Here is a 1,153,433-nt window from a genome sequence, read left to right on the forward strand (position 1 = left end):
AGAATTGAAATCAATAAAATTTAGGCCACCTTTATTATAGGAATTTAGTATAACAGACTTTTTCATATAATGGCATTTGTTTTTCCAGACAAAGTCTGTTAAAGTTCTATCAATCAGTTTACACGATGGCTTATCTACATAGAGAGATTGTTGCCCGGACCAACATGGCGGACGCGTCGCGAGTGGAGGTGACGTATTTCGGTGAGTGGAGGTGACGTATTTCCGCTCTTGAGTGGAGCTCCACTCGCCCTATGTCTGCAGCTATATTGTAAAACGCGTTAGAAAAACTACAAACATGGTGGATTTGCGCGATCGACGGTTAGGTAGAGAAGTTTACAAAAGGAGTTTGAGTTACTAATAATCAATATTTAACCTGGTAGAAAAATATTTTTATTGTTATCCGTGTTATTTTCATCTGCAACAGCAATATGAACTTTTATAAACATCCATTTGGTCGTTAACTTTTAAATGCATCGTTATGCAGAAAATATGAGCAGAGTTCAGACCCGCGACTGGCAGATCAACGAGCTTTCATTTCGTGAGGACTTGAATGTACTATAATAACTCTATTGCGTATGAAAGACGTTTATGTATACATTTCTGGTCCACACTCCAGCACAGTAGGAGGCGGATATGCACCTTAAACGTTAGGTGCCACCCGCCATTATAAATACAAGAAGAAGAAGAAGAAAGACTTTTATGTCATTGCCCGCCCGCTTTAGACCGGAACTTCCGGTTCAGATCTCTGTTTGATTTCTGGCGGTTTGTTTTGAACGTCTAACGCGAAAGATATGATGACCATTTCTATTCATTTTTAACATAACGTTAAAACCCTTTCGTCCGTACGATGGACGCACAAGCCACATCTGTTCTAAATCGGATAATCCGGAGAATACCGAACAAAAATATAGAAAATCTTTTGAAGAAATGGAAGTGTTTGTCATCAGATCAGCTGCGTGCCCTGGATTACACACGACCCAAATGGATCATAGTGGAACATGTCATCAGTTTCTGTGAGGTGAGGTCATTTACACCCATTTAAATATTTGTTGTTTTTTTATTTTTCAACAGTCAACGTTATATGTGAAGTACGAAAAATCCATTAAATGGCATAACGTTACTACCACAGATCAGTGGATACTAACGTTACCGTTAATTTAACGTTACTGTCTTTTTTCAGCTGATTTCCATACAGTTTGAGTCCATTTTTTAATAACGATTTAAAACTATAATTTTAAATGAATGTATGTGTTCGGTGAATGTATATGACCTAATCCAAACCCAGTAGACAGATTTCATGAAAGCTTTATCTTAATTTACGTTCTAACAAAAAAACTAAATCATCAAGGATATGGTAATTATTTGCATGGCGGTGTTTTGAAATATGTCATGAATTTCTGATAAAAAAAAAATAGGATATGAAGCAATACGACACTGGAGTTATTATTATTATTATTATTATTATTATAAGGACGCCTATAAGAACAGGCAGCGAGTTTTACCATTAACTAAAATGATTGTGTAAAATCTCTCTCTTCCTCTCCCTATTGTAGGAGAACGGACTTAACCTGAAGCACATCACTAATTTGGAAATGATCTGTGAGTGAAATTGCCTTTTTTTTCTAAACAGACATGTATTGTAATTTAAAAGTAAGTATCTGAATTAACCCACATTTTTTCTCCCATTAGATCATATAGAAAATCCTGATCAAGGCACCTGGCATGCATGCCAGCTTGCTGAGGCACAGGGTAAGAGTGTTTTATTTACGCATTTCATTGTTAAATTGATTTGAAGGAATGTACAATGAGCATAATTTGGTACATGTTAAGTGTATGGTTCTTTTGACTTGTTTAGAGGAATGAATCATTGTCTAAAGCATTTCCTGTTGGTTTTCTCCACAGATGATGCCGTTTGTGTAGAGTTGACACAGTTTAAAGAGCAGTTTAAGGCACACTTGCATGGGGTCGTTCGGCATGTAATAAAACAACTTCATTTGGCATTTAAGCTTTCAAATCTGACTAAACTTTTTTTCAGTTTAAGAATTCAAAGTAATGTCTCTATTAATTAAAATCTTTTAATTTTGCTTTTGAAGATTTCCATTAAGATGAAGAAACATGAGGATGAGGCTATATGGATTCGGATTGCATGGGGAGACAACTTCAGCAAACCCAACCACCTTAAGCCAACTTATGTTGTGCACCACCTGCACACTTCCTATGTTTTTATATCCAACCTCATGGCCAAACACAAGATATTTCTTTGTCAGGTGACATTTGATATGTATATCCTTTTAGCTTTCCTTAGCCATCTTTTTTGGTGTGATATGTTTGTTTGATTGTTCGACTTTGCTTTAGTGTACAGGTCCTTTTCAAAAAATTAGCATATTGTGATAAAGTTCATTATTTTCTGTAATGTACTGATAAACATTAGACTTTCATATATTTTAGATTCATTACAACACAACTGAAGTAGTTCAAGCCTTTTATTGTTTTAATATTGATGATTTTGGCATACAGCTCATGAAAACCCAAAATTCCTATCTCAAAAAATTAGCATATTTCATCCGACCAATAAAAGAAAAGGGTTTTTAATACAAAAAAGTCAACCTTCAAATAATTATGTTCAGTTATGCACTCAATACTTGGTCGGGAATCCTTTTGCAGAAATGACTGCTTCAATGCGGCTTGGCATGGAGGCAATCAGCCTGTGGCACTGCTGAGGTGTTATGGAGGCCCAGGATGCTTCGATAGCGGCCTTAAGCTCATCCAGAGTGTTGGGTCTTGCGTCTCTCAACTTTCTCTTCACAATATCCCACAGATTCTCTATGGGGTTCAGGTCAGGAGAGTTGGCAGGCCAATTGAGCACAGTAATACCATGGTCAGTAAACCATTTACCAGTGGTTTTGGCACTGTGAGCAGGTGCCAGGTCGTGCTGAAAAATGAAATCTTCATCTCCATAAAGCTTTTCAGCAGATGGAAGCATGAAGTGCTCCAAAATCTCCTGATAGCTAGCTGCATTGACCCTGCCCTTGATAAAACACAGTGGACCAACACCAGCATCACTGACTGTGGGTACTTGATACTGGACTTCAGGCATTTTGGCATTTCCCTCTCCCCAGTCTTCCTCCAGACTCTGGCACCTTGATTTCCGAATGACATGCAAAATTTGCTTTCATCCGAAAAAAGTACTTTGGACCACTGAGCAACAGTCCAGTGCTGCTTCTCTGTAGCCCAGGTCAGGCGCTTCTGCCGCTGTTTCTGGTTCAAAAGTGGCTTGACCTGGGGAATGTGGCACCTGTAGCCCATTTCCTGCACACGCCTGTACACGGTGGCTCTGGATGTTTCTACTCCAGACTCAGTCCACTGCTTCCGCAGGTCCCCCAAGGTCTGGAATCGGTCCTTCTCCACAATCTTCCTCAGGGTCCGGTCACCTCTTCTCGTTGTGCTGCGTTTTTTGCCACACTTTTTCCTTCCCACAGACTTCCCACTGAGGTGCCTTGATACAGCACTCTGGGAACAGCCTATTCGTTCAGAAATTTCTTTCTGTGTCTTACCCTCTTGCTTGAGGGTGTCAATGATGGCCTTCTGGACAGCAGTCAGGTCGGCAGTCTTACCCATGATTGCGGTTTTGAGTAATGAACCAGGCTGGGAGTTTTTAAAAGCCTCAGGAATCTTTTGCAGGTGTTTAGAGTTAATTAGTTGATTCAGATGATTAGGTTAATAGCTCGTTTAGAGAACCTTTTCATGATATGCTAATTTTTTGAGATAGGAATTTTGGGTTTTCATGAGCTGTATGCCAAAATCATCAATATTAAAACAATAAAAGGCTTGAACTACTTCAGTTGTGTTGTAATGAATCTAAAATATATGAAAGTCTAATGTTTATCAGTACATTACAGAAAATAATGAACTTTATCACAATATGCTAATTTTTTGAAAAGGACCTGTATAACCAGATGTCGAAGCAACTTGATGCTCAACAGATTTGATGAATGGAATATTTTTTTTCTCCCCACAAAAAAGTCAAATCTAATTTGTGTGTTTATGTTTTGTTCACTCACGTTCATAGGCATTAGTAATAGCCACTAAACATGGCTCTATAAAGGACGGCCACCTGAGCACCAAGAGTCTCACTGCAATGAGGGACTTACTTCTGAGACGTTATCAGCAGGTAACCTATCAGGGCTCTCCAAGTGGCAGCCAAATCCAAATGTGTGCTTAACTTTATAAATAAAATTTACTTTGATTATCTGAATATTTTTTTAAATATTCAGCCTAATTAACTGCATGTTTGTTTGCATTTTCATAGAAAAGTTTATCAATTTACTTGTTAAATGGACTTAAACAAAAAAAATAATAATTCAAGATTATTTTTACACTAAGACAAAGGTGGCAGTTTCTTTAGCAACAGAAGTTTGATATTTCAGATTTAAGATGATTTTTCTTCTCATGTGTAGAGGTATTGATGCATGCTTGTTATTATAGCGATAACAACCAAGAGAGTGATTGCTTCAGTTCTGAAGTTGAGGATTTTAGTGTGCAACTAGGATAAATGCTAACTGAATTTGTAAATTGCGTTATATTTTTTCAGCAGTATTCTTCACTAACATTTAGCATTTTCTTTTTCGTGATTTTTGCACTTGCACACAAATGCCATGACAGTCTGCGGCATGTTCACAATTTCAAAACACCTGAGGTGCATTCCGATTGACAGGGTCCCTATGCAGTGTTCACTGCTCCCTACTCCCTAACCACGGGATATCTGTTGAAATGAACTTCACTGACAATAATCGCTCATTTGGAACCCCCTGGAACGTCATTAAAGATAGGCAATGACAGGGTCACACAGATTATGATGTAACATAAATATTGTAATTTATTTTACTTTCAAATTTAAATACATATACAATTGTGTCTAATGAATATAGTTAAAATTTATACGTTTAGACTGTTAACAGATTGTAGTGGTGTCATCTCATATTTTCTTTCCCACACGTAGCCTCAGAACGTTACTTGAGGTAAATAAAATAAATAAAAATTGACACAGCCTCAGCTGTTTCTTGCCGGTTTTACTTAGTTTTGCCTATTCATACAATTCAAATGTAACATTTCTCGCAATAACCATTCATAAATACTCTAATTTGTATAATAATAACATTTATTGCAACCCTTCCATTGCAGAGCCTTTAAAAAACTCTTTCAATAGCTCTGCTCCATCATTAGTTCTACTGGTGCCGCGGTGCGCAGTGAGAGTTGGGTCATTTTCCTTCTCCACTTCCTGTTAAGTGATGAATCAATGTTCCCTTATTCCCTATGCAGTTCGCAGTGCCCTTCAAACTGAACATGTTCATTCCCTTCAGATTGGAATCTCACTTAAGATGGCAGAATACCCTGTGAAGTCCACTTTACGGTCAAATGGAACGCACCTCTGCTTTTCACAGCCTCAGTTTTAGTCCACCAAAGATGACATCATTTCCATTTATGTTCTTCTACCTAATAGAATGTGGACATACCCTGACCACTTCCTAATGTGTTTTGAGTTGTCTAGTTCCAAAGATGTCAATGTTAAGAATGCTTTGAAGGCAGATACTGGAGAATGAAAATATTGTTCAAATTTGAATTTTGTAATTAATTATTGTTTGGGATTTTTCAGAGTAACGGAGTAAATGCTAGCAAATTTTATTTACATAACAAGTACTAAACTTAAAAATTCATAAATCCAAGGCACTCGAGTAGTGTGTGAAAATTAAAAAGCCTTTATTCACATGGCTTTAGAATTTAAAAACAACACATTTGTGCACCGATGCATTGCGGCTAACTCGCCTTCATCAGGGTGTCATGTGAATAAAGGCTTTTTAATTTTTTCACACTACTCGAGTGCCTTGGATTTATGAGTTTTTTGATGATGCGAAAGAATCCTGCATCCAAAGAGCACCGATTAATGGATTTTTTTACACTCCAGCAGCACTTTTTTGCATAATTGTGAAAATACTAAACTTTATGTATTTTTTATTTAATTATTTATTTATTTTTTATTATTTTTTACTGATAGGTTTTTCCAAATGCACACTCAAGGATCCTACAGGACAGAAACACCCTTTCATCCTGTATGTACATGATTTTATTTTATTCTTATGTATTTTACATAAGAATCAAAGCTGTTGATGTGAAGTGATAAATGTGGATAATCTCTCTCCACAAAGAAATGAGATTGTATCAATTCACAATAGGAGCTTTAGGATCTAAATAGAGTATTCCAGTCAGATATCAGATTTAAATACTATTCCAAATTGGCAATAAAATTTGTTCAAAGCAGATTGCCAACATTACACTTTATAGAACTTCAAAAAAAGAGTGATCTTTGTGTTGAGTTAACAGAGTTAACAGACATTCTTATTTAAATTCATCACTGTGCTATGCTTTGCTATTGTGAAAGCAGCGAGTGAATAGATGTAATATATCCTTAAGTTAAATCCTGTGATATAACTTAACTATAATTAATCTATTTAGTTTTGTTGGTCTTTCCTTGTCTTTTTTACAGATCCCTGTATTGGAAAGGAGCAAAGTGACCATGAAGAGATGAGACATCAGATGTCCTGTGAGGCATTTGGACACGGCCCTTCACCAAAGCTAGAAACAGCAGTGTATAGAGTGAGTGTGTAAACCGCTGATCTCACATAACCACCTTTAGATTGAATATCAGTAGTTTATTTGTTATATAAAATTACATTCATATCAACTAACCACAACAAACAAGCCTCTTGAAATTCATAAATAGGCTTTACTAGACGGATCCTCTGTTTTCTCCTAGCTTGAGACAAGGTACAAGGGAAATGGCAACCACACCCTCGGTGACAGAGAAGAGTTCTTCAGAGGGGTGGTGAGGTTCTCAAGCAGCAGTCTGCTGGATTCCTTGCGCCACGGTGTTGCTTCAGGTGAGAGGTGACAGTAACCTTTCACTTGACAGAAGTCAAAATTGTCTGAAATTGCTTGTGCTTCCCACTCGGGCCCTCTGCCTTAGGTTTTTTTTTTTTTTTTTTTTTTTTTGCTTCACTGCAGTTGATAAAGAATTTAATTTTCTTTTGGCAGGCATGGCTGAAGGTCCAGTTACTCCACTATTGTCAGCCATCACTCAGAGAGGAAGGAATTATTTTGTAATCACAGACAAAGGCCCTGGTGTTTCCAGCCAAGCATCAGCACAGAGAGCATGATCACAACAGACATTTTAGAGAAAGATCAGTTAAACCGGAATGTGCATACATGACAATATATATTTTGCATCCTGCAAACCAAAAAAACATTAGAATAGTCATGTGTATAGTCTGTCAGTGTCATAAGAGGACATGTCTGAGACAGCTGTAATGATCATTGATCCAGCGAGGAGAGACAAAATGTTTTTACAGTTAACCTTGGTAGTACAGCATGTATCATTTGAGCATGATTTAAATAAAGGTTTTTATATACAAAAAATTTGGTGGAAAACATTTTTCTATTTCTAAACAACTTGGACAAACTTTCTTGCATCATGCAACCAGTCAATATTGCATGACAGGATTCAATAATGTTGACAATGGAAATTCAAATTTGATTCACACTTGCTATTTTGTAACCATGAATCCGTATTTCGCAATGCTACATTTTTGGCGAAAATAAAACTGGTAACTTGGTATCAAAGAAAAGCAAATCTGAAAGCCTCTGACATTGTCTGAAGATTTGCTTTTGTTCTATAAAAGAGTACGTGTTGAAAATGCACTAAACCTGTATATCAACAGAATTTTCTGGGGCTTTTTATGAGCCAGTACCAATTAATGGAGTGAACTACTTTATGGAGGACTAGAAATGCTGCTTAAAAATGATGTCAAGAAATATTGAAACTTGAAAATTGATTCAAACAAAAATTGTAAGATTTTCATAATCATAATTAAGCGCACTCAATAACTCCCATTATATTCAGTGAAGCTGTCTGCACTGTCAAATGAGTCTCCTACTTGCATTGGTCCATGTTCCTTCTGATGAGAGAATTCACGAGAGAGCAGAATTCAGTCAGCAAGCGCTGCACTGAACAAAACTCCAGCGTTTATGACTCATCTGAACGTCTCCATTGGCCATCTCCAATCTCCATTGTCTGAGATTGGTTATAATGCGCAACACTGTACAAAAAAAAAGCAGCAGCAGCATGAGCAGATCTAAATTTAATGGTGCATTGACACTTTTCATTTCATTTTCACTTCAAATAACTTGCTTGCTTACACAGGACAACAACGATCCAGTTTTATAGCATACTGTAGTTTTTTTTTAGTTTTTTTTACAAACATAACACTCTCAGGGCAGTCAAGCATGTCCTCTCCTCTACAAAAGCAGGCTGTTGTAGCACATGCAGAATGAGACTTGCCATTGTCTTGATCTAATAACCATGAGCGTCCCATTAAAGAGGTCATCTTGATGGCAGAATATGTCTCTGCACAATCTCAATTTCTGTCATGTCAATAGGACCTTTGCACATATTCTAGTCATCCATGCTGCACCCTCATACCATGACAGACATTTGCTTTTGCATCTGTCGCTTAAGAAAGACTGGATGGTCCATTTGGTCTTTGGAACTGGGAACTCAACATCTATTTTTCCCAGAAACAAGTTGAAATGTGGACTCATCTGACCACAGCACACATTTCTCCAGTCTTTTTGACTCTGAAATGAGCTCTTGTCCAGAGAACCCGGCGGCATCACTGCATTGAATTGACGTATAGACGTATACATTTCTTGATGCAGATTTCTCTGGATTCTTTTGTCAATGAAATAAAAGTTAAAGAAATTGAACAAATCTCAGATTTTTGATTTAATTGCATTTTACAAAACGGCTCAACTTTTTCTGATTTGGGGTTGTACAACAGCTGCAATAAATTCATTGTATGTCCTCCAGAAAATGTATAAATGTAACTGTTTGACATTGTCTCTTTTGCCTCTTTTCTCTTCCAGCAACATAATTTTAGTGAAACATACAATTTCATAATTTGTAGTTTTATAACCTAGATGTCTTATTTCTTCTTCTCATTTTACCTATCCTCCCAACTCCTTTTACAAAGAGCTTATGTCATTCAGCGCCTCTAAGAATATCACCAAGCCATTTTGTCCACCGAGTGGCCATCTATAGGCATATGCTCCTGAAAAAAAACAGGTAACACTTTAGAATACTGTTCCATCATTAATGAATAACTACACAAGAACACGAGTAACGCAATATTAGCACTCTAGTAACTATTAGTAACTAACACCAAACTGATTAATGAATTAGTCGAATGTGCTAGTTCACTATTAGCTAATCAGTAACTATTAATTTTTCATACCTCCCTAAGAACTACTGTATACAGGTCCATAATTAATATGAATAATACATAATGTATAATTAATTCTAAAGTAAAGGTCATGGTAGCCCACTAGTAATGACTGCAATCATTGTACACTGAGCGCTATTACTTACTAAATCAATAATCATAGTTTCTTGTTAGGTAATAGTAGTTACTACAATGTTAATATTGCATTAATTACTTCTTCCTGTGTAGTTATTCATTAACAAAGGATTCTTTTGCTATATAAGCAAATGGTAATGCAAGAAGATATATCTGATGTAGTGTCCTGTTCACCACTATAGAAGTTTACCCAATTTTGACAACTTCTGCTTCTGAGAAACTCAGAATGGCTCGTCCAAGCTGCATGCGTCTGTTATGGAGTCCCAAAGCTGCCGGATGGATGATCCATGAAGAAATGGTAAAATAAAGTGTACGTAAATCTTTTATGTCGACATGTTTATTTCTAATGAGTAATGAGGGAGACATGTTTTATTTCAGATACAGCAATCAACCTTCAGAGTGTGTAGGCAAGTGTGAAGCTTTGGGCAGTGACATCTTGTGGTTTGACCAAATAAAATCCATGAGATGGATGTGGACTTTGAGTAGTGCAACTAAAATAGGATATCAATGGTGGGTGATATATGGCGATATGACCAACATCATATGTAAGGAATAATGCATAGGTAGCTGTGCATGAAACTATTTTAATGCATGACGTGGAGGCCAAGAATCTCAGCAGAGTGCATTAAAATTGTTTAGCTAGCCGTGCATTATCCCACTAAAACTATGGTAATTTGGCAGCACTGACAATGCAATATTTGACCATAAGGGTAAAAATGGTGATTATTTTTGTCAGCTATGGCTCGTTACCGCTAGCACTTTTCTCGCTTCAATTCAGACACAGAGATGAAGTAGTACGGCCCATAGCACACATACATTGGCAAGATGTCTGTTAAAGATCGCTTCATCTGGAAAGCATCTGCTGTACAAACATCTTATAGACATCTTTAAGATGTCAGTTTTACATACATTCTAAATCGTAAACATCTTAAAGACATTTTCTAAACGTTTATTTGGCATCTGATAGGAAACATCCTATAGACTTATTACAGATGATCAAACACTGTAAAAAAAGACATCTCTGTGATGTACATGTGCTATCAGGGTTAAGATCACATTTATTTGAATTAATGAATTATTACATTTATTTGAATTATGGATAGAGAGAGATGACAGTTGTGTGTGTGCATGTTGTGCTCTCTACAAACAATGAAGTTGTGAGTTTTGTTGCTTAAACAGTTACTTATTGCCGAGGATGCAGCAATGCAGTGTCTAAGCTATTTGATTAATAAAAGTCACGGGGCAGTTTTAACAACAAGTTTCTGTACTCCTGAATGTTTCTGTGTGTCTCATTCTCTCTCTGTGACAAATATTTTTAAACTCTATTTTAAAAGTCATTAAAACCCTGTATCACAATGTCATTAGCGCAGTTTAATTAGCTTTTGGGACAACAAAACTACATTTAATATTATTAGCCTATCACAAAAAACCTAGTATCACCCTCATTGTCCCGCTGATTTTCCAAAGGTTAAGGTCAGATGACCATAAAAGTATATAAAGTGCAACACTGGTTGTAAACATTGTTTGATATTGAATATATACAGAGAAAAAGATCACCTGTTGTATAACAGCTTTATATCAGCAAAAGTCTACTTTTCAGTTCTAGGTTACAAAAAGAATTCCCTGAATATCAGTGTTGATTATTGTTCTGTGTTTATTATAATTAGGCCTATTATTATATGTACACTACAATTCAAATGTTTGGGGTCAGTCAGTAGTGTTCTTAGGCACCATGCAAACCACGCAATTGCATGGGACCCTACTTTTGCAGAAAAAAAAGTCTCAGTTCCGACCTTATTTCACACAATTGTGAGTTTATATCCCACACTTTTGACTTTATAACTTGCGATTGCAAATTTATATCACAAAATTATACTTTTTTTTCAACTTTTGAAAATTGCATGTTCAAAATGTAACGTTACTTTTTTGTGTGACATTCTCTTGCTGAGTGAAAACTGAGCAATAATTTACTACTAAAATGAATTATAAAGACATTCAGAATGTGCTGTAATATTGCTTAGAATGTATTGTTATTGCATTCAGTTTACCAGGGTTACAGCAAGTAAACAGACTAAACAAACGACAACAACCGTTTAGTAACATTAAGATTTAGTGTGTCAGCAAACAGCAAAGTCATGTCGTCACCGAGAGGACACACAGCAGAGGAAGAGTCATGCAGGACACACTGATCATGTTTACCCTGTTTAATATATTTTAGAGAGGCAATGCAAACGCAAGGGACATTTAAAAGAACTGACACTGTCAATAGATGCAATGCTTCCAGGTCAGTTTCTTAAATATTTTGTATGCCTTTAAGTTACCACCCAGGTAAATGAACTATGTAAATGTAATTTCTATTAGCTTGATTAAATGTGATCACTGATTTGCCATTAACACCGAGTGATTAATTCAGGTAGAGGGTACACATTTTGTTAGGCCCTCTTATGTCTAACTAAACTCTGTATTGTTACATCCATTTTGACCTGTTTAATGTCACCTGCTCACCCAGTTCCCTAATGACCACTGCACCTTTTCCCATTAATTCATGAATGCATGTTCTGTAAATCTAATACATATTGCATTGCTGATCTAAAATCTATCATCAATAATCTAAATCTGGATTATCAATAAACTGGACTGCCTTGTCTTAACGGGGTTTTGGTAGGCCTATCGTTTATAAGCTTCTCATATTGTTTCATCCCACCTTGTGTTTCATAACACCTTACCATGTCTAATTCCTGTCTTGCGTTGTAAATGTGCATTACTGATTGCTATTTAAATAATTTCAAATATTAATTTGCGTGTGGGCGTGTGCTTGCTTTCTATGCGTCTTCTGGAAGTAAATGTGCAGACTGTCTGCGGTGAGTTGGTTGCTATGCGACGTGTCCCGGAAGTAAATGTCTGTGTTGTGGCGTGTTGAATCATGGCTGCGTCAACAGTCAACAGTAATAGCCGTCACAAAAGGCAAAAATGCAGCGAGAAGCTGCCTTTACAAGACAGAGAGATTATTAAACCCTCCATAACAGAGCTCACCAAAGAAGTGCGGACCAACATCCTCTGTACGGTGGAAGGATGTGGGAAGATTCTGCCTAACACTCCAGCACTCAACATGCATCTGGTCAAGTCCCACAGAATCAAGGTACAACACTAGCACTACACCAGAACCATGCTACATTAGTTATTTAATGTTTTTACTTCAGTTCTGCTTCATTTTGCAGGGTGAGTCTTATTTCACTTCTGCCTTGACCCTTTTACAGTTCATTATGTATATGTCTTTATAATATCTTTTTTTCTGATTCTGACTGATGAGAATCAGTTTAAAACATTCTACCCTACTCTAAACACATAGCTATATAACATGCACCAGATTTGCCATATAACAGGACTAGAATAACAAATGACTTTGTACTTTTAGTTAGTTACTGGTAAATACAATTAATCTTTATAAACCCCAGATAGGAAATATTTCTTAAATTATTGTGCTTGTCTTCATGTGCTATAATATAAAGAGAAACCTCACTGTCAGAGCTATTCCGGGGATGTTAAGCATCTCCTTATTAGCTTTTTTGCCAGCTCGTAGCTGGAATTGGCAATGGATTGAATAAGAGCTGCTTGACAGGCTGACAGCCTGAGTGACATAACACAGAATGAGCCAGGGCTGTTTGCCAGACATAGATTCAGATTTCTTAAGTCTTTGTGGCACAGCCATTTCATGGTTTGGTCTTAGTGACTTAGGGGTCCTCTTCATTACTCCTAACGTTTCACAGATTTAGGAGCTAGTTTTAGTGCTAAAACCCTTTGTGAAAGACTCTTAGAGCAAAAAACTAGGAGTCCTAAATTTAAGACTGACATGCCCATTATTTTTAAGATTTTCTCCTAAATTGGTGAGTTATGAGCTACTTTTAGCCTTAAGATGTTTTGTGAATACGGGCTCTGGTGTCTGTCTATTTGCTGTGCAGCATGGGAAAGCAGTGTACTGTTGTTGTTCTTGTTGCAACCTGTTGACCTGACCATTCAGACTGAAAAGTATTAAAGGAATAGTTCATCCAAAAATGATAATTTTTCATCATTTACTTACTCTTATATTTATGTTTTATGCTTTTCTGTCTTCTGTTGGAAAATAAAAATATTTGAAAAAATATCTTCTTTGAATATAATCGCTTGACCAAAATTTGATGAAAATGAATGATGGTGCTGCTAACACTGAGGCATCACGTCACTAATGCCACATCTTAGATTTTTCTTCCTCAGGAACACAATTTATCTGCCTGTGGTTATTTCTCTGTTTGTTTGTCCATGCTTTGGATTTCATCGTGTTCAGTGACCCACACTGAGTGGATTATTCTACTTGGGGTCAGTGCGATGGCCTATTCTCATAGTGTGTTTCTTATTGAAAGGGATTGTCTCAGTATGTAACCTTGGTTCCCTGAGTAGGGAACATGATGCTGCATTGCTTGCTGTTCTTTTCAGTATGGTCTACTTGATAGAAAAATCTGAGTTATGATTCTAATAGCTACAGATGTAGCATCTCATTCCGTATTCAGGGAATAAAGATTCTATACAGAACCAAGATGTTTTCTTGCTACTTGCACAAAAACCAATATTCTTGTTGCTTTTTTTGTCATCTTTTAAAGCTTTTTCTCACTATATTTCTTTTCAGGAGGGGCTGGTCAACCCTACAATTAGAAAGGACATTAAGGAATCACAAAAGCTCTACTGTTGTCCAATAGAAGGCTGCCCAAGAGGACCAAACAGACCCTTTTCTCAGTTTTCGCTTGTTAAACAGGTATTTGCCATTGCTATTTGTCTGGAGTTAGATTTTTTCCTGTGATGTTATTTTACTGTTCCTTTGGTAAACTGACACTAATTCATTTTTTATTATTTTCTAGAACTTGATGTATAATTTATGTCCTGCTAGGAAAACAGCTGACTAACATGTTTCCTAATCTTACTAATGGTGTAGCACTTTATGAAGATGCATGCAGAAAAGAAGCACAAGTGTTTGAAGTGCAGTAATGGCTACAGCACTGAGTGGGACCTGAGGAGACATGCTGAGGATTGTGGGAGGACATACAGCTGTACATGTGGTTGTCCTTATGCCAGTAGAGCAGCACTGCTGTCTCATATCTACAGAACAGGCCACGAGGTTCCCAAAGAGCACAGGTACTCCTTTTATCTGGCTAAAAGTTGAACCTGGTTTTGTGGTGGTAAATCTTGCAATAGGAAAACATAAAAAGAGCATGGTATATATTTTTTTCTCCTTGGCTTGCTTTCTTGTTAATCATACTGTACGTCTTATTAAAATGCAGTGTTTGTCTTAGGTATCCACCAGTGAAGAAGAGGAAAATGGAAAAATTGTCAAGCTGTACAACAAATTTTATGCCTGATGAACTAATAAATGAAATTCCAGACTGTAAGAAAAAGCTCAGCGAAGGAGCAGTCCCTACTCTACTCATCTCTGGAACATCGGACACAGCACAACTCAACACTAACCACTCCAAACACACCCAGAAGCTCCTTCTCCCAAAGCCCAAAGTGGCCCTAGTCAACTTTCCTATTATGCAGTTCACCCACCTGCCTGTTCTCCTACCCTCCGCGGAAAGTAGTGCCTTGAGGTCATTGGTCTTTTCTGTGGATGCACAAGGGTCCATAAGCACTGTGCATATTTTGTCACCGTCGGTCGGCACAGTGGTGCCTGATCTGAACAATAAGACTTTCAAAGAGGCCTTTCCTGTACATACATCAGGCCCAGATACAATTAGCACAGGAGTACAGGTCAATCTTGAGAGTCAAGCTTCTGTGGGAGATCCAGTGGATCTTGGATCTAGAAACAAAAGCACTTCAACAAACATTCAGACTGACATATCATACCTCAACAAAGGGATGGATGCTGGACCATTGACTGTTTCCCCCTGCTGTGAGGCCTCGGTGTCCTCTTGCTCTCAGACAGACATCAGCGTAAGCGCTCAGATTCAGCTGCCTGTTAATATGCAAACCCAAACACTACCCTCACGAATTAAAGCCACATTTTCCATTGGAGCACAGACAGATGTTTTCAGCTTTTCTTCCTTTAATGTGACCCGAGAAACACAAACGAGCTGTTCTACAGCCCCAGTGGATGAAAGCAAAATGGACCAAGCGATGTGCACAAATCTTTTCGATACTGATAGTCTCAGTGTCTCCACTCAGACTGCAGCAGCTGATGCACATTTCAGAACCAGTGGTTTAGAAGATCCTCTGACCAGCACTGGAGCTGGGCTTTTTGAGGACAAGACTGCTGCATCCATGTGTTTTGGGGCCCAGACTGACATTTTGCACCAAAACACAGTAGCAGACAACCAGACTCAGACCATGATACTTTTTCGAGACCTTGAGAATATACTTTCTGACAGCTTGACTGGGGCAGCTTCAAGCTGTGCTTCGGGTTTAGTTGCTACGCATGAACCACATCATACTGGTATTGACTTTGACTTTGAAGAGTTCCTTAATGCGACGCACATTCAGACTCAGACAGAAGAAAGTGGTTTAAACAGTCTGAACACAGAGACAACTTTGGAACTCCTAGACATTGAGACACAGACTGACTTCCTGCTCTTCGACAACCTTGGTAATGGGCACAACAGTGACGTTGGAACAAGGGTGCAACCAAGTGATCTGGAGCTTGAAATGTTTGACACTCAGACCCAGACAGACCTTAACTTCTTGCTAGACACAGGTGGGCACATGCCCCTTGGCAGTATCCTCAGACATTCTAGTTTCAGCATGAGCACGGAGTCCTCAGACACAGAAACACAGACCGACGTCAGGCCTGCTCCACTTTCTCTGCCTTGCTCCCATGATGGGCAGGTGAGTCTTAGCACTGCTGAAACCCAGACCATCTCCAGTTCCTTTCAGAGCCTTGGCCACCTCTTCCACACTAGCAACGAGACCCAAACTGCAGTGGATGACTTCCTTTCAGCAGACTTGGCCTGGAACATGGAGTCTCACTTTAGCTCTGTGGAAACCCAAACGTGTGAGGAGCTCATCTCACTATTTCAACACAATGAGAAAGCTGAAAGCTCCATCAAAGGTGATTTGGTTGATTAGGTCACATAATGAAGGAGTCAATCCTAGTATCTCCCTCAGCAAGGGTGGCCGAACTTCAAAACAGTTCCTCACAACCATCTAGAGCTCAATCTGTCAGGTAATAATTGTGTGTAATCGCAGAATTTTATTTTAGACACAAGTCCACAATAAGGTATTGCATATCTGCCCAAGTTTAAGGATGTTTAAGTATACCTTTGCAGCATCTCCTCACTATTAATGATCAACATATATTGGTAGTTCTTAAAGTATTCTGTTTGTTGTAGTAGGTCAGGTCAGAGCCTCTTGTGGCAATGTGTAGTAAGTTCGTACTGATGTTACTCAGAAATCAGACAGAAATGATAAACATACATTCCACAAATAAAATGTATTATTTCATCGGTATACTTTCTAGTCTGATATTGTTTAGATGTCTTGAGTCTTACTGTCTTTGTTTTTTTCTAAACTTGGGCTGTTTGTTTGCTTTGTTGTATAGAACAAATTGTTACATTTAATAGTGCAATGCTCTAGACCCATCTAATAGCCACTGTGAGTATATTTAGGTCTTGAATCATTACAAAATTCATTCGAATATTTCTTGCTGACTGTTATGGCATAATTGGTAAGTTATCCTCAGTTGAATTTGCATGTTATGCATGTTTCAGACATCACGTTTCCTTCAAAAGCAGAGCTGAGGATTTGTTCTTGTTTACTGCGATTTGCATTCTGTACTGTGAGTAAATTCACATACACAAATCACAAATGTTTACCGAAAAACAAAACCTTTAATAATTTGAGTATTTTTATCCCTCCTTCTGATTTTACTGTTTACACATACTGTTTAAACCTTTTGTTGATGCCTTAATTTAAGTGTTTATATGCTTTTGGCTGAGATAATGAAATCACAGTGCTGCTTAATGGAGGAGATTTAGAACTTGATGTCCTTTGTGTTTTTATTTTCTTTATTGGAGTTTTTTTCATATTTATTGTTTTGGTTCTTATGAATGTTTAATCTCTGTGTGTCAAAGTTCACCACTCATTTGCCTTAGACACTAAATATGAAAGGCAACCATAGCTTTATTTTCATTTTGTGTGTGCGTGCATGTGTGTGTGTGTGTGTGTGTGTATATAAATGGGATATGCTAGGAATTATTTCTGAAATGTCCAATTTATTTGTGCTCCTGTACTTTATGTATATAGTGGAATTTCCACAAGTAGAATGTAAGTGACGCAGTGTCTGTTCCCTTTATGACGTCACATTGGCTGCTTTGTAACCGCAAAAGAGCTTTAGTATTTTTATGCCGAACTCTCGTATTCAGTCACTACATTAATCGAAATGCTATTTAGATCTTGGAATACTGCAAATAAATACATGCTAATTTTGTGTAGGCAATGATGATGTCATAGTGAAAACTATTGCTATAGAAAACTTGAAAGAGTCCAAGTGTTTTTCTGTAAAGAGTGCATGCATATTTTTGTGCCAAGAATAACTCTTGTGTTGCTTTTTGTTTTTCACCATGTCTTATTTAATTTAGTATAGGACATAATTTATAATTAGGTGTAATAATTAAAAGAATGATGATAATTTTTGTTCTTTAGAGGCTGGTCATGTGTATAATCTAGCTATGTTCTGTTGTTTAGAGGCTATGCTGATGCACATGAAACTGGAAAATAAACTGCAGAAAAGAAATCTTTGGCCATTAATTGAATCAAGCATAATACTGCTATTTATATTACATTAATACAATAATGTGTTTTATTTTCTTCTACTCTTGTATTGTCCTGAGCAAATATACGTGTCAGCAAATGACTGTTCTAAATCAGATTATTTTGGCACTTTCCGCTGGACACAAATTTGTAGAACATTCAGTAGTTGTGATAAATTTCATGGAATCAAAATAAAACTTTGAAGCAAGTCTGAAAAAAAAAACAACCACTTGCATTTTTTTGGTTTTTGGTTTTTGATTATCTCTTATGATCTTAGTATTCAAAGCCATATACCGATGGCAAAGGATATAGTACTAATCAATTGTATAATTTGTAAAGAATTCTGCTGTTAATCAGGTTAATTTTTTTAGTGAATGTTGGACAGTGCTTAGCTAGTTTGAACACTGAACATGCATAGTAACATAGCATGGCTCTGAGTAATTGGATGCTGCATTCTCAGAAAAAAAAAACATCAGACTTCTCTTTATCTCTTTATGTTGAGTTGTTGTCTTCATGTAGTATACATTTTTAAGTAAACTGAAGTGTGAAGCTTTTGTTCTAAGCCTCTAAATGCTTATTTGACTCCAAACAGTATGGTGCAACAATGTACAGAGAGTTCAAGGATCAATAATAGTCACATAGGCATGTGTAATCTCGTTCCAGTCAGCATTAGTCGATGAGCTTCAGGTCTTTTCAGATCTCTTGCTTTGTGGCTAGAATACAATCTATAACTGATGTTGTTCCTGGTAGAAGGCCTTGCCAATTCTTCCTGCCTGAGGTTTCTTCCCAGAGCATAGAAAGCCTGGGGTAATGTATTTGACACAGTGCTAGAGGGTAAATCATACTTTTGACAAGTTATGTTAAAAATAGTTGGCAGGTGATTGCTTTCCTGGGACAGCCAATGCTTTGTGCGGGGAGATCCCTTTAACCTGTAGCCGTTCTCTTCTGGAATAAAGTCTGTGAGGGCCTTGAAGACATTTCCTGGGTCACCATTAACACTCAATCTTTCACTGGGAGTGACAGCTCCGGTGGCATCAGGCACCATGGCCTTGGTGACAACTTCTGCTGGATGGAAATCTGTTGGCTCAACTCTTTTAAAAAGAGTGTAGTTCCTCAGGTTTCTGGACTCTTTGACAGGCGGCAACACACTAAAGCTTCTGATGCTAAGAGCAACTGTATTTTTCTTCAGGATTTGACATGGTTCTGTATGGTAACGGCAGACTGATGGTGATTTTTGTTTACACTGATCATCTCCAGACAGCAATTTGTTGATTAATGGTTCTGACATATTTTGCAGAGATAAACTGAGAGAGTATAGTTCATCTGAAGAGGTATTGTCAGTTTCCCCTGCAAGATCTAGAAGGGTTGGGGCAGTCTTTCTGAAAGTTTTCATTGAATTTCCAGCAGAGCAGTAGATTGGCAGATCAGAAAGATTAAGGTCCGCACAGAGGAGACAGTGAGAGTCTATGATGTCTTGCTTGATTTGTTTCCCCTTCCTTGGCGTTTGAAGAAATACACCAAAAGGAGGAAATCTCCCCCAACCTTCAACCTGTTAAAAAACAAAAATGCAGTCTGTGAGTTTCTTACTTTGAAATGATTAACACTACAGAAGCTTCATCTGGAATGCATATACATACCACAAAGTTTACATGGCTTTTACACACAAGATGTATTTACAGACTGTTCAGTGCTGCATAGAGACGGCACAGCTGCATTTACACAGACGTTACAACTTATGAAGTTAACGTTTTATGAAATGGTGGATATACAAAATAATGAATTAAAATAATTATAATCATAAAAACCTTTGGAATGGTAAATAATGCATTGATACACTAATGCAGCCAAACTACTGTTAATACAGTGTTATGAGGGACCAAGGGAGGAACACAAGCAAATGATTACAAATGGGTGATCTTTTGTTTAAATTAAAACCCATTTGTAATTATTTATGTGGTCCTCATTCAATCCCTTACAGACTATATAGGGTTCATAACACCAATCTATTAAACTACTAGGCCTACTAATAATAATACTAATAATAGCATGAATTCCTTATTATACATCAGTGGATAATAATATTAATAATAATGGTAAATTTATACAATTCCCAAACGAATGTATGGTTTAGCTACAATTAACAACAAAATAGTGATACAAAGAGGGACAACGACTGATAAACATAAATGATACAGCAATATCAATGGGTATATGAGTTAGTTGAGGGGAAAGCATTGTCAAAATATGTATGTTTCTTTTTCAGATGTGTTTTTTGAGAACAAACATGACTCACAGCATCTTCCCAGCCGGTGCGGTTCTGAAGCAAAGGTATGCTATGCTCCCTGCAACAATCCTCTTCGCTGAGATCCAACAACACATCGACATGCTGTCTGCCCGAGGACTGCGTCATCTTTATTGTGCTGTCAGCAGTCGCCTGCTGTCTCTCAGCCATCAGTATAGTCTGATGCACGGACTTCAGTGCTATTCATTCCGGACTGCTTCAGTAACAGCCAACGCAACTACAACAAAAGAGATTTCTGTACAAATAAGTTTACCTGTAAGGAAACCATGTTTAATAACACGCTAATTTACTACTGAAAGACTGCATGAAACAAAGCGTAAATGCATGCATCATATGAATAACAAACAGTAAGTAGCCTAAACAACTTACGTTAGTTTTGACAACACTAACATCGCAACATGGTGGGCAATAAAAAATAAGTATAGATGCATAAACCGGTAGCATATGCGCGAGCGGGTGTTTAGAGAGTCCTGTTGCCATGATAACCGTGGGAGAGGATGACGTATGGAAAATGGGGTGTTTTTGTACACTTGTTGTTAGTAGGGTAGCCTACATATTGTTAAAACATTCAAGTCTTTAAAATTAAATAGTAGTCTATATTACACTGCGTGGTAGTTTGGGTAATTTATTATTTTAATATGGTCTATCCATTTAAGGCATTCGCGACATAATGATTATTTACTTACGTATCGCATGCTTCGTTTTCTTAATTTTGTGAAAATTTGAAAGGTCCTACATGAATCCCTCTCTCTATAGCTAATTGTTGCATAAGCTATGCAAAATAAATACCGATATGAGCAGACATTATTGATAATAGCTAGGTATCATATTCTTATTGATTTTTTTTAAAGAAAGTTTGCTCTAAATTGTTATTGCGGTGTTTCATCTACTGTGAGACGTGATCCAGCGCACGGACTGCTTGTGGCTGAGGGGGGGTGTCAAGTTGAGGGGTGGGCTTATGAATATTAATTACTGAAACGCACCGTTCAGTTCAGTTGATTGGCTGAAAGGAATGAGTGCTAGTCAGCTGACGAATAAACGTTGGCTTATGAATATTAATTATGTTTCTTGACCTAGAGATTGAGGAAGGTTGGCGAGAAACGTCGGCTTGACCTAATTAATATTCATAACCTAAAGCTTTGCCATAGTAGGCATCTCTCAGCAAAGATTGGTTCAGATATCCGCACTACAACCATAACTCCCGTAGCCTACAATGCGGAAGGACACTTAACATCAGACCTAGACTGAAACATTCTCAAAGGATTCTGCGGACTCTTTTATGGAAGCCGCTGCTGTGGTAATGCTGCCTCCCAAGAATTGCATCCCCAGAAACTACAGTTGTATCGCCGGGCTGTTCGGAAGCTTGACAGCAGCAGAGCAAAAGCTGGAGGACGGAGAAGAGATGGAGGGAGAGGAGGGCAAGAATGGGGACTGCGAATCGTTTGAAATCAGCGTAGTGCATGAAAAACCGAGAGGAAGGGAGTCATTCCTGAAGCCCCCGCCTAGCCCGACCCAGCGCCGCAGGTGCAAGTCTCTCCCCACATCGGCTGAAAGAGCAAAATTAGAGATCGCACGAAGCCGGAGCCCAAGCAGTCAGAAAAAGGTACGCTTCGCTGACTCTCTGGGCTTGGACCTGATTTCTATCAAACACTTTAACGACACGGATATGCCTGAGGTACCAGACCGCATTATTGACAAATTCAAAAAAGCCAGAGCTCTGCACTTTAACAATTTCGACAAATCCAACATTTCAACCCAGTCCGTGTTTATGGAGCTGCTCTTCACAAATCCAGGATCCCTGCCAGACTTCCTCGACAGAGTTTCTTCTGTGAAGGTTTTACTGGAGTCTGTTCAGGCGGATGAGTTCAGCCTCTCGGGGGTCGTGCGGGTTCTTAACGTGGCTTTCGAAAAAAAGGTCTATTTGAGGTACACCTTAAATAACTGGACGAGATTTATGGATATTCTGGCGTCTTACGTCCCCCATTCCAGCGACGGGCAGACTGACCAGTTTAGCTTCAAAATCATCACCCCGACCTTTCTGGAGTTTGGAGGAACGCTGCAGTTTGCCATCAAGTACTGTGTCGTGGGAGGGGAATTTTGGGACAACAACAATGGGAATAATTACAGAGTAAGAAGGCATAGATTTAAAATTTCTCCTCCGAGGGAATGGGAAAACGGCTGGATCCATTTTATTTAGTGCGCGCTTCTATGGCGATGCTTGCTCGTGAATATTAATTTGGTGACTTCCATCGAAGTAATAATCATGAGCCAATTCTTCGCCATAGTACGATTAGTAATCTCTCCAGCAGTGTACCCTGAAGGAGCTGGTTACTGACCTTCCATGAAAAACGCATGTAGCATTCATGTAACACCGTTGTCTGTGCTTTGGTCATTGCTTAAATGATGGTAGAGAATAGAAAATTAAATTGACGTCAAAAAGGTAGCCACTAACATGTAACATTATATTTCCATCGTTGTAATGCACCGATTGGTGAACTGCAGCACATGGAAGGTCATGGAGACAAGACCCCTTCTGCAGTCATTAAAATGAGAAGCACCATTTAAATGAACCCAGTTTACATTTAGCTTCAGTGTATTGTGCTGTAATAGGATATTGTGTAATAATGACATAATCCACGGTGAGCCTGTTAACTTACTCTTCAGTTCAAGTGAAATCATGGTGCTTCAGCATCACCGTGCTTCTTTCACATCAACCCAGGTTTAGGCTACCTCTGAGGAAGATTGTTGATACCGTAATAAATTAAACCTTTATTAGAGCATATGCCTTGGATCCACGTAAAAATTGCAACCAGTTGCGCTCTGCCTGCTGCGAGCAGGCCTTGAACAAGTGCCTCTTGAGGCCAGGGGAATAAGGATTACAGCATAGCTCTTACAGAGACAGAGCAAAAGTGAATTTACAGAGCCGCTGAGGTGTCTTGCTTTAGCAATCTATGTGCAGCAATTCAATATTGCCTACAATTTCTCTCCCTCAGAAAACATGCAGGCTGTCGACTGTTTTGTTTCACTTTTCAAGTCATCAAAAAATGTACCCTGTTTATATTGTAGTTGGTATAGTCCACTCAAGAATGAAAATTCTCTCACCATTTGCTCACCCTCATGTCATCCCAGATGTGCATTTCTTTCTTTATTTGGACACAAAGATTTTTAGAAAAATATTCTATACACATTAACAAAAGGGGTCTTTTTTGGGGGGTGGACTATCCCTTTAATGCATGTTACTGGTCTTATTGTGAATAATTCATCCTTGCATGTTTGCTTTTCTTGTGATATGCTCACTGGACATCTAAAACGCAGTTACGTTCAGCGACCATTCCAGTTGGAAACACTTACTTTTCACAATCCAGTCAACAACTGATTGATAAAATCAAGTCGTGCCTAACATTTTTTCTTGCTCATTTTCACTCTGAAATATGTCACAATACAATAGTAGTCAGTCGCAACTTCGGTTTCAGAAAATGATTTTGTATTTAAGGCCCTGATTAAATAAAATTCTGTTAACATTCAAACCACATCAGTCTTAATAATTACTATTAAGCTCGTATATAACAGTTTATAGGTGATATATAATTGTTGAAGAAGGAAGGTATTCTGCGGTTTATATACATCTTTTCTGTGTGTGTGTGTGTGTGTTTACTTTTGCAACCCTGCTGACCCAACTGAGTATGATGGGCATGCTTAATTTTCAGATTTCTATAGTGTTGCATCTTTCTCATGGCCATTTCATAATTTTTGACTTTTCACCATCATTTAAATCATGTTTTTCATACCATCCCCCATCAGCAATGACGTCACCTAAATTAATATACTTAAGCTTCATAGTAATTATTAAGATTGATGTGGTTTGGAATTGGTAAAGTGTGTTTGGAAAAAATATATGATCAGAATATCGATTATGCATGCACTGTATGTCTACCCCCCCCCCACCCACCCAACATTTTTATGAAAAAGTCATTCTAAAATGACAGAAATTTGCATGACAGCACGATACTAAAGTGGCTCTGTATAATAATCCCTGTTAAAAATACCTTTGTGAAAAAATAGAACAAGGTAAAGTTTTGTCATTTAATAATTGACATATAACTCAAAGTTACGTTTCTGTGGGTTATATATATAATGCCAGTGCTTTTTTTTTCTTGCACAGCTGCTACACTATAGTTTTGTGTTTACTGTATATCACTGGGGTATCTTGCTTTAGACATCATAAATACTTTTTGCACTAAATATAGTTAATATCCACCGATTTATTTATTTGGTAACTGTTTAATAAGTAGAATCATATACAGCCAGTCAGGCACTGTCACAAAATAAACTCCTTCAAGGGGTCCTGATCAGGTACGTTGGGATCCTGGTCAAATAGGGGGTTATTTTATAATGATAACCGGCTGTTTATATATAATCTTGTACTAACCTAAGACCAAAAACATATCTACTGTGAAGAATCTCTCACTCTTCCAACAATTCCAGGTTTATTCTCTTTTTAATCAGATGATAACATATTGATTTTTTTTTTACAAAACCAAATGAGTATTTTCAGATTTTCAGGGATGATTAACATTTAAAAACGCCGTGAAGTGAAGTTATTGGCTTTCGTGATAAAACCATAACAATTGAAAATGTTTAATATACCTCACATTGTGTAAGCTAATAAATCTTGGTAATTTGTGTTGTTTTATAAATGTTTTTAATTACTTAACGTGGGTGAAGGTCAGTGAAGTATTTCAAGCCATACGTGAAATATTGTAGATTTGAAGATTGGATTTCAGTGACGAAAGCACACTGAAAGAATTATGTCTAATAATAATATATATGATATAATAATATATTCTCCATAGTGAAGTATTCACCTTATCTTTACACTGTAAAAATAAATTGTTGATTCAACTTAAAATAATTTGTTACCCCGCTGTCTTAAAATTTCTAGTTTATTCAACTAAAATATTCCAGTTGTCCCTTAAAATTAACATTGAGTCATTTAAAATTTTGCCTAAATTTAAAAAGTTGCCTAAACTAAAGATTTTAAGTCCGCGGGGTAACAAATTATTTTATGCTGAACAACTTTTTGGAACAATTTTTTTTTTTTTTTTAGAGTGTAGAAGGTTGTTGAAAGTTCTCATGATGAGCATTGTAATGTTTGAAGCAGAAGTCATAACAAATGTCAGCTGGGAAGATTTTAAAACGTTTGGCCAATTCATAAATCTGTAAGATCTTACCTTCATGTTGTGGAAATATATAAGACAGAAGACAATGAGCACAGTGTTGAAAAGGGGCGGGGCTACATAAGGTCTATAGCGAGTTACTGCCACTGAAGCTGGCCTATCAGGTTGCAGCGCAGATTAAATGACTCTCTGACAGAGGGCTGCATTGGGTTTGGGCTCCGCGTGACCCGACGCAAATCTCGCGGGAGCGGGAGGTTTTACCTTTGCTGCGGGCGGTCAGTAGTGGTGGAAATTTTGATTCTTTCCAGAGACTCGTTCATTTTTCGTTCGTTCACCAAAATGATTCGTTCAGATTCGTTCACTAATTCGTTCAGTGACCATTTTTCCATATTACACAAATACGTCAGCATGTGCGGCAAAATGTGTTGTTCAACTAACGTATTTACTTGTTACAAAATAAAAACCGATTTGGCTTCATTAAAAAGTGTGCCCTTCTCATTAAATGAATAAAATAAGTCTAAATAAGTGATCAAAGTCATTACTCTTTTTATCTTTTAAATTACACTCTTTTCGGATGACCAAAGCACAAGTGTTTTTTTATTTGTTTGCATACTAGGCTAGTTAACATTTAATTGTTTAGGCAGAGATTTACACGTTCAAATCTGAGATTATGTTAAACGAGGAGTTATTCTGTATGTAAAATATGAATATAAACAAGCGTGCACAGTACGGATACCTGTGCTTTGCATCCGCTTTCTGCTGATTGATGAACTAGATTGACAGAATGGCCGACCTACCCGGTCAACGAACTGGGTATAGCTACCAGTTCGTTCAATTCGTTCACGAACGGGAGATCTCTCTCTCGTTCAGACTCAAAACAGAGCCATCTCGGTCAATGATGCTATTATATTCGTTCGTTCGTTCGATCCAACCAATTACATGCCCCTTCTAAACCCGAGCTGAAATGCTATTTGCTGACGTGAGTCACGTGACGCAAATGAGATGGGATGACGTGACGCAAATAATCAATACTGCCATATTTTTTTTATGTTTCACAGTTTTTAAACAAACAAAAGTGCATGACATGACTAACATAATGAAATATTTTTTTATTTAAAAGTATGTAACTGTTCAAACATAAAACAACAATAATATAAATAAATAAAACAAAATGATAAATAAAAAAAAATAAAAATAAAACAATAATATAAAAAAATAAAACAAAGAACCAGTTGTTCGAACGACGAACGTAATAATGAGACGAGATGTATGTATGTAACAGTTCATTTGACTCTTTCAAACTCAAAGCAACTCAATGAAGGGCGTATTCGTTCACTAGATTCAACAAATCACATGCTCCGTCCTCGTATCATACTCGAAGGCTATTGGCTCGAGGTTTAGTCATTCTTTGACAGATGAAACGGTCCAGAGCTACGCTTGCGCGCAATAGCGGCGCGCTGCGGTGGAGGGAGGAATTTCAGTGAACGAGAAATATGAGTCAATGGATTACGTGAACGAGAATGATTCGTTCACCTAAAAGATTCGTTCAAAAAGAACGATTCGTTCACGAACCTAACATCACTAGCGGTCAGAAAATTTTGCGGGAGACCCGCGCGAATCGGTGGGATTTGGCGTGCAATAAAAATGGAGTCAACACATGAAGTTGAGAAGAAAATTAAAGCAACGCAAGGCAGATCAGACATCTGGAAACAATTCTCAATTGTCACGGAAAAAAATGGGAAAGAATTAAACTTCGTTAGTTGCGATAAATGTGCAAAAGTGTTCGTTTATAACGTACATAAATGTAACAGACACCTCTGCCCTGAGGCGACATACCTGCACAGTTCTCTGTGGTCAAAGCAAGCTCTCATTCCCCAATACAGCACTTCCTGCTCACGTTAAGCAAGAAACTACAGAAAAATGTGTTGCACTTTGCTGTAAAGATATCAGACCGTTTGACTTTGTTGCCGGGAAAGGCTTTGTTGACATTGTTCAGCACTTTGTTAATGCAGCAGGTATGGTACATTTGATGTGAGAGATGCTCTTCCACATACGTTTTAAAACGGAGGTGCCCATATTTTTGTTTTAACGGTTAATATTTTATAATGGTAATAAAAAATACTCAATGTTTTTTGTCACGTGTGGTGCTTTGGTTTAGCATTACTTCATCTTATTTAAACGCAATCATGTTTAAAGCCTGTTATTCTGGATGTTAACTTATTTAGTTTGAGTATTTCTGAACATTTTTCACAAGCTCTGAGAGAAAGTCCGCGGGAGTGGACACAAACATTGCGTGCGCGGGCGGGAGTGGAACTCGCAGGTTGCGGGAGCGGGCGGCCCTGGTCAGAAATTCAGCGGGAGCGGGCGGGTGCGGGTTTAAGAAAACAGTCCCGCGCAGGGCTCTACTCTCTGATCCTCTTTGTTGAAATCACAGCCCCCCTTCTCAATTCTCAACCCCCCACAGCAACAGCTACAGTTGATGATTGAACATAGAAAATCAAGTCACCCAAGCTTTCTTCATTAGTGCCCTATAAACATTTTGACATCAGTCAAAAATTGTTAAGCACTTTTATTTAAGACTTTTTTTGGTCTATAGCTGCACTTTGAGTAGTTTATTACTGAATGACAAATTATTGTAAAGCTGAACCTTTCACAAAGTATGAATACTGCATCCTTTGTAAACTTATACAGCATTCAAAAAGAATTCAGATACCTTATATATTTCATTATTTATTTAATAATATAATTATAGTTATATATTTATAATGATATATTTTGTTACATTTTATTATGTTGCATCCTTATGCTAAAATGAATCATCTAAAACAGCGATGGGCAATTTCGGTCCTGGAGGGCCACTGTCCTGCAGAGTTTAGCTCCAACCCTAATCAAACACACCTGCTTGTAGCTTTCTAGTGATCTTGATTCTTGAAGACCTTGATTAGCTGGTTCAGGTGTGTTTGATTAGGGTTGGAGCTAAACTCTGCAGGACAGCAGCACTCCAGGACCGAAGTTGCCCATCCCTGATCTAAAAGATGGAATGCACCTAAACTAAATTTGAAGTGTCACAGCAAAGAGTCTGAATATTTAACCTATATCAATGTGATATTTCAATAAACTTGAAAATGTGTTTTTTGTTGTTGTTTGGGGCATCGGTAAGCATTTTAGCATAAGGCTGCAACATAAAATGTGAAGAAAAAAAAAAGAGTGAATACTTTCTGAATGACTCCTGCACAAATAAACATCCTGCTTTTCATGAACATCCACAAGCTCTTATATGCCATTCTTTGTAATGTTTTCTTCATCACTGGGTTTCTTCTAGTCTTTTTTTCTCTTTTAAACTAAGGGTTTGGGACAGCAAGTTGAAGCAAAAGGCTTGCGATTTTAGGTTTTGTTGTAATTATGTATTGTTTAAAATAGTTTGATCTTTGTGGGGAAAATAAATGTATGTACTGTTATGTCCAGTAAATATGTACTGTTGTTTTACAAATTATATTCTGTTTGTTTTAACCTATGCAATTCCTGTCTTTACTGTTTCTGTTTTGCAAATGTATCATGTGTGTCATGTTGTTAATTGTTGTTTTTCTTTGGAATAGTAATACTGTGTCTTTTGCTTGCATGTACAGACATCCTGCATCTTTATTTATATGGTGAAGGTCTAATGTAGCATAATTGAGTCTAAACAAGAATTAAATACATTTTGAGGTATCAACATTCAACTCTGTAATACCTCATTGTTCCTCAGCTTTACCCACTGTGTAGAGTGTTGAAGAGGGAAATGCACACTCCTCAATTCTCTGTTTGCTAATAAAATGCTGTTATAGTATAAAATGCTGAAGTGAAGTCATTTGAAGTTCCATAATCTCCTACTTATTACTTTTTGAAAGTCACTTACAAAACCTACATAATCATTTACTTGGACTAATGGGGCTCTGTCTTCTAATTTTATATATAATTTATTACTAGTCATTCAAGGTTAAACCTCATGGCCCTGACAGAGACCTGGATCAAACCAGAAGACAATGTTACACCTGCAGCACTCTCTAATAATTTCTCCTTTTCCCACACCCCCCGTTTGACTGGAAGAGGTGGAGGTACTGGTCTGCTCATCTCTAATAAATGGTCATTTACTCCTTTACCTTCTCTGAGTATCAACAGCTCTTTTGAATCACATTCGGTTACTATTACCTACCCTCTAAAAATCCATTTTGTAGTTGTTTATCGTCCTCCAGGACCACTAGGTAACTTTGTGGATGAATTAGATTTATTGCTCTCAACCTTTCCTGAGGATGGTACTCCCTTTGTCTTACTTGGAGACTTCAACATCCACCTAGATAAACCTCAGGCTGCAGACTTCCACACTCTGCTTGCGTCTTTTGATCTCAAGAGAGTGCTAACTACGGCTACTACTCCACTGATCATGTGCTGGTTACTCCACTACACACCTCAGATCACTTCCTCCTCACTCTTAACCTCAACATGATTCCTGACACATCACATACCCCTCCACATCTCACTTTTCGACGTAACTTGCGTTCACTCTCACCCTCCCAGCTATCTGCTATGGTTTCATCTTCACTTCCTCCCCCTAAACAGTTATCCTCTCTTGATGCTAACAGTGCTACTGATACTGTTCCACTCTGACGTCTTGTTTAAATACTTTCGTTCTAAACTCAGGGCCGCAGAAAGGGTATGGCGCAAATCACGAAATCCTTCTGACCTTAATTTATATCGATCACTCCTCTCTGACTTCTCTGCTAATGTTTCCACTGCTAAAAGGACATACTATCATGACAAAATTAACAATTCGCCTAACTCTCGCATGCTCTTTAAAACATTTTCCTCCCTCCTTTGTCCTCCTCCTCCTCCTCCTTCATCATCTCTAACAGCTGACGACTTTGCCACATTCTTCATTAATAAAATTACAAACCTCACTGCACAATTTTCCACACCACAATCTATCAAACATATCTTTCCAGCAAACATACACTCGTTCACATCCTTCTCTCCACTCTGAGGCAGAGGTCTCTAAACTCATCCTTTCCAGTCATCCTACTACCTGTCCGCTTGATCCTATTCCATCTCATCTCCTTCAAGCCATTTCTCCTGCAGTTGTACCTGCACTCACTCACATCGTTAATACATCCCTTCACACTGGTATTTTTCCCTCAGCATTTAAACAGGCTCGTATAACTCCACTTCTTAAAAAACCCACTCTTAACCCAACTCTTTTAGGGAACTTCCCTTCTTCCTTTCATTGCAAAAACACTTGAACGAGTTGTGTTCAACCAAGTCTCTGTCTTTCTCACACAGAACAACCTCCTGGACAGTAACCAATCTGGCTTCAGAAGTGGACATTCGACTGAAACTGCCTTGCTTTCTGTTGTTGAAGCCCTAACACTTGCACAAGCGGCTTCCAAATCTTCATTACTTATCTTGCTGGCTCTGTCTGCTGCTTTTGATACAGTCAACCATCAGATCCTTTTGTCAACCCTATTGAGAAAGGGCATCTCAGGAACCGCACTCCAGTGGTTTGAGTCTTACCTCTCGGATAGGTCCTTCAAAGTATCTTGGAGAGGTGAGGTATCCAAGCCGCAACATCTAACTACTGGGGTGCCTCAGGGCTCAGTTCTTGGACTAATTATCTTTTCTGTCTATATGGCATCACTAGGTTCTGTCATTCAGAAACATGGCTTTTCATATCACTGCTATGCTGATGACACTCAACTCTACCTCTCATTCCATCCTGATGATCCGACGATAGCTGCTCGCATCTCAGTGTGTCTAACAGACATTTCTTGCTGGATGATGGACCATCACCTTCAACTCAACCTAGCTAAGACAGAACTGCTTGTGGTTTCAGCTAACCCATCGCTTCATCACAATCTCACCTTCCAGTTAGGCTCATCTACCATAACTCCTTCAAAAACAGCCAGAAACCTTGGCGTTGTGATTGATGATAAGCTGAATTTCTCAGCCCACATTGCTAAAACTGCCTGGTCCTGCAGATTTGCATTATACAATATTAAGAAGATCAGGTCTTTTCTCTCGAAACATGCAACACAACTCCTTGTTCAGGCTCTTGTTCTGTCCAGACTTGACTATTGCAATGCTCTCTTGGCAGGTCTTCCAGCCAATTCTATTAAACCTCTACAATTAATCCAAAATGCCGCTGCAAGATTAATATTTAATGAGCCGAAAAGAACGCATGTCACGCCTCTGTTCATCAATTTGCACTGGCTACCAATAGCTGCTCGTATTAAATTCAAGGCATTAATGTTTGCCTACAGAACCACCACTGGCTCTGCACCCTTTTACCTAAATTCTTTAATTCAGACTTATATGCCCTCTAGAAGCTTGTGTTCTTCAAGTGAACGACGCATTATTGTACCATCCCAAAGTCACACAAAAACACTTTCACTGACTTTTTCATTAACTGTTCCCATCTGGTGGAATGACCTGCCCAATTCAATCCGTGTAGCCGAATCCTTACCCATCTTCAAGAAACGGCTAAAAACTCATCTGTTCCATCTTTACTTGACCCTCTAACTCTAGCACTCTCTATTCTAATTTTATTTTATCTATGTCTTTTTATTAAAAAATAAATAAATAAAAATGAATAATAATAATATTTATCTGTACTGCGTTAGGCTAACCAAGACTTGTAATAGCACTTGCACGTTGTCGCTCTTTTGTTGGTTTTTATTGCTTCTTATGTCCTCATTTGTAAGTCGCTTTGGATAAAAGCGTCTGCTAAATGACTAAATAAATAAAATAAATAAATATAAAATAATTACAATTTTAGGTGATTTGGCAAACTTGTAAGGTTTCTTTTGTTTCCTCTCAATGGAGCAAAAACCTTCCATGCTATTATAACTGCAATGTCACAGATATAATTGAAGCTTGCCCTTAAATTCTTTCCATTCTGCATCTTCAGAACTGTCTGATACACTGAGATGCAGCCGTCTTCTAGCAGATTTTTGAATATAAAAATTTAATTTTAGTCTTCATGACACAGATTAACCGAAAATGTGACTGGCTACAAGTACCAACCGGCTAATTTTTTTCATGAACATACACTAAGTGTATAAGCGAACAGTGTAAAACAGGTGCTCTCAGAGGAAAAAAAGAAAAACAATTACTGGGGTTGGTTGTATAAAATCATCTATTTTTTTCTTTAACATAGAAGCTAAGTTTATGCAAATACTTTTTTTTTTTTTCCAGTAAAGTGCATAGACATTTAATCCTAAAACACAACACAATGCAATATGGAATTTAAAATATGGGTACAACACCTGTGACAAGTCAATTTCTCGAATCGATTCATACAACACCACACAATGGATTATCCTGTAACAGACTTAAAGCCTATCAAAAAGTAAATATTTATGCAAGTGAACATATTAGTGCCATCTATATTGCAAGTCCTTGTGTCACTGTTCACAAATAAGATGCATTTGTCAATATAATGGTATCCTGTACATTCCTGATTTAAACTATGCCTATGTTTTGATCACATTGATTCAATATGCTGCACTTTTGTCTGTGATATCAGTTACAACATATTAAAGTTACACATTACTCTGTGATATATAGATTTCTAGAGACTGGACAGGAGTTACATTTATGCCAAATTAAATATCCGAGCTTGAATTGTTCCAAGTCTTCAATATTCATGAATACTTTACACCAGATATGCATTAGCATACTGTAAAGATGATCATTTTCAGTAAGTGAAAAAGTAAGTTACACCGATATTCACTTAGCTCAGCACTTAAAAAATTCCAGTTTTATTGTTATTAATATGACTTAGAAATTAAATGCAGTCTCTCTCAAATTTTTATTATGATTTAATGGCAAAAATCTTAGTGCTTATTTTGTGTTAAAAACATTGTGCAGACACATAAAAGGTCTCAGTAGTTTAATTCAACAAAGATTCACTCTTTTTCTCATATCATACTCCACAGATATACAGTGTTGCAAAACAGGTAGTGCTTTACACAATAATATAACTTTATGGCTCTGCAAGCAAACATCAGAGTGTTTCATACTATAAATAAATTCCACAGAAATAATCAACCCTCAAAATAAACCATAATTTAATTTCAATTCCAAAACCATATTATTAATTCTAGTGTTTCTACAGTGTAATCAGATTCACGGTAAAGCTTCTAACGGTTTTAGTTTGCTTGCTTACAGTGTAACACATTCTAAAAGTTTGCACATTAACTCAATATTCTCTCTGTACACGTACAATTCAATTATTTTATGATCTCATGTTCATTTCCAGTGCAGACAAACAAGACATTCATCTTCGGTTTATTTGATGGTAGAATATGAAAAACAATTGCTTAACTAAATTTAAGATTTCAGTGCATAGCAATTACATAAAATAATCCAAACTCCAATGGCCATCTGTGTACCTGCCAATACACATGAGGTCTCTGCATCATAAATGCTGGTATTGAAGTCTATACGGAACCATAGTAAGTTTCAGATCAAGCTTGATGTCTCAGAAAATCACAGTTCACCATTCTTATTTACACTATTTGAGTGAGCAGCTAAAGGGAAGCTCCTACACTGATTATTTTGATGCATCACAGTAAGTGGAAGTCTGGACTGTGGGCCTTTCTCTTTCACCTCCCACACCAGCTTTTTTTTCAGATCGTCTATTGTGTGCAAATGTGATTTTGATGACAATTGTTTTCTAAAGGGACCAACTGAGGCACACAAAAACCAGCACATGAAGCATAAGAAGGTAGCCAATGAATATGTAGCGTGACTTCCCCCTGGATGGCAGTAGTTTGGAGCAGCAGTATATGCTCCTTCCTTTGAACCAACGCTGGCACAAGTGAACCCCACTCTTCATCTAAAAAACATAATACCATATCAAAATTTAGGCACCTTTTAAACTGATATTGAGCATTACTACAGCATGCGAGTAGTAATGTGAAAGTTACTGTAGCTTCAGATTCAGGATTTCCAGTTGCAAAAAAAAGTTTGTGAAGTTTCTGCAATGATTACTGATAATTAGGGCTGTCGATTTAATGCGCTTGATTAATTAGTTATGGAAAACGTAATGCATTAAATCTATTGATGCATTTAACACACCCTCACCAGACCTACTTATGTCATCTTACATTTCATACCATGATTAGTAACAAACATGCAAGAAAACAACTCACTGCATGATGTAGCCTATAGAATGCAGTTATATGCCCATAAAATGTAGGGGCAAAATAGACCCTGTATGATTTTAGTCTCATATTATAGCAGTAATATCACACAAGTAATGAGTAAAAAAAGCGCAAGAGTGCTGTATACTGATTTAATACAACATGGTATGTGTGTTGGAACTAAACTCTGCAGGGCTGCATTTACTCAACCTCATGTCATCTCAAACCTGTATGACTTCCTTCTTTCAGTGACAACATAATTGTACATTTTAGGGTGAACTCTCCCTTTAACACCCATTTAAAACCATTCATCTAATGGCATTATCTACGTGGTTATAATTGCACTGTAAATGCATTCATGCTACCTCTGAGCTGCAGTACACAGCATGTAAATATATATTTAAATAGCATTGGGCCATTGTAGCCTAAATGTTTATGCATAATTTCTGTTGAATCAAATAAAATATTTCTTTCTAAAGCTATTTTTTGTAAGGCCAATTTGATGCATTTGTACTTTTACACAATGACTTTAAATTTACTTTTGTGGGTAATTTCTTTCTTTTCTTTTTTTCTAAATTTGATGAGAGATTCAATTGCACAATTTGATTATTCACCACATTATGTAATTAATTAGATGAAACATTTTAATAAAAACAAATACTTTCTGACTAATGAACACACAAACAGCTTTACTTTTCAATGAAGACAAAGAGTGATCACTGACAGGGCAGGTTCGAAAGTTAGTGAATCTCTTGATTCTCTCTCTCTCTCTTTAAATTGCAACTAATTCTTTTAAGAATGAACAAGCTGACCACTTTGAATGGGTTTTAATGGTGTTAATAGCTGGGGGCAATGACTAGAAGCTTCATTTATACATTAATTTATACATGAAGTACCTTGTGCATGAACAGGTGCCGGCTTGGGCGAAGAACAAGATCTTCATACTGTTCCTCGTCTCTTTCTAGTTGAATACTAAAGTCCCTTTGAGAATGCCGTAATTGGTTTGACTCCATGCTGAAACACACACACACACACACTACAGTGAACATCAAATGGTGCACAAAACACTAGCAAAGTTAGTATGTTTTTAACACATAAAAAAAAAAAGTATGCATTAGTGTTGCAATATTTTTCTTTTAAAAATGACATATCATGAAAATCTGACTACTTCTGTGTTTAAGTCATTGGTCTCAAGCTCAATTCCTGGAGGGCCACAGCTCTGCACAGTTTAGCTCCAACCCTAATCAAGCACACCTTATCCAGCCAATCAAGGTCTTCAGGAACACCAGAAACTTCCAAGCAGGTGTGATTTGGAGTTGGTTGGAGCTAAACTCTGCAGAGCTGTGGCCCTCCGGGAATTGAGTTCGAGACCAATGGTGTAAGTGCTATAATCGGGTCCCCGGTGCATCTACCAACCCAGAAATCGTGAAAAAGATTAACCCAGTAAATATTTTGGTAAACATTTCTCTACAAGCTTGTGAAAAAGTTAGGAATATAATATATAATAAGCTCCTCTTAGAAAGAGGAGCTTATTATATTCCTACCACCCCTACCTACCATAATCTGCATGTTTCCAACCACGGCCAACCACTGTTTCACAAGCGACAATGTTCTACCAGTTTAAAATCCATGGCAAAAGTTTTAGCAATTGTAAAGGTCCTTGCACACTGAGTTCAAAATTTTCATGTGTTTTTTCGTATTTGTCATCCTAAAAATTCATCACACACAGAAACCTTGCACACTGAGTCCGATGCGTATTAATTAATCCGTTGCGAAAAAAATCACAAAGCAGTACTAAATGGAGTCTTCAAGCAGTGAGGATGATTTTGTTAAGGAGCAGCGGGATTATCACAGGCGATTCAGGATGTCAGTGGCTCAGTTTGATGCTTTTCTAGTGATACTAGAGCCACACATTAAAAAGAAGACCACCAATTTCTGTGAACTCAACGTGCAAGGATCTTTACGGTACTTTGTGCTGCAAGACAAAGTGGATTTTGGCGTTCGCTTGTACGGCAGCTCTGAATTGTCAAAACACCTCTCAAAATGTTTGCTACAGATATGAAAAATTGAGAAAATCGAACCCGATCTGAATTTTTTTGGAGTTTCGGAGGCAGTGTGTAAACGTGATTGAAATAACGTGTCATTTATTTTTCAACGTGCAAAAACTTTGGACTCAAAAGGCGAATGGCTTTGCAATGGTTTTAACTATTCTGTCTTTGGCTGCACTGAAGAGCACAGAACACTATTTAGAGTACCAGCCTCAGATGAGACAAGAGAGCAGTGGAAAATTTGATTTACTTAATGTATATTACGCTGCTGCCACACAGATCTAATATATACGCGATTTCTTTCCCAGCTGTTCACCTTCTGTAACTCGTGTGTGTTTTTAACATAAACTAGTGTATATTTGACAGTTTAAGACATGAAAGAGAACTTAGTTTAGTACTCACATGCCGTGTGACAGCCGCTTTGTGCGCGCGCTTTGGATGTATATCAGAAGTTTAATATAAACTAAGATGTTTAAAATGCATGATTTCAGCACGATAGACATGATAATCAAAACAAAACAGATGTGTTTTTAGCAGAGTATCTGAGGTACGAGCTGTAAAGGCACAGCCCTATTCTGGTAAAGGGAGTGAGGAGCAGCAGCTCATTTGCATTTAAAGAGACATGCACGAAAACAGCGCGTTTCTGCTTCCAATCAAAATTATTTTGAGCTGAAACTTTACAGACAAATTCTGGGGACACCTGAGACTTATATTACATATTGAAAAAAGTAGGGTTGGGTAAAAAAAATACTGATATCTCGATTATATTCGATTCACATTTTTACAAATATCGATTCTTAAATGCCAAGAATCAATTAGTCTAGCCTGTTTTCAGTTAATGTATGGAACATTGAAGGGCACCTTCCATCCTATGAATCGCAATTGTGCTTTGGTACTTTTCATATGAAACAAAGTCTCAGATTTCAAATCATGTCCTGTCCATTGTATTGCAGTATTCAAACAATAAATGCCGTTTTGGCGCCGTTTAATGTGGAGTGATTACTGTAGCATGGTGTGCCTCAGTTCAATAAAAGCGGCAGCGCGAGGCGCACATGAACTGATCAGATCTCCTCCACATTAATACCAGTTTCAGCACAAAATAAACATGACTAAACATCCGAAGGCAAGTTAAAAGAAAGAGTACAACTTTACAATCCATATCGGTCTCATGTAATCGTTTCAGCCGTGAAAAGACATCAATATATAACTGTTGTAAACATCACATTTACCTCAGAAAAAACATATTCGGTGACCATAAACTCATTAGTCTCATAGAAAATTAAACTCTAGAGAGGAGCATTTTGCTAAATGTATGCACCATATAAGATTCATAACTTTTACTGTTCTTCAGTGTTTAATTTATATTTTTTATGACCGCCACCATTTAAATGTTTATATTTATAAAGAAATAAATGAATTGAAGTAGAAATATTATGTAATTAGAACTTTTATTATAAAAACTTAAGTGTAATTTAAGCAGTTGTATTTTCAGTCAGTTTTAACCTTCAATATTAGAGTGCCAACTGACTTTCATGCGTATTTTACAGCATTAGTTAAGAGTTTCATTTTTTTCCTTGAGAAAATTTTGCATGAGTACCTGATATATATAGAAAATAATCGATATTGAATTGGGAATCAAATCGCAAGCTTGTGAATGAGAATCGAATCGTGAAATTTGTGTCAAAACCCAGCCCCAGTAAAAAAGGGCATAATGTCTTGAACTTTTCTGGGCCAAGAACCATCTTTGATTATTATGTTGTTATTCAGATCTGAAGAAAACATGTGGAAGTCACCTACACCTTTCTCAGACAAAATGGCCACACTACATGAAAAGTTTGGGCAGCCCTAGTCTCAGCCTCAGACGTCACATCCACGGCCCGTTGGCTGAACGTCTGATGCACATGGCACACAAAATTGGAAACATTTCAGGAGTTTTGAAGTCGTCATCATATTGGTTGAATTATACAGGATTTCCGAGAGACGTGTGTGTCACGCTCTTTAACGTTCTACCTGGAAACAAAGATGCCATGTTGCCAAACCGCCTCTTGAAAGAAGAAAGCTGTCATGTTTACAACTGTGCCACTGAGCATTTAGAATCAACTAAACGCTGGATTTTCAAAAACATGGGAAATATGTAAAGTTAGCAGCACAGACTCTTTAAAATACGTCCAGGAGTTTTACACACGACGCGGCACAAAATGAAATGTAATTCAAAGTGGACAAGGTTCCTAGACCATCAGTCTGAAGGTCTGGCTACATGAGACTAGGGCAGCCCCATCACACTGCCTTAGACAAGACCTTAGTTAAGGACTTCCCAGTAATTAAGTGTAAAGATACAGCAGCCATTAAGTGTTCATGAACATATTGAAGACTTTGGACCCTGATGATGAAGTTCAGCTAAGATGCGGTTCACATGTTGAGGGTGAACTGATTGTCAGAAGTTGCCTTGATCTAGGCCCATACTTTACATTACTTGTAAATAAGAATAGAATAAGAAATGCTTGAGGTCTGACAGTCCTACCAAGCAGCACAGTGTGATCTCAGAGAGTGTCTGTGACCTACGCCAAGGGATGCTCTTGAAATAGTATGATCCTTTCAGAAGCTGCAGAACAACATGGGTTACAGGGGAAAGCTGGATTTGATTTGACTCTCTACAAAGTACAACAGGATGCCCAGATGCTAAAGGGATAGAGGGTTTCATTCTTTCCAATCTCACATGCTAGGAGAAGCATTGTGATTAAATAGCTTTTTATTTGATAATGTCTGGTAAAATCACTTCCATTTCATTTCCAGTTTATAGAGAAGGTAGGCTTCCCTATTGAGCTGTTCCAGAATGTTAAGCCGCTCATGCTGATTCATGCAAGACTGGGTTGGATGCTCCAAGGCCCTGCTCATCAAGAAGATCATAAGCATACTGTGCTAACATTTTACAGATATTACTTGCTCATTCTCCAGGTTCAGTGGACTTTAGTGCGCACCACTTGTTCTGAGATTTATATTATGAGCTTTTAAAAGTGATTTATTAATGAAATTTTCTCTTGTACCTCTTAACTTTCTGTTCCGTTAACCGCATGGCTTCCTCTGCAACCTCTCTCCTTGATTTCTCCTCCTCTAATCTGGAGTTTAACTGAGACAGATGAAACTCTGCCTCAGCCAGCCTGGACAAAACATTTAAGAGAGGATCACACTAAAAGCTTACAACACGAGTCATCTACAAACATTGTCTGTCTGTCAAACCTCATCCTAAGATCTCCACTGTCTGATCCACTTGGGTTAAAATCGGCACTGATTGGTTCCTGAGGGGCTCCTGGTGGAACTTCAGTGTAGACTGAACCCTGTTGAGAAATGAACAGACTTAAACACACAAGACTTGATTATAATTTCATTTCAAGGCCCTATCATATCAGTTCCTTTATCAGGGCCAAGCACTAGAGGTGTTGTCGCACAAGTTGTTTCTGTCAGATTTCTAATTCTTAATCTGGCTGGGTGTGTATGGCAATATATGCTAAAAATGATGAAATTTGGCATTAAAACTTTTGCATATCTTGTTCATCAAAACTTATTGCTGGACTGCTTAAATGTTAAAATGATGAAAGTTAACAACATTGAGCCAAAACAGGAAAAGAGGCAACACTTGCGTGTATATATATATATATATATATATATATATATATATATATATATATATATATACACACACACATATATACATATACACAGAAACTGGTAGGCTTCATAGGAAGCATGTCCTGAGCATACATTGCCAAGTTTGGTGACAGTGCCACCATTTTGATTAAAGCACGGAAAAAAGCATGTGATTACTGAACCACTGCAATGATGCAGTTCAGCGAGTTATTTGAAAATGTATATTTTTACCTATATGACACAGGTTACATTTATAGATAAGCTGATATTAATTGTGTTCAACTAGATACTTGCAATAACAAATGTTCATTATAGAATTTAAAGAATCAAAATCATACATATCAATATTCAGCTAATGCCACAATTGCCAACAACCTCACATCCAGTGACACTGTAAGGATCTGTCATTCATGTTATCTTTTAGCCAACAACCCAGTGACAAAAAGTTCAAATGGAAAGGCACCAAAACTTTACTGGACAAACTGGAATGGTAAGACTCCACCTTTACAGAAAGACACACTCACCTGTGTGTGTGAATACTGGCTTTGAAATTGTCTCTCCTGCCAATAGCAGCGATTCTGGAGCTCAATAACAGACTGCTGTGTCTCTCTGAGCATCTTGGAAACGGTGCTTAACTGGGAGGAAACCCCTTCCTTTTCCTCAATTGCCTGTTGCAACTAGTAGATATACAAGGATAATAATACATGCAAAGATATAAAGGAAAACAATTCATGGCAGTAAATATAACACTTTCTTTTGCTTTCCAGGTGGAACATTTGGATGCATACCTTGATGTTGAGTTGTTGGAGGCTTAAATCCCTTTGCTGGATCTCTTGCTGGCAGTGCTGCTGATGGCTATGCAACTGGACCCAGTGTTCTGTAGACACATCTTTTCCCTGCAAAGCCATGGACTCCTGAATATACACAGACAAATGTAACTACTGGAGTTTTTTGTAAAACACAAAAAGTATGAGTGCCGAGACCAAATTAGCCAAAATCTCCCTGATAAACTAAAATGCATCGTCATTCACCTCTGTAAACTATGCCCTACAAAATATGTACTCTTTTTGTGAAGAAAAAAGTAAGTTTTTGAGTGTGCAGGCAAGTTTTGGTATTTAATACCCACATCATAATTGCATCTTTAATGGATCACTTTGTCACACAGTAAAGTGTATCTATCTAGGCATTTAGCACTAACCAGGATATGGTGTTTCTCTCTCTCCATTGTTTTGTCTTCTTCCACTTTGCTGGATTGCCACTTGTGATGTTGTAGCTGGTCCTGAATTCTCTGAATCTGATCATTGGAATTTCTGCAGATCTCTTCTTTTTCCAAGACCAATTTACAGATCTCTTCTTCCTTTAATGATTTTTCATTGATAAATTTAAGCAACTCTTGTTTGGTCAAATCGTATTCCTCTTTAAGTTTCTTGTATAGTTCATCCAGTTTCTGCATTTGTGACTGAGCAGCAAACGTGACTTGTTCCTTCTCAGTTTGTGTTTCCCTGAGTTGTGTGATCTCTGAGGTTAATCGCTCTATTTGACAGGTTAGTTGTGAAACGGTGTTTTCCAGTTCTGATGCACTACCTTGCAAGTGCAGACACTTTTCCTTCTCCTGCATCAATAAAGAATCCTTTTCATTAATGATGCAGATGAGATGGTTATTTTTTTCTTGTAAGCTCTTTAACGCTCCTTGAAATTGAGCAATTTCGTTCATTTCTAATTTCAATCTGGCTTCACATGATTCTGATTGTGCCATTAACGTCTTTTTAACCAGAGAAAACTCATTATCTTTATTTAACAGCAACCTATCTTTTTCTTGCAATGCTGTCTGCAAATTCTGAACTTCTTCATGTAGCTCAGAGACCACTGTTATTTTCTGGGCGATTTGGCTTTCACTTTCCAACAGTTTGACTTGCATCTTATTTACAGACATCTCATGTGTCTTGAAAACGTCCTCTTTCCCTTGCAGAGTAAGTTGTAAAGCTTCCAGTTGAGAGTGTTTGGATTCTAACTGTTCTGCCAAAGATGCCAGTTCGACTCTTTTACTTTCCAATTCATTTCGTAAGGACGTGGTCATCTCTTGTTGTCTAAATATTTCTGCCACTGAATTCTTCAGTTCAGATTTAATTATAATGTTTTGATCATTCATTGCCTGGATATTATCTTGATATTCCACAACCTCTATTTGTTTCTGTCTGAGCTCCTCTTTTAATCTTACATTTTCTGCTAAATGCTCCTCTAAAGTGCCTTTTAAATGTGCATTATCAGATTCAAGCGTCACAATATTTTCATTCATAATACCAAGCTGACTAGTTAGTGAAAGCACAGACTCGTTTCTTCTGTGCAGTTCCTCGGAGTGATTGTGGCATTCAAGATTTTTCTCTCTTAAAGTGCTTTCTTTCACTTCCAAAGTCTGGTTCAGTCTGGAATACTCCCTTTTCAGAGAACTCATCTCTTGTTGAAGGGTAAAAACAAGTTCTCTTTCATGACTAAGTTCGTTTTGTAGCAAACGACATGAATTCGATTCTTTCTGCAGCAGTGTGTCTTTCTCTGTCAGACCTGATTTATGATTATTAGCTTGTTCTTGAAGAATAGAAAGACTATCTTGTAATTGCTTGAGTTGGTGCTGATAAGCTTCCATTTGTGTTCTTTGGTCTGTTAAGGTCTTTTCTTTTTCAAAAACAGTATTTTTGTATTGAAGGACTTGAGAAGTGGTGGATTCAAGTTCTCTCCTAAGATGATATACTTCTTCTTTGGTCTCCCTGAGACATTTTGAGAGGGCTGCACATTCTAAAGACTTTTCCTGCAAGGTCTCAACTCCAGACTGCAGTTTCTTTTCTATATTTTTGTGCTCCTCTACTTCCAAAAGGAAATCTTCCTTTTGTTTAAGCAAGCCTTCTATGATTTTCTGGTTTTCCACATCTTGTGTTTCAAAAATGAAGATTTTGTTTTGTAGATTCTCCCTCTCCTTGGTTGTTTCTGTGAGTGACTTCACCTGTTCATTTGTTTGTTTCTGAAGGTACTTATTCTGTTCATCAAGACTAGCAATTTTAGAAACAAGTTTTTCGTTTTCTTCAAGTGTTTCTGCAACCTTGTTATTCATTTCAGACACAACTTGGGCTAATGTAAGCACTTCTTTTTGTTTCTCTTCAAACATTTCTTGTAATTGTTGATTTTGCCTGCTCAATGTCTCATGCAGTCTAACAATGCCATCTTTTTCTAAAAAAATATTAGCCATTGACTGTTTGTTTTGCTCAAGTTCTTCGTTCAATTCATTTCCTTTAAGTGTTAGCTCTTCCTTATCTCTTTGCAAGTGTTCTATTGTTTTAACACTTTCTGAAAGCTGCTGTTCAACTTCAGATATTTTGCTTGCCAGTCTTTTCTTTTCTCCCGAAACATTAGAGAGGGACTGGACGCTAACCTCAATTTCCCTCTTCAATTGACAAATGTCATTAGTGAGACTTTCGACTTGTAAAAGCAAGTTGTAATTCTGATCTTGCACAGCTTGCATTTGCTCCTTAGCATTATCCAGGTGATGCTTTTGTCTTGCAAGCTCTCCCAAAGTCTGTTCAAGTGATTCCTGAAGATCCTGATTGTTATTACTCACCGATTTAATACTCTCAATTTTATCAGATAAGTGTTTCTCAAGGTTTTCTTTGGCTTCATTTTGAATCTTAAGTTCTTTGTTAAATCTATCTCTCTCAGCTAATGTCTCCTCTTGAACGATCTTCAGCTTATCCTCCAATACAGATATTACCTTTGACTTATCTTGGACATCTTGCTGAAGCTGTTCTTGACATTCAACCTGCTCCTCAAGTTTTCTAGAGAGCATTAAAAGCTCACTTTTATATTTGCTGACTTCGGCAAGCAACTTATTACGTTCATCCAGGAAAGAGTCTTTTTCATGCACTTGTTCTCTATCCGATAGCTGGTCTTTGAGATTCATATTCATCTTCTGTATTTCCATGCGGAGATCCTGAATTGTTTTCTTGTCCTCTTCTGTTTGTTTTGTTAATTCTTTAATTTCATTACTCTTTGACTCATCATCTTTTTTCGATACTTTTAGATCAGTTTCAGTTCTCTTCAACTGTTCAATCAGCTGAGGTATTACTACATTAAAGAACTGTTGATCAGAAAGCTGTGGGTCTCTAAAGATTTGAACCTCCTGTTCAATTTTAGTCAGCACATTCTCTTTGAACTTCATTTCCTGTTTTAGTTCGTGAATTTGCTCTGAATATTCTGATATACTGGATGTTAGTGCCAATATATTTTTGTCCTTATCAGTGATGACATCTTGAAGTCTATCTATTTCACGCTCACAGCTCTGCAAATCATGAACCAGTTGTGCTCTTTCTTCCAGATGAGCAGTGTTCAGTCTGTCGAGATCATCGTTGGTTTGAACCAGATCATTCTGTAATGATTCTATAGTTGTCTCTTGTTTCTGGACCTGAAACAAGAAAATGGAATGTAAAGATATGTTAATCAACTTAATCAAATAAATAAATAAATATGTTTTGTCAATGTAATTGTCAAAAAAAGTGAAATGGGAGTCAGTGAACAATCATGTCTGTAAGATGTTACCTTTTCTTTCAGCACACTGAGTTTGATTGTCAGATCTGCAACAGTTGCTTTCATCTCGGAGTTTTCCTTCTCAAAGGTGCTGCATGTCTTTTTAACTTCAGCCAGCTGCATAGGAAGGTAGTCTCAGTTACTCAGATGTGATTCAATAAATCATATATGTATGTCATTTTGTTAAATGTGTGACACTGTTCTTGATTCTTGGGTCTGGACTAAACTGTTTAAAAAACTAAAATAGAGACTGAATGCAAAAAGCTCTAAAATGCTTGTAAAAAATAAATAAATTAAAATAAAAATCACAAACCCACATTAATATTCATTACATCGTTTACATTCGCTTGAGTGGTGAAGAGGTAATAAATTTGGACACAGGCACAATTTTTATTATTTTAGCTGCTGCCAAAAACATATTAAAGTCACTGTTATATAATACATGTGGGCTTAAAGTGCACACTCTGCACTTATATTTATTTGTCCAATTACATTTGAGTCCCTGAAAATGGGGGGGGGGGGGGGGGGGGGTTTTGTTCAACCCCTTGAATTCTGCACTTCAATTTATTCTTGATGTTTTCATTTTCATTATTCATATATATTATAGTGTCAATATAAAAGCCCATTATTTCATTTAAAAATTATTTACACAATACTTATACTGTGTGAGAAAAATGTTAGGCAGTGTAAAAACCACAAGTGTAAAAAGGCCCATTTGAAGCTCTCTACTGCAACAGCAGAGAGCAAAACAAATCTCTTATTTACATTGTGTCTGTATAATAATAAAATTATTTTTTAGCTTGTGTAACTCGGCACTGAACAAAAACTCAGGCGTTTTGAGCAGAGAGTGGATTCTAACTTAAATGCCTCTGATTGGCCATTGCATTCAAGAAATCAACAGTCTACGATTGAAATATTGCTCAACACTGCAAAAATACACTGTAAATAGGGACCTTTGACGCTCTACAGAGCACAAATAAGGACTGGACAGCTTGCCAGATTAGTTTAGCCAATATGCTATTTTTACTGCTTCACCTGAGGGTGCTCTTGCTTTCTTTCACCGCCGTAGAACTGGGCCTGAAAGGGATTATTACTACACTTGGCATCAGTTTTACAACCACCGGTCTGAGGTCAGTGTGTTTGTCTCTCTCTTATACAAGACAGGGCAAGGGATTTATCAATAAAATAGGTTAGGAAAGATGCACATACGCAGTAATCCACATTCACATGCTCTTTCTTCTGCTATATATTTTCAATAACTGCATAGCAACAGTGCAATTACTTGATATAAAATGATGCTTTGCAATTAGTATCAGAGGCTCGGCTGTTCGTAAGATGCAACAGAAGTTGTTTCATGTCATGGCTGTTACATTTCATTTCTCCTTATATGTTTTGTTCTTTAATTTATTTTACCTACCAATACTGAAGCACGAGAAGTAATAATACACCAATTACAACAAAGAATCGCAAACTTCACACAACAGCATGAAACACAGTTAAAGGGGAAGCTAACATGACAGTAGATTGCGGACAAGTCATAATACGCAAACAGCCCTGGGCAAAAAGTAAGAATACATGCTTATATAATTATCATAATTATTACTATTATTATAGAATGATAAACTTCACATTTCAGCCTTTCAACCATTTTTTAAGAAAATGGACGACAAAGTATGAACCATTGGATGAATGTAAATTAAATAACAAATATATTTGTTATTTAATAAATAAATATTAAATATTAAATACAAATATATAAATAAATATTCAATATATTTTACTCTCTCGATTGTTTAGATTTTTGTAATGCAATATCTTCTTGTTGATCCATCGGTTCACATTTACAACTCTGCTTGTCTGCAGCGTAAAAATTTTTTTTAATTTTCACATTAGTCTGAACAAAAACAGCAGACATGCTCATTGAAAATGCAAATTCATCTGACAGCAGGTGGCGCTTTTTAGAACGGCAGAAATAAAGCAGTTTCCCCGGTACCAGCGGTACACAAAGCAGTGCTGCACCTGACTTTAAAAAACGTGTAGCAATTATATTTATTCAATGAAATCAAAGCCTTTAAGTTTATTCATCACATTAAGCCATATCGCAATTCTTGTCTTTCTGTCCTCAAATTTTGTAGCTCTTGAAATCATAACTAAGACTATTTAAGACTTTTTACAGCCTTAAATTTGATAAAAACTAATTTTAAGACTTTTTAAGGACCTGTGGAAGCCCTGTATGTATATATGAGTATTTTTATTTATTTTTTAATTGCAATTACTGGACATATTTGTCAACTTGAAATATATGTAGCAGACAGCTGAAATAAAGGTCAATACATGCCCAATCATCTAGATGTAGGGCTGGGCGATAATTCGATAACGATAATTATCGCGATATAATTTTCTTCGATAAAACGATATGAAGAGTTCGATAAATGTTCAATATCATGTTTATGCACCAAAAACATTACGAAACAGCGTGACTCGTTTGAAACGCACCACACGGACCGTTTATCCGCTCGGATCAAAGTTCAAACTGCTGCACAGCGCGAGCTCACTTAGAGCAGATGGTTTACGCGAGCATTAAGCAGCGCTGTGAGATCCAGTGTGAAGCGCTTGAATTCAGTGAAGAACACAAACGACTCTGTGGTAGTTTAAAGTTTAAAGCCAAACAGGAGAAACATTGTGTGCAACGAGACCGTCAGAAGGCTTTTCAATCTACACATTGCCATCATTTACCATGGATTTACTGTAGTAACACTCACTGCACCATGGCATTGTGACTTCACATTGGAGCAAAAATCTGGCTTTAAACTTGAAAAAATAAAGATTTTACATTTATCGTGATAATTATCGATTTCGACTGATATGAAAAAAGTTGTGATAATTTTTTTGGCCATATCGCCCAGCCCTATCTAGGTGTGTCATAATATGTACTCAATATTACAATACAGTTCATATTTACTCACATTGTGTTCAGTCTGAAGCAGTTTTTCAGTTGTTTCTTGGTTTTGTTTTTCTTTTGTCTCTAAAGCCTCTCTCAGACTGTCAATAAATTCCAGTTTCTCTGAGGTTCTGGCGAGCGTGTGCTCCTTTTCCATGAGCGAGGACTCCAGACACTCCTGTGTGCTGCTCAGGCTGATTCAACAGATATGTTAAAAATATTTTTTTTCTGCTATAAACACAGCACAGTGTATAAATGAGATTACCATGGCTACAAAACAGACAAGAATCTGAGTTGGAATGTTTCTGCAATTAGGCCCCAGGACTTAATTTGAAATAATTACCCTTTGAGTTGTTTGTTCAGGCTGGCAATGAGTAGCTGATGCTTTTCTGTATCTCTTATCTGTTGACTGCGAAGGTTGGCGACCTGTGCCTGCAGGCGCTCAGATTCATTCTGATGGATAGGAAGATGACAGATCATAACAACAATTCAAGCAAAATAACGAAAATCCACCACACAACCCAACTGCGTGTCATGTCGTTATAGATAAATGTTTGCTTAACCTAGGGCTACATGATGATGACAAAAATCAGAATTGCTGATTACTGCCCTCAAATACTGTAAGAATACCAATTAATACACATCAAAAACAAGCTGGAAACTAGTTTTCTGTCATTTTATGCATCAGTACATTAAGGGTGTTTTCACACTCAAATCCTCTTTAAAAGAACCAAACTGAGAACCTTTGACATGTTCCAAGAGTTGTACCAGGTGAAAAAGGGCCCAGTTCTTTTTACATTCACACTGTCCCTGTCCCTAAAAAAAAAAAAATCAGAGGCTCTCGGGAATGTGCGTAAACATCACATGCTTTTGATTTTCCCTGATAAATGTCCCTTCACATAAAAATATGTCTACAGGCTTTCATAGACAACCTACAATGTCAGGGAAGGTCTTAAGTTTTGTTACACTGACCTTTTATCCTCCAAAATGTGACCCCATTCACCTCCACTGTAAGGGTCTTACAATAACCCAGATTTTTTATTTTTACATTATTATTATTAAAGTACATGCATAATTATTATGCAAGTTGGTATTCTGGCCATAATTATTAAATGCCCATGAGAAATATATATAAAAAAAATACCATACAGAAATTGCTAAATTAAATCATGACCACTAGACAATGAAATGCTCACTTGAATTATTCCAGCTGCAGTTTATCTCCAACCCTGCTCCAACACACATTACTGTGGTTTTTAAATTTGGAAAAACTTGATTAGCTGAATCAGGTGCGTTTAATTAAGGTTGAAGCTAAATTCTGCAAGGCTGCGGCCCTCCAGGAACCAGGAGTTTGGTGCCTCTGTCTTAGCGCAATTAAAAAGAAAAAAAAAAAAACAATTATGAATAAATTGTATGCTAAAAGTGTCAACTTACTGACTCAGTTCTGCACTCTTACAAAAACTACTAAAAATGGGTTATATGCACAATAATCTACAATAATCCTTTGACACAACTGGAGTACACGTCAATATCGTGCCATCATCAGGGATGCATATACGTTTCTCAGTCTGGTTCTCATGAGAGCACCAGAAGATTCAGTTTGGCAATCTCCCTGAGCATAGTGTGACTGTGACCTACTATAAAAAATAAATTAACAATTAATAATAGCATTATTTATTGAATTTTTTTAGAATAAAAAAAAAATATGAAGTGTGATAATACCATTATATTTTAAAATAGAAAGTGAGTATTAAATAAAAGTACAATTATTTTATAGTACACTTGAAAATACAATGTTAATATTCACATTTTCATTTCATTTTATTTCTTTAAATATGAATTTATCATCTTCAAACCTAAACTCAGCAAACTTTTATTTTGAGTGGTTGCCAGAATATACTCTGCTGGTTTTAGTGCTGTCAAGTGAAGCATTAAGGCTTTTTGCTCTGAAATGGGAAGTGCATAGCCTAGATGTATGCTTTCAGTTTGAATGTAAATCTTATACAGTTAATGCACAACATGGTGATTGTGCATTAACAGCTATCAACCATGTCAGTATGCAAATGAGCAGTCTGAACTTATTTACCCAGTCCATTACTAATGTTACTACTTATGGTTAAAAATGGTTACTTTAGTCCTGGAAGCCATATCCGTAATCACAATTATAATTTTTGACTACTCATGCAGCCCTAGCTTAACTCAAATGGTTAAAAACCACTGTTGACAAACCCTGTGTGTGAACTGCACACTTATTTATAGTGTGAAGGGGACAGTGTTAAAACAGTACAAACAGTGATAAGTACAGCACAAAGAGAAGTTTCCACACTCAGACGTGCTTTCAGAAGCTTACACAAACATAAACAAACCTGAGATGTGGAAAATGCTCGACCACCTTCATCTATACCAAACGTTGCCTGCGTTAGAGGAGTGTTGCATATAGTTCACTCAATATACAGGTCATTAACTGGCTATCCAACACTCATGACGAGATGTAACATGATTCAAACTGTCAAAAATACATTTGTTTTCCCTACAGTTAAAGAAAAATCAAAGACTTGCATCACAGTTATTTTTTTAGAAACAGCTAAAACTGACCTTTTGATAAGCCTCACCTTAAAATATTAGTGACAAATCATACATAAGCCACTCTAGCTGTCAATCTATTACTTTGTAAGATTTTGTAAATTTATGCTTGTATTTTGTGTGTCTATGTTTACATCTTTTCCTTTAATACATTTGTCCAGTTTTTGTCTTTAAAACATTCTTGATAGTAGAATCTTCTTACGCATCCCATTCTAATCTTTCGTTGCCAATTCAAAAAGCTTATAGATCTAGTAACTATGGCTTGAGCCATAGACATGCGGTTATTAGCAGTGAAATTATAGAAACTGATCAGTATCTTTGAATTGCCCTTGTAATACATTAGTTTGAAATGTTTTGGCCAAGTGATATGGAACTGTAAAATGGTCAACAGATTTGGAACTACTTCATAGCTGTATTTTTAAAGAAACTTAATCACACCTTGGTTTTAAAAAATTTCTTTCACTATCAATATTTTTCAGAAATGGTTATGGTTAGTTATAGAAAAGGCTTTAGCAGCTCAAAAATATCTATATAAATGTCTAAAACTTTGTATCTTGACTCATTTGTTGGATTATAGATGGTTTTTGATGGAAAAAAATGAATGAGGTGAATTGCTTCTGTGCAGATTATAGGAAGGTAAATAAAGTGACTAGGCCTGATTCATTTCCACTTTATTTAATGATTCCTGAGGCAATCCAATCCAATAATTTAGTGACTGCCAGCTGCAGTAAGTGAGGGAGCAGGCTTAGCGAAGGGTCAGTTGGCAAGCAGTGTAACTGCAGAGGCTGATATTGATAGTGCAGTTATACATACAGTCCAAAACAGTTTCTGTGTACCTGTAGTAATTCAATGCGAGCCTGAAGTTGCAGACGATCCTCTAGATCTTGGCACTGTTTCTCAAGGACCAAAATCTGTTCCTGCAGTTGGTTTCTCTCTAGTTCAAGCTCCTCAACAACAGACCTCAAGCCATCTAAACAAGTGAAAAAAGGCACATCTTATTCAATTGATCATTTTTAACTCTCACCTCTTTCTCCAATCAATTTTTGTTTAGTGTCATTTTTGTGTTAATCTTAAATGTGTAATGAACAGCATATTACTATATAAAATTTTAGTTTTAATATTTAATTAGCCAACCAAATGCAAAGCTTCCACAAAGAAATAAAAATGTTCCCAGTAAGCGAATAGCACCAACTGCAGTTACCCGAATGAGCCTGTTTTAGTAGTTTTTACCGGTTGTTATTAGGGAATAAACATACCTCGGAATGTGGTATCTGACCAATCAGAATAGAGTATTCCACAGAGTCGTGTAATCAGGTCTTGGCATGAACTTTTTTGCTCATCAGCCACTGTGGCAAGTGGTTTTCCAAAATTACTAGCCACTCTAGCATTTTTACTGGCCACAATTTTGTTGTTGGGAAATTATGTATATTTTTTTATTATTATTATAATTTTTTTTAAATATGCAAATATAAAATGTTGGAAAAATGCAAAGATAAGCTACTTTTAAATACGGAAGTAAACCACCAGTAGGTGGCATCAAGTGACTTAATGAGTGAATCATTAAAAGGATAGTTCACCCAAAAATTTAAATTCTGTCATCATTTACTCAAGTAGTTCCAAACCTGTATGAATTTCTTTGTTCTGCTGAACACAAAGGAAGATATTTTGAAGAAAGTTTGTAACCAGGCTTTTTTGGGGCACCATTGACTTCCATAGTATCAATGGTGCCCCAGAACTGCTCTGTTTCCCACATTCTTCAGAATATCTTCCTTTGTGTTCTGCAGAACAGAGACATTCATACAGGTTTGGAACTACTTGAGGGTGAGTAAATGACCATTTTCATTTTTGGGTGAACTATCCCTTAGTTTAACGCATTCATTCAAACAATTTATTGATTCAAGAATGAACCTTTATGAATGGATTACTGAATCATTGACGAATCATTCAGTAACGAAACACCACTGTATTGCTCAGAGATGCATGGCTGTTCTGCAGTGATCTCCGTTTAAAACTACTGTTGTTAACCAAATCAAGCAAAAACTAAAATGTATATAAACTACTCGTTGGAACTCTTGTATAGTGGTTTTCAGGGAATGACCATATTACCCGCCACTGCTGAAATTCACCAGCATTTGTTGGATTGGAGGGTGTTAATGTCAAGCCCTCCATGTAATAATAAAAGATAATGTTACTTGCACTTTTCATCCTATGCACTATCCACTTTGCCCTTGATTTAGTATTTTATTACTATTTAGTAGTTGTTATTAGCTATTCTGTTATTACAATTATTTTATTATAACAGTTATGTCTTTGTGTTGATACAGAAGTGTTTAGAATTTGGTTAGAATCTCATAAAAAACTTCAGATAATCAGATGATAAATCCTTTCCAATTTACAGATTTCTTAATGTGATCAACTTGGACAACTATTCTTAGTTGGTGCACAGAGATAAAAAAAAAAAAGATGGAGATCATCACACTCAAGTGAAGTGTGACCAAAATAAGACCAAAAACTGCACACAGCAAACATTTAGAACATGGACGGTGTCTAGCAGGTTTCACACCTGTATCTGCAGCACTGTGCTGTGGCCACCATCCACCCATGTTCTCTCCATTCACAAGAATATCGCAATCAGTGGGGCCTATTGGGTCTTGCCTACTATGAAATTCCAAGTCCTCCTGTAGGAAGAAATAGAAAGAACATGCAATATTATTATTATCATTATTATTACTACTATTACTATTAATATTACTACTACTACACATCACTTCTCAAAAAAAAAAAAAAAAAAATACTTCAAATTAGTAGTAACCCCCACCCCCCACAAATCTGCAAATCAGGACAACAACAAAAAATAAATAAATAAAAATAAACTACTTACCCTCATGTCCTTCCAAACCTGCATGGCCTTCTTGCATTTTTCCACATCTTCAAACTTCAAATTTAACATCAGTTACAAAATATGTGAAAAGTAATAGCCTTTGACAACACTGAAAGCCCTTACACAGCGCATCTTCTTTATGTTTGAATGTAATGCATGTGATAGTGAAATTAGAGACTAGCAACTGAGGGCTAAGGGTCTACTGTGTTTGAAGGGGGGAAAAAGTCAGTCTGAAATGAAATGAGGGCAAGTAAATGATTTTGACTAATTTCTGACAAAACTATTATTTTACTTCAACTATGCAACACACCAAAAAATAAAATAAAATGGGTACTAAATACAGTTTGATGACAAATTAAAGCAAAAAATCCAAGGGGACTCGCTGAGGGAGTCCACACAGGGCATCCGTTCACTGAAAGTTTGATGAGCAAGAAAATTATGTGAAACATATGCTATAGCCTTTGCAGTTACCATATTTCAAGCCAATTAAAAGGAGCTTCTGAACTTGCATGTTAGACACCACATTATCAAAACACCAGTTGAAGGAATATCTTTTGGAAGAGTGGCTCTCCACTGCTCCAGTAAGAAGTAATCCAATTTTTACAATCAATACCAATGTGCATTGAAGCTGATCTGGCAGCACACAGTGGCCTAAATTTCCTTTAATTTGTCACTCATCTGCATGAAATTTACCTAGAGACTTTAGTTCATACCTGCAGGCTGTGTGGGGTGAAATATTTGGGCTTCCTGCTTTTCTGTGGGCAGAGTCCACGGGCCTGGGCCAACTCCTCCTCCACTTCCTGTTGCCGATTGGCTAATGCTGGATCGGAGCAGCCAGGAAACAACCAGTCATCCTCAATCAGTTTTGTGCCACAAGACAAAGGGAATGGATCAGATATGTTTAGGGCAATGGAGGACAGAATACAAAATCAGGATTGAGGAGAGACAGCCAGGTAATTTTAGTGCAGATTAGAGAGCGGAAAAGGGCTGGAAAGCAGCAGGTAGCAGCACACATTGCAAATTCAGCTTCTGTGGACTGTGGACCAGAAGACTAAAATACGCAAGCCACATATAAGCCATAATGATAATTACAGTGCAAACTACAGCGATAAACAGCTTTTTGAGGATTATTTTTTAGAAATTATAACAATTCACCTTGGTCTCAGCAATAAGTGGGTAATACCACCTGAAATGTCTTTCAATCAACTATAGCATGGAAATGAAAGTGTGACACCCTGAACAAAGTGGTGCATTTGTCAGTCAGTCTAGACAATTGCCTCACCATTGGGTGAGCACATCTGTAACAGCAACAATAAGGTGAGAAAGGAAAGTGATCACTTTGATCATTATCCTTAAATTAGAGCGAGACTTCATTATGGACTCTTCATTATAGTCACTGCAACAGTGTATCAAATTTCAACATCTTCACTAGCACAATCGCCCCCATTCTGTTTTTCTTAAGGCCAAAGTATACACTTTTTATAAGTACACAAGGGACTTTGTACGCACAGGTCTCACATGCGCACTGAAGTTTTTTTGCAGTAATCTTTTTTTCCACAAGCTTGCAACACCATCCCAGGCCGTTGTTTCACAGTAGACAATGAAACTAAAGAGACGGAACAACAACAACAGACGCTCACATTGACAAGTGTTTGTGAGCAAGAGGGTATGAGACAGCTCAGCTTTGGTTTAAAAGAGTTCAAAAACATGTTATATTTTTGTCATAACTTGACGGGGAAAAACAGAGCACTGGATATAGATTTCTAGAATGCCCATGTTCGCACACAACATCAAATGGAGTATACTTTGAAAAGCTACGCGTTCAAAGTACACAAAAACAAAGTATACTTTGGGCTTTAGCATGAAACAGTAAATGAATAAACCCACTGGCAGGATCGAAGGGATAGTTCACCCAAAAAATGAAAATTCTTTAATTAAATTACTCACTCTTATTCCGTTCCTAACCCAAAAGACTTTGGTTCATCTTCAGAGCACAATTAAGATAGTTTTGATGAAATCCGAGAGTTTTCTGACCCTGAATGGACAGCAACGGAACTACCACATTCAAGGCCCAGAAATGTAGTAAAGACATTGTTAAAATAGTCCATGTGACATCAGTGGTTAAACCTTAATTTTATGAAGCTACGAGAATAATTTCTGTGCGCAAAGAAAACAAAACAAAAAAGACTATTCCACAGTTTCTTTTCTTTTGTGTCGGACTTCGATGGGAATTCACGAGAGTACCACGATGCAGGCGTGTGGTGTTGCTGACGCAGGAGCTGGCGTTCTGACGGAGATCCCATTTGCGCTGCAGCTTGTTTGCAAGCAGAAGAATGTACATGCATGTGTTGTGGTACTGGCTTTCTTCATTTGTTCTTAATTTGCGTTCCAAAGATGAACAAAGGTCTTACGGGTCTGGGACGACATGACAGTAATTAATGACAGAATTTTTATTTTTGGATGAACTATCCCTTTAAGGCATATTGATACAGGGAAGGATGGATCCATCAAGGTATGGAAACTTTCCTCAAGGTAGACTTATCACAGTTTCTTGGAGGTTAGCTGACCTTGTCACCTAGGTACCTAAAGATTTGTTGATCAGGCCCCTACTTTTCTCCATATACAAAACACTGCAAGGCAGTTGGCACATGGTTCAGAATCAGAATCAGAATTAGCTTTATTGCCAGGTATGTTTACACATACGAGGATGGTTTGTGTAACAAAATGTTACATGGATGGCATACAGCTTTACTTCTCATTTCAGGAAGACAATCCAACAGTAACAGCACAAATCTCTTCCTGCCAGGCAGACATCTCCACAAGGCTAAGAGAATACTAATTCGAGCTCCCTCTGCCAACACAAGACTACTTCAGACTGGACTACAGACATGCTGTTCTGTGGACTTCCAGCATTTGGAATCGGGAAAAAAAAAAATCAGGGGAATGGAATGAGCACCACAAAACGTTCATTCTGTGAATCTTTTTTGTGTTTATTTTGCTTTGGATGATTGTCCTGCTTGCAAGACCAACAACTACCTCTGCCTAGTTTAAGCTTCCTGGCAGAGACAGTCAGGTGTCGATGTATAGCCACTTAAACTGCAGTGTGCTACTGCTAAGAAATGGCTTTTAACATTAATTATTCAGTTCATCCTCATAAATTATATACCATTTGAGAGCTTAAAAGCTAGATTCATGTCCTGAAGTCTTTCAAGCAGTACATTATTGTGGAAATAATACTTTAAAAAGTGATATTTGGACAGAAGACATTGTTTTAGCATTCCAGTTTGCAATCAGGTAATTTTAGGCAGCTAAAAGTTTTCGGTCCAAGAATCCAGTACACAAATGCATTCAAACTGTCAATTCAAAACAATGCTAATGCAGAGAAAACCGGGATGGAAAAAAAAAAGTTTTGATGGATGAATTGTAGTCAAGATTAAGACAATATGAAGTGACGCAGAGGAGTTGTACAGTATATGCGAATCTGCTATTAATGATGAAAACAAACAAACCACATATGTGCGTTCTTGGCAAAAATGACCACTAACATCGTAGTTTATTTTATAGTTTAAAATTATTTAAAGTAATTTGTGAAGTTGCTAAATTTCATGGCTGGTGAGTGTTTAATCGATACTGGCCAAAGAAGTGTGTTTTGGGGGAGTCTACGATGTTTAATGGTGTTATGTACATATGAGAATCAGACTGAATAATCACTGAGTTTTGATATATTTGAAATGTTTCTCTTTTTCATGCATATGTTGCTATGTTTAGTAATTCTGAATGTATCCCTACAATAGTTATTGGCAGTCAAGTGAGGGTGGTTGGCTTAGTGGTATTTTTTTCTTGGATGTATTTCATAGAAAAATATATATATGGGTGGTGATGGCGCAGTGGATAAGACACATGCCTTTGGTGTGAGAGACCCGGGTTCGAATCCACTGTGAGACACCAATGTGTCCCTGAGCAAGACACTTAACCCCTAGTTGCTCCAGAGGCGTGCGACCTCTGACATATATAGCAATTGTAAGTCGCTTTGGATAAAAGCGTCAGCTAAATGAATAAATGTAAATATATATGTGACCCTACCCACAAAACCAGTCTTAAGTGTCAATTTTTCAAAATTGAGATTTATGCATCATCTGAAAGCTGAATAAATAAGTTATGGTTGCTTACTTATGGTTTGTTATGATAGGACAATATTTGGCCAAGATACAACTATTTGAAAATCTGGAATCTGAGGGTGCAAAAAAAAAAAACAATATTGAAAATCACCTTTAAAGTTGTCCAAATGAAGTTCTTAGCAATACATATTACTAATACAAAATGAAGTTTTGATACATTTACGGCAAGAAATTTACAAAATATCTTCATGCAACATGATCTTTACTTAATATCCTAATGGTTTTTGGCATAAAATAAAACTTTTGACCCATACAATGTATTATTGGCTATTGCTACAAATATACCCCAGCGACTTAAGACTGGTTTTGTGGTCCAGGGTCCATATACATATACACATATATACACACACACACACACACACACACACGCACGCACGCACATTCATTATATTTTTAAATATAAATGGCAATGTCAAGTTGTAATTTTCCCTTAAAAAATTCCCTTAAAATCCCTCAGACATAACTAAATAACTACAGAACTTTAGCGTGTGAAAATGTGAAATTTATAATTTGGAGGTGTGATAATGTTGGACATAAAAATACTAAAACACCATGTAGACAGCTGACAAAGGTCTGTTTTATAGCAGAGACTTGGCCAGTGATTTTGTAGAAGAGGGGGAAAAAAGCAGAAAAGGAGGATAAAGCAACAGATGAAGGACAGTACCCCATGAGCCAGCCTCGTCTGTGCTGACAGAATTTCCTTAGGAGAGGATGAAGAGTTCCAGAAAACTACTGGCAGCACAGACGGAAGCAAACAATGGAGGCGATGAAACCTGCATGCACAAAACTGATGGGAAACTGTTCTCAGTGGCTGCACCCATCATGCAGAGCAGGAGCAGAGGTGGAGATGGGGAGGAGGAGGGTCTCAGGGCCAATAGGTGGGAGAGAAGTGTTACAAAACAAATGCAATCAAAAAACAAACCAAACATTTTGAAAGTAAGGCTCGTTTCACACTAGAGGCATACTTGGCGCATATTTTTTACAGCACCCGTGTTAACAGATTAGAGCATCCACACTGTACACTAAAAAGGCATGGCAATGCGCATCTCTTCCGCTCTGCATATGTGCAGCTTCTGTGCTGCTTCTACTCTGCTTACACATCCAGTGTGAAATGGCCATAAGAAACCTAAATATCTTAGTCATTTTTTCAATTTTACTTTTACAATTCATAGCAAGGACAACAGAATCTGACAATAAATAAAGAATAAATAAACAAACATTTATTGTATCCAAGGTAATAAAGAGTGCCAAAAAACAGACAACTAGAGAACTCATGGGTATGTGTAATATGTATATGAAATCATGGTCACTGAGGTGCTCAAAGCTGGCTCACTTATAACACACAATAAGGGGATGTCCAGGTAGAATGTATTCTTGTATTTCATGTTCACGGTTTTTAAATGTTGTTCCATGTACCAGTGGTGGACGAAGTACACAAATCAAGTACTCCTTTTCAATTTTACTCGATAAAAATGTCCGCATTCAAGCATTTCAAAGAGTGGGCTTAAACAGCTTGCCCTTTTACAGCAGATATAGCTCACAAACAGCTGACAGTTGTGACCTAAATATGATTATTATTTACAATAATAAATCCTAAAACTCAGCATTAGTGAATTACTTGCCATGCCATCAGTCACACGCGTGCTCAAGCTTTAAAGATCTCCTGGGCTTGGCTCCTTTTCAGATTTGTGAATTCATGGAATTGTTAACTGAAGAGTCGCTCTGACCAGATCATTTGAATCGCTGACTTATTGACTCGAGAACAGTTGCAAGTCGATCAGTCCAATTTGAGAATGAATCATTCAAGTGTGATTTGGGAACTGATTTAACAGGTTCACTGAAGAGAATCAGCTCATTCACAAATCAGACACTGCTATCTAGTCTCGGAGCGGGTGGCGATTTCTTCCATTTAAAATAACGAGGAACGACATGTTTTTTTATATTGTGCTTCGGAGTGTAGTGAAGTAAAAGTTTCTCAAAATAAAAAGACTATACTTGAAAAATATACACAAGTACAGTAACAAAATGAATAAAACTTGTTACTGTCCACCACTGCTATGTACACATCCATTTAAAACCTGACCGAGTGGACAAGCATTAATTGTGAACCTTGTAAACAGATGGCTGCTTTCAAATGCTCATGTATGCTTTGTATGTGTACACTATAAAGAGCACTCAGCGGTATACAGCTGAGCATGGCTGTATGTGAGTGGTTAAATGAAGTCGCTTTAACATACTTGGTTGATTCAAATCTTAAACTGAATTAATCTTAATATGTATAAATAGATAGCCCTAGTATGTATTTAGTAAAAAAAAAGGAGGATAAGCCGCATCATGATGCATCAAGAATCACGTTGTAATTGAACCAATAACCCATGAATTATAATCAATTCGAATCGTGAAGCCAGTGAAGACTCACACCTCTACTGAGCAACCTTTAATGCAATACTTTAAGGTTTAAGTACCGTAATATTAACATAGCTAGCACCAGTATTCCCTGCAACACTGGACTGTATAGACATGCACTTCTATTTAACTCTCAGTTGATAGTCATGGTTGGTCTACCAAACAGCTGTTGATACTTTTCGGAAGAATCTATGAATTTTTTAAATTTGTATAGCATAAGCATCCTCACCCTCTCTCTCCTCCTCGATGTGGCTCATTCTGAAGGCCATGACATTCTTCTCATGACTCTGATCTCGAATCCTTTCTGCCTCAGTCACCATGGTAATCATTTCTTGCCACTCCATCACCTGAACATCATCCATGCTGCCTGTCTCACTCACCTGTTATCAGAAGCATACATACACTGTACTTACAATACAACAACATATCATATCAGCAGGGCTAGTTAAATAACACTTAACTTTTAAAGTGCCATTTTACCACTTTGACCAAGGAGAGACCCTAGGAAATAATGTTATTTACTGCTATATAAATAAAAGCAACAAGACACAAATGGGTGTGTTTTGTTAAAACCACTTTAACGCACAAACTTGTGTGGTATATTACTTTTATAATTACGTCAAAAAAGCAAAACAAATAAATATATAATTGCCTGTGATGCTGCTCTCTCAGTCACCTGCTCCAGGTCGGCCTGCATATTCCTCTGCTGTTCCTTGTATTCCATAAGCTGCTTCTGTAGTTCATCTATTAATGTCCCAAGAAAATCTTAACATAAGACAACATGCAATTTAGGGATGGGCACAAGTACCCGGCATACTCAGGTGCTTGGAAGTGAAAGTAATGATCAATCATCAAAACAACACTGATCCACGCCTTCTCACTGAATTAAAAATTCTATACACAAAACATCACTTTCAATTTTGGCTCATTGCATGTCAATTTAACCAAATTTTAGACTTCAAATAGAAATGTGCTTTAATATTATTATAGTTGTATAGTTTAGTACAGGGGTAGGCAACGTCGGTCCTGGAGTGCCGAATCCAATGTCCTGCAGAGTTTAGCTCCAACCCTGAAAAAAATAACTCCTTGATTAGCTTGTTCAGGTGTGTTTGATTAGGGTTGGAGCTAAACTCTACAGGACAGCAGCACTCCAGGACCGACTGGTTTAGTAAATATTAAACTTGTTTAAAAGTCAGGGGTTCATTATTTATATTTAATGTGTGGGAGATGTCATAACTATAGCAACTGCTTCTCCATTGCCATGTTTTGCTAGAAAGCACAGCAATTAGCGAAATGCTTGGTATAGACTCTTAGGTAAGAGTGACATTTGTTGCAACACTTTTAAAGAAATCCCCAGCCTCCAGGCCCTGGTTCTTAAAAAAAACTGTTGCTTTGGTATCTTCAATTTAAAGGCTCTGCATGGTTCAGTCCCAGGTTTTAGGGGTATCTGAATGGCTCTGTGAATAAACTGTTAAATTGTACACATTTTCAGGGGTCAAAATGTGCGTCACTTTGCAACCTTTTAGTCTTTTAAAGAGCAATGCCTGAAGAACAAATTATTTTGAAACTAAAAATGTATCGTTTCGCTCTTATCAAAACAATTCTTTATGTTGCCACCATTTTATTATCTATAAATCCACATCTAATTTCACCTTTAGTACTGCATGTGTGAATATACTACTGTGCATCACTGTACTACTCCTGGAAAACTCTGTGGCACTGCTGGTGTTTTGAGACTTGGGCATTGCAACACTACTGTTGAACTCTTACCAATGTATTTTAATTGTGTAGGGTCTTTAAAAGCAAATAATGAGAAATATCATCTCCAGACAGCAATTTTGGCTATTACCGCATCTGATGAGTGTTTGAATAGAAGAAATAACAAAAATGTCCATCCCTAATGCAAATAAATTAAATTTTAAACTAACTGGCTCCATTTCTTCATACCGTTTTTTGCCTTCATATCTTCATACATCTCCAGTTTGCTGAGCATTTCCTCTCTCTCTTCTTGCAATTCAGTAATGCGACTATGTAGGGACGTGACATCAGGGGACATGTCCAGACATACTCCAGACTGAAGTCAAAAACAGAAAGCAGTTAGTTTAATTTAGCTAGATATTCATCTGAGCAAATCTAATGAAAAAATAATATACTTTCTTACCTGAACTTTTTTGAGTTCCCCCTCGAGCTGCCTGATCCTAGATTTGGACCATGCTTTCATTTTTAAGAACTTTGTTTCTGCTTTGTTGGCCTCTGCTTCTTTCAGCTTCACTTGGGCTGAATTGGACAGAACAAAACATATTGAAATATTAAAACAAAGCCACTGAGAAGGAAGGACACTGAGAGTTTAAAAAATGCAATGACAGAAGTCAGGACACAGAATATCTTTAACTGAAAATAACAAACACCCTTTTACCATCATGTAGGCACATTATAAGAAGATGTCTGCTACATCTGTAAAACATGACATGTGTGACCCTGGACCACAAAACCAGTCTTAAGTAGCACAGGTATATTTTAGGGCTGTCAACGTTAATATTTTTTAACGCAAATTAATCGTTTGATAAGGTTTGACCCCAACTTTTTGCCGTCATCGCAGCGAGGAAGGAAAACATTGCCTGCGTCCCAATGTGCACACTATACATCCTAAATTCTATGTGATATTAGTCATTTTCAACCCGAACGCGGAGAGAGAAAGTGTCCGAGAGAGAGAGCAACAGTGCGCGAGAGATATGTATACTCATATTTGATAAGGCTACAGCGAACCAGTGTTGCCAAGGTAGCGGTTTTCCCGCACAATTGGGCTATTTTGAAAATACAATCACGGGAAAAATTACAGAGCCTATATATACACGTGATCGCAAAAGTAAGTTTATTACAAACACTCGATGGTGGTTTAAAGTGAGTTCTGAGTAAAAGTGTACTATTAATCTCATAAATCGTCTTATGTAGCATGATGCTAATGTTAGCTCTAATGCACCTGCAGAACAGGTCCAATTCTTCTTCATAATGCATTTTATCATAATACTTCATGTAAGGTCGGACGAAAATGTTTTGTTGAATTTATTTAGAAATACTTTTGATAATAGTTGGGTAAATGTGTACTGGGATTTGTCATGCATTCCTTTATTATTTCAACACATTTACAGATAAGTCCTAGTATTTTAAATTTGCGATTAATCGTGATTAATCACAGTCCAGGACTGTGATTAACGCGATTTAATTTTTTAATCGATTGACAGCACTAGTATATTTGTAGCAATATCCAAAAATACATTGCATGGGTAAAAATGATCGATATTTCTTTTATGCCAAAAATCATTAGGATATCAAGTAAAGATCATGTTCCATGAAGATATTTTGTAAATTTCCAACCGTAAATATATATATAAAAAAATAAAAAAAAAAAAAGTTTCATTAGTAATATGCATTGCTAAGAACTTCTTTGGACAACTTTAAAGGTTTTTTTTCATATATATATATATATATATATATATATATATATATATATATATATATATATATATATATATATATTTATTTTTTTGGCACCCTCAGATTCCAGATTTTCAAATAGTTGCATCTCGCTAAATATTGCCTTATCATGACATACCATACATAAATGGAAAGCTTATTTATTCAGCTTTCAGATAAATCTTAATTTAAATAAATTGGCCCTTATGACTGGTTTTGTGGTCCAAGGTCACATATGTAGTGCTTTAACTCTTTAAATATTTAAAATAGATTTAATTCTACATGAAACTGTAAATTAAATTAAATAATTTGGACAGTATACTGGAAGCAGAGAGAAATGTAGACAAAATTCTCTAAGCATGTGACATGATTGTCTACCTTGCAGCTCTGTGACTCTCTGAGCTGTGATGCAGGTGGATTGGTTTGCTGATGCATCTGCAGGCTGTGATATAGAGCGCTGAAGAGTCTCAAGCTGTCTGCGTAAGGCCTGCTCCTTCTCTGACAACTCAGTCTCGTGTTTATCAGCAGCACTGAGCAGCTCTGCTTCATGTTTCTCCAGCAGATCCTTGATGCGAGCCCGAGTAATGTGACGTTCTGCCTCCAGCTTTGACTGAAAGTTTTCTCTCTCACCCCGCAAGAGCTGTATTTCTTCTGTCAGCTCCTATCAAACAAACACACACAACTCACTTTACAAATCAACTCTTGAGAACTGTAAGCAATAGGGACTGACTATATAATGTAATTATTTCATTATGTGTGCACAAACATACAGGCACCAATCACACAGGAAGCAACATACTATAACAAGAACCAAGGAAATGGACACTTTTGAAGATCATTCATGCAAATTCAGTTATGATTTTTTCATTATAATTCCATGTATTAAGGAGTATATATTTTGTCATTTTCTCTTTTTTTGTTTTTTTCCTGTTTATTTATGTTCCAATGTAGTTTCTATTTTCACACCCCATAAAAATTTAACAAAAAAAAAAGTAAATCATAAAAACGTTGTGTGAAAAAGCTTAATGGACAGTACAAAATAACTACATGCTATTTTTATGATTAGCTTTGTAATAACACTTGTTCAATCTGTGCTAATCATGGTTTAGTGCAAAACAGCATTGGTAAATCATCGATATTTAATTTTCTTTATGTACGTTAAGAGAACATCATTTTTATGCAGTGTCACATCATGTGTCACATGACATCTGATTCCGAAACACAGCACAATGAGCAATAATGCCAGCATGCAGAAGGCAGACTGGTAAAAGTGCAATAAAAGTTAAACAATAAAAGTCCAAGAACATGGAAGTTTGGAAGTAAGCCAAGTTTAACTGGATTTCCACCCTAAGATAAATGTTTATATCCTGCTATGCACTTTGTGAGGGCTGGGCAAAATGAGCAGGACAAAGCCTCTCTCTCTAGTCTAATGTTTTCTCCCCACATTCCAAAGCAAAGCAGTAAATGATCGGAAAAGTGAATTTTATGTTTTTCACGATCACAAAATTATGATGGTGTGCTGTGAAAATAAACTTGATGTGCCTTACCTTACTTAACAAGTACAAATAGTTTTAAAATTGAATGGGAGGTCAGACAAAAACAGAAACTCAAGACAAGACTATCTGTAAGTATCCATCTTTTTGCTGAGTAACCATTTAGCGGCGCCATGATGGATTCTAACTTCCTTTTGGATGGTCTCGTGTTCCGGTCTCCATAGAAATCCATGTTAAAATGGGGTAAAAAAAGATCAACTGAATTGAAACTTTTTCAGTTTAACTGAACATAAAAATGTGCACAGGGTTAAAAGCTGTGCTCTTGTTGGCTGCCACAGTAACGGAAAGAAGCTTAAGGAATTCCTGTACAGTACTTGTTTTGGGTAACTTCTGTCTGTGTCCGGCGCTGTTTGAATGGCTAGCAGTGCTTAAGTTAAAATACTGTGTGTGAAATAATAAAATAATGTGTGCACTTATCATTTTGTGGACAAAATCCTGCAAACTCCGATCAGGAGCTGTATGTAGGATATGTGCCCTCATCTGTTTTCAATGCAGCTAACCGTGGGTTACTTCATGTCATCTATGCACTCATTAAACTATGACAGACGAGTTACTGCAAAAAGACGGTCATTACGACACTGTAAAGCAGGACTGCCCAAACTCAGTCCCAGAGGGCCGGTATCCTGCAGAGTTTAACTCCAAACCCCAATCAGACACACCTGAACCAGCTAATCAAGCTCTTACTAGGCATACTAGAAACTTCAAGGCAGGTGTGTTGAGGCAAGTTGGAGCTAAACTCTGCAGGACACCAGCCCTCCAGGCACCCCTGCTGTAAAGTGATGAAACTATGGTGCCATGTGCTTTTTAAAACCATTTTCATAGGTTTAATGCTATATTATCAGCTCTGAAAATATGTTAATTTGACTAGAAACACCAGAAATGTAAAGCACTGTTCCAGTCAGGCGAGACTTCCGCATTCAGAAAAAGGTGGATATGACCAGTAATATCTAATTTGCAAAAAAAATGTGATTGAGAATTTGGGAAAAGAAAATACATGTTTGCCATAAAAAGTGATGTAATAAAGTCATTGCATTTTAAGTAAGCCAAGTTTTGTCATCGCATAGTATTTTATGCAGTTTAATAAACTAAATGTAAAAATTGATCATTTGAGCATATTTGTAAAAGGGTAAAATACCTTGGCTTGGTCATCTTTACTGCGGAGTGCTGCATCCTTTTCCCTGATCAACTCTTTTAAATGAGCCACAAGTTCCTCCATCTGCGTCAGCTGCTCAGTAACCTCAGCAAATCTCATATCGCTGCCCATGTCCACCTGCGGGGAGCCAGGAGCCTGAGAAAAGCAAAGGATCTATTAATGCTGTTGAACACTTATGCATTGTACAATATAAAAAGGGGTGAGGGCTCTCATATTGCCCTAAAGAGTTTACCTATAACCGAGTGACTTGCTTACTACACAGTTGCTCACAAAATAAATATGCTGACATATTTGCGATTATTTCAAATTAAAAGACACTCTTCACTCCTAAACATTCCCACACTAAATATATAAGGCTGATTTCTGATCATATGCATCAAAGAAAAACAATATGAGATATTTAAACACAATTTGTAATACTTACTCCATGCACAGAGCCGGACTCATCTGCTGAAAACCACCTCAGCATTGTATACACAACCTATGGACTAAGACAGGAGATCTTAGACAGGAGGTTTTAAATTAAGAAAAGCATTCAGTCATCCTACTGGAGGATTCTTCAAGTCTGGTCCTGGAGGTCCACTGCCCTGTATAAAAATGTCATTTATATTATATTTTCAATAAATAAATTGTAAACAAATGTATAACATCTATTTATAATATCTAAAATAAGTATTATCATTTCATTATAGAGCATCATCTGATTCGAAGATTTCTGTATTCAGTCAGCAGAGAATGATCATAAATGAATATCTAAACAAACCGTCATCAATGATTTCAATCTAGTCAAACAGAGAAGAAAAAACATCCTCGACGGAACAATTCGCACAAGATTTTTTTTGGCAGGAATCTAATCCTAATCTCTTAAAACTGAAAGCATGCCGTGCAGCTACTAAGAATCTTTAAAAATTAAATGTCAGTTAACGTAATCTTACCTTCCTCCAATAACATGGCCTTCTATCGCTTCACATTTCCAATACAGTGCATTTCCAAGACGAAATGTTCACTCGTACATGACAAATATACATATATGCTATATTGAACGACAGCGAAACTATAACCTTATTGTCTATAATGTTTACCAACGTGATAAACGCTCATCTGTTGTTAATGCGCGAGGTTCTTCTTCTTGTTTAATGGCCGTTCGCTGCTTTGGGGCATTACTACCACCTGCTGTACACTGGCATGATGATGTTTATGCCTTTCTGGTTGCCTTTATTTTTTCACTGTTATTTTCTTTCTGTAATACAAATATTAGACTGTTAAACTTAAGATTCAAGTGCTTTATTGTTATGGTAACAACAACAACTACTACAAAATTATATTTAAATGCTTTCTGTGCTGTTATGTAGCATAGTAGTCCTTTTCCAGGCTGACTTAAAGAAATAAACACATTTGTCTCTTGGAAGTCCTGCAGAATTTAACCAATCAAATCATGACTTGGAAACTCCCAAAGTGTTTATCATTTTGTGTGTCTTATGCTGAGATTATCCTGAAACTACACACCCTTAGGATGCAAGAAATCAAACATGAGGAAGCAGGATATGAAGGTAGATCAGTAGCAAAACTCGAGAGCTTGTTGATCTGAATGTGAGAACTTGTCATATTAACATTCGTATTTGTAAACTGAAATTTACACTCACAGCTCTGATCTGAAAAGCTGAATCTTCGATTTGCACACACAGACAATAATCAAAACACCCGTGTTTTGAAGTCGAAGTTGCAGATTAACAGAGATTTAGGAGGATCTTCTTCCCCCAGGCCATCAGGCTCCTAAACTCTGTGTCATAACATCACTTGACTCCTTGTAAATATCACCATATCAATAAGCTATTCATAATTTTTCTCTACCTCATATTGCTGCTATTTAAAATACCCTGTACAACTTTTTTGCACATCTGTTTGCACATTCCTCTTTATTACTATTTAAGTCAACAACATACTGACCTGCACATTTATATTTTTTTATCTTTTATTTTATTTTATTCTTTTATTTTTTCTACTTTTCTTTTTCTTAATATTTGTATACTATATAATTGCACTGTCCTTGGAGTGGACCTGACCTACATTTCACTGCTGGTTATACTCTGTATAATTGTGTATGTGACAAATAAAAATCTTGAATCTTAAAGTGCATATTGCAGGTTAATTTTTTTTTTCAAATGAATATATAACCTTGTATGACAATACCACATGAACCGTTAATGCAGGATTTGAAAATGTTTTACAAGACGCGAGGACACAAATTTAGATAAAAAGTGAGGCTTTCCTTGACAGTTCTCAAAAAACGCTTTTTTCAACATCGCGTCATATTACGTCACGAGAGGGAGTCGTGTGCCGCACTCTGCTTTGAACGCGCGCGAGTCAGTGTGTTTTCGGTAGTTATTTTTATTACTGTTGAAGAGCTGGAGTGAGGTGTTGAAGAGCTGGAGTGAGGTGGAGGAGGGGTCAGAGGAGAGAACTGAATGTTTTAAAGAGACTGCTTGTGTTGAAATGCAGCTTATCGAGTTGTGGAAAAGTGATGTTTGGCAGTGTGGACCTGGTGGAAAAAGATGAAAGCAGAGACTGATACATACTCAGGTCAGCTGGATCTTTGATTTGTGTCCTTTTCTCTCTGCAGCCCTAAGTTTAGAACAGTGTTTAAGGAGTAGTTAGAGGGAGTAGCACATGATGGCCTGGAGGAGAGAGGACATACAGTATTGTCAAGACAAGAAGTTAAAGTGGTGCGTAAAGTGTCCTTATAACACTTCACATACAGTTGTGAGAACTGGGTGAGAGAGGGAAGAGAAAATTATGCAACATAGGAAACGTGGGAGGGAGATAACATAATTAAAATCATAGTTAAATGTTATGATTGTTGAATGAATAAATAAATATATAATGGAGGGGGCTTGTAATTGACCAGTCTAAAAGATATCATGTGATATCATTCATTTCTAGAGCCTTTTACTGTATTATGCACACAAGAAGGAAAATACAAATAAATTTTACTAACTGGAGATAAAAAAAAGAGTAATCAATAACTACTAAAAGAATACCATGGATGGTGAAGGAATAACATGTATAAGATGTATAAAATGCAAATGATTAAGTCAGGTGTTGCTTTGGCAGTTTTACATTAATGAAAACAATTGTCAAGTCAAGTCACCTTTATTTATATAGCGCTTTTTACAATGCAAATTGTGTCAAAGCAACTGCACAATATCAAAAAAGGAAAATAATGTGTCAATAAGTTTAAATAGTGTCTTTGCAATCAGGTCGATGATATCGCTGGAAATGAAGCGTCCCCAAGCAAGCCAGAGGCAATTGGTGAAGAACCTTATTATGCATCAAACAAATAAAGATTTGTTATTAAATCACATTAACTTATAATTTAAATTAGAAAATCATATGTGACCCTGGACCAAAAAGAACCCACAACAACAACAGCAACAACAACAAAAAAAAACAGCCATAAGGGTCCATTTTTTTGGGGGGAAATTGAGATTTATACATTTTCCATTGCTGTATGATTTGTTAGGATAGGACAATATTTGACCGACAAAACCAGCCTTAAGTGTCAATTTTTCAAAATTGAGATTCATGCATCATCTGAAAGCTGAATAAATAAGCTTTCCATTGATGTATGGTTATGATAAGACAATATTTAGCGAGATACTATTTGAAAATCTGGAATCTGGGGGTGCCAAATATATATATATATATTGAAAAAAACACCTTTAAAGTTGTCCAAATGAAGTCCTTAGTAATTACTAATCAAAAATTAAGTTTTGATATATTTATGGTAGGAAATTTACCAAATATTTTCATGGAAGATGATCTTTACTTAATATCCTAATGATTTTTGGCATAAAAGAAAAATCGATAATTTCGACCCATACAATGTATTGTTGGCTATTGCTACAAATATACCCGTGTGACTTAAGACTGGTTTTGTGGTCTAGGGTCATATATATATCACTCATAATCATACTGATAATCAGTATACTGATATACTGATAATGCCAAGGTCTCTGGTAAGAGGTGGTTTGGATAAGTGATATTTATGTTCCATCTGGTTGAATGAGCAGTCTGGTGTCAATGACTTCTAAGAATGCACTGAGGAAAAGAGCAGGAATCCTTTTCAGCAGCCTTGAACTCAAAGCACTGTGGGATGCCAAAATCCTGGAGCACCAAAGGGTTCTAAAATCTAGAACTTGCAGATTTTCTTCTGTGGAACTCATTTACATAGTCCAAAAAACTCAGTTAGAACAGTTTTTTAAAGGTTCGCTGATTAACTTATGATACAATTACCAGAATACTTTTAGAAATGTTCTGAACACATAAAGAGTTCAAACATAATGGAAAAAGATTGAATTGTAATGCATGCATTCTTTTTTATGCAGGTTTTTAACAGGTTTTAACGTGGGTAACAGGGATGACATAGATTAGGAATCAAACATTTTTAAAGGTCACCCTGGACGTATTATTGGGCCTATATCTGTAACGAGGAGGCTGTGTCTTTAAGATCCATGTGCAGCTTTATTATCACACAAGAATATTTCACTAAGGTGAGTGAATCCGATCTGCATGGGTTCAGAGTTCGAGAATGGAACTGGAGTGCCGACTGGAGCCGAGGAGAAACGAGGTTGACGTCGGGAACGAATAAGATTGTCAATCCGAATGGCCAGGTCAATGAACTGATCCAAGGTTTTGTCATCATCCCGACATGCTAACTCAGACTGTAGTGCCGTACTCAGACCCTTGCGAAAGTGATGTTTCAATGGATCGTCTGGCCATCCTGTTTGAGCTGCGAGTGTGTGAAAGGAGAGGGCATAATCCGCTGCCGAACTTCCTCACTGCTTTAGTGAAATCAGTTGCTCACCCACCTCCTTCCCACCAGCGGGATGTTCAAACACCTCCTTAAACCGCTGGATAAAGGCAGTGAAAGTGGGAAAGACAGGATGATCATCACTCCATACAGCAGTAGCCCACTCCAGTGCTCTGCCTGTGAGCAGCGAGCCAACAAATGCCAATTGCCTGCAGAGTTTAGCTCCAACCCTTATGAAACACACCTGAGCAAGCTATTTAAGGTCTCCAGGATCACTAGGAAATCAAAGGTAGGTGAGCTTGATCAGGGTTTGAGCTAAACTCTGCAGTGCAGTGGCCCTCCAGGACTGGATTTGAGGAACCTAAACCCTTTTGGGGTTAAACAACCCAGGAACCACTTATTGTCATAATAATACTTTAGATTTGATATTGTCAGATGGAATCAGACATTGAAACTGAAATGACATTGCCATTGAAATTTTGTAGAAGAGTAATGGCATTTAAGAACGCTATCTATAGTCTATAGTCCGTTTAGCCAAGGCTTCAAAATCAACTCCTTTTACAAATATAGTAGAACTACTACTTCTACCACTAAAGATTGCTTTGGAAATAAACTTCCTGATTTGTCTAAACTCCTCAGCATACCAGATAGTTTAAAAGAACTAGATGTTGCAACAGAAACTATTCTTTTGCAGTTAAATAAAATTAAGTTTAACAGTCCGACACCATGGTTTAATGAACACACTTTTGCCCTCAAGTGAGCAGCCCAGAAAATGGAGCTTAGCTGGAAGAAAACAAAACTAGAGGTATTTCACATTACGTGAAAGAATAATATTTTTACCAATAGAAAGGGCTTAAAACTGCTTACTTTCCCACTCTTTTAGAAGAAAACAAACACATCCCCATGTATTTATCGACTAAATTAACAAGAAATAAAGCATCAACAGCTTCAGACAGTGTAATATAGATCCCTGTGGGAATAATTTCAAACATTCCCTGCTATAGGAGAGGAAGAATTAACTTGTTAAATCATCTAGGTCGTCAACATGTTTCTTGGAACCTACCAATTAAATAAAAAAATATGTTTCTAGAAGTTGTAGAACCTCTTCTTAATATTATTGACTCATCATTATGATCCCAAAACCTTTCAAGCTAGCTGTTATTAAACTCTTAAGAAAAAAAACTTGCGCGCACACACACACACACAAACAAACTTCGAGAATCTCAAGATTTAAGAATCAAAATTCTAGCTAATTAGTTAACTACAGACCGATTTCAAATCTCCCTTGTCTATCAAAATTACTGGAAAAAGTAGTATCTTCACAACTATGTTGCTTTTTGGAAAGAAAAAATGACCTGAGAGGAATTCTAATGTTACATGTGACTTACTTTTATCTTCCGATCATAGTTACATCTCTCTGTTAGTGTTACTAGACATCAGTACTACCTTTGACACTATCAACCACAACATTCTCTTGGATAGGCTTGGAAATTATGTTGGTATTAATAGAATTGCTTTGGTTGAAATTGTACTTTTCTGACCATTTGTAAGAGTAAATTAAGAGGTGCCATATCGATAACAAGTTTGGTATGGAATACCACAATTATCCCATTTAGCATCCAAACTCTGGAACAATCTTCCTAGGGTTGTTCAAGAGACAGACACACTCCGTCAGTTTAAATGTAGATTAAAGGCTGATCTATTAAATTTACCATATGATACACACAACACACTTCCACATTTCTATAATTCTATAATTCCTTAATCCTTCAACTGGAACCAGGAACATTTCCCATAACACCCGTTGTACTTGTTACATCATAAGAAGAATGGCATCTATATATTAGTCTGTCTGTCTCATCCTTATTCTGAGGTTACCAGATCCAGACCAGATGGTGGGCTTGAGCCCTCCGGCCAGCTGTGAATGGATCATACCAGGACCAGCTGGGACAGAAATGCAGTTTTATCAATAAGGATGTTAATTGTACTTAAGGCAGTGATAAGCCAGTTGTCTACTACTGGCTAAACGCCAGCTCTACCTCCATTTTGTCCTAACTGCTGGACAGACTACAACTCTTTATTTTCCCACCTAATGCCGGTGCTGTACCTCAGTTGTTATTACGCCGTGTTTGTTCATTTAGGCACATCTTGCATCATTGTTCCCTTAATCCTACCCCATACCTAAATTTAACAACTACCTTGATAACTGTTAAAGGAAAACGCCACCGTTTTTCCATATTCCAATATGTTCTTCCCTCAACTTAGACGAGTTGATACGTACCTCTCCCGTCTCAGTGCATGCACTTAATCGCTCTAGCGCGCGGCTCCACTTTGGTTCCACTATGTTAGCATTTAGCTTAGCACCATTAATTCCTTTGGATTCAAACAGGGATGAATTTAGAAGCCACCAAACACTTCATGTTTTCCCTATTTAAAGACGGTTACATGAGTAGTTACACGAGTAAGTATGGTGACACAAAATTAAACGTGTACTATGACCGATGGAAAATTAAAAGTTGCTATTTTCTAGGCCGATATGGCTAGGAACTATACTCTCATTCCGGCGTAATAATCGCAACTTTTCATTTTTCGTCGGTCTTAGTACACGATGTAACTACAGAAGTGTCAAGTTTTAAATAGGAAAAGTATCAAAACTCTTTGTTCATTTTTGAGCGAGATGCTAATGTCTAATCTGATTCTGTCACGGTTCACATATGCATTGCTTCCTTCTCGTCCTGTGTTGTGTCATGTGCGTTGTAATCATGTGTGTGTGGGCGTGACCAAGCCATCACAGCAGATCAGCGCCTCAGCTGAGGCTCGTTTGCAGCACCAGCTGCAGCTCATTTACGCACCTATAAATATTCACCTGGTTCTCTTCTCCATTGTCAGATCGTTGTTGATGTCTTCACGAAGTCCTCTGTACCTGTTCATGTCGTCATTGTGGATCCGTGCTACTGTCTGGAGTCGCTGTCTAGTTCGTGGATTGTTGCTGTGTTTCTTGTTACTCGTCTGGATGCATCACTCTTCACCCACGGACCCGCCTCAACTCACCATTCTTCTGTGTTGTCCATCTTCGTTCCTGCGCCACTGATCATCACTGTACTCTGTGTTTTCTGACCTTTTACAATTAAAAGCTTATTCACTCGCCAACTTGCTTCCTCCTCCTTCGAGCGTGACAGAACGATCTGACCATTCGATGGAAGCAGCGAGTGCACCTACGGATTCCCTGGAGGAGTTTTTCAGCCGGAGTATCAGCAGAATGGACAACCAGGAGGCGAGTCTGAGTAACACGGGGCGTGCTATTCAGGCTCTAGTGGCGCAGGTGTCCGAGCTCACCCAACAGTTTCAACATCTGCGTGTCCTCACTGCGCCACCCACGCCGCCAGTCCTCCCCACCCCACCGGAGAACCTCTTCCAGTCAGAGCCTCGGCTGCCCGTGCCCGAGTCTTACTCCGGGGAACCTAGTTTTTGCAGGGCCTTCCTCATCCGGTGTTCGATGCATTTCTCCTTGCAACCCAGAACGTTCAGCACGGAGCGAACGAGGGTTGCATTTGTATTGACACTTCTGACTGGGAGAGTGGCACTATGGGGTACGGCGGTGTGGGAGAACCAGGATCCATGCTGCGCCTCGTTCCAGACACTATCCGAAGAGATGAAGCGAGTGTTCGACCGTGCCGTCGCCGGGAAGGAAGCGGCCAGAATGCTCGCCGATCTTCGCCAGGGTGAGAGATCGGTCTCGGATTATTCCATTGAGTTCCGGACCCTGGCAGCGGAGTGTCGCTGGAACGAGGAGGCGCAGTGGGACATGTTCCTGCATGGGCTGGCTGACCGCGTCCAGAGGGAGATCTACGTCCTGGACCTCCCCACCACTCTCAATGGATTAGTAGATCTGGCATTGAAGGTGGACGCACGACTATCTAGAGTCGAACGGTGCGTCCCTTCCTGCCGAGTTCCTGGAGGGGCGGAGAGGCAGCGGTCCAGCGACGGGGACGTGGTCAGTCCCACCTACGATCACGAGCCCATGCAGGTAGGACGGGCTCGGCTCTCCCGGGAGGAGAGGGAGAGGCGGAGATCCCAGGGTCTTTGTTTATATTGTGGTGGGACAGGACACTACCTGAACAAGTGCCCAGTAAAAGACCAAGCCCGATAGTAACTGTGAGGCTACTATCGGGTGGGATCTCTGCCGAGAAGACCTCATCATCCTCGTCGACCCTCCTCCCGGTAAAACTAAGATGGGCAACACATTCTTTTGACTGTCATGCACTTCTGGACTCTGGGGCGGAGGGTAATTTCCTGGACTACACGTTTGCACATAAACTTCAAATCCCCATCAAGCCACTTACACACAAGATATCTGTCCACGCCCTCAACGGTCTTGAACTCCCCACCATTTCTTTTACTACTGGACCCGTCACTCTCATCACATCAGGCAATCACACCGAAACCATCTCCTTCTTGATCATGGACTCTCCCCTTGCACCTGTCGTTCTCGGTCACCCCTGGCTCATTCGTCACAATCCCAAGATAGACTGGCACCTGAAATCCATCATGGCTTGGAGCAATAGATGTTATGAGTCCTGTCTAGTGTCTGCCTGTTCGTCTGTTTCTGTTTCTGTTTTTCAGGAGGAGGCGGTGGATTTGTCTAACGTGCCCGCAGAGTACCAGGACCTGAGGGAAGTGTTCAGTAAGTCTCGGGCAGCTTCTCTTCCTCCGCATCGTCCTTACGACTGTGCCATAGATTTACTGCCAGGTACGTCTCCGCCTAAGGGCAAGTTATATTCGCTTTCTGTTCCGGAAAGGGAGGCTATGGAGAAATATATTTCTGATTCTCTGGCATCCAAATTCATCCGCCCTTCCTCTTCTCCAGCAGGGGCGGGGTTCTTTTTTGTGGGGAAGAAAGATGGGTCTCTGCGTCCTTGCATTGATTACCGAGGGTTGAACAACATCACGGTAAAGAATACTTACCCTTTGCCGTTGATGTCTTCAGCTTTCGAGAGGTTGCAGGGAGCGTCAATTTTCACAAAATTGGATTTACGTAATGCTTATCATTTGGTCCGCATGAGGAAGGGGGATGAGTGGAAGACTGCCTTTAACACCCCCAGGGGGCACTTTGAATATTTGGTCATGCCCTTCGGGCTGTCCAACTCCCCGGCGGTCTTCCAGGCACTTGTCAATGACGTGCTGCGAGATATGGTAGATCAGTTCATATATGTCTACCTGGATGACATATTGATTTTTTCTTCATCTCTCCAGGAACATGTGCAGCACGTCCGGCGAGTGCTTCAGAGGTTGCTAGAGAATGGGCTTTTTGTCAAGGCGGAGAAATGCGCTTTTCATGCACAGTCTGTTCCTTTCCTAGGGTACATCATTTCGTCTGAGGGAGTGCGCATGGATCCTGAAAAGGTTAAGGCTGTGGTGGAGTGGCCAAGTCCAGATTCCCGTAAGGCCCTACAGAGGTTTCTGGGGTTCGCTAACTTCTACCGGCGTTTTATCCGCAACTTCAGCCAACTAGCCGCGCCTCTGACGGCCTTGACCTCCCCCAGAACTACGTTCAGGTGGTCTAACACGGCCGAGGCCGTGTTTGCCAAACTGAAGGGCCGCTTTGTTTCAGCCCCCATCCTCATAGCCCCTGATTCCTCACGTCAGTTTGTGGTGGAGGTCGACGCGTCAGAGGTGGGGGTAGGAGCAGTGTTATCTCAGCGCTCTCCCACAGACGACAAGATACATCCCTGCGCGTTTTTATCCCATCGTTTATCACCAGCCGAATGTAATTACGACATTGGTAACCGGGAGTTGTTGGCAGTCAAGCTAGCGTTGGAGGAGTGGCGTCATTGGTTGGAAGGGTCGGGGGTACCTTTTATCGTCTGGACCGATCACAAGAACCTAGAATATATTAGGACTGCTAAAAGATTGAACCCCAGGCAGGCTCGGTGGGCACTTTTTTTCGGTCGTTTTGATTTTTCTCTCTCGTACCGCCCGGGTTCCAAAAACATCAAACCCGACTCTTTATCGCGCATTTTTGACCGTTCCGAACGCCCGTCTACTCCCGAGTGCATTTTACCCGAGACTCTGTTTGTCTCCGCTCTCACATGGGAGGTCGAGTCGAAGGTCAAGGTGGCCTTAGAAGGGGTAACGCCTCCGCCCGGATGCCCACCGAATCGGTTATTTGTGCCTGAGGGTTTACGGTCAGACGTTATTCAGTGGGGGCATTGTTCCAACGTGGCTTGTCATCCAGGAGTCAATCGTACTAATTTTTTGGTTAAGCAACGATTCTGGTGGCCACATATGGCTCACGACGTTCACAGTTTTGTTTTGGCTTGCTCGGTTTGTGCCACTGGTAAGACTTCCAATCGACCCCCAGATGGGTTACTTCAACCGCTGCCCGTCCCTTCGAGACCCTGGTCCCATATCGCGCTAGATTTCATTACCGCCCTCCCGCCCTCTCAGGGCAACACAGTCGTTTTGACTGTGGTGGACCGATTCTCGAAGGCGGCCCATTTCATCCCCTTGCCCAAATTACCCTCAGCCAAGGAGACAGCGTTGACAGTCGTAAACCACGTCTTTCGCTTACATGGCCTCCCGGTGGACGTGGTTTCCGACAGGGGACCCCAGTTTGTGTCCAAATTCTGGCGAGAGTTTTGTAAATTACTGGGAGCGACTGTTAGTCTGTCCTCAGGGTTTCATCCCCAGAGCAATGGCCAAACCGAGAGAGCCAACCAAGATCTGGAAAGGGCGTTGCGATGTTTGGTTTCCAAGAATCCTTCCTCTTGGAGTCAGCAACTGTCTATGGTGGAGTACGCCCACAATACGTTGCCAGTGTCGTCCACGGGCCTATCTCCGTTTGAATGTAGTTTAGGTTACCAGCCACCCATTTTTCCCAGTCTGGAATCCGAAGTCGCGGTCCCCTCCGCCCACGCCTTTGTCCAGAGGTGTCACCGCACTTGGACTAGAGCCCGTGAGACTCTACTCCAAGTGGGGGCGCGCACCAAGGCCAAAGCCGATCGCCACCGGTCTAAGCCTCCCGTTTACGTCGTGGGTCAAAAAGTGTGGCTTTCAACCAAGAACATTCCTCTCCGCTCCGTTTCTAATAAGCTTGCTCCCAAATTTATTGGCCCGTTCACTGTCACCAAAATCATTAGTCCGGTGGCAGTCCGCCTCAACCTTCCTCCAGTGTACAGGAGAATTCACCCCGTCTTTCACGTGTCCAAAATTAAACCCGTGTTTCGCTCTACTATTAATCCGCCAGCCCCGGTTCCCCCCCCGCCGCGACTCGTAGACGGGGAACCCACATTTTCGGTAAATCGTATTCTGGACTCAAGACGGAGGGGACGCGGATTTCAGTACTTGGTGGACTGGGAGGGTTACGGTCCGGAGGAGAGAAGTTGGGTACCTGCTAGAGACATACTGGATCACTCCCTTATTGATGATTACAATCGACAGGTAGGGGAACCTGGGAACGCCAGGAGGCGTTCTTAGGAGAGGGGTACTGTCACGGTTCACATATGCATTGCTTCCTTCTCGTCCTGTGTTGTGTCATGTGCGTTGTAATCATGTGTGTGTGGGCGTGACCAAGCCATCACAGCAGATCAGCGCCTCAGCTGAGGCTCGTTTGCAGCACCAGCTGCAGCTCATTTACGCACCTATAAATATTCACCTGGTTCTCTTCTCCATTGTCAGATCGTTGTTGATGTCTTCACGAAGTCCTCTGTACCTGTTCATGTCGTCATTGTGGATCCGTGCTACTGTCTGGAGTCGCTGTCTAGTTCGTGGATTGTTGCTGTGTTTCTTGTTACTCGTCTGGATGCATCACTCTTCACCCACGGACCCGCCTCAACTCACCATTCTTCTGTGTTGTCCATCTTCGTTCCTGCGCCACTGATCATCACTGTACTCTGTGTTTTCTGACCTTTTACAATTAAAAGCTTATTCACTCGCCAACTTGCTTCCTCCTCCTTCGAGCGTGACAGATTCAATTAACTATGCTAAACTGCGCTAAAAGTGCTACCGCCAGACCCGGAGATCGGCTGAATCGATTCAAAAACAGTAAAACTCAACTTTTTAACTCTTGGGGACTTGGAAAATGAGCCTATTTCCAAAAAAAGTGGAGTGTTCCTTTAAATGCACGCACTGGGAGAGGTACGTATCAACTCGTCTAAGCTGAGGGAAGAACATATTGGAATATGGAAAAACTGTGGTGTTTCCTTTAAGGAGTCAGCAAAGTAGCAGTTTATTGAGGCAAAAATTGTAGTTAACCGTTGAGTCAACCCTTGATGACTCAGCGCAGAGCTCTGCAACTGATAACTTCCTAGAGATTGTTTTGTTCCATTGTGGTAACTGTCTGACTAACATAATCATCTAATGTCACAGGTTGTCTCCTGGTCCTTTGAAGTCTGGCCACAGGCTGTTCTCATTCAAGCCAATGTTTACACAGTCTTTCTGACAGATTGTCCAGTCCTCTGGCAATTTTATGTGGAGCTGGTAGTTGAACAACAAATAAGGAAGACTGCAGAACTGTGTGACCATTAAATATTTTATCAAGGTGACTTTGCACAACACCCAGACATATGTTTCCTGTTCTGTTTGTCCAAATGTGTAAAAATAAACACAAAGCCACCTACTAACTGCAACAAATGTTTTAGTGTGCCTTTCATCTTACTGAGAATATTTCAGATTATTACTGTGCTGTAATGGTATGGTATAGCCAAATTGGGCAATGATTACAAAATGTAATGTAGTAAGAGGTTCATAATCCAAGTAACAGATCAGTCAGCTAATTGTTTCTTCCCGCTTTTTAATCACCAAAGTCACAAGATAAGGCTTTACATAAAACCAATTGCTTTAATCTACTTAGAACCACAGATTTGCCTTGCTCTTGTACCACGTGCTGAAATCTTTTTTTTTTTTTTTTAAGAAAATAAAACACTCTGTTTGTTTACTCAAATTGAGTAATCAAGGTCAAAGTTTTCTGTTGTCTTAAATTTGTTTTGTACAAATGAACCATTCCAAATGAAGCCGAGCATTATCTTTAATGCCATCAGCAATCAGTTAAAATGTGAAAATTCACCCAGCACAATCAAATGCTCTGTGCACGACTGTGAGCATGTCAAACAGAGCAAGAAGAAGTAAATTCAGCTCCATCGGCATGTTTCTTGTTTCCCTTTATTCATTTTTGTTCTTCAGCTTGCTGTCCCCATGGCTCTAAAGAATAATCCATATTTATGCATACTCTTCAGGTCCATGATCCTTGGTGTCAGATGTAGTGTCACGCTCACACTGGTCAAACTTTTATTCCTCATTGCATACACTTCATTTCTCTCACATTTCTCCCTTTCCTCTCTAGGGCCCACTATTCTGTACACGTAATTTATATACTGTTTCATTTTGAAGGTTGCACACTCTGGAGGTCGTATTTGTCGGTCATAAGTGTCATTGAGACTCATTAAAAAAAAACTTTGATTAAAACTTAAAGAAATAAATAACCATTGCATTACAAAGCAAAGAAGAAATGAGCAATTCACACCTCATGAGGGAATAACAGTGAATTTTATAATGGTTACTTTTCTGAAATGAGATAACCTTAATAATGTATGCAGGTGACAAATACACACACACACAAAAGTCCATATAAGAGACATAGAGTTGCATGATTGGATGAACAGTGCTTGGAAAACTTGATTTGACACTTCATAAAATAGTCAACAGTTCCAGGGTTTTACCAGGGTTTTCAGTTTGCATCATGTAGATGTAAGTCATATCAGCGCCATCAAGTGTTACCTGATTGAACTTCCGAACTTCAGGTAATTAAAACTCAAGTTATTTTTCTTGAATTCATGATTTATGTTAACACCTCCATTCCTCTTGGTTCAGCCATCTAAGCTGTATATAAATAAACAATAAATTAGCACTGATTTATTCATCTGTGTTTTCATATTTCAGAAAGGCAGAATTAGTTATATCATCTTGAGAGTGTGCTTAAATGGAGCAAACCAATGGAAAGTAAAAAAAAAAAAAAGAGCAATATGGGTGGCTGGACCATTTATTCCATCTGGATTTATGTGAGTGAATTTCAAATAAAATGAGAAATTATTGGCCATGTTTTGAGTTTCATTTGCATGTAAAGCATCCTGTAATATTTTGTGTATTTATATTTTCCATTATATTGCATTTTTATGCACATGGCATTATTGTCAAAGGATTCATATAGGCCAGGGCTGCTCAAGTTCAGCTAAAACAGATCTTCAATAGGATCCAGCTAAATAAGATCTAAATAAGCATGGTTTGTTTGATCAGGATTGGGACTGAATTCTCTAGGTATGTGTAGCTCTCCGGAAGAAGGATTGGGCACTCTGGATATAGGCATTTCAAGAAATTCAGTTGGACTACCGCCACCGAAAATAATTAATAAAATAAAATAAAAATAACAAAACATTTTTTTTAAAACAATTCAAATAATAATACAATTAAATGGGGGGTGCTATAGATCAGACAAAATATATCAGTCTTTCTCTTAAAGGTAGGCCTAATATCTTATTTAGCAACAAAAACAACAAATGGCATGGATTGTGTTATAACTGTGCCAACCCATGCAGTGTCTTGAAACATTAAGGGTAGAAAATAGGAATTCATGTTTTTAGATTTATTATATTTGAACTATAATAATGGCCTATAAATAGACCAAAACATGTTTATATTTATATCTAGAGCCTCGCATGTTTCTGTGGTGTTTGGAAGTAAGGGTGAGAGGAAATATCATTTACCTGATATGAAATCAATGGAAGTGTAAAGACTTTGTCAAGCAAACATCTCTATGTGTGTAGGTGTGTGTTGTGGGTGTGCAGGTTTGACTATACTTGTTAGGTCCAAAAATGTCCTCACTAAAAGTAAAACCTGTTGAACACCGACTGGTGAGCCTGACCTTTAAAGGGCCATGCTATTTAAATCTAGTGTTTTGCGCATGCTTCTCTGTGAGGGTTATGTTTAGGGGTAGGGGTTGGGTTAGGCAATAGAAAATATCCTTAACCTGATATATAAAAAAAATGTAAGTCTAGATGTCCTAACTAATATAGTGAAACATACGTGTATGTGAGTGTGACTGAGTGAGTGAGAGAGGGAGGGAGAGATAGCGCTGTGTTCAGTGGTCTCACAGCCACAGTGTGAGGAAACTTCGCCAAGCAACTTCAATAAGACTTTCTGCTCTCTAACAGCACACGGATTACCCCGCCGCCTATGAGGATGTGACTCCAAACGGTTACTCAGTGTACTTTTCTAGATTGTTACACGGACGCACACATCTAAAATCCCCGGTGCGAGTAAGTTTGTGGAGTAGGCGAGTTTTTCCGCGGGATCGATGGCGCTACATACGTGAAGAAACGCACAAAGAATGTTACTGGGTTTGAAATCACGCTGCTTGTGTTTCTGACGCTATTACGCATGGAACTATGAACGATCCGGAGTTCACGCCGATCTCCAAGGCGCAGCAGCGAATGGCTTCGGCTTTACCCGGGGAGGTGAGCCCTCTGTCCGGCAGCGTGTGCAGACCCGAGCGCAACGGGATCTTCTTCATTCACTGCTTCATCTGTGGGAGCGGGGTAACCCCGGGGAAGGAGCTGAGCCTACAGGTAAAATACCAACGAGAAAAGGATGGCCCGTTTTTCCCTTTCCTGCAAGGCCAGGACCCGGCTCCTGGCGCTCCGGAGATCGGTCCGGATGGGGACGCTCTGGTGTGCGCTGTATGCCACTGCTTCCTGCGCGAACAGTGGAACTCATTCGAGCGCAACAGGACGCCGATCGAGAAGCGCATGTACTGGCTCAAGAGACCATACCAGTGCGACTTACGGAACATTACTTACGATCTGGAGCGAAGAATGAGCGTTAGCAATTACGACGCCAATGAGTCGGACATTTCCTCATTCTCTGATAATGACCTGTCCGAGCAGGACTTGGACCTGTCAGCGTGTGTAATGAATAGCAATAATGCCACAGGTTTCCGTGCGTCTAATAAAGCATCAAGAGAGGGCAGTAGAAAGAACGCAGTTAGTGTTAAGAGCAGTCCTGAGTCGGTGCGATATCCGACCAGAGTTTACACAGGTCAGGACGTACCGATATCAGATCGGGGTTCGACTAAAGTCATCAATCATACATCGCATTCATCCGTGTCCATGGCTCTCCAGCAGTATGACAGTTTATCAGTGCGCACACCGCTGCAGGATAACGGCATCATTACGTGCGATAAGCAGTGGATACATGCGTCCACCGGTGATTCGGACGCGCCTGACAGCTGCGATATCAACATCACCAGCGATGACGAGAGAGAGCACCCAGCATCATCACACTTAGACGTAGAGAGGAGCCAAGCAGCCAAATGTCGCTCCAGTTTTTCTTCCGATGAATGTGCCTGTTATATTTGTGGAAGCAGGCTTCCAGCAGGAGGCCGCTTTAGGGTGTTTGTACAAAAGCAGGAGAGAGCCTCCAGTGAACCATTCTTCCCTTTTCTTTGGCTCCATACCCCTCCACCTGGTGCAGTGCCCCTTAGCCTGGGTGGATACACTCTGGTATGTACCACTTGCCACTCCTCCCTCATGCAGCAGTGGCAAGGGTTCGAGCTTGCGGATGTTCCTGTTCTCCAGCGACTTTATGTGGTGCCCCTCAACACGGGTGCTGCAACCCCTCTTTCTTCACCTGCCATGAATGATTGTGGGGATGGACTACCAAAAATCCATCCACTCCCCTCCATGCCACTGAATCGCAGGGAGGCCTGCTACCTATGTGGAGAGGACTGCAGTCGAGAGGTCAGGATGGCATACACTCATGTTGGTGCAAGTAAGGCCCGTAGTGCAATGTATTTTCCATTCATAAATCTGCTACCATGCCCTCCAAATGCTCAGAGAATGCGGAATGGAAGGGTACACTGCTGTGTCGCTTGTCACAGCATCTTGGAAGGGATCTGGGCAGAGTACTGCCTTTGTCTAAGCGAGGAGCTCATTACTTCTGTCACCACGTTCCTTGAGAGATACCACCTGGCCATGGGAAGGGGAGGAGTCTTGGTATCCCCCCCCAAAGGACCCTTGTCGACCCCTTCTCAGACTGCCACAACAACCGCAAGCCACACCTCCATCTGTTACTTGTGTGGGGAGGAGCTGTCTGGTGGAACCGAGTATCAACTTCATGTTAACCCTCCAGGGCGTTGTGGGGAGAGAGAACCCTTTTTTCCCTTTCTAACTGTCCACCCTCCCGCTCCCCGTGCCCGCCTTGCTGATGCCACGGGCCTTGTGTCTACCTGTGCACTGTGCTATCATGACCTGCTGGGCCAGTGGACCCAACATGAGAGTCAGGGCTCAGAATCAGGCCCATCCAGCAGCCCCTGGGCACGTCAGTATAACTGCAACACTTTCATCTGCTTCTTCTGCAGGAAAGAGAAGAAGAGACCTCTTGGACTGAAGGCAGTGTGCGTTGACCGCTTGCCTGTTTTCCTCTATGCTCCAAGGGTCAGCCAGACCCTGGTAATTGACAATGGCAAGCAGTTAACAATTGGCTCCTGTGTGGAATGTAAGTCCATGGTGCTGGCTGGGCAGAACATGAAGCCGGTTAGTGGAATCACACAAAACAAGGTAAGAATGTTACGGGCCAGACTGCTTTCCATTATAATCTTTAGACTCTTGTTTCATAGTCCAGGGAGTTGAAAACAATTTTACATGTTTAGAAAATCATTATAACCTCAGCTTACTTTTTTTTTTTCAATCAACTGGTAGAGGGTCTTTCAGAGTCTTCTGGGGTCTCAGTTAAAAGAGTTTATTAGGCAGCTGTGGCTGGAGCTGTTTCTGGGCCAGCATGCAAAAGTTCATCTGATGCACTGATGAGTGAGTGAGCCAAGTGTTGAAACTGAAGTTTGATGGCAGGCTGCTGTTCTTTCTAGCAAGTGAGGCGGCCATAACAGGCAGGGGGTAGATAAAGTATGGAGCCTGTTGCATTAAAGAAATAAACATTTTGCAGACAGTCTAGTGGTTGTAAGCTCTGTTTAAAAACATTCTTCCCAGTGGCCAACTCAAGCTTTTGTTGGTCTCCGTGTGTGTGTGTGGTAGTTTTTGTGTGTATTTTGAGGATGTTGAGGAACACTGTGTGTTTTTTTAGGCTGTAAATAGCTGTATTCACATATTGTCAATCTTAATGTCCAGGTAGATGTTTATTTTGTGTTTTGCACAAAAGTATCTCTTCTCTCAAATCTTTATATGAAGCTACCTGTATGTATGGCTTTGTTTACTGCAGGGCTCCAGACTTACATATGAGAGTGATGCCAACACGTTTTACAGTTGGTGGCATCAGCATTTTATTTGCACTCATGGGGATGGCGAGACTAATACTAAAGAACACAAATTAAAGTTACCAATAATATTACATATTTTGTCTTATTTAAATGCACATTTGGCACCTTTGTCTAGAAATGATATTTTCTAACTATTTGGTCTCTCTAAAACAGGTCTTTGTTATGAAAACAAATGTTATGGAAAAATAAACTGCCATTTACAATGGGCCTATACATGACTATATTAAAAGCAGTATAGTTATACCACATTCCTGCCAAAATGTCACGGTAAATACAGTTTACTACAGTAAATACATGGTAAATGTTTTCAAGGATAGTGATTTGTGGATTGAAAACTTGTGTGTACATGACACAATGATTTCTCCTGTTTTCTTGTGTTCATTGCTGTTGAGAATATTGTGCCTGTTTCATCTGGTTTGCAATTAGTTTCAATCACAGAGACAAAATTTGTCCGATTTTCTGTGCTGAATTAAAGCACTATTCACTGGATCCCACAGCACTGTTTATAAATTATGCCATGTAGTCAAGATCGCTCTGAGAATAAATGTACCTGCTCTGGCTGGTAATGTGCTGAACAGCTCAAATGGATAGCGCTGTTTAATTAACATTTAACATTTAATTTTTAAAATTTCATATGCAAAATAAATGAAAGCGCATAGTCTAATCATACAGTTGACCAGCTTTATAGAGGCTCCAGTGTGACCGCTAACAAAAATGGACCATTTAGTCGCAGTCTGAAGCCCTGCTACTGTATGAAAGATAAGCCTGTTTTGCATTCGTTTACCCTGCTCCTTGTTTCTCATGATATACTTGTGTTTCCTGGTATACAGGAAGCTATTCTCTGAAAGTTGTATGCAGATGCTCTGAGCTAGGCATGGATAGCAAATAGCTCTGGTTGTGGCAGTCATATAAAGTACACTGGTCAACATAATTTAGCAATAATTTAAAGCAAGTTGTTGTTTGTTGTTGTATTACATTTACATTTAGTCATTTAGCAAACACTTTTATCCAAAGCGACTTGCAAATGTAAGTGAGATAAATAAAGTTACAATTTAAATGAATGAGCAAATGTCCAATAATAATAATAAAAAAAATCTTTCTCAATATATACAATCAGGGTTTGAAATGAAAACCTGCCAACCTGCCAAATGCAGGTGAAAATCAACCATAGGAGGTAAAACATAACTCAATAGTCAGTTTGGTTAATAAATGATGTCCTTCAACCAGGAGCCTCTAACATTAGCAAAACAAAGCATAAAGAGGGTCGCACACTAAATGAGAAGCCCCATGTCTTTTAAATTTAAATCTGTAAGTGCTCTGTATTTGAGGACATATGTTGGTGGTGCCCAAATATGTCTCCAGAGGCTATTAAAAAATCTGGCGTGCCATTCTCATAGTTTTCCATTAAATTACATTAGCACCAAAATATTTATATATATACTGACTTCACCTTAGGCTGGAAAATTGTATATTTTATATTTGTATATTGTATAAAATTGTATTCAGTTTTAACTTTTTTTGTTTTGTTTTGTTTTCTCTATTATTATCTTTTTTTGGGGGCTATGCTTCATAATAATATAGATTGTTTTTTATCTTTCCGTTTGCACTGTTTCTTCAAATACTTAAATTCAATCTCATTTCAATTTTTGTTCATTCTAAAAGGGCATTTTTTACCCCCTGTATACAGTAATGACTAGAATGTGTCCATTGTGTGTTATGATATCTGTAAGATGTCTCAGGTGCTTCTTGTCTGGTGTAATGGGAGATGAGGCCACTTTTTAATTGATATGAATGAAAAAGACTGAGGGGCTTCAAAACACTGAATTCATTACTCTCTTCACATGCTCATACATTTGTACTTGTATGAATTTACCTCTGAATATAATTTTTTTTTGCCTGTCAATGTTGTCATTATTGCAGGGACAAAATTTTAGTACAAAGTTTGAATTTCAGTATGTCTACAAACTGCGCCTTGTGTCGCCCTGGCACAAACTTTACATTGATGTACCGTATTTCAGTAGTTATGTTGAGTGTTTCATATTGTCATCATTCTTCAGAGGAATTATTAGATTTTGACAAAATTGCACACAGCATGCAATTTTACAATGTACGCTAAACACTGTTTAGTTAGTCAGAGATGATAGTTAAGGCTCAAAATTTTGTTAATGTCTGAATAATTTAACTCTAACTTGATCTGACGATGTTCATAAATGTACTGCAAAAACTTGCACATTTGTGTAATTTTGTCATTAAAATATTTAAAAATCCATAATTGAAAAGATAAATGTAATTCTTTTGAAATAATTATTTGTATTGGAAGTGTATTTTGCTTTACGTACAGGCAGATTTGTTGTGTTAAGTATAAACACATTGAACAACAAATAATAAGACTTATAAAAACACATCTTAATATCTTATGGAGTTTTACTGTACTTCTCAAGTAAATTTATCTGGTTTTAAAAATATGTTTTACACAGTCAGAAAGACTCTTTTGCTGTGATCTCTTTTGTCCTGCCTCACATTGCGATACAGACAGAAGGTGTATCATTCATATGGCATTTGTGGAAAAATCTCAGGTTTCAAACATCAGGTTTTAGCAAAATATCTAGTCCAGCAAAAATTAAATTTCAGGTTTACAATTTTACAATGTCAAACTTTTAAACTAATGTTTTAGACAATTTTATTTTGGTCTCGTATGGTTGTAGGTTATGGCCTCATACATCCTCATAGGAATGTGGATATTGAAATCCACTTATAATCAAATTTGTTGCGTATTTTCTGAATACATTTTGGCTGGTCAAATTCTTATTTGATGCATTATTCATTAATGATGTTATCATTCTTTCTGTCAATATCTCTGGTAATGCCTTCTCTGCCTATTTGAATGAGTGTCAGGTGTCTTTTCCTGCTTGTGTTCAGATGAGTTACATCCTTTACAAGAGGAACACTGTTTGTGTGGCATGACTGAAGCTGAAAGATTTTTTTAGCTGACAACTTGTCACTTAGTGTGTATGATGTGAATTTAGCCATCAGCTGAGCATGCTTGGACTGGTTGCTTGCAGTACAAATTGTGTAGCCTTTTGTAGCCTCATGAACTCGCCGTCTGTGCATGTACCTGAAATTGATTGCGCTGTTTGGTGGGTCCTCTAGGTGACAACATTCAAAATTGGGCATTTGCTTTTAACAACTACTCAAAGAGGCAGATGGAAAAGGTTCATAAAAACAACAGAAGATAAAGGTGAAAACATTGTGCTTTTAACATTGGGTGCTTCTCAAGCGGAAGGCTGCTTCCTAGTGAGAAAGCATCTTTCCTAGTCCAGTCCTTAGGCCTCAAAGCTAGCTTCCTGCTCTGCATTAAATGCTAGAATTAGATGCTCTAGTACAGGGATCTCCAACCCTGCTCCTGGAGAGCTACTGTCCTGCAGATTTCAGTTCCAACCCTGCTCCAACACACCTGTCTGAAATGAACAAGTAGGCTGTGTCCAAATTCAGGGTCTGCATCCTCCTTAGGATCCTTCCTACCCGGTTGAAGGAGGAGGGATCCTCCGACGTCCGCAAAACCCGGAAGTCGGTGTTTGTGAATTTGGACAGCCTACCCTTCTTTCAGTTCCCTCCCTTACCCGTTGCTCATATCCTGTCGCCTAGCAACCGTGGAAAATGGACAAACAAAGAGTTATTCTCCTCATTTTAATTCTTTTGGAAGAAATAAAGCAATTAAATAAATTAAATACTTTCTTTGCTCGTTGTCGGAGAGTTTTTTATATCAGACTACAAGACAGTCACATCCAGGTAAGCCATTATAGCCTATTTTTATTTGTTTTTAAGTATTCTACTAATTTCTCCTACAAATTCATTGAGCCGAAGCATAAACTTTAGCTTGTTTTGTCAGAGAAACTCCTCTCCCACTCCGCTACCGCTCGCTTCGTCCGCCATTACGCTCTGCCGAAAAGAATTATGGGATAGGTAGGACGGGAAAGGATCCACCACACCCATCCTTCCAATTCGGGGAAAAGGAAGACGTATTTGTGGACCGCATTTGAAGGATCCTACGAATTTGGACAGCCTTCGTCGCGGCGCTGTGACGTAACATCCTTCAAATGAGTACTCCGAAGGATGCAGACCCTGAATTTGGACACAGCCGTAGCCTTGAGGACCTTGATTAGCTGGTTCAGGTGTGTTTGATTGGGGTTGGAGCTGAAATCTGTAGGACAGTAGCTTCACTTGGCTACATCATAAATGCACAAAAATACTATTAAAATTATAATTTGAGGAATACTTTATATTTAAAATCTTTATATTTAACTAACTTTCTATTAATGCAATACATATTGTCAGTGCACTGTTTAGCATTTTGTGATGAATTTACAACAAATCATCAGAAAGCAAATGCCTTCATCTCTAAAATCATCATTATTTGTCTTGCGTTACAAAATGAGATTGGGTGACCTGTGTGCCGATTCATTTTCAGCAAATTATTTTCTGATTGAGAAGCACAGATTATCATGACAGAGATTACGTGTAATTAATGGTGTAAATTTTGGTGGTATGACTAATCATTGTGTAACACTTAACACTCCACTTTATAAACGATAGAGTTTAAACCAAATAAAGAGAACTACTTTCACACTTAAGCAGTTCAAAAACATAATTACAAACACGAGACAAATGTCCGTCAATAGACCCAAGTGTATTAACAAGACAACAGTGTACATACAAATAAACAACGTCAAGAAATCACAATCGAAAAATGTTTGTGTGTGCGTATGTGTGTATAGAGTCAGTACAGCGCGGAAGAATGAATAGCAATAAGATCAGTCTCACCGGTGAGAGTAAGTCCAAGAGCAGTATCTTTGTAGTATTTCCAACTGTTTATCGAGAAGTTGAATGGCCTTCTCCGACTGTGCATATACTAAATCAATTGTACATCTTTATTTATAAAGCATTAATTGGTTTACACCTTGTACTAACATATATTAAATTCAATTAAATCTGTACTTTTAACTGTCTCTGTTATAATAGTATGTGCTTTAGTTCCTAGGATAAGGACAGAGCTTTTAGGCATTAACTAGTGATGTAAATGCCAGTAAACTGACTACTGAAACCTTGGTAAGTTTTTTCATATTGCATAATTTATTTAAACACTTTCCTTCCATACATTTTGCATTTGAAAAGGAAATGCCTACAAAATCAAATGCATACAATACTGTCAGTCCTTGTCTTGTGTTTCCCCTCCTCCTGTGCCCATATTTGGCCTTCCTGTTCCTGTCCTCGTTTGTCTTCATTAGTTTAATTAGTCCCTAGCCCTGTGTTTTGATTAGTCCACACCTGTTCCGTATTTCCCTGTGTTTATAAGCCCTGTGTTTCCTAGCCCCTGTGTCCGGTCTTATCGTCAGTATCGTCATTGATGTTCGTCTCTCCCCAAGCTCCTCGTCTCCTTGTGTGTCTCTCCAAATAAATGTGATTATTGGAACTCCTACGTCTCCTCGCTCCTTGTGTCCCGAGAGGGAACGTGACAACTACGTCTGTTTCTGGAATTATTCATTAATTTATCAGTTTACCTCCAGAATCCCAGGACTGACCGTGGCAAATTAAGTATATAGTTAAATAGCACCTACTTGGTCACTTGAATGAATCAGCAAGAATGAGTTCTCCCTCAAATCACTCACGGTTTATTTTGAAAAACAGTTACTCGGTGTGCTATAAATATGGTTATTTGAGTATTGTTGCATCCAAAATCAAACTGTAAACAGTGTAAGTTCAGGTTTGTAAAAAAAATAAATGAATAGAAATGAAAACCAAAGAGCTGCTCTCTGTCCTCCTCCTCCCTGCACTGTCAAAAAAAAAGATACAAAATCTGTCACTGGATCAGTGCCCTTTCAAAAGGTACTAATATGTACCATTAAGGTAATAATTTGTACTCCTTATGTATTAATATGTACACCTAAGGTATTAATATGCATCTTTTAGGGGTAAATAAAGTACAAAAGTATACAGTTTGAAAAGGTACTGCCACAGTGACAGTTTTTGTACCTTTTTTTTTCTGAGACTGTAGCAACCCTTGGCTTGATCTGCTTACAGGGGATTTATGTATGACTATTTGTGCAGCAGCAGTATATGTTGAAGCATGTCTTTGTATGTCTTAGCAGCAGCAAGTCTTTAGCATATTGTTGTTTGGTCCATGAAACACATGGAAACACATTCTTCCAGTGTGTTTTCTCCACTGTATTTTTACGTGAATATTACGTGTAGTGGTTAGTCGGTACAGCTCTGAGTATTCATATGGCAGAGGTCACCTATGGTCAGAAGGTGGCCTTGCAAGAAAAAACAGATGGACAGCCTGTGGTCATCTGAGCTGTGAGAGATTTTTGAGTTGTGGTAGCATGGTTGTGATTATGGTGGAGCAGGTGTTAGAGTGCTGGATATAATGTCAGGGCGAACATCTGTGTGTATGAGTGGGAGAAAGTGCACATGTAAAAGTTTGATAGAGAGAACCATTTCAAAGACAGCAGCTGTTGCATACAGCCTTTCAAGCCAAAATCATGAGTGAGACTGGGAGATAGATCCACTTTCTCTCTTTTGCGTAGAGTTCTAGCATCGTTTAATGATTGAACATGCACATCAAACACTGTCACTGGATTTCAGATTAAATGCTGTCGGATCCTTGTGTCAGATATGAGTATAATTCACATTAGCAGCCATCAGAACCTAGAAGAGCACTTTCAGGGTATGAAAATTTGCTTCAGACAGCAGTTTGGTAAGGCACAATGGTGTTGGTCTTTATTGATTTTCTAGCAATATGGGTTTTAAAGTCCCACAGAAGTGTCTTAAAATTCACAATTATTAAATATAGGATTGAGGATCAAGCGGCTTATTTTTTTTAAATAACCATTGGTGTTTTGTTTATGTCACAGCCTGGCAAAGCCAGTTTAAAAGTTTAAAAGATTTAATAATATTTAATAATAATAATAAAGTCTTCACTGGCAAGTGTATGGCAGAAATGAACGTCACTGTATATTTTCACATGTTGTCCAGACTTGTATGCAAGAGGGTCACAACATTTTTTGAGTAATGGGCCCTCACAATATCTCAAACAATCCTCATGAACCTCCCACCCACCTCTCATGTTGACATGTTTTTCTGTTGTCCATTTTTCTCAGCTTTTCTGGTGTGTCAGGTCTCTCTTTAGGTCTCTATTTGGCGATATATTGCCCCAGAAATAATTATGAAAAATATTATTATAGTCATTTAAAGACCATTTTATAGCACTGGATATAGAGTAGTAGGGTGTAATGGTACACAAACACGACGGTTCGGTATGTACCTCGGTGTTGACGTTTGGTATGGTTTCGGTAAAGCAGGGGCAAAATCGAAACATAAAATTGCTCTTTTTTTTGTTAAACAGTGGTTTACCTCAGCTTATGCTCTATAGAAAGCCCCTTTCTTATTAAGCTACAATAAGGTTACAGTTATTAACAGAGCCCAAACTTAAATATTAATTACTTTTTATTTTTAAATATAATAATCACCACTCAACTTTAAAACATTTTATGCAAATATGTAAATTGCACATAATGCAGTTTTTAAATTAACTGCTAAATCATAACATTTCTATTTGTTTTTGAAATATATTCATTTACACAGTGGCTGTCATAACTTGTTTCATAACATTTATTTAATCATACATTAAATAATTAAATTAACATACATAAAATAAAGACATCACTAACAAGTAAAATATAATGTGTATATAGTTTAATATTTCGCAAAATGCTTTTCTCTGCACTTCATTTCGAACTAACGAGCTGTGGACACTGATAAATTGCCTGCGGTAAATAAAATGCTACGTGACATTTTGTTTACAAGCTGTTTTACACTGATTGAGTGATTACATGAGGCATGAGATGTTCATTCATGTTTATATCACATTAAAAATATAGTTAAGAGGAAGGGATGATTGCACTCACTCACACACCGCCATTTGAACTGAGGCGTTTATACAGCGATCTGTCACGCCACATCAAAGAGGATCAAAATGGCATTTATTGTTTGAATATCCTGAAAAAATTGCATAATTTGAAAGATTAAACTTTGTTTCTTATCAAAAGTAATAATACAATGAAGTTTCACTTGTGCAGTGGTTAAAACAATGCTGTATTTGCTCGGTACACATGCATACCGAACCGAAATGCCTGTTCTGAAAATTTTCGGTAAAGATACGTGTAGGCCTACCATTAGACCCCTACTATAGTGATATTTCAGTAGTATCAGCACTGGGCTGTCAGTCAATGTTAAGCAAACAGGTGGCGGCAATAGATTGACTTTATGAGTGAGTCCTGATTAAAAAACATTCATTCAACATACACGCTTAAAAATGCTGATTCATTCTTGAATGAAAAAAGGTGTTGAAATGAATATAACTTGTGCCATTTCATAAGTCTCAATCGATGAGCAGCGTAACGCATGGATTACATTGAAGCTTATGGTTCATAGAGTTCAGTGCTATTAATTCAGTGTACTGAACAGTGCTGACTTCAGTCATGGCAATCCCTTTAAAGGTGAAAGGATACTACGACAAAGATATCGCATTCATCTTCTGAGAGCTGACGGCAAACTGATTTTTTCATGATTATATGACTTGACCTGAAGAAAGACAGGTAATCGCTCATCCTCAGTCCCCTGTCGCTGTCAGCTCTGTCTCTGTGTGTGTGTGTGTGTGTGTGCGTGTGTGTTTGTTTGTGTGGAGCTGCCTGAGCCCGCCTCAGCCTCAGACACAGAGAGCAGACAAGATGACAGAAACAGTGTGATTGGTTAAAATTCATTTTTTTACATAAACAGCCATATAATCACAATGGGCAATATAACAAAACTTATCACACTCATGTTCATATATCATGTGATAAGTCAGTAATTATCGCAACAGGTCTACCTATCGAGTGACTGCTCTATTCTCCAAAGAGCTGTTATGAGCTGTTCATGTGAATGTTTAAAAATGGTGGCAAATATAAAACTACAGTAAACTTGAACCTACATTTACTGGTTTTGATAATTATATTAGTGTCAATAACAACAAAATTGATACTATGTGTCAGTTTGTGATATTAGTTTATGTTTGTTTGTGATAATAATTAAAAAAAAAATGTTATAAACATTTTTGTAATTATTATATGGACCCCCTGCAATTACGTGACCACTAGGGGTACGCATACCCCTAATTGAGAAACACTGTTGTATGCCTTTGAAGGATGTGGGTTTCTTACTAGTGTGAAATGTTTTTTTTTTTCAAACTAACCCCTTTCTCTTCCCCTGCCCTGCCTGTGGGTCTTTGAGAAGAGATAAAATGCAGAAATGCTGTTTGTCTCTGGGTATGTCTAAAATAGTGCTGGTGTAATGGGAGCTGTATCAGAACTGCTGCTGGAGTGACAGACTCTTTCTATGTTTAGACCTGAGCTCTGTGCTAATATTATCAGAAACACATCAGACCAACATAAGAGAGCATCACTGACTCCCAGCTGGAATAGTTTTAGACTCTTATCCAGCAGGGCTAAGATTGTTATCCAACAGACAAAAAGTCCAGTTCTGAGAAAGGTTTGCATAAACCCATAGCTTTTTGTTGTAAGTCCATGACTGTGTACACATTTATTTATTTAATTATTTGTTTGTTTGTTTGAGACAAGTAAAACTTCTTGTGGTAATTGGTGTATAACAATGGTGTTCAATTCTTCTCCTTGAAGGTCACTGTCCTGCAGAGTGTAGTAATTAAACACAACTGAACCAAGGAAAACTAGGCCTTTAGGATTACTAGAATCTTCCAGGCAGGAACGGTATAGGACAAGTCGGAGCTGAACTCGGTAGGACAATGGCCCTCCACAACCATGACTGAACACCCATGGTTTGTATGTTACAGATACAGTATACCATTGAAAATTTCTGTTAAAAACAGCTTGAGAATAACAATTTAATCACTTTATTTTTTTATAGCGCTTTATACAAAGACAGATCGTTTTCAAGCAGCTTCACAGTGTTAAACAGTAAAGTAACAGAATCAATGATACAAGCTTCAAAAATGAAACAAATCTAAATTCTGCTGTAAAGCAGCTGTAGCAAGATGATCATAGTGTAATTATTTAGCTTCAGTCACTTCAGTGTTGTAGTTTAGTTTAGTAAAGTTTGTTCATTATAAAACAAGCATTGTTATTCAACTCGAGTCCGTCCAGTTCAATAATAGTTTCAATAAATTAATCAATTATGAACAAATTCAGTTCAGCTGCAAAGCAGAAGAGAACAGTGTCATTAAGGCCTGGGAATTCTTCTTTTTTGTGTGTTCCACCTACACAGCTTTCAAAGTACAGTATAACTGCGAATGAGTGCGGATGGCTTAATTCAACACATGCACAGTACAACCTAGTGGACTCGTTCAAATTTATACAGTTCTTAGTAATGTGTTCATGCATGGGTCACTGTGCCACAAGGTATGAAGGGATTAGTAAATGGCAACAGATGAGGGGTCAAAAGAGGTCAAGGATCACACAGGTGGTGGTCAATGTGGCGACACTGTAGGGAAGGCCCATTTTTAAAAGAAACAGTCAATTCCTTTTGAATGGAAACTGCCTATTTTGTCTGTGTACAACAAAATGCCCTGTGACTATCCAAAACTTAAATCCACGCTCCCGGAAACATTTCTTTAATTCAATGTGCTTAAAATTCAGCAAGCTCATGTTCACCCAGATGAGGTACTTTAAATTCTTAGGATTGGAAATTAAGGGCTTAATGACCCATGAGTCCTTGGATAAGTATTCATTAACATCAGCAAACTGGGGCTTTAATTTCTCTCTAAGTTAATTCATGTAACAGGAAAACTCTATGTGCAAAGACACACACATAGTGCTGCTAGTGTGATTCAGTAGCAGTGGAAATTACTTGAACTGCCCTTGTGTCATTTTTCCAGGCCTGTACACTAGAAAGCGAATCCACTTAGTGCGTCATGATGTTTGACTCTTTCAGCTACATAGTGGTCTCATTATAAAGCTTGAATATGCCAGCTAGATGTTTAGTTTTAATCCAGAATGTCTTGCATTGATAGGGCGCGATTATAATGTTGCAGAAATTGCAGGATTGTTTTTCTTTTAATAAACACTTTTAATAAACACCATGCAACATGTAGCCCATCTGTGTGTAGCGGTAAATATTGGTGCACTTTATAATCATACAGCTGGGTAAAGAGTCTGTGATCTCCATCAACACACTGCACAGAAAAGATGAGCACAGACCTCTCTGTCACTGTGGTCATTAAATCCATTTGAACTGGTTTTGGCAGTCTTTTGTCGTTTTATCAGTCCTGTATTTAACAGTGTTGTTAGAGATAGGGACCAACTCAGACCAAGTCTCTCCAATATTTTAGCTTTAATGTTGTGTTTTTTTATTCATTTATTTTATTTATTTTTTTATTGAATGATAAGTGGAATAAATATACACAGCAAACATTTACACTTTTGCCATGTTTGCCACAATTAAATGCAAACTAGGGCCTTCAGAAATATTAAAATGAAGATAAAAATAAAACCACACTACAAGAATATGACAACCTATTTGTAGATGAAACACACAATTGACATATAGGTCATTGTACTATAAAAACATCCTGTATTTTTCAGAACTCAAAACTGTCTCGTTAGTCTAAAAACAGCTTACATTTAAGTCGACTCTGTGCTGATTATGTTGGATCTGACAGTAATATCACACCACACAAGTGTGAGTAACTTAGTGTTTCCCCTAGTTTTACAGCTTAGAGGGGGGTTGGGGGCTTGACGCTTACATTTTTCCCAAGGAGCACATGTGCTCCTAAGTTGTAAAATGTAGGAGCGCATTAAAAAATTTAGGGGCACAATGCAAATTTTTCTAATTATGTGTTTTAGCTTAATTGGGGATATAAGAAGACAACTACAAGCACAATTATTTAGAATAGAGAAAGCGCACAAGGTTTTTAAATAATTTTGCTTCATACTCTATTTAATAGGCTAATTATGTAATTATTTACAGTCCTATTAAATTGTATGTACATTAGGTACGTGACGGTATCAGATTTTCACAATAGTCGTTGAAGCTTATGTCACGGTATATGGTTTTATCACAATAGTTTTGGTTTTATCATATTAAAACCAAATATTTTTATCGAGGCTGTATCGCTGTTTTTCCATAAATAAATTGAAGAAATTAATAAGTTTATTATAGGCTACTGTGTAAGTTAGGCTGTTTACATGTTTAAGTGTAAGTGTGTGTGTGTGTGTGTGTGTGTGTGTGTGTTTTTGTTTTTATGTACCGGTGGGGACTTAAACCTGAATACACACAGACTCATGGGGACTTAATTTGAGGTCCCCACGGGTAAACAAGCTTATAAATCACACAGAATGAAGTTTTTTGGAAATCTAAAAATGCAAAAAATCTCCTGTGAGGGCTAAGTTTAGGTGTAGGGTTGGTGTAGGGCAATAGACTATACAGTCTATACAGTAGAAAAACCATTACGCCTATGGAAGTCCCCACAAGGATAGCGAAACAAGTGTGTGTGTGTGTGTGTGTGTGTGTGTGTTCATCGGGCCGCTAATATAATGGGATGGGAAACACTGTAAGTGTTATTATGTGGTCACTATTGCTTTGTCTGTTATTACAGATTGTTTGATATGTACTGAGTATTTATGCATTTCTAACCTAAATCACAGCAGCATCCATCCATGAAGGATGAAGGCTGTCAAACATACACAACTGTTAGCCAATCATATGTCTACAATCCACCACACCTATTGAAACAGCGTTCTGATGAGGGGGGTCAAAAAAGGACATAAAATAGCCAATAACCTCAAAATTAAGATGTTTTTTTGATAGCATTATAAGTGGACCTCAGAGAACAGTACAAAATAAAAAAGGCAGTTCATGACCCCTTTAAGTTGCTAAATACCTAATAGGTGTTGATATGTAAATGTGGGTGGTCATATGTGCTTATAGTTGTGACATTAAAACCATGAACATTCCTGAATGAGTTTATATATATATATATATATATATATATATATATATATATATATATATATATATATATATATATATATATATATATAAACAGTAAATATAAATGGTCTGGATGTTTAAAATGAGATGTTCTGTCACCCAGGCTTTCTTTCCTGATCTAGGAGCTTGACTGGTTCCTCTTGGCCTCTGAGCACAGATCCTGCCCTGCCTGCCCAGGCTCTGAGATCTTTTGTCCCAGCTCCAGTGTAATTGTATGAAACCCCCACTGAACATGCCAGTGGCAACACGCCCGGAAAATCTCTGTATTCTATGTCCTATCCTTGCTGAATGAAAGATGTACCCCTGTGATAAACACAGTTTCTTTCATTGCCCTGCAAATGGAGAACTCAGCTGTCTCATTTAAGTAACAACTTTATCTCTGCTACGATAAAAATAAAAATAAACACAGTAAATTGTTGACATAAAGTAAGAGTATTGACCTGTAAACAATAGCATAGCTTGTATCATTTGCTAAAAGTATTTCTCTTTTGAAACTTTAGAGACATAAGATTTTTTTTTAGTAGAAACATCTGCAAAGCAGGAGATTTAAACAAGGCTTCATCTGCTCTCCATTTCTGTCTAGGAGAAACAGTTGAGTTACTACAGATATTTGTGATGTTTTTCCCTTGTGTGATGATGAGGGTAAGGTCTCATAAGGAAATGCCAGTGATGGAAGTTATTGTTTATTTTTACTCTTCCTCTTTCTCTGAAATGAGAGGGTTTTTCCATCTTTTCCGCTCCTCTGGTTCTGTTTGTGTGCTGGCTCATTCCAGCCTTTCTCACCTTCCCTGAATCAGTCACGCAGTTCTGTTCGCTCAACACACAGTGCAACATAACTGACCCTATATCAATACAGAGGGAGTCTTCATGCAATTCTCATTCAATCATATCAATATTCAATAATATTTTCAAGTTATATATTTAATGAAATGGACAATTATAATTCTATTTTAATGCCAAAAGAGCACATGTGAGACTATGTAGACTATGTACATGTGAGACTACACAAGAGACTATGTAGTCTACATTTCAGTTGCATGACAAAACACAAAATAAATATTAATATTTCCATTTAAATTTTACATATGTATTTGAGCAGAAATAAATACAAATACATAGTAACACATTGAATTAAATGTGACATTTAGAAGTAAAAAGATTGAAATAGTAATTTCTTGTAAAATATATCATGCATGTCAAATATCATGTGCCACCATGACAATAGACCATTTTTTATTATTATTATTTATTTATTTATTTTAATGCAAATTTTGGTATCAGCAGTCTAACAATGCTTTCAAGCCTGTTTACACTTCCTAGCCCCATCTAGTTCTCTGTTTAGGCATCAATTTCTAGAGTGTAATTGAGCTTGAAACCATGAATTGTTAATGCAGTACCAAAATGTACAGTGAAAAAGGAATTGCATTTTTGTCTGTTCTCACAAAGCCAATTAATTACATTGCTTCAGCAGACATGCATTATTACGGAAGCGTATTGCATTCACTTGAGGAAAAAAAATCTACTCTGTTTTTCTGAATTAATGAGTTAATTATCTGAGAATTACGAGATAATTAAGTCATTAATTCAGAAAAACAGAGCAAAAACTTTTTTTTTATGAAAAATTATCTCGTAATTCTGAGATAATTAACTCGTTAATTCAGAAAAACAGAGTAGATTTTTTTTCCTCAAGTGAATGCAATACGCTTCCGTACATTATACTACTATATTCATTTATAATTATTTATGTATTTTGAAGCAACCCAAGATCCTATGCCAGATTAATAAGCAGAGACAACTATAAGCCATAAATTGATGTCCTAAAATAAAAAAAAAGTAAACACTAACCAAGTTTCCATCCAAGGATTTGTTTGCGAAAAAATATTTAGCGCTTTAAAATATTTACGATATAGGCCTAGCTGATAGAATTGCCAATTATCGATTAAATTTCTCCTGTGTCGACAAAATCTTTTCCCGTTTAACTTTAGCGCAGAAATTCCATATCGATACTTCAAATGTCGCAAAAATTTGTTTGGAAACACTTTTTGTAGAGAAAAGGGGCTTTAACGCAAATAAATGTGGAGTCACATGACAGAATTAGCCTATAGGCAGCGTCCGTGTTCATGGTGTTGCTCAAGTTAAAGCACCGTTTCCCTGTAGTTCAAAAGTGCATTAAATCATATTCATATTATTAAATTGTATATAAAATTATTTTATACATGGTAAGAAAAAGACGAGTTGCCTCTCAAACATACCTATCTTAATTTGGTGTTAGCAGGCTAGCCTACGTTTACATGATTATTATTCATCTTTTTTTTACAGTGCACTGTTCAGTTTAAATAGCCTGTAGTCCGTCCCCTTCAGCTTGACCACCATAACCCCGTGATATTATGCCAAGCACATTTTGTTTTACATGAATGTGAAGTACAAAACTTTAAATTAATTAGTTTTGGTTGTTAGATTCTTATATTTTTATTCTTGCTTTGTTCTGAGTTCTTTCTACCGTTAAATGGGGGGGAAGTCGTGGCCTAATGGTTAGAGAGTCGGACTCGTAATCCAAAGGTTGCGGGTTCGAGTCTCGGGCCGGCAGGGATTATAGGTGGGGGGAGTGAATGTAATTCCGAGTATGGGTCACCATACTTGGCCGTATGTCACTTCACTTAAATTCGTTGATGGAGTGAGGGGCAATAAAATATTTGTTTCATGTTTCTTCAATATTTTTGGCTGACTGTATGTTATTATGACATGAACAGGCTATGCTTAACTGCGCTAGGCGCCGGCACGATCGCTTGTGTGTTTTTGTTTTTTTTTGTTTTATTTTTCCCTTGTAAAAGTGGAAACTTGCACTAGCCTACTCCTTCATTTGTGGTCATATAAGAGTAAGACATTATTTAAAACTATTCAAAATATTTATTTTATTTGTGTACATCCACAAAAAACAAAACGTACTTTTGTGAAATAAAGGAAAACTGCAGCATTTTATGTAGGCCTATACAATTTAATATAGGCTTTTTTTTGTTTGTTTCAAATGGATGAAGAACAGCTAGCCTAGCCTATAATTTACGCAAAAGGATAAATTATATATGGAAACAGCTCAAGGGCAACATTTTTTTGCGATACACCAAACTTATGCGACAAATAGTTTTTTTAGGGATGACATCATGACGCACACCATTTTATCGGTAAAAGGCCAGTTGGATGGAAACAGGCTGTAGACAGCAAATTTCGCTAAGTTTTTTTTAACGCATATCTCTTTGTTGATAACAAAACAGCGCAAAATCTGGAATGAAACTTGATTAGTGATGCATTGATCTGTTTGTTTGATCATCCTGATCAGTCAGACACATGCACCTTTGGTTGAGCTCATCATAAATTTGCCAGGTCACTTTAGTCAAAAACAAGCCATGATCCAAGTGTTCAACAGGGTTACCCCCATATTTAAAGAGAGTTCATTGGAGTTTCTTCTGGGAATCGATAGCTTGTCGGCTGTTGAATTATTTTCCTCATTTGGTACTCCTCAGTGTACCAAATGTGACTATATTTCCATCTCTTATGCAATACAGTATATACTTGAGGACTTTGATGGTGGCACTATTTTGTGGCCTTTATATGTTTGTATATATTTATTCAAAATTGGGTGTGTACACTGGATTTACATTTTGCATATGGCTATAATACTCTCTCTGGTTCAGTGCTTCTGTAGTGCATACTATGCATTACAACGTCTTTTTTATGTGTTTTGTAACAGTGTGCTTCATGGGCTCTCACGTATTCACAAGATAATGTGTGCATTTATTATTACTGAATTTAAAATGAACTCACAATGATTTTAGTGTTTTGTATTATTTTTCTTACATATTTATGATACAGTTTGTATTTGCAATAGTTGCAGGTCATATACAGTAGTTGTCCAAAACATTTTAAGTCATCTCTTGAAATATCTAAAATTATGTTGCTGCAAGGTAAGCCAATGTTTTTGATGTTTGATTCTTGATTGATAAATAAAAAAATAAAAAAATAAATACACAATGTGCAATGCCATAACATATGAAACGCTTAGTAATCTGCCCTTTGCTTAAAGATTGTGGGCTCTTCACTTTGTCTAAGTAGACAATATTTGATCATTCAAGTGTCTTTCTAGATTTTAAAGATTTCTGTGGGGGAGTGAAGGCTTAACATAAAATATTGTTTTTGTCCTTAGATTATGTTGTCATTGGCTCTTATTCACTAACCATGTATATGCACAAATTTGTGCATAAAAACTGCATTAAGCGTTTATTCTAAAATTACGAGTGGCATTTTAAATGTGTTAGGATTTTAATATTTTTAATATTTTATATTTGTTAAATTCATCTTCAGAATTTTAGATTTATATTATATATTTTATTATCTACAGTAAAACAGTTGTGTTATAGCTCAAGCTGCAATGTTCTTCAGCATAAAAACATACACATATATACAGCTAGCTAATGAGAGGTCTGTAATCTGCATTGAATGTGAATGTGTACCGTGTTTGAACTGGATTTGAGGATGGCACACTTGGCATTGCTCGAGGATCTTGTTTGCGCATGCTCTCAGGTGAAAGCGCATCTTCAGATAGTAACATATGTTTGCTGACAGTGCAACAGGCTGTAAAAGAGACTTTCTGTGGAAAGCTGTATATAGAGATTTGATTTGTAAGCAAATGACGGTTTAAAAACTGAATCATTAATGTTTTTTAGCATGTGCAGAGTACACATGCTGTTTGCTTGTTGCAGTACTATTCTGAGAGAGGTTCACAGGTCTGCGAGTGGAGGAAGCGTACATATGCATGACTTTCTAGACCTGTGTATGTCTGGGAAAAACTATGTACTAGCTTTATGACACATTACTGTTATTGATCATGTCTTTTCCTGCATCTCAGAATTATGCATGATACCGTGTAAAATCGCAGGATCTGTTTTCATTTGCCTGCATCTGCCTCTTCCTGTCACTCCAATTGAAATTACATTTCCATCCTGTGGAACTATTCTGCTATCTTTCTGTGTGACAATAACAATGATTGCAACAACAAAGTACTGAGAACCTTGCATGTGCTTCCAAAAGTAAAGGTGTCAAATCTGGCACACTAGATGTCAGTTCTCTTTAAATTAAATGGTAAATTGTGGATGTACTGCTGTGATTTAGTTTTGATGTAATTTCAGTTCTGTAAATACATAGAATATATAATCTGAAAGGTTGATCTTAAAATCAAATCTGCCATGCATTGCATTCTGTACACTACAGGTAACGCTCAGATTACAGTGTGTGTATGAGTTAATCAGTGTGCTTTTAAGAGATTTAGGGGGGCGAGGAGTCACGAATAAGGGATCAAATAGTCTTAGGCTCTCTGGAATTCTTTCCAGTTGATTGGACGGTGTATTCACATTGTATCTGACACAAATGTTGTCAGAGTTGTACGAGCACACATTCAATTTCTATGAGCAACTAAAAGCAACCAAACAGCGTTCCATGGCCTTACTGTTTATTAACTATACTCTCATTCCGGTGTAATAATCAAGGAACTTTGCTGCCGTACCATGGGTGCAGCAGGCGCAATGATTTTACGCAGCACCTGAAAATAGTCCCCAGCTAGGTATCTATGATATAGCTGGGGACTATTTTCAGGTTCTGCATAAAATCAAGTTTTAAATAGGAAAAATATTGAAACTCTTTGGTCATTTTTGAGCCAGATGCTAACGGTCTAATCAGATTCAATGATCTATGTTAAGCTGCACTAAAAGTGCTACCGTCAGACCCGGAGACCAGCTGAATGGATTCGAAAATGGTAAAACTCAACTTTTTAACTCTTGAGGAGTTGGAAACTGAGTCTATTTTCAAAAATAGTGGAGTGTTCCTTTAAATTTTCAAGACTCACAACCATATTTGTGGTGAACTCCTGCTATATGAATGGGAACATACTAGACAACTAGTTGTCTGGCAATAGTCATATATATCTGGGATGCATAAGAGTGAGCTTTATTAGTCAGGTATATTAGGTTGTTGTATATTGATATACACCTTTTTTTCTTCTTTTTACTTCTGACTGTTTATGTTCGTTTAAGACAACTAAACATGTTATGGAAATGCTTGCCAATACTCTGCATTTTGTCATATTTCTGTTAATTTGACTCTTTATGTGTGCGCCGTATAGTGTGAGAGAGCCATTCTATGCTGATATTTGCACACAAGTGTCTAGTGTGTGTTGCAGGTTTTTGAAGGTGTGGTTTTGGTGATATACTCTCTGTAATATGAGGAGATATGACCTGTGTGTCATCTGAAGATTTTTTATCCAGTTACTCTTGTCCACTGGAGCAGCTTCTGTCAGTTTTGTGGTCTGAACACGACTCAAAACATAGGACTCTCTCTAATCAGGTATAAATCCTCTGTAAGATAACTAAAATTTGATGGATGAACTCGTGTCTTGATTGGATTTGCTGTTGTGTCAGCTGTCAAGACTTTACAATGTTCCATTAACTTTCCCGTGACCATCTTTGATATTTTCTTTAGTCAATGTCACTATGCTGTAGGTATACAGGTGATATTTATGGCTAGTGTGAAAATAAAAAAGGGGATTGACAGCGAATACTCAAAATACTTTATGTAAGCTGCTGTGTGAACAGTTTGAGAACCTTTCAAGCTTGTTATGAAATACAGTTGTCAATCCAAAATACAGTTGTCAATCCCAAATACCGACTGTGTAAATGTAGCCACCTTTCTATGATCTGCTTCCCTGTCTTCATTCAGCTATGGGCACTGCTTGTAATGTGTTCTAAAGATTTTGCAGTAATGTTGGGACGTAGTGTTAAGCTATGTAATTCCGTGGAAAAGTAATTGGTTCAAAGAAATGCATTGGCTATAAATGAATGTGTACCATTGTGTGTTTGCATGGATAAAGGTTCAGGGGTGAGGGTGGATGAGGTCTGTGTGTTAAGGTTCTGCATGGGAGTGTGTGTGTGGTAGTACCATGTTACTTTTTTTTTGTTCTTCCTTTTTTTTCCTTTCTTTTGCGCAAATGCAAAAACAATGCATAATACAAAAAAAACTTTCAAGGAGTATCAAAACATTACATTCCAACACTCTTTCTGTCTCTCTCTCTCTCTCTTCTCTCTGGGAGGGATTAGAGTGGCCACATGTTGGCCGGCAGAGGCTCGCTGTGGCTCCAGGCAGGCGCGCGGGCGCTGTTGCTCATGGTAACCCGATCACTGGCGGCCGTGAAGCTGTTTGATTTATTCCCCAGCTCCAGCAGATGGCTGCAACAGAAGTTTGTTTAAGTTCACTTCATAGCCGGGCTGGCTGCCAGGACAGAGCCTCGCACACACAAGAGGAGGAAGAGGGGGCTGGAAGCTGAACACATGCCAGAAGAATGTTCAGTGACTCCGGGTGTCTAACCACACCACTTACCCCTTCCAACCTCACACACACACAAAGCCACACATATCTCAGACCTGCACACACATTTTTCACAAATACTGCAACACATGTATATCTCCCTCAAAACTGACACAAACACATTCCCACCCATTGATTTCCTATTTTTGCTTTATTCATCTCAGTGCATTTCCACTCTTTGTCGCAAGCACATTTTGCACAAACAATCACATCCACTGTGATACACTCACCTCATCTACTTTGATTAGGTGAGTGTTCAGTTTGTGAAGATGCTAAAGGTGTCTGCCCAAATGGGAAACTTCTGAATGGAACCATATGGTCCTTTCTTTCTTCTTACCCAACCAGAAACCTCTGCAGCTCATTCAAAGTCATTATACATAGAGAGAAAGATCTGGTTTACCCTGATCTCACAATGCATTTACTATCAAAATTAAAACTTTAACTACATCTTATCCTGCATAATTAAGGCTGTGTTGTTGCAGAATATAAACAAAGTAAATCTGTAAAATATGTAAGTTGTGCTGTTCTGAGAAAAACCTGCCACCGTGTTGCTAGGGAGTTGTAAGAGGTAGTTGTAGTTATGTGCTTGCTTACAATGCTGTGTAGCTGCTTGCAGATCCAAGCCAAAGATCCCACCCTCTATGGTATTCTGGTCTCTAAATCTGGCTCTGGATTATTGTTAATCTATTTTTAATAGGGATGTTCCGAGCCAATCTCAGTGATTGGGATCGCGGGCGATAAAGCATTTTTTTAACTGATCGGTATCAGCTCTCCTAAGCCCGATCCACCCGTGATTCGTCAGCTGTCATGCCGGTGTCGTGCAGTAGGTGGCAGTATGCACTTTTAACAGTCCACCACCATTTAAAGGAAAAGATGGTCAAATGTGTGTGTGTGACGTGCGAGAACAATTAGGTCTTTATACAGTGATGTCTTTATACAATGTGTGCATATAGAGATAGTGTGTATCATTATCGTGTGTGTATATGTAAACAATAAGGTACTCGAAGCCGTGCTGTATTGTGAATAAGTCACGACTGAAGGGCGATGTTAGGCATGACATGAAGCGGAGTGCCTGCAACTGTGACTTATTTACTATACAGCACTGGCTCGAGTACCTTATTGCTTTTATAAAACGGTTACCACACAATAAAAAATATTAAAACCAAAAATTTGATGTATTAACTTTTTTGAAGCATGTTCGTTAAATGCTGTCCTCACGCTAAAAAATAGTTCCTGACAGCAATAATAAACGGCAAGAGAATGTTGTGATGTAATATGCCTCATCCTTTGGAGCTCAAATAAAAACAGATAATAGGAACTCTTCTCATCCGCTGTGTCATTTATTTTCTAACACCATATATGATATTTTCTCACACACATACATCTGCTTATCTCATAGCATGAGCAAACATCTGTTTTACATCTTTTATTTTTTAAACAGACCGATTCGCGGCAGTTTCAAGTGTCATTACAGTGTAAACTGATGGATATGGACATATAGAATTGTACCTGAAACAGAAAACTAATAAATAAATAATAAAGCAATATTCCCTCCTCACCTCGGAAACTGTGAGCTTCCACACAGAGGCATGCTCACATCACATCTGCCAATCCATATGGCGATACAGTGCTGTGAGTATTTAAGACATACTGCTGCTGAACAAAGAGCATATAAAATAAACCGTAGCAGATCTATACAGGTGGAGCTGGGGAAGGTGGTGTATTTCAAGAAACTCTGAAAACGTGTTGCAAATGCTCAGTGAATGCTAACCAGCCATTTAAATGTAAAGTAGCATGCTCATTGGCTGCGTATGCAACATGACCCAATTAGCTTAAGGCAAGTCGTTTAACTCTGTGAATATCATCAGTTAATACTACGTTAATACTGCGCCTGCGCCATCTAGAGTTTCATGACTGAACTATACATATATATATATACATACATATATTAGTATATTAATTAAACATACAGTAGTATATTAATTAAGTATTAATTAAGTAGTTGGTAGTTTATTAATAACTTTAATGCACTTGAAATGTGCACCAAACACTAGGTAAACAAGTGTGAGATCGGGCCTTGGTATTGGCTGATACTCAGTATTCAATGACTCGGATCGGATTGGGGGCACAGAAAACCTGATTGCGACATCCCTATTTCTTTCAGCTGTTTTATCATTCCAAAATGTTTTTTGTTTGTTTGATTGTTTTTGATTGAATGTGCTTCAAAGTTTTTAAAGTATTGAAAAACATGCAAGAAGCATTAATAATACCATAGCTGACACGACCCAATTAAATCCTGATGTTAAATTATGAAGTCACGGCCTACATTATTTCCCAATGAATATTTTGTTTCATCCAGAAATACGTAACATTATAGAAATTGAATGACATTTGTTTATAAATTGCCTTAATTAGACAGACTTTCTGCAGGGAATCCTAGGAGTGTGATGAGGGCTGAGTGATTGATAAAAAAAAAAAAAAAAAAAAAGGCCTATTGGATAATACAAGATGTTAATTGGGTAAAGAGACACATGTGATGAAGTGGGAAATTAAATAAATTAGTGTGTCACACGATTAATCGCGATTAATCACATTAAAAATAAAGGTTTTGTTTATATACTATATGCATGTGTACTGTGTTTATTTATTATGTATATATAAATATACACACATACAGTATATATTTTGAAAATATTTGCATGTTTATACATTTATATATTTATATTATTATATTTTATATTATATATAAATATATTTAATATGTAAACATTGCATATTTTTCTTAAATATATACATGCATGTGTTTGTATTTATATATACATAATACATATACACAGTACACATATATATTATGTAAACAAAAACTTTTATTTTGGATGCATTAATCATTTGACTAAAATAAATATATGCAAATATTATGTGTAAATATTAAACAACAAAAAAAGATCACTTTGGGATGAAATGAATATTGTAGTTTTATTGTAGCTTAAATATTCTTTTAACATATAGCTTATTAATTATAGCAAATCATACAAACTTCATTCAAATGCTTCAAGTAGCATATTTAAAGGCCTACATTTGTAATGAACTCTTTTTAATTCCAACTGACACATTTGCAACAATATCAACAGTAGACTGCATTTTATGACAGTCACATTGACTATACAAACCAGATGAACGTTATGCTTATATAAAGCATTCAACCATTTGAAAATGTGGTGTCTGTATTTTATTTACACTAGTATGCTGGTCAACCCCCTAATCAGAAATATGTTTGTAGCTCTAGGAAAGTTACAAAAGGAAAGCAGTAGACTGATTTATGAGTGTCTCGGAGTTGTCAATGTTAGCACTCGGGCACATAGACTGGTTTACTCCCAGGGGAAATAGCCCCCCAGCCCTTAGTATGTCCACATCAGGTCATGTGTAGGAGCAGATTCCCCAACCAAGAAAAAAAAAAAAAAAAAAAAAACATGGACATGGACATGCATCATAGCTAGAGCTCATTCACCAGGTCAGGTTCATGTTCCATACAAAAACACTCTGGCACAGACTGCTTATTAGTAAATACCAAATCATGTATAAAATACTAACTTTTTTTTTTTTTTCTCAAGGTGATGACGTATGCATGTATTACATATTACTAAAAACAATAAAAGCACACTTTATTTTGAACAGTAAGAGAAAAGTGGTAACATCTGAATGTGACATGAATTGTAAAATCTGAATTACGACTGGTTCTAAAAGCTATGGAGTGTGCTAAAACTTCATTAGATTGCCCAAATTATTCATGAGAGCTAATGGAGTTGCTGCGCTGGCTGATGCATGAGACTGGAAAACAGCACAACATCGGAGAGTGGATGAAAGTCCGTGTCTGAACCAGAGTGCGTTTAAATTTTTATGGTAATTTGTCATCTACTTTAGTGGTTCAAACAGGAACCAAAACCTTTTGGCTACACTTCACATTTTCACAAAATTAAATATATTTCTGCAAATAAATATACTACTGCTACTAATAATAGCTAATAATAATAATGGTATACAAATATGAAAAAAAAAAAAAATCAGTCACTGGATTTAAAAAGAGAGGTGGTAGGCCTGTGTAATGTTCTTACATATTTATTCAAAATGTACTGATAACAAACTTAATTTGAATCCTGTCTATACATTGCATGCAATATACTGTACTATAATAGTATAATATTGGATAATATAATCATTTCTTAATTCCATTTATTTTTAGTTATATTATTCTTCTTAGTTGTTCCCTCAACCACGATATAAGGATTACCTCAACAACATGATTTTGTGTGACCTTAACATGCTATGGCATGTGTTGAAACAATGTGCGCTATTTGTTCAGTGTCTGTAGTGCTCGTAAAATGTATCATGATATTGTGAAAAATATGATGGGCTTTAAAAGATGTTAGTTATCAATTAGGGGTGTTATGTCCAGTGCCAGTCTCATTTGGTGCATCAGGGCTCCTTTCATGTACACAAAAAAATATTTGCATCCACATATTTACTAAAACACTTTGTATACTCCTCTTGATCCTGTGGAATATATGTATCTGGGTGACACAAAAAGGGTGTTTTGTTTTCTTAGTGCATTTTGGAAACTAGCAGGTCGTGGAACGCAAGTCTTGTCAGTCATCAAGACAAGCAAGACAGTAGTGGCATTGTTGTATGCTATAATAAAGTTTGTCGTAAGTTGCATCCACACATTAAACCTGTTAAAGTGCTAGAAATGGCCTTTTCTGGTAAATGTACCACATTTGCTGTTCACACAAGCACGACTGTCCATCTTTTTACCGTAAGGATACCATTTGCATATCAGCACTAAAATACCAGTAAGCATTTCAATCATTACATTTAGAAATTACCTCTAAATGCTGTGCCGTTTTCTTTATCTGGAATACGAGGAGAACGACTTTTTTTAACTTCTGAGTCGTAGGTTTTACTGTGAACAGCACAAGAGTAATTGTGTAATCAAGATTCAAGATTCAAGATCTCCATCAAAACATCTGTGCGACCTGACCTTGTAATATTACCAGACATGCACTGGTAATATTTTGGCTTTGTTCACATAAGCATCAAACAGTCATTTACTGTTAATGTTGCAACTAACCATACCAGAAAATGTTCAAAATGGAGACTGCACATGCTATATTTAACACCCTTTTTGCATTTTTGTTAATTCAAAGGAAAGAGTACACTTTTATCATTGTCTCTGGTTAAGAACAGTCAAATGTATTGGTTGCTTTTTTTCTTATTCATTGCAGGTATTTCCTCCCCCTCTTGTGTTTCCTGTGTCTCTGGGGTGTCATTACCAGACACATGGTTGTCGCTGATGTGCATCTTGGATAATGTGCATCAAGTCTTAGTTTTTTTTATCGTGCTTCTAGTTATATCTCTCTGTTGATTTGATTAATGTAAATAATGTAAACAAACAAACAGATCTAGCCACCCTAAATCACCAAAATGACGCATAACAGTTTGTAATGCCTTGCTAGGCACTAATTTTTAACCGTAATGTATAATGTACTGTAACTTTACACACAAAAAACTAAATATATATATATATATATATATATATATATATATATATATATATATATATATATATATATATATAATTAAACACTATCAGAACATAATTTTGCTTGTGATTCAATGTCAAACAGTAGATACGTACTATAGGTACCTTTCTGCTTGCTTACTGCCCTATGCTGTTTACTGGAGGTTTCTCCATATTTGTGCGCTTTTGTATTGTTGTGGCACCAAACAGAACAGCAAAAATGATGACTCTTTCCAATTAGGTTTCCCAAACAATCTTACCACCCTTTCCGCCCTGCCACTTGTCTGCCATCAGATGTATATAGTTTTGCCCCAAACTCAATTTGTTGAGCCAGAAGTTAACGTGTTGGAGAAATCAAACAAACAAAGCAATGAAAGCTCTACAGAGCCAGAGAAAGAGAGAGTGAGGAAATGAATTGTCTTTTATTATGAATGGGTCAGCTGTCAAGACAGGATGTGTTAGGGTGTCTGTGAATGACAGAAATGTGTGCATGTGTGTTTCTTTCCTCTGTGATAGACCTCACGAGAAAACAAATAATACCAGCCACCTATAATTTGGTAATATAATGATTTGTCCAGGCATGATTATTACATGATGGAGCATAAACTCTCCAACAGTTGAACAACACTGGGCTCTTGAAGTGTGCCAGATCTCCAGTGGTTCTTTTGCTTGTGCAATTCTCTCTGTGGCTGATTGGTCAATTGTCTCATGAGGGCTGATATTTATTTATTTAATGTTCAACACTGAAGTCCGTGTACAGACATTTAGGCCCATTGAGCCAGTGAATTTATGCCATCCTCTCTGTTTTTCTTCTTTTTATTTCCCCCTTCTTTCTCAAGTTTTTTTTTTCTTTCTGTGTGTAAAAAGGAAGTGTCTAATAAAAAGCTGCTGGTGTAAAAAGATGACTGAAGCTCTCTCTGCCTCATTCAGAGTGCAGGAAGCCGAGCCGGAGCCTGTGCCAAGCCTGAGCTGAATTCCTGCCAAGAGTCGACTTGTTTGCTCGTCTCGCTGGAGCCAGAGGCTGACCTTATTAGCTGGGAGGGCAGCCGTCTTATTAAAACACATCTGGCGCAGAGGGAGCCTAAATAGTCCTCATATTGTCTTCCTGCGGCTCCTGACCTTGCGTTACCTAGCAGGAATGCTGACAAGGGCTTCACGCATCTGTTGAGAGTTTCTTGCCCCCTCTCTCGCTCTGTCTTTCCTCTCTTCTCCTCACTCTGTGCTGGCTGTCTTAACTGGCGCCTGTACGGTAGCTCTGTGGGACCTGTTTTTCTTCCTCTCCACCAACCCCAACCACCCCCACCCCCACCCCGTCCCACCACTTCCCCACCTCTGCCCTCTTTTCCACCTCCCTCTTTTCCAGTTTGCTGTGTTGATACAATTATCCCTGTGTAGATATTTTATTAGTGTCAGTTGCCTGGTACAGCTTTACTAGTTATTTTTATCTGTCAATGCTGCCACTGCCTGACCATGTTTTTGGACATGACACCACTTTTTAAGGAGTGGGCAATATAAACTAAAAACTTATTTCATGATGTGAGAAATTTTATTTCTTGATAACGATAAGAAAGATACAAATTAAACTATGTTTTTCAAATACAATATATTCATTTAACATAGAGTAAGAAATGCTACAGAAATCGAATAATCAAATGTAAAAATGAAATATAGTCTTCACTGTATGAATTAAAAATAAATGTATTCTTATTAAAGCTACAAACGGTATTTAGTCAAGAGCAGTAAGTTATTTTCTTTTTCTTTTGTTGTTTGATTAACATTAATGACACAGACATTGATGTATTTGTATTAGGCTTCTGTCACTTTAAGACCAAATGCACAGATCCAGTATACTGACACACACCCAGTTTCCTCTTAGCTGTTTACATTCACTTGTTTGTCACCTGCTTTGTTTAGTATGGATTCTCATTAGCTTTAAACATTTAAGATATAACGTTCTCTTTAAAACTGAGCCAGATGTTATGTTTTCAAATGATCACACAAGAACAGTAAAACATGAAAATAGTAACACTGTGGGGAATTATCCAAATTAAGATAATTTGATAATAAAAATAATAATTAGTAATAAAAATAATGTCTTAAAATGTAAATATTCAGAAAGTGTTGTGTAAGGATTAGGTTTAAGAGTAGAGGCTATTAGCACAGTAAAATAAACAACAACGAATGGAAAGTCCCCACCATGACAGACAAACTCTGATGTGTGTATTACTGTTGTTGAATGGATCTGTGGGGTGGGTGAGTGTCTGAGTGTGTGTGTACTCCCTTACTCCCTGAAGATTCCTCGCATTCCTTCACTTCCAGTGTGTCACAACAAAGAGCCGAACTGACACACTTGAAGACGCAGTTTGTGTGTGTATATTTAGGTCAAAGTTTCTCTCTCTGTTTCTCTCTCTCTCATGTATATGCACAAATACACAATCATATTTAAAGATTTCTCCTTTTTGCCTCATGTGAAGCTGTCTGTTTGTGTGTGGCAGCTGTTCTGAGTGAAGCCCCTCAGGCAGCCACACATGGCTCTGATTAGCATGCTGTGACTCAAGCTCTCCTCACCACACACTCTCTGACTACCCACAACCCCCTGCCCTCCAGTTGAGCAGCGTCACTGTGGCGGCAACAGTGATTTTAAGACCTCATCGGTATTTCAGCCCCTCTGCAGTACGCTGTATACTCACACACTTATTTCACATCCTCTGTACTTTACTGCACTTCTTTAAAATTATAAATATATGGTGTTTAGTGGTAAATTGCTCAGCGTGTGTATCTCTCTTATATCTGATCTTGAATTTCAGTAATGGCCTGCCACTGTGTTGTACATCTCAAGTGCAGTGCTTTGCAATACATGCAAAAAAGTAGAAATAAAGCGCGCAGACTGTTTGTGTCTATGCAGTCTATGCAGTAACTCCATCCTTTTAATAGCTTTATAGTTTATCGGTCTGCAATGGTATTCTGCAAGTACACGGCTAAAATATTAGTAGGTGGTGTCGACTACAGGAGCAATACGCGAGTGAAAGGCATTTGTTTTCGTATCTGTATGCAGAGCTGGAGAAGAGGCAACAATGTGAATGAAAAGACCATCTTTTGTTGCAACTAGAGTTCATAAACATTTAGTGTAATTCTAGTTTAAATATATCTATCACGTTATGAATTTTATTATTCTTGGATGTTATATATTTTGAATTTCCAGATTCATTTCTCGTTTCGTGTGTATTCAGCCTCTCCACTTTCTATACAAACTTCCAGCAGTCAGGCCCTACTACATTCATTTCCATAGCATGGGAAAACAAATTTAAAACAATGTTTGCAAAACATATATTCACATAAACATGATTTTTTTCATAGTGTTTTTTTTAGTTATGTGTCCGCTGTGTAGGCCCATACAGTGCGAACAAATGGTGACCACAACAACGTTCTAAAAAACACATAAAGGCACCATTAAAGTAATTCATACCACTCCAGTAGTTTTGTCTTTGTCTTATGAAGTGACCTAGAGTCTGGTAATGTTAAGATTTATAGTGAAAAATGAGTTATCACCCAACCGATTAGATTTTTGTTAACTTTATTATTATTATTATTTATTACTTGTCATTGTATAGAACACAGTTCACAAATTGGTAATAAAAATAGATACTAATGGAATTAAACAAAAGTATCACAATGATTGAGAATAAAATATATGTAAATGTTAAAGTAAATAAAGGAATAGTTTACCCATGATGCCATGATAGTGTCATATGATATGGCTATTTTTTTATTATTATTATTTGAACAGGAGAGTAAACCATATCCAATAGGTGGCAGCAGCGTTCTGTTGAGATTGACTGCTTCTTGTAAGGTCTATAGTAGTGTATCTGATGCAGTTCTGTATTACAGCTAAGGGAATCAAGGTTTGATTGGCTAGCATGATCTCAATAGCTCTTGCTGGTACATGCTATGACTACACCTTGACTATGACTTATTTTCCTTGCCAGCTATTCAAAATTAGCTGTGTGTTCTTTTCTTTTTTTTGGCAAGCTTTATATTAAATCACACGTATTTGAGAACGACAACATATTGATGTTGTATGAAAACTTCTGACTCTAAAGGCCATTTCACACTGAGAGCGAGAGAGAGAATCTCCGACAAACGTTGCTTTCACACTGAGCACGAAGCGTTTGATCTCCTTCACGCTAGGTGGCACTGACCAACAATGCATTTTTCCTTATGTATGTATCTCGTGTATGGCTTTAACATCGTCCACTGCTCAATATAGAGCATTAAATTAAGATAAATAAAGTTTGGTTCTTCACCAGAACCACAAAGTATCTATACTGCTTACAAGAATGTCTTACAATATAATATAACATAACATATAATTAGAGGTAAAAATAAGCATCAAGCTACAGTTCAAAAGTTAGGTGATTGTTAAAGTTTTTGCTCAAAACTCACTTTAAATCATCATGGATTGCTTGTAATAACTTCTGATTGTGATCTAAAGTGGATTTTGATTCTGAGTACAGACATGCACTCTTTGTATGTTTTGTAATTGATTAAACACTACACCTGCATGCTGTTGCACATGTGGATTATTCTGATTAAATTACATGACATTTACATGACAGAACCATTTTTTTTAAAACCAAACGATCAAAACATTGTGGTGGAGTTGGAATTATTGTAATTGTAAGTTCTGTGTATATGAATATTGAAATTTATAGTTATTAAGTATATGAAGTTTGAAAGAGTTAGGGACTTGGAATGTAAGATGATACACGAGTTGCCAAATTGGAAAGACTGTGTCGATTTGAAACACTGCAGAAAGCAGCTCTGCAGTGAATTGTAATTAATTATTTTGGAAGTTATTTTAATTTTGCATAGTGAATTGAACTCATTTTAAAGGCACAATAAACAGAACAGCTGATGTAAAGTTAATCACTCACCTCTGACAGTATGTAACAAGAATATTTAATACTCAAAGGTCCCCATCAAAACTATTTGTCTTGCTCTCTCACTTTTATACAAGCAGAAGCAAAGAGACAGCAGGGCCCCAGTGGCATCTATTCTCCAAACCACTTGTTCTTTGTAGGGTTGACAGGATGCCGGAGCATACTGGGACCAAGGCAGGGAAACTCTTTGGATGGATCCAGTCCATAACAAGGCTAACGCACACATGCACATTTACACTCAAACCTGTATAGTGTCTCGAATTCACCAATGCCGCGTGTCCTTGGATCGTTAATTGTACCTGGAAAACATGCCACACAGGGTGGACTACAGTGGAAGAGCATGAAAAACCCACATAGAAAATCCTCATTGCTCAGCCAGAACTCAAACCAGGGACCCTCTTGCTGTGCGATGATAGCGCTAACCATTGAGCCACGGTGCAGCTGTAAAACAGGAGATAAAGCCAGATAATCCACCTCTCATAACCAGATCCATATAGACACGGCTGTTTAAAAACGAGTGTTTTCCTTCTGCTATTTGTATGTGTGTGTGTGTGTGTGCGTGTAAAGCTGCTGTTATATTCAGCATTTCCATATGGCTGCTGTGACATTTCAAATCTTTGACTTACCGAACACCAGCATGTCTTTTGATGGTGATGGTGGTGTTCACTGCATTCTCCTTGCAGAAATGACAGCACAGATGTTTTTCATTCTATTAAACCCCCATTTACGACTAACAGGAACCATGGCAATAATGACAACCATTGTGATGCCAAGTGATACTTACCGTTATGACTCTTCTGATCTCCCTCTGTTAAATACTGTATGTGAATAATGACTCCATGAAGAATTGTGTTATTACACCATAGGCATTGATACTGTGTTAATGCATAACGTTATTAACTGGAGTCACTCTGAAAACCTGTATTTTGCTTTCAGGTTTGTTGATTGAAGTCACAGTTAGTTTCAGAATTATTCCAATGTTCCAGGGTTCTGTGTTCCCCAAATTTATATGGCACATACTGAACACATGACAAGGGATGTGTTCTCTAGGGTTCAGGTTAGGGTAACATGGGAACGAACTTGTGTTTACAAGTTTCAAGACTGCTACAATGAGTGCTTCTGATGAAGAGCTCTCCTTTTAGCACTTGACAAAAAAAAAAAAAAAAGATCACTACAGACAGTCATGGCAGCTTTTCATGTACTTTGGAGGCCATTTGAAAGGCTTGGCCATCTACAAGCATAGACTCTCCCACTGGGTGGTCAAGTAAACAGTTGAAATGCCATATTTTGGGTAATGTATGTTTCAGTGAGACACCGTTGCTCTTTCTCTACTTGTAATTAAACTTGTCCAGGCATCCATGACTAATAAAAGTTGTATTCATTGCAACTCTATGCCAGTCTATGCCAGTGATTCAAGAGAAAGAGCTTCATGTTGCCTCATTGCCCAAAAATGTGTCTCTGTCAGACCTCTGCGAGGAGATGTGCAAAAAAGACAGATCTTATTTTTGCACATCACAGAGCATAGTCAACTGTTGTATGCAGAATATGACTCTCAGCATTGCATGTGAGTGATTGCCCCTGGTTTAAAGGCTTAGTTCACCCCAAAATGAAAATTCTGTCATTAATTACTCGCCGTCATGTCAAACCCGCAAGACTTTCGATTATCTTTGGAACACAAATTAAGATATTTTTGATGAAATCTAAAAGCTCTCTAACCCTGTATAGATAGCAACACAACTGCAATGTTCCCAGTCCCAGAAACATAGCAAGGACTTCGATAAAACAGTCCATGTGGCATCAGTGGCTCAACTTCAATTTTGCGAAGCTATGAGAATACTTGTGTGCAAAGAAAACAAAAATAACATAATTTATTCAGTAGCTCTCAGATTTCATCTAAAATATCTTAATTATTAATCTAAAATATCTTAATTATGACAGATTTTCATTTTGGAGTGAACATTTAATTAAGCTGTTGAGCCTCAGTGACAGACAGTGTTTAGTCTTGATACTCCTATGAACTCAAACATGTTGCATGGCCCTGTAATTATGGACAGTGATGGATGTTATTCATTGTCAATGAGTGTGGGCGAGTTTCAGTGGCATGGGTGACAGTGACCACTGTAATGTGAATGTATCCAGAAACAAGAAAAAATTAGAAAAGTTTAGCTTTATGCAAATAAGAAGCGACTTTCAACAGCGACTTCTTTTACAAGTTAAGACAGAAGATCTCACATGCAATGGTTTATATATAACTACAGATGTTATTTGGTTATATACTCTCTTGAAAACAATAATCAAAGCATAGCTGGCTGCGCAGACCTCATCAGTTAACGACCCTGATCCTGGAGTGTCCTGCACTGCACATTTTAGATGTCACCCTAATACAACACATTTAATTCAACTGATCAGTTCTTCAGTGCAGACTCTAAGACCTAAAATTGGTGTGTCAGATAAGGGAAACATCAAAAAAGGAACCACTAATTTAACACACAGTGACAGTGACAACCATCCACTGCTGTGAGATCAGGGTCATGGCTGGAGCAGCTGACAGGCCCTCAGTTTATGAAACCCATCTCTTGTTACTAGGAGACACATTCACACAGGAGCCCGTTCATTTTAAGGGCTTCTTGTTTTACTCTTTGTTTTTATTATATGATGACTGAATGAAGCCCTCATTAACGAGTGTAGCTGGTCTGATCTGTGTGACTCCTCTTGCCCACAGGCAGACATTCATATCTAATGTTAACTTTGTTTTGTTAACCGCCATTATGCTGTGGCCATGTGCTGCCTTTGTGTTTGTATGCGTGTTCTCTGTCTTTGTGATCCGCTGGTCCAGGCACTCACATTCACATACATACATGATCATAGATTTGGAGCCATTTTATAGGTAAATGTTTCCTAAAAAAAGCCAATATCTGTTGCAATGGCAAATCAATTATATCTGTATTCAGATAAAACTGGATTTAGGCAGGGCATAAATCTGAAGTTCGTCCAAACTTTATGAAAAGCCCATTTTAAATGTAATTCTCTTGCGTTGTTCGTTAACATATAGCAAAATTGCCTTGTATAGTTTATTAAATCTTTGTTTTCATTACTGTTGCAAACTCTAGAGGTCTAGGGGATAGAATGTAACATGTAGTTGTGTGATTGTTGCTGGAAAGAGCGGAGAAAGTAAAGAACCATAGGCACACAGAAAATAATGCTAAATCAGGTGTTTATTGACTACAAGCCGAAGCCAATAGACACAAGTTATTTACAATGCAACAATATTAATTAAGAAATGAAAAGAAAAGAAAATGCAGTTACTAAGGGGAAAAGGAACTAGAGTGGTGGCAAATTAACTAAATAAATAAAACAAAACAATTCCCATAAACTGTTTTCTCAAAACCCTCTAACCTAAAAATGTGAAACATAAATCTGAAATCTTCAGTGCATACGATGCCATATATAACCTACTCTACATACACAACACAAGAAATAAGAGAAATAAACTTATGACAACTGTATAGATTGACAATACTATTCTATAAAACTATTTTTGAAGTCTAATACTTCCATTTAAGACGATGCACAATTGTAGTCGTAAATTTTATACAACGATAGATATACGTTAGAGTGTCCTTGGAAGAGACAAGCAATGGAAATAGTCAGAATAATTTTCCCTGGGATTTATTGTGACTCTTGCAAAGAGCACAGCAACATTAAACTGTCTTTGTGTCACCGCTGCATATACTGCAATGTTTGTAAACATCGGGAGTGGTTTATTAGCTCCAACAACAAAGATATTAAAACTTCAAAATTGGGAAGTAACATAATTCTTACAGCAGATGAAGGCAACGTTAAAGACATATGATATAAAGTGTGACCAAACATTTAACTACTCAAATATCTGATATTGGGGACTGTGTGTGTGGTAATAAATGGATCTCATCACACCTGATATCCTCTGCAGCAGCTGGTGTTCGGAATCAGCGTGTGTTGCTAGGAGACATGCTTACAGGAAGACAGGAGTACTGGATGCTTTTCAAACCTCTCACCGTGAGCTACACACAGAAACATTTGAGAAAAACAAACACACACAGAGCATATGGTTAGTGTAGAGATCAGTGGAGGTGTTGAAGTAACGGAGACTTTGATTGCTGGTGTTTGTTTCTGTTTTCTACATGTTTTTTATTTTCCCTCATCACATTCTTATCTTGCTCATTAGGAATTTACCTTATCAGAGATTAAATAAATTATTTTATTATGTAGCTTTTTTATATAACACTAGCCTTGTGCAATTTTAATTTTATTAAACTTGTAGTGCACTTGTAGTTTTTACATTTTTTTACCTTTATGTACACTTTTTCACAAGTGCACTGTAAAATAATGCCAAATTAAAAGTTTTACTTTGAGGTACATTTTATATCAGTATGTTTCAAGAAACGCACTTATTTTGATGTGTTGACTAACATTCTAAAGCACATGTAAAGTACTTATTTTAACTTTAGGGTGCTATTCAATATTACGTTTACTTTTTCTAAATTTCAGATGTACTAAATTGCAACTTCATCTTCCCAAATGTGTAAGTACAAATTAATTGCAAGTGTGTAAACATAATTAAGTGTCATTACATTACATTCGGTTCATACACTTAAATAACCCCTATATTGCTTTAAAGTATATTCTTACCCTAATAAGCTCTGTTTTTAAAAGTATGCCAAAGTGTACCTTTTTTAAAGGGAAGGCAAGATATTGTTTTGGTTATAGTTTTAATATAATTATATATTATGTACAGTACTATTGCAGTATTTTAATTTAAATGAAAATTATTATTATTGAATTATAATTAAAAGTATTATTATTAACTGCTATTAATAAATGAAAAAAGTATTATTATATATTCATTCATATGCTTAAAAGTTGTATTTGTTCCACTCGAGCACAGGTAACACTGATTCTTGTTCTCATCATTACTAACTTCATACAAATATGTGACTTGCAAAGAAAATTGGGTGATTTTAGTTAATATTGTTTCCTTGTGAGCAGTGGTTCAACTTAGAGCAGGAGATACAATGGAATATTAATTGCATCAGAGGTATGTCAGTTCACTCACAGATGGATATCAGTGGCCCTGAATGACAGGGGGCAGTATTGAGCTCATTTTTTTACAGTCTGTAAATACTGTATCCCTTTCTTTATAGTATGAGTGAGCATTTATTTGCATGACAAAACAGTGATGTTGAACTGAGTCACTAATGTGCTGTATATATATAAAGCATAAAAATATGTCAAGCTTTATCAAGCTGCTCATGCAAAAACATTTTGAAACTGACCTTGTTGATATTTTCTGTCAGATAATTTTGCTTCTTTTATTTACAGTTGTAGGTTGACAAACACAAATGACACATAGACAAAAGAACACAAATTCTGGCCTGTCAGTGTTATTCATTCTGTGGCTGTAAGTGTTTCCTCACAGTGTAACGGCCAACAGATGGCCGGCTCTGTGTGTGTGTGTATGTTTTGTGGTCTTCCCTGAGGGATGTAAGGTTCTTATCTCACACAGAACATATGCAGCATGTATGACTGCAGTCACCTAACAGTTTATACAGGAAGAAAGTAAGACAGATGACGAAAGAGGTGGCAGAATTAAAGGATCATTTTGGCACTTTTCTCTGAATAGGGTACATTCTGGTGTCTCGTGACATTTTTAAGCATTACAGGCACAAATACCACAATTATTTTCTTGTGAGAATTATTGAATAGGTAAACCATTACTTAACCCTAACATTAACATGGAAAATAGATTAAACACATCAAAATATATAATAAAGAAAAGTCAACGAAAATAAAAGAGTTTAGTTTTACCTTGATGCCCATTTTCCACAAGTTGGTATGTTTCTTTAGGGTCTTCATGATATGTCTGCAAAATCTTTTGGTTAAAAGTCTTCAATGGTCATATAAACAACACCCTTTTTACCATGTCAAAAACAGCTCTGTCCTCAGCAAGCCGTTTCAGTGCATGTCTCTTTAAATGATAATGAGCTACTGCTCACTCCACCCTTCGTTTTTGTGTATTTTGGGGCTGCTAACACCAGAAACAAAATTAATCCACTGCGTCCTCAGTGGCTCTCAGGTCTGGAGAAAATGAAGACTCCTGTGTTCACTTTTACATCCTGCATTGTTTACGAGACATTATTGTTGCTACAGCTGCTCGAGTGCAGAGAAAATGGTGTACAAGGAGGCTGAAGGAGGAAATATGCTAATACAGAAAATTAAAAGGCTTGATAATTCAGACTGTTTTGTTTTTTTTGGGTATTAAAAAGGAGTGAATAGATTTTTATCTTTGAAGGGTGGTTGTGTCAACACACTGCTAAGACACATTTATAAGCAAACAGTGAAAAAAGTGAATTTTGTATCCAATGTCCCCGTTAAGAACATTAAGAAAAAAATTGTTTATTGTTTTTAAACTTTTTTATATCTATTGTTGTAAATTATTCAAGATTCATTATGATTTGCACTCTGCTGAAGTGTTTATCTGGTGCTGTGCCATATATCAATATTCTGTATTCCTAAAATCATGCATTTGAAGGGAGGTTTTTAATTTTTTATTCTAACTTATAACTTTCTGTACATAAGCGGGTGTTAAAGAGGAATTAACATAAGAGACTGCATCAAAACACACCAAACCAACTCAGCTGATTATGTGCGAGTGATTCAGAGTGCATTACTAAAAGCTGTCCTGACCTTTAACCCTGACACGCAACAGGATGAAGCAAGTGCCTTCTGTGCTTCATCACACACTGATTGCTCTTTTTGTCTTCAGTGCTGAAAACACACACCCAGGCAAGATGATAAGCTGAGGATGACTGAAAATTAGACACATAGACTAGTTGAAGTAAGCAATTAATAAACAACCAGTCAGGCACAATAGCCCCTGCAAGCATTTGTAACCACTTGTTTTGTGTGTATGAAGTTTTTGCAGTTTGATGGAAGTAACTCATAATTTTTTGCAAAATGTGCACACAAATGTAAACATTAAATTGTGGTTGTGTAATTGCATAGATCAATGCAATGCTTCATGTCGTGACAACCCCGTATAACGACAGCATTGTGGGTTGGTGCCATCCATTTTAGAGCTAATCAAAATTAATCTCTTTGTTCTTCAAACCAGCTCTGTCTTGCACTTTAGATGAGATTGAGGAACAGTTAGGTTGACTATGCCTTTGCTACTGAAGCCCCAAGACTGTAAAATGGTTTGCCTTTGATTAAATCTGCTGACTGTGTTGATGGTTTTAAAAGCAGTCTGAAGACATATTTGTTTTCATTGGCATTTGAATAAGTTTTGTAATACTGGGTATTACTGTATGATTTGTAGTAGTTGCTCTAATATGGTTTTTAAGTAATTTTTTATGCAGTGTGTTTCTCTGGAAAGTTCAAAGTGAAAGTGAGTTTAGTTTATTACTACAGACTGCAGAGTATTAAGAATAGAGAAACAGGTCTTGTGTAATAAACATTCCCTTCCTGTAATGCCATACAACTCATCTGCCAAAGCTCTTCCTGTATGTTTTGGTTTACTGCTGTTAATATTTTGTAATTTACTGTAAATTATGAATGATACACGACACAGATTATTGTTATTGGATGAATGTATATTTTTAAAGCACAAATCAATAATTCTTGCCTCATCTACACTCACACTGAATGCCGTGCTTGTGAAATCCCAAGCATTGTTTTTAAAGTAACATACCCAGTAAAACCGTGCGTCGTGGTATTGTGGAGATCGAGGGAATGGAGGATAACCCCGCACACATTCCCACCACTGAGGGTGAGCTTTTATTGGACTCTAAACTATTGAAGTGTTTGAGTGAGGAGGAATTCTGGCTTCTCCCTTTCCCGTTGGTTCCGTCCAGCCCTCCAGAGCCCCTGCTGGTTCCGTCCAGTCCTCCAGAGCCCCGGCTGGTTCCACTCCTTCCTCAGCCAGCTCTTCAATGAAAGCCTCAAGGAGGTTCCCTCCCACTCCCTCCTCCTCTGTATCAGCCAACCAGTCCATCAGCCCTGTCTCGGCTGCCTCAGGAAGGCCCCTCAGCTCACCCTCAGCACGCCATGTCCGGTGGGTCAGTTGCGCTTCGAGACATCCTGTTACCAGCTACCTCGAGGTTGGAGGATCCCCAGTCTCCGCCTCCAGCCTTCGAGACCCGAACTCCACCTCGGCCCTCCGACCCATCGGCTCCACCTTGGCTCCCTCGTCTCCACCGTGGCCCGTCATTCCTCCAGCTCCACTGGCTCCCTCGTCCCTCCGATTCCGCCTTGGTCAGTCGTCCCCCTGCCTAATCCATGGGACTCCACTCTTCCAGCTCTGCCTCATCCCTCCGTCCCTCTGGCTCCGTTGGGCTCCTCCCTCCCTCCGGCTCCACCTTCATCCTCTGTCACTCCGGCTCCACCGCATCATTCCGGATCCCCGCCTCCGGCCTCATTCACCTGAGCCGCTGGCTCCGCCTAGGCCCTCCGGATCCTCTATGTCTCCCAGGCTCTGTGGCTGCTCTGCTCCCATCATGGGCTCCTATTTTACCGGTGTCAACTCCGTCAGTCGGCCCCCTAGTGTAGGCGGTCCCATCTCTACCATGGCTCCTCCCGCCGTCAACTCCACCGTGGGCCGCCATCCTGGCTGGCCTCTGCATTGCCGCCTGGCTCCTCCTGCTCCGGGCTCCTCCCTGGCTCCTCCCACCCTCCACTCCCCCTTGGGCTTATTTTTTGGACTGTTTTTGCTTCTGCCCCTTTCCCATTGCCTGCTCCTCTCCTGCTCCACGCCCGCCTCCTGAACCCCCACCCTCCCTCCTCTGTTGGACTATGTTTTTCGGCGCGAGGATGCAACGTTCCGGGAGGGGGCTAACTGTCACGATCATGATCTGTTTTAGTTAAGTTTTATGTCTTCATCATCCTGCCTAGTTTGTTTCCATGGTTTTTGATTTAGTTCCACACCTGTTTTCTGTTCCTCCCTGATTACGTTTGGTATTTAAAGCCTGTATTCTCTTATGTTCCTTTGTCTGCTATCGTTTTGGATTTGTGTTTGGTTGTGCCACTTTCCTCCTGTGTATTATTATTTGAAGATACTCCCTTCGTCGTGTGCTTTTATAGCACACCAGCACTTAACAGTATGGATGTAATAGATGGCTGTATAGATGTCAGTGTAATGCAGATTCAAAACTTATTGCATTCCTGTACTTTGTCTTTAAAGGTTACAAGGTCCAGAAATCCCATAGAGATTGCAGTCATACTCCCATCCTCTTTTACCAAGCAATCATCAATGCATTTTGGAACAGAAGGATAATTGTTAGCTAACTGACAGAAATCATTATTAACTGAATAGAAACTCCCCTAATAATAGGTGTGTTTGTATGGTTTTAACTGGATTCTTATTTCTCTCTCATTCTAGGTGTTTATGGGATCTACTCCTATTTTGTTCTGCTTATCAGTTCAGCACACAATACCTAAAGTCTCTCTTGGATCCAAACTTACCATTTACTAACTCCAAACTTACCATTTACTTTCCCATAAAGCATGACACCAAAATTTCCCTTTTGTGCATCTGTTGTAAACAAACACATTGTGTTGCTGACAAGACAGACAGAGAAGCAGAGTTGAAAGCAAGGTGAGAGGGTCAGAAGCCAGAGACAGTCCAGTAAGCAACAAATCCTGAGGGCAGAGGTGAGCACAGAGACCTGCAGGCAGGCATGTATCCAAAAACAGGCAGATAGTCCAGCCTAAGGAGAGCTGTGCTGCAGACACAGGTAAACTGGGCAGAGATCAAGACAGAGCAGAAGAGACTCAGACACAGTACGACTAGACTAGATTAGAACTGCCTGTGCATGATTGCTGATGATAAGAGGTTATTCTTTGTCAAGAAATTCTCTAATATTTTATTGTTTGAAACGATGAAAAGCTGTTGAGTACAGCTTTAAATTTTACATTTCACCACCCACAAAGTGTCTTGTGTGAAAATGCATCAGTTTTAGTTTAGCGGTTGTGTGTGCTTTAAGAAGTCATTTTTCTGCAGCACTGGAGAACACCAGACACTCAATCTCTGAACATAGTACCATGAGCTATATATATATATATATCAGTGGGGATTTCTTTAAGACTGCAAGGGAAGCTCGGCTTCCCCTATAATGTCAAAAAATTCATGGTCAAATATGTACTATTGTGTTAACATTTTATTGATTAAAAATGTGTTAGAACACGTTCATCTCGAAGACGAGTTCGTTCAGAATCAGCTACATATAGCAGGTGACTCGATTTCCTTCTCATATATTCCCGTAGCATCAGTGTATTTGCCTGTTGAAGCCCAGCGTCCGTTGACTTCTATGGGGCTGCTCTGAACAGTTTTTTTCAGTGCTTCAAAACTAGACGGTCATTGGATAAATGCTGCGATTATGTCCCGCCCCCGGACGCTCAGCGTCTCTGGGGGTGAATGGAGGAGTGGGCGAGGCTGGACTCCGGGCTTCTGCGTGATGATTGGAGGGTCTGTCGAAAGACTGCATCTCCTTTTGATTGACAGCGATTTTGTCCTATAAGAAGTCATTGAAGCTATTCGAGCTCAGTCCCATAGCGGATTTTTGCAAGTGTAGTCGAAAGACAAACTGCTGCAACCTATTTCTTGGTATTTGCTTGGCGAAATTGCCAGTTTTCATCATAACAGGAGAAAGCTGTGTGATTACTTGGTGTTCCTTAACCCACCGGTGCGGGCCGTCTCGTTTTTTCTTTGACGCAAAACTAACTAAAATACTCCACAAGTTTTGATGCTGTTCTTCTGGACTTTCTATTCATTAAAAAAAAAAATCTTCTTAGCTCTTTTCAACAACAATAATAATAAGAATAAGAATATTTTTTTAGCAGCAAATCAGAATAGAATGATTTCTGAAGCATCATGTGACTGGAGTAATGATGCTAAAAAGTCAGCTTTGAAAGACAGTTTTGATTGATTCTAATAAAATGTTTAACTGAACTCACAAGTGAATCTCAAGTTATTTTGTGTGATAGCTAAATATATTCTTAATAAACTACAAAAAAAAAAAAATATTTTGTCCTCATATTCTTTCTTGTAACTCTTCCTCTCAGTCACATACTTGACTAAATGGCTCATTATGAAGCTCATTATGAAGCTCATTGTGCAGGCCTGTCTTCTCAGGTGTGAATGTGAAGGTTGACGCCTTCTCGCATAGACCCTTTTTACTCAAAAAGTGTCTTAGGAAATTTAAATCAATATATTGTTTTCTGTGAGCAAATAAACAAGATGATTTTCATGTTATTTTGAAGCAAAAATGCTAGGCTACAAGATTCAGTTCTCAGAAGTCTTGTGAACAAATGTTCTGCATGTGTTTTATGGCCTTATTTCAGTGACTTCAAAATTTTGTTTTTCACTAACCACACATAAACGTTGCTTTCTCGAAAACAAAATCAAGTACATAAATGCTGCTAACATATTATTGTAGCCCAGTTTGTGCTGTTTACAGTGTTATTAGACTTTAGCCATTTATATATTTATAAGCAACTGAAAAAAGCACAAATGTCAGGGCATGTCAAAAAATCTCCAGGCCCCCAAAACACCCTCAGACCCCAGGGGGTTAAAGACATGGAGCTGGACAGTGTTCTTTACAAACTGTTGTCATTAGTGGCAACAATTGGAGCTACATCTGCAGGTGTAAAAAGGAGCTTCTCCTGTTTAAAGCGGCTCAAGTCCTACACCTGTAACACAATGGGCCAAGACCGTTTAAGCAGCCTAGCTCTGCTGGCCATTGAGAGGACACTGGTCAAGTCACTGGAAAAGACGCCTAGTTGGTACGACAGGGCCACAGAGCATTTTCTTGAAAATAATTTACGTATAAATAAATGGAAATTTTTATGATGTAGGCCGAAAATGAGCTTCCCCTCTTTGAAAGACCAGCAGCCGCCACTGCTATATATATATATATATATATATATATATATATATATATATATATATATATATATATATATATATATACTGTATATACAGTGCCCTCCATAAGTATTGGAACAGTAAAGACAAAATTGCTCTGTTGGTTGTGGTCAAGACATTTGCAAATATGATTGAAAGATGAATATGAGACAAAACTACAGAATGTCACATTTTATTATTAGCCGTTTCAACACATACATGTTTTACCAAATAAAAAGAACAGCACTTTTAGAGTTCATCCCACTCATTGATGTGAGCATAAGTATTGGGACAGTTGAACATAAGGCAGATATAAAAGATTAAAAGCTATTATTTAGTTGCAGATCCCTTGCGCACAATCACAGCAGTGAGTCTGTGACCCATAGACATCACCAGACTCTTGGTCTCATCCTTTGAAATACTTTCCCCAGCCTTTAATGCAGCCAGTTCCGATTGTTGCTCGTTTTGGGGAGTTTCTGCCTTTATTCTCCTCTTCAGCTGGTGAAATTCATGTTCAATCAGATTTAAATGATTGACTTGGGCTAAGACTTTCCATTTCTTTGCCCTTATAAATTCCTTGACTGAACTGGCAGGGTGTTTTGGGTCATTGTTCTGATGCCATATGAAGCACTTCCCAATGAATCTGGTGGCATTTTCTTGAATATGGGTTGGCAAGATGATTTTGTACCCTTCCAAATTCATTCTGCTACTGTCATCATACATTATGTCATCAGTAAAGTTGAGAGGGCCTGTTCCAGAGACAGCCATGCATGCCCATGCCATGACACCACCTCCACCATGCTTTACAGATGAGGTTGTATGCTTAGGATCATTTGCAGTTCCCTTTTTTCTCCACACTTTTGCTTTCCCATCACTTAGATAAAGGTTCATCTTTGTCTCATTGGTCCATAAACACAGTTCCAAAACTCTTTTGGCTCACCTTTGTGCTTTTTTGAAAACTTCCTTTCTATTTTTGCTGCTGGTCAGAGGTTTGCATCTTGGTGTGTAGCATCTGTAATTCTTTGTCAAAGTCTCCTGAGGACAGAAGATTGTCAGAGCATCACCACAGCGTTCTGGAAGTTGTTGGTGATTTTATAGACACGTCTTTTAGGGTTCATTTTCACAGCTTTTATGACTTGTCTGTCATCAACTACTGTTGTTTTTCTTAGTCGATCAGGTAGTTGTTGGTTGCTGGTGTCGCTGGTTTCTAAACTCTTGATTTCTCCATGCCCTTTGTTTTTGCTATAGCTCCAATTGACTTCCTCTTTTCTTTTAGCATCCAAATTGCATACCTTTCTCTCAAATTCAGCTCCCTCATCTTCATCCTGGTTTATGTGTGTCATCGTCGAATGCAAGATTCGTAAAAAAAAAGTAAAAAAGTAAAGAGTGTAAAGACCATCGACTCTACCGTGCGACTCCACCGGGCAGGGACACCGGCAAGGGATAGTAGTAGCTTTTTATTTAATTTTTTCATTGATATGTTTATTATTGAAATGTTGTTGTTATATGCATGTGTTAATTTTATTTAATTTCTTTATTTTCTTAAATATGTGGGTAGATAGTATTTATAGAGTTGTAACTTTTTAGTTTTAGTTACTTTTTCTTATTTGTAAGTCGCTTTGGACAAAAGCGTCTGCTAAATGACAAAAGTAAAAAAGTAAAGAGTGTAAAGACCATCGACTCTACCGTGCGACTCCACCGGGCAGGGACACCGGCAAGGGATAGTAGTAGCTTTTTATTTAATTTTTTCATTGATATGTTTATTATTGAAATGTTGTTGTTATATGCATGTGTTAATTTTATTTAATTTCTTTATTTTCTTAAATATGTGGGTAGATAGTATTTATAGAGTTGTAACTTTTTAGTTTTAGTTACTTTTTCTTATTTGTAAGTCGCTTTGGACAAAAGCGTCTGCTAAATGACAAAAGTAAAAAAGTAAAGAGTGTAAAGACCATCGACTCTACCGTGCGACTCCACCGGGCAGGGACACCGGCAAGGGATAGTAGTAGCTTTTTATTTAATTTTTTCATTGATATGTTTATTATTGAAATGTTGTTGTTATATGCATGTGTTAATTTTATTTAATTTCTTTATTTTCTTAAATATGTGGGTAGATAGTATTTATAGAGTTGTAACTTTTTAGTTTTAGTTACTTTTTCTTATTTGTAAGTCGCTTTGGACAAAAGCGTCTGCTAAATGACAAAAGTAAAGTAAGTAAAGTAAGATTCAGAATACAGAAGTATAAGATATAACTGATACGACACATTCCCTGCTTTTAATACCTGAAGAATTAATGCAACAGGACACAGCTGATCACTTAGAAAGACCTGAGAGGCAACTGTTCCGATACTTATGCTCACATCAGATAGGGGGATGAAACTCTAAAAGTGCTGATCTTCTTAGCTGGTAAAACATCTATGAGTTGAATCACCCAATAATAAAATGTGACATTCTGTAGTTTTGTCTCATATTCATCTTTTAATCATATTTGTAAATGTCTTGACTCCACAGCCAACTGAGCAATTTTGTCTTTACTGTTCCAATATTTTTGGAGGGCACTGTATATATAGAAATACATTTCTCAAAGCAAGGCATAGTGAACAACATGGTATGGTTTCTGCTTAGTTGACTGAAAGTTTAGAAATAGGTTTTGCTTAGCAAAATTATAAAGGAAGCATTGGGTGTGACAGACAGAAGTGAGTTTGCTGTGGTTGGTGCTGTTTGTTGGGCGGTGTAGTGTGAATCAACTGTCACTGAATCATCATCACCTCCCCTTAAATAAACAGCCCAAAGCTGAATACACATCCTAATGACCTGGTCCAGACACACAGACAGAAACATACACGCATCCAAACACGTATACAGAGAGTTTTTTGATAATATATACGATTGAGTTGCATGAGTTGCGACAGATGCATGAGTTGCAATAAATTGCATTTATATTACGTTTGTGTTATATACTCTGTCTTTCTCTCTCACACACAAGCGCAGGTCAGGGCCATGCTGAGAGGCAAGCAGTCAGTTGGTCAGCTCACACTGCTATGAAGTCCTGGTGAGGCAGAAAGTGCAAATCAATAGCACTTACCTTCATCCCAAAGGGTTTCTGAAAGCAGGGGGCACTGAAAATCATGTCAGAGTGTGGGAGGGTGAAGGCAACCGTTTCAGTATTTTTTTTCATGACTTATCAAAACACCTTTTTTTTTATAAAAGGTGAACATATAGTAAGACTGATACCTGACTGTTTTTTGACAGTAGAGGTCTTTTCATACTCTCTCTCTCTTTCGGCTTATTCCCTTTTTACCAGGGGTCAAAAGGCCTTTTCATATTAATGTGAATATTCAGCACAAACAGGACTTTAAACAGGACTTTTTTTGGTGTTGTAAATTATTTAGCTTCTGAGCTTCAATGAATGAATGAATGAGAAATAAATACACACAAACACACATACATACATTTATACATAAAAATAAATACACAACATACATAGGTAGTCGTCATCATCTGTTTCTCTCTTTTTTTGCTGAGATGAATAGAATTTTCTTCTCCTGCTTCTTTCTTCTCATACCTGAAAGGCAGAGCAATGAAAGGTGTGCATGTTGTACCATGTATTAAACCTTGAATTCGTTTTTTTTCCCCACTTTATATTGTGTACATCATATTAAGAGTGAAGGGATGTAAAGGGCTTTGTGAATCTTTTTGATGAATTAACGTGTGCCATAGTGAAACTAAATTTTTTTTCTAGGAGACAATGACTACTGTTCATTTCCCACTTCATTTTTTAACACAAAAGCATTTAAAATAATTTTTCAAAAATGTGATTTCATGAGTATTCATGTTTATTTTACGTAAAAGTAGGTTCTACCAGGTTCTACATTCATTATAGATACTTATATTTACATAGACAGTAAAGCATACAATACTGATGTATTGACAGCATCTATGAACAACTTCATGGATCTATACTTTTATGAATTCTTAATTACTGAATTTCTGGAGTTTAATTGGTTTATACTAATGTAATTATGATAATTGACTATGTTTTCATATGTTCTTTATTCAACATTCTTTGTCTTTATCCTCAGCAGCAACCATAATCATCAAATTTTACACTTGTTACAAAGTTAATTTGATGCTTCAAGAAGTGTTACAACAAATGGTGGGGGGGGGGGGGGGGGGTGCAGGTGCACATAGCGCCAAATTAGGGGTGGGCGATATGGAAAAAAATATCATATCATGATTTTTTTTTTTTTTTAGAAATATTACAATTCACAATCTTATCACGATTCTTTGTCATGTTGGTTTTACTATTTTGCAAGTTTTCTGAGCATTACAGCCAAACTAATTTCCCTATTATAAAGAAAAAGCCTTTCAAGGTAACAAAAAAAAAGAAAAAAAGAATGGCAGATATTTTGGCCAAAGTGGGTAAAGATAAAAATCTTTGCCATTATTTTATCTTTCTTATTAAAAAATAAGAACAAAGATACACATAATATACAGATAAAACAAACAGTGTTTTATTTTCTGGTACAATAGGTGTATTTAGCAGGAGCATTCAAGAAATTGAATGAACAAATATAAAAATAAAACACTACATAGACTGATTCCTAAAGCAACTGTATTAAAGTTTTTCAGTCAAGATTAGTGAGGGATTTTGCTATTTATGTTTTGTTGTTTTGTTAACGTTAAAGGAATAGTTATAGGTACAAGGTAAAAATTCTGTCATCTGTCTGTCAATTCAGTCATAGTGTTTTATTTTTATACCATAATTTACTCAAAAGTTGTTTTAAACCTGAGTTTCTTTCTTCTGCTGAACATAAATGCTATTTTGAAGAACACCAAACAGTTGCTGGTCCACAGTGACTTCCATATGATTTTTTCCTACTATCAAATTCAATGTGAACCAGCAATTGTTTGGTTACCCACATTCTTCAAAATATCTTCTTTCGTGTTCACCACAAGAAAGAAATTAATACAGGTTTGGGACAACATGTGAGTGAGTAAATAATGACAGAAATTTAATTTTAGGGTGAACTATCCCTTTAATGACAGCTTAAAGGGGACCTAGTTTGCCTCTTTTACAAGATGTAAAATGAGTCTCTGATGTCCCCAGAGCATATATGTGAAGTTTTAGCTCAAAATACCCCACAGATACATTTTTATCGCTTGTTAAAATTGGTAGGTTTTTTAATCGCTTTTTAGTATTGGCAGGTTTAAGGTTAGGTGTGGGGGAGGGGTTAGGATTAGGGGTGGGGTTAGGATTAAGCAATCAGGTAGCGATTTCAACAAGGGTAATAATTTGGCAGGGAGTCAAAACAGCGGCATTCTGGCAACTTCTTGTGCAACTCCTGTTCAATATCTAATTACACTTTCTATGTTTGAAAACCAGAGAGAGAGAGAGAGAGAAATGTTTTCTAAATCTCATATAAACAAAATTTTCAGCATTTTAATAACTGTGGATCTCAGACTGGAGGATCTACTGAGGGTTTCTGTCCAGGGCTGGGTTCATTACCATGGTTATATGGTTTAAAAAAAAGCAAAAAACTAATCTGCTTGGGCACAGAAGCTTTTGCTGAAATCCAGATTTCGGCCTGATAGATCCCCTGTTTCCTCCCTTTCAGCATCTCACCGTCCTTTTGTGGTCGGACAGCATCTCATCAGTGCTCACCTACTGGTGCTGTTCAATGTCTCCTCTCCCTCTGTCTCTCTTGTTTGCCTGATGCATCTAGGAGCAGTCTGTCTCATATCTGGGCTCTATTACTAGAAAGATGAGACTTTCATCGTTCCCCAGAAATCAAAGTAAAGACAGCTGCTAAAAACAGTGGAGCAGCTGACAGGGCCTATTAGCTTTGGCAGTGTGTAGTCAGTGCTCTACTTGCCGAGGAGACGTTTCATCATGTGGCTATCAACACACTGTTTGAGAGTTTATATAGCAGTCTTACACAATTAGAGAGTAATTAGATTAGAGCCATGTTGAACATGCTTTCTTCATCATAGCATTGATCTTTAATTATGTGCAGGCACAAATAAAATCTGCCTAAATGTTTTATTAAATATTGGAAAAAATATGTTATGAACTTTACCATGGTAGAATGTGTTAAATGGAACTGAGGGTATTTTACTCCTGTTGGTAGCTAAATCATCAACATAGCCAAAAAATGTTTTTTTATAAATGAACATGCAAGGATCAGGTGATATGTAAAACAAAAATATGGGAAGAATGGCTGTTCCAGTTCAGTGGAAAACATACCTAAGATTTCTGAGTTGTACAACCACAGATTCTTTGTGGGAGTGATTAATCATCTACATTTGGTAGTTGGTTATCATGAGATGGGTTCCGATCTTGGCGTTTTATTTTTGGAGTCAGTTTTGAGAACTGGAACTTGCAGTACGTTTTATTGTCGAGTAGCCTTTTAAATATCAAGGACATTTTGATTTTCCATTTGATGACCCAATTAACCATAGCCACCAAAGGGGGAGGGGGGGGGGGGGGCAACTGAACCTGTACAACCTGCATAATCAGATCAGAAATAGGGTTAAAAATTGTCATGAAAATCTAAAAACCTTGCAAGAAACCGTGATTAATATTATAAGTGTTACGAAAGTGTACTATGGGCTCTTTAAAAAGTAAAATGTGTTTTTTCTTTGAAGATAGTTAATTCAAAATATTTATTGCAGGGTTTGATGGTGGAGGAGTCAGCCAGCAGCAGTAAGGATGCAGAGACCAGACCAGACCAGACCAGACCAGAAGTGTCAGAGCAAGACCACACTACATCATTCGAACCCAGAATATCTTCTGCTTCTTCACCGCTGTGTAGCCTGAAAGTGGAAAAGGCCGACAGCTCAGTGCCCAGTGAGTATTCTTAAGTCCAAAGTCGTCTTTCGTGATCCTTTCTCTCATTTTTAATGATTCCCTACCTTTCTTGCAAGATATTGATGCGGTGCCGGCTGTGGTGGCAAAGAAAGATTGTTTTCTGTTGTCTGCTTATACTTATTTCTTGCCATAGAGTCAAGTGTGTGTCAAAGCTACTTGTGTGTTTCAGTGGAAGATGTACCATTCTTTTTCATGTTTTTTTTTAAAGTAACCTACATTGGAAACCCGGAAGCCTATGACTGGAGAAATGCAAAATGTTTCAGAGTGTATTCCATTGTTGTTAAAATTTGCATATAATTAAGTGTGTAATTTATCAACTTGACAAAATTTACAGTGTAGTACTATACACTAGTACTATGGCTGGCGATTGGAATATATTATAAATATAAATGGAAAAGATCCCTTATATTTAGTTTAGGTGTAGGGTACTTTCTGTGGGATTTGTGTTTGTCTGGAAAGATCTTTCGTCTCTTCTCATCACAGTCACACATAATCTGTCTCTTTCTCTAGCTGTCTCTCTCTGTTATTTTGCATTAGCCTTCAGCTCTTCTTTGTCTATCTGTTCTGTCATTGTCTTGTTTTAGGGTATTGGGGCTGACACATCTCTGTAATTTAGTTGGGTGAGGTTCTGCCCTCTCTGGGTCAGCTCCACTCCCCTGCAGCTTCCCCTCGTCTACCCTCAACATTACATGAAGAACATTCATGTATTATTTAAGCCCCGCATTTTAACAGCTTCTGTTCAAACAGCCTGCAAGGTCCATGCTTGTGTGTGTGTGCAGCTAAGATGTGTTTCTTATGTCCCAGTCTAAAGCGTTCAAGTGTTGACCTGTTCCTCTGAACACTGACACTGTAAGAAAAAAATTGTGGACGAACAATTATTTTGATTACGATTATGAGGGCACATGGATTTTTTTTTTGCACAAATACCATTGCAAGTGTTACGTTTTAATCTAATTTAATATTTTTTATTACACACTGGATGTTATCAGCATAACAATAAAAAACATTATAAATGTAGCAAATGTAAGAAATAAAGTAGAATCTTTAGCAAATCTTATTAAATGCCTCCCGTTTTAAACAGACAGATGTATTCTCAGAAAGTATGTTTAGATGCAAAATGTGTTCTAGACATTTTCCTTCAGTGAAAGTGAATCGATTGGACAGTTACACATTATATTTGTATCATGACGATTGCACAAAAACTAGCTTTTTGTACAGAGTTTTGTTTGATCAAGTTTAAACATCCGGAAATGTGTGGTTACACTGCTGTATATGTGTCTAAACAGAAAGCAAATGACTGGTAAAAGCCCTTATCTGATGACATGTACTATATATTACACATATACATAACCGAGACAGAGGGGTCCAGAAAGACTAGGACTCTGGGTTTTAGGAGGTTGATGTCTCGTATAAAGGCTCTGGAACAAATCATGTGCTTTGCAGCTCATATAACATTTTGACAGTATAATAGAGGAGCCTACTGCAGGAGGAGATGAGGAGGCCAGTTTCGCACAGGAAGTAGAGAGAGGGAGGGGGAGGAATGATAGTGTGTCTATCTGAGATGTGTCTGACCACAGTCCTGTGAATCAGCACACACACAAACTGTCCAATTGTGTCAGAGATGATCACACTGGCTTTGACCACAGATTGAAGGTGTTTTCTAAGTAAACTATATCATAGTGACCCAAACAACATATAGGACATAACATTGCTGTTTTTTGGATGTGTCCAGTGAAGAAAGATATGACAATCTAGGTGACAATCTAGATGACAATCTAGACACATCCTGAAGAAGAGTCACATGACAGACAGGAAGTGCTATCTCTATGGTAAGATTCTGTCTGCTCAAATTCTTTTACAGTTGTCTAGATCTTTACGTGGTTATTGTGAAAATGCAAATACATACAGTAAGTTTGACGTGTTATTTGCTTTATTTAACTGGTTGTCATTTTATAAGAGACAACAATCTTGCAGCTAAACAGCAGGCAACTAAAGCAGCCATTTCAAATTCACCTTGTTTAAGTGCTTTTCTCTGTATATTGCAACCATATTTTGGCACAAATCTGACAATTTTGTATAGTGTTCTAATAATTATAAATAAATAAATAGTTTTCTAATAATTTTGGCCACCACTGTATATATATTAGTGCTGTCAAAATTTAATGCCGGTAATGCAGGGGTGGAGTTAGGGTTATATGAAGTATAACCCTATAATCACTCCAATCACAACTGCTGCTTCTGTCTATTTTTTCTTGACAAGAATTGCATTTATTTAGATGCAGAATATCTTTACGACCGCATCAAACAGGAGACTTTTCAGACGTGCACCCCACTACGCCTCAGCACCAGGCGCTAATCAAACTAACGCAGAAAAGTTATAGGTGATGAGGCAGCTTCAGTATAAAATCAGCGAACTGCGGTCAGATGAGATGTTGCCAGGCCATATATCAGTAAAAACGAATCTTCCTGTCCTGTCAGCCATTATACTGTGCTTGTAGAGTGTGCTCTTCAATTGCATGTACAAATATGTCCTGTATCATTTCACATTAAGGGGAAGTGGTGTGTGGCCAAGTATGGTGACCCATACTCGGAATTTGTGCTCTGCATTTAACCCATCCAAGTGTACACACGGTAGTGAACATACACCCGGAGCAGTGGGCAGCCAATGCTGCGGCAGTTGGGGGTTCGGTGCCTTGCTCAAGGGTCTCACCTCAGTCGTGGTATTGAGGGTGGAGAGAGTGTTGCTTATTCACTCCCCCAACTACAATCCCTGCCGGACCTGAGACTCGAACCTGCGACCTTCGGGTTACAAGTCCAACTCTCTATCCATTAGGCCACGACTGCCCTTTCATTAAAGCATGAAAGAAACTACAAGGCTGCAAGATCCGCATCACATTCAGCAGCAGCAGCTCTTAAAGTAATAGCAGCCAAAAAACCTAATAACCCAGCTGCTGTGATGTCTGTTAATCAAAGAACAAAAAGAAAAATGAGAAAATCAATAACTTTTGTAGCTTAAAGGTTTCATCTGTAATTTAGAATTTAATGTTTGATAAATTTGTTCAATTTCTGTGTATTTCCTACTTACGGAAGGGCACAGGTTAATATGATTTAATATGAAGGGTTTATGTGAAGTCTATAAATGTTAAAATTGATAGCTCTCAATTATATTATTATAGTCAACAGTACATATAGTCAATGGTTAAATATTAGGAAAAAATAACAATTTCCTAGAGACATAAGTAGTAGTGCTATATATGTATAGCTTTGTGCAACACACTACAGATCTACATAATCTGAGCTTACATTAGTTTTTACTTAATTTTTTACTTTACTATAATTTAATAATTTACTTTATTTAGTTTATATCAAATCAGTATTTAAAGTTGAGTTTACATACATATTTAAGGAGTATTTTTTATGTGAGTTAATTTTTAAAGACATTAATATTTAAAAGTCAGTTTATGTCTGTGAAACTGTGAATGAATGTGACTTTACAGGAAATCTGTTTAAACTTGAGTTATCATTAGATTCTTGAGGTTAAAGGATATGTGAAATCATTATTTAAACTTGAGTTGAAATGAGATCAGTATTTAAACCAGAATTTACAAGTGACACACCTAAAAGTCATAAGCGGCTGATTTACATTTTGAAGCACAAATATAAGATTAAATATAATACTGTATAATACCACCTACAAGCCCAAATGATCATCAGTGATGTAACAGGAACCAGCTTCGGCACAACCTCAATGTATTTGGGCTGTGGAAGTAAAAACCATGCTACTCGACGCCTAGGGCTTTCCTCGGGAAGAGTGAAAGACAGAGAAAGCGCACAAATAAAGGGGTGTGTGAAAGATGAGATGACAAATGCAGAAAAGACAAAGTGAACTCTGCCTGCTTCTCCACTCTTTTTCTGACAGGAGATGAGAGCAGCTTAGGTGACAGTGACGAGCTTGCGAGAGAGACAAAGTCTCAAGAGGAGTGTGTGCGTGTGTTTCTCTGTAAGTATGTGATAAAAATGCCGCTGGAGTCGTGGGTACTCTTTGAGTCTCTTGGCAGTGTTGTGGTTGGTGGAAAGCCAAATTACTGCCTTCTTTTTCCACTGCTCATCTGGAGCAAAGTTAAGGAATAAAGTTAACTAAGGAAGAGAATGAAACTGTGTGTGGTGGTATATGCTGTGGCCGGAGGATAGAGGAATTAAGCTGGAGACAGTGGCTTGGGCCAAACTCCAGTGTTATTAGTTTCTCCAGGACTGCTCAGATTCCCCTAACAGACACTAAAGCATGTGTGTGTTTCTGTGTTTGATACAAACTGTGTTAGCAGAACTATTGAGCCACAAGTCTGCTTTGTGGCAGCTCAGTGGCTCCTAAAGGGACCATGTTTGGACTCTACTCTTTTCATATGTTGATTGGATATCTGCCATCCATGGTAACAAAATCCAGTCAGTGATGCTGGATGTGAGCAAAAACATGTCAGCTGGCCTTAATTTCTTTCATTGCGAGTTGGCATATGACTTTCCAGAGGTGTTTTAAGCAAGCAAAGATGAAAGAATTGCTCAGTGGGAGTGCTTCCAAAGCAGCCACAATGATTTGGGGAAAGGGATTGGTTAATCAGAGTTTGCATGATTTCTGTTGAATTTTGTGGTTTTCTCACTGCAGCCAACAGTAATTTGTTTTGGCAAAGAGAGAGAGTGCAGTTTAAGCCATGACGTAGTGTATAATTGAGAAATGTCTAACCATATATTGCTATCATATTGCTGACTGGACAGATTAAATTATCCTTTTTTTAGAAGGTAGGCTTTACCCATTTAGCATACTCTGGTGTGTCTATCTTGTTGGTCTGTCTTGTATGCCTCCCCAATTTTAGGTACTTTTAGCGATAAATGTGCTTGTGAGTTTCACTGAAGACTATAAACCTTGTTTGAAATTGCCATTATATGCCATTATTATATGACAAAGTATGCCATTATATTTATGGCGGAGTTCCCCAAAAGTGTGGATCTGATTATTAGGATCTATTACCCTTTTAAAACAGTCCTATCAGAGTTTGTTTGTGTGTAGCTTTAACTAAAATGGACTGGTTTGTGACACATGTAGCTTCCACTGAGAACTGTGTGATAGTCAACTAAAGTTCCCAATTGATTCCAGTGGTCTGACATCAGCATGTTGCTAAGCTAAAGACTTGATATTCCAGTGGGCACAAACAGTACATAAATATTTCAGTCATAAATACTAAATTACATTTTGGCAACATAATTTTGCTGTCTACAGTTAGAATGAATTTAGCATCAGTAGCATGCCTTAGACACCTTACAGTGTTGTGTAAGTAGGTAACATGCTAATGTTTGGAATGGAGCCTGATCACCAGTTAAACTTCTAATAGGTTAGTGTGTCAGTTTTGTGATTGATGGATTTCAGTAAGCCAACAGCATCTCTCTTGAGTTTGCTTTTATGGTAATAGCTCTTCAGAAACTGCCATGGTGTTTTCGGCCTGTCCTCCTCACTGTAATTGTGCTATAGATATGCTGAATTTCTCTGCTGCACCGAGCAGAGAAAACCTCTAATAAGAGAGTGTGATGCACAGGATTTGTGAACTCTCTTGAGGATTTGTGAACTTCATACGTTTAGCTAGATGCATTTCTGCTTTGCTTTTGTCAAGGATAAAGCAAACTCTATGAGCTGGAGGGCAGGAAAGCAGGGAAAGTGATGGGTGTGAGACAATATATGATTGGATTTTTGAAAAAGGTAAACAGTGTGCTTGCTCTAAAATATTTAACTGGCAAGAAACTGTAATTTGTGAGGGCAATCTCAATACCATGATTAAAAAAGAAATCCTTATATAATCACATACAACTTTAGAAGTCATGGAAATTCATCATCCTATGCCTAGTCATGGTCCCTATTTTAGACCCAGTTCTTATATTCTCTATTTTAGCTTTAGTTTATTTTGCACAAGGGTAAATAGATACAATAAAAACACAATAAACAAACAAAAACTATATAATACAATCCATATACTGTGCAGGGAGAGGCAGAAAACCCAAAGGGCATATTTAGAGCCTCCACCTAAACAATGAAAAACAAATAAACTCATGAAACTAAATGAAGAGCTAGATTACAATAACAAATATATATATACAAATTAATTACAAATGTCGAAAAAAAAAACAGAATATACTCAAAAATAAACCATATATGGTACATAAAATACAAGATAAATTATTACAAAGCAGCATTTAAATGATCTTTTATTCTTCTTTTATAACATATTAAAGAGGAACATTTTTTTGCTAGATGAGATAAATCATTCCATAATTTAACACCCATAAATCTTATCAAGTATTGACCTCTACAAGTGAGAACTTCAGGAAAATCAAAATTTGAAAGTTGATGAGTTAAATAACAATGAACCTGTGAATTTACTTTAAAATACATTTTAAATTGCTCTGGAAAGTAACCTTCACTTGAATATATCTTATACATAAAAACACATATTTGAAAACTATTATCATAAACGGTAAGAACCTGAAGTTTATGAAATGAAGCAGATGAAGTATATTTGTTTGATCGGGTAGCAATCCTAACAAAATTCTTCTGAAGAACAAAAATTCTTCAAAGAGTAGGAAAAGTACTCACCCAAACGATATTACAATATGAAAGATACGGATAAATTAAACTATAATAAAGCATAAGTAGAAACTCTGTAGTAACAAGATGCCTAACCCTCCTTATTATACCAGTAGATTTATGAATTTTTCTGCTCACATAATCAGCTTGTTCTTTCCAACTCGGTCTCATCAATAAATACTCCCAAAAATTTTGTAGTTGACACTTGAGGCACCTCAATAGACTCCATAATAATTTTTGATAAATATATTTTATTTACCACTAAAAATGATAAAACTTGTATTTATTATATTTAAAGATAATTTGTCTAAATTAAACCAATTTGCATAAGCAAGTAAACCATAATTTGCATTCTTAATCAATTAATTAAAATTTGAGTGAGAGAGAACTAAGGTTGTATCATCAGCAAACATTACTGGAGTAAGAATATTTGAAACATTCGACAGGTCATTTAAATAAATAATAAATAGTAATGGTCCAAGTATGGACCCCTGAGGAACCCCACAGAGTAGACTTGCTTTGCTAGAATAGCAACCCTTATAACAAACAAACTGTCTTCTATTAAAAATATAATTCATCAACCATTTATATGTAAAATCATGAAAACCATATTTATACAATTTATCCAATAAAATGTAATGATTAACTGTATCAAAAGCTTTTGACAAGTCTAAAAAAATACTACAAGCAAATTCTTGATTTTCCAGTGCAAGGGTAACCTTGTCAATCAGGTGAAGCAAAGCCATATAAGTAGAGTGTTTTTTTCGGAATCCATATTGATGCTTATAAAGAATAGAATTTGAGTCTAAGTGAGAAAGAATCCGTTTATATACTATTTTTTTTATAAACTTTTTGAGAAACATGGCAAAATAGATATAGGTCTATTGTTGTTAAAACATTGCGGATCATCTGCTTTAAACAGAGGAATAATTTGAGCTATTTTTAAATCCTCTGGTACAATGCCTGTTTTCAAAGAAAGAGAAAAAATGTGAACAATGTTGAACATTTCACCTGTTTGACAAGAAATACAGAAATATTATCATGACCAGCTGAAGATAATTTTAATTCATCAATAATTTCACTTATTTCCTGAATTTCAGGTGGCTTAAAAATAGAGATAATAGGAAAGTTTCCTGATATATAATCCAGGGATACACCATTACCAATAGGGATATTATTAGCTAATTTATGACCAACATTAACAAAAAATTCATTAAATTTTTGAGCTATGTCAAATGGATCATTAAAAGAATTTTCTCAATCCACAAAGTCTGAAGGTGATTCCGAGTTGGTCTTTTCTCTTTGCAGCAACTGATTTATTACTTTCCATGTGGATTTAATATCATTTGAACATTTCTTAAATTTTTCACCAAAGTATTGCTTTTTTGCTGATCTAATAGAATGGTTATATTTATTTCTGTAAGATTTATAAACACCATAGGTGAGAGGAGTGGGATTTAAAATATATTTTCTATAGAGTTTGTTCTTTGTCTTCAACATTTTCCATAAACTAACTGTAAACCAAGACTTATTAAGGTCCTGACTGAATTTCTTCGCAGAGCTACTGACTGGAAAACATTTATTAAAACTAGAACTAATAACAGTCATAAATTGTTGATATGCTCTATCAGCATTATATTCCTTCTACAGATCATCCCAAGAGGTACTATAAATCAGATCCTTAAATTTAGAAATATTTAACTTACTCATAATTCTCTTTCGCTGAAATTCGCTGACTTTCTTTTGATCGTTTAACCCTGTTAACCCTAATTTCAGAATAGTGAAATATAGGAAAATTATCAAACAAGTCTGAACATAAAACAAGATTTAATTCCTTGACTTAGAGAATTTGTTCAAATGTTATCAATTAAAGTTGCTGAATTTTCTTTTACTCTTGTAGGTTTATGAATAAGAGGAAATAACTAGAATAAAGAATATTTAGGAAATCTGTAGTAGGGGTATCAAATTACTTTTTTTTAGAAGATTTATGTTAAAATCACTCAAAATATAACAATATGTATGCTCATTGTTTATCAAATCAAGTAAGTTGGCAAAGGTATCACTAAAATCTTGAATATTGGAATCAGGTGCTCGGTAAATAACACCAACAATAATATTTCTTCCTCCATGACCAATTTATTGACTCAACAAATACATTTTCCACATTACTTCTATTTGAAAATAATGCAAGATCATCCCTAATTTTAAATTTATAATCTTCATGAATAAACAAAGATACTCCACCCAACCTGTTCTTTCTAACATAATGAACACAGTTATATTTAGATAATTTAAACATTTCTCTAGAGTTTTCATTTAACCATGTTTCAGATAAAGCAATAATAGAAAACTGATGTTTAAATAAAGATAAATAATGAATAAAATTATAATAATTCCTAGATAAACGTCTTATGTTCAAATGAAAAGTAGAAAAAACATTAGAAGGCAAAGATCTACACAAATCATTAAACTGATTTTCAGTATAAAAACTATAAGATTTTGAAGCATTCAATGATGAAAAATTATTTAAATCTGGGTCAACATCCAAGTTATAAGAATCGACTGTAGAAAGATCAAATGGTTTAAAGGTCTCAGCTTCAAAAACTAATTTGTTGGAATCAATAATGTATATAAAGAAATATACAATAGATGTGATTAACTTATCAAAATACAACAAATAACTAATAATGAATCTATTGAACCAAACTCTGAACACTTGCCTTCCTTTGTTTGGTGGATTTTGGATAGGTGGATGAACAATAAGTTTGTCGTATTTCAGATATGCAATGTAGCCTCTTTCACGGGCTGCCTTGATTGCTGGAAGTAATTCTCTCCTTCTTTGCCGGATGGTTTCAGGGAAGTCATCGTTAATAAAAATGCCAGAGCCCTTTAAGTTCTTTGCTTTATCCAAAACTGCAAGTTTATCCTTCAATCGCAAAAATCTGACAACAATAGGTCGGGGCTCTCTGATGATACCACTGACTTCCCAACTCTATGAGCCCAAATCCAACTCTATTTTCCGATGATCCAGCTGTAATTTTTCACTGAAGAGTTTTCTCACTTTTTCTTCAGATTCAGACACCTTTTCTCTTACAGACTCCTTAATGCCTTCCACAACAATATTATGGCGTCTTGCCTGGCCTTCCAGATATTCTGTCTTGTCTGAAATTGTGATCAAACTTTTGCAGATTGTGTCCAGATCTGTCCTGGTTTCATTACAATTTGAAGACCATGTCTTACATGAGATTTTAATATCATCAAGTTCTTTTTGAGTCATTTCTAGACTCACCTTAAAATTTGCTTTGACAGGTCATCAATCCTTCTGTTTGAGGAGTCAACAATGATTTGTACACAAGTTTTGAAACTTCTTTCTTGTTGTTCGAGCAAGGTTCTATAGAAGTCTTTTTGCCGTTCCAACAGTTCACGCACTTGCACCATGGTGACATATTCCTCTGTGCTGTTGTTTGTAGCCTTAGGTGGCATGGTTTGATCAACAAGGCTTATTAGGCCCAAAGATCTCCTAAAGCCAAAAACCAAGTACCAATAAAATCCACAATTTTGCCATTTAACGTAGATTAGACTCTTCTTAACACAATCTTCAAAAGAAAAATTTTACTTTTGGCAGGATTCTTCAGATTCCAGTTTGATTGAAAACCTTACACAAGTTCAGAAAAACACTGCGGCAGCCATCTTAGACATGAAGTCATGAAGTTATGAGTTCGTGATTCTAACCTCTTCGAGTCCTCTTAAGTAGCTTTGCTTGTATTATTCCTATTGGGAATTTTAAAAGCATGTCTTCTATATCCATTTGGCATGTTCCCTGTATCTCCCCTGCCTGCGCACACTACACACACTTACACTCTCTTTGTGGGTCAGAGATGCTGGTTTCCTTGCCAACAACATCTTTTATTACACAGTAAAAAAGTACAGCAAGCGGGGGGATGGGGGGGTACACACCCTCTCCCTACACACATAAACACATCAGTTTTGCAGCTGTTTATTCTGACCTACCTGTACAGACCAAAAAAAAAGTATCTGCCGTTCACAAGACAGTGGCAGTATGCTGCGGTCTGAGAGGAATGTGTGTTGTCTCTTTATCATTCCATATGTGTGTATCTGCTCCTTTGTGCAGTATGTAAACTTGCATGCACATATTCCAAGGAAGTTTCCACTGAAAATACCAGCAGTTAAAGTTAACACATATTATTTGGGCCATCAATCCTTTTCTTTGACCACACAGTTGTTGTTTTTATGGTTGAGCATGTTTTAACTTTAGTAAATTCTATTGTCCACAAGGGGACTCAAGACACTCACTGAGTCATAAATTCAAATGTGCTTTACTGGCATGACAAATGAAGTGATGTATTGTCAAAGTAATGGTAATGTTTATGTAAACCTACAATGGATAAAAAAAGGTGTAAACAGGAAGATATGTGCTGTAGGTTAGGAAATGTGCTGTGTGTGTGGGTGAATAAGTACACCACTGATTGGTCAAATCCTCAGCCTTTTTGTGACAAGCATCCATGTATTGTGCTGCTAGTAAAATACAATCTGTGCCTTGCTCAAGGCTCTCGCCTCAGTCGTGGTACTGAAGGTGGAAGAGATCGCTGGTTATTCACTCCCCCCACAATCCCTGCTGGACCTGAGACTCAAACTCGCAACCTTGAAGTTACAAATCCGACTCTCTAACCATTAGGCCACGACTCTCTCTTTAAGCCAAATAACTTTTGTTTACTTTGTTTTTGTGTTGTGTTGTTTCAGTCCAATAATGTAAATAATTCAGAGCTGGAAAACTCATATAGACTTATGTGTGCTTTTATATGAAGACATACTCCTGAATGAACGATAAGATCAGCAATAAAAAGACTTATTTTCACTCAGAATAGAAAATAAGAGGAGAGAAGTTTTGGTTCTACTTAATTTTTGTTCTGTGTATATTTTTATGCTTGGAGTATTACACTTTTTTTTCATACTGAAGCAGATAAAAGCTTTCCGTGGAAAGGCACATATATTCAAAAATGCACATTCAAAATGTGAAGTTACTTCATGCATTACATCCTGATTCATTCAATTAAGTACTTCTTAATTGCGAGCTTTACTAAATCAAGAATTTAAAAAAGTAAAAATATGTATATTTAAATCAGGCAGTTATTACTCTGACAGCCTTTTGCACTATTTGTGTGACAAGCCTCTTACTGAAGAGGGTGAGATTTAATCAAAAACAGGTGAGATCCCCTTAGCCACAATCAAGTTGTTACGAGTTGGCTTGTGAGACACCAGCATCGAACGCACCCACATATGAATGCAACAGAGGGCTCACTAAATGAACAATTTAGCACAATAGCAGAGATGCAATAGACAGAAAAACCCTGAACAGTAGCATTAATATATTTTCTGCAGTTTATATGTATGAATCTCTCCAGGCATCACTGTAAGGGATGGGCATTGTGACCCTCTGTCCAAGTGCTGCTCTACATGCATTGAGGACGATGGTGTATTAATGTAATTTGTTTACTTTTCCCTTGTCACTGAAATTGTCAGTAAGGCTCCCCCGGCGCTGGTGCACTGCAGACCATCATCTGCATTGGGAGTGACGTGGTCTGGCCACGACTCTCTCTCCTGAGGGTCTGCCGGCTCCATCCTGGCTAATGGGGACCAGCTGGGAGAGCAGGATTATGCACAGCACTAGCAGCTCGTTCTCTCTGTCACACCTCTGTCTCTCTTTCTTCTCTTCAATCACAGTCCTCAATCTGTATAGCTCCACCTCCACTCTGCAGCCCCCTCCCACTCTGACTCAAACTGCTCCAATTCCTGATTCAAACCCATTCAGTACAGTCTTGTGACAAATTTTGATTTGTTGCAAATTCATACCAATTTGTATCTCATTTATGCATTTTTATACGATCTGCTTTTGCTCCAGTTTCATACTAAGTTTATACTAATCACATCATATGAGTTTGTGCAAATTCGACCCATCTAACTCTTATTTAGACCCTCCCACTCTGACTCAGTGTCCTCCCAGTCATTAAGCTAAATAGGTTCTTGGTTTAATACAGCCAGTCTTATCAGGTTAGCAGTAGTGTAATGTTCACCAGTAAATTATCACCCCTACCATTCTCTTAGGATTGTCATGATGGTCACAGGATCTTTTTTTTAAGTAGTTGGGGTTCATTTGCTGTGGTGGTCTGACAATTCTGTTTAATTAATTAGAATGAGAGAAGGAGATTCCTACTAGTTTTAGAATAATTACCCTGAGAGACAGGTGCTGATAATGATAATACTTCTCACATTATTCAACTGTTCTGAAATTAATCCCCTTTATGTGCTCACGTACAGAGATACAGAGGAGGAAGTCATACGGAGATTATGCAATTTTTTTTTCCTACACTCCCTCTTGTGTCTCTTTCTGAGTTCTTATTGGGGATATTTAGCTAGCATTTATTATAAGACCTTTTTTTGGTTGTGGATTAGCTAAGCCTTGCAGAAGAGGCGGTCTACTGCTGTTCTTTTTTTCTTTTTTTTTTAAAGTTGTGCTGACAACATAAGGTGATGTTTAGCAGCTTGTTCCACCACTGAGGAACAGAGAGGGTGACGTTTCTGGAAAGCATTTCCTACAAAGTGACATTGTGATGGAACCACCAGGAGCCACTCGTTCACTTGCTATAAACTGCAGGAGGAAACATATACTTCTGTGATGGACTGGACATCTGTCCAGGATGTTTCCCTGCATATGGCCTGAGATGCTGGGATAGGCTCCAGCATTCCTGTACTACCCTACATAGGACAAGCGGTTTGGAAAAGGGATGTATTGTTGGATGGCTGGAACATACACTTGTACATACATATTGAGGTAGGACTAGGAGGGTGCATTTCTGGTGGCAGTACTGAAGGCCGTCAAAGCCTTAAATATAATGCAGATGACTACAAGCTGCAGTTTAAGAATATGTCTGGTAAGCACAACACAGACTGAAAGTATAATATTTTTTAGCTTGAAATATATATACTGTATATATATATATATATATATGTGTGTGTATTTCTTTCAAGCTAAAAATAGAGTATACTTTTTTTTATATATATATATATATATATATATACAGTATATATTATCTCTCTAAAGGATTCAATTATTAACAGCATATAACATTAAAATTCAAAGTAGTCCCTTCAGCATTTCATTTTGTTACTGCGCAAACCCTCTAGACCAGAGGTCAGCAACCTATGGCATGCAGATTGGGAAAATTGTGAAAACTGCATTCTGCGGTTGTCAGTCCTCTGTCTTGTGTGTCATGTGTTCCCACCTCTTATGTCCATATTTGGTTTGTTTCCTGTCCTTATTTGTTTGTGATTATTAGTTAATTCTGTTCCAGCTGTGTTTGTGTAATTAACCTGTGTATTTATGTTCCTGCCTGTTCAGTTTTCGAAGTCGGTATATTCAACACTCAAATCACAATGACGGTATTGTGTGAACAACATTCACACACACATTCAAGTCAAGTCGAGTCAAGTCAAGTTGAGCTTTATTGTCATTCCGCTACATGTGCGGACATACAGTGGAACGAAATGTCGTGCCTCACAGGACCATGGTGCTACATAAATACAGACATACAACAATGAAGTAAAAAGCACTATAAACCTATACATAACTAACCTACTGATAGATTTTAACTATAAGTATACTATATAGGGTAAATACTTATATATATATATATATATATAAGTATTTACCCTATACAAACAAAAAAAAAAAAGATAAAAATACAAACTATACGAATGCTTCACAAATACTGTACATGTGCAAAAAGAAACATTTTGAGTCAAGAAGCTGGTTGGGGAACAGTGCAGGATGATTTGTACTGCATGAGCATGTAAACATAAATATATTGCTGAGTCTTTTGTGGGACTGTGTGCACGCAGCAGTGTGTGTAAAGTGTCTATTGCACATAGAGGATAGTGTTCTACTACAGGTGGTTTGTACAGGCCCACTCACCTGTGTGTAGCACACTTCGAATTGCACAAAAAAAGTTCCATACAGTTTTTTCTTTGGTGTGGTAAGGTTGGGGGGTGGTCCATGTTTCAGGAGGTAGGGGTTTGCATGGGGTTTCAGAGGGGGGTGGGGTGATTTGAGTTCAGGGCTCTCACATCCTGGGGGAAAAAGCTGTTGAGCAGTCTGGCGGAGCAGGCTCTGATGCTCCGGTACCGTCTTCCTGATGGTAGGATCTGGAAGAGACTGTGGGAGGGATGGGTGGAGTCCTTCACGATACTGTTGGTTTTGCTGGAGCATCGTGTAAGGAAAATGTCCAGGATGGAGGGGAGAGGGGCACCGATGATCTTTGCAGCTGTGTTAACTGTCCGCTGGAGGGTCTTGCGGTCAGCAGCACTGCTGTTCCCGTACCAGACAGTGATGCAAATGGTCAGCACACTCTCAATGGTGCCCCTGTAGAATGTGGTGAGGATGGATGGAGGGAGACTTGCTCTTTTCAGCCAGCGGAGAAAGTGTAGGCGCTGTTGTGCCTTTTTGGAGAGTGACATTGTGTTGGTGGTCCAGGTGAGATCCTCTGTGATGTGCACCCCCAGGGAATTTAGTGCTGCTGACTCTCTCCATCACAACCTCCTTTGTCTTCTCCACATTGAGGGACAGATTGTTAGTGCCACACCATTCAGCCAGCTGTGCCACTTCCTCTCTGTGGTACGTTTCATCGTTGTTGCTGATGAGACCTACCACTGTTGTGTCATCAGCAAACTTGATGATGTGGTTGGAGCTGAACTTGGCAGTTTAGTCGTGGGTCAGCAGTGTGAAGAGCAGCCGGCTGAGTACACAGCCTTGTGGGGCACCTGTGCTCAGTGTGGTAGAGCTCGAGGTGTTGTGGCCGACACGGACTGACTGAGGTCTTCCGGTTAGAAAGTCCAGGATCCAGTTACAAAGTGAATTGTTAAGGCCCAGCAGGTTTAGTTTATTTATGAGCTGTTGTGGGATTATTGTGTTGAATGCCGAGCTGAAGTCAATGAACAGCATTCTAACATAGGAGTCTTTATTTTCTAGGTGGGTAAGAGCCAGGTGGAGGGTGGAGGAAATTGCATCGTCCGTAGAGCAGTTTGGACGGTATGCAAACTGGAGCAGGTCGAGTGTGTTGGGGAGGCTGGTTTTGATGTTGTGCATGACTAGCCTCTCAAAGCAATTCATCATGATTGGAGTCAGTGCTATGAGACGGTAGTCATTTAGACAGGACACAGGTGATTTCTTTGGTACCGGTATGATTGTTGTGGATTTGAGACATGTGGGGACGACTGCCTGGCTCAGCGAGGTGTTGAAGATATCTGTTAGCACATCTGTCAGCTGTGCAGCGCAGTCTCTCAGAACACGGCCAGGTATGTTGTCAGGACCCGCAGCCTTGCGTGGGTCAATCCTAGATAGGGTCTTCCTTACGTCGGCATGAGACAGACAGAGCGCCCGGTCGTTGGGAGGTGTGGGCAGTTTTTGTGCAGGTGTGTCATTCTGCATTTCAAACCGTGAATAAAAGTGGTTGAGTAGGGTTACACTGTAAATCAATGTTATTCAAGGTCTTATTTTAACATAAAAAAATAGTAATAAAAAGTAATAAATATATATATTTGAAAAATGTTTAAGATTCTGCTCTATTTCTATGAAAATCAAATACAGATTTTTATCTGAATGTTTAAAAATGATTATGTACTGTTTAAAAAGCAACATTAATTAAAAGAAACATTAAAAATGGCACTTCATGCCCAAAAGGTTGCTGACTCCTGCTCTAGACATGCTATAACCACCATTAACAACAGATGTCTGATTCTAGTTAAGCTCTTATCTCTTATCTCAGCACTACAATATTGATTAAAGTATTGATCCCCTTAGTGATACTGACTATGCGTGTGTGTTTATGTCAGAAGGTGAGACAGCTCTAATGAGGTGAAGTTGAGACTACCACTTACACACAGGTGACAATGCTTTCTTTATTTAAAGAGTCCTAGTAAAATACAGAATCCAATCTCTTAGCCTTTCAGTTTTACCCACAAACAATGTTCAATGTAGTTGCATTCAATGTTAAGAGAAATGCTTTAACAATTCTCATAAACTCTTGTAAAAGCTGACGATGGCAGGCATTTACTGCAGGGAGTCCATCAGTTTCTCCTCCTCCTGTGCATCAGAGCTCTCTGACATGTATAACCCTTGCAGAGTAAATAAATGAAAAAAAAAACTTATTTTTTATAGTGGGGTGTTATATGTGCAAGATATTAATTCTGATGGGCTTGATATGGAATTAACATGGTGAGTGTGAACTCACTTTTTAGAGACAGTGAGATGTGTTACATTTGACATCAAGGTGAACATACGTGTGAACAGACAGTGTGAAGAGTGAGAAAAAGGCCAAGTTATGGGAATGTTATGAGGAAGAGAAGACGAAATTCGAAAATTCGAACAGTCACACTCGTAACAATCACTGCAGTTAAACCTCTAGATACTTTGTAATAAAATTCTGTTCAAAATTATAATAAAAACAGCTGCTGTGGTTGCATGAAAGTTACTGTAAGAAATTTTTAAGCAATTTCAGAATGCATGCCATTTAGGTTCTTGCATATTTTACACTTTATGTGCATTTGTGTTCATTGTGTCCACATTATTGTAGGGTGTCCCATTTGTCATTTTAGGTTTCAGAAGGGTTCTCATGATCATCCACTTTGCGGCCACAAAGAACCCTTAATGCACTTCTGTCAAAGTGGCATTATGTCACAAAATTGTGGACTTGGAGGAAGACTGCAAGGCCCTAGGAAAGTTGATGGAATGTCCCCATGAAGATACAAAATCAAACATATTTTTGTATATTTTGACTGCCGCGTCTTATTTTTCTGCAGGAAAAATTAAACTGTAGATGGAATAATTAGTGTATTATACTCCTAGATCTAAACGCAAATATTCAAAGAAGATGATTTGTATAATTGTGAGAGATTGCGAGAGACATCTTGAGACTTGAATTTGAGCACCTGTGCTCTGCATTTTCTTTATTCACTTAAAGGAACGGCACAACCTCAGCCATACAAACAAGCTCTGTTATCTGCCTGTGAGCTGTCCTTATTAGGACTGTGTGTATGTGTGTGTGTGTGTGTGTGTGTGTTTGAGAGATGATTTAATGATATTATAGTATCATCCTGTGCTCTGTGTCTGGTTAATGTCGCATGTCACCATGGAGATCAAAACATATTCTGTCCGGATCTCATTATGGAAAGATGACTGACAGGAAATACACTGTCTGAGCTCTGGAAGACACAACATGACACAAAAAACATCATGAGAATTCTTTTTTTTTACCAATGTGAGATCAAATTATAACTACTAACCCTTAAATCTGAGTAAATATTATTTACTTTCTTAAAAATAAATAATTAACTGTCTGGAATTATATGAAGAAACAGAGCAAACTGAGACAGACTAAATCCACAAAAACTGTGGCAAATTCTCCAAGATGCTATTGTATGTTTTGCTTGTTCTGTTTCTTCATGTCATGATGATGAGATCAGATCTCTGTGTGGAGCACTGGCTGTTGTCAGACTCCTTGTGCAAACAAAAATCTCAATGGATTATTACAATTAATGGCAAAATGAATGTTTTGAAATGTAAACTAATATTTCCTACTGAAACACTACAGCAAATGATAGAAATAACTGACTGTTATTTATTCAGCTGTTGAAAATACTAGTGTTCTAATAATTTTGGCCACCACTGTGTATGTGTGTATATATACATGGAAATATTTTCGAAATATATACTGTGTGTGTGTGTGTGTGTGTGTGTTTATATATACATAATAAATATACACAATACACACATATATTATGTAAACAAAAACTTTTATTTTGGATGCGATTAATCGCAATTAATTGTTTGACAGCACTAATACAGTAAATATATGTATATACTATGTATATGTGTGTATATATATATATACACACACACACACACACACACATATATATGAAATAAATTAACTGAATTTGTTGTACTGAGTAAACATACCGGCTGGTATTTGACCTGAGAAGGTACATCGTTAGAGTGGTGCTGAGATGATCACTCTGTTAAGACATCACATCCCGTTCCCATGCTTTTCTGACTTTTTGAGTACTCAGTGTTCATCTCTCTAGGTTATTTATTTTTTCTTTTTATATATTTTCCATCTCTTTTGTCTGCCAGACTAATAAACACTAATGTTAATAATTTATCAACCAGTTCAAAGTTGTGCTCTTAATGGGTTAAGTGGCTGGTTTCAGAAGTAGCACGCTTTACCTCCCGCACATGAATAAAAGATGAAGCTCACAGCTGTGGAGCAGGCGGCCTGTCAAGGGCTTTTCCTGCTTATTTACCTTCTTTGCTTCACAGTAAAACTTCATCTTAGCTTGACACAACAAGAGAGATGGTTATTTGATTTTCTTTCCCTCTAAACTTCCTTCTGGTAAGGCATAAGGGTTTATAGGGTATTGGTGCGTAAGTGGTCCGTGATGCAGTAACTCTAAACCCACACACACATACTGTCAGATGTAGAATAGGATTGCCGGCTTTGTTTCAATGAAGCGATGAACTCATATGTCTCATTGATGTCAAGAGCATTTGTCAAATACTTGCTTCAGTGCACTACCAGTATGCGGTTGCTACATACAGTAGACAACTCAGAAGACAAAAAAAAGCATCACATAGCCTACAGTAACAAGCATCAAAAACACTTTAAAAGTTCACTAAAAAACAACAGTGCTTTTAGACTTTAAAGTCACATCACAGATACAATTATCACTGAATTGCTAGATGATAGAAAGTCTTCAAACTGAAGTGATGTGATGTTTTTCTGCTTTGAGGACTGATTTTTCCTCAGACCTGAACCCGACTTCGGAGCAGCAGCAGACAGAGGGTTGTTTTGTCTTCACAACTCACCAGTGCAGTTGTCCTATAGGTTAAAGGACACCAAAGATCGTGTCAGCAGGTGTACAAGAGTGTGTGAATGAAAGATTAAAAAATATATATATATATAATGCAAACCAATTACAGCATATTTGTTTTTGTTGTTACTTTTTCTGAATAAATAAATAAATGTAGCATAGTAACTTAAATAGCCTTCTTTGATTGCGTATGGTATTGGAAGGTTACCATATTCATGTACCATATTTTACATGCTCAGAGGTACTTAAAAAATATAATTTCATAATTTTTTGTTAGTGTTGAAACAACTATGGAAAGGCAGGATCTTTGTGTGTGTGTGTGTGTGTGCGTGTGTGTGTGTTGTGCTGTTCGTCTGTTCCATTAATGTTTGATGGGAAGGTGGTGAAGAGAGTGTGACACACCCTCGTCTCACCTCTCCTACTGTTCTATTTCAGTTATTCATGACTTGTGCTCCCTTTCTCTGTATTCTTTCCATCCTCCAGTCTGAAAGTGGAACTTTCACTGCCACAGACATCAGACCAGTGAAAGTTTGTGAAGAGAGGGAAACATTGTTAGCATAAAAAAGTAATTAGTGGTGTTTGCTAAATCAAGTATTATGATTACTACTGCTCACGCTTAAGGGGAAAGATTTGAACAAAGCCCTAATCCACAATATTTAATGTGTTAGAGGTGTGTTATTAATTTTTACAATGATCTGACCTATCTGGGTGCAAGATAAAATTTTGTTGGAATATCTAATACCTAGAGACCAGAATATCACACAGATATTAGATTTAGTCAATTTATTGTCATATTCACTGAGGAAAGGTTACATCAAAAATGTAAAATCCCTGTTGTGTTTTTTTTTTTTTTTTTGGTTTTGAATGACCACGATAGGTTTTCATTGATTTAAACCCCAAGAAATGTATAGGCCCTTAACCTTTCTATCTATATGAAGTGGCTTGTGGTTTCATACTGTAGCAGGCCTTCTAATATCCACAACTACCTTGGAGTTTTGCTGATGTTCAAGGTTAAGTTACTGTTTCTTGCTCCTGTACTTTGTCCAGTCATCACCACTGATGAGGTCTATGACAGTGGTGTCATTAGCAAATTTAATGATGTAATTTCTCTAAAAGGTGGCCATGCAATCATAGTTAAAATAGTGTGAACAATAATGGGCTTAGTACAAAACCTTGGGGGCATCCAGTGTTTATGATTAATGTCTTACAGTTGTTGGTCCCAAAACTGAAAGATTGTGGTCTGCCTGTAAGGAAATCCATGATCCATTTGCAAAGAGAGGTGTGCAGTTCCAGTGCACTCAATTTGTCTGTAAATTTGGTTTAATACCGGTATAAAAACCTGAACAATAATCTATAAATAGCAGCTTAACATAAGAATCCTTGGTAACACTTTAGTATAAGCAAATTGTAGGTCATTCTGTTTCTAAGCAAATTTTAAATGTTTTGCAAAACATTTGAAAATGATTGGAGTAAGTGCTATTGAAATAATAGCAGTTCTCCTAAAACAAGTTACAACAGCCATAGAAAGGAAGAGATTAAAAATATCTGTGAAAACTAAATTCCTTAATAACACTCCCTGGGATTTTGTCTGGTTTAGTCTGGTATGTTAGAAGATAACCAAGTTTCTGTGAAGGTTAAAATACAACAGTCTCTGATCTTGCATTGTAATAAAATACTGGCTCTCAGCTCAGTCATCTTATTTTTGCAATTTGGCAAGCAAAATACTGTAGGAAGAGGGGCCCAGTTTGCATGAGTAGATTTGACTAGATATCTTGCACTCCATGTTTCCCACAGGACATAGTGCGATGTTCATCTATCCATCAATGTCTTCGCTTAGATGTTGACTAGCTAATTGTCATCAGGGGCCATGTGGATGACACAGTCCTCAAGTTGAAGTTGGGCACAAAAAGTGTATGTTGATCTTGTTGCATAGCTGGGCCCACCCACCTGTCAGTCAGGCCCATCCAGTCAGTTGCCTCATAAGGTAGCCTAATGAAGGAATTCTGTTGCATTTATCACAATACTTAACCTTTGAAAAAACATAATTGTTTCTTGATTCTTGTTTGCCACATAATGAAGATGAAAATAAGTCAGTTATGTGAGTAGTAGTGTGTCTCCCGCACTTTTAATAAAACGTAAATTCGTCCCCCACAACGTTTTTGGGCAAGTGTGTTCATGTAGAGATTTTCAAGGACTAGTGCAAATAAATCTGGATTTAAATGCAGAGAGACCTGATAATCTATGCATGACCTCATGGGTCACAGAAGCGGGGGGTGGGGGGATGGGGGGTTTGGAGAGGACACCCTGGCCTGGGCTGGGACATTTTGGTGTACATTAAACATTAAAGGGATAGTTAACCCAAAAATGAAAATTTGACTTTATTGAACAATTCTTCTCCCCGAGTCACCATCTGCCTCCTTTATATACTCTCTGTGATGGCGCTAGGGTGAGAAGAATTGTTGAATACAGTCGTTATTTTGGGCGGGGGGGGGGGGTTGCGTACAAAAAGTATTCTCGTAGCTTCATAAAATTACAGTTGAACCACTGATGATTTTAGTTCCTTTCTGGACCTTGAACGTGGTTGGACCTTGCTGTCTATGGAGGGTCAGAAAGCTCTTGAATTTCATCAAAAATATCTTAATTTGTGATCTGAAGATGAATGAAGGTCTTACGGGTTTGGGACCATATGAGGGTGAGTAGTCCGGATATAGACTGATGAAGCCGCAATTAAAATGAGTAATTGACCTTTGGAACTAAATAAAGAATGTATTTGTTACATTATGCCAATAGGTGGAGACCAGTGATTGTATTTGATGTCTGAATTATTCATTCAAGAGATTCATTCAATAACTCTGGACTAAACAAGTCTTCATTCATGATTCATTATTTTTTTATATAATGAATTCATTTAAATTATATATTTTAAATAGACTCATTTACAACATTAAATAAAACATTTTATCTGAACCTCAAGTAAATTAGCCTACATATTAGTTTGTTATCCAATGTTTTGCTTTAAGAATCGTGCATGGGAGAACCTTGATCTCTATTCTAAGAATCAATTATCCAGAGTCATAGCTTAAAAAAATACATAATATATCTGGCATCTAACTAATACTGTTAGTACTGTTTTTAATATTAAAATGTAGACTAGATGTAAAATGTACAATCTTACAGACTTTATGTAGTACATTAACAAGAATTTGGTACAATTATAATGCATTATAATGCCACTTCTCATCCAATGTGCCAGTCAAGTCACCTTTATTTATATAGCGCTTTTAACAATACGGATTGTGTCAAAGCACTTAACAGTATAAAATTGGAGGTTAGAGTGTCAGCAATGTATAATGATAAGATTAAACACTCAATTTTCAGTTAAAGGCATTTCATTATTGAATTTCAGTGATGTCATTGTCTAGCTCAGTTTAGTTTAAATAGTATCTGTGAAATCAAATTGACGATAATTGCTAGATTACAGTCAAGTCAAGTCAGCTTTATTGTCAATTCTTCCACATGTACAGCACATACATACAGAGAATTGAAATTGCATTACTCTCAGACCCTTGGTGCATACAGTTAACATTAAACACGTTCAGATACAGATAAATACAGTTTAAACATATGTACATACAACTATACAAATATACAAATGAGGATATTGTAGAAAAAAGTGTGCGAAGACTAATCCAAACCCACCCCTGGGCCCCGCTTTCTTTTGGTCCGTTTCACGATCCATGCATGACCTGATGTTTTCTCCATATCCAAAATGAGGCGACGTGAACATTATGGAGCGCTGAACACTCTCATGCAATGTATGTTTCATTCATACTCGAAGCCGGAGGGAGCTCTCGCGCAGAAAGTACACAGCGGACTCATAGAAGTAACTTATGGCCTGCAGGAAAACAATAGACATACTGCGATTGCAGTAGCTTAGCTGAATGAAAAAATCAGAAACATTGTCTCCCGTCAAAAGTAAACCAATCTACATTTTCCTACTATGTAGTTGCCTAGTCACTGTTGTTTGTTTCATGTGGTTTATGTGGCCGTTGAGCCAGACTATGACCAAGTATGGTTTTTACATACTGTCCACTAGTTACTGTACTAACTTACTACTGCTGATTTGATGATGGTGTTGTGTTGCGTCTGTCAGATGCACACGTGTGTGTGGTGTGGCCATAGTGTTCTTAACACTGTTTATAATGACATGCAGGTTTATGTTCTGATTAAACCGTGGTGTATTCAAACAGGTGTAGTTGTGTTGGCCTATTTTGATACCAGCTGCATTTTAGCCTACGACCACCTGATTTTCTCTGAGCCCACCTATGTTGTGATTCCTGACTATGCAAGTGGTCAATATCCAGCAATAAAAAAAAACTGCCTTTTAAATTGTAGCCGTGCATATGACTGCTGAATTGTATAAAACAAACGCAGAAATGCATAAAATAAATTATCAAAGCCTGTAAAGACATCTTCCACAATGTGTGCCATCTTATTTTTTTGGTTTTGTTTTATTTTTGTTTGTTCATGATAAGCACCATGCACAAATTCCTCAGAAACTCTGGTTTGATTTCCTACAGTATTCTGATTAATAAGATAATAAAGATCTTATTTTTCCATTTAGTACTACCCTTTAGAAGCAGTTTTAAAATCTGCACACACAAATTTGTGTGTGTATAAGGGTGTGTGAAAGTGTTTCTGTACACTGTTTAGTGTTGTCTTGACCAGGAGTATGACATAGTGAGGAAGTGTGTGTGCTAAATGGCTGTCATGAGCTGTAATGCAGACTGTCAAAACAGAGTCAGCCAGTACGAAGGAGAGGAAGACAGAGATGAGGAAAACGAGAGAGACAAAGATACAAAACGACATAAAATGATAGGAATCATATAAATTTAAATATAAGTGCAGAGCCATACTCTACTATATCCTCATCATGTGCTTCCATTAGGAATGCTGTGCTGTGTTTATGTTTATTCTAATGGAAATCATCAGGGTGAAAAGACAGAAGATGCAGTGACGGGTCTGATGATCCTCCTCTTTGATTTGCTTCGGGTTTCGTGAACACTCAGTGTCACGTCACCCACATCTGACAGACTCTTGTTGTCCTGATGAGAGGGTCATAGCGACCACCTTCAGACCACAGACGCAGCAGCCCTAGTGACAGCTTCATCACGCACACGCACGTACACATTCCTCCCAGCAGTCTTTGTTGCAAGCATCTGCTTCTCCTGGTGATTAATTGCAATTAGCAGTGAAGTTGAAAGCCCGTGGAAGAATGCAGCACGCAGCAGACACTTCCTGATTAATGAGGGACAGCGGCTGTCAGAGGGCCACTACAGCCTGTGTGCTTGTGTGTGTGTGTGTGTGTGTTTACTGCTTCTTGTTTTAAAGGGTTGTTCTTCTTTTAGCATGACAGTATGAATCTCCACAGGAAGAAACATGACAAAATTAGAGAGTGAGAGAGAGGGTGAGTGCAAGCTTGGGGGGCTGATTAAATTTGGAAAGTAAAATTGCTAATTGACCTTTATTAATCAGAGCAGAGCAGTGTGTGTTTGCCTAATACTCCAGCAGGGGGTCATGGGGCACATTTCAGAGTTGTTCATTCTACTGATCTCAAATGAAGGGGTCTCTTTTGTGTAAATTTTAGCTAATGGTAAAACAACAGAGCACAGGTTAATATGAGAATGGTTCAGCCTGTGAATATGAAATCATTTCTTAGATGAACTTACTGCTGATTAAAACTGTGTGAGCTGAATATGACTGAGATAAAAACAAGATTAAAAAAGGTCAAATCCAGAAGATTTTCTTTCTAACAAGTATATGCAGCCTTGATGCTAAATGTCCACTATATTTTCTTTTAATACATTACAACTCAATTCCCTTTCTAAAATTCGGACTATCCTCGTTTTTAAAGACCTTGCTTCTGGAAGGATATGGTCGCCTACACACTACAGTTTGACTAACTGTTGTCATTTTTGCTGCATGTAACTGACACAATGTGGGTTTTGATGTCTTTAGAATATATTTTCGGAAGACACCACAATACATATTTTCTGAAGACACCACAACACACATTAACCATTATTGGCTAGCTCGCCAGCTTATATTCGCTAAACCTAGCTAACATTTGCTTGGGTTTTTGTAATGTGTGTCTGTGTAGGGAGTTTAATGATCAAATGGCACATCATCCTGTCCAGTAGTCCAGTAGAAGAAGAATTGAGTTAGTATAGTTGTTTTGAAATAGTTTGAAGTAAAATAAATATTCATTATCTAATGTAGGCCTACTTGAAAGGAGATGTGTCAGTGTCTTGGAGTGTTTTTGTGTTTCAAATACATGAAACACATACTCAAAAAAATTTTTGCCCATCGTTTTTTCACTTTCGACCTGTGGTAATAAGTGATGTGTATATAGTCACATATTCAGAGACCATCATATTGATATTTGCTTACAACACAAGTTGTCACAGCATCTGAGACTCATGAAGGGACCAGGTGCACATAGTGATCTGCCTTGTTTGATCACTTGTTTGATCACCTGGCAAATGTGAGGGCCAGGTGTATATAACAGGCTTGAATGTTTTCTCACTGAATGCAGAACCCTGTGTAACCTGCAGAAGGTGCTACACAGAACATCGTCACAATTATTGGTACCCTTAGTAAATATGAAAAAGAAGGCTGTGAAATTATCTCTGCATCACTAACAAAAATATAACCATTCATTGGGGAATAAGTGTCATGAGTCTGGGGTCCTGCGCATCTCCTTGTCGCCACAGGAGGACGCCATCTCCTGCCGGCATTCGCAGACCGTTCCAAAAATGGCGGATGGCTTCCGTATCGCAGCCCATAAAAACAGTCCATAATGAGGCATCTAGGTATATATGTCTATGTAGCATACTAAACTTCAACCGCGAAACTGGCTAACTAGCACATTATTAGGAAAGGCGATTTGAAAAGATTCATATTAACCCATATAATCACTTCTTCTATAGATAAAGCTGGATCACAAATGATTCGCGCGAACATAGATGCATTTAGGCAGATCGGGGATTGGTGCATTCCTTCAAAATGAAAGTAACGCTAATCCTCTGCCTCTTCAGCAGCTCAGATGTCTGGAGTAAATGACGACTGCTATATTCATTATTACATCCAACAACAAAACACTTAAATCGCTTAATTGGAGACATCTTGTCTTACCCTGCACCGGAGGCAGACAGCTCTCAGCTCACTCAGGGCGGGTCTAAGATAAGACGGTCTTGTCAATCAATTATCGTGGGAGTGGTCTGTACAGAGCTACGTTATTCTGACAGGAGTGTCAGAAGAGACTGATTTGATAACGGGGGATTTTAAAGTAGGGATTTAAAAAAAAAGCACTGGGTGGATTTTTATCATTATAGGATGAATGTGTACACACACTTCCAACTCACATTTATTTTCAAACTACTTGTAAAGTGAATTTTGCATCCGATGACCCCTTTAAGAGATATTTTACTCATAAGAATTTCTAGGGGTACCAGTAATTGTGGCCATTGTGTATTAGAGAAAAATATTTATTTCATAATGCGATATTCCCCCACTTTAATTATTATTATTATTTTTTAGTTCAGTTAAGTAATTTTTGAATGAAAGTTCAAATGGCTGAATGGTACCAACAATTCTGACCACGACTGTATACATCAGTCACTTGCTCAATCACTGGTTTAAAAAGAAGAAGAAGAAAGACTAATATCAAACAAAACTTGAAATGACAGCACCTGTTTGAGGACATTCAGGGACTTCTTTAATTGAATACAGTTAATTGATAAAATATTACTTAAATTATACAATTCTTAAATATTAAAATAGATCATCTTAAATAAATAAATAATCTGAAATCTTAAAATATGAAAATTTTCTTCTTTGGGGTATGAAATATAACCTAGACATGTTCTTGACTGGTTTCACGAGATTCGCGTTTATTTTAAAGCAATTGTATGTCCTAATTTAGACAGGTATATAAACATGCATTTTGTTTTTGCTGTTTCACAAGGCAGTCGTGTCAGCTTTGTGGTGCTATAAAGCTGACCTGATGTCACATGTACGTTTGAGAGCCCAGAGACAAAAGAAAGAATTATGTATAAAAATTAGATAAAAAGAAAGCATTATGTATTGGGAAATATCACAGAAGAATCATTTGCTACACTGATATATTACAGACAGTGTTCTAAATGATATACTGCCATAACTGTGTGTAGTACTGCAGCTTGTGACAGTGTTTATGTCCCTTAGTGCAGTATTTGGTGTTTACAGCTCAGTGAAGGTTTGAGTGATGGGGGATGGTAGGTGAAGTTGTCCTTTACCCTCTCTCTGAATGTAGACAACACTTATTAGCTGGTAGCAGTCTCTGCTGATTTATCACTGCGACACCACTCTGTGGGTTATGAGGTTGAGTCAGAGGTCAGAGAAGTAAAGTGGGTTTAAAGGACTCACTGGGTCAGGTTAAGGGTCAGTCAGATTAGCATGCATTTGTGCAGAGATGGGTAGTGTTCAGAGAAACACACAGGTTAAAGGTTCCTCTTTTTTATAAGGACCTTTACTGACGTCCTTATTTTTTGTGCTCACAACTCACACATCTGATATATGGAAGGAAAGAAAGAACATGTGTCCGCTAGGGGGCAGCAGTCAGCCCTGGACCCACTTTTGTGAGATGCAGACTACTGCAAATGGATCTACTGCCAAAATTGCTGCATGTGTATGTGCATTTGAAGAACCGATTACCTGTGGTGGTATAGTGGTGAAATTAAATAGTACTACCATGTTGGTACCATGTCCTCTAATGCTGGTGTCAGATTTTAAGAGATATTTTTAAGAGATATTTTGCTTACTTTAGAGGGTGTGCCCTTTCTCAAGTTATCTTTCACCACAAAAAAAGGAACCAAAGGATGACACAAGAGTATACAAGCAAACGTTTGTTGTTAGTCATCAGAACACCAGCTCATGACAAACAATGACACTCAAAACTCTCCCATTACTGTATTTAACAACAACAACTGTACATCTTGGTTTTGAGAAACAGCAAAACCAATGTTACTCACATGTTGAGCAGCAAAGTAACCTCTGTGTCCAATTTCGACTTTTTAATGTTTCTCAGAAATCGCTTATTGCACCTTTAATGCAAATTACAATTGTTAGTTCATGCCTTAATTTTGAGTGTCATTGTTTGTCTTGATCTGAGTACTTAAGGACAAGGTTTAGGGCTACAATTTTGTAGCCATTTGAGCCCGTAGTGTGAAGTGTATTCCATATGTATTTTCAGGTATGCATGTCTTAGTCTGAGATTTATCTTTGAGAATTTGATGTTTTTGAGTATCTCTGATTATGTCATTGGTCATTGGTGTGATATGTTTACCTGACTAAAAATACATTCCTTACGGGTGTTTAACTGTAGTTTGAATTTTGCACTGCATTGCATTGTGTTTTAGTGTTAATGTAAATGTCCATAAAAATTGATAATGTCCTGGCATCCTTTTTCTAGTGGATGTGTAGCCCCCAGCCAATAATGACGTGCAGGTGTTGTGCGTTTGAAACTTGGGAAGCTCCACTAAATTCTCCTGTCTCGACACAAAAACAATTGGCTAATGTTACTATTGCCTTATTGACTGCTGTTTGTAATAGCAGTTGAGCTGTGTACTGTTCTCAGGGGACGTGCACTTCTGGTGATGTTTTGTCCGCAAGGAGGGGCCAAGTTGGAATTTTGGAAGTTTACAGTAAGTGAAAAGTCCTGCACAGTGTACCTTTAAAGGGGTCATATGACATTGCTAAAAGAACATTATTTTGTGTATTTGGTGTAATGCAATGTGTTTATGCGGTTTAAGGTTCAAAAAACATTATTTTCCACATACTGTACATTATTGTTGTCCCGCCTTTCTGAAACACGTCGATTTTTACAAAGCTCACCGTTCCGAAAAGCAAGGTGTATGCTGATTGGCCAGCTATCCAGTGCGTTGTGATTAGCCAAATACTTCAATTCGGAAATGTTATGCCCCTTACCATAATGTGATGCCATGTCCTGGCGCGACGACACAAAAACAATAAAATCCATTACAAACTAGGCATTTGTTGCATCCAGTGGGGACATAATTACTGATTATAATGACTTATAATACTGTCTTTGTATGCGTTGCATTGCATATCGTGCTGTGTAAACATAGCACCATGTTTGCATTTGTGATAGGAGAAAAGACAAACAACAAGCACTACTATATACTGCTCAAAACTCGTGTTTGAATAGTAAGTAGTAAATTCTTTAAATAAGCAAACGTACTTACAGGCTGTGAATCAGAAGCGCCAGACTGTCCTTGCAAAGTTGGAATTGCCCCACTTTATAGAAACAGCCTTTGTGCACAGCTGGCATTGTAGGCTACTCTCCCCCCAGGTTCAGAAAACAGTCCTCTATAAAATGCGCTGCACACATCTGAGTATTTGGGTTAACTGTTCTGGAACAGTGTTGTAAATACAACTTAACCACTGATTTCTAGTTGTGTCCTCTTTTGGAAGCCCAAACAAAGTAATTTCGCATTCACAAGGAAACACACAGCGTCTCCACGACATGGCGGCAGCAACAATACTACAGCGAGAATAATAGTTCTGCCTTCTTTCTTAGCATTTACATTTGGGTGGTGTTATGCAAATCTTCCCACACAGTGGCGTAGACATGTGGGGGTGTGTTTGAATGAGCCATTTTAGGAAGGTGTGGTCGAGTCTTAACTTTTATAAAGAATATATCTTTGGGTTTGAGACTTTAGTCTTTGAAACTTTAGGGATATTATCTATGCACAAACAGCTTGTAACACTGCAAAGAGAAAGGAAAACTTGAAATCGCATCATATGACGCCTTTAAGAAACCGTTCCTAAGCACCACTGTAACAAGAACAGTATATATACATGCCCCAGTTTCAATACATGCACAAGACATGATTTGGAACTCTGTGTCCTTATTACCAGTTTTACAGAACTTTACAAGTGGGAGACTTTTAATACATCACTTTACAAGTAGTTCACCCAAATATGACAATTCGGTAACACTTTATTTTAGGGTCTCTTAACTAGTTGCTTATTAGCATGCATATTACTAAGATATTAGCCATTTATTAGTACCAATTATATACCTTATTCTACAGCCCTAATCCTACCCAATACCTAAACTTAACAACTACCTTACTAACTATTATTAAGCAGCAAATTAGGAATTTATTGAGGGAAAAGTAGTAGTTAATGGTTAAATAAGTGTTCCCTATTCTAAAGTGTTACCGAAAATTCTGTCACATTTTAGTTTGGAGACTAATTCTCACTAATAACTAACTATTGAATATGACTTTTGAATAAATTCCTAATAACTGTTTAGAAATAGTTATTAATGCAGTTTGTTAAGTTTAGATATTGGGATATAGAATATGGTAATGCAGAATAAAGCATTAATACAGAGTATGTGCTTTATAAGTAGTAATAAACAGCCAATATGCTTGTAATAAGCATGCTAATAAGCAACTAGTTAATAGAGAGAATAGGCTAGCTACCCAAAGTAAAGTGTTACCGAAAATTTTGTCATCAATTACTCACCCTTGCTCATGGTTAAGAACTCAAGTGTACTGCACCTGTTTAGGTGGATATGCTATTTCCCAGGTAAATAAATTTCATTGTATATTAAATATGTTTTTTAATGTGTTTTTTAAGAGGTATCTGTGAAAGGGCCAGTGTGTATGCTACTGATCCAGTGTGTCTTCCTCTCTTCTTCCTGACCCACTCATTCTATGGTTTATTTCTGTGCTTATGTGTGGCTGTCACAGCAAACTTAATACAAAGAAAATTGGAGTGAAGATGAGCAAAAAATGTGTTTGACCTTTCACACACACACACACAGAGAGAGAGAGAGCATCAGCCTTCCAGCAGTGTACACATTGGTAAAGCATGCATTACAGCAGAAACTACTGCCCCACTTCATCCTTTGTGTGTGCGTGTGTGTGTGTTGTATGTGTGTGAATGGCAGCAGATGCCTCTTTGGGCATTAAGCCCAAGAATGTGACCGCTGGAGTGGGTAATGGCTGACCTCTGACCCCAAGTGGCCGTGTGGATCTCTCTCTATGATTTCAGGGTCATTTCTCACTCTCACAGCCATAAAACACACACTCACTGGTGGAGACTGCTGCTATTTTACATCGAATAGAACACTATAGGGTGTGTGCACTCTTAACATCTCTCTTTTTTATTACTCTTCAGGTTGATTTGCTCAGTATTCCTTTTATCACTGGTTTCAAAAATAGTACGCTGCCTTTTGACTTGAAGACTGTTGCAAAATGCAGTTTTCATAATAGATCATTTTTGCCAAATATTAAGGCATAAATGAATGCTTTATGGATATGATGATCATTGATATAGCAACACTAAGTCAATGGGGGGGGGGGGGGGATAAAAAAAAAAAAGGAAAGAAAAATAAAATGAATTTTGTACAACAAAACCAATAAACCGAACATTGTTTTGTTGAACAAACAAAATTAATGGAAGTTAATTAAATGAATTGAGTAAAGGCCAATAAAATAAGACTTATTATAGTACCTTAAATGAAACTCTTTCAGTTAACTTTTATAAGCATCACTCTTCAGTACAGTCGTAACCACACAAACTCTAACATATCTGTAACTGTTCTATACCTTTTATTTTTAAATATTCAGTGGTGAAAAAAGTACACTAATTGCATATGTAAGTAAAAAGTACAGGTATAACATCAATCAAGTAAAAGTTGTCCAATAAAATACTAGCAAAGTAAAAGTACGAAGTATCTGGTTTTGAAAATACTTAAGTATAAAAAAGGGAAAGCAAATAGAGTACGTTCAAATTTATTTAAATCTTATAAAATGGAACTCAACTATACTGAAACAATCGCACGTGCTGTGCTTATAATGTAAAGCCAGAGGTGAATTGCAGAGCCTTAATTTAATTTCCTTATTGAATTTATTTTCTTTTAATTCAGCTAAAGTTATTTACTAAGATATTTACTGAAAAGAAAAAGTCAGTCAAAAGATTCACATTATCAATCAATCAATCAATCAATCAATCAAACAAACAGATAAGTTCCATACAACAGAAATACATTTTGTTCACTGACAAAGTAAGTTTTATAGTTATTTTTGCATGTTTATGTTTATAGTTAATTTTGCTTGTTTATTTCAATAAGTACAGAAGAAGAAAATAAATGAATGAATGAACAAATGAATGAATGGGCGAAATGCATCTGTATTTTAATAATATGCTGGTTAGCGTCTCACATGTACACACACTAATGTGATGTGATGCATTGGAAAAAGTTTTTATTGTAGTCATCACAAAAGCCCAATTGAATTTTTTTCTTTAGCTTTTGACTTCTGACCTGACCACCTGCTCCCTGCAGTACAGGTTAAGCCTAAGGCCTAAGCCTAAGATCAGCCACAAATCTACCCCATCCTGGAGACACTCATAAACCCAATGACCCCTGGCCTTCCTGTCTGACTGTGTCTCTTTTGGTCTCTACTGATATCATAATACTATCTTTTTTATCCTGCTACATGTGAGAAATCACAGGCTTATAACTGATTCCTGTAAATCAATCCTGCTTCTCAGACATACAGCTTCAAACTCACCTCTGATTACATCTTTACGAGTATGTCTTTATCTGAGCTGGTATGGTATTCCCTACAAACAAACAAACAAGTAAAATAAAAAAAATCATAATTTTATTATAAATATTTTATAATATTTAATTATTACTGTTAATAATAATTTGTGTGAAAATAATAAAAGTTGTCGGAGTTATATATATTTGTATATGTATCGCACTTTACAAAATGCACAGAAAAATAGAGTATGTATTCAATAAAAATACAAATTTTATATAATTTTTTTAATTCAATGTCTGAATTGTAAATTAATTGCCAGTTCATTACAAATGCATTTGACCTATACTAATTAATTGTTCAGTACTTTATGTTTGATGGCAGTGTTGTAAATCTAACTTTGATTTGACCTTATTAAGTTTTTGATTGATCTGTGTATGTAGTTTTAATGAACTGATAATTCATTTATAATTAAGACATTGAATAAAAAAATATATATAATAATAATATGAAAAATTGCCTGTTATTAGCGTAGGCCTATATATATTTTCATTGAACACATTATCCAAATCAGGTGGCACCCTCAGAAAGCCTCAGGAAGTTCTCTCCATGTTTGCCCAATATTTGTGCTTGCTATTTTTCTGTCTTCTGTTTTCACCTTTTTTAGTTCTTCAGCCATACAGGTGCTGATTCTCTCATCATTTCTGCTGTTAAAGCATAATAATAAGTGTGTTCCATTGTAATGTGTTATTCGCATCACCAAACAACACTATGCTACTAGCATATCTACAGAGGTTGCAGCCAGTGAACATGAGGATTTTATCTAACATTTGGTTGAAACGCTCCAGACCATACCAAAACTGAATTGAGATAGTTTGCGAGATGGTGCGAGCTTTGGAGCATGGTTCGTTATGGAGTAAATGATCAATCGTGATAGCTAGGCCTGTTGCAATAATTACTATATCGATTAATCGATGTATGGACATGACCGCAATAAGTTTTGGTGACGCAATATATTGCCCATTGTGTTTGCATGCATGTTGTAATTAAAAAAAAAAAAAAGAATCACCAAAAATGTAGCTGATTTATCTGCCTCGTCATCTCGCCTGCTCTCTGTCTCTAAGGTGGAGGCGAAGCTCAGGCAGCTTCTCCACACATGCACAGAGCAACAGTGACAGGGAAACTGAGAATATGTGATTACCTGCATTTGTCCTTCTTCAGGTCAAGTTATTTAATTCTGAAAAAAAAAAATCAGTTTGACATCAGTTGTCAGAAGAAAGATGCAATAGATGCATCTGATTGTGGTATTGGAGCAGTCCTGTCTCAATTCCATAGCAACCCAAAAAGTTAACATACCCCCCTCGCTCTCAAAAATAAGACACGGCAGAACTCTAAACGGCATTCCGCCTTGAGAAGATAAAATATCCACTTGATGATGATCCCTGAAACATGATAGCTCCTAAATCACACAAAAATCAACACAAAGAATGGGCTTTATAAACAACTTCCTGGAGAAGAAAAACCTGGGGATTGATGGTGTGGACATGACCTTTTGAGGCACCGTTGATGTGAAACCTCATTGTTAAAGGCTGGGACACACCAAGGCGACAGTCAGCCATCGGCCAATGTCTGGCCGTCATCGAGCGTCTGTCTAGTTAGTGTTTGTGGTGTTTTCCACATGTCGGCTCTCAGCGGCAGTTTGTCTGATTCAGCATATTGAATCGCCATCGTGTGGCGTCGGTGAGAATGAGAATTCTGATTGGATATTCAGTTTTGCGAATGAATTAAAGTGAAATCGTGAATAAACTGAATAATTATTTTACTTTTCCTAAGAGGTGTTGGGGAGAAGTTACCAATTTTATTCCAACAGAGGGCAAAATGTTTAGGTGTGTTCGACTTGAGGCAGGACCGTGCAGACTGATCGGTGTCTGACATCAAAGTACCGCGAGAGCGATTCAAAAGCAATCGGAGCCATCTGCTCTCTGTAGCTCTCATGGTGCTTTGATGTCACACAACGATCAGTCTGCACCAGAGATTATCTTACTATAGGGAGATGAGAGCATCTGTATTACTTACTATTGGAGAAAGCGTAACGTTGTACGACATTCAGGGTTTTAGTACTTGAAATTTTCATGGTTCAAGGTACTTTAAAATATACACTGTGCATGTGAATGCTTCTGAAATAAAAGTTCAGAAAGATGTGATGCATTGTTTTTGTTAAAGGGTCCTTGTTACGCTTCTGGACTTGGGAACATTTCAGTTATATTGCTGTCTATGCAGGGTAAAACATGTCTCTAAGCACTCAAGATTCCATCAAAAATTTCTTAATTTATGTTTTCCGAAGATGAACGAAGGTCTTATGGGTTTGAAACGACATGAGGGTGAGTAATTAATGACAGAATTTTCATTTTTTGGTGAACTAACCCTTTAATATGGCTCATACAGTCTCTTTAAGGGATGATCAAGTATTTTCCATTGTCTAGCCTTTAGTAAGCAAACAAGAATTACAATAAATTGTAATATCAAATCGCAATAGTTATATAATCGCAATACTCAATTATCGCTAGGGTTGCAAAAAGTATCAGGATAGTATTGAATCGGCAAACTCATTGCTAACTCATTTGAGTGACCGGTTGCTGGGAACAGGTTATTGTCCCATCCTCTTGCCAGTGCACATGTCATCAAAGAAGAGATGTTGTTACAAGGTGGAGGGGACATAATTTGGATGAAAGATTATCCAAATCAATTTTTTAATATTTTTAATAATTATTTTTTTTATAAATTTATAAATTTAAAAAAAGAAAAAAATCATGCTTTAATGAATCATATATAATGAACACTCGATGAATATTCAATATTAAGTATAAGTATAAAAAAAGAATAATTGGCCATTTTTATTTAATGTTGACTTTGACGTGTCAATCAAGGATTGGGGGGCCTGATAATTTTTTCTGGTACCCATGGCTGTTGCCTAAAAAAGCTTACATTGAGAACTTTTATCAAATATTAATAATAACATTAGGATTCTCTGTTTACACAACCTTTACATAAAGTTAGCTAATGCCTTTGGAACATTTCCTATTAGTTGCAGTTTAGTTATGTGTCAGGGGTCACAAGGAGTGGAGGGTATTGAGCATTGACTCTGATGTGTTATTTAAAGAGTGCCCTGTAACCCTGTGCAGGGCAAATGAGCTGCTTTAGATGACCCTCAGAGAGTACTCCGCGGCGAGCGGTCGAGGGCGGGGGTCTTCATGATGAATGGATAGGGGGAGCGAACTGATCTGGCAGGAATGCAGAGACTCGAGTTGTAGTCAGGGAGGTTGTTATAGCTGGCAGAGCACACCGCCGAAGAATGCATCATGAAAGAGAGAAGTGGAGGAGATACACTTATAGATAATAAAAGAACGAGAAAGGAGGGGAAAGTGAACAAAGCAGAGAGAGAATGAGTGTGGGGGAGGAGAAATGTGTGCTGCTGCTGGCTGAACAAGGAACCAATTAGATGATGTGCTCAAGCGAGCTGCAGGCAAAGCACTCGAACCGCCACATGGCTGCAGTAATTAGTGACCGCTGGTCAAAGGTCAAACACAACTGTACCAGACATCAATGGAAAGCCACTACCATGATGGAAAAACTGTGTCTGTGTGCTAGTTGATGGATTTGTGTAGCGATAAACTCTATTTAAGACCTTAATTCTGATTAAACGTGAAAGGAAGTGCAAGGAGTGTAATGATGACACTGCTGAGGGAGCAAGTTCAAAAGAGCAATCATGTGGAAAAGATAACAGTTTGAGAGAGTGAAACAAAGGTAGATAAAGATATGAGTGTGTGTGCACCATCCATAATTTGTAGGGTTTTCTTTAACACAGAATGCTGTTTTTTTCCCACATGCAGTGTTACCAAAGCACCATGACATTCACAAATAAAATAAAAAATCCTGAATTTAAATTGGTTGCTAATAAAAAATAGGATTTTAGCTGTTAATAAAATGGACTAAAAATATAAAGTTCCAACTTGTGTTTCGAGGTTCATCATGAGAAAGTGAAAGATAAAGTGACAATTCCTTTGTATGCCATGTTAAAGGGATAGTTCACCCAAAAATGAAAATTTGATGTTTATCTGCTTACCCCAAGGGCATCCAAGTTGTAGGTGACTTTGTTTCTTTGATTTTTTTATTTTTAACTCAAACCGTTACAGTTTGTCAGTCATAGAATGTCAGTCAATGGTACTCATGACTTTGAGAGAAAAAAAAAAACATACACGGACAAAACCAATTGAAACCCTGCGGCTCGTGACGACACATTGAGGTCAAAAGACACGAAATGATCGGTCTGTACAAGAAACTGAACAATATTGATATCGTTTTTTACCTCTGATCCATAGCACGGTCCAACTGTCCTGAGCTCGTTCACACAACAGCCGGCGCATGACGCGTCTTCTTCTTCTTGCTTTACGGCGGATTGCAGACTTATAAGTGCATTACCGCCACCTATCTCTCAAATGGACCATTGACACTCTATCTACAATCTCAATTAGGAGTGTCAATGGTCCAATGGGACAGTTGGACTGGGCGGTGGATCAGAGGTAAAAAAACGATATAAATACTGTTCAGTTTCTTGCACAGACCAATCGTTTCGTGTCTTTAGACCTCAATGTATTGCCATGAGCTGCAGGGTTTAATTTGGTTTTGTTTGTGTATGTTTTTTTTTTTTCTCTCAAACCCGTGAGTACCATTGACTGATCTTATATGACTGACAGACTGCAACGGTTTGAGTTAAAAATCTTAGTTTGTGTTCTACTGAAGAAACAAAGTCACCTACATCTTGGATGCCCTGGGGGTAACCAGATAAACATCAAATTTTCATTTTTGGGTGAACTATCCCTTTAATGCATTTGTCTGTGGTAAGGATCTGTCTTTGAGATATTCTGAGATATTTTGTACTAGCTGCTTTTGATTGGTTGGTGGGGATTTGGTTTTTTTCAGCAGTGCTTGCTGGTGTTAGTGGGGATTGTGAATTACAGAGAGGGGCTGCTTTTAGGGCTCAGTGCTCGGCTTCTAGGTTTTAAGGGCTTTTCTTTGTAGTATGTTAGGAGAGCTTGATTTAAGAATGAGCCAATATCCTAAATCATATCTTGATTTAAAGTAAGAGCCAGTGAAAATGTTGTCCATATTTACTCACTGTCTTCTTGTTCTACTTATATGTCTTTCTTGAAATCAACACAAATATAACACGATGCTCTTTTCAATACAATAAAACTTTATATCGACAAGAAACTACAGTTTAAAAAGGAAAAGAGTCCTGATGGTGTTAACATTTTATTCATCAGATTTCCTATGAACCTTTAGGCTCCTGTGAATTTACCTGCTGTGAGTGTAATGGTATCTTTTAACAGGTTTGTTCCGTCTTTTTATTTTTAATGTGCGTTGGAGTGCTGTTTGCCGGGAGATTGAGTCTCATATCTGAGCTGACATATGGTAACATGGCTGTGTGCATTCTGCAAACATTTCATTTGTTGACAAACGCCGCATGTTTTTTTAAGGCAAAGCGTGTGCGTTTGCGCATATGTGCGTGCATCAGAGTGAACCGCACATCGCTGGGTGTTGTGAACGTGTTGTGGGAGTGTTAGTGTTTGTGTGCACTTGTATGTGTGTGAGCGCGTTTGGTGCTGCATATGTGTGAGAGCGTCCCACTGCTTGGAAAGTCAGCTGCACGGTTTGCCAGCTGGCACAGTGCCCCATTGGCAGGCCGCTCGGTTAGAACAGCGCGCCTGTCTTGATCAGGCCACCTGTCTTCGCTGTGAAGGCGTGTGGCAGAGCTCACTGAGGAGAGAGGAGGAGGAATCTGCTAAAGCAGCCGGAGAACAAAGAACTGGCACTGGGCACTGCCCTCCACAGCAGGACAAGACCTTCTTGCAGGAGATCAGCACTGGTTCAGAGAGGAAATGCTGCTGTGTTTTAACTAGAACTTGAGATTTCTTATGAATGAGTCTCGACATTGATTTTTGTTCTATGTTTTTTAAACACATTCCTTAACAAAATGTAGTTTTTTTATTTTCATGGTATGCCCACGTGATTTCTTTATTATGCCCATATGATTTCTATTTATTTAGGTCGCATTGGTTCTAATAGGCTTTACTAACAAATGCAGGATGTGTTTGTATATGCCCAAATGCCTGGCTGTGTATAATGGGGATTTGTATTTGGAACGGTTGATGGCTGCCTTTGTCATAAAGGGAAAAAAAAAGTCAAAGCATGTAGTTCTTGTCAGTGTGTCATTGTGTTAACAAGCACCTGCTCAATTATTCAGCGCTGCATGTGTGTGTCTCTAGAGTGAGTCTGATTCAATAATGGAGGAGCCCGTCTTTGACCAGCAACACATGTCATTCAAATAAGCACAGGAAATTAGATTTGGGTCAGCGCTCAGTTGGAGTGGATGTGAAAAAAGACAGATAATATGGACAGGGAATGAGAATCGGTCAGTACAGTAACACTTATGAGTCCTTGATGTTATTCACCATACACCATGGTTTTGAGTGCCTTATTATATATTAGACTATTATCATAGACCACCCAAAATGAAAATTCTGTCATCATTCACTTACCCTCAAGAAGTTCCAAACCTGTATGAATTTATTTCTTCTTCTTAACACAAAATAAGATATTTTGAAGAATGTGGGTAACCTGGGGTCAGCAAATGATGACAGAATTTTCATTTCTGGGTGAACTATAGCATTAAGGAAATAGTAACACACATATTGTAATACTACAATAATAATGTAAAATTTTTGGGACTTATTTTCATTGAAATGTTAATTTATTAAGCAATTATGACTAAATTAATAGCAAGTAGCTATCAGAGTTCATGGCTAACTAAAAACTACTGTCTATTAATTAACTATTAATAAATCCCTTTGATATGCCCTACTACAACTTTCTATTTCAGCAGGAAATAAAACTTCACTTGTCAAGCCTTTAACCCATAGGTTACATGTGAATACAATATAAATATAGTTGGAACTCCGCAGTAAAGGAAAGAAATGAAAGCAAGAGCATGTGATTGAGTGAGGCATTCTTCTCATTGACATAGGTGTGGGCCTCTGGAGGTCAGAGGTGACAGAATATTAAAGGCAGTTTCTGTCTAATTACATTGGTTGAGTCTTATAGGTTTTTATAGGCTTAAGGTTGACCTTTGACCTCCTCCTGACCGCAGAATCAGTTTTCTAAAACCTCTTAACCTTGCACCACCCAAATACAGTGACCTGAAGAGTGCAGCAGTTTAAAGTGTTAGAAGGTTACTGATGTATTGATGTATGAGACCCCTGTTTTATTTTCTTGCTGTCCTTTAAAGCCAAAATGACATAAATCTGTATGCATTATAGTCAGGTTATAAATCTGCATACAATAAATCTGCAACATGCAGGACTAGGGTATCCATCATACATGCAGAAAACACGGACGGGATCGCGGAATCCAGTCATAAAAATGGAATTTACTGTATAATGTGGAATGTCATGGAATTTGTCAAATTTTGAATGAATTAATCAAAAAGTAGGTCATTACACTTCATCATGATATGGACTAGTATCTGTAATATTAAGAATAAAACATGGTGAGAAAAACTAAAACATTTCATAGGGCCCTAAACATGTAATTTTTGTTGATCTTTTAATAAATTGATGTGAAATTGTATAAGTTTCATGATTTGAATTAATTAGACATGTTTTTTGATTAATATAATTTCATTTAATCATTAAAAAGGAGTCCAGAAAAAAATTTAATGAAAAAGAAAAGGACAAAAAACGTAATCCAGAAATATTAAAATGGAAAAAAATGAATTTGGGAAAAAATCAAATAGATTTCATAGGGCCCTATACATGACTACAGGCCCATGTTGTACACTTTTGTCAAAGATTCTCTCATCAAAGGCCCCTGTGACCCCTGTAATTAAATAGCATGTTTTGCTACTATATCTTTAGAAACTTTTTTTAAGTATTGTTTATGGGCTTTTTATGCCTTTAATGAGACAGGATAGTGGAGACTGTCACGAAAGCATTGGATGAAGAGAGGGGAGCGGGATTGGCAAAGGACCTCAGGAACTGAACTCAGGTCGCTGTGAGCGTAGTTGCGTTGTATGTCAGCACACTAACCACGAGGCTATCAGTGCCAACATCTTTAGAAACTTTTACATGTGATTTGCCTCTGCTATGACATGCTTTTAGATCCAGTAAATCAATTATGTGAACTGAAGAGGGCATTTTGAGTCATTGTGTTGCAGTAAGCACAGAAAATCCTGTTCCCATTCAATGCCAACATGAAACTGCACTGATACCCTGCATGGAACAAACAGGAAATTTACTGATTAAAACTAATTTTAAAAAGATATTTTATTTTGTTTCGATTTTTTTGTTTTGATTTATTTCCATTTTAGTTTATGTTGTTTGCATTTTATGTTGTTTCTAATGTTGATTCTGTAGAGCTCAAGAGCTCTGTCATTTTTTTCACAGGGAGAATTATCTCTTTCTCTAGTCCATCTGTAGCATTATCAGCTTCTGGTGCCATTTTCATGTTTCATGAAACTTTTATGATGTTTCAATATTAAAAACAAAAAATAAAAACTTCATGGTTATATTTTAGAATATCAGTTTGGAGCCTTTTTTTCATGAAAATAAAACTGGGCAGGATTTTGGAAATTAAGATTAAGATTAATACATTTATGGTCTGATTTCTCACAATAACACCAGAATTAAGAAGGTAAATAGGGTCAGTTTTGATTTCATGTTGACTTTAAGATCACAAACCTCTGTGTGTGTGTGTGTGTGTGTGTGTGTGTGTGTGTGTGTTGGTGAGAGACAGCTTGTGTTGTGTTTCTCAGCATGCTGTAGAGATTTGTGACAGCTACAGACACACACTGTGCTTTGAGCCTGTGCTGTTGTGGGATAAAGGAAGTGTCTGTGAGCGAGCATAAACCTGTGAACACAGCCGCAGATCAGACATCTCACCGCTCCGACACAATAAAAGAGCTTGTGCTTTTGTTCTGCTGAAATCCAATTATAGCTGCTCTGCCTCTGTGTTCTCATTCCTCATTGTCCAACCCCCCTAAATGCGTAACGTATTGCTGGATCCAGATAACTCAAATGAGTGGGCCCTGTTAGCAGTGAGCTGCCAGTGTTTAGCACACTGTACATGAACCCAATAGAGTTCTCATGGGATTGCATGTATACTTAGAGCTTATGAGGGCTATGCTGCGACATATTCATGTAAAGAACTAGCAGCCATTTCTAGAACCTCTTCTAGAAATTCTAGAAACTGTAAAACGAGACTCATATGGAATATTTTTGTTGACAGATTGAGTTTTTGACCTTAAGTAAGGACATTTAAAACCTGATCTAAGGTAACAACAAAGTACCATGGTAAGGTAATATTTTTTTTTTTTGGACTTGTACAGTAGCAGGGCAGTGCCACGGTAATCATTGAAATATCTTGGAAAACATGTAAATTTCTTAGTATAATATGGTATAAACAGTGTAACAAAGTACCATGTTGTTACCATCAGATGCATCATTGTGCTGTTGTACCATTGTCCAATCAGTAAATGGACAGCAGCTGTACAAATTAAGTAATGGCTGGTGAACACAGACATTCTCCTCTCTCTTTATTAATGGTTTCAACCATTGTACTAGCTTCAACCAACTGACTCTTTTGCACTGTCACAGAGAAAAGTCTAAACATTTTTGATGATAAGATATTTTATGGCTGCTGATCCTAAAATACTAGTTCAATGGAATCGTTGAAGGTAAGGTCGTGTGTCCTTGCTCTCGCAGATCTGCAGTTACCTGGACAGTGGAGCTCCATGCTGTCTGCCCTCTCATCAGAATATGATATTCAAGAAACAATTCACCCAGGATCAAACTATCTGTGAACACTCTCTGTCTGTATTTCTATTTGAAGGTTGAAACTGCAGCAGAAAATGGATCTGTGTGTGAAAAGAGATGGTGTGTGTGTGTGTGTGTGTGTGTGTGTTTGTGTAGCCTAGTCTGTGAGGCCCCTCTCTCAGTCTGCGCTGTCAGATGGAGGTAGATTTAGGATCTGACGGATCTTGGGGGAGGTGATGGGGTCACAGCGCAGTAGCCTCTGTCTCTCTGTGTACATTCTCATGCTGCTTTTGTCCTCTCGACCTTCTCAGCATTCACTCGCCCCCTCCATTTAACACCACACATCCATCAACACCCGCCTCCCTGAAGATCACCGTGGCAACCCTTTACATGGCAAGTGCAGAGGGCCCCTGGGGGATGCTTTCTGGCGCCATGACAACAAGGGTTTCCTTGAGTCAGCCTGCTTATTCGTGCGATTTGAGTGTTGTAAAAGCAACAGTCCTGACAGGAGAGCCAGATTTTATGCAAGTTAACACAGTAGTCCAAACGCACCCCTGGAATGACCTACATAATATTTCTAAAAGGTGAAAATATGTACTGTAATTCAAATTATGTACATTATCTGTAAGCATAAAATAATAGGATTTTGTACCACGTGTAAAAATATGAAGAATACAGAATACTATCTCATTATGCAACATAACGTCTTGGCTCGTTTTTTGACAGAACTGCAAGACATTTTTGGACAACTCAAATTTTTATTTTGTATTCTTTTATGATTATTGGACACTACTCACTAAATATCACATTAAGCGTAAAGAGGCTCATGTCACTATACCATAGCATACTACAGTTTGTAATGTTAATCTTTGCATAATGTATACTACTGTATATGACAGTGATTTTTAATCCTTTTCCTGGAGACCCACAGCACTGGACATTTTGTCTTCCTTATTTAACAATGATAATTTTATTTATTTTAACATCAGTATAATTATTTCGGAGTGACTATTTGCCAAGTGTAAAAGAAAACACACACATATATGTAAGCAGTGTCATCCTTGTCTTTGAGTGACAGAAAGCCTGTAGTTTAATAACAACTGCTTTGTGTGTCTGTTCTGTAATTATACATCTCTCCAGAGTGTGAGTGTGTGACCCTCACAGTGTCTCTGCCATCAGACGCACCATATGATACAGTGCAGTTGCTGCCCCTGAGACCGCCCTGCTAATTAGCTGACACCCCCCCCCCCCAAAACCATCGCCCACCCGCTGCTCTCAGCACCGCTCTTGAGTGCTCACCCTATGCCTCAAACACTCATGCTCTGCATTCTCTGCCTATTTTACACTCACTGAAAACAAGCCTTTCTGCCTTATGATTCCTTGAGTACTTCTCAGTATCCTGACTGTAGTTTTAAGCAGCTGTCAGCAGGACTATTGTGGATCTACTGTAGTCCTTCAGGTGTAGTCTTAACAAGCTGAGAAACCCCAAAAACGTTAGATTAGCAAGACCAGCACAGCAAAGTGTATGAACCATGAACTTTGAACAGGTTGACGTTAAGACTCACACTTTCTAAAAAAAAATCGGGGTCAATCCCAAACACAGAGAGTGTGACCGTAGACACAATGCATGTCTCCCTTATTTACAAACCTAGTTCAGATCCTCAGCTTATTATCAGAAATCTTAATGAACTGAACTGAGTGTGACAGATGGGTTAAGATCAACTTATCAAATCAGTCGACATTCAGTCAAAATATTTTCAAGCCATTTTCAGTTTATGAAATAGTTGCTGCATTTTGCCCTTGTTGATTGGTATAGCTCCGCTATCTGTCATTACTCTTGTTACACAGTACAGTACAATGTGGTCAAATAAGTGTCTCTCTGTTTATCTTCTCATTCAAAGGTCTATGCTCATCTCTTCTGTGAACTGTGAAAATAAATTTATACTGCTTTCCTCTCCAATCTCCTCTACTAAGATAACTGCAGGGAGAGCCATTCAGCCCTCTGCCCTGTTAATTAGCCTTGTAATTACAATGTGATCAGTGCAGCACAGCTCAAGTGTGTAATGGTCTTCTGCTTAAGTTACCAACAGAGCCTAGTTAGAGTCTAGTGTGGAAGACTTGGAATATAGTTCATGACTCACAGAGTTTTATAATTGTTTTATAGTTTATTTTTTGGTAGCTTGTCCACTCACTGTCCACTTTCGTTTTACGAAAGACAGGATCTGCATTTGGCTGCTGATATAAATTGGAAACCATACAAAAATATCGAACCAGGTTACGTATGTAACCCAGGTTCCCTGAAGGGAACGAGAGCTGCGTCGGAGACGCTATGGGAACGCTCTCAGCGTCATTCCGCTCTGAACATCCTATGCCATCAGTCCAATAGAAGGGCGACGCGTCACGGGCGGGGTGACGTCACGACCAGGAAGTATATAAGCACGTGCGGCGGCGCCCGCGTTAGCTTCATGTCATGAAGCAAGCGCTGGCAGGGATGCCGGAAGTATGGCTTCGAGACGCAGCTCTCGTTCCCTTCAGGGAACCTGGGTTACATACGTGACCTGGTTCGTTCCCTTCCAGGAACGTCGAGCTGCGTCGGAGACGCTATGGGAACGCTATGCCCACGCCGCCAGACTGACAAGTCCCTGCCTGATGTCAGGACGAGAGAACAGAGGAGCCTGGAGTGGCTCGAATGTCGAGGTCATAGAACCTGGCGAATGTCAGGGGCGTGGACCAACCAGCAGCGTCGCAGATGTCTTGGACAGAGACGCCTGCCCAAAGGGCCTTGGAGGCCGCCATACCTCTAGTTGAGTGCGCTCTGACTCCCAACGGATGGGCAAGCCCAGAGGCCTCGTAAGCAGTATTGACAGCATCCACAATCCACCTGCTAAGAGTGGGCTTCGTAGCAGGAAGACCCCTCTTAGGCGGACCAAAGCAAACCAGCAGCTGGTCCGACTTCCTCCACAGGGCAGCTCTGTGGATGTATGCACCCAGTGCTCGCACTGGGCACACACAGTGGTGCTTTTCCTGGTCGGGCTCCCTGAAGGGAGGAGGACAGAAGGCCTGAAGCACGACCGGCTGTGGTATGACCGTCGGAACCTTAGGTACATACCCCGCACGGGGATAGAGGAACACTTTGGCCAAACCGGGCGCAAAGTCAATATGAGAAGGGGCCGAAGATAGGGCCTGAAGGTCACCCACCCTCCTCAGAGAGGTGATGGCCAACAGGAAGACGGTCTTGATCGTGAGGAGTCTGTCTGTTATCTCCTCTATAGGCTCAAAAGGCACCCTACTCAGAGCCTGTAATACCACAGCTAGGTCCCACGTGGGGACCCGTGATCGTACCGGAGGCCTCAGCCTCAGCGCACCGCGGAGGAAACGTGTAACTAGGGGGTGTCTGCCCACTGAGTGGCCACCGATAAGGGCGTGGTACGAAGAGATAGCTGCCACGTAGACCTTAACAGTGGAGTGGGTTAACCCTGCGGAGAAACGGGCCTGCAGGAACTCCAGAACTGTACCAACCGGGCAGTTGACTGGGTCAAGCTGGCGATCTCCGCACCAAGAAGTGAAAAGCTTCCACTTCAAGGCGTACAGTTTCCTCGTGGAGGGAGCTCTGGATTGAAGGAGGGTCTCGACAACCTCGGTTGATAGACCGGAAGCTATGAGTTGCGCCCCCTCAGAGGCCATACCCACAGCTTCCATAGCTCCGGCCGGGGGTGCACGATGGCGCCCCCGGCTTGTGAGAGGAGATCTTCTCCTGATCGGCACCGGCCACGGGGTGCCGTCGAGGAGAGAAATCAGGTCCGAGAACCATACTCGGCCCGGCCAGAACGGTGCTACTAACAGTAGGCTGACCGCGTCCCGGCGCACTCTCGCCAGAACTCCCGGGAGCAGAGCGATCGGGGGGAAGGCGTACAGACGCAGCCTCGGCCACGTCTGTACCATAGCGTCCAGACCCAGCGGAGCTGGCGGAGCTAGAGAGAACCAGAGGGGACATTGCGCTGACTCTCGAGTGGCGAAGAGGTCCACCTGTGCCTGGCCAAAAACCTTCCAGATCTGCTTCACCACCTCTGGGTGAAGCATCCATTCCCCGGGCCTCAGCCCCTGTCTCGACAGAACGTCTGCTCCCACATTGAGATGCCCAGGAATGTGCACAGCTCTCAGTGATTTGAGCTTGCCCTGGGACCACACAAGGATCTGGCGTGCCAGCTTGTACAAGGGGCGCGAACACAGACCTCCTTGGTGGTTGATGTAATAGACCACCGTCGTGCTGTCGGTGCGCACCAGCACGTGTTGATCTATTAGGTCCGGGAGGAAGTGCCTGAGCGCACGGAACACAGCTAGGATCTCTAGCTTGTTGATATGCCACGTTAGATGGCAACCACTCCACAGACCGCGGGCAGGGTGGCCACTCATGACCGCACCCCAGCCGGTGAGGGATGCGTCCGTCGCTAGCGAGACGCGGCGACACGGAGCTCCCAGCACCGGGCCCTGAACCAAGAACTGAGGATCTCTCCACATGTCTAAGGCACGGACACCACGGCGTGACACTTTGACAGCGCGGAGCGAGTCTCCCCTCAAGGAGACCCCCCTGTTCTTGAGCCACCACTGTAGGGGCCTCATGTACAGCAGGCCAGAAGGAATCACGCTGGACGCTGCTGCCATAAGCCCTAGCAGCCTCTGAAACTGCTTGACAGTGAATGGCTGGCCTTCTCGCACTCTCTTGACTGCCGTGCGGATCGACTCGATCCGAGCAGGGGTCAAACGAGCCTGCATCGCGGTCGAATCCCACACTACGCCTAGATAAGTGGTTCTCTGAACTGGAGAAAGCACACTCTTCTTGGCGTTTAGTCTTAACCCCAACTCTTTCATGTGGGCGAGAACGACATCTCGATGCCGAACCGCCAACTGCTCTGATTGAGCGAGAATCAACCAATCGTCGATATAATTGAGTATGCGGATGCCCTGCAGTCGCAACGGGACCAGTGCCGCATCCACACACTTGGTGAAAGTGCGGGGTGAGAGTGCTAGGCCGAAAGGAAGAACCCGATACTGATACGCTTTGCCCCCGAAAGCGAACCTCAGGAACTTCCTGTGAAGGGGAAGGATGGATATATGGAAGTAGGCATCTTTGAGATCTATCGTGACAAACCAGTCCTCGGACCTGATTTGAGACACAATCTGCCTGATAGTGAGCATCTTGAACTTCAGCTTTCTGACTGAGCGGTTCAGGACGCGCAAATCCAATATGGGCCTCAGCCCCCCATCCTTCTTTGGAACAATGAAGTACCGGCTGTAGAAGCCGGCGTGGACTTCGTGAGGCGGAACCAACTCGATGGCTTCCTTCCTCAGCAAAGTGCCGACCTCTTGTTCCATGACCAGAGCCTGCTCGGGGCGGACCGTGGTCACGCAAACCCCGTTGAACGGCGGAGGTGGCCCATCGAACTGGATGGCGTAACCACTCTCTACCGTCCGCAGGACCCAAAGAGATACGTGTGGCAGGTGCTGCCAGGCTGCAGAACGATCTACTAAGGGAATCAGTCTCTCGAGACTGACCTCTGGTGTCAGAGAAGCGGCCAGACCGCTGTCTCGATGCGGCGTACCGGGACAAGACGCGTAATCTGGCGGCTGGGGCGAGTTTCTCAGGCCCGCTAACGTCACAGGCGGAGTAACCTGAGAGCAACACTCGCTGGGACCTGCTGTGCCCTGGAACTGCAGGGTTGACAGACAAATCCCCGGAGGGCACCGAGGGGAGACGGTCACCGTGTACCGCGGTGCAAGCCGCTCCACCCCAGTAGGGGTCGCCCTCCGTAGTCCTGGGGCTCGCCCATCAGGACTTCTTCGTCGAGGACCTCTTGGCCGCCAGGACATCCCTCAGGTCTGCCTTCGGCTTCGAGGTCCTCGATACAGAGCGCCGCTGCCCTCGGCTCCGCCGCGGGGGAGCGCGAGAGGCGACGCTCTGTTTCTGCGCAGCCCTGTGTGAGGAGCTGGTATGCGGAGGGGACTGCTCCCGCCCAGCAGCCCCAAGAGTTAGAGAGCGGCGGGGGAGAAACCGCTGAAACGCCTCCGCCTGCTTGCGAGCCTCCTGGAATCTGTTGACAACCGAACTCACGGAGTCGCCAAACAGACCAGAAGGCTGAAGCGGGGCGTCCATGAGGCAGACCCTGTCTTTCTCCTTTATCTCCGACAGGGTCAGCCACAAATGCCTCTCCGTCGCCACCATAGCTGCCATGGAGCGGCCGATGGCACGGGCCGACTCCTTGGTGGCGCGGAGGGCAAGATCAGCGGTTCTCCTAAGCCCTGAAATATCTTCTGGCCTAATATCACCGCCCTCGTCTAACTCTCTCAGCAGTTCGGCCTGGTACGCCTGTAACACTGCCATAGTGTGCAGACACGCACCGGCCTGACCTGCTGCCGCATACCCCCTGCCCACTAAGGATGATGTGGTGCGCAGAGGCTTAGTGGGCAGGGTAGGAGCCTTCAGAGCTGACGCCCCCGCGGGTGACAGATAGCTCGCGAGCGTTTGTTCGACCCGGGGCATCGCTCTGTACCCGCGCACTTCCAGCTCCCGCACATTACCGTAGTAATGAGACGCGGGGACGAACGGGCGGGACGAGAATGGTTTAGCCCACGATCTCGACACCTCGATGTGGAGATCGGGGGAAAACGGGAGGCTCCTACGCAGAGGTGGCTGCCGCGCGCGCAGAAAACGCTCATCGAGTAAACTAGCGCGCGGCACAGGAAGTTTCTCGGGGGGCCAACTGATGTCTAGTTTGGCCACTGCCCGTGTAACCACCTCTAAAAGCTCCTCATACTGGGGCGGAGGCGGCGAACCCTCATCGACGCTCGCCGTCCCAACCTCCTCGGAGGAAGAGAGACGAAGCGTCGAGTCCTCATCTCGGGAGGAAGGAACTGCTTCCTCGAGAGACGGGACACCAGATCTGGCGGATACGGGGGGAGATAGGGACATGCCCGTCTCACCCTCGCCAGCCAGATCAGCCTGTGAGCCCCACGAGTGCAGCCGCCGCTCTGCCTCGGCAAAAGCGGGGCCAGCACCGCGTGGGACGCTCACAAAGGCTCTCTCCTCGAAGAGAGCCCTCCGGGTGCGGAGTGTGCGCAGCGAGAGCCGCTCACAATGCGGGCAGTCGGCTCCCTCGAGAGCCGCTGCCGCATGCTCCGCACCCAGGCAGACCACGCACAGATTATGTGTGTCCTCCCCAGTAATGTAGCGTGGGCAAGGAGTAACACACAATCTGAAGCGCGATCTGGAATCGCCCCCTGTCTTGGTCTTGCTTTTAGGCATGTCTAGCTTCAAAAAGGACAGACAACACTAAATAAGACTGACAACATACAGAGCGCTTGCTGAATGACAGAAAGCTAACGCGGGCGCCGCCGCACGTGCTTATATACTTCCTGGTCGTGACGTCACCCCGCCCGTGACGCGTCGCCCTTCTATTGGACTGATGACATAGGATGTTCAGAGCGGAATGACGCTGAGAGCGTTCCCATAGCGTCTCCGACGCAGCTCGACGTTCCTGGAAGGGAACATGATGTTTCCTAAACACCCGAATCCACAACAATACATCAAAAACACATGTTAGCTGAGTTGTGCCTTCAGTCAGAATTAAAGGTGTAAATTAAAGAAAAATAAATTGGCAACACATATTTGTATTGTGATTTCCTGGCTGGTTAATTTGATATCAGGTTTTGTCAAAATCTGGGCAAAGGTGAACCAATCTCGTACATCACAGGATAAAATCTAAAAGCGCTGTTTACAATCATAACTCTATTTGGACAAAATGTGCACAGCACTATACTGCCGTGCAAAGGCAAAAGACCGTAACTTAGATTTTTGTCGAAAATGAGTTATTGATATTTTTGAGACATTCAAGACATCCTTTATCATGTACATAAGTATCTTGAGTCAATTTCGTTGTTTTTCAGAGAAAATAATGGGTTGTCTCAACCGTAACTTCAAAAAGCCCCAGAGAAACCAAGGCAAAACACTGTATAACACCAGTAACGGTTCTTTCGCTTTGTTTGGAATGCTCAAAGTGAGTTACGGTGTTCTGCCTTTGTTTACCCGTGCATCAATATGAAGTTACGGTGCCAGCTTGGAGTTATACGGTGTTCTGCCTTTTTTTTACTGTCCATTAAAGTCTGCTGCATTTTAATTACGGTGTAGACAAACGAATTAGATTGCGATCTACCAAACAGCTCCATATAACAAAGCACTGTAAAGACTAGACACCTTGGCAGCAATACATAATCTTAAATAACCTTTAAAAATATATATCTATTTTTTTTTTTTCCTGTTTGTAATTATTCACCAGGCTGTCACTTCTAGTTGGATGCGTGTGGACTCGAATGCCGTGGCATGTAGCATGATCAATCATAAAATCAGAATTAGCCACCTCGTAAAATATGTACGAATTGCCATGAGATCGGGCTGGCTGGCCTAAGAGTTCGCAATTAAATCCATATCCTACCTTTTCTTGTAACACGATAAAATCAATCCATGGCGCTGAATGTCGTTGATGTTTAATCCACATGCATTTCTGAGCATGCCTGCTTGCTGGCGTTCACATAAATCCACAAGTCGTTCTTTTAGGTTAGGCTATTTCATTCAAGTCAATATAAACAATAATGCTATGTCTAGCATTATTTTACGTTACTGAGCATAGCAAATAAATTGGTTGCAAAAATTGCAAAATGGTATCCACTCACATGTTTAACGACTGCTGGTGCCACAAGGGGGCAGTGTGTCTGTAATTCTAAAATTAATAGTCACATTACTATATGCAATAGCCTATATGAGATGATATAGCCCATGATAACTAGACTTTATACAGGTGTTACTGTAACAAATTTGTAAATGGTGATCAGCGACAAAATAGTGATAATGTGGAAGTTACTGCCTTTTGCCTTGGTGTGACTTCTCACTTTTTTCAGACAATGCAAAGGCAGAGTACATTAACTTCAAAATAGTGGTAAAAATCAAGTTTTAGCTCACAATTTTTTTAATGTAGATAATTTTCATTACTAAAACATCTAATTGCCAAATTTCCACTGTCCTACCTATAATTAATTTGCCTGGACAAGTAAAAAACTTTAAAGTCATATTTCTCAGTTTCACACTCTAGCGAGTTAAGGTCTTTTGCCTTTGTAGGGCAGTATACCTACCCTTTTCACTCAATTCAATTAAATTAAATTAAATTCATATTGCTTTATTGGCTTGACATACTTAGATACATATTGCCAAAGCATTGTACATAGCAGAATAAAAACTAAAAAATATATAATATATATCCATAAATAAACAAAACAAAATACATATAAAATACATCCATATATATATATATATTTATATAAACATTAATGGTACTACTAATGCAGATGTGTTCACTCTTTACTTCTTAGTTTGTGGCATTTATAAATATGTTGTGCTACCAAAGAGGAAGCAGGTCCTTCACCGAGTAATATTCTTAATTAATAATTTTCATGGAGTGACTGGAACTCAGGAATAATCTGCTGTATTTGACTGTACAGTGCGTCTCTTAAGGACGTGTATTTGTCAAAGTGGAGGAGAAAGTGTTCCTCCGTCTCAACTGATCCAGATCTACATTCGTTACAGATTCGCTCTTATTTAGGTAACCACGTCTTTTTATGTCGTCCTCTTTCTATGGCCAGCTGGTGGTCACTCAGTCTGTACTTCGTCAGTAAATGGGAGGGGCTTATATTTGATATGGCATAATCTACAACACTGTTGCGGAGATTTGAGCTATAGGTAAATTGTCCACAGGAATCTCTTTTGATTCTACCATTGAAGATATAAAGACCTAAAGTTTGACAAAGGTGGGCTACCTCTTTCCCATGCCTATTGACTCCAGTATCCTGGATATTTCTTCTAGGTAGAGTACTGAAGAGATCTTGGGGTAAATGTGTGAACAGATGTTTATCTCCCGAGTTATCAATATGGTCTAATTCTGAACCAGTTCGAGCATTTAGATCTCCACATAGTAAAATTTTCCCCAGAGTTTGATATTGATTAATTTCTTCCTGTAAAGTGTGAAACACTTCATTGTCGTAGTATGGGGAATCTAATGGAGGAATATAAATTCCACAGATAAAAAGGTCTTTATCTAGAATTCCAAAGCTTTTATCCAATTTTAACCAAATGGGATTTTTGCCTTGCTGTACTGGTGATGTAAAAGGGGCAAGGTCATTTTTAATCCATATGACTAAACCTCCAGAATCTCTACCATGATGTATTGAGTTGAGTTTCCAGGAGGGCACTATGATTTCAGAGTAACTTACAGGACACTGAGTGGACACATCTGATCTACACCATGATTCTGTTAGAGTTAGGATGCCAACATTTGTGATGCTATTTAAAAAATCTGTGTTTGTGCTTTTTAATCCAAATGTTTTAGAGCACAAACCCTGAATATTCCAAAAGCTAATATTTAAATATTTTATATGATCGGCGATTAAGTAGTACTGCTGTTTATCTGGAGGCAAACTTTTTTATAAATAAAATAAAATAAATATTAAAACAAAACAAAATAACAAAGTAATAGTAATATGATAATAATCATTGTGTTGTGATCAATCATTGTAGATTTCAGTTGAACATTTTGTTGCAGAGTAGTGATGCGCGGGTCGTCTCGTAACCCGCGGACCCCGCGGGTCGGGTTGGGGCGGGTAAAGAAATTGTCACTTTATTTGCGGGGCGGGTTGGGGCGGGTCATTAAAAAAAAAAAAAAAATCCATGTATGTTGCGTGCAATTCCCTATAGCCTATATTAAATATTTGGGAATATCTATTTTCATGTTTTATTAAGTTCTTTGATAAGGTTACGTCACGTGACAAGTCACGAAAGCGCCAAGCAGCTACCGCTGCCACTGCCAGTCACAACAAAAACAAAGAAATAAAAGTGAATATGGAAGACGAGGTGCGGGAGAAATTGTATCCCAGCCACAAGCGCATCAAGCGAGCGCACATTCAGCTCTGCTGACCGGGTGCTGGAGTCCAGGCGAAATAGATTAAACCCCGGTACAGTGGATGCCATTCTTTTTTTGCACAGCGAACGTAAAAACGCTAAATGAACATTTCCGTGTGATAAATGAAAAAAAAAAAAAATGTCAGTGGTTATTTAGCGTAGGCTGTAAACTGTAGGCCTGCCCTATACAAATCTAAAATAAAAAATTGTTTAGTCTAGATTACAAACGCTGCTTTGTAAATGTTTAAAATGTGTATCATTATCTTGTTATTAATATAACCTGATTTATCGTTCATATTCATAATCATATGTTGTTGCCAGTTTACAGGGCGATGTTTCCAAGCACTTTCAGGCTGAAATAAAGGCTGTTTTCATTTGAATTACAGTGCCTAGTATGTCTATTTAATGGTCGCGGGTGCTGGGCGGGGCGGGTTGTAAAAATATATACAGTGGTGCGGGGCGGGCTGGGGCGGGCCAAATAATTTCATAAAAGCGGGACCCGCGGGTTGGAAAAATACCCGACCCGTGCATCACTATTGCAGAGAGGGCTTAGCAGTCGTTTGATTTCTCCCACATCACTAATGGAAAGTTCCTGAGCCGCTGCTGCTGAGGGTGTCTGCTGTGATAGTACCTGGGCGTAGCTTGGTCTCTGCTGGGATGGGCCTTCAATGTACGGCTGCCTCTCTTGCTCTCTGTGAGACCAGCCTGAAGTCGTGGTTTGTCTGTGAAGGTCTTGTGCTGGTCTTGAGCGAGATGAAGGTCCAGATGGCTCAAACGGTTGCGTTCTCACATTTCTTTTTGCTCCTTTATAGCCGGTTGTTGGGAAGCGTCCAAGGGCAACATCTTTGATAGCTTTGGCAAAAATCTTGACTCCACCCTGATTCAGGTGGAGCCCGTCATACAGGTGCCATGGTCTTATAGAGCTGTGATGGACTAGGTGCACGTTGGGCAGACTGGAACAGGAGTGACGGACCTCTTCGTTGATCTTATCAATCACAGAGGGTGGGATGTCGAGCCGTGGGAGCAAGGTGGAGAACAGTACACGGCCAGTAAACTATGGAGGTCATTTGTATCTGTATGAATCATAATACATTGCGGGCTGCCGAGATCATCACTAGTGAGCAGTTCATGAACACGTTTTGTGTTTCTGCAGTGGAGCACTAGAACCCGCTGTCTGGGAAAGAGTTTCTTGGGTTCAATATTCTTTCCGATTGAGTCCATCAGAAGAACTACTGAGGCCTGAGTCGCTGGTGTTCTGTGGGACGGCGGCGGTGTTTGAGTGTGCTTCTTCACATGGGCATTCACTGTGTCTGGAGCTGTGTGATGTCACTTCATGATGGAGTTGTGAACTACTCTCAGTGCAGTTGTTGTTGGGAGATTCACTTTCCTTGTTTTTTGGCTGTAAACACATTGCAGTCTGTTCTTTCAGCTTTTCTTTTAAGTCGTGGATGTTTTCCGTGAACTTTCTTTCTCTCTGTATTGAGTCCTCTTTAATTTTTGACATTTCAGCCTTAAATTTCATGTTGACTGTGCAAATCCTTAATTTCAGTTTTAAGATTATTGATGGTAAATTAATCTGGGCGGCTCAGGATTAGCTGCTTTAATTCTGACACCTCCATCTCTAGAAGAGCCATTTTCTCAGGAAGACACCGGAGATAACTGGACGCATGTGTGGCCTGCTCAGTCATCAGTTCATCAGATGGGAGTGGAGATGTGCTGACTGGAGTGTAAGGCAGCAGTTCATTCTCATCTTCAGATTCCTCTTTAACACTGCAAGATGTTTTCTCCTCAACTGTCTGCTTTGAAAGGGAAAATTATTTTTCGAAAGCTTGGAGACTAGCTTCATTCTCTTGAATTAAGACCGTTCCACTGTTGTACAGATTGATGGTTTGGAAATGGGAAGAGTGGTCAGCTGATTCAAAAATGCAGATCTGACTTCCTTTACAGATTCCCTTCTTCTTAGTGTAGGGAAAATAGTAATTAATAACACTTTTCCATATGAGGTTCCTCTCTGTATAGAAGATCAAGTTCGTCCTCTTTTCTTGAGATGTCATATCAACATAAAGAGATTCAGGATGTTCATGTAACAGTGTTTGTTTAAATGCCTTTCTTTTTGTCTCCTTTAATGTCTGCAGGATAAACGTTCTTCATGGCATGGTTCTCCAATGCATCCATTAGTGACAGTTGAGATTTACTGTACATGATGCTGGTAATTGTTAATAATAAAAATAATATATATATAATATATTTATATTATATATAAATCTTCTTAGTGCCGTACTGTAATGTCCTGTGTTGATGAAGGCTATATTTGTCTCTTCTCTTTTTGAGTTTGCTCTGCTGTACCGTACTGATGATTGTTCAGCTCTGATCTCTCTCTCTGCTGCAGATGTATATCACAGTTGCGGCTCCTCCAATGAAGTGACTGAAAGTTATCACTTTGTTTCTGTACTCTTATATTTCCATAAGTGTTAAACACAGGCTTTCATGAGCTTTACCTCTAATACCAGCAGTACTTTATGTGATTTAATAGGAGCTCATGGGGAAGTCGTGGCCTAATGGTTAGAGAGTCTGACTCGTAATCCAAAGGTTGCGGGTTCGAGTCTTGGGCCGGCAGGGATTGTAGGTGGGGGGAGTGAATGTCCAGCGCTCTCTCCACCCTCAATACCACAACTGAGGTGTCCTTGAGCAAGGCACCGAACCCCCAACTGCTTCCCGGGCGCCGCAGCATAAATGGCTGCCCACTGCTCCGGGTGTGTGTTCACGGTGTGTGTGTGTTCACTGCTGTGTGTGTGCACGTTGGATGGGTTAAATGCAGAGCATGAATTCTGAGTATGGGTCACCATACTTGGCAGTATGTCACTTCATTCATATCTAGTGCGTCTGTTCAGAATGTTTCTTCTTCATTCTCTTTTTCTCTTTCTCTATTTGTCTGTATTTCTGTAATCTTTCTCTATATTTCTTTCTCTTTGCCCATCCACTGTTAGGGTGTGATTTGTTAGGGCAGCAGCCTAGTGTTTGAAACCAATTAAGCCTTTGCAAACGAGTATTAATCATGAGGGCCAAGGCCGATCAAAGGCAGGCCTCCCACATCCGGAGGTATAGATTTCCATTCGCTGGAGGGAGGGAGGGAGGGAGGCCAGCGCGTGTCTCTCTGTGGGCAGATCACCTCCTGTTCCAGCAGCAGATAATTTGTTTTCAATGGGTCTAGATCAATGGGCCTGACTGTTCTAGGAACAGAGGGGACACTGCATTGGTAATTGGACAAAGTAAATTGCAGTATTTGTGAAAAGCCAAACAGGTGACGTCAAATGGCCCAAGCAAACCAACCCTGTCTAACTTCCGTTTTGTGTGCATGTGTGTGTGTTTGCTTCAGCCCTTATAGTGTATTGTTTCAATAAATTGACTGAAGCTGTGATGCATGTACTATTGGCTTGATTTTAAAAGGTCAAATATTGCTGTATTAAAGCGTTCCATTTTTCAGCCTGTAAATGAGACTGTACTGTGATCACCATACACATCGGCAGTACGTCACAGCCATCTCTCTACGTCTGTAGCCATGACAACCCCAGCAGTAGAGGACAGTGAGCCGCTATCTTCTCTCTATCTGTCTATTTGCATCATCATCTGTGTTAAAGGCTCTGTTAAAGGTGGGATGGGCAGCCATCACCATTAATTTGCAGATTAATCTGTAACAAGCAGGCACGCTGATCCCAGAGAACGTACAAGCTATACATTCACACTGCTCCTCTCCCTTACTTATGTCCTGCTATGCTGTAAACGCTCATCTAAAGAAGCTGCACCTGACTTACATATATTTTAACTTTTAACTGTTTACCTCCAATTCTGTATTGATAAAAAAAAATCTTATTTCTGTTCCAAAATCGATTAAGCTACCTCATAGGCAACAATATGAGTCAGCATCACACGCATACAATAAATACAAGAATGCATTGAAAGCTTGATGAAATAATAATCTTAGATCGTGAAATAATCTTAAAAATAATCTTGTGTAATAAACAAATGTGACTGGCAATGTGCAATGACTGTACTCACTTGAAGTTAATGGAGCCTTGTTGCCGCTGCCTTAAAGGTGGGGTATGCATTTTTTCAAAAACCCTTTAGAAAACGAGTCGGGGCTGAGTACCAAAACAAACTTGTAGCCAATCAGCAGTAAGGGGCGTGTCTACTCATGATTCAGAGGAGAAAGCGCCCATCAGTGCACATGACGGACATTAGCCGAGCTGAGTGACAACAGAAAGATAGAGATGGCAAACATCTGCGGAACAAAAGAAGGCTTACACCATGTCTACACCGGACGCAACAGTTGTCCTGTCTGTCTGTCTACACTGGATGCGACAAAGTGACCATTGAAAATCATTTGTAATTTGTGTCAATATGTCAAAAATAGAAGGGGGCAGCAGTTTACTGTCTGGGATTTGTTTTGTCGCGGCGCGGTGCCGCATCCAGTCTAGACAGCATCACTGATTATAATGAGTTCTATAGTATTTTGTCGGGCCCCTCTGCTCGCGTCCGTTGTAGACACAGTGTTACGATAAGGCAAGAAGTAGGACCCATGTAAATATCAGATCAGCTTTCCAGCTCTGGAGAGAACTGAAGGAGCGGGAAGGCCTGCGTTCGGGCGCTGAGGTTGCTTTGTTTCTTCTCGATAGGTGAGTAACATTGATTAGTTTCACAGAACTAATCCTTGCCGTACGTATACTGTATGTGGGGCAGAGCTATCAAAATAGGGGCGAGAACTTTTTGGGGTAGGGGCGTGTTTGTTTTGGTGATTTCAAATGTCAACATTGGCTACCAGAAATCACCTACCCTACTTTTAATATACAGAGCGTGCCTCCCCTCAAAATAGAATGTTCTCTTTTTTTGTACATTGATACTGAAGTTGTTGCTGGGCCAAGGAGGTAACAGCCAAAAATTCCGCCAAGTCATTTTCCCGAACAATTTGCAGGAAGCCAAGCCGCCAGTGGAAGAAGCCGATGCCCAGTCACAGCAAAAACAGCAAATTTGTCATTTTTGGTTAGATACTGTATCTTCGTTTGGACATTTCTTCCCTCTTTTTCATTTTCTGGTCTGAACACCACACCCACCATGTTTTCACTCCAAATTTGCCATGCAACAGAATTACAATCAGCTAGAGTGCTGTGTAGTGATACAAATAGTAAGTCTTTGAAGCGGTCATAGCTGTGGTTCACCATAAATAATTCATTAGTTAACATACAAAATAATAACAATATAACAATGACCAATATTGGCAACAGAAATTCAGTAATTCCAGTGAAAAACAAATCTTAATAATACACCATACAATGGCATTATGCTTTCAAATTTAATATTAACAGTTTGTATAGTGTCACTTTCTATTCAAAAATTGCATTGCACTGGGGGAATATTAATTGACAGAAGCCTCTTCCACATAGCACCCTCCCCATTTATGTATTGATCCGCACAAGGTGATATAACATTGACTGCTTAAAAACCCATTTTATTTTTTCTGCATGAACAACCTCTCAGATTTTAAACCACTTGTTAGTTTAAAAAACAAGCACAAACAATCTATTACATTAAGTCTCCTCTCCTTTTAGACTCCTTTTAGAGTATCACTCAGCAGACACCAGCATCACTATCAAATTGTTATGTGAAGATGAAGTGTGTGTGAGGAAACAGGTTTTCCATTATTTCTCATGTGTCAAACAGTGAGTGCATGCTTTGTTTGGCTCCTGTCGCTCAGATGGATTGCTTTCATCAGTGCATGTCAGAAGCATTTATAGAGCATGTGGCATTAAGCAACCAACAGAGATGACATCACCACTGAGTAAGAAATCGATGCAACTCTTAGCTTTCACTGGTCTCCAGTTGTGGTACATTTTACTACTCATTATGACTGTTCAAATCCATCGAGAGACAACATTCTAAAGAGAAAGCCCATGATTAGGGGCCAGTTTTCATGGGTGCACCCCAGAAAGTTGTCAACATCTTTATTAATCCTGGAACATAGTCCAAGCTTAAGCCAAACCAACCCTCTACGGACACCTTGGCAATTGAATCTCCATTGGCTAGTAAAAATTATAAACCCCATTTTTCATGAGCTGAACTCAAAGATCTAAGACTTTTTCTATGTACACAAAAGGCCTATTTCTCTCAAATATTGTTCACAAATCTGTCTAAATCTGTGTTAGTGAGCACTTCTCCTTTGCCGAGATAATCCATCCACCTCACAGGTGTGGCATATCAAGATGCTGATTAGACAGCATGATTATTGCACAGGTGTGCCTTAGGCTGGCCACAATAAAAGGCCACTCTAAAATGTGCAGTTATACTGTATTGGGGGGGTCCAGAAACCAGTCAGTATCTGGTGTGACCACCATTTTCCTCGCGCAGTGCCACACATCTCCTTCGCATAGAGTTGATCAGATTGTCCACTCCTCTTTAATGGCTGTGCGAACTTGCTGATGTTGTTATGATGTTATGATGTTTTTTGATGTAAAAATCTTGAAAACATTATAAGTGGACCACAGAGAACAGTACAAAATAAAAAAGAGAGGCTGTCCATGACCCCTTTAAGACTAAACACAAGGCACAAGAGGTCATGTGTCAAAGCAAAGGCATGACATGCACTAAAATCTATAAAATCTGTAACTAAATAATCTTTTGTCATTCTTGGTCTTGTGCTGGTATTCTGAGGAGCTTTTTATTCTTAGACAAATGACAGATGATTGTCTTTCATCCTTATGCTCTTTTTAAACATCACTGAAAAATCAGACTTAAGGCCATGTATCGTTCAAGAGGATAACTACTGTATAACTATACATTTTTAATAATTGTTCTAATTCTAATAATGCGAATAGTGTAAGGGTGGTTTCCCTACAATGGTTCAGGCTATAGGACTGCCAAATGACTAAAGAAACATTAAGAGCACAGTGGTATATATCTGTACATTTCTTGTCTATTATCACCCACTGCCACTCATACAAGTGCGGTTAGAATGGCAAAATATGTGGTAGAGCATTGCTATTGAGTGACTATAACATTGAAGTGTTACCTATTGCAATACAATAATGTTGAATCAAGGCTAGTTAGCACATAATTTATGATGGTTTAATAAAATGGTTTAAAAAAATATTTGATTAATGTTACACTTGAATTGGTTACCAAATAGATGAAGGATGGTAAAGCATAAACCAGTTAATAAGTATGTAAAATGTTACCTGAGAAAGAAAGAAAGAAAGAAAGAAAGAAAGAAAGGGAGAGAGGACAGAGCCCCAAGAAGAGGGCCCCAGTGAAGAAGAGAGATCGCACAGAGCAACAGTAATCTTCTTTTTCTTGACCATGTGACTAAAAACCAAATGTTAGACATTCAAACTGACCAATCAGCAAATTACAGCTTTCCCCACCATGCAAAAGGTGTGACAATTAGCAGACCTCGAATGTATACACATGTTGGCCTACAGGCCTTGATCACTCTCAGCACTTCTGTGCCTTCAGGTTGTTACTGAAGATAGATTTGGGACAAGAAAGCAGAAGTCTTTTATCATTTTCAACCCTGCAGAATTGAAGCCCACACTATACCTATCACGACAGTTACACAGAAATGCTGTTATGTTGAAATCACTTTCAGAACGACAGCCAATTAGAATCATCCAACTTTAAAGACCTCATGCATTTAAAACAGCAGTTGTCCTTCTATCTTTATAATTATATATTTTGATGTGAACAAGCCTTTACTCTCAAACATAAAGCATAGGCTTTATCAAAGAGTGTGATTCTAATGCAACAGTGTTATAGTTTTTTTTTTTTTGTGTGTACTGTAGTGCAGTAAAGAATGTTGATTCAGTCATGTAGTGCGGGCAGTGCATTAAGATGGTTATAATGTGTATAAATATCAGAGGAAAACTGTCCCATTTCTATGACATCAAAATCATCTGTCGGAAACTTGAAGTTGATTGGTCAAAGTCTGGAGCTCAACCTCCCAAGCTCTTTCCACTTTAATGCATTCTTTCTTGCAGTCTCTACTAGTTTGTGTCTAGTTAAAGGTTTTACTATTCAAGATTAGGTTGTCTGTAAATAGTCTTTGCATGGAAGCAAGCATTACATTCCCAACATAACATAATGAGCTGTTGTCGCACCAGTCAAGCAGAGAGAAACAAGTAACGAATAAACACTCCCCATTGCAATTATCCACATGATAATACTGTCAGTAATATAGATGAATCGTTGTGCATTAAATAATCAAAAGTGTTGGGTAAAGCCCTCTCACTGCCTTCCCAGCATGCTTAATTAATCCAATTGAGCTTCTTAATGTCTCATCAATATCCATTGTTTAAAGATGGATAGGTTTCCCGGCAAATCCCATCCGCTGAAGACTGCTTCATCACTTGATAATACTTACGAAAGAGAGGGGAACTGCATTCATGCAGATCAAGAGAGGAGAACAGTTTTCTCATATACGCCTGCAGCTCAGATCTCTCTGATCAGCAGAGAGCGCCGGCTCACGACTGCATTTATTGGATTGGAGTGGATTTGATTGGGTGGCTTATAGTTTTAACACGCTGGAAAACGACCGTCATGCTTTTCCCGGCTTTTCATGTGCCAAGCTGGAGTGTGCATGTTTAGGGTGTTAATCTCTCTCTGATCTGGGTGAAATTGAACTTCATGCTAACAGTGAAATGAGAGATTTAGAATAAGTAGAGAGAGTTATTTGAGCATTCCTGGGGTCCAGAACATTGCATGTGTATCCCATGTTTAGTGGCATGTGCATAACAAACAGCATTATGATGCAAATATTGGTTTTAGGTTTGTGAGGTCTGTGTATTACAGAATTCTGTTCTGAATCTTTTTTCTTGTTTTCTGGTGCAAATATGTGAACATCCTTGAAAAAAAAATCCCCAAGATAGTAAAACACTAAGGAAAAACAACAACAACATCATAAAAATAAGGCGCTATGATTTATTTTAGTTAATAATAAATTAAACATGACCCAGGGATTTTTTTTTTTTTTTTTTTCATTTGTTGCATTATAGTTTTTAGAAGTTGATCTTCTCATTGGTTATTGGCCACTCCTCCTACTTGGTGCTGCTGGACTGTGAGTAAAAGACCCACAGCAGTGCCAGGGCTGAGACTGGCATCACCACAGCAGGGGGAGGTCTGGAGCTCTGCTCCATCTGCTGCTACCCAGGCGGTGTGCCCAGAATAGTGCCCTTCATGCACACACTCATATTCAGAGCATCTCCCATGTTATGAGTCCATTTTTCTGCCCTGTCTCTTCCATCTCTTCCTAAAATGGCGTCTTGCTGTCTTTCTTTGAGTTTAGTATTTCTGTTCTGTTCATGTCTGTTAATTTGTATTGCACATTAATATGCTGAAATGACAATTATATTGGTTCAGATTGTTCAGACTAAAATTTGATGGGGTGAGATACAATTGATTTAAAGCCACTGTAAAATAGGTGATATACACACAGATGTGGTGCACATTAGCTAATATTTTTATTAATGCACATACCATAAACTGCCTACAGTTGGGCTAGTGACTTCGCTGAGAAAATGTTTATTTTGACTGTTATCAGTGGATATTGCTGTTTCGATAAATACCTGCATAACCAAAATGTTGTTGTTATAATAAGGTAAATATGGCTGCTGAGGTTAAAGCAAAATAGTAATAATATGTGCTGTAATATTCTCTGTTTATTTTATATACTCAAATTTAGGACGATGTGTGAATCCATTATTATAAAGCAGTAAAAAAAAAAATGCATTGTTTGCTATTACTTCCATTAGCCTTTGAACCTGCAATTATGTGTGTACTGTGAAAGAAAAGAGATAAAAGACTGTTCTGGGGTGAGAACGCTGGACATATTAGGTCAGTCTTAACATACACTTTAAAGGCCGTGAGGTCATGTGACTGAGGTGTGGTTTGAAAACAGCAGTGATGTTGTTTTCTTCTGTATTGGAATAAAACACACATACACACACACGGATGAGCAAATCTGACCGCAGGAGAATAGAGTGTGTTTGACAGCCCATTACTTGCCTGAAAGCCACATAGATCATGGTGTGTTTACCCGTCTCATTACTTTGTCACTGCGTGCAGATCGGTCAGTGAGCAGAGAGAGACAGAGTGTGTGTGTGTGTGTGTGTGAGCCTGGGGCGGATCTGTCGTGCACCGTGATGTGTGTGTTTATGGATGAATATCTACACTACATGAAAATCTGCTGAAGTGTGCTTCTATATAAGAAGTAAATATATTTACCCACATGTAGAGTGTTTACATATGTGCAGAAAACAACAGCAGTGCGAAGTAGGGATTTCCCAAACAGGTTTTTTGTGCCCCTGATCTGATCCAAGTCATTGAATATTGAGTGTCTGCTGATACCGAGTCCCGATCCGATACTTGTATTTTCCTAGTGCTTGGTGCACATTTCAAGTGCATTAAAGTTATTAAATTCAATTCAATCTATACAGGGATGTGCAGAGACTTTCTCAGGGCAAGGGCTCAAATTTAAAAAAGGGGCATCTATCATCACTAATATCCAATATATATTTGTATAATTTAATTATCTTCCAATAATACGATGCACACTATCCCTTTATATACACTATCCCTTTATATACAGTGGTAAATGGAAACATGTTAGACTCTGGTCACAATTATTAATATGGTACTACTGATATAAACTTCTTGTATTTTATATGTACAAAAAGCAAGATTAATTGCAACATGAAGGGAAAAAAAAGTTGAGATAAGGTTAGAAAGCATGAAGTTCGTGAATGCCAGACTATCAGTCAATTCCAAAGCAAGGCACAACCCATAGCAACGCATTATGGCAACAACATCTCGGATAGTCTGATGGCAGATAAAAGTAAATAGTAAATAAATTACTGTAGAGTGATTCCTTAGACAAAGTGCACATCAAATACACAGAAACGTGTGTGACGTTCTAGAACAGACCTCATTGTTCTCGCATATCATGCAAGCACATTTGGTTGTCTTGTTCATTTCCTTTAATGGCGGTGGACTGTTGAAAGTGCATACCGCCACCTATTGCGTGACACTGGCATGACAGTTGACGATCACGATCACGATCCTTGAGATTGGCTCGGGATAGTGGGAAGTGTGTAAGGCTGCTACAACCAGTATACAGAAGTGCTTTTATCATGATATTTCATCATGACATGTGATGAAAAGCCTTTTCACATGTACAGGAAAAATTAACAACAGAAATAAATGAAGGGACACAGACATACAGTGAATTTACTAATGCCCACCACTGAAGGTATTAAATCAGTGGCTAAGCTACACAAACTCAGACTGACAGCTGGTCCATCCATTGTATTTCGGTATTTTTATGTAAAAAATGCCTAGTAATTCTAGTGGATGAGCGCAGATCTTCCAGTTATGCGCTACTATTCTATGGTTAATGGTAAATGCAAGTGCTGTCAGTCTCAGCGATCAATCCAAGTGCACTTCCGCTGTAAAACAGTCCCCAATTGTTTTTTATTCATCGTCCCTACTCACTATACCCACCCACCAAACATGAGATCCAGTTTCTATTGGTTGAACTTCCCGCTGTTTTCAAATGACATTGTAACATTTTGCATCATCATCATCAGATCCTATAGCTTTAGCAAAGCAGCATGTAATACACTCTATGAGGATTTTCTCTAGATTTACGCAATTGTGTAATGCTGCATTTGGGCTCATCTGGATCACCTGATTTAAATAAATATATGTGATCTACTATGGTGTTCTATGTTTGGAGAAGCTACAAACCAAAACATGGCCCAGAAGCCACATGTGTATACTGTTACACGTACTTGGTATTAAAGGGCCAAACCATTCTCAGTGCTTAATCGTTCCACTCTGGGCCGATCTGGCCCAGCCGTTATGGGTATGGTTTTGTTTTCTAATGTGAAGAGCTCATAATACAAATTTGTTAACTATAGTTGTTCCCCTGGTAATGCAAGTGTTTACATACGGTAAGAGATGTAAATAGTGACTGCTTTATGGAGGATAATCAGATATTTCTGTTTACTTTGCTCAAGTAGCGCAATTGGCCAGGTACAGAGAGAAACTAGTAGCCAGACAACAAACAAGTGACTAATCATCACTATACACATTCTACCAGCACATTTCAGCACAGTTAGCCAACCATGCTAAGAACTGAGGGGCCAAAAGCATTTTATAATCGTGCTGTGCCCAACTGAACTCAAGTGGACAAATAACTGGAACCGTTCCTTACAATTCTTAGAACCGTTTGGCCCGACGATTGAAATGCGGCTAATGTGTTCTATTTGCTTTTGATGCAACATGACGTAATGCTTATGTCCAAACATACATCTTTTTGCTTCAAAACACAGATAGTAAAAGGGAATTGCCACTAATGGGAGTCCCACTTGCTGTGAAGCAGGAGTGAACAAGAGGGAAAGGGGTAGTTCATGTTACTATAACTAATATTAACAAATGATGCCTAATTGTAATGTGTTGCCAGCATTTTTAATGATGTGCATTTAAATTTTGTCGAAATATGTTTATTTACATGGTTATTAACTACTCTCTGTTATCTCTTTTTCTTCTATATGTTTCCTGCCCTACCATGTCATCTCATATCATGCGATCTGCTCTGTAGGTAAGTGACTTTTATTTTCCCCTGTAAGCCATTATAGTGTCACCTCTGCTATTCATATTTACTGAAAGATGATGGGTAACAATCTGTTTTTGTTGGGACATACAGTCTTAATTGTTAATTTTATGCTATAGAAAGATGATTTTAAAGTGATCAGTAAGATAAATAAGATAGATATTATTGAGTTTTATTTCATATATAAATCACAAATATGGCAAATAATAGCAACCGTGTTGTTAGAGTACAGTAAATGTTCTGCTGACATGTTTTAAATTTGTTGGGCTTGAGTTTGCATGAGTGGAAAGCGGTTAGTTTCCATATGTTCACAGAAAACCTTGTTTCATTTGATCATGCTTTTGTGAGGTTTGGTTTGGTTTGTAGGATTGTGTGTCAAGGTCAGTTTGGTGTCAAATGAGGGTCAAAGAGCAGAAATGAATTGATGATGGGCACTCTTCTGGACAAAGACCTTTTGGAAATATTCCTTCATAAATTGTTTGACAAATGTGCTCTCAGACACACACACACACACACACACACTGTAGCAGCAGATGTTCAGTGTTGAAATATTACTTGTCTGAAAATGGATGGCTGCTACTATCTTAGTGAAGTGTCTCTGTCACATCTCAGTGATAACTTTAATCCACATGTGCTGCTCTCGGATCAGATCCAAATGTATCAGTGGCCCTTCTGGATGAATACGGTTGCTAAGAGACATGTGAGCAGGGTGGAGGTGTGTAGATCAGGGGTTGTTAACGCTGGAGTGTGCATAAAGATGGAGAACACACATATCAAAACTGACAGGAGTGATCAGAGGACAGCAGACTGTGATTTAGTCTTAGGAAACACAAATAGAACGCAGACAAGAAAAAAACAAAAAAACTAAATCAAATGCATGTCATGAAATAAAAAACAAACAAACATAAAAACATTCTTACAAATACACAATGACAGTGTACCAGACAAGAGTACAGCAACATGTACAGTATATCTCAAAAGTGTAACCATATGATACCACCCTGTCTGTATAAAGATAAAACTCTTTGAACTCATGTTAACTAAGAAAGTTAACCTGGTTATATTTGCATGGTGTCTGTGCAAGTATACAAGGAAGGGATATTACCATTTTTAAGCAAAAACATAGTTTTTTCATTCACTGGTCAATCTAAAGGTTAGATTTCTTTAAATGTATGCAAATTAGTGCGGATTTTATGTATTATAATATTTAATACAAGGTATCAATTGCATATTTAAACATAACATTTCAGAAAACTTCTAATACAAAAAAGTTAGCAATTTTTATGTAATCTGTCAACTGGAAAAATATGGTGATATCTATTGGTATGCACTGTGTTATCACTTTGGAAAAGTCACGCAGTTCATCTGTGTCATTTAGGTCATTTTCTTCTCCGACTTCAAAGTCATCCGACATCGTTGTTGTACCTTTTTTGGGGCGTTTAACTTTCTATGCCTGTTCACTTTGTAAACACTACATCTGCCTATGTCACGCATGGGTAATTACATAACGCGTGAGGTTGAGCTAGTGCAAGATGAGCATTTGTGGTTAAAAAGTATATACATTTGTATTTTTCTTAGAAAATGACTGATCGTTCCACTGGATATAAGACTTACTTTACATTGATAAAGTTCTTTACATTACTATATATAGAGGAAAATCCTGGATTGTTTTCCTCAAAAACCTTAATTTCTTTTCGACTGAAGAAAGAAAGACATGAACATCTTGGATGACATGGGGGTGAGTAAATTATCAGGAAATTTTCATTCTGGAAGTGAACTACTTATTTAAGGTGGGAATGACCAAGAAAGGGAAAATAGAATCTTACAGGGTGATAGGATCTTGCATAACACTGTAAAATGAATCACAACTGTCACAAAATGTCACATAACTTGTCTTCTAAAATATTTCTGTCAGGACCACTATCGTCAAAGATGATTGACAATTAGCATACAGTTTGGATTGGCGGTATGGTTCCGTTCTGGGTAAGAACACTCCCTGCGCATCCATGCAGCCTAGCATCATGGATGAGAGCAAGGAGAACAGTGATAACCCCCCCATTGTAACAGGATAGAACCAACAAAAGTATTGCTGATATTGTTAATAGAGCCCTGCATTTTGGCCCTGGCCTGACAGGCACTGACTTTTTTACGTCCCTAGGGCCAGGCTTCGGGCCAATTTTCACATAATAGTTCAGACACGGGCCAGGCCTCGGGCCTGTTTTAGGCTTCTCCTTATTTTTATATTTTAGACATCCATAAATTAGTGATGAAAAAAATTGCCACCCTGGTGGAAACAATGCGAATCCGTGCTCGACGGTGTTTAGTGTCCAGTAGCAGTGAGCGTGCCGTCAGCGCAGATGAAGAGTTCTGCGTTCAAATACACGCAATAAAGCTTGCCGTAAAGCCCAGCAAAAGTAATTACCATGAATGTGTCCGAGGGAAATAGTAAGGAGATGAATTTGAATTATTTACTAATAAACTATTTTTTTCTGTGTCAGTGTCGCAAAGATGAAGATGATGTCTCCTCATTAGACGTGCCTTTAGAGAGAAGTGCATCTTCACGGATTATGATTATTATGAAATAATTTTTTTTTTTGGATTTGATTTATTTCTTTAAGTGGTAATTTAAAGCTTTTTATAGATATACAGTCAGGTCCATAAATATTGGGACATCGACACAATTCTAACATTTTTGGCTCTATACACCACCACAATGGATTTCAAATGAAACGAACAAGATGTGCTTTAACTGCAGACTGTCAGCTTTAATTTGAGGGCTTACATCCAAATCAGGTGAACGGTGTAGGAATTACAACAGTTTGCATATGTGCCTCCCACTTGTTAAGGGACCAAAAGTAATGGGACAGAATAATAATCATAAATCAAACTTTCACTTTTTAATATTTGGTTGCAAATCCTTTGCAGTCAATTACAGCCTGAAGTCTGGAACGCATAGACATCACCAGACGCTGGGTTTCATCCCTGGTGATGCTCTGCTAGGCCTCTACTGCAACCGTCTTCAGTTCCTGCTTGTTCTTGGGGCATTTTCCCTTCAGTTTTGTCTTCAGCAAGTGAAATGCATGCTCAATCGGATTCAGGTCAGGTGATTGACTTGGCCATTGCATAACAGTCCACTTCTTTCCCTTCAAAAACTCTTTGGTTGCTTTTGCAGTATGCTTTGGGTCATTGTCCATCTGCACTGTGAAGCGCCGTCCAGTGAGTTCTGAAGCATTTGGCTGAATATGAGCAGATAATATTGCCCGAAACACTTCAGAATTCATCCTGCTGCTTTTGTCAGCAGTCACATCATCAATAAATACAAGAGAACCAGTTCCACTGGCAGCCATACATGCCCACGCCATGACACTACCACCACCATGCTTCACTGATGAGGTGGTATGCTTAGGATCATGAGCAGTTCCTTTCCTTCTCCATACTCTTCTCTTCCCATCACTCTGGTACAAGTTGATCTTGGTCTCATCTGTCCATAAGATGTTGTTCCAGAACTGTGAAGGCTTTTTTAGATGTCGTTTGGCAAACTCTAATCTGGCCTTCCTGTTTTTGAGGCTCACCAATGGTTTACATCTTGTGGTGAACCCACTGTATTCACTCTGGTGAAGTCTTCTCTTGATTGTTGACTTTGACACACATACACCTACCTCCTGGAGAGTGTTCTTGGTTTGGCCAACTGTTGTGAAGGGTGTTTTCTTCACCAGGGAAAGAATTCTTCGGTCATCCACCACAATTGTTTTCCGTGGTCTTCCGGGTCTTTTGGTGTTGCTGAGCTCACCGGTGCGTTCCTTCTTTTTAAGAATGTTCCAAACAGTGGTTTTGGCCACGCCTAATGTTTTTGCTCTCTCTGATGGGTTTGTTTTGTTTTTTCAGCATAATGATGGCTTGCTTCACTGATAGTGACAGCTCTTTGGATCTCATCTTGACAGTTGACAGCAACAGATTCCAAATGCAAATAGCACACTTGAAATGAACTCTGGACCTTTTATCTGCTCATTGTAATTGGGATAATGAGGGAATAACACACACCTGGCCATGGAACAGCTGAGAAGCCAATTGTCCCATTACTTTTGGTCCCTTAACAAGTGGGAGGCACATATGCAAACTGTTGTAATTCCTACACCGTTCACCTGATTTGGATGTAAATACCCTCAAATTAAAGCTGACAGTCTGCAGTTAAAGTACATCTTGTTTAATTTGAAATCCATTGTGGTGGTGTATAGAGCCAAAAATGTTAGAATTGTGTCGATGTCCCAATATTTATGGACCTGACTGTATTTATCATGTCTGTGAGGCATGTAGCCTATTCGCTGACTTTCGGTTCATTTTTGTGAATTCAAGTGCTCCTGTTCAAGACGAGACGGGACAAAAAGCGCATCATTTTCTTTCTTTTATTTTCTTTTTTTTTTATAAAAAAAGGTTTTGTTGATATTGTGAGTGCACACAAATAAAAGTAGGCCCTTTACAGTTCCGAATGATGTATTACTCTTACCTTTATGAGCAAAGATTATGGTGTAGGCCTATTTTAAGTTGTTTCCATTGAAAAAAAATGCAATTGATTGCGCTGGTGCCTCCATGTCCTGTGCTTTAGCTTCCACTCTCCGCACGAACTATTGGATACAGCGCACATTTATCTAGGTTTAACGTTTAAACATTGTTATATGCTTGAACTGTTTTAGTATATCTATAGATGTTATTTTAGGCAAGTTGTGATGATTTGAGAAGGCTAAATTGATTAAACATGCTATATCAGCCTGCCGGTCTGCCGCTGGCCGCTTGGTCGTTACTTTAAGAAAGAAAAAAATGAACAAAAAAAAGAACAAAAAAAATGGTCCAAACGCTTTTCTAAATTACAAAAAATAAATATAATCACTTTGCAGTTACATACAAAACTGAACTATTTTAATAGCTGAAACATGAGCCGTTTTGGGAGAAGGGGGGAAAAAGACAGGCTCGGGTCAGACTCAGGCCAGTAATTCTGATATGCTATCGGACACGGGCCGGGCTAGGGCCTGAGCATCTCGGGCCAGGGCCGGGCTAAGGCCTAAATTTGAGGCCCTTGCAGGGCTCTTTATCGCTGGGACTGCTCCGTCTTTTAGTATCAAACGATGTGCAAATCCAGTGTCAGAATGTACCTTGTTATAAAACATTTGTCACTGAAATGACGAGAACAAACAAACACGTTTATGAAACTCCATTCTGCGGAAAACAAATAGCATCCACTGTTCACATAACACTGAATAAGGTTATCTTTTCCTCACATCCAAAAACACATCTTTAAAGACATTATTCTCGAGCAAGTACTGCTGCGCTGCCGATGACTTCCGAACCATGAACGAGAGCACTCTTGCTCTCGCTCGGGTTTCTGAGTGCGCGTGCGCGCGCATGACAATGCAACTCTTAACAGTGTAAACAACTCAGAATGCATGAAATGGCATTGTAACCGCCTTGAAGCGCAGCATATTGCAACGACAAGCATATGCCAGTAACACAGATAGTACCACACATTGCCAACTAAACAACTTAATGAGCCTAAGCAACGCGGATAGCCATAGCAACATGCATGTTGCCAGTAACCTGAGAGTATTAAAAGGAATTTAGCTTGTGAAGATGTTCAAGAGAGTGAAACATAGCAGCTGTGGCGAGGATTCTTGATCTCTTGATATCCTTCTTGGGGATGAAGTTCCCATCTGAACAGAGTCCATTTCAATAATGTAGACATGCGTGAAGTAATGCAAACTCAGTCTCTTCCGAATCAGGCAGCTATGATCAATGCGGTGAATTCACATGTTCAAGTTAACGAACCTGAATGAATCGGAGGTGAGTCCATTGGGGAAACAAATTCCATTCACTAAATTCCCGATTCCTAGTGATGGTGGTGTTTTGTCTGCCGAATTCGCCATTTAATTAGCTATTGAGCAATGCAAAAACTGCTGATAATACTGACGGACCTTATATATGGATGCTTAGATAGGTGTCGTATTCCTATAGGTAGATAGGGATCGGCTGAGAGTCAGCTGATGCGAGCTTGACTAACGTGACCTGCCAGAACTAACGTTATGCTTGATTTTTGTGGAAATTTTTAATCATTGTGAGATTTCCTTCACAGAATTTTATTTAAACACTGGGAGAAGTTCTGTTGTATTTGTCCATAAAGCTACATCAGAGCAGCTCCACCTACAGGGATTACATCAGTAACTCATAACCAAAAGTTTATCCTCCTAAAGTAGTAGTCCCACCTCTACTATGCAGAGCACTTGGGGAATTAGCTGGAGCCTCTCTGGAGACAGTAGGCAGGAAGGAGGCAGTTCCCCAGACGCCCTTGCTTTTGTCTGGAGGTTCAGCTGAGGCAAACGGGGTCGACCCCAGGGAGCAGAAGCCATAAATTACAGTACAGCAATCAGCCCAGAGCTCTAAATGGAAAATCTTGTGATGAGTACTGCGGCACCATCTGCTTGCCCCGAGGTCAGAGACGGGCACATTCCGGGTTCTCTTTGTGTCTGAACATTCCTTAGTGTTAATGGGTTACAATGGCTGTTTGTTTTATCACTGATCATTAGAAATGGCTGCATTCAACAGGTTTAGAAACATATAGCACTTTAGGTTACATATGTCATTTAGGCTTGCAAGATATAGACTAGAGCTGTCTTTCTCTGCCTTTTGGAGATATTGTATAAAGTTGACTTGACTAAAGTTGCAGCTAAAGTTTTGAATTGATTTGTTGACATTGACTGATTTACAGGAGAATCAAACATACTCTGTTTTTTTCTACATCTAAATACTATGATACAAGACAAGGACAAATCACAAAACTAGTTAACACATTCTTGTAGCCCTATAAAGAACTCCATGAATGAGACATACTGTAACCTTCTCAAAACTTGCTCAACTCCTCTCCTAAGCTAAATAAACTAAACTGCAAAAAAGACTGCTCACAAAATTTTTCAACAACTATTCAGGATTCACCAAAAAACAACAACCACAACAAAAAACCTTGACTAACATTTTAAATGGGGGTGGGGATGGTACAAGGCTAGACCGCTTGCATCTCCTCTTTTTTGAATATGATTTGTGTCCTCCGTCCCCTCCTTCCTCTTGCCACCGAGGAACAGCTTGATGGCATGACCCGGGCAGAGTTTTACACCCATTGCACCAGTTTCATAATTAGCACCCTCCCTCTGCTGATTCTGATGGGTAATGACACATTTGCAAATTAATTCTTTGAGCTTGACCACAATTAGAATATGGAGATAGGGCTCATGCAGCCGGCCCCCAAGCATGACTGCTGAGATGAAAGAGAGAGGATCTGGCAGAGGTTAAAGGTCAGCTTGAGTTTATTATGTCTGAGCAGAGATAGATCTCTTAAGCACATGCTTTGTGTCGCATTTGTTGATTTATTTTGTTGATAACATTTGTTGATTTATTGATTTATGGTGTCCACGCGCATTCTTTTCTGTACATACAAGGGTGAGCAGGCAGTTCTGATTTTACGAGGCAGCTGAGGTGAAGTCGGAACAGTATTTTTCCTAATAATTAGTCTTATCTTCAGTTATCTTTCAGCTAGTGGTAATTTATTTTGGCCACCATGTGATGGCTTATAACAGCCTTGTAGTTGAGACCAGCTCATCTAAGTCCAGCTTCCAACTCGAGACTTGCATAGGTTGAGTCAGGGTCAAGACACTGTTCAACTTATAGTCAGGTGCAAAATATACGGTGCACAAGTATGTCGTTTGATATAAATACTGTACATTTCGTTTGATATAAATACATACATTTGATATAAATGCTTCATAGTCCCTTTCCCAAATGGCACACCTGATGTGGACTTGCGGTCTTGTGGCCTTCGATTGAGAGTGTCTGTGAAGTTAATGAGACCGTAAAGTTTCACATGTGTCAGCTTTAAATTTAGAACGGTGCTCATGCTGTCTATGGCTGGATCATTACACATAAACGTTATTTTCACAAGGAAAATGGTCATCTTTCTCTAACTCATGTTAATCATTTTCTTTTATGATTTGGGTGGGGCTGTGATGATTCTTAATATCTTATTATGGAAAAAAAATTAGTCTAATGTGTCTCTCCTTTTGTGAGTGCAGCTCACTCTAAGTGTTCTCAGCAGGACTGGCCATCTCTCCAGCTTCTGTTGCTCTTTCCATCTGTCTCTCTCTCTCTCTGATTAGAGTTTTTCTGTGTGTGCGTGCCTGTCTTTCTCTCTGTGGCTTGTTTCTGTAGGATGGGGAAGATAAAGACAGACCGTCATTTATCTGTGTGTGCAGGTATATAGTGAGAGTGAGACAGCCCTCAGGGTATGAGCAGTCTCTCCTCTCTCCTGTCTGTCTCTTTTGGCCATGACTCTGTTTCTTCATCTTTTCTCTTTTCTGTATCTCTCTCCTGCAGGTTTTGTTCTGCTCTGCAGCTCCGCAGCAGATAGTTAAACCCCCACCCACTGCGCGAGTGTGTGTATGTGTGTGTGTGTGTGTGTGTGTGTGTGGTTGGGGGTGAGAAGTGTCTAGGTCATGACAGGAAAGACATGTTTCAAAGCCAATATGATCATAAGGGATACAGAGAGAAAGAGGGCACTTCACTGGCATAATTGTTTACATACAATATTTTCGTATTTTATTTAAATATTATACTGTATATTGTATTTTTTATTTTATTTAACCCATTAGCGTGTGTACTGATGCACTGGCAATATTGTATGTAAAAAAAATCATGCCACTAAAGTACTTTGACAATGAAACTGAAATGGAATGACAGAGAAGGAAAAAAAGACCAAATGAAAATCTGTTGTGTTCACGTTGTCTTGCGCTCATCCCGCTGTATCGTCACGCCACCCTGGAAGTGTTGTATGTATGTGTGTGTGTGTTTGTGTGCTCCAGCTGCTGTTTTCATCGTCAGTCTAAATGTGCAAGGCTCAGATGTTCTGCAGTTCCAGAACCAGGGGCAGGAACAGATGCCCTCGATGCTGAATAATGCCCCTGTGTCACCGCCCTGCTCTCCAACCAATCATCTGCCATTTCAGTGCCATCCCACTGTTCTGATAATGATGCTCATGGGAGGAACCATCAGCGGGCACAACCACTTCCCTCCTTGACACTCTCTCTCTCTCCCCTCCTCCCCTGCTATCCATGATGTATCCTGAGGGGTTTCTCCTCCTCCCCCTCGTGCTGCTAGAAGACGCTGAATGAGTGTACGAGGAGAGAGAGACTGAGAAAGGAAGACAGCCGCTTTCTCCACATATCCTCATCCTGGGATGGAGGAAGAGACTCGCCGTCGTGGGACAAGCCTCTTGAAGGATTATGTATATCACTTTTCGGCATGAAACAATAAAACACAATCACGGCGCTGTTTTTTTTTTGGTGTTTTTTGCTGGGTTTGGCTTGTTGATGACCCTCCATCTGACCCTGCACACACGTGCACACACAGCTCACCCTCTATCAACTCGTGAATTGGGTGATTTAGAGATGACAGGTTGACTTGTGAGGTCTGTTAGCCACGAACCTTTAGCCCGGCTGTGGGTGTGCGGGGCAGATCTCTCTGCTGGACGGGTCAGTACGTGCCACACCTCCTGACTTCAGCACCCAGCAACATGACACTGTAACAGAGACCATGTTTGGACTAAAAGCACCTCTCTACTACCTGCCAGGTGAGTTTATTTCAAAATCACATGTGTGCGTGTTCTCCTCAATTTACTTTTTAAAGTAACTGAATCGGCAGTACATCTTCACCACGTGTGTGATTCTGTAATTCATGGTGTGTTATATTGTGTGAATGTGTGTAGACGGGGTGGTTATGCCAATATTTTTTCAACTATGAATGCCATTAGATTCCCATTACTGTAATACACCAATAAAGGCAACAACAAATACTACCACAATTTATCAATATTTTACAATACTTTTTATATTGTACCAGAAACCTGTTCAGTGTGTATGGTTTTATTTTTAAATATTTAAATTAAAGTTTTTTTTAATAGTAATGTTAAGAGTTAATTTGGGCAAATATCAAGCACACACTCATAGCAGTAATTAATTTCAAGATCATGTGTGATATAAAAGAAATCAAACAGATGCATAGACTGTTTTGTGTGTGTGTGTGTGTGTGTGTGTGTGTGTGTGTAGGAAACACTCTCTGCCTCCTCATGATGGATGAGAGAACTCTCTCTCTCTCTCTCTCTCTCTGTATATATGTGTGTGTTAAGGTGTTAAGGGCAGTGTGGGGCAGATCCTCACCCTGCCCTCTGACAGAGGGTCTGCTAAGCTGATACTTACTACACATGAATAATTAATGAGACTGTGAGTCTATAGGGGCTGGACTATAAGTGAGCTCATGATTATTAATAAGCTCAGACAGATATGACTGCACAATCCAACAAACGGAACATGAAATAACCTGAATATAGACTTGAATCTCTCTGTTGCTTTTTCTTTCTGCATGGGTGTGCTAAATGTGGGGAATAAAAAAAATGTTTGACTACAGCTGCTATAACTTGAGCACTGATTTGACTCATTACGAGAACTAATGTAGTAACTATTCAGGTGTCAGGTCTTTACCCCTAAATTATGAGAACATCCAGTTGTCCCTGTAATTCAAATGGCTAATTAAACAGAGCAAACAATTCTCCTTTAATAACTGTAAAAATGCAAAAACGTTAATATGGAAATTCCTCATAATGTCCTACCAGTGTGTCTGTGTGTGTGTGTGTATGATCTTTGGTCATATTCAGAGATCAGGGATCAGTTAACATGTCACAGCCACGTGTGTGCATGTAGAGATCTCTCTGAAACACACACAGCCCACAAAAAAGCAAACTGTGCCAGATCGTCTTGTGTACATACGGCCTTGTGCTCAGTCAAAGGCACTGTTTTGTCACTGTGTGTGTGTCTCACGTACGCACATCGCCTGCCTTCCCATCTGAAGCGCTGTTGCCTTGGAGACGGTGTCAGACGCACGGGTTCTTCAATGATTACTTGACAAGAAAAAAGAGGCGCATTAAAGAAACAGAGGGGAGAGACAGAGAGCACTGCCTGCAGTACGCTAATTATTGGGGGGGGGGGGGGGGGGTGTACACAGAAAAATTTGCAGAACTGGAATGTCATTCACAAAGTTCCATATTATTTCCATGTTGATGCATTGAGTTACCAATTAGAATGTAGTGTTTTAATCTGCTGATATTCTTCCCAATCAGAAAAAGGCAGGGCCTAGTAGGTCTCTTTCTGTTGCCTGAGGCTGGTGCTGGTATCAGGGCAGACAAGCTTGCCGCTATCAAGAAACGTCTCTCTACCATCCGGTCACCAATCTGCATTCTGTGAATTCAGAAGCCTCCATTTATCCTCGGCTCAGTTATCTTTGCATGTTCTTAGCTGTGATTTTGAAAAATTATTTAATTGTATTTTTTGCATGTGAAATTCCATACTCAAGTATCATAGTTACTCTAAATGATTGTTCTGTTACGTTTCTCCGTGTCTTTTCATGCTGTGTTGTCTTGTATGATTGCACTCTTTCCATGCATGTGTGGCCATATTATGTCTGTTTGTGTGCTAAATGTGTGAACTGTTATGAAAAATATTTTCTTTATGTGTTGTGCATGCTGTCATTTAAACATGGGATAACATGGCTTTATAGATTCCTTTAAAACAAGGTTACCAATGTGATATTTGGATAAGCATCTGCACAGTGACATTTCTGTTGTGAGACTAGGCAAGCTGAGCACACATTGCACTCACTGATTCCTCCTATAGAGTAACAAAATAATAATAATTTGTGTTGTAAGCGTGGTTTCTAATTCCATATAATTCCACGTATGTTTTTTATAGAAAACACAAATAACTAAGTGAAACACTTAAGTTTCACTCCAAAGAAATAGGCTTTGATGGTCCAAGTTTTCTTGTCACTCTTCATCTCCATCACTTACCTTCTTGTTTCTGTGTCTTTTAAACTGCAACGCTCTTTCTCAGGGGAGCACACACGTTATGTGTTAGCTTTCTTCAGGTTTGTTTGCCGGAGGGGATTCTAGAGGAGCCAGAGCGACAGCATAGACGAGTTACATGTGACGGTTGGTTACCTAGAAAAAAGAACAAAGACACAATAGGGGAAAAAAGATATTAAAGTAGGTGTCGAAGGTGTAGAAGAACTGGCCCTGTGAAAGCCAGCTGCTTCTCCCTTGAGCCTTGAGTCTTTAGACAGGCAGATGCCTAAATCGGGAGAGATCCCTGTGATCTCCTGTAAACCTGTGACTAAACACCTCACATTCCCAAGTGGAGGAACTTAAACCTGTCTTGAACATGGTTTCAGTGGATTAAAGCTGTAAGTATTTAAACTTGTTCTTATCTGCTGTAAATAAGAGACAATTTGACACTGATAAAGTGAGCTCATTAACATTGCACTGCAACATTCATCTGGTCCACCTCAGCATAACTTCCTTTGAATTAAAGCTTCATGGGTTAAATGAAGGCTCTCATCATTAACAATACTGATGAAGACAACGACATTAACTTTTGCACCCCCTGCGTCTGTCAGTTGCTCTTGTTTTCCTGTTGATCTTTTCTGGTTGGCATCACTTGACGTTCCTTACGCTCGATTGACTTTAATTTTCCGACACTGCTAGATTTTGAGCTTTGTTAGATTATACCAGTCCTATTTGACTGTGTGCGTTGTAACCTACTGAATGCATATTCTTTTGAAAAAATAGCTTCTTGATATCCACCAAAGATACTTTTACAATTAAACATTTACTACATCATCAAACCACAAGTATTAGAGTAATTTTACCACAGGTAGAAGCAGAGTACAACCACGGTAGCGCACAACCTCTTGTGGTCTTTTGCTTTTATAAAAACAGGAATGATACAAATGATACTCCTGATATTAATCAAACTAAAAAATTATTCTGCCAAGTAATATTGTTTATTACACTAAATGTAGGATTGCTAAATGACATAGTAACGAAGGGAATTATAGTGTCTTAAAATGGATTGAAATGTGACTCATTAAGAATTTACTGGTCTCTCCTTCCTTACTAGCTACGAAAGCCATGATCAATACATGTTTCTTTCATTGTGGTTCATGAGTGTTAATGAGAGAGAAACCCATTGCAGTCATGCTTTCTCATCGAGTCGATCTGAAGCCTGTATTTGCAGGGAGCTGTGAGGATGCTTGTATGTCGATATGAGTGTTAAAACTGATCACGGCTCCTTGAGGGTCATGAACACATGATGGAAAATCTATAGCTATGGATTTGCCATGAGGGCAAGTCAGTGGGTCACATTGTGGATATTTGTTCCTGGTCTCTCATTCCTCTCCTACAGTTCATCTTTACTAATAATGGCTTTCCTGTATGCATTCACATATTTCCCTCTTTCTTTTTGCTGACTAACATGCAAACTGCACAACAGGGCTAACATGAATACTAATTTTTTTTTCATCGCATTCAGAAAAGTAGTCTAATAGTCTGTGAATGTTTTCCTTTTGTAAAGACATGCCACACTTTAGTTTCTGTCAGCCTTTCAACGTTTCACAGGTGTTAGTATTTGGTTAATATGTGAATACTCCAAGTGTACGTTTACACTATTTTAGAGGCTCACTGTGTGGTTAACTTATAATTTGCTTTGTCAGCTCAACATGTTTTAAATTCAATTTCCAATATTTGTATGGCCATTACAGGTTAAAATATCAAACTACTGACACACAAATATACCAGTTTCAGGTTTTTTGACAGAATTTTTCCCCTGTTGCTGTCAGTGCAACTGAAGTAATTGGTCACAGAGCAAAACAGCTAGTACGTCCAAGCCCAGTAAGCTTTCAAATAAATGACGGACTGCTATATTTATGTATATGTGCTATGCAGATCATTATTAAAGAAATATCATCTTATTCCAAACATGTATGTTTACTTGTTTGTTATCTTTTGCTGAGCCTTTATATAGGCCTTGATATGAACTGACATAGTTCATATGGGGGTAATCGTGGCCTAATGGATAGAGAAGTCTTTTTGGCCTACACCAGCTGTTATGCACCCTAGTGGTTGGCCTGCCAGGTGGCAGTGCCCTGGACAAGACTGTACAACGTCCTACTTTATAAAGGCTACACCTGTGATGTTACACTACTCCCTTCTGTGCTGTGCTTTGTTGTTTGAGTCACACATGATTTTGTGTGACAGCTGATATGTTTTGTTGCACACACAAAGGTATGAGAGAACAACAGACAGAAAAGAGAAATAAAGTTTGTTCTGCTAGAATCAGTGCTAATTGACTGTATTCCTCTTTGTCACTGCTAATTAAATTAAATCAGCTTTCAAGTGAGAACTGAAACATTAAAAGACTCATTATTCCAAGTTTGAACCCTAACATTTTCTGTAAATGTGTGTGTGTTTGTGGTCCAGGTAAACCCTATGTTGTTGTGACCTAATGTCCACACAAGGATAGTAAAACCTGAAATGTCTGACCTTGTGGAGACATTATTTGGCGGCTGTGGGGAAAGCAGCTTATAAATCATACTAAACTATGTTTTTTGATAATCTACAAACAGTTCTGTGAGGGTTGTGTTTATAGTTAGGGAATAAAATATATGTAAGTTTAGCATAAAAAACATTATGTCAATAGAGAGTCCTTATGAAAGTCTCAACAATCTAAACTAATCTACTTTTCCAAAAACACACCAGATATAGCACTGATTAAACTTTATTAATCTTAATAAAACTGCCACTGATCCTTGCCACTTAACCTTGAAAATGCAAGGAAACTAGCTTTATATAACACTAAATGAAATTATCTATCATATGTAACAAATGCACAATCCATCTTCAGCTCTTCTTCAGCTCTTAAAACAATATAAGAAGAACGGGCCACAAGCTTGAGGAACACTGTAAAAAATGACCGTGAATTTAACGGTAAAAGACCTAAAAGGTAAAAGTTCCCTACTATATATGGTGAAAAACTGTATTGGACATTACATGTAATTTTACGGTAGTATACCATTTTTGGAAGTGAAAAAGAAAGTATAATTTACAGTGAACAACCGTAAATTGACATTCCCAGAATTCCCTGCATTACATTTAAAATGTAATGTTTTTTTTGTTGTTGTTTTTTTGGTCGAAATAACTTTGTTTCTTCTTAGTTTTCCCTTATCAGTTTTGTACATTAGGGTTGTATGTTAGATCTGATGTTATTAAATTAATGTTTATTGCATTATTTCAGTTTCATGTGTGTTACCATGATGGTGTTTAGTGTTTGCATGAATGAGACTGTGCACCTTCTATATATGTTAATATACTGTATAAAAGCTGCTTGTGATGGGCTTTGGTTCATCATGTGACTTTCTCATCACCACCTGCTTTTGGTGGTTATCAGTGTATTATAAAGATACTAAACAGATTTCAGTACTTCAGTAGGTTGGTATATTAACATTATATCAGTTAATGAAATTATGGTATTTTAAATGTAAATTTAAAGTTAAAACCATAAAACCTAAAATGTTGCTACCTTATTTTTACTGTAAAATTCTGGCAGCTACAGCTGACGTTTTTTTACTGTACATTTTACAGATTTATTTTTTTTACAGCGAACTCTCTAAGCCATGCATTTATGAAAGCTACCGTAGGTGGCAAAGTGACATTCCATTCCATTCCATCAACCCTCATCCTCTTAGCCACGACAATATCAAACATGCCAGTGCTAATGTAAGATCAGAATATCAGAAAACAACAGAAAACAAATGCATGAAAAATATAGAAGATATAGATATTGGGGGCCAATCCTTGCAATATTTCCTCTGTAATTTGAAGATAATACCAAGAAACAATATCTTTTCCACCCACCATGCTGCGAAGGAAGACTTTAAGACATCTTCTTTTTTTGCTGTTCTTTTGAGCCATGAAATGCAGACTGTTGAGAATCATTTAAAAGCAGATTGGATTGAGTGCTAAGCCTTTAAAGAGTCCCAAAATAGAAAATCTTTTTCTTTCTCCAACTCTCCCTGTCTCTTCTGCTTCCCACCTCTTCTCTCAAACTTGATGGCTCCCTTATTTTATCTGTTTGTATTCCCTCAGAATCAGCGTCAGTAGGAGGTGGGTTGACGTGGGTGCGTCTGCCTTCTGTACAGTTGCCCAAGCGTGAGTAAGGAAGCATGTTGTCTTCCATTACATCCTCAACTGACGTGTAAAGTTAGAAAGCTCTGGGGTATAACTCAGTTGTAAACACCTCTCTAATGTAGGCTATGCATCTGCATGAGACGAAAGAAGCTTTCTTTCTTCGGAAAGGCTTGAGCATTGCTGAAAAATACTGCTGTTGCTCATGTTTGCTTGTACCTGTATCTTTTGTGAGCTAGTACTTGTTTGATGCCTCATTGTCAATCAGGGAAGATGCTTGCTAGTAAGGATGTTATCACAGCAGTGTTTTTGTAGTCTATAAGTACTGACAGTCAAGTGTTTACAGAAGAAAGGGCTTATGATCTCAGCAGCATCATTATCATGATGCCTTTATAAAGTTATTCTTACTACAGATAAGGTCTCTCTGTTCATCTGTCTTTCTCTCTCTAGCCCCACCAGCTCCCTAATAGGCCGTTTGGTCAATGGAGGATTGCAGTAATGGGGGTGAAGGCCAAGCTAGCTGGCTGTGATTGAGAGATCAGCTTTGGCTGGCAGAGGATGAGAAGATTACCACTCTGTCATCATCTGTGTATTACAGGATGGGACAAAAAATAAAAACAAATATCACTCCATGCACATGTGTTTTTAAAAACAGCCCGCAATGTTATGAGTTTAGCTGTAGATTAGTGATTACTGTGTAATCGAGAAGCATGAATGTAGCAATTAGCACACAATGCAAATGCAGGAAAGTGAACACAATAACGTGCATCAAGAGGAAGGAGTCGTGTCAAACAGAACTCAGAATACCATAGTGGTTCATCTATTTCTGCATGTTTGTTTGGTCTAGCCTGCTCTGCGGGGCTGAAGAACAAGAGGAGATTGTCTATAAACAAGTAAGAAGAGAGTACAAGAACGAAGCGTGGGCGAACAATCTGCTTACAGGCTCAGCTCCAGCACATGGTGGGTGCGCTCAGATGGAAGAGGCAGAGGATGACAGAGCAAGGAGCTCTGATGGCAGGAGTCTCCATATGGCGACTGTGGCCCGTTAGCCGGTCAGCAGGCCAGAGCGCTTCTGGGGTCCAGGGCTGCCCCGCAAGCCTGGTGTGGGCACACAGAACAGAGGAGGACAGCTGGAGTGGGCACAAGGCTCGAGGACAGATTTGGGGGCGGATGAGAGGTGCCAGCTCTGAGCTCAGTGGGGAGTGGCGGGAGATGGCTGGCAGGCGCAGAACAAGCATATGGAGGGCAGGTTGGTACTTTGACTGGCTCTGTGGCATGCACCTGCAATAGGGCTCGGCTAAGAAGCGGCCCCACCTCTCCAGTCGGACACTGTTTTAGCCCCTCTTTTTACCCATAACCCCCTAATTCTGCTCCTGGCCCACCAGAGCAGCTCACAGCCAGAGGGTAGGTGTGCTCAGCAGGGTGCAGTACTCCACCACACAGTCTCTTTCTCATGTACATGATTCCTTCTCCCTCTTTTGCACTGTACTTACACATTGCGGCATTAAATTCATCTTAATGTGGATTGCTGGTGCTTTAATGTTAGGCAGCTAAACTTTTGACCTAGTTTGCTAACAACAGACCAGAGCACAAGCTGTGTTTCGTGTCACCACCTCTCTCTGTCTGTCTGTGTGCTTCTGTAAAGATAATGTACAGTTGTAGAAAGCACCGAGGTCATTTTAGGTTCTGTTCTCTAATTAGTGTATTCATTATTCCCCCTTGAGTACTGGACTGAAAGCTGTGCTTTAATGAGGTGCATGTTTGTGTGAGCATGTTTGTAATGCACTAGAGCAGTGCTACTAAGAGTTTAATTGTGTCTATACAGTGGTACTCGATAGTGCAGCAGTCCTCTCTATCTGTAACAAAAATTACACTGGCAATGTCCTCTGAAACAAACACATACAACAGTAGTAAATATAAATAACAGTGTTGAAGGGACAGTTCACCTAAAAATGAAAATTTTGTCATTAATTATTCACCCTCATGTCATTCCAAACCTGTAAGATCTCTGTTCATTTTCGGAACACAAATTAAGATATTTTTATGAAGTCTGGGAGGTCTCTGGCCCTCCATAGACAACAAGGGTACTATCACGTTCAAGACACAGAAACATACTAAGGACATCGTTAAAATGGTCCATGTGACATCCGTGGTTTAACCGTAATTTTATGACGCTACGAATATAATGACTTTATTTAACAATTCTTCTCCTGCAAGTTACTGTCTTTCGCAATTATGGAGAGTACCATGACACATGCATCAGCAGTACAACGCACATGCATTATTTATGTGCAGAGGAGAGCATGCGCATACGTCATGATACTCACTCCATAATGGTAACTTAGTGGAGAAGATGGTATCTCAGTGGAGAAGAATCGTTTAATACAATGAAATTTTTGTTTTCTTTGCGCACAAAAAGTATTCTCATAGCTTCGTAAAATTACCGTTGAACCACTGATGTCTCATGGACTATTTTAATGATATCCTTACTATGTCCTACCCTAATGATGTCTGAGAGCTCTCAGATTTCTTCAAAAATATCTTAATTTGTGAAGATGAACGAACGTCTTATGAGTTTGGAACGACATGAGGATGAGTAATTAATGACACAATTTTCAATTTAAATTTTCACTATCCCTTTAAACATTTATGTTAAATCTCAGAACTATTAATGATTAAAAATGGAAATAAACAACAGCCTTTAATTGGATGCTATAGTATTAATGCGCTGTATTAATTGACGTTCATCCTCCATGCTTCTACTTTATTTTTCATAGTGAAGCACATGTAGTTTTTCACTTTAAAATTAAAATTCTGTCATTGTTTACTAATGTCGTTCACATCCTGGCCGCTTTTTCATCTATTGAATGTGACTGAGGCTATTAAGGGACAACTGGAATATTTTAGTTGAATAAACTAGAAATTTTATGTCAGCGGGGTAACAAATTATTTTAAGTTGAATCAACTTTTTTCTTATTTTTTTTACAGTGCACCTATCACTCAAGTGGCCATGCCCTTAATTATGCAGAAATGTAAGGTTTAATATAATTTAAATGGATGAGTTATAAAAAAATTCACCCCACTCACAGTTGTCATGAAGGGCAAAATATAGACCAAAACCACTTTTTGTACCAGGATGTAAACTTATTTTTCTTCTGTAAAGTTGGGCATTTTAACATGGGGAGTCTATGGGACTGACTCCCTTTTGGAGCCAGTCTCTAGCGGCCAGTCGATGAATTGCAATTTAAGTCACTTCCATATTGGTTTCAAGAGAGAGACTGGGAGGTTTCCGCTTGGTTTATGCGCATAGTCCAAGTCTTCTTCTCTGTTTTTAGTGTATCTCTGTGGCAGAATTACAGCGCCCCATGCCGGACTGGCATGTATACTACATCGTTTTGTGTCGGTTTTGTGGTTTCCTGTGTACGCAGATATTCCTTGAGACGAGTGAAAAAAAAGATTGGATAGGGAAAGCTCTGGCTTCGTGTGGACATAGCCTAAATGATTCTTTAGACTGTTTGTTTCTGATCTGGTTGCAACAATTAACCGCACACTTCCCAAGCTGATCTCAAGGATCGGGAATGATCAGGCATTTTTTTTAACTGATCGGTATCGGTTCTCCTAAGCCCGATCCTTATTTTATGTCAGCTGTCATGGCAGTGACATGTAGTAGTAGGTGGCAGTATTCGCTTTCCAGTAGATTTGTAAAGGAAAAGAAGACGCTCAAATGTGTGTGTTTAGCCACCATTAAAACCAAAAAAAGAAGAAATGTGTGTGCGTGATGTGCCAGAATCAGTGAGCTCTGTTTTAGCGTGTCACACACATTTGTGTTCAATATATTTGATGCACACTTTTGTAATGATCACTCATTCATTGTTTATCTTCCCTCAGACTATCTGAGACAACATTGCCATAACACATTGCTATGAATTGCATCTTGCTTCGGATTTGACTGACAGACTGTCGTATAGGGTTGGGCCGATAGACGATGCCATTGTCCATCGCCAATGGCTGACAGACAACACTATGTTGAGCTGACATCATGATCCCCCCCCCCCCCCTCCACAATCCGCCGCATCCCAATTTCGTGCTCGGAAAGGACCTCAATGTATCATCACGAGAATTTGGTAGACATCGCACAACCCTCATACCGACACCGCAAGCTTCATTGCTTTCTAACCACATCTCTACCTTTGTACTTTTATGTTGCAATTATTATGCTTATTGTATATATAAAATACAATAAGTTTACATAGGTAGTCCCACATTCTACCTCTAGATTTAATTGTCTCATCTTGGGCTGTGTTTAGGTCAAGATAATCAATGACATTAATTAGGTGCCGAGAGAGGGTCATTGTGCCTGCCGATATCCAGATGGTGGATAGACAATGCCAGGAGAGCTTGCTACATGGATGCTGTTCACCCAGGCCACTAAAGGATGAAAGGAGCAGGTGCTGGAGACAGGTTCGGCATGCTCACAGATCCGTGATTGGCTGGGCCACCTGTCTGTCCAAGTGCAGTGTGCCAGGCCCAGTATGAAATGAGCAGCACCCTGCCGGTGCCCCTCACACAAGCAGATGTTGCAGTGGGACGTACACCAGCATGTCAGGGTTCCATGTGTTGGCTGACTGCTCCATCACAGATGTAAGGAGCCAAAGGCCAGTGGCCACGTTAAGCCCCTGTCAGGCCGGGTTTGTTCCACCTGATCAAAGTTGTGCTGGCTGGTGGGATGGCGACTCGGGTCTCCTCTCAAATGTACCCAACACACAACCATGTAGATCTTAGATACAGTCATTTGTATAAGAAAATGAAAGGCACATTAAGATGTGTTCAGGTTTGAATGTGGCAGCATGATATGATCTTGTTAGTTATAGCGTGCTTTATAACCTGAGATGCTGGTTTCTCTGCAGATAGCAGATTTTAATGGCTGTAAGACGGAAAGAAGCCGGCAGTAAAATTTGAGTGAGTTAATTACCTCACACCACTCTTCTTTTCGTCTCTCACACGCCATCTGTGCACGCACACAAACACACACACACACACACCCAACAAACGTAGTGTGTTGCTTCACAGTATGAGCTTTGCTCTTACGACTTTTGTGTGTGTGTAAGCAGTTATCTCTGATCAGGTTTATGACAGCCACATCCTTTTAGCAATCACCTCTTGACTTTTCTCTTCCATTTGAGCATTTCTCTCTCGTCTGTTGACAGCTCCATTTCTTTTTTCTTTTCTCAGTTTTTTTCTCCATTTCATTTTAAGGCCACACACTTTACCTTCAGCTGTATAAAAACACCAAAAGTCATCTGTGACAACCAGTTCTCCAGCCGTTTTATATCACAAAATGAGACCCTTCCTTGATCTCTGCTTTTTCAGAAGGCTCTAGTCTTTTCAATGCTACAATAAAACAACCTTTACCTACCGAACTGCATCAACACAAGAGCCCTTTAGAGCTTGTGCAAAAATCTGACACCTGACAACTATTTAACCTCTGGAAATTCTCACACATTACATCTTAGATTTAAATGCTTGAAATGCTGATTCTCTCTTAAAAATACACACACAATTGCTTCCCTTTCAATTTATGAAGTGGATTCTCAATTGAACTGGACATGCCCAACACTGGCTTGGAATTTAAAATGCAGTTAAATAAAAAAAATATTAGATTATGCACAAGGTACCGAGTTGTGGCATTAGAAGGGATGTGTGTAAATATGAAACATAGCAAAAACAGTCATCTATAATACAGACAATATAATATAATATCTCTACTGAATAATATGTATGCAAATTAATCACTCAAGATTCACAGTTTTATTTATGTAAACAAAACATTTTGTTGTAATACCATGTATAAATATGTGAAAGAAATTAATATTTTGCCATTCAAATGTAGCTATTTGGTGCGAGTTTCCTATTTGCACTTGAGGCCAGCATTAAATGAGATAATTGACAGCAGGTGAGCATGATCAGTAACTATGAAAACAAATATAAACACAGCAAAAGAGAACACAAATACGAAAGAACCTAATAAAAAGTAAGAGCCCATAGATTCATTCAAAATAAATATCTTTGAAAAGAGGTTGGGGTTGGGGGTTGGAGTTCTGAATGCTGTAAAATGGTCTTAAATGATATTCGCTGCTGTAAATCCCTATAGATTCCTTCAAGCGGTAAACCCCAGTCTGGCTCTTACTATCAGCTACTTTTGGCAGCGTACCTCCTGAATTCTCTGTTTACATTCTTACCCCATATACTGACTGTATTCAATTACACACACGTTACAGTTACATAAACTTGGGTCACGCAATGCAAATATTAAAGCTTTCTTCAGTTAGTTTTTGATGCTGGTTTTGATTGGGCTGAATAGCAGTGTCTTTATTACTGTTATTCATGAACCCTTCTGCCAGTTCAACTGCTGTTTGAAGGGATGAAGTGTCAACCTCACCAAAGCCATCATTAACACCCAGTCCACCAAAATACAGGGTATTGTGTGCATACGAGCCATTATATGTAATATAATTACAGTCTTCTGTTTCTTTTAGTTGGTGATCTTTTTCTCTTCCTTTAACACTGAAGCACATACCCTAGAAAAAAACTTTTTTTTTTTTTTTCAGATTTTATCATGATTTTAATACAGTGGTATTATTAATTTAAATACCATGTTATGTGAATAGGTTATTTACCTAGAACACATGAAATGACTCATAATAATAATAATAATAATTTAACAGCAATGACAAATGAAAGTAACAAAAGAACCGATCGTCAGATTTCCACACGGTTCCTGATGAACAAGTTTAGTCAAGTTTAGACCAGGTTGTGATTACATATGAAATCTTACTATTACACACCAGATTTTCCTGCAGTGTCCATCTTTCTCTGTTCTGGCTTTTAAGGGGCTGTTGTTAATTTCCAGTAAAAGGACAAGATGGAGTCATGAGGTAAGCCAAGAGTAGATGTGAAGCTCACGCTAATGCCACAAAAACAATATCTACGCTCTTCTCTCATCCCTTTGCTTTCATGGAAGCATTTTAGTTCACACTTAAAGTTGAATTTAGTTAAGTTTTCTTTATTAATACATATGTCTTTGTCTTATGCATATTATTCTAATGAACTAAAGAGAATCTTTTGTCAAAATATAACTTGCTCCACCTCTGAAACGATTTTCTTTTTCTGCTGCTGTCACCAAGGCCAGTGCATCTTTGATATTTAATATATTAACCTGACATGTTTGGATTGATGGATGTTACCAAGCTCAATCCTACATCGTCTGCTGTTGAATAATCAAAAATGCCTTAAAGAATTGGATGGCATTTCTTCCCTTTAATACTAGTTTGAAGGCAAACAAGCAGAAAATTGATCAGATTTGATCTGAAACATGTTTAGCTAAAACCATAATGCTGCCAGACTGCATGGCCTGAGGAACAAGTACAAATGTTCTCCTGGTAAAGTAAGATGTCAGTAAAAAGCTACATGTCAAGGTCATGTGCTGGAGGGTGTGGAGGCAGGAATGTTGAAACCGTGATGGATTATATGCTTATAGTAAGAAGAGGCCTCAATACATTAAGGCAGTTTGTCGGCTCAGAGCTGAGGGTCAGCAGACGGGCGGGTGAGAGGGAGGAAATCACTGAGGACAGCATTCCACCACTGGTTAAACAACGGGCCATGCCAAGAAAAACAGAGGGTGAGCGAGAGAAGGGTGGTTTTGTTAAGCATGATAAATAACATCAGAGTCGGCAGCTAAATGGAAATCAATGTGATTAGTCCATTAGCGAGAGCTTGAACTCACCCGTTTCTCTCTTGCACAGTCTCTTTCTGTCTCTCTGCCCTCTTCCATTAGGAACTTATCAACCACAAGACATCTTTACTACTTTGCTCGGAATAATTCCATTTTCTCTATTACATCTGCTGTGTTTCCTTTTTCACTAATGTCACAGGAATTCTTTAGCCCTCGCTACTTTATGTCATGATTATCCCTAATTGCCACTTCCTGATTGTGTATTAACTGCAATTAATATCTATTAACAATTTCAGCTTTCAAACTATTTCAGATATTAACAGTGGCGATGACTTTAAGACTGCACAGGATGTCTGGATTCTCCAAAACTTGATGCATAGAAAAATTACATTTATTTATTCTTAGATAATCTGCACACACACACACACAAAACAATTTAGCAAATATAGCTAAATATTAGGCTGTCTGGATCAACGTTAATCTTTCTACATATACAGTATCTGTGTGTGTCACAAAATAGATCTCAGTATATATTTTAACACTTGTAACTGATATCTGTGTACTGACCACAACTGTTTGAAATGTGAATGCATTGCATTGGGTGCTGTGTTCATCTGAAAATACCTTACATTTATTCACCATCCCTTATCTTCGTCTAGCACTAGTTAGAACACCTCCCATAATCCCCTGTGTATGAGTTATTCTGGTGGAGATTATGCAGTGGTATGTTATAATTTGACGAATAATTGCTTTGGCCAAAATAGTTCCTTGGATCCAGATGGCCATCTGTTCTTTGGGCAGAGCCTGTGAGCGCTTTAATTCTACACACACACACATCACCTGATAAATTATGAGAAGTTATGGATTTTGGTTTTAGAGTAAGGTATTTTGGGAGTATGTAGTAATACATTTAGAAATATGCTTTTGTGATACATTGCTGAGCTGTGGTCATTTTTATTCTGTTTTAAATGCTATATTAATTTCCTCCATCAACATATGCAAATACATACACACACACACACACAGAGACCTTTAAAAATTGGTTCATGCACAAAACAAAATGTTGCTAATACAACCAAGTGAATGGATGCTATCATAATAGACAAAACAAGAACTATCATGAAAAAATAGTGAATACAAGTTATGTTCTATATTTTAAGTCATATATTTTGGATTCAGAGCAGCTTTAAGATCATTTAAGTGACAGAATTAAAGTTTGTGCTAATTAAAATCTGGTGCCTCAAAATATGTAACACCTGATGTCAAAAAGCATTGGTTCTCTGGTGTCTTGGGGCCAATTTAGGGACAAAATGATATTTGAATGCTTTTTTATAGTATCCTCTATACTAATGAAAGGCTGGTAGTGACAGCAGCAGATAGTTTTTGTAGTACTAGAACTTATCTGAGTGATTAATTTATCAAAAGCGTAGCACACAAGAAGAACAATGGTTTTGGACAGTTTCCAGGTGTGCAGTTCACAGTGTGTGTCGTGAGCATAGACATCATTTACGAGTCCTGCCATGTTTTACCATGGCTGGTTTTTAATTCATGACTCTTGCATTATGCAAAAAGTTTATAAAGAGACTAACAAGTCATGGCTGATTTACAATTTCAGATGGAAGCATTTATCTACTAACCCACAATATCCAAAAACTGACAGTTATGAAATAAAATGTATCACTGCATTACACAATTAGTTTAATGACTATATGCACTTTATTTGATCATAATACTGAAATTCCATATGCCATGTATTTATCAAGATAGTGAAATCAAATATTTGGTCCGTCTGTTATTGTTGTATGTCTAGCCATTTAGCAGAAGTATATTAACACAGGATAATTTACTACTGTGAATAATATTAAGGTTACATTTATGTGGCGTCACAATCAGCCAGACTTCAACCAACAAAATGATGCCTAGTGTGAGTGTGCATTCCAAATGTGAGTGAGGGTATACGTACAGATGGGGGAAAGGGTGGGACAATGTCTGCTCGCGGTTGATTTGCTGGATCAGTGGTGTGTGGCACTGTGATCAATAGAAGGGCTGAGCAGAGAGAAGCAGTGTAATAGTCGGGTCAGCCGTTCTGACAGCCATTACTGCTACTTCTGTTAATAGAGTAGCACCTGTGTGTGTGCTTGTGACAGAGGCACTAAAGGAAAGTTGGTCATTTAATTCACTTAGTTTAAAAAGTGTTTAGGACTACATGAAATTAACACTGACTCTTTGCTTAGTTTCTTAATAAAAGTCTCTGGTATTATTGTGAACGATTCGTCAGTTATGGTATAGATAACATTTTTGTTTTACATTTTATCTTTCATAAAAACTCTGTGAAATAACTTTTCTTGTGATGTAATCGATGCCAAATAGGCGGGGGGGGGGGGGGGGGGGCCCAATAATATCATAGCCCACATTTTACTATTCAAAACCAGATGCTTAATAGTTTCAATCAGAAATGTGTCATTACAGAAGGGTGTAATTTTTCTTTTGTCAAAATACTTTGACTTTAAAATACAAACACAAAAATACAAAATACTCCAGCTTAATGTGCAGATTCCTCCTTAATAAATGTATTTAAATTATTCATAGTTAAACAAAAACTCCTTTGGTCTCAAAGACATGAATTCAAAATTGCTAAATTCAACATCAAAGACATCAATATAGCACATGCTTACATTGACAAACAGTCAAAATATTTTATGTGAACAACCGTCTATTTTGGATTCCTATTTGCATTCTATGATATAATTACCAAACATTAATATGAAACAATGTTTATTTTATTTTATTTATAAGTCATAAATCAGAAAACATTTTCTCATCTCATTTACATTAGCATTTCATGTAATATACATTTTCATGTAAATAAAAAGTTGTATTGTCTTTGTGAGCACAGACTGGTTCATAAGCCTTGTTCACAGTCATTAACACATAAAGTTCTGCATCACATCCTCTCAGAGTCTGCTGGATTCAGTACCCTGGGAATGTCTTTCTAGGTTCACTGTGGACACATAGATTAACTCTGAGTAGACTGAATGTGTAATGTGTTGCTGGGAAGGTTTTCCTGTTGTGATTTCACAAAGTTGCAGAAATAGAGAATAAGTTGTTTTGCGGTTTAGTTACAATAAGCACTCTTTTTGCTTTGAGGAGGAGTTTTTGAATTCTTCAAATATACTGCTTATTTTTATAGTATAATAAACATGAAAAAATCAAGCAAAATGTAATTCCTCACACCATGGCTGCTTACAATAAGTTTTCTGTTTTCAGATAGACCCAAGAAAGATGTTGTTCACTGCTTTTTCTCTCTCTCAAAACATAAGGCATCAGCTGAGTAAGGCTATTTAGTAAGGCAGTCCAGTAAACACAACAACAATTAGCAAACAGCTCTCAAAGCTAGCCTCTCCAGCCCATCCCCTGGCTAACTGTCTGTTTTTACAGCATTCACTAAACTGTGGTCTACTCTTGCTGCCCACCACAGAAAGTCTGCCTCCTCTTCCACTCTGTCTTTGACCATCTGTCATGACCTTATGACCCTGAGTTCAAGCTGTGTGTCATATTGGGTCATGAACAATCCAAATCTCTGCTGAAAGCCTGCTGTGTCTATATGTGTCTGTAAAAAGCCATCTTGCCTGATCTGTACTACAGACAATGTGAAGGACTCTGAAAGCTGTTCGATGTTATAAAGAGAAAGACAAACAGTGAGCCAGTTCTCTGTGTGTGTGTTTGCAGAGGTAGGTCAGCAGGTCTTTGATGTTGAGCATGCAGTGGGAATAGACGCTTTGTGTGTGTGTGTGTGTGTGTGTGTGTGTGTGTGTGCTGGGCTGCAGCAGAGGCTATAGCCTTCATGTCTTGCCTTTACAAGCTGTTCTGTTCTGACTTCAGTCATACAAATAGTGGTGTGCACCAAATCAAATATTATATCTGTATCTGTAGCAATGGCAAAATTATTTGCTTCTGTATTCTGATGAAATCGAACGTGGGAATGTTGACTTAAAGGAGAAGTTTTTCTAAACTACATGAAAAGCCCATTTTTTGTTCACTCCATAGATTACATATAGCACATACGCCTTGTATAATTCATCAAACTGTTTATTCTTGTTTCAAAATGTCTGTAAATAGCCTTTAATAAATACATATAATAATAATAATTTAAACATTTTAATAATGAACAAAATGCTACTAGATGTTAAATAAAAGGAAAAAAGTTGGAAGTATGTTTCATGTTTGTCTAAGAACTGTGGCATTGATCTCCCTCATCAGCACTGCTTTAATAAGAAATCACTTATATTGGTCAGAAACTAATACAAACCAGTTGAACCCATTAAAATCAGTGATCACTGAACTACAATTCCTGAATGTACAAGACATTTAAAAATATGTTTTGCCCTCCATATATTTAAATGCATTCACATATTTCACATTTAGAGAAAAGGAGAACATATAACATACTCTAGTAGGTCAAATGGTTAAGAAAGAAAATACAGAAATACAAAGAGTGAGGGGCAAACCAACCTCATCAACACACTGAAATGAAAGAGAGATTTGAATTTGTCTGGAAAGACATGATGGTTGGGTTTTTGACGCCTCACTGTTTATAGCTTTTCATACTTTTACAAACCCTGGGTCATTTTTAACATATTGTTAATGTATGCATTTTTAATGTTCATGTTTAACACTGTTCATTTGTTTTGGGTTAGTAATTAATTATTGGTAGTTTAGTTTCCATATTTCAAACTGTACATTTTTAATCTCTTGGTTAACTTTGAAAATGATGGCCTTGACTCTTATTTTATGACAGTAATGAGAAAAATTATATATGATAAGAAGATTGCTACCTTTCTGTATAGATCTGACGTGAGGGTTCTGGAGCAGGGTAGATCAGAGGCAGATGTTCTCTATTTCTTTTGAGTTCTTAATTCATTCATTCATTTATTCAGGGCCCACTCACTGCCCATAGCCTTGTCTCCAGTGGGTGATGTACTGTAATGAATTTAATAGTAGTAAGATCCTTCAAAAGTGGGTTGAAGGTTAAGCCCTTTATTAAATTAAGAGAAAGCTGCCCCAGGCCAGAGCCAGAAAGAGACAGATCTAAATGGCAGGAAGTGTGGGGAGATTTTGACGCTTCAGACCCCAGGCTGAGCTGAACTCTACTTTACACTGTGGAATATGAAATGTGTGTTTTTGGAAAACATCCTCACAGCATCTATCAGGTCATGAATGTTTAATGTCATAATGAATAAGCCTGCTTTGCGTACATTATGATCTCTCTTTCTCTGGCTTTTGATGCTGTGTTACAGAACATGCTGGCTTGAGAAGCAACGCAATATTTAGAATGTTCAAGTTTCCGTTACATGTTCAAGTTTCAAGTTCAAGTTTATTTGTATAGCGTTTTTTACGATACAAATAATTGCAAAGCAGCTCTACAGGAAATTAAGTTTCCACAATATATTTATATATTGCAGAACCTTAATATATTTAACTTATGGCAAAATGTGTTAATTCTGTATGTTGTCGGAGCGTTGGCATCCTCTGAGGTCCTCTGAGGGGTTGGCATTATTATCTCAGGTGTTCGGTCATCTCAGATCATTTAAGGGTTGGAACCAGACTGAAGCTTCTGTAATTACCACGGGATGTTAATCCAGAGAAACAAATAGAGACATAATTAGCGTAGCTGCTGTTCCATCTAAGCAAAAATGATTTGTTCAACCCAAGCTGAAGAATAATAATAATGTACATTTGATCAGATATAACTGCAGTACAAGATTATAAAATGCATTATGTGAATGATTGGCTAAAGAGATGTGTCTTTAATCTAGATTTAAACAGAGAGAGTGTGTCTGAACCCCGAATGTTATCAGGAAGGCTATTCCAGAGTTTGGGAGCCAAATGTGAAAAAGCTCTACCTCCTTTAGTGGACTTTGCCATCTTAGGTACTACCAAAAGTCCAGAGTTTTGCGACCTTAGGGAGCGGGCTGGATTGTAGCGTGGTAGAAGACAAGTTAGTTACGCAGGAGCTAAACCATTTAGGGCCTTATAGGCAAGTAATATTATTTTGTAAATGATATGGAACTGAATAGGTAGCCAGTGCAGAGACTGTAAAATTGGGGTAATATGATCATATTTTCTTGACCTGGTAAGAACTCTAGCCGCTGCATTTTGGACTATCTGTAGGTTGTTTATTGAAGATGCAGGACAACCAGCTAGCAGTGCATTACAATAGTCCAGTCTAGAGGTCATGAATGCATGAACTAGCTTTTCTGCATCAGAAACAGGCAGCATGTTTCAAAGCTTGGCAATGTTTCTAAGATGGAAGAATGCTGTTTTTGGTCCAATAAGTAATATCTCTTGTCTTATCTGAATTTAATAGGAGGAAATTATTGGTCATCCAATCTTATACATTTTTTTACACAATCTATTAGCTTAGATAGTTTAGAAGTTTCATCTGGTCTTGATGAGATGGTTACATGATGAGAACAAAAGAAGAGCAACTGTATTCTGTTACAATTCCGATTACAGATGATATGCTTTGTGACAGTAAATTAGGCAGCTGTCATTAGTGGAGAATACTGCACACTGTAGGAGACATGGGTCTGTAGCAGTCTCGCACATAGCCTTTAAATTCATATACTCTCCATTTCTCTAAAACAAACTAAATAAGAAACTAATTTTTCACATGATCAAAGACACCTTACAGGAATTTCTGGAATGTCCAGAATCCTAAAAACGGGGACAACCAACCAACAAGAGTTAACCTTTTGAGCCCTACAGTCCCACATGCAAGATTTTTATTTCTGTGCCCCTGGTAGTATGGTCCCAATGTTCAGTGACGTCACATAACTGCCAAATTCAAACTTTACTTTTGCGCTTTGGCTGGCATTGCTCTGCACTTATCATATAATGACAACCACATAATGTTTATTTTAGGTTTCAGACATTTAAATACACATACGTTTTAGTAAAACAATACACTAGAGTTTGAAAAATACACACGGATGTCTATGGAAGCAGCAATAACAATCCATTAAAATATACTTTGCTGACGTGTTGTATTCATACCAAATACACATGTAAGTAGCTATAAAGTTCACTCTATTCTTCTCCCAGTTCACCAGCCACTCACTTCCATGTATTGCGGGAGAAATTGATTCATTCAAGGGCTGTAAATCCGACTGACAGGACTCTCTGAAATCCAGCGTGAACAAACATGAACAAATCATTTATAAAGGTTTTTAAACGACACAATACACTCACTTACATGTATTTGTGAATCGGAATATCAGATGGTTGATGGCATGGTAAGCAAGTGTGTGAATATTTTTGATAAAAAAGGAAAAACTAAATAAAAGCGATACATCATGTCATACAGTGTTTTCGTGGCTGTGGTGTGTCACGTGACAAGCATGACGCTTCACCATGGAAACAATAAGGGGAAAAGGTCGTCTAAAAAAAAACTCTCCCTGGAGGGTCAGCTAGAATATTTTAAACTCACCAGTGAAAGGGTTAATTTGCTAATGTTTAAATCAATTTCACAGATTTTTCTGATATATCAGCGCAGAAAATGTAAGAAAAAAGTCTCAAGAATCCACTTGGACCTAGTAATTAGTCATTTGTACTGAATACATTTTTAAAATAACCCTCCCATTTCTAGTTGGTGCGGCTGTCCTGCAGGCATGCAGATAGAATATTAAAGCCATAGCATTGTACGCCACATTTCTCAGGATTATGTCGTCAGCTGAACCTGCTCTCCTTGGTGACACGAAGGCTAAAGTCTTTTCAGATAGATGAGCAAGCTGACATCTTGTGTTTACACACATATACACACAGAGGTTCTGTTGCACAGGAGAGTGCTCTAATGTTTTGACAAAAGTAAGGGTGCCTCTTAGATGTTCCCCTGGCTAAGATCCCAGGGAAGTGCCGGTCAAGTTGCTTGAGAAGTGGGTGGCTCCCTTGAATGTCACAGTGAAAGACAGCCCTACATTTCCTCTCTCTAATCCACTTGGAAAAAGAAAAAAAGGGCTAGGGCACGGGCCCATCAGAAATGCAAAACTAGTTCAATAACGTTCAAATTTTAATTCTCTGCTATGTATTTATTTGTTCTGACACTGCTTTTATACCTTCAGGACAGAGCGGAAGTAAAATGGCAGATACTCACAGCCACCAGCTGTTGCTTTGTCTTGTTTTAAAGTGTATCAATTCCTATCACTTTATTATTCCATCTATGAAAACACCATACAGTCATAGCAGGGTCATTCCTATGTTCCCAGAGACCTGTGTTTCCAGGGTCCTGTGTTCCCCAGATATCTATGGCAATTATAAACATAGGACAAAGGGTCTTATGTTCTCAAGGTCCCATGTTCCTAATGGCAAATAATGAATACATGACAAAGGAAGTTCCCAGGGTTAGTGTTAGGGTTAGGCTAACAGGAACATGGGGTTAACCCTGGGAATATGCTGAAAGTAGAGCAGACATCTCGACTGAAGTATTACAAATTTATATAGGATTCAGATCATGGGATGAAGCTTTATATTTTTATGCGTACCAGCTATTGTGGGAATAAAACAAAATGAGATAACTGAAATATAGGAAGACTGAAAAAAAAGATAAAAACATAGATATGGAATATAGGAATACAAAGTAGCCTATAATTAAATAAAAAATGGGGTGCAAATAGTGTGAGGAGGATAGAACAGGTTTTATGACATTCATAGAAATTTATGGTCATGCAGAGAGAAAGACCTGTTTACATCAAGGACAATAACTATATAGATACTGTAACAATAAAGATATAGTTGTAAAAATCATTCTCAATATTAAAGAATAGCAGAGTCTACACCACAGCTGTAATGATAAAGCTTGAGAATTTAAAGCTGCAGACGAGCATGCGCTTAGAATAAACATGATATATTCCACTGGTTTGGATGGTAATGTAGTTATCTTTATAGTTATCGTTCTTGGTGTAAACAGGCCTTAACACACAAAGAAATAGAAGAGGAGAAACACTAATCTCCACATTTAGGGTCAGACATACAGCTCCTATTAGCACACTGTGCAGAACAGGGAAAAACGATGCACGCTCCTTACCAATTGGAGGAGGTAACGCACCTTACTTTTTACACCACTAAACTGCAGAAGAACATAGATATTGGAAAATAGATATGCTCCCTTCATAGCAGTAGCTGACAAGTAGGTAAACCAGTGATGGAGGCATCTGCCCTGCTAAAAATACCAACTTTTGCTGTTTATGCTGGTTAGTTCTAATTTGAGACTGTGTGAAGACTGCATCTTTCCAATGAAACTGATGTAGCTAGTTGAGATGCTGATGGACACCACACAGGACAAGCTTCCTACTGAGTTTTGGAGGTTGCTCCCAGTTTTATCACATTTTTTTTTTACATTTCAGGATATCAGATGTTTTTGTTTGTTATTGAATGCGTGTCTTTGATATAAGTAAGTGTGTGCTTTAAAAAGGCTGTAATATCACTGACAGTGTCCCTAAAGGATATAGTGAATCCCTGATGGAGAAGAGGATGTGCTGCCCCCTGCTGCTCATTTAACCGAAGCTCACATCAAGTCATATTCATTTGTAGTGCGCTATTCGCAATACTGTTTCAAAGCAGCTTTACGGGATTATATTGTAACGTATATATTGAGTAATATATATGTATAGGCTATATTACACTGCACATATATTATGATCATTTACTTATCCACCGTTTAGTGTAGTTTTCTTGTTTTGTTGTGGCTATCTCATTTTGTGTGAAGATAATTTAATTCGAAACAGTGGCACTTAATGTGGGGTCCGCCCGACCCCTGAGAGCAGGTGCTCGTTACCCCTCCCCCTTCTCCTTACTCATGAATATCAATTTAGTCACGCTGACGTAGCTACGTAGCATGCAGTCACGCACCCCACTTGATGTAGGAGGATTGGTTACGTCGTTCCTCTGAGGCGGGAAACTCCTCACGTAAGCCCTGCCCACATGAGACAGGAAGCTCCTCCCCTCACCGGCTCCGCTCGGCTCTCCGTCGACGAGTGTGTCAACAATGTACTGCCGAGCGCTGTGATACGATGGATAAACGCGTCTCCTTTCCATTTATAATACGGGAATAGGATTTTACTCTCTTTACAGGTGAGAAGATTGTATATTTATTTTGTATGTATTATAGCGCTTTTAAAGACTGACAGTGTAAATGGTGGCTTTATTTAAGGGAGAGAGAAGGAACCGTCGCAGTATAAAGAAAGTCAGCGCGTGCGTGTGTATTGTGTGTGCGCGTGCTGGCGCGTGTGCGTGTATTGTTTAATGTGTGTTTGCTTTCATTACGCGGACAAATAAATATGTATCTCAATAGGGTCTAACTGGCTTTATTCTTTCTGAAAATAAGCATAAAAAAGTGTTAGAGTAGCGATTATTAGAGCCATAGCCAGGGTTGTGTCTCAAAACCTAGTCAGCTCCCTCTCTAGACAGCAGCAATTAAGGGCGTCATGAGTCAGCGACTGATGATGCTACTATGATGTCCCAGAATTCAGCTTTCTAGGATGAGAGTTTACAGCCCAGATAGTCTACCCGCTGTACGCACAATTAGCATATATCATTAACAGTAAGCCTATTCATGCTCATTACTAATTCATTGTGTGAATGGTGGTGTCTAATAATCATACTGTTGTGTTTTTCTATGCGGGTTGAAGTGTTTGTTGATCTATCTATTTATCTATCTATCTTAGCCAAAGCTCATGCCCTTATTTATAAATACATACATACCTGGGCTTTTGGGTCATGTGCCCTGATCATATACAGAATGAGTGATGGTCTCATAATGATACTGCATTCATGCAGGATATTCGTATACTGGAGATTTGTGTGTAGTATGACAGATTAGACACTCTCTCATTGACATATACTGCTGTGTTATTGAGTTCATTCATTTACATTTCGTTGCTTAATGTTCTCGAAAAGCTTATTTACATAAAGGGCTACAACAATATTCAACAGTGCGTAATTTGGTTAATGCTTAGTAATTTGTTTGTTTGTGGAAAGCAGAGTCTCTTCTGATTTCATTTATTATTTTCTTCCAATGACTAATAAATGCCCTGTGTTGTTGTTGTAACGCCGCTTGTCACTTTTTGAACATGATGACAGTTTGTCGGCAGTAAAAGGCAGCTGTGGATCTAGTAAAAGTAATTAAGCCTGCCGCTGTAATCTCTGGTGTTTACATTCAGCGCCTAAAGAAAAAGACTGACCCAGTTTTGCATGTCCTCATCACAACCAAATCCTTGAAAAGACTTCCAGTAGAGCGGTCGCTAACACACCCCTGCGTTTGCATGTGTTTCCATAGCCCTATGCTGGAGGAGGCACGGCACATTTGCCTCTTTTGAACTAACATTTGACTAACTCTCAAAGCCATGACCTTACTCTCATGCCAGTACGAATGGACGCAGAACAGCACTACGAAGCAGCTTTCTTGATAAGATGTACACCACAACTGCAGGCGGATTTGATTGTAATTAGGCTGTGTTCCTGCCAAGTTTTTTTCTTCTTCTTATGGACAACAGATTTCTGAAATAATTGGGATGGGTATTCTCTTCGGGTGCCTATGCGGGGGTCCTTATGCTTGTCGACGGACGTTCTTGTGTAGAAAGATCAACAGGAAGTAGCAGAGCAGCTGTATCAACATGTCGTAAAGCACCTGTCTGCTGTGGGCCGTTGCAAAGGGCAAACCCCCGCTGAAAAGCTCACAGACACCCCCTGCTGCCCTCTTGAACCCTTGTCCCCTCCCTCTTGCTCCTTTTTTTCATGTACCGCTTATGGAACCAAATGAGTGCTCTCATCTGTGTCCTGTGGTCTCTGAGCACACTACCTCTATGTCTCTTCACATAGTATATCGCACATTGCTAGCAGATTGGAATGTCTAGACCTAGAAAATGGGATGCTTACTGGATGGCCATTTGTTATATCAGTTAAGAAGACCTTCACATACCAACTTTATTTTGCAACATGGAAGTAAGCTTTTTACTATGAATGTGCAAGACTTCCGATTTATCAGCAGATATAAATGTAAATTGCTAAGAGAATAACAAAATGCTGTAAACAGGTTTGTACTACAGACTATTGTGATAAAAACAATATGATAACAAATACGAGTTTACAATATCAAGCAGTATAACAGACTGTTTTTGTACAGCTAAAGTAACTGTAAATGGATGACACTAGAAGCCTCACACAAACAAGTTATAGATGGCTTGAAGGATGTCCTACTGCTGGAGGGCCGGTTTCCAGCCTTCTCCAACACACCTGCCTAGTCATCCTGAAGGCCTTGATTAGCTGCTGTTATCTGATGTTATCTAGAGCTAAACTTGGAGGAAGGTGGACTTCCAGGACCAGTATTGGACACCCCTGACACATATGCTGAAATTAAGCATAATTTACACTGTATTTACGCCATATATACAAAAAAATGTTTGGAAACATGAAGCAATAATTTGCGATAATGCTAAAAATGTCACTTTGAATACAGTGAAATGCAAGCAGATGAGCTTTCTGCAGTAGAAACATTGTTTTGTATATTTCACACCTCCAGCCTCGCTGTCTTTTGTTAACCGCAAGGCACTTTCAGTATACTTTTGACAGACTTCCTCTTTTCTTCTCTGTATTTGCGTTTGATGTTCTATGATGAGTCTCAACCGATATCTACAGTTTGCATGGATTTGGTAGGATGCAGTGGGTTTTTTTTTTACTTTCATTCATCCAACCAACCATTAATTGTCAGCTGTTATATGAACAGCATTAATGACAAGAATCTAGAGGCATAACCGTGTGCTTTCATAACACCTGCCTTTTGTAAACACGAGAAGGGAAGCATTGTAACCGAAAAAGCTCTGTTATTTGGTTATGCTTCTAGTTTCACATTGTCTTCTGATCTTTTCCCCTCATGTATTCTTCACCTACATGTGTGATAGCGCCCTCTGGGGGTTGTGTTTGACTACACTGAGCACACATACTTATTTTCTCATTTCGTGTGGCTGTACCGAACCACATAGCGTAAGTATGAATAGAAACCAGCTAAGTGAGCACTTCCTGTTCAGGCTGTAGCTATAAGGCAGTCACACAACAGACCACACGTGCGCTCAAGCAACCGTCAGTTACATATTGTTCAATCTCATGACGACCTCAGCTCACATAGAGAGTGTACTTTGATTTGCCTATCCGCCCTAGTCAAACACAGCCTTATCCCTGCATATGCAAATAGGCATGCTGGGTAATGTTCAGGGCAGGCGGTGACGGGCGTCCCCGGCTCACAGCTGTTATCTGATGTTATCTTTGACACCAGATCGGCCTCGACATGTTGCAGCATTCAGCATCCGTGACCTGGAAACCAAACCTTTTAACTGTCACCACCTTCGTATCAGACTCAGTAGTCTTGTGTGTCACTCAAACATGCCAGAGAAATCATGTTTTCAAGGGTGAATTTGATATGGTGTAATACAACAGTAAAAAGAAGCTTATTTCTATAAAGACAACATAATGCAGGATTGCACTGTTCAATTTGATAGAATCTTAAGCTGCCTTCATTACATTACATTTTCTCACGAAGGGCTTACAAGTTTTTTTTGTTTTGTTTTTTGTTTGTTTTTTTTTCAATCAGGGGATCATCATTTTGACCAAACTGTCTATGTCTTAAAGCAGATTCACAATGTTAAATGCAAGCTGTAAAGTACAGAAAAAATCTAAAACAAAGAGAGTTTCAGGAGACTTGCTTTTTGAGGAATGACACAAATGAAGAGACATTCATTCAGAAAATAAACAGATTTCATGTTGTTACATTGTGTTGTCTTTTGGTTGTCATGAGTTTTCAGGTGACATTGGATGGACGACTCAGTGGATTTGAGCTGCTGTGTGTGTGTGTGTGTGTGTGTGTGTGTGCATGTTTATGTGGTTTATGAGGACACAAATTTGTATAATGACATGGGTATGACAGAGGTATTACAATATGAAGGTGGTTTATGAGGACACTGCCTATGTCCCCGTAATTCAAAAGGCTTAAAAAACATACTAAATGGTGCACAAAGTCTCCTGTGAGGGCTAAGTTTAGGTGTAGGGTTGGTGTAGGGCAATAGCACACACAGTTTGTTCAGTATAAAAACCATTATGCCTATGGAGAGTCCCCATAAACCACAAAAACCAACGTGCGTGTGTGTGTGTGTGACTTTAGAGATACAGCAGCAGTTTTGGCCCCAGACACGAGTGTTGAGAACACAGCAGCAGTGTGTGACAGTAGCTGCAGTAATCCCTCTAGTGGCGAATCTGGCGATAAGACACAGCTAAACAAATGCAGCGGGAGCGGAACTGAAGCCGGAGATAAGACACACACTTGCCTGGACCTTGCCTTATCAGCCCAGAGTTCATACAACATAGCACTCTCTCTATCTGTGTTGTCCAGGTCTGTGACCATCTTGTCTTGGTGTGTAGCTTGTTGGAGGGCTCGAGGGTCAAACGGTGGGGTGAAACACCGGGGCAGTTTAGAAGAGTTTAAAGTCACTATATCACTTACGGCTCAGTCTCCGTAATGCCTTCGCTAGTCTACTGTCCTCAGCTGACAGGAAACCCTTAGGGGCCACAACAGTGGTGGCCCAAAATCCTGTACATCCACACAATGCACAAAAAGGCAGCATTCTTCACTCCCTGCAGTGCTCACACACTGTTGTTCTATTGCTGTCTTCAATAGGCTGTGTACATGGGGGACACACACACACACACAGGAGAAAGGCTTCATTATGAACCACCTGGAAGTGCCACAGCCAGCTGCCAGATCAGCTGAATGTCATATGGTGTGTATCTGTGTGTAAATCTGCACGGCTGAAGTAGCTCATGTATTTCTTTCTCTCTAGCAGCATTTATCAGTCCCATATCTGGTGATAGCAGAAAGCATGAGTAACTTTTCAGAATTGTCACATTACTCATAATTCAACTCTTTATCTACTGATCATGATGCACTTCTCTCTCATCACAGCTGTAATTTGACAATTGAACAAACTAGCACAGGAGAACTAGTACATTTTACAGTTTCTGCAATGTGTTTACATTCTTTTTCATGAGGCATGCATCAATGTGGTATCATTTGCATATTATTGTAGGCCAAAGTCTTTTTTTGTACAGTTTGCTGCATACTCTGTCTCTATCTACCAAAAAAAGGTCCTAGGCCTGGAAAAGAGACCCCTGCACTTGCAAGTATTGTAAATAAGGGTGAATGTGGTGAAATTATCTCATGTGTCGGTCAGCATATGAGCAGTCTGTTGCTGTCTGTCATAAAGATGAGTCTGCGTAGAGTTGCAGATAATGTTCTGTGGAAGGGGAGTGTTGTGTTGGTTTTGTGCAGACTGTAGTTTCCCTTTTGCTGTGTGTGTGTGTGTGTGTGTGTGCGTGGAGCTGTGTGCCATCTCATCTATTGACACTACAGTGATAAAACCAGTCATTCAGGGTCAAGCATGTGTTTGTATGTCTGTGTGTATATCCTCACACACTCTCCCCGAGGGCCATGTTAGTCTGAGTCACGCACACACATGGGTAATTCCAGATGAATGACAGTAGATAGCTCTGTCCTGCAGGTCTGGACTGCTTTAATGAGCTGATAGGCAAATCTGTTGCTGGTTAAAGATTAAACACTCTCCAGGGCAGCACACCTCTTATCTCAGCAGTAGGCCGCAGCATAGCGGAGCCACCGGAATTATTAGTGTTTACGCATGGTCAGGTCAGACGTGGGCTGCTCACTAGAGCCCTTGTGTGCTCTATGCCATGGCCTGTGTCTGTGATTGTGTCTAAAAGGCAGTGGCTCTACAGCATTCACATTATGGCACATCAGCAGATTAGTATAGATTCGTAAACACTGACATTTATCCATGCTCGTTCATAGGTGAAAACAATAAATAAATAAAAATAATAACAGACACTTTAATGATTCAGTACAGTCAGGATCAAGGAGTGTTTAAAACTCCTTGAGACTTTGAGCTGCTGGCTCAACATGTTTTTGTTGCATTTGTGGTATCTTTATCGTCTGATGAGATGTCCAGTCGAAACATCTACAGATGGTAGCTCTCTCTACTGAGCAGCACATGCCATAGTCACATCAGACACAGAATGTCACAGAATTTACAAATTTTGGATGATTAAAAAATAAAGTAGGGCTGTACAATAAATCAAATTGCAATATGCACTATAGTGTCTGTGAATATCAAAGCAAAAAAAAAAGAAAAAAAGACTGCTATTTTTTTCTGCACTTCTCTGTGTGAAAACGGCATAGTTTTGTCTTCTATGCATTCTCAAGCATGTGACGCTTGTGGTTTTTCAGTGTCTGCCATTTCACTATATGAGGACAGTCCACATGAACTTTATCTGCAGAGCTTCAGTAAGAGTTAATTTCACTAGCATTTCACCATTTTATTGGATAAAAACATTTGTCATATACACAAAGAAAAGGTCCTCATGAGAGCCCTTCAAAATAACATTTGGTTTAACTTGAAAATTTTTTGAAAAATGAATTACTTTTATACAGTGGAATGTACTCCTCAAAGTAATAATAATTATAAAATTACTAAATCTTTATCTTTTTCTTCCATAATTTTAACTGTAATCCTCTGCTGTGAAACACTTTGTTTGCCAAAATAATAAAAGGAATTGTTATATTTTAATTTGAATCTTAATTTAATTTAAATTGTTAATACTTGTATTTAATTATCACAATTTTAAAAATAAATGTTTAATAAATCATGAACCAAAAAAAACAGAGTTTCTGAGTAATCTCATATGGCCCTATTATTGTTAAAATATTAATCTTTTAGTAATTTTTATTCATTTGACATGCTTTTTGATTATTATAATTTAATTAAAAAGGAATCCACAAAAATTACAATGGAAAAATGGATTTTGGACAATAAAAATGGATTTCATTGTGTCCTTTTTTGGTTAAACATAAACTGATGTTAAATTGTGTCATGATTTCAATTTATTATACATTCTTTTTGATTACAAAAAATTTACTTAACCATTAAAGGGGTCATGAACTGAGAAACCAAAATTCCCTTGATCTTTTCAAATATAAGAAGTCATTGTGCTATAAAAACATCCTGTAAATTTCATAACTTATTACTTTGTTAGTCTAGAAACAGTTTATTGCTAGTCTGTCAAAACGAAAGCTTGTGGAATGTACAAATTTATGTCGTAATAGTGTATGGGGTTAGATCTCTAAAAATATAGAGGTCTTTGACCGAAAGGTTGCTACTTTTAAATTTGTGAATAAAGGGAGATTAACAGTGTGCAGATCTTTCTTCTATTTTTTCATGATACTCTTTGATTTTGCACCTGGCCAAGAGATTTTTGTATGTACGTAACTTGATCCTTCTTTTATATGGGGTTAGATCTCTGCCACAATTCTGCGTGCGAAAGATCACAATTTGAGCACGCAAAAGCGCATTTTGCATGTGCGCAAACTGAGTTTTGTGGAGAAATGTTCATCTCGCAAAGAAGAAAGTATTTTGAGCGCACAAAAATCAGTTTTGCATTTAAAGTAAGTTTTTGGATTGGTGCAGACCATCTCTTTTGCACGTGCAACGTTTCACTAGTTTGCTCCCCTGATACCCGTCCTCAGTGCTCTCTAAATGCTGATGGCTCACTTCCTCAACACAACCCAGCATGTTACAATATGCCATAATTCCAGCCAATCAGAGACGATTATGCAAAACGCCTTATAGTCAGGTGCCCATAATTATTATGCAGGTTTTCTTTTACAGATAAAATTAGCCAAAAAGGAGATTTAACTCAGACTGTAAGTCAAAAATGATAAATTCAGTGTTTCCCACAGGATTTTGTGAGACTTATGGCGACAGGTGACGTCACATTAATTAATTAATTAATTAATTAATTAATTAATACATTAAGACTACATGTTAACCAGGAATCACTCTCACTATACTCTTAAAATCCTGATTTATAATCACGACTTATAAAATCAATATGCATCTAACTTGCACTAAAAAGCTAAAAAATGTGGTGGTTTTGGCTGTATTACTGTTTTGTCTCATTCAGCGCACTGCCTGCGTCTGAGTAACAAACTATGAGCATATTAACAGACAAATTATGTTCATATTTAAAAGTCCAAACAGTCAGTAAGCGAGAGGTGGAAACGCTTGGAAAACGCTTGGAAACGCTGTTTTGTAACTGATTTATTGATGATTTTGCTGCGTTACGGCCAACTGAAAGCGCTGTTTCTCTGTCGCTCACAGCACAGAACAGACGCAGAGAGAGGCAACACTGCGCCAGGAGAGTCAGACCTCACGCTCGCAGGGCAGTACTGGAGACATCTTCCAACTGAACGATATGTTTTTTCAAAAAAGTCGCTAGATTTGTCAATATGTACCTGTTATGGGAAAAAAGCCACCAAAAGTGTCTGAAAGTTGCTAAATATTGTGCTAAAGTCGCGCTCGTGTGTATGAGACGCAGGAGCTGATGGCAGCGGCCGGTGGATATTGTTGCGGCCCGCCACAAATAAATCAACGTATGGGAAACACTGGAGATTGTCTGTGGGAGTGTCGACAATTCTTGAGCACACAGAACGAGCAGTACGAAATGTGTAGGGCGAGGGGAGATTTTCCACTAGTTAATCGATTGCGGATGGTTTCATTATCTCGGGCGGATAAAAAAAGTGTAAGAGATAATAATAGTAATAAAAACTAAAATGTGTCACCAAATATACTTGGGCGGCAGTTAATAAAGTCTATGTGTGAGAAACACTGAAATGCCCATGAGAAACATTCAAAATGGTGGAACTGGAAACTAAATGGTTCCTGGTAATTTCACACTTAATTCTTCACCTTACTTCCAAATTCTTTTGCAGGTAACATGCTTCTTTTCTTCTCCACATGTTTTTGACTGAGTCTGCTGATCCACTGAGCATTTTACTGTCCAGTGGTCATGCCTTAAAGGCGTCATATAATGCCATTTTTGTACAAGTTAATATGATTCTTTAGGGTCTAAATGAAAAGTTTGTAATATACTTTAATTAAAAATTCTCGTTAGTATTGTAAGAAAACACTAATTTTACCTGGTCAAAAACAGCTCTCTGTTCAGCACGCCATTTCAGTTCATGTGCCTTTAAATGTTAATGAGCTCTGCTCACCCTGCCCCCTCTGCTCTGTGGGGCGTGACACAACACACATGGAGTGTTGCCTTGACAACAGTTGAGGGTATCTTTTGGCGCCATGTCCAATTCTTCTGATGTGTCTAGCCTATACAAAAGCAAATAAGTGATCAGATATAGGGCTGTATACCTTGGAGAACCTGGCGATACGATACATACCTCGATACACAGGTCACGATTCGATACGTACCTCGATACAGAGCTGTCTCGATACGATTTGATACAATGTGACACGATTCGATACGATTCAATAAAAATACATGGGCCAGAGCCAATTAGTTAATGCTGAACACATTTACTCAACAAACAGAACTCTGCATTTTTCTTCAATTTATTGAAGACAAAAGTGCATTATAACAAAGTGCATTTTGCTTAAATATTTGCAACTTTAAGTGCTCTGATTAATTGTACACAAATTGTATTAATCTGGAAATTACCAACATTTAACTTTCCAAGGGTACAGTCTGAGCTCACACAAGCACAAAATCTTCTTCTTCTTATTCTTAACTTCTTATTAAATCTTCTTATAATTCTTTTTTGTGACACCATGTACTGCCATAACATATTTCACTATGAAATCACTTAAATGCTACATCTTGCTTTAACATTTTCCATGAGTTTTTTTAAACTCGCGGGCGCCGCTGCGCCCCCTAATGGCTGGGCGGAGTATCGATACTAAGGGCTAGAATGTCGATACTGTATCTTTTTTTATTATATCGGTATGTATCTAAGAATCGATATTTTGAGCACACCCCTAATCAGATAACATAACTTATGTTGTTATATTGGAAAACATAAATGAGAGTATTTGTAGTCTTGAATCATATGCATTTGCAGGATGTAAACAGTATTTTGCAGGTATTGTGTTAAAGTTACCATTCATCTTTATGCAGTTATAACTGTTACAACACATTTTTTTTTATTACTTATTAATCAGTAACAGACACCGTTATAAATCTACAAAAGTGAGCTTAATGTACTGTTACCACATTAACTTTACCTAGCGTACACAGTTTATAATAATACAATAACCATAACGCGTTGTTCATTACAAACGTGGAATTATGAATTATATTGAGAACGTCGTACATAGAAAACATGCCGTAATGAACACTTGATTTCACGTAATGAAAGTTAGTGTAAAATTTAGCCACATTCACGGTGAAACATGCAAGCGATTAGCAAAGATTAATATAAAGGTTAATAAAACGTTACACTCACTTCTTCTGGAGGTGCAGCAGGAACACGAATAGTTGGTACCGATCCTTTTTTCAGGAGCAGCTTCTTGGTAAAACCAGCTTTAAACTGACCCTCGTTTATAAAGCAGTCTGGTGAGAAATGATTCGCGCAAACATGAAAGAATTGAGGTCGATCTGGGGGACTATTCCCTTCGAAAACAAAACTCAGTGGTTCTGATTTAGGAACATCAGAACGACTGCTGTGTTCGTTATTACACCCAAGAACAGAACACCACGATCGCTTAGACGCCATTCTGCTCCAGTGTATAAACAATGGTGGACTATGATGACAGCTCGCTCAGGGCGAGTCTGTGTTGAAACGCTCCTGTCAATCAACAATCGTGGGAGGGGCCTCCGATCTTGTGACGTCACAAGACGAACAGCTCGATTTGAGACGGGAAAAGATATTAGGAGATTAAAAAAAAAAACACTGGATGGATTTTTATCATTATAGGATGGTTGTGTACAGGCACTGCCAACACACATCTCAGTACAATCAACTTGTAAAAGTGGATATAGCATTATATGACCCCTTTAACTTTGCAATTTCTAGTACTGCGTTAGTATTGCATCCATATCATGGACGTTTAATAATTTAAATAAGTTAAATCTCTTTTTTGGCTCATTTTATCTGTAAAAGAAAACCTGCTTAATATTTATGCATACCTGAATATAAGGTGTTCAGTGTTTCCCACAGGTTTGAAGGCAATGTGTGGTGGTCAGCCCGGGGGGGGGTTAGATGGGGGGGGGGGGGATTGAAGCAGCAAACATTCGGTGTAAGAGTAAAGAAACGACATAATTTATGATACGTTTATTTGATTCACAGCTGCTACATATAGTGTTTTGACCTCGACAACCCAACTAGGCTAGCCTACATTTTACCGCAAACTTGCGACTAGTTAACTTTCTAAAGAAGGCGCAATCGCGTTTGCTAAGGGTCGGGACTTACAGTAACATCAACACACTGAAACTATTGTATTCAGAATATAAAATATTTTATAGCACTTTTTAATCTGTGATTGTGTGTTAAAAGTGTTCACGAGATACCAACCTTTCGCCAGCCGTCTTCTCTCCACAGATGATCCAGACAGATGTGGTGTGCACGGAGGGGAGGGGCTGTGTGCGTGTGTGTGTGTGTGTGTGTGTGTGTGTGTGAGGGAGAGACGCGTGAGTAACAGAGAGATGAAGAGAGAGCAGGGAAAGGAAATGCAGTTGAACGAATTCGCTGCGTGTTTTAAATAGCATACAAAAGAATAACGAAACGCAATATGTGACGGTCGGTATTGATTTTTTTTTTTTTTTGGTCGGTGTTGAATCTGTGGCGGTCGGAATTTAATCTGTGGCGCACCGCCACAGATTCGTCTATGTGTGGGAAACACTGGTGTTTTTCACTTCCAGCCTTCACGAACAATTATATATCAGTTATAAATTAATAAATACAAGATTTGTAATAGTTATTAAGATTGATGTCATTTGGAATTGGTAAAATGTGCTTTTCTGATCAGAATATCAACTTGCATAATAAATATGCATGCACTGTATTTTTCCTCTTCCGTTCTCGTCGGTAATGCAGGGAATGTTGTGATTGGTTGTCAAGGCAGCCAATCAGAATTTAGCAGCCTTGTCTCTGATTGGCTGGAATTATGGCATATTGTAACGCTGGGTTGTGTTGAGCAAGTGAGCTGTCACCATTTAGAGAGCACTGAGGACGGACATCAGAGGAGCAAGCTAGTAAAACGTTGCACGTGCAAAAGAAAATAAGATTTTTGTGTGCTCAAAATATTTTATTCTATGCGAGACAAATATTTTCTCCACAAAACTCAGTTCACGCGCATGCAAAATGCACTTTTGCGTGCTAAAATATGATCTTTCACACGCAGAATTGTGGCAGAGATCTAACCCCATAATAGTGTGGCTAAACACCGCCTCTGCAGGAGAAGATCAACGTCTGCTTCTACATCGCTGCCTGTTTAGCCCCACCCACCGATTTGCGCATTTAGTGTAAATAATTAGAGGTTTGGTTTCTACACAGAAACCAAATTATAAAGATGGCTCATAAGATAACAAGATGCTGTGCAGTGCCAAGCTGTCTTTTCATTGCCTTCCTTCAGATCCTAACATTGGGAAATAGTGGATGAACTTTATTTTTAATAAAGTTCCAGACTAAGTCAGCAAGAACTCGGTCCTTTGTGCACCTCATTTTACCATGGATTCGTTTCAATGTAGATTCGTTTACAAACAAGGCACAATTCAACCCAGGATTTTCAGAAAGATTGAAACTAAAATAGGATGCTGTTCCGACTCTATTGAATCCGACTGTAATGTGTAAAGTGTGAGAACTGTTTTTATTACGTTTTGCTTTGTCCGGTGAAATTGAAATGGAAAAAGTAAAACTGATTTCATAGGGCCCTACGTCAGTGGTTCACAATCATGGTCCTGAAGTATACACAACACTGCATATTTTTGGTGTCTCTCTTATCTGACATACCCATTTAAGGTCTTGGAGTCTTTATGAATGAGCTGATCAGCAGAATCAGGTGTGTTTGATTAGGGATAGATCTAAAATGTGCAGTGTTGGGGGTACTCAGGACCGGAATTGGGAACTACTGCCCTATACGTATCGTAGTTTTTTAGGGATGAAGGAAATAAGGCTGTCAAAAATAGAAGTACATCGGTACCGTGTCAATACTACAGTGAAAAAAGTAATACTAGTCTGCATACCAGGCAAAAACCCACAAGTGTTGTGTGTAAGATACTTGTTTGAACGTGTGCAGCAAAATGAGCCATGTTGTTGAGTTGAGATCAGTTCCTCCCTCACCAAGTTGTGATCATCAACAGGAGGAAAGAGAATTGAGTCATTGTGGCCTACGGTGATGACTTCTAGACTTAAATTTAACCCTTCACGTCCTGCACACACCGCAACAAAAACACCTTGCCTTTATGTTGCCTGGTTGAAACTCATGAGTTTATTCAATAAATTAAATCAGTTGTGTTTCTGCATCTCTGGGTTTAGTGAGGTTGATTGTGATATCTGTGATCAGGCCCTGAAAAAGTCTATGTACCTTAATGAAAGTGTATCATGCTGTAGTCATTTATGTGCTTAAAAGAACAATAATCCATTGCTAAATGTGACAGATATTAGGGATGGCTCGATACCATCATTTTGGCTTTGGTACGATACTAAATCGATACCATAGGTGACAAATAACCAGCCTCAAAAGATGAGTGAATTTAAAACAATTTTATTAAAAAGAAAATAATAATAATTAAAAACAATTCTTATCTTGACTGTAACTGTAACAAAAAAACTACAGGGAACATAGGTTACATTTTGATGTTGGAGGGGAAAAAAATTGTGAATAAAGTTGTGAATAAGTTCAAATTAAATCTGAATTTATGAATGATGCACTCATCTGTCGATCTCTTAATTCTCTGAAAAGATCAGGATGCGCAAGCGACAAATGCTTAGCAAAATGTGATGTGTTGCCTCCTGTGACATGATTTATAGCAACGCTTGCATACAGGTGCAGAAAGGTCAGTTCATTCACCTTTATCATTTGTTTTGTATGCAAAGTAATGCCATATTTCACTTCTACTGTTCTCTTATTAATTTCAGGCGTGTTGATAGAGTTTCATCTGTTTGACCCATCGTGTTGTTCTGTTGTCACATTTACCAGTTGCACAGCAATTTGGGAAGCACTACAGATGCACTTCGCAACTGCAGCGTGTGAAATACCGAATTCAGCAAAATTATGACATTGTACCTTTTTAAATATAATATTGGTATTTTTCCAGTACCGGTATACCGCACATCCCTAACAAATATGTTGGCACTCTCCTGCAATAACATGATGGGTGTAAAATCGAGTGATTGCATTTATGTCGGAAAATTGCAATATAATGATAATATATTGGTCTACTGTAAGTAGTATTAGCAGTTGTGATAAAATAGTGGTAGGTGGTGTGTATCCACCCTAATTTGCAAAGCTTTTTTAATTTTTTTTACAATTGTTCAAAGTTTCAGATAAACAGAACTAGTTACTGCGGATTGGACCATTTCCAAACAAGATGCTTAATCAGTAGTGCAAGGAAGTAATTTTACATGTTACAGCATCTTATGGAAAAAAACTGGTCACCCATATGTGGGCGCTTATAAGTGTGATATGAGTATAGTAATAATAGCTTTTTGTTCCTATCACTCCAAAACAAATGGCACCTATAGCAGCTGATTCATGGCCCCTTCCTATATGAAACACAAACAGGGATGCATGCATTTTCTTTTAGGATTAAAATGCTTGTATCGCTAAAAAGTTTTGCTTTGTGTGTACTGCCCATTAGTACTTGTTCTCATCTGTCTTGCTGTTTATATAGGGGGTGGAGCACAGATGTGCCTTTGCGAGTGCGAGACATGGGGGAAAGAGATTGTTGTAGTGGAAGAGCATGTCAGAACATGCCACCACCTCTGGATCAGGATCTTCCTAAACACACAGAAAGAGGGAGAGAAGGACAGGGCATCCCCCTCCCCCTGTCTCTCTCTCTGTGTTATCTCAGAGGGGCAGAGGAATTATGGGTGGAGAGGAGGAGGGTCATGTGATATTGCAGCAGCTGCTACACTGAACGTTTCACTTGACGAAAAGGGATTGGGTTATTTTTTTATATTTTTTTTTTCTGAAAGAGCGACAGTTTGTGAACCAAGTAAACAGAAACAGACAGACTGTGTGTGCGTGTGTGTGTGACATTAATGTAAAGGTGTTGAGATTGTGTGCTAGTGTGTTGGAGACTCCCATCATGCATCGGTGAGCTGGAATGTGAACACAGTAGCGCTGTACATCTGTGCTGTGTGAAGTGTCAGTCTGAGGATCAGCGTTTCATTGCTACTGCTGCTGTTGTTTATTTCATTATTAATTGCTCTGAGCAGTTAGTGTGTAGTGCAGTGGGTGAACAGGTCCTCAGCGAGCTCCTCTATATGTCTGTTTGTCTGTCTCTCTCACCCGTTTGTACTGAAATGGCAGTGGATCTGTGATCAGCTTTAAGAACCGGCCTATGTTTCTACTGCTGTGAAAGAAAAAGAGGCTGATTGATCACTGATTGTTACTGCATATCCTGCCCACAAACAAACATGGAGCCTCTTGGTCATTGTTTTGTTTGAAAATTTTACACATTTATTAACTTTTATACTTTGTTTTATTCATTTTAAAACATCTAAAGCTGCCAATGGTGTTTTTTGTTTTCTTGCTTATTTGTACTGGATCTCTGTTGACATCCGCAAAAAGCATTTCTCACACAAGCACTGTTTTTAGGGTTGTGATTGTCAACTAGTTGATTAGTGAGCTTGACTACATATTAGATGGATGTCTAGGCCAGTGTTTGCCAACCTTTTTTCTGTCAAGCGGCACTGTTTTGATATGTAAAAAAATCCCACGGCACACCACTATGCATAAAAAAGAACAATTTTTTTTTCAATAATTAAACATTGTGTCATCAGAGTTGGTATTTTGGCTTTATATTTGATCAGACACTTGCACTTAATTTCTGAAATCATACTCAAATGGAGTTAACAAGGTTTTTGATGATCGAATGATGGACATCTGTGTTTTTGTCCATCATTAGAACAGCCGCATCTGAGGGAGTTAATTAATTGCATTACGTTTTCATCAGTTTGCACGTTATAAAGTTTATTGTAGCTATATGGGCGCTCAGTTTCTCTTGTTGTTTAATACATTTGTCCAATATCTCACGATATAAAAGACGGCACAGTGGTTGAGAAACACTGTTCTAGGCCCCTGTAGTTTTTGAATTTTATTTTAATATCAAAATTTTAATTCTAAATTATTACATTTTAGTATGCATTAGTACTACATGTCTGTCTGAGGCCTGTGTTCCTCTATTCTTAAGCTGGACGCACACTACGATTTTTAATAGTCCTTTACGATTGTTGCTTGTCAAACTGTACGAACATGATGATCATGTCAAACTGTGGGATCTCAGTTGTCATTAATGTCAGACTGTACAATAGTCAAGATGTGTTGAAAACGGGTGCGCACAAGAAAACTTTGTTTGAGTTTTACATGCATTACACGCATTCATGATGTTGGCTATCATGAAAATATATTAATAGCAGCGTATTTAATACGAATAGTGTAAGCAGCACTACACACCCACATGAAAACAGCGCTGCAACCGGTGTTTATTATAGCAAAGGCAACATATCATATGAATTCCGTGAATGGAGAACAGGAGCGCCGGAGTTTATGTTATGTGGTTAAGAGAAAACTCTAGCATTAATTCTAGCATTAATTAATCAAAATGCTGCTGCCAGACTTTTGACTCGTACAAAGAAGAGAGAGAGAATTACTCCAGTCTTGGTTTCTTTACACTGGTTGCCTGTAGAATTTAGAATTGAATTTAAGGTTTTGTTGATGGTTTTTAAAGCGCTGCATGGCATTTCCCCAAAATATATTGCTTTTAATTTCTTATCAAAATTCAAGAAACTTGAGATCTTCAAAGCAGATGATTCTTTATGTTCCAAAAACGAGATTAAAATCTAAGGGTGATAGGGCCTTTTCAGTGGCTGCTCCCCGTTTATGGAACCCTCTCCCAATGCATATTAAATCTTCCCCATCTGTGGATGCTTTCAAGTCTAGATTGAAAAATCTTACCTTTTTAGTAGAGCTTTTGCAGTCGATTAGAGGGATCAAGTTTTACATTTTAATGTTGAATTTTGTTGAATTGTTGTTGAATTTTGTTTTCGTGACTATACATGATGCTGGAAAGCACTTTGGTCAACGGCAGTTGTTTTAAATGTGCTATAGAAATAAAATTTGTATTGTATTGTAATTCTGACCATGGCTTGTCTTGAAAAACAAAGACAGTTTGACATTCGTCATAGGAGACATCACACTGTAGGTCTGTGCGCCAAATCTTCTAATGCTGTCAGAATTTCATCGGGGTTAAAATTTGATCGCGAAGGCCATTAATGGGCTGTCAGTGAACATGTCAAACCAGCAATCAAAGACTATGGATTTTAGCCAAGGATTATAGGAATCTTTTAGGATTTTAAAAATTTGTTTCAGGTGACCAAATCATGGCCAAAATCGCACAGTGTGAGCTGGGTTTTAGTCCAGATTTAACCCATCACTCGGTGTATGGATTATAAAAATAGTTATTCTGTGTTTTATGTGTAAATGACAAAGATACAGCATGTTTAATCTGTTGATGATGTTTCATGTTTTGGTACGTACTTTGAGTATATGTGTGTGTGTGTGTGTGTGTGTGTGTGTGTGTCTGTGAATGCTGGTAGACAGACAAGCTGACCTTGGGCATAATCTTTGACCTCTTCTTCTTCACCTCTGTCCTGCAGCTGTTAGGGTCAGTCAGTGTTTTTTTGTGTCAGGCTGTTTATGTCCTCAATGAGTCAACCCGTCAGTGTTGGGGTCCATGTATCCTGTTTATTGCTTCTAATATCTCACTCTGTTTCTCTGTCTTCTTCAGGCATGAGCCATGAGCCAAAGTCACCATCATTAGGCATGATTTCCACAGCGACCCGCACCACGGCGACAGTCAGTCCCCTCACCCCATCTCCCCTCAGCAGTTCTATTGTGCCCAATGGCAGTCCTGCATCTCAGTCCGCCCACTCGGGATTTGCTGCCGCTCTCCGCAAGCTGGCCAAGCAGGCAGAGGAACCCAGAGGTAAGCTGTGACCCCCTGACATTTGATCCCTGACCCATGTGTCAGTGCTCCAATGCCACAGATGTACCCTGGGTGTCGTCCCTTTTTTGCTATGATAATGACCCTTTAGTGGAATTCAAACTGGACTGAATGAAATCTGCTTTTCCTTGCAAGTCTTGGCCATGCTGGACCACAGTGTTTACTATGGCATTATCTCAACCGGGTCAGTAGTTCATGGCTCAGGTCATGATCCAATTTTGTTGGCTCCGAGGGGCCCCATTGAGATTGAGTGAAATAACTGTATACTGAGCTAAAAAGTGAATTCTGCTACTTCTAATACTATGTATTATCATATTTGGAAAAAGGTCTGAGCAGGCTACTTTGTTAGATGAAGTACACCCATCCCTTAACACTACACATCTTGGCTGTGCCCAAATGCTGAAAAATGCTGCCTCCACTGGCAAGCATATGGAGGTAGGAAGGCAAGGCATGTCCGAATCCAATGATCATGTCACATCATGTCTGCTGAGATACGTTCATCTGATTTTTGAAGGCAGCTTAAAAGTATCAGGTCAGGTTGTTGTTGGTTGCTTGTGTCGCTGGTTTCCAAACTCTTGATTTCTCCATGCCCTTTGTTTTTGCTATAGCTCTAATTGACTTCCTCTTTTCTTTTAGCATCCAAATTGCTTACTTTTCTCTCAAAGTTAGCTCCCTCATCTTCATCCTGGTTTGTGTGTGTGTCATCATCGAATGCAAGATTCAGAATACAGAAGTAATGGAAATAACTGATACGACACATTCCCTGCTTTTAATACCTGAAGAATTAATGCAACAGGACACAGCTGATCACTTAGACCTGTGAGGCAACTCTTTCAATACTTATGCTCACATCAGATAGGGGGATGAAACCCTAAAAGTGCTGATCTTCTTAGCTGGTAAAACATCTATGTGTTGAATCACCCAACATAATATAGCCTATGATATTTACCATCTGAATCTAACCATGTCATGTCAACAAATGGAAAAGTCAGCGATCTATTAATTATCATGTTAATTACTGCGGTCTATTAATTATCATGCTAATTTGTGCGCCTTTAGCCCCAACAGCAGAGGCGCTTTTTACCCCAAATACCATACTTTTACATAGTCTTTCATTATTTAAAAACTGTTGCTTTAATTATCTTAAAACTGAAAATCATATACTTTGTCTCAAAATACATGCGTTAATTTTAGCGATTCTTATTTGCTACTTACAAGAAACAACATTTTAAAAACATAAAATATTATATCAAGAAAGCACAGAATCAACTTTGCGCTGCTACCCTCGAGCTCGTCAAAGATCGGATAAATATACACGTGCATCTTGAAAAGCGGATGTTTTGGAAAGTGCTAAGCCATGTTTTTGTGCCATCTAGTGGTTTAGATGAAATAATATCAAAGGCGCCTTTTACCCCGGGTCAGCTTTAGCCCCGTTGTACCCTACTATAGAAATGTAATATTCACCTAGTTATCCCCAAAGCACACTCTATTTTGTCATTAAACTCTTGACTTTAAGATCATTAAACTATTATGATTTCTCAGAAGTATACCTGAAATTGTTTCCGGGAGGTATGCTGCATGCAAAGTCATTATCTGATAGGGCAACAAGGCATATGCTTTTGGACACAGCCGTTGTATGCCGACCTAATCAGAAACATCTGATTCAAATGGTCAGACAGTGGCTAAGTCAGTGACTACTGCCAACTGTTTGGTTACCAACATTCTTCAAAATACAGAAAAGCTCTCATACAGAACAACTTGAGGGTGAGTAAATGATAACAGATTTTTCATTTTTGGGTGAACAATCCATTTAACTTTTGGAGTTTAAGGAAGTAACCCGTTTGGGCCAGATGCTACTGCATTACTGTGTGCCCACAGAGAGTGGCATTTTCTACAGATATCATGTGTGTCTGTGTTCACACGGAATGGCGTTTGTGTATGTAGCCTGAAGAAGGTACACACACATATTCTCTACATGGTGCTCAGCTGTGTTTGTAGACAGTGTCTCAGCAGGGAAGCAGTCTTTAAGAGTCTGCCAGAATACCACATGCTTCCTGTCTTCTCCTGCTTGTCCCCTAGTGCAGGGGTTTTCAACCTGTGGGGCAACCAAACTCTATTTGGTTGACCATATTGTCTCTTCCTTTATGAGTGGTTGGGTGGTTCTTGGTCAAGATAAACTGCAGTGTGGAAACGTTATGCTGATGCTCAGCACTAGCACTCAGCTAGCTGTGTTTCATCACCTGTGTTAACTCTGCCTTCTGTTTCTCTTTCTCATCGTGTCTGTATCTGTAGCCCATCTGTGGGTGGCATTTAAAAACAGACAGTTGATGCACATTATGATTAGGTCACTCTCACTGTTAAAAACAGCTCTAGAAACGCCTCTTCCCAGTGTCTGTCTGATTCGTCTCCAGTCCAGACAGCTGTAGGTGGGCCGCAGGAGCTTACAGACTGGTCCAGTGAAATGGGTGAGTGATAGTGATCTGAATAATTGCAGGTCAGGTGTAGGCTGACATCCAGTTTCCCAAAACTTTATTTCAGTTGCTGAGGCAAGATAGTGTGTGATAAAATAAACATACAGTTCCCGCTGTGAGATTTCCTGTTCAAAACTAGAAAAATTGAATTAATAAATCAATAAATCTGAATGAATGTAAAATAAATATGTATACTGCACAAACTAAATGATAAATACCTAAATACCTAACCTACCTAAAACAAAAACCTAAAAAAAGTACATTTGCGAGGCATCTTTTTTATTTTTATTTGACCAAAACACCAAATCTGAAATTAAAGTTTGCATTTAGCCATAAAACTGAAATTTCAAAATGTAATAATCAGTAAATTAATCAAATTTATTTAATTGACACTCAAGTAAAAAACTGAGTTGTAGACAAAGATTTAAATTCTTTATTTTTAATTCTTGATTTTATTTTTTAATTTACTAATGTGTTCATTCAATTAGTAATAATAATTTATTGGATTTATATTTGAAATATATTTATTTACATTTGTTTTACAATTAGTTATTTCTGTAAGTATGTGTATTTATTCTTTAGTTGTTTTCATAGTTGTTTTATCTGCATTTCACAGTTATATTTCCTCCTCCAATATGATAATCAGAAGTGGTCCATTTAACCCTGTTGCCTATACACAAAATTGGATTACAAATGCCATTTATTTCCATTACATTATTATAAAACCATTTATTTCTGAGATAATTGGATACAATGTCAATGTCAAATGTTTATGTTTGCATACTAGACAATATTAGGGCTTTCCTGTAGCTCAAATAGTAGAGCATGGCGCTAGCAACGCCAAGGTCATGGGTTCGATTCCCAGGGAAAGCAAGAGCTGATAAAATGTAAAAACTGTAACTTGAATGCAATGTAAGTCACTTTGGATAAAAGCGTCTGCTAAATGCGTAAATGTAAATTAGAAAAAAAAGTTGCAGTATGCAGTACACAAGTATTAATTTCTGAACAAGGCCAATCTGTCTCTCTCACAGCAGGTGTGGTGTGTGTGATTAATTAACTGCTGCATGTGGACTTGGATATTAAAGGGCTCATCCTTTATCCAGAAGAGACAGAGACACAGGAGTAGAGGGGAGGAGGAAGTCTCTAGTTCTGGTTGAGAAGAGAGAGCGGCAGACGTGGCCCTGGGGGTAGGGGTACCCTGTTTTTTTTGTGTGGCCTTCCATCTGTAGAAACAGGCTGCATACATAACACAAGCTCATCGTCACACTCACATAAGTGATGGTGGCTCTGTTCCACAAACTGGTGACAATTTAAAGCATCATAGTTAGTGGTCAACCGATAATGTTTTTTTTGACTGACGAAGCCGATATCTTGGAAAGCAGGTGCCCGATGGCCGATATAGAGCCGATATAATTTTATTTAATGTTAATTAATATTTAAGAAATTTGAAATCATTTGAAAATGGATTAAAAAATAAATGTTTAAAATAAACATACTTATACTTTAGATCAGTGGTTCTCAAACGTTTTACAGCGGCGTACCCCCTGAGGCATTTAACATTCTTCTGCATACCCCCTCTCTTCCACTTAGACCGCAGTCACGCCTTTTCTATTAAAGGACAATATTTGCCCCCTTAAACTGATTTACAGGTGCATTTTTTATAGAGACTGACCGATTGCAATTTTCTTGGCCGATTCTGATTTCCGATTTTTTTGGAAGTGTGACCTGCCGATGGTTTCCATTTTTTGCCGATTCCGATTTTCTTTCTAAGAACTATAATTATATATAAGACAGCATATATAAACAAAAATCTATGAAAATTTCAATTCACATAATAAAATAAATTATTAAACATTACCATTCCCCCAATTTGGACTAAATTACAGATTTTCACTCACTTATACAAATCAGAATGAGCTTTATTGGCCAAGTATGTTTACACATACGAGGAATTTGTTATAGTGACAGAAGCTCTACAGTGCAACAGAAAGACAGTAATAGGACAGGACATAGATATTAAAAGAATAATATCCAAATAGGCAATGTACAAAAAAGCAAAAACACAATATATAGGGTAAACATTAGGGCTGGGTAAAAAATATTGATTCTCCGATTTTAATCGATCTTCAGTTTAACGCAACGATATTGATTCGGGAAATCCCCGAATCGATTCTTAATGCGCGTGCTTCACGTAAGAGGATATGAATATTCACCTCTCGTCCTGAAGGTGTCACCATCTTTCGAATTGCTCCACTAAAAAAAACAACTGTGTGCACCCTATTATTAATGTAGCCTAGATGTGTATTTCAGTAATAAACTTAAGTAGGAGAGTTTCAGTTACCAGCATTTATATCAAAATATGGATCCCATGTCTGCAAAACTAACATTTTAAATGAAATATTGATAGCTAATCGAAATCGAATCGAAATCATAAAAATAAGAATCGAATCGAATCGCAGAATTGGTCACAATACCCAGCCCTAGTAAACATACCTATTAAGCTCACATACCCATTAAGCACACTTTCATTTTTGAGCTCAGATTATAAAAAGAAAAGATTATTTATTATCCTACTTGATAAATTTTATATAAAATTTATTAAAAAAATAGTTGCTGCTCCAATTAAGCTCAGTGTGCTCTCTTTAAGCTCTTCCACATTAACCACCTATGTAAATACTTCATAAAAAGACTTTAAATGTTAACTGATGGTTATCACTTTGTTAATCTTTTATAAAATGTCTAATAACTTATTTTAACAGCTTTAAGATAACAAAATCGAGACATAACTATAGTTTATGCCCAAAGATGAAAGAGGCATGTTGTCAATCAGAAACCTGTCGTATCTGTCTAGGAAAAAAGCAACTAAAGGCTGGAATACACTACATGACTTTTAAAATGTGAACAAATTTTTTAAATACCAGGCATCATACACTTAACGACTTTGTAAATAGTCACAAAGGAAAACTGGCCATCATACACTAAACATCTGAGGATCACACACTAGCAGACTTTAAATTCCTTCCGATCACAACAAACTCACACAGAAATGTGCGCATTGTTTCTGTGTTCATCCCCATGAATAAAATGTTTTATTGGTGTGTTTTATTTCACTTTTGAATGTGTTATTTAGCTGAACGTGGACTAGTCTTGATGTTGCAGTGTGCTTAAATGACACTTCACTATGAAAATATAACTAATCAAATTGAATGCCTTGTTGCTTGATTTTAGTGTTTAGTGTTTTTTTTTATTTTTTTTATTGTACCTTCAAATAAAACATTTTTCAATTATTCTTTAAAAAGGTTTTTTAAAATAAACAAGAATTTTTTTATAAAACATGATTAGTGGGAACAGGGGTGTGCTTAAAGGGTACACAAATGTACCCATTAAGCACAGCCAGACTTTTTGCATTTAATGATGTATATCTTAATCAAAATTCTTTTGTCATTTAAAATAAAATTAAATATTTTTATGAGAGAGATTAATATTTTATTTTAGCATAACTTTTTGTACCGAAACCAATATATTGTGCACTAAAATGTCTCAATGTAGATTTTAGTGAGCTTAATAGGTACGTTTACCCTAATATAGACCATTATGTGTGTACAGGTCTGATATGTGCAAATTTGAAATGAAAAACAATAAATAACAAAATAAGTAAGTGTGGTGAATAAATAATGTATAATGGAGTTGTGTGTTTCGCATTTATTGTCAAGTGTTCATGAGATGGATTGCCTGAGGGAAGAAACTGTTCCTGTGTCTGGTCGTTCTGGTGCGCAGTGCTCTGTAGCGTCGACCAGACGGTAACACTTCAAAGAGGTTGTGTGCTGGATGTGAGGGGTCCAGAGTGATTTTACCAGCCCTTTTGCTCACTCTGGATAAGTACAGTTCTTGGAGAGTGGGGAGGGTTGTACCAATGATTCGCTCAGCAGTCCGGACTACACTCCGTAGTCTTCTGAGGTCAGATTTGGTAGCTGAGCTGAACCAGACAGTTATTGAAGTGCAGAGGATGGATTCAATGATGGCAGAGTAGAACTCTTTCAGCAAGAAAGTATTATAATATTTGCCTTTCTGTTACTAATATAAAAGCAGTCGTTATAACAGTTTTTGTATGTATTTAATTCCTTTGTTTAACAGAATAGATAATAGGCCAGTTTAATTAAATTTAACGTTTTTCTAGTAAAGGTTCTCAGTGAATATTTTGTGTGGTGGGGGGTTCAAATAACGTGTCAAAGAGGCCACCCTAAAATGTCATTTAGTCATCATTTACCTGTGCACACCTGTATTTCCTTCTCCAGCCTTATAAAAGGAGACATTTATCAAAATATGTACTTTTGTGTTCTATTGAAGAAAATAAAAATATATTTTTATACTTCATTGCAGTATTACGTCTCATTTACAAACTCTACTGGAATCAGATGTGGGTTTGGTTTCTTGGGCATTATTTGTGTGGCGTGTGGAGATGCTGCCTAAGTAGAATGCATAGAATTGGTCTCTTATGTGATTTCATCTCAATTGAGATCCAGCTGTGGAAAGAACAAAACTGATGTGTGTTCATTTAGAATGGTCTTGATATCTGCTGTTTCACGGAATGAACCATGTGAGCGCACCAAAAAACAATGACGTGTGTGTTTGTGTGTGTGCGCGGGGCAGCATATGGACTGAGGCGTGTTGAGTTCTGCTCTCACACCAGGTGTGAAATGGGCTGTTTAATTAACTGCTGATGCTGTTTTAATGCAGCCTGATATATGTGTGTGTGTGTGTGTGTGTGTGTGGTCAGTGTGAGGTAGAGGTGGGTTAATAGATGAACCCTCAGAGAACAGAGATGCACATTAATCACACAGGCACACACACACACACTCTCTCTCTTTCTTTGCAGTGTGAAATCTGTTCATTTTAGTGGCATTCAGAGCGTGACAGGAAGTGTCGGAACGTCTAGTCCATATATGGGAACGGCTTCCTCTGAGAGCAGCTTGCACAGACGCATCGCACTGAATACATTTGAATATCATTAGCATCTCATAAAAGCATACCAGTTTGACTCAGATGGTGTGTGTGTCAATGAGAGGCCCATCTGCCTGTGTGTTTCATTTGAAAGAAAAGACACCCATAAAACCTGCTTGAGAGAGATCTGATGCCTGCCTCTCCATCACACACACATTCTCTTGTGATGATGTTTGGTGCAGTAATTTAGTGCTAATGCTATAAAGACACATAAAATATAAATGTGTCTGACAGATCCACACTCACGGGAGCTGCAGGAGGATGATGATGTTTGATGGATGAGCGCGTGCCAGAGTGAATAAAAGAGAAGAAAGCTGTAAAGGCGGGGGGCGGGGGTATCTGCTGCACATGTGCCTGCAGTCCTGCTGAATTATTCACTGTGTCACACTGGGAGAAACAAATGAGAAGACAGTGAGAAACAGCAGCAGATGAGCAGCTATCAGTAATGACTACAGGCATCATACCGCTGTTGTGTAATAGGGAACTGCTTCTGTAGGCAGGAGTATAAGGCATCATCGGCATTACACTCCTGACATTAAGGTTACAAAAGTTAGGCAACTTAATCACACTGCCTCGTCCCATAGCTTATTTTTGTCCAGTTTTCAGTAGAATGGCATTCATCTACAGACAGACAGACAGACAGACAGACAGACAGACAGACAGACAGACCGACAGACAGACAGACAGACAGACAGACAGATAGATAGACAGACCGACAGACAGACAGACAGATAGACAGACAGACAGACAGACAGACAGACAGACAGACAGATAGATAGATAGATAGATAGATAGAATTAACGCAGTGAAGCCTAATTAATTTACACAATGTATGTAGCGTTTTTATTTATTGTAATATTTGTCCTATTGCTTGCAATTAGTTTCTTATCCTTATTTCACCATTGACTGTTTATTTATCTTCAGTGAGCTTTAGGTTGTTGTTTTTTTGTCTCTTTTTAGGCTTGAATTAGTTCGATATTGACTTATAAAAAAAAACTATAGCGTGATATAAAATTACTTCTATCGTGATATAAGATTTTGGTCATATCGCCCACCCCTATTTACAATTACACACTCAATTGTGAAATGTATCAATAAAAAAAATCACAATTTAAATACATACTGTCTTCAAGCAAGTTTGTGTCTGATGCTGCGTTTTGGAATCTGTTGTGGGTCGAATGTCTCCTTCACTCTCCTCACAAGTTGCTACTTGTGTAGATTGTTCCAAATCACTTATTCAAGAGCTTCAGTTTCAGTTTAGGGCTAAAATATCAACAGTGGTTCGATCACTGAAAAAAAAGAATACCTGGCCCAATCAAAGAGAGACTTTTGAAGTAAAATCAAGTGAACCAAAAAAAATGGTTCTGATATTAGGTAAGGCTCAGTAACATGTATTTGTAATGCAAATTGTTTTGTTTATCTTGTTTATTGTTAGTTAGCACTAATACAACCTCTTAACCATGAAAATAATCATTATTTGCAGCCCTATTTCAGTTGAGATTCTGCATGAGTAATAGATGCTGGTTTTGGAAGAGAGGCTAAGGTGTGTGTGTAGCCTTTGTTAATTGACTGAATGAGACAGGAGGAGACACTCGGGTTTTTGGGACTCAGCTGCAATTTGCTGTTGTTGATTCACTCTCACTCGCTCATTCTCTCTCACTCTCTCTTTCGCTCTATCACTCTGCATGCATGTTTAATGGTGTGCAGCTGTAATTACTGCAACAAGCGGCTCCTCACCTCTGCTCACCTTTGCTCCTCCTTTGGTGTTAACAGAAACCTTTGTGGCATTTCTCTTAAAAGCTTTCTTCTGAGAACACCAGCTCCTAATGTCTTCCCTCAGGAGAAACCTGTTTTACAGACATCATTTGGGCTTAAATGTCTTACTCGAATGAACAGGGTTGAGGTGACTGAAAAGTAGTTCTTATTCAGATTATTATCCCGCTCAATTTTTAAGGCATATTTTCTGCACCGGGTAAAATTTGCGATAACATTTTAGTATAGGGACCAATTCTCACTCTTAACGAGTTGCTTAATAGCATGCCTATTATTGACATATTGGCTGTTTATTATTGCTGATAAAGCACATATTCTGCATGACCATATTCTACATCCCTAAGCCTACCCAATACCTAAACTTAACTTTAGGGCTGTGACGATAACCGCATTACCACATCACCGCAGTAATGAGATGCCGACTGCTGTGTTGAGGTCATCACCGTCATCACCGCAATTTATTGCAAGGTATTTGCAGGAGGAAGCTAGAGGTCTGCATTCCCGCGGCTCTCCTGCGGGAACCGCGGGACCCGACCAGATTTCTTGCGACGTGGGATTAGAATAAAAGCGGTCAGTAACTGGTGTAATTTGAATGGGTGGTCTAATAATATCTCTTTCCCGACTTCCTTTCAGAACAGCATATCTGCACTTTACTCATGCTTATCGCTTACCGGTACAGTCTGCACTCAGGACTGTTGCACGCGCTTGTTGCACTGTTGACCAGTGCTTTCTGTGTCATGTATTTTATATGCGGGGTCTGTGCGTACAGCATGTGCATAATGGCCCTCAGACTAACAGGCAGTTTGTCGATGAGTGATAGAGCAGGATAAGGATGGCAAAGCAAAGTGCGGATGTGCTGTCCTTGATGGACGTTCAGCTTGGAGTGGAAAATGGACAGTTTACTGCTAAGAAACCCACGTCAGGCAAGTCTGACTCGGGACATTCTTCTCAAGGATGTTAAATTGTTTGGTTAAAAAGTGATTTCATTTCGCAATGGCTACAAGCCAACAGTTTTGTTTATATTTTGCTTATAAATTTAAATGACATGTCGTTTTTTTTTCTGCAACACTTCCTACTGTGTTGACAGCAAAATGTTAAACGAATTTTGTATTTTGACAAGACGAATAAAAATAACAAATAGGCTCCAATTTTTGTACAACCTGTACATAATTTTTTTTTTCTCTACTACACTTTTTCCTATTGTGTTGACAGCAAAATGTAAAACTAATTTGATTCTGGACAAATAAAATTTTTGTGCAGACTACATTTTTATTTGTTATTCAGTAGTGGAAACGAGATCTACATTTAGCGGGAACAGCCGGGTCAGGAAGAAAATTAAGAAAATTAATTCTAAGCGGACAGCGGGTGAACAAAGAGTGAATTAATAGCGGGAGCGGGTGGGTGCAGATGCGTAATATAACCTAGTAGAAGCGAGACAAAAAAAAAACAGTTTCACTTAAAGGTGGGGTAAGCGATTTCTGGTAGCCAGTGTTGATATTTGAAATCACCAAAACAACCACGCCCCTACCCCAAAAGGGTCTCGCCCTTATTTTGATAGCTCCGCCCCACACATACGTAGCCTACGCAACCCAAGCAACAATTAGTTCTGTGAAACAAAGCAAAACCAATGTTACACCGTGTCTACACATGATTTTTTGCTTCTTCACCGCGGTAAGAAAAAATCCCATACCATCACAGCCCTATTAATTATCTTACTAACTATAAATAAGCAGCAAATTTGATGTTTATTGAGGCAAAAGTCATAGTTAATAGCGAGTTTATTAATAGCGAGAATTGGATGTTAAAGTGTGACCAAATGTGCATTATTTGGGAGAGAGAGAAAAAAGCAGTTAATTAATAAGTTAAAAACACACACATTTTTAGGTTAATGAGAAAACAATTTTAAAATAATTTTTAAAAAAGTAGTTGTTGGAGCTAAACTGGACAGTGGGTCCCCAGGGGCAGGGCTAAAGACCTAGGGTGTGCATACATGTTGTTACATTGATCTTACATTTAAAGTACCTGCATGCAATTAAACCTACCCCATCCCTAACACTACCTGTATCCTAATGTCAGTAGTAGCAAATGTGAATCTTGCAAGAGTTTTAGCATTTTTGTATACAGTAAGCATATGCTTCATTTTATAAGTTCGTAGTAGTTAAAGATACCTAATACAAACCTAATAGAGACACCTAATACCACTTTCTTTTGTGGGGCACAAAACATGTTTAGCCGATGAACACCTCAGTCACCATTCACTTTGATTGTATGGAAAAAGATTCAGTGAAAGTTAATGGTGACTGAGGCTACATTCTGCTGAACATCAACTATAAGCGTGAGTAAACAAAATGTTCTTTTGTTTTCTTTTTTTAGCGGAAGACCTCTTTTAATATGAAAATATTCCACGTGCCGCATGAGTTTTTTGTGCATTGGCTAGTGTTATGTTAGACCCTGCTCACCTCTTACAGCGGACAAACTGACAGACTGAGAGACAGATGGAGTGTGTGTAGAGGTGCACTAATGATGACAGCTTTAGAGAGTGATGATTAAGCACTGGATTGTAATTGGCTGGATGTCCATGCAGATAAAGAATTCAGGACGAACACGCAGGACTTTCTTTTTTCTCTCTCTCGTCAGAGCTTTTCCTGTCATCCCTCTTCTTGAATTCTCCTCCCCGTCTCCATCTAATGTTTGATGTAGGCTGTGTGTCTGTCTCTATACTCCTCCACGAGACATATATTTTTATATAGTATATCCTTTCCACTTCAAACTGAACTAGTCAAAAATAAACGGGTGCGCACACAGCTTTAAGTGCAGAGATGTGTAATAAGCTGGTGCAGTGTGTTTTATTAATTATAAGCTACAATCTCATGCAGAGATCACATGATTTTTGTTTTTAAGCATAGAGAGACAATACCTAGATAAATGGTATGAAGTGGATTTCAGAATGACTGATAAACTGTTTCTCTCATGTTTCCTCTCATTTAGCAGGATCTTCCATCAGCAGCGAATCATCTCCTGTCTCATCTCCGGCCACTAACCACAGCTCCCCAGTCAGTACGCCCAAGCGAGGCCCCATGGGTCCAGTTATAGTGCCTCCTGGGGGCCACAGCGTACCCAGTACCCCACCTGTTGTCACCATAGCACCCACCAAAACCGTCAACGGCCTGTGGAGGAGCGAGAGCCGACCTGTACGAGAGGTAAAGTTAATCACAATAAACAAAAGCTCTGTTCAAAACCCTAAAGAGCCATCTCACTGATACAAAGACAGCTTTGTAACATGTTAAGAGAGTCTTAAGCCCAATTTATACTTCTGTGTCGAACCTACGCCGTAGCTTATGCAGAGACGCACAGGCCTGCGCCGTAACCTATGCCGTACCTGATGTGCACCTCTCCAAAAATTTAACAGCGCATCAATTCTACACGGAACGCAAGTGCTGTGATTGGTCTGCCAGAACCCCTCCCTCCGTATGTACTTGAGTTTTGTGTGCGTTTATGAGCTCTGTAGTATAGTTTAATGTTACACCTTCTTATTTAAAATAAATCAAAGCAAAGAACAAGTGTCTTATCATTTATTATAGTACATAGCATTATACATCAGTAGTTGTCCGCGACAAACTATGTTGATCTGCCGTGGATTGCACGTCCTTGTGGAGATTGAAAGAATGCCATCCTCTCCAGTTATGTTGTTGTCTCCTTTTTGTAGTTTTAAATAATGATTTAATGATCTGATATTTATTTGCCGCCGTCACGGCTATAATACTTCTCTGAAGATACTTCTTCGTCGGCTTTTGCCGCGGTACTGCGGGTTACACCAGCAACATGCACGTGGACACTGCAGACTAGCGGTCTGCATGTGTACTGCACATCGACGCGGACGACGACACAGAAGTATAAATGAAAACCGACGCACAGTTTACGGTGTTGTCTACGGCGTAGGTCCGACGCAGAAGTATAAATTGGGCTTTAGAATGCAGCAATTTTATTGTCTACCTTACAGACCAGCCGTCTTGTCAGGAACCTTAACATGCAGTTTAGGTAGGCAGCTGAAAAGGAACTGAGCATGTGGTATTCTCACGTTTTCCCCAGGTTCATCATATCTCGGTGTCTATCTGTATAACAATGCATAGTAATGATTTACAAAAATCTATTTCAAATAAATGCTTTTCTTTTAAGTATCACAGTTTCCACAGAAATATTAAGCAGTTTTGTCGGCAATGCTCTGACATACTACATCGTTGCGTTGTGGCGTCCCAAGTTCGAATCGGACTCGAGGATATTTCCTGATCCCACACCCACCTTTCTCTGTCCCACTTCGCTTCTTGCCTACTCTACACTATCCTATCTTTATAAAGGCAGAATGTCACAAAAAAAAAACGCAGTTTTAAACTGTAATAATTATTTCAATCATGACAACTCTGAGAAGATTTTAGCATGGTAATGGTTATGACAATGTTAATGTATTTGGTGTTTTTGGCGGAATAGATCTGCTACGCTGCTGCTGCTGGTTATTGCTGTAGTTTTAGATTATTGCTGCTGCTGCAAGCAAGTACGGGAACTTGCTACTGCCAATGCATACGGCGATACAGTGCTGTGAGTATCAAAGACATACTGCCGCTGCACAAGTAGCATATAAAATAACCTGTAGCAGATCTATACAGGTGGAGCTGGGGAAAGTGGTGGGTTGAATGTGAATGCTAACCAGCCATTTAAATGTAAAGTAGCAAGCTCACTGGCTGGTTCATAATTAAAGTCCCCAACCAAAACCTATTTCATTTAACAAAATCAAATCATATACACAATGAAACATACTAAAATAACACATATCATAGGCTTGCTGCGATAGACGGTGTTGGCAGTGATACCGGTGTTAAGCTGCAACAACGGTTACGTCACTTGCCCACCGCGGCACCGTCCCTCACCGTCATTTTGATTTTTTTAATAGTAAAAAACATAATTTAGTTAGAGAACAGACACTACAAGTAGAACTGAACGCGGCTGCTCAATGCAGCACACCGGACGAATGCCAGTCGTGCATCACAGATCAGATTTCATTTATCACGTGAGGAGAGTGAGTCGAGCTGACTGACAAGAAGAGTGAAGTGAGACAGACAAGACGATGGAAAAAGAGTTTCAAAAAGAAATGTAAAAGCGCTTGTTTTGAAAATATTTTGGATTTTGAAAAGCCTGTTGACCTGCCATTTATCTAAGGTGATATTGGAAGTTTTTTTTAACATTAGTTTCTCATTTATTTGGTTCCACAGTATTTGCTGATTTTTATTTTATTTAAACTGTGATATTTTTCCCATTATTTTTACATCAAGGTGTATGCAGTTCGTGCCTCCAAACGTTCTTAATCGCTAATAAACGTTCTACGTTTTATAAATTATTTGTTCCTCAGTCTTTACTGATTTTCCGTTTTGTATAGGCTACTTATTTAAAATTTGTAAGTTATTTGTTATTTTATATTAGGCATATAGCGTGGTGTATTTTCATTCGTTTTGTTAATAAAAGTTATATATATATATGTTCTACGTTCTATTTGTTGTTGCTTGAATTGAATTTAAGCAACTGATGCCGAATTGCCGATAATTTAAAAACCGTAATAAACGGTGCAGTGCGCAAGCTATTTAAGCAAAGGAGGGAAAGAGGGGAAACGCAAGCAAACTAAAAACAAACAACTGCTTGATGCAGAATCGCTGCTAATTTGAAAGTGAAAGTAAAACATGCACAGAGCTTACAAGCTATTTCAAACCGAAGGAAAGCGAGGAAAAGAGGGAAAACTCAAACGACCCCCCCCCCCCCCCCCCCACCACCACCACCACCACCACCACCACCACCATGGTGATACCGGTATTACTGATGTTGTCACACATCGATTAACCGGTGGGAAAATTTCCTCACCGTCACAACCCAAATACATAATTGAATAATTCAAAAACCACAAATAATAAAGTAGCATATCACTTCAGGTTTCGTTACACTCCCACCAAATCATACAATGTACATAAACATGATTGATTTCCAGATACAAATGCTTTCGAACTCACGGTAAACAAAACCATTTTATGCAAAGCACAAATTTTCACTCCCTTGAGAAAATGATCTAGTGACACTGTTTCCCATTAACAGTACCAACTTTTGTATAGGCCTTTCAATAGTTGATGGTTAATCAAGACATTTGCCTTTCATGTCAAGTTTTGAATCGCCTAGATCAGTGGTTGTCAAAGGTGTGGGGCCAACCACAAAAAAAGAAAATAAATAAAACACTAAACAGCCAACGGACATAACTTAGAATGGGAGATGGATCGGTTTGTGAAAGCCATAGATGAAGTCGCACAGACCCAGGCAGGTGCTGGTAATTCAAAAGCTAAATGTGGAAAATATGACAAGGCATATCTTACTCTCAGCTTCACTCACCGTGTCTACACGGACGCTACAGTTGTCGCGCCGTGCCGCAACAGTCTACACTGGATGCGACAAAGCGGCCGTTGCAAATCATTTGAACTTTGTGTCAGTACGTTATATATAGAACGAGGTAACAGTTTAATGTCGGGGATTTGTTGTCACATCGCGCCACGCTGCATCCAGTGAAGACGGCGTCACTGATTATAATAGTTTCTACTTTATTTTGTCATGGTGCAACGCAATGCTCACGTACGGTGATAGGGTTTTTAATGTCGCTGGTGAGGAGGAAAGGCCTGTGTGTGTGTCCTATGCCTTAGCTAACCGCATGAAACCCACAAAAAAATAACAGAGTGAATAACAGTTATTCTCATTTTTCAATGTTTCAAGTGATGCAGGTGTTTGTTTTTTCCCTGTATATTTAAAAAAACATTAATTTTTCATAATGTTTAGTGAAATTATTTGGTAGTCTGAGGTGGGATGGTGGTTCATGGGGAGTGGGGGGTTCCAGATTTTTTATAGGTTTAAGGGGGGCGCGACCAAAAACGTTTGAGAACCACTGGCCTAGATGTATTCTGGCTTTTCTAACAAGTCCATCAGTACTAACAGTAGTCACCCATTGTACAAAGCTTTCTTGCTTCATCAGCAACCTTAATTGCCTTCTCTGCATCTCCCAAACTAGTTACTCCACGTAGAAATTCTTCAATACAAATTCTGAACCTAGAGGATCTAGATGGCTGTTCTTGTTTACAATGTGCTTCAGGCCAAAATTTACACACCCTGAAGAGGAGGTGGCGCCAAAGATATGGACCTTCATTCGAAATTCAAGAGAGTTCTGACTGAATTCTCCATCTTTCCACCAAAGGAAGCGAAAATAATCTCGGTCAGACTCACTCACATGAAATCACTCACATGAGAGCAACTGGATATTTCCGAAATCTAATCAGAATACCATTCAAATTACTAGTCATGTCAGGACCTTGAAGCAATAAATCGTTTAATGAATAACCGTTAAACCTAGCTGAACAATCGAATACCAGTTGCAACTTATTGGGCTTTTTTTGGATGGAAGACACTGTGGTGAGCCAAATACCATGTTTCTCCTTTTTTGCCGCTGACATTTACTTACCTGGCATCCCCTCTTTGAATGATCTCACTCATAAATTTCTTGTAATGTTCCTTATACCTTTCTTCCTTAGACATCGTTCTCTTAAAGGGATAGTTCACCCAAAAATTAAAATTTGATATTTATCTGCTTACCCCAAGGGCATCCAAGATGTAGGTGACTTTGTTTCTTCAGTAGAACACAAACAAAGATTTTTAACTCAAACCGTTGCAGTCTGTCAGTTATACGTCTGTCTTCTGTCTTGCTTTACGGCAGATCGCAGACTTAATAAATCTGCGATTGGCTGTTGTGACGTGCTCAGGATAGTTGGACAGTGTGGTGGATCAGAGGTAAAAAAAACTATATAAATACTGTTCAGTTTCTTACACAGACCGATCGTTTTGTGTCTTTAGACCTCAATGTATCGAGCAACATAGGGTTTAATTTGGTTTTGTCTGTGTATGTTTTTTTTTCTCTCAAAGCCACGAGTCCCATTGACTGCCATCATATGACTGACAGACTGCAATGGTTTGAGTTAAATATCTTCATTTGTGTTCTACTGAAGAAGCAAAGTCACCTACGTCTTGGATGCCATTGGGGTAAGCAGATAAACATCAAATTTTCATTTTTCGCAAGGCGGTGACATACACTGCTTTCTTTAGTCAAATCAAGACGTGGAGATGAACATCCTACAATACTCCATTCCAAATCAGTTTGCACAGCAAAGGGTTCGTCATCTTTTCCAACAATCACCTCTTGAGGAGCCATCGACCTAGGTCAGTTGTGACCTATTAGCAGACCAATTTCACAATCCTTAAATGGTGGTACCTTATCCACAATACTTGACAGATGACTCCATTTCTTTGCGACTTCACAGGTAGGAATGTGATCACGATTCATGGGTATGTAATCTCTGTTGTAAGCAGGAGGGAAATCAATAAAACTACCTGACTCGCACTTGCAACCCTGACACTCTCTCACTTTGCACAGTCGTATCTTTACCAAGCATAGTAGTTATTTTCAGTTTTACTGGACTTGATTGTACCTTAAGGGCATTACTTACTCCTTGATCGACGAAGGTGGTATCGCTTTAAGAGTTCATCAGAGCATACACGTCTTGCGTAATTATGATTCTGCTTTGTTGATATCCATACGGGCAAAATCATTGAAATATTTGCAGTCTGCCCTTCACCCGCCACACTCAAAGTTACTGCGTTTGTGCTGCTATTATGAATACTTTGGATAGACTCTGTTACAGGTTCTAACTTCATTCTTCTTACAAAGTGTCTATCATGCAGACATGTAGGATGCTTTCTTTCACAAACATCACATACAAGGCGATAACGACGTTCACTTGCAATGTGTCCTGATTTCAAGCATCCATAACAAAGTTTTTGCTCTTGAACAAATCTTTGGCGTTCTTCCAATGATTCACTACAGAAGTCAGAACAGTTATCGAGCTGATGATTACCTTGTTGGCACAACAAACGGGAGCTCTAATCACTGGTTTCAATGATTTCTGACTTTCACATTTTGGTTGACTGTTAAAAACTCAAGCTTTATTCTTTTTAGTCTCCTTCAAAGTGAGTTTGTCGGCGACGGGACTCAAAGCATGGAGAGCTTGAAAGGAAGTTACCGGATTGCAAGCAGTATCTGCCTCTGCTTACACAAATGCTCAGAAGTCCTTAAAGTCTGGGAACTCTTTATTTTTACTTAAAGCTTGTGTGACTTGTCGATTCCATCGACTGACTGCCCAGTCAGGTAACTTCTGAACAAGTTTTTGGTTTTCTTGGCAATCATTTAGAATCTGAAGACCTTTGACATGAGGCATGGAATTTTCACATGCACTTAGGAAGAGAAGTTTCGAAGACCTATTGCATCCTTTGAATAAATTTTTGGCCAATTAGCCAACCTCTCTCTAAAATACCTTTGAATTGCAAATGGCTGACCATAGTGACAATTCAATTTCTCCCTAGCATCATGATAAGCTTCATTGTCAGTTCTAAAGAAAATACCCGCCAAAGCCTTACTGACAGGGCCACTCACATACTTCTTAAGGTAGAACAGTTTTTCAGCAGACGAGATGCATTTTCCTTCAATAAGTGCAATGAATGAGAGTTTCCACTCAATAAATCGAATAGGGTCTCCTGCAAAAACTGAAGGTTCCGGTACTAGCAACTGACTCATGGCTACTGTTGAAAGACTTGAAGCTGAAATGGGCATTCCAGATGCTGTTTGAGTTTGAGATTCTGTAAGGTTTAGATTCGCTTGAGGTGATTTCTGAGATGCATCTTGCTTCTTTTTAAGATTGGCACACTCTGAAAATGAGCACATGGTTTCTTTAACAATCTCTTTGTCATAGACCTCTAACTTAGCCTATGCAGCTCTCGCATCTTTTTGTGCCTGTATCCGCTCCAATTCTTTCACTTCAGCCTCAATAGCCTTTTTATGCTGCTCTTTCAACTGTTTTATCCTTTCTAAAGCCCTGCACAGGCCTCAAATTTAGGCCCTAGCCTGGCCTTGGCCCAAAACACTCAGGCACTAGCCCGGCCCGTGTTCGACAGCTTATCAGAATTACCGGCCTGAGCCCGACCCACTTTAAATTACTACTTCATGAAATAAATCAAATCAAAAACAAAAACAAAAACTCTTTCATTATAATCATAATCCGTAAAGATGAACTTCTTTCTAAAGGCGCGTCTAATGAGGAGATGGCGAGTCAGGATCGTCATCTTCATCTTTGCGACAGGGACTCAGAAAACACTAGTTTATTGGCAAATAATTCAAATATCTCCTTACTATTTCCCCCCCGACACATTCATGGTAATTACTTTTGCCGATGCTTTGAGGCAAGCTTTAGCCTATTGCGTGCATTTGAACGCAGAACTCTTCAGCTGCGCTGACGGCATGCCTGCTGCTACTGGACACTAAACACCGTTGAGCCGCTCTTGACAGCCATGGCAGCACGGTCTCGTGTTTCCACCAGCGCGGCAATTTTTTTCATCACTGATTGAGGGATGTCTAAAAGAAGACATCTAAAGATGTCTTTTTTTCTAAAGGAAGCAACATGTACTTGAAGCTGTTTGTGGCAAGAAAAACTGGCTTCTTGCTTTATTCACATACATGTACAGTGCTGAATTTCCATTTGCTTTGTGAATCACAGTGTGTCAGAAGGTGTGTGACATATTTGGGTGATACACAGCCAACAACAGGACCAGCCCCCCTCTCATCATATATACGCTCTGTCCCCAGTGTTAAACAATAGCCCTGCAACAGCACTAAACATCTGGGTCCTCACCCCTCTTCAGATGACTGTAGTAAGTGTATGTGCGTACTCGCTTTGATTAAAGCTGCAGTCTGTAATCTTGCATCTTTGTCGCCATCTCTGTTTGAAATCTGCAATTGCAGTTATTTGCGGAATTATTTTCTTTAGGTGGGTTGTGCACCAGCATGGCTCCTCAGTGCGGATAAATCTAATGTTTTGATGTGTTGCTGTCAGTCACTGCACCGGTGTGGATACTGTACTTAGGAATCACAGATTCTGTTTTGGAAGTATTGCCCAAATAAGAATCTTCACTGGATATTGTCATCTTAACAATTAAGTAACATGTCTGCCACTTTTGTTCTGATCAACTGAGGAAAAAAGCATTACAATAAATCACACTACCAGTGGTGATTAAATCTAACAATTGCATCAGCATTGCATGACTACATGTATGTGGTGTGTATTAGTGTTACATGTAGATTACAATTTCAGTAATTTTACAGTCTAATCTCTAATTGTCGTACCATTCAAATTTCATATAAAGACATTCTTTTAACCAAAAAAGCTAATTATTCTACCTTAGAACTGGTTCTCTTTGAAATACAAAACTTGTGTAATCCCACGTATGATATCTGTAATCAGATTTAAAACTGGAATATAATCTAATTTCAGTCACTTGCATGCGTTTCATAAACACATAATCCTTTCTGGATTACAATCCGCCATCAAAATAAACACATTTGATTATTCCATATTATTATAAGATTACCATTGTGAATCAGGCTAAGGTCAGGAGATAGTTTTGAACACTGGCTGGTTATGTACTTGCTCAAAAATTGATTTCGGATCATTTTTAATTAAAAAAAAAAAGTTACAGACTGCAGCATTAAAGATTACGGTCATCTTCTTCCTCTGGCTACTTCTATGCTCACCCTGAGAAACTGGGGTGCCTTTTTAACTGAAATGAAGCTGGCACTCAGCTGGGAGATCTGTGATCCAGTGTGAGCGAGAGACGCAGCGTTTTGCTCCAGTCTCTGATCAGCCCTGTCTGTGTTGCTCCAACTGAGGTTGAACACCTCTGACATCACACTTTATGACAGGAGGGGTTCGACTACACATACTAAGGATTCTGGGTCAGTATAGTTGAGAGAGAGGGGGAAGGGGTGCTCAGGCCATAGCTCTCACACACACACACACACACACACACACACACTGAACAAAGAGCTCTCTGTCTGCTGCTCAACCCTTATTATTGCTGAGTGTGTGCATGCAGCGGGGTTAATCAACTAAGGAGTGAGATACTATTGTGAATTACAAACTGTCTCTCTTTTCACTTACTGTGACTTCAGTATGATTTTTCTCAATATTTGTCATATACACACTCGTGAGTTTTACTAAGATATGTTGTGTGAGTGTGGGGTCCTCACTATACTGAAGTGGTGTCTCTTCCTGCCTGACTGCCTGCCAGACAAAAGCCACTGAGACAGACATACAGAGAGAAAGACAGAGGAGCCACGCATCAGGCAACCCTGGGCTCCATCACAACACAGTACTCTTTCATTTTTAATGTGCATAAGCCCCACTGCACACCTGTCGCTTTACACACACACACACACATATTTATGTAGCTCTATAAAAGGACATGTTTTTACAAGATAATTATAGTTAATGCAGTCTAACCTGAACCATACCAACCAACCAATGAAAACAGTAAAACGTTAATTATATTCATGTTTTTGTTTTTTGTTTTTTTGTATGCATTTATTATGAATTTTGTCCCCAAACATGGCTAGTAAACACACAGAATTTGTATGTAATGCAGTCAATGACCAGATATCATTACAGCCTTGTTTTGGATTTTTATAACAAGTAGCCATAAAAATGTGATTTTAATTCTTTAAAATGACTGAAGTTAATTTAAAGTCACACATTAGCATCAGGATTGACTGTATCACACAAAGATGGGCAAATCTCAGGAAGCTCTCTGGGCCTATTTAACCCTAAAATCAGTTCTTTATGTAATGTGAGGGGGGGAAAAATAAATAAATAAAAACTAAATGCCCGACAATCTTATATTGTCTTATAATATAATGCTTATATTTGCTTATAGTCAAGTCAAGTCACCTTTATTTATATAGCGCTTTTAACAATACAGATTGTGTCAAAGCAATTAACAGTATCAAACTGGAGGATAGAGTGTCAGTAATGTACAATAACAAGATTAAACACTCAGTTAAAGGCATTTCATTATTGAATTCAAAGATGTCATTGTCTAGCTAAGTTTAGTTAAACAGTATCTGTGAAATCAAATTGACGATAATCGCTAGAGCAAGCCAGAGGCGACAGTGGCATTGAACCAAAACGCCCTCTGTGACAGAATGGAGAAAAAAACTTTGGGCGAAAACAGGCTCAGTCGGGGGGGGCAGTTCTCCTCTGGCCAAATATAATTATAAACCTATACATGCTTATAAATTTTTAATATATGACTATTTGTGACTGATACGGTCAGTGAATGAATTTAAAAGTGAAGGAATTTAAAAGACTGTGAAATGGGATGGATAAAAATGTTGTCTGTACATCACACACAATATAGTAGAGTGTTAGGTTAAAGGTGCAGTGTGTAATATTTAGGAGGATCTATTGACAGAAATGCAATATAATATACACAACTATGTTTTCAAAGGTGTATAAAGACCTTACATAATGAACCATTATATTTTTATTACATTAAAATGAGCAATTTATATCTATATATTCCGGGGGTACCCTTACATCAGTGGTTCTCAACCTTTTTTTACTTCAAGGCCCCCTCCTCTCCGAATCAGTGCTGCAAGCCCCCACCCCCAACTTTTTCTATTCTATGTATTCTTTTGTATTCTAGTGTTATTACTTTTTTATTCCATGTAATTATTTTTAATCAAAACAAATTCAAGATAGATTTAAACATTCAGTGTTCTTTTTTGCAAACATACTTTACAGATGGCGCTTTTCCACTGCAGTTTAGTGTGTCATTATAGAGTGGGCGGATTATTCACGTGTCATTATAGTTGCGCCGCCTCTACTGCCGTGACTCCTCAAAAACTTTTTAATTCTGCGTCGCTCCATCAAGCTCCCAAAAAAAGTGAGTCACTATTCTCTGCTATTAAATGGGGAAGTGCGAGGAGGACATTTTGTGTGTGTGTGTGTGTGTGTGTTTCGAAAAAGCAAGGTAATAAGCCTTTAGAACAACATCAAGGTGAGTAGTTACCCTAGTTCACACAGTTCCAATAAGTTGCGATGGGTTAAATAAACTCAGTAAACTAATAAGCAGACAAACATTTTGAAGTATATAGGAAATATGCAGTAGTCGTAACTTTTTTGCTGAGTTTATTTAATAAATATTGAGCATTAATTGAGGTTCACTTGGATTTTTTCCTCAGCAGCGGAAATAACGTAATACCCTATTATTTATAGTTGTATGGTAAAATGTATATTTTATTTGTGTATTGAAGGAGTGGATCGCAGATCTACAATGCCCTTCATAATAATAATATTAATTATAATATTTCTTGAATAATTATTAATCAAAGTTACATGTTAGAGAATAAGTTGAATATGGCTTTAGTCTGCCTTCTCTGTGTAACTATGCCCGATAAGGTTTAGGGCTGAGGCAAACTTGAAGTAAGATAAGTATTTCTTTGCGTATGTGTGTTAGTATCTGTCTGTACAGGGAGAAGCTCAGACAGTCCCAGGACAAACGTTCAACTGTCGATGTCCAGTGTATCAGATATACGTCTTTGGAGAGACGTATTGCTTCTGACCTCTGATCACTTGTCAGCAAAATAGTCATCAGAAGATATGCTTCAAGCTTGCGTCCATATGTGGAAATTGTCTAAGTTTATCTAGGTTTTGGAATCAGAATTTTGATGACTTATGCATTGATGTAATTAGCAAACTCTGTCAAGGTATAATTGTGTATAATTGCAATCTGACTCCTGGTCTTTGTTCATCATACCTGGCCCATGGGTTTTCCCCAACAGTATATTCAATTCCCCAACAATATATTCAAAATTACTACAAAAATCATGCCTTTGAAAAATAAATAAAACAAAAGAATGTGCCGCTTTAGCACGTCTCTGCCTCCTTGAACATCTTTCTGGCACATGTCATTTTTGGAGGCCGTTTTCTAATTTTTTTAACTTTCAATATTAAATAAAAAAAATGAGTGAACGAATGATACACAGATTAAAATCCATGAGCCCAACACAATTTAGAGCCAGAGAACTGCCAATCCAGTGTACCTTCATTTGCCTAGGTGATGATTATTATTATTATTATTATTATTTGTTTAATCTTGATGTTTTATGGGGCTGGAGCATAATCTGCGGTGGTTTGCGCAACAGCAAGCATAAACAAGGTTTTACAAACTGTTGAAACTTTTAGGCACATCTGAGAAGTGCTGTACATTTTGGAGTTTGCTTGGGGTTGTCTGGTAAGCATAAGAAGCTGTAATAATGCACTTCTCACATAAAACTCTCCTCTTTTGTCTGTTTAGGCTGAATCAGGTCCTCGCATAGTCAGCCGGGACAGGTTAAGTTCAGAGGCTTCTTCTACCCAAGAGAAAGGGGGTCCCACTGTCCCGGCCCACCTAATTGGAAACCCTTACGCATTTGGCTTGACACCCGCGTCAGTGATGCAGGACTCACGCTTTCAGCCCCTTAAGTGAGTATTACTGACGAACTGTGGGAAATTGACTTCTCTGCTAAGCACACTAAGCCATATCGCTATTTAGATTTTAGTGATGTTTTATGTTATTATGAAATATTTTCAGGTTATTATGAATCTCTGGCGGGGCAGATTAGATGCGGGCCACCACAATTTTGGTAATTAAAAATTAAAAATGTTGAAATTAATATGTAAGTCCTCGCATTTGGAAACAAAGATGAAGTTCTCAAGGTGAATACATACCTTGACTCTAGGGGGTCAAACAACAAAGAATCTTGATGTGATTCATCAACTTGAATCACATCAAGTATTTCAGTAGTCAATGCAATAACTAAATCAGCATACTATCATCTCAAAACATTGCAAGATTTAGATGCTTTGTTTCCAGTCAGGACCTGGAGAGACTTCATGCCTTTATCACTAGCAGAGTAGACCTTTTTAATGGACTTCTCACTGGCCTTCCCAAGACAATTAGACAGCTGCAGCTCATACAGAATGCTGCTGCCAGGATTCTGACTAGAACTAGAAAAACTTAGCATATTACACCAGTCCTCAGGTCCTTACACTGACTTCCAGTTACATTTAGGAATGATATTAATGTAGTATTACTCATTTATAAATTACTAAATGGCCTAGGACCTCAATACATGCAGATATGCTCACTGAATATAAACCCACCAGATCACTCAGATCATTAGGAATCATGTCAGTTAGAAATACCAAGGGTTCACTCAAAACAAGGGGAGTCCACTTTTAGCTATTATGCTACCCGCAGTTGTAACCAGTTCCAGAAGAGATTAGATGTGCTAAATCAGTAGCCATATTTATATCCAGCCTCAAAACACATCTGTTTAGCTGTGCATTTACTGAATGAGCACTGTGCTATGTCCAAACTGATTTCACTGTATCCTCATCTTTTATTCTTAACTGTTTTACTTCATTTTCAATCAATTTTTTCACTGAATTATTTGAGTTTAAAATGCTTCCTTCTGGTATACGGTATAGTATGCCTAAACTAAAAAGCAATCAGTACAGACATTATTTTATTCCCACTGCTGTAAGGCTTTTAAATCTATGAGATATCAGAATGTTGTGGTGTTATTTGTTTTGTTTGTGTTTTGTATGATGTTTACAAATTTTATGTTGCAACAATAATCGCCCTTTGGCTTATAATGAATTTGAACCTTGAATCTTTATTGTGTATGAAATGCGCTATATAAATATACTTGCCTTGCCTTTAACAAATGAAAACTTATTGTAAAGTGTTACTTTTCCGCTTTGTCAATTTTGTTCATGCTAAAAAATTTAAGGTGTGTGGAGAGGTCCTAAAACCTGCCATCCCTTGTGACATGATTCTTTTTTTAATTGGCTATATTGCTTTAAATTCTCTACCTGTATTTCACTGACAGCCTGCCCCGTCAGATGCCCCATGCTGTGCCCCCGGCCAGTGTTCCTGAAGAATATCTGAGGGGGTTTCGTCCTTACGCCACAGCTGAGGAGCTTCGCATGCCCTCTTTACCCCTGGGGCTTGATCCTGCCACTGCTGCAGCTGCTGCTGCCTACTACCACCCTGGATATATGCCCCACCCCTCCTTCTCACACTACAGGTACACAAACATGCAAAGAATAACATGTTTAAAACCCTGGATATTTGAGATTTTCTGTCAACTAAAGCAAATGAAGTGATAATTCAGTCCTTACTTACTCTCAGGTTGTTGCCAATCTGTGTGAATATCTTCTATGGAACACAAAAGGAGACATTAAGCAGAACGTTCACACTTATAACAATGACATGGACAATAAAGGATGATAACTATCTGATAACTAATGATAACTAATCACCTAATTCTGTGAGATTAAGGAAGTCCACACCACAACTATAAAATAACGAACAATGAACGATAAAAATATGTACAGGCAATCAGATTCAAACTAAATTTAAAGAGCTTGAGCATTTAAAGTGGCAGATGACATAACTGCATTATGTGCTAAAAAAAAAATAATGTTATCCATTGGTAAGGACACATATATTTATCATTATAGTTACTATTCTTGGTGTGAGCAGAGCTTAATGTACTGCACAGGACAGCCTAAAGGTGTAACGTAATTTTTGTATCACCACATCTCCACAATGGCATCTTTCCTGAAACAATTCCCAATTGAGCCTTTTGTTGGCCAAACAGCTGTAAACTCAATTTGAGCCAATATTGCTGTGTAGGGCTGGTCAGAATGCTCAGAGAAACAGAGCAATGATTTGAAAGAGCCATGGTGTTTAAATTATTTCAATCAACCTATTAATGGCTTATTTATAGCTGACTAAGCTTCTGTCTATTTTAACTCTCTTAGAATGGATGATCCATTCTGTCTGTCAGCGCTGAGGTCGCCATTCTATCCACTGCCTGCAGGGGGTGCTCTAACTCCCCTTCACCCGTCTGCAGTACACATGCACCTGCCTGGGGTGCGTTACCCTGGAGACCTAAGCCACCCCTCACTGTCCAGCTTACAGTCAGAACGCTTGTCAGAGAGGTACACAACAGCACCATGAAACCTGGACGTAAACAGAAATACTGAAATATATCAATGTATTACAACTTGATGAATCACTATACCATATTATATTTTACCACTGTAAATTTTTGTAATGGTAATGGCCATAAACTAATTTCATGACATTAAATCTAATTGTAGTAATGTAGTAACATTTGCAGACTTGATTCAATTTTATTATTTTTTAAATAAATAGCATTGGGGGAAAAATATACTCTTTATTAATCTAACTACAAAAGGAGAGCTTGACTGTAGTTTGAAGGACTAGTTTAAATTTGAGTAGCTTGTTGCTGGACAAACTTTAGAAGCACCACAAACATGTATTTGTGCTATGTTTTTGTATTTTGAGCTCATCTGTGTGTGTTGTGTCTTCACAGACTCCAGATGGAGGACGAGCTGCGACAGAGAGAAAGAGAGCGCGAGCGGGAAAAAGAACGAGAACGAGAGGCTGAGCGAGAAAAAGAGCGTGAGCGAGAAAGGGAGAGAGAGAAGGAGCTGGAGCGTGAGAGAGAGAGAGAGAGGGAGAGAGAAAGAGAAAAAGAGAGAGACCGTGAAAGAGAGATGGAGCGACAGAAGGAGAGGTCAGCACGAGAGAAGGAGAGCCACTATCTGGCTGAGCTTCATGGGCTGAGAGGCCCCCCAGATGACAGAGCCAAACCTGCAGACAGAATCACTACGAACAGACCTGGTATGAACATTAATTCCAAATAATTAATGCCAAACCAACTGAACTACAAAAACAGTATGAATGCTTAGTAGCATATCTTTTTTTATAGTTTCAGCAATTTTATACTATGCTTTAAGTAAACAGTGAAATCTGAATTCATAAAAATAATAAAACATATGTCATCATGATGGATGGTATAAAATTTAGGAGTGGAACATGACATGTTTTTGTTAGATTCACTACACTTGGTCCCAATCCACATAATTGGACTTTACAATTAGTTGTAACGTAAGTAGCAACAGACCTTTTGTTCCATACATCTGAGTGAAATTATTATTATTATTTTTAAATGGAGACTTAACCATCGGTTGTTGTTTGGATTAAGGCAGATCTAAATGGGAGTTTACAGTCAATTGTGAGAAAGGGCCTCTTAAGCAGACTAAATGTTTGAAGAAGTCTGGCTTACGTAATAGAAGTCTTTTGCTTCACAGGAAGATCAAGTTAGGACATTTTAATTATGATGAGCTAAAAAGTTCACGCTTTATTTTAAGGTCCAATTCTCCAATTAACTATGATGTTTGCCTCAGAAACTCTTAACTTGCTGCTCATTAATAGTTAGCATGGTAGTGGTTAAGTTTTGGTATTGGGTGAGATTAGGGATGTAGCATATAGTCATGCAGAATATGTGCTTTATAAGTACTAATAAACTGCCAATATGTTAGGCATACTAATATGCAACTAGTTAGTGGTGAGAATTGTTCCCTTTTATTTATTTGTTGCCACAAATAAAAATAATAATAATAATAACAAACATATGCATGGATTAAACATTCACAATAAGATGCATTGATAGGTTAATAGATCATTAACAGCTGGTCTATGTGGTAATTACAGTATATCGGTCAGGACATCCAAACGTTCATTTCGATCATTGACCTCAAATGTGGCTTATCATCTGAAACATGAAATATGGCTGCTCATCCTAACATTAATGTCCTCATGAAATCAAAATCGACTTTATTTACTTACCTCACATTGCTAGTCTTGAGGTGAACAATTAATCCGTGCAAGGTAATCCACTGAAAAAAATTGTCTTGGTAATCATTCATCAAAATCAGAACATTTGCTTGGGGAGAATATCCTTAACCACACCCCTCAAACTGTTAGGTTGCTATGAGTGAGAGACAGAGAGGAGGAGCACAAAAATTAAAGTCAGTCATATAGACAACTATGTCAAGCCGACATGGTGGCTTGCTAGCTAGATGGCTAAATAGAAATTGCCTAAAATTTTATTCAAAAAAGTTGTTTAAACCACAGAAATGACAAATATATTTTCGAAAAGCTGGTTTTCTCATATATTTGGCCATTACCAGTGCCAAACACATGTACATTTAATTACGAATTTAACACAAAAAAGAATCAGTTCAAATCTAATTTGGCTTCAAGCATCACATTTCACTGCACTTTATATAATCTTTAACCTGTGTGACCCATCATTCTGTGCAGCTAAACATTATGCATATAATTTCCCCCAGATAAAACCAAAGAGCCCATCCTTACAACCCCTAAACCAATCCAGCCTGGACTTCACCATTCTCTAAACTCCACCCATCACCCCGTGCCCAGCCTTGTCTCTGCTCATGGCATGTATTTGGGCCCTGGAGGGGCGGGACCTGCCAGTCTGACAGCGGCCACCATGCTGCAGCGCACAAATGAGGAAGAGCGCTGGTTGGCCCGGCAACGGAAGCTAAGGCAAGAAAAAGAGGACAGGCAGTACCAGGTTTCAGAGTTCCGTCAGCAGGTCCTAGAGCAGCACCTGGACCTGGGCAGACAGGGGGAAATTGCAGACCTGCATATAGAGGGACACAGGTAAGGGCATTTTCACACTGGAGGTTGTCACACAGATGTCTGCACTTTAAACAGAATTTGTTCTTTTTGGGGGGGCATCTTTGCCTTTATTTTGACAAGACCGATCAGAACTGACAGGAAGCAAAGTGGGAGAGAGATAGGGGGTGGGATCAGTAAAGGTCCTCAAGTCAGGATTTGAACTCGGGACGCCCGTAGCACAACAGCACTGTATGTCAGTGCGCTGCCCACAAGGCTATTGGCGCCGACAACTTATGTGTTCTTTAATGACAAAAGTTCAGCCTGCAATATACAAGAGGTCACAATTTTTTAATTATTATTATTAAAGTCAAGTCACCTGTATTTATATAGCACTTTTAACAATACAGATTGTGTCAAAGCACTTAACAGTATCAAATTGGAGGATAGAGTGTCAGTAATGTATAAAAATAAGATTAAACACTCAACATTACAGTAATTAAATTAATGAGCTGCATTAACAGGTGTCATCTAGAAAAAATAGAAATGCTCTATCATGAAAAAGCATGTATGGGTGGTGATAAAATCATAAATCAGGAGCAATTGGACATCAAGTGAAAACTTCTGGAATGGGTGGGGATAGAATAAAATAGCTGAGTCCTCTTTTTTAGAGTCTATTGTTTTTGATTGGGGCATCAGAATTGGTATAAATCCAGTTGACTTCAAAGAGTGACTCATATGTTAACATCATCTACAGTGTACTAAGTACTGATACAAATGAGTTAAGTTTATGTTACAAAACCAGTTTTGTTGCATTGCAAAAGTCGGAGCTAACAAAGACTGGAAAATGTATTTCCTCTTTTAGACCTATACCAAACCATCACGAGCCCAACAGCAGAGATCGTGAGAGAGACAGAGATGCCCATCCTCTCCTGGGAGCTCCACCCCCTCTCATCTCCCCAAAACACCAGCACAAAGACCACGCTCCCCCACCACCAACCACACTTTGGAACCCTGCATCGCTCATCGAGACATCCACCGACTCAAGACGCACCTTGCACGAACCCCAGAGTCTGGGTCACTATGATATTAGTCGGCTTCCCCTACCCCCCTCCAAACATGAACGGCATTACAACTCTGAAAAGCTGGAAGAGGGATCTCGGAAAAGGGACAGTCTGGATAAATATCCCCCCATCCAGCCCAGTGGGTTCTCTGAGTCAAACACTTTCCTAGTGGAGCTGGAAAAATCCACCCATAGCTTCCTGAACCAGCAGAGGGCATCACTGAGTATGTCAGGGCCATATGGAGAGCTGAGTGCAGGCCTGAAGTCCAGCGGGTGTTTTAAGAGCCTCCAGGGGCATTCACGTCTTGCACCAGATGCCATGTTAGTGTATGATGAGTTCCTGCAGCAGAACAGACAAGCTGTCAGCAAACTTGACTTGGAGGAGAAAAGACGCAGAGAAGCCAGAGAGAAAGGTAAGTAGTTAACTGTGCCAGTCATCAAATCTTCACACAGCCATCCCAATGGTTATTGTTTTTGTAAAAACTGGTGCTGATATCTATCTATCTATCTATCTATCTATCTATCTATCTATCTATCTATCTATCTATCTATCTATCTATCTATCTATCTATCTATCTATCTATCTATCTATCTATCTATACTGATATACTGGTGCTGAGAGCTGGAGAGCCTATAGACAAGGTGTGATAAATTTTCAGTAGCTGAATACTACATTAATTTTATATAACGAATACTTCTTTTAATTATCTGCAGATTAAGGCCAAAGTATACTTTGGTTTTTACATGTACGAACGAGAATGTGTAAAGTGCATGTGACATAAATGTCATCATTAGCATAGTTCACTCACTGTATGCACAATTTTTCTAACCACATGGTCACATGCCTCTTGTTTTTTTATTTTTTGCACTAATTAGTTCCCTCAAAGTGGAAACACTGGACTGGGCTGTTGTTTCACAGTTAATAAAGAAACAGAGGAGATGGAACAACAAAAAGAAAAGTTTCTAGTAGAGATTGACAGAACCAGAACTAGAATCATACTTTGTAAAGGAATAAAAATATTAATATATTGATCATTAAACTTAGTTCATAATTTATTAACTAATGTTAACAGAAGAAACTTAAAAATTTAAAAATGTAATAGTAAATGTTGAAAATCTAACAAGGAACAATAATTCTACAGCTTTCATTAATCTTAATGTTACAAATGGAGTCTTATTGTAAAGTGTTACCATTTCATTTCAAAGTCATGCTTAAAGATCTTTAAACCTTTAAATATCTACACAAAGGCCATTGCATTGACATTACATACATATGGATATGGTATGTATACTCTCGCACTTTAACTGCTTCTATTCTAGAACACTTGATGATGCTGTAATAATCACACCAGGCAAAAACGCAGCGCTGAATCTAGGACAAACTAGCAGGTTATCACACACACCGGATGTGTACGTCACGTTCAGTTCAGGCAGTGGTCTAAAGCGGTTTATTTAAATTAACAAATGGGAAAAAGTTTACTTCAAGAATGAATAAAGCAGCATAGATGAGTTTAAAGTTTGGTGTTTAAATGAACAGAGCAAACGGAAAGAGAAAGCGCAATCTGTATTACCGCTGGCAGGATTTTCTGTCTTTAGCTGCATTTAAAGTCCGCATGAAATCAAAATGACCTTTATTTACTTTACTAGCGCACATTGCAAATCTTGATGTGAACAATTAATCCATGCAATTTAATCTGCTGAAAAAAAAAAGTTTTCTTGGTAATTCTTTAATCAAAATCTGAACATTTGCTTCTGCTCTGGAATGGTATTCCTTCGCTGATGACGTCAGTCTGGCGGCTTGGGCAGAATATCCTTAAACGCACCCTTCCAACCGTTAGGTTGCTATGAGTGAAAGGCAGAGAGGAGGAACGCAAAAATAAAATCACGCCCTCTATTCAATATTCCGTTTCAGCTGGAAATAAGTCACTACACTGCAATAAAGTCCGCAGCAACTTCCGGTTCATGCAGACTTTTAATCCGCTTCTGCACAGCCTCACGTGTCAAAACAAACAACACAAAGTGTTTGTGATCTACCTCTACAGGCCACTCTCGCACTGTATAATGACAGCAGACCCTTCTCAGCCACTCCAGCAATGGACGCAACCCGGAATAGCCGATAGTTCCAGCAGTCAACTATCGCTGTTGATTAATCAGCAAAACTGATACTTCGGTCAACCTCTAGTTTCTAGTGGGTTTGTGCACATTATCAATTGGAATATATTTTCATAGGCCGAGTGTTTGATGCGAAGTCAAAACTGGAGTATACTTTAAGCTTTAGTCGTACCATTTTTATCCAGTTGGTCAAGCTTACATCATTTGTAGATCATTTCTAAGAGGTGTTGAGTGTTCAGTGATATCTTTTGCAGGTTATTACTATGAGCTGGATGACTCTTATGATGAGAGTGACGAGGAAGAGGTGCGAGTTCATCTCAGGAGGGTTGCAGAACAGCCACCACTCAAACTAGATGATTCTGCTGAGGTGAATCACCACAGTCTCATGCATTACTACTATAGTTATCAAATGTTTGTAAATATTGTTGCTTTGTGTAGATTTTTGATGATTCCTTCTATGACTCTAATGACCTTGTCACAGTAAATCAGTATTTATTGAGAAAAACCCTCTCTTCTTACAGAAGATGGAGTTTCTGCAGATGTTTGACCTGACGACTATGGCCCATCGGGAGGAGATGATTGAGGTGAAGAGGAGGAAGAGGAGGCGCATGCTGAGAGAGAGGAGTCCTTCCCTGCCAGCTGTTCAGACCAAGCGGCCTACTCCTGCCCCCCTAATAACCCGCTTCACCCCAGAGGACATGAACAACAGCCCTGAGCTAGAGGAAAAGAAACGCTTCCTCACCATCTTCAGTCTTAACCACGTCACTCAGAAGCAGAGAAGAGGTACTCGTGCTGTCTATTGTGTTCATATTGATGCTGTTTATTTTATTTTATTTTATCTGGACATTTTCACACTAGAGCTTACTTCAGAGTAGGGGTTGCACCGTCTAGTCGACTTCAGTGCTCTGCCATGACGCTTTTAGCTTGACGTCGACTAGTCACTGGTCCTATAGAGGGTGCAACAGTATAAGAAATCCACATTTACGCTCCGTTTCCAAACAGTTCAAATTACAATTTCTGAAAGCGCTCCACAAGACGTGTGATTATATTACTGGATGCTCGAAATTGAATGGTAGAATGCACGTTTTAAACAGCTTATTGTACAGGTAAGTTAATTGCCGTTCAAATCTAGTGCGCTGCTGCACTGTAAAACACACATAGGCTACAGACAGTAGCGCGTACAATAAATCATTCAGCGTGGAAATGTATTGTCAACACTGTGCTGTGATTTCTCAATAAAATAGCTTAGAAACTGAAAAGTTCAAGCATATATTTCTTAATAAATAAATCCCACAGCTTCATTAATAGTAGAGAAACGCTGCCAGGTAGAATTAATTCACAAACGCAATCGTTCTCACTAATGCATTCATTCATATGAGTCTTTAATCTTTGCTGTGCTACTTATCTGTATCTGATTTAGAACGAGCAGAAATCTGTGAGAAATATAACGAACCAAAGACGAAAGAACTGATAAAAATAAGCTGTTATAGGAGCTATTTGTTCATTAATGACGTCATCAGCTTCGACTCGACTTTCATCACATAAAAGTAGACTTTAAAAAAAATCAGAAGTCATTCAACCCCTACTTCAGAGTCATATAATACAATTTGAAGCAGGACTGGCAGGGGGTGGTAGAGACCTTGTTGTGGACCAAGTGTAAAGCAGTGTTTCTCGCACCTCAGATCTATTGGCAGCAAACATACAAGAAGATACTTTCACAAGCTGTGACAATAATATATTTCTGTCTTTCTTGCTCTTTTTTTCCCCCTGTGTTTCAGATAATGAGAGGGTTGAGGAGTTGTTGAAGGCCATAAAACAAAAGAGCGTGACTCTAGACAACATCAGACACAACCCTCACCCGCTCTGCAGGAGCCCTGCAGCCCTATGCTCAGGTCAGTTCACACTGATCTGTGTGTGTGCACATGTGTGTTTGTCCATGCAGTGAGTCGTGTTGTGTGTGTACACAGTGTGGAGTGTTGTAAGCGTGTGAAAGCAGCTGACAGCTCCAGATGTTCATCACTGTCTGTTTTCTCAGCTCATTACCACAACATGTAATGAGTGTTTTACTGTGTGGGTGACCCTCAGGAGATGCACAGCATCTGTGTTACACTGTCTGGGATGTACAAAATACTCCTCATGATAGCTTCAAAATCCCTTCAGTCCACTCTGGTTGAGAGCCTGTTTGATGATTTGCCATGTTCATGAATACACCTGCAAACATTAAATTATTGTAGATATTTATTTATTTATTTTGCAGACCTCTTGTCTCAATCTCCAGTCCAATCTGATGAGCTGCTGAATGGACGGCCCCCCAGTCCCTCCCCCTCTGTGTCTGTGCCCCAGCCCCAAGCAGAACCCCTCTCGCACTTGGATCAGCACAGATCTCTCTCAGATCCCTTAAGACTGAAAGACTCTTCCTTGCCTGCTGCATTACCTGACAAATGTCGAGCCAATGACAGCATCCCAGGCAAGAGCTCTAGTCTGCTGAACAGTGTACGACAGCCCCCGTTCACTAAAGAAAGTTCTGTTAATGTCAACGGAAAGACCAAACCCTGGGAGAGTTTCATTGCAGAGGAGTTTGCCCAGCAGTTCCATGAATCAGTACTGCAGTCCACCCAAAAAGCTCTGCAGAAGAGTAAAGGTAATTAGCAGTTCAAGTACTCTTTAAGATTCTGTTATTTCATTGCTTGCATACTTAACCACTTACTTAAAATCACTATTAAAAATGAAAGTTGTGATTAGTCTTTTCTTTCTTTTTGTGACGTATCTGAGTGAAATTACTTATTGAACAAGAAAAAATGTAGGGTGGGACATTTTGTTTATTGAGAATTGATTGGATTGTACTTGTTTGCTAAAATGGGATGCACCTAGAATAAACGCTAAACACCTGTGCCAATTGTGAAACTGCTGTTTTGTCATCAGTGCTTGTGCAGCCACTCTCGAGAAGCTACTAGGGATGGGTGATATCAAAAATTTTTAATTGGATAAAAATTTATACTTTTTGATACTGATACTGATCATGTATGTGATTCTGTTTAAAACAAATAACATCTTCATGACACACACTGGCCATTAATAACAAATTTATTAAATGTACTTAAAGGGTTACTCCACCCCAAAATGCAAATTTTGTCATTAATCACTCACCCCCATGTCGTTCCTAACCCGTAAAAGCTTCGTTCGTCTTTTGAACGCAGTGCAAGATATTTTGGATGAAAACCGGGAGGCTTGTCACTGTCCCATTGACTACCAAGTAAATAACACTGTCAAGGCCCAGAAAAGTATGAAAGACATCGCCAAAGTAGTCCATCTGCCATCAGTGGTTCAACCGTAACATTATGAAGCTACGAGAATACTTTTTGTATGCAAAGAAAACAAAAATAATGACTTTATTCAACAATTCGTCTCCTCCAAGTCAGTGTAGCGCCATTTTGGAGTAACCCTTTAGAACATTTGAAAGTCATGCAAAAACCCACATTTGATATTAATGTAATTTTAATACAGATATTATTTACAAGTATCAATACCAAATAAGTAGCTTGTGAGTACATACCTATTTGCTTATAATCTGTCAGAAATGCAAAACACAGGACTGAAAAACTTAAATGTTTCCTGAATGCATAAAATAGAAATGGCCTATGCATTACACAATGAAAATAGCTTTGTTTCAAATTCACGTGTAGGCAACATTTAAAGGGATCATAGATGCAGAGACTGTTGCATAAGGTCGGAAACATTATTAAGCTGCCTTCTAGGATACCTGGTAGTGCCATTTATGCTAGGATTCTGTCCATGTAGGCAGTGCAGCAAGTCACGGCATTTTTGCAGCTCAACTGGTAGAGCGGTGTTTCTCAAACCTGTTCCTGGAGGTACACCAACAGGACACAATACGGATGTCTCCCTTATCAGACTCATCCATTTCAGGTCTTGATCTCTACTAATAAGCTGATGAGTCAAATCTGGTGTGTTTGACCAAGAAGGGTTTGAAAATGTGCGCTGTTGTTGTGTCTTCAGCAACAGGGTTGGGAAACACTTGAGAATGGTATTAGCGACGCAATACCCATGGTTTGATTCCCAGAGAACATTTTGCATAAATTTAAATACTGTAGTTTGGGAACAGAACATTTGGTTTCATTTTAACATCTTTTCAGGCTTAGTGTAAAGAGCAGCTAATAGAATCAACACGTCTTTTCCTCTAACAGGTGGTGCCTTGGTCACGTCAGAACAGAACAACGCAGTAGATTCATCTGTGCATTATAACATTCCTGAGCTCCAGAGCACACCAGGCCGGTCCAAACCCCACCCACACCCTCCTTCATTGCAGCCCAATGGACAGCACTGCCCACCACAGCCTTTCTGCCAGGAGCTTTCCACAGAAGAGTCTGAGGAAGAGGATGAGGAAGATGACACAGAGGAGGATGAGCCCACTACATCTAGGTGGCAGGGCATTGAAGCCATCTTTGAAGCTTATCAAGAGTATGCAGAAGGTAAGATGTGTGTTCAGCAGATTGGGTCCCTATCAGTACTGTTGCGTGATGGATATCATAGTTCTGGTCAACAGAAGAGTAGCTCTGCAAATCCTTAAGTTGTGGTGTGTTGTTGTATGTGAAGCCAGGGGTTTCTTGAATGTAAGAGGAGGACCTGAGGAATCTTACCGCTCCGTCTCTCTTTCTTTCTCTCTGTTTGACTCTAGAGCAAAGCATTGAGCGACAAGTTCTCCACAGTCAGTGCAGACGGCTGGAAGTGCATCACTATAATCTCAGTCTAACTGCTGAACAGCTCTCACACTCAATGGGGGTAAGAAACACAAATGCTAACCTCTTTTAGACTCCATTTCTACCTGATATTAAGATGCATTTTCAATGGTCAGACAAGACACATTGCTGTTTCCATTTTAACGTCCATTTCAGATGTGTCTCCTGTAGTCAAACCAAAATTTATTCGAACACCTTCAACATTTCTCACATGTACAGTTTATTCACTATAGTTTAGAAAATTGTAATTATAAATATGACAAGAACTCATAGTTAAACAGTGTCAGAACAAATTCATCTTGATAATGTCAGATAACTTAGAAAGGTATGTAATAAATTAGGTTAAATAGCTGTCAGCTGTTAAATTTAAGTACACAATTAGATGATATCAACTTAGGTCAACCAATTACCAAGCAATGCTTAATTTTGTTCAGTCTGGGATGTAGAAAGGTTGCATTAGCAATTAAAGAAAAAAACATTAAAGCGAAATTTGGTCTGGTCAAAGTAATTTTTGGTCGTAAATTTTTTATCAATTTTACTGGTCAGATCTGTGTCAGATCATGCCTACACGCCATAAATATTAGATCCAGCCTGGACACCAGATCCTGTCCGAACAGGTATCTGGTCCTCCCCAGATGATGTTTCATAGGTAACGTGTGCATTTTTTCTGTAGGAGCTGAGGGCTCAGAAGCAGAAGCTTGCGGCCGAGAGGGAGAACCTACAGGCAGAGCTGGAGCACTTTAAGAAGTGCCTGATGCTGCCACAGAGCCCCTGGTCTAGGAGTCACTTCAAGGGCTATCCACCCAGGTGACACTCCACGGGCACCACCGACCACCCACTCAGATAACCTCCCACATCCTTTACAAACCCCCACACCCAGACCCATGTTCAGGCCACTCCGAGAGCCTAGATAGTGATGGTGAGGAACAGAAGATCTGGCCCACAAATTTGCCATCCACTGACCTCCCTTGTGATGCCATCCTGTGGGCAAAATCACGCATGAACACACGTCAAAGCCTCTGAATGCCTCCAACTCGCAGGGACAGCCTGCATCGTAGAGAGAGAAGAATGTCAGTCGAAATGCAGCTCAGCCCATCTGCCATCTCTTTACTATGGAGGTCACGCCTAGAAATGCACTTAAAGACAAAAAACCTATCTGGAGGTACTGTGTTATGACAGACTACTCTTTATGATCTAGGGAAGGAAAAAAAACATCAAATAAATAAAGGAAAATGTTTTATTTCAAGATTTAGAATAAAGTTTTTTTAAAGAGGTGCTTCAGCATTGTATTGTAAATAATTTCAAAACAACGGAAAAAGAATTTTGTATGTTTTTAATTCTTTGGGGACAAAAAGCCTGCCATTTTTTTCTAATATATTAATGCTTTTGGGCGTTAAAAGGTTTACTTTTAGTGTTTGCTCTGCTGCTGGTCAGAATAACCCTTTCAGGACTTGTGGAGTGATAATATCACTTCCTTTGTGCCTGAACTACAGTAGCAACAGCCCCAGGACATACCGCCAACTTTTTCTCTCAAGGCCATGCTTTACTAACTTGAGCCCTGCATTCTGATGACATACCCACTGATATTGTAGGGCCCAGGACGTCTACTGTCTTTTATTATTGGCTAGTGGTCACTCGTCTTTCAAAGTTCCAGACTGCTAACCTGAGTTTTCTTTTTTTTATCATGAAGCAGCATGCAGCCTCTTTTTGGATTTCTGTTTCATTCAATTAAAGGGCATTTTTTTTTTACTAGAATGTGGTATTCTCAAATATATATCTCAGCTGTGTGCACATAGGGCTCAAGCAATGACAGTCTGCCAGGAACTGACATGCACAAAAATTAAATCCATAAATGTTGTTGTACAATAAGAATTATAATTTGTTTGATATACAAAACATTTTTGCCATTGACAATTACTGTGCCAAATTTTCAGAGGTGGCATGCCAAAATGTTGAAAGCAAAGCTTGATCAAGTTGAAGAATTAAGTCAGTCCTGCTGAGAGTTAATTGGAAAATTGCTAAAAGTTCCCCTGCACCATTCCTCCGCTCTGGCCGAATACGTTCTTGTTTGCCAAGAATTTTATTTTTATTTTTTTTATATCAATTGCTTATGAATGATGCATTTTAACATGACCATGAGTAATTGACAAAAAAACATTAATATGGGCCTTAAATGAACTCTGACTGCCTGTAATATCTTTAATTTTCTACCTTTTTTATAGTATTCTCTTAGATGATGTAGAATCTGGGAATGAAACACCTGTTTGTTTTCCTGCCACTTAATCCAACCTCCATCACTTAGCACACGTATCTCATGTATGCAATACCACATACAGCATGCAGTTATAGACAGACCACTCACCATTTTTTGATCAGAATTTAGTGCAAGGGTAAAACACAGGTATCTCAAATGCATCTTTGAAGCACAGATGAGGAGTTTGCTTGCCATTTATTTGGGCTATGCTGACCCCAAGCAGGCGTGCCATCAGTGTGATCACTTTGTGTGTGTATGTGTGTACCTGCTTCACATGAAGCATTACCACTGCCTGATGAGAGCATATACAAATCTGCCCAATGCACACACACAGTTACGCCCAAACTTAATGGAGGATATTAGATGCTGTGAAACCATGGGGGTTTTTTTGTTTGTTTTTCTTTTATTTTATTTTTTTATGTACTTGTTTGAATTCATTGTAATGTAATATATTCTTTGTTGAGTGTAGTAATTAGGTATTTATGGATATATTGCTGTAATTTCAGACAAAAAAATTAAATATTGCAAAAAATATTTAAATGTGTTAGCTGTGTTTTATTTTTTATCCAACAAAAACCTCTTCCCACGACATTTTTCAAAATAGTAATTCTCTTCCAAAATTCTAAGAACACTTCATGCATAGAAAAAACCTTATGATTGGGCATTCAATGTTTAAAGTCAGAGTAATGAGCGACAATGTGGGTTTTTTGTTTTGTTTTTTTCATACCATTCATTCAGGCATATATGACTGTTCTATTCATGTGTTGTTAAGGGAAATAATCCAAGATTCTTCAGGAAAAAAAAAAACCCGCATTGTCACTCATTACTCTGACTTTAAACATTAAATGCCCAATCATAAGTTTTTTTTGTTTTTTTTTTAAGTCAGAGTAATGAGTTTTTTTTTCTCTGAAGACTCTTGGATTTTTTCCCCTTCACAACACATGAATAGAACAGTCATATACGCCTGAATGAATGGTATTAAAAAAGAAAACACAAACAAACAAAAAAACACATTTGAAGCTTAGTCAAGTCATCTTTATTTATATAGCGCTTTTAACAATACAGATTGTGTCAAAGCACTTAACAGTATCAAACTGGAGGATAGAGTGTCAGTAATGTATAAAAATAAGATTAAACTCTCAATTTTCAGATGAAGGCATTTCATTATTGAATTCAGTGATGTCATTGTCTAGCTCAGTTTAGTTAAACAGTATCTGTGAAATCAAATTGACGATAATCGCTAGAGCAGGCCAGAGGTGACAGTGGCAAGGAACCAAAACTCTCTCTGTGACAGAATGGAGAAAAAAACCTTGGGAGAAACCAGGCTCAGTCGGGGGGGCAGTTCTCCTCTGGCCAGGAGATTATTTATTGTTTACTTATTAAAATTTTAAATGTATTATATTTCTATTTTATATTGTTGCCATTTCTAACAATAGTATTATGTAGTTAGGTATTTTATTATATTTTGTTATTTTCTTTTATTTTTATTATATTAAAGTCTAGGTCTTCACTGGGGATTCACTTAATGAATTCTGCATGTCAAAGCATACTTCCTATGTCCAGAAGGAATACATCACCATGGTGGTCACACACTCCACATTTTGGCTTCAAATATTCTTCAATAAGATATGATTACAAATGAAACATTGTTTAATGCCTTTGTTGTTTTTATGCATACCTTCGTAGGTTGCAGGATGGTGCACCGTGTGTAGACAAGGTATTACCTGAATAAAGTGCTAAAAAGAACAATTAGTAACCTTCTTGTGTGATCTGAACAATGGCTCTCAACAGTGTGCAAGAAAGACTGGACCACAGTAAAAGAAGTACAGGGCCTACCCATGGTCAGTTTTTCTTGATTACTAACCATTCTTGAAACAATTCACTATTTTCACACAACTATAAACACAATTTCAAAGCTACAAAGCAACTTGTATAAATCTCAGACTTCCATTCAAAATACTGTTACAAAAACCCCCTTATGAGTATCAGGAATCATTTTGAAAGTCAATGTCTATTATAGTATGCACAAAGGGGTGCAGATGCAGCAAAAGTTTCATTACACTACTGTAAAGAGATTGTGCATGTAGATTAAAAGCACTACAAGTTAAAATGCCAAAGAATTGAATATGAATACAATACAGTATACTGTACAGTTAAACTTGTCTTCTGACAAGACTTTCTTTAGGCCGTTGGCGTTGTCTCAGTTCTGTAAGAAAATACAGTACACACCCAAGTACTTGACTATAAATCTGAAGTACTGCTACCGTGTACTGTAATTATACTATATGTAAGCAGTAGAACAACCACCCTGTAGATGATCATGTTGGCCAACATGCGTCTTTCCCCCTCCTCTTCCCTTTTGTTTCCCACAGGATCCATTTTCCAAAGCATATTTTTGTTTAAGAAATGTGACCCTGGACCACAAAACCAGTATTAATTCACACGGTTATATTTGTAGCAATAGCTAACAATACATTACATGGGTCAAAATTATAGATTTTTCTTTTATGCCAAAAATCATTAGAATATTAGGTAAAGATCATGGTCCATGAAGATATTTGCTAAATATCCCACTGTAAATACATCAAAACTTAATTTTTGATTAGTAATATGTATTGCGAAGGACTTCTGGACAACTTCAAAGGCAATTTTCTCAATATTTTGATTTTTTACACCCTCAGATTCCAGATTTTCAAATAGTTGTATCTCAGCCAAATATTGTCTTATCCTAAGCTTATTTATTCAGATGTATAAATCTCAATTTTAAAAAAAATGACCCTTATGAAAGTACAAATTTAGGTTCATAAATTTAAAACAACTATTCTTAAAAAATCTAATAAAAATCTCCATTGCATACAACTGTTGATTCAGTGTTTTTTGTTTTTTCTTCTCCAGACTGGTCAGCATCTGTTACTATTTACATGCCAAGCCACAGCAGTGGTCACGAGTTCAAGTTCAGATATGATTCCATGATACGGTCAACAGTAATACATTTTCAAATATCGGTTTCAGAACATTAAAGCAAACTTCAATCTGTTTTTTTTTTTTTACTACGCATTGCAATAAGGCTGAAAAATGACAGATCAATCTAGAGAATTTCTCCTTCATCTGAGAACATCTCAGTAGTCCTGACTTCTGCCCGGCTGCAGGTTTGAGCGCAGTTTATACATGTAGTTCAGAGAGTCCAGCAGAAATGAGCGTGTGGTGTTGATCTCCATCAGCGTAAGATTATCCAGCTAAAGAGATAAAGAGAATGAGAGTTTATCAAGCAATTGACATCTCAATCTGACTAAATCACACCAGTTAAAGAGAATTAATAAATGTGAGGGATTTACACCCTGCACTAAGGCTTGTTAGGCCTGCTTTTAAACCTTGGTAGAATAACGTTTCACACCAATTTATAAAGGGGTTAACACTACAATGAACCCTGAAACATAAAACTTTTGGAATATTTAATTGTGTTCACATTCACATAGAATTCTTCTTGTTGTACCATGCAGAATTTGAACTATACTCACTATTTACCAGAAAAGGGACAACAACAACAACAAAAACACAAATTTTCCTTGAGCTTCCCAGATAACTCTACTGTATGGTTTAGAAATCAAATCCTCCTCCTCTGCAGTCCAACAGAAGAATTTATTCAAACTAAACTGCAAAAATGGCCCACGATGAAATCTTTACATGTGAATCTGAGACATGGAAATATACACAAATGACTGCCCACATTTACACTTCTAGTAAAATAAACTAATACATCTATAAATAAAGGGAACAAAATAGAACATGTAAATATTTCAATTCATGAGGTTAAAAGGTCAGTTCACTAACTGACAGTGATTACACTGAAAAAAATCCTGTTTAATTTAAAAGTGAAAACACCTTTCCCTTCATCTTTTACACCAATAAATCCAACATTTCAATAGCTTCTATAGAAGTAAAATAATGGCAAATGTCTTTGAAACAAAAAAGTGTGCTGAACTGCACTAATTGAAAGGGGGAAAAAAGAAACATTGCACTCCATTAACAGTGATTGCATTTTAATGCATTGTATTCTCAGGGCTTTCATTTTTAGGTGCTGAAATTTAACATTGTTGTATATTTAGGCTGTTAATTGGGGATGGGCATTTTTCAAAAATATTGTATTCGAATATTTGGGTTCATAAAAAAAATAAATATTCAAATATTTATTTAGACGTTATTTTTTAATTATCAAATTTGTGTCACCATTTCTAAAAAAGCTTATGATTAGGCATTATACACAATGTTCAACAACATTACGTTATATCGGTTTTCTTTCAGTTGAGAACTCGTTTAAAGAATAAAAGAACAATGTTTTTTTGTTCTTTATATAAGAACAAAAGCATTCAATATAAAGAACATTGCTCATTTAAAAAAGGGGCGGGGCGGGGTGGGGCTGCTTGATATGTCCCACCCTGTCTTCCGGTTTAAGTCAACGACTAGGCAAACTTTTTGTTTAATTTAAAATGACGTCAACACAGAACACAGAATAATGCAGTAGCCTAATGGACAGCTGTATTTACTCAGTAGGCTGGTGTTTGTATTTAATGCTATTTCTCATTATGGTGGTAATATTATGATAAATTAATTTCACTGATTCATTTGATCAAAAGTAATTCCGTTTTGTAAGATAATTTAGTAAAATCATTTTGATCAAAGTAATTCCAAACATTAGGGGTGCTCCGACTGATCGGGTACCGATCATTATCGGCCAATAATCGCTTGGGGATGTTTGATCGGCGGTCTCTAAAAAGGCCGATCTCAGGCTGATGACGCGCGTGCTGTGAGAGGTTTGGCATGACATGCAGCGGCACCGTCTCAGTCTCTGCCCGGGGCGGGTGAAATAATTATAATTCTGAAGGTGAGGTACAATTCATATTTATTCATTAAATAACATATAAAGTCATTTGAAACTTTCTGTGAGACATCATTTCATAAACAGCCTGTGTGAATCACCGCGTGCGCTTTCCCTCTCAAAATGCGCAAATGGCTTCAAATCACATCGCGTCTACATTATAAGCGAGCTGCACGCTGCAGTTAACAGGAACTGTCACTTGCACAATAGAGGCAGTGTCACATCATTACTAAAGTTTATAAATTTATTTTCTTGTTAATTCTTGCCTGTGTTTAACCATTCAGAGCTCGCACACTCTCCTGGAAACCGTGCGCTCACGCACACTCGTAGCGCACAAACATAATGCCACGTTCACATTACTCAGTTTGCGGTGCGTATTTGTCACCGCTCATCTTAACGGATCAGGTCCGGTAATGCGTTCCAGGAGTGGTGCGTCTGCTGCAGTGCAAAGATAATTTCCACAGCAAGTCTATCTTTGCTGTACTGCACGCACTGAATTAAAATGACAGCGCATTGTTTGCAGTAAATATGAACATGGATTGACATGAAAATGTAGTAATTACATTATAAATGCATGTAATTAAAGTCTACTGTGTTTCAGAGTCATCACATGTGGCTTTTTGGCTAGGTTTAAAAGAAAAGAGCACTTTTAGATAAACAAGGCAATAATAGACAGTGGTGGACAGTAACGAAGTACAAGTAATTCGTTACCGTACTTAAGTAACTTTTTAGCGTATCTGTACTTTACTTGAGTATCATTGTTTTGTGAGACTTTATACTTCGACTCAACTACATTTCGAAGTGGAAAACCTTACTTTTTACTCCACTACTTTCCTAAAACCTGTCGTTTCTTTTTACGTTCCTTTCCACAACATACATGCGTAACCAGTGACAGGTCAAAATAAGTACACGTGCTCCGCAAGTGTACCAATCAGAACACGTCGTGTTTCGTGCAGTTTGGGCGCTGCTGCTGGCTGCGCCTACGCGCTTTACTGTCTATGGCTGCTGCCTGCCTGCTTCTTTTCGCTGTCACGTTTATAGCGAACGCAGGGGCGTAGATTACGCGGGGGACGTGTCCCCCTCACTTTTTATAAAAAGTAAATTCGTCCCCCGCACTTTTTCATTGGACAGTTGTGTTCTCGACATGTTGTGGTTTTAATGGCGCATTGTATATAAATGCAGAATGATTTAAAATTCAAAGAGACAAGATCATTTATACATGACGTTTACGTTTCCATGGCAATCAGTCACTCAGTTTGTCACGTCACGACAAGTGCAGGCTCGCGCCCGCGGTCCATCATTCATTATTCGGTCGAGATGAGTTCAAAGCGGCAAGAAACTCTTCCCTCCTTTTTCACGAAGAAGTCAAGCAGCTTAAGTTGTCATGTGGGATCCGAATAGTGTTGCACAATGTAGAGTGACTCTGCCTATTGCTCTCGTTGAATAATTAGCAAGTTTTGATGTTCATTATATGGAGAAATAAAAAGCTGCCTGGACAAACATGCACTTATTTATTTTCAGTGTATTTTTCCGTAACTCTTTTGTAATGTCTTTTATTTTAACACGTATGTATGTTATCAGAACCCTTCAAATAAGAATAAAGATAATGTTGAACTGAGATTTTACAGCGTTTGCAGCATTGTGACATATTTAACTCAATTCTATACATGATGTATTTCAAGCAAGCACTGACGATCTGATACAGGACCGATCTTCATTTAGGGGTGCTCTGTCATTATTGCACTAATTTGACGTTTTTATGTGTTGTCAAGAATGAACAAGAAACAGTCAGCCTAGGTTTGTCAAACTTCACAGCTGAGAAGAACTGATAGAGTGGCTTTTAACACCTGGCTGTTTTTATATTGTATAAAATCTATTAATACACAAGCGTTTGTAGGATTATATATGGACCAATCATAGAAAACACATAATTAGTCAAATATAGAAAAATAAAAAATAACATTAGTATGATGAAGAACTTCTCAGCTCTCATTTTTAACTACAGTAGATAATTACTAGCTTGCATATTTGTTGTTTATTAGCACTTAAGCACATATTAATTCTGTATTCTTCATGACCATATTCTGCATCCCATAATCCTAAATTTAACAACTACAACGACTACCTTACAAGCTATTAATAAGCAGTAAATGAAGAGTTTATTGAGGCAAAAGTCATAGTTAATAGTGAATATGTGTTTATCATTCTAAAGTGTTAAAAATTAATTTAGGATACAAATGATTGGTTATTGTCCAGCAGTGCACTTAATGTGTTATTTTCTTCTGTATGTCACTATTCCCTGTATGTACATGTTTCAAACACTACTTTATTTGCTATAGACAGAGGCAGAAGTGAATACACAGTTGAGAGTGAATGAGGCAGAAAGTTTCAGTGAGGCTTCAGAGGTAAAGATTATTTACAGCATTGTCTATGATAAGATATTTATTTTAACAGACTAATCAGACTAATGTATAATAGAACAGAACAGAATAAAGGAGTATGTGAATGTGCAAGTATCCATTACTGTGTGCCATGTACTCTACATACAACACACACAAAATACAATCTGAAATATGTAAACAATAGTACCCTTATAAGGACATCTTTGTAACTTATACTCAAAAAGGTGCACATATAGAGTACCAATATGTACCGTAATGTACAACTATGAAACTCTTTGGGGTAAATAAGGTACAAAGATGTGCTTTTAATGGTACTGTCCCAGTGACAAGCTGTTGTATTTCTTTCTTTTCTTTTTTCTATCTATAAAGATCCTTCTATTTTATAATCATATATAATAATATAATCATAAAAAGCATATTAAACAAAAATGTATGATTAAAAATAAAACCTGTCAATTAGACAAGGGTTAACTGAAAAAAAAAAACAGGTATAACCCTAGACATTCCGCCCCCCCCCCCCCCCCCCACACACACTTTTGAAATGATTTGAAATTGAGCACCCATGGCCATATTTAAGCACATTTTTTGAAGTAGTGGTAAGGAAGAACGAGTCATTCATTTTTAAGTGCCTTCTCTGTCTGCCTCAGAAGCATACGATTTCTTCTTTCAAGAATTCGCCGTCCAATCTAAAGAAATACATAGAGGTAATTTTCAGTTTGACTGTGAAATTAATTAAAGGCTAATATACCTGTCGTTTTACCCAAACTGGATAGAATACGCTCATACATTGTGTTAATAATAAAGGTCATACAGTTAACAGTGCTATTTCTGTTATTCTTCTGTTATAGCACATCACTACTAGTTAGTAGTTCTACATACTACGTAAGTCTTCAGGGAAATCTGGGGGTGTGTTAGTTTCTGTTTTTGTGTGATTTATGCAAACACTAACATTTGTTTATAGAGTGAACATACAGCTGTGTTGTAAGGAGTCATGTTTAGTAAATTGGAAAAAAGACCCTTTGTAAACTTGAGTAAATCCGTTTTTGCAAGTTATTGCACAGCTCAGCTGTGATGTAGTAAAGGAGCAAGGTGCCATGTGATAAAGGAATAAGATTTCTACATTACTTTAAACAATAAATTGTTAAAGAAATACGTGTCTAATGTGGTTTCCCCCCACCCTATTTATTCCTAATCATGTGGTTTCCATTTAGTAGGATGTGCTTATGATAATTTCAAAAGATATCAGTACCAGATATCACAAATAGAAAACATTGTAATTTCAGAGTGGTGTTAGTGCATGGGCTTTTTTTTTTCTTTTTCTTTTTTTACCTTGTATGACTTGATTGAGTGTATAAAGGACATGACAAGACATTGGAACTACATTACACCAAATTACTTTTACTTTTGATACTTAAGTACATTTGAAGTCAAGTACTTTTATACTTTTACTCAAGTCGACGTTTAAGGGGAGCACTTCCACTTTTACTGGAGTAATATTTTACACTAGGTATCTCAACTTTTACTCAAGTACATGGTCTGTGTACTTCGTCCATCACTGATAATAGATGGCCCTCATGGAGGTATGGAAAGCAAAGTTCTTTATAAACCACAGGATTGCTTGTAATAAAGATTTAAATGCAAAAGGAAATTCAGTTCCTGCCAGTCATAAGTTAATTTAGAATGTTTGTGATAACATAAGAGAAGTAGTTGAAATGTTTTGACACTTGCTTGAGCAACTTAATATTTAAATCTAGAAGTAGCCTAAATGCAAAAGTAAAAAGCATTGAATAATGTGTTTTTTTATATTTGTTGCATTTAAACATCTATAAAGATTGTATTACTGTAAAAGAAAAAAAGCATTTTCAGTAACAATGTTTGGAATTGAAATCAAAATAATGGATAAATGTTGTGGTTGTGGTAAACCGATGGATCAGCAGTGGACTCCATGAGTGAAATCAGGCTTGTGCCGTGTGGAAGTTTTCTGCAACAATTGCACAATTGTAAAAACAAAAATGCACTGGATGATCAAACATTTAGGTGATGTAAATGTATATATTTAAAAAAATTCTAAAAAATGCCGCCTTCCTCCCCTCAAATAAAAAAAAATCCTCTCTCACAAGAGTCACCTAAGAAGGGAATTAATTTTCAAAAATGAAATTCAGGCACTGAATAAAAGTCTAAAAATATTGATTGGAGAATCACTATAAATAATTCTATATGATAAAAAGATGACTTTAAAAAGATCGGTATCGGTGATCGGATCAGCAGATACTGCTTTCTATGATCAGCAATCGGTGATCGGCCTCAAAAATCCAGATCGGAGCACCCCTACCAAGTTATCTACTTACCGGTACCTAGTGATGGGTCGTTCTTGAACGAATCGTTCATTTTGAATAAACCTTTAATGTGACTCGGAAGGAGTCGTCGTCTCGGGGAGTGAATTGTTCAGTCGCGCATGCGCAAGATCCTATAGGTTCTGTACTGGAATTAGTTCACCTGTGTTGAGACTGGGATGTTCAGGGCTATCACATGATGAACAATGAATTAATCTTTTTTGTTTCTTATAGCATTATAGTTTTGTCTTTGTGTAATTAACGTTTGCGTAAGTAATAGATGTGTAACCATTGCTAAAATGAATGAAATGACTCGAGAAAAAAAAAGATTTGTTCATTTTGCTGAACTTTTTGTGTGTGTTTTGAATCGAAATATTCACAGCTTAAATATATAGTTCACTGTTGAATTTCTAATAATTGCAAGCTCCGAAAATACAATGCATTATAATGAAGTATCTAGTAATGCAATGCATTTTTTTATTAGTGCAATTCGGAATGCTATCTTTGTTTCAAAGATATTTGGTGTTATTTTATTTCCATACATTTTTATGATTATAGGAATTTTGCCCCTCCATTAAAGGGGTCATGAACTGCCTTTGTTTTTTGTTTTGTTCTGTTCTCTGAGGTCCACTTATAATGTTATCAAGATTTTTACATCAAAAAACATAATTTAGAACTAATAAGCTATTTTCTGCCCTATTTTTAACCCCACTCATCAGAACGCTCTGTTTGAACAGGAGTGGTGGATTGTAGATTCGGAAGTAAACACCCACTGCTATGATTGGCTAAGAGTTATGTATGTTTGTCAGCGTACATTTCTCATAGATGGACGCTGCTGTGATTTAGGTCAAAAATGCATAACTCAATACATATCAAAAGATCTGTAAGAAGAGAAAGCAATAGTGACTACGTAATGGAAACAGTTACTCACACTTGTTGCAACATTACTGTCGGATCCAATATTACCAGCACAGCATTATCTTTTAGTTTAAATCTTTTTAAAAATCACTGCACTGCACAGCATCTTGTTGTCTTCAAAGCCATCTTTATCATTTGGTTTCTGCGTAGACCTGTGCTTTCGCCTCTCGCGTAAACATTAAAGCACTGTGTGCATTTTACAAAATGATGGTGAGGAACGGTGGACAAGTGACGTAGCTGTTGTTGGGACTTAACTTATCACTGCTAACACCATCTATCGCAGCAAGCCTAGCATTGATCTTCTTCTGCGGAGGTGGTGCTTATCCATATCAAAACATCATAGAGTAGAACATTCCAAAAGCTTTCGTTTGGCAGACCTCCTTCAGTATAAGCTGTTTTTAGACTAATAAAGTTTTGAGTTCTCAAACTTAAAGGATGTTTTTATAGTACAACGATCTCTTATATGTCAACAGATCAAGGGAATTTTGTTTTTTCTGTTCAAGACCTTTAAATAAACTACAATCATAAATAGCAATTTCTCGTTGCCAAAATATTTTTGAATATAAAGAAAAATTATATTCAACATGGAAAAGGCCTGAAAATATTTTTTTTATTTTTCTTATATTTTTTAATTTTCCATAGCCATGGAAACCCTGCTGCATTCAGAATTCATCAGACACCCATCAGCGTTTTTCTGTGGTTCTGAACCATTCATGTCAACAGTAACTAGAAGTTGTGTTTTACCTGTGCGTGAGCCTCCTGCTGGCTGATGAAACTATCTGCAGAAAGTCTTAGTTTGGCCAAGCGCGTGTCCCAGATGTCCTTCACAAGGGTTCGGATCTCATCGGCTTTGGGGATGTTATCTGCACAACTATCACCAAAAAAAAAAAACACTATTTCAATATTTCCAAGCAGATGAATAAGTGTGCATGAACCATGTAGTAAGTTTCAATTTTATTCACCATGCTTTCGAAGAACAATCAAAATGCTGTGGATTGTATGTCACAAAAGCAAGAACTTATGCTGACATTAATAGATCTTCTAAATTGTGAAAGAATAAAGAATAATGATTTTCAAAAGTCTGTCATGTTTGATCAAACTATTTTTTTCATGCTTTTATAAATTTTCTATTGAAAAGGAAAGCTTAGGATTCCTACATAAAAGGGCTTGTAGTTTCTTCTGAATATCCAATAGCCTTTAGTTTACATCCTAGCCAAATAAAACCATATTTGACACCCGTTTGAGCAAAATAGCTGTTGATGTTTTTAGCCAGTTTTCTCTTTTTGAGAAATTTTAAACATTACCTAAAAAGTAAAGCACACAAAAAGTCAATTAAAAAGCCACAAAACTCTGATTCTGATTGCATGAGGTCTTTTATCTGAACATGCTGATGGTGATCTAGTACTCACTGGTTGAGTAATAATTTGGTTAGCTCCATGTAATATGGACTCGGAATGGGAGTGAAAGTGTCTAGTTTTCTCTCCTGTTCACGGATCTCCTCTAGTTTGTCTGGAAATGAAAAGATCATGTGTGTTTAGATATGGTTTCAGGAAAGATGGTATCCCAGCACAGACATGTGATTTAACTCACCGGTGTCCATCCATTCTGGAGGAACTATCCTGCATTTGTGTCTTTGTTTAAGATTGAGGGCCAACTACACAGGAACTTCCACTGGCAGACCCGGGTTAAACGGACCAAAATCTCCCTAAAAGTTTGTTTATACATATCAAGTTATGCATTTGATGCAGTGATTAAGGAGTGTGACATAATTAAAATAAGGCAAAATGTTTAATACACTGAGAAGTAGTCTGTGTTTGGTTGCAGACAAAATGTGTCTCAATTAATTACTTGGATTAATCTGTTAGACGTTTATAAGTATTGATGGACGTTTTGGGGAAACATACTGCTTACTCCGTTTGCAGATGTGTATATTATTAGATATACTGGATGTTTTTTAAGCAACCTCTAGATAAGAAAATCGGATTTGACAAAATAATCATATTTTAATCATACACGTAGGAGCCAGTTTTGCAGGGAAAACTTTAGTTCCCTATCAAGGGAACTTCGAACTGCGTCCTCTAGAGGTCGCTATGGGGAACTCCATCTACGTGACCCGTGTCTGAAGCATATATACAAAAACACCAAATATTGGCCGGCGACAGCCTATGACGTCACTCCTGGTGCGCCACAGTATAAAAGGGCGCCGGGAGAAAGCATCATCCTCTTCTTCGTCTTCAATGACTGTTTTGTTTGAAGCGTGCATCTACGAGGTAAGTATGCTTTACTTTTGTAATGGCGAGCACTAGCAAGGCGTTTGAGAGATGTGTACATCCGTGTCCACGTTATCGGATGCTTGATGACTCACATGATCTTTGCGTCTTTTGTTTGCGCGTTGCATGTACTGCGAGCGTTTTTCTAAAAGCTCCGCTCTCGTCTGTCTCTCTTTTCGAGGAAAGAGGGGCAGCCGTCTGCTTCCCGCGGTTCAGGACCCTCCGCTGCTGAAGCACGGAGGAAAATGAGCTCATGGGGTTTGCAGGTGGTTCTCGCCAACGAGTTATAGAAGGGATTTTCCTTCTCGCGCTCGTCTGCCGCGAGCGAGGGCGAGCTGTTGGATGACAATGACGCGATTTCGCTGACCTCATCTGAGAAAAAGAAAAACGCTGGAATGTGATACATATGCAGCAGCAGGTCAGGCTGTCGCCTCATTACACACTATGGCAGTGTTTCAGGCATATCAGGCTGATCTGTTGAAAGACCTGGATAAAAGTCAGGGTTTGTAAAAAAAATTATAATAATTTTTTACCTGACGAGGTTGCTGAGCTGTGCCACACCACTGATTTAGCTCTTTGAGCCATTAAAAAAAAAAAAAAAAAATGGTGGTAACGGAGAGACATCTGTGGGTGAACCTGGCAGATATTGAGAAGAGAGAGAGGGGCTTTCTTCTCAGTGCTCCGGTTTCGCCTTCCGTACTTTTTGGTACCTCCGTTGAGTCGGTGGTTGAAAGGTTTAGGGAGGCGAAGGCACGTTCAGCGGCTTTTTAAACCTTCATTTGAACGAGAAGGTCCAGGTCTGAGCTCAAAAACGCAGGGGTCCTGGCCCATCCCGATCTGAGGATCAGAAATGGGCACAGAAGGCTAGTGTCGCGACTCGCGCCCTTCCCCGTCTGCGGGTAGGGCTTCAGGGTGGCACGGGTCAAAGAGAGGTAGCAAGACCTGAGGGAGGTGGTCCGGACGAGGCATTGCGACGCTCTCGCCCAGGCCAGGGTAGAGTTGAACATCTCTCCTTCCCTCAGGGGGCCTGTACATCTAAAGCCCTCATCTTCCCCTCTCTAATTCCCCTGCAACCTCAGTTTTCTTTTTATCAGATTCGCTGGTATGTGTGTTTTATACCATTCGAACTACCTTTCTTCCAGTACTGCAGGCTGGTATCAGGTGTAGTGCTGAGCAACTTTATTACAATGCTTTGGCTCTGAGGAGCAGCATTTTCTAGTCTGGCCCTTTGTTCTTCAAACGAGGCCATGATAGGTGCATAGAGGTTTAGGTTAGAACTGCTCACCCTTATTAGGGTTTTAAGTAGCAGTTTCCCTGACCCCTTGTTGCCTTCTGTTCAGCTACCTATTACCCTGATACTATTTTCAGCAGCTGATACTATTTCCAGCGGGTGGTTAGGTATCCCTCTGTTTGTAGGTCGAGCTAGCTTTGCTCCCCTCGCCTAGAATGTGGAGGGTTATTATGAGCATGCCGCTCCCTCCTGAGTGTCTGAAACTCTTTTGCTGTAAGTAGAGTTTCCGCTCCCAGAGCTTTGTTACTTAACAACCTGATCCTCGTTGCTGCTGTACCCCTCCGAGCTCTACCCTGTTGGTCGAGCTGGCACTGCTCCCCTCACTTAGAGGGTTGCCTTTCAGCATGCCACTCCCTGCTGAGCGTCCGAGTTTCCTCTCATATGAGAGTCGAGTCTCCGCTCTCAGAGCTCTGTTATTCAGAAACCTCAGCACGTCAGGCCTTTCTCTAGGCCTCCTTGTCAGGTTGCTCTCATAGTTGGTCGAGCTAGCATTGCTCTCCTCACTTTAGAGGGTTATTTATGAGCATGTTGCTCCCTTTCTGAGCTCTCTTTGTTGGGTGAGCTGGCATCGCTCCCCTTATTTAGAGGGTCACTTATGAGCGTGTCGCTCCCTTCTGAGTGTCTGAGTTCCCTCTCATGTTGAGAGTTGAGTTCTCCGCTCTCCAGAGCTCTTTCTTGGTAGAGTTAGCATTGTTCCCCTCATTTAGAACATGCTGCTCCCTCCAGAGAGCATCTGACAATGCGGTTTCTAAAATCCATATTTGGTAAGTGCGCACGCTAGTCTCTGTGCACTTTTCTAAAAAACCACGCTGTGGTAAGATCGCACACCAAGTGTTTTGCGGTCTTTTCTAAAATCCTGTATGGTATGGGTTACGCACTGCGGCTTCGTGCCCATTCTTTGAGTTGGTTAGGCCCGTTTTCTCCTTGGGCCCCACTCTACTTATATGTGCTGAGTATCCTCTCTGTCTTGGTAGAGCTAGCATTGCTCCCCTCATTTTAGAGGGTCGCCTATGAGCATGCTGCTCCCTCAGGAGCTCTCTTTGCTGGTCGAGATAGCATTGCTCCCCTCTCTTAGAGGGTCACTTTTGACTATGAGCATGCTGCTCCCTCCAGAGAGCATCTGATAGAGAGTAACGTTATTTAAAGCTAGAGCATTTGGAGAATAGAAATTTCAAATCCATGATTATGGTAAGTGCGCACGCTAGTCTCTGGGCACTTTCTGAAAGCCACGCTGTGGTAAGATCGCACACCAAGTGTTTTGCGGTCTTTTTCTAAAAATCCTGTATGGTATGGGTTACGCGCTGAGGCTTCGTCCCATTCTTTGAGTCGGTTAGGCCCCGGTTTTCACCTTGGGCCCCACTCTACTCACGTATGTGCTAGTATCCTCTCATGAACTGAGAGTTAAGTTCTCCGCTCGCTAGAGCTCTGTTTTTGGTAGAGCTAGCATTGCTCTCCTCTTTATAGAGGGTTACATATGAGCATGCTGCTCCCTGCTGAGAGTCTGAGTTTCCCCTCTTATGAGAGTCGAGTCTCCGCTCTCAGAGCTCCGTTATTCAGAAATTTCAGCACGTCAGGCCTTTCTTTAGGCCTCCTTGTCATCTGACAATACAGTTTCTAAAATCCATATTTGGTAAGTGCGCACGCTAGTCTCTGTGCACTTTTCTTAAAAACCACGCTGTGGTAAGATCGCACACCAAGTGTTTTGCGGTCTTTTCTAAAATCCTGTATGGTATGGGTTACGCGCTGAGACTTCGTCCCATTCTTTGAGTTGGTTAGGCCTTGGGTTTTACCTTACGCCCCACTCTACTTATGTATGTGCTGAGTATCCTCTCATGCTGAGAGTTGAGTTCTCCGCTATCTAGAGCTCTGCCTTGGTTGAACTAGCATTGCTTCCCCTCATTATAGAGGGTCACCTATGAGCATGCTGCTCTTCTTGTGGGTCGAGATGGCATTTCTCTCCTCTCTATAGAGGATCACTTATGAGCATGCCGCTCCCTTACGAGCGTCTGAGTCCCCTCTTACGTTGAAGGTTGAGTTTTTCGCTCTTCAGAGCTTTGCCTTGGTAGAGCTAGCATCGCTCCCCTCATTTTGGGGGTCACTTATGAGCATGCTGCTCCCTCTAGAGCATTTGGAGAATAGAATTTTCAAATCCATGATTATGGTAAGTGCGCACGCTAGTCTTTGTGCACTTTCTGAAATCCACGCTGTGGTAAGATCGCACACTGAGTGTCTTGTGGTCTTTTCTAAAAATCCTGTATGGTATGGGTTACGCGCTGAGGCTTCGTCCCATTCTTTGAGTTGGTTAGGCCCCGGTCTCCTTGGGCCCCACTCTACTCATGTATGTGCTAGTATCCTCTCATGAACTGAGAGTTAAGTTCTCCGCTCTCTGGAGCTCTGTCTTGGTAGAGCTGGCATTGCTCCCCTCGCTATAGAGGGTTACTTTGAGCATGCTGCTCCCTCACGAGCTCTCCTTGTTGGTCGAGCCGGCACTGCTCCCCTCGCTATAGAGGGTTATCTATGAGCTTGCTGCTCCCTCCAGAGCATCTGAAAAGAACGATGTTTATAAATGCATGTTATGGTAAGTGCGCACGCTAGTCTTTGTGCACTTTCTGAAAGCCACGCTGTGGTAAGATCGCACACCGAGGGTTTTGTGGTCCTTTCTAAAAATCCTGTATGGTATGGGTTACGCGCTGAGGCTTCGTCCCATTCTTTGAGTCGGTTAGGCCCCGGTCTCCTTGGGCCCCACTCTACCTATGTATCCCCAGTGATACTATTTATACGGGTGCTACTACTAAGGATCTGTTGATACAGTTCCTTCAGCGAGCTCTTGTAGGAGCAAGCAGTAGCCCCTGGGTGACAGGCCAGGCTTAGTTACTATCCTAAGCGCTTGGTCGTATCCCCTTAAAGGAATCCTTCTTTCTGATTCCAAGCCTTGAGTTTTACCCTAGGTCCACGAGGTCCGGCCTCTATCAGGTAAGTTCCGGGGTATGAAACTCAGGCCTTTGGCCGAAGGGGATAATGTCACTGACAGCCGTCAATTCATCCCAGGGACAACTCCTTTATCATTGATAAGAGTTGATGCTTAGTGCTCGCCTTTGGAATGGCATGCACTTCCCTCAGCATGGCGGCGTGGGTATATCGTTCCCCATAGCGACCTCTAGAGGACGCAGTTCGAAGTTCCCTTGATAGGGAACGTCTCAGGTTACTTATGTAACCGTGGTTCCCTGAGAGGGAACGAGACACTGCGTCCTCTAGACTTTAGGCCATGCTTTGGATGCAGCTTCAGACGAAGAAGTGGATGATGCTTTCTCCCGGCGCCCTTTTATACTGTGGCGCACCAGGAGTGACGTCATAGGCTGTCGCCGGCCAATATTTGGTGTTTTTGTATATGCTTCAGACACGGGTCACGTAGATGGAGTTCCCCATAGCGACCTCTAGAGGACGCAGTGTCTCGTTCCCTCTCAGGGAACCACGGTTACATAAGTAACCTGAGACGTTTCTCAGCAGAACCTGCAACATTGTAATGCTTTTTTATACGTGTGTGTTTATGTTTAAGATTGATGACAACTCTAGCTCTAGAAAGAAATGAAAAGAACGACAGTATTAATAAGTAATTAACTAATACGGAATTAAATACCTAGTTAATTTGATAATATGAGTGTTGAGAAACAAAACGCAGAATGACACACACAGACTTAGAATAATAACATTTCTGATTAAAAACATACTGTAGCTGTCATATTTACTCACCCCAATCAAATAAATTTTGTCGAGACTGAAGTTCGGGATGATTTTTACCACCTCTTTCTCTGCGAGAAACTCTTCCTCCGGTGGATCCATTCTGCAGTTTTCCCGCGTACTCTCAGACGTTTATCTATGGCATCAGGGAGGCGACAACAAAGATTGCGGTCAGGCCAGCCGCCAAGTCGAAAAGCTCGGTCAATCTAGCTGCCACGTTATTTCTACGGTCGCGCATAAACTGCTTATTACGGTAAAACTGTCAAAGAACTGATGTGAATGCATGCGCTCTTCTGGCGAACGCGATTTTTTCCCAACAAACAGTCTGTAACTGTCTGATGATGTTGAATACCAAAATAAAAGCCCTCCAATACTCATATTACAAAATAAGAGCAATAATATACGGTTTCTGCGTCTCTACATTCAAAAAGCTATAAAAAGAAAAGTTCTAGATTGCACAGACCAGTTCCACCTCAGACTGAGAATACACCTTCACACCGTGTCAGATGCATCGTTTCAAGACTGTCTGATGTGGAATTACAAAATAAGAGCCTCCCAAATCTCATACATACGCTGCTGCATCTCTACTTTCAAAAAGCTATAAAATGAAAAGTTCTAGATTGCACAGACCAGTTCCACCTCAGACTGAGAATACACCTTCACACCGTGTCAGATGCATCGTTTCAAGACTGTCTGATGTGGAATTACAAAATAAGAGCCCCCACAACTTTCAAATACGTGTTGTTTTGTGTCTACTTTCAAAAAGCAATAAAAAAAAAGTTCTAGATTGCACAGACCAGTTCCACCTCAGACTGAGAATACACCTTCCCACAGTGTCAGATGCATCGTTTCAGGACTGTTTGATGTGGAATTACAAAATAAGAGCCTCCCAAATCTCATACATACGCTGCTGCATCTCTACTTTCAAAAAGCTATAAAAAGAAAAGTTCTAGATTGCACAGACCAGTTCCAACTCAGACTGAGAGTACACCTTCCCACAGTGTCAGATGCATGGTTTCAGGACTGTTTGATGTGGAATTACAAAATAAGAGCCTCCCAAATCTCATACATACGCTGCTGCATCTCTACTTTCAAAAAGCTATAAAATGAAAAGTTCTAGATTGCACAGACCAGTTCCACCTCAGACTGAGAGGACACCTTCACACCGTGTCAGATGCATCGTTTCAAGACTGTCTGATGTGGAATTACAAAATAAGAGCCCCCACAACTTTCAAATGCGTGTTGTTTTGTGTCTACTTTCAAAAAGCAATAAAAAGAAAAGTTCTTGATTGCACAGACCAATTCCAACTCAGACTGAGAGTAAACCTTCCCACAGTGTAAGATGCATCGTTTCAGGACTGTTTGATGTGGAATTACAAAATAAGAGCCTCCCAAATCTCATACATACGCTGCTGCATCTCTACTTTCAAAAAGCTATAAAAAGAAAAGTTCTAGATTGCACAGACCAGTTCCACCTCAGACTGAGAGGACACCTTCCCACAGTGTCAGATGCATCGTTTCAAGACTGTCTGATGTGGAATTACAAAATAAGAGCCCCCACAACTTTCATATACGTGTTGTTTTGTGTCTACTTTCAAAAAGCTATAAAAAGAAAAGTTCTAGATTGCACAGACCAGTTCCACCTCAGACTGAGAGTACACCTTACCACAGTGTCAGATGCATCATTTCAGGACTGTCTGATGTGAAATTACAAAATAAGAGCCTCAATTTAATCAAATGATTTACAATTTACAATTTACAACTATCAACAATAATTTAAAAGAACAACTGCACACTTCAACCAAAAAAAAAGAAAAAAAGATCAAATTATTTTTCATGAAAGGATTTAAGAGCACAATATGCAGTTCCAGTTGTTAGCTCTGGCCTGTTCTAGGTCTTCTTCGGCCATACCCAGGCACTCTTCATGGTACTACCTGTCACATGTGTCACATTGGATCTAGGCATTTGATCAATCTTAGGAGTGGCCTAGTAAAACGTATTTAATGAATAATAAAGTATTGTTTTACATAACTCAGACCTCACAGGAAAACGGTATATATAAATATATATAAATGGTTGAATAGTGCTACTTAATTGGTTGTTCATGCATTTTGATAATGGTATGTAGCAAAGACTTGTCACTGTCGAACATAAGTAATGTTGCTTAAATGCCCAAACAAAATATAACTATTTAAAGCAGAGGGGCTCTAATATGTAATAACAGTTGCGGTCACCCTTGCTCTTTCTTCGGCATCCTTACAGTCCTCGTGCAAACCTACAATTTTTAGGTGTTTACCCTGATGCAGCAATATTGTCGTGAAATTTTAATCTGTAGTGGGCGTTGCCCTCTTGATGTATGGCTGTTTAGCTCTCACAAGTGCCTGACAGGAACTTATTAACATTTACAATTTTGCGCTTTTGGAAATTAGGCATTATGTTTTACAGTATAATCAGTATAAATATTTCATAATATTGTTCATTTCCAAACACTTCGTAATGTAGACTTAATAACTATTAATTTGAAATAGGGAGTGTTGTAACACGGGGTTATTCGAAACACTGTCAGTTTAACAAGTCAGAAAGGAGCTGTTGTGATGTCATCAATATCATACAGTCCAATCACATTTTTTATGTTACAGAAGAAGTGGCATGTGAATGTGAGCAACATTGTAGATTTTATGACAAAAAAACTGATTTTCAGGAAATAAAGACATTTTTTTCAAGATTATTTTTTGCCTAGCAATCATTGTGTTGTAGATACAATTATTTGACTTACAAAACCTCAAGGTACATCAAGGTTTTTATGTAAAATGTGTTTCCATCATAGTTTATGCGCATATCTTCTTATTGGATAAAAACACTATCCGCCTCAAATGAGCACATTCGGGGTTTTTTTTTTTTGCACATTTACAATTTATGCACATCTTGACATTTCCATCCAGCATTTTTTTTTTGTGATAATCCAAAATTCACATAATAGTAAGTAGATGGCAACGCAGCTAGTGTTGTACACACACACACACACTCACACAAACACACCCAGTTTGTTTTTGTGCTAAATTTAAATTCCTAAAAGGAATACAGTATAGTGTTTTTGTCACTTTAAATGATTCACTTTATTCAAAACTGATTATTCTTTGTTCTTCAAGTTTTTGCATAAATTGGAAGTGTGGATCTTATTTCAGCAAATAACTTCACACTATTAAATCTACCCCAGCCTGTGTTACAACTCACCCCAGTAGTGGGGAAGGTTCTAACAACGGAACTCTTTGTATTTAACATTAACTCACACAATCTGTGTCACGAGTCCGGGCTCGGCAGTTCTTCCCTGTCGCCACCAGAGGTCACCATCTCCCTTCCTCCCGGACTCATCTACGTAATCACATACACCTGCCACAGCACATACACCTGCTCAACCACACACACCTGTACACTTAACACTCCCAGCTGTTCTCCGTTTGCCACAAACTATATAGTCTCCCCTTTCCCACCACTCTGCCTGGTTCATTAATTGTTATTCGTGAATGTGTTACATTTCTTGTGTTTTGCTCTGGTCTGGGATACATGCACTGTATTGCCGTCTGGTATCCCAGATCTTTTCTGTTTAGTTTTTTGCCGTGTTGGCTTGTTGTTTTTGTTTAAATTAAAGAGCACTTCCCTGCATTTGGACCCTGACCTCATCTTTCCTCGGTGCTTTTCACGGCGTCCCGTGACAGAACGAACCAGCAGACATGGGTCCAGCAGGGAAGCTCTTCAATATCCGCCAGGGAGACCGGAGCATGGAGGAGTACGCCAGGGATTTTATTGGAGTGGCTCCGCGGGTGGATATGGAGAAGACCTGCCTCATGGTCTTCTTTTACGGAGGCCTGGCCGAGCCCTTCAAGTCCCTGGTGCCATATTGGGACCCCGGGGAGTCGCTGGAGGACTACATCAACCTGGCTCTGCAGGTGAGCGGCTCAGCCTTCAGGTTGGAGTTAGCTGCGGAGCCCATTCACAGTTCTCCCGAGGCGATCCGGGGGGCGGCCGCGCCCAGTGCCTCGCGCCCGCTTCTGGAGCATACTGGGTTGATGCGCAGCGTGCGGGAACCCCCGCTGATGTCGGTGCGAGCGGCGTTGACCGCTCACATTCCTCCCGAGACAGCGGTGACCGCTCACGTTCCTCGTGAGACAGCGGCGCTCACTCAAGAAGCTCCCGAGGCGATGGTGACCGCTCACGTTCCTCAAGAGACAGCGGTGTTCACTCACGAAGCTCCCGAGGCGATGGTGACCGCTCACGTTCCTCAAGAGACAGCGGTGTTCACTCACGAAGCTCCCGAGGCGATGGTGACCGCTCGCGTTCCTCACGAGACAGCGGTGTTCGCTCACGAAGCTCCCGAGACAGCGGTGCTCGCTCACGTTCCTCCCGAGACAGCTATGCTCGCTCACGTTCCTCCCGAGACAGCTGTGCTCGCTCACGAAGTTCCCGAGATGGCGGCGGTGTCCGCTGATGTTCCCCACCCTGATGTGCCCCCCGAAGCGGTGGAGCCCACCATTGCCCGCTCCAGGGTGGCAGCTCCACACACACCACTGTGGTGGCCGCTGGTTCTGCCCTGGGTCTCCATCCCGCCGGCGCTGCCTCAGGCTCCAGGTCCCCCTCCGCTACACGGGCCTGGCCCACCATCCCTCCCCCGGTTCCACCTCCCTCCGGACTTTTGGGGGTTTTGGTGGAACGTCTGGAAGCCATTCCTTAAGGGAGGGGTCATGTCACGAGTCCGGGCTCGGCAGTTCTTCCCTGTCGCCACCAGAGGTCACCATCTCCCTTCCTCCCGGACTCATCTACGTAATCACATACACCTGCCACAGCACATACACCTGCTCAACCACACACACCTGTACACTTAACACTCCCAGCTGTTCTCCGTTTGCCACAGACTATATAGTCTCCCCTTTCCCACCACTCTGCCTGGTTCATTAATTGTTATTCGTGAATGTGTTACATTTCTTGTGTTTTGCTCTGGTCTGGGATACATGCACTGTATTGCCGTCTGGTATCCCAGATCTTTTTTGTTTAGTTTTTTGCCGTGTTGGCTTGTTGTTTTTGTTTAAATTAAAGAGCACTTCCCTGCATTTGGACCCTGACCTCATCTTTCCACGGTGCTTTTCACGGCGTCCCGTGACACTGTGATTATGCAGTACACGTCCAAATGAGTTTTACTTGTAGTAGACAAATGTGGCTACCATATATCAAAGTTTGAGAGATCTAGCACAAACAACCACTGAGTTACTGACGCTCAAACAAAAAGTGTTACTTTCATCCCCGGTCTCCCAGCGATGGATGAAATATGACGATGTATAGCGATGACGGCCACAAGACCCGGTTCCACTGCCACCCTACGGTGCAAGAAAATAATGCACCATGGGCACATGTATTTAACTCTCCACCAGTAGTTTTTGGTTGTAAGCAACCAAATATTTCATGTTTATAAATAAATATTTATTTATGAATATACATATATACGTATATTATATACATATAATATTTTATGTATATATATATTGGAATTACAAGGTAGGAGGTCATATATGAAACCGATGTTAATACCAAAAAATGGTTCAGAAACTGGTTCAGAAAACCAAAAATGTTATGTTTTTATTTATTATTGTTATTAGTATTTACTTTTAACTTTTGTTGGGTAATGGTATAAAAAAAACTGTATTCTGTATTCTCAATACGCTTAGGCTCTACGTTATGTAATTTACAGGCCTACTTTATTACCCTACACAAAAACGACAGCCACAAACACAGAAAATAGAATCACAAAGGTGAGCTCACAAAACCACTGGTTACTTAAGCACTATGGACAGCACCAGAGATTTGTACACAGCACATATTTGTGGCTTCACAGTTATGAGGCATGGTCAAGGTTGCAAATATATGTTTAACATATTTGATGTTTTGTGAGTACAAGTCAGAGAGAAGAAAGCTTCCAATGAGCACATGAACTGAACGTGAAGAAACATTGATAAGCATTGACAGACACACACTTGACCATCAGCAATAACAGCAGTATTACATTATGTGATGCAAAAGATATAACTGTATTTACATCTAGAAGTTACATATCTCAATGACATTTGTATTGCACAAATTAATGTCCACCAAAAATATTTCTGTGTCCAAAAAATGCTCGATGGATAGTCATACGCACAAAGGGAATAGAAATGGAAGTCGCTTCTGGCCATTGTTCACATCTGAGTGCAACTAACTGTACAACTTCAGATCAAGAAAAATGTTTGCATTATTGTGCAACTTCTGTCACTTATTTTGTAATTCCACATCAGACAGTGGAATTACAAATCTAGAACTTTTCTTTTTATAGCTTTTTGAAAGTAGACACAAAACAACACGTATATGAAAGTTGTGGGGGCTCTTATTTTGTAATTCCACATCAGAGAGTCCTGAAACGATGCATCTGACACTGTGGGAAGGTGTACTCTCAGTCTGAGGTGGAACTGGTCTGTGCAATCTAGAACCTTTCTTTTTTATAGCTTTTTGAAAGTAGACACAAAACAACATGTATATGAGATTTGGGAGGCTCTTATTTTGTAATTCCACATCAGCCAGCCTTGAAACGATGCATCTGACACTGTGGGAAGGTGCACTCTCTGTCTGAGGTGGAACTGGTCTGTGCAATCTAGAACCTTTCTTTTTATTGCTTTTTGAAAATAGACACAAAACAACATATATATGAAAGTTGTGGGGGCTCTTATTTTGTAATTACACATCAGACAGTCTTGAAACGATGCATCTGACACTGTGGGAAGGTGTACTCTCAGTCTGAGGTGGAACTGGTCTGTGCAATCTAGAACTTTTTTTTATAGCTTTTTGAAAGTAGACACAAAACAACATGTATATGAGATTTGGGAGGCTCTTATTTTGTAATTCCACATCAGACAGTCCTGAAACGATGCATCTGACACTGTGGGAAGGTGTCCTCTCAGTCTGAGGTGGAACTGGTCTGTGCAATCTAGAACTTTTCTTTGTATAGCTTTTTGAAAGTAGACACAAAACAACACATATATGAAAGTTGTGGGGGCTCTTATTTTGTAATTCCACATCAGACAGTCCTGAAACGATGCATCTGACACTGTGGGAAGGTGTCCTCTCAGTTTGAGTTGGAATTGGTCTGTGCAATCTAGAACTTTTCTTTTTATAGCTTTTTGAAAGTAGACACAAAACAACACGTATATGAAAGTTGTGGGGGCTCTTATTTTGTAATTCCACATCAGACAGTCTTGAAACGATGCATCTGACACTGTGGGAAGGTGTCCTCTCAGTCTGAGGTGGAACTGGTCTGTGCAATGTAGAACTTTTCTTTTTATTGCTTTTTGAATGTCGAGACGCAGAAACCGTATATTCTTGCTCTTATTTTGTAATATGAGTATTGGAGGGCTTTTATTTTGGTATTCAACATCATCAGACAGTTACGGACTGTGTGTTGGGAAAAAATCGCGTTCGCAAGAAGAGCGCTTGCATTCACATCAGTTCTTTGACGGTTTTACCGTAATAAGCAGTTTATGCGCGACCGTAGAAATAACGTGGCGGCTAGATTGACCGAGCTTTTCGACTTGGCGGCTGGCCTGACCGCATAAGCCACAGGACGACAAGCCCGCAACCTTTAGCCAAAAAGCGTAACGGCTCATGCTAACCCAAGCGGCAACCTCCCGCTCGCTCGGTAAAAGTGGAAGGGATACGTATGGCGCTACTGCGCATTTTTCATTCCTGTAAGGGGTAGGTTTAGGGTTGGGGTAGGTGTAGACGTTAATAAAACACAATCTAATAGCTATAACGTTACAATTAATTTCATTGTTCATTTCCCGTCGGAGCTGTATCCCTTCTAGCCACAACCCGCTCCCTCCCATGTTAAAATGCCCAGCTATACAGCAGAATGTTTTTTTTACAGCCTGGTACAAAGTGGCTTTTGTTTATAGGCAATTTTGCCTTTGCCCTTCATGACAACTGTGAGGGGTGATTGATTTTTTTTATAACTCATCCGTTTAAATTATATTAAGCTTAAAGTTCTGCATAATTAAGGGCGTGACCACTTTAGTGACAGGTGGATTGCCGCTCTCCCTAGAGTGTGAAACTCAGAAAACTGGCTTTAAAAAATGTATTTGTAAAGAAAAAAATAATTATAGGTAGGACACTATGGAGGACCAAACCTGCATAAATTAAATATGAATAAAAATATTAATGAATAGATAAATAAATGTGAAAAAAGGAAAATAAATAAATGAATAAATGACTTGATGAAATAAATATGATTAATTTGTTATAAAAAAGAATTAGTGAAAAAATAAAAGTAAAAAAAAATGTGTAAAAGCAGAAAATAAATTGAGGGGAAATTTAATTTTAATGTATTTTTATATTATGTATACATTTATTTTTAGATTTATTTATATATTTATTTGTACTTTTCGCTGTGTAACATGGAAAAGAGGAAGGTGGTCCTTGTGTAGCTTCAGTGCATCATTGGTTGAGAGCTCACGCGTCGCATCGTCAGGCCAGCTAAGCGACAGAGGTGAGAGTTTTCAAAGAAAATAGCGGCAAGTAGTAATTCGTTGTCCAGTTTGCTACGGGATGTGGCAGATCAGCTGGAGAGGTGTAAGTTATTTTCACCTAACGTTATTCGCATTAGTGCGGAAATAAAAACAGGAAGCTGAATCTACTTATGTGATCTCCCACAGCATCGTCGACCTCGAGTCTGGAACCATCGACGTCAGACCCTAGGGTGATGATGACACCCAGTTATTAGACTAGAAACCAACCATCCACTGGGTGTCATCACCCTAGGGTCTGACAGACTCGAGGTCGTCGATGTGGGAAGCGGTCCTGACACTTTGATCCTCGTCACGGGAGATGTGCTGCTTACGGTCTCGATCAGGCTCCTGAAGGCCCTCAGCTTGATGTCATTCAGCCCTGTATGGAGCACGACCGCTCCAACATTCTCGTCGTCAAGTTAATTCAATGAGAAGGTCACATTAGGTGAACTCAATTAAACGGAGTTGTCAATTTCCCATTACTCAATTAAACTGAGAGAATCACTTTCCTCAAATCATTTGAGTAGTCTCAACTCATTAGGGTTTACAGTGATATAAATCTGAATTTTGAAAATTTACCCTTATGACTGGTTTTGTGGTCCAGGGTCACATATAATCTGCCTGCTTCTTGATTAGCTACTTTTAGATATTTTTTGACCCAACTTGTTTATCACATAGATTTGAATAGAACTATTCTGTACCATATTGATTTAAAAATATAAAAAGAAAATACATTTTATTCTTTCTTAATTCTTCATTTAACATTAGGGTTTCCCAAACCAGGGGTTGTGAAGGAACTGCAGAGGTTTCAGTTGATGAAAAGCTAATAATCAACTTAATCATAATGTTAAAATAATAAATACTTGACATAAATGAATATGTAAATAAAATAAAAACAATTAAAATAAGACACATGAGCACTAAAATAGCTGAAATATTTTATTTACCTTAAAGTCATAGAACTGTGAACATGCAAACATGTTATTAAATTATTGAAAATTTAACTGGTACTTAAAGTAACCATTTTAAGTCAAAGGGTTTCCAGATTTATTTAGTTTTGGCAACACTTTATTTTAAGGTGTCCTTGTTACACATTATACTTACCATTATAATAACAATACATTATGCATAATTACATACAAGTAACCCTATGCCAAACCCTACTCCTAACCATATAGTAAGCGCATATAGTTATTTAATATTACTCAGTACTTAAGTACATAGTTACAACGTAACAAGGACACCTTCAAATAATGTATAACCATTTTTTTGTCAAGGTTTCTAAAATCAACAATAAGTGAAGGTCACTGGATAAACACGTTTATGTATTTCACAGCTATCTGATTATGAGTGTTATGTAATATAATGTAATTACAAGTACTTAATTTATGAAATCCAGATGACACAATCAGTTAATACTCAGCTCTGCTTATGCAGGTAGTTCATAACTTTAACTGTCAGACTGTTAATCTTCAAACTCAAAGTGTAATATGTTTTGCCTTTATTTTCAATCAAAAAATGTTTTGCTAAAAAAAAATATTTCTTAAAAAATGCAATGCAATGACATTAAAGCATTTTTAAGCATTATATGTCTGCTTAGATACTTTGGGGGCCACCGTATACTGCTTTATATTGTTTCCCTATTTGATGGAGTGTTTCAATTATATTATGCTACTGGACTAGAGCCAGCTAAACTCTCTAAGAAATTTGTTTAAAATTATTTGGAAAAACAATCAAGTTTTTTCTTTTTCATAAAACTTTACAATCATAAAGACCTCATACCTAAGGTCTAGTCCTTTATTTACTGAAAAATCTGAGCCAATTTATATATATATATATTTTATTCACCATTAACAGATTATTATTGGTCTGCTGCAAACATAAAAGCAATTTATCTTATAAATCAATATATTAATTTCTACACTGAAATGAAATATTTTCTTTTGAGCAATTTAAGTAAATATCCATACCTGTAATTTAAACTAAAGACTCTTAACAAAAAAACACATTTAGCAATTAGTTAAGTTAAATAAGACTAGTCTGATAGCATTCAAAATTGTACACAAGTCTTATACAAACCATCGCATAGAAACAGGTGTAAAACCTATTTGACATAGGATTCCTGGAGTGACCTCAGTGTTTTCAAACATGTTGATGCAGCACTTACAATGTTCCTCTTTCGCAAATCTTTCTGCTCAGTGAGAGAGGATGTCACTGAGCAGTACTGAATACAGGTCAGAAATACATTCCATTTAAGCACTGATGGTTTGGTTAGGTGGACAGGATCTCTGGATGGCTTCAGCATAGATGTAAGACAGATTTATTGATCTCGGGGTTGGTCCAGTCATTTCGTAAGTCATCCAGATGGTTGTCAAAGTCTACGAGACTCTCATATGATCTGCTTTCAAGGAGAGCTGCTGTGATCTTCTGTGCCTCTATCCAATCCTCAAAGCAGTCACTGCAATTTAAGAAAAGTTAGACAAAACATTGAACTTCTGTGTTTAGCTTTTCTGCCTTTTAATAGTCTTATGTGACAATATCATTAGATCTCCATTGTTCATATACAGTATGTCAGTAATGAAGTGTCAACATTGGGGCACCAGCTCATATTACATGGACTCAGAGAGATGTATTCTTTTTCTAAAAATCTTTTTTTGTGTGTGTGCGCGCGCGTTCATCTGAGAGAAATTATATATTTAACGAAATTATATACTTATATGGCGAAAAAGCCAAATGTGCAAATTAGGAATGCATCGATCCAATACTCAGTACTGGTATCGGTTCCAATGCTGGCATTTTCTGTCGGATCGGGTATCGGTTAGACAAAACCGATTCAAATCCGATATTGTGCATATACTATTGTGTGTTATTGTTAAGCCCCACAAAATCACAAAAACATCATAAAGCACCATAAAGTCAAAGTCCAAGTGTTCTGAAGCCGTTAGTTTAATGTGAGGTACAGATGAATATTTAAGTCATTAAATTCAAGGTAAGGTAAACTCTTCTCCTGTCTGTCTGTCATCCTCCATTCAGTGTTCAAACTGTGTCGCGTTCGATAACGACAGTCAAGACGATGGAAAACGCTCTTCAAGAGTGCACCGTGACTGAAATTTAAAACAGTTTTATTTAAAAAGAGAAAAGGCTCAAACTTTCACACAGATTTAATAAACCACGCATCAATATCTCTTTCCTTTTTGCTTTGAACTTCTCTATGCGGAGCGCTGTGACTCAGTGTTGCTTCAAGCTCATCATTCTGCACATGGGATGCGCATAAGCGCTTTGTGCCGCTCATCATTGGAGCTTTTCGTATTATAATACTTCTGCACAATGAAAGATTATTTATAGTGTTTCTTATTCTGTCCTTTGATAGGACAGAAAAAGAAAGGCTATTAATGATCTAATGCATAGCACATTAATGGAGGCAGCAACATATGATAAATAGAACTATCTATCATATGTTGCTGCCTCCATTACTGTACAACGCATTTAAAAGAAATGTCTTTTAATTTTATAGTTTATATATAAATACATTTACTTGTTTTCATTAATGTATTTTACAACAATACAAAGAGCAATGTGTAATATTTTACCAGATTTAGTCCTACACTTATTCACTTTTATTTGTTCCCCACTAAATAATGTTATTTCACTAAATGTTTAGATTTAGATAAAATCGTGCACTAATGATTTTTCTAGAATAACTTTTGCTGCTAAATTATCCACTAACCTCGTTTATAATAGTATTTTTGTCAGATTATGATTATATATTTTTTCATTTGTTATTTTTCATTAAAATTAAGTTGTCTATATTTAGTAGATTGTGTTTAACACACAAAAGAGTTAAGATCAGGTCAACACAGAAGTCAAGTCAAGTCACCTTTATTTATATAGTGCTTTTAACAATACAGATTGTGTCAAAGCACTTGACAGTATCAGATTGGAGGATAGAGTGTCAGTAATGTATAAAAATAAAATTAAACACTCAATTTTCAGTTAAAGGCATTTCATTATTGAATTCAGTGATGTCACCGTCTAGCTCAGTTTAGTTTAAATAGTATCTGTGAAATCAAATTGACGATAATCGCTAGAATAGTATAGAATAGTATAGAAATTCTACATTGATTTAAAAAACAAAACAACTGTGCTGGTATCGGATCGGAATCAGCCGATACTCAGAATTTTCTGGATTGGATCGGAAAAAATGGTATCGACTTGTTTGGTCTAACACTGATATTCTTGATGAACTGGTCTATAGCTAGCCGTAAACATGCGTATGAAGATAATGAAAAGATGCACATGAAGAGCTAAAAGTAACTGAAAGCAGATGACACTGGAAGTCTCGCACATTCAAGTTACAAATCGCCATGCCTGCCTTTGTTAAAAATTAGGTGGTAGGCATAATTTTAAAAAGTGCATGAATATGCGGAAAGTAGAGCCTGACTGATATGGGTTTTTTGGGGGCCGATGCCGATATTCTTTGTGTGTATATTATAGTACAGTACCATTCAAAAATTTGGGCGTACTGTATATAGAATACATTATATACATAAACATAATATATATACACTAGGGCTGCACGATATACTAATTCTTCTCCCCCATGTAACGTCGTCTGCCATTTTAGAGAGTATCACAATGCATACACATGCTTTCCCCCCGAATGTAAACAACGCTGATTACGTCAAATACGTTCTTGGGTACTCTACAAAATGGCAGAAGACGTAAAACGGGGGAGAAGAATGGTTGAGTAAATTGTTATTTTTGTTGTTTTTTTGCACACAAAAAAAAACTATTTAAACTACTAGTTCTCTTTGTGAGGGGAACTTTTTTTCCCTTTCTTAAAACTCCCAACAACGTGGATTCCTTTTGGAATGGTTTGATTTTGCCTGTGAAGTTCTGTAGGGCATTGTCAAATTTAAAAGAACCTAGATTGCACTTTTTTCCTCATTACCTATAATTTGAGTTTAAACTGACTTTCCGCTTTACAACTGTAGATAAACACACTAATATAATATCCTTACATTGTTACTATGTAGCCTATATAGTACACATTTTTGCCACAAAATATAAATACACGAGTACACAAAGTGACGGAGGGGGTACGTATGAGTAAAAAAATATTTAAGGTAAGGTGGAAAATAGGTAGGCTTAAAAGTGTAGAAGGAGAGAAGGGTTGCATTTTCAATTTTAACATGTGCATCAATCGGAGTGTCCGATAGCAGCGAGAGATCTTTAGGCAGGTGAAAAGCATGTGGTTAAAGGCCATTTCACACTGAGCGCAATGCGAAAAAGTGAGGCAAATATGGAATAAAAGAGGAAAAAATATTTAAAGGTACCACAGAATGCATTGATACAGTATTTTAAATTGTTCTCTGATATCTACATAGAAGGTATATGGCTTAGGTAAGGGCAAAAAATCTCCGATTTTACATTTACAACCCTAGGATTTCTCCCTAGAATGAGAAATTCTGTTATTGGCTTATTTGGCAGGGTCATGAATAATAATGAGCTCTGCTCTGATTGGTTGTTTCACAGTACGGCTCATCCTCAAAAGCATGCGATTAAAGGCCATTTCACACGGAGCGCAACGCAAAAAAGTGAGGCAAATCGCAGATGAACAGTGCTTTCACACCGAGCGTGAAACGACTGATTGCCTTCTACTAATTCACGCCTGCTAACTAGGTGGCACCGACAAACAATGCATTTTTCCTCAAATATGCATCTTGTACAGTTAGGTCCATATATATTTGGAGACTGACACAATTTTTATCATTTCAACTCTGTATGCCACCAGACCAGAATTAAAAATAAAACAGGATGAAATTGAAGTGCAGACTTTAAGCTTTAAATTCAAGGGGTTGAACAAAAATATAAAATAAAATGCTTAGGAATTACAACTATATTACATATATTATATACAACTACACATATACATATATATATATATATATATATATATATACACACACACACAAACACTAGTATTGTCAATCGATTAAAAAATTACCAAATCGCAAATTTTTTCTGAAATTAATCGCGATTAATCCCACCTAACATTAAAGTTTTTAAATATACTTTTATATTGCAATAATTTCACATTCAATCTTCAAATGAATGTACAAACAACATTTTTTTTTATATTTGTATTAATGTTATTTTTTTTATGACTGAAGGCCAGTATCACCGATACCAAGCAATACTGATTTCCCTATAAAAAGAATTGCCCCTAATATTTAACCATTGACTATAGCCATTAAACATTACATTATAATTAAGAGCTATCAATTTTAACATTTATTAAACTTTAAAAATAACTTCTAATTTAAGTGAACTTAAAACAATCTTCACATAAACCCATTATAATAATTGTAATATTTAGCTAGGCTACCTGTGCCCCTCAGCAGAAATTTGACTGGTGCAGAATCTTACCCCCCTTAGATCAGTCCAATTAAGAATGTCTGTGTTATGCCTTTAACTGAAAATTGAGTGTTTAACCTTATCATTATATATTACAGACACTCTATCCTCCAATTTGATACTGTTAACTGCTTTGACACAATCTGTATTGTTAAAAGCGCTACATAAATAAAGGTAACTTGACTTGAAATCAAAATGCATGCTACGGATGCTAAAACGCATAAAGTCAAAATGTAAAAAAAAAAAATTTTTATGATGGACGAAAGTTTCAGAGGCAGTGTGCAAACGTGATTGACATAACGTGAGGTCCCGCGAAGATTGGAAAATCCTATATTTAAGCAGATTTTGAAATTAATTTTGAGCTGCCTTGTTATTTGGTGTGCGACTTAGTCTGCCCATGACTTCTTGCAGACATTTCCCTCCCCCCAACCCATATTTAAAAAATGATGGATACCAAATGGCCAAAATGTGAAATGTTTGCATCCCTGTTTGACATTTTTACTAGGGCTGCAACAATAAATCAATGAATTTATAGTTTTTAAACAGCAGATTACGATCTAATCTAGTTTTTAACTGCACACTCAAATGTTCACGATGAAGAGAACTTGTGCGTTTGGCTGAGTCATGTAATTGCACCTCGACTCAAAATGCTTATATAATGCAAGATTAATGTAAACACAGCCCACTGTGAACACCCTTGTAATTCGCTACAACTTTTTTTCGAACTTTATGAATGATTATTTTAGATTCAATGTGTGTAAGGAATTGGAAGCAAGCAAAATACGACTGTTTCTAAATTAGGGCTGTGTGATTTGGGGAAAATATCTAATTGACCTATCGGTAAGCCCCACCCCTCGAACACAGATGAGCCAATGGCAGTCGAGTATCAGTTGCACAGGGAGCGGAACTCGGACACCTTTAGGTTTCAGTGCCATAAAGAAACATTGATCGATCCGAAGCTCGCATCGGTTTGATGGTGTTCATGCTGCAAAAATGGAAAAACTATATGCCTTGTAACACTGATTCCAGGTATTCTGGGAGGATAGGCAATGGTATTATTCCATTTCCTGAAACCAAACAAGACAGAGCAAAATGTCCCTAAGCATTCAACCCCCAATCCCGATGAAGACAAAAAGTTACAATTTTCAGCTGCTCAAGCAGAACGTAAATGTCATCTTGCATTTCAGCAAGGTATCTCTGGCTAAAACTAACATTAAAGTTAGTGAGTCCATGCTATTACAAACCTAAATAGTGAACTGTTCTCACGTCACGCACAGTGTAGGTCAAAAACATATAAACGAAGGTCTACATTTCAGTGCCTCTCCATATTAAACTGATTAAATGTACATTAATTTAATCATACTCTGTGGTACATGAACAGTGTTGATCCTGCATGTTGTCATTCGCAATCATGATGACCGTAACATGAGACTTCTCCCGCTTGTGATCTGTAAATCCTCGCTTCAAGTTACCCACCATATTTATTTTCAAATATTTTATATATTTAATTCTCACTTGAATGGTGGCCCTTGTGTGTCCAAAATTGTTCAAAAACATTGTGGGACAAGGTCAGGGCCGTGCACAGACCTTTGGAGGGGCAGGTGCTCAAAGTATAAAAGGGGCATATGGAACACGGCTTTTAAGAGGGCTGTGCTCCTTGCTAATATGTGTATCGAAATGGATGCTTCTGTATTGATACAGCAGCAAATGCCCTGACGCAGGTTTGAAAAAGTAACAGAACCGAAAAGACCATTTTAAGTTTAAATGTTAAAGACATTTTTTTTTTGCACCTCTTAATTACTCTGGAATTATATTATTATTGTTGTTGTGGTTATTGATTTTACAGGGTATGGTGGTTTTGCGGTTTTAAACACTACTGTTGTTGCTGTAGAAATAAATTGTTGTTGTCTTATTTAAAATCGAATTCTATTCTAATCCTGTTCTGAATTTATTCATTTTTTGAATGATAATTATTATAAAAACAGGATTGATAAGTTTAATTCAGAGGACGAGAAAATCAGTATAAGCCTGTTTTACCAGTGTTGTGATAATTATTTTTAAGGCACTCTACGTTTTTTTAAATAAACACTGTAATAATAATAGTTAAAAGTATGAATAGTTTTTAAATAACTTCAAGACAAGACACCACGCGCTTTAAACATTTCCCAATTAAACAGCAAGAACGAAAGAGAACAAGCACCTTTATTTTTATTGCTGTGTGTAGAACTACGTTAGATGCATTTTTTATATTTAATATTCATTTGAATAAAATGTAAATTCATCCCCCGCATTTTACTCAAGTGTTTTCACATAGAGGTTTCTAGATTTAAATCTAGATTCAAATTAAAAGAGGCATGACCTGACATTTTATTCGCATCCAAAATGAGGAGATATGAATATCAGGAGAGCTGAACACTCTGGTGCAGTGCATGTTTCATTCATACTTGAAGTCAGAGGGCGCTCTTGCACAGAAACTTTTGACGTGCAGGAAATCCCTAATATGGACAAACTCACATGGCTATCCCTGTAGCTGAGCTGAATAAAAAGCAGAAACGTTTTTACTGATGAAACGTGAAGACAATAAACACATGATTGCGAAAATACATGGTTTGTGTGTGTTTTTCAAGTTACCTTCAGGTAACAAATAAACTATATGAAAAATGCAGTACTGATTGACATATCATTTAGTATAGAAACTATAAAATATATTTCCTGAATTATTCTGTGATAAAAATGGTAAAAGGGTGTTCATAGTAGCCTTTATAAACCAATCATGTAGCCTCTTGCTGCAGCTAACCGTGCTTCCACAGGCTACACACAGCAATATAAACAACAGCTGTGCATGATCTCTTCACGCCGTTCTCGTAAGATGATAATAATAATTCAATAATATAAGTTTACAAGCACACCGCTCCGCTGAGATCTCCACTTACTGGCAGCTGCGGACGTTACTGAAGGCATCCTAAAGGTGTCTGAACATGAGGGATTGTCCCGGATGAGATCGTCAGGAGAAAGGTCATCATGTGGATAATTTAATTTACGGCTAAACTATTATTAATTAATTTTACTAATAGTTAGATTGGGCAGGCCTTCACAAAAGGTCGTTTAATTACAAAAAAAATTAATAAAAAAACTGCCTTGACAAAAGGGCACTTCAAAATCGATGCATTCGGAAAATCTCAATCAATGCAGAATAATTTCTCGATTCACCATGCATCAATTTGTTTTCCCAGCCTTAATTTTTACTCCTTTCAAAACTGCTTGATAAAAAAAACAATGGTTTATTTTCCATTGTAGCCCACTTTTTTACTTTTTGCATATTGAAACTGCATGCTTTCAGCGTATGCAAATGATCAGCGTAAACGTGAGGTTAAGTAATTGATTACAGAATACAAATTTTTGGGTAACATGAACTCTACTTACGTGCTTGGCTCTCTGCACTTCCACTTGTTATCATGATGATCATAGATGAAGAGAACAGGCACAAAACACTCCATTGTGAATCTGCTGTTGTCCAACTAATGGTGACAAACAATGTAGTTTTACTGTGTGGCTAAATGACATGGTAGTGATAGGGCTGTAATATTGCTAATTTAAAATACTAATGTAATATGTAAATTACCATGATCATTGCAGCCTCACTGAAGTTTTCTGAGATTCTGGCAGCAACCTTCTCAGCTACCTGGTTTGGTCTGAAAAGTTGGAAAGATCACAACATTCCATATATACTCCACATACATACCACGCAAAGCACATTAAGAAGCCCAAATTTTACCTGGCTTCCTTTATACGCTCATTTGCTTGATAATAGCCAGCAATGACATACTTGTTCGCTTTGCACCATGTATCAATCTGAGGAAAAACAGACATTAGATCTATAAGTGCAACAAAATATTAGGTTCATCTGACTTACAGTATACTGATTATAGGGATAGTCCTCTAGCCCTGCTAGAAAGTTCAGTGGTCTATGCTGAACTAGCTGATGGACTGACATGACTATACTATGTCCCAATAAAACTTCAAGGTAGGATCATTTACATTTACACATTTAGCAGACGCTTTTATCCAAAGCGACTTACATCATTCAAGTTACAGTTTTTACATTTTATCAGCTTTTTACATTTTAACAGCTCTTGCTTTCCCTGGGAATCAAACCCATGACCTTGGCGTTGCTAGCGCCATGCTCTACTATTTGAGATACAGGAAAGCTAAGCAGTACACAAGTCATGATAGTTTTGACAGTTAAGATGGTGGTGCCTCACTTGTGACAAGCTATTTTGTCCAAGGTAGTGATCTGAAAATTGCAGGCTAAAATCCCTCAAACAGTGAACCATGATAAATCAGATTAATTGGAATGCAGAATGAAAAAACATGATTTCTGAGAATTGTTAAAAATGGAATTATCCGTTTTTGCAAATTAACTCTTCATATACTGACTTTGTGTACTGATTTGTATTGTTTATAATAAGAATTTGTACACTCATGGATGACAGTACTTTTGCCAGTAGAAAGAGCTCAATAAGAGCTTTCATTTGATATACATCTCCATTTCACCAAAAATGTCACTTACACCCTTCTGGTTCTCACCCCTCGATTTCCAACTTTACCAGCGTACTACGACATACTATAGTACAATATAACTGTAGTAAAACCATAGTATCAGAACCATGTTTTTTTTTAAACCATGGTTCGCACCAAAAAAAAAAAAAAAAAAAAAAAAAACGGATACAACAGTTATGGATACAGTTTTACTATAGTAAAACCATGGTTAATTTTCGTAAGGGTACAGCAAATCTCAACTGCGTATTTTTTATACCGTCTTTAAATGCCAGCAATATTGTCACCCAACTCAAATACAAATAAAAAATTAGCAGTTTAATTGAACAATGTAAACTTTACAACCATAAATGGCCTGGAACAAAATGCTAAATTTCTTAATGAGACAACAGACAAGCATCATAACATAAGGAGAAGAGGAAAAAATAAATAAAATAAATAAATAAGTCCTAAGGGTTTTCAGCAAGTTTAAGATTTTCTATTAAATTACAGAAATGTACGGCATTCTTTTTCTTTTTCTTTTCAGCGACAAAAAGTAATGACATAGTTCCTTGTGAAATACATAGAAATCTGGAAGAATTTTCAAGAATCGGTTCTTATGCAAAACGAACTTCTAAGGATAATAATTGTGTTAATTGCTAAATCATGCGTTTCATCTTTCACAAATAAAAAGAATAATACATTTTCCTTTGTTAAAACATGTAAATCTTCAAATTTAGGAAATAACCAGTAATGCAAATCTTCCCAAAAGGCACAGGCGAATTTACAATCATAAACAAAAAGATGTTCCGTAGTTTCAATCATCACAAAAGGAACAGTTATATCTCAAAAATTCTCTAGAAGGACATACTCCATTAAGAATTTTAAAATGAACTTCCTTTGCTTTTGGTGCAACTGGAAATTTCAAATATTTTGTTCTTAATTTTAACTTCATCCTTAGAGAAATATTGGAATACTACATTTTTATTTAAATAAAAGGGATAGTTCATTAACAAAACATTCCGAATTAAAGTATTGGATAAATTAGTAATGTCCATTCACCAAAAACTGAGGAAGACAAAGTGTTACATTATTTTGAGATAAATTACAAGACATCTGAATTATAGATTGTGGGATAGCTTTGATGATGTTATCATATTGTCTTCTGTCAAATAATTAAATTTGGAGCTAAGAGTTTCAAAAGACATTATCTAGTATTTGCATGACAGACCTATATTCCTTTCTCACACCAGTTTTTGTTGAATAAAGATTTGTTCCTAAATACAACATATCTACAGTTCTATAAAGGGACATTATGGGACTGAAATTATGCTTATAGATCATTTTCCAATAAAGTAAAACCTGTTGATGAAACAGTTTTTTTAAGGTCATAATCGCATCTAAGGAAACAATGGATAACTCTAAACTGCTAAATGCGAATGCATAATGCATGACTAAGATACTGTATGGCAGGCTAAACATTAACAACATGATTTTCTATAACGCTGCTTTGAAACTATGGGTAGATTATTGTACAATGATCTTGACTTTTTTCACGTGATTTCAAGTTAATGTTTTATTAACGAATTATTCAGACCGATCGGTGGATCCTCTTTAACCCATTCAATGAAAAGAAACGACAACAAATTATTGCTGTATCTACATCAGTCACTTTTCTAGCCCGGGAAAACTCAATGTTAAATCTCCCCGTTAGTTAATATTTTGTGAACATGCTAACCCTAAAATGCACATATTACAACTAAACTCATTAAAGAATCGTCTTACCAAAGTGAGTGCCACCTCCAGCATGGGGGCTAACGCCAGAGCCCCATGAAACAGAGGTACACAGTCCACGCACAACACGGAGTTTCTCGGGCTGTCCTTCTTTTTGTGTTTTTCAGCCACCAGCAGCCCGTTAACGGCGCGATGAGGGTATTTAGCAGCGTGTAGCAGCATCTTACAGTACGCTTGCGTGGTCAGTTTTAAGGACATGTTTACAGATCTTACTGTAATAAAAAAAACTAAAAATCTATTCCTCAATAGAGCCTCTTGATGTCGTGATGCTTGGGAATGAATCAAGTGTTCAAAAGTGTACATACACTGTCTCTAAACTAGTCCCTCGAACACGTTTTTCGTTCATTTTCTACACGTCAACCATCACCTCCATTCTGGATCTGATGCACAACTGACCCTGAACCAGCTGGTGTTTCTTCTTCTCGCTAAACGGCGGATCGCAGCCTTGTACGTGCATTAGCGCCACCTATCGCTCAAACGGACCATTGACACTCTATCTACAACCAAACACCCTTGATTCTTGCACCCGCAGAGTTTTCTTCAAAGACTGCATCCTTTGGGACACTGGGTTGCACAGTTTTCATTCAGGAGGCTTTTTTGTTCATAAACGCACACATTTACACATGCATACATATGCATACACCATTCATTTACACGCACGGACTCATTATAGCGATGCACACACTACATGTGAAAAAGTCTCACTCAGACTGCTCCCAAAGTCTCATCAAAAATCATCCCAATCGACTCTTGTGCTGTTTACTCCTCCCTCACCATGTTTTTGTTTGTTTCGTTTATTATTTTATGCAATCCAAAACTCCGCGCTCCGTATCTCTACATTCAAATTCTCCCTCTCCGCTCTCCCGGAAATCAGCCGTCATTCGAACGGAGCGCAATAAATTACCATAATAAGCCGAAACGCGCATTTGGTCTGCTGTCAGGAGCAATTTGAATTATTGTGATGGTGCAAACGGTTGAAGAGTTATGGTAACATGAGTACAGCTTGGTTTATTGTGTCGTCGCCGACACAGCCGGGGCCCGTTTCAGAAAGGAGGTTAAGTGAAAACTCTGAGTATGTTAACCCTGAAATGAGGGAAACTCTGGGTTTTCGGTTTCAGAATGGGAGGTATGTTAAACCTGAGAAAGCAGAGTAAGTCAAGCCCGTTTCTGAAAGAGAGGTAACTTATACTCAGAGTCAGTTACCATGGCAACTTACTCTGTGAACCTAACCTGGTCGGGAGCAGGTTTTCTTCGGGAAACCCAGAGTTTCTTTCGGTCTCCTCCCATTTTTTAAAGACGAAGCGGTATTTCTTGTCTTAGCCTTAGTCATTCATTGCCTACATTTCAGTCCCACAAAGATATGAGAATGGCGTGTCCTTTTTTGGAGGATCCCATAGATGAGGAGGCTGTATTAATTCAAAGAGAATTACATTTACGTCGGGCAAGGATTTTGAGACCCAGAGTGGATTTTTTTGTCTTTTCCCCATACATTTTCGTTTGAGCGTTACCGTTTTTCGTTGCAATCAATTATATATATCCATAATATAATCCGTCCTTACATCACTAACATCACCCATCGTGGCCGCGCTCTTACATCCGAGCAGATACTATGTGCAGCTTTACGTTTCTTTGCTAATGGAAGCTTTCTGTACAATATCGGGGATGCGGAGCATATTAGTAAGGCCACTGTATGCAGAGCTGTACGGAAAGTGTGCCTCGCTCTGAAACGCTTTCTGCACATTTTTGTAGTGTTTCCTGGCCACAAACCCCTGGGAGTCATCAAAGAGGAATTTTACAGAATTGCTGGTTTGTAGCGTTCAAATCAGTTCAAATGTATTTAATATGAAATATATATGTTCAGTTAATAACATTTTGCTGCGACCTCTGAAAGTAGCCTAATCTTTAAAATTACCTTCAGGATTTCCCAATGTGGTTGGACGCATTGATGGGTCACATATACCTATCATTGCACCAACTGAAAATGAGGCAGACTATGTTAATGGAAAGTCAATCCACAGCATTAATGTGCAGGTACACAGAGTTACATGCAGTTTACAATGGTGAAACATCACATAGCAATACTATATCTCATATATCGTATTCTTTCCACTGTGAAGATCATATGTGATGCTGCACATATCACCAATGTTGAAGCCAAGTGGCCCGGCTCTGTTCATGACTCACGAATATACCTAAGCAACAGACTGCAAAATGGTAAGTAAATGTAGTCACTGCACACTTGGGCACTTCAATGCAGCACTAAAGCAATGTGAACTTTTTTTTTTTTACAGGAGAGATTGACGGCTTTCTGCTGGGGGATAGGGGTTACCCATGCCAGCCTACACTGCTAACCCCTTATCCAGAACCTGAACAAGGCCCACAGCAGCGATATAATGTGGCACATAGTAAAACTAGAGGCAGGGTGGAAATGACTATAGGTCTGTTGAAAGCACGTTTCCAGTGCCTACGTCACCTCAGGGTCACCCCTGAGAGGGCCTGCGACATCATTGTGGCATGTGTAGTTCTCCATAATATTGCCATTTTTAGAGGGGAACAACATCCTGCCCTACACATACAAGACCCAGAGGAAGACCCCAACCACCCTGCAGATTTCCAGGATGGAAGGGTGGTCCGAGACCTTATATGCCACAATTCATTCTCTGATTAAATCAGCCACCACCACACAAAAAAAAAAAAAAAGAAAGAAATAAACAAGTCACAACAATTTATTTAGTCTTTATTTCCTACAAATTAAAAAGCAACTGTTCAATTCCTATATTCTTTCAAAACTTTTATATAATCCACTAATCACAATATACACCTTACCTGTAGCTTGTGTTTCAGGATCTCGATTTCCATATCTGACTTAAGGATCTGTCGATCCAAGTAACTCATTTCTTTATTGGTTTTTTCAATTTGTTTAAGCAGATGCAGTTTATATAACTCCTTTACTGGTAACTGAAAATACAGTAGTTTAGGGTTACATTATGTTGTACATGACTTCCATTGAATTAAACTGGCATTTACTGTACATCACTGAACTGTGTTCATCTGTGCAGAAGAAGTTGATGGACCCTCCTCCTCCTCCTCTTCCTGTTCTTCCACACTTTGGAGGGTGGTGATGGGGGAAGATAAGAATATAGGTTTATACTTGGATATACTTACATTCTATAGGTTACTGGACACAAAAATGTAAAGATGTGATTTTAAAGATTGTTTGATGTCTACAGACATAACATTACCTCTATAGGCCTCTCTGTATCAGCAGAAATGGTGTCATCATCCCCTACATCCTGAGAAGATGAGCATTTGGTTGAGCACACTTTATAATATTACTTAGCCTACTCAATACACCAGAAGCTAGGACACTTACAACTGCCTGGGGTTCTGTTAATACAGGAGGCTCCAAAAGGCAGATATTGCCATCAGAATCTATTAAGACCAATGCAAAAAAGAAAGTAAATTTTATACGTGTGTGTGTGTGTGTGTGTGTGTGTGTGTGTGTGTATGTAGCCCTCTTACATTTTATAGGCACTTGTGTCCTGGGGAGTGACACACCCTGCAGGAATTCCCTCAGCCACTGGCCTTCCAGTGTTCAGACTCAGGGCCATCTCCTCAGCATTTGTGAGTGGTGCTGGTGCAGGGCCTCCCCCTGTCTTGCGAGCCTCTGCCTTCTTTCTGTTGGCTGAAGAGATGTCAAATGAAAAAGAGCACTGTATGAAAACAGCATTAGACATGTATTGCCATTTACATAAATGTCATTTGTAAAAAAAAAAAACTACATGCATGACATGCTCAAACCTTACCTGATTGAATTATGTTTTTATATTTCATTTTCAGCTGCTGCCATGTTCTTTTAATACCTGCAGGATTGCGCCTACATGAACATTACAATTAGATTCAATACCATAGTTTTAAGTTTACTGCAAAAAAAATAAATAATTAGCTTAAATTCACTGACCTTCAACAGGGACATGTACTGGAACTAGATTAATCGGATTATTACTCGTTCTAAAAACAATTTTTTAGTACTGCTTACATTCTAAATGTCATATCAACCTCTACCACTTGATCAATAAAAAAGGCAGACACACAAGTGCATTTTTAAATCTTTTAAAAACTCAATTTTACAAATTTTATCTTAAACTCATCAACGTGTGTAAAAGTGGGAACCTTTAATTAAAAATGTCTACTGAACATCAAGTTAAGGTTATATGCATTCTTGTTTTGTCAAATTTGTTTTAGAAACTATGTCGTAGCCTATTTTATGTATTTGAATGCAATTACATCTGAAATAACTTCAAAATTTAAGCCAATTCCCCACGTCACACATTACATTACTTATTTTTTTTAGTATAATTAAATATTGAAATACTTTAAATATTTTAAGTGTAAACTTACGCATTAGCTTGAGCAGCTATGTTTTCCCACGCTAACTGTCTCTGTTTCGCCGATGCAGTGGTGTTGCTTTTTTTTTTTTAAATATATGCTCATATTTGCTATAAGTCTGCATGAGCACATCAAGTTCAGCTGGAGAAAAAAATGCAGATCTCTTTTTTTCAAATGTTGCCATGGTGACTCGTTATATCTGCGCTCCATTGATAATGCCTTTTTATAGTCGCGGTGTGCGCGCTTAACTCTGATTTAGTCTACTCAGAGTTGATTGACCTAACTCAGATCAGCTGTTCTGAAACCGAAAACTCTTGAGTTTTTAATCTCTCGGTAAATCAACTCAGAGTTCAAGTTTAAACTCCGAGTTGGTTGAACCTCCTTATTGAAACAGGCCCCCGGTCTTAAAGGGTTAAAAGCATGATGGGAAACGACTGACTGACGGCACAGCTTAATGCTCAGGTTCAGACAACTGCGATGCTGCGTTCACTTCTAAAATATTTAATTTCATTTTTTTATAAGGGGCACGTTCAAGCTCAGACCTGTGTCCAGCGTTTTGCTACGGTTTCCAGGTTGAGCGACATGTTTCCTGGAAACGGTGTACAACGGGGTTTGACATACGTGTTCTCTTGTTTGGTGGGTGTGTCAAAAATGTCAGATCAATCAGCAGCAACACATAAACCACGCGGTATTAAAGAGACAGCTGGCACAATGGGTCCAAGTGAAGTCGTTTATGAACGTGTCCGCTGCAGCTCGGGCCTACGCAACAATTGAAGATATTAGAAGAAATGTTTGTCATAAGAGTTTTATAGTAGGCTAACATAGCATAACAACTTGATGATGATGATGAATTTGTAAGTAAAAGTAATAATCTGAAGAAAAAAATACTCAAGAGCAAGTATATTGTTTGCACATGTTTATTTATATTAAATGCAAAATAACTGAAATAATAAGAGCACAAGTATAGATCTTTAAGCCTGTGCAATATTTTCTGGTCCATATCCTTTCCTCAGGAAGGTGTGCTAGACACTGATTAATGTAACATAAAAATACTATACATATTTATATATTTTGCTATTGTATTGTGGAGTATTCCCGCCACCTTAAGAAAAAGTATAATTCTGTAAGTCATAATAATGAGATACTTTCTCATAATAATGACTTAATATCTCGTAATAAGGAGAAACTTTCTCATAATAATGACTTATTTTCTCGAAATAACGAGAAACTTTCTCGTAATAATGAGTTACTCCTAAAAAAAAAAGAGACTTACTCCGCGCATGCGCTATGCGACATCTGCTGGTCAAAGACATGCAGGAACACCGCAAACATAACTTGTTCTGTAATCTAAACTTTATAATCTATCATTAAATAACGATTTCAGATCAATTATCAGCATGTAGTCTTGCTAATTTGTAGCACGTAACAGCAAGTTACTCTGTAGATAGTTACGGCTTCAAACATTCCAGACTAATATTTCAGTTAAGAAACACAGGCATTTTATGAAGAAATGAAAGCCATTATGCATATAAACTTAATTTATAGATGTCTATTTCACTGATCTATTAGTTTTATTAGCTGTCCCTTTCACGCATCATATGCTTCATACAGTAAGCCATCTCATTTCAAAAGCACAAAGCATCATTGTTCATTACCACGGCAACCGCTTGGTCTTCAGCATCCCACACCGCTTCTTGCAGGACATGTGAACGTAAAAAATGCTTAATGTGGCTTAAAGTACAATGGCTAATTCAGGATACAGTATTATTGATCATGCATATAGGCAAGCATAAGAATCCAGAATTTGAACACAACACCCAAAGTTGCATGTTAAGCGTTTTCCTTTAGAAAACCGCCCAGATAGCACACGTGCGTCTGCAAGATGTCTATTAAAGATCTCTTGATCTGGAAAGCATCTGCTGTCTACAAACGTCTGGCAGAGTTCTTTCAGATGTCAGTTTTACATACTTTCTAAATCATAAACATCTTAAAGACATCTAATAGACGTCTATTTGACATCTAAAAGGAAATGTCCTATAGACGTATTGCAGATGAGCAAACACCCTAAATAATACGTCTTGCAGATGTAAATGCAGACATCAAATAGACGTCTCGGAGATGTACGTGTGCTAGCAGGGCGTTATAGAAAATGCAGCATAAGAGTTGCTGTTTTGCGTTGCATTCATATTTTGGGTCCACCTGAATGCCTGTATATACAGTATGCATGATCATTAAGTTATGTACTGAATTTGGTTCAATCTGTCTTTGTACTTTGTCTTTGTGGTGTGGGATGCTGAAGAGCACGCGCTCTTGAGTGGCTCTCAAGTGGCCAAGACTGCAAGTGTGGGTATTTGGACAAGACATATCTCTTCTCAAGTCTGAGGGTACTTCTCCTAACTCCTGGACTGCCTTAATTGGAGTCGATCTTACTGCACCAGAGCAAATTCTCAAAGCTTTATTAATAATAACCTTATCTATTTTATGGCTGGTGTTTCCTGTATCCTTATCATATTGTGTGCGGACATTACATTAATATCTTTATGTATTTATTTAAGCAATGGGATCACTCCTAAGCGGACCTGATTTCGAGGGGGAACTCGATTTCGAACCGCTTCCACAAAAAAGATTCAGAGCCAAAATGAAAGCAATATATATTTAATGTTTATATATATATATATATATATATATATATATATATATATATATATATATATAATTATTATTATTTTGTTAAAACAATAAAGTATAATTTGTTGTAAAATATTTGAATGCTTAAATAATTCATCAGCCACGTGCTCTGCCCACATAGAATCCATAGAACATTTTATTTATTTTATTTTAAGTTGCAGAAGGTATGAAGAACAGAGGAGAATTATGATGGAAGAATTAAGAGATGGGTTGGCAGGGGCGTAATTAGTGGTGCAATTAGGCAAGGCAGGAAAAAATATTTGTAATTTTTTTCATTAGAAAAGGTTTAATGACAGAGAATATGATAGCTGGAGGAAATAAACTGGAGTAACATCGCAGAAGACTATTCCAGAAAGATGGCGGTAATGCAACGCTCTTGACGGTAATGCGACGCTCCGCCGTTAAACCTCAACGAAGAAGAAGAAGCTCTGCCCACCTATTTCCTGTTTGCGTCACTCACTTCCTTTATCCTTCCTCAAGTGAGTGACAGACGGAGGCGCGAGGTTTGTGAGATAAATGTATTTTTTTCGCCCATTTATTTCTGTAGGCTCTATATATTCTGATTTTATAAAGCTTTGTTTTTATTATTTTATGTGTCGAGCGAGCGACTGAGTGTTTTTTAATTGTGTTCGTGACATTGAGGCTACTGTGGTTGATGACTGATACTGTATTTGAGTTTTAGCTTTAGCATTAGCATTACACCGGTAACTTACATGTGTTCTAATCTATCCAGCACGGTGCAACAGAGTAAAACAGATTTTAGGATACGCAGTCACATTGTTTATTAATGTGTTAAGTGCATTCTAGAGGTAAATGCCATATTTTTGTTGTTTAACACATCCCAGCGACGATATGACCTTGCAATGTTAGATAACCGGCTCATGCCAAAGATTGTGTTGAGCTATGCGCTGACTATCCTTGTTTAAGTTATTTAAATAAATATGACGATACCATAGTAAAGCGATTGTAACTATCTGTCGTGCTTTTGTTTCTTTTCTTTTTAATGAGTGATGAACTTAAATTATTTCTTATATTGTAAATTAGTGTTTTCTGCCTTAATTACTCATAATGATAGCTATTTTAACGAATGTCCTATAGAAGCATGGTTTAAAAATATTAATATTTTTATCTATAAAACAGGAAATTAATTAAATTAATAAAAATTAATAAATACAAATTAGACTTTGATAGTAAAGTTCACCCTTGAAGCACTGAAATTAGTAATCCTGTTCTAACGTTTACCAGATGAAGATTGAAAACATTTCCGAAATGCACCAGTATACTGCATGTATGTTTGCATCAGCTTTGGAGTTTAGGACACCAATGTATTCATGTTTCTACTTGTATGTGATCTAAATGGACTGACTTGTGGGGGGAAAAAAGCTCAAACACCTTCATTTTGGTCAGATTTGGTCAGAATCCAAATTACATCATTGTCCTTAGGTTTAGCTTGAAGTTAAATGTACTACTGTGACTGGGTGTTTTCATAATAAAATGTGTTCTCTTTTCAGTTATTTGATGTTCAATAGTAGCTTCTCATTTGCATTTACTGTTTGTTCTCTCACAGGATGTTGGCAACTAGAGTATTTCGTCATCTTGTTGGTAATCGGGCCTTGTCCACTTCCATCTGCCTGCGTGGTGGACATGGTAAGCTACATGCCAACCTGTGTGTGTGCATGGCTATATATATATATGAAACATTTAAAGGTTTTTTTGTTTTAATTGATGATTAGAGCTTAGGGATGCGCGGTATACCGATACTGGAAAAATACCGGTGTATATATTATATTTCAAACTGTACGATATCATCATTTTGCTCAATTCGGTATTTCATACGCTGCAGTTGCAAAATGCACCTTTAGGTGGCAGTGCTTCCCAAATTGCTGCGCAACTGGTAAAATGTGACAACCGAACTACGCGATGGATCAAACAGATTAAACTCAGCGCACCCAAAATTAATAAATGGAGAACAGTAGAAGTGAAATATGGCATTACTTTGGATAAAAAACAGATGACAAAGGTGAAGGAACTGAGCTTACTGTACCTGTATGCAAGCGTTGCTATAGGCCTAAATCATGTTGCCACAGGAACACATCAAATCTTTTAAAGCATTTGTCGCTTGCTCATCCTGATCTTTTCAAAGAATTAAGAGATCGACAGATGAGTGCATCATTCATAAATTCAGATTTGATTTGACCTTTTATTTACATCTGATCAACGCACATTCAGATGTAATGTAGTAAGCGCAAATGTGCATGCGAGACACACTAGAATCAATGAAGTTTTGGTCACGTAATACATGCACTTGCATTTCATACAATAAAATTTTAATTGGATATGAATTGAGCAAGAGTTTTGCTATATTAATTTTAGTATCAATGATATTTAGGGAATGTTTCTGACGTGCTGCCGACCACTAATATGAAGCAAGTGAGAGAGTGAGATTTATATTTAATGCTTTTTCTTTGGTTGAGTCTGAAATCTGAAAGCAATCTGAGAGAGAGAAATAATAACATGATTTTGAATATTACTTTGACTGTTAGAATAACACTTTACAATAAAGGAACATTTGTTGCATCAATTGCGCAACTTCAGTGCTATTTTTTTTCTTCAAACTTCTTCAAAATGAAACCTATGTTTCCGGTAGGTTTTTTTTTTTTTAGGAGACATTTAGTTTGCACTATGTGTTTGCACTGAAAAGATAAGATTTGAATATATTTTCATCTTATTACTTCAGTTAGCCTATTTTTTTTTTCTCCAACATCAAAATGTAACCTATGTTCCCTTTAGGTTTTTTGTTACAGTTTGATACAAAGGTATTAACATATGAATCTGTTTTTATTATTATTATTAATATATATATTTTTAATTCACTTATCTTTTGAGGCTGGTTATTTGTCACCTATGGTGTCGATTTAGTATCCCGAGGATACCGAGGTACTACATTCTGGTATTGTACCGAAGCAAAAAATTATGGTTTGAGCCATCCCTATTAGAGCTTATAACTCCTGAAAGTCAAAAATCTAGTATCTCAAAATATTAGAATATTTTCATTTGAGTTTCATTAAATGACCATCCCTACAGTATAAATTCTGGGTATCTCTTGTTCTTTGAAACCACAATAATGAGGGAGACTGCTGACTTGGCAATGGTCCAGAAGACAATCATTGACACTGTCCACAAAGAGGGCAAGTCACAGAGGGTCATTATTGAAAGGGGTGGCTGTTCACAGTGCTGTATCAAAGCATATCAAATGTAAAATTGACTGGAAGGAAGAAACTGGGTAGGAAAAGGTGCACAAACAACAGGGATGACCGCAACCTTGCGAATAACTGTTGCTCAGTGGTCCAAGGTCCTCTTTACAGATAAAAGTAAAATTTGCATTTCATTTGGAAATCAAGGTCTGGACGAAGACTGGAGAGGCACAGAATCCAAGCTGCTTGAAGTCCAGTGTGAAGTTTCCAAAGTCAGAGATGATTTGGGGTGCCGTGACATCTGCTGGTGTTGGTCCATTGTGTTTTATCAAGTCCAAAGTCAATGCAACAGTCTACAAGGAGATTTTGGAGCACTTTATGCTCCCATCTGCTGACAAGCTTTATGGAGATGCTTGGCCAGCCAACATGCCTGACCTGAACCCCATATGGAATCTATGGTATAGTTTCAAAAGAAAGATGAGAAACAGTCAATCCAACAATACAGACGAGCTGAAGGCTCAAAAGTGCCTCAGCAGTGCCACAGGCTGATCGCTTCCATGCCATTCCACACTGATGCTGGAGTTTGTGCTCAAGGAGCCACTACCAAGTATTGAGTGCGTAAATGAACATACTTTACAGAACTTGAACTTTTCTGTTTTGCGAATCCTTTTTTTTAATTTTTTTTTATTGATCTTAGGAAATATTCTAATATTTTGAGAATCTCAATAAACTCTAATCATCAATTAAAACAAAAACTTTTGAAATATTATACTTTACATGTAATGAATCTAGAATATATGAAAGTTCCACTTTTTGAAATGTAAAAAAAAAAAAACTACCAGCAGATGGCGGTTAATGTCTTTGAGTCGATTCGTTCAGACGGCTGATTCATTCAGGAATTCAGTAAAAGGCTCCCTTTATTAATGGGCCTTTGAATCATCGGTTCACCCGATTTGTTCAAAACGCGGATTCATTCAGAAACTAAACATCCCTGTGTTGCTCGGAGATGCACAACAGTTCTGCTGTGGCTTTATAGGTAATATTTTCGTTGGCAAAATTGAACAAACGCACAATATTCACTTATTTACTGAACTGTTGTATAACATCACATTTGCACTCGTGTTCTTAGTGACAAAAACAGCACTCGTGTGATATTGCTCTCGCTGCTAGTGTGATATCACTTACCATATAATATAAATATGAGACGAAGACTCATACAGGGGCATTTTTGCCCCAATATCTTGCATTTTTAGGGAATAACTGCATTTTTGGAGTTGTCCTGCATCCTATTTGTCAACAGTCACCTGTATGAAATGTAAGATGACACACAGGCCTGGGGGCTGGGCCAGTGCCTTAAAGGATTAGTTCACTTTTAAAAAAACTTTTGCTGATAATTTACTCACCCCCATGTCATCCAAGATGTCCATGTCTTTCTTTCTTCAGTCGAAAAGAAATTAAGGTTTTGATGAAAACATTTCTCCATATAATGAACTTCAATGGGACCCAAACGGTTCAAGGTCAAAATGACAGTTTCAGTGCAGCTTCAAAGGGCTTTAAACGATACCAGACGATGAATAAGGGTGTTATCTAGCGAAACGATCGGTCATTTCAAAAATAAATAAAAAAGTTTAAGTTTTATAAGCACAAATGCTCGCCTTGCTCTGTTCTGTGATGCGCGTTCGTGACGTCACGTAATACGCAATTACGTTGAAAAGGTCACGGTTGACTTAGGTGGAAGTACCGAGTCAGTGTTTACAAATGTGCGGAAGGAGGACCATATACACATATTCAAATGTCTTTGTGTCAGTTTATCGTTTAAAATGCCCATTTCGTGTACGTATCCTGGGTGTTTTAATATTAAAAAGCCTACTGACTCGGTACTTCCGCCTACCTCAACCGTGACCTTTTCCACGTAACTGCGTATTACGTGACGTCACGAACGCGCATCACAGAACAGAGCAAGGCGAGCATTTGTGCTTATAAAACTTAAACTTTTTTATTTATTTTTTAAATGACCGATCGTTTCGCTAGACAAGACCCTTATTCATCGTCTGTTATCGTTTAAAGCCCTTTGAAGCTGCACTGAAACTGTCATTTTGACCTTGAACCGTTTGGGCCCCATTGAAGTTCATTATATGGAGAAATGTTTTCATCAAAAACCTTAATTTCTTTTCGACTGAAGAAAGAAAGACATGGACATCTTGGATGACATGGGGGTGAGTAAATTATCAGCAAAAGTTTTTTTAAAAAAAGTGAACTAATCCTTTAAATGCATTAAAATATTTTAATCGTGTTATTTTTTCATAACTAAGCTAACGTGTCAAACTGACAGCCCTAATATTAAAAAAAAAAAAAATATATATATATATATATATATATATATATATATATATATATATATATATACATACACATATATATATATATATATATACATATATATATATATATATATACATATATATATATATATATATATATATATATATATATATATATATATATATATACACATACACGCGCATGCATGCATGCATGCATACATACATACACACCACCACTCAAAAGTTTGGGATCAGAAAGATTTTAATTTTTTTTAAAGGGAGTCTCTTCTGCTCATCAAGGCTGTATTTATTTGATCGAAAATACAGAAAAAACAGTAATGGTGGGAAATCTTATTGCAGTTTCTTATATTGGTTTCCTATTTTAATATACTTTAAAATAGAATTTATTTCTTTGACGCAGCACGTCATTCTAATTCATAATCATTCTAATATGCTGATTTATTATGAGTATTGAAACTGTTGTGCTGCTTAATATTGTTTTTTGGAACCTGTGATACTTTTTTCTTTGAATATAAAGTTTAAAAGAACAGCATTTGTTGAAAATAGAAATCTTCTCTAACAATATAAGTCTATTGACATCTATTCGTTTAACACATCCCTCCTGAATAAGTATGAATTTCTTTAAAAAAAGAAAAATTACTGACCCCAAACTTTTGAATAGCATTGTATATTGTAACAATTTCTTTTTTAAATAAATGCTGTTTTTTTTTAACTCAGTATTCATCAAAGAATCAAAGAAAAATGTATCAAGTGTGTGTGTAAATTGTGTAACAGTCGTTTTACTTGTCCTCTCAGGAGTTGCTAAGGTTGAGGAGTACACACTGCCAGCATACTTTGACCGACGAGAGAGCCCTCTTCCTGATATCAAGTTTGTGCAGCAGCTGAGTCCTGAGCAGAAGTCTCTAAAGGAAAAAGAGAAGGGATCCTGGGCTGCGCTGTCCAAAGAGGAGAAGATTGAATGTGTGTGATAGTATTTTTTGAAGACTTCTCTGTTGATTCAGACTTTTGAGTTTTTATTTTAATATGCTAATTGCCTTCTCTTAATGGTTGATTTCAGTGTATCGCATCAGCTTCAAGGAGAGCTTTGCTGAAATGAACAAGGGAACAGGAGAGTGGAAATCAGTAGCTGCAGGAATTTTCTTTTTCATTGGCTTCACTGGCTTAGTTGTCTTGTGGCAGAGGAAGTATGGTAAGTTTAGCTTGACTTCAACTATATACAAGTATTGCTGATCATCTCATCCAGGATCATACCTGCGTACAGTTATTGAATATGTATGTCTTCTGTCTGTTTAGTTTATGGAGATGTTCCTCATACATTTGACCCTGAATACAAGCAGAAGGAGCTTCAGAGAATGCTGGATATGAGGATCAACCCTGTTGAGGGCTTTTCAGCCAAATGGGACTATGAAAACAATGCTTGGAAGAAATAAATTGTAGACCAGGCCCACACCTTCTAACTAATAATCCAACAAAACAGACAAGTCTGTCTTTTTTTTCTCAACCGTTACTTCTGAATAATTTTGGAAGTTTGCTTCCTCTTAAGGTTATGTATCATCAATAAAAATCAATATGTATCAATGTGATTTGTCTTATTTTTACTGTAGATGTGCTTTATTTTATTTTCAGATCCTATTTCAACAATCAAATCAGCAATTATTTGAAAAATGGAATGAAAAGTTAGTAAGTCTCTTTAAACTGTCCTCAATGCTTATTTAGGAGTAATGAAATTGAAAAACTTTTGGATGAAAATGCAGTTGTGTTTACTGATTTGTTAGGCTTCTGCCTATTACTTTGAGGACCCACAGCACTGCACATTCTGTTTGTCTCTTTTACTTGACTTTACTTGATTTTGGGTTCAATGGACTATCCACCGCCAACGTATTTCCGCTAAAATGTCAGTTGTATGCAAGTTTCCGGTTTAGCGTTCTCTGATAGCAAGCTGTGGTAATAGTGCTGTATTTGACCAATTTTCGATTAGCTAGCGATTACAAATAATTATTTAATATTATACATTTTATTAACTGTAGTAACAACGTTTTAGTAAAATATAACATTTTATTAATGAGTTAAAGAAGCATCAAGTGCCTTCAGCATGAAGGTGCAACGTATGTATTGCTGTGTCCCATTACGTGACATCCTCAAGGGTTAATTCGGGGGTTAGTTTCCATACTTTTCCATTGGACAAGGAAACACGTAAAAAATGGATTTACTATATACAATGTGAGGATTTTAATATCACTCCTAACACAAGAGTCTGCAGTTGTCACTTCAAGAGTGATGATTTGAACAACAACACTTCAGCACCAAGGCACACCGGAGCATGGCAGAGGAGAGAAGTTTCCCCTACACTGAACCACGATCCTGTGCCTATGGACCTCTAGCATCAGGAGCATTGTTCATTTCCAATTCCTGCGGCTGTCGATCTTTTTTTAGATCAGACTGAAGATCTCCGAAAAGAAGTGGAACAACTGTCTGTCTGTCACAGATTTTGCTTGGGCAGATTTGCTGCATTAGACAATGACATACGGTTCTACACTAGGTAAGATTTAAAACTTGAATGATAGTATATCATTATTAGGATGCTGTATTATAATTTTTTGGTCTTTGCATAATACATTATGTCCATGTAGATCATTTCAAACATGTCCCACATCTTGAGACTCATTGAACCTGCATTCCACAACAGGTCTCGTGTGACCAGAGCAAGGGCATCAACAACTAGGAGTGAAGGTGGAGCTTCAGGCAATGCATCTGTAATTATATATTTTTTTCATTTATCATTCATTTCTAATTTTGTATATTATACAGTACATACAATATACATTGTGTTATGAATGTATGGGGGGATGCGGAAGAAAACTAAATTGAAATGCCACAAATGCTACTTTTTCTATGTATAAACAGACATATACATTTTTTTTTAACAGGGTCAATGCAGCCCATAGATGAGTTTTTTTCTCTTCATGGTCCATGTCTCAGTTGGTCTGACACAAAGGGATCTGGCTCACAGATTTGGGTAACACTTTAGAATACTGTTTCTTACTTACTGCATAACTAATAAGGAATTACTAAATAACTAACAGGTAATGATTCATTAACACTTAGCGCACTACTGTTAACTACTAAGGAAGATGTGTTAACTAATCAGTATGTAATACAATTTTATGATTGTGTTAAGTAACAGTTAGCTAAACAATAACTAATGTATTCTGTGACACCTCCTGAAGAACTACTATTAATTATCTACTAGTTAAGGTTCAAGAAAACTAATTATGAAGTAACTACTAATGAACAGTCATACACAATTACATTGAGTTGTGACCCATTCATATAAATGTTATTAGCAGTAGTAGCAGTATGAAAATGCAATATTAATAAATGCAATAAATTTTACAGAGGTTTTGCCTGTATAGTGAATTGTTTTGAGTGTTTTGTAAGAAATCAGCTTCTGACAGGAACCCCACCACCTCTCCAGTGCCATGCGATAACTTATCTTAGTTTTTATATTTTATATAAAGTACTGTATGTGTGCCTCCTCAGCATATGCCATATTACTATTAGTTCAATTTCTGTATGTAAGGCAAGGACTGAGGGAGAGTGAAAATACAGGTAACCCATTAGTAATTAATAAAGGATTATTAGATAATTCCGCAAGAATTACTTAGAACCTGAAACAGTATTCTAAAGTGAAAATATAGCGAAACCTTTAGTAATTAATAAATAATTATTAGATAATTCTTCAAGAATTACTTAGAACCTGAAACAGTATTCTAAAGTGAAATATATAGGGAACCCATTAGTAATTAATAAATAATTATCAAATAATTCTGCAGGACTTATTTTGAACCTGAAACAGTAGGCCTATTCTAAAGTGAAAATATAGCGAAACCTTTAGTAATTAATAAGGAATTAATTACTTATACGGGAGCTGGGCTCAGGGAAACTGCCGTTAACTAGGCATTAACACAACACAAAAACTACCTAAGACTAAAAAACAAATATGACCCAACAGCTTCATCCCAGTGTTTCAGAAAATAAATAAATAAATTAATTGATTAATTAACAAACCACCATTTTACAGAGTGTACTGTATCTGTAGTAAGTTGGATAGTTATGGCAAGACAGTTGAGTTACGGTTCCTTTCCGAAGCAGATTTCCTATAGAACAAGGAAATTATTTACCATACAGGCAAAAACATAAGGGGTGAGAACCAGAAAGGCTTAAGTGACATTTCACTAACTTTACAGGAGGACCAAAACAAAAACTTACCATAGGTTGATCTGACTTTGTGCACTGATTTCAATCATTTATAATAAAAATTTGTATACTCATATATATATATATATCCATCCATTTCACCCAAAATGTCACTTACGCCCTTCTGGTTCTCACCCCTCGTTATGTACAGTTATAGTAATGAGTCCTTTTGGGTGTGCAGCAAACAAAATGCATATTTCATTTCCATTATAGGCTAATAATAGTAGTAGTGGACTGTAACAAAGTTGGTACTATAGTGTCCTTTTACTCAAGTAATTAAAAAAATTAATAGGCCTACTTATAATTTTACTGGAGTAATATTTTATTGGGTATCTGTACTTTTGCTCAAGTACTTGATTTGTGGGCCACAATCTGATTATTATAGTGACTATTTGCGTATAATTGTTCAGTAGTAGTTATTTCATAGTTATTTTTCTTGAACCTTAACTAGTAGATAATTAATAGTAGTTCTTCAGGAGGTGTGACAGAATACATTAGTTATTGTTTAGCTAACTGTTACTTAACACAACCATAAAACCGTATTACATACTGATTAGTTAACACATCTTCCTTAGTAGTTAACAGTAGTGAGTTAAGTGTTCATGAATCATTACCTGTTAGTTCTTCAATAATTCCTTATTAGTTATGCAGTAAGTAAGAAACAGTATTCTAAAGTGTTACCCAGATTTGATATTCATCAGTCCACCGTGAGTTAGTTGTGTATAGGTTTATAGTGTTTTTTTACTTCATTGTTGTATGGCTGTATTTATGTAGCACCGTGGTCCTGCGAGACACGACATTTCGTTCCACTGTATATGTCCCCACATGTAGCGGAATGACAATAAAGCTCAACTTGACTTGACTTGAGTCGAACAACCTGGGCAAATTTTCTTTATATCGTTCTTGGATCAGTGCGCATCTGGATGTCTGAGGAAGTGGTCAAGGCTCACATGCCAAAGGAGTTCCAGGACTATCCAGACACACAAGTGGTGATCGACTGCACAGAGCTGCAGTGCCAAACTCCATCCTCTCTCCTGCTTCAAAGTGAAGTGTTCTCCTCTTATAAATCCCACTACACTTTCAAAGGGTTAATTGGCATGGCACCACATAGCGCAGTCACCTTTGTGTCATCCCTGTATGCAGGATCCATCAGTGACAAGGAGCTTCTCAAGCAGTCTGGGATTGTGTCTCTGCTGAAACCTGACATGGCTATTATGGTTGACAAAGGTTTTCTCGTGGACGACTGTGTGTCATGCAAAGTCGACAAACCTGCTTACCTGTCAAAAAGAGAACAGATGTTGGCTGATGAGGTAAAGGAAACTCAATCCATCGCTCAACTGAGGGTCCATGTAGAGTGTCTCATCCGCAGGGTGAAACAACACAAGTTGTTTGATACAGTCATTCCTCTTTCCATCACAGGGAGCATCAACCAGCTATACACTGTCGCTTGCCTCCTTCTGAACTTCCAGAATGGCCCCTTGGTAAAAGCATGGGCCAAGGATTAAAAACTAGACAAGACACTTGCTGTAGGGGATGGATCAATTTGAATTTATTTGTAGAGAATATAAATGTTGATTAATTGTAAACAATTTTAATAATGTGTCTGTAAATAAATAACTTTGATACAGCATTTCTGTAAACATGTAAATATAAATAACTTTGATGCAGAGTTTTTGTAAAAATAGCTGATAGTGTTTCTGTAAACATGTTAATATAAATAACTGATACAGTGTTTCTGTAAACATGTAAATATAAATAGCTGATAGTGTTTCTGTAAACATGTTAATGTAAATAACTGATACAGTGTTTTTGTAAACATGCAAATATAAATAGCTGATAGTGTTTCTGTAAACGTGTAAATATAAATAACATAGTATTTCTTCAAACGTGTAAATATAAATAATTTTGATACAGTGTAAAAAAGTTATTTACACATTTTCCGAAACAATGTAAATCAACTTGAATTTCTTTTTGACATTTTTAAGGATCTTGGCAGGTAGACATAAAAAAAAGAAATGGTCAGCCCTTTCTCTAATGGTTTTAAACATTCTACAGTTTTGTAGATGCGCTGGATCATGATGTCATCTTGTGCGTACACAACGAAATCACACCAGTCCAATCCCGAGATCAGCATCTGCCCTCGCACTTGCCAGTAATAAACATGCTGTTGTTTTAGCACTGGTGTGCCATTCTGCAGATTCAGGTAAGGGCAGTCAGCATAACTTTTTAGATTTGGGCACTTTATCTCCAAAAGACCAAAAACCTGGTGCTCTGTGGGGTCGTAAACAATCCACAAGGGTAGAAGTTCACTCCACGCAACAGACAGTATTCCTCCACCGTTGCAGATTCCAGTTCAAGGCCTCTCTTCATGTCTGCTTTCAGACAAGTGTTCAGCAGAGCTCTGCCCCCGTACATGGCAAACCTCTCTAAATCGGGACTTTGTTACTCGTGGCTTTCTAACGGAGTGCCAATTCATCGAAGCAGTCTGGTCTTTGGTGGCATGCTCAATCTTGTGTGCTGTTTCCAGAGTTACTGCCAGTGACTTCATGTGCAGTAGTTCATGTTTACTATGTACAAATAAGCACACACACATGGGTCAAGGTTGTAACCATGTAGTGGCTGTGGTGGGGCATCTTGATGGGGAGTAATGTTGCATGTTGTTGCTGTTGGTATGACAGAACACTTCCAGCCTGAACTTTACCGAAAGCAGAATCCACCAACCAATCATCACTGGACATCCTCATTGTGGTGACTAAATACACCTCTGCCACTTGCAGGACTGACAGGTCAGGCAGGTTGCTGGAAACACCTTTTAAACAAGGTACTCCTGAAATGAAAAATAGTAAAAAAAAATAATAATAATAATAACAGAAATAGTATGAAAAATAAGTTGCACATCTTTATAGACTCAGTTACCATTATCTTTATTGAGTGGAGAAAAAAAGAAATGAATAGTGCAATGAAAGTGAATAGTGACTGAAACAGTCATGCTGCCTAATATATGTCTTTGTGTTAAAGTTATATGGGTTTGGAATGACATGAGAGCGAGTAATGCCATGACTTTTTTGTGAACTATCCCTTTGTCCACATAGTAAACAATCCTAAACTATCCCATATTATACTTCTACTTTAAGTAACTGATTGCACTATGCACCTTAAGCCATCAGCGAGTTTCCTTTCTTTAGGTAATGCAGATATAACCACCATCCCACTGACAGGACCTGGCCGGACTCCCTAGGAATACCAATAGTCACTTTAGTATGAACCAGTGTTTGCCAGACTTGTTCCTGGAGGCCCACCAACAGTGCATGTCTTGGACATCTCACTAATCTGACACATAAGTTTTAGGTCTTTTAAAGAGCAAAGAGTTTAATTTAAAACAAGGTTTGTATGCCTCAAGGAATGATGTTAGGAAAGCAATCATTTAATGTCATTTATTCTTAAAAATTCTTGAAAAAAATCATTTAACTTACCATTGTTCGTGGTTTGTGCCAGCTCTGCTCATTTTCAGTACAGCTGCGAACTGGAGGAACTGCACTGATGCCAAGCTGAGAGTAATGTGAGATCTATCTATCTATCTATCTATCTATCTATCTATCTATCTATCTATCTATCTATCTATCATCTATCTATCTATCTATCTATCTATCTATCTATCTATCTATCTATCTATCTATCTATCTATCTATCTATCTATCAAAATCAGTATCTTTCTTTTAAAGTGCTAAACCTATTTACTGAATAGACATATGTCTGCATTTCTAAGCTTACTGTATAAATGAAAATAAATTTAATTAGAAAAAAGTTTAGAAAATTTAAACATTTTAAAATATGAACAAATTCATCCTTTATTTCTCTAGTGTTGTCTCCCTACTCTCAATCTATGTGGCTTCACTGTCTTACTCCTAGATCTGAAAGAAGTCGCCCTCACGCTGATCACTCGTCAGTCGTCACCTGATCCTTTTCAGAGACTGAAAAAAATGACATAGCTTTAAAGGTTCATACAGATCGTATTAACATAATAACATTAGTGAAACTATGAAAACAGAAGATCTTAAAAAGGTCAAGTAAACAAAACAGCCTATAAGAGTATGCACTGTCACAAACGAAGCTAGCTAACGTTATCTTGAGAATACTTGAGAGTAATTACAGATTGAACCATTTTAATTGAAAAGTTGAGAGAAAAATAATATTTTTTTTTAAACCAATTTAAAAAAAAAAGAGAGATTTGTGTTTATACAGTAGATTTTTGTTATTCCAGATTAGATACGAGTGAGGTGTAAAATTGTGTTTAAAAATGAGGGACCAAGCCAACAACATTTGCCTATGAAAAATAGATAATTTGACAGGGATTTTCATGATGTTATAGTTACAGATTAATAAGAAACTTAAACCACCTAGTTTGGAAAAAACAACATTAGGGATCAGATTCCATGTAGATGAGGGCTTATTGATAGTTTTTTATCCAATTTATTTTAAAGCTGTTGTTAAAGTGGTGAAATAAAGAAAGTTTAAACCCCTTCTCAATGGTGTTCATAAATACAGATTTTCTAATAAAATGAGTTTTATTCTTCCAAACAAAGTTGAGAAGCATTGTATCATTTTTTTTAGAATGGCAGTGTCAACATTCAAAGAGAGAGCAGCATATGTTAACCTTGACAAACCTTCAGCTTTGGCTAGTAAGATTCTTCCCTTCAATGAGAAATCACGTTGGAGCCACATATTCAGTTTTTACAGAGCACTCTCAATTAATGGATTAAAATTTAGGGAGCTTCTTTCTAATTCATTTTTTGTTATAATAACACCCAAATAAGATACCTGATCTTTATTTGAATATTACAAATTTCTGACAAATTCCTTTCTTTGATGGACATCAGTTCACATTTTGAGAGGTTCAAGCACAGGCCTGATGCTTTGTAGAACTGCTGGATATAGTTTAATGCTAAACGAACTTGGTTAGCATCTTGCAAAAAAAAGAGTGGTATCATCAGCCAGCTGACTGATGAGTATCTGTTTGTCAGCAATAGTACCATGAAGACCACTATTAGAAATATAAGAAGCAAATATCTGGGAAACTAGTAAAAATAAATAAGGGGATAATGGACACCCTTGCCTAATACCACGTGACAAGTAAAATCTAGGAGAAGTACCATATTTTAATTTAATTGTGCTACTACAGTTGTAATATAGAGTTCTTACCGCCTTACAAAAATATTCACCAAAACCAAATTTTTCCACTGATTTAAATGTTCAACTGAATCAAAAGCTTTAGAAAAATCCAGGAAAAGAATAAAACTATTATGTTCCAGCAAATCACTATAATCCAATAAGTCTAAAACTAATCTAATATTATTCATTATATGTCTGTCCCTCATAAATCCAGACTGAGTCTCATCTATAACAGTATCCAAACAATCTTTGTCTTTTAGCAAATATTATGACGAAGATTTTATAGTCATTGTTAAGGAGTGTGATGGGTCGCCAGTTGCCTAAATTGGTAAGATCTTTCTTAGGTTTAGGAATTAAACTTATGATAACTTGCATCAATGTAGGAGGTAAAGCCTCTTTTTCAATACTTTCTCTAAAAACCCGAGTTAAAAAGGGAGTAAGTTCATCAGAAAATAATTTGTACAGCTCAGCTGTAAGTCCATCACACCCTGGGGACTTATTGTTTTTCAAACTCTTAATTGCTCGTTGTACTTCCTCAGGAGTAACAACGTATCACAAAAAAAATCTATCACTTTCAGATATAACCTTAACATAATTAACCGAGTCTAGAAATGAGGACGTTGTCTGCTCTGAATACCTTGAACTATAAAGATACTTATAAAAATTGGCACTGTAGTTTGCTATTTCCTTTGGATCTTTAACAATTTTGCCATCAACACAAAGTTGTTCAATTGTTGAGAGGGTAAAATTATGCTTTTCTAGCTTAATTTTTCATTTTTTTTCCTGGATCTGTATAAGCACCCCTAGCCTTTGATTAGTACAATTCATCCAATTTAATTTGCAAATCTGCAATTTCAGATTTTTCCTCTAGAGACATTTAATCAAAATTATTAGACTGAGATAATTTCATGATTAGGTTGTCTTCAAGAACCCTTCTTTTTTTGGCTAAAAGTGTTCCAACTTTTCTTAAATAAACACCTTTCTCAAACTTAAAAAGCTCCCAATTGGTACCAAAAGAATTTTGAATTGTGGCTGCTTTCCAATATCTAGCAATTAATTCTTTAATTTTATCCTTTACATCTGGTAATTCTAACAGTGAACTGTTAAGTTTCCACAAGGAAGCTCTGCATTGGTCTGTTACATAATCTGCCATTAAAGGGGTATTAATAAAGGTAGTTTTGTGGTCGGTCAACGGGGTACATTGAATGCCGACATTCAGAACAAAATTTGGCATACATCAAACGTGGATTATTATTATCAGCAACTAGCTGGCAAAAGCGTCTTCAGTAGAGCTCAAATAGTAAAAAAATGCAAAGGAAAAAAAGATAAAGGAGGCTACTTAACTCATAATATAAACTGTATCTTTCCAGCTAGTTCTGAACATGAACTGTTTTAAAAAACCCGGGATCTGAGCAAAGTTTTTAAGAGCTCCAGCAAACCTGTTTTGCTGCGACGCCATCCAGTCAAGTGTCTTTAACAAGTCATGTCACTTGGCGGCCATCTTTGAAACGCCTCTCGGGCATCCAAGTGCAGCTCCTATCACTTTGTATGGGGAAACATCAAATTCTCCAAAACTGTTCACTAAGCTTATGATTAAATTTCATATTTGAAATCACCAATGAAATCGGACAAAAACTGTGTCATAAATGTTGTTTCTTTTGCTCAAATAGCATTATAAAAAGCTTATTTCTCAGGCTAGATCAGACAGTGCGCATGCGCAGTCCTGAGCGTGCGTCTCAGAGCACTGACTGTTTCTATAGCAACCAGGACTTCTAATGGCAGGTGCAGTGACGCGCTGACTTTACCGATTGGCTCTTTCATTCAGAAGGCGGGGCTTCCTGCGATTGAGCGGCCATATTAAGCATTGCATTTTCCCCCATTCAAAACTACATGTCTTGGGTATTCTATTGATAGTTTTCAGTCACGTGACTTGCTCAAAGACTTGGAGGGCAAAACATCCATAGAACTGCAGCACAAGCATGTCAATTTTTCATCTCTTTCCCAGCTGCAAATATTTTGATCACCTCTCAAAAGGATAAAACAAAGGTATTTCTGAACAAAATGCAAGTTTTGGCCATTTGCAATCCATATTAAGCACCCGCAGCAATATTTCAATCATAAACAGTGCGAAAAAACGTTGTAAAAACACTTAAAGTGCCTTAATATAGTTAAAGCATAAATATGAAAAGACAAATTCAGTAATAACCACATTAATGATGCATAGTTTACACGGGCAAGCAGATGAGGCCGGGAACATGAACGCAGTCCACTTAACGTTTCAGTGTTTTCCTTCTAATGGTTTTCTATGGGAAGCCATTTAATGTGAAAATTTGCACCTTGCGTTGATATTCTGGCTTCATCCTCTTGCCTGTACAAAATATACATCATCATCAATACCGAAACTCGCCTTTTAATATCTGCGTTTTACTACATTATTACTTGATGCAATCTGCGTAAAAATTGCTGGTGATCAGTGGAGCAAAGCTTCTTTTTGTCCGCCAGGTGGGCGTTCCTATAAGGGTGTGACGTCACATGAAAACTATCAATAGTCTTTGATAGACTCTATTGACCGTTCGCAAAGAGCTTGATTGACAGGTGATCTGACCAATGCTGCTGCTGCTATCCACCATCATTACCGAGAGCTACGGCCTGGGGTAAAAAAGATAGACTGAATTGAAACTTTTTCCATATAACTAAATATAAAAATGTGCGGAGGGTTAAGCTGTGCTGTTGTTGGCTCCCACAGTAACGACAATAAGCTAAGGAATTCCTTTAAATACTTGTTTTGGTACCAGAAAACCTGTCATGTCCGGCGCTGTATGCATGGCTCGAAGCGCTTAAGTTAAATATTGAGTGTTAAATAATAAAATATGTTAAAACGTGCTCTTATCATGGACACAATGCGAGAACGCTTCCGCTTCCTGGCCACCAGAGGACGCTTGCCACCAGAGAACGCTTCCGCTTCCGGCACACACCCAGACTGAGATCACACACACGCACACAGAGGGCCTTGCCCTTTTCGCCTTTTTTGTTTTGTTTTTTCTCCGTGATCCCGTTTGCCACTGAACCTGCTTTAACGACGACAGTGGGGCTTTGACTGCCTTATTCAAACGGCTTTTCTATAACATGTGAATATATCCACTATAGCGTTCTATAACAAATCCGATCAGAGCACCTGTTTATCACTAGTTTTATTCTGATTCTCGAGTCTGCTATTAGCTTATAGCCCGTTAGCATCGGCGGCGTGGCAGCCGCTAATCTCGCTTACATTGCAAATCCTCTATTCACACACATTACTATCGTTTCACTGTTACTTGCTTAAATGGCGGATTTGTGTCTACCTCTGAGTGCAGGTGAGGACACGTTCGAGCTGCATTCGGTGCAGCTGGAGCTGGAGGCCGTAGAGAAACAGATCCGCGACCTGCTGGAGAAAAAGGCCCAGCTGAAGGAACGGAGAGCTGCGCTGGAAACATCCCGGGCTGACGCTCACAAGTCTGGGGTAAGTATACAGCACGCTGCTAACACTCCCACCACCTCTACTCCGTGTGTTTCTCTGCACAGACCCTGTGCACCCAGGACTCGATCTTCCAAGATGTCCTTCACTCCGGCGCCGGGACACCACGGACCCTGGGTGCTGCAGCAGCGGAGGACGCGAGCCAGGCCTCGGGTGACTTCTCCCCCCCCTGTCTTCGAGATCTCCACAAGGAACAAATTCGCCCCCCTCCGCGAGACAGAACGCGACGTTGTGATCGTTGGAGACTCCATTGTCCGGCACGTCCGTGCTACGCTAGCTGAAGGTAAAGTACACGCTTCTAACATCCCCACCACCTCTACTCCGTGTGTTTCTTTGCACAGACCCTGTGCACCCAGAACACGATCTTCCCAGATGTCCTTCATCTCCACCCGGAACCGCTTCGCCCCCCTCCGCGAGACGGAACGCGATGCTGTGGTCGTGGGAAGCTCCATCGTCCGGCACGTCCGTGCTACGTCAGCTGAAGGTAAAGTGCACACTCACTGTTTCCCCGGTGCACGTGTTCTCGATGTTTCTGCGCAGATACCTGCGATCCTGAGGGGCAACGAGAACATCGGTGCTGTCGTGCTGCACGCCGGGGCCAACGACATCAAGCTGCGGCAGACGGAGACACTGAAGAGGGACTACAGGAGCCTGATCGAGACGGTACGCAGCACATCGCCCGCAGCGACGATCATCGTGTCAGGACCGCTTCCCACGTATCGACAAGGAAACGAAAGGTTCAGTAGACTGTTTGCTTTAAACGAATAGTTATCGTCATGGTGTAAAGAACAGAAACTGCTCTTTGTTAATAATTGGAATCTTTTCTGGGAGCGTCCTAGGCTTTTCCGTGCTGATGGCCTGCACCCCAGCAGAGTCGGAGCGGAACTCCTGTCGGACAACATCTGGACGCTACGCTCCATCTGACTAGTAAGCCAATTCTCAAATAACTGCTATGACGACTTTTGTTCTACCCACTTAAAAAATAGAAGTAATTGCGTTGTCCAATCTATACAGACTGTGTCTGTTCCCTGAATAGCGAGATCAAAATATAAATTCAATGCAGGATCTAGAAAAAATCTGACCGTGATTAAACCAGAAAAACCACAATTTTTAAAACTTGGGCTCTTAAATATTAGATCACTCACACCCAAAGCAGTTATTATAAATGAAATGATCACAGATAATCATTTTGATGTACTCTGCCTGACTGAAACCTGGCTTAAACCAAATGAATATTTTGGTCTAAATGAGTCTACTCCACCAAGCTACTGTTATAAACATGAGCCCCGTCAGACTGGTCGTGGCGGCGGTGTGGCAACAATATATAGTAATACTCTCAATGTTACTCACAAAACAGGATACAGGAGGTTTAACTCATTCGAACTACTTCTGCTTAATGTTACACTGTTAGATATGCAAAAGAAATCTCTCCTATCTCTTGCTCTGGCTACTGTGTATAGACCGCCAGGGCCATATACAGATTTCCTAAAAGAATTTGCAGATTTCCTCTCAGATCTACTAGTTAATGTTAATTAACTACTAATAAACTGCTAATTGTCGGAGATTTTAACATTCACGTTGATAATACAAATGATGCGTTAGGACTTGCGTTTACTGACCTAATAAACTCTCTTGGAGTCAAGCAAAACGTCACCGGGCCCACTCATCGTTTTAATCATACGCTAGATTTAATTATATCGCATGGACTTGATCTTACTGATATAGATATCGTACCTCAAAGTGACGATGTTACTGATCATTTCCTTGTATCGTGCATGCTGCCTATTACTGATATTAGTTATATGGCTCCGCGTTATCGTGTGGGCAGAACTATTGTTCCAGCCACCAAAGACAGATTCACAAATAACCTGCCTGATTTATCTCAACTGCTCTGTGTACCCATAAATACGCATGAACTAGACGAAATGACTAGCAACATGGGCACTATATCTTCTTTAATACATTAGAAGCTGTTGCCCCCCTCAAATTGAAAAAGGTTAGAGAAAAACGTACTGCGCCATGGTACAACAGTTATACCCATTCTCTCAAGAAAGAAACTCGTATTCTTGAGCGCAAATGGAGAAAAACTAAATTAGAAGTTTTTAGAATTGCGTGGAAAAACAGTATGTCCAGCTATAGGCAGGCTCTAAAAGCTGCCAGGGTAGAGCATATCCGCAAACTCATAGATAATAACCAAAACAATCCAAGGTTCTTATTTAGCACAGTGGCTAGACTAACAAATAAACAGACACCACCCGATCTAAATATTCCCTCACAGTTTAATAGTAATGATTTTATGAATTTCTTTTCTGATAAAATAGATAACATCAGAAATACAATATCAAATGTAGATTCTACTGCGTCTAATATTTCAGCTTCATTCATCGCACCCAAAGAAAAACTGCAGTGCTTTACAACTATAAGACAGGAAGAGCTAAATAAACTTATCAGTGCATCTAAACCAACAACGTGTTTATTAGATCCTGTACCTACTAAATTACTGAAAGAGTTGTTACCCGTAGCAGAAAAACCGCTTCTCAATATTATTAACTCATCGTTATATTTAGGTCACGTCTCAAAACCATTCAAGGTGGCGGTTATTAAGCCTCTTATTAAGAAACCACAACTAGATTCAAATGAACTGGCAAATTACAGACCCATTTCAAATCTTCCGTTTATGTCAAAAATTTTAGAAAAAGTTGTATCTACTCAATTATGCTCCTTTTTGCATAAAATGATCTCTATGAAGAATTTCAATCAGGTTTCAGGCCCAATCATAGTACAGAAACTGCACTTGTTAAAATTACGAATGACTTACTACTTGCTTCAGATCAAGGCTGCACCTCATTGCTAGTATTACTTGATCTTAGTGCTGCGTTTAGACCATAATATACTCATAGATCGATTACAAAACTATATTGGTATTCAAGGACAGGCTTTAAGATGGTTTAGATCCTACCTGTCCGATCGCTACCACTTTGTTCATTTAAATGGGGAGTCATCTCAATTATCACCAGTAAAGTATGGAGTACCACAAGGATCTGTCCTAGGTCCTCTGCTATTTTCAATTTACATGCTGCCCCTTGGAAATATTATTAGAAAACACGGGATAAGTTTTCATTGCTATGCTGATGATACTCAACTATATATCTCAACAAGACCAGATGAAACTTCTGAACTATCTAAGCTAATAGATTGTGTAAAAAGTGTAAAAGATTGGATGACCAATAATTTCCTCCTATTAAATTCAGATAAGACAGAGATATTACTTATTGGACCAAAAAACAGTAAACAGAATCTCGTGGATTATAATTTGCAACTAGACGGATGTACTGTTACGTCTTCTAAAGTCAAAAATCTGGGTGTTATTTTAGACAGCAACTTGTCCTTTGAAAATCATATTTCCCATGTTACAAAAACAGCATTCTTCCATCTTAGAAACATTGCCAAGCTTCGAAACATGCTACCTGTTTCTGATGCAGAAAAGCTAGTTCATGCATTCATGACCTCTAGACTGGACTATTGTAATGCACTGCTAGGTGGTTGTCCTGCATCTTCAATAAACAAGCTACAGATAGTCCAAAATGCAGCGGCTAGAGTTCTTACCAGATCAAGAAAATATGATCATATTACTCCAATTTTACAGTCTCTGCACTGGCTACCTATTAAGTTCCGTATCATTTACAAATTATTATTACTTGCCTATAAGGCCCTAAATGGTTTAGCACCTGCGTACCTAACTTGTCTTCTACCACGCAAAACTCTGGACTTTTGGTAGTACCTAGGATAGCAAAGTCCACTAAAGGAGGTAGAGCTTTTTCACATTTGGCTCCCAAACTCTGGAATAGCCTTCCTGATAACATTCGGGGTTCAGACACACTCTATCTGTTTAAATCTAGATTAAAGACACATCTCTTTAGCCAAGCATACACATAATGCATTTTATAATCTTGTACTGCAGTTATATCTGATCAAAAAATTATTATTATTCTTTAGCTTGTGTTGAACAATTTATTTTTGCTTAAATGGAACAGCAGCTACGCTAATCATGTCTCTGCTTGTCTCTACGTTTCTGCCACAGGATTAACATCCCGTGGTAGCCAGGAATTACAGAACTTCAGTCTGGATCCAACCATTACATGATCTGAGATGACCGAACACCTGAGATGGAGGATCAGCGCCGGGAGATGACGTATGTGTCCCTGATCGTAGGCAGAGGCCAAACACCTGGATGAACGCCAGAGAAAGATCCCCATTGAGGACCCCGCCACTTAGACAGCCATCGGAAAAGACCACTGGAACCAGGTGAGCCCATTCAATCTGACTTGCTGCAGTTTGGAATTGAACTGCTGGTTTGTTTGGCCAGAGGAGAATTGGCCCCCCGACTGAGCCTGGTTTCTCCCAAGGTTTTTTCTGCATTCTGTCACCGATGGAGTTTTGGTTCCTTGCCGCTGTCGCCTCTGGCTTGCTTAGTTGGGGACGCTTCATTTCCAGCGATATCGCCGACCTTATTGCAAAGACACTATTTAAACTTATTGACACATTATTTTCCTTTTTTTGATATTGTGCAGTGCTTTGACACAATTTGCATTGTAAAAAGCGCTATATAAATAAAGGTGACTTGACTTGACTTGACAATTCTGTGAACTTGGCCCCGATCGGGAGCTGTAGGCACATGTGCGCTCATCTGTTTTCAATGCTATAACCTCGCATTGCTTTGTCATCTTTCCACTCATTACACTATGACAGGTCCTTTACTGCAAAAAGACGGTTACTGCAACACTCTAAAGTGATGAAACTATATCGCCATGTACTTTTTAAAACCATTTTTATAGGTTTCACGTTATATTGTTGGCTCGGAATATATGTAAATGCGCATGCCCAGTAGCTGCAGCAGTATCTCTTCTAGCCTTAACCACAAATCAGACAGAAGAGCAGATTAACTTCGGTGGACTTAACCTTGAAAAATGGCGTGTTCCGTGGTTGAAATAAAACACTTTCTGATGTTTATTCATGTTCATTTCGTGCTTTAAGTAAATATGAAAAGACGATCGGTTCACGTGTTTGAACTGAGGCAATACAGTGATCTTTCATGACACATTAAAGAGCCTCAAAACGGTATTTATTGTTTGAATTTCTTTAAAAATGACTAAATTTAAAAACTGAGGGTCCTGAGATCAGAAGTAACCTGCTCTGTCTTCTCTGTTGGTGTCAGTTTACTCTTTGCTCTGCAATGTATTTTTCACTGCGTGAGAAGAACGTGTTTGTCGGTCATGGCAACAATAACTAAGGGTGGGCGGGTTTTGCAAACAGTCAATTCAAGAGTCCTCTCCTAAGAAGCAGATGATCTGAATCAATTCATACCGATTATAATTTGGTTAAATATTACTGGAATCAATGTAATACTAGTTTTAGTGATGTGTAGTCTCACTGTATGTGACAAACGAATCATGAGCAACAGCATGAATAAGGTAATCAGCGTTAATATGTTTATAAAGCATTTTTTGCATGTTAGTCTTTACAGTCCTGTTTGTCGGTGTGGAATGTCAGTGTCTTTATTTTTAGATGTGACATTTAAGAGACGATTGACAGACACGAAAAACTGTAAACAGAGACTCACACACTTTGTACACTAGTCAAGTATTACCGTGTCATCGCAGTTATCCTTCATCAGCTTATCCTTTATCATTTCTACTGAGCCCTGTCATGTCCTTTATTTTAAAAAAAACACTTGTACCATGGTGGTATAAAAAAATGGTACCAATGTACGTTTTGAATACGCACCAAGCAATAATTTATGATAAAAAATTATAAGACCTTCTTCTATACTCTTTAGAAATATGTACAATGTAACTTTATCTCTACTAACACGGAACATAGGCCGATTCCATGTCTTTATTATACTTTAATTGTTAATTACATAGACAGCATTTTAGCACACCAACCCCATCTGCATGCTGCTAAGCGATTGTCTGCGCTGGTGTTGCCACAGTCCTGACATAAACGACCATTTACTGCTGTAGTTATATAAATACACGGTTTTAAACGTACCTTACAGGAAGGGGGATAATGTCTTGTACAGAGGCCAAATACACACTGGAAAAGGAGATCAGAGTGGCAAAGAGGAATTATTCTGACAAGCTAAGGAAAAAATTATCTTCCAGTGATCCTGCTTCAGTGTGGAAAGGAATGAAGGATATCACCAGTTACAAGACACCATCCCCCAGCACTCTAGAGAATCAACACCTGGCAGACGACTTGAACGAGTTTTATTGTCGTTTTGAAAAATCACCCCACACCCGCCCTGAACACCTCTCCACACAACCATTAACACCTCCAGCAACCCTCCTCTCCCCCACACCTACAATTCAAATCAGCGAAGAAGATGTGTGCCAGGTCTTCAGGAAGAACAAAAGAAGGAAAGCACCAGGCCCAGACGGTGTATCACCAGCTTTTCTGAAAATCTGTGCCGACCAGCTGGCCCCCATCTTCACACAGATCTTCAACAGATCACTGGAGCTGTGTGAAGTCCCCTCATGCTTCAGACGCTCCACCATCATCCCCGTCCCAAAGAAACCCAAAATTACTGGACTTAATGACTACAGACCTGTGGCCCTAACGTCTGTAGCCATGAAATCATTTTAAAGACTGGTTTTGGCTTATCTGAAGGACATCACTGGTCCCTTACTGGACCCCCTGCAGTTTGCCTACAGAGCAAACAGGTCTGTGGATGATGCAGTCAACATGGGACTGCACTTCATCCTGCAGCATCTTGACAGACCAGGGACTTATGTGAGGATCCTGCTTGTGGACTTCAGCTCCGCTTTTAACACCATCATCACGGAAACCCTTCAGAATAAACTAACCCAGCTCTCCGTCACCACCTCTGTCTGTCAGTGGATCAACAGCTTCCTGACAGACAGACAGCAGTTAGTAAAGCTTGGTAAATTTACATCCAGCACTCGTACCATCAGCACTGGAGCCCCTCAGGGCTGCGTACTCTCCCCACTGCTCTTCTCCCTCTACACCAACGACTGCACTTCTAAAGACCCTGAAGTTTGCCCAGCAGAGGTTGTACTTTCTTCGCCAGCTGAGGAAGTTCAACCTGCCACAGGAGCTGCTGAAACAGTTCTACTCCGCCATCATTGAATCCACCCTCTGCACTTCAATTAACTGTCTGGTTCAGCTCAGCTACCAAATCTGACCTCAGAAGACTACAGAGAGTAGTCCGGACTGCTGAGCGAATCATTGGTACAACCCTCCCCACTCTCCAAGAGCTGTACTTATCCAGAGTGAGCAAAAGGGCTGGCAAAATCACTCTGGACCCCTCACATCCAGCACACTCCCTCTTTGAACTGTTACCGTCTGGTCGACGTTACAGAGCTCTGAGCACCAGAACGACCAGACACAGGAACAGTTTCTTCCCTCAGGCAATCCATCTTATGAACACTCAACAATAAATGTGGAACACACAACTATAATACATTATCCATTCACCACACTCACTTATTTTATTTTTATTTTCTCGTTTCTAATTTGCACATACTTGACCTGTACATACATAGTTGTCTATATTATATATTGTGTTTTTGCTGCTTTGTACATTGCCTATTTGGATATTTGTATATTATTCTTTTATTATCTGTGTCCTGTTGCTGTCTTTCTGTTACACTGTGGAGCTTCTGTCACTACAACAAATTCCTTGTATGTGTAAACATACTTGGCCAATAAAGCTCATTCTTATTCTGATTCTAATATTTTTATTGTAGCCATGTTTAGGATTAATCTCCAATCTGTCTACAATATACTATCCAATAACTGCACTCAGACACAGAGGATATGAGGAGTCGTTTAAGATGATCCGATCAAACCAGTTATTTTTCAATAATACCTACTCTGGGCTTGGAATACTATTTCTTTATTGAATGACTCAAGTTTGATTTAACAAATCGAAATACGAACAAAACAAAATAAAGACAAATGACAAACGGTTTGATATTATTATTATTATTACTGTTATTATCGTTTTGTCTGAATAACGGAAAAATGAAAATTAAGCTAGATCTTTCGCATTTTTTGTTTGTGAATAAAAAAAATTAGCTTATGCATTTTATTATTATTAATAATAATAAAATTAAACCATTTGTCTTCATTTCTTTTTAAGTAAAATCTAACTAATCAAAAATATTTGTATCTCATTTGGTGTTAAAGTCATTCAAATAGAGAAATGTTCCAAGGCCCGTTTATTCAAAATAACTTCTTTGGTCTGATCTGATCTTAAACTAGGCAGATTGGAGATTAATATTAATAAACACTCCGCTACAATAAAAACCATTACATTAAAATACATTTAAAACATTTCATTTCTATGATGCAGTAACTTCAGCAGTGTGCAGATGCTTGTGTTTACAGGTGCATCTCAATAAATTAGAATGTTGTGAAAAAGTTCATTTTTCTTGCAAGTTATTTCAAAAAGTGAAACTTTCATATATTTTTGATTCATTGCATGGAAAGTAAAACATTTCAAAAGTTTTTGTTTTGTTTTAATTTTGATGATTAGAGCTTACAGCTCATGAAAGTCAAAAATCAGTATCTCAAAATATTAGAATATTTACATTTGAGTTTCAATTAATGACCATCCCTACAGTATAAATTCCGGGTATCTCTTGTTCTTTGAAACCACAATAATGGAGAAGACGAACATTGACGCCCTCCACAAGGAGGGTAAGTCACAGAGGGTCATTACTGAAAGGTGTGGCTGTTTACAGAGTGCTGTATCAAAGCATATTAAATGCAAAGTTGACTGGAAGGAAGAATTTGGGTAGGAAAAGGTGCACAAGCAACAGGAATGACTGCAAGTTTGAGAATACTCTCAAGCAAAGCTGATTCAAACACTTGTGAGAGCTTCACAAGGAGTGCACTGAAGCTGGAGTCAGTGCATCAAGTCACCACGCTCGGACGTCTTCAGGAAAAGGGCTACCAAGCCACTTCTGAACCAGAGACAACGTCAGAAGCGTCTTACCTGGGCTGTGGAGAAAAAGAACTGGACTGTTGCTCAGTGGTCCAAAGTCCTCTTTTCACATGAAAGTAAATTTAGCTTTTCATTTGGAAATTAAGGTCCCAGAGTCTGGAGGAAGAGTGGAGAGGCACAGAATCCATGTTGCTTGAAGTCCAGTGTGAAGTTTCCACAGTCAGTGATGATTTGGGCTGCCATGTCATCTGCTGGAGTTGGTCCACTGTATTTTCTGAAGTCCACAGTAAACGCAGCCATCTACCAGGAAATTTAAGAGCACTTCATGCTTCCTTCTGCTGACAAGCTTTATGGAGATGCTGATTTCATTTTCCAGCAGGACTTGGCACCTGCCCACACTGCAAAAGGTACCAAAAGCTGGTTCAATGACCATGGGTGTTACTGTGTTTGATTGGCCAGCAAACTCGCCTGACCTGAACCCCATAGAGAATCTATGGGGTATTGTCAAGAGGAAGATGAGAGACACCAGACTCAACAATGCAGATGACCCGAAGGCCGCTATCAAAGCAACCTGGACTTCCATACCACCTCAGCAGTGCCACAAACTGATCACCTCCATGCCACGCCAAATTGAGGCAGTAATTAAAGTAAAAGGAGCCCCTACCAAGTATTGAGTACATATACAGTAAATGAACATACTTCCCAGAAGGCCAACAATTCACCCTAAAATGTTTTTTTTTTTTTATTGGTCTTATGAAGTATTCTAATTTGTTGAGACAGTGAATTGGTGGGTTTTTGTTAAATGTGAGCCTAAATCATCACAATTAAAAGAACCAAAGAGTTAAACTACTTCAGTCTGTGTGCACTGAATTTATTTAATACACGAGTTTAACAATTTGAGCTGAATTACTGAAATAAATGAACTTTTCCACGACATTCTAATTTATTGAGATGCACCTGTATGTCAGGACTGTGGTGACAGCAGGGCAGACAATCGCTTAGCTCACAATGTAATAATGGCCTAAATAATTGGTGAAGCAATGCATCACCGTAATAATTGATTGATTTTCAATCTTTTTTTTTTTTGCTCCAACCCTGATCAAACTCACCTACCTGTGATTTTCTGCTTAGACTAAAGCCCGATTCGGACGGTAATTGCTTCTCATATGGACGTCTGTAAAAATAAATTTACATATCACCCAGATAAAGCCCACATGTTGGCTGGGACCTAGTCAATATGATGAGGTTATGTCTCATATCAAACAACTGTCAGAGCAAAATGTAATTAGGGAGAGCTGCTGCCCATATTGTAATTAGGGGAGCTGCTTGATCAAGAGAAAGCGCATTTTAAAGAATTAATGTTGCAACAAGAAAACCGTTATAAAACTTTTACACAAATGATTATGATTTCTATGAATCAAAGAGTAGATGAGCTCATGAAGGAGGTACAAGACTTGAAGATAAGTCTCCAGTTCACTCAGAAGGAGGTGGATGATTTGAAAGTTAACTGTAGAGAATGTTCAACAATGTAAATCAAATACAAATGACATACATACATTGGCTGAATCTCTTTTGCTATTAGATGCTAAAGCCAATTATTTGGAAGGTCAGTGCAAGCAACAATAATAAATCAAAATGGTGTGAATCTGAAGAGAAAGAAAAACAGATAATTCAAGAGAAACTACAGCTTGGTCAAAATAAAATTACCTTGGAGAAAGCACACAGAATAGGAAGGATGAGAAATGGGAATTCTAATCAACCTAGACCTATTGTAGTTAAATTTCATAAGTATAAATACAAAGAAGTAGTGCTGGAGAGAGCAAAATACCTCAAAGGAACAAACATATACTTGAATGAAGATTTCCCAGAACATGTGCGTTTAAGGAGGAAAGAGCTTATGCCAGAATTGAGAGCTGTAAGAGATAGTCTATATCCGTTATGATAAATTAATCACATATCCAGCATCAAAAGTTAAAAATTATAGCAATGATAAATCAAAGTAGGCCTATAGCTTCCTTAAATTAGCTTGAGGAAATTGGATGAAATTAAGATTTTTCTTTTTATAAATTATGTCAGTATCACTCAAGTTACCAAGGAAAGGATTAGCTCATATTAATATTTGTAACCTTCGGAATAAACTTGTTGAAACATCTGATGTTTTGATTACAAATAATATTCATGTTTTAGCAGTAACAGAGACACATCTTGATCAAACATTCTCAGATGATGTAGTAAATATAAATGGTTATAATATTTACAGGAAAGATAGAAATAAATATGGTGGAGGGGTTGCCATATATATTCAAAGTCATATTCCAGTAAAGATGAGACAAGATTTAATGCCTGTAGATGTAGAGGCTCTGTGGCTACAAGTACAGTTGCCATTTGTCAAATCATTATTTGTTGGTTGATGCTACACCCCACCATGTACAAATAGTTATTTAAGTGAATTGTGTGATATGATTGATAATTTATGCGATATTGGAAATTAAATTTACTTGATGGGTGACTTAAATATCAATTGGATGTTTCAAGTTTGTTCCCTAAAGACTAAAGTGGTGAATGTTATTAATGCATGTAATTTAACAAGTTATTAATCAACCAACAAGAATTCATGTAAATAGTCTTGGTGAGAGAACATTTACTTGTATAGTCCATATTTATACAAATGCTGTGGAAATGTGTTCTAAGGGTGTATCTGTTCCTATTGGGTATAGTGATCATAATATAATAGTGATTACTAGAAAAACAAAGGTCCCTAAAGGAAGACCAAAAGTAATGTATAAAAGATCATATAGGAAATTTTGTCAGAACTTATTTTGCAAAGATGTAAATAATATATGTTGGGCTGATGTTTACAAGGAAGGTCATCCTGATGATGCATTAGCAGCTTTTGAAAGATTATTTTATTCTTTGATGGATAAACATGCAACTATAAAAAAAACACACAGTGAAGAATATTAGGACACCATGGATTGATAATGAACTGAAGAGCATAATGGTATAAAGAGATGTGGCAAAGGGTAGCAAACAGAACTGGGAATAAACAGGATTGGGAAGTTTATTGCAAATTGCGTAATCAAGTAACTAAAATTAATAGAAAAAAGAAAAGGACATTTTATTAAGTGAAAATAAATATGATGGAAAAAAATTGTGGAATATTATGAATGAAATGATGGGTAGGAAATCGGGTCAAACTCCTTTTTTTATTGAGACAGGTGATTTATTTTTAACTAAATCAGATGAAATTGCCAATTATTTTAATTTCTTTTTTATAAATAAAGTGAATAAACTTGTTAATTTAATGTTAATTGATAATATTGCATCAAGTGAAAGTCAAATTGAAAAAATAACAAGTGATAAGCCAGCCCTATGCTTTGAATTTAATAAAGTAAATGTACAACAAGTGGAACAAAAATGATCAATGATAAATATAGATAAACCATCGGGAATGGATAACTTAGATGGTCGCCTTGTAAAATTAGCAGCCAGTTGTTTGGGGGAACCAGTTTGCCACATTTTTAATATCAGTATTAAAAAGGGGATTTTCCCTTTAGCTTGGAAAGAAGTAAAGGTCATTCCTTTACAGAAAAATGCAGCACTGAGTTTTAAATTTGACAAAAACCAAAAGTATTGTGTTTGGATCAAATTTTAAACTTAAATTTAAACTACAATTAAATTTGTCTGTAAAGAGTGTGCCTATTGAACAGGTAGAGGAAATTAGACTTCTTGGAGTTATTCTTGATAGTAGGCTGAAGTGGTCAAAACACATAGAAAATATGGTAATAGTTATGGGAAGAGGTCTATCAGTTATTAAGAGATGTGCAAAATTTTTACCACAGTATTGCATCTCTCAAATTGTGCAAGCAATGGTTCTTACTTATTTAGATTACTGTCCAGTGGTATGGTCGAATGCATCAATTAAAGATTTAGAACAATTACAGTTAATCCAGAATAGAGCTGCACGACTAATTTTGAACTGTAATAGAAGGGTTAATATTATGAAAATGCAGAAAATTCTAGGTTGACTACTCGTGAAGGATAGGGTAATTGTTTCCCTGCTTTGTTTTATAAGAAACATTTCAGTATCAAGAGTTCCAAGTGTATTGTACTGTCAGTTTTTGTATAGTAGTGCTAGTCATAATTTTAACACCAGGCATGCATCAAAAGGATATTTTCTGCTTCCTGTTTCAAAAACTAATGCAAAGCAACGGACTGTAATGTATATAGAGGAATGAAAACATGGAATTAATTGCCATCGGACATTACATGTTTTTTAATAAGTAAAATGAGGTTTAAAAAATCATTGAAGAAATATTTAATGGTACACTACTAAGTGGATTGTTAATCTTGATGTTATGTGTGAATTTTGTGTTTTTATGTTTTATTGTATTGGTTTTTGTTATGATTAATGTAATTTTGTTTTTTAATTTTTTACTTTTTTACTTGTTGGACCCCGGGAAGAATAGCCATTACTTTGCAGTGGCTAATGGGGATCCAAATAAACAAATAAATATTCATCACAGATCGCAATTGTAAAGAAGAAGGATGGATCTATTTGGATGTGTGTGGATTATAGGCAGCTGAATGCGAAAACAAGACGAGATGCATACCCAATGCCCAGGATTGAAGAATCTTTGGATGCTTTTAGTGGAGCCTGTTTTCCACTTTAGACTTCGCAAGTGGGTATAATCAGGTGGCAGTGGCCAAGAAGGATAAACAAAAGACGGCTTTTTGTACACCATTTGGCCTGTTTGAATATAATCGTCTACCATATGTCCTATCCAATGGTCCAAGTACCTTTCAATGTCTAATGGAACGCATATTCAGTGATGAAAGTTTTCAGTCAGTGCTTTGCATACCTGGATGATGTAATTGTATTCTCATCAACAGTAGAGCAACATTTGGAGAGACAGGAGAGAGTCCTGCAAAGATTTCAGCATCATGGTCTTAAGGTCAGGCTTAGAAAATGGTGTTTCTTCCAAAAAGAGGTAGGCTATTTAAGCCATGTCATTTCTAGTGAGGGGGTGTCAACAGACCATGAGAAGATTCAAGCTGTGGCAGAATGGGCAAGACCTCAGACCGCAAAAGAACTTTGATCTTTTTTTAGGAGTTCGCAAGGTACTATAGACGTTTTGTTCAGGGATTTGCCAACATTGCAGCACCCTTACATCAGTTGGCCACTGCTGGGGAAGTACCGAAGGGTAAGAAACAAAAGAGCATACTTTACCAGTGAAGAGTTTAGACAGAAGTGGGATCCCAAGTGTGAAGAGGCATTCCAGTTGTTGAAAAAGTTACCATCTGCTACTATGTTAGCTTATGCTGACTTTACTAAGTCTTTTTTAAGTCACCTGATGAAAGTGCTCTAGTTATTGGCGATTCTATTGTACGAAACGTGAAAATAGAGACAACAGCCACAATAATTCAATGTTTACTGGGAGCCAGAGTGCCTGACATCTTGGCAAATTTAAAAGTGCTGGCTAATGCTAAACGTAAATTCAGTAAGATTGTTATTATGTCGGTGCTAATGATGTTCGACATCGCCAGTCGGAGATCACTAAAAATAACATTAAAGAAGTGTGTGAACTTGCAAGTACGATGTCAGACACTGTAATATGCTCTGGTCCGCTCCCTGCTTACCGTGGCGATGAGATTCATAGCAGACTGTCATCACTCAATGGCTGGATGTCTAAGTAGTGCCCGCAGAATAACATAGGTTTCATAGACAATTGGACAAGTTTTTGGGGCAGACCTGAATTACTGAATATCAGGTCCCTTTCTACAAAAGCACTTTTTGTAAATGATTTCATCAATGATCATAACCTGGATTTGCTCTGTTTGACAGAAGCATGGCTAAAACCAGATGAATACATTACTTTAAATGAGTCTACCCCCCAAGATTACTGCTATAAAAATTAGCCACGTCCAAAAGGTAAAGGGGGAGGTATTGCTACAATTTACAGCAATATTCTCAGTATTTCTCAGAGGGCAGGCTTTAAGTATAACTCGTTTGAAGTTATGGTGCTGCGTATAACATTATCTAGAGAAACACGTGTTAGTGATAAATCCCCTGTGATGTTTGTACTGACTACTGTATATAGGCCACAAGGGCACAACAACAGACTTTATTAAAGAATTTGCTGATTTTCTGTCTGAGTTAGTATTGGCTGCTGATAAAGTCTTAATTGTTGGTGATTTTAATATCCATGTCGATAAAGAAAAATATGCATTAGGATCAGCATCCATAGACATTCTGAACTCTATTGGGGTTAGACAACATGTGCCAGGACGTACTCATTGTCAAAATCATACTCTAGATTTAATACTGTCACATGGAATTGATGTTAGTGGTGTTGAAATTCTGCAGCAAAGCGATGATATCCCAGATCATTATCTAGTCTTGTGTAAACTCCATATAGCTAAAACTGTAAATTCTACTCCTTGTTACAAGTATGGTAGAACCATCACTTCTACCACAAAAGACTGCTTTGTATGTAATCTTCCTGATTTATCTCAATACCTCAGCATATCCAACAGCGCAGAAGATGATGTAACAGAAACTATGGACTCTCTTTTTTCTAGCACTTTAGATACAGTTGCTCCTTTACGCTTAAGGAAGATCAAAGAAGATCAATGAGCATGCTTGCACCCTAAAGAGAGCAGCCCGGAAAATGGAGCGCAGCTGGAGGAAAACAAAACTAGAGGTATTTCATATAGCTTTGCGGGAAAGTAACCTATCCTACAGAAAAGCATTAAAAACTGCTAGATCTGAGTACTTTTATTCTCTTCTAGAAGAAAACAAACATAATCCCTGGTATTTATTCAATACAGTGACTAAATTAACGAAAAATAAAGTATCAACAGATGTTGGAATTTCCCAAGAGCACAGCGGTAATGACTTTATGAACTACTTTACTTCCAAGATCAATACTATCAGAGATAAAATTATAACCATGCAGCCATCAGCTACAGTATCGCATCAGATCAGTGCACTATAGATCCCCAGCAATTGGTCTGTTTTTCTCCACAGGGCAGCTCTGTGGACGTATGCGTCCAGTACTCGAACTGGACACATACAATTACGCTTCCGCTGGTCGGGCTCCCGGAAGGGAGGAGGACTGAATGCCTGTAGCACGACAGGCCGTGGTATAGAAGAAGGGACTTTAGGGACATAACCCGCCCGAGGGTAGAGGAACACTTTGGCCAGACCAGGCGCAAAGTCGAGAAATGACAGGGCCACTGAAAGGGCCTGTAAATCCCCAACTCTCTTAAGAGAAGAAATCGCCAAGAGAAAGGTAGTCTTTAAGGTGAGAAGGCGATCAGAGATCTCTTCAATGGGCTCAAATGGAGGCTTACAGAGAGCTTCTAAAACCACAGCCAGGTCCCAGGTAGGGACACGGGGTCGTACTGGAGGCCTCAGCGCATCGCGGAGGAAACGTGTAACCAGGGGGTGCTTACCCACTGTCTGGCCCCCGAGAGGGGCGTGGTAGGCCGAAAAAACCACCACGTAAACCTTCAAGGTGGAGTGGGTTACCTCTGCGGAGAAACGGGCCTCAGGAACTCCAGCACTGTACCAATCGGGCAGTTAACTGGGTCAAAGTGGCGGTCTCCGCACCAGGAAGTGAAAAATTTCCACTTCAAGGCATATAGTTTCCTCGTAGAGGAAGCTCTGGACTGGAGGATGGTCTCAGCAACCTCGGTTGAGAGACCAGAAGCTATGAGCTGCGCCCCCTCAGAGGCCACACCCACAGCTTCCACAACTCCGGGCGGGGGTGAAAGATAGTGCCCCCCGCCTGTGAGAGGAGATCTCTCCTGACGGGAATCTCCCACGGGGAGCCGTTCGAGGAGAGAAATCAGGTCCGAGAACCATACTCGGCCCGGCCAGAACGGTGCTACTAGCAGTAGGCTGACCTCGTCCTGGCACACTCTCGCCAGAACTCCCGGGAGCAGAGCGATTCTTTTTTTTTTCGATTCTTCGTCTTTTCGCGGCGCTTCCTTCGCCGTTGCGTGACAACAACAACATGGCTTCGTAGTAGAAGCGTCTGGGTGCTGAATTGGCCTGCCTGCAGTCCAGATCTTTCACCTATAGAGAACATTTGGCGCATCATTAAACAAAAAATACGTCAAAGATGACCACAAACTCTTCAGCAGCTGGAAACCTATATCAGGCAAGAATGGGACAAATTCGAACACCAAAACTCCAGAAACTCATAACCTCGATGCCCAGATGTCTGTAAACTGTTTTGAAAAGAAGAGGAGATGCTATGAACAGTCTCATTCTGTTTGTAAAACTGTATGCTACAACACAGTGTTGTTTTTTTACCACCAAGACGCTGTTTTTGAGCGTAATTTATTCCATAACGGACGCGAACAATAACTCTCTGAAGAAATGAAACATAAACAAAGGAATATTCATCCTTATTACAGCGTTATTGTTTCGCTGGACTAAAAGTGCTCGCTGGATGTTGTTCTGTGGACCCTTACCTCTCTAACTAAACTGGGATTTCAGCAGTGGACGCGTTTGTGACTCGTTATTACAATGATAAAGGTACGTACTGCTTTTTTACTCTGCGTGTTTGGATGTGTACTGCTTACACAAATGTAACAAATACATTCCTTATAAGCTTTCCATCGGAAAACAGCGATCTGTCGTCGATGCTTGAGGCTTAGACCTTCAGAAGGATATATAGTTTGTCAAGATTAACTTTGTCCCGTTTCATTTATTCTATTAGAAAACAATAACACATGCAAACAAAGAGCGTTCAGTGCGACGTCGCTCTGGTGAACGTTAACAGGTTAAAAACAATGTTCCTCAATGTCAAATTGCAAAGGCTTTGCAAATCTCATCATCTACAGTGCATAACATCATCAAAAGATTCAAAGAGACTGGAGAAATCTCTGTGCATAAGGGACCAGGCCGAAGACCTTTGTTGGATGCCTGTGGTCTTCGGGCCCTCAGAAGACATTGCATCACTCATCGGCATGATTCTGCCATTGACATTACTAATTGGGCCCAGGAATACTTCCAGAAACCACTGACAGTTAAAAAAATATGCCGTGCCTTCTGCAGATACCAACTAAATCTATATCATGCAAAAAGGAAGCCATATGGGAACTTGGTCCAGAAGCGCTGTCGTGTCCTGTGGGCCAAGGCTCATTTAAAATGGACTGCTTCAAAGTGTAAAAATGTGTTTATTCAATTATTGATTTGAAAAGTTCGAGATTCCAGATTTGGACTGGAATGTCCATTTTAATTGACCTTTTTATGGCATAGAAAGCCCTTTGAGCTTTCTCTTTGAGCTCCTTCACGGCCAAAGTAAACTTACCTGTTGAGGTGATATTTAGGCCAAGATAAGTGTATGTTTTTGTGGTTTGAATGGTTCTGTGTGATAGTGTGAATGTGTGTTTTAGTCCCTCAGGTCTGGAGCAGTTCTGAAAGATAATGACTTTATTTTTTTGGAGGTTTACTGTCAGGGCCCAGGACTAGCAGTAACTCTCCAGCAGATTCAGGCTGTCCAGAAGCCCTTCTTTAGTGCATGACAGGAGAACCAGGTCGTCTGCATGGAGGAGACACTTAATTTCTGTGTCATGTAGAGTGAGACCTTGAGTAGGAGAGTGTTCTAGTCACTAGAACACTCTCCTACTCAAGGTCACACTCTACATGACACAGAAATTAAGTGTCTCCTCCATGCAGACGACCTGGTTCTCCTGTCATGCACTAAAGAAGGGCTTCTGGACAGCCTGAATCTGCCATATGTGAACATGGTCCAGAAGCGCTGTCGTGTCCTGTGGGCCAAGGCTCATTTAAAATGGACTGCTTCAAATTGGAAAAGTGTTCTATGGCCAGCATCTTTGATGGTATGGGGGTGCATAAGTGCATACGAGATGGGCAGCTTGCATGTTTTGGAAGGCACCAGATCTTTCACCTATAGAGAACATTTGGCGCATCATTAAACAAAAAAATACATTACCACGAGCTCTTCAGCAGCTGGAAACCTATATCAGGCAAGAATGGGACCAAATTCCAACACCAAAACTCCAGAAACTCATAAACTTGATGCCCAGGCGTCTTCAAACTGTTTTGAAAAGAAGAGGAGATGCTACACCATGGTAAACACGACCCCGTCCCAACTATTTTGAGACTTGTAGCAGGCATCAAATTTGAAATGAGCTCATTTTGTGCATAAAACTGTACAATTTCTTAGTTTAAACATTTATGTTATATATGTTCTATTGTGAATAACATATTGGCTCATGTGATTTGAAAGTCTTTTAGTTTTCATTTTATTCAAATTTAAAAAATGTCCCAACATTTCCGGAATTTGGGTTGTAATACCTGTACATTTTCCTTGTGAGAACATGTTTTGGAGGAAACAAGCTAAATCATACAAAGTGATCTAAAAACAAGACTTGCTTGAGACTTGCTGAAATCACATTTGGTCTCGTACTGTATAGCGTATCTTGCAGTGTCTGCGCTTGTTTTTGTTGTGATGCACCATTTGTTGTGATAAACAGGAAAGTGTGTTCAAGTGCCAGCAGAAGACATTGTAAATAAATAGTCTTTGAGAGAAGCAGTATATCAGCGGAAATTAAAAGCAGCTCGTAAGTGTATTTACTTGTCTCATTAGTGTTTAGTGCAGTTGCCGTTGCTAGGAAACGCTTGTTTTGTTTACTGTGTTGAGACTTCCTGAAACTCGTACTGTATCACGTATCTTGTCAGTGTCTGCGCTTGTTTGGCCATTTGTTGTGATAAACAGGAAAGTGTGTCCAGCTGAATTCAAATAGTGATTTATTAGATGGGTATAAAAAAGGTTATTATACCGTCGTGTGAAAACCGAAGAGTGTAAAGACCATCGACTTTACCGTGCGACTTCACCGGGTAAGGGATATAAGTATCGCTTTTTATTTATCCTCTTTCCTACTACTTGTTTCACTTCTGTTTTAGTTTTTATAACCAATTCTTACTATATGTTTTCATATCAATACTATCACTACCACTCGCAAACCACTCATCACACACTGTAGACAGTGCAAACCTAACAACATGTGCACTTTGCCTGTCTGCTAATACATTACTTTCTTTTTCTATTGGTCTCTGGAGTTGTCAGTCTGATGTCAACAAAGCTGATTCCATTACTAGTCATTCAAGGCTAAACCTCATGGCCCTGACAAAGACCTGGATCAAACCAGAGAACAATGCTACACCTGCAGCACTCTCCAATAATTTCTTCTTTTCCCACATCCCCCGTTTGACGGGAAGAGGTGGAGGTACTGGTCTGCTCATCTCTAATAATTGAAAATGTACTCCTTTACTATCTCTGAGTATCGACAGCTCCTTTGAATCACATTCTTGTTACTATTACCTACCCTCTAAAAATCTATTTTGTAGTTGTTAATCATCCTCCAGGACCACTAGGTAACTTTGTGGAAGAATTAGATTTGTTGCTCTCAACCTTTCCTGAGGATGGTACTCCCTTAATTATACTTGGAGACTTCAACATCCACCTAGATAAACCTCAGGCTGCAGAATTCCACACTCTACTTGCCTCATTTGATCTCAAGAGAGTGTTAACTACAGCTACTCACAAATCAGGCAACCAACTGGACCTTATTTACACACGGCACTACTCCACTGATCATGTGCTGGTTACTCCACTGCACACTTCGGATCACTTCCTCCTCACTCTTAACCTTAACATGATTCCTGACACATCACATACCCCTCCACATGTCATTTTTCGACGTAACTTAAGCTCACTCTCACCCACCCGGCTATCTGCTATGGTTTCATCTTCGCTTCCTCCCCCTAAACAGTTATCATCTCTTGATGCTAAGAGTGCTACTGATACTTTCTGTTCAACTCTGACGTCTTTTTAGATACTTTCTGTCCCTTATCTTCCTGGCCAGCCCGTACCACCCCTTCTGCCCCATGGCTATCTGACGTTCTCCGAGGACATCGTTCTAAACTCAGGGCTGCAGAAAGGGTATGGCGCAAATCACAAAATCCTACTGACGTTAATTTATATCGATCACTCCTCTCTGACTTCTCTGCTAATGTTTCCACTGCTAAAAGGACATACTATCATGACAAAATTAACAATTCACCTAACTCTCGCATGGTCTTTAAAACATTTTCCTCCCTCCTTTGTCCTCCTCCTCCCCCTCCTTCATCAACTCTAACAGCTGACGACTTTGCCAAATTCTTCATTAATAAAATGACAAACCTCACTGCACAATTTTCCACACCACAATCTGTCAAACACATCTTACCAGCAAACGTCCACGTTCACATCCTTCTCTCCACTCTCTGAGGCAGAAGTTGCTAAACTCATCCTTTCCAGTCACCTTACTACTTGTCAGCTTGATCCTATTCCATCTCATCTCCTTCAAGCCATTTCTCCTGTAGTTGTACCTGCACTTTCACACATCGTTAAAACATCCCTTTACACTGGTGTTTTTCCCCTCAGCATTTAAACAGGCTCGTATAACCCCACTTCTTAAAAAAACCCACTCTTAACCCAACTCTTTTATGGAACTATAGACCGGTTTCCCTTTTACCTTTCATTGCAAAAACACTTGAATGAGTTGTGTTCAACCATGTCTCTGCCTTTCTCTCACAGAACAAACTCCTGGACAGTAACCAATCTGTCTTCAAAACTGGACATTCGACTGAAACTGCCTTGCTTTCAGTTGTTGAAGCCCTAAGACTTGCAAGAGCAGCTTCCAAGTCTTCATTACTTATCTTGCTGGATCTGTCTGCTGCATTTGATACAGTCAACCACCAGATCCTCCTGTCAACCCTATTGAGAAAGGGCATCTCAGGAACCGCACTCCAGTGGTTTGAGTCTTAACGCTCAGATAGGTCCTTCAAGGTATCTTGGAGAGGTGAGGAATCCAAGTCACAACATCTACCTACTGGGGTGCCTCAGAGCTCAGTTCTTGGACCACTTCTCTTTTCTGTCTACATGGCATCACTAGGTTCTGTCATTCAGAAACATGGCTTTTCATATCATTGCTATGCTGATGACACTCTACCACTCATTCCATCATGATGATCCGACGATAGCTGCTCACATCTCAGCATGTCTAACAGACATTTCTTGCTGGATGAAGGACCATCACTTTCAACTCAAACTAGCTAAGACAGAACTGCTTGTAGTTTCAGCAAACCCATCACTTCATCACAATTTCACCTTCCAGTTAGGCTCATCAACCATAACTCCTTCAAAAACAGCCAGAAACCTTGGAGTTCATGCTTGTTCAGGCTCTTGTTCTGTCCAGACTTGACTATTGCAATGCTCTCTTGGTAGGTCTTCCAGCCAATTCTATCAAACCTCTACAATTAATTCAAAATGCCGCTGCAAGATTAATCTGTAATGAGCCGAAAAGAACGCACGTCACACCCCTGTTCATCAATTTGCACTGGCTACCAATAGCTGCACACATTAAATTCAAGGCATTAATGTTTGCCTACAGAACCATCACTGGCTCTGCACCCCTTAACCTAAATTCATTACTTCAGACTTATGTGCCCTCTAGAAGCTTGCATTTTGCAAGTGAACGAGGCATTATTGTGCCATCCCAAAGAGGCACAAAATCACTTTCACTGACTTTTTCATTAACTGTTCCCATCTGGTGGAATGACATGCCCAACTCAATTCGAGCCGCTGAATCCTTACCCATCTTCAAGAAACAGCTAAAAGCACATCTCTTTCATCTTTATTTGACCCTCTAACTCTAGCACTTTCTATTCTAATTTTATTTTATCTGTCTTCTTTTTATTTAAAAAAAAAACAAACACACACATTTGACCCTCTATCAATTGCATATTTATTCTCTAACTGCTAACTTTTCTTGTAAAACTAACACTAGCTTTCTTTTTTCTATTCTATCTACTTTCTTATAAAATACCAAAAAAAGGTCCCACTTTATATTAAGTGGCCTTAACGACTATGTACATACATTTAAATTAATAATTTTGTAAAATGCACGTATTGTGTACATGTTTTTATATTGTACTTATATTTTTAAAATACCTGCATGTAATTACATCTGTAATTAATTTCTGTAATTACATTTATAATTACACTGTTAACCTATCCCTTACACCTTAACTCACCCATACCACCAAACTTTAACTTTACACATATCCCACCCCAATAGCAGCAGAAGTGTTTTGCAATACAATATGAACACAGTAAGTACATTGTATTTATTTTTTGATTTAAGTACATAGTTGTTAAAGCCACTTAATATAAAATGGGACCAAAAAAACAATAGGTTTCTTTTTTCTATATTCGATCTACTTTTAAGTTCTATATTCTTAAAAAAAAAAAAAAAAAAACGTTCTACGTGTACTGCTGTCAGGGTGCGTGGGGAACAAAGGAGCGAACAAAGGAATCTTTGTGAACACAGGACTTATCCTGACAGAAAAGACAAAGGAGCAAACGAGATGATTAATACAAAACAGGTGCATGGAATAAACGATGATAACTAATGACAGGAAAAACCAAATAAGGGCAAAATGGAACTAAACGGGAACACACACGTTAACAGATCGTGGGCGCCCTGGAGGCTGGTGCAGGGCAGGATACTGGGGAAGACTCCAGGGCAGATCAGGGGTCTTGGACAGCCATGGCTGGTCAGGGGAGTCCGGGAGCCATGGCGGATCTGAGGAGTCCGGGAGCCATAGTGGATCTAGGGATTCAGGCGGCCATGGCGGATCAGGGGATTCGGAAGGCCATGGCAGGACAAGAGACTCAGGAGACCATGGCGGATCAGGGGATTCTGTGACCTTTGCACTTGACCCAGCCGTGGACGGCGGCAATGATCTCCCGCGAACGGCGGGCCTGGGGGAGCCGCGGATGGCGGCTTGGAGTTCCCCACGAACGGCGGCCGGGATTTCCCCGCGAACGACGGGCTAGCGTGAGTAGGAGTGACTACTTCCATGTCGCTGAGAGAGCAAAAAGGCAAACAAAAAACGGCGAAAACAAAACGGGGGAAGGGCGCCACTCACTTCTTTTGTAGGTCTACTGTTCTGTCAGGGTGCACGGGGAACGAAGGAGCAGGGAGACATTAGCCCCTTTCGCACAGCTTTAGTTCCAGAACTAAAAGTACAGTACTAAAGTACTGGGACGATTTTGCGCGAACTATTTCCCAGTACCATTTAAAGGGTTGCATTCGCACCGACAGTGGGTACTAGGAAGTGACGTAAGCCGGTCGACAGCGACGTCATTTGTACAACAACGTAAACAAAGAACAACGACGTTAACAACAGGAGGATGGAGGACGCTGTGATCAGAGCTGTGTTTTTGTTGTGTCTGGCGGGTTTCACAATAATGGACATGAAATGTTTACACAGTATGTGTTTAAACGGCATTTTAAATCATGGCGGGTGAGGGCGTTTTCGTACACATTTAGCCAATCAGCGTACACTTCCTATGGAACTGTTTTAGACCCTACTCTGAAGTAGGAGCTAATTTAGTTCCTCCAAATGCAGTTCCAGGAACTAAAACAGTTCCTAGTTCCCACGGTGCAAACACGCCACAAAGGGAGTAGTTCCACAATTAGTTTGGGTACTATGAAAAGGTTCCTGCGGTGTGAAAAGGCCTAAGGATAATCTTCAAGACACGAATCTTTAAATCACACAATACACAGGGGGACATTTAACAGCAGACAGGGAACCAAGGAAGAACACAGGATTTATACTGACAGAGAAGACAAAGGAGCAAACGAGATGATTAATACAAAGCAGGTGCATGGAATAAACGATGATAACTAATAACAGGAAATAACAAGCTTCAGAGGAGGGTTAGGTTAAAGGGATAGAAAATACAGTTTGTACAGTTTAAAAACCATTATGCCTATAGAGAGTACCTGTAAACCACATATTCATATTCATGAATGTGTGTGTGTGTGTGTGTGTGTGTGCTTATCAATTTAGGAATTTTATGTGAGTATTTATGCAGGGGTTAAATTGGGTGTGTACTGGAGTTCATTGCTACACTACTGACAATAGGTGGATCTTTTTTGTGACCACATCTTAAGAGTGATAAAGCTCCTTGAAGCCAAGCAAATCTTATATGAACATATTTAGTCAAATAGACTATATGAACATATAGTCAAACATATTTGCTCAATCAATTGCTCCCTGTCTCTCTCACACACACATGCACATGCACACACAAAACCTTACTAACCTTCGTGCTCCATTATTTTTACTCAAAAAATTTAATTCTGTCATCATTTACTCACCCTTATATCATTCCAAACCTTTATAATGTCTTTATGAAATTTTTGAAGCATCAATGTTTTGGTGGAATGAACTATCAATTGAGGGACAAGGATGACTGATAGAGCACCTTTAATCAATAAAAAGGTTCCAGAAGATTAAAAAAAGAACTATCACCAGTCACTGGGAAATGTAATTACTCTAATAGCATCATTATTTGGAGTGATGCTATTGCTCAGCTTATATTGTCAATCTAACATCTGAATGTTTTAGAGATGGGCCAATATTTTAAACATGACATTTTCCAGATGGAAAAAAAGCAAACAAACAAACACATCAGATAGATGTCTGGATGGTGTAAGTGTGCTCATGCCCCTGATGCAATCCTTAGGGAAGGAAACTACACTCGCCACTAGACCTATGAAAAACCCCTGTGTCACAATCCCACAACTTTAAAATAAGGATAACGGTCAGTCTGCCTGTTTCATCATACAAGTCCTTTCTCCCAAATCGGTGCCCACACAAACATACTGGCAATAGTGGACTTGGGTAGGTTTTTATTAAACTAAAGTTGAATCAGAATAAGATGTCAGAATCACAATACGCTCATAGTATGAATAGCACCTATCTGATAGACATGACACCGTTTTAATGACACATGACTTGTGGCTTAAAAACTTGCAGGCATAATTGTGCTTCAAAACATCTTCCTAATTTTCTGCTGTTGGTTAAAACCTATGTGCAATTTGTCTGATATTATCAAGAGCATGACAATAACATGGAAAAAGTTAAACTTCTTAAAACTTCTCTTTATAATTGTGTTATATGGCTTATCATCTTTTAAAGTCATAGTGGATTATCCCATTTATTGTATTTTCAGTAGATCATTTTGTTTAATTGGCTCATAAATGTGACTATTTATGCAATAAAAAATACTAACCTAAAAAAATGTGCTGCTTGTTTGTGACATCAAAATTATTTGACATCACTGAATCACCAGCGAAACATGTTTACAGTGTATGATTATATACTATTAGATAATATTATATACATGATATTGATATGAATTGCATTTTTTTTTCTGCTACATGCCAGGGAAACATTATATATATATATATAAACATTTGAGCTTTATTGAGAAATCAGCCTTTATTTGGAAAGTAGTTTGGAGGTTTTTGCAATATCATATTTCCCAATCAAAAACCTCACATTGGGGGTTTTCAAATTGCTGGATAACTGTAATCCCTAACACAAACTGTTATGTGGTAAATCTCAGAAAATGTGTACATTAGCTTTAGAAACTTTACTATTAAATTTAAATTTTAAAGATATTTCAGATGTTTAATCTTCTTACCTAGAACTTTCTCAAGAAATGCCCAAAACATACTTTATGTTAGTACCTTGAAGCAATCTCTCAAATGAGTTTCCAATTATAATGAATGTCTTTTCATGTTTCAATAAATACATAAAACCAACCTTCACATTAAGTTTGTGCATATTTCAGTATCCTATGTCTGTCTTCTTGTTAATGTCACTGCAAATCAGATGAAGAACAAACTGAACTGAAACAGAAAATAAACAAAAATAATCTACGTTAATCTGCAATATCTTTAATGATGTAATGCAGCTAATGTCACTGTTTTGTCTCTTTTGCAGATCTCAACATTTCAAAGAGTCCATACGCTTTATCCAAGAGTGTCGACATAATAGAGGGGCATGTCTAGTCCATTGTTGGGTTTGTCCACTAGAGTATGGTTTTATATTTGTGAGCTTTTACGGTGTGAGCTTTTTAAGGCATATACATATTGTCAGGAGTCTGCCTGTCCTTCCTCTCTCCAATCCGAATGCACGCCCTCACCTGGTCTCCCTCAGTCACTAATCACGCGCACCTGCACCTCGTCATCACCCTCATCATGGTCACTACATAAGCACTCACCCCAGTCACAGAAACTGTCCGATCTCGTTTGTACAACGTGGACTCTACTCCCGCATCCCACGGATCGATGAGTATACCTTATATACATTTACCTCTTAGACTTACCTCCTGTTCTCCGTCTCGTTGTCTCCTCTGTCTCCAGACCTGCCTCGTCTGTGAACAGCGTCCTCGGATTCCGGTCCTCATCCTCTGCCCCGAGCCTCGAACCTGTAAAGCAGGAAGACAAAGTCAGAACGACTATCAGACACATCCTCACTGCCCACTTGGAAGCCACTCACCTATTACCACGATCTCCTGCACCCGCACCTAGAAATAAAGATCACAGTGTTATGACTTACCCTTGTTGTCTGGCTGCGTTCATAACAGAAGATCGGACCAACACAGAAGATGGGCGAACTCGCACAGTTTTTTGATTTAGCCCACGCCATCCAGGATCCAGTGAGTTTTTTGTTGGCTTTTGCGCCTCTTGCCCTCACCAGCTCACTCGAAGATGGGACCCTCAAGATGCTGCTCCGGCTCGGGCTCACGCACCACCAGCAGCGAGAGCTCCCAGACACCTCCGACCTCACTTGGAGAGAAGCCATCATCCGGTGTCTGGAGAGTCTCCGACCCCGAGCCGGAGCCTTATCCACGGCGAAGGATGTTCCGCCCGCGGCGATGTGGAAACCGCCGCAACAGACGATGAACGTTGCGCCGTTTACGGCGATGATGGTCCCGTACAGCCCACCTGATTTCCCGCTGCAAGAGCGCCCTCCTGCGTCTCCGCTGGTCCCATCCAGCCCTCCTTCGTCTCCGCTGGTTCTATCCAGCTTCGCGCCTCCCGTGCGCCCTCAAGTGTCCGCGCTGCAAGAGCGCCCTCAAGTGTCCGCGCTGCAAGAGCGCCCTCCTGCATCTCCGCTGGTCCCGTCCAGCTCTCCTTCGTCTCCGCTGGTACTATCCAGCTTCGTGCCTCCCGTGCGCCCTCAAGTGTCCGCGCTGCAAGAGCGCCCTCAAATGTCTGCGCTGCAAGAGCGCCCTCCTGCGTCTCCGCTGGTCCCGTCCAGCTCTCCTTCGTCTCCGCTGGTTCTATCCAGCTTCGCGCCTCCCGTGCGCCCTCAAGTGTCCGCGCTGCAAGAGCGCCCTCAAGTGTCCGCGCTGCAAGAGCGCCCCCAAGAGTCCGCTCCTCCAGAGCGCCCCCAAGAGTCCGCTCCTCCAGAGCGCCCCCAAGCGTCCGCTCCTCCAGAGCGCCCCCAAGCGCCCGCTCCTCCAGAGCGCCCCCAAGAGCCCGCTCCTCCAGAGCGCCCTCCAGTGCCCGCTCCTCCAGAGCGCCCTCCAGTGCCCGCTCCTCCAGAGCGCCCTCAAGTGCCCGCTCCTCCAGAGCGCCCCCAGGAGTCCGCTCCTCCCGAGCGCCCCCAAGAGTCCGCTCCTCCAGAGCGCCCGCTCCTCCAGAGCGCCCCCAGGCGCCCGCTCCGCCCAGGCCGCCCAAGGACCCCGATCCGCCAAGGCCGCCCAAGGGCCCCGATCCGCCAAGGCCGCCCAAGGGCCCCGATCCGCCAAGGCCGCCCAAGGACCCCGATCCGCCAAGGCCGCCCAAGGACCCCGATCCGCCGTGGCCGTCCGAGCTCCCCGATCCGCCGTGGCCGTCCGAGCTCCCCGATCCGCCGTGGCCGTCCGAGCTCCCCGATCCGCCGTGGCCGTCCGAGCTCCCCGATCCGCCGTGGCCGTCCGAGCTCCCCGATCCGCCGTGGCCGTCCGAGCTCCCCGATCCGCCGTGGCCGTCCGAGCTCCCCGATCCGCCGTGGCCGTCCAAGCTCCCTGATCCGCCAAGGCCGCCCGAGGACCCTGATCCATCATGGCCTCCCGAGGACCCCGATCCGACGTGGCCTCCCGGGTCTCCTGATCCGCCATGGCCGTCCAAGCTCCCTGATCCGCCGCGGCCGTCCAAGCTCCCTGATCCGCCGTGGCCGTCCAAGTCTCCAGTCCCGCCATGGCTCCCTGAGTCTCCTGACCCGCCATGGCCTCCCGAGTCTCCAGTCCCGCCATGGCTCCCTGAGTCTCCTGATCCACCCTGGAGGCTTCCCGAGTCTCCTGGGTGTCCTGGCCCTGTTCCAGCCTCCAGAGCGCCCGCCCCCCCTCCCCGATTTCACTGTTACGGTGCGGGACGTCACGTTAAGAAATTTAAATATAATGAATTGCCCATCATATGTTTTACTCGATTTCAAACTTATTTGAACTCAACTATGATTTTGTAGTCATGAAAAGTATGTATGATCATGTATGATTTTATAGTATAGAAGATATGATTCTGCATTCATAGACTCACGCATGCTTTGCACTATAATAGGATGTACTTTGTACAAAAAAAAAGGATATTTTATATGTATCTAATTGTTATCATTTACCACACTATTAAAATATATTTGTGAACAGATTATTAATAATAAACATGATCTAAACATTCTTAAATGTGTAGCATTCATCATGTTGTAGTTTGGGAACAACCCAACTAGTAATGTGTTCAAGTTTATGTCACAATAACACGTTAACTAATGCAAAAAAATAAACTTTACTTACTCATCAAATCGATCTTCTCTTCTGGATGAAATATTGTTCTTCTTTTGAGGGAAATCCAGCCTTTACTCAGCAGGTCTTCTTCCAGAAACGAACAGTAGCCGCGATGGACGACTCCTCGCTCTTTGTTTATGTTGGGCGTCTCCACGCGCACGCGGCTCATGTGGTTATTTACATATGAACGTGCGAGCCAAGAGGGGGCGGGATTGCATTAGAGATAATAAGTTAGATAATAAAGAGATAATAAAGACTGAACATCGTGTTGGTTTCATACGGATTACTTCATCACAGAATATTTGTTTCTTGTTTCACAGAATATTTATATTGAATAAATAGTTATTTTTAAAAGTAGACACTTCAAGCTTTCTATAGATATAACTCCCATGTTTCTGTGTTGAGTATTTGCTGAGTTACAGTTAATTTTAGTGAGGCGTTTCTAAAAGCAGTTCGCAGAGACGGAGAAGGCAGAGAGCGCACCCTGTTTGTTTTCTTTATTCTTCAAAAACACAAAGTTTCGTTGTTATTATGAGTGTATACAAATAAAAGTAGACCCCTTACAGATTTGAATGGTGTCCCAGCTAACAAAAATACCTAACTGTTACGTAACTGCAATGTAATCTGGTGACCAAAGTTAGGTTGTGGCGTGGCAACCGGAAAAGTGAAAGGTGCTATACGTCGCCACAACATAACTTTGTGACATTGCCAGTTCGTAACTGCGACGTCGTGGCAACGTCGCGGATCAATAGTTGTGTGCTGGTAATCAGTTAGTAATTTTTTTGAATTATTTATTTTCTATGGGGGACATGCAGTAGTTAAACCTAATTTATGTCCTCATATGCCCAAACTAATTTAAAGGCTGTTTCAACAGCTGTGAATGATGAATACAGACTCGAAATTAATGTAATTAATTTATTTTTAAAATTGAACAAATATGAACAGTAAAATACACCCAAATTATTAATAAAAACATAGGATATACAGCGAAATATGAATGAAAGCATTCAGGATGTTCCGTGCTCAGCATCATTCTAAACAGATGTGCTATGGTAGCATTTGCTAGCAGATATTTCAGATAATTAAGGAAAGATACATAATCACAGAGGTATAAATATTAACAAAAGTACTTAAAGTAGACCGTATAAACATAATTTTTCAAAATAATAAATCTTTAAAATATTGAAAATGTTTATAAAACAGAACAAAGAACAATTATAACCACATTTGAACATATTTCACACAAAAATGTAAATTCTGTCATTAATTACTTACCCTTATGTAGCTCCAAACCCATAAGACCCTTTTGTGCAGAACACAAATTAAGATATTTTTAACAGATGCCTTGTACAAAAAACAGCAACAACAAAAATATTATGTCTTTACTCACAAATTATGTATATCCAATGCATTTTCACAAAAGCAGCATGAGATGGCCAGTTCTCACGCCAGCACAACACTGATGCATCATGGTGCTCTCGTGAACGTGTTATTTTGTAAATAAAAATGCAATGTTTTTTGTGCACACAAAACATTCACATCATTTCATAAATTGAGGTTAAACAACTTGGGCCTGTACCATGATGGTGGCTAAACAACCTCAGGGTTACAGGATAAGTTTTGAGTTGACAAAACCAAACCAGTACAATCCGGCTTTGTTGGTACCATGAAGCTGATCATCAACTTTCTCTGTCAACTCAGGCTTGATCCTGAGTTAATGGAGCGCGTGCACATGAATGTGTGATATCAGTAATGAGCAGCCAATCTCATGACTTGAAACTGTGATTCACTTCTCGTGAGAGAGTCAGTGCGATTCACTACCAAAGATTAAAAGATTGAATAATATGAAAAATGTAAACACATTTACACAGCAAGATGAAACGATCAATCCATGAAAGAGGAAAACTTATCTTACCATATAAGTGCAAGTAAAAGTTGTAAAGTTTATAATATTTATAGATATAACAACACTTAAAAATATAAACTCATATGTAGTCATGTTCACAGCTATTGATTCTAAAACATATTTATATTGCAAATTATCTATATGTTTATATTAATTTAAAATAAAAGCTTAATAATTACTATTAAATTAAGATGGATTGTGTAATGGATTAATAATTATATAAATAATAAAAAATAATCATCTCTAAAAATCAGATGATTTTATCTTATCTATATAAAAATATTTTATTATATAGCGTCCTATAATTTGGAGTAAGAGAAACTGGAGGAGTGGCTTTATTGCGTCAGAGATGTGTCACTTTGCTTGAAGCTGATTGGCCAAATTTCGGTTTGAGATCTCTAAACCAGAACATAACCTGCCCCGAAGCAGGTTAGCTGTGGAGCGTAAATTACTATGGCGATGAACACTGCTAAAAGCCAAACCACTTTCATGGTACCTAAAACCTAGAGTTGACACAAACTAAACTGAAACTTACCTGGCTAGCCAGCTAAATCGGCTTCATGGTACAGGCCCCTGGAGTCACATTGATTACTTTAATGAGGTCTTTACTACCTTTCTGAGATGGGTAAGAAATTTCTCAGATTTCATTAAAAAGATCTACATTTATGTTTCAAAGATAAACAAAAGTCTTAAAGATTTGGAACGAAATGAAGGTGAGTGATTAAAATTTTTGGTTTAACTAAGACATTAGGTAAATCTGTTCCTTCAGGGGCACCAGTAGATTTCTGCCAGATCTCTGTTCTTCTGCTCCTTCCACCATCCCAATCCTGGATTATTGAGCCACGACAGAAGTTTCCACTTTGAATGCTTTAGCCTGGCGGTTTTTTTCACCAGCATCTAAAGTGAGAATGAAAACAATAACCCAAATGTAAATGTAAAAATAATAATAAAAAAAACAAACAATGGTTGTCCAAAATGTAAAGTATACACTTGAGTTTCTCTTCAGGAACTCGAGCTGCGTCAGGAGATGCTTTGGGGAACGCCTACAGCGTAACCGGCTCTGAATACCAATGAAATCTGTCCAATGGATGTCCAATGGATGGGAGGAACGTCACGGGCGAGGTAACGTAATGACCAGCTGGTATAAAAGCACGTGCGGTGAAACCGGCGTCAGCTTTCTGTCATTCAGCTAGCGCTCTGTGTTTCTGTCAGTCTTATTTACTGTTGTCTGTCTTTAGCTATGTCTAAGAAGAGCCATTTTAAGGCTTGGAATATGGGAGAAGTGCAATACGAGCTGTGTGTTCCTCCCTGCAAACGTTTTTTTGTGTGCGGGGGATACACACAGCTTGTGTGTGTTTGGCGTTCCCAGCGGCGCTGCCCCGCTTCCGCTGATGCGGAGCGAGGACGGCGCTCGTGGGGTTTGCATCGGGATCTGATGGAGGGATCGGAGACAAGCGAGTCTCTATCGCCGTCCTCACCTGTCAGATCCCATGACTGCTCCTCGAGATCGGAAGCCCGCCTTGCGGATACTTCCCCTCGGGCAGCGGCATCGGCGTTTCTCGTGTCTTCCTCCGAGGAGGTTGACATGGGAAGCGTCGAGCATGTTGCACCCACTCTGTCACCCCAATATGAGGAGCTTGTGGAGTGTCTTGTCGAACCGCAGAGAGGGTTATACTATATATTTTCTGCGGTTTCAGACTCACCTCCACATTCGGAGCCTGCCTTTTTTTCCCCCGACCTCCACACTGAGGTGTCGAGGTCGTAGGAAAAACATTTTGGCCTGCCTCTTCGCCCCCTCATTCGATTACTATGGTAATGTGATGGGGACGAGTGAGCGCGGTTACAGAGCGATGCCGCATGTGGAACAGACGCTTGCGGGCTATCTGTCCCCTGATGCTGCGTCGTCTCTGAAGGCAAGGGGTACGTGGCGGCAGGTCGGGCTGGCTTATGTCTGCACACCATGGTGGTGTTGTGGGCATGCCAGGCTGACCTGCTCAAGGAGTTGGATGAGGGCGAGGGATTTAGTGTGGAGGACATCCGTGAACTCCGCAAAACCGCTGATTTGTCTCTCCGCGCCGCCAGGGAGACCGTCAAGGCGATCTGTGGCAGCCCTGGTGGCGGCGGAGAGGCATCTTTGGTTGACCCTGCCGGATTTAAAGAAAACCGTGACAGGGTCTTCCTTCTGCACGCCCCACTTTGCCTTCTGGCCTTTTTTGGTTCGGGAGGCAGGTGGCGGCGTTCCAGCGGTTTCGTAATTGCGTAATTTCGTAATTCGGAATTGCCAGTGGTTGTACCCCCCCACTGTTAGAAGCTAAGCAGAATTGACTATCTGTTCTCTCCATCGGACTTCAAACACATTCCGAAAAGGAGTGAATGACCCCCCCTGTGCCAGGCACCAACGGCCTGACTAGACCAGTGGTCTCCACAATTTCAAATACACATCACACACACACACACACACACACAGAAAGACATTTGCTTTATTTAGGCTATAATTAAGCAGTTATAAATATATCTGATATATGCATGAGTTGTATGTATATTCCCCTATTATATTAACCTAGTTACAACCCTTTACTTGTATTAGTTAGACTCTAAACGCCTATATTCAGGTGTATGACTGTATCTCTGGTTTAATATATGCTAGATGTTTCTTTCTTGATATCAAAATGATCTGCTCTTCATTTCTCAAACAATGATGTAAACTGTGACCTCGTGAAATGCATCATAATATTCCTACAGCACTGTGGGAAGAAGTACACTGATCCAGCAGAAGTCATAGAACATGCAAATGAGGTGTAAGTGAGACAAAGGAACACTCTCCCGCCGAAACTATGCGCATTGTTACTGGTCGAACTGACCAGAAATGGGCATTGCTGGATCCAGATAAAAACTTCTAACACCACCCAAAAGATCTTCTTCTTCTCTTCTCTTTTACCTTCGGAGCACTAGAGACATTATCACCGTGGAAACTTAGCGACTCCCCTTCGGGGGGAGTCCGAGCTCCTGGCAGTTTTGAGCTCAGTAACTTTGGCGATTTAACTTCGGACCAATCAACCCGTGGTTGGAATGACAAAGCTTTCGCTCCTAAAGGAATTAATCAAGAATTAAGAAACACATTACAACAAACCAGTGCAAGCAACCGCTTGATAATGTTTAGACGCGCTTCTAAGCTTCGACTTCCCGCAGTGCCCTCAGGAGATCAATCTGCTAACCCTGCCACATATGGTGTTTCAGGGCGCAGCGGTCTCCAGCGAGCACACATCTCAGTCTCTTCTGCCCGGAACCGTAGCGGAGCTGAGATGCTTGCAACCCCTTCGGGGGTCTCTGGAGCAGCTAGTTCGGCAGTTCCCTGCCGGTGTGGCATTCCTAGCCGCTCCGGTTACACCAGAGACCAGTCTCGAGAGATTGGTTCCCTTAGTAGAATATTTCGCAGCGTGGAAACTACTGCCAAATGTGTCTCGATGGGTCCTGCGCACTGTAGAGAGAGGCTACAGAATCCAGTTCGATTCTCGTCCGCCTCAATTCAACGGGGTGAATTCCACGTTAGTGGGCCCCGAGCAGGCTCTGATAATGGAACTAGAGGTAGATACTCTCTTAAGGAAGGAAGACATCGAGGTGGGTCCTCCTTACGAAGAGAGTCCGGGTTCTACAGCCAGTACTTCATAGTTCCAAGGAGGATGAGGATTGCGTCCCATTTTAGATCTGCATCAATTGAACCGCTCAGTCTGCAAGACTGAAGTTCAAGATGTTCAGGTAAGTATCTCAGATCAAATCCGAGGACTGGTTTGACACGTAGATCTAAAAGACACATACTTCCATGTCTCCATCCTTCCCACTCACAGGAAGTTCCTGAGGTTTGCTTTCGGGGGCAAATCTTACCAATATCGGGTACTTCCCTTCGGCCTAGCACTCTCACCCTGCACTTTTACGAGTGTGTGGGCGCCGCGTTAGCCCCGCTGCGGCTACGGGGCATCTGCATACTCAGTTACATCGACTATTGGTTGATTCTCGCTCAGAGCGGAGAGAGTGCGCCGGGACGGACTCCAGCTGCTATTTGTAGCCCCGTTCTGGCCGGGCCGAGTATGGTTCTCGGACCTGATTTCCCTCCTCGACGGCTCTCCATGGGAGATTCCAGTCATGAGGGATCTCCTCTCACAGGCAGGAGGCACCTTGTGCATCCCCGCCCGGAGTTGTGGAAGCTGTGGGTGTGGCCCCTGAGGGGGCACGGCTCGTAGCTTCCGGTCCCTCAACCGAGGTTGTTGAGACCATTCTCCAATCCAGAGCTCCCTCTACGAGGAGACTGTACGCCCTGAAGTGGAGACTCTTCACTTCATGGTGCGGAGATCGCCAGCTCGACCCAGTTAACTGCCCGGTTGGTACAGTGCTGGAGTTCCTGCAGGCTCGACTCTCCGCAGGGTTAGCCCACTCCACCTTGAAGGCTTTTGTGGTGGCAATTTCGGCCTACCACACCCTTCTTGGTGGACAGTCAGTGGGCAGACACCCGCTAGTTACACGTTTCCTCCATGGTGCACTGAGGCTAAGGCCTCCAGTACGGTCCCGGGCCCCCCCAGGGGCCTGGCTGTTGTATTGATGCTCTCTGTAGGCCTCCATTCGAGCCTATTGAGGAGATCTCAGATCACTCTGAAGACCGTGTTTCTTCTGGTGATTTTATCTCTGAAGAGAGTTGGGGATTTGCAGCCCTGTCAGTGGCCCTTTCTCACTTGGACTTTGCGAAGTTCCTTCGGTCACGTCACAGCCTGTCGTACTGCAGGCCTTTAGTCCTCCTCCCTTTTGGGAGCCTGACCAGCAAAAGCTAAATCGTATGTGTCCAGTGTGAGGCGGCCTCCAGGCCTTTCTCGCAGGTATCCCTATCCAGGACATCGGCAACACTGCGGGATGGTCTACGCCCCTGACCTTTGTCAGGTTTTATGGCCTAGACATGCGAGCCACTCCAGGCTTTTCCATTCTCTCGCCCTAGCTGTGCTCCATATGGATACACACAGGGCAGGGACTTGGAAGTCTGGTGCCGTGGGTATCTCGTTCCCCAAAGCGTCTCCTGACACAGCTCGAGTTCCTGAAGAGGAACGTCTTAGGTTACATATGTAACCCCAGCTCCTCGAAGGAACGAGATGCTGCGTCGTGAGGCCACACTTCCAGCATCCCTGCCAGCGCTTGCTTCATTTTAGAAGCCGCACGTGCTTTTATACCAGCTGGTCATTACGTCACCTCGCCCGTGACATTCCTCCATCCATTTTATTTCCTGGTTAAATAAAGGTTAAATAAAAAAAATAAAAAAAATTTAACAGATTTCATTGGTATTCAGAGCCGGTTACGCTGTAGGCATTTCCCAAAGCGTCTCCTGATGCAGCGTCTCGTTCCTTCGAGGAACTGGGGTTACATACGTAACCTAAGACGTTTTCCCTACTGTTAGGGCATTTCTACCTCAGGGCACAAAAGAGTGGGGATTTACAGGATAAGAACAGTTTTCTAGAATTTTTTCAATTTTTTTTCTAGTTTTCTCGAATCAGTGCAGCGCAAACAAACTTCTCCGAGCTTAGAACAGGTTTTACTCAGGAAGCAGTGTTGATTTCGTGCTACTGTACAGTGCTCAGAGATCCACTGAGAAGCACTTGAATTTGCTGCAGAATGAATAAGGTTGCCGTGAGCTCTAGTGAGAAGCATTCAAATTCTGCACAGAAATCTGTTATAAACAGGTCAAAAATCTCTGAAAAATAACCAGAAGTAACGCTAACTATAACCATGGTGTTGTGGCAGAAATAGTTGAATTTCATTACATTATGCATTTCAGGGAATTTCAAGCACATTTCAGCATTTCACACAACTATTTACAGCACTTTAAAACTCTAAAAAGCATACAATTAAAATTTAATTTTTAAAGGGATGACCAAAATATATTTTGTGGTAAACAAACACATTTGTAAAATAAAAAAAAGGGACATCAAATTACCACTATAACCAGTAGATGGCAGCAAAGGAACACTTATAGGCTTATTAGTCATTCATTTCTACTTTTTACTTTACATTTTGAAATGATAAAATCACTATTATAACATTTTAAATCCTCAAGAAAACAAATTTTGTAAACGTTTGCTCTTTTTTGTGTAAAAAAAAGTCACAAAGTGCCTTGAAAAACAAACGTCTCTGACTGAATCACACAAAGCAAGAGAGCTCCTTTTATAATCACTGAAGTTGTTGGTCAGTTCCATATAATACTACAGAAGAATAATGGTACATTTAATAAGAATAGAATATGTTCATTTTCTGTATAAAACTTACATTTTGCACATGTTACTGTTGTTAATAAAAGTATTTTAAAAGTATAAAAAAATGTTGTGCTTCCTAACTCAAGCTCAGTGCTTTACTGTCACATGTGCATTACCAAGAAATAAATGTATAATATTACTAGGAACTACACTTATTAATGCAAAACTATAATCATTTTATGATTTAATAATCTTTATTTTTAATACCGCCCAGACACCACCCCAAAGCGCTACCAAATCTGCTTCTGGTGCCACTGCTCTCAAACGTTAGTCTGGAGCCCTGCTATATATGCATTGCAAATGTGGTACAATTAAAATGACTATGCAAGTACTAAAAAAAACCTCAGCTGGTGAAATATTAAAAGGATAGTACATAAGAACCGTACCAAAACGGTGACTCTAAATTGGCTATAAAAACCAAACCAAATATAAATACTGAGAATGTGTTTGACATTCAAAAAAAAAAAAAAAGAACTTACACAGCAAAAGATGTAGTGACCTGTGGCTGAATGGCCTTTGGTTTTATGTAGCTGTGATTGCCACACAAACAAAAGGGGAAAAAAGATAATAGCGTTGCTGAATGTGAGTCAAATATTGCATATCTCTGTGCAAATTAAAGTGTACTCATTCTTCATGAGTGATTATTAACTAATCAGTATGTCAGGGGTTCTCAACTCTGGCCCTCAAGGTCCACTGTCATACAGAGGGTGTGTATCAATCAGCTTCATAGTTCGCTAGGTTGTGAATTAATATATTGTGCACACAAATTCAGGCACTGGTAAGGACAGTGGCTCACTGCACACTGGTGACTCTTTCCGTCCTCATTGTACAACATCACTACTGACATTTATGCACAACAGTAAAACTGATATATTTTTTTTATGTTATTTTCAGCACATTATGATACATACTTTGTTACATGTATGTGCAAGATTTCAGTTATAAATAAATATTTGCTATATTAGACATTACCTGTCTAGTGATGTATGTTTATGCTGAAATATATTGGTTTGTGTTTTAAAATCTATCACGTGTCATTTTGTAGTGAATTATCAATTAAGTTTTGAGCTTCAGAACTTCCTATAAGGGAACATAGTGAGCATCGATGCATCCTGGTTTTCACAGCTTTTTTAGGGAGCAAACAAGATTTTGTGATTGAGACAGCCCTTAACCACTGACTACTGAGCAAGGGACCTGAGTGATTCACACCCAGAGTTTAGGTCCACACCTGATCACGCTCACCTGTTTGTGACTTTATAGTTAGTAAAACTGAAGAATTTGATTAGTTTGTTCATGTGCACTGCACTAGGTTGGATCAAGACTCTGCATGTAAGTGGACCTTGAGAGACAATGTTGAGATCTCCTGCAATATATTCTGAACATGACAATTCAGAGAGGCAGGATGACTTCTAGTTTGATGACTTACAACACTGGTTTTCAGTCCTGGACATGGAGGACCAACGTTCTGGTGATACTTGATCAACTGCTCAGGTCTGCTTAAGTGGGGTTGGAGCTAAACCAAACTAAAAAAAAGAGAGAAAGAAGACAAGATAAAGTAAAAAATTATGATTCATAAATATGCACAACATCTCAAAATGCACAAAGATGAGAAGAAAGCAATGTGTTTAATGAGAACTTTCAACCCACTGAAAAATAAGAAGCAATATTAAGTCACGGATGCATTTTAAATAAGTTATAATTACCTTTTGGTTTATTGACGATTTTCAGTCTCTGAAATAGAAATGTCCTATCAGTTATGGATGGCATCATACATACATCATATGTAACAATATTTAATAGGAGTTCTAACACCATGTCCACACCGGACAGCGCAACAAAATTCAATAGAACCTATTATTATATGATGTTGTCTACACTGGATGCAGTGCGGCGCAACAACAAATCCCTGACCATAAACTGATGCATCGTTCTATTTATGAAGTACTGACACAAAGTTGTCAATGGTCCCTTTGTTGCGTCCAGTGTAAACACGGTGTGAGAGTGTCTAGCTTGGGTATAGAGAATGGGAATCTACATCATTGTGCACTGCATGCTGGGTATAAAATACAAATCACCAGAGGAAAAAAATACTATTTACGTTAATATTTTTAAGAGCTTCTTGCATTTTATTAGAATAAATGAATGAATATTCAAAACCCTTGTGTTATTAAAGTTTGTGGTCAGTTATTTATGTTTTTGAAATAAGTCTCTTTATGTTTGCCAAGAAAACTGCATTTATTTGATCATAAATAAAAACAGTAATCTTGTGAAATATTATTTAAAATAATTTTTTTCTAAGTGAATATATTGTAAAATGTAATTTATTCTTGTTTTTGCAAAGCATGATTTCTGAAGGATCATGTGACACTGAAGACAGGCATAATGTGCTGAAAATTAAGCTTTAATCCCTTTTTAAAACATACTGAAATAGAAAATAGTTATGGTAATTTCACAATATTACTGTTTTACTGTATTTTAATTAAATAAATGCAGCAGTGGTGAGCATAAAAAACTTCTTTCAAATACATGACAAATCTGACACTTAAACTTTAGGTAGTGTATGTGTGAGGTATTACTTACAAGTCATATGGTTCATAATGTCTAGAGATGTTCTTCAACAGGAGATACGCTCCAACTCTAGTGCACAGCCATCAGCGTGGAAGAATCTAGGAACATAAACAATCTGTCACAGAGCCAACAATATTTATTATACAATGCCAGGCTTATTTAAACTATAGCAGAGGTGAAATGCAGAAAAGAAAAATAATAATTTACAGAATATACAGTTTAATAACAGAATGTACATTTTTTAGGTTTATTTATTTAGTAATGCTCTTACAGTGTTACTTATGTTTGAACATCAAAGCCCTTTTAAAATAACTAACAAGCAAACACACACACAATTTTGCAAAAGAAAATTACAGATGCATGGTGATATAGGCAAAATATGTTGCGAAAGATGCATATAAAGTTATTTAAGCTTTCTCAGATCACTTGTGTTTTCTGTTTCTCTGTCAGCAGCTCCCTTCAGAAATTTTAAAATCAGGAACTTCTCCTGTGTCATAGAGGGTTCTTTTTCTGACATTTCTGAAATCACAGAACAAGTGGTACCAATATGTGTTTACCATGAAAGATTAAAACCTGTTTTAAGTTTCAGCCCATTTTCACGCTACATGTAAATGACGTAAGTTATCCGATTAACTGTACAGTGCATACTTTTAGGTTGAATTAATTAGTTTACTTCCATTTATCCATTGACAAATTGCCAGCAAAACGTTTATATAAAAAACGCTCATCTATTAAAGCACGTAGAAGTCACGCAGAATTGATGCAAATATGATATAATATAATATAATAGCTTTAGAAATGGTAAATGTGGTGTAGAAATAACAATGAAAAAAAAACATAAATAGGCATATAAATAGGAATAGATTTTTTCGTACACATTTATGCATGTATCATGAACAATTTTTAAACTTTGTTTTATGTGTCACGAATCTGGTCTGTGGACTTCTGTTTACTCACCACCAGAGGTCCCTCCTCCATCACATTGACTCTTGCACCACACCACTGTTGCACTTCACCCACGAACTACAATTCCCATCATCCATTGCACTGACGACACATATACAGCTGATTGCACTAATCACGCGCACACCTGAGAACTATCACACAATCACACACCCTACTTAAACCATGGACTTCCTCTTCCTCTCTGCCGAGTATTGTCCTGCATATTCTGGTAACCCTTCTGTGTTTATGTCTAACTCTGAGTCTGGTTCTGCGTATAACCCTCTCCAAGTGTTAGCTGCCTTACCGAGCCATTCTGTGTGTATGTCTAGCTCTGTAAGTCATGAAATTACCAATACGTTACGTAACTGTTACGTCGTGTGTTAGCAGGGGTATTGCTCTTATCTGTACGATCAAAAATGGCAGAGTAATTTAAACTAATTTCTGCCTTATCAGGAAAATCTGCCACAAAACGCGTATCCGTGTTTGTTGACACCAGAGGGTTAAAGAACAGCATTTATTTGAAATATAGTATTTCATAAGTGTAAATATCTTTACTGTCACTTAAATCAATTTAATGCAACCTTGTTGCAGAAAAATATATATTTATAGTTTTTAATCTTACGCAAGACTGAATGGTATCACATTTCCCACAAAAATATGAAGCAAAACAGTTTTCAACATTGATAATAATCAGAAATGTTTCTTGAGCAGCAAATTAACATATTAGAATGATTTCTGAAGGATCATACGACACTGAAGACTGGAGTAATGATGCTGAAAATGCAGCTTTGATCATAGCAATAAATTATTTTAATATATATTTGCATAAAAGACAGCTATTTTAAATTGTAACATTATATATTTCACAGTACTGTTTACTGCATTTTTCATTATCAAAATTCATATACTCTTTTCCATAATTGGAGGTCTATTCCTTAAAATGATAGATGTCAGGCTCCTGCAAAAGGACAAATACTGTATATGACCAATAGAAAGGCACAATAAAAACAGTCCACTATTTTTGCACTATTCAAGTCTTAGACGATACCAGATCATTGTGTCATATGGACTGACAATATTGGTATTTAACTTTAGTGATATTAAACTGTCCCTTGTGAAAACTCTTTAAAAAATTGACTATTTGCCATATACACCAAGAGTGGTGCGGTGTTTTGCGGACCGGGTTTGGTGGGCCGCTCTGTGCCAAAAAGTCCAGGGCCACTTTTTGGCCACAGTCCGCCCCTGCTCAGTGGCGTGACGAAGGCTGTCCCGATTCAGGATTCACCCTCCTAAACTGCATTCCAAGGCCGATTGCATCACCGCGGCATGAAGAAAGCTAACGTAATTCGAAAGTGACTTCAAATGCACCCTCCGTTTCCCAGGAAAATGAAGTGTACATCTGATGGACACTTCGCACCCTACCATATCCCAGAATAGTATAGTATAGTATAGTATAACTTTATTGTCCACCTGAGTGGAAAATTGTCTTTGGCTCACCAACACAACAAGATTAATAACAACATACATACATCAAATAAAATCACAATAAGTAATCACATACACACATAACATAAAAGAGAATAAAAATATAAATACAATTCAAGCCTTACACACTTCTTACTTAGGAAGTTGCTGAGTTAATGATTCTAATTGCGTTGGGGATAAAAGACCGTTTGAACACATTTTTATTTGCTAGAGGAACTCTATAACGTCTACCTGATTTTAAAAGCTCAAACTGGCTGAAGAGAGGATGAGAGTCATCTGCAAGAATAACTTTCGCCTTCTTCTTTGTCCTTTCTACATAAAGATGTGTTAACTGATTCTGAGGCCTGCCAATTATTTTATTTGCTGAGGATACAACTCTGGAAAGTTTGTTCTTAAGTCTGCAATTTAGATGCTCATACCAGACAGAAAGATGAAAAGTTAAAACACTTTCAACAATGGATTTATACACAAGTTCCAAGATGTGCTTACTAACACCAAAACCACTAAGCTGTCTGAGAAGAAAAAGTCGTTGAGAGCATCTTTTGAAAATGTACTCTGAATTATCAGCAAAACTCAACTGAGAATCCAAAATTGATCCAAAATACTTAAAATGTTCCACAATTTCAACTTGTTGACTCTCAAGTGAAATCGGCTCACATATTACATCTCGTTTTGTACACATAATTAATTCTTTAGTCTTAGCAACATTAATTTCTAATTGGCTAAAACAACACCAAGTTTCAAGATCCTTAACATGGGTCAGGTAGGCCGAATCATATATATGGTTTGTTTTGTCCAACAGGCCAACCAGGGCCATATCATCAGCATATTTAAATAGTCTAAAATTTACCTCATTAATTGTAAATTCATTAGTAAAAATAGAAAACAGCACAGGGGAGAGAACACAACCTTGTGGGCAACCATTGCTCACAGTGAGCACATCAGACATCACCCCTCTAACACAGACTCTTTGTGGACGACAGGAAAGAAAATTTCTAATCCAAAGGATGAGCCCTTGATTAATATTAAGATCCACTAGCCTTTTTAAAAGAAGATGTGTCTTCATTGAATTAAAAGCTGAACTAAAATCTACAAACAGAATTCTAGCATATCCCTTAGGATTTGTAAGATGTTTAGTAACTGTATTAAGAAGAGTCAGTACAGCGTCATCTGTGCCTCTATTACGCTTATATGCAAACTGAAGTGGATCTTGCTTAGAGGCCACACTTGAAGTTAGATAACTAGCTAAAACTCGCTCCATGGTTTTACATAATATAGAAGTTATTGCAATAGGCCGATAATCATTTGGCATACTTGCACCTTGCTTTTTTGCCACAGGTTGAATCACTGAGTATTTCCATAATTTAGGTATGGCACTTTTATCCAAAAGAAACTGAAATAGCCTTGTAAAAACTCCCTTTAATTGAGGAGCACAATCTTTAAGAAGACAGGCTTTAAGACCATCAGGACCTGTAGTCTTATTCGGCTTTAGTTTTCTAAGACTTGCAATAACATCTGTCTCCTTAATAACTATAGATTCCTCTACACTAAGATTTTTACATATCTCATCACATTCTATCTTCCCTTCCACTGTATCGAATCTACAATAAAAAGTATTCAAATCATTAATAAAAGTTTGACAATTTCTGACCAAACTGTTATTATCTTTTTTATTTGACCTGCCCATTAGTGTATTTAGTCCCTCCCAAGCCTGTCTAACATTACCTGTTAAAAAATTGCCCTCAATTCTCGTTTTAAAATCAAATTTTGCTTTGAGAATTTCCCCCCTCAACTGTCTCTTTTTCACATGCAGTAATTCTATATTTCCAGAACAAAAAGCAACCTTCTTTTCATTAAGACACATTTTCAGCTGTCTAGATACCCAAGGCTTGTTATTAGGGAAAATTTTCACAGTTTTAGTTTCAGATACAGAATCTTCACAAAATTTGATATACGACGTAATAGTATCTGTGAGTTCATCGGCATCCTGGCATGACTGAAAAAAAATATCCCAATTAGTCTCTTCAAAACAGTCCTTTAATCACTCTTTGCACCTGTCAGACCACACATGTACCTGCTTAATGACAGGCTTCGCTGTCTTCACAGCAGCCCTATACTTGGGCAGAAGATGAATTACATTGTGATCAGATTTCTCGAGGGGAGGTCTGCAAACCGCTTTATAAGCATTGGTGATATTTCCATAGCAGCGATCAATAGTTCGATTTAAGCGGGTAGGACAGTCCACATACTGTTCAAGTGTAGGCAGGTATTCAGATAAATCACAAGAATTAAAATCCCCAAGAATTAAAACAGGTTGATCTTGATCTGCAGATCGGGCAAGCGCATCGTTGAAACTTTCCGCTATTCTCTCCCCAGCAGCATCAACATTCGGTCCGGGTATATAAGTGAATATAACAGTAATCTGGCCAAACTCCCGCGGGAGATAAAATGGTCTAAAGGAGATCGTTAAAATCTCAAAATCCGGCGTACATACTTTTTCCCGTACACAATACTGTGTGGCCCAGCTGTTATCAACAAACACGCACAGCCCTCCTCCTATAGATTGAAATGAGCTGCTCTCGTCTCTGTCCGCTCGTATTGTTGTATACCCTGTTAAACACGGGGTTGTATGATGATCTTTAAGCCAGGTTTCCGTGAGGCAAACGAGGTTGCTTTGTCTAAATTCATGATCATATCCAGCTCTTAGCTTAAGTTCATCCAAGTTTATTGCTTACCGAACGCACATTTGACAGGGTAATAACGGGCAAGGGAAATCTGCTCCGACGTTTCCAGAGTCGAAGGCTGTGTCCAAATTCAGGGTCTGCATCCTCCGGAGTACTCATTTGAAGGATGTTACGTCACAGCGCCGCGACGAAGGCTGTCCAAATTCGTAGGATCCTTCAAATGCGGCCCACAAATACGTCCTCCTTTTCCCCGAATTGGAAGGATGGGTGTGGTGGATCCTTTCCCGTCCTACCTATCCCATAATTCTTTTCGGCAGAGCGTAATGGCGGACGAAGCGAGCGGTAGCGGAGTGGGAGAGGAGTTTCTCTGACAAAACAAGCTAAAGTTTATGCTTCGGCTCAATGAATTTGTAGGAGAAATTAGTAGAATACTTAAAAACAAATAAAAATAGGCTATAATGGCTTACCTGGATGTGACTGTCTTGTAGTCTGATATAAAAAACTCTCCGACAACGAGCAAAGAAAGTATTTAATTTATTTAATTGCTTTATTTCTTCCAAAAGAATTAAAATGAGGAGAATAACTCTTTGTTTGTCCATTTTCCCGCTTCTTGCTTGGCGCTGTCACGGTTGCTAGGCGACAGGATATGAGCAACAGGTAAGGGAGGGAACTGAAAGAAGGGTAGGCTGTCCAAATTCACAAACACCGACTTCCGGGTTTTGCGGACGTCGGAGGATCCCTCCTCCTTCAACCGGGTAGGAAGGATCCTAAGGAGGATGCAGACCCTGAATTTGGACACAGCCGAAGTCTCACACCTCCTCTTGAACCGCGCTTTTTCCGCTCTTTCTTTCGTCTCTCCGGACATCTGTCGCGCCGCCTGATAGCAGAACAATCCTCTGGAAGATTTATAGAAGAGGACCCGGCAGCAGTACGAAGAGACAGCAAATCCTCACGAGTATATATGAGAGCGTTTTTTTGGTTTGGCCAGCAATAGTATCCAGATGCAAATGCCATGAAGCAAAGTAATATCCATAATGGTACAAAATTCATAACGGCAATAAATAAGTTTAAATAAATAAGACTTTACCTAAATAAACTTTAAATAACGAACAAACAAACAAACTAAGTACACCAGGTGAGCACAGGGTCAGCAGCAGTGCCGCGCCCCCGGAATCACTTGCGTGCAGATGACGATGGAATTTATATTCAAGGAACATGGAGGATGACAGTTCTGTGGGCGAATTCACATTGAAATACGAGTATTGTGTTTTCATTTACTCAAATACCTGGCGAAACAAGTGTTAAAAGCCAGGGTTTTTATTAACACAAAGCCCACAAACATAAGGCCTCTATATAAGGCAATAGTCTTTCCCTTTGTTGTGTTTTTGTAGTGCTGCCATGCAAGATATGTCTACAAATCAGCCACCACTTACACCAGATCACCCTCACCTGAATTCTGATTACCTGCACCTGCCGTCTTCAATCAAGCCACCTTTAAGAACATGCTCCTCACAGTCACTCATCGTCCGGTCTACCGTTCACATCCATTAACTATACCAGACTCTTTGTATGCTATTACCTGTGTTACTAATCCCTAGATCCTCCGACGATCCTCCTACTCCGTGCTTCCTTGTTGCTGGCCAGCAATCTCTGACAAACCTGCAAAGACATATATCCTTCAGTACTCAGCTAAGAACCCTTGAACTGACTCTAGTGCAGGGGTGCCCAACCCTATTCCTGGTGATCGACTGTCCTGCAAAGTTTAGCTCCAACTCTAATCAAACACACCTGAAGCAACTAATTAAGGTCTTCAGGATTGAGTGAAAATTAAAGGCAGGTGTGTTTGATTAGAGTTGGAGTTAAACTTTGCAGGACAGTCGATCGCCAGGAACAGGGTTGGGCACCCCTGCTCTAGTGCTACTAATTCACCTGCTATTGAACCTGATGATCTGCTTTCCCCATTCTATCAATAAACCTTTTACATTTAGACCTTAAAGATTTACTTACCTGTTGTCTCTGGCTTGATCTGTGACAGCAAGTTAATAGACACATTTTTGCTGAAATTCATTGTGCTGTTGTGAACAGGTATGGTCTAGTTGCTCTGCCTTAGGACTGCAAGTGTCCTGGCACAGGTGAGGGAGTGAGTTGAAGCTGGTGGAGCTACTCAGAGAGGACATCAAACTCCAGAGAGAGACAGAGGAGAGAAGAGCACAGAGCAAATACATCATTTATTAGGCAAGAGAAAAAAATGCCTAATTGAAAAAATGGGTATGTTACAATTTTTCAATATCTTTTAAGTGTCACATTGTCAATTAAACAACTTAATTTCTGTAGTTTATTTTTGTGATGTAAGTTCAAAATAAGAATAAGTTGTATACATTATTCATTTTTGTAGTGTAATTTATTTGTAAATGAGCCTGAGTACTTTCTGTACATTTTGTATTTTTGTTTTGCATTTTCAAGTGAGAAGCAGGGCACGCAAAATTTCAAAATCCTTGCTAGCCCTTCGGGCAGGTACCCTTCAGATTTTGGTAGCCCAAAAATTTATTTAACTAGCCTAAATAAAAAAAAAAAAAATTTTTTTAAATATAGAAAATCAGATAAGTCTAAATGTCAATCAAAAACATTTTCAATATACAAATATCAATGAAACAATTTTATTTCACTATTTACAGGGTATCTGCAGAATTAAAAAAAAATTTTTTTAAGGCAATTTATGAACCTTTTTAAGAGCTGCACAAATAAAATGAACACTGTATGAGTCGGGTTGGTCAATATCTATGGTAACATTTTAAGCCATAAAATGACATAATTTACAGTTTAGATACAAGTTTTGGTAACACTTTACAATAAGGGTACATGAATAATCATGTACTAATGCCTAAATTAATATTTAATTAATCACATACTAATGACTATTAAAGAAATTAACTAATTATGAACTAACGAAGAGCTATCCTTAACTACGACTGGAGTCATACGGATTCATGCATGAATAACAGCAGCCTTAACTACATGTTAGTACATGTTTGATAGTTAATGCATTAACATTTATGGATAAACTAAATCAAACAGCCTCTTTAAGAAGGAATAAGAAGTACTCTGACTTTGAAATTGATTTCAATAATTTTATATTATCATAATTTGACCATTTGACATCTTCAGCTTTGTCATAAACATTATAGGGTGGCAAAAGATTAGTTGATCCTCCTCATCAAGTGTAGAAAATACTAAATACACTAATGACTGACTAAATGCACTAAAGACACAGCTGTGATGATCCTGTTCCTCTGCTCTTTGACTTCTTGAGAATCCACACAGCATCTCTTAACCGGGCTGAATACTCACTGTGTTAGTACATGTGTGTTTGGTAGAAAGTATAACATAAATCATGAGCTGAGTTCAGCAAGTAGTTAACAGTGAATTCATTATGATTGGGCCCCCTCAAGTAAAGTCATGTCAAAAATCACCTTTAACAAGTCATTAGTTGATGTTAGTTAGTGGGTAGTTAATAATGAGTTAGTTATGTTAGGCCCTCTCAAATAATAGGCTGTTTACTCACTTCACTCACTTCATGCGTTTTTTCTGATCGAAAAGCTATCCGATCCTGAAAAGACAAGGTGTAAATGCCCGATATAAATCCGATCGCTCAAACCACTTCAGGTGGTGGTCTTCAGGGGTGGTCTGGTGGTTTCCAGACGAAACTGGACAAGTGTAAATGCATCTGGTTGCCATATGCTAATTGTACTCCTCCCAAAATATTGTTACGTCCAAAGACGTATATTTTTGTAATGGCTTCATGGTTCTATGTTTTCTTCTGTAGTTGTGCATGTTTCCTGCTCTCCTCTGGCTCCTCCCACTCTCCACTCTGGCAGGTAGCCTGATTGCTCCCCCAGCTGCACCTACTTACCACCTAGGAGGGAAGCAGCATAAAAGCAGAGCACAGCTCTCAACAGACGAGAATCCTTCTCCAGAGCATGGCCTGTGTCCTGCCCAGTCCAATTGTTGAAGCTGTGGTGCATCCTTCGAGGACCTGTATGGTTGTTAATATTCTTTGGCTTAATGTTGTAATGGTGCAGTTGCTTGTTGAATGCTCTAGTCTAGTCTTTTATTTGGTTGTGACAGAGTACCTCTTTTTCCTTTGTTTCACCTTTAAACTGTTAATCCTTTCATTGTTCTACTTCAATTATCATTTTGGGAACTGTAGGAAGGTGGGCGCCATTTTATTTTATACACCCCCTTTTTCTCTTGTTTTGTGGCTAGACAGGGAGTGAGTGTACATTGATTTAGTAAGGACTTAACTTGAATTAGACTAAAACTTTTGTTTATTTTGGCATTGCCCCTTCTGAAGTCTTTAGTTCCCTCTCCATTAGGGCTGGGTATCGTTCAAAAATTTTCGATACCGATACCTTGAGTTCGATACCAGTTCCTGAACGATACTTTTTTTGATACCAGTTTTATGAAATCAGTTTTAATAAGATTACATTATCTCAAAAAAACTATTTTTTTAATGCTGATATTTATACAGACTCAAAGCCTCATCTCCTGAGCCACTGCACAAAGGAACAAAATATATCCAACACAATAAATAAATAATTTTAATAAAGTGTGTAAATTGTTTTCAGTTTACACATCTGTTAGGCTACGTTTACATTAGTGTGTGTTCATTTTAAAACACATCATCACTTCTAGGTTGTTAAAGACTTCAAGAAATTTAAAATCTTCATCCACTTTCATAAGTGGGTGTTTTATTTTCTTTCACCACATGTTTTATTGTTATTAAATTCTGGTGTAGTATGTCTAATTATTTGAATGCATAAAAACAACTTAGTTTATTTAAATTTATTCTTAAAATAGCCTAATGAAAGCTTTTATTTTTCCTCAGAAATTCTGTGTTCTGTATCTGGTTTTCAGATGAAGACATAAAACTTTAATTTAATTTCTTTAAATGATTGAAAATCAAAGTTTATTTATTTTGGCAAACAAAGGGGGTTTACTATTAAAATAAAAAAATGGAATAACTGTTGTGTGATAATTAAAAAAAAAAATAATAATAAAGTTTTAATAATTTTAATAGTAGCCTAGTAGTAGCAGTATGTAAACTCTGCTGAACAATATTAATATATTTCTACCGCAGTATCTTCCAAGTTAAACCGAACTTTTATTTTGACAGGTTTCCGGGAATACCTTTACAGTTCTGTGTGTATGTGACGTTAGTTTTACTCAAATCAAACGGTAAAATGCTCATTAATTGACTCTCACAGCAGTTCTGGAGATGTTGTTCATGTGTTTATGTCCTCATTTATTTAGGCGGCAGACGCTGAAATCACCGCGAGCGTTACGCGAGCTTCAGTCTGAGTGTAGTAAACAAACCGCGCGATATAGAGAGCAGACTGCTCCGTGCGCTTTCGAAACGCTCTCGTGGATGTCAAACACTGATCAATCAGCGCCGCGCCGCTTCTAGTCAAACACACCTAGTGCTGCAGGATTATTGGCTCACTGACGGTGATGAGATTTACCCCTTAGGTATCGAAATTTGGTACCGAACGACAAGACGTTTTTCGATACTCGGTGGTATCGAGGCAATTCGGTCGGTGCCTAAAAAGTATCGAACTCGATACCCAGCCCTACTCTCCATATTGTACTTTTGTTTCAAAGAAACCCGGCTATGTTTTGCTAGCCTCTAAGATGTTAAAACTGAGATCTTGTGGTGCCGTGGCAGGGCCCGGACAAATGCTCTTCAAACATTTACTTTATGTTCTGGTAAGACAACCCCTAGACACTCGTAGGATGTAACAATATTAAGATAAACATTTGAGAGCTTTTTATAGGCTATATGGCATGTTATAGTCAGATATGACAGCGCTAATGCAACAAGCGTCACCGCGGATGAGTAGCTGTATCTCTTCAGCAAGCCGATAGGCAAACTCCCGCGAATGAAACTGAGACTAAGTCGCAGACGCTCAACACACAATCATCTTTATTAAAAGTAGTAAGACTAACCTATCTTTCCAGTGCTGATGTCACGCACTCTCCGCTTTGTGGTCTCTGATATTGAAATTAGCTGATAATGAATAAAATTCAGCACCTATGTATTGCTTTCATTGACATGAACTCTATTAAATTTGCATATAGCGCGGGAATTGAAGAATGGATTTGTATCCGTTTTGCGAAGACCCATTTATGTGGCCAAGGGTAAATGGAAACGTTTTAACAAATCAGATAGATATTCGATCAGAGAAATGACCAGGTGTAAACAGGGCCAAAGACACATGAACAAATCATCAAATTAAATACCATTACTCCTTATTCCTTTACACCACCAATACAACAAACAATGATTTTTAGTCATTTTATTATTCATTTACATAATTTCACATATATGGACTCAAAAGAAAGTCCAAACATAATGTTACCTTTAAAGACACACAGAAGGTCAAATATTTCGCGTCAAGAAGCTCAAAACAATGGTGTTAATTACTGTAGCTTTCCAGAAAAAAGGGAAATGCAAACATGACTTTAATTCGATTTACAAAAACATTACATTTATTAGATTAAAATATCGACATTACCGTAACAAATGTGTTATACTTTACGCGTGTGCAATCCGGACGCGCACACGGACAGCGTCGCGGACTTGTATTTATACTACCAAAAGCATGCTCTGGTGGTCCGCTCTACGGACGTGTTCCATACATGCACAGTAGATCGGCTTGAACAGTAAACAAACATGTGAACAAACAATTGCCCAGAGTTATTGCACATCTGCCTGTCTTTATATTGTTTTATCGACGGATTGTAGATGTGCGGGTAGCAACAAGCGTCTTCACACAGCCTGCGCATGAGCAGTTAATGCTTTTGTAGCCTACTGACCTACTGGTCACAAAAAATGGGAGGCACACGGATGTCCGCACACACCCTCCAATGACGATTTTTATGTAATGCATACCATAGCGGACCCTATTTAACTTGCGGATGTGGGAAGTATAACAGAGGCTTAACCTTCCGCGCCGAGCGAGCAGGTTGTGGCTAGAAGGGATACAGCTACGAACTGAAATGAACAATGAAATAAATTTTTTACCTATTAGATTGGCTGTGTTTGAAATGGCATACTTGCCTGTTGCTTACTGCCCAGTACACAGTGAATACTGCCTACTATTTTTTTAAAGAATAGTGTGTGAAACTATACAATAAGCAACAAATGTTTCAGAGAAGTATGCTTAATTGTCACATGACAAACACTGAACATTATGCTGGATTCCAGGAAACCTGTAACCCATGTTCTTGCAAACTTCTACCCGTGAAAGTGCTTTGGAACAGCAGTCAAACCCGTGACTTCTCACCCGTGAACTAGCACTAGATCGATGTACTCCCAGTTCCACGCTCTGACGTCATATAGCCCGCGAAACAACAATGGCAGGCCCTACAGATGCGGTGTTTATGCAAGTGGTACATGGTGAGAAATAGACTTTAGGACAATATAACATTGCAATCAAATTAATAATAATATAATAATAATAAATAATACACACATGATTATGTATTACATTATGTGTCTGAAACAATAAGTATGTCATGAAAGTATATCACCACATGGAAATGTTGGGCATAGCTAACAGTTAAGCGCTCAGGCAGTTTGGCGTGACTTGCCTGGAATGCTACAAAGTCATGAGTCATGGTTTGAAGTTGAGACTTACTGGCTCAAAAACCTGTCTGGCTTTTATTTAATTCAGCACAGCTGTCAAGGTTGTTTCCTTATAAACAAATGTGCTAACCATTCTTTTTACAAAGGCTTGTTAATAAGACTTCAAACTAGTAAACAATGCTATATTTCCCAATTGAACTCATTTCATAATTGATAAACTTTACATATTGGACAGAACTGAATCAACACTGAGCTGTATTTAACTGAACAAATATATTTTCTGTATTTAACTGAACAATGACATATGTGGAAAAAGTGATATATTCTAGTTACACGAAGGCAAATAATGATAAATTCTATTTACACTAAAATAACATTTTCTTTAAAACAGGCGTGTAACTAGTAGTTAGGTGGCAGATATTTATAGGCTACTTCAATACTGTAGTACATTATAAAACAGTATGCAATAACATATTGAGTGTAAATTGTCAAATATATAAGTAACTGGAGGTGCAATAATTAATTATAGCTACCACTACCCAGACCCCAGGATATAACCTTTCTTCCCCAATTATAAGTTTCCAACTGAATGGAAAGTGACAAGCAAAGGCAGATTTCCACCAAAAAATCACAACTTTGTTTTTCTACATTCACTATTAAAACTCAACATCAATATAAAACCATTTAGGGTGCCCAAAATATCTTACATATAGGGCCCACAATTCGGAACTACAATGGTGTACACTATACCTCAAACCAAAATAGCCTACCAAGAGGCTCTGTTAATGGGCCAAGCCCTGTTGCACCCATCACACACAAAATATCCCCCATATATAACAGTAATCAATATATTTTAAATTATAACATACAACACCAAAAGTACAATAATAATAATAATAAAAAGAAAAAAAAAAGAAATAACACCCAAAGTTGTCTGTTGCTTGTTAGTTGTTTTTTTTTTCTTGGGCAACAGTTGTCTAACATCAAACACTGGATAAAGCACAATCAGAAACACAAAAACTGCAATAACAATAAACCAAATCACTCAAACAACCAAAAAAAAAAAAAAAAAAGAAAAACCCATGCAACTTATTACCACCCCACAAGACACACGAAAAAAAAACACCCAAAAAAGGAATCAACCAATGAAATCAAACCCAAAATAAATAAAATTTTCTGGGTTACGAAATGAGCAACACCAATTTGAACAAGACAAGATGGTATGTAACCCAATACAATCACAAGATTAACAACAACCTAAATAATCTATATATATATATATATATATATATATATATATAATTAAAGGAAAATGCAAAAAAACACAAAAAGCCACGAATGCTTCCCCTTGGCGCCGGCCCTGTTGCAAGTCCAAGCGCACGAACAACCCCCCCCATGGTTATAAAAACAAAAGGTGGGCTCCCCCAAAGTCCACGGTATAGTTCGAACATTGCTTACGCTCTACTAACAACAGAAATTAGGATTTCTTCGCTAATATCAGGTTAGTTTATTAACGTATGATTTGAACATGCATTATAGCATTGAATAACTTCTGTACTGTTTGGAGAAGTACATTCAAGCCATAGTTTTATCTGATCTTGATCAGTAACTGGTACGTGCATATAAAAAGTTAATAAAACTTATGACACAAACGCGTAAAATTGATTACTGAGTCTGCTTGCAACAATGTTTAAAACGATGCCAAGGTTCTCCACCATTTCTGTAGTAATCTTAGCTCAAGGGAGAATATTATTAATTAATCATAACACATACATGGCACACGGGGAGGGTATTGGTACACGGGACTGGATGAATGTAGTCTCGCGTAGCCAGACCTTCAGACTAACGGCAGAAGGTCTGGAATATGTGTCCGCTTTCATTGGCCAAGGCCCGCCCATGAGGCCGTTTGACTGACATGTCAAACAACCAATCATAGTTCGTTTCGTTTAGCGTGACGTTTCGGGGCATGGAAATATCACCACAATAACAATGTGAAATTCTCTGATGTATTTTAAAGATTCTTTGCCGCGAACTTTAAATATTTTGCATACTTTTGAACTTCCAGCGTTTAGTTGACCCTGGTAAGTGTTCGTCGTCACATTTGTAAACACGACCGCTTTCTTCTTTCGTGAGGGGGTTTGGCGCTTCGGCATCTTTGTTTCCCGGCGGACCGAAGATAAACACGACATTTGCATCGACCGGAAATCCAGTTTAATTCAACCAGTCAGATGATGTCTTCGACATTCCTGAAGTGTTTCCAGAAGAGTGTGCCATATGCATCAGACGTTTAGCCAACGTTCCGTGGGTGTGACGTCTGAGGCTGAGACTAGGATGAATGAAACCAGACAGAAACAGGGGAAATGAGACTGAGTTGACCATCTGAAAGAACCATCAGTCTCTAATTCACAGCACAGTATACGATAGCTTACAACAAACCTCTGTGTGGTGCAGGGAATGATATTTGCATTTGGATACTTGCAATGAGAACGAGAGTCCCGTGAAGCTTCTGAAGAAGGTCTGGATGGTTCCATCCGATGGCCGAAGTTGCAATCTCTAGAAACTCTGAGGTTGTTCTTGACTCTGTTAGGGTTGAGAGAGTCATCTCTCCTAAGTAAGCACACGGCTGGATGTAAAATGGGGCCTGTTGGCCCTGTAGGCCACAGGGGAACTGCAGGCCGCAATCCATAGATGAAGACTGCTGGGTGCGGGGAGAGAGAAATGTCTGAGCGAAGGTCTTTCCATGATGGTGAATTCCAGGGTTGAGTGAAGATGAACTCCAGTGGTATTAAACTCCAGTGGTCAGGAGCCATCTCCCCAGGCTGGGGAGACCGCGGATGGCTCTATGTTAGCGCCTGCCAGGCATGCCCGCACCGGCTCAAGTCCAACCACACAGGCAGCAATCGGAAGGTTTTGCAGAAGAAAAGGCGGACCTGTGCATGAGCCCTTTAAAGTCAGGGAAGAGTCACACCTTTCAGGATGGGCTTGACCAATGAGAAAGGCTGAATTTCCAAGCGGGAGGCTGGAAATATTGGGGGGGGGGGTGTTTATAACCCTTTGTTTGAGAGAGTGGTTCGAAAGGCTCTGGCAGTCAATACATGATTAAATTACACACACACCTGGCGTTCTATGAGAAGGTGGTGTACACCAAAGTGTGTGTCATCAAATGAGCATTAATTTGGTAGGAGACACGATATAGGTGGGGTTACATTAACTAGTACTTCACTCATAAAGAATGCATAAAGCAAGAGACACTATACAGGATAGTTAAAATCATACACACAATGTCCTGGGATGCATGTTTATCTGTAGAAAGGTTTGTCTATGAGTGACAAGGAGGAAAGTTTTGTTTGTATGGGCATTGCGTGGGTTGCAGAAGGGTCCGTTCTTACGGCACGTCACATCTCGCCAGAGGTGGAAAGAGTACGAAAATATTTTACTCAATAAAAGTACCATTACCTTAATGAAATTTTACTTAAGTACAAGTAAAAGTACCAGTCTAAAAATCTATTCAAGTAAAAGTAAAAAGTAGCTCATTTAAAATTTACTCCGAGTAAAAATTACTTAGTTACTTTTTAGTTACTGTGGGAAGTCGTGGCCTAATGGTTAGAGAGTCGGACTCGTAATCGAAAGGTTGCGGGTTCGAGTCCCCGGCCGGCAGGGATTGTAGGTGGGGGGAGTGAATGTACAGCGCTCTCTCCACCCTCAATACCACGACTGAGGTGCCCTTGAGCAAGGCACCGAACCCCCAACTGCTCCCCGGGCACTGCAGCGTGGCTGCCCACTGCTCCGGGTGTGTGTTCACGGTGTGTGTGTGTGTGTGTGTGTGCATTTGTTCACTACTCACTGCTGTGTGTGTGTGTGCACTTGGATGGGTTAAACGCAGAGCACCAATTTCGAGTATGGGTCACCATACTTGACAATACGTCACGACTTTACTTTTACTTTACTTTTAACAGTGGAAGGGACATAGATATATCTATACTAATAATTTAGGTCTAATCAATTAGGGTTATATCTATACTAATAATTTAGTTCTAATCAATTAGGGTTATATCTATACTAATCTAATCATTTAGGCTTATTTGAAAACTACATGGTATGTGTGTTGGAGCAGGGTTGGAACTAAACTCTGCAGGGCTGCAGCTCTCCAGGAACTGAGTTGACACCACTGGGATAGGCCTATACATCTCAGATTAGTTGTTTTTAATTAAAGGAATCAGTTATTTAGAATAATAAGACATTTGGGCTGTTACCAGGCAAATTAAATCAGTATCAACAAAATTCATCTTTGCAATGCAGTGGAAACACAGAAGCTTCATCTGAAGTGGCATTTAGATGTATTTACACACTTTTTAATGCAGGACATGAATACATTTAACCTGCAGTTACAAATGCAGATATAATATTTTGATAAATAAGACATAAAATGTTGAATACTCATTTGAAATTATATATAAAAAAAATAATCAAAAGATACTTTAAATGTGAAATTAAAACCACCAGTAGGTATCACCAAGTCACTGTCAATAAGTGAGTCATTGCGATTGAACTGAATCATTTAAAATGTTGATTAATTCAGGAACGAAACACCGTCATGTTTCTCAGAGATGCAAAACAGTGCTGTGGCTGTGTTTGGGATTATTTTTGTTGTCGAAATAGAGCAAAAACAGGCAATATGGCGTCTAAAACGCAAGTCTCTTAATTAATTTCTTATTTATTGAACTGTTGTAAAAAAAAAAAATATATATATATAAATATATATATATATATATATATATATATATATATATATATATATATATAAGGGGCGTCCCCGACTAAGGATTTTCACGCATGGAAAGTGAAACTTAAATCTATAGGGGTGGTGGGATTTATTCACGCACGTTAAAATATTTATTTAAAGCTTTTTTCTTTTCAGATTCTTATTTACAGCATTTTCATAATAGGCTGTATATTAACTTATTTGGAGAAAACCGGTATTTCTATGTGAAATCAGACATTTGAGCACCTCCATATTGGCAAAATGGCATGATCATAACACCCTGTGAGATTGGGAGTCGAATCAGGTTCCTCCTATCGAAGCATCGAATCGTCGACTATTCGGGGTCACCCCTAATATATATACAGGTGCTGGTCATAAAATTAGAATATCATGAAAAAGTTTATTTATTTCAGTAATACCATTCAAAAAGTGAAACTTGTATATTAGATTCATTCATTACACACAGACTGATATATTTCAAAGGTTTATTTCCTTTAATTTTGATGATTATAACTGACAACTAATGAAAGTCCCAAATTCAATATTCCAGAAAATTTGAATATTGTAAAAATGTTCAATATTGAAGACCCCTGGTGCCACACTCTAATCAGCTAATTCACTCAAAACATCTGCAAAAGCCTTTAAATGGTCTCTCAGTCTAGTTTTGTAGGCTACACAATCTTGGGGAAGACTGCTGACTTGACAGTTGTCCAAAAGACGACCATTGACACCTTGCACAAGGAGGGCAAGACACAAAAGGTCATTGCTAAAGAGGCTGACTGTTCATAGAGCTCTGTGTCCAAGCACATTAATAGAGAGGCGAAGGGAAGGACAAGATGTGGTAGAAAAAAGTGTACAAGCAATAGGGATAACTGCACCCTGGAGAGGATTGTGAAACAAAAACCCATTCAGAAATGTGGGGGAGATTCACAAAGAGTGGACTGCAGCTGGAGTCAGTGCTTCAAGAACCACCACGCACAGACGTATGCAAGACATGGGTTTCAGCTGTCGCATTCCTTGTGTCAAGCCACTCTTGAACAAGAGACAGCGTCAGAAGCGTCTTGAAGAGACTGCTTCTGAGTGGTCCAAAGTTATGTTATTTGATTAAAGTACATTTTGCATTTCCTTTGGAAATCAAGGTCCCAGAGTCTGGAGGAAGAGAGGAGAGGCACATAATCCACGTTGCTTGAGGTCCAGTGTAAAGTTTCCACAGTCATTGATGGTTTGGGGTGCCATGTCATCTGCTGGTGTTGGTCCATTGTGTTTTCTGAGGTCCAAGGTCAACGCAGCTGTCTACCAGGAAGTTTTAGAGCACTTCATGCTTCCTGCTGCTGACCAACTTTATGGAGATGCAGATTTCATTTTCCAACAAGACTTGGCACCTGCATACACTGCCAAAGCTACCAGTACCTGGTTTAAGGACCTTGGTATCCCTGTTCTTGATTGGCCAGCAAACTCGCCTTACCTTAACCCCATAGAAAACCTATGGGGTATTGTGAAGAAGAGATGCAATACGCCAGACCCAACAATTCAGAAGAGCTGAAGGCCACTATCAGAGCAACATGGGCTCTCATAACACCTGAGCAGTGCCACAGACTGATCGACTCCATGCCACGCCGCATTGCTGCAGTAATCCAGGCCAAAGGAGCCCCAACTAAATATTGAGTGCTGTACATGCTCATACGTTTCATGTTCATACTTTTCAGTTGGCCAACATTTCTAAAAATCATTTTTTTTGCATTGGTCTTAATTGATATTCTAATTTTCTGAGATACTGAATTTGGGACTTTCATTAGTTGTCAGTTATAATAATCAAAATTAAAGGATTTGAAATATATCAGTCTGTGTGTAATGAATGAATCTAATATACAAGTTTCACTTTTTGAATGGTATTACTGAAATAAATCAACTTTTTCATGATATTCTAATTTTATGACCAGCACCTGTTAATTTTATGACCAGCAAAAAAGTACCTACTCGTTGAGTAGGCGATTTCGGATGCAGCCCATGATTACACACACACAAACACACATATACAGTATATATATATATATACATACTGTATATGTGTGTTTGTGTGTGTTATATACTGTATATGTGTGTTTGTGTGTGTGTAATCATGGGCTGCATCCGAAACCGCCTACTCAACGAGTAGGTACTTTTTTTCAAGAGTGCTAAAAGAGTACGTACTCTACAGCCAAATCTCGTTGAGTATGAATGAGATCCGCCATGTTTACGTTATCATGTGATCTATGACGTTATAACAAGTGCAAAAACAAAAGATATGAGCGACAGGTTTAATTAATCTATCTGTAACTATTTTGATGCTGATGAAATGTGCTCATTTTTGGTCTTGTTGAAGAAACAGCTGCCCTTATGATTGTGGTATAACCAACACATTTTGGGTTGATTTAAGTTTTTATATTTTTAACTCAACTAATATAACCCTACAGTTTCATCCTTAAAGAAATAATTTTTTATTACGAAAAACCAAAATCGTTCATCCACATGCAAAACTGGCTTAAATCTCCTTTGTTTTCCTCTTTTTTTTGTTGAATGTCCCTCTGGTTTCATCCCTGAGGCTTATAAATCGCGTTTGGTCTCGTACTGTATCGCGTATCTTGTCAGTGTGTGCACTTGCTTGGCCATTTTTAGTGATAAACAGGAAAGTGGGCTCAAGCACCAGCAAAAGACAGTGTAAAGAAATAGTCTTTAAGAGAAGCAGTCTATCAGCGGAAGTTAAAAACAGCTCGTAAGTGTATTTACTTGTCTCATTAGTGTTTAGTGTATTTGCCGTTGCTAGGAAACGCTTATTTTGTTTACTGTGTTGAGCCTTGCTGAAATCGCGTTTGGTACTGTATCGCGTATCTTGTCAGTCTGTGCACTTGCTTGGCCATTTTTAGTGATAAACAGGAAAGTGGGTTCAGCTGAATTGTAATAGTGATTTGTTAGAAGGGGTATAAAATAGGTTATTATACCGTGGCAGTCCTCGTGTAAAGCCCTCCTAGTGTGAAGACCGAAGAGTGTAAAGACCATCGACTCTACCGTACGACTCCACCGGACAGGGACACCGGCAGAGGAAATAAGTATCGACTTTTAATTATCCTATATTATTCCTACTACTTGTTTCACTTCTGTTTTAGTTTTTATAATCTATGTGTTTCCGGATCAATACTATCACTACCACTCGCAAGCCACGCATCACACACTGTAGACAGCGCAATCCTATCAACCTGCGCACTTTGCCTATGTCTGCTAATACATTACTTTATTTTTCTATTGGTCTCTGGAATTGTCAGTCTGCTGTCAACAAAGCTGATTTCATTACTTCCATTACTAGTCATTCAAGTTTAAACCTCATGGCCCTGACAGAGACCTGGATCAAACCAGAAGACAATGTTACACCTGCAGCACTCTCCAATAATTTCTCCTTTTCCCACACCCCCCGTTTGACTGGAAGAGGTGGAGGTACTGGTCTGCTCATCTCTAATAAATGGTCATTTACTCCTTTACCTTCTCTGAGTATCAACAGCTCTTTTGAATCACATTCGGTTACTTTGTCTTACTTGGAGACTTCAACATCCACCTAGATAAACCTCAGGCTGCAGACTTCCACACTCTGCTTGCGTCTTTTGATCTCAAGAGAGTGCTAACTACGGCTGCTCACAAATCAGGCAACCAACTGGACCTTATTTACACACGACACTGCTCCACTGATCATGTGCTGGTTACTCCACTACACACCTCAGATCACTTCCTCCTCACTCTTAACCTCAACATGATTCCTGACACATCACATACCCCTCCACATGTCACTTTTCGACGTAACTTGCGTTCACTCTCACCCTCCCGGCTATCTGCTATGGTTTCATCTTCACTTCCTCCCCCTAAACAGTTATCCTCTCTTGATGCTAACAGTGCTACTGATACTTTCTGTTCCACTCTGACGTCTTGTTTAAATACTTTCTGCCCCTTATCTTCCAAGCCAGCCCGTACCACCCCTTCTGCCCCTTGGCTATCTGATGTTCTCTGCGAACATCGTTCTAAACTCAGGGCCGCAGAAAGGGTATGGCGCAAATCACGAAATCCTTCTGACCTTAATTTATATCGATTACTCCTCTCTGACTTCTCTGCTAATGTTTCCACTGCTAAAAGGACATACTATCATTACAAAATTAACAATTCGCCTAACTCTCGCATGCTCTTTAAAACATTTTCCTCCCTCCTTTGTCCTCCTCCTCCTCCTTCATCATCTCTAACAGCTGACGACTTTGCCACATTCTTCATTAATAAAATTACAAACCTCACTGCACAATTTTCCACACCACAATCTATCAAACATATCTTTCCAGCAAACATACACTCGTTCACATCCTTCTCTCCACTCTCTGAGGCAGAGGTCTCTAAACTCATCCTTTCCAGTCATCCTACTACCTGTCCGCTTGATCCTATTCCATCTCATCTCCTTCAAGTAATTTCTCCTGCAGTTGTACCTGCACTCACTCACATCGTTAATACATCCCTTCACACTGGTATTTTTCCCTCAGCATTTAAACAGGCTCGTATAACTCCACTTCTTAAAAAAAACACTCTTAACCCAACTCTTTTAGGGAACGATAGACCGGTTTCCCTTCTTCCTTTCATTGCAAAAACACTTGAACGAGTTGTGTTCAACCAAGTCTCTGTCTTTCTCACACAGATCAACCTCCTGGACAGTAACCAATCTGGCTTCAGAAGTGGACATTCGACCGAAACTGCCTTGCTTTCTGTTGTTGAAGCCCTAAGACTTGCAAAAGCGGCTTCCAAAACTTCATTACTTATCTTGCTGCATCTGTCTGCTGCTTTTGATACGGTCAACCATCAGATCCTCTTGTCAACCCTATTGAGAAAGGGCATCTCAGGAACCGCACTCCAGTGGTTTGAGTCTTACCTCTCTGATAGGTCCTTCAAAGTATCTTGGAGAGGTGAGGTATCCAAGTCGCAACATTTAACTACTGGGGTGCCTCAAGGCTCAGTTCTTGGACCAATTCTCTTTTCTGTCTACATGGTATCACTAGGTTCTGTCATTCAGAAACATGGCTTTTCATATCACTGCTATGCTGATTACACTCAACTCTACCTCTCATTCCATCCTGATGATCCGACGATAGCTGCTCGCATCTCAGCGTGTCTAACAGACATTTCTTGCTGGATGATGGACCATCACCTTCAGCTCAACCTAGCTAAGACAGAACTGCTTGTAGTTTCAGCTAACCCATCGCTTCATCACAATCTCACCTTCCAGTTAGGCTCATCTACCATAACTCCTTCAAAAACAGCCAGAAACCTTGGAGTTGTGATTGATGATAAGCTACATTTCTCAGACCACATTGCTAAAACTGCCCGGTCCTGCAGATTTGCATTATACAATATTAAGAAGATCAGGCCTTTTCTCTCGGAACATGCAACACAACTCCTTGTTCAGGCTATTGTTCTGTCCAGATTTGACTATTGCAATGCTCTCTTGGCAGGTCTTCCAGCCAATTCTACTAGTGAATGTGTGAATGCTTGTGTTCATGTGTTAGATTAGTTTATGTCTTAGGTTTATATAAATAAAATCTGATTTATATTGAAAAGAGAAGTATCTTGTGTTTTCTGCTCACAAGTTAATGTCTTAATCTGCCGATCTAGTTACTGTGCTGTTTAATAGTGTTTTCACTATATTTTGTATTTTAATATCCAGTACAGAGTTTGTTATACGGCTCGTTCAGTGAATCGCCATAACACTGATTCTGTTCAAATCCCTATAAAATCATGAATTATTCCCTTTGAGCTAAATTAAACTATTTCTTTAAATTACATATTAATATTACTTGTATTATGTTACCTTTCTTAATCTTCATAGATTTTGGGATATTTATCTACAGTGATGGCCAAAAATATCAGCACCCTTGGTAAATACGATCAAAGAAGGCTGTGAAAATTAATCTGCATTGTTAATCCTTTTGATCTTTTATTAAAAAAAAAAAAATCACAAATCTAACCTTTCATTGGATAATAAGAATTTAAAAGGGGGGGGGGGGGTCATTATGAAATGTTCTTCTCTAATACACATTGGCCACAATTAATGCCACCCTTTTATTCAATACTTTTTGAAACCTCCATTTGCCAGTTTAACAGCTCTAAATTTTCTCCTATAATGCCTGATGAGGTTAGAGAACTACTGACAAGAGATCAGAGACCATTCCTTCATCCAGAATCACTCCAGATCCTTCAGATTCCCAGCTCCATGACTGTGCTTCTTCTCTTCAGTTCACCTCACTTATTTTCTTTAGGGTTTCAGGTCAGACGACTGGAATGGCCATAGCAGAAGCTTGATTTTGTGCTCCGTTACCCATTTTTGTGTTGTTTTTGAGGTTTGTGTTTGGATTATTGTAAGGTTGGAAGATGCAAACATGGCCCATTATAAGATTTCTAACAGAATCAGTCAATTATTGATTTTTTATCTGTTGGTATTTGATAGAATCCATGATGCCATGTGTCTAAACAAGATGTCCAGGACCTCCAGCAGTATATTTCATTGTACACAGTACTTTTTAACCCTGTGTTCACCAAACCCATCTTGAGTGTTTACTTCTAAAAAGCTCATTTTTGAGTTTCATCTGACCAAGCCAGTCCCAGTCGTGTAGAAGCCATTTGAAGTTCCAGTCGTGTCTGATAACTGAATGTGCTGGAGTTTGTTTTTGGATGAGCTAAAATATATTTTCTTGAAACCCTCCCAAACAACATGTGGTGATGTAGGGGCTGTTTGACAATTTTTTTTAAGGTTTTCTGACCCCGAGACTCAACTATTTTCTGCAATTCTCTAGCTGTGGTCCTTGGAGAGTCTTTAGCCACTCAAACTCTCCTTATAGACACACGTCCTCTTCCAGGCAGTTTCGTAACATTTTCTGTTGATTGAAAATTCTTAATTATTGCCCTGATAGTGGAAATGAGAATTTTCACTGCTATAGCTCTTTTCTTAAAGCCACTTCACTAATTTGTGACGCTCAATTATCTTTTGCTGCACATCAGAAATATATTCTTTGGTTTTTCACATTGTGATGGATGAGAAAATTTGGACTTTGTTTTCCCTCCTATTTATATTTCTGTAAAACAGGAAGCCATGGCTGGATAATTTCATGTTCATAATGTGTGTGCTCTGATGTGCTCAAAATTGTAAATATGAATGGCAATATACTTCACAGATATTTTACTCATAAGAATTTCTAGGGGTACCAGTAACTGTGTCCAACATGTAAAACGTTTTTGCAACTAAATTTCAAAATCGTGATAATGCCATATACCATGATAAAAGCATTAGCAATTAATTGCAACATGAACATTTGATACCATCACATGCCTACTTACAACTAGCCAAAGATTCAGCGTAATATGCAGCCAGGAATCATAAATATTTCCTGACATTTGTATGTGCCTGATTTCAACGCCAGGGAAATACATAAAGCAAATTTGCCTGTTAAAACATTTTGTAAATACAAAATTGGTTTGTCTAAATCTGGGTGATCAATTATATCGAAGTTATATATATTGTCATATCATCCAGCCCAAAAACTTACATAGTTTATTGATGAGTTGTCAATACAATATAAAACAATATATAGGGTATGGTTTTATCAAAAAATTAAACATATTAACATCTGTGTTTCGCTGCCCAGAGTCCAATTGTTTATCTGAATTGCAGGGATCCATTTGCTTCTCTTTTCTGCAGTTTTCAGCAGTCTGTAAAAATGCACCTCAGATTTCTTATCAAATCTATTTGTACATTCAATCCCAAAGCTCTTTCTTGTTTTAGATGTTTTGTGTGTTCTGTCGCAAGAGTCACGCTGAAAATCAATGTTGCCACTCAGTCGGCGGAACCGCAGTCACTCCAGCTGACAGTGACGTCATGTACGTACCCTCTATACACTTTGAATCCCTTGTGTTCATTTGTGCACTCAGTTGTGCTGGCAAATTGATTGAATAGGGAGCAGTGAACTGTGCAGGAACCATGTCAATGGGAACACGGTTCATACATCGAGCTCTCTTCTAACAAGCCGGTTATCTGAAGTTGTGTTAAATAAGAGAGACATGCAAAATATGCAGAGCGGTGGTACATGAGAACTAGAATTGAGAACCACTGATGTATTTAATCAATACATATCGCCCTTATTTCTTAATGTTAAATCATTCAGGATTAAATAACAGTATGACCATCTGTGATGCAGCTCTTTAATGAATTGTATTGTAAAAGCAATACACCAAATAAATTTTACTGGACTTAAATGGAACAATTACACAATTTTTTACAAAGAGTTTCTGAACAATGAATGAGAGTGATCATAATGAGTTATATCACACATAACATTTCCAAAAGTGTTTTCATACATTATTCATGGCATGAGAACTTACAAATTCAAGTTATGAATTATGGGAATTATGAGCCTATAATAAAGCAAATTTTGGTCAAGGTGTTTATTTTCATTGAGCTATGCTGTCATTTTCATTGTGTTGTTTCTAAGCTGAAAAGCCGAAAATTGCCCAATATTTCAGATCCTTCTCCACTCATGACAGCAGATATGGCAGTTATAAACACAGCAAGTGTTCTCTAGATATTGTGTTTTTAACTGTATAATATAAATTTTAACATCTACCTCCACTATTGCCCAGTCTCTACTGTAGTGTCCTAAAGTCCCAGAATGCATTGCACTGATGTCACATTCCCATTCTCTATTCAGTCACAGCTATAGCTGGATGCCTTTGTCCATATTATGAATTTCCTGGAGCGTCATGAGTGCTATTACTTCTGTGATGCATATGTGGGCATGAGGGCGCCCTCCACCATCCAATATGAGTGAAACATTACATGTATTCATATTGCTCCATAATAGCCAATCCATCCTATTTTGTGTAAAGATAAGAAAAATAAAAACAATAATAATAAAAAAAGTAAAGATTCTCTTAAAAGAAATTTGAAGCAGATATATGATAATCCATGTTTTATCCAGTGTAAAGGCTTTATTATTATTATGATTATTTTTATTTTTTTGGAAGTAGCGGTACCATTTTAAAAGTATTTGACACTGGTATCATAAAAATTCCAGCCCACACTCTCTAAGTATTTTTAACTGAAAACTTGAAAACATCTCTAAAAAAAAAAGTTTTTTTGAGTGAAGTTTCATAGATGTTCAGTTGTTATGCTTTCAAATTTCATGCCATTTATATCAGAATCAGAATCAGAATTACAATCAGAATTACCTTTATTGCCAGATATGTTTGCACATACGAGGAATTTGTTTTAGTGACAGTAGCTCCACAGTGCGACAGAATAACAGCAACAGGACAGGACACAGATAATAAAAAAATAAAAAATAAAAATAGAATAAATAATGTACAAATATACAAAACTGGACAATGTGCCAAATAGCACAAACACAATATACAAAATAGACAATTCAGTATGTATGTACATGTATGTTAGGTGCAAATTTGAACTGTAATAAGTATGAGTGTAAAATAAAAATAAAAAGTATGATAGTGTTGTGTCTTTCATGTTTATTGTTAAGAATTCAAGTATTCATGAGATGGATTGCCTGAGGGAAGAAACTGTTCCTATGTCTGGTCGTTCTGGTGCTCAGAGCTCTGTAGCGTTGACCAGACGGCAACAGTTCAAACAGGGAGTGTGCTGGAGGGGTCCAGAGTGATTTTAACAGCCCTTTTGCTCACTCTGGATTAGTACAGTTCTTGGAGAGTGGGGAGTACCAATGATTCGCTCAGCAGTCCGGACTGCCCTCTGTAGTCTTCTGAGGTCAGATTTGGTAGCTGAGCTGAACCAGACAGTTATTGAGGTGCAGAGGATGGAGTCAAGGATGGCAGAGTTGAACTGTTTCAGCAAGCCCTGTGGCAGGTTGAACTTCCTCAGCTGGTGAAGGAAGTACAACCTCTGCTGGGCCTTTTTCACAATAGAGTCAATGTGAATGTCCCACTTCATGTCCCACTGCCCAGGAACCTGAATGACTCCACTGCAGTCACAGTGCTGTTCATAATGGTGAGTGGGGGTAGAGCAGGGGGGTTTCTCCTGAAGTCCATGATCATTTCCACAGTTTTGAGCGTGTTGAGCTCCAGGTTGTTAAGACTGCACCAGACAGCCAGCTCCTTAACCTCCTGTCTGTAAGCAGACTCGTCACCGTCCTGAATGAGGCCGATCAGTGTGGTGTTGTCTGCAAACTTCAGGAGCTTGACAGAGGGGTCTTTAGATGTGCAGTCGTTGGTGTAGAGGGAGAAGAGCAGTGGGGAGAAAACACAGCCCTGAGGAGCTCCAGTGCTGATGGTGCGGGTGCTGGATGAGAATTTTCCCAGCCTCACTAGTTGCTGCCTGTCTGTCAAGAAGCTGTTGATCTACTGACAGACGGAGGTGGGGACGGAGAGCTGAGTTAGTTTGGGCAGGAGGAGGTCTGGAATGATAGTGTTAAAGGCCGAGCTGAAGTCCACAAACAGTATCCTCACATAAGTCCCTGGTCTGTCTAGGTGTTGCAGTGTGTAATGCAGTCCCATGTTGACTGCATCATCCACAGACCTGTTTGCTCTGTAGGCAAATGCATGAAGTGATGTCCTTCAGATATGCCAAAACCAGTTTTTAGAGATGTTAGAGCCACAGGTCTGTAGTCGTTAAGTCCTGTAATCTTGGGTTTCTTTGGGATGGGGATTATGGTGGAGCGTTTGAAGCATGAGGGGACTTCGCACAGCTCCAGTGATCTGTTGAAGATCTGTGTGAAGATGGGGGCCAGCTGGTCAGCACAGGATTTCAGACAGGCTGGTGATACACCGTCTGGGCCTGGTGCCTTCCTTTTCTTGTTCTTTTTGAAGACCTGGCGCATGTCATCTTCTCTTATCTGCAGTTCAGGTGTGGGGGAGAGGGGGGTTACAGGAGGTGTGAATGGTGTTTTTTCAAACCTACAATAGAACTCATTAAGATCGTCTACCAGTTGTCGATTCTCCACAGTGCTGGGGGATGGTGTCTCGTAATTGGTGATGTCTTTCAGACCTTTCCACACTGAAGCTGTGTCACTGGAAGATAATTTGATCCTTAACTTATTGGAATAATTCCTCTTTGCCACTCTGATCTCCTTTTCCAGTGTGTATTTGGCCTGTTTATACAAGGCTCTGTCACCATTCCTGTAAGCATCTTCTTTGGCCTGACGGAGCTGTCTGAGTTTTGCAGTGAACCACGGTTTGTCATTGTTGTAGGTTAAATGAGTCCTGGTAGGAATGCACATATTCTCACAGAAACTGATATAAGATGTTACAGTCTCTGTGAGCTCGTCCAGATCGGTGGCATCAGCTTCAAAACAGTCCAATCAGTGAGAGAGAAACAGGCTTGTAAATCCCGCTCTGTTTCATTAGTCCATCTTTTAACAGTTCTTAATACAGGTTTTGCAGATTTAAGTTTCTGCCTGTAGGACGGAATAAGATGAACCAAACAGTCATCAGAGTGTCCTAAAGCTGCTCGTGGAACCGAGTGATATGCGTCCTTTATCGCTGTGTAACAGTGATCCAGTATATTACTGTCTCTGTTGGAACATGTGATGTGCTGTCTGTATTTTGACAGTTCGCGTGAGAGATTTGCTTTATTAAAGTCCCCGAGAATGATTAAAACAGAGTCCGGGTGTTGTTGTTCTGTGTCTGTGATCAGATCAGCGAGTTTCTGTAAAGCTGTGATCACATGCGCTTGCGGTGGAATGTAGACACTCACGAGAATGAACGAGTAGAACTTCCGCAGCGAATAGAAAGGTTTACAGTTGATGAAAAGCGTTTCTAGATCTGAACAGCACATCTTCTTTAACACAGTTACATCTTCTAGAACCTCTCATTGATGTAAAAGCATGTCCCGCCGCCGCGCGATTTCCCCGTTGATTCCGTGTCGTGATCTGCTCTGATCAGCATGAAAACCTGTTAACGTTTGCCAGAGCGACGACGCACTGAAGCTTTTTTTTCCCCACTAGTTTAATGTTTATGAATGAATTTAACATGAAAGAATATCATTAATCTTGACAAACTATATATCATTCTGAAGGTCTAAGCCTCAAACATCGACGACAGATCGTTGTTTTACGATGGAAAGCTTATAAGGAATGTATTTGCTACATTTGTGTAAGTAGTACACATCAAAACATGCAGAATAAAAAAGCAGTACGTACTATTATCATTGTAATAACGAGCCACAAACGCGTCCACTGCTGAAATCCCAGTTTAGTTAGACAGGTAAGGGTCCACAGAACAACATCCCAGCGAGCACTTTTAGTCCAGCGAAACAGTAACATTGTAATAAGGATGAATATTCCTTTGTTTACATTTAATTTCTTTGGGAGAGTTATTGTTCGCGTCCGTTATGGAATAAATTACGCTCAAAAACAGCGTCTTGGTGGTAAAAAACAACACGGTGCTGTAGCATACAGTTTTACAAACAGAATGAGACCGTCCACGGAAAAAAAAGTATCAGAAAAAAAGCGGAATATAGTTTATTTGAATTTGGCGCTCTCTCCTGAAAGCGTGATGCACGCTGTGACGCAGCTGTCATCTGAGGGGGGCGTAACTTAGCGATCTGCCTTTTACATAAAAAAACTTTTTTTTTTTTCTTCTACATTTTTCATATATGTGTGTGGGGAATGTGGCCGTATCTGCATGATTATCATATGTATGGACGGACATCAGCGTGTTTATTACCGACTGTATGATGGCTATCATTGTGATTCAATGATCAGCTATTATTGATTATATGGCCTATCTGTATGATTATCATCTGTATGGAAGCACATCAGCGTGCGATTACTTACTGTATGACCATGTCATGAATATGTATAATGACTAAAATAGTTTGTATAATTCTGCAGTTCTGGTGGTTATTTTTTCTCAAACAGAGGGGCTGGGAGGACTATAAATATTTTCAGAAAAAATATTGCAGGAATCTCATTTTTCATGGTATCGTCTTCAAATTTGAAATATAAACTCATGAGACACGTGGCCTTCAACCCATTACTTTTCTGGATTGCTCCAGGACTTATTTCATGTATTTGTATATGAAATAAAAAAACATTCAGTGTGGAAAAACATTTTTCAAGGCACGTCAGTGTCTATAACTTTTTATCTTTTTGAGCATTATCAACTCTGGATGATAGATAGTAAAGCCTAGAATGTCTTCTTTCCAAAGATACCTAATTTGTTTGTGTAGCACACTTTGTCAGGAACTGTTACCATTTCAATTTAGGTAGGTTATTTTCACCTGTGAGGCCCCAAATAGGGGGGCGAAGGTTAACAGGTTAAACCGGGAAAGCAGAAACAGTTTGTCCGTTTTGTTGGGTAGAGAGCGGAGATTAGCCAGATGGATGCTAGGCAACGGCATTCGAAATCCACGCTGTCTGAGCGTCACAAGCGCGCCGGCTCGCTTCCCCCGTCTGCGCGTCCTGAAGCGTCTAAACAGCGCTGCAGCTCCGCCGACTAATATGTTCAGCAAAACATCCGAATAATCGAAAACCGGTTGGAGATTTTGTGGAGTGTTCTGCTGAATGTTCAGCAGTCCTTGGTGAAACTGAGCGTGTTAGACAAACAAAAAACAGGAAAAACTAACAAAAACACTAAAACAACTGGAGAGCCAAGCACAATGGCTGCCATGCGCGGCGCCATCTTGATTGTCAAGATGTCATTTTACAGTATTTTCACCTCCTAAATTACTACACTACTTGTGCAGTCAAATTCTATAATGGTACAATTTACTCAGGCCGATGAGATTTTTTGTATGACATTAAAATTATTTTTAGAATAATTGTACATAAATAGGTTAAGCATAAACAAATGTGATTATTTCTGTGAACTTTTTAAATGCAGGCAGACATAAATTATGGTACAGTACAACTATTTTGAGTGTCCCTTATTCTGTCCCTTATTTCCTTTAAAAAAAAAAAAAAATGAGTCCCACTCCAGCCCTGGTCAGAGAGCTCTCTTAATTAATCAAAATTATCTTAATTTGTGTTCCGAAGATGAACGAAAGTCTTACAGGTTTGGAACGACATGAGGGTGAGTAATTAATGACAGAATTTTCATTTTTGGGTGAAATATCCCTTTAATGTCTTGCTCTGGAGGCAGTCGTTTGTAAATGTATTTGCCAGTGTGACATCCCAAATCCCACAATATTTACAATATTTAAATATGCTTTGTTTTTAATGAAGAGGATATTTTGAAACATGCATGATGTTTTGATGGCACAAGTGATATCTTATCTGTGAAAAGATCAAGGCAAATTTGATTTCTCATGTTATGACCCCTTTAAGGCTCTTGCACATTATGTAGAGTTGAAGTGGTGAGGTAGTACGCAATAACAGAAACATTATGGTTAAGGTAGTGTGTGCATGTCATAGTCATATTTCTTTTTGCTGGAACAATGTGTTAAAAAGCCAAACACATTGTACTGTATATGGAGCAGCCAAATAAACAGTCGAGGCTACATGGCAATTTCCAGACAATTAGGGTACAACAGGTTTGTAGCAAACAGTTCATGGAAGACACAGAGAGGAAGTTTTCCAGGACTAGAGGTATTTTCACAATTAGCTGAAAAATATTTTCACAATTAGCTGAAAAATTCTGCAATAAATATTAGAGGTTTGCACTTTGATTAAAGATCTTTGTCACCAGATCACTGTCAGACTTTGTCTCTCTGTGTAATGCGTTTCCCCTCCTCTCGTGCCCATATTTGATTAGTTCCTGCTCCTGTCCTCGTTTTGCTTATTAGTTCATTAGTTCCCAGCCCTGTGTTATTAACTATATAGATTAGCTTCTGTTTATAAGCCCTGTGTTTCCCTGTCTTAATGTAGGCTGTTAATTGTTTTTGTGTGCATCAGTTCTCCTGCGATTTCCATGTTCCTTGGCATTTGGTTTCGATTAAAAGACGTGAAGTTATCTCCTGAGTCTCCATGCTCTTTACTCCTGGTGCCTCGCCCACCTAGATCTCCCGTTCACTGAATATTCTTGGGAATTCTGCAGGCTCGCCGCAGTGACGGCCCTCGATGACGCCACCATCCTCTCGCTGTTTTGGCACTGGGCCAATTCCCATCGTCCCATGGACCTCCCAGACACCACTGGACTAAGATGGATGGAAGGGATCCTCCAGTGTCTGGAGAGTGTCCTGTCCCGAGACAGAACCAGCCCGCCGTCGTCCACGACTCTCCCAAGCCCGCCGCCGTTCACGGCCCATGCAAGACAGCCGTCAGCGGCCAATGCAAGTCAGCCGCCCGTGGCTTTCCCAAGCCCGCCACCGTCCGCGGCTCTTCTAAGCCCGCCATTCGTGGAGAAATTAACGCCGCCGTCTGCGGCTCCGAAGTCAAGCTCGCCGTTTGCGGGGAAATCAATTCCGCCGCCGTTCATGGCCAACGCAAGCCAGCCGCCCGTGGCCAATGCAAGACAGCCACCATCAGTGGCCAACGCAAGTCAGCCACCCGCGCCTCTACCAAGCCCGCCACCGTCCGCGGCTCTTCTAAGCCCGCCATTCACGGGGAAATTAACGCCGCAGTCTGCGGCTCCGAAGTCATGTCCACCGCCATCCGCGGCTCTCCCTTGTCTGCCACCGTCCGTGGCTCCGAAGTCAAGTTCGCGGGGAAGCCAACACAAGCCAGCTGCCCGTGGCCTATGCAAGCCCGCTCCTCGACAGTGCCCTCCAGTGCCCGCTTCTCCAGGGCCAGTCCCCCAAGAGTCCGCTCCGCCCGAGCGCACCCAAGAGTCCGCTCCTCCCGAGCGCCCCCAAGTACCCACTCCTCCAAACATGCCAGCCGGATAGAGCCCCTACTTTCCCAAGGTTTTTTTTTGTTTTGGGGGGGTGGGGTAGTAGGGCTCCGGCTGTAGAGGCTGAGACATGGGCTGGGGCTGTGCATGGCCTTCCGAGTCCCCTGACCATGGCTCCCAGAACGGGCGCCGCCCTGGAGGCCTCCAGAGCGCCCCCCCCCCCCTCCCCGTTGGATGTTGCTAGGTGCGGGACGCGCCTTCTGGGAGGGGGGAGTAGTGTCAGACTTTGTCTTTCTGTGTCTTGTTTCCCCTCCTCTTGTGCCTATATTTGGTTAGTTCCTGTTCCTGTCCTCGTTTTGCTTATTAGTTAATTAGTTCCCATAGTATTTATAGAGTTGTAACTTTTAGTTTTAGTTACTTTTTCTTATTTGTAAGTCGCTTTGGACAAAAGCGTCTGCTAAATGACAAAAGTAAAAAGTAAGTAAGTAATTGTCTTTGTGTGCATCAATTCTCCTGCGATCTCCATGTTCCTTTGTTTTGATTAAAAGACGTTGTTAAGTTATCTCCTGAGTCTCCTCACTCCTTACTCCTGGTGACAATCACAAATGGCACTGGTCATCTTTTCTAATTTGTTGTCTGTTTGTCTCAAAAATGGCAGAAGTGTTTGCTCTGGTTTGGAGGTAGGTCTGTTTTTTTCAAATTTTTTCACATTTGATGGTGTGAAGGGGGTTTTCCTGTTGCAGTTGGCTTTAGTGTGTGTTGCTGCCACACATCAGAGCTGATATGCAATTTTAAAGTGACTGTAAAGTGTTTATGACTATTAGTTTAACTTCACGTGGGACGATCGAGGGGTGAATGAGTGAATAAGGGGAACTCGGGTTTGAGGGGGACTTGCTGATATTGCATTAGATCAGCTCTGCTTATCACGTGAATGTCATTACTGCCAAAAAATTGCAACATGAACTCAGATACGATTTATTTCTCTGTAATGGTGGTTGATTTGTCAGGCTCTGGCTTTGGAGAACAATAGCTTAATAAAGGGGATTTACTGTATTACTGGGCATTTTTCCCATAGTGTGACAATTTTAGTAAGGTTTTTCACCAAAGTTGCCTTAGTAGGTTGCAACATTTTACAAAAAACATATCAGTGGTCTTTGACTTACTGGCGGCTCACAAATGATGACCCTTGCAATAAAAGTGCTATTAGTATACTAAAAAAGTGTATACTCTCTACTTTTTTTACATACTAATCAGATATATACTTAGATTTACTTAATTATCTAAAAAAATAATAATAAATAAGTATTCTAAATATGCTTGGTTTTCTCTTTTGATAGAGGAGCCTAATAATTCATTTCACACATTTAATGATTTCATATTTATTTTACACATATTGGGCCTCATTTACGAGCGTATGACCGAAAATTGGGCGTAAGGTCGTTTCTACGCAAAACTTGGAATTTATCAATATGGATGTGAGCGGTGGCTACGATCAAATCTCACGTCAGGTCTGAGCTCGTGTACGCAAGTTTTTGAGTTAGCCTGAAATTTCGAAGAATTGTATAATGACAGCATTTTGTTCATTTAGATTATTTTCCAAACAAACTTTTTTTTTTCTTTCCTTCCTTTCGGGGATTTAGCTTTATATGCGCAAATAGCAGCGTAAACAACAGACCGTGAGGAATCACACATCGTCGTATCACACACCTGCAGCACTTCTGTGAATGGAGAAAAACTGAAATTAAAAAGGAATAAATATGGCTACACGAAATATATTTCTCTTAATTAACAGATTAACAAAAGAAAGAAAAAAAACAGTGCGAGAAGTATAGGCCACTTTTGTTTTTGTAACACTCTTAATGCATTTTATTTGTTTTCTTTATATCTTTATTTTAAAAAATTTAACTGATTGGTGATCAGGCAGGTGCCTCACACGCACACACACAACATTTCAGTTACTAATTTGACATTTCAGCCATTAATCAAACTAAAATGCAGTCAACCAAACATAAAAGTTACATTGCACAATTTACAAGGTCCACTGTAAAATCAGCGCTCAGCACCAAAACACATTTATTGTGCATGTGAAGGGTGATATTTTATGTGGATATTGGAACTCAAGTGAAGTACAAAGCCTTGTTTACATCATAGATAATAGTTTAGCAACCAAATGTTACATGGCAAAAATGGAAACATTTGGATGTCTAATTGTGAGCCCAGTGCCGTTTAGTTTCGCTTTAATTCATTTTATCTTGACGTTGTATTCTGTTTATAATGAATGCCACTATAGCCTAATTTGTGTTTTACTTCATAATTTAATATAAAATTTTATAGCTACTCGTTTTTTTTCCCCTTCATTCTTGTTCTGTAATACCGTCAAATTTAAAGGGTTTGTTGTGGATTAAGGAGAACTAAATAATCTATATAGGCTAGTGTTTATAATGTTTATAAATGTTTTGTTATTTAATTCATATGTAGGCTGTAGGCCTATATTAAATATATTTAATATACATATAAATTAATGCCATTGTTTGCAATTATAAGGTTAAAGGGTGTTTTTGGAGTAAAATCAATTTCTCTTTCATGAGATTCCTTCCTCTTTTTGGCCGGGTTATGCTTCTCTTTGTCGTAAACTCTAGGGGCGGGGCTTCTAAACCGGGGTGTTTTTAGGGGCGTAATATTCAAATGATGATTGTTTTTAGCCGCCACATTACTAATGTGCGATCTTTCGTACGATGGGATTGGCGGCATACGAATGTTTCATAAAATCACACGTGAGCTCTGTCGTAAGCTGATTTGTGCGCTTGGATCTGCACTCGTTTCTACGTTAGATTGATAAATGAGACCCATTGACTTCTTTTAGGTGGCACTTTAAGCATGTGTTGCATACAATCTTATAGATGTGTTTGTTTAAATTTATGGTAACATATCAGTTTCGAGATTGCGTCCGGGATGCTTATATTGCTTCCATGTGTGGCTTTGCACACTGTGGCAGATGTCCTTAAAGTCTCCAAGAAATAAAAATTGAAGTTTTTTGGATTTTAGTATGAATGGGTTAGCTTTAGGGTGCTCCAAAACAATGGCACAATTTACGTTTATAAGATATAAGCATTCAAAACTTACAGTCTCTCGCCAATATGGATCAACGATTTTGATGACATCACCCTGCATTTTAGCTTCTCATCAAACTTTGTCCAGTCAAATGCTCTCTAGAATCTGAAACGCCCTGCCCCCTGCACTAAAAATAAACGCTGAAACTGTGGCTGAAATCGGTCACTTGTTCACAGAATTATTTTTTGCTGTACGGTAAATGGCATGTAGTGCACTATATAGGGGACAGGGTACGATTCAGACAGCGTAAATATGCTTTCCAAAAGAAGTCTGATTTCATGCTATGTCACACAAAACACCACGCACACAGTCTGCTCCGGTCCAGAGACACAATAGCACAGAAAGGATCATATGCGCGAATCATTGCAGACCACAAAACATATTGGACCCATTTGAATTCTATACAGAATGTTATATTTATAGCAATATGGATGTGATTGTGTCTGTCATATGCTGTCAAATGCAGCTTTACTGAGCTCAACGGCTCTAGCCCAAGCTGTGATATAAACTAACTCTATAAGCTATTTAAAAAAGGGGACAGGACTGCTTGATATTTCCCGCCCTGTCTTCCTGTTTCAGCTGAAATGATGTCAACACATAGAATAAGGGTGCATGTTTCAAAGCAATTCATTGGAGCTTTAAAGACATGAAGAGAGCTCTGACTTGACTGCCGAGATGCCATCTTTGGCTGAATCATCTGTGAGAAGGAGAAGGCCTTCTTGATGGATGTTCTGGTCTGTCAAAGTTAACTTTTTGGCAGCGTTTTAGAGCTGGATAAGCAGATAAGTTCTGCAGAACAACAATCAGCTTTTTGTTAGCTGATTCCATGCCAGGCTCGAGAGCATGTGCCCACTGTGAGCCATTCCGATTCTAGCTCTCTGCAGCATTCATGAGTGAAGCATAAAGGCCTTTCCACACTGAGCGCGATTAACCAGCCGATTGGATATGGAAAGGCAATCTCGACTGGTCCATAAATTGCCTGGGGATGATGGCTTCCAGCCCTGTGGTGTGGCCATTTGTGTTGAATGGAAAATACGCTGGTGATCTTGTATCTGAATCTTCAAGACGGAATGTATTCTTGCCTTATGTGCAGGTTAGTGAGTTGCATCTACACTGTGTGCAAAGTCTCTGTCAGTGAGGGAGGTCTATGTCCCAGTCAGTTAAACCTAGGAGCATACTTGCTCTTGAGGTCCGGAGACTACACCTCCAAGTGACGAGTCTGATCTTTCAGTCTGATCAGAGATTTGACAGGGTGGAGGTGGATTTGTTTGCATCCAGTGAAACAGTCAAGTCTCCTCTTTGGTTCTCTCTGTCCCCTCCATCACCTTTGGGCAGGGGCGGACTGGCCATCTGGCAGACCGGGCATTTTCCCGCTGGGCCGACGTACTTTTTGGGCCGGGCCGATACATCTTCTGATACCATATTTGTCTGATCGGCCCATAAAACTCTTAGCAGCCTATAGTTTTTCTGCCTAAATAGTTGACGGCGCTGTGGTCTTTGCGGCTGTTTAATGTATTTGTCAAAAAAAGTCGGTTTAGGATTTTTTTCTCCCCCAGACAGACCGGCCCATGAGACATTTAATCAGCAGCCCATTGGTTATTTTCTTAATTGACATTGGGCTGACCCAATCACATCTTTAAACAACTCCCCTTTTGGGCTCTCACGCTCTCTCTCTCTCTCTCTCTCTCTCACACACACACACACACACACAGTGGTGTATTGTAACGAAGTAATAATACAGTACTTCGTTACAGTACTTAAGTATTTTTTGGGAGTATCTGTAGTCTACTTGAGTTTTTATATTTCAGTCAACTTTTACTTTTACTCCACTACATTTCCTAATTAAAACGTATACTTTTACTCTGATGCATGCAAACAAGTGCGCGCACAATCGCAGATGATTCATTTTCCACTCAAAGTCGAGTCTGGGGTGTGTGATATACAGTATATCTTCTACAATAATAGGGTAAGTGTTGTTGTAATGATGTGTGATCTGACATGATCAAGTAGGCTATAGCATCATATCACACACAGAGTGCACGCACTTGATTTATTAATGTATTAAAACTCAGAATTCCAGGCATTCTAAATTGTAGACGGCAAAAATGCTTCTGTATGCTTTTTTATATTTATATAATATAGTTAACTTCTATATCTATATCACACAAAGAGTACCGTTTTTTCTGCAGATATCAGCATGAACACATTTAATAATAATTTCATACAAGTCCAGTAAGCAATAAATGACTTACATTTTAGACTTATTGCTTGTTTTTGCTAAATTTTGCCAAAGAAAATAGTTCCAAACAAAGATCACAGCACTGTTTTGCGTCTCTGAGCAATGGACGGTGTACTTATTGAATGAATCCGCTTTTTGAACGAATCGGTTGAATAAATGATTCAGTGATTCACTCATTAACACAGTCAAATGCTCTGTTCCTGAATGAATAAGCCGTTTGAATCTCAATGACTCACGTTCTGTCACCAAAGTCTTTGCTGTCACCTACTAGCGGTTTTAATTTCACTTTTTATTTCATGTTTTAAATTACTTCAAATACCAGTATTCAATGTTTTATGTTAAAAACACAACATTAGGCCTATTTATGCATCTGTAACTGCAGTTTAAATGCATCCATGTCCCCTCTGAGATACATTAAACTGTGTAAATAAATACATCTTAATGCTATTTCAGATGCAGATTCCAGAAATGTTTTCTTATGTTGGAATGAAAGACAACAAGTACCGGATGAAGTGCTTCTTATTCTTACCCAAAAATACAAAATGGAAGAAAGAGTTAAATCTGAACACAATCTTGCTACTAAAGCTGTATGAATATTTATATATGTATATATATATATATATATATATATATATATATATATATTTATTTGCTTCTTTTCCTTTTTGCATTTACTTGTACTTTTACTTTCAATACTTAAGTACGTTCTTCGACTTCAACTTCTACCAAAGTCATTTTTTGGTACCTGTACTTTTACTTGAGTATGGCTTTCGGGTACTTTATACACTACTGCACACACACACAAACACATAGGATGCCTTCTATGCTTTTAAAGGTTCATCCAAGGAGTTTACAGATTTGACTAAGTAAGTTTACAGTTTATTTAATGCTATACTGTGAGAAACAGTGATCATCTGATCAACAATTTATCATGTCTCTTCCTTTTCTCCCTCAAACACACAGGCACATACACAGGATGTCATAACTATATAGGCCTATAGTTTTAGGATTCATCAGTGTGGATTATAGTTTTATTATATTAATAAATTACACTTTTTAGAAGTTTTTAATGTGTCAACTCTACCTTTATTCCTACCTATTATTATATGGCTTTAGTGCTTTTATGGAATAGGATCTGGTATACATATTCAAGGGCGTGCAAAGATGGGTAGTATTTTGATCGTATGTAGTTGGCCGGTCTGGGCCAAAATGCCAGGGCCGATTTTTTGTCCCAGTCCAGCCCTGCCTTTGGGAATAGACATTCTCGCTCAGCAGTAGCTGAAGGTCAGCCTGTATGCAATACAGCTGCTCACAGGGGTCACTTGAAGTTGTGGAAAGACATCTTTTGCTATTGGCTCCACACTGGCTGTCCCAGGTTTGGTTTTTGCACCTGGTGTCTCTTTTGGGGGGGAAGTTTCATCATGGCGACGTAATGGCAACCGGAAAAGTGAAAGTCCCGTATACATCACCACAATGTAACTTTATGATGTTGCAAGTAAGTAGCTGTGACATCGTGGCAACGTCGTGGATCAATAGTGGTTTTTTATAATTATTTATTTTCTGTGGGTGGGCATGAAGTAGTTTAACCTAATTTATGTCCTCATATGCCCAAAATAATGTTAAGGCTGTTCCAACAGCTGTGAATGATGAATACAGACTCAACATGAATTCAGCTGATATATTGTGAAAAACACACAAATATGAACAGTAAAATACACTCAAATTATTAATAAAAACATAGGATATACATTGAAATATAAATGAAAGCATTCAAGATGTTCCGTGCTCAGAATCATTATAAACAGCTATGCTATGCTAGCGTAACATTTGCGAGCAGACATTTCAGATAATTAAGGAAAGATACCATAATCACAGAGGTCAAGTAAAGTTAAGTCACCTTAACAATACAGATTGTGTCAAAGCACTTAACAGTATCAAATTGGAGGATAGAGTGTCAGTAATGTATAATAACAAGATTAAACACTCAATTTTTAGTTAAAGGCATTTCATTATTGAATTCAGTGATGTCATTGTCTAGATCAGTTTAGTTTAAATAGTATCTGTGAAATCAAATTGCCGATAATCACTAGAAATCAAGTGTCCCCAACTGAGCAAGCCAGAGGCGACAGTGGCAAGGAACCAAAACTCCCTCTGTGTCAGAGGTATAAATATAAACAAAAGTACTTAAAGTAGACTGTGGGTAATGTTACTTAACCAATCCGATGCAGCTGTTGAACTTTTTTTGGTATAACTGACGAGAAATGGAGAGAAATATCAGACACGTCCTTTCCTCTCCAGCAGCTGATGTGTCCGCGGTTGCCATGGTAACTCTCAAAGGCCACCAGTACTATACATAACAATAATAAAAAAAAGGGTTTTAGCGTCTTTCCAGAGTTCAAGAACTTTATTTTATATATTTATAAACCTATTTATTTGTTATAAATTGTAATACTCACCTCGGAAAAACAAATTATTCTGTCAGACACAGTTGAAGTTGCTAAAAAGTGCTTCAGACAAACGTGCTGTCCTGATTCAGTATCTGCGGCAGATGAGATGATGTAGCCTGGTCTGTGTCATTATTTCAACCTTATCTTCATAACTCTTTATGAAATAAAAAGTTTTACGACTGAGAAAAATTTATTTTCCTTTCTTGTAAACATCCTGTGCGCGTGGAGTGTGGTGAGACTGTGTGTGCGCTCTGTCACGTGACTCATGTCACTATATATTAAGCTTTTTTAATCACTTTATTAAACCTTCAAATAACAAACAGGCAGTCATCTTTCCATTGTTAAACACATTAACAACAGCCTATTTATTTAGCATATTAAGCAAATAAATAAAAATAAACATTAAAATAATACTAAAAGCTAATTATAACACAAATTAAATTACAGTTTTAAGACAGTCTTTATTTTTAAATGTTTTATGGATTGAAATAAAATTGTAAAATCATTTTTAAATGCCATAAAACAAGGAGATACTTTAACAAATCTACATTTGTGTATATATAAAACAATCAACATATATACATCAATCTCTTTGTTTTGCACTTTATATATATATAAGCAATCGTCCATATTCTGACTTGGTTGAAAATAAAATTTTATCTTAAGGGAACTTTCAATCACGTGTCTGACGTTTAATTACACTTCTTAAATAGCAAATTCTGGTAATCAGAGCATTTAAAGAACATGTAAATGATGGTCATGAAATTTCATGCATTTCGTTGCAGTTATGTTGCCAGTACGTCATGAAGTTTCCAATATATTACCAATAGGGTACGTATCTGGGACATCCTTGGTAATATTACGACGTTAGCAGGACGTACTGACGACGTTGTGAGTTGGTAATTTGATGGTAATAAAATTAGGAGCATGCGACATCATAGTTACATTGTCAAATGGTAAGTCATGAAATTACCAAAAATTACCAATACAACTGTTACATTGTGTGTTAGCAGGGTTTTTCCTCTAGACAAGTAAATGGCACAAAAATGTGGTGTGCACTTTCCAAAACATCGAGAAGCGTCTGGTTGTGGGCAGGGTTGGATGTCCACCTCAGACTGCAGCGAGTCCTACTTGAAAACATCCGCTTTTCAAGATGCACGTGTATATTTTGTCTGATCCTTGATGCCATCGTGCACAGCAGTGCAAAGTTGATTCTGTGCTTAGTTTGAGCTAATATTTTGTTTTTTAAAATGTTGTAGATTTAAGTAGCAAATGAGAATCGCTAAAATTAATTTTTCCGTTTGGTTTAAGATAATTAAAGCAACAATTTCTAAATAACGAAATAATATGTAAAAGTATGCTATTTGGGGTAAAAAGCGCCCCTGCAGTTGGGGCTGAAGCCTCACTGAAACCTTCTGCCTCATTCACTCTCAACTCTGAATGCACTTCTGCGTCTGTCTACAGCAAATAAAGTACTGTTTGAAACATGTACATACAGGGAATAGTGACATACAGAAGAAAATAACACATTAAGTGCACTGCTGGACAATAACCAATAATTTGTATCCTAAATTATTTTTTAACACTTTAGAATGGGGAACACATATTCACTATTAACTATGACTTTTGCCTCAATAAACTCTTAATTTACTGCATATTAATAGCTTGTAAGGTAGTCGTTGTAGTTGTTTAGGTATTAGGTAGGATTATGGGATGCAGAATATGGTCATGAAGAATACAGAATTAATATGTGCTTAAATGCTAATTGTCACAGCCCCTCCTCTGCTTTGGACTGCACGAAGATCAGGGGCCAGTTAGTTAGTAGTTTTTGGAGGATAGTGGGGTGTGGCTCCTGTCCTTAAAACCCAGACTGGCAGCAGGTGAGTTGTATAAACATTTTTTGGGGCATTTGTAGTAGTTGTATTGGTTGAGGAAAATGTCTTCCTTTCTGAATAGTTTTGTTCAGGCTCCTTCAGAGTTAGCCCTAGATTTGTGTACTAAGGAGCAGTTAATTGAAATAGCTGAACATTATCAGATTGAGATTATTGATAAAAAACCTAAAGAGATTGTTAAAGCTGGATTAAAGCAGGGTCTTGGGGAAATGGGTGTTTTTGGGGTCAGTCTGCTAGTAGTGAGGGTGCAAGTTTTCAGTCTAGCCCTTCATTAACGTTTGATCAGCAGAGCTTTTGCAAATGCAGTTAGAGATAGCACAATTGAGAAATGTAAATAGACCAGGAGTACCACAGTTTGATGTTTCACAGAATCTTCGTTTGTTGCCTAAATTTGATGAGTCAGATCCAGATTTATACTTTATTTTATTTGAGCGTATTGCAGGAGCCAGAGCTTGGTCAGATGTGGACAGGACTATGTTGTTGCAATGTGTACTTACAGGTAAAGCACGTGAGGCCTTTTCAGCACTTAGTGTAGCTGACAGTAAAGTGTATGCTAACGTTAAATCAGCAGTTCTGAAGGTCTACAAGCTTGTGCCAGAAGCATATCGTCAACGCTTTCGTTACAGGAAAAAGCTAGATTCACAAACCTATTCTGAGTTTGTTCGTGATTTGACTTCTGCATTTAATCGTTGGTGTACAGCATCTGAGGTAAGCACTTTTGAGGGTCTGTCTAACTTGATTGTGTTAGAACAGTTCAAAAATTCTGTATCTGACCAGGTTGCTACATACATTAATGAACGTAAAGTTGAATCCCCAAGTGATGCAGCAGTCCTTGCAGATGAGTACAGGTTAACTCATAAAAGTCATTTTGAGTCAAATAGTGACATGCACTATGCAAATAACTTTACTCCTAGGAATAGTAGGTCACCTTTTTCTGGAGTTTTTTTCCAAAGGCCTCCGCAGAAGTTTGGTTCTGGAGGACCTAAAGCACCAGTTAATGTTAATACCTGTCGCTACTGTTTAGTTGAAGGACATTGGAAGAAAGATTGTCCTCTACTTAAATCAAAAAAATCAGGTCAAGTTAAACCTGCTATGATGGTAGCTCCTATTACAGCCTCTGACCACCAGGCTGAGTTTTTTCAGCCACTAATTGAGTTTGGCTCTCAGTCTTCCCACTGTGATTTTTCAGCCTTTATTTCAGATGGTATAGTGTCCCTGGTAGATGGCAACCAAAATGTTCCAGTTAAGATCTTAAGAGACACTGGAGCTTTAGATTCTTTTATTCTGGAATCTGTTTTGCCATTCTCTAAGGGGTCTGATACTGGCAGTTGTGTAATGGTACGTGGTATGGGTTTAGTTCCATTCTCTTCTCCTTTACATGAAGTTACCCTAAAATGTGGTCTGGTAGAGGGTGATGTAGCTGTTGGGGTTAGACCCCAGTTGCCGGTAGAGGGAGTCCATATGATTTTGGGGAATGACTTAGCCGGTAGTAAGGTGTGGGCAGATGGCAAATTAAACATCTTTAAGAAGCAATCTTCAGTGCCCCGTGAATGTGTATCTCCAGATTGCAGCAGTGTGTCTCCTGAGGTGTTTCCAGTTTGTGCTGTTACTCGCTCTGTCTCTCGTAAGGAAGTTGATAGTAATCTTGAGTTGCCAGTTAAACTCCAGATAGAACAGTTGACTAGTTCAAGAGATTCATTGGTGGCTGAGCAAAAGGCCGATACTACTTTGGCTGATCTGTTTGATAAAGTTGTTCCTGATTCAGTGGTGAGGAATAGTGCTCAGTGTTATTTTTTTCTTGATGGGCTGTTGGTCAGGAAATGGATTCCACACTGTGGTCAGGGTTTAGGAGAACCAGTGTTTCAAATAGTTGTACCTACTACTTTGCGAAATAAAGTGTTGCAAACTTCACATGATGATGTGGCAGGTCATATGGGTGTTCGTAAAACTTATGATCGCATACTCCGTTATTTTTTCTGGCCATGTTTAAAGCGGGATGTAGCTCAGTTTATTAAAAACTAGAAGGTTCTCAAAAGAAAATGAAACAGAGATATGACAGACAGGCTGAGCTGCGTGAGTTTAGTCCCGGTGATCGTGTACTCGCTCTTTTGCCTCTTGTAAGTTCACCTTTTCAGGCAAAATACTGTGGTCCTTTTACTGTGTTGCGCAAAGTGTCAGATTTGAACTATCTTATTGAGACCCCTGGTCATAGACACCGCCGCCATCTTTGTCATTTAGACAAAGATGGCGGCGCAAACACATCGCGAGGCTCAGCGTCTTACCAGATTTTGGAAAATAGTGTTAATTTACCTGGTTATTTCATTCGTGTTCGCGCGATCCAGTTATGCGAACTACAGCTATAGTAAACAGTCACTTTTGGACATCAACAAACAGTGTTCCAACATAGTTTTAGATCATCCTTTCGACTTCAGCGAACTCCCGCCGGAGCTACTGAGATCACCGCGGACAAGCGGATCACTCGTACCGACCGGAAGTGCTCGGCGTCGGCGTCGAGACCGTAAACAAAGACGGGGAAAGCGTGGAGGGCTGCGTGCTAAGCTAAGGCTAAACCCACATCGACCAGCTCTGCCCAGCATCTTCCTTGCCAATGTACGGTCTCTGATGAACAAGATGGACGAACTAAAGATCTGGACCCTCACACAGAAACGGCTTATGGACTGTAATGTTATGTTCTTCACTGAAACATGGCTCTGCAACGATGTCCCAAACAGCGTGGTGCATATGGATGGACGCTCTCTCTTCAGGGCTGACAGAGTAGCAGCAACCTCTGGTAAAAACAAGGGTGGTGGAGTATGCATTTATGTAAATAAATCATGGTGTAAAGACTCTGTCATTGTTGATACCTACTGCTCTGCTGATCTGGAGTTCCTGATTATCAAGTGCAGGCCATTCTATCTACCACGTGAGTTCACTTGCATTGTTGCTGCTGCAGTTTATGTACCTCCGGATGCTAATGCTAACGTGGCTATGAAAGAACTCTGTGCTGCTATTAGCAAATTACAAACCCTGCACCCGGATGGAGCCTTTATTGTTGCTGGGGACTTCAATCACTGCACTCTTAGATCTGTTCTCCCTAAATTTAATCAAAATGTCTCCTGCACTACAAGGGGACATAAAACATTGGACCACGTTTATACTAATGTGAGTGATGCCTACAAAGTCACACCCCTCCCCCACCTGGATCAGTCTGATCACCTCTCTTTGTTCCTGCTCCCCAAGTATACCCCGGTCATCAAACGTGTGAAACCTACAACAAGGACTGTTAAAATCTGGCTGGAAGGTGCTGACTCCACTCTTCAACATCAATTCCAGCACACAGAATAGAGTGAGTTTGCTGCCCAGGCCACCACAAACTCTCAGATTAACATTGACACTTACACCAACTCTGTCATGGAGCACATCAACAGATGTGTGAGCAGAGTGACTACACAAAAAAAAAAAAAAATCTTCCCCAATCAGAAGCCCTGGATGAACAGAGAGGTTCGCCTCCTGCTCAAAGCAAGAGATGCAGCCTTCAGTTCTGGAGACCAGGAGGCTTACAGCTCAGCCAGAGCCAACCTGAGGAAGGGTATCTGCCAGGCCAAACTCACACACAAACAGAAGATTGAAGAACACTTCAACTCTTCAGACCCCCGGCTTATGTGGCAAGGCATACAATCTATCACAGATTACAAACCACCTAACTCTGTGCCCCCCTCCAGCTCTGCCTCCCTCCCAGACGAGCTCAATCACTTTTATGCTCGTTTTGATCAAAATAATAAGGAGATCTCACTCAAAGCTGAGCATCAACCCAGTGAACTGCCTCTCACTCTCTCCACATCAGATGTTTACTCCACTCTGCGTAAGGTGAATGCACGGAAGGCAGCTGGCCCTGACGGAATACCTGGTCGTGTGCTTAAAGCCTGTGCGGAGCAGCTAGCTGGGGTCTTCACGGACATTTTCAATCTGTCCCTGGCCCAAACAACTGTCCCCACTATCTTCAAAACCTCCACCATCGTACCAGTACCGAAACACTCCACTGCCTCGGTCACTGCCACAGGGCTGCGTACTGAACCCTCTCTTGTACTCCCTCTTCACCCATGACTGTGTTCCTGTTTATGGCTCCAACACCATCATCAAATTTGCAGATGACACCACGGTGGTAGGTCTGATCAAGGATGACGATGAGTCAGCCTACAGGGATGAGGTGCAGCACCTGGCTGTGTGGTGTGCCACCAATAATCTACAACTAAACACCCAGAAGACAAAGGAGATCATTGTGGACTTCAGGCGGACTAGGAGTCATGCACGCACACCCATCTACATCAACGGAGCTGTAGTGGAGCGTGTGTCGAGTTTCAAGTTCCTTGGCATCCACATCTCTGATGACCTCACCTGGTCCCATAACACCTCTACTCTGGTCAAAAAGGCACAGCAGCGCCTTTACTTCTTAAGGAGCCTTAAGAAAGTTCACCTGAATCCCAGGATCCTTTTGGAATTCTACCGCTGTACCATTGAAAGCATACTCACGAACTGCATCTCAGTATGGTACAGCAATTGCTCCGCATCTGACCGCAAAGCACTCCAGCGGGTGGTGAAAACTGCTCAACGGATCACCGGCACCCAGTTAACTTCCATTGAGAACATTTATCATAAGCGCTGTCTGGGCAGGGCAAGAAACATCATCAAGGATGCCTCTCACCCCAACCATGGACTTTTCACCCTCCTTCCATCCGGCAGGCGTTACAGGTGCCTACGCTCTCGCACTAGTAGGCTCAGGAAGAGCTTCTTCCCCGAGGCTGTAACACTTCTGAACGCCACACCACCAATCTAACCTGCACCTGCTTATTACTGCACTGGTCACAGTACTTTACACACATGCATTTGCACTACTCATATTTTGCACAGACTGCACATCGTTAAAGTTATTACACTATAAACTGTCTAAAGTTGTTACTGTACAAGCACAGTAAACTATTTCTATAAAATATTGCACTACTGCTATTTTGCATAGAATACATTGTTCTATCAATACTTTGCACACTCATCCAGCTGTATTATTTATTACCACTGTTCTCACGTTTCTGCTGTTCATAATGTGTATATATAATCTGTAATCTATATAATCTACATTGCTCTGTTCATAATGTACATACAATCCCTACATTGCATTCCTATTTATATTCTGTATATACTCAATGCTCAATACTGTATATAGCAATTCCACTGTACATTCTGTAAATCATATCTTCACTTACTCTGCACTTATATGTATATAAAACACTATATTCTTGCACTTCTGGTTAGATGCTAACTGCATTTCATTAGCTCTGTACTTGTACTCTGCATAAATGACAATAAAGTTGAATCTAATCTAATAGGAAGTCCTCTAAATTGTGCCATGTGAACTTGTTAAGATGTTATCATTCCCGTGATCTAAGCAAAGTTGAAGGCACTCCAGCAGTGAGGTCAGCCTTGACTGCTGCTCCAGTCACCGAATCTTGTGCCTTAGGCTTTGTGGAGGGGGGAGAAGAAGAGGTAGTAATGGTTTCGGATGAGGTTTTGCGGGGTCGGCTGAAGAACTCCCAGACTTTGCAAAACCTTGGGGTTTTGGTAAATCATTTAGACTCCGAGAAACGTGATGAATTGGTAACTCTTATTAGAAACTACTCTGTTCTGTTTTCTGACACCCTATCGCAAACCCACTTAATTAAGCATGATATAGACATCGGAGATGCTAAGCCTATCAAACAGAGATTTTATCGTGTATCTGAGGAGAAGAGACTGAAATTGGAAACAGAGGTACAGTATATGTTGGACAATGGTATTGCTGAGCCATGTTGTTCAAATTGGGCTTCACTCTGTCTTCTGGTCAAAAAGTCTGATTCCACTTTCAGACCCTGCACTGATTATAGAAAAGTAAATAATGTTACTAAAGCAGACCTTTACCCTCTTCCTAGGATGGAGGACTGTATTGATCAAATTGGGTCAGCAAAGTATGTTAGCAAATTTGATCTTTTAAAGGGATATTGGCAAGTACCCCTTACTAAAAGAGCTTGTGAGATTGCTGCCTTTGTAACTCCATCGGGTTTGTTCTCTTATACAGTTATGCCTTTTGGCTTGCGGAATGCTCCAGCCACCTTCCAGAGGCTGATGAATCGGGTGGTCTCGGATCTGGAAGGGTGTGCTGTCTATTTGGACGACGTGGTCGTCTACTCGGACTCCTGGGAGGAGCATGTCCAGAGGGTGCAAGCCCTGTTCGAAAGACTGGTGTGGGCCAGGTTAACTATCAATTTGGCAAAGTGCGAGTTTGCCAAATTGTCACATACCTAGGCAAAATTGTTGGTCAGGGTTCTGTTTGTCCTGTGGAAGCCAAGGTTCAGGCTGTGAAGCAGTTTCCACAGCCCTCAACAAAGAAAGAACTGATGCGCTTCCTGCGAATGGCGGGGTACTACCGTGCGTTTTGTAAAAACTTTTTGGTAGTAGTGTCCCCACTGACCAATCTGTTGAAGGCCAAGGCTGAATTTATCTGGTCCACCCAGTGTCAAGAGGCATTTGATGCAGTTAAGGCTCTTTTGTGTTTGGCACCCGTGTTGGCAGCACCAAATTTTGGGAAACCTTTCAAATTGCAGGTAGACGCCAGTCAAATCGGTGCTGGGGCTGTGCTTCTCCAGGAAAATGATGACAATGTTGAGTGTCCAGTCAGTTTCTTCTCCCGGAAATTTAATAAGTATCAGCAAAATTATTCTGTAATTGAAAAGGAGGCTTTAGGACTCATTTGGGCTTTACAGCACTTCGAAGTCTATGTTGGTTCCAGTTTGACCCCTTTAACCGTGTTCACTGACCACAACCCGCTCATTTTTCTTAAATCCCTGCAAAATCCCAACCAGCGACTGATGCGTTGGGTTTTGTTCTTGCAACCATTCAACCTCGATATTAGACACATTAGCAGTAAGGATAATATCATTGCCAATGCCCTGTCTCGTGCTCCTTTAACCTAGTTTGTATTTTCTCACTGTTGGCCCCTGCTGGCTGTCTGCGCCTCCTTCTCTTAAATTGCTCCCCAGGTATCAGGGCTGCTGAGTTTGAGGGATGGACGGTCAGCCAGGGGACACTGGGTGACTGCTAGGAGCTGGGACTGGTATTTATTTATTTATTTTCATTTTGGGGAATTTTGGATTGTTTTAAATATGTTAGGCCAAATTTTGGGCTGAGGGTGGGACCCTCATTTTAAGGAGGGGGGTGTCACAGCCCCTCCTCTGCTTTGCAGGGGCGGTTCCTCCTGCAGGCAGAGGAGCGTCGTTAGTGATTGGAGCCACCTGGGCTCAGGGTATTTAAACTGCTTCACTAACCACTCTCTCTCTCTCTGCTCCTCCAGGTATGATCCTGTTTTGTTTGTTCCTTTATAGTTATGTCTTAGTTTTTCCACTCAGTCATGTACACACACGGATTCACGCATCCATTCATTTTACATACACCTTACATTATGACATTTCCACACCTCATTTCCTTTTCTTTGTTTAAAGTTAATAGTTTTGATTTACAATAAAGACAACCTTTTTTGGCCTATACTTTTTGTTTGTGTCCCCTCATTTTTGCCACAGGCCATGAGCCAGCTTGTGACATAATAAACAAACAATATGCAAGCTAATAATTACATACTGTAGTTAAAAATGATAGCTGAGAAGTTGTTCATCATACTAATGTTATTTTTTATTTTTCTATATTTGACTAATTATGTGTTTTCTATGATTGGTCCATATATAATCCTACAAACGCTTGTGTATTAATAGATTTTATACAATGTAAAAACAGCCAGGTGTTAAAAGCCACTCTATCAGTTCTTCTCACCTGTGAAGTTTGTTTTTCTTGTGTCTCGTCCTGATTCTGCTCTAACAAACCTAGGATGACTGTTTCTTGGTCATTCTTGACAACACATAAAAACGTAAAATTAGTGCAATAATGACAGAGCACCCCTAAATGAAGATCGGTCCTGTATCAGATCAGTGCTTGCATACTTGATTGAAATACATCATGTAGATTTGGCAGAGTGTCACAATGCTGTAAAATCTCAGTTCAACATGATCTTTATTCTTATTTGAAGGGTTCTGATAACATGCATACGTGTTAAAATAAAAGACGTTACAAAAGAGTTACGGAAAAATACACTGAAAATAAATAAGTGCATGTTTGTCCAGGCAGCTTTTTATTCCCTCCATATAATGAACATCAAACTTGCTAATTATTCAACAAGAGCAATAGGCAGAGTCACTCAACATTGTGCAACACTATTCGGATCCTACATGCCAACTTACGCTGCTTGACTTCTTCGTAAAAAATAGTTTCTTGCCGCTTTGAACTCATCTCGACCTCCAATGAGACCTCCGGGACCGCGGGCGTGAGCCTGGACATGTCGTGACGTCACAAACTGAGTGACTGATTGCCATGGAAACGTAAACCTCATGTATATCTTGTCTCTTTGAATTTTAAATCATTCTGCATTTATATACATTGCTCCATTACAACCTCAACATGTCGAGAACACAACTGTCCAATGAAAAAGTGCGGGGGACGAATTTACTTTTTATAAACAGTGGGGGGGACACGTCCCCCGCGTCCCCCACGTAATCTACGCCCCTGAAGTTTTGGATACACAGTTACCCGTCCTTGCCAATACTGTAGTGGCTTGACGCCATTGTTGTTATGCTTCACTTCATCTAGGTATTTTTGCATTTCATGCATTGCTCTGCCAGAGTTATTAACTGGATTCCCCTGGAGTCTGATTCAGATGTATCCAGGTTATCCAAAGTACCATGCTGTGCCACTTCTGTGCTGTCCCTCTTTCTTTCTTTTTTTTGCGATGCAAATTTAGCAAAGCATGTTTTGATTGATTTGATGGGTAATGGTAAAAGCACGCAGAGATACCCAAAAATGAAGCTGTCAACCCTTTTTTGCTCCATCCATCTAAACATATAGTGACTTGTGGGTCCCCCTCAGCATTTCTTTCACACGCTGAGTTGCGGTTTGCATTTTTAGTGCAAACAAGGAATTGATTTGTGCAGCGCTGGGAGTGATGAATCTGCAGTCAAGAGCAGCATTAAAAGTTTTGAAGGCTACTGAATCATACAGTCTAGTGTGAAACAAATCTACTAGTGCATTTTCGTGTTTCTTATATTCATTTGAATTTGCTGGCCAAACCTCCGACTTTTGTAAGCACGATGTCAGAGTCTGCTGCTTGCCAAGTTGATTTTGAGAGCTAGCACTCTTGCCCACTTTATCATTAGTAGTCTTCCTCTCCAAATCTTTTGCCATGAACGACTTGTACTCTTTGCGATGGTTGGTTAGGAGATGTACTTTAAGGATTGTGGGGGTTTTCCCCTTAATTTCAACACCACATGAATGTATTAATGAGCATGACAATACATTTACTTTTTCCAGTTTCAGAATTGAATTCGAAATAGTCCCAAACAGGGCTCTGTCATTTCCTACCGGCAGCCATCATTCATGTCCGTCTTCTTTATCTCATCTATCTATCTGATGTCTGTCACTGTCAGCCTCAGCTGCATCATCATTTGCCATCTATAGGTGATGCACAATTGAACACACTGTTGGTTTAAACGAAACAGCCACGTCAGATTTCCCGAAATGGGATGAACGCTTATTAATTAAGAAAACAATTATTTATTTTTGGCAATTATTATTTATTTCAGTTAGTTTTTCGATAGCTGCTGCTAGTTTAGTTTTAGTTTTTCATTTATTACTAATTTTAAGTTAAGAAAATGTTTTTTAACGAATCGTTTTCGTCTTAGTTTCAGTCTTCGTTTACATATATTAATCGCAATTAATCGTGATTAATCCCACCTAATATTAAAGTTTTTAAATATACTTTTATATTGAAATACTTTCATATTCAATCTCCAAATCTTCAATCGCACAAATATACAGAAATTGAATAAAGTTAAGTTGAATCGAGTGTGTTAGATGAGGGAGACAGTGCTAGGATGCTCCAGGACAGTTTTGAAAACCATTTCATAGACATGTTTTTAATGAAACTCATATATAACATATTACATGCACGCACAGTTTTCTGGCAGCTTTAATCGCCTTTTTGGTAACTTCGTGACTTAACTGAACACGACATTGCATGCTCGTAGTTTCTTTCGCGATTTGATATGAAATGATACAGGCTATGCAGGCGCTGGCACCTTTGTGTGTGTATTGAAGAGCACGTGCTGCGAGCACAGGACAGTTTTCGAGCTCGTTTGACTTGCGCCTGACGCTGAAGTGAAGTTGAAGCACGCATCTGAAATGTTTCCTGTTTGATGCACTCGTAAAGACATTCTGTGACTGAATAAATGTACTTCTTGTCAAGAAAAAGAGACAGAATTAGTAGTTATGAGTGGGGTTAATCCTAATTAGTGGGGTGGCCCCTGCGTTAATGGCGGTAAATAATTTTAATGCGTTAAACTGAAAAAAACAATTGCCTGCGTTAAAGCGCTAATTTTGACAGCCCTACTATATATACATTATGTATGTATATATATATATATATATATATATGTGTAATGCACATTTAATCCAAGATACACAGCCAAGAATCAGGTAACAGGCAATTACAAGACAAAACTAGACTATGAAACTAGAACAGGCTCCGCAGAGTACCTATTGCTAGGAGAGTGATACAGCCTAAACAATATTCAGCCATTTGAGAAGGATCTGAATGTAATATAGTGTGAGTTTGATTGGTTACAGCTGTATGTAATCAGTGCAATGGATGATGGGAAATGCAGTACAGAGTGACATGTAACAGTCTTTGTGGTGTGAGAGTCAATATGATGGAGGAGCGACCTCTGGAGGCAATTGGACGGCAGTCCATGAACTGGATTTGTAACAAATACATACACACACACACACATACAGTATCTCACAGAAGTGAGTACACCCCTCACATTTTTGTAAATATTTTATATGTTTTCATGTGACAACACTGAAGAAATGACAATTTGCTACAATGTAAAGTAGTGAGTGTACAGCTTGTATAGCAGTGTAAATTTGCTGTCCCCTCAAAATAACTCAACTCACAGCCATTAATGTCTAAACTGCTGGCCACAAAAGTGAGTACACCCCTAAGTGAAAATGTCCAAATTGGGCCCAAAGTGACCATATTTTGTGTGGCCACCATTATTTTCCAGCACTGCCTTAACCGTCTTGGGCATGGAGTTCACCAGAGCTTCATAGGTTGCCACTGGAGTCCTCTTCCACTCCTCCATGACGACATCACAGAGCTGGTGGATGTTAGAGACCTTGCACTCCTCCACCTTCCGTTTGAGAATGCCCCACAGATGCTCAATAGGGTTTAGGTCCAGAGACATGCTTGGCCAGTCCATCACCTTTACCCTCAGCTTCTTTAGCAAGGCAGCGGTCGTCTTGGTGGTGTGTTTGGGGCCGTTATCATGTTGGAATACTGCCCTGCGGCCCAGTCTCTGCTTCAGTGTGTCACAGTACATGTTGGCATTCATGGTTCCCTCAATGAACTGTAGCTCCCCAGTGCCGGCAGCACTCATGCAGCCCCAGACCATGACACTCCCACCACCATGCTTGACTGTAGGCAAGACACACTTGTCTTTGTAGTCCTCACCTGGTTGCCGCCACACATGCTTGACACGATCTGAACCAAATAAGTTTATCTTGGTCTCATCAGACCACAGGACATGGTTCCAGTAATCCATGTCCTTAGTCTGCTTGACTTCAGCAAACTGTTTGCGGGCTTTCTTGTGCATCATCTTTAGAAGAGACTTCCTTCTGGGACGACAGCCATGCAGACCAATTTAATTCAGTGTGCGGCGTATGGTCTGAGCACTGACAGACTAACCCCCCCCCCCCCACCCCTTCAACTTCTGCAGCAATGCTGGCAGCACTCATACACAACCTCTGGATATGACGCTGAGCACGTGCACTCAACTTCTTTGGTCGACCATGGTGAGGCCTGTTCTGAGTGGAACCTGTCCTGTTAAACCGCTGTATGGTCTTGGCCACCATGCTGCAGCTCAGTTTCAGGGTCTTGGCAATCTTCTTATAGCCTACGCCATCTTTTATGTAGAGCAACAATCATTTTCACTTAGGGGTGTCCTCACTTTTGTGGCTTTATCTTTTTTTAACAAGAGAGAAATAACAGCTATATTAATAGATGGGTGAAAGGAGCCTTGAGTAACTGAAACATTTATCATATTTAACATGAGGGGGCCTAAATCTGACCAAAAATAGAATACAATTCGATTGGAATACCATCTATGCCTGGGGATTTATTGATTGGATTGCTGACTCCAGCTCCTGAAGAGTGATTGGTTCAGCCAGGTATTCCGAATCCGAATCTGACAGCCTGGGTAAATCAAGGTTGGACAGAAAAGATGCAAAAGAGTCAGGGTCACCATCAGCAGAAGTATAGAGGTTAGAGTAAAAGTAGTGGAAGGTGATATTAATGTCTTTTGGGTCTGTCATAATGAGCCGATTGGGATTTCACTGCTGAAATATTAGCACAATTTTCACTGTCGCATAATCTTAGAGCTAAAAGGTGGCTTGGTCTACTCCCTTGAAAATAATAATTCTGCCTGGGTCTTTAAATCAGGAATTCTTAAACTCTTCCAGGGATCTGCCCTGGAAAATGAATTAAGTTCGGACCTAACCGCCATGATTTTACTGAGTGTATTGTCTGAGAAACAACATTGATTATCTCTAGTCAGATTCTGGAGCTGTGATTTCAGTTCAACTATCTTTTTGTGTCGGTTTTTCTGAAGGTAAGAGGCATATGAAATTGTATCAAATTGTCAAAATATTGAGATAGCCTTAATGAAAACCCAGTCCAGAGCATTCAGAACCTCAGACTGGGCAGAAGGTTCTACTTCCAACTGGACAATGACCCTAAGCACACAGCAAGAGTGGCTTATAGACAACTTATAGACAATGTTCTTGAGTGGCCCAGCCACAGTCTGGGCTTCAATGCAATCAAATATTTCTGGAGAAACCTGAAAATTTGCCACAGGATAAGTGCATCTACAAGCAATATGAATTCTCCAGAGCTAAATTTAAACTGTTCCAGATAAGGGTATGATTACCTATGCAATGGAATCATTTAAGTTTTTTGTTTTTAATGCATTTGCACAGATGTTAAAAACCTGTTTCTTGCTTAGTACATTCAAATACATTCAATGCAATTAGTTTAATTTTTGAGTTATATTTTTGAACCACTTAAGTGGGAATTTAGTATATTTTCTATGTACTTTGAAATATGGTAGCAATTAATGTGCAAGCAATTAATGTGAACTAAAATATACTTCCATGTCATCTGCATGTATACTGTTGTAATAAAACATATTTATAAATATATCTTTGACAATGAAGTTGTAATTTAGTATATTTAAAATGTATTTATTTAAAATTAATTACCTAGCTACAGTCAACACAAACACAAAATGGAAAACCATCCACATTGACAAAACAACAAATCTCTAAAACAACTATACAAAAACATGTTTTGCTGATGCACAAGAAAAACCCAACATTATACAGCGGTACAACATTTGAACTCACTTAGATTTGGAGAACAATGCAAAATCATTTTGTCCCTTATATACAAACGTACCTAATCTCGCCATCACAGAAAACATCATTCTGTACGATTTATTAGCCAGTTGTTTCAGCAGTAATTTTGTTAGATTTAAAAATGACATACAAATACACTATTCAAACTTAAATTATTATAATTCATGAATGCTTTTGAATACATACTGTACCTAAGGTTGGTCTCTTTTTAAAGAAGACAATCAACAGATTATTCCAGAAGTGAATTCATTTAAAAAAAAGTACAAAAGTTATAGAAGTTTAAATTTACTGTAAAGGAAATGTACTTTACTATTTTTATTTTATATAAAATAAATAATAAACATTTTATATAAATGAAAGGTTTTAATAAAAAATGTTTATAAAATTAAAGCTATACGTCTGAATAAGTTGTGTTCCAAATTTGAAATAAAAAAAACAACAACATTGTTTAGGCGTTATCCCACAAATAGCCACCGGGTGCCATGCAAACTCAACAGAATTTTTTAATGCATTTTTCTGTCACAAATGTATACATTTCTCTCTCAATATTACTTCTATCACAAAATAAATGTATTTTGTAGGGCTGTCAGTCGATTACAATTTTTAATCTAATTAATTACATATGTCGATTAATTCATCTAATTAATCGCAAATTACATTTGGCGGTGACAATACCCCCAAAAGATTATTTAATGTTATTTTTGTGTTAAAGTATTAATAGTATCTTTAGAAATAAATATTTTATTTGATTCAACATAACATTTATTACACATAAATGTTTAGACCACAGCTGCCTAACAAACTGTGGAACACAAAAGATGATCATTTGAGAAACATCTCAGTTATTTTTTTCTTCGTTCATGCAGTGGAAATCATTGGTAACCAAAACAGCTTTGTTACCAACATTCTTCACAATACCTTCTTTTGTTTTCAACGAAAGAAAGTAAGTCATATAGGTTTGAGTAAATGATGACGTAAAAAAATTTTTCTTTGTTTGTCCTTTTTTCCCTGTTTATATATATATATATATATATATATATATATATATATATATATATGTGTGTGTGTGTGTGTGTGTGTGTGTATGTTTTTTTTTTTTAAAGAAATAATACTCCATATAAGAAATTAAAACTGCCAGCAGGTGTCAGTAAATGTCTTTATGCCTTTATTCATGCATTCAATTTGTTCAAATGGCTGATTCATTCAGGAATTCAGGAAACGGCTTTCTCTCAATGGGCTTCTGAATCATTGGTTCACATGATTCATTCAAAAGGTGGATTCATTCAGAAACTAAACACCTCTGTGTTGCTCACAGATGCACAACAATTCTGATGTGGCTTTATAGGTAATATTTTTGTTGGCAAAACTGGACAAAACAAATATATTTTGTTTAAAATATAATATTAACTTCTTATTTACTGAACTGTTGTGTAAAATCACATTTACGCTCATGCTATTCGGGACAAACAGCACTCGTGTATTGCTCTTGCTGCTCTTGTGATATTGCTTATCATGTGATATAAATATGAGACAAAAACTCACACAGGAGCATTTTTGCCCCGATATCTTGAATTTCTGGCCATAACTGCATTAATGGAGTTGTTGCCCTGCATCATATTTGTCAACAGTCAACTGTATAAAATGTAAGATGACGTACAAGTCTGGGGGCGGGGCCAGTGCATTAACTGCATTAAAATATTTTAATTGCATTATTTTTTTTAATAACTAATTAATTAATTTAACTTGTTAAACTGACAGCCCTAGTCTGTCACGGTCCGCTAAGAGGAGCAGCGTGGAAAGATGAGGTCAGGGTCCAAGTGCAGGTAAGGTGCTTCTTTTAATGAAACAAAAAGGCCAACACGGCACAAAACAAAACAGAAAAGGACTGGGATACAAAAACGGCAATGAGGTGCGTGTATCCCAGCCCAGAGCAAACACTAGAACACAATTGCACATTTACCAAAACTGAATAATAATAACGAACCCAGGCAGAGTGGTGAGAGAGGGGAGATTATATAGTCCGACAAATGAAGAACAGCTGGGAGTGTGATGAGTGTGACAGGTGTGTAATGGTGCGTGTGATGTGGCAGAAGTATGTGACTAGGTGAGGTGAGTCCGGGAGGAAGGGAGATGGTGACCTCTGGTGGCGACAGGGAGAAGCGCAGGGCCCGGACTCGTGACATGACCCCTCCTTCAAGGAACGGCTTCCAGACGTTCCACAGAACCCCCCAAAAGTCCAGAGGGAGGTGGAACAGGGGGAGGGATGGCGGGCCAGGCCCGTGTAGTGGAAGGGAACCTGGGCTCTGAGGCAGCGCCGGCGGGATGGAGACCCAGGGCAGAACCAGCGGCCACCACAGCGGTGTCTGTGGAGCTGCCACCCTGGAGCGGGCAATGGTGGGCTCCACCGCTTCGGGGGGCACATCAGGGTGGGGAACATCAGCGGACCCCTCCGCCTCAAGGGAACTGTGAGTGGACACCGCCGCTTCGAGAAGGCATGAAGTGAGCTCCACGGCCTCGGGAGCCTCGTGAGTGAACACCGCTCTCTCGGGAGGAACGTGGGCGGGCACCGCTGTCTCGGGGATTTCGTGAGCGAACACCGCTCTCTCGGGAGGAACGTGGGCGGGCACCGCTCTCTCGGGAGCCTCGTGAGCGAACACCGCTCTCTCGGGGGCTTCGTGAGCGAACACCGCTCTCTCGGGGGCTTCGTGAATGAACACCGCTCTCTCGGGAGCCTCGTGAGCGAGCACAGCTGTCTCGGGAGACTCGTGAGCGAACACCGCTCTCTCGGGGGCTTTGTGAGGGAACACAGCTGTCTCCGGAGGAACGTGAGCGAGCACAGCTGTCTCGGGAGCCTCGTGAGCGAACACCGCTCTCTCGGGGGCTTCGTGAGGGAGCACAGCTGTCTCGAGAGGAACGTGAGTGAGCACAGCTGTCTCGGGAGGAACGTGAGCGAACACCGCTCTCTCGGGGGCTTCGTGAGCGAACACCATTGCCTCGGGAGGAACGTGAGCGAGCACAGCTGTATCGGGAGGAACGTGAGCGGTCACCATCGCCTCGGGAGCTTTGTGAGCGAGCACAGCTGTCTCGGGAGGAACGTGAGCGAGCACAGCTGTCTCGGGAGGAACGTGAGCGAGCACAGCTGTCTCGGGAGGAACGTGGGTGGGCACCGCTTTCTCGGGAGCCTCGTGAGCGAACACCGCTCTCTCGGGGGCTTTGTGAGCGAACACCGCTCTCTCGGGGGCTTCGTGAGCGAACACCATCGCCTCGGGAGGAACGTGAGCGAGCACAGCTGTCTCGGGAGGAACGTGAGCGGTCACCATCGCCTCGGGAGCTTCGTGAGCGAGCACAGCTGTCTCGGGAGGAATGTGAGCGAGCACAGCTGTCTCAGGAGCCTCATGAGCGAACACCGCTCTCTCGGGGGCTTCGTGAGCAAACACCGCTCTCTCGGGAGGAACGTGGGTGGGCACCGCTGTCTCGGGAGTCTCGTGAGCGAACACCGCTCTCTCGAGGGCTTCGTGACCGAACACCATCACCTCGGGAGGAACGTGAGCGAGCACAGCTGTCTCGGGAGGAACGTGAGCGGTCACCATCACCTCGGGAGCTTCACGAGCGAGCACAGCTGTCTAAAACAAAACAAAACACAGGCAAGGCAAAAACAAGATAATGAGAACGCTCAGAAATGTCCAAATACAGCGGAACAAGACTTCGCAAAGGCCTTTTTGGCATGGCCCTCTTTATATGGCCGCCAAACAGGAAGTAACCATAGAAGCAGAGGGAGCAGTAACAGTCTATACTAGGGCAAGAGCTCCCTCTGCTGGTGTGGCGTTACAGAATCCCCCCCTCAAGGAGCGACTCCTGGCGCTCAAAAATAAACAGTCCAGGAGGGTGGTGGGAATGAAGTAGACCAGGGGGTGGGACGGAGGGCCAGGTCCATGCAGAGGGAGTGGACCTGGATCATGGAGCAATGGAGGACCTGGATCATGGATCAAAGGCAAACTGTGGTACAGTGGAGCATGTGTCCATGGTGGAGTCGACAGGTTAAGCCATAGCAGAGCTGGTAGGGTAGGAAGCCATGGTGGAGACGATGGGACTGGAGCCCACCAGGGCGAAGCAGACGGGACCAAATCCCACCAGGGCGGATCAGATGGGGTCAAAGTCCACCAGGACGGAGCAGACGGGGTCAGAGCCCACCAGGGCTGAGCAGAAGACCACCATGGCAGAGCAGATGACCAGACCGGAGCAGAGGACCGCCACGGCGGAGCAGATGACCACCAGACCCTAGCATAAGACCACCACGGCGGGGCAGACAACCACCAGACTCGAGCAGGAACCCATGACAGAAACTGGGATCTGGGGAGAACAAGGACAGACAACACAGAGAGAGCAGAGACAGACAACACTGGGAGAGTCCTTGTTGCAGGGCAGGACGGGACCAGAGCCCACCTGGGCGGAGCGGGAGACCCCCAGAGCCAGACAGCTGACCACCACGGCGGAGTAGACGGAGCCCACCAGTGTGGCGTAGACTGGGTAGAGTATCTCCACGGTAGAGCGGACTTGTCAGGAAGCCATGGCAGGATCAGGGATCTAGGGAGAACAGAGACAGACACCACAGGGAGAGTAGAGACAGACAACACAGAGAGAGTCCCCCTGGTCCCAGGGGCCGTGACCGGGCAGGTCGAGAGTTCGTAAACGGTCTCTATGGCTGTGGTAGGACAGGAGGAGGATATGCAGACGGCCTCCATTGCCGTGACTGGGCAGGACAAGGATTCGCAGACGGCCTACATAGCTGTGACAGGGCAGGGCAAGGATTCGCAGACGGCCTCTTTAGCCGTGACAGGGCAGGGCAAGGATTCACAGACGGCCTCTTTAGCCGTGACAGGACAGGGCGTGAGTTCACAGACGTCCTCTTTGGGGCGCTCAGGAGGAGCGGGCACTAGGGAGCGCTCTGGAGGAGTGAGCTCTAGGGGGCGCTCTGGAGGAGCGGGCACTTGAGGGCGCTCTGGAGGAGCGGGCACTTGAGGGCGCTCTGGAGGAGCGGGCACTTGTGGGCACTCTGGAGGAACGGGCACTTGTGGGCGCTCTTGCAGCGCGGACACTTGAGGGCGCTCTGGAGGAGCGGGCACTTGTGGGCGCTCTTGCAGCGCGGACACTTGAGGGCGCTCTTGCAGTGTGGACACTTGAGGATCAGGAACGGCACTCCTGGCCGTGACTGGAGAACAGGATTCTCGGGGATCTGGATCGGCACTCCTGGCCGTGACTGGAGAACTGGATTCTCGGGGATCGGGATTGGCACTCCTGGCTGTGATTTGAGAACTTGATTCTCGGGATACGGGATCGGCACACCGGGCCATAGTTTGAGAACTGGATTCTCGGGATTCGGGATCAGCACTCCTGGCCGTGACTTGAGAACTGGATTCTCGGGATACGGGTGTAGGTACCACCACTTCGGGAGGTTCTGCAGCCGAAGCCGCCACCTCTGGTGGCACTGGAACAGGCTCGTGGACCGGAGAGGCCTCAGGAGCACAGTGTGCAGCCCACACACTCAGAATGGCGACCGCCATAACGGGAAGCACTGAGGTCAGGGGAACAGTCTCGGTAACAGCCAGAGTTGAGACCTTGGGAATGCCTGCTTCTCGCACCGACATCAGTGGTGGGTCCATCACACTGGATATCAGAACTCGAAGGACTGACCTAGAATCTGTGGTAACAGCCTTTGTCAGTTCGGCGGAGGCGTGAAGAGACTCTGGCTGAGGAGCTGAGGCGTGAAGAGACTCTGGCTGAGGAGCTGAGGTGTGAAGAGACTCTGGCTGGAGCACTGAGACGTGGTGTGACTCTAGCTGAAGAGCTGTGCCTTGGCTGGACTCGCGAGGATCAACTGTGGCTTTGCTTGCCTCATGGCAATCAATTGTGGGTTGGCTTGTTTTGGGATGATCAACTAGGACTTGGCTTGACTCCTGACGATCAATTGTGGCTTGGCTTGACTCGTGATGATCAATTGTGGCTTGGCTTGATTCGTGATGATCAGCTGTGGCTTGGCTTGTTGGTAGCAGTTATGACTTCACTTGGTTCTTTAACATCAGCTGTGATTTGATAAGACTGTGGAAAATCGTCTGAGATGTGATGTGACTCTTGTATGGTGGCCATTTTGTACACAGTTTTTGGATTGACAGCCGTGACATGGCGAGGCACAGGCATGGTGGCCATCCAGACTCTGGGTTGGTAGATATGTAATCAGACAGTGACGTGTTAAACATGACAGGAGTAAACTGTGACTTAACTGGCATGACGTGAGTAGGTCCTGGTGTAGCCGACATGACATTAGCAAGCTGGGGCGTGGCAGGCGTGATGTTGGGAGGTTTCGGGTTAGCAGGCATGATGTTAGCAGGATTTGCCTTGACAGAGGTGACGTGAGTAAGTCCTGGCTTGACAGACGCAACATTTGCAGGCTGTGGCTTAGCAGACGTGAAGAAAGCAGACTGTGGCTTGGTAGGCATGACATGAACAGAGTGTGACTTGGCAGGCCTGACGTGAGCAGACTGTGGCTTGGAAAGCGTGACATGAGTAGACTTAGGCTTGACGTGAGTTCGCCTTGGCTTGGCAGGAATGACATGAGCAGGCTGTGTAGACACTGACGTGACGTGAATAATTCCAGACTTGACGTTCGAATACTCTGGTGTGGAGGATGCCGGAGGGTAGCCGGGTTCCTCATCAGCAGTCACCACAGTAAGGCAGAGCCACTCAAACACAAAGCAAAATCAATATAACGAGTAAGAGTCCAGTGATGGGTATTTCGTGGCATTAAGTTTGATATTTCTTTACTTAGTCCAAACCGAAAAATGTCTTTCAAGAAGCTTTCCTTAAAGTCTGTCTGGTAGGAAAGTTCACAAAACTTAGCCACATAATCTTCAATGGGCAGCTCACCTTGACGGAGGCGCACGAGACAATCCTCAGGATTCATGGTTGATGGTAAAGCTGCTGGATCTGTGGTAGGCGAAGTCTTATGTAATGAGGACTGGAGCGTGACAACAGGGATAAGATCCAAACGCAAGCTTTATTATACAGATCGTGGTCAAGGCAGGCAGGGTCGATCACCAGCAAACAATAACATCCAGGGCAAGGCAAGAGAGTAAACAGAAACACAGGCAATGGTCAAGGCAGGCGGCAAACAATCAATAACCAAGAGAACAGTCCAGAGTCCAAAACACAGGCAAGGCAAAAACAAGATAATGAGAACGCTCAGAAATGTCCAAATACAGCGGAACAAGACTTCGCAAAGGCCTGTTTGGCATGGCCCTCTTTATATGGCCGCCAAACAGGAAGTAACCATAGAAGCAGAGGGAGAAGTAACAGTCTAAACTAGGGCAAGAGTGTGGCGTTACACGAACAATAAACATAATAAATATTACCTTTGCACTTATCTGTACATAGTCCATGCAGTTATTTGTTGACATCCTATCTAAAACGTGATTTAGCCAAAACAAAAACAACAACAACAACTATAACATTACCACTTTAATATGTCTTGCGATATCCGTGCATGCAAAGGCTCTGTCGATCCTCTTGTTCAATATTCTCGGGGTCTGAACTGATATGGCAATATTGACGAACTTGCTGTTCTGGCAAGGGGCGGGGCATTCATCAAGCCCTGAACTAATCGAGTTGTTTGTGTCAGGCTGGGGAGAAAGGTATTGTAATAATGTAAATTATGTGAAAAATAATGTGATTTTCGAAAATATGAGAGCATGCTCTAGTACACCCCCAAAACAAAACCAAGACTTTTTAAAAGAGCATAATAGGACACCTTTAATAATAACAAACAAACAAACTTAGTAATTATTTTTTACCTGACACACTTTCTGTGTTCTGCAATATTTAGTAGTAGCATACAAATGTAATGTAATGTGTTTTACAGCTGCTAGTGAAATTCTTTCACGCGGTCGTGGGTTCATTTTGTTGACTGTCGCTATAGAGATGGATAATAGTGTACATGGAAATAGAGTAGCATGCATGGAAAACTTACTTGAATTTAACTTTCATTTAAAAAAATAACTTGACATCTTTCTTTTCTTTGCACGGGAAAATCTAAAGCAATTTAGCATAATTTCAAACAATATTTGTAGCACACAATGACAGGTTTCAAGTATAAGATAAATCAGTACACAAGCTAGAGCAAACCAGACATGCTGCTGCATTCTGGATAATCTGCAAAGGTTTAGTCACACTGACTGGAAGTCTGGCCCGTAGAGCATTGCAATAGTCCAGTTTTGTAATGAAAATCTTGAATGAGAAGCTGATGACCACGACTGAACTATTGGTGGTTTGGCAGGGACTCTAAGGAGCTGTCTTCATAGATTTGACCTGAATCTAATGTTCCTATATAAAGTCATATAGAGATTTCAGCTGAAATGTTGGGGTCTTCAGATTGAAATGACAGATAGACCTGTGTACAATCTTTGTAACAATGAAAGAAAGAAGAATGCAGAATGTGTTTTGGCAAGGTGCTGTAAGTGGTCACAGATTATTCTGGCTGTTATTAGTTTGCTAATTTCTATTCCACTCACAGTAAACATGCAACAGTAAAGACACACTTGTAACAAGAATTAAAGAACACTTCCATTTGGAGTGGGGTGATTTACTTTGAAATGTCAGTATTTATGCTTACTCTCATAGTGAAACTGCTTTGGATAAATAACCAGAAGAGAATCAGTTCTGTGTCTTTCTGTTCATTTATGCAGCAAATAAATAGTCTGATGCCCAGCTCCTAAATTTACTTTACTTTTAATGCGTTAAAGATATTGCACATACCAGATATTTGCCAATTCCTTGTATTGTACAGTTTTGTTATTTGTTTATTTTTACAACTTAATTTCAAAATGTAAATATAAACAACAACAAAAACGTATAGAAAAATAATATCTGATACTCTTTGTAAACTCACACATGCACGCAACATAACTTTTTTTTGGCAGTCAGTTAAGTTATTTTGTATCTTAATGATCCAGAAATGGAACTGCTAAAGTATGCGGCTGTACTAGTGAACAATATGTAAAACAAGTTGTGTGGCAAGCCTAATCTAGTAAAGACAGTCTGCCTGGAAAGTAACCGGATGTCTGTCCTCCCACTCTGTTCCAGCACAGTACATGAGCAAGGCAATGTGCCAGGGAATTCCCACAGTACTTCTCAAGGCATAACATAGCTGCACTAGACATAGCTGCACAAGCTGTGTTTCTAGTCTGATTTTGTTTTTTTTTCTATGGAAAATAACCTGCTGATGATAGGTGGATGATGTGAGGATAGGATTACTAAGGCAGATTTTTTATTGAAACAAAGCGATGCCATTCCCAGAAGAAAACCCCTGATGGGATTCCTAGGAAAATTCTAACACCATTAAGTTACACTTAATGATGGGTGTATGATTCTGGTTTGGCCAAAGAACATTTGTTTGACATTAGCTCAAGGCACTGTGATCAAAAGTGAAACTGATTTCTAACAAATGAATTTCTTGTGAGCCTTAAGAGTTTCCAGAAAAGCCTATAATAGCATCCAGCACATCTTTACATGGGGCTGTCCTTTTAATGAGCAAATTAAAGATAGTCACTCAACGTTTGAGCTTTTATTTATGTGAAGAAATGCGATTGAGTCACTAAGATTTCCCCAGTACAACAGAGAATGGCTTCTGACAACACAATTTCAGTTAGGCATAGGGAAAACATAGCATATGTTACATAGCATATAAAACATAGCAAAAATTACTTAAAATGTTATGATTTCCTATTGTCTCTGCATCAAACCATCCATAGCAACTGAAACTATACTAATAAACTCCGTTGTCTCTGAGTCATACCACAACCTTCAATTTGTTCTGGTTTTGATGATGGAGAAGGTTATATAAATGCTTGCTTGCCTTGAGCACATGCTTTCTCTCTCTCTTTTAGTACCAGGCATGGTTGCGGACCAGCTACAGACCCAGCCCCTTTAAAGATCTGGAACAAGTCGAAGCTTTACTGAGTCTATACACAGAACAGCAGCAACACTACGACACTAAAGTAGCCTTATTGAATGCAGTATGTGGACTGTTCGATGATTTATGATCGACATAATGATTAATGCTTTTTGATTTATCAAAATCTGTACTGTATGTACCGCTGTTCTCTCTAAAGAAAGATTACATACCTCCAATATGACAATGAATGAACTTTGTTTTGCTCAATTTAAAGTGTAATTTAAAAATAAATAAATTAATACATAAAACAGTTTGTTAGATATTTTATTACAACCATGGAACAATTCAACCACAGCTTATGTTTGCCTATTACTATTATTTTAATGTGGATGCCTTATATAAAGTGATTAATCTGGTTTAGCTATAACAACAACAAAGTAACTTCGTAATTAACAAACACATAGATATAAATGTTATATTATTCCCTTGCTGCCACTGCAGTATCAGCTTATTCCTTTTCACAGTTCTTCACTGTTCTGCACAATATTTACAAGATGATTTGCAAACAATATACAATTAAGCAACAACAATGATTTTAATTCCCAACGACCAGGTTGTAAATACATACATAAAGTATATTGTTTTATATATGTAGTGTATTAGCATTCAATTTAACTATATTATTGCCTACCCCTACTGTTGAATCTGTAAGAATGAATTGTTTTGATTTGAGTCGTGTCATGCTCAACTTCCTCTCACATTGTCTTAAAGAGAGAACTTTGAGAAGATGACCACTACCTGTGCTCATATCCTCAAACACACCACCAGCATGCAACCTTGCCTTTCCAAGATCCGCTTTTTATGGTTTCCACATGATCTTTAAACTTCCTGACAACAGGTTAGACGTGGCTTTGACATGGGATGTTAACCATTTCAGAACATGCAACTACAATCAGGCTTTATTTCACCATTCATCATTAAATCTAAATGCATAAATGTAAATCTATAAATGCTCCAATGATAAACATCCATCATTTAAGTCATTGTTTGTGATAGTTACATATAAAGATATATATGTTTGTATATATATATATATAAAAAGTAGGCTAATTTAGAAATAATGTTAATCTACATTCCAACATGTTTCATGTAGGATAAAATAGATAACTGTTTTATGATATAATTATGTTTCATGAGCGGAATGTTTTACAGTTTATACAGTATATCCGAATAAGATTTATCTCATGACCCCATCTGTGGGATATTCAGGAGAGTTTAATGAATTGGTTGATTGGAGTTTAATGAATAGGAATTTCAAACATAAACCGTATGAACTTGTAAAGTCCCTTTCCCCTCTTTCCCTTCAGATCACTTCACACACCTCCAGAGCTGGATAGAAATTTCTTGTAAATGCCTCCGCTTCTTAGAATCTAATTTAAATATTCATAAGTCGCCAGACCTAAGGCATAGTGATTGGACGCCTGGGCGCTGCGCTGGCCAATCCTCTGTCATGACATTCTCTGTTCCTCACTTGAGCGGGTGTCTTTCATAAATAAAGCGGTGTGGATGCTGTGAATGTAAATTATATATTCCTCATCAGCCCGCTGTAACGTCTTTAGAGTTAAGTAAGAGTGTAAGCGATGAATCCGGGTGGTCGCAGACTGAAACAGTGGCTTATAGAACAGATCAACAGTAACATCTATAATGGACTGCTATGGGAGGATGAGAACCGCACCATGTTCAGAATCCCCTGGAAACATGCAGGAAAACAAGACTACAACCAGGAGGTGGATGCGTCCATCTTCAAAGTAAGCATTCTTTTATTATAATTTAGTCTATAGAAAGTTCTGCTGCTGCTGCTACTATTAACTTACTAAGATTACTACTACTAATAATATTTGTTGTTGTTGTCGCTGTTTGATAAAAGTAACGTTATGTACTTCTGTAATATGTAGATGATAAGATTCTGGTTATTTAGATAATTTAATTAGACAATGGCAAAAGTTTGACACAAATATATCTAAATGCAATGCTTTCTTTTAAATTCCTTTAAAATGAACTAATGGACAGTTACCCCTGTTGAACTTTTGTCACAGTTTGACATTGCTGGCTTTCACGCTCATGTAAACTTATTTTTACAGTAATTATTCAGCAATTAGTAATTGGTTAGTTGTAATTTCTAACTAAAATGTTACTAATATATATAATTATAGTGTAATTTATTGGTAAATTCATTTTTAAACTAAATGATATTTTATGTTGTTACATTAATGATGCCCTGCAACTGTTTGTCTATTCTAAGATACGATGAAATGTCCCCTGTATTCAGCCCCTCAGTTACTTTACAAGTCTATTTTTTGAAAGCAATTCAGATGTTGTGGTGATATCTGACTAAGCATGTGTTTTCACAGGCGTGGGCGATATTTAAAGGGAAGTTTAAGGAGGGGGATAAAGCTGAACCAGCGACATGGAAGACCAGATTGCGCTGTGCACTCAACAAGAGCCCAGATTTTGAGGAAGTTACTGACCGATCCCAGCTTGACATCTCTGAGCCTTACAAAGTGTACCGGATTGTGCCAGAGGAGGAACAGAAGTGTACGTGTGTGCTTTTTTTTTTTAACTTTTCCAAGAAACATTAGAAATAGCACAGAGGCAAATTCTTATGCAGATATGCATTAATAGAAGGTCAGTGACTCTACAGAATGACCATTTAATATTTAACTATCATGTAATATTATGTACATTATGTCATATTATGTAATGTCTTTACAAATTAAGTTAATTAGTGGCATTATATTTTATTTTGTAGTGGGTAAAGTCACAGTCTCTGCCCTTTCTGGCTGCAGCACTGATACTGAAAAGGGCTGCTCACCAAACCTGGATGAACTTCTTAAAGAGGTATTATCATTTACCCACCTGTTAAAGGGTTAGTTCGCCCAAAAATGAAAATTGTGTCATTAATTACTCAACCTCATGTCGTTCCAAACTTGTAAGACCTTCGTTCATCTTCGGAAAACACAAATTAAGATATTTTTGATGGAATCTGAGAGCTCTCTGACGCGCCATAGACAGCAAGGATATTACCACAATCAACACACAGAAACTTAGCAAGGTCAACTGTAAAATAGTCCATGTGACACCAGGGGTTCAACCGTAATTTTACGAAGCTACGAGAATAATTTTTGTGTGCAAAGAAAACAGCAACATAATTTATTAAGCAATTCTTCTCATAAAAATGATGTTGTTGTTTTCTTTGCGCACAAAAAGTATTCTCGTAGCTTAGTAAAATTGTGTTCCGAAAATGAACAAAGGTCTTACAGGTTTGGAATGACATGAGGGTGAGTAATTAATTACAGAATTTTCATTTTGGGTGAATGATGAAGGTATTGAGGGGGAATAAAGGTTTAGTGTGGATTGTGGCAATAATTGACTCATGTCTTATTTCTACATAATCTGTATGTGCAGACTCCAAATGATGAATACATGGGCATCCTGAAGCGTAGTCATTCTCCCCTTGATGAAGGCAGTAACATGCCTTCAGTGCAGGAATGGTGGCAGCAGGGATCTCACAACGGTACAACTGTTTGTGACTTTTAATATTTTAAGAATATTTAAGAAAATAAAAGTAATTTTAACATGAGTACATTTTTGGTTTCTTAAAAGTCTGCATGAAAACTGTTTTCAAAGTAATGCATGGAAAATGCAAAAATAATTTGGCTGCAGATTTATGTGCTACACGGCTAGCGTGAGATTGACTAACTTCCGTCAGAGTTGCTGACTTAGTGTTTTGTGTTGCTCCCTTCCTTTCTTTCTTTCTTGTTGTAGTGGTAGGTAATGATATTTTGTTAATTACTTTTTGTGTTCATGTTTATGCATTTTATGTATATTTACAGTGGCTGTTGTTCATCAAGATCCTGCGGGTACGTTCAATGCTGGTATGTCATTTCTGTTGTGTACGAGTTGTAGATTCTGATGTGTTGTGAATTTATTTTATATAAACTGATATTAGAACATTTGTTCAGGACTTTTTGTTTTCTGTTTTTAATCACATCTCATAGTTTCCGTACTCTTAAGAACCCATGACAGAATTACTTTTTCATGTTTAGATTAGATTAGATTCAACATTATTGTCATTGTGAAGAGTACAGAGTCAAGTGCAGAGACAATGAAATGCAGTTAGCATCTAACCAGAAGTGCAAATAACTAAGTATATAAATAAATATAAAATGTGTGTATATACATTAAGCTTTATGACATATAGTGGTGCTTGTTATGAGGTAGAAGCCAATGCAAATGACTGTAAATCATGTGATTAATGAATAATACCATTATATTTAATATATATATTAGTTAACTGGAAAAGTCATGGAACACCTTGGAACCCTGTTTTACATCAGTAATTGCTTCACTTTTAACCACACATTTCTCCCTGTCTCCAGCATTCTCTCAGATGATGATTTGTTTCTATTATGGAGGTCGGCTGGTGGGCAGCACGGTTACCACTCATCCAGAGGGTTGCCGTATCTCCCCCTGCCAGCCTGTTCTGGCTAGCGGATTCTTGTATGGACCAGACAGCCTCCAGAATATCCGCTTCCCATCTGCTGATCTCATTGAGAACGAACGTCAGCGTCACATCACCCTTAAACTTTTCAGTCATTTAGAGCGTGGCGTACTGCTGCGCGCTAACAGAGAGGGCATTTTTATCAAGCGTCTGTGCCAGAGCAGAGTGTTCTGGAGTGGCCAGGACCCTCAGTATAACCCCAACCCCTGTAAACTGGAGCGAGATGCTGTGGTGAAGATCTTTGACACTGCCAGGTTCCTGCAAGGTAAACAAACATCTTCCCAGATATATTATAACTCCAGACTTTTTTTTGTGAAAGTCTGTTTCAGTACAAGACTGCTGAAATACACTTCACAATTGCATTTTACGAAGTAAAATCAAGTGTGTCAGTATATAAGGTACTTAAAGGTCATTAATAACATTATCATTATCAGTTTATTTATTTAACTATTTTTGAAATGCAGTTGACCTGATTCATTAGTTATGTACTAATTGAATAAATGGATAAGAATTTTATCGCAAATCACTTTTTTTTTTTTTTTTTCTTCAGTGCTGCAGTTATATCAGGAGGGTCATTATCAGTCTCTGGAGCCCACTGTCACACTCTGTTTTGGGGAAGAGTTTCATGATTTCAGCACTGTCAAGAGCAAATTAATCATTGTCCAGGTAATTATTATAAAGAACATTATATTCCTAATAGATTGTTAGTTGTATAAATTGACATTTAATGCAGTATGAATGAACATGAATAAACAATGGTAGATTTCTAAAAGCACATTAACCTAGATTAATTAATGCTGTAAATATGGATTAACTAATTGAACCTTAGTTTATTCATAGTCAATAAAAGACTATATATTTTTTTCTGTTTATATTCTCAATAACCAGTATTGAAGATACTATGAAACATAGCAATAACCTAATGCTTTGTCTAAACAGATTACAGCATTGAACTGCCAGCAGTTGGTGGATGCAGTGACTGCCCGGCGATCCCAGTACAGCAGCGGGAATCTGGAAATCTCAGATGACATGGGTGGTGATCAGATGGCTCGAATATATCAGGATCTATGCAGCTACCCAGTTCCCCAACGAGCTTCCTGTTTTAGGGACAACCTGCCGATTCCAGTCTGAGGCAGATATCTGAGCCAGTTATGTCTCAAAGAATGAGTTAGTTCATATGTTGACCTAAAGTGATGCCTTTACAATTTTATTACATAAAACAATTTTGACTTTTAGGTGTGCCATCTGTCTGTATAGCATCCTGTTCGCTCAGGGCAGACAATAGTATCTGACAGAAGGTTTGCAATGTTCTCAGGGATGATGTGCTCGTTTTTTGGAAGAAATTAAATTTCTTTGTGTATATTTTAGTGTTTCCAGAATGTTTTTTTTGTTTTGTTTTTTTTGGGGCAAAACGTTGAACTTTTCTGTTATTTTTTTTTACTATTTACTGTACAGTTGATAGGTTTTACTATCCTTTTTTTTTTTCTTTTTTTAATACCTTTTAAGAAATGTAATTCTGAGTTGAACGCAGACTAAATGTCAAATGAGAAATCTATGAATAATTAAAGAAATTTAAAATAAGCAGGTTGTCTGGCTATTGATTTTTATATTCTGAGTATATATATTTATATTTTATATTTTATATTTTATATAACCATATGGGCCATTCTACAGAACTGGTCAAAACTGCTGTCCCACATCCAAAAACACATTTAAAAAGCATTTAAGTATTTAAATCTTAGATGTTTACTAATATCCTTCTATTATCTATTAGTAAGCTTAATATATATAAAATCATGATTTATTGGGCACTTTCAATTGGGAGGTGGCTGTCCTGAACCCTAACCCCTAAATTTCAATTTAGGAAAATTATATTTAAGTATTTTTTGTATTTCTTTCCATTTTTATGTTTAAATGTATCTTTTTGATTCTTTAAAAAAAAAATACTATACCCCTAAATTTATTCCCCCCCCCCATATTTGGTTAGTTCCTGGTCCTTTCCCCATTTAGGTTTATTAGTTCATTAGTTCCAGGTGTATTTTATTAATTATCTAGTTTTCTCCGTTTATTAGCCCTGTGTTTCCCTGTCTTCATGTTTGCTGTTATACGTCTGTTCCCCATGCTACGTGTGCAGTCATGCCTGTCTGTTAGTCTTTATTTGGATGAATAAAGATTGTTCCTTGTGAATATCTCCGACGTATCCTCGATTCCTTGTTCCTACACAGTAGCAGTAGCCGAAGTGTGACACCCCCTCTCTCATAGCTACGTGGTGAGTAGAAAGGCCCTATCATTTTGAGGTAAATGTGTACTGAAAAATCTGTGTATAATTTTAAGGAATGTCATTACTGCACACCTTTTTTTCTGCAATTAAACACACTTTTGTTTTTTTTGGAGTTATTCCATAACATTTAGTTTTTATATGTGTACCACTGTTCAAAACTGTGCTAGCTAACCATGTGCCGATTAGCAGCTTAGAGTTAGGTTCAAAATGATCTACTATAAAATTGTCACTACCGAAACAGTCATGCCTGAAACATGTAATCAGTGTTTCGGTAGTGACAAAAGGGAATACATAATCCTAATAGTATGTGGACATAAATTAAATTTTAGTACAGTTATGCCATTTTTTTTTTTGTTATTTTAATTTTTGTAGTGTTTTATTATGCAAGTTAAAATTCTGTGATGTGGTTGGCACAAAAGCATTACTGTAACTACCGAAAATATACAGTCACTACCGAAATGTATGTTTTGTCAAAAATAAAGTATACTAAATTATCAACTAAGATGTTTATAAAGAAAAATTGGATTCAAAATACAACAAATCTCACAAATTACACTTCAAATACTGTTAAAATGCAATTGTTATTGATTTACCTCAATTTAAAAAAATCTAATAAAATATCAAAAAAATAAATTATATACACACACACACACACACACACAATTTGCATACATACTTGCATACAATGGCCCATATATGGGGCATTTCCTACAAGAAGGCAAGGGAGACAGTGCAGCGCAGAAAAAAATAAAATCACAGTACAAAAATAAAACTATGCAAATATTACAATATATGATGCAAAAAGTGTATAAATCATTTGTTTTTTTCTAAAGTAAAACTGTCCAACAGCGACAACAGCAGGTAAAGTTACATCGGGAGTCCAAGTCTATCTTGCCTTCCCTGAGCCCACTGACTTATAAGCTTGTGTGGGTTTGGAATGGGGTAATTAAGAATGAATGGGTGAAAGTTACATGAGGACGCATGCCTCCATCGCAATATTATTCCATATGACTGATTATGACCAGCTATGACTGCTTCATGTGATAAATCTCGCCTCTTGCGTTCATGCACATTCCACGTTGGCGAATTATTCTGAATGAACAATATAATGGCATTAATGGGAAGACTAATAAAAAGTAAGTAAAGCCTTAAGTGTTACGTGCATGTTCTGTTTTGAGTTTGTTTTCAGTTAGCCTATTTCTCTTTGACATAGTCTTCATTAGTCTCTTAATTATCATTCTGTTCACATGTGTTTGCTGAATTAACTTGTTTATCCTTTCATTTGCTCCCCTACTCAAACCTTCAGTTCACCATTTGCCTTTTTCCATTGTACTTTGTTGCTACTTGGTTGCCGTCTGTTTGTATACCCTACGTTTTGTTTATTAAAAATCTATTCTCTTTTTAATTTAAGACTCTTGCGTTCTCCCTACCTCCACGAGACGTAACCTTAAGTAACTAAGCCTTGAGTTATTAGTTTGGAATAAATGTAAAATGTAAAAAACAACAACTGTGTACTGTTTAAGAAAAAAACTAATGTACTGTTTATTTTACAAAGAAAATGTGACTGGGACATTAATTTACATTTAATTAAAAAAAAGTGAGGATTTTGCTGCATAATTTATTCAGGCACATTCAACATTTCTCACATTATCACAGTTTTTTCGCTTTAGTATAGAAAATGGTAATAAAATGACAACAACTCCGAGTTAAACTGTCAGAACAAATCATGTTGATTATATCAAATAACTTTGATAGAAAGGTATGTAATGGATTACAATCAACCAAACATTAACTAGTAAAGTAACGCATTACTTTTTATTTTACAAGAAAATATCTGGGTTACTTTTTCAAAATAAATTCCCATTTATTGACTGACAAGTCTCCTGTCCCCATGTTGGGAGAAATTGGAAGTACAGAGGCATTGCTCCATCACTTCCCAGAGTCCCTGCTCATTTGGGTTTAGTACAGTTTAGTACTTTAATCTGCTTCTGCGTTAAGAAATCACCAACCTTCTTTACATCTTTCAGCATGATAACGACGCCAAACACACTGTAAAGAAGGCCCAAGAGCTTCCTGGCTGATGACAACATCTGTCTCTGGAGAATTTCCACATACATTTCCAAATTCATAGTTCCATCAATAAAATGTAGTTTACCTAGTCCACTAGCTTCCATACAGCCCGGCGCCATAGCATTACCCCCACTGTGTCTTACCGTAGGAATAAGACACTGGGGTTTCAAGGCTTGTTCTTTGGTTCTCCACACTTTAGTTTTGCCATCACTGCCAGAAATGTTAAAGGGTTCACCCAAAAAAGAATATTAGCCTTGTTTTACTCGCCCTCGAGGCATCCTAGGTGTATATGACGAATCATATCGGAGTTATATTAAAAATTGTACTGGCTATTCCAAGCTTTATCATTGAAGTCGGCGGGTGTTTCTGTTCTACTGTCCACAATTCATTAAATAAAGTGCAATCATCCATAATAAAAAGATGCCTCACACAGCCCTGGGACATGAATAAAGGCATCCTGTAGCAAATCCATGCGTTTTCATAAGAAAAATATAAATATTTCAAATGTAAAACACTGTTCTCTCACTTCTGGTATCTGTCATACACAAGGTGTTCCAGCAGATGACGTAGGACCTATGCGCAGCCTCTGAGATATGCTAGCCTTGCGAGTTTCTTTATAGGAGCAAAGTTTCCTTACTTTAGCAAAGGAAAACCAGTCTCCTCTTGGCTTATATCGAAATCCTCCGATATTTTTCTTTACAAATCCTCTGTTTGTATCTCTAATTCATGACTGGCGTTTTTTGTTCTCTGTCTGCGTTCGTCACTTATTACGCAACGCCGACGTCCTATGTCTCTTTGCCAATGGTCTTTTTGACTTCAGCAGCACAAAGCTTTTTGACTTCCTTCCATGACCAGGCAAGTTCTTCACCTCACCAGTCTCTAAATTTCTTCACAATGGAAAAGACCGTCTCTCTACGCATATCTAATCTTTTTGCTATATTTCTGATATAAATGCCCTCCTTGTAGAAGTTGACTACCTTTCCTCTCAAATCTGTTCATAATTCACTGGTTTTGGCCATCCTTTTTGTGGACTGTCTCACAAATGAATTAGGTTGAATAGCTGTCAGCTGTTAAATTTAAGTACCAATTTAGGTCAACCAGTTACCGAGCAATGCTTAATTTTGTTCAGTTTGTGGTGTAAAAAGGTCACATTAGTAATTAAAGAAAAACCACTTAAATAAAAAAAATTCTGACACTTTGACCTGACCATGTTTTGCTTATGTACTTTACTGGTAGTCCACTTTATGAATTTTTGGGGGGTATATTATGTAACAGTGTACTTTATTTTGCGATCCTCACTTACATGAGTGTGTATGTATACATACATACACATATATATATATTGTGGCGGGAGGAGCAAACGACAGACACAGTGGGCGTGGCGTCAAGCCTCGGAGAGGTTTTTATTCAACAATAAAAAGGGAAAATAAAGTGTCCAAGGGAAAAAGTGTCCAAATAAACGGGGAATCTGGTGTCCTCGTTGTGCCGCGGGGCTGGTAAAGGAGGGTAGTGTTCGTCAGGGAAGGGTCCAGGGAAGGGGCGGAGTCCGGTGGCCGCACGCGCTCCCCTCTCGGGGCCGGGAGCGAGTGGCGGCGGCGTCAATTGCGCGGCTTCGTCCATCTCCTGGGTTCCCGGCGCTTCTGGGGGATTCGGCGGCCCGGCATCCTGGCCCGTCAGCCGCCTAACGGGTGCGGCAGTCCTCCTCGACGCTCCCTTCCTGGACCCACGAGGACACCAGCGTGCATGCACGGGGAAGAGACCGGTCTCTCGAGGAGAGGCGCGCTCGGCGTTTAAACGGCGGCGGTGATGAGGCTCTATTCACATCAGGTGCGCCTCATCACACGCCGCCACCCCTAGGTGTTCAGTGCCCCTCCTCTCTCACACACCCACTCCCGTCGGGAGCCTGGTGAAGGGCGGCGAATACGGGACGGGGTGGTGATGATGGACAGGGGGGAGGCAGCCGACTCGTCACAATATATTTATTATTAGTCGTGGTCAGAATTATTGGCACCCTTGGTAAATATGATCAAAGAAGGCTCTGAAAATAAACCTGCATTATTAATCCTTTTTGATTTTTTTTTTTTTTTTTAAATCTCAAGAATCTAACCTTCCATTGAGCTAAAACAATTGAAAATGGGGGAAAATCTCATTATGAAATAAAAGATTTTTAAAATTCACGTTGAACACAATTATTGGTACCCCTAGAAATTCTTGTGAGACTGTTACGAAACTGCCTGGAAGAGGACACGTGTCTATATCGTCCTAATACACGGTGAGGAGGAGAGTTTGAGTGGCTAAAGACTCACCAAGGACCACAGTGTCACGGTGTGCTGGGGATGAAAGAGCAAGGAGACAAGGATACTCTTGAACAATACAATCTTTAATAATTTCAAACCTAGGAAGACATCTAACAGTAGACAAAGAACCAAGGCAGAACACAGGACTTATAAAGACAAAAAAAAAAACCAAAGAAGCAAACGAGAAGATTAATGAACTCGGGTGATAAGAATGAAGGATGATTAACTAATGAAGGAACACAGGAAACTGACCAAATAAGGAAAAACGGGAAACTCACATGTGAGACACAGCTGGAGAGTTGCAGAAAATAGTTGAGTCTCAGGGTCAGAAAACCTTAAAAAAAAAAAAAGGTCAACGACTGTGTGTGTGTGTGTATTAGGGATGCAACGATTATAGATTTTGCTGGTACGATTATTGTCTGATGAATAATCACGGTTTTACGATTATGACGATTATTATGCATTTATTCATTTCCTAACATTTAATAATGTATAAAATCACATGAACACTCTTTAGATGTTAAAGTGTTATTTATTACTGGCTTTTGAAACAGCAATAACACAGTAACCAACAATACAGCACAAAATAATAATAATAAACAAACAACAAACAAAAGTCCATCTCTCCCATTAGAATTAAAAAAGGTGACCGCTGCTCTGTAAACATCCATGACAGTATTTCTCTTTTGAAAATAAGAAATAGATCACAAAAGTATTTAATGTTTTCAGTTTGCACATTCTTTACATTTATTTTGTACCTGGGGTAGAGAATTTGGAAACATGGTAAAAAACAAAATCTTGGTTGGTTTTTACTTATGCATAATACTACAACAGGAATAGTAAATAAATTCAATGAAGTATTATTAATATACAACTAATATTACCTTTATTTATCCCACAGGGGAAACTGTTACTAATGATGGAAATAAAGTGAAATATTACTGTAATCAACTGTCATCCATACGTATTGTGGCGGGAGGAGCCAACGACAGACACAGTGGGTGTGGCGTCAAGCCTCGGAGAGGTTTTTATTAAACAATAAAAAGGGAAAATAACGTGTCCAAGGGGAAAAGTGTCCAAATAAACAAACAGGGAACCTGGTGTCCTCGCTGTGCCGCGGGGCTAGTGAAGGAGGGTAGTGTTTGTCAGGGAAGGATCCAGGGAAGGGGCGGAGTCCGGTGGCCGCACGCGCTCCCCTCTCGGGGCCGGGAGCGAGTGGCGGCGGTGTCTCTTGCGCGGCTCCTTCCTACTACTATGGTCCCGGCGTCTCTGGGGGATTCGACGGCCCGGCATCCTGGCCCGTCAGCCGCCCTTCGACGCACCCTTCCTGGACCCACGAGGACACCAGCGTGCATGCATGGGGAAGAGACCGGTCTCCCGAGGAGAGGCGCGCTCGGCGTTTAAACAGCGGGCGGTGATGAGGCTCTATTCACGCCCAGCCCTGCGTGTTCAGCGCCCCTCCTCTCTCACACACCCACTCCCGTCGGGAGCCTGGTGAAGGGCGGCGAATACGGGACGGGGTGGTGATGATGGACAGGGGGGAGGCAGCCGACTCGTCACAGTATTCATTTTAATAATCTTTATAATAATTCATATGATTTTACATGTAGCCTGAGAAAATCATGTCTATTGTTTTGGTTTGTGAGATCGGAGATTCATTCAGGAGGACACAAACGTCTTGAAAACGCTGCCCGTGACTTTTATTAATTAAATAAATGAAATTACCTACTGGAGAGACACAGACACAGGTAGGCTAATTCACACAGGCAACTATCACTTCTCTCTCCTTTTCTCTCGAATAATTAAAGTAGCTAAATATAATTAATTAATTCAAATAAATGTGATCTTACCGCACTATTTAATCTCTTTCTGATCTGAAGCGGGCAGAATGCTGAGCTAACGAGCCGTAGCGTCGCGTCAGGTGGTCCTTGCCTTCATGTCGTGCATTAAAATCATTCAATATACAGCTAGCCGTGCATTATCCCATATGTATTCGCTCTTTAGCATTAGTTTTTTTACAGCAATATTTAAATGACTTCTTGGTGTACCCAAAATGGTCCCACATTTTCGACAGGCATTTCTCTGGTGGAAATAAAGCTTCGCTGTTTAGTCCATCTGTCACTAATCTAATGCGTGTAGTAGCCTTCGTGTCTCTGATAAGCACGTAATTTTAAGCTGGTGCACCACTAGTGTGACTTTGTTTTCATTTTGCACAAGCTGCAACAGTTCAGCTCCGTGCAACAGAAACACCAGTTTAACAGCTCTAAATTTTATCCTATAATGCCTGATGAGGTTGGAGAACACCTGACAAGAGATCAGAGACCATTCCTTCATCCAGAATAACTCCAGACCCTTTACATTCCCAGCTCCATGTTGGTGCTTTTTATCTTCAGTTCACCCCACTCATTTTCTACAGGGTTCAGGTCAGAGGACTGGAATGCTCAGTGACACCATTTTTGTGTTGTTTTTGAGGTTTGTGTTTGGAAGATCCAAACATGGCCAATAAGATTTCTAAGTCATTTATTTATTTATTTTTTATCTGTTGGTATTTGATAGAATCCATGACGCCATGTGTCTAAACAAGATGTCCAGGACCCCCACCAGAAATATAGACCCACAACATTAAAAATACAGCAGTACAGGTGCTGGTCATAAAATTAGAATATCATGAAAAAGTTGATTTATTTCAGTAATATCATTCAAAAAGTGAAACTTGTATATTAGATTCATTCATTACACACAGACTGATATATTTCAAATGTTTATTTCCTTTAATTTTGACAATTATAACTGACAACTAATGAAAGTCCCAAATTCAGTATCTCAGAAAATTAGAATATTGTGAAAATGTTCAATATTGAAGACCCCTGGTGCCACACTCTAATCAGCTAATTAACTCAAAACACACACTGCCAAAGCTACCAGTACCTGGTTTAAGGACCATGGTATCCCTGTTCTTGATTGGCCAGCAAACTCGCCTGACCTTAACCCCATAGAAAACCTATGGGGTATTGTGTAGAGGAAGATGCAATACGCCAGACCCAACAATTCAGAAGAGCTGAAGGCCACTATCAGAGCAACATGGGCTCTCATAACACCTGAGCAGTGCCACAGACTGATCGACTCCATGCCACGCCGCATTGCTGCAGTAATCCAGGCCAAAGGAGCCCCAACTAAATATTGAGTGCTGTACATGTTCATACTTTTCAGTTGGCCAACATTTCTAAAAATCATTTTTTTTGCATTGGTCTTAATTGATATTCAAATTTTCTGAGATACTGAATTTGGGACTTTCATTAGTTGTCAGTTATAATCATCAAAATTAAAGGAAATAAACATTTGAAATATATCAGTCTGTGTGTAATGAATGAATCCAATATACAAGTTTCACTTTTTGAATGGTATTACTGAAATAAATCAACTTTTTCATAATATTCTAATTTTATGACCAGCACCTGCATATTCCATTGTACACATTGGGTACTTTTTATCCCTGTGTTCACCAAACCCATCGTGAGTGTTTGCTGTTAAATATCTTTTTTTTTTTTTTTTCTTTTTTGTTTCATCTGACCATAGCCAGTCCCATTTGAAGTTCCAGTCGTATCTGATATCTGAATATGCTGGAGTTTGTTTTCGGATGAGCTAGGAGAATTTTTCTTGAAACCCTCCCAAACAACATGTGGTGATCTAGGTGCTATTTGATCATTTTTTTAAAGGTTTTCTGAGCCCGCAACTCAACTATATTCTGCAATTCTCCAGCTCTCAAGCTTGGATAGTCTTTAGCCACTCAAACTCTCCTTCTCACCGTGCATTAGGACGATATAGACTCACATCCTCTTCCAGGCAGTTTTGTAACATTTTCTGTTGATTGGAAATTCTTAATTATTGCCCTGATAGTGGAAATGGGAATTTTCACAGCTATAGCTCTTTTCTTAAAGCCACTTCACTAATTTCTGAAGCTCAATTATCTTTTGCTGCACATCAGAAATATATTCTTTGGTTTTTCTCGTTGTGATGGATGATTAACCTTTTGAGCGGTATGGTCCCACATATGGGATTTTTAATTCCGTGCCCCTGGGAGTACGTTCCCACATAAGGGTTTTAGAACGTTCAGTGACCTCGCATAACTGCCAAATTCTAACTGTGGTTTCGCGCGTTTGCTGGCACTGCTCTTGTCAAATTATCACAACTATACAGTGTTCTTAACCACATAGTGCATATTTTAGGTTTCAGACATTTCAATACACATAAGTACTAGTAAAACAATACATTTAGAGCTTGAAAAATACACACGTCTATGGAAGTAACGATAACAATCCACTCAAATTTAATTTGCTGATGTCTTTTATTCATATCAGATACACATAGTGTAAGTAACTATAAAGTTTGCTCTATTCTTCTCCCAGTTCACCGGCCACTTACTTGCATGTATTTCGGGAGAAATTGATGAATTCACATGCTGTAAATCCGACTGACAGGACTCTCTGAACTGCAGCTCAAACAAACATGGCGGCGCCCATCTCACGTTACAGATCACGTTCAAGATCATTTATAAAGGTGTTTAAATGACACAACGCACTCATTTACACATTTGAGAATCGGAATATCAAATTGTCCATGACATGGTAAGCAAGTTTGTGAATATATTGAATAAAAAAGGAAAAAACGAAATCAAAAGCGATCCATCTGTCATACAGTGTTATTGTGGCCGCGGTGTGTCACGTGACAAGCATGAGGCGTCGCCATGGAAACAGTAGGGCAAAAAGTTCTAAAATAACGGTCGCCTTGAAAAAAACTCACTCTGGGGGTCCGCTAGAATATTTTAAACTCACCCCTAAATGATTAAGGGAATTTGGGCTTTGTTTTCCCTCCTATTTATATTTCTGTGAAACAGGAAGCCATGGCTGGATAATTTCATGTTCCTAATCACCCTGGAGTGCTCAAAATTGTGAATATGAATGGGAATATACTTCAGAGATATTTTACTCATAATTTCTAGGGGTGCCAATAATTGTGTCCGTGTATTTGAGAAACATTTATTTCATAAAGATATTTCCCCCCATCTTAAATTCTTATCTAATGAAAGGTTAGATGTTTTTGAATTTTAACTTTTGAAATAAAAGATCAAAAGGATTAACAATGCAGATTAATTTTCACAGCCTTCTTTGAACATATTTACCAAGGATGCCTATATTTTTGACCATGACTGTATGTGTGTATGTATGTGTATAAAATATACATAGGCCTAAATGCATACATACGTGGGTGTGTGTGTGTATATATATATATATATATATATATATATATATATATATTTTACACACACACACATATATTACACACACACAATCATACCCTTTGTAAAGAAGTTTGAAAAAACGAATCTGCATCCCTTTTTGTTTTTTTTTTAAATCACAAATACCTAACCTTTCAATAAACTAAAATAATTGAAAATGGGGGGGGGGGGGGGGGGGGATTTTCAAAGTGAAATTTGGTAACACTTTCTATGAAGCTTTCTATGGGCTTTCTATGAAGCCCATATTTATAATACATTTATAAAGGTATTCTTAAGGCATTATAACGAAACAAACAAACAAAAACAAACCTTATTCCATGGTCTGTCTGAATACTAGATTCTGATTGGCTGGCAGTGTTGATTAAATTCTTTTAACTGCACAGATAGTTCCAGGTCAGTTTAATCACCGTACCATATTAATGCACTGATTTAATTGATGCACACTATAACCAACACGCATCACTCGGTCGCTCACACACACACATATACACTGACAGAGCGAGAAAGAGAGAGAGAGTTCGGAGATTGCAGATTGTGCTGCACACACACATAAACTTGTTGTCAACGCTTCCCTGCGATTTTTATTACTAAAATACAAAAAAAGATACTAGATGGCTACATTACATTCCCCAGCAACAAGGTGATAAAATCGCTGTTTTTGAATTAATTGTTTGTAGAGAGAGACGTGCAGACGCTGCAAGCAGGTACACACAACTGTCATCTCTCTCTCTCTCAATCGACAATTAATTGAAATACATGCTATAATTCATTCAAATGTAGTCTTACCGCACTATTTCATCTCTGTGTCTGATTTGAAGCTGGCAGAATGCTAGCGCTAAGGAGCCGTAACTGACAAAAATAACCGTAATTTTTAGCCTTCTGGTTAAATATTGCGCTGCAAAGAGCAATACAAGTTTTAACATGTCTATAACTTGGCAAATGACCATGGAATAAGCGGGAGAATCAACGGCTAGCTGTGCATTAAAGGATTTTAATAAATATAAATAATCCTATATTTAATATTCCTATAAATAATCATAAAAACAATTATAATACATTATAATGCTGATGAAACTCGGCTCTATATTTCTTCACGGCCTAGTGAAACACACCAAATTGAGAAACTAATGGAATGCATAGTCGATATAAAAAACTGGATGACGAGTAATTTCTTACTGCTAAATTCTGAAAAAACAGGTGTTAATTATCGGACCTAAAAAACCTAACACTTGATCGCTGCTCTGTCAATTCTTCTTCATCAGTTAGGAACCTAGGTGTGCTGTTTGATAGCAATCTTTCATTTGAAAGCCATGTTTCTAGCATCTGTAAAACGGCGTTTTCCCATCTCAAAAACATATCTAAATTGCGACCTATGCTCTCAACGTCAAATGCAGAAATGCTAATTCATGCATTTATGACCTCAAGGTTAGACTATTGTAATGCTTTACTGGGTGGTTGTTCTGCACGCTTGATCAACAAACTAGAGTTGGTCCAAAATGCAGTAGCTAGAGTCCTTACTAGAACCAGGAAGTACGACCATATTAGCCCAGTTCTGTCAACACTGCACTGGCTCCCTATCAAACATCGTATAGATTTTAAAATCTTGTTAAATTACTTATAAAGCCCTGAATGGCTTAGCTCCTCAGTACTTGAGCGAGCTCTTATCACATTATAGTCCTCCACGTTGTCACGGTGCACACACGAGGGAGGAACCAGGAACACGCAGACGAGGATATAAACTCAAATAACATACTTTACTGACATCAAGGCAGGGCAAGACAAGGCAGGGCAAGACACAGACATCAAAATCCGGGGAGTAACGAGTAGACCAGACGAAATCTAACTGAACAGACAGAACTATAAATACACAGGTAAATCATAGATAACGAGACGAACACGGCTAGACAAGAATTAACTAATGATGACACTTAACAAGGACAGGAAACAAACCAAATATGGACACAAGGGGCAGGAACACATGACACACACGACAGAACCCTGACAGTACTCCCCCCTCCTTGAAAGGCTTGTCCCGAGCCTTAACAGTTCTATCAGGGAGGGGGGGTGGGCGCAATCCGGCGGGCATTGAGTCAGAGGCTGGTCGGCGGGCATTGAGTCAGAGGCGGGTCGGCGGCGTGAACAGGGGAGCCGCCGACGGTGGGTGGGCTTTCCCCACGGACGGCGACGTGATCTCCCGCGAACGGCGGGGTAGGTGAGCCGCGGAAAGCAGCGTGATCTCCCGCGAACGGCGGGGTAGGTGAGCCGCGGAAAGCAGCGTGATCTCCCGCGAACGGCGGGCTCGTGTGCCGCGGACGGCGGTGTGACTTGGGGGAGCCGCCGATGGTGGGTTGGCTTTCCCCACGGACGGCAGCGTTGATCTCCCGCGAACGGCGGGCTCGGTGTGAGCGGCGAGGTTGGGAGCCGCGGACAACGGCGAACTTCTCCCGCGATCGGCAGGCTGGAGGGCTCGCGGCCAACAGACTCGCGGCAATCCTGCTGAACTCCCACGCCGGCATGTCGTGGGCTAGGGCAGAAGGACGAGTGGCGACTTCCATGCCGCGAGGGACAAACAGTACAGGAACAAACAAAAGACTTTTAAAAACGAAAAACAAAACGGAGAGAAGGGGCGCCGCTTACTGTTGTGGTCTGGTCTTCTGTCACGGTGCACACACGAGGGAGGAACCAGGAACACGCAGACGAGGATATAAACTCAAATAACATACTTTACTGACATCAAGGCAGGGCAAGACAAGGCAAGGCAAGACACAGACATCAAACACCGGGGAGTAACGAGTAGACCAGACGAAATCTAACTGAACAGACAGAACTATAAATACACAGGTAAATCATAGATAACGAGACGAACACGGCTAGACAAGAATTAACTAATGATGACACTTAACAAGGACAGGAAACAAACCAAATATGGACACAAGGGGCAGGAACACATGACACACACGACAGAACCCTGACACACGTCTGCTGTGTTCTCAAAACTCTGGCCGTTTGATAATACCTAGAATATCAAAATCAACTGTGGGCGGCAGATCCATTTCCTATTTAGCACCCAAACTCTGGAACAATCTACCTAACACTGTTCGGGAGGCAGACACACTGTCAGTTTAAATCTAGATTAAAGACACAGTTCTTTAACCTGGCTTACACATAACATACTACTACACTTCTATTATTCAAATCCATTAAAGGATTGTTAGGCTGCATTAATTAAATCAACCGGAACCGGGAACACTCCTCATAACACACGATGTACTCGTTACATCGTAAGAAGAATGGCATCTACGCTAATATTTGTCTGTTTCTTTCTTATTCTGTTTCTCAGTCCGTGTCCGGATCAGATGGTGGATCGGCGCCGGGAGATGATGTCTGCAGCCTTGATCGTCGGCAGAGGCCGGACACCTAGATTAGCCCCAGGGACATATCCCCAGTGAAGACCTCGACTAAAATGCAATAAAACTAAAAATAAAACAAAATAACTAAAAATATAATAAAATACCTAACTATATAATACTGTTATTGTTAGAAATTGCAACAATATAAAAATAGAAATATAATACATTTAAAATTAATTAAATCAATAATTAAACTATAAATAAACCATAATATCCTGGCCAGAGGAGAACTGGCCCCCTGACTGAGCCTGGTTTCTCCCAATGTTTTTTTTTTTTTTTTTTTCTCCATTCTGTCACAGAGGGAGTTTTGGTTCCTTGCCACTGTCGCCTCTGGCTTGCTCAGTTGGGGACTTTTTTTTTTTTTTTTTTGCGATTTATCGTCAATTTGAATTTAACACAGATAATGAAATGCCTTTAACTGAAAATTGAGTGTTTAATCTTATTATTATACATTACTGACACTCTATCCTCCAATTTGATACTGTTAATTGCTTTGACACAATCTGTATTGTTAAAAGCGCTATATAAATAAAGGTGACTTGACATATTTGTGGTTATAACTTTTAAGATTATGATTATTTATAACATACAATGAACACCCTATTAAATCTACTTTTACATTTATAATGAACTATATATCTTGACATTGTTTATTGAAGATCTGCACAGTATCTTAGTACTACGTACTAAGTGGTTAGGTGTGGAGTGTTATTTGAGTGTTCCCTGTTAGGCTAATATTAATTTTAATGTGAGCTAGTTAATAATTTCAACTGAAAAAATTCAATGTTTATATGTTGGGTTACATTTTATTGTGATGGTCCTCTTAGTCTATTAACTATAAGCAACTTTTCAACTGCATGTCAACTAACTAGTATAGAACTAGAATATTAGTAGGTTAAGGTTAGGGTAGGTAGAATGTTGACATACTTTCAAAGTTACTTACAGTCAGTTTGTCTGTTGGGGAACCATCAAAATGAAGTGTTAGCGTATATTTAGCAGACATACTACTAATACTCCAATGACTACTAATACTCTAATGCTAGTTGACATGTAGTTGCAGAGTTACTCATCAACAGCTGTCTAAAGGGTACAATCAAAATAATCAAACTGATATTACAATAAAAATAGTTCAAAGCATATGTTACACATTTATCTGATCTGATATGTGATCTTACGCTGTTTGAGAAAAAAAAATTACTATACTTATAAGTGGTCTTTGATTGCTTTAAGTAAAGTAGCATAAGAAAGATGGCAAGATATGAGACTTATAATACATTATAACTAGGAGAAATATAATCCATTGTAACGTAAGTGGATGCAACGTGTTCACTGTGTGTTATAAATCATCATACTCTTAAAATCTATAACCATAAATAAAATACATTAAAACTATTCTTATGAATATTCATAAGATGATATAACATTTATTAACATTTATACATACATATATAACGTAAGTTTTTTTTTCTATATAATGCCGTAATAATACCCTTATAATGTATTATAAATATGGGCTTCATAGAAAGTGTTACCAAATATTTTTCTCAAATACACATTGAACACAATTATTGGTACCCCTAGAAATTGAGTAAAATATCTCTGTAGTATACGCCCAGTCATATTTACAATTTTGAGCACACCAGGGTAGTTATGAAAATGAAATTATCCAACCATGGCTTCCTGTTTCATCCATCACATTGAGAAAAAACAAATAATATAGTTCTGATGTGCAGCAAAAGATAATTGAGATTCACAAATTAGAAAGTGGCTTAAGAAAAGAGCTAGAGCAGTGACAATTCCCATTTCCAACATCAGGGCAATAATTAAGATGTTACAATCAACAGAAAATGTTACAGATCTGCCTGGAAAAGGACGCGTGTCTATATCATCCTGATGCATGGTGAGGAGGAGAGCGTGAGTGGCCAAAGACTCTCCAAGGACCACAGCTGGAGAATTGCAGAAAATAGTTGAGTCTCAAGGTCATAAAACCTTTAAAAATATATATCAAACAGCACCTACATCACATGTTGTTTGGAAGGGTTTCAAGAAGAAAAAAATAAAGAAAAAACACAAGAAAACACAATGTTCTCATCCAAAAACAATCTCCAGCATATTCAGTTGTCAGACACAACTGGAACTTCAAATGGGACTGGCTTCTATGGTCAGATGGAACTAAAAGAATAGCATTTTAACAGCAAACACTCCATGTATACAATGAAATATACTGCTCTATTTTTAATTTTGTGGGCCTATTTTTCTGCTGGAAGTCCTGGACATCTTGTTTAGATACATGGCATCATGGATTCTATCAAATACCAGCAGATAAAAAAAACAAAAAATAAATAAAAACCTGACTGAATCTTATAATTGGCCATGTTTGGATCTTCCAACAGGACAATAATGCAAAAACAAACCTCAAATCCAACACAAAAATGGGTCACTGGGCACAAAACCAAGCTTCTGCCATGGGTGAACCCTAAAAAAATGAGTGGGGTGAACTGAAGAGAAGTACCAACATGGAGCTAGGAATCTGAAGGATCTGGAGAGATTTTGGATGAAGGAATGGCCTCTGATCTCTTGTCAAGTGTTTTCTAACCTCATCAGGCATTATAGGAGAAAACTCAGAGCTGTTATTTTGGCAAATAGAGGTTTCAAAAATGATGCGTGCATGAGTCTTGTGAAAACCAACATTTGTTTACAGGAACAAAGTCACTCTTGGCTTATATCGACTAGCTTAAAACGCATGGATTTGCTACAGGAGGCCTTTATTCACCCCCCGAGCTGTGTGAGGCACGTTTTAATATGGATGGATGCACTTTATTTGTAAAACATGGATGGATTTTCATTTTTGGGTGAACTAATCCTTGTAAGGGTGATTTCTGATGACAACTCTGCTCAGTGAATTTGTTGGCTCAGTGCAAGCTGGTGTTATAAGAAAAAATAACTTCCTTGTTTAAAACTGCGCTTTAGTATTTTTCAATTTAAAAGTCTTTGCTGCTGACTCGTAAAAACAGTCTCTTGTGGCCATGTAATAGCAGAACGATGAAACTAAAATCACCATCACGAACACACACACACACACACACACAGAGACTGTTTCCTAATACTAAATATTATTTATATAAAATATTATTTATTGAATAATAATATTTAATAAACAACAATAGCCATCATACAAGCTGCTACACAATTTGGTCAAAAGTACAAAGGCGGCACCCTGATATGCACTGAAGTTACATGGACATGATGATATTTTGCCAAAACTATTTTGGTGTAGTGGTCATTTTGTGAAGATGCTTTGGACTTGAGAGTGCTGAAAACACAGGAGTGTTGACCATAATCACAGGACCTGCTGGTGGCCATGATGGGTCAAACTCTGCAGCCGCTGGATACGGGTATGGCTGATTATTCTGTAACATGGGAGGCGTAACAATGGAGTTGGTGATCCAAAAGCAAGGCTTTATTAACAAACTTGGTCAAAAAAGTCAGGGTCAAACACCAGCAAACAGTATAATCCAATGCAGAGGCAAAAAGAGTAATTCACAAACAGGCAATGGTCAGGGCAGGCAGCAATCAATTCAAAAACAAAGAAAAAGTCCAAAGATCAAAACACAGGTAAACTCGGAAACTAGGAACGAGCAAATGGCCATACAAAAATTAGCGATCTTGGAGTGTAAGTGAGCTTCTTTTATACTAGACAAGGTGAATACATGACAAATCCGACCGATGAGAACAAGACACATGCAATCAGGGAACCAATCAGAACATAACACACATAGAAGGGTAGCACATGACAAGATCACATGAGGAGCAAGAAACACATGGGAAATGGAGTCCAGAGTACAGGGCAAGAGTGTGAGGTGGAGTGACCTCTAATGGAGTTCATGGGAACTCCAGCTGGCGATCGTAACACTTGTAAAAAAACACTGAAAGTCAAGATTAAACTGTGTATTACATCTAACTGACAGGATTTTACTGTCTTTGATTTTACCATTTTGATCCACGCCCTCAAGCACCATTTTGACAAGTTTGGTTCCCGGCTTCACCGCTCAATTTTGTGAGAACATAGTAGGACAAAACCCTCCAGTTTTAAAAGAACACATTCCAGTTGGTTTCAAAAATCTCTCTCCTCTTCGCTTCGATTAGTTTTCTTGTATTTTCGACACATATTCCTGTCATGAGTGCCGCAAACACTGACTCGATCTTCTCAAGTGCCATTCCAGATGTTTCCAGTTCACCACATTCACTGGTTTTAAACGAACACACTCCAGACAGTTTCAATGTTGTCCTTCATCTGCGCTTCAATTAGTTTTCTCCTATTTTTCACACATATTCCCATCTTAAGCACCACAAACATGGATTTCAGTGCACACAGAACTCTTCCCGTTTGAACTAGTGTGACTTGCTGCATGCTCTTTCACGTCCTCTACATTCTTAACTCAGCACCTTCGGGATACTTATTACTGATATCAACCCAAATTGGATCAAATCAAGTCAGCTTCCTAACCCAACAGTCTCAACCCGGAAGTCTGGATTGAAACAATTACCAGTGTGTTTTATATGTGTAGGCTGTAAAAAAGTACACAGTGTATGTTTTTGCAAAATCACTTGCAAATATATGATTGCTATTAGGCCATACCTTGTAATATTAGGATAGGTACCCCTTAGTTTCAAAATACTAACAGTAGAAATCATTTGTAATTTTACAGGTTATTACCCCTTTATTCCCCGAATTTAGCATATTATTCCATTATACCTACACGGAGGTACTGAATAGGTACACTATAATTAAAAAAAATTTACAAAGTAAATTCTGTTTACTTGCGATGTGCGTTGCGGGTTGTAATCTAAAGCGTTGACGGATTTGGTAATACTTGAGTCATTGCTAGTGGGTTACCATGATCTGCACTTTAGAATGCATCATTCACATTAATTATGAACCTGTATACAGTAGTTCTAAGTAGCTCTCCAGGATATGAAAAAAATAGTAGTTATTGATTAGCTAATAGTGAAATACCAGTTTCAGCTGAGCACTATTACTTACTAAATCGTTAATCAGAGTTTCTTGTTAGTTAATAGTCCATTAGTCATTTGCTCCTGTATAGTTATTCATTAACAATGGAACAGTATTCTAAAGTGCTACCGATATGTTTTATCTAGTTGTGTTCCCTCATCCTTATGTTCCCTGAATCTGATATTCCCTCAACTCTAACTCTGCTAGAAGTGATGACTATTAATCCACAAAGGCAATGTATGCTGAATATTTAGTATTTATACATTATTGGAAAAATTTAACACAATTTTATATTTAACCCTTAAATACATGAATGTTTCACCAATCATTATTACATATTCAGGTCTTTAGCAACCTGGACCAATATATCCAGCACGGATAGATCTCTAACTGCTGCAATAGCAAAAAAAACTCTCATGATATTTTAAGAACAATTACAGAAGAATAAAATAAAGCAAATTTCATTACTTCTGGAAACTTAGAAGAGTTCAATTTGAGCAGATGATTTTACCGTCACTGTCATCGTCCGTACATTCAGCATCTGGATCATATTAGCGATCTCAACCATATTCTCAAAACTATAATTTTCAATTACTTCAAAATCAATATTTTGATCACTGGCAACTTATTCACCACATCCACCATCAAATAACAGTGGCATTTATATATCATTGCATACAGTAATTGCTCTACATTAAAGCCATTCAAACCAGTTACATTTTTACTGATGATGTTCTTTTGTTTTATGACTGAATTTAATTATGACTGAAATCAATCCAAAAACTACATTTTACCAAAAACTAGAAATAATGAGGAAGTAGGATACAATAACATAATTTTCATGCCTGGACATCTGGCCTGAGATGTATTATGCGCTGAATAAGATGGCTGAGAGTGAAAGCAGAGAAACAGGGAGACCCCTGCATAGAGGATATAGTCACTGCTGATGACACACCATAGAGATCCCCAATCATTCTCTACTGCAATGACGCTCTTTCAAATATCAGGAAGGAATCCTATTATGCTGTTTTGTTTCCACTGCTTTGAATCATACTGAAGCTATATCATCATTCACAAGGAGCTCTTAATTTTGACTTCATAATAAATGCAGTTTACATTTATCAAAAGACAGGTTCCCGTTTTAACAAATTCTGATTTTAATTTTGATTTTTCATGTAAAGTCAAGATGGTGTATTATCAGCAGTGATATAGTTCAGTGTCCATGCATGAGTGATCACATACACTTTCTCATTTCCTCATTTTACTCTGGGGAATAGCTGATGGTTATTTGTGTGATCGAAACAAATTCATTGGAACAAAAGTAAGATCATAAGAGGGGATTTTTACCCATTCCACCACATTTTCCCTCTAATAGACCGACTGTATATAGTATAGGGGAAACTGGGGCTAGTTGTCTAGTTCAATATGTATAGTTCATATAGAGAGTAAAAGAAAATCTGCATATTTTGTCTATTTGTCCACAACATGTCATAAATAATCTATATACAACCAACGAACAACTGCATTCTCACATCTTTTCTTTATTCTTTTGACATGGGCAAAACAGAAATACAAAACGTTTATATATCAAGCAACTATTTTTTTTTATTCTGATAAATATTATTTCTGTCAAGATTATGCTTACTTTCACTGTGTTTTTGTTCATGTGTCTGTTTATAGTTCTTTGTGTACAAGTTGGTTTCCTTTGTCACAGCAAGAATTGGCTTAAATAACCTCAGTTGATGAGTTCATTGGAGTGTCTGCACCTGAGAGGTTAAAAACAGACATGAAACAGACACACCTTTGGGTTTCTTTGTCTTCAGAGACCACTTTGTGTGTGTGTATGTGTGTGTGTGTTGCGCTGCTGAAAGCAGCATCATTTAAAAGTGCTGCGATAAACTTCCTATCTGTGTGCTTCACATTAGGCTTGCTTTCTTGCATGAAGAAGGAGCCACTGTGGCCTCGTTAAGATCACAAATGATCTGACTGAGGCTCTAAGCACTATAGAGGCTCTTGCGCTCTCGCTAGATCGGGAGGTTCTTGTGCCTGTTTCTGAAGCGTGCCCTGGCACCTCTTCAGATTAGGCAGAGGACACTGCATCTCTTGCTTCTGCAGAGATAGAGATTTAGAGTGGCACCTCAGACTGCTCCTCCCACAATTATAAAACATATGAGGAGTTAATCAAGGTGGCCGATAGTCTCCCCTTCTTTGCTGATCTCCATGATGAGATAACTCATTTTTAGTTATGTGTTTAGAACTTCGCTGGACCACAGATCTGTCTCTCTGGGTGACTAAGAAGATCACAGAATCGGCCATCCTATGGCTTTGGACACAGGACAAGTTTCTGTCCATCAAGGCGATTTACATTCTGGGGCATATGAATGTTGGAGCAGACTCACTGTCCAGGACAAGCTGGGAAACACAGGGAATGGAAACTCCACCCTAAAGTAGTTATTTGGGAAAATTTGCGAAGCAGAGGTGGACCTCTTTGCTTCACGGGAAACAGCACAATGTCTCCTCTACTTCTCTCTAATTCCTTCAGGTTCCCTGGATCTGGATGTGATGACCCATATTTGGTCCATGCTCTGCTCCCTGGAGTCCTGACAATGCTTTATCAACAAGGGTCTTACTTCTTACTAATAGCACCTCGTTGGCCAACTAGAGTGTGGTTCTCAGACCTAATATCTTTCCTTGAAACACTGTGGGTGATTCCGATTGGGAGAGATGTCTTATCTAAGGCACAGGTGATGTTATTTCATCCCCGTGTGAAATATATTTTAAATTGTGTTGAAAGCAAGTTTGCTCGTTCGTTCATTCGTTCGTTTGTTCATTCGTTTGTTTGTTAAGTCGTTCGTTCATTCGTTCGTTCATTCATTCATTCCGTATGGGTTAACATGAACTAGTCAAAATTAGGCCTATGTTGACATGCCATAGTTATGACAGAAAATGTATGCAGAATTTTATTTTATTTTATTTTCTATAAAATTGATTGGATGTTGTTTGATGCAAGTGAAATATGAAAAGAGGACATTCAGGCTGCAAACCCATTATCTCTAGAATAATTAATAAATGGAAATTTTGATATCATTAATTTAAACATGACTTTCCTTTTTTAAATAATAATAAGAATGATAATAATGTACTGAAGTCTGGATTTAGTCTACTACACCTTTTTTTCCCCTTGCCACAGCTGCCTTTGCTTTGTTGGAGAAATTAGGCAGTAGTTTTCTAATTCTAAAATCAGCTTTGATATTATATATATATATATATTGTAAAATGTGCTATACTGCTGACTTGAATATTTAGTTGAATCAAAACTTATGACAGATGCATTGTAGGATGTGGTTTGCCTCATGTATAAAGAATAAGCTGAATCAATAAAACAGTGAGACTTGACATCAGGTTAAGTGATTAGAATTTGTCTACAGAGGGGAAATCCATGTAAGAAATCAGTTCAGACTTCTGAACTGACAACAGAGTATATGAAAAAAAAGATCTTGTGTGTTGGGGAAGGCAAGAGCTGAGGATTGTGGGATTGAGTTTTCTGCTAACAGTTGCAATGTTGCTCTTGGTGTGACAGAGATTGCGACACAGCTCTGTGGTGACAACCACTTTCCACAAAAAACATGAGAATGTTTAGAAAAATAAAACAGAAAAATTAAAATCTTCAGTGTGCCTGCAGGTGTGTTCTGCTCTTTATTTAAGAGCTGTCTTTCACAGATAGCATACATACATTCACCCTCAGCATCATAAAGCCAGTGCAGTCTAATAAAACAAATTGAAAGAGGAATCCCTGATTTGTTCATTGTGAGGATATTTGTCATGGGTTGCTGCATTATGCATTGTATGCATCAGTCGGTTGCGCTGACGCGTGCGTTTCAAACTGAAAGATTGTGAGTGTGGCTGCTGTGTCAGCTTTTATTTGCCCACTTTGAGCTGAAGAATGTGAATCCCCAATGAATGTTGCATCAGAACTGCCACAGAAGTCTGGAAGAACTCTGTCTGTCTGCCAGCTATTTATTCTTTTCTTTGAAATGGAAGAGTGTCCAGGAAAAGACAGAGTTTCTGCAGCATGCTTATGGTTTACTTCTCATTGTTGTACAAAGAAACCATCAAATTGTCAACTTATTTTTTAAAGGTATTCATATTTTCACACAGATTTAATATGTTCTTCATTTGACGGTCGCCAGTGCTATAAGAGTACACATAACATTTCAGATGATCTGCATCTGCAAGCAATCTGAATATGATTGACAAGAACCATGGGAAATCTTTGAAGAGATCACATTCTCAGAACCTTTTAGCTTTTCTTTTCTTATTTATTTATTTGTTTGTTTTTATCAAGAAGTGGTCACATCATTTGAAATGTATCCACACATGCTCTGAAGTTTATGGTCACTGAGACTCAAAGGCCCTCTCAAACCTATATTTTTTCTGTCACTACTCCTCCTCATGTTGTTTGCTGCTGCTTACATTGAACATGCATGCGATGTGCCTTGTTTACCAGCACAGGACAGCATGTGCATGCACATGCGTTGTTAACATGCAAAGGAGAGCATGTGCATGTGTCTTAATACTTTCCACAATGGCGGCACATCAAGGGTGACAGGATGTGGAGGAGAAGAACTGCTGAATAAAGTCTTTATTTTTGTTTTCTTTGTGCACAAAAAGTATTCTCATAGCTTTGTAAAATTACTGTTGTTCCACTGACGTCACATGGACAATTACTGATATTCTTGCTATGTTCCTGGTCCTGGGAAAATTTCAGTTGTGTTGCTGTCTATGAAGGGTTAGAGGGCTCTCTGATTTCATCAGAAATATCTTAATTTGTGTTCCAAAGATGAACAAAGGTCTTACGGGTTTGGAATGACATGAGGGTGAATAATTAATGATACACTCTAAAAATGCTGGGTTAAAAAATAATCCAACGTTAACCCAGCCACTGGGTAACTATGGGACAGAACATGCGCTAGGTTGTTTAGACCCAAGTGCTGGGTTGAGCCATTTGACCCAGAATGCTGGGTTGTTTATTTGACTCAACCAGTGGGTCAGGTTAACTGTGTTGCTGGGTTAAACATTACCTAAACATTGGGTTATTTGTTGTCTCATTGCCTTGTTACTTTTATATTTACCAATATTACCAATAATAATAAATAACAATCACAAAGGAATGTAAAATTATTATTTTTCTGTAATACAATTACACAACACAACAAAATGCAACTGTAAGTATCAATTTAATGAGTTTTCACATTTATTTTTAAAACCCCTACAGACACAAATAAAACTAAGTTTTTGTAGATCAGATTCTTTAAAACACAAAACTTTGTAAACTAGGTACTGTAGATTCCTATTCATTGTCAACATTGCAGCATCATAACACTAAGAAATGGATTATATCAGTCCAAACATTGTGCCATTAAACCTAAACCAAAAACAAAGAGACCTACAACAGACAATACATGTGATAAAAATTTAAACTTTACAAGTGGCCAGAAAAAAAACTGTTGCCCTCAAATACTTCACACATGAAGACTCATGTCCATCAATATGATATACTGCATGCTGGAGAAATTCCCAGTAAGGAAGATGTTAGTGTAAAAAAGGACTTCAAAAAGATAAACAGCCTGAAGAAACAAGTCCATTCCAATGGCATGGCCCGAAACAGTGGCGAAGGTATAGGATGTCGTTGTCTCGTCACCAAGGCACAAAATGTGCAGGAATGCATGACCATGTTGGTCCCCACCTGTTAATTACATGACACTTAGTCTTGCAACATAACTTACATTTTTACAAGTCGTAACATTTAAGTTGATGTAAATAAATAACGTTTAAGTTTATTTTATGGAAATCAGCCAGACCATCAGGGTTTTCCTGTGAACTGGTTCTGGTAAAGGTTGCTCAAACTAAATATTTATTGTGTTACTGATTTAGGTTTCTTTCTGCTTACTGGCACTTCTTGGTTGTCTACCTAAATTTCATCCAACCAACATGGCATAAATTATGGGGTATTTAAAGCCCCCAATATATATATATATATATATATATATATATATATATATATATATATATAGTAATGGACCTGTCGGACACAAAGGTAAGTGATTCAAGTGAAAGGGTTTATTCGAAGAATTGAGGAACACACAGCAAAGGTGGACGACGTGGAAATAGGTGAGTAGTGATTCTTCGTGAATTTGGGAATAGATAGTCAGGTTTCCAACGGTCTCTCTTTTCTTTGCAGATCCGTGGATAACTGGAGTCCCAGAGAACTTGGGGAAAGACGGTGTTCACCCAGGAGCTGGATTCTGTGAGCGCAGAGGATGACGAGGAACAGGGCAGAAGGTAAGTATAACAGGTAGGGAATTTCAGGTAGTATACTCAGCCAGTAGCTTCGTACGATGTCGGTCCTTGTAGTCACAACAGCTTGCAGCATGTTACTTCAAGATTGGGCCAAGAGTGACTGGAGGTGCGTGCATTTCTAGTGTGCAGGATGATGATGGTGACGATGATCAGGTGCGCATGATTAGATGAGGTGCAGTTGGAAGTGATCAGTGAAGGTGGAGACGGGCTATTCTGTGACATTAACTCCCCCTCCCGGACGGCGCGTCCCGCGACGTAACAATAATACCGGGGAGGGGGGGTGGGCGCCCTGGAGGCTGGAGCAGAACCAGGACAGGACAGGGAAGCCTCCAGGGTGGATCAGGAGCCTTAGGAGGCCAGGGCAGGACTGAAGACTCGGGAGACCATGGCGGATCCGGAAACTCGGGAGGCCGTGGTGGATCCGGAGACTCGGGAGGCCGTGGTGGATCCGGAGACTCGGGAGGCCGTGGTGGATCCGGAGACTCGGGAGGCCGTGGCGGATCCGGAGACTCGGGAGGCCGTGGCGGATCCGGAGACTCGGGAGGCCGTGGCGGATCAGGAGACTTGGGAGGCCGTGGTGGAGCAGGAGACTCGGGAGGCCATGGCGGATCAGGAGCCTTGGGAGGCCATGGTGGATCAGGGAGCTTGGACGGCCTTGGCCGTATTCTTTTTAGGGGAGCCCAAAGGGAATCATGAGGCCATGACGATCGAGCCATAGTGGCCCTGACCAATGTCCCTAGCAAGGCCACTATGGCTACCACGATTACAAGTATATAGCCCCCCCCCCCAAAATTTCTTTGGGAATGTTCCCCATAAGGGGCTAAACTGGAGGAGCAAGTTCATGGGAACGCTCAGGAGGAGAGGGCTCTTGGGGGCGCTCTGGAGGAGCGGGCACATGAGGGCGCTCTGGAGGAGCGGGCACTTGAGGGCGCTCTGGAGGAGCGGGCACTTGAGGGCGCTCTTGCAGCGCGGACACTTGAGGGTCGGGAACGGCACTCCTGGCCGTGGTTAGAGAACTGGGTTCTCGGGGATCTGGATCGGTACTCCTGGCCGTGACTTGAGAACTGGATTCTCAGGTTTCGGGATCGGCACTCCTGGCCGTGGTTTGAGAACTGGATTCGGGATCCGCACTCCTGGCCGTGGCTTGAGAACTGGATTCTCGGGGATCGGGATCGGCACTCCTGGCCGAGACTTGAGAACTGGATTCTCGGGATTCGGGAACGGCACTCCTGGTTGTGGCTTGAGAACTGGATTCTCGGGGATCAGGATCGGCACTCCTGGCCGTGGCTTGAGAACTAGATTCTCGGGGGCGCTCTTGTAGCGCGGAGCTGGACGGAACCAGCGGGACTTCAGGACGGCTGGGGCGGAACCAGCGGGACTTCAGGACGGCTGGGGCGGAACCAGCGGGACTTCAGGACGGCTGGACGGAACCAGCGGGAACTCAGGTGGGCTGGACGGAACCAGCGGGAACTCAGGTGGGCTGGACGGAACCAGCGGGAACTCAGGTGGGCTGGACGGAACCAGCGGAGACGAAGGAGGGCTGGACGGGATCCTCTTGCGAGGTGCAGGAATTGGAGGGCACTGGCGAGGAGTAGGCACTGGGTGGCACTGGCGAGGAGCAGGCACTGGATGGCACTGGCGAGGAGCAGGCACTGGAGGGAATGACATGCCCTCAAACTCAATTAAAATTCCCACCGGCACCTGTCTTTCCTCCCTCGGTGGTTCGGGGTGAACCAAAATTGACGGCGGAACCCTGTTCGTCGCGGACGGCGCAACGTTCATCGCCCCTTGCGGCGGAATCCTCCTCGCCGCGGGCGGAACATTCATCGCCGTGTATGGTGGGATCCTTTTCTTCGCGGCAGTAGGAAACCTAAGGCTCGCGGCGTGTGGAGGAAGCGAGCTGAGGATCTCCGGAGCTTCCCTCCGGGGAACCAAAACTAAATGCCTCCTCATCATGTAGTCTTCGGTGTGGTGGTCCAATCTTCTGTAATGGAACTGTCGGACACAAAGGTAAGTGATTCAAGTGAAAGGGTTTATTCGCAGAGTTGAGGAACACACAGCAAAGGTGGACGACGTGGAAATAGGTGAGTAGTGATTCTTCGTGAATTTGGGAATAGATAGTCAGGTTTCCAACAGTCTCTCTTTTCTTTGCAGATCCGTGGATAACTGGAGTCCCAGAGAACTTGGGGAAAGACGGTGTTCACCCAGGAGCTGGATTCTGTGAGCGAAGAGGATGACGAGGAACAGGGCAGAAGGTAAGTATAACAGGTAGGGAATTTCAGGTAGTATACTCAGCCAGTAGCTTCGTACGATGTCGGTCCTTGTAGTCACAACAGCTTGCAGCATGTTACTTCAAGATTGGACCAAGAGTGACTGGAGGTGCGTGCATTTCTAGTTTGCAGGATGATGATGGTGACGATGATCAGGTGCGCATGATTAGATGAGGTGCAGGTGGAAGTGATCAGTGAAGGTGGAGACGGGCTGTTCTGTGACATATATATATATATATATATATATATATATATATATATATATTAGTACGGTGCAAAAGTTTTAGCCCACTAGTATTTTAGCCAGCTAATTAAAAAAAATGGTTTTAAGTGAACATACACCCGGAGCAGTGGGCAGCCATTGCTGCGGTGCCCGGGGAGCAGTTGGGGGTGATGAGTTTTTGGCTTAAGGTCTGCATTTAAAGTCACACCAGAGGTGTTCAACTGGGATTAGGACTTGGATTTCTGCAGACCAGTCAAGTACTTCCACACTGACTGAATCATGTATTTTTGAACCGTGCCTTATACACAGAGGCACTGTCATGTTAGAACAGAAAAGGGTCCTGTCCAAACTGTTGCTATAAAATTAGAAGCACACAATTCTGTAGAATATCATTATATGCTTTAACATTAAGATTTGTACTCTTAGAAATTACTGAACTAGTCAAACGTGTTCATTAGAAAGGGGTAACCCAATACTTTCGGCAATATAGTGTGTGTGTATATATATATATATATATATATATATAACTTTTAAATAACGATGTGATACAGTTCAAGTTCAGGGGTTGAGGAAGGAAGAGGACAAGGTTGGCCTTTGGGACCTCCGTGGGACAGTTTCCTGGGATCCCCCAGTTAAAACAGCTTGTCCTACTCCGATTCTCCTTCCAGTCTGGCTCTCTCTCCCGTCTGTCGCTGTCGGAGGCTTCTTATCCGGTCTCTCCACGCTCCAACGGCTCCAAGCCCCCTGTCTGACGCATCTGTCTGCAGCAAGAAGGGGAGAGAAAAATTAGGAGAGTATAACAGCGGCCCACCACACAGAGCAGCCTTCACCTGGATAAAAGCCTGCTGACACAGCTCCGTCCACTGGACCGGATCTGGGAGTTCCTTTTTAGTGAGGTCAGTCAGCGGGCTGGTGAGGTCTGAATAATCAGGAATAAACCTTCTATAATATCCTGCCAGCCCCAGGAACTGCCTCACCTCCTTTTTGGTCTTGGGTCGCGGACAGGTTGCAATTGCCGCAGTTTTATTAATTTGGGTACGCACTAGACCATGACCCAAGTGGAAACCCAGATACCTGACCTCCACTCGCCCAACCGCACACTTCTTCGGATTGGCCGTGAGGCCGGCCCCTCTCAGCGCTCGCAGGACCGCCCGCAGGTGCGCCATATGATGCTGCCAGTCCTGACTGTAGATGATGATGTCATCCAGGTAGGCAGCGGCATAGGCAGTATGCGGACGGAGGATTCTGTCCATGAGACGCTGAAAAGTGGCCGGTGCCCCGAACAAACCGAAAGGAAGCGTAACAAATTGGTGTAATCCAAACGGCGGGGTGAAGGCTGTCTTTTCTTTGGATAAGGGCGATAAGGGAATCTGCCAATATCCTTTCGTTAAATCCAATGTCGAATAAAAACGAGCTGTACCCAGCCGATCAAGCAATTCATCAACCCGCGGCATTGGATAGGCGTCGAACTTCGACACCGCATTCACCTTCCGATAATCCACACAGAACCGTACAGAGCCGTCCAAAACTATCAGGCTCGCCCAATCACTGTGGGATTCTTCTACTACTCCCATCTCTAGCATCGCGTCTAATTCTGCCTGAACTACTTGTTTTTTGTGTTCAGATAACCTGTACGGACGGCTACGTACTACCACGCCCGGTTCCGTCTCAGTATGGTGCTGAATGAGGTTGGTTCGACCGGGCAGGGGCGAGAACACATCGGCAAATTCAGCCTGAAATTTCGCCACATCCGTGAGCTGGTAGGGCGAGAGGTGATCCCCCCCTGGGGTCAGAGTGAGTGCATGGATTTTTGTGTTCACTTCTAGCCCAAGATCCTCCTCTCCACTCACTGCCATCGCCAGCATCACCGGTTCTACCTCTGTCCACTTTTTTAGGAGGTTGAGGTGATATATTTGACATGCCCCGTTCCTGTCCGTTCGAATCACCTCATAATTGAGATCTCCTATTCGCCGTGTGACCTCAAAGGGCCCTTGCCACTTGGCGAGTAATTTAGAGCTAGCAGTTGGGAGCAATACAAGTACTTTCTCTCCCGGTGCGAATTTGCGCAATCTGGCACCCCAATTGTACAACTGGCTCTGCCTGTCCTGGGCCTGTAACAAATTATCCATCGAGAGCTGCCCCAAAGTGTAGAGTTTTGTTCTCAGGTCCAGCACATGCTGAATTTCATTTTTGCTATCTGAAGGTCCCTCCTCCCAAGTCTCCCTTAGAACATCCAAAACACCCCGGGGCTGGCGTCCGTACAGGAGCTCGAAGGGGAAAAACCCCGTGGAGGCTTGCGGGACCATGGCTGGGTTCCAGCCATTTGTCCCAATTTTTAGCGTTGTCTAGAACGAACTTACGAATCGTGGTTTTCAACGTGTGATAAAATCGCTCCACCAGGCCATCCGTTTGTGGGTGAAAGACGCTGGTGCGAACGGATTTAATGCCCAATAACTCGTAAAGCTTGTACATGTATATCGTACGTGACATAAACGCTGTGCCTTGGTCCGTGAGAATCTCTTTCGGGATTCCCACTCGGGAGATTATACGAAACAGTGCCTCCGCTACACTTTTCGCCAAAATGCTGCGGAGCGCCACTGCCTCGGGGTATCGCGTTGCATAATCCACTAGGACCAATGCAAAGCGATGACCCCGTGTTGACCGGTCCAATGGCCCGATGAGGTCCATACCAATTCTATTGAAGGGGACCTGCACAAGAGGAAGAGGGCACAAAGGCGCTTTTGGGGAGGCCGGCGGATTCACTAACTGACACTCACGATAAGCCACGCACCACCTGTGCACATTCTCGTGAATGCCCGGCCAAAAGAATCGGGTCATTAGACGGTTTAGTGTTGCTGTCTGTCCCAAATGCCCTGCCATGGGATTATAATGAGGCACATTTTTCTTTTAGGCACTAACAGCTAGGGGTGTGCTCAAAATATCGATTCTTAGATACATACCGATATAATAAAAAAAGATACAGTATCGATATTCTAGCCCTTAGTATCGATACTCCGCCCAGCCATTAGGGGGCGCAGCGGCGCCCGCGAGTTTCAAAAAAACTCATGGAAAATGTTAAAGCAAGATGTAGCATTTAAAGGTGCCATAGAATGAAAAACTGTCTTTACCCTGGCATATTTAAATAATAACAGTTCTGTACATGGAAATGACATACAGTGAGCCTCAAACACCATAGTTTTCTCCTTCATATGTAAATCTCGTGATTAAAAAAGACCACTGAAAAACAGGCGAATCAGAACATAACACCGACTGTGACGCAACAGTCGGGATCACTACGCCCCCAACATTTGCATAAACCCGCACTTGCTCTAAGCCGGCCGAACCATCAGAAGCTCTGCAGGTATTGTAAATAAACAAGCGCGGACAACAGCGAAAATAACAAAATAAATGTTATGTTCCAGGCCGTGCAGGGGGTGTGAAGTGCAGGGATGGGTTGGTGTCTGTATTCAGAAAGGCACAGAAAGCAAATAACGCGAGCCACTAAAGGGACATGGTTAGCTCCTTGCTAGCGGTAGCCTGTGACAGTACATAAGATTTCACTCTCAGTAAGGAGAGATGAGGATGATGGCGAATGACTTACAGATCCTGAGCACCACTGACAAGCATCTGATCTTGTGAAATGTGTGGTAAGTACTGTTGCTCCATAATGTAAACATAGTTTGTGTGATCGCGTCTCTTGAAAGTGAACTATAACGCGATCGATGGATCGTTCAAAAGCAGTTTCAATGCCTCGCATATTAATAACGGCTCCCTGATGCCCGCGTTTTATATACAGTATAATTACCCGACGATATAACTGCGAGAGAAAGTATTTAAATATATATTTTCCTCCCTGTGCTTCCTTCTTGCTGATGAGCCGTACTGTGAAACAGCCAATCAGAGCAGAGCTCATTATTATTCATGACCCTGCCAAATAAGCCAATAACAGACCGTTTCATTCTAGGCAGAAATCCTAGGGTTGTAAATGGACATGTAAAATCGTTTCTGGAGATTTTTTGCCCTTACCTAAGCCACATACCTTCTGTGTAGATATCAGAGAACAATTTAAAATACTGTATCAATGCATTCTATGGCACCTTTAAGTGATTTCATAGTGAAATATGTTATGGCAGTACATGGTGTCACAAAAAAGAATTATAAGAAGATTTAATAAGAAGTTAAGAATAATAAGAAGAAGATTTTGTGCTTGTGTGAGCTCAGACTGTACCCTTGGAAAGTTAAATGTTGACTTGTGGTAATTTCCAGATTAATACAATTTGTGTACAATTAATCAGAGCACTTAAAGTTGCAAATATTTAAGCAAAATGCACTTTGTTATAATGCACTTTTGTCTTCATTAAATTGAAGAAAAATGCAGAGTTCTGTTTGTTGAGTAAATGTGTTCAGCAGTAACTAATTGGCTCTCGCCCATGTATTTTTATTGAATCGTATCGAATCGTGTCACATTGTATCAAATCGTATCGAGACAGCTCTGTATCGAGGTACGTATCGAATCGTGACCTGTGTATCGAGGTATGTATTGTATCGCCAGGTTCTCCAAGGTATACAGCCCTACTAACAGCTGAGTTGTATCCTGCTTTGTTTGAGTGTCTTGGGTCACTCGATACAAACGATCTTTTAAAATAGCAAAATAGGGATATGAAAGGGTCGTGTTGATTGGAGAGGTTGTCCGTCGATGGAATAGACCTGCTCAAAAGCATTTTTTAGCGTTTCGTCCCGAGACTGCTCCAGGGGAAAGTCATCACCCTCTGAAAGGATCAGCCTCTCGATTGCGCTCGGTTCCCCTGGCCCCTCCTTGGCCGGTCTCTGTCCACTCCATCCCCCCCCCCCCCCCCGCTTCCCTTCCCAAGCGACATCCGCACACAAATACCCCAATTACTGACTAAACGCTGGCCAATTGGTCCCCTAAATCAGCGGATGTCTGAGGTGCTGGTTAACGGCCACCTCCACATTATGCTTTTGACCCGAAATTGGATGGCTAAGAGCATTACAGGATATTTTACCACATCCCCGTGTATGCACCGCACCTGAACCATGCAGCTCTTATCCAATGCCTCTGGTTGAATTAGGCTTTGATGGATCGAGGTTTGGTTACACCCCGAATCACCCCAATACGTACCCCCCCCTTAATACTCACAGGTATTTGGTACATGCCAGCTTGATCGGGGGCAGCCTGCGGGCGTTCAGGAACCCGGATCAGCGCCCCCACCTCCATCACCGGGCACCGATCAATGAAATGCCCTGGGTCCCCGCAACGCCAACAGGCTGGCCCAGACTTCCCCACCGCTCTAGTGGCGGGAAGCGAGTCAAGGTTTTGGCGTGGAGAGAACGTGGGACCAGAATCGGAGGAGCCGCTCGGTCAAGTAGGCCCCGCCCCCCTGGGCGAGGACCTCAGGCCTCCGGACTCGGGTGCTGGACCACCCCTCCAGCGGGATGGGGCTCGAGGAGGGGGATTCAGTCGAGACCTGGGGAGAGGAACAGGTTTGGGAGACGAGGGAGGGGGAAGAGAGAGAGAGACAGCAGGTAGGGTTTCGCCAACCCCGTGGCACGCCACCATCTGATCCTCCGCCAGTTGAATGGCCAGGTCCAACGATGTCGGCCGGTGGCACTGGACCCACTGCGCGGTCTTCTTCGGCAACCGCGCGATGAACTGCTCCAGCACCACCCTGTCCACTATTTGGTCGACATCGTCTCCCCCGGCCAACAGCCATCTGCGGCACGCGTCCCGGAGCTGCTGAGCCATCACGAAGGGGCGGCTGTTTTCCCCCAGCTCCAGCGATCGGAATCGCTGACGATGTTGCTCGGGGTTCAGGCCAACCCGCTGGAGAATGGCTCTTTTGAGGTCGGTGTAGACCAGGAGGTTCTGAACCGGCAACTGCTGCGCTGCCATCTGGGCCTCCCCGGACAGCAGCGGAATGAGGTGCACGGGCCAGTTCGACGAAGGCCACCCACATGCCTCGGCGGTCCTCTCAAAGAGGTCGATGAAGGCCTCCGGATCATCCTGGGGGCCCATCTTGTTCAATGGCATGTGGGTGGGCAGGACCGGGGCCGGTGTTACTTCCCCAGCCCGAACCTCCCGGTCCATCCAGCTCTGGAACAGCTCGTGGTCCTCCTGCTGCGCCTGGACAAGGGTCTGGAAGCGACGCTCCTGGTCCTCCCTCATGTCCAGCAGCGCTTGGTGGTTGACCTCCGCAAACTGCGAACTCGACGAAGACGACATGATGGCAGCGGCGTTCCTTCTTCCTTCCTGGGTTTCGGCACCAGTGTGATACAGTTCAAGTTCAGGGGTTGAGGAAGGAAGAGGACAAGGTTGGCGTTTGGGAGACTCGGAAGGCTTTATTTACAATAACTCAAAACAAAAACCAAAATAAAGATTGCCGTTCGGCACATAACACGAACGTGTACGCCGTGGGACAGTTTCCTGGGATCGCCCAGTTAAAACAGCTTGTCCTACTCCGAGTCTCCTTCCAGTCTGGCTCTCTCTCCCGTCTGTCACTGTTGGAGGCTTCTTATCCGGTCTCTCCACGCCAATCGCTGCAATCAGACACAGGTGTTCATCATTTTGCACTTGACCTACTTTCTCACCACTCGTCTCCCAATGCTCTCTCCCGCTGCCGACTTCGCTGAACCACGCCCCCCTTGCCACAAACGATAACAAGATTGTTGAGGCCTTTTTGTCAACAAAATAATGTAGGCGGCTACTTCATTCACAGAATAACGTTAACTCGCACAGCGACAGCTCAAATATCACATTAACTGTGAAATCAGTGTGCTCTTACCACAGCTTATTAAAAATAGAGGTAAATAATCATATCGTCATATTAATTTACTTTATAATCCAGGTTGCTGCGAGTTGCTTGACTGTCTGACGATGAGACAAGTGAAGAATCCAGAAAATTCGATGAAGAGGAAAAATCAACAAACCGGTTGGGTCAAAATAACTCAACCCAGGTGTTCAGTGGTGAAAGAACCCCTTGCAGTCCATTTGACCCAGCATGAACAACCCAACTGTGTATTTACAGTACCTCAAACAACCCAGAATTATGACCCAGCACAATTAACCCAACAATATGTGTTTACAGAAATAACCCAGCACTTTTAAGAGTGTAGGATTTTCATTTTTGGGTGAATTATCCCTTTAAGAATCACTGTACACTATAAATTATTCTTGTAAATTTGAGTGGGAATTAAACAGTAAAATGCTGTTTTCATACCATCAGACCCTCAAACTCACCTCCACAGATGTCTGCACAGCATTGAGCCGGATCAATGCATGCAAGGCTGCTGGCCCCGACGGCATTCCTGGACGTGTGCTCAGGACATATGCAGAGCAGCTCGAAGGGGTCTTCACAGACATTTTCAACCTGTCATTCACCCAAGCAACGGTGCCAACATGCTTTAAGTGCATGGATCCAACTCCATCATCAAGTTTGCTGACGACACCACAGTGATTGGCCTCATCAGAGACAACAATTAGACTGCCTACAGGGAGGAGGTACAGCACCTGGCTGCATGGTGTGCTGACAATTGCCTGCTCCTCAACACCAGCAAGACAAAGGAGCTTATTGTGGACTTCAGGAAGAAGAAAAGTGGAACGCATGACCCCATCCACATTAACGGGATGGTTGTTGAACGTGTCTCCAGCTTCAAGTTCCTGGGAACCCACATCTCGGAGGACCTGACCTGGACCACCAACACATCCAGCCTAGTCAAGAAGACTCACCAACGCCTCTTCTTCCTTAGGACACTGAAGAAGAACCACCTGTCTCCAGCCATCCTGGTGAAGTTCTACCGCTGTGCGATTTAAAGCATCCTGACCAACTGTATCACAGTCTGGTATGGGAACTGCTCAGTTGCTGACCGCAAGGCACTGCAGAGGGTGGTGAAAACCGCCCAACGTATCACAGGGACACCACTTCCTGCCATTGAGGACGTCCAGAGAAAACGCTGTTTACGTCGAGCTCGCTGCATTCTTAAGGACTCCTCTCACCCTGACCATAGACTGTTTAACCTACTGCCCTCTGGGAGGCGCTTCAGGAGCCTCCGAACAAGGACAAGCAGACTCAGGAACAGCTTTTTCCCTACAGCTGTTTCCCTACTAAACTCTGCCCAATGATACCCCCCTCACACACCACTACAAACTCTTCACCCCTCCCCATCATTAAATCGGTCTAAAAAAAAAAAAAAACAATCTACACACTGAGTACTGGAAATTTTTATTTCTATGCACTTTCAATGTTCACTAGTGTTTATTGGATTGGATTGGATTGGATTGGATTCAATTTATTGTCATTGCACATGTAGGTACAAGGCAACGAAATGCAATAGAGAAGAAGAAATACAGCATAACATGAGGAAAGCATATATATCTTAATGTATAGCTTATTCATATCCATTTGTAATTATATTCATAGTTTTTGCTCATAGTGTACATACATTTACTGCACAATCCATCTGAAGTGAAGTGAAGTGACATTCAGCCAAGTATGGTGACCCATACTCAGAATTCGTGCTCTGCATTTAACCCATCCAACGTGCACACACACAGCAGTGAACACACACACACCGTGAACATACACCCGGAGCAGTGGGCAGCCATTTTATGCTGCAGCGCCCGGGGAGCAGTTGGGGGTTCGGTGCCTTGCTCAAGGGCACCTCAGTCGTGGTATTGAGGGTGGAGAGAGCGCTGGACATTCACTCCCCCCACCTACAATCCCTGCCAGCCCAAGAATCGAACCCGCAACCTTTGGACTACGAGTCCGACTCTCTAACCATTAGGCCACGACTTCCCCTGTATAGTATGTTCATATCACCCATCTGTATATCATACTGATAGTATTTAAAAAAATGGTAAATTATGTCCATAGTACTACTGCCTTATCTGTATATTCTGTACATATGTAACATATTGTAGGCACTGTATATCCTGTACCTCTGCTTATTGCACTTCTGGTTAGATGCTAACTGCATTTCGTTGCCCTGTACCTTACATGTGCAATGACAATAAAGTTGAATCTAATCTAATATAAGTTACTGTTTTTTTTGCAGTGAATTCCCTGCTAGCACACGTACATCTCCGAGATGTCTATTTGATGTCTGCATTTACATCTGCAAGATGTATTATTTAGGGTGTTTGCTCATCTGCAATACGTCTATAGGACATTTCCTTTTAGATGTCAAATAGACGTCTATTAGATGTCTTTAAGATGTTTATGATTTAGAAAGTATGTAAAACTGACATCTGAAAGACCTCTGCCAGACGTTTGTAGAGAGCAGATGCTTTCCAGATCAAAAGATCTTTAACAGACATCTTGCAGACGCACGTGTGCTATCTGGGTTATGGGAGCTGTTGACCAGCAACAGTATGACAGTTATTTAACAGCAATAATACTATATATTTGTATTCCCCAATTGTAAGTCGCTTTGGATAAAAGCATCTGCCAAATGACTAAATGTAAATGTAAATGTATATATTTTCCCATGTGAGTATAGGAAGACTTTAGTTTATCTGCAAGAGGTAATTTTGTAGCTCTGCTTTTTATTGTTTTATTTATAAAGTACTTATTACTATTAAATATTAAAATTTAAACATTCAGTGAAGCTTTTGGAATTTAAATTGGACGTGACAGTGTTTTAATCAGCAAGTTAATATTACTACAGAAGCCTGAGCCCTTTGTACAGACTGTTGTTATCAGTGGCGGCTCATGGGCTTTAAAATAGAGGAGGCACACTAATTGTATTACAAATATTATTATTATTATTATTATTATTATATTTGCTTAACCACTTTAAAATGGCTTTTTCGTTGCTTTTAGTCAGAAAACGTAAAGAAAACAACACACATACACTTGGCCTATCAGTTGAAGCAAACATCCATCCCTTCTTAAAAGTCTGTGTTAAAAGAGAGCTGCCTATGCCATTTAATTATGCCAGCTTAGGGAGGTTGGTCAGACAGCTGTTCTGAAAGCTATACAGGATTTAAACACCACCTTCTCAAAAGATATTCATAATTTAGACACAGCTTTCCTTAAAAAATATAGTAGCATTCTGGCCCAACCCCTTATTAATTGGGGTAAACCCCTTACCCAATCTTATTAATATTTCCATTAAATCCGGGCCATTCCCAGATGGGTGAAAAAATGCTGTAGTAATACCTCTTTTTAAATCTGGATGCGATAAAATGTCTTGTAATTACAGACCTATTAGTCTTCTTCCAGTTTTGTCTAAAGTTCTGGAGAAGATTGTCTCAGAACAATTGATGCATTATCTTGAGACAAATAATTATCTGAGTCCTCTGCAATTTGGATTCAGGCACAATCATTCTACATAATCCGCTACTTGTTTATTTACCGAAAATATCAAACAATTACTTGACAAGGGAAATAAAGTTGGTGCAGTATTTCTTGTTCTAAAAAAGGCATTTTATACAGTAAATCACAGCACCTTAATTTCAAAATTAGCTAAGTTCAATTTATCTAAACTGTCATTGTCCTGGTTTGAATCATATTTAAAAGGCTGTGAACAGTGTGCTATAATTAATATAATGTGAGATCCACCTTTCTCAACATTGAAACAGGGATCCCTCAGGGCACTGTCTTGGGACCCATACTCTTCAGCCTCTACATTAAAGATTTGCCAGACGTATGTCCAGATATAGGTCTACAGATGTATGCATACGACACAGTAGTGTATGCATCTGGTAATACCTGTACTTCTGTGGCTGACAAACTAAATGCCAACTTAGACAATAATATCATCTTGGCTGTCTTCATCTTGTTTAACTTTAAACACTAAAAAAAAAAAAAAAACTCTTGTCTAATTTTCCATTACAAAACTGCCTCTAACACAAGTGAAGTGAAGTGACATTCATCCAAGTATGGTGACCCATACTCGGAATTCGTGCTCTGCATTTAACCCATCCAACGTGCACACACACAGCAGTGAACACACACACACACACACCGTGAACACACACCCGGAGCAGTGGGCAGCCATTTTATGCTGCAGCACCCGGGGAGCAGTTGGGGGTTCGGTGCCTTGCTCAAGGGCACCTCAGTCGTGGTATCGAGGGTGGAGAGGGCGCTGTACATTCACTCCCCCCACCTACAATCCCTGCCGGCCCGAGACTCGAACCCGCAACCTTTGGATCACGAGTCCAACTCTCTAACCATTAGGCCACAACTTCTGAATGTACAAATTAATGGGGAGCTTATTGATCAAGTACCTGAAGTGAAGTATCTGGGAATAATTATACACTATCGTTGAATTTTAAAAGTCATATCAAGAAAATCTGTAAAACCATTAAGGCCAAATTGGGCTGTTTTATGATGATAAGAAACTCTTGACTGTGCTTTTATTTTTATAAATTCTATGATTCTTTCACACATACCGTATGGATTAACCACATGGTCCCAAGCTCACCAGTCATCAGTTAAGCCCATAGAGTGTCTTTATAACCAAGCCTGGAAAGTCCTGGACAAGAAGAGAATAAGGTACCATCACTGCCAAATTAAGCAAATATAAGATTTTAAGTTTTGCAAATTTTATCTTCCTGCATTTTGTTAAATTGGTCTTCAAATGACTAAATAACGCTGCTCCCACACCCCTTTGCAAAATAATAACTGTCACAAGGGAGCAGAGACAGGATTCAATAGCGGGTGCTAAACAAACAGTTTATTAGAGAATCTCTGGAGAACAACAATTGCGCGTCCACAGTCTAGCCGAGGGCTGAAAAGTCACTTGTAGCGCAGGGATACAATGGGCAGCTCACGGAGGAAGACTCCCAGGAAGCAGACCAAGGAGACAGAAACAGGAAACACAGAGAGACCAGGAACGCGAGGACAAACATCAAGGATCTGACAAAACAAGGCGAGATTAGCACAGCTAATATAGTGCCGCAAACAAGCCACACCTGGAAATGATTAGCTCGTTGCGATAATCAGACACACCCACTCACACACACACACAACAGTTCCAAGCCCAGATGAGACCGTGATCTCATGAACCGTGACAACAACAAGACAGCAAAGTGGTACCAGATCCACCACCCGATCAGCGTTAAAAGGCAATTGTAGTATCCCTTTCCGTAGAACATCATTTGCCCAAACTGCCTTTTCAATAAAAGGGGCAAAATTATGGAACTCTCTCCCAGACCACTTGAAATGTATCCCAACATTAGCCATTTTCAAAAAAAATAAACAAATTGTGGCTAATTCAGGAAAAATATTCTTCTCATATTTAGTTTTTACACTATGCTCTCTTTGTATACTTTTTTTTATTGCATTTCATTTTATTTAATCTTATCATCTTATTTTTTAATACTGTTAATCTGTATTTTTATTTTTAATCAAAAGCCCTACTAGGGACAAGTGTCATCAGTTAGCTTCAGTTAAAAACACTATGATGCATACATCAGATTACTGTTTAAGTTTATCTATGTTTTTTGTATCCATCCCTATTTAAATAAACTATAAATAAATAAATAATTAAGCCAACTGCTTTGGCCTATATCCAGTTTAGGTATGTTCTCCCTTTATTTTTAATTTGTATATATACTGTTTGAATGAAAGCTTGGTAAATCTGTTGGCGATCAAATATTCAATATCGCTACTCATCATAAGTACTTGGTACTAGTGTTAATTTCATATTTTTTCACTGACGAGAACGAGAACGAGACGATAACGAACGAAAACGCTTTTTGAATGACAAAAAATATGACGTAAATTTATTGACATTTTCGTCAACGAATAAAAACGAGATGAAAATGTTAGGGAGGGACGATTTGGGAAGAGATTCATTCAGAACGAATCTGCTGCACAGAAGGTTAGATGCGAACTAGTCTCAGCCTCAGACGTCACACTCACGGAACGTTGGCTAAACGTCTGATGCATATGGCACACTTTTCTGGAAACACTTCAGGAGTGTCGAAGTCGTCATCTGACTGGTTGAATTAAACCGGATTTCTGGGAGAAGCGAGTGTGGCGTTTGTTTTCGGTCCGCCAGGAAACAAAGATGCCGTGGCGCCAAACCCCCTCACAAAAGAAGAAAGTGTTTACAAATGTGACGCCGAACACTTATCAGGGTCAACTAAACGCTGGATTTTCAAAAGTATGTGAAATATTTAAAGTTCGCGGCATAGAATCTTTAAAAAACATGTAGCGCCCCTGCCCTCCTAGGTATGTCCTGACCTAAGTTCTATAAGGCGGAGCACCGGGTTCTTTTAATTGGTGTCTCTCGACTATATGTTTAACCCCCCAACTCTGATACCACGTTTAGAGAGATGTTAGTTTCCTAAATAACTAATATGAAACATGTGTCCAAACCAAGTGATTTATTTACCAAATAAAAAATAAAAATAAAATAAACAAGGGAAAATACAATATATATTTATATATATTACAATGGTATAAAGACCAGATATGAATAGTCAGCGGATATATCTATGTAATAACCAATAGGTACTTTCAATATGAAAAAGTACAGATATTAACACCCAAAACTGGGAAACACAGGGATACACCGATTAGAATACTCAGAGAATCACGTAGGGAAATACCCCCAAATTTACAAAAGTTACCACCTTTATGTTTCTCAGTTAGAAGGCACTAGGTGTACACTCCCTATATCACAATATCTGAATTTCCAGTGAAAAGTTACATCCACTTACTTCCCATCACTACTTAGTGCACTTATATCCGAATAATACATTTTACCATTTTATGAACTGTAACTGTAAACTTAATATACTATTCCAATAAACAGCATATAAACAGTGGGCCCACTCACACTATAACCACACCCAAACCCAACTCCGATGCAGGCCTGATTCGTTGCTTGTGTGCGTAGTGGCCTTTAAAATGCAAACTGGCCTCTTCGCTCCTCAGTGAGCTAAACAAACCCCAATACGAAGTACCTGTATTCCATTTGCGGTCTTGATCGTCACCCAGTCCGGCTCACACAAGCCTCACCAACAGCCGTCGGTCCCTCGATGCCGGAGGAACACCCAACACTCCCGGTTGCTGGGCGTGCTATCCGGTCGCTGTTCGCACAGTCCCTCGCTGTCAGAGGACCTGTGAGCGCGTCCGGTGGCTCCACAGGGCTATCTGATCTCCTCTTGCACTTCCCACGTTGAATGACTGTTTCACTTAAACAGCATGACGAATAATATAACAGATATTTACAACCTTTCAGACTGAAATCGCTGTATCCACACACAGGCCTCAATATCTTCCACCCGTGAAAGAATCAAACTAAAATTTGTTAACACAGGTCTTGTGTATAATCTTACCCTAAAAAAACCCAACAGAGATTTCTGAGTTGAATTAACTTGAGTTTTCAGTTTTACACGGCAGAGTTCGACTGGAACCCACCTGCTTTTCTAACCACTTCTCTCTTCATCTCCTTTTTTTTCCCTCGCCCTTCTATTTTTAGATCTCTCGATAACCCAATCACATCAGACCAGTGTTGGGTAAGTTACTTTCAAAAAGTAATTAATTACAGTTACTAATTACTTCATCAATATTGTATTTAAATTACTTTACTAATTACTCTATCTGAAAAGTAACTTAGTTACTCAATAAGTAACTTAATTATTCAAATCGCTAATTAGGCTACATCTTAAAATCCCTATAAACCTTAATAGAAATTAAACTCTATATTCTTTCAATTCGAGTCAAACATAGAATAGTTTAGCCTTTTAGCTTTAAAACAACTGTAATACTTAAACATTTTTATGAAAAAAATGTAACCACCTTTGGTTAACAAATAGAAATACTCTGCAAAATATCTGAATAACAAAAAGGCTTAAAAGTTAAACAATACATTTCAGTTTGGCAAGATGTTCAGGAAAAGCCCAACTAGTAAAATCTGTACAGGTTTATGTCAAAATAACACGTTAACTAATGTAGGAAAGAATAAATTACAGAAATTATCTTCTCTGCTGAATAATGTCAGATCGCGCTGTTCTTATGAGGTAAATTTCTCATAGCAGGTCTTCTTTCAAAAATGATGAATATTAGATGATTTTTTTTTTTTTTTTCTTAATATTTAAAAAAAAAAATTGTATCTAGGTCAGAGCATATGCGCGCAGGTGACTGCATATAATGAGCTCAGACACGGGAAAGACTGTACCTTGCTTTAGTTTCATACGGATTGCATAATCAGAAACATTCGTTTTTAATTTGAATTCGTTCAAGTGTCAAGTAGACACTTCAAGATTTTTAGATTCTATTGATTTTAGTCTTATATGTATCTGAGTCAGAGCCGGCGCCAGGGCACCTCCATCAGAGGGGCATTTGAATTTCTGGGGGGGGGCACAAATCACGTTTTGTGTGTGTGGTGGGTGGTGGTGGGGGGGGTCGGGGTGGGATGGGAAGCGTGCAATCTGTGATTGCGTGCAGTTTCTGACGCTCGCTAAAGCGTGCAATCGCTTTCTTATGTGCGCTGTTTTACCGGTTTCACTTTCGCTTTCGAAACGATCACGTTCAGCAAGAAGGGGAGAGGATGGAAAGTGGGGGGCACCGTAACTCTGCCCGCGAATGCCCCCTCTTGGTGCCGGCCCTGATTTGAGTATTTAAGGTTTCTCTGTGAATCAGGAAAATCTGAAAGTGAACGCACCCGCACGCGGAGGGTTAAAGCCGCTGCATTCAATATCTTTAGACGGTAAATTTAGATTTCAAATTCAATATTGCTTTTAGAACTGTTGAAATTATTTACTATATGTAACGCAAGTACTTTATAAGTAACTGTAATTAAATTACCTAAAAATGAACAGTAATCCCTTACTTTACTTTTTCAGTGGATAAGTAATTTAATTACAGTAACGCGTTACTTAGTAACGCGTTACACCCAACACTGCATCAGATCCAAGTATATTGGAGGTGGGCATTAACTAATAAACATCCAATCAACAGGAATCAATCGAACATGATAGCGAAAACCACGTTTTAGTTCAAGTACATATCAACCAACCTTTAGAGTTTCATGCAATCTCTTAAAGGAGACACTCACTTTTACAAGCTCTTTGTGCAAGATGCTTAGTTAAACATTTACAAGCACGAATCTTAACAGAATAGTATTCTGTTAACTTATTTTCACTAATAACCTATATGGCTATTATAAATTGGACATTATACATGAACACTTACTTTGCATCCAACTGTTTTATATTTATATAACCCTCCCTGATAAGGGGGGTTACACCCTCCCCCTTCTAACTCCTCATGCCCCCATGAGACTAAACCTATTGTTAGGACTGAATTACTGATCTGACAGTAGGGCAGGGGTTTGTGGGAACACACTGGGGGCACTGGGCCATTGGGTGTCACCATACAGTATGACAGACCTTCTTTGTCTTGGTCGGCTCTTCAATGTGTACGACCATGCCTCGATGGACCAAAGTTAAAGGCCTATCAGATGGATGTCCTAGTTCATCATAACTCAGCTTAATCACTGGCCTTACTTCTCTCTGAGATGTTCGACACACCATTGGTACAGGTTCGCCAGGGGGTACATTCATTGCGTCATCTTCTCCCCCTTCTAAACTCAGATCCTCCTCAACTTCCGGAAGCAGATTAAGGATCTCTCGGGGATCGTTTTCTGCCGGATCCTCTCTCCCTGCACACTCCTGGATAAGCTCTGGGACAAATTCCAGAGGTACAGTTTCAGGTTCCAAGGCACATGGAGGTGATATCGGCCTTTGATAACTGATCCTTGCGGGGCGGTAATAGCAGAGATCATCCTCCTCACTTTCCAAAAGTTCTTGGCTTTCACAGTCAATCTGATCAACACTATCTTTGTTCTGTTTCCTTTGTCTTCGTTTAACTGTTTGTGCTCTCGTTCCAGGTGGCTGTACAAGCCGGTTTGAGTCCCCAGGCTTCAAGAATCTCACCTTGTCTCCAATGGGTAACAGGTGGTCTCTATGAAGGGTCCTTGTTCCACCCATTCCACTCTCTGGCCTCAGTTTATAGACAGGCAAGTCTTTAAACTTCTCAGTGACCACATACGGTAAAGAGTTCCATCGGTTTTGAAGTTTGTGCTTTCCTATGCAGGCAAGGTTTCGGATGAGGACTCGGTCTCCACCTGCCAACTTTTGTGGTTTCACTTTTTGATCATAAATCCTTTTGTTTCGTTGATGAACCTTCAGGGAAGTCTCAGCCGCCAACTGATATGCCTGCTGAAGATCTTTCTTCATTCTCTCTACGTACTGCAAGTGATCGACTCCTCTCTGATTGTCAGGGGAGGTACTGAAACACACATCGATGGGCAGTCGAGCCTCTCGCCCAAAGAGGAGATAATATGTGGAGTAGCCCGTCGCCTCGTTCTTTGTACAGTTATAGGCGTGTACAAGTTGCGGGATGTATTGACTCCACTTGCTCTTATTAGCCGGATCCAGAGTACCGAGCATTGAGAGAAGGGTATGGTTAAAACGTTCTGGTTGCGGATCACCTTGGGGGTGATAGGGTGTCGTCCTCGACTTTCGGATTCCCAGCATTCCTAAGAGTTTTCTTATCAGTCGGCATTCAAAATCTCGACCCTGATCAGAGTGAACAGGTGACGGCAGTCCATAGTGTACAAAGAAGTTTTCCACCAGGACTTTGGCCACCGTTACTGCCCGCTGGTCTTTGGTAGGGAACGCCTGGGCGTAGCGGGTGAAGTGATCAGTTATTACTAGTACATTAGCAATACCCCTGGTGTCAGGTTCCAGAGACAAAAAGTCGATGCATACCAAGTCTAGCGGACCATTACTGGTAATGTGTCTCAGGGGAGCAGACTTCTGTGGTAAAGTCTTCCTGGTAATGCAAGAACCACACGTCTTTATGTACTGCTCAATGTCGAGGGTCATACGGGGCCAGTAAAATCGATCTCTTATTAGCTCTGTAGTCCGATCCACTCCAAGGTGACCCGAATCATCGTGTAGAGAGTGCAGGACGGTCCGGTGATATTTGGCAGGCAGAACCAGCTGAACTCTCTCTGACCAGTTTTGAGCCCTGACATTGTAGGACAGTAAGCACTGGATCAGAGCTCTTTCGAAGGGTAAGCACTTTGCCAACTTCGATGTCTTGTTTCACCACTCCGATAACGGGGTCCTGTTCTTGTGACATCTTCAGATCTTCATGGGTCAACTGCTCCATATGACCCATTTCAAGTGAAATCGGGCAAAAGTAGGCAGAAGGAATGCCATCAGCCGAGACTCCTAGATGATCCACCAGCCTGATCGATTAATCACTCCCAGGAGAGCTGGCCAACTGATATATTGCTTTAACCCCAGACTGGGGAATTTCAGTCCAAGAGGCAAACACAGCAGGGTTGGTAGGATATCGGGATAGTACATCCGCGTCTGTGTTATGTTTTCAAGGCTTGTACTGCAGGCTGAAGTTGTAGGCAGCTAGGGCGGCTAGCCAGTGATGCCCCGTTGCATTCAACTTCGCACTGGTCAATACATAGGTAAGTGGATTGTTATCGGTTCGCACAACAAATTGAGCTCCATATAAGTAGTCGTGAAACTTATCGACGACAGCCCACTTCAATGCTAGGAATTCTAACTGGTGTATGGAATAATGCTGCTCAGAAGTACTCAACTTTCTGCTAGCAAAGGCGATGGGTCGAAGTCCCTCAGGGTGCTCCTGATTCAACACAGCGCCGAGGCCACTCAGACTAGCATCAACATGGAGCACATACGGCAGAGAGGGATCCGCGAATTCAAGTACTGGCGCATTGGTTAGGCAGTATATAATGGTTTTGAAGGCTGCTTCACAGGCTTCGTCCCATCGGGCTCCAAATGGGTCGGTCTCCTTGTAGTAATTCTTTCCATTCTTCTTACCTGACCCTTTTACAGGTGGGTAGCCTTTGGTGAGCTCAGTCAAAGGTCTTACTATAGAGGAGTACCCCTTAATGAAACGCCGATAGAAACCGCAAAATCCCAAGAAAGTCCGTAGGGATTTCAGGTCCGTTGGCTCTTCCCACCGAGTTACTGCTGACTCTTTCTCCGGGTCTGGAGCTATACCTGCAGCCGAAACAATATGCCCCACGTATTTGACCTATGGCTGACAAAACTGGCACTTGTCGGTAGAGACTTTTAGCCCCCATTCCTCCAGGCGATCCAGAATCTTCATTAGTCGCTCCTCGTGCTCTTTGAGTGTCCGGCCGAAGACTATAAGGTCGTCAAGGTAGACGATTACCTGTAGGAGGTGCATTACCACCCTCTCCATGAGTCTCTGAAATGTCGCTGGGGCCCCAGTGATGCCTTGTGGCATTCGTTGAAATTGGTAGAACCCCAGCGGACATATAAAGGCAGTCTTTTCTCTGTCTTCAGCGGACATAGCTATTTGATAATAGTCGCTTCTTAAGTCTAGGACGGAGAACCATCGGCTACCAGTCAAACAATCTAAGGCATCATCAATCCGTGGAGTGACGTATTGGTCTGGTATAGTGCGACTGTTTAAAGTCCGATAATCAATGCACATCCGAACAGCACCATTTTTTTTTCGAGCTATCACAATCGGTGACGCATACGGACTTCGGGACTCCTGAATGATGCCTGCCGCTAGTAGATCTTTAAGATGGCATCTTACATCATCAATGTCGGCAGGGGCAAGGCGTCGTGAACGTTCTCGGAAGGGGCGAGAGTCACTCAGTCTGATCTGGTGGGTGACAACTTTAGCTAAGCCTACATCCCATTCCTCTGTGGAGAACACGTTACTTCGCTCTGCCAACTTCAAACGTAATCTCTTTTCCCAGGCAGCAGGTATGGGGGCTTCCCCAAAGTTGAATAGCTCTGGATTAAGGGGTCCCTTGGATTCTGGAAGGTCGTGCGCCACGGTAACTGTGTCTGTAGGGAATACATGCGCAATTACAGTACCTGCGGGAATTGAGAGATCTTTGCTTGTCTCATTGTGAATCAGGACTCCGAGGTTATTCACATCCACAGCTGACAAAGGCATTACTATTGGGGAAATGAACAGCCCCGAAGGAAGTGGATCTACAGCAGATGCTTCAATGAGAAAGATATCTTTCCCCAAGGGTTTATCAGATGCGACTTTGCATAAGGCATACCGCTCCCCTCGGGATGGGACTTTGAAAGTTCCTGGGCCTTCCCATATCACTTTGCCTTCAGGTTGCTCTGCTGCAAAAGTGTGTCCACTTTGAGGTAAAAGGCGGACTGGAGTTGTCTGAAGTCTCAGCGAATGGGCACTATTTTTCCCATTAGTAGTCCCATTATAGGCTGTCAGTCGTTGAAAGAAGCTGGCATTGGTTCCAATGATCACTGGAAATTGTGTCGGGCCTCGGGGGTCTGGACAGACTAATGCAAGGATGGATAGGGTCTCTTCGGCACCAGTGAGAGTTACAGGGAAGGTAACATCTATGACAATGTATCCTTTGTAGGGGTAACTGCATGAGCTAAAACCGGTTTCGGGAGTACCAGGATTCGAAGACAATGGTAACTTGAGACCCGCTGTCCCACAAAGCATGGTACGGATGGCCACCAATCTTTACCTCTACAGTTGAAGCTGGTCCAACTAGTCCCTTGCGCAGACCATTTGGCTCACTGGTGTGCACATGACTGTTTTTAGAAAAACAGGTTTTCTCTCCAGACGAGTTGCTGCGGTTTGGATCACTCCGCATTCCTTTTGCTTTCCGTAATGAATGGATTAATTTAGTGATCACCTGGGTGAAATTCTCAGGTGCTTGACACTTTGTAGATATGTGTCCGTCTTCCCTGCACCGATAGCAAAAGTAATCTTCCATGTTCCTTGAGAGCTTGGGTCTCAGCGGGCCTGAAGCATGCGGTTGGGGTAACGGGACATGACTACCTGAACTACTTGAACCAACACTCATTACTGTTAGCTGTTGTTGCAGCTGAAGTACTTCCTTTCTCAAAGACTGAATCTCAGAATCCTTGGTTACTTCTTTTTGATCTGAGGGGATTGTTTGTCGTAGCTTGGTCCTGGATTCTGGCATCATGGATGACGCTGGTAAGCTAGTTGAGCGGTCACATTTTAGCTGATTCCTCAGTTTGTGAATTTCCGCTTTTAGTTCTCGCACAAAAGCTGGACAGTTATTCCCCTCTTCCTGCAAGTGTATGGGTTTTGCAGTAGCGTTGAACTTACGTCGAGCAACTTCAATTTCTTCAGCCTCCCGAATCTCATTCAACAGGCTCAGGAAATTTGGTGGGTGTTCTTTTCTCTCCCTCAACCTCAATTGTAACAGCATCATATCATATTCGACTGCTCCACGAATCAGTTGTTCCACTCTTGCCTTGTCCACATTAGAGGGAGCCAGTCCACCTCTTTGCACGACTTTTGTCAGTGATTTCTCAATCCTTCTCAGGAAATCCGAAAGGGACTCTCCGGGACGCTGCCGAAGAAGCCGAAAAGCGAAATACAAATCCTATCCGGACTCAGAGGATCCAAAAGTACTTTCCAGAGCTTCAAGGTACTGCTGCAAGCTGGCATCAGGACTGGACATACGGACCGCTTTAATGATTTCTAGGGCTGGTCCCTTTAACCTTTCGACAATTCTTCTCCGTTTCTCTTTCTCTGAGCATTCACACTCAGTTATCATCATTTTAGCTTGCTCCATCCAATGTTCCATGGTTTCTTCTCGGGTCGGAACCATACCAGAGAAGGTACGTAAACGATGGTAAGCATTGCTATCACTTGGTGGTCTTACTGTTTTCTCTAGGATCGCACCCACTGCACGAATGATGGACTCAGGGGAACTGGCACTCCGTGGAGGAAACAGTGCTTGTAGATCTGCCATGGACTTCCCTTCATCCCAAAGAAACTGGGAGAGCTTGTCCACAAATCCGGCTGGAACAGTACTGGTTGGGACTCTTTCAACGCCTGTAATTATCATCCAGGTCTCATCATCAGTGGGTTTTAGTTCTATAGGGCAGCGTGTGGGGTCTACAGACTCTCGACCTTCACAAAGCACAAGTAGGGTAGTTGGAGAGGCTCCACATCTTGTGTCACGAACGCGCATTCTTCCAAAGGCTTTCACACTCTCAGCTACTTCTTCAATGCGTGAAATCTCAGTCGATCGGGGTACACTTGTTAGCAGCAAGAAGTGAGCAAGGTCAATCCCAGCCTCTCTGCACCAGTCAGCAAGTTCGCTTTGAAAAGGAGGGTTACTTCTGCGAGACATATTTCAACAAGAAGCAGTTAAGTGCACGAAATGTCAGTTTTTTTCTTCTTCTCGGGGATAAAGAGGTATGGACACGTGGTTGTTTCTCTCTTCTTAAAGGTACCAGGGAGGGAAAGATGATCCCGGACGAGCCTCCACTTTATGTAGCGCCCCTGCCCTCCTAGGTATGTCCTGACCTAAGTTCTATAAGGCGGAGCACCAGGTTCTTTTAATTGGTGTCTCTCGACTATATGTTTTAGCCCCCCAACTCTGATACCACGTTTAGAGAGATGTTAGTTTCCTAAATAACTAATATGAAACATGTGTCCAAACCAAGTGATTTATGTATCAAACAAAAAATAAAAAATAAAAATAAAATAAACAAGGGAAAATACAATATATATTTATATATATTACAATGGTATAAAGACCAGATATGAATAGTCAGCGGATATATCTATGTAATAACCAATAGGTACTTTCAATTTAAAAAAGTACAGATATTAACACCCAAAACTGGGAAACACAGGGATACACCAATTAGAATACTCAGAGAATCACGTAGGGAAATACCCCCAAATTTACAAAAGTTACCACCTTTATGTTTCTCAGTTAGAAGGCACTAGGTGTACACTCCCTATATCACAATATCTTAATTTCCAGTGAAAAGTTACATCCACTTACTTCCCATCACTAGTTAGTGCACTTATATCCGAGTAATACGTTTTACCATTTTATGAACTGTAACTGTAAACTTAATATACTATTCCAATAAACAGCATATAAACAGTGGGCCCACTCACACTATAACCACACCCAAACCCAACTCCGATGCAGGCCTGATTCGTTGCTTGGGTGCGTAGTGGCCTTTAAAATGCAAACTGACATCTTCGCTCCTCAGTGAGCTAAACAAACCCCAATATCTTCCACCCGTGAAATAATCAAACTAAAATTTGTTAACACAGGTCTTGTGTATAATCTTACCCTAAAAAAACCTGAATTAACTCAAGTTTTCGGTTTTACACGGCAGAGTTCGACTGGAACCCACCTGCTTTTCTAACCACTTCTCTCATCATCTCCTTTTTTTTCCCCTCGCCCCTCTTTTTTTAGATCTCTCGATAACCCAATCACATCAGACCCACGTATATTGGAGGCGGGCATTAACTAATAAACATCCAATCAACAGGAATCAATCGAACTTGATAGCGAAAACCACGTTTTAGTTCAAGTACATATCAACCAACCTTTAGAGTTTCATGCAATCTCTTAAAGGAGACACTCACTTTTACAAGCTCTTTGTGCAAGATGCTTAGTTAAACATTTACAAGCACGAATCTTAACAGAATAGTGTTCTGTTAACTTATTTTCACTAATAACCTATATGGCTATTATAAATTGGACATTATACATGAACACTTACTTTGCATCCAACTGTTTTACATTTATATAACCCTCCCTGATAAGGGGGGTTACATACATCCAAGAGTTTCACACACCGTTTGTTATTGTGGCGACATTTCCACACCCTGAAACGTGACACTAAACGAAACGAACTATGATTGGTTGTTTGACATGTTGTTTGACATGGGCAGGCCTTGGCCAATGAAAGTGGACATATATTCCAGACCTTCTGCCGTCAGTCTGAAGGTCTGGCTATGCAAGACTAGATGCGAACATATGAACCGGCGGGACATAATCTAAAATACACTTGCTGCACGGCGCATAAAACGTTCAAAAACGTCAATATGTGGGAGTAAGAGAAGAGCAGACATATGCATAAATCTGACGACGCAAGAGAGAACTCAATTCGGTCCGGTTTTCTGAGCGCAGACACTGAAGTACACACACAGAAAGCGCATCTCACAGTGAGTCTCACAGCGCGTGAGTACTGTTTCACGTCGCATGAGTGGAGAAATACACACAAAATGATGTTGAAATGTCTGTTTTTACAAGTATTCACGTAAACAGCTGTGAACGTAAACACTAGGGTAACGTGTATCAGTACATTGCATCCATTGCATCGTCACCGTGCATTCGGTTTTAAAGGGATAGCAGTCTTATTTAGTTGATATTGTCCGAGTCATTGATGTTAATCAAGTAACAAAAGAAAGACTGAAAATCACTCACTGCTCTTGATTGAAAAACTTTAGTGGCCCTAAAGATGAATCTAAATTTATTTATAGAAATACATATGTCTGCTTGAAAGAATGAAGAATATGGTATACAAGTTGTTATAAAGAATGCATAATTAGCCTATATAACCATTGGTATTTCATTAAAAAAAGACCATGTTCTTGTTCTTTTTTTGAAGTGGTTTTATTTAATTTTAACAAAGGCATGCTGTGTGTCACCGCAGTTAAATTGCAGTCTATTATGATAAAAAAAAAAAAATAATATAATGAGTTTGGAAATTTTAGAGAAATGCTTAATAAATGCACTGTAACTAAACCCATTAGAATTTAGCCGACTAAAATCTTATGATATTTAGTCGATTAAAACTAGACTAAAACTAAAAACAATTCAGATGACTAAAATATGACTAAAACTAAATGGCATTTTAGTCAAAAGACTATGACTAAAACTAAATCAAAATTTGCTGTGAAAATTAACACTGCCTGGTACATTATCAATGCAGCGGGAGACTTTCAAACTAATATCATGTAATTTACGTCTCTATGATGATTGGTTGATAACAGTGGGGATTTCTTTAAGACTGCAAGGGAAGCTCGGCTTCCCCTATAATGTCAAAAAATTAATGGTCAAACATGTACTATTGTGTTAACATTTTATTGATTAAAAATGCGTTAGAACACGTTCATCTCGAAGACGAGTTCGTTCAGAATCAGCTACATATAGCAGGTGACTCGATTTCCTTCTCATATATTCCCGTAGCATCAGTGTATTTGCCTGTTGAAGCCCAGCGTCCATTGACTTCAATGGGGCTGCTTTGAACAGTTTTTTTCAGTGCTTCGAAACTAGACTCTCATTGGATAAATGCTGCGATTATGTCCCGCCCCCGGACGCTCAGCGTCTCTGGGGGTGAATGGAGGAGTGGGCGGGGCTGGACTCCGGGCTTCTGCGTGATGATTGGAGGGTTTGTCGAAAGACTGCATCTCCTTTTGATTGACAGCGATTGTGTCCTATAAGAAGTCGCTGATGCTGAAGCTATTCCAGCCAGTGTTGCCAACTTAGCGACTTTTCAGACCACCCTAGCGACCTTTTTCCCCAAAAGTGACTAGCGACAAATCTAGCGACTTCTTTGACAAACCTTAGCGAGTCTCTGTGATCGCTGGTACTGCCGCAACGGCGCGAGGTCAGCGCGCACGCACCTCTTTCTCTGTTCAGTGAGCGGCTGAGAGGAGCAGCGCGTTCAGTTCAAATAGATATTATGTTGCTTCTCTAATTTTACATGCAAATATAGCCGAAATCACAGCACAGGAATTGTCTTATCTTGTGTGTAATATTTGATTTAATCAGACGACGGCTCGATTATAAATTAGGATTTTTGTGCAGACTAACTTCTTGGGAGGGAGAGCTGGTTATTGTCACGGTTTATGAATCCATTGTGTTCTTCATGTCACGTGTACTTGTGTAGGTCTGTGTGTTACATGTTTCTGGTGTTTGTCATTGTTCTGATTTGGTTTCTCCCATTGTCTCCCCCCATCGATCTGTCTGATTTGGTTTAGCCCTCATTATTTTGTATCCCCGTCACCTGTTCTCATTACCCTCTCCAGCTGCTGCTCATCTTCTCTTGGCTACTTAAACTCACTGCAATCTCTCCTGTTTGTCAGATCGTTGTTTTGATGTCAGTGGATTGTTTCATCGTGTGTTCGTCCTTGGAAACTCTGGTTTGTCTTGTCTTGATTATCGTGTCTTTGGATGTTCTACGTTGGATCACTCTTCACCATTCATCACCACGCTGACCATCAAAGTCCCTGCACCACCTACCCATCCGAGAGACTTCATTCATCCTTTCTGTTCATTTCTGCCATTTCACCGTCTGTCAATAAACTGGTAACTTGCATCTTTGTTTCCATCATCCTTGTGTTTCATAACAGAACGATCTGACCAACATGGAAGCAGCAAGTTCCAACCCTTCCATGTTGGAGGAGTTCATTCGGGCCAGCGTCTCTCGGATGGACGCTCGGGAGAAGAGCATGAGTGAGTCAGGACAGACCATTCGTGCTCTTGTGGTGCAGGTGTCCAAGCTCACCCAACGAGTTCAACAGCTACAGGTTCCCGCTGCACCGCCCACTCCCCTCGCACCATCCAGCGCCGCCTACCAGTCTGAGCCCCGATTACCAACTCCGGAGCTCTACAGTGGTGAGCCGAACTTTTGCCGAGCTTTCCTCACTCGTTGCTCCATGCACTTTTCATTACAGCCGAGGACCTTTGCCACTGAGGAGAGCAAGGTGACATTCGTGCTCACCCTGTTGACTGGGAAGGCAGCATTATGGGGAACAGCGGTGTGGGAGAACCAGGATCCATGCTGCGCCTCGTTCCAAACACTCTCCGCCGAGATGAAGAGGGTGTTTGACCGCGCGGTCGCCGGGAGAGAGGCCGCGCGGGTCCTGGCGGATCTCAGACAGGGGGAGAGATCCGTCTCCGACTTTTCCATTGAGTTCCGGACCTTGGCGGCAGAGTGTCAGTGGAACGAGGAGGCGCAGTGGGACATGTTCCTGCATGGGCTGGCTGATCGCGTCCAGAACGAGATCTACGCCCTGGATCTACCCGCTACCCTCAACGGACTCATCGACCTGGCACTGCGGGTAGACGCTCGACTCTCCCGAGCCGAACGGCGGAGGTTACCCGTTCGGCTTCCCCCTGCGGAGACACCTACAGCTCGAGCCAGCGGCGGGGACGTGGTCAGCCCCGTCTACGATCCCGAGCCCATGCAGGTCGGGCGAGCTCGGCTTTCTCGGGGGAAGGAGAGGCGGAGATCCCAGGGCCTGTGTCTGTACTGTGGGGCGGCGGGGCACTTCGCCTACAGCTGCCCGGTAAAAGGGCCAGCCCGGCAGTAAGTTTGAGGCTACTGTCGGGTGGGATCTCCGCTGATAAGACCTCACCCAGATCGACCTCCACACTCCTCCCGGTGAGACTTAGATGGTCAGACTGCACTCACGACTGCTCTGCACTACTGGACTCAGGGGCCGAAGGTAATTTTATGGACCATTCCTTTGCACGCCGGACTCAAGTCACACTTCAGCCCCTCACTCACACCATCGCTGTCCATGCCCTCAATGGTCAAACTTTGCCCACCATCTCATTCATCACTGAACCCATCACACTCATTGTATCTGGCAACCACACCGAAACCATTTCATTTTACATTCTGGACTCCCCCCTGGCACCCATTGTCTTAGGACACCCCTGGCTCATTGAACACAACCCCCGGATTGACTGGCAGCTTAAGACCATATCAGAATGGAGCAATAAATGTCATGAGTCTTGTCTTGTGTCTGCTTGTCCGTCTGTCTCTGTTTCTGTGTTTCAGGAGAAGGCAGTGGATTTGTCTAACGTGCCCACGGAGTATCTAGACCTGAAGGAGGTGTTCAGTAAGTCTCGTGCTGCTTCTCTCCCTCCTCATCGTCCCTATGACTGTGCAATAGAGTTACTGCCAGGTACGTCTCCGCCCAAGGGCAAGTTATATTCACTTTCAGTTCCAGAAAGGGAGGCCATGGAGAAATATATTTCTGATTCTCTAGCAGCGGGGTTCATTCGACCCTCCTCTTCTCCAGCGGGGGCGGGGTTCTTTTTTGTGGGGAAGAAGGACGGATCTCTGCGACCTTGTATTGACTACCGAGGGCTGAATAATATCACGGTAAAGAATACTTATCCTTTGCCGTTGATATCTTCAGCTTTCGAGAGGTTGCAGGGAGCGTCAGTCTTCACTAAATTGGACTTAAGAAACGCTTATCATTTGGTCCGCATTAGGAGGGGAGATGAATGGAAGACTGCTTTTAACACCCCCAGGGGGCACTTTGAATACTTGGTCATGCCCTTCGGTTTGTCCAACTCCCCAGGGGTCTTCCAGGCACTCGTCAACGACGTGCTGCGAGATATGGTCGATCGATTCATATATGTCTACCTGGATGACATATTGATTTTTTCATTATCTCTCCAGGAGCATGTGCAGCATGTTCGACGAGTGCCAACTCCAGATTCCCGTAAGGCCCTACAGAGGTTTCTGGGATTTGCCAATTTCTACCGGCGTTTTATTCGCAACTTCAGCCAACTAGCCTCTCCTCTGACCGCCTTGACCTCCCCCAGAACGACGTTCAGGTGGTCAGACGCAGCCGAGGCTGCGTTTGCCAAACTTAAAAGCCACTTTGTTTCGGCTCCCATCCTTGTTACCCCTGATCCATCACGTCAGTTCGTGGTGGAGGTTGACGCGTCAGAGGTGGGGGTAGGTGCAGTGTTATCGCAACGCTCTCCGACAGACGACAGAATGCATCCCTGCGCGTTTTTTTCTCACCGTCTATCGCCTGCCGAAAGTAACTATGATATTGGTAACCGAGAGTTGTTGGCAGTCAAGTTAGCATTGGAGGAATGGCGCCACTGGTTAGAAGGGTCGGGGGTACCTTTTATCGTATGGACCGATCATAAGAACTTGGAATATATCAGAACTGCTAAAAGATTGAACTCCAGGCAGGCTCGGTGGGCACTTTTTTTCGGACGTTTTGACTTTACTCTTTCGTATGGCCCGGGTTCCAAAAACATCAAACCCTATTCTTTATCGCGCATTTTTGACCGTTCCGATGGCCCGTCCACTCCCGAGTGCATTTTTTCGGAGACACTTATTGTCTCCACACTCACATGGGAGGTCGAATCGAAGGTTAAAACAGCCTTACAAGGGGTAACACCTCCGGTCGGTTGCCCACCGAACCGTTTATTTGTGCCAGAGGGATTACGGTCCGACGTCATTCAGTGGGGGCATTGTTCCAATGTGGCTTGTCATCCAGGAGTCAGTCGCACCACACATTTGGTCAAGCAACGATTTTGGTGGCCTTGTATGGCTCGCGACGTTCACAATTTTGTTTTGGCTTGCTCAGTTTGTGCCACTGGTAAGACTTCTAATAGACCCCCGGATGGGCTCCTTCAACCGCTGCCGATCCCTTCGAGACCCTGGTCCCATATCGCACTAGATTTTGTCACCGCCCTCCCATCCTCCCAGGGTAACACGGTAGTTTTGACCGTGGTGGACCGGTTCTCGAAGGCGGTCCATTTTATTCCCTTGCCCAAATTACCCTCAGCCAAGGAGACAGCGGTTACAGTCGTTGACCATGTCTTTCGGTTACATGGCCTCCCGACGGATGTGGTTTCCGACAGGGGACCCCAATTCGTGTCCAAATTTTGGCTAGAATTTTGCAAATTATTGGGGGCGACTGTTAGTCTGTCATCTGGGTTTCACCCTCAGAGCAATGGCCAAACTGAGAGAGCCAACCAGGATTTGGAGAGAACGTTGCGATGTATGGTTGCCAAGAATCCTTCCTCGTGGAGCCAACAACTTTCTATGGTGGAGTACGCCCACAATTCGTTACCAGTATCATCCACGGGCCTATCCCCATTTGAATGTAGTATAGGTTACCAGCCACCAATTTTTCCTAGTCTGGAATCCGAGGTCGCGGTCCCCTCCGCTCACGCCTTTGTCCAGAGGTGTCATCGCACCTGGACTAGAGCCCGCGAGACTCTAGTCCAGGTGGGAGCGCGCACCAAGGCCAGGGCCGATCGCCACCGGTCTAGGCCTCCCGTATACGTCGTTGGTTCCAAAGTGTGGCTTTCTACTAAGAACATTCCTCTCCGATCCGTGTCTAATAAGCTTGCTCCGAAATTCATTGGCCCGTTCCCTGTCACCAAAATCATTAGTCCGGTGGCAGTCCACCTCAGACTTCCTCCAGTGTACAGGAGAATCCATCCCGTGTTCCATGTATCCAAAATCAAACCCGTTTTTGCACGCATTAATCCGCTGTGTGAACATGCTGTTACTGTAGATCTAGACTAAATGTGAATGTGCATTAATTCATCCCACTCGCAAAAAACTGATTTAGTATTCATCAAAATGACTTAAAACTTGAAATGCAAACTCAAAATAATGCAAACTCAAAATATGACGCAAACCTGCAATAATTAAATATGTTAAACAACACAAATGTATCTAATCCCATTTTTTTTAACCAATATCTTTGCTGCTGACATTTGATGATCCAGTTCAACCATACTAATAAGCAAAAATGACTTAAACTAACAATTAAACTAACAGAGATAAACTAACAATTTTTTTTATTGCTGAAGAGTGTTGAACCTTCTTCTCCTGTGTTCTACTTTACAGACATGAATTTATTTTTCCTTCAGCCTGAGGTTTATTCATTACGATATTATTTATATATAGGTTTATTCAACATACGATAGCATTGTTAGCTCATAGCATACACTCAGATGCATTTGGTTTGTTATTTACTACCATCACACAATTTATGCAACAGACACGTCCCAATCTTTATCTAAGCAAAAGATATGTGTGTATGAACAAAATTCATAATTCTTGTGTGATACCTACATTTCACTGCTGGTTACCCAGATAGCACACGTACATCTGCAAGATGTCTGTTAAAGATCTCTTGATCTGGAAAGCATCGGCTGTCTACAAACGTCTGACAGATGTCTTTAAGATGTCAGTTTTACATGTATTCTAAATCATAAACATCTTAAAGACATCTATTTGACATCTAAAAGGAAACGTCCTATAGACGTATTGCAGATGAGCAAACACCCTAAAAAATACGTCTTGCAGATGTAAATGCAGACGTCAAATAGATGTCTCCGAGATGTATGTGTGCTATCAGAGTATACTCTGTATAATTGTGTATGTGACAAATAAAAATCTTGAATCTACACTTTTTTGGTGTGAAAGGGCTTTTACATTTGCTATAATTAGAACTTCTTCTATTAAAAACAATCAAGCCTTGCTCATATTTAAAAAGTAATGCAAAAGTAACGTAACACATTACTTTCCATAAAAAGTAGCTAAGTAACGTAATTAGTTACTTTTTTAGGGAGTAACGCAATATTGCATTACTTTTAAAAGTAACTTTCCCCAATACTGAGTAATGGTGCCTTCACATCCCTGATAGCACACATACATCTCAGAGACATCTATTTGACGTCTGCATTTACATCTGCCAAACGTAAATTTTAGGGTGTTTGCTCATCTGCAATACGTCTATAGGACGTTTCCTTTTAGATGTCAAATAGACATCTTTAAGATGTTTATGATTTAGAATGTATGTAAAACTGACATCTTAAAGACATCTGTCAGACGTTTGTAGACAGCAGATGCTTTCCAGATCAAGAGATCTTTAACAGACATCTTGCAGACCTACGTGTGCTATCTGGGATGCTATTGGAATAATTATAAATATGAATTTCCTTGTCGGAAATTGGACATATAAGGCATCTCTAAGGCCGTTCATGTCCAATTTCTGACTAGGAAGCTACTATTTAGGCAGCATAACATACGATAGCATTGTTAGCTCGTAGCATAAATGCATTTGGTTTGTTATTTACTACCATCACACAATTTATGCAACAGACACGTCCCAATCTTTATCTAAGCAAAAGATATGTGTGTACGAACAAAATTCATAATTATTTTGTGATTACTGTGAATGTGCATATTTAAACCACTGCTAGGATGATTGAAAATAGCTGCATATAAACAGACGAAATCTGTTGATTTCTTTTTTTTTGAGACTTTATTTAAATTTGTCTGGGGATCTCTGTAATCAGTTAACTAGAGAAGCTATCTATTCTTTACATTATGTTTTCCTTGTCCTTGTAGTTCAACTACTGAAGGCTGACTTTGTAGAGAAGTATATTATTTGTTGCATATTGTTTGTTCATACTATAAACACCTGTTTTGTAATCATTCACTTAAAACTGGTAGTTACTTTACTCAACCTCATATGCTGTCTCAAACTCATAGGACTTTGAGGACATATGCATATATTGTCATAGAGAATTGATGTATGTTTTGCCCATACAATGGGAACCAAACCTTTGAGCTCCAAAAGGAACATAAAGGTACAATTAATCTAAGTCACCAGTCATTTTGTCTGATATTAAAATATCAGAACAAAGGACCACAAATGATCCAAGATGTACAGTAAAAATAGTTTTCACACAAATTAAATTACTACAAAAAGTTTGATCAACATTTTATTTTGTATTGTAGGGACAAACAGACATTTCATCTCTATTAGAGTATCATCTATTACAGCGGTTCCCAATTCCAGTCCTTGCGCCTCCCCACTCTGCATATTTCATACGTTTGTTCAATTCGACCATAAGTGCCCTGCGAAGTGGACATCATCGGATATTCCACCATGATTCCAGTTCGAAACAAGTGTATATGTTCCATACAAAGGCAATTAAAGTGTGCGAGATGTGAATTTAAATATAATTTATTTACAGAGGTATATTATGTCACACGTCACACTTCTCTAGTAAGCTTTATCTGTGTGTGAAGATGCTGCACAGCGCAAATCCGTGAATGAATATTTCGAAGTGAAGTAAACTTCAACAGATTTCCCTTGCTCGGGGAGTAGGGAACAAAGAACACTGTGTAAGGATCATATCAATCGGCACACAGTTCATGCACGTAGCTCTCTTTTAACAAGCAGGTTACCTGAATCAGATGTGTTAACTAAGAGATATGATGAGTTTGGAGAGCAGGGGGGTGGGTGGGGGGTTTTGGGTACGAGGACTGGAATTGAGAACCGCTGATCTATTAGTTTAATTCAGCATACTGGTGAGTAAATGATGAGAAAATTATAATTTTTGAATTCCTATTCTGAGTTTAAGCAACAAGTAGCACATTAATTTGTCATTTGCTGATACTGTCAGCCATTTTAAATAGTTTTCTTCACTATAGATGTCTGTTACATTCTGATCTTGAGAAGATGAGCCTGTGACTCCTTGCTTCATTCTTCTAGGTAAGGATATCATATTAGATATGTCTGCAATTTGTTTCATTAAAACAAAGTTTACACTCCAGTCTGACACTAGTTTTAATGATAAATCCCCTGTGGTGTTTGTACTGGCTACTGTATACAGGCCACCAGGGCACCATACAGACTTTATAAACAAATTGCTGATTTTCTATCTGTGTTAGTGCTGGCTGCAGATAAATTGATGATTTTAATATCCATGTTGATGATGAAAAGGATTCGTTGGGATCAGCATTTATAGATATTCCAAACTCTATTGGTGTTAAACAACATGTATCAGCACCTACTTATTGTCGAAATCATACTCTAGATTTAATGCTGTCATATGGATTTGATGTTAGTGGCATTGAAATTTTGCAGCAGAACGATGATATCTCAGATCATTATCTAGTTTTGTGTATATTCCATATAGCTAAAGCCATAAAGCCAACTCCTTGTTACAAATATGGTAGAACCGTCACTTCTACCACAAAAGATTGCTTTATAAATAATCTTCCTGACTTATCTCAGTTCCTCAGCATAGCCAACAGCGCAGAACAACTTGATGATGTAATAGAAACTATTGATTCTCTTTTTTTCTAGCACCTTAGATACAGTTACTCCTTTACACTTAAGGAAGATTAAGGAAAAGAGTCCAACACCATGGTATAATGAGCACACTCGGGCCCTAAATAGAGCAGCCCGGAAAATGGAGCGCAGCTGGAGAAAAACAAAATTAGAGGTATTTTGAATTGCTTGGCGGGAAAATACTCTCTCCTGCTTTTAAATAGACTAGAAAATTATGTTGGCATTAGAGGAAGTGCACTGGCATGGTTCAAATCGTACTAATCTGACCGCCATCAATTCGTGGCAGTAAATGAAGAGGTATCGTACCAATCACAAGTGCAGTATGGAGTACCTCAAGGCTCAGTACTTGGCCCCTTACTTTTCACGCTTTACATGTTACCCCTGGGAGATATCATTAGGAAACACGGTGTTAGCTTTCACTGTTATGCTGATGATACTCATCTCTATATCTCTTTGCGATCCCATGAAGCTTACCAATTTGCAAAGCTAGCGTAATGTATAGTTGATATCAAAAACTGGATGACTAGCAATTTCTTACTGCTAAATTCTGAAAAAAACAGAGGTGTTAATTATTGGACCAAAATCTTTTGCATGTAATAACCTAGATCACTATCTTATACTTGATGGCTGCTCTGTAAATTCTTCGTCATCACCTAGGAACCTACATTTACTTTTCGATAGCAAGTTTTCCTTTCGAAAAACATGTTTGGGACCGTCTGATCTATCCAGATCAGACGGTCACTGCAGCCCCCCGGATCCAGTCCGTATCCAGATCAGATGGTGGATCAGCACCTAGAGATGACCTCTACAGCCCTGAATTTGTAAAACTGCATTTTTCCATCTTAAAAATATATCTAAATTACGACCTATGCTCTCAATGTCAAATGCAGAGATAATAATTAATGTGTTCATGACCTCGAGGCTAGATTATTGTAATGCTTTATTGGGTGGTTGCGCTGCACGTTTAATAAACAAACTTCAGTTGGTTCAAAATGCAGCAGCTACAGTTCTTTCTAGAACCAGGAAGTATGATCACATTAGCCCGGTTCTGTCAACACTGCACTGGCCCCCTATTAAACATTTTAAGATCTTGCTAATTACCTTTAAGGCCCTGAATGGTTTGGCACCTCAGTATTTGAGTGAGCTCTTATCACACTATAGTACTTCACGTCCACTGCGATCTCAAAACTCAATTTGATAATACCTAGAATATCAAAATCAACTGCGGGTGGGAGATCTTTTTCCTATTTAGCGCCCAAACTCTGGAACAATCTACCTAACACTGTTCAGGAAGAAGACACACTCTGTCAGTTTAAATCTAGATTAAAGACCCATCTCTTTAACCTGGCTTACACATAATACACTACCACATTTCTATAATTCAAATCCATTAAAGGATTGTTAGGCTGCATTAATTAGGTCAACCAGAACCAGGAACACTTCCCAAAACACCTGATGTACTTGTTACATTGTTAGAAGAATGGCATCTACGTTAATATTAGTCTGTTTCTTTCTTATTCCAAGGTCACCATTGCCACCCAGATGCAGACTCTATCCAGATCAGACGGTCACTGCAGCCCCTCGGATCCAGTCCGTATCCAGATCAGATGGTGGATCAGCACGTAGAGATGACCTCTACAGCCCTGAACATCAGCAGAGACCAGGACAACTAGATGAACCCAAGAGACAGATCCCCAGTGAAGACCCTGTCTCCTAGACGGTCATCGGGACAAGACCACAGGAACCACATGAGTCCTTTGCACAATCTGACTCTCCTTTAGCCTAGATTTTAACTGCTGATTTTGTCTGACAAGAGGTGAATGACACTATTTTGACACACTATTTCCCCATCTAAACACTGTAAAGCTGATATAAAGCCACCCATCTTTATATCAAGATAATGTAAAGCTGCTTTGACACAATTTGCATTGTTAAAAGCGCTATACAAATAATAGTGACTTGACTTGATTTGACAATGGAAGACGAATAAGGGCCAAACCTTTGACCTCCAAAAAGGGACATAAAGGTAAGACCAGTCACTTTGTCTGATATCAAAATATCAGACCAAAGGACCACAAATGAGAGACTGCAATTGCAAGATGTATGGTGAAAATTGTTTTCACACAAATAAATTGAATCACTAAACCATATGATTAATTACCTTTATCTTCCATTTACTGTATGCCTATTGGTGTTTGAAAGTTTGATCCCCTTTTTCTTCTGCATTGTAGGGACAAACATACATTTAATCTCCGATAAAGTAGCATCTGTAATAGGAGTTTACATTTATTATATTGTATTCAATAAAAGCACTGACTAACTTGAAACTTGTTGCCTCAAGTTTTTAAGCTTTCTCAACTTCTGATTTTTTTTTTCAGTGTATAATTTTGATTTCTTTATTTTTTCCCCTTCATTTTCTTTTATCAACTGATTTCCAACCAGCTGAATATTTTTTTGAATTCCTCTATTCCTTTTTTAGAAAGCAGCCAGTGTATTCCTCTGAGAGAGACACTTGTTGTGACATTTTGCAATGTTGAGTGTGTGCTGGGCACATCTGAATCACTGGGGAATGTCTGCATGTGTCTATATGTGTGTGTGTGTGTGTGTCTGTCTGTCTCTGTGTAAGACTGAGGGAGATGAAACAGTGTGAGGGGAAGTGGGAGTGTGGAGAGTAATTAGACTGTATGTTTTTAGAAGCTCTGAGGGAGGTACAGCAGGTGCATGAAAGGAGGACTCACCACAGTTACCTGACCACAGCCATTCTCAGTGACCAGCAGTCAAACACGTTTCCTCAAAACAGTATCAGTTCAGTCAAAACACCTCTCATTCTTCACCTCTGATTCCTCTGCAGGCCTGCTTGTAAGGGGATGGTATAGAGTGGCATTCCTGAACTCAGCAGCCAATCAGAGGTGCTTAAGCTGCAATCCACTCAGTGCTCAAAAGTTTTTGTACAGTACTGTACAGTGTTCTGCACATTTATCAATCATCTCTTTATAACAATCAAAGTGTATACATGGTTTTAATAAGAGATTTATTGTGCAGGAATATTCAGGAATGACACATATAAATGTGGGATTTACTCTCATTATAACTGCAGTTATAAAATGTACATCAAAATAGATGTTTAAGTTTAGAGCACCCTCACTAATTTCAGAAGAAACCTGGGTCACACATTATATTAGGTGGCCTTACTATGTACGTACATCAAAAAATAAGTACAATGTACTTATTGTGTTCATATTGTAATACAAAACACTTTTGCTGCTATTGAGGTGGGATACGGGTGAGGATAGGGACAGGTTTGGTGGTATGGGTAAGTTTAAGGGTGGGTTAAGGTGTAAGTGATGGGTCAACAGTGTAATTATAAATGTAATTACAGAAATTAATTACAGATGTAATTACATATAGGTATTTAAAAAAATATAAGTACAATGTAAAAACATGTATGTCCACAATAAGTGCATTGCACCAAATAATTTATTTAAATGTAAGTACATATTAGTTAAGGCCACATAATGTAAAGTGGGACCGAAACCTGATTTGATTCTGGAACCATGCCTGATCCTCCCCATTCAGAGACATCACCTATTAATACAGGTCCTTTTCAAAAAATTAGCATATTGTGATAAAGTTCATTATTTTCTGTAATGTACTGATAAACATTAGACTTTCATATATTTTAGATTCATTACAACACAACTGAAGTAGTTCAAGCCATTTATTGTTTTAATATTGATGATTTTGGCATACAGCTCATGAAAACCCAAAATTCCTATCTCAAACAATTAGCATATTTCATCCGACCAATAAAAGAAAAGTGTTTTTAATACAAAAAAAAAGTCAACCTTCAAATAATTATGTTCAGTTATGCACTCAATACTTGGTCGGGAATCCTTTTGCAGAAATGACTGCTTCAATGCGGCGTGGCATGGAGGCAATCAGCCTGTGGCACTGCTGAGGTGTTATGGAGGCCCAGGATGCTTCGATAGCGGCCTTAAGCTCATCCAGAGTGTTGGGTCTTGCGTCTCTCAACTTTCTCTTCACAATATCCCACAGATTCTCTATGGGGTTCAGGTCAGGAGAGTTGTCAGGCCAATTGAGCACAGTAATACCATGGTCAGTAAACCATTTACCAGTGGTTTTGGCACTGTGAGCAGGTGTCAGGTCGTGCTGAAAAATGAAATCATCTCCATAAAGCTTTTCAGCAGATGGAAGCATGAAGTGCTCCAAAATCTCCTGATAGCTAGCTGCATTGACCCTGCCCTTGATAAAACACAGTGGACCAACACCAGCATCACTGACTGTGGGTACTTGACACTGGACTTCAGGCATTTTGGCATTTCCCTCTCCCCAGTCTTCCTCCAGACTCTGGCACCTTGATTTCCGAATGACATGCAAAATTTGCTTTCATCCGAAAAAAGTACTTTGGACCACTGAGCAACAGTCCAGTGCTGCTTCTCTGTAGCCCAGGTCAGGCGCTTCTGCTGCTGTTTCTGGTTCAAAAGTGGCTTGACCTGGGGGAATGCGGCACCTGTAGCCCATTTCCTGCACACGCCTGTACACGGTGGCTCTGGATGTTTCTACTCCAGACTCAGTCCACTGCTTCCGCAGGTCCCCCAAGGTCTGGAATCGGTCCTTCTCCACAATCTTTCTCAGGGTCCGGTCACCTCTTCTCGTTGTGCTGCATTTTCTGCCACACTTTTTCCTTCCCACAGACTTCGCACTGAGGTGCCTTGATACAGCACTCTGGGAACAGCCTATTCGTTCAGAAATTTCTTTCTGTGTCTTACCCTCTTGCTTGAGGGTGTCAATGATGGCCTTCTGGACAGCAGTCAGGTCGGCAGTCTTACCCATGATTGCGGTTTTGAGTAATGAACCAGGCTGGGAGTTTTTAAAAGCCTCAGGAATCTTTGCAGGTGTTTAGAGTTAATTAGTTGATTCAGATGATTAGGTCAATAGCTCGTTTAGAGAACCTTTTCATGATATGCTAATTTTTTGAGATAGGAATTTTGGGTTTTCATGAGCTGTATGCCAAAATCATCAATATTAAAACAATAAAAGGCTTGAACTACTTCAGTTGTGTTGTAATGAATCTAAAATATATGAAAGTCTAATGTTTATCAGTACATTACAGAAAATAATGAACTTTATCACAATATGCAAATTTTTTGAAAAGGACCTGTACACTCTATATTCTATGACGTCAACACCTAGAATATTAAAATTTCTGGACCCCTGAACAGTACCCACCCCCCCCCCCCCCCCCCCCCCCCTCTCTATCTCTATCTTGGCTGTACTTTATACACAGACAAAATCTTGCCTGAATGTGGATGGTCTGTGGTCATGTTAAATGGGTACTCACAATGTAGATCCCCTTGCACTGTTGATGAGAAGGAGGAAAAGTCTGATAATAGGTTTTGGTGAGATATCTGGATCTCCCATTGACCCTAAACTGATACAAATGCCTGCATGACCCCCAGCCTGAGGTATAGTCTGTCCCATAGCCAGTACCCGCTGTATTGCCATACCAGAACCAGTACTACAGCGTTACATATTAACTGGTCAGTCATGGACCTAGTCCCCCACCTTTACACCCACCCCTGGAGTCCTTCCTCCTCTGCCAGTCCTTTCCTAAATATAAAACTCTCTGCTTCTTTACAGCATGGATTATTCTCATTTCATCCAGCTGTCTAGCCATGCTTCTTCCACTGGTTCATAAAAATATGGATTATTCTTTTGATCTGTCCCTCCTCCAATGGTTCCATTCAGCATTGTGGACTCCCTGCGGACTCTACTTTCCTCGGTTCTCCTCAGTGGCCTTCCACTCCACTGGTTCTGTTGGGGGCTTTTCATCCATCGACTCCTTCATGGTGTTCTCCATAGTGTTCTCTTGTTTGTTACCACATAATAGCACATTTTTCCGTAGGTGCTACACATTTACAATGTACATATCATTAGTATGTACAGTAATGTGTCTTATTAGTTACCATATACGGATACTGTAAGGACCTGCCTGTTTGTGCCCACTAGTCCGTAAGTATTACATATTTACCATGTATACACATTAGTAAGTACAGTAAAGTATCTAATTAGTTACCATGTACGGGCGCTACCTGTAAGTGACCATTCTTACCCACACTTGTCTGTATGTACACACTAATTACCATGCATGAATGACTGTTAAGTACAGCCGTGCTTCTTATTTGTTACCATGTACATACACTTCATGTTCCACTCATTTGTGTTGCCACTCGCCTGAGTACAAGATATTTACCATGTATGCACCAGGGAAGTACACGTACTGTAAAATAAAGTGCTACCAGAAATTAATTACAGATGTAATTACATGTAGGTATTTAAAAATATATAATTACAATGTAAAAATATGTATGTACACAATAAGCGCAATGTACTAAATTATTAATTTAAATGTAAGTACATAGTTGTTAAGGCCACTTAATATAAAGTGGGACCTAATATTCTAATATGGTTACTATATTCATTTTATTGGCATATATAATAGTTATCTGTATTAATTATAAAATGCTATTAAGACAAGGTAATGTTTAATTTATTATATTATATACCTTTATTTAATTTTATAATATCTTGAACATCATGGATCAGCATTTTCTATGATGTATTTCTATAATAAAAATATATCTGATATGACTTATTATATAATTAGCACAAAACAAACAGTATAATTCTTATTCTCAAGGATGAAAGATTAAATGTAAAAAAGAAAAATGATTGCCATTTAGGCTGCGATATGAACCATATGCAAACAACCTTTGAACAGAAGAAGAAAGAAGTAGTGTGGTGTGCTTTTGCTTGGTGTCTGTTTCCATAGTGATTTGTCGCTCTGTTGAGAATGTCTTGTGTGTTAACCAGCTCTGTGTTGAATGAACTTACTCCCGGATGCGTTTTTAGAACCGCAAGTAAGCAAGGTTTAGGTTAATCAACCGAGAGTTCATGGTTTAGCAGATGGTAAGTTGACCTCGCTGTAAATTGTAAATTATTTATCAATGCACATCCTTATTTTCTTAAATTCATGTGCTTTTGTAATCTTTAATGTCCCCTCCCCATTGCAACATGAAGAGGGCTGAACACTTTCAGATGTTATTTTAGGTTCATAAAATACCCAAACTTGTGACCCGAATACAGCCCACTCAGTCATGTGGAATACAGACTACGTACTGTATTTGTCTGTACATTTATACAAAAATCATAAAATAAGCTGTTATAATGCATTCAAAAGCCCATCCCATAACAATTTTCACGGTCTGTTGAAGGTAGTTGTTTAATGGCATACAATGTTGCAGCGGAGGGGATTTCTGTCGCAGGTGACTGCTGTGAAATCTGTATTTTTAGACCGATCACAGTTACTGAGAATTTTTATTAATTTTTTTCATCTGTTAAATCAGCAATACAGACCTTATCATACAGCAGAACTTTATACATTTGAATTAATGTTGATATAGTGGTGTTATAATAATTAACTAATTATATTACAAAGGAATAGCAAAAATAAGTAAGAACATTAAGTAACTTAGGGTGTATTCACACCTGTCTTGTTTGGTTCAATTAAAACGAACTCTGGTTTGTTTTCCCCTTTGGTGCGGATCTTTTGGGCAGGTGTGAAACACAGCTTGCGCATATAGTGCTGTTGTTTGCATGTCAATTGCTTAAATCACTTGTTTTTAAACCGCAATGCTTAAAAACGCGTGCAAATTATGAGTTTTCGTGATCATAGCACACACAGCAACGTGACATGAGCGCACTAATTAGGCTAAAGCTTGCCGCAAAGCCCCAGCAAAAGTTACAATGAATGTGTCTGGGGAAAATTGTAAGGAGATATTTGAATTATTTATTAATAAAGTGTTTTCAGAGTCAGTGTCACAAAGATGAAATTAAAAATCCTGACTAACCATCTCCTCATTGGATGCTTCTTTAAAAAGAAATGCATCTTTACGGATTATAATGAAAGAGTTTTTGTTTTGTATATGAATTATTTCATTTTGTAGTAATTCAAAGCTTTCTATAGATATATTCATCATGACTGTAAGGAAAATATTCAACAAAGAGTTGCGGTTCATTTTTGTAAAGCGCTCCTGTTCAAGACTGGGACGGCAAGCGCATCCTATTAGTTTTCTTTATTTTAGAAAAGCACCACGTTTTCTTGATATTGTGAGTGCACACAAATAAAAATAGACCCTTTATAGTTCCGAACGATGTATTATTCTTACCTTTACGGACAACGATTACAGAGTATTTAATTAGTTTCCACTGATGTCCTGAAGTGCGCTTCAGCTTCCACTCTCCGCATAAACGATTGGATATGCGTCTAGCACACATTTATCTAGGTTAAGTGTTTAAACTAACATTTTGATATGCTTTAAGTATTTTATATCTATAGATTTTATTTTTGGCGAGTTGTAATTACATCGTATGACATTGTCTCATTTGATGCTCATAAATTTCTTCATATTGCGTTAATATCTCATAAGAGCAAATTAGTACAAGAATAGAAATTGCACTAAAAAAGATCTCCATGATTAGCCTATTTTTGCACTTCCTGTTTTCCCTGCTTGAGAATTTCTGTCCAATGAATGGATGACCTTGGCACACGTGTGGTTTTGTTTACAATGTCTGGTTCATTTGCAAAAAGGGCAGTGTGAAAGCGAACCACACCAAAAAAAAAAAAAAACAACATTATATTTGGTCTGGACCTAAGCAAATGAACTATCAGACTTTCCTGGTCTGAATACACCCTTAATCAATATTAATTTATTTATATGGCACAATTAAAACAACACGTTGACCATTGTGCTTTACCTTATTTGTTTCATACATCACACCACAGTAAATTACATAGAACAGTCATTTAGTGGTTAAGAGCTATAGAACATGAGTTTTAGTTTACGATTTACATTTATATACAATAGCAGTTTATAATTTGGAAAGCTATTAAAAGGTTTAGGCACAGCTACAGTAAATGCACCATCCACTCTTTGATTTAGATTAGACTCTGAGAGACCACTGTGAGACCACTCAGGGATTTATATATTAAAAGTGCTTTTTTTTTGAGGGGTGGGGGGCATTTGGTTAAGAAATCAAATACACTGCTGGACAATAACCAATAACTTGTTTCCCTATACTTTCCTAATAACAATTTTATGATTGTTTTATATAATACAATTATATAAATTTTTATAACAGAATAAGGAAGAAAATATATTTTACAGTTTCTATAGGCTACTGTAATAATGGATGTCAAATAGCACTGAAATTATTCAAATACTTGATTTATTTATTACCTGGAGATGACTTGAAAAACACATAAACCATATATTGTCACATTGTGTGTTTGTTGTCTTAATGTTTCATCAGTTAAACTGTTTCTGCTTTTTATTCAGCTTAGCTACAGCTATAACTGGATGCCTTTTATTTTAGGGATTTCCTGGCACTTTGTAAATTTTACTTCTATGAGTCTGTATTGGACTTCTGTGTGAGAGTGCCCTCTGGCTTCCAAGTATGAATGAAACATATACTGCATGGGAGTGTTTAGCGCTCCATAATGTTCACATCGCCTCATTTTGGAGTAGTGAATTTGCTTTCGCCAACCTAGGGAGGCAAAACAGTTTCGCATCACCAATGATGTTATGATTTTTGGATCATGTTTCACTTAAGGTGCGGTTGTTAGTTCATCACATAAGACATTTGGTGGGATATCTTGTAGAACCTCTTATTGTATTATCACACAAGGAGTCAAGTCGAGTCAAGTCACCTTTATTTATATAGCGCTTTTAACAATGTAAATTGTGTCAAAGCAACTGCACAATATCCAAAAAAAAAAAAAAAGGAAATAGTGTGTCAATAGTGTAAAATGAAAAAAGAAAAAAAAAATTGCAATTAGGTCAACGATATCGCTGGAAATGAATTGTCCTCAACTAAGCAAGCCAGAGGCGACAGCGGCAAGGAACCAAAACTCCATCAGAGACAGAATGGAGAAAAAAACCTTGGGAGAAACCAGGCTCAGTCGGGGGCCAGTTCTCCTCTGGCCAAACGAACCAGCAGTTCAATTCCAAATGCAGCAAAGTCAGATTGTAAGGTCTCAACTGGTTCCAGTGGTCATTTGGTAATTCTGTATGTTGTCTGAGCGTTGGCATCCTCCGAAATCCTCTGAGGGGTTGTCATTATCTTTTCTCAGGTGATCGGTCATCTCAGATCATTTAGGGGTTGGATCCAGACTGAAGCTTCTGTCATTCCTAGTTACCACGGGATGTTAATCCCATGGCAGAAACAGAGACAAATAGAGACATAATTAGCGTAGCTGCTGTTCCATCTAAGCAAAAAATTATTTGTTCAACCCAAGCTAAAGAATAATAATAATGTACATTTGATCAGATATACTAGAGTACAAGATTATAAGATGCATTATGTGAATGCTTGGCTAAAGAGATGTGTCTTTAATCTAGATTTAAACATAGAGAGTGTGTCTGAACCCCGAATGTTATCAGGAAGGCTATTCCAAAGTTTAGGAGCCAAATGTGAAAAAGCTCTACCTCCTTTAGTGGACTTTGCTATCCTAGGTACTACCAAAAGTCCAGAGTTTTGCGACCTTAGGGAGGGGGTTGGATTGTAGCGTGGTAGAAGACAAGTTAGGTACGCAGGAGCTAAACCATTTAGGCAAGTGATAATATTTTGTAAATGATACGGAACTGAATGATACGGAACAAGGAGAACACAAGTGTAACAGATGAGTAATCAACAGATGAGTAATCAACAACTACTAAATGAGTACCATGAATGAAAAAGGAATAAAGTGCATAGGATGCATAAAATGCAAGTGATTATGGTGGGAGTAGTTATGTCAGAGCTACATTATCTGGAAAAATGAATGGTCACACTTTATAGTAGGTGGCCTTATCTACTATGTACTTAAATAAAAAAATAAGTACAATGTACTTATTGTGGTCATATTGTATTGCAAAACACTTTTTCTGATATTGAGGTGGGATACAGGTAAGGTTAGAGACAGGTTAGCGTGGTATGGGTAGTTTTAATGGTAGGTTAAGGTGTAAGGGATGGGGCAACAGTGTAATTATAAATGTAATTACAGAAATTAATTACAGATGTAACTACATATAGGTATTTTTAAAAATATAAAGTACAATGTAAAAACATGTTTGTACACAATAAGTACATTGTATTACATTTTTAATTTAAATGCAAGTACATAGTACTTAAGGCCACCTAATATAAAGTGGGACCGTAAAACACTTTTGATGCTATTGAGGTGGGAAATGATTAGGGAGAGGTTTGGTGGTATGGGTAGGTTTAAGGGTGGGTTAAGGTGTAAGGGATTGGTCAACAGTGTAATTATAAATGTAATTACAGAAATTAATTACATATGTAACTATAGGTATTTTTTTAAATATAAGTACAATGTAAAAACATGTATGTACACAATAAGTGCATTGTATCAAATGATTAATATAAATGTAAGTACATAGTAGTTAAGGCCATGTAATATAAAGTTGAACCAAATTAACTGTTGCTGCTCTGAAACAAGTTAAAGAACCCTATTATGCATCAAACATAAATGTGAAAAAGTATGTTATCAACTGCAATTAACTATAGCGGGTAAAATAAGTATTGAACGCATCACCATTTTTCTCAGTAAATATATTTCTAAAAGTGCTGTTGACTTGAATTTTTCACCAAATGTCAGTAACAACCCAAGTAATCCATACATACAAAGAAAACAAAATAAATAAGTTCAGAAATTGTTAAGAAAAACAGGAAAAAGTATTTGTAACACAGTTCGTAGAATGGGAAGGAGGCAGGTACCGGCGAACATTTCAACAATTTAATAATAAAAATGAACAAACACAAGTAAAGCGGCAGCCCCTCAGGGACGACTGCCGCAGACAAAACACAAAATAAAGTCCAGGCCTGGTCATCTCTCGTCTTGCACTGTCTTCATTCCTCCTTTTATTTTTCTGGAGCTCCTTTGTGGGACTCGAGACCGGTGAGTGAAGCAGGTGTCTTTTCATTATCATTAAACTCCACCGGCCTCGCTCCGCTCCCATGGCTCTTGGCCCCGCTCCACTCGTTACATACCCCCATCGCCCCCCTCACAGGCCGGGGGTACCCTCAAGACTGCACTCTACTCCCCTGCCCCTCCCGGGGGGCTGCATCAGGGCAGCCATGGCGTACCTGGGGGTAAGGACAGATGAGGTTAGAGAAAAGGAGATGAAAGGATGAGGAGAGACAGAGACGATGGAGGAAAAAAAGAAAAAACAACCTCTTGGTCCGATTCCCAGACACGCTGCCGCTCAGTCCTCAACCAGCTGAGAGGCTTTCCCTCGTGGTGCCATGCGATAGTACTGGACATCCTTTGGTGGACAGCTCACTGCTCCTCCGCCTCCTGTCGGACGGCGATGGCTCCTCCGGATTGAGGGCAGCCGGCAGCGAGTCCTCCATTCCCTGACCCCCACCAACATGGCGGAGGCAGCAGGCTCCGGACTTCTGTTGAACGGCGCCGTGCGACCCTGGAGCATGGTAGCAAGCCTTTCTGGTGGCACCATGTATTTTGGCTGTGGCACATTCCAAACAGGCAATGTCCATCAAGTGTGACATCCACGTCAATCTAACTGGGGTAGATGGACCCAACCACAGTTTTAAAATAAGCTTTTTGGCAGCAGTAAGAGCAGCAGACAGAATACTTTTTTGATTGACAGAGAACGACAACGACGAATCATCCATCAAAAGAAAACGCAATGGGTCCTTCTGGATCTGAGTCTTCAGAAGATCCGACAATAAGTCCTGTACCAAGCACCAGAGCAAGGCAATTCGGGGACAGTCCCAGAACATATGTACATATGTACCTTGAGTAGAGCTATTACACAGGTGACAGAAGGGGTCAGACTTTCTTTTCATTTTATATAATAAACAAGGTGTGGCATATGTATTTATGATCTGGCATATGTATTAATTCAGATCTAAAATGGCACCGCAGATGGCAGCTATTGTGCATTGCTCTTCAGTGTTTGTACTGTTTTTGTTTGTTTTTCCTGTTTTTTGTTACTCAAATACGATCAGTTTTACCAGGGATGACCTGCTGAACATTCGGCAGAAAACACCACAAAATATTTTACTGGATTTTGACTATTCAGACGTTTTGCTGGACATTACAGTTGGTGGAGCCGTAGCTCTGGTCAAACACTTCAGGAGGACGCGCAGATGGTGGAAGCGAGCCGGCGCGATCGTGAAGCTTCGTCAGCGCGGATTTCGAATGTCGTTGCCTAGCATCCATCTGGCGAATCTCCGCTCTCTACCCAACAAAACGGACAAACTCCTTCTGCTCTCTCGGACAAACAAGGATTTTCTAACTCTGCTGCTCTGTGTTTCACGCAAACCTGGCTTAATGGCGACATACCAGACAATGTACTACATCTGCCTAATTTCCAGCTGATCAGAGCAGATCGGGACACAGAATCAACAGGAAAATTGCGCGGTGGCAGGACGTGCTTTTACATCAATGAGAGGTAGTTTACAGATGTAACTGTGTGAAAGAAGATGTGCTGTTCAGATCTAGAAACACTCTTCATTAACTGCAAGCCGTTCTATTCGCAGCAGGAGTTCTGCTCATTCATTCTCATGAGTGTCTACATTCCGCCGCAAGCGCACAGCTTTAGAGAAACTCGCTGATCTGATCACAGACACAGAACAACAACACCCGGACTCTGTTTTAATCATTCTCGGGGACTTTAATAAAGCAAATCTCTCCTGCAAACTGTCAAAATACAGACAGCACATCACATGTCCCACCAGAGACAGCAATATACTGGATCACTGTTACACAACAATAAAGGATGCATATCACTCGGTTCCATGAGCAGCTTTAGGACTCTCTGATCACTGTTTGGTCTATCTTATTCCGTCCTACAGGCAGAAACTTAAGTCTGCAAAACCTGTATTAAGAACTGTTAAAAGATGGACTAATGAAACAGAGTGGGATTTACAAGCCTGTTTCTCTCTCACTGATTGGACTGTTTTTGAAAATGCTGCCACCGATCTGGATGAGCCCCACAGAGACTGTAACAACATATATCAGTTTCTGTGAGGATATGTGCATTCCTACCAGGAAATCTATCTACCATCTAACTTACAAAAACGACAAACCATGGTTCATTGCTAAACTCAGACAGCTCCGTCAGGCCAAAGAAGATGCTTACAGAAAGGAGGATAAAGTCTTGTATAAACAGGCCAAATACACACTGGAAAAGGCGATCAGAGTGGCAAAGAGGAACAAATTCTGACAAGCTAAGGAACAAATTCTCTTCCAGTCATCCTGCTTCAGTGTGGAAAGGTATGAAAGATATCACCAGTTACAAGTCACCATCCCCCAGCGCTCTGGAGAATCAACAACTGGCAGACGATTTGAATGTCTTTTACTGTAGGTTTGAAAAAACAACCCACACCCGCCCTGAACACCTCTCCACACAACCATTAACACCTCCAGCAACCCCTCTCTCCCCCACACCTACAATTCAAATCAGTGAAGATGATGTGTGCCAGGTCTTCAGAAAGAACAAAAGAAGGAAAGCACCAGGTCCAGACGGTGTGTCACCAGCCTGCCTAAAAACCTGTGCTGATCAGCTGGCCCCCATCTTCACACAGATCTTCAACAGATCACTGGAGCTCTGTGAAGTCCCCTCATGCTTCAAACGCTCCACCATCATCCCCATCCCAAAGAAACCCAAAATTACTGGACTTAATGACTATAGACCTCTGGCTCTAACATCTGTAGCCATGAAATCATTTGAAAGTCTGGTTTTGGCTCATCTGAAGGACATCACTGGACCCTTACTGGACCCCCTGCAGTTTGCCTACAGAGCAAACAGGTCTGTGGATGATGCTGTCAATATGGGACTGCACTTCATCCTGCAGCATCTGGACAGACCAGGGACTTATGTGCAGATCCTGTTTGTGGACGTCAGCTCCGCTTTTAACACCATCATCACGGACACCCTTCAGAATAAACTGACACAGCTCTCCGTCCCCACCTCCATCTGTCAGTGGATCAACAGCTTCCTGACAGACAGACAGCAGTTAGTAAAGCTTGGCAAATTCACATCCAACACCCACACCATCAGCACTGGAGCTCCTCAGGGCTGCGTTCTCTCCCCACTGCTCTTCTCCCTCTACACCAATGACTACACATCTAAATACCCCTCTGTCAAGCTCCTGAAGTTTGAAGACGACACCACACTTATTGGCCTCATTCAGGACGGTGACGAGTCTGCTTACAGACAGGATGTTAAGGAGCTGGCTGTATGGTGCAGTCTTAACAACGTGGAGCTTAACACGCTCAAAACTGTGGAGATGATCGTGGACTTCAGGAGAACCCCCCCCCCCCCCACTCACCATCATGAACAGCACTGTAACAACAGTGGAGTCATTCAGATTCCTGGGCACCACCATCTCTCAGGACCTGAAATGGGACAATCATATTGACTCTATTGTGAAAAAGGCCCAGCAGAGGTTGTACTTCCTTCGCCAGCTGAGGAAGTTCAACCTGCCACAGGAGCTGCTGAAACAATTCTACTCTGCCATCATTGAATCCATCCTCTGCACTTCAATAACTGTCTGGTTTAGCTCAGCTACCAAATCTGACCTCAGAAGACTATGGAGAGTAGTCCGGACTGCTGAACAAATCATTGGTACAACCCTCCCCACTCTCCAAGAACTGTACTTATCCAGAGTGAGCAAAAGGGCTGGTAAAATCACTCTGGACACCTCACATCAAGCACACTCCCTCTTTGAACTGTTACCGTCTGGTCAACGCTACAGAGCTCTGAGAACCAGAACGACCAGACACAGAAACAGTTTCTTCCCTCAGGCAATCCATCTCATGAACACTTGACAATAAAACATGGAACACACAACTCTATTATTTATTCACCACACTTGCTTACTTTTTCATTTATCTATTTTTTTATTTAAAATTTGCACATATCAGACCTGTACACACATAATTGTCTATATTATATATTGTGTTTTTGCTGTTTTGTACATTGCCTATTTGGATATTTGTATTATTCTTTATTATCTGTGTCCTGTCCTGTTGCTGTCTCTCTGTTGCACTGTGGAGCTTCTGTCACTATAACAAATTCCTCATATGTGTAAACATACTTGGCCAATAAAGCTCATTCTGATTCTGATTCTGATGCCTTATAGATTAACTTATAATGGATCATTTGGTGAGCTGAGTTTTTAGAGGTAACACAACAATTTCTCCAGACATTGTCCCAATCAATTACAGTGTTAAGTTCCCTATCAGTCGGTTACTCTGAGTCACGTCGGTGACCGAAGAATTGGGATCTCGCTTAGAGAGACTAATCCTCTTTGAGTGTAACTGAACGAGCCAATGCACATTGGCATGCGATTATTGCATCCAGCTGCCACTGATCACAGCGTGAGTATAAGTAGGCAGCAGGTGCAGCGCATATTCAGCTTTTCGCTTCGGAGCCGAGCGGTTACATCGCTCCTGACTTCTGCTGACGAGTGAATTCAACGAGCTGAGCACGCTCTTCGGAAGACTCTCATTGTTGGCGGTATGGCGCTTCAGCGACGGTGGTTCTACCTGTGTCGAGTGGATTGCACACATCAGGTTGCACTACCCCCTGTTTGTGTTGCAGGCGACCATCTCCCCTGTGCGCTTCAGTACGCTAAAAGAGCTTTTTCCCTAAAAGAGCATTGATGGGTGTGTCTTTTTAAAGACAACGTTGCATCTGGCAAACTCGACGTTACGTCTTTGTAAAGACGAGTTGGGTCTTGCTACAGGCAACGTGTCACCCGTGCGATTCTGGATGCGGTCATTACCTGGCGCCGGAGCTTTCTGGGGAAGAAGATTCAGCTGTGCTGCTGCTCCGGTAGTAGCAATGCCTGAGTCGGATCCAGAAATCACGGCTATGCTTTCCCGGGCCACTGAGAGGGTAAGGCTCGAGTGGAGATCTCCACCGTGTCCTGAGCCCTCGAGGTTGGACAACTGGTTTCTCGGGGTAGCTTGCGCTGGTTCTCAGCGCCCTGCCCCAGTGCCTCTCTTCCCGGAGGTGCATGGGGACCTTACCAGGTCGTGGACAGCACCTTTTACTGCCAGAATCTGCCCTGCTAGCTCCTCCCCCCTCACTACCTTCGATGGTGGTGCAGCTAGGGGGTATACGGGAGTCCCCCCGGTGGAGCGGTCGGTTGCGATGCAGTTGTGTCCTAATACCGTTTCCACCCGGCAGGGCAAACCGTGCCTCCTCTTCCTGGCCTGTAGGTACTCGTCTGGTCTGTCCGGCGATGCTTATGTGGCCTGTGGAGAAGCTGCCTCCACCTTACGCTACGACATTACTGCAGGTTTTTCAGGCTTAACTTAGAAAATGGCGTCGCACACAGACGCAGCGGCTTCTCTCTCTCCCGACAGTACGGTGTTTTCGTGTTTTTTGTCTTGTAATTCGCAATGTTTTTGTACATCTTCGTCTCGTCTACCTGTCTTTAAGCGTGCATACAGTCGTGAGTTTCTGCTCAATGTCGGCAGAATCACATTTTTTGAGTTCAACTCAAAAAACGCCGAAGAGCTGCGGGTCCTCGGACTGCTAACCCTAACCCCCACTATTGCATCTCGCCCACAGCGGAGGTACTACAAGCGGCGTGAGAGGAAGCAGAAGAGGGGTAAGCGCGGAGGTATCCGAGCTAGGCTAGCGGCCAACCCACACAAGCCAGCTATCCCCACCATCGTATAGGTGAATGTACGCTCTTTGGACAATAAACTGGACTACATCCGACTACTTCGCTCTACTCAGAGGACTGTAAGAGACTGTTGTGTTTTTGTGTTTACGGAAACATGGCTTAACAACAGCATACCGGACTGCGCCATACAGCTCGACCAGCTAACATGCTATCGAGCTGACAGATCTCTCGTAGAGGGAGGTAAGATCCGCGGCGGCGGGCTTTGTGTTTACATCAATGATGCATGGTGCCGCGACGCTGTTGTGGTCTGCAAACACTGCTCACCCTTGGTGGAGTTTATGATTATTAAGTGCCGGCCGTTCTATCTACCGAGGGAATATACAGCCATACTGCTCGTTGCTGTATACATCCCTCCCAGCTCCAACAACAACAACAGGATTGAGGCACTAAATGATCTGTACCAGCACACCAGTGAGCAGCAGACAGCCCATCCAGATGCTTTTCTCATCTTGGCTGGGGATTTCAACCACGCAGACTTAAAGAGTGTGTTCCCAAAAATACATCAACACATAGACTTTCCAACAAGGGGAAAAAATACTTTGGACTTTGTTTACACCACCCAGAGAGGAGCTTACAAGGCACTCCCCCTCCCCCACCTCGGAGCCTCAGACCACATCACTGTCATGCTAATGCCTGCATACAGACCGCTCGCTAAAGTCATCAAACCAATACACAAACAGATTCAAGTGTGGCCGGAAGGGTCGTCAGAGGCCCTTCAAGACTGTTTTGACACCACTGACTGGAATATGTTTAAACAGGCTGCAACACACAACAACACTACAGACCTCCAAGAGTACTCAGAGACTGTCACTGCCTACATCACCAAGTGCATTGATGATGTAACGGTCACAAAGTCCATCATTGTCAGGGCCAACCAGAAGCCGTGGATGACAGGGGAGGTCTTCTGAAGGCTACAGACTTCAGACTTCGGAAGGCTCGGAACGCTGCCTTTAGAGCTGGAGATGAGGAGGGCCTGAAGACAGCTTGGACCAACCTATCCCGCGGCATCAGAGAGGCCAAGAGACAGTATTCCAGGAGGATAGCCCATCGTTTCAGCGACAGCAGAGACACTCGGAGCCTGTGGCAGGGGATACAGACCATCACGGACTACAAGCCCCCACCACAGACCTGTGACAGCACCATCCACCTGCTGAACGAGCTGAACGCCTTCTTTGCTCGCTTTGAGGCACAAAACAGCACCACTGCACAGAAGACTCCACCTCCTCCCGGCAACCAGGTGATGACGCTGTCCCCGGACAGTGTGAGGAGATCCCTCAGCAGGATCAATGCACGCAAAGCTCCGGGTCCTGACAACATTCCTGGGCATGTACTGAGAGACTGTGCAGTGGAACTCACTGATGTCTTCACAGACATCTTCAACATCTCTCTAAATCAGGCCACTGTCCCCACATGCTTTAAAGCTACCACCATCATTCCAGTCCCAAAGAAGTCATCTCCATCCTGTTTCAATGACTACCGTCCAATAGCACTCACTCCTATTCTCATGAAGTGCTTTGAACGGCTAGTCATGCACCACATCAAGTCTGCCCCCCCCCCCCCCTCCCTGGATCCCTTCCAGTTTGCATATAGATACAACCGCTCGACCGATGATGCCATTGCCACTGCCCTCCACCTGGCCCTCACACATCTGGACAAAAAAGACTCATATGTAAGGATGCTGTTCATAGACTTCAGTTCAGCATTCAACACACTCATCCCTCAACAGCTCACTCACAAACTGGTCCAGCTGGGGCTCAACACCTCTCTGTGCAACTGGCTGTTGGACTTCCTGACCGGGAGACCTCAAGCAGTACGGGTTGGCAGCAACACATCCAGCACCATCACACTGAACACTGGGGCCCCCCAAGGATGTGTGCTGAGCCCCCTCCTCTTCAATCTGCTGACCCTCGACTGCACACCGTCACACAACTCCAACCTGTTCATTAAGTTTGCGGATGACACAACTCTGGTGGGTCTCATTAGCAACAGAGATGAGACAAACTACAGGAGCGAGGTGAGCCGCCTGGCCGCGTGGTGCAGTGACAACAATCTCTCTCTGAATGTGGAGAAGACGAAGGAGATTGTTGTTGACTTCAGGAGAGTAAACACTCAGCATGCCCCTCTGACCATCAATGGTGCGACTGTGGAGAGAGTGAGCAGCACCAAGTTCCTGGGTGTGCACATCACAGAGGACCTCTCCTGGACTAAAAACACTGTAGCACTGGCCAAGAAAGCACAGCAGCGTCTCTACTTCCTCCGCAAACTGAGAAGAGCCAGAGCCCCGGCCCCCATCATGTGCACCTTCTACAGAGGCACCATCGAGAGCATCCTAACCAGCTGCATCACTGTGTGGTATGGCGCTTGCAACGCATCCTGCCGCAAGTCACTTCAGCGCATAGTGAGAGCAGCTGAGAAGATCATTGGTGTCTCTCTCCCCTCCCTCCAGGACATTTACAGCACCCGTCTCACCCGCAAAGCCCTCCGCATTGCAGGTGATCCCACCCACCCGACACACAGCTTCTTCACATATATCTGCACAGTTTTGTTTTATTTAACTGGTTTGCACTCTATCTATTTTGCCATGTGCCTTATGCCACTTTATCTCTTTTTTTATTTTTCTACAATGTCCTCAGATTGATAAGCTCTTTTTGTACTAAAAATATATCTGCACAGTTTTGTTTTTATTTAACTGGTTTGCACTCTATCTATTCTGCCATGCGCCTTATGCCACTTTATCTATTTCTTTATTTTTCTACAATGTCCTCATTTGTATAGCTGTATAGTTGTATGTACATATGTTTAAACTGTATTATCTGTATTTGTACGTGTTTAATGTTAACCCTTTTTTTAAAAAAAAATGCTGGATTTTGACATCAAAATTTCAAAAGCTTGTGGCTTGAAAGGGCTTAAAGATAGAGATCTACTGTAAATTAGAAAAATGTTGGGGATGACTGTAAGTTTATGTGGGGTGTAAATATAATCATCTAATTTGCATATTATGACGTCATCAGGGGGGTGGCCCTCTTGAATTTCATAATATTCAGGAAATAGTAAATATTGAACTGATGTTTGAACTTATTTGCATGTTTTTTTTTTGGTCTTTTTATCCTCGTTCCAAATGATGAGAAAAGAGGAAACCAACAATAACAGAAAAAAGTACTAAATTATTACTGTACTATATAGTAGTAAAACACATGTGAACAGTAACCTACTTTTTGATCAGTTCATCAGTAATATTCAGGAAATAATAGATATTGAATTGATGTTTGAACTTATTTACATGCTTTTTTTTTTTGTATTTTTATCCTCATTCCAAATGATTGGAAAAGAGGAAACCAACTATAAAATGTGAACAGTAGCCTACTTTTAGATCAGTTCATCAGTAATATTCAGGAAAAAATATATATAATAATAATAATAATAATAATTCATTACATTTATATAGCGCTTTTCTGCTTTTTCTAAGCACTCAAAGCGCTCTACATTGTGAGGGGTGGTGTATCCTCGTCCACCACCAGTGTGCAGCATCCACCTGGATGATGCGACGGCAGCCATAGTGCGCCAGAACGCCCACCACACACCAGCTTACTGGTGGAGAGGAGACAGAGTGATGAAGCCAATCAGTGTAAGGGGATGATTAGGAGGCCATGATGGTCAGAGACCAATGGGGAAATTTTGTCCAGGATGCCGAGGTCACACCTCTACTCTTTTCGAAATACATCCTGGGATTTTTAATGACCACAGAGAGTCAGGACCTCGGTTTAATCAGAGGTGTCTACTCCTCCCATGAAGGTGTTGTACCTGTCAATGCACACAGGTCTGTTTATCTCACGAAAACCAGTGTCGCTTTGCTTTGGCCTGATACGTTTCCGAACACATGAGTTCCCATGAAGAGACGAGAGCATAGTGAGACGCTTTGTGTCATGCCATGCACAAGCTAACAGTTTGCCATGTCTCATGAACACTGGGTTATCTCCTTTGCTCAAAGGCAACTCAGTTTGTCTCAGACACCTAGGCATACCACGCCTTTTGGAGTTCACTGTCCCACACATACCAGTGTCATTATGTGCCAGCTCGTTTGCTATGGCTGGTGATATGTAGTAACTATCCATGTACACCTCATGCCCTTTCCCTGTGTATTGGGCCATCAGCTGACGAACAATTAGATGGGTGGCACCTAAATCAGCATCAGCATTTTGGTCAGTGTACATGGACCACTGCAAAACATAACCTGAGCTGGCCTCACTCAAAACATACACCTTGTAGCCATACTTGTCAGGTTTTTTAGGGTTGTATTGTTTCAAGGTGGACTTTCCCTTGAATGCTATGGTCATTTCATCCAGAGAAAGCTCCTTGAGTGGACCATAAACGGCTGAGAAAAGTGGAATTATCAGGTCAATTACTGGACGCACCTTGAACAGCCTGTCATGACCTGGCTGACCCCTCCCCACATACTCACTATTGTTTGTGAAATGGAGGAAAGACAGAATGATCTCAAATCTGTTCCTAGACATTACTTTGCCAAACCCAGGTGTGTAAGTTGGCCAAAATTCTGCCCAGTAATCCTCAATTTCTGCCTTCTCTACCAGCCCCATACACAAATGCAGTGCTAGGAAGGCCTTCATCTCTGAGACAGAGACATCATACCAATTATGAAATCTGGAATTGGGTTTCAGCTGTTGGGAGTTTAGAAACTGATGAGAATATCTGTTGGTTTCATTTGTAATGAGGTTCCAGAAGTCATCATTCAGAAAAAGGGACAGAAAGTCTAAGGGTGCAGCACTGGTCAATTTTTTCTCTCCTAGATAACCAACAGGCTCATCAAAGCGTTTGATCCAGTCCTGATACACTTCTTAATTTCTCAAAAAAACCCAGCCACCATTGTCATCGCTATTTCCATCCCTATTTAGAGCCAGATCACCCCTGCTGCCTCTACCACATCTCCCGGCTCTCCCACGCACAGCACGGCCACGTCTACCTCGGCCACTCCCACCTCGAGCCGCTCTGACTGGATCCAAAGAGCTAGCGCTACTTCCAGCCCTATTTCTTCTACCCCTGCTGCCTTTACCTCTAGCAACAGCTCTCCTATGTACACTAAGACCACGTCCACCCCAGCCACCCCCATCCCCGTTGGGCAAATGGTCAAAATTATCTGTTTGTGCTTTGTGAACACTCGCGCCTTGTGCGGCGGCACCATTGCGCGCAAAAGATGTACTGGGAGATGCGCGATCATTAGACGGCCGATCGTCATTTCCAAAAGGCAAATATTCCCCTTCAGAGTCAGAATCGGCGAATAACATTTGCAACACATCCTCACGGTACAAGTTTTTATTAGCCATTTGATGATTTTCTCTCACAAATCTCAGAATCTACTCAGACGCTCTGAACTGAACTGCTTCCGCATCAATGACACGATCGCTCACTTGCTCTCCTATTTCCTCCAACACTTTGAATAGGAACATGACGTCATTTTGGTCTAGAATCAAAGTATTACATGTCTGCCATCTAGTGGTAGGGAATACAAATTAGATATTACACCATATTAGGATCTACAGCCTGTTTTATTAAGTATGACGTCTTGTCGCAATTTTGCGACTTTGGCACTTAGAGGGTTAACTGTATGCACCAAGGGTCTGAGAGTAACGCAATTTCAATTCTCTGTATGTACATGTGGAAGAATTGACAATAAAGCAGACTTGACTTGACTTAAAGCACTGAGGGACATGCACGAGGGTGGTCACGAACCGGAAGCTCTGAGAGCTTTTTACCGCTTCTGATCTTGCGCTACGAGCGACAAAGTTCATTGGTCTCTGGGTCGTGCGATGTCCACACTTGTGGTCCAGGACCGTCACCCCTGGCTGTGTCTGGTTGACATGGGGATGCCGACAAAGTTCGGCTCCTCAAAAGCCCTGTGTCCCAGACTGACCTCTTCGGCGACGCAGTCAAGAACATGGCCCAGCAGTTCTTGGCTGCTCAGGAGCAGGCTGAGGCGATCCAACACGTCCAGCTGCTGCCTCCAGCTGTCCGCCGGCTGCAGCGCCCCAGCCTGCTCATCGCCGAGGGCGGCTCCCTGCGTCCGGCCCCACTCCTGCAAGCGGTGCCATTGAGCTGGGCGTAGGCAGGCCGCCCCGCCCCTCCTGGCCCCCGTCAAACCTGGCAGTGAGTGGAAGAGCAAGAGGCCCTGGGACGGGCAACCCAGAGAGAAAGAGGACTGCTTTGGGAGGTGGTGGATGCACCTCCCCCGGAGGAGGGCCGGGTGGAGAATCTTTTGTTTCAAAAATCTCAACAAGATGCGGTTGTCTCTGCCTCTGGGTCCCAAGAGGGTATGGAGAGTCATGGTCGCACACTCAGACCCCTCTTTGGTCCGCCACGGGCCGTGTTCATGCGTTTCACCTAGCTGCCCCACCGCGGGTATGTTGGTGGTCCCGCTGGTCCGCTTGAACGGTGTCTACGTGCCTGGCAGCGCTACCCAGCCCGTCTTGCTGGCTCCAGTTGACCATCTGACTCGGCTATGCGATTCAGTTCCCTCCCAAGTTCAGAGGCATCCATCTCACAGCAGTGAAGGCAGCTGATGCTCATGTCTCGGGTGGAGAGATCTCTGTCCTACTGGCGAAGGACGCGATGGAGCCGGTCTCTCCAGCCGATATGAAGACAGGGCTCACGACCCTTACTTCATTGTGCCCAAGAAAAGCGGTGGGTTACGACCAATCTTGGATCTGCGCTTTTTGAACCGGGCCCTTCACAAGCTTCCGTTCAAGATGCTCACGCAGAAATGCATCTTCGGTGCATCCGTCCCCGAGATTGTTTTGCAGTGATCGACCTGAAGGACGCATACTTCCATGTGTCGATCCTTCCACGCCACAGGCCATTCCTGCGGTTTGCGTTCGAAGGACGGGCATATCAGTACAAGGTCCTGCCCTTCGGGCTGTTCCTGTCGCCCCTTGTTTTCATGACAGTGGCGGAAGCAGCCCTTGTTCCCATGAGAGAACAGGGTGTTCGCATTCTCAACTACCTCAACGACTGGCTAATACTGGCTCAGTCTCAGGACCAGTTGGGCTAACACAGGGACTTGGTGCTCGCACACCTCAGCCAGTTGGGCTTTCGGGTCAACTAGGAAAAGAGCAAACTCTCCCCGATGCAGAGGATCTCTTTTCTCAGTATGGCGTTGGATTCGGTCAGTCAGACAGCACACCTCACGCAGGAACGTGCTCAGTCGGTGTTGAACTGCTTGAATACGATCAAGAACAGGACAGCGGTCCCACTGAAACAATTTCAGAGGCTCCTGGGGCATATAGCAGCTGCAGCGGCAGTCACGCCGCTGGGGCTGCTTCATATGAGACCGCTTCAACACTGGCTCCATGGCCGAGTCCCGAGGTGGGCGTGGCAACGCGGCACTCACCGGGTCCAAGTCACACCGGCCTGCCGCCGAACCCTCACCCCATGATCAGACCTCTCATTTCTGCGGGTGGGAGTGCCCCTGGAACAGGTCTCCAGGAATGCTGTGGTTTACACAGATGTCTCCACCAACGGCTGGGGTGCCACGTTCGACGGGCTTGCAGTGTCGGGGGTTTGGACGGGCCCCCAACTGCGCTGGCACATCAATTGCCTAGCAGAGTTGCTAGCAGTATGCCTGGCCTTGATCCGTCTCAGGAGGCGCTAAGCACGTACTGGTCCGCACGGACAACACTGCGACCGTTGCGTACATCAACCAACAAGGTGGTCTACGCTCCCGTCGCATGTCGCAACTCGCCCGCCACCTCCTCCTCCGGAGTCTGAGTTCGCTTCGTGCCATTCACAATCCGGGCTTGCTCAACCGGGCAGCCGACGAGCTGAAGGACGCATACTTCCATGTGTCGATCCTTCCACGCCACAGGCCATTCCTGCGGTTTGCGTTCCTTGGCAGATTCCTCTGAGGAAGGATCTACTGACTCAGAGACGGGACACTTTGTGGCACCCGTGTCCAGACCTCTGGAAACTTCATGTCTGGTCCCTGGACGGGACGCGGAGGTTCTAGGTGACCTACCCCAAGAGGTAGTTGACACGATCACTTCGGAGAGAGCGCCGTCTACGAGACATGCTTACGCCTTGAAGTGGAACCTGTTCGTCGAGTGGCGTTCTTCTCACCGAGAAGATCCACGGAAGTGTCCGATCAGAGTCATGCTGTCCTTTTTGCAGCAGGGGTTGGAGCGAAGGCTGTCTCCCTCCACCCTTAAAGTCTATGTGGCTGCGATTGCTGCCAACCACGACCCCGTGGAAGGGAAGTCGGTGGGTAAGCATGACTTGGTCATCAGGTTCCTTAGGGGGGCAAGAACGTTAAATCCTCCACGACCCCCCTCTATACCCTCTTGGGACCTGTCTGTAGTGTTCAGAGCACTACAGCAGGGCCCATTTGAGCCTTTGCAGACAGTTGAGCTGAAGTTTCTTTCAATGAAGACTCTGCACCTGCTTGCATTGGCCTCCATCAAGAGGGTAGGGGACCTGCACGCATTTTTGGTCGACGATTCTTGCCTAGAGTTTGGGCCGGCTGACTCCCAGGTAATCCTGAGGCCCCGGCCTGGCTATGTGCCCAAGGTTCCCACTACTCCCTTCAGGGACCAGGTGGTGAGCCTGCAAGCTCTACCCTCAGAGGAGGCAGACCCAGCCCTTGCTTTGCTTTGTCCCATCTGAGCATTGAGATGCTATGTTGACAGGACGCAAAGCTTCAGGAGTTCAGACCAGCTCTTTGTCACGGAGGCCGGCAGAAGGGGAGTGCCGTCTCCAAGCAGAGGATGGCCCACTGGATAGTGGATGCCATATCCTTGGCTTATCAGGCACAGGGTGTGCCCTGCCCATTCAGGTTGAGAGCCCACTCTACTAGAAGTGTTGCATCTTCCTGGGCGTTGGCTCATGGCGCCTCGCTGGCAGATATTTGTAGAGCTGCAGGCTGGGCGACCCCAAACACGTTCGCTAGGTTCTATAGCCTTCGTGTGGAACCGGTTTCCTCCTGTGTTCTCACCTCAATGTTAATTTACATTATTTTTCTGCATTTTGAAAAATAAATGTTTTGAAATGTGAATGGAGAGCTGTGGTTTTTTTTTTTTAGCTAGGAAAGATGTGCTATGACTTTTATAAGCGATCGGGTGTACGATGATCATACAGGGGCGAAAAATCAGCTGAAAAATCCCATAGACAATGCATTGCGGCCAACTTTGATGGCTTGTAGCTCAGAGAGAGAATTTTATAGAAACTTGTGAATCACCACATTTGAAGAGGCTATCAAGCTGTGCGAGAACATACCCCACTATGGGGTATAAGTTATACCCCTGGGGTGCAAGAGCGCCCAAAGTTGCCCTTTTGACATACTATGGTGAGGGACGGCCCATGAAACAGGATCTGAACACACATTTTTCCTACTATGGTAATTTACATAGGAATTTTGCACTGAACATAACTCTGCATTACAATGTCATAGAGACATGGGGGTGGGCTCATTTTACTCAGCCAACCAATCAGACTCTCGGGATCACTGTGAAGCTGTCAAGCCACGCCTTAGCAACCATTTAGAGCACCCTAGTAACTGATCGCAAAGACTGCCATTATAAAGGGTCAGATGGATATCTTTAGATCACAGTGTTGTAGACATGGGGGTGTGTGTTTTTGACTCGGGACAGCAAACAACCAATCATGTACCACCACTGGCCCTTCCTAGCCACACCCTAGCAACCATTATGGATGACCCTAGCAACACAAACCCAAAGAGGTGTATCTTCAAATCTGAATGTCGTAGAGATATGGGGATTTGTTTATGTCATTCATACTGACAAGCTGTCTTTGGAGTATAATCATTGGCAGCTGCCAAGCCACTCCTTTAGCAACCAAACAGTGTACCCTAGCAACCGTATGGCAAGAACTATATCTTTGCATCAGAATATCGTACAGACATGCGAATTGGTTCTTTTGACTCATGCTAGCAAACCGGACTTCAAACATGCTAGTCATGCTATCAGTGAATAGCTACATGCTAAGAACATGCTAAGAACTATAAAACTCCATAGTAACGATCTGCGACAACTAACAACTGCCTAGCAACACCCTAGGAACCACCCCAGGTACCGTAGCAACTGCATAGCAACACTCTAGCAACCACCCTAGGTACCCTAGCAACTGCATAGACAGTCTCAAGCAACCGAGTGCCGAGTTTTACGAGCACCACTCACATTTTCTTCAGGAAATGTACATTCTAGTTAAGTTGGCTTGAGAAAGCCAACTTACTGAAATCCTATTTAAACTTATTATGTTGGCTTGGCGAAGGCAAGACCTGGGCCCTGATTGCGAGAAGTGTGCTATATATTTTCAGACTGATGAGACTTGCAGTTTTTTATTATTAATTATTAAAAATGAAAAATTTCTCATAGACTTCCATTGTCTGAGAAAAATTGCGCCCCTATAGGAGCAATTCCTCTCTGGCAGAGCCAAATGACTCGATCAGTTTCACTTTTACATCGGTTAAAAATACAAATAAATACATCAGTTTCATTCACACTGATAAGCTAAACCAACATATCTGATTATTACCTGGTAAGGGCTCAATGAATCTCTGGCCAGAGAACAGTGAACACGAACGAACTCTCCCCGCATCGATCAACAAGTGCAGTGCTCACAACAACAGCATTTATATGTGTTTTAGAGCCTTTTAAAATAAAATATTCTAGCGATTCCATGCAATACGCAAATTAGAACAAAACGAGAGCTAAATCCAGGTGTTTGTGAGCTGTTTTACTCTGAAACTGGAGTCAGTCTGTGTCGATATAGCTCCCGGAGCGCGGATATAGAAGCTCACTGCAGTGTCCTCTTAAACTTGTTTATTTGCACTTCTTTCAACCTTTTAAGGACACCAGTGACTTATCATAAAACATGTAGAAGAACATAGTGCAAAGCTAAATTTAGTGCATGTGAGCTGTTTTTTCATGTTATTACTGACATGCACGTCGCAATCGTGGCAGCTGCCCTCCGCGTTTGAAAGGAGAAATACATACAACTACATAATTTCCATGTGTTTTACAGCCTTATAAATCAAAACATTCCAGCGATCGAACACAGTACATATAGAATAACATAATAAAATGAGTGCTTGAGTTCGTGTGACATTTATTTATGTCGGTATTTTTTCTCTAACTGTAGAGCAACGCGCAGCTCGGACGCTCGCGCTCTGTACAGCATTCATTATCACTTCTCTTGGGCAAACACACACAAGATTAATTAAAAAATAAAGGATATCTAAACATTTCGTTTATACAGCTATAATAGATAAAACAGAATTAGGACATGAAGGTAAGCAAAAAAAAAAAAAAAACAGAGGTCCTGTTACGTTTTAGCTCGTAACTTCAAGAAACATGCATATATCTTGCAAAACTGCACAGCATTATTTTCAGAAAATTCTCCCGATTAAAAAGAGACCAGATTTGCTATATTCCGTCGATCAGATCGAAAGATTTCGTTCATAGAGCTGTCACACATTATACCAGACAGGCGAACTCAGACGCTGCAAGGAAAAACAGCTTCACGTTGCGTTTTTATTCTTAACTTCACGAAACTTGCATAGATTATTTGGCATCCAGCTAGCCAACTCTGTTGAAGCTGTTGTCATAGCCTAATGCTTTTTATTAGAATAGAAAATAAGGGTTCGTGGTGTTGTATGTACATCAAATGTACATTTTATTTTTTCATTTCTGGATCTAAACACCTACCTAAAACCTGCTCTTTTATGCTATTGTTTGCAATTTGTTTATCGCACAATTTAACTGGTATCTACACTTATATTTTCATAATAAACTTGTTTGTTAGAATAGACAATTACAGCGGTCTATAACAAATATTACCAGGGTTCGTACAAGCTCCTTAAAATGCCAGAAGTGCTTAACGTTTAGTTTTTGAAATTAATGAAATTAGTGTTTATTTTTTAGTAATCACAATTTTGGTTGTCATGAAAGCCTTCTTCATTACAATACAAAATAGTGAAGTGTCTATTGAAAATTTTATGAAGACAATAACTGTTGTACTTTTTTCATCATTATATTGCTTATATCTTATAATTGTTAAATAACCATTTAAGTTACATAATAATCAATAATTACAGTTTAAAATTACAATATTATACTACATTATAAGTAAACTAATCATTAAACATTTGCAATCATTCAAGAAATATTGGTCATTTCATCTTAATGTAGTTCAGAAATAAAGGCCATAATAATATTGTCCACACGAGGAAGCCACAGGATAGCAAATACTTCAAGATCTCCTCAAAGGCATTGAAAATGTTTCATTTACGTTTAATTTAAATGACTAAATTTACAAAAAAAAAAAAAAATGTGTATGAATTCATTACATTTTCATAAACTTTAATAATGCCCAACAACAGTATGCAAAACCTGTAATCTCCTACATACCATTACTTTTATTTTATCTTATTTTAATCATTACTATTGACAGTATATTTCTGAAGTTGTCACACATAACTTAATTTACGTCCAACTGAAGAAGGGACACTTTATCTATTTTCATATTGTGCATATAATAGTACACTTATAAGGATTCATAATTTACTTGAAGACATGCCCATTGTGTAATTACATCTCCTACACAAACCATTGTGCTTGGACCCAGATGATAGCCTTGAGCTTAACCGCATTGTTTCAGTTACCTTCTGTGTCGTTGGCCAAAACGCTTCGGTGACAGGACTTTGAAATAACAAACAGGGGAAACAATAAATGGCATTGCTTATTTCACATCCAGCTAGCTAACTCTGTTGAAGCTATTGTCATAGCCTAGTAGGCTTTTTATTTGAATAGAAAATAGCAAAGGTCCATAGAAAAATACTGTTGTACGTTTTTTTTGCAGCGGGGCAGCTGAAGAACGCTGGACACACAAGTAGGCTACTCTGGGCCAGAGGCTTTTGCAGAGGCCAAGCCAACATCAAAGTTCGTCTTCGAACTTTAGCTTCTAGTTATTAGTGGTGCTTGCCAAAGGCAAGGCATCACTATTGTTATTTGCATACTTATTATTCTGCTTCTTCTTATTCTTCTTCTGGAAAAAACTTCGGTTCGATACTCCTCCCGCACCGTTTGTCACAGACCCATGAATGAGGTGTCAAATCGACCGGCTTGCTGAGGAGAGGTTTGCTATATCTTTTCTAAGCGATCGGACCTACAATGTTCGCACAGCGGACGAGAAAGCAGGCAAAAAAGTCCCATTGACTTACAATGGCGGGATGTTCGTGAATTTGAATCTCAACTGTCACTTTCTCACACACACACACACAAACATGCAGGCCCTTAAGGGGGTCGCACACCAAACGAGAAGCGCAGCGCAGCTTCGCGCCATGTCTTTAAAATTCGAATGTCTTTTAAAGTCTTCTATGTGTGTATGCACACCGGCGGCGTCATTCGGCGTCTGTCCGCGGCGCCCAGCCACGACTCAAGACACTGTTCAAATTCCTACCGCGCCACAGAGCACCATCTGCATTATTTTATGTTAAATAACAACATATTTGTCTCAAATCGTTGTTAATACATTAGCCTATACCAAGATACCACTGCTGCTAAATACTGTACAACTTACTTTAGTTTTACAGCTTGAATAAAATGAAAACATATTAATTAAATGAATAATAAACGTAATCCTTTTAATCTTTTATATTTCTCTTGAGACATTTTTACATACGCAAAATATTACAGTATAGGCCTATGTAACAATTGACTGTCGTGATTACATTCACTGTCGTCGGTTGCCACCTACTGGATTTACCATGACACAACCGTTACAACACTTCAGGTAATTTAAATATCGGAGTAGGGGACCACAATGGACAATGAAAACCTAATCAACGAAGTAGGGAAATACCCAGAATTATATGCCACAAACCACAGATTCTTCAAAGACAACATAAGGAAGTCATCAGCGTGGAGTAAGAGATGTCATCGGTTTTTCAGGTAAGAATGTCTAATTTACGATCTGAGGTAAAATGTTCAGTGACAGTCTAGCAGCAACTGTATGTAATTGTACAGTACAATCATAAAATAACATACAGTACAGACATTGTCTTAATTTCATAATGTCCTTAAAAATAACAATAATGTTGACCACAAACTGACAATTGTTATTTTAAGTAAACAATCGTGCTGAATTAAGACAACCTACCTCAACAGAAATATGATTATAATTGAAGTTAACAAAGTGCTTACACAAAAAAATGTATCATCTTTGTTTTTATTGAGAAAAAAAATCATATTAGTAGCTACAGCATAAGAAATGTTGAAATTGCTTATAATAATACAAAACAATGCTAATAATTGATGAATGGCAATCTAGCCTAATATGAATGCTAATGGTAATCAGAGAAAATTTTGAGCTAAGCAGGAATTAGATATCTAGGAAGTGATCAAATCTAATATCAATTAAATTATTAAAGTCAGTAAGGCAACACTATAGTGACCATTACACCATTTCATTCTGCCAAGATACATGTCCTTCAGAGTTGAAAAAAGTACACAGTGATTGGTGGTTTTAAACGGCAATCTACCGTGGCCCAATCAGCGCTTCTCGGCTCCTGTAGGGGAGATTGGGGATGAAAGTAACACTTTTTTGTTTGGTCATCAGTAACCCAGGGGTTGTTTGTGCTAGATCTCTCAAACTTTGATATACGGTAGCCACATTTGTCTACTACAAATACAATTCACTTGGATGTGTAATGCATAATCACAGATTGTGTGAGTTAATGTCAAATACAAAGAGTTCTGTTGTTACAACCTACCCCACTACTAGGGGGAGTTGCAACACAGGCTGGGGATAGATGTAACTGTGTGAAGTAATTTTACTTCACACAGTTACATCTATCCCCAGCCTGTGTTGCAATTACTTCACACAGTTACATCTATCCCCAGCCTGTGTTGCAACTCCCCCTAGTAGTGGGGTAGGCTGAAATAAGACCCACACTTCCAATTTATGCAAAAACGTGATTGAAGAACAAAGAATAATCAAAGTGAATCATTTAAAGTGACAAAAACATTATACTGTATTCCTTTTAGGACTTTAAATTTAGCACAAAAACAAACTGTGTGTTTGTGTTTGTGTGTGTGTGTGTGTGTGTGTGTGTGTGAGAGAGAGTGTGTGTGTGTGTGTGTGTGTGTGTGTGTTTGTGTTGTAGTCACTAGCTGTCTTGCCATCTACCTAATTTTATGTTAAATTTGGAATATCACATAACAAAAATGCTGGATGGAAATGTCAAGATGTGCATAACTTCTAAGTGCACAAAAAAACCCCACACACGTATGTGCTCATTTGAGGTGGATAGTTTTTTTTTATCCAATAAGAAGATATGCATAAATCCCTTGATGTGCAACAAAAACCTCACATGACTTTGCCTCAGTAGAGGATTTGATTGGGTAACTGGACTCATTGGAATCATAAGGAGTTGGTTTTAACATTTTAAATGAACTGTTACAACTTTCCCCACCCCAAGCAGCCATAACATAACTAACTGTTTTATCACGTGGGTTTTAAGTTAGCATGAATGCAAAGTATCAAATTAAACTAGATAAAAAAGTTTGTCAAGACAAACTTTAAGTTGGCTTGAGAAAGCCGGAGCAGAAAGTTTGAAAAAGTTAAAAAAGTTTAAGAAGTTTAAAAAAGTTAAAAAAGATGGTTTGCAGTCTGAAATAGTTTGAAGTTTAAAGTAGTTTTAAAAGCTTAAAGTTTGAATGTTTTAAAGGCAATACATTCTGTCAGAAATTATGATTAGCAAGTTACTAGCATATTTATAACATGATTAGCATGTTACTAACATGTTGCTAGCAAGATTAGCAAGTTATTAGCATGTTGCTAGCATGACTAACAAGTTACTAGCATGATCGCTAGCATGTTTCTAGCATTATTAGCATGTCGCTAGCATGATTATCATGCTACTAGCATGTCGCTAGCATGACTAACAAGTTACTAGCATGCTTGCTAGCATGTTTCTAGCATTATTAGCATGTCGCTAGCATGATTAGCATGTTACTAGCATGTTGATAGCATGTTTCTAACATGACTAGCATGTTTAACAAGTGATTCACATGTTGCTAGCATGTCGCTAGCATGTTTCCAACATGATTAGCATGTTACTAGCATGTTTCTAACATGATTAGCATGCTACTACTAGCATGTCGTTAGCATGATTAGCAAGTGATTAGCATGTTCCTAGCATGTTTCTAGCATGCTACTAGCATGTCTAGGAAGTGATTAGCATGTTACTAACATGTCGCTAGCATGTTGATGAATTTGATTAAAAAAATGGGTTTCTCTAGTGTGTTTTGGGACACATTCCATTAGGATTTATTAGTTTTAACAAGCCTCCGATAGAAGGAGACCAATTACCAGTAGAGACCAACGGGAACCATTACAGTTTCCATTAAAAACAATCGAATTACCATTATAATCAGTAAAATCATTACAAATTCTATGATGATTTCTATCGGTTTTTTCAAACATTCCCCAAATATCCTCAAAATATTGTGAGCTTTTAATAACACATCATATCATGAGATTTTGTCATCTCAGGCAGTAATATCCTCAAAACATTTTACAAATGTTGTTTAGACTCCTTTGTTATTGTGCCAATGATTTATAAAATATAATTCAGTTCAACATCCCTAAAACATCCTCAAAATGTTTCAGGCAAATTGTTCTACTTTTGTTAAAACATCACTTAACAGGAATGTAATAATAAAATAATTTTGTCATCTTAGTCCTCATAATGTCCTCAAAGCATTTTACAAATGTTGCTTTGATAATGTTCCTTTTTTGTTATTAAGGAACATTGGGCCAATGCTTTATAAATGATCATTGTACAACCTTTTATCTCAACAACATCCTCAAAACATGCTCAAAATGTTGCATGTGTAATGTTCTAGATTTGATGACACGTCACTTTACAAGAAAGTTTTTTTCAAGAATATTTTATCATCTCAGGCCTCAGTGATATCCTTATAACATGTTCTTAATCTGGCTGAGAGAATGTTCTTCCTCTATTATTATGGAACATTCTGCTAATATTTTATTGCGAACATTGTATAATCCGTTTCTCAACAACATCCTCAAAATGTTGCCAGTAAAATGTTCTAAACTGTACCAAATTGGGTTCTTCGACTTTTATCAATAGCAGAACCCTTTTTGGTTCTAAATAGAACCCTTTTTTAATAAGATTCCATAAAGAACTGTGCTTTGACAAGTTTATAGGACCTGGTGTTACAATTTATTTTCAATTAATATCAGTAAATATATTTACATTATTAATATTTGTATTAACATTATTTTATATATTATTTATTAATATAAATTTTCACCCCTCTATCTACCTGATTTTATAATATCTTGTGGCTTCTATTTAGTTTTTACATAAATAAACAAACAAAAAACAATCAGCATATATCAATTATGTACATTTATTTTTTTTTTATTGGAAAAGTGTAGGAAAAATGACAGTGCTCAAACAATTGTTATTAGCTGAAAACATTAATAAATATCAGTTGACACTGAACATGATATGGAATTAATGAAGACCATGTTCAAGTGAAATATCTTCACAATGTCTTTATGTCCATCTTTATGTTTCTCTTTGCTGCTGCTGATGGTAGGTAGGATGTGACTGCTTCTGAAATACACAGCTGAGTTTAGAGTTATAATGTGTCTAGTTATTTATGTAAAACAGTAATAATAATAATAAAAATGTACAGTATGTGAGCCCTTTATAATGTTAAATTAAAATTTGAAAGTCTTAGAATAACTTAAATGTTATTTATGACTGGTGTTTATGCATAAAGTAATAAAGAAAAAAAAATAATCATGGATCATTATTTCAACATTTAGGCTGACTTTTCATTTCGAACGGCGTTGCCAAGCATCCATCTGGCGAATCTCCGCTCTCTACCCAACAAAACGGACAAACTCCTTCTGCTCTCCCGGACAAACTAGGATTTTTCTAACTCTGCTGCTTTGTGTTTCACGGAAACCTGGCTGAATGGCGACATACCGGACAGCGCGATTTATCTGCCTAATTATCAGCTGATCAGAGCAGATCGGGACACGGAATCAACGGGGAAATCGCGCGGCGGCGGGACGTGTTTTACATCAATGAGAGGTGGTGTACAGATGTAACTGTGTTAACCCTCTAAGCGCCAAAGTCGCAAAATTGCGACAAGACGTCATACTTCATGAAATGGGCTGTAGTTCCTAATCTGGTGTAATGGCTCATTTGTATTCCCTTCCACTAGATGGCAGACATGTAGTACTTCGATTCTAGACCAAAATTGTTCGAGGAAATAGCAGAGTAAGTGAGCTATTGTGTCATTGATGCGGAAGCAATTCAGTTCATAGCGTGTGAGTAAATTGTGAGATTTGTGAGAGAAAATCGCCAAACGGCTAATAAAAAGTTGTACTGTGAGGATGTGTTGCAAATGTCATTCGCCGATTCTGACTCTGAAGGGGAATATTTGCCTTTTGGAAATGACGATCGGCCGTCTAATGATCGCGCTTCTCCAATGGTGCCATGGTGCCGCGCGCAAGGCGCGATCATTCACAAAGCACAAACAAGTGATCATTTCAACACTTTGCCCAACGGGGATGGGGGTGGCAGGGGTGGACGTGGTCTTAGTCTCCATAGGAGAGCTGTTGCTCTCTGATAATCGGCCAGATTGCGCTGTTTGTTCTGATCGCGCGCGCTCTAAGGGCTGCCGGCAGACAGTACAGGTGCAGTCAGTTTGGGGTAGATCTGTGCGCTGTGCCATACAATGAGAGGTACCATACTCTCAAGAACTATAAACTGTCACATAGATACCTGATTGGACAGATAGCTGGTCAACTGATCAAAAAATAGGCACATGTATTTTACTATGGCACAGTAATATAGTAATAATTTACTACTTTCTCCTGTTTTACTGTTGATTTCCTCTTTTCCTGATCATTTGGAATGAGGATAAAAAGACAAAAAAACAACAACATGCAAATAAGTTCAAACATCCATTCAATATCTATTATTTCCTGAATATTACTGATGAACTGATCAAAAAGTAGGCTACTGTTCACATGCGTTTTACTACTATATAGTATAGTAATATAGTAATAATTTAGTACTTTCTCCTGTTTTATTGTTGGTTTCCTCTTTTCTGATCATTTGGAATGAGGAGAAAAAGACAAAAAAACAAACAAAAAAATCAAACATCAATTCAATATCTACTATTTCCTAAATATTATGAAATTCAAGAGGGCCGCCCCTGATGACGTCATAATATGCAAATTAGATGAGTATATTTACACCCCACATAAACTTTCGGTCATGCCCAACATTTTTCTAATTTACAGTAGATCTCTATCTTTAAGCCATTTCAAGCCACAAGCTTTTGAAATCTTGATGTCAAAATCCAGCATTTTTTCCAAAAAACCCTAAAGGGTTAAAGAAGATGTGCTGGTCAGATCTAGGAACGCTCTTCATTAACTGCAAGCCGTTCTATTCGCCGCGGGAGTTCTGCTCGTTCATTCTCGTGAGTGTTTACATTCCACCGCAAGCACACGTGAGCACAGCTTTACAGAAACTCGCTGATCTGATCACAGAGAGTGAGCAACAACACCCGGACTCTGTTTTAATCATTCTCGGGGACTTTAATAAAGCAAATCTCTTCCGTGAACTGCCAAAATACAGACAGCACATCACATGCCCCACCAGAGACAGTAATATATTGGATCACTGTTACACAACGATAAAGGACGCATATCACTCGGTTCCACAAGCAGCTTTAGGACTCTCTGATCACTGTTTGGTTCATCTTATTCTGTCCTACAGGCAGAAACTTAAGTCTGCAAAGCCTGTATTAAGATCTGTTAAAAGATGGACTAACAAAACAGAGCGGGATCTACAAGCCTGTTTCGACCTCACTGATTGGACTCTTTTTGAAGCTGTTGCAAATGATCTGGACGAGCTCACAGAGACTGTAACATCTTATATCAGTTTCTGTGAGGACATGTGCATTCCTACCAGGACTCATCTATTCTACAACAATGACAAACCATGGTTCACTGCCAAACTCAGACAGCTCCGTCAGGCCAAAGATGATGCTCACAGAAAGGGGGATAAAGTATTGAACAAACAGGCCAAATACACACTGGAAAAGTAGATCAGAGTGGCAAAGAGGAATTATTCTGACAAGCACAGGAAAAAATTATCTTCCAGTGAACCTGCTTCAGTGTGGATAGGAATGAAGGATATCACCAGCTACAAGACACCATCCCCCAGCACTCTGGAGAATCAACACCTGGCAGACGACTTAAACGAGTTCTTTTGTCGTTTTGAACGATCACCCCACACCTGCCCAGAACACCTCTTCACACAACCACTAACACCTCCAGCAACCCCTCTCTCCCCCACACCTACAATTCAAATCAGTGAAGAAGATGTGTGCCAGGTCTTCAGGAAGAACAAAAGAAGGAAAGCACCTGGTCCAGACGGTGTGTCACCAGCCTGCCTAAACATCTGTGCTAATCAGCTGGTCCCCATCTTCACACAGATCTTCAATAGATCACTGGAGCTGTGTGAAGTCCCCTCATGCTTCAAATGCTCCACCATCATCCCCGTCCCAAAGAGACCCAAAATTACTGGACTTAATTACTACAGACCTGTGGCCCTAACGTCTGTAGCCATTAAATCGTTTGAAAGACTGGTTTTGGCTTATCTGAAGGACATCACTGGACCCCCTGCAGTTTGCCTACAGAGCAAACAGGTCAGTGGATGATGCAGTCAACATGGGACTGCACTTCATCCTGCAGCATCTGGACAGACCATGGACTTATGTGAGGATCCTGTTTGTGGACTTCAGCTCCGCTTTTAACACCATTATCACGGAAACCCTTCAAAATAAACTAACTCAGCTCTCCGTCCCCACCTCAGTCTGCCAGTGGATCAACAGCTTCCTGACAGACAGACAGCAGATAGTAAAGCTTGGTAAATTCACATCCAGCACTCGAACCATCAGCACTGGAGCTCCTCAGGGCTGTGTTCTCTCACCACTGCTCTTCTCCCTCTACACCAACGACTGCACATCTAAAGACCCCTCTGTCAAGCTCCTGAAGTTTGCAGACGACACCACACTGATCGGCCTCATCCAGGACGGTGACGAGTCTGCTTACAGACAGGAGGTTAAGGAGCTGGCTGTCTGGTGCAGTCTCAACAACCTGGAGCTTAACACGCTCAAAACTGTGGAGATGATTGTAGACTTCAGGAGAAACCCCCCTTCACTCCCCCCACTCACCATCATGAACAGCACTGTGACTGCAGTGGAGTCATTCAGATTCCTGGGCACCACCATCTCTCAGGACCTGAAGTGGGACATTCACATTGACTCCATTGTCAGGAAGGCCCAGCAGAGGTTGTACTTTCTTCGCCAACTGAGGAAGTTCAACCTGCCACAGGACTTACTGAAACAGTTCTACTCCGCCATCATCGAATGCATCCTCTGCACCTCAATAACTGTCTGGTTCAGCTCAGCTACCAAATCTGACCTCAGAAGACTACGGAGGGTAGTCCGGACTACGAATCATTGGTACAACCCTCCCCACTCTCCAAGAACTGTACTCATCCAGAGTGAGCAAAAGGGCTGGCAAAATCACTCTGGATCCCTCACATCCAGCACACAACCTCTTTGACTCTGGTCGACGCTACAGAGCTCTGTGCACCAGAACGACCAGACACAGGAACAGTTTCTTCCCTCAGTCAATACATCTCATGAACACTCAATAATAAACGTGGAACACACAACTAATACATTATCCATTCACCACACTCACTTATTTTATTTTTATTTTTCTCATTTCTAATTTGCACATACTTGACCTGTACATACATAGTTGTCTATATTATATATATATATTTTTTTTTGTTGTTTGTTTTTTTGCTGCTTGGTACATTGCTTATTGGCTATTTCTTGTTATTTTGTTTTTATTACCTGTGTCCTGTCCTGTTACTGTCTTTCTGTTGCACTGTGGAGCTTCTGTCACTACAACAAATTCCTTGTATGTGTAAACATACTTGGCCAATAAAGCTGATTCTGATTCTGATTCTGACTTACATAGTGAAGAGAAAGTATGTATCTTTAACTGAACAGAGCTGGTCACATAGATTTTCTGTTAAACTAAAAAGAGAAAAATACATGATTAGCATGAAACTAGTTACAATTTCTCTTAAGAGTGTGTTAAAAGTCAGTCTTGAGCTCCAGAAAACCAGTAATTATGCGACTTTGACAGTTACAGATTTGAAAAACAAAAAGGCGGGGAAAAAGAACCCTAAACTCCAAAGCGAAGAACCGTCTCCCCAGCTAACAGGGAATGTTCCCACAACCTTCATTAACATTGTTTCAAAGGTATTTAAAAGTTAAGACAGTCAAGTCAAGTCACCTTTATTTATATAGCGCTTTTACCAATACAGATTGTGTCAAAGCACTTAACAGTATCAAATTGGAGGATAGAGTGTCAGTAATGTATTATAATAAGATTAAACACTCAATTTTCAGTTAAAGGCATTTCATTATTGAGTTCAGTGATGTCATTGTCTAGCTCAGTTTAGTTTAAACACTCTAGGAATTTTTTTTTATGTTATTTGTACACAATTGAGGTTCTTGTAATGTTAAAAGAATATAACAACATTCTCGGAACGTTATTTTGATGTTATTTGTACACGATTGAGGTTCTCGTAATGGTAAGAGAAAACATTCTTAGATCAACACTCTCTGAACGTTTTTTTAATGTTATTTGTAAACGATTGAGGTTTTTGTAATGTTAAAAGAAAACGGTATTATAACAAAATTTTTGGAACGATATTTTGATATTATTTGTACACAATTAAGGTTCTCATACTGTTATGACAATGGTAGATTAGAATGTTCCTCAAATATTAAAAAAACTGGACGGTTTGAACGTGTACAAAACATTCCGAAATAACGTTTTCATAACTTAATGGGAATGTTAGCAAAACGTTCTGACAACTCGTTTTTTTGTTAGTTGAGTCAGCATTTAAAAGGATCTTCAGGAGGATATGGTTCTAAAAAGAGCTGTTTCTACCTGTAAAGAATCTTTAAAGAACGTCTCGGTTACGTACGTAACCCTCGTTCCCTGATGGAGGGAACGGAGACGTTATGTCATGACGACATTAGGGGATTTACCTGGGAGCCCCGATCACCCCTGATAAGAGAAAACGCCAATGAAATTGGCAAGTGGATTTTGCATACCTGAGCCACTCCCCGTGCATACGGGTATAAAAGGGCGACAGGTGCATCCACTCATCAGGTTTTCCGATGAGGAGCCAAGAACGTGTACCTGGCAACCAGCAATGATTCAAGATTGTGGCATGGGGAAATAACGTCCTTGGGATTGGTACGCCAAGGCGATGGCATCCACTATCCAGTGGGCCAACCTCTGCTTGGAGATAGCCTTCCCTTTCTGCTGACCTCCATGGCAGACAAAGAGCTGTTGAGAGCTTCTGAAGCTCCGGGTGTGGTCCACGTACATGTGCAGCGCTCTTACGGGACACAGCAATGCCAAGGCTGGGTCTGCCTCCTCCGAGGGCAGTGCTTGCAGGTTCACCACCTGATCGCAGAAGGGCATGGTGGGAGCCTTAGGCACATATCCAGGCCGGCGTCTCAGGACAAGGAGGTCCTTCCTCAGAGGAATGCACCAAGGAGGGGCTGTTGCGAGGAGCATGAGTTCCGGAAACCAGGTCCAGGTTTGCCAATATGGCGCAACCAACAAGACCTGCTCCTTGTCCTCCCTGACCTTGCACAGAGTCTGTGCGAGCAGGCTCACTGGGGGAAACGCATACTTGCGCAGAGCACAAGGCCAGCTGTGTGCCAGTGCGTCCGTGCCGAGGGGGGCCTCGGTCAGGGAGTAATACAGCTGGCAGTGGGAGGACTCGCGGGAAGCAAACAGGTCTACCTGAGCTTCCCCGAATCGACTCCAAATCAGCCGGATCGTCTCGGGATGGAGTCGCCATTCGCTGGGGAACGTGAGCTGTCGTGAGAGCGCGTCGGCTGCACGATTGAGCTCCCCCGGAATATGGATGGCACGCAGCGATTTGAGCTGTGTCTGACTCCAGAGGAGGAGATGGTGGGCGAACTGTGACATGCGGCGTGATCGTAGACCTCCCTGATGGTTGATGTATGAAACAGCCGCAGTGTTGTCCGTACGAACCAAAACATGCTTGCTTAACAGCAGTGGCCAGAACTGCCTCAAGACCGGATGCACTGCCAGCAGCTCTAGGCAGTTGATGTACTGCCATGCCCGCTCCTCGAACGCGAACCATAGGAATGGTCTGTGTCGAGGAAGGATCGAGACATGAAAGTAAGAATCCTTCAGGTCGATCGCTGCAAACCAATCCCGGGACTGGATGCACTTGATAATGCGCTTCTGTGTCAACATCTTGAACGGGAGCTTGTGCAGGGCCTGATTCAAGACTCGCAGATCCAGGATTGCCTCATCCAGATCCCCTGCCTCATTTCGGCTGGAGGGACTTACATCCTTTGCCAGGAGGACAGCAATCTCCTCGCGCAAGACAGGTGCGTCTCAGAATGCCACCAAAGTCTAGAGAATACCACTGAACTTGGGAGGTCGCCTGGCGAACTGAATCGCATAGCCGAGTCGGATTGTGCGAATGAGCCAGCGAGACGGACTGGGCAGTGCAAGCCACGCCCCCAGACATCGTGCAAGTGGCACCAAAGGAACAACCGACGTATCCGCAGTGGTGCAGCGAAGGGGAGTAAGGCAGGATGGAACAGAAGGTGGTGCATTCTGACTCATCCCCGCAGAACTCCCTGAGTCCCTGGGGGGACTGGCTAAAGGCGCGCGGGGAGGCACTGCGTCCCCGAACCACACTCTCTTGGTTGCTGGCAAGATGGGTCGCGGGTGAGAGTGAGGAGGTAGCGCATCGCACACTGTCAGCCCCCGAACCTGAGAACCCGGAGGAAAAGGAAATTGCTCTTATTGAAAACGTGGGTACCACATACCCACCACCAGCGGCGGAACAGAAACAAAAAGAAACACAGGATTCTCCGCCCCGGCCCTCCTCCGGGGGAAGGAGCGACGCTGTCCTCTTCGTCTCCTGAGAAAGAGCAAAATTCCACATCTCCGGATTGCCCGCGTCAGGGCCGCCTCGTCGACTTCCTGGAGGACTTGGGGGCCGGCTGGCACGCGCCGCACTCCTGCGAGGCTCCACACGCCGGCCTAGGTGTCGATTCAGCACGGGGCGGATCAGCTCTGGAGGACGCAGGAGGGCGCCCACGGCGACGAGCAGACTGATGCCTGGCCCTCGAGGCAGCGGTGGCTGACGGTGCATCACGCCGGGGCAGGATGTGCTGGATCGCCTCAGTCTGCCATTGCACTGCTGAGAACTGCTGGGCAAAGCCCTCGACAGTGTCGCCGAACAGCCCAGCCTGAGAGATGGGAGCGTCAAGAAAGCGTACTTTGTCGACATCCTTCATCTCTGCCAGGTTGAGCCAGAGATGGTGCTCTTGGACCACCATGGTGGACATCACCTTCCCAAGGGACCGCGCCGTGACTTTCGTCGCCCCAAAGGGCGAAGTCAGTCGCCGTGCGCAGCTCCTGCATCAACCCCGGGTTGGGACTACTCGTGCATTTGTTTTAGAGCCTTGGCTCGGTGAACCTGCAGGATAGCCATGGCATGCAAGGCAGACAGCAAGGCCTGGCCCACAGCACTAAGCTTTGGTCGCGAGAGCGGCCGTCAGCTTACAGGCTTTGGACGGGAGACGTGGACGGTTCCTCCAAGTGGCGGCTTTTTGCGGGCACAAGTGCACCGCAATCACTCTCTTCACCTGGGGAATGTCCTCGTACCCCCTGGCTGCCCCACCATCGAGGGTAGTGGGGACGGAGGAGGCAGAAGAGCGGCTTCTGGCCGTGAAAGGGGCTGTCCACGACTTCGTTAGCTCCTCATGCACCTGCGGGAAGAAAGGCACCGGGGTAGGGCTCGGTTGTGAGCCGCGTCCCGCACCGATAAACCAATCATCCAGCCGCGAGGGCTCGCATGGCCGTCAACTCAGGGTCCGGTTCGGTAGTGGTGACCACACCCGAGGGGGGTAGCCCCGCCGAACCGTCATCCTCGGAGGACAAAATCCCATCCACTGATGCTGCGATCGACATCTGATCCTCGAGTGGCGCACCGAATGAAATGCTGGCGGTCCCGCGGGACAGACCAGCGAAATCACCCGGCAACCGGACGGGACAATCGCTGCGTGAGGAGTAAGAGGTCCATGGGGACGTACCCAGCGGAGAAGCTCTTACTGTGACCCTCAGATCTCCCAGAGCGCCAGCCGACGTTCCTCTGCTCGAGTCAGAAAGACCGGGGCGGGTGACGGCAGAGGGTGGCAATCTTTTCAGAAAAGAAAGGCGAGATCGCAGCGCCGTCATGTTCATATGCCCACAACAGGCGCATGACTCATCCACGAACGAGTCTTCAGCGTGTTGGATGCCCAGATACTGAAGACAACGATTGTGTCCGTCATCCGCAACCAAGAGGACACGGATGGAACGACATCTTGAAAAAGACGCGAGCCATCCTTGATTTGCTCCTTTAGAATTTGCTCTTTCAGTTGAAGTGCCCAGAGGAATCGCTGCTGCGAGGGACTCCGCTGATCACACTGTAACGCCAACCGGGAACAAAATAAAGATGTGGAAAGGCTTTGTGGAGATCAGCACTCTTCTCACCCACTCGGCTCCGAAGCAAAAATCTGATGAGTGGATGCACCTGTCGCCCTTTTATACCCGTATGCACGTGGAGTGGATCAGGTATGCAAAATCCACTAGCCAATTTAATCTACGTTTTCTCTTATCAGAGGTGATCGGGGCTCCCAGGTAAATCCCCTAATGTCGTCACGACATAACTCGTAGTGACCGACTGATAGGGAACCATATTTTTTGAGTATAGCTTTGTAAACACAAGAACATTCCCAAACGTTTTATAAAAAATAAAAAACATTGCACCATCTCAGGCCTCAATTACATACATATAACGTTGTCCTAATGTGGCTATGAGAATGTACTTCCTTTGTTATCTTGAAACATTGTAACAATGTTTTATTGACAACATTGTACAATCTGTTACCTCAAAAACATCCTTAAAACACCCCAATGTTGCATATGTTGCTCACATATGTTGCAGGTAAAATGTTCCAGCTTTGTTATTACATCACATTACAAGAATGCTTTATAAAAAAACATTCCATCACCTCCGGCCTCAATGACATCCTTATAACATTATACTAACGTGGCTGAGAGAATGCTCTTCCTTTGTTATTTTGAAACATTGTGCCAGTGTTTTATTGAGAAAATTGTATAATCTGTTACCTCAACAACATCCTCAAAACAACCTCAAAATGTTGCAGGTAAAATGTTCCAGCTTTGTTATTACATCACATTACAAGAATGTTTTATAAAAAAAATTCCATCACCTCCGGCCTCAATGACATCCTTACAATGCATCCGGAAAGTATTCACAGCGCTTCACTTTTTCCACATTTTGTTATATTACGGCCTTATTCCAAAATTTATTAAATTCATTATTTTCCTCAAAATTCTACAATCATACCCCATAATGACAATGTGAAAGAAGTTTGTTTGAAATCTTTGCAAATTAATAAAAAAAATTAAAAAAATCACATAAGTGTTCACAGCCTTTGCCATGACACTCAAAATTGAACTCAGGTGCATCCTGTTTCCACTGATCATCCTTGAGATGTTTCTACAACTTGATTGGAGTCCACCTGTGGTAAATTCAGTTGATTGGACATGATTTGGAAAGGTACACTACTATCTATATAAGGTCCCACAGTTAACAGTGCATGTCAGAGCACAAACCAAGCAATGAAGTCCATGGAATTGTCTGTAGACAGGATTGCTAGAGCGGGCTGCCTGGCCAAACTGAAAGATCGGGGGAGAAGGGCCTTGGTCAGGGAGGTGACCAAGAACCCAATGGTCACTTTGACAGAACTCCAGCATTTATCTGTGGAGAGATGAGAACCTTCCAGAAGAACAACCATCTCTGCAGCACTCCACCAATCAGGCCTGTATGGTAGAGGGGCCAGACAGAAGCCACTCCTTAGTGAAAGGCACATGACAGCCTAAATGGAGTTTGCCAAAAGGCACCTGAAGGACTCTCAGACCATGAGAAACTAAATTCTCTGGTCTGATGAAACAAATATAGAACTCTTTGGCAAGCGTCATGTCTAGAGGAAACCAGGCACCACTCATCACCTGCCCAATACCATCCCTACAGTGAAGCATGGTGGTGGCAGCATCATACTGTGGGGATGTTTTTCAGTGGCAGGAACTAGGAGACTAGTCAGGATTGAGGGAAAGATGAATGCAGCAATGTACAGAGACATCATTGATGAAAACCTGGACCTCAGACTGGGGTGACGGTTCATCTTCCAACAGGACAACGACCCTAAGCACACAGCCAAGATAACAAAGGAGTGGCTACGGGACAACTCTGTGAATGTCCTTGAGTGGCCCAGCCAGAGCCCAGACTTGAACCCGATTGAACATTGTTGTGTCGCAAAGCCAATGATGGTTTCTTCAATGTGGTTAATGAAGCTTGAGAAGCAGAGTTCCAGACGTTAAAATAAGACTTTATTAAACAAAGTAACAAAGCCGAGATAAAGGTCACCGCATCTGAAGTCTCTGTCTGCCGGGGCATCCATTTTATACCTATCTTTCTTACCATAATTGGTAGTTGCGGTTTTTAATTGGCTATGCCTGTCTGGTTTGCCACAATTTATTACCAGCCCACCTGGCCCATTTTTTAATGGTGTAATTTGGGCCGATCCGCAATTTTTTTTTTTTTACTTTTATTTTATGGCCTCCTATTGGTTGGAGGTGGTCACATGAGACATATATCAAAGTTGTTTACTTGTACCTGTCATATCCTTGTACCTGTCATATCACCCAAAGTTCATTGGGTTACTTAAGTTCACTGGTACAATCTACTCAAGACACCAGTACTGTCCACTGGATGGCCCCTTAAGACTCACAATCTGTATTAAAGTGAAAGAAAGTGAAAGTGAAGTGACATACGGCCAAGTATGGTGACCCATACTCGGAATTCGTGCTCTGCATTTAACCCATCCAACGTGCACACACACAGCAGTAAACACACACTCGGAGCAGTGGGCAGCCATTTATGCTGCGGCGCCCGGGGAGCAGTTGGGGGTTCGGTGCCTTGCTCAAGGGCACCTCAGTCGTGGTATTGAGGGTGGAGAGCGAGCGCTGGACATTCACTCCCCCCACCTACAATCCCTGCCGGCCCGAGACTCGAACCCGCAACCTTTGGATTACGAGTTCGACTCTCTAACCATTAGGCCACGACTTCCCCTTAAGACATCCAGTATTGTAATGATCAGCATATTAATCAGTCTATTGATTTACTTTTACAACCATACATAATATTTTAAGATACTACTATATTGAGTAAACAACATTATATAGTAAAATTACACAATAACATCTCTAGAGAGATCTGAAAATGGCTGTGCACCAACACTCCACATCCAACCTGATGGAGCTTGAGAGGTCATGCAAAGAATGGGAGAAACTGCCCAAAATATGTGTGCCGAGCTTGTAGCATCATGCTCAAAAAGACTTGAGGCTGTAATTGGTGCCAAAGGAGCTTCAACAAAGTATTGAGTAAAGGCTGTTGATACTTATGTACATGTGATTTTTTTTTTAATAAATTTGCAAAGATTTCAAACAAACTTCTTTCACGTTGTCATTATGTGGTATTGCTTGTAGAATTTTGAGGAAAATAATGAATTTGATCCATTTTGGAATAAGGCTGTAACATAACAAAATGTGGAAAAAGTAAAGCGCTGTGAAAATTTTCCGGATGCAATGTATAAAGTTATCCTAATGTGGTTAAGAGGTTGTTCTTCCTTTGTCATCTTGAAACATTGTGCCAATGTTTTATTGAGAACATTATATAATCTGTTACCCCAACAACATCCTCAAAATATCCTTAAAGTTTTTCAGGTCAAATGTTCTAGCTTTGAGAATATTTCACATTACAAGAATGTTTTATACAAATATTTCAGCATATCTGGCCTCAATGATGTTCTTATAATGTTTTCCTAACATGGCTTAAATTTGTTATCTTAAAACATTGTATCAATGTTTTATCATCATGGAAATGGCGGCGCGCACAGAAGCAGCGGCTTCTCTCTCTCCCGACAGAACGGTGTTTTCGTGTTTTTTGTCTTGTAAGTCGCAATGCTTTTGTACATCTTCGTCTCGTCTACCTGTCTTTAAGCGCGCATACAGTCGTGAGTTTCAGCTCAATGTCGGCAGAATCACATTTTTTGAGTTAAACTCAGTGCACGCCGAAGAGCTGTGGGACCTCGGTCTGCTCTGAAAGCCTACTAAATCACCAACCCCCACTATTGCATCTCGCCCACAGCGGAGGCGCTACAAGCGGCGTGAGAGGAAGCAGAAGAGGGGTAAGCAAGGAGGTATCCGAGTTAGGCTAGCGGCCAACCCACACAAGCCAGCTATCCCCACCATCGTACTGTAAGAGACTGTTGTGTTTTTGTGTTTACGGAAACATGGCTTAACAACAGCGTACCGGACTGCGCCATACAGCTCGACCAGCTAACATGCTATCGAGCTGACAGAGCTCTCGTCGAGGGAGGTAAGATCCGCGGTGGCGGGCTTTGTGTTTACATCAATGATGCATGGTGCCGCGACGCTGTTGTGGTCTGCAAACACTGCTCACCCCTGGTGAAGTTTCTGATTATTAAGTGCCGGCCGTTCTATCTACCGAGGGAATAAACAGCCATACTGCTCGTTGCTGGTTACATCCCTCCCAGCTCCAACAACAACAACAGGAGTGAGGCACTAAATGATCTGTACCAGCACACCAGTGAGCAGCAGACAGCCCACCCAGATGCTTTTCTCATCTTGGCTGGGGATTTCAACCATGCAGATTTAAAGAGTGTGTTCCCAAAAATACATCAACACATAGACTTTCCAACAACGGGAAAAAATACCCTGGACTTTGTTTACAACCCCCAGAGAGGAGCTTACAAGGCCCTCCCCCTCCCCCACCTCGGAGCCTCAGACCACATCACTGTCATGCTAATGCCTGTTTACAGACAGCTCGTTAAAGTCATCAAACCAATACACAAACAGATTCAAGTGTGGCCGGAAGGGTCGTCAGAGGCACTTCAAGACTGTTTTGACACCACTGACTGGAATATGTTTAAACAGGCTGCAACACACAACAACATTACAGACCTCCAAGAGTACTCAGAGATTGTCACTGCCTACATCACCAAGTGCATTGATGATGTAACGTTCACAAAGTCCATCATTGTCAGGGCCAACCAGAAGCCGTGGATGACAGGGGAGGTCTACAGACTTCTGAAGGCTCGGAACGCTGCCTTTAGAGCTGGAGATGAGGAGGGCCTGAAGACAGCTAGGGCCAACCTATCCCGCGGCATCAGAGAGGCAAAGAGACAGTACTCCAGGAGGATAGCCCATCGTTTCAGCGACAGCAGAGACACTCGGAGCCTGTGGCAAGGGATACAGACCATTACGGACTACAAGCCCCCACCACAGACCTGTGACAGCACCATCCCCCTGCTGAAACGAGCTGAATGCCTTCTTTGCTCGCTTTGAGGCACAAAACAGCACCACTGCACAGAAGACTCCACCTCCTACCGGCGACCAGGTGATGACGCTGTCCCCGGACAGTGTGAGGAGCTCCCTTAGCAGGATCAATGCACGCAAAGCTCCGGGTCCTGACAACATTCCTGGGCGTGTACTGAGAGACTGTGCAGTGGAACTCACTGATGTCTTCACAGACATCTTCAACATCTCGCTAAATCAGGCCATTGTCCCCACATGCTTCAAAGCTACCACCATCATTCCAGTCCCGAAGAAGTCATCTCCATCCTGTTTCAATGACTACCGTCCAATAGCACTCACTCCTATTCTCAAGAAGTGCTTTGAACGGCTAGTCATGCACCACATCAAGTCTGTCCTCCCTCACTTGATCCCTTCCAGTTTGCATATAGGTCCAACCGCTCGACCAATGATGGCATCGCCACTGCCCTCCACCCAGCCCTCACACATCTGGACAAAAAAGACTGATATGTCAGGATGCTGTTCATAGACTTAAGTTCAGTATTCAACACAATCATCCCTCAACAGCTCACTCACAAACTGGTCCAGCTGGGGCTCAGCACCTCTCTGTGCAACTGGCTGTTGGACTTCCTGACCGGGAGACCTCAAGCAGTACGGGTTGGCAGTAACTCATCCAGCACCATCACACTGAACACTGGGGCCCCCCAAGGATGTGTGCTGAGCCCCCTCCTCTTCACTCTGCTGACCCAGGACTGCACACCATAACACAACTCTAACCTGTTCATTAAGTTTGCGGATGACACAACTGTGGTGGGTCTCATTAGCAACAGAGATGAGACAAACTACAGGAGCGAGGTGAGCCACCTGGCCGGGTGGTGCAGTGACAACAATCTCTCTCTGAATGTGGAGAAGACGAAGGAGATAGTTGTTGTTGACTTCAGGAGAGTACACACTCAGCATGCCCCTCTGACCATCAACGGTGCGACTGTGGAGAGAGTGAGCAGCACCAAGTTCCTGGGTGTGCACATCACAGAAGACCTCTCCTGGACTAACAACACTGTAGCACTGGCCAAGAAAGCAGAGCAGCATCTCTACTTCCTCCGCAAACTGAGAAGAGCCAGAGCCCCGGCTCCCATCATGTGCACCTTCTACAGAGGCACCATTGAGAGCATCCTAATCAGCTGCATCACTGTGTGGTATGGCGCTTGCAACGCATCCTGCCGCAAGTCACTTAAGTGCATAGTGAGAGCAGCTGAGAAGATCGTTGGTGTCTCTCTCCCCTCCCTCCAGGACATTTACAGCACCCGTCTCACCCGCAAAGCCCTCAGCATTGCAGGTGATCCCACCCACCCGACACACAGCTTCTTCAGTCTGCTGCCATCAGGGAGGAGACTGCGGAGTCTCCAGGCGAGGACCAGCAGACTGAAGGACAGCTTCATACATCAGGCTGTCAGGAAGCTGAACTCCCTCCCGTCCTTGCCCCCCCCCCCCCCTTTTACCCCATGCAACACTGAACTCTGACACTATGAGCCCCCCCCCCCCAGCAAAGACACAAAGACGCAAAATGTAGGCTGAGGTAAATAATGTTAAGCTGTTATCAGTTTATGAAACAGAAGCTTATTGTTATTACAAAAATATATACCCAGGAAAGTTATGGCAATTTTTACTGATCTGACCAGGGGTGCATTTCCCAAAAGCAACTATGGTCGCAAGTTCTGTCGTTACAAATAGAGTTCAGTGGAAATAACAACAACATTTACATTTACATTTAGTCATTTGGCAGACGCTTTTATCCAGAGCGACTTACAATTGGGGAATACAAAAAGCGATTAATCTTGAAGAGGCAATCAGACAGTGGAAGTGTTCGTAACACCAAGTCTCAGTCATTGTTCAAATAAGTACAAGCTAGTAAGCGGAGAGAAAGATAGAGGGAATCTATCTTTCTCTCCGCTTACTATTCTATTTTTCTATTTTTCTATTCTTCTATGTTTTTTTTTTTTTGAGTCAAGTACTGCCGAAAGAGATGAGTTTTCAGTTGTTGCTTGAAGATTGCCAGGGATCCAGCGTTCCGGATAGGGGTGGGAAGATTATTCCACCAGCCAGGAATGGTGAACGAGAATGTTCTGGAGAGTGATTTTGAGCCTCTCTGTGATGGTACCACAAGGCGCCGCTCACTAGCAGATCTCAAACTTCTGGAGGGGATGTAGGTTCGTAATAGTGAGTGGAAGTAGGAGGGTGCTGAGCCTGTGGTAGTTCTGTACGCAAGCATCAGTGTCTTGAACTGGATGCGAGCTGCCACTGGTAGCCAGTGATGAAGGAGAGGTGTAACATGCGCTCTTTTGGGCTCGTTGAAGATCAGTCGTGCCGCTGCATTCTGAATTTGAATCGCTGCATTCATGACCACAGTTAGCTAACAATGGTTTTGAGAAACGCACCTCTGATTTGTGCCACAAATTTGTGCCATGTTGAACCATGATAGGTTTTATTCCTATCAAATAGTCTACACATTGTGTAGGTTACCATAAAGTTTACTCTGTTTTTCTCCCAGCTAACTGACCACTTACTTTCATGTATTTCGGGAGAAATAGGCAGAGGTGTCAAGTAACGAAGTACAAATTCTTCGTTACCTTACTTAAGTAGAAATTTTGGGTATCTATACTTTACTGGAGTAATTATTTTTCAGCCGACTTTTTACTTCTACTCCTTACATTTTCACGCAATTATCTGTACGTTCTACTCCTTACATTTTAAAAATAGCCTCGTTACTCCTATTTCATTTCGGCTCGTTTTCATTCCGGCTTGTCATCGTCATGGGCGTTGCTAGGTCATTTTTAGGGGGGCTTTAGCACCCCTAAATTTCTGCTCAGCCCCCCTAAAAATCTTGCAATTCTTCCCCTTTAAATTTGAAACGGCAGCAGACTTCGGCTCCTCCCCATCTTTCTGCGCGTTCTTCAATCCACAGACTGCGGTGGCGCAGAGGAGAGGACAAGGTGTGTGTTTATCGATAGATTGTTATAATATCTACATCTGTCCAGTTCTTTGTCTTAAATACAGTTTACAAAAAGTCATGGGAGAGCAATCGGTTTCCAATCTTCTGTAAAGTGTTCGCTGCATTCACCACTCATCACACCACAGCTGTTTCCTTCAGCGAAAGCCCTTAACACATTATACGCATACTTTATAAAACGATCACGTTATTGCTATTTTCATTTGAAAATTTAGCTTTCAATATAGAACTTAATATTACAGTGCATGTGGCATTAACTACCATACAGTTATGCATAGAAGTGATTAAAGACGGTGACAGACAGCACTCAGTCAGTGCACTCATTTTAATTGCATATCAGAGTGATTGACAGAGATTGAAACATTGTGTGTCCTTCTCACAGACTGCTTCAGTTTTGCGGTTTTTTTTTATTTTTTATTTTTTTACTTTTAAAAGTTAATCACAGCACCCACATAGTTTAATCCATTGTCCAGCCTTATAGATGTGTTGTTTATATTGCTAATATGGATAGTCAGTGTAAGTGTAACCCACTCAAATAATTGAGTTGATGGATTGATTGACACAAATAATTCATATTTCTGATAATTGAGAATAAATTTTTTCATGCATGTATTTTTTTCCCTAATGCATAACACGTTCAGGCAAGGAAAATATATATTTATATTTGTATTTAATTTTGTTGCGAAACAGAATGAACTATTAAACCAGTGCGTCGATGGTTGCTGACGTCACTTGCGCACCAGCTCATGTTGAGAGAGATATGAGCCGCGTTTCGGCTGCTGCTTAATCTTTTCCATCCACGCCAATTTTTCTTTAAATATATGCCTGAACTGTTCTCTTTCATAGGTTCACTCAACGCTGCGTAGCTTACGCAATGGGAACACCCCCAGGTGTGACGATTGTCTGAAGCCTTATAGAATCACGCCAATTCATTGGCTGATGGCGCGAGATGCCGCCCCCTACGTCATACGTGATTGACATAGACCCGCGATCGTGCCATCTTACTCCTCAGATTTTCCTCTCTTCAGAAGCGTTCGCTTCTCGCGGTTTTTCTGGCCCATTTCTCGAAGACGTTTTAGTCTTGGATTCTTTCCACTTCAGCGACCACATCTGTGGAATTGTATTCTCCTAGTGGTGTGTGGAATGGATTTTAGTCGGTGCCAACCGCCGTGCTCTCTCCTCATCGCGAGTGATGACCAGCACGGTAAGTGCGTCAGATGTGTGGGCCTGGCCCACGCGCGAGACGCTATCTTTGGCATTTCTAACTGCAAGTACTGCGAGAATTTTACTCTTAAAACCTTGCGCGCTAGACTCGCGGTTTTTGATCGAGAATCTGCCGTTCTCCCCCGCCGTGCTGCTCCGGAGGCCTCCTCCCTCCGCGAAGCCGGAGCTTGGGGTTCAGATGCGGAGCTCGAGGCTATGGAGAGTGAGCAGTTTTCACTTTCTCTCCCTCCATCGCCTGGGCGTTACCGCGCGATTTCTCCGGTCCAGTTTTCTCGCGGCTGTCTTGCACCCAGCCCGGAGGCACGGGAAGCCGTTTCCTTCGGGTTGGAGGATATTTTATATACTGCGGCCTCCGACTCTGAGGACTTCGGAGCCGCGTCATTCAACGTTCTCCCGCCTAGCGGCCAGGAGGCGCGGCCTTCTCCGGCCTATACTGAACTCGTGGACGTTTTGGCGCGCGCCACTGAGAAGTTGAGCTTAGATTGGCCGGACGAGCCTCGCGAGTCCCAGTCATCTAAGCTCGACGAGCGTTTCCTCAGTGGCTCTGGTTCGCGCCCGGCGAGGAGAAAGTTGCCTTTCTTCCCTGACCTGCATCACGAGATTTCCAGGTCTTGGAAGCAGCCTTTCTCCTCCCGCTTCACTAATGCGGCGGCCGCTGACTTCACCAACCTCGTTGGTTCTGTGGAGCAGGGGTACGCCGCAGTCCCGGCGATCGAGGACACGCTCGCTGCACACCTCTCGTCGACTTCCGCCCCCTCGTGGAAGTCCCGCCCTCTCCTTCCGTCCAAGCCATGTAGAACCACCTCTGCTTTGGTCGGTAAGTCCTACATGGCAGCGGGACAGGCAGGTGCGGCTCTCCACACTATGGCCATCCTTCAGGCCTACCAAGCGGAGGTACTGAAGGAGATGGATGAGGGGGATGGTGTGACCCCCGAGGCTGTTAAGGAGCTTCGCAGGGCTACCGACTTGGCCCTTCGTGCTACTAAGCATACAGCGCGGGCGGTTGGGCGCAGTATGGCAGGATTGGTGGTGGCTGAACGCCACCTGTGGCTGAATCTGACGGAGATCAGGGAAAAGGAGAAGGCTTTCCTCCTTGACGCCCCGATCTCCAGCTCTGGCTTATTCGGTGACGCGGTTAACACCGTAGTCGATAAGTTCAGGGCTGCTAAAACGCAGTCAGCTGCGTTTAAGCAGTTCATGCCACGTCGTGCACGCGAACCGGCCTCTGCCTCTGCCTCATCTTCTAGGGAGCGCCCGCCCCCCAGAAGGGAGCCAGTCGGTAGAGTGAGCGATCGCGATCCGGTGCATCCCCCACTGTACACGGTCTGGGGAGCCCGTGGTCGTTCTGCTACTCGCCAGCGCCCCCGCAAGCGGATAGATTTAAAACGCCCGAACAAGCCCCCCGCGGCGGCTTCTTCGGGTCGCTCCTGATGTGAGTATCAGGAAGAGGAGAGCTTCCCCCGCCTCGTTGGATCGCGAAGGACCGTTAAAATGTTTCTGTCCGCCTCTGAGATGCTCTCCTCCGCCAACTGCGCCATCCTCGCCGGTAGTGACGTCTCGAGGAGCGCAGGCCACATCCCCTCTTCGGCGACCATTGAAGGTAAGAGACACTTCAGGTTTTCTCCCCTCAGAGTTGCTGCAGGCTGCAGACATTGTACACGCGGTAAGGGACGCCCAGCGCTTTCCCCCTGCGCCAGTATCTCCTGCCCTTGCCTTTATGGCCTCATTAGGTCATGCCTCCGTGCACGAGGATGCTGTGAGCTCTCCTCTGCTTCGGCTAGATACATGCCCCTCCCTTCAGGGGGACGTTCAAAGCAGGGACCCCGTGTTGGTATCCCCCTTGATATGTTCCACTCCGCTACCTCTGTCGGTCTTCCTCCACGCCTTCCTCCTTGTCAGACTCAGACGCCGTCCCCTCCGACCTCCTCTCCCAACTATTTTGCTGGCTAACGTTCAGTCACTGGACAACAAATTCTGTGAACTGCGGGCACGCATCTCATACCAACGGGAAACAAGGGACTGCTGCATTATTTGCCTCACAGAAACCTGGATGTCTGCAGTGGTTCCAGACTCAGCCATCGAGCTTACGGGGTTCTCCGTGCACCGCTCGGACAGAACGAAAGAGCTCACAGGGAAAAGCAGAGGTGGGGGCGTCTGTTTCTTTATCAACAACTCGTGGTGTGATGAAAGGAACCTACACTCTATTAAATCCTCCTGCTCCCCTGATCTGGAATTTCATATGCTTCTGTGTCGACCATTCTGGCTACCGAGGGAATTTACAGCGATCATAATCACAGCTGTTTACATTCCCCCTCAAGCCAACACAGACCAGGCACTCAAGGAACTGCATGGGAATATAAGCGAGCAGGAAACCGCGTACCCAGACGCGGCGTTTATTGTTACGGGGGACTTCAACAAAGCCAACTTCAGAACAATAGCTCCAAAATACTTTCAACACATCACCATCAACACGCGTGGTGATCGTGTACTTGACCACTGCTACTCTCCTTTCCGGGACGCCTACAAATCGCTCCCCCGCCCACCTTTCGGCAAATCGGATCACACTTCCGTTCTGCTCCTGCCTGCTTATAGGCAGAAATTGAAACGAGAAGCACCCGCCCTCAGGACAATTCAATGCTGGTCGGACCAATCAGACGCTATACTACAGGACTGTTTTGATCACGTGGACTGGGACATGTTCCGGGCAGCGTCTGATGACGACATAGAGGCGTACTCAGATACTGTAACGTGTTTCATCAGGAAGTGTGTAGAGGATGTAGTACCAACAAAAACAATCCGCATCTACCCCAACCAAAAACCGTGGATTAACAGCGATGTTCGAGCAGCCTTGTCAGCGCGGACATCTGCCTTTAAATCCGGAAACTCTGACGATCACAAACAAGCCAGTTACGATCTCAGGAAATCAATCAAAGCTGCCAAACGACAATATAAAAACAAAGTTGAAGAACAATTCAAAACCAACAACGCAAGAAGCATGTGGCAGGGTATCAATAACATCACAGATTTCAGAGGGAATAAACCAGCTACTGTGAACATTGCCGCCTCTGTACCGGACGAACTTAATCACTTTTATGCTCGTTTCGAGGCCCACAACACCGCCCACACAGAGCGCGCTCCCGCGGCTGTAGCAGAAGAGGCGAGCACACTTTCCTTTTCTGTCGCAGATGTAACCCGATCCTTCCGACGGGTGAACATCCGCAAGGCTGTGGGTCCCGATGGCATCCCAGGCAGTGTGCTCCGAGCATGCGCATTCCAACTGGCCGGGGTTTTCACAGACATTTTTAACCTTTCCCTCTCTCTGTCTGTGGTTCCCGCATGCTTCAAAAAATCCACCATTGTGCCCATACCAAAGAAAAATAAAATCACATGCTTGAATGACTGGAGGCCCATTGCTCTGACACCCATCTTCAGCAAGTGCTTTGAGAAACTCATCAGAGACTACATCTGCTCTGTGCTGCCTGACTCACTGGATCCCCTACAATTTGCATATCGCAGAAACCGTTCCACAGACGATGCTATTGCCTTCACCCTGCACACTGCTCTCTCCCACCTGGAAAATAAGAACACCTATGTGAGAATGCTGTTTGTGGACTACAGCTCAGCATTCAATACCATAGTGCCTGCCACACTGGTTGAGAAGCTCCAGACTCTGGGACTAAATGGATCTCTGTGCAGCTGGATCCTGGACTTCCTGACAGGCAGATGTCAGGTGGTCAGAATGGGCAACAACACTTCATCCCCGCTGACCCTCAACACTGGTGCTCCTCAGGGCTGCGTCCTCAGCCCACTCCTGTACTCCCTGTACACACATGACTGTACAGCAACACACAGCTCCAACGTCATCGTCAAATTTGCTGACGACACAACAGTGATAGGCCTGATCACTGACAACGATGAGACAGCCTACAGAGAGGAGGTGAGAACTCTGACTAAATGGTGTCAAGAGAACCACCTCTCACTCAACATCGACAAGACCAAGGAGCTGGTGGTGGATTTCAGGAGACAGAGCAAAGAACACACACCAGAGCCCTGAAGATATATGTGGACCGTTCCAGCCAGTGGCGTAAGTCCCTACAACTGTTGGTGTGTTTTGGTGCAGGCCGCAAAGGGCTAGCCGCATCTAAACACACAATATCCCACTGGGTTAGGGATGCTATTTCGTTGGCCTATGCGGTGCGCAGTCTGCCTTCACCTCTGGACATCAGAGCTCATTCCACCAGAGGGGTGGCCTCCTCCCAAGCTTTGTTTAGAGGGGTTCCCCTGGAGGACATTTGTATGGCGGCAGGTTGGTCCTCTCCGCATACTTTTGTGAGTATGTTCTACAACCTTGATGCGAATACAGCTCCTGGTTCCCAGGTTCTCTCTGTTTGAGCCAGCTAGGTTTGTAGTGTTCTGGTCTGTAATGGGCTAGGTCTGGCAGCGCGTTAGCTTGGCGTGTGTGGTATATCGTTCCCATTGCGTAAGCTACGCAGCGTTGAGTGAACCTATGAAAGAGAACGTCTCGGGTTACTTACGTAACCCATGTTCTCTGAGTAGGGAACGAGACGCTGCGTCCGCTGCGTCCGCTGCCAAGCTCCTCTTGCTGTCGACCTGCTTCTTCGACAGGAAAATCTGAGGAGTAAGATGGCGTGATCGCGGGTCTATGTCAATCACGTATGACGTAGGGGGCGGCATCTCGCGCCATCAGCCAATGAATTGGCGTGATTCTATAAGGGCTTCAGACAATCGTCACACCTGGGGGTGTTCCCATTGCGTAAGCTACGCAGCGTCTCGTTCCCTACTCAGAGAACATGGGTTACGTAAGTAACCCGAGACGTTTTGTTGCATTAGGTAAGTCAAAATTATTCTTATTTTTCGCATATATGTCAAGTATTTTAGTTTATTAATGTAAGATGATGTGGATGATTAATTCTGTTCTAGAAGTGGACAACCGTAAAGTGTTCTCACTATTTTACTAGAATTGTTAACATGTTTATACAGTTATTTTGGGAAATAATGTTGTAAGTTTTAAGTTGTCAATGTTATGTGAAGTTAATGAAGTTTTGGCTGACGTCACTTACGCGCCAGCTCGTGTTGAGAGAGATATGAGCCGCATTTCGACTGCTGCTTAATCTTTTCCATCCACGCCAATTTTTCTTTAAATATATGCCTGAACTGTTTTGTTGCATTAGTAATCATTGGATGCCGTGTGTGCTTGATGAGACCGGACTGATTCATCGCGTCGTGGTCGTTATGGATTTGTGCCAGGAGAGGAGAAATTGGTTGGATTTCATTACAGATCGTTCGTAAGGAAGGAAAAGTTTCTTCAATCGTTCGTTCCGGCAAGGATTTTGTAGGCACTCATACACACATTGACTGAACTGAGCCAAAAACATTCCTACTTCATTCAGGACTTTGGTATTCATCCACATATTTTGGTTGTTTCCATATTATTATTATTATTATTTGTATTTTTTTATGTATTCTTTTCCTCCATCTTCAATTGGAATTGTTGATTGGGAGCTTTACTGTTCAGTGGTTGAAATGTGATCAACTAATTTTCTTTTGAATGTGAAAAGGTTTCAAACATGTTGCAGTGCAGTATATAAAAGGAAGACAAAAACAAAGACATTGAATACAAAAAGTGCACTTTAAAACTGATTTCTGTGTATGTGCCTTATTCAAGCAGTTAGTGATAAAACTGGGATCTGAATTTAATACAAGTGCAGACACATTTCATAGACACATTTTTTTGTGAGATCCCGAACCCGAGACTCCAAATACTGTAACAGAAATTTATACATATTTGGTGAGCTCAGACCCAGTAGATATTTTTTTCTCCTTTTCATTGATATAATCTGACATGCTGGTTACAAAATAGAGAGAGAAACATTTGGCGCCCAACGTGGGGCTGCACTTGTAATAGATTTTGATCCTAACTGATTTGAATATATATATATATATATTTTTGTCAATACATTTATTGGATTTGATTTCCTCTTTTTTTTCTTTTCACAATGGATCTGTGCAAGCAACACAATTTTGATCCTGAGAGGTCTGTAATACTTACTAAGGTAGATCCAAACACTACTCTGGGAAACACTGCCATTTTAATGCCACACTCATTTACTGATGACCTACACACAGTGATCATGTGTGAAGACACTTATATATAATTTGTTTACTTACAGTTTTTTACGATTGCTATGACAATTTTGTCAATACTTTTAGCAATTTTCCTAAACTCTTAACACAGTTAGCACCACAGCCCCCTGTGTAGGCTATACAATTAACACATTTCTTGTTTCTTTGACACAAAATGCATACAGTTAACACAAATTTAAAATGCTTGAACTTCTTTTACACACAAGCTCAACCAAGACCAAAACAATGTAATTTCACTGCCAAATTTGCATATGCTTTCAAACTGTATGTCAGAACAGATAACATCATGTTCTAAACCTAACTTATAGAATAAAGTCAAAGTGAACAGCTGTTCATATTGTGAATTTGAAACCCAAATATATCCCATTTTTTATTAATGAGAAACAGCTGCTTGCAAATATATAATGTTATGCAAATATATAAATTACAGCTGATTCCCATCTAGGAAACACACTCAAGTGTTGAGGTATTTTCAATCACATGACCATACAGTAAACAGTAAAAGAGGATCTCTTTGGGCTGATCTTGTGTGGAAAGTGCACTACAGCATAAATGTGAGATTTTAGAAGATCTGCACCAAAGACTGGTGCCAGAGGTAGAAAGGGGACAGGTGGGAGACCACTTGTCAATATATGTGATCACATGCAACAATGTGGTGTAACGAGTTATAGTGAATACAATTTGAATGTAACACATTGTTTTTCACTAAAATCCTTTTTATTGTCTTACAGGTTTATTTGTTATTGTATTATTGATTTATTTCTGTTTTCCTTTGAGCAATATTGGTCGATTCTGCTGTTCAATGTTTAGAGACTTTTATTTTGAAAATTTCTGCTGGCGCCCTATTGACGCCATTTTCAAGTGAGTGCGCGCTTCTCGTCAGTTCGCATTGTATATGCTGGTGAGAGGTAAGCTGTTGTCAGAGCTCTTAATTTTATGAGTCAATTAGGGTTGCAAAGTGAATAAATCGACTAAATATTGTATTGTAAATACTACTGAGACTATATGCGGTGTTCTGTTATAAGTTTTATGCACGAGTGGATTAAGAATGTTAAGTTATATCATGTGGGCCGGATGATATGATATTGGCATGGTTTTGAGTCATTAATTAGCTAATAAATATTATATCATACAGGATTGTCTTTATGGAATGCCCCTGAGAGAGAGAGATATGAACTTTATTTATGTTAATCCACAGGTATTTCACTTTTGTTCATTTTTCTTCTATATTCATGTTAATACTATAAGGGTTCAGTGTTAACTGTGTTTTTCTCAATTGTTACACTCAATTGTTAAAATGAGTTCGCATTGTATATGTTGGTGAGAGGATTGTCTTTATGGAATGCCCCTGAGAGAGAGAGATATGAACTTTATTCATGTTAATCCACAGACGGAGTGAAGTCAATGCTGGGCGTGGCTGTCAATAAATCCTCTTTTGGTGAACACAAGTGAAAGTGTCCTGAGCCTTCTTACACACAACGCAGATGATAGTAGCAGCGGTCAGCAAAGGACCGGTTACATTGGTGCCGTGACCCGGATGAAGATTTGCTTCACGATCTACGTCAGTTGGGTCACCGAGGGATGCTGCTTTGAGGTTCATGGTTTTGTGAGTGAAGAACTGTGGGAGTAAAAAAAAAAAAAAAACAAATGGGATTTTTCATATCGACTGGTGCATTTCCTCATTAAGTGATTATTATTCTCAGACTGATTTTTCTAATCTGAGTTTATTCTATTCGGACACTTATCTTCTGTTGGATCTATTTTGTGTATGAAACTGAGCATGGCATTTAGTTTAAACGGAGATGAATTTGATGAAACAATTACTGGGTTGGGGTTTGGTAGGGGGAGAATTCTTGGTGAAACTCCAGTTGCTCCAATTGAAAGGGAGAGTAGAGTGAACAGAATGCCTCATGTGTTGTGCTCCACACGTGTAACTGATAATGTTCCCAATCCAACAGCTGACACCTTGCCCTTAGCTGTTCCAGACATAAATGATCCCAACTGGCAAGGGTTAATAGCACATATCGCTCAACAAGTTGGTCAGACAATGTTAATATCTCAAAGGGAAGCTAGTTATGGGGAAGGAAAGCATAGAGGTGCACAAGCACAGGAGATAGATACCACTAAGACATTTTCAGACATACCTTCACTTAACTTGACTGGAGTGAGATTGGTCATGCAGTCAGACGCAAAAGAGCCCCCAGTCTACCGTGGTGATTCGTCGGACAAGCTTGGCGTGCATGAATGGGAGGAGCTGATGGACACCTATCTGCGAAAGAGAAGAATACCATTAGCAGAGCAACATCAAGAGATTTTAAGTAGATTGTTGGGTAAAGCTAAAGATGTCGTCAGGGTTACTCTTCGCTGTAATTCAGCTTTAAACCCAGTTGAGAACCCAAAGGTTATCATGGACAGTCTGAAACAACATTTTAGTGATGTCAATTACTCATGTATGCCCTTGGCTGACTTCTATGGTACTGTTCCATTAACAGGAGAAGGTCCTGTTGAGTACTGGATACGGTTGAATAAAGCAGTGGATCTTGCGGAAGAAGCATTAAAGAGACTTGGAAGACGAATGGAGGATCCGTGTCAAGAAGCGGCTATGATGTTCGTGAAGTATTGCCCTGACTCCACTCTAGCTTCAGTGTTCCGTTTCAAAGCTCCAGAAAAATGGACTGCACAGGAGATACAAGAACAGCTTGACAGGTACCAAACAGAGTTGAAAGAGCAGATATCGACAAAGTCGAAGCGTCATTCTATTTCAAGACATGTCATTGCTCATGCTCAGACATCACACGAGGTTGATGAAGTGGATGTTGGCTCTCCAATAGAGCCACGTGAGTGTAATCCAATCAGTACTGCACACACTATAGATAGTGATGACAATTGTATGAGAACTTTGATTAATCTTCTTGATCGTGCACTGTCTCAAAATATCCAAAGGCCGTCTCACCAGCCCAAAGGCAAGCTCTGTAGAGTATGCAGATCTCCAGATCACTCCACTGTAACGCATTGTCGGCGAGAACATCTGTGCTTTGAGTGCTTTCAACCTGGGCATAGTAAGAGAGACTGTGATAGGTCGAGACCTGGTCCGGCACCATTCAGGGACTCTTCAGGTTTAAACTAGATGGCTCACGTTTGGAAGGGGGATGCGTGGGCACAAGCGAAGAACCCCTAGAGAGTGTTGATCTCCATCACTTTTATGAAAATGCATGTGCACAGGCTCCCACTGGAACCAAAGTGATAGCACAAAATGTCCAGGCAGTTGAGGCATTTGATGAATTGTTCTATGCGCCAGTCAGTGTAAAAAATTAGTTTTCAATGAAGGGAATGCTTGATACAGGGTCAATGGCCTGCACCTTTAGTGACAAAGCAGAAAAGAGGATGTTAAATGAGGATGTATTGCCTCCTCCCACACCTCTTCATCACAAAGTCATTCTAGTAGGGTGCGGGGATAAAGTTACAAGGCCGAAGTGTGTATGAGGTTGAATTGAAAATTTATGGAGAGAGCTGTCTAGTGCCGATTCTCGTTGTACCCGGCCAGCAGGATGATCTAATCATTGGCACAAATGTGATCAAATACCTCGCACATCGCATGAAAGGGGACAGTGATTATTGGCGACTCGTTTCTAATCAGACAGTGGAGACGATGGCAGGATGTGAGCAGTTCCTTGATGTTATGGCCAACACGTGTCGGTGGAAGGGCTCAGAGTTGCCAGACAAGGTGGGAACCATCAAGTTACAGCAGTCTGTCACCCTCTTAGCAAGGCAGGAGCACCTTGTCTGGGGAAAGTTGCCAAAAAATGTCCCCATGTCACCAGGAAGCACAGTTGTAGTGGAACCAACGACTTCAAGGTCTGTGTCACGAGATATCATGATCGGGCGAGTTGTTACGCCATTATGGGGTGATCGCTGGGTTCCTGTAAAAGTCACCAACGTCTCTGACAAGCCAATCACTCTCAAGAGAAATCGTAAATTGGCAGACGTATCGCCATGTGTCGCCGTGGAGGATTTCGAACTTTTCCAGGGACTGAGTCGAGCTGAGATGTTTGGGAAGGAGAGTCAGTGCTTACCTAATCCATCCTCTGATTTCAGACAGCGACTGGAAACTGTCGGTCTTGCTGATCTTGACATGCAAACGTGTTCTGTCAGCCATGAGACAAAAGAGAAGTTAGTCCAATTACTGGAGAGATACAACGATGTGTTTTCCAAGCATGCTTTGGACTGTGGAGAAGTAAGGGGCTTCGTTCACCGTATTCGACTAATGGATGAGCGTCCATTCAGACTCCCTTATCGTAGAGTGCCACCTGCACACTACCAAAAATTGCGTCAGGTTCTGTCCCAAATGGAAGAACAAGGGATAATTAGGAAGTCTGTAAGTGAATATGCTTCTCCGTTAGTGCTAGTGTGGAAGAAGGATGGCAGTCTGAGGATATGCACAGATTTTAGATGGTTAAATGCAAGAACGATAAAGGATGCACATCCACTTCCACACCAGTCTGACTGCTTAGCTGCTCTGGGCGGAAACACACTTTTTAGCACCATGGACCTGACATCAGGATTTTATAACATACCCATGGTCGAGGAGGACAAGAAGTATACTGCGTTCACGACTCCTGTAGGGCTGCACGAGTATAATAGGATGCCGCAAGGGCTATGCAACAGCCCAGCCTCCTTTATGCGGATGATGGTAAGCATCTTTGGAGACTTGAACTTCAGCAGCTTGTTATGTTATCTCGACGATCTTCTGGTGTTCGCTCCAAGTGAGCAAAAGGCATTGGAAAGGCTGGAGATCGTGTTTAGTCGTTTGAGGCAGTACAACCTTAAGTTGAGGCCTAAGAAATGTCATCTATTGAGAACCTCTGTGAAGTTCCTAGGTCACATCATAGACAGGGATGGAGTTTCTGTAGATCCTGCTAAAGTTGAGGTAATCTCAAAGCTCTCCAAATTTGATCTGATGGAAGATGACAGATGTACTCCATCAGTTCAAAGAATTAAATCAGTCCTTGGTATGATCCTTTATTACCAACATTTCATTCCTGGATGTTCTTCTTTGGCAAAGCCACTCTTTGCTCTCACGGCTGGGCAGAGAAGGAAGAGAGGAATTAAGTGAGATATTAAAGCAGGAACTTATAGGAAGCTCAAACCCATGGATTGGACGAAGGAATGCGATCATGCATTATTTAGTCTCAAGGAGAGTCTGCTACAAAGTGTGTTTCTGGCACATCCTGACTTCACTCGACCTCTGATTCTTGCAATCGACGCTTCATTGGACGGTTTGGGAGCTGTATTATCTCAGGTGCCTGCAGGCGAAGAGCGAGCTCGTCCAATTGCATTCGCTAGCAAGACTCTGAGCAAATCACAGAGGAACTATCCAGTTCATAAGCTCGAGTTTCTGGCACTTAAATGGAGCGTGTGCGAGAAATTTAGTCATTGGTTGAAAGGCCAAACATTTACTGTCTGGACAGACAACAATCCGCTCACGTACGTGATGTCCAAGGCAAAACTCGACGCTTGTGAGCAACGTTGGGTGTCCAAACTGGCAGCTTACACTTTTGAGCTGAAGCATATAGCAGGGACGAAAAACATAGTGGCGGATGCTCTGAGTAGAGACCCTTTTGTCAAGACTGTGAGCAGCAGGCTTATGAGAGAGCGCTATCGTGATTTGCTTGTGGAGGCTGAAGAGGTTGATGGAGATGGAGTTCGGGACGCTTTTCGTCAAGGAGCTCAGAACTTTCAGATCTGCCCTCAGTCCTGTCTTGCCTCTCCCTTTGACAGCACCATTGTCAAAGCCTGCTTAAGTTTACATGATCAGTGGGAAGAAACATCAAAAGCAAGAGCTGTGCAATTAATTCAGTCTTATCAAGATCTAGTACCAGCTGGTGCTGATACCCTTCCTACGATCGCTGCAGATGAAATTCGCGAAATGCAAGAGGCGGATTCAGGCATTTCAAGAGTGACCTTCTTCATGAACTTAAAGCGTCAACCATCAAGGCGAGAAAAGGCCAACATGAGTTCCAGGACCCTAACTCTCTTCAAACAATGGAACAAACTTAAGATTAAGGATGGAATACTGTACCGAGTAACACAGGATCCACACAGTAAACAAAAGCGCTATCAGCTGGTCTTACCCTCTAGCCTCAAGGGCCAAGCTTTAAAGGGTGTGCATGATTTAGTGGGTCATCAAGGGCAAGCAAGAACCATTCATCTAGCCCGCCAACGGTTCTTCTGGCCGGGAATGGGGAAAGATGTTTGTGAATACATCAAGTGCTGTCAAAGATGCATCCTAGCTAAGGCTCCAGAACCATCTGCACGAGTCCCACTTGAAAGTATTAAGACCTCTATGCCCATGGAGCTGGTATGTCTGGATTTCTGGACTGCGGAGGATGGGAAGAAACGCTCTGTGGACGTGCTTGTTGTGACAGACCATTTCACAAAGTTGGCTCACGCCTTCCCTTGTGCGAATCAGTCGGCAAGACAAGTTGCAAGGAAGCTGTGGGACCGTGTATTCTGTGTGTACGGATTCCCGAGTCGCATCCACACTGATCAGGGAGCCAACTTCGAAAGCGCACTTCTAACAGAGTTGTTAAAACTATCAGGAGTTGCTAAGTCTCACACCACCGCTTACCACCCCTTGGGAAACGGAGGAGTAGAGAGGTTTAATCGAACTTTAGGTAGTATGCTCCGAACCTTGCCTCTGAAAGAGAAGCACAAATGGCCAGAGCAAATACATACGTTGACCTTTGCCTACAATGCCACAGTCCATGAAACGACAGGATACGCCCCGTTTCAGCTTATGTTTGGCCGTGTACCAAGATTGCCGGTGGATGTTATGTTCAGACAGGTGCTGCATGACCATGTAGTTGTTGATCATGGTACTTACCTGAAGTCGTTGATGTCGTACCTCCATGAAGCGGCTGAGATCGCGCAGTGACATTCTGAAAAAGAGCAGAGGAAACTAGCAAAGGGTTACAACAAGAAAGTCAGAGGGACATGTCTGGATATTGGGGATCGTGTGCTAGTAGCGAATAAAGGAGAAAGAGGAAAGAGGAAACTAGCAGATAAATGGGACCCTGTAGTGTACACCATAGTGGACAGAAACCTGCAGACACATACTTACAAACTCAAGGATGAGAAGGGAAAGGTGAGGATAGTGCACAGGAATTTGATGTTGGACATTAGTTTCCTACCTGTTGAGTCGTCTGATGAGGAGGGATGCATCCTGCTTTCTGCGGGAGAGTCAGAGGATGAGACACATAGTGCCAGGAGTGAGTTTGGCGTCGAAGACTTCGATCCATCGGACCTGGAGGAAAGAGTCCATGAGTCTGAAAGACCTCTAGTCCATGAGTCTGAAAGACCTGTAGTCAATTAATCTGAAAGTCATCTAGTCCAGACCTTTGACGTTGAGGAAACCATGAGCACAGACCGTTACAGTTCGGATGAAAGGAAGTCCAGTGATCAGTCACAGTCTGAAGAGGGTAGTGACAGAAATCTTCCTCAGAGTGGAGATGAATCCAATTTGACTTCTATTGACGTTAATCCTGACTGTGACACAGATACACATACAGAAGTTCAGACTGACATTCAACCTGACACTGACACTGACACCCAAGTTCCAGGTCCTGATGTTCAGGGTGTTAGGACAAGGGCAGGTAGAGTTGTTAAGAAAGTGAACAGATTAATTGAGTCAATGGTTCAGAAGCCCTTTAACCTCCAAGGTGTAGGAAATCATTTGAAAAAGAGATCTGGGTCATTTCTTTCTCTGTTTTAAGGAGTATTCTGTTGTATTTTGTTTTATGTGATGAAGAGACATATTGACTCCAAACAAGAGATATAAGGGGCAGATCATATTATGGTGTACCAGGCATCGTAATGTTCCAAGATGATCTTAGGCTTGATCATCCTGAGGTTTTTCTTGACCCATTAGTGGGTAACTCACAAGTTGAATTAATGAGTGTTTCATTGTGGACCTGTACCAGGTGATTTGGATTCAATTCGGATTTTAGTGAAATCCGGAAGGGGTGAATGTAATGAGTTATAGTGAATACAATTTGAATGTAACACATTGTTTTTCACTAAAATCCTTTTTATTGTCTTACAGGTTTATTTGTTATTGTATTATTGATTTATTTCTGTTTTCCTTTGAGCAATATTGGTCGATTCTGCTGTTCAATGTTTAGAGACTTTTATTTTGAACATTTCTGCTGGCGCCCTATTTACGCCATTTTCAAGTGAGTGCGCGCTTCTCGTCAGTTCGCATTGTATATGCTGGTGAGAGGTAAGCTGTTGTCAGAGCTCTTAATTTTATGAGTCAATTAGGGTTGCAAAGTGACTAAATCGACTAAATGTTCTGTTATAAGTTTTATGCGTGAGTGGATTAAGAATGTTAAGTTATATCATGTGGGCCGGATGATATGATATTGGCATGGTTTTGAGTCATTAATTAGCTAATAAATATTATATCATACAGGATTGTCTTTATGGAATGCCCCTGAGAGAGAGAGATATGAACTTTATTCATGTTAATCCACAGGTATTTCACTTTTGTTAATTTTTCTTCTATATTCATGTTAATACTATAAGGGTTCAGTGTTAACGGTGTTTTTCTCAATTGTTACACTCAATTGTTAAAATGAGTTCGCATTGTATATGCTGGTGAGAGGATTGTCTATGGAATGCCCCTGAAAGAGAGAGATATGAACTTTATTCATGTTAATCCACAGACGGAGTGAAGTCAATGCTGGGCGTGGCTGTCAATAAATCCTCTTTTGGTGAACACAAGTGAAAGTGTCCTGAGCCTTCTTACACACAACGCAGATGATAGTAGCAGCGGTCAGCAAAGGACCGGTTACATTGGTGCCGTGACCCGGATGAAGATTTGCTTCACGATCTACGTCAGTTGGGTCACCGAGGGATGCTGCTTTGAGGTTCACGGTTTTGTGAGTGAAGAACTGTGGGAGTAAAAAAAAAAAAAAAACAAATGGGATTTTTCATATCGACTGGTGCACTTTCCAGAGAAGAAGATATCAGGTGTGATGTGGATGAAAACATCTGGCCAAATGCAGAAGACCGGGCAGATTGGAAGATTACTTTTTTTACAGTATTTATATGTCATTGTTCTGTGGACTTGCATATTTTTGAATATTTTGTACTTTCATATAATACTGTAAATGGTAACTGTATTGCATATTTGTTAACTTGCAGTAATGTCCTGTTGCAAATAAAGCCTTTACTTCAGTAATTCTGTCACTGTCTTCTTTTAACACAAACCGTACATTCTATAAAGCTACTCTGAGATGGGTCATTAATTTTTTGGTATAGAATTTTTGGAGCAAAATAAACTAAATGCATGCATTTACCAAACCCAATGAAACAAACATGTAGAGAGGCTTCCAAAAAACAACAACTGCAAAACTGTTGTGAATGACCAGACTGGGTTGGATCCATTTGCAGCTTTTATTAAGAATGGTCAAACAGGCGGAGTCAAATACCATCAAATAGAGGCAAGGCAGAGACAGAGTTGAGAGTCAGGCAGAGAGTCGAGGCAGGCAGCAAGAATCAGAGTCCAATAAACAATCCGGGTCGGGGCAGGTAGCGAACAATCAGCAAGGTAAACAGTCCAAGGTCGAAAGGTACAAAACAAAACACGGGTAATAATGCTCAGTAGTGACAGCCGGGCCAAATCAAGACTTCGCAATGAGGTGTTGTGTGTGAATGGCTTGTATGTGTGTGTGTTAATGAGGTGCAGGTGTGGAGTGCAATCAGTCCCAGGTATGAGGCATGATGGGAATTGTAGTCTGAGGTGGCGTGCAACAGTTAGTGTAGTGCAAGAGTTCATGTGGTGAGTGAGTGACCTCTGGTTTGATTGATTGATTTTATTTGACCACTTAAATATAAAAATATGAAAACAGTACTCTGTGTCATATATTAAAATACATAAATAGTCAGGGATGACACAATAAAGCCCAAAGACTTATTTCCATTGTGGTCCCTATACGGACAAGGGGAAAGGACAAGTTACAGCAATTCACACATCAATCATTTTTCATACATTTAACAAATATATTCATATTGTAAAAAAAAAAAAAAAACAATAAAAATAACCTCAATTATAATAAAAACTATAATTGGCATCTAAGCCATACTTTCAAACCCTGTTTAAAACTGCCTATGCTTCGTACTGTCTTTAGTATAACAGGTAACCGATTCCAAAGGATAGTTCCAGCATAAAGAAAAGACTGTTTGCCCAGATTTGTATTAAATCTGGGGGGTACAAAATCTGTTGAGCTACCCCTAGTGGAGTAACTATGACCTTCACTTACTCTTTTAAAATAATTTCTAAAATATTTAGGAACATCTCCATTAATAATTTTATGTACCATACCCAGCTGCATCTGCGTCACACGATCCTCAACTTCCAACCATCCCACTCTTTCAAAGTGGGAAGATTCCAGATGAGTTCTTATGGGGAGGTCTAAAATAAGCCTTATTAATTTATTTTGAGACGTCTGAAGCCTATGTTTCAGGTTCCCTGTGACACCATTGTACCATGATCCACACGCATAATCAAAATATGGCTGAATTAAAGCTCCTGCCAGAATTAGCTTTGTTTTCTCATCCAAAAACTTTGATATTCTGGCCAAAAAACGAACTCTCTGATTTACTTTAGTAATTACCTTATGAGCCTGACCTACTCCAGATAAATTGCAATCTAACATACATCCAAGATAACTGATTTATTCCTTGGCAGTAATTACAATATCTCCAGCTAGAACCTTAAAACTAGAGGCTTTCTTTAACTTTATCTTTGTTCCAAACAATATGGATTCCGTTTTCCCTAAGTGTAGTGATAATCTGTTATCAACCATCCACATACTAACATTCAGAAGTGCTGAGCTAAGTTTGTTTTCAATCATATTTTTATCCTTGTGAGAAACATCCATCGCAGAATCATCTGCAAATAAAAAAAGACTGCATGAACAAGCAGACTTTAGATCATTTATATATAGTAAAAAGAGAAGTGGACCCAAAACACTCCCTTGAGGTACCCCACAATCCATGCCTTTTGGTTGTGACATTTTCCCCCCAATGTCCACTACTTGCGTTCTATTCTCCAGATAGGAGCCCACCCATTTCTGTGCTAAATCACTAAAACCCATGGCTTTCCATTTATACATTAAGACACCATGGTCGACCGTATCAAAAGCTTTTTGTAAGTCTAAAATGACCATGCCACAGAAGTTTCCATTATCTACCTCCTTTTTAATATAGTCCGTTAAAAACAATAAACAGGAATCCGTAGAATGTGATTTCCGAAAGCCAGACTGGAACTCATAAAGTAGGTTTTGTGATTTTAAGTAATTATCAATCTGTTCAAAAATAATCCTTTCAATTATCTTTGACAGACACCCAAGAATTGAGACAGGTCTATAATTACCAGGGTCTAGTTTACTCCCTTTCTTATATAATGGAATCACTCTGGCAATCTTAAGGTCATTTGGGAAGCATCCTTGTTCTATCGACCTATTTATAATATGTGTAATGCTCGGAGTAATAATCTCAGCGGCATCCCTCACAAATTTAGATGGAATAGAATCTAATCCTGTAGCTTTAGAGCCATCAAGCCTCTTCAGCTTCTCAAGAACAAGCGTCTCCCTCACCTTTTCAAAAAAGAAACTCCCCGCCCGGACTCCTAACTGAGAGTAAAAGTCCTGTACATGACTTTCACCATAATGACCAGTCTGACCAGGTAACTTTTCCACAAGCTTCCTGGCAACTGATGAGAAATGCTTATTAAAGCTATCTGCCACCAACTCCTTCTCTGATGTAATGTTGTTGCCAAGATCTAGAGTGATATTACTATTTTTTGTTTTTACTCTTTTACTGTAACCAAGTTGCTTAAGGGATTTCCATAACTTACCTGAGTCGTTTCTATATTCAGCAATTTTTTCATTGAAATATGCCTTTTTAGTATTGCCCACTAATCTATTAACTTCATTTCTTGCCTTTTTATAATCAGCCCAACTCTGCTCATCCTTGTTTTCTCTGAATTTCCCATACTTCCTATTTCTTACCCTAATTGCCTCAAGGATGTCATCATTCACCCAGGGTTCTGTTCTCTGCCTTATTCTAATTTCTTTATATGGGGCTATTTTATCCACAGCTTCTAAAAACATACTTTTAAATAGGCACCATGCTCTATCCACGTCACTACATTGCAAAACTTTAGACCAGTTCATTTTATTTAAACAACCATTCAGTGCTTCTTTGCTATACTTTTTCAGTGAACGGATTATTATAGAAGTATGACAATTGAGCACTGCTTTCTTGATCTTTCTAGTACAAAAAATAATAGAATGGTCACTCAACCCATATTTTATAACCCCGCTTTCTGTTATCCTAGATTTATCTGATACTAGGACTAGATCAATCGTAGTTTGGGTGGTAGAACACACACGTGTAGGTTCATTAATCAACTGATGTAGACTATTGGAGCGACAGAAATTCATTAAGTAAGTAATAGTGAGTAATGGAAGTTCATGGCCAGGATTCGTGACATAGCCCCCCCCCAGACGCTCCTATACAATCAAGGAGGGCGGTGGAGCGGAGGCGGAACAGGGGGAGGGATGGAGGGCAAGGTGAGTGGCCGGGGATCGAGGCAGAGCCGGCAGGGCAGGAAACCAGGGTGGAGCCAGAGGCCAGGACAGGACTGACAGAGCAGGGGCCCACCAGGGCAGAGCAGATGGAACAGGAGCCCACCAGGGCGGGGCGGACGGAACTGGAGCCCACCAGGGCGGAGCAGACGGGACTGGAGCCCACCAGTGCAGACGAGACAGGGCGGAAGATCTCCACGGCGGAGCTGAAGACCACCTGACCCGAGCAGACAGAGGAGAAGACCACCAGACCTGAGCAGAAGACCACCACGGCGGAGCAGAAGACCACCAGAGCCAGACAGCCATCCTCCACAGCGGAGCGGATGACCACCACGGCAGAGCTGAAGACCACCAGACCAGTGCAGACGGAGCAGAAGACCACCAGACCTGAGCAGAAGACCACCACGGCGAAGCAGAAGACCACCAGAGCCAGACAGCCGTCCTCCACGGCGGAGCGGACAGAGCAGGAGCCCACCAATGCGAAGCAGACAGGGCAATCAACTCAGTATTGGCCTCCTTGAGAGTGGTTAGATAGACAGAAAGTTCAATATTATCCTCATGGACTGGAACAGGACATACAGATAATTTTGAATTAAACACACTTGGGGGTAGTAGTTCGGCAGACGGATCAAAACTGGGGGCATTGACTGAAACTGGACTGGTAGACCTTTCAGTAAGTGACATTAAACAGATAGACAATTCACACTCAGACTCATAAGCTGAAACAGAACAGACAGATAATTCAAAACCAGCAGCAGTAGTAACAACTGAACAGGTAAACTTGGCAGGTAGTGCACAAACGGATTCATGGGTTGATATGGGGTAGATTGACAGTTCATGAACAGACAGATTGACAGAAACGGGCAAGACAGAGAGTTCAAAATCAGCATTCAAGGCTGATTCAGAACAGGACGAGAGTTCGGAGATGGGACCATCGACCAGCCCAGGGCAGGACACAAGTCCATAAGTCCGGGACAAAGCAAGATTTCCCGAGCGGCCTCCATAGCCGTGACAGGGCAGGGCGAGAGCTCAGAAACGGCCTCCTTAGCCGTGACAGGACAGGGTGAAAGCTCGCAGATGGCCTCCTTAGCTGTGACAGGACAGGGCGAGAGTTCACGAGCAGCCTCCATAGCCGTGACAGGGCAGGGCGAGAGCTCACAAACGGCCTCCTTAGCCATATCAGGACAGGGCGAGGGCTCACAAACGGCCTTCTTAGCCGTGACAGGGTGAGAGTTCATAGATGGCCTTCATGGCCGTGACCGGGCAGGACGAGGATTCATAGAAAGCCTCCATAGCCGTGACAGGGCTGGACAGAAGTTCAGTGACCGCCCTTTTGGCAGGACAAGTACAGTGCTCATTTACGGTTCTTTTGCCCATGACATGATGGGTTGGAGGTGTATTGGTGGGCGCCACCACCACACTAGGAGCTAAAGCGAGTACCACTGCTTCAAAAGGTTCTGCAGAATGCGCCGCCACCTCTGGAGAAACTGCAGCAGGCACCATCGCTTCGGGTAACACAGCAACGAGCGGCACTACCTCCGGAGATTCTGCAGCAACAGCCGCTACCTCTGGAGACATCATAGTGGTCGCCGCTGTCTCTGGGAGTTCTGTGGTGGTGTACGTGGCCCAAACACACCAAAGAGCGTTCCCCATCATGGGAAGCACTTCAGACAAGAGAGTTAGTTCAGGAACAGGAGGGATAGAATGAGTGGATTTGGAGATACCAGCTGCGTGTACAGACACCAGTGGTGCATCCCTCACGGTGGATACCAGACAGGGAACTCGAAGGACTGACCTTAAATATCTGGGTGTGATAGACCTTGAATATCTGGGTATGAATATGTGAAGACTGTGGCAGATCAACTGCGACGTGGTCAGACTCTGGCAGATCAGCGGAGACATGACTTGACTTGTGATGATCAACGGTAACTTGGCTTGACTCACGAAGGTTAGCTGTGACTTGGTTTGGCTCCTTAACGTCAGCTGTGACTTGGTTTGGCTCTTTAACGTCAGCTGTGACTTGGTTTGGCTCTTTAATATTAGCTGTGACTTGTCTTGGCTCTTTGTAGTCTGAGGTGGCGTACAACAGTTAGTGTAGTGCAAGAGTTCATGTGGTGAGCGAGTGACCTCTGGTGGTGAGTAATGGACGTTCATGGCCAGGATTTGTGACAAAAACACACTTTATGATCAATACAATATAGTATTGTATAAGGGCAGATCTGACACATATAAAATAATGCAGTTTCTGTAATTCCGTCTGATATTAGTGTTTTTATGATATTGTGCTATGATTGACTAAATGTTCCTGTTGGAAGAGAACATGTGTTAGTGTTTTGGAATAATTGTTCGCTATAACAATTTTTTCAATACTTCTAACAATTTTCCTAAACTGTTAACGCACCAACACACCTACAAGACACAGTTGACAAAACAGTAAATTTCATGCTCAAAATCACACAGTTAACTAAACTCCAACACTAATTTTCAAATTACAATAATACACTAACACAATACACTATGTCTACCAAAACACTGCAAACACGTCTCAAAATCAAATAATTATTCCAAAACACTAACACATGTTCTCTTCCAACAGGAACATTTAGTCAATCATAGCACAATATCATAAAAAAATATCAGACAGAATTACAGAAACTGCATTATTTTATATGTGTCAGATCTGCCCTTTTACAATACTATATTGTATTGATCATATATAGTGTTTTGCTTTTTTTTTTTTTTTTTTTTAAGCATCTCTACATTTTTGTTTTGTTGGGTTTGGTAAATGCATGCACTTAGTTTCTTTTGCTCCAAAATTTCAATACAAAAGATTAATGACCCATCTCAGAGTAGCTTTATAGAATGTACGGTTTGTGAAAAAAGAAGACAGAGACAGAATTACTGAAGTAAAGGCTTTATTTGCAACAGGACATTACTGCAAGATAACAAAAATATGCAATACAGTTGCCATTTACAGTATTATATGAAAGTACAAAATATGCAAACAGAAAAATCCACAGAAGAATAACATAAATACTGTAAAAAAAATCTTCCAATCTGCCCGGTCTTCTGCATTTGGCCATATGTTCTCATCCACATCACAACTGATATCTTCTTCTCCGGCAAGATGTCTTTTGGTATGCCTTATCCACCCCTGGCAGTGTTCAGCGGTGATGTCAATGGGGTTGAGGAAAGTGGAGGTAGAGGCAAGGAAAATGGACATCATTCTCGGATGGGTGCCAGGTTGTGACTGCACTGGGAATGGTGGAATGCCACATTGTTGCATGTGATCACCTTTATTGATAAGTGGTCTCCCACCTGTCCCCTTTCTACCTTTGGCACCAGTCTTTAGTGCAGATCTTCCAAAATCTCACATTTATGCAGGAGTGCACTTTCCACACAAGATCAGCCCAAAGATTACAAAATTACATTGTTTCGGTCTTGGTTGAGCTTGTGTGTAAAAGAAGTTCAAGCATTTTAAATTTGTGTTTTCCGATTAGGCAATTGACATTTCTGTCAACTGTGCCAAAACGCGAGCTAAATTCTTGTATCTCAGCGTTCAGCTCTAAATGCACTGATGTGAAGAGAAGGTCAAAGAGAGAAGACGCGGTACAGCTGAATCACTCACGCTGTTTTCAAATGACTGATTTGATCTGATGGTTTGTGTGAATTTATTTACTCACCTACACGCTATATTGAATACATGTTTTGCAAGAATTTCCCTCATTTTAAAGTCGAAAGCTGCGAGAATGAGTAATGTGATATATGCACAATATCGCACTGAAATTCAGGACCTGATTAAACAATTCTATTGTACAGAGAATTGTGAAACATGACTTTTCCAAAACTTTCCAAGCCTGGAAATTGCTTTTTTAAAATTCCATGACTTTTGCAGATTTTTCATGACCTCTGAATGTGACGATCGGGTGCGGGTCGAGTGTGGTTATCTAAATCAGACAAAAATATAGGTGCGGGTGGATAATTTATTTGAAACTGCGGATTCGGTTGACGATTTAGCTCATCCGCGCATCACTAACACACACACAGACATACACACACAGAGAATATGCATCTGTGTTATATGCATATTCCTTATCTATCTATCTATCTATCTATCTATCTATCTATCTATCTATCTATCTATCTATCTATCCTGAACATGCATACAAGTCAAGTCAGAAAGTCAACTTCATTACTACATTACAAAGTGCTTTATACAATATAGATTGTTTCACAGCAGCTTCACAATAGTACCAAATTCACATTCTGTTGTAAAGCAGCTCTAACAAGTCATTCTACAGCTCAAGTCAGTTGAGTGTGGATTCAGTTCAGTTGCGTATTCATCAGTCATACATGCTGTATACAGTGTATATGCGCATATGCATGTACAGTATGTGAGAGTGCTATGATAAACTACCCTGCTCCACTGCACTCTTAACAAGCAAAAGACACATGAGAGTTTTACATTGTTCACATCTGTGTGTAGTTTAGCGTGTATGTGTCAAATTATTTTATGTTTGTGTGTAGAGTTACTATGCAAAAATAAAATTTTTAGAAAAGTTAAAACCGTTTTCAAAGAAGTGTTTATAATGTGTTGTATATTGCATGTGTGTTTTTTTGTTTTGTGTGTAGAGTTTTGAGAAATGGAGGCATAGTTTCAAAAACTGTGTGTAAGCATTCTGAACAAAAATGTAATTCAAATACAAATAAAAGTTTAGCCATCCCATGGCTCTCCTGGAATCGATGTAACTTTATTCTATTGCGTATTGTGCCACCTACTTGAGTGTACCAGGACTGGCCTACTCTAGTCAAAAAAAAAAAAATGTTAATACAAATCCTGAGCATATACAGGTTTAGCTGTGGCAAACAGAAACAAACAAACATATTCTGTGAACAGTGTTCAGCAGTTGGTTTCTCCTAAAATGCAGGACAAATTAAAAAATATTAGAGACATATTTTCATATTTCCAGGAATTATCTCCAGACTTGGACACTCTGACACAAAATTAAAAACTAAAAATCACCCTGGGAGAAGAACAGCTGCCCTTTAACAGCAAGCTCTGTCAAAGTGTGATATACTGTAGGCTGAGGGACAGTATGCAATTTTTTATTAGGCACATTTAAATAATTTCAATAAGAAAATTATAGATCAAAAGTAATTTTCTCTCTATTTCATTTCATTTCTTTTTTTTGTTCAAAAAATGTTTTTAAAGAAGTTTTAAAAAACATTTTTAATGATTGTTTGTCAGCTTGAGTTCTTCTATAATTAGCACATCAATCAAAAGGGCCACATATCAAATATTAAAACATCCATGCACATTCTCAAGTAAATGTTTCATTCAAATACTGAAAATTCACAATTTCTCGGGAACTGTTTTTATTAAAAGGTCCTATAAGCAGAGGCAGACAAAGTACACAACTCCATTACTTGAGTGAAAGAACAGATATTGTCAGTCAAATATTACTCCATTACAAGTGAAAGTTGTAAAGACAGATTTTTACTTAAGTAAAAGTACAGATGTACTTGCTTTTAAAAGTACTTAAGTTCCAAAAGTAAATTTCCTTTTTTTGTCAATGCACTGTTCTATTATTGTTGTATGTAATGCTTGCAGTACCTCTGAAGCAACTTACAATACATTACACCTACTGCACTGACTAGCTTGTAGTATTTTTGGAGTAAAGAGCTTTTGGAATGTTAAAAACTTACGAAAAAAACCCACAAAAAACTAAACAAAAAAGATAATTATTTAAAAACCCTACCCACCCCCACAAAAGCGGGATGGTAGTGATCCCACACAGCTCTTACAGTGTGTGCACACATCTATGTGAAGCCATTCATCCACATTAAAACAGAGTGGACAGTGAAACTGCTATAAATACAGAGTGATATGGAAGAAAAAAAAAAAATCAAGCCTGCTTTAAAACCCAACAACACAACTGTAGCTGTATAAATTTACAACAGCAACACTGCTTAACAAAAAAGCAAGATTATTTGACATCAAAACAAAAATAAAAAAAATGCTGTCTAATCACTCTCGCAGTACTTTGATGTCACACACAGAACAGTCTGTTGCAGTGCTGCTTCAAGTCCAACAACTACTTGGTTTTATTAGGAGACGCACAACAGTTCTTCTGTGGCTTTATAGGTAATATTTTCACTTACACAATTTAGCAAAATCAGAAAATATTTTGTCTAATACTGTATATACCACAATATTAACTTCTTATTATTGAATTGTTGTAAATAAATATCACAATTTCTACTGGTCAGTGTTCAAAAAATGCTGGGAAATCACTTCATGTAGCCCTACAAGAGTGATTACTGATTACAATACTGATTACTAAGAATTTTAGAGAAGAAAAAAAATCACCCATTGACACCCACTGAAGCTGCTACATAGTAACGACTTTCTACTTCAAGGACCTTGATAGAAATGTAGCGGTATGAAAGTACAATATTTGTCTTTCAAATGTAGTGAAGTTAAAGTCATAAGTTTCCAGAAAAAAATAATACACAAGTAAAGTACAGACACTCAAAAAATGTACTTATACTGAACAAAATTATAAATGCAACACTTTTGTTTTTGCCCCCATTTTTCATGAGCTGAACTCAAAGATCTAAGACTTTCTCTGTGTACACAAAATTTCTCTCAAATATTGTTCACAAATCTGTCTAAATCTGTGTTAGTGAGCACTTCTCCTTTGCCGAGATAATCCATCCACCTCACAGGTGTGGGATATTAAGATGCTGCTTAGACAGCATGATTATTGCACAGGTGTGCCTTAGGCTGGCCACAATAAAAGGCCACGCTAAAATGTGCAGTTTTATCACACAGCACAATGCCACAGATGTTGCAAGTTTTGAGGGAGCGTGCAATTGGCATGCTGACTGCAGGAATGTCCACCAGAGCTGTTGCCCGAGAATTTAATGTTCATTTCTCTACCATAAGCAGTCTCCAAAGGCGTTTCAGAGAATTTGGCAGTACATCCAACCAGCCTCACAACCGCAGACCACGTATAACCACACCAGCCCAGGACCTCCACATCCAGCATCTTCATGTCTAAGACGAGAACACAGCCCTGAGGGGCACCAGTGCTGATGGTGTGGGTGCTGGATCAGAATTTTCCCAGCCTCAGATCCACTGACAGATGGAGGTGGGCATGGAGAGCTGAGTTAATTTGGGCTGGAGTGATGGGATGATTGTGTTAAAAGCAGAGCTGAAATCTACAAACAGGATCCTCACATAAGTCCCTGGTCTGTCCAGATGCTGCAGAACATAATGCAGTCCCATATTGACTGCATCATTCACAGACCTGTTTGCTCTGTAAGCAAACTGCAGGGGATCCAGTGATGTCCTTCAGATAAGCCAAAACCAGTCTTTTAAATGATTTCATGGCCACAGACATTAGAGCCACAGGTCTGTAGTCATTAAGTCAGGTAAATTTGGGTTTCTTTGGGACAGGGATGATGATGGAGCGTTTGAAGCATGAGGGGACTTTGCACAGCTCCAGTGATCTGTTCAAGATCAGTTTGAAGATGGGGGCCAGCTGGTCAGTGTAGGATTTCAGACAGGCTGGTGTCACACCGTCTGGGCCTGGTGCCTTTCTTCTCTTGTTCTTTCTGAAGACCTGGCTTACGTCATCTTCACTGAACTGAATTGCAAGTGTGGGGGAGACTGGGGTTGCAGGAGTTGTGAATGGTGTTTTTTCAAACCTGCAATAAAACTCTTCAGATCGTCTGTCAGTTGTTGATTCTCCACCGTGCTGGGGGATGGTGTCTTGTAATTGGGGATGTCTTTCAGACCTTTCCACACTGAAGCCGTGTCAATAGAAGAGAACTGAATCCGTAACTTTTTGGAATAATTCCGCTTTGCCATTCTGATCTCCTTTTCCAGTGTGTATTTGGCCTGTTTGTAAAAGACTCTGTCCCCATTCCTGTGAGCATCTTCTTTGGCCTGAAGGAGCTGGCTGAGTTTTGCAGTGAACCATGTTTTGAGTCCTGGTAGGAATGCACATATGCTCACAGAAACTGATATATGATGTTACAGTCTCTGTGAGCTCGTCCAGATCAATGGCAGCAGCTTCAAAAACAGTCCAATCAGTGAGAGAGAAACAGGCTTGTTAATCCCACTCTGCTTCATTAGTCCATTTTTTACAGTCCTTAACCTGTTAACTCGCACCAGGACGCATCGTTGCACCGAACGCTCTTTGTTTGCACATGTCATTGTTTACAATAGATTAAATGAAATGGGACAAAATTAATCTTGACAAACTATATATCATTCTGAAGGTCTAAGCCTCAGGCATCGACGACAGATCACTGTTTTTCGATGGAAAGCTTATAAGGAATGTGTTTGCTACATTTGTGTAAGCAGTACAAATCAAAACATGCAGAATAAAAAAGCAGTACATACCAGATTAATTGTAATAACGAGTCACAAATGCACCATATAACTAAATGCATATATGCATATATAACTAAATTCCCACCATATTTCTGGTATTATTTATCAAACTAATCTGATCGTTCGCTTTTAAAACAGACTTTATTAAACAATTTGCTGACTTTCTATCTGAGTTAGTACTGGCTTTTTTCTAAAAAAATGCAAACATGTACATCCATCTTGGTCACATACAATTGTAGCACAGTTTGTGCTGAATTAAAAAAAATACATGTTGGTCAATAGTATGTGATAAGTAGCTGAAATAAGCACAAATATCAGGGCATGTCAAAACATCTCAAGGGCCCCAAAATCACCTCAGGCCCCGGAGGGTTAAAAACTGATTCTGATCTGATTACTTTCCGTCTCTTCTAGAAGAAAACAAACATAACCCCCGTTTTTTATTCAATACAGTCACTAAATTAACGAAAAATAAAGCATCAACAGGCTTTGGCATTTCCCAAGGGCACAGCAGTAATGATTTTATTAACTACCTTACTTCCAAGATCAATACTATCAGAGATAAAATTGTAACCATGCAGCCGTCAGCTACAGTAGATGCACTATAGATCCCCTGAGGAACAATTCCAGTCATTCTCTACTATAGGAGAGGAAGAATTGTATAAACTCGTTAAATCATCTAAACCAACAACATGTATGCTAGACCCTATTCCATCTAAACTACTAAAAGAGCTACTTCCAGAAGTCATAGATCCTCTTTTGGCTATTATTAATTCATCATTGTAATTAGGATATGTCCCCAAAACCTTCAAATTGGCTGTTATTAAGCCTCTCATTAAAAAACCACAACTTGACCCCAAGGATCTAGTTAATTACAGACCGATCTCAAATCTCCCTTTTCTGTCAAAGATACTAGAAAAGGTAGTATGCTCACAATTATATTCCTTCTTAGAGAAAAAGGGAATCTGTGAGGAATTCCAGTCAGGATTCAGACCGTATCATAATACTGAGACTGCTCTCATTAGAGTTACAAATGGCCTGCTCTTATCATCTGATCGTGGTTGTATCTCTTTATTAGTTCTACTGGATCTTAGCGCTGCGTCCGACACTATCGACCACAACATTCTTTTAAATAGACTAGAACACTTTGTTGGCATTAGTGGAAGTGCCTTAGCATGGTTCAAATCATACTTATCTGATCGCCATCAGTTCGTAGCAGTGAATGAAGAGGTATCATATCGATCACAAGTGCAGTATGGAGTACCGCAAGGCTAGGTACTAAGGTCGTTACTTTTCACGCTTGACATGTTACCCTTGGGAGATATTTTCAGAAGACATGGTGTTAGCTTTCACTGTTATGCTGATGATACTCAGCTCTATATTTCTTCACGGCCCGGTGAAACACACCAAATTGAGAAACTAATGGAATGCATAGTCGATATAAACACCGGGATGACGAGTAACTTCTTACTGCTAAATTCTGAAAAAACAGAGGTGTTAATTATCGGACCTAAAAACCCCACATGTAATACTCTAGAACACTATCTAACACTTGATGGCTGCTCTGTCAATTCTTCTTCATCAGTTAGAAACCTAGGTGTGCTGTTTGTTAGCGATCCTTCATTTGAAAGTCACATTTCTAGCCTCTGTAAAACTGCGTTTTTCCATCTCAAAAACATATCTAAATTGCGACCTATGTTCTCAACATCAACAAATGCAGAAATGCTAATTCATGCACTTATGACCTCAAGGTTAGACTATTGTAATGCTTTACTGGGTGGTTGTTCTGCACACTTGATCAACAAACTACAGTTGGTCCAAAATGCAGCAGCTAGAGTCCTTACTAGAACTACTAGAATTAGCCCGGTTCTGTCAACACTGCACTGGCTCCCTATCAAACATCGTATAGATTTTAAAATCTTGTTAATTACTTACAAAGCCCTGAATGGCTTAGCTCCTCAGTACTGAGCGAGTTCTTATCACATTATAGTCACATGATCGTCAGCGGAGGCCGGAAACCTGGATTAGCCCCAGGGACATATCCCCAGTGAAGACCTTGACTGCTAAAAGAAGCAGAGTTGTGCTTATTGTTGCGCTTTATTGTCGATCGCTACTTTCTGGCATACACCACGCTTATCAAGTAAAGGGTACTGTTGGCAGTGGAAACGCAAGCTGGATCAGGGTGTTCAGTCCCGAACCGTACCGCACTGTACTGACCCGTACCGCTCAGTGGAAACGAGGCATAAGTGGGCCTCAATTATAATTTGTGTCTAAGCAATAATAATAATAATTAAAAAAAATCTGTAAGTGAAAATATAGGTCTTTAGACAGAAAACAATCCATATTCTTACACCTGAAAAAATGTCCTTCTACAATCAGACAACAATTCAACAGTATGAAGTAAAGATGTACACATTGCATATAGTGGATCGGGAAGTGTTTTAACTCTTGCCCAAGTTTGATTGCTTCAACTTGTTCTGCTTATCCTTAAATTGTTTAAATTAATATCAAATACAAGACTGCTGTATCAAAACCTCTCCCACAATTATAGAAAATATATTGATTTTGTTAATGAATATACTAATTTACAGTAATAAAATATCAAATTTTCTTGTATGGTATGTAAAGTATTTAGGATATCAGAGACTGAATCAGACAAATTTAAGATTTGATCAGAACAGTGAAACATGAGAAGCTGAGATTCCACAAAGAGGGGTCTCAAAGCTGTAACAGGACAATGTCATAAATCTGTCCAAATCCTAGCGCCAACTAGTCTGAAGCAAGCAGACTAACCAGCAAGCCTCTTTCACAGAAGAGCTTACAACCTTGAGACAAAAGAACACTTATTGATAATTCCAGTTCAGGAAGGAGACTGTCAAATTTAGGGCATGTAATCAAGACTGATGGTCACATGTAAACCTGTAATAGAAAATCACGAGCTACAGACTCTCTTGGGTGGGTCTCCCACACATACAAGACAAAGACTTAGACTGGAATTCCTTAGGAGACCTTTTAACCTCTCTCTGGTCGTCACAGAACATGCCTCTTGTTCTCCATAGAACTACACAGAGACTTTTCCATATGCACCTAAAATCATTTTAAAAGACTTTCATTTTCATTTTAATGAAACTAATCTATGCATAACTCAATATCATGTATGTAACCCACACAATTGACTATCATGTTAATAACATATTATGCATAACTCCATATCATGTATGTAACCCACACAATTGAGTTATCATGTTAATAACATATTATGTATGTCTTTTTAATCATTATTGAATAGCTGAAGGATTCATATGCGTGTTTTGTATGTATGAGTTTGAAAAAATCATGCTTTAAATATTTCTTCCAATCAATTCTTTGACAAATGCATCATAGTCTTGTTATAGAAATCATGTTCAAAAGTATACTTTGCAAGAGCCTGTAAAGCTCGCACCTCTGACTGAACAGATAACATGTTGATTTATTGATTGGGTGACGGAACAGAGCAACACCCCAAGCAAGGACAGTATCTAATTGGTAAGACGTCCAGATGGGACGGTCTGAAAGCCGAGTTTAAAAACTCAAGACACCATCAAACTCTCTCTTGGTCCTCTTAGTCAACCTTCTCCTCTTCTGCTCTCTTTTACCACTGCGTTTTGACGCTGCTCTTTGAGCATGCTCTGGCCCACGTGCCAGCTGCTACCACAATGAGAAGAAAAACCCACCTAGTCTCTTTACATACCTTTTATTCTATTACTTTAATTTATTTTCTTTTCCGTTGTGAGTTTTGTGTACTCAGTTAAGTTTTGCTACCTCGCCTCGTCTCCGAGTTCAACTCGAGTCTATGACCGCCTCAAAACTTCTACCAGCCACAACTCCATTGGCTTCCCAAGACGTCACTTCAACGACTACTGAACTCTCAACCAATCAGACACTTGAGGGAACCCTCTTTCCTGCAATGACGACGACAAAAGGGATTCACTTAGCAAAGCAAGCAAGTACCTCCAGGTTCTAACTGAATCGGTGCAGTTAATATACATTTTAGCCTCATTGAGAAACTCAAAGCGAGGGTTAAATAAGTGATTGATATTTGGTCAGGTCTATGCAATAGCGCATATTGCTATAAACTTGGGATATCACATTTTCATTCTCTTAAACTCAGCCTTTCCTCACTTCCTCTCTTTCTGCAACGTGTGAATGCTTGTGTTCATGTTTTGGATTAGTTTATGTTTTAGGTTTATATAAATAAAATCTTATTTATATTGAAAAGAGAAGTATTTTGTGTTTTGTGCTTACAAGTTAATGTCTTAATCTGCCGATCTTGTTACTGTGCTATTAAATAGTGTTTTCACCAAATTGTTGATTTTAATATCCAGTGCAGAGTTGATGTTATATGGCTTGGTCAGTGCATCGCTGCCGCCTCAGTGATCAGCTGTAAACCAGTGATTCTGTTCAAATTCCTTATAAAATCATAAATGATTCTCTTTGAGCTAAATTAAATTAAACTATTTGCTTTAAATTACATATTAATATTATGTTTTTTATTACGTTACAAGTATATATTTTGGTGCAAATAACAATTGAAACAAAAAAGGCCTCTAACACTTGCTTGCTCTATTCTATCTGTTTTCTTTGTATTTACTGTAAACTGTAAGGAGGACACCGAGGCAGAACTAGAATCCATTCGCAGAAGTTTATTCGAAGGATTAGCAGTAGACAGAAACGTTAATTCAGGCATAGGGTCCAAACCAGAGTAACAGTTGAATCCATTTACCAATACAGGGGCAATCCAGAAGACGAGAGTCAGGAGGCAGGCAGAGGGATCAAACACAAACATCAGTCCAATCAGGCAAACAGAGCAAAGGGGTGAATCCAGGAAATCAGAAGTCGTGGTAAACAGGCAGAGTAATGCACAGGTAATCAGTCAGAGAAATAACAATGGATAATGCTTGGTAAGGCAGGTAAACTGGCAATACTTCGCAGTCTGCCATGTGCTCAGTATCCGGCTTATAAGGTCATCAAACATGAAGTGAAAGCAGAGGGAGCGGCGTGCAGTCAGTACTCGGGTGAGGGCTCCCTCTGCTGGTTTGGTGTTACAAAAACCTTGCTATATTTACTGCGTTAGGCTAACTGAGACTTGTTATAGCACTTGCATATCATTGCTCTTTTGTTGATTTTGATTGCTTCCATTGTCCTCAATTGTAAGTTGCTTTGGATAAAAGTGTGTTTTCGTGACAGAAGCTTCCACAGTGCAACAGAATGACAGTGACAGGACAAAAACACAGATAATAAAAGAATAAAAATATAACAAGTAAACAGGGAATAGCAATATACAAATTGACAATTGTATGTACAGGTATATTATGTGCAAATTCGAAATGTAAACTAAGTATCTGTCTTAGATAAATAAGTATATAAGTGTATAAATAGTGTTGTGTGTTCCATGTTTATTGTCAAGTGTTCATGAGATGGATTGCCTGTGGGAATAAACTGTTCCTGTGCCTGGCCATTCTGGTGCTCAGAACTTTGTAGCGTCGACCAGATGGCAACAGTTCAAAGAGGGAGTGTGCTGGATATAAGGGGTCCAGAGTGATTTTGCCAGGCCTTTTGCTCACTCTGGATACATACAGTTCTTGGAGAGTAGGGAGGGTTGTACCAGTGATTCGCTCAGCAGTTCCTCTGTAGTCTTCTGAGATCAGATTTGGTAGCTGAGCAGCTGAACCAGACAGTTATTGAAGTGCAGAGGATGGATTCAATGATGGCGGAGTAGAACTGTTTCAGCAGCTCCTGTGGCTCCTGAGGAAGTTTGAACTTCCTCAGCTGGCGAAGGAAGTATAACCTCTGCTGGGCCTTTTTAACAATGGAGTCAAACTTTAGGTCCTGGGAGATGGTGGTGTTTGTGGTGGCTTCCGCCTTTTCTATGAATAATCTCTCTCAAATCTTGGGGTTTCGATGCCAGAAAATAGACTTTATTAAAACAAGAAAATAAAGCAGAGAAGCCTCCTGCAGGAAAATTCTCCCGAATGTATTCTGCGTTCTCTAAAAACAGTCTTTCTTCTAGGCGTGTTCAATACATTTCATATATGGTTTCACCTTTTTAGGCTGTGTTTTCTTTACATATATATAGAAGGGAAAGCAGCCCCTCTTGCACTTTTACAGCTGTTACCTATTTTGAGGGTCTGCACTTTACATTCATGCTGGCCTCTGACACACACAGGCATATGATTATAATGGAATAATAATTTGATATATAAATGGCTAACTTAACCTTAATTATACTTAATTCATCTTTCGACTAATAAAAATCCACCACATGTTCAGGAATCTGAATGACTCCACTGTTGTTATAGTGCGTCCATGATGGTGGGTGGGGGGAGTGCAGGGGGTTTTCTTTTGAAGTCCACGGTCATCTCCACTGTTTTGAGCATGTTCAGTTCCAGGTTGTTGAGACACCAGACAGCCAACTCTTTAACCTCCTGTCTGTAAGCAGACTCGTCACCGTCATGAATGAGGCCGATAAGTATGGTGTCATCTGCAAACTTCAGGAGCTTGACAGAGGTGTCTTTAGATGTGCAATCATTGGTGTACAGGGAGAAGAGCAGTGGGGAGAGAACGCAGTCCTGAGGAGCTCCAGTGCTGATTATGCGGGGGCTGGATGAGAATTTTCCCAGCCTCACTAGCTGCTGCCTGTCTGTCAAGAAGCTGGTGATCCACTGACAGACGGAGGTGGGCACGGAGAGCTGAGTTAGTTTGGGCAAGAGGAGGTTTGGGATGATAGTGTTAAAAGCCGAGCTGAAATCCACAAACAGGAACCTGACATAAATCCCTGGTCTGTCTAGATGTTGCAGAACATAATGCAGTCCCATATTGACTGCATCATCCACAGACCTGTTTGCTCTGTAGGCAAACTGCAGGGGATCCAGCAAGGGTCCAGTAATGTCCTTCAGGTGGGCCAGCACTAGTTTTTCAAATGACTTCAAGACCACAGACTTTAGAGCCACAGGCCTGTAGTCATTTAATGCTGTAATTTTGGGTTTCTTTGGGATGGGTATGATGGTGGAGCGTTTGAAGCATGAAGGCACTTCTGTTGATCTGTTGAAGATCTGTGTGAAGATGGGGGCCAGCTGGTCAGCACAGGTTTTCAGACAGGCTGGTGTGACACTGTCTGGGCCTGGTGATTTCTTTCTCTTCTGCTTCCGGAATACCTGGTGCATATCGTCTTCACTGATCGGCGGTGCAGGTGTGGGGGAGAGGGGGGGATGCAGGAGGTGTTAATGATTGTGTGGAGATGTGTTCAGGGCGGGTGTGGGTTTTTTTTTCCAAACTTGCAATAAAACTCTTTCAAATCGTCTGCTAGTTGTTGATTCACTGGAAGTGAACTGAATCCTTAGTTTTTCAAAATAATTCCTCTTTGTCACTCTGATCTTCTTTTGATTTCTGATTTTGGTCATACAGATAAGTGTTATACATCAATTGAAACTTTGAAGTGTCTATTTGTTTTCGGGTACACTTACAATAAAAAAAAAATGTTGTGCTTTTCGCAAAAAAAAAAACAAACAAAAAAAATAGGATGCGCCTTCTCTCTCTTAGATGAGTCTATTCTGAAACACATCTGAAAACTTAACTGTAACTTATCGAATACCTGTCACACAAACATGAAACACATGTCTGCAGAAAGCTTAGAATGTCTATCTTTTAATGGTGTTATTCAAATACAAAAAAATATTCTCAGTTTAGGTAATCTGTATGAATGTAAGGAGAGGTCTACCTCGTCTCACCTCATTACCGGTAATCAGCTGAGACTGCCACACCCCCTGCGCGATTCACATGGTAAATAGTTTCCGCTTCCTACACGCCCCTGCCCCTGGTCAATGCCATAAAAAGCGTGGCGTTTTTACATCAGATTCACTGAACGTTCATCGCGTTTTGAGGATGGCACGTTACTCCGGTGAAGAGGCACTTCAGATGATTTTGGACAGCGAGGAAGAATTCACCTTTTCCTCTGAGGAAGATTACAACTCTGACGACGAGCGGTTATATTTTGAAGAGAGAATTGATCCCGCCGAGGACTCTGAGTAAGTTACTGTTATGTAATTCTTTGTCTCATCATATGAAAGTTATACTTATTTTCAGACTATACTTTGAATAGTTTTCGCTAGCTTTTGCAGCTGGATATTGCCTCACAATGTCGCATGCAATTGTTTGTGTATAGATGCTCAAGTGTTAACGTAACGTTAAATAATTCATATTAATAATTTCATCTATATAGCACTTTTCTGGGTTTGTAATATGTAATACTCTAAATGAATTTGTAATATATTACGTTCAGTTTTGGCTAGCTTATAACACTGTCATGCTAAAATCCTATCATGCCTAATTTTTGGAATATCTGCTCTGAATATCTTTGTGTTTGTAATGTATTTCGCCCAGTGTGGGGTAGTTTCAAAATAACATGTTTACAAATATCTGTTCTTAGGTGTAAATGTTTGCTACGTGCTAGTATATGTCCGGTGGGTGGTGTTCACAAATGTCTCTGGTGTAAATGTTTGAAAAGCTGTAAATACGCGTGGTCTACAGCCCATCAACAGATATTTGTCCGTGTTATGGGCCATCAGCAGATATAGACACACATTGTATCCATCAGTTGGCCATCGGTTTGCTTTGGATTTTGCTAACATGTTTTTTTTTTTTTTAGGCATGGGGCTGCATCACACGCGCCTTCATCAGCACCTCGCAAAGGGAAACGCAGGTGTCATTCAGGTTTCAGTGCGATCGAAAATCATACTGAGTAAGTGCACAGACATAATATTTTACAGATGTAATTGAGTTTACATCGTAAACATGTACTTGTGTGACACTACAAAACTGTTGTCTTTGTTATGCATGGCCATTGGTGACTGATAATGATAATAAATTACTAGTTACTCCTTTCAAAAGTAATATTGTTACTTTACTTATTACTTTCTGGCAAAATGTAATATTGTTACAGTAATTAGTTACTGCCAAACACCGGTAATATAGTTTTTCTAATTGTGTTATCTACGTGCTCACACTTTTTATTTTTATTTTTTTTACAGATTTGCCAAGGAAAATATTCAAGCACCTGTTTCGTAGAGAGCCAAGTCAAACAAGCAAGTAATCTACAGACAGTCCACTCTGGCATGGAAAACAGACTGATACGATTCCACAGACTCTGCGTTTCCGGCCTACACGGGAAACTGGACCTCAACTGATGTCTGCTGACTCGCATTCTCCCATGAGTCTTTTAAAAAAAAATTTTTTACAGAAAGTGCTGTGTCAACTCTGTGCCACAACACCAACGCTCAGGCTGCCAAGGCAACTGCAAAGGGATGCAAATATGTAAGTATCAGTGAGATGTACAGCTATATTGGACTCATTTTTTGCATGGGCGTGGTGAAGCTGTGTTCCATCAGGGACTACTGGCGACAGAGGAGTGTTTTAGCTGTGCCTTTTACAGCTACAGTTATGTCAAGGGATAGATACCAGACAATTTCATGGAATGTGCATATGAGTCACCCAGATGCAGACAAGGAGAATGATAGAAAGAGGGGCACAGCTGAACATGACCGTCTATTCAGGGTTAAACCTCTTATGGACACTATTCGTCATGCTTGCAAATCTATCATCCTAGAATAAATTTATCTGTGGATGAGAGAATGGTGGCATGCAAAGCACACACAGGAATGACACAGTACATGAAAGCCAAACCAACCAGGTGGGGTTTCAAGTTGTTTGTTCTTGCAGACTCTTTGAATGGACTAATTTTGTAAAGTATGTCAGTTGACTTATACTTATATGCATATGTAGTTCATATAGCTTATACAGTTATATATAGGATATGTCAATATAGGTTATATAGGTATATGTAGAATTATATAGGTTATATATCTTTATTTTTTAATATATTTTCATGTATGTAACACTGTGGTCCTGTGAGACATTTAGTTCCTAAACATAGAGCAATTACAATAAAATAGATTAAAATCTTTGAGCCCTCTCAAATTGTTTCTTCAGGTTGCCTCACAGCATTTCACCTTGCCTCAAAGTCACAGTCACACTGATGGGCCATTAGCAGCCTTTAGGGGAGGGCCCTTTGTCTCTCAGGTGAAAATCACTTAATATTCAAGGCTATTACCACTCCCTCGTATATTGGCTTTCAATCTCAAAACATGTCTTAAAAAATTTAAATCAATATATTGTTTTCTGTGAATGAGTAAGCAGAATGATTTTCACATAATTGTGAAGTAAATATTCTAGCCTACAAGACTGATTACTCAAAAGTCTTATTCGGTACTATTTAGTCTGGGTTTTATGGCCTTATTTCAGCTACATTTTTTTTTTCCAAAACTTACAAACCACGCATAATATTTTTTTTTTCTAAAAGATGCAGACATGTACATCCATCTTGGTCACATAATATTGTAGCACAGTTTGTGCTGAATACAAAAAAAATTACATGTTGGTCAATAGTATGATTTAAGAAGCTGAAATAAGCACAAATATCAGGGCATGTTAACACATCTCAAGGGCCCCAAAATGACCTCAGGTCCCAGAGGGTTAAATGAGTCTTGGTAGGAATGCACATATCTTCACAGAAACTGATATAAGATGTTACAGTCTCTGTAAGCTCGTCCAGATCGTTAGTAGCAGCTTAAAAATAAACCTCCAATCAGTGAGGTCGAAACAGGCTTGTAAAACCCGCTCTGTTTCATTAGTCCATCTCATTACAGTCCTTAATACAGGTTTAGTTGATTTCAGTTTCTGCCTGTAGGTCGGTATAAGATGAACCAAACAGTGAAACAAGAGTCCTAAAGCTGCCCATGGGACAGAGTGATACGCATCTTTTAGTGCTGAGTAACAGTGATCCAATATATCACTGTCTCTGGTGGTACATGTAACATGCTGTCTGTATTTTGGCAGTTCACAGGAGAGATTTGCTTTATTAAAGTCCCCGAGAATGAGAACAGAGTCCGGGTATTGTTGTTCTGTCTCTGTGATCTGATCAGCAAGTTTCTGTAAAGCTGAGCTCACGTGCGCTTGCAGAGGAATGTAAACACTTATGAGAATAAACAAGCAAAACTCCCGCAGCGAATTGAACGGCTTACAGTTAATGAAAAGCACTTCAAGATCAGGACAGCATTATGAGGACTAAATGTCTCTAAAAATGTAGTAAATATTGAAAATGTTGACATTGTGGGGCCATTCATATATAAGATTAGCTCAGTATAAAAACATTACACCTATGGAAAGTAAGCCTATGACATAAAAACAAGTGTGTGTTTGTGTGTGTGTGTGCGTGCGCAAGTTTTTTTGAGGACATATATTTGTATAATGACATGGGTATGACATAGGTATTGCAAGGAGAAGGTAACTTAAGAGGACATTACCCCATGTCCCCATTTTTCAGACTTATAAATCATACAGGGGTGTGTTTCCCAAAAGCATCGTCAGCTAACTATGGTGGTAAGTCCCATTGAACTCTATGGGTAATGACATAACTTGCTTTTGGGAAACGCACCCCAAAGTGAGTGTTTTTGAGAAAGTAAAAATGCACAACGTTTCCTGTAAGGGGTAGGGTTAGGTGTAGGTTTGTTATAGGGCAATAGCACATACAGTTTTTACAGCATAAAAAACATTACGCCTATGGGATGTCCCCACTTTTCACAAAAACAAACGTGTGTGTGTGTGTGTGTCAAATTAAATTATTAATTAGTTACTCTTCTAGGTGCCCTGTCTAAGCTTGAGTAAAACTTCCTAATAAATAATAATAATAATAATCTTTATCAGTTGATAAAGTCAGGGAGAAAAAGTAATGAAGAAACACAAAATTAGGGAAGAGGGTTCATACAAATATTGCTAGCCTTAAGTTGCCAGATACTTTTTGGAGACACTATTTACTTCATTGTAACAGTGATTTAGAGTAAGTAAAATCAACATCAGCATGAAAATGTACTGACATGAATGTGCTGATATATTTAAATTCACTCATAAATAAAACAGGAATAAAGTGAAAGGTTATTTTTCAGTTTTTCTTTTGTTTTTGTTTTTTAACAAATCAACAATGACGACTTCTAATAAAACATGTTTTGTTTTTTTGTTTTAAGTCAAAATGGAGAGCACCATCCTTGGTGTTTTGTGTCAAATAATTTAAGGAATTGTTTTATGAGTCGTCCCCTCTGAATATCTTTGAAAACAAACCTTTAAAAGGGATCATCAGAGTTAAACAGAGCAGTGGTTATGACACACTGAACTTTCCCTGGAAACCAGTATAGAGTCAAGAAACAGAAACAGAACAGGCCACACAGACAACCTGGCGGTCTGGTCACTGTCTCAAACACACACACATAAAGAAAAGATGGACAGAACATGGCAGGGCCGGAGTGGGACTACCGGCCCACTTCTTTTTTTTTTTTGTGCTGGCCTTTTCAGTGCCTTCTTTGTGTTTTCTGTTATCTATTTTTTGCTCGCATATCTCCAACAATTTACTTTTTTTTTTTAGCAAGGTGCAGCTGTCAGGGAAGTCAACAGATAATTACGTCATTATTAGGGTTGCCAATTAACTTCAGAATTGCCAATTAACTTCACATTCTTTATCTTTTATTCTTCTAGAAAATAAGTGTGTATTCTTTAAGAAAATGAGGAGCTGAATAAGGGATGCTACAAATATTTGTACTGTACCATAATGTAGGCTGTTTGCCTGCAGTTAAAAAGAAGTAGTAGTCTCAGAAAAAAATCACAATTATTCTAAAAATAATTTTAATGTCATACAAAAAATTTCATTGACCTGTGTAAATTGTACCATTATAGATCTGTGACTTCACAAGTGTAGTAATTTAGGAGGTGAAAATACTGTGAAATTACATACAAATGGCATTAAATTTGAAAGCATAACAACTGAAGGTCTATGAAACGTCAGTCAATAAAGCATTATTTTTTAAAACAATGACACTTAAAGTTTTAAACTAAAATATTATTGCAACTATAGCCTTTGAATGAATGAAAATGCATATTTTTCAATTAAAGGAAACTTAGAGAGTGTGGTGCTTCTGGTGATTGGATGTGCACTTTAATAATGAGGTCCAAGTTTAAGAATAGGCTACTAGAAGTTTGTTTATTTTAATTTTTATGTATTTTTTTCTCTCTCTCTCACTCGCTCTCTATTTACCAGAAATCCTCCCGGTGCTCCCAATTAGCCAATCCGGGCCTGGACCATGGTGTGGAAGAGGAAAACTTGAGCAGTTTTTTTCCAGATTAACTTTGAGTTTCAGAAAAAATTATGTATATAGAATTTTCCCCATGAAAACAATGGTACCACACTGGGCATATATGTCGTGAGATGTTACGATATCAAACAAATTTGATGATAACACCAGATTTCCATAAGGCCATGAAATATTAATTTAACACTTTTATGGGCAAAAAGTTTTTCTAGCAACCACTAGCAACCTCAGATCTATAGAACATGTGTGCAAAGACATGTTTTTGTTAGTGTTTTTGTTGAAAGCGCATTTTATGCAATATGTGCAGACTCATTAGATGGTGAAAACAATGCAACAGGAGCATGTTGTAGGCTTGATTTGAATGTGTAACGTCTCTGATTTTGCATGCGAAAATAATTATTGCGCTACTCTTTTGGTTTCGATTTCTATTGGCTTTTAAACAAACTGGAGCGCAGGCACTCCCGTCTGTTTTATAGGGTAAATTGAGACTTAATGGAGTTCTCAGTTAAGTATCGTCTCGGTTACATATGATAACCCTCATTCCCTGATGGAGGGAACAGAGTTCCCAATACAAGAGTTCACTCGAGGGAACCTACCTCTTAATGAGTTCTAATTGCACGTTCCTCTGCCGAACTTGGTAAGAAAAAAGTGCTTATATGATGGAAGGGTATAATAATATGAATAAGTGCATAACTACCCTGGGGGGAGTAGCGCTGGTAGCAAGCTCTACACCCTGCCAGTCTCCTGAGTCAAAGAACTGATGTTCAGAACTCAAGAAGAAACCAGTTCCATTCGTAGATTCTAAAATCTAGCAAATGTCAACCTGCAGCTCTACAAATATCTGCTAGAGATGTCCCATTCGCCAGGGCTGCTGATGCAGCCATGCCCCTGGTAGAGTGAGGCCTCACTCCCAGTGGGCAGGGTAGACCTCTGGCCTGATAGGCTGTTCGGATCGCATCCACAATCCAGTGGGAGATCCTTTGTCTGGAGACAGCATTCCTCTTCTGCTGTCCTCCAAAGCAGATAAAGAGCTGCTCAGAATGTCTGAAACTCTGAGTGCGATCTAGGCATGTGCATAGAGCTAACACTGGGCAAAACAAAGACAGATCGGGATCCCTTTCCTGGAAGTGGATAGCTTGCAATGTTACCCTCTGAAAGTTTTTGAGAGGGGCCGCTGTTTTCTGCTTGAGACCCCTCAAACATTTCAGCACCGACTGAGCATGATCCTGAGACAGGTGTGCAGTCATCATAATCGAGTCCAATTCCACACAGAGAAAAGAGATATTCTGCACAGAGGAGAGTTTGCTCTTTTCCCAGTTGACCCGAAGTCCCAATCGGGCTAGGTGGTCGAGGACCATGTCCCTGTGTGCACAAAGCAATTCGCGCGAGTGAGCTAGATTCAGCCAGTCATAGAGGTAATTGAGAATGTGCTCACTTTCCTGAGAGGGGAAAGGGCAAGAGCCTCCACGATCTTCATAAAGACGCGAGGAGACAGGGACAGCCTGAAGGGAAGGGCTTTGTACTTATATGCCCGTCCTTTGAAGGCAAATCGAAGAAACAGCCTGAACCTTGATAGGATTGAGATATGAAAGTACGCATCCTTCAGGTCTATTGACACAAACCAATCCTAATCTCGCCTAGACGAACTGAATCTCATAGCCAAGCTGAATGGTTCTGTGGAGCCATCGGGAGGAATTGGAGAGGCTTACCCAAGCATCCAGATACCCTGCCAACGGTCTCAAAGGTTTCTGGATGTTCGACGTACCTCAAGCAGGGTTCCAGTGGCTGAGCGGAGTGGAAGGCGCTGTGGTAGGAGGTGAAACGTCCTGTAACACACACTGCAGCTTGTTCGCAGGGTCTATCACATGCGCCACCGACAGATGAGGCAACATGAGTTCGACAACATGCGTCAAGTTGGTTAAGTGATAGACCTTTTGCATAGGAACGTGAGGAGACAGAGTGTTTGTGTCCAAAGAGATTCTGATTGGTTTCAGTATTTGGCCGTCGCAAATGGGAGGGCCAAGAACGCTGCGTGTGTGACCCAGAGAAGAAGGAAACTGCTCTTTTATTGACCAGGTGGTGGCTATCTGCCAGGTGGCAGACAGCTGTGGTGGAGCCAAATCCACCTCCGCCCCGTTGGAAGTGGATCCAGGCTGGCCAGATGGTCCCTCCTCCCTGGGTCGCCCATCTCAGGAACGCTTTAAAGCCTTGTGAGGGTTCCTGGTGACCAGGGGCTGGATTTCTTAAGATAAATTATACGAAGTTCGTAAGAATGTTCTTAAGTGCAATTCTTGAAAAATTCTTAAGTTCTCAAATACATTCATAAGAACATCTTAATTTTTTTCTTAAGAAGAAAATGACAGTCTAAACTCTTTATTGTATTTTTGCGCTTCCTGCAGATTACCCTAATAATCATAGTAAGCACGCACACTCTTTTTGTCGCGATTTTGACTGGCGCTCAGCTTTACATTTTTAATGCGGCATGTTTTTGAACAGCCTGTCTCAAGCCGCAGCGATCTGTTTGATTCAGTTTTGTAGTGCTGTGTTTTTGCGTCATCCGAGTGAAAATTTCCGGTATGTGTGTCCGCGTTACACAGTCATATGCGCTGCATACTGCCAAAGATTGTCGTATTTATAAGCTAAAATAATAGCGTCCAATTAAAGTTACCTATCTTACTCGTTTTTGTAGAGTTGCTACTGAGTTTTGAAGTTAGCAAAAAGTAGTGTCACACACAGGCTAATCATGACCGATCATTGTTTACATTATCAGTCACCGCTGTCGCTTCAGAAAACTTGCGCACATCGCTATTAATAGTCATACTATGTATTAGGCTATGTGTAGCTAACGTTGTTGTAATGCTTAAATATGACAATTAATTTGAAATAACCCAATAAATTCATTTAAATAATTCTTACTGTTTTGGATTTCAGACAAGTCTGGGGCTGTCCTAAATTTAAGAAGTTATTTACGATGATTTTTAAGAAGATTCTTTTCAAGAATTTGAATTCTTCTTCATTTTTGTCTTAAGAACAATCTTAAGAAAAAAGATAAGAATATTCTTAAGAAGAATGTTTGGGAATACAAAATATTCTTAACTTTTTTCTTAAGTTAAAAAATAAGAAGAAAATGGCAGTTAAGAAGAAATTTCGTCTTAATGTTTCGTGAATCCGGCCCCTGAAGACGAGCTGGCGGTGCCACCTTCCTGCAAGTGGTGGGCCATTTATCAAGCTTGACTGAAGGCCCAGGCCTCCTCGCAGGGGACCGTCCCTGGCGACGAGCAGATGAGGGCTGCTGTCTCAGGGGTGCAGGAGCAGGACCTGACCTGCGCAGAGAGGCAGGATGTGCTTGATGGCCTCCATCTGCTTCTTCACCGTGGAGAACTGATGGGCAAATTCTTCCACGGTGTCACTAAAGAGACCGACCTGTGAAATGGGGGCGTAGAGAAAGTTAACCTTTTCAGCTTCCCGCATCTCAGCCAGGTTGAGCCACAGGTTGCGCTCTTGGACCACCAAAGTGGACATCGCCCTCCCGGAGGGCATGGTCAGTTGCCAAATGCAGTTCATGCAGTACCTCTGGGCTGGGACGAACCCTCGTGCAGTTCTTTAAACAAGTCAAGTCAATATTATTTGTATAGCGCTTTTAACAATGCAAATTGTGTCAAAGCAGCTTTACATCAGCTTGATATAAACCCGGGTGGCTTTATATCAGCTTTACAGTATTTAGAAGGGGAAATAGTTTGTCGAAATAGTGTCATTGTCCTCTGGCCAAACAAAATCAGCAGTTTAAATCTAGACTAAAGCAGAATCAGATTGTGCAAAGGACTGATCTGGTTCCTGTGGTCTTGTCCTGATGGCCGTCTTGGAGACAGGGTCTTCACTGGGGATCAGTCTCTGGGGCTCATCTAGGTGTCCAGGCTGTAGAGGTAATCTCTAGGTGCTTATCCACCATCTGATCTGGATACGGACTGGATCCGGGTGGCTGCAGTGACTATCTGATCTCGATACAGTCTGGATCTGGGTGGCTACGGTGACCTCGTAATAAGAAAGAAACAAACTAATATTATCGTAGCTGCCATTCTTCTAACGATGTAACAAGTACATCGGGTGTTTTGGGAAGTGTTCACGGTTCCGGTCGACCTAATTAATGCAGCCTAACAATCCTTTAATGGATCTGAATTATAGAAATGCAATAGTGCATTATGTGTAAACCAGGTTAAAGAGATGGGTCTTTAATCTAGATTTAAACTGACAGAGTGTGTCTGCTTCCCGAACAGTGTAAGGTAGGTTGTTCCAGAGTTTGGGCGCTAAATAGGAAAACGATCTCCTGCCCGCAGTTGATTTTGATCTAGGTATTATCAAATGGCCAGAGTTTTGAGATCGCAGCAGACGGGAAGGACTATAATCCGATAAGAGCTCACTCAAATACTGAGGTGCCAAACAATTCAGGGCCTTTTAGGTAATTAGCAAGATCTTAAAATGTATACAATGTTTAATACGGAGCCAGTGCAGTGTTGACAGTGTTGCATTAGTTCTCCCTGGCATTGTTGGGTCTATTTGATAGACTTAAACAACAGTCACCGCATGCCATTTCAAATGCTGATGTTATAGTAAGGGACCAATTTATTGAATGCGTGTTAGATAATGTGTTACGCCGGGAATTAAAGCAATTAGTACGGCGTCAGTCTGCTGCAACACTTGGATGTGCGAAGGGAAGCTATTTGCTGGGAACGAGAGGGGGATGCCAGGCGGTGCCAGAGGGCGAAGTCAATCTGCTCCCCTGGGGTGTGGGATTCAATGTGGGGTTCAAGGTGATACTGGGCTGAGTTTTGAGTATGGGGATCGTTCATCAGAATTAGCTGAATTACGGGAAATGCTGAATCAGCAGTAAAAGCAGATTGATCAGTTTACTCAAATTTTAATCCGTAGCCAAAGTCCCCAGTTGTGCGGTCGTTCGCCACATACCGTTTCTGTAATTTGCAGACCGTGTCAGCAGCCCGGTCATTTTGCTCGGGAGTGTAATTGGCAACATCGCTTTCCTGGTCCTCCAGTCCGTTCCCATTTTGATATGTCATCCAGCAACGCCAGGCCAGTTAGGTCTAATTTCCCTAGCCAGTCGGGAAACTAGTTCCCACCGGGCTGCAGAGCCACAGTTCGGTTGGGGGTATGAATGGCTCCTGTGTTTTTCATGACAGCGTATCAGTGTCTTGTTTAGTCTCCTCGTGCCCACACCTTGCTGTTACTATTGGGGGTGTCTCAGTACCCTGCTTGATAGATACTGGTTCCATGGTATCGACCATTACAGAGAGCTGTTTTAGGTCAAGGTTCGAACCATGGGGTCAGGATCGTTTGCAGTCATGCCACTGGCTGCAGCTCAGAGCAGCTAATGGACTGGAAATCCCTTACATTGGGTACATAGAATTGGACATTGAACTGTGTGGTCGCGTGGTATCAGAGTGTGGAATACTGGTGGTTTCGTGATCCTCCTGATAGCAGACCTAGCATTCCTGGCATTCTAGGAATGAATGTCCTTAGTCGCTGCTACCGTGAGCAGTATGAACCCACCTTATTTGAGCTACCTCTAGTGAAGCGGGATGTGGAATTGTCTCAGGGTTTTCAAACCTGACAAAAGGTAGACGGGGTTCTTGCATGCGGAGGTAATATACAAGTCTGTGGACTTCGAGTGTGTCATGTTCCAGGCGGCACTCTGAAATTTGTAACCGCAATATGTTCATCCGTGTTCAGTGATAAGACCGTGTTATTCGAGCCCCTTGAGACCGGGTTGCCTGCTGGCTTATTCGCCTCCCTGTCTCTAGTGTGCATGAGTGGTGGTATGGTTTTGGTACCCATCATTAACTTCAGCATTCTTGATGCTGTTTTATATCCAACAACGATCCTTGGGAAGTTGTGGGAAGTGTATTTTGTGGATTCACCTGTCAGGCTGACTGAGGTTTCGATGGTAAATGCTCAGATAACAACCTGCGATTGGATTGTTGCGTCAGGGGCAGAGAACTGCAAGGGCTGTCGGATGAGGAGCAGGAACAGGTAAGGGCTCTCCTTTGGGAATTCCAGAGTGTGTTTTCCTCTGGTGAGAGAGGAACAACTTGGGTTGTACTAATCTCCTGTCTCATGAAATTCCCTTAATGGACGAGACTCCAGTCCGACAAAGCTATAGACGAATTCCTCCATCCGAATATGAGTTGGTTAATACTCATATTAGCCAGCTTTTAGACATGCAAGTGATCCGGGAAAGTTGCAGCCCATATGCTTCCCCTGTAGTATTGGTTATGAAGAAGGGCGGTAGCCTACACATGTGCGTAGACTACCGTCAGCTCAAAGGCTCGAAAAGACTCGTTCCAGCTGCCTCGAATTGAGGAGACACTGGATTCTTTAACCGGGGGTCACTGGTTTACCACGTTAGATCTGGCCAGCAGGTATAATCAAGTCCCTGTTGCGGAATCTGATCATCATAAAACGGCTTTTTGTACACCCCTTGGGCTATATGAATGGAACCATATGCCCTTCGGCCTGTGCAATGCACCAGGCACCTTCCAACGTTTGATGGAGCAGCTCTTTCTGTCTTGTTGTATCTTGACGACATTATTGTTAATTTGAATTAATTTGAAAAAATTTGCATTTTTAGGGAAGAGGTGCGGTACTTGGGACATGTAATATCGTCCCAGGGGGTAGCTACAGACCCAGCTAAGGTTGAGGCCGTATCTCAGTGGCCATGTCCTAAGACCGTATCGGGGCTGCAGACCTTTCTGGGTTTTGTTAGCTAATATAGGCGATTTGTAGAAGCGTTTGCCCAGGTAGCAGCTCCATTACATCGGTTAGTGACTGAGGCAGGTAAAGGGAAAGGGAGTAGTCGGAGACAGGAATTGGCGGCATTGTGGTCTGAACAGTGCGAACAAGCATCTCGAACCTTGAAGCAGAAGTCCTTGCTTCTAGAAGGAGCTACTAATGCGCCAGTCCTTGCGTATGCAGACTTTAAACTCCCATTTATCTTGGAGATTGATGCCAGCCATGTAGGGCTGGGTGCAGTGCTTTCCCAAGAGGTTGATGGCAAGGTGAGGCCAGTGGCTTATGGTAGCCGAAGTCTTTGGCCAGCGGAGCGTAATACTGCCACATATAGTTCCATGCGGCTTGAGTTTTTGGCTTTAAAATGGACCATGGCTGAAAAAATTTGTGAATATCTGTTGGGACATCGCTGCACTGTGCGCACGGACAATACCCCGCTAAGTCACCTGGCTACTGCAAAATTGGGCGCCACAGAACAGCGGTGGGCGGCCAAATTAGCGGCCTTTGATTTTGAGGTGCAGTACCGGTCAGGTAGGTCTAATCAGAATGCGGATGCGTTATCGCAGTTGCCTTCTGGGGGACAACCCGTGGAGGGGAATAGTCAGTCGAGAACGGTAGTGCAGGCGGTTGTAGGTCTGATAGGGCCCACTGCTGTGAGGGCTGTGCAGGCTATGCCAAGTCGATCTGGGCCGGAACTGGTGATGTTGCAGGAAGAAGATCCCATTATTGGTGCAGCTCTTAAGTATTGGCGCCAAAGGTGAGGCCCAGGACCCAATGAGCGACGCTTATTACCTAAACCAGTGTTGGTATTACTTCGGCAGTGGGACCGTTTGGAGGAACAGGAAGGCCTGCGTAGGGTCTGTCGTTCTGATGGTGGCGAAGAGGTGCTGCAGCTGGTGCTGCCTGCTGTGTTACAGCCTGAGGTACTGACCCAATTGCATCAGTACCATGGGCACCAAGGCACTGAGCGCACCCTGGAGGTGGTGCGACAATGGTGCTAATGGCCGGGGATGTCGGCTGATGTAGCCCATTTGGTACAGCAATGTGAGCGGTGTCAGCAGGCCAAGGAGGCTGCACCTGTTGCCCGGAGTTACATGGCACACTTATTGGCTTCCCGCCCAAACGAGATGGCCCTTGATTTTACAGTCCTGGAGCCTTCACACTCTAGGGAAAACGTGTTGGTAATGACGGACGTTTTTAGTAAATTTATCGTGGCAATGCCCACTCGGGATCAACAGGCGCAGACCGTGGCCCGTGTCTTGGTGGAAGAGTGTTTTTTTAAGCTTGGGGTTCCGGGGTGGATCCATTCAGATCAGGGCCGCAACTTTGAATCCCGTCTTATTCAGCAGCTTTGTAGCCTCTACCAGGTGGGTAAGTCTCGCACTACTCCATACCATCCAGCCAGCAATGGCCAGTGTGAATGGTTTAACTGGACTTTGTTGCAGATTTTACCCATTGGGAGAAAGAGGGACTGGGCATCTTGTTTGTCCCAGGTGCTGTTCTGCTATAACACCACTCCCCACCAAGCCACTGGAGAAACCCCTTATTACTTAATGTTTGGGCAGGAGCCTAGACTGCATGTAGATTTTTTGCTTGGCCGGGTGCAGGAGCCAGTGGCTGGTAGAGTCCACCATTGGGTGGAGGAGCATCAGGCCCGGCTCCAAGTAGCTTTTGAGGGTGCCTGTGAGCGGCTGCAAGCGGCAGCCCAATATCGGAAGGCCAAGCATGACCAACGGGTAAGGGAGCAGCTGACTGAGGGCCAATTGGTCTATCTGCGAGACCACGGATTCTTGGGATGGCAGAAGATCCAGGACCTATGGAGCTCAACGGTATACCACGTAGTTCGGGCTCCACGAGAGGTCGGGTCAGTGTACACCGTGGCACCAGTACATGATCTTTGTAAGGTCGCTCATGTTCACCGTAGGTCCTTAAAACCCCATGTTCAGGGTAATCTGGCACCGACAGAGCCCCTTGGGGGTCGGGCTGAGCTGTCAACACCCCTGGTGATGGAGAATGAACCGGAGGATGGGGATTTAGCATATGGGGTGGTAGAGGCCCCATCGGTCCTCCAAGGGGGTGTAGAGGTGAGTAGAGCTCACTCAGAGGCAAGGGTTAGTCCCACTTCTGGAGTTGATGGTTCGGCCAGTAGACCTATAGCAGGAGTAAGTGTGGGTGGGGTAAGTCTACAGCCAGAGTCGGGATCTGTATTTTCAGGACTCTCTAATATATCTGGAAGGGCCCCAAGACGAACTGGACGTGTTGGGGCAGGTCAGCATTCAAATATGCATCACTTACCGCGAGCCGCGAGTGAGGCTAATCAAATTCCTGCTGTGTCTAGCTTAGGGTCTAACTCCGTGGTGGCCTGGTTTAGACCTTGGGATTGCTGGAGTTGTTCATCGTCGGGACTATGATGACTAATGGGGGGGGGGGGTAGATTGTGGGGATGCGATCAACTATTCGAGTTATTAGGGGCGGATATGGTACGTTCCATGGATATAAAAGGAGATGAGATTGACATCTAATTACGCATGTCTTGGAAGTGACGTAATTTCTGTGCGCCGTGTTTATGTCCAGGAGGTGGCTGAGGAGCATCGTGGACATGCCATCGAGTGCGCTGAGCGTTGTGAACTACAGGTCCTTCTCAAAAAATTAGCATATTGTGATAAAGTTCATTGTTTTCTGTAATGTAATGATAAACATTAGACTTTCATATATTTTAGATTCATTACAACACAACTGAAGTAGTTCAAGCCTTTTATTGTTTTAATATTGATGATTTTGGCATACAGCTCATGAAAACCCAAAATTCCTATCTCAAAAAATTAGCATATCATGAAAAGGTTCTCTAAACAAGCTATTAACCTAATCATCTGAATCAACTAATTAACTCTAAACACCTGCAAAAGATTCCTGAGGCTTTTAAAAACTCCCAGCCTGGTTCATTACTCAAAACCGCAATCATGGGTAAGACTGCCGACCTGACTGCTGTCCAGAAGGCCATCATTGACACCCTCAAGCAAGAGGGTAAGACACAGAAAGACATTTCTGAACGAATAGGCTGTTCCCAGAGTGCTGTATCAAGGCACCTCAGTGGGAAGTCTGTGGGAAGGAAAAAGTGTGGCAGAAAACTCAGCACAACGAGAAGAGGTGACGGACCCTGAGGAAGATTGTGGAGAAGGACCGATTCCAGACCTTGGGGGACCTGCGGAAGCAGTGGACTGAGTCTGGGGTAGAAACATCCAGAGCCACCGTGTACAGGCGTGTGCAGGAAATGGGCTACAGGTTCCGCATTCCCCAGGTCAAGCCACTTTTGAACCAGAAACAGCGGCAGAAGCGCCTGACCTGGGCTACAGAGAAGCAGCACTGGACTGTTGCTAAGTGGTCCAAAGTACTTTTTTCGGATGAAAGCAAATTTTGCATGTCATTCGGAAATCAAGGTGCCAGAGTCTGGAGGAAGACTGGGGAGAGGGAAATGCCAAAATGCCTGAAGTCCAGTGTCAAGTACCCACAGTCAGTGATGGTCTGGGGTGCCATGTCAGCTGCTGGTGTTGGTCCACTGTGTTTTATCAAGGGCAGGGTCAATGCAGCTAGCTATCAGGAGATTTTAGAGCACTTCATGCTTCCACCTGCTGAAAAGCTTTATGGAGATGATTTCATTTTTCAGCACGACCTGGCACCTGCTCACAGTGCCAAAACCACTGGTAAATGGTTTACTGACCATGGTATTACTGTGCTCAATTGGCCTGCCAACTCTCCTGACCTGAACCCCATAGAGAATCTGTGGGATATTGTGAAGAGAAAGTTGAGAGACGCAAGACCCAACACTCTGGATGAGCTTAAGGCTGCTATCGAAGCATCCTGGGCCTCCATAACACCTCAGCAGTGCCACAGGCTGATTGCCTCCATGCCACGCCGCATTGAAGCAGTCATTTCTGCAAAAGGATTCCCGACCAAGTATTGAGTGCATAACTGAACATAATTATTTGAAGGTTGACTTTTTTTGTATTAAAAACACTTTTCTTTTATTGGTCGGATGAAATATGCTATTTTTTTGAGATAGGAATTTTGGGTTTTCATGAGCTGTATGCCAAAATCATCAATATTAAAACAATAAAAGGCTTGAACTACTTCAGTTGTGTTGTAATGAATCTAAAATATATGAAAGTCTAATGTTTATCAGTACATTACAGAAAATAATGAATTTTATCACAATATGCTAATTTTTTGAGAAGGACCTGTATGATCTGCAGTGACACGGGGGCCAGGAGGTGTTGCAGCAGGCTTTGTGGACGCTGGTAGGTTTTATGCCATTCTTGCTTAACCATATGACATACTATGATCTGCATGTGGTAGTGATTGCCTGAGCTGAAACACTTCAGGATGGATTGGATTGTGCTTTCGATCACTCTTCTGCCTCACATCAGAGCAACACAGATTCGCTTGTAACTGTAATCCAATTGTTTGATCTCATCACAGCGAACAAGGATCTTCTAGACGACCGGCATAATAGCGCATTTACAGCCTGTGGTGACACATTTAAATTTAGTAGCTTCCAGTATTTATTGACCCTAAGGACTTGAGGCGGGGTACATCGGCGAGAAGCTATGTGGTTGTCACTACTATTGTGTTTTATTGTGAATGTTTTTGATCTTTTGTTTTTTTTCTTATTTCATTTGTTTGGAAACGGTTTGGGTGACACTGTGCTGATAGCAGTTAATGAGCACCAGCTGAGGAGTGGTTGCCATTATCGAGTGTTAAATTGGTTCCTTTTTGGCAGCACGTGACCAGTGTCTAATTGATAGGCTATTATGTTGAACGTGTGTGTGTGTTTATTGCTTGTCTCATATTGCTTTCTTTTCCCTTCAGAATTGGGGTGCCAGTACTAGCCAGAGTCCTCTGTGTATGGTGGTGCTTCTGCTGTTGGTATGCAGTGTTCACAACGGGTGGTTTGGTGCTGTGTGGTGAGAGAACACGAGTGGTTGCTGTGTTTATTGGATAGGCACGATGAATCCCCCAGTTCTGAAGTGATAAAACTGTGTGTCTGTGTAATATGTTTTATGGTTGACGATTAATTTTAGTGTTTGTATAACAAAGAGACCCGTTTTGCATTTTATTTAAAAAATTTTAATAAATTGTGTGAGACGTATCATCATGGTCTGATATATGATTCAGCCACTACACATCAGAATCAGAATCAGAATGAGCTTTATTGGCCAAGTATGTTTACACATACAAGGTATTTGTTGTAGTGACAGAAGCTCCACAGTGCAACAGAAAGACAGTAGCAGGACAGGACACAGGTAATAAAAACAAAATAACAAGAAATAGCCAATAACCAATGTACAAAGCAAAAAAAAAAAACCCATAATATATGATATAGGCGATTATATATGTACAGGTCAAGTATGTGCAAATTAGAAATGAGAAATAAAAATAAAATAAGTGAGTGTGGTGAATGGATAATGTATTAGTTGTGTGTTCCACGTTTATTATTGAGTGTTCATGAGATGTATTGACTGAGGGAAGAAACTGTTCCTGTGTCTGGTCATTCTGGTGCTCAGAGCTCTGTAGCGTCGACCAGACGGTAACAGTTCAAAGAGGTTGTGTGCTGGATGTGAGGGGTCCAGAGTGATTTTGCCAGCCCTTTTGCTCACTCTGGATAAGTACAGTTCTTGGAGAGTGGGGAGGGTTGTACCAATGATTCGCTCAGCAGTCCGGACTACCCTCCGTAGTCTTCTGAGGTCAGATTTGGAGGCTGAGCTGAACCAGACAGTTATTGAGGTGCAGAGGATGGATTCGATGATGGCGGAGTAGAACTGTTTCAGTAAGTCCTGTGGAAGGTTGAACTTCCTCAGCTGGCGAAGAAAGTACAACCTCTGCTGGGCCTTCCTGACAATGGAGTCAATGTGAATGTCCCACTTCAGGTCCTGAGCGATGGTGGTGCCCAGGTATCTGAATGACTCCACTGCAGTCATAGTGCTGTTCATGATGGTGAGTGGGGGGAGAGCAGGGGGGTTTCTCCTGAAGTCCACAATCATCTCCACAGTTTTGAGCGTGTTAAGCTCCAGGTTGTTGAGACTGCACCAGACAGCCAGCTCCTTAACCTCCTGTCTGTAAGCAGACTCGTCACCGTTCTGGATGAGGCCAATCAGTGTGGTGTCGTCTGCGAACTTCAGGAGCTTGACAGAGGGGTCTTTAGATGTGCAGTCGTTGGTGTAGAGGGAGAAGAGCAGTGGGGAGAGAACGCAGCCCTGAGGAGCTCCAGTGCTGATGGTTCAAGTGCTGGATGTGAATTTACCAAGCTTTACTAACTGCTGTCTGTCTGTCAGGAAGCTGTTGATCCACTGGCAGACGGAGGTGGGGACGGAGAGCTGAGTTAGTTTATTTTGAAGGGTTTCCGTGATAATGGTGTTAAAAGCAGAGCTGCAGTCCACAAACAGGATCCTCACATAAGTCCCTGGTCTGTCCAGATGCTGCAGGATGAAGTGCAGTCCCATGTTGACTGCATCATCCATAGACCTGTTTGCTCTGTAGGCAAACTGCAGGGGGTCCAGTAAGGGTCCAGTGATGTCCTTCAGATAAGCCAAAACCAGTCTTTCAAATGATTTCATGGCTACAGACTAGGGATGTCCCGATACAACGTTTTGACTTCCGATACGATATTGCAGCCTTCAGTACTAACCGATACCGATACAAATCCGATACAATAATCAGCACAAATCATGAATACTTCTTCTTATTTCGTTGTGTGGAATGTATGAACGGCTAGATCAAACTGAGAACAAAAGTCAGCAACAGTAAGTATGGAAAAAAATGATCGATTTATTAACTATTGGTTGCATAAATGTGAACCTTTTACATAAGAATATATAAAAAATAAAGAATAAATATTAAGACCCTTAAAAATATCTTAATTGAATAAACAAAAATACTAATTAAAGTGCAAAATACTAATTAAAGGTCACTTCAGTTATTTATTTTTTACCATCAGCAAATGGTAGGAACAGCTGAGAGCAGGAACATAAGAAAAAAAAAATATTGTTAATTGACCAACTGCTAAAGGTTGAGTGTCCAAAGTTTCAATTTCACACACACTACCCGTAAAGAATGAGATCGTTGCATTTACTATCCACAAAAAATAGTGCAAACAAAATAAATATAACTCTAATACAGGGCAGAAAACAAATACCTAACTAAAAGGATGACTACACCTTCTACTCCTCCAACTCAACTTTCTGCAGTCCGAGCATGATGGGGAGATTTTTTTTTAAGAAGATAAGCATTTCTGCATGCTGAGCAGTGAGTCTGCTCCTATGCTCCTCAACAATAATTGATGCTGTGCTAAAGAGCCTTTCGCTCTCAACACTTGTGCAGGGAGCACAAAGGAACTTAGCTGCTGTGGCGGCCAGGGTGGGGAGTCGAACTTGGTTGGCTCTCCAGTAATGTAAAGGATTGTTCTTACGTTCAATAGGAGCCTCGCAGAGGTAGCTCTTCATTTCAAAGATTGCCCCTTGGGTGATGTGCTCAGAAGGAGTTGTTGCTGTGATGCTCTCATCCAGTATCTCATCGAAGATGCTGCCAAGGGTGCTGCTTGCGCCTTCCATCCGTGGAGTCTTTTTTACTGGCTTAGACACAGTTTCATCAGATGGCGGCGTGGTCTTCAGCTCTTCCTCTACTTTCAACACTGCAGCCTTTAATGCAGCCTTTGCATGTCGAAGGGTTTCCACATTTGTGAAGTACCTGGTGTAAATATAAAATGTCACATTTTACTGATTTACACACCCAGTCAAAACACATTTGTGCTTGCAAAAAGAAACAGTTACAAAAAGTCATAATAATGTAAACCATGGTTGTGTAACCAGATTAATAATTTCATATCACTATGGGTGTCATTTTTATTCATTACAATTTCTTCATCAGTCCAATGGTCATAAACAATAGCAATATATGTTAATTGTAAAACAATATTATTATTTTTTTGTTATCTGCGCTTGCAGCATCTTTTTAAAATGAATTTTTTAAACCAAATTTCCTTGTTTCTGTTGGTTGAGATTGATCAAGGGTATACATAATTTTAGGTATGAATGTATGATATATGTAATGTGTTTGATATCAGTTTTTTTCTCATAGATCAAATTGTGTAAAATATATGTAACATTTTAGAATAATTTCTCTTACTTGTCCTTATACCGTGGATCCAGCAGCGTTGCCACGGCGTAGAGGGGCTCAGATTCCACATCCCTGAAACGTCTGTGGACTGCATCCAGAAGAGTGGCTTTCATGGTTTGGACCCCCTGCTCATCTTCACTTGCTTTACTGAGAAACCGTACCAGTACATGGACTGAGGGGATGACATCAGCTGTGGTGGCGGAGGTGGCACTGACGGTACCTGTTAGTTCTTCAAAGGGGGCCAAAACCTTTGAGGTCTTCTCCAATAGAGCCCACTGGTTCGCGGTTAGAATGGCTGGCAGCGAGTTGTTTTCTTCAGATGAGTAGGCCTGTAGTGGCCGTTTTTGATGAATAAGGCTGTCAATCATGTACTTGGTACTGTTCCATCGTGTTTGGACATCCTGCTGGAGACGCTTTGGTGTGACGTTGAGCTCAATTTGCAGGTCTTCAAGGCTCGAGTAAGCCTTGGGGGAATGCTTAAAGTGGCCCACTATTTTTCTCCCGTTGGCTAGTGCATCACTTACAGCTCGCTGTGACAAAAGCCCATCACGGACTACAAGCTGGAGACTGTGCGCAAAACATCCTAAGCTTGGCACACCAAGCTGATCCAATCCCTTTCTCATATTAGCAGCATTATCTCTTAGAACGACATGGACCTTCTTTTTGTCGACTTTCCAGTCACGCAGCATCTCCTCCATGGCGTTTGTGATGGCGTTAGCTGTGTGTGAACCTCTGAACTCGCGTGCATGTAAAACTGCTCTCTGCAAAGTAAAGTCAGCGTCTATCCAGTGCGCAGTCAGACTCAATAAAGATAGCGGACAGTTTTCTGAGCTCCAGATGTCAGTGGTGAAGCTAACAGCACTTGCTTTATCCAGATGCATAGCAATACACTCTTTAACTTGTTTATACATCTGGGGTATGGTTTTGTCGACAATGTAGTGGCGGCTGGGCATAACGTAGCGAGGCTCGAGGTGTTCAATTAAGCGTTTAAACCCAATATTACTCACCACCGACAGTGGCTGGTCATCGAGCACAATAAACTGGCATATCTTTTCTGTTAAGGTTAATGCCTTTTTGCTATCTCTTGGGAATTTGTCACGCTTTGCGAGGGTTTCAGGCAGCGTTGGTTGCTTGAGGTTGCTAGAGGATTGTTTCCTTAACTCAGTGGTCTTGCGAAAGTCCTCATGCAGAGTTTTGTGATGCTGCTTCAAATGCGCGATGAGGTTGGACGTATTAAACTTTCCCGGTTCTGTTCCACCACGGGAAACTTGTGCATGACAAGTGTTGCACTGAGCCACACTGTCTTTTTCGGACTTTACTGAAAAATACTGCCACACGGCCGACATCGCTCTTTTTCTTTGCTACTTCGCTAGCAAGCAGTGTTGTGATCACGTGGGCTTTGCACGCTGGCGCTGGAGGCTGCTGGATAGAATAGCTGTAACGGAGTTTAGAGCGGAACGGACTGCTTATATCGGAGATTTTCAACGTAGTCCGATATAATCCGATAGAGTTTTTTTGGGCTTAAATCGGACCTATTTCCGATATCAATATCGGATCGGGACATCCCTACTACAGACGTTAGGGCCACAGGTCTGTAGTCATTAAGTCCAGTAATTTGGGATTTCTTTGGGACGGGGATGATGGTGGAGCGTTTGAAGCATGAGGGGACTTCACACAGCTCCAGTGACCTGTTGAAGATCTGTGTGAAGATGGGGGCCAGCTGATCAGCACAGATTTTTAGGCAGGCTGGTGACACACCATCTGGACCAGGTCCAGACATCTGTGTGCTTTGTGTACTTGATGTACCTGTGGGTCCCTGGCATAGTCTATTCATGGCCATAATTGGCATTGTGTGACGCTCTTGATAGCAGGTCGCCACATATAATTTATAATTTTATTTATTTATTTTTACAGGCTCTCCAAGGACGGTGGTTTTCAAGGGACTCACAGGGCTTCCTATTTTATGACGTTTCCACAACTTCAGACCTCTCCCAACCATGTTATCTTGTGACAGATTTCAGATGTCTTTGTGGTGTTTATCTGTGCTGCTGCATGACAAATCACATCCTCCTCGCTGTAAAAAATAAATAAATGAAATGTTATGCATATATTTATATAACGCTAAAAACAATAAAGCAAAATTTTCAGCATCATTTCTTCAGTCTTAAGTGTCACAATATAGCAATATGCTTATTTGATTTGTTAAAGAAACATTATCATCAATGTTGAAAACAGTTTACCCTTTTTTCAGGATTCTTTGATTAATAGAAAGTTCAAACAAACAGCATTCATCTGAAATAGGAAGATTTTGTAACAATATACACTAATGTTCAAAAGTTTGGGGTCAGTAAGACCTTTTTTTATTGGAAAGAAATTAAAGAAATTAATACTTTTATTCAGCAAGGATGCATTAAATTGATCAAAAGTGACAGTAAAGATATTTAAATTGTTATAAACAATTTCTACTTCAGTTAAATTTATATTCAAAGAATCATCCCCCCAAAAATGTCCAACATTGACAATGTTTTTTGAGCAACAAATCAGCATATTAAAATGATTTCTGAATGATCATCATGTGACACTGAAGACTGAAGTAATGATGCTGAAAATTCAGCTTTGACCACAGAAATCAAATTACATTTATAACATATTCAAATAGAAAACAGTTATGGAAATAATATTTCACAATAATATTGTTTTTACTGTAAATTTCATCAGATAAATGCAGCTTTGATAAGCATAAGAGACTTATGTCAAAAAACATTAAAAAACCTTAATGTTTCCAGACAACTTTGTGTGTGTGTGTGTGTGTGTGTATGTGTATATGTATATATACATTTCATATGATATTATGATATTTTTATGACCTTTGAAATGTACTGATTTGAACCAATGTAATGAACATAGTAGGTTATCATGAGATATGATCCAAATCAGAGCACGGTCCCTTTTAGGAGTTTTGTAATTTTTTTTTGTGTTTTTTTAATGCGAGTCAGTCACTATTAGCATTAACTTTCTCCACAAAACCTGGCATGGCAGTTCTACTTCTGACACTGAAAATGCTCCTGTGCATATCGTCACTGGGCTTCAAGTGCCTACACATTAAGCCTCTCATTTAAAAACCACAACTTGACCCCAAGGATCTAGTTAATTACAGACCGATCTCAAATCTCCCTTTTCTGTCAAAGATACTAGAAAAATTAGTATCCTCACAATTATATTCCTTCTTAGAGAAAAATGCTATATGTGAGGAATTCCAGTCAGGATTTAGACCGTATCATAGTACTGAGACTGCTCTCATTAGAGTTACAAATGTCCTGCTCTTATCATCTGATCATGGTTGTACCTCTTTATTAGTTCTACTGGATCTTAGTGCTGCGTTCGACACGATCGACCACAACATTCTTTTAAATAGACTAGAACACTTTGTTGGCATTATTGGAAGTGCCTTTGTATGGTTCAAATCGTACTTATCTGACCACCATCAGTTCGTAGCAGTGAATGAAGAGGTATCAGATCGATCACAAGTGCAGTATGGAGTACCTCAAGGCTCAGTACTAGGGTCGTTACTTTTCACGCTTTACATGTTACCCTTGGGAGATATTATCAGGAGACAAGGTGTTAGCTTTCACTGTTATGCTGTTATCGCTAGACTTATGTTTTATAGTCATTACTGACTGCTGTTGTTTTACTTTAATTAAATAAAACAATTGGCATTGATATCCTTTGTTCTTTTACTTTTTTTGTTGCGGCTTTTAAACGAGCTAGTCGTAATAAAATTGGGGGCTCGTCCGGGATTTTCTACATTTATACGAAATGCATAGTGTTTTCAGTGTGTTCACCTGTGTAAATGAGGAGACTTCAGGTAGTTAGAGTGTCCTCAGCTGGGTTTTAATCCTTCCTTCGAGGCACTATTTGTTATTTTAGTTTATTTTAGTTTTTTTGCCTTTCTTATTTTTGAAGGTTATTCTGGGCGGAGGTTTCAAATCTCTTTCGGGGGTACGCTTCGGGCTTTTAGCGTTTAAACACCTTTGTCCGGTCCGGTAAGTCCGGTACACCTTTGAAGAGCAGGTAGGCTTAGTTAGTTTTATTTATGGTTAGGAACTGAAGTATCTCGTTGTTCATAAGGTAATACTTTGTTTTCTGTATCTGTGTTTTCGATGCCTACCGAGTTTCAAGATAATTTGACAGATGACTTGTGGTAAGTCTTTATTTATCTTGTAAAGGTAAGGGTTTTCTATTTGGAGCGTGTTTTCTGTGACGATCCCTGGCGAAGTGGCTGATGGGATTTGTAGTTTTAATGCTCTAAATACACGTGAGTTTGCGTTGTTGTTTGTTTGCTCTGTTGTCTCTAAACAGTCATGATGTTGTCGGAGTCGTCGTCGTTAGTTGAGGATTTCCTTGCATATCCTTCAGAAATATTATTGGAGAGGTGCACGAAGGAAGAGATCTTGCAGATTGCCGAACAATTTGATGTGGAGGTAACGAGCAGTGATAATAAGCTCAAGGAAACGCTGATGAAAGTTGTGAAGAGCGCACTTTCCGAGCGAGGCTAAGTTATTAACCCCGAGGTGTCCTTTCCTCTTAGTGATGGCGATCAAAATGTAAAATTTAGCGAGATAGCTTTACAAGAGAAGCAGTTACATGTTGATGCAGAAAAACTTTGTGCTGAACGGGATGTTTTTGCTTTAAAAGAGAAAGAGTTGGAGAATGATTTTGAAATTAAAGACATTGCAACAGCAGCAACAGTTAGAGTTACGTAAAATTGAGTTACAATTTGAAAGAGAAAGGGAGGAAAGAGAGTTTCAGTTAAGGAAACTTGAGCTGGAGCTGAGTGCAAAAACAGCTGAAATTCCCATTCCTCTGTCGCTTGATGAGTCTGTGCACGTTGCACCTGTGCTTGATGTTTACAAAAACATTTGACTAGTCCCGCCGTTTTTGGAGAAGGAAGTATTTCCAACATTTTGAACGTGTTGCAGAGTCCTTGAAGTGGCCAAAAGAATTTTGGACCTTATTATTGCAATGTGATTTAGTAGGTAGTGCACAGGAGGTGTATTCAGAACTGACTATTGAACAGAGTGGTGATTATGAAATTGTAAAGTCAGCTATTTTGCGTGCTTATGAATTGGCACCGGAGGCATATCGCCAGAAATTTAGAACTCATTTTAAGTCTGAGAAGTGCACATATCTTGAGTTTGCTAGAGTGAAAGAAAATCTGTTTGACCGTTGGTGTTCCTCTGTAAAAGTTACAACTAAGGAACAACTAAGAGAGCTCATTCTTTTGGAAGAGTTTAAAAATTGTGTTCCAAGTGCTGTTGCGATGTATCTTAATGAACACAAAGTGACTAAATTGTCCGATGCTGCTCTTATGACCGATTAATTTGTTCTTACTCATGTATCTGCTAGCTATTTGAGCAAATCTAAGTTGAGTGTCTCTGAGAGAAATAAAAGGATGGTTGTACACCAGAACGCTGTGTCAAAACCTTCTGTTGATAATAGTTCAGTTACACGCACAAAAGGTGAAATGGTTTGCTTTTATTGTAGCAAGCCTGGACACCGAATTTCAGACTGTGTTGCTCTTAAAAAGAAAGACAAATTTGTTAAACCTGTTGGGTTAATTTCATGTGTGAGTTCCTCTTCTGCTCAGTTCAACAAGCTGATTAAATGCATGGATATCACTGAGATGGAGAATGTTAAGGGCAGTGTTGACTTTGGACCATTTCTCACTGATGGAAGTGTTTCTTTGCCTGATAGTGATGAAATTGTGCCTGTTCGTATCCTTAGAGATACTGGGGCAGGGCAGTCATTTTTGTTAGAGGGACTTTTGCCTTTGTCCGAACATACTGCCACTCGTTCTCATGTATTGGTCAGAGGGCTTGAAATGGGTTACATGGAAGTTTCTCTACACCGTATCCGTTTTAATTCTAAACTTGTGTCAGGTGACGTAGTGGTTGGAGTGCGTGCTAGACTTCCTGTTCCTGGTGTCACGTTCATACTCGGTAATGATTTAGCCGGGGGAAATGTCTGGGATAAGTCAGATGTACCACCTATCGTAGTTTCTGATGTAGAGAAACTGGATGGATCTTCTGACTGTCCAAATTTATTTCCTACATGTGCGATAACTCGAGCGATGGCCAAGAAATCTGTGCTTGATGAACCTGAAAGTATTCTTAATGACACCGTTATTGCTTCTGAAAATTCTCTTCCAACAGAACCTGATACGATGTACACTATGGCCAAAGATGAGATTCCTGTGCATGAAGTACCGTCTGTTGACGACCAGACTGACAAGGCTTCCATGTTTGAAAGACCATTTATTTGGGATGACCATGTTAACACTTGTTCTTTGTCTCCACTTTATAGTGTGACTCGAGATGAATTAATCAAAGTACAGCAGGCAGATGAAACTCTTGAAGGATTGTTCTCTTTGGTTGTTGGTGCTGGTGGGGGAGGAAATGAGATTTCCCTTCCTTACTATTTTCTTCAAGAGGGATTGCTTTGCAGACAACAGCCTGTGAGTACTGGCTCTTCACTTGATCCTAGGATCCAAATTGTAGTTCCTCTTACTTTTCGTCATGCCGTCCTACAGTTATCACACCAGGGCCATGCTGGTCATATGGGGGTACGGAAGACGTATGATAGAATTTTGAGGAAATTTTATTGGTCTAAAATCAAGAGAGATGTGGTTAACCATATACGGTCTTGTCACATTTGTCAAATGAAAACCAAACCAAAAGGTTCCATTGGCACCTTTACAGCCTATTGCTGTAGTTACCACTCCTTTTGAACATTTGATCGTTGATTGCGTCGGTCCTTTACCACGATCAAAGATCATGCTTATTTGCTCACTGTTATGTGTCAGTCCACACGTTATCCTGCAGCTTATCCTTTACGATCGATAACAACCAAGTCAATTTTAAAGGCTTTAACGAGTTTCATGTCTGTTTTCGGTATTCCAAAAACCGTTCAATCTGATCAGGGCTCAAATTTTATGTCCAGACAATTCTCTAAAGTCATGCAACAACTCCAAGTGAAACACAATATTTTGAGTGCTTATCATCCTCAGAGTCAGGGTGGGCTTGAAAGATTCCACCAGACTCTTAAGTCTCTTTTGAGATCATATTGTGTTGAACTTAGACTGTGACTGGGAGGATGGACTTCCTTGGATGCTTTTGGCTATTCGTGAGGTTGTGCAAGAGAGCACAAGTTTTAGCCCAAATTAGTTGGTGTTCGGACATACTGTTAGAGGCCCTATTGCTGTTTTGGCAGATGAATGGAGAACATCTGATCCGCCTGAAAATGTCTTAGACTATGTGAGCAGTTTCCGTTATCGACTCTATAAGGCCAGAGCTATTGCTCTTCGAAAATTAGGCAAGTCTCAGAAAAAAATGCAGAGACTGTTTGATCGCAAGGTTAAGTCCAGAAACTTTCAAGTAGACGACCAAGCGTTGGCTTTATTGCCTGTTTTGTGTAGTCCATTCCAGGCTAGATTTACTGGACCTTATTCGATTATGAAATGTTATCCTAATAACAACTATTCGTTGTTATTAGGGGGAAGTCGTGGCCTAATGGTTAGAGAGTTGGACTCGTGATCCAAAGGTTGCGGGTTCGAGTCTCCGGCTGGCAGGAATTGTAGGTGGGGGGAGTGAATGTCCAGCGCTCTCTCCACCCTCAATACCACGACTGAGGTGCCCTTGAGCAAGGCACCGAACCCCCACTGCTCCCCGGGCGCTGCAGCATAAAATGGCTGCCCACTGCTCCGGGTGTATGTTCACGGTGTGTGTGTGTTCACTGCTGTGTGTGCACGTTGGCTGGGTTAAATGCAGAGCACGAATTCCGAGTATGGGTTACCATACTTGGCTGAATGTCACTTCACAACTATTTGTTAAACACGCCTGATCATCGAAAGAAAACACAAGTTTGTCATGTTAATTTATTGAAGCCTTATGTGAGTCCTGTATTCTCTTTATCTGTTGATGTTGTGACCACTACTGAGACTGTAGATATGAGTGTTTCAGCAGCAGATGCAGAGATGGTTGACAGTTGGGAGGAGGAGAATTGTCCTTCTCGAGGTGTAGTGGAGGGGCGCCTCAATAATTCTGAAGTCCTCGCTAATCTAGCTTGTCATTTGTCTCATTTGTGTGAACCAGAGAAGACTGATATAATTAAGTTAGTAAGTTCATTCCCCTCTCTCTTTTCTGACATTCCTACTCAAACTCAGGTCATTGAACATGACATTGATGTTGGCTTGGCTCATCCTGTGAAACAACATCCATATCGAGTAAATCCTATAAAAAGGAAGTTGCTACAGAAGGAGGTGGATTACTTACTTGCTCATCATTTAGCAGAACCTAGTTTCAGTCCTTGGAGTTCTCCCTGCATTTTAGTGAGTAAACCTGATAAGTCTTATTGTTTTTGCACTGATTACAGGAAGCTTAATTCTTTGACAAAGCCTGACTGTTTTCCTTTGCCCAGAATTGACAACTGTGTAGACCGTGTGGGTTATGCACATTTTGTTAGCAAATTCGATCTCCTGAAAGTTTATTGGCAAGTGCCAAGGAATTATCTGCTTTTATTACACCTGATAGTTTTCTGCAGTGTACAGTTATGCCTTTTTGGGGTCCGAAACGCTCCCGCTACATTTCAACGGTTAGTAAATCGAGTGTTGTCTGGGTTGTCTGGATGTGAAGCTTACCTGGATGACGTTGTTTTGCTCAGTTCTTCTTGGTCGAAACACCTCACACAAATTCAAGAGCTTTTTGAGCGGTTGTCCAAAGCTAACTGGACTATTAATCTTGCCAAATGTGAATTCGGGAAGGCCACAGTGACATATTTGGGTAAAGTAGTCGGCCAGGGTTGTGTAAAATCTATAAATGCTAAAGTTGAGGCTTTCTGTAATTTTCCCACTCCAACTACCCGACGTGAATTACGGCGATTTCTCAGGATGGTGGGTTATTATAGAGGTTTTTGTCAAAACTTTGCGAGTATCATTACCCCATTGACTGACTTGTTAAGCCCAAAGAATCCTTTTCAAAGGTCAGAACAATGTCAAGGTGCCTTCGATCATGCCAAGTCGCTGTTGGCCAACGCTCCTGTATTAATTGCTCCTTTCTTTCTTGTAGTTGATGCTAGCGCTAATGGAGCTGGTGCTGTTCTTTTTGCAAGAAGACTCAAATGGAATCGAACATCCGGTCAGTTATTTTCAAGAGACATCAGCAAATGTGGAAAAAGAGGCCTTAGCCCTTCTTTTAGCCGTTCAACATTTTGAGGTCTATTTAAGCTCGGTCTGCGGTCCTATTGTCGTATATACCGACCACAATCCATTGACTTTCTTAGATCGAATGCGTGGTAAAAATCAGAGAATTATGAGGTGGAGTCTTATTTTGCAACCTTTCCACTTACAGATTAAACACATACGCGGTAAGGATAACTTAATTGCTGATGCTCTTTCATGGGTGTAAGAGATTCCACTAGTGTCGGGTTGTTTCTATGTCTTTTCTCATTTTTCTCTCTCCTTTACTCTCTTTGTCCAAGTGCCCAGGAATCTAAGAGTAGAATGGAGTGGAGATGAGTATTAATGTTACTGTAAACTGTTATTATATATTTAAATGGTTGTTTGTTGTGTATGTTCTTTTGTTGGTTCTTTAGGGAACCTCCTTATGGGGTGGGAGGTGTGACGTCCTTGAGTCTTCTCCGGATCCTATTGGGCAGAGTGTGGCAGGCTCTGATTGGTCTTCCCAGTGTTAATTGTTAATTAGTAGCATATATAAGTGTGCTATTTGTTATTTGAGGCAGGCACGCTGTGAGGATGTTTTCTCCAGAGTGACTCTTTCTGACTCTTTACATATTTGTTTCTTTTGGCATTTCTTATATCTTGTAGTTAATGTTTTGTTGTTGTTTATTTCTTTAGTTTCTTTATTATCCCTAGACTTATGTTTTATAGTCATTACTGACTGCTGTTGATTTACTTTAAATAAAACAATTGGCATTGATATCCTTTGTTCTTTGACTTTTTTTTGTTGCGGCTTTTAAACGAGCTGGTCGTAACAATAGTCGATATAAAAAAAAAAACTGGATGACGAGTAACTTCTTACTGCTAAATTCTGAAAAAACAGAGGTGTTAATTATCGGACCTAAAAACGCCACATGTAATAATCTAGAAGATTATCTAACACTCGATGGCTGCTCTGTCAATTCTTCTTCATCAGTTAGGAGCCTAGGTGTTCTGTTTGATAGCAATCTTTCATTTGAAAGCCACATTTCTTGCATCTGTAAAACTGCGTTTTTCCATCTCAAAAACATATCTAAATTGCGACCTATGCTCTCAACGTCAAATGCAGAAATACTAATTCATGCATTTATGACCTCAAGGTAGGGCTGTAGTATTCGAGTCCTGGCATTTGGACTCGGACTTGTCTCGGACTTGATCACTGGACTCGCCAAATTTTCTCGTTGGTCTCGACCGAGTCCATCTATATATGCTTTTTTTTCTCTTTCAAAACAAAACCATTAATCTGGCTCGCTTGTTCGGAAAATGGGTAATAATTGGTTTAATTTACAATCCATCTAGAACGGGCATTGCCATTGGTCGCCTGGTAAATGCATGGCTGCGTCATATGCCTGGCTCTGAGTGTGCGCGCTGCACAGAGGCATGATTCATTTTTATTTTGGCCGCAGACACAATGTCGGCGAGTTGCATAATACAGTTTGGTTTTACAAAGTTTGTTGGAATTTTCCCTCTCTTCCACCTGACTTACATTCGCTTTTATATAGCTTATAAATGCCCGTGTGCATTTCACTTTCAATAGCGCAATTCCGCGTCAATTGCTTATCTATAACTTACAACTACAAATTTTCTGCAATAAACATGGGACTTTTATTAACAAAACGAAAACACCATATGCTATAAGCCTAATATAAAATAACAAACTTACAAATGTTTAAAAGTCAAAAAAAAAAAAAAACGCTGTGGAACCAAATGAATAAGAAACAGAACGAATAAGAGCAAAATTAATAAAGCCTGGAGGATCAAACACCTTGATGTAAAATAAATAAATTACACAAAATTTAAATAAAGTAAAAATAAGCAAATACTGGGGCTATGGCTGGGCGATTTTTCAGATTTTATGGATTAATTTTATCGAATTTAATGTTTTGCCACAAATTTATTTTTTATAAATCGAGGAATCGCGATTTTGAATAGAAATATTACCAAACGCTAGAATTAGACACTTTGACAATAACCGTAAAGTGAGAACGATCTAACCGCATGTCAGCGCACATGATTAACCGCTCTCTTGTGATGCTCTCTATGCCATTCACACAGAATGCGCTTTTGTGTTGACAAAGATACGATGCTGGCAGTGGAATAGGAAAACATGCAAGAAGATTGGAGTTAAACATCTTTTAATAACTAGAGCGCCGCGTTTTTAGAAAGCCGTTTCATGCATGAGACACTGCAAGAGACGAGAGCGCAACAGTCAAACGAGTCCATGTTTACATAGGTTTTTTTATTCGATTATTCTGTTTTTCATTGTTTTTTTCTGTGAAGAACTACTACTGTATGTCTGATATTCCATGTTTGCATCAGGGTGACAGGCTGAAAACTACTGTTCATTGTTTTACAGAGCCTTTATAGTTAATAATAGTGTTATACCCTAATTTTGAATTTGAATTACTTGAATTGAAATTTTTTAAGCATTTTTCTTGTATTATTTCTGAACATATAGACCCTTTTTCTGTTAGTAAACATTGTGACGTTTTTTTGTGGGCGGAGCTTAGCTGGAGGCAGAAAGATTCCCCTGATCGCTTTACTAGCGGTAGTTGTCAAGTTTTGTTAGTTTGTTTTTAAACAATGACAGGTCAAAATCCGAGTTTACTTGACTATGTTAGGTCACTCACTGCCCAGGACCGTGAATGTTATTTCAAAAAATTAACTTTAACGGACGGGACCAGATTGCCCGACCCATACACGCTCACTCAATGGATGGCAGATCTGACAGGATTACCTCAGGTTGAGTGGCCTGACATCTACACCTATCTGATAGAAAAACCGAGCGTGTATAGTAGAGAAAAACTGAAGGCATATAAATCATTAGACGCCTATAACTATGTGCTGAATGGGCACGTACAGGACTTAATACAAATATTTAAGTGACGAGTTTTGTGTAGTTAAATCTGAAGTCCTGCCCAGCCAGCGCCAGGGGCAGAAGACAACAATGTACCAGGCTTGGGTCATTGTAAACAGAAGAAACGACTACATCTTGACGGTGAACTTCACTTGCATGGCTGGGTAAGTAGCTAATATCATATTTGAAAGCTCCGAAACCACAATAACACACTTTTGTTAACAGTTATGTTAGGTATGTTGTTGTGTTAGCTGTGCTATGAGATGAACAAGTTATCACTTGAATTTTTCATCTGACATCACAGTTTAGGGTCTTGTTGCAGCCATGCAACCGCAATACTATTTAAGGTGGAGCTGTATGTTAGGATGGGGAGGACAGAGCAGCCAGCAAGCACATCAGGAGAATGCCTCTGGAAAAAGACGAAGAGAGAGGTCAAACCAGCAAGAGTTAGGGAGATCAACTTCCAAAGGCCTAAAAGACAGTTGACAGCATCAGTTCCAGCCAAAGTCAGGAGGTTCAGTAGCAGTGCTAGAGGCATGTACCAGAGTAGATCAGGCTTAGTTGCTTCACTGCACAGTAAATACTATTACTTTAAGTACAGTAACTAAATTTTATTATATATTTTACTAATAATAGTTACATACTTAAAAATAAGGTTTTGAATGCAGGTTGTTATTTGTAGTGTAGTATTTTCAGTGTGTTATTTTACTCAAGTAAAGGATCTGAACACTTCTACCACTGCTGAGCACTACTATAAACCGAATGCTCTACTCCCAATTAAAACACGCATGATCATTTGCTGTATATTCATAAGATGCCAATCATCTAAAAGAATGTTAAATATTGTTTTATGTCATCCTCTAGAACTCACAGATGGAGACATCGAAGAACTGTATTTGATTGCCCCTGACGCTGCTGTTCTTACCAGCATTGAAAACAGTGACACTGACACAGCATCTGAGTCTGAACTAGAGCATTCTTCAGAGTTTCCAGAGCCACTCACAGCCTTGTACGACCCCACGCTCAAACAGCAGACACACGTGGACATCAGAGAGAAATGTGAGGAAGCCTATCTGAACATGAAAAGAAACATCCACCCTGACCAGTGTGAGCGACTTGAGGCCACCACAAAACTGCAGGCAAAGTCCCAAGACTGGCACACTCACAGGGCAGGCAGGATTACCAGCACAACATTTTATAGTGCATGTAAAGGTGGCCAGCTGCACACTACCACCTTGGACAAAATCATGCGCTACCATGACACCAACGTACAGGTTACAGCAGTTTTATGGGGAAGAGAGGAGGAGGAAATTGTTAGGAAGTGCTACTCCAAAGAGGTCAACGAAACCCATCAAAATGTAAAGATTAGTCTCTGTGGTTTTGTGATACAACCTGATGAACCACACCTCGGCGCATCTCCAGACAGGAAAGTTGTGTGTTCCTGCTGTGGTGAAGGAATGATGTGCAAACACTTCTTTCATTATAGTTGTGCACAAGTCAAGAGAAAGCCAAAGAACTGGCACTGCAGTCGCTGTAGATGAGTACACCTGACTCTCCTGGGACTTAACATTTCACCATGAAGATGTATATATGTTTCTATTTCAGTAAGTAATAAGAAGTGCTTGTACAGTTTAATTTTAAAGATATTGTCTAGAAATAAAAATTCCAGACACTGCAAATACATTTTTGAAGTTTCTGTATTTGATTATTCTAGTCACAGTTAATCACACAATAATGTATATACAATGTATGTGAGCGGAGTAAAAAGAATATACATCGTCAGATACACACATGCACACAGACATTATTTCACATACGACACACTCTTTCATTTCTGGGCACGACAGATTTACACAAATTGGTAAGAGCACCACACACAATCACTATGTCATCCAAGAGGCTAACTTGGGAAACTGGAATAACAGAACATTTTTGACATTAACCAACTGAAGAGGACTGAAGTTAGACCAGTGAGAAACAAAGTGTGCAGCATTGTTTTTGATTGTGGGAAATGAAAAGCGTGATTGCTGAAGCTCCTCTTTGAGTCTTTCATTCTCCTCTTGGAGTTGGTAAAAGTCTTTTCTCAAGTTAACATATTCAGTGTTGAGTTGGTCATACTTCTCACTGAGACCGCTGTATGCTGCTTGAGGGACCACAGGCTCAGCTTCTTCCACTGGTTCCTCTGGTGTCATTGGATCATCATCAGCTGGAAGACAATTGTGAAAGACAAGACAAAGACAAGCTTTTAATAATTCATAATAACAATGAACAAAATGACAAAAAACATTATACAATGCATAAAACATCATTTGAATGTTCTTACCATGGCAAGGAGCCTCTTGCTCCACTGTTAGTCTTTCCCTTTTCCTTTCCAGCCTTAGAAAGGTAGGACAAAACAGAGATTTTAGTTGAAGAACGAATTACACATCAATTAAAGCCTACGGTATCACTCACTTAGCCACATTTAGAAAACTGTATTTAACCTACCTTTCCAGTTTTTCCACAAGCCTGTCACTCTGCCATTTATAAGAAAACACAGAGGGGACGAAGTCCGGGCTGTCTTTATCCATAGAAGCCTCTCCTACAAAATAATAAAATGTAATTGAAGCTAATGTCAGTGTAGCTTACTACCTTACTCGCGAGCTATCATTTTGGTTGGCTATTACAGTTGCAAACGTTAGAAAATGCAAATACCTGACACATAACATGGGTCTGTTCACTGCTACTACTCCCCTTCTACAACTGCACTTTCTGGCAGCTGTAGACAGGGAGATGAGCTGACACAAACTGTTTGCATTGTTTAGTCTCCGGTCGTTAGCTAATGTTACCTGTTAGCTAACTGTTACATGAGAAATCACTTGTTCCCCAATTTCTGATTAGGTGGGCATGTATAATAAATATGTAGACACGTAACCAAACCTTAAGTCATAGCAGCAAAAAACAATAGTTTCATTAAGCTTAACTTACCTGATATGAAGTGTGCGCTGCAAACGCGAGCATTTTTGATTATTGCTTCTGTCCAGTCCGCTCGTTTTATCGCATTTAACCACAGCTGTCGTCGTTTTTTTTCTCTGGCAGTGGCAGCAGGTATGCGATAAAACTTCAAATTGGAGCCTGTACTCCGTCTATTTTGGCACCCAACAACACAACAAGATGACATTTGAGTTCCTCGTGTAGCCGACTCCCTTTGTTTTGCCTCCAGCTAGCGCTGTGACGTAATCGTGACGTCTGCACAAAAAGGGTCTATAATATGCATAAGAAAAGTTTGTACAAGATGTAGTTGTAGTTCATGCATCTTTTCTGCAAAGATATTTAGTGATTTGTTTAACATCTACATCATGATGACAACTTCATGTGTGTGGTGCACTTAGAATAGAATTTTCTTTAACTAGAGGGGTAATAAAAAAAAATTGCTTGAATCATATAGTAGTTATATTTTCAAGTTGAGTAGTTAAAATTGTACAAAATCGAGAATTGGTCAAATATTCTATGAAAATCAATTTTAAATTTTTATTATTATTTGTTTTTTTTTGCCATATCGTCCAGCCTAGAAACAAATAAAAAAAAAACTTCCAATTAAAAATTTCTTAAATTTTTCAATCTTTAATTGTCTGTTCTCTAACTGAACTAAATTATTTTTAATTCTACTATTAAAAATGGCGTCAGCTGGGGATCACGTGACCCTTCGACGGCGATGCAAGCTTGAGTCTTTCTCTCTGCTCACTTTGCCATATTTTGCATGATCCTGTCAGAAAAATTTTAACCACTCTGCATTGGACCTGTCATGAGTGCTAAGGCAGACAAAGGGGATCGGAAAAGAGAGATTGAGCAATCGCCAATGAAGAAAAAATTCAGAGATTCCGCCATCTCCAGAGAAGACCTCGACGATGCTATTGCTAGCCGCATCGAACTAGCATTTAAGGAGCAGCAAAACACGTTGAATTCGGTTGTGAATTTGGCAGTAAGAGAGGCGATGGACTCTGTGCTGATTCCAGCATTACGCGAACTGCGTGAAAACATACAAGCGACCAACATGTCTGTTAAAGAGCTAAGAGAGGAGTTTGAGACCATAACTACCGCGGCGAAGCAGACGCGTGACCGCGTAGATTCTGTTCAAGCAGCTGCACGTGAGGATAGGAGGACAGTCACGGGCTTAAGAAATCAGCTGGAGCGACTCACCGAGAAGGTGACGGATATGGAGGACAGGTGCAGGAGGAACAACGTACGACTGGTGGGGCTGCCAGAGGGGGCTGAGGGATCTGACGCGGCTGGTTTCCTCAGAGTTAATATTTCTAAGTGGATTCCTTCCTTGAAGGGCCATGACATTGAGATCGACCGGGCACATCGCGTGTATGACGGATGGAGGGGCTCCGATCGGCCGCGCACTCTCATCTTCCGTGTACTGAGATGGCATGACAGATCAGATATCCTGAAGGGTGCTCGAAAGGCTTATCCGGTGAAATGCGCACAGAACAATGTCACACTGCTATTTTTTCCTGACTTTAGTCCAGCTACAGTGATCAGGAGAAAGGCATTTGGTCCGGTTTTGAAGAAGATGACAGCGCTTGGTCTCCAGCCCTTCCTCATCTATCCGGCCATAATCAAGCTACGGCACAAGGGGGAACAGAAAAGCTTCGATTCCCCTCAGAAAGCGGAGGATTTTATTAGCTCCCTGTCCCAGCAGAAGACGTATGCCGCGGCTCTGCACGGGGGAACGGCGGTCGCTGTTTCTCCAGCCCGGCGGGAGGAGCTTGATGGTCGGGATGAACATGGTCCCAGCTGCTCAGGAGCTGATGATGGCAGAATGGACATGGACGCTGACTAAACTTGGTTTTTGCTTTTTTCTTCTCTCCCCTCTACTACTGAGATATTGTTCCTATATATCCGGTACAACGATCTCATTGCTGGCAAGACTGACACCCCTTTTTTCTTTTTTGGAGGGGACTAATGGAGAGTTGGTTTAAATTTAATTTTAATTATATTTTTTTTGGCAGTACGAGCATTTTGGGAGACATGTCCTGCGTTGGAGTGGATCGGTCACGAACCATCACTATTTTTTGTTGCTCAGTCAGACCTATGTTCTCGGTAATGTGCGGTCTGAGTTGTTCCGTGTTTAAGGTTGTTGGTTGTTCATGTTTTTATGTGTTTTTTACTTTTTACAACAGACATTTATACTTGTATTTATTTTACCTTATTTCTAAAGGGATTTTTCATCTAGGAGGTTTGGTATCTAAAATACACATCAACGTTTACACGCTATATATTCAATGCATACTCTAAATATTTTATCACTAAATGTGAATGGGTTAAATTCCGCTGTTAAACGAACTCGTGTGTTAGAATATTTACATCGTAAATCTATTTCCTGTGCCCTAATTCAAGAGACACATTTAAAGCAATCCGACGTGGCACGTTTCCAGAATAAGTATTATAAATTAGCAGCTTTTTCCTGCGCTCAAAATAAAACTAAGGGGGTGCTTATTCTTGTTAACCGGAAGTTAAATTTAACAATTGAACACCTTGGTAGTGATGAGAAGGGTAGATTTGTTTTTATCCGATGCAAAATATATAATAATAGGTTAGCCTTGGTCTCTATTTATGGGCCGAATGAGACAGACAGTGCTTTCCTTTCACAGATTTCCAAAACTCTGCTTGAGCAGATTGATTGCCCTCTAGTGGTGGGTGGGGATTTTAATGCTGTCATAAATCCTGCTTTAGATAAATCTCAATCTGATACAACAGCCAATCCATCCTCTAAATTACTGAATAAATTTATCACTGAGCTTAACGTAATCGATCTTTGGAGAATTCAGAATACTAAATCTAAGGACTTCACTTTTTTCTCTAATAGACACAAGACTTTCTCTAGGATAGACTACATATTTCTTAGCCCATCTTTAATTTCGTCTGATTCCTCCATCTCTATATTACCAATTTTATTATCTGATCAATCTGCTGTGCTGTGCAGTGTTCCTCTTTCCGATGTTAAAGCCAAGTCCCCTAGATGGCGCTTTAACATATCATTATTAAGTAATCAGACTTTCATTACTTCTTTAAAAGAATATATTAAGGAGTTTCTGGAAATTAATATGCCCTCTGGTGTGGATCCTCAAAAACTGTGGGAGACGACTAAGTGCGCTATACGAGGTTTCTGTATATCTTTCTCTTCTACTCTTGCCAAAGCGAAAACCCGCAAGTTTACACAATTAGAAAATAAAATCCAATCACTACAACATTTTACGGAGCAGCAGGCTACACAGTTGTCCTCTTTAAAAGAAGAATACGATTTGCTTTCACAATCAAAGGCGGAATTTATTTTACATAGGACTAGGCAAAAATATTATTTTGAATCGGAGAGACCTAGTCATTTATTGGCTCTTAGGTTGAGAGAATGCGAGTCTAAGGCATATATTAGCGCAATAAAATCATCAGATGATCAGGTCACCACAAACCCTGTGGCAATTAATGAAATATTTAAAGGTTTCTACACAAATCTATATAAAGCCGAAACAGATTTTGATGAATCAATCTGTAAGCAGTATTTAGATAAATTGGAACTGCCTCGGATCTCACAGATGGATAAAGAATCTTTGGAGGCCCCATTAAGTTTGGAGGAACTCCATGTCTCTTTCCTGTGGGGAAGTCGTGGCCTAATGGTTAGAGAGTCGGACTCATAATCGAAAGGTTGCGGGTTCGAGTCCCCGGCCGGCAGGGATTGTAGGTGGGGGGAGTGAATGTCCAGCGCTCTCTCCACCCTCAATACCACGACTGAGGTGCCCTTGAGCAAGGCACCGAACCCCCAACTGCTCCCCGGGCGCTGCAGCATGGCTGCCCACTGCTCCGGGTGTGTGTTCACGGTGTGTGTGTGTGTGTGTGTGTGCATTTGTTCACTACTCACTGCTGTGTGTGTGCACTTGGATGGGTTAAACGCAGAGCACCAATTTCGAGTATGGGTCACCATACTCTTTACTTTTTTTTTTACTTTAAAAAGCCTTCAAAAGGGCAAATCGCCGGGCCTAGATGGTCTTATACAGGTCCTTCTCAAAAAATTAGCATATTGTGATAAAGTTCATTATTTTCTGTAATGTACTGATAAACATTGGACTTTCATATATTTTAGATTCATTACACACAACTGAAGTAGTTCAAGCCTTTTATTGTTTTAATATTGATGATTTTGGCATACAGCTCATGAAAACCCAAAAGTCCTATCTCAAAAAATTAGCATATCATGGAAAGGTTCTCTAAACGAGCTATTAACCTAATCATCTGAATCAACTAATTAACTCTAAACACCTGCAAAAGATTCCTGAGGCTTTTAAAAACTCCCAGCCTGGTTCATTACTCAAAACCGCAATCATGGGTAAGACTGCCGTCCAGAAGGCCATCATTGACACCCTCAAGCAAGAGGGTAAGACACAGAAAGAAATTTCTGAACGAATAGGCTGTTCCCAGAGTGCTGTATCAAGGCACCTCAGTGGGAAGTCTGTGGGAAGGAAAAAGTGTGGCAGAAAACGCAGCACAACGAGAAGAGGTTACCGGACCCTGAGGAAGATTGTGGAGAAGGACCGATTCCAGACCTTGGGGGACCTGCGGAAGCAGTGGACTGAGTCTGGAGTAGAAACATCCAGAGCCACCGTGTACAGGCGTGTGCAGGAAATGGGCTACAGGTGCCGCATTCCCCAGGTCAAGCCACTTTTGAACCAGAAACAGCGGCAGAAGCGCCTGACCTGGGCTACAAAGAAGCAGCACTGGACTGTTGCTCAGTGGTCCAAAGTACTTTTTTCGGATGAAAGCAAATTTTGCATGTCATTCGGAAATCAAGGTGCCAGAGTCTGGAGGAAGACTGGGGAGAGGGAAATGCCAAAATGCCTGAAGTCCAGTGTCAAGTACCCACAGTCAGTGATGGTCTGGGGTGCCATGTCAGCTGCTGGTGTTGGTCCACTGTGTTTTATCAAGGGCAGGGTCAATGCAGCTAGCTATCAGGAGATTTTGGAGCACTTCGTGCTTCCATCTGCTGAAAAGCTTTATGGAGATGAAGATTTCATTTTTCAGCACGACCTGGCACCTGCTCACAGTGCCAAAACCACTGGTAAATGGTTTACTGACCATGGTATTACTGTGCTCAATTGGCCTGCCAACTCTCCTGACCTGAACCCCATAGAGAATCTGTGGGATATTGTGAAGAGAAAGTTGAGAGACGCAAGACCCAACACTCTGGATGAGCTTAACGCCGCTATCGAAGCATCCTGGGCCTCCATAACACCTCAGCAGTGCCACAGGCTGATTGCCTCCATGCCACGCCGCATTGAAGCAGTCATTTCTGCAAAAGGATTCCCGACCAAGTATTGAGTGCATAAGTGAACATAATTATTTGAAGGTTGACTTTTTTTGTATTAAAAACACTTTTCTTTTATTGGTCGGAGGAAATATGCTAATTTTTTGAGATAGGAATTTTGGGTTTTCATGAGCTGTATGCCAAAATCATCAATATTAAAACAATAAACGGCTTGAATTACTTCAGTTGTGTGTAATGAATCTAAAATATATGAAAGTCTAATGTTTATCAGTACATTACAGAAAATAATGAACTTTATCACAATATGCTAATTTTTTGAGAAGGACCTGTATGACCTTATATGATATGATGGTCTAGATGGAATTATACTTAGAAATTTGGGATTTGGTAGGGACACTTATGCTTAATTCATTTAATTTTGCAATTGAACATGGGGTATTTCATAGAGATCAAAAAACATCACTGATTTCATTATTTCTTAAAAAAGGGAAAGATCCATTAGATTGTTCCAACTACAGACCAATTTCGCTTATCTCATGTGTTCTAAAAATTTATGCTAAAGTTTTTGCTTCTCGTATAGAGAAGGTAATTCATAGTGTGATCAAGGAGGACCAAACTGGTTTCATCAAGGGGCGCAATGCATCTGATAATATGCGTCGACTCCTTCATATTCTTGACTTTGCAGACTCCCACCCAACCCCTTGTGCAGTCTTTTCACTTGATGCAGAAAAAGCCTTTGACAGGCTAGAGTGGAATTATATGTGGGCAGTTTTGCAATGTTTCGGCTTCGGTGAACACTTCATTTCTATGATTAAGACATTATACCACTCACCTGCAGCATCAGTCATAACAGGTAATGTTATTTCCCCCCCATTCCCTTTACAGCGGGGAACGAGGCAGGGCTGTCCGCTTTCCCCCTTATTGTTTTGTCTATCTCTTGAACCCTTAGCACAAGCCATCAGGAAGTCTGAAGTATCGATTAAGATTCATGATCATAATCATAGTATTTCGTTATATGCTGATGATATTATTCTATATTTAGACCACTTTGATGTTTCAGTCCCTAATATAATTAAGGAATTTGATAATTTTAGTAGCTTATCAGGATATAAAATAAATTGGAGCAAATCTGCTTTAATGCCAATTAACAATATTAAAGTTAATTCTTCTATTCCCTCATTCATCCCTATTAAGGACTCTTTCACCTATCTGGGTGTTACCATATGTAGTGTAGAGAATATAAACCGACTACGCCACCTCCTTATTAAGGGCAGGAGGAGCCCTGCACACATCACAATACTTGATTCTGGGCAACAATGGAGTTTGTAAGAAATCACAATTTTATTGTCCAACACAGACCATCAAATGGTAAAACGTATCAATAATAAAATCCACAAAAGTAAGAAATAGCTCCCCTCAAGACTGCAAGAGGGTCGGGCCTGCTCTTATGAACCTCCTACCACCTGTAAGAGACAAAAGAAGAAAAACAAAAGAAAACCCACAGCATACACCGCAAATAAATAACCATTTCAGTGCCAACCTTCTAGTACACACCACACAGCAGTGCCACTCCACCCAAATCACCTACACCGAAGGAGGTTTAGTGTCGATGCAGGCCCGGCCCTGTACAAAGCCACTAAGCACTGTAACAAAAAAGGGAGAGCAGTACCACAGAAACAAAAAGCAAATAACACACTCAGTATAAAATATAAATCACGTTAATCATCAATATTGAATAAAAAGGACGCTACATCACAATATAAAACTTAACTAGACAAGAAACAGTGGCTGGTCTGCCCCTTTAACAAAGAAAACAGGCACGTTAATACACGTCAAGACAGCCCGCAATACAAAGCAACAAACAAACAAACATACTTTATCGAAAGTACAACTGCAACACAGTTACCCAATCTCAGCTCTCAATCCCCAAACATGACAGACAAAAGGTACTATAAAACAAGAGCACAAATATTAACCACATCAAATAAATTCTCATGTATTAATTGCATCAAACTCATAAGCAATCGTCCTCAAAGTGTATGCTGCATTTACCATTATTCAGCATTCCATCATGGCCGTCAGCCCATTGAAGGTACCGCAGCAATAAATGTTTGTCTGCCCCGCTTCCCAGACAGAGAATAAAACCCTCTTAAATAATCAGCCTAAAAGAAAAAGAGATCACCTAAAAATGGAATTGCGCCATCAAGGTACAGTTACTCAACGCAAACAAACCCACACAGCTAATAACATACCTATGTGAAAGGGTACAGAGGCTGCACGTCAAGCACAACAATCAAAACACGGCAAAATTGCAGACAACACCATCTGTTGTTGCAACAACCATTTATGTGGTCTTGATCATATGACTAGCCACCTGCACCTGAAACTAGTTACTGGTCAGTCTCCTCCCACACATATATAAAAACATTCATAAAATTGCCAGGGACAATTTTAATAATATTTTAGTTAAGGTCAAGAATGACATTCAAAGATGGAAGAATCTTAACGTTTCTCTCCAAGGAAGAATCTCCACTGTTAAGATGAATTTGCTACCTCGATTTAATTTTTTTTTCTCTATGCTACCGCTTTCTCCCCCTCCAGGTTACTTTAAGGAGATCAACTCCATAATTACGAAATTTATCTGGAATGATAAATGCCCCAGAATTAAACTTACCACATTACAACATCCTAATAGTGCAGGAGGACTGGCTGTACCAAATTTTGAACTGTATTATTGGTCGTTCCAGCTTAAGGCTCTTCATACTTGGGTTGATCCTCAATCTACAGTTTCTTGGAGAGTGATTGAAGCTGACAAGGTTAAACCAAATAGACTCCAGGACATTTTATTTACTGGCACAGGGAAAAAAGGGGATAATTATAAATTTGGTCCGGTTGTGGCCAACTCTATTAAAATCTGGAAAACGGTTGAACGTCGGATTGGAGGACCCTTCAAATTTTGTAATAGTACACCTTTATGGCACAATTTTAATTTTGTATGCGGAAATCGCCCATTTGTCCAACCCTCTTGGTCTTCTTTAGGTGTAAACACGTGCAGTGATATATATGATAACCAGGGCCTATGTTCATTTCAGACGTTAAGAACCAAATTTTGTCTTCCAGCATCTGCATATTTTGTCTTTCTTCAATTACGTTCCGCTCTCAAAGCGTATGGCGTTCCTTGGTCTTCTCCCGTTTCCTCTCATCCTATGCGGGACTAGATTGCACCATCTGCTGGTCGGCCATCTGCTTCCTTAATATATAATAAGATTCTTGATTGCATTATAAAACCTCTTTCTATTAAAACTATTTGGAATAGGGAATTATCTGACCTTAATTTATCTGTCGACTGGGAGAGGGTGTGGTCTAATCTCAGTTTAACATCTAAAAATCTGGCGCATCGTCTTATTCACTTCAAAATCATTCATAGAGCATACATATCTCCTTACAAAAGATTCAAAATGAAACTACAATCAAATTTCAACTGCCATATATGTAATACTACATCATCAGGTACTTTTCTGCATATGTTTTGGGAATGTCCTATCACTATTAGTCTATGGGCACATGTAAACCTGGTTTTATCATCCTTACTGCAAATTGATTGGTCAGTTAACCCAAGTTTGTGTCTTCTTAATGATGATTCTGGTCTTTGTATAAGTTCGATGCAAAAGAGAATGTTGTTTGCTGGCTTTACAGCTGCGGAGAAGACAATAATATGGGAAAACATATTGGATCCGTAGCCTCCTGCAAATAGTGTCTTGTGAATGTACAACAGCACGAATCAATGGAGCCAAGCCTTCTACCATTGATGCTTGGCAGTGCCTTCTCTTTGAAATACGTGACTGTATGGAGGAGTGACTTCTGTGGGTTTCTTTTTTCTGTCCTTCCTTTTCTCCCTCCTTTTGACTGGACTTTGAAATGTTGAGTATATGTCTGTTGTTTTATATTATTATTTAAATTTATTATATATATATATATATATATATATATATATATATATATATATATATATATATATATATATATATATATATATATATATATATATATATTGTTTTTTTATGTTGTGTTATGTATGAAAAATAAAAAATGTTGATGACAAAAAAAAAAAATGGCGTCAGTTTAATACCTGTAATACTGTCTATATCCCCCTATCCCCGGGGCCGGGGGATATATATATTGCACCTATATTATATGGCCTAAGGTAAACAGCAAACAAATGCATGCGCAGCCACACACAAACACACAGAGCTGAAGGTGTTTATATGCTACACAGCCTTGCTTGGGAGGGTTACATTGTACTATGGTTTCTTTAGGACAGGGGTCTCAAAACTTGGTCCTGGAGGGCTGGTGTCCTGCAGAATTCAGCTCCAACCCTTATCAAACACACCTGAAACAGCTAATCTAAGCATACTAAAAACGTTCAGGCAGGTGTTTTGAGGCAAGTTGGAGCTAAACTCTACAGGACACCGGCCCTCCAGGACTGAGTTTGGACACCATGCTTTAGAACAAGTAACAAGTTTGTAAGGTCCACCCATTTGGCCCAAAGAAGGTATCCAAATAGTGGATGAAGGGTTCCTGCGTGTTCGGTCTTTTCAATGTGCAAAGTTCTTCAATTTAAGTTAAACTCTAATCTGACTACATTTTATTATTTAATCTGACTACATTTTATTATGACCTCGTATTTAGCTTGAAATACAAATTGATTGCTTGTCTATTTCTAATTAGTATTCTTCTAATATTTGATTATTCTAGTTAACTCTTGACTTTATATTTACTCGTTCATTCGGTTGCTCATGTCTTTAACAAGGATGCAACGTAATCTACTAGAGTCAATAATTACAGAGTAAAACAGAATAAGGTCAAATGTAACAATTTATCATCAGTCAGGTAAATACTGTATGTATTATGTCAATTACACAGCAATTCAAAGAGATCAAATCATCAATACAAAACATAGAATTCTCAGAGATAAATCTACGAGTAAAGAATGCATACCTGACTTTATAGATATACATAGTGTGGAGCATTGAGACACCACACTACGGGCTTCTGGCTACAGAATTTGCCCCGATCCTTTTGCAACATTTCCTTAAGTACTTCAGACCAAGACCAATACCCCCGAGATGGAGACAGGAGCTAACAATTGTAATTTGCAATTTAATCAAGTCGAGTTAGCACCTTTTGGGACAGAAGGTAATTTGCATGAAAACCACTAGGAACTGACCCACCCTCTACAGTATGCAAAATATCTCTGAACTCTTAGGATCTGTATTACCTTTTAGTTTACTTCTTATAAGAATGAGACCATTGTACCAGTCGCCCTGAGACAATTCAAATAATACCAAACATGACTGTAAATATCACTTGCATTAATGCAGAACATTACATTCTACTTTTGACCATTCTGAGTGAGCTGAGTTAAGGGAAGGATGGGTGAGGGGAAGAAAGGGGATGAAAAGGAACTGATGCATATTTCAGAGAGGCGTTTTCCCACATTTTCTCTCAGTGGGATGTGGAGACAGATGTCTGTATGTTAATGCACTGTGTGTGTGTTGTCAATCTCAGAAGTTCAAAGTGTCTGAGGTTCTGTAATTCTTTCAAGTTCAAGAATGGGAACATGTTGATTTATTTTTTAGACTTATGTTGCTTGTTCTTTGTAATATTTTCAATTGGCAGCCCATAATGCAGGGGCGTAGATTACGCGGGGGACGTGTCCCCCCCACTTTTTATAAAAAGTCAATTCGTCCCCCGCACTTTTTCATTGGACAGTTGTGTTCTCGACATGTTGAGGTTTTAATGAAGCAATGTATATAAATGCAGAATGATTTAAAATTCAAAGAGACAAGATAATTTATACATGACGCTTACGTTTCCATGGCAATCAGTCACTCAGTTTGTGACGACACGACATGCCCAGGCTCGCGCCCGCGGTCCCGCATCATTCATTAGAGGTCGAGATGAGTTCAAAGCGGCAAGAAACACTTCACTCCTTTTTTACGAAGAAGTCAAGCAGTGTAAATTGGCATGTGGGATCCGAATAGTGTTGCACAATGTTGAGTGACTCTGCCTATTGCTCTTGTTGAATAATTAGCAAGTTTTGATGTTTATTATATGGAGGGAAAAAAAGCTGCCTGGACAAACATGCACTTATTTATTTTCAGTGTATTTTTCCGTAACTCTTTTGTAACGTCTTTTATTTTAACACGTATGTATGTTATCAGAACCCTTCAAATAAGAATAAAGATAATGTTGAACTGAGATTTTACAGCGTTTGCAGCATTGTGACACTCTGCCAATTCTACATGATGTATTTCAATCAAGTATGCAAGCACTGATCTGATACAGGACCGAGCTTTGTCATTATTGCACTAATTTGACGTTTTTATGTGTTGTCAAGAATGAACAAGAAACAGTCAGCCTAGGTTTGTTAGAGCAGAATTAGGACGACACACCGTGACAGGTGAGAAGAGTGGCTTTTAACACCTGGCTGTTTTTAAATTGTATAACGTCTATTAATACACAAGCCTTTGTAGGATTATATATGGACCAATCATAGAAAACACATAATTAGTCAAATATAGAAAAATAAAAAATAACATTAGTATGATGATCAACTTCTCAGCTATCATTTTTAACTACAGTAGGTAATTATTAGTTTGCATATTGGTTGTTTATTAGCACTTAAGCACATATTAATTCTGTTTTCTTCATGATCATATTCTGCATCTCATAATCCTAAACTTAACAAATACAACTACTACCTTACAAGATATTAATAAGCAGTAAATGAAGAGTTTATTGAAGTAAAAGTCATAGTTAATAGTGAATATGTGTTCCCCATTCTAAAGTGTTAAAAAATAATTTAGGATACAAATGATTGGTTATTGTCCAGCAGTGTACTTAATGTGTTATTTTCTTCTGTATGTCACTATTCCCTGTATGTACATGTTTCAAACACTACTTTATTTGCTGTAGACGGAGGCAGAAGTGAATTCACAGTTGAGAGTGAATGAGGCAGAAAGTTTCAGTGAGGCTTCAGAGGTAAAGATTATTTACAGCATTGTCTATGATAAGATATTTCTTTTAACATAGACTAATCAGACTAATGTATAATAGAACAGAGCAGAATAAAGGAGTATGTGAATGTGCAAGTATCCATTACTGTGCCATGTACTGTACATACAACACACACAAAATACAATTTGAAATATGTAAACAATAGTACCCTTATAAGGACATCTTTGTAACTTATACTCAAAAAGGTGCACATATAGAGTGCACCTTTTTGAGGGTAAATAAGGTACAAATATGTCCTTTTAAGGGTACTGTCCCAGTGACAAGCTGTTGTATTTCTTTCTTTATTTTTCTTTTTCCTATCTTTCTTTCCTTCTATTTTATAATCATATATAACAATATAATCATAAAGCATATTAAGCAAAAAGGTATGATTAAAAATAAAACCTGTCAATTAGACAAGAATGTGAAGATGTGAAAATGTGAAGTTGCACTTCAGCTTATGTGACTTTAGAGAAATTGCTAAACCTAAAGTAAATAAACTAGCCTAATTTGATCCTACAGTGTTGCTGCACATGCTTTTAGATCATTACAAATAATAATGCAAAATGATTATCTTAGAATAGAAGATATGCTGTCTCTCGTGTCACATAAATGATCAATAGTTAAGTATGTGGTTTTGAAGAAGATGCTTTTATTTTCTTTTTCTGTTTTGACTGTCTCATTTGGACTTGGACTTGACTTGGACTCAAACCTCTTGGACTTGACTTGGACTCGAACCTCTTTGGACTCGGTCTTGACTCGGACTCGATAGTCCTGGTCTTGGACTTGTCTTGGACTCGACAAAGGTGGACTTGACTACAGCCCTACCTCAAGGTTAGACTATTGTAATGCTTTACTGGGTGGTTGTTCTGCACGCTTGATCCACAAACTACAGTTGGTCCAAAATGCAGCAGCTAGAGTCCTTACTAGAACCAGGAAGTATAAACATATTAGCCCGGTTCTCTCAACACTGCACTGGCTCCCTATCAAACATCGTATAGATTTTCAAATCTTGTTAATTACTTATAAATCCCAGTGAAGACCTAGAATAAAAATACAATAAAAATAAAACAAAATAACTAAAAATATAATAAAATACCTAACTGTTACAGAAGTAGGACAGAGGCAAGAGAGATGGTTACGTTAGTTTATTGAACAACAGTATGGCGGGTGCAGGAGATGGCAGGTGAGTGTGGAACCAGTGGTAGCAGACAGGCGTGACGGTGGCTGAACTTGAATTTTGTCTTCTGCAGGTGAAGCAGGAATCACGGGGAACCAGAGAAGGCACACACCGCCGACCAGGAGCGGACACTCGGGAATCGCTGGAGCTGAAAGTACTAGGATCCCAGGAGCACAGAATGCAGGTAAGTACCCAAATTGTAAGTGTTACTAAGGCTGTGGTAGCTTTTAGCAGTCCTCCTTCTCATGAACGAGACCAGACATTGAGTGTTTGACAGTGTGTGTCTTTATAGGGAGAGGTGACAAGGAGCGTGACAAGGAGCAGGTGAGTGTAATCAGGACACAGGTGAGAGTGATCGCTGTGATTGTGGTGGCAGAGCCTGGCAGATCTGTGACATTAGCTCCCCCTTCCGGAAGGTGCGTCCCGCGCCGCAATAACTACATCGGGGACGGAACGTCCTGAAGGCGGATGCAGGGCAGGGACACAGGGGAAGCCTCCAGGCTGGATCCAGGGACTCGGGAAGTCGTCGCGGATCAGGAGGCTCGGGGAGCCACGGCGGATCAGGAGGCTCGGGGAGCCACGGCGGATCAGGAGGCTCGGGGGGCCGTGGCGGGACTGGAGACTCGGGAGGCCGTGGCGGGACTGGAGACTCGGGAGGCCATGGTGGGACTGGAGACTCGGGAGGCCATGGCGGATCAGGGAGCTGGCCTGACCCTGGCGGATCAGGGAGCTTGGATGGCCATGGCGGATCAGGGACCTTGGATGTCCCTGGCGGATCAGGGAGCTTGGATGGCCATGGCGGATCAGGGAGCTTGGATGGCCATGGCGGATTAGGGAGCTCTGTGGCCTTGGCCTGTGGAGGAGCGGGCTCTGTGGGGCGCTCTGGAGGAGCGAAGCTGGACCGGTCCAGCGGAGACACAGGAGGGCGCTCTTGAAGCTTGGACTCTTGGGGGCGCTCGGACAGCGCGGACTCTCGGGGATCGGGACCGGCACTCCTGGCCGTGGGCTGAGAGCTGAATTATGGGGATTCGGGACCGGCACTCCTGGCCGTGGCTTGAGAACTGAACTCTCGGGGTTCGGGATCGGCACTCCTGGCCGTGGCTTGAAAACTGGATTCGGGATCGGCACTCCTGACCATGGCTTGAGAACTGGATTCTCGGGGTTCGGGACCGGCACTCCTGGCCATGGTCTGGGAACTGGATTCTCAGGATTCGGGATCGGCACTCCTGGCTGTGGCTGGAGAACTGGATTCTCGGGATTCGGGATCGGCACTCCTGGCCGTGACTTGAGAACTGGATTCTCGGGGTTCGGGATTGGCACTCCTGGCCGTAGTCTGGGAACTGGATTCTCGGAATTCGGGGTCGGCACTCCTGGCCGTGGTCTGGGAACTGGATTCGGGATCGGCACTCCTGGCCATGACTTGAGAACTGGATTCTCGGGGTTCGGGATCGGCATTCCTGGCCGTTGTCTGAGAACTGGATTCTCGGGGTTCGGGATCGGCACTCCTGGCCGTGGCTTGAGAACTGGATTCGGGATCGACACTCCTGGCCGTAGTCTGGGAAATGGGTTCTCGGGATTCGGGGTCGGCACTCCTGGCCGTGGCTTGAGAACTGGATTCTCGGGATTTGGGATCGGCACTCTTGACCGTAGTCTGGGAACTGGATTCTCGGGATTCGGGGTCGGTACTCCTGGCCATGGTCTGGGAACTGGATTCTCGGGATTCGGGACCGGCACTCCTGGCCGTGGCTTGAGAACTGGATTCTTGGGATTCGGGATCGGCACTCCTGGCCGTGACTTGAGAACTGGATTCTCGGGGTGCGAGATCGGCACTCCTGGCTGTAGTCTGGGAACTGGATTCTCAGGATTCGGGGTCGGCACTCCTGGCCGTGGTCTGGGAATTGGATTCTCATGATTCCGGACCGGCACTCCTGGCCGTGGTCTGGGAACTGGATTCTCGGGATTCGGGGTCGGCACTCCTGGCCGTGGTTTGAGAACTGGATTCTGAGGATCGGCACTCCTGGCCGTGACTTGAGAACTGGATTCTCGGGGTTCGAGATCGGCACTCCTGGCCGTAGTCTGGGAACTGGATTCGGGGTCGTCACTCCTGGCCGTGGTCTGGGAATTGGATTCTCGGGATTCGGGACCTGCACTCCTGGCCGTGGTCTGGGAACTGGATTTTCGGGGTTCGGGATCGGCCTTGCCGTGACCGGCGGCGGGTTTGAGAGACTAGGGGCAGATTTCAGCGCTGACCGGACAGATGTTATGCATGTGTCTAATACCTTAGACCCCAGGTCAGCGCTGTTGGAGACCCATTTTCGGGCACACGGGAATACCAGGGGATGTGGGTTACCGCTGTCTCTAGGGGTAATCTCGGGAGAAGCTCCGACTCGGGATCGAAGACTCTCCAGTTTCCTTCCAATTCAGCTGGGAGGTGTCTGGGAGCTCCATGGGATGATGGTAGCGGATCCCGAGTCGGAACAGGGTTTTAAGGGATTGATCGTCTAGGGTACTGGACAGGGCGAGCGGCACGAATGCCCTTGTGAAACTCAGCGGGTCAGGATGCGAATGGGCCAGGGAAATAAACTTGATTCAGTCCTCCATACTGTTGCTCATCTGTGAGGTCTGGTCTTCTGTTACAGAAGTAGGACAGAGGCAAGAGAGATGGTTACATTAGTTTATTGAACAACAGTATGGCGGGTGCAGGAGATGGCAGGTGAGTGTGGAACCGGTGGTAGCAGACCGGCGTGACGGTGGCTGAACTTGAATCTTGTCTTTTGCAGGTGGAGCGGGAATAACGGGGAACCAGAGAAGGCACACACCGCCGACCAGGAGCGGACACTCGGGAATTGCTGGAGCTGAAAGTACTAGGATCCTTGGAGCACAGAATGCAGGTAAGTAGATAGCAGGTAAGTACCCAAAGTGTAAGCGTTACTAAGGCTGTGGTAGCTTTTAGCAGTCCTCCTTCTCATGAACGAGACCAGACATCGAGTGTTTGACGGTGTGTGTCTTTAAAGGGAGAGGTGACGAGGAGCGTGACAAGGAGCAGGTGAGTGTAATCAGGACACAGGTGAGAGTGATCGCTGTGATTGTGGTGGCAGATCTGTGACACTAACTATATAATACTATTATTGTTAGAAATTGCAACAGTATAAAAATAGAAATATAATACATTTATACATTGAAAATTTTAATTAAATCAATAATTAAACAATAAATAAACAATAATATCCTGGCCAGAGGAGATCTGGCCCCCTGACTGAGCCTGGTTTCTCCCAAGGTTTTTTTCTCCATTCTGTCACTGAGGGAGTTTTGGTTCCTTGCCAATGTCGCCTCTGGCTTGCTCAGTTGGAGACACTTGATTCTTTAGTGATTATCGTCAATTTGATTTCACAGATACTATTTAAACTAAACTGAGCTAGACAATGACATGACTGAATTCAATAATGAAATGCCTTTAAGGCGAGACACGGCAGGCAAAAACATGTTTTTTTTTTTATTGGTCAATTTTGAGATTTTTGGATATTTGTCTTCAATAACATGTCTTCTTTTAGACTTGTGGTGAAAAAAAGTCCGAAATACACATTTAGGTCTTTATTTTACTGCACTTTGTCTGTTTGCGTCTGTAGATTTCTCATAAATTCAACAAAAGTTGGCGTTCTAAATCAACATGCTGCTCCGCGATCTCTGCCTGCACCCAGTCATCACGTATACTGCTGGAAAGCTCTCTCTCTTCTCTACAATGCTGTCGCATCCAAATATGGTCATTTCCTTTTTATCAGCAACCAATCGTGAAAGTAAAAGAGGGGATTTAACTCTAAATGTGCAATCTCATTGGCTGAAGACAATTTCTGACAACGTGATTCGTTCAGAATCGTCACATGACATGGTATGCTTTGACGCTTCCTTGTTTGGTTAAGCTTTCCGCGGGATCTTTTGAGTGAATTAATGAAAATGACTTTGCGTCAATCATCGAAAAGAGTACAGCAGTTGTCACTTGCAAGGGGGAAAAGGAAAATTAGTGATGGATTACCCAGTGAAATGCCCTTGGGTAGCGCATCTGAACGTAAGCTGTCGATGGGAGGTTTAGAATTTCTAATGTCAGAAATAGCCCAATACGTGTGGCTGTTACCACCTTGTAACATATTATAACATTACTGTAACAATATTTGTTTTGTATGGATGAAATTATTTATTTATTTATAAGATTTATAAGAATAGAATAAAGTGCCATCTCATTCATTATGTTGTGTTGCGGTGGTCAGTTTTACTTTTACAGTACAGATTTCTGTGTGCTGTATCTATAAAAACAAAACAAATGAACAGTTATTGATACAACACACATTTCATTTTAGCGGCAGAAATTGAGAGAGGCTTGAGTCACTTCACAGCACCAGGGAGCAGGTCAGGCAGGCCTATGCAGATATTGATGCAGATGTGGCAGAGTTGCTGAGAGAGGATGCAGATGCGGTGATAAATATCAGTGTGTCTTTTGATGGCACTTGGCAGAAAAGAGGGTTCACATCACACTATGGGATCGGGGTGTGCATCGATATTTTTACGGGACTGGTGATCGACTTTGAGGTTCTATCCTCCTATTGCCATGCTTGTGCCCTTAAAGAAGCTGCCAGGCATGAGGGAAAGATTACAGATGAGGAAATTGACAGCTGGAGAGAAACGCATGACTGTGCACAAAATTTTAGGGGCTCAAGCAAGGCTATGGAGCAGGAGGCAGCGAAGAGGATGTGGGCCAGGTCTGTGAGTCGCCACCAGCTGAGATACATTCAGATGCGGTCAGATGGGGACAGTGCTGCATTCAGGGAGGTGGTATCCCTCAACCCATACCCTGGGCATGAGGTAGTAAAATTAAAATGCATCAACCATGCCCATAAGCGTATGGGCACAGCACTACGAAAATTAAGTGTTGAACGCAAATGGGGGGGGAAGGGTCTGGGAAAATTAACGGCCAAAAAATGTAAAACATTACAAAATTATTACAGGGGGGCAGTTTTAAATAACCAGGGTTCCATAGAGAAAATGAAAAATGAGATCTGGGTTGGTCTCCTCCATAGCATGTCCTGTGACGAAGTCCCCTTGCACACCAGGTGCAACCTGTCCTGGTGTTGGTATAGGAGAGCGGAGGAAAATGGAGAAACTCCAGAGAGCCACAGGCTCCATGCAGGAAACTTTTTGTCTCGGGAGGTGGGCCAGAAGCTGATACCTGTATACCACCGCATGTCAAGTGACAGCCTGCTGCAGCGCATGCAGCATGGTGGCACTCAAAATGCGAATGAGTGCCTCAACTCCGTCATTTGGGCCCGCTGTCCAAAAACAGTGTTTGTAGGTAAGAGTAGAGTTGAGGCAGCTGCAAGTATGGCCATTTCAACTTTTAAGACTCTGACCACAGCTAAAAAGCTGAAAAGGCATCAGCAAGAGAGGGGTGAGGGCCTACATATGGTGCAGGCATGGAGAGCTAGGCTTTCAACCCTCATGGGTGAACTTTGTGTTCCGATGGACATAGAAGACTAGAGTTGCAGTTCTGATGATAAGTTTGTGTCTGTATTTGTGCTTCTCTGTGGTTAGTTGAAGGTCTTATTTGGCAATGTTGTTTTATTCAGTTGTCATTGTTCATGGTCTACATTGTTATAAACATTTACTTGGCCAGTTGTTTTGCTTGTTAGCAATGTTTTCATATAAAAATGTGTGGATTTTTACAATATAAATCTTTAAAGCCCGTTTTCTCAAAATGACTTTTCTCTCATACTCCAAGTCTGAAATCTCCACTTCAGTAGCACCTATATACACCAAACTTTCCAGTCTTGTACCTAGTTATATTATGAAGACAATTACAGAGGGATTTGTAAATATATTATTCCTAGCCTGATTTATATAACATTTTATTCCAAGAAACATGGCGAAAATAAATTTTTTAAGGCTATTGACAGTATATTCTGATTTACAGGATAACAAAAGTAGATATCCATAAATCCCTCTGTAATTTTTTTCCCATCTCATATGTGAACACAATGAAAAAAGAATTTTGAACCTGGCTTTATCCAATTCTGAGATTTTGTTTTTTAAAATATATGCAAATTAGTGCATATTTAATTAGATAATGCCTAATTTGCATATTTAAACATAAAATTACAGAAACTTTGTAATACATTGTTTTCTCATCTTACTGTAGGTAATCAACTGGTAAAGTTTCATGGTGATATCTGCTAGTTAAAAATTTTACCCTATTCACCTGTAGTGTCTCGCCTTAACTGAAAATTGAGTTTGATCTTATTATTATACATTATTGACACTCTATCCTCCAATTTGATACTAAGTCCTTTGGCACAATCTGTATTGTTAAAAGAGCTATATAAATAAAGGTGACTTGACTTACTGGCAACGTAACTGCAACGTCGTATGCACATAATTTCATAACCCCTTTGCGTTATCTCGTTGAAAACGCTTTTGCTGTGTAGTACACCTGTTAACAATCGTTTGATATGCCTATAATGCATCCATAAAAAACTTATTAAACATCTCAGTAGTTCAAACACCATAATAAACTACCTTTATATAGCCCTATTAATAAATTCACATTAATTACACCCATAGGAATGTAGAACTGTTAAATATATTGAAATATATTTTGAAAATATATTTAAAAAATACATAAAACTAGGTTTAAAAATCGTTCATGATACATGTATAAATGTGTACGAAAAAATCTATTCCTATTTATACGCCTTACTTTTTAATCAGTTTTTTTCATTGTTATTTCTACACCACGTTTACCATTTCTAAAGCTATTATATTATATTTACGTCAATTCTGCTTGACTTCTAGTCACCATGGAAATGGGGCGGCAGCTCAACTGTCAAACAGCTAAACACTGTCTCTCACTGTTGTTTTCACTAATTTCAGTTAAGTTTAGTCTCTAAAATTAGACAAATAGTACATCCGAGTGTTCCTGACATTTTTGTCATGTAAATGACATGCTTCCGTTGAATATTTACTTTATAGAAATGGTTTAGTGTCTTCGTAAAAAAAAGTAATTTAGCATCTCAACCTTAAGGCTAACTATAAGAGGTAACGAAACTATAGACTTGAGCTCTTGTTTCTGAAAGTTTGGGCTTTTAATGTCATCTTATGGTGAGAGTTTTTTATATAAAGGTTTTGCTGGCAAGTTGTCAATGGATGAATGGAAGTAAACTAATTAATTCAACCTAAAAGTATGCACTGTACAGTTAATCGCATAACTTATGTCACTTACATGAAGCGTGAAAATGGGCTGAAACTTAAAACAGGTTTTGATCTTTCATGGTAAACACATATTGATACCACTTGTTCTGTGATTTCAGAAGTTCCTGATTTTAAAATTTCTGAAGGGAGCTGCTGACAGAGAAATAGAAAACACAAGTGATCTGAGAAAGCTTAAATAAATTTATATGCATCTTTCACAACATATTTTGCCTATATCACCATGCATCTGTAATTTTCTTTTGCAAAATTGTGTGTGTTTGCTTGTTAGTTATTTTAAAAGGGCTTTGATGTTCAAACATAAGTAACACTGTAAGAGCATTACTAAATAAGTAAACACATCCAGTCGCATCCAGTGTAGACAACATCAAATAATTATAGGTTCTATTGTATTTTGTTGCGCTGTCCGGTGTAGACATGGTGTTAGAACTCCTATTAAATATTGTTACATATGATGTATGTATGATGCCATCCATAATTGATAGAACGTTTCTATTTCAGAGACTGAAAATCATCAATAAACCAAAAGGTAATTATAACTTATTTGAAGAAGAAGAATAAGAATAAATAAAAATGCATCCGTGACTTAATATTGCTTCTTATTTTTCAGTGGGTTGAAAGTTCTCATTAAACACATTTTCTTCTCATCATTGTGCGTTTTCAGATGTAGTGCATATTCATGAATCATAATTTTTTAACTTTATCTTGTCTTCTTTCTCTTTTTTTTTTTTTTTTTTTGTTTGGTTTAGCTCCAACCCCAATTAAGCAGACCTGAGCAGAAACTCTGCAGAATGTTGGTCCTCCATCCCCAGGACTGAAAACCAGTGTTGTAAGTCATCAAACTAGAACTCACCCTGTCTCTCTGAATTGTCATGTTCAGAATATATTGCAGGAGATCTCAACATTGTCTCTCAAGGTCCACTTACATGCAGTTTTGCTCCAACCTAGTGCAGTGCACATGAACAAACTAATCAAGTTCTTCAGTTTTACTAACTATAAAGTCACAAACAGGTGAGCGTGATCAGGTGTGGACCTAAACTCTGTGTGTGAATCACTCAGGTCCCTTGCTCAGTAGTCAGTGGTTAAGGGCTGTCTCAATCACAAAATATTGTTTGCTCCCTAAAAAAGCTGTGAAAACCAGGAAGCATCTATGCTCACTATGTTCCCTTATAGGAAGTTCTGAAGCTCAAAACTTAATCGATAATTCGTTACAAAATGACACGTGATAGATTTTAAAACACAAACCAATATATTTCAGCATAAACATAGATCACTAGACAGGTAATGTCTAATCTAGCAAATATTTATTTATGACTGAAATATTGCACATACATTTATCATAGTATTTATCATAATGTGCTGAAAATAGCATAAAAAATATATCAGTTTTACTGTTGTGCATAAATGTCAGTAGTGATATTGTACAATGAGGACGGAAATAGTCACCAGTGTGTAGTGAACCACTCTCCTTACCAGTGCCTGAATTTGTGTGCACAATATATTAATTCACAACCTAGCGAACTATGAATCTGATTGAGACGTACCCTCTTTATGACAGTGGACCTTGAGGGCCAGAGTTGAGAACCCCTGACATACTGATTAGTTAATAATCACTCATGAAGAATGAATACACTTTAACTTGCACAGAGATCTGCAATATTTGACTCACATTCAGCGACGCGATTATCTTTTTTCCCCTTATGTTTGTGTGTCAATCACAGCTACATAAAACCAAACGCCATTCAGCCACAGGTCACTGCATCTTTTGCTGTGTAAGTTTTTTTTTTTTTTTTTTATGTCAAACACATTCTCAGTATTTATATTTGGTTTGTTTTTTATAACCATTTTAGAGTCACCGTTTTGGTACGGTTCTTATGTATTATCCTTTTAACATTTCACCAGCTGACATTTTTTTTAGTACTTGCATAGCTATTTTAATTGTACCACATTTGCAATGCATATATAGCAAGGCTCCAGACTAACTTTTGAGAGCAGTGGCACCAGAAGCAGATTTGGTAGCGCTTTGGGGTGGTGTGTGGGCGGTATTAAAAATAAAGATAATTAAATCATAAAATTATTATAGTTTTGCATTAATAAGTGTAGTTACTAGTAATATTACACATTTATTTCTTGGTAATGCACATGTGACAGTAAAGCACTGAGATTGAGTTAGGAAGCACAACATTTTTTATACTTTTAAAATGCTTTTATTAACAGTAACGTGCAAAATGTAAGTTTTATATACAAAATTAACATTCTACTCTTATTAAATGTACCATTATTCTTCTGTAGTATTATATGGAACTGACCAACAACTTCAGTGATTATAAAAGGAGCTCTCTTGCTTTGTGTGATTCAGTCAGAGAAGTTTGTTTTTCAAGGCACTTTGTGACTTTTCTTACTTCATACACAAAAAAAGAGCAAACGTTTACACAATTTGATTTCTTGATGATTTAAAATTTTATAATAGCGATTTTATAATTTCAAAATGTAAAGTAAAAAGTAGAGATGAATGAATAATAAGCCTACAAGTGTACCTCTGCTGCCATTTACTGGTTATAGTGGTAATTTGATGCCCCTTTTTTTATTTTACAAATGTGTTTGTTTACCACAAAGTATATTTTGGTCATCCCTTTAAAAATGTAATTTAATCGTATGCTTTTTAGAGTTTTAAAGTGCTGTAAATAGTTGTGTGAAATGCTGAAATGTGCTTGAATTTCTCTCTCAAAAGTGTGTACAAACCCTGAAATGCATAATGTAATGAAATTCAACTATTTCTGCCACAACACCATGGTTATAATTAGCGTTACTTCTGGTTATATGTCAGCGCTTTTTGACCTGTTTATAACAGATTTCTGTGCAGAATTTGAATGCTTCTCACTAGAGCTCACGGCAACCTTATTCATTCTACATATTTATTACATTATTTATCTCAGGGTTTGTACAAACTTTTGAGAGAGAAATTCAAGCACATTTAAGTATTTCACACAACTATTTACAGCACTTTAAAACTCTAAAAAGCATACAATTAAAATGTTATTTTTAAAGGGATGACCAAAATATACTTTGCGGTAAACAAAGTCATTTGTAAAATTAAAAAAGGGGGCACCAAATTACCACTATAACCAGTAGATGGCAGCAGAGGAACACTTATTACCTTTTCAGTCATTCATTTCTACTTTTTACTTTACATTTAAAGAATCACTAATACAAATTATAGAATCACTATTATAAAATTTTAAATCATCAAGAAAACTAATTTTGTAAATGTTTGAAGTATTTTTGTAAGTAAATTTTTTGTGTATGAAGTAAGAAAAGTCACAAAGTGCCCTGAAAAACAAACTTCTCTGACTGAATCACACAAAGCAAGAGAGCTCTGCTATATATGCATTGCAAATGTGGTACAATTAAAATTACTATGCAAGTACTAAAAAAAAAGTCAGCTGCTGAAATGTTAAAACGGTGACTCTAAAATTATTTGTTATGATAACTTTATGATTATTGTAACTTAAAAATCTAGTAGCCAAATTGGATGGAGAGGGGAAAAGTTAATTTCAAACCCTCTGTGTGTATATATATATACAGTGCTGCTTGAAAGTTTGTGAACCCATTTGAGAATCTGTGAAAATGTGAGTAATTTTAACAAAATCATAAAAATTAAAATCATACAAAAGGAGAGATCATAAAAAATGCATGTTATTTTTATTTCTATTTTTTTAATGCTGTCCTGAGTAAGATATTTTACATAAAAGATGTTTACCTTTAGTCCACAAGATAAAACATAGCTGAAATTATTAAAATAACCCCATTCAAAAGTTTGGGAACCCTTTATTCTTAATACTGTGTGTGGTTACCTGGATGATCCATGACTGTTTTATATTTTGTGATGGTTGTTTATGATTGGTAGTCAATTGGGACTCAAACACAACTATTAAAAAAGGTTCAAACATTCACTGATGCTCCAGAAGGAAATTTGATGCATTAAGATCCAGGGGGTGAGAACTTTTGAACAGGATTAAGATGAAAATTTTCTTATTTTATAGATGTTTGAACCTTTTTTAATAGTTGTGTTTGAGTCCCTCAATTGTCCTTGGTGTGAAAAGATGGATCTCATAATCATACAGTCACTGCTGTAAAGGGTTCCAATATGAAAAAGATGCTGGAAAACTGAAGATTCCGCAGGACATGGAGGATTTTTCTGAAGAACAGTGCTCAGTTTAACTGTTCAGAACAAACAAGGGACTCATGAACAACCATCACAAAACAAAAAATAGTCGTGGATCATCCAGGTAACCACACACAGTATTAAGAACCAAGGGTTCCCAAACTTTTGAATGGGGTTATTTTAATAATTTCAGCTCATTTTTGTCTTTTGGATTAAATGTAAACATTTTATGTAAAATATCTTACTCAGGACAGTACTAATAATAACATGCATTTTGTATGATCTCTCTTATTTTCTTAAAATTACTCACATTTTCACAGAACCTGCAAGGGGTTCACTAACTTCCAAGCAGCACTGCACACACTACCAGTCAAACATTTTTGAGCGTTAAGATTTTTTATGTTTTTTTAAAGAGTCTCTTCTGCACACCAAGCCTGCATTTATTTGATCCAAAGTACAGCAAAATCAATCAATATGAAATACTGAAATATTTTTACTATTAAAATAACTATTTGAATATATTTTACAATGTAATTTATTCCTGTTATTTCAAAGCTGAAATTTTAGCATCATTACGCCAGTATTATTATTATTACGTGGAAAATGTCACGTTCACCAGGAGTAAGGAACGAGGAAGCACGGTGTTTCTTCAAATATAATCTCTTTTAATGAAAAGAACATCAGGGAACTTGGAGCACTGGAGTTAGACAAACAATCCCGGACATTTGAGACAGGGAGACACAGGGACTGGAGACTCTGGAGGCCATGGCGGATCAGGGGAGTCCGTCGGCCATGACGAAACAGGGGAGTCCGGCGGCAATGGCGGGACCGGAGACTGGAGACTCAGGAGGCCATGGCGGATCAGGGAGCTTGGTGGCCTTGGCCCTTGGCCTGGCCACCCCGGCCGTTACCATATGCCCCCCCCCAAAAAAAAATTTCCTTGGGGAAGTTCTCCTCTAGGAGCCATTGATGGGCTGGCTCTGTGGGGCGTTCTGGAAGCATGAACACTTGAGGGCGCTATGGAGGAGCAGGCACTAGAGGGCGCTCAGACAGCGCGGACTCTTGGGGGCGCTCTTTAAGCGTGGACAATTGCGAGGTGCAGGCACTGGAGGGTACTTGCGAGGAGCAGGCACTGGAGGAGCACTGGAGCAGGCACTGGAGGGCTCGGGCCCAGACGTCTCCCAGACACCGGTAGATCCCTTCTCTCCAGCTCAATCCTGTGGTGTCTGGGAGGTCCATGGGGTGGTGGTAACAGGCCCCGAGCCGGAACAGGTGGAGGATGGCTGCGTCGTGCAGCTCCGTCACCGCGGCGAGCCCACAGAACTCCCTGGCGTACTCCACGAAGGGGAGATCGCGCTGGATAAGGGCACGGAGGCAGGTGGCGAACTCCATCGCCGTGGAGGGGGGAAAAAACTGGGAAAAAAAAAAAACTTCTCAAAAAAACGGAAAATAAGACGAGGGAGGAGAAGTGCCGCTTACTTTGTTTAGGTCCGGGATTCTGTCACGTTCACCAGGAGTAAGGAACGAGGAAGCACGGCGTTTCTTCAAATATAATCTATTTTAATGAAAAGATCAGGGTATGTTGAATGGTATGGTTTATTGTGTATAATGTTACAAAAACTTTTTATTTCAGATAAATGCTGATCTTTGGATCTTTCTGTTCATCAAAGAATCCTGAAAAAAAATTTTCTTAACTGTTTTAAATATTGATAATAATAATAATAATAATAAAAAGATGTTCTGGAACAGCAAATCAGCATATTGAAATGATTTCTGAAGGATCAAGTGACTGAGTAATGATGCTGAAAATTTAGATTTGATCACAGGAATAAATTATATTTAAAAAATAAATTATAATAAGCAGTTATTCAAAATGGTATTTTTAAAATGGTATTATTTTATGGTAAACATATTACTGCTTTTACTGTATTTTGGATCAAATAAATGCAGGCTTGGTGAGCAGAAGAGACTTAAAAAAAAAAAAACATAAAAAAATCGGTGTTACGGGGCTGACGAGACGTGAGACGTGCGGATCCATATGCAAAGCTTTATTATAAAACATGGTCAGAAAACAGGCAGGGTCAGATAGTGACAAACAGGTATGGCAAGGGCAAGACGCAGCAATCCGTGGAGCAAGCGTGGGTCGACGATCGGCGAACAGTATCCAAAGGGGCAAGGCAGAGAGATAATCCAGAAACGAGAGCAATAATCCAAACGGGGAGCGAACAGAGTCCAAACGGCAGAGGCGAAGGGTAAATCCAGGAAACACGGGCAGGGTCAGACACGGCAAGAAAAACAAGTCAAGACTAAGACTATGACTAAGGCTCCGTAAAGTAGCTATATCCCTGGGAGAGTGATAAGTGCTATACAATAATCGGCCCTGATGCTGAGGAAGTCCATGGCTTAAATAGTGTGTGTGATTAGTGAGATCAGCTGTGTAATCAGTGACAACAGCTGTGTGTATCGTCAGTGCAATGGATTGTGGGAACTGTAATCCAGTGTGCTGTGTGGTGTAAGAGTCCATGTGGTGAGTGAGTGACATCTGGTGGCGAGTTAACGGAAGAGCATGGCCAGGATTCGTGACAATCGGTAACACTTTATTTTAGGGTCTCTTAATTAGTTGCTTATTAGCATGCATATTACTAGAATATTAGCCATTTATTAGTACTAATTGAGCACATATATTAATGACTTATTCTACATGACCTTATTTTACATCCCTAATCTTACCCTATACCTAAATTTAACAACTACCTTACTAGCTATTAATAAGCAGCAAATTAGGATTTGTTTGAGGGAAAAGTCGTCGTTAATAGTGAATAAGTGTTCCCTATTCTAAAGTGTTACCAAAAAATTGTGTTGTTCAAAAACTTTTGACTGGTATTGTGTGTGTGTCTATTATATACAGTGTGTGTTTATGTGTGTGTGTGTATATATATATATATATATATATATATATATATATATATATATATATATATATATATATATATATATATATATATATATAGACACACACACACACACACGAACCAGCTGGCAAATTAATTTGAATGTTTCTGTTTGTACAATCTTTTATCATATTCAAACAGGATTATGTCTTCAAGCAATTAATGAAGAGGCTCCAGAACATAAGAACCCCAAGGAAGAAACAGGATCCAACACCAAAAAGAAGAAAGCAAAGGAACCTGTCAGAGAATCACAGTCACCTGCACCTTCATTAGCCAGATCCCAATCACCTGAGTACTGATTCCCCGCACCTGTCACCGGCTAATGAACAGCACTATATCCACTCACCACAAGCACTCCTTCCTCGTCCGGTCTACCGTTCACTACCCGAACCTAGCCTGACTACTAACCTTGTGTTACCTTCCTGCAGACCTCCAGATTCCCCCCGTTCCAAGTCTCCACCGCTCCTAGTCTCCACCGCTCCTGTTCTCCACCGCTCCTGGCTCTTCCTGGTCCTGTTCCTCCCCGCGGCAGTGCGCACCGCCGACTCCCCTTCCTGGATCCTGTTCCCGCTCCTCCACCCCGCATTCACCCTTGCACCTTTCCCAATAAACCTTGTATTGACCTTACTCCTCCGTGTCTCCTAGCCTGTTCGTGACAGAAGACCGGACCAACTACAGCACCGCGTGTCATGGAGTCCCGGCCACCCTCGGCCGTCGACACGCTGGAGGAGTTGGTCAATACTCTCCGGGCTTCCCTTCTTCCGCCACCTGTCCCACCACCTGCCTCTGAGAGTCCCGTGGCCATTCCATCCAAGTACGCGGGTGATGCGGCGGGGTGTGGCGGCTTCCTGCTTCAAGTGTCCTTGTACATCGCGGCACAACCCCGTAAGTTCACCACCGAGAGATCGAAGGTGGCTTTTCTTACCTCCCTCCTGTCCGGCAAGGCGTTGCTATGGGCGCAGGCTATCTGGGACGCGCAGAGCACCATCATCAACTCCTACGAAGCGTTCGCCAGCCACTTCAAGGAGGTCTTCGGAATCGCCGTGGGACGCATCTCTGTGCAGGATCGTCTTCTTCGCCTACGCCAAGGAGAGGCGTCCGTGGATGACTACACCTTGGAGTTTCGCACTCTAGCGGCCACAAGCGGCTGGAACGAAGCAGCTTTACTAAGTGCCTACCGCCTCGGCTTGAATCCCCGCCTGCGCGCCCAGATGGCCATCTACGATGACAGCGTAGGACTAGAAACCTTCATGCAACGCGCCTCTCGCATCTCTTAACGCCTCACCGCCTGCCTCGAGGATGAGTCCGCCCCCCCGTCAACTTCACCCGCTGCAAGCTCCCCAGTACCAGAACCCATGCTCGTAGACACCGCCCGCCTCTCCCGCATGGAACGTGCGCGCCGCCTCGCGGCCAACCTATGCCTCTACTGCGCGAAACAAGGACACTTCATCCGGGAATGCCCCGTTCGACCTCCACGCCCCGCGGTGAGTACCCTTCAACTTGAGCCAGATATTTCTTCATTATCACTGATGCCAGTGCAACTCCTCACCCCAGACTCCTCTCTTACAGTCTCCGCCCTGGTCGACTCGGGCTCCTCGGGGAACTTCATTTCCCAAGCCCTACTAACCCACCTCAATCTCCCCCGGAGGCGGCAACCCCAGGAGCTCCGAGTCGAGACCATCCAGGGAAAACCGCTGGGGCGTGGTAGAGTGAGGTATCGCTCTCCTCCCGTAACACTCCGGGTCGGCTGTCTACACGAGGAGTCCATCACCTTTCTGGTACTGGAGGGGTCCACGGTGGATATCATCCTGGGACGCCCATGGCTCAATCTCCATTCTCCAGTAGTCAGATGGGATCCATGCGAAGTCACTCGCTGGAGCGAGTTTTGTTCCCAGTCCTGCCTGCAGTCAGTACAGAGGATCCCTACGAACCCCGCCCCCCTGACAGTCTGTTCCACTCTAGTAGAAAGTCCTGAGCCCCAGGTGAAGTGTACCGTCCCATCTGACTACCAGGCGTTCCAGGATGTATTCAGCAAACAGGCAGCCACTCGCCTACCACCGCACCGGCCATGGGACTGTGCCATTGACCTGCTGCCTGGGGCAAAACTTCCTAAGGGTAAGATTTACCCCCTGTCCATCCCGGAGCGCAAGGCAATGGAGGAGTATATCAAGGAGGCTCTTCAACAAGGCTTTATCCGGCAGTCAACATCCCCCGCCGCCTCGAGCTTCTTCTTCGTGGGCAAAAAGGACGGAGGCTTGAGGCCCTGTATAGATTACCGCACACTCAACGAGCAGACAGTCAAACTCCCATACCCGCTTCCCCTGGTCCCGGCCGCCCTCGAGGAACTCCGTGGGGCCCGCATCTTCTCCAAGTTGGACCTGCGAAGCGCGTACAACCTCGTGAGGATAAGGGCGGGCGATGAGTGGAAGACGGCGTTCCACACTCCATCTGGGCACTACGAGTACCGGGTTATGCCGTACGGCCTCTCCAACTCACCGTCCGTCTTTCAAGGCTTCATGAACGAGGTGTTCCGGGAGTTCCTCCACCAATTCGTGATCGTCTACATAGACGATATCCTGATTTACTCCCGGAACCTGGCCGAACATCGCCACCACGTTGAGCAGGTCCTCCAGCGGCTCCGAGAGCACCGGCTCTACCTTAAACTGGAGAAGTGCGAGTTCCATCGCTCCACGGTGCAGTTCCTCGGCTATACCATCAGTCCCGAAGGAATCCAGATGGACCAGGGGAAAGTCCAAGCCATCCTAGACTGGCCTCTACCACAAACGGTTAAGGAACTACAGCGCTTTCTGGGCTTCGCCAACTTTTACCGACGGTTCATCTGTCAATTCAGTCGACTGTCATCACCCCTCACCTCCTTGCTCCGTGGTAAGCCCAAGTCTCTGTCCTGGAACCCCGAAGCCCACGAAGCGTTCCAACAGCTCAAGGAAGCCTTCAGCACGGCCCCTATCCTACGCCACCCGGATCCCCAGATCCCCTTCGTCGTGGAAGTCGACGCCTCTACCACGGGAGTCGGGGCCGTGCTGTCCCAACACCACGGCGAGCCTCCCCGCCTCCATCCTTGCGCTTACTTCTCGCGGAAGCTGTCCCCTGCGGAGGTAAACTACGACATTGGCAATCGAGAGCTGCTGGCCATCAAACTAGCCTTGGAGGAGTGGCGTCACTGGCTGGAGGGAGCCACCTGCCCCTTCACCGTCATCACGGACCATAAGAACCTCCAGTATCTACGAGATGCCAAACGCTTAAACCCTCGTCAAGCACGCTGGGCCCTCTTCTTCACCCGGTTTTCTTTCTCTATCACCTACCGCCCCGGAATCCGCAACACCAAGGCCGATGCTCTCTCCCGCTTGCATGCCCCAGAAACACCCACAGACCCCGAGCCCATTCTCCCTCCAGCCCTCATAGTCAGCCCCATCCAGTGGGAACTTAACGACAACATCCGTGACGCCACTCTCACCGAACCCGCCCCGCAGGGAGGCCCAGAAGGGAAAACTTATGTGCCCCGCTCCCAGCGCCTCACCCTTCTGGGCTCAGCACATGAAGTACCGGGCTCTGGACACCCAGGCAGCCAGCGAACTCTCTCACTTCTCCAAGCTCGTTACTGGTGGCCCGGTATGACCGCGGATGTCATCAGGTACGTTCGAGGCTGCTCAGTCTGTGCCATGTCTCAGTCTCCTCGCCATCTGCCCGCAGGCAAACTGGTTCCCCTGCCAATTCCCCAGAGGCCTTGGTCCCATCTCGGTGTGGACTTCGTCACCGACCTCCCAGAGTCTGAGGGCCACACCTGTGTCCTAGTTGTGGTGGACCGTTTCTCCAAGGCTTGCAAACTCATCCCCCTCAGGGGCTTGCCCACGGCATTGGAGACCGCCGAATGCCTATTCCACCATGTGTTCCGCAACTTCGGCCTACCGGAGGACATCGTGTCGGACCGTGGCCCTCAATTTGTGTCCCGGGTCTGGAGATCCTTCTTCCGCCTCTTGGGAATCACCGTCAGCCTGTCCTCGGGCTATCACCCCCAGACCAGCGGCCAGACTGAGCGTAAGATCCAGGAGCTCGGACGCTACCTCCGGTCATACTGCTCCCCCGATCAGCACAGCTGGAGCCGTTTTCTCCCATGGGCCGAGTATGCACAAAACTCCCTTCGCCAGGCCACCACCGGTCTCACCCCGTTCCAGTGCATGCTCGGCTACCAACCCCCTCTGTTCCCCTGGACGGAGGAACCAGCGGAGGTTCCAGCTGTGGACCACTGGTTCCGAGAAAGTGAGAGGGTTTGGGACTCAGCACATATCCATCTTCAGCGGGCAGTGCGGAGACATAAACGCTTTGCAGACGTCCGGAGATCCGAGACCCCCCAATACCAGCCAGGAGATCGGGTCTGGCTGTCGACCAAGGATATCCGTCTCCGCCTGCCTTGCAAAAAGCTGAGTCCCCGCTTCATAGGTCCGTTTAAGATCCAGAGGCAGGTGAACGACGTCACCTATGAGCTTCAGCTCCCCCCCAGGTATCGCATCCACCCCACCTTCCACGTCTCACTGCTCAAACCCTTCTCCCCCTCTACACCAGGAACCACGGGACCGGACGCACCCCCTCCTCCGGAGATGATCGATGGGGCTGAGGTCTACCGGGTCCGCAACATCCTGGACTCGCGGCGACGGGGCGCCCGGCTCGAGTACCTGGTGGACTGGGAGGGGTATGGCCCAGAGGAAAGATCCTGGGTGGCCAGGGACGACATCCTCGACCCCTTGCTCCTCGAAGAGTTTCACCGCAATCACCCTAGTCGTCCCGCACCCAGAGGCCGAGGCCGCCCCCGTCGCCGTGGTAGGGCGTCAGGAGCCGCCCCTGGAGGGGGGGGTAATGTCAGAGAATCACAGTCACCTGCACCTTCATTAGCCAGATCCCAATCACCTGAGTACTGATTCCCCGCACCTGTCACCGGCTAATGAACAGCACTATATCCACTCACCACAAGCACTCCTTCCTCGTCCGGTCTACCGTTCACTACCCGAACCTAGCCTGACTACTAACCTTGTGTTACCTTCCTGCAGACCTCCAGATTCCCCCCGTTCCAAGTCTCCACCGCTCCTAGTCTCCACCGCTCCTGTTCTCCACCGCTCCTGGCTCTTCCTGGTCCTGTTCCTCCCCGCGGCAGTGCGCACCGCCGACTCCCCTTCCTGGATCCTGTTCCCGCTCCTCCACCCCGCATTCACCCTTGCACCTTTCCCAATAAACCTTGTATTGACCTTACTCCTCCGTGTCTCCTAGCCTGTTCGTGACAGAACCTTGATTTTGAACACTATGATGGTGATTCAATACTTGCACATTAGAATCATCAGAAAGAAGCAGTGCTTCAACTGTAATGTTGGACACAGGAGAGAGCAGCACATCACCATCAGACAGCACACAATTCCCTGATGGTAAGTGTGCCAAATGTTAAGAATATGCTTAAAAATGTTTGTGGTTCAAAAGGTTTATACTGGTTTCTTTTTGACAAGGAGGATCAGCTGGCCAAGATAGACCATTCAGTCAGGCTGACCACAGAAGAGATGAAGACCATTCTGACACTGATAGTCAACAAAGCCAGGCAAGACATTACCGTACTCTCCAAGAGATCTATAAAAGACCAAAGCCTAACAAGGAGGCAGTTGCTCACCTACTTGACCTTGAGTTTGATTTTTGGAGAGCCTTCATAAACTCAGATACTTTGAAGGATCAGGACAGACCATCAAAAATACTTCAAGCTCATCCACGTTTCAGAGGACTAGATCATGTAAGTAATATATTTGATAATATATTTTAGCTCCTATTGACTCCAATTGTTTTTACAAATGTGTGTGTGTGTGGGAGATTATTTTAGGTGATGGATGAACTTGGCTGTATTCCTGACAAAAGAAAGCCCAGATTCATCCCAAAAATAAAGTGCCGTTGGGAGAACTTTTACAGCAAAGCTCAATTCTATGGTGTTTACAAAAAACGTTTTGAAGCCACCAATGACACTGGATGGAGGTAAACTACCTGCCTTTGAAGCAATGTCCTCCAAAAGAAGACCTCCATGAAGGTGTGCTCTACCTTATGGCATACTATTATGTATTTCATCTTATATACCCAAAGTGTGTTGCAACTCTCCTGTCTGTGCTTCAGACAGAAGTGATTTCAGATACAATCCATGGCCGTGATGTAACTTCGTCCTACAAGAAAGCCATTTCAGAGTGGAAAAAGTTCATTGAGGAGTAGTGAAAAAGTTCTAAATTAGACTTAGTTATTGACAAGTAATGGTTCAATGGCAGTCGTTTTCATCAGGTTCTTATGCACTTTCATCAGGCTCTTACAGATAGCAAAAAAAAAAAAAAAGGCTCTTACTAAAATTCTGTTTTTCTTTCTTATTTTTTTCTTTTCTTTTTTAATATGTAGTACTGTCTCAGTGATGTATCTATACATCAGCCAGGCTGTTTCTATAGGTCTTCTAATTGCTTTAATGCGATTGGATTGCAGTTTTGGACAGCCATTTGTGTTACTCTTGCAGTTGGAGTTAATAAAGCAATGTTAAGAGCATATTTTATTGCTTTTGTCTCTTTTTTTCACTTTTATCAGCTTATTTTTAGCACTATAGCCTAGATTGAAAGAGGACCTCCATCTTATTTCAAGATTTTAAAGATTTATTTTAAACTGAAACTTTATCTTAGAATAAGCTTGACACTCTTAGAATGTTTAGATATATTCTCATATCAAGACATTCTTACCAAGAGTATTTAAGACTAACCAAAAATAAAAAGATAAAAAATGCTAGATTTTACTATTTTTGCATTGTTTTTTAAGACCTATGTATTGCTTATATACTGTATGTATAAACTTGTTAAATCATCTAAACCAACAACCTGTATGTTAGACCCTGTTCCATCTAAGCTTCTAAAAGAGGTGCTTCCAGAAGTAATAGATCCTTCTGAATATTATTAACTCATCATTGTCATTAGGATATGTCCCAAAAACCTTCAAACTGGCTGTTATTAAGCCTCTCATTAAAAAAACACAACTTGACCCCAAAGAATCAAATAATTACAGGCCGAGCTCGAATCTCCCTTTTCTGTCAAAGATATTAGAAAAGGTAGTATCATCACAACTATGTTCCTTCTTAGAGAACATTGATATATCTGAGGATTTCCAGTCAGGTTTTAGACCATATCATAGTACTGAGACTGCTCTCATTAGAGTTACAAATGACCTGCTTTTATCATCTGATCGTGGTTGTATCTCTCTGAATGAATGATGCATTTATATAGCGCTTTTATTGTGTATTGCCGTACACCCAAAGCGCTTTACAATCATGTGGGGGTCTCTCCTCAACCACCACCAGTGTACAGCATCCACTTGGATGATGCGACGGCAGCCACAGTACAACGGCGCCAGTGCGCTCACCACACACCAGTTACAGGTGGAGAGGAGAGAGTGATAGAGCCAATCAAGTGGATGGGGAATACTAGGAGGCCATGATTGATAAGGGCCAGTGGAGGGAATTTGGCCAGGTTACACCCCTACTCTTTACGAGAAGTGCCATGGGATTTTTAGTGACCACAGAGAGTCAGGACCTCGGTTTAACGTCTCATCTGAAAGAGGGTGCTTTTTACAGTATAGTGCCCTCGTCACTATACTGGGGTGTTAGGACCCACACAGACCACAGGTTGAGTCGATTGTGTCAAACGCGGCGCTAAGATCCAGTAGCACTAATAGAATTTACACAGCCATATCACCCTGCAGCCCAAGACTGGTTGCCCACTGAAGCGAAGCAGGGTTGAGCCTGGTCAGTACCTGGATGGGAGACCTCCTGGGAAAACTAGGTTGCTGTTGGAAGAGGTGTTAGTGAGGCCAGCAGGGGGTGAATGAATGAATGATGCATTTATATAGCGCATTTATTGTGTATTGCCGTACACCCAAAGCGCTATTTCCCCGTCTAAATACTGTAAAGCTTATATAAAGCCACCCAGCTTTATATCAAGCTGATGTAAAGCTGCTTTGACACAATTTGCATTGTTAAAATGCTATACAAATAATAGTGACGACTAGACTTGACTTGCTTGAATCTAGTTAAACTAATTTATTATATAATTCATTTAGATTTTTTTCTTGTTTCAAGACAGTAAGAACCGTCTTTGTCACAATATATTTGTCTTGTTTCAAGACATCTTACCAAGTTAAATTCTCACCCCATAGGCAGATAATTTGGCTTGATTTGAGTTTATATATATAAATATATTAAAATAATATATTATATATATATAATTATTTATATATTTTTTCTTATTTTGTGTTTTATATTGTTTTTGCATGTTGATTTTTTGCAGTGTAAGAGTTCATTCTCATGAATAACTGGTTTTTGAACCGGAAGAACGAAATGGCTTCAAAAAAAAAGGGGGGGGGGGGGGGGGGGGGAGATACATAATTATAATTATAATAATAATAATAATAACCAGATAATAGACATAATGAGTGTTATTATTGTTTTCACTGATGTGCAACCTGTACATATATGTTCACATCTCAAAAAATGTGTTTTAGTGTTTTCATGACCCAAAATGAAGCTTATAGTGACATTACCTGAAAAAGAGAGATGGAGTAAGGAACTGCATTTTGATGTCAAAACTATAAAGACCAAACATTTATTTTGTTTGTAATATAGAGAATTGTTGTATCTATCACAATGAGGTCAGCAGAGTGTATTAAGAAAGTAAATAGGGTTCATTTGAATTCATATTGCTCTGAACCAAGAATATAATTTTAATTCCCTATCCTCACACACACTGAAAAGGAAAAAAGGACAGTCTGACGAGCAGTACAATACCAAAGGTGGTCCCACTATCTGTTAAAGTTTATAAGAAAGCCAGCGATGCAACTGAGTGTGTTCAGCGATGTTCCTGAATGCAAGGCTTTGTGAAGAAACAGGTGTCTTAAAGGGGTGGTCAAACGTCTCACCCAAAGACCATTTGCACATTATCTCACCTAAGAGGGGTTTTCAGAAAAAGGGGGAATATTGTGATTTCACCTGGCCTTTCCAACCGCCTTCAATAGTTGACTTCAGCTCAGGCTTTATAATGATATTTCCTCTCCGTCACTGTTTGGCCACCCACCGACACACCCGAGGCTGTCCAAACAGCATCTGTCTTAATCACTCCTGAAAACACACACACACACTCTTACCTATCGAAAAGGGAACATTCCACAGTTCAACTGTTTCAACAGCATGTTGCGGTACAAATTATATTGCCTAATCCAGTAACACTTTAAAATAAGGTTCCATTAGTCAAAGTTTTTTTTTTTTTTTCAACTGCTTACATTTTTAAAACTTTGCCTCTTTTTTTCAAAACTTTACACACAAATCCAAGAACTGCAGACACAAAATGCAAAATGCCTCACATCTCTAGCAAAATGAAGCACTGCATTCAAAATATCACAAATACATCTCAAAACCAAACATTTGCAAACACCTTTGCCATAACATTAATTCCTGTTAGATTTTTGTGTTATAGAGAATTGTGTGTTGTGTTTTGCAAAAAGTGTTTTATGAAATGGAAAACTGAGTCAAAGGCCGAACATTAGCATATGGTTTTGCAGATTTGGTGTGTGGTTCTGGTGTTTGAGTGTCAGGTTTCAGAAATTGCGCAACAAAAAAAGATTTTATGTGTAAGCGATTTAAAAAAAAAAAAAAAAAAAAAAAAAAAACTGTAGTTAATTAAAATGCAATCGTTCATTGTTAGTTCATGTAAATTCACAGTGCATTAATTAATGTTAACCTAAGCACAACCTTTAATTTTAATAATGCATTAGTAAATGTTGAAATTAACATTAAGATTAAAAAATGCTGCAGAAGTGTTGTGCATTCTTACTTCATGTTAACTAAAGTAGTTAATGTTAACTAATAAACCTTATTATAAAGTGTTACTCCTAATCCTAAGATAATTTTTTTACAATTAAAAAAAATAAAATAAAAATAACTTCTGGCTACAAATTTGTCCTCAATATATGGTTATGTACCCACACACCTATCTTTGTTTCACTATATTAGTGAGGATTAGTCAGGAACCCCAAACATACCCCACCCCCCAAACACACACACCAAAAATAAAATGTCCTACAGTATTACATGGTATAAATTGTGTTTGAGAAAGAGACAGAGCGAATAGAGATGGTTTATAGAGACAGAGCACTCGGGCTAAAAGACTTCAGGGAAAGAGTATCCTTACATGACAGGGCCCAATCAGAAGTCTTCCAAACCCCCAACCACACCATATCTTCCAGACTCTGGCTTTAATCAGTGTGACCCTGTGTTTGCTCTCTAAAAGCCCTGCTGCAGACATTAACCCTTAAATGCATGAATGTTTCACCATACATTATTACATATTCGGGTCTTTAGCGACCCGGACCTACAGTATATATCCAGCAAGGATGGATCTCTAACTGCTGCAATAAACGCTCTTGATATTTTACGAACAATTGTAGAAGAATAAAATAAAGCATATTTCGTTACCTTTTGAAACTTAAAATGGTAAAATTTTGAGTGTCAGAGCGCACTTCCACATCAATTCAGCATCTGGCTCTTTTTCATGATCTCAACCATATTCTCAAAACTGTCATTTTCAATTACTTCAAAATCAATATTTTGATCACTGGCAGCTTATTCACCATATCCACTATCAAAGGACAGTGCCATTTATATTTCATTGCGTACAGTAATTGCTCTGCAGTAAAGCCATTCATACCAGTTCAATTTATGCTGAAGATATTCTTTTGTTATATGCCTGCTGTAATTATGAGTGAAACATCACATCATCATTGTGTATCAAACAGTGCCACCTCGAGGAATAAAGATGCATTGCACATACGGAGTCATCAGATATGCAAATATAGTTGCTCAGGAAAACAATACTTACACATTTACATACCTCTGGTCTCTAGCAAGCCTATAAAAATTAAAAATCAGGCTGTTATTTAATTCATGCTCCTCGTAACAGAAACATGCAGTTCACACCAAACTTTGTCAACATGATGCCAATAAATTGTGAACACATTTTGGATAACTGGAACGGTGTTGCCATGGCGATTTATTAAAGTAACAGTAAAAAAGATAACAGTAATTTTCTTATAACTTTAAAGTGCATTATCTTAACTTACTAAAGTAGTCAAACATGTTCATTAGAAGGGGGTGACCCAATACTTTTGGCAATATAGTGCATGTATAGCTAGATGCCCTATTAGATACCGTTTCTATGGGCCGCTTAGTCTCAGCCTCAGACGTCACACCCCTAGAGCACTGGTTGAACGTCTGATGCATACAGCGCACTTTGCTGGAAACACTTCAGAAGTTTCAAAGTAGTCACTGGATTGGATGAATTATACAGGATTTCCAGGAGATGCGTGTGTGCGTTGTGTTCTTTAACGTTCCACCTGGAAACAAAGATGCCACGATGACAAACATGGAAGAAGAGCGCATGGAAGAAGAAAGCTGTCGTGTTTACAACCGAAACAACGAGTGCTTATCAGGATCAAGATGCTGGAATTTCAAAAGTATGTGAAATATTTTTAGTTCACGGCATAGAATCTAATGGCCAAGAGTTTTACACTGTTATTGTGGCGACTTTTCCACGGTCCTAAACATGACGCGGCACAAAACAAAACATGATTGGTTGCTTTACCTGTCAGTCATATCAAGTCAAGTCACCATTATTTATAGTGTTTTTACAATGTAGATTGTGTGAAAGCAGCTTTATGGTATTAAACAGGGAAATATTGTGTTGAAATAGTGTCGTTATCCTCTGGTCAGATGAAACCAGCAGTTTAATTCCAGGCTGCAACAAGGTCAGATTGTGCAGAGGACTCATCTAGTTCCCGTTGTCTTTTCCCGATGGCCATCTAGGTCTTTGGTGGGGATCTGTCTCTGGGGCTCATCTAGTTGACATGGTGTCTGCTGACATTCAGGGCTGTAGAGGTCATCAGATGGTGCTGATCCACCATCTGGTCTGGATACGGACTGGATCCGGGTGACTGCAGAGACCACCTGTTCTGGATACAGTCTGGATCTGGGTGGCTACGGTGACCTCGGAATAAGAATGAATCGGACTAATAATAGCGTAGATGCCATTCTTCTAACGATGTAACAAGTACATCGGGTGTTATGGGAAGTGTTCCTGGTTCTGGTTGACCTAATTAATGCAGCCTAACAATCCTTTAACGGTGTTACATACCTCCCCAGTCTAGGATCAGGGAGGTTGTACCAAGGAAACTAACAAATGAAAGCCAGAAAAAAAAAACAGGCAACCAGCAGCTCTTCTCTCCTGTCCCAGCACTAAATAAAAGTCACACAGATTTTTGTAACACTCAAGAAAATGTATTTATTTGGGCAAATTCCGAAAAAGTACAAAGTGGGGAGCAAATAAAGCTTTGGGAGGGGATCAGGCCAAAATAGCAAACATAAAGGGTCTAAATTAAGGGAGAAGCGAGTCTGAGAAATTAAGCGAGTCTGCTATTAGCTTATAGCCCGTTAGCATCGGCAGCGTGGCAGCCGCTAATCTCGCTTACATTGCAAATCCTCTATTCACACACATTACTATCGTTTCACTGTTACTTGCTTAAATGGCGGATTTGTGTCTACCTCTGAGTGCAGGTGAGGACACGTTCGAGCTGCATTCGGTGCAGCTGGAGCTGGAGGCCGTGGAGAAACAGATCCGCGACCTGCTGGAGAAAAAGGCCCAGCTGAAGGAACGAAGAGCTGCGCTGGAAACATCCCGGGCTGACGCTCACAAGTCCGGGGTAAGTATACAGCACGCTGCTAACACTCCCACCACCTCTACTCCGTGTGTTTCTCTGCACAGACCCTGTGCACCCAGGACTCGATCTTCCCAGATGTCCTTCACTCCGGCGCCGGGACACCACGGACCCTGGGTGCTACAGCAGCGGAGGACGCGAGCCAGGCCTCGGGTGACGACTTCTCCCCCCCCTGTCTTCGAGATCTCCACAAGGAACAAATTCGCCCCCCTCCGCGAGACAGAACGCGACGTTGTGATAGTTGGAGACTCCATTGTCCGGCACGTCCGTGCTACGCTAGCTGAAGGTAAAGTACACGCTTCTAACATCCCCACCACCTCTACTCCGTGTGTTTCTTTGCACAGACCCTGTGCACCCAGAACGCGATCTTCCCAGATGTCCTTCATCTCCACCCGGAACCGCTTCGCCCCCCTCCGCGAGACGGAACGCGATGCTGTGGTCGTGGGAAGCTCCATCGTCCGGCACGTCCGTGCTACGTCAGCTGAAGGTAAAGTGCACACTCACTGTTTCCCCGGTGCACGTGTTCTCGATGTTTCTGCGCAGATACCTGCGATCCTGAAGGGCAACGAGAACATCGGTGCTGTCGTGCTGCACGCGGGGGCCAACGACATCAAGCTGCGGCAGACGGAGACACTGAAGAGGGACTACAAGAGCCTGATCGAGACGGTACGCAGCACATCGCCCGCGGCGACGATCATCGTGTCAGGACCGCTTCCCACGTATCGACAAGGAAACGAAAGGTTCAGTAGACTTTTTGCTTTAAACGAATGGTTATCGTCATGGTGTAAAGAACAGAAACTGCTCTTTGTTGATAATTGGAATCTTTTCTGGGAGCGTCCTAGGCTTTTCCGTGCTGATGGCCTGCACCCCAGCAGAGTCGGAGCGGAACTCCTGTCGGACAACATCTCCAGGACGCTAAGCTCCATCTGACTAGTAAGCCAATTCTCAAATAACTGCTATGACGACTTTTGTTCTACCCACTTAAAAAATAGAAGTAATTGCGTTGTCCAATCTATACAGACTGTGTCTGTTCCCCGAATAGCGAGATCAAAATATAAATTCAATGCAGGATCTAGAAAAAATCTGACCGTGATTAAACCAGAAAAACGCAAAATAAATGAACAAAAACAATTTTTAAAACTTGGGCTCTTAAACATTAGATCACTCGCACCCAAAGCAGTTATTGTAAATGAAATGATCACAGATAATCATTTTGATGTACTCTGCCTGACTGAAACCTGGCTTAAACCAAATTAATATTTTGGTCTAAATGAGTCTACTCCACCAAGCTACTGTTATAAACATGAGCCCCGTCAGACTGGTCGTGGCGGCGGTGTTGCAACAATATATAGTGATATTCTCAATGTTACTCAGAAAACAGGATACAGGAGGTTTAACTCATTCGAAATACTTCTGCTTAATGTTACACTGTTAGATATGCAAAAGAAATCTCTCCTATCTCTTGCTCTGGCTACTGTGTATAGACCGCCAGGGTCATATACAGATTTCCTAAAAGAATTTGCAGATTTCCTCTCAGATCTACTAGTCAATGTTGATAAACTGCTAATTGTCGGAGATTTTAACATTCACGTTGATAATACAAATGATGCGTTAGGACTTGCGTTTACTGACCTAATAAACTCTTTTGGAGTCAAGCAAAACGTCACCGGGCCCACTCATCGTTTTAATCATACGCTAGATTTAATTATATCGCATGGACTTGATCTTACTGATATAGATATAGTACCTCAAAGTGACGATGTTACTGATCATTTCCTTGTATCGTGCATGCTGCCTATTACTGATATTAGTTATATGGCTCCGCGTTATCATCTGGGCAGAACTATTGTTCCAGCCACCAAAGACAGATTCACAAATAACCTGCCTGATTTATCTCAACTGCTCTGTGTACCCATAAATACGCATGAACTAGACGAAATGACTAGCAACATGGGCACTATCTTCTCTAATACATAAGAAGCTGTTGCCCCCCTCAAATTGAAAAAGGTTAGAGAAAAACGTACTGCGCCATGGTACAACAGTTATACCCATTCTCTCAAGAAGGAAACTCGTATTCTTGAGCGCAAATGGAGAAAAACTAAATTAGAAGTTTTTAGAATTGCGTGGAAAAACAGTATGTCCAGCTATAGACAGGTTCTAAAAGCTGCCAGGGTAGAGCATATCCGCAAACTCATAGATAATAACCAAAACAATCCAAGGTTATTATTTAGCACAGTGGCTAGATTAACAAATAAACAGACGCCACCCGATCTAAACATTCCCTCACAGTTTAATAGTAATGACTTTATGAATTTCTTTACTGATAAAATAGATAACATCAGAAATACAATAACAAATGTAGATTCTACTGCGTCTAGTATTTCAGCTTCATTCATCGCACCCAAAGAAAAACTGCCGTGCTTTACAACTATAGGACAGGAAGAGCTAAATAAACTTATCAGTGCATCTAAACCAACAACGTGTTTATTAGATTCTGTACCTACTAAATTACTGAAAGAGTTGTTACCCGTAGCAGAAAAACCGCTTCTCAATATTATTAACTCATCGTTATATTTAGGTCACGTCCCAAAACCATTCAAGGTGGCGGTTATTAAGCCTCTTATTAAGAAACCACAACTAGATTCTAATGAACTGGCAAATTACAGACCCATTTCAAATCTTCCGTTTATGTCAAAAATTTTAGAAAAAGTTGTGTCTGCTCAATTATGCTCCTTTTTGCAAAAAAATGATCTCTATGAAGAATTTCAATCAGGTTTCAGGCCCAATCATAGTACAGAAACTGCACTTGTTAAAATTACGAATGACTTACTACTTGCTTCAGATCAAGGCTGCACCTCATTGCTAGTATTACTTGATCTTAGTGCTGCGTTTGACACTATAGACCATAATATACTCATAGATCGATTACAAAAATATATTGGTATTCAAGGACAGGCTTTAAGATGGTTTAGATCCTACCTGTCCGATCGCTACCACTTTGTTCATTTAAATGGGGAGTCATCTCAATTATCACCAGTAAAGTATGGAGTACCACAAGGATCTGTCCTAGGTCCTCTGCTATTTTCAATTTACATGTTGCCCCTTGGAAATATTATTAGAAAACACGGGATAAGTTTTCATTGCTATGCTGATGATACTCAATTATATATCTCAACAAGACCAGATGAAACTTCTCAACTATCTAAGCTAATAGATTGTGTAAAAAGTGTAAAAGATTGGATGACCAATAATTTCCTCCTACTAAATTCAGATAAGACAGAGATATTACTTATTGGACCAAAAAACCGTACACAGAATCTCGTGGATTATAATTTGCAACTAGACGGATGTACTGTTACGTCCTCTAAAGTCAAAAATCTGGGTGTTATTTTAGACAGCAACTTGTCCTTTGAAAATCATATTTCCCATGTTACAAAAACAGCATTCTTCCATCTTAGAAACATTGCCAAGCTTCGAAGCATGCTACCTGTTTCTGATGCAGAAAAGCTAGTTCATGCATTCATGACCTCTAGACTGGACTATTGTAATGCACTGTTAGCTGGTTGTCCTGCATCTTCAATAAACAAGCTACAGATAGTCCAAAATGCAGCGGCTAGAGTTCTTACCAGATCAAGAAAAAATGATCATATTACTCCAATTTTACAGTCTCTGCATTGGCTACCTATTAAGTTCCGTATCATTTACAAATTATTATTACTTGCCTATAAGGCCCTAAATGGTTTAGCACCTGCGTATCTAACTTGTCTTCTGCCACGCTATAATCCAACCCGCTCTCTAAGGTCGCAAAACTCTGGACTTTTGGTAGTACCTAGGATAGCAAAGTCCACTAAAGGAGGTAGAGCTTTTTCACATTTGGCTCCCAAACTCTGGAATAGCCTTCCTGATAACATTCGGGGTTCAGACACACTCTCTCTGTTTAAATCTAGATTAAAGACACATCTCTTTAGCCAAGCATACACATAATGCATTTTATAATCTTGTACTGCAGTTATATCTAATCAAATGTACATTATTATTACTCTTTAGCTTGGGTTGAACAATTTATTTTTGCTTAGATGGAACAGCAGCTACGCTAATCATGTCTCTGCTTGTCTCTACGTTTCTGCCACGGGATTAACATCCCGTGGTAGCCAGGAATTACAGAACTTCAGTCTGGATCTAACCATTACATCATCTGAGATGACCGAACACCTGAGATGGAGGATCAGCGCCGGGAGATGACGTATGTGTCCCTGATCGTAGGCAGAGACCAAACACCTGGATGAACGCCAGAGACAGATCCCCATTGAGGACCCCGCCACTTAGACAGCCATCGGAAAAGACCACTGGAACCAGCTGAGCCCATTCAACCTGACTTGCTGCAGTTTGGAACTGAACTGCTGGTTTGTTTGGCCAGAGGAGAATTGGCCCCCCGACTGAGCCTGGTTTCTCCCAAGGTTTTTCTCTATTCTGTCACCGATGGAGTTTTGGTTCCTTGCCGCTGTCGCCTCTGGCTTGCTTAGTTGGGGACGCTTCATTTCCAGCGATATCGCCGACCTTATTGCAAAGACACTATTCAAACTTATTGACACTTTATTTTCCTTTTTTGATATTGTGCAGTGCTTTGACACAATTTGCATTGTAAAAAGCGCTATATAAGTAAGGTGACTTGACTTGACTTGACTAGAAGTACTTTCTAAACTCACAAAACAAAATTCAAAATAATCAACACAAGTCTTACCTTACTCCCTTTCTAACCAAAAACAGGAGAAAACATGGACATTAAAAAAGGCATCCAACATCTTTCCAAAGCTTCAAAGGTGAACAAGTTGTACACTAACAACAAAGCAAATAGGCAACAGCTAGCACACATACTAATGTCTGGGACAGGAGAAAACAGTCTTGGGAGGCAGTGAAGGCTAAAAAAAGCTCTCCCTCCAGCAGCCAATCAGAGCAAGCCAGTAGTTGATGACAATTAGGACCAGCTGATCTTCATTAAGCTTTGCACGGAGTAGAGGGAAGAGAGCGAGAGAGAGAGAGAGAGAGAGAGAGAGAGAACAATATACCAAAACACTGCCAAAAATGCAAACTCTATCTGTAGCACTTTAAAATACTGCACAAATATAACAACCCAGTCAACAATTTGATCTCACCATGAGCTCACATGTTTCTCATAATGTGGTCACAATGTGTGGGTCAAAGTGAGCTAAAAGTGTAACCACACAGCACACTCATACACGTGCTCATACTATGGTCAAAATATGAGTTCACTGCACACTCACTGTGAGTTCACACTGTGGTCATTCTGAGGTCACTGCACACTCACTGTGTGCTCATAATGTGAGCTCACCATGTGAGGTCTGTGGGATTACAAATTTATTAAATGTTTAATTTAGGTTCCAATACAATAGTATATAAACTGAGAAAGTTTAGTAGACTGAATTTTAGCATTTGAAGTATAAATGATAATTACTGAGTTTCCAGCAAGAGATTCCTGCCAGACCTGTTTTCTCCATTGTAAGTTAAATGAGTCATATTACGGAGACTCTCACCTTTTGTCCTTAATGGCTTTTGGAGCCTGAGCCCCAGCCCCAGTCGTTGAATAGTTAGGCTGATTGGATTAGCATTTATACAGTTGAATAGTTATGCTGATTGAATTAGGACTGGTAACACTCTAGAGTCTGGGGCGGGTTCCTAAACCTGTATACTTCATTTACATGCTTTGTTCCGAGTGTATCCACCTCTATGTAAATCCCTCCCCCTTGAAATGTATATAAACTACAATGTATACTGTTTGAGTCAGACTTGGATGACTACAGCGAGTTCTCAATAAAGAGTAACTTATCCCAAAGTCTCCTGGCTTTGACGAAGGAAAAAGTTTCCAACAGTTTTGGTGCCGTGACCAGGATAGAGCTCCTCACCTGAATCCAAATTGAAACTTCAAGCTCAAAGATCTGACTGCATTCCAGACTGAATCTTCTGAATCCAGATTGAAACTTCAAGCTCAACAAAGATCTGACTGTGTTCCAGACTGAATCTTTCTGTAAAACCAAGGTTTGGTGAGTGTCACTCTATCCAAAAGAACCTTTAAGACCAGTACAAATGTATTATCCTCTGCGCCGTCAGAGAAGAGTTAACAGACAGCTGTAGGGTTTGGTTAACTAAGTTATCCTCTAAAGTTTTCTTTTAGAGATGAAATTTATCCTCTGTTCAGGCAGGGAAGATTAGCATTACATGTTAATATTCGTTATCCTCTGTCTAATCAGGGAAGGTTGTTTAACAGACAAGTTTATCCTCTACGTTGCTAGAGAAGGTTTATCCTCTGTAAAGTTAGGGAAGATTTATCCTCTGCTTTACCAGGGAAGGTGATTTATCCTCTGTGTAGTCAGAGAAGATTCATCCTCTGTTCAGGCAGGGAAGATTAGCATTACGTGCTAATATTTGTTACCCTCTGTTTCGGCAGGGAAGAATTTGTTATCCTCTCTTCAGGCAGGGAAGATTAGCATTACGTGCTAATATTTGTTACCCTCTGTTCAGGCAGGGAAGAATTTGTTATCCTCTGTTCAGGCAGGGAAGATTAGCATTACGTGCTAATATTTGTGACCCTCTGTTTCGGCAGAGAAGTGCTAGTAATTTGCGTTATCCGTTGCTCTGGCAAGGAAGGTTAACAATAGTTGATGTGTTAACAAGCAATACCCTCTGTTGAACAGAGAAGTTTTAGTGTTTTGATTGTGTGGTAACAAAGAAACTCACAATATGTTTAGAAAGAATGCTAGACTGATCCCCACAACTGAAAAAGGTGGTCTAGCGACTCCTTTGTGGTCAGATAGCGAATTCAAATCACTGTTAGGAGTACAAATGAACCTAATAGTCACTGAGAAAGTTAGACAAGAACTAACGCAGAAATATGAGATTCATCCAGACAAGACTTGGTCGGTAGATGAGTGTAAAAAGGTACTAGGAGCATGTATTCGCAAGAACAACGTGAAAGGCATTATATGCTGCCACAGAGAATTTGGTTTAGCGCTAGCTACACAACAGTCTCAGCGTAACTCCGAGCTAGAGGAACAGAACAAAGAGCTCCGTGCTAGAGTATCCTCTTTGACTAAGAAATTGAACCGAAACAAAGCTTCAGCAAAAACTGATGTGGAAGAAGTTAGTCAGCCTGATAACAATTATCCTGACTTAAAAGCTTTCTTTGAAACAGATGTAACCATCCAATCAGTAACTGATGTGCCTGTAGATTCAGTGACGGTATGTGGCGCTAGGAGAAGATCTCAGGGAATTGAGGGAACTGAAAGTGTTCCTCCCAACTCTTCTGTTGTCCAAATACAAACTGTTGCCAAAGTGCTAGGACCTAAAGATATAGAGAGACTATCCCAGAGTTTACCCTCAGCACGCACAAATTTTTCTGAATTTAGAAGAGCATTGATCAGCAAAATGCGTCTCTATGACATGTCATTGGCAGAAGTCACACAGCTAATGTCAGAAATTCTAACTGAATCTGAATTCAACAGTTTTGAGTCTGCTGTTACTTCTGAACTACAACATGCAAGTAAAGGCGATTTGAGAGAAGGTGTTTTGAAAATTCTAAAGAATATCATGGGACCCAAAATAGACTGGTCCAGAATCACTAACTATGTGCAAAGGAAAGAAGAAACTGTAAGTGAATACACTGAAAGGTTTTGTCAGTCAGCCGTAACTTACAGTGGAATAGTTGATGATTCTGAAAGTGTGTTAGATGACAAAGGACCCCTAGTCCGCATCTGGGCAGATGGCCTTGTAGCTGAATACAGAAGAGCCTTGCCATTTCTAGATCTAACTTGGTCTAACAGAACTCTCAGAAGTAACCTAGACAGGTTAGCTACTTGGGAAAGAGACTCTGATGTTAAAGCCAGAGTAAAGATTGCAGCAGCATCCTATAAGGTCAATACAGAGAACCACCAGAAACGTAAATGTCCTAAGAAGGAGGGCAGTTGTCATTACTGTGGCAAAACTGGACACTGGATGAAAGAGTGTAGGAAAAGTAAAAAGACATTAGGAGAAATTAACAGCTTTACTCAGCTCCTACTCAGTCTACTTACTTCTCTGAAGCAGCCCCTCCCCACTTCACCGAACTGTTGGAGCAGCTTGCTCAGGTGTTAACTGTTAGGGCTGTGAGTGCTTAACTTCACTAGTAATGTACAACAAAGATGAAAGATCCTTTGTAATTTAAATAACAGGAAGGCGACAGTCACTTCCTTCCATTGAGAGAACGCTAGCTAAGTACACTCACAGCCTTCAAAGCTATACTACAGCACACTCCAGTCACTCACCTATCCTCTCTGGGTTATGATGTTTGTTATGACTGATGTTCCATTAGAGGATGGCGATGTCGCACAGTAAAGTTCGTACACCAACTACAGGGACAGACTAGGACACACAGACCAGTGAGGAGCCCAGGGAAGAACCGAATGCAACAGGCTTCGGGGGCCAACCCTGCGGTGAAGAATCCCTCATAGGCCTTCCCATCCACTAGTCCATCCTTACCTCACTGTTCTTTAGGTGTCGCTGGAATTAAGAAATGGGGAAAGAAGGAACAACAATAGCAGACTCAGAAAAGGATACAACCCTATATTTGAACAAATACTGCTCTATCTGTTTTTTTTGTTTGTTTTCTTTCTTACTCTGTGCAGATACCACTTGATGGCTGTCCCGAGACCCATACGCACCGACCTCCTCACCTGCGTATGAAGCCACAACCTCTAAAAGACAACTAGACCCACTGCCAAGCCAACTATCACAAAAGAAAAAAAAATACACAACGCAGAGACTCACATACGGGAACTTCAGTCATCCATCAACATGATCAAGATTGTCGTACTACTAACCATCATGGACATCACACAAAGTGTAGACTCCAGAAACAACATATTCTTAGAGCTGATGAATATGTCAAAAAATGCCTCGTTTGCTGAAAAGAATGTTTGCATGCCACACCCGCCTTCAGTAGGAGCAGGAATCCCATGGGTGGCACACTCCATCTCCAACAAGAATACATGTTTCAACATCACAACTCCCCCAGCTTCTCCGTGTTGCATTCCTGGATTACCATCCTGCAACCTAACTTCAGCTACTCCCATCATGACAGATCTACTCTTGCCAATTACTTTTCCTTGGTGCATGGAAAATTATGCTCCAGCCTCGACTCCCTTGGGTGAAATTCCTCGTGAACGTTGCAGCTTTGTGGTCGAAATGAGAACAGAATCCCATGTGGACATTACTCCATCAGCAGGAAAAGAGGAAAAGGACTTAGAAGAGTGTCTCCGCAGGACACCATCCCTCCCAAAACTCTTTGCAATAAATCAGTGGTGTATGATTCCTCCACCGACTGGCACTTTTTGGTTATGTGGAACTTCTGTCTACAACATCCTACCCAGCCAATTCAACGGCAGGTGCACCCTGGTTTATGTTCTACCGGCTATCAGAGAAAATACACACTCCATCCCAAGCTCTCCACATCTACAAAATTCAGCTTCTACCACGAACAAAGACGATGGCTGCATCCTAGGACTCACTTGTGCACAAACATGGTGGTCAAGAACTCTTGGAGCATTAATACCGTCTTATGGTGTCATGCAGACCCTGGATCAAGTCAGAAGCTTATCGAATTCTGTACAGAAATTGGCCAATGATACGGCTTTGGCCCTGGGTAACATCACGAACACTCTCGCTTCGCACAAGATAATGATCTTACAGAACAGAGTGGCCTTGGATTACATTCTTGCAAAGCAAGGGGGAGCCTGCACCATTATCGGCCCTGAGTGCTGCACCGGGTTAATGGATCCAACAGAGAACTTGAACAAAATCCAACAAGACATTGTTGATCTTTCAGAAAAAATACACAAGATGACTGAAGATAATTCTTCATGGTTCGGAAACTTAGGTAAACCCTGGCTGTGGATCAAGGAAATAGCAATTCTTCTGTTGTTTCTCCTACTGGCGTACTATCTATGCGTCCACAGTATCAAGTGTTTCATTCAACAAATGACTCACGCGTCTCACGAGAAAATGACAGTTCCAACCAGAAAAGACTATTACCCGTAAGAACTTCACGGACCTTAATTGCATGTTTGTTTCTGTGTCAGCATGCAATTACAGAAAATCAACACAGAGCATGTGCTATGTGCCTGTAACGATCACAAGTTACACGAATTAACTTTTAAGTGTCTAAATTAGTATTTTGTGAGAGTTATTAGAACTCTCAAAGGGGGAACTGTGGGATTACAAATTTATTAAATGTTTAATTTAGGTTCCAATACAATAGTATATAAACTGAGAAAGTTTAGTAGACTGAATTTTAGCATTTGAAGTATAAATGATAATTACTGAGTTTCCTGCAAGAGATTCCTGCCAGACCTGTTTTCTCCATTGTAAGTTAAATGAGTCATATTACGGAGACTCTCACCTTTTGTCTTTAATGGCTTTTGGAGCCTGAGCCCCAGCCCCAGTCGTTGAATAGTTAGGCTGATTGGATTAGCATTTATACAGTTGAATAGTTATGCTGATTGAATTAGGACTGGTAACACTCTAGAGTCTGGGGCGGGTTCCTAAACCTGTATACTTCATTTACATGCTTTGTTCCGAGTGTATCCACCTCTATGTAAATCCCTCCCCCTTGAAATGTATATAAACTACAATGTATACTGTTTGAGTCAGACTTGGATGACTACAGCGACTACAGCGAGTTCTCAATAAAGAGTAACTTATCCCAAAGTCTCCTGGTCTCTGCTTTGACGAAGGAAAAAGTTTCCAACAGGTCACTGTCATATCATTGTGTTAAACTCATTCTGGTAGCTTAGTGTGTTAACTGTTATCTAAAAGTTATCTAATATTAGTCAATAATATCACAGACATGTAGAATTTCATCTTTTATGTCCTTCAAAGTATTTGTACAATTCAGTTTCCTTGTTTATTTTGATTTATTTTCAGTTTGGTGTTGGCATTTGACACAAATATTTCAATTCAACAGATACATTCTGCTTCTGGTTTTTGGTGATTCCTTTTCAATTCTCAACTTTGATTTCTTTGTCCCCTTGGAAAGACTTGACATATCCTGAAACAGGAGAACAATATGTCAAATTGCAATCAGTTGCTAACAACCTAACAGGTGAAAATAGCTATTAGTTAAACAAAATATGAAACAAATCATGCATCCATGCTTCCACAAAACATGCTTTTAAAGTTACTGAAATATGATCCCGAGTTAGTAATATAGTCTAGTAATGATTTGGGAAGTATATCAAATAGTGCATTAAAGCCAGGGACACACTTAAAGACTAGCTGAAACATTGTAAGACTGAACTGAACAGACTTATGATTTTAAATGCTGACTGTAAACACCGACTGAATGTAACTGGCTCTGACGCATTTTGGGTGTGATCAGTTGTAAGTATCAAATTACATTCATAATCAGTCTTACAGTCATAGTGTGTTCCTGGCTGAGTTGGCAAGATGGCTGGTTCACATGTACCTTTGCTAACATGGGGCCAGGCCACAGTGCATATTGGCATTATAATAGGGATGTAACGATTAACCGTGAGCCGGTTGAAAATCAATTCATATATGTGATGATTCAAATCGGTTGAGGTGCTAAATAAATCGTGTTTCAATTAGGGGTTTATATGAATGTACGTCTGAGGGGAACTTACTGTCTTTAGAAAAGTTCAGATGGTATTTTCTTTCTATCTTGCCTCTGTATACTGCATATTAAAGTTCATAAGTGCAGCACTGCTTTGTTTACAGTGGAAACCAAGGAAACGCTTAAAGCGCCATCTGCTGGCAGAGAGTGAATCTGCGTCTCATTCAGCTCGTCTGCTGTTTCTGTTGCATGCAGATATTTTTTATGTATACAGTAGTTTCACAAAACTGAAGTCAGATCATTCGGTTGCACTTTATTTTGATAGTCTACTTTAGACATTCTAATAACTATAAGTAACTTTGTAACTACGTGTCAACTAATTCTCATTAATTTGCAACTACATATCTACTAACTCTCAATGTGGACTGTTAGGGTAGTGTAACGATTGAAATAAGGTGTGGCTCCTTTAAGAGCTGAGCGTCATTCTGTGAGTAGTCTGCAGACGCATGTGCCACGAGAACCGCATGTGTGCGGGTCCGATGGTCTTATTTTCATTTCTTTTGCTCATTTTAAGTTTTTCTTCAAGTAAGTGACGCTGTTGTCAGAGGAATAAAGCTCAAGATGTGGAATGCGACCCGTGTGAGCTTAGACTGATTTTTCTGCAACTTGAGTTAGGCGAGCTATCCTTCACATTCAACCTAACTCAGCGCGTTACAAGTGGCGCCCGAACATTTTATCTCTGGCCTTGGATTTATGGTGTTGTTTACATGGGTGCAGAGCCGTTTTGTGAAGGACCATGCCGAGACTGCCGTGAATTTCCATCCGACTTCTGTGAATTTGCACTAGGCCGATTTCAGCGCGTGTGAGCGTGAACAGCCCGACGACGCGGCGGACATTTTGTGTTGCAGATGCGAGGGATTTATCTTCACGCGGATTTCTGTGGACACGGGAACGATCTTCATGGAATTTACTGTACAGCTCGCACTATGGTACGTTATGGTAATCGGAACCTTGACTGTTTGTAAACTTTGACTGCACTTGCCGTGACTTCGCCGTAGTTTTCTACAGCCGTTCGCGGGGATTCAACTGTATGTTCTAAATCGATCGATTTTGAACTGAAAGCGTTTTGCACTGGATTTTCCTGGAATTGAACTGCATTTTGAGTCATCGTGTTATAATTTGAACTGTTCAACGTTCCCGGCTGTGTGGACTGAGTTTGTTCATCAAAGAAACCATAACAATAAGCAAAAAGAAAAAGCCATAGCGGACAATGTAGACATTTAAGGACTCTGTGTTTGAAGTGTGGTGATACTGAACTGTTGTCATCTCTAAAGAACATTTCTGATGTTTTTCATATTTTTCATATGTTGTCAGTTTCTTCCAAACGTTTTCCAAGAGTTTGTATTTCATTTGTTACTCTAATATTCCAGTGCAGGAAATTAATTCCAGTGTAACTGATTTGAATGATATTGCTCTAAGTAATTGTTTTGAATTTCATGTTGTTTTGAAGTAGTTGATTTCATTACAATGAGGAGACATATTGATGACATGACTGATTTAACTGACCATTCTCCACACTTTGAGTATCCACCCAGACAAAGAGCGCCAGTATCGGCTGATTGTCTGGAGACGCAGGTCGAATCACTGAAAGATGAAGTGGCGATGCTGCGGAGATGCCTGAATGAGTCTCTCGACTTACAAAGAGGTATTATTGACCGCTGCACACAAAACTTGCACATGCCTACTGCATATCAGTTACTTCCACAGGTTAGACCTGTTGCTGCTTCTACCCCTCATGTCCAGATGCCAGCTGTTCAAATACCAGGACCTCAATCCTTTCAGGCTGAGACACACACCAGGACGGAGAATATAGTAGGCCTGGCTCAAAGCTCTCTGGAATTGAACAACGCAACCAGAACTCTAGCTTCAGTACTACATCAATCGAGACTGGAGCCTCCAGTATTTATGAATGATGGAAAAGTTCAGCCCGATGACTGGCTTCTGCTTGTTGATGCTTATAGAACTTCCTTGGGTCTGAGTGATGCTCAAACTTTGCTCGAATTACCACGCTTCTTAGCTAAAGAACCCAGGAAGTGGTTTACAGTACTGAGTTCACATGTCACAACTTGGACACAGTTCTGCACACTGTTTAAGACTGTGTTTCTTCCATCAGATAACCAAGAGCGTGTCTGGAGAGGTATTCTTGACCGGGTACAAGCCCCGGGGGAACCATTTCCAACATTTGTAGCACACTTGCTATCTGAATTCAAGAAGCTCAAGTCTCCACCACCAGAGCAGGAACACATTGATCTTATCTGCAAGCATGCACTGGAGCGCTACAGAGTTGCACTATATGGCAAGCAAATTACCTCAGTAATAGACCTTTTGATGTGCGCCCACGAGCTGCACTCTGCTCTTGGCCCTGACTGTCGTAATAAACCAGCGGTACAGAAAAGCAAACATGCACGAGAAACTTACTGTTTCAAATGCTCCACACCCGGCTTCACATCTAGGAACTGTCCGAACTGCAACGGGGTACATGCTGAATCTTTTCCGGCCACTGAAAACCAGAGTGGTCAAGTTTCAAATGAGTCACAGAACACTAATGAGGATATGGAAGCCGCAACATACATGGACAGAGGGGAGAAAAACCAAAGCTCGGTTCGGCAGAAGGTAAACTTCAAGGGGGGGAGGACGTTTCACAGAGGCAATCCTCCCTCCAGAAGATAAGTGTGCCTCAACCATGTCTTATGTCCCCACCTGAAGCGCTTGTACTTGGTCATGTGGAGGACCGTACTTCTCCTTCATTTTGGAATACACCATTTATCATTAAAGTCGACCTCTGTAACAAAGCGGTGGATGCAGCTCTGGACACAGGTGCCTCACTTTCGGCTGTTCGTACAAACATGATTTTTGATGTCTTACAGCGTTCTCAGAAGGTTCAGCCTTGGACTTTACCCCCAATTCAGCTTGCTAATAGTGCATCTTGCAGTCCTACTGGAATCGTCTGGTTAAATATTGGCCTCCAAGGACAAAGTTTCTACCATCGGTTTGTCATTGTCCCTGATCTTTCTTCTCCACTCATCTTGGGAATGGATTTTATGCTGCGTGCATCAGTTAGCATTCATATCCCATCAAGAACAGTGACCCTGGGTGAATCTACTCCTCAGGAGGTTTTGAGTGAATGGGTAGAGGCACCTGAGATTGGGAGCTTAATGTTCTTGAATGTCAGCCAGTCTGCCTTGGATGAGAAGATGGAGATGGCTTGTCTAGAGAGGGAACAAAAAGGGAAATTGTTGGACCTTCTTAAGGACTTCTTTAGCTTGCTTGATGGACACCTGGGTCACACCTCATTAGCAGAGCATGTAATCGACACCAGGGATGCAAAACCTGTTCACCTCCCGCCATACAGAACATCACCAGCCAAAAAACAGATTATCGAGGACCAGATTCAGATGATGCTAGAGGAAAACATAATCGAACCTTCTTCTAGTCCATGGGCTGCGCCTGTGGTGATTGTCAAAAAGCCATGTGGAGACCACAGGTTTTGCGTCGACTACAGAGGCTTGAATCACCTTACGCTAAAGGATTCTTACCCACTCCCCAGAGTCGACGAATCATTGGATTTCTTGGCTCGTGGAAAATTTCTTACCACTCTTGATTTGGCTCGAGGGTATTGGCAAGTGTCAGTGGAGAAGCAGTCGAGACCAAAGACCGCTTTCGTATCGCACTGCGGCCTGTTTCAATTCAAGGTTCTCCCTTTTGGGCTTAGTAATGCCCCAGCCACATTTCAAAGAGTAATGAATAATGTCCTTGCTGGGTTAATTTATAAGTGCTGTGCAGTGTACTTAGATGATATCGTCATCGCTTCTCCAACCTTTGAGCAGCACTTAGTAGACCTTCGAGAAGTTCTTTCTAGACTTGAGTCAGCTGGTCTCACGCTCAAACTGAACAAATGTCAGTTCTGCTTGAGTGAACTTACCTTCCTAGCATACAGGGTCACACCTGAAGGTATTTCTCCTGACCCGAGAAAGGTGGAGGCAGTCACTGAGTTCAAAACGCCAACGGATGTGAAACAAGTGAGGGGATTCCTCGGCCTCACAGGCTATTACAGACGATTCATTCCAAATTATGCACGGACAGCCGAGCCACTTTTTAAACTCACCAGAAAGGAAACCCCATTCAACTGGGATGACAGTTGTCAGGCTTCAATGGATTACTTGAAAAACTGCCTCGCATCTGAACCCATTCTGTGCCTCCCAGATTTCACACGTCCATTCTTCATCCATACAGACGCATGTGACTTGGGCCTTGGTGCAGCCCTGATGCAGAGGGATGACTCGGGGCGAGATGTAGCTGTGGCTTTCGCGAGTAGAACTTTGCACAAAGCTGAAAGGCCGTACTCGACACCCGAGAAGGAGTGTTTGGGAGTGATTTGGGCTCTGGAACATTTTAGGCCTTACGTTGAGGGCCTTCATGTAACCATTTATACAGACCACAACAGCCTGAGGTGGTTGATGAGTCGTCCCAACCCTTCTGGACGACTGGCAAAGTGGTCCTTGCGCCTACAGGATTTTGATTTTAGCATCGTCCACAAGCCAGGTATTCAGAATAAGGTTCCAGATGCTCTGTCACACAACCCACTGCCGCATAGTGCTGGCCCCATTGACATTCTTCCGGTGCATGCAATCATAGGTGGTTTGGATCTGTGCAGTCTCTCCTCGGTCATGATCACTGACAGAGAGCAATTGAGTCAGTTGCAGAAAGATGACCCAGTGGTCGGAAATCTCATCCGAAATCTTGAAGGCGGCGGCACGGATGAGGAACATGTTGTTCAAGACGGTCTGCTTTATTTTCAGGACCCCAAAGTAACCTGTTGTCTGCATCCTATGAAGCAGCTTAAGCTATTGGTCCCAACAGTTCTTCGACCCACTGTGCTCAAATACTATCATGACCATCCTACTGCTGGCCATCTCGGTGTGACAAAAACTCTGGCCAGGCTGAGGCAGAGGTTCTTTTGGCCAAAAATGGCAGCGGACGCAAAAAGATACGTTATCTCATGCCCTGTGTGCCAGTTAACTAAACCGAGTCAGAGAAAACCGGCAGGCCTGATGGTTCCGATCAAACCACTAAAGCCTTGGGAATACACAGGAGTGGACTTTGTGGGTCCGCTTCCTCGTACTCAGAATGGAAATGAATATTTGATTGTCTTTGTTGACTACTAATACTCTAATGACTGCTAGCTGACATATAATTGCAAAGTTACTTACTGTTAGTAGAATGTCTAAAGTGGACTATCGAAATAAAGTGTTACCGATCATTCTGTTTTTGCTTCAAAGTTCAAAATTATACAATCTAATTTAGATTAAAAACTGCTCATGTTGCATGTATCTTTGTTTGGATCATGATTAAAATGCAGTGGCTGCCTCTAATTTTAAATGGAAAGAGCTCAGACAAGGCCTTATTTTATTTTATATTTGATATTTATTTTATTTGTGTTACTTATTTATTTGATTTGGAGCTTGTTTTAAAATGTCAATTTAGTTTTGTTATTTACATTTACATTATATTTACATTTTGTTATTTAGCAGAGGCTTTTATCCAAAGCAACTTACAAATGAGGAGAATAGAAGCAATCAAAACCAACAAAAGAGCAATAATATGCAAGTGCTATATTAATATATTATTATAGTGTTATATTTCAATTCCAAAGAAACGTGCTGCATTTTGTCCAAGTAATAATAAAAGGACACATTTAATTTATAATTTGCCATAAATCTCATTTTGGAAAAAAAAAAAAAAAAAAATTGTGAATCGAATCGAATCGTGAATTCAAAATCGTGAGTCGAATCAAATCGTGAGTCGAGTGTATCGTTACATCCCTACATATATAATATATATTATAATCATATAAGCATATGTGAATAGCAAATAAAGAAACAACCAGTGCTGGAAAGAGTACCGAAAATTTGTACTTAAGTACAAGTACTGTTACATTGCTGAAATAATACTCAATTAAAAGTAAAAGTACTGGTGTCAAAACAGTACTTAAGTAAAAGTACAAATTACTCGTCTCAAAAACTACTCAGAGTACTAGTTACTAGGATGTGATCTTGTGGGACGAGATCTCGTGAGATCAGATGTGTCTCGGGAAATCCGACTGGTCTCGCGATAACATGAAAATGTCCTTGCAAAACATTTTGCAGTGTTTACATTAGAGCTGCACCATTAATCATTAAAAAATTGTGATCTTGCTTCAAACACCCACGCAATCTTATTCCTGAATGACAACGATTCAGCTATATCTATTACGACTGTTTAACATCGCGAGTGTCAGTGGATCATGACTCGTGAGAAACTCGTTCTGTCGCTGCCCATGTTAATGAAACAGAGTCGACCATCATCATGCTTCCGATGTGAATGCTGTTCTTCACTGATATGGGTGGCAACAAAACACGCGCTGCTCATACCAACTCCACTAACACCTGTTTCACATCGTAAGTGTCTTAAAGACATTCAAATCTGCATTCATGCTGCTGCTGATCCAGAAAGACCAACACAATCAGTCTTTTCAAACACACATTATTATTTATGTGTTACAGACATTTAAATAACAGAAGTAGGCCTACTGGGATAAAAGTTTATAGTTTGGGTATAAACACTTATTGACTGCATCCGAAAACTGAAAAATGCTGCCTTCGGAGGACGCATTTCGAGGTAGGAAGGCATCAAGGCACGTCCGAATCCAAAGTTAGCTTCACTTCCTGTCTCATGAGATACTTTCATCTGATCGATTTTTGAAGGCAGCATAGATGTATCCTTTGCTGCCTTTGGCATCCCACAATACTGTGCGTTCCATTCCGTGATGGTTAAGCTAAAAAATAAAGATGGCATCTGAAAGTTGCGTTTGATGGTTAGTTTGTGTGTAAATGTATATTTCTGATTAATTTTTTGCACTTTTGATGTTATTTCTAGCGAGAAATTAGTATTAGAGTAGTTCAATATTTTTGTTATCACTAAAACTCGTTCTGTTTTGTTGTAGACCATTAAACCATTACACTGCCTCAGAAGCCTGTCCGAAATCAGTTTTGTGAGGTACCTTTGTGCAAAAACACTGCCTGTCAAGTCATTGCCTCGTAAGGCAGCGAGGCAGCAAGTCAGCTGCCTAAGTTTTTGGATGCAGCCATTGTCTACAGTAGCGATCAAAACGAAAGTATCTTAACACTTGTATTGTAACACTTATCTTCTGCCAGGAGGTGGCGACAACCCGTTTAAAAAATGTATTTGACATTGAATCATTCATTCAAGATTCAAGATTTTTATTTGTCACATACACAATTATACAGGGTATAACCAGCAGTGAAATGTAGGTCAGGTCCGCTCCAAGGACAGTGCAATTATATAGAATACAAATATTAAGAAAAAGAAAAGTAGAACAAATAAGAGGAATAAAATTAAATAAAAGATAAAAAAAATATAAATATAAATGTGCAGGTCAGTACAGGTCAGTATGTTGTTGACTTAAATAGTAATAAGAGGAATGTGCAAAAAGAATGTGCAAAAAGTTGTCCAGGGTATTTAAATAGCAGCAATATGAGGTAGAGAAAAATTATGAATAGCTATTGATATAGTGGTATATACATGGAGTCATGTGATGTTATGACACAGCGTTAGAGTTTAGGAGCCTGATGGCCTGGGGGAAGAAGCTCCTCCTAAATCTCTCAGTTTTTGCCATCAGGCTACAGAAGCGCTTACCAGATGGAAGCAAAGTGAATAGACGGTTACCAGGGTGATTCGAGTCCTTGATTCTTTTAACAGCTCTATTTTTGCAGCGTTTGAGGTAGATGTCCTGCAGAGAGGGGAGAGCAGACCCTGAGATGCGCTCAGCTAAGCGCACAACTCTCTGTAGTGCTTTGCAGTCCTGATTGGAGCTGTTTCCATACCACACTGAGATGCACTGAGTCAATACACTTTCTATGGTCCCTGAATAGAAAGTTTTCAGGATTGCTGGTGAGACCCTGAATTTCCTCAGCTGTCGCAGATGGTACAGTCTTTGCCTGGCTTTCTTAACCTGTGTTTGGATGTGTGTAGTCCAAGGTAGGTTCTCGGAGATGGTTCCTGAACGAGCCTTTGTTTGTATCCCGGTGTTAGAAAAATGGCGGCATGGTCCGATTTGCCAAAAGCCGGTAGTGAGTGGGCTTTGTAGGCATCCTTGAACTGAGTGTAGCAATGATCCAGTGTGTTTGGTCCTCTAGTTGGACAGGATACATGTTGATGAAAGTTCGGCATGACCTGCTTGAGGTTGGCTTTGTTAAAGTCCCACGCGATGATGAAGGCAGCGTCAGGATGTTTGTTGATGTAGCCGCTGAGCACATCGTGAAGTTTAGACAAAGCCAAGCCGGTGTCTGCCTGTGGTGGAATGTACACAGCAGTAACAATGATCGATGAAAACTCCCGGGGCAGATAAAATGGGCGGCAAGTAATGGAAAGATGTTCCAGATGAGGCGAGCAGGAACGCGACAGAATGGAGATATTCCTGGGATCACACCATTTCTTGTTAATCATGAAACACACTCCTCCACCCCTGGATTTACCGGCCTCTGCTGTTCTGTCCGTCCGAAAAACAGAGAAGTTCTCACTGGGCGTTACAGCAGTGTCCGGGATCAAGGACGAAAGCCACGTTTCTGACAAACAAAGGATGTTGCAGTCCCTTATGTCCCGTTGGAAACTAATCCTGGCTCTAAGATCGTCCATCTTATTCTCCAAGGATTGGACATTTGCAAGTAGAATGCTCGGGAGAGGAGGACAGTGAGCCCTTTTCCTGAGTCTCTCTCGAATTCCAGCACGTTTCCCGCGGCGTTTCTTGATCCGTCGCCTCGGGGGGTTATTGTTCGTCTCCGCGTTCCGAAGAATCTCCAGAGGCCATGAAGGATTCCTCGATAAAGTGTCCTGAAACAGGTTGGTGTAGCGGTTTCCAATGTCCAAGCGCGTTTCTATGTTGTAGGTGATCAGTGCCGATGTAAAATGTGTAAAAAGAGAAAGTAAAAGTAAGTAAAAAAGTAAGTTAAAGCAAAATCTCAGAGGAGCGGCCCGAACGGCGTCCGAACACAGCGGCGCCATTTTGAAATTCATTCAGGAGATTTCAACAGTGAAACGAGTCTTTATGAACTGAGACACTGACTCCTATTTTGTTCAAATGAATGTATATTTTTAAAAGACTTAAGCAATGAACATTTTGTCAGAATCACTAGTAAATTACATTATTTTGTTTAGTTTTCTAATTTTTTTTTTTTCACAATCGTGATCTGCAATTTATTTAAAACAATTGTGATTCTCAATTTATCCAGAATCGTGCAGCTCTAGTTTACATGTTGTTTTATTACTGCATATAATTAATTAAAATAGAAGTTTAATTTCATAAAGTACAAGTTGATATCAAAATGCACCTACGTTTTTTTGCATTTTGTGTTTTTCAGTTGAATAAAATACTATTTGTCCCTATATATTTCATTATTGAGGATTTTTTTTTTTTAATTCTAAAAATCTTGTCTCATCTCGATCTCGTGAACCCAGTCTCGTGTCTCGTCTCGTCTCATGGGATAAGTGTCTCGTCACACCCCTACTAGTTACTAGTTACTTTTTAGCGGCAATAGTTAATGAATTACCAAAAAATACTAATTTATATCTTCGCTTCTGGGTCCTAACGCTCTGCCAGATGCTCCAAGAAAACAACAAACTGTGCTAATATACACCGACGATGTCATGTAATACTGAAAGATTATAACCCTTACCTTTATCTCCATACTGAAAACCCAGATGGCCAGACAGTGATTCAGCTAAAATATTAGTGTAGTGTGCACAGCAAATTTGTAAATGCTTGGCTTAAATATATAATATTAATTAAATGGTGCTCATAAATGGCTGTTGAGATAGTATTCTCAAATGAAATGAGTAGAGGCATGGACCCCGGAAACTGCAGTCCTTATGTCAGACTTAACAAGAGGATTCTTCCCAAGTCTTCAAACTGATGCCATCAGAGTGAGAACGCCATTCCAAAGTGGAAGCGAATCTTCAGTTTTTGATTAAAGATTACGACGGCAGACTATTTTTTTGCCTGTGTATTTACTTGCACGGTTTAATTATTGGTAGGGGAAGTCGTGGCCTAATGGTTAGAGAGTCGGACTTGTAATCCAAAGGTTGCGGGTTCGAGTCCCCGGCCGGCAGGAATTGTAGGTGGGGGAAGTGAATGTCCAGCGCTCTCTCCACCCTCAATACCACGACTGAGGTGCCCTTGAGCAAGGCACCGAACCCCAAACTGCTCCCCGGGCGCTGCAGCATAAAATGGCTGCCCACTGCTCCGGGTGTATGTTCACGGTGTGTGTGTGTTCGCTGATGTGTGTGTGTGCGCATGTTGGATGGGTTAAATGCAGAGCACGAATTCCGAGTATGGGTCACCATACTTGGCTGAATGTCACTTCACTTATTCACCACAAGACTAGTCATGTGCACTAAAAAAGTAAGTAGGGTCATTTTTGATTTCATGACGACTTCATGACTTCAATCATTTTCAATACCATTGGCAAAACTACCACATACTGTATACTGTCATATAGATATTGTAATATTTCAAATTGTTTTGTCCATCCATTTTTTGAAGGCAAACATTATTTCAATCTTTGAGTGGTTTAATCCAAGTCTTCTAAAAAAGACACGTTCGTTTTATATGATGAACAGATTTTAATATAAGCTTTTATTTACATAGCCTACATATAAACATTGATTTAATTACCATTACAAAAATCTCAATCCCCTTTGGGGTCGGCTGTATCGCCGGCGATACGAACTCGGTTTTTTTATGCTCATTCTCTGTACTTGTGTCTTTAAAATAGGGTAACTTTGTTGCAAAAGCTTACAGCAAAGAAGCTTGATTTCAAATTTGATTTCAAACTGAACTGAATTTACAAAAAAAAGTGCACAGTCAGTAATACAATTCTAAAACAAATTACCTCAATTCAGTTGAGGTATTCGAAATAGACAACACTGAATTTTTATAAGCAGTGATTTAAGTGCCATATATGTTATTTATTTAGATAAATGGAACGTCAGATGGCTTTGACCTGTAATGTCTGTAGTGATGCAGTTAGACAGACCAGGATATTTATATGTACAAATCATACAAATATCCCATTCCGAAACATTTCTAGCAACATATTTGCTGCTTATACTTTTTTTTTGTGTTTTTATTTTTATATATATATTCTTGTTGTTGTTGTTTTAAACATTTGTTTTATGCTTGTGAAGCACTTTGAGTTGCATTTTATGTATGAAAAGTGCTATACAAATAAATTATTATTATTATTATTATTATTACTATAAAAGCATGGAGAGATCGCGATAGCACAAATTCTGAGTGCACACAAGCAATATCGGAGTTAGAGGACAGGCATTTAATTTGTATGAGTTAGGCCTATTTGAGAGCTCGCATCCAGTTTTCTGTGATTACATGAATGTGTTCTCATGTTACAAAAAAGCACTCGCCAGATTGTGTTTTGACACAATCTGTATTGTTAAAAGCGCTATATAAATAAAGGTGACTTGACTTGACATTTGTGCGGCAATGATTAAAATTATGCGGCATACCTGCAATACAGCGTGGATATTCAGATTCAGACTCTGTAACTGATAGGAGGCGGATGCGTGTTAAACTCGCTGTCGGAGAGGAGAGAGTGAGACGCAGCTTGTATTGGTGTAGGGCAGGCTATAAACGGTAGATACTGCGGAAAATAAGTAATGGAACCGTGTCAGATATGTCAGTATCGGTATCAAAATATAAATATTTACGATAACACTACCATGTAGTTTAATTCTCCAAACTTTGAGTCCATAAGTTACACTGAGCTCCCTCCGATGAGCTCTTCAACCCTGCTGCAGCAGCGAGTTTTCCCAGTTCAAATATCAGGGCTTTTATCGGTCCGTTTACGATCGGATATCTTTACTGGCTACTGAAATGCCGTCAAAGGTTTGCATGTCAATTCAAATTTACCGTACTAAGTAACGAACTATGATTTAAATGTAACGAAGTAGATTATTTTGCTTAATTTGTACTTAAGTACAAGTAAAAGTGCAGCTTTAAAAATTTACTCAAAGTACAATTATCTGAAAAAACTACTTAATTACAGTAACGTGAGTAGTTGTAATTCGTTACCTTCACCACTGGAAACAACTCACCATTGCTCCAGAACAAAACAGCAATTCCACAGGCGAAAGACTCAAATGTAAATCACTGTAGTGATGTTCGATTCCTGAACAAATTGTTCTTTCAGCCTGTTCATTCATAGGAAGTAACTGAACTGAATCAAATTTTAGTACCAGGCTGATGACGCAAGATGCACAGCCGCAATCTGTTGATAAATAACATTTAAATAACATTAAATAAATAAAATATTATTAAAACCTTCAAATTCTTGTCGCCACCAATAGGGCAGTGAGCCAACATCCAACGCTATTGTCAGGGTTCTGTTACTTCGGTCTAGTTTATTCATGGTTTTGTGACGGAGCCCTGAGTGTTTTTCCGCCCTCTTGTCTGCGTTTCATGTTGGGGCATGGTGTTCGGATCCCGGCACTCCTCTCTTGTTAAGGCTCAGTTCTGGTTTCGTGTTGGGGTTCAGACACTCACGCTCCAGGTTTGTTCTTGCTGTGGGAGAGTGCAATTTCGAGTTTGCTCGGGCCGTGTGTTCCTCTGTCCGTGTGTGTGTTTTGTTCGGCACGCGGTTCGGGTTCGGCCACGTGCTTTTTCGTTGTTTTGTTGCACGCAGCTCATTCTTTGGCTGCATGCTTTCTCTTGTTTTGTTTTGTTCTGTGTTGCACGCAGCTTGTGTTTTTTCACTGGCTGCGTGCTTTCATGTTTGTCATGTTTTGTGAACACGCGGCTTATGAGTCTCTTCGTTAGCTGTGTGTTCGTGTCCTGTTTTGCACATGGCTAGTGATTATGTTTTGCTGGCCATGTGCTTGTGATTTTGTTTTGTGTGAGCACATGGCTTGTCTTGTTTGGTTCTATGTGCCATGTGCTCTCATGTCAATTATCTAGACCGCACCCGCCTTGTTTCCTGATTATTGGTTTATTTGCCCCACCTGTGTTTTCTCGTTAATCTCCTTATAAAGTCCTGTGCCAGTTCTTCGTCGATGTTACCCTGTTTGAAGTCTTGTCCTGCCAGTCTGTTTTCCCCTACGGGGTAGTTTTTGTTTGTTGATTTTATTATTAATAAAGCCCTATTTCCTCTTGCAAGTGATTCCTCGCTCCCATCCCTTCACCCCACACCTGACAGCTATGCCCTACGGGCGGCTTGAGTTCGAATCCCGGATCGATATCATCAGCATGACAGTGACAGCTAACACCATGTTTCCTGATGATATTTCAGACGAAGGGCTGGACGGGACCCGCGGAGACAAAGGAGATTCTGGGGATAGAGTGAGTGCAGCAAACTCTAACGGTAGTGCCATGTCCAGGAGTGCAGGAACAAGTGTCGGTGCGCCTGCCATACTCTTTGCCGGCGGGCTTGCCATACTCTCAGTCGGCAGGCTTGATTTCTCCATAGACGGCCATGGACTTCGCCGCGTACGACGAGACAATCATCGCCGTGGGCAGTAGCACAAACTTTGTCCTGGGCAGAGGTACAAACATCGCCGCGGATGGCGGCATAAACTTCGTCCCGGACGGCGGTACAAACATCGATGTGGGCGGCGGCATAAACATCGCTGCGGGCGGCGGTTTGCTGACGTTCCCCGGGCCAACCTTGCGGGGAACTAGTCGCAGCTTCCTCATTTTCAGTTTAGGTCGTGTCTTCTGTTACGCGTTGCTGAAGTAGGAGGCAGGAAGACGAGGGATTCAGAATAATCAGGTTCTTTAATCGAGTAAATGTATTTTACAACAGGAATAACTGTCACTATAACAAATTCCTTGTATGTGTAAACATACTTGGCCAATAAAGCTCATTCTGATCATTCTGATTCTGAATAACAGCATAAACATAACTTTAAGACACGACGAAGACTACTACTGAACTCAAGACTTATAAAGAACACAAACTAATGAGGAAACAAGATGATTAATACAAGACAGGTGAATGGAATAAACGATAATTAACTAATGACAGGAAACCGACCAAATAAGCACAAAAAGGAACTAAACTGAAACCAAACTGAAACCAAACCGTGACAAGGCCTAACTCAGCACATTTTTTTTTCTTTCGTTTCTTTAATCTGTCAATAATTTAAGTGAAATATATTTAGTGTATAGTCATATATATTCCTTTTAATGTAAGCCTATAGTATTTATTCTATTTTCTCCGTTCACAGAAGCACTGCAGGTGCTTAAGATCTGTTGAATCTATCTTACACTATATCCTCGAATAAACTCTTCCTCTAATGCACTGCCATTGCGACTTACCTATGACGAGTTCACAGCTGAGCGCGGGCATTTCACTCATTGGATGCGTCACATTTGCATAGTCCGTACTACTTGAATTCTTGATTGGTTGATAGCAAATTTCAAATATTAAATGTAATGATAAAATAACGTTATTAACCGGTTATTGGCCATTTCAAATTTTCGACTCTGTTCGGAACTATAAAATTTGATTTAGTTTCTGGGTCTGTTCCAGTCAAAATTTAGTTCGTTTCCGGTTTTTGTTTTCGTTCCTTGAACCAGTTCAGAGCCCTCATCCTAATGATAGTAACAAATTAATAATATTCAGAAGAGGATCTATGCTTAGCTTATATGGAATAGGGTCTAACATACATGTTGTTGGTTTAGACAATTTAAAAAGTTTATACAATTCTTCCTCTCCTATAGAAAAGAATGAGTGGAATTGTTCCGCAGGGATCTATAGCTCACTATCTGATGTGATCCTGTGGCTGACGGCTGCATGGTTACAATTTTATCTCTAATACTATCGATCTTGGAAGTAAAGTAGTTCATAAAATCATTATTACTGTGCTGTGGAAAATGTATGTGCCTGGTGATGTTATATTTTTCGCTAATTTAACAACTGTATTGAATAAATACCTGTGGTTATGTTGGTTTTCTTCTAAAAGAGACAAAAAGTAATCGGATCTAGCAGTTTTTAAGGCTTTTCTGTTGGAGAAAGTACTTTCCCGCCATGCAATACGAAATACCTCTTTTTTTTTTTCCCCCCTCCATCTGCGTTCTATTTTCCGGGCTGCTCTCTTTAGGCAAGGCAAGGCAAGTTTATTTATATAGCACATTTCATACACAGTGGTAATTCAAAGTGCTTTACATAAAAGAAAGTGAAATAGACATTAAAATCAATAAAAACATGGAAATAAGAATAATAAAAACAAGGAATTTTAAAATGATATAGAAAATGATTTAAAATAAATTTAAAGAAAATGATTATACATAAAATTCATTGCAGTCAGTTCGGACATATAGCACAGTGCTCATTCAAATGCACAGTTAAACAGATGAGTTTTGAGTCTTGATTTAAATGTGGCTAATGTTTTAGCACATCTGATCTCTTCTGGAAGCTGGTTCCAGCTGCGGGCCGCATAATAGCTAAACGCAGACTCCCCTTGTTTTGTGTGAACTCTTGGTATTTCTAACTGACTCGATCCTAATGATCTGAGTGGTCTGTTTGGTTTATATTCAGTGAGCATATCAGCAATATATTTAGGTCCTAGGCCATTGAGTGACTTATAAACGAGTAAAAGTACTTTAAAATCAATCCTAAATGTAACTGGAAGCCAGTGTAAGGACCTGAGGACTGGTGTGATATGCTCAGATTTTCTGGTTCTAGTCAGAATTCTGGCAGCAGCGTTCTGGATGAGCTGCAGTTGTCTAATGGTCTTCTTGGGAAGGCCGGTGAGGAGACCATTACAGTAATCCACCCTGCTGGTGATAAAGGCATGAACAAGTTTCTCCAAGTCTTGATTGGAGACAAAACATCTAATTCTTGCAATATTTTTGAGATGATAGTATGCTGATTTAGTTATTGCTTTGACATGACTACTGAAACTAAGGTCTGTCTCCAGAATCACCCCAAGATTTCTGACTTGATTTTTCGTTGTTTGACCCCTAGAGTCAAGATATGCATTCACCTTGAGAACTTCATCTTTGTTTCCAAATGCAATGATTTCAGTTTTCTCCTTGTTTAACTGAAGAAAGTTCTGGCACATCCAACTGTTAATTTCATCAATGCATTGGCAGAGGGAGTCAATGGGGCTGTAGTCATTTGGAGATAAGGCTAGGTAAATCTGGGTATCATCAGCATAGCTGTGATAGGCAATTTGGTTCTTCCTCATTATCTGACTTAGTGGGAGCATATACAGGTTAAACAAGAGCGGTGCAAGAATTGAGCCTTGTGGGACTCCACATGTCATGGCCGTCCACTTAGACTTATGCTCTCCTATACTCACATAATAACCTCTCCCTTCTAAGTATGACCTGAACCATTTGAGTGCCATCCCAGAAAGCCCGACCCAGTTTTCCAGTCTCTCTAAAAGTATGTTATGATCGACAGTGTCAAACGCAGCACTAAGATCTAGTAGTACCAGCACTGATATTTTGCCAGAATCAGAATTGAGGCGAATATCATTTATTATCTTAATGAGTGCTGTCTCTGTGCTGTGATGTGCTCGGAAACCAGATTGAAAATTGTCCAGGTATCCATTTGACTTTAAGTAGTTGTTCAGCTGATTAAAAACTACCTTTTCAATAATCTTACCTATGAAAGGAAGATTTGATATGGGTCTATAGTTGCTCAACATGGTGTTATCAAGATTGCGCTTTTTCAGAAGGGGCTTAACAACTGCAGTTTTAAGGGAGTTTGGAAAAGTCCCAGAAAGAAGTGAGGCGTTCACCACTTCTAAGAGATCAGCTTCTAAACAGTTAAGCACATTTTTGAAAAAGGATGTGGGAAGTGTGTCAAGATAGCAGGTTGAAGATTTAAGGTGCTGTACTATTTCTTCCAAAATTTTGTTATCAATTTCTTTAAAAACACACATAGTCACTTCTTTTTGAAATTGCGGTTGAATCTGTGTGACCTCTGCATAACTTGAGGATGTGCCAATCTCCTTTCTGATATTATTGATCTTCTCAGAAAAGAAGGAAGCAAACTCATTGCATTTGCTGTCGGAGAGCATTTCACTGGGAATCTGACTTGGGGGGTTTGTCAGTCTCTCAACAGTCGCAAAAAGAGTGCGGGTGTTGTTTAAGTTACTGTTTATAAGGTTTGAAAAGAAAGTCTGTCTAGCTGTGGCTAGTTCCACATTGAAAGCATGAAGGCTGTCTTTATAGATGCTATAGTGAATTTCGAGTTTCGTCTTCCGCCACATCCGCTCAGCTTTTCTGCATTGTCTTTTCATGCTCTGAACTGCTGTTGATTTTCTCCAAATTGATTTCTGTTTCCCCGTCTTCTTGCTGACCTTTATCGGGGCAATATCATCAATAACATTCTTAATTTTTGAGTTAAATGACTCCAGGAGAAGATCAACAGAGTCTGCAGAAATGCTTGGTGTTAATGATATTGCCTCCATAAATAGCGCACTAGTGTTCTCGTTAATGCATCTCTTTCTGATAGAGACAGATCTAGATTCAGTGGTGACCGAGATCAATATATGAAAGAAAATACAGAAGTGATCAGATAGTGCTACATTCTTGATTACAATGGATGAGATGTTTAGACCTCTACTGATGAGTAGATCTAGGGTGTGTCCACGATTGTGTGTGGGTCCGTGCACATGCTGACTCAGGTCAAAAGTGTTTAAAACAGTTATAATTTCTTTTGTAGTTTTGATTTCTGCATTATCTATGTGAATATTAAAATCCCCTGCAATAGCAAAACAGTCAAACTCTGAGGAAATCATTGATAACAGTTCAGTGAAATCATCAACAAAGGCTGGAGAATATTTTGGAGGCCTGTAAATAATGATAAACAGGGTGCGTGGAGCACCTTTCAGCACAATACCTAAGTATTCAAAAGATGAATACTGACCAAATGACATTTGCTTGCACTGATAAACATCTTTAAACAGAGCAGCTACACCTCCACCTCTCCTAACAGTCCTGCAGACACTTATAAAATTAAAGTTAGGAGGGGCTGTTTCATGAAGGACTGTTGCACTGCAGCTGTCTTCTAACCATGTTTCATTTAAAAACATAAAATCCAGGTTGTTTGTGGTTATTAAATCGTTGATCAGAAATGATTTATTTTTAAGTGAGCGAATGTTTAAAAATGCTAACTTGATGGAATTACATTTTGTCTCTACAGCAATCTTAGATTGATGCATTATAGGCCGCAGGTTAGATGGGTCAGCCGTACGGCTTGAGAAGGCCTTAGACTTTCTATTGCTTAATAAAACAGAAATAGAGGAGGCTACAGGCACACTGGGTTCCCGCTTGTTCTGTAAACATTTGTGAATGTTGCTGCTAATATAGCGGGGACCCGACACATATCACTGAGAGCTGTTATCAGTTGTTTTTGGTTCACCTACACCAGATGGAGAGGGGTTTGGGCCCTGACGTTGTGGCAGCGGCCGGAGAGCTCTCGCAGGAGGAGGAGGGTGAGCTGGGCCTGCAGTCTTTGGTGGTTGTGGGGCCCGCCGTTTTTTAGTTGATATCTGGGGGCTTGAAGCGAAAGAGTGGGAGAGTTTGGTCCCAGCATACACCAGTTCCTCCATTTTCTGTGAGAAGCTTAGAAGTGGAGATTCTGGGGAGAGTGATAGTGTATCTGGTGAGCAGGGCTCTGGCTCTGGTGTTTCCGCTGGCTGTGAGATGTCGTTCTGGCTTCCCTGGCTGTTTTCCAGAAGGTCGTCCTTGGGTGCTGAGTCTTGGAGCTGTTGTAGTACGTCACAGTCTGCATGTGATGAGCTCTGTGGGCAGGGCTCAGCTGGGATGTCCATGAGCAGTGCTTGTTGTGGCTGCGTGGTGTTATCAGTATCCTTGTGGGATGTGTCAACCACATGTTGACTCAAAAGCTGACATGAAGTCCTGTGGTCACTCATATTCTGTCCAGGTGTGTGTGTGCCATTCAGGCCGAGTAGATTGGCACACACCGCTGAAGGATGACGGAGGGAGAAATAGATATTGTCCTTAAGCACTCTTGCACCGAGTCTGTTTGGGTGGAGGCCATCTAGTTTAAACAGTTGTCTGTGGCCCCAGAAAAGGTTGAAGTTGTCGATGAAGTTGACTCCTTTTATACTGCAGGTTCTTTGTAGCCATGTATTCAGCCCAAGCAACCGTGAGAACATGTTAGTTCCCCTTGCTGGGAGTGGTCCACTGATGAACGACTGAACTTCAAGACTTTGAAGCGTTTCAAAGAGTTCACTGAAATCCTTCTTAAGGAGTTCTGACTGCTCCTTCCGAATATCATTCTTCCCCACATGGATGATGACTCGATTTGCAGTCTTGTGCTTCATCAGAATGTTCCGAAGTTCTTTGTTCACATCAGAGACATTTGCTTGAGGAAGGCAGTAGGTAGTTGTAATCCTGCTACTGATGTTTCTGATAATAGCATCACCCACTATCAGAGTCCTGGGCTCGACTGCGCTCTGAGCTGAAAGCCGCTGTCTGCTCGACCTTGAGCGCCTGTTAGTAGCGATGTTAGCTGCTGGCTGATTCGATCCGTGTTTAGTCACATTTGCAGATTTCTCACCCACATTCATTAATGCTTCAAATCTGTTCTCAAGATGTATAGGGGGTGGTAGAATGCCAGTGTTTACAAGTCTTGTCATAGCCATATCTGGGGTAGAGGATGCTACAGCAGCAATACGAGATACTCGTGATAATCTGATGTCTCTATTGCCTTTGGGTCTCGCTCCCTGTTTGTGCCATCGATTTGTCTGTCGATCTGTTTCGGCTTTTTCCTCTACACTTTGTATAAACTTTTGAGATTCAGAGGACTCACCAGCTGTATGCTGAGGGGGTCCGTGATGACCGTCTGCTGTGTGTTCCGCCTGTTTTGGAAGTCCAGTAAGCAACTTTGTTTCAAGAACCGCAATCCTTTGTAGAAGTTTGTGGCAGTTCATGCAGCAAGTAGATTCCACGAGAGGCATTTTCTCTAGTCTGTTTAAATGTAGACAGCTGTGTTTTTCCGTCTCTGGAATGTAAACTGCTGGGAGAAAGTCTTAAGTTTCCCCCAAAAAAATGTGTTGTCTGAGCACTGTGCTGATCTGCTGAAGTTAAAGTTAAAATCTTGGAGAGATATGAGAAAAATGCAAAAATAGGGAGCAAAGCGGAGAGCAATAAGCAAGAGCGTCCGAACAGTAGCAAAGCCGGAAGTGATGCCCTAAACTTAGATGCACTCATGCCGAGTGTGCTCATTATACCACGGTGTCAGTCTGTTTTCCTTAATCTGCCTTAAACATAAAGGAGCAACCGTATCTAAAGTGCAAGAAAAGAGAGAGTCCATAGTTTCTGTTACATCATCAAGTTGTTCTGAGCTATTGGATATGCTGAGGAATTGAGATAAGTCAGGAAGATTATTTACAAAGCAGTCTTTTGTGGTAGAAGTGATGGTTCTACAATATTTGTGCCAGGAGTTGAATTTACAGCTTTAGCTATATGGAGTATACACAATACTAGAAAATGATCTGATTTATCGCTCTGCTGCAGAATTTCAACGCCATTAACATCAATTCCATGTGACAGTATGAAATCAAGAGTATGTATTAAAGTAGAGTATCTCGACAATGAGTAGGTCCTGACATGTGTTGTCTAATGCCAATAGAGTTCAGAATGTCTATAAATGCTGATCCCAATGCATCTTTTTCATTATCAACATGGATAATGGAACCCTATGGGGTCGAAGTTTTGGTGCATTTTTTTTAAAAGCCCCTAAGGAACTTAAATTACTCTGTGAATTTGAATTGTACAGATAAGAGTAATACATCAATCGGATCTGTAAAGGATCTACTTTTATTTGTATATGCATATAATAACAACAAAACTTTGTAATTTTATAAAATAAAGAAAACAAACAGGGTGAGCTCTTCGCGAACTGCATTTAGGAACGGGTCACTAAAATGAACTGTAACTCAGTAAATAATCAACACAGAGACATGGGAGTTATATCTATGGAAAGCTTGAAGTGTCCACTTTTAAATTAACAAATATTATGTGATAAAGTAATCCATATAAAACCAACACGATGTTCAGTCTTTCCCGTCTAACTCATTATCTCTAATGCGATCCCGCCCCCTCGCGGCTCGTGCCGTTCATATTTAAATATCCACTTGAGATGCGCGCGCGTGTAAACGCCCAACATAAACAAAGTGTGAGGAGATTGTTCATCACGGTTCCTGTTCATTTCTGGAAGAAGACGCTGAGTAAAGGCAGGATTTCCCTCAAAAGAAGAACAATATTTCATCCAGTAGAGGAGATCAATCTGATGAGTTTCTTTTTTTGCATTAGTTGACGTGTTATTGTGACATAAACTTGAACACATTAGTAGTTGTTTTTTCCCAAACTACAACATGATGAATGCTACGCATCTAAGAATGTTTAGACCGTGTTTATTATTAATAATCTGTTCACAAATGTGCTAAACGATAATAATTAGTTTCACAGATACAAAATATCCTTTTTTATGGTACAAATTACATCCTTTTATAGTACAAAGCATGTGTGAGTCTATGGCTACAGAATCATATCATAGGCTACTATAAAATCATACATACCAGGCTATATGACTATAAAATCATAGTTGGGTGCACATTTTGGTCAAGCATACTTATTTTTTTTATATTAGAGAAATCTATTACTTTGATGAGCCACTCAAATGACTGCTCATCAAAAATACAGTAAAGATGATGATAGATGGGGCAGCTTTTTAGGTTAGAAGGGATAGTATGCACTGGCCTCTCTAGACAGATATTGTCTTGACATGAAGTTAAAGTGGACTAATTGAAAGGGAACAACTGCACACTCACTTAAGCATAATAAATAGACTATGCTTAAGTGAGTGTGCAGTTGTTCTCTTTCAATTAGATCATATTTTTTCCTTCAACTTGCACCTCTTTAGGTGTGCATTTGCTTAGCCTCACTTGCTCAATGAAGTTAAAGTGGATCATAAAGTGTCACTTGCTGTATTTACAGAGATAAGAAATGTGTGGGTGAGGGAAGAGAAGATGACACTACGGAGAAAAGATGGAAGGGTGAAAGGGAGCATAGGTTTGCCTAAAAGTAACTGGTAGAGGAATTGGTGGCACACAGGTAGTATTATGTAGGTTAAATATAATAAAGAAATGAGATGTCTAGAGGTTTTACCAAATGTTGTCTGGCAACAATTTCAGGCAAGCAGGGTTGATGGAAAGGGCCTGTAGGTCTCCGACTCGCTTAACCCCCTGGGGTCGAAGCCCACACCAGCTGTCTCGTATTTTCTTTATGACGCGAAAAGAACTAAAAATACTCCACGATTTTTGATCGTACAGATAAGAACAAGGTATCGTTTGAAACTGCAAAGGGTCTACTTTTATTTGAGTATAGTCATAATAACAACAATACAATATGTTTTTAAAAAAATTGAGAAAATGAGCAGGGTGCGTTCTATTCTTGTTTCGTTTGCATTAAGATTATTTTTCTTACCCTACGGAGAAATTATTTTTTTTCTATGCCGGCTCCACCTCTATCACCTCTCTTCACAGACACGTAAATAAAACAACATGAATCTCTGTGAATACTCTCTCAAATACATGAGAAATATATGTATAGACAGCTTGAAATGTCTACTTTTAAATGAAGTAAGTCACGTCCAAAACAAATATTCTATGTTAAAGTAATCCGTATGAAACCACAGCGATGTCCAGTCTTCCCTTATCAAGTGGGAGGCACATATGCAAACTGTTGTAATTCCTACACCGTTCACCTGATTTGGATGTAAATACCCTCAAATTAAAGCTGACAGTCTGCAGTTAAAGCACGTCTGTTTCATTTGAAATCCATTGTGGTGGTGTATAGAGCCAAAAATGTTAGAATTGTGTCGATGTCCCAATATTTATGGACCTGACTGTATCTAATGCGGTTATGCCCACGCGCCGTTCGCGCCTTTCGCATTCAAACATCCACGTGAGGTGCGTGCGAATGTAAATGCCCACATCGCCTCCGCGCCGTAAACAAACAAGTTCATCCTGCCTACTTTCTGTTTCTGGGGCCCGTTTCAGAAAGGAGGTTAAGTGAAAACTCGGAGTATGTTAACCCTGAAATCAGGGAAACTCTGGGTTTTCCGTTTCAAAATGGGAGGTTTGTCAAACCTGGGAAAGCAGGGTAAGTCAAGCCCGTTTCTGAAAGAGAGGTAACTTATACTCAGAGTCAGTTACCGTGGTAACTTTGTGAAACTAACCTGGTCGGGAGCAGGTTTTCTTTAGTAAACCCAGAGTTTCTTTCCGTTTCCTCCCCCTTTTTAAAGTGTAAGCAATGTTTTAATACCTCATTCATTCATTCACGCTGCAAAAATTGAGTATTTTTGTCTTATTTCAAGTACAAACGTTTAAAAATTCTTAAGTTAAGATGCATTTTCTATAGATGAAAAATGATCTAGATACTTGTTAAAATATAAAATTGTTCTCCATAGGGTAAGAAAAATAATCTTAATGCAAACGGAAACAAGAATAGGCTATTTTTATTTCTTACCCCATTACCAGATAATTTGGAAAACAAAACAATATTTTACATTTTTTTTCCCTTCATGGAAACAAGACTAAAACCTTATAGCCTATTATTCCTGTTATTATATATACTTTTTTACACCTTATTCATGTGCATATTTATTTGAGCGGTACCATTTTAAATGGTAGTTTTCTTTAAAACATTGGAGATGCAGAGAACATTATAAGTCCTGTATGCAGATTTTAAGGAAACTGTGCATCGCTCTCACGCTCTTGGAGAATTTTTTCCTGCACAAATCCGTCAAAGAGGAGTATCTCAGGCCTGTAGGTCAGTGGTGTAGCAATGGGTTTAAATGAGGCTAATCTGATAAATGATGTTCACTTGATAACATCTTTCTGTGACCTGTGGAAGTAACCCAATAATCAGAATTTCCTTCAGGATTTCCAGTGTGGTTGGATGCATTGATGACAAGCATATCCCCACCATCACACCTTCTGAAACTGATTACTGTATGGAATGGAAGGATGCCAGATGGAGCCATAACCACCACCACAGCTGTTAAATAAACAAATTATTGGTCATCTTTATTTCCTAATACAAAAGCAAAAGTTATTCTTTTTACTTTTGGATTTTAGAAATTTTCCAACACGTGACCATCTCCTCTTCATCTGACAGTGGTTCTGGTGCAGGTTCTCCCTCTGCCTTCTTGCTGTCGAGTTCTCCCTCTGCCTTCTTGCTAAGTCAGTAGTTAATTTTATTACTCTAATTAAGGAATGTAACAGGTTGGATTAGAGAATATTTAATTACGTGAAAAAAGTGTTAGACTATGTGGAAAAAGCTGCAGCGCATTGAAATAGACATTGAATGATATTTAATGTCAAAGGTCTGTAAAGTCATTTAGCCCACACCCATGAACCTTTCATGTTTAAAGCTTTACCTTGATTGAATTGTGTTTTTATACTTCATTTTTAGCTGCTGCCACGTTCTTGTTTCTTTTTATGTATTTTTCCTTTTTTTTGTGGCCATGAGATACCATTAAAATGAATATTAGTTCAATAATTTACAGTTTTCACCACTGATATTATAACAGTTATTAAGTTATAGACAGTTATTAAGAATTAATGTTACGCATTGATGGAAGTACGCATGCTGACATCTTTTTGGTGGGAGCTGTTGCCATGGTGACTCGTAATTTCAGCACTTCGCTGATCATGACTTTTCATAGTCGTGGTGCACACGCTTAACTCAGAGTCAACCTACTTAGAGTTGAGTAAACTAACTCAGTTCAGCTGTTGTGTAACCGAAAACTCAGAGTTTCCCATCTCAGAGTAAGTCAACTCAGAGTTCAAGTTTAAACTCCGAGTTGGTTGAGCCTCCTTATTGAAACGGGCCCCTGGAAGAAGATCTGCTGAGAGAAATAACCCAGAATTTCAAAATGTGTTTTTTTTTTCTTTTCTTTTTTCCTTCAGAGCACATAAACAATATACACTATGAAAATGCCAGGTTCAAAAGCTTGGAGTCAATATATATGTGAATTAAAACTTTTATTTAGCACACAAGTGATGATAAAGACATCATGTTACAAACTATGCTGTCCTTCTGAACTTTCTATTCATCAAAAAAAAAATATATATATTCTCAGCTGTTTTCAACATAATAATAATAATAATAAAAAGTTTTTTGATGGTTTGTTAGTTTGTTTTTAAAAGTAATGCATTACAATATTGCGTTACTCCCTAAAAAAGTAACTAATTACGTTACTTAGCTACTTTTTATGGAAAGTAATGTGTTACGTTACTTTTGCGTTATTTTTTAAATATGAGTAGGGCTTGATTGTTCTTAATACAAGAAATTACATTAATACAAATGTAAAAGCCCTGTATCTTGTGAAGGAAGAGTAAATTCACGTCTGTAAAGTAAAACTCAGGATAATAAGGTTTAACACTCTTCGGCAATAAAAAAACAATGAATCAGAATCAGAATCAGAATGAGCTTTATTGGCCAAGTATGTTTACACATACAAGGAACTTGTTGTAGTGACAGAAGCTCCACAGTGCAACAGAAAGACAGTAACAGGACAGGACACAAAAACAGTCCAATCAGTCAGGTCGAAACAGGCTTGTAAATCCCGCTCTGTTTCGTTAGTCCATCTTTTAACAGATCTTAATACAGGCTTTGCAGACTTACGTGGCGAATAGAACGGCTTGCAGTTAATGAAGAGCGTTTCTAGATCTGAGCAGCACATCTTCTTTAACACAGTTATATCTGTACACCACCTCTCATTGATGTAAAACCATGTCCCGCCGCCGCCGCGCGATTTCCCCGTTGATTCTGTGTCCCGATCTGCTCTGATCAGCTGGTAATTAGGCAGATGAATCGCGCTGTCCGGTATGTCGCCATTCAGCCAGGTTTCCGTGAAACACAGAGCAGCAGAGTTAGAAAAGTCCTTGTTTGTCCGGGAGAGCAGAAGGAGTTCGTCCGTTTTGTTGGGTAGAGAGCGGAGATTCGACAAATGGATGCTAGGTAACGCCGTTCTAAATCCGCGCTGACGAAGTTTCACGAGCGCGCCGGCTCGCTTTCCCCGCCTGCGCCTCCTGTAGCGTTTGACCAGAGCTACGGCTCCACCAACTACAATGTCCAGCAAAACGTCCGAAAAATCAAAAACCGGTAGAAGATTTTGTGGTGTGTTCTGCCGAATGTTCAGCAGATCATCCCTGGTAAAACTGATCTTATTTGAAAAACAAAAAACAGGAAAAACAAACAAAAGCAATACGAACACTGAGGAGCAACGCACAATAGCTGCCATCAGCGGCGCCATTTTGTAGATAAACTAACAATTGTACAATGAAGTACAATTGTTAGTTTATCTAAAGTCATTTTTGCTTATTAGTATGGTTGAACTGGATCATCAAAGGTCAGCAGCAAAGACATTGGTTTATAAAATGGGATTAGATACATTTGTGTTATTTAACATTTAATTATTGCAGGTTTGCGTCATATTCAGAGTTTGCATTTCACTGTTTTAATTCATTTTGATGAATACTAAATCTGTTTTTTGCGAGTGGGGTGAATTCATTCACATTCACATTTAGATCTATAGTAACAGCATGCTCACACAGCGCACTGTCAGTCAATAAATGGGGAAAAAGTAACTCAGATATTTTCTTGTAAATTAAAAAGTAATGTGTTACTTTACTAGTTACTTGAAAAAAGTAATATTATTACGTAACTCGCGTTACTTGTAATGCGTTACCCCCAACACTGTTTATAAGCAACTGAAAAAAGCACAAATGTCAGGGTATGTCAAAACTTCTCCAGGCCTCCAAAACACCCTTAGACCACAGAGGGTTAACCAACGCCAGAGCTAACAGCAGGACGGTTTTAAACAAAAGTGATCTAAGGCTCGTGGACTGCAATGGTTCAAACGGGGGGGCTTTTAAGGCCCTTAGTACGGTTGGTAAATCCCAAGGTGGAACTGCACGAGGATGCGGGAGGTTAATTCTCCTGGCGCCTTGTATAAACTGGACCACCGCACTATTCCTGCCCACCGATCGGCCAGCAATAGGGGCATGGAAAGCCGCTATGGCTGCTGCGTAAACTTTGATTGTGGATGAGGAATGCTGCTTATCCAGCATCTCCTGCAGAAACGAAAGAACCACTGATGCATCAGCGGTAACAGGATCGCGGTCTTGGCACCAAGCTGAGAAAATAGACCATTTCAGAGCATAGAGGCGTCTGGTAGACGGGGCTCTAGCTTCTGCCATAGTGTTTAAGACATGCTCTGGGAGGTCGAAAGGTTGAGCGGCCACACATGCAGGGCCACTCGTTGGCAAGGGCATTAGTGTTCTTCATGAAATAGATTGGACAATGAGAGTTGTCTTTGGAGGCGAAGAGGTCTACTCGAGCTCTGCCAAAGACTTCCCAGATTTTCTGATCTGCGAGCGGGTGGAGCATCCATTCCTCTGAGGAGTCGTTGTTCCTCGACAACCTGTCCGCTCCTTGGTTAATTTTGCCCGGCACATGCGTTGCCTTCAGTGAGCGCAGATTGGTCTGAGCCCAAACAAGAAGGCCCTTCGCCAGCGTGCAGAGGCGCTTCGAGACGATGCCGCCCTGGTGATTTATGTATGACACCACGGACCTGCTGTCTGAGCATATTAGCACATGGTGCTAACCCTTATGTCCGGCAGGAAGAATTGACAGGCACAGCACACTGCTAGCATCTCTAGGCAGTTGATATGCAGACCCAACTCCTCTTCGGACCAAAGACCGAAGGTCAGTTTGCCCTCACACAGTGCTCCCCAACCTTTGTTCGAAGCGTCTTTCGTGACAATCTTCCTTCTGTGCGCCGTGTCTAAGATCACATCTTGCTTCAGCCAGAGGGGGTCCCTCCAACGGGTCAGGGCTGATGCAAGGCCCGAGTCACCGTTATGTGATGGCGACCGTGACGCCAAGCCGCAGATGGAACCCTCTGCTTCAGCCAGAACTGGATGGGCCGCATGCCAAGCAGGCCCAACTGAAGTACTGGTGAAGCTGCTGCCATAAGGCCCAGCATTTTCTGGAAATCCTTGAACGGGTGGATGATCCCTTCCTTGAAGGAGGCCGCACGGCGCTGAATAGTCATGGCTCGTTCCACTGAGACGATTGCTGTCATCTGCACTCGATAACTGTCCCCAGGAACGACACTTGTTGGCTGGGTGACAGTATGCTCTTGGCAAAGTTGACCCTGAGCCCCAGGCAATCCAAGTGGCTGAGGAGGAGGGTCTTGTGCGATGTTGAAACTACCTCTGACTGGACCAGAATGAGCCATTCGTCGAGGTAGTTGAGGATGCGAATTCCAATCTGTCGCAGAGGGACAGCCCAAACGGGAGGACCTTGTATTGATATGCCACCCCATCAAATCTCAAGAATCTTCTGTGATAAGGGGGGCTACCTTGATGTGAAAGTATGTGTCTTTCAGATCCAGTGACATGAACCAGTCCCCTGGGCGTATTTGCGAGAGGATCTGTTTCAATGTGATCATCCGGAACGACCTTTTTACCAGGGCGTGATCCAGGAGTCTGAGATCTAGAATAGGTCGCAGGTCACCGTCTTTTTTGGGGACGAGGAAGTAGCGGCTGTAGAAGCCTGACTCACTCTGGGCTGGAGGAACGACTTCTATGGCTCCCTTTAACAGCATCACCTCTGCATGCAGGACTTGAGCGTCCTCACTGCGCACTGTGGTGGCGACCACACCACGGAAGAGTGGTGGTCTTCGAGCGAGTATAGCCAGAGCCCCCGCCCATTTTGGCGGGCTATGGCGGGCTGCATAGCCATAGGCTCGCTCAGCGCTACCGGTGAGTCATTGGTTCGATTTTATAGCACTGCATGAACCAATGGACGTGCAGTTTCACTGCGTGATTGAAAAGGCTTCAGTTGAAGAGGAAAAAATTATTTTTTCCCATACAAGCGTCTGACGATGCAGTACGAGTGGAATATCGAAAGGGAACACTGCATTGCATGCAGACTTAGGCAATCGGTTCGGGTTACTGTGTACTCCTGCAGTTGTTCTCTGTGTTCTACTCTCCGCACGACAAGGCACTACTGACTTAACACTCTCTTCTCTTTTCTTTTTAGGTGTAGGCACATGTCTCATCGCTGGATTCTCAGCAGGTAAATGGACACTTTCTGTTTCTGACTCAACAGATACTGACGTCACTTCCAGGGTATCATCAGGTATCCCATGACTCTCTGGTCCTTTACAGTCACAACTCCTATCAGATTCCTCCACCTGACCAGTGAAACATCCTCCAAGCTCAGAGATTGGTGGTCCTGATCCTCAGATGCTGACGCTACTGTCGGTTTCTCCCCAGAACACAGACATTCCTCCACCAGAAAACACTTTGCCTCCAGTGAGGGCATCTCTGACTCAGAAACTGAGGTAGGTACATCTTTTATAGGTGGTTTCCGGCACCTGGGCCTGGGCACCGGGACTGAATGATTTCAGGGCCTGAGATTGGATCTATGCACTCTTTTTACTGTGCCTCCTTCGACAGGCTAGACAGTGTATGTGGTCCCCTGAACCTCTAACACTCTGTACATTGTAGAAGACCATGCGTCCTGAATCTTGTTTCTTCCAGGTGGTCGGTGTCACAGGTACACATGTTGTCCAACCTCTATAGCTGGGAAGTATACCTTTTCTTCATGCTGCATGGCTCTTTCTGCAGCCTTCCTTTCCGCATATTCCTTTGCTCAAACATGCGCATCTCTGAGACGTTCTTGGTGCACTTTTAACCAGTCAGGTGTAGTGAACAACAATCAAATTGGTATTCCAAGGACCAGTTTATGGTAGGGCCCCTCACTGACTGCCGGTGTGGAGGGAGATGTGCCACACTGTGATTGTATCTTGGTGGAGGAACATAAACACAACTCCTACCAGATTCCTCTACCTGATCAGTGAAACATCCGCCAAGCTCAGAGATTGGTGGTCCTGGATCCTCAGATGCTGACGCTACTGTCGGTTTCTCCCCAGAAGTCAAGTCAAGTCACCTTTATTTATATAGCGCTTTTAACAATACACACTCTGCCTCCAGTGAGGGAATCTTTGACTCAGAAACTGAGTCAGAGATGCCATCAGAAACTGGTTAAATAGTAAATAAATAGTATAATATAAATATATATATGTATATATATATATATATATATATATATATATATACGTATATATATATATATATAAATATATATATATATACAACATAAATATATTAAATGAATTAAAATATGAATTAAAATGATAATAAATAAACCAATATATATTATAAAAATAGACCAATAAACAATAAATGCATTACACTATACATTACAATTATAGCAAATGAATAAATCATATAAATGAAAAACTTCAAATAATGAATGAAACACAAATATAACAAACACATTAAATTATAAATTAAAATGCCCCATCAGGACAAGACCACGGGAATCAGATAAGCCGCTTGCACAATCTGACATGGCTGGGGTTGGAATTGAACTGCAGGTTTCGTCTGGCCAGAGGAGAACTACCACCCCCCCAACTGAGCCTGGCTTCTCCCAAGGTTTTTCTCTCCATTCCGTCACAGAGGGAGTTTTGGTTCCTTGCCGCTGTCGCCTCTAGCTTGCTCAGTTGGGGACACATAATTTCTAGCGATTATCGACAATTTCATTTCACAGATAATATTTAAACTAAACTGAGCTAGACAATGACATCTCTGAATTCAATAATGAAATGCCTTTAAATGAAAATTTAGTGTTTAATCTTATCATTATACATTACTGACAATCTATCCTCCAATTTGATACTGTTAAGTGCTTTGACACAATCTGTATCGTTAAGAGCGGACAGGAAGGGAGACCTTCTGCACTCACGAACACCTAAAAGAGGACTTCTCATTGGACTACCAGTTGACCCTCACCATCACACCCAATCCTAAGGTTTAGGAAATGACTGCCATAAAAAATCCTCCGAAACAAAGAAAGGCCCCAAAGATCTATCCAAATCCATTCATACCCATGTTTGGAGACCTTGAATGGATGTAAACTGCAAGAGATTCGTTTCATCCTCAGATGAAGTACAGTGTATGTTGATGGCAATTGACTGTTAACATAACAGTTCACGGAAGCAGGCCTATTAACATATTATGGTATGAACAAGGGATAGTTCAACAGTTTCCTATCATGTTTGGACTCTTTTTGCTCCTCATGATGCTGATAACAATTTGAAAGAGGTTTGGTAAAGATATATTGCATGGGTAAAATGTTAAAGACACTGTTTAACTTTGTACTCCACTATATGCAAATGAGTTCCACACTAGGGCGGGCAATGCCATGGCCACCTCGGAGTGTCCACCTCACAAGTGGCCAATCACATTTCTGGAATGAAGAGGTGCCAGATTCCAATCTCCTCCTCATTAGAAGGAGATAAATGTACCTTCCCAAAAGACACTCCTTGTTCTGTGTTTCCATCCTGTGCGGAAGGAGGCAATAACAGATATACTGTTCTGAGTCTTTCGTCTGGAGAGACTGTAACAGATAACCGTTCTGAGTCTCCGGCACATCCAGAGAGACACTAACAGAAACACCAAAGTTCTGAGTCTCCGCTTCATCCAGAGAGACAGTAGCAGATATAGCGTTCTGAGTTTCTGGCCTGATGATGAAAGGGACTTCAAGACAGCTAAGGTTCAACTCAGCTCTCGAGTAAACCTTCCATATCGCATTTGGCTGCCCATCAGGTGCAAATGACCTAGCAGTGACGGAACCTGTCTGACTCTTGCCGCTCCGAAAGCAGTGTAGCCCAGTCAGCATAGGACCTCCGCAGTGGCAGACACTGCCTGAAACACATGGCTCCTTAATGCCCGGCTGCAAAGGACCCCGTGAAGACCCAACTGACCCAGCTGCCCGGTCTATGCTCTAAGGACCCCCTGTGGCACAGTTCTGTGCCTTCCCACTGCACGCAGTCTGCATCACCAGTGGAAGACGTGTCTACTGCCGGATTGATCACCTGCCTGTGGAACGTAATTATAAACTTACCAAACCTCCAGCTTATGTTTTTCTAACCTGTTTAGATAACATTTACTTGGGGTCAACATTACACATAACAGCTGTATTATTTGTTCAGAGATAAATAAGCAGTTATTTATCGTTAATTCCAACAGAGCCATTAAGTGGTTCCCATAAGCAACATTACCATATTAATTTCTTCCATTGATACATTCAGCTCAATAGCATTGCATTTTGCCATTCTGTGTTCACTCCATTTATTTGTTTCTACAATTAATTTGGTCTCTTCATATTTGTCTATTATCCATTTGCAGTGCATATAAATTTATTGGTATTATCACTAGTTGTTGTATTTACTCTTGCATATCTATTGTTAACAAATTCCATTAATCTTACAACAATTGTGTCTTCTTTGTGTTGATGATCCAAGGCTCTACTAGCTATCTAAACCACCAATCTTTCAGATAAATCAGTTGATCAACTCCCTCCAGTTTGTGAATCTCAAATTGTTGAACAGGTTGTGGGAAGCACCCCCATATTGCCAAAATAACAGTCCATGACTGGCGCTCTGAACTTTGCAAGGTGGGAACTGGTCATCTGATATACTCATAACCGCACCTTGAGTGACGTGTGACCCAAAAAAATCGCAACATCTTTGGTGACGTAATTCTCACTTACTACACAGGCTTATCATCTGTAACAGGTTCCTGGCCCAACAGAGCATGAACTGGCAGATGTGGCTGGACCCCAAACAACAGATAGTATGGTGAGTACCCTGTGGATGAGTGTGGCGTCACGTTATATACATAGACAAGCTCGTATATATATTCCAGCCATCTTCGCTTCTTTTCGGACGGGAGAGACTTCAAGAGGTTATGAAGGGTTCTGTTGAACCTCTCACATTGAGGATTGCCCTGGGGTTGATGCGGTGTTGTCCAAGTTTTCTTGACTCCATACAACTTGCAGAGCTCTGCAATCACAGCGCTTTCAAAATTCCTGCCCTGATCAGAGTATAATCATTGTGGCACTCCATATTTCAGGAACCGATCTTGGCAGTGGTCTCGCCCTTCTGGTCATGGGTGGGAAATGCTTGACTGAACTTTGTGAACACATCAGTCAATAATAGAACACATTCTCGCCCATCTGTGGCTGGTTCAAGGGTTGTTAAATCAATGGCTACAACCTCCAGTGTCTGGTAGGCCAAGAATGAAGCCCAAGGTGCCTTAATTTTAGTTTGTGGCATCTTTGCTAACATGCAGTGCTGACATCGCTTCACCCACTGTTCCACATCCTCATACATTCCTCCCCAGAAACATTTTTTTTCATATTTTATTTAATATTGATAAAATTATACACAAATAATTCTGTTTTTTCACTCACAAACTGATGTACGTAAGCTCAAACTAATGAGGCCTACGATGAATCAATTCCAAAAATCAACACAAAACTCCCAATTAAGTCTTAATTGAAAGAAAACAAGCTGACAAAAAGATTGATACCAATATTAGGCCAGCAGAACACACTCTGGAGAGATACACTGTAGTTTTTCATTGAAATTACTTTGATTCTCTCATTCCATACAAAGTTTGTTCTAAAGATGAAGGAAACACAGTGGCAAGAAAGCAGCAATAGTATGACGTAAAAACTCAAGTGGCTCATGGCAGAAAAAGAGAAAGAGCACTGGTCGGCTGAGGGAGAGACAATATGACATATCTGTAATTTCAGAGTTCAGGAACTCTGTAGAGTACACAGAGAATCAGTGGTAAGACAGGACATGCAGCAACTCCTCTGCCAAAAAGTTTTCTGGGCAGGGGCTGCAATTCCGTGACCCAAACTGAGAGAGAGAGAGAGAGAGAGAGAGAGAGAGAGAGAGAGATTCTCCTGGGTGGCCTCTGTTGAAATGCAAACATAAAAGGCAAACAAATCTTAAGATTAAACATTAAAGCCAACTCATCACCATCACTCCACATGAGCCAAATCCACAGTAGACGCCTCCCTGAGGTCACTATCTGTCCAGGGAGAGAGAGAGTCATATTTTGCAAGACCTTTCAGTCTTAGAGTATCCTTTCTGCATCTTAGAGTCAAAACTCTAGTGCCAAACATCTTTAGACATCACTGTTTAACAGATACACTGTGTGTGATTGTGTTTATGGGAATAGTATGACCTGAGACATATCCGGACACCAATGACGTTTGGAGCTGCCAAAAAAAAAAAAAACATAAAAAGTTCTAAAAACTTTGAAATGTCACCGTTTTATTAAATAAATCTATAAAAACACATTAAGGTATTTCCTGGAAAAAAAAGCAGTCTTAACTGAAATTCGATACTTTAGTAGATATTATTCTTTAGCTTTTCTTATTTTAATCAAATAGTGTGTGTGACACTCATGATTAAATTAGTTAATAATAACGTATTAGATGGTAATCTAATTATTATTGAAAACACCTAACTAAAACTACTAAACACCTGAAAACACCTTGAGTAGAATGTTCCTTAAAAATTAAGCAAGAGTTGTTGCAACAACACCATATGATTCTCTTTCAGATTAGATGTAGAACAGAGGGATGAACACTTCACCAGAGAAAGTATGCATGAGTGAGATGTTGTTTGCTCTCAGGTGACAGCTTCATAAATTTTCTCACTGGACCAGCGTCAGCAGAGGTGAAGAAATATCCCCCTCCACCGCCTTCTGCTTGAATGTTCTTGAATCAGCACCAGAGCAATCTCCTCTCTATTCTGCAGCTGGCAGGCCATCTTGGCATTGTTTGGCAGGTGAGGTACCGTTTGACATTGGTTGCAGCAAAGCAACAAATACTGTGCTGGGTAGCCCTTGCCTTCTTCCTTAGAAGAGATCAGCAATGTTTAGTTGGTGCTGCATTGGTTAGCCATGCAGTCCCCATAATTAGTCAAAAGCAGATGTGTGTGCACGCGTGTGTGTGGGCGTGTGTATGTGTGTTTCAGTGCATTAGCCAAATGTGTCCTCATCCTCCTCCAGGGGGCTCCGGTTACATCCGCATCAGAGGCCAGACAAGCTGGGGATTCTGTCAACAAGCAAATTACAAGAAATTACAAAGTGAAAGAGCATAAGATTGAAAGAGCAGATAAGTAGGGTTGTATTGGGGTTAACAGGAGTGCTGGATATTACTGACAAAATCTCTGAGAGACCAACTCAGTGGTCAGCGTATAGAAATGCTACATTTCACAACACAAACTCAACTTTTCATAAGCAGTCTGACCTCTGACCCAGTCCACATGGCCTTCCTGAGTCCTGCCAGTAACCTTGGCCAGCAGGACACATGGTGAATCAATCGGTGTGATGATGAGTGTGAGAGACATTTCCCATCCAGGACGGGACAGATGTAAATAGCATGTTCAACGACTAGGAACAGAAACACAAGCAATGGGATCAGATATTTATATTGATCAAGCTAATGAGAACCTTTTCACTGCATATATGTGTATGCATTTGTGTCTTAAAACACCTACGCACTCATTTACCACCACTGACGAACATACACAAAAAAGCGGGAGAGTTTGCATACCTTCAAATGTGCACACAAGGACAAATATACAAACGTGTTCACAAATCACACCCACGCCACAGTCGCCTATTTTATGCCCTGCCACTCACCGGACAATTTGCTTGCAAACCTTGCTGCAATGATCAATTCATCTGAGCAACTGTTTATGTGTGCTATTTTCACAAACCTGCCATTTATGTCAGCTGAAGACAGTCAATGACCTACTTAAAACCTCCTAATGAGACAAAACAAAGTGAAGCCAGTGAAACAAAGTGATGGAAACACAAGCAGCAAAAAGCTGGTTTCTGTATGTGTAGAGCTCCCCATATTAATACAAAAGCCTGAGCTGAATGCCAATAGAAAAATTGGGGGAAAAGATTTTTAAGACAAAGTTGTGAGGGTTTTCTCAAAATGCAGTAACAAAAAGCGGTTGAACCAAACAAGAATAGGCCGAGCCTTGTGCATTTTTGCAGAGCTCATATACTTTATATTTTTAATTGGGATGGAAAAGGCTGAATGGAAAAACAGATTTTAGTGTGCTCATTTTGAGGAACTTGTTGACCATCTCAAGTGAGTGAGATGATGCCTGGAGGGGCAGGGGGTGTTTAGTAAATGTTTGTTTGTTTTGCATTGACATCAACTGGGTCATTTTCCTTTGTTGATACAAAATTAATTATAAAAAATTATATATTGATGTTATTTGTAATTTTTCAATCTCTTCTGCCTTTGGTCAATAAACAAATCAAAATTCACCACACTGTAAAACGTTACCATGTTGTATGTGACAGAAAGATGAACCTGAAAATTTTTACAGTAAAAAACACAATCATAAATGAAAGTTATAATCAGAAACTAGGCATTTTCACTCAAGCAGTCAACTTTGTCATATGTGAGTAATATTGTATGTGTGTGTTCTCACTCTGTGTGTGAGACAGCTGAGCATTTAGTGCAAACGCTGAGGAGCCAAGACCATATCACTCTAATCATAACTTGATCACAAAATGGATTTTGTCAGAGCACGCCAAGTTCAGTAAGAGCTGCCTAAGCGAGACGCTGCACAGCTGCACTCATGCATTTACTCACTCTTTTAAAGAGTAAAACCAAGACTGAATATGAATTAAATGAAGCGATGTCTATGTGAGATAGATAGAAAAGAATGAAATAAAACAGAAAACTTTCCTTTGTTGGTTCTTCTGCTGTGGGCATAGCTCAGCCTCAGCATGTGTATCTGTTCTTCTTGGTGAGAGTCAAAATGTTCAAGTACGTGGCTTTGGTTCTGATTCTTGTTCAAACTGAAATTAGTGACATAAGCAACACCCCATAAGTGATCTGTCACATATCTCAACAGTCCAGCTATCTCTAATCTAGTTCTACTTGCAAAAAAAATGCAAGGAATGTCTCTGGATCTGCAGTGCCCACTTTGAGGCAATGTTGGAGGCAAGGCATGTGGGGGTGCTGTGGCAGCTCTAACACTAACCAGAACCCCACATCCCCAACCAAGTATGGCACAGGCCACCCTTGCAGCTCAGTGGTGCAGTTTATTTATGTAGCTCCTTCTGTTTTCAGCAGACCACCGAATGTGGGTAAGATGGGGTCTTTGCCTCCTTTTCCTCCATGCCACAACTGCAGTCTTCTGAGAAAAAAAAAATCAAAGGAGCAAAAATATTTTATTTCAGTTTCACCGCTGATGTTTATTTAAAGCTTGTGTGGTTTTAACAAGAGGAAGTGTTTCCTGATAATAATTTTCCAACATGCCACAAATCTCAAAGCTAGACACCTAAATTCTAAAAAAAAGTTTAAAAATTCCAGTGAGTAAGCTGTCGTTACCTTCATAGTAATGGTCGACACATGTAGATCCAGTTTGAATAGTACACACATGCTGGACTAACTAGGATGACAGTGCAAGTGGTTGTTTGCTTCAGTGTGGGGCCTTCCTGTCTAGACTGGAGGAGATAGGGTTAATAAAAACTCAGAACCATCACAGAACGCTGTCTGCAGTATCAGTCTATGAAGCAGACTCTCACCAACCTCGCTGTCACACTCTAGAAACCTTAGGAAGCTGTCTAGAAACCCTAGAAGCTGTCGTCATATGGTTTTCCGTTGTGGAATTTCAACACTCCTCCCCCAACATCCAATGCACTTATATCTTCAGAGAAGAACCATTTATAAGTCCATAAAATTAATGGTGTTAACAGTTCAGCATGTTGGCCCACAATGTTCTGTAAATATAGATGACTGCAACCAGGCACAGAGAAAATGCATGAGTGTTTGACGCAGCAGTGGCCGCCACGGCCAAGAGAGCACCTGGATGGTGTTAATCACAGACTAATATAAACATTTCACCGGCTGAACTTTCAGCAGAGATGTTTGCCTCAACACAGCTCATTATCCCTCACCATAATCTTGCATTCTAACATCCAGTGGACACTGCACCTCAAGCTGTTCATCTTCCCAGCATTTTCAAACCTAGTATCTGTGGGTTTCAGGACTTTCAGTCAATCAGTTAATCATAGTGGTGTTTACTGGACATCTGTTCTCATACCTCTTATGGTACACTTTATTGTATAATACAGTCTAAAAATCTAAATATTACAACAGCAAGTAGACAAAGTTGTCTAGCAGCTGTACAGCCTATGTACACTATGAGTTACATAGCATTGTGCACAAAATCACAATTTTTGAAAACTCTGAACAATGTCAAAATGGCTTAAGTCAAACCACAAAATCAGATACATTAGTCTGAAGTTATGCTCTTGAAGATGTGAGTAACTACGTACTGCATGAAGCCCAAAATGAATGAGCCAAAATGAATGAGCCAAAAAAAAGATGATGTTGTGGCAAATTTCTATGTGAGACAGTTCTCTTCAGTCTCTTCAGTCAAATGTTTATTTTCTTATATATATATACATATATATATATATATATATATATATATATATACACATACATACAGTGCCCTCCAAAAGTATTGGAACAGTAAAGACAAAATGTATCTGTTGGCTGTGGAGTCAAGACATTTACAAATATGATTAAAAGATGAATATGAGACAAAACTTCAGAATGTCACATTTTATTATTGGGTGATTCAACACAGATGTTTTACCAGCTAAGAAGTTCAGCACTTTTAGAGTTTCATCCCCCTATCTGATGTGAGCATAAGTATTAGAACAGTTGCCATTACTTCTGCATTCTGAATCTTGCATTCGATGACATACACAAACCAGGATGAAGATGAGGGAGCTGACTTTGAGAGAAAAGCAAGCAATGTGGATGCTAAAAGAAAAGAAGAAGTCAATTAGAGCTATAGCAAATACAAAGTGCACGGAGAAATCAAGAGTTTGGAAACCACCAGCAACCTGATCGGCTGATAAAACAACAGTAGTTGATGACAGACAAATCATAAAAGCTATGAAAATGAACCCTAAAAGATGTGTCTGTAAAATCACCAACAATTTCCAGAAAGCTGGGGTGATGCTCTGACAATCTACTGTCCTCAGGAGGCTTAATAACAGATGCTACACAGCAAGATGCAAACCTCTGACTACCACCAAAAATAGAAAGGCAAGATTAGAGTTTGTAAAAAAGCACAAAGGTGAGCCAGAAGAGTTTTGGAACTGTGTTTATGGACCAATGAGCCAAAGATGAACCTTTGCAATAATCCCAAGCATACAGCCTCATCTATAAAGCATGGTGGAGGTGGTGTCATGGCATGGGCATGCATGATTGCCTCTGGAACAGGCCCTCTCAGCTTTACTGATGACTTAATATATGATGACCATCTTGCCTACCAATATTCAAGAAAATGCCACCAGATTCATTGGGAAGTGCTTCATATTGCATCAGGACAATGACCCAAAACACCCTGCCAGTTCATTCAAGGAATTTATAAGGGTAAAGAAATGGAAAGTCTTTGATTGTCCAAGTCAATCTCCAGATTTAAATCTGATTGAACATGAATTGAACAGCTGAAGAGGAGAGTCAAGGCAGAAACTCCCCAAAACAAGCAACAATTGGAATTGGCTGCATTAAAGGCTGTGAAAAGTATTTCAAAGGATGAGACCAAGAGTCTGGTGATGTCTATCAGACACACTGCTGTGATTGTGCACAAGGGATCTGCAACTAAATAATAGCTTTTAATCTTTCATATCTGCCTCATGTTCAACTGTCCAAATACGTATGCTCACATAAATGAGTGGGATGAACCCTAAAAGTGCTGTTCTTTTTATTTGGTAAAACATGTATGTGTTGAAACGGCTAATAATAAAATGTGACATTCTGTAGTTTTGTCTCATATTCATCTTTTCATCATATCTGCAAATGTCTTGACTCCACAGCCAACAGAGCAATTTTGTCTTTACTGTTCCAATACTTATGGAGGGCACTGTATATATATATATATATATATATATATATATATATATATACACATTTATTTAACTATGTATCTAAATACACTATATTTCCAAAAGTATTGGGTCACCCCCTTCTAATGAACAGGTTTGACTACTTTAGTAATTTCCATGAGTACAAATCTTAATTGTTTATGCATATAATGATATTCTAGGGAATTGTGTGTTTTTAATTTTATAGCAACAGTTTGGACAGAACCCTTTTCTAATCTAACATGACAGTGTCTCTGTGTATAAGGCAAGGTTCAAAAAGAAATTATTGATCCCCTGGATGTGTTTCTACGTATTTAATGCAAATAATTTTCTTAGAAGCGAGAATGTAGGAGCTCTGAAATAATACTTCTTGTCTCACTCTCAGCTACAAACACAAATACATTTCCTGTTGGTCTTGTGGCACATCAAAATAACTAATTTAAACAGTTTAAAGAACACTCTTTAGTAGAGTAAAGCAAATAATACATATAATAAAATTGACCTTACACTCTTGTATATATATAATTTATATATATATATATATATATATATATATATATATATATATATATATATATATATATATATATATATATATAAAATTCACATAGTAGGTTATTAATCAGAAAAACTAAAGTTTTACAGGTTAAATGCTATAAACTTAAGCAGTGGTCAAAACCATTACTAAATAGAGAATGATAGAAGTTAGCAATCTACAAACCAAATATAATGCTGACAAACTACAGTTTTAATCCTACCTGATACTTATTTATACATCAGCATCCTGAACTGGAATGAAAATAATTAATTTTCCCAATTTTACCACATACATATCATCTTCTCCTAACGTTCTGTCCAGAGCCGTCCTGTTTTCAAATGCATATTTTGCATATTCCAAATCATGTTATCAAGCAATGGAAAATTGAAAACTGAATATCCCATAATAAATTGCTATAACAGACCTTTTTCAGAGTCAATTCTTAATATTATATTCCGCTTGATTTCAGGTCTGATTGGTATATTAAGTCAGGAAATTAATAATCTGATACTCCTGCAAAGGAAGCTGCCAGTTTAAATCCAAAATGTCAAATCCTTTCTCTCAGACCTACCCTGAATTCTTAAATAATGAGACATATGCAACATTTTACATGACATTTGATCCTAAAATTTCTAATTTCAAACAATGATCTACACAATCTCATTTTCTAATTTAGTAAGACTTAAGTTTTCTTTTTTCTTTGTATAGTAAACTTTATTTTTCATTTGTATAATAAAAACATTCTTTGAATGTATTGTTTTAAACAGGTTGCTTTTAAAACTACTCTATGTAATACAGCTCTCGCCATGAGAATAGCATTACATGGCATTCAATCTTTAATTACCCACCTCTCTACCATCTTACTTTCCAGAGTCAACCAATCTCACGACTATCTTATACCAAATCTAACTTAGTATCCATTTGGATTATTTTGGAGAAGCATAATAGTTCATAATGGATCTAGTTGATCCAGATGATCAAATCTGTAGCAACAATGCAAAATTAAGGAAGCTTTTCAAACCAAAGACAATAGAATACCCAAGATGTGTCATTCGTGTAGTTTTGAATGGGGAAAAAGGAAACACTCAGAATGGCCTCTCTTGAATGAAGCTCCACATTCTGAGTAAAAGAGCCAATCACAAATCAGTAAAGTCAGTGCATCGCTGTAGCTGCCATTAGAAGTCCCAGTTGCTATAGAAACAGTCAGAAGCCGGGTTTCCATCCAAACTTGCAAATTTAACTTATGCAGAAAATTGGAATATTGCATAAAACATTTGCGAACTAGCACAGTTTCCATCCAATGAGTCAAAGAGAACAAAATCGTCACTTCCTGGTAAACTTGCACTAAATAGCCTATAGAAAACTAGGATAAGCTACTGAATATAATAATTTTCACATATGAAAAATTACTTGTGCCTCAGAGCGAGCAGATGAAACACAATAAATGCTGTCATTGCTTTCGGAGGTGAATGCTGCTGTTTGGGAACACAGTCATGTACGACAATTATACAGAAATACTTTGATGACAGACTTTGCTCAGGCATTTCAGAACGACCATAACAACATTCCAGATGCTGTGAATGAGATCAGTCCGCTGCTAGTCAAGTTATTCCGTCTCATAGCGAAAATGACTTTTTTGATGCGCTTGGAGGAATTTATTCGCAAAATGCGTTTCCATCTCCTATTAGTCGCATTAACCACCTCATAAACCACCTCAAGTCAAAAACCACCTCAAGCGAGCGTAAAAACGTTTTGCGAATTAAGGGATTTTTATTCGAAATTTGACGTTTCCATCACTCGTTTCTCACGCTATACTTCAAATTGCGCATTAAAACAGGGTGATGGAAACCCAGCTAGTGTAGATGTGTGCACATTGGCTGGTCTAGTCTGAAAGGTAAGCTTTTTAACACTATTTGAGCAAAATAAACAACATTTATGATAAGTTGTTGTCAGATTTCATTGATGTTTCAAATATGAAATTTAATCCTAAACTTGGCGAACAGTTTTGGAGAATTTGATGTTTCCCCATTCAAAAAGATAGGAGCTGCACTTGCATGCCCGAGAGGTATTTAAAAGATGGCCACCGAGTGACTTATTCAAACTTATTGTATAAGCAATTGCTATGTTCTGCTGGGATATCAGAACTGCCCATATTCATATTTTTGGTTCAAAATGTATGGGCCACATTTCTTAAGTTTAACAACCTGGGGTCGATGGTCGCGCCAACGCAACCAGCTCACTTTTCTTAAAATCAGTTCGAAAGACACTAAAAATACTCTGCCGATTTTGGTCACACAAAGTGTTACACATCATTCGAAATTGTTAAGTGTCTACTTTTATTTGTGTACACTCACAATAACAACTAAACTTTGTGCTTTTGTAAAATAAAGAAAGCAAACAGGGTGCACTCTCTGTCTTCTCTGTCTCTGCGAATATCCATCTGAAATGTGTCACTAAAATGAACTGAAACTCAGCAAATAATTGACACACAGACATGAGAGATATATCCATAGAAAGCTTGAAGTGTCTACTTTTAAATGAAGCAAGACATATCAAAAACAAATATTCTGTGATAAAACAAACACAATGTTCATTCTTTCCCGTTTAAACTCATTATCTCTAATGTGATCACGCCTAGGGGTGTGCGATATATATCATCTGTGATAATATCGTAATTGTTGTTGTAACGATGTGTGATTTGACATTATCGAGTATTTTGCAAAAACCATTCAAAACACCCCTACAGAGTGAACGCATACATTACGTGAAGTCTAGTGCGTGTACGAGTTCTTTCGCTGCATGATTCAGTCTATTAAAATGCATTTAAAATTATCACAAATTCAAGACATGGGGCAGACAATGGCACTTCATAATATAGCCTAGTTAATCAATTTCACATGAGGAGTGCTGTTTTTCTCCAAATAAGTAAGTCGTAAAAGTAAGTCGTAAAGTCGTGACGTATTGTCAAGTATGGTGACCCATACTCGAAATTGGTGCTCTGCGTTTAACCCATCCAAGTGCACACACACAACAGTGAGTAGTGAACAAATGCGCACACACACACACACACACACCGTGAACACACACCCGGAGCAGTGGGCAGCCATGCTGCAGCGCCCGGGGAGCAATTGGGGGTTCGGTGCCTTGCTCAAGGGCACCTCAGTCATGGTATTGAGGGTGGAGAGAGCGCTGTACATTCACTCCCCCCACCTACAATCCCTGCCGGCCGGGGACTCGAACCCGCAACCTTTCGATTACGAGTCCGACTCTCTAACCATTAGGCCACGACTTCCCGAATATTACCATGATTACAAATGTGATATTGATTTTTTACAACAGATCAATAAAGAAGAAGTTAAATAAGATACCTATGTTTTAGACACCATATTTCCTGTTTTTGCGCTATTTCGACAACAAAAATATATCAACTGTTTAATCAACTGTTTAAATGATTCAGTTCAATGTCAATGACTCACTTATATTTTCAGGAAACATGGTGTTAGCTTTCACTGTTATGCTGATGATACTCAGCTCTATATTTCTTCACGGCCTGGTGAAACACACCAAATTGAGAAACTAATGGAATGCATAGTCGATATAAAAAACTGGATGACGAGTAACTTCTTACTGCTTTGCCACTTCAGATGCAGATTATGTTTCCTCTTCATTTCAAAGATGCATTTCGTTGATGATTTAATTTGCTGGGTAACAGCCCAAATGTGTTATCATTCTAATTCACTGATTAAATGTAAGAATTTGACTCAAAAGATAATTGGACACTTTTAGAAAAAGATGGCTTTATAAAGGTAAAAATGCCCATACGCCCATACGAAAAATCAGTTTAAAATTTAAAGGTACCAGCACAATAACACGCTCAGCAAAATATTGTCTAATTATCGTTATTGATAAAATACCATAAAATACTGAGATATTATTTTTTGTCAATAAAACACCCCTAATCCCACCCACGAGTAACTTGTGCCCTTCATATGTAAATATCCATGTGAGACGTGTGGCATGTAAACACCCACATCACCTCCATAAAAAAAAATGTAAGGATAGTAAAGTTCATCTTGGCTACTGTTTTTTTTTTTTCACGCGCTGTGAGGAATAAGCCAGAATTTACCGCAGAAGAAGAATAAGATGCGACGCTTCGCTTCATCCAGCAGAGGAGATCATTCTGATGAGTAAGTAATGTTGCTTTTTTTTTTTGCATTAATTAACAATTAGTTAAAATGTTTGAAACATTTTGAATATGATAGACAATGCATTGTATTTAAAATTTCTTATGAGGCAATGATGTTTTCATGCTCTATATAAAACAATACAATATAAAAGTAATATGAGTGTACACTGTAACATGATGAATGCTATGAGTCTAAGAATGTTTAGACCATGTTTATTGTTAATACTGTGTTTACAGTTTTTGATAAAGTCCATTAGTAACCTAATATGCCGAGAGCCAATATGAAGAAGGCCACAGATACTGCTGACATGGCTGCTGCGGCCAGGGGGACTTCTCGGGGGTTCTCGGATTAATTTCTATCCAGATGTAAGTGTGGAGGTCGCCAAACAGAGAGCTGCTTTCAGCCCGATTAAAGCGCAGCTTAGGGAGGCCGGTATCGAGTTTGGCCTTCTTTTTCCTGCACGCTTATAACCCACAATGGTATGAGGCATTTCTTTGATTCACCTCAACAAGCTACCGAGTTTATTCAGGGTGTTTTGTTACCCACTGTGGACAAGTAGCGCTAATTATGTAATGCTGAACTAATTCATTGTTGACTGTTCATTGGATATATTCAAATCCATATTTGTCTGAACGGTACTCATTTGCGATGTTCCGCGATTATGGACAGTCAGCTCTGTGAACAATACATTTGGTGACTCTGTTCAGGACTATATATGTTAATATTGTTCTATATCTTTGCTCATGTGTCAAGATGATGATGTGCTCTTAATATTGGTTGCATACTGAATGCGCCACCAGGCGTAATTGTTAATTGCTAGTCAATACTGCTTTGTCCGTTTCAGTTCAACAGAGCAGGAATTATAACTGGTAAGTGATGGTTACTGTGTGGGTTTTGGAATGGGGGAGGGTTGGGTTTGTGTGCGGCATGTTTTATCAGTCAGCTTTCTGGTTCACCTTAGCAAACACCTATATGTTAAAGTTGTATATTGTTTATGTAACATACTATGTCTTTTTTTTCTGTGTTTCATTCTAGTCGATTTATTATTTGTTACCTTTGACAAAATATCTAAGCCCCAGACAACTGAGATCAATTTTGTGACTTGGAATATGAAAAGTGGAATTTGTGAAATTCACGTGAAAGGCATGAATAATTTGATTATCCCTCATATTCTCCTCATCACTGTTTACACTCATGGTGTTTGCACTCAAAAAAAATATTTCGGCCCAATTCTTAAGATTTATGTAGTTCAATTGCATATAAAATTTACATCCATTTTGATTACATATGTTTAACTAATAAACTTTATGTGATGCAAATTTTTTCATTTATATGTTTATTATTGAAATGTTGTTATATGCATGTGTCAATTTTATTTAATTTCTTTATTTTCTTAAATATGTGGGTATATAGTATTTATAGAGTTGTAACTTTTAGTTTTAGTTACTTTTTCTTATTTGTAAGTCGCTTTGGACAAAAGCGTCTGCTAAATGACAAAAGTCAAACTGATGCAGTGTGTAGCTTTTCATTTCTTAAACAACCATGTCGGAGGATGTACCAATGTACACATTCCAGCATGACAATAGCTAAATTCATCAGGCTCGATTTGTGAAATAATGGTTCAGTGAGCACGAGGAATCCTTTTCATGTATGAATTGATCACCGGTCCTGAGCAAAACTCTACTGAATGTCTTAAGGATGTGCTGGAATCGACTTTACAGATTGGGTAGACTCTCCCATTGTCATGTTGACTGGTTGTTTGAGAAATAAAATGCTACACACTGCATCAGTTAGGGCTAAAAGAATAGTTGCCAAACACACAACATGCCAGAAACATATTAATCACTTCAAGTAATGAGTCAATCCTTAAATATCAAGTATTTACTCAATTAAATCCAGACAGCAACCTTTTTTGGCCTGGCAGTATAAAATAAGAATTAAATGTATAGCCAGCTATTTTGAACTATACTACCTTAAGGAGAAGAGAATTCTGATGGAACTGGACACAGCCAAGCTTAAAAACATGAACACTCATGTTGTTCCAGGATGGTCAAGTGACAAGTATGCTTTAAAGCATTAAAGCATAGTACATTTTACAAGAAAACACTATTTCAGTATTTTACTTCAAAATGTCCTGAAACAATTGGTCGCATTGGAGGATCTTCTAGTGATTTATGAATTTTTGGTAAAGTGTATAAAACCGGAATCTTAGGATATTCATTTTTTAAATATTTAAATTCCTGTTCATTAATCCATTTCCTCTTTAATCCTATTTGTAAAATTTCATCAATTAGTTTTTTATAGGACTCAGTTGGGTTAAATACAAGATTCTTATACAATGTCTCATCATGTAACATCTCTTTTAGTTTCTCGATGTATGTACTTGTATTCATGACCACAATCCCTCCACCTTTATCTGCTCGTTGAATAGTCAATGTCGGATCATTAATTAATGCTGATAATGCTTCTCTTTGCACTCTTGTTAAATTTTGCTTCTTGTGCAAATCATTACGAGGTTCTTGTAGTAATTTTTCCACATTGTTTTCTACAAGTCTACAAAAAGTATTAACTGAATGATTGTGAATTACTGGCGTGAAAGTACGTTTCGTGTGACTCCACCGGGCAGGGACACCGGCAAGGGATAGAAGTATCGCTTTTTATTTGAGTTTTTTCATTTATATGTTTATTATTGAAATGTTGTTATATGCATGTGTCAATTTTATTTAATTTCTTTATTTTCTTAAATATGTGGGTATATAGTATTTATAGAGTTGTAACTTTTAGTTTTAGTTGCTTTTTCTTATTTGTAAGTCGCTTTGGACAAAAGCGTCTGCTAAATGACAAAAGTAAAAAGTAAAGAGTGTAAAGACTAGTAACTACTTTACTTACTTTTACTTTTGTCATTTAGCAGACATCAGAAATACATCGCCATAAGCAATTATGGTTTTCACACTGTAAATACTAATTTATTATATAACATCTTAAAGATGAATTCAACCAATTCTAGTACATTAAAGAAAAATGCTTCCCGTTTCAATAGTTCTTTATTTATATTACCTCCTCAACATGACCCAAAAACCTCTTCTATTCCTATACATTCAAAAATGTATTTGTTTTTTATTGGGTTTATTTATTTTCAAAACATCATGTCTATTCAATTTGTTCACCTTATCCAATGCGTTATTTAACCAACTTTGTGGATACCCTTTAGAACGAAATTGTTGAAATAGCAGTTTTACCTATTCCTCGAATTCATGTTCAGTACTACAGTTATGTTTTAATCTACGTAATTGACTGATCGGTAAACTACGTTTTATAGGCGCTGGATGATAACTGTCAATAGATAATATTGTGTTTTTATCCATTGGTTTTCGAAAAACTGTTGTATGTAATGACTCATTGATCTTTGTTACTTTAACGTCCAAAAAATTTATGGAATCACAGCTTTTTTCATTGTAAACTTAATTGATGGAATTTTCAAATTAATGAACGACACAATTGAATCTAATTCCTGTTCAGAACCTGACCAAATCATAAAACAATCATCTATATAACTTTAATATTTGACTGAAATGGATTGTTGTTATAGACATGATCCTGTTCAAATTTACCCATAAATACATTTGCATAATTTGGTGCTTTTGGAGTGCCCATCGCTGTACCTTGCACTTGCAAATAAAAATCTCTCTCAAATAAAAAATAGTTCTTGGTTAAGACAAATTTAGTAAGGTCCACTATATATTGTGATGTCATCATCTTTTCAGTAAAAATTGAGTGCATCCAAACCTGCCTCATGAGGTATATTTGTATAACGTGAAGTGACATCGAGTGTTACAAGCCAGTCAATCGTACTTATACAAGGAATTTGATTTAATTTATTTAAAAAAAATTGTGGTGTCTTTTAAATAAGATGGCAATTTTCGGTTGAATCAAAGACTCAAAAAATTTAGATATATTTATATATAATTTATATATAAATATAGTTTCTGTCAGTGACCCATTTCCTGAAACAATTGGTCGCATTGGAGGATCTTCTAGTGATTTATGAATTTTTGGTAAAGTGTATAAAACCGGAATCTTAGGATATTCATTTTTTAAATATTTAAATTCCTGTTCATTAATCCATTTCCTCTTTAATCCTATTTGTAAAATTTCATCAATTAGTTTTTTATAGGACTCAGTTGGGTTAAATACAAGATTCTTATACAATGTCTCATCATGTAACATCTCTTTTAGTTTCTCGATGTATGTACTTGTATTCATGACCACAATCCCTCCACCTTTATCTGCTCGTTGAATAGTCAATGTCGGATCATTAATTAATGCTGATAATGCTTCTCTTTACACTCTTGTTAAATTTTGCTTCTTGTGCAAATCATTACGAGGTTCTTGTAGTAATTTTTCCACATTGTTTTCTACAAGTCTACAAAAAGTATTAACTGAATGATTGTGAATTACTGGCGTGAAAGTACTTTTCGGTTTAAACTGTTGTACATATGGAGTTGCATCCACATTCAAATAATAATAAAAAAAACTTCTCAATTTCACATTTCTAAAAAAACATAAATAATTCAACCTTTACCATGAAGGGATTTGAGACATTATATGGTACAAATGATAGTCCTTTACTCAATACTGTAGTTTGTTCAGTGGATAATTCTTTGTCCGATAAATTAAATACAATATTGACTTGATCATTTAAAACAGTACATTCGGATGAAGTTACTTCCCGAAGTCCTTTTCCCCAATGCCCTCTTATCGTTGGTTTCTTCCATTTTGATTGCGTTTGGAGCAATGGAGTTGGCCCAAAAAAGGTTTTCTCTGTCGAGATGTAATTTGAGAAGACGACGTGTAAGAATCGTCTGATTCAGAGGCACTTGTGAGTCTCAATCCCCCTTGCTGTTGTTGAGGTTTAGATTTCTCCGACATCCAGGTGTAAACGTTGTTGGCTTTATAGTCCATGGTGTCTCTCTTGAACTTGTGAATCTTGATGTTGAGTAACTCCATTCTGAATTTATCAAGTTTTTCTTCCATTTGTCTCTGAAGATCATCTACTTGTTTCTTATCAAATTTGTGATTCATTTCCATCTTATGATTTTCTATTTTTTCAGATAATGACTTTGTTTCTTTATTAGTGAACTCAATGATCAAGAGCATTAGATTCATCGAACAATGGTTGAGAATCTCGCACCACTTTTTACAGAACTCAGAGTCATCACGTCTAATTGTCGGTTCTTTTTGGATTCGCAGTCCCCGTGGTATCTGACAATTTCTGTAGTACTCACTCAATGTTTGGGCGTGTAGCTCCATTCAAACTCCTTTTTGTTGAAGTGCCAACAGCCTTTGTTCCATTTGTTGTATAGTTTCTTGTGTAGAAATTGAGGATGTGAGTATTTGGCCCAGGATTCAAATCTTTTCCACGTCTTCCGTGGTGAATGTGAATATTGAACCTTTTTCGTCAGTCATTTTACTAATTTCGTAGAAAGACATCTTATTGAATGCTGGCAGCAGGCCATTAATGAGAATTCAGTTCAAACATGTCGTTTGCACCGCGCTCCTCCGTTACTTGATCTTTTTTATTTATTTTGGTGTGTTAATCTGTTAAATCACTTTGTGCAAGAAATTATGATACGCACTCACAAGAACAGTCTTCCTTTTCCGTTTAATTTAAGAATCATCACCAATAGGGAAAGACACAAATGTTTCGGCCGGATGGACATCCAGGAGGGGCCCGGCAGACAGAGACCAAGGCGGTGACGAAGGAGAGAGGAGCCAGGGAAGAGACAGGAGGGACCCGGAGCAGGAGGTGCACAGCTGGACCCAGGCCACAGCCATGAAAATGGCCCACGGTGGAGCCGACGGAGGGAGGAGCGATGGCCGCCGACTCAAGGGGGCCGACCAACGGCAGCAGAGCAGGTGGTGGAGGAGCCCGAGGCGGAGACAGAGAGCCAACGAGCCAAGGGGATGCCGAGGATCCGGGGGGACAGGGTGAAGCCGAGGGCTCTGGCGACCGAGGCGGAGAACCGGAGATCTGCGGCGGAGCCGGAGCGACTGAGGACCCAGGTGGAGCTGAAGGGAGGAAGGAGCCCAACAGAGCCGGTGGGATGGAGCGACGAGGCGCAGCCAGAGGAGAGGAGTCCTGAGGCGATGGCGGGTCGACGCCCGACCAAGGCGGAGCCGGAGGGACGAGGGAGCCTGGTGGAGCTGGTGGATCGAGGGGTGACGGTGGAGGCGAGGGAGCTCGGAGCCGAGGTGGAGCCACTGGGTCTACGGGCCGAGGCGGAGTCCGGGCCTCGGAGGCTGGAGGCGGAGGTGAGAGATACTCCAGCCCCGGCGACGCTGGAGGATGGCAAACCCACGGGGCTCGCACCATATAGATAGGGGACTGAGGGCGAGCGTGGGGGCTGCCAGACGACAGCGGTGGAGGAGGCAGGAGAGGGTGGAAGGGTGGACATTTTCGAGGAGCGGGCACAGGAGGGCGTTTTTGCGGAGCAGGCACTGGAGGATCGGACGCCCCCTCTCTGTCCAGCAGACCCAGATCTCTCCTCAGCTCACCCTCTGCCGCAGTGCAGGGGGCGGAGCTCCACTCCGCGCTCACACTGTCCACGGCTTGCTCCCTCGTGGTGGGCACTGATGTCGGCTCTCGCACCTGGTCTGATGGGTTGGGCTCAACTTCTGGGGCGATCATCCGCTCAGTCGCTCGGCTTCGCGCTGACTCGCACATCGCGGCGGGAAATGGCTCTCCGTCATCGGTGGGCTCGGGCTGATGCTCCGCACCGCGGGGAGATGGTGGGCTGGGCTCTGGGTCTGGAGTGGATCTGAGTCCACTCCACAAAGGTGGCGAAATCCTCTCGAGGACCATCGTCGGACGACTGCGCTCTGTACGCGGCGACGTATAGCTTGAGCAAGAGGGTACAAATGGAGGTAACGGTTTAGGTCGGTCCTTCTGTCACAACTCTCGGGAAACACGGAACACAGAAGCCAGGAGACGAGGAATTCACTAAGCGAGAGTCTTTAATATCCAGAAGATCACAGATCACAGGCAGGGAAGACAATTCAAGGACCGACAAACACTAACTGAACGGACTGGGGCTTTTAAAGACAGGAGAGATGCAGCAGCGTATGTATGAGATTTTGGAGGCTCTTATTTTGTAATTCCACATCAAACAGTCCTGAAACGATGCATCTGACACCGTGGGAAGGATAACGAGGGAACTAAGGAGACACACCTGGGATCAAATTAACAATTAACATGAGGGAAAAACTGGGTCACAGAACACATGGGGAGCAAAACACAACAAAAACAGGTCCATGATCCTGACAGAAACCAACTTCATCCAGTGTTTTAGATTTTTGTTCTAGAAATGTATGCAAATTAGTGCATATTTCATTAAATTATGCCTCATTTGCATATTTAAACCTAACATTTTAGAAAGCTTGTAATAAAAAAGTTGTTTGCAATTATCAATGTAATCAATCAACTAGGTAAGTAAGGTGATAACTATTAGTTGTTGTTTTTTTTACCCTATTCACCTGCAGTGTCTCGCCTTAATATCTTGAAATGATTTCAGGCCTTTATCATCATAAATGTCACCAAAGAAATTTACTTTACATTTAACCCATTGTGGACAGTAAAATGTGTTTTTGCCCGATACAAAATTATTATTATGGCACAAAGGTGAATGACGATGCCACCTCAATTTTGGCTCTATCTTCCTGGTCACCGTTCTCCAAGTAGAAATAAAATGTGCTATGAAAGGGCCAAAAAGAAGTTTACATTGTCTAAGTGAGACACCAGCAAAAACCAAATGCTCTATATTGTGTGGAGAAACAAGAGATTCTTCAGTAGCCCACCATGAGGTTGACACATTTGCTTTAAACCAGGCTGACAGTGCACGAAGAGTAAAAGAGACAGCATATAATTTAAAATTTGGAAAGGACCAGCCACCATCTGATCTGTTGCGCTGTAAAGTAGCTAATTTAATTCGGGGGTGTTTACCATTCCAAAAATATTGAGAAATTACTGAATCAAGTTTTTTCCAATAGCCAGCAGGTGGGGGTAAAGGAATCATAGAGGAATAGAAATTAACGCGAGGAAGGATGTTCATTTTAAGAACAGATATTCTTGTATGGAAAGAAGTAAGAAGATGCGTCCAATTTGCCAGCTCTGAGGTGACTTTAGCCAAGTTTTTGTTCTTTATTTTTTTTAGACAATATCCTGCAAGGATGGATAGATATCTACACCTAAGTATGTGAAAGAATGCACCACTGGAATAAAAACAGAAAATGTTGCAGACCCAACACAAAAATTGAGAGGGAGCAGATATGACTTTGTCCAATTAATTTTGTACCCTGATAGATTACTAAACTAATTAAATGCAAAATGTGGGGGACTGATAGAACTGGATTGTCTAAAAATAGCAATATGTCATCTGCAAATAAAGATATGTGATGTGAAGTGTTCTTAATGAATATAGGAAGTATAAGTTCTGACTGAAGTACAGCTTGAGCAAGAGGTTCTAGAGATAAAGCAAATAGTAGAGGTGATAAATGATTGTGAATTTAGCTGGCCAGTACGAATGGTGGCTGAGGGATTAGCATAGAGGATTTTAATCATATTTATAAAGTTAGAGCTGAAACCTAGGTGATTTAGCACTGCCCACAGATAGTTCCACTCCAAATGGTTGAATGCTTTCATTGCATCTAAAGAAAGTATAGCAGTGGGAGAAATCAATTGTTCAGATGAGGTGTTCATGTGAAGTAGTCTTCGCAGATTATCTGAAGCAGAATGAGATTTAGTAAACCCTGTTTGATCATGATTAACAAGTTTATTCATAAAGCATTCTAGGCGGCAGGCTAAAACTTTTGCATACATTTTAACATCTGTACCAATTAGAGAAAGTGGGCGGTAACTAGAACATAAAGTAGAGTCTTTATCTTTTTTTAATAGGAGAGCTATAATGGCCATGTTCATATTTTGTGGAAAGGATCCTTGATCAATCGAATATTGCATCATATCTAACATAAGTGGCCCCAAATCGGACCAGAAGGTCAAGTAGAACTCAACTGGTATGCAATCTAGGCCTGGGGATTTCCCCTTGCTCATAACTTTAATCGATGATTCTAATTCAATAAGTGATAAAGGCCTATGTAAAGACTTAGAGTCTGATTCTGACAGATGTGAAAGATTAAGATTAGATAAAAAAAGAAGTGTAAAATGTGGGTTCACATTTAGAGTTGGAGCTATTTACATCACAATAGAAGGAACAACAAGTGTCATTTATGATCTTCTGGTCAGTCAGAACCTCATTGGTTTGAGATTTCACAGCTGTAATGTTAGCAAAAAAATGTTTCACTATTACGCAGTCTTGGAGCCAGTAAATGGCTAGGTCTGCTACCTTGAAAATAATAATTTTGTCTGGATTTTTGAATAAGACATCTGTCTCTCTCTGTATATAACAAATTAAGTTCTTTCCTAACAGTTTTAATTTTAGCTGCCGTACGATCAGAAAAAGTGGGTTGGTTTGCCTGTTCTAATGATCAGAGATCGGATTCCAGGTCAGAGATTTTCTGACAGGGAATTTTCTGGCAAAAGGAAGCAAATGATATTGAAAATTTCAGTAACACTTTATTTTAGGGTCACTTAGTTGCTTATTAGCATGCATATTACTAGAATATTAGCCATTTATTAGTAGTAATTAAGGACATATTAATGCCTTATTCTACATGACCTTATTCTACATCCCTAATCCTACCCAATACCTAAATTTAACAACTACCTTACTAACTATTAATAGTTAGTAAGATTAGGAAAATTAGGAATGTGTTGAGGGAAAAGTCGTAGTTAATAGTGAACAGTGGTGTGAAGTAACCAATTACAAATACTCACGTTACAGTAATTAAGTAGTTTTTTATCAGTAATTGTACTTTTTTTAGTAGTTTAAAAATTGTGGACTTTTACTTTTACTTGAGTACATTTTAAGTGATGTATCGGTACTTTTACTCTGCTATTTTCATCCGTTTGTGGTCGTTACATGCTTATTTTAATTTTATTTTTATCCATTAATATGATTGGATAGGGAGATAGTGTCTCGTGACTTTCGTCAAATCAAATTGTGCATAGAAAACTTTAATCGCCAACTGCTGTCTATCATGGCTGCTGGAAGTGCATTCCTCAAGCATCAATGCAGTCACATCTTCCTCTAATATGTTAAGGTAAATTTGGGATTTCTGCTTACTAAATGATTTGTATATATGCTTGCCTATCTACACGACCTGAAATTTGGTGTGAGGTTGCGGGTATTGCGTGCAGTGTTAACTCCCGCAAGTGCCACGTTCAGTAAATTCCCACTCACTTAAGAGCCGCGCGATTTGCGCTGCTTCGTCTCTCTCACGCGCGTTCAGCTGCAGTCACTTGGATAAGTTTTTGCTTGTTGAACTTGTTGACTTTTGATGAGTTTGAGCGTGTGATGCGCGCTGTGAAAAAGTGTGTTGGAAACACTGTAAAACGATTTGCAATATTGTAGGCCTACTCAAATTGAGGACCAATATGCACCTTATTGATGACCTGTGGCGTTAATACTGCATCTGTGTCAGCGCATGATGTAATAAAACTGCAGCTCATTAATAAACTTTTTTTAATTTCTTTTTTTTTTTTTTATCCATTTTATTCAATCCACCTTCATTTAGCATGTGCACTCGCGTATAAACAAATTTCAAGTTCAACACTTTGTTGCATTCAGTTGTGCATGCTGCTGATTCACCGAGACCGCCGCGGCTCAGCAAGAGACGTGCGTTTGTGTTCTCTTTTGAAAAAGTTTCCCCAGAAATACTTTATTGAATGCATTTTTCCTAACAAATTGTTTTATCGACATAATTCGAGTAATGTATATGTACATGTAATGTACATGATGCCATCCTTCTAGAACAATGTGCATTTGTTAAAATTGTAACATAAATTATCAAGTTTAGTTTTTCTTGTTTCTTTATTGCAAAACGCTAAAACTGGCACCGTTTTGGAGAGAAATGGGCTCTCATTTTAACCCATATCATGCTGTGTGATGCTGAACTATGAGTTTCTAATGGTGTTTGTATTTGCACTATTCTAAACATTAATATTTCATGTGCAACAACAGCATGCTGTCTTAGTGGCTTTACACATGATTTTAAATCTATTTTTCAAACTTTATGATTTAAATGGGTATAATTGTACTGAGAATAACTTTCATCTTTTCTTCAACTGAATACTGTTTCCGTGCTGTTTTGATGTGTTTTAAAGAGTTGGCAGTCAAAATCAATCAAAACTGCTGGATTATAGATATTCTTCATTCTTTATGACAAACAAGATAATGTGAATTCCAAAATGTACAACGTTTTTTAAAGGTGACCCTGGACCACAAAACCATAAGTGTCAATTTTTCAAAACTGAGATCTATATATCATCTATACAAAGCTGAATAAATAATCTTTCCATTGGTGTATGGTTTGTTAGGATAGGACAATATTTGGCTGAGAGACAACTATTTGAAAATCTGGAATCTGAGGGAGCAAAAAAATATAAATATTGAGAAAATCTCCTTTAAAGTTGTCCAAATGAAGTTCTTAGCAATGCATATTACTAATCAAAAATTAAGTTTTGATATATCTACATTTTTTGGAAGGTAATGGTACTTTTACTTGAGTATATATTTTCAGTACTCTTTCCACCACTGATAGTGAATAAGCGTTCCCTATTCTAAAGTGTTACCAAAAATTCCTTATGAAGCCTTTTGTCACCTCCCACAATATCCGTTGGTCATCTACCGAGCCTTTATTGATGTCAATAAATTCACATAGTTTACTTCTGAATTGATCACAAAAAAACTGATCTTATAATAAATTATAATTAAAGCGCCATCTGGGGGCTTGTGAAGGTCGCTGGGTAATTGAAAGCTTCAAAAAATTACTACTATGGTCTGAAAGACAAAGGGGAAAGATGTCGATTTCAAGTAGCATTGAGGTCAAGGAAGAGGAAGCAAAAATGTAGTCAGTCCGTGAATATGATTTGTGTCTAGCTGAGAAAAATGTGTATGTTTTTTGGGTTGAATAATCGTCATGCATCTACTATTGAAAAAGCGGCTATGCACTGATTAAGTTGCTCAGTAGAAACAGTCTGGGAGTAAGAAAAATTGTCATTGGACATTACAGCGTTCATATCTGTTCCCATTACTGTCTCAATGTCTGTTAGGTCATTGAGATAGTTAGATAATTCATAAAAAAAGTTGGATCTGGCTGCATAGTGCGGAAACTGATAGAAATGCTAACTTCCTGTTCCCAACCATAGTCTTCATACAAGCTATTCTGCCAGCATTATCACCATTTCGGTCTAAAATGGAAATATTTAAATTTTATCTAACAATTACCAAAACACCTCCAGTCACAGCAAAAGAGACCACCTCATAATATTTATTATTACATCTATGAACATCTTCCTTCCGCAAATGAGCTTCGTGGAATGCCATCCTTTTTTCATCGCAATAGTTCTAAAAAACTTGTACGTTTATGGGGGCCATTTAAACCATTGACATTACAACTTAGAACATTAATTTCAGTCATTACTGGTGCTTTTCCACTGCGTGGTACGACTCGGCTCGACACGGTTCAGAACAGCACGGCACGGCTCAGTTCGGCTCGTTTTGTGTTTCCACTGCAGTTTAGTACCACTTTAGAGTGGGTGGGATTATTCACGTGTCATTATAGTTGCGCCGCCTCTACTGCCGTGACTCCTGAAAAACTTTTTAATTCTGCGCCACTCCATCACACTCTCGCTGGATCCGCTCCTCGGCTATCAACGAGAGGAACATCTGTGCTTCCTCAACAGACAACGAAACAGCCATTTTTTGGTTGTTTAAAAAAGGTGCGCTCATTCAAAACAGTTGCATCCGATCCTTCGCTGGCTGTGCCGATTTAAATCTAGCGGGTCTGTTGTGTCTCGTGCTGAAAGTTCAATGACGCAGGCAGTGACGATTTTCTCTGGCCAATCAGTGATCAGAAGAGTTTAAACGTCATGTTTTGGTAATGGTATGGCTCGCTTGGAACCTCGGCCGAGGTGGTACTAAAAAAAGTACCAGGTACCAGGTACTGTTCCCAGTGGAAAATCCGCCATAAGTGAGCTGTACTGAACCGTGCCGTGCCGTACTATGCAGTGGAAAAGCGCCATACTATCAAACAAGTAAGTGAATTGAACAAATGAGAGAAAATAATACCACTGCAAATGAATTATCTCAAGTCTACTTTTAACCCCATCCCTCCCTCACCGAAAAACCCATAAACCACTTAAACTCTGCAGACCCATATATGGGTCGAAAATCGCGAAAAACATGTTTATGCTTCATTTACATAGCCTTCCTTATATGGCATCAGCCCATATATAATCTCATTTGAAAGTTTAGAGCCTCTTCTTTACAAGGAATACCATAACTTTTGGTTTAATGATACATTAAGCAGTGAAATTAAGCTTAGAAATGTATTCATCCATACACAAATTTTCGCACAACGATTGGGAACAATTATTCGTAAGAATGTGTATTTTTTTTATATTTTTCACACTACAGTCAAGTCATGTATCACAAAAAAGCTCTCATTTTCAGGAATCTGACTATATAAAGTACTGACTATATACAGTAAATATGCATAGATTATTACAGTGCAGTGTGAATTAAGAGATATCTGTTTGTTTGACGTTTCTCGAGGGCAGAGAGCAGTGACAGACAGCTTAGGCAGCACAAGGGAGCTCTTAGCTTGTGTCCAGGAGGCAGCAGGTGATGAGGTGAGCTGATGCTCCAAACAGTATACCAATACAGAATGCACATAAATGGAATGATATAAAGGATTCTATTTTAGATTATGATAGACTAGATATATTTTATAATTTATACAGTCTTGTGTCTCCTGAAAGAATAAGTATGATAATATAACACACAAAATGTGAAATTTGCTCCAGTTCGCTTATAAAATTTGGACATTACTACTTTTAAAAACATAAAAATGAAACATAATTCAATCAATAATCAAGAGAAGTGCTTATGGCACACAGTAAAATAGGATTCTCGGTGTAATGTGTTTTATATAGCCTGTTTTTGCAAAGGAAACTCTAAATGACATTTGTAGATGCAAAATAGGACAATTTCACTTGCTTCATTTATGATGCAGTAACTCCTGTTCGGAAGCTATTATTTGAAAAATTATTTTTTTTCTGGTACATTTTGGCATTTAGTGGCATCAAACAAAGTAAGTTGCAAAGAGCAGGCCCTAATAGAACCTGAATTACAGAATTAAAAAATATATATATATATATATATATATATATTTTTTTTTTTTTAAATAAAAAAATGCCTGTTTTTTTTAGTGTTTATTGTAATATTTGAAACATATATAATGTTATTTATAAAGAATTACACTCATATTTTGTAGGTCAAAGGGTTTCCTTTACAATGAAACCATTCTTTTTCATTTCCTCCTTTGTATGTGTGTAGCGAAATCATTTAAATTTGAGTATGTAAAATTTAGGCAAAAATCTCCAAAAACGCCCCAGAGCTAAAGAAAACTCACCCCTTAGAACTTTTACGGACTGGGATGAAAATAAACCCGAGCCTGCCGCCCTCCCCTGTCTTAGTCAGTGACATTAACATGACAGTCAAAGCAATTTTCTAGAACACCGCCATTAGCCCCATTGTAAGAGAACAGAATAACTTCAAATTCACATGAGTAATAAAGTGGGGTAAAAAGGGGGTATGTATACTTTCTATAACAAGGAAGAAAACACAAACAATTGCATCATGTGCACCGAAAACTGCACATCAGTGACAAAGCTTCCCAGTCCACACGAAGAACTGCCAGTAGCCGATCGTCACATGAAGATCCAGACCAGCAAATCAAAAGTCGAGTCACTCTGTATTATCAAACCCTTATTCCACATCCATCCCAGGAGAATGAGGAGCGGGAATGGAGCTCAGGAACTGACGCGCTTCGTCCGGTGAGTGCATTAGTTTGATCATGCCGTGTTTCATGACGATCTTCAGAGTAGCTGGATACTGAAGAAAGGTCTGCAGGCCTGCCCCTTTCGATTCCTTCTGTATTATGATGAAGGAGCTCCGCTTCTTTACCATCGCAGAAAACAAGTCGGGGAAAAAGCTCAACATCGCACCATCACCTGCTTTCACAGGACCGCGGCGTCTTGTTTAATTTAGAATCAAATTCCTGTCGTTGCAGCGTAACAGTTTGAAGAGAAACACTCGCGGTTTGGAATGATCCGTTGACGCTCTGGAGTAAACTCGATGCGCACGTTCGATCTGGATATCTTTGCCCCAAAGTGATGGGATCCAGATCGGTAGTGACCGTTTCAGAAAGCCGATCCGGTCATCCTTTTCAGCGCCTTCAAGTAGTCCCAGCAGGCATAGATTACTGCGTCTGTTGCGGTCTTGTAAATCAGTCACCTGCTGCTCGAGGGCATCCAGATGCACAATGTGTCCGTTGATCACCTTTTTCTGCTCTCTCTGCTCTCTGATTAAAAAGTCAACTTTAGAGCATATATTCAAGATTGTAGTCATGTGAGAGGTGAATTCGGTGCGCATTGCTGCTAATTCAGTTTTCAAAATGACCTCAAATCGCTTTTTTAGTGATCACTAGGGCTGGGTATCGAGTTCGATACTTTTTAGGCACCGACCGAATTGCCTCGATACCACCGAGTATCGAAAAACGTCTTGTCGTTCGGTACCAAATTTCGATACCTAAGAGGTTAATCTCATCACCGTCAGTGAGCCAATAATCCTGCAGCACTAGGTGTGTTTGACTAGAAACGGCGACGTGCTGATTGATCAGTGTTTGACCTCCGCGAGAGCGATTATAAAGCGTACGGAGCAGTCTGCTCTCTATATCGCGCTGTTTGTTTATTATACACAGACTGAAGCTCGCGGTCATTTCAGCGTCTGCCGCCTCACTACATGAGGACATAAACACATGAACAACATCTCCAGACCTGCTCTGAAAGTCACTTCATGCGCATTTTACCGTTTGATTCGAGTAAAACTAACGTCATATCATATACACACAGAACTGTAAAGGTATTCCAGGCAACCCGTCAAAATAAAAGTTCGGTTTCACTTGGAAGACTGCGGCAGAAATATATTAATATTGTTCAGCAGACAGTACATACTGCTACTACTAGGCTACTGTTAAAATTAAATTTTTTTTTTTTTTTTTTTTTTTTTTTTTTTTAGTAATGATCACACAACAGTTATTCCATGTTTTAATTTTAATAGTAACCCCCCTTTGTTTGCCAAAATAAATAAACTTTGATTTTGAGTAATTTAAAGATAAATTAAATTAATGTTTTATGTCTTCATTTGAAAACCAGATACAGAACACAGAATTTCTGAGGAAAAATAAAACATTTCATAAGGCTATTTTAAGAATATATTTAAATAAACTAAGTTGTTTTTATGCATTCAAATAATTAGACATACTACACCAGAATTTAATAACAATAAAACATATGGTGAAAGAAAATAAAACACCCACTTATGAAAGTGGATGAAGATTTAACATTTCTTGAAGTCAACAACCTAGAAATTATGATTCTGTCTGAGCTATGTGTTTTAAAATGAACACGCACTAATGTAAACGTAGCCTAACAGATGTGTAAACTGAAAACAATTTGAACTTTATTAAAATAATTTATTTATTGTGTTGGATATATTTTGTTCCTTTGTGCAGTGGCTCAGGAGATGAGGCTTTGAGTCTGTATACATGTCAACAAGCTAAAAAAAATAGTTTTATGAGATAATGTAATCTTATTAAAACTGATTTCATAAAACTGGTATCGAAAAAAGTATCATTCAGGAACCGGTATCGAACTCAAGGTATCGGTATCGAAATTTTTTGAACGATACCCAGCCCTAGTGATCACCATGTTATCTTTCATTTCCGCTCGGCCCACTGTGGCAGCTGCTTTAGTTTTCTTCTTAATTGGTGAGGATAACGGTGAAAGACAAGCGAGTTTCCGACTGTGTGACATCTACAGACCAACGGCAAACGAAAAAACTATCCCAAATGTAAAAATAAAGTCGAACAACAGTAAAAAACAGGCTACATACACGGAGCTCAGCTAATGTGCGTCTCGGCTCATGAAAGCGTCACATGATCCCCCAACACTTGTTTCTTTGGATAACGCTATATGAAGCACCATTACCTCAGGATCAGCTGAGACATGACGAGACTCTAGAAAGGCGGCCATTTCCCGAAGAGACTTTTGAGTGGCAGCCATCTTGCAACGAAGCTCTTGAATGGCAGCCATGTTGTGAAGAATCTCTTGAGTAGCCAGCATGACGTGAGCAGGCCCTGGAGTAGCAGACATGACGTTAACAGACTCTGGATTGGCAGACATGATGTGATCAGACTGTGACTTGGTAGACATGACAGGAGTAAACTTTGATTTAATTGGCATGTGAGCAGGTCCTGGAGTAGCAGACATGACGTTAGCAGGCTTTGGCGTAGCAGACATTATGTTAGTAGGTTCTGGCGTGGCAGACATGACGTTAGCAGGCTCTGGCGTGGCAGACATGACGTTAACAGGCCTTGGCGTGGCATACATGACGTTAACAGGCCTTGGCGTGGCAGACATGACGTTAGCAGGCTCTGACGTAGCAGACATGACATTAGCAGGCCTTGGTTTGACTGGTGTGACATGAGCAGGCTCCGTAGATTCTGACGTGACTTGAATAATTCCAGACATAATGTGCAAACACTTTGGTGTGGCGGTTACTGGAGGATAGCAGGATTGCTTATCAACTATCCCCACAGTAAGTGGTGAGCCAGCCAAATGGAGCGCAAAATCAATGTATGATTCAAGTGACCAGTGTGCGGTATTGCGTGGCATTTGCTGTGATATGTTTTTATCTAAACCAAAACGGAAAATGTCCTTGAGGAAAGTGTCATTGAAGTCTACCTGGTAGAACACTCCACAAAAGTCTGCCAAATATTCCTCAATGGGCCGGTTTCCTTGGCGGAGGCGAACAAGCTGATTTGCTGGATTCATTTTAGCAGTTGTGTATTCTGTAATGAGCAGTGCACTGAAGGCGAGCGTAGTGAGAATCCAAGTGTAGATTTTTTTTAAACAAAGTGCAATCCAAAATACAAACAAAGACTTGACTTGACACAACACTCCGACAGCAGGATAAATACATACAATACACAACAAGGAACAAAGCAATGACATGGCTACTTATAACAAACAAGGAGGGTCATATGGCAAGAGCAAACCAATGGGAAACAAGACACATGACTAATACAACCAATCAGAATATGACAGAGAACAGAGGAACCAATAGAAAGGAGACAAGAGGTAAAGGGAAGCATAACACAAAGAGGAAGTGTAACCCAGTGGCAGTATATATATAATAGTTGCTGGTGCAAGAACCGTTACCAATGAGTCATGGGTGTTGTTGGAGCCTCCATCGATATCATCCTTACCTGGTGGAATCTTCACAGACTGTTGTCTTGTCACCATGCCAACTCAACATCCTTACAAGGTACCTGTAATACTGAGAAACGAAACGGAACATGATATAACACTACCCACTAACTGTATCATTGCTGAGCTAGCAGTAGTTGAAGACATTTTGCAAGATACTCATCTTTATCAACAACCTACTAATCCAGATGAAGAATCATTTCCTTCTGACAATCAGCGAGATGCAGTCACTTCTAGAAGGCAAGAGAAAAAACTGAAGCTTGACTTTGGTGATTCACCACTTTCTGAGGAGTGGAAGACAAGAATAACAGAGAAGCTAAATAACTACTCTGATGTTTTCGCTAATCATGACCTTGACTTCGGTCACACAACAAAAGTCAAACATCACATTCGTCTGAAAGATGAAACTCCATTCAAACAGCGACCTCGCCCAATACATCCACAAGATTTTGAAGCAGTGCGCCGCCATCTCAAAACCCTTCTAGATGCCGGAGTTATCAGGGAATCTGAGTCCCCCTTTTCATCACCTATTGTAGTCGTCAAAAAGAAGAATGGTGATATCAGACTGTGTGTAGACTATAGGAAACTAAACCTCCAGACTATCAGGGATGCATATGCCTTGCCCAATTTGGAGGAGTCATTTTCTGCACTCAGTGGGTCTCAATGGTTTTCTGTAATGGATCTAAAATCTGGATACTACCAGATCGAGATGGAGGAAAGCGACAAACAAAAAACAGCCTTTGTTTGCCCTCTAGGGTTTTGGGAATGGAACCGCATGCCACAAGGGATAACGAATGCACCCTCCACATTCCAGCGGTTGATGGAAAAGTGCATGGGTGATATGCATCTGAGGGAAGTGCTCGTTTTCCTTGATGACTTGATTGTTTTCTCCGAGTCTTTGGAAGAACATGAAAAACGACTGATCAGTGTCTTGAACCGACTAAGAGATAGTGGCCTTAAGCTATCACCAGAAAAGTGCTGTTTCTTCCAAACATCAGTACGTTATTTAGGGCACATTGTATCAAGGAACGGAGTTGAGACGGATCCAGAAAAGGTTAAAGCACTCAAGACCTGGCCGAGACCTCAGACCCTGAAAGAATTAAAATCCTTCCTGGGTTTCTCTGGTTACTATCGGAGATTTGTACAAGATTATGCCAAGATTGTGAAACCTTTGACCAATCTGACTGCTGGTTATCCACCAACTCAAAGGAGAAGCAAGCCAACCCAACCACCTGGCAAATACTTCCATCCCAAGGAGCCTTTTCAGGAAAGATGGACCTCTGCTTGCCAGCAGGCCTTCGAGAACATCATAGACAAGCTCACATCGTCCCCTGTGTTAGGATTTGCAAATCCTAAATTACCATATACCCTCCACACAGATGCCAGTACGACTGGACTTGGAGCGGCATTGTATCAGGAACAGGATGGACAGAGCCGTGTCATTGCCTACGCAAGTAGAGGATTATCACGCAGTGAGGCAAGATATCCAGCGCATAAGTTGGAATTTTTAGCCTTAAAGTGGGCTATCACTGAAAAATTCCACGACTACTTGTATGGTAACTACTTCCGAGTTGTCACTGACAATAATCCGCTGAGGTATATACTTACCACTGCTAAACTAGATGCCACTAGCTATCGTTGGTTAGCTTCACTGTCCACTTTTACGTTTGACATCACATATCGAGCAGGCAAGCAGAACCAGGATGCTGACGGGTTGTCAAGAAGGCCTCATGGTGATTTAATAAATGACAATCAGTCTCAAGGCGAAAGTCAGAGGATACATGAGTTCACTTCTCATCATCTGAATCCGGAGAGAAATGAATTCTGCTGCACCGAAACAGTCAGAGCGGTCTGCCAGTACCATATTTTTGCTTGTGGTGAGGAAGACTCCTCTAATCCTTGCTTAGTGGAGTCTCTAGCTATCCACTCAGTGGCCATTCCCACTGAGTTTGAGGAGGAGGGATTCCAAGGTTTTCTTACAGTCCCAAAGTACAGCACAGACGAGCTTGCAACCCTACAGAGAGAAGACCCAGTTATCAGTAACATCATAAAATTAATTCAGTTCCAAGAACCTGTACCTACCAGTCGCAAGACTGAGTCACCAGAGCTTCAGCTGATGCTCAGGGAGAGGAGTCGTCTTGAATTGAAGGATGACCTATTGTACAGGAGATGACAGTGTGACAATAGACCAGTTTTCCAACTTGTTCTGCCACATGTGTTAAGGTCATCAGTACTTACCAGTCTCCATAACCAGATGGGACATATGGGTATTGAACGTACTCTCGAGCTGGTTAGGTCAAGGTTCTATTGGCCAAAAATTGTTTCTGATATTGAGACAAAGATCAAAAACTGTGAGAGATGTGTCAAGAGGAAAAGTCAGCCAGAGAGAGCTGCACCTCTAGTCAATATCCACACCAGCAGGCCAATGGAACTGGTTTGCATGGACTTTTTGTCTTTGGAACCGGATAGTCATAACACCAAAGATATCTTGGTCATCACGGACCACTTTACACGGTATGCAGTAGCCATTCCAACGAGAGATCAAAAGGCTAGCACAGTCGCAAAATGTCTATGGGAGCAGTTTCTCAGTCATTATGGGTTTCCAGAACGTCTCCATAGCGATCAGGGGCGTGATTTCGAGTCGCGAACCATCAAAGAGCTCTGTGTTTTGGCCGGCATCCGTAAAGTGAGGACAAGTCCGTATCATCCCAGAGGAAATCCAGTAGAGCGATTTAATCGCACATTGCTGAGCATGCTGGGAACCTTGCAGGAGAAGGAGAAGACGAAGTGGCGTGATCATGTCAAACCACTCACTCATGCATACAATTGCACGAGAAACGATACCACAGGGTTTTCACCTTATGAATTGATGTTTGGGCGGCAGCCCAGATTACCCATAGACATTGCATTTGGGTTACCAGTCAAAGAGTCAAAGACAGTTCGTCTATTTCACATTCCCAGTATGTGAAAAATCTCAAGTCTCAGTTGAGGGAAAGCTATCAGCTTGCAACTAAAAATGCAAGAAAAGTGGCTGATAAGAACAAACAGAGGTTTGATGTGCGAGTAAGAGAATCCACACTTGAGGCAGGAGACAGGGTTCTTGTGCGAAATCTTCGACTTCGCCAAAATCACAAACTGGCTGACCGGTGGGAGTCAAAAGTATATATTGTGCAAAAGAGAGCAGGAGACTTACCTGTCTATGTAGTGTGTCCTGAAGGTCAGGATGGGCCAACACGCACATTACATCGTGATCTGCTTTTACGTGATGTTTTATTAACAAATTTCGGGAGGAGCACGCGCGGATAATTAACACGGCCAATTCACCATCAGCAATCACTCAGTCTATCCCATCAGCCGAGAGAGAACTTCTATAAATAGACCAAGCCATCTTACCTTCATTCTCTCTACAGTTTTCAGCATTGGTACTCCCAATCGCCACGATGTCAGAGATCGAAATGTTCACCAACGACAACTCCCTCGACAACCAGGGTCCTCTGGAGTCTCCCAGCGCCGCCCAGCGCGCTAGCACCTGCCAGGAAACCGCAATCGAGCCCACGGCTACACCGCGGGGCCGTCGGCCCTCCCGAGCCGCTTCTCAATCCTCGAGACGCCGAGTCTCGCCCTCGACTCCCCCTTCCAGGCATCTTCCACCTTCTCCCACATCCTCATATGCCTCAGCCAGCTCCTTCGTCCCCGCTATCGAGAAGTGGACAGTCTTAAGCCTAAGACAAGCGCTGAACAACGCCGACGTCTACTTCTCACGGCGGATGAACAAGGCGGAGCTCTACAACCTCTACTCATCTCTCCAGCCAAGAAACCCAGCGCCGACTTCCACTCCTCCATCAAAAACGGCCGACAAACCAAGTCCGGCCCGCAGCGGCCCGTACTCACGGCCTGGAAACAACGCCACGCCCGCGAGGAGGAGTCTCCGGTCTTCAAACCGCCGTAGCAGGCCCTCGGCAAGCCTGGGCCATGCCCCGGATTCCGTCGCTGCTAGCCCTAGCCCGTTTCTCCGCCCAGCCGCCCCCGGCGCCGCACCGGCCCCCTCAGCCACAAGCTGCGTGAGCATGGCTCCGCCGGCAGTTCCAGCTCACCTACAGCCTCTCCTCTCTCCTTCCTGCTATGCGCTCCCCGGTCCATGGCCTGAGGCTCCGCCTTCAAACCCTAGCGCGAGGCTGCCTCCGCTAGCGGCGCGAGCCCAGACTCCTTACGAGCCCTCTCTCCTTCCGTTCCTTCCTTCCATCTTCGCTCCCGGAGCCGTCGCCGGCGTGAGGCTGCCTCCGTCAGCGGCACAGGCGCAAATGCCCCCCTTCTCCTCTCTCCCTCCTTTCCTCCCTTCCGTCTTCGCTCCCGGAGGCGACGCCAGCGCGAGCCTGCCTCCGCCAGCGGCTCCAACGGCCGCCATTCTTCCTCCTCTTCCTCATCCTCAGGCTCGCCCTCCGTTCACGCTGGCATCCGCCACTCCGACGCCCATCCCACCGAACGCTCCTGCCCTGGAACCACCTCCTGTCGCCAGCAGCATCAGAGCACAGATCCTAACAGGTGCGGACATAGACCTTTTTTCTCTCCTGTCACCACTTTCACCACCCTCTTCAGACCGCCAAATCGATTGCGGCGATTTTTCTGTCACATTAAAAAATTCAGCGCACAATCCGTCACGCATTCTGTCATTCTCCGAATTTACGATCGCCTTCACCCGTTACTCCGAGGTAATTTGCACAGCTTTCCCACACAGGAGACGCGAGCTCAGCGACTATCTCTCAATAGGCGCCGAGCTCGCCTTATCATACGGAGGCACGCACTTCTACACCTACCACAAGCTGTTTTCAGCAAAATGTGCCATCAGGGTAGCTCAGTGGAACCAGTGCCCGTACTGGGGGGCTCTGGATACCGAGCTCCACAACAGAGTCTTCTTGGGCTGCCGCAACGTCACATGCTCAGTCTGCCGTTCTGTCGCCCATTCCACCACGGCATGCCCTCTCATCACCCCGCCCACCCCTCCTTGCGCCGAAACGCCTCAGCGCAAATCAACCAGCTATGTCCCGCGCCAGCGAACCACTCCAACCGACCCACTTCCAAACCACCGACGCCACCCTTCCTCCTTCTCCAACAACCAGGTCTGCTCCAACTTCAACGCGAGCAGGTGCTCCAGGCATCGCTGCCGCTACATGCACGTCTGCAGCTTCTGCGGCGGCGCACACGCCCGCACCATATGCCCAGTGTTTAAATCTTCCAATAAAGATGAAAAACCTTACCTATCGACTCCTGTGCAAATTTACTGTCTGTCTGCCGAACTGTCCCAGCACCCCGACATCAACTTTACTGATTTTTTATTGACCGGTCTCACTCACGGCTTTAATCCCGGCGTCGAAAGCCTCCCGCAACAAAGCACCATTTGTGCCAACCTCCAGTCAGCCCTCGCCGAACCCGACACAGTCGATCTTCTAATCAAAAACGAAGTCGAGTCAAACTTCATGATCGGCCCCTTCAACGTTCCTCCCTTCCCCTGTTTTCGCGTCAGTCCGATTGGCATCGCGACCCGAAAATTTTCTGGTAAAAAACGTCTAATAATCGATCTCTCATCCCCGCATAACTCCCCCTTCCCAAGCATTAATAGCCTCATTCCGCTCGAAGAATTTTCTCTCCACTACCACGACATCGACCAAGCCATAACACTGATCAAAGACGCGGGTCGCGGCGCCTGGCTGGCCAAAGTCGACATCGCCTCCGCCTTTAAAATAATGCCCATCCATCCAGATTTTTGGCATTTATTCGGCATACGCTGGCACGAGAAATTTTATTTTTCCGTCCGCCTAACCTTCGGCTGCAGAAGCAGCCCAAAAATTTTCGACATGCTGGCAGAGGCTATCTGCTGGATCCTCTCCAATAACTACGAAATCCCATACCTCATCCACCTTTTAGACGATTTTTTGTTCATCTCGCCTCCCGGCTCCATCCCAGCCGCACACCTCTCAACAGTCCAGGAAGTCTTTTCCAAACTCGGGATTCCGCTCGCCCAGGACAAAACCACGGGCCCAACCACTTCCATCGAATTTTTAGGCATCAAACTAGACTCGAAAAAATTCCAGGCTTGCCTGCCCAAAGAGAAAATCGATAGAACGATCCTGGTCGCCTCCGCCCTCTTAGACAACCCAAACTGTTCCAAGCGCGAGCTGTTGTCTATCCTCGGTCACCTAAACTTCACAATGCGCATCATCCCGCAGGGCCGCCCCTTCATTTCTCACCTACTATCCCTCGCGTCCTCCGTGCACGCGCTGGAGGATCACCTATCCCTATCCAGCTCGTGTTGCAACGAGCTCAGGCTATGGATAAACTTCCTCAAACAATGGAACGGCTTATCCTTCTTCTATAACAGCATGGTTTCCCACCCCGACGACATCCAACTATTTACGGATGCCGCCCCCTCCTGCGGTTTCGGGGGATTCTACAGAGGCCGCTGGTTTGCATCCACGTGGCCCCCCCAGCTGTCAGATTTACCGCAGTCCCTGTCATCCTCAGCATTGTTTGAGTTATATCCTCTTGTCGCCGCAGCGGTTCTATGGGGGAAAGAATGGTCCACCGCAAGCATCGTAGTGCATTGCGATAACGAAGTGGTCGTGCATTGCATAAATAAAGGCCGGTCTCATTCCCCTGCATTAATGCCCTTTCTAAGACGTCTCATCTGGATCTCGGCATGCGGCCAGTTCATTCTAAATGCAAAACATGTCCCCGGGTCCAAAAATCAAATATCAAAAAATAAAAAAAATCTCTCTCTCTCGGTTTGCTTTTCAGAAATTCAGGCTGCTGGTGCCAGATGCCGACGAACTCCCAACGCCAGTACCTCCATATTCAGAGCTGATATTCCCGTAAATCACCCTCTAAGAACCCTCCTAGATGCCTCCCTCAGTTCCATCCTCCATGCCGTCTCCCCCAGGACCCTCCAATCGTACTTAACTGCTTGGAATAGTTTCAAAAGTTTCCACCGCACCTACAACCTGCCTTTCCCCGATTTTTCCCTACTCACCATTACCTCGTTCATCTCCCATCTCAACATCACCAAAAACCTCCAGGCCAGCTCCATCAAAGGCTACCTCAGCGGAATCCATTTCTTCCACAAGCTCATGCTCGGCTCACCCTCCCCAGGAATAACCAGCCCGCAGACATCCATGCTCATTAAGGGCATCCAAAGAGCCCAACCCACCCGCCCAGACGCTAGACAGCCAATAACACTAGAAACCTTCACTAAATGCATTTCCACCCTCCGCAGAGGCTACCACTCCACGCACACCGCCCGCACGCTCGACGCCATGTTCATCTTGGCCTTCTTCGGTTTTCTCAGATGCTCGGAACTCACCATCACATCCAGCTTCAATCCAAAAATCCATCCAACCCTTTCAGACCTATCAGCACCAGACACCGAAGCAATCTCCTATCTCATCAAGCAAAGCAAGACAGACCAAGCGAGAAGAGGCCACGTCATTTATATCTTCAATCTCCAGTCACCAATCCAACCATACCAAACCCTCTTAGCTTACCTACAGTACAGGAGCCCGCAGGCCAAACTCCCATCCGACCCGCTTTTCGTCGACGACTCAAATCGCCCTGCCACACGCTTCTGGTTCCAAAAACACCTCAAGTCCGTCCTACTACTATCCGGCATCCCAGCAGATCACTACTCCAGCCACTCCTTTCGCATAGGCGCAGCTACCACAGCCGCCCAAAAAGGCCTCTCCCAGCCTCAGATCCAGACACTCGGCCGTTGGACATCAGAGGCATTCAAGACCTACATTCGGTCAGAACGCTTCCTCATCAGAGAAGCGCAACAAACCCTCATCAGCTGATCCCCTTATCCACCCATAGCTGCTCACCTCCACTCCAAACCATCCCAGCAGCCCCCCGCTCCCACAGGAGCCTTCGCATATTCCCGCTCCGCCGCAGTATCCGCTCCCGCAGAAGCCTCCTTCCCTTTCCACATACCGCAGCAGTGGCCGCTTCTGCAGAAGCCACTTTCTGTCCCAAAATGCTGCAGCAGTGCCCCGCTCATCCGATACCACCGCAGCAGTGCCCGCTTCCGCAGAAGCCACATTCTCTTTTCAGACGCCGCAGCAGCGCCCTGCTCATTCGATACCGCCGCAGCAGTGCCCACTTCCGCAGAAGCCACATTCCTTTTCAGACGCCACAGCAGTGCCTGCTTCCGCAGAAGCCACACTCTTTTTCCGATGCCGCAGCAGTGCCCGCGTCCGCAGACGCCATATTCTTCCAAAGGCCGCAGCAGTGCCCCGCTCGTCTGATACTGCCGCAGCAGTGCCCGCTTCCGCAGAAGCCGCATTCCCTTTCAGACGCCGCAGCAGTGCCCGTTTCCGCAGAAGCCAAACTCTCCTTTCACATGCCGCAGCAGCGCCTGCTTCCGCAGAAGCCACATTCTCTTCAAATGCAGCAAGGAGCGCCCTATTCATTCGATACCGCCACAGCAGTGCCCGCTTCCGCAGAAGCCACATCCCCTTTTCAGATGCCGCAGCACTGCCCGCTTCCGCAGAAGCCACATTCTCTTTTCAAATGCCGCAGCAGTGCCCGCTTCCGCAGAAGCCACATTCTCTTTCAAATACTACAAGTAGCGCCCTATTCATTCGATACCGCCACAGCAGTGCCCGTTTCAGCAGAAGACACATTCCCTTTCAGACGCCACAGCAGTGCCCGCTTCCGCAGAAGCCGCATTCCTTTTCAGACGCCGCAGAAGTGCCCGTTTCCGCAGAAGCCACATTCCCTTCCACTTGCATTTTCCTTTCAGATGCCACAGCAGCGCCCGCTTCCGCAAAAGCCACATTCCCTTCCAGATGCCACAGCAGTGCCCGCTTCCGCAGAAGCCGCATTCCTTTTCAGACGCCGCAGCAATGCCCGTTTCCGCAGAAGCCACATTCCCTTTCAGTTGCATTCTCTTTCCAGATGCGGCAGCAGAGCCGCTTCCTCAGAAGCCACATTCTCTTTCAGATGCCACCGCAACATTTCCACTCCAAGCGCCGTCCAGCGCCTCTCCATCCTGAAGCCTTGCAAATTTTGGGGGTTATCAACGCCCCACTCCGGCTGCTGTCCCGCGCTAATCGCATCTTGGGGGGAGCGCTCTGGGTCCGGGCTAAATGCCGAGCTCGGACCCCTCTCCCCGGACAGGAGGAGTGCCCCGGGTTCGGGAGTAATTCACAGAGCTCGGAGCCCTCTCCCCGGACAGCACGCCAAATACGCATAAACCTTAAACTCTGTTCATTATACGCAAGGGCGAACTCGTGAAGTGATGTTTTATTAACAAATTTCGGGAGGAGCACGCGCGGATAATTAACACGGCCAATTCACCATCAGCAATCACTCAGTCTATCCCATCAGCCGAGAGAGAACTTCTATAAATAGACCAAGCCATCTTACCTTCATTCTCTCTACAGTTTTCAGCATCCCACCTCCACCCCAACTCCTCACCATCAGCCCGCTCCTACCCCAGCGTGGGGAGGAGCTCGGGGGGGAGCGCTCTGGGTCCGGGCTAAATGCCGAGCTCGGACCCCTCTCCCCGGACAGGAGGAGTGCCCCGGGTTCGGGAGTAATTCACAGAGCTCGGAGCCCTCTCCCCGGACAGCACGCCAAATACGCATAAACCTTAAACTCTGTTCATTATACGCAAGGGCGAACTCGTGAACTTGTGGTTTTCTTTCCGAAGAAGAGGAAGAAGTAGTCGAGCCAAAATCAGCACGTAGGCTCAGAACAAAGCAGATACTTCCCCAACCAAGTGAACAACTTATCTGTTCAGAGGATAATGATGATATTGAGCCTCAATTTTACCCCATCAAAGTCTCTGAAGTAGAGACAACACTGTTTAAGGTCATGGATATGCTTAAGGAAAATGGTGAGGCAGATTACAGGAGAAGCACACGTGCTGGAGCTGAATACATACCTGTTGATTCTGAAACCCTACCTGGCATGGAACAACAAACCTTACCTGGAACCTTACCTGACGTGTCCTCTGCTGTAAACGGTCCTAATTCTGTGGGGAGAAGTTCCATGTATTTGGAGCATGAGGAAAACTTACCTGGTGCAGTAGTGCAACCTGAGGAAATAACTGAAAAATTGGATGGAGATATGGAAACAGAGACAGTAAATGAAATCAACACATCCCAAATGGAAAAGGAACCATTAGTACAACATCCAGAGGAGTACTTACATGAGCAACTTGCAATAGGAAGAGAGGATTCACAGTGTCAGTCTCAAAAGGAGGGCCCCCAAATAGTTACAACCAGTGACCCAAGTTCTACTGTTGAAACAGACAATGACATCAATGAGATAGCCAGTGAACCTCCTCGTAGGTCAGAACGTTCCAGAAGAGCACCTAGGAAATTTACTTACCCTCAACTTGGCAGTCCCTTGATTTCTTTTGCCCAGACCATTCTAGAGGGATTTAATCGAGTTTTAGTTGAAACGTTTGAAAGTAATCAATAAAACAAAAAAAAAAGAGAACATGAAGGGACTCATGTCAGTTAAGGAGGGGAGTGTGTAACCCAGTGGCAATACAGGGTTAAAATTACTTTAAAATTGTATTAAAATAGCTTAATATCCCTTTAAAAGAAAAACAGCCAAGATAGCGTAATATCCTTTAGGGAGAAATCAGCCAATCAGGAGTGATAGTTCCTCCCCTAGCTGAACATGATTGACAGGTCACGAGGCAAATTGCGTGATTCGACCATGCGTGCGAGTATATGTGAGAGAAAGAGAGAAGACGAACACGATTTATGGCGACAGGAAACAAGAGGAAATTTACAGATTTTAAGTTAACAGAGTGATAAAAGTGAGTGTATTAGCAAGTTAAAGAACAAACAAAGAAGACAGAATAAGGAGGAGCAACTGAGAGTTTGGAAAACCCACGTTTTCCATCTGTATTTGTCTCGGTAAGCTAGTGAACTGCATGATGTTGATATTGCTTGCTAACTGTGATACAAAGTTTACAAAGAGCACAGAAATAGTAAGCTGATATTTAAGTTATCTGAATACAGCTGTTTTTTTGTTCATTTGTTTTGTTTTAAGAAATAGACGGGTGAATTACACAGCATTTCTACTGAAGAGAATGTTATAAAAAAAATACTATATGGTGTCTATGATGATTTTATTTTAATGTTGTGAGGGAAATGTTAAACTTAATGTTTAAATTCTGCTGTGAGTAGATAAAACATTTTGTTCTTAAAGGGGTACTCTTATTAGAGTATTAATATTGCAACTACAGCTATGTGTTGCAAACTTAACTTATGTAGAGCCTGTATTGTTTACAGTTTTTCTCTAATCCAGGGATATAAGAGTATGCCATTTTGTTGATTTATTATCAACTGTTATTAATTCAGTATAACGTTGTGCATGTTATATTCTAGATATTGAGTTGAGATTTGAAGTTGAACTAAAGTGTGATAAATAGGCCTGAACATGTGATCATTTAGTATTATGCAGCATGTGATGCTTAATGTTACATGGTTATTATGCTTTAGTATGACTGTTGTACAACATATATAGAACATTATTTTAAATTTCCTGTTTTAAAAAAAAAACAGGTCAGGTCTTATGGACAGAGTGAAACTACTTGGAAGATCCTTTTCTATCGATGGCGAGCCTCCCAGTCTGATCGTGAAGAGACGCAGACCAACTCATCGAACGTTTCCCCTGGTGGTAGGAAAGTATCAGTCGCCTGAGCTGGTACCCACTCTTTCATCCAAGTGCCCATTTCCTTTTAAAAGGAGAAACTGTCACAGACCTGGTGACACACATTTTTGACACCGAACTATTGACAGGACTGACTAATACAGAAAGTGATCACAAAACAGACTTTAACGACTACAAAAGGACAAAACCAGAGACTCAATTATTTCAAAGGGCCCAATTTTTATTTTTCATATACATGTTATGCAATTGTGTTTCAACTGTTATTGTGAATTTAATGTGAGTAAAAGATATTGGTTACTACTTACCTGGTCTGATACTTCCTTTTATGGGTACAGTTTATATCACTTAGCTCCTTTCGAACCTAGCACAGTGTTAGTTCACGTTTAGAGTGTAGCACGGTTACAGAAGAATAACTAAACTTCAAAATAAAGGACATGAAAACATGAACATGAAACAGAACCAAAAACAGACCTTACAGTGGCATTCAAGGGAAAGATTGCTATCAAATTATTGTAATAATATAAAATTACTATTTATTTATTTTTTTCGTGTGTGTTTTTCCTCCATCGTGGATGTGCTGTCACCCCTTCAGTTTTGTGTGCTGTCTGCATTGTAACTGATATTTTTGACAAATTATGTAACAAAAAAATCTATTTTTCTCAGACAGCAGGCAGTGTAGGCCCAGATCTGACCCACTTCTGGCCCGCATGGATTTCCCACGGGCCAGATGTGGGACGGATCTGGGCCAAAACTATGTTGCTGTCTGGGATAGTTTCTCATTGATGTCTATGGGTGGGGATGTGTGTGCGAGCATAATCGTTCTGCATTTTGAACATGTGGAAGCGTTGCAACTTCATTCTCATGTATTTTGTGGTCTGCATTGTGGTGGATTTAGTGATTTTTTCCCCATTTATTTCAATGTGGGGTCTCCAGAACCCCAAACATCGCGAGAGTGACTTTTTTTCACACTAACATACAACCAGATATCAACCCAGTTTTTTATTTTTGTAGAGCTACCAAGTGTTGACAACCATACAAAAAAATAAAAAATTCGGGGAGGAGATATCTTACTGATACTATCCAGTGGATTTACCCATGAGGGAGTGTGAGATAGGAGAAAATTATCACAAGGAAGGAAATGTTTAAGTCTTGGAGGATTATAGTAATTCTTCAGAAATGTTCTATTCAAAGCAATTAACTCATTCTGAAATGACTACAACATATCATACATTCTCCTTCAGATGGCATGGAAATTTATCTCAGAGAATAAGAGCAAACGTATGTAGCTGTTAACTGAAGGACATACACATATAATACTCAGCATTCATCATTTCATGCATTTACACTACTAGACAAAAGTCTTAGAATACTTCCTTTTTTCTGAATAAGAAAAGGAGGCTTGCCTCAGCTTAACAGCAATGCTAGTGAACTACTGAATCCTGGAAAAAAAGGGCATATGGACAAATAAAAAATAAAATAATAATAAAATAAATAAATATTTGGTTCAACTTGCAGGGGTTTTGTATGGCATTAAGTAGACAATGTGGTTACCCCCAGTGATACACTGAGGTCAAGCCAGCCATGTCTTGAAAATAGCCGGTCAAAACTTTTTTGGCATGCACATCTAATCATGCATTTACGGTATGGGTGCTGAGAGAGGTCAACATGGATGTAAAGACACTGTCATAACAGCATGTCCTTTATACTTCTGCTTATATTTTCAATGGATTGCTGTTCACAGTGACCCAAAATATTACTGCATAAAATTTTATTTAATGGAACTTAATTTAAAAAGACCATAAAGTGACATTAGATTTATTGCTAATTTATTGCTATTTTCCATCAGGACATACATAACAGCCTGCAATTTCAATATAATAATAATAATAAAAAAAAAAAAAAAAAAATATATATATATATATATATATATATATATATATATATATATATATATATATATGTGCGTGTGCATGTGTACACACACACACATACACACACACAGGCACCTGCAGGCACTTTTTCTGATTTTTTTTCACACAATATCCACCATGTGGTGCAAGGAACAATTAAATTCAGTTTAGTTCAAGTTTATTTGTATAGCGCTTTTCACGATACAAATAGTTGCAAAGCAGCTTGTGGCAGTATGGAAAAATTATACGAGGATTTTTTTATGTGTTATGGCCGAGCGGAGGAGGGGAAAGCATTTATCCGGAAGTGAGGAAAAGGTATTTAAGGTATTTAAAATATTAAAATATGAATGTGAATCAAAGACTGTATTTGAACTGGAACCAAAAGTGCGGTTTTCTGTTTGATTCCTCATTACTTGTTGGAAATATCACTGTGAACTGAGATTGCATTCAAACTGGAACCAGAATGCAACGTTTTTCTGTTTTCTTTTATTCTTTGTTAAATACAATTTTGAAACCATGAACCCGAACTTACTTTGTGTGGGAATTTAATTTCCATTATTTGTGTAACCGGTGACTTAAAGAGCTACTCCGGGTAAGACAGTTATATGTGACAAGCCTGAGATTGTCTGGCGCCCGAACAAATCAGAACAGACTGTTAAATCTGGTAGAATTTCTTTCAGCGCCCGCCACCGCTACATAATTGGCGCCCAAACAGGGACTTGAAATTGTTTTTTTTTTTTTTGTATGTGAACATTTATTTTTGTGAATTTTGTGTTGGGAGAATTATTGAAGACGACCTCATGGTAAAGTGTTAAAGGTGTGTATATAGTAAACTCTGTCATTTGTATTGTGTGGGAAACAGCATTTCAGCAATTTAGTGGGTGAACTGCAAGGTAACAGTTAAGATAACTGAAGTGTGACTTGGTATTTGAATATTGGATCTTGTTACTTTTGTTTTCCTACAGCTACTGACACACACTACATTTACATGCCTTATACATTCAACTTGCAACACATACTACAAACATGGCCACTACCCCTCCTTCACCTTCGACATCTGTGGAAATTGAACCACCCCCAGACATTGCAACTCCAGTTTGGCCACCTGTGCAACCAAGACCCGTTCCTCCAAGTCAGGTTTCCACCTTTCCCTTCATCCCAACTCAGTTTAGTAGTCCCCATCCCAGATCTCAGGTGCACTTTGCCTCCACACCATCAGGTGGCACTACTTCATTCCAGTCGGAACCTATGCAACTTTGTGCATCCACATCCACTGTAATTACACCACCTTCCTCTGTGTCACAGCATCGCCTGCCGGGTCACCTCCCAATTCCTGGAAAAGAAATACATTATCTTACATCACAAGTTCAAGGTAACTGGGAAACACTGATGGGTTTCATTAAAAAACAAGAGAAAGCAAATTGTGAACTTACCCAAGAGGTGAAAACAACTTCTTCCCAGCATCGTGACCAAGTTTTCCACCTTGCTACCAACATGAAGGACAACCATCAGCAAATTCTCACCCTTCTGGCAACAAACAAAAAGCAGGATGAGGCTGAGAATGATCAACTAACCAAAGCCATCAAACTCATGATTTCAAGTGAACTTCAAAGAGTGGAATCTACCTTTGTCGCTGAGGTGCACTTCATGGTGGATCAGCTGCAGTTGGAAGTTCAACTGGACCTTAAAGCTACACAACAGAGCTTTCAAAAAAGCCATAAAGTAAAGTCGTAAAGTCGTGACGTATTGTCAAGTATGGTGACCCATACTCGAAATTGGTGCTCTGCGTTTAACCCATCCAAGTGCACACACACAGCAGTGAGTAGTGAAGAAATGCGCACACACACACCGTGAACACACACCCGGAGCAGTGGGCAGCCATGCTGCCCGGGGAGCAGTTGGGGGTTCGGTGCCTTACTCAAGGGCACCTCAGTCGTGGTATTGAGGGTGGAGAGAGCGCTGTACATTCACCCCACCCCACCCCCAATCCCTACCGGCCGGGGACTCGAACTCGCAACCTTTCGATTACGAGTCCGACTCTCTAACCATTAGGCCATGACTTCCCCCATGATCAGCTAACACGAGAACTCCATCAATGTAATGTCCAAATGTCCAGTCTTTGCACAGACTTTAAAAGGTTCCAGACTGATATGTTAGACCAATGTAAAATGCAAGAAAATAAATTGGTGGATCTGCTTGAGAAAAACGTACCATCTGACACTGCTTCCCTCTTGTCATTACTTCCCAATACCTCAGTAACAGCACCTGCCCCTCTTCCCGCTCCTGCAGTAGTAAGAAGCGACCATTTGAAGTTAACATTCCCCACCTTTGGACGTCCATCAGACGACCCTGACCCTTTCCTATATTTGACCCGCTGTCAAGATTTTCTAGCATTACATCCCCTGGTTAATACAGACCTGCTGGCCACTTTCCGAACTGTCCTTTTTTGAACAGCCGTGACTGGTGGGAGGTTGCCAGATCTTCTATAACCACCTGGGAGGAATTTGAATCCGCTTTTCTCTCGGCCTTCCTCTCTGAGGATTATGAGGATGAGCTGGCTGATCGAGTCAGAACTAGAACCCAGGGAGAGAAAGAATCGATCAGGGATTTTGCGTTCTCATATCGAGCTCTCTGCAAGAGGTGGAAGCCTGCCCTAACCGAGAATGACATGGTTAAAATGATTCTTAAAAACATCAAGCCCTACCTTGTCAGCCAGCTACGTGGTTGAGTAAGTACCGTTGAGGAGTTAGTAAAGCTGGGTCATCAGCTAGAGAAAGATTATGCACAACAACTACAATATGAGGGACATAAAGGTATAAAATCATCTGTAATGTCACCAAGACCTAACTCTGGCCAATCTGTGGAGAAGGCTCAAGTACAATGCTGGTGGTTCAAAGGTTATCATTCACCCGGGAACTGCCCTCACTTTAGTCCTGCTCCATCCAACCAGCGTTCTGTACAGCATCGACCCACTAGTAACAACCGGTCCTTCCAACCTTTGAAGTCTGGTGGTCCACCTCGCCAGCCAACTACACCTTCCAGCAATACTGTGTCTGCAACAGAGTCACTTTCGATCTTGGAAGATAATACCACCACTGGTTTTAATACTCCAAATCAGCTGATTGCTGTACCGCAACAATTGGTGGTACCCATTAGTATCGGAATCTGGAGAGGGAAAGCCATTATTGATACAGGGGCAAGTTATACCCTCATCCATGAGAACTTATGGACAGAACTCAAACCACAAGACACCCTTCACCCTTGGTCCACTTTATTTAGCTAATGGTGAAGCAGAAGTTCCATTAGGATGGATCAATCTTCAGATTGTTCTACACAGTAAGACTTTCACAGTACGAGTTGCAGTCCTTCCTTCTAAAGCCCCTGCCTATGCAATTATTTTGGGTTTAGACTTCATCTTCCTCAGTGGACTGCAGATTAATGTGACAGACAGGACGTATTCCTTCAAGGCTGCCCCTGATGAAACTTACCCTTTCCAACCAGGCCAGGCTAGTGTACTTGTGAAGTCACCACATCTGAAAAAGAGATATTTGAAAAGTGTTAATCAGAGCTTCTCCCTACTCGGTTCCATTCCTCCACCACATCTTCCACTGCTCTCACAACCTCTTGACAGCCTTGATGAACAAAGATTAATTGATATTGCTGTGGATAATGCTCACTTACCACTTGATTGAAAACAGCAGCTAAGGCAAATCTTGGAATCCAATTCCCAGGTGTGTGCCCTCCATGCTGCATGGACAGATGTTCTTCAACACTGTCTCTATATCACACATCCAGTTCCCATTAAACAGAGACCTTATCGCATGAGTCCTTATAAACAAGCTGTTGTGAGAGAACAGCTAGAGGAGATGTTAAAGACGGGTATCGTGGAACCATCTCACTTGGCCTGGGCATCCCCTGTCGTACTAGTACCAAAAAAAAAATGGTGAAATGAGATTCTGTGTCTACTACCGGAAAGTTAATGCTATAACAGAGAGTGACGCATACCTGCTCCCTAACATCACCGAAATTCTTGAATACCTCTCTGGTGTGGCCATCTTTTCTACCATCGATCTTAACAGTGGCTACTGGCAGGTGACAATGGATCCAGCTAGCAAACCCATGACGGTGTTTATCACTCCGTCAGTGGGACTATATCAGTTTAAAGTTATGCCATTTGGGTTAAAAAATGCCCCTGCGACTTTCCAAAGACTTTTGGGAGACCTACGAGGTAACATATGTTTTGTCTATATTGATGACATTATAGTTTACTCACCCTCCATGGACCAGCACTTCCTCGATCTCCAAATCATTCTCCATCGATTGCAGACTGCAGGCTTGAATATCAACCTGAAAAAGAGCAAGTTTTGTCTTCAAGAGTTGACATTCCTCGGACACGTAGTGAATATACATGGTATTTCAGCTGACCCGTGTAAGGTTGAAGCCGTACGTGCATACCCTGTACCTCTTAACCTCAAAGAGGTTCAGCGCTTCCTTGGACTCGCCGGGTGTTACCACCACTTTGTACCAAACTTCTCAAAGATTGCAGAGCCCCTCAATGCCTTGAAGAAAAAGGGTTGTGCATTTCATTGGTCTCCTCAATGTCAACAAGCTTTTGAACAACTAAAAGCATGCCTCACCTTACCGCCCATTCTCGGACATCCCAAACTTGATCTCCCGTTTATTGTATATACAGATGCAAGCAACACTGGACTAGGTGCTGTGTTGATGCAGCGGAGGGACCAGGGCTCAGAGCAGGTAATTGCCTACGCTAGCCGAACCTTGAATAAAGCCGAATCAAATTACTCCGCGACTGAGAGGGAATGCCTTGCCGTCGTATGGGCTCTGGAAATGTGGCAGCATTATCTAGAACCCAAGTTGTTCACGGTTGTGACAGATCACTCAGCTCTGCAGTGGGTAATGAGCTCTACAAGAACCACCAGTCGACTCATTAGATGGGTTCTTCGGTTGCAAAAGTTTGATTTTGTAATTGAATATCGTAAAGGAAGACTGAATGTTGCACCTGATGCACTCTCTCGGATCCATGCTCAGCCTGGTTGCAGTGTATATGCCACTCGTACAGAGGAATTAGACCTTCCAATCACTGCTGCTGCTATATGGGAGGAACAACACAAGGATCCTGCAATCATAAAGATATTCCAAGCATTGGCAGAAAATGATTGTGGCGAGGGGGGCGTGATTCAGAGCTGAGAGACGAGCGGTGAGTAAGTGGGTCAAGTGTAAATGACAAACACCTGTGTCTTGTTCCAGTAAAGTGGCGCGGGGAGACCGCATAAAAGGACCTGGAAAAGGACAGAGAGGGAGAGAGACCGACGGCGGACTGGTGGCTGGAGACTGTGTGGTGGGAACCCCGTGATTGCTTTGGAGAGCCCGTTTGATACTGCGTGGGCAGTGTATTATATTGAGTGCTGGTAGCGCGTCTTTTTGTTTTGTACGAACCGTGGAATAAAGACTCCAGTCTCAGCCAAACCGACCTCGTTCTCTTCCTTCCTGACTATTGACTTTGTTACACAGGTGCCGAAACCCGGGAAGGAAGCAGGAGGGACGCTGCCATCATGCAGACTCCGACAAGTTCGCCATTTGCGGATGTCATCTCGTCCCTCGCGGTCCTCCACCAAGAACAACATCAGGCGCTGCTGGATATGCACACTGACCAGGAACACCGCTTCCAGGCCATCATCCGAGCGCAACAGGAGGACCGCGAGACGTTCCGGAGCTGGATGGACCGGGAGGTCCGGGCAGAAACAGCCGCTCGGCTGACCACACCCCCCCACCTGCCCTTAAACAAGATGGGGGCTCAGGATGACCCCGAGGCCTTCTTAGATCTCTTTGAGAAGACGGCGGAAACCGGGGGGTGGCCACGAGCGCAATGGCCAGTGCGTCTGATACCGCTGCTGTCAGGGGAAGTGCAGGCGGCGGCTCAGCAACTGCCCGTGCCGAACCTCCTGGTCTTTGACGATCTGAAACGAGCCATCCTCCAGTGGGTTGGCCGAAGCCCAGAGCAACATCGCCAGCGGTTCCGATCGCTGGTCCTGGGCGAGAGCGGTCGGCCCTTTGTTTTGGCACAACAGCTCCGGGACTCCTGCCGCAAATGGCTGCTGGCTGAGGGAGATGACGTCGATCACATCCTCGACCGGGTGGTACTGGAGCAGTTCATCACCCGTCTGCCAAGGAAAACTGCAGAGTGGGTCCAGTGTCACCGACCGACGCCGCTGGCCTCAGCCATCCAGCTGGCGGAGGATCAGATGGTGGCGTGCCCCGGGGTCGGCGAACCCCTCCCAGCTGTCTCTCTCTCTTCACCTTTGATTTCTCCCTCTCCCTCTATCACTCGTCCTGAGCCTCTTCCTAGGTCCCGTCCTCCTAGTTTCCCGCGAGCCCCACCCCGAGGGCGGGGCGGGACTGGGCAGGAGTACACTCCGAGAGTCCGAGAGCTCCGCCCAGGGGGGCGGGGCTGACCACCGCTGGGGCCGACACTGCTCCCGTTTCCCCGCTCTCTCCACGCCACTCGCTTAACCCACTTCCCGCCACTAGGGCGGCGGGGAGGTCTGGGCCGGCCTGTTGGCGTTGCGGGGACCCGGAGCATTTTATTGACAGGTGTCCCATGATGGATGTGGGGACAATAATCCGGGTCCCGGACACACCGCAGGCTGCCCCCGATCAGGCTGGCGGTTACCAAATACCTGTGAGTATTGAGGGGGGTACCTACCAGGCTCTGGTGGATTCAAGATGTAACCAAACCTCTATCCATCAGAGCCTGATTCGGCCCGAGGCATGGGTTACAAGCCGCATGGTTCAGGTACGGTGTGTGCACGGGGATGTGGTGAAATATCCGTTTAGCCGTCATCCTATTTAGGGGACAAAACCATAGTGTAGAGGTCGCAGTTAGCCCGCACCTCCGACATCCGCTAATTCTGGGAACCAATTGGCCTGCTTTTAGTGAATTACTGGGATGCTTATGTGCGGATGTCTCTTGGGGTAAGGGAAAGCAGGGAAGTGGGCCGCTCGTACAGGTGGGAGAGGTTGAACGGGGACCGCTGAGTTCTGACCCAGGGGAACAGAGGGAAATCGAGAGGACGATCCTCTCGGAGCGCGATGATTTTCCCCTGGAGCAGACTCAGGATGAGTCATTAAAACATGCGTTTCAACAGGTCCGTTATATCGACGGCCAACCTCTCCAACCGGCTCGTCCGGTCTCCTATCCATATTTTGCAATTGTAAAAGATCGCTTGTATCGAGTGACCCAAGACGCTCAGACAAAGGAAGATACAACGCAGTTATTAGTGCCAACGAGTGCCCGCTTAGTGCCCGCTTTTCCATGCGGCTCATTGTAATCCCATGGCTGGACATTTAGGTCAGACAACAACCCTAAATCGCCTCATGGCCCGGTTTTTTTGGCCGGGCATTCACGAGAATGTACGCAGATGGTGCGCTTCTTGTCGCGAATGTCAGCTGGTAAATCCACCGGCCTCCCCAAAAGCGCCTTTGCGCCCGTTACCGCTGATGCAGGTCCCCTTCGAAAGAATTGGGATGGACCTCATCGGGACATTAGAGCGATCAGCGAGAGGACATCGTTTTGCATTAGCTCTGGTGGACTATGCAACCCGATATCCGGAGGCAGTGGCGGTCCGCAGCATTTCTGCCAAGAGTGTTGCGGAGGCACTGTTTCGTTTAATCTCCTGAGTGGGGATCCCGAAAGAGATCCTCACTGATCAAGGCACGGCGTTTATGTCACGTACGTTACGCGAACTGTACGCATTATTGGGCATTAAATCAATTCGCACCAGTGTCTATCACCCACAAACGGACGGGCTGGTGGAACGATTTAATCGCACGTTAAAAACCATGATTCGTAAGTTCGCTCACGAAGACGCCAAAAATTGGGATAAGTGGTTGGAACCCCTCTTGTTCGCTGTGTGGGAGGTCCCGCAAGCCTCCACGGGGTTTTCCCCCTTCGAGCTTCTTTATGGTCGTCAGCCCCGAGGGGTTCTTGATGTCCTGAGAGAAACTTGGGAGGACGGACCTTCTCAGAGCAAAAATGAAATTCAGTATGTACTGGACCTGAGAACGAAACTCCACACTTTGGGGCGGCTATCTAGGGAGAATTTGTTACAGGCTCAGGGCAGACAAAGCCGGTCATACAACAGGGGAACCAATTTGCGAAAATTTTCACGGGGAGATAAAGTGCTTGTGTTGCTCCCAACTTCAAGTTCCAAATTACTTGCGAAGTGGCAAGGACAATTTGAGGTCACACGGCAACTTGGAGATCTCGATTATGAGGTGGTACGAACAGATAGGGGTGGGGCTCATCAAATTTATCACCTCAACCTCCTAAAAAAATGGAGCGAGGCGGAGTCGGTGATGCTGGTGACGGTGGTGAGTGGAGAAGATGATCTCGGGCCAGAAGTGAGCGGCAAAACACAATCTCTCGCTCTGGCCCCAGGAGGAGAGCATCTCTTGCCCTCCCAGCTCACTGATGTGGCCAAGTTGCAAGCAGAGTTTGCAGATGTGTTCTCACCCCTACCCGGTCGAACGAATCTCATTCAGCATCATATTGAGACCGAGCCAGGTGTAGTAGTAAGCAGTCGGCCATATCGTTTACCCGAACACAAGAAAAAGGTGGTTCAGACGGAATTAGAGGCGATGCTTGAAATGGGAGTAATAGAAGAATCCAACAGTGATTGGGCGAGCTCGATAGTCTTAGTTCCTAAAACGGACGGCTTTCTGTGTGGATTACCGCAAAATAAATGCTGTGTCGAAATTCGATGCGTATCCCATGCCCCGAGTCGACGAATTGCTTGATCGGCTGGGCACAGCTCGTTTTTATTCGACACTGGATTTGAAAAAAAGGATATTGGCAGATCCCCTTATCGCCGGTATCTAAAGAAAAAAACGCTTTCACAACGCCGTTTGGATTACACCAATTTGTTACGCTTCCGTTCGGCTTGTTCGGGGCGCCGGCTACTTTTCAGCGACTCATGGACCGTTTTCTCCGGCCCCATGCTGCATATGCTGCTGCGTACCTAGATGATATCATCATCTATAGCAATGACTGGCAGCGGCATATGGAGCACGTGAGGGTTGTGGGCGGCCGGGCTCACGGCCAACCCAAGGAAGTGTGCAGTTGGGCGAGTGGAGGTCAGGTATCTGGGTTTCCCCTTGGGTCACGGACAAGTGCGTCCCCAAATTGATAAGACCGCAGACGTTGCAACTTGTCCGAGACCTAAGACCAAAAAGGAGGTGAGACAGTTCCTGGGGCTGGCGGGATACTATAGAAGGTTTGTGCCTAATTATTCGGACCTCACCAGCCCGCTGACTGATCTCACTAAAAAGGAAGCGCCAGATCCGGTTCAGTGGACGGAGCTGTGTCAGCAGGCTTTTACCCAGGTGAAGGCTGCTCTGTGTGGCGGGCCGCTGTTACATTCTCCTGACTTTTCTCTCCCCTTCTTGTTGCAGACTGACGCATCGGACAGAGGGCTGGGTGCAGTCCTGTCCCAGGAGGTGGAGGGGGAGGAACGGCCTGTGCTGTACATTAGTCGCAAGCTCTCGAAGAGAGAGACTAAGTACAGCACCATAGAGAAAGAGTGTTTGGCCATCAGGTGGGCCGTCCTCACCCTCCGATACTATCTCCTGGGGCGAGAATTCACTCTCTGTTCGGACCACACCCCTCTGCAGTGGCTCCACCGCATGAAGGATACCAACGCGCGGATCACTCGTTGGTATCTGGCTTTACAGCCTTTTAAGTTCCAGGTGGTCCACAGGCCGGGTGTACAGATGGCTGTGGCTGACTTCCTCTCCAGAAATGGGGGGGGGGGGGGGGGGGGCTGCAGGCCGGACGGCTCCCCGGCCTGAGTCGGGCGGTGGGGGTATGTGGCGAGGGGGGCGTGATTCAGCGAGGTCTGCAGCGGGAGAGAGAGCTGAGAGACGAGCGGTGAGTAAGTGGGTCAAGTGTAAATGACAAACACCTGTGTCTTGTTCCAGTAAAGTGGCGCGGGGAGACCGCATAAAAGGACCTGGAAAAGGACAGAGAGGGAGAGAGACCGACGGCGGACTGGTGGCTGGAGACTGTGCGGTGGGAACCCCGTGATTGCTTTGGAGAGCCCGTTTGATACTGCGTGGGCAGTGTATTATATTGAGCGCTGGTAGCGCGTCTTTTTGTTTTGTATGAACCGTGGAATAAAGACTCCAGTCTCAGCCAAACCGACCTCGTCCTCTTCCTTCCTGACTATTGACTTTGTTGCAATGATGATCAACTAAGAAATCAATATGAGGTAGTTGAAGATAAATTGTACTACATAACTCAGCTGAAAACTGGCCAACGCCATTATCGGGTTTACGTTCCTAACACTCTGGTTTCGCCCCTCCTTCAATACTATCATTCAAATCCTTGAGAAGTAAACCTGCAGGAAAAATACAACAAGTTAGTACATCACGCTCCAGCGAAATGCTAGGTGTTGATATCATGGGACCAATGCCCCGAAGTACTCACCAGAACGAGTGCCTGCTTGTCTTTGTGGACTATTTTTCTCGATGGGTGGAGCTATTTCCCATGCGGAATGCCAGTGCACAAACCATTTTTCAGAGAGAGATTCTGACACGATGGGGTGTTCCTGAATTTATCCTATCCGACAGAGGAACCCAGTTCCTTTCTGCCATATTTAAGGAGGTATGTGGTAAATGGGGTGTCACACAAAAACTCACGACCGCCTACCATCCACAAACAAATATGACAGAAAGAGTGAATCGTACCCTAAAGTACATGATTGCTGCTTATGTAGAAGACAGTCATACAACATGGGATCAGTACTTGCCTGAACTTTGATTTGCAGTCAATTCAACTGTCCAGGAAACCATTGGCATGACACCGGCAGAACTCCACCTAGGGAGAAAATTGCTGCGAAGCAATAATCTCACTCCCGATTTGCCCTCCTATGATGTTGTAAATCATCTATCTCAACTTTAATCAAAAGCAAAGGAATATTGTAAAAGAGCTCAGAAAAGACAACTTCGGAGTTACAATAAAAACCAACGTGAAGCTTTCTTTAACGAAAAAGACTGTGTCTGGCTAAATAATTTTCCCCAATCCAGTGCACAGCACCACTTCAGTGCAAAACTTGCACAAAGATGGAAGGGGCCTTACCGAGTAATAAAGCAGCTGGGACCACTGAATTATCAGGTGGCATTGGAGTCTACTGGGGAAGATGTTCAGAATGTACATGTCAGTAATTTGAAATCTTGCTTTCCCACTGCCGAAGAGTTGGAGATCCAGGAGAGGAAACAACTTCTGGAATTATTCCAAGATTCCCCCGAAGAGGATGAAGAATTCTTTGTATTTTAAACATTCAGTTCATACCTATTTTACAACCTTGGGTTGTTTATTCAAGGGGGGGAGAGTGTGGCAGTATGGAAAAATTATACAAGGATTTTTTTATGTGTTATGGCCGAGCGGAGGAGGGGAAAGCAATTATCCGGAAGTGAGGAAATGGTATTTAAGATGGAGCTGCCGGAGAGAGCAGCAGTAATGAGCAGATAGATGCAGATCACCTGAATGGGGTCAAACGACATCGCTGCATTACGGAGACCTCGCTGTGTTTGGGCAGGGTGGATTGCTACGAGCGTGAGTAGCCAGGCGATTGAGAGTGCGTGCTGCACCTCCGGTCCCTAGCTGCAGAGCGAAGCAAGTCTCTTATGCTGATAAATGCGAGCGGGATCTCAAGGTGAATTGCTGTTGTTCATTTCTTAAAACCTCATGTTAAGAAACGTTCTCCCCTCCCCCTTTTCCATTAGCGGTCAGCAATCCATTCGTATCTCAAACACACACTAATTTTTCTGCCTCACAAAAACATCGCAAACATTCCACACACATTAACGCACACACTTTCACGAAATACTAAGTAAAGTAATCATTGCTGTTTAGTATTTGTTATCTACAAATTAAATCAAGCATTTAATAATGTTTAATGTAATCTAAGAATTCTATATTTAATATTTTTCTTCCTTGTTACTTTTGTCTCTTGTTACTACCTTCCACACATTGTATCTCAAAGGAGGGTTGAATCTGCCCCCACTAGTTTAATGTTTATGAATACATTGTATATTCTCTTCATTAGTGTTCTTTATCACCTTAATTATATGTTGTCTGCACTATGTTTGTACTTTCTGTACTGGAAGCTCCTAACACCAAGACAAATTCCTTGTGTGTGCAAACACACTTGGCAATAAAGCTCTTTCTGATTCTGATTCTGATTCTGATTGACATGCATCAGAGGCACCGCAGAGGCACCTTCTTCCATTTTCGTTGAGGTTTTATTTTTCTTGTGATTGTTGGATTACACAGAGACTCTATTGGACTTAGCCACAAAGCTAGTGTTGTTGTTTTTTTCTCTCTCTGGTGGATTGTTGAAAATATGAATGTGAATCAAAGACTGTATTTGAACTGGAACCAAAAGTGCGGTTTTCCGTTTGATTCCTCATTACTTGTTGGAAATATCACTGTGAACTGAGATTGCATTCAAACTGGAACCAGAATGCCAAGTTTTTCTGTTTTCTTTTATTCTTTGTTGAATACAATTTTTACAATTTTGAAACTATGAACCCGAACTTACTTTGTGTGGGAATTTCATTTACATTATTTGTGTAACCGGTGACTTAACCTGTTAACGTTTACCAGAGCGACGGCGCACTGAAGCGTTTTTTCCCCCACTAGTTTAATGTTTATGAATGAATTTAACGTGAAAGAATATCATTAATCTTGACAAACTATATATCATTCTGAAGGTCTAATGGCGGCGCGCACAATCGCAGCGGCTTCTCTCTCTCCCGACAGAACGGTGTTTTCGTGTTTTTTGTCTTGTAAGTCGCAATGTTTTTGCACATCTTCGTCTCGTCTACCTGTCTGTAAGCGCGCATACAGTCGTGAGTTTCTGCTCGATGTCGGCAGAATCACATTTTTTGAGTTAAACTCAGCACACGCTGAAGAGCTGCGGGACCTCGGTCTGTTCCGAAAGCCTACTCCATCACCGACCCCCACTACTGCATCTCGCCCACAGCGGAGGCGCTACAAGCGGCGTGAGAGGAAGCAGAAGAGGGGTAAGCGTGGAGGTATCCGAGCTAGGCTAGCGGCCAACCCACACAAGCCAGCTATCCCACTATCGTACTGGCGAACGTACGCTCTTTGCACAATAAACTGGACTACATCCGACTACTCCACTTCACTCAGAGGACTGTAAGAGACTGTTGTGTTTTTGTGTTTATGGAAACATGGCTTAACAACAGCGTACCTCGCGCCATACAGCTCGACCAGCTAACATGCTATCGAGCTGACAGAGCTCTCGTCGAGGGAGGTAAGATCCGCGGCGGCGGGCTTTGTGTTTACATCAATGATGCATGGTGTCGCGATGCTGTTGTGGTCTGCAAACACTGCTCACCCCTGGTAGTTGCTGTATACATCCCTCCCAGCTCCAACAACAACATCAGGAGTGAGTCGCTAAATGAACTGTACCAGCACACCAGTGAGCAGCAGACAGCCCACCCAGATGCTTTTCTCATCTTGGCCGGGGATTTCAACCACGCAGACTTAAAGAGTGTGTTCCCAAAAATACATCAACACATAGACTTTCCAACAAGGGGAAAAAATACCCTGGACTTTGTTTAGACCACCCAGAGAGGAGCTTACAAGGCCCTCCCCCTCCCCCACCTCGGCGCCTCAGACCACATCACTGTCATGCTAATGCCTGCATACAGACCGCTCGTCAAAGTCATCAAACCAATACACAAACAGATTCAAGTGTGGCCGGAAGGGTCGTCAGAGGCACTTCAGGACTGTTTTGACACCACTGACTGGAATATGTTTAAACAGGCTGCCACATACAACAACACTACAGACCTCCAAGAGTACTCAGAGACTGTCACTGCCTACATCTCCAAGTGCATTGATGATGTAACAGTCACAAAGTCCATCACTGTCCGGGCCAACCAGAAGCCGTGGATGACAGGGGAAGTCTACAGACTGCTGAAAGCTCGGAACGCTGCCTTTAGAGCTGGAGATGAGGAGGGCCTGAAGACAGCTAGGGCCAACCTATCCCGCGGCATCAGAGAGGCCAAGAGACAGTACTCCAGGAGGATAGCCCATTGTTTCAGCGACAGCAGAGACACGCGGAGCCTGTGGCAGGGGATACAGACCATTACGGATTACAAGCCCCCACCACAGACCTGTGACAGCACCATCCCCCTGCTGAACGAGCTGAATGCCTTCTTTGCTCGCTTTGAGGCACAAAACAGCACCACTGCACAGAAGACTCCACCTCCTCCCGGCGACCAGGTGATGACGCTGTCCCCGGACAGCGTGAGGAGGTCCCTCAGCAGGATCAATGCACGCAAAGCTCCGGGTCCTGACAACATTCCTGGGCGTGTACTGAGAGACTGTGCAGTGGAACTCACTGATGTCTTCACAGACATCTTCAACATCTCGCTAAATCAGGCCACTGTCCCCACATGCTTTAAAGCTGTTAAAGCTTTAAATCCTGTTTCAATGACTACCGTCCAATAGCACTCACTCCTATTCTCATGAAGTGCTTTGAACGGCTAGTCATGCACCACATTAAGTCTGCCCCCCCCTCCCTGGATCCCTTCCAGTTTGCATATAGATCCAACCGCTCGACCGATGATGCCATTGCCACTGCCCTCCACCCGGCCCTCACACATCTGGACAAAAAAGACTCATATGTCAGGACGCTGTTCATAGACTTCAGTTCAGCATTCAACACAATCATCCCTCAACAGCTCACACACAAACTGGTCCAGCTGGGGCTCAACACCTCTCAGTGCAACTGGCTGTTGGACTTCCTGACCGGGAGACCTCAAGCAGTACGGGTTGGCAGTAACACATCCAGCACCATCACACTGAACACTGGGGCCCCCCAAGGATGTGTGCTGAGCCCCCTCCTCTTCACTCTGCTGACCCACGACTGCACACCGTCACACAACTCTAACCTGATCATTAAGTTTGAGGATGACACAACTGTGGTGGGTCTCATCAGCAACAGAGATGAGACAAACTACAGGAGCAAGGTGAGCCGCCTGGCCGGGTGGTGCAGTGACAACAATCTCTCTCTGAATGTGGAGAAGACGAAGGAGATTGTTGTTGACTTCAGGAGAGTACACACTCAGCATGCCCCTCTGACCATCAACGGTGCGACTGTGGAGAGAGTGAGCAGCACCAAGTTCCTGGGTGTGCACATCACAGAGGACCTCTCCTGGACTAACAACACTGTAGCACTGGCCAAGAAAGCACAGCAGCGTCTCTACTTCCTCGGCAAACTCAGAAGAGCCAGAGCCCCGACCCCCATCATGTGCACCTTCTACAGAGGCACCATCGAGAGCATCCTAACCAGCTGCATCACTGTGTGGTATGGCGCTTGCAACGCATCCTGCCGCAAGTCACTTCAGCGAATAGTGAGAGCAGCTGAGAAGATCATTGGTGTCTCTGTCCCCTCCCTCCAGGACATCTACAGCACCCGTCTCACCCGCAAAGCCCTCCGCATTGCAGGTGATCCCACCCACCCGACACACAGCTTCTTTAGTCTGCTGCCATCAGGGAGGAGACTGCGGAGTCTCCAGGCAAGGACCAGCAGACTGAAGGACAGCTTCATACATCAGGCTGTCAGGAAGCTGAACTCCCTCCCGTCCCTGCCCCCCCTCCCCTCTTTTTACCCCATACAACACTGAACTCTGACACTATGAGACCCCCCCCCCCCACCCGCAAAGCCCTCCGCATTGCAGGTGATCCCACCCACCCGACACACAGCTTCTTTAGTCTGCTGCCATCAGGGAGGAGACTGCGGAGTCTCCAGGCAAGGACCAGCAGACTGAAGGACAGCTTCATACATCAGGCTGTCAGGAAGCTGAACTCCCTCCCGTCCCTGCCCCCCCTCCCCTCTTTTTACCCCATACAACACTGAACTCTGACACTATGAGACCCCCCCCCCCCCCCCCCCCCCCACGGCTCCCCACACCCCCAGGACCAGCCACCCCCACCTACTTACAAACTGTGACCAGCACCTCTCACTTGTGCAGCATTGGACTGATCACTACCTCATCCAGCATTGACTGCAAACTACCTCCTCGGATAGTCTGATAAAAAGACTGTTCTCCTGTCAATTTAAGAGACTGACAAGCTCTTTTTGCACTACACACATATCTGCACAGTTTTTGTTTTATTTAACTGGTTTGCACTCTATCTATTCTGCCATGTGCCTTTGTCACTTTATCTATCTTTTTTATTTTTCTACAATGTCCTCAGACTGACAAGCTCTTTTTGCACTACACATATATCTGCACAGTTTTGGTTTATTTAACTGATTTGCACTCCATCTATTCTCCCATGTGCCTTATGTCACTTTATCTATCTTTTTTTTTTTTTTCTACAATGTTCTCAGATTGATAAGCTCTTTTTGCACTACAAATATATCTGCACAGTTTTGTTTTTATTTAACTGGTTTGCACTATCTGCCATGCGCCTTATGCCACTTTATCTATTTCTTTATTTTTTTTTCTACAATGTCCTTACTTGTATAGCTATAGAGTTGTATGTACATATGTTTAAACCGTATTATCTGTATTTGAACATGTTTAATGTTAACTGTTTACACCAAGGGTCTGAGGGTAACACAATTTAAATTCTCTGTATGTATGTGCTTGTACATGTGGAAGAATTGACAATAAAGCAGACTTGACTTGACTTGACTTGAAGCCTCAAGCATCGACGACAGATCTCTGTTTTTCGATGGAAAGCTTATAAGGAATGTATTTGCTACATTTGTGTAAGCAGTACACATCAAAACAGGCAGAATAAAAAATCCGTACGTACCAGATTCATTGTAATAACGAGTCACAAATGCGTCCACTGCTGAAATCCCAGTTTAGTTAGAGAGTTAAGGGTCCACAGAACAACATCCCAGCGAGCACTTTTAGTCCAGCGAAACAATAACGTTGTAATAAGGATGAATATTCCTTTGTTTACATTTCATTTCTTCGGGAGAGTTATTGTTCACGTCGAATAAATTGCGCTCAAAAACAGCGTCTTGGTGGTAAAAAAAAACAGCACGGTGCTGTAGCATACAGTTTTACAAACAGAATGAGACCGTCCATGGAAAAAAAAGTCAGAAAAGCGGAATATAGTTTATTTGAATTTGGCGCTCCCTCCTGCCAGCCGTGACGCACGCTGTGACACAGCTGTCATCTGAGCGGGGCGTAACTTAGCGATCTGCTTTTTACATAAAAAAATGTTTTTTTTGTGTGTGTGTGTGTGTGTATTGTGTGAGGAATCAGACCTTTTCCACGTAATTGCGTATTACGTGACGTCACGAACGCGCATCACAGAACAGAGCAAGGCGAGCATTTGTGCTTATAAAACTTAAACTTTTTTATTTATTTTTTAAATGGCCGATCGTTTCGCTAGATAACACCCTTATTCATCGTCTGGTATCGTTTAAAGCCCTTTGAAGCTGCACTGAAACTGTCATTTGGATCTTGAACCGTTTGGGTCCCAATGAAGTCAATTTTATGGAGAAATGTTTTCATCAAAAACCTTAATTTCTTTTCGACTGAAGAAAGAAAGACATGGACATCTTGGATGACATGGGGTTGAGTAAATTATCAGCAAAAGTTTATTTAAAAGTGAACTAATCCTTTAAGTCTTTAATCCAACAAGGGTAAATCCAAACACAATGTAGCACAGCAACATTTATGACATGTAGACATAAGACCAGACAAACTCATAGTGAACATACAGGAACTTAAGTACTCAGACCAAACAAGGATAATTAACTAGGCACACCTGAACAGAATAATACAATCAACACAACAAGGGAAAGAGTGCAAAAGGGGGAAAAACAATCCAAATTAACAGAAACCTTGACAGTAAGAGCTATCATTATAGCAGTGGCAAGCAGTGACTTTTTTTAACCGGGTATGCTGAGTGCTAAGATTAAGACCCCCCTCCCCCTCCTCTCCTCTCCTCCCTCCTCTCCTTATCGCTTTTAGGACAAACTCGAATAGGAAAACACCGTGGCAGGTGTCGATTTAAAAGTATGCACATTCCTACCTTAGCTATTTGTAAATTAAATTCATCTCCAATCCTTCTTCTATTGTTTCAGGTTTATCCATAGTTATTCGAATATTAGAAAACAGCTGACTTTCCAAGTAAAATCGCCAAATAACATTTACCCGTAGTTACGTTACGATGCGTAATATTCAGAGCGTGGGGAGATGGGGGATTCCCCCAGTCTATATGTCTCTGCATCAACTGAATGATTGTTTTTTTTTTCATTTATTTTTTATTCCCAGTGAATTGGAGTCAAAACTTCCAACCGGATGACAATAATAAACCATGCAAAATACCATTAAATAAATAAATAAATAAATAATAATATCTTTAAAATATTGCCAAGTAACATTGCAAACAACAAAAAAATCACAGAAGGCCTTTAACTGTAAGCTACACAAGTATACAGAAAACAAAGGTTGTTTCCTATTTTTCTTGATGTTTGTTATTATTTCAAATTTTATATACATTTTTATAAACTTTTTTTTTTTTTTTTTTTTTTACTACTTAGGCATGTTGACAATAATGTCTTCAACATTGTCTATGACCAGATATGTTTTTAGTGGACTTTCAAAATTTGCTTTGCTTGAGAAAGCATGAAAATATACAGTTATGATAGATTTTTTTAATATGATTTTGTTGAGTTAGTTTTGCATCAAACACAATGTAATTTTCACCATGGAGATCTGGCAGCAACAGCTAGTGCATTTTCTGCTTGGGTGAACGCTTCGCGGACACCTTACCTCGAGCATGAAATCAGCCGTCTACCAGCAGAACACTGAGAACGCGCAACAATCCTGAGTCATAGCAACAGAGCAGAGGCGCCAAAGCTACGGAGAATCTGCTTACCCGGAAGCTCCTGTCACTGACGTAGATTTACAGAAAATTACAGCTGTTTTTCATAAATAATGTTATGTGCTTATTCCCAACGCTTTATTAAGCGTTAAGTCGCATCTCAAATGATAAGGTATCAATTTATAATCATGTTTATATTAATTAGCCAGTGAACTCATTCTCTCAGACAGCCTGGGTATGCGGCGCATTCACAGCTTATATGGACGGAATGCCACTGCATTATAGTGCACTTCTGTTTTTATGCTGCACAGAACACATTTAAATGGCAGTTTTTTTAATATGTTTCAAAAAATAAATTGCTGCGTATGTAGCCTTCTTAAGACTCATATCCAGATCATCCTGCATCAGTTAACTGTGTTGCATCCTACTAAAAGTAGCCAAATTCTGTTAGGCCATATTTACCATTTCAAACTTCCATTTCAGTTAGCCAGTGTCAAGTGCAACATCCAAACCAGAAGCGGCCCTCATCTGTTTTATAATATGTGGGGCATATTTGCCTTGTCAAATGTGGGATAAGTTAGGCTTATACACTGATTAGCCAATGCTGACTGTGCCGTATATTTGCCAAAAGTGGCACAAATCTTTATTATTTGGGCAATATTTGTCCTTTTATATGCGGGTCACTTTAGGCTCACAGCCAGGGCCGCATTACCACCGTAAGGGGCCCCTGGGCTTTACATATTGAGGGGCCCTTCATCAACAAGAACTACAGTCTACATTCAGTCAATCTTGATAAGCACAAAGCGAGAGTCATCAGCCTTTAATTTTGAAGTAATAAATTCCATTAACAAAACATCCGAACCTAAAGATCTGTCATATAAAATATACACAAATATCACTGCATGAACTACACATATGCACTTCGTGAGTTTACACTTACATATAATAATAACGGAGCAAGTTTATGTGTATTTGGCGTGCTGTCCAGGGGGAGGGCTCCGAGCTCGGTAATCATACCCGAGCCCGGGGTACTCCCCTCGACCGGGGAGAGGGTACGAGCTCGGCATTTAGCCCAGACACAAAGTGCTCCCCCAAAATGCTATTATTGCAGGACAGCAGAAGAGGGGCTTGATAACCCCCCAAAAAACTTGCATGGCTTAGGCTGAAGGGATGCTGGATACTGCTGTGGTAGTGGTACTTCTGTGGAATCTGGAAGTAGAGATGAGAGGGAGGTAGAGATGCAGGCTCCTGCGGGAGCAGTCACTGCTGCGGCAGTGGAGAAATATAGAAAAGGCTCCTGCGGGAGCAGTCACTGCAGTGGCAGTGGGGAAATACAGATAGGGCTCCTGCGGGAGCAGTCACTGCTGCGGCAGTGGAGAAATGTAGAAAAGTCTCCTGCGGGAGCAGTCGCTGCAGCGGGGAAATACAGATAGGACTCCTGCGGGAGCAGTCACTGCTGCGGCAGTGGATAAATATAGAAAAGGCTCCTGCGGGAGCAGTCACTGCAGCGGCAGTGGGGAAATACAGATAGGGCTCCTGCGGGAGCAATCACTGCTGTGGCAGTGGAGAAATATAGAAAAGGCTCCTGCGGGAGCGGTCACTGCTGCGGCAGTGGAGAAATATAGAAAAGGCTCCTGCGGGAGCAGTCACTGCAGCGGCAGTGGAGGAATATAGAAAAGGCTGAATGTAGTGCTGTTGGAATGAATGGAGTGGGGATGGGCCGTTGAAGGTGGATATAGGTGATGTTAAGAGGGGTTGGCTATGGAGGGTCTGAAGTTCGGGTTTCCAGGGATGTATATCATTAGAGGGGTTGGCCGATTAGTGTTTGGTGAGCTTCCTTGATGTGGCAGCGGTCTGATCGAATATAGCTTTTGAAAGCTTCTGACGACCAGCGACCAAGCTCTTGAATCTGCTGCTGGGAAAGGCCTTTATGGGCCGCTGTGGTTGAGCGCCTATTCAGAACGAATGGCTGGAAAAGTTTTCGGCTGGTGTACCAGATAGGAGCAGGACTGACTTCAGGTGCTTTTGGAACCAGAAGCGAGTGACTGGGCGGTTGGAGTCGTCTGTAAACAGGGGGTCGGATGGGAGTTTGGCCTGTGATTTCCTAAGGTGGAGGAAAGCTAGGACGGCTTGGTATGGTAATATGGGCGATAGGAGGTTGAAGATGTAAAGTGGCCTTTCTTTGACTGGTCTGTTTTACTTTGCTTAATGAGGTAAGAGATAGTTTCATCGTCCAGCACCGCTAGATCCGAAATGGTGGGGTGAATTTTTATTTTTATTTTTCCAAATCAAGCGGGTGTGAGCACCGCCACAAAAATCACAAACATGCATAAACCGGCAGCGCTGTCTGGAGCATCTACCCGTATTGAAACTGATGCAGACCTGACTGTCGGAGAAAAATTGGCGGTGGCGAAGTAAAGGAGATGGGTTGGATGAGACGTTTGGAATGCTTGGCACGTAGCTGGTGGATTTGGGCGGAGATGATTCTGGGCAGGGGGGAATGAATGGGTTGATGAAGGGGCATAAGGTGGTGGAGTGGGAAATGGATCGGCAAACCACGCATGTAATGTTACGGCAGCCTAAAAATATTCTGTTATGGAGTTCGGTGTCCAGGGCTCCCCAGTAAGGGCCTTGATTCCACTGGGCCACTCGAATGGCGCATTTAGCTGCAAATAGTTTGTGGTACGTATAGAAGTGGGAGACTCCGTATGATAATGCGAGTTCGGCAACTATCGCGAGATAGTCGCCGAGCTCGCGTCTTCTGTGGGGAAATTCAGTGCAAATAACTTCCGTGTAGCGGTTGAAAGCGATCGTGAATTCGGTGAATGATAAGATACGTGACGGGTTGTTAGCTGTGTTCTTTAAAGTGATGGAAAATTCGCCGCAGTCAATTTGGCGATCAACGGACGGAGGTGAAATTGGTGACAAAAGGGAAAAAGGTCTATATCCGCACCTGACAAGATCTGTGTGCTGATGGAGTTGGCTACGGGGGCTGGTTCCAGTGCAAGCGCATTTGGCTGGATGGGTAGGGGTGTGGCTGAAGAAAGTGAGAATGGACCTCTGGAGGAGGGAAGGGGAAAGTTAGCCGCCGAGGCAGCTAGCGAAGGCATGCTTGTGCTTGGGAAATTTCGAGGATCGGATGAAAGGGAGGGGAAGAGAGGGGGAATGGTGGGCGCTGGGGCTTGCACTGTTAGCGGCTGCGTGCTCGCGCTTGGGTAAGCTCGGTGAGCAGAGGAAAGGGAGGGGAAGAGAGGGGGAATGGCGGGCGCCGGGGTTTGCGCCGATTGCGGAGGCATGCTCCACCACGTGTGTGGTGGGGCTGCTCAGTGTTGCCAACTTCTTTCGATGGAAAGTAGCTAAAGCCAGTTTGAAAGTCGCTAAATGACGTCATGCGCTAATTAGCATATTCATGATGTCATCACGTCGTATTGCCTTTTACATTTGTTTGTCTCTCTGTGCTCATGCTGTATTTTAATGCAGCCAAATTCTCAATAAAACTGTTTTTCTTTATATATTTTACTGTTTATGTTGTCAGTCAACGGGATAAATATAGAATAGTGACTGAAACGCAGCCCTTTAATAATACAAGGCTTTGGGTGGTTCCTCGCCGCTAGCGGAGGTGTGCTCGCTCTGACGCGGCGGCTTGTGGAGGCAAAAGTTACTAGGATGAGTTACTAGCTCGGTGGCTCGAGGTGGAGGGTGGCAGCGGCATCCGAGGTGCGGCCTAAACTTGCTGAAGGCCTTCTGGTGCGGCCTAATGGCCGGAGGCCCGTCCCCGGGGGAGTGGTGAATTGTTCTGGTCGTGAATAAGGAACGCCGCGGCCCTGGCTTGTTTTAGTCACTGCTTTGGATGGAGGTGAAGAGTTTGAAGGCTCCCCGGACTGGAGAGAAGCGTAGAGGGCGAGGAGATCCGGCTTTGTAGAACGACTTGGAATGATGGGTTAGGGTTAGGAATGATGACACTGGCGCTGGTGAGTACCTGGCGAAGTCCTGCCACGGTCCAATTTTCCGCGGCTAAGGCATAAGAAATGGCTGACGTGAAGGAGGATGCTGGAGAAGGTGGCTGACGCCTTGAAGATGCAGGTGAAGGCGTGCCTCGACGCCTGGATGTATGAGCGGGTGCTGCGCGGGAAAGCCGGCAGCCCCGTGTTGCAGCCGTGGGCTCAAATGTGTTGTCCTGCGGAGCGCTGGTGCAGAGGACAGCTGCTGGTGATGCAGGAGGATCCGTGGTTTCAAAGGAATTTTTGTTTGCGGAAAGTTCTGTCTGTGACATGGTTCTGCGATTGGGTGTGCCAATGTTGGAAGACGAGAGATAATGACGGTAAGACTGCTTGGTTATTTATAGGGATTCTCTCTCGTGCTGATTGGATAGGTGGTGTAATTGCTGATGATGAATTGGCCATGTTAATTATCTGCGCGTGCTCCTCCCAAAATTTGTTAATAAAACATCACCTAGTCTGAGATATTTTACACAGATAGGCCATCTAAAAATGTGTAGCATTTAATTGTGTTAATGTTGGTTAAATTCATTATGAACTAACATTAAGCTAGGAACAGTGCAGGAAAGTAAATTAGTGAAGGTAAATGTAGCCTGCCTAAACCTTCACAAAACAGTCTGTGCACTTCTGATTTACCTTCACAGATATGTCTTTCTGCTTGTGGATCTTCACATTTTTTTTAAATCACTAATTTGAATTTTTAATGCAATAACTAATGAGTGAAACCTTTGTAACGAGCTGCAGTAGCAAAATTTTTAAGTGTTTACCATCAAAGTTGTATTTTAGCCTTTTTAAGGCCAACGGCTGGACAATAAGGACTGCCCGATCAGATGGCCTGGTGCCAGTTTTAAGCCTTGCTGACTGAAACATTCAAGAGAGTTTAAAGCATTAAAGGGCAAGAAGACATGAAAGGTAGGTCCTTTCAGTATGTTCTGTGCGCACACAGAGCCGTGCATCTCAGCGCTTGAACAGAAAAAAAAAACATACAAGAGTAGGCTATGCAATGTTATTTTACATTTGATTATTCAGTTTCTGTACATGAACATCTACAAACTCCAAAACACTTTTTTTTTATCTTTGTTCTGTTTGTTTGTGCTATTGCTTATAATTTGTTCATTTGTTCTTACCGACTGTTCACTTGTCTTCAGTTGGAATCGAGAATTGTAAAATTGAACCGGTATCTATAAATTTGGTATCAAAAACAATAGGCAGGGCAAGTAAAAATTTAAACCACTGTTGAGCCCTTATGGCCAAATCACACATGTGACCCGTGCTGGCAAAATGAGTCGGAATGTGCACGGGCTAATTTTGAACTACAGACAAACAAAGTGAAAAATGTTGATTTTGGTCAAATTTTAGGTTTTCACAAAAATTACTTAATTAAGCCCTTGTCTAGCAATCCCAATGCTCCAAATAGTAATTAAACATCTAAAATTATCTTTATTTGTACGTTTTCTGAGAGGAGTAGCCTACGTTTTTCTCTGCTCGCTTCTCACGCTGCCGCTGACTGATTTATGAATTGCGCACATAATGAATCGCTTCTGCCAGCGCGCGATCCCGATAAACATACACATAGCCTACTGTATAGGCCTACACAGAATTACAGTATTTAAGTAGGCTATCCACGCAGACATAATCAGTTATGTATTAAGTGAACGTTTGGGGAACTGTTGGGGAAAACATCTGATGTGTAACATTATATTAGATCCATGCACAGTAGCCAGTCTGTCTCATTGTTAATCTAACAATAAAAGGAAAGATCTCTGCTCTTGATTGAAGTTTTGCTTTTGTAGTTTAATAATCAATTTATTTGTAAAAGTGATTTTTACATTTGATTGTTTGTTTTTCTTACTTGAATGCTTGTTGCTTTGTTTAGGTGCAAAATGAAAAAGTAATGCATTTGTTTCTTATATTTGTTCTACTTTTTTTTTTTTATAATAACAAAGATAAAATAAAAATAGCTTTATTGTGATTATTAATATATTAATGATCATTAAGAAAATAATTGGAGGAAAATATACAGCGTTGCTAGGTGATTTTGCATTGGAACCTTCAGAAAACTTTGAACACTGTTTTTCTCAGAATTTACTTTGACTTCATCGACTTCAAACATAACGTAAGTCAGTCATTTTTCGTCCGATTCCAACAAATCATATATAATTTTGAAGGTCTTTTATTTTTGAAAATTTGCTCATTATGACTCATTTTGCCAGAACAGGTCACATATATGAATCTTCATTTGCCTCAGGATTTGATTTTGATTATGATGCATCACAATGCATCTTTTCCTCCAAATATTTAATTACCATAGTTAATGAATCATCAAAATAAAGCTCGATCTTTTTGTTATTTTACCTTTGTTATTAAAAAAACAAAAAACAAAGATGCAAATTAAAAAAACAGTAGAACAAATACAAAATAGGCCTATGGAAAAATGGAATTAACAGTCATTTATTTTTTTCCCACAACTTTTTGTTTGCTTCCATACTTGTAGTGTGTAGTCGCTAACTATCTACTGCGAGCTCAACTATGTTGAAATGGAAAAGTAGTTAATTATTAGACTAATAGCCTACTGTATCTTACTACTGATAGCATATGACCTACCTGTCATGATCTGCATCGGCATCTTCTAGCCCTGTGTTAATATGCGGTGAGCGACAGAATTTTTGGCCATTTTTTTTTTTTTCTGACTGGCTGAAATTTCTTGCGCAGCACTTGCAACTCCCGCACACGCATTCAAAGCAAACCGAAAGCGTAATTTTAGGGGAACAGTCAACTCATTATAAAATGCAGTTACACTATTTTCCAGCATCACCGGGACCCCCTCAGTTGGGGGCCCCGGGCTTAAGCCCAGGTAAGCCCGTGCATTAATGCGGAGGACTTTAAATATTACTATTTTATATAACGGTTGTGATACAGAGGGTAGAATAACACACAAATTTAAATGGCCGTGCATTAATGCCCCTGCCCACAGCCATATTAGCCAGTGCTCACTGTGCCAAAACCTTCCCAGATACGTTTTAGGATAACTGGGACACATTTGTGGCATCATGTGAGGGCCACTTTAGGTTCACAGCCACACAGGTTCACAGCCTTTCATACGCGTAAAAAGTGAAGTATACTTTGGGCTTAAAACATAGCTTAATGTGGTAAGAACTACAACCAGAAAACCAACATACAGTATTTTTCACACTCCCCTTGTGTTATGAAAAGTTTACCACAAAAACAGACACCAACAAACTAAAGAGACCATAAAAGCAATTCAATTTAATTTAAAAGTGCAAATATCCCGTGTTGCTGGCAAAAGCCGTTACACTAAGAGGGAAAAAAAAAAAAATTAACCAGAGGTAGTTTTTTTTCAACCGCGAGATAGTGGCATTGTAAGTAAGTTTTCTTAAATGCTTAGCCTTTGATGCGAGTGACATGAGTTTGAATCTGACAGACAAACAAAATGTACTTTACTAAAACTGAGCCTGTTGTGTAATTTTTTTGAGGGGCATTTTTTTAGTTAGATTGGTAGTTTTATTGGGGTTTATTTGTTCCTGGTTGAAAGCATTCATTTTAAAAGCTGGAAACCTGTTAAAACGTTCATTTAGTTCAGATAATTTTGCATGAACACAGAGAAGATGAAAAACAAAATCACCGTAAACTTGCAAATTTTTATTAATGCATCGCTATAGCCAATAACTGTCAAACATTGTTTTATTTTATTATTTCTGCAGATGAAAAACAAACACAAAACAACTGTAGGCCTGTATGGGTACTTTTATTTCTTATATTTTAAGGATAATTTAAAAATGACTTTACTGTTGTAATAAAATGGTATAAAACAGTGAATAAAACAAATCCGCATCTGTTTCTGAACAGAGAAAACTGAGTAAAACTATAGAAATAAAAAGGAATATGAGCTTATACAAGAAATATATTTCACTTAAATCAAGTAGAGAAAAAAAAATATGCTGAGTGTCACGGTCGGTGGTTGTAGTAATCGGCGCCCACACAAAAGGATAACAAAAAGGTATATTTAATAGCATCAACTCACTTCAAACCATTTACAACTTAAGAACCGACAAGAATAGGGACAAAACTGAATGCTTATAAAGAAACAGGAAACAAAGGAGCAAACTAGATAATTAATCAAACACAGGTGACGAATATAACTAATTAACAAAACTAGGTCAGAAACTAAAACAGGAAGAACCAAATATGGGCAGAAAGGAAACTAAACAGAAACAGATATATTACAGTATCTCCCCCTCCCGGAAGGTGCGTCCCGCACCGTAACAGTAACATCGGGGAGGGGGGGCGGGTGTCCTGGAGGCTGGAGCAGGACCAGGATAGGACAGGGGAGCCTCCAGGACGGATCAGGAGTCTTGGGAGACCATGGCAGGACTGGAGATTCGGGAGGCCATGGCGGATCTGGAGCCTTGGGAGGCCAGGGCAGGACTGGAGATTCGGGAGACCATGGCGGATCCGGAGCCTTGGGAGGCCATGGCAGGACTGGAGATTCGGGAGGCCATGGCGGATCTGGAGACTCAGGAGTCCATGGTGGATCAGAGTCCATTGTGGCCTTGGCCTTTGGCCTGGCCACACAGACTGGGACTATATGCCCCCCCCCCCAAAATTTCTTTGGGAAAGTTCCCCTCTGGGGGCCACATTGGAGGAGAGGGCTCTTGGGGGCGCTCGGGAGGAGCGGTAACCTGAGGGCACTCTGGAGGAGCAGGCACTTGAGGGCGCTCTGGAGGAGCGGGCACTTGGGGGCGCTCTGGAGGAGCGGGCACTTGGGGGCGCTCTGGAGGAGCGGGCACTGAGGGGCGCACGGGAGGCGCGGAGCTGGACGGAACCAGCGTAGATGCAGGAGGGCGCTCTTGCAGCGCGGACTCCTGAGGGCGCTCTTGCAGCGCAGACACTTGAGGGCGCTCTTGCAGCGCAGACACTTGAGGGCGCACGGGAGGCGCGAAGCTGGATAGAACCAGCAGAGACGAAGGAGCGCTGGACGGGACCAGCGGAGACGCAGGAGGGCGCTCTTGCAGCGCGGACTCTTGAGGGCGCTCTTGCAGCGCGGACACTTGATGGCGCTCTTGCAGCGCGGACACTTGAGGGCGCTCTTGCAGCGCGGACACTTGAGGGCGCTCTTGCAGCGCGGACACTTGAGGGCGCTCTTGCAGCGCGGATTCAAAGGGGCGCTCTTGTAGCACGGACATTAGAGGGCGCACGGGAGGCGCGGGGCTGGACGGGACCAGCGGGAACTCAGGTGGGCTGGACGGGACCAGCGGGAACTCAGGTGGGCTGGACGGGACCAGCGGGAACTCAGGTGGGCTGGACGGGACCAGCGGGAACTCAGGTGGGCTGGACGGGACCAGCGGGAACTCAGGACGGCTGGACGGGACCAGCGGGAACTCAGGACGGCTGGACGGGACCAGCGGGAACTCAGGACGGCTGGACGGGACCAGCGGGAACTCAGGTGGGCTGGACGGGACCAGCGGGAACTCAGGTGGGCTGGACGGGACCAGCGGGAACTCAGGACGGCTGGACGGGACCAGCGGGAACTCAGGACGGCTGGACGGGACCAGCGGGAACTCAGGACGGCTGGACGGGACCAGCGGGAACTCAGGTGGGCTGGACGGAACCAGCGGGAACTCAGGTGGGCTGGACGGAACCAGCGGGAACTCAGGTGGGCTGGACGGAACCAGCGGGAACTCAGGTGGGCTGGACGGAACCAGCGGGAACTCAGGTGGGCACTTGCGAGGTGCAGGAATTGGTGGGCTCAGACGAGGAGCAGGCACAGGAAGGCACTGGCGAGGAGCTGGCACTGGAGGGCGCTTGCGAGGAGCAGGAACTGGAGGGCACTGGCGAGGAGCAGGCACTGGAGGGACTGACATGCCCTCAAACTCTATCAGAATCCCTACCGGCACCTGTTTTTCCCTCCTCGGTGGTTCGGGGTGAACCGTGATAGGCGGCGGGATCCTCTTCAGCGCGGACGGCGCAACGTTCATCGCCCCTTGCAGCGGAATCCTCCTCGCCGCAGGCGGAACATTCATCGCCGTGTATGGCGGGATCCTCTTCGTCGCGGACGGCGCAACGTTCATCGCCCTTTGCGGCGGAATCCTCCTCGCCGCGGGCGGAACATTCATCGCCGTCTCAGGCGGGACGAATTTCATTGGGGCGGTGGGTAAGGGTGTGCGGCGAATGGCGACCCGTTGTCCCCAAAACGGGTGGCCAGGGTACTCCGCTACAGGCAGCCCGACATCCCACGCAGCACGGGCAGGGGCGAGCCGCGAACGGCGGCGTGAACCCCCGCAAACAACGGGCACAAGCTCCAGCTTCCTGAGCAGTTCTCGTCTTCTGTAAGAGGTCGGTTCTTCTGTCACGGTCGGTGGTTGTAGTAATCGGCGCCCACACAAAAGGATAACAAAAAGGTATATTTAATAGCATCAACTCACTTCAAACCATTTACAACTTAAGAACCGACAAGGATAGGGACAAAACTGAATGCTTATAAAGAAACAGGAAACAAAGGAGCAAACTAGATAATTAATCAAACACAGGTGACGAATATAACTAATTAACAAAACTAGGTCAGAAACTAAAACAGGAAGAACCAAATATGGGCAGAAAGGAAACTAAACAGAAACAGATATATTACACTGAGGGACTGTGTGACAAATTTTGTGAATTTGTCACAGCGCAATCAGAGTTTTTTTTTTTTTTGCAATGCCTCTAGAGAGGAGAGGTACGTGTTCATCTGATGTTAAACTGTTAGGTGTTCATTTCATGTTTAAATGATTAACTGTGAAAAAGTATTCCATGTGATGTTATACTTGACTATTAGTTAGAGGTATCAATTGGTTAATTTCCAATTAATCATTTGATAAATACGGTTTTTAGAAGACAATTTAAACAAGAAAGTGAAAGACTTAGCAAAAGGATTTAATTAACGCCAACTATCCAACAATGAGGATGAGGTTACACATTGCCGAATTTTGTCAGAACGAAAAGATTGAGAGTGTGATTACTTTGGTCCAGGTATATCTAGAATATGCAACATTTCAAAATCCGGAAATTTCAAGAGATAGGTTGACAAAACAGAGAAAAAGTAGGGTCAGGAGTACAAGGGGCATAAACTAAAAGAAATACAATATTCCTAGTCTCCACTATTGTTTTTATGTGTGTTATTCTACCCTCTGTATCACAACCGTTATATAAAATAGTAATATTTAAAGTCCTGCGCACCAATATTAGGACACCCTTGGTTTTAGTATCCGAAGATGAGTTAGATACCACTTCATAAAACTTATTACACCTGTGTATATCCTCCTCTTTCAAATGGGATTCTTGAACTAACACTATATCAATCTTTCTTCACAAAACAACCCCAGAAAACCTCTATGTTTGTGAGGGCCATTTAGGCCATTTATATTACAACTCAAAATAATAAGGTCGGTCATAGGTATCAAACTGAATTACTGAATAAGACAAAATACAAGTTTGAAAATAAAACCAGTTGAGTCTACCATTAAACCTAGACTCTTCCGTGACCAAGTCACGTGACATGCTCATGAACCTAGTCACACTTGAGTATAGCTCCGTACGTTTGGCCCCTTTTTGCTGATTTTTTTTGTTTTATTTTAAGTTTAATTCATTAATAATACTTTCCCTGATGGCATACAAACGGAAACAGTAGGAGTTTTCTCCGTCGGCTTCTCCGATTAAGAAGAAATCCAAACCACCGAACAGGAGCAATATGATGGACAAGATGGCGAACACTGTTACACACTTTGAGGACATTCTAAGAACGGAGTTGACGGTGATGCGGAACGAATTCGCTTCTCACATGTCAGTTGTTCAGTTGCTATGCTCTAAACTGGATCTTCTTACAGGGGAGATGAGAGAACAAAAGAAAGTTGTCACAGATCGCGAGTAGCCGCACTCACACTCGAACTTACAGAATCGCAATAGGCACAGCAATCTGCGTCTGCTTGGATTGGCTGAAGGATCTGAAAAGTATAATCCTATGGGCTTTTTGAAAAGATCGCTACCGACGTGGCTCCCGTCTCTGGCAGGCAAAGACGATTGAAGTGGAGTGAGCGCATCGCGTGTATACAAGGCTCTCCTCAGATCGCGCTAAACCACAGGTTTTCATCTTTAAACTGTTGCGGTACACGGACAAGGGAGCTCATTCTGCGGGCCGCCAGACTTCACGCCCCGGTGAAAACATCTGATGGAGCAACGCAGTCTTTCTTTCCAGATTTTTCTCTGATCACCTCAAACAGAAGAAGTGCATTTGCACCAATTAGGAAGGAAATGAGAGAAGCTGGCATCCAGAATTATTTTCTTTATTCTGAAAAGTAGCAAGAGTTTTTCTCAGATCCCATTCATCCACCAACTCTCAGTGAACTTCAGCTGGACATTTGCTGTCTAATCGGAGAAGAGATGCTCTAAATGGTTAGGTGACTGTGTCTTTCACTGTTCACTTTAACCCCCTGGGGTCTGTAGCAATTTATAATCAAAAGGGAATTGTATATAAATAATTACAATTAATTATGATTAATTACAATTATTTATACCGGCTGACAGTAATAACTGTAGCAGAATTAAATTGCCATCAATTGATTTATCCGTCCAGCGAACATTCAGTGTAAATTCATATCAACTCTAAGAAAGGATATTTCCTTGGCCACAGAAAATACTTTCCTATTAATGCATTAGAGCATGTAGTAAGGATCAAAAATCGTAAAGGGACATTAATTTGCAATGCAGAATCAGAAACTCATGTAATTTGTGCACAAGAGTTGTATTAACTAAACACTAACGCAGACTAGTCTAACAAACAATCATACATACAATCACTCATACATGGGGAAAGGGCTAATGAGAGTGGATGGATGAAACCATCAGGAAAATCAGAGAATGCAGTTATGGAAAGAGTCAGACCGTCCCTCACCATCATTTAGATTTTTTTAATAGTAATAAAAATAATTTAGTTCAGTTAGAGAACAGACACTACAATTAAAATTGAATGCGGCTGCTCAATGCAGCACACCAAACGAACGACAGTCGCACAAGAGTGAGGTGTAAAAGACAAGACGATGGCAGAAGAGTTTCAAAACGAAATGTAAAAGCACCTGTTTTAAAAATATTTTGGATTTTTAAAAGCCTGTTGACCTGCTATTTATCTAAGGCGATATTGGAAGTTTTTTTTTTTTTAAACATTCGTTTCTCATTTAGCCTATTTGGTTCCACAGTACTTACTGATTTTTATTTAAACTGATATTTTTCCCATTATTTTACATCAAGGTGTATGCAGTCCGTGCCTCCAAACTTTCGATCTTAATCGCTAATAAACGTTCTATGTTTTATAATTATTTGTTCCTCAGTCTTTACTGATTTTCAGCTTTGTATAGGCCTACCTATTTAAAATTTGGAAGTTATTTGTTATTTAATATTAGGCATATAGCATGGTGTATTTTTTTTGTTTTGTTAATAAAAATTATCTATATGTTGTATTTTGTTGTTGCTTGAATTGAATTCAAGCAATTGATGCCGAATTGTCGCTAATTTGAAAGTTAAAGTAAAATGCGCACAGTGCTTTTACAAGCTATTTAAGCAAAGGAAAGTGAGAGAAAGTGGGAAAACTCAAGTGAACTAAAAACAAACAACTGCTTGACGCCAAATTGCCACTAATTTGAAAGTTAAAAAACGTGCACAGATCTTAAAAGCTATTTAAAACCAAAGGAAAGCAAGGAAAAGAGGGAAAACTCAAACGACCACCCCCACCTCCACCGCGGTGAGGTGTTTTCACATGTCAATTAACCGGTGGGAACATTTCCTCGCTGTCACAACCCTACTTGATGACTTTTACTTCTCTCGGAATCCTTGCTAAACATGCATTGGAAATAGCAATGGCATTGTCCTCCTCTGCCACCGAGAAAAACTTCCAGCGAAGACATGTTCACAAATGATGACGTAATGAACGCGACACATGCTGAGAGTCACTGCAGTTTAAAGCTGCAATCACTTGCACTCGGAAAGAGGATGAATCTCAGATAAATCAGACTGATTGATTGATTTGCCAGCAAGCACACTTTATCGGATCTAGTTATCGGATCTAGTTATCGGATTTCATTTATTTATCGGAGCAATAAAAATTGTTATTTTCTCTCATATCGGTCGATAATTTATCTGTCCAATAAATATCGTGCATCCCTAATAGAAATCTTGAAATGTCTACTTTTAAATGAAGTAAGTTACGTCCAAAACAAATATTCTCTGTTAAAGTAATCCGTATGAAACCAACGCAATGTCCAATTTTCCCGTCTCAACTCATTATATCTAATGCGGTCACGCCCACGCACCGATCGCGCTTTTCAGATTTAAACATCCGCATCCCCTCCACGTAAACAAACAAGTTCATCCCGGCTACTTTCTGTTTCTGGAATAAGACCTGCTGAGAGAAATAACCCAGAATTTCAAAATGTTTTTTTTTTTTTTCCCTTCAAACCACATAAACAATATACACTATGAAAATGCCAGGTTAAAAAGCTTGGAGTAAGTAGGAAATTAAAACTTTTATTTTATTTTAAGTGATGATAAAGACATTTATCATGTTACAAAGATGCTGTTCTTCTGAACTTTCTATTCATCAAAAAAAAACTGAAATATTCTTCTGAGCTCTTTTCAAAATAATAATAATAATTATTATTATTATTTGAGCAGCAAATCAAAAAAGTAGAAAGATTTCTGAAGGATCATGTGATTGGAGTAATGATTCTAAAAAGTCAGCTTTGATTGTTCCTAATAAACTGTTTAACTGCACTCGCAAGTGAATCTCAAGTTATTTTGTATGATAGCTAAATATATTCTAAATAAACTACAAACAAAAAAAATATATACATTTATTTTGTCCTCACATTCTTTCTGGTAACTCTTCCCTCTCAGTCACATACCTGACTGAATGGATCATTATGCGGCTCATTATGCTGGCCATTGTCTTCTCAGGTGAGAATCATAGCATTATCCAGGATAGTTCACGCCCCCTCGCATAGACACTAGAAAATTGACTTAGAAAATTTAAATCAATATATTGTTTTCTTTGAGCAAGTAAACAAGATGATTTTCACATTATTTTGAAGCAAAAACTGTACACTACAAGATCAAGATGTTTTTTATGGCCTTATTTCAGTGAATTCAAAACTTTAGTTCCCTATCAAGGGAACTTCGGACTGCGTCCTCTAGAGGTCGCTATGGGGAACTCCATCTACGTGACCCGTGTCTGAAGCATATATACAAAAACACCAAATATTGGCCGGCGACAGCCTTTGACGTCACTCCTGGTGCGCCACAGTATAAAAGGGCGCCGGGAGAAAGCATCATCCTCTTCTTCGTCTTCAATGACTGTTTTGTTTGAAGCGTGCATCTTACGAGGTAAGTATGCTTTACTTTTTTAAGGGCGAGCACTAGCAAGGCGTTTGAGAGATGTGTGCATCCGTGTCCACGTTATCGGATGCTTGATGACTCACTTTTTGAGTTAAAAAAGTTTTTTTAACTCAAAGAGAAGCTTTTCTAAAAGCTCCGCTCTCGTCTGTCTCTCTTTTCGAGGAAAGAGGGGCAGCCGTCTGCTTCCCGCGGTTCAGGACCCTCCGCTGCTGAAGCACGGAGGAAAATGAGCTCATGGGGTTTGCAGGTGGTTCTCGCCAATGAGTTATAGAAGGGATTTTCCTTCTCGCGCTCGTCTGCCGCGAGCGAGGGCGAGCTGTTGGATGACAATGATGCGATTTCGCTGACGTCATCTGAGAAAAAGAAAAACGCTGGAATGTGATACATATGCAGCAGCAGGTCAGGCTGTCGCCTCATTACACACTATGGCAGTGTTTCAGGCATATCAGGCTGATCTGTTGAAAGACCTGGATAAAAGTCAGGGTTTGTAAAAAAAAATAATAATAATTTTTTACCTGACGAGGTTGCTGAGCTGTGGCGCACCACTGATTTAGCTCTTTGAGCCATTAAGCAGGCCGCCTCTGCTATGGGCAGTTCTATGGCGACCATGGTGGTAACGGAGAGACATCTGTGGGTGAACCTGGCAGATATTGAGAAGAGAGAGAGAGAGGGGGGCTTTCTTCTCAGTGCTCCGGTTTCACCTTCCGTACTTTTTGGTACCTCCATCGAGTTGGTGGTTGAAAGGTTTAGGGAGGCGAAGGCGTGTTCAGCGGCTTTTTAAACCTTCATTTAAACGAGAAGGTCCAGGTCTGAGCTCAAACAGCGCAGGGGTCCTGGCCCATCCCGATCTGAGGATCAGAAATGGGCACAGAAGGCTAGTGTCGCGACTCGCGCCCTTCCCCGCCTGCGGGTAGGGCTTCAGGGTGGCGCGGGTCAAAGAGAGGTAGCAAGACCTGAGGGAGGTGGTCTGGACAAGACATTGCGACGCACTCGCCCAGGCCAGGGTAGAGTTGAACATCTCTCCTTCCCTCAGGGGGCCTGTACATCTAAAGCCCTCATCTTCCCCTCTCTAATTCCCCTGCAACCTCAGTTTCTTTTTCTACCACCTGACCGAAGTTAGGTGAGCACCTCCTGCGCTCTTATTCAGCCCCTACACTGGACCGTTCTTCTGCGCGGGATCCATGGATTGGTGAGTATGATCCAATTTTATCAGATTCGCTGGTATGTGTGTTTTATACCATTCGAACTACCTTTCTTCCAGTACTGCAGGCTGGTATCAGGTGTAGTGCTGAGCAACTTTATTACAATGCTTTGGCTCTGAGGAGCAGCATTTTCTAGTCTGGCCCTTTGTTCTTCAAACGAGGCCATGATAGGTGCATAGAGTTGTAGGTTAGAACTGCTCACCCTTATTAGGGTTTTAAGTAGCAGTTTCCCTGACCCCTTGTTGCCTTCTGTTCAGCTACCTATTACCCTGATACTATTTCCAGCAGCTGATACTATTTCCAGCGGGTGTTTAGGTATCCCTCTGTTTGTAGGTCGAGCTAGCTTTGCTCCCCTCGCCTAGAATGTGGAGGGTTATTATGAGCATGCCGCTCCCTCCTGAGTGTCTGAAACTCTTTTGCTGTAAGTAGAGTTTCCGCTCCCAGAGCTTTGTTACTTAACAACCTGATCCTCGTTGCTGCTGTACCCCTCCGAGCTCTACCCTGTTGGTCGAGCTGGCACTGCTCCCCTCACTTAGAGGGTTGCCTTTCAGCATGCCGCTCCCTGCTGAGCGTCCGAGTTTCCTCTCATATGAGAGTCGAGTCTCCGCTCTCAGAGCTCTGTTATTCAGAAACCTCAGCACGTCAGGCCTTTCTCTAGGCCTCCTTGTCAGGTTGCTTTCATAGTTGGTCGAGCTAGCATTGCTCTCCTCACTTTAGAGGGTTATTTATGAGCATGTTGCTCCCTTTCTGAGCTCTCTTTGTTGGGTGAGCTGGCATCGCTCCCCTTATTTAGAGGGTCACTTATGAGCGTGTCGCTCCCTTCTGAGTGTCTGAGTTCCCTCTCATATTGAGAGTTGAATTCTCCGCTCTCCAGAGCTCTTTCTTGGTAGAGTTAGCATTGTTCCCCTCATTTAGAGGGTCATCTATGAACATGCTGCTCCCTCCAGAGAGCATCTGACAATACGGTTTCTAAAATCCATATTTGGTAAGTGCGCACGCTAGTCTCTGTGCACTTTTCTAAAAACCACGCTGTGGTAAGATCGCACACCAAGTGTTTTGCGGTCTTTTCTAAAATCCTGTATGGTATGGGTTACGCGCTGCGGCTTCGTGCCCATTCTTTGAGTTGGTTAGGCCCGTTTTCTCCTTGGGCCCCACTCTACTTATATGTGCTGAGTATCCTCTCTGTCTTGGTAGAGCTAGCATTGCTCCCCTCATTTTAGAGGGTCGCCTATGAGCATGCTGTCCCTCAGGAGATCTCTTTGCTGGTCGAGATAGCATTGCTCACTTTTGACTATGAGCATGCTGCTCCCTCCAGAGAGCATCTGATAGAGAGTAACGTTATTTAAAGCTAGAGCATTTGGAGAATAGAAATTTCAAATCCATGATTATGGTAAGTGCGCACGCTAGTCTCTGGGCACTTTCTGAAAGCCACGCTGTGGTAAGATCGCACACCAAGTGTTTTGCGGTCTTTTTCTAAAAATCCTGTACGGTATGGGTTACGCGCTGAGGCTTCGTCCCATTCTTTGAGTCGGTTAGGCCCCGGTTTTCACCTTGGGCCCCACTCTACTCACGTATGTGCTAGTATCCTCTCATGAACTGAGAGTTAAGTTCTCCGCTCGCTAGAGCTCTGTTTTTGGCAGAGCTAGCATTGCTCTCCTCTTTATAGAGGGTTACATATGAGCATGCTGCTCCCTGCTGAGCATCTGAGTTTCCCCTCTTATGAGAGTGGAGTCTCCGCTCTCAGAGCTCCGTTATTCAGAAATTTCAGCACGTCAGGCCTTTCTTTAGGCCTCCTTGTCATCTGACAATACGGTTTCTAAAATCCATATTTGGTAAGTGCGCACGCTAGTCTCTGTGCACTTTTCTTAAAAACCACGCTGTGGTAAGATCGCACACCAAGTGTTTTGCGGTCTTTTCCAAAATCCTGTATGGTATGGGTTACGCGCTGAGACTTCGTCCCATTCTTTGAGTTGGTTAGGCCTCGGTTTTTACCTTACGCCCCACTCTACTTATGTATGTGCTGAGTATCCTCTCATGCTGAGAGTTGAGTTCTCCGCTATCTAGAGCTCTGCCTTGGTTGAACTAGCATTGCTTCCCCTCATTATAGAGGGTCACCTATGAGCATGCTGCTCTTCTTGTGGGTCGAGATGGCATTTCTCTCCTCTCTATAGAGGATCACTTATGAGCATGCCGCTCCCTTACGAGCATCTGAGTCCCCTCTTACGTTGAGGGTTGAGTTCTTCGCTCTTCAGAGCTATGCCTTGGTAGAGCTAGCATCGCTCCCCTCATTTTGGGGATCACTTATGAGCATGCTGCTCTCTCTAGAGCATTTGGAGAATAGAATTTTCAAATCCATGATTATGGTAAGTGCACACGCTAGTCTTTGTGCACTTTCTGAAATCCACGCTGTGGTAAGATCGCACACCGAGTGTCTTGTGGTCTTTTCTAAAAATCCTGTATGGTATGGGTTACGCGCTGAGGCTTCATCCCATTCTTTGAGTTGGTTAGGCCCCGGTTTCCTTGGGCCCCACTCTACTCATGTATGTGCTAGTATCCTCTCATGAACTGAGAGTTAAGTTCTCCGCTCTCTGGAGCTCGGTCTTGGTAGAGCTGGCATTGCTCCCCTCGCTATAGAGGGTTACTTTGAGCATGCTGCTCCCTCACGAGCTCTCCTTGTTGGTCGAGCCGGCACTGCTCCCCTCGCTATAGAGGGTTATCTATGAGCTTGCTGCTCCCTCCAGAGCATATGAAAAGAACGATATTTATAATCCATGTTATGGTAAGTGCGCATGCTAGTCTTTGTGCACTTTCTGAAAGCCACGCTGTGGTAAGATCGCACACCGAGTGTTTTGTGGTCCTTTCTAAAAATCCTGTATGGTATGGGTTACGCGCTGAGGCTTCGTCCCATTCTTTGAGTCGGTTAGGCCCCGGTCTCCTTGGGCCCCACTTGCTCCTTGTAGGAGCAAGCAGTAGCCCCTGGGTGACAGGCCAGGCTTAGTTACTATCCTAAGCGCTTGGTCGTATCCCCTTAAAGGAATCCTTCTTTCTGATTCCAAGCCTTGAGTTTTACCCTAGGTCCACGAGGTCCGGCCTCTATCAGGTAAGTTCCGGGGTATGAAACTCAGGCCTTTGGCCGAAGGGGATAATGTCACTGACAGCCGTCAATTCATCCCAGGGACAACTCCTTTATCGTTGATAAGAGTTGATGCTTAGTGCTCGCCTTTGGAATGGCATGCACTTCCCTCAGCATGGCGGCGTGGGTATATCGTTCCACTTAGCGACCTCTAGAGGACGCAGTTCGAAGTTCCCTTGATGGGGAACGTCTCAGGTTACTTATGTAACCGTGGTTCCCTGAGAGGGAACGAGACACTGCGTCCTCTAGACTTTAGGCCATGCTTCGGATGCAGCTTCAGACGAAGAAGTGGATGATGCTTTCTCCCGGCGCCCTTTTATACTGTGGCGCACCGGGAGTGACGTCATAGGCTGTCGCCGGCCAATATTTGGTGTTTTTGTATATATGCTTCAGACACGGGTCACGTAGATGGAGTTCCCCATAGCGACCTCTAGAGGACGCAGTGTCTCGTTCCCTCCCAGGGAACCACGGTTACATAAGTAACCTGATACGTTTTTCACTAACCACGCATAAACTTGCTTTCTCAAAAACACAATCATGTACATAAATGCTGCTAACATATTATTGTAGCCCAGACAGCAAGCAGTGTCGGCCCAGATCCGGCCCACATCTGGCCCGCATGGATTTCACACGGGCCAGATGTGTCCCGCATCTGGGCCAAAACTATGTTGCTGTCTGGACCCAGGTTGTGCTGATTACAGTCTTATTAGACTTTAGCCATTTACATGTTTATAAGCAACTGAAAAAAACACAAATATCAGGGCATGTCAAAACTTCTCCAGGCCCCCAAAACACCCTCAGACCCCAGGGGGTTAACTATGCCAAGGTAAAGACAGTTTTTCAGTTAAAGGCATTTCATTATTGAATTGTAAACAACCGTTTAGGTGCATATGAAAGATTAGAGGTGATTGTAGCCTCTTGGACAATGACAGAACATCTGCAGGGGAAACACGTGCTCTAAGGCTATACCGTGGTCTTCACACATATGGGATCCAATTAGGTCTCATATATGGAACCCAGCCCTCTACCAGTTCTCACGGATTCATCGAGTAAGGGCCTGGCGTCAGACGCTCCGCCACGTCTAACTGCCGAGGGAATGGAGGAGCTCCACAGGGTCTACAGTACAGACTCTCTGGAGCAGTTTTAGCAAGCCGACCCGAAACCGGAGCCTCTCAGTGCTTCTACCCGTTCGCTCCAACCCCTGCTGCAAAAAGGAGAGCACGACTCAGGCACTTCTGGGGGTCTTCTCGGTGAGAAGAACACCACTCGACGAACAGGTTCCACTTCAAGGCGTAAGCAAGTCTCGTAGATGGCGCTCTCACCGAAGTGATGATGTCAACTACCGCATCCCGTCCAGGGACCAGACATGAAGTTTCCAGAGGTCTGGACGAGGGTGCCATAATGTGCCCCGTCTCTGAGTCAGTAGATCCTTCCTCAGAGGAATCTGCCAAGGAGTGGCTGTCTCGACGGTGGGGCAGTGTGGGGGTACACGGAGATCCTGCCGGTGGAGTGGTCGGTTGCGATGCAATTGTGTCCAAATACCATCCAAATCCGGCATCACCGGCAGCGGTGCCGAATCATCATCTCCAGAAAGGTCTGGCTCACACTCCGATGCAGTGATCGACATCCGATCGTCGGGGAAGCACCAAAGGATACAAGTGGTACCCATGAGAGGGTCCAGCCTGTTCCCTCAGCAGCTCCACATGCTGCAAAGTGCCAGTGGAAGGAGGAGCCCACAGAGGTTGGTTCCTCGGAGGGGAATTCCTCACCATCACCGTAAGACCAGTCCGGCTACTGTCAGAAGTAGCGCCCTCCCCCGGCTGCCGCCAAGTGCAATCTGATGTGTGCAATCCACTCGAAAGGAAGGAATCACTGCCGCTAAAGCGCCGTGACACCAGCACGAGAGACCTCCGGAGAGCGTGCTTGACTCGCAGACACCGTAGTCGAAAGGCTTGTCAGGAGCAGAACGATGAACCGCTCGGCTCCGAAGCGAAAAGCTGAATATGCGCTGCACCTGCTGCCTACTTATACTCACGCTGGGATCAGCGGCAGCTGGATGCAATAATCGCATACCAATGTGCATTGGCGCATTTAGATACACTCGTAGTGGATTGCTCTCTCTAAGCGAGATCCCAATTCGTCGGTCACTGACGTGACTCAGAGTGACCGACCGATAGGGAACTATGTTTATTTTAGGTTTACGACTTAGTGTATAAGCTTTTTTCCCTCATGGGAACCAAATAAAAGTCCCCACAAGATCAAAGTTTACTGTTATTACTATACCTGTGGCACAGCGCAATCCACCAGCTCCGTGATGTCGTCATGGAGGTGTGGAAGAGGACTCCAGTGGCAACCTGTGAAGCTCTGGTGAACTTCATGCCCAAGAGGGTTAAGGCAGTGCTGGAAAATAATGGTGGCCACACAAAATATTGACACTTTGGACATTTTCACTTAGGGGTGTACTCACTTTTGTGGCCAACGATTTTGACATTTAATGGCTAATGGCTGTGTGTGGAGTTATTTTGAGGGGACAGCAAATTTATACTGTTATACAAGCTGTACACTCACTACTTTACATTGTAGCAAAGTGTAATTTCTTCAGTGTTGACACATGAAAAGATATTTTAAGTGAAGTGAAGTGACATTCAGCCAAGTATGGTGACCCATACTCGGAATTCGTGCTCTGCATGTAACCCATCCAACGTGCACACACACACACCGTGAACATACACCCGGAGCAGTGGGCAGCCATTTTATGCTGCAGCGCCCGGGGAGCAGTTGGGGGTTCGGTGCCTTGCTCAAGGGCACCTCAGTCGTGGTATTGAGGGTGGAGAGAGCGCTGGACATTCACTCCCCCCACCTACAATTCCTGCCGGCCGGAGACTCGAACCCCGCAACCTTCTGATTACAAGTCTGACTCTCTAACCATTAGGCCACGACTTCCCCAGATATAAAATATTTACTAAAATGTGAGGGGTGTAATCATTTCTGCGAGATACTGTATAGATCTATATGTATATGTGTGTGTGTGTGTATGTATATGTATATGTAAACTGAGAATAGAATTTTAAATTCTTGTTCTTGTTTTTAAATCACTACATAGCTTAGCACCAACGTATCTTTCTGACATTTTAAAGTATCACAATCCTTCTAGGTCACTCAGATCAGGCAGCCTTGCATTGCTCTCTGTTTGTAGATCTAGGTTGAAACATCGAGGAGACCGAGCTTTTGCGACAGTAGGTCCTAAACTCTGGAATAGCCTACCGGTTTCAATCCGAATGGTATCATCGCTTTCTTTAAGTTAAAACTTAAGACTCATCTTTTTAGTGTGGGTTTTTAATTTACTATCTTAGTGTCTTTGTTTTGCTATTTGTCAGATTGTAAATTGTACCTTTATTTGATGACTATGATCTGTACAGCACTTTGGTCAACCCTGGGTTGTTTTTATATGTGCTTTATAAAAAAAAAAAAAAAAAAAAAAAAAATGTGTATGTGTATTTATAGCAATATTTTCAGTATTTCACAGAAGACAGGCTTCAAGTATAACTCCTTTGAAGTAATGGTGCTTCATATAACATTATCTAGAAAAAAAAATATTAATGATAAATCCCCTGTGATGTTTGTACTGGCTACTGTATACAGGCCACCAGGGCACCATACAGATTTTATTAAAGAATTTGGTGATTTTCTATCGGAGTTAATGCTGGCTGCAGATAAAGTCTTAACTGTGGGTGATTTTTAATATCCACGTTGACAATGAAAAAGATGCATTAGGATCAGCATTCATAGACATTCTGAACTCTATTGGGGTTAGACAATACGTGTCAGGACCTATCCATTGTCGAAATCATACTCTAGATTTAATACTGTCACATGGAATTAATGTTAATGATGTTGAAATTCTGCAGCAAAGTGATGATATATCAGATCATTATCTAGTCTTGAGTAAACTCCATATAGCTAAAGCTGTAAATTCAATTAAATTCAATCCTTCTTACAAATATGGTAGAACCATCCCTTCTACCAGAAAGGACTTCTTCGTAAGTAATCTTCCTGATTTATCTCAATTCCTCAGCATATCCAACAGCGCAGAAAAACTTGATGATGGAACAGAAACTATGGACTCTCTCTTTTCTAGCACTTTAGATACAGTTGCTGCTTTACGCTTAAGGAAAATAAAGGAAAAGAGTCCAACACCATGGTATAAAGAACACAGTCGCACCCTAAAGAGAGCAGCCCGGAAAATGGAGCGCAGCTGGAGGAAAACTAAACTAGAGGTTTTTCGTTTTGCTCGGCGGGAAAGTAACCTATCTTACAGAAAAGCATTAAAAACTGATAGATCTGATTACTTTTTGTCTCTTTTAGAAGAAAACAAACATAACCCCAGGTATTTATTCAATACAGTGGCAAAATTAACAACAAATAAAGCATCAACATTGACATTTCCCAACAGCACAGCAGTAATGACTTTATGAACTATTTTACTTCCAAAATCGATACTATTAGAAATCAAATTGTAAACATGCAGCCATCATCTACAGTATTGCATCAGTGCACTATAGATCCCCTGAGGAACAGTTCCACTCATTCTCTACTATAGGAGAGGAAGAATTGTATAAAGTTGTTAAATCAGCTAAACCAACAACATGTTAGACCCTATTCCATCTAAACTACTAAAAGAGGTACTTCCAGAAGTCATAGATCCTCTTTTGGCTATTATTAATTAGTCATTGTCATTAGGATATGTCCCCAAAACCTTTAAATTGGCTGTTATTAAGCCTCTCATTAAAAAAACACAACTTGACCCCAAAGATCTAGTTACATTACAGACCAATCTCGAATCTTCCTTTTCTGTCAAAAACACTAGAAAAGGTAGTATCCTCACAATTATGTTCCTTCTTAGAGAAAGATTTTATCTGTGAGGATTTCCAGTCAGGATTTAGACCATAGTACTGAGACTGCTCTTATTAGAGTTACAAATGACCTGCTCTTATCATCTGATCGTGGTTGTATCTCTCTATTAGTGCAACTGGATCTTAGCGCTTCGTTCAACACTATCGATAACAACATTCTTTTGAATAGACTAAAAAACTTTATTGGCATTATTGGAAGTGCATTAGCATGGTTCAAATCGTACTTATCTGACCACCATCAATTCGTAGTAGTGAATGAAGAGGTATCATATCGATCACAAGTGCAGTATGGAGTACCTCAAGGCTCAGTACTAGGGCTGTTACTTTTCAAGCTTTACATGTTACCCTTGGGAAATATCATCAGGAAACACGGTGTTAGCTTTCACTGTTATGCTGATGATACTCAGCTCTATATTTCTTCACGGCCTGGTGAAACACACCAAAGAAACTTATGGAATGCATAGTCGATATAAAAAAACTGGATGACGAGTAATTTCTTACTGCTAAATTCTGAAAAAACAAAGGTGTTAATTATCAGACCTAAAACCCCCAAAAGTAATAACCTAGAACACTGTCTAATACTTGATGCCTACTCTGTAAATTCTTTGTCATCAGCCAGGAAGCTAGGTGTGGTATTCGATAGCAATCTCTCCTTTGACAGCCACGTTTCTAGCATTTGTAAAATTGCTTTTTTTCATCTTAAAAATATATCTAAACTGAGACCTATGCTCCCAATGTCAAATGCAGAAATTTTAATTCATGCGTTTATGACCTCAAGGTTAGATTATTGTAATGCTTTATTTGGCAGTTGTTCTGCACGCTTAATAAACTAGCTGCTGCATTTTGAACCATTTGTAGTTTGTGTTCTTACTAGAATCAGGAAGTATGACCACATTAGCCCGGTTCTGTCAATTTGAAAATACCTAGAATATCAAAATCATCTGCGGGCGGCAGATTCTTTTTCTTTTTCAAATGCCCAAACTCTGGAACAATCTCCCTAGCACTGTTCGAGAGGCAGACACACTCTGTCAGTTTAAATCTAGATTAAAGACCCATCTCTTTAACCTGGCGTACACATAACACACTAATACGCTTCTAATATTCAAATCCGTTAAAGGATTGTTAGGCTGCATTAATTAGGTCAACCGGAGCCGGTAACACTTCCAATAGCACACAATGTACTTGTTACATCTTAATAAGATTTACATCTACATCTACGATCCAGTCCGTATCCAGCTCAGATGGTCACTGCAGTCACCAGATCCAGTTCGTATCCAGACCAGATGGTGGACCTCTACAGCCCTGAACGTCAGCGGAGACCAGGACACCTAGATGAACCCCAGAGACAGATCCCCAGTGAGGACCCCGACACCTAGACGGCCATCGTTAAAAGACCACTGGATGGAGTTTTGGTTCCTTGCCGCTGTTGCCTCTGGCTTGCTTAGTTGGGGACACTTCATTTCCAGCGATATCGTCGACCTGATTGCACAGACACTATTTAAACTGAACTGAGCTGGACGATGACATCACTGAATTCAGTAATGAAAAGCCTTTAACTGAAAATTGAGTGTTTAATCTTGTCATTTTACATTACTGACACTATTTTGATATTCTGCATTTGCTTTGACACAATTTGTATTGTAAAAAGCGCTATATAAATAAAGGTGACTTGACTTGTGTGTGTGTGTGTGTGTATGTATATATATATATATATATATATGGCCACATATATATGGCCACATATATAGTCCGTACAAGCCATAATTCATTCTGGTGCTCTCACACACTTTTATTCTCTTTTCACATACATATATTTTTTCTCTCATAGTCATATTTTAATGCAAAAATTCATAAATGTTCACCCTCATAGTCACATATTTTAATGCACACATTCATATATTTACCTCTTATATTCATATACAGGTGCATCTCAATAAATTCGAATGTCATGGAAAAGTTAATTTCAGTAATTCAGCTCAAGTTGTAAAACTCGTGTATTAAATAAATTCAATGCACACAGACTGAAGTAGTTTAAGTCTTTGGTTCTTTTGATACTACTGGTTCTTTTGTTACTCTGGTTCTTTTGGTCCTTTGATACTGATACTACTTCCCCTCCCCCCCACCCACTTAAAAACTGTGACCAGCACCTGTCACTTGTGCAGCATTGGACTGATCACTACCTCATCCAGCATTGACTGCAAACTACCTCTTCGGATAGTCTGATAAAAAAACTGTTCTCTTGTCACTTTAACAGACTGATAAGCTCTTCTTGCACTACACGTATATGTGCACAGTTTTGTTTTATTTAACTGGTTTGCACTATTCTACTGTATATCTATTCTGCCATGTGCCTTATGTCACTTTATATATCTCTTTTTTTATTTTTCTAAAATGTCCTCAGACTGATAAGCTCCTCTTGCACTATATATGTACACTCTATACATATACACATATATCGGCACAGTTTTGTTTTATTTAACTGGTTTGCACTCTATCTGCCATGTGCCTTATGCCACTTTATCTATCTCTTTCTTTATTTTTCTTCAATGTCCTCATTTGTATATCTGTATAGTTGTATGTACATATGTTTAAACTGTATTTATCTGTATTTGAACGTCTACTGTCAGTGTCTTAAATGTTAACTGTATGTACCAATGGTCTGAGAGTAACGGAATTTCAATTCTCTGTATGTATGTGCCGTACATGTGGAAGAATTGACAATAAAGCAGACTTGACTTGACTTTTAATTGTGATGATTTAGGCTTACATTTAACAAAAACCCACCAATTCACTATCTCAACAAATTAGAATACTTCATAAGACCAATAAAAAAAACATTTTTAGTGAATTGTTGGCCTTCTGGAAAGTATGGTCATTTACTGTATATGTACTCAATACCTGGTAGGAGCCCCTTTTGCTTTACTTACTGCCTCAATTTGGCGTGGCATGGAGTTGATCAGTTTGTGGCACTGCTGAGGTGGAATGGAAGCCCAGGTTGCTTTGATAGCGGCCTTCAGGTCATCTGCATTGTTGAGTCTGGTGACTCATCTTCCTCTTGACAATACCCCATAGATTCTCTATGGGGTTCAGGTCAGGCGAGTTTGCTGGCCAATCAAGCACAGTAACACCATGGCCATTGAACCAGCTTTTGGTACCTTTGGCAGTATGGGCAGGTGCCAACATCTTGCTGGAAAATGAAATCAGCATCTCCATAAATCTTGCCAGCAGAAGGAAGCATGAAGTGCTCTAAAATTTCTGGTAGATGGCTGTGTTTACGGTGGACTTCAGAAAACACAGTGGACCAACATAAGCAGGTGACATGGCAGCCCAAATCATCACTGACTGTGGAAACGTCACACTGGACTTCAAGCAACATGGATTCTGTGCCTCTCCACTCTTCCTCCAGACTCTGGGACCTTGATTTCCAAATGAAATGCAAAATTTACTTTCATCTGAAAAGAGGACTTTGGACCACTGAGCTACAGTCCAGTTCTTTTTCTCCACAGCCCAAGTAAGACGTGTTGTGTTTAGATAGGACTCAATAACTACACCGTGTAGCTTCGTTTAGGCGTTTTACTGAATACCAACAACCTTACAATTTTACGACCTTTTCCGTCAATCCCTGCTTTAAACCTTAAAGGCACCACAACCTGTCACTCGCAGTGCATAACATAACAGAGTCCAACAGGACACAATCCTGAACGTTTTCAAACATAACATTTCCCCCCCCCCCCCCCCCCCCGCCCCCTGGAAACTGAAACATAACATTTAGCCCACATTCCCCAGTGTCACTATCACCCTGTCACATAGTCCCCATGCCAGATGGGCGGTACCCTCAGCCTCAGGGCGTGCTGGCCGTGAAGCTGCGTCGGGCGGTGCTGGAGGATTACCCCCCCCCCCGATTAGCTCTTGGCCTCGGCTGCCAACCTAGAGCCGCTGCTGGGGCCAGATGTGAAGCAGGTGCTGCGGGGGCTGCGACTCTGTGCAGGCGGTTTGAGTGCCAACGAGTCCCATTCTCCAGTCTGTAAGTGGCCGGCCCCAACTGCTTAGTAACCCGCAGGGGCTCTGACCAGTATGACTGCAACTTATTTTGGCGATGGAGGTGTTTAATCCTGACCCAAACCCCTGGAGAAAGTGAGGGGGTCTGCACTCTGTGCGTGGCATCAAACCTCGCTTTCATCCCAGCCTGCGAATCTTTCACCTGAGCTCTGGCTTTCTGGAGCCCTGAGCTCTCACGTGCAGGAGCTGGCTCAGCTCTCAAGCAGTCCAGTGGTTGCTTTAGTTCGCGCCCAATCATGAGCAATGCAGGTGACACTCCCGTGGTGGAATGCTTGGATGCCCGGATGGTCAGGAGAGTTTGGTTGAGTGCATCGCTGAAGCTTTTCCCCTCCTCCAGACAGGCTCGGATTCCATTTTTGAGAGTTTTATTCAGCCTTTCCACCCCTCCATTACTCTCTGGGTGATACACTGCCGTCCTGATGTGCTTAATGGACCATACCGTGAGAAACTCTGAGAACTCTGCAGATGCAAATTGCGGCCCGTTATCCGTTGTGACAACACTGGGGAGGCCCCAGCGCCCAAAAAGGATGTCCAGGCGGTCGATGATGGAGTATGCAGAGATGGAGCTCAGTTGAAAAACCTCTGGCCACTTCGAATGGAGATCGTGCACAACCAGCAGGTAGCGAGCGTGAGCAGGTGCCCCGTGAAGTTCGCCACAGAGGTCAACCTGAATATGTTCCCAAGGTGAAGACGGCCAAGGAGTCGGGGTGAGAGGGGCTGTGGCAGGCTGACCAGTTTTCCCACTCAGGAGGCAGCAAGCACAATTACGTACTAGCTCCTCAACATCAGGATCTATGTGGGGCCACCACACTGTGTCACGGCAGCGCTGCTTCACCTTGACCACCCCCAGGTGCCCCTCATGCGCCATTTGTAGTACTCTGGACCTGAGACTCTCTGGAACGACCGCACGGTGGCCACAGGCATAAACTCCAGACTGAAGTTGTACTGGTTTAGCCTGTCAGCCCACCTCAGCAGTCTCATGGGCCTGTGCCCTGAGCCTTGAGTCGCCAGCAGTGCTGTCAGTGCTTGGTGGTCTGTACGGATGGTGAAAGGCCTCCCGTATAGGTAAACATGCCAGCGTTCGCACGCCCACAGGCAGGCCAGGGCCTCCCTCTCCCCCACTGAATACTTCTGTTCTGCAGGAGTAAGTGCCCGTGAGGCGAAAGCCACCGGGCGTTCCCCCCCCTCTTGAATCTGGGAGAGCACAGCGCCTAGCGCTACCCCGGAGGCGTCGCAGGTGACCATGGTGGGCGCAATCAAGCTGAAATGGGTCAGTGTGGGCGGGGACGTGAGCTGCCGTTTGATGATGCGCACGGCTTCGTGGCAGGCTGGGGTCCAGTCCCACGTAACATCCTTCCTGAGCAGCCGGCGCAGGGGGGCCGTTGAGTCAGAGTAGTGTGGCATGAATCTAAGATAGTAGGCGGCCATCCCCAGGAAGGAAGACAGCTGGGATGGTGACTGCGGGTCTGGCAGGGACAGAATGGCCTCCGTGTGGGACATAATCGGGGCGATGCCCTTCTTCGAGAGTCTGAAGCCCAGGAACTCGACCTCCTCGACCCCGAACATGCATTTCTCAGAGTTCAGTGTGACCCCATGCTGTTCGAAACGCTGAAAGACCTGCTCCAAGCGATCGTCATGCAGTGCGGCGGAGGGCGCATGCACCACCACGTCATCCAGATAGATGGAGACACCCTGGATACCAGCCAGTACGAGTGACATTATCTTCTGAAAACAGCTCGGGGCTGATGAAAGTCCGAATGCCATGCGTTTAAATCTGAAAACCCCCACGTGCGTGACAAACGCTGTAAGGTCCATGCTGGCCGGTGCCAGAGGGACCTGCAGGTAGCCGTTACGCAAGTCCATCTTACTGAACACGGAGGAGCCGTGGAAATGGCTAGTGAGCTCCTCAGCTGTAGGTAGGGGGTACTTATCAGGGATGATGGCTTTGTTTACATCCGTGAGGTCGACACAGAGTCGCAGTCCGCCCCCCTTTTTCTTGGCTATCACCAGGTTAGACACCCACGGCGAGGCGTTGACGGGCTCTATGACGTCTGCTTCCACCAGGCGATGCAGCTCGGCCTCCACAGCGTCACGGAGTGCCAGGGGAATGCGCCGGAGGGGTTGAATAATAGGGCGGACCGACAGGTCAACAGAAGGCTGGTGTACAAATCCAGTCATGCGGCCCAGCCCGTTGAACAGTAGTGGGTAGCGGTCAGGCCATGAAGCGGCGACCTGCAGGACATGCAGGCCCCTAGCATCACTCACAGTAAAACCCAGGGCAAGGAACAAGTCTAGGCCCATAATGTTAGCTCCCTTCCGGGTGATGCAGAACTTGGCGGCAGGTGCACATTGTTGATCATATCTGACAGGGAGGCGGGCCACACCCAGAGTGGAGATGGGGAAATGGCCGTAGCCTAACAGAGGTTTAGCCGCTGCTTCCAGAGGCACGTGACTGAAGAAGCGGTCATATGTAAATTTGTTCAGGATTGACACTTTAGCCCCTGTGTCCACGAGGAGTGGGATGAGAGCCGTGCTCACATGGCATGTGCAGAGCTTGAACGAAGGCTGTGAGGTCTGTACAGTGTTTATGGGAACAGCAGCAGTATCATGGCAAGCAGGAGAGGAGCGACAGCAGCGTGCAAAATGGTTCAACTTGTTGCAGTTATGACAACGTTTTCCCTGAGCAGGGCATGACTGATCTCTGGTTGCATGTTTAGGAGAGCCACAGTTGCTACAGCTCCTGTGCCCACTCTCCCTGGACCCCTTGTCCACTCTTTGTACATCCAAACTGTCACTCGCCCTGTCATCCGCCTCTGTGTGCAGAACTGACGGTGGTGATGATGTCACCGGCTCGTGCACAGCGCGGCCGAACTTGCGCACCTCCATTAAGGCCGTTTCCAGCTGCTTTCCAATTACTAAAGCATCCGCTAGTGTCGTGGAGTCAGGCTCCAGTAAAAGTCTCTCTCTCAGGTGGTTACATGACGTTTTCTCTATTAACTGGTCAACTATAAGTCCATCCTCCAAAACCCCAAAATCACAAAATCCCGCCAGCTCACGTAATGCTGATACATAGTGGGAAACGGTCTCACCCGACTTTTGGGTCCTCTGACGAAACTCAAAACGGTGCATCCGCCGGCTTTTCCCGGAGCTGAAGTGAGCTTTCAAGGCGGCCGTGGCTGTGACGTACTTATTATCCGATAAGGTGAGCGTGGCGAAAATTCGCTGTCCCTCCTGCCCGAGACAATGGCGCAGAAGTGCGCACTTCCTCGCCTCCGCTAGGTCCGAGTGCCCCAAAGCCAGCAAATAATCCTCAAACGACGTCAACCAGCGATCCCAGGGAACAGCTGGATCACCGGGAACAGGTAGGAAAGGCAGCGGTGGCGGTAAGGCGAGTTCAGCCATCCTCGTTCGCCAATTGTTGTGTTTAGATAGGACTCAATAACTACACCGTGTAGCTTCGTTTAGGCGTTTTACTGAATACCAACAACCTTACAATTTTACGACCTTTTCCGTCAATCCCTGCTTTAAACCTTAAAGGCACCACAACCTGTCACTCGCAGTGCATAACATAACAGAGTCCAACAGGACACAATCCTGAACGTTTTCAAACATAACAAGACGCTTCTGACGTTGTCTCTGGTTCAGAAGTGGCTTGGTAGCCCTTTTCCTGAAGACGTCTGAGCGTGGTGACTCTGGACTCCAGCTTCAGTCCACTCCTTGTGAAGCTCTCACAAGTGTTTGAATCAGCTTTGTTTGAGAGTATTCTCAAGCTCGCAGTCATCCCTGTTGCTTGTGCACCTTTTCCCACCCAAATTATTCCTTCCAGTCAACTTTGCATTTAATATGCTTTGATACAGCACTCTGTAAACAGCCACACCTTTCAGTAATGACCCTCTGTGACTTACCCTCTTTGTGGAGGGCGTCATTGTTAGTCTTCTGGATCATTGCCAAGTCAGCAGTCTTCTCCATTATTGTGGTTTCAAAGAACAAGAGATACCTGGAATTTATACTGTAGGGATGGTCATTAATTGAAACTCAATTGTAAATATTCTAATATTTTGATATACTGATTTTTTACTTTCTTGAGCTATAAGCTCCAATCATCAAAATTAAAACAAAAAAATCTTTTGAAATGTTTTACTTTACATGCAATGAATCTAAAATATATGAAAATTTCACTTTTTGAAATAACTTACAAGAAAAAATTAACTTTTTCACGACATTCTAATTTATTGAGATGCACCTGTATATGTGACCGTGGACCACTAAACCAGTCTTAAGTCACTTGGGTATATTCGTAGCAATAGCCAAAAATGCACTGTATGGGTCAAAATGATCAGTTTTTCTTTTATGCCAAAAATCATTAGAATATTAAGTAAAGATCATGTTCCATGAAAATATTTTGTATATTTCTTACTGTAAATTTAGCAAAACTTAATTTTTGATTAGTAATATGCATTGCTAAGAACTTCATTTGGACAACTTTAAAGGCGATTTTCTCAATAATTAGATTGTTTTGCACCCTCAGATTCCAGATTTTCAAATAGTTGTATCTCGGCCAAATATTGTCCTATCATAACAAACCATACATCAATTGAAAGCTTATTTCAGATGATATATAAATCTCAGTTTAATGTCGGAAAAGTGTATGGAGCGAATTTTGTGCCAATATTTATCAAACAAATCCAGTGTTTTGCAAATAAACAATCTGCTTTGCAAAGAAAAACTTGACTTTCAAACAAACGCAAAGTGATTTTCAAATACAAAACTCTTTGAGAGAAAATGCAGAGGTATGGACAAATATATGTATTGTGTGTTGTAACTGAGACTCATTTGCCTTTTTATGAGGAAACTTGGCTTGATTTTCTCACAAATGCATGCAGGCTGATTTTCTCACACGAGTGCGGGCAGATCCATTCTCCGTACCTCTTATCCTCTGTTGGATCGCGGGATATAGAATATACATATATATTGATACAATTGTTCAACATTCAAAACAATGCAGGGGTATAACAATATATTGTGACACAATATATTGTAATACTAAAATGCAAATGTATAGTGGATAGTGACAATATTTTGTACCAAAAATTAAAGCATTTTGAATTTTATTTTTACGTTAGGTCAAGTTTTATAAAAGTTTTAGATATTGCACTAAATAATGTGATTTGTTTTCATTTTTTTTATTAATAATTAATGACCTCTTGGGTGATATTACTATATCTGATACTAAATTAAATTGTCTAAGCTTTCATTTTTGGTACACAATATTGTTGCTATCTATTATACATTTGCATTACAAATGTATACATTATACATTGCATTGTGTCACAATATATTGTTTTACCCCTGCATTGTTTTGAATGTTGAACAATTGTACCAATATATATGTATATTCTATATCCCGCGATCCAACAGAGGATAAGAGGTACGGAGAATGGATCAGTTTTTTATAGGGAAAGACAGCCTAGTTAAATGTTTAGCCATGTCACCTCGGATTTTTTTAACTAATCAATCATGTTAACAACTTTACAGCACTTGTTGTGATTTTCACTGACATTGTAGTAGGGTCGCTTTGTGAAAACATCTAAATGGTTAATTATAGATCTAGTAAGACAGAAACTCACCTGTTCCCTACTCATATTGGTCTGAAAAGGTAAAGAGGTGTTTCAGGTCTTGGGAGACTAGCGTAAATTGACCAACAGCGCCATCTGCTGTTCTTGGAAAAGAAAGTTGCTCAATTGCACGTGTGAGAAAATCTGCCCGCACTCGTGTGAGAAAATCAGCCTGCATGCATTTGTGAGAAAATCAAGCCAAGTTTCCTCATAAAAAGGCAAATGAGTCTCACAGTTGCAACACACAATACATATATTTGTCCATACCTCTGCATTTTCTCTCAAAGAGTTTTATATTTGAAAATCACTATGCGTTTGTTTGAAAGTCGAGTTTTTCTTTGCAAAGCAGAATGTGTTTATTTGCAAAACAGTGGATTTGTTTGATAAATATTGGCACAAAATTCGCTCCATAAAAGTGACACTTAAGGAGTTTTGTGGTCCAGGCTCACATATATGTGTGTGTGTGTGTGTGTGTGTGTGTGTGTGTGTGTGTGTGTGTGTGTGTATGTATAAATCTGCATTGTTAATCCTTTTGATCTTTTATTTAAAAAAAAAAAAAAAGAATAAATAAATCACAAAAATCTAACCTTTCATTGGATAATAAGAATTTAAATGGGGGGAAATATGAAATAAATGTTTTTCTCAAATACACGTTGGGCACAATTGTTGGCACCCCTAGAAATTCTTATGAGTAAAATATCTCTGAAGTATATTCTCATTCATATTCACAATTTTGAGCACTCCAGGGTGATTATGAACATGAAATCATCCAGCCATGGCTTCCTGTTTCACAGAAATATAAATAGGAGGGAAAACAAAGCCCAAATTCCCTTAATCATCCATCACAATGAGAAAAACCAAATAATATATTTCTGATGTGCAGCAAAAGATAATTGAGCTTCACAAATTAGTGAATTGGCTTTATGAAAAGAGCTAGAGCAGTGAAAATTCCCATTTTCACCACCAGGGCAATAATTAAGAATTTCCAATCAACAGAAAATGTTACGAAACTGCCTAGAACCTTTAAAAAAATTGTCAAACGACACCTACATCACCACATGTTGTTTGGGAGGTTTTCAAGAAAAATTCTCCTAGCTCATCCAAAAACAAACTCCAGCATATTCAGTTATCAGACATGACTTCAAATGGGACTGGCTTCTATGGTCAGATGAAACTAAAAACTGATCTTTTTAGCAGCAAACACTGGGTTTGGTGAACACAGGAATAAAAAGTACCCCATGTGTACAATGGAATATACTGCTGTATTTTTTATGTTGTGGGCCTATATTTCTGCTGGAGGTCCTGGACATCTTGTTTAGACATATGGCGTCATGGATTCTATCAAATACCAACAGATAAAAAAAATCAATAAGTGACTGACTCTGACTCTTCCAACCATACAATAATCCAAACACAAACCTCAAAAACAACACAAAAATGGGTCACTGAGCACAAACTCAAGCTTCTACTATGGCCATTCCAGTCCTCTGACCTGAACCCTATAGGAAATGAGTGAGGTGAACTGAAGAGGAGAAGCACCGTCATAGAGCTGGGAATAGAGCAGCACTCCCCAATGCATCTGCCAGCCGCATGTCAAAGCAGAGCAGCATCAGTCTCCGCACAGCGCTGTAGGCCTACGTGTGCCGCCCTTCTGCCACGATTTATAAAAGATAAACAGCGCAAGTCACTTGATCCATTCAGATGTGACACAGATACAATCATGTGATATAAGTAAGGTTAATGCTGGCTGAAAACAGCCACGACAATTGAGGTACATTGAAAATCGCTAATAGGCTTGTCAATTCAGCACCACAGTAATGAAGTTATTAACACTATAAATAACCTGTGTTGGCAGAAATTTTTTTATTACTGTTACTGTTATTACATATTGGGGAATATGCTATTTTAAGTTCATAGAAGCTGTTTTGTGGTTTCTTCATATTTAGGTTTTTTTTTTTTTCTACAAATTGTATTGTTTATTAGCCTATTAGGCTGTTTATTTTAAAATCCATATAACCATGGTAATGAGGACCATGGTTTTACTTCTTGTGACCACCATCCTACTAGTCAGTTAAACTCTGGATACTTCTTTCTTTTTAGATCTCTCTTTTTCTTTTTAGTTCTAATGAATTTTAATTGATGTAAAATGTTAATTCAATAAGGGCCTGATTAAAGGTAAATTTTTTATAAGTAACATCTTATAAATATCTTTTAAAAAAATCAACATCATGTCATTCCAAACCTGTATGAATTTCTGTCTTCTGTGGAAAATAATTAGAGAAATTCAAGAAATGTTTGTCCATACAGTAGAAATCAAGGGTAATGGTTTGGTAACATTCTACAAACTGTTATTTTGTGTTCAACAGAAGAAAGTAATTTGGAATGACATGAGGGTGAGGCTTTTCTATGTGACAAAAATGCATTATTAAGTTTGTTGCATTTGTCATGAATTCAGTAATATCTATAGTTTCTGTCCTGTGTTATTCTGTCAGTCCTCTGTCGTGTGTCATATGTTCCTGCCTCTTGTGACCATATTTGGTTAGTTTCCTGTCCTTGTTATACGTAATCATTAGTTAATTCTTGTCCAGCTGTGTTTGTCTCGTTTTCTATGATTTACCTGTGTATTTATAGTCCTGTCTGTTGAGTTAGTTTTCGTCTGGTCTACTCGTTACTCCCCGGTGTTTGATGGCTGCCTTGCCTTGTCCTGCCCTGATGTCTTCATTAAAGACTATGATTTGAGTTTACATCCTCGTCTCTGTGTTCCTTGTTCCTCCCTCGTGTGTGCACCATGACAGAAGACCAGACCTAACAGTAAGCGGCGCCTCTTCACACCATTTTGTTTTTTCGTTTTGAAAGTCTTTTATTCTATTCCTGTCTGTTTGTTCCACTGCAAGGAAGTCGCCACTCACGAGTGCCGCGAGTCCGCTGGCCGCGAGCCCTCCAGCCCGTCGATCGTGGGAAATATCCGCCGCTGCCCGCGGCTATCCCAAGCCTGCCGCTCACTCCAGCCCGCCGTTCGCTACCAAATATTAAAAATTAAAGGATTACAGTGTAAAAGAATATTATTGTGTAGGCTACATAAATGTAAAAATGTCATACTGTAGTATTTTAAGACCAAGTAAGCATGAAGAGTCAGATTCCAGAAGTTACAATTCAAAGATTTATTGGTATCAGCGGTCAACAGCAAAAACAGCCAGCATGCCACATGGTTGCACATATCCAACTGTAAAGGATTAGCCCTTATTTTAATTTAGCTTTTAGGGAATCTATTCTTAAGATTCGATATTGATATTTACATGATTAATCGATATTAATCAAAACATCCAACTTATTCAACGATACCTCATTAACTACTTGGCCAGCAAGCATTAAATCCAGTATGTTTTAACAATTCAGATTATTCCCGTGGCCACGATAATAACACATAATTGATTAGGTAATTTTGAGCATAGGGAACGCGATCTTTGGCAAATAGTTTAAGACTTGAAAATCACAGCACCAGACAAAGATTTCTTAATAAATCGAAGTTTATTTGCTACTCTACACGCTACTAAGCTAAAATAACACAAAACATAATACGTAACACACAATCACACACATTGCAGCCAATGAACTTGAAGAAAGCTTAAACCAGCACTCTTTTGCTAGTTACTGAAAACTTTGCCCTGAGGGAATTTCAAACAGAAAACTTGTCTGTCTTTGCTCTTAAATTACTTCAACCAGTTTCCAGCAGAATTAAAATTAGCATAAGTAAATTTTGAGAATAGGTATGCAATCTTTTTGGCAAGTAACTTCAGACTTGGAAAATCACAGCAACAGACATAAGTCCTGTTAATAGGTGTGTGTGTGTGTGTTTGTTCTTGTTTTGACAAAGTTCTACACAACTGTTCTTCTACACTTTTTATAGGTACCAACTTAGTAACCCATTGTGCCCTCTTCTATTGAATCAATAATACAAGAACACAACATATTCCCCCATTACTTAGAAAATCATACATTCCTCCTGAATCCAAAATTTAAAGTTAACACAATAGTTCCATATTATTCACACTAAAGAAAATATTAATGAACAGCTTAGCTATGCAGCATAACTGATTCTAAATATACACAATGGAACAATGCACTACTTTAATACTAGTTACTTTTTAAAACTAAGTAACATAATCCTGCAGCCAACGTGGAGGTTGTCTTACACGTGCTCAACCTCTTCCAGGAGCAGTTGAAGGATCTATAGAAAGAGGAACTTGAATAGGGGTGTTTGATTGTTTATTTTTAAGCAACACTCCAGAAGTAGATGAGGGACCCGTATGAAGGGGCAGGGCCAAAAGTTTGTTTTTAGTGGAACATTCTATAGGTGCCAAGGTAGAAGATAGATGAGACGCATGCCACTTTTTCTCATCTTACAAGTGGTAAGTACATGAACCAATCTGACGAGTGATTTGCAAAGGTTTTGAGAATTTTGGATATCCTTTTGGAACATGAACTGGACTCTGTATACGCACCCAATCTCCCTGTTTGAAGTTAGGGGTACGAGCTCTTCGTCTAGAGTCTGTATCTTCTTCATTCTGTATTCATCTTGTTTTGTGACATACTTACTTTGACCAGAATTGACATCCATCGTCAGACACAAGGTACTGAGGATTTCCAAATCGACTAAAAACAGATATCAAGAACTTAATCACATTTTGAGTCGTGATCGAGGAAGTAAATGCCACTTCAGGCCACTTACTATGGTAGTCAGAGTTATCATATAACGACAATCCCAAGTAGCAGTTTCAAACGGGCCCACAATGTCAACAGCTACTTTTTCTCATGGGCCAGAAGGATAAGGTACAGGTTGCAGAGGTGCAGCAGAAACAATAGCCATCTTATCAGAAGAGACACAAACTTGACCGTTCTTGACCAAAGAATCAATACCTGGCCACCAGTAGAGCTCCCGAAGGCGCTGCTTTGTACGTACAATTCCTTGATGGCCATCATGGGCCAGATTCACTAAGATGTGCCGTAGTGAAACAGGAACAAGAAGAGGTGATCCTCTGAATACAAAGTTATTTTGAAAACTCAGTTCATCCCTTACTTGGAAATAGGACCATAGATCTTTATTAACAGCCATTGATGAAGAAGGCCATCCACGATCAATTTGTGCACGTTACAAATTCAATTCTGGACATCAACGGAGTTTGCTTTGCCTCTGTTTCGAGTTAGAGCAGACATCTCAGAAGACAAAACTGCAACAAATTCAGTTTCTGCATCAGAAAGATCCTCTTCAGTGGCTGGCAAAGGCAATCGAGACAGACAGCAGTATGATTTTGTGAACCAGAACTGTAAACAACTTCATAGTTAAAACATAAGAGTCGTGCTGCCCAGCGTGCAATTCTCATTCCTGCATGATCCATTCCTTTTGGAGATAGAAGCACTGTTAAAGCTTGATGATCAGTACGCAAGAAATTTTCGACCCCATAGATAGATTCAGCCCAGACACATGCTAAGGCTTCTTTTTCAACTGTTGAATACTTGAGTTCAGCAGTTGACAAAGTTCTGGAAGCAAATGCAACAATGCGTTCAGTTTTAGCTTCATGAACTTGAGCTAGTACAGCACCTAGTCCATAATTTGATGCATCAGTTGAAACCACCATGGGCAAATTAGGATCAAATAAAGCCAAAGCAGAACTTTTAAGCAGCAACTCTTTCACAGTATTGAAACTTTTCTGAGCTTCTTCCGACCAACTGAAGTCAACTCCTTTCCTGATACAAGCATGCAATGGTTCTACCACAGTGGCAAAATTTGGAATAAACTTGCTGTACCATGATATTAACCCAATAAAGGAACAAAGCTGATGTGCATCTGTAGGAACTGGTGCATGAAGCATTGCATTAAGATGATCCTTGTTTGGATGAACACCTTGTGCGGACACTGTATGGCCCAGAAAACAGACTTGTCTTACTCAATTGGCATTTTGGAGCATTCAATTGAAGTTCTGCACTCTGTAAGATTGAACAACTTTGAGCATGCAATCATGTTCAGTCTGTGTCCGGCCCCAGACAATGATATCATCGAGATAATGGGCCACATTTGTCAATCCTTGCAGTATGGTCGATAACATTTTCTGAAATGCAGAAGGTGCTGAAGCTAGGCCAAATGGTACACGTCAAAACCTAAATAGGCCTTCATGTTTTATAAATGCAGTCAAATCACGGCTTTCTTCGTGTAATGGAAGTAAGCGCTCTTTAAGTCAATTGTAGAGAAAACAGTTGCTCCACATAGCTTAGACAACAATTCATCAATATGTGGCAGAGGATAACGGTCCATAATCACAGATTTATTTGCTTCTCTTAGATCTACGCACATGCGAATGCCTCCTGATTTTTTTCTGCACTACTACAATTGGTGAAACCCAAGGTGATGCATCAATTCTCTCAATAACACCTAGGTCAAGAAGACGTTGAAGTTCTTCAGAAACAGCATTCCGAACAGACAATGGTAAACGTTTTTGACGTACAGGTACATTAGAAGATGTCTTTACCTTATGCAGGATACCCTTTGCACAGCCCAGTTTAGCCAAAGGCACTGAAGCAGAAAGCCCCATCACATGTGCAGGAGGTTGAGCGGAATTCGTCAGAATAGAAGATCCTCTAAAGTGAAGATGCAGGCCATTAATTAAATCCATTCTTAGAAGAGCAATACCAGAATCAACTATAAAAATTGAAGTCTCGCAGTTAACATCATTCTTGGTGACAGTAACAGGTAAGACTCCAAACACTGGTATTGAATCACGGGAATAAGTCACCAATTTAACAGGAGGCAGCCAGGAGTCTTTCTTAAAATATGTCCCGTATACAGATTTTGGCAGAATGGAAATAGAGGACCCAGAATCCACTATCAACTCCACAGGTACAGAAGCAGTCGTGATTGTAGCAGTACACTTAATCTTATCAGTTTGCACATTTTGCATGTATAAAATTTGAAGTTCAGGCAATTCAATTTCATGTACTGAGCGTGTTTGTTGTGAACGACATTCTTGAAAAAGGTCCAATCTTTTGACAATTATGGCATTCTTCTGAAGCAGCAGGGCATCTAGAATCATTTGCAAGATGTTTTGTTGATCCACAACGATAACATGCAAGAACTGATGAAGTCATCTTCAAAGATTTAGAAGTCTTAAAAGTCTTCGAGGAACCAGAAGGCTTTGTAGATGCAGAGTATTTAGATTTATACTGACCAACAACCGCCATAGACTTTCCTTTTATTGCTTGCACAGGCACCCACTTCTGAGATATGTATACTCATATGTGATAAGGCTACAGCGAACCATGTTGCCAGGGTCGCGGTTTTCCCGCACAATTGGGCTATTTTTAAAATACAGTCACGGGAAAAAACTTAAAGAGCCGTGGGTTGCATTTTTTGGGCTACTTTTATTATGTGCTGCCCAAAGTCTATATATACACATGTGATCACAAAAGGAAGTTATTACAAACACTTGATGGTGGTTTAAAGTGAGTTCTGAGCAAAAGTGTACTATTAATTATATATTATATTATATATTTATATTAGTGGTCAATCGATAAAAAACAACAACTAAATAATCGCACATTTTTCTGAAATAAATTGCGATTAATCGTGATTAATCCCACCTAACATTAAAGTTTTTAAATATACTTTTATATTGCAATAATTTCACATTCAATCTTCAAATTAATGTACAAACAACATGAAGACAGTTTATATATTTTTTAAATATTTGTTTAATGGTATCTTTTTATTATGACTGAAGGCCAGTATCACTGATACCAATACTGATTTATCTATACCCCCCCCCCCCCCCCAATTACAGTATAATTGAGAGCTATGCATTTTTAAATTTATTAGACTTTAAAAAATATAACTTCTAATTTAAGTGAACTTAAAACAATCTTCACATAAATCCATTATAATAAATGTCATATTTACCTGTGCCCTTCAGCAGAAATAAACAGAAATTGAAATTTAAGTTATCAAACACTAAATTCTAAATGAATCCTTAAAGCTATAAAAGTAATTTTTTCCTCCTTTTTTCTTTGTCCTTTGATTAATAGACATCATAGCAGCTGGTTATTAGGTTATTTTGGCTGTTATTTCTTTAAGAGCTGTCGCTGCTGAACAGGACACAGATGCATCATAGTTTCTCTCAACTCGTTTTACATTTTCTAACCCACTTCAGGACTTAAAATCTCTATTAATGAGCTGACGAGTTGAATCAAGTGTGTTAGATGAGTGAGACATTTTGAAAACCATTTCAGAATGTTCTCCTTTGTACTCCTTTGAGCTACTGGCTCCAGCAACCTGTGACAGAAGACAGGACTGTGACTGATCAACAAGATGACGGCTGAGGACAAGCTGTGGGATTTGCGGCAGGCTGGTCGGAAGTTGGAGCTGTATGTGGAGGATTTCCTCGAGCTTGCTAACCAGCTGATCTGGCCTGACGCCGCTCTTGGTGCGTGCTTTCAGCTAGGGCTGAAACTTCAAACTTCCTGTATGATTTTCCCCTGATCGATCTGAATAATCTTATTCTTTATTTAAACGGATCAAATTATGAAGTTGAAGAAATTACGGAAACGTTTCAGTCTCGTCGCCCAGTCTCCTCTGAGGTACACTGCGTCTCGCCAGCTCATCATTGTCCTCAGCCCAGAGACGCCAGTCGTCCCCGAGTCAAGCCCACCATCCACGGTTCACTCAAGCCCTCAGCAGTCAGCAGCAGCCTCCCTCACTGTGAACCAGAATGAACCCTCATTCCAGCCCCAGAGCTCGCTCCTGTTTAAGAACATGACCCCAGCGTCTCCTAAGCCTCCACTGGTCCCATCCAGCCTCTCTCCATCTCCAGAGTCTCCTTCGTCTCCACTGGTCCCATCCAGCTCTCCATCATTTCCAGAGTCTCCTTCGTCTCTGCTGGTCCCATCCAGCTCTCCATCGTTTCCAGAGTCTCCTTCGTCTCCGCTGGTCCCAGCCAGCTCTGCTCCTCCAGAGCGCCCTAAAGTGCCCGCTTCTCCAGAGTGCCCTTCAGAGTGCCCCCCCAGAATTCCTAATTCACCCCAAGAAAATTTGTGTCGAGTCTCCTGATCCGCCATGGCCCCCTGAGTGCCCTGTCTCGCCATGGCCTCCTGAGCTCTCTGATCCGCCCTCCTGTGTCTCCGTCTTGGACCAGCCTCCAGGGCGCCCACCTCCCCTCCCTGGTGGAGATGTTACGGTGGGGGACGAGCCTTCGGGGAAGACAGGATAATGTCAGGGTTTTGGACTTGTTTTTCTGTGTTTTACCCCGTCCTTGTTCCTGAGTTTCCTTATTTGGTTATTTTCCTGTTCTTGTTAAGTTGATTGATTCCACCCACCTGTTTTGTTAATTAGTTCCTGTTTGTTCCTTGGTTCTCTGTACTGTCTCATGTCATTTTAAGTGGTTGTGTTAATTGATTTTATGATATGGATTTATTAAAGACTTTATTTGTTTAATCTCGACCTCCTTCGTACTCCTTTGAGCTACTGGCTCCAGCATATATATATATATATACACGTGTATACACTGCCCTCCAAAAGTTTGGAAACGTCTTACAAAAGTGGGGTTTTGGACAATATTGACATGAATCCTTTTTAATTTGTGATAATTTTACACTGATAACACAACACAAATGTAGTTTGTGGACAACACGAACTACGAAAACATATTTTATTACATAAACAGTTTATACATAGAAAAAACTAAAATTTTCGATTCATCAAAATATCCACCATTAGCAGCTATTACAGCTCTGCATAATCTGGGCATCCGAGCTGTCAGTTTATTCAAACATTGACTTTGAATTGGCAATCAATTGTTGAAGCTATTACGGTGTGCAGACCCAAAAATCTTTTAAAAACCTGGGCCAAGTTTAAACCAGTAACCAGCCATCACAGCTGGCAAAGGGGCATGCCTGACTTTGACATGTATATATTGCCATTATTATGTTTTATTGCTGGTCTTCAATGATAATGTCAAGTTACTTTAATGTATTTGAACCAAAAAATGATAAGGATTTATGCTGATATTGACCAAAATCACACTTTGCCAGGGGTGTTTCCAAATTTTTGGAGGGCATATATATGTGTCTGTTTGTGTGTGTGTATACATAAATAAATAAATATATATATACACTTTAATGTTTCAGATCATCAAACTAATTTAAATATTAATCAAAGATAACACAAGTAAACACAACATGCAGTTTTTAAATGAAGAGTTTTTTTTTTTTATGAAGGGAAAACAAAATCCAAACCCACATGGCCCTGTGTGAAAAAGTGTTTGCCCCCCTGTTAAAACATAACTGTGGTTTATCACACCTGAGTTCAGTTTCTCTAGCCACACCCAGGCCTGATTACTGCCACACCTGTTCGCAATCAAGAAATCACTTAAAAAGGACCTGCCTGACAAAGTGAAGTAGACCAAAACGTCCTCAAAAGCTACACATCATGTTGAGATCCAAAGAAATTCAGGAACAAATGAGAAAGAAAGTAATTGAGATCTATCAGTCTGGAAAAGGTTATAAAGCCATTTCTAAAGCTTTAGGACTCCAGCGAACCACAGTGAGAGCCATTATCCACAAATGACGAAAACATGGAACAGTGGTCAACCTTCCCAGGAGAGGTCGGCCGACCAAAATTACCCCAAGAGCGCAGAGACGACTCATCCAAGAGGTCACAAAAGACCCCACAACAACATCTAAAGAACTGCAGGCCTCACTTGCCTCAGTTAAGGTCAGTGTTCATGACCCCACCATAAGAAAGAGACTGGGCAAAAATGGCCTGCATGGCAGAGTTCCAAGACAAAAACCGCTGCTGAGCAAAAAGAACATAAAGGCGCATCTCAGTTTTGCCAGAAAACATCTTGATGATCCCCAAGACTTTTGGGAAAATACTCTGTGGACTGATGAGACAAAAGTTGAATTTTTTGGAAGGTGTGTGTCCCATTACATCTGGCGTAAAAGTAACACAGCATTTCAGAAAAAGAACATCATACCAACAGTAAAATATGGTGGTGGTAGTGTGATGGTCTTGCTGCTTCAGGACCTGGAAGACTTGCTGTGATAAATGGAACCATGAATTCAGCTGTCTACCAAAAAATCCTGAAGGACAATGCCCGGCCATCTGTTCGTGACCTCAAGCTGAAGCGAACTTGGGTTCTGCAGCAGGACAATGATCCAAAACACACCAGCAAATCCACCTCTGAATGGCTGAAGAAAAACAAAATTAAGACTTTGGAGTGGCCTAGTCAAAGTTCTGACCTGAATCCGATTGAGATGCTGTGGCATGACCTTAAAAAGGTGGTTCATGCTCGAAACCCTCCATTGTGGCTAAATTACAACAATTCTGCCAAGATGAGTGGGCAAAAATTCCTTCACTACGCTGTAACCGACTCATTGCAAGTTATCGCAAACGCTTGATTGCAGTTGCTGCTGCTAAGGGTGGCCCAACCAGTTATTAGGTTTAGGGGGCAAGCACTTTTTCACACAGGGCCATGTGCGTTTGGATTTTGTTTTCCCTTCATAATAAAAAACTTAATTCAAAAACTGCATGTTGTGTTTACTTGTGTTATCTTTGATTAATATTTAAATTTGTTTGATGATCTGAATCATTAAAGTGTGACAAACATGCAATAAAATGTAAAATCAGGAAGGGGGCCAACACTTTTTCACACCAGTGTGTGTGTATATATATATATATATATATATATATGTATGTATGTGTGTGTGTGTATATATATATTAGTGCTGTCAAAATTAGCGCGTTAACACAAAATTAGCGATTATTTTTTTTCAGTTTAACGCATTCAAATTATTTAACGCCGGTAACACAGGGGCGGAGCCTAGGGTTGGCCACCCTACTCATAATTGCTGTTTCTGTCTGTTTTTTCTTGACAAAAAGTACATTTATTCAGTCACAGAACGCCTTTACAATCACATCAATCCGGAGACGTTTCAGACGCGCACTCCAGCTTCACTTCAGCGGCAGGCGCGAGTCAAACAAGCGCGGAAACCGGTGTGCGCTATAGCCTGTATCAATTCTTATCAAAGCGCAAAATAAACTACATGCATGCAATGTAGTGGTCAGTTAAGGCATGAAGTTACCAAAAAAGGCAATTAAAGCTGCCTTAAAACTGTGCATGCATGTAATATGGAATATACAGGTCCTTTTCAAAAAATTAGCATATTGTGATAAAGTTCATTATTTTCTGTAATGTACTGATAAACATTAGACTTTCATATATTTTAGATTCATTACAACACAACTGAAGTAGTTCAAGCCTTTTATTGTTTTAATATTGATGATTTTGGCATACAGCTCATGAAAACCCAAAATTCCTATCTCAAAAAATTAGCATATCATGAAAAGGTTCTCTAAACGAGCTATTAACCTAATCATCTGAATCAACTAATTAACTCTAAACACCTGCAAAAGATTCCTGAGGCTTTTAAAAACTCCCAGCCTGGTTCATTACTCAAAACCGCAATCATGGGTAAGACTGCCGACCTGACTGCTGTCCAGAAGGCCATCATTGACACCCTCAAGCAAGAGGGTAAGACACAGAAATAAATTTCTGAACGAATAGGCTGTTCCCAGTGCTGTATCAAGGCGCCTCAGTGGGAAGTCTGTGGGAAGGAAAAAAGTGTGGCAGAAAACGCAGCACAACGAGAAGAGGTGACCGGACCCTGAGGAAGATTGTGGAGAAGGACCGATTCCAGACCTTGGGGGACCTGCGGAAGCAGTGGACTGAGTCTGGAGTAGAAACATCCAGAGCCACCGTGTACAGGCGTGTGCAGGAAATGGGCTACAGGTGCCGCATTCCCCAGGTCAAGCCACTTTTGAACAGAGAAGCAGCACTGGACTGTTGCTCAGTGGTCCAAAGTACTTTTTTCGGATGAAAGCAAATTTTGCATGTCATTCGGAAATCAAGGTGCCAGAGTCTGGAGGAAGACTGGGGAGAGGAAAATGCCAAAATGCCTGAAGTCCAGTGTCAAGTACCCACAGTCAGTGATGCTGGTGTTGGTCCACTGTGTTTTATCAAGGGTAGGGTCAATGCAGCTAGCTATCAGGAGATTTTGGAGCACTTCATGCTTCCATCTGCTGAAAAGCTTTATGGAGATGAAAATTTCATTTTTCAGCACGACCTGGCACCTGCTCACAGTACCAAAACCACTGGTAAATGGTTTACTGACCATGGTATTACTGTGCTCAATTGGCCTGCCAACTCTCCTGACCTGAACCCCATAGAGAATCTGTGGGATATTGTGAAGAGAAAGTTGAGAGACGCAAGACCCAACACTCTGGATGAGCTTAAGGCCGCTATCGAAGCATCCTGGGCCTCCATAACACCTCAGCAGTGCCACAGGCTGATTGCCTCCATGCCACGCCACATTGAAGCAGTCATTTCTGCAAAAGGATTCCCGACCAAGTATTGAGTGCATAACTGAACATAATTATTTGAAGGTTGACTTTTTTTGTATTAAAAACACTTTTCTTTTATTGGTCGGATGAAATATGCTAATTTTTTGAGATAGGAATTTTGGGTTTTCATGAGCTGTATGCCAAAATCATCAATATTAAAACAATAAAAGGCTTGAACTACTTCAGTTGTGTTGTAATGAATCTAAAATATATGAAAGTCTAATGTTTATCAGTACATTACAGAAAATAATGAACTTTATCACAATATGCTAATTTTTTGAAAAGGACCTGTATGAGTTACATTAAGATGTCTCTGAAATGGTTTTCCAAACTGTCCTGGAGCAGCCTAGCACTGTCTCCCTCATCTAACACACCCAATTCAACTCATCAGTTCATTAGTAGAGACTGAAATGTGTCAGAAAATGTGATGAGAGTTGAGAAAAAAAAGAATGTGTGTCAGATCCATGTGTTCAGCGGCGAGAGCTCTTAAAGAAATAGCAGCAAAAACAACCTAATAACCAGCAGCTGTGGTCTCTTCATCAAGAATAAAAGAACAAATGAGCAAATCAATAAGTTTTGTATAGCTGTAAGTGTTTATCTGTATTTAGTTTAGAATTTAATGTTTAATAACTTTATTCAATTTCTGTATATTTCTGCTGAAGGGCACAGGTAGCTAACATTTATTATAATGGGTTATGTGAAGATTGTTTTAAGTTCACTTAAATTAGAAGTTATTTCTACTAAAAGTCTACTAAATGTTAAAATTGATAGCTCGTATTTGTAATGTAATGTATAATGGCTGTAGTCAATGGTTAAATATTACAGTGAAATTAGGGAATTGTTATAAGAAAATTAGTATTATTTGGTATCAGTAGCTGGGTTTCCATCACCCTGTTTTAATTTTGAAGTATCGCATGAGAAACGAGTGATGGAAACTCCAAATTAAAAAAAAAAAAACACTCGCTTGAGGTGGTTTTTGACTTGTGCGACAAAGGGCTAATGCAAATAATGGGAGATGGAAACACATTTTGCGAATAAATTCCTCCAAACGCATCAAAAAACTCATGTGACTTTGCTCTATGAGACAGCATAACTTGACTAGCAGCGAACCGATCTCATTCCACAGCATGTGAAATGTTGTTATGGTCGTTCTGAAATGCCTGAGCAAAGTCTGTCATCAAAGTACTTCTGTATAATTGTCTTACACGATTGTGTTCCCAAACAGCAGCATTCACCTCCAAAAGCAATGACAACATTTATTGTGTTTCGTCTGCTCGCTCTGAGACACAAGTAATTTTTCATATATGAAAATTATTATATTCAGTAGCTTATCCTAGTTTTCTATAGGCTATTTAGTGCCAGTTTACCAGGAAGTGACGATTTTGTTCTATTTGACTCAATGGATGGAAACGGTGCTTGTTCGCAAATGTTTTATGCAATATTCCAATTTTGCGCAAAAGTTAAATTCACAACTTTGGATGGAAACCCGGCTAGTGATACTGGCATCCAGTCATAAAAAAGATGCCATTAAATAAATATTAAAAATATGTTGTTTGTTCATTAATTTGAAGGTTGAATGTGAAATTATTGTAATATAAAAGTATATTTAAAAACTTTAATTTTAGGTGGGATTAATCGCGATTAATTTCAGAAAAAACTGTGCGATTAATTAGTTATTTTTTTGTAATCGATCGACAGCACTAATATATACACGTGTATATATATATTAGTTGAGGGATATTATAAATGAGAAAATACAACATTGAAAATTTTGGAATTAGATTTTTTTGATTTTTATATTTATATTTTTTATATTTATGCATTTAGCAGACGCTGCATTCAAGTTACAGTTTCTATATTTTATCAGCTCTTGCTCTCCCTGGGAATCAAACCCATGATCTTGGCATTGCGAGCGCCATGCTCTACTATTTGAGCTATAGGAAAGCTGTGGCTGAAGTTATCAAAGCTTACTTGGGGACATGGCAGTTTAGCCTTCATGCACGAAAATAGGAGCAATTATTATTATTATAATTTTTTATTATTATTAAATAATTTTGGGTGCATATCTATTGTGTTCTATGGTAGACTGGCAGTAACTTTGCAAGATGATCATTTTGAAACAAGTATTAGTCCATTTTCACTGAAAATATACCACATTATATATCATGGGGACTCAAGTTCAAGTTCAAGTCTGCTTTATTGTCAATTCTTCCACATGTACAGCACATACATACAGAGAATTGAAATTGCGTTACTCTCAGACTCTTGGTGCATACAGTTAACACACTGACAGTAGACGTTCAAATACAGATAAATACAGATTAAATATATGTACATACAACTATACAGATATACAAATGAGTACATTGTAGAAAAATAAAGAAAGAGATAGATAAAGTGGCATAAAGCACATGGCAGAATAGATAGAGTGCAAACCATTTAAATAAAACAAAACTGTCCAGATATATGTGTAGTGCAAGAAGAGCTTATCAGTCTGTTAAAGTGACAAGAGAACAGTCTTTTTATCAGACTATCCGAAGAGGTAGTTTGCAGTCAATGCTGGATGAGGTAGTGATCAGTTCAATGCTGCACAAGTGACAGGTGCTGGTCACAGTTTGTAAGTGGGGGGGGGTCCTGAGATGTGGGGAGCTGGGGGGGGGGGGGGTCGTAGTATCAGAGTTCAGTGTTGCATGGGGTAAAAGAGGGGAGGGGGGGCAGGGACGGGAGGGAATTCAGCTTCATGACAGCCTGATGTATGAAGCTGTCCTTCAGTCTGCTGGTCCTCGTCTGGAGACTCCGCAGTCTCCTCCCTGATGGCAGCAGACTGAAGAAGCTGTGTGTCGGGTGGGTGGGATCACCTGTAATGCGGAGGGCTTTGCGGGTGAGACGGGTGCTGTAGATGTCCTGGAGGGAGGGGAGAGAGAGACACCAACGATCTTCTCAGCTGCTCTCACTATGCGTTGAAGTGACTTGCGGCAGGATGCGTTGTAAGCGCCATACCACACAGTGATGCAGCTAGTTAGAATGCTCTCGATGGTGCCTCTGTAGAAGGTGATGGGGGCCGGGGCTCTGGCTCTTCTGAGTTTGTGGAGGAAGTAGAGACGCTGCTGTGCTTTGGCCAGTGCTACAGTGTTGTTAGTCCAGGAGAGGTCCTCCGTGATGTGCACACCCAGGAACTTGGTGCTGCTCACTCTCTCCACAGTCGCACCGTTGATGGTCAGAGGAGCATGCTGAGTGTGTACTCTACTGAAGTCAACAACAATCTCCTACGTCTTCTCCACATTCAGAGAGAGATTGTTGTCACTGCACCACCCAGCCAGGCGGCTCACCTCGCTCCTGTAGTTTGTCTCATCTCTGTTGCTAATGAGACCCACCACAGTCGTGTCATCCGTAAACTTAATGAAAAGGTTAGAGTTGTGTAACGGTGTGCAGTCGTGGGTCAGCAGAGTGAAGAGGAGGGGGCTCAGCACACATCTTTGGGGGGCCCCAGTGTTCAGTTTGATGGTGCTGGATGTGTTAATGCCGACCCGTACTGCCTGAGGTTTCCCGGTCAGGAAGTCCAACAGCCAGTTGCACAGAGAGGTGTTGAGCCCCAGCTGGACCAATTTGTGAGTGAGCTGTTGAGGGATGATTGTGTTGAATGCTGAACTGAAGTCTATGAACAGCATCCTGACATATGAGTCTTTTTTGTCCAGATGTGTGAGGGCTGGGTGGAGGGCAGTGGCGATGGAATCACCGGTCGAGCGGTTGGACCTATATGCAAACTGGAAGGGGTCCAGGGAGGGGGGGAGGACAGACTTGATGTGGTGCATGAATAGCCATTCAAAGCACTTCATGAGAATAGGAGTAAGTGCGACTGGACTGTAGTCATTGAAGCAGGATGGAGATGACTTCTTCGGGACTGGAATGATGGTGGTAGCTTTGAAGCATGTGGGGACAACGGCCTGATTTAGTGAGATGTTGAAAATGTCTGTGAAGACATCAGTGAGTTCCACTGCACAGTCTCTCAGTACACGCCCAGGGATGTTGTCAGGACCCAGAGCTTTGCGTGTGTGGCGGGAGAGATGGTGGCAATGGGAATTTATTTTAAATACAATGAAAACTGAACAAGATACCAGTGTCACCCCGACTACGCCACTATGGGAATTTCACCCAAAGAATTAAAATGAACCACCTTCAGAGGCATACACAGATCCGTATCACCAATTAGAGTCAGAGACAAGGGTACCAGTACAAAAATGCTCTTTATTAACAAATCTTGGATAAAACAATATTAAAACGACTGCTGAAACATCCGTTTCAGAGTCTTAGGAAGTCAAGAGCCAGGGTCTAGAGCTTACCAATAAAGGTGGATAATAGGGCCACACTACCCGCAGGTGAATCACTACACTCCACTGTGTACGCACACACACACACACACACACACACACAAAGATTAAGACAAGTCACAACACACGGTGAGAATCACGGCACACGGTGAAGAAGATACCACCACCCAGAATAAATGCAGTCCTCTGCCCCTGGTGCTCAGGCCCTGCCACAACAAAGAGGATACACATCAAATAAACAAACACTTTGAGAACTGAGTTGATTTACGAGCTCAATCAATCAGTCAAGAACAAAAAATTAAAAAAACATTTTACAACCAACGACTCAAATAAATAATTACTTGAACCGAAAAAAAATCACCATTCAAATAAACTACAAATAGTATAAAAGAAAACAATACAAACTTTATAAACGAATTATATAGATAAATTATAAAAATCACAAAAATACCATCAAAATTGAAAAAAAGAAAACAGTTCACGCTCCAAAAACAAAAATATATTACAACCAAAAAGGGCAAGCAAAATAATAAACAAAAAAAGAATTAAGAAAAACTGAAATTTGGAAACAGGACAGCAATGCAACCATAAATGAATACGGAGCACCCCGACTGGAATGCAGTTATAGGACGTCACCAAACCTATAAACAAAGCGAGAATGTTACTCTGTCAGATTTGTTATCTCCCACCCCCGTGTACACCTGCAGAAACAAATACATACGAGACGTCGAGGGGATTAATGTTTTATCGAGGGCCAACAAAACCGTAGCTTTTCCAGCAAAGGCCAATGCAGAACACCAACGATCCAGCAACAGCGTCAGGTTTCTAACAGCTGAGAAAGGGAGTGAATTAACAACGTTCCCAACTCAACCAGCGTCTCCAGAATACGTACATCACATAACTAAACAAAAATTAACAGAGCATCTTCCCTACCTTCTCCAGCATCTATACCCAGCCTGTATGGACCGTAGCAAGCGGCACAGCAATAAAACTCAGAGTCAGGACAGAAGCACTCTCCAAACAAATCAGCGTTTCTAAAACATATGTCAAACAGTATACTTCTCATGACTAAACATGCCATAACCTACAAAACAACTAACAGCACGTTCTCTTTACCGTCTCGAGTACTCTCATCTGGTTCCAGGAAGTGACAAAAGCGTGTTAACGACGCAACGGTTCACCAAGTGACACATCCATGTAACGCATTTGTTCCCGGTTTTATAGTCCAAAGACGCTGGCCATAGGCTACACCCACAGACAACAATGACGCAAGAAAACTGGCCCCTCCTGCCACACGTGCATTGATCCTGCTGAGGGATCTCCTCACACTGTCCGGGGACAGCGTCATCAGCTGGTCGCCGGGAAGAGGTTGAGTCTTCTGTGCAGTGTTGCTTTTTTGTGCCTCAAAGCGAGCAAAGAAGGCATTCAGCTCGTTCAGCAGGGGGACGGTGCTGTCACAGGTCTGTGGTGGGGGCTTGTAGTCCGTAATGGTCTGTATCCCCTGCCACAGACTCCGAGTGTCTCTGCTGTCGCTGAAACATTTACATTTATTAATTTATCCAAAGCTTCCAATTGCTATATATGTCAGAGGTTGCACGCCTCTGGAGCAACTAGGGGGTTAAGTGTCTTGCTCAGGGACACATTGGTGTCTCACAGTGGATTCGAACCCGGGTCTCTCACACCAAAGGCATGTGTCTTATTCACTGCGCCATCACCACCACGCAAACGATGGGCTATCCTCCTGGAGTACTGTCTCTTGGCCTCTCTGATGCCACGGGATAGGTTGGCCCTAACTGTCTTCAGCCCTCCTCATCTCCAGCTCTAAAGGCAGCGTTCCGAGCCTTCAGAAGTCTGTAGACCTCCCCTGTCAGCCTTCTGGTTGGCCCTGACAGTGATAGACTTTGTGACCGTTACATCATCAATGTGTAAGTGAAGTGACATACTGCCAAGTATGGTGACCCATACTCAGAATTCGTGCTCTGCATTTAACCCATCCAACGTGCACACACACAGCAGTGAACACACACACACCGTGAAAACACACACCCGGAGCAGTGGGCAGCCATTTATGCTGCGGCGCCCGGGGAGCACTTGCTCAAGGGCACCTCAGTCGTGGTATTGAGGGTGGAGAGAGCGCTGGACATTCACTCCCCCCACCTACAATCCCTGCCGGCCCGAGACTCGAACCCGCAACCTTTGGATTATGAGTCCGACTCTCTAACCATTAGGCCACGACTTCCCCATGTACTTGGTGATGTAAGCAGTGACAGTCTCTGAGTACTCTTGGAGGTCTGTAGTGTTTTTGTGTGTGGCAGCCTGTTTAAACATATTCCAGTCAGTGGTGTCAAAACAGTCTTGAAGTGCCTCTGACGACCCTTCCGGCCAAACTTGTATCTGTTTGTGAATTGGTTTGATGACTTTAACGAGCGGTCTGTATGCAGGCATTAGTATGACAGTGATGTGGTCTGAGGCTCCGAGGTGTGGGAGGGGGAGGGCCTTGTAAGCTCCTCTCTGGGTGGTGTAAACAAAGTCCAGAGTATTTTTTCCCCTTGTTGGAAAATCTATGTGTTGGTGTATTTTTGAGAACACACTCTTTAAGTCTGCGTGGTTGAAATTCCCAGCCAAGATGAGAAAAGCATCAGGGTGGGCTGTCTGCTGCTCACTCGTGTGCTGGTACAGATCATTTAGTACCTCACTCCTGTTGTTGTTGTTGGAGCTGGGAGGGATGTATACAGCAACGAGCAGTATGGCTGTATATTCCCTCGGTAGATAGAACGGCCGGCACTTAATAATCATAAACTCCACCAAGGATGAGCAGTGTTTGCAGACCACAACAGCGTCACGGCACCATGCATCATTGATGTAAACACAAAGCCCGCCGCCACGGATCTTACCTCCCTCGACGAGAGCTCTGTCAGCTCGATAGCATGTTAGCTGGTCGCTTGTATCACCTCTGCTGTGGGTGAGATGCAGTAGTGGGGGTCGGTGATGGAGTAGGCCTTCGGTACGGTGGCCGAGAAGTGCAAAACAAATCACGATTCTGAAAACAAAATAACAAATTACAAACGCAAATGCAAATCTAAAAAACAAAATAACAATTCAGAAAACACAACAACAATTCCGAAAACATTATAACAATAAGAAAACACAATGACAAATCCGAAAACAAATTAACAAGTCAGAAAACACAATGACAAATCCGAAAACAAATTAACAAGTCAGAAAACAAATTAACAAATCAGACAAAACGGAAGAGATAGGTATAGTTTGAGACAGCGCCATTGGTTTGGGAATAGATTACTCATCACTGATTGGACAAGATATCTGTCAATCAAGGTGTACAGGAAGGCGAGTCCAGCCTTTTGCCAAACTTTTTTTTTCCTTCCTTTTCAAATCTCGTATCACATCGGAAAGGCATTTATTTTCAATAAAAATTAAGGAAATAATCCAAAAGTTGAAAATAAAGTATCGGGTAGGTGTAGGGAGAGCTTTATTGTCCCAATAAGGTGGCATCCATTTGAATTAAAATTATAATTTACACTCAATACGTTATTGCATACTGTTTTTTTTTTTTTTTTTTACAATACAAAATGTACAAAAACATTGCGACTTACAAGACAAAACAAAAAACACAAAAACACGTTCTGTCGGGAAAGAAGCCTGTGCCTTACTTTATAAGTCTGTGCGCGCCACCACACGTTACCAAATGTTACCAAATGCTAGGAATGACACAGCCGTACATGATGGAAAATTTCAGAAAATGTTTTAAAAGGCAAATTTTCAATAAAATGTAAACATTAGAAGATACACAGTGGTTACGGTAGCTAATGTCTACAAATATCAAAGTAAAAATACCTTTTCAACCAACAAAAGAGAGTAAACTCAAGGCCGTGTCTGAGGAAATCAGCGGGAGTAGCTACACTGTTAACTGTTACTTATCAGCTGAGCATTGCCAGTGTTATGTCACTCGAACATTAAATGTTAACACTAACATTATTTTTGGGATTTAACCTTATTTTCTTCATGCATGGGGCATACATAGGGCAGGTGCGGACTGGCCATCGGGAGAATCGGGACAATTCCCTGTGGCCTGCCAGCCGATTTGGCCCCTTGCTCTGTTTATTATTATTATTATATAATTGGCTGCCAAATGTATTAAAGTGGTTATTTCAGAATTCGCCATTCGCTAATAAATCTCTAATACATCACGAATCTGTTAGTCATGACTGGCAGCTTTGGCTCATGAGTGCTCCGCACCGCCGTCAAACGGTTTCGATCAGAGTAATCAATGCGAGAGTTTGAGAATGGAGTGGAAGCGCCCAGGAGTGGAGAAGCAAAATTACTCTTCAGGCTTTCAAGTCCAGGTCAGTTTCAATTGTACATATGCTATTGTAGTTTTGTTTTTGTTTACTTAGTTAAGCAGTAACATTAGCAGCCCATTACTCATCACTCAAAATATTGGATACTAAAGGACATCATTATCTATTGTAAAGTTATAGTAGTAATTTAGCAGACAAATAATCATATCATTTTATAATAGAATTAGAGGGAGCTAGGGCAGCAGACAACACAACCCGGTTTTAAATCCAAAGACAAAGGTTGTTAAACCATGGTAATACATGGTTTTCCTACCCTAACCATAGTTTCACCATGGAATTTTAAAAATAAATTCCAATGGTAATCCATTTGCCAAAAAAGCATGATTACTGTACTTTTACTATAATAAAATCATTTTTGTAAGGGAAAAATATGACTCGTGTTCAGTATTAGGATTTTTCTATAAAGATATTGTAATGATGTAGTTATAATTGTACTAATTTTGACGTTTAGGCAATTTAGAAAGTATAGTTTTGTTAAATCTTGAGTATTAAAGTCATGCGAGAGACAGAGAGATATCAGGGCAAAAACAAACCAAAAAAAAAGACAGAAGGTAAATGGAAGTGAAGCTTTTTCAGGAGCTTTTAATTATTTTGCATGTCCCCAGCCTAAAAATGTAAACCTTTTTTATGTGATGGCCATACATAAAATAGGGTTGTTCATGTTTCAGAATTTGTTGTGGGTGTATGGGATGGCCTGGATGAGTGCGAGATTTCCCGGCCTGAAATTTTGTTCCAGTCCTCCCCTGCCTGTCACAGCCCATGAACAAAGTCCAGCAATTAATGCATCAATCATTCCACATGAAAGTCTGAGAGATGTTTCTCTGCTCAAGTCAGGAGGCAGATCCTTGGCTGAGTGACAGGAATATGGATGCTGTTGACAGTAAATGAGCTTTGACGGTTCCTTGTGGTCTCGTTTCATGGTCCGCCCAGCATGCCATCCTGATCCTGGACTGCTGATAGAATTAAGGAGCTCTTGAACCATGTTGTTCTCGCTTCCGGAAACAATTACTATGAACCAGTGGGCCCACCAAGCCTGATGAGACTAATGTTTTGAACAATAGGAGTGTCAGGGATGTTTAAAGAGAGACGAGCAGGGTGCATCCCTGCCACCCACGCATGCAAGGGCTAAGGAAACAGCTCTCGGAGAACTGGAGAGGAGATTTTCTCTCTTTTTTCCATTGTTTGTTTTTTCTTTTAGAAAGGTCCACAGTGAGGAACTGTGATGGGTGGAACATAGATCTTTTTATATTAAGAATTACTGACTTTGTGTGTAAGGTCAGAAAATATTACATTATAGAGCAATGTCTTAATTCAAACTACTACTACGAAGTTACGTGTTGTGTAAGCAGAGAAACATAACAGAGTTGAGAATGAATGAATGAATTGGCAACTATCTTTTATGAGCAAATCTTTTTGATGTGTTTTGATAAATATTTACAACAATTAAACATTTGTTCAAATAAAAGACAAAAGCAAAACTATCAGACAAAACAAAAGATTTTGTTCTGTAACTTGGTTGCTTCAGTTTCAATTCACCTATCTAGCATGATCAGAGTGCTTGAGATCCATTTATCAAGTCTAATACATGTGAATAAGATTATCATAGCTCAGTTTATTTTGCCAGATGGGCTGTCTAAATTTAGAGCCAAAATCACAAGCATTTCTAACAGTTCTATGACAAAAAGAAAAAAAAAAGTTAGAGTTTCCCCCATGGAAGACCACCAATGTCCTGCGTAAGCCTGCGGGTGCAGCACCAGAGTTTGGGTCAAAGGTCTGAGGAACCTACTAATTTCAAGCTGCCCTGGCGCCTGCTGACCGAACCCTCAATTTGTAAAAGCCAAACTCTGACCTCTGGGGCTTCCCTGGCAAAACACAAGACTTAAACACTACCATCCATTCCAAGACGTCAGGCCAGCTTTAAAAAACCCTCAAAAAGAAGTACCTCACAACTTGCCAGCATAGACCCTAATAAACAAAATTATCTGTCTAAAAAGAGAGCCCATCCAACAGGCCATAACAGAAAGCACTTTTTCTCCCTGCGAAGCAGTGCAGTTAGCAGACCTTATTAGGAGGAACAGGGCTGCAGTTCTTCACCTCATTACTTAGATTGATGTGTGCGGCTATAGTCTGCAAAGGGTGGCACAATCAGGTACTTAACATCACAACCGCTATTGCAGGGGTCATCAAACTTGATCCAGGACGGCCGGTGTCCTGCAGAGTTTAACTCCAACTTGCCTTAACACACCTGCCTGGAAGTTTCAAGTATACCTAGTAAGACCTTGATTAGCTGCTTCAGGTCTGTTTAATTAGGGTTGGAGCTAAACTCTGCAGGGACACCAGCCCTCCTGGATCGAACTTGCTCTATTGGATGTAGGAAAATCAATAAAAAGTACAATAACCATGGCTGGAAAAAAGTTAAAGCAATTTTAAAGCAATAAAAAAAAGTGTAGGGAAATGAATCCTACATATATATATCTTTATTTTATTATTTAGCTTTTAGGGAATCACTCTTAAGAGTTGATCTTCATATGATTAATTGTTATTAATCAGAGTGTACAACTTATGCCTTGTTAACGACTTGTCCAGCAAGCATTAATAACAGCAGTTATCTTTTAACACGTTGTTTATTTCATTCGTGGCCAACGATTAAAATAAATCAAATAGTTAAATTGAGTTAGCTAAGTTAGCTCAATGAGCGTAGGTAAAACGCGACCTTTTTGGCAAATAGTTACGACATGTTAAATCACATAACACAGACAAAAGATTTCTTAATAAAGTCAAGGTTTTATTCACTATTCTAACACAACATTAACAGACAATTTAACATACACACAAATGGGAGCGAGTTGTTTATATCTGAAGAGAGAGAGAGACTTAGGTTTGAATGCTAGCTTTTCGACCTGAGGAAACTCATAGACAAAGAAGTATTTTATCTTTACCCTCAGCGGAGAGATATCCCGGTTTCAGTCAATAAAGAGATTTGCCTTACTTGGTCTTTCAGTTGTTTTGATCGAACTCAGTCTTTCCTTTGGTTCAAAGAGACTCTTTTCCTCAGGTGAATTCAGTTCTTTGCGGGCCGTGTTCGGATTGGCTGTTCGGTCGGTCGTGTGACTAGCGCACTCTTCAGTGGTTGGTTGTCTCGTTCTGACGTAATGAAGTTTAGGATTAAAGTTCTTTGAAAGTTTAACTGAGTCTTCGTGTTAGTTGCTTTGCTTCGCCGTGATGTTATGGCCTGAAGCGCTTGCAGCGTGAGCAGAACGAGAGACTCGCTGGCGTGCGTGTCCTCCTGTTGTTTTCAAACTCCAACTCCACAAACTTCATGGGCGTGCATCCGTTTTAAGCGAGCTGATTTAGGTCCGCCCCTTTTGGCGCGTAGTCCAATCGAAAGAGTCTCTGTGAGCAGAGCCCCGCCCTGCGTAGCTGCGTGTTTTGCATACATTATCTGGTCAGTTATTCATCACATAAAACACATTATTGCAAGCAAGTTTCTATCCGTTATTGTAACCACGGGTTGATAAAGCAGATCATTTTCATTCAACCATAATATTCTTCATAAGGTTAGCTTTCTAGAAAAACCAAACACTTATATTTTGATATGCACCAAAAATACACGTGACCACAGAGGATATTACTGGGTTACATACATTGATAAACAGATCCTCAAATTCTAAACGACACAAATAGCAGGTGAGCTAAACATCTAGTAATCAGGTAACTTATACATTCTGGATTTACCATGGATTAAAAATAATGCAACAGCTTATAAATGTCACAAACACACTTCTTAATACATGTATAGATAATCTGTCTATAGTGTTTCTTTTCTCGGTATAATTTGTTTAACTTTGTTCTTTAAAACAAAATCCTTCAGGGTGTGGCTCTCTTTGTTTCACTAGCACATGGTCCAGTTGAATTCCTTTGTCTGTTTTGGGGGGCGCAACAGAAACGGCGCGCATTCTCAGGAATGTACTGATAGTTGCTAGGTCGTAAATGTCTTTGAATTTACTGCATGAAGTCAAGGGAGCTTTCTATGAGGGGTTCCTCCAAGTGACAAGGGCTCTTAAAAATCCAAAATATATGTTTTCCTGGTCCCTGGAGATTTAAGCGAGTGCATCCCAGCAGACGCCAAGCTGTCTGTGATTACATGTGTGCGTAAGCCGAAGAGTTGTTCCTACATATCCCCCTTTGCTCGGTGAGGTCCCCGTTTGTGGACGTCGGCGGGCACTGGAACAAGAATCAGGGAGAACAGGCACACACAAGGCACAAACAACATCTCCATCACTGACTGAATCCTGGTGCAGGGTAATTTTGGGAATGTACAGGTTAGAAACTTGAGAAGACAATTGGGTTACTGGAAGTGGGGTTATTTTGATTGGTTTAGTTGTCCGGGGTTCGACGAGGCGGTACAGGCGTGATCTCAATCAGGTTAAGTGAGTTCTCCGGTTCGGGTTCTTGGTCAGTTTTATCACGTCGGAAAATGCGCGGGACGCCTGACGTGCATTTGTTGCAAGACTCTTGAACGGCGTTCACTCGTTTGTGTAGGAGGAAGGCCAGGGTCAAAGTCACAACATATCCTACAATAGTAGAGATGCAAAGCGCTGTGTCAGCGGCAGACCAAGACCGAATAATTGCCAACGGGCGGAAGGCGAGCAATAGCTTCTAAAGCTGTATCAACGGGAGTTAAATCAATCAGTTGTGTTCCTTCCTCCCTGATCCTTTCTTCCAATTCTGGATCAAGGGTGAAGGAATGCTGTTTGAAGAAAGGTGAGATTTCGATTTCAGCCTGATACTCGTCGTCGGTAAGGTGGTACAACGCCAAATCGTTAATATGGAGGATCGAGCCCTTAGGGACAGTGATCCATAGAGTTTGGTTAGGTAGGATAATGCGTGTGGCGGTGTCGTGTTGATCGTATGTGAGGGTAGCCGTTCGCGCTGGGGTGTTGACCAGCCATCGGTTTCCGATAATTTCGGCTTGCGTTACCTCAACTTGAGAACGTGGTGTCGCTTCGGCGGGGCAGCTAGTGTCGGGCCTTATGGATTCTAGGCCGCAGATGCCCTCAGTATTATCGCGGATAAAAGGCTTACTCGGGCAAAGGAAGTGAATGTCCTTCGTGAGCGTACACATCTTTAGGTTTGGGGCCAGATACAACTGTTCGTTGTTATCGTGATACGCAACGACTTCAGGAGTGTGGATTTTGGCATAGGTGTTCCCTTGCCAAAATCCCACATTCACCACATCTTTGAGCCGGTAAATGTTCTTAGCGTCGATAATGGTTAAACTGAGGAGAATGGCCCGGTCACCTGGATCGGTTGACCACGGTTCTCGCAACGAGTTACAACGACTTATTAAAGGGAGTCAATCTCAATTTCGGGACCTGGATTTAAGGAATTTGTAAAGGGAGTTTCCTGATGAGGGGACTAGAGGAGAAGAGAGATTGGATTGAGAAAAGGAAAATGGGAAAAACATAAAAGAGACACGACACACAAAAAGATACACAAAGAGACACAAGGACACCGAATGAGGTGAGGCCGCAAACGAGTGTCACATGTGTGGAGTAACTCCTCTCTACTAGAGGTTGGCCCTAGTAGTGCAGCTGAAGAGAGAGTGTATGTGTTATGTTTAAGCGAGGTCGCTATATGTTTCCTAGACAACAGAAATTATGTTAGTGTGATGTAGAGCGTATGGGTGTCGGTCTGTGTCAGTGGGCTTGATCTTCCCCCTTTGCCAGTCGGCTGGAGCTCTGGTGCCTCTTTATCTGGTTTCGATGGACCCATCGAAGTATTGGCTCGTTGCGCCCTTGGCTGATTTTGATTCGGTAGGCGACAGGTGAGAGCTTGTCTACTATCTCATGGAGTCCCGTCCAGCGAGGTAAGAACTTCTTTGCCAGGCGATGGGAAGTGTTCTGCTTTGGTTGGGCAAAGCGGTAGTACCACACTTTGTCTCCGACACTGAGCTCATGGTGAGAGGCCTTTTGGTCGTAGTAGGCTTTACGACCTTCTGCGCTTCGCTGCAGTTGCTGTTGCGCGAAGGCGAAAGTCGCTCTCAGGTGTTGATGCAACTCTTCCAGGTACTGGTGAGTGGTGTAGGCAGTGACAAGGTTCAGGTCACCGGGTTGGTACAGCAGATGCAGCGGTAGCGTCATGTTTCTCCCTGTCATCAATGTGAACGGGGGTACTCCGGTGGACCGGTGAGGGGTGGCTCGAGCGGCCATCAATACCAGTGGAAGTTTGATATCCCAATCCTTTTGATTAGCGGACACATACTTCTTTAACATGCTGACCACTGTTCGGTTACCACGTTCGACTTGCCCTGAGGACATTGGTTGGAAACTTATGTGGAGCTTGGCCTGTATGCCCAGGAGTTTCCACACTTCCTGCATGATTGCAGCGGTGAAGTGGGTTCCACGGTCAGAGTTGACCCTTAAAGGCAGTCCAAATCTTGAGAAGATGTGGTTCATTAACAGGCAGGCTGTTGTTTCTGCTGTATCGTTGGGAGCTGGGAGACATTCTATCCACTTTGTGAATTCGCAGACCACGGTGAGGAAGTATTTGTTACCCCGTGTTGACCGTGGTAGGGGTCCTACCCAGTCTATTTGGAGGTCCGACCATGGGAAGGTCATTCCCTTTCTTTGCAGTGGGGCTCGGTGGTTTGGGTTTGCCGGTTGGAACTGGCAACACACCAGGCATCCTTTTACGTATTCCGCTACGTCCTGCTGCATGCCGGGCCAGTATGCTACTTGCTTGAGGGTTTCGTATGTGGCCTTGGCACCGTGGTGTCCAGCGCATGGTGCATCGTGTGCGTGTGTCAGCAAAATCCCCCTTTGGCCGTGAGGCACTACGAGCTTTGGCGCAGTGAGAGGCTCAGGGACATATGTGAGAACACCGTCTCTCAGATGCAGCATGTGCTTGATTGAGTGGAGCGTGCGGAGCTCAGAGGAAGTAGGTAGGTCGGAAGTGGAAATAGGATGCGATAATGGATCGGCTATGTGAGCCGCAATGGTTCGCAGAGTGGGATCCGCTGTTTGGAGGGTGAGCAGATCGTCAGTAGCGAACTGAGGTGATAGGGTAACGAGGGAGGAGGCGGGGGTATGAACGCCAGTGCCGTGCTGGCGGCGGGTTATGGCTGCCACCGTTGGGTTGGGTGGGAGGGATTGAAATGTCCAGGACTCTCCGTGTAATGCTCCTGCTTTGGCGAGGGCATCGGCTTGGTCATTGAAGTCTTTGTCTTGTCCTGGTTGACGTGAATGACCTCGAACCTTTTTCCAATAAACGATAATGTCGTGTTCAGTGACAATGGCATCGCTTGCTTGGAAGAGTTCCTGGTGCTTGACAGATTTGTTGTTAGCTGTCTTGAATCCATTCTGTTTCCATCCAGCTAAATGGCAGGTGAAGCTGAGACGGGCGTAGTTTGAATCGGTACAGATGAGGAATTCTTTGATGTTGTGGGATGCGGCCATTTGCAGTGTAATGAGGATGGCTGCTATTTCAGCATATTGTGATGAGTGAGGGCCTAAGTTGAATTGTTGCGGTGGGCAAGGGTCGTTTTTGAGCCAGACCACTCCCGCTCCAGCTTGTAAGTTGCCCTTGTGGTTGTAGGAGCAGCCATCGACATATGCTGTGGGCATTCCTTCACACACATTCTCCTCGAAGTACCTGTGATTCATCATTTGAGGTTGTGGAGGTTCTTTGGGTTCCGCTGGTGTGTGCAGCGTGTCCGTTGAACAGTTTTGGCAGGCTGCTAGCCCTTTGCCCAATGATGATTTGTAGTTTTGGGCGTATCGTGCCTCCACATCCCGTCCTTGGAGTGTCATTAGCCAGGTAGCTATGCGTGCGTTGGTCACCACGCCATCTCTGATGCGTTGACTGTTGAGGAAGGTGACAGGTTGGTGACAAGTCTCGATGATGACTTTCTGTGCACCGATGTAATTCGAGAAACGCTGGATAGCCCACACAGTGCAAAGTAAAGCTTTTTCGCAGTCTGAGTACTTGCATTCTGGGGAAAGCAGCGTTTTGCTGGCATAAGCGACCACTCGCTTGTCTTTGTCATGGAGCTGGTATAGGCCTGCGCTGAGGCAATGATTGGAGAATCCAGCATCCAAGTAAAATTCTTTTCCGGGGTCTGGGTAAGCTAGACACGGGGCAGAGCACAGGCGCTGTTTGAGCTGGCTCATCGCGGTGTCCTGGGCTTCCGTCCAGACGAAGGTTTCATCCTTTTTCAGGAGGGAGGTTAGTGGTCGGGCAATGTCAGCGTAGTCTTCGATGAACTGTCGCGAGTAATTGCACACTCCCAGAAAGCTCCGCAGTTCAGAGATGTTAGTCGGCGCTTTTATGCTTTGGATGGCTTGAGTGCGGTTAGACTGTGGCTCAATGCCGTTTCTTCCGACAAGCAGTCCGACATAGTTCACCTTGGTTTTGCACCACTGTCCTTTGTGAAGAGCGATTTTGGCTCCTGCCGTTGTCAGCTGGTTTAGGACGTGATCAATTTCCTTGAGGTGATCTTGAACATTTGAATTTTTCATCAAAATATCATCGACATAGACAAGGTTGCCTCTAGCTCTGGCGTCAGGGCATGCTTTGTTTAGAAAGATGTTGAATTCAGCTGGTGAGTTGGCATAGCCGAAGGGGCACCGTGTGAAGGTGTACTGTCGATTGCCAAAGGTGAATGCTAACTTGTGTTGGTCATCGGGGTGGACAGGGATCGTCCAGAACCCGGAGGCGACGTCCAGTGTTGACAGGATCGTCGAGCCTTTGATCTTTGGGATTTCTTGATCCAATTGGGTCATAGGCCATCGTGACAGTGGTACTTGTTGATTCAACTTGCGATAGTCGATGGTGGGCCGCCATTTGCCGTTAGGTTTTAGGACTGGCCATATCGGGGCAGAGTATGTGCTGTTGCAGGGCCTGATGACCCCCTTTTCCAGCATGGAGTCAACAATTTCTTGCACTGGCTCATATGACGCTATTGGAATCTTGTATTGTCGCACAAATGTGGGTGGCGCATTCGGGTTTGTCGGGATGCGCACCGTGTGGATTTTGGTCAGTCCACAATCCAGAGAATCCTTTGCGAAAGAGTCTCGGTATTTGTGCAGAATGTCTTTGAGTCCTTGGCGATCCACTTCGTTGTGAAGGGCATCCGCTTCACTCAGGATCTGCTGAATTTGTGCGTTGAACCCGGTGTAGGGTTCTTCTGCAGTTAAGTCATTTGAGGGGCGTTGGACCCCGGTGTTCACCTGTGGAGGTGATTCCGTTGCAGGCTGTGTTGAGACAGCATAGACAGCGAGATGAGTGTCATCTGTTAGTTCTGATCGACAGACGCTTTCTCTGGACACCGGCAGAATGGAAGTGATGGCAATGATTCCATGAGGTTTTGTGAACATTACGGTGTCGTCGTATTCGTGTTCGTCTGGCATTAGATGTGCTGGTATAGGGCCTATGACCGGTACCATCAGTTCAAAGTCGTGGAATGTCTGGCTGATGAGCCATCCCAGGTGATTGGCTTTGGGAACGTGGATGTCTTGGGCCGTACAGTTGTTGAATAACACATACACAGCACGAGATGACACTTCGATGAGAGGTGTGGCTTCCAGGGTCAGTCCTAGTTTCAGGCAGGTCCTGGAAGGTTGGAAGAAGCTTAGCTTACTGTTGAGAGTTTGGCCAGGTCGCATGTTGAGGCGGACGCTGACACTCTTGCTGTAGGCAGGTATTATGGCTTCTTGCTCCGTGATCATAGCGCATGCATCGGGCATAGTTTGACCAGATTGGAGGTTCTTGAGGTTGACTGCAGTTGTCAGTTGGTGTGACAGAGGAGCCCATATGACGTCGTTCACAGTGTCAATGTAAGCATTGAGCCGGACCATGATATCCGCTCCAATATAGATGTCGTGCGGTAGATCTGGAATGACGAGGAAGTAGTGACTCAGCTGTCTGTTGTTCCATCGTATGTCCAGAGCGCAGATGATCTTGGAGGTGGCCATGGTTGTTGCCCAGGGGCTGAGAGGGAAGCGGCTGTGCTTAGCAACATGTGGTAGGCTCTGATGTCTTTGCTTCACTGTGCTGAATAGCTTCAGGCTGATGGCTGAGTTCTCTGCCCACAGGGCTAGTGCTGCGTCGGACACTGATGTGCCTTGAACGTCTATTGCAGTCATGACTCGATGGGGGCCTATGTTTGATTCAGGCTCTTGCAGTGAGCATAGGAGTGGGTCCTGGTCTTTGTTGCTTGTGCTTGATCCAGGTACAGGCTTTGCTACTGCATTATCAGTCGCTGGATTGAGGGTGGTGTCTGTGACTTGACACTGCGACTCGTTGGAGTCTAATGACTGGCAGGGCAGAGGCTCGCGGACTTGTGTCCACATCTTTAGGTGCTTGAAGTCTATCAGCGGTTCGAAGCGATTAAGCAGATCTTTCCCAATGAGAAGTGGATACGTCTTGAGTGGTGAGACGTATACTGGATGGACGAGATCCATTGATCCAACCGTTAGGTGGATTGGGGCCACATGTTTCAGTTGGAGGCCCGTGTGGGAATATGCTTGGAGGTCCAGCTCACATCTGTGGAGTCTGAGAGTTCTGTTAGTCCCCTTTGTTCTTTCTTGGACCTTTTCGAGGAGCTCGGTGGACATTAGAGTGATGTCGGCTCCCGTGTCAAGAAGGGCTTCGACTCTGATGTGTCGTTCAATGATGATGGAGAGGTAAAACCTTTTCGCTATACCTTTCTCAATGAGATCGCCTAGGAGTTGAGGGACTGGATTTTGGGAGGAAACGGTTAGGATATCAGGGCTGATGTGGTGTTCTTCGGAGGAGTGGCAGACGACCAAGACAGCACTTTCAGGAACTTGAGTGGTTTCATCAGCAGGTGTTTGCTGGACGCTGCTGTGATCTAGAGGTTTGAGTGTTGAGTTAGTGTCTAACTCTGTTGCTGGGTTTTCAGATGGGGTTTTGTGTCCATCTGAAGTTATTGTGATTGCAGTTCTCTGAGAGTGAGATGAAGGAGTGCTGTTCTCCATGGCTGGTTGGGCCAGCTGGTCGCTGCCTTCTCGTCCGGCCGCTAGTCAGGCTGAATCTGGTTTCTCTTTCTTTTCCCATCTCCGATCTTCCTCTTTCCGTTGGAAGAATTCTTTCATCATCATTTCCATCAATTTTTGTGAGTCGAAACACGGTGGTGACTTTTGTTCTTGCGTGGATTCAGTTTGAGCTCGGTCAGCTTGGAATCGTTGTGAATTCTTTCGTCGATTCCTTGGGCTAGTCGCTCCAGGGTGACTTTGTCGTTTTTCCTTGGCGTTTCCGTTGGATTCCCATGAGTTTTTTTCTCTTGAGTTTCCAAACGAGCTTGGCTGGTTCCACGATCTTTCCCATTGACTCTCATGAGGCCTTGGCTGGTCCCATGTCTTTTCCCAATGCCGTCCAGGTGAGCGTTGACGTCCACGCGGTCCATCCCAGCGTTCATATCTCTGTTTAGATCTGGTACTGGCGTGGGAGTCTCGTTCTTTGTTGGACGAGGGTGCATTCCACTCTCTGGGTGGCGGCTTGGCACTGTCTTGGCGTTGGGCGCCCTCTAGAGCCAGGCCTTGACTGTTAGTGTTGAAGTCAAGAACTGCTGGGCTTTTGCCGCTCTTTTCCGAGGCCATTTTCTGTTTGCCGTAGGCTTTCTGCGCCAAGTCTCGCAACTGTTGAGCAGTCATTGTTCGTGGACATGCGAGAACGCCAAGATGGTGGCTTACGCCGGGGTGAAGGTTCCTTAGGAAGAGAGTTTTGAAGTTTAGTTCATCTTCCATGTCAGGTTCGTTACGAGTTCCAAAGTATGCTCGTCTGAGTCGGCTGTAGTAGGCTTGAGGAGGTTCGTGACGTCCTTGTCTTGTCTCCAGGGCAGCCACTAGGCCTTGATCGGACTCAGGGTCGGAGAACTCTTTAATGAGGGCTTCTCGGAGCAGTTGGTAATCAGTCTTTGTGTAAGCAGGCTGCCTGTCCAGGAAGCTGCGAACTTCAGAGCTGGATGTTGTTCGGAGCAAATAGAGTCTATCTTTGTCCGTAACGTTAGGTCGCATTTCCAGATGGAAATCGATGTCTTGGAGATACGCTTGGACATTTTGGCTGTTTGGCACACTTGGAGTGAATTTGCCAATATTCCTGGCGAGCTTGTCGAGGTCCTTTAGGTCCAAGCCGTGCGATGATCTGTGGCTGGCTGCCGCAGATTCTTTTGGCTGAGGTAGAGTGAGGTAAAGTTCTCTAGAGGCGGGTGGTGAAGGTTTCCGTTCCACGCCCTCCATCCTTTTCTCACGTGTCAGTCCAGGAACAGGTGACCCAGTCCTGCTTGGCAGGGGTGAGGTCGGTGCGTCTCGTGTCCTTGATGGCTCACGGCGCAGTTCATAAGCATGCTTGAGTTCCTCTTGGAAACTATCAGCTTCTTCTTTGACATAGTCTAGCTGATATGTTAGACGGCTAACCTCGTTTCTTGACTCATACAGGTGAGCTTCAAGGGCTTTGATTCTGCCGTTCTTGTCCCTGAAGTCGGCCTTTGCTTTCGCCAGCAGCTGTTCCGCGTACTGTAGCTTTTCGGACCGATCAGCGTAGTCTGCCTTGACTTGTTGCATTTCTTTGTTAGTAGCTGCTAGGGTTTCTTTTAGCCTTTTGATTTCCTCCTCAGCGCCTTGGTTCACCTCATCGGGTTTTTCCCGTCGTTCCTGAGCTTCCAGTTGTAGCTGCTCGATGCGCCGTTGTGCGCGTGTCAACTCCTGCTGGAGCTGTGCAGCGTTCTTGTCGCTCAACTTGAGGGTCGCGATGAGTGTGTGACTTAAGGAGCCGGTAATCTTGGCTAATTCTTTGTGACTGTAGCTTTGACTTGGGTCTTGTGCCATGAGACTTGTGATGTTTTCATCTAGCTGGTCTTGTGTCTGGTGTTTCAGTGTTTCAGCGGCTTTAGGCAGGAGGCTGTCGGTTGCAGCACTTAGCCATGTTTCCAGATCCTCCCAGTGACCGACATGTTCCGTTGCGCGAGACATGTTCTGACGGGTGAGGGAAGTTTTCCAACCGCAACTGACACAGACCTTGAAGAGAAAAACAAAACAAACCAAAACAAAAGAAACCAAACAAAACAAATCACAAACAAAGGAGTGTAGATATGCACTGTTGAGTGTGTACTAGTGTTGAGTGTGTACTAGTGTTGAGTGTGTACTAGTGTGGTTCTCTGTGACTGTGATCCTCTGGGGGGGGGTGTGTGCTTCTAATTCGCTGCCTCTGTGGGAGAAATTGAACACACACACACACACACACACACACACACACACACACACACACAGGTAGAACAGCTAGAGAACAGATAAAGAAAATGAAGAATCCCGACAGAGCGAGGAACAGGGTGATAATCGAATGCTGCACCGTTTTCTGTAAAAGAAAGCCCTTCTCTCTTTTTTTTTTTTTTCAAGGGTGAAGGTTAAGCTAAGCCAAAATGAGGGAGAGGGACTAAAACAAAATATATCTTTCTGATATTAGATTTTCCCCTTTTTTTTTTTTTTTTTTTTTTGTAAGTCTGTGATTGCTAATATTTTTCTCCGGGGTGGAAGAAAATAATAACAGTCACAGCCCTGGTCCCGTAATGGCAAGATTGACACCGCAACGCCTGTTAGCGTGTTCCTCGTGTGTGTTGGAAATCTCGCTGACGCCTACCTTTTCGTTGACCTGCTTCAGCCTAGTGGGGTAGGATTTCACAAAGAGGAAGGTAAAAATGAAAACAATTTGAAATGCCGTTCTCAAGTTTCCAAATACCTGCTTGATAGCTTTATAGTTCTGTCTATGATTTCCCTCAGGCAAAATCCCAGCAACTAGTAGCAGTAGTCAAATCAGAAGATAGTGACAGAGAGAAAAGAGAAAAATGAGCTTTAGAATTTACTCCCAATATCAAGATTAATAACAAGTATGGCCACACGGTGGTGCTGTTGAGTCGATACACCTAAGGGTTTGGCTAATTAGAAGTCTAAGTTCTTATTTGATCTAAGCAAAAGTATATTTAAAATTAACTCTCGTGTTAATTAAGTAACTAAAGGATTGAGAATAAGGTAGACAGAACAAACTTAATTGCCATTTGAATTTAGAATTTCAAATTATAAATAGAGATTCCTAATTAAATTTTTCATGATGTCATCATTAAAATTGATAGGATCGATTCAGATTAATTTTTAGAGGGATATATATTTGATTATAATATTAAAATATTATAATAGTCTTCCTAGTTGCAGTTAAGTATCAAGATCTTAATGAGGTTTGTCATTAAAATTACAAGCACAATTGCAACTGAAACCAATATGAAACAGGAACTGTAATTAATTAAATTAATTAGAATTTTCCAATTCGTAATTAATTATGAAAATAATTTACAACTTCCACATCCCTAAATCTGACAGGTTACTAATTCCTTGTGTCATCAGAACCTTCAGAACAAATTAATCTCAATTTATAAAAGGAAATTTTAAATTTTTCAGGGCCTGAAAATCAAACACATTGATAGTTAATAACTACGATCTTAATGTTATTGTTAAATTATCAGAGCACACATAATTATCTCAATCAGTCTATATGGAATCCGGAGCTGAAATTATTTTCAAATGAGTTTAATTTCAAATCTGGGATGAAATTAAATTATCAGTTTCAAATATTTCATAGCGATTCATCCACTGATTATCCCAAAATCATGAGCACACTTACAATTGAATTAATTATCCTTTTATCAAGGTGAATGAAGTTAAGGTCTGATATTAACTGTGTCTACTCCAAAGGAGAAGAACGATCCTAACCAAATGCCTCTATTCCTATAGAATTAACTGCTTTGCTTACAATAGTTTATCGACATCTGTACTTGTTAAAATCTTTTCAAAAGGGAGGAGAGAAAGCATTAATAATGCACAAGAGAGAGAGGAATGACGTGAACATTCAGAAGTGAGTTAGAGTCCAGCAGTGAAGGAGTTAACCGTTTACACACACACACTGCATAGCACACTGCATTCAAACCCACAAAATGCTAGGTGCTAATCGCTAGCCTTCAATGCTACCAGCTCGGCTAAGCTTTAATGCTACCTACTAGCTTCAAATGCTATGCTATTTGTTTACAATAGCTTCAAAATGGCGCTCGCGGCTGCGCGTGCGCACTAGAACCTTTCCGGGCAAGTCTACTGACTACCTCCGGTTCAGGCCGTTACCACGACACCCCTAGTTTCAGGGTTCAGGTTTCAACAGCCAGACAGCACTGTTTTAGATTAGTTTCTTTCTAGCACTGCAATCTCAATTTATTTAGACCGAATCAAATTAACCCACAGATTAATTATCAATCTAATAGTTTGACCACGGCGGGCCGATTCTCTGTGTCACTTCACGTGACTTCACAGGAAAAACACAGTGGATAATTTTATCACACTATCAAAATCAGATCCAATAAAATACTCCCTCACAGACGCGATCTGGCCACTCCTTCTGAGTGGCGCGCGTTGACTTCACTTTCTTTAGTGAATTTACAAGTGGCAGAAAATATTAAATAGCTACGTTAATGTTTAATGCCAAGGGAGATTCATTAATCATAGGTTAATCGAATAGTGGGACACGCACTTCCTATCAACACTATGAACAAGGCCTTTATGAGAGATAACAAAAGGAACACGCTTAGGTTCTCTCCTTCCTTTTTCTGCGCTATGAGCGACTTACATGTCTCACGGACATCTTTTAATCGTACTGCAGTTTTAAGCTATATCTCTAAACAACACAAATACACATTGCACTTTCATTCCACAAACACATTGCCACAAGTAAGTACAGAATAGTGAAACCAACTTTGACTCTCTGTGTCTCTATTTCTTTCCGGTTAAAAATAGAAAAACGCAACTTTTTTTTTTTTAATATGTTATGAATTTTTCAAATCAAACTAATGCCCGCATTCTCCACCATTAATACTGTAGGGAAATGAATCCTACATATATATATCTTTATTTTATTATTTAGCTTTTAGGGAATCACTCTTAAGAGTTGATCTTCATATGATTAATTGTTATTAATCAGAGTGTACAACTTATGCCTTGTTAACGACTTGTCCAGCAAGCATTAATAACAGCAGTTATCTTTTAACACGTTGTTTATTTCATTCGTGGCCAACGATTAAAATAAATCAAATAGTTAAATTGAGTTAGCTAAGTTAGCTCAATGAGCGTAGGTAAAACGCGACCTTTTTGGCAAATAGTTACGACATGTTAAATCACATAACACAGACAAAAGATTTCTTAATAAAGTCAAGGTTTTATTCACTATTCTAACACAACATTAACAGACAATTTAACATACACACAAATGGGAGCGAGTTGTTTATATCTGAAGAGAGAGAGAGACTTAGGTTTGAATGCTAGCTTTTCGACCTGAGGAAACTCATAGACAAAGAAGTATTTTATCTTTACCCTCAGCGGAGAGATATCCCGGTTTCAGTCAATAAAGAGATTTGCCTTACTTGGTCTTTCAGTTGTTTTGATCGAACTCAGTCTTTCCTTTGGTTCAAAGAGACTCTTTTCCTCAGGTGAATTCAGTTCTTTGCGGGCCGTGTTCGGATTGGCTGTTCGGTCGGTCGTGTGACTAGCGCACTCTTCAGTGGTTGGTTGTCTCGTTCTGACGTAATGAAGTTTAGGATTAAAGTTCTTTGAAAGTTTAACTGAGTCTTCGTGTTAGTTGCTTTGCTTCGCCGTGATGTTATGGCCTGAAGCGCTTGCAGCGTGAGCAGAACGAGAGACTCGCTGGCGTGCGTGTCCTCCTGTTGTTTTCAAACTCCAACTCCACAAACTTCATGGGCGTGCATCCGTTTTAAGCGAGCTGATTTAGGTCCGCCCCTTTTGGCGCGTAGTCCAATCGAAAGAGTCTCTGTGAGCAGAGCCCCGCCCTGCGTAGCTGCGTGTTTTGCATACATTATCTGGTCAGTTATTCATCACATAAAACACATTATTGCAAGCAAGTTTCTATCCGTTATTGTAACCACGGGTTGATAAAGCAGATCATTTTCATTCAACCATAATATTCTTCATAAGGTTAGCTTTCTAGAAAAACCAAACACTTATATTTTGATATGCACCAAAAATACACGTGACCACAGAGGATATTACTGGGTTACATACATTGATAAACAGATCCTCAAATTCTAAACGACACAAATAGCAGGTGAGCTAAACATCTAGTAATCAGGTAACTTATACATTCTGGATTTACCATGGATTAAAAATAATGCAACAGCTTATAAATGTCACAAACACACTTCTTAATACATGTATAGATAATCTGTCTATAGTGTTTCTTTTCTCGGTATAATTTGTTTAACTTTGTTCTTTAAAACAAAATCCTTCAGGGTGTGGCTCTCTTTGTTTCACTAGCACATGGTCCAGTTGAATTCCTTTGTCTGTTTTGGGGGGCGCAACAGAAACGGCGCGCATTCTCAGGAATGTACTGATAGTTGCTAGGTCGTAAATGTCTTTGAATTTACTGCATGAAGTCAAGGGAGCTTTCTATGAGGGGTTCCTCCAAGTGACAAGGGCTCTTAAAAATCCAAAATATATGTTTTCCTGGTCCCTGGAGATTTAAGCGAGTGCATCCCAGCAGACGCCAAGCTGTCTGTGATTACATGTGTGCGTAAGCCGAAGAGTTGTTCCTACAAAAGTGACACCCAATTTCAGCATAAGAAAAAAAAAATTATAATAAGCTTACTGACGGTTCTGGAATTTTGGTCAAATACATGCTTATAAAACATACATATAAACATACATGTTTATAAAACATACATCATGCTTCAAATGATATATATGTATAGATGTGGCCATCAAGAATGCCTGTTTTTTTTTTTTCCCTCAGCATGCCGCAGTTCCTCCTGCAGCATGCCACTGAATCCCGTGAGCACGTTAAGAATTTAAATAAATGTGTTGTGTTTCACATAATATCCACCAGATGGAGCATGGAACAACATACTGGATCTACAGGCCAGACCAAATTGCTCGTAAACACTTTACAATTATTTGTCTTCGACCGATTGTTAAATATGCTTATAGATTATTACAGTACGTTTCATTTTAAAAATAGAATTAACATAATTATCAGTGTCTGATAAATTATTAACTTTGTGTAATGTTGTGATTGTGGGAAAACATTGACAATGAAACATAAATACGGTAATACGGACACTGAAAATGTATTTACACATGACTGCATGAGTGTAAAGCGGATCATTATTTAATGTGCTTTGTATACAATTTATTGTGGTAGCACTGTGTATATAGAATTTTATATAACTTTTTAATAAACTGAGTAAATTCCCGACATTAAACAAAGAACAGTTTACATGCTTATGACGTTTGCATTTTATAAATGTACAGACTTCTACGGTGACTGGGAGGAGAGGTGTTTGGTAGTTTTGTCATGGCTACAACATTAACTCGTGGGAACATGATAATATTTCGTGGTCATGAGTTCATTTTTTTCGAGGTAACGACATCCTTTCCTCGTGACCACCCCACGACTTCTTATGTTTGAGGGAACGAGTAATTTTATTTTTCTCATGGGCACGAGTTTAACGTGTAAACAAAAATTATCCTAGAAACCCGGAACTATTCAAAATGGATATAGGCAATATTAATATTTTATTTTGAATATTTCATTTCATTCGCATTTTAAAACGAATGCGAATGAAATGGAAAAACTGCTGTTTATATGGCCTAGGACTATTAATTACAAGCCGAAACAGAATGAAATATTATAGCCATATTAAATTTCCTTTAAAGTGAACTTCCAGTAAAATTCCCGTAAGAGCACCAGAAATAGAGCCTAATCAAAGCATGTTTACTGGCATGTTAGACATTTACAGTATTTACAAAACATTAAGTAATCTATGGAACATTAAGCAAAGAGATCTAAATGTAGGGGAGATAAGCAAAATGCACGGGCTAACAGCGAATATAAAAATAACCAACAATAATAATAAATATAGCTTCAAGCAGCAATTACGGGGCCAATTAAGCACTACAGAAGCAAGCATCAGGCCAACTGCAGCAAGGAGTAATTGAAGCCATTTTAAGATTAGTCCAAATGGCTGAAAAATCATATGAAACTACTAGTAATATGATTGAATGACTTTTCACTTTTGACTAACAGGTGGCACCGTTATCAAATCGATGTGGTGTGTTCTGTGTGAAGTGAAAATGGCACATGCAAAGTTTGGTATCAATATGCCAAATCATTGCAGAGACACAGCCTCAAGTGTCATATTGGCATCATTCCTCAAATTTGTTGCTGTGGTATGTGAAAACCGTTTTGTCTATCAACAAAAAATCCATAACTTTTTGTCAGCATGGTCTGAAGATGATATGATTCTATTTTGGTGAAAATCGGCCCAACGGTATAGGAGGAGTTAGAAAAAGTAGGTTTTTAAATAAAATCAAAATGGCGGACAGGAAGTTTGGCTGACTATGACTACATTGGTATCACTGTTCTCAGCATGACCCAATGAATCTATTACCTGTCTCATTACAATAGGCAAAATTAACAGAAAGCTATTAGCATTTATTTGAAATTTCATTATAACTTTTGAACACAAGGTGGCACTGTCTCAAAACATTTGGAGTACTTTTAGATCATGGTCGCCAGTCAAGTCAAGTAACCTTTATTTATATAGTGCTTTTAACAATACAGATTGTGTCAAAGCACTTAACAGTATAAAATTGGAGGATAGAGTGTCAGTAATGTATAATAATAAGATTAAACACTCAATTTTCAGTTAAAGGCATTTCATTATTGAATTCAGAGATGTAATTGTCTAGCTTAGTTTAGTTTAAATAGTATCTGTGAAATCAAATTGACGATAATTGCTAGAAAATAAGTGTCCCCAACTGAGCAAGCCAGCGGCAACAGTGGCAAGGAACCAAACTCCCTCTGTGACAGAATGGAGAAAAAAACATTGGGAGAAACCAGGCTCAGTCGGGGGGCCAATTCTCCTCTGGTCAGGATATTATTGTTTATATAAAAATTTTAAATGTATAAATGTAATATATTTCTATTTTTATATTGCTGCAATTTCTAACAATAATAGTATTATGTAGTTAGGTATTTTATTATATTTTTAGTTATTTTGTTTTATTTTTAGTTTTATTGTATTTTTAGTCCAGGTCTTCACTGGGGATATGTCTCCGGGCCTCATCCAGGTGTCCGGCCTCCACTGACCATCAGGGCCCCAGACATCATCTCCCAGCGCCGATCCACCATCTGATCCGGACACAGACTGAGAAACAGAATAAGAAAGAAACAGACAAATATTAGCGTAGATGCCATTCTTTTTACGATGTAACGAGTACATTGTGTGTTATGAGGAGTGTTCCTGGTTCCGGTTGATCTAATTAATGCAGCCTAACAATCCTTTAACGGATTTGAATAATAGAAGTGTAGTAGCGTGTTATGTGTAAGCCAGGTGAAAGAAATGTGACTTTACTCTAGATTTAAACTGACAGAGTGGGTCTGCCTCCTGAACAGTGTTAGGTAAATTGTTCCAGAATTTGGGTGCTAAATAGGAAAAGGATCTGCTGCCCGCAGTCGATTTTGATATTCTAGTTATTATCAAACAGCCAATGTTTTGAGAAAACAGAGGATGTGGAGAACTATAATGTGATAAGAGCTCGTCAAGTACTGAGGAGCTAAGCCATTCAGGGCTTTATGAGTAATTAACAAGATTTTAAAATCTATACGATGTTTGATAGGGAGCCAGTGCAGTGTTGACTGAACCGGGCTAATATGGTCATACTTCCTGGTTCTAGTACGGATTCTAGCTGCTGCATTTTGGACCAACTGTAGTTTGATGATCAAGCGTGCAGAACAACCACCCAGTAAAGCATTACAATAGTCTAACCTTGAGGTCATAAACGCATGAATTAGCATTTCTAATTACTGACGGCTGACTTTGTTTGCATTTTTGTGCCACTTACTATACAAATTTTGGCAACTGGGCATTAACGTATAGCTGGCATGCTAAGTTTTTGAATTTCCTACGGTGGTTTCATTTCGATCGGAGTAACGGTTTCTAAGATATTGGCAAATGTTTTGTAAACACTAAAATGCAACGTTGCACAAACCATAAGGCAAAATACGGCTGAATCTGCAAGGATTCAGGAGTCTAAAAAGGTGACTCCTGTGAAAATAAGTCGACCACACCCAAAGTTATAAGCATGTGAAAATTTGATTTTACCACTAGGTGACGCTGACTCGAAACTTCTCGGGCTCCTTCAGGGCACTGTGATGATGAACCATACCAAGTTTCGTAACGATACGTCAATGCGTTCATAAAATATAGCATTTTAATACAAAATTCAAAATGGCCGACGCCAATAATGGCTGACATGGGAAAATTGGATACAGTTCGACTCGGCATGATGCACCGAATCTAAAGAGAGTTTTGTGATTTTTGGCCAAACCATTGAGAAGTTATGAGCAAAAATAGCTATTTTTCGTATCTCCTGACCACTAGGTGGCACTGCACCGAAACACTCCAGGTAGTCTCAAGGCATGTTTGTTATAACACACACCAAGTTTGGTCTCAATACGCCAAACCGTTGTGGAGTTATAGTCTCAGATACTTTTTTGCATGCTTTTCGTAGAATTCGTTCGCGCGTTATTCGAGAACGCTTTGACTAATCGATTTGAATTCCATAACTTTTTGCCAGCATGGTCTGTAGATGATCTGAGCCAATTTTGGTGAAAATTGGACGAAGTGTCTAGGACGAGTGTCTATTAATTATTATATTGATTTAAACAATTATAATTAATAAATTAGCATATAAATTAAATAACAAGAATTAGGGATGTGCGATATTGAAAATTCAATATCAATATCGAAGATTCAATATCGCGCATATAGGGATGCGCGATATTGAATATTTTTTTGATATTCTTCATTTTCTGTGTGGTCAGTTCACAGCAGGGATAGAAATTAATCTTTTTCAATAAGCTTTATGGGCATTTTTACCTTTAAGCCATTTTATCTAAAAGTGTGCATCATCTTTTGAGTCAAATTCTTGCATTTGGGCTATTACCAAGGAGTTGAAATCAGTATCAACTAAATTTATCTTTGCAAAGCATCTGAAGTGGCATTTACATGCATTTACACAGTTTAATGCAGCTCGGAAGGACATAGAATGCTACCCTGCAGTTACAAATGCATAAATAATGTTGTGATATTTGAAACATAAAATGTTGAAAACTGATGTTTGAAATTATAAAAAAAAAAAAAAAAAAATGAAGATACTTTAAATGTGAAATTAAAACAGCCAGTAGGTGGCAGTAAGTCAGCGTTAATAAGTCATTGCGATTGAACCGAATAATTTAAGCATTTGATTCATTCAGGCACAAAACGCCATAATGTTGCTCAGAGACACAAAGAAGCGCTGTGGCTGTGTTTGGAATAATTTTTATTGGAGAAATAGAGCAAAAGCAGGAAATGTGTTCCTTAAAACGTAAGTCTCTTAATATTAACTTTTTGTTTATTGAACTATTGCATTAAATCAATATCACATTTGTAATCATGCTGACTTTTGGAGAAAGAAACGGCACTCTTCGTGTGATATTAACCATAAGAAATTATATAAATATAGGCTATACATTTTCTGCCCCATATCTTAAATTATGTGATCATTCTAAATGTATTTTAATAGACTGAATCGTGCAGTGAAACTCGTACGTGCACTAGTTTAACCTATGGTAACTTGAGTAAGAGTACAAAAGTATCGGATGAAAAAAAAAGCCTACTCAAGTAGTTAGTTACTAGTTACTTTGGATCATATACTGTATATCTATAGTCTATTTTTATTTAGATGTATAGTAATGTGTATCGAAGTATGTAATGTGTGTGTGTGTGTGTGTGTGCACTGCCGTTCAAAAGATTTTTAATGTTTTTTTTTTAATGTAATTTATTTCAGTGATGCAAATCAGAATTTTCATCAGCCTTTACGCCAGTCTTCAGTGTCACATAATCCTTCAGAAATCATTCCAATATGTTGATTTCAATGCTCTTCTTTTTTAGCTTTCTATTCATCAAATAATCCTGAACAAAATGTCACAGGTTCCAAAAAATCTTAAGCAGCAAACTGTTTCCAAAACTGATAATAAATCAATATATTAGAATGATTTCTGAAAGATCATATGACTCTGAAAACTGGAGTAACACCTGATTAAAATTCTGATCTCCATCACTGAATTAAATTATATTTCAAAGTATATTATGTATTATATATGTATGTATGTATACATCTGAAACGGAGAAGAGTGAAAACTCTGAATCTCTGAACATAACGAAACAAATGTTCATTGACGGATTTTCTTCCGTCTGTTCTGCAAAATGTACAAATGTAGCCTATATTTCTGCAAGCGTAAATATTGTGAAAATATCAATATTAATTGTGTCCAGGCAAAGGCATTCCTCCTGGAACGCTCTTGATGTTCTTAAAGTCTCTGTTACAACTCTGAGTGAGAACCGCTTCAGATGAATCAGTGCGTGCATCAGGGAACTGAACGAATCATTCAAACTGATTAGCAAACCGATTCACTGGTTTGATCAAGCCTTTGAATAGAATTGACTCAAAAGAATTAATAATTTGCGAACGGGCATCGCTCATTGCCCAGAGAAAAGTAGACGGCACGTTTGGAATAAATTTAAGCATTTTTAACTTGTATTGAAAGATAAAGTAACGAGAGGAGCGTCGCCCACAGTAACGAAGTAAAAGTACCGTTTTTTTCCTCTAAAAATGTACTTGAGTAAGAGTAAAGGTACCCGTCTTTAAATATACTCTAAAAGTATTAGCTACCCAAAAAATTTACTCAAGTAAATGTAACGCAGTTACATTAGTTATTAGTTCGAAGTTACTACCCACCTCTGGTGCTTAGACATTATAAAATCACTGTTACAAAATTTGAAATCAAAGTTTACCATTTTGTTCATACAGACATATCAGTTTTTACAATTATGCCAGATTATGATTACAGTAAAACCTGAAAATGGCATAAACTCTTAAAAAGAGAAGACTTGCAATAAGTATTGTCATCATTTATTTCAAATATATATCTCTGCAACAAAATGTGTGTGCATGTGTGTGTGCGTGTGTGTGTGTGTGTACATAAGCTTATAGAGTATCAATATACTAGTTAAATAATTTAATGTCAGTGTGTGTATGTATGTTGTGTGTCTGTGAGCCTATTCTCCATTTTGGATGTGTTTAACTGTCAGCCATACATCCAGGTTGCCCAAGACCACCTTAAGTACTTGAACCCCGGTAATCGCTGCCTGCAGCTATATTTATATTTGAGTTTAATAAGATCTACACCCTATTCTGTCTCTCATTTAGAGCATGTATATTCAAAGCAAGAAGGAAAAGGACAGGTTTCTGAAGTACTCGTGTCCCCCTATATTTCTGACAGGGGCCTCCCTCTCTCTGCTTTGTGCTTTTGGTGGACTGGGTCCTGGGCCCTGATTTGGCACAGCTGGAGAGAGGGAGTGATCAGAACTGGATTGATGCAGACAGAGCTAAAGTAAACAGTTGTGGTGGCTGGACAGGCAGTTAGCAGCCCTTGGACAGATGATCAGGGGGCCTGCACAGACCACACACGCAGGCACGCACCGAAGGACCACACATGGGCTCTGCTGAAGGGGGACGAATGGGGCCCTCAGCGCACAAATGCATGGCCCATCAACAGGGCACTCCTATGGGCAAAGGCAAGCTCCGGGTCAGGGCCAGGTCTGAGGAGAGTGTGAGGTGTTCAAGACATGCCATCTGTGTGCATACAACACTGCAGAAGACTGCTTTGTTGTGGTGGAAATAAACTTTCAATGTGAAGAGGCCTAAGTAAACACAAACAGGAAGCAGTTCATAAAGACGCAATTTTCCACTGCCTCTATGATGAGGCAGTGTACACCTAAATAAAACCAGGACAACTGAAAAAAAAAAAAAAAAAATGAAAATAAAAAAGGTCAAACTAAAGAGGGGGAAAAATAAAGAATATGTCATTTAGAAGCAACACGCTGTAAGATATTTAAATATTTGAAACAAAACAATTTTAATCAATCATGTATTAAACATTTGAACTAGATCATTTGTGTAATTTCAGTTAGTTTTTTTTTATTACTTTGTTGTAATTTTCAAAAGCAAGTGGTAATTTTCCTAATCTAAAATGCACTTTTTTCAACATTTCAGCATATTTTCAAAAATGTTAGTACAAAACACATAATGACAAGTTGCAAAAAAAAAAAGAATGTTTCATATTACTGTATATTTCATATAGCAGTGAAGCAGAGATAATAATGTTAATAATATGAATTATATGAATACAATGTTATATGAATGTTATATGAATATGAAGCAGAGAGAGATATGCTTGATATAACTGTTCATAGAAACTCCCTTACATAATGCTGTTAATGTCAAACTTGTTATTTGCATATCTTCTCATCAGAAGAGGGAGACACCTGGCAAGTAACTGCTGTGTCCAATCCAGGCATTTTACATTACAGTATTCTATGTGATAATGTAAACAGGTTTTAGTATTAAATAGACCAACAAATTACTGTAAGTCACCCTTAATTTATAAGGTTAGTCAACATTATGTAAATTCAGTCAATGCAGAGCATGTGAGTGGAGAGGAACTGCTTTTGAAAGTTGAATTACTTTTGAAAGTTTGAATTTTGTCACCGCAGCCCTTCCTCTCACATACACTGTTACAGTGAAAAAATTTTAGGGAGGCTGCAACTTACGGCGACTTAACTGACTTGGAGGAGTACACGTCATCAGTGACCAGTTACATCAATAAGTGCACCGATGACGTTACTGTCTCCAAGAGTATAATTTTACGATCCAACCAGAAACCGTGGATTACTGCGGAAGTGCGTGCGCTTCTGAGAAGCCGAGACTCTGCCTTCAAAACGGGAGACATGGTGGCCCTTAGAAGAGCAAGGGCCAAACTTTCTCGGGCTATCAGAGAGGCGAAGCGCGCGCATGCCCAGAGAATTCACAATCACTTCAGGGACAGCGGCGACACACGGCGCATGTGGCAGGGATTACAAGCTATCACAAACCACAGGATGACAACACCTGCCTGTGACGGTGACGGCTCCCTTCCAGATGCGCTGAACAACTTCTATGCTCGGTTTGACAGACAGAACGTTGTGGCGGCGAGGAAGTCCACCCCTCCTCCGAACGATCAGGTGCTATGTCTCACTACAGCTGATGTGAAGAAAACTCTACGCAGAGTCAACCCACGTAAAGCTGCTGGTCCAGATAACATCTCAGGCAGAGTGCTCAGAGAATGTGCGGAAGAGCTGGCAGATGTTCTTGCCGACATCTTCAACATTTCTCTGAGCAGCGCCGTCGTTCCCACGTGCTTCAAGGCCACCACCATCGTTCCCGTGCCCAAGAAATCTTCTGTGTCCAGTCTCAATGACTACCGTCCCGTTGCACTTACACCTACCATCATGAAGTGCTTCGAGCGGCTCGTCATGAGACATATCAAGACCCTGCTGCCCCCCTCACTGGACCCACTGCAATTTGCGTACCGTCCTAATCGCTCAACGGATGATGCCATATCCATTACACTCCATCTTGCCCTCACACACTTGGACAAGAAGGACACATACGTTCGAATGCTGTACATGGATTTTAGCTCAGCATTTAACACTATCATCCCCCAAAAACTGATCGGGAAGCTGAACCTGTTGGGTCTGAACACCTCCCTCTGCAACTGGATCCTGGACTTTCTGACCGGACGGCCTCAGTCAGTACGGATCGGAAACTGTACCTCCAGCACCATCATACTGAACACTGGGGCCCCACAAGGCTGTGTGCTTAGTCCCCTGCTGTTCACACTGCTGACTCATGACTGTGTAGCAACACACAGTTCGAATTACATCATTAAGTTCGCTGATGATACGACCGTGGTGGGTCTCATTAGCAAGAACGACGAGTCAGCGTACAGAGAGGAAGTGCAGAGGCTAACGGACTGGTGTGAAGACAACAACCTGTCTCTGAATGTTGATAAGACAAAAGAGATGGTTGTTGACTTTAGGAGGACACAAGGTGTCCATTCTCCGCTGAGCATCGATGGCTCCTCTGTGGAGATCGTCGAAAGTACCAAATTCCTGGGCGTTCATCTGGAGAATGACCTTAGCTGGTCTCTCAACACCAGCTCCCTGCACAAGAAAGCCCAACAGCGCCTCTTCTTTTTGAGAAAACTGAGAAAGGCCCAGCTTCCACCACCGATCTTGACCACCTTCTATAGAGGGACTATCGAGAGTATCCTTAGTGGCTGCATCACTACCTGGTTTGGGAATTGTGCCATATCGGACCGAAAGACCCTACAGCGGATAGTGAGGACAGCGGAGAAGATCATCGGGGTCTCTCTCCCCTCTATTGAAGACATCAACACTACACATTGTATCCGCAAAGCCACCAGCATTGTGGCTGATCGGACACACCCCTCTCACACATACTTCACACTCCTGCCATCTGGAAAAAGGTACCGAAGCACTCGGGCACGCACATCCAGATTGTGCAATAGTTTTTTTCCACAAGCCATCCGTCTTCTCAACAAAAAAGTGACTGGACTGATAAACATGCACGCACACACGCACAGACATTATCACTTAGCTTAAACTCAACTATCTCAAAACTTTGAGACTGGACTGAACTGATTAACATAAGTGCAAACACACTGACATACACTACCAAACTATTACATCAACACATCAACTTACACATCAACTTGTAAAGGCTCTTTCTGCACAATATTTATTACTAGGACTACGCTTTGCACTAAAGTGTTAAATTCTCCTAAATTCTAAAATGTATACTGGTTTTGCACTACCTCATTTCACGTACACTTTATGTTGTTTGTTGTAAATCTACGTTGTAAATTTATGTTGTATGTAGCACTTTGGTTCTGGAGGAACGTTGTTTCGTTTCACTGTGTACTAACTATATATGGTTGAAGTGACAATAAAGCCTACTTGAACTTGAACTTGAACTTGAAAATTTGCTGTATCAAAGGTGTGAAAAATACACAATACAGCCATGAAGTTTCCCAGCTAGCAAAGTTCCTGAGGCCCAGATCAGGCCCACACCTGACACTTTCATCTGGGCCACATACTGCATGGAATGATGGCACTTGAGCGGACGGTTCGCTCCTGTTTGCCAGATTTGGGCCACAAGCAAGCCCAATGTCAGCCATGAATAAACCAAGTAACGCAGAACTGGGCCACAGTCCACTCCTGTTTGCCAAATTTGGGCTGCAAGTAAGTCAAAGGAAGGCCCAATGTCAGCCATGAATAAACCAAATAAAGCAGAACTGGCCCAAATCTGTGCCACATTTGCCACATTGATTTTAATTCTGTCCCAGATCTAACACCTTGCTCTGGCCCACATACTGTACTCAGCCCACATACTTGTGTCAGTGCTTTGACACAATCTGTATTGTTAAAAGCGCTATATAAATAAAGGTGACTGTAGAATTATGGCATTTGGGTAGTCCACACCTGTTTGACAAATTGGGCCTAGCCATAGGAAGGCCACATGTCAGCCATGACAATAAATAAATAAATAAATAAAGTAAAGCAGAACGGGCTCAAATCTGGGCCACATTTATTTTAATTCTGGCCCAGATCTAACACCTTGCTCTGGCCCACATACTGTACTCAGCCCACATACTTGTGTCAGTGCTTTGACACAATCTGTATTGTTAAAAGCGCTATATAAATAAAGGTGACTGTAGAATTATGGCATTTGGGTAGTCCACACCTGTTTGACAAATTGGGCCTAGCCATAGGAAGGCCACATGTCAGCCATGACAATAAATAAATAAATAAATAAAGTATAGCAGAACGGGCTCAAATCTGGGCCACATTTATTTTAATTCTGGGCCAGATCCAACACCTAGCACCATACCATGTGGAAAAATGGTATTTGGGCAATCCGGTCCTGTTTGCCATATTTGGGACTCAATTAAACCTTAGCATTGCCGCATGTAAACCAACCAAATAAACCAAAACTGGCCCTAATGTGGGCCACAGTTGATTTTTATTCTAACCCTGGTCTTCCCCACATTCCTCATGTGGCCCACATGCTGCATGGAATGGTGCCATTTTGGCAGTGGTCCACAAGCATGCCACTGCACAGCCACATTTTAGCTAATAATGCACCAAATATAACATAAATATACATTATTTGTGCCACACTAAGCCTTAAGTGAGTTATGCATAAACAATATTCAACATATTGTAAAGAGAAATTTAAAAATGTCTTCCCTAAATGTTCAAATAAGTTCCAGAAATGTGTCCTACTTGGTAAAAACATCCTGACCCAGGATTTTCACAAACAATTCAAATGTCACAGATAAATATTCAAAGACACATTCTTTAAAAATGTGACTTTAAAAAAAGTCCTTCACAAGTTTGAACATAAATGCTTCTCACTCAGACTCTAGCTGCACAGTAAGTCTGTAAGTGTCATGGCTATGCTGTGTTAAAGAGCACACAACAAAGATGAAAGGTTACATATCATAAGTCTTTAATCCAACAAAGGTAAATCCAACTAGGGTAAATCCAAACAACATTTAATATTTAAGACATGTAGACGTAAAGCCCGAAACACACTGCACAATTTTCAGCTGTCCCAGACGACAGACTGATTTCTGATTCGCCACGATTGTTTCACAATGTCAATCCTTCGTCTGGGACAGTCAAAAATCATGCAGTGTATTTAGGGCTTAAGACCAGACAAACTCAAAGTGAACATACAGGAACTTATGTACTCAGATCAAACAAGGATAATTAACTAGGCACACCTGAACAGAATAATACAATCAACACAACAAGGGAAAAGGAAAAAAAAAAATCCAAATTAACAGAAATCTTGACAGTAAGAGCTATCATTATAGTTCACTTCTGTTTTTATGCTGCACAGTACACATATATAAAAAAAACTGTCTATTTAAATGATTCCAAAAAAAAAAATTCCTGCTTATGTAGCCTTCTTAAGACTCATATCCAGATCATCCTGCATCAGTTAACTGTTGCATCCTACTAAAAGGAGACAAATTATTTTAGGCCATATTTACAATTTCAAACTTCCATTTCGATTAGCTAGTGTCAAGTGCAACATCCAAACCAGAACCTCATCTGTTTTATAATATATGGGGCATATTTGCCATGTCAAATGTGGGACAAGTTAGGCCTATACACTGATTAGCCAATGCTGACTGTGCCGTATATTTGCCAAAAGTGGCCCAAATTGTTATTATTTGGGCAATATTTGTCATTTTATATGCGGGCCACTTTAGGCTCACAGTCACATTAGCCAGTGCTCACTGTGCCATGTCTTTGCCAAAACTGGTCCAGATACGTTTTAGGATAACTGGGACACATTTGTGGCATCATGTGAGGGCCACTTTAGGCTCACAGCCACATTAGCCAGTGCTCACTGTGCCATATCTTTGCCAAAACTGGCCCAGATATGTTTTAGAATAACTGAGCCACATTTGCTGAAACATATGTAGACCACATTTGCTTTACACCCTGATTAGCCTTTGTCGATTGTGCCATATTTTTGACAAAAGTGGACCACATTTGGTTGTCACTATTTGGGCCATATTTACTATTTACCCAATGGGCCACTTTAGAGTCACATTCAGATTACACATTGCTGTGAACACCACATCTTTGCCTACAGAGGCCCACTTGTTATTATGATACATTTGGGCCATTTTTGCTATTTTACATGTGGGCCACTTCAGGCATACATACATTTTGTATGGGCCATAAGAAGGCCAACAGTGCTGTTTAGAGGCCCACATATATGGCATTATTTTTGTGTCAATAAAAATGAACATAACTTTATAAAAATGAACATAACTTTATAAAAACGTTTTTTTAAAATTGGCTTTTTTTTATTTTATTTTTTTTATTAAACAAATAACATTCACAAGGGATACAGTCAAAGTAAAAGCAATACACACACAATCAAAATATAAAACATTAGTTACCTGAATAAAAGTAGTAACAAAAAAAAAGAAAAAAAAAAAAGAAAAAGGAAATAAATAATAGTTACTATAAACATCTTTTAAAATAAATAAATAATTTATAGAAAAATTAAGATAAACTATAACTAAAATGAAAAATTACACATAAAATGTCAACTTCAAGAAATACTCAGGAGGTAATCCTTACAACAAAGTAATTATTTTTTTCATCAATATAGTTGTTTTAACAGCTTTCTTATTAAGTGATGAGCAGAGGGATTCATAAAATAATTTCAAATCAATCCAAAAAAATCCTAAAATTGGGCATACAATCAGTAACTTTAGATTTATAACTTTATAAAAACAAACGTAACTTTTCCAGAAACGATCAAAAATATGCCATTACAAAAGAAGAAAAACACAATGAAAATGAAAAAATTAACTCAGTTGCACAAATGTAACATGCTCTTCAAATAGGCTTAATTCTTTGTTAATGATTTTCATAGATTCGTTTTGGCAAATCGTGGATTCTGAATGCGTTGCTACAGATTTCGATTTTCGTTTGCTGTTTTGGCACAAACCTCTCGTGGGGGCGGGCTTAACAGCGATCCACTCTGATTGGCTAGTGAGCTTTTGATGAACAGCTGCTCTCTGACCTGGAAGTACAGACGTCAATGGCTTTGTTAATGATTTTCATAGATTCGTGCCGCAGTGATTTGTGTGCAATACGTCATGCTTGGTTTATATTATTATTAAGATGAGCTCTCAGGAGAGACACGGAGCGGCATCATCGTCCTCCTCAGCTTCTTAAGTGCTTTTTTTTATTTAATTTTTTTTATTAAACAAATAACATTCACAGGGGATTCAGTCAAAGTAAAAGCAATACACACACAATCAAAATATAAAACATTAGTTACCTGAATAAAAGTAGTAACAAAAAAAAGAAAAAGGAAATAAATGATAGTTACTATAAACATCTTTTAAAATAAATAAATTATTTATAGAAAAATTAAGATAAACTATAACTAAAATGAAAAATTACACATAAAATGTCAACTTCAAGAAATACTCAGGAGGTAATCCTTACAACAAAGTAATTATTTTGTTCATCAATATAGTTGTTTTAACAGCTTTCTTATTAAGTGATGAGCAGAGGGATTCACAAAATAATTTAAAATCAATACAAAAAAAATCCTAAAATTGGGCATACAATCAGTAACTTTAGATTTATGAAGATGAAATAGGCCACAAAGAGTTAATAATTTTAACATATCATCCAGCTCCTTTGATCCTGATTCCCAAATCAAAAACAGTACATTACTTATTTCAAAATTAAAAAGTTTGTTGTAAGCTGAAAAAAACAAGCCAAGACATTTCTTTCCATAAATCCTGTGCATAATCACATTCAAAAAATAAGTATGATATTGTTTCCAAATTAGAATTACAGAATGTGCATTGTGACGAGATATCCAACTTACATTTTGAAAGTAGAGAATTACAGGGATAGTACATATGAAGAATTTTATAGTGAAGTTCTTTTATCTTGTTAGGTAACAGAAACTTGTTAATACCAGGCCAAATGTGAATAGTAGAAAGAAAGGGGAAATTTAGTTTCCACTTATAAAATGCTTTAGGATTAGAACTACATTTCTTAAGTGTTTTTCTAATCCAGAAATTGTTACATTTAATATTACAAAGCTCCAGAACTCCAATCAAAATTTTTGGGATTTCACATTTTAAAGAACTGTAACAATTTGCCCTAACCAAATGTAACAATTTGGGTGAAATGGAATTAATTACCCATTCAAACACTCTAGGTGAGATTTCTCAGCTTGTCCCACTTAAGAAGCTGAGGAGGACGATGATGCCGCTCCGTGTCTCTCCTGAGAGCTCATCTTAATAATAATATAAACCAAGCACGACGTATTGCACACAAATCACCGTGGCACGAATCTATGAAAATCATTAACAAAGCCACTGACGTCTGTACTTCCAGGTCTGAGAGCAGCTGTCCATCAAAAGCTCACTAGCCAATCAGAGTGGATCGCTGTTAAGCCCGCCCCCACGAGAGGTTTGTGCCAAAACAGCAAACGAAAATTTGCAAAGCGTAAGCGAAATCTGTAGCAACGCATTCAGAATCCACGATTTGCGAAAACGAATCTATGAAAATCATTAACAAAGAATTAAGCCTATTTGAAGAGCATGTTACATTTGTGCGACTGAGTTAATTTTTTTCATTTTCATTGTGTTTTTCTTCTTTTGTAATGGCATATTTTTGATCGTTTCTGGAAAAGTTACGTTTGTTTTTATAAAGTTATGTTCATTTTTATTGACACAAAAATAATTCCATACACATCTGCATGCTATCTGGGTTTTGTGCTAGAACAGAGTTTGCTACTCATGGCTGTATCATATATTGTTCACAACTTTTGATAAAACACTGGATAGATACAATTATATACTTTTTTTCAGTTGCTAGGACCCATTTTACATCACTTTTTCAAAACTCCACACAGTGAGCACAAAAGCAGTCTATAGCCCTATTCGGACGTAATTGTTTCTCAGGAGGACGTAAGTGATTTTCACCATTTACAGGGGGTAGTTGGTGATTTTAATGCCGTCCAAATCCAAGATGTCTGTGTTTTTCTCTCGCCACCCCCATAAAAATCCCCAGCCAAATCAATTAAAAATTCAGTGTTTAAACCCTTTTTGAGCACTCCCGAACACCGTAACGTTGTAAATTCAGTGTAATTTGCATACATATTTATTTCTGAAATGCTGGAAAATATTTAAAAGAACAATACTTCATAAATGCTCCACCACAGCGACTGGGAGCAGAAAGAGAAGAAAACCACTTCAACATTCAAAATGGGTCTTTATTATGGCAGCAGCAGGTATGCACTACAATTTTAAAATGTGTATTATAAACAGATATATATCACAAATAATTATATACAACTATAGCGCGTCTATTTTCCTATTTTTAAACAGAGATTTAAATAATCAAATAATAAACAGGATTATACATTATAAAATAGGCTTGGAATAATAAAAAAACATTTTACATAAGTATTTTAAAATACATTTTACACAATAATAAGAATAAATTTGTAAATAAAATTAATTTTATTTAGAGCAGATAATCATGTGATTGGCCACAGTGCGTTCCAGTGTTCTCTCGGGACTCTCTCCTCTACTGTGAATAAATCGCCATCCGAATCCATGAGTTTTATCACTGAGGTGATATGTAAATTTATTTTTACAGGTGTCCATATGAGAAACAATTACCGTCCAAATCGGGCTTAAGTTGCACTTTTACTTTTCCCAAAACTGGTAAACTTGAGTACAAAACGTAACATAATACAAAACTAAATAAGCCAGAAATTTACTACATTTCTACAGTAATATCAAAGCTGAATAACACAGGTGTTCGCTTTAATTTAATTATCATCTATACAAGAGACACAAGATCTCATACCCTACATGGTTACATGGTTCACAACATGAACCATGTAACATAAATTGCAGTGAATTCTAAATAGTAAAGAGCTGTCATTCTTGCTACCTGTTGTTAGTGTTTTATTTTATCATTATTTTATGAGTGACAAAGTGTGTTTGTTGGTTGACAACTTTTGCTTGTGTTTTGGAAGAATGACTTGATTGAGACATGTATGAAGTGTTTTGGTAATTTTATTCATTCTGAATGTTAAATTGGACTGACAGATAATCAGTCATGGTCAGTCAGACCCTGGACTCATGGTCAGTCAGCCACACACACACATTAGTGCCTGGAGAACAGTGCAGGTCATCAGTGTGTGTGTTTATCTGGACAGTGTCAGCTTGACCTGAGGGGAGTAAACGCTCTTAATCACACTTAGTTTTCAACTGCCACTCACCAAAAGAGAGAGCATGCTTGATTCAACACCAGTGCTGAAAATAAACAGCACTTCCTACTAACACTGCATACACACTTGAGAAAGTACAGCTGGATCATAGTCGCATTCAAAAAAATACAGATGCATACACACACTTACAGATTTCAGATTAAAAATTATTTTAAATAAACAAAAATTAAATATGATGCGCAACATTGCTGTGAGTGAAATTTATTTTTCCCAGGAGCAAACTACAAGTGCTAACAAAATCCTGCAGAAATGCATGGAGTTTTTTTGCGTGTGGGGTGGGAGGTGTTATTGAATCAGCAGAAAGCCCAGCGATCAACCTATCACCAGAAATACCATTAAAATAAAATTTTTTCAATCTTTCCCATGATTGTACAGGTCTACATCAGGATGAAGATACCATTGTGTGAGAGGGTTTGGAGGGTCATCATGCAGTGCTAAAATCTGTCTTAGAGAAAATATCAACACAGACTTGCTGTTTCCTGCAGGGCTCTGAGAGTGTCTGGTACCCTGCTGGGAGACACTAGGGTCACGACCCATTCACAGGGAAACTCTCTTTCACATACGCATGCACGCACACACAGCATGGGAACCACTGTGGAGCCTGAAAGACACGTGTGTGTGCACAGCACATCACACGCACACACTCAACTAGAAGAAAATTACACTTTCATACTTATGTAAAAACACATATTTTGTAATGAAAATTTCCGAGATCATTATTAGCACGAGAGAGAGAGAGAGAGAGAGAGAGAGAATAGCTCAAAGAATGACATCAAGAAATCAGGCACTTAATGAGAGAATCTTCTCATAAATCAAGTGTCATCAAATTGACTTATATTACCTGAATACCTTCATTCATTGTTCTGCACTTTCAAAAGATAAAATAATAATAATAATAATAAATGTTAAATTTGAGACATGGTTTCTCAGTGACCTCCTCTTCCGATGGTAACATAAACCCACTTGCACGGAAACTATGAACAGAGGAAGGCGGTAGAAATTAAAATAAATCAATCAGTGGAGATGATTTTAAAAAGTAAACGTCGATCATATTGTAACGCTCAGCTTAGATAAGGCAGGCTACACAAATAAAATTATCCTGTCACCTCTTTAACTATTGTGTTTGAATGAATGCAGGTACAATAAATAAACAACAAAACAAGGAACAAATGCCAACCCAGAAATTATACACAGAAAAGACACAGGAAAAAAATATATACATATGTACAAATATGTATGGGTGTAAGTGTAAATGTCTATAAAAGTCCAATGGTGTGTGTGTGTGTGTGTGTGTGTGTGTGTGCATTTTTGTGACAAATGAGAACATAGATTTGTATAATGATACAGGTATGACATCGGTATTACAAGGTGAAGGTGACTTTTCAGGACATTTCCCCATGTCCCCACTTTTCAAAACGCTTATAAATCATACAGTGTGAGGTTTTTTGGGGGGGAAAGCAGAAATGCACATTCTCCTGTGAGGGCTAAGTTTAGGTGTAGGGCAATAGCACATACAGTTTGTACAGTATAAAAACCATTACACCTATGGGATGTCCCCACTTTTCACAAAAACAAATGTGTGTTTGTGTGGGGTTTTTTTCGTTTCTGCCTTACCGGTGTAATATTTAAAGTCCGGGAGCACATTGAGGAACAGCGCTGTCCTGTGACGAAGTCCAAGGTAAAATAATCCAACCAAAACGGTTATTTCCACAAGGAAGAAACTCTGTGTCACAGTCCAAAACAGCAGAAAATATAATCAGGCGATCGATCGCTATATTCCAAGTTGAGCATGAAGAACGTTGCTGCTGAACGACACTAAACTGGCTTCTTTTATCGGAAGTGCAAAATCAGCTGATTAGGATGACTTCACGGTATTCCCATGGCAAGTCGCGAGCGTGCTCGACGGGGCAATACAAACAAAGGGCAACGAAAACTGCTGTTATACAGCAATAATCGAATTAACATTTTATCAACATATATTTAAATATTTTCCTCTTATGTGGCTGTGCTACATAGATCCCCCCCCGAACCCGCTCAGCCGATGGCGTCGGAGGTGAGCGTCCAGAATAATGCTCCAAATTTAACACATTCATCACATCAGTTTTAGGTGGGTTGACCCAACACACTGTGTAATTTACTGGCCCTGTTTTACTTTTTATTTCAGCTGGACACTCCCACTTGGGTGCTAGCTTGGCGGAGAATTTGTTAGAGGGACTGGAAAGAGGATGGGTTTTTAACCAAACTAGGTCACCCGGTTGAAACTGTGCATTTTTTCTATAGTAATTATAATACCTAGCTTGTCAGAAGTGATGGGCTGTTCTTTGGCTGAGCGATTTTGGATGCCAGAGTGAAGGTGAGTGATGTTATTATCCACACCTTGAGCTTTAGCAATTTCTTCCAAGCAATGAGATAAGGTAGACAAGTGTTGAGAAGTTATGGAGAGACATGGGACAGCATGACTAGAAGGTGGCTCATATACCCTGGACAAGGCATCTGGACCAATGTTGAGGCAGCCTTTCCTGTGATGGACCTGAAAGTTGAATTTTTATAGTCAGAGAGTCCAGCGTGTGAGGCGTGAGTAGGTTTTGGGGCAGGCGAGTGCAGCATGATCTGTAAAGACATCAAATGGCCTCCCCTCCAGGTAATGCCTCCACTTTTCAACAGCCCAAATCACAGCTAGACATTCTTTTTCCGACATACTATAATTTCTTTTTGCCCCCGTTAAAGTCTGTGAAGCATATGCCACCACATTTTCTCCTTCCGCAGAGTGTTGAGTGAGGATAGCACCCACAGGTGAGTTTTGCAGTGCTTGTTTAAGTGCATTTATGCTACCTTGACATTCTGCAGTCCACTCCCACTTAACTCCTTTCTTTTTAAGGTGGTTCAATGGAGCAGCGATGTCCGCAAAGTAGGGTATGAACTTATGATACCACCCTGCCAAGCCCAGAAATATTTGCAGAGCTTTAAGATCTTGCGGTGGGGGGAACTCTGCAACAGCCCGAGTCTTCTCTCGGTCGATCTCCACACCCTTCTCAGAGACTATATGGCCGAGGAACTTGAGCTGTCATTTGAAGTGGCATTTCTTCATATTCAATGTCAGGTTGGCTTGGGTGAGTTTATGGAAGACAGTGTTGAGATGTTGAATGTGCTGCTCTACTGACTTTGAATAGACGATATCATCGATTTAGACGAAACAGAACTTCCCCCTCAAAGTCAAGTCAAGTCAAGGTGGCTACAAAGTTTCTGAGACCATATGGCATAGACTTGAATTGAAATAGCCCTTTGGTGGTGATAAAAGCTGTCTTCTCTTTACTCACCTCCTCCATTTCCACCTGCTAGTATCCAGACCGCAGATCCAATGCACTGAACCAGGAGGCACCTTCCAGGGATTCTAGGATGTCATGAATCAGAGGCATTGGGTAAGCATCAGGTACAGTCTTGCTGATTAATTTCCTGTAATCCACACAGAACCTGTACGAGCCATCAAATTTGGGGACTAGGACTATGATGATGGATCAACATGATGTTGTCTTGGATCATCTGGTCAACTTGTTCCTCGATGATCTGGTTTTTGAGGGGTGAAACTCTGTATGCCTGGGATTTTAAAAGGTATGTCATCAGTCAATGTCATCTTGTGTTGTACGACTGATATCTTACCCAGGATGCTTGAAGTGGTGAGCGGCCAGGTGGAGATCAATTTCAGCAACTCTTCCTGATTGACAGAGTCCCACTGTGTACTCTCAGGGGTGAAGGACATTAGTTCGGGAAGTCTGCCATTTGGTGTCATGGTTCACTAATTCATTTGCTTCCTTCTCGTCCCGTGTCATTGTTGTGAGGTGTGTGTGTGTGTGTAGGTGCGTGTGGGCATGACCGAGTTATCACCGCTGATCAGCGCCTCAGCTGAGGCTCATTAGCAGTGCCAGCTGCAGCTCATTCACGCACCTTTAAATACTCACCAGTTTCTCCCCACCTTTGTCAGATCGTTTGTTGATGTCTTCACGGATTCTCCTGTTCCTGTCGTCAGTTTTGATCCGTGCTGCTGTCATTGTCGGAGTTCGTATAGTGTTGCAGTGTTTCTCGTTGCTCGTCTGGATACTTCACTCTTCACCTGTGGATCCGTCTCATCATCACCATTCATTCTGTGTTGTCCATCGAGGTCCCTGCGCCGCTGATCTTCACTGTTATTGTCTGTCATCGAACTCTATTTTTACTAATAAAGTTCTTATTCACTCGCCAACTTGCTTCATCCCACTTTGTCATGACAGTTGGTGGTAAGGCCTAGTATAGATTCACCTCAGCAACTGTCAGTGGATGAGCTTGACCCAAAGGTGTAGTCAGACCTGCTGGAACCTGTGATGGCTGAAAAGGGTAATATGTGTATCCTTTTCCAGATCTTAAGCCATACCTGCCTTGGTCCACTTCAAACACCACTCCAGTGGCATTTAGTGTTGTCAAAAGTACCGACCACGATACCATTCGGCACTGAAATTTTAAAAACGTCCATTTCCTGGTAAGATTTGAGCGCTGTTGAGCAGATCCTTAAACAGCGCTGATTGGTCATTGTGTTCACGCGCTCAATAGATACATCTGTGATTGGTTTGTGTGTTTTGTAGTTCAAATAATCATCAATAAAGTGCATTCTGAGATTTGAGGTCTTATATCACTGTATTAGTTTACTGAGGCGCGTTACACGTCGTTGAGGAATCCTGGAGTGTGGCGTATGAGGGAAACCCCAGTATTACAGCACAGCGTCACACAAGCCATGATACAAAGTTACAGAAACTAAGCAACCAAAAGCAATATATGTCTTCCTCAGATGTAATGTTAGTTCTGTACTTCAGCGTTGGGTAAAAGAGCATTATAATCTCCTTTGTGGTAGAGAAAGCTGCTTACATGTAGGTCTACGGGAAACAGCAAAGATGTTGAATTAAACATATACACAATCAGAATTTCCACATGTTTATACTGGCTCTGATAATCAAAACTTAGCGCTTGCTCCATTTCTGCAAATCAGTTTTTGTGAACGAATGACTTGATCCACATATGGCCTTCATCAACTTCATCTGGTGAGTGGCTGACATCAGCTGGAGATCATGCATCGGTGCTCTACTGCTATTCCTGCGGGTCCCGGATGTGCAACGGTGAATTTTCTGTCGAATTTTAACCACTGAATTTGTGACAGCGAATTTGGAAATTTAAATAAAATTATCGGAATTTGCCTGTCGAATATTATACATCGTATTTTTAAACAGATTGAATATTTTGGAAGTGAATTCTGGAAGGTGAATATGAATTATTGAATTTTTATTTCAAATCTTTTTTATTAGCATTTTCAGTGACAGTTACAGAATGGTACATCACAGAAAGAAAAGCAGATCACAAGAAACTGTCCAACATTGATCTCTCCCACCACCCTTCCCTCAACCCAAATAACCCCTAAACGATTCAAATTGCAAAAACAAATACTAATAATTATAATAAATAAAATAAATAAGAATAAAATAAAATAAACCAGTAATTAAAGGAAATAAACTTTAAATTCCTCCCGAAGTCAGTCTTTTAATAGTTAAAATTTATGGGTCGTTTCCAGTTGGAGGTGAGCAAGGTAAACCTTTAATGTAATTTAAGAAGGGATCCCAAGTCTTATAGAAAGATTCAAGTGAACCAGAGAGTGAACACCTCAATTTCTCCAGCCCAACACAATAGAAAATGTCCTGTATCCACCTGTCATGAGATGGAGGAGAAGTATGCTTCCACTTAAGCAGAATAGCCCGTCTGGCCAAGATTGTAGTGAACGCAATGACTTTGCGATCTCTGGCCATCAAATCTGGCATAGGAGAAACCCCAAAGATGGCTAAATTGGATCAGGGACAATGTTAATGTTAAGAGCTTTTTTAAGTGTCTCAAATACATAAGACCAAAAGGTTGCTAGCTTCGGACATGTCCAAAACATATGCAGATGATTGGCAGATGACTGTTTGCAACGGTTGCAGGCAGTGCTCCTGTCTGGAAAAATTTTGGCCAATTGGGCATTGGTTAAGTGAGCTCTGAATAGTATCTTGCACTGTATTAACCCATGCCTGGCGCATATGGAAGAGGAGTGTACTTGGTTCAAGATGCTATGCCATAAGTCCTCTGTAATAGAAACTCCCAGGTCTTGCTCCCAGATACCTTTAAAAGTGTCAGTAGGGTCTGCAGTAATAGAATTTATTAAATTATAAATGACTGAAATTAAATGCCTACGGCTAAAGTTTAGAGCAAGAAAGTGGTCAATTTGTGATTCAGGGGGGCGATTAGGAAAGTGAGGGAACTGCTTCTTTATAAAGTGCCTGATTTGAAAGAACCGAAACAAATGGTGACTAGGTAGATTATACTTTTTAGATAAGGAGGAGAAAGAGGCAAATACCCCCTCTTCATAGAGATCATTAATCTTGAGAAGGCCATTAGATGACCAAAGGAGAAATGCAGAATCTAAGCTAGATGGAGGAAAAAAATAATTGTTAAGGATGGGCATGCAAGTAGAGCCTCTTTGTAAACCGTAATGTTTCCTAAATTGGACCCAGATTCTGAGGGAGCTAGTTACTATCGGATTATCCGAGACTTTGTTTACAACTAAGGGCAATTGCGAACAAACAATAGAATAAAGGGTATTTTTCATTGATGAAGTTTCCACATGTACCCAGGGAGGACAATTGTCTGAGTAGTTGTCCCTATTCCAAAAGAGAAGATTGTTAATGTTACAGGCCCAATAATACTGCTGAAAGTTAGGAAGTGCCAGGCCTCCTTTAGCTTTAGGAAGTTGTAGAATTGACTTCTTGAGGCGAGCAGGTTTATTCCCCCATAGAAATGAGCGCAAAATACTATCTAAGCCAGTAAAGAAAGATTTATTAATACAAATAGGTATATGTTGAAATAGGTACAAAAATTTGGGTAAGATAACCATTTTGACCAAATTGGTCTGACCTACTAGAGATAAAGGGAGAGAGGCCCATCTAGACATATCCAATTTAGATTTGTCAAGTAATGGCTGAAAATTTATTGCGAACAGCTTACTATATGAACTTGCAAAAAAGACCCCCAGGTATTTGAAGCCCTCAGGGGCAATTTTGAAAGGTAGGAGTGTACGTGGAAGTGTTTTAGCTACAGAGTTAACGAAAAAAAGTTCACTTTTTTGTAAATTTATCTTGTAGCCAGATAATTGTCCAAATTTATCTAGGATATCCAAAATCGGGGGTAGAGAGGCAGCTGGGTTTGAGATATATAATAAAAGGTCATCAGCATAAAGAGAAAGCTTGTGAACTAAACCATGACGAGAAATTCCCTCAAAACCACTGTGACTACGGAGCCAGATACCTAGAGGTTCTATGGCCAAGTTAAAAAGTAAGGGAGAAAGGGGACAGCCCTGTTGTGTCCCACGTTGAAGAGAGAAGGGGGGAGATTGTATGCCATTAGTATATACAGATGCCTTAGGAGAGGAATAGAGAAGTCGGATCCAAGAGATAAAGTTAGAGTCAAACCCAAACTTTCCCAAAATAAAAAACAAGTAGTCCCATTCCACCCTATCAAAGGCCTTCTCAGCATCCAGGGACACAATAATTTCAGGCAGGTCTGATGGGTGAGAAAAAAGAATGTTGAGAAGCCTTCTGGTATTAAAAAATGAGTGTCTTCCTGGGGTGAAGCCTGTTTGGTCCAGCGAAATTAAATATGGTAATACACGTTCCAGACGAGAACTTTAGCCAGAATTTTAAAGTCTACATTTAAAAGTGATATTGGTCTATAACTATCACAAGAAGTAGGATCCTTATCCTTTTTGAGGAGCAAAGAAATAGAAGCATCAGATAAGGTAGGTGGAAGGAAGCCCACTTTCAAAGAGTCATTGTAAAGATTTACTAAAATAGGTGCTAGAAGGGACGCAAAAACTTTATAAAATTCAACTGTAAAGCCATCAGGGCCAGGAGACTTTCCAGATTTCATGGATTTAATCGCTACCTGTATCTCTAATTCTGTCACTGGGTCGCCTAAAGCCTTTGCAGTGTTTTCATCAATTGTGGGATATTCAAGCGAGTTAAGAAGATCTAAATTTACAGTATTACTTGAAGAGCTTCCTGAAGTGTATAGTCTAGTATAATAGTCTGAGAACACCAAGTTAATTCCAGCTGGTTCTGTAACTAATTCACCTGTCTGAGACTTGATGCTCGCAATCCATCTAGAAGAGCTAGCTGATCGAGCCTGGTAAGCCAAAAGCTTTCCAGCCTTGTCTCCATGCTCAAAAAAACGCTGTCTACATTGCTTAAGTTGTCTCTCTGTTAGATCTGTCATCAAAAGGTTGAATTCTGAATGTAATTGAACTCTTTTAGCATAGAGAGCAGGTGAAGGGGAGGAGGCGTAAAAGGCATCTAACTTAAACAATTCGTCCGTTATCGAAGACATTTTAAATGTTTCAACTTTCCTTACATGTGTGGAATATGAAATTACCTGGCCACGAAGAAATGCTTTGAAGGCCTCCCATAAGGTGTGAATACTAATGCCTGGAGTCCGAGCTCAAAATAAAGATTAATCTGTGCGAAAAGGAAATCTCTAAACGCGCTATCTGACAACCTAGAAGAACTGAATCTCCAGGTTGGGGGCACTGGTTTGGTGGAAGGCAAATTAATGTCAATAGATACTGGTGCATGATCAGAGACCACCAATGTGTGGTAAGTGCATGAGGTAATACAGTGCAACAATGTCTTATCAACCAAAAAGAAATCAATTCTAGAGAATGTATGATGCACATGAGAAAAGAATGAGAATGCCTTTCCTTGAGGGTTTTTAAATCTCCAAGGATCAGCAAGTCCCAGTTGAGAGGCATAGTTCAGCACCACATTAGCAGATTTAGTTAAAGTAGACTGGTTAGAGGAAGACCTGTCGAGGGATACATCTTGAACCAAGTTAAAGTCCCCCCCGATAATGATATGATGTTCATCTACTTTTGGTAATCTTGAAAAGAAATTAACGAAAAACTCATCATTATCCCAGTTGGGGGCATATATGGAAGATAAAATTACTGGTATGTTGTGGAGCTTGCCTAAGACTATGACAAAACGACCATTCGAATCTATAATTGTCTCAGTAAGTTCAAACATAATTCTTTTATGAATTATAATAGCCACCCCACGAGCTCTCTGGGAGAACTTTGAGTGAAAGAGGTGACCCATCCAAGCCCTCTTTATACGGGATATGTCTGCCGTCCGCAAATGAGTTTCTTGTAGGAATATAACATCCGCCTTGAGATCTCGTAAATGCATTAAAATCTTACTGGATTTGATGGCACTATTCACCCCCTTGACATTCCAGGACACTAGACGCAAAGTCCCAACTCCTGATCTAATGGGATTAACCATTCTGAGAGGTTAACAATATGGGATAATGTTTGACTGGGAGAAGGTAAACTGAAACAAGACCGAAAAGTAAAAGAACAGTAAGGAGGAAAAAAAAGAAAAAGAAAGAGCAAAACAAAACAAAAACAAAACAAAACCACACAAAACAATTCCCACCATTAACCACGCCCCACCCACCTTTAACAGCTAACTTTCCTAAGCACTTAGGCTCAACTTCCGCTAACAGCTCCATCCTTCTGGATCTCATTCCCTAATTCAATGGTAAGCAATATCAAACTTGAGCAAAAATGCAAGTCCAAAACATACATTTTATATAGTATAAAAGCGTAAATGTGAAGAACCTTGATCACAGAAATATATATATATATATATATATATATATATATATATATAACAAAAATAATAATATAACAAAACAAATACAATACAAATAAATAAAAGAATTATTATGAATGCATAATAATAATAATAATAATAGTAATCCCTATGTGCAGCTATCAGCTATAAGGCAAACAAAGGTTTTTGCAATATAAAGAAAGAAGAAAAACCCTGAAGGGAGATAAATTTAAGTAGTCTTCCTATACACAATGATATTATGTTGGCCCTAAACTGGGAAATAAAATAAATAAATAAAAATAAAGACACGCAGAATTGTCTGCGCGGCCTAACATTAGAACAGCCACTAACATAACATCATAATGTTTATGGAGAAGGGAAAAAAAAAAAAAAAAAAAAAGGCCTTTCCAGGTATATAAACAGGCTTATTAACCAAAATAACACATTATGGGATACTTCCACGACATCAACCAAACTCAAACTAACCATATAACGTTACCGTTTATTTAACCTTTTGTGTGGTTAGGAGTGCCATTTTGCTTTCAGACTCTTTTGTATGTCTGGAAGAAAAAGAAAAAAAGGATTAAAGTTTCTGTTATTTGTATTAATTTCACCGCTGGAAAAGGAGAACAGCAGTACTGCAATACTAAATCGTCAGGCAGATTAACTGTTATACAGTAGCCTACACGTTGGCCATGTTATGGAACATGTTAGGGTTAGGTTAGTCAGGGTTAGTCAGAGTGACGCAGGCCACTTCTAATGCCTCCACCCGTTCGTCCAACACATTGGCATTCGATTCGAGCGAAACAATTTTATGCGTGTGATCCGACAACGTGGTCTGGATGCGATCAATCTTCTCCTCCAATGCTGAGATGGCCGTTTTAATCTCCGACGATAAGGCTTGGCGGTGTTGTTCCAGCAGTTTGGCTATCGCCGCCATGTTAACCTCATTAGGAGCTTCATCTGCAGAGTCTGTTTTTGGTTCCCTTTTGCTCTGTTTAGTCGATTTAGAAGACATGATTGAATCAAACTATAGCATGCGTGGTTGATATCGTTTGCTCTGGACTTGAGTAAACAGTAGAAATGGCTCAAAATGATACTTTACACTGAAAGGTACGGGAGCGAGAGACAAACGCGTCTACTCCATCAATCCTCTAAACCGGAAGTCGAATTATTGAATTTTTAATTATGAAAATGTGTGTGTGAAAATATTTTGAATTGAAATATTCACAGCTTAAATAAACAACTTTGTTAAATTTCAGGACCTAAAAATGCAAGCCCTGTTAATTGCAATGCATCTTATTTTTCGATTTGTGGAATTCAGCATACTTTATGTTTCAAAAACTATAGTCATTATTCTGCTTCTATAGTTGCTGCTGAACGACACTAAACCGGCTTCTTTTATCAGAAGTGCAAAATCAGCTGATTAGGATGACATCATGGGATTCCCCTGGCGAGTCGCGAGTTTGCTCTCGCAAGAAGAAACAGAGTCCACAATACTCAACGGGGCAATACAAACAAAGTGCAACAAAAACAGCTGTTATACATCAATAATCAAATTAACATTTTATCAACAGCTTTATAAATATTTCCCTCTTATGTGGCTGTGCTACAATATGAGGTAACAATATAGGCAATCTATATTTAAATATGAATGAATGAATAAATGTGGCATTTATATAGCGTTTTATTGTGTATTGCTATAGACCCAACGCGCTTCACAATCACGAGGGGGTCTCTCCTCAACCACCACCATTTACATTTATTCATTTAGCTGACGCTTTTATCCAAAGCAACTTACAATTGCTATATATGTCAGAGGTCGCACGCCTCTGGAGCAACTAGGGGTTAAGTGTCTTGCTCAGGGACACATTGGTGTCTCACAGTGGATTCGAACCCGGGTCTCTCACACCAAAGGCATGTGTCTTATCCACTGCGCCATCACCACCCACGTGTGTGCCCAGCCACCACCCACCACCCACCACCAGTGTGCAGCATTCACCTGGATGATGCGACGGCAGTCACAGGACAACAGCGCCAGTGGGCTCACCACACACCAGCTACAGGTGGCGAGGAGAGAGAGAGATGGAGCCAATTCAGTGAATGGGGATTATTAGGAGGCCATGATTGACAAAGGCCAGTGGGGGGAATTTGGCCAGGACACCGGGGTTACACCCCTACTCTTTGCAAGAAGTGCCATGGGATTTTTAATGACCACAGAGAGTCAGGACCTCGGTTTAACGGACCCACACAGACCACAGGGTGAGCACCCCCTGCAGGCATCACTAACACCTCTTCCAGCAGCAACCTAGTTTTCCCAGGAGGTCTCCCATCCAGGTACTGACCACACCAGGCTCAACCCTGCTTAGCTTCAATGTGCGACCAGTCTTGGGCTGCAGGGTGATATGGTTGTGGCATATATAAAATCTAAACGATATTTCTCATTCAAAATAAACTCATATGTATAGGCTTATTACAAATAACAAAAACAAAACAAAACAAAAGTTGAAATACAAAAGCAGTATCCCAGATAGCATGCAGATGTGGGCCACTTAAGGCAATGATATGGCACTGCTGGCCTTCTTATGGCCCGGACAAAATGGACGTAAGCCTGAAGTAGCCCATATGTAAAACGGCCCATATGTAAAATGGCCCAAAGGTATCAATATGATGCCACAAATGTGGCCCAGGTATATTAAAATGTATCTGGGCCCGTTTTGGCAAAGATATGGCACAGTAAGCACTGGCTAATGTGGCTGTGAGCCTAACTTGTTCCACATGGCAAATATGCCCCATATATTATAAAACAGATAATGGCCACTTCTGGTTTGGATGTAGCACTTAACACTGGCTAATTGAAATGGAAGTCTGGAAATGTAAATATGGCCTAATAGAATTTGGCTACTTTTAGTAGGATGCAACACAGTTAACTGATGCAGGCTGATGGCAGTTTTTTTATATGTGTATAACAGAAGTGCACTATAATGATAGCTCTAACTGTCACAGTTTCTGTTAATTTGCACTTTTGTTTTCCTTGTGCACCATTTGTTGTGTTTATTGTATTATTCTGTTCAAGAATGCCTAGTTAATTATCCTTGTTTAGTCTGAGTATGTACACTTTGAGTTTGTCTGGTCTTACATCTATATGTTTTGAATGTTGCTGTGCTACATTGCGTTTGGATTTACGTTTGTTGGATTTTGGGATGATTTTACCAAGTAGGACACATTTCTGGAACTTATTTGAACATTTAGGGAAGACGTTTTTTAATTTCTCTTTAAAATATGTTGAGTAGTGTTGATGCATAACTTAGGCTTTGTGTGGCCTTAGAATTTGTATGGATCTGTTAACGGAATGCAAAGTGTGAATTCTAGGAGAATTTGGTGTCATTTTTCAATTATATTCTTAGAAATATTAAACGTAATGATAACCATTCAACACTCAAAATATGAGAAAATAGAAAAACGAGTTACTGGATAAAATTTTTAAAAGATCAAGAACAACTTCCCTCAAGATGCTTTTTCAGATTAGATGTATCCTTCGATGCTGATAGAAGTTTTGTTGCAGGTAGGCATTGCACTGCACTGATGTTACGTCCTTTTTCAGATTTATAAACTAGTCTTTGTATTTCCACAAGAGAAATGCCTTACGCTATGGCTTTCTGTTATGTCATCCATTTTTTTGTCGTGATGATGAGTGTACTCTCACTACGAGTTGCTAAATGAGCAGGCGGCTGCATGCACTTTTTATTTTTGTTATTTTTTTTTTTCCAACATTGCCTTATTTGTTAAAATCCCCAAACTGTTTACTTAAATATTAAATTAAGAAATTACATTAAAATTCAAAGTAATCACTTTGGTAATCTAAAATACTTTTCGGATGTAACTGTAATTTGATTACCACCTATTTAAAATGTAATTATAATGAAATAAAGTTACTCATGTATTTCACATGTATTTCGTTACTCCCCAGCCCTGTTTATGGTTTATTTGGTTCATTATTAGCTTAAATGTGGTTGTGCAGTGGCTTGCTTGTGGACCACTGCCAAAATGCCACCATTCCATGCAGCATGTGGGCCAAATGAGGAATGTGGGGAAGACCAGGATTAGAATAAAAATCAACTGTGGCCCTCATTAGGGTCAGTTTTGGTTTATTTGGTTGGCTTACATGCGACAATGCTAAGGCTTACTTGAGGCCCAGATATCGCAGGACAACAGGAGTGGTCCACCCAAATGCCATCATTCTTCACAGTGCTTAATTTGTAAATTTTGAGGTCCTGGAACAAAGCGGAGTGATGGATCCGGCATGTGATTAGAGGAGGGAGAGGTAATGGAGCATTCAGTCGATCACAAGAATTTCTTCACAATATGTGGGCCGGAGCAAGGTGTTGGATCTGGGCCGGATCTGGGCCAGAATTAAAATCAATGTGGCCCAGATTTGACCGGTTCTGCTTTATTTGGTTTATTCTTGGCTGACATTGGGCCTTCCTTTGGCTTTCTTGTGGCCCAAATTTGGCAAACAGGAGCAGACGGCCCAAGTGCCATCATTCCACGTGGTATGTGGGCCAGATGAAAGTGTCAGGTGTGGGCCTGATCTGGGCCTCAGGAATTTTGCTATCTGGGTAGAAACATGATAAATACAATAAGCATGATCAGAAATTGAATAAAAGGAAATATATATATATTGTTATCAACTGTCAGAACGTTGTTGTAACATTTATGTGACATATTTTTTTTTTTATATCTACAAATATACCTACACCCACGGGGAGCATTCCCATGTTTTCCTTATGGTGTGTCTGTTACTGAGATAACATCTCGCATGATGTAGGCATTCTACAATAAAATAATTTAAGTTAACATGTTTTGCATTGACAGTGTTTAAGCGTGAGCATACATCAGGACCATAAATATTTGGTATTGCTAATAAATCATTTTACAGTAAGTATTTGGTCCCCAAAGTTCTTAAAAAATAAAAACTTTGTTTTATAGAATAGAAATTTAACATATTTACACTGTTGCAACCGTGCAAACTACAGTAGAAACACATACATATACTCATGTTGGGTGTCCATTTTATGTGGAGACTTTTCATAGAGATAATATTTTTTAATATATACATACTGTACAAACAAGTGGTGTAGTTCCAGGTATGTTGACCTCATTGTTTCTTTGGAATTATATTCATTGTGTAAAGTGACATACAGATCAATCAGAATTCTACATATACAGCTGGGAAAAAAAATGATTTGATCCCCTGCTGAATTTGTACGTTTGCCCACTAACAAAGAAATGGTCAGACTATAATTTTAATGGTAGGTTTATTTTAACAGAGACAGAATAACAACAAAAAATCCAGAAAAACGCATTTAAAAAAAATATATAAATTGATTTGCATTTTAATGAGTCAACCCAGCTAACAATTTTACGTTCTAAGAACGTTTTCCTAACGTTCCCATTAAGTTATAAAAACGTTACGTTTGAATGTTCTTAGAACGTTCAAAACGTCCAGTCTTTTAGACGTTGTATTAACGTTCTTGTTTGGTTCTAAGAACGTTATCAAAAACGTTTTTAGAACGTTTTAGTTTTTGGTTATATTAATGTTCTAAGAACGTTATTTAAAACGTTCTATTAATGTTCTAAGAACGTTTTCCTAACGTTCCCATTAAGTTATAAAAACGTTATGTTTGAATGTTCTTAGAACGTTCAAAACGTCCAGTTTTTTAGACGTTGTATTAACGTTCTTGTTTGGTTCTAAGAAAGTTCTCAAAAACGTTTTTAGAACATTTTAGTTTTTGGTTATATTAATGTTCTAAGAACGTTATTTAAAACGTTCTATTAATGTTCTAAGAACGTTTTCCTAACGTTCCCATTAAGTTATAAAAACGTTATGTTTGAATGTTCTTAGAACGTTCAAAATGTCCAGTTTTTTAGACATTGTATTAACGTTCTTGTTTGGTTATAAGAACGTTATCAAAAACGTTCTTGGAACGTTTCAGGTTTTTTTTGTTATATTAATGTTCTAATAACGTTTTCCTAATGTTTCCATTAAATTATGAAAAACATTATTGTTGAAGGGTCTTATTTTAGACGTATTAACGTTATTCTTTGGTTATAAGAACATTATTCAAAACATTATTAGAACATTCAATTCACTCATTATATATGTAACAGCACGACCAGGCTCTCCGCCCACTCAACTTCCACGATCAGCCTCACCTGTGTTCTAAACCACTCACACCTGCACCTCGTCACCACCATCATCAAGAGCACTATAAAGACACTCACCACTATCGCTGCAGCGTCCGATCTCGTTAATTCAACGTGGACTCCGCTTCGACGCACAACCAGTCGATGAGTATACCTTCTATCAACTTACCTCTTAGACTAACCTTCTGTTCTCCGTCCCGTTCTCTCCACTGTCCGCAGACGCATCTCTGCTGGGAATCACCCTCATCCGACGCCAGCTCTCTTCACCAGTCTCGCTCCAGCAACCTGAGAAGCATAAGGACACTTTCAGTACAATTGCCTGACTCTCATTCTCCAAGCCTCAAGATCTCTTGCTCACCTCTCTTCACGATCACCTGCACCTTTGCTGTGGAAATAAATTCACTGTGTTATCACTTACCGTTGTGTCCGACTGCTTCCATAACAGAAGATCGGACCATACCGCTTCCACCATGAGCACTCCCGACCCATTTCAAGAGTTAGTGGACACCCTGAAGAGACTCCTTACCCAATCTGCACCCCCGGCGTCACCTCCCGCTCCACCGAATCCACCAGCCATCACTTCTTCTACGCCTGTGTTGTTCGCCAGTCCCATGGCCACTCCAGCGCCCTACTCTGGTAAACCGGAGGACTGCAATGGCTTCATTATGCAATGTTCACTCATAATCGATCTTCACCCTCAGATGTTTGTAACCGAACACTCCAAGATCGCCTTTGTCGTCACATCCCTCACCGGTCCAGCGCTGAAGTGGGCAGAGACGATTATGAGCCAAGCCGGTCCCGCAACCCATTCATTCACCCAGTTTATCTCTCATTTTCGGGAGGTTTTTGGTCTGTCTCCAGGAGATTCCACCGTGGGCGAACAGCTGTATCGGTTGCGACAGGGCTCCTCAACTGTCCACGAGTACTCTCTCAAGTTTCGCACCCTCGCGGCGGCGAGCGGATGGAACGAGCCCTCACTCCTGACCACATTCCGCCAAGGTTTGAACCCCTCAGTGCGCTTACATCTTGCGGCATATGACGACAACTGCGGCCTTGAGAAGTTCATCCAAGCAGCGATACGATGCTCTAACAGGATGCAAGCCTGCTCTGCTGAAACCCACGATTCCCTTTTCCCCAGCTCTCCTTCCTTCTCACAATCACCCAACAGAGATTCACCTGAACCTATGCTCACAGACTCATTCCACCTCACTCCTTCTGAAAGGCGAAGGCGTTTGCAGCATGGATTATGTTTGTATTGTGGAGACAACACCCATCGCATCCAGGAATGTAACATCCGCCCTTCAAGGCTGATGGTGAGTGGCATTAGACCCAACTTCCCGAAGATGAAGCCCCTTACCACTCGTGTCCAACTAATCATAGGTACATATTCCCTATCAGTTACCGCCCTCCTGGACTCCGGCTCCGCGGGGAATTTCATCTCGGGACCCCTCTACAAACAGCTCCAGCTCCAGACCACCGCCACCGAAACCTCTTACCAGATCCAGACCATAACAGGTAAATCCCTGTCACCTCGTCTTGTCAATCGCTGTGTTGGTCCCTTACAGATGCGAGTGGGGTTACTTCACCTAGAAGAGATTCACCTCCTTATCCTCGAAGAATCCCGTATTGACGTCATCTTGGGCCTCCCTTGGTTCGTCCGACATAACCCAGTCTTGTCCTGGCACACTGGTGAGATATTAAAATGGGGCGATTGCTGTTTCCCGCGATGTTTTCCTCAACTGCCTCAACCCACGCCTAAGACCCCAACGTCTGTACCTCTCTATGCCACCACCATCGAGAGCCCTGTCGCCCTGCAGTCTGTGGATATCCCTGTTGAATACAGGCACTTCAGTGACGTCTTCTGCCCAAAGAGAGCCTCCCAACTACCTCCGCACCGGCCATGGGACTGTGCTATTGATCTGCTACCGGGTGAGTCAGTACCGCGGGGCAGGATTTATCCGCTATCTCTCCCAGAACAGAAGGCCATGGAGGAGTACATTGAGGAGGCGTTACAACAAGGTTACATCACTCCATCTACCTCCCCTGCTGCTTCCAGTTTTTTCTTCGTGGCCAAAAAGGATGGTGGCCTACGTCCGTGTATAGACTACCGAAAACTCAACGACATTACCATCAAATATCGGTACCCCCCTTCCTCTTGTCCCTGCTGCCTTAGAACAACTCCGCGGCGCCACCATTTTCACCAAACTGGACCTCCGCAGCGCCTATAATCTCATTCGAATCCGAGAGGGGGACGAATGGAAAACTGCTTTTGTCACGCCCACTGGGCATTATGAATATAGGGTTATGCCCTATGGGCTCGTCAACGCCCCCTCTGTCTTCCAAGGGTTCATGAATGAGGTGCTCCGAGAGTACCTTCACCGATTTGTCATCGTCTACATTGACGACATTTTGATTTACTCTCGGAGCCAGGCCGAACATCGCCAACACGTTGCGGAGGTCCTACAACAACTCCGGAATTACCAGCTCTACCTCAAGGCGGAGAAGTGCACCTTTCATCAACGCAGCATACAGTTTCTTGGATACCTCATAGATAGTGGTGGCGTCCGCATGGACGAGAGGAAGGTGGAAGCCATCACCTCTTGGCCACAACCCTGCACGATCAAAGAACTCCAGCGATTTCTAGGATTCTCAAATTTCTATCGCCGCTTCATCGCCCATTACAGCACCATTACTAGCCCTCTCACCGACCTGCTCAAAGGAGGAACCAAGACCCTAGCGTGGAACGCCAACGCTACTACTGCCTTCCTGAATTTAAAAAGGGCCTTCACTACCGCACCTCTCCTGGTCCATCCTGATCCGAAGCTGCCCTTCGTAGTGGAAGTTGATGCATCCACCACAGGTGTAGGTGCGGTTTTGTCTCAGCAGCAGGGGACGCCTCCCAAGCTCCATCCATGTGCCTTCTTCTCACGAAAACTCAGCCCGGCGGAAAGAAATTATGATATCGGGAACAGGGAATTACTAGCCATCAAACTCGCCCTGGAGGAGTGGAGGCATTGGTTGGAGGGGGCCTTACATCCCTTTCTTGTGCTTACCGACCACAAAAATCTTCAATATTTACGTGACGCCAAACGGCTGAATCCTCGCCAAGCCAGATGGGCTTTGTTCTTTACCCGTTTTAACTTCAAGATCTCATATCATCCTGGATCCCGAAACTTGAAAGCAGATGCCTTATCACGAATCCATAACCCAGAGGAAGATACAGAAGGACCCGAGAGCATCTTACCAACGGAGGTGATGGTGAATCCCATTCAGTGGTCCTCTCCACCAGCTGCCTCAGACACTCCTCCTGCGAATCCGCCGGGCTGCCCACCAGGGCTCCAATATGTACCCAGAACTCAACGAACCCCACTCATCTTCTCCTCTCACACTTCCCTCGGTACTGGCCACCCAGGGGCCAACGTAACTCTCTCGCTGCTACGAGATCGCTTCTGGTGGCCCAACATGGCCAGGGACATACGAAGGTTCGTTCGGGGCTGTCCGGACTGTGCCATCTCTAAAAGCTCCCGTCATCTTCCAGCCGGTAAACTCTTTCCACTTCCCACACCCAACCGTCCGTGGTCACATCTAGGAGTGGACTTCATCACAGATCTGCCTACCTCCGATAAATTCACCTGCATCTTAGTCATTGTGGATCGTTTCTCGAAGTTCTGCCGCCTGATCCCTCTTCCCGGCCTGCCCACAGCACTACAGACTGCTGAGTTGCTGTTTAACCATGTTTTCAGGTACTATGGCATCCCGGAAGACATTGTGTCCGATAGAGGACCTCAATTCATTTCACGAGTTTGGAAGGCCTTCCTCACACTCCTAGGTGTGACCGTCAGTTTAACTTCAGGATACCATCCACAGTCCAATGGACAGACCGAACGCAAGATCCAAGAGATCGGCCGTTTCCTGAGAACCTTCTGCCATCGCCGCCAGAACTCTTGGAACCAGTTTCTGGGCTGGGCCGAGTACGCACAGAACTCCTTGCGCCAAGGCTCCACTGGACTCACACCATTCCAATGCGTACTCGGTTACCAGCCCCCTCTCTTTCCATGGTCAGGAGTTCCGTCCGACGTCCCTGCAGTAGATCACTGGTTCCGAGAGAGCGAGAGAGTCTGGGACGCTGCGCACCACCAGTTACAGCAGGCAGTGCGCAGACAGAAGATAGCCAGTGATGCTCGCCGTTCTGCCGCTCCTACCTATCATCCTGGGCAAAAGGTATGGCTGTCCACCCGAGAAATCCGTCTGCGCCTGCCTTGCCGGAAACTAAGTCCCAGATTCGTTGGCCCCTTTACCATCCTCGAGCAGATCAATCCTGTCACTTACAAACTTCAGCTACCACCACAGTATAAAATCCATCCCACATTTCACGTCTCACTACTAAAACCCTTCTACCCTTCTGTTTCCCCAGAGCCTGGTCCGGTCGAGGATCCCCCTCTCCCACTCATCATTGACGAAGGCGCCATCTACAGGGTTCGTGAGATCTTGCATTCCCGGCGCCGTGGTGGTAAATTAGAATATCTAGTCGACTGGGAGGGCTACGGTCCCGAAGAACGATCTTGGGTACTGAGAGAGGATGTACTCGATCCGACACTCTTAGATGACTTCCATGCCTCTCACCCAGAACTCCCAGCTCCACGAGGTCGAGGCAGACCACCACGACGCCAGGGTCGGCCCTCAGGAGCGGGCCGTGGAGAGGGGGGTACTGTAACAGCACGACCAGGCTCTCCGCCCACTCAACTTCCACGATCAGCCTCACCTGTGTTCTAAACCACTCACACCTGCACCTCGTCACCACCATCATCAAGAGCACTATAAAGACACTCACCACTATCGCTGCAGCGTCCGATCTCGTTAATTCAACGTGGACTCCGCTTCGACGCACAACCAGTCGATGAGTATACCTTCTATCAACTTACCTCTTAGACTAACCTTCTGTTCTCCGTCCCGTTCTCTCCACTGTCCGCAGACGCATCTCTGCTGGGAATCACCCTCATCCGACGCCAGCTCTCTTCACCAGTCTCGCTCCAGCAACCTGAGAAGCATAAGGACACTTTCAGTACAATTGCCTGACTCTCATTCTCCAAGCCTCAAGATCTCTTGCTCACCTCTCTTCACGATCACCTGCACCTTTGCTGTGGAAATAAATTCACTGTGTTATCACTTACCGTTGTGTCCGACTGCTTCCATAACAATATAAACACTCTCAATATTTTTCTAAGATTATAAAAACATTTTTTAAAACAACGTTCCTTTCACTTAAATAAAATGTGACCCTGGGTCACAAAACCAATCATAAGTAGCACGGGTATATTTGTAGCAATAGCCAACAATACATTGTATGGGTCAAAATTATTAATTTTTCTTTTATGCCAAAAATCATTAGGATATCAAGTAAAGACCATGTTTCATTAAAATATTTTGTAAATTTCCTACCTTAAATATCAAAACTTAATATTTGATGAGTAATATGCATAGGACTTCACTTAGACAACTTTATAGGCAATTTTCTCAATAATAGGATTTTGTTCTATCCTAAAAAAACATGCATCAATATAACGCTTATTAAGCTTTCAGGTGATGTATAAATTTTGACTGGTTTTGTGGTCCAGGGTCACAAATGTGCAACAAGTATGGATATCACATTATTGTGAACAAAATCAATGACATATACAAAGAATCAATTAAATGAATACTCTATGTTCTATTGTAGTTATATTCAGTTCATATTGTAATTAACTTAGAGTTCGTACAGTATTTTCAGTTCAGATCAATTTGAAAACACCTGAAAACATGAAAAACAAAACAATCAGAAATGTTTAACTGGACATTTTTGAATTCATAGAAAATATTTAGATATATTAAGAACATTTGTGAAACAAACACATGGCCAAATGTACATATGAAAGCAGCTTAAACACTAAAATCTGAAACATAAAAAAATAAGAACGGTTTAGAGATACAGAGATATATCGTCGCCTTGGAATTATAAGGTTCTATCTGACAAAATTTAATTATTCATATATTCTTATTCCGTGACAACTTATTTACATTATGTGATGTTTTTTTAAAGTTTTGTACATTTTAGGACTTTTTATTTAGAAAACAACAAGGTTCTATCTACAAAGGTGAACCCTAACTTGGTATAAGGTTCTATCTGTGAATAAACCAATCCGTAACTGCAGGAAAGATTGAACATTAAACAATAATTACGTATCTGCATAATTAATAAGTGCAGTTCACCTTTTTTTCACAATGTGGCACTGTTTAAAACAATGGTGATGAGATTTTTCACTCATAATTAGCGCATGCATAAAACAAATAATCAACAAAATCAACAAAAATGTAACTGGCTTGAATGGCTTTATTGCAGAGCAATTACTGTACATAATGAAATACTGTCACTGTCGTTTGATGGTGGATATGGTGAATAGCGATCAAAATGTTGTTTGTGTAGATGCTGAAAACGATAGTTTTGAGAATATATTGAGATTGCGAATGAGGCAGATGCTGAATGTATACTGGGGAAATGCACTTTGACGGTGGCAGTGATGGTAAAAAAAATCACCTGCTCATATCGAGCCCTTCTAAGTTTCAAAAGGTAAGGAAGTATGATTATTTTATGTTTTAAAACAAACGATAAATAAACTATTTGTATTTCTTGAAAATTGTTGCTTCAGGTAATGTTTTGCGAGATATAACCTTATAATTCCAAGCGGTAAATGACTTTTTAGAATTAGTTTCTATCTGCATTTGACCTGTTCCAAAAACCCCCATTTAAAACTGAGAGGATTTTAATATTATATATTTAGAATACATTTAGGGTCTCTGTCATTTTCATGTAGGAAAGAGACTTGTTCCCCATATCGATTTTGCTATATGTGAAGCTCAACTTTGAATAAAGATTGAAGCTCAATCTCTCAAAACCACTCAGAATGCAGATAGAACCTTATAATTCCAAGGCGACGATATTATAAATGACAACAATTTTTTAATGATGTCACTTTGACATCTCCATGTCAGCTTCAATCACTGGGACATCAGAGTGGACTGAAGCTTCAGAGGAATTCAGGAGATACTGGAAGGACAAAAAGACAACAGTGTTACATTTAAATGTGGTGAGATTTTGTATAAAAGCACTGGAATTCTGTACTTGCTCACGCAGAAGATAAGATATATAAAAAAAATTGTACAGCCAAAGTTGTGTTTTTTTTTTTTTTAATGCTTCTGCATGATCAATAAATGATTAGCCACTCATGAGTTATGCTTATGAGTTAACTTGTCTCGAGGTATTCATCTGTGGCAAGCGTTTTCGTGTGTACAGCAGTAACAATCAGTACATTTTGTGAAACGATGATGTCATCGCCCCACGTCTCATCGCTAGTCAAACCGCGTCACGTAAGTTAACAGCAATAACAACATGAACAAACACTGAACGATTGTCTTTTTATTATCTAACATTACCACTGATTAATAAATGTATTGTTTCATGTTCGTTTGTATACCGCGCGCAAGATTTATTATGCCCATAGTCCAAGTCTTCTTTTCCGTTTTTAGTGTATCTCTGTGGTATAATTACAGCGCCACGTGCTGGTCTGGCATGTATACTACACAGTTTTGTGTCGGTTTCGTGGTTTAGTGTGCAAGTTACGCAGATATTTCTTGAGAGGAGGGGAAAAAACAGGTCGGATAGGGAAAGCTCTGGTTTCGTGTGGGTGTAGCTTTTATCTCAAACGGTAGAGTTTAATGGCTGTCAAAGTACGTAATTAGTACATTAAACATATGAAAAATATGGATTCAGTAAATTACCGTATATAAAAACACAAACCACGCAAAGAGTATGAAACCGAGAATGTCTAATGAATATCAAACGTCAAACTAACTGTACCGCTGTAGGAAAAAATGCGCGGGCTTTCAACCCCTCCGGTCAGCTGACCTTAGCCGGCCTGGTGACTCTCAAGAGCGTGAAAAAACATTTTTGATATATGGAAAGAGTTAACTAAATGGTACGGGGGAAAAATCCGGTTTTAGTTAAAATTTCTATCAACGTAATTTCGACTCTATTCCTTAGTTATACATACTAAATCCTGCTTATAGCTCTGTAAATGGCGGTAACGTTAGCAGTTTTCGAGAAAAATCATTCACACTGTTAATCATAACCTCATTAAAACAATAGTAACTGCTGCAAAACTAAGCTAATAAACATTGCGATCAAAGTATTTTTCATACAATCAACAAAATTCACTCAGCTTACCTGAAAGCCTCTGTCTCTGAAGAGTCGTCCGTTAGTCCCGCTGTGTTTGAATGACGCATGGCACGCACTCTCCAAAACCACGCCCATCATATCACGTTATAAACGCACATACTTTTGAATAGAGTAACGATGATCAAATAACAATTGCAAGAATTCCTCCTGAGAGCTAGGGGAAAAAAAAGCTTTGTGAAACGTCTATTTTTAATGAAATAGTAAATAATTAATTATTATTAAATTATTATTTAGGCCTACTGTTTTTAAGATATTTTATCTATGTGCTTTGTTTTCTATAGTGGACACACAATTCATGAAACAATTCACATTTTCTCACAACTGTTAACGCAATCTCAAAACTACACACCAGTTTGTGCAACTTTCAAACTTCCAGGTCAAACATTTTAGTCAAAAACGTGTTTTCTTTTATTAGACTAAAACTTTGGCCTCAGATGACACACAAACCTGTAAAACACACTACTGCACAGAACACTAATGAGATCAATTCAAAACAATGTTACAAAATCCTCCTTTTGGGAAACAGGAATCCTTTTTTTTTTGTCAGTGTCTGTTACAGTATGAACGTTATATTAACAAGGCAATGATAACATTTTTACTGATAATGTTTTTAGAACATTCCATTAACAATGCAATGATAATGTTTTTAATGCTAACGTTTTAAGAACGTTCCGCTAACGGTGCAATGATAATGTTTTTATGCTAACGTTTTAAGAACGTTCCATTAACAACGCAATGATAATGTTTTTAATGCTAATGTTTTAAGAACGTTCCACTAACGGTGCAATGATAATGTTTTTAAGCTAACGTTTTAAGAACGTTCCATTAACAACGCAATGATAATGTTTTTATGATAACGCTTTAAGAATGTTCCACTAACGGTGCAATGATAATGTTTTTAATGCCAACGTTTTAAGAACGTTCCACTAATGGTGCAATTATAACGTTTTTTATGCTAACGTTTTAAGAACGTTCCATTAACAACGCAATGATAATGTTTTTATGATAACGCTTTAAGAACGTTCCACTAACGGTGCAATGATAATGTTTTTAATGCCAACGTTTTAAGAACGTTCCACATACAGCTTGACCAGCTAACATGCTATCGAGCTGACAGAGCTCTCGTCGAGGGAGGTAAGATCCGCGGCGGCGGGCTTTGTGTTTACATCAATGATGCGTGGTGTCGCGACGCTGTTGTGGTCTGCAAACACTGCTCACCCCTGGTGGAGTTTATGATTATTAAGTGCCGGCCGTTCTATCTACCGAGGGAATATTCAGCCATACTGCTCGTTGCTGTATACATCCCTCCCAGCTCCAGCAACAACCACAGGAGTGAGGCACTAAATGATCTGTACCAGCACACCAGTGAGCAGCAGACAGCCCACCCAGATGCTTTTCTTATCTTGGCTGGGGATTTCAATCACGCAGACTTAAAGAGTGTGTTCCCAAAAATTCACCAACACATAGACTTTCCAACAAGGGGAAAAAACACTCTGGACTTTGTTTACACCACCCAGAGAGGAGCTTACAAGGCCCTCCCCCTCCCCCACCTCGGAGCCTCAGACCACATCACTGTCATGCTAATGCCTGCATCGTTAAAGTCACCAAACCAGTTCACAAACAGATTCAAGTGTGGCCGGAAGGGTCGTCAGAGGCACTTCAAGACTGCTTTGACACCACTGACTGGAATATGTTTAAACAGGCTGCCACATACAACAATACTACAGACCTCCAAGAGTACTCAGAGACTGTTACTGCCTACATCTCCAAGTGCATTGATGATGTAACGGTCACAAAGTCTATCACTGTCCGGGCCAACCAGAAGCCGTGGATGACAGGGGAGGTCTACAGACTTCTGAAGGCTCGGAACGCTGCCTTTAGAGCTGGAGATGAGGAGGGCCTGAAGACAGCTAGGGCCAACCTATCCCGCGGCATCAAAGAGGCCAAGAGACAGTACTCCAGGAGGATAGCCCATCGTTTCAGCGACAGCAGAGACACGCGGAGCCTGTGGCAGGGGATACAGACCATTACGGATTACAAGCCCCCACCACAGACCTGTGACAACACCATCCCCCTGCTGAACGAGCTGAATGCCTTCTTTGCTCGCTTTGAGGCACAAAACAGCACCACTGCACAGAAGACTCCACCTCCTCCCAGCGACCAGGTGATGACGCTGTCGCCGGACAGTGTGAGGAGATCCCTCAGCAGGATCAATGCACGCAAAGCTCCGGGTCCTGACAACATTCCTGGGCGTGTACTGAGAGACTGTGCAGTGGAACTCACTGAGGTCTTCACAGACATCTTCAACATCTCACTAAATCAGGCTGTTGTCCCCACATGCTTCAAAGCTACCACCATCATTCCAGTCCCTAAGAAGTCATCTCCATCCTGCTTCAATGACTACCGTCCAATAGCACTCACTCCCATCCTCATGAAGTGCTTTGAACGGCTAGTCTTGCACCACATCAAGTCTGTCCTCCCCCCCTCCCTGGACCCCTTCCAGTTTGCATATAGGTCCAACCGCTCGACCGATGATGCCATCACCACTGCCCTCCACCCAGCCCTCACACATCTGGAGAAAAAAGACTCATATGTCAGGATGCTGTTCATAGACTTCAGTTCAGCATTCAACACAATCATCCCTCAACAGCTCACTCACAAACTGGTCCAGCTGGGGCTCAGCACCTCTCTGTGCAACTGGCTGTTGGACTTCCTGACCGGGAGACCTCAAGCAGTACGGGTCGGCAGTAACACATCCAGCACCATCACACTGAACACTGGGGCCCCCCAAGGATGTGTGCTGAGCCCCCTCCTCTTCACTCTGCTGACCCACGACTGCACACCATCACACAACTCCAACATTTTCATTAAGTTTGCGGATGACACGACTGTGGTGGGTCTCATCAGCAACAGAGATGAGACAAACTACAGGAGCGAGGTGAGCCGCCTGGCCGGGTGGTGCAGTGACAACAATCTCTCTCTGAACGTGAAGAAGACGAAGGAGATTGTTGTTGACTTCAGGAGAGTACACACTCAGCATGCCCCTCTGACCATCAACGGTGCGACTGTGGAGAGAGTGAGCAGCACCAAGTTCCTGGGTGTGCACATCACTGAGGACCTCTCCTGGACTAACAACACTGTAGCACTGGCCAAGAAAGCACAGCAGCGTCTCTACTTCCTCCGCAAACTCAGAAGAGCCAGAGCCCCGGCCCCCATCATGTGCACCTTCTACAGAGGCACCATCGAGAGCATCCTGACTAGCTGCATCACTGTGTGGTATGGCGCTTGCAACGCATCCTGCCGCAAGTCACTTCAGCGCATAGTGAGAGCAGCTGAGAAGATCGTTGGTGTCTCTCTCCCCTCCCTCCAGGACATCTACAGCACCCGTCTCACCCGCAAAGCCCTCCGCATTGCAGGCGATCCCACCCACCCGACACACAGCTTCTTCAGTCTGCTGCCATCAGGGAGGAGACTGCGGAGTCTCCAGGCGAGGACCAGCAGACTGAAGGACAGCTTCATACATCAGGCTGTCAGGAAGCTGAACTCCCTCCCGTCCTTGCCCCCCCTCCCCTCTTTCACCCCCATTTAACACAGCAACACACTAGGAACTCTGACTCTGTGACACCCCCCCCCCACCGACCAACAAACTGTAACCGGCACCTGTCACTTGTGCAGCATTGGCTGATCACTACCCATCCAACATTGACTGCAAATTACCTCTTCGGATAGTCTGACAAAAACTATCCGAACAGTCTCTTCGACTTGTCACTTTAACAGACTGATAAGCTCTTCTTGCACTACACTCATAACAAAACAAAACATCTGCACAGTTTTGTTTTTGTTTTTGTACATTCAACTGGTTTGCACTCCATCTATTCTGCCATGTGCCTTATGCACTTTATCTATCTCTCTTGTTTTTATTTTCTACAATGTCCTCAGACTGATAAGCTCTTTTGCACTACAAATATATCTACACAGTGTTGTTTATTTAACTGGTTTTGCACTCTATCTGCCATGCGCCTTATGCCACTTTATCGATCTAATTCTTATTTTTTTTCTACAATATCCTCATTTGTATAATTGTATAGTTGTATGTACATATGTTTAAACTGTATTTATCTGTATCTGAACGTGTTTAATGTTAACTGTATGCACCAAGGGTCTGAGAGTAATGCAATTTCAATTCTCTGTATGTATGTACTGTACATGTGGAAGAATTGACAATAAAGCTGACTTGACTTGGACTTGAACTTGAACTTGAACTAATGGTGCAATTATAACGTTTTTTATGCTAACGTTTTAAGAACGTTCCATTAACAACGCAATGATAATGTTTTTATGATAACGTTTTAAGAACGTTCCACTAACGGTGAAATTATAACGTTTTTTTATGCTAACGTTTTAAGAACGTTCCATTAACAACTCAATGATAATGTTTTTATGATAACGTTTTTAGAACGTTCCATTAACAAGGCAATTATAACGTTTTTATGCTAACGTTTTTGGAACGTTTATCAATGGCAGATAACATTAAGAAAACGTTCTACTAACGTTACTGCAAGAACGTTTTTTGATAACTTTGAGAGAACCTTTAGAGAACGTTAGCCAAAGTTAGGAGAACGTTCCCTGTTAGCTGGGAAATAAGTGTTTGATCCCTTTGCAAAACATGACTTAGTACTTGGTGGTAAAACCCTTGTAGGCAATCACAAAGGTCAGACGTTTCTTGTAGTTGGCCACCAGGTTTGCACAAATCTCAGGAGGGATTTTGTCCCACTCCTCTTTGCAAATCCTCTCCAAATCATTAAGGTTTTGAGGCTGACGTTTGGCAACTCGAACCTTCAGCTCCCTCCACAGATGTTCTATGGTATTAAGGTCTGGAGACTGGCTAGGCCACTCCAGGACCTTAAAGTGCTTCTTCTTGAGCCACTCCTTTGTTGCCTTGGCTGTGTGTTTTGGGTCATTGTCATGCTGGAATACCCATCCACGACACATTTTCAATGCCCTGGCGCTACATGGCCCCATCCATCATCCCTTTAATGCGGTGCAGTTGTCCTGTCCCCTTAGCAGAAAAAAACACCCCCAAAGCATAATGTTTCCACCTCCATGTTTGACGGTGGGGATGGTGTTCTTGGGGTCATAGGTAGCATTCCTCCTCCTCCAAACACGGCGAGTTGAGTTGATGCTAAAGTGCTCGATTTTGGTCTCATCTGACCACAACACTTTCACCCAGTTGTCCTCTGAATCATTGGCAAACTTCAGATGGGCTTTCTTGAGCAGACGGAATTGCGGGTGCTGCAGGAGTTTAGTCCTTCATGGCATAGTGTGTTACCAATTGTTTTCTTGGTGACTATGGTCCCAGCTGCCTTGAGATCATTGACAAGATCCTCCCATGTAGTTCTGGGTGGATTCCTCACCGTTCTCATGATCATTGAAACTTTATGAGTTGAAATCTTGCATGGAGCCCCACACCAAGGGAGATTGAAGGTTCATTTGTGTCTCTTCCATTTGTGAATAATCGTACCAACTGTTGTCATCTTGTCCCTGACATCTTTGGGCAGCTCTTTGGTCTTGTCCATGGTGGAGAGTTTGGAATCTGATTGATTGCTGCTGTGGACAGGTTGTCTTTTATACAGGTAACAAACTGAGATTAGGAGCACTCCCCTTAAGAGAGTGCTCCTAATCTCAGCTCCTTTCCTGTATAAAAGACACCTGGGAGCCAGAAATCTTGCTGATTGATAGGGGATCAAATACTGATTTCACTCATTCAAATCCAAATCAATTTATAACTTTTTTGAAATGCGTTTTTCTGGATTTTTTGTTGTTGTTATTCTGTCTCTCACTGTTCAAATAAACCTACCATTAAAATTATAGACTGATAATTTCTTTGTCAGTGGGCAAACGTACAAAATCAGCAGGGGAACTTTTTTTTTTATCCCCCCTCTCCCCACTGTATAGGCATATTACAATATGTATTTTAACAGTGTCGTTTAATAAATCATGTGATTACTTGGTTTTGATACTTTATTTGAACAAATTATTATTGTCTCATTGTTAATTTAATATATACAAATATAGTCGTACTAAATCTTGTATTCACTTATTACTAAAAATATCAGATAATATTTACTACTACTTAAAATATATTACTCAACTGTCAAAATAATCAGTAGATTACGTGATTAACAAAATAATCATTATGCTCTAGATTAGTTCAAATATTTCAAAATACAACATTGTTTTATTTTGTGATTAAAAGACAAATATTTTTTCATTGAAATTCTCTTTAAAATACTATTCAAATATTGTCTCGTTCAAGTAAACCAAAATCTGTATTTTGTATTAAGTGTATTGTCACACCCCTAGGGTCTACAAGCATGGTATAGCACATGACTTTCCAAGTGTATGGTGAAGCTTTTACGCTTCAGGTCAATCATGTATTCATGAAAAAAAAATGCTTTGAATAAGGATTAAATAAGGATTGAATAATTTTGGCATAGTATCTTTTCAAATGTTAAAGTTATCCAGCAGCCATATCACCCTGCAGCCCAAGACTGGTTGCCCACTGAAGCTAAGCAGGGTTGAGCCTGGTCAATACTTGGATGGGAGACCTCCTGGGAAAACTAGGTTGCTGTTGGAAGAGGTGTTAGTGAGGCCAGCAGGGGGTCTGCACTCTGCAGTCTGTGTGGGTCCTAACGCCCCAGTGTAGTGATGGGGACACTATACTGTAAAAAGCACCGTCCTTCGGATGAGACGTTAAACCGAGGTCCTGACTCTCTGTGGTCATTAAAAATCCCAGGATGTCCTTCGAAAAAAACTTAGGGGTGTAACCCCGGCATCCTGGCCAAATTTCCCCATTGGCCTCTGACCATCATGGCCTCCTAATCATCCTCATACACTGATTGGCTTCATCACGCTGTCTCCTCTCCACCAATAAGCTGGTGTGTGGTGGGTGTTCTGGCGCAATATGACTGCCGTCGCATCATCCAGCTGGATGCTGCACATTGGTGGTGGTTGAGGAGATTCCCCCCCTTCTATGTAAAGTGATTTGAGTACCCAGAAAAGTGCTATATAAATGTAACAAATTATTATTATTATTATTATTATTATTAAAGTTGCCATTGCATGCTTTGCATGTGCTGCACTTTATTTGTAAAATTTTGGGTCCCACTTTATATTGTGTCCCTAATACCTGTTTACTTACATAGTAACTAGATGTGTACATAGTATGTAACCACAGTGTAAGTACATATTGGTACATAGTATCTACAGCTGTTATATTTCTGTAACTACACCCCTCAAACAACCCTCAAAATGGTATAAGTACAAATGTGTAACAGGACATTGGTGACAACACTTTTTTCATTTCGCTAATACTCGTGTGACAGGAATTATACAACTATATTTTGTAACAAAAGTATGTATAAGAGTAATTGGAACAATATGATCCAGGAGGTGGAAACGGGTAGGTTTAGGAATATATAAAGTGGGAGGAGTTGGATCTTGAGTTGGTGGAGTTGGTGAACCACTGTAATACCAGTGTACTTATATGGTAACTCCTCAAGAACTTTTCACTTAATATAAAGTGAAACATTCTGGACACTAACCACGATTTATATGTAAAGCCTAAATTACTGACCGCTGCTGTGTAACATCAAAGTAATTACATGGTAAATTCATAGGAATTGTCTACTTAATATAAAGTGTAACACTTTCTTTACCAAAAAGTGCTGTTAGTCCTGTTACACATTTGGGTCACACTTTATATTAGGTGTGTTACGTACCAGGTCTAGGGTCCAGGAGAATAACATTGTCACGTATCCTGTGGGTGTGCCCTGGTTGGCCACCAGATGTCACTGTCTTGTCTGAGCACATGGGTTTGTGTTGTGATTGTTCCATGTGTTCCCCGGTTGATTGTTAGACCCCGCCCTCCTTGTTATTCCCTAATTGTCTCAGCCTGTACACCTGGTTCCTCCTCGTTTGTCTCCTTTAAATGATCCTGGTGTTTGCAGTCCTGTTCGGCCACGTTGTCATATGTTCTTGGTGCAGTAAGTCATGTGTGTTTCTAGTCCTCGTTTTTGCATTGCTCTGTTTTTCCCCTCGGGGTAATTTATGTTTCTGTTTTGTTTTCTTTTGCTTTTATAATTAAAACTACCATTTCCCTGCACTTGAGTTCTCGCTTCATTTTCACTGCACGTATCATGACAGAACGTGGCCGACATCAGAGAACTCAGCGGGGAATGGATTCTTACCATCCTCCAGCCCCTAACGTGAGGAACCCTTCTTATTTTCGGATCCTCCAGGTCAGGACGCTGCACTCTCTCCGTCAGAGGGGCACTGACGTCAGGATGTTTGCCTGGACGTTTTGTGAGGCAGCAGAGGGTTTGGGATACAACGAGGTGGCTCTCAAGGACTTCTTTAACTTTGCCCTTGATGAGCCCCTCGATGAGGAGTGGATGAGGGAGCTAGACCGCTTGACTTTTGGGGAATTGGTGGAGTTTTTGACACTTCTCCAAGCGGCGGTGCCCGCTCACAGCGCTCCCGAGGCGGCGGTGCCCGCTCACAGCGCTCCCGAGGCGGCGGTGCCCGCTCACAGCGCTCCCGAGGCGGCGGTGCCCGCTCACAGCGCTCCCGAGGCGGCGGTGCCCGCTCACAGCGCTCCCGAGGCGGCGGTGCCCGCTCTCAATTCCCTAGAGGTGGCCGAGGATGCCGCAGCGGCGCCCCGCTCCCGGAGACGGAGGAGGAAGCGGAGGAAGGCCTCCTCCGTCCCACAAGGCCAGGAGGCTACCCAGGAGCTCACTGCTGGCCAGGAGGCCGTGCCAGAGCCACCCAAGCTCCTCGCCCTGCCGGCGCCACCCGTGCTCCTCACCCTGTCGGCGCCACCCAAGCGCCTTGCCCTGCCGGCGCCACCCAGACTCCTTGCCCTGCCGGCGCCACCCAGACTCCTTGCCCTGCCGGCGCCACCCAGACTCCTTGCCCTGCCGGCGCCACCCGAGCGCCTTGCCCTGCCGGCGCCACCCAAGCTCCTCGCCTTGCCGGCTCTACCCGAACTTCTCGCCCTGCCGGCTCCACTCGAGCTCCTTACCCTGCCAGAGGCCGTTCCTGAACTCACTGTCTGCCCTGTCACGGCCACAGAGACCGTTCCTGAGCTCACTGTCTGCCCTGTCACGGCCACAGAGGCCGTTTCTGAACTGACTGTCTGCCCTGTCACGGCCACAGAGGCCGTTCTTAAACTCACTGCCTGGCTTGTCCCTCCGGCCCCACCCTGGCCGTGCGCTGGAGTTCCTGTTGGGCCGGAAACCCCCTGGTCCGTCCCTCCGGATCCGTCCTGGTCTCCTGCTCGGCCTTGGTCTGCGGGCCCCCTGCCTCTGCACGGGCCTGGCCCACCATCCCTCCCCCTGATGCGTCTCTTGCCCACCTCCCTTCTTGACATTTGTATTTTCATTTTTCATGTTTTTGTGTTTTCTTAGTGTTGCAGGTGGAGCATCTGGGAGCTGCTCTTTTGTTGGGGGGTAGTGTCACGTATCCTGTGGGTGTGCCCTGGTTGGCCACCAGATGTCACTGTCTTGTCTGAGCACATGGGTTTGTGTTGTGATTGTTCCATGTGTTCCCCGGTTGATTGTTTGACCCCGCCCTCCTTGTTATTCCCTAATTGTCTCAGCGTGTACACCTGGTTCCTCCTCGTTTGTCTCCTTTAAATGATCCTGGTGTTTGCAGTCCTGTTCGGCCACGTTGTCATATGTTCTTGGTGCAGTAAGTCATGTGTGTTTCTAGTCCTCGTTTTTGCATTGCTCTGTCGGTCTGTTTTTCCCCTCGGGGTAATTTATGTTTCTGTTTTGTTTTCTTTTGCTTTTATAATTAAAACTACCATTTCCCTGCACTTGAGTTCTCGCTTCATTTTCACTGCACGTATCATGACAAACATAAATAACTCCCGCTACAACTGACTTCTTGTTTCGTTCTCTTTTATTACTTTGAAGCAAGTTGTTCAAATTGGAAAACAGTAGCACAAGACGTCAAAAAGAAACAAGTTAACTTCAGGGTTGGAAAAGCCAAAATAACAAACAAAATTCAATCTACCCTTTTTTTAGAGAAAACTTATTATCCTATCAAAGAAAAAGAAAACAAACATACAGACTGAACTGACTCCTTAACTAGCCAAAAAAACAGGAGAAAACGTATAGTCACAATAAAGCAAAAGTGGCACCCCGACTCCGACGGCTTACGTGCTGAAGCAGTGACATTTACTATAATTATAATAAGGAACAAAATAATAAGGAGATTTTTATCTTTCCAACAACACAACAACAATTTCAACAACAGCGCTATGAATCAACAACAGTCCCCTTTCTCTCTCTCCTGGATCCACGTCTCTTCCTCTTTTTTGAAAGACGCACAGTTCCAGGTTGACAAATCACGGGGCACATTCTCGACACGTTCAATTAGGGAGGTGCAACCTGCATGAGTGACAGAGCGAGAGAGAGAGAAAAGAGAGAGATAGAGAGAGAGAGACCATACACAATACGTCTCATCATAACAGGTGACCTTACCTACTATGTACTTACATCAAGAAATAAGAAAAAAAAATTACTTATTGTGTTCATACTGTATTGCAAAACACTATTGCTGCTATTGAGGTGGGTTACGGGTAAGGTTAGGGACAGGTTTGGTGGTATGGGTATGGGTTAAGGTGTAAGGGATATGGGTCAACAGTGTAATTATAAATGTAATTTAAGAATATATTACAGTTGTAATTACATATAGGTATTTAAAAAAATATATATATATATATATATGTGCAATGTAAAAGCATGTATGTACACAATAATTGCATTGTACCAAATTATTAATTTAAGTGTAAGTACATAGTAGTTATTATACTAATAATATACACCTAATATAAAGCGGGACCCACATTTGTACTTTCATTGCCAAAAAGTGTTACCACTGTCATGTTACACATTTGTACTTACACATACCATTCAGTGGGTTGTTGCATATGTGTAGTTACACAAACATTAGAGCTGTAGATATTATGTACCAATGTGTACTTACACTGTCGTTGCATACTACGTACACATATAGTTACTATGTAAGTACACAGGTATTAGGGACACAATATAAAATGGGACCACATTTTGTTTTATAAGTTTTATTAGAATTTGAAAGATAATAATTATATTGTGATCTTTGATTTTAGTTCTTGAAAACCAAAAAAGTAGTGTTTAAAGTCCTTGAAAGTCCTGGAATTTCGTTTAGCAGTTTCTGTACGAACCCTGTGAATGTGACCACTTTGACCACTAAAACTGAAGTACAGATATTGAATGAAATTCTGGAGACCATGCAGAAATGGCAGACAATTCCTCAGCACATTATAGCCACCAAATCAAAGACCTGCATGACACTGTTACAAGTGCCAACATGACTCGAACTACATTTCCAGCAGTAACTGTTGATTTGACAAGAAAGATAAGGACATTATTTCCACACAGAGCAAAACACATGAAATGGAAATATGGAAAGAAAAGACGACTAACTAAATACGAAAAATTAATGCAGACATAAAAAACATTATGCAAGGCAGAATGTAAAATGTTAATTTCAAATTAACTTGCTACATGTGAGCATAATACAGCATATGAGAAATTAAGTGAAAAAGACTGATATTTTTAGGGTTTCTTTTGTTTAATTTAGTTTTTTTTTTTTTTTTACATTGTCTGTATTTTAATGTCATCTTTAATTGTAAATTAAGCAATGTGGACAATGAACATTCAACACCACATCTACAACATAACACATCTTAACACCATATCTACAACAGTGATATGTTAGTGCATATTGGAATCAATTAAATGTAACATTAATTGACTGAGATCACAATGTTTGTTGCAATTTAATAATGATGTGTTATTGTGTTCACTGTCTGAGTATATCTCTACTTAAACTGACTGTTTAAAAATGAGATAACATCTACAACTTGTGGTCCAAATGTATGGGTCAGCAGACTAAAAGGTGATTCCTGTCCCAGTTTTTCCCTCAGAGTGCAAAGTGTTTTCCTGTAAAGTGGACAGATTTCTAAGCAAAAAAGCAAGATTTAAAAAAAAAAAAAATGTGGAAAGCAACTTAATTTGCAAACTCTGCCTCAGCATTGGCAGGGATGGGCAGTATTTCAAATACATGTATTTAAAATACGTATTTGAATTACAAAATACTATTTTGTATTTTAATACCTTTGAAAAAAATCTAATGTATTTTGTATTTAAATACATATAATCTTAGTATTTTTGTATTTTCAAAATACATAAAATACTTTTCTGCCAATCAACCTCTTTATTAGACTGCTGGTTTCCTGTATCAACTAGCTCAAACATGCCACTTTCATGCTTTTCCTGGGAAAATATTATTAAAGTAAAAATCATAGATATTTAAGATATTTAATTTTGAATAAAATGTAACATCCCATTTGATGACAACTATATAATCATTCACAGTGCTATCTTTACAGTTAGTTTGTTGATGATTATGGATTTTCAGTTAAATACATGCTGTGTAAACCATACAAAATGCTTGAAATGGTTATTGCACTACTATGTGCATGACTTTAACATTAACACAAAGTGATCTTGCTTTTGTGGGGGAAAAAAAGCATACCTGTCTCAGCAGGTAAAAACAAAAACAAAAAAAACAACAACAAAAAAACCTAGCAAGGGGAATATAGCATTAGCACTAGTCAGTCTTGTTAGGGTTTTTTTTGGGCAGATTTTGATTTTATCAACTAGCTATTCAAATGTGTTTATTAAACTTTAGTCATTACTGCTTGCTATGGCGCATCGATATGGTGTAAATCGATTGAACTTTTTCTATATCGTTTATATATCGTCGTGGTATGCAAATATCTGTGGAGCTTCTAGTGGGCAGGAGTTATTGACACGTCAGAGCGATAAATAAACATGGATAAATGAGTAATAAGCAGCTTTCACTGTGTGTGTGTACCCCAAGACAAAGATAACTATAATGTTAATAATAAAGAAAAAAAAATTGTTCTAATGGCATACTCACACTAGGCACAGCTGCCTTGTACTAAAGCCCAAGCGCGATTGTCCTTTCGCTAACAGCTAGATATCACAAGATTATTACAGAGGCAGCTGAGGTTAATGGTGGAACTTGAAGCTTTTCACACGAACTACAGTACCTGTTCATCAATAAGATGAGAACCAGATCCATTTTAAATCTAAATGTACTCGAATCAAATTAATTGAAAAGTGTGATTTCCAAGTAGTTAAAGATTTTTGCTGTCATAATGATAACAATAGCGCATACAAAAAATAGCACATTAAAGGTGGAGTAAGCGATTTCTGGAAGCCGATGTTGATATTTGAAATCACCAAAACAAACATGCCCCTACCCTTATACGGTCTCGCCCCTATTTTGATAGCTCCGCCCCACACATACATAGCCTACGCAACGATTAGTTCTGTGAAACAAAGCAAAACCAATGTTATACCATGTCTACACCGGACGTGAGCAGCGCGACAAAATAATATAGAAACCATTATAATCAGTGATGCTGTCTACATTGGATGCTACACGGCACGACAAATCCCTGAGAGAAAACTGCTGCCGTGTTCTGTTTATGACGTGCTGACACAAATTTCAAATGATTTTCAACAGTCGCTTTATCGCGTCCAGTTTAGGCAGACTTTAGTTGTTACGGCGTGGCGCGGCACATCAGACATGGAGTTACTCACCTATCAAGAAGAAACATAGCAACCTTGGCGTCCGATCGCAGGCCTTCCGCTCTTTGAGTTCTCTCCAGCGCTGGAAAGCTGATCTGATATTTAATTTTTTATCCGCTATCTTTTTCTGTCACTCAGCTCAGCTGTTCACTGAATGCTCTCTCCTCCACATCATGAGTAGACACGCCCCTTACCGTTGATTGACTACAAGTTTGTTTTGGTACTCGGCCCCGACTCAGTTTTGTAATTTGTTTTTGAAAAATTACATACCCCACCTTTAAGTGTTCGATGCTCCAGCGCGGTTAGCGGTCACACTATACGTACCGCACCCGAGCCACCTCTTCAAGTGGGGCCAGGGCATGGTTAAACAAACCGCACTGGACACAGTACAGAGCAGACACACTTGTGAAATGAAATGGACTTTGGGGGTCAATCATGCTCAAGCACGGATCAGATGCCCTAGTGCGAGTACATTCTAAATCTAAGTGAATAGAAGATAGCACACCACAACTATAACCATAATAGCACAACAAATGATGAATGATAAAACACTGACAGCCAATTGGAGTCATTTCTGCTTTAAAGAGCTTGAGCATTTAGTGACAGATGACAAAACTACATTGTATACTTAGAATACACTAACAGGCCTTAATAGTGTTACTTCACTGGATTGCCAATTTCAAATGCATTTTGTGTATTTTCAAAATACAATATTTTGTATTTGTATTATAAAACATTTTTCCACACATTAGTTTGTATTTTTATTTACATGTTTTACATTAACAATACATTTTGATGGAGTCTCCAGGCGAGGACCAGCAGACTGAAGGACAGCTTCATACATCAGGCTGTCAGGAAGCTGGACTCCTTACCCGTCCTTGCCCCCCCTCCCCTCTTTTTCCCCATGCAACACTGAAATACGATACTACGCAATTGTGGTTAAGGGTGTTGCAACTACCGCTTCATCTGAAAATTTGGAGGCTGCGAAAGCAGAATTCGAATCGGAAGATGTTGCTCGCATGGATCCCGTTAATCCTTCACCAAAAGACCCATTGTTGGCAGTCCGGTTGAAAGAACTGGAAGTGGAATTATGCCAACAACAATACCAGAATCAGCTTTTGCAGGTCCGAGCAGTTGAGCTTGAGACGCATCGAGACATCCGGCTGAAAGAGCTGGAGCTTGAACTAAAGACCGGGTTGGCTCGGCGTTCACCTTCTCCTGTGTCACAGGAAAATACTCCAGTCCAGACTCCAGTAAATGCCTCCTCTCCTCTCCCTGCAGCGTCACAATCTGTACGGGTAAGTTCCTCTGAATTTGATATTAGTAAACAAATATCGTTAGTTCCGTCGTTCAGAGAAAGTGAAATTGACACGTACTTCACTGTTTTTGAACGCATCACGACCACATTACAGTGGCCTAAGAATATTTGGCCTTTGCTTTTGCAGTGCAAATTATTAGGAAAAGCACAGGAAGTGTGCTCCGCTCTAACGTTAGAACAAAGTTTGGATTATGATGCAATTAAAGCGGCAGTATTACTTGCGTATGAGTTAGTTCCGGAGGCTTATCGTCAGAAATTCAGAAGGCATGTAAAAATTCCCAGTCAAACATTCGTTGAATTCGCTCGTGAGAAGTCTACTTTCTTTGAGAAATGGTGTAATGCTAGTAAAGTCACGACTTTTGATCAGCTAAAGGAGTTAATCTTGGTTGAGGAGTTTAAAAATTGCATTTCTGAAAAGAGTGTTGTCTACTTGAATGAACAGAAAGTTTCCTCTCTTGCTGATGCTGCTGTCTTTGCAGACGAGTTTGTGCTCACCCATAAGGTTGTTTTTTCGTCACCCCGTTCTTTACCACGCACCTCTGCAGATCGTTCTTATAATTCTAAGCGTATGTCATTTACACAAAAAGATGACCAATTACTTGACAACCCTTTGGCAGCCAGAGAATGTTTCTATTGTCATGAAAAAGGGCATTTGATTGCTGCTTGTCCAACACTACAATGTAAAAGTCAGCGGAAAGCTCAAAACACGTCTAAGAGTGTAGCTTTCATTTGCGTACCCTCTGCTGAGACTCTAAACTCTGTAGACCCTACATTTGAACGTTTGTTTGTGATGGTGCTGTTGCTTTGTCTACCTCTGATTCTGAGTTTAAACCTGTGCGCATCCTGCGGGATACGGGTACGTTCATTTTAGCAAGTGTTGGTTCAAGGAATTGAGTTGGGGATAGTAAGGGTTCCTTTACATACCATTTACTTGCATTCTAACATTGTGACGGGTGTAGTAAAAGTTGCTGTACGTTCTCAATTGTCAGTGAAAGGGATTTCCCTTATTCTTGGAAACGATCTTGCTGGAAGTAAGGTTAATTCTCTGCCAGAAGTTACTGAGGTACCATGTGCATCTGAAGATGACGTGTTAGTGCAGGAATTTCCCAATGTATTTCAGTCATGTGTTGTCACTCAAGCACAAGCCCATAAGTTCGAGGATGAGGTTGATCTTTCTAACTCATTTATGGGTTCAGTAATGCCAGATACAAAGGCCGAAGTTGAAAATAGTTCTACAAGTGTGATTGTTCAGCCTTGCTTGGACTTTCCTTTCAGTAGGCAACAATTAATCAGTGCTCAAAACGCTGATGAAACACTGTTAACCTGTATATCCTCTGTGATAGATAAGTCTGATTTGCCGAAATATGCAATTGCATATTTTCTAGATGATGGTGTACACATGCGAAAGTGGAGTCCTGAGAAAGTAAAACATGACTGGAGTTCAGTTTTTCAAGTTGTCGTTCCACAGCCCTACCGTGGTTATGTACTAAATCTACCCCATGACCACGAACTTTCAGGACACCTAGGAGACAAGAAGACCTATCATAACCTTTTGAAATATTTATTTTGGCCGGGAATGAAATCCTTTGTGTTACAGTATTGCCGTTCATGTCGTTCTTGTCAACTTGCAGGAAAGCCTAATCAGGTTGTGTCCCCAGCACCTTTAAAGCCAGTTCCGGTGTTAAATGAACCATTTAAAAAACTTGTGATCGACTGTGTAGGACCGTTGCCCAAGACTAAATCAGGACATGTGTATTTGTTGACTATGATGTGCTCTGCTACTGCCGTTCCATTACGCTCTTTGAAGTCCCCTAACATTGTGAAAGCCCTTGTGAAATTTTGCACCACTTTTGGTCTACCAAAGGTTATTCAATCTGATCAAGGAACAAATTTCACTTCGCGTATATTTCGTAAAGCAATGAACAAACTGAACATTACCCATACTGTGTCTAGTGCTTGTCATCCTCAATCTCAGGGTATTTTTGAACGGTTCCACCAAACCTTAAAGACTATAATTCGTACTTATCGTGTAGAACATCAGAAGGATTGGGATGAGCAGTTACCACTTTTATTGTTTGCTATTCGGAACACAGTGCAAGAGTCCTTGGGGTTCAGTCCAGCTGAATTAGTCTTCGGTCACTCCCTTCGTCGTCCATTAAAGTTGCTTCAAGAGCATCTCCTTGCTGAGCAACCCTCTAAGTCCCCAACCCCTGTGCTAGATTACGTCAGTTCATTTTGTGAAAGGTTGCATTCTGCATGGAAGCTAGCTCATCAGTCTTTAGTCTCGTCACAGTCCAAAATGAAGGATAATTATGACAAAAAGTCTGTCAAGCGTTCATTTAAGGTTGGCGATAAAGTGCTTGTGTTATTGCCTTTGTCGGCTTCCTCACTGCAAGCAAAGTTTGCAGGCCCATATGAAATGGAGGAGAAATGAACCCTCTGGGGTCTGAGGTAATTTTGGGGCCCTTGAGATGTGTTGACATGCCCTGATATTTGTGCTTATTTCAGCTACTTATAATATACTATTGACCAACATGTATTTTTTTTGTATTGAGCACAAACTATGCTACAATAATATGTGACCAAGGTGGATGTACATGTTTGCATTTGTTAGAAAAAGAATATTATGCGTGGTTAGTAAGTTTTGGAGAAAAAAATGTAGCTGAAATAAGGCCATAAACCCCATACTAAATCGTCCTGAATAAGACTTTTGTGTAATCAGTCTTGTAGGCTAGAATATTTACTTCACAATTATGTGAAAATCATTCAGCTTACTCATTCACAGAAAACAATATATTGATTTAAATTTTTAAAGACATGTTTTGTGATCGAAAGGCAATATGCGAGGGAGTGGTAATAGCCTTGAATATTAAGTGGTTCTCATCTGAGAGACAAAGGGCCCTCCCCTAAAGCTGCTAATGGGTCATCAGTGTGACTGTGATTGAGGCAGGTAAGAGAGTGTGAGGAGACTGAAAAAATGGGGTTTTAAATTATTTGTATTTTATTTACAACACAGTATAATCAAAACATACACAATGAAGGTCAAAGACACATTATTGTGCACACTGATCTAACCACAGAGATGTGAACAGACTTTGAGTCATTCCTGAAACAGATTCTGTTCAACAAGTGAAACAAGTACCTGACATTTACTTATTTCCATGGATTCAAGAAGAAAAAAACATAATCAGTAGTCAAGGTTCTTGTTTTACCATAGAATATCAGTGTAGTTGACCATCTGATGTTGGTACAGCGCTCTCAGAGGAAAACGTCTTGAAGAAAGTCATCAGGATTCATCTGTGTTTCAGGTACCTGATTCAATAAAATACAAACAACCAAAAAAAAAAAACATTTGTGAGCATAGACTCATGCATGCTTTGTACTATCGTACACACAAAAAAAGACATTTTATATCTGAGAAACTAATTATTATTGTTTAGTACGTTATTAAAAACTATTTTTGAACAGAGTAGGCTATTAATAATAAACATGTTGTAAACATACTTAGACTCATAGCATTCATCATGTTACAATGTACTCTCATATTACTTTTATTGTTTTATATAGATCATGAAAACAACAGTTTGGGGGAAAAAAAAAAAAAAAAAAAACACAACTATGATTTTGTAGTCATACAGCCTAGTATGCATGATTTTATAGAAGCTGCTAAGATTCTGCAGCCATAGACTCACGTATGCTGTGAACTACAAAAGGATGTACTTTGTACCATTAAAAAAATGATATTTTATATCTGAGAAACTAATTGTTATTGTTTAGCACAACATTCAATCTATTTTTGAACAGAGAAGACTATTAATAATAAACATGTTCTAAACATACTTAGACTCGTAGTATTCATCATGTTACAATGTACTCTCATATTACTTTTATTTTATTGTTTTATATAGAGCATGAAAACATCATCGTGCCATAAGAAATTTAAATACAATGAATTGTCCATCATATTCAAGCACTGTAGTCTGGAATTACAGTTTGGGAGAAAAACAACTATGATTTTGCAGTCATATAGTCTAGTATGTATGATTTTATAGAAGCTGTTATGATTCTGCAGCCATAGACTCATGTATGCTGTGAACTACAAAAGGATGTGCTTTGTACCATTAAAAAAAATGATATTTTATATCTGAGAAACTAATTGTTATTGTTTAGCACGATATTAAATCTATTTGTGAACATTAAACATTCTTAGATGCGTAGCATTCATCATGTTGTCGTTTGGGAAAAACCCAACTAAACGTGTTCAGGTTTGTCACAATAACACGCTAACTAATGCAAAAAACAAGCATTAGGCCTACTTACTCATCAGATCGATCGATGTCTTCTGGATGAACTCTCCTCTTATTCTGAGGTAAATCCAGCCTTTACTCAGCGCGTCTTCTTCCAGAAACGAACAGCAGCAGAGATGAAAAGAGTCTCGTGACTGTTTGTTTGTTGTTGGGCGTCTCCAAGCGCGCGCGGGTCACGTGGTTATTTACATGTGAACACGAGGGGGCGGGATCACATTAGAAATAATGAGTTAGACTGGACAGACTGAACATCGTGTCTGTTTCATACGGATTACTTTATCACAGAACATTTGTTTTCGACAACACTTACTTCAGTTCACTTTTTTCTTCCGGCTTTTCTACTGTTCGGACGCTCTTGCACTTGCTCTGCGCTTTGCTCCCTATTTTTGCACTTTTATCAGATCTCTCTAAGATTTTAACCTGTTAACCTTCAACCCCATTTAGGGCCTCGCAGGTGAAAATAACCTACCTGAATTAAAATGGTAACAGTTTGTGACAAAGTGTGCTTACACAAACAAATTAGGTATCTTTGGAAAGAAGAGACTCTGGGCTTTACTATCTATCATCCAGAGTTGATAATGCTCAAAAAGATAAAAAGTTATAGACACTGACGTGCCTTGAAAAATATTTTTCCACACTGAATGTTTTTTTATTTCATATACAAATACATGAAATAAGTCCTGGAGCAATCCAGAAAAGTAATGGATCGAAAGCCATGTGTCTCATCAGTTCATATTTCAAATTTGAAGAAGATACCATGAAAAATGAGATTCCTGCAATATTTTTTCTGAAACTATTTATAGTCCCCCCCACCCCCCTGTTTGAGGAAAAATAACCACCAAATGGATTACAGAATTATACAAGCTATTTTAGTCATTATACATGTTCCTGCATAGTTTTTCAATTATAAAATAATAGACAGATTTATTTGAGCACTAAAAAATACAAAAATAATTATTTGAGTAATAAAAAAGGAAAAAAAATAGAAAAAAAATGCTTTGTATATAGTATGTATACTGAAGTATTCTTCGTTATTCGTTATTACAATGATAAATATCACTGCCAGACGTGAAGTGATATTGCCAGACATGGTCATAGAGTCAGTAAACACACGCTGATGTGCTTCCATTCAGATTATAATCAAACAGATGGGCCATATAATCAATAATAGCTGATCAATGAATCACAATGATAGCCGTCATAGAGTCGCTAATAAACACGCTGATGTGCGTCCATACATATTATAATCATGCAGACACGGCCACATTCCCCACACAATACACACACACACATATAAAAAATGTAGAAGAAAAAAAAAACAGTTTTTTATGGATAAAGCAGATCGCTAAGTTATGCCCCGCTCAGATGACAGCGTGCGTCACAGAAGCGTCACTGCCGGCAGGAGGGAGCGCCAAATTCAAATAATCTATATTCCGCTTTTCTGAGACTTTTTTTTCCGTAGACGGTCTCATTATTTTTGTAAAACCGTATGCTGTAACATCGTTTTGTTTTTTTACCACCAAGACGCTGTTTTTGAGCGTAATTTATTCCATAACGGACGCGAACAATAACTCTCTGAAGAAATGAAACGTAAACAAAGGAATATTCATCCTTATTACAACGTTATTGTTTCGCTGGACTAAAAGTGCTCGCTGGTATGTTGTTCTGTGGACCCTTACCTCTCTAACTAAACTGGGATTTCAGCAGTGGACGCGTTTGTGGCTCGTTATTACAATGATAAAGGTACGTACTGCTTTTTTATTCTGCGTGTTTGGATGTGTACTGCTTACACAAATGTAGCAAATTTGTGCCACTCATTCCTTATAAGCTTTCCATCGAAAAACAGCGATCTGTCGTCGATGCTTGAGGCTTAGACCCTCAGAATGATATATAGTTTGACAAGATTAACTTTGTCCCGTTTCATTTATTCTATTAGAAAACAATGACACATGCAAACAAAGATCGTTCAGTGCGAGGTCGCTCTGGTGAACGTTAACAGGTTAACTTCAGCAGATCAGCACAGTGCTCAGACAACACAATTTTTGGGGAAAATTTAGATTCTTTCCCAGCAGTTTACATTCCAGAGACGGAAAAACACAGCTGTCTACATCCAAACAGACGAGAGAAAATGCCTCCCGTGGAATCTACTTGCTGCAGAAACTGTCACAGACTTCTACAAAGGATTGTGGTTCTTGAAACAAAGTTACTTGCTGGACTTCCAAATCAGGTGGAACACACAGCAGATGGTCATCACGGACCCCCTCAGCATACAGCCGGTGAGTCCTGTGAATCTAGTGAATCTCAACAGTTTATACATGTTGAGGAAAAAGCCGAAACAGATCGACAGACAAATTGATGGCACAAACAGGGAGCGAGACCCAAAGGCAATCGAGACATCAGATTATCACGAGTATCTCGTATTGCTGCCGTAGCATCCTCTACCCCAGATACGGCTATGACAAGACTTGTAAACACTGGTATCCTACCACCCCCAATACATCTTGAGAACAGATTTGAAGCATTAATGAATGTGGGTGAGGAATCCGCAAATGTGCCTAAACACGGATCGAATCAGCCAACAGCTAACATCGCTACTAACAGGCGCTCAAGGTCGAGCAGACAGCGACTTTCATCTCAGAGCACAGCCGAGCCCAGGACTCTGATAGTGGGTGACGCTATTATTAGAAACATCAGTTGCAGGACTACAACTACATACTGCTTTCCTCAAGCAACCGTCTCTGATGTGAACAAAGAACTTCGGAACATTCTGATGAAGCACAAGACTGCAAATCGAGTCATCATCCATGTGGGGAAGAATGATATTCGGAAGGAGCAGTCAGAACTCCTTAAGAAGGATTTCAGTGAACTCTTTGAAACTCTTCAAAGTCTTGAAGTCCAGTCGTTCATCAGTGGACCACTCCCAGCAAGGGGAACTAACATGTTTTCACGGTTGCTTGGGTTAAATACATGGCTACAAAGAACCTGCAGTATAAAAGGAGTCAACTTCATCGACAACTTCAATCTTTTCTGGGGCCACAGACAACTGTTTAAACTGGATGGCCTCCACCTAAACAGACTCGGTGTAAGAGTGCTAAAAGACAATATCTATTTCTCCCTCCATCATCCTTCAGCGGTATGTGCCAATCTACTCGGCCTGAATGGCACACACACACCTGGACAGAATATGAGTGACCACAGGACTTCATGTCAGCTTTTGAGTCAACATGTGGTTGACAAATCCCACAAGGATACTGATAACACCACGCAGCCACAACAAGCACTGCTCATGGACATCCCAGCTGAGCCCTGCCCACAGAGCTCATCACATGCAGACTGTTACATATTACAACAGCTCCAAGACTTAGCACCCAAGGATGACTTTCTGGAAAACAGCCAGGGAAGCCAGAACGACATCTCACAGCCACCGGAAACACCAGAGCCAGAGCCCTGCTCACCAGACACACTTTCCCTCTCTCCAGCATCCCCACTTCTAAGCTTCTCACAGAAAATGGAGGAACTGGTGTATGCTGGGACCAAACTCTCCCACTCTTTCTCTGCAAGCCCCCAGATATCAACTAAAAAACGGCGGGCCCCACAACCACCAAAAACTGCAGGCCCAGCTCACCCTCCTCCTCCTGCGAGAGCTCTCCGGCCGCTACCACAACGCCAGGGCCCAAACCCCTCTCCATCTGGTGTAGGTGAACCAAAAACAACTGATAACAGCTCTCAGTGATATGTGTGAACCCAGCATGCCTATTTCTGTTTTATCACGCGATAGAAAGTCTAAGGCCTTCTCAAGCCGTACGGCTGACCCATCTAACCTGCGGCCTATAATGCATCAATCCAAGACTGCTGTAGAGACAAAATGTAATTCCGTCAAGTTAGCATTTTTAAATATTCGCTTATATATCATTTCTGATCAACGAATTAATAACCACAAACAACCTGGATTTTATGTTTCTAAATGAAACATGGTTAGAAGACAGCTGCAGTGCAACAGTCCTTAATGAAACAGCCCCTCCTAACTTTAATTTTATAAGTGTCTGCAGGACTGTTAGGAGAGGTGGCGGTGAAGCTGCTCTGTTTAAAGATGTGTATCAGTGCAAGCAAATGTCATTTGGTCAGTATTTGTCTTTTGAACACCTAGGTATTGTGCTGAAAGGTGCTCCACGCACCCTGTTTATCATTATTTACAGGCCTCTAAAATATTCTCCAGCATTTGTTGATGAGTTCACTGAACTGTTATCAATGATTTCCTTAGAGTTTGACTGTTTTGCTATTGCAGGGGATTTTAATATTCACATAGATAATGCAGAAATCAAAACTACAAAAGAAATTATAACTATTTTAAACACTTTTGACCTGAGTCAGCATGTGCACGGACCCACACACAATCGTGGACACACTCTAGATTTACTCATCAGTAGAGGTCTAAACATTTCATCCATTGTTATTAAGGATGTAGCATTATCTGATCACTTCTGTATTTTCTTTGATATATTGATCTTAGTCACCACTGAATCTAGATCTGTCTCTATCAGTAAGAGATGCATTAACGAGAACACAAGTGCGCTATTTATGAAGGCAATGTCATTAACACCAAGCATTTCTGCAGACCCTGTTGATCTTCTCCTGGAGTCATTTAACTCAAAAATTAAGAATGTTATTGATGATATTGCCCCGATAAAGGTCAGCAAGAAGACGGGGAAACAGAAATCAATTTGGAGAAAATCAACAGCAGTTCAGAGCATGAAAAGACAATGCAGAAAAGCTGAGTGGATGTGGCGGAAGACGAAACTCGAAATTCACTATAGCATCTATAAAGACAGCCTTCATGCTTTCAATGTGGAACTAGCCACAGCTAGACAGACTTTCTTTTCTAACCTTATAAACAGTAACTTAAACAACACTCGCACTCTTTTTGCGACTGTTGAGAGACTGACAAACCCCCCAAGTCAGATTCCCAGTGAAATTCCTTCTTTTCTGAGAAGATCAATAATATCAGAAAGGAGATTGGCACATCCTCAAGTTATGCAGAGGTCACACAGATTCGACCGCAATTTCAAAAAGAAGTGACTGTGTTTTAAAAAAAAATTGATAACAAAATTTTGGAAGAAATAGTACAGCACCTTAAATCTTCAACCTGCTATCTTGACACACTTCCCACATCTTTTTTCAAAAATGTGCTTAACTGTTTAGAAGCTGATCTCTTAGAAGTGGTGAACGCCTGACTTTTCCAAACTCCCTCAAAACTGCAGTTGTTAAGCCCTTTCTGAAAAAGCGCAATCTTGATAACACCATGTTGAGCAACTATAGACCCATATCAAATCTTCCGTTCATAGGTAAGATTATTGAAAAGGTAGTTTTTAATCAGCTGAACAACTACTTAAAGTCAAATGGATATCTGGACAATTTTCAATCTGGTTTCCGAGCACATCACAGCACAGAGACAGCACTCATTAAGATAATAAATGATATTCGCCTCAATTCTGATTCTGGCAAAATATCAGTGCTGGTACTACTAGATCTTAATGCTGCGTTTGACACTGTCGATCATAACATACTCTTAGAGAGACTGGAAAACTGGGTCAGGCTTTCTGGGATGGCACTCAAATGGTTCAGATCATACTTAGAAGGGAGAGGTTATTATGTGAGTATAGGAGAGCATAAGTCTAAGTGGACGGCCATGACATGTGGAGTCCCACAAGGCTCAATTCTTGCACCGCTCTTGTTTAGCCTGTATATGCTCCCACTAAGTCAGATAATGATGAAGAACCAAATTGCCTATCACAGCTATGCTGATGATACCCAGATTTACCTAGCCTTATCTCCAAACGACTACAGCCCCATTGACACCCTCTGCCAATGCATTGATGAAATTAACAGTTGGATGTGCCAGAACTTTCTTCAGTTAAACAAGGCGAAAACTGAAGTCATTGCATTTGGAAACAAAGATGAAGTTCTCAAGGTGAATGCATACCTTGACTCTAGGGGTCAAACAACTAAAAATCAAGTCAGAAATCTTGGGGTGATTCTGGAGACAGACCTTAGTTTCAGTAGTCATGTCAAAGCAGTAACTAAATCAGCATACTATCATCTCAAAAACATTGCAAGAATTAGATGTTTTGTTTCCAGTCAAGACTTGGAGAAACTTGTTCATGCCTTTATCACCAGCAGGGTGGATTACTGTAATGGTCTCCTCACTGGCCTTCCCAAGAAGACCATTAGACAACTGCAGCTCATCCAGAATGCTGCTGCCAGGATTCTGACTAGAACCAGAAAATCTGAGCATATCACACCAGTCCTCAGGTCCTTACACTGGCTTCCAGTTACATTTAGGATTGATTTTAAAGTACTTTTACTTGTTTATAAATCACTCAATGGCCCAGGACCTAAATATATTGCTGATATGCTCACTGAATATAAACCGAACAGACCACTCAGATCATTAGGATCGAGTCAGTTAGAAATACCAAGGGTTCACACAAAACAAGGGGAGTCTGCTTTTAGCTATTATGCGGCCTGCAGTTGGAACCAGCTTCCAGAAGAGATAAGATGTGCTAAAACATTAGCCACATTTAAATCAAGACTCAAAACTCATCTGTTTAACTGTGCATTTGAATGAGCACTGTGCTATTTGTCCGAACTGACTGCAATGAATTTTATGTATAATAATTTTCTTTAAATTCATTTTAAATAAATTTTATATCATTTTAAAATTCGTTGTTTTTATTATTTTTATTTCCATGTTTTTATTGATTTTTAATGTCTATTTCACTTTCTTTTATGTAAAGCACTTTGAATTACCACTGTGTATGAAATGTGCTATATAAATAAACTTGCCTTGCCTTGCCTTGCCTTCAGTTGAAAGCAGACACTTCAGGCTTTCTATAGAGATAACTCATGTTTCTGTGTTGGGTATTTGCTGAGTTACACTTCATTTTAGTGACGCATTACTATAAACAGATCGCGGAGACGGAGAAGACAGAGAGCGCACCCTGTTTGTTTTCTTTTTTCCCCAAAACCACAAAGTTTTGTTGTAATCGTGAGTGTACTCAAAAAAAGTAGACACTTAACAGTTTCGATTGATGTATAACACTTATTTGTGTGACCAAAATCAACAGAGTATTTTTAGTGTCTTTTGCACTTATCTTAAAAAAAACGAGTTTGTATTGCCGGCGATACAGCCGACCCCAATGGGTTAAGTGATACAGACTATGTTGTACGAACTCCTGAGAGACACCGAAAGTCCCATGTTTGCCACATAAACATGTTAAAGTCATATGTTTCCAGCTTAGACTCTGAAATTTCTAGTTCTGCTCCAACAACTTCTCCCTCTGGAGCAGTTTCTGTAGAAGTTGTTTCGTCTATTGACTCTCCATGTGTGGATGATAGTTTGGGCAGTGCTGCCATATCTAGTGGTCGCTTACAAAATTCAGAAACCCTTATAACTTTAAGTTCAAAACTCTCCCATTTATCTGAATCATCTCGGAATTAGTTGTTACAGTTAATTGAAAGATTTTCATCACTTTTTTCTGATGTGCCTACTGTAACTTCTTTGATAAAGCATGATATTGATGTTGCTGATCGTCGTCCAATCAAACAGAATGCTTATCGTGTTAACCCTGTCAAACGTGATATAATGAAACCGGAAACTGACTACCTTATGAAGCATGGATTAGCTGTTCCTAGCTCTAGTCCCTGGTGCTCAACCTGCTTGTTGGTCCCTAAACCTGATGGGTCTTCACGTTTCTGTACCGACTACTGAAAAGTTAATCAAGTCACCAAAGCAGATTCCTATCCGCTCCCACGGATAGAAGATTGTGTTGACCAAATTGGAAGATCTAAGTTTGTAACCAGATTAGATTTACTCAAGGGTTATTGGCAAGTGCCACTAACAGAACGTGCCTCAGAAATTTCAGCATTCCCTACTCCAGATGCTTTCTTACAATATAAGGTGTTAGCTTTTGGCCTTCGAAATGCTCCAGCAACGTTTCAAAGTTTGATGTGTAAAGTACTGTCCAATGTGAAAAACTGTGAAGCCAATCTTGACGATGTTGTATGTTATTCAGAAACCTGGGGAAGTCATTTGAAAACATTAGAAGTATTCACTAGATTCAAAGAAGCTAATTTAACTCTGAACCTCGCCAAATGTGAATTCTGTCATGCTACTGTTAAATATTTAGGAAAGGAATTTGGCCAGGGTACCGTAAGACCGATAGAAGCCAAAGTCAGTGCTATCGTAAATTTTCCCGTACCTCAGACAAAGAAAGAACTATGTCGCTTCCTGGGCATGGCAGGATACTACAGAAGTTTCTGTAGAAATTTTTCTGATGTAGTGAAACCTCTTACTGACAACCTCCGAAAAGCTGTTCCATTTGTTTGGTCTCCTCAGTGTCAAGTTGCTTTTGATTCTTATGTAGTGCGCCAATTTTGGCTACCCCTGACTTCTCCAAACCCTTCAAACTGGAGGTTGAAGCTAGTGGTACTGGAGCAGGTGCTGTACTGCTACAAGAAGATAAAAATGGAATTGATCACCCCTTGTGTTTTTTTTTCTAAGAAGTTCAATCACCATCAGTGTAACTACAGTACCATTGAGAAAGAAGCCCTCGCCCTCTTGTTAGCTTTGCAACAGTTTGAAGTTTATGTTGGTTCAAGTTCACAACCTGTTGAAATTTTTACTGATCACAACCCTCTTGTATTTTTGCAAAAGTTCTGGAACAAAAACCAAAGGCTTATGCGTTGGGCTTTAATCTGTCAAGATTTTAACTTGGACATCAAGTATAAGAAGGGCAAAGATAATGTTATTGCTGATTCTCTGTCAAGAAGGGGTGGTGATGGTGCAGTGGATAAGACACATGCCCTTGGTGTGAGAGACGCGGGTTCGAATCCACTGTGAGACACCAATGTGTCCCTGAGCAAGACACTTAACCCCCTAGTTGCTCCAGAGGCGTGCGACCTCTGACATATATAGCAATTGTAAGTCGCTTTGGATAAAAGCGTCAGCTAAATGAATAAATGTAAATGTAAGAACGTGTTCATAAACATGACATGACATGTTTACTCTTGTGTATGGGGGTGTTACGTCCCTTTTGTTCTATTTCTGTGTGTTGTCTTTTGTTTGGGAGGTGTTTGTGTGTGTTTCTGTGCAGGAGGATGTCTGATTGGTTCCTGCAGTCCAATTGGTGCCACACCCTGCCTGGTCAGCTGACTTCTGGATGCCTATAAGAGACTTCATCACTTCCTGCTTTAGCTTCATGCTCGCTTGCTGTTTGCTCTACTTGTTAGTTACATAGCCTGAGAATCTGTGTGTGTTTGACCGTGGGAGAGTTCAATTGTTGTTTGCTAGTTTGTTTTTCCCAATTGTTTGTGCTATTGACTACCGCCTGTTCTCTGACCTAGATTCTGGATTGCCCCTGTTTGGACTTGTTTGCTAACCACTGTAAATATTTGTATATAATAACCTTTTGGGGAGGTAGGGAGACCGACGCTATTTTTGTTTGAATTTCTTTGTTGATTGTTTTTGGATAGGGAGTTAGGTAAGTAATCTGTATTTTATTTTATTTTTGTTTTGTGAATTAGGGAATTTAGAGGGATAAAATTAGTTGGCTTTTGTTTGTTATTTTGGCCTTGTCGGCTCCTGAAGCTAAATTACCACATTGTACAGTTGAAACCATTGTTCTCATTAAAATACTGATCATTTTGATTTTCAAAACTACTGTGTTCTCGTACTGCTTTCATGTTGCACCTTTACCCCTAGACGGGGCGTAACAATATATACACTCTATACATATACACATATATCTGCACAGTTTTGTTTTATTTAACTGGTTTGCACGCTATCTGCCATGTGCCTTATGCCACTTTATCTCTCAGTGTTTTAAATGTTAACTGTATGCACCAAGGGTCTGAGAGTAACGCAATTTCAATTCTCTGTATGTATGTGCCGTACATCTGGAAGAATTGACAATAAAGCTGACTTGACTTGACTTGAATCTGGTTCGTGGTCTTCCGTCCACTCACCATCAGAGGTCGCTCTTCCATCATATTGACTCTCACACCACACAGACTGTTGCACGTCACACTGGACTGCGTTTCCCATCATCCATTGCATTGATCACACAGCTATCACCAATCACACATTGCACTGATTACACAGCTGAATCCTATCAGACAGGCTTTATAAGCCTTGAACTTCCTCTCTGTCATCGCCGAGTATTGTAAGCACATATCACTACCCTAGCTTATAGCTACCTTACGGAGCCTATCGTAGTTTTCATAGACTTGCCTTGCCTGTTTTGATTCTAGCCTGTTTATCTTGGTTTAACCCTTTGCCTTGCTGTTTCGGATTGTGTTTGCCCCTGCCTGGATTATTGCTTGTGTACCTGAATTATCTCTCTTTGCCTTGCCCTGTTGGATATTGTTCACCGATCGAAGACCCACGCTTGTCCTAGGAATACTCTTTGTCTTGCCTCGTCTATGTCTGTTTGCTGTGTATCAACCAATGCTCGTTTCATGACCATGCCTTTCAATAAAGCTCTGCAGATGGATCCGCACACCTCACGCTTCTGTCACTCCATTACAGAATACTCGGCTACACCAGGATCCAGCAGCTTTTTAGAGGAACATTGGCCAGGTATGGACACAGCGCAGATATTATTAGCTCTTAAACAAGGCCCGCGTTCACTGGATAACTATATTCAGGAATATTTAGTCATCGCGCACTACTCTGATTTACCGGACTGTTTGTTGATTGCATTTTTTGTGATGGCATTAATCAACCACTACAATCTGAGTTTAGACGCGAGGGTCCGTGTTCATCACTTGCTTAGTTTATGGATTATGCTTTGTTGACTGTTTTGTGGAGGAAGAACGCGACACTGCATCTATGACCGAGATAGCAGCTGCGTTAGAGCACGCTCACAAAATGGCGGCCACAACAACACGCCATCATGTCATTGCTGCCGCCTCAGAACCCATTAACATTGCGGCTGTTGCATCAGAGCCTGTGTATGTCTCGTATGATCTGCCAGAGTTCAGTCAAGTCACAGTTGATTGTCACGAGTCAAGTCCAGTCACAGCTAATCTTCATGAGTCAAGCCCAGTCACAGTTAATCTTTACGAGTCAAGTCATGTCTCAACTGATCGACACGAGGCAAGTCACGTCTCAGCGGATCTTCCGGAGTCTCTTCACATCACCGCTCACCAGCCAGAATCACAACTGTGATGTCTCCAGAGGTGGCGGCTGATGCTGGAGAACCTCCTGAAGTGGCGGTACTCTCTTCAGTTCCTTGCATGGTGGTGGCGCTCAGTAATGCCCTCTTATGTCATGGTCGAAGGTACCATTGCTGAAGCCTCTGCATTAGTTGAAATTCATGATGGTACTGCTGTAGAACCTTTAGAGGTGACGGCATCCGCTGCAGAACCTCCAGACGTGTCAGTGGTATCCACTTATCAGCTCTTAGCCTGTCCTTTCACAGCCACGGAAGCCAATAACGAACCTTCCTTGGCTCCTATCACGGCCTATGAACTGTTGTTCTGCCCTGAATCGGCCGAGGTGGCTGGTTATGAACTCTCATCCTGTCCATGGAGACCAATTATGGACTATTGTCCTGTCCTGATCCAGCCAAGGAGGCTGTCTCTGAACTCTTTGCCTTGTCTGTCACATCCAAGGATACTGTCTGTGAACTTCGTAATTGTTTTGCTGCGGCTACAATGGCCGTTCAGGAAGTCTTACCCCTACCTATCACTGCCATGGAAGCCTTAGATGAACTTTCTGTATGCACTGTTAACCCTGTCATTGCCAAAGAGACATTTAGTGAACAGTCGGTCTATCCCTTTCCAGGCAATGAGTTTAATCCTGAGCTGTCGGTGTGTTCAGTTTCAACCAATAAGCCTGAGAATGAACCATCTGTCTGTTTATTAGCTGCATTATTTAATTGGGGCAAGTCAAGTCAAGTCTGCTTTATTGTCAATTCTTCCACATGTACGGCGCATACATACAGAGAATTGAAATTGCGTTACTCTCAGACCCTTGGTGCATACAGTTAACATTAAACACGTTCAAATACAGATAACACCGTTTAAACTGATCAACATCACCAATTCAATTTTTTTCAATTTTATTTAAATGCAACATACATATATACCTCTTTCTTTGAAACAATTTTCTCCTCGTTTTGATGTATTCCTCTTAATTTCCAGGGAAGTACACTATTATGAATTGCCAGTGAATTCTGAAAAAAACATTAATAGACAATATATAAAACTGGTTTTGATAATTACACAGTGTTAGTATTTTAAGGGGCACAATCATTTCCTTAATTAGTTGAGAATGTTGCACTTAATGAATCATATTTGAGTTTTCTAGAAAGCTGTGAAGAAAAAGTAATAACCAGTAAATAATGTAATATTCTTACCCAAGAACATTCTCGACAATAAAAAGATAGTCCTTACAACATAAGAAGAATGGCATCTATGCTAATATTTGTCTGTTTCTCAGTCCGTGTCCGGATCAGATGGTGGATTGGCGCCGGGAGATGATGTCTGCAGCCTTGATCATCGGCAGAGGCCGGACACCTGGATTAGCCCCGGGGACACATCCCCAGTGAAGACCAAAAAATACAATAAAACTAAAAGTAAAACAAAAGTTGGCTTGCTCAGTTGGGGACACTTGATTCCTAGCGATTATCGTCAATTTGATTTCACAGATTGTTACAACCACTAGGGGTCAACCGTAACAGGAAAAAGGAAGAGTCTCGATACCAGAGAGATGTTGAATAACAAGAATTTATTTATAAATAAGGGTTTAGCTTCAGGGGCAGACAAGGCCAAAATAACAAACTAAAATATATTTTTGTAAACACTCTATACTTCCTAAACCAAAATAATAAAATACAGTTTCAACTTACCTGACTCCCTTAGCCAAAAACAATGAGAAAATATGTTTCAAAATAAAATGGCGTCTAACCCTATAAACTTATTTACAAAATATTTACAAAAGATATATTCAAGTTAGCAGTAAACAATTAACAATCGGAATCCAAATTCGTAGTCAATCAGGCATGGGTCAAGTTAACAAGGAATATCACAAGATGGAAACAAAACAAATAAACTAAACTATCACAGAATTACAATCACACTCTTAAGCACTCACACACTATCTCTCTGGTAAGACACCCAAAGACTTAAATGAATGACGCCGGCAAAGCACAAAGGCAAACTACAGAGTCACACACTATGGCACAATAATGTCCCAGATTGAGTGTTTGGGGCAGTCCTTATATCTGGGTCAGGTGAGGAGGAGAACCAAGAACCGTCTTTTGCCTCCAGCAAATTATCTCAGGGAACCGCCCATCTAAAACACACATTCACAGAGAGAACACAAGAGGGCATAATGGAAACAAACAAATGACTAAGGTTCATAACATAGATACTATATAAACTTAACTGAGCTAGACAATGACATCACTGAATTCAATAATGAAATGCCTTTAACTGAAAATTTAGTGTTTAATCTTATTATTATACATTACTGATACTCTATCCTCCAATTTGATACTGTTAATTGCTTTGACACAATCTGTATTGTTAAAAGCGCTATATAAATAAAGGTGACTTGACTTGACTTACGAAAAATATCCTCATGCTTTGTTCATTTGATGACATCTGTAAATCCACTACAGTTGCATAGATACGATAAAGAGGGTAAATCGTGTGGTTTACAATTTAATTGTTCAATAATAGAGTTCAATATACAATTACTGTATGACAGTAGAATGCATCTACAAATATATAAAAATAAACTGGCAGTGCAGTTCAGCTGAAATTTAATGATTCCTTTATCTTTCTTACATATGTACTCCTACCTTGTTTCTAATTTAGTGTAAAAATGCACTGGGTAGATCAAATATTTCCACCTTGTATGAGGTCCTAATTCATCATGATCAGACCTAGCAAGATTTTAAAATTAGAAAATGATTGCTAAGAATATTAAAATACAGCAGTTTTTTAGATGTTTAAAAATAATTACCTCAACTGAATGTCCATGACACTGTCATCCAGCCACATTCCATCATCTATTGTTGCTAATAAATTAATAGACCTTAAGGAATAAAATTGCAATGGCTGGTTTACAGTATAAAAAGACAATGATTTAGCCATTGTTTACCCTTTTTCTTTCTCCATAGATAAGCACTACATGTAGAAAGAAGAAGAAGAATATTATCAATAAACAATGTATATTATGTTGTTATTAGGTTTTATTCTTTGATCATCTTCAAATTATAGGGAGGTTCAACTTAGTATTATTATTATTTAAACACAGTGGTTGATTAGTGTTTGTCTTATATTTCATGAGATATAAGGAATGATGTCCTAGGGTCAGCACAAACATATGATGTCCCTGGAACAATACAATATATTTCATATAATAATAATAATATGTATTATTATTATTATTATTATTATATGAAATATGTGTTTCATGATAAATTATTTCCTTGGGTCAACACAAACATATAACTTTCCTGGAACAACAAAATATATTTCATATAATAATAATTATCATTATTATTTGTATTATTATTATTATTGAAATGCAGTTATTGATAACTGTTTGTCTTATATTTCATGAGATATAAGGGATGTCCCTGGATCAACACAAGATATTTCATAATATGATATTCTAGTATTTTCATCTTGTCATTGTTATTATGTTTCTCCACATATATTTCAAGCTTTGGCAATAATGTATTTTTTTTTTTTTTTTTTTTACAGTCATGCCAATAAAGCAATTTTGAATTGAATTGACTCTGGATCTCTCACATTTGTCTCTTCCACAGTTTAGTAGAGATCTCAACATCACACACTGTGCTTAGATTTTTCTCCCTAGCTAGAGACTCTGGATCTCACACATTTTTCTTTAGTTTAGTTTAGAGATCTCAACTTTACAAAGTGTAAGGGTATTACATATAATATTAATATGTAATTTAAAGAGATAGTTTAATTTAGCTCAAAGGGAATCATTTATGATTTTATAGGGATTTGAACAGAATCAGTGTTATGGCGATTCACTGAACGAGCCGTATAACAAACTCTGCACTGGATATTAAAATCCAAATATAGTGAAAACACTATTAAACAGCATTGTAACTAGATCAGCAGATTAAGACATTAACTTATGAGCAGAAAACACAAGATACTTCTCTTTCAATATAAATCAGATTTTATTTATATAAACCTAAGACATAAACTAATCTAACACATGAACACAAGCATTCACACATTCACACGTTGCAGAAAGAGAGAAAGTGAGGAAAGGATGAGTTTAAGAGAATGAAAATGTGAAATCCCAAGTTTACAGCAATATGTTCAATTGCATAGACCTGAACAACCATCAATCACTTATTTAACCCTCGCTTTGAGTTTCTCAATGAGACTAAAATTTATATTAACTGCACCTGATTCAGTTAGAATCTGGAGGTGTACTTGCTTTGCCTGTGTAACGGGGTTGTGTCGTCGTTGCAGACAGGGGGTTGCCCGAAGTGTCTGATTGGCTGGAAGTTCAGTAGTCTTTGAAGTGAGGTCTTGGGCGTTGGCTGAGGATGCGGAGTTGTTTCTGGTTGAAGTTTGAAGCGGTTGCAGTCGGGGCTGAACTTTGCAGCAAACTTACATTAGAACACGAAACTCCACGGAAAGAAAAGAAACTAAGGTAAAAGAATAAAAATAAAAGGATGTAACGAGACTAAGTTGTTTTCCTTCTCATTATGGCACGTGGGCCAGAAGAGAAGAGGAGAGAGAGAGAGAGCGCAGCCAGAGAGTGACTAGAGGGCGGCGAGAGAAAGGCGTTTGATGGAGTCCTGAGTTTTTAAACTCGGCTTCTGGACACGTCCCCTCTGGACGTCTTGACCAATTAGATACTGTCCTTGCTTGGGGTATTGCTTTGTTTCTCCACCCCGCTAATAAATCAACTTGTTATCTGTTCCGTCAGAGGTCCGAACTTTACAGGCTCTTGCAAAGTATACTTTCGTCCATGATTTCTAATAACAAGACTATGATGCATTTGACAAAGAATTGATTGGAAGAAACATTTAAAGCATGAATTTTCAAACTCGTACATACTAAACATGAATATTAATACTTCAGCTATTCAATACTTATTAAAAGCAACACATACACAATGAGTGATTAAAACAAGGATATTAAAATCATATGTGGGGTTCTGCATAAAAATGTCCTTTTAGGATGATTTTATGGGCATATGAAAAATAAAGTCTTTGTATAGTTCTATGGTGAACGAAGGCGTGTTCTTTAGAGTAAAGAATTCAAGTCTGTTTTGTCTTGTATGGGGAAAGACCTGCCCAAGAGAGTCTGTAGCTGGTGATTTCCTATCACAGGTTTACATGTGACGGCCATCTCTTTGAACATCAATCTTGATTCCTTGCCCCAAATTTGAGTCTCTTTCCTGAATTGCAACTATCAATAAGTGTTCGTTTGTCTCAATGTTGCAAGCTGTTTCGTGAAAGAGGCTTGTTGGTTAGATTGCTTGCGTCAAACTAGATTTATGATGTCCTGTTTCCTTAAGGCCTCTCTGCATTCCAGCTCCTCAGGTTTCAATGTTCTGATGCATCTTAAAATTGTCTGATTCAGTCTCTGATATCCTACAAAAGTGTAAATCAGATGATGAGATGGCAGGTTATACGTGCAGATATCTGTTTGTTGGAGAGAGGAGTCGATAACAGGACTGAATTATCTTGACAGGAACTCGTGGACGCTGGGAGAACCACACACCTCACTGTGAGTCGTCAATGGGCTAACAGGAGATCACTGGAAGAATCTGGAACCAGGAGACAGAGGGACACGACACTGGAGAGAACACAAGAGGTAAGTAGACAAACAAGTAAGCCACTAATAAGTCGCTGAGATAGCTTTAGAAGTCCACTTCGTAAGAACGAGACCAGACATTGAGTGCAGTGAGGTGTGTGGCTTTATAGTGCTGGGTGATGAGGCTCTAATGACGTGGAGGTGTGTTACACTAGAATTCAGGTGATGGTGTGCGTTGTGATTGGCTGGTCTGGGAGCCTGGTCGATCTGTGACAGGGATGTTGTTCAGATCTTGTTTAAAACATTGGAGGAGACAAATATGAGACGACCAGAGTCTTTAGATTAGGAGAAAAATCTGAGCACAGTGTTGAGATTGTTGAGTTGTTGAGATCTCCTCTAAAGCTTTAAAAGAGACCATTCTGAGAGTGTTAGAGTTTTAGTCTCAGGAGGCAACTTTGAGAAGCAGGAGACTCAAGCAAGTTTCCATTCAATCTTAAAGTAACCTCATTTGTGTCTAGGATAAATATTTGAAATGTTAAAGAGATCTCTTTTTATTTTATTTTTCTTCTCTCTGGTTAGCTTCAATGTCATTTATCCACACCATTTCAATCAAAGACAATACATGCATTTCCATATTTGAAGTTGTTTTATGTAGATAGTTTTTTATTGCACAATGATTTTAACAGAGGAAACCATAACTTATATTTACATACATGCAAAAATGGGCTGTACAAGACAAAATGCTAAACAAAACAAACAACAAACAAACAAACACTGGTACACTAGTGTTACATTTGTTAAAAAAGGTATTGCTTTTATACTAAATATCTTGCACTTGTAAGCATTGGTGTAGTCTATGTGATATGCCATATACCCACTAGGAAAGGTCAAGAATTTCCATATAACCACTTAAAAAAGTGCGCAGATATGTAACAAGATCATTTTTTGACAAGACCTTTCACACGTTCATTCATAAATTCATCCTGTCTGTGTTGCGAAGCACCGACTTTTTGAAGATTGAAATTAACTCATGTGAACCACTAAAGGAGATATGAAACGAACTACACGCCTGCCCCTGAAGCTGCTGCTGCTTCGGGTGACACTGCAAATTGATGACAGGAATGTTAACATTATAGAAATGACAGAAAATGAGCCAGATATCCTATCCTATCCTACGCGGTACAGAAAACGAGGCTGATGCTATCGTCGTCTTACCTGATACGTCAAAGTATCGTATACTGTATGTTATCATTAACATAACTGTAACAGCAGGGGATTGTTGGCATACAAGAACAATGAGTGATTTCAATAAAGAAAAAGTTAATATTAACCCTCTACTGCATGCATTTTGATGGTACCACAAAAAAAAAAAAAATTAAATTCCACATCATTTTTTGGTTTATTTGGGAACATGTTATTGATAAAACATTTTTTTACCACCCCTCACCCCCCATCCCAAAATGCAACAATGGTGCAGAATACATTCGCATATCATTAGACAATGTTCAGAGAGCAATACAAAATCACAAATGTCTAAAAATGTCAAGAAATCATTAAGTGAAAGGGGAAAAAACACATTGATATATTTTATTTGATACAGACATAGGTTTGTGTTGTAGTGCTGGGCTGGGAAACTTCGGTTCTAGAGGGCCACTGTCCTGCAGAGTTTAGCTCCAACCCTAATTAAACACACCTGCCTGTAGCTTTCTAATGATCTTAAAAATACATTAATTAGCTGGTGCTGATGTGTTTGATTAGGGTTGGAGCTAACTCTGCAGGACAGTGGCCCTCCAGGACCGAAGTTTCCCAGTCACAACTGATCGTCGTGAGTCAAGTCGAGTCACAGCTGATCGTCGTGAGTCAAGCCGAGTCACAGCTGATCGTCCTGAGTCAAGCCGAGTGACAGCTGATCGTCATGAGTCCAGCCGAGTGACAGCTGATCGTTGTGAGTCCGCCAAGTCACAGTTGATCGTCGTGAATCAAGCCAAGTCACAGTTGATCGTCGTGAGTCCAGTCAAGTTACCATTGATCGGCACGAATCAAGTCACGTCTCAGCTGATCGTTACGAGTCAAGTCACGTCTCCGCCGATCTGCCAGAGTCTCTTTACGTCTCCGCCGGTCATCTAGAGTCGCGCCACGTCACAGCCGATCATCCAGATTCACGCCACGTCACAGCCGATCATCCAGAGTCACGCCACGTCACAGCCGATCATCCAGAGACACGCCACGTCACAGCTGACCATTCAGAGTCACGACACGTCACAGCCGATCATGCAGAGTCACGCCACATCACAGCCGATCATCCAGAGTCACGCCATGTCACAGCCGATCATCCAGAGTCACGCCATGTCACAGCCGATCATCCAGAGTCACGCCACGTCACAGCCGATCATCCAGAGTCACGCCACGTCACATCTGATCATCCAGAGTCACGCCACGTCACAGCTAACCATCCAGAGTCACGCCACGTCACAGCTGACCATCCAGAGCCACGTCACAGCTGATCAGCCCGAGCCTTGTCACATCCTGTCTGCCATCCCCAGATATTCAAGGTCAGTCCTTCAGTATCCTAGTCTGGCATCCAGTGTGAAGGATGCACCGCTGGTGTCTGCACGCGCAGCTGGCATCCCCAAACCCACTCTCTTTAGCCCTCCTGTCCCTGAACTGATTCCCCTGTCTGTAGTGCTTCCCACAGTGGGGATCACTTTATGGTGTATTTGGGCTGCATACACCACCACTGAAAATTGAGAGACGGCGGCGGCCACTGAGATGTCTCGAGAGGTGGCGGCTGACGATGCAGAACCTCCTGCTGTAGTGGCACACGCTGCCGTGTTCCCCAAGGCGATGCCCACTGCAGCTTCAGCTTCTCCAAAGGTTCTCCAGCCTGTCATGTCATGGTCAAACATACCATTGCTGAACTCTCTGCATTTGTTGAAACTCCTGATGGTGCTGCTGTAGAACCTCTAGACGTGGCGGCATCCGCTGCAGAACCTCCAGAGGTGTCAGTGGTATCCACTTATCAGCTCTGACCCTGTCCTGTCACGGCTAATGAGGCTGTCTGTGAACTCTTGCCCTGTCCTGTCACTGCTAAGGAGGCCGTCTGTGAGCTCTCGCCCTATCCTGTCACGGCTAAGGAGGCCGTCTGTGAGCTCTCGCCCTTTCCTGTCACTGCTAAAGAGGCTGTCTGTGAGCTCTCGCCCTGTCCTGTCATGGTTATGGAGGCCATCAGTGAACCCTTGCTTCGCTCTGGGTCAGCCGATAGGGCTGTCCCTGAACTTTCGTCCTGTCCTGTCACGGCTACAGAGTCCGATTATGAATTCTTGTCCTGTTCTGAACCGGCCAAGGAGGCTACCTCTGATATCTCAGATTTGTCTGTTTCACCCAAGGATGCGAGCTGTGAAATTCCTGACTCTTTTGCGGCGCCTATAGGGGTCATTTGTGAATCCTCATTCCTGCCTGTTACGGCCTTGGAAACTCTAATGAAGTTTATGTCTGCTCCGTTAACCCTGTCACTGACAAAATAATCTGTCTGTTCAGTTTTAGTCAGCGAAGCTCTTGATGATTGTTTTGTTTCCTGTCATGGTCCCTGAGACCGTGAATGCACTGTCTGTGTTGTCTGTCTTTACTCTCCCAGATCTCTGTCTATGGCAGGGTCCTCCACCTTGTCTGCTCCGGCCTGGTGGTCTTCTATTCCGCTCTGGTCTTCTGCTCCGCCGTGGTGGTTTCTGCTCAGGTCTGGTGGTCATCTGCTCCGCCCTGGAGGAGCCCTGTTACGTCTGCTCCGCCCTGTTGGGCTCACGTCCCATCCGCTCCGCCCTGGTGGGCTCCAGTCCCGTCGACTCAGACCTGGCTTCCTGCTCTGCCGGCTCTGCCTTGGTCCCTGGCCACTCCACTTCCACTTGGACCCGGCCCTCTGTCCCTCCCCCTGTTCCGCCTCCGCTCCAGCGCACTCCTGGATTGCATGGGGGGGGGGGGGGGGCTATGTCATGAATCTGGTCTATGAACTTCTGTTAACTCGCCACCAGAGGTCACCTCAGACTATAATTCCCATCATTCATTGCACTGACGACACACAAAGCTGATTGCACTGATCACACACCCTACACAAACCATGGACTTCCTCTTCCTCTATGCAGAGTATTTTAGAGAATATATCCTAGCGATAGCTACTCTACGGAGCCCACTAAGTTTTTGTAGTGTTGCCTTGCCTGTTTTCTCGTGATTTTGATACCTGCCCGTGTTTTCTGGATTAACCCTTTGCCTTGCCGTTCGGACTGTTTGCACCCTGTTTGGATTATTGCTCATTTGCCGGGATTATCTCTCTGACTTGCCCTGTTGGATATTGTTTGCCGATTGTCGACCCATGCTTGCCTGTGTTGTTCCTTTTTGCCACTGAATGAACCTTGCTTGTTTTGTAACCACACCTTTGAATAAAGCTTGCAAATGGATCTGCATGTCTCACTTCTCATTCATCCCGTTACACATACATACTCTCACGCGTACATACAAAAGGGGAGCAAAGTGGATGAAAGAGATCATTAGAAGAACAAGGAATGAGGCTATGGAAAAGAGTCTTTTAACCTTTGAGTGAAACCATTTGTCAATGGGGTCTACAGCTTATACTAAACTGTGAGTGAAACCATTTGTCAATGGGGTCTACAGTTTATACTAAACTGTGAGTGAAACCATTTGTCAATGAGTTCTAGCTCACATCCTCATCTTCCCAAGAACCGCAGACTGGCGAGGTGGGTCACTGATGTGAGAGCTTGATCTCCTATAGAGATCACACCTCCGGGAGGTCACAGAGCCAATGGTGACTTTCACTTTTGGAGGGAATAGCCCAGAATATGAATGCAATGCCCTGCACGTTAAGCTTTTTCTCCCTCATAGAAAACGTTTAAGGTAGGCTAATGAATGAAGACATTATTATGCCCAGCCCAGAATGGAACACGCAGTGTTTTCTCCCCCGTAGACAAAACATTATAAAAAACTCTTAGCACATTGCTTTTCTCTGCATAGCGTATAATTTTAATAAAATGTAAAACTTCGCCTTTTTATCACTGTTTTTTTATATATTAAGCCATGTTAAGCACGCTTTTCTATGAGGGAGAAAACGCTTATCGTGCAATTCAGCTCATATGTTGGGCTTGCATGTACACAGTATATATTTTTAATTAGGGATGTGCCCGAATAGTGAATCCGTATTCGTAAAGGCACGGAAAACGAATAATGCATTCTACGGAGCCACAAATGGGACATGGTTAGCCGCTCTCTAGCAGTAGCCTGATACATTCCAGTACATAAAATTTCACTTACAACATAAACAGAGAGAGATAAGGAGAGATAGGACGATGTCGAATGATTTGCGCATCAAGTTTACTCCAGAGCTTCAATGAATCACTCCGAACCACGACTGTTTCTCTTTTAACTGTTATGCTTCAATGACAGGAATTTGATTCTAAATGAAGCAAGACGCCGCCGTGTCCTGTAAAATTGGGTGATGGGGCGATGTTGAGCTTTTTCCCCGACTTCTCTCCCACGACGGCAAAGAAGCAGAGCTCCTCCAGTACAATACGAAAGGAATTAAAAGAGGCAGGTCTGCAGACCTTTCTTCAGTATCCAGCTACTCTGAAGATCGTTATGAAACACGGCGAGACCAAACTAATGCACTCACCAGACGAAGCGTGTCAATTCCTGAGCTCGATTCCCACTCCTCATTCTCCTGGGATGGACGTGGCATAAGGGTTTGATAATACCAAGTGAGTCGACTTCTGATTTACTATTCTAGAACTTCATGTGACAATCATCTACTTGCAGTTCTACATGTAAGCTAGGAAACTTGGTATCACTAATGTACAGTTTTCAATGTACATTCTTCCTTATAGAGAGTATACATACTCTTTTTTTTTTTTAAACCCCACTTTATTACTCATGTGAATTCTGTTATAATAAACGGTGTTCTAAAGAATGGTACTGGCTGTCATGTTACTGTCACTGATTAAGACGGGAGGGTGGCAGCCTGGGGTTTTTCACCCCAGTCTGTAAAAGTTTTATGTGGTGGGTTTTCTTTATGTTAAAGGGTTTTTAAAGGTAGACTTGAATTTATTTGCAGTGGTATTACTTTCTCTCATTTGTTCCCCTATAGACATCAAGTTTTTTGGAACTATTGCAGCGAAGAGAGTTTGACGTTGTTTTAGTCCAGGAGGTTCATTTGCGGAGGGATGATGTTCATGGATGTAGTGGTGGATATTGCGAGGTGGTCTCTTTTGCTGCGACTGACAGTGGAACTAAGGGTGTTTTGATAATTGTTGGAAGAGGTTTGAAAATTTCCATTTTGGACAGAGGTGGTGATAGTGCTGACAGAATTGCCTGTACATCCCTTGTGAAAAGTAAATCTCCCCACTGATAATTATGTTATTTCTGCGTCAGTTATTTACTCTTTTCTCCTCAAACAATCATACAAACAATTTTCCATAACAACTATCTGGTCTAAGGATATCAGTGGTGACTTACAAACTGTATTTTCTGATCAAATTTGGGAGAGAATCACATCATCCTCAGAAAACCCAAATGATCAGATGATCCATTGGAAATTGCTGCATAGACTTTGTCTGTCCCCTTTGTTTGAAGCGCTTCTGTATGCATGTGTCACCTTCCCCATATTGAAGTTTGTGTCCACGGGGGACACTTGGTGTATATTTGCATTTTTTATTTTTTTGGGAGTGCTCTGCACTTTCTCTTTTCTGATCTCAGCTTGCTCGTGACGTGTCATTCCTATTGGAAAAGGATGTGGTTTTGACTCCGGATCTTCTCTTCTTGGATGGCTTTTCTGGATTGGCTCTTTCTCCGCAACAAAGGAACTTGCTTTTAGCTGCTCTCACTGCTGCATACTTTTGACATTGTTGAATCCTTTGTTTCTTCTTTTTGATTTATAATTTATTTTGTATTCATGTATATATATTATTTTCTTGTGTTTGTGTTTGCCTTTAAATAAAATAAAAATAATTGTCCCCCCCCAAAAAAAATAAAAAATTAAAGGTTCTTCTAGATCCCATTGACTAGGTTTCTCAGATGTTTTCTTTTTAACATTAAAAATCTGCCATACATTAAATATTGAAGCATAAAAATAGGAGAGTCCAGTAAGATTCATCTCCTTTAATTCGATTAAAAAAATGTCTATCCAAATGCATCCAACCCACTCTATTCAATAAGGCACAAGCTACTTTTATCCAATTTTGAGACTGATGATAAAGTAATCTTTCAACAGTTTGCAATTTAAAAGCAACTACTTTAGACCATATATCCATAAGAACTTGACCTCCTTCACGTACTTGTAGATACAAAATTGATTCTCGCAACCAATGTTCCCCAGACCAAAAAAATTAAAAATTAACAAACAATAAAATAAAATCATCTGGTGGGTTCAATACAATTATTTTATGCCATAGAACAGATGCAGCAAGATTATTTATAACTAACACTCTTCCTCTATATGAAAGTTGAGGTAAAATCCAATTCCATTTTGACAACCTGGCACAAACTTTATCCTTTACACCTTCCCAGTTCTTTCTTTGATAATTTTCAGAACCCATAAATATTCCTAAAAATTAAAAAAAAAAATCCCCATTTAACATTTTCAGGGATAACTGGTAAAGTCATTGTTGCTTTACAGTTACACCAAAAAGCTTCAGTTTTGCCCCAATTGGGTTTTGCAGATGATGCTTTCTCATATAACCCAATACTGTAATTAACAACATCAATGACTTCTTGGTTTTTCACAAATACAGTAATGTCGTCACCATATGCTAAAAATATGGGAAGTATGACCAATTTCTTAGCCAGACAATCTTTTTCTTAATAAACTCAAAAGCGGTTTCACTGCTAAAGCATACAATTGACCCAAAAGTGGGCACCCCTGCCTAATACCGTTCTGTAATCTGATTGGTGGACTTAAACCACCACCGATTTTCAAGATACAAGAGGCATTCATATACAAGAGCTTGATCCACGAAATAAAAACATTTCCAAACCCAAAAGCATGCATTGTTTCAAACAAAAAGCCATTGTCAACTCTGCCAAAGGCTTTTTCCTGATCCAGGGACAAAAAGCTTACATTTTCTTCATATAGTTTAGAGTAATCCAGAATGTCTCTAACCAGAAAGATATTACCATATATTGTTCTTTCTGAAATACAATAAGACTGATCTTGATGTATTACATCACCCAAAACAGATTTCAGCCTATTTGCCAAAACTTTAGCTATTAGCTTATAATCATATGTTAAAATAGAAGTCACCCTCCAATTTTTTAGGAGACTTAAATCTCCTTTTTTTAGGTATCAGTGCCAACACATCTCTTTGACAATTTTGGGAAGTACATTGTCTTTAAAACATTCTTGAACCACCTCATAAAAGTATTTTCCAATAATCTCCTATAAAGCTTTATAAAAGTCCACTGGAAGACCATCAATTCCAGGGACCCGACCAGTTTTCATCTGCATAACAGCATCAGTTAACTCCTGAACAGAAGAGTCCAGATTCCGACTTTGTTCTTTAGTAATAGTAGGAAGCTGTTGCAGCAGTTGTGAAACGCAAATAGCATCAATGTCCTCCTTTATTCTCATTTGTCTTGAGTCACAAGTCTTTAGTCCATCTGGAGTTGTCAAGCAATACATTTCATTTTGTTGCTTTGACATCTTTTCTAAATTTAAGAAAATAAGCAGTAGGGGCATTCATATCATGTACAGACATAATACGAGAACTTATTAGGGCTCCTTCAGCCCAAACATGCAATAAAGTTTCAAGACCTTGCTTCTTTTCATCTAAATTCCCCACTAAAGATGAATCCAGATGTAATAAGAAAAATGTCTTGTTCTATTTCGGATATTTTTTGTTTCATTGTTGTAGTAGAAGAGAGAGTATACTGCTGACAAAAAATATATATGTATATTTGTGTCTCTCCAATTTCCCACGACTATACTAAACTTTTAAAATCATCTTTTTGGAAAACCCAGTCCCATCAAAACATTTAAAATTTTTCATAAAAATCCTTTGGAGAAGTGGAGAACTAGCGAACCTACAGTTCACTTGTAATATCCTCATTGGAAATAAAAGAAGGTACATTTGAAATTGTTAATTTATTAGCAGGTGCACGGAGTGCCGATAACGACAGCAATGTATCCAACACTACAATTCCATTTTCTCCAATCTGTTTACTGTTTACTTCTCCAGTCTGTTTAAAAACTACGACAGCCTTGTTCATTCCAGAGGCTGAGACTATATTTTCATGACCTACAATCTCACCCATAGCTAGAAGTGCCTCCTCTACCGCAAACGTATGATCAGAAAGAACGTTACAACCATTCATGATATCGAAACCTGGCATTCCCTCACCTGAGGGAGACACCATGGCTTTTTAAACAACAAACGTATTTACAATGTATTTTTTTTATTTTTTGTGTTACACTTTATTTCGATAGTCCACTTTAAAGTAAACTATCAAAATAAAAGACAGAACCTTTCACAAATTCAAGCGTGCTGCTCTCACACCCCATGCAACACTCTCACTTCCCAGCAATACAGAGAGAGAGAGAGAGAGAGAGAGAGAGATGTGCCTATAGACTGCCTTAGTGCTAGATCCTATTTCAGCCATCCCCGAGTTTGCTTCCACAGCCTTCCCTGTGTTTCCTGTTTCTAATCTTGTCACAAAGACTTATCCTGTTTCTAGTTCAGTTACAGCTGCAGTCTTGGTTCCCTCTCACAGCTGATCCCAAGCCAATTCCATGTCCTATTAAGACTAGATGCTAAAAGCACACAACAAATGGTGCTGAAGTACACTCATGGTGTGCTGTAATACTACTGTTCTGATGATTTGTGCTACCCTTTCAGATTGTGCTTCCTCACATTAAAAAGATAGGTATCACAAATCGATAGCGAAAAATGCTACCTATCAGATTGGGCTACAAGCATCTCATTTATTCATTCACTACTACCGAATAATAAATAATAAAAAGAAATGAAACATAAAAATCCTAACTGTTATCTCACATGAAATCTCAGATGGCCAGTGATTATACCAAAATATTGGGGTCTGGGACGTAGTGTATGTATTGTATTGTACCCCATGAGTTTTTAAAAGCTTAGCTTAAATGTGTGATATAAATAAATACTGCTCATGCTGCGTCTCCTGTTGCCTGTCTGAATTTTTTATTAAAATCTAAAAGTAAAAATTCCATGGATAGAAAAAAAACTGCGCTGGGAATTGTATTTTCAGCTTTTCAAAAAGAGTGAAACTGTATAATATGGAGTGAACTGAGGTCACAATTATAATAGTTTATGTCAACTCAAGTCAAGTCACCTTTATTTATATAGTGCTTTTAACAATACAGATTGTGTCAAAGCACTTAACAGTATCAAATTGGAGGATAGAGTGTCAGTAATGTATAATGATAAGATTAAACACTCAATTTTCAGTTAAAGGCATTTCATTATTGCATTCAGAGATGTCATTGTCTAGCTCAGATTAGTTTAAATAGTATCTGTGCAATCAAATTGACGATAATCGCTAGAAATTAAGTGTCCTCAACTGAGCAAGCCAGAGGTAACATCGGCAAGGAACCAAAACTCCCTCTGTGACAGAATGGAAAAAAAGCCTTGGGAGAAACCAGGCTCAGTCGGGGGGCCAGTTCTCCTCTGGCCAGACGAAACCCGCAGTTCAAATCCAACCGCAGTCATGTCAGATTGTGTAAAGGTTTATGTGATTCCCGTGGTCTTGTCCCGATGGGGCATTTTAATTTATAATTTAATGTATTTGTTATATTTGTGTTTTATTCATTATTTGAAGTTTTGCATTTATATGATTTATTAATTTGCTATAATTGTAAAGTATAGTTTAATAGATTTATTGTTTATCTATTTTTATAATATATATTTGTTTGTTTATTATAATTCAAATTTATAGTTTAATTCATTTAATATATTTCTGTTGTATATATATATATTATATTATGTATTCTTTTAAAGTGTATTTATTCATTTTTCATGTTTGTATATTATTATATTTTAATTAAAAGTTTAAATGTATAAATGTTATATTTATATTTTTATATTTTTGCCATTTCTAACAATAATAGTATTATGTAGTTAGGTATTTTATTATATTTTTAGTTATTTTTTTATATTTTTAGTTTTATTGTATTTTTAGTCGAGGTCTTCACTGGGGATATGTCTCTGGGGCTCATCTAGGTGTCCTGGTCTCTGCTGACGATCAGGGCTGTAGACATCATCTCTTGGTGCTGATCCACCATCTGATTGGATACGGACTGAGAAACAGAATAAGAAAGAAACAGACAAATATTAGCGTAGATGCCATTCTTCTTACGATGCAAAGAGTACATTGTGTGTTATGGGGAGTGTTCCCGGTTCCGGTTGATCTAATTAATGCAGCCTAACAATCCTTCCACGGATTTGAATAATAGAAGCGTATTAGTGTTTTATGTGTAAGCCAGGTTAAAGAGATGTGTATTTAATCAAGATTTAAACTGAGTGTGTCTGCCTCCTGAACAGTGTTAGGTAGATTGTTCCAGAGTTTGGGTGCTAAATAGGAAAATGATCTTTTGATATCCTAGGTATTATCAAATGGCCAGAGTTTTAAGAAAGCAGCGGACGTGGAGGACTATAATGTGATAAGAGCTCGCTCAAGTACTGAGGAGCTAAGCCATTCAGGGCTTTATAAGTAATTAACAAGATTTTAAAATCTATCCGATGTTTGATAGGAAGCCAGTGCAGTGCTAATATGGTCATACTTCCTGGTTCTAGTAAAGACTCTAGCTGTTGCATTTTGGACCAACTGTAGTTTGTTGATCAAGCATGCAGAACAACCACCCAATAAAGCATTACAATAGTCTAACCTTGTCTCAACTGTGTGGTTACTGCTAGCCATTTAAATACAGAAACAATGAATCTGACATTCTTATGATTTACATTTTTCTTGACATGTTGCTGTTGTTGGCACTAGCAATGACAACGTTGTGGATTTGAGTCCATGTGAACACACAATTTGATAAAATGTTTATCTTGAAAGAACTTTTGATAATAGTTGGGTAAATGTGTACTGGGATTGAAGTGATGTGGCTTGGTAAAGGTTTTATTGTCATTGAAAATTTTATTGAAAATTGTCATTGATTAAATATTTTAAACGATTGACATCACTAATATATATACAGTGCCCTCCAAAAGTATTGGAACAGTAAAGTCAAAATTTCTCTATTGGCTGTGGAGTCAAGACATTTACGAATATGAGACAAAACTACAGAATGTCATGTTTTATTATTGGGTGATTCCACACATAGATGTTTTACCAGCTAAGAAGTTCAACACTTTTAGAGTTTCATCCTCCTATCTGATGTGAGCATAAGTATTGGAATAGTTGCCTAACAGGTCTTTCTAAGTGATCAGCTGTGTCCTGTTGCATTAATTCTTCAGATATTAAAAGCAGGTAATGTGTCGTATCAGTTACATCCATTACTTCTGCATTCTGAATCCTGCAATCGATGATGACCAAACCAGGAAGACGAGGGAGCTGACTTTGAGAGAAAAGCAAGCAATTTGGATGCTAAAAGAAAAGAGGAAGTCAATTAGAGCTATATCAAAAACAAAGGGCATGGAGAAATCAAAAGTTTGGAAACCACCAGCGACACCAGCAACCAACAACTACCTGATCAGCTGAGAAAACAACAGTAGTTGATGACAGACAAATCATAAAAGCTGTGAAAATGAACCCTAACAGACGTGTCTGTAAAATCACCAACAACTTCCAGAAAGCTGGGGTAATGCTCTGACAATCTACTGTCCTCAGGAGACTTTGACACAGAATTGCAGATGCTACACAGCAAGATGCAAACCTCTGACCAGCACCAAAAATAGAAAGGCAAGATTGGAGTTTGCAAAAAAGCACAAAGGTGAGCCAGAAGCGTTTTGGAACTGTGTTTATGGACCGATGAGACAAAGATGAAACTTTATCTAAGTGATGGGAAAGCAAAAATGTGGAGAAAAAAAGGGAACTGCAAATGATCCCAAGCATACAGCCTTATCTGTAAAGCATAGTGGAGGTGGTGTTATGGAATGGGCATGCATGGCTGCCTCTTGAACAGGCCCTCTCAACTTTACTGATGACTTAATGTATGATGACAGTAGCAGAATGAATTTGGAAGGGTAAAAATTAATCTTGCCTACCAATATTCAAGAAAAAGGCCACCAGATTCATTGGGAAGTATGGCATATGGCATCAGGACAATGACCCAAAACACCCTGCCAGTTCAGTCAAGGAATTATAAGGGCAAAGAAAAGGAAAGTCTTAGATTGCTCAAGTCAGTCTCCAGATTTAAATCTGATTGAACCTGAATTTCACCAGCTGAAGAGGAGAGTAAAGGCAGAAACTCCCCAAAACAAGCAACAATTGGATTTGGCTGCATTAAAGGCTGGGGAAAGTATTTCAAAGGATGAGACCAAGAGTCTGGTTATGTCTATGGGTCACAGACTCACTGCTGTGATTGTGCGCAAGGGATCTGCAACTAAATAATAGCTTTTAATCTTTTATATCTGCCTTATGTTCAACTGTCCCAATACTTATGCTCACATCAATGAGTGGGATGAACTCTAAAAGTGCTGTTCTTTTTATTTGGTAAAACATGTATGTGTTGAAACGGCTAATAATAAAATGTGACATTCTGTAGTTTTGTCTCATATTCATCTTTTAATCATATTTGCAAATGTCTTGACTCCACAGCCAACAGAGTAATTTTGTCTTTACTGTTCCAATGCTTATGAAGGGCACTGTATATATATATATATATATATATATATATACTGTATATATATTTAGGAGAGGTATCTGTGAGTCCATTAGACAGTAAGGTTTTGACAGTATGCATCTGTGCAAATGTGGAAAGAAGCGGGGTTGTGACCCCTGCTGCCACTGGTGATATCTCACGAAGGGAATTTGCTGCAAAAGTGCTTGAAAACCTCCCAGTCACAGACCAAGGTTTGTGTGACCCCTGAACCCTGAAACTTTTCCTGCAGAGTACAGAACCAATTTTAGTTTATTCACATGCAAACCATGAACCACCTTATCCCATTTAATGACACCTTCAGTTTTAAGTCTTTGAGGTCAAATGAATTTAACATGCTAGCATTTATTTGGGTGACCGTACAGGGCTGCATTTCCCAAAAGCATTGTAAACTTAAGTTGATTGTAAAAACGATCGCACAAATCATCTTAGACTTGCGGACCATATCCCAAAACCATCTTAACTTAAGTAGTACTTGAAAGTCTTTGTAGATCTACGAGTGCTCTGGAGTAATCATAAATCCCTACGTGCATCGTAACAAGCTAACAGCCAAAACATTAGAACTAAAAACTTAAATGAAAAAATGCCTATGCAGACACACAGTACATATAATTTAACTTTGATGAGTTTAACCTCAAAGCAGGCATCGGCATCACAAAAATACATAAAGTAAAAATAAAAAAATAAAAAATTATCTCAAAATTAGTTTTTCCCCTCTAAAATTTGTCTCCCACAGGGCTCTATGTAGAATAAGGACTAAACAAAGCATGGGGGAAGTGAATAAGGTGATAAGTAACTTGTTCTTGATTAGAGAAATTTGAAGTGTTACAAGTGACCTGTGTTAAAACCACAGTTTTCTCCTATTTTTTTTTTTTTCTTGTAACCTATGCAATTTAAAAAAAAAAAAGCAATGTAGCCTTCTGAATTCGAATTCACTTATATGTGTTCTAGACATATTGTTAGTGTTAGTGTTAATGTTAGTGTTAGTATTAGTGGTGCCTTGAACATGATGTGAAGTGGGTTACCCCTTCATACAAAAAGATAGCTATCTTTTGGTTTTGGAAACAATAGGGAAGAGTTTAACCTGGAGACGGCGCTGAGTCATTCTGTCGCATCGGAAACACAAGTTCCTGAGGCAGCTGGACAGGAAGGACATTAGGTGAAGGCTAAGATGGGTATTAATTACAGTGGTGGGGTCATGGAGTGTCTGTCTGAACCAGTCACTCCAACTTTTAATTAATAATTTCCTATGCACAATCATTATAATTTAATAAACTTTACAGCTCTTAGTGTAAATCTCATTTTAGCCAATGACAGCAGCAGGCTAAGCAGTTTTAGAATTTTAGAAATTAATTTAGCTAAATTAACTTTTCTTTTTCCCTTTTCAAATCTCATATCACATCGGAAAGGCATTTATTTTCAATAAAAATGAAGGAAATAATAGAAAAGTTGAAAATAAAATATTGGGTAGGTGTAGGGAGGGCTTTATTGTCCCAATAAGGTGGCATCCATTTAACAATTTGAATTAAAATTCTAATTTACACTCAATAAGTTATTATTGCATACTGTTTTATAATGTATTACTATACTGAGGTGCAGATAATTGCCACTATTTGCAATAAGTAGTATAAATAGCAGAAAATCCTGCTATTTTAACATAATGTAAATAGAACCTATAGCTACTTGCACAGTATAAATAGCATACATCTATCGCTAATAAAATTTTATTTTCACAGTGTAAATTGTCAGTCCTCTGTCATGTGCATCATGTGTTCCTGCCTCTTGTGTCCATATTTGGTTTGTTTCCTATCCTTGTTTAATGTGATTATTAGTTCATTCTTGTCCAGCTGTGTTTGTGTAATTAGCCTGTGTATTTAAGTTCCTGCCTGTTCAGTTTCATGTCGTCTGGTCTACTCGTTACTCACCGGTGCTCCTGTCTGTGTCTACCTTGCCTTGTCTTGCCCTGACTTGTTTAGATTCATTAAAGACTGTTATTTTGAGTTTACATCCTCGTCTCGTGTTCCTCGTTCATCCTTGCTGTGTGCACCATGACATAAATAGCATCTATCACTAATAAAATGTTATTTTCACAGTGTAAATAGCATCTAATTGCCATTTACACTTGGTGTTATTAGCATCTGTTGCTATTTGCACTTCCCTCTATCGCTATTTACTTCTGAAGGATTTGGTTATACTGGTAAATTACTGGATTATCCTTATCTTCATTTTAGGATTATGTATAATGCATTATTCAAATTAATTATGAAACTGTATGTAATTTCTTAAGTTATCTGGGGAGTTGGTAGTTATTGATTAATTAACAGTGTTACTTCACTAATCAGAGTTTATTGTTAGTTAATAGTAGTTACTAGAATGTTAATATTATGCTACTCATTTGTTCATATTCAGGAATTAATTGATGACAGAACATTATACTAAAGTGTTACCCACAGTTAAAAAAAAATAAATGAATAGATCTTCCTTCTATTATTTGTTTCTATTCTTAGCCATCAACCAACCCATTAGATTTCAGATACAGGTATTTAATAGTATTTTTTTTAGGAAAATATTTTATAAACAGTTCACAAACAAACAAACAAATAAATAAATTACTATTTTGTTTTTGAAAAAGCATAATAAAAACCTCTGTAATTGAGAGATTTGTGCATAGAATTGTTGTTTAGCCACCATTCGTGGAAACATGGAACTGATATTGTTTAAGAATGCATCTAATCTGCTGGTCTGTGAAGGTCCCTTTGTAGTATAGCCCTTAATCTTCCAAGGGTTTGAGTTGTTTAGTGGGGATTCATTCAGGTTTGTTTTTGCCTGTTTCATATTAAAACTATCCTTTCGTTTCAGGCCTACACTTATGTGAAAGCATCCTTGAAGTGCTTTTAGAAATATTTATATGTTCTGAAATTACTGTGAGAACGATCTTTTTTGAAACGAGAGAAACAATGAGCGAGTGGTGAAAAAGTGACCTGTGTCTAAGGACGTAAATGATTCCAGTAACACTTTAATACTGATCCTTTGTTAATGAATAACTATACAGGAACAAGTCACTAATGCACTATTAATATTGTAGTAACTACTATTACCTAACAAGAAACTATGATTATTGATTTAGTAAGTAATAGCGCTCAGTTGAAACTGGTAGTTCACTATTAGCTAATCAATAACAATTTTTATATATATATCCTGGAGAACTACTAAGAACTACTGTATACAGGTTCATAATTAATGTGAATTATGCATAATGTATAATTAATTCTAAAATGAAGATCATGGTAACCCACTAGTAATGAGTCAAGAATGATCAAATTCTTCTAAAAGAACCACTAATTACTTTGATCAGTATTATAAGTGAAAAGCATCATAACTCCCTAATATTGACTGACATCATTTTAAGCTTTTGAGATATATGTGAGGTTTTGCATAGTAATGACTAAAGTGTTACTACATCCTTCTGAAGAAACTACTAATTATTTGGATCAGCATTCTAAAGTGAAGATCACGGTAACACGCTAGTAATGATTTTACTAGCGTTAGTGTTAGCAAAATGAATTATTAACCAGAACCTTACAAAAACCTAAAAAGTTTACAATAACGTCAGTAATTACTAGGGAGTTATCACGATCTTCACTTTAGAATACTGATCCAAATAATTAATAAATCCTTTAGAAGAATTTGGTAATACTTGAGTCATTACTAGTGGGTTACCATGACCTTTACATTAGAATTAATTATACATTATGTATTATTCATATTAATTATGAACCTGTATAAAGTAGTTCTTAGTAGTTCTTAGGGAGGTATGAAACAATAATAGTTACTGATTAGCTAATAGTGAACTACCACATTCGACTAAGCACTATTACATACTAATTCATTAATCAGTGTTTCTTGTTAGTTACTAGTAGTTGCTAAAATGTTAATAGTGCATTAGTGACTTGTTCCTGTGTAGTTATTCATTAACAAATGATCAGTATTCTAAAGTGTCACCATGATTCCTGCTCAGGCTCAGGTCAGGCACAGGGCCTGGCAGTGGTGACCACTGATATTTTTCTCTGTCAGGCTCGCAGTAGTTGGTATAAAGAAGCCAGTTGTCAGGCTTCATAAAACCTGGCATCTAATTAAAACTGTGGGAAATTAGATAACTACAAAATATATCACTGCAGCCTCTGTCCGTCAGGATTGCACTTTGGGGCTGCCACCCACCTTTTGTTTACATCATGGAGATTAGGCTATACTGCACTGCATGTTTTAAAAAGTGTTTCACTCTAATTTTTCTAATGGTCTGCAAGGGCTTTCTCCTGCATCTGATTAAGCTGGTGGAGGACAGCCCAATAACCTTCACCTCTCCCCATCCATTTCACACGTCCACCTCGTAAGACCCTAATTTATTAGATGCTAATGGAGGTTAATGGAGGCTAATGGAGTGCTGTGATGTCATGTGTTGGCAAACAGAGAGAACATTTCCATTCGCTCCTTTTTTACCACTCTTTGAGAGGTGTACGGTCAAAACACACAGCAGGTATGACAGCACAAAAATCCAGGTTTTTGGAAATTGTGTCCATGTTTGAGTCACACATGGTGCTTGGAGTTCTCAGTGCAAAGGATGCTGGGAAGACTAATTCCAAGCTATGCAGTGGTCAACCCGTGCTCTGAAACTCTGGTCTTGAGTAGAGCAATTAAGCCTATTTCAACAGCTGCCACTGACGTGAAAAGACATGTGAAATAGAAAGTATGACTGAATAAGAAGGACTTCTGATTCTGAGTGATTTGTTTGACAGTTGGCCTACTTGACTGTGTAAACAATAATCTCTTTAGAAACTGAGTTGACTTGTTTGAAAGGTGAAGGCTGCATTTGTCTGTGCACTTCCGAATATTGTATTCTTGCTAGACTGGACATGCATTAGGAAGGTGTTTGTGCACTTGAATATGTTTCAAAACATTTGCTGTCAGAAAAAGGAATATCTTACAGTCCAACCAACATTTGTCATTTGTAACACTACACAAACTGCCATTTAGTCTCTGCATCTTGTTCCAAACCTGTATAAACAAAATTGTCTTTCAGAGTTTCTGTCTATCACATACACATCAGTGCTTAGAACCCAGCCTGAATACCCTGCACTTCATTCTGCCTTCATGTGGGGTCTGACCTGGTGGTCTTTCTCCCCTCCACAGGAAGGCAACTCCATGTAAACACAGTATTCCCTTTTCACCTCCCTCATCCATCCAACGGCTGTCCCAGCTGAGCAATGCACCCAATGAAGACAAACAGGACCAAATGGCGTATCACTGATGATCGTAATCACTCTGGGAGAAGGAATCTCAATGTGCTGACAAGCTAGGCAATATCATGTTCATAATCGCAGATGAATCTCCTTCGATTATGAACGCGATATTGCCTAGCTTGTCAGTGAACTACGGCTCTGTGTAGTAATTGCCGCTCCATCTGAAAGCAAGTGATGGTGATTTACTGCTGATCAAGAAACCAGCTTTACTGACGATATGCGCATCATAATCGAGTTCAATTAATTGCACAGCCCTACTAAATGCACAGTAAGTCTGTGAGTGTCATGGCTAAGCTGTATTAAAAAGCGCACAACGAAGATGAAAGATTATATATCATAAATCTTTAATCCAACAAGGGTAAAGCCAAACACAATGTGGCACAGCAACATTTAAGACATAGATGCAAGACCAGACAAACTCAAAGTGAACATACAGGAACTTAAGTACACTAGGCACACCTGAACAGAATAATACAATCAACACAACAAGGGAAATGGTGCAAAGGGAGACAAAGACCAAATTAACAGAAATCGTGACCGTAAGAGCTATCATTATAGTGCACTTCTGTTTTTGTTTTTTTATGGTGCACAGTACACACTCATATACAGTATTTCACAGAAGTGAGTACACCCCTCACACTTTTGTAAATATTTTATTATATATTTTCATGTGACAACACTGAACAAATGACACTTTGCTACAATGTAAAGTAGTGAGTGTACAGCTTGTATAACAGTGTAAATTTGCTGTCCCCTCAAAATAACCCAACACACAGCCATTAATGTCTAAACCGCTGGCCACAAAAGTGAAAATGTCCAAATTGGGCCCAATTAGCCATTTTCTCTCCCCGGTGTCCTGTGACTCGTTAGTGTTATCTGATAAAGATCTCAGGTGTGAATGGAGAGCAGGTGTGGTAAATTTGGTGTTATCGCTCTCACTCTCTCATACTGGTCACTGGAAGTTCAACATGGCACCTCATGGCAAAGAACTCTCTGAGGATCTGAAAAAAAGAATTATTGCTCTACATAAAGATGGCGTAGGCTATAAGAAGATTGCCAAGACCCTGAAACTGAGCTGAAGCACGGTGGCCAAGACCATACAGCAGTTTAACAGGACAGGTTACACTCAGAACAGGCCTCGCCATGGTTGACCATATATATATATATATATTAGTCTCTTACAAGGCTGGAATACACTACATGATTTTTTCCCTAATTTTACACAGATTTACAGTCTGGAAACGTTTATGCTAGTTGCCAAAGATCAGAGCCAGTCTGCAGATCTGAGTTGACAGAATCCATAGAAAATCGATTAACTTAAAGTGACAACCATCAGTTTATATGTAAAGTCTGTTTATTAAGTATTTACATTGACATTCAATGTGGAAGACCTTAAAGAGAGCACACTGAGCTTAATTGGAGCAGAAACATTTTTTAATAAATTTCATGTAATATTTATTAAAATGACAGGATTTTTAATAAATAGTCTAGGTCATGTATTAACTTCATATTTTAATATGAATATGAATATGAATAACTATTATTAACAATATCTATGAAATTATACTTTTTTTATTGATGTCACACTGATGCTGTTTTTCATAGTAGAGCACCCTTTAAGCTCACCTTAAAATAATATGAAATCTTTAAAGATTACAGCACTGTAAAACGACAGACCAGCAATAAACTGTCAATTTATAATATTATGGATGTAAAAGTAAAAGCCAGTAATCCCTGTGAAGTAAGCGTAGCACAAAATCTTATATAGTTAGTCAGCTAACTTCGTTCTGTAGCATCTTTTGGATGTAATGTAATTATATCCCACATCCAAGTTCCAGGTTATAATATGCAAAAGTCTGAACATTAATCTCTTACCCAAAACAAAAACTTACCCAAAATAAAGGCTTAAAAATCTAAAAAACGCACATTTAAGGGGCTCCTCTTTTAGGTTTTCAGACAGCTTTCAAAATGGCCACCAAGCAGTGTGAACACATGGAGACTCATATCTCTTGAAATTATAGGAGGTATATAGTAATAAACACATCAATTGGTTAAGACATTAAGTAGGATAATACATTATTTTTTCTTTTTATAATCTGATCTCAAAAATGGAAGTGTGCTTAATGGGTACGTGGGCTTTATAGGTAAATTTACCCTAGAGTTTTTATTAACCTCAAAGCGCATGCAGCACAAATTCTGGCAGTTGGAGCAAATTCTGTAAACACTTGTTTGAATTTTTTTGGGGTTTTTCTTGTGCTTGCAGGTTCATTCCGAGAATCAACCCTGCCATTCAGAGTCGCATATCAGATGGAATTCTGGAAAGAGGGTGCAAAGAAAAAGCATCAGCCTAAATCCCCTCAGGTGTTTCTCATCAGAGTGCTTGTCAACTTTGCCAAAATTACTGAAATTTAACACAACAACACAAACTAATTTTTACTGTAATTTATTTCTGTAAAGCCTGTTTTACCATGCTACAGATACAAAGTCCCCAGGAGACTGTGGTGATGCCCTTTTTCAGCTAGTGCATGCCAGAGATGAAGATTTGTAATTTGTAAGAAAATGTTTAACAATCAAAACAAATATTATGAAGACGAAAGCTAATGAGTTATTGTGATTTTTATGCTCACAAAAAAAAAATGTTGGGTTAAAAATAACCTAACTAGTAACCCAATTATGGGTTTGTATAGCACCTTCCCATCTATGGGTTAATATAACCCAATGAATTGCTTAAAATCCAGTTGGGTTAAAAGTAACCCAACAGTTGAGTTCATCATTTATATTAATTCAGATCAGTATTTATATATATATATATATATATATATATAATTAGTTAATAAAATTACATTATAAAATCCTTTGTTTTCAAATACAGATTTTGTTTAAATATGCAAATAATAAATTTTTAACAAATATATTTTGAAATGTAAAACATTTTTAGTAGGTACTGTAAATTCATAGATGTTTACAAAATAAATGTACAAGAATATGTAAAAATATTACATTCAAAACACAAAAGTGCACATACAACTAACATATTTTCAAGATGTACAGTGGATTCAAAACCAATAAATGTGTCTCAATTCATATTCATATCAAAACAAAATGTGCAAATACAATACACAAATAAAACAAACATAATATACAAACATATTGTGACGAGTTGGCTGCCTCCCCCTTATTATCATCACCACCCCGTGCCGTATTCGCCGCCCTTCACCAGGCTCCCGACGGGAGTGGGTGTGTGAGAGGAGGGGCGCTGAAACAGCTAGGGCTGACGGCGTGTGATGAGGCGCACCTGATGTGAATAGAGCCTCATCACCGCCGCTGTTTAAATGCCGAGCGCGCCTCTCCTCGGGAGACCGGTCTCTTCCCCGTGCATGCACGCTGGTGTTCTCGTGGGTCCAGGAAGGGAGCGTTGAGAGCGGATGGAACACCGCACACGTGAGACGGCTGACGGGCCAGGATGCCAGGTCGTCGAATCCCCCGGAAGTGGGAAGCCGAATGAACGAAGCCGCTGAGAAGAAGCCGCCGCCACTCGCGCCCCGGCCCCGAGAGGGAAGCGTGTGTGGTCACTGGACTCCGCCCCTTACCTGGACCCTTTCTTTCCAAACACTGCCCTCCGTCACGAACCCCGCAGCACGACGAGGACACCAGACCCCCTGTTTATTTTAGACACTTTTACCCCCTTTTGGACACGTTATTTGATTATTTTGTTTAATAAAAACCTCTCTGAGGCCTGACGCCACACCCACTGTGTCTGTCGTTTGCTCCTCCCGCCACAATATATAAATAAATAATAATCAGAAACACAATCTATAGTTGTTTTTTTCAGCTGCATATACACAAAATCAGCAAAACCATACACTAATTCTTGAGCCTTTGACTCAATTTCATAAAACTTTTTTTGCAAAACACAACACACAATTCTCTATGTAACACAAAACAATTTAACAGTAATTAATATTATGGCAAAGGTGTTTGCTTTTGAGGTGTTTTTGTGATACTTTGAATGCAGTGCTTCATTTTGCAAGTGATGTGAGGCATTTTGTGCGTGCAATTCTTGGATTTGTGTGTAAAGTTTTGAAAAAAAAAGGCAAAGTTTCGAAAATGTAAGTAGTTGAAAAGACTGTAATAATAATAATAAAAACAAATCTGCTGGCTGCTAGACCGACTGATGATCAGTAAAATATTTTTTTTTTACTGATCACTAAATAAAACATTTTTAAGGAGGAGGCTGTGTGTGCAAAAACTCCCAAATGGGAACAAAAGTCTTTGGGTAGTTGATGTCATACACATAGAAAAATTTGCAACACAGATCCACTGCTTGTAGTAAGGTATTCTGTTCCATTGCCTCCCCGTTGAAAGTTCTTGGAATTAGTACAGCAATGCTGGTGTCATCCAGTAGTGTAAAACTTTTTTCATCCACTCCTTCCTCTGTGATAAGATGAAGCAGAAGAAACATTTTACATATGAACTTGTAAACTAGTTAGTGATTCTCAATTATGGCAGAAATATCATGAAAACAATTATTTTAGTCAGTATTGAAATCACCATTATTTAGCATGATTATTGGTAGGCGTTATGAACAGCTGTCACAGAACAGCCAGGCTCCATCATCAACCAATCACTACGATCACCATCATCTGTGTTCTGTGCACCTGCACCTGTCACTCATTCAATCATCTCGTTAGCAGCCAGTACTAAAGCACACACCTCAGCCATCACTTTTGTCTGGTCTTGTGCATTCATAGAGGACTCTCTGTCTCTGTACAGATCTTGAAGATACTTACCTGTGTTATACTCACCTCTTGTGTTCCTCCTCAGTCGTCTGATTCTCCTGGTTCCCATTCGTCTCCAGTGTCTTGGTGTGTGTGTGTGCTTCATCGATGTGTCATCTGCCCTCCTTCACTCCTATAAGACAAGACATTCAAGTTATATTCTGCTCAGTTACTCGAGGATATCCGAAGATTAACCTATTCACCCGGCTATTCATTCTGCAATTCTCTCCATTTAACTCCTGTGAAATAAAGCTATTTACCATTTTACCCACCGTGTGTAGTCCCATCTGTTACAACAGCGTTATGAAAAAAAAAATTAACAAAGACTAGCGAAACTGTTTAGAGATGCATTGCAATTACCCAACGTTAATGTGTAGTAAAATATATAATGTTAGGCATACTGTAGTCTCAGCCTCAGACGTCACGCCCACGGAACGTTGGATTTTCAAAAGTATGTTAAATTATTTAAAGTTCACGGCATAGAATCTTTAAAATACATCTGAGAGTTTCACGGTTTGTTATTGTGGCGACATTTCCATGCCCCGAAACGTGACGCTAAACAAAATGAACTATGATTTGTTGTTTGACATGTTGGTCAAATGGCCTCATGGGCAGGCCTTGGCCAATGAAAACGGCCATATTCCAGACCTTCAGCCGTCAGTCTGGCTATGCGAGACTAGGCTTACTGTTACTGAAATCCCTATCTACCATTATGCCAGGTTTAAATTATTTTAGTTTTTTTTTTTTTTTTCCTTATTACTGCTAGCAACCTAACTGGGACAGCTATAACTTAGGCTATTTATTTACTATCAAGCTCATTCTCTGAAGAACAATACACTGACTAAAGGGAACTACAACTTCATAAAAAAAACAAAAATAATAAAAAAATCCATTTTAGAGTGCGTTTAACGTTTCTTTAACGTTAAGAGTTATATATCAAAAACCGATATTACTTACCTCATACTGACACAATAGCAGCAGCTTCTTTTGTTGTCTGACTGCCAGTCACTTGTTGTCTGTTAAAATTTGAACCATCACCGCGGGAGCCAATTTAACCCAATGCAGGTTACTATTAAAAATAACCCAACAATGTTTAAAAAATAACCAAATTTTTTTGTGAGCATTTGCAGCGTTTCTCAATTTGCATGTGTTGTGAGGATTTGCAGCGTTTCTTAATTTGCATGTGTTGTGAGCATTTGCAGCGTTTCTTAATTTGCGTGTGTTGTGAGCATTTGCAGCGCATGTGTTGTCAAAATGATGAAGATGTTTTCTTGATTTGCTGGTGTTTTTTCTATTTGCATGTGTTTTCTGAAGTTGCAGTGCGTTGAGCTCTCTCGGCCACCGTACTATTCTCTACAACTACAAATTCTGCTGTCACAGACGCTAGTTGTTTTGTACCAAAAAAAACCTTCATAAATGTTTGCACAAAGGAGTCGTCGCTTCAACTGCTCAAAAAGCTTGCCTTTGGTGAAGGCAATGAATTTAAACTGATGAATTTACACTTGATAAAAATATAATATAATATATATATACATATAATATCGTAAAACAAGCAAAATGTAATTTGTTTTGCCATATAGGGACAGTAACTATAACAGTAACTGTGGTATTGTGGCAGAAATGTAGGATGTTCTTAGCAAATTTTATATTATTGATGTAAACATATAGGTCAACTGAATGTAGGCCAATGTAAGGGTGTAATGAAATATAGGTCAGTTTACAGATATTTTTGTTAAAATCAGTTTTTTGCTTTTCTACTTATACAAAATTAATGTGTTAAGACTAAATAACCATAAAACCTTTCTATATATTATAATTATTAAAACTTTGAAGGTTGTCAATATTTACAGATATTTACATTCTCAGCAAAACTCAAGCTAGGCCTACTGCTACTGTCAACTGAAGCTGTCATTCACATATATATATATATATATATATATATATATGTATAGGGAGAAGCATCTGGTCCCTGGAGTGTCCACATCATTGAATCTGGCCCCCTTTAAAAAAAAAAAAGTTTGGACACCCCTGGTTTACCAAATGGTGTTGTCACTACTCCCATATACAGGCAATTCTACAAAATTGATACAAACTGCTGTCCCACAGCCAAAAAACACATTTAAAAAGCTTTTAAGAATTCGAATTGTAGAAGTTTACTAAGATCATTTTATTATCTGTTGAAACCCACAATAATATTTAAAATATCAGTAAGGTTAATATATATAAAATCATCATTTGTTGCGTACTTTCAATTGGGAGGTGGCTGTCCTGAACCCAAATTTCAACTTATGACTTTCAACTTTTTTATTATTATTATTATTTATTTTTTTATCTTTATTTTTTATTTTTATTTTTTGCATTTTATTCCATTGTTGTTGTTGTTGTTTTAAATATATTTTAGATTGTTTTAAAAAAGTGAATTTAAAAATATACATATTTTGTATTTTCTTTGTAAATCATGAAACTTTATTAAAAAAAATTATAATTTATGTAACTACCGAAACAGTGTATGTTTTAGTCCATTGGCTGAGACTGATTTTAACCACACCCCTTAATTTATGATCAGGAAATATTCCTGTGTCCCACTCTCTCATAAATGCAATATGTAGATAGGTCCCATCATTTTGAAGTTTTTTTTTTTTTTTTAAATGTCTGAAAATCTGTCTGTAACTTTAAGGAACGTCACTATCGAACACCTCTTTTTTCTGCAATTAAGCACACTTTTTTCAGTGTTACTCCATAACATTTAGTTTTTATATGTGTACAACTGTTCAACCGTTCCCTGGTGTCATTTAAGAAGGGTCTTTAATCTCTATGCCATATCTAGAGACTAGATTATCAAATTTTTTTACTTGTTTACTTGAATTTTTTACTTGAGACAGTAATCTAGAGACAACCTAGAAACAACATAATACATTACAACACTTCTCACTCTCTTTCATCATATGTCTCTCACTTTTTAATTATGTGGTCTGCTGTTATGAGCTCTTTTTCTCAGACTGCTTTGCTTTCTCTGAGCTGTTGGTCACAACTCTGCTCTTATGTCATTAGTGTAGCATCTGGTTTGGGCTTGAACACCAGTGAGTTTGGAAAACTTCAGCTGCTCGCATTTAATCAGTGAACACACACTGGAGAGGATTTTAATATGTGGAGTATCAAAAATTATTGTTCTTAAGTATTTTAAAGTTGTCACTATATCATATGAGTAAGTTGTGTAACAATCACTATATGTTTGCTTGTTTGTCCAGACCCTTTATTTCTAATTATTTTTATCACTAGCCACTGCAGAGGACTTACTTGACTCCCAAAATCCTGGTATATTTAACAGAAAGGAAATGCAGAGCTAATAGAGCTATTGTAATCTGACATTTAGGGGAAGGATACAGCAGTCTCTCTGTAACCAAACTGAGTTCTGAGATGGTCAGTGCCTTGATATACAAGATTAAGGCAGTTTAATGAACCCATGGGGCCTGCGAAGGACTTTTAATGGCCCATTTTTTCATCCAACGACTTCCTCCAACACTCCCTCCAGGGAGGGGGCTTCACAGTACTGCTGGAGCCCACTGATAAAAGCTTTGGCTTGGGTTCACAGGCTGCTGGGAATAACCTAAACCATCCAGTGGCAAACTGTTACTACCAGCAGTGTGCTGTACATTGCAAGGCATTAAACATCATGGTATTCTAGGAAAAAGGTAGAAAATAAGGACTGTGATCACCAATTGCTAAACATGTCAGGAGTTTTAAGCCTGCCAAATGGGAAAGGAGAGAAAATGAGTGTACCTTTCCAAAGTTTTTCCATTGACTGCATTAGCTGGCTTGCACCAACAGGTCAACAGACCAAACGCCACCAGTACAGAATATAAATATCTGTATAGCAATGAAAAAAATTAAAAGCCATGGTTTTGATTTAATCTTGTGATTGTACATGGGCAGTCTTGGCCAGTGCTGATTATGGTGGGTGTGGAGTGTTTTCCCATGTAAGTCACACACCTCTTGAGAATATTTCATTCAGAATGTTTCAGGAAATGTGTCTCTAAGAAACAAACAACCGAATCCATATATTTCTCTTGTTTGGCCCCACATGAGAGAGTCTCAGCAGAAAGGCACGCTGGACCTTTTTAAGACCCAGAGATGACCAGGCACAGATTCTTTACAAGCTCCTCCAAGAATTCCTGTTCGCTTCCCACGACAGGCTGATCAACGTCACATCTACGACAGCAAGCAGGAAGGGGGTGGAGAAAATAGGAGGAAGAGAGAGATCTAACTGAGACTAACTGAGAGAGAAGGAAGTAGATATGTAGAGAATGAGCAAAGTAGGGTGTGTGTAGTAAGCCCATGGGACAACAGTGAGATCTGTGATTGGGGTGAAAAGTGCTGTTTTATCCGGTCTAAATAATCATTGCTCACTGACTATATGAAGAAACAGTGTTGTAATAAATCCAGCAGAGTAACTGAGACCATAAATGTGCAAAAAGGTAACAAAGATAACATATAATTTAGTTTTTGTTGTTGTTGTTGTTTTCTTCAAAATCCTGACCTTTTTCACGTGTGACCTAAAAAATCTAAATATAACTCCTCCAAGAACTTTCAAGCTAAATTCACAAGACATGTCAACGACTGAGAAAACAAAACCTACTGCATTGCAAACCCTAGCAACCACCCTGGACACCACATAATACCACCCTAGCAGTGCTCTCAAACACCTAGAAAATTCTAGAAATGCTTATCAATATACCCAAGAAAGAAAAACAAACTATGCATCTGTCTGTCAAACAGTTTAATTATAACGTCTTTTCACACTAACAAGAGAGCCCTCCACTTTTACACTTACATTTACAAATGACAGTAAAAATAAGGTGTATTCAACACTTAAAACAAATAAAACAAAAAAAAAATATGACCAAAAGATGATATACCCAACATTTCAATCCACAGAATTTAATACTGAGTAACTTAAAGGGGGCATCAGATGCCCATTTTCCACAGTTGGTATCTTTAGGGTCTACTTTGGATACTTTGGATAAAATGTAAAAAACATACTTTGGATAAAATGTCTCCCCACATGAAAAAATACTATAGTAATTTATTGTAAATACTACAGTGTTTTTGAACCATACTATAGTAAAGTACTTGAGTTCATTTGTTGTTGTAGTTCTGTAGTTGCTGTGGTAATATAATGTGGTAATATACCAACTATAGAAATATTTCCTTTAGGTGTTTTTTTCTAAATTCCAAGTGTGTTTTCTTTTGTCTTCACTGAGGAGAGGATTGAGTTTGGCCACACTGCCATAAAGCCCAGATCGGTGGAGTGTCACAGTGATGTTTCTCCTTCTGTAGATTTCTCCTATCTCCACGTATGATCATGGAGCTCGACTACAGTGACCATCAGGTTCTTCGTCACCACTCTAACCAAAACCCTTCTCTATCAATTGCTCAGTTTGACCAGGAGGCCAGCTCTAAGAAGAATCTTGGTTGTTTCAAACTTCTTCCATTAAGGGAAACAGAGTCTGTGACCCTTCAATGAAGCATAATTTTTTTCTGAAATCTTCCCCACATGTGTGGCTTGAGGCAAACCGGTTTCTGAGCTCTATCAACTGTTCTTTTGACCCCGGGGTTTGCTTTTTGCTCTGATTTGCATTAGCAGCTGTTGGACCTTTTATTAAGATGCATGTGCCTTTCCAAATCATACTCATTCAATTGAATTTGCCACATGTTACCTTCACTCAAAGTCTAGTAACACCTACAAGCAATATGAATGCTCCTGAGCTAAATTCCAACTGTTCCAGATAAGGGTATGAGTACTTATGCAATGGAATCATTTAAGTTTTTTATTTTTAATAAATTTGCAAAGATGTTAAAAACCCTCTTTTTTTTCTTTACCATTATAGTATATGGAGTGTAGATTGATGTAGAAAAAAGTAATTTTTTACCATTATAGTGCATGGAGTGTAGATTGATGTAGAAAAAAGTAATTTAAAGCAGTTTAACAAGGCAGCAACTGTCAGACTTTGTTTCCCTGTGTCTTGTGTTTCCACGTGCTCCCTGTGTTTCCTTATTTGGTTTTGTTCCTGTTCCTGTCCCCATTTTGGTTGATTAGTTTATGAGTCCCCAGCCCTGTGTTATTAATTATCTAGTTTAGTCTGCCCTTTATAAGCTTTCCCTGTGTCTGCGTCCAGTCTTATCGTCATTCCATGCTCCTCTGTGTCTCCAGTGATCCCTGAGTTTGGTAAATAAAGGGGAAAGGGAAGTGGTGTGTGGCCAAGTATGGTGACCTATACCTGGAATTTGTGCTCTGCATTTAACCCATCCAAGTGTACACACAGTAGTCAACATACACCCAGAGCAGTGGGCAGCCATTACTGCTGCGCCCGGGAGCAGTTGGGGGTTCGGTGCCTTGCTCAAGGGGTCTCACCTCAGTCGTGGTATTGAGGGTTGAGAGAGTGTTGGTTATTCACTCCCCCACCTACAATCCCTGCCGGACCGGAGACTTGAACCCCCGACCTTTGGGTTACAAGTCCAACTCTCTGTCCATTAGGCCACGACTGCCCCGTAAAGATCTGATGTAAGAAGTACCTAGCCTCCGCGTTTCCCTTCGGCAGATGTGTCGTGACAGAAGACCGGACCAAGACAAAGTAAGCGGCATCCCACGTTCCCGTTTTTGTTTTAAAAGTTTTTTGGTTGTTCCTGTTTTTTTCTCCCGCTTCGCCACCCTAGCCCGTCAGGATCGCACCTTTTATGTGTATGCAGAGGACTTCTGCAATATCGCCGTGGAGACGGCATGGGATGATGCCACGCTTAACAAGCTGTTCTGGCTCGGTGCCAACTACCACCGTCCCATGGACCACCGGACTGAGTTGGAAACAAGGGATCTACTGGTGTCTGGGAAGCGTCCGGGCCCGAGCCAGAAACAGCCCGCCGTCGTATGCGGCTCTCCCGAGCCTGCCGCCATCCATGGCTAACGCAAAACATCCTTCCGTCAGCGGCCAATGCAAGTCAGCTACCCGCGGCTCTCCCGAGCCTGCTGCCGTTCACGGGGAAATTCACGCCACTGTCCACTGCTCTCCTAAACCCGCCACCATCCACGGCTCTCCTAAGCCCGCCGCAGTTCGCGGCCCATGTAAGCCCACCGTCCCCCAAGTGTCCGCGCTTCCAGAGCACCCCCAAGTGTCCGTGCTTTCAGAACGCCCCCAAGTATCTGTGCTTCCAGAGCACCCCCAAGTGTCTGCCCTCCCAGAGCGCCCCCAAGTGTCCACGCTGCCCGAGCGCCCCCAAGTGTCCGCGCTGCCCGAGCGCCCCCAAGAGTCCGTGCTTTCCGAGCGCCCCCAAGTGTCTGCGCTTCAAGAGCACCCCCAAGTACCAGATCAAGCCCCTACTTCCCCCAAGGATTTTTTTGGGGGGGGTAGTAGGTCTCCTGCCGAAGAGGCAGAGGCGGGGGCGGCGGGGGCTGGGGCCGCGATCTCAGAGGTGGACCCGCCCTGGCCATGGACCAGAGTCTCCTGTCCTGCCATGGCCTCCTGAGTCCCCTGTCCCGCCATGGCTCCCGGAACAGGCGCCGCTCTGGAGGCCAGAGCGCCCACGCCCCCTCCCCATTGGATGGTATATGGCATGAGGACACGCCTTCCCGAGGGGGGCATGATGTCAGACTTTGTTTCCCTGTGTCTTGTGTTTCCACGTGCTCCCTGTGTTTCCTTATGCCCTTATTTGGTTCCTGTTCCTGTCCCCGTTTTGGTTGATTAGTTTATTAATCTCCAGCCCTGTGTTATTAATTATCTAGTTTAGTCTGCCCTTTATAACCCCTGCGTTTCCCTGTGTCTGTGTCCGGTCTTATCGTCATCCCATGTTCCTCTGTGTCTCCAGTGATCCCTGATTTTGGTAAATAAAGATCTGATGTAATTCAAAAAGTTCCTAGCCTCCGCGTTTCCCTTCTCCAGAGTGTGTCGTGACAGCAACATAAAACATTAACACAAAACAAAAAAAATTAAGAGGTATGAATACTTTTGCAAGGCAGTGTATATGTTACCTCAACTAAGATTTATTATTTGGGCATCATAAGAAACTGGGGAACTACATAAACATATATTTTTAAAGTTTAACAATTATTAAAAATGATTAACTGATGCTTATCAATCACTAAAAGCACACACTTTACAACACATAATAGCCTTTATTTAATAACAATCTCCATTTATAAAATTTTTCATACAGACATTTTTCGAAACATTACACATATTACCTGGAATGAAAGCAATAAACTTAGTCTGGAAAGTACACACAGTATGTAGTTGCAGTGGAGTGGTCTGGTGTTTGGTGCCTTGGGAGAACTGACCGGGTTGCATCTGAAAACTTTGGCCACACCCTGATGGAGAAAGAAAAGTACATTTTAAGTTCAGAAATTGAATTGATGCCTTTAAAATCATTTACAATGTATCAATATCAGTTAATTAAATTTGTGATGAAACAGAAGTTGCAACCTTTTTTGGCACAAATCCATTCCACAATCCATTGTACAACAGGGAGCATTGATGCTGACTGGATTTGTAATAGAACATGTACATTTCATATTATAGGGCTACCTCAAATAGCATAAAATAATATCAAAATATAACGGTCCTGCCTGTTGTTGATAAATACCAGTGGTTGCATTTTACAAATTGATTGATCAGTTGTCCCAGTGTTTACTGAGCCACGTTCTTTCCCAGACCCAATGCAGGAACTCGTGTGCACTGTTTTGTGATTCACTACCTAGGGAACTGACTGAGACGCTTTGAATGGCCTTGTGAAACAATTCAGTTGTTCATTTTCGTTCGGAACAACAAACTTCTCTTCCGAAGCGACATTCACAAGAAAAGAAACGTCGTAACGTTAATCCGCACCTTTTGAAAAGAGCAACATTTCACCGTGGCTTGTTGTTAGTCACGTTTAATGTCGTCTTTTTACTTCACGGTTTGCAAAAATTTACACACGCAAAAACCTATTCAACACGCCCATGTTAACCTCAAATTGAACGTATTACTGTGGTTTACATTAAGTTACACGTTTCATAGATTTTGATTAACGTTAGTCGTATTAATCACAGTCAGCAAATTTCAACAGCTAAGTGTGGCCCAGATTAGTTCATGTTCACCGGCCCAAAAGTGGTCCATATCTTTTTAGCCAGAACTGAACCAAAACAGTGCCATAACCCAACCCAGAGGAAGCCAATTAATAAAAACAGACGTGGCTGATATATGGTATTCTTAAATGGCTGAGTTCTGTAAAGGGCTTAAAATCATTATTCAACTATATTTACACCACAACTATCTTTTTAATTTAAAATACCCATTACACAGTAAATCTTAAATACAAAAATGGATTCACACTCATTTTTTAAAAATTAGTTATATAGTATTTTAACCTGTTAACCTTTGCCTCCATTTGGGGCCTCGCAGGTGAAAATAACCTACCTAAATTACAATGGTAACAGTTCGTGACAAAGTGTGCTTACACAAACAAATTAGGTATCTTTCGAAAGAAGACACTATGGGCTTTACTATCTATCATCCAGAGTTGATAATGCTCAAAAATATAAAAAGTTATAGGCACTGACGTGCCTTGAAAAATATTTTTCCACACTGAATGTTTTTTTATTTCATATACAAATACATGAAATAAGTCCTGGAGCAATCCAGAAAAGTAATGGATCAAAAGCCACATGTCTCATGAGTTCATATTTCAAATTTGAAGAAGATACCACGAAAAATGAGATTCCTGCAATATTTTTTCTGAAACAATTTATAGTCCCCCCACCCCCCCTGTTTGAGGAAAAATAACCACCAAATGGATTGCAGAATTATGCAAGCTATTTTAGTCATTATACATGTTCCTGCATAGTTTTTCAACTATAAAATAATAGACAGATTTATTTGAGCACTAAAAAATACAAAAATAATTATTTGAGTAATAAAAAAGGAAAAAAAAAATAGAAAAAAATGCTTTGTATATAGTGTGACGAGTCGGCTGCCTCCCCCCTGTCCATCATCACCACCCCGTCCCGTATTCGCCGCCCTTCACCAGGCTCCCGACAGGAGTGGGTGTGTGAGAGAGGAGGGGCGCTGAACACGCAGGGCTGGCGGCGTGTGATGAGGCGCACCTGACGTGAATAGAGCCTCATCACCGCCGCCGTTTAAACGCCGAGCGCGCCTCTCCTCGGGAGACCGGTCTCTCCCCCGTGCATGCACGCTGGTGTCCTCGTGGGTCCAGGAAGGGAGCGTCGAGGAGGACTGCCGCACCCGTTAGGCGGCTGACGGGCTAGGATGCCGGGCCGCCGAATCCCCCAGAAGCGCCGGGATTCCGAAGATGGACGAAGCCGCGCCAGAGACGCCGCCGCCACTCGCTCCCGGTCCCGAGAGGGGAGCGCGTGCGGCCACCGGACTCCGCCCCTTCCCGGGACCATTCCCTTCTGAACACTGCCCTCCTTCACTAGCCCCGCAGCACGACGAGGACACCAGATCCCTGTTTATTTTGGACACTTTTCCCCCTTTGGACACTTTATTTTAATATTTTGTTTAATAAAAACCTCTCCGAGGCTTGACGCCACGCCCACTGTGTCTGTCGTTGGCTCCTCCCGCCACAGTGGTGGAGAATGCAGGCAGGCGGAGCCTAGACAGCGCAGTTGGGCAACATCTGATGACGTCATCCCCTCTCGCTCGCAAAAAGCCGTCGAGCCCGTACGGGGACGGAGGAAGGACGGGGACAGCCTCCCAGCCACCAAAGGGGTAAGTGACGTTCTTTCTATTTGTCATTTACCCTGTGGCTGGTTGAGGCTGATAACTAATACCCGGTTCCTCTGTCCCGGTTCCGGCACGGTGCGAAAGGGAGAGTTGCCCGGAGAGGAATCCCTGCCCCGCCCACTCCGACCGCTGGAGCCTGGTTGAGGAAGGTAGCACTCCCGCGTGGGCGGCGACCCTCGGACGGGGATGTCGCTTGGGGGGGGGAATGTGACGAGTCGGCTGCCTCCCCCCTGTCCATCATCACCACCCCGTCCCGTATTCGCCGCCCTTCACCAGGCTCCCGACAGGAGTGGGTGTGTGAGAGAGGAGGGGCGCTGAACACGCAGGGCTGGCGGCGTGTGATGAGGCGCACCTGACGTGAATAGAGCCTCATCACCGCCGCCGTTTAAACGCCGAGCGCGCCTCTCCTCGGGAGACCGGTCTCTCCCCCGTGCATGCACGCTGGTGTCCTCGTGGGTCCAGGAAGGGAGCGTCGAGGAGGACTGCCGCACCCGTTAGGCGGCTGACGGGCTAGGATGCCGGGCCGCCGAATCCCCCAGAAGCGCCGGGATTCCGAAGATGGACGAAGCCGCGCCAGAGACGCCGCCGCCACTCGCTCCCGGCCCCGAGAGGGGAGCGCATGCGGCCACCGGACTCCGCCCCTTCCCGGGACCATTCCCTTCTGAACACTGCCCTCCTTCACTAGCCCCGCAGCACGACGAGGACACCAGATCCCTGTTTATTTTGGACACTTTTCCCCCTTTGGACACTTTATTTTAATATTTTGTTTAATAAAAACCTCTCCGAGGCTTGACGCCACGCCCACTGTGTCTGTCGTTGGCTCCTCCCGCCACAATAGTATGTATACTGAAGTATTCTGATTGCCAGACATGAAGTGATATTGCCAGACATGGTCATAGAGTCAGTAATCACACGCTGATGTGCTTCCATTCAGATGATAATCATACAGATGGGCCATATAATCAATAATAGCTGATCATTGAATCACAATGATAGCCGTCATAGAGTCGGTAATAAACACGCTGATGTCGGTCCATACATATTATAATCATGCAGATACGGCCACATTCCCCACACAATACACACACACGTATAAAAAATGTAGAAGAAAAAAAAAAACAGTTTTTTTATGTAAAAAGCAGATCGCTAAGTTACGCCCCGCTCAGATGACAGCGTCATAGCCTGCGTCAGAGCTGGCAGGAGGGAGCGCCAAATTCAAATAAACTATATTCCGCTTTTCTGAGACTTTTTTTTTCCGCCGACGGTCTCATTCTGTTTGTAAAACTGTATGCTACAGCACAGTGTTGTTGTTTTACCACCAAGACGCTGTTTTTGAGCGTAATTTATTCCATAACGGACGCGAACAACAACTCTCTGAAGAAATTAAACATAAACAAAGGAATATTCATCCTTATTACAACGTTATTGTTTCGCTGGACTAAAAGTGCTCGCTGGGATGTTGTTCTGTGGACCCTTACCTCTCTAACTAAACTGGGATTTCAGCAGTGGACGCGTTTGTGGCTCGTTATTACAATGATAAAGGTACGTACGGCTTTTTTATTCTGCCTGTTTTGATGTGTACTGCTTACACAAATGTATCAAATACATTCCTTATAAGCTTTCCATCGAAAAACAACGATCTGTCGTCGATTCTTGAGGCTTAGACCTTCAGAATGATATATAGTTTGTCAAGATTAACGATATTCTTTCACGTTAAATTCATTCATAAACATTAAACTAGTGGGGGAAAAAACGCTTCAGTGCTATGTCGCTCTGGTGAACGTTAACAGGTTAATAACAGAATTACAATACAGAACATAACAGAAGTGTGCTATTTTGTAAATGACTGTAAATCAGCACTGCTCACATTCTTTTCTACCACCCAAGACATGAGTGCTGCTGTGAAGTCCCTTTTGAAATTAATTTTCTAAATTTAAAAAAAAATAGCTACTTTAATAACTGGCTATTTTTAGACAATAATAATAATAATATTAACGAAAACATTAGGGGTATAATTGTACCTCAGTTTTGAAGTCACAGTTTCAAACATTTTTGGTACAGCTGGGGGAGAAAACATACAACTTTTTTTTTTATTATTATTTTTGTTAATAAACAGTGGGTTACTGAACAATTTGTGTCTCGCCTTTAAACTCAATTATAATTACAATTTTCTTAAGGATACAAAATCTATCTCTACTATACAATAGGGAGCACTATTAGAGCACATTACTAAAATATTAAGGGCTGCAATTAACAATGTCATGAAACAGAAACTCAAGATCCAATTGCAAGAGAAATAGATAGTCTTTTAGACAAATCCAAAACACAGCCACCGTAGAAGTGCAGATAATCCGTTAGTGCAGAGTCTCCAGCACAGGCAGAGAATCACTCCAACCAGTCCTCACCCTCCAGGGAATCGAGAAACAGCAAGCAGGTGAAAACAGACTCAGGGAGCTAGAAGGACTGACAGAGAGCAAGACAAGACATGAGCAACAACGATCTGACAACACACACACAGAAACGCCAGCCAGATAAAGGCAGTGCAGATGAGCTACACCTGTGACTGCTCTGATTACCTCGTCAGGTGCGCAGTAATCAGGCAACGCTGACAAGCCCAACGAGCGGACCCACACACACACAGAAATGAGCACACGGATACATGAACCGTGACAGTACCCCTTCCCCTAAGCTAAGAGCGCCTCCTGGCACTTCTAGAGGAACTTACCTGACGATTGTAATCATCGATAAGAGAATGATCCAATATGTCCCTTGCAGGCACCCAACTCCTCTCCTCTGGACCGTAACACTCCCAGTCCACCAAGTACTGGAATCCGCTTCCCCTCGGCCTAGAGTCCAGAATACGATTTGCCGAATAAACAGGTTCCCCATCTACGAGTCACGGCGGTGGGGGAACCGGGGTATGCGGATTAATAATAGCATGAAAAACGGGCTTTAATTTGGAAACATGAAAAACAGGATGAATCCTCCTGTACGCCGGAGGAAGTTTAAGTCGTACTAATGATCTTGGTAACAGTAAACGGGCCAATGAATTTAGGGGCAAGTTTATTACAAACGGTACAGAGAGGAATGTTCTTAGATGAAAGCCACACTTTTTGACCGATGATATAGACGGGAGGCCCTGACCGGTGGCGATCAGCCTTGGCCTTGGTGCGTGCCCCCACCTGTAAGAGGGTCTGTCTGGCCCTGCTCCAGGTGCGACGACACAATGGACAAATACGTGCGCAGAGGGAACCGCAATTTCAGATTCCAGACTGGGAAAAATAGGTGGCTGGTACCCTAAACTACACTCAAATGGAGATAGGCCCATGGCAGACACTGGTAATGGGATTTGCGTACTCAAACCATGAGAGCTGCTGACACCAAGAGGACGGATTCTGAGAGACTAAACATCGCAACATACGTTCTAAGTCTTGATTGGCTCTCTCTGTCCGACCATTACTTTGGGGATGAAACCCAGAAGAAAGACTAACAGTCGCCCACAACAAATGACAAAACTCACTCCAAAATTTGGAGACGAACTGAGGCCCCCTGTCAGAGACCACGTCCATCGGGAGGCCATGAATACGAAAAACATGGTCAATGACAGCAACCGCCGTCTCTCTGGCATAAGGTAATTTAGGTAGAGTAATAAAATGAGTAGCCTTCGAGAACCGGTCTACCACGGTCAAAACCACCATGTTCTCGAAAATCTAAGGGTCTCCGAAATCTGTGATGAAATCTAGCGAAATATGGGACCAGGGTCTCGAAGGAACTGACAGCGGCTGAAGGAGTCCAGCAGGGGGTCGATTGGAAGTCTTAGAAAAGGCACAAACAGAGCAAGCCAAAACAAAACATTGTGTGTCACGAGCCATAGACGGCCACCAGAACTGTTGTTTAATAAGAAACATAGTACGACTCACTCACCACCTTGGAACAATGACCCCATCGAATGACAATCGGACAAACAAACGACCTGGTGGGCATCCGGGCGGAGGCGTTACCCCTTGTGAGGCCACGCGGACCTTCGATTCCCCATGTGACTACAGAAACAAAAATCTTCTGTGGCACAATGGGCTCAGAAAAAGACGGGTGCTCAGAATGGTCGAAAAGACGGGATAGCACATCAGGTTTGATGTTCTTGAAACCCGGCCTATAAGAAATAGAAAAATCAAAACGGCCGAAAAATAAAGCCCACCGGGCCTGCCTAGAATTCAATCGTTTAGCGGACTTGATGTACTCAAGATTCCTAGAATCAGTCCAGACGATAAAAGGAACCTCCGAACCTTCTAACCAATGACGCCATTCCTCCAAGGCAAGTTTGACTTCCAGCAGCTCTCTATTTCTTCCTCTCCGAGGAAGAATGCTGGGATAGGATGGCACTAACCCCCACCACTGACGCGTCAACCTCCACCACAAACTGCCGGGAGGGATCAGGGGCAATAAGGATGGGAGCTGAAACAAAGCAGCCTTTCAGTTTGGCAAACGCAGCCTCCACTGCGCTGGACCACCTGAATGGAATCTTGGTGGAGGTTAAGGCAGTCAAAGGGGCTGCTAGCTGGCTGAAATTGCGAATAAAACGCTGGTAAAAATTGGCAAAGCCCAGAAACCTCTGCAGGGCCTTGTGGGAATCTGGAGTTGGCCAATCAACCAAAGCCTGACTCTTGTCCGGATCCATGCGCATCCCCTCGACCGACACAATGTAACCCAAAAAGGGAACAGACTGTGCATGGAAAGTGCATTTCTCCGCCTTGACATAAAGATCATTCTCTAACAGCCTCTGAAGCACCCTCCTGACGTGCTGAACATGTTCCTGGAGAGAATGAGAAAATATCAGTATGTCATACCTGGATGACATAAATGAACTGATCTAGCATATCACTCAACACGTCATTAACGAGTGCCTGGAAGACCGCGGGAGTGTTGGAAAGCCCAAAAGGAAAAACGCAATATTCAAATTGCCCCCTGGGGGTATTAAAAGCAGTATTCCATTCATCCCCCTCCCTTATGCGAACCAAATGATAAGCGTTGCGGAGGTCCAATTTCGTGAAAAAATTTCCGCCCCCTGCAGATGCTCTAAGGCAGAAGACATCAACAGTAAAGGATATGTATTCTTCACTGTGGTGTTGTTCAGCCCTCGATAGTCGATACAGGGACGAAGGGACCCATCTTTCTTTTTCACGAAAAAAACCCCGCCCCCGCTGGTGAAGAAGGGCAAATGATCCTGGCTGCTAGAGAATCAGAAATATATTTCTCCATGGCTTCGCTCTCCGGGGCAGAAAGCGAATAAAGTTTGCCCTTAGGCGGAGACGTACCTGTAATAAATCTATTGCACAGTCATAGGGATGATATGGAGGTAGAGAAGCAGCTCGAGACTTACTGAACACTCTCTTCAGGTCGAGGTACTCGCTGGACACGTTTGACAGATCCATATGCTCATCCTGAAACACAGAATAAGACACAGAAGGACAGGCAAACAACAAACAAGAAGCATGGCAACTCTCACTCCAAGAGAGAATAGAATTCTGACTCCAATTAAAGTGAGGGTTATGAAGCACAAGCCAGGGATGCCCAAGGAATACTGGAGTAATGGGAGCGTCAGTTAAAATAAATTTAATGGTCTCAATGTGATTACCAGAAGTAATGAGTCTTACTGGACCTGTGGTGTGAGTGATGGAAGGAAGAGATAGACCATTGAGAGCATGGCCAGCAATAGGCTGGGAGAGAGCAACCACAGGAAGTTTGAGTCTAGAAGCGAGATCAGAGTCTACAAAATTACCATCAGCACCAGAGTCAATTAAAGCCTTACAGTCATAGGTGGCTGAGGACCACTGCAACTTGACAGAAAGGAGGGTGGCCGCAAGAGGATTTAGTCAATGTGACCCCACCCGTCAGTAACCTCTTACCTACTGACAACTGGCTTTTATGGGACACTGCGCTGCAATGTGCCCAATAGCTCCGCAATACAGGCAGAGACCCTCATTTCGCCGCCTACGCTTCTCCTCCAGGGAAAGACGGGATCTGCCCATCTGCATGGGTTCCGGTTCGGAGAAGACGACATCTGCGTCGCAGGAGGTGACGGGAAGATGATTCAGTAGATTGGCTGCTGGAGCTCGGGGCGCTCACTGATCTCTCTGCTGCAATCTGAATCTGGTATCCACCCAAATAGCCAGACTGACTAAGCCATTCAGCGATGTAGGTAGCTCCAGTAAATCTCGTCTTTGATATATTCAGCCAGTCCATGTAAAAACATATCCCACTGTGCTTCTAAATTCCAAAGGCACTCTGCTGCCAGGGTGCAGAACTCAATGGAGTAATCTGTGACGCTCCGATTTCCCTGCTGTAACTCCCCAGAAAACGAGCCGCCTCTCTGCCCGAAGCCGCCCAATCAAAAACCTTTTTGATCTCTTCCGAAAATGACTGAAACGTAGTGCAGCAGGGAAGCTTCTGCTCCCAATCTGAAGTTCCCCAGAGAGCCGCCCGTCCAGAGAGCAGCGTTATGACAAAGGCTATCTTCGAATCCTCAGTAGGAAGCGACGATGGTTGGAGAGAAATGTATAGAGAGCACTTGGCAAGGAAAGAGCGGCATTGCTGGGGCTCTCCAGAGTAAAAGGCTGAAGGCTGGAGGCGGAAAGCGGGGTTCGGTGAAACAAACAGCCTGAAACAGTCCTGACTGACAGAGAGCAAGACAGGACATGAGCAACAACTATCTGACAACACACACACAGAAACGCCAGCCAGATAAAGGCAGTGCAGATGAGCTACACCTGAGATCGCTCTGATTACCTCTTCAGGTGCGCAGTAATTAGGCAACGCTAACAAGCCCAACAAGCAGACCCACACACACACACACACACAGAAATGAGCACACGGAGCCATGAACTGTGACAAACAACAGAGCTCAATCTATTAAATTCAAATATTTTAGATACAATGACCAACACTACAAAAAAATAAATAAATAAATGAATTATGAAAACATAATTACCACGTTTGCACATTGCTGTGGACACTGAATGACTTGCCTGAGGTAAAGGTATTGCTGTTTTATTGGCATTTTCTGCGGTTGAAAAACTGAATGAGATTAACCTGTTACCGTTCACCTGAGCGACGTCGCACTGAACGCTCTTTGTTTTCATGTGTCATTGTTTTCTAATAGAATAAATGAAACGGGACAAAATTAATCTTGACAAACTATATATCATTCTGAGGGTCTAAGCCTCAAGCATCGACGATAGATCGCTGCTTTTCGATGGCAAGCTTATAAGGAATGAGTGGCACAAATTTGCTACATTTGCGTAAGCAGTACACATCCAAACACGCAGAGTAAAAAAGCCGTACGTACCTTTATCATTGTAATAACGAGCCACAAACGCGTCCACTGCTAAAATCCCAGTTTAGTTAGAGAGGTAAGGGTCCACAGAACAACATCCCAGCGAGCACTTTTAGTCCAGCGAAACAATAACGTTGTAATAAGGATGAATATTCCTTTGTTTACGTTTCATTTCTTCAGAGAGTTATTGTTCGCGTCCGTTATGGAATAAATTACGCTCAAAAACAGCGTCTTGGTGGTAAAAAAAACAACACGGTGTTGCAGCATACGGTTTTACAAACATAATGAGACCGTCCACGGAAAAAAAAGGGTCAGAAAAGCGGAATATAGATTATTTGAATTTGGCGCTCCCTCCTGCCGGCAGTGACGCTTCTGTGACGCAACTGTCATCTGAGCGGGGCATAACTTAGCGATCTGCTTTTATCCATAAAAAACTGTTTTTTTTTTCTTCTACATTTTTTATGTGTGTGTGTGTATTTTGTGGGGAATGTGGCCGTATCTGCATGATTATAATCTGTATGGACGGACATCAGTGTGTTTATTACCGACTCTATGACAGCTATCATTGTGATTCATTGATCAGCTATTATAAAATATTGCAGGAATCTAATTTTTCATGGTATCTTCTTCAAATTTGAAATATGAACTCATGAGACACATGGCTTTCGATCCATTACTTTTCTGGATTGCTCCAGGACTTATTTCATGTATTTGTATATGAAATAAAAAAAAACATTCAGTGTGGAAAAATATTTTTCAAGGCACGTCAGTGCCTATAACGTTTTATCTTTTTGAGCATTATCAACTCTGGATGATAGATAATAAAGCCCAGAGTCTCTTCTTTCCAAAGATACCTAATTTGTTTGTGTAAGCACACTTTGTCACAAACTGTTACCATTTTAATTTAGGTAGGTTATTTTCACCTGCGAGGCCCCAAATGGGGGTGAAGGTTAACAGGTTAAGTGACATGAGCGTGTTTATATCAGTGAGTCTCAGTCACCGCAGTCATCAGCCACCACTTACCCACGATCTCAGTCACCTGTGTTCTAATCCCCCGCACCTGCCGAACACTAATCAAGCCTTCTACAAAACCCCACTCCACTCACTCACTGATCGTCCGGTCTACCGTTCACTACAGGAACCAAACCAGACCCTACTGACTAACCTTTGTGCTTTCTCCCAGATATTCTGATGTTTCTCCACCGCTCCTGTGCTCCACCGCTCCCTGGATTCCCCCTTGTGCCTGCTATTCCTTCCCTGGCATCGGCTAGACTGCCAACCGGCCCTCATTCCCCGACTCTGCTCTCACGTAACCCCTGGACTCTCACTTCAGTTATCATTAATAAAACGTGTTACCTTACTCCTCTGTGTCTCCTAGCCTGTGTCCTGACAGAAGACCGGACCAAACACAGCGGTAGCGTGTCATGGAGTCCCGGCCACAATCAGCCGTTGACACGCTGGAGGAGCTGGTTAACACCATCCGCACCTCCTTCTGCCGGCGCCAGCTCCTCCACCTGCCTCTGCGAGTCCCATGGCCATACCTTCGACCTTCGTGTGGCGGATTCCTTCTACAAGTCTATCTGTACATCGAGATGCAACCCCAGAAGTTCGTCACCGAACGCTCCAAAGTAGCGTTTCTCACCTCACTGTTGACCGACAAGGCGCTTATGTGGGCCAAAGTGATGTGGGACTGTCTTGATTAACTCCTTTGATGCCTTTTCTAATCACTTCAGGGAGGTTTTCGGAGTGGCCACGGGAAACTGTCTGTGCAAGTTCGATTGCTACGCCTCCGTCAGGGAGATTCTTAGGTGGATGATTACACTCTGGAGTTCCGCACGCTCGCGGCCACCAGTGGGTGGAATGAAATAGCGCTGCTGAGCGCCTATCGCCTGGGGTTGTGTCCTCGTCTCCGCGCCCAAATGGCCATCTATGATGACAATGTGGGATTGGAGAACATCATGCGGCGTGCCTCGCGCATCTCCCAACACCTCACCACGTGTGACGAGGACATTTCTGGTACTGGAAGGACCCACGGTGGACATCATCCTGGGACGCCCCTGGCTCAACCAATATTCTCCCGTAGTCAGATGGGACCCCTACGAAGTCACTCGCTGGAGCGAATCCTGTTTCCTGAACTGTCTATCCACGATTCCAAAGCCCTCTCCGAAACCGGTATCCACCAAGGTATGTTCCACTCTCATCGAAAGTCCTGAGCCTCAGGTGAAGTGCACAATCCCATCTGACTACCGGGCGTTCCAGGATGTCTTCAGCAAACAGGCAGCCACCCGGCCATGGGACTGTGCCATAGACCTGCTGCCTGGGGCCAAATTTCCTAAGGGTAGAGTGTACCCATTGTACATCCCGGAGCGCAAGGCTATGGAGGAATACATCAAGGAGGCTCTCCAACAAGGATTAATTCACCCATCCACTTCGCCCGCCGCATCTAGCTTCTTCTTCGTGGGTAAGAAGGACGGAGGCTTGAGGCCATGCATTGACTACCGAGCCCTGAACGAGCATCTTCTCCAAGTTGGACCTGCGGAGCGCATATAACCTCGTTTGAATCCGGGCGGGCGATGAGTGGAAGACGGCGTTCATCACACCCTCCAGCCACTACGAGTACAGGGTTATGCTGTACGGCCTCTCCAACTCACCGTCCGTCTTCCAAGGCTTCATGAACGAGGTATTCCAGGAGTTCCTCCATCAGTTCGTGATCGTATATATTGACAACATCCTGATATACTCCCGGAACCTGGCCGAACATCGCCACCACGTGAAGCAGGTCCTTCAGCGGCTCCGAGAACATCAGCTATACTTGAAATTGGAGAAGTGTGAATTCCATCGCTCCAACGTGCAGTTCCTCAGGTACTCCATCAGCTCCTACGGGATCGAGATGGACCAGGGGAAAGTACAGACCATCCTCGACTGGCCTCTACCTGAGTCTGTAAAGGAACTGCAGCGATTTCTCGGATTCGCCAACTTCTACCGAAGGTTCATCCATCTGTTCAGTTGGCTCGCAGCCCCCCTCACCTCCATGCTGCGCGGCAAGCCCAAGTCTCTGTCCTTGAACCCCGGAGCCCACGAAGCCTTCCAACACCTCAAGCAAGCATTCGGCACGGCCCCCATCCTTCGTCACCCAGACCCCAAGGTCCCCTTCGTGGTCAAAGTGGACGCTTCGACCACGGGAGTCGGGGCCGTGCTGTCCCAGTCTCACGGTGAGCCTCCCCACCTCCATCCTTGTGCCTACTTCTCCCGGAAACTGACCCCTGCGGAGAAAAACTATGACATCGGGAACAGGGAACTTCTAGCCATTAAACTGGCCTTGGAGGAGTGGCGTCACTGGCTGGAGGGAGCTTCATCCCCCTTCACTGTAATAACTGACCACAAGAAGCTTCAATACCTCCGAGATGCGAAACGCCTTAACCCCCGTCAAGCCTGCTGGGCCCTGTTCTTCACCCGATTCAACTTTACCGTCACCTGCCGCCCTGGCAGCCAAAACCTCAAAGCAGACGCACTCCCCCGTTTACATGCCCCGGACGCGCCCGTGGAACCTGAGACCATTCTCCCTCCAGCCCTAGTCGTCAGCCCTATTCAGTGGGACCTCAATGAGCACATCCGTGACGCCACCCTCACCGGAACCCCCTCCGCAAAAGACCTTTGTCCCACCTTCCCAGCGTGCAACCCTTCTGGGCTCTGTTCATTAAGTACCGGGCTCTGGACACCCAGGCAGCCGGCGAACCCTCTCGCTCCTGCAGGCTCGGTACTGGTGGCCCAGTATGGCCGAGGATGTCGACAGGTATGTCCGAGGCTGCTCAGTCTGTGCCATCTTAAAATCTCCCCGTCATCTCCCAGCAGGCAAGTTGGTACCCCTACCAGTTCCCCAGAGACCCTGGTCGCACATCGGAGTGGACTTTATCACAGACCTCCCTAATTCCGAAGGACACATGCATGCTCGTGGTGGTAGACCGCTTTTCCAGGGCCTGTAAACTTATTCCCCTCAAGGGTCTACCCACGGCACTCAAGGTCTTCCACCATGTGTTTCGTAACTACGGCCTGCCAGAAGACATTGTGTCAGACCGGGGTCCCCAGTTCATCTCACGGGTCTGGAAATCCTCCTTCCATCTACTGGGGGTAACTGTCAGTCTGTCATCTGGGTACCATCCACAGACCAACGGCCAGACTGAGTGGAAGATCCAGGAGCTCGGACGATACCTTCGGTCATACTGCTCATCAGATCAGCACAGCTGTAGCCATTACCTCCCCTTGGCCGAGTATGCCCAGAATTCCCTCCGTCAGTCCACCACCCGACTTACCCCGTTCCAGTGCATACTCAGCTTCCAGCCCCCACTCTTCCCCTGGACCAAAGAGCCTTCGGAGGTTCCAGCTGTGGACCACTGGTTCCGAGAGGGCGAGAGGATGTGGGACTCAGCGCACGTCCATCTTCAGCGGGCAGTGCGGAAGCAGAAGCTCTTTGCAGACGCTCGACGGTCAACTGCTCCACGTTACCAACCAGGTGATCGGGTCTGGCTGTCGACCCGCGACATCCGCCTCTGCCTGCCCTGCAAGAAGCTGAGTCCCCGCTACATAGGTCCCTTCAAAGTGCAGAGGCAGGTCAATGACATCACCTACCTTCTCCAGCTCCCTCCAAGGTACCGCATTCATCCCGCTTTCTACGTTTCACTCCTCCTTAAACCCTTCTCTCCTTCCACCACAGAACCCACCACACCGGACGCACCTCCCCCTCCAGAGATGGTAGATGGGGCCGAAGTTTATCGAGTCCATGAGATCCTGGACTCATGGTGACGGGGTGCCCGACTCGAGTATCTGGTTGATTGGGAAGGATACAGCCCAGAGGAGAGATCCTGGGTGGCACGGGACAATATCCTGGATCCCTTACTCCTGCAGGAGTTCCATCAGAGTCACCCTAATCGTCTCGCACCCAGAGACCGTGGCAGTCCCCGTCGTCCCTGGAGGGAGGGGGGGGGGGGGGTAATGTTAGTGAGTCTCAGTCACCGCAGTCATCAGCCAACACTTACCCATGATCTCAGTCACCTGTGTTCTAATCACCCGCACCTGCCGAACTCTAATCAAGCCTTCTACAAAACCCCACTCCACTCACTCACTGATCGTCCGGTCTACCGTTCACTACAGGAACCAAACCAGACCCTACCGACTAACCTTTGTGCTTTCTCCCAGATATTCCGACGTTTCTCCACCGCTCCTGTGCTCCACCGCTCCCTGGATTCCCCCTTGTGCCTGCTATTCCTTCTCTGGAATCGGCTAGCCTGCCAACCGGCCCTTGTTCCCCGACTCTGCTCTCACGTAACCCCTGGACTCTCACTTAAGTTATCATTAATAAAGTCACTTGTTACCTTACTCCTCTGTGTCTCCTAGACTGTGTCCTGACAGTTTATTTTGCGTTATAACCGGTTGTAACTAGTAGAAAAGAGAATTAAAGGGAAGGGATGATCACATTCACGCGCTCTCCGCGCTTCTGCTTGCAGCGGTCTGTTACGCCACAAAGAGTGTCAAAAAGGCATTTATGGATTTAAATAGACATCATTTTAAAGATAAGACTTTGTTTCTTATCGAAAAGAACAAAACACAAACCTTGCGATTACAGGATGTAATGTAGCCTAGTAATAATGTATAGTGAGGATCAGTGGCGGCTGCTGGTCTTTCAAAGAGGGGAAGCTCATTTTCGGCCTACATCATAAAAATTGTCCATTTATTTATACGTAAATTCTGCCCTACGTTCCTTTTCAAGAAAATGCTCTGTGACCCTGTCGTACCAACTAGGCGTCTTTTCCAGTGACTTGACCAGTGTCCTCTCAATGGCCAGCAGAGCTAGGCTGCTTGAACGGCCTTGGCCTATTGTGTTACGGGTGTAGGACTTGAGCCGCTTTAAACATGAGAAGCTCCTTTCTACACCTAAAACCCCATCTGCACGTGCAGTGGTTAAAATGACACTGGATTTGTTCGGTACAATTTTTTGTACAAATAAGTCTACCATTACAACCCTAGAAACATTAAAAACACCAAAACTACACTTGCCTGAATAATGTGTCTGGACAAAGCCTGTTGTTGTAAATAGGGAGCTTTTTCATCATCCTTTTCTTTTTTAACAGCGGTTGAAAGAGGATGCAGAGTGGGAAATAACGGATATATTTTAAAAATTTCAGTAATCCACCAATAGGAATAAGGGAAACACAAAGCAACCAATAGCATTGTTGAATGGGCTGAGATGTGGACTGCCACTAACCTGCCACACGTGACTACAGCTGTTTATATGCGTTTTTCCAAATAAAAGCCAAATGTTAACCATGAGTTAACACATTCCATGGTGTGCCATAGCCAAGCCATTTATGGCTCTCATTTGTGTGCTGTCATCTGGACCATACACCTAAAAAAATATTGTCATCCAAAAGAAAATTCCCTCCAATTCTAAAGTTAGGGCAAAACATATATGGGGAAAGTTTGGCCCATATGTGCCCAGCCATGCCATACCTAGGCCAAATGTGACAGTTATCAGCCACATTTGACCCAAACGTTCTTGCTATCTGGGTAACGGGTTATAAAAGAGAGAAAGACCGCGCAATCTCTTCATTATGTTTTCAGATCACAGAAACACAAAAAAATATCATACAACATGCCAAAATTAGCTAAAATGCATTATAGTAACACAGCTTTTGACATTAAGTGTTTTATGGATTAAACAAGGTGAAAGACCACATTCCTTTCACTTAAATTTCCCTCAGACATATCATACACGCTTATTCAATGTTTTTATATATGTTGTACGTTTGTATGTAAATATATACGTTTTAAATAAAACATTTACACCTTTTAAATAAACGTTTTGATAAATTCAGTCTAACGTTAAGTACAAATATTTATTCAGTGCCACTCGACTTACCTGATGCCTGAACTTGACATATACTGTCTTATATCCACTTTTCTTTGGATATACAACTCATAAAACACTTTCTAAATGTCCACTCAGAAAATCGGTTAACACTTTAAATGTGCAGAAAGCTTTGTAAATAATTTACAATGTTTATTGAGATAATAGTACAATGCTGACATTTCAGTGATTTATAAGTGATTAATAATATATTAACTAGTAACCTAACTAAACTATTAACTATTAAGGATCTGTTTGATTATTTCGTGATGGTATTTTTTAAAGATAACTTATGGCAGATTTGTAAATCATTAGCATATTACTTAATCATTTGTGAATGTATAGTCATGTTTTGTAAATTAGTTCATCATCTAATCACTTGTAAATGATTTATAACTTAATCTACAAAACATAGATAAAAATATTAATATATCACTTATTAATCATCTATGAACACATAGTCAAGTCAAGTTTATATTGCGCTTTTAACAATACAGATTGTGTCAAAGCACTGAACAGTATCAAATTGGAGGATCGAGTGTCAGGGAAAGGGAAAGTGGTGTGTGGCCAAGTATGGTGACCCATACTCGGAATTTGTGCTCTGCATTTAACCCATCCAAGTGTACACACAGTAGTGAACATACACCCGGAGCAGTGGGCAGCCATTTATGCTGCGGCGCCCGGGGAGCAGTTGGGGGTTCAGTGCCTTGCTCAAGGGTCTCACCTCAGTCGTGGTATTGAGGGTGGAGAGAGTGTTGCTTATTCAATTTACATTGTTAAAAGCGCTATATAAATAAAGGCTTATTCACTCTCCCCACCTACAATCCCTGCCGGACCTGAGACTCGAACCTGCGACCTTCGGGTTACAAGTCCAACTCTCTATCCATTAGGCCACGACTGCCCTGGTGGGTCAGTAATGTATAATAATAAGATTAAACATGTAAGGTCTGTTTTGGGTTTTGTTTCTTGTTCATGTTTTCATGTCTTTTATTTTGAAGTTTGGTCATGGTTCCTGTTTGTGCCATGCTTCCCTTGCCCTCATGTTTCATTGCTATTGGTTCCTTTGTTCTATGTGTCATGTTCTGATTGGTTGTTCTTGTCATGTGACCCTCATAGTTTTGTATAAGTTTGCTAGTTAGTGCAATTGTGCCTTGTCGTATATTATTGTTGTACCTGCTGTTGGTGAGTTTAGTTTGTTCATGCCACGTCTGTCTCATGCCATGTCAAGCCTGTTGTCAAGTCAAGTCTGTTTTAAGTCGAGTCTTCGTTGGATTATGTTTGGATTTGGGATTTAACCACTTTGTAAATAAACTGCACTTGGGTTCATACTACACTCGCCTTCAGTGGACTCCCTCGTTACAGAAAACACGACCCTCACAATGAACCCAGCAGTTGCACGTCTCCTCTGTCTGTGTCAGGGCAACTGGGCTATAGAGGAGTATGTTGCTGATTTTTGTGAACTTTGTCAATTGGTAGATTTTAATGACGTGACCCTTAAAGACATTTTTCGTTCCGGTGTTAACGAACCCCTTCATTCAAGTCTGCCTGGGGGAACAATTTGTTGGTCATTGGAACGATATATTGACTTTGTTCTGCTTTTGGCTGGGTCACCTCTGACTGTGGGAATTGCGGATGAGGAGCCCCGCAATTGTGCTGTACCTCCACCAAAGCCTGCTAACCCAGAACCTGCCAACATCACGTCTGCTACACCGAGGCCTGCTCACGTCATGCCTGCCACGCCACAGCTCGCTAATGTCATGTCTGTTATCCCAGGGCCCGCTCATGTCATGCTGGTTACTCAGGAGATTCTCCATAACATGGCTGCTATTCAAGAGCTCCACCGTAAGATAGCTGCCACGCAGGAGTCTCTTGGGAAAATGGACGCAGTTCTAAAGTCTGCTCACGTCATGCCTGCCCAGCCAGAGTCTGCTCACGTCATGCCTGCCCAGCCAGAGTCTGCTCACGTCATGCCTGCCCAGCCAGAGTCTGCTCACGTCATGCCTGCCCAGCCAGAGTCTGCGGGGCCTGCTCATGCCACGCCTGAGTCCCCGGCCACGATGGCCGCCACGCCTGAGTCCCCGGCCACGATGGCCGCCACGCCTGAGTCCCCGGCCACGATGGCCGCCACACCTGAGTCCCCGGCCAAGATGGCCGCCACCAAAATCTCCCCAATGAATATTTTTGGGGGGGGCTATAGTACCCAAGCTCCTGCTAATGCGGAACTTGGGTCTGGATCTAATGGACGCATGGCTGGCGTCTCTGACCTCCCATTGAATACCGCACTGCCTGTGATGGTGGTTGCCATAGGGTGCGTGTGGGCTGCACACTGTGCTCCTGAATCCTCGTCCTGCCCTGTCACGGCTATGGAGGCCGTGTGTGAATCCTTGTCCTGCCCAGTCACGGCTATGGAAGCCGTCTGCGAATACTCGTCCTGTCCTGTCACTGCTATGGAGGCCGTTTGTGAATCCTTGTCCTGCCCAGTCACGGCTATGGAGGCCGTTTGTGAATCCTCGTCCTGTCCTGTCACGGCTATGGAGGCCGTCTGTGAATCCTTGTCCTGCCCAGTCACGACTATGGAGGCCATCTGCGAATCCTCCTCCTGCCCTGCCACGGCCATAGAGACCGTCCATGAACTCTCGACCTGCCCTGTCACGGCCCCTGGGGACTCTCTCTGTGTTGTTTGTCCTTGTTCTCCTCAGATCCCAGATACTGTCATGGTTTCCTGCCCAGTCGGCTTCCTGCGGTGGTCTTCCGCTCAGGTCTGGTGGTTTTCTGCTCCGCCCTGGTGGGCTCTGGTCCCGTCTGCTCTGCCCTGGTGGGCTCCGGTCCCGTCTGCTCCCCCCTGGTGGGCTCCGGCCCCATCGTCTCCACCATGGCTCCCTGCCTTGCCTGCTCAGGCCTTGCCTGCTCCGCCATGGCTTCCTGCTCTCCCAGGCCCGCCGTTGCCCCATGCTCCGGGTCCTGTTCCCCTTCATGGGCCTGGCCCACCATCCCTCCCCCCATTCTGCCTCCGCTTCACCACCCCCCTGGACGTTTTTGGGGTTGTTTTGGGATTTTGTTTGGGCGTTGGGAGCCGCCTTTAGAGGGGGGAAAATGTAAGGTCTGTTTTGGGTTTTGTTTCTTGTTCATGTTTTCATGTCTTTTATTTTGAAGTTTGGTCATGGTTCCTGTTTTGTCATGCTTCCTTTGTTCATTGGTTCCTTTGTTCTATGTGTCATGTTCTGATTGGTTGTTCTTGTCATGTGACCCTCATAGTTTTGTATAAGTTTGCTAGTTAGTGCAATTGTGCCTTGTCGTGTATTATTGTTGTACCTGCTGTTGGTGAGTTTAGTTTGTTCATGCCACGTCTGTCTCATGCCACGTCAAGCCTGTTCATGTCAAGCCTGTTGTCAAGTCGAGTCTTCGTTGGATTATGTTTGGATTTGGGATTTAACCACTTTGTAAATAAACTGCACTTGGATTCATACTACACTCGCCTTCAGTGGACTCCCTCGTTACAAAACATAAAATTTTCAGTTAAAGGCATTTCATTAATGAATTCAGAGATGTCATTGTCTAGCTCAGTTTAGTTTAAATAGTATCTGTGAAATCAAATTGACAATAATCGCTAGAAATTAAGTGTCCCCAATTGAGCAAGCCAGAGGCGACAGCGTCAAGGAACCAAAACTCCCTCTGTGACAGAATGGAGAAAAAAAAAAACCTTGGGAGAAACCATGCTCAGTCAGGGGGCCAGTTCTCCTCTGGCCAGGATATTATTGTTTATTTATAGTTTACTTATTGTTTTAATTAAAATGTTAAATGTATAAATGTATTATATTTCTATTTTTATATTGTTGCAATTTCTAACAATAATCGCATTATATAGTTCGGTATTTTATTATATTTTTAGTTATTTGTTTTATTGTATTTTAAGTTGAGGTCTTCACTGGGGATATGTCCCTGGGGCTCATCCAGGTGTCCGGCTTCCGCCGGCGATCAGGGCCACATAGATCAGGGCCGATCCACCATCTGATCCGGACACGGACTGAGAAACAGAATAGAAAGAGACAAATATTAGCGTAGATGCCATTCTTCTTATGATGTAACGAGTACATCATGTGTTATGGGGAGTGTCCTCGGTTCCGGTTGATCTAATTAATGCAGCCTAACAATCCTTTAACGTATTTGAATAATAGAAGTGTATTAGTGTTTTATGTGTAAATCAGGTTAAAGAAATGTGTCTTTAATCTAGATTTAAACTGACAGAGTGTGTCTGCCTCCCGAACAGTATTAGGTAGATTGCTTCAGAGTTTGGGTGCTAAATAGGAAAAGGATCTGCCACCCGCAGTCGATTTTGATATTCTAGGTATTATCAAATAGCCAGAGTTTTGAGAACGCAGCAGACGTGGAGGACTATAATGTGATAAGAGCTCGCTCAAGTACTGAGGAGCTAAGCCATTCAGGGCTTTATAAGTAATTAACAAGATTTTTAAATCTATAAGATGTTTGATAGGGAGCCAATGCAGTGTTGACAGAACCGGGCTAATATGGTCGTACTTCCTGGTTCTAGTAAGGACTCTAGCTGCTGCATTTTGGACCAACTGTCATTTGCTGATCAAGCGTGCAGAACAACCTCCCAATAAAGCATTAAAATAGTCTAACCTTGAGGTCATAGACGCATTAATTAGTATTTCTGCATTTGACGTTGAGACCACAGGTCGCAATTTAGATATGTTTTTGAGATGGAAAAACGCAGTTTTACAGATGCTAGAAACATGGCTTTCAAATGAAAAAATTGCTATCAAACAACACATCTAGGTTCCTAACTGATAAAGAAGAATTGACAAAGCAGCCATCAAGTGTTAGATAGTGCTCTAGGTTATTACATGTGGGGTTTTTAGGTCTGATAATTAACACCTCTGATTTTTCTGAATTTAGCAGTAAGAAGTTACTCGTCATCCAGTTTTTTATATTGATTATGCATTCCGTTAGTTTCTCAATTCGGTGTGTTTCACTGGGCCGCAAAGAAATATAGAGCTGAGTATCATCAGCATTACAGTGAAAGCTAACACCATGTCTCCTAATAATATCTCCTAAGGGTAACATGTAAAGCGTGAAAAGTAACAGCCCTAGTACTGAGCCTTGAGGCACTCCATACTGCACTCGTGATCGATATGACACCTCTTCATCCACTGCTACGAACTGATGGCGTTCAGATAAGTACGATTTGAACCATGCTAATGCACTTCCACTAATGCAAACAAAGTGTTGTAGTCTATTTAAAAGAATGTAGTCATGTGTTGTAAATGATTAGTTCATAATTAGTCAAGTCAAGTCACCTTTATTTATATAGCGCTTTTAACAATACAGATTGTGTCAAAGCACTTAACAGTATCAAATTGGAGGACAGAGTGTCAGTAATGTATAATGATAAGATTAAACACTCAATTTAAACTAAATACATTTTTAAGTGCATATAGCTGATAGGTCAATCAGATGCATTTAAAATCTGATGTGTAATGAAAATTGGATGTGTGTGCACATGGGCAAAGAAACAAGATAGTCTATATATGACCGGGCGATTTATTCATATCCAATACGAGGTGATGTGAACATTATGGAGTGCTTAAAACTCTCATGCAGTGCATGTTCCATTCATACTGGAAGCCGGAGTGTGCTTGCGCAAAGAGTCCAAAACGGCCAAGTAGAAGTAATAACTTACGATGTGCAGGAAATCCCTAATATGAAAGACATCAGCTATGGCAGTAACTAATAAAAATGTAATTTCAGGTTATTTCCATGTAATCAATAAAGTATATGAATAATGCAGTGCTAATTTACATAACATTTATTACAGTATAGAAACTATTATGCCTTATTATGTGTTTGTATAAACCAATCCTAAAATTGGAATTAGGATAATACAGAAAATATATATTATAGAATACAAATTATTGGTTATCGTCCAGAAGTGCATCTGATTTCTTAGCCATTTAAAAGACATAAGAAAAAAATAAAGCCTGTCAATTAGACAAAAGTCAAAAGTGTTTTTTGTTTTGTTGTTGTTTTGTATTTGTTGTTGTTTTTTTTTTTTTTCATTTCTGTCCCCCTCATTTCTGAAATGATGGCTACGCCCCTATGTGTGCAGTACAGAAAACAGAGCATGACTATTCTTGTGCTTGAATGGATATTAAAATGGGCACAATGGAAACGATAAGAAGAATCAACATTTTTATTTTAGAACAAGGAGACGATTCCTGACCTTAAAGCATCCTATTCCAGAATTGGAATAGATTTTGGATTCCCAAGCTTAGGTATGGGTTAACGTTAAATAAAATGCTCTTTTTTTGTCCTACCTAAAATGTGCCTGGAGTCCACCTGGAGTGTGCCTGGAGTGAAATGTGAATACATGTGAAATGATTTCTAAGATTTTTTTTTTTTTTTTTATGATTTTTCTTTTCTTTTTTTTTTTACCTTATTGGAATCGAAATTAGGAATTGACAAGAATCTGAATAATTAAAATTCAAACGATGCCTTACCCCATTATTTTAGTTATTTACTTGCACCTTTCTATTCACACTGTTTTAAACCCTTTCTTTTCTTTTAAACCCTCACTTACCCTTCTTTGCTTTTGCCCTTCTTAAAAACAATCACATAACCTTATGCATGAATATACTTTTCAAAATTAGTTATAAAACAGTTACTCCTGGCAACAGGGATAGGTAGTATGTTTGCTTATCATAGCGTCAAACATGAAAATGTATGAATGAATGAATGAATGAATTGTGCTTTATTGTGTATTGCTGTACACCCAAAGCGCTTTACAATCGTTGGGGGGGGGGGGGGGTCTCTCCTCAAACCACCACCAGTGTGCAGCATCCACTTAGATGATGTGACGGCAGCAACAGTACAATGGTGCCAGTGCGCTCACCACACACCAGCTACAGGTGAAGAGGAGAACGAGTCATAGAGCCAAATAAAGTGAATGGGGATTATTAGAGGCCATGAGGCCAGAACAAGGGCCAATGGTGGCAATTTGGCCAGGACACCGGGGTTACACCCCTACTCTTTACGAGAAGTGCCATGGGATTTTTAATGACCACAGAGAGTCAAGACCTCGGTTTCACGTCTCATCCAAAAGAAGGTGCTTTTTTGACAGTATAGTGTCCCCGTCACTATACTGGGGCATTAGGACCCACACAGACCACAGAGTAAGCACCCCCTGCTGGCCTCACTAACACCTCTTCCAACCGCAACCTAGTTTTCCCAGGAGTCTCCCATCCAGGTACTGACCAGGCTCATCACTGCTTAGCTTCAGCGGGCAACCAGTCTTGGGCTGCAGGGTGATATGGCTGTGGCAATATGAGACTAATATCATATTTTGCTCCAGAATCACTATATAACATCAGTCGTGTTTGAAACGGTTCAATTCTGTGATTCCATGTTGCACAGTGAGACAGAAAATATTTTTTATAAAATTCTATACTGTGATACAGGCTATGTCAATTAGCATTGCATTGCAATTGTGTGTTATTGTCCTCCACGTTTCATCAGTCAAAGCATCTCTATCTGCATGTTATTCATCTGTAGTGATATCTGATGCATTTGTCCAAGGGATTTCCTGGGTTTCAATTGTGAAACAGACATTATAGTACATGAGTGTTAGGGTTAACCTTGCTCCATAATGCTCACATTGTCTCATTTTGGGTAAAATAGAAAAATAACACTAAAGTACTTTGTAACTCTGTAACTTGAGTAGTTTTTCAGCAAACTACTTTTTTTTACACTTAATTGAGTCATATTATTGTTCAGTACTTTTACTTGTACTCAATTAAATTATTCCTTAAGTAGCAATACTTTTACTGAAGTACAATTTCCTAGTACTCTTTCCACCACTGATGGTGATCATATTACTTTATCAGTTTACGGTACTAAAAACAGGTTCAGAACCACAAGTTATGCAGGCAAGAGGTATCTGTTATCTGGCTGCCACTGTCAGGGCTGTGTGTGTAGAATGTGTTGATGAATTGATGGCAAAATTGGTGACCAGGCTGTTTCTTTTCCAGGTGCAGAGATTCAGATAAGAACATTGATGACTATAAAGTAGTGTAAATCAGTCCATAAAGTTCTAATTATCCTCTTTTATGCATGTGCTCTTTTGTTACGTCTTTGTCTTCTGTTCTCTCTTTATCCATTTCAGTCTGGTATTCATTCCAGAACATTGAGAGAAAAAAACAAAACAAAAACAAAAAAACATGATACAAGCATGATAAAACATTCATTTCTAGACTGCTTTTATATTTCTTGATGTAAAATTTCCTTTTTATTTATTTATTTATTAATTCATTCATTTTGTAGAACGGTGGTTCTCAATTCCAGTCCTCGCGTACCACCGTTAATTTATTTAGAGAGGTATATTATGTCAAACTTCATACTTCTCTAGTAAGCTTCGTCTGTGTGTGAAGACGCTGCAGGCAGTGGCATATTGAAGTAAACTTAAATGGATTTCCTATGCTCATGGAGTAGGGAGCAAAGAACACTGTGTAGGGACCATGCCAATCAGAACACAGTTCACAGAGCTCTATTCTAATGAGCTGGGGTAACACTTCATAATAACTGCACGCTTTGAATCATTAGGTAAGCATTAGTAAATAGTTAGTTTATCCTTTATAAAGCATTGTCCCAACATTAATAGTCATTAGTAAGCAGTTTATAAATACAGCTATAAATGCCTTTTTCTTTATTTATTAGGCATATCTATTGCAAAGGAGATTTTAAAGGCTCAGTTATCTCCCTAACAGAAAAAATAAACAAACACAACATAGAGGGATACAAAACAGAAGTATTGTTTTCAGGATGCAAATACTGAAAATTTACAGTTTAAATTGTATTTTATCTTATTTTTTTCAATGAAATTGCAGAGGTTTATTTAATTTTTTTTATTGAGTGTTGTGGCGAGGTGGAAGAATCACACAACAAGGAGAGCTCAAAATAAATACCCCGGAGGGTGGATTTATTTAACAGAGTGAGGTAGTGATGGGAAGTTCGGATCATTTTACCGACTCGGACCTTTGAGTCTCGTTCAGCAAAATGAACAAATCTTTTTTCGAGTCATTTCGTTCATTTCGTTCATTTTAGCAAAATATAATTCAAATGTTATGTGTTACTTTCCAAACACATCTACTACTTATGCAAACGTTTATCACACTACAAACAATACAAAACTATGCTATAAGAAACAGAAAATATTACTTAATTGTTTACCTGGGTCTTTAGTCTATGATTAGCGCACCACCTCTTATCTGACAAGTGTTCGGGTTTGAGTCGTTCGTTCATCACGTGACAGCCCCATACGCTTAACCAATGCAGCGTGAGCCGGAAAGAGAATTGATTAGTTCGTCTATATCGAGTCTCGGGTTTGAGTCGTTCGTTCATCACGTGACAGCCCCATACGCTTAACCAATGCAGCCTGAGCCGGAAAGAGAATTGATTAGTTCTTCGATCGAGTCTCGGGTTTGAGTCGTTCGTTCTTTTGTCACGTGACCACTTGCCGGATCAGTACATATCAAATAGGCTACCATAAAGTAAAACTGTATTTTTTGTATGTTGGATCATATTTAAGAATTATCATAAAATTATCTAAATATGTGTAATAAGCATTTTCCTAGAAATAAAAATGGTCTGTTCATTTTTTTGAATGCAAACATGCCTTAAAGCATGTTCTAAAATATAGCCACAGTGTTATTTTAAAGCTTATTTATTTTTTATTTATTTAAAAAAGGCCTAGCTTGTTGTGCTAATATATATATATATATATATATATATATATATATATATATATATATATATATATTTTTTTTTTTTTTTTTTTTCATTTTTTTTTTTTCATTTTTTAAATTCATTTGGGATTAGTTATTCGGAAAGAGAATTGATTAGTTCTTCGATCGAGTCTCGGGTTTGAGTCGTTCGTTCTTTTGTCACGTGACGTGACAGTTTTGGACAGAGAAATTAGTTAATTTACAACCTTCCTTACAAACGGGTGCATAGTCATTATTATTATTATTAGAATTATTAGTATTATTATTTACTCTTACATTTATGTGATGCTTTTCTGGTCTCAAATTATTGCTTTTAATTTCTGTCACATGGTTCTTTTCCATAACACCATGTGGTAAAAAAAGATAATAACGAGTTGGTTAACCTCTTCTTGCACTACACATATATCTGCACAGTTTTGTTTTATTTAATTGGTTTGCACTCTATCTATTCTGCCATGTGCCTTATGCCACTTTATCTCTTTTTTTATTTTTCTACAAACGTCCTCATTTGTATATCTGTATAGTTGTATGTACATATGTTTAAACTGTATTTATCTGTATTTGAACGTCTACTGTCAGTGTCTTAAATGTTAACTGTATGCACCAAGGGTCTGAGAGTAACCCAATTTCAGTTCTCTGTATGTATGTACTGTACATTTATTGTTTATTTTTGTGCCAGAAAAAGCTATAGCAAAAAGATAACTATTCCAAAATGAATTTAAACTATTTAAATAAAAAATACAAGAAAATTAAAATATACTAAAGCCACAGAGCCTTAAAAAACTAAAACAAAATACTGCACAACAAGCTAGGCTTTTTTAAATAATAAATAAAATAAATAAGCTTTAAAATAAATAATACTTTTGTGCCAAAAAAAAAGCTTTCTAGCTAAGAGAATAACTAATCCCAAATGAATTTAAAAAATGAAAAAAAAAAATGAACGAATCGTTCAAGAACGACCCATCACTAGAGTGAGGGTGCTGGATGAAGGGTGTGGCTGAGGTGCGGCTGTGCTCTTTCGGTGTGATTTCTTCCCTGGTGCGGTGCGTCTGTACGGTGCTCTGGGCAGGGCAGGATCGGTCACTCGCTGGGTTCTGAAATCGAAAAGAGTAGAGCACATTAGTTTCTCAGCTTCTTCGGAGACGTCTCTCCCGTTGTGCAGCCTCGCACGGCTTATCTGGCCGCGGGCAAACGAGCCCCAAGTGTGGCCGATCCGCCGTGATGAGGAGGTGCAGGTGTTTCCATTTTGTCTCCAGGGCAACGCTGATGAGTAATCGGGACGCTCGTCACAGTGTACAGTTGTACAGTTTCATGTTTTGCATCTTGAAAAAAATATTTCTGTGTTCTGTATCCTTCTGTGTTGTGTTTGTTTAGATTTTCTGTTTAGGAGATAAATGAGCCTTTAAATCTGCTTTCTAATTTCTTTATAAGGTATAAATAATTAGTCATCACTTTAGATGAGCTCACAAAAATAAATGGCTGGCAACTACTAAATGTTTTATAACTGCCTGACTTAATCATGAATTACAGCAGGAATATGTGTTAATAAAGCATTTATTAACACACTGAGCAATTATTATCATGTGTCTAAATAATAAGATTAATAAATGTACATTTAAATAGTTTATTAATCATTTACTTACACTTTCTAAATGATTTTATGACCCACTGCCAACTCCTAAATAACTGGTTTGTAAATAACGTAATAATTTAGAAATGTTAAATGTATCATTAATAAAGTATGAAAATACAGTTATTAAACATTATATATATATGAGCTCAAGAACAATATATAGCTGTATTTATAAAATGCTTACTAATGCCTATTAATGCTGGAACAATGCTTTATAAAGATGGATTGACTATTTACTAATGCTTATCTAATGATTCATAGTGTGCAGTTATTATAAAGTGTTACCCGAGCTGGTTATCCGAATCAGGTGTGTTAAATAAGAAAGACATGCAAAATATGCAGAGCAGTGGAACACAAAGACTGGAATTGAGCAGGGACTGCTGTAGATCATATTATGCAGTCATACATTCAGTCTCCAACACTGTATACAAGATGTTTCATTAAAAAATCTGTATTTTTTTTTCCTCTGAAAAAAAAAAAAACAGTTTTGTTGTTGTTTATTTGTTTTTGGGTTTTTTTTACAATTGTTTGACTGTACAAAATGTACAATCATTATGGAAAGTTGGCATGAACTGAAGGCCTAAACAGTGAAACAGGGATGGTGCCCTTACACAGTATTTGAAGGATACAGTATCATCAGTTAACTATGTATAAACGGTGGGCATAATAAGCAAGGCTTCAGCCTACACCTTTTTCTGTAATTATGTTTATTTATTTATTTTGCGAAAAGTTGTCTGTGAGGACCGAAATAAAATTATTGATTGATTGATGAGGTGTGCCAACAGTATTACATTTCCACACTCCCCTCTAGGCCACTCATTTCTGACATAACCTTGGACAGGGTCCAGATATATGAGGACCACGGTGTGAGGATGTAACAATGATTACAGAATATTTCAGACATTTTACGCAAAAGTTAGCCACAAGCCTCAGATGCATGTTGCACACAAAAAAAAAAAATTTGTTTTAGGAAATATAGTAGATACAAAGTATATTCACAAAAGGAAGTATTACATTGTATTACATTGCAGGTTTTCTAAGGATAAATCAACTTGCAATGATGGCTCCATGGATACAATAAAGATCATTTATTTATAAGATACTGTTAATGCTAATATTTAGTGATCAAAAACTTTGAGACATGACTCTTCTTAATAAAGAGATCTAGAAATTGCTTGAAAAGATTACCTTAATAAAGTAAAAACTGACATGACTGATATGGCACTGAAAGAATCAACTTCTCAAGTGGTCGAATGCGTAGGGCCACACAGGTGGATGGGTTGAAGGGTCTTCTCCTTTTTCTTATTGCTAAGTAGGCACCAATTACTTTCCCTGAGGGAGAAGCCTGCTTTCATGTGGTAAGTCCTCCACCAGCAATCAGAGAATAAACCACACTAGTTTACCCTCTTGCCTACTATACACCCACCCGTTGTGGCTTATTGTGCTTATTATTCCTATATTACACAACACTAAAGAGTTAAAATGAAGGGTTGAAGACACTTTTCCATTTCTGAGTCTGTTTTAAGGGTAAATTATGGAACACTGTGTCTGATGAGTGATTTTTAACAACTAGCATCATTTTCAGAGCCTTCCTCACCATGATTCTACATAAGGATACTTTAAACGCAGTGATGCCATTATACTAAATGATGAAAAAAAAAATATATATATATATATATATTGTGGCGGGAGGAGCAAACGACAGACACAGTGGGTGTGGCGTCAAGCCTCGGAGAGGTTTTATTAAACAATAAAAAGGGAAAATAAAGTGTCCAAAGGGGAAAAGTGTCCAAATAAACGGGGAATCTGGTGTCCTCGTTGTGCTGCAGGGCTTGTGCAGGAGGGTAGTATTCAGAAGGGAAGGGTCCAGGGAAGGGGCGGAGTCCGGTGGCCGCACGCGCTCCCCTCTCGGGCCGGAAGCGAGTGGCGGCGGCGGCGGCGGCGTCTCTTGCGCGGCTTCTTCCATCTCCTGGCCCGTCAGCCGTCTCACGGGTGCGGCAGTCCTCCTCGATGCACCCTTCCTGGACCCACGAGGACACCAGCGTGCATGCACGGGGAAGAGACCGGTCTCCCGAGGAGAGGCGTGCTCGGCGTTTAAACAGCGGCGGTGATGAGGCTCTATTCACATCAGGTGCGCCTCATCACACGGCGCCAGCCCTGGGTGTTCAGCGCCCCTCCTCTCTCACACACCCACTCCCGTCGGGAGCCTGGTGAAGGGCGGCGAATACGGGACGGGGTGGTGATGATGGACAGGGGGGAGGCAGCCGACTCGTCACAATATATATATTGTTTTTATTTATTTATTTTATTTTTTTTACAGATACAGCTGATTATTTGAGTTGTTTTGATAGAGATTTCATTAATCTTTTATCAGTTCTTTGGCTGAGAAACACTTTCGTGTTCAATGCTTATGCTGAACAATGCTATTATTTTTTTTATTTTTTATTTTTTTTCTTGACGTATTGTCAAGTATGGTGACCCATACTCGAAATTGGTACTCTGCCTTTAACCCATCCAAGTGCACACACACAGCAGTGAGTAGTGAACAAATCCACACACACACACACACACACCGTGAACACACACCCGGAGCAGTGGGCAGCCATGCTGCGGCGCCCGGGGAGCAGTTGGGGGTTCGGTGCCTTGCTCAAGGGCACCTCAGTCGTGGTATTGAGGGTGGAGAGAGCGCTGGACGTTCCCTCCCCCCACCTACAATTCCTGCCGGCCGGGGGCTCGAACCCGCAACCTTTCGATTACGAGTCCGACTCTCTAACCATTAGGCCACGACTTCCCCCGTTTATTATTATTATCCATTAAATAAGCATGACAGAACACTGACTGACATGTACCTGCGACTATTCATGACGACTGAATATCACACACAATGTGTTCATATAATAACATATAATACTACATAATATGGTATTCATAAGGTAAACCAAACTTATGTATTCATAAGGTAAACCAAAGTTTTATGCAATCATTATGATAATGTAAAAGACATCTCAAAATTATGGCTGTCAACAGATTAAAAATGTTAATTACATGACATGTTAATTGGATATATCAATATTTTCTAACAAAAACCCTAAAAAGGAAGATAATTAAAAGACATTGCTTTCTGCAATGTTCGAAAAATATAATTTTGATTATATATATATATATATATATATATATATATATATATATATATATATATATATATATATATATATATATATATATATATTAATTATTTCTTTCATTTTTTCAGTTCATGGAATCAAATCAATGACCTTGGTGTTGCTAGCATCATGCTCTAGCTTTTGATCTGTGCTCTCTGTGTGCAACATATTACAGGCAGATTCATGTAGTTTCATCAAAAACTTTGGATTGAAATGTGCACATCAAAATAAGAGGAGATTGTGACTTTTATTTTAACTTTTCACTTGTAGAAAAATTAAAATGTTAATACCCAAAAGGTAAGGTAATAATGAAGTTAATAAATGTAGTTATATATGGTTATATCATATGATGATCAAAGTAGGTATGTGATATCAAAATGTTGTTTTAGGTTGTGTTCACGAGCAAGGACAACACCACAACCAAAAATACTAAGGAGTAGCTGTAAGGCACATAATGTTAGGGATGAGTAGGAAGAGGATGATGAAGGATGATGGTCAGGTTGACCTGGGCATCTGGAACTGATGGCCCAGAGAGACTCAGAGTGGGGATATAGACTTGTTTGTATTTTTAGGCCAGACGATTAGGAACCTCTAAAGTTGGGAAGAGCTGAGCTGACCAGCGGCCTAGAATTCTGATCCCTATCTATTCTGATCTTTATCTGATCTCTATCGGTCTCATCGGAGATTCCACATCTGGCTGCTGAGGTTGCTGCTCCAATACGAAAGGAATGAATTGAATAATGTTCTGGAGATATGACAGAGAGACGGAGGATTTGACAAAAGTGCTTACTAAACCAGAATCTTGTGGCCAGTTTTCCAGTTTCAGTAACAAAGAGCAGATCTTTGGGAGATGCTCGCCCTGTGTATCTAGAGCGGACATATAAATATATAGGTTCAAATGGACTGAGTAAGGAATTTAGACGGAAGATGTAAATAGGAAATTATGTTCCTAATTGGTCAGTTTTGCTTCTTCGAAGGGTGAAGGAGAGTGTGGAGAGGTGTGAGAATGAGAGGTAGCAGGGCAATTGTTGCCAGTGGTTAGTTTGAAGAAGAAGTTGATCCCTGATATGTAGATTTGGACAGAGCACATGCAAATCTTTAGGGAGGAATGAACGCAAGATATTAACCCTCTGGGGTCTGAGGTAATTTTGGGGCCCTTGAGATGTGTTGACATGCCCTGATATTTGTGCTTATTTCAGCTACTTATAATATACTATTGACCAACATGTATTTTTTTTTGTATTCAGCACAAACTATGCTACAATAATATGTGACCAAGGTGGATGTACATGTTTGCATTTGTTAGAAAAAAAATATTATGCGTGGTTAGTAAGTTTTGGGGAAACAAATGTAGCTGAAATAAGTCATAAAAGCCACACTAAATCGTCCTGAATAAGACTTTTGTGTAATCAGTCTTCTAGGCTAGAATATTTACTTCACAATTATGTGAAAATCATCTTACTCATTCACAGAAAACAATATATTGATTTAAATTTTTAAAGACATGTTTTGTGATAGAAAGCGTATATGCGAGGGAGTGGTAATGGGCTTGAATATTAAGTGGTTCTCACCTGAGAGACAAAGGGCCCTCCCCTAAAGGCTCCTAATGGCCCATCAGTGTGACTGTGACTGAGGCAGGTAAGACAGAGAGTGTGAGGAGACTGAAAAAATGGGGGTTTTAAATTATCTGTATTTTATTTACAACACAGTATAATCAAAACATACATAATGAAGGTCAAAGACACATTATTGTGCACACTGATCTAACCACAGAGATGTGAACAAACTTTGAGTCATTCCTGCAACAGATTCTGTTCAACAAGTGGAACAAGTACCTTACATTTACTTATTTCCATGGATTCAAGAAGAAAAAAAGATAATCAGTAGTCAAGGATCTTGTTTTACCATAGAATATCAGTGTAGTTGACCATCTGATGTTGGTACAGCGATCTCAGAGGAAAACATCTTGAAGAAAGTCATCAGGATAACCAAAAAAAAAAAAACAACCAAAAAAAAAAAAACATTTGTGAGCATAGACTCATGCATGCTTTGTACTATCGTACACAAAAAAAATACATTTTATATCTGAGAAACTAATTATTATTGTTTAGTACGTTATTAAAATCTATTTTTGAACAGAGTAGGCTATTAATAATAAACATGTTGTAAACATACTTAGACTCGTAGCATTCATCATGTTACAATGTACTCTCATATTACTTGTATTGTTTGATATTGAGCATGAAAACAACAGTTTGGGAAAAAAAAACAAAAAAAAACAACTATGATTTTGTAGTCATATAGTCTAGTATGCATGATTTTATAGAAGCTGTTACGATTCTGCAGCCATAGACTCATGTATGCTGTGAACCACAAAAGGATGTAATTTGTACTATAAAAAATATTTTATATCTGAGAAACTATTTATTATTGTTTAGCACATTATTTAAATCTATTTTTGAACAGAGAAGACTATTAATAATAAACATGTTGTAAACATACTTAGACTCGTAGCATTCATCATGTTACAATATACTCTCATATTATTGTTTTATATAGAGCATGAAAACATCATCGTGCCATAAGAAATTTAAATACAATGAATTGTCCATCATATTCAAACACTGTAGTCTGGAATTACAGTTTGGGAGAAAAACAACTATGATTTTGCAGTCATATAGTCTAGTATGTATGATTTTATAGAAGCTGTTATGATTCTGCAGCCATAGTCTCACGTATGCTGTGAACTACAAAAGGATGTACTTTGTACCATTAAAAAAAGGATATTTTATATCTGAGAAACTAATTGTTATTGTTTAGCACGATATTAAATATATTTGTGAACATTAAACATTCTTAGATGCGTAGCATTCATCATGTTGTCGTTTTGGGAAAACCCAAATAAACGCGTTCAGGTTTGTCACAATAACACGCTAACTAATGCAAAAAAGAAGCATTACTTACTTATCAGATCGATCGATGTATTCTGGAAGAACTCTTGGCTCTTATTCTGAGGTAAATCCAGCCTTTACTCAGCGCGTCTTCTTCCAGAAACAAACAGCAGCAGAGATGAACGGAGTCTCGTGACTGTTTGTTTGTTGTTGGGCATCTTCAAGCGCGCGCGCGTCACGTGGTTATTTACATGTGAACACGAGGGGGCGGGATCACATTAGAAATAATGAGTTAGACTGGACAGACTGAACATCGTGTCGGTTTCATACGGATTACTTTATCACAGAACATTTGTTTTCGACAACACTTACTTCAGTTGAAAGCAGACACTTTAGGCTTTCTATAGATATAACTCTCATGTTTCTGTGTTGAGTATTTGCTGAGTTACACTTCAGTTACACTTCGCAGAGAAGGAGAAGACAGAGAGCGCACCCTGTTTGTTTTCTTTTTTCCCCAAAACCACAAAGTTTTGTTGTAATCGTGAGTGTACTCAAAAAAAAGTAGACACTTAACAGTTTCGATTGATATATAACACTTATTTGTGTGACCAAAATCAACAGAGCATTTTTAGTGTCTTTTGCACTTATCTTAAAAAAACCGAGTTCGTATCGCCAGCGATACAGCCGACCCCAAAGGGTTAAGTTCCAAACAGACATCATGTCAGTTGATGGGAAAGGAAGCTGATAGAAGACAAGCTAAGCTTGAAACAGTTCTAGCCAGTTAAGTGTGCTGAAAGCATGCTCGGGGAAAGGCAATTAAGAATTGCTTCTTGAGAAGCAATTGTAAGATTTCTGATCTGCAGGTTTAGTTGAAAATTGTTGCCGAAAACGGTGGGACCAGGAGTAGGATGGATGCCTGATTCTGGGGCCATGAGTCTGAATTTCTAAAAAGAGAAATGAAACAATAATTTGGCTATGAGATTAAGGTGTCCCGATAAGTGAGCTGCTCGGAGGAGGAAATGTTGTTGAGCAGAGAAGTGAGCATGCGCATGAATTGCATGATAACTGCTGAACGTGATCTGCCTTTGTTTATAATTTCAACTACTGCTGCATTGTCTGAGTGAGATGAGTATTGATTTTCTAGACCATTCGTGCCCCCAAAGTATGGCTGCTATGATTATGGGGGGTATTTCATAAAATGTGTAAGAGAATGACCCCGACTGCAAATTGAGGAAACTAAACTCCGGAGGCCATTCGAAGGCAAACCAGTGCCCACCATAATAACTACCGAAGCCTATTGAGGGTGCTGCATTAGTGTATAGTTAGATGTCATCAGGATGAGTGATCTAGTCATTATAGAAAAAAGAAATGCCATTCCAGGATGAAAAGAGTTATTGCCAGAGGTGCATTTCCATTTTGCATGCGTCATCTAATGTGACACTGTCATGGAGTGAAGGGATGGCTGCTGCTTTCGACAGAAGGTTTGACAAGAAGGATTTCCCTAAAGGGGATTATCCAGATGGCGTAGCTGAGGTGGCCTGGAAGTGCTAGTAGCTGATTCTTTGTATATCTGTCTGCTAATAGGAAGTTGGAAAGAAGCAGTGAGATTTGGTGGATTTTTTAGGGATCAGAGATGCTTGAAATGAAACTGAGTCTAGACTGATGCTTAAAAACTCAACCCCAAGTTTGGTAAAAACATTGATTAGTGTGGAAAGTCCTCATAGTGGTGGTGCAGATGGAGAAGAGATGATTAGAAAGTCGTCAAGGAGGTCCCTTGATTGAACTGCTGTAGGTGTCCTGCTGTTTGAGTAGCGAATAGAATGTGATAGTTGTAAAACCCAGTCACTCCAAAACATAATGCCATATCAAGAATGGTTGAAAGATAACCTTCAAATTCAGGCCTGCAGTCTGGATATACAGACCAGATGATGTCTCGATAAATAGAGAACACTAGAGCAAATTCTGTAGGAGTGAGAATTTTTTGATCTGGAGTGAATAGGATGACCGAGTTGCATGGAGCTTAAGCTGGATTGCAGTTCTCTGGGCTGACTAATGTTAAAAATTGATGGGATGGATAAGTTGAGCTAGATCTATGTAATGAGGCAATCTGATATATGAAGGTTACAGGAAGTTAGGTGATTGGTTGAGGCGTGAACTTGCTCCCAAAACATTACTCCATACTCAAAGGTACGCACTTGTTTAAAGTGAAACTATGTAAATTGCAAGTTGTCACTCTATTTTTGACAAAAAAAGTCCTTTGAAGATATGTTGCCTTTTTTGCTTCCATTTTAATTGAATGAGCTAAAATCAAAATAATATCCTTATCAATCTTTGGGAAACGGAGGACCTCTACTGCAAATTACAAGTGTAGGTCCATGTATAACTTTGGATAGTTTGTTTTCTCATTTTTGTCTTCAAAAAGGACAATTAGGAAACTGTGGATTTATTACCTATTCAACCCTTCTCATGAACGTAAAAATTAATCTTTTGTTGTTTTTAAAAAAAATATATATTTTTTTTTTTATCCCAAATCTAATGTACCAAATGGATAAACTGCCTAAATATTCTTTCTCTACATGTGAGTGTTATAAATTCAGTCTCTGTCATTCCTCTGGCTCACCTTCAGAGGTCTCTATGGCTACGTTTACACTGTCAGTTAAATGTGACCCAATTCCAATTTTTTGCTCATATGTGACACAGATCAGATGGATTTGGATATTTTCAGATCGTTTCAGGCCTCAGTGATATGTGGAAATATAAATCAGATGTGTGCCAATGTGAACAGGCAGATCGGATTTTCTGAGGTTTTGTGTTCTGTACGTCATTAAAACTGCAACAATTTGGTACTTCTCTGCCGTTTAATAACGTGATATTATTCTTTAACCTGTTAACCTGTTAACCTTCACCCCCATTTGGGGCCTCGCAGGTGAAAATAACCTACCTAAATTAAAATGGTAACAGTTTGTGACAAAGTGTGCTTACACAAACAAATTAGGTATCTTTGGAAAGAAGAGACTCTGGGCTTTACTATCTATCATCCAGAGTTGATAATGCTCAAAAAGACAAAAAGTTATAGGCACTGACGTGCCTTGAAAAATATTTTTCCACACTGAATGTTTTTTTTATTTCATATACAAATACATGAAATAAGTCCTGGAGCAATCCAGAAAAGTAATGGATCGAAAGCCATGTGTCTCATGAGTTCATATTTCAAATTTGAAGAAGATACCATGAAAAATGAGATTCCTGCAATATTTTTTCTGAAGCTATTTATATTCCCCCCACCCCCCTGTTTGAGGAAAAATAACCACCAAATGGATTGCAGAATTATACAAGCTATTTTAGTCATTATACATGTTCCTGCATAGTTTTTCAATTATAAAATAATAGACAGATTTATTTGAGCACTAAAAAATACAAAAATAATTATTTGAGTAATAAAAAAGGAAAAAAAAAAAATCGAAAACAAATGCTTTGTATATAGTATGTATACTGAAGTATTCTGATTGCCAGACATGAAGTGATATTGCCAGACATGGTCATAGAGTCAGTAAACACACGCTGATGTGCTTCCATTCAGATGATAATCAAACAGATGGGCCATATAATCAATAATAGCTGATCAATGAATCACAATGATAGCTGTCATAGAGTCGGTAATAAACACGCTGATGTCCGTCCATACAGATTATAATCATGCAGACACGGCCACATTCCCCACACAATACACACACACTCACATATAAAAATTGTAGAAGAAAAAAAAAACAGTTTTTTATGGATAAAGCAGATCGCTAAGTTATGCCACGCTCAGATGACAGTTGCGTCACAGAAGCGTCACTGCCGGCAGGAGGGAGCGCCAAATTCAAATAATCTATATTCCGCTTTTCTGAGACTTTTTTTTCCGTGGACGGTCTCATTATGTTTGTAAAACCGTATGCTGCAACAACGTGTTGTTTTTTTTTACCACCAAGACGCTGTTTTTGAGCGTAATTTATTCCATAACGGACGCTAACAATAACTCTCTGAAGAAATGAAACGTAAACAAAGGAATATTCATCCTTATTACAACGTTATTGTTTCGCTGGACTAAAAGTGCTCGCTGGGATGTTGTTCTGTGGACCCTTACCTCTCTAACTAAACTGGGATTTCAGCAGTGGACGCGTTTGTGGCTCGTTATTACAATGATAAAGGTACGTAAGACTTTTTTACTCTGCGTGTTTGGATGTGTACTGCTTACACAAATGTAGCAAATTTGTGCCACTCATTCCTTATAAGCTTTCCATCGAAAAACAGCGATCTGTCGTCGATGCTTGAGGCTTAGACCCTCAGAATGATATATAGTTTGTCAAGATTAACTTTGTCTCGTTTCATTTATTCTATTAGAAAACAATGACACATGCAAACAAAGAGCGTTCAGTGCGACATCGCTCTGGTGAACGGTAACAGGTTAATTGCCAGTGGTTGACCCCCCACTGTCAGATGCTAAGCAGAATTGACTATCTGTTCTCTCCATCGGACTTCAAACACATTCCAAGAGAACTAAATGACCCTCGGTACCAGGCCTGGCTGACCAGCAGAATAACTCCACGAGTACAACACACACAAAACACAAACGCATAGAGATATTTCCTTTACCAGATACCTTTGTAACTGAATAATTATGGTCTGAGTATAGGCATGTGTTGTTTGTGTGTTTCCTTATTATATTAGCCTAGTGACCACTCATTATTTGTATTAGTTAGTAAGCTGTAAACACTAATTTTCAAGTGTATGAATGGATCTCTGGTTTAATATATATTAGATGTCTCTTTCTTGATATCAAAATGATCTGCTCTTTATTTATCAAACAATGATGTACACTATGTGAACGTGAAATACATCATAAGATTTTTACTGTACTGTGGGAAGAATTACACTGATCGAGCAGAACAGTCATAAAACATGCAAATGAGGTGTAAGTGAGACAAAGAAACACTTTCCCGCTGAAACTATGTGCCTTGCTATTGGTCAAACTGACCAAAAGTGGGGGTTACTGGATCCAGATAAAACTTCTCCCACACCCAAAGGGATATCACTCTTCTCTTCACCTTCAGCACCCTGAACAGGCACATAACCGTGGAAAACTTGCGACTCCCTTTTCGGGGGGAGTCCGAGCTTCAGGCAGTTTTGAGTTCAGTAACTTTGGCGATTTAACTTCGGACCCATCAACCCATGGCTGGAATAACAAAGCTTCCAGTCCCAAAGGAATTCATCAAGAATTAAGAAAGGCATTATAGATGCAGCAGGACACTTTACTCAGCATCAACAAACCAGTGCAAGTAACCACTTGTTAACTGTTTAGACGCGCTTCTAGGCTTCGACCCCTTTTAATTAAGGTGATGTAATTCTTTGATGGTTCTAACAGGTTGTGTTTAGCTGATGTGCAAATCCTCTCTCTCTCTCTTGCGCACGAGCGCGCGCTCTCTCTCTCTCCGTCTCTCTCCATGCCTTCCTTGCGTTGGCATCCGTTTAATGTGTGTATGTTTGTGTTTAGTTCAATGTTACATGTTCCCCTTTGTAGTGTAGTTTAATAAACATCCTATTCACACTTGGTTGTCTGTGTCTGCAGCTCACAGAACGAGGTCACTTTAACGTTCCGGTTTTGTTACATGCTAATGAGCGATGTATTAATAAGGAAATTTTTTTTTGTGACCAGAGAAATCATTTTCCTTTCAGAAAGAGTCAATAGACGATTGAAACTGTCCGTACTGCGGACAAACAAATAATTTTATTGTACTATTAATGCTACAGTTAATTCCTGAAGATGAATATATAATTGATAACAACCCGTTATGATAAATTGTGTTCATCTCACTTTGAGCTAATTTGCTACACCTAACAGGACTCATCTAATCTACAACAATGACAAACCATGGTTCACTGCAAAACTCAGACAGCTCCGTCAGGCCAAAGAAGATGCTTACAGAAAAGGGGATAAAATCTTGTACAAACAGGCCAAATACACACTGGAAAAGGAGATCAGAGTGGCAAAGAGGAATTATTCTGACAAGCTAAGGAACAAATTATCTTCCAGTGATCCTGCTTCAGTGTGGAAAGGAATGAAGGATATCACCAGTTACAAGTCACCATCCCCCAGCACTGTGGAGAATCAACACCTGGCAGACGACTTGAACGAGTTTTATTGTCGTTTTGAAAAATCACCCCACACCCGCCCTGAACACCTCTCCTCACAACCATTAACACCTCCAGCAACCCTCCTCTCCCCTACACCTACAATTCAAATCAGCGAAGATGATGTGTGCCAGGTCTTCAGGAAGAACAAAAGAAGGAAAGCACCAGGCCCAGACGGTGTGTCACCAGCCTGTCTGAAAATCTGTGCTGACCAGCTGGCCCCCATCTTCACACAGATCTTCAACAGATCACTGGAGCTGTGTGAAGTCCCCTCATGCTTCAAACGCTCCACCATCATCCCCGTCCCAAAGAAACCCAAAATTACTGGACTTAATGACTACAGACCTGTGGCCCTAACATCTGTAGCTATGAAATCATTTGAAAGACTGGTTTTGGCTTATCTGAAGGACATCACTGGTCCCTTACTGGACCCCCTGCAGTTTGCCTACAGCAAACAGGTCTGTGAATGATGCAGACAACATGGGACTGCACTTCATCCTGCAGCATCTGGACAGACCAGGGACTTATGTGAGGATCCTGTTCGTGGACTTCAGCTCCGCTTTTAACACCATCCTCACGGACACCCTTCAGAATAAACTAACCCAGCTCTCCGGCCCCACCTCCGTCTGTCAGTGGATCACCAACTTCCTGACAGACAGACAGCAGTTAGTAAAGCTTGGTAAATTCACATCCAGCACTTGTACCATCAGCACTGGAGCTCCTCAGGGCTGCGTACTCTCCCCACTGCTCTTCTCCCTCTACACCAACGACTGCACCTCTAAAGACCCCTCTGTCAAGCTCCTGAAGTTTCCAGATGACACCACATGATCGGCCTCATCCAGGACGGTGACGAGTCTGCTTACAGACAGGAGGTTAACCCTCTGGGCCCTGAGGGTGATTTGGGGGCCTGGAGAACTTTCGACATGCCCTGACATTTGTGCTTTTTTCAGTTGCTTATAAAAAATATAAATGGCTAAAGTCTAATAACACTGTAAACAGCACAAACTGGGCTACAATAATATGTTAGCAGCATTTATGTACATGATTGTGTTTTTGAGAAATCAACGTTTATGCGTGGTTAGAGAAAAACAAAAATTTTGAAGTCACTGAAATAAGACCATAAAACCCATACAGAATAGTTGTTCACAAGACTTTTGAGAACCGAATCTTGTAGCCTAGACTTTTTGCTTCAAAATAATGTGAAAATCATCTTGTTTATTTGCTCACAGAAAACAATACATTGATGTAAATTTTTAAAGACATTGTCATGTACTACAATTACATCTGTGTCTTTTATACGGGAAGCAGGAGGCATGATGGGAAGTTTTGTTCATGTGGTTGGTAGATTGATGCAGACGAAGTAAAGATGTGGTTGGTAAAATGTTAACCAGCGTGTGACTGATTTAATTCAGTAAAATGTGTATAATCTGACAAAAGATCAGATAACTTAAGAAACAGCTACATAACATATGTTTTGTGATTGAAAGCCAATATGCGAGGGAGTGGTAATGGGCTTGAATATTAAGTGATTTTCACCTGAGAGACAAAGGGCCCTCCCCTAAAGCTGCTAATGGGCCATCAGTGTGACTGTGACTGAGGCAGGTAAGACAGCGTGTGAGGAGACTGAAAAAATGGGTTTTTAAAATTATTTGTATTTTATTTACAACACAGTATAATCAAAACGTACATAATGAAGTTCAAAGACACATTATTGTGCACACTGATCTAACCACAGAGATGTGAACAGACTTTGACTCATTCCTGCAACAGATTCTGTTCAACAAGTGAAACAAATAAATCATACCTGATATTTACGTGTTTTTAAGATGTTGGTGCAGCGCTCTCAGAGGAAAACAGTTGGAAGAGACTGAAAGTCAGCAGGATTCATCATCTGTGGTGTAGGTGTCTCATTCAATAAAATACAAACAACCAAAAAAAAGAAAAAACATTTGTGAGCATGCTTATATCAGGAGCATCTATATCTATATATATATATATATATATATATATATATATATATATATATATATATATATATGTTTTGTAGTCATAGACTCATTCATGCTTTGTATTATCGTAAAAAGAAAGACTTTTTTTTCATACAGAGACATACAGAAATTTAAATACAATGAATTGCCCATCATCAGTGTTGGGGGTAACGCAGTAATGGATTACGTAATAATATTACTTTTCTCAAGTAACTAGTAAAGTAACGCATTACTTTTTAATTTACAAGAAAATATCTGAGTTACTTTTTCAAAAAAGTAACGCCAGTTACTTTTTGGCAGCGGCTATTTGCACTAAGTGTAAATAGCGATAGATTATATTTACACTATGTTAAAATAGCAAGATTTTCTGCTATTTATACTACTTATTGCAAATAGTGGCAATTATCTGCACCTCAGTATTGTAGTACATTATAAAACAGTATGCAATAATAACGTACTGAGTGTAAATTATAATTTTAATTCAAATTTATTAAATGGATGCCACCTTATTGGGACAATAAAGCCCTCCCTACACCTACCCTAACCGATACTTTATTTTCAACTTTTTGATTATTTCCTTCATTTTTATTGAAAATAAATGCCTTTCTGATGCGATATGATATTTGAAAAGGGAGAAAAAAATGTTTGGCAAAAGGTGGGCTCGAACTCGAGTCGATCGCGTCAAAAAGCATACGCCTTACCATCTACACCACTGAAACTGATGTTGAAGTAACTTCTTTTTTTATTGTTGACTAACCCAATCACATGTTAGTGGGCGGAGTTAGTGCCAATAAGATGGGCTATTTGCACTTAGTGTAAATAGACACTCCGTTACTTTTTTCCCATTTATTGACTGACAGTGCGCTGTGTGAGCATGCTGTTACTATAGATCTAAATGTGAATGTGCATGAATTCATCCCACTCGCAAAAAACAGATTTAGTATTCATCAAAATGAATTAAAACAGTGAAATGCAAACTCAGAATATGACGCAAACTGCAATAATTAAATATGTTAAACAACACAAATGTATCTAATCCCATTTTATTAACCAATGTCTTTGCTGCTGACCTTTGATGATCCAGTTCAACCATACTAATAAGAAAAATGACTTTAGATAAACTAACAATTGTACTTCATTGTTTTTTTATTGCCGAAGAGTGTTAAACCTTCTTATCCTGAGTTTTACTTTACAGACGTGAATTTACTTTTCCTTCACAAGATACAGGGCTTTTACATTTGTATTAATCTAATTTCTTGTATTAAAAACAATCAAGCCCTGCTCATATTTAAAAAGTAACGCAAAAGTAACGTAACGCATTACTTTCCATAAAAAGTAGCTAAGTAACGCAATTAGTTACTTTTTTAGGGAGTAACGCAATATTGTAATGCATTACTTTTAAAAGTAACTTTCCCCAACACTGCCCATCATATACAAAATGTTTTACTGGATTTCAAACATTAAATTATAGTTTGGGGAAAACCCAACTATGATTTTGTAGTCATATAGCCATCCTGAACATCATGTATGATTTTATACTATAGAAGATATGATTCTACACGTATGCTTTGTACTATAAAAGGATGTACTTCGTACTATATAAAATATATTTTATATCTGAGGACTAATTGTTATCATTTAGCACGTTATAAAAAAACATATTTGTGAACAGATTATTAATAATAAACATGGTCTAAACATTCTTAGATGTGTAGCATTCATCATGTTGTAATTTGGGAACAACCCAACTAGTAATGTGTTCAAGTTTATGTCACAATAACACTTTAACTAATGCAGAAAATAAACATTACTTACTCATCAGATCGATCTTCTCTTCAGGATGAAATATTTCTCTTTTGAGGGAAATCCAGCCTTTACTCAGCGCGTCTTCTTCCAGAAAAGAACAGTATAGCAGCGATGAACTCTTCACTCCTGACTCTGTTTATGTCTCCAAGCGTGAAACAGTTCTACTCCGCCATCATTGAATCCACCCTCTGCACTTCAATAACTGTCTGGTTCAGCTCAGCTACCAAATCTGACCTCAGAAGACTACGGAGAGTAGTCCGGACTGCTGAGCGAATCATTGGTACAACCCTCCCCACTCTCCAAGAGCTGTACTTATCCAGAGAGAGCAAAAGGGCTAGTAAAATCACTCTGGACCCCTCACATCCAGCACACTCCCTCTTTGAACTGTTACCGTCTGGTCGACGTTAAAGAGCTCCGAGCACCAGAACGACCAGACACAGAAACAGTTTCTTCCCTCAGGCAATCCATCTCATGAACACTCAACAAAAAATGTGGAACACACAATTATAATACATTATCCATTCACCACACTCACTTATTTAATTTTTTCTTATTTCTAATTTGCACATACTTGACCTGTACATACATAGTTGTCTATATATTGTGTTTTTGCTGCTTTGTACATTGCCTATTTGTATATTATTTTATTATCTGTGTCCTGTCCTGTTGCTGTCTTTCTGTTGCACTGTGGAGCTTCTGTCACTACAACAAATTCCTTGTATGTGTAAACATACTTGGCCAATAAAGCTGATTCTGATTCATGTTGCGATGTTCTGATCGAATCGTAAATTTGTCTGATTCAGTCTCTGATATCCTTCAATGCGTATCTGATATGCAGGCTAAGTCACAGCTGATGGTTTGGTAAAATTGTACATTTTATGACTGACTGATAGAAATGAAGTGCAGGCACTTCACATTTGTTCATTTTTATATTTTTTTGTTATTAGTGATGTTTTGGGAAACCAGGGGCCCTCTGGCTTGTCAACCACCCTAATAACAATAAGAAAGATTAAATATTTTAAATTGTAACGGCTTATCTGCCCCTGTGTTTAGAATTCACACCATCGATCTGTGAATAGTCATGCAAATGTGTGTTATATAACTGTTTCAACAGTATAACTGTTTCAGCAGCTCCTGTGGCAGGTTGAACTTCCTCAGCTGGCAAAGACAGTGCAACCTCTGCTGGGCCTTTCTGACAATGGAGTCTTTGTGAATATCCCACTTCAGGTCCTGAGAGATGGTGCTGCCCAGGAATCTGAATGACTCCACTGTCGTTACAGTGCTGTTCATGATGGTGAGTGGGGGGAGAGCAGGGGGGTTTCTCCTGAAGTCCACGATCATCTCCACTGTTTTGAGCATGTTGAGCTCCAAGACTGCACCAGACAGCCAGCTCCTTTACACGTCCTTGTCACAGCCCTGAATGAGGTCGATGACTGTGGTGTCATCTGAAAATTTCAGGAGCTTGACAGAGGGGTCTTTTAGATGTGCAGTCGTTGGTGTAGAGGGAGAAGAGCAGTGGGGTGAGAACGCAGCCCTGAGGAACTCCAGTGCTGATCGTACAGGTGCTGGATGTGTATTTTCCCAGCCTCACTAGCTGCTGCCTGCCTGTCAGGAAGCTGGTGATCCACTGACAGACGGAGGTGGGCACGGAGAGCTGAGTTAGTTTGGGCAGGAGGAGGTTTTGGAATGATAGTGTTAAAGGCCGAGCTGAAGTCCACAAACAGGATCTTCACATAAGTCCCTGGTCTGTCCAGGTGTTGCAGGATGTAATGCAGTCCCATGTTGACTGCATCATCCACAGACCTGTTTGCTCTGTAGGCAAACTGCAGAGGGTCCAGTGATGTCCTTCAAATAAGCCAAAACCAGTTTTTCAAATGACTTCATGACCACAGATGTTAGAGCCACAGGTCTGTAGTTGTTGACTCCTGTTGTCTTGGGTTTCTTTGGGATAGGGATGATGGTGAAGCATGAGGGGACTTCACACAGCTCAAGTGATCTGTTGAAGATCTGTGTGAAGATGGGGGCCAGCTGGTCAGCACAGGTTTTCAGACCGGCTGGTGTCACACCGTTCTTCTCTTGTTCTTTCTGAAGACCTGGCACACTTCATCTTCACTTATCCGCAGTGTAGGAGGGGGGAGAGTGGGGTTGCAGGAGGTGTGAATGGTGTTTTTTCAAACCTGCAGTAGAACTCATTCAGATCGTCTGCCAGTTGTTGATTCTCCACAGTGCTGGGGGATGGTGTCTTGTAATTGGTGATGTCTTTCATACATTCCACACTGAAGCCGTGTCACCAGAAGAGAACTGAATCCGTAGCTTTTCGGAATAATTCCTCTTTGCCACTCCGATCTCCTTTTCCAGTGTGTACTTGGCCTGTTTATACAAGACTCTGTTCCCATTCCTGTAAGCAGCATCTTTGGCCTGAAGGAGCTGTCTGAGTTTTGCAGTGAACCATGGTTTGTCATTGTTAGATGAGTCCTGTTAGGGACGCACATATCTTCGCAGAAACTGATATGTTTTTTTTTTTGTTATGGAGCCAAATAATGTGCAAAGTTCAGAGCTACTGAATCCTGCATTGAAATTTGAATGTTTATGTTAATGCTAACCACTCTTTCTGATCATATGAAATTTTTAGTTGGTGTTCCTCAGTGAAGGATGAATTGGTTAGCTATCATTTGTGTCACACTATTGAAATGAAAACACACTTCCTCCCTTTTGGCACTGAGTTGCCGAACAATTTATAATTCTAAGGGTTACTCTATCACCTTTCTCCACGTAATGCCATTCTTGGCGATTATAATATAATGTACATTATAATGTGATTTATAATATAATTATATTACATTAAAATGGTATAAATTAAAATATTATTGCTGGTCTCTTGAGTCTTTGGAATAACATAGCTGTCGATGTGTTTGTTTTGGATAAGATTTTCTTTGATTTGGCCCTGTAGTCACAGCAGTACACATGTGTACATTGTAAGTATAACAACAGGTCAGGCTTAAAGCCAATGAGAGACTATGTAGATGTTAACATCCAATGATTGCAAGCACATTTGGAGTACATGGTCAAATCACCAATAATTTGAAAAATTTTCCATCTGCAATAAGGTCTAAGTTGTCACATATTCATTTGAATATGAAAAGGTGTTGAGGAGCTGGGCAAGTTCAGGGCTATTCTTAGGTTTTAAAGGTTTGTTTATTTAATATAGTCTCTTTAAAGACTATATGAAGACCCAGTAGCCATTTGCTTGATATAAAGTGTGATCTCAAGATTCAAGATTCAAGAGTTTTATTTGTCACATACACAATTATACAGAGTATAACCAGCAGTGAAATGTAGGTCAGGTCCGCTCCAAGGACAGTGCAATTATAAAGAATACAAATATTAAGAAGAAGTACAAACATAAAATAAAATAAAAGATAAGATAAAATAAGATAAGATAAAAAAATATAAATATAAATGTGCAGGTCAGTATGTTGTTGACAAATAGTAATGAGAGGAATGTGCAAAAAATAATGTGCAAAAAGTTGTACAGGGTATTTGAATAGCAGCAATATGAGGTAGAGAAAAATTATGAATAGCTTATTGATATATGATATTTACATGGAGAAAAATTATGAATAACTTATTGATATGGTGATATTACATGGAGTCAAGTGATGTTATGACACAGAGTTAGAGTTTAGGAGCCTGATGGCCTGGGGGAAGAAGCTCCTCCTAAGTCTCTCAGTTTTTGCCATCAGGCTACGGAAGCGCTTACCAGATGGAAGCAAAGTGAAAAGTCGGTTACCAGGGTGATTAGAGTCCTTGAAGATTTTAACAGCTCTATTTTTGCAGCGTTTGAGGTAGATGTCCTGCAGAGAGGGGAGAGTAGACCCTGAGATGCGCTCAGCTAAGCGCACAACTCTCTGTAGTGCTTTGCAGTCCTGATTGGAGCTGTTTCCATACCACACTGAGATGCACTGAGTCAATACACTTTCTATGGTCCCTGAATAGAAAGTTTTCAGGATTGCTGGTGAGACCCTGAATTTCCTCAGCTGTCGCAGATGGTACAGTCTTTGCCTGGCTTTCTTAACCTGTGTTTGGATGTGTGTAGTCCAAGTCAGGTTCTCGGAGATGTTTACACCGAGGTACTTGAAGCTACTCACCCTCTCCACAGGGGTCCCACTGATCCTGAGAGGAGAGTAGGGCTGCTGCTGTTCTGTTTAATTGTGTGTTACTGTTTGGTCATAAACACCTCCCACACAACTGGGAGAAAAAGCATGTCTTCTGAGTGGGTGTACCCTCGGACTCAGCATTGAGCCACTCCCAGAAACAAAGCCCTTTGTTTTATTAAATGGAATATAGCAACATCACTTTCATTCTCTATATCAGTTTGAGGGTTTTTTTAAGGTCATCATCTCTTGTTTAACTGCAGTCAAGAGATGTTCTGCATTGTAGCAGTAGTCCTCAAGAGCTGTGATATAATTTTGGCCTAAATGACGCTTTCCTTAAAGTACTTTTGTCTGTGTTATGATTACATCACTCTGTCTTGCCCAACTTCCTTTTCATATATAAATGTATCAACTTCAGTTGCCTTCCTTTCATCCAAATCACAAGTTTTCCAATTGTTTATAAATTTAGAATTTGTATTCTGTTTGTTCATTCTCATTAAAATTTTGCTCATTGGTTGCAATATAGCAAATAAAACAATAGAGAAGGCAGTTTGCAGATTATAATTGTAGGTTCTAATTTTGTGACTCTCTGATGAGTACCAAAATATAATTTGGATGATGGTATTCAAATTTTAAATTCTATCTATTGTTGCTTAGGCAAACAAAGAGATATTTACATTTCAGAACAAGGGATGTCATTCATCGTCTACACTGCCGCTATCATGTCCCTGACAAATACGTACCCTATTCTGGCATGTTCTGCTGGGAGCAAGGGAGCCAGGAAACGAGGAGGCATAGGAGATTCTTCAAAATATAATATCTTTACTGATTTCAACCACCAGGAAACATGGGGAACAGGGGTGAGACAAACAATACCAGACATCGGAGACAATCAAACACAGGGCTTAAGAACACTGGGAAATTAAGGAGAACAGAAAGAGGTGGAGTAATTAAGCACAGCTGGGAGGAATCATAATCAAACTAAACTAAGGAAACAAAATTCTCAGAATTTTGAGAACGCAGCGGACGTGGAGGACTATAATTTAATAAAGCTCGCTCAAGTACTGAGGAGCTAAGCCATTCAGAGCTTTATAAGTAATTAACAAGATTTTAAAATCTATACGATGTTTGATAGGGAGCCAATGCAGTGTTGACAGAACCGGGCTAATATGGTCGTACTTCCTGGTTCTAATAAGGACTCTAGCTGCTGCATTTTGGACCAGCTGTAGTTTGTTGATCAAGCTTGCAGAACAGCCACCCAATAAAGCATTACAACAGTCAAACCTTGAGGTCATAAACGCATGAGTAAGCATTTCTGCATTTGACGTTGAGAGCATAGGTCACAATTTAGATATGTTTTTGAGATGGAATAACACAGTTTTACAGATGCTAGAAACATGGCTTTCATATTAAAGATTACTATCAATCAGCACGACTAGGTTCCTAACTGATGAAGAAGAAATGACAGAGCAGCCGTTAAGTGTTAGTGTTCTTGGTTATTACATGTGGGGTTTTTAGGTCCGATAATTAACACCTCTGTTTTTTTCAGAATTTAGCAGTAAGAAGTTTATGCATTCCGTTAGTTTCTCAATTTGGTGTGTTTCACCGGGCTGTGAAGAAATATAGAGCTGAGTATCATCAGCGTAACAGTGAAAGCTAACACCATGTCTCCTGATAATATCTCCCAAGGGTAACATGTAAAGCGTGAAAAGTAACGGCCCTAGTACTGAGCCTTGAGGTACTCCATACTGCACTTGTGATCGATATGATACCTCTTTATTCACTGCTACGAACTGATGGTGAACAGATAAGTACGATTTGAACCATGCTTAGGCACTTCCACTAATGCCAACAAAGATTTCTAGTCTATTCAAAAGAATGTTGTGGTCGATAGTGTCGAACGCAGCGCTAGGATCCAGTAGAACTAATAAAGAGATACAACCACGATCAGATGATACAAGCAGGTTATTTGTAACTCTAATGAGATCAGTCTCAGTGCTATGATACGGTCTAAATCCTGACTGAAATTCCTCACATATACCATTTTTCTCTAAGAAGGAATATAATTGTGAGAATACTAACTTTTCTAGTATATTTGACAGAAAAGGGAGATTTGAGATCGGTCTGTAATTAACTAGATCTTTGGGGTCAAGTTGTGTTTTTTTAATGAGAGGCTTAATCACAGCCAATTTGAAGGTTTTGGGGACAAATCCTAATGACAATGATGAATTAATAATAGCCAAAAGAGGATCTATGACTTCTGGAAGCAGCTCTTTTAATAGTTTAGATGGAATAGGGTCTAACATACATGTTGTTGGTTTAGATGATTTAACAAGTTTATACAATTCTTCCTCTGCTATATTAGAGAATGAGTGGAATTGTTCCTCAGGGGATCTATAGTGCACTATCTGATGCAATACTGTAGCTGACGGGTGCATGGTTAAAATTTTATCTCTGATAGTATCGATCTTGGAAGTAGTTCATAAAGTCATTACTGCTGTGCTCTTGGGATATACCAACACCTGTTAATGCTTTATTTTTCGTTAATTTAGTCACTGTATTGAATAAATACCGGGGGTTATGTTTGTTTGCTTCTAGGAGAGACGAAAAGTAATCAGATCTAGCTGTTTTTAAAGCTTTTCTGTAGGATAGGGTATTTTCCCGCCAAGCTATACGAAATACCTCTAGTTTTGTTTTCCTCCAGCTGCGCTCCATTTTCCGGGCTGCTCTCTTTAGGGTGCGAGTGTGCTCATTATACCATGGAGTCAGACTTTTTTCTTTGATCTTCCTTAAGCGTAAAGGAGCAACTGTATCTAAAGTGCTAGAAAAAAGAGAGTCCATAGTTTGTTACATCAAGTTTTTCTGCGCTGTTGGATATGCTGAGGAATTGAGATAAATCAGGAAGATTACTTACAAAGCAGTCTTTTGTGGTAGAAGTGATGGTTCTACCATACTTGTAACAAGGAGTAGAATTTACAGTTTTAGCTATATGGAGTTTACACAAGACTAGATAATGATCTGAGATATCATCGCTTTGCTGCAGAATTTTAACACCACTAACATCAATTCCATGTGACAGTATTAAATCTAGAGTATGATTTCGACAATGAGTAGGTCCTGAAACGTGTTGTCTAACCCCAATAGAGTTCAGGATGTCTATGAATGCTGATCCTAATGCATCTTTTTCATTATCAACATTGGATATTAAAATCACCAACAATTAAGACTTTATCAGCAGCCAGTACTAACTCAGATAGAAAATCAGCAAATTCTTTAACCCTCTGAGCCAGACAAACGCGAATAAGCGTTTTGGGGCAGATTTTCCTGATAAGGCAGAAATGAGCTTGAATTACTCTGCCATTCTTGATTGTTCAGATAAGAGCAATACACCATTCGAATCTGTAAGGGCTATACTTTTATTTGTATACACTCATAATAACAACTAAACTTTGTGCTTTTGAAGAATAAAGAAAACAAACAGGGTGCGCTCTCGGTCTTCTCCGTCTCCGTGATCTGTTTTCAGAAATGCGTCACTAAAATGAAGTGTAACTCAGCGAATACTCAACACAAAAACATGAGAGTTATCTCTATAGAAAGCATATCGAAAACAAATATTCTGTGATGAAGTAATCCGTATGAAACCAACACGATGTTCAGTCTGTCCCGTCTAACTCATTATTTCTAATGAGATCCCGCCCCCTCGCGTTCACATGTAAATAACCACGTGACCCGCGCGCGCTTGGAGACGCCCAACATAAACACGGAGACTGTTCATCGCTGCTTTACTGTTAGTTTCTGGAAGAAGACGCGCTGAGTAAAGGCTGCTGATCGATCTGATGAGTAAGTAATGTTTCTTTTCTGCATTAGTTAACGTGTTATTGTGACATAAACTTGAACACATTACTAGTTGGGTTTTTCTCAAAGTACAACACGATGAATGCTACACATCTAAGAATGTTTAGACCATGTTTATTATTAATAATCTGTTCACAAATATATTTTAATGACGTGCTAAACGATAACAATTAGTTTTCAGATATAAAATATATTTTTTATAGTGCAACGTTCATCTTTTTATAGTACAAAGCATATGTGCAGAATCATATCTTCTATAGTATAAAATCATACATGATGTTCAGGATGGCTATATGACTACAAAATCATAGTTGGCTTTTCCCCAAACTATAATTCCTGACTAAAATGTTTGAAATCCAGTAAAACATTTTGAATATGATGGGCAATTCATTGTATTTAAATTTCTTACGGCGCAAGTATGTTTTCATGCTCTATATAAAACAATAAAAGTAATATGAGAGTACATTGTAACATGATGAATGCTACAAGTCTAAGTATGTTTAGAACATGTTTATGATTAATAGTCTTCTCTGTTCAAAAATAGATTTAAATAATGTGCTAAACAATAATAATTAGTTTCTCAAAAATAAAATGTCTTTTTTTTACGATAATACAAAGCATGCATGAGTCTATGACTACAAAACCTATATATATATAGATGCTCCTAATATAAACATGTTCACAAATGTTTTTTCTCTTTTTTTGGTTGTTTGCATTTTATTGAATCAGACACCTGCACCACAGATGATGAATCCTGCTGACTTTCAGTCTCTTCCAACTGTTTTCCTCTGAGAGCGCTGCACCAACATCAGAAGTTCTGAATGTTTCTTCTTGAATCCATGGAAAGTAGCAGAAACACTTAAATAACACGTAAATATCAGGTATGATTTATTTGTTTCACTTGTTGAACAGAATCTGTTGCAGGAATGACTCAAAGTCTGTTCACATCTCTGTGGTTAGATCAGTGTGCACAATAGAGTCTTTGACCTTCATTATGTATGTTTTGATTATACTGTGTTGTAAATAAAATACAAATAATTTTGAAAACCCATCTTTTCAGTCTCCTCACACTCTGTCTTACCTGCCTCAGTCACAGTCACACTGATGGCCCATTAGCAGCTTTAGGGGAGGGCCCTTTGTCTCTCAGGTGAGAATCACTTAATATGCAAGGTTATTATTGGCCCTCGCATATTGGCTTTCGACCACAAAACATGTCTTTAAAAATTTAAATCAATGTATTGTTTTCTGTGAGCAAATAAACAAGATGATTTTCACATAATTTTGAAGCAAAAATTCTAAACTACAAGAGGTAGTTCTCAAAGGTCTTGTGAACAATTGTTCTGTATGTGTTTTATGGTCTTATTTCAGTGACTTCAAAATTTTAGTTTTTCACTAACCACGCATAAACGTTGATTTCTCAAAAACACAATCATGTACATAAATGCTGCTAACATATTATTGTAGCCCGGTTTGTGCTGTTTACAGTGTTATTAGACTTTAGCCATTTATATTTTTATAAGCAACTGAAAAAAGTACAAATGTCAGGGCATGTCGAAAGTTCTCCAGGCCCCCAAAACACCCTCAGGGCCCAGAGGGTTAATAAAGTCTGTGTGGTGCCCTGGTGGCCTGTATACAGTAGCCAGTACAAACATCACAGGGGATTTATCACTAACACGTGTTTATGTAGATAATGTTATACGCAGCACCATAACTTCAAACGAGTTATACTTAAAGTCTGCCCTCTGAAAAATACTGAGAATATTGTTATAAATGATAGCAACACCTCCCCCTTTAATTCAAGATTCAATAGTTTTATTTGTCACATACACAATTATACAGAGTATAACCAGCAGTGAAATGTAGGTCAGGTCCGCTCCAAGGACAGTGCAATTATATAGAATACAAATATTAAGAAGAAGTACAAACATAAAATAAAATAAAAGATAAAATAAAATAAGATAAGATAAAAAATATAAATATAAATGTGCAGGTCAGTATGTTGTTGACAAATAGTAATAAGAGGAATGTGCAAAAAATAATGTGCAAAAAGTTGTACAGGGTATTTGAATAGCAGCAATATGAGGTAGAGAAAAATTATGAATAGCTTATTGATATATGATGTTTACATGGAGAAAAATTATGAATAGCTTATTGATATAGTGATGTTAACATGGAGTCAAGTGATGTTATGACACAGAGTTAGAGTTTAGGAGCCTGATGGCCTGGGGGAAGAAGCTCCTCCTTACCTTTTGTGTTTTCATTTAAATGTAGCAATGTACACAGCTGGCCAAAAGTTTGAAATATATTTTAAAATGTAATTTATTTCTGTGGTAAAAGCTGAATTTTCAGCATCATTACTCTAGTCTTCAGTGTCATATGATCCTTCAGAAATCATTCTAATATGCCGATTTGCTGCTCAAAAAACATTTCTGATTATCAATGTTGAAAACAGTTATGCTGCCCAATATTTTTGTCTACACCAGTGTTTCCCAACCTTTTTTCTGCCACGGCACAGTTTTGATATGTAAAAAATCCCATGGCCCACCACTAAGTATAATTAAAAAAAAAAAAAAGAAAGGGGAAAAGTTTTTGTTTGTTTTTTTAAAAAAAAACTAAATTAAACATCAGAGTTGGTATTTTGGCTTAATATATTTTCAGACACTTGCACTTAATTTATGAAAATCGTACTCAAATGGAGTTGACAATGTTTTTGATGACCGAATGACAGAGAGCTGTGTTTTGTCCATCATTAGAAAGAACGCATCTGAGGCAGTAAATTAATAGAATCACATTTTCATCAGTTTGCAGGTTATAATGTTTATTGTAGCTATATGGGCACTCAATTTCTCTTGTCGTTTAATACATTTGGCCAAAATCTCACGATATAAAAGATGAACCACTATGCACAGGATATTTAAAATGTACAAAAGTGCATTGGCTACAACTAGACAGCAAATGCTAAGACTCTTCTCTGCTCTTTAAACACACAAAAACATTAGCCTTTATAGACAGCGTTTCTTGAGTAAAAGAAACGCTCTACTTATTCAAACATCAGTTCTTTATTTACCCTTGCATTGTAAAGTAGAAGACATCAGTCTTCAAACTGCGTGTCGCCGCACTTATTCTGAATGGAGGCACGATGGAGTTATGAGGTTTGACTGACAATTTGAGAATCCAATGGCGTTAGGAGGTTTAGTCACAAGCTCTTTTGACTGCTTTTCGTTGGTTAAATATTTGTAAAACCCACAAACCCACTAATTAAAAATAATAATAATGAAACGTAATGGATATAAGGAAGTTTTTGATAATTTTCCATGGCACACCAGACAGCCTGTCATGACACATTTCTCCAAACACTGTCCTCAAAACAGTTAACATAGTGATCTCAATACTTTGTAATGGTCCTAAATAGATTGCATGTTTTCATTCATTTCATACAAATTACAAATCATGTAAATAATTCTCAAAACAATGTACACACAACTCTCAAATATTTTCACAATAGTTAATACAACCAACCAATACTTTAACATATCTGAAAAAAAAAATGTTTTACACAAATAACAGACGTTTATGTACCATTTATCCAAACACAACAAACAAAACTCTGTAATTTGTCATTCTATCAAATGAACATGGTATATATACCATCATCAAGTGCTTGTAATAACTTCCGATTATGATCTAAAATGGATTTTGATTATATGGGTGCTTTCAGACCTGTAGATCGTTTGCTTTGTTCCGAAACAGGGATTCATTTGTTACATTGTCGCATTTTCTTCTTGGTTCGGTTCGCTTTCACACGGCAACATTGCAAAGCGATACAAACTATGTTTATACAAGTCACATGTGAGTAAAGCGGTCCTATTATTGGTCGGAGTTCACTTATTTACGTTCCTCTGCGTCATTCATCAAGATGGATTGACAAGTTTGCTCCGTGGGCTTATTGCGGCTTTATAGCTGTCCTGGCAAACGCAAAACGAATGTAGCTGTCATTCCTCTCTAATATATCTATCTATATATTATTATATTTTCACTATATATACACAGTGGTGTGAAAAAGTGTTGGTCCGCTTCCTGATTTAAATTTTTTTGCATGTTTGTCACACTTTAATGTTTCAGATCATCAAACAAATTTAAATATTAAATATTAACACAAGTAAACACAACATGCAGTTTTTAAATGAAGGGGTTTTTTTATAAAGAGAAAACTAAATCCAAACTCACATGGCCCTGTGTGAAAAAGTGCTCAAGCTGAAGCAAACTTGGGTTCTGTAGCAGGACAATGATCTAAAACACACCAGCAAATCCACCTCTGAATGGCTGAAGAAAAACAAAATGAAGACTTTTCAAAGTCCTGACGGAAATCCTATTGAGATACTGTGGCATGACCTTAAAAAGGCGGTTCATGCTCAAAAACCCTCCAATGTGGCTGAATTACAACAATTCTGCCAAGATGAGTGGCCCAAAATTCCTCCACAGCGCTGTAACAGACTCATTGCAAGTTATCGCAAACGCTTGATTGCAGTTGTTGCTGCTAAGGGTGGCCCAACCAGTTATTAGGTTTGGGGGGGCAAGCACTTTTTCACACAGGGCCATGTGGGTTTGGATTTTGTTTTCCCTTCATAATAAAAAACTTAATTCAAAAACTGCATATTGTGTTTACTTGTGTTATCTTTGATTAATATTTAAATTTGTTTGATGATCTGAAACATTAAAGTGGGACAAACATGCAAAAAAATAAAAAAATCAGGTAGGGGGCCAACACTTTTTCACACCACTGTATGTGAATGCAAGTGAGATCAAGGCTTCGTCAGGACAGCATTTAATACGTGGAGAAGAGTAATTAATTACACATTTTAATATGAAGAGGTACTGTTTGGTTTTCAACTGCAATAAATATTCTCACTAACAAAATCAAAGTTTCTCACAAATTCTCACTTGCATTCACAAAATAATAATTTGTTACATTTATATAGCGCTTTTCTGGGTACTCAAAGCGCTTGACTGCTAGACACAAAAGACACTGACTGCTGCTTTTTATATAACCCAAATTGAGGGGGGATGCGGGGGGGATGGCATCCCCCTGGTCGAAAAAAAATTACAAAAAGCATCCCCTCTGTAAAACCACCATCCCCCCCTTTCCATCCCCTTTTGGATTATTAATTTTGTGTATTACGTAAAACTTGTCGTGCACATGAAATTCTACAATACATTTGCTCCTGTCTGCCGTTCTGCTGAGAGGTTTGCGATTGTAGCTCCATGTAGCTTCGCTTTCTGCTGAATATTCTAGCACTGTCTGTTTAAAGTGATAAAATATAATTTAATTCCCTCCATATTTCTGATATTATCTATCAATCTAATCTGACTAATTTGATTGTTTGCTTTTAACTAAAACCACGAGTGCAACGCGTGTGCCATGCATTAGCATTCGATAGATTGTCATTCGCGTTTCTTTTCGCGCCTATTGTTTTATTTTTTCTCGCTCCTTTTCAACTCTCTCTCATTCTGTTTGAACTCACAAGTTCATCAAAAAACAGTGGTAAGTAAATCATTCCTCTTCTTTTTTCCTTGCTCCTTTTCATCTCTCTCTCGCTCCGTTTGAACTCACAAGTTCATCAAAAAACAGTGGTAAGTAAATCATTCCTCTATCACGGTGAGTAATGGCTTCTTCTTTGTTATTTGCACTTCATGTCACATGTATAGTTTATCTCTCTCTGTAGGCGATGAGGGATTCACATGTGATAAATACAGGGATATAGTTAGGCTGACAGAGAAGATTTTAGAACTAGAGACACGCATCCAAACTTTTTAACCGAGGACAGTAAGAATGTGAGGGCTGTAGATATGGCTTTGGGTGCGACTAGCTCAGCGAGTCATGTACATTGTTTGGTTCCAGTATTAGAGCCCGTGCAGCAGGGCAAAAGTGAGGCGGCATAGTCGCGGGTCAAAACACTGCTCTTCCGTTTCCGATCAAAACATCAAACAGGTTCTCCCCACTCAGTGACGCACACACTGAGAAACCTGATGAAAGTGCTCTAGTAATTGGCGATTCTATTTTACGAAACATGAAAATAGAGACACCAGCCACCATAGTCCATTGTTTACCGGGAGCCAGAGCGCCTGACATCTTGGCAAATTTAAAAGTGTTGGCTAATGCTAAATAAGATTGTTATTCACGTTGGCGCTAATGATGTTAGACTTCGCCAGTCGGAGATCACTAAAAATAATGTTAAAGAGGTGTGTGAACTTGCAAGTACGATGTCAGACACTGTAATATGCTCTGGTCCCCTTCCTGTTTACCTCGGTGATGAGATTCATAGCAGACTGCTGTCACTCAATGGCTGGATGTCTAAGTGGTGCCCGCAGAATAACATAGGTTTTATAGACAATTGGACAAGTTTTTGGGGCAGACCTGACCTGTTGAAAAGAGATGGTGTTCATCCCTCCTGGGGTGGTGCCGCTCTTCTCTCTAGAAATATGGCACATAGTCTTAGAGTTCGTACTTGACTAACTGGGGCCCAGGTCAGGAAGCAGACAGACTGGCTAAACCGACCATCTGCTAGCCGCCTCACATCACAGAAGTCAGTTAATTCTCAGCACATAGAGACTCCTTCACCTAGATATCACACTATAGAGACTGTGTCTGTTCCCCGAACTAGAAAATACAGAAAAAGTCCAAACCAAATAAAAGAGTAACAATCTAATTGATGTTCAACAAATAAAAAATGTTTACAATACAAAGAAACAATTGATAAAACTTGGCTTACTGGATATCAGGTCCCTTTCTACAAAAGCACTTTTTGTAAATTATTTGATCAATGATAATAATCTAGATTTGCTCTGTTTGACAGAAACATGGCTAAAACCAGATGAATACATTACTTTAAATGAGTCTACCCCCCAAGATTACTGCTATAAAAATGAGCCATGTCAAAAAGGTAAAGGGGGAGGTGTTGCTACAATTTATAGCAATATTCTCAGTATTTGTCAGATGGCAGGCTTTAAGTATAACTTGTTTGAAGTTATGGTGCTGCGTATAACATTACCTAGAGAAACACGTGTTAGTCATAAATCCCCTGTGATGTTTGTACTGGCTACTGTAAACAGGCCACCAGGGCACCATACAGACTTTATTAAATAATTTGTTGATTTTCTATCTGAGTTAGTACTGGCTGCAGATAAAGTCTTAATTGTTGACGATTTTAATATCCATGTCGTTAATGAAAAAGATGCATTAGGATCAGCATTCATAGATATTCTGAACTCTATTGGGGTTAGACAACACGTTTCAGGACCTACTCATTGTCGAAAACATACTCTAGATTTAATACTGTTTTAATCATTTAATGTTGATTTATAGCCGTGACCCCCTCTGTCACCCTGACTGTCACGTCACTGGGTCCTGTCAGCCCCTGACTGACATGACAGTAAAGTGTGTAAATCAAAGATCAAATCAGATGTTAGATTTGACTTTTGATGGATTTACGAGTGGATGTATGATGTTTTTTATCTCTCACCAGTGGCATGGGGTTTTTAATGGTGTTCCTTCCTGCGTTGTAGCTAGCTTCCAGTCTGGAGGTGTCGGGTTCTTCCTGACTGTGGAAAAATAGTGGGGGTAAAGGGTGCATATTGACACCTTAAGAGGATCAATGTTGTTTTTGATCTGATTGATATATGTTAATGCCTAGTCACCAATTTGTTCCTACCGGCCCGTCTACATCCACCTCTGAAAAAATGTGCTATGTCCGGGCATGTTTTTCTTTATCATCTCTTTGTGTGTATGCTAACACCTCTGTAGGATCAGAACAACCTAATCTGTAGGTTGAATAGATAAATTTATGAGAAGAAGTCTTAAGTAAAAAATTATTCAAACCACCAACTTCTCAGACCACCCACCCTATTCATTTCCTTCTAACAGTGAAGGTGTTGTGCACATATAGATGTGCACAGAATCATGCTTTAGTTCAGTTCAGTTCAATGTATTTATAAAGCACAATAAAACAACAATGGTTGACCATTGTGCTGAATAATATAGTTTAAAAGAAATCAAAGTACATTACAGGATATGACAAGACAAACAAATAAGCATTTTAAATAAGCCCTGCTTTAGACAAATAATCAACACTTTGGCTGATTATTTGGGCTCTCTCTCTCTCTCTCTCTCTCTCTCTCTCTCTCTCTCTCTCTCTCTCTTTTTCTCACACACACACACACACACACACACACACACACACACATACACACATAATGGCTTTTATACTGTACAAACTGTATTTTCCATCACCCTACACCGACCTTACACATAAACCTACCCCTTAAAGAAAACTTTGTGCGTTTTAAGATTTTCAGAAAATTACATTCTGTATCATTTATAAGCTTGTTTCCTCATGAGGACAAAAAAAAATGTCCCCACAAGGACAAAGATTTTGGATATTGCCATCTTTATCCCCCATAACGTAGGGTATACCTGAGCCACACACACACACACACAAATCTGAGTAAGCTCAATTTTAAATTTGAGCAAAATTGTATATGTTGTTTACTTTTTTGTTGTTATTTAAGAAATGTTTTCATTTTAATCTAGCCTGTAGATATATGTGTACTGTAAAAGAACAAATATACATTTCACTTAAAAATAGTAAAATAATTACACCTACAGTTTTAAACATGTTTAAAAAGTTTTAAACACACTGTGTGTCACTAAAGCAAATCATGCTGTCTATTGGCTTTAAATGAAACTTTAGTTTTATTCTTTAATTTCTTTAAAATAGCCATTAAATGGTCATAAAAGACCATTTCTTTTAGGCAAGAAATTAAGTAACAATCTTTTCTCTTTGAGATATTTATTTTAGTGCAACTTTGTGTCTGTCCACGATGTGCAAACACATGAAGCATCAACATGAAAATTAAATCTTGCTGTTTTACCCTTAAAACTATTGCACTGAAAGCTGCACATTCATTCATTTAAGTTTGAGCATGTTAAAATTTCCACACTCTTGTAAAGAGTATTTATAAATTTCATCCATAACCTTTTGTACATTCAAGAGACAAAATCACTAAGAAAGAGAGTATAGCAAGACAAGAAAATGTTTATAATGCATATAGAATTCAGAAAAGCTCTTTCATAAACAATTGTGAAAGTTTATTAAACGTGGATTTGTAAACTATATCTTTTTATTACTCCACTGGATTTGGTCGTCTTGCTCAGATATCAGATTACACAATTCACATTTATTTTGTTTGGCTGTATTTTTTTTAAGACTCCTCTGCAAGTTCATGCTAATCCTTGCATGGGAAAGAGAGCATGACGAGAACATACTTATTCATTTAAGAAAATTATTGAACACTTGACTGAACTTTTTATTATTTTGACAAACCTCCATTTCAAATTATTTCCCTTGAGGTGATTGTCCACAGAATCTTTTTCAACACAACGACATTAAACATTAAAGAATGTCATCAGTCACTATTGCCATCTTCTTTGACTCAAATAAAGCAACATCTCTGGTGTACATAAGCATCTACAATGTGTGCATGTGCTAAACATCTTGTTTCTCCACTTCTGTCATGTTTATTTGATGTAATGCAAACATATTTTGAGAACTATTATGTCCCACGCTTTTGTAAAGGTTATAGAAAGAATTCAAACATAATCTTTACATAGGAACTATCTTTGCACAAAACAAATTGACAAAAAATCATTGAATTAGGAAATGCAAAAGTGTATACATCGTTTAAGAAAAATTGCTATAATGCATACAGGATACAGAAATCATCCTCTTGATCTATTGTGACTGACATTTTACTAAATCAGACGATCAGGATTATGGATGACGCGGCTCACATTTTGTTTGTTGGACTGTATATGACATTACCATGACTGTACTGTAGGTGAGGCCTTCTCTCTGAGAGCCATCAGCATTCAGTGTTTATAGAAATAAATAAAAATTAAGAAAAATTTCTTGAGAGTGTTTGCCAAAGTCGTTTTTTTTTTTTTTTTTTTAGGACAAATATCCATCTATTTGATGTGAGACCCCATTAAGTATCGACACAAACAGAAACAGCAAACAGCAAATTAAGGCATGCTGTTTTACACTTACAGCTGAATCACATCTAACCAGTGTGCTCAAAGCTACGTATTCAGTAAAGTTTGAGGTTGTACACAATCTTGAAAAGGCTACAGACACAAAATATCAAGGATTTTTTTTGTGTGCTCCCTATGTAACTCAAGAGTCCAAGTCACTAAGAAAATTATCATATGAATACAGGAAACCCACTCATGATCTTCTGGGTATATTTTTGTAAATGTTGTTTTAAATTACTTTTTTCTTACGCCACCACATCGAGAGCTCTTGTTCAGATAGCTGATGACGATGTGCACATTTTATTTGTCGTACACGTTTCCTTCAACATTTCCGCTTGATATTAAAGTGTAGGTAATGTGACCACAATTAAGAACCATAACATTATACTTCATTCCCTTTGAAAAGGTTATATACATAGTCTTTATACAAGAAATATGTTTGCACAACAGAAATATGTATCAGTATAATACATACCTAATACTGACAGCCTCTCTTCTAAATATATTTCTAAATATATTGTTTAAGTTTTAATGTTGATTTTGATGGCCAACCCCACTAGCTGATACCACTCTATACTTTTTCATTGTTTTTTTTTTTTTTAGATGAAGACTATTCTCAGAATCTGGTCAATCATGTTGCGAGTGTTTGCAGGAAAACATTATAAGATAATAAAAGGAAAGTCCTTCTACAAGAGATTATTTAAACTGAAATTGTGATGTACTGTAGAGCTGTTTCTGGTCTGTCTACAAAGCGGCCATGAGACACAAGCCCGGTACTGTTTCTCTGTTACATATACATCTATTTCATTTAGAACACAAAGTACCACATTACAAGTAGAAGATAGTGTGGAAACACTATTTTCTTTGCACATATCTCTAGACATGACTTTAATAAATAAATCACAGATGTCATGTAGTTAATTCATTGAAAGGTGCATGTTTTTGACCATTTTAGATGGTCTGCACTGGCACACAGACACATGTTTTAGGTATTCATCTGACCAAGAGGTTTGATCCTGGGGAAACACGAACAACAGCAGCTGTGTGTTGTCATGATTGTCTTCAGAACTGATCCACTTTTATTAAAACAATGTGCATGAAGTTACTGTATTCAACAGCACGGTCCCTTGAAATATTGTAGTTTATCTTTTTTTTCCTCTTCTAAATATCTAAACATGTATTTAGCTTAAATATTAGTTAAGTGTTTACAAAGTTGTCATGCCTATTGTTGAATTTTATAACCTATATTTCACCAAAACTAAAGGACTGAAAATTAGGTTTAGCATAAGTCCGCATTTCAGCTGTTAGCCTGAAAATGCAAGTGAACTGAAATTTCATTACTGAGATAATCTACAGAATGTGAAACAAGCTCACAGTTACATTAGAGTTTTGGGTTCTAGTTTATGTTGAATATTGTTTGTTACTGTTCCACATGTTTAACACCTCATTACTTGAAGACACGTACTGGATAAATCACAAAGTTTTTCACTGTAGTAGGCCGATTCTGGAACCAGAAAAAAAAAATTAGCTGGAGACCTGTATAAGTATGAAAATGGTTTTGTTTTTATCTTTCTATGTTTTGTTTGTGTTGTTCTGAACCACGGTTTCATTTTTAACATCACAATTCGTATTGTATTGTCGTGTGATTGTAAAAGTTTTTTGCGTGAGTGTCTTGTTTGTTTTTTTTGTTTTTGTTTTTTGCAAACAGAACTGCTGTAACGTTAGCGAGCTCTTTGTGTACTTGGCTTCTCTTCATATTCATCAATATTTATGTGATGAATATTGATATGAAATAATATATTGCCATTCCGTAATCTTCACCTCGAGACATTTACATTATATTATTAATACTATCCTAGTATATAAGATACAAGATACAGATATAAGATACAAGATAATTTGGTAACACTTTATAATAACGTCCAGTTATAAGTCATTTATAAGTGATTAGTTAATGATTAACTAATCATTTACAAAACATTCATAAGCAATTAATAAGTGATATGCAAACAATTTGTGTATGTTTTGTTAATTCATTTAAAAGTCATTTACAAGTAATTAGCTAATGATGAACTAATCATTTACAAAACATAACTATACATTCATAGATGATTAATAATTGATATGTTAATATTTTTATCTATGTTTTGTAGAATAAGTTTTGAATCATTTACAAGTGATTAGATGATGATGAACTAATCATTTACAAAACATAACTATACATTCACAAATGATTAAGTATATGCTAACAATTTATAAATCTGTCATAAGTTATCTTTAAATATAGCATCATGAAATAATTAAACACATCCTTAATGGTTAATAGTTAATAGTTAATATATTATTAATCACTTATAGATGATTTGAAATGTCAACATTGTACTATTATCTCAATAAACATTATAAATCATTTACAAAGCTTTCTGCATCCCCTAATCTAAAGTGTAAACTAATCATCAGTTGTAAATGTTTTACAAACCTTCCAGGTTACAGGTTGTTTGTGAATATATATATATATATATATATATATTTACGCACACACGACTGGAAACCATAAAGTTTGTAAAACATTTACAACTGATGAGTAGTTTACACTTTAGATTAGGGGATGCAGAAAGCTTTGTAAATGATTTATAATGTTTATTGAGATAATAGTACAATGTTGACATTTCAATGATTTATAAGTGATTAATAATATATTAACTATTAACTATTAACCATTAAGGATCTGTTTGATTATTTCATGATACTATATTTAAAGATAACTTATGACAGATTTATAAATTGTTAGCATATACTTAATCATTTGTGAATGTATAGTTATGTTTTGTAAATGATTAGTTCATCATCATCTAATCACTTGTAAATGATTCAAACTTATTCTACAAAACATAGATAAAAATATTAACATATCAATTATTAATCATCTATGAATGTATAGTTATGTTTTGTAAATGATTAGTTCATCATTAGCTAATTACTTGTAAATGACTTTTAAATGAATTAACAAAACATACACAAATTGTTAGCATATCACTTATTAATTGCTTATGAATGTTTTGTAAACGATTAGTTAATCATTAACTAATCACTTATAAATTACTTATAACTGGACGTTATTATAAAGTGTTACCGATAATTTCTTTATAATTATTTCTGTCTACATTCGTACATTCTATTCAGCTACTCGTTTTGTTTTTATTCAATTGATTGAAATTAAAAAAGACTTGTAAAGGATAACGAGTGATTCAACCTTTTATTTTTAACAATATATTGATGAATATAAATTCATACATTGTACAAGTAGTGAAGAAAATGATCAAATCGCCGTTACACACAGTGGTCTAGCCAGAAAAGAAAATCTCTGACAGCCAATAGGTTTTTGTGTAATATGAAATTGACCTGCGATTCAATAATTTCACATATTATAGATTCAAAATATTTTGCAATCAGACGTGCATAATTCTGTTACACACGTGCACAGACAGAGAACCTTGTGAATTCCCATCTGATCCATACGTTCAATCATCACATCCAGAATTTCTCTTGTGGTTACAGAGATTGGCTCTTTGCTGTAAATAAACATGCTAGTCATATCAGGCCATGGGTTATTTTTCAGGCTTCTAGTCCATTTCATTCTTGCGATTTTTTTTTTTTTTTACACGCTTGGTATCCCCCGTACAATCATGACTCGGATCGCAAGCATGCTCGATGACCGTTTGCATCAGTTTGATCATATGTCCTCGGTAATGCGGTTTGAACGTAGTGTCCATGAAGTCAATTACCTGACACGTTTTCCCCGCGGGGCAGCTGCACTTCAGCTGATCATCCGTAGCTGCTCCAGAACTCCAGTCGCGCTCCATCAGCTTTTGCGCAGCGTCAGACATCCTTTTCAGAATTCAGTTATCTCCAAGAGATAAACTTTGTCCCCTAATCGATATAGAATGTTGTCGCCATTTCCTAGAATCTGGACTGACTGTTTTAATCCACAACGGTCCAGGCCTTGTGCAATTTCAATTTCAGCTTCAATTTCTGGTTTATGGTTCAGATCCGTCGAAACCTTACTAATTGAAAAAAAAAATTGCAGAGTGCTTCAGGCTCAGACAAAATGGATTGTTGAAGCTGATTCTGTTGGTCCATATACTGTAGATAATATTTTGATCAACAAGATGTTGCAGTAGCTCCGTTGACCGTGCTGTCAAGATCTAGGAAAGCCTGCGATAACTGCAGAGTTTATGAGGACAGCCGCTCTTTGCTCACAGGGGATGTAGCATAGCTATAGTCACAAGGAAGTAGTGGCGGATCTTCTGTACATTTGAGCTAAATAAATTGTTGGGGGGAAAGATCTTGTTTCTGCGTTTCGGATGTTGGTTGGTTGGTTGTTGAGATGGGGGTGTTGCATTCAATAGTGGAGGAGGGTGAAGGGGTCTGGTTAGGGATTTGCTTTGACCGGCGAAGCCTCGCATATGTCACCATAGAGAATTCTGTAATTTTCACTGAAAGATATTTTGATTAAAGATTATGAGATTTTTGTTAAGACGCTGGCACTTTGTTTCAAGTAACGGTAATGTATTGTGGCTTGGGAAAACTTAATCCAATAGCCAATTATTAAACAATTAAACATACAGCAAGGAACACATAGATGGGTGAGTGAACGCTGAAAATTAAACATTACAACATCGTTGTTCAGGTTTGTTATACCGAATATATGATTATACTGAATACACATACTGATTATTTGGTTTAAAATAAATTTAACTTGACTGAAACAGCTTGTCTATCGTTGAAAAAATGGTGTTTAACACAGGTACGTCGCTTTGCTCGAAATATAGACTCTTTTTGCAGCATTCGAAAGGGTTGACCGCAGGAATAGGGAAGTCACGATCATACTCATCAGAGTCAGACTTTGAGACAAAAAGTTTGGTTCTGATTCCTCCCGACGTTTATTTACCAGTATGAGATCATTTTGGTCATGAAGCATTTTGTTCCAACAGGATATGTAGTCTGGTGGCTTGCTCACATTATATAACATGGTGTAAGAAAAATGTCATTTACCAAAGATTGTGATTCTTAGATGCGGCACATCCATAACAAAATCTGTTGGCATGCAAAAATACTCATAAATGTTTAAGCACAGCTATTTACACACATAGTATGAGAACTGTACATTGTATCACTTGCCGTAGAAAATTCATTACCAGTTTATTAGGGTCAAAAAGAATTGACAATAATAGTTGAAACATCCTTGTACATCTCTTTCATGTTGAAAACACAGATGCTGGCGCTTTAATCTTTTAGTAAAACATTTCAAATGACATGATACCTACAAAAGAGTCAAATAGTCAAAATGTACAAGTTTTGTGTAAATAATAACTCATTTAAAACGTAGGTCTGTCAAATGAGAAAAGTTCAGTCGTACATTTCAAAAACTTTTTTGAAGTAAAAAATTATGTGTTTGTCACAAACACGTCCAAAGAGTTTTCTACCCATGTGAGAAAAGCACTTGCGTGCTTTAGCGTCAGGCTATTTTAAAGAAATTAAAGAATAAAACTAAAGTTTAATTTAAAGCCAATAGACAGCATGATTTGCTTTAGTGACACACAGTGTGTTTAAAACTTTTTAAACATGTTTAAAACTGTAGGTGTAATTATTTTACTAGTTTTAAGTGAAATGTATATTTTTCTTTTACAGTACACATATATCTACAGGCTAGATTAAAATGAAAACATTTCTTAAAGAACAACAAAAAAGTAAACACAACATATACAATTTTTCTCATATTTACAATTGAGCTTACTCAGATTTGTGTGTGTGTGTGGCTCAGGTATACCCTACGTTATGGGGGATAAAGATGGCAATATCCAAAATCTTTGTCCTTGTGGGGACATTTTTTATTTTATTTTTTGTCCTCATGAGGAAACAAGCTTATAAATGATACAGAATGTAGTTTTCTGACAATCTTAAAACGCACAAAGTTTTCTGTAAGGGGTAGGTTTATGTGTAAGGTCAGTGTAGGGTGATGGAAAATACAGTTTGTACAGTATAAAAACCATTACGTGTGTATGTGTGTGTGTGTGTGTGTGTGTGTGTGAGAGAGAGAGAGAGAGAGAGAGAGAGAGACCAAATAATCAGTCAAAGTGTTGATTATTTGTCTAAAGTTGATCTTTAAAGTTGATACAGTTGATCATGACATCCTTTTGCCACGTCTTGAACATTGGGTAGGTATTAAGGATGCAGCATTATTGTGGTTTAAGTCGTATCTTAAATCCAGGACACTTTCAGTGGCTATCGGACAGTTTTCCTCATCATCAGTTTCTCTCCCTTGTGGGGTTCCTCAAGGGTCCATTCTGGGGCCCTTACTTTTTAATCTGTACATGCTTCCACTTGGTAATATAATCAGGAAATATAAAATCTCTTTTCATTTCTACGCTGATGATTCTCAGTTATACGTTCCATTAAAATCTAGACATTCTCTGCAGCCTCTTATGGACTGTTTGAAGGACATTCAAATCTGGATGCCGAATAATTTCCTCCAGCTAAATAATGAAAAAACTGAGGTGATTATTTTTGGTCCCTCTAAAAACAGAAATTCTATAGGTAGTAACTTAGACAGTCTCACTCCATATGTTACGTCACATGCAAAAAATGTAGGTGTCATTTTTGACTCTGAGCTTTGCCTTGAAAAGCAAATTAGCTCAGTTGTTAAAAACAGCTATTATCAACTGAGAATCATTTCTAGACTTAAATCAACACTTTCCTTTCAAAACTTGGAAAAAGTTATTCATGCATTTATCACATCACGATTAGACTACTGTAATTCCTTATACCTAGGTCTTCCCCAATATTTACTGGCTCGTTTGCAGATGGTCCAGAATGCAGCAGCCAGATTGTTAACTGGTGCAAAAAAACATGATCACATCACTCCAATTTTAGCGTCGCTCCACTGGCTTCCTGTCTCTTTTAGAATTTTGTTGATTGTTTTTAAAGCACTTAATGGACAAGCCCCATCTTACATTTCGGATCTTATCTCGTTTAAATCTACTCCCAAGCCCCTCAGATCTGCTAATAAAGCTCTTTTATATGTCCCACGGTCACGACTTAAGTTTAAAGGTGACAGAGCCTTTGCAGTAGCTGCTCCACGGCTATGGAATCAGTTGCCACCTGACATTAAGAGTGCTTCGTCTATTTCTGTTTTTAAGTCTAGACTTAAAACGCATCTTTATTCTATGGCCTTTCCTGAATTTTAATTTATGGATTAGCATTGTTATCTTGGATTTTAATTTGTATTTTATTTTATACTTTACTGTATTTTATGATTGTTTTGTACAGCACTTTGGTCAGTGTAAGCTGAATTTAAATGTGCTCTATAAATAAAATGTACTTACTTACTAAAGCAGGGCTTATTTAAAATGCTAATTTGTTTGTCTTGTCATATCCTGTAATGTACTTTGATTTATTTTAAACTATATTATTCAGCACAATGGTCAACCATTGTTGTTTTATTGTGCTTTATAAATAAATTGAACTGAACTGAACTAAATAATCATGCTGAACTAAAGCATGATTCTGTGCACATCTATATGAGGTGGATGTTGTAAAGCCATTAACACAAGCACATAAAGGATATCCATTGTCAGTTAGACACCTTCACTGTTAGAAGGAAATTAATAGGGTGGGTGGTCTGAGAAGTTGGTGGTTTGAATAATTTTTACCTTAAGACTGCTTCTCATAAGTTTATCTATTCAAGCTACAGATTAGGTTGTTCTGATCCTACAGAGGTGTTAGCATATACACATAGAGATGATAAAGAAAAACATGCCCGGACATAGCACCTTTTTTCAGAGGTGGATGTAGACGGGCCGGTAGGAACAAATTGGTGACTAGGCATTAACATACACCAATCAGATCAAAAACAACACTGATCCTGTTAAGGTGTCAATATGCACCCTTTGCCCCCCCCCCACTATTTTTCCATGGTCAGGAAGAACTCGACACCTCCAGACTGGAAGCTAGCTAAAGCTCAGGGAGGAACACCATAAAACCCCCATGGCACTGGTGAGAGATAAAAACATCATAAATCCACTCGTAAATCCATGAAATCTAACATCTGTTTTGATCTTTGATTTACACACTTTACTGTCATGTCAGTCAGGGGCTGACAGGACCCAGTGACGTGACAGCCAGGGTGACAGAGGGGGTCACATGGTTATAAATCAACTCATATATCTACCCAGGTACACATCTGACATATGATAACCTGTCAATCAACGCTGACAGAGATCATAATTCAGGTCATAAATCAGGTCATAAATCATCATTTGGACACATGGTATATGATACTACTAGTTATATAGGAGAAGGATAGTACCCTATCCTACAGAAAAGCATTAAAAACTGCTAGATCTGATTACTTTTCGTCTCTTCTAGAAGAAAACAAACATAACCCCCGGTATTTATTCAATACAGTCACTAAATTAACGAAAAATAAAGCATCAACAGGTGTTGGCATTCCCCAAGAGCACAGCAGTAATGATTTTATGAACTACTTTACTTCCAAGATCGATACTATCAGAGATAAAATTGTAACCATGCAGCCGTCAGCTACAGTGTCGCATCAGATTGTGCACTACATAGATCCCCTGAGGAACAATTCCAGTCATTCTCTACTATAGGAGAGGAAGAATTGTATAAACTTGTTAAATCATCTAAACCAACAACATGTATGTTAGACCCTATTCCATCTAAACTACTAAAAGAGCTGCTTCCAGAAGTCATAAATCCTTTTTTGGCTATTATTAATTCATCATTGTCATTAGGATATGTCCCCAAAACCTTCAAATTGGCTGTAATTAAGACTCTCATTAAAAAACCACAACATGACCCCAAAGATCTACTTAATTACAGACTGATCTCAAATCTCCCTTTTCTGTCAAAGATACTAGAAAAGGTAGTATCCTCACAAATATATTTACATTTACATTTATGCATTTAGCAGACGCTTTTATCCAAAGCGACTTACATTGCATTGACAGCTGCTCTGTCATTTCTTCTTCATCAGTTAGGAACCTAGGTGTGCTGTTTGATAGCAGTCTTTCATTTGAAAGCCATGTTTCTAGCATCTGTAAAACTGTGTTTTTCCATCTCAAAAACATATCTAAATTGCGACCTATGCTCTCAACGTCAAATGCAGAAATGCTAATTCATGCGTTCATGACCTCAAGGTTAGACTATTGTAATGCTTCATTGGGTGGTTGTTCTGCACGCTTGATCAACAAACTACAGCTGGTCCAAAATGCCGCAGCTAGAGTTCTTACTAGAACCAGTATGACCATATTAGCCTGGTTCTGTCAACACTGCACTGGCTCCCTATCAAACATCGTATAGATTTTAAAATCTTGTTAACTACTTATAAAGCTCTGAATGGCTTAGCTTTTGATAATACCTAGAATATCAAAATCAACTGCGGGTGGCAGATCCTTTTCCTATTTAGCACCCAAACTCTGGAACAATCTACCTGTTAGGGGAAGTCGTGGCCTAATGGTTAGAGAGTCGGACTTGTAATCCGAAGGTTGCGGGTTCGAGTCTCCGGCTGGCAGGAATTGTAGGTGGGGGGAGTGAATGTCCAGCGCTCTCTCCACCCTCAATACCACGACTGAGCAAGGCACCGAACCCCCAACTGCTCCCCGGGCGCTGCAGCATAAAATGGCTGCCCACTGCTCCGGGTGTATGTTCACGGTGTGTGTGTGTGTTCACTGCTGTGTGTGTGCACGTTGGATGGGTTAAATGCAGAGCACGAATTCCGAGTATGGGTCACCATACTTGGCTGAATGTCACTTCACTTCAGACACACCTTTTTTTCTCCATTCTGTCACAGAGGGAGTTTTGCGTCCTTGTCGCCTCTGGCTTGCTCAGTTGGGGACACTTAATTTCTAGTGATTGTCGTCAATTTGAATTCGGAGATACTATTTAAACTAAACTGAGCTAGACAGTGACATCTCTGAATTCAATAATGAAATGCCTTAAATGAAAATTGAGTGATGAATCTTATTTTTATACATTACTGACACTCTATCCTCCAATTTGATACTGTTAAGTGCTTTGACACAATCTGTATTGTTAAAAGCGCTATATAAATAAAAGGTGACTATATAAGCGACTAATATAAGCATTGATGTCATTCTTCTTTCAAATTAACAAGTACATTAGATATTATGGGAAGTGTTGCCAAGTGTTGCTGCTTATCCTGTTTGGTACAGCATAAAAATCCTTTAAGGGATTTTAATTATAGAAATGTGATGGTGTCATATGTATGGAAGGCTAAAGAGATGGGACACTTAAACTCACAGTGTGTGTCTGTGTCTCCTGAAATCCACCCTTTTGATCTGCCAGCTGGAGCCACCTCTTCATAGTCCCCTTGTCCTCCATTTCTGCAGCATTTGCTTGAAAGGTTTTCCAAATTTCAGCCTTGAAATACATGTATAAATATATATTGTAAGGTAATTATTCAATCTTAAGCATTGCAGGTTTTTTTTTACAATCATTAGGACCAGACCCAGAATTCACACCTCATATGATTGATGAATGTTCATGCATAAGTTCATGCAGCAGCTCAGAATTTCTGTAAAAAAAAAAAAAAGGCAGATTACATATATAAAGTGTTCTGATTAAACTTTTAAATTTGTTTGCTCATAATAATCCCCACCACAGTAAAATAAATAAGATTTTAATCACATTATACGGCATATATGCTTCAAAAGTTTTTATTCACTCTAAAGATTTAACCTGTTCTAGTGCAGCAGACAGATGATGCACTTACATTTTACGGCTTTCTCTTACGTATCTATTAGGGATGCACCGTTATGAAAATTGTGGCCAATACCGATAACCGATAATTCTTTATAAATGAAAGCCAATAACCAATATGTTGGCCGATAAATCTTAATCCAAATTTTTATAGAATTTTTGAGCCTGATGATAAAAAAATCTCAACAGTAAAGCCATTAAATACTTCAACATAAAACAAAAAGCAGCCTTACACATAAATAAAACAATGCTTAAATAATGCAAACAAGTCACTGGACAACATTACTTAACATTACATGTAAAATAAAATAATAATAATAATGTGCCATGTATTAATTAAACGGAATAGCCTCCGCACTGACAATTAAATTATTTTAAAGCATAATGAAAATAAGATAAAAAATTAAATTGGTGATTATTATTATTAATATATCAATGATTTTGAAAAAATTGTATCTTAAATTAATACCACCGTTTCAAATAGCAGCAAGCAGTTTTAGCTGCGTCCACTGAAGAGCTGAATGAACATGGTAAACTGAAGTACTTATTTATAGAACACAAACATAATATTATAACTTATATATGCACAAAAAGATGCAAATGCCCAAGTGATCTTGAACTAAGTTACACGCTAATAAGATGTGACGCGCTCTTGGCTCTTCCTGCAACAACGCGCTAAAACACGACAAATTATACCAAAGAATTCACAATGTTTTATTATAATAGTGTTCTCATGATAATATTATATATATGATAGTCCCAATCATTGTTATTAATGTTTTGCATTGCTGTTCAAGCTGCATGCGCTGAAACTGAAAAGCTGAATGAACACTGGTAAACTGAAGTGTTTTGCTGGCAGCTTATTTAACTCAAGGAAATGCATCATATATGAGATTAAACCGCTATTTATACAACAAACTAAACATAATAACAACTTGAATGTACAAAAAGATGCAAATACACAAGTGAACTCGAACTAAGTTATGTGAACCAGAATGTGTGACTTCTGTTGTGGATGAGCTCTTCTCACAACAACGCGCTGAAACAGGACAAAGTAAACCAAGGAATTCACAACGTTTTTTAATAGTATGTTCTCATTATAATATTATATATATCATAGTCCCAATAATATAGTTATTAATGTTGTGCGCTGTTGTTTGAGCTGCATGCACTGAGCTAAAGATGATCACTGAAGTGCCGTATTAACGCTCTATTAGCTTAAGCAAACGAATTCTATAGGCCTATGAGATAAATCAGATATATAAGCATAAAATAAACAATATTACAGCCTACAATTGCACAAAAGGCTGCAAATGCAAGAGAACTTCATGACTGTGCTAGTCATGAATGTGTAGCTCCGTTGTGGATGCACTCTTCCCGTAACAACAAGCTAAAACACACAGGCACACAAAGATTCCATTAATTATTTAACAGTAATGTTCTCATTATACTATGACAGACTTACCCTGCACATGTTGCACTTCACTGTACTTTCCTGTTCCAAGTGACTCCAATAATATTTCAAGCAATTAAAAACCATCATGGCAAACAGTGCGCATCTGAAGTGCCTCTGCAGGAAATAAAGCATTATTTATCGGCTTTAATATATCGGCCAAATTTTCTTATCAGTTCGATAACAGAAAAGTTAACATTTATCGGCCGATAACGATATGATGGCTGATATATCGTGCATCCTTAGTATCTATAGTCTTTTTCTGAAGTCGGAGTTTCCCACTCAGCAGTGTTACCACAAAATAAATATTATTAAATTCAGATTGCACATATTGAATTGTCCTAGCAGGTGTAATGCTACAACATCATGCTCAGTTTGATTCACAAACAAATATTCTCTCTACCAGAATACTCTTCTTCTGTGTTTATCTACACTGATTTTCGAAACAGCACCACCACTCTCACCCTTTTGTGCAACAGCAGCTGCTCCGGTCACGTGATCTAAGCTCAAATCTGATTGAATTGCCCATTTCATCGTGGAGCGACGGGGAAAAAAATCGACACACAGGATGAAAAAATAAATCTTCGCTTTTTCGTCCCGCGAATGATTGTGCCTAGTGTGAATAGCCCATTAGGGATCTATTGTTTTGATTTAAAAGCGTCATCGCGCCAAACATTCGTGCCGAATGGGGTGTCCAAACTATACGTGACACCACACGCGATAAAAAGTATATTTTCCATGCTTTTCACACTGAACGCGAAAATTCGACACGAATGTTCGGCGAGATGACGCTTTTGAATCGAAACAATAGATCTCTATGGAGCTATTTACACCAGGCACAATCATTTGCGGTGTGAAAAAGTGAGGAATTTTTTTTTAGTCCCAAGATCACATGCCTGGAGCAGCTGCTGTTGCACAAAAAGGCAGGAGTGGTGGCGCTGTTTCGAAAACAAATGATGTTAACAAATGATGCTTTATTAACAAAGTTCGGGATGCACGTTCAGATAATTAACCTAATTAACACGAGAGGAGAACAATCAGTAATCAACCCACTTAACAAGATAAGAGGAGTGTATATATACACAGCAGACTTACCTCTTGTTTATTGGCAGTTTTTCAGCATCCCTCCACCACCCCTTCTCCGCACTTACAACTATTACTGTCCTATCCTGTAGGGGGGGTACTCTGGGTTCGGGCCAAAATTCTGAGCTCGGAGCCCTCCCCTCGGACAGCACGCCAAATACGCATAAACTTTATTCTGTTTATCATATGCAAGTGTGAACTCGTGAAACACAGAAGAAGAGTATTCTGAGAGAGAATAGAGTGGATGCCGAGTTCTTGTTATCTTTGGTTTCTGAGAACTTATTTATTCGCACATGTATACTTAATTATTTATTAATTCTCCACTGAATTATGTGATCTGGAGTGCCCATTTGTTTTAAGTTAGAGTGCGTTAACTCTCTAATGTTAGAGCTTATGTATTAAAAAAAAAAAGTGAAATATTTTTCTACACATGAAATTACATGATTATGACACTATATTTTCTGTATGTGTTTTGTATGCTCATGGTATTTTTATAACAAAGTATGTTTATGACTATAAGCTGTATGGCTTATGGCTGTAAGGGTGGTGGCCACGCTAACATAAAGTCTGGTAAAGAAAGATTTTTCGGGCGCCAGCCAAGATTTATCCTGACAAAATTAAATTAACCCAAGATAGACGAAATATATAAACCACCGGTTACAATATTACAATATTAAATCACAAAAATAGTCAAAGAAAAACTGTTTCACAAAGGGGAAATTTATTCCACAATGTCCTTGGGAAAAAACGTGTTTGAAAAATAAGGAACAAGAGAAAACAAAATCAAAAATACACAAAAACAAATATATATATATATACACATACATATGCACACACACACACACATACACACATACACATACATATATCACTTTGGGTGGATTCAAGTGCAAAATCCGTGTAGTAATTGCGTCACACTATTCATGTTTCCGCCAAGGCAGATTCACGTCGACAATCATTCATAAATTGTCCATTGGGAAAGGAAAGAAAATGTTCATGTTCATAATTAAGGAATAACATCAAACCACAATCTTAAAACCACAATTGACAATCATGGAAAACAAAAAAAGAACACACTGAATGTGCGGGAATGACTGTTATGTGAGTGCGTGTATATGTAGTGAGTAAATGAGTATGTATAATGGCGGCTTAGAGATACTGACCAAGTTCACAGTCATGAGGTAAGCTGGAGAGTGTATTTCGGTTTCATCAGACACCAGGACAGGTGAATAAGCAAAGTTAAAGGTGTCTAATATGAGTTTAAATATAATTTTGTATGTCCTTATAGCCATACTGAAAGCAACAACAGATAGTTTACCTCAGATCTTGAAAATAAATTAAAGCAAATATGAACGTTAAAACTGTGAATGTTAGAACTGCGAACCAACGAGTGTATTCCATGACAAAGATGGTATCAGTCACTCAGTATGTCCATTTAATGATGTTAAAAAGGTTTAATATTTATGAATTAGATTATAAACATATCCATTTGGTTGCAAGAGTAGTGCACTTCCAGAAAGAGCCCGCCCAGACACGCTTTTGATTGGCTGTGATATTTGATTGATACTGTCGCGTCGCGTCTGATGTGGACACCCAAATTGCTTGTCGCTGGAATCTTGTCACGTCGCGTGAAGTTAGGACATGGTGTAATACATGAAACTAGGGATGCACAGATACTGGTATCGGTATTGGGCCCGATACTGAGCTCCTGTACTCGTACTCGTTAAAATGTCCCGATACCAAACGCCGATACCACACAGCATGTGATAAGTGCCATATTCAGACAAAGAAATACAGACAACAGAACAACAAACAGCAGAATGGAGTTATTAGAGATTAAGGATGTCTACAAAGTATATGTATGCAATGAAATTAATGTAAAATTACTACCAGTAAAATTGATACAAATTTGAGACAAAAAATTATTCAGACAGAGTCTGGGAAAAAAATTGAAGTTCAGGTTTGCATGAACTTGGTTTACAGCATGCCCAGGAGACTACAGGCTGTCATTAAGGCTAAGGGTGGCCCGACAGAGTATTGATAGTTGTGTAAATATTGTCATACTAACAGCTGTCTGAATAATTTTTGGTTGATTGTAATCCATTATGTACCTTTCTATCAAGGTTATCTGACATTATCAAGCTGAATTTGTTCAGACACAGTTTTACTCTGAGTTCTTGTCATATTTTATTACCATTTTCTAAACTATAGCGAATAAACCGTGATAATGTGAGAAATTTTAAAGGTGTTTGAATACATTTTGGTTTGAGTGTATCTATTTGATAAATGAAGTTAACCAATTAACATTGTACATACTCTTGGTTTCTGTACCCAATATTTTAAAAATGTACAAATGCAATGAAAATATTGGTACTCTGTATCGGCAAGTACCAAAAATAAAAGTATCGTTATCGGGTGAGTACTGGAAAAAGTGGTATCGATGCATCCTGATAATCAATAATATACCATCAAAACTGTTTCATGTATTGCTAGCTTCGGCTCCGGTGCAGAGTCAGTGAAGAGATGGTCTTGTCGCTGAAGGAGAAGATTCTGCTGAAATGGTGCTCTGGGCCAACTTATATAGCAATCGGCGCCGCCCCCTCTGGCGGGCTCGAGAACCATTGGTTTGTGCAGCTACACAAACGTTAACAAATCAGGCTTCAATAACAGAGTAGACAGGAGTTTCCCCATACAGTTGTCAATGACTACTGTCAGGAGTTACCTTTCGATAGGGAACCGATCAGCTTAAATACACAGGACTGAACGAGACACGTGAAAACAATAGCACTGATTACTGGAGGCAAAAGATAGACACGAGAGTCCTGTGGGGGCCTCTAGTGGCAAAAAAACTTCCTGCCTAAGCAGCCCAGTTCGGCGACTGTTTCAAGATCCCCCAAGACAGCGTCCAGACAGCAGCCTGCAAAGCCGGTGCAGCCTCAGCTCTCGCAAAAGCTGGAGCCTGGGCTTCAACAGCGCCCCTAAACGGCTAGGGAGTATCTAGGGACGACACCGAGCCCACACTTAAGTATCCTTTTTATCTTCCCTCACGCTTTCCTATCCTCTATCATGTGTTTCCAAACCATTCCGGTTCTCTCTCTACCTCGCTCTAAAAATACACGCAGAAGGTCACGTAACCCTGCTAACCTGCGCACTATCTCTACATCTTCCACTGCACCTCTTTCTTTCTCTGTAGGTCTTTGGAATTGCCAGTCAGCTGTCAACAAAGCCGACTTCATTTCTGCATTTTCCTTACATTCCACACTCAGCATCCTGGGCTTGACTGAGACCTGGATTCTACCTGGAGACTCCAGATTGTGGTAATCTATCATCCACCGGCCAAATACCACCAATCTTCCTAGATGAGCTGGACGGACTGCTGTCCTCTTTCATGGAGGATGGCACTCCACTCTTAGTCTTCGGCGATTTCAACATTCACCTAGACAGGCCTTATGCTACAGACTTCCAGTCACTCCTAGCTTCATTTGATCTCAAACGCCTCACCACTACTAGCACGCACAAATCAGGTAACCAACTCGACTTAATTTACACACGCAATTGTTCTACAGATAACATTCTGGTACAACCACTACATATCTCTGACCATTTCTTCATTACATTTACTTTACATTTTGCTACCCAGGTGCCACCATCTCCCTTACCGGTTACTTTCAGACGCAACCTACGCTCCCTTTCCCCCTCCCTTCTTTCCTCTGTAGTATCCTCCTCTCTTCCCTCGACTACCCATTTCTCTTCTCTGGATGTAAATGCAGCCACTGACACTTTATGCTCTACCTTAACCTCTTGTCTAGACGACATCTGTCCTCTCTCCTCCAGGCCAGCACGGGCTGCTCCTTCTAACCCCTGGTTATCCGATGTTCTTCGTGAGAATCGGACCAAACTCAGAGCGGCAGAGAGAAAATGGCGCAAATCAAACGATCCGTCGGAAACCAAAATCACTCTCCAGAACATTCTTGTTCTCCATTCCTGGCTGGTGGAATATTCTTCCCACCCTTATCCGGAACGCCGGATCCCTGGCAATCTTCAAGCAACAACTGAAAACTCATCTCTTTCGGCAGTACTTGACTTCATCCTAAACTCAAAAAAAAAAATCTCTTTCCCTCTATCTTTCTCTCCGCTTACTAGCTTGTACTTATTTGAACAATGACTGAGACTTGGTGTTACGAGCACTTCCTCTGTCTGATTGCCTCTTCAAGATTAATCGCTTTTTGTATTCCCCAATTGTAAGTCGCTTTGGATAAAAGCGTCTGCCAAATGACTAAATGTAAATGTAAATGTATCCCTTACTGAAGCTTCAGGGTCCCCGCCCTCATGTATTGCTGGAACCTGGGCCTTAGAAGCCGTCCTGATCTGCATGCAGAGAGAAAGAAGAGAGGGCTAGTTTTCGCAAATGCCAGAATCCCCTCAAAGAGAGCTTGCATTCATTCCCCACCCCTTGGAACGCCTCTGAGTGGTGGAGGTTTTTTAACAGGGCACATCCTGCCAGTTCAGTGTGTGCCCTAAACTACCGCTGTGATAGCGGACCCAAATACAATAAAGAGCATTTCTCATCTCCCTGCACTCACACATGTCAGTTTTACCCCTTCGGGCGGCGAGCTGTCATTAATAAAAATAGAACTTCTTGCCGCCCGGCTGCTGCCTTGGAAAGCCATTCCCGGCATGTCAGATTGAGTTCTAAGAAACATAGAACAAGGTTAATCCCTCAAGTTCGCTCGCAGGCCACCTGTATTCAGAGGTGTTGTTCAGACTTTGGTGCAGGACAACGAATCACATCTTCTCTGAGCCGAAGTGCACACACTGCTTGCAAAGGGTGCCGTGGAAATGGTCCCTTTAGCAAACTCCCTTTAGAAGTGAGTCAGGCTTTTACAGCCGATACTTCCTTGTGCCCAGGAAAGAAGGCAGGCTCGGACCAATTCTGATCTCAGATGTCTGAATCGGGCTCTCCTGCGATGGAAGTTCAGAATGTTAACCTGTTACCGTTCACCAGAGCGACCTCGCACTGAACGCTCTTTGTTTGCATGTGTCATTGTTTTCTAATAGAATAAATGAAACGGGACAAAGTTAATCTTGACAAACTATATATCATTCTGAGGGTCTAAGCCTCAAGCATCGACGACAGATCGCTGTTTTTCGATGGAAAGCTTATAAGGAATGAGTGGCACAAATTTGCTACAGTTGTGTAAGCAGTACACATCCAAACACGCAGAGTAAAAAAGCAGTACGTACCTTTATCATTGTAATAACGAGCCACAAACGCGTCCACTGCTGAAATCCCAGTTTAGTTAGAGAGGTAAGGGTCCACAGAACAACATCCCAGCGAGCACTTTTAGTCCAGCGAAACAATAACGTTGTAATAAGGATGAATATTCCTTTGTATACGTTTCATTTCTTCAGAGAGTTATTGTTCGCATCTGTTATGGAATAAATTGCGCTCAAAAACAGCGTCTTGGTGGTAAAAAAACAACACTGTGTTGCAGCATACGGTTTTACAAACATAATGAGACCGTCTACGGAAAAAAAAAGTCTCAGAAAAGCGGAATATAGATTATTTGAATTTGGCGCTCCCTCCTGCCGGCAGTGACGCACACTGTCATCTGAGCGGGGCGTAACTTAGCGATCTGCTTTATCCATAAAAAACAGTTTTTTTTTTCTTCTACATTTTTTATGTGTGTGTGTGTATTGTGTGGGGAATGTGGCCGTGTCTGCATGATTATAATATGTATGGACGCACATCAGCGTGTTTATTAGCGACTCTATGATGGCTATCATTGTGATTCATTGATCAGCTATTATTGATTATATGGCCCATCTGTTTTATTATCATCTGAATGGAAGCACATCAGCGTGTGTTTACTGACTCTATGACCATGTCTGGCAATATCACTTCACGTCTGGCAGTGATATTTATCATTGTAATAACGAAGAATACTTCAGTATACATACTATATACAAAGCATTTTTTTTCTATTTTTTTTTCCTTTTTTATTACTCAAATAATTATTTTTGTATTTTTTAGTGCTCAAATAAATCTGTCTATTATTTTATAATTGAAAAACTATGCAGGAACATGTATAATGACTAAAATAGCTTGTATAATTCTGCAATCCATTTGGTGGTTATTTTTCCTCAAACGGGGGGGTGGGGGGGACTATAAATAGTTTCAGAAAAAATATTGCAGGAATCTCATTTTTCATGGTATCTTCTTCAAATTTGAAATATGAACTCATGAGACACATGGCTTTCGATCCATTACTTTTCTGGATTGCTCCTGGACTTATTTCATGTATTTGTATATGAAATAAAAAAACATTCAGTGTGGAAAAATATTTTTCAAGGCACGTCAGTGCCTATAACTTTTTATCTTTTTGAGCATTATCAACTCTGGATGATAGATAGTAAAGCCCAGAGTCTCTTCTTTCCAAAGATACCTAATTTGTTTGTGTAAGCACACTTTGTCACAAACTGTTACCATTTTAATTTAGGTAGGTTATTTTCACCTGCGAGGCCCTAAATGGGGGTGAAGGTTAACAGGTTAACCTTGAAACAGATCCTCGTCCAAATACGGCCCGAGGAATGGTTTCTGTCTGTGGATCTGAAACATTCATATCCAAATAGCATCCCGTCACAGACCGTTCTTGAGATTCGCTTTCAAGGGAGTGATGGGAATCCGCATACTGAACTACCTCGACGACTGGCTAATGCTAGCCAACTCAGAACGGCAATTGATTGCTCACAGGTAATTGTTGCTCAACCACCTAGAGTGTCAGCCAAGAGTTTTCTGATTCCCAGACAATGAGCGTCCTTTCTGAGAACAGTCATAGACTCTGTTGCGAGCTTGGATTACACCAGAATGCCTCCTGACTATCCAGCGAGCGGTGGCGTCTTTCAAGCTGGGGGCTTCACGTCCCCTCAAAGCATTTCAAAGGATGCTCGCCCTCATGGCTACCGCCTCCTCGGTTATTCAACTGGGCATGCTACACATGCGGCCCCTTCAATATTGGCTAAAAGCCTGCATTCCGTCCCATGCCTGGCGCCAGGGCCGTGCTTATGACTCGATGTTTCCTGCTTTGGGCACAGAAAGAACTCTCCCACTACGAGCGATTCATGTGCCGGGCACACTGAACCAAGGAGCGGATTTGTTGTCAAGGAATAATGTAGCTCCGGGGGAATGGAGTCTACATCCCCAGACGGTTCAAATGATTTGGTCAGTTTTCAGCAAGGCAGAGGTCGACCTCTTCGCCTCCGAAGACAACTGTCACTGCCCAACCTATTTTTCAAAGCAGGGGGAAGCTCTGGCCCACGATTGGCCCAACACCCGTCTGTATGCCTTCCCTCTGATCGCCCTGATACCCCAGGTTATCCGGCAAATCAGGGAAACGAAATGCTCTCTCCTCCTCGTGGCCCCCCGCTGGAGGAACCATGTCTGGTTCCCAGAGATGATCCAGCTGCTGTCTGCAGCACTGTGGTCAATACCACTGAGGAGAGATCTTCTCTTGCAAGTGCAAGGCAAGATTTGGCATCCCCAGCCGGAATTGTGGAGGCTTCATTTCTGTCCGCTTGACGGGAGTCTAGTCAACTCCCAGTGAGTGTCACTAATACCATTTTAGAGACTAGAGCTCTGTCTACACGATGCCTCTACGCCCTCAAGTGGTCAGTCTTCAGTGACTGGTGTTCAGCACGTAAGCAGGATCCGGTTTCATGTGACGTGTTCCACGTGCTAACCTTTCTGCAAGAGCTGCTGGATAAGGGGCGTACCCCTTCCACGCTCAAGGTCTATGAGGGAACCGAGGTTACGTGAGTAACCAGAGCATTCCTCTGTATATTTGCTTGGTTATTGTTATTCCTAAGCCAGTTGTTGCCATAAGTCTGCTCTAGTTCTAAGAAGTTTTTCTCCTGAGCCTTTTGGATTATTTTCCTGTGTTTATTTTTTGCTGTTTTTTTGGAGATTTTTCTCCTATTGGATTTTTGTATCTTTTTGGACTAGATATTTTTCAGTTTTGAGACTGCCTTTAAAGGCCAGTACACACCAAGCCGACTTCAAAGTACTAGCGGCGACGAAAGCTGATCGGTGTTGTCGCCTCGCGTCGGCAGCGTCAGACCAAAAAGCTACACCGCTACACCGCACAGACTACAGCCGACGGCAAACTAACATGTGCATTCTGCACATGCATGAGAGGAATTAACGGTCTATATCAGCAGCTATCAATAGTATATATTCGTCATTCAAAAGGAGAAACCGAAACAGAGATATACGAGATAAGCGCAGATAAACGAAACGTAAACAAATCAGTGCTTGCTTACCATTTTGAATATTAGAAATGTTGATAACTTTAATCATTTTACAAACATGTTGTTATAAAAACATTCGCATATTAGAATGATTGGGAATGATCACGTAACATTTAAACAGACTTCTGTCTGTACCGCATTCATTTACGTGCTCATTTTCATAATTTTCGCTGTAATTCTCGGGCACTGACTTGTTTGCTAAACTGAATATCCAATCAGAGTTCTCCCTCTCGCCGACGGCCCCGACGCCGATTTAACATGTTGAATCGGGCAAACTGCCGCCGTGGTGAGCCTGGCGAGAGCCGATGAGTGGAACACACCAATAAACTAGCCCGATCGTCGCTCGCCGTCGGCCCGACGTTGGCCAACGCCCGCCCGTTGGCTTGGTGGGTCCCGGCCTTTAGAAAAGGATATGTGTACACTTTTTCCCTTTTTGTTAAATAAATTCTTCTGACTGATTCTATGAACTATTGAGTTCAATACCCTTCTGTGGCTCAGTGGTGGAAGTTAAGACACTTGTGCCGGAGACCCAAGTTCAAATGCCAGCTCTGACAATATTCATTTTAAAATCTTACTAATTACCTATAAAACCCTGAATGATTTAGCACCTCAGTATTTGAGCAAGTTTGTATTGCATTATAGCATTCACATCCACTACGATCTCAAAACTCTGGCCACTTGATACCTAGAATATCAGAATCAACTGCAGGCGGCAAATCCTTTTCCTATTTAGCTCCCAAACTCTGGAACAATCTACCTAATACTTTTCAGGAGGCAGACACACTGTCAGTTTAAATCTAGATTAAAAACGCATCTCTTTAACCTGATTTACACATAACACACTAACACGTCTCTATAAATCAAATAAATTAGGTCAACTGGAACCGGGAACACTTCCCATAACACCTGATGTACTTGTTACATTGTTAGAAGAATGGCATCTACGCTACTATTAGTCTGTTTCTTTCTTATTCTGAGGTCACCGTAGCCAATAGATCCAGACTGTATCCAGATCAGATGGTCACTGCAGCCACCCTGATCCAGTCCATATCCAGACCAGATGGTGGATCAGCACCTTAAGACAACCTTGACAGTCCTGAATGTCAGTGGGGACTAGGACAACTAGATGAGCCCCAGAGACAGATCCCTTCCGAAGACCTCATCACCTAGACGACCATCGGGACAAGACCACGGGAACCAGATGAGTCCTCTGCACAATCTGATTTTGTTGCAGCCTAGAATTAAACTGCTGGCTTCCAGAGGAGAACGGAACACTATTTCGACACACTACTTCCCTGTTTAATACTGTAAAGCTGCTTTGTAAAAAGCGCTGTATAAATAATGGTGACTTGAATAGCAATGGATTCTATTTACACTAAGTGAAAATAGCAGTATTTTTCAACGATATGCTATTTACACTAAGTGCAAATAGCTATAGATTCTATTTACACAATGCTAAAATAGCAAGATTTTCTGCTATATATACTCTTTATTGAAAATAGTGGCAATTATCTGCACCTCAGTATTGTGGTACATTATAAAACAGTACATATGCATTGGAACAATAAAGCCCTCCCTACACCCACCCCGTACTTTATTTTCAACTTTATGATTATTTCCCCCATATCTATATTGAAAATGTGTCCAAAAAGTCATCTAAAATTTGGAGGCCAAGGCAGTCCTTACATTTACATTTATACTTATGAATTTGGCAGACTCTTTCCTCCAAAGCAACTTACATAGCATTTAATGTATATTGCATTAACCAGGCCAATCAAACATGTTCCGGGCCTTGTCCTCGATGTCTCACTCTTGGCAAGCAATGTGCCACATGATACCTATTTTCAAAGATGCATCGCTTGGACCCCCTTGAAGCAGGAAATGCTATGTTATTTTTCCTACTGTGGTCTTCCACCCCAGAGCATGGCTGAGTTACAGGCTGGGTTGTGTTACTCTTCTGAGTAATTCCACAACTCTTCATTCCGAACCCTAGTTCCCACAGAGCATGGTGATGTGCCCTCAGGTTAAAAATTATTTGTGTGGAGTCTACTTGACTATCATGTTATGAGATGTCAAATGTACTAGTAGGAAAAATTAAATAAAAAGAAAGAAAGAAAGAAAAGGAAAGGAAAATCCACAACACAATAGAAATAATAGAATAGTAGAAAATTACAGAACAAGCAAAACTAAACATTTTTCAATCTATATAATAATGACATCATGTTCAGTTTGTTGGTTGGTCTTTAGGTTGTTTGGTTCTCTAAGTTGCTGCATTCAAGTTGGTCAAAGAACAGTTCACAACTGGCATGCATAATAACAGTTTCCACTGTTGTTTAGAAATGTTTAATTGTTCATTTGGAACTGGTCCTCACACGTACACTCTAACACAAGAAAATGCCCCTCAACGGACACAAAGAGGAAGAGAAAACAAGCCACCGTATTATATAAATACAGAATGCATGCAAACTGATTTCCCCATATGCTCTCATCAAACTCGAATCACTTCGGTACAAAGAGTCCAACCTGCACCAGAATGGTGGGTGGGCCTCTCTCTCTTTTCACTTTAAACTTTTCTCTGTCTGGTCAGACACATGTCTGTGATGTTTCCTAAATTATGTGCATTGTGCAGCCAAGGTTAGGGCTGTGTTTTATTCCATGAGCCTTTGACAGAACAAATGCCAAAGTGAGTCGCAGGACTCTGGCAGCTGCCATGTGTGCAGCTCCACAGATGTCTGGTCCACAGCAGCCCAGCTCTGACCACCACTGGGCCTCAGCAGTGCTTTTATACCTTTAGTTTTAATGTATGTTAGAGAAAGGGGTAAACATCCATTCAAGGATTCATGGTTGCAATAAAGGAAATCATTTTTGTTATTATTTTACAATTAATTATTATTTCACAGTTGTTATTGCACAAATTCAAATTGTATTACCAAACTAACCATTCACATTATAATTACTGCCAATAAACATGAAACAATCTTTTTTTTTTTTTTGGTACATAGCCTATCAGTATCCTATGTATGTATATACATACATGCACACACACACACACACATATATATATATATATATATATATACATATGGGGAAAATAAATTATTTGATCCCCTGCTAATTTTGTATGTTTTCCCACTGACAAAGAAATGATCAATCTATAATTTTAATGGCAGGTTTATTTAAACAGTAAGAAACAGAATAACAACAAAACAATACAGAAAAACGCATTTCAAAAAAGTTATAAATGGATAAATTTTAATGAGTTATAAGTTGCATTTTAATGAGTGAAATAAGTATTTGACCCCTTCGCAAAACATGACATAGTAATTGGTGGCAAAACCCTTGTTGGCAATCGTAGACATTTCTTGTTTGAAGGACCTATATATATATATATATATATATATATATATACATACACATGTATATATTACTTGTTCACTTAGTAATCAAAACTCTTTTTTTTTTTTTTTTTTTTTACAAATAAATTATTTTTACCCCCTTGCATTTCTGTTTACATTTTATCTACATTGTATAAATAAAGCTGACTTTCTGGCTTGGCTTATATGCATATTCAGTGTGTGTGTGTGTGTGTGTAAATGTGTATATATACACACAAACACACTGAATATGTTGTATGCATATTCAGTGTGTGTGTATATATACATACATATATATATATATATATATATATATATATATATATATATATATATATATATACGTACATACATACATCTATACTGAATATCATTTCTATACATATATCTATCTATACTGAACATACAAGCCAAGTCAGAAAGTCAACTTTATTTCTTAAGTGCATTGTGCAATAGGTTGTTTCACATCAGCTTCACAATAGTATCAATTCTGCTGTAATGCAGCTCTAAAAAGACAGTAGTGTCATTCTACAGCTCATGTCAATTCAGTGTTGATTCAGTTCACTTGCATAACTGTGTAAAATTCATCAGCTGTACATACATACTGTATATAGTGTATGTGCATATGCATGTGTGTGCGAATGTTCTGACAAACTCCACTGCACTCTGAATAAGCAAAAGACACATGATAGCAGTGTTTTACATTTTTCACATCTGTGTGTAGTTTGGTGTGTATGTGGCTACTTATTTTATGTTTTTGTGTACAGCTACTATGCAAAAAATAAAAATTTTAGAAGAGTTAAAATAGTTTTCAAAGAAGTGTTTGCTTTTGCAAAATGTGTGACGTTTTAAATGTTTTGTGTCTGTTTTGTGGTTTTGTGTGTAGAGTTTTGAGAAATCGAGCCATAGTTTCAAAAACTGTAAGCATTTTGAAAAAATGTAATGCACACTCATTTACTGATGACCTACACAATGATCATGTGTGAACACACTTATACATTATTTGTTCACTTTGTAATCAAAATTTGTTGTTTAGAAAGAAATTATTTTTACGCCCTTGCATTTCTGTTTACATTATATCTATATTGTACAAAGCACTTTATAAATAAAGCTTACTTTCTGACTTGGCTTATATGCATATTCTGTGTGTGTGTGTGTGTGTGTGTGTGTGTGCACATGTTTATGTGGTTTATGAGGACACAAATTTGTATAATGACATGGGTATGACAGGTATTACAATATGAAGGTGGTTTATGAGGACACTGCCTATGTCCCCGTAATTTAAAAGGCTTAAAAAACATACTAAATGGTGTTTTTTTTGAACATCTAAAAATGCACAAAGTCTCCTGTGAGGGCTAGGTTTAGGTGTAGGGTTGGTGTAGGGCAATAGCACACACAGTTTGTTCAGTATAAAAACCATTACGCCTATGGAGAGTCCCCATAAACCACAAAAACCAACATGTGTGTGTGTGCACGCATGTGTGTATCTATATCTATACTGAACATGCATACAAGCCAAGTCAGAAAGTCAACTTTATTTCTAAAGTGCTTAATACAATATAGATTGTTTCACAGCAGCTTCACAATAGTATCAATTAACATTAAGAATTAACATTCTGCTGTAAAGCAGCTCTAACAAGTCAATAGTGTCATTCTACAGCAAAAATATTTTTTTGTAGAAAAGGTAAAATAGTTTTCATAGAAGTGTTTTCTTTTGCAAGATGTGTGTGACGTGGTGTGTGTGTGTGTGTGTCTGTGTCTGTGTGTGTGCGTTTTGAGCAATGTAGCCATAGTTTCAAAAACTGTGTGTAAGCATTTTGAAAAAAAACTGTTATATATAAGTCTCGGTTAGTCTTTTTTTTTTAATAATACATAAAAAGAAAATGAGTATAATAAAAAGAAAACAAAAATAGAAAAAGAATAGAGAACCCTATGTTAGAGGGTAATTTTTATAATAAAACGAAACAATAGATAGAATTCTTGTATTAGAGGGTCAATTTTAAAAAATAATAATAATAAAACGAAAACAAGTAATTAGAATAAAAATAGAATATAGAGTAGTGCAAGAGTTAGAGGGTCAAGTGTAAATGGAAAAGGTGTGTTTTAGCTGTTTCTTGAAGATGGTTAAGGACCCATCTGCTCTGATTGAGTTGGGCAGGTCATTCCACCAGGAGGGAACAGTAAGGTAAAACTCTGTCATAGTGACTTTGTGCCTCTTTGGGATGGCACTATAATGCGTCGTTCACTTGAGGAGAGCAAGCTTCTGGAGGGCACATAAGTCTGAAGTAGTGAATTTAGGTAAAGGAGTGCAGAGCCAGTGGTTGATTTATAGGGAAATATCAATGCCTTGAATTTTATGCGAGCAGCTGTTGGTAGCCAGTGCAAATTGACGAACAGAGATGTGCTCTTTTCGGCTCGATAAAGACTATCTAATCTTGCAGCCGCATTCTGGATTAGTTGAAGAGATTATATAGGCTATATATAGGCTGCAGTCTAGAACATCCGAAATTAAAATTTCCTATGAGAAACGGATTTATTGACACTTTGATAATTTATGATAGTATTTAGCTTACTTAGAATAAATAGGCTATATAGTCAAGAACATCCGATATTAAAGTTTCCTATGAGAAACGGATTTATTTACTCTGTGATCATTGATGATCCTACTTAGCCTACTTAGTCTAAATAGCAAATTATTAGTAGTAGTAGAAGTAGTAGTAGTAGTTCCTGATGTTAAAATGCATTTTATATTTATTTTAATAATTATAATATAAAAATGTGATATTCGCAACAAAGACAGGGTAATATTAAGGATTACGTTTCTCCTCAGTCTCCCGATTGTTTAAACATTTCACTGATGAAAGCCCCGTTACACACCGTTAAAAAAAGAATGTCAGACTCTAGTCCCAATTAGGCCTGATACAAGCGGACCATGAGATATTACAGCAGCCAACAGTTTATCCTTCTTCAGTTATTTGGCTTAGTAACTTTTTTACATATCAAATTAGTTCCATTACTGTTCAATTATTCCAGCAAACCAAATAAAACAGATATTAACAGGCTTCAAACCTCTAGAACCTCTAACTTTTTTTTTTTTTTTTTTTTTTGCCTCTAATGCGCCAATTAGCTTCTCTCCTTCTTTTCTAGAAGGCCACTGACAAGTTCACGCAAAGTAAATTAAAAAACCATCCGCGATGACTGTGTTGATTAAAGCAGCAAATCTGTGCCTCAAATCAATGAACGCAATCGAAGATGTGTGTGTTCCTATTCACATAAACAGCACTTCAACAAAAATATACGCGCCCACCTACGGAGAGAGTGAAAGTAATGGGCACTGAGCACCCTCTCCAAATCTAGACTGTTTTAATTACATGACATTCTGTATAAACGAAGCCATGCATGAAACAAACTGCCTAGACTCATCTATAGTGCATGTGAGTAAAAGTGAATATAATGGAGAAAATAATAACAATAACAACAACATAGATAGATAGATAGATAGATAGATAGATAGATAGATAGATAGATAGATAGATAGATAGATAGATAGATAGATAGATAGATAGATAGATAGATAGATAGATAGATAGATAGATAGATAGATAGATAGCAAGGTATGTAGTTATGTCACGGCTAAACATTGCATTCTCGTAAATTCATATACAGTATATTGTGAAAAGATATAAGTATCTTGTCAGAAATCTCAAAAAACCCTAATTCATTCTTTCTTTCTTTCTTTCTTTCTTTTAAAAATCAGAAAGAAATGCACTACAATGCATCTACAAAATACCGCTACAATGATTACTACAATAAGTAATATATGGTATAAGTGCAGTAATGGAGGTGTCACGCGAAAGTGAACTTGTGGACCTACAAGCAGCCAACCCTTGACTGATCCGTCAGAGTTCACCGCGAATTCAGAATTATCTCTCTGTTCCCAAACAAAAAAAATGCCGTCATATACTGGCAGTCAGCTCAAAAGATGTTTGTGTATGTACTGATCTATAACGGTCTAAGTATGTGCCCTTCTTTTAGAATAGATTAATTTTTTTCGCCATTTAGCCCCCCTGCTATTTAAGTCGTTTCCTCATTAATATAGGCTGAATAAATGAAACATTTCAATGCTTCATTACAAATGTGTAACGGTGGTTGGATCCATTAACTTTTTTTGTAGACAATTCATAATGCATATCCCAACTAGGCCTTTTTTTTTTTTTTTTTGTCATTAATGAGATCGAGTTACAATAAAGTAAAAGTAGACTATTATCTGAAACTAACAATGCTCAAACAGCTAGTGACGCCGGTGTTCTAATAATGAATTTAGCTAAACTTATGTTATGTCATGCTAACATAGGCGAACAATGTGGCTTTCCTCTTTCCAAGTGGCCGGGAGCGCAATTTATCAAATATTTTATTGGAAGACGTCATGGAAAATGTGAACATTGACTGAGACAGAAGAAATCTATCGACTGAGACGAATCAGTCTGTTATAATAATATAATAATAATAATTATTATTAATATTATTATTATAAAAATCAGGTTTTCAACAGTATATTTTAATCAACTCGGTTGTTTGAAGTGAGCGAGCAGAAAACCAAATGTTATTTGTTTGCACATCCAAAGGTGAATAATTGTACCATGCTTCAGGTCTCAAATCCATGAAACAGAGTCGTATTACGTATACATTTGAGGATGCATTATCTATTGATATTAAGATTTGAATAGTTAACGTGAGAGTGAACAGGGCACAGTAGTAAAGGGGTGAACAAATGAACTCATCAACCTCAATTAAAAGCGGAGAGCGAGCGCATTCTGGGTGGTCCATAGCGCTGATAAAAGAACGGGGCCCTTTTCAAGCCTTGAAAAAAATACCTCTATCAGTATGCATCCAAACCTTTAAGGGAACTGATAACAGAGATACACTCCTGAATGTTGATATTTCTTAGTAAAGCAAGTAAAAAGGTTTCTTCTAGATTAGCCCCCCCCCCCCCCCCCCCCCCCCATTAGTAACATTTGAAACTCCTATGTATATAGGCTGCACGCGTCTTCAACAGAAATGAACAGAATTCAACAGAAATTAATTCGTTATTATTGTTTGTCTTAACTTAATAAATAAATAAAGTCAAGCATGAGTGCTGTACAAAAATAAAAATAAAAACATATACACATTCCCGATTCAGATATTGGATCCGGAAGAGAGCAAATAAGAGAGAAAGAAAGAAAGAAAGAAAGAAAGAAAGAAAGAAAGAAAGAAAGAAAGAAAGAAAGAAAGAAAGAAAGAAATAAAGAAAGAAAGAAAGAAAGAAAGAAAGAAAGAAAGAAAGAAAGAAAGATAATTTCTGCAGGATACTGATATACATTTGCATACCCCATGACGTATTTATTTTACTATATTGTCCATAACGTTCACAATTAGGCAAATCAGTGTCAGTCGCAAAGCAAAAAAAAAAAAAAAAGGTGCAATATGTCAACTGACAAGGTTCGTGTGAACTTGCCTTCATGAAGCGATACAGCGGAATTTTGTAGTCTTCATCCGAGTTTCCATCAACGCAATGTTACCGAAAACTTCCATTCTTCCACAGCCCAGGATTCTTTACATTTCTATGTAAAACTCAGAATGCGGATGCGGCTTTCTATGTGAATTAGCTGCACTACCGAGGCTTTTGGCTTGATTTTTTATTTGAAAAGCTCAGAGAGAATGTTTATATTCTGTAGTATAAACATCTTGTCTGTTTTCCTGTCTATCTGGAAAAAAGCAACAATTTTCTACCGATTATGGGCTTTTTAAAGTGGTGTTATTTCTTAAAAAATAACTTACTGCATAACGCGATTTTGAAGCATCTGAACTTCCCTAAACCTCGCTCTTTTTATTTATTAATGTGAGAATGATGTAAAGTTCACAGTATTTAATGTACAAATTATATTAATGAATTAATCATTTGTATCCCATTGATATTATTAAAAAGCCCCAAAACGCGGTGATCATCCAGTAATGTTTCAATACTAAGTTGAATTTATTATTGGTTTAAAATCATTTTGTTTTGTGCAAAAAAAAAGTATCTATGCTAACGTGCACTGAATATGCTATTTTATTTACAATAAATAAGACTACAAACGCGCGTTGCTTAATAGTGAAATAGCTGTGTAGATGTCGGTGAAGCCCACCTCAGTAGAGCTGACAGTGGGAGGGACACTGGGCGGCCCCTGAGTGACTCTGACGTGCTCATGCTCAAGAGCCTGAGAGGGGCTGATGGAAACAGATAAGTAAAAGCTCAATTCCTAAAGAAAGAACAAGAGGACAGGATCTGAAGCCGAAAGAATCTCTTTTTCCTGCAGTATTCAGTTGTATGGTGGGTATCACAGGAGTAGTGCGCAATTCGGCCTAACCAGAGTGAAAGAGGGATAATTTCTGCAGTTCAATTGGTTATTAATATAAGTAGCGTAAATCGCAGTATTTTTGTTCGTGGATTTTGACTTGCGCGTGTGCGTAAAGAATGACTGCTGAAGTCCAGCAGCCCTCCGTGCAGACCCCTGCTCACAGTAGCCCCATGTCGGAGAAACCGCACGGACAGACGCCTGTGATGGAGACCTCCTCTTCCTCCTCCAGCACCAAAACAAAAAAGACGAACGCTGGAATCCGTCGTCCTGAAAAGCCCCCGTACTCTTACATCGCTCTCATTGTCATGGCCATCCAGAGCTCTCCAACCAAACGACTGACTCTGAGCGAAATTTACCAGTTCCTCCAGAGCCGCTTCCCGTTTTTCAGAGGTTCATATCAAGGCTGGAAAAACTCGGTGCGTCACAATCTGTCTCTGAACGAGTGCTTTATTAAGCTGCCCAAGGGTCTGGGCAGACCCGGGAAGGGTCACTACTGGACCATCGACCCGGCCAGCGAGTTCATGTTTGAGGAGGGATCTTTCCGCAGGAGGCCACGGGGATTCAGGCGCAAATGTCAGGCGCTCAAACCTTCCATGTACAGCATGATGAACGGGCTGGGATTCAATCACATACCCGAGTCCTATAACTTTCAGGGGGGCGGCGGGGGCCTGTCTTGTCTTCCAAACAGTTTACCTTTGGAGAGTGGGATTGGGACGATGAATGGACATTTGGCCAGCAATATGGAAGGAATGGGCTTGGCAGGACACTCCATGTCCCATCTATCAACGAATAGTGGACATTCCTACATGGGCAGTTGCACGGGATCCTCGGGGAGTGAATACACCCACCACGACAACTCTGCATCGCCGCTTCTTGCCAGCGGGGGAGTGATGGAGCCGCATGCCGTGTATTCTAGCACAGCCTCGGTCTGGCCTCCAGCGTCACCGGCCCCTCTAAACAACGGGGCGTCTTACATCAAACAGCAGCCGCTCTCTCCGTGCAACCCTGGAGCGAATCCACTGCAGCCCAGTTTACCCACACACTCTCTGGAACAGTCCTACCTGCACCAAAATGGCCACGGAACCACCGACCTTCAAGGTAAATGTTTTAAAGATAATTTGACCCAGGCTGACATGTTTGACAATAATAGTTTATCTCGTTGTTTTATAAGGTATTACTGAATCTTTTTTTAAATTATTTATTTATTTTTGAATAACACATCTGAAGCTAACAGACAACAGGCCAGCTAAAATTATGCAGCATAACGACATACATTTGTGCAATTATATCTTCCCCTTCAGTTAGTATGTGTTGGTCACATTTTTCATCAATGTTTATGCATTTTTTAGAGAAACGTAATGCACGGTAATGCAAAGTGTGATCATTTTCTTTAACAAAACAGATTTAAAATAAATAAATAAATAAAATAAAAATAATTTATACAATTTATACAACTCAATTGAAGAAGAGAAAAAAAAGTTTTCTTCTTTTTTACAGAAGAAAAAAAATGCAATACATTTCTTTAAACGTATGAATTTTTAAATAATATGAAATTAAAATAAAAACGCGTTAACAATGGTAAGGTGACGTGTTTATACACACACACACACACACACACATATACATATATATACTATTTGAAAATCTGGAATCTGAAGGAGCAATAAATAAATAAATACAAAAACTGAGAAAATCGCCTTTAATGTTGTCCAAATGAAGTTCTTAGCCATGCTATTATTAATCAAAGATTACATTTTGATATATTTACGGTAGGAAATTTACAAAATGTCTTCATGGAACATGATCTTTACTTAATATACTAATTCTTTTTGGCATAAAAGAAAAATCGATAATTTTGACCAATCCATACAATTTATTGTTGGCTATTGCAACAAATATACCCGTGCTACTTATGACTGGTTTTGTGGTCCAGGGTCACACACACACACGCACATACACACACATATACATACATATATATACATCACCTTACCTTGCCTATAGCCTACACAAACTAATATTTAATTTCTAATAGCTACTGGTATATTAAGTTGCACACACACACCCACCCCGGCTAGAAGATTTTAGGAGATGCAGAAATATTTTCCCGCTGAATGCACTTAATGTCACAGGCGAATGTTAATCTCCGAAACAGTTTCTTTATCATTACTATGCTACTACTACTACTGCTACTACTACTAATAATAATAATAATGATAATAATAAACACTGAAATACCATTAGACAACGTTTAGCATGCCAACCTAAACATTAAACATTACGGAACATTAAATGTATTCATAAAGAACTTAAATGATCAACTAAACTAAAGCAACATGTTAAACTAAGGGTGAATTCTATGTAGTTTTGTAACAATGCAGTTTAATTTTCTGTCCCCGCAGGTATACCGCGCTATCATTCCCAATCGCCCAGCATGTGTGACAGGAAAGAGTTTGTCTTCTCTTTTAACGCCATGACCTCTTCATCGATGCATTCACCGGGGAGTAGCTCGTTCTACCACCATCAGCAGGTCTCCTATCAGGACATCAAACCATGTGTGATGTGACAGCATTGTTGCATGCAACTACTCTATGCAACGACGAGAAACAGACCCAAATTAACCATGGAGTGGTCTGTAAATGGCTGTTTTGGAAAGGAACATGGAATACGGAATTAAGATTAGCCGTTAATTACTAATCAGAATTTGCCAATTGAAAGGCATTGTTAGAAAACTACAAACTCAATAGAGGAGCACTTTAGAAAGGCCGATTCGCTACTTTTAGAGATTTCAAAATGGAAAAAAAACTACAGCTCTGCGAATAAGGCCTGTGACAAAATAAAATCAAAAGCATCTCGTTTCCAACAGCTTGATACTAACACTGCTGGCGGACGACAACCACACTCGGAGATAAGATGCGTGAAACGCTCCAATGTTGATACAGGCTTATTGTTCTTAAAGTCGAGTTTGAAACGTTTGTAAGAATTTTTTTCCACAATAATTTTCATTTCGCTTTAAAAGGTGAAAACCGTAACGAAATGAAGGCACTTTTAAACCTAAAGCGCAACTTATTTATTCTTTTCAAATGTTTAATGTTTGGCTACAGTTATAGCCACAGTATTGACCGCTTTATTGGCAATATTTGCCCAATGTAACATTAAGATTAAATATAAGCACTGTTAGTTATTTCGATTTTTTTAAGTGGTATACATATCTACATTGACACGTCTTATTTCTCAAGCACTGTATAAACTGTACATGGTGTAGAAAATAACTTTTAGTAGGGGTTTTCCCCCTGTTTCAATTACTTTAAACATTAGTTGATGTAATACTTCAGTTCTATTGAAAATTAAAAGAATAAAAATTAAGTTTTCTATACCTGTTCAAATGATTTTTTATTTTAATTTTTTCTAAACGATATATTGTTTATGTTTTGTGGATTTGATTTTTTTCTATATTGAATCCTATAGATCTGTGGACTGAATATGGATTTGATGAACATTATTCATCAAACCAGTAATTAATTTTATTGATTGTAGAGTTGAATGACATATAGGCCATAATTCAGAATTCATAATGCAGAATGTAAATAGGGCAAACTACAATAACACAATAATACTGTTTTTCGTTGTTGTTTCTTTGTTTTGTTTTTGTACATTCTTCATGATTGATTTAAGTCCTGGAGAGAGGTTGACCGCTTACAGCTAAAATATTTATTGATGAGACGTTAAACCGAGGTCCTGACTCTCTGTGGTCATAAACTTTTTTATGTTTATGCCCATTTATTGTAATACAGTCATCTAATGCTTGCTAGATAGATAGATAGATAGATAGATAGATAGATAGATAGATAGATAGATAGATAGATAGATAGATAGATAGATAGATAGATAGATAGATAGATAGATAGATAGATAGATAGATAGATAATATTTTATATAGAAATACTGATGTTATATTAATACTCCCAAGCAATAAAATTATTTTTGCTCTACTCAATTTCCAGAAACATGACCTCAAAGCCAGTGTAATAAATTTACTAGGAATAGTTCACCTCAAAAATTTAAATGTTTCATCATTTTCTCACCCTCATGTCGTTCTAAACCTGCATAAATTTTTTCAAGATATTTTGAATAATGCTGTTCCTTTAAGCTTTACTTTTAGTCACTTTTTTTTTTACGTTTTGTGACATAATATTTTGGTAACTATTGTCTTGTATAATATATTTAAACATCATCAATATAAAAATCATTATGGAATTGTTTGGATAGTATTAATAATACAGGATAACTCCTAGTTACTCTCTGTTTCTTTAGGTTTAGCAAAGAACCCTTCTCTTGTCAAAAGTGTATCAGTTTATTTTGTTTCTGGGTTCTATAAGAATAGAAGTTATTTTTGGAAAAGGTTTTTCCAAACTTCAAAATCTCTCTCTCTCTCTCTCTCTCTCTCTCTCTCTCTCTCTCTCTCTCTCTCTCTCTCTCTCTCTCTCTCCACACACACACACATATAATTCCTTATTTGAGCCAGATATAACTCATAAAAATAATTCGAATTATATATATATTATATATATATATATATATATATATAGTATACCATTAGGCAACGTTTATATACAATAAATATATAATTCGAGGTTTTATTTTTGTGAGTTATATCCGGCTAAAATGAGGAAACAAACGGTTAAAACAAATAATATTTTATTTCAAATCTGGAAATCTTACAGGGGCCCTCAAGCGAACACAATGTTGAACCCTGCACGAGCGCACACACGCAATCTACTATTAGTGCGTGGCCGTGACCATGAGCTGAACTCGCAAAGATTTCTGTGGATGTTTACATGATCTCAGGGACCACACATGAGCAGATCGAGCTGTCATACTTTTTATTCAGTGAATGTTTCTCAGGGCAAGTGTATAATTGACACACAACTTAAAAATGTGACAACAAAAATTATTAACAGAATCATCCATTCTTTTATTAATCAATCACTGACTACTAAATATAACACACTTCACCTACTGTATGTTGCTACGCTGGATGGAACCTCGATCAAACAGCCTGAGTTACGTCTCGCCATTTCATAAGCCTCGTATAAAAAGTGTAAAAAGTGGTAATTTTGCATTAAAGAGCCAGGCTATGTCTACCTGATTTAACACATAAAAAATGACTTTTGTTTATATAAATTATTGTATTTTGGTTGATTCAGCGATTCAAATAACATACTGTATATTTTGTAAACCCGTCAAACGCATAGCGCGACAACAGCTGCAACAAGCTCACTATAGATCAATAGCGCTGCTGTAGTGGACCGCACGGAAACTTTGTTAGCGAAGTCGCGTCATGTTTCAGCCCTGGTCTGGTCTGGTCCGGACCGTTTGGCTAGAGGTGAAACTTCCATGGTGGAGCCGGCATGTCGTTTTCATTGAGTGTAGATATCCGGTGAATGCTGCGTTTGTAGACGGCTAGCGTTCCAAGCAGACGTTAACTGCATTTAAACTAACTAACTAAATAAATGAATAAATAATATAAATACAAATGTGAGACTACAGACGTGTTCCTATTTATACAATAATAATTTGATAGGAAGTGTAACACATACCTGAATTTCATTCAGGAAGTTTCCCATCAGTCAAGTTTTCTCTCAGAACTGAACACAAAGTGACTGCTGGCAAATGCATCCAGTTTTCACCGGTTTGGCACAAATTACCCAACATTGGGTTACACTGAGGTATGTGATGGGGTTTATCATTTGTACTTACAGTAAAAATGGCCCAGCAGATGAGTTACAGAAAGACTACCTATCACCTGGGTAAATATATAAAAAATTACCCAACAGGGTAAACCCAGCATTTGGGTAAAAAAACAAAAAAAAGAAAGAAAGAAAGAAATAACCCAGCATTTTAGAGTGTTAAATAACAAATGACAATATTAATTAACCTCAAAACTGTTTCAGCTGACTAAAATTTCAGTAATGGGAAGAAATGACAAAATTATAAATAAATAAACAAACATTGTTGCCATTCATCAAAAGTGTTAAGATTACATTTTGTGCATATATTATATTTATGGGCTTGTATATCAGCCTTTATTCCATGGTCTGTCTGAATACTGGATTCTGATTGGCTGGCAGGTATGCAGTAAAACCATTTAATGCAGGGGTAGTTCCAAGTTAGTTTAATATTGATGCGCTGCTTTAATTGATGCACACGACTTAAAACCACAAATTAATTCCTTCATTGAAAAACACTCATTAAAACAATTAGAGAAAGAGAGAGAGAGAATTAGAATTTTAAATACACCTTTATTAAAACAATAAGGTTTCACAATATTACAAACTCACAAAACAAAAATAAAAATATGAAATACTACTAATAAAAATATTTCAAAAAGCAAGCTACTCTCTGTAACAAATTTGTTGACAACTTGACTTAGTCAAGTCATCTTGGTGCATTGACTCAGTTAAGTTTAGCAAACATTAGGAGTTAAGTTCACTCAACTTATTTGTTGAACTAATTTGCATTAAATTGAGCGGACACACTGTATCAATTAATGAGCATTTAAAATTTTGAGTTAAGTCAACTGAAAAATGTTTTCACAACCATGAACTAAGTCTAATTCACTTAAAATAGTATTTTTTCCTAATAACTTAACTATTTGAGTTTACTGGACTTCATTGCTTTGACAAGAAATTCTAGATGTCTATCTGGAAACAGATTTTTTATGAAATCAACTGCAAAATTGAAAGTCTCAGCATTTATTTTTAAACAGATACATTGCATCCAAAAACACAAACACAATTCACTTGCAAGATATAAAACACTACACAAGTAAAACCTTCAGATATACACAGCTCACACAAACATGTACAAAGGAAGCAGTTCAAGGTAACAACAAACCAGTCAGTTTGAAAAAATATTAAAGAATACCAATGTTCCACTTAAAACAACGAGATAAAACAACAATGTTCTTACACTTTGAAGGTGCCATACAATATTTGATACAATATTTGTATCAATATTATGATACAATATTTGTATTGATACATTGATACAATATTTTAAATTGTTCTCTGACATCTAAATAGAAGGTATTAGGTAAGGGCAAAAATTCTCCAGAAACGGTTTTACATGTCCATTTAAAACCCTATGATTTCTCCCTAGAATTAAATGGTTTGTTATTACCTTATTTGGAAGGGTCATGAATAATAATGTTGAGCTCTGCTCTGATTGGCTGTTTCACAGTGAGGCTCAATGTTGAGCTCTGATCTGATTGGCTGATTGAAACTGCTTTCAACTGCTTTTTTTTTACATTTTACAAGGTCAGATGCTTGTCAATGGTGCTCAGGATCTGTAAATCATTCGCCATCATCCTCAGTCATCTCTCCTTACTCTGTTTACAGAGTCATAAGTGAAATCTTATGTACTGTAATGTACAAGGCAACCGTTCCATCCCTGCACTTCACATCCATTGCACAGCCTGGAACGAATTTCACAGCCATAAATGTGAAATGAATAACATTTATTTCAATTATTATCTGCCATTTTCGCTGTTGCACTCGCTTGTTTCTTCACAATACCTGCAGAACTTCTGATGGTTCGGCTGGTGAGATCTAGAACAAGCAAATGTTGGGGGCGTAACTATTAGTGATCCCAACTGTAACGTCACAGTCGGTGTTATGTTCTGATTCGCTTATTTTTCAGCTGTCTTTTGCATCCACGATATTTACATGAGGAAACAATGGTGTTTGAGGCTCATGGTAGGGTTGGGCTGATAGACAGTGCCATTGTCCATAGCTGATGGCTGACAGACATCACGATGTTGAGCCGACATCGTGATTCCTTCCCCCCCACCCCCTCTTCCGCAATCCGCCACATCCCAATACCATGTTCAGAAATGAACTATACGGTACTACGGAACCCCTAAAGGGAATAAATAGTGTACGAAATGGGAGGATAAAAAATATATATATATATATATATATATATATATATATATATATATATATATATATAGATTTCAATACTTTCTCTCACAATTAAATCATTGGGTAATTATACTGTATATAAATTGCGGGCATCAGGGACCCGCTACTAATATGCAGGACATTGAAACCGCTTTCGAATGTGCACTCTCATTTCACTTTCGAGATTCTCGATCACACAGACTCTATACTACAGAGCGGCAGTACTTACCACACATTTCACAAGATTAGATATTTGTCAGTGGTGCTCAGTATCTGCAAATCATTCGCCATTGTCCTGTCAGTTATCTCTCCTTACTCTGTGTATGTGGTAAGTGTGGTAAGTAACTTTCATGTGCTGTAACGTAACGGGCAACCGCTAGCTAGTGGCTAATGTCTCTTTAAGTGGCTCCTTAGAACGAGTTATTTGTTTTCCGTGCTTTTCTGCATACGGATTCACGCTTTGGGCACACCCCTAACCCCACCCCCCAATGTCATCGTCCATCACGATGTTTCATTGTAGACATCGTCCGATGCCAATTTGGTAGACGTCGCCCAACCCTAGCTCACGGTATGTCATTTCCATGTACAGAACTGTTATTATTCCACTATGCCAAGGTAAATACAGTTTTCCATTCTATGGCACCTTTAAAACCAGTCCATCGATTAAACAGTAGCAAGAAGGAAAACATTTTTTTGTTTGTTTGTTTGTTTTTCTGTCTTATCACAGCCACTTGCTCTTCAAAATGAACTCTTTCGGTGCAACAGTCTGACCCGACTCCAATAAACAGGCGCTGTATCACTTCAAATGTGAAATGATACAGCGTTTAATGCTTACAGTGCTTAATGTGTACACCAGGCCCATCAGGTTCAGAAAAGCATTTGTTGATGTAACTCAGGTGACTCATTACCACTTCTTCCTCAATCATCAGGGAAACGTCATTGTAGAACGTTGGGAGAGGTCCACATCCCCTAGGATTCCAATCACCACACCCTTGATCACATCATCTTCACAGTCACTGGGCTTTATAGAATGTAAACAAAACAAGGTACTATTGCTTAAAATCAATTACATAAATGTGACCATGGAATACAAAACATCAAACACAAATACAAAACAATACATCAATTTTTCAAAAAAGAGATTTATACATCATCTGAAACCTGAATAAATAAGCTTTCCATTGATGTATGCTTTGTGAGGATCGGACAATATTTGCCTGAGATACAACTATTTGAAAATCTGGAATCTGAGGGTGCAACAAATTCAAAATATTGAGAAAATTGCCTTTAAAGCTGTCCAAATGAAGTTCTTAGCAATGCATATTACATGGTACCAGCTTTATTCATCCAATCCTTTGTTTTTCTTTATTCGTTTCTCCTTTCTCCCCCTCACTCTGCTTTTTAGAAAAAAATAAATACACAAAAATATTAATTTCAAATTGCACATTTACACTTGTATAGTTTTGTTGTAAATAAATCACCAGTGATGTGGTGCAACAACAGTTGTTTGTTACCTTTTCAGCACCAAAATAAGATTTAATAGTGGATGTAACACGCTCATGCCACTTAAGTCAGGCGTGTCGAAACCTGCTCCAACACACCTGCCTGGAAGTTTGTAGTGATCCTGAACACCTTGATTAGCTGGTTTATGTGTGTTTAATTGGGGTTGAAGCTAAACTCTGCAGGATCCTGCCTCCCCAGAAGCAGGATTGGGCACCCCTGCCTTAAATTCATTGGGTTGTAACAACACTTTAAAGCAGAGGTCTTCAACCCTGTTCCTGGGGACCCACTATCCTGAAGAGTTTAGCTACAACCCTAATCAAACACACCTGAAGTTCAAGTTCAAGTTTATTTGTATAGCGCTTTTTACGATACAAATCATTGCAAAGCAGCTCTACAGGAAATTAAGTTTCCACAATATATTTATATATTGCAGAACCGTAATATATTTAAATTATGGCAAAATTTGGTAATTCTGTATGTTGTCTGAGCGTTGGCATCCTCTGAGGTCCTCTGAGGGGTTGGCATTATCTTTTCTCAGGTGTTCGGTCATCTCAGATCATTTAAGGGTTGAATCCAGACTGAAGCTTCTGTAATTCCTAGTTACCGCGGGCTTTTAATCCCGTGGCAGAAACAGAGAAACAAATAGAGACATAATTAGCGTAGCTGCTGTTCCATCTAAGCAAAAATTATTTGTTCAACCCAAGCTGAAGAATAATAATAATGTACATTGGTAACACTTTATAATAACGTCCAGTTATAAGTAATTTATAAGTGATTAGTTAATGATTAACTAATTGTTTACAAAACATTCATAAGCAATTAATAAGTGATATGCTAACAATTTGTGTATGTTTTGTTAATTCATTTAAAAGTCATTTACAAGTAATTAGCTAATGATGAACTAATCATTTACAAAACATGACTATGCATTCATAGATGATTAATAATTGATATGTTAATATTTTTATCTATGTTTTGTAGAATAAGTTTTGAATCATTTACAAGTGATTAGATGATGATGAACTAATCATTTACAAAACATAAGTATACATTCACAAATGATTAAGTATATGCTAATAATTTATAAATCTGTCATAAGTTATCTTTAAATATAGCATCATGAAATAATCAAACAGATCCTTAATGGTTAATAGTTAATAGTTAATAGTTAATATATTATTAATCACTTATAGATCATTGAAATGTCAACATTGTACTATTATCTCAATAAACATTATAAATCATTTACAAAGCTTTCTGCATCCCCTAATCTAAAGTGTAAACTACTCATCAGTTGTAAATGTTTTACAAACTTTATGGTTTCCAGTCGTGTGTGCGTAAATATATATATATATATATATATATATTCACAAACAACCTGTAACCTGGAAGGTTTGTAAAACATTTACAACTGATGAGTAGTTTACACTTTAGATTAGGGGATGCAGAAAGCTTTGTAAATGATTTATAATGTTTATTGAGATAATAGTACAATGTTGACATTTCAATGATTTATAAGTGATTAATAATATATTAACTAGTAACTATTAACCATTAAGGATGTGTTTAATTATTTCATGATGCTATTTATAAAGATAACTTATGACAGATTTATAAATCGTTAGCATATTACTTAATCATTTGTGAATGTATAGTTATGTTTTGTAAATGATTAGTTCATCATTAGCTAATTACTTGTAACTGACTTTTAAATGAATTAACAAAACATACACAAATTGTTAGCATATCACTTATTAATCGCTTATGAATGTTTTGTAAATGATTAATCATTAACTAATCACTTATAAATGACTTATAACTGGACGTTCTTATAAAGTGTTACCGTACATTTGATCAGATATGACTGCGGTACAAGATTATAAAATGCATTATGTGAATTTTTGGTTAAAGAGATGTGTCTTTAATCTAGATTTAAACAGATAGAGTGTGTCTGAACCCCGAACGTTATCAGGAAGGCTATTCCAGAGTTTGGGAGCCAGATGTGAAAAAGATCCTCCTTTAGTGGACTTTGCTATCCTAGGTACTACCAACAGTCCAGAGTTTTGCGACCTTAGGGAGCGGGTTGGATTATAGCGTGGTAGAAGACGAGTTAGGTACGCAGAAGCTAAACCATTTAGGGCCTTATAGGCAAGTAATAATATTTTGTAAATGATACGGAACTTAATAGGTAGCCAGTGCAGAGACTGTAAAATTGGGGTAATATGATCATATTTTCTTGACCTGGTAAGAACTCTAGCTGCTGCATTTTGGATCTGTAGCTTGTTTATTGAAGATGCAGGACAACCAGCTAGCAGTGCATTACAATAGTCCAGTCTAGAGGTCATGAATGCATGAACTAGCTTTTCTGCATCAGAAACAGGTAGCATGTTTCGAAGCTTGGCAATGTTTCTAAGATGGAAGAATGCTGTTTTTGTAACATGGGAAATATGATTTTCAAAGGACAAGTTGCTGTCTAATATAAGACCCAGATTTTTGACTTTAGAGGACGTAACAGTGCATCCGTCTAGTTGCAAATTGTAATCCAAGAGTGATTCTGTGTACTGTTTTTTGGTCCAATAATAATATCACTGTCTTATCTGAATTTAATAGGAAGAAATTATTGGTCATCCAATCTTTTACATTTTTTACACAATCTATTAGCTTAGATAGTTTAGAAGTTTCATCTGGTCTTGTTGAGATATATAGTTGAGTATCATAGGTATGGCAGGTCCTCCCTCTGACTGAGATGGATTTCAATACTGGTGCAGGTGCAGGACTGTAAACAGCAAAAACAAAAATTTGTTTAAAGAAAAAAAGAGTGGAAAAAGTTAATTACTCTGTGCAACGATGAATGTATAAACTTTGATCATGAAATGTACTTTAAAGGTGTTACAAAGGTAGCGCAAAGGCTCCCTCTAGTGGCCATTGACGGACGCACCGAAAATGATCAAGCACGTGGGATGCGCATGTGATATGTAGAAGCACTCCACAAGTGGACAGTTCCAGAGATTGCAATACACTGAGGGTGGTGATTATAAAGAACTGTGTGTGTCCATTGGAGAAAACCACACAACATATACCAAGAGTGTAACCCCCTCTGCTGCAACTACTATACTGTCTAATGTATGTCTGTGCTGCTGAAGAAAACTCAGTAAACGGTTCAAATTGATTCCTGCCTCCTGTCCTACGTTCTGACCGACGTTCCAGGGCGAGAACTATAGCCTACTAAGAGCCTGCGGTCCTTTCTATGAAACATTTTGGTCCTTCGAGCCGGATCTCAGGGCTTACCCTGGTTAAGGATGGCTACTTCTAAAGACAAGAGTGAAGACCTTTCAGAATCTGTTTGGCCAAAACGGCAAATCCGATTGCCAACCTATCTGTCAGACTACCAAGTGAATGTAGCTGGCCACAGAGAACTGACTTCCTCCCATGTAGGAAATATGGCAGCACAGACTACAGTTAGAACCGAAGAGGAGGGCAATACCGAGAGTGATGGAACTGCTAAGAGGAGGCCTTCAGTGGATTTAGCATCTGTCATGTCTGAAAGTCGGTACGCTGCAAGAGATGAGTGGGGAGCCTTTTATACTGAATTAGAGGACATTCAAGCTCAGCTTGGCCAAGACACCCAACTCATAAGGAGTTTACGTGACAGAGTGCGCCAGCATGTACTATCTAAATGCTGTGTATTGGAGGAGGCCGACACTCGCCCGTTCCTGCAAGTCTCTTCACCTGCAACAAGGCAGTCACTTTCCAACTCTGCTCATCCATCCTCACCGGCCTCCATCTCTGCGTCATCCCAGGTCTCGCCACTTCGGTCCCAAGTCTTAGCTGTGTCCTCAGACGAGCCCCATTCAGTTCCACCCTTAACACCCCAGAGAATTCGAACTACAGTGCAGGTAATCCCACCTCCTGTATGTCATGATACTCCTTACAGAGCTAGAGTAGAGTGTAAATTCCCAATCAGCTATGTTACTTCCATCAGTCGTTCGAATCCAGTGCAACTAGCTGCAAAGAAATCTGTAGCACAGCCCTATTATGGACAAGAAGCTCCGGCGCTTGTGAATTCAGTCCAGAATCACCAATCCATGCCTCTCAGATGGGATATCAGGCCTAATCCCGTGCTACAAGATAGACAGGGTCAGTTCAGTCCACTACATCCTTACCACCCCTGCCCTCCAACCCAAGCTCCGTATTCTTTACCTCACTCGGCACACTGGCTGGCTGTTCTTCCACAACAACAGCATCAATCCATGTATGCTCCTCGATCAGCGCAACGGACTGAACCGTGGCTTACATACCCTGAGATGCCATACAGTCAGCCGCAACCATCTTCTTACGAGATCTTTCCTACACCGATGCCAGTCCAGGAGAAAGTCTATTTAGGCCCTAAACCACGGATCCCCATGTTGATTCATCGAGACCCTGCAGAATTCGCCAGGCTGAAGATGTCATTGCAAAATTTGCTGCCAGCTGATGCCACCGAGCTCTTTAAATACCAAATATTGGTGGACCGTCTTAAATTAGAGGAAGCCTCCCTCATCGCTGACTCTTACTTGAGCTCTTCCACCCCTTACTCTGACACAATGGCAGCCTTAAACGAGAGGTTCGGTCAGCCACATCAGTTGGCCCTCAAAAGAATTGCCCAAGTCATGGATGCTCCTGACATCAGGAGGGGGGATCATGAGGCCTTTCAACGGTTTGCACTGCAGATCAGAGCTCTTGTTGGAATGCTGGAAACCCTCGGTGTAGGGGGAGAAGTGGAGCTGAAATGTGGCTCCCATGTCGCCAGACTGCTTGGCAAACTACCTTCTGAGTTGCAGGCAGACTTCTGCAGACACCTGTATTGTCAGTCTGATTCAGTCTACACATTACCTGAATTCTCAAAGTGGCTCCAGTACGAGGCATGGTGTCAGAGTTATACTGAACCACCCAATAAAAGAAATCCTGAGAGCCGAGTAAAGCCAGTCCGACTAACCAGACCAGCCACAGTCCTCCATGGTGCCAAAGCTGTCGCCCAGATGAAGAGCCCAGAACCAGGATCCAAAGCATCCACCTCAGGCCGGAAAAGAAGTAAAGTGCATCCTTATTGTCCCTATTGTGAGAGCTCTGAACACTTCTTAAGTCAGTGTGCAACTTTCCAAACTTTCACCACAGAGCAGATCCATAATTGGATCACAGAGAACAAGAGGTGTTTGAAATGTGGTCGATCTCATGCTGTGACTGACTGCACTCTCAAGAAACCATGCAGCATTTGTCAAAATAAACACCTCCAGATCCTGCATGAGGTTAATGTCAAGGCAGGTAAGGAAGGCATATGCATGCTGAGCTCTGCTGTTGGTACTGCCTACCTGAATCGACCCACAGACTGCAGCCGGGTATTGCTGAAAGTGGTGAAGGTTAGTCTGCAGTATCGAGGACGAGCTCTGGAGACTTATGCCGTCCTCGATGATGGATCAGAGAGGACCATACTTTTTTGTGAGGCCGCAAATAAGCTCGGCATGCGTGGCATTTCTGAGGAACTGGCGTTGAGAACAATAAGGCAAGAAACCAAAGTGCTTCAAGGAGCATCTGTCTCTTTCAGTGTTTCCCCTGCCTCACAGCCAAAACAGAATTACCACATTTGTGGAGCATTCACTGCTCAGAATCTGGGCCTAGCTGATCATTCTTACCCACTTGCTACCTTACAGAAAAGGCACAAGTATCTCAGAGGCTTGCCACTTGAACCCTTTGATCGAGTTTCTCCACTTCTTCTCATTGGAGCTGATCAGCCTCATTTGATCACTCCAGTAGAACCAGTGCGTCTGGGACCACCAGGAGGACCAGCTGCCATACGGACGAGATTAGGGTGGACACTACAGGGCCCTGCTAGAGATCTACCACAGCGTTCTAGATCTCAGAACTGTTACCTGACCTCTGTAAACCCTGAAACAGTTGAACTTCTGAGAAATGTGGAGAAGTTATGGCAAGTGGATACACTACCATTCAGATCAGAGAAACAGGTAACACGATCACGAGAGGATCAAGAGGCAATTCAACTGCTGGAAAGTAAAACCATCCGTGTTGAGCATAACAATGTCCAGCATTATGCGACACCTCTGTTACGGAAGAGAGGTACCTCTCCTTACCATGCAGCCAAAGACGCCGTCATGCCAAGCCTCCGCGGTATAGAGAAGCGGCTTGCTAAGGATGAGGACAAAGCCTCAGCATATACTGCAGAAATGAGCAAGCTTGAACTGGCAGGCTCTGTTCGTAAGCTGACCCCAGAGGAAGCTGCACCGAGTGAAAAATCATGGTTCATTCCCCATCATTTGGTGGAACATAATGGGAAGAACCGCGTAGTATTTAATTGTTCCTACCAATTCCAAGGCCGCAATCTCAACGAATCGCTTCTTCCTGGTCCTACCCTTGGTCCATCACTTCTGGGGGTCCTGCTTCGGTTTCGCGAGCATGCCATTGCAATAAGTGGAGATATTAAGGCCATGTTCCACCAGGTCTGCCTTCTGCCTGAGGACAAGCCCCTTCTTCGGTTTGTGTGGCGGAATCTCTGCCGTGATGTGCCTCCTGTGGTTTATGAATGGCAGGTTCTGCCATTTGGTACCACATGTTCTCCTTGTTGCGCTACATATGCACTCCAGCGGCACGTCCATGATCACAGCAGAGAAGGAGATGATGTCAGGATGTCAGTTGACAGGTGCTTCTACGTAGACAATTGTCTACAGAGTTTACCATCGAAAGCTGAAGCCAAATACTTACTTGACAAATTACGGTCCCTGTTGGCATCAGGTGGCTTTGAAATCCACCAGTGGGCCAGCAATGCCCCTGACATCCTCAGCCATCTACCTCAAGATGCGCGCTCAGACAATGCTGAACTGTGGCTAACCCAGAGCTCTGCTGATGTCCAAGAGTCTACCTTAGGACTAAAATGGCACTGCCCTACAGATACCATTGGCTATAAACATCGACTGGAAGACTATGGCCCAACAACAATGCGTACAGTGTACCGAACATTGGCCAGACAGTATGACCCTTTGGGGCTAATATTGCCATATACAACTCGTGCTAAGGTGCTTGTACAGCGACTCTGGGATAAACACAGAGAGTGGGATGACCCATTATTACCTGAGGAGCTGCTGCAAGCCTGGAAGGAATGGGTAGCAGAACTGCCGGAATTATCTCACGTTACCTTACCTCGCTGCTATGTTCCCACGACTATGGACCAGCCAGATGTGACTAGGGATGTCCATGTGTTCTGTGATGCATCCGAGAGAGCATATGGATCAGTGGCCTACCTACGCTCTGAGGATGCTGATGGTAGTGTCCACTTGGCTTTCCTGCTGGCCAGATCTCGAGTCGCACCGAAAAGACAACAGTCCGTACCAAGGCTGGAGCTTTGTGCGGCAGTTACTGGAGCTCAACTTGCGAAGTTGGTAGTCAGTGAGCTCACCTTACCCATCAGGAATACTGTCTTGTGGTCTGACTCGACCACGGTCCTGACCTGGCTTAAGTCAGACTCATGTCGTTTTAAGGTCTTTGTGGGAACTAGGGTTGCTGAAATCCAAGAGCTCACAGATCAGCAGTCATGGAGGTATGTGAGCTCGACCCTCAATCCAGCAGATGATCTGACCAGGGGCAAAAATCTGGCAGAATTAGCACGGCCAAATAGGTGGTGTCAAGGCCCATCCTTTCTGTTACGACCACCGCATGAGTGGCCGGAAGCTCCAGCAGGTCCAGGTGAAGAAGATCCTTCAGAACTACGACGTTCTTTGTTGTGCCATTTTATCTCAACCTCTTCTGATAGCTCTATCCCTGAGGTAAGCCACTATGCTACATGGGGTGAATTAGTAGAGGCCACCATACGTATACTCCATCGTGAAGAAGCAGATAAAGCTGATCAACCTACTGCAAGATCTTATCAGCAGGCAGTCTCTCTCCTCATTAAACAGTCCCAACTCAAAAGTTTCCCGGAGGAATACCACCTTCTTAAAGCTAACAAACCGATCCCTTCCAGTAGTCGCCTTCTTGTTCTCTGTCCTGAATTCGACTCTAAGGATGAAGTAATACGGGTAGGCGGGCGTCTCCGCAGAGCAGAAGATTTAGATCCAAACTTTAAACACCCGATTGTACTGGATCCGAGCCATGGAATCACCAAACTGTTAATCCAGGATTTTGATCAGAAGTTATGTCACCCTGGACCAGAGCGTGTCTTCGCTGAACTCCGACGGTCATACTGGATATTAAGAGGGCGTGAAGCTGTTCGGAGGCATCAGCGTACTTGTCTAGAGTGTCAGAAGATGAGATCCAGACCTGTTGTGCCAAAGATGGCTGACTTGCCTCCTGCCCGACTTCGTTTGTTCAAGCCCGCCTTTTATTCTACAGGGATGGACTGCTTTGGGCCTTTTCAGGTGAAAATCGGCAGGCGTACAGAGAAAAGGTGGGGCATTATATTCAAATGCCTCACGACTCGAGCAGTGCATTAGGATGTGGTAACCTCTATTGACTCAGATGCCTTCCTGATGGCTGTACGGAGGTTCACCGCACGCCGTGGTACCCCTGCTGAGCTTTACTCTGATCAAGGGACAAATTTCAGAGGGGGGGAAAATGAGTTGAGAGAAGCTTTCTCTGCAATGAGTCCTGAGCTGCAGGAGTCGCTGGCAAAGCATCAGATCAACTTCCATTTCAATCCTCCAGCAGCTCCACATTTTGGAGGAGTGTGGGAGCGGGAGATTCGCTCTGTTAAGGCAGCACTCAGCACTACCATTGGGGCTCAGAGTGTTCCGGAGGAGGTACTACGAACAGTTCTGATTGAGGTGGAGGCTATCTTGAACTCCAAACCATTGGGGTATGTGTCAGCTAATATCTCAGATGTAGACCCCATAACCCCCAATCACCTTTTGATGGGGCGGCCTAATAGTTCATTGCCTCAAGTTGTCTACCATGACTCGGAAAGCTTGAGTCGCAGGCGGTGGAGACAGAGTCAAATCTTAGTGGATCATTTCTGGGCTAAGTTCATACGTTACTACTTACCTGGTCTTCAGCTGAGGCAAAAATGGCAAGGGAATACTGCAGACCTTACTGAGGGTTCTGTGGTGATGTTGGTTGACGCCCAGTTACCAAGGGCTTCATGGTTAGTCGGCAAAGTGGAAAGAGTGTTTCCAAGTGCTGATGGACATGTGAGAGCAGCCGAGGTTAAAGTCCATGAGAAAAGATTTACCAGACCTGTAGTAAAGTTAATCAAGCTGCCTGAACTGCCTAATGAGGATTAAATTCCTTTGGAGCACATTTACTTCGCAAATGTGGGGGCGGCTGTTACAAAGGTAGCGCAAAGGCTCCCTCTAGTGGCCATTGACGGACGCACCGAAAATGATCAAGCACGTGGGATGCGCATGTGATATGTAGACGCGCTCCACAAGTGGACAGTTCCAGAGATCGCAATACACTGAGGGTGGTGATTATAAAGAACTGTGTGCGTCCATTGGAGAAAACCACACAACATATACCAAGAGTGTAACCCCCTCTGCTGCAACTACTATACTGTCTAATGTATGTCTGTGCTGCTGAAGAAAACTCAGTAAACGGTTCAAATTGATTCCTGCCTCCTGTCCTACGTTCTGACCGACGTTCCAGGGCGAGAACTATAGCCTACTAAGAGCCTGCGGTCCTTTCTATGAAACAAAAGGGTTAGTTCACCCAAAGTGAAAATGCTGACACAATACTCACCCTCATTGTGTTCCATAGTCTTTTGCTCATGTTTGAAACAAAAGTGAATATACTTTAATGAAAACAGAGATTTATATCCATCCATTGAGTCCACACAGCTACCACTTTGATGCTTCAAAAAGTTCATAAAGAGAGTGTAAAATTAATCTATAGGAATTGAGCAGTTTTGTTCAAATTTTCTGACGAGACATGGTTCTCTTATTGAAATTAGGCTTCTATTCACAAACCGTGATCAGCAAACAAACAGTTCCTGTGAAAGTTCCTTCACTTCATTCAAAACAATTCCTTCCATTTACCATATCTGATGTTTGTGTTGATAAATGTTTATGTGAATAAAAAGCCTAAATTCAATATTTTCATCATACAAAGCGATCAAGTCTCTTCAGAAAATATAGAATAAATTACTGAATTCATATGGATTAGTTTTACAATCTTTTTATGAACTTTCTGAACCATCATAGTGGTATTTGTGTATACTGTCAATGCAGCGACAGAAATGTTAGGAATAACATGAGGGTGAGTACATGACTACTTGGATTTCAGTAAATTAACCCTTTCATCAAAACAAAAAACAAACTTTGCAACAGTATTGTGAGTTTTACCTTATGGAAGTGCACAAGTTTGCCTCATCTTAGTTTCCATCCTCATCACTATTGTTTTTCCAGGGTGTTCCTGGACAATCTGATTAAGCATGGCAACAACACAAGTGACAACTTAAGACTAGTAAAATGATGGAAGGGAATAATTACACAGACAAATCAAATGTTAAGAAAAACATGCATGCATACTTGTTAGCCTTAGCATCTATGCTAAAGCTTTTGCTGGCTGATGCCTATTGATTTTGCACTGCTCTGTCTCTTTCTGGTCAGCTGAAAAGAGTGAATACTTGTGGAGGATCTTGAGGGTGACTAAGAGAAAAGCAAAATAATTTTATGATTCATGTCTGTCAAGGCTTAATTCATACAGGGCTACAGATAAACCTTTTACACTATCATGTAATGATTATGATTCGATTGACGGTGCGTGACATCATTGCTATGGACAAACACGGAAGGAATGATGTTTTCGAGGACACCTGTGGACAATGAGTAATAATTGGATATCTTTAAAATGGGGGTTGGTTGTTTGACACGAGAGGGGTGAAAGAGACTGATAAACTGTGTTTTCTAAGCCTGCTGGGTTCACAAAAGGGATCCGTGGCGTTCGTGGTTGGCTAGCACCACTGGCGTGAAGAAAACCGGGGTCCCACTTATTGGCCTGGAGGTAGATAGTGGGGAGGAACTTTAGGTAGATATAGGGACGAGAGTGTAGGTGGACCTGGCGGCTGGTTGAAAGAGACCTTCCTATCATTGTCGCGGTGGGGAAGGTTGAGTCTTCACAGTGACGGCAGGGTGTCGTCGGGCGTGGACAGGGAAGTCCGAAATCATTTTAATCCTTCTATATGATTTATGTGTGTTGTTTTTGTTGTGTTCAGCCATTAGTGATTACTGTCCTCTTGAATTGTATGTCGATTGCCTGTGCTGGTTATTACACTTAGGGCATGTGATTGATGTTTGGAGTTTCTAATTAAGTGTGCTTTGCATGAGATGTCACCATATTTATAGTGTGCTGTGAATCTGGAATGAGTATTTGATTCCCTTTTAAATGTGTGTTCACGGTTTAATGAACTAATATGACCGGTATATGTAATCAGGATATTTAAGTGAGACAATGCCATATGGCTGCTATTGTTGCTAATAAAGTGTAATTCTTTGTAATTCTTGTTTTGGAGTGTGTTTTGTGTGCTCCTCCCGGACCAGACCGGGTCAGAATTAAAGGTGGTGGCAGCATAGGTCATAATCCGCAATAAAGCTCGCCAGCGGCCCCTAGTGGTGGCAGAATTCATTACAATGTTATGGATGCCTTCAAAGAATGTGTGAAGTGTTTATATACAGGTGCATCTCAATAAATTAGAATGTCGTGGAAAAGTTCATTTATTTCAGTAATTCAACTCAAATTGTGAAACTCGACTATTAAATAAATTCAGTGCAGACGGAAGTAGTTTAAGTCTTTGGTTCTTTTAATTGTGATGATTTAGGCTCACATTTAACAAAACCCCACCAATTCACTACCTCAACAAATTGGAAAACGGTGACATGCCAATCAGCTAATCAACTCAAAACACCTGCGCAAAGGTTTCCTGAGCCTTCAGAATGGTCTCTCAGTTTGGTTCACTAGGCTACACAATCATGGGGAAGACTGCTGATTTGACAGTTGTCCAGAAGACAATCATTGACACCCTTCACAAGGATGGTAAGCCACAAACATTCACTGCCAAAGAAGCTGGCTGTTCACAGTGTGCTGTTTCCAAGCATGTTAAAAGAAAGTTGAGTGGAAGGAAAAAAAGTGTGGAAAAAAAGATGCACAACCAACCGAGAGAACCACAGCCTTATGACGATTGTCAAGCAAAATTGATTCAAGAATTTGGGTGAACTTCACAAGGAATGGACTGAGGCTGGGGTCAAGGCATCAAGAGCCACCACACACAGACGTGTCAAGGAATTTGGCTACAGTTGTCGTATTCCTCTTGTTAAGCCACTCCTGAACCACAGACAACGTCAGAGGCATCTTACCTGGGCTAAGGAGAAGAACTGGACTGTTGCACAGTGGTCCAACGTCCTCTTTTCAGATGAGAACAAGTTTTGTATTTCATTTGGAAACCAAGGTCCTAGAGTTTGGAGGAAGGGCGGAGAAGCTCATAGCCCAAGTTGCATGAAGTCCAGTGTTAAGTTTCCACAGTCTGTGAGGATTTGGGGTGCAATGTCATCTGCTGGTGTTGGTCCATTGTGTTTTTTTGAAAACCCACGTCACTGCACCCGTTTACCAAGAAATATTGGAGCACTTCATGCTTCCTTCTGCTGACCAGCTTTTTAAAGATGCTGATTTCATTTTCCAGCAGGATTTGGCACCTGCCCACACTGCCAAAAGCACCAAAAGTTGGTTAAATGACCATGGTGTTGGTGTGCTTGATTGTCTTGACTTCTCTTAGTCACCCTAAAGAAAGAAATTGGAAGTAGGAAGTTGACAGCCTCATATCACAGGAAGGAAGTGAATACTTTTTTTTTTTCTCTCTCTCTTGAAATCCTTTATTTGGTTCTTTGCTTGCATGACATTTAGATATAAAACATGGATAACATCTAGAAAAATATTTACAAAAGGAAAATGACAACTATAACCTGCAGCAACTATAGTTTCCGGTGGGCTTAAATGGGTTAAATGTGAGCCTAAATCATCACAATTAAAAGAACCAAAGACTTAAACTACTTCAGTCTGTGTGCATTGAATTTATTTAATACACGAGGTTCACAATTTGAGTTGAATTACTGAAATAAATGAACTTTTCCACGACATTCTAATTTATTGAGATGCACCTGTATTTAAGTGTTGATATACTTACCCTCAGGTATATGCCAGCAGAAACACTTTCTTCTGGACATCTTAAATGTAGCTGCCTTCAGTTTGTGTCCTCTCGCTGTCTGTGTCTTTTAACTGAAAAGTAATTTTAACAATAACATGAATACAGACTTTATTTATTTTTTTATATTTAAGTAAAACCTCAGTGATTTAAAAGCAAATATAAAAACTTTGAAACAAGCCCTGTGGACATTTTATTATCAGCTTAAGCTTGGTTGCTATAAGACTGGTTTTAATTAATTTCTAAGCAGTAGCACTTCATTGAGAACTTGGAATACACAATCCTTAATTAGTTCCACAAATTTCTTCACTCATTGATATTGAGGGTTCATGGGTTCATGCGCTTGCGATCATTGGACTTTGGACTTACAATGACTTAGAGCCCTGTATGGGCCTCAAATTTAGGCCCTAGCCCGGCCCTGGCCGAGACGCTCAGGCCCTAGCCCAGCCCACGTCCGACAGCTTATCAGAATTACCGGCCCGAGTTTATACTACTGTTTCGGCTATTAAAATAGTTCAGTTTTGTGTGTAATGGCAAAATTATTATATTTCGTTTCGTTTTTTTATTAAGTTAATTTAGAAAAACGTTTGGAGCATTTTTGTTCGTTAAATAGACTTTTTGTTTTTTTAAAGTAAAGAGTCAGCTGCATGATCATAGCCTATGTTTGATCAATTTAGCCTTCTCATATAGCTATCATCACGACTTGCCTAAAATAAAATCTATAGATATACTAAAACAGTTCAAGTATATAACAATGTTTAAACATTAAACCTGCGCTATAATAATAATGTGCGCTAGCCTATATCTAAGTTTGTGCGGAGAGTGGAAGCTAAAGCGTGCTCTGCAGGACATGGAGGCACCAGAGCAAACACTTGGATTGTTTTCAGTGGAAACAAATTAAAATAGCCTACGCCGTCTTTTTTTTATTTTATAAAGGTAAGAGTAATACATCATTCGGACCTGTAAAGGGTCTACTTGTATTTGTGCACTCACAATATCAACAAAAGGTAGTTATTTTATAATACAAAGAAAACAAACATGATGCGCTTTTTGCCGTCTTGAACAGGAGCGCTTCACAAAAAATGAACCGAAGCTGAGTGAATACATGCCTCACAGACATGATAAATATATCTATAGAAAGCTTTAAATTATTACTTAACGAAATAAAACAATCGAAAACAACGTGCGTTTGCGGTGGAATGTAAACACTCACGAGAATGAACGAGCAGAACTCCCGCGGCTAATAGAACGGCTTGCAGTTAATGAAGAGCGTTTCTAGATCTGAACAGCACATCTTCTTTAACACAGTTACATCTGTACACCACCTCTCATTGATGTAAAAGCACGTCCCGCCGCCGCGCGATTTCCCCGTTGATTCCGTGTCCCGATCTGCTCTGATCAGCTGATAATTAGGCAGATGCATGTCGCCATTCAGTCAGGTTTCCGTGAAACACAAAGCAGCCGTTTTGTTGGGTAGAGAGCGGAGATTCGCCAGATGGATGCTAGGCAACGCGTTCGAAATCCGAAGTTTCACGAGCGCTCCAGCTCATAGCATGTTCATCATGTTAAAAATGCTGTTTGATATAACTAATAGAATTTGCATTTTCCAGTAACTTTAGGCGTACGTTTTATTATTTTTTTTATTAACTTACATTTTACGAAATTCACAGTGTACTTGAGATTCGAACCGCAGCTGTAACAGTTCGGTAGAACACTCATGCTCAACTGTTCGTATTCATCCAGTTCTCTCAGCACAGCGTGTCTAAATTCAGTGAACGTTTGGAGTTAATGGCATAACATATACTCCGAAATATTGGTTTATTTGGAGTTTAAGGGCCTGTCAGGAACGTCTGAAAGTGAATAAACACGAATTTGCCTGGCAGTGCGTGTGGCTCCCGATTAGTTTGCAAAATGTGATTGCCTGAAATCAAAACGCGGACGGTGAGTGCTAACGAAACAACATTAACATTAAACAAAGCACAAATCAGGGTATACTTACTCATTTCATTATCTGCAGTCCATAAAGTCCATCTGTAATCATTCAAACGCGGGCTCCTTCATCTTTTCTTGCTGGTTCAGCAACTTCTCAGAAAATGGCGGATGGCACATCTCAACTTTGTTAAAAGTTTCTGGCACATCACATATAAAATAGAAAATAGAACTTATGTTTTGTTGTTATATGAACATGTTATTCAGGGCTGGACTGGGACAAAAAATCGGCCCATTTTGGCCCAGACCGGCCCACTACATACGATCAAAATACTACCCATCTTTGCAAGCTCTTGAATATGTATATGTTGAAAGGGTATGGCGCAAATCACAAAATCCTACTGACCTTAATTTATATCGATCACTCCTCTCTGACTTCTCTGCTAATGTTTCCACTGCTAAAAGGACATACTATCATGACAAAATTAACAATTCGCCTAACTCTCACATGCTCTTTAAAACATTTTCCTCCCTGCTTTTTCCTCCTCCTCCCCCTCCTTCATCATCTCTAACAGCTGACGACTTTGCCACATTCTTCATTAATAAAATTGCAAACCTCACTGCACAATTTTCCACACCACAGTCTATTAAACATATCTTACCAGCACACATACACTCGTTCACATCCTTCTCTCCACTCTCTGAGGCAGAAGTCTCTAAACGCATCCTTTCCAGTCATCCTAGTAACCTGTCCGCTTGATCCTATTCCATCTCATCTGCTTCAAGCCATTTCTCCTGCAGTTGTATCTGCACTCACTCACATCGTTAACACATCCCTTCACACTGGAATTTTTCCCTCAGCATTTAATCAGGCTCGTATAACTCCACTTCTTAAAAATCCCACTCTTAACCCAACTCTTTTAGGGAACTATAGATTCCCTTCTTCCTTTCATTGCAAAAACACTTGAACGAGTTGTGTTCAACCAAGTCTCTTTCTTTCTCACACAGAACAACCTCCTGGACAGTAACCAATCTGGCTTCAGAAGTGGACATTCGACCGAAACTGCCTTGCTTTCTGTTGTTGAAGCCCTAAGACTTGCAAGAGCGGCTTCCAAATCTTCATTACTTATCTTGCTGGATCTGTCTGCTGCTTTTGATACAGTCAACCATCTGATCCTCTTGTCAACCCTATTGAGAAAGGGCATCTCAGGAGCCGCACTCCAGTGGTTTGAGTCTTGCCTCTCTGATAGGTCCTTCAAAGTATCTTGGAGAGGTGAGGTATCCAAGTCGCAACATCTAGCTACTGGGGTGCCTCAGGGTTCAGTTCTTGGACCACTTCTCTTTTCTTTCTACATGGCATCACTATGTTCTGTCATTCAGAAACATGGCTTTTCATATCACTGCTATGCTGATGACACTCAACTCTACATCTCATTCCATCCTGATGATCCGACGATAGCTGCTCGCATCTCAGCGTGTCTAACAGACATTTCTTGCTGGATGATGGACCATCACCTTCAACTCAACCTAGCTAAGACAGAACTGCTTGTAGTTTCAGCTAACCCATCGCTTCATCACAATCTCACCTTCCAGTTAGGCTCATCTACCATAACTCCTTCAAAAACAGCCAGAAACCTTGGTGTTGTGATTGATGATAAGCTGAATTTCTCAGACCACATTGCTAAAACTGCCCGGTCCTGCAGATTTGCATTATACAATATTAAGAAGATCAGGCCCTTTCTCTGAGAACATGCAACACAACTCCTTGTTCAGGCTCTTGTTCTGTCCAGACTTGACTATTGCAATGCTCTCTTGGCAGGTCTTCCAGCCAATTCTATTAAACCTCTACAATTAATCTAAAAAGCCGCTGCAAGATTAATCTTTAATGAGCCGAAAAGAACGCACGTCACGCCTCTGTTCATCAATTTGCACTGGCTACCAGTAGCTGCTCGCATTAAATTCAAGGCATTAATGTTTGCCTACAGAGAGACAGAGAGAGAGAGAGAGAGAGAGCGAGAGAGTCCAAAAGGGGAGTTGTTTAAAGATGTGATTGGGTCAGCCCAATGTAAATTAAGAAAATAACCAATGGGCTGCTGATTAAATGTCTCATGGGCCGGTCTGTCTGGGGGAAAAAATCCTAAACCGACTTTTTTTGACAAATACATTAAACAGCCGCAAAGACCACAGCGCCGTCAACTATTTAGGCAGAAAAAAATATAGGCTGCTAAGAGTTTTATAGGCCGATCAGACAAATATGTTATGAGAAGATGTATAGGCCCGGCCCAAAAAGTACGTCGGCCCAGCGGGAAAATGCCTGGTCTGCCAGATGGCCAGTCCGCCCCTGATGTTATTTAACCATTGTGTATCAATAAAAAAAAAGTTACACTTAGGTCCATAGTGGACAAAAATGTCCATGTCAAAAAAACGGTCATAAAAATTTACACAGATGTAAATTTGGTTTTTAAAGAAGACCCGTGGCAGATTATTGTTGAAGTACTTATTGAAGTACAAAAAGTTTAAAAAGTGAAACCAAAAAAAAGTTATACAGGTTTAAGTTTATGAAAATGATTTATGAACAATATTTATATTTTATGAATATTTTATATATGAAACATGTTGAACTCTAAACCTGCTAGAAAATCAAGGCCATAAATCTAAACAAGTTGTGTTGCAAATTTGAGGTTGATATCTCAAACAATTAGCTTTCAGTAAAATTTTGTTTTGGCGCAGTACCAAATTTTCCCAATTCGATGCCAGCAAAACTCTGCTGGTGCACACAGTGGTTGGATTTGTGATTTGCAGTAGAGTTTCTCTCTCTCAATTTTTACAAGAACACACACAATTTTTTAATGACACACATACAAACCACACTCTGACATCTATACCAACACACCTACACATTTACAGCTGCATTATTTTACAATTTGCTCTATAATATAAAGCAGAAAACAGGAATAAAGCAAGTATTTGATTATAGACCCTTTATAGACCAAACCTGAAAAAAAGGCACCATCTGGTAAAAAATTTAATTTTGTGTAACGAGGACTGGAGCGTGACAACAGGGATAAGATCCAAACGCAAGCTTTATTATACAGATCGTGGCCAAGGCAGGCAGGGTCGATCACCAGCAAACAATAATATCCAGGGCAAGGCAAGAGAGCAAACAAAAACACAGGCAATGGTCAAGGCAGGCGGCAAACAATCAAAAACCAAGAGAACAGTCCAGAGTCCAAAACACAGGCAAGGCAAAAACAAGATAATGAAAACGCTCAGTAGTGTCCAAATACAGAGGAACAAAACTTCGCAAAGGCCTGTTTGGCATGGCCCTCTTTATATGGCCGCCAAACAGGAAGTAACCATAGAAGAAGCAGAGGGAGCAGTAACAGTCAGTACTAGGGCAACAGCTCCCTCTGCTGGTGTGGTGTTACAGAATCCCCCCCCTCTAGGAGCGACTCCTGGCGCTCAAAAATAAACAGTCCAGGAGGGTGGTGGGAATGAAGTAGACCAGGGGGTGGGAGGGCCAGGTCCATGCAGAGGGAGTGGACCTGGATCATGGAGCAATGGAGGACCTGGATCATGGAGCAATGGCAAACTGTGGCACAGTGGAGGTGGAGTCGACAGGTTAAGAAGCGATAGCAGAGCTGGTAGGGTAGGAAGCCATGGTGGAGACGATGGGACTGGAGCCAACCAGGGCAAAGCAGACGGGACCAAAACCCACCAGGGCGGAGCAGACGGGACCAGAGCCCACCAGGTCGGAACAGACGGGACCAGAGCCCACCAGGGCGGAGCAGACGGGACCAGAGCCCACCAGGGCGGAGCAGACGGGGCCAGACCCCACCAGGGCGGAGCAGACGGGGCCAGAGCCCACCAGGGCGGAGCAGAAAACCACCAGACTTGAGCAACCGACCACCATGGGGAAGCAGCAGACCACCAGACCGAAGCAGAAGACCACTGCAGGGAAGCCGACTGAGCAGGAAACCATGACAGTATCTGGGATCTGAGGAGAACAAGGACAAACAACACAGAGAGAGCAGAGACAGACCACACAGGGAGAGCAGAGACAGACAACACAGAGAGAGTCTCCATGGTCCCAGGGGCCGTGACAGGGCAGGTCGAGAGTTCATAGACGGTCTCTATGGCCGTGGCAGGGCAGGAGGAGGATTTGCAGACGGCCTCCATAGCCGTGACTGGGCAGGACAAGGATTCACACACGGCCTCCATAGCCGTGACAGGGCAGGACGAGGATTCACAGGCGGAAACCACTGACACCTCTGGAGGTTCTGCAGCAAACGCCACCACATCTGGAGGTTCTACAGTGGTAACATCATGAGGTAGCTGGAGTTCAGTGAAGATCTCTTTGACCACAACATGACAGGCTGGAAGAACATTGTTGGGCGCCGCCACCTCTGGAGGAGCTGTAGTGGGTGTCATCGCCTGGGGCAGTTCAGAGGTGGTGTATGCGGCCCAAACGCAACACAAAACGATCCCTATCATGGGAAGCGCTTCAGACAGGATTATCAGTTCAGGGGCAAAAGGGTTAACATGGGTGGATTTAGAGATACCAGCTGCGTGTGCAGACACCAGCAGTACATCCCTCACGCTGGACACCAGACAGGGGACTCGAAGGATTGACTTAAAATCTCTGGGTGTGACAGACTCTGACAGTTCCGTTGAGACGTGGCGTGACTCTGGCTGGAGAGCTGAGACGTGGCGTGACTCTGGCTGGAGAGCTGAGACGTGGCGTGACTCTGGCTGGAGAGCTGAGACGTGGCGTGACTCTGGCTGGAGAGCTGAGACGTGGCGTGACTCTGGCTGGAGAGCTGAGACGTGGCGTGACTCTGGCTGGAGAGCTGAGGCGTGGCGTGACTCTGGCTGGAGAGCTGAGACGTGGCGTGACTCGTGACGATCGACTGTACCTTGGCTGGACTCGCGAGAATCGACTGTGGCTTGGCTTGCCTCATGGCAATCAATTGTGGCTTGGCTTGATTCGGGATGATCAACTGGGGCTTGGCTTGATTTGTGACGCTCAATTGTGGTTTTGCTTGATTCGTGACGATCAGCTGTGGCTTGGCTTGACTTGTTTGCATCAGTTATGACTTGACTTGGCTCTTTAACAACAGCTGTGATTTGAGGAGACTGTGGAAAATCGTCTGAGATGTGATGGGATCCTTGTATGGTGGCCATTTTGTACACAGTTTTTGGATTGGCAGCCGTGACATGGCGAGGCGCAGGCGTGGTGGCCACCCTGGAAGAGGACTCATGCGTGGCGGCCATCTTGGCCGGGGACTCAGGCGTGGCGGCCATCTTGGCAGGGGACTCAGGCGTGGCGGCCATCTTGGCCGGGGACTCAGGCGTGATGCAAGTAGGCCCTGTAGACTCTGGCTGGGCAGGCATGACGGGAGCAGGCTCTGGCTGGGCAGGCATGACGGGAGCAGACTCTAAAACTGTGGCCATTTTCCCAAGAGACTCTTGCGTTGCAGCGATCTTAAGATGGAGCTCTTGAATAGCGGCCATGTTACGGAGAATCTCCTGAGTAGCCAGCATAACGTGAGCAGGCCCTGGGGTAGCAGACATGACGTTATCAGACTCTGGGTTGGTAGACATGTAATCAGACGATGACGTGTTAAACATGACAGGAGTAAACTGTGACTTAACTGGCATGACGTGAGTAGGTCCTGGTGTAGCAGACATGACATTAGCAAGCTGTGGCGTGGCAGGCGTGATGTTGGGAGGTTTCGGGTTAGCAGGCATGATGTTAGCAGGATTTGGCATGGCAGGCATGACCTTAGCAGGCTTTGGCTTGACGTGAGCTCGCCTTGGCTTGGCAGGAATGACATGAGCAGGCTGTGTAGACTCTGACGTGACGTGAATAATTCCAGATATGACGTCCAAATACTCAGGTGTGGAGGAAGCCGGAGGATAGCCGGGTTCCTCATCAGCAGTCCCCACAGTAAGTGCAGAGCCACTCAAACACAAAGCAAAGTCAATATAACGAGTAAGAGTCCAGTGATGGGTATTTCGTGGCATTAAGCATGATATTTCCTTAGTCCAAACCGAAAAATGTCTTTCAAGAAGCTTTCCTTAAAGTCTGTCTGGTAGGAAAGTTCACAAAACTTAGCCACATAATCTGCAATGGGCAGCTCACCTTGACGGAGGCGCACGAGACAATCCTCAGGATTCATGGTAAAGCTGCTGGATCTGTGGTAGGCGAAGTCTTCTGTAACGAGGACTGGAGCGTGACAACAGGGATAAGATCCAAACGCAAGCTTTATTATACAGATCGTGGTCAAGGCAGGCAGGGTCGATCACCAGCAAACAATAATATCCAGGGCAAGGCAACAGAGCAAACAGAAACACAGGCAATGGTCAAGGCAGGCGGAAAACAATCAAAAACCAAGAGAACAGTCCAGAGTCCAAAACACAGGCAAGGCAAAAACAAGATAATGAAAACGCTCAGTAGTGTCCAAATACAGAGGAACAAAACTTCGCAAAGGCCTGTTTGGCATGGCCCTCTTTATATGGCCGCCAAACAGGAAGTAACCATAGAAGAAGCAGAGGGAGCAGTTACAGTCAGTACTAGGGCAACAGCTCCCTCTGCTGGTGTGGTGTTACAGAATCCCCCCCTCTAGGAGCGACTCCTGGCGTTCAAAAATAAACAGTCCAGGAGGGTGGTGGGAATGAAGTAGACCAGGGGGTGGGAGGGCGAGGTCCATGCAGAGGGAGTGGACCTGGATCATGGAGCAATGGAGGACCTGGATCATGGAGCAATGGCAAACTGTGGCACAGTGGAGGTGAAGTCGACAGGTTAAGAAGCCATAGCAGAGCTGGTAGGGTAGGAAGCCATGGTGGAGACGATGGGACTGGAGCCAACCAGGGCAAAGCAGACGGGACCAAAGCCCACCAGGGCGGAGCAGACGGGACCAGAGCCCACCAGGGCGGAGCAGATGGGACCAGAGCCCTGCTGGTGTGGCGTTACATTTTGAAGCCTTGCCAACAGAATGAAAGCCTATTAACAAAAATTGTATAATTTTACATTAAAAATAGCAGTTTTAATGGGTTTCAATGGGGACATTTTTGTCCAAAAGGCACTGAGTAACAATTTTGTGTACCTAGTGAATAAAAATTAAGCTTGGGGGCACAGAGTTAAATTTGGTCTCATTTTAAAGAAGACCCATGGCAGATTATCACTGAAGTAAAAAAAAAGCTTAAAAAAGTTTATGAAAATTCTTTATGAACAATATTTTATACAAAATATATATTTTATGTTACATGTTGAACTCTAAACCTGCTAGAAAATCAAAGCCATAAATCTAAACAAGTTGTGTTCCAAATTTGAGGTTGATATCTCAAAAAGTGAGCTCTCAGTAAGATTTTGTTTGGGCGTAGTACCAAATTGTCCCCATTAGATGCCAGCGAAACTCTGCTGGTGCACACAGTGCTTGGATTTGTGAGTTTTTCTTTCTCAAATATAACAAGCACACACACACAATTTTTTATATGACACACATACAAACCACACTCTGACATCTATACCAACATACCCACACAATTATAGCTGCATTATAACTGCATTATAGCTGCATTATTTATCTAATAATATGCATAAGCAGAAACAGGGGCGTAGCCATCATTTCAAAAGTGGGGGGGGGGGGGAATGTCTGGTGTTATACTTGTTTTTACTCTTTTTTTTCAGTTAACCCTTGTCTAATTGACAGGTTTTATTTTTAATCATACCTTTTTGCTTAATATGCTTTATGATTATATTGTTATATACGATTATAAAACAGAAGGAAAGAAAGAGAGAAAAAAGAAAAAAAGAAAGAAATACAACAGCTTGTGACTTGGGACAGTACCATTAAAAGGACATCTTTGTACCTTATTTACCCCAAAACGTTTCATAGTTGTACATTACGGTACATATTGGTACTCTATATGTGCACCTTTGAGTATAAGTTACAAAGATGTCCTTATAAGGGTACTATTGTTTACATATTTCAGATTGTATTATGTGAGTGTTGTATGTAGAGTACATGGCACACAGTAATGGATACTTGCACATTCACATACTCCTTTATTCTGTTCTGTTCTTTTATACATTAGTCTGATTAGTCTATGTTAAAAGAAATATCTTATCATAGACAATGCTGTAAATAATCTTTACCTCTGAAGCCTCACTGAAACTTTCTGCCTCATTCACTCTCAACTGTGAATTCACTTCTGCCTCTGTCTATAGCAAATAAAGTTGTGTTTGAAACATGTACATACAGGGAATAGTGACATACTGTCACGGTGCACACAGCAGGGAGGACACAGGAAACACGGAAACGAGGATGTAACTCAAAAACTTACTTTACTAGGACATCAGGGAAGGACAAGGCAAGGCTTACGCACAGGAACACCGGGGAGTAACGAGTAGACCAGACAAAATGGTACAACACAGACAGGACTATAAATACACAGGTAAATTAACAGACACGGCTGGATTCGAATAAACTAATGATTACATCAGACAAGGACAGGAAACAAACCAAATATGGGCACAAGAGGCAGGAACACATGACACACACGACAGTTCCCTGACACATACAGAAGAACATAATAAATTAAGTACACTGCTGGACAATAACCAATCATTTGTATCTTAAATTATTTTTTAACACTTTAGAATGATAAACACATATTCACTATTAACTATGACTTTTATTTCAATAAACTCTTCATTTACTGCTTATTAATAGCTTGTAAGGTAGTCGTTGTAGTTGTTAAATTTAGGATTATGGGATGCAGAATATGATCATGAAGAATGCAGAATTAATATGTGCTTAAGTGCTAATAAACAACCAATATGCAAGCTAATAATTACCTACTGTAGTTAAAAATGATAGCTGAGAAGTTGTTCATCATACTAATGTTATTTTTTATTTTTCTATATTTGACTAATTATGTGTTTTCTATGATTGGTCCATATATAATCCTACAAACGATTGTGTATTAATATATTTTATAATAGATTTTATACAATGTAAAAACAGCCAGGTGTTAAAAGCCACTCTATCAGTTCTTCTCAGCTGTGAAGGTTGTATTTCTTGCGTGTCGTCCTAACAAACCTAGGCTGACTGTTTCTTGTTCATTCTTGACAACACATAAAAACGTCAAATTAGTGCAATAATGACAGAGCACAGTGCTTGCATACTTGATTGAAATACATCATGTAATTTAGATTTGGCAGAGTTATACATGTCACAATGCTGCAAACGCTGTAAAATCTCAGTTCAACATTATCTTTATTCTTATTTGAAGGGTTCTGATAACATACATACGTGTTAAAATAAAAGACAAAAGAGTTATGGAAAAATACACTGAAAATAAATAAGTGCATGTTTGTCCAGGCAGCTTTTTTTTTCTCCATATAATGAACATCAAAACTTGCTAATTATTCAGCAAGAGCAATAGGCAGAGTCACTCTACATTGTGCAACACTATTCGGATCCCACATGCCAATTTACGCTGCTTGACTTCTTCGTAAAAAAGGAGTGAAGAGTTTCTTGCCGCTTTGAACTCATCTCGACCTCCAATGAATGATGGATGCAGCGCGGGACCGCGGGCGCGAGCCTGGGCATGTCGTGACGTCACAAACTGAGTGACTGATTGCCATGGAAACGTAAACGTCATGTATATCTTGTCTCTTTGAATTTTAAATCATTCTGCATTTATATTAGTGATGCTCCGATTGATCGGCCGCCGATCATGATCGGCCGATATTGGTTAAAAATAGCTTAATCGGCAACCCCCAAAAGCGCCGATCAAAAAAGCCGATCACGTGACGTAAATAACTTGCGCAACTTTTCTGCAAGTGGCGCGCGCGGGTACACAACAGCAGAGCAGAGCTGGCCAGACAGCAGCAAAATGACTTCTCCTTCTCTCGTCTGGAGGTTTTTCAAAGTGTCAGACAAAGACATAAAATTAGCCATATGCAATACATGTCGTGCTGAAATCCCTCGAGGTGGAATACACCAACGGCATTTTAATACAACCAACATGATTAGGCATCTTCGAACACGCCATACAACAGCTGAATATGCAGCGTATGAGAGACTAAACCAGCCGACGCAAACATCCCCATCCCTCAGTCAGCCTACTGTGAGTGATGCCTTTAAAAGACGTGAACCATACAGCCGGGATAGTAAGAGATGGAAAGACATCACGTCCAGAATCATGGAATTCATTTGCCTCGACGAACAACCTCTATCCGTTGTGGAGGATAAAGGGTTCCGTCGCTTGCTAACCTGCCTTGATCCACGATACGACCCCCCAGGCAGGAAATATCTAACTGATGTGTGTCTCCCCGCGTTGTACAAATCCGTGCACACACACATTGACAAGCTTCTGAATGATAGCGTACATATTAGCTTCACAAGCGATATATGGAGTGCAGACGCCTGTCCAAAGTCCCTGCTAAGCTTAACAGCGCACTTTATTGACTCAAACTTCAAAAGACACAACATTGTGCTACACTGTCAGGATTTCACGGGGTCACATTCTGCGGAGGCTTTGGTGAACGCATTTAGCGGCATGTTTCAGTCATGGGGGATCCAAAAAGAGAAAATCCACGCAATTCTAACCGACAATGCCAAAAACATGCAGAAAGCAATGAGAGACGCAGATTTCCCTGGCCTGCCGTGTATGGCACACACTCTCCAGCTTGCTGTGCATGAGGGGGTATTGTCCCAGCGAAGTATTTCGGATATCACAGCCTCAGGGAGACGCATAGTTGGTCACTTTAAACATTCGCCGTTGGCATACAGCCAACGGCGAATGTTTCAGCCAACAGCTGAAAATGTACAAAAGCAACTCGGCCACCCTATTAAAAAACTTCGCCAGGATGTGTCCACTCGATGGAACAGTACATTGTACATGCTCCAGAGTCTATTAGAGCAGAAATTGGCGCTTGCAGCATATGCTGCAGAATACGAATTGCCATGCACGTTTACAATTCACCAGTGGAAATTAATCGAAAATATGATCTCCATCCTTGCCCCGTTTGAAGAGCTGACACAACAAATCAGCTCCTCAACTGCGTCAGCTGCGGATGTGATTCCGTGTATAAGAGCTCTCACCCGACTCTTGGAGAAGACGGATTCTGACCATGGCGTGAAAACATCAAAAACAGTGCTACTGGAAGCTGTCAAAAGACGATTTGCTGACATTGATACACAGAAGCTATATGCAATTGCGACGATCCTAGATCCAAGGTAAGAGAAACTTATCACTTATCATTAGTCTTCCATTGTCTTTCAGTCTTAGGCCAATTAACTACCTCTTTGTTTAAAATACGTAATTATGCTTTTCTTATGCCTTATTTGAAGGGATCAAATATAGTATTAAATTAATATAGTAGGCTTACTAGGCTTTAGTAATCTAAAATATTTTTAAACTATGTAATATTTTTTGTCATAGTTGGAAATACTATCGAGTAGGCCTATTTCATGGTTTGAGATGTAACCTGTATGATTGCTCATATTGACCGTTTAACCGTTAACCTAAAGTTTTTTTGACCGATTAATAGCCTTTTTTTTTCTGCATGGTTACAAAAAACTATATAGGCTATAGCCTATATTTGTTAACTCAATGTGGCGCATCGATACGCAACTATAGCCTACAGACATATTTCAAAAAAATTAATAAATCCGGTTTTCAGCTGAAAACTGATTCAGTGTTTTCTTTTTGTAGTCATAATTTTTTCAGTGTTTAAGTTAAAACAATATATTTATTTTAGGCCTATTTTATGTTTTTTATTTATATTATTCTGTTTTTCTCTGTTGACTGTCAGAAATGCTGCAGTTGTGTGAACATTTTATATGAATCCAGGTTCTGTTGTTGATCTGTTTGCAGGTTAAACCCGTGATTTTATTTTATTTATTTTTTACGGGTCACAGACACTCGTAAATTAAATTTTTTACTTAATGCCAATTCAATATTATAATCTTATCAGTTAACGGTTAATAATCGGATAACAAACGGCGGTTGTCTGTCGAAAATTAACCGAAATGAGCATTCTGACACAAATGGATGTGTGGATGTGTACATGGCATGTCACTCTAATTGATTTCACATAGTTTTTCATTTTTACATCTATTTAATTTCAGGTACAAAGACAGATACTTTCCAGAGGTACTCAAACCAACTGTGCATGATCTGTTTCGGGAAGCCGTTGGAGCCCATTGCAGCACTGAACTGCCAAGCAGCGTGGAGGTGCCCGGTTCCAGCAGGTCAACAGACAAAAGCCCACCAGCTTGCTCTTTACAGGCAATGTTTGCTGAACTGGTGGAGGAGGATACAGGACAAACTGATGAGGAAATCACAATAGTCTCGCAGATCAACCAATATCTAGCAGAGCCCGTAATGTCACACAGTGGACATCCACTTGCTTATTGGCAGGCGAATAAAGGCCGTTTCGCAGCACTTGCACAGGCAGCAAGAGCATATCTTTGTTCACCGTGCACAAGTGTGGATAGTGAGCGACTATTTAGCACGGCTGCAAATGTTATTGATGACAAAAGAAACCGTCTGACATCAAAAAATGCAGAGATGCTCATAGTCATCAAGAGAAACTTGCCTTTAGTTTATGATTGAGACCTGAATGATTTTGTCCTTTGTGAGGCCAAGCAAGTTTTCGTTTGAAACATTTTGTGGCCAATTGTTTAATTTTATTATATTAAAAAACACTACATTTTACAAGTAGCCTGGGCCTAAATGTGACCTCATCCTATCCCAAGTTCATGTGGGTTGGTAACTATCTGCTTGGCCTCCTTTTGTTTCTCTGCCTTGTTATTTATGAAGGATGGCATTGGCTTACAGTAGCTAATCTAGCTATACATTATTTTATTTTTTGGATCTGATGTAGTTAGTTCCTCAACTACATCCATTGTAGTCTGCCTGACCCCTCTTTGTTTTGAAAAATGTTAATCTGCCTTATTTGGAAAAGATGGCATACAGTAGCCTTATGTTATCTTGTTTTCTAACTACAATCAAATAAATATTGGTGGTTCTTTAAGATTTTCTTGACTCTAGCATATTTCTACTGATAAAAGATTCCCATTCCCCTGCCATTCTGTGATAGGCAGTGATCGGCAATCGGCAGATCATGATTTTGGTGATCGGTAATCGGCCCCAAAAATGCTGATCGGAGCATCACTAATTTATATACATTGCTCCATTAAAACCTCAACATGTCGAGAACACAACTGTCCAATGAAAAAGTGTGGGGGACGAATTTACTTTTTATAAAAAGTGGAGAGGGCACGTCCCCCGCGTAATCTACGCCCCTGCGTCATTATGCAACAAATTAGTAAATTAACAGCAGAATAAAATTTTTGGGTGAACTATCCCTTTAAAGGACAAAGTACACTTGCAGAATAAAAAAATCCTGATAATTTACTCACCCCCATGTCATCCAAGATCATGGCTTTCTTTCTTCAGTCGCAAAGAAATAAAGTTTTTTATGGAAAACATTCCAGGATTTTTCTCCATATAACGGACTTCAATTGTGGCCAAAGATTTGAACGTCCAAAATACATTTTCAATGCAGCTTCAAAGAGCTCTACGTGATCCCAGATGAAGAATGAAGGGTCTTATCTAACGAAACGATATGTAATTTTCTTTAAAAAAAAAAATAATATTTATACACTTTTTAACCATATAGGTGGAAGTACTGACCCAGTGTTTTACAAAGCAAAACATGCAAAAAAAAGTCAAATGCCTTTTACAAAAAAGGTAAAACGATGTAGGATGAATTTAAAGTTGGAGGACAAAATGAGATGGAGTTTTTACCCGAAGTCCAAAGACAAAACTAACCACACATGACCTTTCCAACAGGATTACGTAATGTGTGAAGATGCGCATTTCTCTGTATAGAATATGTTATTTGCTGTACCAGGCCATCCAAGATGCAGATGAGTTTGTTTCTTCATGGGAATAGAGTCGGAAAAAATCTTGAACTTGAACAATGGATCCTTTGCAGTGAAACAGCAGATTAGAAACATTACAATAATCCATGGGTAATTCACACCACTCCAGTCAAGTCCACCAATTAATGTTTTGTGAAGCCAAAAGCTGCGTATTTGTAGGAAACAAATCCATCATTAAGACATTTTTAACATAAACTGTTGCTTCTGGTTTATGTTAAAAACCCCCAACTGCTCCCCGGGCGCCGCAGCATAAATGGCTGCCCACTGCTCCGGGTGTGTGTTCACGGTGTGTGTGTGTTCACTGCTGTGTGTGTGCACGTTGGATGGGTTAAATGCAGAGCACGAATTCCGAGTATGGGTCACCATACTTGGCCGTATGTCACTTCACTTCACTTCAGGCTGAAATACGAGTCCATAATGAAAAGTCAGGAGAGAAATATGCACAAATCGAGCACTGTTTACAAGCAAAAACAGTGGACTTTAAAAGAAAAAAAGCTGTTACAAACGTGCATCTTTTGTCTTCTCAAGATGTTAACTGATGGACTGGAGTGGTGTGGATTACTTGTGGATTATTGTGATGTTTTTATCAGCTCTTTGGTCTCTCATTCTGACGGCACCCATTCACTGCAGAGCATCCATTGGTGAGACAGTGATGCAGTGACATCTCTCCAAATCCATTCCCATGAAGAAACAAACATCATTTACATTTTGGATAGCCCAAGGGTGAGTATATTTTCAGAAAGCTGCTTAAAAAAAAAGATAGAACAAGTAAAACATGAAAGACATTAGAATTAGATGATCATGAACAAATTACATATGGAAAAAGCTTGATGAAACTGAAGTGAACTTTGTTCAGTTCAAAGGAATTTTGCAAAGCCCTTTTAAGAAAAGGGGAGAGCACAGCTAAAATAAATAAGCTGCACAAGAACGGGCTAAATTAAATAATTGACACAAGTGCAGCAATGGCACTGCAACAAATTTGTCTTGATTTGGTAGCCTCACATATTTCTCAACATGGTCAAATAACTCAATGGTTTTCAGCCTTGATGAGATTTTTCCAACCAGGTAGCCTAAATCACATGAACTCAGAGGATGCTCAAAAAATGGTTCCATTAATTCATATTCTCTGTGTAACGTGTAGTGGTTGTAGACAGGCGCACCACACAGGGATAAATGAAAACAAATCGTCTTTAATGGCAACAACGCACTATACATGTAACTTACTTTAAGAACTGACAAAAGACAAAGGGAGAACTCAGGACTTATAAAGGGAACGATCAAACAAGGAAACAAGATAATTAATACAACACAGGTGATGATAATGATTGATTAACTAAACTGGGACAGTAAATACCAAATAAGGGCAAAACTGAACAGAAGCAGAAACCAAACCGTGACAGATATCGCCCCCCTCCCGGAAGGTGCGTCCCGCACCGTAACAGTAACATCGGGGAGGGAGGGCGGGCGCCCTGGATGCTGGAGCTGGACCAGGACAGGGAGGAGACAAGGGAAGCGGACCAGGAGACTCGGGAGACCATGGCGGAACAGGAGACTCGGGAGGCCATGGCAGATCGGGGTCCTTGCCTTGGCGGATCGGGGTCCTTGGGCGGCCTTGGCGGATCGGGGTCCTTGGGCGGCCTTGGCGGATCAGGGAGCTCCGTGGCCTTGGCCCTTGGCCTGGCCACACAGGCTGAGACTATATGGCCCCCCCCCCCCCAAAATTTCTTTGGGAAAGTTCCCCTCTGGGGGCCACATTGGAGGAGAGGGCTCTTGGGGGCGCTCTGGAGGAGCGGGCACTTGAGGGCGCTCTGGAGGAGCGGGCACTCTTGAGGGCGCTCTTGCAGCGCGGACTCTTGAGGGCGCACGGGAGGCGCGAAGCTGGATAGGACCAGCGGAGACGTAGGAGGGCTGGACGGGACCAGCGGGAACTCAGGCGGGCTGGACGGGACCAGCGGGAACTCAGGCGGGCTGGACGGGACCAGCGGGAACTCAGGCGGGCTGGACGGGACCAGCGGGAACTCAGGCGGGCTGGACGGGACCAGCGGGAACTCAGGCGGGTTCTTGCGAGGAACAGGCACCGGAGGGCACTGGCGAGGAGCAGGCACCGGAGGGCAATGGCGAGGAGCAGGCACCGGAGGGCAATGGCGAGGAGCAGGCACCGGAGGGCAATGGCGAGGAGCAGGCACTGGAGTCCAAGACATTCCCTCATAAATTACTAGGATTCCCACCTGTACCTGAGCTTCCTCCCTCGGCGGTTCGTGAGGAACCGAAGTAGGCGGCGGAACCATCTTCGCCGTGTACGGCGTAACGTTCATCGCCTCCGGCAGCGGTATCCTCTTCGCCGTGGGCGGAACATTCGTCGCCGTGTACGGCGGCTTCCACTTCGCCGTGGGCGGAACATTCAACGCCTGGCACGGCGGTATCCTCCTCGCCGCGGGCGGAACATTCATCGCTTTCTTCGGCGATCTCCTCTTCGTCGCGGGCGGAAACCAATCTGCCACGGGCGGAATCCACCAACTCGTGGTGGACAGGGGAAGCGAGCTGTGGATCTCTGGAGCTCCCTTCCGGGGAACCAAAACTAACTGCCTCCTCTGCATGATGTCGTCTTCGGTAAGGGTCAGTTCTTCTGTAATGTGTAGTGGTTGTAGACAGGCGCACCACACGGGGATAAATGAAAACAAATCGTCTTTAATGGCAACAACGCACTATACATGTAACTTACTTTAAGAACTGACAAAAGACAAAGGGAGAACTCAGGACTTATAAAGGGAACGATCAAACAAGGAAACAAGATAATTAATACAACACAGGTGATGATAATGATTGATTAACTAAACTGGGACAGGAAATACCAAATAAGGGCAAAACTGAACAGAAGCAGAAACCAAACCGTGACACTCTGAAGACAATATATATTTTGTCCTGACACTGAAGGATATTGTCAATCAAAGCAATGCAGCCACCAATCTTGGCACATCTGTCTCTCTCGCTTGATACATCAATTTTGGTACCAACTATGACAAGCTCCTGGAACTGATGCACTGATATGCTCATCATAGAGGGTGGGAGTGAGCCACAGTTATGCTCCTTCTGCAACCTTCTCTTTACATGTGAAGCTTCATTATTTCCTGTAAAAGGATCCATTTCAGAGATTCGCTGAATAACCTGGGCTAGTGGATGATGCGGGGTTCTTATCATCCTTTTCATCTTACCTAGATAATCCTCAAATGGAAATCCAGATATTAGGTCCAGATTTCCATGTATTCGGACTCTGTGATTAAATTTTTGATGCCTGACCCTGATCACCCTGATTCTGGTCATCCTCTGTGATATTCAGAGTGGCATTCTCTGCAGTTCGTTTTCTAAGACTACGGCTATCCATGTTTTTACCTTTTTCTTTCTCCAACCTAAGGAAAAAGACAAGTGAAAAATCAACATTAATCAACATTGACATTAAGTAAATTATGCACTTGTATTGAAAACACTTATTTATTCAGTGTGTATTGTATATTTGTGTGTATTGTTGTCACGAATTCAGCCTCTGTGGCTCCCTCCGATCGCCACCAGAGGGAACCCTCACCTGAGTTCTAACTCTCATTCGGACTCCATTTCCCATGCACCCCGTACCTGAGACTAATTACCTGCACAGGTGTCGCTCATTGACTCTAGCCTATTTAACATGCTCTCCCACTCGTCTCTGTGCGAAGTCTTGTTCTTGCCATGCAGACAATCACGAGCGTTTAGTCCGTGTATGATTTCCTGTTGCCGGCCTGGACTGTTTAACCGTTACTGAAGTACTCTGCCTGCCCAATCTGACCCTGCCAGCCTTGTTAATCTGTTTTGTTATCTGTCTGCCGCTTGCCCTAGACTACTAGCCTGAATACTGTTGATGATTCTGCCTTATCTACGTTGATCCTGACACTGGAGTGTGATTTATGCCTGTATGACCTGTTTGGGGATCTAATAAAGCTGCACATGGATTCAATATTGGCCACCCATCAACAACAACTCAATCGCCTTACCTCGCTAACTGAAGAGATGCAAAAGGCCTTGCAAGAACTTCATCTACAAACACCCGTAGTTCAACCACCTCCTTCAAGATCTCCACCACACACAGCGACCGCACCTCCGTCAACTACCAGCCCTCGCCTGGCATTCCCAGATAAATTTGACGGCACTTCCTCAAAATGTAATGGTTTCCTGTTGCAATGTTCCATGTTTGTTAATCAACTGATTTCGCTTCGGCAGGGAAGAGGCACGGCGGCTGAGCACGCCCTCTCATTCCGCACACTCGCCGCTCAGACTGGATGGCCTGACGATCCATTAAAGTTGCACTTTCGCAAGGGGCTGAATTCTGAATTGCAATCGGAGCTCGCCTGTCGGGATGACGGAAAAACTCTGGACCAGTTCATTGACCTAGCCATCAGAATTGACAATCTCCTTCACACGCGCCGTCAACATCGTCACCTCCCAACTGCTGTCGACACTAATACGTCATCTCCTGGTCCCGAACCCATGCAGATCGAATTTACTCATCTCAGCATGGAGGAGAGAGAGAGGCGCATTCGTCAGAATCTGTGTTTGTATTGCGGACTCTCAGGGCATCTGAGGGCGACTTGTCCCACTTGTCCATCCTGTAATCCTTCAGCGGTGAGTGACAATCAGAATCCTTCCACTGTGCTTGAACTTCCAGTAACTTTAACGATTAACGGACACATCATAGAAACAAGGGCATTGATTGACTCGGGTGCTGCGGGAAATTTCATTGACTCTACCTTTGCCAAGTCCCACAACATTGTCCTTGACCCTTGTGTATCTCGTTTGGCAGTGGCAGCAATAGATGGCCGACCACTGGGCTCCGGCCGAGTTCAATCCATCACCAGAGAAGTACAACTGCGTGTTGGGGCTCTTCACAAAGAACTCATCAAGTTATTCGTTTTCCAATCACCCCAGACACCCATTATCCTAGGACTGCCCTGGCTCGAGAAACACAACCCCTCTATTAGCTGGTCTGAACGTCAAATAACTCAATGGTCAGAATACTGTGTGTATAAAAGTGCTTAAAACTGTCCCGTTGTTTTTTAGTGATTTAAATACTGCGACGGGTGCTGTAAACTTTTAGTTTGTTCACATATTTTAGTTTTTCTTCTTTTGACGTGATAAATATTCGTGACTGCGCTGCAGATAAGTTTGTTTGCTTAAATGTTTATTTTTGTAAAATGGTCTTTTGTGCTATCCACCTCACATGCAAAGTTGGTTGATTGCGTAACTGCAATAAAGTAATAAGCTAGTTAACAAATACTTGTTTACATAGGATATAATATATTTTATATTATTTAGACAGGCTATAGTTTGACAGAATGTTCTAATTCAACACGCCATGGGAAGTCAATCTAACTTAACATTTTATTTTATTGATATTGTTTTTCTTACTCCTTAACAGTTCATCAGGCTCTTAATGATTTAATCTGTGCCATCATTGGAATATCTGAAGGCCAGGTTTCTCCATCACTCATCATTAGAACCCATTGGCTCTCGATTCTGACTTGTACTTGCTCTTATGAAAAAGTACCATAGTTCTTAACTGTAGCATTTGTTATAATAAGGCTAGCCTATTAATCATTACCAGGCCAATAATTACTTTTTTATTAATCTATATTGCATTTGTTATGAGAAACAACAGCCTTTAGAAAAAATAGCTACAACATGCCACAGTTGTAATATAAATTTTAGGGAAAAATCTATTCCCTTAACAGATTATCTATTATAAATTCTACAAGTTAGACAAAATTTTACCACAATAAATAAGCCTACAGTAAAACGTGATAAATTATAGTAAAGGTGGTTATGAGCAGGGACGGATTATGACGCACCGGTGCCCTGGGCACGGACTGATTAAAGGCCCCCCTCAGTTGAAATTGTGCTAATTTTTTCTTAAATTCAAATAGTAATTGATTCTATTTACACTAAGTGCAATAGCTATAGATTATATTTACACTATGTTAAAATAGCAGGATTTTCTGCTATTTATACTACTTGTCGCAAAATAGTGGCAATTATCTGCACCTCAGTATTGTATTACATTATAAAACAGTACGCAATAATAACGTATTGAGTGTAAATTTTTTATAATTTTAATTCAAATTATTAAATGGATGCCATCTTATTAATACAATAAAGCCCTCCCTACACCTACCCTAACCCTACCCGATACTTTATTTTCAACTTTTTGGTTATTTCTTTCATTTTTATTGACAAATGCTTTTACGATGTGATATGAGATTTGAAAAGGGAGAAAAAAAAGTTTGGCAAAAGGCGGGTTCGAACCCAGGTCAAAAAGTTACTGCTTTACCGTCTGCGCCACTGGAGATTGCGATTTAAAGACGTTTTTATTGTCTTGACAGGCCCTATCACACCTTGGTGGGCGAAGTTAGTGTAAATAGTCTCTGCAAAAAGGCAGGCAATTTGCACTAAGTGTAAATAGACTTCATTTACATTATCAAGAACGTTATCATTGGCAGAATTAAAGCAATCTCAAAAACTCCCATTAATCACTGAAGTTGCTTACATTGTCAAATTAATATATTGCTTACATCGTATGCACTTCTGCACTTTGTTGTTTCTGATGAGAGAAATCAGCAGAGAGCAGAATTCATTCAGGGAGCTCTCACACTGAATAAAACACAGCTGTTTCAGCAATGACTCATCTGGACGCCTCTTATTGGCCATTGTACTCGTAAACTCAACAGCTGAGCGAGCGCAGATTTTAATTTAGCAGCTGATGATGTGCCTATGATCTAATCACACAGGTCCCAGATCTCGGGGACGTCTTGCATCTGGGAGACGTATTTTTAAGGGCGTTTGCTCATCTGGAATACGTTGCATAGACGTCCTTTCCCGACGTTCCAAGGACATTTGGTGGACGTATTATAGACGTTAAATATTAGAATGTTACATCTATGAGACATCTGATTTACATAGTGTAGACCTCGTTCATAATTAGACGTTTTAGACGTTCCTTCATTTTTACTGCTATTGATAACAGTAAATATTATCAGTTACACTGATTATACTTGTGTCTACACATATATGATAAGTATAACTAAACCCGAGTATTTTCCACTCAGAATGAAAGAACACAACAGCTGTTGAATGATTTGTATCATTTTATTAACATTGAATGAATATAAGCAGTCATTTGGTATATAATTATTATTATTAATCCTGAAACAAACAAACAACAAAAAGCAAATTGATTTAAGACGGCGTTCTTCCTGGAGCCAAGCCATAGGCGGATTTTTTATTTTTTTTTACACGCAGTATACAGGTCCTTCTCAAAAAATTAGCATATTGTGATAAAGTTCATTATTTTCTGTAATGTACTGATAAACATTAGACTTTCATATATTTTAGATTCATTACAACACAACTGAAGTAGTTCAAGCCTTTTATGGTTTTAATATTGATGATTTTGGCATACAGCTCATGAAAACCCAAAATTCCTATCTCAAAAAATTAGCATATTTCCTCCGACCAATAAAAGAAAAGTGTTTTTAATACAAAAAAAGTCAACCTTCAAATAATTATGTTCAGTTATGCACTCAATACTTGGTCGGGAATCCTTTTGCAGAAATGACTGCTTCAATGCGGCGTGGCATGGAGGCAATCAGCCTGTGGCACTGCTGAGGTGTTATGGAGGCCCAGGATGCTTCGATAGCGGCCTTAAGCTCATCCAGAGTGTTGGGTCTTGCGTCTCTCAACTTTCTCTTCACAATATCCCACAGATTCTCTATGGGGTTCAGGTCAGGAGAGTTGGCAGGCCAATTGAGCACAGTAATACCATGGTCAGTAAACCATTTACCAGTGGTTTTGGCACTGTGAGCAGGTGCCAGGTCGTGCTGAAAAATGAAATCTTCATCTCCATAAAGCTTTTCAGCAGATGGAAGCTTGAAGTGCTCCAAAGTCTCCTGATAGCTAGCTGCATTGACCCTGCCCTTGATAAAACACAGTGGACCAACACCAGCAGCTGACATGGCACCCCAGACCATTACTGACTGTGGGTACTTGACACTGGACTTCAGGCATTTTGGCATGTCCCTCTCCCCAGTCTTCCTCCAGACTCTGGCACCTTGATTTCCGAATGACATGCAAAATTTGCTTTCATCCGAAAAAAGTACTTTGGACCACTGAGCAACCGTCCAGTGCTGCTTCTCTGTAGCCCAGGTCAGGCGCTTCTGCCGCTGTTTCTGGTTCAAAAGTGGCTTGACCTGGGGAATGCGGCACCTGTAGCCCATTTCCTGCACACGCCTGTACACGGTGGCTCTGGATGTTTCTACTCCAGACTCAGTCCACTGCTTCCGCAGGTCCCCCAGGTCTGGAATCGGTCCTTCTCCACAATCTTCCTCAGGGTCCGGTCACCTCTTCTCGTTGTGCTGCGTTTTCTGCCACACTTTTTCCTTCCCACAGACTTCCCACTGAGGTGCCTTGATACAGCACTCTGGGAACAGCCTATTCGTTCAGAAATTTCTTTCTGTGTCTTACCCTCTTGCTTGAGGGTGTCAATGATGGCCTTCTGGACAGCAGTCAGGTCGGCAGTCTTACCCATGATTGCGGTTTTGAGTAATGAACCAGGCTGGGAGTTTTTAAAAGCCTCAGGAATCTTTTGCAGGTGTTTAGAGTTAATTAGTTGATTCAGATGATTAGGTTAATAGCTCGTTTAGAGAACCTTTTCATGATATGCAAATTTTTTGAGGAATTTTGGGTTTTCATGAGCTGTATGCCAAAATAATCAATATTAAAACAATAAAAGGCTTGAACTACTTCAGTTGTGTTGTAATGAATCTAAAATATATGAAAGTCTAGTGTTTATCAGTACATTACAGAAAATAATGAACTTTATCACAATAGGCTAATTTTTTGAGAAGGACCTGTATACCTTCTTTTTTTTCTTTTTTTTACACACCGTATATACCTTTTTTTTTCACACACCGTATATACCTTTTTTTTTTTTTACACTGTATATACCATTTTTCTTTTTTTTTTACACAGTATATGGGTGGGAGACATGACATGCAATTCTACCCGTCCATGATGTCATAACCTAATAAAAATGGGTATTTGTTAAAAATACATATCTTCATGTTGTTCCTCTGACAAGATATTATTACAGCATACCATAGCTGTAGTTGGTGTATAAAGACCTCTACTTCAAATTTTTATCTAAACATCAAAATTGTCATGTGGTGTGACTGTCCGGGGTATGTGTGACCTTACCAATATGACAACATATATCAGCAAAGTATAAATAATTGATAGATTTACAGTTTAAGTAACAGAATTAGGCTATTTCAACAGACACAGAAAGTGTTGATGTCTGTGTATGATTTTAAAGCAAGTTCTGGCCAAAAACATTTTGTCCGTAAAATGGGCGTCATATGGTGTGACACTGCAATTTATATTTTGAACGGGCAATAATTTGGACATCATTATGATGAAGAGGTCCACACTCATCCAGGAAGTTGCAGTGTCATCTCTGGAGTGGTTTGCAAGGTCAAGAGGTGAGTTCTGGCTTTTTAATTTTTAATTAAAAAGCTCTGTATCTGATATGCTCACTAGTGGTCAATGTTTTGTGTCTTATGGTGTGACATTATTTACATAAAAATGAAACACTTTTATATGAATTTTACTTGTTAATTTTTAAAAATCATTCCTGCCATGTGGCAATTTACATGCTAAGTATAAGCTAGCTGTTTTTAGTTAACCAAGAGATTAGCTTAACTGAACAAAACGTCATATGGTGTGACACCGTATCATATGGTGTGACTGTTTTTCTAAGTCACACCATATGATATATTTGTCACACAATATTACATACACCTTTTTTAATGATAAATAAATAACTATTCAAAACATATTCGATGATTTTAATAGTGAACATTAAATTACCTATACAATTAATGTATTTCTTTTCAATTTTATACTTAATTTAACCATGTTTCACCATATTTGCAATGCTTTGCCTATTAAAAGATGCAATGTTTTGTCTGTCAGGCAGAAATGTCAAGTAAAGAGAGGACACAAAAATACAGAGAAAGACTCAATGCTGACCATGAAAGGAAAGAGGAGGTCCTGAGGGAAAGGAGGAAAAAGTAAAGAGATCATGCTAGTTCACACAGAATAGTCACCTGCTATAGGGATGAAAGTCTAGGCCACAGCATAGTGTAACTTCAACACATGATACTATTATCAAGATGATGAAACTGAAAGGAACGAAAATATCTTAATTACATATTTTTCATTACCAGGTATAAAGAGAAGAAACAAAAGGGAAAACTCAAGGCATTCAGTGTACAGTCTCTTCCTCCTTCAAGACAAAAAAAAGTGAGAGAGATGTGGAGAGATGCACAAAAGAAATACAGAAAAAGGAAAAAAGAAGTGAATGCCATTATGAACCTGACCCCTCCATCTCTTGAAGCATCACTGATTGAAGATAATGCTGTGGCACCAATAAACAACAGCACACTAGAGCCTTCTGTCCAGTCACATTCCTTTACCAATTCTCCTCCTGAATGCCCTCCTGAGAATCTACAGGTGTCTGAAGTGTACATCCCAAGCAAGATGATAGATCAGAATGATAAGCTGAGGAAACAACTTAAGAAAGTTAAAATGCAGAATCAGGTACTTATGAAAAAACTGAAAGAAGAACACTCCAAAGCAGAAAGATACAGGAAAAAATGAGAACGAAAAATAGAGCAAAAGCCTGCTCGCACTGTTAGTAAGAAGTTTAACCACCGAACAGCAAAAAAATTGGCCATTGAGAGGAAAAAAAGGGTTGAGGCTTTTCTGCAATTAGATGAGAACAGCATTTTACTTCCTGGAAAAAAGGACACAATTGGAAGAAAAGAGAAGAAACAAAGAATGATCCTCACAAGCACACTTAAAGACCTTCATAAAGTCTTTAATGATAAGAGTGATAAATTGCACAGAATGTCTTACAGGCAGTTCACCAGATACAAACCATTATACATCACTCAACCAAAACCATGTGATCGTAACACCTGTGCATGCCATCAACATGAAAACATGAGGCTTCTGATTGCAACTCTTTCAAAAAGAGGACTAATCGCAACAAAAAGTCTTTCGACACTGCTGTCATCCATATGCTGCAGCATGGATAATGACTTGTGCATGAGGCGGCAATGCACAGAATGCTGTTTTGAGGAGGTTAAGTTCAGAGAGCATAATCCCGCTGAGAGGGTCACATGGGAACAGTGGCAGAGAGAGCCTATTACAGTCGGAGAAAAAACCTACAAGAACTGGGTTAAAAGAACCAAAGCGGGTTCAATTGGAGAACTGTTAGTAGTCATCCAGAAAGATCTTGAGGAACTGGCTAGTCATCACTACAATTGGATTCATCAAGTTAGGGAGTTCAGACATCTCAAAGAGAACTTGCAAAACAATGAAATGGTCCTTCATATTGATTTCAGTGAAAACTATGCTTGCAAGCTTAACACTGAAATTCAAGCCTTTCACTTTGGAGGCAACAGACAACAAGCAACTCTACACACAGGGGTGGCCTATGGTATTGGTGGCTCCCAGAGCTATGCAACTATATCGCAGTCTCTGAGACATGATGAAAGAGCAGTGTGGGCTCACATCAAGCCAGTTACAGAGGACTTTAAGGCCAAGAGTGATCATGAAATTGATACACTCCACATCCTAAGTGATGGTCCTGCAACCCAGTATCGTAATCGTGCAAACTGCTTTCTTCTTAGCAGCATTCCATACTCTTGGGGTTTCAAAATGGTTACCTGGAACTTTTCTGAGAGGTCACATGGCAAGGGGGCTCCTGATGGAGTAGGCGGAGCTCTCAAACGTATTGCTGACAAATATGTCCATGGAGGTGGAGATCTTCAAACACCTAAAGATTTGTTCAACTATCTTTGCCAAAACACAGAAAGAGTGACCATTGAATGGGTTGAAGAAGATGAAATCTCTTCCATGGATAGCTTGCTTCCTTCAACAGTGTGCCCAGTGGTTGGAATTAGTAACACACACCAAGTGCTCTCCTTTTCACCTGGGGAAATACTATATAGACGCCTGAGTTGCTTTTGCAAGTACCCAGAGATGTGTCTTTGTTATCAGCCGAAGAAACTTCGCATTGACGTCTCTGCTTCTAAAGCTGGCAGTGCCAATGTGGAACAGCAAAGTGCTCTTCTCCAAGATGTTACCTGTGTGAAACCAAAAGAAGCAAACCACCCAGCTGAAGCAGAATGCACTGATTCTGATGATGACACCAGCTACACTGTTGGAAAGTTTGTCATTGTCAACTACGATGATAGGCCATATGTGGGCCAGATCATGAAGATATGTCACAACGAGGCAGAGATTAATTGCATGAAGCAAGCTGGTGACAAGAATAACTTCATCTGGCCAAATAAACCAGACTGCATATTTTACAGCTGTGATCAAATAGTTTGCACAATATCTGAGCCAGAACCTCTTCACAGGTCTACCAAGCTTTCTAAGATTGACTGGCTAAAGTTTAATATGGTCTGAAATGTTATCGGCTTTCGGCTTTTCAGCTTCAACTGATGTTTAAAGATCCCATGTGAAATACACATTTTTGTCTTTGTTTAAAGATTCATTGGATAATTCATATGCAAATGATACATTGTATGTTTTTTACTGTATCTGGTTTTACTAATATCTATGAATTTCAATCTAAAACATTCAACTAATTGTAAATTGATTTGTTTTTTACTGTTTAGCAATTAGAATTGTTGTTACAACACACACTCTCCTCTAATTTTAAATTGTTCATGTTGAATGTTCTTGAAGTGAGATGGTGTTTGATTTACTCATATTTCTGAGTTTCTTATCATTTTAAAAGTTTTAAAACAATGTTAGCTTGTTTTTTATTTTTTTTAATTATTAATGTTAACTTAATTGAATGTTGAATGCAAATAAAATACAGTTTTTTGCATTGACAAATTGTGGAGTGGTGCAGTTCATCATATAGCGTGACACTATATAATTTGGTGTGACATTCAGAATTGTGCCAGTAAAAATACTTTCTTAATTATAAATCATAAAAAAGTCAACGGAACACAAGAGAAATAGTATCAGCAAGAGTCACAAGCATTTTCATACATTTATAACCGGGTTTAACATAATTAATCTAAAATATCTGGAAAGGCTGAGGAGAGATGACTTACTTTGCATGATGATTTAGAAAAACAATACAAAATCTAATGAATCTGCACAAAAGAAATATTAATTCTTAAGATAGTAATGATAACGATTTATGTTGAAGTTAGTTACTTGGGGAGAGTATATCCCATTTTCATTTTATATAGAATAACTTTTGTCACACCATATGACAAATTTAGGCACGAATGCAACAAATTGGTGAATAAATCCAATTTCAAATACAAAATCTAAAAGACCACATATATTTTGGGAAATGCAAGAGTCAGTACAACACAACTCAATATTTTTTATGCCTAATATTTGAAGTAAAAAATAAAAACTTTTTTCAGGCTTATATGTCTCCCACCCACATACCTTTTTTTTTACACGGTACATACCATTTTTTTTTATACACACCGTTTATAACTTTTTTTTTACACCGTATATAATTTTTTTTTTTACACACACACCTTATATACCTTTTTTTTTTTTTTTTTTACACACCTTATATACCTTTTTTTTTTTACACAGTATATACCTTTTTTTTTTTACACACTGTAGCCTATATACCATATTTTCTACATTTTCAATTATTTATAGCCTATATTTTCTTCTTCGTTTAAAATACATGTACAACAACGACTGGTTGGCTATACAAAGAGTGGAATAAAAACTTATATCTTACCTAATGTAGAAGAATCCGCCTCTTTTTCCGATTTGCGTAGATGTCCACGATCTTCTTTCCTGATAAATTTGCAGTCAAATCGTTTTCTATGTGCAGTACGGAAAATCTGTCCTGAGACATCGCAGATCGGAGCCAGTTTCTGATTATTCTAATCACTGAGAAACTTCTTTCTGATGCAGCAGAGTTAACGGGCAGTGTGAGAGCGAGCTGAAGGAGTCGGTAAAAGTTTGGATACTGATCCTTCCGCACTTCAATTGTAAGTTTTTCAAGGGTGATCGGCGAAGGGATCGCACATTTAAGAAGGTCCATTTCAGCTGTCACAAGCTGAGGGTGGATCTTAAAGATACATACGTGCTTAGTAAAGAACCGATGCCGTTTTTGTCACAGCTGAACACGTTGACGCATCCAGATGCAGCGGCGGGTTGAGCGGGTGTCTCTGCCGACACGGTGGCGGTACTGGTACTGCAGGTTCCAGGGACGGAGGTGTTCACGGCCTCAATTGCTGTATCAGTATCAGCGGCAGTAGAATAAATGTTAGAAGTGTCAAAGTTAGAGACCTCCACGCTTTTTATTGTGGGCTTATTAAAAAAAACGACGAATCTCCATTTTGTTCATTTAGCGTATCTTTGCAGAAAGCGGGAAGAGAACGAGAAGAGAGTCCACTCACGCAATACTCTGAGATTCGTGAGTTGTGAGAGTAGGTTTCTTCTTCTTTTTTTTACATTAATTACCAATAATTTAGCCTTAAAATACTCATTAAAATAAGATAATGCAAATAATGAGACAATCTGAAAATATTTTTGTATTCATAGATCTGACAAAATCGATTGGCTCTGATCTGGGGAGGCAGTAAAAAAACTTTAAACTTCGCTATGCTATTGTCTCTCATGTAATCGGTTTCAGGTTCTTCTAGTGTGACTCTCAACACTAAAACATTAGTGAGGAAACAGCCTGAGTCGAATATTAATAATTGCATATTAAGTCTACTTCGAAAACTGACCGCGGTCAAGCCAGCCGCAGTTCAGAAAAACACGGTCAAGCCAGCCGCGATTGAAATTAGGGTGCGCGCGTATTACTATGCTTAGGGGAATTGCAGGACCAAGACGGAGGGAACGCGCATTCAAAAGCGCTTTTCATTCTAGACGCCCAGGATTGAGATATGACATTTTCCGTTATTTTTTCTGTTTGTTTTATGTACATCTGCTTAATATTCATGTTATTTATTGCTGTCTTTGTATCTGTATTAGGGCTACTATATTCTTCTACCTGCATTTCATTGCAAGATTCGTAGAAAAGGAGATATGGGACATTAATCGATTTAGAGGGGTATTACGACCCCATTTCTAATAAGTACAAAAAAATGAATGGTCAGTTCTTAAACAGGACGTCCTACACTATATGCACGCCTCATATGAAACCACTTTACTGCAGAATCTTTGACAATTATACAAATGAATATATCAGTGAATTAATTATATGAATGTACCTCTGAAGGATCTGACTGTCTTCTGAAACGATTCGATGGCATTTTGTTTTCATCTTAGCTCCATGTAATACCTAAAGGAAGTATTCTTAAACGCAATACTGCTTTGTTCGCGGAATTCACGGGAATCAGCTGTAATTCAGCTTTTCCATATAAAGCGCCACCTGCTGTCAGAGAGTGGATTTACAGACACTTATTTACATTCAGCCTGTGTGTTTCTGTCTGGCCAAAAAACGGACCAAATTTGCATGACCTGCTGTAAATTTTAAACGGTTGATGAAAAACAAGCTTATATGGATTCTACACATTTAAACAATTCAGACAAGCTATATAGAATTATTTATGGAGCAGATAAGTGGATAGAGAGTTGGACTTGTAACCTGAAGGTCATGGGTTCAAGTCTCAGGTCCGGCAGGGATTGTAGGTGGGGGAGTGAATAACCAGCGCTCTCTCCACCCTCAATACCACAACTGAGGTGAGACCCTTGAGCAAGGCACCGAACCCCCAACTGCTCCCCGGGCACCGCAGCACCCCACTGCTCCGGGTTTATGTTCACTACTGTGTGTGCACTTGGATGGGTTAAATGCAGAGCACTAATTCTGAGTATGGGTCACCATACTTGGCCAAACACCACTTCCCCCTCCCCTTCCCCTTATTAATCATTTTGACTTAACTCTTTTCTTTAAAGGCTGAAATGTGAGGTTTACCTTTATATGAAACTTTTTCAAAGCTTTATTTGAACATTTACATTATTTATTTGAACATGCTATTAAACTGTTGTCAGTCAAGTTGTCATTTAAAATCCAGACCTCATTGGTAATGTTATTGTTTTAGTGATTATGCAAACAAAAAGTCATTTTATTTGCTGTTTGTTGATTTTTAAGTATAAAACTTGGTGAAGTGATTTATGTATCGGTACTTTTTGAACATCTCCAGCACATTTTAACAATACCGTGATAATACTGATAACCGTGATAATTTTGGTCACTATAATCGTGATGAGAAATTTTCATACCGTTACATCCCTAATAGTTACTGCTGTGTACATTCCACCACAGGCGGACACCGGCCTGGCTTTGTCTAAACTTCACGATGTGCTCAGCGGCTACATTAACAAACATCCTGACGCTGCCTTCATCATCGCGGGGGACTTTAACAAAGCCAACCTCAAGCAGGTCATGTCAAACTTTCATCAACATGTATCCTGTCCAACTAGAGGACCAAACACACTGCATCATACAAAGCCCGCTCACTACCGGCTTTTGGCAAATCGGACCATGCCGCAATTTTTCTAACACCGGGATACAAACAAAGGCTCGTTCAGGAACCTCCGGTGCAGAGACTAGTGACGCGCTGGTCCTCCCACTCAGAGGCTATGCTGCAGAAATTTCACGACCTCTTGATGACGTCGACTGGGACATGTTCTGGGGCGAGTTCTTCTGACGTCAGCGAGTTCACGGATGTAGCATTGAGCTTTGTAAACAAGCTAACCGAGCAAGCTACAGAAACAATAACTGTAAGGACATTCTCCAACCAGAAACCGTGGGTGGACAGAACAATCCGTGCTGCGGTTAATGTAACCCCTCTTGATTCGTATGTTCTTCTATTTCAATAATGACCACGCGGAGATAATTTGGCTGAGCACATTCACTTTAGTGTTTAATGTAACTGAGGAAATCTGGAAAGGACATGAAGAGCACCAAACAGACAATAAATACTGCTGGTCCGGTCATAAAACATCCTTCAACAGCTTGTGTGGACTACTTAAACACTCTTTTTTTTTTTACATACGAATATGACTCAGTCTCTTTTTTGTTTTACATTTACATTTATTCATTTAGCTGACGCTTTTATCCAAAGCGACTTACAATTGCTATATATGTCAGAGGTCGCACGCCTCTGGGGGTTAAGTGTCTTGCTCAGGGACACATTGGTGTCTCACAGTGGATTCGAACCCGGGTCTCTCACACCAAAGGCATGTGTCTTATCCACTGCGCCATCACCGCCATCCATCACAAAAATTGCACGGCAGAAATGTAATACATCATACCTGGAAAGGACATGAAGAGCACCAAACAGACAATAAATACTGCTGGTCCGGTCATAAAACTGTCAGAAAATAATAAACAAAATAATCAAACAAATATACCAAATGAAATAAAAAGCAGACGCCATTAGCACGTGGCGTGCACAACCACCTGTAAGGCACGTAAGACCCTGCTACACACTTATTTACCATTCTGAACAGAAAATACAGAATAAAGTTCTCTCAAACACATTTCTAGACAAATGCTACACTTTAGACAAAAATAAAACAATATCTTCCAACATTTTCTTAATCGATTGACCAGAGATTTTTTTCACCTACCATCCTTCTCAACAGCTTGTGTGAACTGAGAAGATGGCTGATTCAACCCGTTGTACACCCTTCTTGCCTGTAGTTGTCTCCCTTTTTCCAAGATGCATTATTTAAATAATCAATGAACACGGTTAATTTAACAAGAACAAATATTTTATAACTAAAACAAGCATTTTGACACTATTCACCCTAGATTTCTGTTTTTCCTTTCTTTACTCTGTTACATTCACCCCCACTGAATGTGGCAAAATGCGATAATCACAGAAAATAGCCAAATAGAGCTTCTCAAAGACCGAAACAAACCTGGAATTGCCATTATAAGCAAAAAGCTTTTGATCAGTAAAGACTGTTCAATTAAAGAACTGATAAGAAAAAGTGCTGCGCATATCACTTATCCTTAATCATGACCCAAATGCGGTGCCGCATTTTGGTGCCGCATTTTTGGACCAAAGGGTCCAAAAGAGCATCTTCAGAAACCACACTTCGTGGTGGTTCACCAACAACCTCAGCTGAATCATGAGCCTCACATAACTCGCCCAGACTATCGTTCCTAGACTATTGTCAGTTGTACAAATTGTACAAAAACGTCAACGTATGAAGCATCTGAGGCCAGTCATGCTTTGGTCGTGGCTCAAGGGCTCTGATCATATTTCCCAGTGTCCGATTAAATCTCTCAGCGGCGCCATTCCCCATGGGATGATATGGGGTTGTTTGCGACTTCTTAACCCCAGAGAACTCAAGCAAGTGTCTGATCAGCTCGCTACAGAAATTTGCACCTTGATCAGAATGAATGCGCTCTGGGAAACCATAGTAACAGAAATAGTTGTCCCAGAGCTTCTTTGCCACAGACCTAGCAGTCTGGTCTGGACAACGGAAAGCATGAGCAAGTTTGGTAAAATGGTCAGTGATTACTAATACATCAACTGACTTTTTCCGTGAATACTCCGCTGTCCAGAAATCAATGCAGACTAACTCAAGTGGAGCAGAAGTTTTAACACTTTCCAACAGAGCTCGTCCCTCCGGCTCTGGCGTCTTCACAAGCACACAACGACTACATATTTTCACATACTCGCGAACATCTTGTTCGAAGCCTGTCCAGTAAAAACGCTGGCGGGAAAGGTGGAGAGTACGATACTGGCCTTGGTGTCCAGCCTCATCGTGACAACCTCTCAATACTTCAGTTTTGAGAGATGAAGGCACTACAAATTGGAACCGCTTGTGACGTGTCAGAGGATCTTTTGAAACACGATACAGGACACGTCAACCAAAGATAGCTTCTCCCACTGCTTTAAAAACTTCCGTACAGCACTAGGCTCCCCCATACGCTCACGTCTCGAGGACCTGCGTTTTCGGTCAACATAGAACATCACCCTCTGCAAGTGTTCATCCTCAAGTTGTCTGTCTCTCAGATCTTGGCGAGAAAATGAAGGAAGAGCATCAAATCCAACATCTGTCACCTGCTGGACAAATCCAGCCAGAGGAATAGTCCGCACTCTCATTCCTTCTTCCCAAGAAATGTGATTAGAAAAAACAGCAGCCACTCCAGCACTTGAAAAACTTCCTGGCTCATCTGCATCGAAGTTGACCCCCATCCCATCACAAGCACCCGATTCCGCACGGCCGACCACTCGCTGACTGGCATTGGACAATCTGAAAACATCCTGGACAGCTGCACAGGTATGGTCCCTTGACTCCGCTATCAGCTTTTCATAGGGCTCCCTGACTATGCGATGACTAACTCGACTGTCAACAAAAGGTTGCCTGCTCAAAGTGTCAGCAATAGTATTCTTCGACCCAGGAAGGGCTTCTTTCAATGCAGACAAAGCCGCCTCGCAAGCTGGAGACCAATCATCAATAGTTAGCTTTCTGGACGTAGGAGCCCCTCCGCGCCCCCACTCCTCTGGCTTTCTTAACTCCACTAGTCAAAGCAAAAAGTGGTTGTGCAAGGGACGAACAATTCTCGATGAAACGTTGGTACCACATAATGAGACCAAGAAAAGACTGAATTTTCTTAACCAATGGGGTGACACCATCAGGACACATTAAATCGGCAGAAGCAATTTTAGCAATTGCTTCGACTTTTCCGGGGTCTGTAGACACGCCTTCCTCTGTGATCAAATGACCAAGAAATTTTACAGAGCGTCTTAAGAAGTGACATTTTTTCGGTGACAATTTCAAATTGTGTTTTTTCAACATTCCGAAAACCATTTCAAGCCTCTGCACTGCAACCTCTTCACTAGGTGCGAAGCCCATTAAATCATCCAGGTAACACAACAGAGACAGGAAATTTTGGTCACCGAAGATCTTAGTCATCATTCTCATGAAACTTGCAGGAGAGTTGCAAAGGCCTTGAGGTAGCCTGTTATATTCGTGCAACCCTACCGGCGTAGTGAATGTTGTGTACTTTTTGTCATCTTCATGTAGTGGGATGTTATAAAACCCCGAAGTCAAATCTATAGTACTGAACAATGAATTGCCACCGAGCGCTGCAAAACAATCCTCCTGATGAGGCAGAGGGTGCGCATCTTTCACGGTACGCATCTTTTACCGTTAAGCCAACGGAAGTCCATGCAAATCCGCAAATCGCCATTCTTTTTCCAGCACAAAACCAAAGGCGACGCGAATTCACTAACGGACTTAAGTATTATACCTCTCTCTTCCATTTCATTCAAAGCGACACGCAACTTCTGGTACTGTGAGGGGGAACTTGCCTAAAAGGTAAGCGAAACGGTCTCTCATCAAACAGATGAATTCTGTGAACAAAGTCCGTGACTTTGCCACAGTCAAGAGAATGTCTGGAAAAAATGGACTCATATTCAAGCACTAAATCACACAGCTTTGCCTTCCAAAAATCGGAAACTTCACACTTCTCTAAGTCAACAGTCTCCAAACCACAGTTTTGAAGCCTGTTGCTTAGAGTATCAGATTTATCTGGTTCAGTTGCTGACAGCTGAACACTTGACCGTAGTGTGGACTCAGGGCCTGTTTCCGCACACATCCTCCAACATAATACAAGGGTAAGCGTCAGCTATTTTAGTGTTTCGCCTCAGCGTTACTGGCTTGTCGCTAGGATTGATTAACTTTAGTGGTATCCAGCCGTCACCCCAAAGAGGGGAAACAACACGACCCACCAAAATTTTCCTAGAGGCAGAATGGAATCGAGATGGCTCCACCACGACAGTACTGCCCAGTTGACCACATGACTTAGCGGGTAGTTTTCCCCAGACAAGATGTTCCTGGCCAGGTGAAAGTGTGACTGCATGATTAAGTTTCACTGTACCGACAACATCCGGAACTGATTCGCCCCTCCATCGACATATATCAGCCAGCATCGACAAAAACTCATCACACTCTGAATTAGGTCCACTGGGCATAGAGATCAGTTCCCAATATCTGTCAGAGCCCTTCAGACTGTGGACAAGATGCTTAATGACGTTTGTCCCTAAGATGAGGTCGTCACCTTGGCCAGGAACAACAAGACATGGGACAATAACATCACAACCATAAACATCTAGTTTAAGTTCAAGCACACTCTTTGGGAACACTCGTTTGCCACCGCATCCTATAATGATGACATCAGTTTCTTCCTCCTTAACAGTATCAAAACACCATTTTCCCTCAACTTAATGACTACCGAATCACTCAGAGTACAGGCCATAGAGCCAGTGTCTAGCATGGCATTAACAGTAAGCAAGTCATTAATAAGAACAGGTGTGTAGAAAAGTGTATCTGAGCAAGCAATGTGTTGTGTATTCTGAAAGATGACTTTCTGAAGAGTAATACATCATAAGTAATACATCATACCTGGAAAGTAACACCCGCACTGCCACTTACAATGAGGCTCTTCTGACTGGGAATATGAGCGAGTACAAAGCATCGTGCTATGCTCTCCGACGCGCAGTAAGAGCCGCTAAACACAGATACAGAGAGAGAATTGAGTCTCATTTCCAGCTCAATGACTCTCGACGGATGTGGCAGGGACTGAGGACCATCTGTGCCTTTGGAAACAAATCCTCCGCAGAGGTGAGAGCAGATCCGTTGCTGCTCTCACCTCTAAAGGGTGGGGTGAGAGCAGATCCGTTGGTGGCCGACGAGTGAAACACCTTCTTCGGCCGCTTCGATGGCAACGGCAGCGGCGCGTCTCTGCTGACCAGCGCGTCAGGAAGCAGCAGGCAGAGCAGCGATGATCCTGTAATCACCGCGTCGGAGGATGAGGTTCGGAGGGTGCTAAAGAAAGTGAATGTCAGGAAAGCAGCCGGACCTGATGGGATAACCGGCCGTGTTCTGAGGTCCTGCGCCGATCAGCTCGCTGGTTTGTTCACTTCCATCTTTAATGAGTCCTTGCTACCTCCGTGGTTCCCACCGCATTTAAAAAATCTGTCATTATCCCTGTGCCAAAGAACAATAAACCCTCTTGCCTGAATGACTATCGCCCAGTTGCCCTCACATCTATAGTCATGAAGGTTTTTGAGAGACTTGAAAAGAGCCACATCTGCTCCTCCATCCCTGATACTTTGGACCCTCTTCAGTTTGCCTATCGCCCAAACAGATCCACTGACGATGCCATCTCTCACGTCCTCCACTCTTCCCTCACACACTTGGACAGCAACAATGGGAATTATGTAAGGCTGCTATTCATTGACTATAGCTCAGCTTTCAACACTATAGTCCCCATCAAGCTGGCTTCTAAACTCACAGACCTCGGCCTAAACTCCTCACTCTGTGACTGGATTCAAGACTTCCTCACCGGCAGACCTCAAGTGGTGAAAGCTGGCCAGTTCACCTCAAACTCCATCACCCTCAACGTAGGAGCCCCACAGGGCTGTGTCCTGAGTCCCCTGCTCTACTCTCTCTACACGCATGACTGCGTGTCCTCTCACAGCTCCACATCTATTATCAAATTCGCTGATGATACTGTGGTTCTGGGCCTCATCTCCAACAACGATGAGACTGCATACTTGGATGAGGTAGAGAGACTCACATCTTGGTGCCAGGACAACTGTCTCTCTCTGAATGTGAGCAAAACTAAAGAGCTGATCATGGACTTTAGAAAGAGACAGCAGCAGCCCTACACTCCTCTTATGATCAGTGGGACCCCTGTGGAGAGGGTGAGTAGCTTCAAGTACCTCGGTGTAAACATTTCCGAGAACCTGACTTGGACTACACACATCCAAACACAGGTTAAGAAAGCCAGGCAAAGATTGTACCATCTGCGACAGCTGAGGAAATTCAGGGTCTCACCAGCAATCCTGAAAACTTTCTATTCAGGGACCATAGAAAGTGTATTGACTCAGTGCATCTCAGTGTGGTATGGAAACAGCTCCAATCAGGACTGCAAAGCACTACAGAGAGTTGTGCGCTTAGCTGAGCGCATCTCAGGGTCTGCTCTCCCCTCTCTGCAGGACATCTACCTCAAACGCTGCAAAAATAGAGCTGTCAAAATAATCAAGGACTCAAATCACCCTGGTAACCGACTATTCACTTTGCTTCCATCTGGTAAGCGTTTCCGTAGCCTGATGGCAAAAACTGAGAGACTTAGGAGGAGCTTCTTCCCCCAGGCCATCAGGCTCCTAAACTCTAACTCTGTGTCATAACATCACATGACTCCATGTAAATATCACCATATCAATAGCTATTCATAATTTTTCTCTACCTCATATTGCTGCTATTTAAATACCCTGGACAACTTTTTGCACATTCTTTTTGCACATTCCTATTATTACTATTTAAGTCAACAAAATAATGACCTGTACTGACCTGCACATTTATATTTATGTTTTTTATCTTTTATTTAATTTTATTCTCTTATTTTTTCTACTCTTCTTTTTCTTAATATTTGTATACTTTATAATTGCACTGTCCTTGGAGCTGACCTGACCTACATTTCACTGCTGGTTATTATACCCTGTATAATTGTGTATGTGACAAATAAAAATAAAAATAAAATCTTGAATCTTGAAATCTCTGTGTGAGATATGTGATTGTTGTCATATTTCTATAAAAATTTGTATTAATGTAGAAATGGATGATAAATAAGCCTTTCTTTCATATGGGATTAAATAGCAAGCACTTTGAGTGTCTTGTTCATCATATTTATATACATATAAAAGCAGCAGAACTGAAATTATATCACGTTTATCAGCCACACAGCACTTGTGTGAGAATAACGCGATATCTGCCTTTGATCTCGTAGCTATCTGTTCTACTTATAGAGGTCAGAACTGTCCGTCTTGACTGCGCTTAGCTTATTTAATCAGGCGAGGCAAGGCGCTTCTCAAACAAGCCTAATAATAGCTGTCATTGCTACTGAGCCGCGTAATGCGTTTTCTTTAACCAATTTCTGAGAGAAACACAGTGAAACCTTGCGCGTTAGTTCATATTCCACATCTGCTTCACTGTCGATATAGTTTGCATAATCATCAGTAAAGTGTGTTCTGAGATCTGAGGTCTTATATCACTGTTATATCACTGAGGCGCGTTACGCGTCATTGGGGAATCCTTGATTGTGATGGGGAAATCATCCTGCTCTGTTCCCCAACCAGCTGCTTGACTCAAAATGTCTCTCTTGCACATGTACAGTATTTGTGAAGCATTCGTATAGTCTGTATTTTTTACCTTCTATTTTTTTGTGTGTTTGTATAGGGTAAATACTTGTATAGTATACTTATAGTTAAATCTGTCAGTAGGTTAGTTGTGTATAGGTTTATAATGTTTTTTTTACTTCATTGTTGTATGTCTGTATTTATGTAGCACCATGGTCCTGCGAGGCACGACATTTCGTTCCACTGTATGTCCCCACATGTAGCGGAATGACAATAAAGCTCAACTTGAACTTGAACTTGAACCCCAGTATTACAGCACAGCGTCACACAAGCCATGATACAAAGTTACAGAAACTAAGAAACCGAAATAAAGAATAAAAAATAATCAAAACTTCTACTTAGCGCTTGCTCCATTTCTGCAAATCAGTTTTTGTGAATGAATGACTTGATCCACATATGGCCTTCATCAACAGCCGCTTGCGCCACCTGCTGGTGAGCGGCTGACATCAGCTGGAGATAATGCATCGGTGCTCTACTGCTATTCTTTCGGGTCCGGATGTGCACAGCTGATTTTTCTGCCGAATTTTAACCACTGAATTTGTGGCAGCGAATTTGGAAAGCGAAATAAAATGACAGAAATTTGCCTGTCGAATATTATACATCGTATTTTTAAACAGATTGAATATTTTGGAAGTGAATTCTGTAAGGTGAATATGAATTATTTAATTTTTAATTATGAAAATGTGTGTGAAATATTTTGAATTAAAATATTCACAGCTTAAATAAACAACTATGTTAAATTTCAGGACCTAAAAATGCAAGCCCTAGAAATACAAGGCATTCAAATGCAAGCACTGCTAATTGCAATGCATCTTTTTTTTTCGATTTGTGGAATTCTACGGAAGCGTATTGCATTCACTTGAGGAAAAAAAATCTACTCTGTTTTTCTGAATTAACGACTTAATTATCTCAGAATTACGAGATAATTTTTCATGGAAAAAAGTTTTTGCTCTGTTTTTCTGAATTAACGACTTAATTATCTCAGAATTACGAGATAATTTTTCATGAAAAAAAAAGTTTTTGCTCTGTTTTTCTGAATTAACGACTTAATTATCTCAGAATTACGAGATAATTTTTCATGAAAAAAAAAAATTTGTTCTGTTTTTCTGAATTAATGAGATCCCTCAAAATCCTGCCAGGAGCTCTATTTTAGCTGGATTGCATGGAAGTAAACATGTCCCGCCTTTCAAGTTTAATCCGGTTTTATTTTACTTTGGGTTTGAGACATTGGGAGATACTGCTGTCTTTAAGTAATATAAATGGTATTGTTATTAGTGCATCAACTTTGCGCAGACACCTCAAGACTTTGCGCCTGTTCAGACGAAAAGAACATTCTGATCTGCTTGACATTGCTGTGTTTCTCCAGGATCAGTTGAACCGATATGGTATGCTTCACGGATATAAGATGATGCATCTGAAATGCATTCAGGCTGGCTACGTGGTGACACAAGAGACAATCAGGCAATTGTTGAAGATACTGGATCCCCATGGAGTGCAACTGAGGCGCCGGAAGCGTCTTCGGCGACGTTTGTATCATAATCCAGGCCCGAACTTTTTATGGCATGTTGATTCATACGATAAACTCAAACCATATGGGATCTGCATCAATGGTGCAATCGACGGGTTTTCACGAATGATGATATGGCTACATGCATACTCTACAAGTAGTGATCCCAAGGTCATCGCTGGATACTTTATTGATGCGGTGTTATCAAGGAATGGGACAGCCACCCGAATTCGCTCAGACTTAGGGACAGAGAACTGTTACATGGAACAGATGCAGATGTTCTTGAGACATGATCATACGGACGACTTTTCGAGAAATTGCTATTTGTATGGCTCAAGCAATCATAACCAACGGATAGAGCATTGGTGGGGATTTTTGAGGAAGCAGCATGCACAGTTCTGGATCAACCTATTTCAAGATCTAAAAGATTCTGACGACTTCTCCGGTGACTTCCTAGACAAAAGTCTAATACAGTTCACATGTCTTGAAATAATAGAGGTAAGAAATGTGCTTTAGACATGTAAATTGTGATATGTTATTCAGCTATAGATTTTGTCAATACGCCAAAATGTTGTGACATGCAGTATAATTATCTCATTTCATAGGTCTAACAACTGTTCCATAACAGAAGCAAATGGGCGATAACCATTTGTTATTTAATTAGATTCTTAAATTAATTTGTAGATCACAATTTTTCCTACATACAGTATACAGCGTAGTTGACTTTTTAAGAGATAAGTAGACCTCAGTATAAGTAGTTAGAATTAGCAGCAGCCTACATCTACAACAATAAAATGCAACACAAACATTAATGCAGCTGTAATATTAATCCTGTTATATGGATGTTGCACAAACTGCTATGTAATATTAACCCAAAAACATCATAATAGTAAAACTTTGACAAGGAAATTGACCGCACTACGAGTAGCCTACTTTTATTCATTTCATTCTGGTACTTTTATGTACATTTTGGTGAAAGAAAATTGTTTCTCGGCATTAGTGGGACACAGTATGTGAGAGAGGGATGACTTATCTGACCCTGATCATATAACACAAATCTTAACATACAGAGATTTATTGTTTTCAAATATAGAATTTAACATGCATGAAACTGTTTGAGAAACGGCTCTACTGTATCATACTGGACCATAAGCATTTATTTTGCCTGCAGGTGGCATTGCAACTGTGTGGACTAATTTTCTTACTTTCCCACTCTTTTTCTTTATATTTAGAGAGAACTGCAGGATGTTGTTCACCTCTGGAACACTCACAGAATTCGCCCATCCAGAAATGCTGTGTCTCCAGGTGGACGTCCAGTAATGATGTACACCCTACCCCAACTTTTTGGTGCTAGAGAGTACCTTAAAGAGGCATCCCAACAGAAGATACAGGCTTGTAGGGAGGAATGTCGTGAGAGAGGACCATATCCCTGTGCTAATACAGTGTTTGACATTTGTTGCCTTGCCATGGCAGAAAACAGTCTTCATCCACCAACCTCTCCAGAGGAAGCCATTGATCTTTACATGTTCTTACGTGCTTACATACGTACCCAAATTTAATAATCACAAGTTGTTCTACTGGATTAAATGACTGAATGTGAGCACCCACTCATAGCCAAAAAAAAAACAACAGAATTGCAGTTTGGACGGAAAAGGTTATATACCATGACATTCATTGTAAATGTTTGACAGAAGTACTGTGTTTAAGCAATCAATAATAGACAACTCTTTCATAATTGACATCTCCCAACTGAGCTCCATATCATCTCTTTTTATTCATCATTATGTAAAAAGTACATCTCAACCACAGAACTGGGAACAATCCTGTACCTGCAAATGAAAGGTATCACATGTTGCCATTGTCAAAAATGGCACATTTGTCCTTATGGTGGAACTATTTCGTATCAGCAGATGTGGTCTGACACACTTTGGGCTCATTGTAAACAGGGCAACCTACATGATGTTTGGATGGCCTTTAAATCAAACATATTATTGTATCTTGTTATCATGTGTCTCTGGGCTGCACATAAAGCACTTTTTTTACACAATTATTTGGCATCATATAAATACATGCTAAACCAGTGCAGTGCAACATTTTTTCTCCCCAGTGTGATTTACTGTGTATGTAGGAAATAGGCCTATTTGGTAAATTTGGTAATGTAGAGATGACTGTTTAAAGGACAATTCCGGTGAAAAATGAACCTAGGGGTCATTAACACATGGTTGGAAATCGTTCTCTGGGATGCGTTTTCATGATAATCGAATATAAAGAGTTTTATCTCTAAAAACAGATTAGCTTATAACGCTAGTATATGGGGCATATTTTAAGTAAAAGTAAATCGCTAGTTAATACCACTAACAAGGCTCAAAATAGCCTCGCACTAACACGGTAGCATAATGAGGGTTCCTACATGCAAACCGAAGCATTGAGAACTTTGTAAGTGTAAAGACAGTTTAATAAGAAGATACTTTATAAAGACAGTACATTACGCGTATACAGACAGGATCCATCTTGGAAAAGTCTAGACTAATCGAGTCACGAACGCCGTGCTAAGTGAGCTGAACTGTGACTTGGAATCTCATATGGTCCGTTGTTTCCCTTGTAGTTAGTCACCCATATATTGTAATAAACAGATATAATTCATGCATTTCCATGTAATTAGATTTCACAAAAATAAAAGTAATTCCTATCGACCAGCTCACTTAGCACGGCTTTCGTGACTCGATTAGTCAAGACTGTTTTCCAAGATGGATCCTGTCTGTATAACCGAAGTGTACTGTCTTTATAAAGTATCTTCTTATTAAACTGTCTTTACACTTACAAAGTTCTCAATGCTTCGGTTTAAATGTATCTTTGTTGGCTGCATAGAATGCTCCTCCTCAAAATCTTGATCTGTGTCTTTATTGCTTGTCGATGTGCCCATCTTTCTTCTAAGTTTTTCAAATAAGGACAGTCTTTTTAGATCATCACCACCTTTTCTCAGTTTTTCCATACAGAAACGCCTTGTAGCAATCCTATCACCATATGCTGGAATGTAAGCAGTCATAGTGGCATCATCTATTTCTCCAACTACCGAGCTGTCAATCTGTAATGAAAACAAAACAATACAGTAAGACATATTGGTTATCTTAAATCTAAGAGATGGCTATTTTTCCATATGAGTGAAAATTTATTTCTTAGCAGTAGCTACAAATCAGCAATTTATTTCTATTTTTCTTCACTTGTTTGTTTCTTTTTTCGCATGGGAATAAAAAGGAGCTAAAATATTAAGTAATTTAAAACAAAAACTGCTGTCTAAAAAAATGGTTGTAACCATAACAATGAAGTTTGAGTGACATAATGATGCTGAAAATACAGTGTATTAACAGTGAAAATCCTTGACATCAAAGTTAGGCAGGGAACTGATTACTTTCATGTATTCCTCTTTAATTATATAACCATTTACCTCAATTACAAGAAAAGCACTTCTCCCATATATTACTGCTATTATGTACTCCATAATATTGCTATTCCATAATGATTCCATACTTCAGCTCCCAACCAAGGCCTGTGCAGGCATCTAAACATTACTCCACCTTGCAAAGGGCCAAAAATGACCTCCGATGTATCACACAAAGATGTAAGATCAACAATCTCTTCAGCAGTAGAGACAAAAGCTTCCACGGTGTGTGTCTGCTGTTCACTGTCATGTGTTTTTTGTGTCAGCTGCTCATTATCTTCTGTTGTGTTTTTCTGTCGCTCATTTAGCCTCACTGCATCTGTCTGTTCATCAGTTCCTTCTGTCATCTCTGTGAACACTTCATCTCCATTTGTCAGGTGCTCTGTGAACAAGTAAAATCTTAAAATCCCCAATTTATGTGTCTCATAGAGCTCTCCCACATTAACACCCTCATCAAGGTATGCTTCCTGAAAGTCAACAATGTTGTGACTGAACTCTTCCCACTTTCCCTTTCTCGATTTCTCATTGGGGAAAAATAGCTTTTTAGCTTGTGATAGAATCTCTGTTTTTGTGGCTTTCTTGGAAATATCAAGAACTCTGGTTCCTCCACCATTTCGTTTTCTCACTTGTTTCTTGTCGTGTATCCATCCTAGTTCTATTTTCCTTGTCATCTTCACGGCCCTTTTGTTATTTCTCAGATGTATCTTTGTTGGCTGCATAGAATGCTCCTCCTCAAAATCTTGATCTGTGTCTTTATTGCTTGTCGATGTGCCCATCTTTCTTCTAAGTTTTTCAAATAAGGACAGTCTTTTTAGATCATCACCACCTTTTCTCAGTTTTTCCATACAGAAACGCCTTGTAGCAATCCTATCACCATATGCTGGAATGTAAGCAGTCATAGTGGCATCATCTATTTCTCCAACTACCGAGCTGTCAATCTGTAATGAAAACAAAACAATACAGTAAGACATATTGGTTATCTTAAATCTAAGAGATGGCTATTTTTCCATATGAGTGAAAATTTATTTCTTAGCAGTAGCTACAAATCAGCAATTTATTTCTATTTTTCTTCACTTGTTTGTTTCTTTTTTCGCATGGGAATAAAAAGGAGCTAAAATATTAAGTAATTTAAAACAAAAACTGCTGTCTAAAAAAATGGTTGTAACCATAACAATGAAGTTTGAGTGACATAATGATGCTGAAAATACAGTGTATTAACAGTGAAAATCCTTGACATCAAAGTTAGGCAGGGAACTGATTACTTTCATGTATTCCTCTTTAATTATATAACCATTTACCTCAATTACAAGAAAAGCACTTCTCCCATATATTACTGCTATTATGTACTCCATAATATTGCTATTCCATAATGATTCCATACTTCAGCTCCCAACCAAGGCCTGTGCAGGCATCTAAACATTACTCCATTTTAAAACAATATCAAATCACAACAAAATGGAAAGCAGTAATTGTAAGGGCAAAATATTTTATTTTGTGTATTTATTTATTATTTCAAACATATAAGTCAGCACTTTGCCTGAATGTATAATGGTGATGCTACTGCACGTTACAGTCTAACTACTGTTACTTGTTTATGTAGGGTAGAGACCAAAATATAGAGTGAATTGACTCCTAAAGATACCTATTTTACAGGGCTAGAATAGGGAAGACATGAATGCATTGTTGGGAGAGGCAGGTGTGCTTGGCATAAAAAAAGAAATCGGAAGCACTGGCACTAAATGTGATAGGGTTACAATTTATGATGATTACTTGTATAATCTGCTGAGATTCAGTAAAATGTAAAACAATTAAAATTAATATATTGCAGGAATGAATGTGCTGTCACCTACATGATCTTGCTGCATTTTCTGAATATATTCCTCAGGAATCCCTCGGCTCTGAAGAAACATCCACAGACCATCATCTTGTGGGAGGGGGGTATTTGAAGATGTAGCCATAGCTGGCCCTGAACAAATGTCGGAAAAAGGCAGCATTTATGTAAATATGTGTTGCACCACAAATATAAACAGATTTAGGACTGTACCCTCAAAAGTGTAATTGCTTTAAATATCTCAAAAATGTATTTCTGCATTTTTTACGAGAACATTAATAAAGGCCAAGAGTGTGATAACGCTGCTAAAAAGGATGTTTCATGTATCAACTGTATAGGTAGGCAACTATAGGCCTTTCTTATCACTTGGAAGTCAAACTGTCTTAAGCATTTGAATGTGCTCACCTTTAACAGTAACATTACTCAAATCGTAGAGAAGGCTAGACTCAAGAACAAGGTCAATAGTGTTGAGACACAGGCTATATGTACTCATTTATCTGTGATTCACTGCACAACCGGAATAGTTTCTGAAAAATATATAACTTGCTTTGGAAAGCTTCAAAAAGCTAGCTTTGTTTCCAAATTATTAAATGCATCAAGTACACAGTTTAGAAAAATATCAACAAATAAAACAATTACAGGACACATATGCATAGTGACAAAC

The 1,153,433-nt window shown here is 40.4% G+C and overlaps 14 protein-coding genes and 1 pseudogene across 18 annotated transcripts; 8 read left to right on the forward strand and 7 right to left on the reverse strand.

The window, feature by feature from the left end:
- Positions 1–213: 213 nt before the first annotated feature.
- LOC306842817 (centromere protein N-like) lies at positions 214–7,671 on the forward strand. The gene is made up of 10 exons (XM_079373907.1): positions 214–1,018; positions 1,554–1,599; positions 1,690–1,749; positions 1,903–1,976; positions 2,094–2,267; positions 4,070–4,171; positions 6,053–6,107; positions 6,542–6,651; positions 6,812–6,935; positions 7,090–7,671. Exons 1-10 carry the CDS (start codon positions 848–850, stop codon positions 7,209–7,211), a joined length of 1,038 nt encoding a protein of 345 aa, XP_079230033.1. The 5' UTR covers positions 214–847; the 3' UTR covers positions 7,212–7,671.
- A 4,675-nt stretch (positions 7,672–12,346) lies between these two features.
- LOC306843257 (ATM interactor-like) lies at positions 12,347–18,449 on the forward strand. Its single transcript, XM_079374626.1, has 4 exons — positions 12,347–12,606; positions 14,128–14,253; positions 14,431–14,630; positions 14,789–18,449. Exons 1-4 carry the CDS (start codon positions 12,391–12,393, stop codon positions 16,551–16,553), a joined length of 2,307 nt encoding a protein of 768 aa, XP_079230752.1. The 5' UTR covers positions 12,347–12,390; the 3' UTR covers positions 16,554–18,449.
- A 43-nt stretch (positions 18,450–18,492) lies between these two features.
- On the reverse strand, positions 18,493–21,459 carry LOC306842949 (uncharacterized protein). Of its 2 annotated transcripts, none has more exons than XM_079374165.1 (3): positions 21,225–21,448; positions 20,530–20,755; positions 18,493–19,785 (listed from the first exon to the last, which is right to left on the reverse strand). In XM_079374165.1, the coding sequence occupies exons 2-3, from the start codon at positions 20,686–20,688 to the stop codon at positions 18,871–18,873; spliced, it is 1,074 nt and encodes a 357-aa protein (XP_079230291.1). In that variant the 5' UTR covers positions 20,689–20,755; positions 21,225–21,448; the 3' UTR covers positions 18,493–18,870. The 2 variants fall into 2 exon arrangements, with proteins under 2 accessions (XP_079230291.1, XP_079230292.1); XM_079374166.1 differs by having other exon boundaries at positions 18,723–19,785; positions 20,908–21,459.
- Positions 21,460–21,764: 305 nt separating this feature from the next.
- Positions 21,765–25,215, forward strand: LOC306842551 (protein phosphatase 1 regulatory subunit 3E). Its single transcript, XM_079373489.1, has one exon. It carries the CDS (start codon positions 21,818–21,820, stop codon positions 22,733–22,735), a length of 918 nt encoding a protein of 305 aa, XP_079229615.1. The 5' UTR covers positions 21,765–21,817; the 3' UTR covers positions 22,736–25,215.
- Positions 25,216–33,622: 8,407 nt separating this feature from the next.
- LOC306842548 (uncharacterized protein) lies at positions 33,623–67,470 on the reverse strand. The gene is made up of 21 exons (XM_079373485.1): positions 67,258–67,470; positions 66,747–66,909; positions 66,305–66,457; positions 63,995–64,277; positions 62,304–62,419; positions 62,090–62,216; positions 60,795–60,886; positions 60,372–60,522; positions 54,272–54,378; positions 53,241–53,355; positions 51,514–51,647; positions 48,438–48,547; positions 48,120–48,288; positions 45,166–45,270; positions 41,783–45,031; positions 41,373–41,498; positions 41,109–41,261; positions 40,177–40,274; positions 39,984–40,097; positions 35,788–35,905; positions 33,623–34,584 (listed from the first exon to the last, which is right to left on the reverse strand). The coding sequence occupies exons 2-21, from the start codon at positions 66,789–66,791 to the stop codon at positions 34,423–34,425; spliced, it is 5,727 nt and encodes a 1,908-aa protein (XP_079229611.1). The 5' UTR covers positions 66,792–66,909; positions 67,258–67,470; the 3' UTR covers positions 33,623–34,422.
- Positions 67,471–82,268: 14,798 nt separating this feature from the next.
- On the forward strand, positions 82,269–294,384 carry LOC306842657 (genetic suppressor element 1-like). Of its 2 annotated transcripts, none has more exons than XM_079373625.1 (17): positions 82,269–84,739; positions 135,047–135,221; positions 253,698–253,895; positions 266,147–266,358; positions 278,468–278,634; positions 280,047–280,244; positions 280,984–281,163; positions 281,562–281,872; positions 283,387–283,720; positions 284,541–285,151; positions 287,105–287,217; positions 287,372–287,633; positions 288,629–288,742; positions 289,108–289,491; positions 291,053–291,337; positions 291,544–291,647; positions 292,278–294,384. In XM_079373625.1, the coding sequence occupies exons 1-17, from the start codon at positions 82,571–82,573 to the stop codon at positions 292,413–292,415; spliced, it is 5,955 nt and encodes a 1,984-aa protein (XP_079229751.1). In that variant the 5' UTR covers positions 82,269–82,570; the 3' UTR covers positions 292,416–294,384. The 2 variants fall into 2 exon arrangements, with proteins under 2 accessions (XP_079229751.1, XP_079229752.1); XM_079373626.1 differs by having other exon boundaries at positions 266,150–266,358.
- Positions 294,385–296,977: 2,593 nt separating this feature from the next.
- On the reverse strand, positions 296,978–311,788 carry LOC306842966 (DNA replication complex GINS protein PSF2-like; annotated as a pseudogene). Its single transcript has 5 exons — positions 311,699–311,788; positions 305,978–306,092; positions 305,797–305,896; positions 305,132–305,258; positions 296,978–297,094 (listed from the first exon to the last, which is right to left on the reverse strand). The product of its transcript is annotated as a DNA replication complex GINS protein PSF2-like (transcript).
- On the forward strand, positions 301,508–706,529 carry LOC306842964 (uncharacterized protein). The gene is made up of 3 exons (XM_079374200.1): positions 301,508–301,643; positions 703,877–704,468; positions 704,547–706,529. Exon 3 carries the CDS (start codon positions 704,814–704,816, stop codon positions 706,200–706,202), a length of 1,389 nt encoding a protein of 462 aa, XP_079230326.1. The 5' UTR covers positions 301,508–301,643; positions 703,877–704,468; positions 704,547–704,813; the 3' UTR covers positions 706,203–706,529.
- LOC306842965 (ER membrane protein complex subunit 8-like) lies at positions 321,191–333,866 on the reverse strand. The gene is made up of 5 exons (XM_079374201.1): positions 333,004–333,866; positions 330,458–330,534; positions 330,305–330,374; positions 330,106–330,200; positions 321,191–322,723 (listed from the first exon to the last, which is right to left on the reverse strand). The coding sequence occupies exons 1-5, from the start codon at positions 333,313–333,315 to the stop codon at positions 322,564–322,566; spliced, it is 714 nt and encodes a 237-aa protein (XP_079230327.1). The 5' UTR covers positions 333,316–333,866; the 3' UTR covers positions 321,191–322,563.
- On the forward strand, positions 340,417–347,210 carry LOC306842587 (cytochrome c oxidase subunit 4 isoform 1, mitochondrial-like). Its single transcript, XM_079373536.1, has 5 exons — positions 340,417–340,592; positions 341,657–341,736; positions 346,424–346,588; positions 346,686–346,817; positions 346,922–347,210. The coding sequence occupies exons 2-5, from the start codon at positions 341,658–341,660 to the stop codon at positions 347,056–347,058; spliced, it is 513 nt and encodes a 170-aa protein (XP_079229662.1). The 5' UTR covers positions 340,417–340,592; position 341,657; the 3' UTR covers positions 347,059–347,210.
- irf8 (interferon regulatory factor 8) lies at positions 467,079–471,684 on the forward strand. 2 transcript variants are annotated; one of them, XM_079374075.1, is made up of 8 exons: positions 467,079–467,357; positions 467,961–468,144; positions 468,359–468,447; positions 469,015–469,123; positions 469,443–469,469; positions 469,989–470,375; positions 470,661–470,776; positions 471,050–471,684. In XM_079374075.1, exons 1-8 carry the CDS (start codon positions 467,190–467,192, stop codon positions 471,239–471,241), a joined length of 1,272 nt encoding a protein of 423 aa, XP_079230201.1. In that variant the 5' UTR covers positions 467,079–467,189; the 3' UTR covers positions 471,242–471,684. The 2 variants fall into 2 exon arrangements, with proteins under 2 accessions (XP_079230201.1, XP_079230200.1); XM_079374074.1 differs by having other exon boundaries at positions 467,091–467,357; positions 469,443–469,484.
- On the reverse strand, positions 520,740–521,495 carry LOC306842643 (paraneoplastic antigen Ma1 homolog; the record flags this gene model as incomplete). The annotated part of the gene is made up of 1 exon (XM_079373601.1): positions 520,740–521,495. One exon carries the CDS (start codon positions 521,493–521,495, stop codon positions 520,740–520,742), a length of 756 nt encoding a protein of 251 aa, XP_079229727.1.
- Positions 641,245–643,545, reverse strand: LOC306842644 (zinc finger BED domain-containing protein 4-like; the record flags this gene model as incomplete). Its single annotated transcript, XM_079373602.1, has 2 exons — positions 641,245–641,770; positions 642,209–643,545. 2 exons carry the CDS (start codon positions 643,543–643,545, stop codon positions 641,245–641,247), a joined length of 1,863 nt encoding a protein of 620 aa, XP_079229728.1.
- Positions 656,008–659,117, reverse strand: LOC306842814 (uncharacterized protein). Its single transcript, XM_079373901.1, has 3 exons — positions 656,815–659,117; positions 656,651–656,703; positions 656,008–656,533 (listed from the first exon to the last, which is right to left on the reverse strand). The coding sequence occupies exons 1-3, from the start codon at positions 656,895–656,897 to the stop codon at positions 656,211–656,213; spliced, it is 459 nt and encodes a 152-aa protein (XP_079230027.1). The 5' UTR covers positions 656,898–659,117; the 3' UTR covers positions 656,008–656,210.
- Positions 706,530–1,082,999: 376,470 nt separating the features above from the next.
- LOC306842769 (forkhead box protein F1) lies at positions 1,083,000–1,086,759 on the forward strand. The gene is made up of 2 exons (XM_079373830.1): positions 1,083,000–1,084,236; positions 1,085,541–1,086,759. Exons 1-2 carry the CDS (start codon positions 1,083,255–1,083,257, stop codon positions 1,085,702–1,085,704), a joined length of 1,146 nt encoding a protein of 381 aa, XP_079229956.1. The 5' UTR covers positions 1,083,000–1,083,254; the 3' UTR covers positions 1,085,705–1,086,759.
- Positions 1,086,760–1,153,433: the final 66,674 nt, after the last annotated feature.

This window comes from Barbus barbus (genome assembly GCF_936440315.1).
Source record: "Barbus barbus genome assembly, chromosome: 23".
NCBI classification, from domain to species: domain Eukaryota; kingdom Metazoa; phylum Chordata; class Actinopteri; order Cypriniformes; family Cyprinidae; genus Barbus; species Barbus barbus.

Coding starts and splice junctions, on each gene's coding strand:
- LOC306842964 (XM_079374200.1), top strand. CDS start 704,814: ATGTTTAGAAAGAATGCTAGACTGATCCCCACAACTGAAAAAGGTGGT.
- LOC306843257 (XM_079374626.1), top strand. CDS start 12,391: ATGGCTGCGTCAACAGTCAACAGTAATAGCCGTCACAAAAGGCAAAAA. Junction 12,607..14,127: donor TCAAGTCCCACAGAATCAAG/GTACAACACTAG, acceptor ATTTCTTTTCAG/GAGGGGCTGGTCAACCCTAC. Junction 14,631..14,788: donor GAGGTTCCCAAAGAGCACAG/GTACTCCTTTTA, acceptor TGTTTGTCTTAG/GTATCCACCAGTGAAGAAGA.
- LOC306842949 (XM_079374165.1), bottom strand. CDS start 20,688: ATGGCTGAGAGACAGCAGGCGACTGCTGACAGCACAATAAAGATGACG. Junction 19,786..20,529: donor GCACCGGCTGGGAAGATGCT/GTGAGTCATGTT, acceptor GTTTTTTAACAG/GTTGAAGGTTGGGGGAGATT.
- LOC306842657 (XM_079373625.1), top strand. CDS start 82,571: ATGAACGATCCGGAGTTCACGCCGATCTCCAAGGCGCAGCAGCGAATG. Junction 280,245..280,983: donor CCCTCCTTCTCACACTACAG/GTACACAAACAT, acceptor TAACTCTCTTAG/AATGGATGATCCATTCTGTC. Junction 287,218..287,371: donor AACTAGATGATTCTGCTGAG/GTGAATCACCAC, acceptor CTCTTCTTACAG/AAGATGGAGTTTCTGCAGAT.
- irf8 (XM_079374074.1), top strand. CDS start 467,190: ATGAATCCGGGTGGTCGCAGACTGAAACAGTGGCTTATAGAACAGATC. Junction 469,485..469,988: donor TGCGGGTACGTTCAATGCTG/GTATGTCATTTC, acceptor CCCTGTCTCCAG/CATTCTCTCAGATGATGATT. Junction 470,777..471,049: donor GCAAATTAATCATTGTCCAG/GTAATTATTATA, acceptor TTGTCTAAACAG/ATTACAGCATTGAACTGCCA.
- LOC306842548 (XM_079373485.1), bottom strand. CDS start 66,791: ATGCTGAGGTGGTTTTCAGCAGATGAGTCCGGCTCTGTGCATGGA. Junction 60,887..62,089: donor AGATATGAAGGCAAAAAACG/GTATGAAGAAAT, acceptor GGACATTAATAG/ATGAACTACAGAAGCAGCTT. Junction 40,275..41,108: donor GCCAGTATTCACACACACAG/GTGAGTGTGTCT, acceptor ATTTCTCAACAG/GGTTCAGTCTACACTGAAGT.
- LOC306842551 (XM_079373489.1), top strand. CDS start 21,818: ATGGAAGCCGCTGCTGTGGTAATGCTGCCTCCCAAGAATTGCATCCCC.
- LOC306842965 (XM_079374201.1), bottom strand. CDS start 333,315: ATGTACACTTTTGAACACTTGATTCATTCCCAAGCATCACGACATCAA. Junction 330,375..330,457: donor GAGCGTATAAAGGAAGCCAG/GTAAAATTTGGG, acceptor CCAACTTTTCAG/ACCAAACCAGGTAGCTGAGA. Junction 322,724..330,105: donor AAGTGCAGAGAGCCAAGCAC/GTAAGTAGAGTT, acceptor CTTAAATTGCAG/TGACTGCTTTGAGGATTGGA.
- LOC306842769 (XM_079373830.1), top strand. CDS start 1,083,255: ATGACTGCTGAAGTCCAGCAGCCCTCCGTGCAGACCCCTGCTCACAGT. Junction 1,084,237..1,085,540: donor CGGAACCACCGACCTTCAAG/GTAAATGTTTTA, acceptor CTGTCCCCGCAG/GTATACCGCGCTATCATTCC.
- LOC306842817 (XM_079373907.1), top strand. CDS start 848: ATGGACGCACAAGCCACATCTGTTCTAAATCGGATAATCCGGAGAATA. Junction 2,268..4,069: donor ACAAGATATTTCTTTGTCAG/GTGACATTTGAT, acceptor TCACGTTCATAG/GCATTAGTAATAGCCACTAA. Junction 4,172..6,052: donor TTCTGAGACGTTATCAGCAG/GTAACCTATCAG, acceptor TTTTACTGATAG/GTTTTTCCAAATGCACACTC.
- LOC306842814 (XM_079373901.1), bottom strand. CDS start 656,897: ATGGATAAAGACAGCCCGGACTTCGTCCCCTCTGTGTTTTCTTATAAA. Junction 656,704..656,814: donor CTTGTGGAAAAACTGGAAAG/GTAGGTTAAATA, acceptor TACCTTTCTAAG/GCTGGAAAGGAAAAGGGAAA. Junction 656,534..656,650: donor GCAAGAGGCTCCTTGCCATG/GTAAGAACATTC, acceptor ATTGTCTTCCAG/CTGATGATGATCCAATGACA.
- LOC306842587 (XM_079373536.1), top strand. CDS start 341,658: ATGTTGGCAACTAGAGTATTTCGTCATCTTGTTGGTAATCGGGCCTTG. Junction 346,589..346,685: donor CAAAGAGGAGAAGATTGAAT/GTGTGTGATAGT, acceptor GGTTGATTTCAG/TGTATCGCATCAGCTTCAAG. Junction 346,818..346,921: donor CTTGTGGCAGAGGAAGTATG/GTAAGTTTAGCT, acceptor CTGTCTGTTTAG/TTTATGGAGATGTTCCTCAT.